This window comes from Bacillus rossius, assembly GCF_032445375.1.
Source record: "Bacillus rossius redtenbacheri isolate Brsri chromosome 4 unlocalized genomic scaffold, Brsri_v3 Brsri_v3_scf4_2, whole genome shotgun sequence".
In the NCBI taxonomy this organism is placed as follows: domain Eukaryota; kingdom Metazoa; phylum Arthropoda; class Insecta; order Phasmatodea; family Bacillidae; genus Bacillus; species Bacillus rossius.
This window is the reverse complement of record NW_026962011.1, coordinates 49,213,169-50,366,322: the sequence shown is the minus strand read 5'-3', so window position 1 is coordinate 50,366,322 and position 1,153,154 is coordinate 49,213,169. Positions and strand designations below refer to the sequence as shown.

Genomic DNA, 1,153,154 nt, shown 5'->3' with positions numbered 1-1,153,154 from the left:
TAACAACGCTTTAATGATTATCTATAATAAATAAGGTTTTTTTAGGAAACTACGTCATTGGGGTGTTTGATTAGGCTCTATACTCATATTTTGAGTAAGGTATCGTATTTAATTTAGGTAAATACATCAAAATCACGACACGCTTCCTAAATTAAAACCTTACTTTCTATTCTTCACTCTAATACTTTTAAAATATTATTTAATCTCTTATTAATTAATAAAACTGGTATTTTTTTTAATTGATCGATTAACGAAAGCAGCTAAATCTAAACCAGCAAACACATTTTAAATTATTATTCTTCACAAATTTTGTGGTTGAACAATAAAATGGGTGAAAATGTCAACTTCCTATGTAGGCCTGTTGACGATGGTATTAGTGTACCGTGTTGTTGAATATGGAGCCCTAAACCGTAGGTTGTACTTGAACTAAGGTGTTTTTTTTTCAATACAAGTAATTTCACTAATGAGTAAATTTAAGAGCATCTACAAAGCATTGAGGTTAGGTTGCGTTTGCAAATTTATGAATAAATTTAAAGTTGATCGTGTGCCTTTCGATCAGCCTCTTGGCGTAAATGGGAAACAAAGGAGGGGGAAGTAAAGAGAATCCCATTTTTATTTATACTGAAATTATTTACAAACAATACCTGGAAGCAAGCATGCAAGTTGTAACTAGGCACGTTAAGATTTTTGTTTGCTTAACAATCGTAAATGTTATTTATAATAAAACGAGTGATAAAGCGGGATAAACTCCCAATTAAGGAGATTTGGAGAAGATAGATTCATAGTGTTATAAACCCTTTCTTCCAAGACTGTTTTAAATGAAATATTCAAAGGTGTTCTCATTGAGCAAAAATATTATTTCGAAATTTTGCATTTAGCATATTTTTCTACCACGATGTGAATTTAAATATGTATCTTTACGAAGTTATACATAGTAGGTATTGTACAAAGTACTATTGTATTAGAGTTTAGAGTCAACTAACAATTTAAATACCTAACTTGTTTCTCAGATTTTGAAAAGCTTGTGTGAAGTTGGACACTCGGTTAAACGAGATAAACCCGCTCTTTGGTGCCAACGTACTTGTGTTGCTAATATAAGACCCTAGTATGATGTTTTCGTTTTTCATCTGAAACCAAGCACTTTGAAACAGCGTGTACAACAATAAACTGTTTTAAGTGCCATAATGAACCCTTTAAAAAAACCTTCAAATTAATTATCAAAATACCAAAGATGTTATGATATATAAAGATACCAAAGATGTTATGATATTTATAACACAGTCCCTTTGCTCATACAACTTGTCATGAAGTTCTTTCTTTTATCTGTCTGGTACGAACCACTTTTAAACGAATGCCAGTGAGCGCAGCATCCGTTATGCGGTTAATGTATCACAACTTTGGTATTGTGCTGAAATATAGTTTAAAGGTACAGCAAACTACACATATTCATACACATACCTCTTTCATTATACTTATTCTTTCCCATTTGATTTTTTTTTTCAAGAAAAAACAAATCTGATACATCCTACCCACAATAATACTGTGAAAGTTAAGTATATTAGTAAAGTATGTTTATTTATTTTTGTTATAAGACTTTCACACATTGGAACTCGATTTAATGTTTTTAGGCGCGTATTTTTTATGCTTAATTTACTCTGAAAAGTTTCGTGAAATGAAAGGAAATAATGGCTTATCTTTTTTAATTATATTATCCGAACAGTTTTGTTAGACTGTCCTAGTCCAATTTTACTGTCATTATTTTCAGCAGCTGCTATTGAAAGTTATTTTAATTTACACTAAAATTTTCCAATTTTGTTAAAAAAATATTTTTATTGATATTTACAAAAAAAAATGTATTGTATCAATTTTAGGCTCTAGATCTCGGGATCTGAGTAGATATGTTCACCCGCAATGCAGCACCGAAACGTAGGTTGCCGAATATATCAGGCGCTGTAGCCCACACATTCTCTAACCTGATCTCATCGGTCCTAAAGCACACGAAATATCAACGTGAAGATGAACGATTTAAGTTTATGTACGTGATAATTCAATGGAAGTGGGCGGCTTAAAACCTTTTTGGTTTTATGCACCGGTCTACATTCAGGAATAGAGGCGGTTGCCATAAATTTATTTATTGTGAGTCGAGGCGTAACCATAATTTCAGAAATCCGTTAAATTTTTTATAAACAATCAAAACTAAACCAAGACTTTAAATTTGTGGACAAATTTTCCCTCATCAACCAAAACATAGTTCCTTATACAAAATTAGACCGGAAATATACTACTGTCAATTGTTTTCAGTTATATATTGAGCAAGGTAGGTAGGTACCATGCAAGAGGTTAAAAAAAATTTAAATTATCATAAACTACCTGACAAGCGGAAAAAAAGTTTATTGGTGTTTTCCTGAACGAATGTGTTAAATTTAAACAAGTTTTCTTGTCATCATATACTTTAATATGTTCTCTTGTTATTTTACTTAGATGTGTTACGGTGGACTGTATATGAAATTTTTCGATTGATTCATATTAAAAGTGTTAAACAAAAAATTATAAGCGAATCTTTAATACTCACCAGTGATATGTCAACATCTAGCCTCGGTAACGAGCGAATTCAGGCGTTATGTTGTTCATGTTGCAAATAACCTCATCCCTTATACTATACTATATATCCATATACTATTATAAATGTTAATGTAAGTTTGTTTATTACGCTTTCACGCGAAAACTACTTAACCGATCATCATGAAACCTTGTACACATTTACTTGGATGTATTAGAAGTAACATAGGATACTTTTCATTGAAAAGATAAAAAAATGTTTTGTCAAAAAATTTCAAAATCTAGCTACTTTAACGCCATCTAGCATTCCAGTTATGAAGTTCCAACCCTGAGTACTGTAATACCATTGCGCTGTATTATCGACGGTCAAAATTCAAATTCAAAATTATTTATTATTGTTACACAGAAATATATTTTATTGATTAATTTCTATTGTAATGATCTCTGAAACTTATTTAATGGCTTCAATGCGAGCGAAGCCGCGGGTAAAAGCTAGTAATACAATAAACGGACACATACATTAACATATAATTCTTTAAAATAATGCCGAGCATGATAAATATACTGATAAATAAAATATTCACTTTTCAAATATCAAAATGTTGCGATGCGAAACACACACAAACTTTCTGCACCCGCAGCTAGAATTCGCTGCCTGGATAGTTCACATTGCTTGCGACCATCACGCGCAGGTATTAGCACGAAACAGAAGGGAATTTTAAACTATTATAAATGGGTCAGATAAAGGCAAAAAAAAATATTGGTTGTCTGTAAAGTCGGTTTACGGACGATAGTTTAACGTGACGTCATAAAAAAACATTGATGGAATGATTGCGTACTTTTATGAATAAAATTGAATCATTTTTATTGAATTATCACTATTTTGTATGGATACAAAGAAGGAGTGAAATTAAATCTACAATTTAATTGATACATTTACTTTTATTTGCACTCATTAATTCAAATATGTTTATTACTTTAACGAAGAGATTATTTTAACTATAACTTTTATACATGTTTGCTATTTAACTTCTTCCAATCTGTGTTATTCTGTTAAGGATAGGACGATGATAGGAAAAGTAGGAAACGAACGGGAGAGTTTCAAGTTTAATGTGCCTCGAAAAAGTCAAATCGATGGTTGTTCCAATCGAGTGGAAGAGAGATAGATGCGGCGCAAGCGTACAATGAGCGTAACGGGACAGCCGGCGTTCATTTATTTATTAGACTTTGTCACGTCAATACAAGGCCCTAGCTTAGGGATGAGTGATGCATTGTGAGTGTACTGTGCTGCCTGTTTGCACGCTGTCTCGTTCCTGAACAGAACGCAATCCTGCAGACAGCTGCGCTACTCCGGTTGCCTACCCACCAGGCGCTCACCCACTCCGTGTCGGTATCGTTGCTGCAGACTTCCTTCTTTACGGACAGAGAGAAGAAAAAAGTGAGCGAATCTTTCAGTACTCGCCAGAGATGTGTAACATCTAACCTCAGCAACGAGTAGATTCATGTGATATCATGTCGCAAATAAACTTATAATACAAAACTCGGACACGAAATGTAACGTAAAATGCTTTAAAATAATGCCGAGCGTTGATAATACGCAGATTGTGTTTTAAACTACATTTCTTGGCGCGCATCACACGTAGTTTCCGCACCCGCCGCTAGAATTCGCTGCCGGAGCAGCTACGTTGAATATCTAATAATTTCATTTGCAGAATAAAAACAATGAAACGTCTCCGATAAAAGCGAAAAAGACTAGAAAAAATACTAAAATCCAGCTTTGGATCTGATTTTCGACTAATCCGACTAAGCCGATCTTGTTAAAAATTCATAAAACTGTTAATACTTCAAAGTTTCTTTTTTGTCCCTATGAAATTTGGTTCGCTCCATCCGTCACAGATGGCAGCACCGTGGTTAAACATTTCCGTTCCATTCACGAAATTACTCATACCAAATTCCGTGCCCCTTGATTTATCAATACGCCACCTCGCTGTCCGATGGCTTCAGCAACATGGTGCTGCTTGCTTAACATTTTACGCTACATTTGGGAACAAATGGCTTGGCTGTCGCGGTCTCGTTTAAGATGATTGGAGAGGTTGCAACGTGAATAATAAAGATAATATAAAAACAATAATAGAATCTAAACCACTTGTCAGTATACGATTAGGTCTTTTTTTTTACCTAGATATTACCATTACGGAGACATGAACGTAGTCAAAACAGCGTATAGTTTAAAAGAAAAGAAATTGCTAACTGTTTTTAATAAAAAAAGAGCTTGGAATCAAAAAATTAACAAATGTGAAAAAATAATTGGTTGTAAGACTATTAAAACAACCTAAAACCTTCATAATAAACTAATCTTGGAACGAAAAGATATATTACAGTTTTAAGCTAATTTTAAAATGTTAAAACATATTACGCAATTGTAAAAAAAATTGCACGCTTGCCCGACTTAAATCCATCGGATTTGTGGAGTAATTTAAAATTGTGACGTACTATAATCCTGTCAGACAACACTATGTCCTACTGATGCCGGTGACAACCGTCATGTTCAGAACCCAATAATGCTTTCCGAGACATTTCCAATCACAGGTTCGCGTCCAAAGTTGCCACTTTGAACAAATAACAGTCTCTGTTAGTGGGAATAAAAATTTGAAGAAGGAATAGCAATTTAAATCTATGTAATTTAACTAATAGGACAAATAATTTTTTTTTAATTGCCCGTTGTCGCTCGCTGAATTACCATTGAATTGGCATACGGAAAACTTTTTTTGTATTTTTACAAAACTTTCCTTTGGAATCCAGTTACAAAGAAATAATTTGTAATACTACCAAGAAATATTTGTAAATTTTGACATCAGAATGTTGTAGTTATTTTTGTAAGTGAAATGTGTATTTTGAAAACAATACAAAATATTTTTTGTCGTGCTTACGAAAATTGGCGCATAATTTTAAATTTCTATGTTTTATACAAGCATATTATTTTTTAAACCGCGGTAAATGTAATCGAATAATTATAAATTGGATTTAATTTTGTTTTATTATGCTTATTATCGTGTGCAGTTAATGCTAGAAACCTATTCTGGGAACAGTTTTCAAATAACTTTTAACTAATGCATGAACTGGAACAAAACAGGTATACATTCCCGGGCAAGAATCCGAACCCAGAAGTAATGTGATTTTTTTTTTTTTTTGCGATATGGGCGTATTTTCTTTGATGTAAATAATTTACAAATATCTGTGATTTTACACGATAATTTCACTTCCAATTACTAAGAAAACTTACAGTGTATGGGGACAGTATACGACGTTCAAATGCTTGGACATTGGACTGTTTGATAGCGTACAGCACGGCCAGCTAAGACAAGTGCCAAGAATGGTCAGGGGAAGCGGGGAAGGAAGGCAGAAGCCTTTTGTTCCATTGTCGTCTCAGGCGGTAGCTGGTTCACACGCCCATAGAACAAGGATGGAGATACAGAAGTGCAGCTCTTACAGTGGAAACTGAAACCCATGTTCTGCGAGTTACGTAATACTATGTTAGGCTGTCCCATTACTACTAGCAAACTATCTCGGGCGGGAGGTCCAGATTCTAAGTATTAACTTGAAAATATAACTTAACTACTTGACGACTAATTGCTTAGCAGAAAACGAAAAAAAAAAAAACTTAATACTGGTTCCTTATAAAAAGCTTTTTCTATATAAAAAAAACGTAGGAGAAGCAGTATTTATGTGTGCCACACCATAAACAATGTGACTACTAAAATAAAGTGAACTATTTTTCACTAGTTTGTTTGCATGATAATAGCTTATATATAGGGGCAGGCGTTTTTCGCGAAAAGATTTTAAGGCTTAATAGACTGCAACAAGGTATACCCGAACCTATGGTTTCTTCCTTGTGATTGGCGGCCGTCTGCGAGGGAAGTCGTTCCCTTATTTGACCAAGCCACTCAGGACGCGTTTACTTCCGCACTGAATTACTGTTATTGGTGTTGTTACAATCGATATGTATCTGGGAGAAACTCACCCAATCACGAAACTCAGACGATGCTACAGTGTTTTAACTTACAGCTAGTCTCGAAATCTTTTCGCGAAATCTGTATGCCCCTATTTATATATTACTTCTCATAACCAAAGTAGCTATGCTAGTAGTATATCTAGCGGGTGTAATCTTAACTACTTCAAAAACTAGGGTCTCAATCTCGGCAATTAGTTTCCCCCACGCACACGCGGCCGCCCCCACCACCTGACTTCGCAGAGGCCCGTGCAAACGGGCCCACGATGTTATCGCGAGGGATGGACGGTGAAGAGGGGGACAGGCTGGGTGGTCCCGCCAATCAACAAAGGGGGAAAGGGGAGTGCTCCTCCCGCTCGTCCCGTCAACCAATCGGCGTGTCTGCCGTTCCTGACGTGCGCGCGGCCCATCAATCTGGTCCCGCGCGGCGGGCACAACACTCGTTTCCCGCGCTGTTATCATATCAACAATGCTATGCAACCAACCCTGCGAGTCTGACAATAAAACCACTATAAATAAATCCTTGCACATAATATCAGTTTGTAACTGATATTTGGACAAATTTTTAAATGTGTTTTTACAGGTTATAAAGATACATTTTCTCAAGATTTCTGATCCTCCCCCCCCCCCGCCTACAGATTTCAACCTTTGAAATAATAAAAAAATAGAGACCGGAAAAATTCACGGATTCCTTTCGAGACAGGCTGGAATCCAAAATAAACTCGTTTAGCTTAATGCTGCGTCAGTGATTGGACCGCAATTTACCTGAATGTCTCTGAGCCAATGGCAAACACTCAACAAAAGTAAGTATCGAATCATAAGAATCGCAGTAAAACAGGTGTCCCGAGTCGGTAGCCAATGACCAGGTGATGGTTGCCCGAGTACATGGAGAATCGTGGAGTCTATCCTAGTGGTCATTGAAACCGCGAATTTTTCCAGTTCCTAATAAAAGAAAATGTATGATCTAGTGGTGACATAGCCCCGGGGGCCCTGATTCCAGACGGGGGCAGGGACCCACACGCTGACGAGGGACCCCCTAGGTGCCGCCGTTCGTCTCGTCGTCTCGGGGCGAGCCTGATGGAGCTCGACGCCCGTGACGGCAGATTTACCGCAACACTCGTGATTAATCACGGATCACAAAGACGTAAGCGCCGGTTAATTAGGTCGCGGCCCGTCGCTCTCTGGTTTATTGCCCCCTTCTCCCGCGGACGGCCCCGGCTTCTCCGACAATTGCAGGGGAGGGGGCAATAGGCGGCGGGATTGATGGCGCTGTCCGCCGTCTGGCGGCGGCGAGGGGAACTAAAGCCAACCTGCCTCTCTCGGACCTCCATATACAGGTTGATCCAAGAAGAGTTACCGCCAATCGCCAAGTCTCATTCATTGCATCCTTTCGGAGCAAAATATGTGCTACACTGTTAAAAAATATTTTTTTTTTCAACTTTAATTTACGAAGAAAGCTGGTTACAACTTATCCAGAAATCTTCGTGTAATTACGGACACTTGAGTCCACTTGCTTACAACATGAATCCAAAAAAGTATATTCTTAGTACCTATATTAGCAAACAATTTAAAAACGTGTTAAAGTCTACAGCAAGAACACTTTTCTTGTGTTTACCTTTGTTTAGAACGAAATATACAACGGGGGAAGTCAAAATACAGCATAGTTTCTTCGTAGATTCAGTCATTTGAAATTTGGAGAACTCTTTGTTGTTTTGAGTTGAATTCTTCGTTGAAAATTTCGTAAATTTATTGTAATTTCTAACAGTGCATGAAATGTAGGCTCTCTTCCAAATTGGCTTATAACGAACGGCTCCGATGAAGGAAGGACATTGTTTACTGAAGGTCTGCTCAAACTCGTAACTACTTGCTTGTATCATGAATGCCGCCGAGTATTACCGCGTTGAGAAACAATGTGGTACATGAGCGTGTGGCCAAGTGTGTGGAAGTGGAAGGAAACATATTTGAACCTCTTTGGGAGACAGTGCAAACTGTAAACAATACGGTATGTTAAGGGTCCCGCCTACCTGGGCACACATACGGTGTGCAGAGCTCCAGGAAAAACAACGCGATTTCAAAACTACTCAAGATATCCGAGTGGGGCCTATTTACGAATAGCATTTAAGAGTTCGCTGAGGGCCGAAAAGTACTTTTAATTTCGGATTAAGTTTTTAAACTGTATTTTTAGAAGCGTTAAAATGCCTCAAACGCGTGTTTTCAGAGTAATTTTTAGGCATAAAACAAGCAGTACAGATTCTTGAAAGCACTTAAGGGGCTTGCATAACACCTTTATCTTCATTTCTCCGCCATATAATATTACGGTCACCGCTCAAATTTCACAGTTATCCTGTGACGACGAGACGAATGTGCGCCAGTTCAGAGACTTGCGCTTAGAGGCTATACCGCGCTGGAAGCACCAGCGAGCGTCGCGCTTATCATCCCGCCTCACTAACACACATACACCCCTGACGAGGCGGGCCCCTTAATGCATCGCTGTATTTATCTCTTTGCATTATAATTGTATTCATTTTTTTTTTAAATGTTTCGAATCACGCTTTGAATATTGGGAGTAGCTATGACACACATTTATGATGTATTTTTCTCAAAATTATGTAAGAGTGGTGGTAACTGCTCATGAATAATCCTGTATAACAATGATAATGGCTTGGGACCTTTTACAGTTTATAAGAATATTTAACGTTTCAGGAACCTGAGTGGCCAGGATTTTTATGTGGTCATGCTCGTGTATCAAGTGGCACGGGTTTGATCTCAACTTCTGGCATGACTTAAAATTATAAACGTGAAGTTTGTACCATAGTGGTTTGGAGCTCTCTGTATATTTAAGAGGTTCCTTGCCTAAAGAATATGCATACGACTGTGGTTTTAAATCTTAACATTGCACCAATAATATCGCAGCATTTGACACGATTGTGCTAGGTCAACTGCACACTGATTCATACTGTCTTTAGAGATGTTTGTGCGGCCAAACTCTTAAATCCAACTTTTAATATAAAATTTACTTCATTATTTGCTAAGATGTTTCTCCACTTTCTTAACCCAAATATTTGAATCCTTATTTATTGTCATCAATCCTAATGCTTCAACAGCATCTAGCACCATTCATTTGAAACTTGTCAATAGTTTTTACAATTTTTCTTGGCTTATCAATTATTCATAACTCAATAAATGCAATAATTTCACAATAGGAAAAAATGAATCTTTAACACTGGGATAGGAGATTTAATTAAATTTGAAAAAGTCTTTGGTTAATGTCTATCACATTTACATTCCCTTAGCCAAGATTTTTTTTTTTACAAAAAGAGATTTACGTTAATACATTATCGTTATATCATACACTTAACTTATTCCATTCATTAAAATTTAATTTATGTTTAGACAGGTGCTGTACTTTGTGATGACCAATGACTTAATTTGGTTTCTTTGACGTGTTATTTTTTTATATGATTTATTGAGTTTCAAAATATATTAAATGTAAATATACATGCCTTTTATATAAAAAAAATATTTTTACCACTTTGTATATTTCATATAAAATATAAAATTCATTTATCATTACAAATATTTTACGTACATACATAAAATATGAATTTTTGTCACCTAATAAAATTATTTTATACAGTTTACAAAAATTTTAATACATACAATAAATACTACTAAGTATTGCAACATTACATTATGCTTTATCTTATCAGAAAACCTTTACTTCAGACTTTGAACTATGTATAATGTTATTCAGTATTTGAAAAGTATGTAACTTTTTTATATTCGTTACATAATATACACACATTTACCAATATCTTAATGTTATCTTAAATAATAGTTATAAATGAAAGGCACAATATTTTCGTTTAAAACATTTCATTTTTCAAGACATTGCATTCTAGACTCTTAAAAGTTAAGTTTTTTGGTTTAGAATTGCTACTTTTTTGTCATAAAATTATTAATACTAACATTGCATAGTAATAAAAATTATTAAATTAGGTTAGTGAAGATACGGCCCACTATGTAATTATATGTTTTTGTTACTATCCTCTATTACCTGAATGATATTAATAAAGATGGTTGGATTTTTCTTTATTTTGGTATGTATTTAAAATTGATATTGAAAAAATAAAAAATGAAACCCTTTTTTTGTTTTCAAAAATGATAACGTAATTCATTCACATATAGATTCCGTAACAATTAAAGCAATACAGACATATGAAATCAGCATGCCTATCTAAGCATGAAGGAATAATGTTTGCACACCATAATATAATTGAATGATTTTTCTACATTATTATTGTTTCTGTATGTATGCAAGTGTGATTGTATTGAGCTACAAGGGTGGATTTAAAGGTGGAGGGGCCAGCACTTTCCCTTAGAGATAGCTAAAATATAATAATAGCTCTTCTCCTTAATTTCAGACAATTGGAATCAGAGGATATATTATATACGCATATATATTACTGAAAATCACCTTGGTTCAATTCAAAATGTGTAAATCACTGGTCATTCCTAACTGGTTATCACCCATTGCTTTTTATCTGTTTTCAGTTAATGAAGAAATCACTTAACAAATTGTAGCTCCCAGTTATGGTATTTATCCAACACCCCTCATTCTTCCTCCTAATTAAATGAGTGCTTAAATCCACCAATGAAAAACTATGATAAAGTATATGTTATTACGAATACATTTATGGGACCCAAATTACAAGTTTGCAAATGAAATTTGTACAATTTATGATTTTATATTGGCAGTTTTTTGTATATCAAACTTATCAATTTTGTAATTAAATTGAAGTAATTTAAAACATAATAAATTGACAAAACTTTCATTGTCAATTGTTTTCACCATTCAATACATTGCTGTTGGAATTTCATGACAAGGCCTTACTACCCCCACTTACCTAATTAAACCTATGGAAACGTTATTTATAATATGTAAAATAACATTTTTCAAAGCCCTTTCCAAACTCTGAATTATCCATATTCCATACAGTATCAAAATAAAAGTGTGGGTTTGTCCTAACATACATTACACACATTTATTAGTTTAAATTTAAAATACTACCATTCTATTAATTATCTATATTGGTAATAAGAATGTTAAAATTAACATTTATAAACAATTTAAAAGTACGGTAGGTAATGATTTGAAAACCTGTTTTTGAACTGTACCTTTAAAAGATTATAATATGTATACATAACTAAAAATAAATATATTTAGAATAACCTATTTTTAACATAAAATCGCAGCTGAATTATTAAATAACACCGACCATAAATTTTAATGATACTAACTTTGCAACAAACTAAACAGATGTAAAATCAATTGAAGTAGTCTGGATACCCAAAAAACTAGTGCAAAGCAAATTAATAGATAACATTTGTTATTATTGTCCATAATTTGAACTTAAAACACTAAGAATGCTTTTCAAAACTGTAACATTTTAAAACAATGTGCCCTATACAACTTGCTTGCTTTTGGAACTTCCAAAATTGTTCATATTCCAAGGCATGTTTTTTGACTGCGACCAGGAATCACGATCATCAAAATGTTGAGTCTGGTATCCAGGGGGGAAAGAAGTTTCCGAACTTCTGGTGTAATCACCTTGGTAGTTGTTTGCCCCATTATAGAAGGAGTAATGCTGTGCATAAATGTTTTCATAGTTGCATGAGTAACAGTCACCTGCAAAAAAAACATAGTTTGGACTTTTAATTAAAAACTTACATAACTTAAATATGAAAATTTAATAAGATAAAGAACATTTATTCAACTTTTAAAAAACCTTACCTTCAGAGCTTCTTAAAACCGGTGATGTAAGAGTGCTGTCATTGTATTTGGGTAACATTGCTGCCTGTAAAATTTCACGCGACCATTAGGTTTTTTAACTTACTATGTGTCACCAATATATTTAATTAATTACTAGCTAATTCCTGGCAGGCGTTGCAATGCCTCAATCAATATATGATTTTTTTGTAATTTGTTTGAAGTACACATAAACCAATCATCTCTCTATCTCTTATCCTCCATATCTCTATATCTCTATCTCTCTCTATATACCTCTCTATATCTATATATATCCCTATCTCTCTCATCCATATACCTATATATGTCGCTATAGCAAAGAAAATATAAAAAAATTATATGTTTTACCTATCTATATTTTACCTGTATTGCTGTGACACTGGTGTATAATAACACGCGCATATTATAATGCAACATTGTGTCAAAAATTACAAAGCAATTGGTGAAGAACTTTCAGAGATTTAAAATTTTGCATGAACGTTTACATATTTATTTTAATAGATTTTCTATTGTCTGGTTAGCCAATTAATTAACTTAAATTTTGTTAAATGCAGAAAACTTTACTAAAACATAAAGTCTGGAGGAGTGTGAGGGGAGTTAATTGCCCTTTACCTCTCCCATTCTGTGGATGTTGGTGCCAAAGTGGTTGAACGGTCTATCATTTATTTAATAAATCTTAAAGCTTAAAAACTCACAGCCACAATTGAAGCAGCCTTTATGGTTTACCAGGAGCGCGTACCCACCCACCCCCTCCATTCGCTGTTTATGTTTAAAACTGTGGAGTGTGGCTGTCATGCAATTTTATGTTTATTGTTCAAGTGCCAAAATATATAAATTTTATATCATGTAATAAACCAGATATGTCTCTCGCATCTGCACAACCTATCGCAAATTTGGTAACGCATTTTCTGTCCATACCTGTACACTTGCTGAACGGTTGAACGTTTTGTCTTGCAGTGACTTTTGAGGTGGTTTAGCCCAAGTGACTTCGATGATGGAACCATCAAGCTGTTTGTCTGTAAGCATTCAAACAAGGTAGTACACTAGTATGTAGGTCATTTAAATAAGCAGCTTACTATTGCATTGTAGAGTGAGTTGTATCTACCATAATTGGCCGCTACTAATGCACTTCTAATGTAGCACAGAAATTAATTTTTTTTTCTCAAAGAGAAACAACTTAAGTAAGTGATACCAAGTATCAAAGTTTAGGCATTGTTCTCATTCACTTTCTATTATTTTGTACAAAATAAATCTAAAATATGCTACACGGAATAAAAATACTTTTATATATATATAAATAAATAAATATATATATATATAATTTTGTTTGTCCCTTATGTGTTCCTAAACCATTCATCCAATTACAATGAAACTTTGCACACTTGACCTTCGAATCACGAGGAAGATTACTGTCTAGGTGAGATAACGTCCAATAAGGTGGCACGCGAGTCGTATCGGATAATTACCAGTAAATATTTTATTACAGATACTCTATTTTAAGGTCTGGATAATCATGGTGGCGCGCATGACCTCTTCACCATACACGGTCTGTAGGCGTTCATGTATGATGGACAACCTAGTTACTCGAATAACCTCGAGCACACCGTTCTGCTGCTACTCTCTCTTCTTTGAGCTCTGTGCATGCGTCATTCCTCCTCTACTTCTGTCATTCAACCAGCAATGGATGTGGATTCTTATGGAAAATGTTTGTTTCACGTAGTGTACCATTTGCTCTTCCAGAAAAAAAATTTATGAAACTTACTTTTGGAACGTCTCTCGCATATGAAATTATAAAATAAAATATTCGAGTAAATTATACACATATAAAGTAGATCTGTGCTATTAACCAATAATTTCAGCAGCAAGAAATTAAGTGACTACAAAAGAAGAATATAATATAAAAAGTTAAAGGATTATATCTACAAAAACGTAAATCTGACAAAAATATTTCGTGCATACAAACACATATATAAGAAAACAATGCCAACAGTTTTTTTAAATAAAATTATTTACTCAAAGATATAAGCATAATTAAAAAATAAAAACAAAGATTTTCGAAAGGACATAAGTACAAAATTCGAAATATCATCAAAAGATACCAAGTGATGCAAAATTACATTTCCATATAGGAAAACATTTTCGCCATTTTTCGTGTAGAACTAATATTTATGAGATATAAGCCTTTTTTTAGTAATTATAATCATAGTTATTTGTAAGGTGCTTAATGATTAAAACAACAAACACTTTAATTTAATGATTAAGGCGTGTTCCACTTACGTAGCTGTATTTCAAATGTTACTCTAATGTTACACTTCCATTTTCTATTTAATAGTGCACGTCCAATATTTGTGGTTCATAAAACGCTTGTCTCCAAGGTCTATGGCGTTACAGAGTCAGTGAGTGATGAACGTAACTATATATAGGCTAATTTATATATAATATATATATATATATATATATATATATATATATAATATATATGAAGTTAATTTTCGAATGGAAAAAAAATTGCTTGTCTGTAAAGTCGGTTTACGGACGATAGTTTAACGTGACAACGTCATAACAAAACATTGATGTAATGATTGCATACTTTATGAATAAAATTGAATCATTTTTATTTTAATAATAAAAGAATAAATACTTGAAATTATACTAGTAATCAAATTTTTAAATTGCAAGAATAATTAACCTTTATTGCCGAAATTGTTGTAATAAGCAATGAAAACCACATTAACTTTTCACTTCACTTTATAAACAGTCGAGTGGAAGAGAGATAGATGCGGCGCAAGCGTACAATGAGCGTAACGGGACACAGCTTAACGGAACAATGTGCGTAACGTGACATTTTTTCGTGCGTGTAGCCGGCGTTCATCGATTTATTAGACGTTGTCACGTCAAAAACAATTGGCATATTCACTCAAATTCATTTTTCAAATACAATTTTTTTTTGTAGCTATAACTACATTAATTTCACGGAGGCAGCTGCTCGAAAGGCTGTTTGCTGTTCAACAGTCAACACTGAGACTACTGTCACGTATTGCGGTACTTACTATTCCAAAACCGAAGAGCTACTTCCGCCGCCTGGCGTGTCGTGAAGTGGACAAACGCAAAATCGTTTATCTTCTTCACTTTGATAATTTCATTGCCTACGACTGACGTCATAGCTTCAAATAGAGTGGTTTCGCTGGTGGAGAGCAGCAGGTTGCGTACGTACAAAATCTTTACCTGAAATAACAGAAAAAAATATGAAGAAATTTATTCCGAGGCGTGTTAATAAAATTGATTTCTTTCGGAAATTATGTATGATGGGATCTCCCACAGAAAGTATGTTTTAGAGAATGAAATGAGATAGTGTAGAAAGTGAATATTTTCACAGATTGTGCACTTCTTGCATTAACCCTTGCATTGACCCAACACTGAGACAATATGTGTAAAAGTGCATTGAAAACATTTTATTTGGTTTGTTGAGTATGACATTTTTTTTCTGCTAGCTTAAAAAGGCACGAGAATTTATTTAACGTTTATTTTTTTTTTGATATTTTTTTTTCATAGCTATTAACTTGTAAACTGCGATAAACGTTTTGAGATTCAAATACACTAATTATAGTTCAACTTAAAATAGTTTGCAAAACAAAACACTAACATTTGTGTATGGTATAGTGCACTAGGTGCACTAGAGTGATTTTGCTTTAATTTGCTGATTAATTTTCTGCTTATAAAACCCTTCCCAAATGTCAACTTAGATTGTACTTTACATTTTATACAAGTTATTAGAAAAATCAAGTGTTTTGAAAGTTAAATCACATCCATCAGGATTGCCAAATAAAATTTCTTACATACAGTAGTAATGAACATGAAATGTAAAATATACGTTATTTAAGCGAAAATATTCTTATTAAAGAGTCTCTCCAGTAAAATATATAGTTTTATGCAATTTGATCTGATGTGTTGTTGGTTGCATGGATCACTTTCAAACTTGCCGGTGTGCCACTCCGCGTCGTTGTGAAATTGTAGTTGTAATTGTAGTTGTAGTTGCAGGTGTATGGGTAAACGCCAAGGAGACAATAAGGACTACATAATTTAAATCCATTTCTTACCCGGGATTCGAACCCAGAGTCCCCGCACCGTATCCCGGTGGGTTTCCGACTAGGCTACGGAGGCCGAATGCTATGAAACCAACTATGAAGTTAGTAAGAGATTATGTATAATACCCTGTGTAATGCTCGTCTTCTTAGGTGTTATAAAACTTGAGATTACTTTTTACCGTGACTATTTTAGTTTACCAAATATATTTAATTTGGCAAACCAAAACATTTGGTATGTACTCTGTTTACCAAAATTGACTATATACATGTTTATGTTGCTACACGTGGTACCGTCATCTTTGTGTAAAATTTTCATTAATCGACTTTCGTTCCATTTTCACGAAATAACTCCTACAAAATGCCGTATACCGAGAGCTAAGATGTTTAAACATCAAAAATTAAGGAAATATTATGGGGGGGGGATTAAAAAAGTAAAACCATTACCATTATTTATTTTTATTGTTTGTTAATAAGCTTCACTATCCACTCAAGAGTTTAAGTAAGTCTTACTAAGCTAAATTATAAAAAAACTTAAAAATATTAAGCGAAGCATAAAAAGTCTAATATGCAACTGCATTGTTTGTTATTCAAAACCTTAAAATGTGCAATCGTTCCCACCAACGAATGGAAATAATTTGAACGCAATCAGCTAATGGTTCTACCACTAAACCTCCCTTCCGCAATAAAAAAAATGAAATTCTGCTTACGCTCCTGACAGTTACGACCATGGAAACGTTTTATATTTATTTATTTTTAATTTGAAATATGAAAAATTCTACATTAAGTGATGGTAGAGGGGCCTGACAGAGAGGTTTGCCCCCGGACCCTCAGTTTCTTTCGACGGCCCTGAGTAAGGGCAAGCAAGGAAGGGGAATGTTATCTTCATGAACCACCTATGAATAGAGACCGGAAAAATTCGCGAATTCATTTCGCGATAGGCTACCTCACTGCTGCCTCTGCTATTGGCTCACAACTCACCTGGATGACTCTGGGCCAATGAGAAACATCCAACCAAAGCTTTATCGAATCACGGGCTGCTACGCTGGGACGTCTCACAAGACAGCAGCCAATGAGTGGGTGGCATTTGACCGAGTGTACGTAGAACTCTGGAGTTCATCCTACAGGTCATTGAACCCGCGAATTTTTCCGGTCCCTACCTACCTTGAATATATATACTGTATAGAAGTCGCGAGTGGATAGGATTTACTCTACGTTTTTCAGAAGCGTATGATGAGCAGCTTGGGAACTTCACCGCTGCAGTGCGCTGCCGTAACGCCCTGTATCGTCTTAGGTTGTTATTTACACGTTAGAGCGCAGCACTGTCGCCCGCTGTCATTCCCCGCACCCCCCCACCTATCATTCACTGCAGCTCAAGGTCGTTCAACGGGAGGGGGAAGGGGTGTTTGAAGAGTTCGACATTTGTCCGCTAGGGACCACCACAAGTCGATGCCCTAGAGATGGTGGCAATTGCGGCGGTGAATTAACCAACTACCTCAAACCGTATTAGAAATTTTAACCTGGGCTGGCGACTTCTATACAGTATATATATTCAAAGCTACCTATGAACACGTCTCGAACGCGGCGATGCGGTCGGGTGCAACCGCGACAGGCCTCACCTCTCTCATGACGTGGTCCGGAACCTCCGGGAGCGGGATGGCCCAGTCCACTATCATCTGCTTGCCCGGCTCCATGCAGATGAGCTTGAGCTTCCTGCGCGCGATCGCCGCGTCGGTGTGGGTCGCGAACTCCAGGAACACGAAGCCCCTGTTCAAGGGCTTCTTCACCACGGACTGGTACACGATCACGTCAACCACCCCTTCCACCTCCCCTCGGAAGAAGTCCGCCAGCTGGGCCTTGGACATCTCCTTGGGCAGGTTGCCCACGTACACGCGGCGGTTGTCGATGGACCTGATGACGCCGATGAACCTGCCCGGCCTCACCTCGTGGTTGTCGAGCAGCGCTATGGCGGCGCGCGCCTCCTCGGGCCGGGAGAACTGGACGAAGCCGAACCCGCGGTTCGACCCGGAGAAGTCCACCATCAGCCGCATCTGGTACACCGTGCCCGCGCGGCTGAACAGCGGGAACAGCTCGTCCTCGAACAAGTACCGCGGCAGCTTGGCCACGAACACCTCGCAGCCCCTCGGGGGGGGACCCGCCGTCCAGGTGCTGGGCGGGCCGAAGATGCGCTGGCCATTCTTCTGCTGGAAGGCGTAGCCCGTCCGCCTCATCAGCTCCAGCAGCGTGCTGCTCGCGTGGCCCTCTGGGGGAACGAGCGCATTCTGTCAAGCACTCATGGATAGAGACCCGGAAAATTTGCGGGTTCAATTCCCTCCAGGATAGACTCCAATATACCCTACACACTCGGGCAAATGCCAACTGTTCGTTGGCTGCTGACTTGTGAGTCGTCTCGACTGGGTGGCCTGTGATTCGACACTTCTATGAGTGAGGGTCTCTAATTGACCCTCAGTCCTCCAAGATTAACAGTGGACCAATGACAGAAGCAGCACTAAGGTATAGTTGTTTGAATTTTGGCATAACACGAAATGAACCCGCGAATTTTCCGGGTCTCTACTCATAGATAGGGGCATGCAAATTTCGCGAAAAGATTCCGAGACCAGCTGAAAGTTTTAAAACACTTGTAGCATCGTCTGTGTTTCTTAATTGCGTAGAGACCTGCAAAAATTCACGGATTCGTTCGGTGATGGGCTAGAATCCCAAAACACATATACCTCTTTAGATGATTTTGCTATTGGCTTACTGTTCATCTGGACGAATCTCAAACCGGTTATAAAACCCTCAACCGAAGAAGGATCGAATCGCAGACAAACCAGCTGAGACGACTTACAAGTCGGCAGGCAATGAACTTGCGTTATTTGCCCGAGTGTACAGGGGTATGTGCAGTCTATCCTGAAGGCCTTCGAAACCGCGAATTTTGCATGTCTATTAATTGGGGGAGTTTCTTACAGGTCAATGTAGATTTTTACAACACCAATCACCGTGAGTCAGTGCGAAAGCAAACAAGTCCTGATTGGCCCGGTCAAATAAGGCATTGACTTGTCTCGCAGACGGCCGCCAATCACAAGGAAGAAACCACTGGTACGGGTATACTTTGTTGCAGTGTAATAGGCGCTCAGATTTATTCGCGAAAAATGCCTGCCCCTACTCATAGACATACTTTCAATAAGACACATGCATTACAATAGTGAAACAAGTGTCTAGCAGACTGTTTAATCTTCGATATCGAGTTTGTTCATTTCTGAAAGCTGATTGGACTTGACGTCACTCCGGCCTGCCGTGACGCTATACGGCCGACTTTAATCTTTTTGGGGCCGTCAGGGCGTGACTGGCCGTTGTTATTTGACGTCACAGATGACGTACGCCAAATTATACATCTACCCACAATAAACTTAAACAGGCACACTGAAAATATATTCTATGAAATACAAACATCTAAATAAACGAAATAGCTTGTAGTTTTAATCCTAGCTCACTCACAAACTTTCATTGGCTGAAAATGTTCTTGTGAACAAAAAAAAACATTTGCTGTCAAGTACATGTTCACTATTTGTTTTTATTGCATTATATTAAACTTGGGTGGAATTACATATTTAAGTAATTTTACTGAAGTGTAAAATGTGCTGCGAATGAAAACGGAATAACAAAAAAATGAGCAAGTATTTAATGAGCACTCAAAAACGTACGTAACCAATATAAAAAATTTTTTTTACAGACTCGTGATATTGAATCATTGAGTTAGGAACTGCCAGGAGACTGCATGCCGTGACCTATTTGAAGTGACTTTTTAACCTCGACATCACCATATTGTTCTGCTCAAAACAAAGCGGAGATGGTGTTTGACCACATCTGATGTTGGTTAGAAAGTATGAACTGGAATATCCGTCGTTAAAAAAAGTCGCTTCAATTAACAAATATTAATTAAAAATTATTTTGGACGTCTAACAATGACAAGGAAAAAAAACTGTTTATATCGTATAGCACGAGATCTTTGCGAACGTTTACATAGTTAATTTTTAGTGTTGTTTTATTGTTTTTACTGTAGGCGATATTTATTTTATTTGCCGAGCGACGAAGCAAATGATATAAATACTACTACCACCCTGCCACCTATACTAGGTCTTGGAACTAGGTCCACCGTCCAAGCACCGGCATCCATTGCAGCACGCAAGTACTTTGGCACCACGTAAAGGTAGCGTCCGCCGGCACCGTGGACCCAGAAGACGCGCGTTTACTGCCTTTAACGGCTGTAAAGACTAGGCTACGTTTCCTTGAACTGAATGTCCGTCGGAAGGGAATGTTCAGGGCAGCTGGGGTACCTGCCGCTGCGTTCGGCCTTCCTGGAACCCGCAAGCCGGAAGTTGCGGAGAGCTGCCGCTCTCACTTCAAACATGGCGCCGACGAGGGTCAAACCGCCAACTTTTGTCAACCTCCGAGGCTTACGCCACCTACTGGGACGGTCATCCTGTTGGTGGCCTTGAGAAGTAATAAAATATTACCTGCCGTCTGACTGTCACTCGCCGGACGTGAAAGTAAAAAAGGTCCATCGGAAATAACAACGCACTGCACGGGGGGGAAAAAAAAACACCTTTGTTGGCGTTAGGTACTACGCATCAGTCTTAACGTATATTCAGCTCCACTGCCATGGTCCAGGCATGTCGCTAATATACAAACAATAAATAAACAGGTATAAACAAAAACATTACACTTCTTTATCTGACAATTTTGTTGTGATGTTGAATATTACAATTTCTGGTGTTTCCCAAAAATGACTAGTGTGGTTGATAAGCTAATTTCACGCGACACCTTGCAGAGACTAAGTTCAAGCCTTTTTAGAAATAATATCCAAGCTAAGTGATCATCTATAGAATTGTCATAATATTAATTTAGAGACGATTTTAAATATTATATTAAGACTAAGCGACGTATTAAGATAATGTTGAGAGTAGTTATCGAAAATAAGGTGAATAGTAACTAAAAAAATTTAGGTTAGCTACATAAATAGTTAGTACGTAAAATATTCGCTAAAATATTTATACTCGGGAAAAAAATATTTTGTTTCCACTTAACGCAATTAATTTTAGTTTTACATCGTGTTTCACAAAACTGCTATACTTAAAAGATTTTTCACCCCAAATTTATATCCATTGTTTAAGTAAGTACGCTGCAGAGTGATCATCATGCTAATTGGCTGATTGAGTAATTTTAAAAATGTTTAGTTTGAGAATTAATATTTTTAAAAAATAATTCAAAAATGTATGCTTATTTGGAAAGGATTACTCGAAAAAAAAAAATAACGAACACAAGGGTATTAATCCAGAGGGGCTGATACGGACGCAGCCCAACTCCGATTTTGAATTCTTCCAATGACGTTATTATAACATTCTCTACATTTTTTTTTGCTTTCAGGCTATTAATAAAATGTAAATTTAACTTGTGTTTGTTTACAAATACTACTCTGATAGACAAGCACTTTCTAAAAGAAAAAAATATCAAATGTGAAGATGACGTATTTCAATGTGCTGATAACGAACCAACAACACTTGCCGCATTGAGGTTTGGAATTGTATCATCTCAAAGACGTGCTCACCGCGTGTTCCGTAACACAATAGTTCTGACAGTCTTATTGTCAGACGAGCTGTTCAGTTTTAAGCCCCTTTTATTGACAGCTGTGGTGGTGTTATTTCCAATGCAGTTATACCAACCACTGCTGCTTCTTAAATTCTGTTGCGCGCCCCCCCCCCCCCCTTCCCTTCATTTAGAGGCAGTGTTCCAGATAAAGGACGTCGATTTTTATCTCGTAAACAAAACATTCAACAGAAAATGTAATGATTTTGCACCGACTTACTTCTCTGCACATGCCCACACCGAACGTCAAGGAGGTTGTAAGCAGTGTGAGACTATGCCAGGGACCTTAGAGGGAGGGATTGGGTTGGTACCCCTGAGCGCGCATTAGGAAACGGTAAACGCTGGGTATCGTAACTACCAACGTTCCAGTTTAACAAACGCGCTCCTCCTCGAATAGCAAGTATAATTTTTTTCTCAATAAAACGCAGCGTTTGAGGAAACACGAACTCGTGGAAAGTGGTTCTAGGGCTACATATCTAGCACGCGCATTTTGTATCAACAGGATGTCTTCAATTATCTGCCTTCAATATAATTTACTCACAAAGTATTTACATCACAGGATCATTGCTTATATTTAACATGAAAAACTAAGGAATTTATGTACTATGTGTAAAATGTTTTAGGTTAGAAAGCTAAAAATGTTCACGGATAGTATCCATATTTAATTTTTGGAAAAAAAAAATGCGCGTTACCAAAAGGTTACTGGAAATTTAAGTTTCGTGCCTTCCAGTTACCATCACGGTTTATTTCGTGACTTTTACGTGACCAGTCCTTATGTTTAGTTAATTTTTAAAACTTTTCGTCACTTTCGTGACCCTTATACACTGTGGACTCAATAGTGTCATCATTAAATTGTATAGGTCTTTAATCTGGCATGTTCGGGACCACGATCATTAAGATTATCTAAAGCCAGTATAGTTTAACGGCAACGCCAAAGAAAACTTTATACGGTTTTAAGTGATATTTAAAACAAGTTGTATAATAAGCTCCTCCATGGCAAGGAATATAACATTAAGAGCTAACTACTAAAATCACACGTTCTTTGAATGGTTCTTGCAATGAGAAATATTGATTTTGGGATTTTTTTTTTCATCTGGACCTACACCATTACTGGTTACACGGGAACAGACCTCAGTTCCCGAAACACCGCAACTGTTCTGTCTTAGGAAGCCTACTACTGTGTTCGTGTGAGATGTCCTTGTATTGTCCAGATTATCTGTGCGGTACCATCGTTAGGTTCGTCGTTATTTGTCTCTATTTACTGCTCTTGTTGCTACTGTCTCGTCGTTGTCAGCCTCTGAGTCGGTCCGTGCTGTCATACTTTTCTGACTTATTCCGTCCACGGAATTTTCTGTTGTGTTAGCATATTGATAATTTTTTTCCCCGTTATTGATGTTTCTTATGACAAACGGTGTATGTAACCAGCAGTGGCGTATGTAAAATAAAACAAACCACAGGCAGCGCAGTGGTGCGAGCTGGAGGTAAAGGGTAAAAAAAATGGCCGTATTCTCCTCCCCCTCACCCAGGGATCGATCAGTGCCGGATTGAATAATGTGCCGACTGTAATATGTACCTACTTGGTCAGCAACGGACGCTTCCAAGTGTTGTGGGTTTGCCGCCCAGAGGATAGACAACTCAAAACACACACATGCAAAGCGGGCTTGCCTATACGGGCGTTAGTTCAGTGCTAGCTTTGCTTTATCAGTTGACCTTCGACGTTAGATCTGGTTGTTTCGAATAGCAGTATAGTTGGAAAAATAACTATGTAGTGGTTGGTGGCAAATAAATTTGTTTCGACCCTTTCAGTTAGTATTGTCCACGGGAAGTAGGCCATTTATATTTTAATGACAAGTGGATTTTATACAAACTTTAAATTTGTGGGTGTACATTCTGGGAAACATAATCTTTTATAACATTTATGGCTATGTCCATTAATGTATTAATATTATTTTATATAATATAATATTTATAAAGTTTTGTTATTGTAATTTTAAATTCTGATTTCTATAATATGAAAAAAGTAGTTTAGTTCAAATAAAAAGTACTACAATTTTACGTTATGAATTAGAAAAATGTAATTGAAATTGTTAAAATACTGTCAAGTTGGAATCTAATTCCTTTTTCTGTGTAAACAAGAATGAAAATTTCGGATTACTCAATTTCCTTTTTTTAGCTGCAAAGGGAGAGTTAAAATAGTTTTTCAATTACTTGTTTGTGTAAAGAGAAATGGATTCACATATAAATTCGTGCAGCATTTTTTTCCTGATAAAAGTCAGGGAAACTGAGATGAGGGGGCTGGTAGACATTTCAGCGTTTAGTTTTCTAGGAGATAATCTTTTAGGCTGGTAAATGGAATATCAGCCATTAATGCAAGAAAGTCAAGTGTATTTGTGCGAAACAAATATGTAAAATGCGAATCCTTCTCGAATTCACATGTATTCACCTGTTTTCAATCTGAGATCCTAGAGAGAAAATTTCTCAAGTGTTAGAAAAACTGCTGGGGCCTCGTGAACTGGCATTCGGAAATATATTTAGTTCGCGAAGCCAGACGCGTCAGCGTTCACCCAAATGACAAAAATACCCATTCTATGACTGAAAAATATGATTCAACAAGACTTTATCATGTGTGATATTATCGACCAAGGTGCTGCAGTGGCAAAACTCTGGAGTCCTGGTCGACCCATTCGTGTTTCGATTTTTCATAGTTTCTTGGCACCACTCCAGGCAAATAAATGCTGGGCTGGTTTATTTCTAAATGCGAAGATCTATTCCTTCCCCAAATGTTCTGATTGGTGAGTTGCATCTCTAATGACCTCGTTGTTGAAGCGACGTGGAAAAAAAGAAGCGTAATCTCATTTTTACTGCAAAATAAAACAGCTATTTCTTGTGAAAAGGTTATCCCGCGACATTGGTACATAGTTTTCGATTTCTTATCAAGAAACCCTTCAAATATTTTACTGCCTCGTGTAATGGCAAGATTTCTTAAGCATTTGATCGTTAGCATTCATAAAACTAGCCTGAGTATAAATCGTCAGGAAAATATCTATATTTCTTAAGATAAATAAACAAAACATTAGTTTCTCTTAAAAACTTTTAAATTTTTCCGGGAAGGGCTTTACAACCCCCCCCCCCCCCCCCAACCTTCATCTTTTCTCTGGGGATCATTCCACAGCCCCAGGCCCTCCAATATGGCCCTTCTCCAAAATACAAGGTCTCAGAGTGTCCCGCGAATTGTACATAGGGCCGGCGCTGACCGACCGAGAGTTTTGACGCCGCATGGAATTGCAGCCGAGCAAAAACTTGTTGTTGATTATTTTGGTCACAGTGAGAGAAAAAAAAAAAAAAGAACTACCACATTCCACCCGTCGGTGTTATGTCACCTCCGTCGCGTCGTCTCCCCGGGTCTTGCCCCCCGCAGTCCGCCCCTCGCCGGCGCTCCCACGGCGCCCTTCCCGCCCTGCGTGTTGCCATGCTGCGAGGGCAGAGCTACCGTGGGACCCTTCAACCCTTCAGTGCTGGCTGGGTCCGCGCCTGTCTGGCGCCGCGACCACAGCAGTCCGGCTGGACATTGCGACCACGGGAAGCCTTCATTTCACAGACGAGAGATCCACGCCCGAAGTTCCCCGATTTTAATGTAGCTATCCGAACCAGATCAACCGTCCATAATGTTTTAATGAATTTACAATGTAGCTAACCTAACCTAATTTACCATTGGTATCCTTTCATCAACACCGCCATATTTATTTACAATTAACAAAAAAAAAAAACAGAAGATGCACGATCGGTGGTTTGGCTCTCTCGTCAGTGAAAAGATGGCTTCCCTTGCGACCACAGCCAGCTCATTTTAAGACGATAAACTCAATAATAAAAATGAAGGCTTATCTAACTGATTAAGGGATTTTTTAAAGTTTATTACACTGTTGCGACTTATGTTTGTGCATGTACTTTTTCCTTTAAATATTAATTGTTGTCTTTTACATTTATAGATTTTTCTTAAACAATGTTATACTTTATCACGTATTTAAATTAAATGCCCTTTTCCAACTTCTAACTTTACAAAAACCCAATGTAATTTTTTCTTAAGCTATATTTATTTTTTAATTGTTACCAATTTTCAAAACGTTTACATTAGTCAAAATACCGCACGTAGATTAGATGCACTCACACACGCTTGCTTTTGTGAGTGCTAAATTTCCTGTTTAATTTAGTGAATGATTGTCAAAAATGTAGAAAACAAAAGGAAAATAAATTAATGAAGAACACTCAACCACACAGAACAAAGATGTTGGGAACGGCATCGACCATGGTCTATCGCTTTGGTGGCAGACTCTTTATGAGGGCCAGATATTAATTTTGAAACTGAACCAAGGGCCAGACACGTATTATTAATATTGCCTTTTTACGCCTTTTTTTAAATTTTTATGTGTTCGATGAACGCCGGCTGCACGCACAAAAAAGGATGACTCATTGTCCCGTTACGCTCATTGTACGCTTGCGCAGCATCTCTCTCTCTCTCTTCCACTCGATTGGAACAACCATCGATTTGACTTTTTCGAGGCACATTAAACTTGAAACACTCCCATTCGTTTCCTACTTTTCCTATCATCGTCCTATCCTTAACTGAATAACACAGATTGGAATAAGTTAAATAGCAAAAATGTATAAAACTTATAGTTAAAATAATCTGTTTGTTAAAGTAATAAACAAATTTGAATTAATGAGTGCAAATAAAAGTAGATTTATCAATTAAATTGTAGATTTCATTTCACTCCTTCTTTGTATCCATACAAAATAGTGATAATTCAATAAAAAATATTTAATTTTATTCATAAAAGTATGCAATCATTTCATCAATGTTTTGTTATGACGTTGTCACGTTAAAACTATCGTACGTAAACCGACTTTACAGACAACCAATTTTTTTTTAATTTTTTTTTTTCCCCGTTAACGCCGATCCATTGCGCTGTGACGTAGTCACCGCCACCGGCTGTAAAGAAGTTTCGCATGAAATAGAGAGCTTTGCCGGGTCTCTGGTCGGCACAGGCCGCCTCGCAACACGAGCGCGGTCCCTCTGCGCCCCCCGCCCGCCCAGGACAGCGAGGACTGCAAGCCAGGGGCGATAAGGGCGTGGCCTACCTCTTATCGGCCGGCAGGCGGTCTCTGTGGCGGCGCTGGCAGGCAGCAGCGCGCAGGGCGGCGGTCAGAGATAAGGGAGGTATGTGCCCGAGGCCTCAAAGGGAGGCGACTGCAAAGCAACTCTCCTCCCACCACCCCCACCCCCTTTATTTTTATACTTTCACCGTCGCGCCGCCTTTTCTCTCACGGTACCTAAGCATCAGGGCTTTAGATAATTTCAAATTACACTGTAAAAAAAAAGTGAGTACTCGCCAGGAATGTGTTAACATCTTATATACCTCGGTATCGAAGAAAATTCACGTGTTCTCGTGTTGCAATTAAAATTCGGAAACGACATTTAACATTAATATATATTAATTTTTAGGGAAAAAAAACTATATAAAATTCCCCCCCCCCTTTTTAAAAACTATCATTGCTTTTAACAAGATGGTACTACTGATTTGTTCAGGGCTCGCCGAACAACAGGAGTACCGAACGTATCGCTGAACCTGTGACATTTCCCCTTCCAACAGGAATTATCAACCCCTGCGTTTTTTTTTGAGGTTATACTTCTTTAGGCTCGTTGAGGGTGAAATTTTAGTAAGCATCAAAAAATGCAATGCAAATAGCGCGCAGTGCGCAACGGAAATTTAACTGGTTGAAAGTCCCAACGTTCTTGCCCGGACATTTATGCTCTTGCGTTGTCCTACATTTGTTAATGCTATTGGTAAACTGTTTACTGGATAACTTTCCAGCAGTATTTAACAGGTTATGGAAGGTCGCATCGTGCATGTATGACGAGAATATATAAACAATATAATCTGAATGACTGTACAGAATTCGATGAAGATGGTTTTGTTGACTATATGTTTTCATTATGGAGATCAGAATGTATGGAAATAGTCATAACAGTGTATAGTTTTGTAAAAAAAAAATCACAAACCGTTTTGTCATGAAATAAGGGCTGAAATCCAAATAAATAATAATTTGGCTGTAAAATAGAAATAGAAACAAAATAAATATTTCAATTTTTTAAAATCTAATTTTAACTTATTCAAACATTCTATCGTAAATGAACACGTAATAAAAAAAATTCCAGCCCATAGCCACTAAACTGCACAATTCCCAAAATATATTACTTAAGCACATAGTCAAATTTCGTAGAGTTGGTAGGTTGGTAAGGAAATTTTTTATGTGTATTTCCAACTGTCTACACTAGAACTGACAATTTGTTCGGTAGTACGTAACGGTCTCATAGTTTTACATAAAATTGTTGTAAATATCAGTCGTTTTGCACAGATCACGTAGGAATTGAAGAAAATGATTGGGAAAAGGGAAGCATGGCAAAGATAGTAGGAAGGAAAAAAAAAAGTTTATGTAATAAACTCACGTGTCTCCCCAGACAACTTCTTTGTCAACCAACCAAAGCCTGTCGCGTTTTTCGTGCTGTCGCGCCGCGACTCAAAACAAATCTGCCGACAGGAAGTGGACATCGTTCTTGACAGAGTTGGGACTTGCGTGCGCCCTTTGCTTCCCAACACCTGCGCGTGGTTCTGGGGGCAGCTGCCGTGGAGCGCTTCTTGCAGTGTTGCCAGACGTACACTCACGTACCCAAACACCATGTCCGTACCAGGTCATACTTGGCACATACTGGGGTGTTTTGCAGGTAAGCTACTAAAGAAAAAATTGGTTGACTGTAAAGTCGGTTTATGGACGATGGTTTAACGTGACGTCATAACAAAACATTGATGAAATGATTGCATACTTTATGAATAAAATTGAATCATTTTTATTTTAATAATAAAAGAATAAATACTTGAAATTATACTAGTAATCAGATTTTTAAAATGCAAGAATAAGTAACCTTTATTGCCGAAATTGTTGTTGTAATAAGCAATGAAAACCACATTAACTTTTCACTTCACTTTATAAACAGTCGAGTGGAAGAGAGATAGATGCGGCGCAAGCGTACAATGGGCGTAACGGGACAGCGTAACGGAACAATGTGCGTGACGGGACAGTGTAACGGAACAATGTGCGTAACGGGACACTGTTTCGTGTGTGCAGCCGGCGTTCATCGATTTATTAGACGTCACTTCAAAATATTAAATAATTGAATGTGTACCCCTACTTGCTCGAGTTACCTGTTCTTAAGTTTTACTAGTGCTGTGTTTTTAATTTTGTACTAGCTGAACCGTGAATATATAGTCAGTCAAAAATACACGATAGACAAGTGTAACGTGAGAAATTTAGTTAACTGAGCAGATTCTAATGTTATGACACTAAGGCGGTACTGTTTTGATTTAATAGCACCGAATTGGCGTTTACCCCGATTGTAGCGCGACGCAAACGAAAAATTTCAAAAAATTTAACATTTTTAAGCTACTTTTGTAGATCTGTTCAAATTAATTTTAAACATTTAATATAATTATAATTGATATGTAGTAACTATATTACCATAGGAATTAATTTCTTTTTCTGAACTTAAACATATACATTTCCTCACTGATTGACCTAATGATTTTTGTCAGGTGTGATATTTGAATTAGTGAAGAGACAATTTTTTTTGTTTTCCTAGTTTTTTTTGTTGTGTATTCACCTAAATGATATCCAAACTGAAAAAAAATATATATATATAGTACCCGAAAGTACTCGTATGTAGAGGCGATTGTGCTCAAATAGTGTGTGCTATGGTTGGCAACGCTGGCTTCTTGACACCGCGCCACGTAGTCTGTAGTCGGCCAGGGTGTCCACAGTTAGTACTTTCCTACTAGATCTAGTACTGTTAGTGGTCCAGTACATTTACGCTCAGATCTAGTACTTTTTTTCTTTAATATAATAATATTACAGTAACTCCAATATGTTTTATTACTAAGCGTAATTATTTTTAAAAACTATGGAATGTATGTGTGTGTGGTTTGATATTTAAGTTAGAGCATTGTAATTTCATTATAACTTCCTAAATTGTTAAAACCGTAACAAATTATAATTCAGTACAGCACACTCCCGATTATCCGCGAAATTAAGTGGCAGGGCCACCGCGGATAGTGAAAATCGCGGATAATCCGCAAAAGAGCCGAAAATGGGAAACAAAAAAGGAAAAATTAATTTCAACTTAAAAATCTAAACATTTATGTACAGTAAAAGTTACAATTAACAGTAAAAAAAATTAAATGATGCTAAAAATGTAATATTTTACTGAATAATTAATATAAAATATATTTCAGTAATGTAAACATAAAAGTGCTCAACAATACGACTAGAAACAAAGTGCGACAGAGACAAAAATAGAAACGCATGCCAGCCTACTGCGTGAGTTCCGAGAAGGCCTGTGGCGTTTTACTGTATACTGCACACAATACACTCGTCAGTAGAGTTCAAATTTGCTCATTTGTAATAAAAATACAGATTTACATATGTTACGAATTTTTTTCGTAGCATGCGCGGATAATAGGGAGTTTACTGTAGCTACTTTTTTTTTTTAATCTAGTACTTTTTTTCTCGCTTAAGTTGGTACGAATTATTTTCTCCTTGTGGACACCATGTCGCCGGCGCGCTCCTTCCCAGACGAGCGTGAGTCACGTATCGCGCTACACGCCGACTCGCTGGTTCTGCTTCTTTCCCCCTTCCTCCTGTCAAACTGCGCAGTTACTAGATGTCCCGATTATGTTACAAAAAAAAGTGAGCGAGTCGTGTCTTAGGGCCGAATTCAGAGAGCTCTTTCGACGGTCATCCACACACCGAAAGGCTTTTCCATTGAAGCTGCTCGGCAGAGACGTTTTTCAGTGGTTGGTTGACTGCTGGATAAGGAGAGCCAACCACTTCTGAAGCTCATTCGAATGCCTGTTCAGTTGAAAAATCGGCGGAGCAGTTGATGGTTTTAATATATAATTCCCACATAAAAACATGTTCATGTATGTTTGTAATTGTTTAAAACATTTTTGTCATATGGCAGATATGTAAAATATGTTTTGGAATTAAATATGCGTTTTCAAAGAAATCGTTTCGCCCGCAAAGTGTGCATCAGACACGTGTTTTGTAGCGATGGCAGAAGATTTGGATGAATTTCCAAATCACATTGACGAGGTTTTTGAATTTTTTGATGATCTTAAAAATGAAAATCCAGTTCCGCGAAGGTATATAAGAAATTTAGCAGACTCGTTTGATTTTTGTCGGGATCAAGAGTTCGAAACACAATTTTTTTTTTCTCTGTAAGAAACTGCATCTGTTTTTTTTGTTTTGTTTTCGATTACGGTTTTGTGCTTTCTCACGAGATCAAAAATAATCGCTTTTCCATCTGGAGAAAACACTATAATTATAGGCAACGTATCCATCTTAAGAAAATTTCTCAACCTCGTGTAGGGTTACCAGACGTCCGGCAAAAGGAGGACATGTCCTCCTTTTTATGTATTTTTTTGCGTCCGGCCGGATTTTCCTTAATGCTCCAAAATTTCCGGCTTTTTTATAAAGTGAGATAATTCCTGCAGTTACACTCTGGGCAAAGCGCGCGCTGTCCGCAGAGTCATCCCACTAGTAAGTAGTTCTATGACAGCTTGACAGGTAGCAGCACATGCAAAAGCACGTGTTTTAATATGCTGTATATGCATAGTTTGTTTGATTCTTTATACTGAAACTGTATTAAATGCCAAAACATTGTAAAATATCGTACTCCATTGTAATTAATTCATGGCTTTTTAAGAAAATATATTGTCCTCATTTTTAGTGAAATGTCCTCCTTTTTTATTATCAGTGTCTGGTAACCCTAACCTCGTGTCCAATCCAAACAAAATATTATTTTCAGCGGGAGAGCAAACAAAAGACAATCGAAAAGAAATAGGGCGCTTTTCCACACACACTCCAAGTACTTGATCTAAGAAAATTTTTGTGCCATGTTGCCAGATCTTCACTGAAAGTGGATGGGAACAAGCTTTCAGCTGGCAGTCATTCGAAAGGCGTTTTTGAAGTATGAGAGGTGGAGAGTCTGCCAGATGAATGAGAGTTGGATGCGCTTTCGAAGGTCAACTCTGAATTCGGGCCTTAAGTGTGGTAACCAAGAGAATTATGCGACAGAAAATTTCAAAAAGCAGATCACATATTTTTAAAAATTAAATATCTAAATGTATACGTAACCAAGAAAAAGAAAGAAAAAAAAGGCGAATAATGTTTCTCACAACAGAGATATCACACCTGAGAAACAGGGTTGACGACATGGTCTCTCTGCATTATAATCCACGATCGGACGCGCAAAAAAAAAAAACTTAAGTGAGAGGATGAGCATTCAGCAAACTTCACAGAATTTAGATGTATATTTGGTTGGTAGGTTTCGACGAAAGACTATATAGCTATCGTTACCTTGGTGCTACTTTTGGGAAATATCCATCTAGTTCGTTTTCTGGTCCCTAAAATCCTAAAACGCTAAACCCCTAAAATCGTTAGCTCAAAAGTGTGTTTGTATGTATATAATATACACATACATATAATATACACATAGGGTAAAGGCGGGTAAGAGTACGTATCGGCTAAGAGTACGAAGTGTCAGTAGTTTTTCAGTAGTTGGCAACAGTGATCGTGAAGAGGCAACAAAAACCATATTATGTATCAGTTGTCTGTCATCTTCAAGCTTGTATACGAGATCTTCGTGTATTTCCTTCAACGTGGCAGGCAAAACTGTGTTTCCTTCATAAATATTATAATTTTCTGACACTATACTATAAGCATCAGCATAAGCTAGCAACATATAATCACTTTTTATGAAAATTATAAGTCCCGGTTTCTTGCACAAATTTCTTCCATACTGATTCATAAAATTTATATACGGAAAATTTAGGCAGAGTTCGTTTATGGGCAAAATCAGACCAAGGTGGAAAAAATAAGGAAGGTTTTTTTGAAGAAAAAATAATAATAATAATGACTATAACTCCCTTAAATTAAAAATATTGTATACTATAATTTCTCCTAAGAGTAGTTGCAACAGTTTTTGTCAAAATTTGTTTTGAAAAAATTAGCAACAGCTCGAGGTGGAAAAAAAAATAGGGGTTGAAGGACCAAAACATTCATAATTCCCTTACTAGACACCGGCTAAAATCCGTTCAGTTATTGAAAGCATATATATAGTTTAAAAAATTATTTTACAAAAATTTTTTTTTATATACAGCCAACCCTTACTGCAAGGGGTGACCAAACTGAAGTCCTTAAATAGACAATATCGAAACCGTTCAAAATGGTTGTAAATCTTCTAAATAATACCAAAATAATGTGTCATTTACTGAATCGATTTGTTAAATGCTTAGCTTATGGGAGTAAGAATTAATGTTATTTTAGTGGGAATTTTCACTACCAGGACAATATAAAGCTCATGATGATCGATACTTGTGAAATATTCTATAACATGTAGGGTGTTTTGTACATACAAAGTTCCAGGATGATCCAGAAGTTTCTAGAATTTTCCAAAAGAAATACGAAATTTTAAATGAGCCTGCGCCTATATTTTTAGTCGAAAGGAATTTATTACATTATTAGCTAAAAATGTACGGCACATTAGCCGCACACCTTGGTTTTCTGTTCCTCGAAGCCACTATAGTCATACTTCTGGATCTTCAATAGATCTTACAGCCACTGGCTAAAAACACCCAACGATATTGGGAGCACTCGCTGGGGACCAATAGCTGGCTTTGCAATCAGTGGTGGACACAGCATCGAGTTTTAGGAAAAGGGGTAGGGGGAAAATTATAAACGAAGGGTTTAGGGTGATATGGAATACCTTCCAGTTAAATAGGGAGTCCGATCGATGTTTTAAAAAGTAACAGCCCCTTGAAAGTTTTCTAACGCATTTCCGTCTTGAAAATTTACTATCAAAACTACAGTTTTTCAGAGTAGTAAATTTCTAGAAATTACATCCTAGTACATAGAAATAACAATAATTAACTCCAAGCAGAATACTTGAAAAAAGTTTATTTCAAACTGTTTGCTAATACAACGCACCCAACATTGTTTTTAAATAACAAATTTAAATTGTATATAAATAATATAATACATAGATTTCGGACATATTCATTAAAATTCTAAGAACATACAACCTCAAAAATTTGTGTTTTATATTTTTAGATTGGATATACTTAATTTATTTCTTTGTTTTTCAGTAATTATTTCAAATGTTAATTTTTTGACCCGGTAAAAAAGATCCCCCAGGAAAAAAAAAGGGATGAATAAACTCCACACAACATTTTGGTGAGGAAATATTTTATTGTTTTTTTTTCCTCCTTGAGATAAACTAATTTAAAAGGGTCTGTTCAGAATAGAAGAGAATTTATTTTATTCTGTACATAAATTGGGCTACTAGACACTAGATTATCAAACGCTACAGGTGGGGGGGGGGGGAGGAAGGGGATGTTGTTGGGAATGAAAACGGGAAAGGAAGGTGGAGAGAAGAACCACCACTGTTCGCTGCCCCATCTTATCTCCACGCAATAACTAAAGTTGCTGAAGGCACTAATCTCCTCAAACGTACCTTAAGGTCCGAGGTCGTATAAGTTAAGATAACGTCACTGCAGCACGTACAGTTTTTGACTTGAAAAAACGATATCGGCAACTTATGTACATGCTTCCGCGTCAAAATAATGCAGATTGTGGAGAAGGAAGAAACATCATATTAATTTGGTACATTACATGATTGAATAACGTGACACAGCCCGTAGGGAGGAGGATCGAATCACTCTCAACGCCGGCGCTTTATAACCCTAGCAGCTGTGACGTGAAATTTTTTGCAATTCAATTGTTGCCCTCTATATCAATATAAGTATTACAATAAAAGAGATAGTTCGTATGTCTGACGTTAACGCAACGCGGGAACGGAAAGGTCTAGAGACGTCACATTTGGTACATATTATATTCTCGAAATGGGTCCGTTTGCACCTCGAAACTATTTTTTTTTAATTTTATTTATTTAATGTTTTAGCTTTTTTTTATCACATTTTGTTCTTCAAAAATCTCTGCTTTGAACATCTACAAATGAAGATATTCGTGTCATTATCCAGATCTTGGTGGCGTGAGAAAATGAAGTCGGTTCAGTATTTCTATCCTGATTCCAGGGGTTTTGGTGAATTTTTTTACCTATTTTTTTTAACACTGTCGCCTTTTTTTTCTATATTAAAGCGCATCAGCAAATCTTACAATCAAAACGTCTAGAAACGTAGAAACAGTAATGATCAAAAAATATTTGGCCTAATAATATATTTCTGAATGAAAAGCTGATATGTCAAACACCGTTGAAGTACATTCGGTTTTATTTAGATAAATCCATTTTTTTTAGTTATTCTTCTTTAGGCGCATTATGTAAAAATGATCAGTGTGGATGTTTAGGATGCGCGCGCACCATGCAACGAATTTTTCACAGGAAGATAGCGGACCCACGTGTGTGAACATAAATATTCACTTTCATAAAAATTAGGGAACATAGCAAACGTATTGGTGTGCCAAATGAAACTTTATGATAGTGAAACTATCCTGGAATATATATGATAAACTAAAATAGTCATAGTAAAGAGTAATTTCAAAATTTAAACACTTTTAAGGATGTACTGTATTTGAATCATTATAATAAGCATTCTCGTTGTAAGCTTCGTAGTGTAGTGTTAATAGTAGCACCTTAGTAAGCTAAAGGACGTAGTTCGAATGTGCCTTGCGGCACATGTTTTTACCCCTTTTTTTTATTACAAATTACTGGATTATACTAATTGTGCTTTAAGCAAAATATGTATATGCAAACATTAACTTTGATTAGCCTACTGTATTGCTATAATATTATTAAATACATAGCTCAGTCCACTAGATTATTTCATATTATATATATATATATATCCTATATTTTTATTTGAAGTAATATTAAATTATTGACGTTTGTTAGGAAATGAATTTCCATGAATTCACATAGCAGGTAATAAAAAATAAAACTTTATAATAGTAAAACTATACTTTAATACTTAATAATTTAATCATCGAACATGTGCGGAAACTTTACAGTATTAACTTTTAATGAATTTTAACAATAAAATTCCTTGTCAAAAATCAGGTCCAAGCCGGGGTTTAATATTTTTTCAAACTTTTTCAGTTTTTTTTAAATTTTATAGTTTAACCTTTCGCTCTGTCCATCGAATGATTCTATAGTCGACATAGCTGCTCCGGTAGCGAATTCTAGCGGCGAATACGGAACTACGCGTGAGTCGCGTTCAGAAATGTAGTCATTAATGTTGAATACTGGTCCATATAATTAAATACCTATATTTAATGTGAATATTAGTTATATAAATTGTGTTTATAAACTTTTAAAAGTGTATTTTCAAGTGTATTATATATAAGTGAGTTCATGTTCCCGTGTGTATAATTTATTTACATTGTAAAGTATTAAATTTAGTAAATAATTATATTAATAAATATGAATATACATTCAGCATATTTATTGACTTTGTTACTAATGAGATTTTATCTCAATTATTTTATCTAATTAAATAATTAATTTTATACACATGTTTATATTAATACTGAATCTGTGTATTTATTTAATATTTGTTACAATAAGTTTCAAAATAGTTCACTGTCTTAAATAAAAAAGAAGTATAACTTTATTCACAGAAAATATACTAAAACACGTTTTCCCTTACTCGCGGATTTAAAAGGACTTAAACGCAAAAATAATATGAATAGGTTTGTCTTAGGATCTAGTGTCGCACTAAGGATTTTATTTTTTACTTCAGCTCTTAAATTGTTCTAATCGGGTACGCTTAAAAGGCCAAAAAAATGGGTAAACAATAAGGACACATTCCTAATGAGAAAATGGTCTCAAGTAGATATAATTAGCATATAAACTAATCACGAAAGCTAAAACCCACTCATTCGCTGATCAATTTCGGTATGTCTAAATACAAAAATATCTTAGTATGAGTATATAGGTGTATAGTAGGTCATAGTGCAGCACTAAGAAAGGATATTTTGGTTATACAAAGCTTATACAAATCTTATACAAAGTATCACTAATTCATGTGAATAACGTGTAAGCTCTGCTTAAAAAATATAGTGTCAGTCAACTGTAAAATTCTTTGCAGATTTTTGTCTCAGTGTTTTTTTTAATTGATTAAAATCATTCACAGGGTATTTCACTTTCATATTCCATTTTTTTCTATAATGCATAGTAAAAACAGAATAACAGAGTTTGTCCATCATGGGTCAGTATGTCGGTCTGTATAATGGACAGTGGGAGTGTGTAATGCCTGTAGACTTACGTAGCGAAGCAAGGTTACGTCAGCTTGCTTATTATATACCGTGAACGTAATTTATTAGAATTTCATTAAGAACATCAACATTCCTTGAGACGAATTAGTATAACAATCTTCCAAATAAAGTTCCAGGTTTTCTTTAATGTTAAAGAGTTAATTTTTTGAATTTATGTTTTTCTATATCAGGTTTGACATTTTTCCGAAATATTAGGGCCCCGAGAAAGTAAATGGCCCAGGGCCCCGCAAAGTGCAGGGTTGCCACTAGCAGCGACCGATAATGAAACATTCACATGGGCTCGAGCGTTTTTTAGAGACTGCCACGACCAGCTTGCTCTCCGGTGATTGTGTCGGTGACATCCTGATCGCTGAAAATGCAGTTGCCACGCTGCCACTGGTGGGCGGGTGAAGCAGGGAGTTGAAGGCTGTGTGTAGGTGTCACGTACTTAACTATGCGTAAACGTTGGAAATCTAAAAGTACACTACATACTGATATTTTATGTGTGTGGCAATATTTTAATATTCAATTATAAAGAAAAATGACTCATAAAAGAAATGATATCGTGGGTTATACGGGAAGCCCTCCCTCACGTGATCCTGGCGCATGGGCCCTGGACCCAGGATCGGATACGGGGACCTCCCCCCCCTTCCCCACCCATATCAATTTTACTGTCACGTGCTACATAATAATTGAATGGTTATTTCTGATCCACACTCATTTCAGAATGTTACTTAACCTGAAAAATACTAGGTATAATTATGGTTACTGTTTTATAAGTCCAAAGTAAGCTTTATTTATAAAATATTCAATATGTTTTTTTTTTCTAGTTTGTAAAAAAATTGTATTAGTTAAACATTTAAAAATAAACAGGACTGGGCCCTGGACCCAGGGGTCCACCCAGCCCCACCCTTGCGGAGGGCCTCGGCCTGGCCATGACCCTGTGCCTTGCGACAACTGAGATTCAGATGTAGTCCCTGGGCTCCCTCAAGTGGGCAGCCTTCTTTTCACAGACGAGAGAGCCAAACGCCCGATCGTGCATCTTCGGGGTTTTTTTTTTTTGTTCATTGTAAAAGGTTAGGTTAGCTACCTACATTATAAATAAGTTAAAACATTGTGGACGGTTGATTTAGTTAGGATAGCTACATTAAAGATACTGTGAAATCATGTAAACGGTTTTCCTAGGCCAGGATAGCTACATATTAAAAAGTTATTTACTAAGCAACCGTAAAATGATTTTACAGTATTTTTAATGTAGCTATACTTTACCTAATATAACCAACCATCCACAATGTTTTAAAGTATTTATAATGTAGCTGACCTATCCTAATCGACCGCAAAATTTAATGCCACACCGGTTTATACAATGAGATAGAACGGAAAAAAAGCGAGCATGAACTTGGGGGTTGTGGCTCTCTCGTCTGTGAAAAGAAGGCATCCCAGATAACTGTGGTCCAGACGTGAACATTGCTGCTGCTGCTCACCTCTGCGCTGCCGGCCGCGCGCCCGGGAGGATGCCGTGTCGTCCGGCGACGAGGCTGACCTGCCGACAGTGGTGACCGCGCGCGCGCCCGTGGGCCGTGTGTGAGGTCAGCGATAACCCACTAGTGTTGAGGGGGGGGGGGTGAGAGCGGGGCTATCGCGCCGCCGAGATGCACCGCCAGCGCTTCGAGGCCCCCGCGTCGCCGGAGCAGGCGCCCACCCGCGCGGGGGAGAAACTCCAATTACCGAGACTGAAGTAGTTACGGGCCCGTCCGCCAGATAGCAGTTTTCATTATATATTGCTGACATAACTACACTAATTTATTAGGAGAAGTAATGTACAAGCTATTATCAGGCAAAACAAACCAGTGAAAATTCACTCGATTTAGGTAGCCACTAATTTTTTTGGTGTGTAATGCAATGAGTTTTTGCACCTACTACTCCTTTATTTATTGCATGACGGTTTATTACAAAACAGCATTAAGTATTTTCGCATCGATTAGTTGTGCGTCGCCAAGTAGATAATTTAATCGAACCAACACTAATAATTCTTGTATGAGAACCTCTACTCCGATTCCCTACTTGCTGGTAGGTGTGGGCCCGCCCAACAGATAGCGACACATGCTTGTTCTGCGGCCACCCGCGCGCGAACTGACGCGTCCCGCATCCGTTCTTTCCTGACATTCCGTGTCCTTGCACATCGCATCGAACCAGTTCATGACAAAACAACATTAAACTGCCTGCGAAATGATTTTCCTACCACAAATTTTCCTTATTTAATGTTTTTTTTTTAATGTCAGCATGCACTGAAAGAATTGTCACGTGATATAAAGATTTATAGTAACCGTCAGTGTGTAGCCTTAGTGTAAAAACACTTTTAATTTTTGGCATAATTCATCAAAACAATTTTTTTTTTACATAATATAAGAACTTGAGTTTTTTTAATTTTGGGGAAAAAAATATTTTTATTGATTTTATTAATGAAATACTAAAAATAGAAAGTTTGAAGATGAATTCTACATACGAACGGTTAATACACAATTGAATACCACATATTTTCATTATTTCAGTACATGCTAGGATTGAACGTAAACATATTACTTTTAAGTAACATTTAACATGTAAGTTTAAGTAAACTTCAAGTTCACAAAAAACTTTAACTAAGCGATTTTTAGTAAAAATAAATAAGTTTTGTAAACAATTAAATATAATTATATTATTAATTCATTTAAATTAAAAATAATGTGCAAAATCACGAAATATTAGAAGCAAAATAACTTAGGTCGGCCTCGGCAGGCGCCATCGCGTGCAGGATCGCAAATTAACGAACAAGCTCGGTACATACGAGACTCGACGGACTCTGTACGGGTTCGAGTGCCGGTCCGACCATCCTGATTCATGTTTCCCCCGTGGCTTAGCGACGTCAGTGCAGGCACGGGGGTGACAGTAGATAGGACGAACTGAATCCTTAAAAATTGGATCATACAATGTTTCACCAACATCGGGAAAAATGGATTACAAGTTTTGATCTCTTTAGTTTATTACATGTCCAGTTGTTATTAATTTGTGTTAATCTAAGTTGCTGTTACAGTACTAGAAATTACTTCTTTTCTAATTATAAATAGTTTCTTGTGATGCCATTTTTGCAATTTTGTTGGGTTCGATTCTCTGTTCTGTGGTCGAGCTTCGAGCTATCATACGGCCATATTTGTATTATCTGGTGGTAATAATGGGATTTGAAAGTAAAAGCGTATATTTTTAAAATGTCACTTAAAACTACGGAGGTTAATGTTTACACAATTATCCAGGGCAGGTTGAGGTTGCTTTCGCCGTTTATATAAACAAAAACACGAGCAAAGTAAAATAAATAGAATTGATGTGCCGTTTTTGCACCAAGCTTGTGAACAAAGATGCCAACTATCACGCGCTAAACCTTCCTCAGGTTGTAATTTGTCTGTAATTTTTTCGTTGTCAAGTTGCAAAGAAATGGTATGATCGCAAGGGTTTTGTTTACAAATTTAAGCGAACGATCATTACTATGGGAGTGGCGCCTCTACTTTTACTTATTCTATGAGTGCAGGCCCATGCTGGGGTCGTTCCTTACAACAGGTCTTCGCCGAGTCCATCAGTGACCCAGACATGCATAGTGTTTCCTACGCTAATGACCTATGACCTAGCAGTCGATTGTCCATCAGTGACCTAGACATGCGTAGTGTTTCCTACGCTAATGACCTCTATAGAGAAACTCGGTTTTGAAAAAAAAAATCCCTTTCGGCACAGCCTACATGCGTAGGTAGATTTCTAAGTAGATACCTATTTTTCTTCTGTAAATATATTTTTGAAACTTCTATTAACTCTTGGGAGCATTTTAAAACTTAAATGTAGCCACATAATAACATCCTACATGTTCACCAATATTCAGAAAAGATCGATTTAACATTTTCTCCTATTTCATGCAGCGAAAATATTTTGACTATTTTTAACTTAATGCATCCAGCATTGAATATCTTAACGAATTTCATATTATGCCTACTAAGGTAGTTCTACAATTATTTTTGACCTCCCAAAAACTATTTTTCATCATTTGCACTAAAACGTGGTCGTATAAAATTCTTTCTTGGACAAAACTTTAAGGTAATATTAAGATGGTTATTAAGATATTCCAACGAATTTTATACAAATTAAGTTTTATTTTTTTTTTATTTTCAACACTTGTTTTTACGGTAATAATTCGTTTCATCAAAAGTTGTTTCAGCCAAAGGTTTTAGATTAAAATAAGATTAACAAATAATTTGAATGGATTTAATAGCGTACCTAGTAATGGATTTATGAATTTTTTTAATTATACCCCTAATTTTTTTCAACCCCTTGCAGCAATTGTTCAAGTAATCACAAATTGTTTCAGACAAAAGTTTTAGATAAAAATTATAAGATTTACAAAATATCGGAACGAATTCAATGTTGTGTCTACGAAGGGAGTTATGATTTTTTTTTTTGTCCTCCAACCCTTTGTAATTCTACCCCTTGCAGTAATGATTGGTCGTATAAACAATTATTTCAGACGAATGTTGTATATAATAATTTAAGATTTTACAATAGGTAACACAGAACGAATTTATAGTGTATATGGTACGGAAATTATGATTTGTTTTATATTCTAACCCTATATTTTTTCAACCTCCGCAACAAATATTCGTCTTATCAAAAAAAATTTCCAGCTCAAGTTTTAGATAAAATTTATAAGATTTAGACAAACAATTTCAACGGATTTAATAGTATACCTCGTAAGGGTGTTATGATTTTTTTTATTCTACCCCTAATTTTTTTAACCCCTTGCAGCAATGGTTCGTCTAATCGAAAATTGTTCCAGACAAAAGTTTTAGGTAAAAATTATAACATTAATACAGAACTCGTACGAATTCAGGTTGTGCCTACGAAGGAAGTTATGATTTTATTTTGTTCTCTAACCCTTGTTTTTACAACCCCTTGCTGTAATGGTTGGTCGTATCAAAAACTTATTCAGACAAAATATTTTGTATTACTCCTACGAGTGATAAATTCTTTAGAACGGATGTGATATTTTCCATATAACTGAAGTTACAGCGATGTTTCTGTGTTTTAAAAAACTTTCTCCAATTATCCCCTTTGGTCGGATATTGCCCATTAACGAACTTGAATGAGATTTTCCACTATGGTTTTTTATGTATCGGTTTGGAAGTGATTATTAAAAAATTGCGGCAGTTATCGTGACCATATAATTTGAGTTGCCGATATTTTTCGGGTCTAGGAACCATGAAACAAAAAACTAAATAAACATTTTCTGAAAGTCGCATCATGGTAACAGCTACCTTAAAAGGCGTGCATACTTATCCACTTGTGTTAACATTAATACTACTTTGGAATGATAAAAAAAATTAACTAAAGCTTATAATTAACGACAATAAACAAAGTTATAAATATCATCGACTCCACGTACGTTCCAACACAATTATCATATATAATAGTTTATTAGTAAACCTGAAGAAAACAAAATTGCAAAAAAACAGTGTTCGCTAATTTCAGCATAAAAAATATAGGTAGGTACTACAAGCTGTAGCTATTAGATCAAAATTTTATATATATATATATATATATACATATATATAAGTACCTGAGTTTTTTTTTTGACGTGACAACACCTAATAAATCGATGAACGTCGGCTGCACTAACGAAAAAGGATTACTCATTGTCCCGTTACGCTGTGTCCCGTTACACTCTCAAGGCACATTAAACTTGAAACACTCCCATGCGTTTCCTACTTTTCCTATCATCGTCCTACCCTTAACAGAATAACACAGATTGGAAGAAGTTAAATTGCAAACATGTATAAATGTTATAGTTAAAATAATCTTTTCTTTAAAGTAATAAACATATTTGAATTAATGAGTGCAAATAAAAGTACATTTATCAATTAAATTGTAGATTTCATTTCACTCCTTCTTTGTATCCATACAAAATAGTGATAATTCAATAAAAATGATTCAATTTTATTCATAAAAGTATGCAATCATTTCATGAATGTTTTGTTATGACGTTGTCACGTTAAACTATCGTCCGTAAACCGACTTTACAGACAAACAATTTTTTTTATTTGGTTTGTTAGATGAATTATTTTGATTCGTTTGAATATAAACCCGAGCAGTGTTGTACATCTTGCGTTTGAACAAAACTGGAAGAAACGCGCATTCGCATTGGACTTAAAGAACCCAGCCTACCCGGACACACACACGGTGCGCAGAGCATCAGAAAAACCACGCGATTAGAAAACTCCTCAAGATTTCCGAGCTGTGTCTGTTTACGAAAAGCATTTAAGAAAAACGCAGAGCGCAGGTCAGTAATACTGCTTCCGTATTTAGTTTTTTAAACTGTAAATTTAGGAGTGTGAAAATGGCTGAAATGCGTTGTTTTTTTCGGAACAATGTTTAGGCATTAAAGTAAAGGTAAAGTAAGGTACTGATTCTTGAAAGTACTCAATACACCTTTATCTTCATTTCTCCGCCATTAAATGTTATGGTGACCACTGTCGTATTTGTTCTATGCACGAAAAGACTGCGCGCCAGTTTAGAGCCTTGCGCTTAGAGACGATATCGTGCAAGAAGTATCAGATAATGTCGCACTTATCATCCCGCCTCACTAACACAAATACACCACTGACTATGTGGACCCCCTTAACCTTGTTTAATTTCCGTTGCATGGTACGCCACAGTTCTTTGGATACCAAAACTAATTTATAGTGCCTATTGAGAAACACAAGCTCATTAATCTCACGACGTAAACGACAGACGTATTCCGCCGCAACTCGGGAAGCAAATGCAGGAGTGGAAACATTAGTACTACAAAAATTTCGCAATAAACGTTTTGAATACAGCGATGGTTAATTATTTCATGACATTTATTATTTTAAGAATTTTACGAGAAATTGTACAAAAGATTGATTTTGGTTAACATTGACAAGTATTATCAGTTTTTGCGGGCAGTAATATTCACTTGGAATGGAAAAACAGTTAGGATAAAAAACAGTCTTGGCCCCTGTATTTTTGAAAACAGTCTTGGCTACGCTATATTCCTAAGGATCTCTGGAGAATCACAGGATAAAGTTGCAGCCAGTACCAAGTAAACAGTAGGGTGGCGAGAACACGATCAGGGATAACTCTCATTGAAAACAGTCTAGGCTAAGCTATTAAAGCACAAAACAAATTAACTTCACAATATTTACATTTAAAGATTTTTACACCAACCCTTAACACAAGTTTCTGGAATAGAAGTACGGTGGCAGCAGAGTTACCGCACAGACGAACGTAAAATATTTAATTAAATGTGAAGTTCTTTAAAATATTTGAATGAGCCTCAACAATATCATTAGAAATAAACCAAGTATCTGAATAAATCCATTATCAGGTGTTTTATTTTTTCTTTAAGAGAAGCGCCCTAATAGTAAACAATTACCATATTATAATTGGAAAAAAATTATACGTAGGGGGTTTAGTATATTTTTGGATGATGATAGTAATTCGTTTATCACGTGACATTGTTTTTGTGCACGAGAGAAAAAAAAATTACGATTAGAATAATAAAAAAGTTAATGTTTTGACATTTTATAACGTACAAATTACCTATGTATGATGGGGTAGAAAAAAATTAAGCGTTTCCTTCGTCGATAATAACAAAAATGTCGAAAAAAGGTTTCGTAGAGGAGTTTATTTTACTTAGCGGAAATTTCTCAATCCACAGCTCAGATGTAGAGACGACTTGTCATACGCGTGCTGAAATTATTTAACGCTTAATATATTTCACCATGCCGTTATTTAGGAATAATTACGTTGATATAAACATAATGATATAAACTCATTAATTTAATAAATACGAAGCAATAAAATTCTTAAAAATATTTAAATGACATATTAATGTAACAATATTCTTAAGATAATTTCTCAACAAGTTAATCTATAAAATTAACTAGCGGTGGAAGGTTAGAAAGCCTTTCATGGCAAGACACATTTCAAAACATAAATTTTATATTTTTCTTAATTCACGATAACGCGTACTTACGCAATGTAGGAGCAGACATCTGCGAAGTAGTGTTTATCTCACTATCTTCACCGGAGTCCGGAACATCCACACTGCCGATAAGACAGGACACCTCGCGCCGTCATCCAGGTCTTCCCCCACCCCTCTCCAGGGCGGGTTGCCTCCAGGTACTCCCAGCCAATCACGAGCAGCTCGGGTGCCTATTGGACCCCTGGAGAACTTTGCGAAAAAAACTCTAGAACCGCAGGCCTTTGTTGCCTGACTGGGTGGGAGGTAGTGGGTAGGGCTACAAAGAAAAATATATGGTGAAAAATGGGTGCGTGTACTTAGGTACGCGCGTGAGAAGTTATACTGCTTTGGCATCATTAAAAATAGTTTTTAGTTGCATGCAATAAATCATGAAATCATTCAACGATAAAAGCTGTTTATTTAATTAAGCGGACGGGTTCACCCCAAAGAGAAAATTGACGCGGCGAGACCTCGTTGACATAGAGAAATGACACACACTCACAATTTATGTGTCTATGAAACATGATTTTTTCTGCAATTTAAATTGTAATATACAAAAAGGGTATTGAAAAATGAAACAAATATGGCGACACTACAAACTGTCAGGATTTTTTTTTTTCTTGCTCTCTACTTAGTTCCTTACAATAGACGTTTAACGCAACCTTGTTGGAAGTCGCATTAGAAGTATAACTTCAAAAAGATAATGGTTTGCGACAAAATTGTATTTGTCTTTCTGCAACTAGTAGCAATAATTCATGTCGAAAACTGCACTCGTTTGGAGGGCTTATGAATCATGAGGCATGAGGATGAGGAGAAAAACTCTACATCAATCTACGTCAACCAATCGAATATAATCATCCACCAATTTCTTTAGCTCCAAGAAAGAGTGGTAATAATAAAAAGATGTATTTAGCAAAACTTACAATTATATTTTGTTTCTTTCTATAAAAAAAACTGCAAGTGTTATTTTACCGGAGGAAAAAAAAAAAGTTACAGGTTTAATTTTCTTAACTTTTTGACTATTTTCGGCAATTTTTTGTTGCTTGGGAGAGGTCAGAATCACATATGTATAACTGTTTGGAAGTTTAAATTTGAGAAAATTTATTTTATATATTAAACTGTAGACTGCGTATTTAATATTATTTGTTTTACTATCGTTTGGTTTGAAGATTATTAGTGTAAAAAATTAACTATTTTACCTACCCAGTTAACCGCCATCCTTAAAAAATCGCCTCTTAAAATTTCAATTGTTTCTTCCGAAGGATGATTCACACTCAATATTTTATCTTAGCTGTTATTGATTTTAAAACTTATTTGCATGCATCAGTTCGACTATTAAGTTAATCAAATACCATAAACATAGAAGTGATAAAATAAAATACACACAATAAAGAACAAGTTGATTTGTTTAGGTTAACGCGTCGTATAAGAGTAAACAAGTGATACATTTTTGAAAGGAGTAAAGTTATTACGTAATTTAATGTATTTTTTCTTCAACAGGTTCATATATTGATTGATATCTTTTTCTTTCGTCTTAATGGTGTAAATCGTACTTTTTTGCATGTGGGTGTTACGACACAATCACTGGCAAGTTTCTTTGTGGAAGGAAATAAATCATATAAAACGCATGGCATATGCAAAGCAGAAACCTTGAAGTAATTTAAGTATATCCAAGTGACTTGGCAAAGCAGCAAGGGGTAACGCTATAGTTGAATTTCCGACCTTCATAAAGCAGTAGAACGTACGCCGGCTTTCGGTGCGAGGGACTCAATGGGTGTGAATTTGAATTTAAAAATTGGTATGGAATGTGTGAACGTTAACGAAACCGGCAAAATTAAAAGTGTCTCAAACAACAAGCGAATTGTGTTCGTTTGTGATGTCAAAATGGCGAACCAAATATTTAAAAAATATATATATATAGGTGGAAAAAAGGTCAGACCACTCACCTATCTGATCGGTTTTGATTACCGGGTGTGATCAACCACGGATTTTATTGCGAGTGGGAAACATGGCGTACGTTGCCGGGGGTTTTTTCTCGTGTTTCCGCTACCCATTCATTCCACTAATGCTCCAATATCATCAATTTTATTTTTGTCCATGATGACCCAGATGTTGACAAATACTACGTTAGGGGTAATAAATGAATAAATAAATAAGTGGTGCTACAACACAAGATCTCAACCAAAAAAAATCTATTTCGGCACAGACTACAGGCGTAGGTAGATTTCGTAGTACCTATTTTTATTCTGGAAATGTATTGGAAACTTGTATAAACTCCTGGAACATTTTAAGAACTTATTGTACATAACAACCTATACCTATATTCGTCAATATTCAAAAAAGATTGATTTAACATTGTCTCATATTCCATGCAGTGAAAATATTTTGAATGTTTTTAACGTATTACATCTAGCATTGAATGTCTTAACGAATTTCATATTATGCCTACTAAAGTAGTTATGCAATTATTTTTGTCATCCAAACACTGTTTTACATACATTGCACTAATACATGGTCTTATAAATTTTTTTTGGACAAAGCTTTAAGGTAATATTCATATGGTTATTAATAAATTCCGACGAATTTGATGTAAGTTAATAAATATATAAACTTCATAAAAGTATGCAATCATTTCATAATTTCTGGAAGAAGTGGCGGTCCTATGCGATATAATGAAGGGATAACAAAAAAAAATATTTAACTCCTGTCCGCACCTGACCTTTGAAGGTTTTATTGTAAAAATGTATTATTTTACTTTTTTTTTTGGTGCTACTGTACTGAGTGAAATTTTTTGAAAATTTAGTGCTCTAGAAAATCAAATGAAACCATAATTTTTAATATAGATTATTTAAGACGTCAATAAGGTTCTATTATTAAAAAAGTGGATTAATTATGCATGTACGCACTTTTGAAGTTACACTTACTTGACGTAATAAAAAACTAGCCTTAATTTTAAATGGAAATAATGATTAGAAATAAAATAATTAAAGGACGAGTAATATTATAAATACGATTGGTGAAGCATAAATTTATTCAAATTACAATTTTTAAATTTTTAATATTAATATAAACAGTTGTATAAAATTAATTAATTTAGTAAAATAATTTAGATAAATTTTAATTAATAATGAAAATCAATATTAACGTTAAGTCTAATTTATTAATTTTATTTACATATTAAACAATAATGTAATAATTTCTATCGAAAATATCACTTATATTTGAAAATATTTATAAACACAATTCCAACACCAATGTTCACAATGACTAAGTGTTTTTAATGATATCGTTACGAGTGGGGGAAAACGGGTTCGTAAGAATAGCCTAATTAATTTTTATACAGTTTTGTTTGTTGCTAATGTCTGTTCACAAATCACTAAGTAGGTATCTGTCCAGTCCGCAGTTCGCACTCCGCACTGGAGCCAGGCTCGACAGTGGTTCGCCCCTCACCTCGCCCCTGTCCACACACACAGTCTCGCGCCACTCAGTCGCACTCGCACGCAGGGGAATCCTTTTCACAGACGAGAGAGCCAAACTCCCGATCGTGCATCTACGGTTTTCTTTTTCATTGTAAATAAATATGGCGGTGTTGATAAAATGATACTAATGGTCAATTAGGTTAGGTTAGCTACATTATAAATAATTTAAAACATTGTGGACGGTTGATTTGGTTAGGATAGCTACATAAAAGATACGGGGGGAAAAGCATGAACTTCGGGGAACTTCGGGTTTTGGCTCTCTCGTCTATGAAAAGAAGGCTTCCCCCTCACGCGGTCCCGTCGCTCAAAAAGGGATCTTTCATCCTCCTCGCACTTCACTCAACTCACTTGTTGGAACTTCAGTGGAGGTCCAGCGTCGCCGCTTTTAGACCCTCGGCAGTCATTCTGGAACCGACTGGAGTGGTTGTGACGTGTCGCGTCATCCCGGGCCGACCCGACGCTCGAAGCATCCAGAATAACAACGCTCATTCACGCCACTCCACACGGAATTCCCAGGCCGCCAGGGGATAGATGATCGCCGAGAAAGGAGTACGCGAGGTCAGCAAAAGGGGAGGGGGGGTTGGCGAGGCAGGGCGATTTCAAAATAAAATTTAGGAATCTGATTCCTCCCCTCCCCCCCATTTCCCACCCTAAACCATTTCAGTCACCACCCTCTCCAAAATTCGAAGCTGGGCCTGCCTTCGTTACAGCACGATTTGTAAGCAGTGTGTCTTAAGTGTTTTTTTTTCCCTTGATGCATTTGCTGAAACGTTAGCTTGGTCGGGAGATGTGCCATGGCCCTAGATACCCTACAGTTTTTCCCCAGTAGTATAAAAAAAATAAAACCACAAACACACACATACAAATTCTTAAAAAATATATTAAAATATTTAGCTAACTTTAACTTATTGAAATAATCTATTCTGCAATTGTAAAAGAAAAACATTGAAATATTATTCAAAATAATAATATTTTTAATAATATATATATGTTTTATATACAAGTTTACAACCAAATTATTTTATTTTTGTCAATTTTTGTTTTCAAAGCCCTGATGTTATAAAAAAGAAAGAACTGTGTGCATTTTTATTTCAACTATACGTTGTACGTATATTTTTTCAAACTCCAATGAATTCTGTCAAGTCATTCTATTGTTTTTATATTTACTTCATTCATGCACGATGACATCTTCCCTATCCTCTTAAACATTACCCGTGACCATGTATGTATATATGCAATCTGCTAGTATCACATATCTTACAAGGTTGCCATTGAATTCTATTAGTACATCTTGTAGTTATTCATTCTTCTAGATTAAACTTAGGTATAAAAAAAAGGTTTTGCAACTCAACAGGCCACCTGTTTCCCGGCGATTTAGGCCCCTCACCTTTTCCCCACGGACACACACACACCCACCACCATACCGCACCACACCATAGGTGTAGCGGCAGTTTTTCAACCTATTCACAAAAAATATTTTTTTAGTTTACATTCCCCAGTATTTAACGGTATGAATTGAAGTGACATAAAATCAGAATTAAACTTTAATGTGAGTTATGCAAGGATGGTGAAAATGTTCTGAGAAACAAATACTATTTCTCCAGTTAAAAAATCCAATTTCTGTCAAACTCTTATTCAGAAGAAAAATATGGTCATAAATTTTCGTTAATAAATGTAAATAATAAAAAAAAAAGTGAGACTTTCGTACTCACCATTGAGAGTAAACATCTAACATTGGTATCGAGCAAACTCGTGTTCTCATGCTGCAAATACACTTATAATAAAAAAATTGCTCACCAAATTTAACGTAGAATTCTTTAAAATAACGTTGTGCTTGATAATATACGAAAAGTATCTATTTTAGGAAAAAAAATGGTAAATATATATAGTAGCAACTATAAAAATATCTATAATTTATTAGCCAGGAAAACTGTGTTGAGATGAACATTCCGTCAAAGATGTTTAACGTTTTGTTGGTTCTCTAAAGCCTTATGAACAAGGTGCTATCTTTCAGGTATTTTCCAAACTAATAGTTGCAGTCCAATAGATCCCAGTTTTCGACTTGATTTTCGAAAAGGAATTTTTATAAAATACTGTGCATCTTGTTCAAATTTACTAAATGGTTAATACAATGAAGTTTCTGCACACGTTAAAAGTTATACATCTATGGCATTACTAAAATATTAACATGAAACATTTTAAAACAATTATCATAACACTAAGTATATCTTTGAGTGTTTATATGTGTATGTGTATGTGTGTGTGTGTGTGTATATATATATATGACTGAAATCAGTCTGTAAATACTTCCTACAAACAAACATTATTGAGTTAATTCAACATTATTATATAACTATATTATGTTATTTTAAAAAGCATAGAAAATTTTTCCCAGTGACAATATTGGACAATATATTCAGGTTAACAAGCATGCACTCTACCAATAAGCTGCAGGAACAATTTGAGTTTAGGAAGGAGAAAATGTTTTATCAATAGTGAAATTACATATTTCTTACGTATTTTAAACCTTAGGATTAGTAGGCTTTTTACTGTGACTATTTTAGTTTACCGAATATATTTCAGGGTAGCTTCACTATCATGAAACTTCATTTGACACACCAATACGTTTGGTATGCACCCTTATTTTTTTACAAAAGTGACTATACACGGATTTGTGTTGCTACACATGGGGTCCGCCATCTTTGTTCCACGTTTCCGTACATCGACTTCCATTCCATTTTTACGAATTTACTCCAACAAAATATTGTGTACCGAGAGTTAAAATGTTTACACATCAAAAATACAATAAATTAGACATTGCAGGAGAAAAAAATAAAATACACAGGTGACCACAAGATACAGTTCGATGCAACAAATTGTAAGACAGCAAGTTTGCATGAACTCACTATGAATAGAATCTGTGGTGTAATTTTGATATTTAATTTGGTCTAGTCCTGTAAACGAATGCATCACTGGGTAAAATAATACACTGCTTCAGTTTAACACATAGTAAAATTTTATTCAAATGTTTTTTTTTCATTATTTACAGTATCAGTAATGTCATAAAGATATATATATATAAGTTCTGGTCATAATAGAAACATCCAGGAAGGAGAATAATAACACATCTATCAACTCACATCAGTCTTCACAGAATTAGGTTTTCACTTTTCAAAGCCCATAAGAATTTTAGACATTCCTAAGATTCAGCAATAATGATGCACATGAACCAAGCGTGACTATAGTAAATTGTGTAACAAAAGCCCTTTAAAATTAATAATTTTGTAGCAGTCAACAACTAAGCAGGTACTTGATTTACAAAGATTTGCATCATGCATGTAAAATTTATATAAAATTCAAGTTGCAAAAATACAAATCTACATGTTTGAACATAATATTAATTTAATTAAAATATAGGTACCCACAAAAAAAATATATATATATATGTTTATTTTATTTTTAGTTTGGTACTTTACATACTTGCAAGATACTTCGAAGGGAAAAAAACTTTAACCTTGTATATTTGTATAGTCTAAGGACCAGTTTTACTGGTGATTATTTGGTTGAAACACAATTATAAATAACATTAAATATTTTTTCTTTAATCCAACAGTTTAGTTGGTTTTAAGTTAACTTATACCTAATAAAGGCATTATTTACATTTCCTTCCTGCCCACAGAGTGGTTTAAAAAAAATTCAATTTTTTTTTTCGTAACAGCCATAAACATAACTTAGAAGAGGAAGGCATGGAGTAATAGAGGCAAACAACACAAATGCAACATAATAAATTTAACATGAACCTCTTCCTCAATTTTCAAAGAAGCTGGGTTTCCACCAGGGACATACACAGGGAGAAGGAAAAGATGGGGATGATATCACCCCCTCCCTAGAAATCCTAAAAAAAAAAGGGGGGGGGGGGGGTTGCGTCTGTAAAATCGGTTTACAGACTATAATGTTACGTGATAACGTCATAAGAAAACATTGATGAAAATTTGCATACTTTTTAATTTTCAAATATTATTTACAGTTTTTGCAAATTTAATTTAAATAATTTGTTTAAATATAATCACGGACAATTAGTTAAAAAGCCCGCCTTAACCTGTTTGATATTATATAAGATTTTCTCGCACGGTTGTTGGCCGGTTCTTGCACGCTCGGCTCAGGCGTGGTGCGTGCAGCCGGCGTTCATCGATTTATAAGACGTTATCACGTCAAAAAAAAATCTATCATTCCCACCAACAAAAGGAAATAATCTGAAAGCAAAGAGAAGGAAAAGTGGTTCTATCCCCCCTCCCCAATGGAATGAAATTCTGCATACGCTCTTGGTTTCCACTGGTATGCAGGTATAGCGAGCTAAGGTTTTGTAGTTGGCTCAACCTCAATATCACGCAAGTTAGGAATTACAGGCTTGGGAAGACCAAGTCACTCATAGCCACAATACCTTTGAATTTAGCATTGAGTATTACAAAAATTCTGAGGTTTTGATCACCGTAACATTCACAGAAATCACAACTGTAACTATACTTTAATGATTTTAAAAGCATAAATGAAAACTGTGCATTTGGTCCTAAAGATGACACACACAAATTTGAAATGTCCCTAATTATGACATTTAAGTTCTGAAAGCTGACAATCTTTAAAAAAAAAAAAAAACATAATTAATATAAATTACTACATACTTATAAAAATTACACCAATAAGACTCATTATCTAACACAAATAAGCTACTTCGTGTGCCAAATTTAGTAAGAAACAAATAATAAAAAATTCAATTAACACTGCACTGTCAGCCATTTTATGGGTCATTCTACAAAAAGTGTGCAATTTGGATTTTGAAATCTCAAAACTTAAAAATATGATTTTTTCATTATTATTTTTACAGTAACAGTGGGACGGTTGGCAATAGCAAATTATTATATATATGTACCCAAATTCATTATATTTTTCCATTCCAGGCAAAGATAGGTGGGTGGTAAAGCATGGGAGCAAAGAAATGAGCTGTTTAGCATCTGCCTTACATATTTTTTTCATACAGCGACCCTATACCGAGGAGAACGATTACTACAAGGTCAAACTGCATGCTTTCACTAAGCACATCTCTCCCACACACACACTTGCACTTATAAACAATTTATTCTCTTTTGGTAATACTCATTCTATCTGAGACGTATGTCACAGTAAACAAAAGTAACAGAAAAATGATTGCTAGTAAAAAAATTGTTCGCCAACTACTTCGTAACCCAGAAAATAAATCTTATTAACAGGTATTTTATTGGATTTTATAATGGTATTTGTTCCATACACACAAATAATGCTGGTACCATTCCTTGTGATGGGTGGAACATCTAAAATACAAATACAAAAGAACAATTTGATTGAAGACATTAGGCCAACCTGACATAAATCATGCTTAACACACCTGATGCCATACATGCTTTGCCCCCGACTGGCTTAAGCATCTGCTTGCTGGAAATGCTAACAAAAAAAAGGTCAATAGAAATCTTCAAACACACATAATGCAGGAGATTCAAAGAGCACTTATATTAACATCTTTAAAAATATCAACTGAATAAATTTGTCAATATGCAACACCAGCTTATCTCTACTTTCAAAATCAATTCACTTTGGTGAGAAAAAGCCAGAACCATACTGGAGTAGACACAATATTGGCAGAATTAAATGTGGAATAACTAAAATAAATGAGGAACTGGTAGGAAAATAATTAATTTTAATTTGGTCTTCCTTACACAGATATAATATTAAACTGCCATTCAAAGTTTTTCCAGCTTTATATTTTCAAATTAAAAAAAAAAGTGTTCCTAAAACATAGCACATTTGGAAGACAAACACTTGTGTACCATACTGAAAATCTAATTTTCGTACTTATTTTTAATTTTCAAAACCCTTCACTAACTCATTCACAATTAAGTACGTATTTAAGCAGAACTTCTATATTATTCAAAGTTTAAAAAAAGATGCTTTTCAAAAAAGCTTTAAGCCAAACTTGGTGATCTCACATCCTTGAGTCTGGCAAGAGCTCTTGCTTTGATAAACAACATAAAATTATTAGAAAAAAGATAATTAAAAACACACATATACATAGTATGCCACAAAGAAGTATACAGAGATGTGCAAAACACACATAAACATATGAAAACTTTCAACAATAATTATATAATTTTCAGTATAAATATGTATAAGAAAAAAAAGTAACAATATTTATTTTACTTAGAAAGAGCTAGCTTAAATTTTGTTTACAGGAAAACAAGTTATGTACAGCCCTTACAAATACTATTAAATGCCAAAATCACTATAATATTCTGAACTCATGTAAAAAAAAACTGTAAATGCAGCTTTAATGTCTTGTATACAATTAATAGTCTATAATAACTTCAATCTAAAATCCATTACACACAAATTTGGTTGAATCCAGGTAGCAGAAGGGCATACGCACATCTCTGGTCTTGATTTATTCTAACTGAGCCATCAGTATGGCCAAAGAGTGTACTATATATACTATATGTACATTATGAAGTATTTCCGATGTAGATACAAACCAAAAATGTTTGAAACTGAACTTATTAACAAATAATAAAAAAAATTTCTACACAATTACATTGAAATCAATATTTAAACACTGACGTTGACTCTAAACCTCAAACAAAAACATCAGCCTTAACAGTGACATGCTTTATGCACTTTCCGGATTCACAATATGGATACAAATAGGCAATATTAAAAAAAAACATAAACTTGTCTAACCGTCAGAGAACAAAAATATACTGTACAGAAATACATACACATATTAATTTACTGCTCAATTTCTACAATTCCTTTACTTTAAAATTGTTTCAGAGACTGCTGCAAGATGATACAGCATATGGCAATGTTTACCATAGTAGGGTTAACAAAAATAGTTTCAAACGATCAGAATAATCACACTAGCTGTACTAGAGACAATATAAGAACTAAACCTGTTTAACTGTGGAACTTTAAACAAAATCTGCAGCATTAAATAAGCAGTCTCCCAAACTTGCCACTACGATAACATAATAACATAAGTTACTCACATACTTGTATATAAAACTACTGGATTTCATGCATCAAATTGTCTAATGCAATTTTTCTACACAAATATAACAAACATTAATTTGATAAGATCACATTACATAAGATCACAACATTTACATTACCCTGCCATTCTCCCAGCAAGTCAATTTTCAGTCAAGGCATGAACCACCTTTGAGAGGCAACATGAGTAATAATGGGAAACAATTACTGCAAAAACGTTGGAAGTATTTAATATTTAACTGAGACATATTTCGCCACAATGACTGCTTAAAGATGCAAAGAAAAAAATAATGATGTGCAAATTTTGCAACTTCCCAACAAGGGTTTGTATTAATATTACAATTTTAAATGTGTAAATGTTCAAGTGTTTAAAATAGCAAGATGTTTTCAATATTATCTCATAATGAAAGTTAAAATTTAACAGTTAAGTTATTTTCACTTTTCCTGTATTCTCTCTCTCCCCCCCCCCCCCCCCCCCCCCCCCATAAATGTACTACGTGTTAAGTGAAACAAATTTTATTTACCACTTTATTAAAAATTTTGACTTTTCACACCGCTTCTACCGGTTTTTTTACACAGCTCTTACCAGGTTTTTTACACCGCTTTCACTAGTTTTTTTGCACCGCTATTGGTAGTTTTTATTTACCATTTTTCAGGGTCCCTACTTATTGGAAAGGTGCATCGCTAAAAAATCAACAAAGATAAAACAGCTTGGGTGTTTACCAGGACCATAAACAAGGGAGAGGAATGTGTGCAGGGGAAGGTGGGGGGAATTCATAGGGTCTATGCACTAGAGACCCTGGTTGTGTTTAGAAAATTTTTTTCTGTAATGCAGGAGTTCACCCTTCTAGTATGATGAAAATTACAGGTTGATTGATAGTAAAATTCTTTGAAAACCTTAGAAGCGATGTGATATGTGCATCATGTTTATAGTTAAGGCCATTAATGTTTATAATCTTTACGTTTTTTATAAATTGTGGGGTTTTAAGAGTTGGGTATTTAAACTATTAAGTGATGGGAAGGAGGCCAATTTAATTATTTCCTCAATGGCCCTGGTGTTCACAATGAAATGATGCCAACTCGCTTGTGCTTCACACCTTGAATGAACGGGTAGTTATTATTTCCCATGGTGTTCTGGTGGACACACACCTTACTAATTATGCTACTCACTTTCATTCAACGGTTGTCACAACTATTCGAAAGATACTATATTTCATCGTTATCTGGACATTTACATTGGACTAATTTTTGTAGTACAGCAAGGATAAAAATAGGGCAGCATGACAGAAGAGTACGCAGACTTTTATTCCACTTAGTATTAGCTTCTGGAAAAAACAAAATACATAGAATACTTGTCACTATTTACATACGAATACGTCCACAAATACCCACAAGAAGTAGAAGTCGCATAAACATAGTACTGTTCCACGGTTACCTCCCCCGCTCTGTCCGGTGACCCGCACCTACAAAGAGCCAGAGGTGCACGGAAAGATTCAAGAGTCAAGTGTCGTGGGAACTGTCAGCTGTCCCACCCAGCTTTACACGGTTACAAAGAGATTACATACATTTTGTTTGTTTTTTTTGGTTACTATGTGATGTATAGTTTCCGGCTTGATCGTTCGTGCTGCGCATCTTTCTCGTCAGGTTACCTCATCATCTCGCGGAACTTCTCCAGCTCCACTATGCTCGTCGAGAGCCTGGAACACCGAGAAGCCAATCAAACTGCAGGGTGGAACTGAAACGTGTGGCAAGGGTCACATCGCAAGACTACCAACAAGTATTACAGCTGAATATGATTACAAAACATCATCGGCAAAGATCCCTGGGAAAGAGGGGCTGGGCTGGCCTGGCCCCAAATATCCTCTTGAAGGAGCTCACTTGAGCCTGCAAAATCGTATCTGTGTAGGTCAAAACTAAGTTTTAATTAAGTTGCATTTAAAATGCTAATTTCAAAATATTAGATGCTAATTTATAAACTAGATGCTAATTTTGAAGGGAAAAAAATAAAACCTAATTTTTACAGCCCCTAGGTATTGCAGATACACATCAATAAATACTTATATAAATGTCTGTATTCATGCAAATACATACTTATCTATAACCATTCTTCAAAAATGCAAAATACACAATTTATATTTATTTTATTTTCATTTATACATACTTCACCCAGAAAGCTGTGTAATGTTAATACATTTCAACACTCACCTTCCAAAAGCATTGAAGAGTGCCACTATTTCACCTCTCTTAAGCTGGAACTTGCTCTTGGAAACATCACTCAGATCATTCCCAAAAGGGTCCATGGAGTCAAACTTGCCCGAAAACAAAATCTTCAGCGCTGTGCCCAAGCCTTGTATCTGTGTGCATCAACCCTTACATGAGCCACTACGTTAGTGATATCATCAGGTTAGCTTGACTCTCGCACAAACACACAAGAAACTTAACTATTAATAAACTAGCTTAGGTTTCAAGGTTGCATCATGATGAAGTAGTAGCGTACTGTTCAGACGTTTCGCTCTTGCATCACGGCAGGCATCTCAACACTGTAGATGCCTGATTAAATCCAGAGTAAAAAAATTAGTACATATACCACTGTGGACTTGACCACAAAAGCCAAGATAGTTCATCATAGAATGGCAGTGAAAACCTGCAATCTACGTTAAAAGGCAGACCTAATAACATTATAAGAAACTAATCAAATATAGGCACAAATCATTTCCATATGGCCCATTCTACAATAACACAGAAAAGGACAGGGATCACATAAATGAATATATAAATCATGAAAAAGAGTATCTATAATGGCACGCGTGCAAACATGAAAGAGTATGGAAAACTAGACATGGCCCATTTCTTTATTTTAGAGTACTTCGTGCAACCAGGCAGTGGTGGTAGCAATTTTTTTCTTACGTTTTAAATACTTTAAAAATTGTTTCAATTACAAGAATATCTGTACACATACAGAGTTCTCATTACATTTAGGTGTGTTTTTATTATACCATAAATAAATCCAGACCGTGTTATGTTTGCAAATCTAAAAAATTTTGCATTCAAATTATGGTTTCGTTACCATGATATACAAGATTTATTTTAAGTTTTAGTAACTATTTTGCCCTTCAAACTTTAAATGACTGCACATTTCGTACTGCATTACTATGTTTGCAAATAACATTTCATTTTTACATATGTAGGTAACTTTGTTATACTAATTGTTTTGGTTACAAAATTTTTAAAACTTTACACTTCCACGTTCCATTTTACGTTCACGCATCGTTGTAAAACGGCCTTAAACAGATCATCCTATATACAAATTAAGTTATCTACCCGTGCTTCAAAGCAAGTCATGGATGTTTTGCAGACAAAAATAAGTAATAAATAATGTTTTTGTACCTCATGAACGAAAATAGATGACCCATTGTATGGAAGGTCTCAATTTCTTACACTTTAGAGTCATTCAGTGTTTGTAAAATGGCAATTTTATTTTAAGTATATAAAATCTAACTAAAATCCACATAAAAATTTCATACGAAGCTATTTTGTCTACCACAAATATTGGTAATATTAAATGCACAATCATTAAATTTTTATTTCAAATTCTTTAAGATTTAAAAATGTAAAAAAAAAAAAAACTCAATTCCAAATAGGATAATTAAAACCACTGTAAATCATAAGAGACAAAAAAATTAACTCAGCTGAGTATAATGAATTGTGAATCCAAGCTGAAACAACACTTTGCTTCACTAGGTTTAAATGCAATTACCTATTTCGTAATTAAAATTTGAATAAATTACAACTTGGACTAAACCAATAATAATAAATAACTTCCACAAAGGTGTATCACCTGCAGCTTTCCCCACAGTTTGCACTTGTCGCAGCCCACACAGTCCATGATGCGCGATATGTTCCGGAAGTGCTGGCGGAACTCTTCCTTCAACTTGCGTGCCTGCTTTCCACCAGAAAACATCGAGCTTTCATTAAAGTGATCAGGAAATGACCTTAAAAGAAAGAAAAAAGAAAAAAAGAAAATTATCACCAAATTAGTTAAAAACCACACTACAAAGAGTCTAGTTTCTGTATTAGTCATTACATGCAAATCATGGGTATGTGTATTAAGATTTTTCAAAGCCACACAATAAATTGAACCAAATGTTGTTGCAGTTGCAGAAGCAAAACCTCAAATGTAAATTGCGGTGATTTTTTAGTATCACAGCAAATATTTCCTGTAGTAAATGGAACAAAATAAAGAAAATAACAACTACTTGTTGTTAGACACCAAATAAAGTTAAATACAGATTTTCCTAAAGAGTTTGTTTTGGATGTACCTACAGTGAAAAATCTTCAAAACAGCATTTTATGTTTAGGCACAACTGTAATACTGCACCAATTGAGTCACTAGAACACAGGTTTTTAGGGTGGATTCCAGCTGTTGACTTAGGATGGCAGGTCGCGTTACTGTGCTGTCAACGTTCTTAGTTCTCTCAATTTTTATAGTTATTTTTAGTTTTCATTCCATTAGTTTCTCCCCTTTATCTAGCCGGTTACATTTCACATTTGGTACTCCTGTTAAAAGTTAAAACATTATTGACGACCGATAATCCAAGAAAATGGCCAATCCAGCATGGCGTTTGTTTGGACTTGTAAATATTGTGTGTAATTTAGTGTATAGTGTTTGGAAACATTTGAATTTTGAACTTCCCGCGCTGCTTGCTAGCAGCGCCAAGTTTTTCAAGTTGGCTGCCTGCCAAGGTGGGTAGCCCTGCAGCTTCCGGCAACGAAGCAACAGTTGTTGTTCAACCATCATGGCGGTAAGTTGTGCTATCGTGCACGCTTGCTGCCAATCGAGTTGTTTGCAAGTCCATCGTCATTAATTGTGTTGTTTTTATCTGGATTTTACAGTCTCGTACGTCTCTAAACAAAACAGCGTTGGTAGCGAAAATGCCGGAACACTGAAAACCTTTCACCGCAGACAGCTTTTTGAATCCCCCGGAAACCAAGTGTTGAAACGCTGCGCACCTGACGACGGAGAGGAAGTTCCTGACTGCGAGCCGCACTTCCTCGTCCTCCGCCTCGTTGCCGGTGAAGTACTCCTCGCGCTCCAGGAAGGGAGATGCCTTGGCCAGGGCCCTCAGCTCCAGCAGGTACAGGAAGTAGAGGTTCCTCAGCCAGGACGGGCCCTCCCCGTCGGTGCGCTCCGGGTCGAACCTGCGGTGGAACTCCTGCAGGTTGGGGCCCCACTTGCCCTCCGGGCTCCCCAGCAGGGAGGTGTTGTCTGCAACACACACACCTACACGTCCCTTGCACTGTCAACACTTCACTGCTCTGCTTTCAGGGCACAATGTCAAGAACTCAACCGACTGTTCCGTAGCTATACTAGGCTGCATGGGCGTAGAACCCGTATTCGAGGTCGAACTGACTACAAATAGTTTATTATTTGTTTTTGTAATCGAAAATTTGAATATTCACGCAGGCCTACTAAATAAATTAATAATAAAAAAATAATAAAAAAAATACCTTACACCATTCTTCACAGAATGTTGTTTCAGGTATGGACTGTACCTAACACTTCGTAATCACTACTACTACTACTACTTATCCCTCTAAAACCAAAGTTATTAAAACTATATAACTGCTTTCAACCCAAAATGTTGTAAAATTAAATTTAGATAAAATATCATAATAGTTTACGAAACTCACCAGACAGAAGATACTTGGAGACAGCATGAATATTAATACTTGAATGAAGACCAGAAATTGTGCGATAGAATACCCTTTTCTCAAGACACATGCCTGTAACCAAAACATACAGAATAAAATATGAGTTGCATAATTTGTGCAATGAAGAAATATAGAAATTTGTTTTAATATAACCTATTGCTTGTAACGAAATGATCAAAATAATCTTTGGTTTGAGCATAGGCTAAGTCAGGCAAACATCAAAAATTAAATATTATTCCAATTCTAAAACAATTTTACACAGTATTAATTAACGTGTTTTCTCGCATAATCTTCGCACATTTTATTCTAAAATCAAGTTTTAAAAGTAGGGGTGTGACGATTATGAGGAAAAAAAAAATTTGTTAAAGTTATTTATGAAAACAAAACCCATTCATGGAAAGTATGTTTATTTAAAAAGTGAAGTTTAAAAGAGCACGCCAAACATTTTAAATTAATAAGTCATGCAACAAAACCCTTTCCTCGACTTTAAATAGAAAAACCAAAACTGTGATTTGAACGCAAGGCACTTGAATCTGTGATGAGAACTAACGCGTAACTATTGTCGTAGTACACACTTGCTACGAAAGAGTACGGGCCATCAAATATAGATAACTCGGCAGTTGACAGAGAGCGCGCATTGCATGCAATCAGCAAGATATAGATATTCGACTACGTGTGTGCGCTCTAGTATACAGGAAGCAACATAACCAAACACGAATTATGCCAACTAGCGCTTTCTACAATATTGTAAATGGTACATCGCTACGACGCAAACGAACAGATAAAGGTAATAACGTTTGAAAACGTCTTTAAAAGAAAATTTACACGTCAAGACAACTTTGTATTTTCGTTAATTAAATAAGTAAGTGGTAATGTCCGAATAAATATTAGAAATTCTAATTTAAAATGCATAGTTTTATACGGAAAAGATACCTACACAAAGCGCTCGGCATCTAATAGCGGGACCGAAATCAACATGCAACGTTTACGCGAGAAGTTTTTTCATCCCAATTTTGACGGCCTAAAATAAATGTGCGACGATTGTGCGATAAAAGAGGGTAGTATGTAAACGTACTGCTAAAAGGAATATGTACATAAGTATAATAGGTATAATAAAATTGATCAACTACAATTAACTTATTATCTTTGAAAGATTTTGTGCAATGGGAGTGCATGACTCGATGTAATCTTTTGGACATACGCCATTGCTTAGCACACGTATGTCTGTAGAAGAAAACTACAAAAAAAAAAACCCACAAATTAAGCAAAATATTGCTGTTGTCAGGATTTAACGCCACACAATACTCCACAACAGGAGTTTTTTTTTCCTTTGTTTGTTGACCACATTCCTGTTGTGGAGTATTGTGTGGCGTTCATATCCTGACAACAGCAATTTTTTTGCTTAATTTGTGTTTTTTGTAGTTTTCTTCTACAGACATGCGTGTGCTAAGCAATGCGACTTGTGGCGCTCACCGCTGAGCTTGGAGGACTGGATGTAGGCCCCGTAGGTGTTCTTGGGCCGGAAGCAGTTCTCCATGTAGATGCTGTGCCAGACGCGGTGGGCGGGCTCGCCGCGGTAGCCCGTGTAGCGCTCCGGGTTGAGGAGCAGGTCCACGTACTCCGCGTCCTCGTGGTCATCCTCGCTGTCGCAGAAGCTGTCCCGGGCGTCGTCGTGCGCCTTCCAGCGCGCAAACTCCCTGTACGCGTCTGCACTGGTCGTGCAAGGGGGAAGAGCTGTCAGCGACGGAGCCCACAAGCCGACGAGGCAAGCATTCACAGAGGTCTTCCTTCCCCCTCCCCACACACAGTTTCCTACACCCACCACAGTAACTGCCAGTTACGAATAAAAAAATGCATACAACATACAATAGGCATCTGTAAATATTTTAATTTTCAAATATCAAAACAAATAGTTTATTATTCGTGATAAGATTAAATTTCGAAAACTAACATTTTGGGAAAAAAAAAAAAAAAAAAACAATGTTCAGTCGTTTACTAACAGGGCAGTGTGAGATCTCGAACATCGGGAAAAATTCCTGGATCACAGAGTTTTTTTCAAGTCGGGTGGGTACAAAATTTTCCACGTGATTTTTTGTAATACTACTAATTTAAGACTACATCTGGCCACGTAAAATTTTGATAAGACTAATACAAAAGCAGGATTTAACACAGTCGTTTGGGACCATTACTAACTCCCATATTATCAGCTACCATAGTGGGGAAGAGAGTTCGTCAGGTCATTAAAAATAGATTAACACTATCTGCACACTGATAAGGGTAAATATGTATCCCTAAAAACCACATGTGACGGCGAAGAGAAAGAAATTTGTATAGGTTTAGAGGAAAACATCTAGCCGCATACTCATAGCAAAGACTCCTAAAGGCTAACAAGCTATGACATTTTTTTCTGGTGGGTAATACAAAGTGGATGACCGGATACCGGCCCAAACTCCTGGCGTAGGGACAGCTCAGGCAATTATCTTGTCTTGTGTGGGGAAAAAATAGTCCACACTAAGAGGGGTGATGGGGGGAAAAGTTTACGTCTTTTACCCAAGCTCACACACACTAGGTGGCAAGGAAATACTTGCCTATAGCTGCCACACAAGTGTGCAGGGAGAGACCTTTCGCCACCAGCCGGCAACATTGTGACTTGCAGAAGAGTCTCCACTCCCCAAAAATGTAGAGCAACTTGTGTTTCTTCACAAAAATTTAAATTAGCTGATATGTATTGATGTGACAGACTTTATTATTTAAATATAAATAATCAAAAAATTGAAAAACCTTTAAATTTTGTAGGCTGAAAAAATATCAACACAGAATATCATAGAAAATGTGTGGAATTTTGTGAAACATTTTTTGCTAATTTTTTATGATTCGGTTATTTAAAAAGTTTTAATTGAACTAAAAAATAAAATTATAGGTCTATATATGATACCTAGTGCATCCTTAGTTTATATTGTGTGTAAACTACCAATTCTGCAGGTTCAGTACTGTAAAATGATTTAGTTTTAAAATTGATAAATCACAAATTTTAGACATATTATGGTACAACAAGCACAAAGTTCAAAATGTTTAATTTTTTTTTTTCATTCGGAATCTTAAGCTTTATTTATAAAACTATAGACAGTATTTTTGTTCCCCGCTAATAAATTTATGAAAACAAGTTTCTGGGTGCCTGCATTGCAATCTGCCACCTTAATATGAGGGAATAACAAAATGTATATGTAAGGAAATTAAATACATATTTCTACCAATAGTAAGAAATCTGAATAAATAAATAAATAAAAAGTCTGAATAGATAAAAGCTGAATTACGGTCTAATTAGATTGTATGTGGTGCAGGGTAGATATTATCAATACTCAGAAGACCACATTTAAATTGGATTGTGCGTGGTTAGAGGATGAAATTATTTACTCAAATGTTGACTTTTAAAAGTTTTAGCCGTGCAGGCACCAACAACAGAACTGCACTGGCATCTACTTATTACAATCAAGTTGCATAAAAGGACTCACAGATTGAAAGAACGGCTATCTTAATTCACACATCACAAGAATACAGCTGAGGGAGGGGGGAGGGAGGGGGGGAGGGGGACAAACAGAAGCTTACCTGATAGTGGTGTTCAGATATCCCAGTTCTCTGCTGAATTCATGCTCGCATGCCACATTCTGCGCTGCCTGCGAATACTGCAACAGAGAGCCAGCCTGTGACGACATTGCCTGAGACCATGTGCACTCTCAAAGATATCAAACTGGAAAATTTGTCAAGACATACTCAGATCTTACAAGAGCATTTAAACAGCTTATGAAAGTTATTGCTTGATACTTAAATGATCATTACATCAAAAAGGTGGTTTGTCTGTAAAGTCGGTGTACGTACGATAATTTTACGTGATAACGTCATAAGAAAACATTGATGAAAAATTGCATACCTACTTTGTAATTTTCAAATATTATTTACAGCTTTTTGCAAATTTAATTTAAATAATTTGTTTAAATATAACCACGAACAATTAGTTAAAAAGCCCGCCTTAACCTGTTTGATATTATAGAAGATTTTCTCGCACGGTGGTTGGCCGGTTCTTGCACGCTCGGCTCAGGCGGAACGTGACAATGAGTCATGCTTTTTCGTGCGTACAGCTGGCATTCATCGATTTATAAGACGTTATCACATATGTATCATCACATCTAATAAATATTTTGAAGAGTTGTAACATGGTTTAACATTTTTTTTGTCTTGGGCCAAAGTTACCCTCAAAGGGCCAATGTTACCCCAACTGACGGTATCTTGTATATACATACAGTTATGCAAAAAAATTTCTGAAGCTCTGATAAATGGTTACAAAACTTCTAAAGCAATATTTACCTTAAAATTCGTACTTTCTTTAATGGTGGCAGCATTCTTCGAAGAGACACCTTTCAGACCAGGCGGGATATCTGCCTGAAGAAAAAGTACAGCAATGTCCACGAGAGCCCAGAAAATGGCATAAATAAAGCATACAGTGGAAACCAAACACTTTTTCTGATATACACTATGGTCTGTCTCACCGAACCCCTTCTTGTTCGAAGCAGCGGTGAAAAACAAATTTAAAGTTTGCTGTAATTTTAAGTTGTTGAAAGTTAATCCATGTGATGATAATGACGAACACTTTTGTGAATTATTACACCCATTATATTAAAATGTGAAAATCTGTTTAAATATTTGTGACCGAACATCAAATAATGCAAGGGAGGCTTCATGTTAAAATTTACAGACATAAACCTTAAATAAAAAGAAATACGAGAAAATTAATAAACAAATAATAAATATGGCATGAGCTTAAAGTAGATCTCATAATATATTTTGAGCATTTGCGTGTATAACATTAATTCATGCAACTGCACTGTAACTTTAAAGTCTACATAAGATTATTTTGTATTGATGTTTTTGTTTATTAATTTACCCAATACACACCAGTTCTAGTTGACAATGTTCGTATCAGCATGATTTAGATTCATTCTTTGAATGGTTCTTGCAACAGGAACATTGATTTAAGATGTTTTTTGGACATACGCCATTTGCTTGTTACAATGAATGCCATAAAAAATCTCAATAATGGGCAAAAAAAGACGAATATGCTAACACGCAGAAAACAAGCCATAATCTACTGATGTAACAAAAAGTTAAAAACATAAACAGCACATAAAATTTCCAGGCCTGAGTTCTAAAAACACAACTGTTGTCATACTGGGTTCATGTGTGCTGTCATCATGGTGTTCAAAGTATCTGTCTTGTCACATAGCTGGGTTCATCTGTGCATCTGTGATGTCACTTGTCACATTATCCACATTATCTGTTCAGTATCATAGTTGAGATTTGTCTGTTTGTTACTTTTGTCCAAGGTCATGTTATGTATTCATTTACTGCTCTTGTTAAAACTGTCTCATTGTGTTGACTCACAGTGTACGTGTGATTTTTTTATTATTATTACTAATTCTTTCCATTGAATTTTCTGTGCTGTCTTAAGTTTTTAACTTTTGACACCTGCTGATTTTGACTTGTTTTCAGTGTGTTTGCATATACATATTTTTTTTTGTCCGTTACTGAGGTTCCTTATGACATACAGTGTAACCAGCAATGGCTCTTGTTAAAAACTATACATATATTAATTCTTGCGTTAGCTAAGTTTTGATGCAGTACACTCAGTAGACACACAACTAGAAAACAAAAGGTGAGAGAGAATTAGCTTTCCTACTCAGCAGAGAATCACTCTAATGCCGTTCAGATACAAAACTTACTTCCAAACAAGGTTCCACATGGCAGTAGCGGATTGCACATCGGCTGTCGTCAGACCAAAAGGGGCATTCATGCTTCAAATTCACCTGAAACAACACAATATTAAATTTTAAAACTCTCTAAAACTTAATAAATAAATGAAGCAATGAATAACAATAAAAAAATAAAAGCAATTTTTTCTATAAAATCAAAATGAAGAAATCAGTTTTACATATTAGAGCATAGCATGATGAAAACAAACACAGCATATCACTAACAAAAAAAAGTTTTTCCTTTTTTAATTTTCAACATTCATTAGTTTAAATTGGACTTTCCAGTGGTCCATGTTAAAAAAAAATCTCATTTTAATGCCTGAAAACAAATTTTATTATCTTCTCAGTACTTGCTGTAATTTTTTTAGGTGGTTGAAAGTTGTGAAATAGGATTAAACTGTTTTTTCAAGGAAAATTAAAAATTTCTCAAACCAGATGAAATATTACATGAATTATTGCATCAGAATGAACAATATCCTTCAAAATTAATATCTGGACCTTTTTTAAATAGGTACCATCTACAGATGATGAAACGAGAATAACAGTTGAGCAACATGAGTTTCCTAATTGAATGTATAGGAAGTGAGATTAATGGTTCATGGTGCTTATAAAAACCAATTACATTATCATTAATTTTAGATGGACCAAACAGAAGGTAGCCAACCTTGCTCAGAGCAATACTTTCTCTAGAGAAAGCCAATTAGGCTACGTGGACTTTCAACCATGCTGTACCGACCCACTTAGCCATAATTCATCCACATTTGTTTATGTTAATGCCAACCTTGTAAAAAAAACTAATCATACCTTGTAGAACCGGAAATAGTTCTTGTTGAGGAGAGACTGTAACCTTGGAAACACCTTCATGTTGTTGAAGTGGTCAACTGTGTCCACACTGCAGCTGCAATCATCTATTCTCCCTTTCAGCTGAAAATGGAATGGAAATAATTTTATTTCAATTATCAATAATGAATTAAATGATCACAGCTTATCAGAAGACAGGTATAGGTTTTCATATCTGAATTTAAATATCTTACAATACCTTACATAAGCTGTTTTTCTCAATAACAGCTTCTTTATAATGCACACACATACAAACATTTATAGATTATAAACTTTCAACCCACTGTAACATCCAAAAATCCTGGTTCAAGGATATTATGGCTAGTAAGCCAATAAAAAAAAAATAAAAAAATCATTCTAATTTAGTTATGAATCTGAGTATCCACTAACAAAAGCACAACACATCAATTATATTGAAGCATTAATTTTTAATTTTCAGCATACTATCTACAAAAAAAGGGGTTTATAAAATCATATTACTGTGATGTCCATCGAAATGAAAACTGATTGCAAAGTTAACCTAGGTGTATAATAATGAAAACACAGGTTAATAAAATAAAATAAAAAGAGCAATTTGTTTATAATTTTAAATTTAAGTAATTTTCATAATTCAAAATTTTTTCAGGGTAGTATTCAACCCTTTACAGTTTCCGAAGCGAAGTCTCGTGGTTAAACGAGGTGTTAACAATAAAATAACCTAAAATAACCCAACACACTTGGAAAAATTGCAATTAGCAAAATTGTGAATTAAAACCTAATTTAATGAATTACAAGAGCTACAAATATTAATATTTATTCAAGTTTTACATAGTGATATCATTACTTATACTTACTTTACAGAAACAATGATCACTCAATTTTGGTTCAGAAGAAAGAAACGAAATAACAGCACAAAATAAAGATAATAATATCCACACGCCACAACTATTATATAAAGTCATAGTAAGAATAAGCCTCATCTTCAAAAAATTATTTACACTTCTGATAAAGGCGAAATAACACAATAACCGCAACTGACACCACACACTTTCTTATAACAAACAGGTCATTTCAGGACGAACTGTGTTGTTGACATCAGCTAGAAACTGTAAAGCGCTTTAAAGGTTAAATAAAAAGTAAAAGTATTAAAAAAGAGATACGTAAGTACTTATGTTCACGTTGGCTGTACATTTTAACATGGGTCCACATCCAGCACGCAAAACTGCGCCGTGCAAAATGTTTTGTTCGTGACTACATAGAAGAGTGGGTCGGGGGCAAAAAAAAATTTATAAAGGAAAACAATGAAGCGAACTTTATATGGTGGGACGCTCGTGCTTACCATTTTAAATTGTGCGCGTGTGCATGCTGGAGTTAGTGTGTACAACACTAAACTGAAGACTTATTTTTAAAACAAATAGTTTAAAATGGTTCATTAATTTCAAAGAAAGTGGAAAGTCAAAAGCACTGCTTATATTGTTATAGTTTATTTATTTAAGAGAAAATGTAAACAAAAAAGTCAATAAAAAAGCGACAATGGGTAACTGGGAGGAAAGGTGATCGAGAAGTACCTGCAAGTACTGTATGAGCAGTCACTGGAGGAGGGACAGCTGCCGAGGCAGTGGAAAGAAGCAGTGGTGGTGCCAATCTATAAAGGGAGTGGGAATAAGGCACACCCGGCAAACTATAGGCCGGTCAGCTTGACGTCGAACGTAGGCAAGGTAATGGAGAGGCTAGTAGTGAGGTACATAGTAGAAAGGGTGGAGGAAAGGGACTGGATGGATGAGAGGCAGCATGGCTTCCGGAGGGGTTGCTCCTGTGAAACACAGATGGCGAGGCTGCTGGAAGACATGGTGGAGGCAGTGGATGAGGGAAAGCAGTTAGACTCTATTTTTATAGACTTTGAGAAAGCGTTTGACAGGGTGCCGCTGCCGTCGTCCGGGGTCTCGGGCTCGAGTCCCGGTGTGGCTCCTAGTGGGAAAAGGCGGTTCTTGATCTGTGTTGTCCGGGTGGGCGCCAGACTAGCTCGTTTCTAGTCGTGAATTTGGGGTCGTGGATGTATGTGCCCCTGCGTGGCCCACTAGGGCCGGCGGCGGTGTTGCGTGAGATGATTTTAAATAAGAGACGTGGAGTTGAGGTGGCGGTGTCGTACCTTTTATTCAGAGGAGCGAGTCGTACACAATACAACACTCTACAGAGGTCCCCGGGGGGTTTTACTTGTTATTCCGTGGCGCCGTATTGTTTGTGTTCCGCGTTACGTGGCCTCGGATGCTGTTATGTCTCAGACGTCTCACTGGGTACGCAGGTAACGTAATTTCGTAACACAAAGGCGGGACACAAAATACACTGAATTAAGGGGGTGCGTACAGGTTACGTGGCACTCGTTACTCGGGTAACGTAAGTTAGCAATACAAAATACGGGATACAAAAATACACTGAATTAAGGGGGTGCGCACAAGTTACGTGGCACTCGTTACTCGGGTAACTTAAGTTAGCAATACAAAACACGGGATACAAAAATACACTGGATTAAGGGGGCGCGCACAAGTTACGTGGCACTCGTTACTCGGGTAACGTAAGTTAGCAGTACAAAATACGGGATACAAAAATACACTGAATTAAGGGGCGGGCGATTGGAGACGGCCAATCCCGTATGCAAATGTCTCGGCGCGGGTGTTGTGCCCACTGTGGTGAAACACGCACCGCAATTAAGTTTGTCCAAGTTCCCTTGCGGGTTTGTGGTCAGCGCCGTGCGCGTGACCTTAAACAAAGTTCTGTACGTTGCGGGAGACGGCCCGTGCCGTATGCTGAAGAGCAGCCCCGCTGACCAAGTGTGGTGCGGGGTGTCCTTAAGTTGATGCGGCCGGATTAGGTCCGGGACCGAAAAAAGGGACCGGGTACTCACGGAGAGGTTAAGTAATAAAAGGGGTTTGGTTAATTAGTGACTATATTTACCGGACGTTACTTTTAATGTAGACAAAGGATGTTGCCTCTCCGTGGGACGTAGGTCCGCCCCGGTCCATGAGCTGCGCTGAACTGCCGAACTGGCATGGCGTCCGAGGGAGGCTCGGCCTCTCTCGCGCCAGGCGTGACCTCATTACGCTAGACTCCAAACGGGTGTGTCTGGAAGAGATTTTATTGTCGCTAAAATCCTCATTTAATGTTTCAGGGGGAATGGGTACGGTTCTTCTCTTGTCTACTCAGGTTTCCGCGGCTTTGTCTTTAATTGCTGTTCGGGTCGCCTGACTCGGGTGGGCCATGGCCAGGGGTGTGTTCCGTTAGCGGGAGCGTATACTGGCGGGTGCAGGTCGGGCTCTGGGGTGGTCGTCGGCCAGACGACGTCACCGCAAAGGAGGGTGATGGAAAAAGTGGAGGGGTTGATAGAGGTCAGGAGGGTGGTAAATTGGACAGGGGACTTCTTGAGGGACAGGATCCAGCGAGTGAGAGTGGGTAATGAATGGTCAGAAGAGGGAAATGTGACGTCAGGGGTACCACAAGGCAGTGTCATGGGACCCCTGCTCTTCCTGATCATGATGAAATATGTAGAGGAGGGGTTGAAGAGTAGGCTGCGGTTTTTTGCGGACGATTGTGTGCTCTATGAAACTGTGGGGGAAGGGGCGCACCTGGCAGAGGACTTGCAGAAACTGGAGTGCTGGTCGAGAGAAAATGAAATGGGTATTAACGTAGGGAAAACAAAGGAGTTGAGGTTCACAAGGAATAGAAGGGTGGAGGGAAAAGTGTACTGCTGGAAGGGACAGGTGATCCAGGAAGCTGAGGAGTATAAATACCTGGGAGTGATCCTGCAGAGCGACTTGGGGTGGGGAAAGCAGGTTAAGAAGGTGGTGAAGAAGGGCAGAATGGGGATAGGGCTGCTTAGCAGGACACTGAAAGGGACAGGTAGGAATGTAAAGGAAAAGGCGTACGCGACATTGGTATGGCCAGTGTTGGAGTATGCCGCGGCGGTGTGAGACCCCTATGTGGAGAAGGAAATTGAGGAGTTGGAGAGGGTGCAGCGCAAGGCAGCGAAATGGGTGACGAATATGTGGAGGAGAAGGGAAGGCGAAGGTAGGATGGGGGAAATGCACAGACCATCGGTGATGATGAAGGAGCTGGGGTGGGACACGCTGCAAGAAAGGAGGAAGGTGGAAAGGCTGGTGAGATTGAATAAGGTAATTTGTGGGAGGGAGGGGGGCTGGGGAAAGCTGGGAGCTAGGTTGAACAGAGAGCTGTATCGAGGAAGGAGGGATCATGAGTGGAAGATTCAGAGGGAATTGAGATGGACAGAGAGAGGAAGACAGGTATTCCCTGTGAGGACAGGGCGAGATTGGAACAAGCTTGAGGGGAGGACACTGATCTGGGAGGAGGGAAGGACTTACGAAGGAGGCTCCAGAGGGGGGAGGAGTGAGGGTTGTTGGGGGTGGGAACTCCTTGCCACCGGGCGGATGCCCAATTGCAGGTGTAAAAATTATTATTATTAAATTAAACACCCATTCTCAAAGTCGTGAAGCTTGGTGCAGGAAACTTTTATGAAGGATTTATTTGTAGTAAACGGTTTGAGGAGCAATTTCTCAGTCCCCAGACGACTAAAAGATTCTCTGTGTATTATTTAATAGTTTTATGGTTGCAAGGTTTTGTTTAATGTCTAAAATATTCTGATAACATGACACTGCGTAGAATACAATGTGGGTGATTGTCGAACAAGAGTCTAGCGGCAGCACCGCTACTTCCTGCAACTGGCTGCAAATGCCGAGCCTTTCCGAAGTTGGCCGATCGGGAGCGCCTACCCCCCTGGATGTTTTTTTTATTTTTACGTGCGCGTTTATTCTCTCCAGTATAAAAAAGCTACACAGACTGTTAAGTGGATGGTTGGTTATATTAAGTAAGTATAGCTACATTAAAAATACTGTAAAATCATTTTATGGTTGCTTAGCAAATAACTTTTTAATATGTAGCTATCCAGCGCTAGGAAACTGTTTACATGATTTCACACTATCTTTAATGTAGCTAACCTAACCTAATTGACCATTAGTTATCAAGTTCTTACCTGAAAATTACAAGTTGCGTAAAATTGCAATGGAATATGGGGCGTCCCAAGAATATTTGTGGAGACAAAGACTTCCTAGATTTTATACGGTATTAAAAATATACAAATCCACGAAGTACGTTTCTTCAATTCGATATTTTCCTCTAAAAACAATTACAAATAAATACTGTTGCTTTTTTTTATGGTCTTTCCTTTGAACAACACCTCCATATTTATTTACAATGAACAAAAAAAAAAAAACCGAAGATGCACGATGGGACGTTTTGCTCTCTCGTCAGTGAAAAGAAGTCTTCCCGTTGCGGGATCGCGCCGCCGGCCCCGGAACGAGCGTGAGCGGTGCAGCATTTGCAGCCATTTGCAGGAAGTAGCGGTGCTGCTGCTAGACTCTTGTATAGTCGATAGTTAATACGCTGAGTCGCACTGGGTACATTCCCACGTCTGGTAGTCGCATAGGGTGCCTTCTCGCATACGGTTGTTTCCAAGGTTGTTGCACTCGCCACTTTGGAATGACAATGGTGCTTACTGGTCTTTGAAAGCAGAAGGAGGTTTGGTGACTGTTATCACTCTATTGGAGTTCATGATTTTGAATATATTAAGCAATATTATTTAATTAAATGTTGAAAACCACCAACTACTATGATGCTCAGCAGTGACAGTGAGCCACCTATTTTGTAGTACCGGGGTGAGTTATTAGAGCGTGTGGCTACTATTTTACTAAAATTGCTGATATAGTTTCTATCACAGTCGTCCATGCTTTTTTATTATTATCTATGATGGATGATTCGTTGTAAATGTTTGTTTAAATTGTTTCGGACGAAAACAGAAAGTAACGTGTAACTTGTCAGGTTGACAGTTTCTCAGGTATTACGGTTTTAATTTGAAATACTTCACATACTAATGACAACAGTTAATTTAGTGAGCCATGTTAATTATGTGATATTTTGTCTGTACAGAAATTTCATTGTAACCGAAAACAGCCATTCTTTGAGACACGAAGTTTCCTATTGTTTAAGATATTTTGCGTCAATTCTCTGTGTCTGCTCTTAACTACTGCAATTTTTATTGCAGTTTCTTTCATAAGAGTAGGTTACCGTATGAATATTTATGTATATATAAAATTACGGTACATTTACACTAAAAAAAATTTTTTTAACTGTTGGAAAGAACACTTGCAATTAGGCTTCTGCCAAGCATAAAGGAGTTGATCTGTTCACTGTACCATTCTCTTAAGTTTTATCCGTAGGTCCTTCGTACCTCTCGCTTCCAATATCTTCCACTCAAGTCCATTCAATTCTCACTCTTGTTTTCACTGGGAATGAGTGCTTCGCTCTTTCTTTGATATGATACATGATTTGTTACTCTCACAATTTATTGTTCACTCAGTGGCAAGACATCCACCCTTTCTTTCACTCTCGCCTCCTTTCCATTTATTTATCTCTTCAGTTCCCTTGTATCTCTCACCGCCAACTTTCCTTCCTCTATCCTAGTCCTCATAAGGAAAGTGTGCCGTCCTCTTTTCGGTAAATATGTAGTTTAGCGGTATTTGCGAAAATAAATGATAAAACTCCGAAAATACTTTTATTATATGCTCTTTCATTTCCTCTTTTCATTAAACCCGGCGGAGATAAGAAATTCCAAATACTTTAGGAGATATCGCCGTTCTTATTTTGCAAGACAAGACCTGTGTTTATCATTCGACAGATGCCATTTTATATTTTGCCGTGTGTCCGTGAATGCCTAATTAATTAAAATGGTCGATTAGGTCAGGTCAGCTGCATTATAAATACTTTCAAACTAAGCGGACATTAAAAATAATGTGAATTAATTTTAATGGTTGTTTAGTTTTAAGGTATTTATAATGTAACTGACTTGACCAAACAAACCGGGACAAAGGATGAACAGTAGGAACTCACGTATTTTTTTTTTTACTTATTACTTGCGCAACAATATCCAAATAACAAATAAAACATTAAAATTTGAAACGTTAAAAATTCACCTAAGTTAGAGGCTGGTACAATTCCTTTGCCATTAGTAGAAAATGATGTAGTTCACCTACATCGCGCAAAAAAAAAATTCATACTCGTAAACAAGAAACAATGCTGAATGCTGCATGAATGCACAGGTATTGTGATGAAAATTAAAAAAATTCGATATCTCCTAAAGTATTTGGAATTTCTTATCTCCGCCAGGTTTAATGAAAAGAGGAAGTTATAGAGCATAGAATAAAAGTATTTATGGAATTTCAAATTTTTTTAACAAATATCATCCAACTATGAAAATTAAAAAAATTTGATATCTCCTAAAGTATTTAGAATTTCTTATCTCCGCCAGGTTTAATGAAAAGAGTAAGTGAAAGAACATATAATAAAAGTATTTTCGGAATTTTAACATTTATTTTAGCAAATACCGCTAAACTACATATTTACCCTCTTTTCTCTCTGGAGCTTCTACCCATGATCTCTGAGCACCCTAATTCCCAGCTGCCCCCAGTCATCTTGTCCCTTTATTACCTTAAATAGCTTGACTAACCTTTCCAAACTTTTCTCCTTGTAATGCTTTCCACCCCAACTCCTTGATCATTTCCGATGGACTATGCATGTCCCCCTCTTGCCCCTCCCTTCTTCACCACATACCCATCACCCATCTCGCTGAACCTTCTACAGCTCTCTTACCTCATTCACTAGATTTGCCTCCACACTCTATATCTTCCACTTATAGTTCCTCTTCCCTCTGTAAACCTATCTTCCAGCTTCTCCCAGCCCCCTTCCCCTTGATAACCTTTAAGATTCTCACCAACTCCTATCTTCTAGCATTTCCCACCCCTACTTGCTGTCATGAATGGTCTGTGTGTCTCCCACCTCCTCCACACAGTTATTTCCTATCTTGCAGCCCTGTGCAGTACCTTCTCCAGCTCTCTTATCTCTGTCAGCAGGTGAGGGTCTTAGATTGCATTAATCATGTAGTATTAATGTCGTTGATCTAACCTAGCCAACGTTTCTTGGAAGTCTTTACGAGCGATGGGGTAGTTGGCGCTATCTCTGGGTGGCGTAGAGAACTACGTGAACGGTATAGACAAGTGGTAGTAGCAGTATACTGGCGTGCTCATCTCCAGAAATGTTTTAAAATGTGGTATGGTTTATTTACCATCGTGCTTCAAAGAGTTAAAGGTCCCACTCATTGTTGTTAGCATCAATATACTTAAGCTAGTGGAAAACCAATACATATGTAATCTTTGTCATTGTTAAAATCATTTTAAAGCAATGTGAACAATTTGTTTTAGTTACTGGGCAGTCATAAATGACAGGACAAGTTGGTGTCAAAATGGCTTTCTCAGAAAGTGTAACCAAAGTATAGGAAGGATTTTGCCATGGTTTTTCTTTAAGCTGCCGCCATTTATACAGTTGTTGGTACAATGGGAACTTAGAATTACATGTGAATGGGACAAATCGTCTGTGTGCTCTCGCCTTGGCCTGGTGGTCTCTGAACCAGACCTATAGGTTCGGTGCATTCACCATAACCTCAGTGGGGCACAGTGGAGGTTGTGAAAACACAACAATCAATAGATGGTTCAGAAAAGTGGAAATCGTTGTGATTAATGCTGCACTCTTTTCAGTAGTCTGTAACTGCATGGTGGGCTGTGGCAGCTAGTGCGAGAGTTTCTCGGAAAAAGTCAGAAGTGATGGACACCCTTCATAGGGATGCCATAGGTTTCCTATGAGACACTGAATAATAATTGTGATGGTTTGTTCACTGGTTCACCAGACTACCTCCAAGGACTTGTAAAAAAACACGAAAAGATATGAACACTTTGCTATTGTTTAAACCTTTTTTCGTTAATTTTATTTGTGTACAATATTATAGCCTATGCTCTGAGTGTATATTGTACATTTTCAACATAAATAAGATACCATATTTTTTAATGTGGTAGGTAATATCTACACTTTATTTCATATATTTTTTTTCCTTTCATCTTATACACTGTAGATATTATTCCTTATTCATTAAAAGTATTATCAATTGACACACATATACATTTGTACTAGGTATTTTGGATTTTGTGGGAAACTTGTGTGCTTGATTCTACATTTTTTTTTGGGAACTGTATTTTTAGTTGCCTACTAACATGTTTTTATAAATTGGTAAGTCTTCCATAGCATTTATAAATGTTGCATCATGACTTAATATACATACTAACATTTCCAAATAGTTTCAATAAGTGGAAACATTCTATTGTTAAGGTTTGTAGCTGCCCCATTTGAGTTAGCGACTCATCTATTTGATCTTTTTGTGTTATATAATTTTTTGTGCGCTATGGTCAATGCTTCATTATTTTAGATTCTATTTATTTATGCATCTTACTATCCACTACTTGATACAGCTGAACTATTAAATATGATCAAGCGTTTGTGTGACTATTATTCGTACAAACGCCATCCATACATGTTCGTAAAGAAGAAAGTGCGTAAATTCTTTGCTAAGAAATGTTATTTTTGTATAGTTTTTTAATGTCTGGTAAACAATATAGGTCATGTAAACTATCTATTTGTTTTACAAAACGTAGTTTTTATCGTAATAAATGGTAAGTCTGCTTATTTAAGGATTTTGTTTTGCTTATTAGTCATATTACAAGGATTCTCCCGATATACAACTGTCCAGATTGCCTTTGGTCCCAGTTAGTCCAGATAAACGAGGTTTAACTGTAGGTACCGCTTGCAAAACATTCGCCAGGGTTTTATTGTGAAAGTTTCATTTTGTGGGCAGGCAGCTGCAGGATGATGCAGCGTCGTGGAGGGAAGCGCATCCGGATGGATGATCCGCCCCCGCCAGAGTACGAGTCTCCCATGACGCCCATGACGCCCATGGACGGCAGCGGGGGCGACCTTCAGGAGCCCTACACCCCTTACACGCCCTACAGCAACCAGCCAGCGACACCGCTCAACTCTGGGTATTGCGATGTCATATTATGTAGAGTCCTGCTGTTCTCAAAATCCCACTAATTCTAAAACCCGGCTAGTCCAACTGATATTATGGTGGTTTTTAAGTTAAATCGTTTTGTACAGACAAATTTTTAACAATATACCAATATACCACAATAGTTCAAAAATCACTGAGGACCTAAATAATGATCTAACTGTTGTCGAAAACCTAAAGAAAATTTTAACCTCGGAAAGATGCCATGTACTGGTTGGGCAAATCATGGAGTGACGTGAAAGAATGTACTCTGCAGAAAAGCTGGGAAAACATCACCCCTAAAAAATGATACCCCTGGGCTAATTGAAAACCAATACTATTTTCGTATATTCGTACCATGTGTGACAGTTTTCTTATCAGAGGTTTCTGCAGTCCACATTAACTCAGTTTAATTGAAACTTTATCGTATTCCTTGGTATTTGGTGTTTGGTAGTTGGGGTGGGGTTAATAATTTTTTTAAGCTCTAAATTTTTTTTTTTAACACTTTTTCATCCATTATCTTACAGCAAAAACGTATAAAAATTTAGTTTTAGCTTTGTGGAGTTCTTGGATTCGCCCATGCATGTCTGGATGGATGTTCGCAGCGAGCAGTACGGAGAGTCTTCGGGAAGCAGCCAGTACCAGTCGGCGGCCCAGATGTACGATCACGCGGGCCAGTTCGAGGTGCAGCAGTCGCTGCCCGTGTACGACCAGAGCGTCCAGTACGAGCAGCCCGCCACGCCCATCGCCGGCCGAACTCGCCTCACCCGAGCCAGGCTCAGAGGTGAGTCCCGCGTCGTCCCGCACTGTAGCCCGACGCTGCGGGTCAACGTCGATTTGAAACAGGTGCTGTTAGTTTTACACAGTTACACAGTTGAATGGTGAAACAGGTACTCAACACCTGCAGCACGGCCTAGGAAGTGTTGATCGTGGAGGGTAGTGGCTTTTCCGTAAAAATAGAGAGATAAGTCCAAAAATGGTATTTCTGATTTCGGTGTTACAACGATTATAATTATTATTTCTTTTCTGATATTTTTCTAGTTTTTAATGTTTTTACCTCTCCATTTTCCTGGATGTCTGGATAGGATGTCCTGTTGGTATATAATTTGACCAAATTATAAAATGAACACATTTTCAAGTGAAGTATAATACTCGCTCCAGGGCCAGGCAAACTGGGCAACCGCCCAGGACCCTGCAAATAAAGGGGCCCGGAGTTGAGCCTTTTATTACATATGCATCTGTAATAATAACATTTATTAAGATAAATTTACAAAACCGTTGCTGAAAATAACTTTCCAGGTTAGCTAAAAAAAAAAAAAGGGGGGGGGGGATGTTTAAGAGTCCATTTTTCTAATTTTCCGGGGGAATGTCTCTGAAACCGCCGTTTCTCTCGGACGGTTCCATACCTCTCAAAAATGGCTCTCTCAAAATACTAGGGCCCCGCAAAGGTTAAATGACTCATTGCCCGGCTAAGTCTAGGCCTTCCACTGAATACCAGAAATTCAGTATAATGAGCGAAAATGTTAAAAATAATATTTTTGACTTTTCCGAACAATATTTACACTAATCCTAATGTATGTGTTTCACAGATAACATTGTTATTTTATAAATACAGCGGTGGTGGAGTGAAACATGACAAGTAAATTGGATATCCTCCCAAAAGATCGTGCCCTATCTGTGCTTAGCAATTCCTTGTTTTGAGCAGTTGAAAACCATCAAGGAGGCATTGGCTTGAATGTCTATTTATGATTATCTCTAACACATGTTTGGGAAAGTTTTGCAAGAAATAGTGATGGGTCAGAATACCAATTTTCTTGATAATTAATGTTGATTTTGATTCATAAAGTATACCTATAAACTACCTCCCGAATCTGAAAAGAAGTTTCAAAACAGTCAGGAATAAAATATATTAGCATAACCATAGAAAATGAATGTTTATCTTTAAATTTAAAAGGTAAAAACATTTTATTTTTGTGAAACAATTGTTCGCGGGTGTGCTAAACAAACAATTCTCAGAGCATTGTGGCTGGTGGCACATAGCTATACATTTATTTTATAGCTTCTGAGAGGACAAATAATGAAGTCGGGTTACAACTACACATGTAATGTATTTAACTTTCCTTAAATATTTTTCTTCGGGACCCTTTTTCCTTGAATATCAAATCTTTGATTACTGAAGTTTTGATGATAGACCATGGTTACTAGTGGAAACCTTACCCGCCTTGTTGGGCCATGGGTGTGACGCAGCGCAAGCTGCGGGGGCCGCCGCTCCGACGAAGCTCAACGTGCCCTCGGTGAGCCTGAACAAGCACCTGATGGGCATCATCGAGGAGCCCAAGAAGACCCGACGGCCCGCTCGCAAGCCCACCTCGGAGGTTCTGTCGGAGGACGAGAACTGCCTGTACGTCATCGTCCGACAGGGGAAGGTCTCCCTGCAGGTGAGCTTGAAGATACTCTCGTCAGAGCCATCATTTTGTATGTCGATTGAACATGCGAAAAATTTCAATAGAGATATGTATGTTTCAATTCATATCTTTCAACTGATGGCGAGATTTTGTGGTTGCATTTCGGACTGGTGGTTCGTGCCCAGTTTCCACCTTAATGAATGGAAGATTGACCACGCAAGTGATTTAGAGCTTGCTACAGCTTTGGTAGTTTGATCATGTTAAGCCTAGCTGTACATAATAGTGAAATTTTTGTGCAACACGTTTTGGTAAAAACAGAAAAAAAAAAATTTTTCCTAGATTTTTTTAATAACGCATTTGTGCGAATAGGTGGGTACCTATTGAAATTATGAATGTTACACATTGTTTTTTTGTTGGGTAGATCTTCAATAATTATGCAGGATTTTGCCATGAGAAACTTTATAAACACCTCGCCACAAAGGCAGCTGAGTCCCAGGAGGCACGATTGAGTCACCGAAAACGCGACTTAGTCTTGTTCAGGAGTGTTAATGAGGCGAGGGTTCCCAGCCAGAGCATGCACAAGGTTTGATAGTCTGTAAATGACTAGTCTAGACAATTTCTAGTGCAATGCCATTTCCCAAAAAACAGACACCACTGAGTCTAGCCTCCTTAAACCCACCTTCGACAGCTGTCCCTATAGTGCCAACTGATTTAAGGGGACAAAAGAGGGTGGGATGCGTCGTAAATAGATTAATGGGACGTATCTGTAAAAGGGTGGTCGAGCAGCAATTTATCTTTCAGGGTAGTGCGCTTGACACGTCCAGAAACAAGCAGTCGAAGGCGGTTAACCCTTTCGAGATAGTGCGTCCGATAACGGGAGAGTTCGAATTGGCGGCAGGCAACCTGAGGTTGCAGGTGTTGGAAGTTCCGCTACGCCCCCTCGGATGGCATACCTATCTGGCCGGTGGGAGGGTAACCGATGTAGGGCGAGAGCAGCGTCTATTGGTGGCACATGTTGAGTGGGTGGTGTAGAGGGGGGGAAGAGGTGCTCCCCTCTCCCCTCGCGCATGAGGCGAGACTCTGCGGTCCTAGGTCAATACAGCAGCACTGAGCTGGGCACTGGTGGTGACATTTCAGCTACACACACCCGGGCACTAATAGAGCTGTGTGGCTCTACAGCAGTGAAGTGGGAGAACACCAGGCTGTGGAACATGGTACTAATTATATTTGTCTTGAGAAACAATTTCAAGGAAATATTTTAAACCAGTTTACATTTAAAATTTTTTTGTAGATTTACTTATAGCAATGTACTTTTTTTTTTTTAAATTTATAATTAAGCAAACAGTGTTCAAAATTTATTATTGAAAAGGTTGGCGTGTCACTTTTCATTCGTTATTCTAAATCTTACCCATTATCTTATTCTCACTACATTAATGCTTCCTCCAACTTTTTTTGGTATTACGACTGCTGTCTTAGTGTTTGTTTGTCCACTGTATATGTTTCTACTGTGCGAGAAAATGTGTTTGCATGGACAGAATAGTTCACACAGAAAAAATATTTATGAAAAAAAAAAAAAAAAATTTTTTGAATAATTTTTTTGTTAGAACACACACAGTATATACAAAAATATTCAATAAACATTACATTTTAATGCTTTCCAGAAATCAAGTTTTGGCATGTAGTTGTAAAAACTTTGCATTTATTTGCGATATCAAAATAAAGACTAAATTAATTCCATGTTAACTACCTAAAACTTGTTTGAATGTAAAGTCAATATAATCAGTGGTTTATAAGTTAAATCGTTTTGTACAGACACAAATTTTTAACAATATACCACAATAGTTCAAAAATCACAGAGGGATGCTTCAGTTTTTTTTACTGCACAATAACCTGTTATTGTTACTACATATTATTTCGACACTTCCTCCGAACAAAAAAAAAAGTACTTTCTGTTCACTTCAACACCAGCTATTCGTTTGCAGGTGATTGTGGACGATTGGATTGAGAGCTACAAAGTGAACAGAGACACAGCCCTCCTGTCGCTGATGCAGTTCTTCATCAACTCTTCTGGGTGCAAGGGCAAGATAACACCAGCCATGCAGTCTTCCATGGAGCATGCTGCAATCATCAGGAAGATGACAGAAGAGTTTGATGAGGTCAGCCGAGAATCAATTTAATGGTGGTGGTGATTCCTCGATAGATTGATTTACAATAAGTTCACATCTGAAATCTCTGCAAACATTAAAAAACAAAATAAACTGGAGTTTTACAAGAAAATTAATGTACATTGAAATGCTTGAAGAAATGCATAATTTTTTTATTTCGTAGATGTTACTAAACTTTGTGGTAAGAAGAAATTAAGAATGTATAAACATTGCGAATGTGTATTGTAAATGTGATCTTCCCCAATGACAAGTGAACATTAACATAATTATAAAAGGACTTTGAAACTGTGATGCATTGCTGTGTTGTCTTATTTATCTGATGTATTATTGTTGGAGATAAGTTTTTACAGTTTTAGTTTTATTCCAATTTTGTTTTTAAAACAGAGGATTTCAGTGTTATTGTTTTTAATTTTATAGAAGCTGGTTTGTAATACTTTACCAAAATAGTATTAAAATTTACATGCTGCAATTCATAATAAAATAATTTGTAGTAAAATGATCTAAAACAGATACATTTATATAAATAAATAAATAAATTAGCAAGTATTTGTAGTTTAGAAGTGACTCAATAAGAGATGCACAATAAAACGAATTAAATATTTTTTTCTGATCTATGCACTTTGGTACAATTTTTTGTACAGAAATAAAGGTAATCTTTGAATTTCAAACATTACAAGATTACTTTTTTATTATTTTAATTAGGATTTGGTTAAATGCTACTTAATTCTATGATATAACTTTCATTTCAGTGCTATGCTGTCATGACATGCTTTTTGTTGTTATTTCGGTTTTATCGCAATTCACCATTTGTCACCTGATTGGCAAATTCTTTAAAATTCAATACACATCTTGGCAAAGGGACTACCTACATATAAAGTAAACTGGTGTTTTTATTCCGATGTCTCTTTTATTGCCTATATTGTATTTGTTAATATTTTAACAGTTTTTTGTTCCTCCTGTAAAATTACGAACTTGTAACATTCGTCCTTTTGCCAATCAGGTGACGATATGATCTGGTCCCTGATTATATTTATTGAATATGAACGTAAGCTTTTTATTTGCTGCTTCGAAATGGTTTAACATTATGCTGTTTTTTTTTTTTTCCCCCAGGAAAGTGGGGAGTACCCACTGATCATGACGGGCCAGACGTGGAAGAAGTTCCGCAACAACTTCTGCGACTTTGTCCAGATCCTGGTGAAGCAGTGCCAGTACTCCATCATCTACGACCAGTACCTCATGGACAACGTCATCTCGCTGCTGACGGGGCTGTCGGACTCCCAGGTTCGGGCGTTCCGACACACGGCCACGCTCGCAGGTGAGACACACACGCACACTGCTTCGCCGGGATCTGGTTCTCGTGCAGTGTTGCTTACATGTTTGTGTAAATTATCCATGGTGAAAGTGATGTGTGGTTTTCTCAATTAAAATACACTCGTAAGACCACTTGGATTAGTTTAAGGAAATAATTGGAGATGGCTGTAGTATATGAGTCATTAAATATTCCAATAAATTCTTTCGACCATTTACAGTCTAATACAACATTTTTTTTTTAACTAAAAAATTAATAATGTAGTGTGCTGTAAAGGCAGTGTGTTTCCTTTCATATTTTATTAAAATAAAATTAATTTTAAGTTGTAAGTCATCTGAAATTGTGGGTGGTGTAACTTTATAATCTAGTGTACAAGGAGGGGTTGCCTCACATTAATGAATTTAAAAGTTTTGTCTATCCCACATTTATATTACACTTAACAAACTTCAGCATCTCTAACTACACGGAGTTGCAATGCAGTACTTATTAAATGATAGTCTGATTTTGGCTCACTGCTCACTACAGACTGATCTTGACTACTGCCTGCATTTGGCATAGGTACCGGTCTAGTTACCCCACAGAACTGTCTCAAGCCATGAACCCAATCACTAACAGTGGGGGAGGGGGGGGGGGGAGGTTTTCAAGGCTTGTCACTTTACAGTGGTTTATAGCTCCCAAAACATACGAGTGTACCATATGTTTATTGGTGTGTGTATGTGTGTGTGCATGACAAGATGTAAGCGTGAGTGTGCTTGGTGTGCATAGCATAATCATGTGCAGTAATAGGAAGTTCAAGTAGGGGTTGGGTATTCTTTACAACTCAAGTCCAGCGAAAGACCTTGTTTGGGACCATGGCCATGCAGTGCGATTTTGTCGGATTTTCGAACGTCGACGTAGTTTTAATAGGAATACTTAATGTGAGTTGTAACCCGCTATAAAACAGGGAACACTAAACTGAAATGAAAAACTGACAGCACAGTATTGCGACCCAACAGCCAAGGTCACAGCTGGAATACACCTGAAAACATCCGAGTGCGAGCAGCTGAATTGGTGCCGGATCACAGAGTGTGCCAAGCCAAGGGCTGGAAAAAAATAGTCAATAAAGTTCAGTTTAAATTAGAAAAATTAAATTAATAAAATTTAGAGAATTATATATATATATATATATATGAATTAATTTGTACAAAATATTATAAGATTCTTAATTTTAAATTTTTATTATTGATTATTTAATATTTGAAAAGAAAATAAATAAATTTAATAAAAAATTCAAAAATTAAAGTTTATTATTTTGTTAATTTTATATTCACTTTTCATTCTTATAAAAATTTTTCTTTAAATTTGTTTATTTATTTTTATAAATATTTATTATTTATTCAATTGAATAATAAATATTAAAAAATTAATATTTTAATTTGATGTTCGATTTAAATTTTAATCACAAATTTTTTATTAAATGTTTTATTCGTCCAAGACTTGCACGCGTTGCGGATGTTCTGCTGCCGCAGCCATGAAGCTGATGACGGCCCTGGTGGACGTGGCCTTGACGGTGTCGGTGAACCTGGACAACACGCAGCGGCAGTACGAGGCGGAGCGGCAGAAGGCCCGGGACAAGCGGGCGGCCGACCGCCTGGAGTCGCTCATGCTCAAGAGGCAGGAGCTGGAGGAGAACATGGACGAGATCAAGAACATGCTCACCTACATGTTCAAGTCCGTGTTCGTGCACAGATACAGGTGAGGTGTCCACTCTTTGTCATCCTTCTCCCTCGTGAGATATCCCATTAACTAAATTGTACCTATTAAAGTTATGGCATTTTTTTTTTTTGTTATAATTGGCAGAATAGTTTAGTTTGCCTACGTGTGGAAAGGCAAACAAATAACTTTATAATTGTATTATTGCGATTTTGTCTCGCACGCACGATTAAATGTATGTTGGTTATTGATAAATCCATTGTAAAAGTAATTTTATCTAGTTGCCTCATTTTTTTATATCGTATTATTTCTATTAAATGTTTAGCAACCTTTTTAGTTGCTACTATCACACATCCTAAACGTCTTGCTTTCTTTTGACTTATTTACCAATCATCGCTGTACAGCCCTTACCTGTCTTCCGTCTTGGAGGGGCTGACCACCAGAGTTTGTACCATTTAGACAAGATTGTGTGGTTTTATTTTCACGCCATTTTTTATTATTGTTAAAACTGGAGACTTTGCATTTAATGGAATGGTTACTGTGACCGGTGTGAATGCCGATTTGTTTGTCTAGGGACACCTTGCCTGAAATTCGTGCCATCTGCATGGCTGAGATCGGTGTTTGGATGAAGAAGTTCCACCAGAACTTTTTAGACGACTCGTACCTTAAGTACATCGGCTGGACCCTGCACGACAAGGTTGGGGAAGTCAGGCTTAAATGCTTGCAGGTGAGTTTACTTCAACACATTAAAAAAAAAAAGTTGGTTTTTAGTCTATTTATGTAGTCTTCTGTTGGTATTTACGCACTTTTTAACAAATTACACTAGACCCCTGATTTTACGAACCCGGATTTAACAAAGGTAGCGATTTTACGAATACATTCTCAGGCCATTGAAACATCAGAAATTAATGTAAACACAGCAGACTTCCAACAATAATCTGGCATGTTTGGGACTTTGCAGGTGTCTAATTACTAAAAATACCAGATTATCGTGTGGTATCTCTCGTGATCGCTGAACGCATTCCGTATTCACTGCTGCAGCCGGAGGTTATTTTTTTTTCTTTGCAATAATAGTATTTAATATTTAATGGTATTTTATTTATTAAGACCTAATACATAATTATACATAATTATACATAAATTATGTACTTGTTAGTTTATTGATTATCTCGTCATGTGGAACACCGCTGTAATTGCGCAGGCCCTGCAGCCATTGTATGCTTCGGAGGAGCTGAAAGGCAAGCTTGAGCTGTTCACCAGCAAGTTCAAGGACAGGATAGTCGCCATGACCTTGGACAAGGAGTACGATGTTGCTGTGCAGGCCGTCAAGTTGGTCATCAGCATCCTCAAGTGAGTGTCGGGCAGCCACTTTGTACTGGTGTGTGATTTTGGGAGTCACAGGAAAGTAGCGTGCCACTACCGCCTGTTTCTGGACTACATGTTGGTGAGTTGGTAGAGAGAGGCTCGAACCAAGCTGATGGAGTAATCAATTATATACACGTAAAGAATTACATGACTTACTGACTGTGGTGAGTATTGTTCTATTGTAGCCCCTGGGCCCACAGATATATAGCACACAGTTTAGTGTTAAGAAAACACAGTATTATAAATATTAATACGTATTGATATTCTATTAGTTATTAACCTCAAATTTAATTATTTTGATTTACTAAATGCTTCAGGAAAATTATTTATTTTTCAAATGCTATATGTTCTGACGTTAAAATATGCTAAAACATTGGACAATTAAATCTTTTCCTAGAAGCCAAGGAGCAGTTGGTGACTGGTTAGGAAAGCATATGATCAACATTAAGGGGCCTGCCTAGTTCAGGTATGCATGTGTGTAAGCGAGGTGGGTTGATGAATGCGACGGTATCGGCTTTAATCGCAGAGCTTCGGAGTGGCGCGCAGTCTTCTTTTTCATAAGGTTTAATGCAAGTTCCCTGAGTGCTTTCAACAATCTGTATGGGATGTTCCAGGCCTTAAAATTATCTGGGAAACATGCATTTTAGCCATTTTCACGACCCTAAAACAACAGTTTAAAATCTAAATATGTATGGAAACAGAACTCCTCATCCGCCGTCAAGCGTATACTAAAATGCTTTTCGTGAATAATAGGCACCACTCTGGTATCTTGAGAAGTATTCAAATCGAATGAGTTTTTTTTTCTGAAGGCTGTGCACACATGCGGGGCGGGGGGGGGGGGGGGGGGGGCCCTCCAAATGGACGGTGAGGGGGACGTGGGTTGGCGCAGGCACCACCGAGACATCCTGCTGGACAAGGACTGCGAGCACGTGTACGAGCTGGTGTACTCGTCGCACCGGGCGGTGGCCCAGGCGGCGGGGGAGTTCCTCAACGAGCGCTTGTTCGTGCCGGACGACGAGGCTGTGGCAGGGGTGCGCACCAAGCGCGGCAAGAAGCGCCTGCCCAGCACCCCGCTCGTGCGCGACCTCGTGCAGTTCTTCATCGAGTCCGAGGTGCGTCGCTCATCACCGACATACGGCAACCTCTCACTGGAGCGTAGCCAGAATTTCTTTTTCGGGGGGGTGTTTACCTACACCCTGCCCCCGTACTATGGAGGAGGGGCCGGGGGGCTCTCCCCCGGAAAAAATTTTGATTTTAATGTGTAAATCGGTGCTATTTAAGCACTTTCGCAATTAAAATATTGGATTTAAATAACATAAATTTGTGTCCCGACTTTAATATTTCGGGGGGTGTTTGGACACCCAAAACATCCCCTTCTCCTGGCTACGCCCCTGCCAGCAGCATCGCTAACTTTGATTTCGTTTCATCGACACCTCACTTCGGCTAATAGTCGCACATTAAATGCAGGCAGGTACTCTGAGACTGTCCGTCATGCGGAAATTATCTTTGAATAGTAGGGTTGCACAGGTAGCATATTTTAATGCCTAATAGAGTCGAGTAGTGCAAAAAACATTTTTTTTAATATTACGAGTCAGGTAGTCATTAAGTTTTTTTTTTTTTTTTTTTTTTTCCCCCCCCAATTTTCCTTTGAAGTTCAACCAATGGGAAATGTTAGTAAACACTATACACAGTATCTCATGATGGTTTTTGAATCACCATCTTAATACTAACTATGTTACAGTATTTAGATTTACAGTAGAAGTTTACAACTGTGTACAAATGTAATTTAGCCATGTGATTTTTTCTTACAAAACATTTTTAAGCAACTATGTAGTACCTATTAATAAAAAGAATTGAAGTAACTCTTTCAAATTATATTATGAAGCACAAGGAAAGTAAAGTATGTTTGTACAGTTCCATTGCAGTTAAAGACTATAATTTAGGATGTTAATGTGGAGCATTAAAAGAAAAACAATTTTTCACACTGACAATATCTTTTTTTTTTTAATAATAATAATATTCAATTTGGTCATGGCCCTATTTACTATATGCCCTGTACAAGGATATTGAGGGTTTATGTACGATAATATCGTGCTGTCCGGGTGGAGAAGGAGCAGTGCCGTAATATTAATTTGCCCAATATAGATAGGGTTATTTAGGATAACAGCGGTGACATCTGTGGTAGCTGCTGTGCTTCTGTAGTAACTATGGTACTTTTACAGTAACTGTAGTTCTTTTATGGTAATTACTGTGTTGGTGCGGTAACTACAGTGCTTCGTCTTGTTTATTCGTCTTTCATGGGTCATTTGTCTCTTCACTTCATGTTCACGTAGCGCCATTATTATTTTCAGCCAGGAGGACTTTAAAATAGACGTTTTATTACTTACGAATATTTCTATTCAATGATGCAAACTATAAATAATAATTATGTGAAAAAGGATATTCAAAGCCTATTAAATAATAAAAAAAAGAAGTTGTTACGGTAGCGAACCAAAAGTTTATTTAAAAGCGGAAGTGTTTGGCAGTGGCGTAGCAAGCGGGTGGCAGGGATGGCCCCTGCCAGGGGCGCCGGATCAGGGGGGGGGGGGCGCCGCCTTCACGGTTTTGTGTTATTGAACCCTCCCCCCCCCCCTTCTCTTTTAATCCAAGAGGGGGCGCTATTTTCAATTCTGGCCAGGGGTGCCACTGGTGTCGGGTGGTGTGTTGCCGCAGTTGCACGAGCACGGGGCCTACCTGGTGGACTCGCTGATCGAGTCGAACGCCATGATGAAGGACTGGGAGTGCATGACGGACCTGCTGCTGGAGGAGCCCGGGCCCGGGGAGGAGGCCCTGGACGACCGGCAGGAGACCAGCCTCATCGAGATCATGGTGTGCTGCATCAAGCAGGCCGCCACGGGGGAGCCGCCCGTCGGCCGGGGCCCCACTCGCAAGGTGGGTCGCAGCGACCGCGGGCATCACGAAACAAATACCCAAATGTGAAATGTTACCCGCTATTGAATAGTGAACTGAGATGAAAACTAACGTTAAACTGTGAATGAAGTAAATGACAATGTCACTTGTGTAGCATTAAACACAATGCAATGAATTAATATTGTAATGAATTAACAAACAATATTTTGCTCTTACCTTTAGAGTATTAGCTTTCTTCTTTGCTTATTTACTTTAGCCCATTTTTTTTAGTTCAGTATTTTATACAGTAGAATCCCGCCGATGCGACCCCCCTCTGAAGCGTCCATTCCGTTTATACGACCGTTTTTTGAGAAACCGTAAAAAATTTGAGCAGAGAAAGTCGAAAATTTGAGTAAAATCGGCTGAAAAACAAGACTGTTACACTTTGTTGGGCGCTGTGTGTTCACATTTATCTTGGCGAGCGCTGTTCTGTAATCAGGCAGGCATACAAAAGACTGCTGAAAATAGATACCACCCCTCTAGACTGTCCACGCTAGCCAATAACCTGCGCGCATCACCTGATAGCATCTGCGCGCGCGTGTATTGCCGTCCCTGTCCCGTGCCGAAGTATTAGGTGCTTCAAGTGTGCGTGAGAGATAATATAAAGAAGGCTGGCGACCAGCAGCATCGTTAGCTAGCGAGAGAGTGACGGTAAATGTCGACCTTCACTACTTCCGCTTGCTGCAGGGCTCGCTCTCTTTTATCTCTGTCTCCCCCTCCCACAAACACACTTGCTGACAGAGCTCGCTCTCTCTTCACTTTCAGTCCCCCCCCCCCCCCCCCCCCCTTTATTTCCCTCTTTCTCTCTCTTACACACACACGCGCTTGCCCTACTTCTCGCATTCCTGCACGTCAGCCGGGCGGACCAATGCGATAAGCGCCGCCAGACCACCCGTTGTCACGGGACGCAACCTTTCAAACGCCACACTAATACAGCCCGCAAGAGACATAATAAACCTTTAATAAAAAGTTATCATTTCAACACTAAAACGTCTGTTTTTTTTATACAAAGATGGCGAAAATGGACACGCTGCACTGTTGAAATTTTTTTTTCTCGGCAACGGGAGCTCCAATATTGCTTTCTAGGGTATCGTTTTTTTCGGGAGACATCGTGCTATTTAAATACTGTAATATGAATTTAAAAAGTTGTCATTTTTACACCATAGACTATTTGTTTATGAAATCTATACGAACAAAGGCGATTTTTTATGTATTTGGGGGGGGGGGGGGGTGTGGAGGGTAAAAATTGGCCCGAATTCTCTATTGCGACCATTCCGTTTATAAGTCCGTTTTTCCGAAAACCGTGAGGGTTCGCATCAGCGGGATTCTACTGTATTATGCAGAAATATCTCTGATGCCCTAATGTTTGGTCAGTGATTATATAATACCATCCCACATGTCAGCAGCAGTTCTGTAGAGAAAAGTCAGAAGCTTTCAATCCTAGTTTTACCTCACTCCTATCAGGATATGCTAATGGTAAGTCACGTGGTTAGCAAATCATTTCAGACATGGATTTAGTTAACAGTTTAGTTAACAGGTTAAATATATATATATTTTTAATACTAGTAAATGTTATGTTTTTGCTTTTTTTAAATCTTATTACGTTATTAGTTCTGTAGTATACATATCCTATATTAATAACATTATTATTTTGTAACTTAGAAATATTGTTAGCACCTGCTTAGGAATGTTATGCCCAAGCCCTGTTATGTAAGCAATGCTGTCCGTAAAATTTTTACCCTATAATTTATTTTTAGGTTGTTAAATCTGGAAATTTAATTAAAACGTTTATTTTAATTTACTCAAATGTATTTAGAAATATATTAGTACTAATATGAATTGAATTACATAGATTAGTGTCTTGATTAAAATGGTTAGTCAGCAAGCACACTTACCTGATTGAAAAACAAATTACTATTTTGATTAACAGACCTTCTTCTGGAAAAAAAAAATGTATTTGATTAATGCGGTTTTGATTAGTGCTGTGTTTTCGTGGGAAGTATCAGGGCGTTACTTCAAGAGGCAGGGGTACTTTGATCCTGGATGTGACTTGTTCCCAGATCCTGTCGGCGAAGGAGGCGAAGCAGGTGCAGGACGACAGGATCCACCTGACGGAGCACTTCATCCACACCCTGCCCCTGCTGCTCGACAAGTACCGCGCCGACCCGGAGAAGTTGGCCAACCTGCTGGCCATCCCGCAGTACTTCGACCTCGACATCTACACGTCTTCCCGGCAGGAGGGGGTGCGTGGCTCAGTCTCGGTCTTTTTGCTCCTCTAGACTCGGCTGCGAATACATTGCTCTGACATTCTTTAAATTTGTCTTTTAAATGTCATTTCCTCTCCATAATTTTGTATTTTAACTGTGATCCCCTCTCCAAACATTCGTTTTCCTAGACTCTCAATCAAAAAGTTTGGGGTCGCATTATATTCTGAGTCGCAGTATCCTCGAGTAAATATAGTACTAAAAAAAAAAAGCAAACATCTTATATAAGAATACGTGATATAGACTTGAGAAAGGCTGCGTAACAAGCCACACTGACTGAAGTATCAGGTACTCACTCATCCACTGTGGCATGATGTGCCGACAAGACAGGGATGGGCAGGGGGGCAGGAGGGGGACGGAGTGGTCGGGATGACTACACTTGGGACACGTCTGTCTTGATCTGGTTCTACCGAATAGACGTCTCTACTAGAGACCGGCATGACTACTGTTGTGAATGATCTGATGCCACTTTTTTTTTTTGTTCAGAATACTTGCATTTTTGTTTTTTTGGTTTGACAAAGCCAGACTCACCTTGAAACATGGTAAACAATCTGTTTAGGTAAATAGGTTAATTTTAATTCAGAACTCTATCAAGGGCCGGAGATTACACCAGGCTGGATCTGGCCCGCAGACGGTTCTTTGCCCATCGCTGTCTTGGACCAAAAGGCTCTTTTCTTTCCTGTTATTTAAAACTTATTACTAAAACATTTCTTTAACATCACTTATTTTCAACAGTTGTGTCTTAAATACAATGTGACTGAGTACTTTAAACAAACATTAATGGTATCAGTGGCGTAGCCAGGATTTGTGTATGGGGGGTGTTAAGAAGCATCCCCACACCTCCCTGTATTAAAGCGGGAGGTCCGGGGGTCCTCTCCCGGGAAAATTTGGATTTTAAGGTGTAAAATAGTGCTATTTTAGCGGTTTTCGGTACTTAAATTTAAATATTGTAATAGTAAAAAATTTATTAATTTTTAATATGAAATTTGTTTGAGTGATGAATAAGAAATTTAATTAAAGATTTGGTGCTAAAAGGGGGGGGGGGGGGGTTGAACCCCTAAGAAAAACCCCTGGCTACGCCCCTGAATGGCATGCATAAATATATATACAATTGTTATAAAAGGAATGAGGTTCAAGTAGAAAAATTTCGGAACGATGTAATTGACAAGGTAGGAGTCTTGGCAGTCGGAAGTGTCTGTCGGCCACGTGGCCTGGATGCTGCGCGAACAGAGACACGGGAATAGTTGTGTGACTGATATTTCCCAGAACCTGGACCAGCTGCTGAAGAAGATCATCTCGATCGTGGAGAACCTGCACGACTCTGACGTGCTGGAGACGTGCTCCAAGACGCTGGAGCTGCTGTGCACGCAGGGCAACGCCATCTTCACGCGCTGCGACGTGGCGCGCAGCACGCTGCTGGACATGGTCGTCAACAAGTACAAGGAGGCCGTGGACGAATGGCGCTCCCTCATCGAAGGCGTGAGTGCACGCGTGTGCTAACGTTCGACCAGTTATGCCTTTGTGCTGCTCCTGCCGTTGGTCCGCTTTTAATCTGGAGGTCCGTGGGCCAATGATAGACCCTCGATAACATAAGTATCGAATCGTAGGCTACTCAGCCGAGACGACTCGCCAGCCGGCAGCCGATGAACAGGTGGCATTCCCCAGAGCAAGCACAGGATCGTGGAGGCTATCGTAGGGGTCATTCAATCCGCGAATTTTTCCGGTCTCTACGCGTGCGGTATGAGTTAAAATATACCTACTAGTGACGGGTCAGATTTTAACTGAACGGTCTCCGGGTAATGGGTAACAAGTCACGTTTTGGTGATTTTTAGTTCATTCCGGCAATAAACTCTTAAAGTATACTTATAATATGTAATGAATTTTTAATCATTGGCAACTATGTTGGTAAATAAAAGAATAAAGCAAGAAAAATTTAAGTTTTTTAAATTCAATTTTTATCTAAGAGTTTTTTTGTTTCTCCTGCAAAAAGTGAATTCTTGACTTGTTACCTTTTACCCGGAGACCGTTCAATTTAATCTAATCCAAATATTGTATTAGATTCAACAAGAGTACCTCCAATCAACATGTTGATTTTGAATTTAGGTCTCAAGGTTCAAACATACATAATAACACAAAAAAAATTAATTATGGCTTTTAAAATTTAACCTCTGAAATCTTTCTTTTACCAATAAAGTTTCATCATAAATATACACATTGTGGGTGATGATTAAGCTTAAGCAACTCCGAAATCTTTGCAAGCTCAGAGAAACTGGTAAAGTAATTTGATTATTTAGTGATTGGGCTTGTATGTTTGATCCACAGGAAGAAACTCCCGATGAAGATGAGACGTTTAATGTGGTGACAAGTCTCAAGAAAGTTTCAATCTTTTCTCAGTGTCATAACCTGGGCCAGTGGAACATCTGGGAATCTCTTTACCGGGACATAGTTGAAGCCAAGGATGGGAGTAAGGTGCTCCCAGAAGAAGTAAGTTTACCAAATATGTAGCATAGTTGTTCCATAACCACATTCTTATCAATGGCAACAATCTGCATACTTCTGTTCCTGTTATTTTTATCTGTGTTTTTGACACATAAAAAAATCTGATATTTGCACAAGCGTAGTAACAAGTCCTAAGGGGTGTTTTATCTTCTTGCTTCAGCTCTTATCCTTCATTACACATTACATAAGGCTTGCTGCCATACTTTCTCATTCTCACATATGGAAGCATGGTGGAAATTGCAGTTAAACTGTGAGTTTTCTCTTTCTCAGGGTACTCACATTTCCCCTACCAATGCATTCTACAATCGTGCTCTCTTTATTTTGTTCTTCATCCATCTCTAATGACCTCGAAAGTAGAAGAAATATTAAACACTAATTCATTAATTTTTACATTCATTAGTTTCAACGTTTCAAGTAGCATTACTGCACTGCCGGCATTTTTGGTTTGCTCAGAGTTTATTGTTTTTATCTGTTTTCGTTTCAGTACAGTTTTACCTGTTTTCTTGCAAGTTACATATCATATTTCATGTTTTCACATTTGATATTCCCGTTAAAACCATATCAACTAACGTTCGATAATCCAGCAAAATCGCTGATCGGCACTGCCGTTGTCCCGAACGTGTGACGACGCGTGCCGGTCGCGAGGGAAGTGTTGCGGTGGGTCGCAGGCGGTGAAGTACTGCATCTCCGCGTGCTTCTTCGGGGTGCTGTGGAGCCTGCACCACCTGGAGGAGGTGGCGGAGGGGGGAGGCAACGCGGCGCCGGACGCTGCCCGGCTCAAGACGCACCTCGGCTCCTTCATGGACACCATGAAGGAGATGCTGCTGATGGGACCCCAGCAGGTCTACAAGGAGGAGGTGGGGGCTGCCGTGCTTCGGGACCGAGACCCAGGAGTGCCGCGGATTCATTTAGTCGCCTGAGAATTGGAGTTTTCTATGTACATTGAAGTCGGAACTGAGATATAAGCATTTGAAAGTTCAAACAACTATGAATATCATGACATAGAACAAGATAATATTGGGCTTAAATTAAGAACAAACATTTTTATGTGCGTAGACGTGTGTGGATATAGTACAAATGAATACTAATATTAATTTTGTGTGCATAGCATAAAAAACCTAAAAAGTGGACACAGAACACTCCAATACTCAGGCGGCGATTTGGCGTCACGCTGAAGTGTTGTGTGCACTCTACTCACACACTTGATTTTCTGTTGGCTGATTTGTTTGTGCGAAACTTTTTTTTAGTGGGTTGAATGTGATTTCGCTACTTTTCCTGATAACTGGTCATTATTGGCTCATGGTTGTAGTGGGGTAGGTCAAAATAACTGTAGTCCAGTTGTGAACCAATTGCGACCAAATGAATCTGCAAAATTACTGGATCTCTTACCATGCATGATTATTTTCCTGTCAGATTGCCACATTCCTACCAGTTACGGCATACTACTGTGGAACTTTACATGTGATCCGTCAAAAATAAAACAGATTATTTTTTGGTGGAAAATACTTAAGCATTTTACTCTTATACTCTGACTGTGATTGAAGGATTTCTGGAAAATAAGAGAAGTTTCATAATATTGTTTAAAAACTTTAAATTAATTTTTTTTCTTTGCTAGTTAATGTTGGCTGAGGGTTATTTTGTTAGTTCTTTGTATCATCATGCATTTAAATTTGAGTTCAATAACTATAATACTATAATTAGTTTTGCACTACCTTTAAATAGGTAACATATATCTTTTAGGGTGCAGTGATAATATGTTAGTGATTTTCACACCATGATGATAGCAGTTAATTTAATTACTAATAGCTTAAATTTGATACAATTTTCTGTTATTTACAATTGTTTTGCGTGTTGCATTTTTTTTTCAGGCATACCTCACAATCTGTGACCTGTTGGTTATGTTTTGTGATCAGCTGGCATCCAATCCTGTCTTAATAGACCTCATCTACATGGCAGACCGTAGCCTACAGATCATGCTGAATGACTTCATTCAGACTTACGTCTTCGTAATGGAGGAAGATGGTAAGAACTGAGAAAGGTGGTGCAACTAGAACGTCGGGCATTCGTCATGATCCGAGTTTATTGAATCATGCCAGGCAAATGCTGGGATGCATTCTAACTTTAGGCCGTGGCCCATTTATTCCCAAATCCTGACTAGTATGGTACAGTAAGTCCTCTATTTACGTCGTACCGATTTACTTCGTTTCGGATTAACGTCGCTAATGTTTGAGTACTCATGTTTCAATTTAAGTTGTCGCTGATTCACAATAACGTCGTTTACAATGACCGTAAATCTTTATTTTAACCAAAACACCGTATATAATTCGTTTATAATTCTTTGTTTCCTTCGGTAATTAATTTATGCTATGTAGCGTAAGCTACACGTTCACCGCCTTATCTTATCATACATCATGAGGGACGCTTCCTGCTCTCCGCTGCTCTCCGCGCGGTGATGCAATACTACCAGCCCGCCCGCTCGGCCACCCACGTATCTCGCACGTAGAAGTGTTATCTACTTCCCGCAACGACACAGCATTTTCTCCTACCCCTTTTCGACCAACTCCTTGGCACTTCAGTAGAGGTGTAAAAGTAACTAAAAAATGTGTACCCGTATGTATTCGTTACTATAACAATTAGTACTCGTTACTTTCGTATCGTTACTCGTTACTTCTGATACCGCATAACATGCTATGTTATGTAACAGCAACGAATCGAGTCGTATTTCGTACGCGTACAGTATGACGTCGCGTAAATAATAATAAATTGAATATAAACAATTAAAAGTATTTGATAATTAACAGCTTTTGTTAACCAAGAAACAATAAAATCTCATTAGAGCAGCTTTATTATAATATCTCTTTTAAGATAAGAACAAAAAACGTGAAAATACGCGATAATAAAAAACAAAAACATACCGTACATATTTATAATTTGTAAAAAATACTTTCTTACGTTGTTTCTGTTCCAATCTCAAACTTTGTCTACACACACAATACATTTAATAAACAGTAAAAAACTTGGACGACGAATTTCCAAATTATACTTTTCTTAATAAACAAACGAATAAGCGCGCGCATGCGTAAAACATACGAAAAATGCGAGTAACGAAATGCATTCGTGTGTAACGTTTCGTTACTCGTTACTAGATGGCGCACCCGTTACTCAGTAACGAATACATACGGTTTGCTACAGCTCTACACTTCAGTCGCTATGATATCATTGAGTTGGCCGGAGTTTTAAACGTGCCGTTGTTAACTTTATCATGATTAAATGCGTTTGTAGTAGGCCTACAGTATCAGCTCACTGCAATTTATGATTTTTTTTCTTCATAAGATGTCTTCCAAACGACTATATATCTGTTTTTATATTTCAATCAATAAAGGTAATAAAGCAGCTGGTTAAATAACCATTCTATAAAGCTGAGAAGTACTAGTTGGACTTGTTTCCCACGCTGTCGGTTGTAATTTGCTGATAAAATTGCCCGTTGTCACGTCTGTATGCCAGCGCTTCCGGCCGACCTTGGGCCGTGGTCGGCCGGTGGCATGAAACATGGCTCATTTTGCGTCGTTTCTTTTTACGTCGCGGTTTTCAGGAACGTAACCCCGACGTAAACTGAGGACTTACTGTATGTGTCTGTCTCAAATGAACTCTTCAATTAATTGAAAACCAAAATAAATAGTTAAATAAATAAATTTGGTAAGAATGATTCCTTGTGACAGTCTTCACTCTCAAGTACATTCAGGTTTGATACATGTGTTTCTTTATGTGACATTTAATTTAAAAGTGGTATCCTGATATTTAATTGTTAAATATGCTTTATTTTGTGATTATTTAAGTGTGTACTTCCCCAGTATGGGAACTGAGCTATCATTATGAAGTACTTACCTAAAAATTTATTTACATCCAGTTGAAGTAATTATTTCATGTGTCTGAAGTTAGTTCAGAGTGTGTTGCCATCAATATCACTATAGAAGGTGCATGGAATTAGTTTGTTGAAAACGGTGCTGCCTTTATGAATAAACATAATTCATAAAAAAAAAAAAAAAAACCTTGAAATCTTCTTATTTAAAAATGAAATTGGCCTACAAATAAAACTATAAAGTCTTGATTCTAACAATGAGAAACAACATGAATATCATTATTTATTATTTATTGGTACATTTTTAAGTATATAATGTACTAATTAACACTGTATAATGGTAATGAATATCCTGGGATCTTGGCTGGAGCAGAAACTGAAATTGAATGCACTATGTTATGTTACACTTTTAATATAATTATAGATAACTTGTTTCCATCACATTAACGTAAGGAGACCAGCACCTGTTGCTCAGAATTAAATGTACAGTGAAATATCATTACAACATACCTGAAAAAACCCACCTTTTTAGTACTTAATAATGAAAGTACTTTACATTGAACTGTTACTAAAATTAAAACATCTTGTTGGGACCTAAAAATGTATACTTTAATTTGAGAAATCCTTTGTATTGGGGTAATACTAATTTATGATGAGGTTTCACTGTATTTAGTTTCAGGGCTATGGGAGCTACATCATCTGTTAAAAATATTTATGTGATTTTACTGTTCGATACTTAAAAGGTAAGAATATGCTAGGAGTTAAGATTTTTTGTAATCCATGTTGAGTAGCTATGGCTTATAGTTGCATACTGACTTGCTTTCACTTTATTGCCTCAAGTTTAGCTTTGGTATACTTGTTTGGTTATTCAGCATAGTAGATATTTAAATATTTAACAATTTTTAGTAAATAAAATAAAATACAGAGCCACTGGTATTTATATAACCAGATACAAATTAAGAGGGAGGAACTGGCTTATTGTGATACATTGCCATGTTGCTTTTAATAATGTATAATATGAATTCAATAATTTTATAAGTGTTTTGTAATACGTTTTGTGTTAATACATGGTTTATGATACGATAGATTAGATGTTGAACATCACTGGCGAGTATTGAAGAGGCTCACTTTTTTTCCGTTTAGTTAACAGACAGTACACTGTTTGTTTCATTGTAGTTTGACATGCACGTACATTTGTCACGCGTGTTGTATGTCTTTGAATGCCAACAGATGGGCAGGATGAACATTCCAAGATCGAGGAACTTCACAAACGGAGGAATTTCCTTGCCTCCTTCTGTAAGCTCATTGTGTACAACATGATCCCTACTAAGGTGGCTGCAGATGTCTTCAAACACTACGTCAAGGTATTACTCAACTGCATACCTTGTTTGGCGTACTCTGTGCACATTCATCAATAGCAGCAAGTTTTTAATTATTTTTTTTTTATTTCAGCAATCTAGAAGCTGAGATACATAAAAATATATTTAATTTTTAAAAGTTGTGTTATTTTCAAATCTTCTGTTACTAATTCAATTTTGCTACTTGAAGCACCTACACAGATTTTGATTGAATAATTCATAAACAAACAGTTACAGGAAGACTCTAGACATGTGCTTTGGGCAGCCATTCTGTTTGATGATTCCAAAAAGTGTAAATGAAAAATAATTTTTTTGTGTCAACACTGAGATTTTTTGTATAACATGTCAAGTCATGAAATTAGCTATAAGGGATTGTTTTTATAATATTTAGAGTTTGCTCATAGAAAGTATAATTTTATCTTTATAACCTGTCCGTTCCTATATCTGGTAAGTAATATGGATGAATTTTAGCTGTGACATACATCCCTGTTCATTTATTCAGAGATGAAAAATAAAAACCGACATGTAGTTTCCCGCATGAGGGTGAGTCTACATGGTGTTGACACTCACAGGAGCCAGCTGCCCTACCAAAGGGACAGACCTGCCATTTGTTCAGCGATATTGGGAGTTAATTGTACATACTTATAGTGTAAAAGTTGTGAGTTGAGAGTTGGTTACGTTTGTGCAGTACTACAACGACTACGGAGACATCATAAAAGCGACGCTGGGGAAGGCCCGTGAGATCAACAAGGTGAACTGCGCACGCACCATGGTGCTCAGTCTGACCATGCTCTTCAAGGACATGCAGAAGGATGGTAACCGCATCAACAGGCAGAGCGAGGACTTTGTGGGGCTCAAGGTATGCTTCGGGAGACTCCGTGCACACTGCGCTTGGTTGGAGATACACTCTATATGCTGCCGGGTCACCCTAGCTTGAGATTCACCTCACTGTTCGGGTTGGATTCCCGATTAAGTAAAAACTCTGGATTTTTTGCAATTGGGAAATGTGGTGCATGTTGCTGCAAGCTGGTGAGTTTTCTCTGGGTACTCCCAGTTTCATCACCCATTCATTCCTTCATTCAATGGACGACTTGAGGTACCCGCCATCTGACGTCACAGTGCCACGTCACACATGAGGAGAGGGCAGGAACTGCGGGAAACAAAGCCGTCGCCTAATGCTGTTTGTATTTGGCCTCAAGGAAGCATCTGATATCTTTCCGTTCAAGCCTTTTAAATAATGGTGCCAATATTGTTTCATCCCTCATTGTAAGAGTTCATGTTTTACGTCTGAAATAGCATTACATAGCTTGAAAAAAATGAACGTTTTAAATGATGAAAAATTGAAGTTAGCAGGGGTGATCGCTCAAGTACAAGTCTTAAGCGCACGTGCGAGTGTGCTCTATACTCTTTGTCGCTGCTGATTACAGAAACTTTATTTGCGGCGTTAAGTTTTTTTAAGAAGAATAGAGTTCCATTAATTTGACATTCACATCACCTAGGAAACTAAAGTTTGTCACTTCTGGCCAGTGTGACATCACATTATTCCTAAAATTACCCAATATAAAAAAGTTCCAAACAGACAGCTTGTAAATTGATAGCTTCTAAAATTATTCTTGTTTGATGTATGTACATTAGAATAAGATTTAGCATGATAAAAGCATTATAACAATTTTGTCTTACTCTATGCATGCCTATAAGTTACTTGGCTTGTGACTTAGACATGTGCCGGAAGGATGATAAAAATTGAAACATTCATTCATTCATTTATGTATGAACCCAGTTGTATTACGTATATTTTTTGTCCCTGTTAAAAGACATGATTTTCTTCCCAGAAATTTGTGCATGGGTTTCATCCAGTTCAATTTTTTTATACAAAGTAACGTCCATTTGTGGAAGGGTTGTTGTTTTTCATGGATGTTGTTAATGACTGTTGCAGGAGCTGGCCAAGAGGTTTGCTCTATCGTTCGGCCTGGACGCCGTGAAGAACCGCGAAGCCATCACCGCGATGCACCGCGAGGGGATCCTGTTTGCGGTGAACCCGGTGGAGAACATCGAGGACCCTACGGGGCCTCCGCCCAACCTGCCGTTCCTCGAGATCCTCACAGAGTTCACCAACAAGCTCCTCAAGCAAGACAAGCGCGTGGTGTACGTTCCTGTTGGGTTGTTCCAGGGCTTTGCATCGCACACGAGCGGTTTTATGGCAGTTAAGACCGGACTTTGGCAAAGAAAAATAGTAAAAATACTGTACATCGTGTTTTATCGCATAATTGTCGCACATTTTATACTAAAATCAAATTTGAAATTAGGGGTGCAATTTTAATGCCAAAAACCTTTTTTTTTGTTAGGTAAAGTTATTCATAAAAACAAAACTTATTCATGGAAAGTATATTTATTTAAAAGTAGAGTATACAAAAGCACACTAAACAATTAAAATTAATAAGTCATGCAACAAAAACATTTTGTTCAACTACGAATAGAAAAACAAAAACTGTGACCTGAATGTAAGCCAGAACTAACGCATAACTATCTTCATAGTACATACATACCACGAAAGAGTGCGGGCTATCAAATGTAGTTAACTCTGCACTGAACCAAGCGAACGCATTGCACGCAATCTGTGAGCTATCAATATCAATATTCGACTATGTGCGCACGCTCTATACGGTAATCGACATAACCAAACATGAATGATGCCAACTAGTGCTGGTGACATTTTTATAACTAGTTCACAGTGGTGAGGATGACAAACAGATAAAGGTTATTCTGTTTGAAAACATCTTCAAAAGAAAGTTTACACATCAGACAACTTTGTATTTCTGTTACTTAAATAAGTAAGCGGTAATATGCAAAAGAATATTAGAGTTCAACTTTAAAATGCATTGTTTTATACGGGAAAACTACCTATACAAAGCCCTCGGAATTGAACAGCGTGACCAAAAACATCATGCAAAGTTTATGGGAGAATTGTTTTTCTCCATATTTTGATGCCCTAAAATAATGGTGGGACGAGTATGTGATAAAACATGATAACCTAGGAAGTTTACTTAAATTGAAATACTAATGACATAATACCTATCTATACACTTAAAAAATATGGTGTACCTGATAAAATGTTTAGAGATAAATGTAGCATTAAGAAATTAACATTAATAAAGTAATGTTGTATTATTGTTTTGTTTAATGTTTATTGTATTTCACGTAACTAAAAGGTTAACGTTAGCTCATTACTAATACCTATTATAGTTAGTTGTATAGCCATATACTATACTGACATGAATGAATACAAATTTAATCGGTACGAATGGAAAGCAGTGGTACAGTGGCACGACACTGGTCTTGTGATCCGGGAACATGAATAAGAATCCCAATCGTTGATCCTGATTATGATGTTTCGTAGGGCTCACTAAATATCTCCAGGCAAATGGGAGAATAGTTCTTTACTTCTTAATGTGGACCACGGCTGATTCCTTTTGTTATATTCCTGGTTTGGTTTTCGTAGCATGGCTTTGTGTGAGCGCTCGGGTTGGTGTGTTGTAGGCTCAGCTTCCTGGACCGCAGGATCACGGCAGGCATGCCGTCCAGTCGCGGAGAGGACTGGCAACCCTTGCTCATGTACCGCAACAGCCTGGTTCACGGGGAGACCGACCAACCACCAGTCACCTCCAAGAGGGCGTATGGTCGCAAGAAGAAGGAAGGTTAGCTATTTTCACGTGTGGGCCTCATTGGTAGGGTAGTAACTAGTAAAGATATCTAGAATTCCTCAAAATTGTCTTTGGAGTGAAAGGTACAGTTTGAATTTTTAAAGTTAACATGTTTAATGTCAGATTTGTTGATTTAAATAAATTAAACAATTAAAGGCTTTTTTAAAATTAAAAATTTACAAAACATTAATTTTTTTTTGGACAGAAAATGTTTTACCTACTACTCACCCATGAATTATTACCAGAAGGTTAGCATTCCTGTATTTAAACTGCAAACTTAGTTATCTTTATTGAAGTTATACTTCTTTAGACGTGTTGAGGAACATCATCAAGCGTGATTAATACTTAAATGTGTGACCACTTGGGAACACATTGTGCGGTAGGCACTGTTTTTGTTATATTAAACGAACATTAAATACAACCAACAATATATAAAAAAAAATTAAATGTTACTGTTTTAGTGGTAAAGGACATGGTTTCTATGTAAATGCAATGTCTCAAAGTTTGGGCAAAGTTGAATGGACCAAATTCTGCTGCTGAGAAAAACTTTTACTTATTTATTTAACAGACTTTTGCATTATAAAAACTATACTTTATGCAAAAATGAATTATTGATATTTATTCAATGAATTGCTATAATAATTTAAATGCACAGTTCAGTTATTGGTTTTGTTATTTCATACTAGGTAAGCATACACCCTTTATATTTTACTTATAATAAAAATCAATTTTGAAACAAGTGAAGTTATAGATTGGGGTGTTTATCTGTTTATATACATGAAGAGTTTCTGTTTGTTTGTTTTTGTACAATTATACAGTTTTATTCAAGCTTTATGAAATTTTGTATACTTGACGTTCAAAATAAAAGAAAAATTTCAGTCTACAACTAATGTTGAAAAAAAGTCACCCATCTTCATTGTTTACATTTCTTAATTAAAAAGTAAATTTTGTTTTCTTAAAAAAAATTTAGCATTTTCACATCTGGGAAACTCAGACAACACGGGGTACTTAAATTATATATGTCTACATAAATAACACTATATAAATTGTTCTGTAAAATATTTTAAAATGACATAAATGTATAATTAAATTTTTATGTGTATTTTAAAATATTTTGGTTAAGGATTTGTAACTATTATTTTAAAATGGTTTAGTGTATAAAATCAAAAAGATGTTCATTTTCTAATGCAAGTGCATAAGTACATGAAAACCTTTTTTGTTCCATAGGGATGGGCTGAATTCAACACCCAACTTTGTTGTTAAAAAGTGTAACTCTTTAAATGTTTATTTAACGGGCTAAGTTTCCTGGATCAGCACACATTGTAATTTTATTCACTCCCTAAAACTACAGACTATATTAGGTAATGGTAGTATGATTTTAGAGTTGCCTGTGTTGAATTTTTTAATGTACATACTACAGTCCCTCTCATATTTTTCTTTGAATCTTTCACCTCAAATATCTTTCAAATAATAAAGATTTGATAGGATTTGAGGATTTGATTGGCCCATCACTAATTTTTTTTTCATAACGTTTGCACGTGCGTGCTGAAAATTAGAAGGCCCAGGGCCAAACAACAGATACAAGAGGTAAATAAACTGTTTTACAAATTTAATTTCAAAGATAGTGCTTGAGTCTAAGCCCTGACCTCATTTACGTGGATATACTGTTTTAGTCACAGGAGGTTTGACTTTATGGGTATTTTTGTAGGCTTGTTTGGTTGTTGTAGCTGTATCAGGTTTATTTTTCCCGTACTGTCTGTTGAACGAGATCGGTTTTTACGAAGCACATGTTGAAATATGACTGCTCTGAATGTTTGCAGCTCTGGAAGGAGATGAACAAGGCGAGGAGGCAGAAGAGGCAACGTCAGACCAGGAGTTTATGCCTGGGTGAGTTTCGACTTGTGACTTTCCGTTAAATGCAACCAGACTACCTCTGGATATTATGATTGGAACATTAATTTAATTCTACTTCCAAACATCTTTCACACTAGAGGAAATACATGTTGTGTTAAGCTGTATGTGTATGACAGTTAATTATGTTTTAATCTTTATCTAGCGATGCATAATGGATTTAACTGGTAAAGTAAACATTTTTTTTAAATAGTTAATACAAAAATTGATTGTTAATTGTATACTTTTATAGAATTCCCCTGTAGAGAGTTGGCACACATGTATTCGTTTGGTGTAGGGTAGTTTGTAGTCTAGTTAAAACTGGTTGTAGTGTATTTAGAAGATTTTATGTTTAAGAACCCTTTACACAATTGCTGTACGTTTCATAAGTCTCAAAGGGGGTGACATCTAATGGCTATGCTGGTCGAAGGAGGGGAATTGAAGGTTGATGTCATTCCCAGCTTAATAGACGTGATATATTCCCATTATGTTATCTTTAAAAGATTTGTGCAATGGGAGTGCATGACTTGATGTAAGTTTTTGGACATACGCCATTGCTAAGAACTTTTTCTGTTTGAAGAAAAACTAATAAATAAAATAAATAAATAAAAATACTCAAAAAAAGACAAAAAACACACAAAATTAAGCAAAGAATTGCTGTTGTCAACAAGGATATGAACACCACAAAATATTCCGAAACAGGAATATGGTCAGCAAACAAACAAAGAAAAACAAAGAAAAATGTACTAAGAGAACGAAAAAATCCCCACAAATGATGACAACACAAAAATATTGAAACCCAAAATAATTCAGCACAACAGTTGAAGCGAGACAAAAAACATGACAAAACGAAAAGACAAACAAATACAATAGTTTTACCTAAACAGAAACAAGCGACGTTTCGGGAACTGCTATCTGCTCCCGTCCTCAGGCAGAGACGCACATGGTACGGAAACACAGGTGCGACTGTCGCACCTGTGTTTCCGTACCATGTGCGTCTCTGCCTGAGGACGGGAGCAGATAGCAGTTCCCGAAACGTCGCTTGTTTCTGTTTAGGTAAAACTATTGTATTTGTTTGTCTTTTCGTTTTGTCATGTTTTTTGTCTCGCTTCAACTGTTGTGCTGAATTATTTTGGGTTTCAATATTTTTGTGTTGTCATCATTTGTGGGGATTTTTTCGTTCTCTTAGTACATTTTTCTTTGTTTTTCTTTGTTTGTTTGCTGACCATATTCCTGTTTCGGAATATTTTGTGGTGTTCATATCCTTGTTGACAACAGCAATTCTTTGCTTAATTTTGTGTGTTTTTTGTCTTTTTTTGAGTATTTTTATTTATTTATTTTATTTATTAGTTTTTCTTCAAACAGAAAAAGTTCTTAGCAATGGCGTATGTCCAAAAACTTACATCAAGTCATATTCCCATTATGTTTCCTGTCTATTTGAGACAACTGTCGGTAGATATTTTACTAAGTTTCAGGTAGAGTGGTGTTTCCATTTTGTACTGACAGAAGCTTCGTAGGTTTATTCTACTCTCATGATTGATTGCTCCTTCCTTGTCACTCATTGTAGTGAGTAGTAGGATTTGTGGTAGCAAAATGTCCTCATCTTTGCAGTTTTAGAGTAGTGCTTGATTATTGATGCATAGCAAAAAGGGCAGTCTTTTTATTGATGTTTTTACGTGTTAATTGGCCAAATAACGTTAGACATTCCCTCTGTAAACACTAGGAGTGGGTCAGTCCCTGCAGCTTACGGAAACAAAAATTTAAGTTAAAAAATTGGCTACAAAAATGTTTTATTGTTAAACCTTCAATAACAAAACCAAAGGCCAAAGGGACTTGCATTTTAACCATGTGCCATAGAGCAGAAGGCTCCTGCTTTTTGTAATAAGTGCAAGGCAAAGGTACTGTTACGGTTCTAATCCAACACATTCGGGACTCGGCCATGCAAAATTAGTGAATTTTGCTTTCAAACATCAGTTCAGTGATAATTGGAATACTAAAGAAAATCGAGATGCAGTAAAGTTATGTTTTAAACCGGTTATAATAGGCTGCTCTATGGAAAGAAAAAAATTACACAAGCGTTACTGTTTGAAAAACTATCAGTTGTCATATTTTAGACAAGGTTAACCAAACAAAATATTATCAAAGCATGTGGCTCCATCGGTGCAGGATTAGGTACAGATTCTGTTGAACCAGAGATTTCCGTATTAATGGATTAGTATCTGTGATTATTTTGCTCCCATAATTTAGTGTTTTTTCTTAGTATTTCAAATAAATTCATAATATAACTATTGTCAATAGTTTGTAAAGGTTTTAATAAATTTAATATGTATTTATTTAATGGTTTTTAGAAACTTTAAGGCCAATTTTTATGTTAACCCTAGCATGAACTAAGAGCATGTAATTCTGTCTCGTATTACGTAATTTTTTGTATATGATTCACAAATCAATAAAAAAAATAGCTTTATTCAATCCTACAAACTTACAAAACTAAATTGTGAAGAAATACAAAAAAAAAAAAAAAAAAAAGGAAGTTACTCTTGGAATTTTGTGGTAGCATGTTTTAATTTTTTATTTGGTTTTCATAAAATTTATTGAAACAAATAGTGCTTTGTGGCTTCCTCTGGATGTGTGAGCTCAAATCAAAACTAAGACTGGTTAGGAACATTGGGATATTTGTTCGGTACTCTTTTTTTTTAAATCTGTAAAACCTGACTTACCTGAATCACTTAATGGTCATGCCTATGACCTTCTTTTTTAATTTTGATGGCTTTTAAATCATGTAACTTGTATGCATATGTGTGTGTAATTTGCTTTAATTTAGTATAAGTGAGTGATGGTAAATTGTGATTAGTATTCACTGACCTCCTGGAGTAGCAGAAATAATTACCTAAATAAAAACCTTGTATTTTAGTTGAGTTCAAGTATTGTAAAACATTTTGCGAGCTGTTAAGAAATAATCACAAGATTAGGGTTATTTAGTTTGAATTCCTCTAAATTATTTAAATTCTATATGCTCGCATAGTATGTGATTTTTTTTCATCATTACATTACATTACATTACATTACATTACATTTCAGTGCAGTTGTGTTTGGATAGTTGTGATAGATGTGGTTGCTGTATTCTTATGTAAACTGCATGTGTGTCTGCCATTGCAGCATGAATGTTGATTCCGGGAGGGGGGAGGGGCTAGGGGTCCTGGCCCCCCTGGAATTAAAAAGCCTCTCACTGAGGAAACTCGTTTGTGCTTACAAAACCCTTACTCTGAAACTGGAATAATAAGCGTAATCTCCTCCCCCCCCCCAGCATCCTAGATATTTTCGCTCCTGCATTGCAGGATGGTCAGTGAATAGCGGCCAGGAATTGTGAAGTGCCAGTGCGTCTCGTGTTGTATCATTGTTTTCGACATTTCTTGTTGCAGCTTATAGAGTCCACACATGCATGCACTGGAGCGTCGTACTGGCTGCTGCTGGGGTGCTTTTATGTAACATGTCGTGTAACGAGTTGGAATTACAAAACGCTAGCATCAGTAGGAGCATACAGTTTGTTGTCTGTGTTTCATATCAGTGTGTAGTGTAAAACTTGTTCGTAGCCTGGACACTCAAAATATTATTGATCATCTTACAGTTGTTCCATGTGTATTACAAATAAATTTTTTTACTATAATTCATCCATTTGATTAGTTAATACCAAAAAATTAATTCTATCACATCAATTTTGGCATTAAGTTTAAAATAAGGTTGTGAAAATACTACTGAAACCTAAATTGTAGGTTGCTGCCCTTTATTTTTTGAGCGTTGTTACTGAACAAATACTTTACTTAGTAAGAGGTTGACTCTCTTTTTTGCTATAAAATAAATGTTTAACGTATGATCATGTGCTGTGAAGTTACATATAATTAAAGAAAATAGCCTCTAAAGTACGTACACATTTTAATTTAAAATTGGTTTTCGTTTAATTTTAATATAAGTTTACAACCATTGTTTCATTATTGTTATGTTAGAATAATTCCTTACTCACACAACACAACTCACCACATTAAAATATATATATATATATATATTTGATATAAAGCTTTGTAATAAGTAACTTATGAACACTTCAATAAACAGAATAGTATTAGTGTAACTGTAGCTGATTTTGGGTCTTAACAGAATTATTATATGATTGACAGTATTTATTCAGTATATCGGCTGCATAATTTGGTTTTACTTTCCAGTAGCTATTATATAATAAAAATGGTTTTAAAATTTAACGTAGTGAGCTTAAAACAAATTATATATGAATTTAATTCAGGATGCAGAAAAGCAAGTGTTGAAAGAATTAAATAACTTAAATTAGGTAGAGTAACTGGTTCTTATTATAAGTGAAAATTCTTAGAAAGTCTACACAGGTTTTTATCCAGGCCTTAGTACAAGGTAATTTCTTCAAGCTACATTTTCATAGCCAGCCTGCATATTTCTCACCTCACTGCGATAAGACTTGCTGGACAAACCTTATGAACAGGTAAGATGGTCTTATGTCAAATATTTGCTGAAAGCAAATGACAGAGTATAGTGTTTCTTAACCTTGTCAACTTTAGCTTTTTTTTTATTTTGCACACTTTTAAATTTTTCCTCTAATTTGATTCTAAATTTTGGAATGATACTTAAAATGTGCTTGATTTTGTAAGTGTTGAGTCATTCTATTTCTTATTTTCACTTGTGTCTTCCTAGTATTCACAGATTTTTCAGTAGAAGTATTTTAAAAGTAGTGTGTAATTTTCAGTGATTGTAGTGTACCTATTGAATTGTATTGGTTTGTGGTACCTACTCTGTTCCCTCCTAAACATGTGGTGCAAAATCTGTCTTCATGGGATATGCAACTAGCCTGAATGTGCACTAGTTTTGTATGATTTTCAACATTTTTTCCATTCATCAGTATGCTTCTTACCCACAGTTTGCAGTGTTGATGTATTGTTTTTTTTTAACTGTGTGTGCAAGCAGAAGTGTAGTGATGTTAGTTGTACTTACACTCTACTCACAGTCTTGCGTGTCAAAATTCATTAAAAATTATAACTCATTTATTAAATTTCCTGGATTCTAGCTTTTCAGTATTCAATTTGTAATATTCATAATTTATTTCCTCGGAAAATTTACTGATTGTATGTGTTTTTAACCATGTAGCAGAATAATGTGAGGGTAGAAATGCATGTGTAGTGCCACGTAGTACACATTATCGTAATTAGTACGTTTAAAAATGTAGAATATTTTCTTCATTTTTGGCATGTCTCTTAATAAACTATATTTACTCCATCATGATGCGTGTTTTTTAGTTACCTAAAATCAATAATATCATGTTAGATTGTATGTTTAAGCAGACTTTAACCTAACCCAACTCAACTCAGCCCAATTGATCTAATCTATTTTTGCAATCTAAAAAACATGATAGCATTTTATTGCAATAAATTATGTTCATTTTGTAACGTATGTTGTTATTGAATATTTACTTAACTAGGGTTTTTTTTTGCCATACAGTAGCTTTTTTTTTTTTTTTTTTTAAAGATTAAATATTTTAATTTTTTTCCTGGTTGCTTGGTATTGAAACAACATCTGTACCAAGAAATACTGCACCAGCCGACATGACAAAAGTATGTCAATTACTTAAATATTCCCCATATTCAGAGGAATACTCAAAAAGAGGTTCATCAGAATCACCATACTTACTGTTGCATACAGTAGTCATGCATAGAACTTCATTTACATTCTCACATTTTCACAGGACATTGTTTGTCTCTGTGTGTGTTCTATAATGCCACTTATTTAAATTGTCAAATGTTATGTATAATGTTTTCCCGTTTGTTTAGGACATCTGCCAAGCGCAAGAGACAAGCTACCAGGAGGGAAAGGTATGATATTGACTAGTATTTGTACTTGTGTTCAAATATGAGTGGAGAATCGTTGCAATACCACACACATGGTAGTCACCTTGCCTTCCTTTCTGGTACTGCATACTGCATACTGCAAATTTTTTTATCTTTCGTGTATATAGGTAGTGCATTGAAGTTTATATATACTGGAAATAAATCGTGTCTATAATAAATTCTACTTAAGTTACTTCAATTTACAAAAAAAAAATGGTGTGTGACTGTGTCATGGACACGGCCGTGTGTTGTACGTGAATACGTGTGCATAACAGGTAATATTTTCTATACAAAATATAAAATACGCTATTTTATGTATGTTTTAATCATGTTTGAACACTAAGAAGTCCTTCTGGTTTCCATGTTTTGTTTATGATGGCAACTATTTCTGTTCGTCGGGTTCAGGAAAGAAATCAAGTAAACAAATAATTACAGTGTTATAACTTTATTAATTATATATCTGTGATACGAAAAGTACGACACACATGGCATACAGGATACATTGAAATTTCTGGTAAACGTTAAATCAATACAGGTATGTATTACCTAAAGTTGTTGGAGAAGTTTCGATATAAGACAAATTGAACTCGCTGAGCATGAAGCCGGGTAATGAGCGGTCTTGTGAGACATTAACATTAAGGCCTCCGGCTATCATAATTGGTGTTGTGAGATCAGGCTCGTAATCTGGTATAATTTTAATAATGTTTATGGAATATTTTAATAGCGATCGTAACATAAAGATTTTAATTTCTGCTAACGCTGTTCCCGAATGGATGTACACACACCCGAGTCTGAATTTGAAGATGCCATTGACCGTTACGTTTACTAGACAGACAACACCAGCCTTTGTGTCTTTCATTTGCAAATTAATTTTCGAACTGTCAATGTTAACTCTGTTACAATCTGTGACGCTATTGATGTTACGATATATGGCGACTCTACTGGCTATGCGACTTGATGATACCGCCGCTGATGATGTAGTTGCAATTTGTCTGCGCTTAGCGGTATTACAATATGATCTCAGATCAAAGCCAGGCACATGCACTGGCATGGAATCTTCCATCCAAGTCTTGCTAATTGCCAAATAATCAGATCGGTTGATGATGGAATCAGTAGAGATGTCTTCTGAGAGTGCGACCAAGCTTAGTGCATTAATGGCGGCAATAAGTATAAGACAGTGCTGGTCAGGAACACTATCACAATCTATGCCTACACAGTCCGGCATCGATATAGAAGCAATTTCATCATCCACTTGCATAATTTCAACCGCCCCAGCTGCAGATGAACTGGCACCGTCGTTGATCTGCTCAGCCGCATTCATTCTTTCACGTTCCCAGCACTGCTTCACTCGGTAATGTGGTGTTTTATTGGTATCATTCGATTGCGTTCGGGGAGCCCTTTCCAACCGTATACGATATTTGGATTTGGCTTTTTTACGCATATAGGCTGACATATATTTTTGATTATATATTTTTTTATTTTAACACCATATATATTCACTAACTATTTTACACTAATGTTTTATATATGCAATCAATATATTTTGACAAGAGCTGACAATTGAAACTTAAATGAACGTCGTATCTTCTCAGAGTCAAAAGTTATACTAAATGGAAATCTAGAAACGTAGCAAAATGACCTCAAAATGACGGCGTTTCCCCCTCCACCGCGTGCGATGCATCCCAGTCCGTACTTAGCGTAAGGAATACTTTGATCTTTTAGCTGTCCTGTGGTGTAATTAAATTTTGAATGGAGATGATAGATATGTAGCTGCAACACCAAACTGTATCCCCAAATTTTATCATTCATTTTTTTTTAATTGCCTCCCACTATGGAAGCAATTTTAAATACGTATTCATGTCAAAAGTATGTAATAATCATATTTTAAAAACCACTTACAGAATGAAAGAAAACACTAAGAAGGACTTTTAAAATTCTAAGCTACGTATCTGGAATTTTTATTTTGTTTTATAAACAAAAACTTAGTATATTTTGCATTGTCCGCTGCTTTTAAGCGAAGATGTGAACTGATGCTCCAGTTGCAAGCGACAAATGTTTCCAGGCTCCCGGTGCGCGTGACGTCTCACCCTCGACTGCTGTTCAGGCCGCCGATAGCCTCCCCTACGTCCTCCAGCCTGTCGTCTGAGGGTTCCATCTCGTCGGTGCCCGCCGGCCAGAACTGATCCCCTCCCGGCTGCGGACAGTGGTATGGGGTCATGTCCTGCTGTTCACAGTGGCATGGTGTAGCTACCCTTTTTTTTGAAAACTTTTCAAGGATCTTGCGCTGTGAAATACAGGAAAGTGTGATATTGGTACATAATTGTAAGTTAATGCAGTCAACTGTTATTCTATTGTGGTTGGCTGAGTGTTCACGATAGCCATTTTCTTCCTTTTTCATTGTCCTATTTGTATTGTGATTATATCTAACAAATAAAAAACTCTTACGTTGATTTTTATCATGTGTTTAAAAAAATTTGTGGCCTATAATTTAAAATTTACACTTTCTAATTTGCTGCCAATTTTGGTGCACATGAAATCAAGTTCAAGTAGTTTTGGTTAGAAATTTGTTTACATTCATTTCAAAATTGCTTAGTCAACAGTTAGCCGAACACAAAAAAATGTTATTAAAATATGTAGAGCAATAGTTGTCAACCAGTCTAAATTCATCTGAGAGTTTGAAGGGGTAAGTGTTTGTTAGTGAGTGAGTCACAGTTTCTGTCCAGGCTTAAGTGTAAAGCATAATTTGGTGGTGCGATGTTTTATGATATCTAAGAGGGTGATTGAACATCAAAACTATTTTGTATTTGGTTTCAAGGATACTCTTTGTTTTGAACACCACAAAACCAACGTTTGGAACAACTACAAGAGAAAAAAAAACTCCTTTCTTTCCATAAGATTGAATTCCACATTACATAATTGTAATAAGTGAATTGTCTATAAGGATCTGATGTTATTTTTTAGTAAAACCCGATAAAATCGCTTGATAAGTCTTTGAGAAACTTACGTCCAGCAGCAAAACCTGTCAAAATTGCAAAACCTTTTAAAAATAGTCAGGATAAATAAGGTTTAACTGTATCATGCTGAAATCAAAGAAGACCGAAGACGTCAAAAACTGCTAAAGAAACATATGGAGATCAGTGGGAATACTTTGAATCCCTGACATTTTTCTCGAATATCTTCAGAGTACAAAAATGGATTGTACGTAAAATGTAGGGTTTCCTGGAAATACTTCTGTTCTACCTGCCAGTGAATTCTAGCACTACTCCAGCCTTAAGTTCTATTCTATGCTGTGTTCAGGGATATCAGTAAACTTCACAATATATATGTTTATATTTACTTTTACGTTTTACCCTAAGACAGATGCTCTTAACTTTATTTTGTATTATTTTATGTTACAGATTTAGTTGAAGCAAAGAAGACATGATGACATGACATCAAGATTCAACAGTTTTTCTTTTTTATAATACGTGTTCGTGTAATGACTGAATTGTGGGGACACATTTCATAATAAGTTCTGTTTTCCTTGAACTATTTAGTATTATATTTTGTATTTGTCCTATATTTTCATGTATTTTACATTTGTTCGTAAATAATCTTTTTCTATGCTTATTGTGGAGTTGAAATGCAGTGGTATTTGTTTCCCAAGTCACATGTATATTCTTTGCTATTCCAAAATACATAGCTGCCTAGTGGCTATTGTACAGGATTAGTTAATTAAATTGCTATTAGTTGGTTGGCGAAATGTTTTGCAAAACTAATGCTATGTTCATATGTACAGTGTTAATTATTTCTTACATTTCATATGAGAGTTACAAATTATCCATAATTAAGATAACTAACTTCTTTAAATTACATGCCTACATGTTAAAGCCAAGTTGAAATTGTTTTTTATTACATTAATTTTCCTTTTCATGCATGCATTTTTTTAAGTGCTGTGAAGGCTTGTTTATAGAGTTATTATATTTATGTATTTCAATATGGATAAAATAAACATATACCTATAATGCAGCATTTATTACTTATTGAATCATTGTTATCATTATTTAAACTGGGATAATTTCACATTTTTTGAATTTATATTTTATGATATGGTGCCATGGCTTTAGCCATTATTTTGTTTTGGAATTTTCTATAGTGCTAGTGCTACTCTCACTGCATACTGTAAAATTCAATGTGTCGCTCATGGGGTTATCAAAGGTGCCAACTAGCAAGATTGAGCAAACTCTGTGTGCTAGGCCATAGGGTGGTCGAGAAACTATTTCCTCAGGGCGTGGCGTCGCCACGTGGCTGATGGGCAGTTGATTAACTCCCGACAGAGGTACACCAGGATGTTTAGAGCCAAAATCCCCCCCACCCCCACCCCCCAGGACACTGTGCTTCTATGGATAACACGGAAATTCTGGCAAGAGTTGGTTTATTGTTTGCATGACCCTTGTACATGCGCTTTCCTATCATGCATGTGTCTGATGATGCGGTAATCTATACCGGGTGGTTGTGTATGTGGGACGATGAGCACTGATTGCACAGTATGTCAACAATAGCACTACAAGACCCTAAAAGTACATAAGCCATGGCTTGCACGAAGGGCAGTGCGTAGAAACGTAACACTACAAATGACATTAATGACTTACTAATCATTACCTGCGCAGTGCAAACATAAACAAAACATAATAATACATAAGCTGTGTGCCTTGCGGAAAACAGTAAACCTATTTAGCAGGCTGCCTTGAGGGCTTAACATAGTAAAAAAAAAGGCCACGTGGGCTGGTTTAAGAGGCACGGGAAGTTCTCGCATGCATTTACATAAAAATAATGTCGCGACTGTGGTAATTTTGATGGTGGAGGTTTTGGCCACAGAGCCTATGTTGAGGTTGATATGCTTACGATAGACCAGTGATTGTTGATGGTCGGTGGTTGAAGGCAGGGCTCCATGGGCATGAGCGCGTCCAGCCCCGTTGATGGCTGAGCGATGACTGCTGCGAGTCCTTAATGGCATTGTGCCGCTAGGTGTTCGTTTTCATGCGATACGTGGGATAGCTGTTCGCCTAGCCAGAGCCTATTCTAATTTATGAAAGATTACTAAATAACTACAGAATATCATCTTGAAATGTAACAGCCTCACTCTTTAGAGAGAGAACAAGTTTGATTGAACTTAACATTTAAAATTTTTTTGAAAATATTATTTTCCCTTTGGTGATGTGTATTTTTTATTAATTTATTTCACTGTAGAACTTAAATATTTCTTTTTGAGGTAAGTATAAAAATATTTCATTAGCTAGATAATCCTTTAGTGTTAGACGGTTTATAAACAATGTAAGAAATAAGATGCTAAATATAGGTTTGTGATAAATATTCTTAATTATGCAGTCAGAGATTGACAGTGGGCAAATAAATGTATAGGTATAGTTTGCTACTTTTAAAAACTTATTCCATAGATTTAACAATTGCCTACAAGGATATAGAGCTTGTACACAAGTTATTACTTAGATAGAATGCAGCTTTAATTAAATTACGTAAATAACTTTTTCATAAATTACATATAGCGCAAAGAAAAACTCTACGTATAAAATGTATGATTAAAGGTAAGTATTCATAATTTTTTGATGAAATGTTGAAAATCGATTTTTCTGAAAAGCATTTTAAGTCCACAGGGTGAATCATTTGTTGACAAAATATCTGTAAAATCAAGGTAATTCATATAAATGTATATTTGGTGTATTTATAGTTTAAATTTCGATAGTTAATTGCGTTAAATTGTAATAATTAAAAAAAAACAGTTGAATTAAAGATGGCGTGTTACCGTTTCTGCGGATTTTATTTTGTCTGATTCGATTGTATTATTTATTTTCAATGTCTTCGAAGTTTGCTTCTTGAGTTTAGTTCTATGACTAAATTGTTGTTTATAAATATTTGATGTATTTAACTGCACGAGCATATAAAAATAAACTTATTGCGCGAGTATACACTTTAAAATGGCTTTGAATTCTGTTTGTATGACATCAGATGTGTATTTAGTTTGCTTACAACATGCTTTATCAACTGAGAAGGAAGAAGTCATGGGACTGCTAATTGGAGAGGTTAACTGTCACAATCATTTTTGATATTAGTATTTGTCAGTAGTATGATTTTGTCAATTTAATTTAATTTTGTAATTTTCTATATTAGCGAGTTTCCACTAACCGAACATAAAAACTTGTTAACTTTTTGACTATTATTTTTAATGTGTCTAACTAGTCATTTTTCAAGCAAATATAAACTTTTTCACATAAAAAAGTCCTGAAATTTCAAAATGATGGCATTTTGGTATCACATTTACCAACAGTACAGAAAATTTTCTTTTTGCATAAGACATGTTGCCACTCAAGAAAAATCAGCTTTAATTTATTGGTATGTTGGGGTTACACCTAGTGGCAAGGAGTTATTGCGAATTTTTTGTGTCCATCTCTTCTACACCAAACCCTCAAGCGTAGTACACTTGTGTGAGTCCTTACCTAAGACAAGTGTTTTTCAATTTTTGTTCCCCTCCTATGGACACACCTCTGAGGTATTCCTCACATCACTTTTTCCCGCCTCTAATTCAGGGGCAGATCCAGGGTCCTGTGTCAACCTCGTATTTTTATTTTCCTAGTTTGTCTTGTTTTCTGTGGAGAATAATGCAAATTAATTGTGAAAAGAACAATTTAATTGTAACTAGCATGTAATTTAAAGTCCTGTTCAATACCTTACAATTTAAATTATGACTTTTCATGACATCCTATTATAAAACTACTTCCAAAGATTTTATTGCCTCTTGCAATTTTAACAGAGTTTGACCGTTAGCATTTTTTAAAATACTGACCCGAGTATAATTTATCAAGAAAGAATATCTAAATTTCTTAAGACAAATTAGCAAAACGATAATCAAAATTTAAGTTCCAGGTTGGCTTAAGAATGTTGTTTCAAGAGTATAATTTTCAAATTTTCTAGGGTGGAGCTCCTGCATGTTCTTTTTTTCTGGGGGCTGTTCCTTTCCCTCGCCACAGTTATACATCCTACTGACACTATCAACATTTAAACCTTTTTCATTAGCTTCCCATGCAGCACAATATCAAAAGCATTTTTAAGTCCAAGGAGCACGCACTCACCTCCTCCTCTCGTAGAAAAACCCTCTCCTGAAGCCATGTTTCCTGTCATCCTTCTCTATGATCTATTGATTTCCCTATCATGACTTATCCCTCACTAGGTGCATGGCTGACTGTTCTGTCTTTTGTTTCAAAAAAAAGGAATACCACTTCCTCTTTTCACTGCTTTGGTAATTTCCTCGTCTCAATTGACTTCATTGTGTTGTGGTTGTGTTATCTTCTTAGTGACAGTAGCTGGTTGCTTCCGTCCAACCTTAACTGACTTACACACCAAGATTTCTTGTAATACAAATTAATTGTATTTAAAATGTGTTTTCTTTAATTGGAATGTAGGACACCTTTGTCTCTTCGGCTGGGACTCGAATATCAGTTAAAAATAAATTAAAAATACATTTTTATGAACTCAGTGTTTTGGCAATTGCCTTGAAATTTAAGAACCGTTAAAAAAAATTGTTTTGTCTTAAAATTAACTACCTTTGATTAATTGATGGCTCAACTATCTTTTTTGTCTTCGGAGTGAACCAAAGGGTACTTGTGGCTGCACTGAAAGGTAAATGGTGCAATGCCAGGGAATAGCTGAATCTATGGTTTATTTATGATCAGGTAGACAACTCTGGCGGCTATAATCATTTGTGCATATTTTAGGTGCACAAAAATTCAAAAAGCCAACACTTTTTACACTCTTCTCAATGGCTGTTCATAGAAAAAAAACTTTTCAGAGGCAGAAAATTATTAATCTTTCATTATGCAAAAGGCTGTACCATTAAAATTTAGCTTCAAGTGAGATATATTGAATAATTTATATTACATTTTACGAATATGAATTTAATAATGTAAACTTTTGAAAATCACTAATAATGCACACTCAAACTTTAATTTGCAATGTAACCTATAAATAGTAAAAATTATCACTTCGAAAAACATTTGGTACGTAGAAGAAATCACAATAATAAAATTTAAATAATGCATGCCTTATTTGTTTTTAGATATATCAATGAAATATTAAATTATTATATATTGTGGCCCTACGAGGCTGTTGTGTAGAAGTGTGTGCTGATGCAGTAATCGGCTTGGTGCTCATTGAGCATCGTGAAAGAAGTGTTTCTTACTCACAGCGGAGTGTAATAGAATTTGTTGACGACACCTGGCTCTCTGACCCCTGTCGTGACGAGAGCGCCGGCCAGCCTGGAACTCAGGGAGTGGACGGGTTCTCACATTGTGGCTTGCAACAGGGGGCCAGGACAACAGCGACCCCTCGAGCTGTTGGCCGCTCGAGACGCCACTTAGTTCGGTCTGTGTCGTTCAGGCACTGGCTGCTAAACGGCGAACCACTCACGAGTCGCTAGCGGCGAAGCGCGGATGAGAGGCAAGCTACGACTGCCTCGCACGGGCGCACGGCGAGCGGGAAGCAGGGGAGGGGGACGCACGAGATGCGTGGGAGACAGTGCGCGGTCCGGGTCAGATTGCACTGTCCATCACACCAGCCGCTGCGCTCGAAGCACCACTCAGGCCAGGGCGACAGCGGGCCCGGGGACCAGGATATACGTGATGGTGATGTTGCAGATCGACTCGAAGAAGACGCTGCACATCTCGGCGGTGGTGGTGCTGCGCCGGTCCGACAAGCGCAAGGACCGCGTGGAGATCTCCCCGGAGCAGCTGTCCAACGCCGCCGTCCACGCTGAGCGGCTCAGCCACGAGCTGAACCAGCCCATGAGGGTGCTGGGCTGGTACCACTCGCACCCCCACATCACCGTCTGCCCGTCCCACATAGGTACCCTGTTCCGTGGTCCGGCGCTGGGGGTCGGTTCATTTCTGAGGGTGTGTGTGCCATTCTAAAACAATGTGTCTGTTCCTTGTGTTCCAGATGTTACGACTCAGGCCATGTACCAGATGATGGACAAATATTTTGTTGGGATAATATTTTCAGTTTTCTCGGAAACAAAAACGACAAAGGTACCTACTTTGGTAATGCTCTTCCGTGATAAGCAGTTTGCCAATGTCTCTGTATGTATAGTAGATTCTGTAGCTAGAAACTGTTTTGATGGTTGTGTGGTGGGTGGATTTTTTTTTTTGTTATCGGTGTTCTTGGTTTGAATGGGCAACTTTGCTGTGTTTTCTCCGTTGAGATGAGGGGAATAACTGTGTAATGGTGTGATGGTGTGTGTGAAAGCCCACCTTCAGAGGTGTTCGTAGAATGGTGGTGGGGGGCGGATACATCCCTCCTGAAATCCCGAACCAAGCGCTCATTCCAACCAACAAATCGAAAGCATTTGAAAGGAAACAGCAGGCAAACTTGTTCTACTCCATTCCCCTCGAAATTAAATTCTGCATATGCTCCTCCCCACATTAACAGGTGGGAAGCTTTTTTTTTTAAATATACTTTTTTTCTCTAATATTATTGCATGTACTGGAAAATTTACTCATAAAATTTGCTGCACTTGATAAATGAGGGGACTACTAAGTTACGGGTTCAACTGTTATCTTGACGGTAGTAGTGTAAGTGGCTGGCTTCCCTAGATGACCTACGCCGTGGCACTTGAGTAGTGAGTAATCATTGTTGTAGAAAACAATAGGCAGTTTGTATTATGCAACTGGGGTTTTGCGCTGCTATTATCAGGGCTCTAGGAATCCCAGGCACCAGGTTTACGTGACACCTAATGTTTCCTTCCTGGCGTGTAGCATTCTCACACACATGGGATATTCAAATTAAAATTAACAAAATATTAATATTTAATACAAAATATTTCTCGTATCCAACATCAAATTCTCTTTCTGATTTCCGAACCTACCTTGATGCTCTTTCTGTAATAAATTGTTATAATGCTAAAATTAAATGTCTATATTTAATTGAAAATACGTGTTTGAGAATACCCCAGTTAAACAATTACAATAAACCTTTTGCACTCTTCATAACAATAATGATCTTGTTTATATATTGATTTCCAATTTTGATAAACTTGATCTTGAATCTTTATATCAGCCATTTGTTTAAGTCAATTGCTATGATATTTCTGTTCATGTCTTTGGATTTTTATTGTATCCATGACTTATACTATCTGATGTTTTAGATGTATTATCTCCCCATTGTATTGTATTGATTGTAGTGTATTTTGTGTTTTGTTTATTTTATGTGTGTTAGAGTTATCTGTAATTGTATTTGTATAGTGCCCTCCACCAAGGTTTAACACACAACACTCATTCGGCGATGGATTTCTGCTGCAGTGTGCCCTTCTACCTGTAAGAAACGGATGACTCCACGCAGCTTGCATTTCGCCGTACAGTTTATCGTTGCAGCCATGTTGACATTCCCATAACCAAGCTTCAACTGAGGTGTGAGTTGGCCGCTCCACATGGTTGGTGGAAGGGGGTAAACACTACGAGACGTGTCGATTCGTGTACGAGCGATTAGGGTATCGATGGAGAAATGAAACTGTAATCACACTGCAGGGCACTGTTAAAACGTGGCTGAATAGGCAGGAGGCATCATTTTATGCAGAGGGTATTGGAAAGCTGGTGCATCGGTACGACAAATGCCTCAATCTGCACGGTGATTATGTGGAAAAATAGAGTAAAGATGTACGTTTCTTTTGACATTAAAATAATTTCCCAATTCATTCCCGTTTTTTTATTACAGCCGATCGGAGGTTGAAAAAAAAATAACCCTCGTACCTACACCATAAGTCAGTCTTCTCCGTTAGAAGAACTACCTATTCGAAGAACTGATTGTTGGCTGTGAAAGAGTGTGAGAGTGTGTGTGTGTGAGAGTGCATGTGTGAGAGTGCATGTGTGAGAGTGTATGTGTGAGTGAGAGTGTGTGTATGTGAGAGTGTGTGTGTGTGAGAGAGTGTGTGAGTGAATGTGTGTGTGTCTTTGTTTATGTTTGTCTGTGTGTGTGTTTTGTGTTGTGCAGTTGTGTTGTGCAGTTGTGTTGTCAGTTGTGTTGTGCAGTTGTGTTGTGTTGTGCAGTAGTGTTGTGTTGTGTTGTGCACAGGAGCAGCAGGTGCAGGTGACGTGCTTCCAGTCGCTGAACAAGAACCCGGACTGTGAGCCCCCGGCCTACGTGCAGGTGGAGGTGCCCCTGCACTTTGTGCCGGCCAGCAGACTGTCCCGGCCCTGCCTCCAGGTCGGCCCGCCACACTACCAACACACACTGCAGACATTCTTCAGGACATGTTCCTTTTTTTTTTTAATACATTACCAACATCTTATGTAATTTTAGAATATTTAAAATATATTAAACTATATAAATTTTTTTTTCACAAAAACAGTTTAAACCAAGATGGCGTCTTTCAACATGTCTCCTTAGAAATACAAATATTTAAAATTATCAGATAATGCTCTTGATTAAAAACAAGAAAAAATTTATCATTCTAAATTTTTTCTGGGAATCATACAATATTTCAGATACAATTTTTAAAAAAATTTTCATTTAATTAACAGTTTTGTTTTAATCTTTGGTTCTCTATGGCATGTGTCTGGCATCAGAGCACACTGAAACAAGGACAGCGTTAATGGCAGCAGCTGTGCACGTGGAAAGTGCGAGAGTAAATGCACACACTGCAATCCAAGGATGGAACAAGCTGTAGTGTCGCCCGTAGCGGGGCCGTCGGAGATGGTAACACGCCGCGACAACCCAGACCAGGGTTATGGGGGAAGTAACGGACAGTCCTCTGCAGTAAGGCACCGTCCCACCAGATTGAACAGGGCTGGATGCGAGCAAATGATCTGCCCGGAGGCTGGTATCCCACTTTAGATAACCGGAGACCAGGTGGGATGTGTCTTCTGCAATTTGCGGCTGTTTTTCGCAATATGGAGGTGAAGTGAATAACCTCGCAGCAATTTCAGAATTCAGAAAAAAAAAAATAGGTCAACTTCTTCCCAACTGTTTTTCTAGCTTTGAAATTCAAAATTTCTTGTTGGTTTCTACTGCAATGGTTGTACTGCAGCTATTCCATCAGGAGCATAAGTCTGCACGTTGCCCATTTTTGCAGCATTGTAATGGCATCGGAATCAAAATTAACAAGACCCGTGTCTTCCACACTAAAGTTGTAGTTGCTTCATCCCGGCTTTGAGTGTTCCCATCCTAGAGAATTAAAGTCCCACTGTGGAACAGTGGTTTCAATGGTTATGAATTGACTCTTTGTGATGCTACAAGCTTTGTATCTGTGTGTGTTAAAAATTATATTTTATGATTATATTTTCAGTCAATGATAGAGCTGCCGGAGATTCTGTTCCAAGAGGAAAAGGACTGCTACGATGCGACCAGGCGGCTGCAGTACCTCAGTGTTGTGGATCAGCTAAACAACGATGCAGGTTGGTGGTGAATGTAGGATTTGCATCAGTGTGAAGTGCTCATTTTATTTAATGTATTATCCATGCAACCATTTTTAAAGTGCAAAAACTTGGCAATCTCAGATATTTTCAAACATTTATTATAATCTCTGCTGTAGTGTTTGTGATAAGTAGTTATGTAGATTGTTTGATATTTGATGGAAACAAATTCCCTTGTTTTGGAGAGAAAAAAATACTCTGAATCGATACGATTGTCTGTATTGTTTTAATCATTGTTGAATATTGGTAAATGCTAGGAAGTAAAATGTTTTACGCATTTGAACAGCTAACACACAACATATACTCTATTACTCATAGATATAGTGAAATTTGGGACACTAACAAATTAATTGTTCGAACCATTATATAGTTAGTGAAGTGTATGAATACTAATTATTATTATGAAAAGTTAATTATAATTTTTTACAAAATATTTATTGGAATATTCTAATTAATAAATTTTGGACTCATTAATTAGGAGCCTAATGGTATCTGAATATGATCAGCTCTTAATATGTGGCTGCATTATTGGCTAGTCATGAATATTTCACCACCAGGACTTTGAGGAGGCCAGGCCCCTTGTAGGTTAGAAATATGTTTATCAAACGCTACCTATTAATTGTGATGTGGTTTTCACAGTTGCTCAATCTTCCTCCTTCATGCTCCTTATAATCATTTATCTGTTGCTCGATCATCAATGTTTCTTTTCCTTGAGTATGGCAAATCTGCTCTTTTCATCCTTGTTGACACAGGTTTGCGTAGTTAGTAATTATTTCTTTCTTTCATTTTATTGATTGTTGAATAGCAAACTAATGATTTCTCGAAACAGCATGTTCACATTTGTAGTGTGTCAGGGAAAGTCTGAGAAGTTTAAACTGGGCAAGAAATTCGCTTTAAAATTAGTTTGTGAAAGAATTTTATTTTTTTCAGATGGTGTTTTTGGTCGTAGTCTTGCACACTATCAAATGGTGTATGCAAGATTGTTTGAAGTAAATAAAGTGAAGAGAGAACTATAGCAGTATGGGGATGGTGGATGCTAGATTTTCTTTACGTATGTAAATTATCTTAAAAGAAATCGACTATGTGAAGCAATGGTCGGGAAATTTGTAATTTTGGTCATGGAAAGTCAGGAAAATGAGTTTTTTAAACTACAGATTTGTGTGTACATGCTGTGGAATGTCGTGGTAACTGGAGTGTGTGCTGGGTGCAGTGTTCACGAAGGCCATGTGCCACATCACGGAGATGCTGACCGCCCCGCTGGTTAAGTCCTTGGAGCAGCGGAGGACTCTCTGCAGGCGCCGGCTCGACGAGCTGCTGCGCGAACGGGAGCAGATCATGACCGAGAAACTGCAGGCGTGAGACCGCACCAGCCAAACCTTTACCATTTTGTTCAACTGCAACGCAACAGAAGAGGCAGGATGTGTTGCTGTGATGGGATTTTCAAATTGTTTTAGATTTTATAATCACAATTTTTTGTTCCTTAAACCAATGATGTTGAAAAAAAAAAAAAAATGAAATGCTACTTGTAACAACCACATTTATGGTAACTTGTACATGTAATGCATCTGGTCTAGTTTTACCAACAGAACGACTAGTTCAAATGAAATGTGTGTTGAGCTACAATTGGCCATTTACCAATTTCACACAGTGTTTTGTTTTTGAGTACATCTTAATTTACAATTATGTAGGGGTTTTTTTTTTCTTCACTGCGATATCCCTTGATCCTAGTTTTATCAATTTTTGTAAATAACGCTGGAAATTCAAGAACAAGGCTATAATAAACATATTTTCTCTTATAATTTTTTTTTTACATGGACAATTTTTCTAAATTAACCTCTCAGTGTTGTTTTCAAGTGCTTGAGAGTTCATGGCAAAAAAAATAAAATAATTTGAGAAAAGTTATGAGCCCTTCCTCTTTCTCAGTACAAATATCTGGGTAGTTGTACTCAATGCATATGTGGAAAAAAAAAAAAAAAATTGCTATCTAATATTTTTAACTCTTACACACACCACCATGCTTTCTGGGCCTTAAATTTAAAAATACATACATAGTTATTTTCACATATGATTTTTTGAATTAAAATAAGCATCTTTTAATTGTTTTAAAATCATAAAAGGACAGATTTTAAATAATTTTTTGTGTGCTTATAGCTCATTTTACTGACTATATTGTACCAGAACTAACTGCAAATAAATATGGTATTATTTAATATGTGGATGTATTCAAAGTAAAGTGATGAACAAACTATCTGGGTACAATCATTAAGCACATCAAAAAAAAAAAAATAATTGTACCCTACTAGTCCATACATTAGTAGTTATGTTTTATTTATATTCTATGCATACAAATAACTGATTAAATACTATATGAAATAACATTCACTGCTTGACGAAAAATGTGTGCTGTTTACAGATAAAACATAATGTTTATGAATATACCACAATGGTATTCCTTTTTATGATACATAATATGTGCAGACATACAAATAAGTTAAAAGCTTGGATAAATTTAAGAACTATATGGGAGTGTGAACAAATAATACAGTAATACATCATTTATCATTTATAATTGTGATAGATTTAGAGCATGAGAGACTATTTACAAAACAAGCTCTTGACTAGAAACCATAGAAAATCAATGTACGTAGTAGGTAAATGCACATAAATGTAGCCATTATGCAAAAAAAAAACTCACACAAAGAAAACATTACTGTAGCAACAACATTTACAAATGTACAAACATACAAACAATGTATACTAGTTTAGTAATTGATACAGAATCTACATATATATATATTTTAAATAGTGCAACATGATTTTTTTTTTATTCTTCACTCCTTTGCTGAAGAGGAAAATATGCATAAAAACTTGGGACAAAGATATTAAATTCACAGAGAAAATGAGAAAACCTCAATAGTTCATATAAAAATGCATTTAAAAAAAATAATACCATCTACATTTTAAGACTACAGATCTAAATGACTTGATTTTGAAAAGTGATATTGGATGAGTTCTCCAATCAGGCAGTATTCAAACAAGTTATTGAAGGTTAGTGGCCATTCGTCTAGTGGAAATGAGACATCGAACTCCCTGCATGTTCAATCACTCCAGCAGCAAGTCCCTACCAACATATGAGGTAGCTGGCTCCTGTACTGTACTGTACTGTACTGTACTGTACTGTACTGTACTGTACACACACAACTGGTGCAATTAGTACTTCCTTCTCCACTCCCCAAACCCTTGGCTGCTTGTACCGACAATGCCAAGCGATTTCGGGATTTAGGTATTTGCGATATGTAAAGTGTGTGTGAATATTGAGAACGTTTTGGCATTATGAAAATTAATACACATTCACCTTTTGAGTAGGAAATAATTTGTTTGTGTTGCTGTGGAGACTGTGTCGAAATGTTGTGATCATTATGTAATGGCAGACAGCTTTTGTGAAAGAACTGAATCTTTTTCTTCAATAAAACCTGCCCAACTAAATTCGTACTTAACATAGAAATTTTAACAAATATATACCACGAATTTTTGACAAACATTTTTAGTATTGAATCAGTAATTTATTTTTAAGGTGTATTTGTGGGAACATTGTAACTTGGGTCATTTTTTAGCCGGCCCGATCTGAGTTGTAATAATTCCATACGTGTTCTTTTAGTTGAAAAGATTATCCCTGTATACGTGTGACAAGAGGGAGAAAAAAAAAAGGTTGGGATTTTGATATTTTCTGCCAGCTATATTTTTCCATTTGGGAGGGCATTTGTTGAAAGAAAGGAAGGAGAGACTGCTCAAGTTGCCGGGAATTTTCAACGGTTTACAAACCTTTACTTTTACACAGGGTGCGGATAGTCTCAATTAATTGGCTTAAAGTGAAATTAGAAAGGCATGTCCATGCTGGTCACCGGCAACATATTACAGCAGTTTACTCTAAGCCTATTGTATTTTCGTTGGGAAAGGTTTCACAATTATGTTTTCCGTGATACCGGGATTATATTTACGGTTGTCCAAGCCTGTTAATTCACTGAGAACTGACACAACACTAATTTTTACCTTCGTAGCAAAAATTTGTTTATCACAGTACATGCAAAAACAAGGTATTTATTAGATGTGGTTTTCTGACATTGTATTACATCACAAAATACGGCGCTGAGGTATGAAGCTCTAGCACAGAACGCCTCAGCATGTTTTATGGTGTTGATTTCCCTCACTTTTAAGTAAATTTTGATATGATCAGAACTAAATTGATTAACCCAAATATCTAACATTGTACATTTCCATACCAAGAACTATTTGGTGTATACCATAATCAAAACTCCTAGCATAAAGTCTTCAGTTCTTTCTTTATAGCAAGCAAATTACCTCTAGATTAGCATAAACAGTCAACATGCGTTGTCGTAACATCTGTTGCCCCTGATATGTTGCCTTGTAAAAGAGAATCTAACTGCAATTCTTTTAACCAATTTAATCCAAAGCTTGTGAAATGTTCAATGAATTCTATATCATCTATATATTATTTTAATTCCTTGTTAAAAAAAAATTTCAAAAGCTGTTATCTCTACATAATTCACCTGTTCATATCTCCTCACAAAAAAAACAAACAACCTTTCTCTCTTCATAAGCACCCAGATCTCTCACGACAGCGGGTCTATATTTTCTCCTGTGCAGCTTCGCACCTGCAAATTATCTTGTCTTCCTTGGGACACCTGCTAAAGGGCATACAAGTGTCATATCTATACTTTCTTCTGTATTGGTAACACAAAGTTACGTCACTAAAAAAAATCTCTCTTCTACCAAAAAATTATTTATAAACCGAAATTACCCGAATCATATCAATAAAAGACTAGAGTGATAATACTAAAATTTAATTCATGAGAATCTTTAAACTGAATACCACAATTTAAGTTTTGGATAAATTTATTTTTGTGTAAGGATGATTAAACACAATAGATTATACAAATGTTTAATGATCTTTATAATTTTTACCCCCAAGTTGATGTCTCAATATCAGTAGTGTTAAAGAGTAGGTCTTAAAATAGTTAATGAATGAATTTTTTTTTTTCAATATTTCGAACAAAGCAATTTTTTTCCTGTAAAAAATTGTGTGCTTGCATTCTCGTTGAGACACCACAATAGACTTATGTAAATACTATCTACTATTTTTAACTCTCTTACACACAGCACCATGCTTTCTGGACCTTAAATTTAAAAATAGTTATGTTCACATATTATTTATTGAATTAAAATAATTTTAAGCACAAGGAATTCTATGAAGATTTTTTATAAAGCAAATTCCTTAATTAAATAAAATATTTGGCTAGTATAACAATAATTTTAATATGTATTATATGATTTCGGATACACATAGAAAACTAATGATAAGCTCTAAAAAACATTCACTAGTATATAAATGCCATTTACTAATAGAGACTTCAGTATGATGATAAATTTAAAGTTAGTACTATAGTTATAAACTAAAGTTTCTGCATGCCAAATCTGGTCTTTCATTACTGCCACTCAAAATTATTCTATATCTAGCATCAAGTTGACTGTAAACTTTATGCCTTATATGTAGGGATGGTGATTTTTCGTTTTCGCGAAATAGATGCGAAAATATGCTAAATTATATTTTTTCCGCTATTAAATGCGAAATCTAGACTATTCCGAGATAAATGCGAAATCAAGGTAAAAAACGTAGATTCGTCTTCACTCTGCACAATTTATTTACTGATTGTATTTTGATTCAGTTCAGTATCAAAAGAATCATTTTATGGCGTATTCAGCACAAGTATCTTAGTTTCACGTCATTCGCAACACTATTGTTCGTAAATATTGAATGAAGAATGGCCATCCGTGCCACGCGATTGTAAACAAAGCAAAGAACAACTAGCTGGAAGAGTGTCCGTCATCTTGCAGAGTACAAGTTTTTGGGCCACCATATTGCGACATCTCTGCTTCACCGCGCTAACAATTGTAAGTCCCATTTTCTGGCTGTGTTTCACGTGAAAGCCGCGTTCTTGTGTAGTCCGTGGAAGGTGGTGTGTTTACAAATACGTGCATACTTGTGAATGTGTTGTATACTGTTATTTCTCGTGGTAAAAATGGGACGAAACGTAATTTCCATTTGCGATCGCCTAAATGAATACAAAAGTGAACAGTTCTATGAAAGTGAAACAAATATTTTAATGTGCAATTTATGTAATCGCCGTCTAGAGTGGAAAAAAAAAGATGTACTTGAAAAGCACATTAAATCTGAGGGACATCAGGCTGCAAAAAAAAAAAAGATTCACCGAGAAATTGGATGAAGAAAAAAGGTCGGTAAAACGGCAAGCAACGGTTTCTGGCATGATCGAAAACTAAAAGAAGGCGAAAATTGAACAAAAACGAAAGAAAAAAAAATTTGAAAAAACGAGTTTCAATAACATTATTTGTGCACTCTACATCAACTATGGCCATGAACACGGCTAAAAAATATTTATTGTAATTTTAAGTATTCAATTTATTGCACTCATAAGTGCTAAAAAGTTGTTTGGAAACCTGCCATGATAGGCTATCTTTGTAGTTGTGCTAGATGTTTATTTCTGTGGTTGTTAATAATTAATATGTGTATTATTTAATGCTTTTTAAAAATATACTTTTCTTCAGTAATGTAAAAAAAAAGAGAATTGGCTAAATCTTTTTTTTAAAAATGCTACAAAATGCTAAATTTCAAATTCAAAATGCTAAATGTTATTATTTTAAATGCTATAAATCACCATCTCTACTTATATGAAATATCTCTGACTCACCAATACCATCAATTTCTTGTACAATGAAAATCAGTCTTGGAACATAAGTTATTTGAAGCTTTGGTGAAATAATAATGAGCTGATATGTGACACATTGAAAAAACGCAACATATAGTTTATAAAACTAGCAAGCACACAGTAGTGAAAATATGTAGACAAATATTCTTCACAAACAATCAAACTAAGTTAAAAAAAAAATTCGGACTTCATACTGATGTGATTAGCAGAGACCTGGAAAAATTTGCGGATTCATCTCACGACATGGCAGAATCCAAACAACTGTACCAATTTTATATTGCTTATCTGATTGGCTCACGGTTAATCTGATGGTCTCGAGCCAATGAAAAAAACGTTCCACCCAAAAAAGTATCGGAATCGAAAGCGTCCCGCAGTTGACAGGTGTCACAGATGTCAGTAGCCAACGAGCAGGTGGAATTTGCCAGAGTGTGTAGGGGATTGTGTAGTCTGTCCCAGAGGTCATCGAAAGCGCAAATTTTTCCCAGTCTCCAGTGATCAGTATGCAATATCACACCAGTATCAGGTAACGCAAACCGACAAGGCGGAAGTAAACCCTTCAGCGAACAATGTTCTTCACAGCAATTAAAACAATCAAACTAAGTTAGAAAAAAAATTCAGACTTGATACTGACGTGATTATAAGCATTACTATACAATAACTAGGGACCGGAAAAATTCGCGGGTGCAATGACCCGCAGGACGAACTGCATAGTTCTACGTATACTCGGTCAAATGCCACCCACTCATTGGTTGCTGTCTTGTGAAGGCGTCCCAACGCAGCAGCCTGTGATTCGATAAAGCCTTAGGTCGGGTGTTTCTCATCGGCCCAGCGTCATCCAGGTGAGTTGTGAGCCAATAGCAGAGGCAGCACCGAGGTATAACTATTCGTATTTTGGCCTATCGCGAAATGAACCCGCGAAATTTTTCCGGTCTCTACCAATAACACACGGACAAGGCGGAAGTAAACCCTCCAGCGAGTGTATCGGGAGGTCGCGGGGCGGTCACACCTCCGCGTTGGAGCCGTCGTAGTCCTGGTAGAGCACGACGTGGTCCCGGGAGTCCCCCGCCGCCCGGGTGCCGTACGTGCGCTGCAGGATCGTCAGGCCCTCGGCGGGGCTCGTCACGCTCAGCACCGGCTCGGGGCGGGCGTGGTGCTCCGGGGACATCTGCATCACGGGGGGCACGAACTGGTGCGCCGGGCTGGAGTCCGCGGACGGCGTCGGCGCCGGGCCGCGCTGCTTCTGGACAGAGACCGCACGTTCGTTCACGTGCACAGACTGGCACGCGGTCACATGTATTACTGTGCTGGTTCGACCTGGAGCATACTGCATACACCTTCCTTCCATACCCACTAACAACAGTGGGTAAACAATTATTTCAACGCTACTAATAATAACATTAACAGGGAATCAATAATATTACATACTATTAACTAGAGACAAGATTTCAGAATTTTATATATATATTGCTCAATTTTGCTTTTAAAACAAGATTTTTGTGTTCTTGGTTTTACTTTTATTAAATGCTGTTTGCTTTGTACAATATCCAATGAACAAAATGTTAAAATGTTTGTTAATACTTTTTTTTTTGACAACAGAATAATGTAATTTGTTAGTGGTATGACACCTACATTTTACATGGAACAAAAAAATTAGGTGGCCAACATTTGTGTGTTTCAAGTTCACGACAAAAACCATAAATTAAAAATTAGAGATAACACCTTTAATTCTAAACTTGATAATTTTTCAGTCAATTCTAGTATCTAGTTAAGCGTGAGTATGTAATTGCAGAAATTTTTAAGATTAATTTAATGTTCCTGGTGTTTATGCGAATTAACGATTAGCATTATATTGAATTTCATGTTATCTTTAAAAGATTTGTGCATTGGGAGTGCATGACTTCATGTAAGTTTTTGGACATACGCCATTGCTAAGAACTTTTTCTGTTGAAGAAAAACTAATAAATAAAATAAATAAATAAAAATACCCAAAAAAGACAAAAAAACACACAAAATTAAGCAAACAATTGCTGTTGTCAACAAGGATATGAACACCACAAAATATTCCGAAACAGGAATATGGTCAACAAACAAAGAAAACAAAGAAAAATGTACTAAGAGAACGAAAAAAAACCACAAATGATGACAACACAAAAATATTGAACCCAAAATAATAATTCAGCACAACAGTTGAAACGAGACAAAAACACAACAAAACGAAAAGACAAACAAATACAATAGTTCCTTCATAAAAAAAAAAAACTTAAAACACCCCCCGAAAAAAATTCCTGGGTGCGCCTCTGCAGGACGCTGCACTGCGGTACAGGCTGGCCAAAGTGCGACGCGCGCACTCACGTACCTGATACGAAATAGGGCTGAACCCTTTGCACCAGTCGAGGAATATCTGCGCCATGAGGAAGCCAACGGTAATGCAGACGCCGACGAGGGAGTAGATGGATATGTCGTTCATGCCTCGCCGCAAGACGGACAGAGCCAGAAAGCTCAGCTGCAGCAGCACGATGGAGAAGATGACGGTGTTGATGGCGGAGGCGTGGGTGCGCGGGTTTATCTTTGACGGCCTGTACGCAAAGTACAGGTTGTATCTGTCCACCAAGTGCTTCATGCACATGTAGAGCAGCCCTGCGCACAGACACATTGCACTTCAGTACTTCATTATAACCTAACACTTATTAACACTGATAAAATCACTATAGCTACTGCTAACAGATCTACATGGGACAACCAAATGTTTCTACATTAACGAAAAACCTCTTAAACCATACTTCACAAAAAAAATTGTAGACTTCAAGAGCAGGCAAATTAATTTTAGCATTGTCCAATGTGCAATGAGTTAAAATGGCAGCGACTGAGAAAAAAAAAAAAATTTCAAAATTTAACGAGCAATTTAAAGAAAATGTTTAAATTGAGGGCAGCTTCAGTTTCACACAACTGTTATACAAATACAAGAAACAAGGCCCATACCAACCTTTCGCAAACAGCAAAAGGATGTTGCAAATTTACTGAAAATTTGATAAACATGAGCTATGTCTTTATTTCAGAGAGAGAGACAGACAGACAGACAGACAGAGAGAGAATGAGACAGACAGAGAATGAGACAGACAGACAGAGACAAACAGAGAGAGAAGGGGGGAAAGGAGTTGAATTACTAACTGATGACCTCTGCAACTCAGTGATCAGGACAATAAGACAAGATCATCGGACCACTTGGGCATCACTGTTATTAACAGACGAGCGAGGCAAAAAATACCAAAAAATCTGCTGATGCTCAGTTAGCGGGCACCCTCCATCTGTGCCGAAAAAAAGGCAGACTTCCTAGCTATCAACTGCCTTAACTATTCAATCTGCCGATTACAGGCACTGCAAAATCTTCTTGGCTCCTGCGTGGAACCCTACATAAATCAGGACCTCCCCACACACAGGTACTGTCTTCCCAGCTATGAATCCTCTAGTATTGATAATATTTCGAAACTTTACTATCCAACCAAGGAAGAACAAGGCTAAGAGGACAGTTCAGTGATAGTACCGCTCCTTGGAGAGTACTGGAAATATACAATAATAATAAAAAAAAGTGTTTTATGCAGATTTATCTCCAAACAAAATACCAGACTCTTAAATAATACTAAACTGATGACAAAACCTCTCAAAGACAATGGTGAAAGAAAAAGGTAGAAATCTGCACTGGGCTCTGACCAAGGCTATTAACAAGGCCGTGAATATGGCATGGCTGCTTATATAACACTAATATAAACATTCAAAATTAAATAGTAAATAACACCCACTTACAATGTTTTATCTATGTTTAACACAGTTACAATTCAGTTAGAAAAAAAAACCTCTGCTATTCTATTCTAGAGATCAAGAGAACACACAAATCTAATAGTTCCTTTACTGAATCAAACACAGGACATACATTAGGTTCCGAAGCACCACCAAGAAACTCACCGAATGGGGTGATAAGTGGACAGGACAGGCTGTAGGTGATGGTCAACGCGAAAATGAGAAGCATCCACGCGTAATGCACACCGAACGGGAACTCGTACAAAATGGCCTTCCTCACGCTTGCCGTTTCCGCTCGCGACCTGGAATCAAAACTCAGCACCGTCACCGAACCCTCCAAGAAGGTGCTACGAAAAAACACAACGGACAGAAATACTAGAATTCACTCGATTTTAAGACACACACCGTTCTTGTTACATTTGTACCTCTGAAAATGAGATGTACCTAACACTCAATGGCGTTTATATTTTTGTAGGATTCACCCTATTCAAAACTGCACCTTTTTTTTTTTGTGACTTAAACTTAAATGCATCTTAAAAAAAATTAAAATATTTTTTTTAGAGATAAAACAGGTTTGCAGAGTGGTAAGTCTTAGAATACAGTAAATACATACACTCTCTCTTGTTTATATTTTATAAGAAATAATATATATGTTTTTATTGCACACAGCAAGCCTAGTTAGCAATAATAGCTTCCACGAGTGTTCACAGCGAAGCAACTGAGCTCCGCAGGCTCACCTGGCCAGCAGCAGGCAGGCTGCGTACATGAAGAGCTCAGGGAAGCGGATGAGCTCCAGGCCGGTCCCGATGAAGCTCGACGTGATCACGTAGTTGACGAAGAAGGCGCCCTTGTCGGGCAGGAACAAGCACTCCCAGCGGTACGTCTCGTTGTGGCTCCTGAACGACCACTTGAGCAGCGCATCTGCACTGAGGGAGGGACAGTGCGGCTGTCACGACCAGGAGCCGGCTACCGGACGGCGACACACACGCGCTCCCAGGGAACAGCAGTACCCAACAAGAAACTACCAACATTAGAAAGTCTAACACTGATATAGTACACTAATGAGACCCCACCTCAATCGACGAACAAAATTTTTTTTTTATTCAAACATATAGTTTGAAAATACAACAGTTTTCCAAAAATGAAAATGAGATTATATACTATCACTTGAATGTGCTGTTTTTCAAAAATTTTTGATTGAAATTGACAAACAAAAATTACATACAGTCAAATTCTCTAATCTACTATTCATTTCAAGGTTACCGGTCAAATTAAACAATGTAAAAGAGTGTAAAAAGAGGTAATGCGTGGTGGCAACCAGTGGCGTAGCCAGGATTTGTGTATGAGGGGTGTTAAGAAGCATGGCTCCCCCGTATTAAAGCGGGTCCTCCCCCGGGAAAATGTGGATTTTAAGGTGTAAAATACAGGAAAGCACCAGTACAACGAACTTCAGTTAAACGAACACTTCACTTAACCGAACTCATTGTTTGGTCCCGCCAAAAACGTATATAATAACCTTGAATTTTATTTCATCTTAACGAATTTTACGACGGTCCGTTTCTTCGTGAAACAAAAATATTCACTTGAACGAACAACCTTGAGGCAAATTATGAAAAAAATTACCATCCAAAAACTTGTTCTTTATTTTTAATTTTCTTATTCAAACGTAACAGCGTGTACGTAAACAAAAACAATAACGGAACTAGTATGTGTGCGCACGTACTATCGAAATTAGTAGATTAATTCTCGTGTTTTGAAATAATATTGGAATGGTATTACGTCCGTTGTACGATACAACTAGTACATATTCTCGGATTTTTCGTTTTTTGGCTACTTACATCACGATAATTTTTGTACGGTACTTTGGCTAACCTGTGTTTTAATTTATTTTTTGAAAGTCATTTTTTTCATCATAGTCCATAGTGTTTTTGTCGTGTCTACAGGCGTGAAATTTTTTACGTTTTTCAATAGTGTTGTGTTCTTCAGTGCCGGTTGTAGAAATGAAGCGTGTGACAGAACAAAAGTGTATATGGGGGAGAAAAAAATAACGCAATTCATCAAAACTTTCGACCTAAGACCTAACTATTCAAAAGAATGACGATGCTTGTCGTCTTCAAATGTTTTGGAACACCGCGCGTTTTGTAATGTATGCACGTGTGACTTTTCGATTGCACACGTTGGAAGGGATGATTGTAGAGGGCACATTGAATTAAAAAAACATGCGGAACATTTTATAGTCATGACGAGCAATAAATCCATATCGCAGTTTTTTCGCTACATCTGAAGAAACGAAAGTAACTAACGCAGAGTAATTGTTTACAAGTTCTGTTGTTTGTTTGTAAGACAGTTCTTATCCAACCAGGATAAAAGAAGCAAATAAAAAGACAATTGTTCAAAATTATAACTTTGCATACTTTGAATTGAAGGTTGAAAATTTCCTGTAAAATTATTGACATTTCTTACATATTCAGATGATTGTATTCTTCAAATCGTTTTTTTTCTTTGATTCATTAATTTTCATTGTATTCATATGCATAGGCCTACATTTTTCATTTTTTTTTTTTTGCATATTATTGTCCTTATTTTATCTTGTGTGTGTCATAATTCCTCAGGAAAAATTTATCGTGCATGATTTACATGTACTTTTTCCATATAATTGTCATTACTGATGGGTGTGATTTGAGGTTGGCAGCTCTGCCTACAATGTGTCTCCGGACCATAGACAAAGCATCAGCAGAGAGTATGTGAACAGGTTCTTCAAGCGGCCATAGACTAATGACTGAGATACTGAACCTTAGTACACTTAAGGTGTTTCATGTGTTTATCGGTATACATATTTATAACAATGCTTATGTTTCAGTATAAAGAACTTCAGTATAACAAACTCAACTATTTTTTGGTCCCTTCATGTTCTTTATAGTGAAGCTTTCCTGTAGTGCTGTTTTAGCAGTTTTCGGTTCTTAAATTTAAATATTGTAATGGTAAACATATTATTAATTTTAATATGAAATTTGTTTGAGTGATGAATAAGAAATTAATTAAAGATTTGGTGCTAAGGGGGGAGGGGGGGGGGGAGTTAGAACCCCTAAAACCCCCCCTGGCTACGCCCCTGGTGGCGACTCTCGGAAGCGCCGGCGGTCCGCGAACCTGGCGAGGCCGAGGGAGGGCAGCACCAGCACCATGAACAGCAAGAGCACCAAGGTCTTCCGCATGATGGACAGGTTCTGGTCGGAGCGGGTCCAGTGCGACAGCCACTGGTCCGAGTACGACACCAGCACGGGCATCAGGGCCGAGACGGTCCACAGCAGCAAGGTGGGCAGGAACTCCGACACCACGGGGCTCTGCGGCAGCCAGGTCGTGACTTTCAACATCCCCCCCCCCCCCTCGATGAGGGAGGGACATGTACATGCACCGAGTTTTATTGCACGACCGCAGCTCATTTTATACAAAAAAACCAGGTTTATGTGAGAAAGGCATTTTTGTCGAGGTAAATTTATTCATAAAGAACAAAATGTAGTCATGGAAAGTACGTTCATCTAAAAAGTAAGAGTATACAAAAGCACGCCAAACAATTTACTTTAAGTCATGTAACAGAAACATTTTTCGATCAACTTTAAAATAGAAAAACTAAAATCCTGACCCAAACCAAACGTAAGTCGTAAATAACGCACGAAAGAAAGCAGGCTATCGAATTAAGTTTACCCGGCACTAGACATGAGCACGCGCCTTGCATGCAATCTGCGAGCTATTAATATCAATATTCGACTAAATGTGCATACTCTATATGGGTATCAATGTAACCAAACATGAATAATGCCAACTAACGCTGGCTACATTTTTGTAAGCAGTAAACGGTACTCAACAACAAAGATGAACAGATAAAAGTTAGGTTTGAAAACATGTTTAAAAGAAAATTTACATATGGAACATCTTTGTATTCCTCTTAATTAAACAAGTAAGCTTTAATATCAAAATTAATAATAGATATCAACTTTAAAATACTTAGTTTTATACGAGAAAATAATTTTATGGGCACCATCTTATATGAAAAAAAATAACTCTTATCTTATTAAGAAAATAGCAGGACAAAACATTTGACCAAATTGGACAGTAAATAATTTTGTGCAGATACATCTTAAACGAGTTTTACTGTAATTGTAATAACTTTATTTCCCCATTATAACTACCAAACTGCCTGATAGCAACTTGAAAACCGATTGCTGTTGCACAGTGCTTTACCCTGTCATGTTTACTTCCTACAAAAAGTACTTGGAATCTACAGCAGGGCAAAAAACATCATGCAAAGTTAATGCGATAAAACATGGTATACTACTAGACCATCTATCATGCATGAAATTTCTTATGTCTATTGTCCTGGTCAACCCAATTACTGACTTATTCAAAAAGTATTATCTTATGTTTCTGAGCGAGCATCACCAACTTGGCAAACTTCAAGTTTGTCTTAACACTTGTCAATAATAACTCTACAAATAACAATGAAGGACATACATAATACAATACATTTACATTATTAGTGAAGTTAAAATAATAAAAGGAAAAACAGTTACATACTAAGAAGCTTACTTAAATACAGTTCCATAATTTAATACCACAATGATTACTTTAAACTAAAAATAATTACAAAATAAACTTTGGAATGTAACAATTTTTTCTTTGGTAAATATAATGTAATGAATTCCCAATAAATAAATTATATATGTGTATTCTAATATAATTAGATACTCATTACAATTTTCTCGAGGCGGTTGCCAACCACGTGCGTGTTGAGGAAGTTGACGACGATGGCAGGCGTGGTCAAGAAGAACAGAAATAGGAACAGGAAGAGGTTCACCATCACAGCCTTGACGTACCAGTACTTGGAGGGCACCGACAGGTTCTCCCTGGACAACCAGCGAACACACGCTGTTGCACACACGCTGTTGTACACACACAACACACATGCAAACAGACGCTCGTGTCAGAATCAGTGATGGGTCGAAAATACATTTCTCTGGATTCAATTCTCAAATGGTACCCTGAATCCCTTCCTAAAATCCGAAGCTAAAATATATTTTACAAACTTTACTAATAGTGTCGGATTCCGGATGAAATTAGCATAGTTTACCTGACTGACGTTAACAAAGAAAATGTGTGGATAAAAAGGGGTTGAAATATGTAAATATGAGCTCATTTAAGCACTAATTTTGGAATACAGCAGTTTAAAATAAAGATTCACGATTTTCATGAAATATATTGCACTAGATTTCACTTATTTTGCATTTCGTGAAAACTTTCTGGATCAATATGGAAAATAATTGCGAATAGGAACCGAAATGAAAGGTTGGCTGGTTAGGTTAAGTTAGGTTAGCTACATAATTAAATAACACTAATTTTATTTTATAATATAAATATTTTAACAAACATTTTAGCTGACTTAACCTACGCAACCTTTCACTTTAATATCATTTGTCTAATTTTCCATAAGCCACTCCACTTCATATTTACTTTAACTCTCCCATGTTGTGAAAAAAATATTTTTGGGGGGAGTCTTATTCTCAGTGTTACTATTCAAATTCAATATTTGTAATTGAGAATAATTTGGTATTCGTATTTGACTAACTAAAATCCTGATAATTGTACATGCCTAGAAAATATGTAATTTTAAGTAAGAAATCATTTAGGTTAAAGCATTTTTGCGATAAGGTTCATGGTATCATCAAAAAAAGGAAACTGCATTGTTGAAGAAAACTTCAAAACTTTATATTTTTTAATATAAAAATTATAATTTATTTTGGATCTCTATAAGGGGCTCCGGATCACAGTGGACTGTAGATCAGTAATTTTTCATATTTAATTTTACTGTATTAATTAACACATATTCTGAAGTCCTGCAAATGATTCTTTTCATTTTTTTGTCCAAATGTTCTCTGCCATTCAAACATTTTGAGAGCACTGTATCTGGTAACAAAAACCAAAAAGCTAATATAGGCTTAGACAACACTGCACAGGTTACATTGTTATTGTAAATGTCTAAATTTTTGTACTTTTCCATCCTTGAATCTTTCCCCTTGAATAGCGTCAATCCCGAACTCCAAATGAACCCCCGTGACGAACAGCTGTTATGAGCTTCGGAACGTGATCACCGCTCACCAGTAAATGTCTTTGGGGGACGGTGCGAAAGAGACGACCCATCTGTGGGGCTGCAGGTTGCTGCTGACGCTGGAGTTGGGGGGGTTGTTGGCGCACTTGAAGGTCGACTGGTGATCGGAGTACACCCTGCGGGCCGCCTCCACCGACGCCAGGGTCACGAACGCAATCCCCAGGGGCTTCTTGAAGGCGTCGAGCCGCCCGGACTCCACCGCGCTGGCCAGCCGAGCCTCCTCTTCCGCATAGTACTCCAGACCATCCACCTGCACAGTTGTGTGGGTTCAGAATACTTGTTACAAGTTACAACTAGCAATATGAAACACTGCTCATGACTAGAGACCCGAGAATTTCGCAGATTCATTTCGTGTTATGCTAAAATTCAAATAATTATACCTTAGTGCTGCTTCTGCCATTGGTCCACTGTTAATCTGGAGGACTGAGGGCCGATTAGAGACCCCTCACTCATAGAAGTGTCGAATCACAGGCCACCCAGTCAAGACGACTCACAAGTCAGCAGCCAACGAACAGTTGGAATTTGCCCGAGTGTGTAGAGGATATTGGAGTCCATCCTGGAGGTCACTGAATCCACGAAATTCACGGTTCTCTACTCATGGACCTTAATTCTCCAACATTTACACTTTTTTTGAAGTAGATTTTTAATTTGAAAAGTAAATAGCGAAAAGAAAATAATTCTATTTAGAAAATAATTCTATCTTGTTAGTGAAAAATATACAATGAAGAAGATTCCATTGGTATTATACAGAAATGTACTTTCAACCACATTATTTTTAATTGAATTAAAATGTATAAAACACTTTGGCCACAAGCTGTAAATTAAAAATTTCAATTCATAAATTAATAGTTAAAATTAATGCATAGTTGTAGCACCTGATAGTGGAAATATCGTAAAAATTTGAGAAATAGTGTGCATTTAATGTTCATTCAATGATATACCTCACTTTCGGTGAGAAAACACAAGGTCGATATTGATGTCAATCAATTATTCTCAACATGATAATACTTTCTCAGTAATATACATTTATGTTATGTTTGCCACTTCACGAAAGTAAAACAAAAGTAATCACTCTCAGGCTTAATTATTAATTATGAATGTACATTTATCCAAGTGCCGTGATTTAACTAGGGAGATGATAGTAAACAGAAACTTGGTAGTCCACTGCAGTAAGGATTTTTAACATAATTTTTTATTATACCTGCCATCTTAATTCACCAAAGTAGAGATAAAAATTATTCTTATGTGTTCATGAGTCAGTTTTCTTCTCAAAATGTTGAATCGTGGGGAAAACTCAAGTAGGCTGAGAGATCCCACATGCCCACTGCAACATCCACCAAGTTCTCCAGTTTGATGATGATGATGGATGATTGATGATGACTGATGATGATTGATGATGGATGATTGAAGATTATGGATGATTGAAGATGATGGATGATTGATGGATGGATTGATTGATGGATGGATTGATTGATGGATGGATTGATGGATTATTGATTGATTATTGATTGATTTATTTGATGATGATGATGATGATAAAAACAGGTTTGACCCCGAAGTGATTCAATCCCAGATAGCCTTGGTGGGAGGCAGTGTGATCTGCCCGACCTCTGAACCACTGTAACACGTCGGGAGTAAAACCCGGACTGCTGTGGTCCGACTATGAACGCAGGTCCCAGGGCAGTGAAGGCCGCACGCACCGCTGGGCAGCCACACAGGTCGCAGCCGCCGCACACGTTGCCACACACGTGGGGACGCACGGTCAGCCTGGTGCCGGTGCGCTTCAGGAAGTTCTCGCAGTACACCTTGGCTTCGTGCATCTGCTCCCTGCAAGCACGCCACCCTCGCAGCTCTAACACAGAGTACGTGTAACTCTGTAACTCAGGACACGTGATAGAAGTGAAACTTATTCGGCAATTAAAACCTCGGCTCGTAAGTGCTCTCTTCATATTTCTTTGGTGTCAGAAATGTTTTCACAAAAACATTGCAATAACATTCAGCCTTGAAATTCTGATTGAAATTTTACTCTCTACATGCCCAAAGAAGTTTCACTTAAAAAAATAACACAATAACCATACTAGGTAAGCATTTCAGTTCAGTAATCATCTCCTCACAATATAATGCCCATAAAAATATTAAATACATATGAACACCAACTCATACTTTTGAACTTTTGAAAGAGTAATAATGGTAAATAATCCAAGACCCATTTCAATAATAATAAAAAAAGGCATAATACGAAAGCATTGTATCCTAAATGGTTCCAACGTTGCACAGTTGGATTTTTACCTCAATGTAACAAGACAAGCACCAAAAAAACTAATATTACCTACTATACGTTTATGGCAACCAGTAAAAAGTGCTTCACAGAAATACTTATCTAAGCATGGAATAAAGATAGGTAACTAGGTAGTAACAATAAATATACTGTAACTCACCTCTTCTTGTCCAAGCGACTAACTCTTGTTATGTCGTAGGCCAGCTGAATGTTCTGAACTTCAATTTCAGGGTATGCATCTCTGAAAACACAAAGATATCACTAATTTCGAACATTTGAAAAATATAAGTAATCCACTACTACTTCAGTCCACATACTATATGGAAGGATGCAAGGACAGTATTTTTTTTTTACTAACACCTTAAAAGCCACAACATTTACTGATACATAAATGTTCAAAGTTTTAAGTATTGATGAAACTGGTAAAAAAAACCATCCCCCCTTCACACACACACACCCACTTACCCCCCCCCCCCACACACAAAACTTAAAGATGCTGTACAAATAAAGTAAAAATGCTAAACCTGGACCTCCCCCGGGAAAATTTATATTTCAAGTTGGAAAATGGTGCTATTAACCAGTTTTATTATCTAAAAATTGATTACACAGCACTTTGTTTGCCCCCGTTTGCCCCCACTTCAGGGTTTCTGAGGGGGGGGGGGGGGGGGCAAAATACCCTTGCGCCCCCCCCCCCCTCCCTGTTTTTGCGCCCCTGCATGTAAGCATGAATATTCTTTTGATTCAAATGTTTACCTTATTTTCTGAATGACTTACTTTTGATAATGTTTTTTTTTCCCCTATGTAATTTGTAAACACTTCAATGACAACACGACAGCGTACCGGAAGTGGCGGCTGATGTCGGAGGTGTCGCAGTGGCGGCGGGGGATGTGGCAGACCATGAGCGTGCGGGAGACCTCCGAGGCCTGCTCCTCCAGCTGCAGCCGGGCGGAGAAGCGGCGCATCACGGCGATGCCCAGCGGCAGGTAGAGGATGGCCAGCGTCACGTGGAGCCACAGCAGGGGCGAGCTGCGACCAACCAGCACTCACTCCCCGCCGTCTCGGCTCTTTCCGATCCCCGCCAACGCTTTCGTAACATATCAATATATTCAGTTTTAGTCCTAGGAGATTGGTTCGAGCATGAATCTAGCGCTGAAGGATCAGGAATAATATATGTGAAAAAAAAAAAAAGATCATTTTACAGGAATATATATATATCATCAAAAATGAAATTTCTGTGTTTTTCTGTTTTTGAACATTTAGTCAAAATTTGTTTCTTAACACTAGGAATTTATTTAGGTCCTAAATTAAATACTCAATAACTTCACAAATATGAATGACTTGGAAAAAATGTTTAAAAAAAACCAATGGATTAATTAAAAAATAAAAAAAAATAAAACAATAAAAATTAAAAAAATTATTAAGGAATCAATCCATTTGTCCATTATTTATAAAAATGTGTTATTTAAACCAGATCATTGGTTCTTATCTTTGCTTCCATACAAAGTTAGAACTGTTCAGGGAAACTGCATCATTTGCAAAATGCTTGGGAGCTAGTTCTAGGTAATTGGTATAACGGTATCAGTCAAGTTCAGTCAAGTCTATGTTCTGTTTAGAATTTTAAAGAGTTATATTCTTAAATTCTTACATTTATAAAAAAAATTAAAAATAGCCCCAAAAAACTTTTTAAATGTAAATAAGCCCAGCCCTATACTATTAACATACATTATAACTTTTCTTTCAACATCTTATACATTAATTATTTATGTTCTTAAAAAAAAATTCTAAATCCAATATTTAAAGAATTTATGCATCACTTTACGTTATCTTATCTTGCACAAACACAAGAATTAAAAAAAAGAAAAAAAAAAAGAGAAGTAACTTTTATACCTATATACATTATGGTATGCACTATCATTAGAGTCCCGGAAATTTCGCGGATTCCTCTGGCCTCAGGATAGAATTCAAAGTTTTAGGTGTGCTCGACCCATGTTTACTTTTCCATTGGTTGATTTCTTAGCGAGAACATTTTTATCCTTGTTATTTGGCACTACCTGATTCGCTTACTTCTCTCCTAGCTGGACATTGTTGGCTCACGGTCGTAGAGGGGCGTGTCCAGATAACTGCGGTCCAATCATGAACACAGTGCGACAGTGTGGAGGTTTGCATTATAGCTAGCGACTAAATGAATCCGCGAAATTTCCGTGGCTCTAACTACGACATTTGTGGTAGTACGTAATATAGAACAACTAGACGGCAACTAGGAACGCAGCTGAACGCAGGGCCTCACTTGGGGTCCAGGTTGCTGAGGGTGGTGTGCCCGAAGGTGGTCTCGTTGCCCTGGAGGAGTCCCTGGAAGTTGACGGGCAGGACGATGCCCACGGACACGACCGTGATGACGCTCATGAGGAACAGGATGTGCCGCTGGAACGACAGGTACTGCACCGCGTCCGGGCCGCACTTGTGGAGGATGTTCTCGTCCCTGCCAACAACGTTAAATAATCCAGAAAAATTCCTAATTCCGCATAACAGTTGTCCAAAACGTGCCGGAATAAATGCCCGTGTAACCAATATGTAACCCGTGCAGCCATACACTACATCCCTAGCTAGCATGTCAAATTCACACACATTTTCTTATTTCAAATACCATAGCAAACATTTGGGTAAATAGTTTACAGTTCAGTTCACAGACCCTGTAATGAAAGAAAGTAGTGTGGTTAAGTAGACGCAAATAAAGATGGTTCTTTTTTTGAATTTTGGGTTTAACAGTACCAGTATTCTTTAAGTGGCACACAATCAGTGGCAGATAAAAAATTTTTTATATTTTGGCAGGGTATTAGAAAAATAAATAAATAAATTTATAGTTTGCGCATTCAAAAAACTTATGTCAACAATCATTCTCAACATGCATCTTCCATCTCCCAGGGATATAACTCCCTCCTTTCCCGTAAAAATTTGGACAGGATAAAAAAAAAATCAGTGTTCAAAGTAACTAAACAGAACACTTTTCTTCATGTAAACGAATGTATTTATTAAACCTGGAAGCAACTTCACTCACCTGAGACTGCATGAGAATAAGGAGCAGAATCCCTTGTCTGTGTGGAGACTGGAGTCGACCGAGGTAATAGAGTCCACTTCCGTCACGGAGTTTGTGTCCTCCATTGCGCCATAAAACAGTTGTGTCCACCTGAAAAACAGCAGCAATGCAAATCTTTCAAACAACTAACTTTCACATAATTTTTTTTGGGCCTCGTAACCATCTGACAGAATAATTATAGTGGGTGCAAAAAAAAATCTAAAATAAGTAAATCACTAAATTTCTGAATAACCTGGCTGTAACTTTTGTTTGATAATGATGCATAGTGGTCAGGTAGGGACAATATCAACAGATGAGTCCCACTCAGTTAAATGGAACCAAGGAGACAAAGAGCAATTGAATTTTTCTTCAAAATTGGTTTCCTTGGGTGTAACCTACACTACTTCAAAAATTCTTGAATAGAAGATCCAACATAATAATTGGATGATTGAAACAAATATCTACAGAAAATACTTAAAAAATAAAATAAATAAAACAAAAAAACAAGACCTAATGGAGGCTGAATCAGGGTGTTTCAATTTTATGTTCTTGGCAAGAAGTTTTGTGTTCTTTAGTTTATAACTATGAGTTTTCTTTAGTTTATAACTGTGAGTTATCTTTAGTTTATAAATTAGACGTTTCTTAAATTTTTTTAGTTAAATGAAGAAAATTAATAACTTACAGCAAAGTTAGAAAAGCACTTTCACAGTCCAACAGAATTCGTTAAAAGGACAACAACCAAACAGTTGGAAATAAAGAGTAGTGTGAAAGAATAGAGACAGCACTACATATTCAAGCTACATAAGCAGTATGCACATACGTACTTTAAACTCACCCTACAGTGATTTCAAAAAATTTTAATAATTTAATTGGGAACCAGATTAAATAATTTTTACACTGCAGAATAATGACTAAAAGTTGTGATTTAGTGATCTCTGAAACATTTTTTTAATGACAGACTGATTGTTTTCACTACTTTAAAGGATCAGCTGTGGGCTCGCTAATTCTTACTAATTGCCTTTCAGAATGCATTACAGTGAGATTACCAACATAAATGTATGTGTTCCACAAATTTGAAACGACCAAAAGTTAATGTGCTCCCTAAGCTGACATAAGACCAGCAGATGAGATTTTAAAATACCAAACTCAGCACTATAGCCGACTGTTTATATGTGATTAATAGAGACCTGCAAAATTCGCGGATTAATTCGGTGATAGGCTAGAATTCCAACACATATACCTTTTAGATAATTTTGCTATTGGCTTACTGTTCATCTTGGCGAATCTCAACCAATTATAAACCCTCAACCAAAGAAGATTTGAATCACAGACAAACCAGCTGAGACGACTTACAATGAACAACAACCAATGAACTTGCGTTATTTGCCCAGTGTACAGGAGAATGTGCAGTCTATCCTGAAGGCCATCGAAACCGCAAATTTTGCAGGTCTTTAATGATTCAGAATGAATTCTTTTCTATTTTTTTTTTTTAAATAGTATACAATAAATAAGCCTGCAAAATACCAAAAAGTTAAATATGTGTTTTAGTGCACTGGTTGGATTTTAAAAAATGAGCAATTTACCACAAAAATAAAACAATTATGGTGTTCCGTGACAACTGGAACGAAAACTTCCAACAAAAATTATTCGATAAAACTGAAGCAGCGCCTAGCACCGACATGTGCTTAGGCGGCCATCTTGAGTAGACTGTCTTTTGTTTTCTTCGGTGTCTGGAGCACAGCTTGCTATGAGTAATTCTTCCGCAACGCAGCACACACAAGCAAGAAAAATAGCCCAAACATACTTAGATATGTCCAAGCTCAAACAACAACAAATGTCAAGATATACACAATATAAAGTTACCGAACATGTGGTCTGCATGATACAAATCGCAATAAAATGGCAAACCACCAATATTTTATATACAAAAAAAATCGTAACTTAACCAGATTAACAGTAGGTAAACAAACAGATTTCAGAATGGAATGCATATATTGTATATTTTCCCACACACACACACACACACACACACACACCAAATTATTACATTCACACAATTTACAACTTTTCAGCAAATGCAACTGCAGTATGTACTTATAAGAAACATACCTCTCCTCATTCTTTTGTACCAGAGCAATCCTCCCATAGTTCCAGGCCTTCTTCCGGAGGATTGCAAACAAAATGATGAGAATCTGAGGAAAAACACATCTTATTACTTACCATAAATAATTTTATGAATACCAATAAACAGCGCTACAACACATAATAGCACGCAATCATGATATGTTCTGGATCAATTTTAATTCAACCAGTAAAAACAGTAATTAAAAAAAGAACTAACACGTATAATCTGTGTATTAGGGCCGGTTATTTTTCATACCACTAAGTATTTTAATTCATGTAAAACTTAACAGTATATCTCTGGAAAAGAAAATGAATACAAAAAGTCCCAAACTAACATTGATATCATACCAGTTGGTAACTTATATGCTTTTCGGAGCCTTGAAGCTGTAAGTGAAAAAATGAATATTTTTAACAGATTGCACATTACATGGTTGAGCTCAGAACAGCTTCAGAAAAGTGAGTCACAAAAATCATTAAGTTACTCTGCATAACTAAATTTTCAATTATGTATTAATAAAAAAATTTGTGTTTGAAACTCTTGTGTCTGGCAAGTTGGAAACAGCACTTGGTTAACATGAACCACGTTCCAGCAGGAATGTATGGATGAATGAATGAATGAATGAATATTATGGCTTATCTCTTTGACAACAAGGTCACTAGAGGGTGATGAGTAGAGACCTGCAAAATTCGCGGTTTCGATGGCCTTCAGGATAGACTGCACATACCCCTGTACACTCGGGCAAATAACGCAAGTTCATTGGCTGCCGACTTGTAAGTCGTCTCAGCTGGTTTGTCTGTGATTCAATCCTTCTTTGGTTGAGGGTTTATAATTATAACTGGTTGAGATTCGTCCAGATGAACAGTAAGCCAATAACAAAATTATCTAAGAGGTATATGTGTTTGAATTCTAGCCAATCACCGAATGAATCCGCGAATTTTGCAGGTCTCTAGTGATGAGATACGACTGAAGCACTGACTGACTCCGAGATAACACTAACTGCGCTGCCCACTTGCGAAGAATCCGGGGATCAACGTCGCCGGGCAAAGAGCCCGAACCACCGAACCACCCCAGTGGGAGCCGAGTCATCTGACCACTGACCACAGTTGGGTGGACACAAAGGGCGCAAGGGAGTCAGTGCGTACCAGCCACCCCAGGAAGTTGACCAGCAAGTTCTCCGGGATTCCCTCGTACACGGATGTGAGGAGTATCTTGTGGGTGGTGTTGCTGAGGTAGTTGCACTGGCCCGTGTCGGCGTCTGTCGCCCCCGCATACAGCTCATCCCCGGGATCCACTAGGGACCACATGCTCCTGCGACGAGCCTTCGGCGGACGCTAGCTGCAAGATGAGACGCACTCCCACACGGTGCTACAGCAATACTCGGGAAGAGGAGATACCAATGAGGTACAAAGTATATGTATAGAACAAGAACTAAAGATATAAAAGAAGCAAGACATAAAATAAAGCGCACACACAAATGAACACTCAAAGTTGGACTCAATATCATCCATCACATGAAGCCCATCAGATGCACCGGAAAATTCCATCCATCCGTCTGTCAAATTATTTCGAAGCTTTAACTTCCAACAAACCGACGGATGAAATACCCTCAAAAATGAAGATACTTATTGCCAGCCACCTTTATTGTCTTATACGGTTTCAAAGTATATTTATTTGCTTAGCTGCTTCCATCAAATGTTATTAACATACTTTTGAACATATTTTTAACAACTGAAATTATTTTAATAAATATCAGAGCGAAAAAAAATTAATTTAATTATTTATTAAGAACTTAACTTTCATGATCGTCAATATAATATCTATTCAAAATAAATTTTCAACCAGTACTTAAGATTTTTGGTCTATCGGCACTATTAAAATGAAAAAGTATTGGACGGACGTGCGGATGATTGACTCGCTCGGCTTAATAATGGACGGATGGTTGACGGACGGACGCGACGGATCATTTAGAGTCCAGCTTTAGGCTTGATAAGGTATTGACGGACGCGTGGAATTTACCGGACAATCCGATTGGTCGCAGGTCACGTGATTGACGGACGGATGATTGAGAGTCCAGCTTTAGTCAAATCAGACGACGTCTAGAAACAAAAAATTTGAACCTAACTAAAAGTACCAAATGAAAGAACGTACGTCTTTAGGGCCTTCTATCTTCCTAGTAGACAGCCCCGTTAAAATTATAACACCAACCAACATACTTATACGAAAAAAAATGTTTCAAACAAGCATGAAATTTACAAATTGAAATTAAAATCGCATAGGTCCATATGGTACACCAACACAAAGTTATAATTTAAATACTTAATAAACTTTTATACGACCCAGAATGAATTTTAATTCAACTCCAGTATTATTTCTCAGCTTTGTAATTAAGTACAAACCTAAATTTTTATCTTATTCACACTTACAAAAACACACAAACACCTCCTTGACAATACACCTCCTTGACAATACACCTCCTTGACACTTTACGGTTTACGACATTCGTTTGCTGCAATAATAAAAAGTTATTGGCCTTTCAAAAATATTCAGAAAGCCATAAACATTTTGACGCCGTCCCCGCTACCTCTGAGTATTTAGACGTGATTTTGTTCAGTTCGTGATCTCAGGGAAGGTTCGGCCTTGTGGCTAGAGGTAGGAGTCAACGCAGTAGGGCCCCCCGAGCTGTTGAGGCCACCCGGGACGCCTGAATAATAACACAAAACTTCTTCAGATAGTTCGTGAATTTAATACAGCACAGCCCAATACATGGTGCTGCCCGTTCTGGCCGTAACGGTTTGCCCGACGCGACTAGTCACACGCGCAGCTCACTTCCTCAGTGGCGGCTCACGATTCTTATGCGCGTGAGGGGCAGACTCGTTTACGTGATGCGAAAGTTACAAAAGACACTCTGACATGGCACACGATATTTTGAAGCACAATACACTACACTAATACCTAGCTCTGGATTAAGTTTGGTGGCGCACTGCCGTACGACGGTGATACATAAGCCCTGACATGACGAATTACACTTAGGCGAACAACTATTCCACTAATACATTACACTTGATAAACTGGGCTAGCAGCACGTAGGCCCGTGTCTCCGGCGACTCTACGTGGTGTCTAGGTGTGTCCCAGGGATTGAATCGTTATTAAGTCTGATAGCACGTGTCGCCTGCTGGCTGCCCCGTGCGGGCCAAAACTAAATAGCCGGTAGGCTAGGTTGGGCGTGAAGCGCCGACGTGAAACCACATAATCTCCCCACAGTACTTACGTATGACGTGGAACACTCATCTTGAGCACTGATTGAATTAAGTTAAGTACCTCATGGTAAATTTAGGCCGACCGCGGAACTGTACAAAAGGTTGAAAAGAAATTACACTATGGAAAACTACATGTCGGTGAATGCAAAGGTTGAAGGTTCCGCGTTGCGCGCAGGCTGCCGGCCTGGTTGAGCTCTCGAAGGACACTAGCGGTGTCGCCGCGCGCGACCCCCCTCCCCCGCCAGCCCTCCCGCGGAAACGTGTGAATTTCGCGGGAAACTGAACCGGCCAGGTTCGGGACAAATCGCACATTGAAACATGATTTTGCAAAGACTTAATTATTAATTAATAAAAAATAATGTTTAATAAAATCCTGTGGAAAAACATAATTATAACAATTTGTTGTAGTGCGGCGGAAGGATATGCCACACCCGGCCGGATCCTTGCGCCGGTGTAGCACTCGTTGTATGGCGTTCGCCTCGTCGCACGAACTGCACTTTGCTGCGCGCACGGGCGCGTTCGGTGCACACGCTTTTGCGAGACGTTGATGAGGCATAGCGGTCTATGCGACAGAGGAGCATTGGCGGTCGGCGTCAATTTTCTATAAAATACATTAAAAATATTCGTAATAAATTATACAGAGCAGCATTTCAAAACTTGAAAATTTCTAATGAGTTTGTTAAAAATAATGTTTTAACAAATCACTTGTAGACACACATACAAATTTTCACAGAGAGCTAAATTTTACTCCCAGTACATAAATAAATGACTTTTTTCAAGATGCAAATTCTCATAACATTATCAATTACATTTAGGTAATTTTAATTAACTTAAATCATAACGTACGTATGTTTGCATTATACAATGACAAAGTAACATGTCTGGTCCCGAGATGTGTATGGGTTCACCCAACAGGTAGCGTCTCATGTCGCGCAAAACATGGTTTCAGTTTATTTTGATGTCGCACTTCTATATATCTCCCTCCTTTTTCTGTTCTATGGATTGAAGCACTATGGCCGCAGCGGCGCGGAAATCAGATGTTTCCAAACATGGAAAAGATCAAGTCCGTCGAAAGCGTGACGATAAAAAACCAGCGGAGAGTTCAAAATATTACGTGATAAGCAGTGAGTCGGTTGCAATAACAGGAGAGAGTATAGGCATATCAGAACTAAATAGTGATGTTACAAAAGCCCTAAGCGAAGATGTTTCTTACAGACTTAGGGAGGTTATTTTTGTAAGTATGATCTCCCACATTGAGGTTTTATTTTACTTGATACCACTTGCCCCATTTAGCTCCTGTACATTACCTTCAAGCCTGCCCTCTCTCACGTACCGAGTGACTCCCTTTTCCCAACCTTTTACCTAATCTGTTCATGTCCAATTCCACAGTAAATCCCTCTTCAGCAATCAGCAGTGTGTAATTTAACTTGCCCTTTTCAACTTATCACATTGAATATAGTGGCAGATCTAGAAGAGGGCCATCCGTACACGATGGAATGTATTTGGTAAAAGTTCCGTATCACGTATCCAAGTTTTATCCCTTGGTACTGATGGCATGATTTTGTATAGATTGATCCTGTTTTACATGATGCTTGCTGTTTGATATTAATAATTTCAAAAGGACAGAAGGCAGGAGAGGTTAGTAAGGATGTACCAAGTGCTGAGCCGGGCGGGAGGGTGGGGAGAGCTGGGGAGACAAGTTGTGGTGGGGAAGCCTAGAAGTAGGAGTGTGAACACCAAGAAGGTATATAAGGAACAAAGAAATATGGAAAGGGGTAAAAAATGCTATGGTTGTAAGAATGATAGGGTATTAGAATGTGTTAGTTGAAGAGAGTGTGTTGTGTAGTAGTGTGGCTCATTTCAGGAGAAGATTGAGAGGGAAGTAGGGGTAAAGCTTGCCACCGTTTTTTTTTTTTAACCAATTTGCAGCAATAACTATAGTAACAAACCCAGGAAATAATAAAAAAATAACTTATGATATAACAACAATTATGATGGTAAGTTTAATTGGATACGTGATACAAAACAATTACTGAGAAAATGGTTGAAAGTTCTCAATTCTAAATGATAAAATGTAATTTTTCAATTTGGGGGTACCTAATTATCTAGGAGAGGGGCGCATACCAAGAATAACCAAATACATTTCTGAATTTACTTTCTGATACATTTTCTAATCATTCTGTAAATGGCATTGTGATATTTCAAGTAGTATACAGGTAATTTAAAGATTCATTAGCAGGTAAGTACATATTTAATGCTACAATTTGGCTTGAATGGTTGGTTAGGTTAGCTGTGTATTTAAAATGCTGCTAAAAAATATGTGAATGGTTAGTTATGTTAGCTACATTAATTACATATAATGTAAACATTATGTATTGAATACTTTTTACTACTGTAACTGACCTAACATGACCATAGACGTAAGGAATTGGGTCTGTAATTTTCCTTTCGAGTGGCAAGCAGGTTCCACTATTGTCTGTAGAAGGGTGGGCTGTACCACTGGTGTTATTGTAATAAGAAAACATATGTGCAGCTCTGTTTGCTGACAATGTTGGCAGAATTGCAACGTCCTGCTGCGACAGTGCAAGAGCAAGAAGCTGACGACGGACGTGGTCGATGCAGTCTTCAACACGTGTGGCGTCCCGCCGGTGTACGGGCACTCCGCGGTCGAGCCCCTGGGTTTCAACAACACCGTCCTGCCGAACCTGCTCGTCCTGGACGACGCTGAGATCGACTTGCCCCTGTTTGCGTCCAGCGTGGAGCAGTACGTCCAACCGCCCGACATTTCCTTACACGGTGAGAGCTTTCATACGTGGCGGCACGGACTTGATTCTGAAATGGAGAGAGGCTTCTGCTATAGTGCATCTCGTATGCATTTAATTGTACATTTACTTTGGTTTTCCAATGCACAATTGCTGCCGTTAATTAACACTTTTGTTGTTTCAGCGTGCTCTGTTGCGAGAGAGTACACCAAAGAGCACAAAAGTTTTAGACACAACTTTGTAATGTAATGACAATTTTTTTTTTAAATGTATCTGAAAATTTTTATTTTGTAAGTAAAATTGGGAATGAGAATTTTGGAAATATATTTTCATGTTGTATTTCATTGAGATTAACGTCTGATAATACAGTAAACTCCCGGTATACCGCGCCCCGATAGATCGCGGAATCGGGTATATCGCGGGTCAAACCATGTCCCCCAATCAGAAATGAATAATAATAATAATAACACAGTAGAACCTCGTTAATTCGTGATGGTCGGGACCGAGATAATCACGGATTACCGAATTTCACGGACTAGCGATTAAAGCCCGGAAGGGCTTGTCAAGCTTCTCAGATACCGGCGTGCAGCTGGGTTAAGGCCAAGGTCATGTGACGTAACATCTCCCGAGGCTTACTGCGCCTTGGCAGCAGATGGATAAAAAATAGTAAACTCTCCATTATTCGTGTTAATTGGGACCCGCCGATGCCCGGCTAATTAAAATCCTGTAAAAAAAAAAGTAATAAACCCGGATAATCCGTTCACTGTAAAGACCGCCTTCGAATTAGTCTCGGCTTAAAAAAATACGGCACTGCCTAGCCATTAGTTCACGGTCATTTACAACAGCCGAAGAGAGAAAGATAAGATCGTGCTGACCTTGCACCCTCCACCCTCCACCCTCCCCCTCGTACAACCGAATGCCAGCCAGACACGTCACTCGCCAGGCGCCTGCCGTGCGTTGGCGGGTGGAAACAAACAAAGGGAGACGGGAAGCAGAAGTCAAGACATCCCCCTCAAGTTTAAAGAGTGACAAATGTGACAGCTGAAAGGGGGACGACACAAAGGGTCGGTACAAACAGCGTTGCAGAGTTTGGCGGCCCATGCGAAGGCTTGCAGTGTTTGCCGGCCGCCGGCCCGCGTGACGTTAATTTTAAGCGCTGACAATTTTTACTTCTCTTTTTTTTTCTGCACTTTTAAATCGTCCCGGATTATCCGATTCCCGAATTAGCGCGTCACGGATTAACGAGTTTCTACTGTAATAATAATGGAATAAATGATTGACAGCCGATTAGGATAATTTTGCGTTGTAACTCACAAACTAAGCATCGGGCAGAAAAAAGCCTAGGCGTAGAAAATGTCCGCAGTGAAATTCTAAACAAGATATCTCCGTACATTATTTCTCTATCTTGTAGTGTTTTCAAATTATGATCCAATCCAGACCAGTGTTATTTTCTGAAACATTAGTTCTTAACATTTTTTTTAACCCACAAATAAATCATCGGACAGGGGACCCGATAAAGCCTACCGTCCAGCGACATTATCCAGCGTGACTCGGCTGGGGATTGATTTTGGATAGGTTTGGTTGACGGCAAGCGCTGGGAGGGGAGAGGCGAGCCGAGAATATGCGACCAAGACACCCGGGTAGATGGGAGGAGTGGAATATAAGCGCCAGTGATGAGAGGGGCGATTAAGCCGAAAGGGGGGAAGTCTGGTGACCTTGAGTAGTTCACTCATGTCCGTCTGCACACTTCTCGTGGTCATGTGTGTTGACAAGCGGAGACATATAAATGTTTTGTTACAACTTGAACCTACAGACGTAATATTATTCGTTGTATTATACACGTTCATCTTTTTACTTTGGTATAATGTTTTAACATTAAATAATAAAGTAAATCAGCTAGCGTAATTTTAATCTTTGCCGAGGAATTCCCAGTGGTCCAATACTTACGTGAACCATACTGTACCACGTTTGCCGTGAGGTAGTACACAAGCCCCGGAAATGTTTACGTGTAGCGGCCTCCCGACCTTTAACCAGAGGCTGGGGAATATAACACTTGCCGATCCGAGCCACATACACTCAGCAACTCGACACAGCGTTTGATGGAATAAGTAAAGACAACGTTTAACAGACTTTTTAATACGGCGCCACTGATTGCGCTAAAATTATTTTGGCGCAATTTTTGTATCCCACATGTGACCATTTATAATTTACTGTAAGCATGGATAACAAAGTTTAACCACTTTACACGATAGACGATTCTTTATTTTATATTGTACGAATGCTAGAATAGTTTTTCACGTATCTGCTGCATACTTCTGCAAAAGACACGCTATTTGTAAGTACGTAAATCTAGAATTTTTATTTTGTCAATCAAACTCGGTACTTTGCGATTCATATTCGGTTTGAAGTATTACTATGGCCTTTCTATTTAGAAGACTTTGACCACAAAATCGTGTGTAACCGCACACACTGCACTTACTTTGTTACGGACACTCAGACGAAGCAGATTCTGTGGCTGACACCACGAGACTGGCAGCAGCTTGTGTGCCGCACGTGTGTATGGCGGCGTGTGGCGCGCTCGTAGGCCGTGCGACAAACTGTGCGCGGCATGCGGAAAAATAAAAAATAAAATTCAACATTTAATAATTATATTTACAATTTATTATTTTTATTTTTTCACCCGCGTTTAGTGAAAACTGCGGATGCAAAGTCCGCACAAAGGCGGGCCGTCTATACTGTGCGTGCTTGCCGACCTATTAGAACACAGGCGGTGTTTTATGCCTTTTGACCTTGGTCACATCGAAACATCGCGGTTATGCAACAACGCGGGTAAAAGTTATGTCCCCCGACAACCGCGTTAAATAGGGAGTGTACTGTATTTAATTTTTATTTCTAAGGAGTTGTGATTGAAAGACACCTGTTTTTTTCAACATTTTTTAAAATTATATTTAATATTACAATTTTTTTGTTTTTTTGAACATAACACATTTTATAGCCTGCTTTGTTCTTAATAGTGACTTGACTGCTACACATAGTATCTCCTGTGAAATGATAATTAGTGTGAAGCATTTTTTTTTTCTCAGAATTACTAAAATATTTTCCAATATTGTCAATAGAAACTAATTTATGGTCTTAGAAAATAGAGATAAAAAAAAATGTTGATATTATCAAAGATAGGTTTACAAAACAAGATTTTTATTCTTAACAAGCTGAGTAGCATAATCCTGGCAAAAGTGGTCACCATTGTTGTATTGCGGGCCCTTACCCTCTCAACATAATAAAACATTGGCATACGTTATTTTATTATGTTTTTTGCTCATTTTCCGGTTTAAATGTAATTAACGGGTGAATATTTTGTTTCAGGAGTAGTTATGTGTTAGCAGTGCGTTTTGCTTTTGTTTCTCATTGGTTCATGTTTTTAAATGTGTGTTAATTTACTTAAACTGTAAATGAAGTGAATGAAGTGCGTGAGTCGTGGAGGCTGCGGGAACTCGCGATGGCTCGCAGGCGAGTGGGTGCACCCGGACAGCGGCGGCTCGGAGGGCCTCGCCGCCAGTCCCCCGGCCGTCAAGAAGGAGGAGCCTGCCGCGGGCGGGGAGAAGGCGGCGAGGAAGGAGGACGCCCCCGCCAGCAGCTCGGAGAAGCCGGCGGCCGGCAGCATGCACGTGCCCTCCTTCCTGGTCACCTACTTCCGGCACTTCGCCAAGGTCATCCTCTCCGAGTCCGACCGGCTGCTGCAGGTGCGTGTGGGTTTCTCTTACCACTCTCCGTCATTCCAGGAGAGGGATGCGTAGATCTATATAATGACAAAGCGCTGCGTGCTGCTAAAGACGCCACTTTTTTTTTGGTTTTGGGCGTTCTAAGGCTTGCTTTCGTTTTTTTCAACAACCCCTTGTGCCTGCATTAAATGTTCAAGGAGTTGCAACAAATCTGACGTGCTATAATTAAACCATGTGTTCGTCTTTACATTCACCCATCCTCATTCGCTATTTGTCAGAAAAGAAAACTGTTAAAATGAAACTGTTGATGTAAAAAAAAATGGCGCTTCATTATTCCATAATACTCATGCTATCATTAAAATAATTATATATGTATTGGTTTCCCCCCCCCCCCCCCCCCATCCCTTCATATAGTGTATATTTCAATGCACAGTGAAAATGCTTTGAATCCAGTATGTAAGGGACCGTGGCGATGATGCAGAATGAGAGATTTTGTCAGATTAGAGAATGTGAATATAGTTTTGACAGGAATGCCAAGTTTTAAAATGTGTGGAAGAGGAAAATGATGGGGTTGAAATACACAAGAAGAAGGCCCAATGAAGGCCAAGGAGAAGGTTGGAATTGCAGATAGTTACAGGTGGTGGAAGCACAAAGAAAGATGGAGGTTTTTTTTACTTTGCTGACCTGAAAACAGTAGAAGATGATATTCATAACTAAGTTTTAAAATGTGAAATGTAACTTGCTAGTAAACGGGAAACATTGTACTGAAACGAAAACTGACTAACAATAAACTCTGAGCGGAAGTAATGCGACCTGGCAACCAAGGTAACGCAAGTAGCTCGACGGGTGCAGGATTACAGAATTGATTGCTGGCCTAAAGATCTTTCACGGTTCTTTTCGTGATTATTTTGAAATGTCTATAATGTGTAAAATATGTAAAACATTACATCAGTACATTTTTTACAGTTATTTTGGCTAATTAACAGTTCACTAAATTAAAGTAAGGTTATTGCTTCAAGGGCCAAGAAACACCACAAAAATGAAAATGGCAAATACAGCATTTACCTCTGTACATATATTACTTACCAAAATTGTTTAAACTAAAATTGGGGGTTGCATTATAACAGCAAATTTGTATCTTGTCATTCGGTACAGCTTCGTTGAAAAACTACACTGTTATGGTAGGGTACCCCTACGTAACGATTTTGCCCCTAAACGGCAGGACATCGGCGAAACGTTCAAGTCAAGAGGGTTGTATAACACTCAGGTATTGAAAACTCCTATAGCTACAAGAGAATGGCTGGTGGCATCTCGTGAAGAGCTGCTACTGGAGAGATAACACTCTTTGCCTGTAAACTGCCAATGTGAACCTGTGTGCAGGTGTGACAGATGAGAGATGCAGAGTGGAGGAGGGGGTTTGTCGCAGGGTTCTTTCTTCTTCTTGTCACTGATGCTGCTGGGGCAGACACCCTCACCCCCTCGTCTCGCACCAGCCCATCGTGTGTCACCGCATTCTTTGCTTTTCAACTACAGCCATAAAACACTATTTTGTTTTCCAACTGCCACTTGGTGTTTCAAAAGATACCACGTAAATCACTCTACTGACGAAAATGTAACCAAGAAGGGTCTAGTAAATAAAAATATGTGTGGAATAAATTCAATAATTTAAATAATATTCAAGTACTATTGAAATATGTGCTTCCTCGGTGAGTCTATGTTCACTAGAATACTTAAATTAACTTTCCTATAAATTTCACATCAGACTAAGCCGCAGTGGAGCGTGGCCGGGTTTAGCTAGTATCTAAAATAAAACAAAATCTGTCAGTACTGTAGATAACGGTTTTTACTCAATGCAGTCACAGTACTTTAATTGACGTGGTTTCTGACAATAAGACATGACATATTATGATCGAAGTCAGCTTTTCAATAATGAAGATAATCGGTGAGGGTACTTGATGCACAACCCTGCTCATTCACTTGGTATCTTAAACAGTCATTAAATGATTTTTACTAGCCATGCCTGTTTCTTATGCACGATCCTAAAGATTACCAGTTTGTTAAATGTGAATAACATGCAATGTTTATACCTAATACAATAAAGTTGCACCCTACTGTCAAATCTAAAAACCTTATATAAATTTTTCTTAGAATTGATTAGATTCGAATAAATGAAAAATGCTATCAAATGTAAGCTGAAAAATGTGCAAAAAGGTATCCTTTAGAATTGAGTAAATTTGGTATTAAACAGGTTAATATTTTTAAGTGGGAACTTGTGAATGTTCTTGTATAAGGAATTTGAAATTACGTACATGATATTTTGTGAATTTCAGTGCAAGTGATGCTGTCACTGCAGGAAATGTCTGTTCAGAATTACATAGCTGGCGTGTGTTTGCAGGTGGTGCTAGAGGACCTGAGGAGAAACGTGAAGCTCGGGTTGGTAGTGCCTTGTTTCCTGAACTTGGTTGCATTCAGCCTGCAGAAACTGCCCCGCGGCACGCCAGTGTGTCTGAGGCTGCTCAGCATCGTCGAAGCCATCACCTGCAACAAGCACATTCAGCCGGAGGGCTCCATTTCCGTGAGTGCTGCCAGCGAAGTTGAAACTACGGCCATTTAGTGTTGTCGTGTGATACGGTGTGTGTTCTAAGTGTGTTTCTTTTTTTGTGCTGACAACTTGAGGTCTTATCATAGACGAGCAAGGACAAGATTGTATGGTGAATGGCGATAAAACCAAAATAACACCGCAAAGCGCGCCAGTATAACTTATAACGCTGAAATGCAAAATAATACACAGTTTTTCACCAAAATGTAACTAAAAACATGAACTCGCCAAAGATTTGTAACATCTTACCTAGGTAACAAGCAAATACCATAATATGTAATATGAAATTCAGATGAGAAATTTAATGCACAATTCTTTAAAATAGTGCCAAGCATAATACTATGTATATGCAAATTGTGTTTTAAACTACATTTGTGGATGCAAACCACACACAGTTTCCACACTCACCGCTACGATTCACTGCCGGAGCAATTACGTTGTCTATTGAGTGATTTATTATCAGACAGAAATGTTAAACCATATAATGAAATGGCTTAGACAAAAGCGAAAATAACTTGAAAAAAATACTAAATCCTGGCTTCGGATGTGGTTTTCGACAAAGGATTTTATTAGACTACTGTTAATCTTGTTAAAATTCATTAAACTGTTAATAATATAAAGTTTATCTTTGTCTTTGTGAATTTTGGTTTGCGTCATCCACCACAGCTGTTTTTTTTTTTTTGCGAATATCTCAAAACGCACCAGGCAATACTCCATTTTGGAGTCAGCATCCCAAAAAACACAAGGAATGATAATAAATCAGACTACTGATTTTTTTTTTTTTTGTTACAGGAGGCCTTCTGGACACTATTTGCCTGGCTTAATAGAGAAATGTGCTCACCTCATAATCTCGTTGAATGTTTGATTTTGCTGTCATTTCCATCACTGTACTTGCTAACCCATTTATTCATTCATTACATAAATTAATTCCTACTACAGACTATTAGTTTACATATCTTTTCAAATTTTTAAACTAATTTTGTGTTGAAACCTTTCTCATTACATATTATAATGTTTCCTTTTTATGACTGGTGTTATAGAGCACAATATAAAATTTAAATTTTGCAAGTTGATAATATATTTGTTTTTTCTTTACTGGATGCAGTTTGTACAATACTGCAGTATAAAAAGAAACATTTGATTTCACGTGATTTTCGGTCCTCTCTTGTGGACATAATTTTGCTGTGCATTGCTGCAAGTGGCATATCTTGCTGCAAGCTACCCTGCGGGTATGTGTCATGTGTCGCAGGTATCCAGACTGATATCCGTGCTTCTGCTGTGTGCTGTCAATGTGCAGTCACAGAATCTGGATGACTTCACCTTCAGGAGGAAAGCAGGTCATATGCTGGCTAAGGTGATGATGATAGCTTCTTTACTTTGATTTAATATTGTTACAACGACCGGAGTGGCGTACTGGCCACGCACTCTCTGGGGGAATCCCTCTACGACCAGGTTATGCCCGTCTCTCCCCCTCTTCCTCTCTCCTAGCGCCTTGCCAAGTAGTCTGGCGCCTTACTGTCTCGCCTGGTGCATTCTGCGTGTCCCGAGAGCACCATCGCGAGAGGTGGCGTAACTAGGACGCTATTGTTTTCACACCGCCGAGAGTTAAGGGGGGGGATTCTGACGGCGCGACACTTCTGAGGGCTGAGACCTTTCCCGGCCAGAATTTCGCAAGTTTATAAGACGCCAACCACCGGCGAGCAAGCGCAAGACTGGTGAGAGCAGTGAAGTGAAAAAGGCCTCGTGTGCGAAGGTTGGTGCATCTGGGACTGTCGTAGCACGAACGAGTGAGCAGTGCGAGGCAGTGTGTTGGGACAGAGGGAGTAGTAAGAGACGAGCGGTAGGGAAAGCCACCGTCTAGCCGAGCTCCAGTGGGGTGAAGTAGTGGACTTATTAATAGTGTAATTTCTTTGTGGACAAAATTAAATTGTTATAACACAATTAATTGTGTAAATATTAGTTAATAAATAAATCTTGTTATTAATTAATTTGGCTATGCTGGCTATCCTTTTGGACCTGTTTTCCCACTCATAACAATATGTTATCCTAATGTAATGCTTTGATAATACATATATGTACATTATTAAAGTTTGCATTTAATTATCATTTATGTATGTCACATTAACATCATAATACTGACTAAATAAATACCTGCTTAACTAATTTACTAAATACCGGTATGTTAAATTTTACATTTTCATGTTTTATTTAGCAACTGAAGTAATTTTTCAGTCTTACAACTGTGATTTGACGACTGGAAAAATGTAGTAGACGAGCCCAGCTTAACAGCAACCAGCTATTTGGAACTGTACAAGTCCAGCGGTGAAGTCACCTGCGTGTTTTCCAACTACATAAAATTATTGCAATATCCGTGATTAAATAATTTTATTTTTAGATGACGGTTCCAGACCTTCTTAAAACGATAGCTCAAATTTCATTAATATCTGAGATCATTGGTGTAGCCAGGATTTGTGTATGAGGGTGTTAAGAAGCATGGACCCCGCTCCCCCCCTCCCCCACCCCTCCTGTTTAAAGCGGGCGGTCCGGGGGTCCTCCCCCGGGAAAATTTGGATTTTAAGGTGTAAAATAGTGCTATTTTAGCAGTTTTCGGTACTTAATTTAAATATTGAAATGGTAAAAATTTTATTAATTTTAATATGAAATTTTTTTGAGAAATTAATTGAAGATTTGGTGCTAAAAGGGGGGGGGGGGGGAGTTTGAACCCCTAATACCCCACTCTGGCTACGCCCCTGTCTCAGATGATAGTTTGAAAAGTACCTACGTTGGTGCCAGAAACTGTCGCTGACTAGAGGAAGACACAGATACAGCAGCGACTTGCCGGTGACAGGTGGTGAGCGCGTGGTGACTTGCCGACGACAGGTGGTGAGCGCGTGGTGACTTGCCGGCGACAGGTGGTGAGCGCGTGGTGACTTGCCGGCGACAGGTGGTGAGCGCGTGGTGACTTGCCGGCGACAGGTGGTGAGCGCGTGGTGACTTGCCGGCGACAGGTGGTGAGCGCGTGGTGACTTGCCGACGACAGGTGGTGAGCGCGTGGTGACTTGCCGGCGACAGGTGGTGAGCGCGTGGTGACTTGCCGGCGACAGGTGGTGATCGCGTGGTGATTTGCCGGCGACAGGTGGTGAGCGCGTGGTGACTTGCCGGCGACAGGTGGTGAGCGCGTGGTGACTTGCCGGCGACAGGTGGTGAGCGCGTGGTGACTTGCCGGCGACAGGTGGTGAGCGCGTGGTGCCGCTCGGAGACCAAGCTGTACCTGGACATCCTCCAGAAGCTCGGCATGGTCCTGACCAGCGGCGGCAGCTCGCTGAGGAGCCACTACGGGGCGCTGGTGACCCTATACGCGCTGGGACCAGACGCCCTGGACCAGTGCTTGTGGCCGCACCTGGGCAAGTACCTGGCCGTCCTGGAGCCCCAGGTGAAGACCGCCACCTGGGAGACCCTGCAGGTGCAGAGGGCCCTCCTGGTGAGTACCTCTCTCGACTACCACCTTTGGCGCTGCAGTCGAAGAGAAATATTTGGAAATTTATGTTTTGTGGGTTTATTGTCTCAAAACCACGGAGAAAAAAAAACTTAATAAGTTGGCAGGTTGGGGTCCTGAAATGTCACAATGTTGTTTGAATATAAATAAAAGTTCTTTGAAATTTATGCTTAATTTTTCTTCACCAAAAATTATAAACACGACCAACAGTATCATTTTTTTTAACTGTTCCAGATGTTAAATAATTTTAACAGTGTGTTGGTTTAAGAGATACTATTTTTTTTTTGTACTCTAAAATGGAGTGCATCATACTGCAGCGGGGGGGGGTTTGAGAATGGTCCCTACCTATCCCTAACTGCAATACAGAGTGTAACAAGAAGAAAAAATAAAGGGTTCTATTACCCTATTTTAAGGCGCAGTAAGGTTTTGAAGTAAATCCAAAGTTACCAAAAATAACATTTTATTATAGACGAAACAGGTATATATATATATAAAAGTACAATTTTAGATAAAGGACATAAATAATAACAATACTGATGATAATAAGCTGCACACACTAGCTCAATATACCAATTGGGCTGTAGTAACAATTCCGTGCATAATAAATTATTCATGAGTCAATTTGGCACATGGCCACAAACATAGAATTCTTTGCATTATACATTTTTGTATATTTGTATATTTCAATCGCCTTAAATCTTTTACTTAAGTGTTTACAATATGATAACGTGGTTTTCGTGATTCATTTCCGAGATTTTCATAGTCCAATAAATTTGCAATCAACTGCATTTACACGTGAAATCTTACTGCTAATAAAGAGGGTATGAGATACAAATAATTTACATAATACGCAGTTTAGATTACGAGCATAACATTCGTATAAAACATAAGATAATAGTCTGCTGAAATACCTAATAGTGCAGAAAAAATCAAATACACACAACTTTATCCAATAGGACGAACGTTACTTGCGCAAGACCTCTGAACTGTATTAAACAGATGGCTATTCATGACTAACATGATATAAGGTACAACGTATTCTTTCAGCTTACGTCAGTATATTCTTATACCTATCGTGATTTTAGGAAATAACGACATAGCCTATATATATATATATATCGATTTCAGAGCAATACAAATTTAAATGGGCCAAACGCCCGTTCTACAACTCTATCATTAAACCTACTACTGACTTGAAATATATCAGACGTCTGCACGGAAGTACGTCGGGCAGTGACGTGAATGAAGCTACAATCATAAGCAAAGAAACACGAACTCTGGCGCACTACAACCGACAAGAGTTTGATGTAAGTAAGCCTTACTGAGCGCGACGCGAGTGCCATAAAAGAGAGAAATTCAAACAACTAGTATTCAAGTTTGCACTAAATAACAACGAAGCGATACGGTAGGTAACCATAACATAACTGAACCTACTACCATCTGACCGCATACGGACATAATAACCTTCCGAAACCTAACGACGGCGAGCGAGACCCTCTCGATATTACCACTAGCATAGATTCACCGTGTTTAAGCCTAACATCGCCTAATGCCCGACGGACTGTCGATCACTCCGAAGAGCAAGCAGACAGTGGCAAAACATGCAAAATCTGGAGTTTATATAGGCCTCTGAAACTACGCCACTAGGCGCGCTAAAATCGCGGCGGGGATGGAGGGAGTAGATGGGAGTGGGGATGGAGGGAGGGAAGGAGACTATAGGGTGGAGGGGGAAAAGGGGAGGAAGACGATGGGAGCGCTACCTATACCGACCGACAGTGTAGCCAACTGCTACAATCCAGAGTATGTATTGTGTTCTCCAGTGCAGAATTGACTCAATTTTAAGATACACCTTTACTGTGAATTTTAAGTTGAATTACTACTTAAACTCATCTACAAAAATTTTTTAAGAGTATTTAAGGCCTTAATGAGTAGTGAGGCTTAGAATTGTTTGAGACTTATGTTTGAGAGAGAGAGAGAGAGAGAGAAAAAAAACACTGTACCTATCATGGCAACAAGAAGAATGAGTTAACACTTATGCTTTAAATACAGATGTCACATTTGCGTGGTTCTGGTCTGATTTTTGGCAAATGGTAAATATTTCATGTTTTTCAGGGCATTGGTGGGTTTGCATAGGGTGCTTTCATTTCTCCCATTTGTTCATTCTGTCAGTGCATTTTTTTTATATGTATAGACTAATGACATAGACAAAAGAAAATTATGCTCAATTCTATGATTTCCTTGGTTGTAAGTACTATTAAGTGTCAGTATTTCTCTTGGATGTGTCCAGGTTCCAGGTGGTAGGAGACGGTGGCGGATCCAGGGGTTCACCTCGGAGGGGGGGGCACTCTAGGATATTTCAGAGTAGCCGGAGAAAAAAATAAATGTCTTAAAAAAATTACTAAATTTGTACAATTTAATCTACTGCTTGCACTACACGTAACACATCCCAACCACCAGATTTTATGATCCTACAAGAGAAATTCGTCAATCATATTAAAAAAATATTTTATTGGTTTCAGAAACAATCAGTTTTGTCGGCAATGTTATTGTAGCAGACGACTGGTTTTTCGGGGGAGGGGGGGGGGCTGAGCACTTGCCCCTGGTGCGGCCGCCCCCCTTGGATCCGCCACTGGCAGGAGATATGATATATTGGCCAAACACATATTTAATGACTCGACGTGGTGTGATGTTCGCAGATGGCGGCCGAGCTGTTCTGCTACCAGGAGTGGCGTCGGCACGGCGGGGCGGGCAGGGGCGCGCTGCACCAGCTGCTGTCCGAGCACTTCGGGGACGTCCTGTGCGTGGCCCAGGCACACGGGCGCCCCCGCAAGGAGTCCGGGGAGAGCCGGGCGCCCGCGACGCCCCCCGCGTCCTCGCTGGCCAAGCAGCCCGCCACCAACGCCTTCGAGCTGGACTACCTGCACTGGACGGCCATCGCGCCCATGCCCAGCGGCCTGGCGGCGCTGCTCCGAGCCGGGGGCCCCTGCGTCACGCCCCGGAGGAGGAGGCCCTCGACGGCCCGGCGCCTGACCGCCGACGCCGCGTTCGACCCCCCGCCCCCGCGGCTGGGGCGAGAGCGCAGGGCCATCGGCTTCTCGTTCGCGGGCTGCGGGCCCGTTCCCCCGCGGGAGCTGAGGAGGAGGGGCCCGGGCCCCTCGCAGGCGCGCTTCGAGCGGCCCAGCGCCTACCACGAGTGCAGCCGCCGCCTGCGCTGCGTGGGCCAGCTGGCGGGCAGGCCGCGAGGCCGCCTGGCCTCGGTGCGCGTGCCTCACATCCTGGACGTCATCTGACTGCTTCACAGCTGCGTCCTTGTGTTCGTTAACTCATCAACTCGGTTTCTCATGGGGGGAAACACAACTCCGATAAAAACTCTTACTGCTTTTCTATGACGTTGAAGACTGTACGTACATTTTCTTTTTTGTTTAATGATTTTCTTATGATTTACAGTGAAACTTTAAGACTATGCTAAACCGTTCATACATATACTTATTATGTGATGAATAAATTTAAAAAAAAATATATACAATAAAAACTTTTAAAAATACATATGTTGTTTTTACAGTGCCATTTTCTTTGCGGAGATATTTGTGTTCATTACATTATCAGCTCGGTTTCTAATGGGAGGAAACTCTTACTGCGAAACAATTACACATTTGCTTTTCTATGACGTTGAAGACTGTACATACATTTTTTTTTTTTTTTTTTTTAATGATATTCTTATGTTTTACAGTGAAACTTTAAAGACTATTAAAGCCATTCATACATATACTTATTATGTAATGAATAAATTTTAAAAAGAAATATAAAAATAAAAACTTTTAAAAAATACTTTTTTGTTGTTACAGTACATACCATTTCATTTGCTGAGACATTTGTTTTCATTAAATTTATATTTATGTAACATAACGATCTGATCTGGTTAGAAACCAAAAATATCCCTACCACTTGCAGTGCACTAGTCTTTCCTGATTACGCAGTTAGAGTGAACTGTATATTTCATTTTGGATTAAGTTATATGTTTTACACAATATATTTAAATTAATTTATCAGTGACGTGTTGATTTTTGATACCTTATCACAAAAAGGGGGGACCCAAAATAACTGGACTGTGAGAATATTTGCCATTTGTAGACGTAGTAGAGAGTTCTCCCACTAGATGGGGTTAGTAGATACTTTCACTAAACAGCTACCCAGACGGCATCAGTTTGTAGGTTAACGTTTGATCATAGTATTGTATTTCTGTTAATGTTCTCGTGTTTCACCAGAGAAGTCGTTATGGCAGATTTAAAAGAATAAAGACTGTGTTTCAAATTTGTTTCCTGCTTGAAAAATTGGCAACGGAAGCTTGCCAATGGCCTCAACAGGCTTTTAAGGAGAATGCTATGAGCCGTACACAAATTTTTGAGTGGTTTGGGTGTTTTTAACATGGTGAGATGAGTGTTGAAGACCATGTTCGTTTTGGGTGCCCTTCAACTCTCAAAATAATGAAAACTTTGAAAAAATCAGCCATAAAAATTGAGGATTGTCGTTTCATGATCGACGAAATTTCAGAAGAGACGGCGACGGGAGTTAGATAGAGCTCGTGCCAGCTGATTTTGAATGAGGATTAGCAAATGAAAGAAATTTTGCCGCTAAATCTGTTCTTTTTTTTTAAACAGAATAAAAAAAATTTGATTGGATTTGAGCTAGGACTTGAAAGAAGAGATTGAAAGTGATTCAAACTTTTTGACCAAAGTCATTACAGGTGATGAAGAGTTGATGTTACGAGTATGACATAGAAACCAAGTAAGCGTTAAGCCATTGGAGGACTCCCATTTCCCCCAGACCGAAAAAAGCAAACAAATGAGGTTGAATATTAAGACGATCGTTGTCTTTTTTGATGTTCGTGGAATTGTGAACCGGGAATTTGTTCCCCCTGGCCAGATTGGTTACTAGCACTTTTATTTAGAAGATTTAAGATGTTTGCGAGATATGCGGGGGAAATGTCCATACCTTTGGCGATCAGGTGACTGGTTACTTCATTACAACGCCCCTGCACACACTGTCGTACGAGTGAACTGCTGTTTTGCCACTCGGATGGTTTGTCGTTCCCCACCCTCTATTCGCCAGACCTAGCTGTTTTTTCCCTGATCCTGAGAACGAAGTGATGTGGAGGTGGTAAATACAGCTTCGCAATGGGCAATGGAGGATATCAAAGTTCCAGAGGTGATTCAAACAGTAGGAAAAAAGACTTGACAAGTGGATCGCATCTAATGGAGAGTAAGTACTATGAATATGACTGAAGGAATTATATAAAATAGGTAATAAATATTTTTTTATGACAAAAATCCATTTTTTTTGGGTCCCATACATAAATACCAAATATGTAGTGCAAAAACAATTTTACTGTGGATGTAATAAATTTGTGACAGTACCTACAATTTGGGTAGCAATGTACTAGAAGCCTTGTATGCCACTGACTTTCAGTGCCTTGGAGTAAATTCCGTCAAGTTTCTCTTGTGCGAGTTGAGTTGCCTTCTTAGTTTAACAGTGTTCCTTCACTTGGTCAGTTTTATTTGTAGTTGTGCTCATGCTTGGATTTTTGACTGCTTCAGGTTTAAGCCTTGCTGGACTTGTGCCCGACCTCTTTTCTATTTACGTAGTTCTCGTCTTGTTAACTCTTCACTGCGGTGACTGCGTTGTCAAGGGGATTGTGGCAGAGTTTAAGTAAGTTGTGATAGTTTTTGGTGTTGATTTGAGATGGGCAGTCAACTATCATCCCTGTACTTTATAGTTTGTTTTCCAAAATTTTGGTTTTGTTCCTAATACCTTCTGTAGCAGTTTTAGGTAGATTTCAAAGAAATACTACCTATAGTAGCAGTTACCACGGTGCGACTTTCGGATAATTTTGACATAATTTTTCCTTTCCTTGTCCATAGACCCTAAAACCATTGTCAATTCAAAAGGCAGAGAGAGACTCACTCACTCTCACACACTCCCTTTTGTGGACCCGATAACTGCCATAAATCACTTCCCAAGATACCTAAAATAAAGTAGCCCAGCGAGAATCTTGGTCGAGTTCTTCAATGGGCAATCTTCGACCAAAGGGTTAGAAATAGGGAAGGTTTTTATGAAAAACAGAAAAATCGCTGTAACTCCCATAGTATGGAGAAAAATAAACATCCGTTTGAACATATTATAACTCATAAGAGTTACACCAAAATCCTTTATCAGAATACATTTTTGATACAACCGAACCATAACTGCAAGGGGTTGAAAAAACGAGGATTAGAGGACAGAAAATCATAACTTCCTTCATAGGCACAACATCGAATTCGTAAAATTTTATATTAATCATATAATTTTTATCTACAAACTTATGTCTGAAACAATTTTTGATTAGATGAACCTTTGCTGCAAGGGGTTGAAAAAATAAGGGGTAAAATTTAAAAAAAAATAATAAACTCCCTTAGTAGGTACACTATCAAATCCACTCAAATTGTTTGTAAATCGTATGTTTTTAAACTAAAACTTTTGTCTGAAACAATTTATAAGACGAACCATTATTTCACAGCTTGAAAAAAATAAAGGGGTCGAATTTGAAAAATGTATAATTTCTCTACCATGTACAATATTAAATATGTTTTGTTTTCTTGTCAAACCTTAAATTATTATTTACACTATTTATTTGAAATAATTTTTTATACAACCAACCAGGATTTCAAGTGGTGCAATAAACAGAGGTTGAATCACAAAAAAAAGAATTAACTTCCTTAGTAGGCACACACTCAAATCCATTTAAGTTGTTTGTTAACCTTATAAATGTTATAAAAACTTTGGTCTAATATAATTTTTGATACAACAAATCATTACTGCAAGGGTTGGAAGACAAAAAAGTTATTACTTTTAAATAGATATACTAACAAATTTTATACATATTTATGTATGTATGTGTGTGTATATATACACACACACAAAAGCTAAAATAAGTTGCAGTATGTAAGTTGTAAGTGGAAAGCACACATTATTGAACTTTATGGCAATTGTGAAATTAAAATTTTCAAAATATTAAGCAACCAGATGTGGAAGGACAAAATCAATGTTACAGCGTTTGTATACCTAGTTTATTACATGTTCAGGAAGGTTTTATGGGAATCTGCACTTTCATTTGCAGGCCTTATTTCACCTGTTGAATATGTTTTGATTTCTTAGTCTGTCAACACTGCGTCACTGAGGGGGGGAGGGGTCAGTAATAATTTTCACCAAATGAAAGAGTAGTAGTTGAATTTTGTAAACATGTCTGCTAGTCGTGTGTTCAGTTCGTTGTCTCTCTGTGGGCTGGGCAGAGATCACAGCACAACATTTCTATCAATTACTACTCATTTGCCATAATTGTTTTTGTAAAAAACTAAACACATTCAAACTAACAGTACACTTACTGACTCAAGTAAGAAACAACTATCAGTTGCCTTTTAGACTGATCGGAATTTCGGAACAAATTGATTGGAAAGCAATCCCGGTCGGTGTGGATACATGCCAAAAGCGGAATGCAGACACAGGTCGAGCCATTCCGATCGAATGCGCTGCCTTCCCTTTGGAAGCATGGATACGTATTAATTGCCAATTTGGTCTGAGCCAAACCGAATAAATATGCATCCTACTTAAAGATGTGCCAAAACCTTAAACTTTGGATAACTTTTAAGTGACTACGTTGGGTAATGACAATGAACAATAATGATTATACTCGTACATGCCTATGTTTGCAATTTGTGTTAAAAATAAATACAGTTGCTGACCAAATCCTCTAGCAACTTCTAGAGATACTACTTTTAACCGCTGCTTTATAAAAGTTAAAAGTACGTATCACAATTCCAGCTTGGAAGAAATCAGACCAAATTTATATACAAAAAGTAAGATTTAATGTCCAGGTTTGGTGCACATGCATAGAGTAACACATCGAGGGACAGTTCAAGCGACGGATTCTTTGGAGGCCATGTGTCGCATGAGGTTGTTAGTCAGCTTCTCGACTTTCTTCAGGTCCTGGAGTATCTCAGTCTTGTACTGCAGGCACTGGAAGACAACCCAGAGCAGAGGATGATTGCCCTGGGAAGAAGCTACTCTAAATAACAGTTGCACTTTGTTGCTATTGATATGAACTACTTAATATAGATTTATATCAAAATTAAATGAACATGCAGGATAATACCAGCACAAATTGGAGCAAAAAAATAATTATCTACAAAACTAAAAAAAAGAAAGTTTTGATAATTCTACCAATATTTTAAGCAAAAAAAAATTGTTTAAAAGTTTTAAATGTAGGCATTTAATTTGATACAATTATAAAGTCATAAGGCATTACTTAAAAGAAAAATTGATAATTTATTTGAATATATATCCAGGTATGGTGACATAACTTTCATTATGTGAATAACAATGAATTCTGACAAATCATTGGTTGGTTAGTTATGACTCCTGCTGCTGCAATTGCAGTTTAAACCCAAGCTCTCGCAGAAATATAAGTTTACGAGATTATAGTCTGTGATATAATGGATCTTGTATAGTGCTTCTGTCCCCTTTCAATCTTATCTTCACTTTTTTTAAAGTTAATTATTAAGGTTACACAAGAAACGTTCAACCAGGAGCCATAAGTGTTCAATAAAATGAATAGCCTATTTGTTTTTAGTAATCGTAAAGAACACTGTAGTATTGAAACACACAGCATTTACATAAAAACTTACAATCACATCATCAGTTAGCTTCAGAGCAAGGCAGCCTTCCTTGTTGACATACTTCATCATGTATCGTACCTGCAATTATGGTGACAAAAAATATTAACCTAACAAGCTTAGTACGTAGTATGAGGCAATCATTAAACACACATATTCATGACTCAAGATGACAATTTCAAAGAGAGGCATTCAAAGGTCTCAGCAACACTATTCACATACACAGGGTTACCACTAATGAAGTAAACATGGAAGTGTCAGGCAATAAGAATACTATCAGGTAAATGTCAGCCAATTTGGGGCAAATAATTAAATGTTAAGAAACTGTGATCCACAAGCTATACCAGGTTTATAAAACACAAAAATAAATTGTAGTTTTTTTTAGGAATGAAAATTTATATTTTTTACCTAGGTAAGTCTTAATTACATCTAGTTAGTCGTGTACCTATGTGCATCTTTAGTTGTTTCAGGTGTTGAACTCTGTGAACTATCATGAAGAGAACTGAAATATTCTTAATCCATTTTCTAAAATAGCATCACTATTCCATTATCTTAACATTGGTTATGGGCCCAGTTATTAATGGATTACTTGAAATGAATTTATTTTGATGTCGTAAGAGGTTGTCTTTTGTGTGCGGACCATGTCACAGTGTGTATACTTCACCTTGCCCCCAAGAGAGCTCATATTGTCTCGGCTGAATCATCATCAAAAAATGAGTGCTTGCAAGTTTGAGATTAGTACCTATGGTGGAAAAATTAGTTGGTAGAGAGAACTTTCCAACATGGAAATTTGCAATGAAGGCATTTTGGTTAACAATAATTTATGGGATGTGATAGAGAGTGCTTTAGAAGATTGAAATTAAATTAAGCCTGAAAAAAAAAGGATATGAAGAATCATTCTCGTATAGTTCTCCTTGTTACTAAAAACAAATTATTTGCACATAGGCTAAATGATACTAAAACTCAAGCAGAATCGTTGAATGCTTTGGAAAATGCTTTCAAAGATTCTTATCTAACCTGGCATGTCAGCTTACTGAGAACTTTAATAACAACGAATTTGGATAAATGCAAGGTTTAAAATGATTATTGTGATATTATCACAACCGCAGTCAAGCTACATGAAATTATATTCAGTGTGAGTAGGGTAGGTACCCTTTTGTGAGATGATTTACCAGACCACTAAAAACCAGTGATCATGGCTCATGAAAATTCTGGGACAACCATTACAGGGGATTCCATTAAAGTTCAGCTTCTGGAAGATGTCATGAGTGACGACTTGAAACAAAATGAGTCTGAAATTTCAGAAGCCACTCAAGTGCTTTTAGTGTAATAAACTTAACCATTTGGCTAAACATTGTTGGCAGAAATCAAACACAAATTCAGAGAAAAGGTCCCAACAAAAAAAAAATTGTCCTGCTACTATCAAAGGAGTGATGAAAAAGGGGATTTTTGGTTGCAAATTTGAGTTCTCAGCTAAACCATAAGAAAGAGACGCAGTTTTGGGATTTTTGTGCATCAGTACATGTAACATCTGATGTCAGCAAGCTCCATTATGTGAAACCTAGTAACATTTCAATTTTAACAGCTTAATGGATCAGACTTAAAACTGCAGACGTCTCTGGCAGTGTGGACCTACCGATTTTTAATGGTGAAAAGACTTTTGAGGTAAAGGTCAAAGAAGTTTTGCATATACGCAGATCGGCAGTCAACTTGTATGTAGGTAAGATAGTCAAACATGGTCAACATGGTCAACATCGACAAGATGGGAGGTCCTATTCATGATGCTAAAACTTCTGGTTATCTGCAACTGCCTATTTAAGAAATATAATTTATTGCATGAATACCTACAAGTGATGCAATGATATTAACCAGAAAACAAAGTTTTGCTGTGGCACCGAAGGCTTAGATATTTAAATAGGAAATGAATGTAGAAACTCTCCAGAAGTTCTGAAGGTCTGGATGATGATATTGTAGATGTAGTTGAAAATCAATGTGAGTTGTGCATTATGGGGTAAGCTGTGTATTATGGGAATGCAATAAGCAGGAGAGAGAAAGGAAAAGACTGCTTGCCACCGGGTAAAAATGCAATTGCGAGTGTAAATCAGTAATTGTTTCACTTAAAAAAATTCTACATTTTAATAAAAATGAAATTTTGCCCTAATCATTCATAACTAATTTGCTAGATCCTAATCACGCAGTTAACCTACACACGTGTTGACAAGAGTGGTTAGATAATTGTCAAATCATACCTTCATTGGATTTCTCAAATACAATTGTTCAGCTGCTTTCTCAAATTCTTCCCATGATTTAATATACGTCATATTTTACAGTAACTTATTCAACAATTTATGAACACAAAACAATCAGAAAATTTTAAACATAGGCTACTTTCCCTTTCACAATCTTCTTAAATATATAATACAAAACAAAGTGGAACTTGGATTGAAAAATGCCATCTTGGTTTCAAGCGTTTGTCGAGCTACTAGTTTCACTCAAAGGAATGAAGGGAATTTTTGAAAAAGAAAGGAAAGAGTTTCAAAAGGTGATACAAGGGAACCAGTTGGTGTCTGGTACATGTAAAGAGCACTGCACGACTCATGGTGGGTCAGAGGTAGAGCACGAGAGGAAAAAGGGCTAAGGTCGTAGGGAAATTCTTTGTGGGAAAAAAACCTGTATTAATTTTAGTTGACATAAGCATACGAGATAGTTCCTGTATTAATATTTCCATTATGAACGATTGAGCGAAACTAAGAACCTGAAAGAAAAAAATTGTTGACCCCTTACCCATTTCTTAAAATACAATTTATCAAAATCTACTATTTAAAAATAAAAAAAAACCAAAAACAATAGAGTTTATGGTGGTCATAACTGAAAACGATACCATTGCATAAACCATAATTTCTAAGATTTTCTGTGTCCCGGTCCCGTGGCCTCCAAGGCCGGGCAAGCCGGGCAATTGCCCTACACCCCGTGCCGAAGTGCCGAACTGTTTTATGTTCATTTTCCTGGTTCATCGTCTGGTTTCCAGTGAAAAATTATGGAAATTAATGGGAAAAGGAACAATTATATTGTAACTAACATGTAATTTTAAGCGCTGGTCAAAAACTTTCGATTTCAAACAGTTTTCATGATTTTGTATTAGAAAAAAAAAATTCAAAATTGTATTGCCTATCGTGTAATGACACTATTTAAACAGAGTTTGATCTTTACCATTTTTTTTTTTCATTTGGCCCGAGTATTATTTATCAGGAAAGAATATTTAAAATTCTTAAGCCAAATTAGCAAAACCATAATATAAATTAAGTACAAGTTAGCTTAAAAATGTTGCGTCAAAGAGTTTAATTTTCAAATTTTCCAAGGTAGAGCTCCCGAACGTCTATTCTCTGGGGGATAATCCATCCGCCTTCCCAGGTCCCAGGTTAGGCCCATCTCCAGAATATTATGGCCCCTCAAAAGAAAATGTTGCCAGGGCCCCGCAAAATCGAGAACCGAACACTGTGTGAAGAACCCTAACATTCATCGAATAATCCAACTTCGTGCATCTTGACTTTTTTTTTTGTTAAAGAAAAGAAAATGGTATGTTAGGTTAGGTCCATTACAGAAATAAAATTCTTCCAATTTTTTTTTTCCACAAATATTTTTTTTCTGTTGGGAAGGGTGAATTTTTTCACGTCTAGATTATCGTAACTAAAATGAAAGTTTGGTTGGGTTGAATCAGCGACGTCTGAAACACTCTAAAATCGTGTAGATACACATATATGGATTCCAGCAGAAATTTTTTTATTCCAAATAGTTATTTTGCACGAGCTAGCGGCAAACTTCGAAATGTTCGGAACTGATCGGATGTCAATTAATCTTATGTGTCCCGTCTTTGAGCATCTATTTTCCAATTAAGGGTACCAGCAAATGTGATTGTGCTTCCATGGTGAAGGGACCGAGAAAAGTTAGGCAGGAGCGGGTTCAGAGGTAGACACAACTGTCCCTCCCTTTTAAGGTTTGGGGACGAGGGTTATTCCCCCCCCCCCCCACCAACAATTTCATTCGTAAATAATGTCATACAGCTGATTTTCGTATTATCATTCATAGATCAATTTAAATTTATCAAATCATTTATATACAAATAAAACATTCCTAAATATATAAATTGTTCTGAAACTCGCATTATATATTTCGCTACGTGATTATTTGTGGAAGCTGAGATAGAGTTTATGCGAATCACTTATTGCCTAGTTTAGATAAATTCCTCAATTTCACGCTTTATAATATGTTTTTGGAATGGTATTCGTGCAAAATAAAGAAAATCATTATAAATCAAACTATAATTCCAGGCATAGTGCTTATTCTACTAAGTGCTTCAACCTAAGAATAAAAATTTTATAATAGGTACCACTTAATCAAAAATAGTGGATGGCACCATCTTCTTGCAATTAACATTAATTAGTAGGTACATTCCAAATTTTAAAATATTTAATGCATTTTTTATAAGTGTGCAGTTATTGGCTTCAAGCAAACCAGTGAAGTTTGTAATCATTGGCAGATTCAGGAGTTGAAAAATATTGGGCCAGAAAAGGGTGGAGGGGGGGGAGCACTATACCCGGCTTCCCTTTCCCTTTTCAAGTGGAGCAATACTCATGTTAGATTTCCTTAGTAAATTATGTTATAATGTTGTCGTGACTAGGGAAGTAAGGGAACAAACAAATTAAATGTCGGAGTGGGCGCCACCACGTGATGTGGGCACGTGGACCCGGCGGAGACTCTCTTCAGGGCGTGACGTGACCCGTGTATGGCTAGGCTTGGTTCCCTTAGAATGCGGTATCGTTACAGTGGGCTCTTATGGCGTCCCACACGCCTCGAGGTTCAGGAGCAGGGACACGTTGTCACTCGACTAAAAATCACACGTTCGACGTACTCCTTTTATTTCAGCAACGTTACAACACGTCTCCAATCGCGCTACACCTACATACACTATGAAACTGTTAATAACGCCAACGGTGGGAGAGAATAAGTTTACAGGCTGACCAGGTCACCTCGTAGCCTGGCCTCGTGAAGTTTGGACGCGGTTCGTGATTAAATGTCCGAATTGAACTTAAATATTTATTAAAACGAGTCGGCCACCTGGAGTAGGCCTCGCAGATACAAAAAAAGGTTTAAGAATGATAAAAAGTGCGGCGGATGTTAAAAGATCAGTTGATTAAGAAAAATGTGAAGTTGCGCGGTGCTCACCAAGCATCCCGGGTGACGAACGGAAGCGACTGAAGAGGCCAGGGCAGCATGGTGGCTGGAAAAGCGCTGTATTTACCGTTAGTCTCTCCTGTTATTTATTAATACATATTTTAACTAAAACAAATACACTAAAAATTCTATAATAAAATTATACCAAGGTTTCGTTAATTATTTAAGCTTAGTATTGATTATTTTAATTATGATTATGGTTCACACTAGTTGCAGGTAGTTCCATTGCCTGCCGTGTGGGGCGCTGCGCCGTCCTTACAACTAGCACATAAAACATAAACACTTAGGGAATATTATTTAAAGAAAAGACAGTTAGGTAAACCTAAAAATTGAATAATAAAATAAAAGGGGGCGTGGCACAGACTTTACTCCCGCCTCTTGTTGGCGCCTCACACGCACACACACTTATGCACACGGGGCGGGAGGTTTGAAATAGAGGGTGGTGGTGGGAGGAGAGGGGGTAGGCAGTGGCGTGAGGCACATCGGGCTTAGGGAGGGCGTAGGCCCGGTCGACGTCAATGTTTTATTAGTTAACTAGTTGGAGCCCCTGGCGTTTCCAGGGCTTTTAATTTTTTTTTTTTTGCATTTTAATATAGTTTATTTATTAATTAATTTCTTTAATTGAATTTAACTTAATTATAATCTTTGGGTTAGTTTATTTTGAATCTCACGTAGACAATAATTTTCCTCTTTTTTTTCCAAGGTCAGTTGTGCACAATTTTACCAAGCTCTAATAAATCAGTAAATTTTCTTCAGATAGGAAACAAGCGTCCTTTTTTTTTGTATTGACAATCCTTTTGTTGCAAAGCCTGAGGGTGCACAATGTTTTCGTTTGTCCTTCTGGAGCGTCCGAAGATGTAAAAGTATTTTTTGCACAATTCCATAAAGAAATATTTAACTTATGCTTCATGGGATTGAAAATAAGGATTAGAGTGGTTTTTGATATCTATCTCATGTTTGTAAGGCCAGTCTGAAAAATTGCCTTAAACTCGGAGTAAAACTGTATATTTGTATTTAAAAAAAGTCCCACAGACACTTTTTTTTTAAAATAGATGGTTTAGTTATGTTTAAGATTCTTCAGTTAATAAATTGTTTCATAAGGACAATATACACACATTGAATAACACTGGTGTAAATGCATACAGGTAATATAAAAATTATACACCCATATTTATACCTTTAGGAAATTTGGTCAATTATTTAAATAAATAGCTGATTTCATCGCTGTTCGTAATAAAATAGCGTATGTCGTTACTACTGAGAACTAATCTTGACGGGGTATGCAAGAAACACTTTATCTGAGATAATTTTTTTTCTTCAAATAATTGCACAAACCATAATTCGCAGGTGTTATTGATTGGGAATGTTGCAATACATGCACACAAGAGACCAAAAACAGATGTAAGCTGTATGCCAATTTGATTTCAAATTGAAAAAACATATCTGAATGGCCGAACACTGCTCGGAAGAAGAGAAACTATATACCACAATATTATGATAATAAGAAGGTTAAATGAATATAACATTTATAAAAAATTTTATTAACTCGCTTTCTTGTGTGTCACTTTGTTTATTCGGTACAAATTTTGCAATCGATTTTAAACTAACTTCTCGATGACCTAGAGACTTGAAACAAAGCTCAGAATTGGATGACAATGCAATATTAACTTGCTTTCTTTTCAGTTTTTTTGTTTGTTGATTACAAATTTGTTTTGTTTTCTTTAGCAAAGTCCCCGGATTGGTGGCGTTAGGCTACAAGCAGAACAGTACAGTGTTGCGGGGTGCATAACGCAGCACTTACAGGTGGTGCCTATATCACCGATACAGGACTAGGAGAAATGTCCGTCACACGGTCATATAGTAATGTCTGGCAACTTCCTATCCTTCTCCTTGGCGAAACCCATCCGCTTAGCAAAGCTCACGTCAACTAGCGAACTAACGGGCTGATGGTAAGTCCATCACGGCTTGTCTCCCTACTGTTATCTATTGCAAGCACCCCTCATTTTTAGTTTTAAACCTTACAAGTACTTTTATAGGTATTTAAAATTCACAACCACAAATTTACATTACAATCTGTATTGGGTTAGAAAAAAAATCAGATAATTAATCTGAACTAATAATTAAACCAAATAACTTGCAAAATTTTGCACACACAAAACTAAAATTCAGGAATTAATAATTAAATAAAAATAATATTAAAAAAACTACGTTTTTAAATGTCCATTTCTCATAGTCCCGTAAATATTTATAACCCCATACAGATTCCTGACCCCAAACAGATTGTCCAAAAAATTTGTGATTGTTGATTTTTAACATCTATTAATATTAACTTGTAAGATTTAAAAAAACGAGGGGCGCATTAATAGTTCACTAACAGTTGTATCGCCCTGCAAATGATATGAACTGTTGTGTGAGTATACCTCATAGTATTATCTATCACATGCGCCCCAAGTTTTTCTTTTAAAACCTTAGAAGTTAATTCATAGGTGTTAAAAACCAACAATCACAAATTATTTAGGACAATCCTTATGTGGTTATAAATCTTTACGGGGCTAGGAGAAATAATTTTTTTACCTTTAAGTCTGTTTTTAAAAGTTTTATAAAAATATTATTTATTTATTATTTCTCTTGTGGTGATTGAAGACACGTGTGCTATGTTCAGCATTCATGTTTTTGTGCATTTAGTTATTAAGTTCAGTTATTAAGTAAAGGGATTCTTCGAAATAATTAAATATCTGTAGGAGTGTACCTTACTTAACAATTAGGGTCCCTTGAATTATAACAGCTCTAGCAATCTTGATGTTCTATGTGTTGCATACCTACCAGGCTTTCTAGTTTCTTCATTCTTAATTTGATAGTTTTTATCGAAAACGGTAGGACTTAGAATAATTAACACAGGCATTTTTTTACTTTAGATTTGATTTGCGTGTTAGTAATACGCCTTTAAAAACCACTTTATTTTTGGCGTCATGAAAATGTTTTGGAAATAAGGTTGTTAGGCCTACCCCAATTATTTAACTGTCATAATTTTACGACAGCGATAAGTTTTATTATGATAGTAATATTTCGTTTTAAATAATTTCTTTGATATTTCAATAAACTCGTTGCACAGGTCCAATTTCAAGGGTGGGGGAAGAACTTTCGATCAGAAATATTTTATTTATAATATGAGTTTTGCATATAATATACAAATCATATTATACAGAAAGTTCGGAAATTTGCGCACATCAAATCTAAACTATGTGTTAAATAAAGCTGGAGATGGTGCAGATACTTGTGTATGTGTGTGTGTGTGTGTGTGTATATATATATATATAGTTTATACAATACTTAAATTAACTTTTAAAGCCACTTAACACTAGAATCACTTAACAGTTGTTTTCTATGATTTATTTGAGTATTAAAAATTTAATATTTTACCCACAGAAAGCTGCATGTAAGATATAAACAGTAAACACATTGGTTTGGTGGATGCTCACAACTGTTATTATTTTTTTTTTTGCGATGACCCACGACCATGTAATCTTGGTAGCTATCTGTTTAACATTGGTGAGGGAAAACCGCCAACGGAGTAATAGCTATAAGTTCTTTTCACACTATGGGAAATTAGCAAAGTTTGAACTCTCACATCTAGTCGTGTTATTCGAACACACGTTTCGACGCCTCTCTGATGTTCCGATCTATGCGCAGTGATCGTCCTCTTGCTTCGAAATCGACCGGGACCACCGGGCGAGAGAACTGTTCTGCTGCCGAAACGACTCTGCGACCACAGCTTCCGGGCTTCCCCTCTCCCCACCCACACACCGATCTAAGCGCGCTATCTGAGAAACGGAGCGCATGCGCGTGCCGACTTAAATACCCAGTCGTCTCCCCCCGCGATAGAACAATCAAGCAAAAAAGTTCAGTGAACGCATTCAGTTTAAACTGCTGGATGCCTTATCGGAGTGGTCTCGCAGGCCGCTGGCGATTCCAGTTACTCTAACAACGGCGATAGGCGGCTTTTTATATCTACGAAGCACAGAAACATACCCTTGTAATTGTTGCAGCAGTTCATATAAACTCCTTGAACTTCCGCAGTGCGGGTCATTCGACCAAGTCTGCCATCACGACACACATCGCAGGCTCATGACATATCCACAGGATGTTGACCCAGGTAAGTAAGTAACTGAAGTAACTTTGCCATTGTAATAGCATTATAGTTTTCGGCCCATTGTAGATTAAATTCTGAGATTTATCTTGGTTATTTAATTATTTATTATTTTATATTATTTATATAATCTTCACCTAGAGATAGTTCCTTATTATTTATTTCCTTGGTTCCAAATTACAACATACTTAATCCAGAAACCTTACGCTTTTTGTACTGAAAACAGAAATAAGAAAAACTTGCATGTATAAATCGGTATTGCATATTTTTAATTTGTAGAAATTCGTTTTTATGGGTAAGTTTTGATTTAATTTATATAATCATATTTCCGGAAACTAATTAAGTACGACGTAAATATTTAGTAGGTAACACTAATAAACATAATAAACCGCACTTTCTTAAATAACCACTTTGCGAGCTTCCGCGTGTAAGTTAAGTTTTAAGAAAAAACGCATACTTCCGAATCCACTATATCTAAGGGTTAGAAATTAAGAATGAACAGCGAGCATATAGAGTTACGATTTTTTTCTTAATTTTAAAATACGCATTTTAAGAGGTTGAAAATTGGGTAAGTTTTATTTCATCACAGAAAATAAATCAGATCTATATTGCAAAAAAAAAAAAAAAAAAAAAAAAAAAAAAAAAAAAAAAATCTGGCTGTAAGAAATTGAGCTTGAATAACTCAAATAATTATTAATACCGCGAATTTGTCATTTTATTTCTTAATTCTACCCCAAACGGGGTGAAACGGGTGTACATTTGTTTTAGTCATTAATCACCTATCCAAGCAAATTAAACTGGAGTTAAGAAACTGATCGAGAATAACGTACATTATTATTATTTTAATAGCATGTTTTTTTTTACCTTTACCATTTATCTATATTCAGCCGCAAAAGGGGTTAAAAGGCGGTAAGTTTAGTTTTATTATAAAAGTCATATCTGTGAACCTAATCAAGCGGTATGTACTTATGTGGTATGATTTATAAACATGCAAAATCTACAAACTCTTTTTAACTTCTTGCTGAATTCTGCTTTGTAAAGGGTGAAGGATTGTAAGTATGATTTTAACATTAAAAATATTATTTCCTGATCAAAACAAAAATAATTTAAGATATTGGCAATGGTTAGTAAGCATACCTTAAACTACCTTCTCTTATTCACCATAGTCCGAAATATCGCTAATTAAGTTAAAACATGGGTTAAATAATTTCTAAAAAATAAAAAATAAAATCATTATGGATACATTAAATCAGTATTGGCAAGATAAATTTTAATTCAATATAAATGTAAGTTATTTAAATTATTTCTGATTTCAAATCTGTCGTAAAAAAATAACCGGATGAGTTTAGTTTTATTTGTATAACTGATATTTCCATAATGAATAAAGCTGTTGTTATGAATTTTCACTAGGCATCTCTATGTGAAAAGAGGAGAGGGGTAAAAATTCTGGATTTTTGTTTAAGTAATACTACGTATAACTACGAATTAACAAATACGTTAGAAAAAAATTGATACCTTTACTCTGTATTTTAAAAAAAGATGGGATTGTCTTAAAAAATATTAAAATAATGTAGGTATCTGTAATAGGGCAAACCTTATTTAATTTTTTTAAGCATAGCTATAACCAAAATAAATGAAAGTGCATAAAATTAATTTAAAAAAAGACACGTATTTTATTTATATTTTTTAATTTGGCTATCTCATGAAATGAAAAAGATATGTGATTTCATCAAGGTCAAATAAATTCTCTAACACACTAAAACAAGAGTTAGAAAATCGGACACTTGATCTATACTAAAATTTAAAGAGTCTTACGCATAACCACTTTATGAACTATCATACTTAAACGGTTGTGTTGTGAATGAAATCTTTTATAAACCTGACAATTTATTGAGCCTATTTCTTTAATAATTTTTTTTTTATTCAATCACATACTTTTATTACAATGGCAAAATATCAGCAATACCTTGAAATTGGCGCGAGCAAAGTCGCAGGTTATTAGCTATTTAGGTTATATACATACTTAAGAAATTAGTGGCAGCTCAACAGTGTTTCAGAATTTTGAAGATATATCAAAGTTTTATGAGCTATTGATATATTTATATAAATTAAAAATTAATTGTTAAAAAACATAAGGTTTTTTTAATGTTTCCAAATTGTTGAATAAAACATATTGACTGTAAAATATAAATAGCAAAACTCTTCACTGTTGCAATGGAAAAGCGCGGTCAAAATCTCAAGAGGTAAGAATTCGCGCGTTCAATCCAGAACCTCCAACATAACACAAATTAATAAACTCCGAGTAGGTAAATAAAATGGTTTGAAGTCTATAATTAAATTCACAGTTCCGTCACCTTAAGATCGCTGTATAACCTTTAGACGTACCACTCTAGCTTTATCTTTTCTTAGTTATGTAATTTGTCTCTAATAAGTTTCCAAAGATTCCCTCGCGAATGTGATTACATGTCCACATGAACACCATGTGCGCGCACAATGAAGTGTATTATGAACATCACCATCTATTGTTTGGGTAAACTTAAATAAGAGGTTCGCTTAAAAAAGATGAGACATTCGGCTGTTTATACTTGTTGGGAAAACGGGGGAGGGGCTGGAGGGCATTTGAGGGTGGAGTGACAGATAAAACCAGCCAACCTTCTGCGATTATAAAACAAGACAAATGTTATAGAATGTAAAAGAAAATCAGCATGTTAGTTCTTAAATAACAAAATTTACAGAATGCAGTCTCCTTGTTTAGTAGATTGTTTTTCCCACTCCAATCAATACAAATTTAAAAAAAAAACATCTAAGGACCATTGTATGATTCTAATTTCAATGAATCTGTTTGATGTGTTGCAGGTGGCTGCCATAGTTATGGTACTGAATTTAACAACGTCTTCAACAATAAGAACTAACACTGTTAATACCGATAATACCAGTTATCATCCCGGATCACACAATTCACACAATTGTTGGCTAAAATGCTTCACTTCTAAAAAATATGACCACAACTTCGGCTATACAAATCGAACTTCCAGACATGGAGGAGAAAGCACTGCCCAAGAAGGTCTGAGCACTGGCTATGGTGGACAAAGTTCTGGCTATGGAGGACAAAGCACTGGACTTGGTAGACAAAGCACTAGCAAGGGTGGTCAGAACACTGATTATGGTGGACAGAATTCTGGCAATGTAGGAATTAGCACAGACAATGGAGGTCAAAGCACTGGCCAAGGAGATAAGAGCACTGGCTATGGAGAATACAAAACTAGCCTTAGAGGACATAGTACTGCCCTTAGAAGAGAAACCACTGGCATAGGAGGCCTAAGCACTGGCTATGGAGGTCATAACTTTGGCCTTAAAGAACAAAGCACAGGTAAAGGAAGCCAGAGCACTGGCTATGGTGTACAGAGTTCTGGCTATGGAGGACACAGCACTTACTTTGGAGGACAAAGCACAGATAAAGGTGGTCAAAGCACAAGCTATGGAGGAAACAATTCTGGTTATGTAAGACACAGCCTTGAAGGACAAAGCAAATGGGAAGGATGCCAGAGTTCTCGCTATGGTGGTCACATCATTGGCCTTGGAGGCCAAGGAGGTCTGAGCGCTATCCGTGGAGGACACACCTTTGGCCTTAGAGGACACAGCTTTGGCCTTGGAAGAAACAGCTTTGGACTTGGAGAACAAAGCAATAGCAAAGGAAGCACTGGCTGTGGAGGACGAAACACTGGCTATGGAGAACAAATCACTGGCCATAGAAGACAAAGTGCTGACAAGGGTGGTCATAACACTGTCTTTGGTGGACAGAGTTCTGGATATGGAGTACACAGCACTGACCTTAGAGCACGAAGTATTGGCAAAGGAATTCGGAGCAGTAATAATGGAGGACACAGCACTGGCAAAGGAGATCAGAGCACTAGCTTCGGAGGACCAGGTACTGATAAAGGAGGTCAGAGAACTGGTAAAAGAGGATACAGCACTGGCAAAGGAGGACATAACACTGGCCTTAGAGGACCAAGCACTGTTAAAGGAGGTCAAAAAACTGGTAATAGAGGATACAGCACTGGCAAAGGAGGTCATAACACTGGCCTTGGAGAACCAAGCACTGTTGAAGGAGGTCAGAGAAATGGTAAAAGAGGATACAGCACTGGCAAAGGAGGACATAACACTGACCTTGGAGGACCAAGCACTGTTAAAGGAGGTCAGAGAAATGGTAATAGAGGATACAGCACTGGCAAAAAAGGTCATAAACCTGGCCTTGGAGGACCAAGCACTGGTAAAGGAGGTCAGAGAACTCGTAATAGAGGACACAGCACTGGCAAAGAAGGTCAGAGTTCTAGCTTCGGAGAACCAAGCACTGTTGAAGGAGGTCAGAGAAATGGTAAAAGAGGATACAGCACTGGCAAAGGAGGACATAACACTGACCTTGGAGGACCAAGCACTGTTAAAGGAGGTCAGAGAAATGGTAATAGAGGATACAGCACTGGCAAAAAAAATCATAACACTGGCCATGGAGGACCAAGTACTGATAATGGAACTCAGATAACTGGTAATAGAGGATACATCACTGGCAAAGAAGGTCAGAGCTCTAGCTTCGGAGGACCAAGTACTGATAATGGAATTCAGATAACTGGTAATAGAGGATACAGCACTGGCAAAGAAGGTCAGAGCACTAGCATCGGAGGACCAAGTACTGATAATGGAATTCAGATAACTGGTAATAGAGGACACACCACTGGCAAAGATGGTCAGAGCACTAGCATCGGAGGACCAAGTACTGATAATGGAATTCAGATAACTGGTAATAGAGGATACAGTTCTGGCAAAGAAGGTCAGAGCTCTAGCATCGGAGCACCAAGTACTGATAATAAAATTCAGATAACTGGTAATAGAGGATACAGCGCTGGCAAAGAAAGTCACAGCACTAGCATCGGAGGACCAAGTACTGATAATGGAACTCAGATAACTGGTAATAGAGGAAACAGCACTGGCAAAGAAAGTCAGAGCACTAGCATCGAAGGAGCAAGTACTGATAATGGAATTCAGATAACTGGTAATAGAGGATACAGCGCTGGCAAAGAAGGTCAGAACACTAGCATCGGAGGACCAAGTACTGATAATGGAATTCAGATAACTGGTAATAGAGGATACATCACTGGCAAAGGAGGTAAGAGCACTAGCATCGGAGCACCAAGTACTGATAATGGAATTCAGATAACTGGTAATAGAGGATACAGCGCTGGCAAAGAAAGTCACAGCACTAGCATCGGAGGACCAAGTACTGATAATGGAACTCAGATAACTGGTAATAGAGGATACAGCACTGGCAAAGAAAGTCAGAGCACTAGCATCGGAGGACCAAGTACTGATAATGGAATTCAGATAACTGGTAATAGAGAATACATCACTGGCAAAGAAGGTCAGAGCACTAGCATCGGAGGACCAAGTACTGATAATGGAATTCAGATAACTGGTAATAGAAGACACACCACTGGCAAAGATGGTCAGAGCACTAGCATCGGAGGAGCAAGTACTGATAATGGAATTCAGATAACTGGTAATAGAGGATACATCACTGGCAAAGAAGGTCAGAGCTCTAGCATCGGAGGACCAAGTACTGATAATGGAATTCAGATAACTGGTAATAGAGGACACACCACTGGCAAAGATGGTCAGAGCACTAGCATCGGAGGAGCAAGTACTGATAATGGAATTCAGATAACTGGTAATAGAGGATACATCACTGGCAAAGGAGGTAAGAGCACTAGCATAGGAGCACCAAGTACTGATAATGGAAATCAGATAACTGGTAATAGAGGATACAGCGCTGGCAAAGAAAGTCACAGCACTAGCATCGGAGGACCAAGTACTGATAATGGAACTCAGATAACTGGTAATAGAGGATACAGCACTGGCAAAGAAAGTCAGAGCACTAGCATCGGAGGACCAAGTACTGATAATGGAATTCAGATAACTGGTAATAGAGGACACACCACTGGCAAAGATGGTCAGAGCACTAGCATCGGAGGAGCAAGTACTGATAATGGAATTCAGATAACTGGTAATAGAGGATACATCACTGGCAAAGAAGGTCAGAGCTCTAACTTCGGAGGAGCAAGTACTGATAATGGAATTCAGATAACTGGTAATAGAGGATACATCACTGGCAAAGAAGGTCAGAGCTCTAGCTTCGGTGGACCAAGCAGTGTTAAAGAAGGTCAGAAAACTGGTAATAGAGGATACAGCACTGGCAAAGAAGGTAAGAGCACTAGCATCGGAGGAGCAAGTACTGATAATGGGATTCAGATAACTGGTAATAGAGGATACAGCGCTGGCAAAGAAGGTCAGAGCACTAGCATCGGAGGACCAAGTACTGATAATGGAATTCAGATAACTGGTAATAGAGAATACATCACTGGCAAAGAAGGTCAGAGCACTAGCATCGGAGAACCAAGTACTGATAATGGATTTCAGATAACTGTTAATAGAGGATATACCACTGACAAAGAAGGTCAGAACACTAGCATCGGAGGACCAAGTACTGATAATGGAATTCAGATAACTGGTAATAGAGGACACACCACTGGCAAAGAAGGTAATAGCACTGGTCTTGGAGGACCAAGCATTGGTAAAGGAGGTCCGAGATCTGGTAATAGAGGAAACAGCACTGGCAAAGAAGATTATAGCACTGGCCTTGGAGTACCAAGCATTGGTAAAGGAAGTCAGACCATTAACTATGGAGATAAGAGTTCTGGACTTCGAGAACACAGATCAGGCTACGAAGGAATTAGCATCAGCAAACAAGCAAATATTTCTCTACATGGTGGTCAAAGCAGTTTTCATGTTGATATTAGTACTGCTCTTGGAAGTATCATTGATAGTCAAGGTGGTCGCAGTTCGGGCCATCATGGAAAAAGCACTAGGCATAGAGGTATCACCACTGACCAAGGAGAAGAAAGTTCGGCTGAAGGAAATATTACCATACCCCATGGAGGTAATAGCACAGGCCATGGAGGTCACAGCAAAGGTTTTGAATATCACAGCATTGGTCAATGTGATAATAGTTCTGTTTATAGAGGTCATAGTTCTAACTATGGAGGACAAATTACTGGTCTTGGAGGTCACGTTTCATCTGAAGGTCACGTTTCTGCTGAAGGAGGTCACAGCTCTAGTCATGGAGGAAATAGCTCCTTCAAAGGAGTTCATAGTTCCTCTAGAGGAGTTCATAGCACTGGCAAGAGAGGTCACAGATCTGGTAATGGTAGTCTCAGTTCAGCTCAAGGTTATCACATCCTTAGGCATAAAGATCATATACACATGCATGGTGGTCATGGAAATTATCGACATGACACTTATGACGATGATGACTGCGACTTTGATGATGATGATGATGATGATGATGAAGATGATGATGATGATGAAGATGATGATGCTGATGATGATGACAGAGATTGATGTTATTACGAAGACGAGGACTAGTGCTTTAATATATCTTCATATATTAAGTATGTGATATTTTATCATTTTTGGAATTTCGGGATCAGAATAGTGGTTTCGCTGATGGAGAGTTTTTGTATGAATTAAAAAAAAAAAGCACACATGTTTGAAAGATGGAGTCTGTGGAATCTGATGCTTGGGTGTTTGTTTGTGCAGTGAGGCACTCCTGTGTGTAAAGCAGCTTGTGATACATATATATGTGTGTGTACATACGTGTCTAACATATGCAAAATACTATTACATGTGGGAAAACCGGTTCGGAAAGGATAGTACAATTAATTAATTACAATTTTATTTGCTACTAATACCGACACTATTAATTTAATCAAAACACTTAAAATGTCTGCCCATAAATAAATCACTCCTTTATTCAGTTCATGGTTCACTCTCCCCAATGGAGCTCGGCTCAACAGTGATTCTCCCTTCTGCTCGTCTCTTACCTCGCATCTATGTCCCAGCACACTGTTCAACATTTCTCACTTGTCTGTGCTGTGACACAGTCCCTGATACACCGCAATCTACACACGAAGCCCATCGATTGGCATCCGCATTCGCTCATCAAGGAGTCACGCACCCTCTTCACTTCATGGCCCAGAAGGGTGGTATAGTCACTTTTATACCCCTCAGCCCCCCTTCTGGAATGATCTGCCCTCCTGTCGTTTCATCAATGTCAATATAGATGCCCGAAGCTCCCAGAACAATGACGTCCTTGTTACACCACTCCACGCGATAGCCTCTGGGAGCCCGCAGAATTCTCAAAAGGCTAAGGCATCGATTATAAAGCATCGAGGAAGGAGGAAGTTATAGGAGTGGATGGGGTAGAGAGGATCCTGCTAATTCCAAAATGAATGTGCCATGTCAATAGGCCCTGACCCAACTGGGGGTCAGGCCACCATACTGCTAGGAGGCCCAGTGGACTGCCTCGTGGCCGTGCCTCGTAAAAAATACTCTTGATAATCAGAATATAGTTCTAACTTGTTGGTAGAATTAGTATTACTACTTTTAGAGATAAACTTATCCTGGAAAAGTTGTTGACATATATGTGAGTCCATTTTCTTGACCAAGCCATGACGATTTTTTGAATCCATGCTGAGAATTGTATGCTAGTTCACTGTGGCTGTAAGCCTATATTATTTTTTTAGATTTTTAGAGTATACTTATTTAATACTATAACAATAAGAATTTTAATGTATTTTTTTTTCATTGTCTGACATGAGCCAACAATAATAAAGAACGATTTGACAACATTATTTAATAAAACAAAAAACAAAAAAAAAACACCACAGATAGTACCAACATAGTGTGAGTTTTATTTGATATATAAATGAACATAATGAGAAAACAATTTTGTTATCTTGATTATCATTTTTCTCTCCGCTCATGCCAGTTAATGGATATTGATGATTTGAATCCATTTAGTAACAAATTATCACCACTGTCGTTGAATTAAGTTTTGAATCTTGCTTACGATTTAAGCTAACAGCAAATTAGGTACTTTAGTTTCATGTAAAAAACTTTTGGAAATGTGTTAGAAATTCAGTTTGCTAAGACATTCTTGCAACAAACTTTATGTGTGTGTGTGTGTATATATATATATATATATATATATATATATATATGTGTGTGTGTGTATATATATATATATATATATATATATACACACACACACATATACATACACACAACATACATACATACATACATACATACATACATACATACATACATACATACATACATACATACATACATACATGATACATATACTGCGAATCAAATTTGTAAATAAAATGTTGACTGTCTATTAATCAACTTGAATGGAGTAATTTAAAAATAGTTTGTTACCTCACAAAATTTTTTTACTTACCTTAAAACTTTCTGCATCAAATTATAATTATTTTAAACAAGTTTTGAATTAAAAATGTAATTGTAGTGGTTCTGACTTTTAGTTTTAAGGGATGCAAGTTCTCATGAATATAACTTATATGTAACATCAGTGCCCTCGGTGTTTTTTTTTTTTATCTTAGAGATCATTTCAGTGCACCACTATTTAATCCGCGAGTGTTTCGTACCGAATGCATGGGTTCGAGATGAAACACCCCCCCCCCCCCCCCGCAAACCAAACACATGGCAGCGGATTTCTCCTTTGTGGATTTCCACATCAAATTCTTTGTATTTTGTGTTATTTATTTTCAGTGTTTTGTAACCGAATTAAACCAATCTTCCCTATTGTAAGAATTGTAGCAAAAAGAAGGACTAAATTACTGTTTAATATATGCTTTATTTTTCATGACTTATACCTTTTGGAATTTGTAGAGTTTAAAGTACGCCATGTTTATGTTATATTATCTGCATACTCTTTGTGTGGGATTTTAATATTTTAAAGGGGAAATAAATGGTCAGGAACTAATGAACTATAACACATCATTCACTCATTGTTATATTTAATGCTATTCAATATGTGATTTTAATACACTTCAAGTACGAATTTAATACATCGTCGCTAGTGTTAAAATAAGAATTATTATAAAATTATGAAATAATCAAAAAATAAAATTTATATGAGCAGGAAGCGAACCCTGACCAGCCGGCTGCTAGGCAAGAGCCTCACCAACTAGGCTAGGCTGGCTCGCCTGGCGCATCGGAAAATGTAGCTACCTGTGTAAAATGTTCGTATAAAACTTTAACTATCATTTTCGCGAAAACTAACGCGCATTGGACAAAACCCTTTTAGCTTAGTATTCTGGGGGCCTCCCTCCACAACATATATAAGACCTATTAAAATCCGTTTGTACCATACTTGGGTTTTAAGTGGTGTCAAATCCTCAGCTAAAGTGACACCCAACTCGAGATTAAAGACATTCATATTAATGTGAGCACAGTAAGACGAGGCTTGTTGCAGTGTATAGTAAACCGTAGAAAGTTAAGAATTGCAAACACCATCCGCACATTAGAAAAACAAAGTCAAGAGGCAAACCCTAGCACAGACTGATTTTTTTTTTTTTTGAAATTCATATTGTCAGATCCATGACTGTAATCTGAAGAAGGGCGAGGCATCTAAGACAAGAGATAATAGAGCACCCTACAAATTTCATTGCTCATGAGCATTGCATAATTCATTAGCAGGCAACCAGGAATATTAAAAGAGTGGGGAGTGGGAGGCGAGTAGGCTGAGAAAAAAGGGGAAAGAAACAATAAATTAGTCTCGTGGCTATATGGATGTCTAGGCATGGCATGTTGTTCGAATGCTTGAAGTGTCTACCTCCTCACCGCCATCTCAACGTCACAGCCCTGACCAGGATTTTGCAGTTCTGTTTTTTAACCATCAAGGAACAAAGTTAAGTCAACTTCTTGCGTCAAACAAATATACAGGTGACCTAATCCTAGTCATAAGTTCTTTGTCACTGTTAAAACTGATGTTTATCTGCATCAATCGACGAAAGTAGAAACAGAAACAGACACAATATGTGCGTACAAAGTGTAGAAAAGTTTTTATGATCTACAAGGTGAACAGATATGAGTTGTGGTGATCTCAATGGGAAGATGTTTTTCCCAGTTCCAAGCAGCTGGATATGAAGGCATGCGCACGATACTAAAAAAAGTTGACATTGTAGCCTCATGTAAGTTATCCTGTTCCTGAAGTTAAATTGTAAATCATAATTTACTTTTGTTGGAAAATGGCTATTATAACCTTAACTGTGATTGAATGAATTAAAAAATATTATAATAAAATTTTTGTTTTCTGAATTCTATGCTTTGCTGTCACATTTCACAGAATTTACTGAGGCTTGAACCTTACAGCAGGTTACTTAATTTTACTTTAATGAGCAGAGATTCGGAGTTTATAAGTGTTTGTGAGGAAAGATGTAGATTAAGTTTGACTAAGTGTACTTATGTGTTCGTTACACCCTAGCTCAGGTTAAAGGGTCAAAAACGGACTAAGAGTGAAGCTGAAGTACGAAGGTTGGCATCAGAGTGGAACTTGAAGTAGGTATGAATGTTTGTGAAGAGGTGCTGCATATAAATGACCAGCGTGGCAGCCAGTTTGAGGCTGGTGAGCAGGGCGACCACCTGCCTAGCTCACACATTCAAAAGTGCTACACAAAAGCCTTAAATACCTAGCTATGAGTAATGCATACAATTATATAAAAGTAAACTGCCAATATTCCTTGAGACTTAATAATAAAGTTATACATAAAATATCTATAACGAATAAATAAAACCACAGGTATAGCACGGATAGTCTCAAGATGCAACGTTGCTATGTGGTCGGCTGGCAGGTGATGTCAGACAGAGGTATCCACTGCTGTTACAGCTACTAGTGGCGCTATGCTAAAGAGCTGTCTGGCTCGTTACAGAATTATAACATTTGTATTCTGGTATGAAAGTTTTTAATGGCTTGTGTCACTCATACATGGTGCTACTGCTACTCTAAAGTCTAGACTTAACATGACTCGTTATACAGAGTCATGTGGTTATGACTACAAATATGTAGTTATACTGTGAGCTAATTACGTCCTTCTGGCATTAGGTAGAACTAGTGGTGAGCAGGAATTGCTGGAATGCTGCATTTGGAACATGCACACAAGTTACACAATTGATACTGCCGTCGCCCGGGTTCTCGTGTTCGAGACTCGGCAGGGTTCCTAGCGGGAAGGTTGTTTTCTTGCAAAGAGACGTGTCTGGGAGGGCGCCAGGCTAACGCGGTGGTTAGCCACGAGGTGGGTCGTGAGGTCCGAAGGCCCCTGCGTGGCCCACTAGGAACGGCGGCGGTGGTCGTGATGGTAGGGGTCCCTAATGCCTGCTGTACCACTGGCCCTACACAGCATAGGATGCTGATCCCTAACTGGATTGGGGAGGTTTGCAAATAACGTACACGGTTTTGAACAATCGTTTACACGTCGCGCACGGAATGTGCAGAGTGGAAATTTAATTACGTAGTAGTTACACTTGCAATTACATTCACACGATTTCCCTACATAAAGTGCACTGTCATTATACACTGGGCGCTCTGACGCGCCATCACTAAAGTTACGTCCTCACGCCAGTCGAGGTTGAGGGAGAGAGTTTGATTGGAGTCGGCCAATCCCGTAATTTGTGAACGGTGACACGCGGGCCCACCTCTGTGTGGACCGCGGCTCACTATTAAAATAAGTAAAGTCTTCGATTAGATGTAGCCAGTGCCTGTGCCCTCGGCAGTTAATTGAAAGTTTGGTATGGCGGGAGTCGGCCCGTGCCGTATGTTGCACTGCCCCATGTAATGCGTTGTGCGGGGCGTGTTATGTTTACGTGGCTGGGATAGGCCCTACACAGGAAAAGGACCGGGCGCACACGGGGAGTAATTAAAAAAGGTTTTGAAGTTTGACTATAGTTACCAGAAGGAAGTTCATTGAAGACAAAGGATGATGTCTCCCCGTGGGACGTGCGTCCGTCCCAGTCCGCGAGTCGCGCTGTACTGGCGTCTGGCCCTGGCGTGAGGGGAGGGGTGAGCATCCCGTCTTGCCAGAGTTTCTAAAGTTCCGTTATTCGTAAAAAATTATATTAATAACAAAATGTAAGTGGCTCTAAATTCACACAATAAAACTTAATAATTAACTCTCTCTCTCTCTCTATATATATATATATATATATATATATATATATATATATATATGTTTTAGAAATGACATGTAACAAGTTTGTAAAAAATAAGTTTGAATTATCAGTCACACTGGAGACTGTTCGTCGCTTGATGACTGCTCCAGTGGCGAATGATAAATGCTAATTTGGGGCGGTTTTAATTAAGGCACATATTACACTATTGAAATCAGGCTGAAGGCCGCAAGGGGAGCACTCACAGCTGTTTTATTAAAAAACTACACGTGAGTGATCCGGGCACTCCTACGTCGCACTTGTGTTGCATGGTGTTGTTAATTTAAAGTGGTGTATTCTTTAAAGTGTATTGAATTTACAGTGTACGTGACTTGGTTTGTCTTGCCGATTAAGTTAAGGGCGTTGATTATACCTATGTTCCGCAGCGCTCGCCTGACTCGGGTGGGCCATGGCTAGGGGCGCGTACCGTTAGTGGGGTCGGATACTGGCGGTTGCAGGTCGGGCTTTAGGGTGGCCTTCGGCCGGACGACATCAATACAACATTCGTAAAACACTACACCTTTAACACCGCATGGTGACCATCCCCCATTGGTTAAACCCGCGTAACAAATACAAATACCCTTAAATGCGTACTAGCATGAATACAAAATAATGACTTAACATGTTGGGATATCAACATAGTCTATTACATGAGGTCTGGGCCGCGACTTATACTCAGACTAAAATCGCAAAAATGATGTAGCAAATTGAAACAATCCTTGCGTGCGCACACATTATTAAGTTGCATGGCTGGTGAGTTCAAGCCAGCTGTGAAGGGCTAGCTGTAGAACCGATGTAAAAGGATTTTGAAAAAGTTATACAATGGATGAAACTTGGTTAGTGCTGAAACAAAGGTTGAAGGGCTCAGCAGTGCGGATGCGACTGGTCCTGACTCGAGATTATGGCAAACTGCCCGAGGCCGCGGCCTCCACGCGCTACCCCGGCTCGCTTCTCGCGAAAATGGTTCGTATGCATAGAAAAACTGCATGCCATGTTTTCAGTCGAGTCGTGCTAATCCAGAAAGTAGTTATATTACAGAATGTGTAATTAATATTCTGTAAACATTGTCTATCATTCCTTAGTTACATAAGTTAAATGAATAAATCTGTGTCGATTACCACTCGGGCGACAATCGACTTGTTTGTGGTGCTCTGCATTGCACTAATAGTGTGTTCTGGTCGCACAGGTTCAGGTGCGATGTCGATGCACCATAGTGGTCTGTGTGGAAGGAAGGAGCGCCAATGGGTGTTGTCAGTTTTCTACATTTATTCATGCAACGTTTAATACACTTATGTTAAACGGTAGCGTTTCACTATGTTTTTTAAATCACACAGTGGTATGGATTGCAATGGGTAGTGTTATTTCGAAATCTACCTAATAATAATATTAATATAAGTGATTAGAATATAATTAATCTAATTTTTTTTTAAAATAATGCTTATCGATGAGCTTCGCTTTCTTAAAAGATTTTGTAATGTGTATAACTAAGACTGCTGCTTTTTCACTTCCAGTAAGGACCTGTTTGCATACTAATTTTTATTTTGTCATATTGTTTTAAATAAATATTTGCATTTAAATATGCACAGATCCTGAACATTTTTGCTGTAGACATTGTCACTGCTACAATCAATAACACACTTACACCCATGCCCTTAAGATACTGCAAATTTGGAAGTAAAATTGGTTCTAAATTGCAGGAGACATAAAACAATGATTAATACTTTTTTGTTCAGTTATTGAATTTTTAAAATAAATCTTAAATATAAGTTGATTCGAGATAAATTAAATTTCTGTCTTAATTTTCTTTAAATCATAAACAATCTCAGTAACACACTCACAAACACACACACACATTCATATAATTCAAAATCTGTAGCAGTGAAAGCACTATCCCTTAGTTTTTTTTATTAAAAATAGTTTTTGTTTGTAGCTTGTTGTTTCTTGACACTAAAATTTCATTTTCAAAATAACGAATAAGTTTTCTGTGAGAGGGGTCCTGGGTTAGAGTCCCGGGTAAGGCATAGGCGTAAAATATTTATTGTATGATAATATTCTTGAGATAAATATGATAATTAAACTTATAAATAAACTTTGATTGTCTGCTAATGTAATGATTGCATTTTTAATAGTTTGTTAAGTGTAAATAAATTGATACCTTCAAGATATTTTACCAATATTTTGGGAAGCTATCCAAAATTTCAAGCAACGTGTATTTAGTTATCTATGGTATTATGGCAACCATTCATTCATAAATGGTAGGAAGTGGTGTTTTATATTTTTGAGGTTTATGTACAATATTTCTCTAGTTTATGTCACAAGCAAAAATTATGTGAACGTTTTATAAAAGCTATTTACTACCCTGTCGATAAGTCTTTGAGTACACACTTTGTAGTTGTTTCGACAGAAGTTGATGACGATTTTTGGGTGATAGTAAATGGTATCTAGTCAAATGTCAAATATTTATGCAGTTTGGGCATCGTGCTTAGATTTATTTGAAAAATTTGTCAGTGCTGTGTCGCGATCGATTGCGTGTAGACGTGACTGTTTTTTACTCGTGTGAAGTGGAACAGTAAACCATTTGTGATGGTCTGGGATACTGGCAGGGTTCTTTCAGCATGTGACCCCAATCTTCTGGGTTGTACATTTAACAAGTTCCTGAAATAGTGTCGTGTGTTCGTCTTACAAGAAAGTGATATCCAGTAATGTTTACGTTTTAATTTTTGTCCATTATAAACGTCGACGAGTTTGTAATGTGTCGTATCTAGAGAGCTGAGCGATCGTCAAATTTGCTGTCACCAAAGGTCTTACAAGGAATCTGCGTTCGGCGCTGTTAAAAATTAACAAGGTTGTTGATCATTATGATTGTCTCATATTTTAATTTCTTCTCCACGGATCTTTCTCGGGATTTGTCCGTAGTGTGACAATAAAATGTCTGGTTCCGAAAACAACCGATACATAGTTCAAGTTTTCGTAGGTGCTTTATCCCAACACTATGAAGCACTTTCAGTGGAAGCCAGCAAGCAGACAACGTCAGAAGAGATTGTCTCCTGTATTGTGGAACGACTGTCTCTGTCTGATGGATCTGGTGGAGGTTATGAGTTGGCTGAAGTCATTGGCGATTCAGTGGGACAAGAATGCAAGGAACGTCGACTCGGATCATCGGAGAGTCCTGTTGCGCTCATGCTGCTGTGGCCCAAAACTCTTCATTCACAACAGGAGTTTTACAGGTAGGCCCATTTTTCCCCCGTTAGTTACCTGAACACTCGGCAGTTGCTTTAGTGCACCTGAGGAATTGTACAGGGAATGGATGCCATATAAGGTCGTGGCACTCTGAAACCAATGGTACGCAGATTTGGTTTATAATTTGACTTAGCTTCTATCACGTGGCTTCAGATCTGTATCAAATTGGGAGAGCAGAAGCTTGCAGAAGGATTGGTTTTCTTTTTTTGCCTGCGGTAAAAGTTCTTTATCACGTATCCAAGTTTATCCCTTGATCCTGTTGACATTAGCCTGGTTACATTGATCCTGTGTATTAATTTAGTATTATGATAGATCCTTATCAAACAAAAACTTGACTATTATAATACAAACAAATTTTGTCAGGTCTTGTGATATTTTTTTCCGTATTAAATTTAACGATCATAATGCATTGTTACATCACAAGTTTTATTATGTCCAGGATCTTTTGACGTACTAAATTAAAACAGCAAGTCTCATGTACCACAGGATCAATGTCATCAGGATAAAGGGATAAGCTTGGATATTCACAGAACCCTCTATTTGCAGTTATGAACCATGTACATAAAACAATCAAATGCCCAACAGATGTATGTGCAGGCACAGTGACAAACAAGAAGTTATCATTTATTAATAAGAAACTATTTTTTTATCATGCTGTTTAATTAAAACACTTGAGTTCAAATGAAAAATAACATAATAAAATATTCTGCAAAAATGTACAGTAATAACCAATAACCACCTATTTACAAAATATATACAATAATGGCCACCTATGATATGGCAGCATAAGAAGTCTCATTGGCAGCACATTAGCAGTTTCGTTATATCATGGGTAACAGAACATATCTGCATATTAGTCATTGTTCCAAGGGCTTTAATGTGACTTTTGCTATCTAAGAATAGTTTAATAGAGTACAAAAAGATGTTCAAGGTAATTGTCTGAAATCATTAATTTAAGAAAATTTTCTGTTTTAGAAATCTTGTAGAGAAGTGGCTGCTGTGAAACAAAGAAAGGATTAACTACGGTCAAACGCTTTTTACTTATTCCGTATCACGTATCCAAGTTCATCCTTTGATTCTAATAGTATTATACTCTATACATTGATCTTGTGGTACATGCAGTTTTTATGTAGTACATGAAAAGATCCTGGACATAGCAAAAACTAAGAAATAACTATGAATTATGATCATAAGTTGAATAAGAAAGAAAAAAATTCCACAAGACCTGACAAATTGGTTTATGATTTTTTAGTTTTTGTTATATCCAGGATCTTTCAAGGTACTAAATTAAAACAGAAAGTATCATGTACCGGTACTACAGGATAAATGTATACAGGATTATGCCATCAGGATCAAGGGATGAACTTAAATATGTCATAGGTACGGAACTTTTACTCCGTCCACATTATTTACACTATTTTAAATTTAGCTAACCAACCCAACAGTTAAAATTGTTTTTTTGCAGGATTTTAGATGTAGATAACCTAACCAACAGTCCAAACTATTTTTTACGGGGATTTAAATGTACCTAACCTAACAAAAAGTTTACGTAGGTACATGATTTTACAATATTCTAGATGGAGCTTGTAACATAGCTGACACCCTTTTCTCTCCTGTTTTAAAATTATGTAACTAAACATTCATATTTTTCTTTACATTTACAACTCTGTTATTGGTATGTTATTGCTGGTAATAGTTTTCTAATTGGTCAAGGTTGAGAACTTATAATCCAAACTTAAATGTTATATTGGTAACTAGTGGCCCGCCCCAGCTTCGCACGGATGCAATTTACTCATGTGGCATCATGTAGATTTAATAAGTAAGGGTAATTGTTCGTATCATGTATCCAAGTTCATCCCTTGATCCTGATGGCATAATCCTGTTTACATTGATCTTGTGGTAAATGATGCTCGCTGCTTTAATTTAGTACGTCAAAAGATATTGGCATGATTACTTTTTTACATCAGGTGATGTACTATTGCAGGTAATATGTTGGGAGCATCTCCATACTGCTAAAATACATCCCTGTCAAGGGTTGATGCTTAGGCTTGGATACACAGTAGGAACTCACATATTTTAAAAATATTTATTTACCTTCCACTGCATCACAAAATTTAATTCCAAAATAAACTCATTCTTTTATATGGAAAATCATAGGATAGGCAATGCAATGGCGACGACCACGTAAATGCACAGGTTTTGTAATGTAAACTATAAACTGTAATTTCTCAGAACCCGGTAGAAGTGTATAAATGCTGCTTTCGGGGTATGTACTGAAAAGCACAATTTTCGGAATTTTATTATTTTATTTATGGAAAAGCTGCAATGTTAGAATATTAAAATTTTTTTGTTGGTTAGGTTAACAGGGGTATGATTGTAACTTTTTGTAGCATGCATTATTTTGGATTTCCCTGCAGTTTTAGTATTTCTGTGTTGTAATCATCCTACAAACTTCTGTTGTATATCTGACATGCTCGGCTAGCGTCAAGGTGAACTTCCATTTGTCTCACGTTTCTTGGAATTGATTTGTTGCGAATTCCAGTCAATAGTCATGTAGTCAAGAAATGTGCGCCATAAAATAAGGTACTTCTATTACCATACAAGATCATGTCTGTTCTGATTGGTTTGTTAGGCCAGGCGACTACCTATCATTTTATGGGAGGTTTTTGCACATTACAACCAGCCTGTCGTTAGATACTGCCCTGACCGGTTGTGTCTTGCGGCGACTCGCAAAATAAGTGAAGTAATTTTCGTGGGGAACGAACTTACAGCTTGCTGGTCTGGGTCAAGCCACAACAAAACCATTTAGATCGTTTTGATTAGAAATTCGTTTGACCGCAATCGTCAGCACACATAACATCTGGTGACTGCGAATCGTTTCGCTCTGGTTTTAAGTGCTATGATATAGCCAGGGACAATTTCAGTTTGTTTATATCTTCAGTATGAAATTGTTCAGGTAGCAAATTCTCACAGGGTGAGTTAAATAAAAGTGTGCATATGTGCTGCTGTTATTTGGATTGTACGAGGGTATTTTGACATGTGTTGGGGCAACAGAAGAATATATTTCACGGGGCATGTACCAAACTATTTTATTTAATTGATAAATAGTCAAAAACCCATAAGATAGAACTAATTCAGAAATTCAGCAAAAGTTTTCATTACCTATTTTCAGTAATTAAATTTGAAAGTATGTTACAAATTGTTATAGATTCAGATGGCCTGACCGTGTCAACCTGGAATGTAAAACACTAACCAAATCTAATACACCATTAAAATGGTAAAGCATCAAGAAACTAGTTCAAATACCTCAATGCAGTTTTGAAGGACTATCAAGGTTGATTAAAGGAACTTAAAAATACCTCGCAAAATATTTTTTTTACAGACCAGTTGCTCTTGTAACTTGTAATTTGATATGGTGGTCGGGTGATAGTCTTTCTGGTGATGAAATCGGTCAGGTGATTAAGTCGGTCGGGTGATAAAGTCCAAAAAAAATTTGCAAAAAAAAATTCTAAAATCACTGTAACAACTTAAGTAGGGACACAGCAATTTTAATTATTAGGAGGCACTGGGTTGAGTGATTAGAACACTCGCCTCCCACCAAAAAGCAATCCAGGTTCGATTTCTGGCGGGATCAAACCCAGATTTTTCGCAAGTGGGAAACGTGGTGGACGTTGCCGTGGCTTGTGGGTTTTCTCTGAATACTCCTGTTCATTCTGTTGCTGCTCCATAACCTCACCTGGCGTTCTTCAGGCTGGCCGCAACGACAGGTCTGTCCCTTGGGTAGGGCAGCCGGCTAGGTACTATATGTGTGTCAGCTCCAGTCCATCCATTTAGACCCTGCCTCAGATGGGAAACTACATGTCAATTTTAAATTTTAATTATTTTAACTTTAATTTTTTTAATTTTGACGTGTAAATATCTTATCTCTCAGTATACAGCATTTGGTGGGAGTAATTTAGTGAAAATGGAACGGAAGTCGATGAATGGAAATGTGACACAAAGATGGCGGACCTACGTGTAGATACTCAAACCCATATATAGTCACTTTTGTAAACATTAGGGTACATACCAATGAAACTGTGTTAGTGAAACTACTCTGGAATATATTTGGTAAACTAAAGTAGTCAAAGTATAGAGTGATCTGATGTAAGAAAATTTTTTATTTTCATTACAATGATTATAATACATATTCTCCTTGCAATATGTAAATGGGCTCGGTAGCATCGCGGTAAAGTGCGCACTTGATAACCTTAAAGAACGTGGTTCAAGTCTCGTCACTGGAATTTTTTTTAAAACTTTTTTAAACAACCTTATATTAATATTATATAATAATCATGTTGAACCAGCTCAAAAAGGTTAAGGTTTGTTTTTAGTAATTATTCACAGATTGATTTCAGTGATTTAAGCAAAAACGAATATATACAAACATATACTTACTGTTATAATATAGGTTTTAAAATGTTTCAGGTTAATATTTAGTAATACCTACCATAGAAGTATAATTTATAACGTGTGTGAAAACTTTTAAATGTATTATCTGTTTAGTGAAGTTTAACAAGATGAACAGTATTTTAATAAAATTGATGAGAACACATGAATTTTCTTGTTACCAAGGTAGAGGTTTACGCATTACTGGCGAATACCAAACGACTCCCTCTAATTTGTTTTGAGGTTTGAAACTTCACTATTTTCTATTGATTTCAAAACCTTTGGCAACTAACAAACACTACAGAATACAGTAGTGATAAAATACACATTGGTGTTAGGTTTTAAATATTTTAACATTGTTTTGATTTTACTCTATTTTAAATGTGGCCATCTCAACATAACAAAACCTTTCATTTTAGATATGATTACCTATACCTACTAGAACCTAACTTTCGCTGGAAAAATTTCCCTTTGAGGAAAAATCATACAAAAACCTTACACCTATTAAGATGGCAAAGTGCAAAAAAAAAATACACAAAACATTTTTTCTGGTAATCACTATGAATATTTACCACTGCTCTTGTTTTCTTTAATGTTTGTCAAAAAAAAGTTTGACACAAAACACTCAGGTGAAATATTTAAGTAATTGTGTTACATTATATAAATTCATCATTCAGAAACAAAAATAAAATTATTTTTAAAAGCTTGACTTACACACGAAAAAGTGGAAAGTTGTTTCCTGCCAGCACGCTCGTGATTTAAGGCAATGGAAATTATTTTTTCATTTGATTTACCTGCAGAGTGGTTGCGTAGACTTTCCTTATTGGACTTATAGCAGCCCTGAGAATCATAGAGCCAAAATGTTACGGTATAAAAGTTTAAATATAAGTTAATAGGTACTTAAGAAAATTTTGCAAAAATTAACAAATAATATAATCAAATTAGTAAATATAGTAGAAATGATTTTTATTGAGGTATCATGTTGCACGAATGTACTTTTTAGTATCATGATTTTGGACATGTGCTTATGGTGTAGTAGAAATGATTTTCATATAAGATATCATGTTGCACGAATGTACTTTTTAGTATCATGATTTTGGACATGTGCTCATGGTGTAGTAGAAATGATTTTCATATAAGATATCATGTTGCAAGAATGTACTTTTTGGAATCATGAACTTGGACATGTGCTCATGGTGTAGTAGAAATTAATTTCATATAAGATATCATGTTGCACGAATGTACTTTTTAGAATCATGAACTTGGACATGTGCTCATGGTGTAGTAGAAATTAATTTCATATAAGATATCATGTTGCACGAATGTACTTTTTAGAATCATGATTTTGGACATGTGCTCATGGTGTAGTAGAAAGGATTTTCATATAAGATATCATGTTGCACGAATGTACTTTGTAGAATCATGATTTTGGACATGTGCTCATGGTGTAGTAGAAAGGATTTTCATATAAGATATCATGTTGCACGAATGTACTTTTTAGAATCATGATTTTGGACATGTGCTCATGGTTTAGTAGAAAGGATTTTCATATAAGATATCATGTTGCAAGAATGTACTTTTTGGAATCATGAACTTGGACATGTACTCATGGTGTAGTAGAAATTAATTTCATATAAGATATCATGTTGCACGAATGTACTTTTTAGAATCATGATTTTGGACATGTGCTCATGGGGGTGTAAATATTATGCTTCACGACCAACAAAACATCGGAAAAATAAAGGTTTTCAGGGACTGTGGCCGGTGAGAGATGCCGGAACGCACTGTGCAGGTTCTACCTGCGGGAGAAGCTGAACGACTGCCTGTGGACGGACAGCTTCACCATGGACCCGCAGCTGATCCGGGACTACTTCTACCGCTTCCTGTACCAGCCCAAGGACCGGGAGTACCCGGATCTCTGCCAGCTGCCGGACCTCAACGAGCACACGCTGCTGGAGAACCTCCGGGCCCGCTTCACCGCGGGACACATCTACACCTACGTGGGCTCCATCCTCATCGCCGTCAACCCCTTCAAGGTGCGGCCGCCGTCTCTCGCTGGTGCAGCTAGTGTGGCACTGCCCCTGAGCTCAAGGCTTTAGGAGTCCGCCCCGCCAGCGCGACGCTCGCTGGTGCAGCTAATGTGGTATTGCCCCTGACGTCAAGGCTTTAGGAGTCCGCCCCGCCAGCGCGACACTCGCTGGTGCAGCTAATGTGGTATTGCCCCTAAGCTCAAGGCTTTAGAATCACGCGCGTTGCTCAATCCAACTAGGGGCGTTAATGGTTATCCTAAAATTTTATGCCATATAATTGGGGATAAAGACGTAATGATTTTACATGTACCAATCTTATCCTCTTAACATTCTCCAAAAAAATTACAGTTTAAAACAAAAAAAAACATAATGGAAAATATAGACATACCATTCTCACCTCGACATTTTCTTAAATGTCAACGCTTGAAAAGGATTACTAGGATATCTCGAGCAGTTTTTGAATTGTGTGGGTTTCTTTTGAAGTTTTTTTGCACGCTAGTTGTGCCCAAGTGGGCACAGCCCTTGGAGGCAAGAGGTTCTCAGTTTTCCTCTAATGTCAGGAATTGTGATGGAATTTTGATATTGCAATCTGTTTACAATGAGTATTAACTAGGAGTGAAGATAAAGTAGTGAGCTTTATTCACAACATTGTAGACAGTGTATTTCTTCCCAGCTAAGAAAAGTATTAATTCTGTAAAACTTTGATTAACTTACACTTATTTAACTGTCAATTTCTTGTTATCCATCATAGTGTAAAAAAAAAAGTATCAACGAACAGACATCCTTGAAATTGCCCAGTATTACTTTTACACCCTTCGATACAGAACATTTCTGTGAAAGCTTGAACCTCGAACACACAGAAGGAAATTACAGATTATTTTAAAGTAACTTTTTATGTATAGTAGAAGTACATATGTATTTGCAGTACCTATACTTAGAATACATTTTTGTACATTACTAGTCTGATTTGTATTGAAGTTTATATTGATTGTTTTGTAAAGTTAAATACAGTGTGTATATATTATTTACTTTAAAAATATTTTATTTTAATTTTCGATCCCAAGCCGACAGAGAAATCACGTTACTGTAGTTATGCATTAATGAAGATTTCTGTCATCCGTTTATTCCTTTATCCATCACAGCCCTGGTCCGGATGGTGAGGGATGATTAAAGTTACTAAAACTTATATAATATGACGTACATTATATATTTATATAATCTTATATATGACACATATTATAAAATGTTATAAAATAAAATGTTTCCCAAGTGTCTACAAAAATATGGATTGCATCATTAGTAATCCTTAAACTGCCTTTTGAAATATTTGCTAGCTATCAAGTTGTTCCTCCTGGGAACGAGGGCGTAGGTGGTTCTGGCAGTGACAGCCTGTGAGCAGGTCCGGTGCGTTGCGGGTGCAGCAGTGTTTGCGTGTGGTCTGCAGTTCCACCCCATCTACAACCCGAAGTACGTGAAGCTGTACCAGAACCGGCGGCTGGGGCCCGAGCTGCCGCCGCACATCTTCGCGGTGGCGGACGCCGCCTACCACTGCATGCTGAAGGGGCGGCGCAACCAGTGCGTGGTGATCAGCGGGGAGAGCGGCAGCGGCAAGACGGAGAGCACCAACTTCCTGCTGCACCACCTCACCGCGCTCTCGCAGAAGGGCAGCCACGGCAGCGGGGTGGAGCAGACCATCCTGAGCGCGGGGCCCGTCCTCGAGGTGAGCGGTGCTGGCGAGGTCGCAAACTTGAACGCCGGCTGCACGCACAATGAATTGTCACGTTCCGCCTGAGCCGAGCGTGCAAGAACCAACGGCCAACCACCGCGCGAGAAAATCTTCTATAATATCAAACAGGTTAAGGCGGGCTTTTTAACAGCAGCCATTTAAAAAAATTTGATATAACGTCATCACGTAAAATTATTGTCCTTAAACCGAGACTTTACGTACAACCCCCCCCCCCCTTTTTTTTTTTAAATGTTTTTAATTTACAACAAACCGATTGCAAATCAGTAAATGATTAGTTTATTCATAAACTCTAAGGGTTTTGCAATAAATGCTCAAATTGTGTGTAAATTCTATTAATACTAGCAATTTTTTCTTTAGCATTTGAAGTTGCAGCTTTGTAATATTTTATTTAGTTGATATAATGTTGGGAAATGAAAGAAAACCATATAAATGTTATTTAGTCTTCTTTCCTTGTAGTATAACTCACGCAGTACGTATCAAATTCACACATATTTCACAAAAATTTCTTTTACTGAATGAGACACTGGGCAGCTAACACACCAGTCACTTTTGTCACGCCATATTGTCTTCTTTGTCTTCACAAAATTCAACAACGTGCAATACGTAATAAAACTTGTGTTTCTCATGTTTAAAAGTAATAATTAAAAGGTTTTTTAAAGTTGAAACTAAATAAAATACTTAATGTCCTAAATATAATTGAAATAAAATAACTTTAAAATTTTAATTTATTTTTACAAGGTTTGATTTAGTTTTGTGCTACTAGATAAACAGACTCATTGCTACCTAGTGTGTCCATCTCTTGATCTCACTCTTATCTGGACATGTAATAAAAAATTCTATAGTTTAGCTGCTCTGGCTGAAGAAGGTGAATTAATTAACTAAATAATACTTTATTTTCCTGTTGCACATTGTGATTCTAAATTGCATGCATGTTTTTAAATGTAAATTTTTGTATTTTGGATGTTTTTTTTATAAATATACATTTCACTAAATTTACATAGCCCAACACTTTGGTGTCTGATGATGTAGTTCCATAGCCATCATCTGGATAGCACTACAATAAAATATTTTACATTACTATACCATAATAATAATAGTTTATACTATTTCTCACACATTTTATTGTATTTAATTTTAATCTTTTATTTTGTACAAATATTTCAAGAATTAATTTTTTCTCTCTTTTTTTCTTTTCTTTTTCTGATATTAGTTCAAATTAAACCTATATTGCTCAGTGTGCAATTATTTCTCTCCCCTTCCCTGTGAAAATTGGGGCATAAGCAATTATGAAATAATGATTCATGATTCATGCTTTATTATCTATGGTTAGTGTTTTAAATGGATTAGCTGTTGACTGATCATGCTAATATTTTAATTATTATTTCTGAGTACACATTTTATTGTATTTTGTTTTTACAGATTATATGAAATTATAAACATGTGAGTTTCTATGATATTGCATGGAATACATGGAGCGTCACATATTTTTTTTCCGACAAATTAGAATTTGCAAATGCCATGAGTAGGATTTATACTGCCTTTGAAATAGATGAGTTTTAATGAATCATTTTCTACTTTATAGGCTTTTGGTAATGCAAAAACAGCACACAACAACAATTCCAGCCGGTTTGGAAAATTCATTCAAGTGAATTACAAGGAAAATGGAATGGTTCATGGGTGAGTACTTAGTTTGTTCGTATGTGCAGTTGTTAATTAAGAGTACTATAATCTTAGTGTAATTTTAGGAGTTTTGTTTAAAATCTGTTATTAATATACTTTCGCTAAATGTATATACATACATAATTTGTATGAGACTAGTGGTTTCTTTGTAGTTTGTATTGCTTAAATGTGTTGAATAATGTGCTTAATTTGTAACCATGTTTATGACATTCTTTATTTTTCTCTCTCTCCTATCCATTATTATTTTATTCATTGTCTCAGTTATTGTTTTATGTTCTGCAGCACATATTTTTGCTGCTTACAGAAATAATGCATATTAAGTAGGCCCTTACATGTTGTAGTTAAGCTATTGTTACTCCTTTGTTCTATATAGTACTATCACAGAAAATATTCCATGTATGTCAAGAAATACTTTCACTCAAACATGTAAGGTAAGTGACATGATTTGCATTAAAGTTTGTTCTGCATTATATGGTTAGGTCATGCCTGCTGATTTCACTGATTTTGTCTGTTTTTATGGATATAAGGCCCACAAATGTATTCCCGATTTTACTAAATTATCACTGATTTTTAGATGGAATTTTTAATTCTTGAGTTAACTGAAGTAGAGGCTCTGATCCGGTTATTTTTCCGGTGTGCCTTTTGCGTTTCAGATGTTTCAGCAGCTCTACTGGCTGACAGTTGCAGCACATTTCTGGTTGATCTTTCAATGTTCGGTTTTTGCGTAGCATTTAAAATATTTTTCAACATTTAATGTTTATTGACAGATGAGACCTCCAAAGATAGTTGGCACAAATATAATTTGTTTATAAACAAAATAATAATGGTTATTCAAATCAATGTCCAGCACTTCAGACGATAATAATATTCCATTTTAAACTCACTCACAAATTACTAATCACAGTCACAATAACTATTTGTTATTGAGGATTAAGGGCAGTAAACATCACAATATACCAATTTTCATAGCGATCAGTTGACCACTTTAGAAGCTGATGCACTGCAGCACCATCTAGTGGTGAGTTACAAAAAAAATGGATAGCATAAAAACCTTCTCCATGAGAAAACACTTTGAAATGCCAACTTTAATGGCGATCGGTCAAATGGTGTCAGAGTTTATGAATGTCATACATACATACATACCAGCATCCTATTTTATAAATAAAAATAAATAATCAGTCATTATGATTTAAAATGATTAATAATACTCAAGTTGACAAATTTTATCAGTGAGATCAACAAAAAAATTTCATACTTAAAATTTTACTCGTTTAAAGAAAATGCATTGCCAGTTATTTTTTTTTCCTTCATTTTAGACCTCTTTTTTTATATGGTTTCATTTATATTCCTCTCTTTTTTTATTTTAGCGAATTTTTTTCGATAAATCATTCTCGGACTGCAATGAATTGTCAAAAAAGAAGGTTTATTGAATGATAAAAGTTGATTTGATAAATATTTGATATTAGTGAATATTGTGATATTCAATCTAAAAATGAAAGTTGTTATTGGAAAGGTAGAATCGGCGGGCAAGAGGCTGATGAGTATTGTGCGTGACTTGTTTCCCAGCGCGGTGGTGCAGAAGTACCTGCTGGAGAAGTCGCGGATATGCTCCCAAGGTCGCAACGAGCGCAACTACCACGTGTTCTACTACCTGCTGGCCGGCGCCTCGGACGCTGAGAAGCTTCTGTTGCACCTGCGCAGCATAGAGGAGTACCATTACCTCAGCAAGGTAGAGCCACTCGACGAAGTGTGACGTCACGTCCACAATCTTGTTTTATTCTGCAGGAGGCCACCGTGTTGTTTCGACTACCAAGAGCACGCCACCATCGTGTTAGTTTAATTTTTACTCACTAAGAGTGCAGCCATAATTTATCATTACTGTGGCACCCACCATCTTGACATTTGGGCACCATCTTGTAATTGTGTAATTACTTAGCTAGAAATTCGGGGAAATAGTTCAAAATTCATCAGAAAATAACTTATTAATATACTGATTTATTCGATCAGTTCCTGTCCTTGGTTCAATCACTGGACGACAAAATTGACAGGTTCGAGAAATAGAACACCACAATTTATTTTAAAAACATAATTATATTACATAATTTCTATTCTACTACAGATACACTTTGACTGGAGACAAAATTTTTATGTTTTTATTTTCAAGCTAGTTTCATTTTTAGATAAGAAGATTTAAATGTTATTTTTTTTTATGAATTGTGTTAATGTATTATGCATAGGGACAAGAGATTATGGTTTTATATTTAGGAGAAATTCATTTTTAAAACAGGAAATTTTGGTTTACTGTTTTTATTTTTATTATATTGTCTTTATTCCTTAAAAAAAAATAATACCAATACTTAGTTCACCGAAAATATTCACATTTTTGATTGACACGTGATGCACCAGTACAGTAAAATCATTTGTAATAAGCATCTCTAGAATAAAACTGCTTGTAAAAATAAAAAATGTATCTGCAAATGGTGTGTTTGAAACATGTGCCATCATTAATGTAAAAACTAATGTTAAGTGAAGCAAAATTTAACATTAAAATATATATATTTGGTTTCCCACACCATTTAGGTCATACATTGTGGTACTAAGTTGATGGTTTCTACTATTTCTCACACATTTTATTGTATTTAATTTTTATCTTTTGTTATTTTGTACAAATATTTCAAGAATTAAATTTTTCTCCCCTTTTCTCTTTTTCTGATAGTAGTTCAAATTAAACCTATTTTGCTCAGTGTGCATTTTTCATTTCTCTCCCCTTCCCTGTGAAAATTGGGGCATAAGCAATTATGAAATATTGATTCATGATTAATCTATGGTTAGTGTTTTAAATGGATTAGCCATTGACCGATCATACTAACATTTTAATTATTATTTCTGAGTACACATTTTATTGTATTTTGTTTTTACAGATTATATGAAATTAAATTAAATTAAATTTTTATGATTTAACTCTTGTGAGTTTCCGGTTGATTTCATGTTTTTAGTTACATTTTGGCGGATGTTCCAACGCCCGTTGTTGATTGAGTGTTTCGGTTGTTGGCAGAGTGGGTGCTACACCCTGGACAACGTGGACGAGAAGTACGAGTTCTCGCGCCTGAAGCAGTCCATGGAGATGGTCGGCTTCAGCACGGAGAAGCAGCGCCGGCTGTTCGCCGTGCTGTCTGCCGTGCTGCTGCTGGGGAACGTGGAGTTCCAGCCGCGCAAGTCGCAGGCGTACCACCACGACGAGGCGGTGGCCGTCCGCAACCCGGACGCCGTGGGGCTCATCTCGCAGCTGCTGCGGGTGAAGCAGGAGACCCTGCTGGCCGCCCTCACCGCCAAGAAGGCCAAGGCCTCGGGCGAGACGCTGGTCATCAACTACCGCCTGCCCGAGGTGCGTGGCCCCCCTTCCCCCCGGCGACTGCCGGCTCGGTGACCCGTCGGTTCTGTTTTCATTCCCGGTTGATGGCCTTTTAGACATTCGAAACTCCCGCCAAGTGCTGTTGGACCTGCGGGATGTAGTTGTAAAACATGGCAGTACGAGACTAGGCGGTAAGCGTGTCTGTGGCCTCATTTTGGGACATAACTCAAGCGTTTCTTCCTTACCTCGTAAGAGAACTTCGTTCGGGCGCAGCTTGCTGTCAAAGTGTCATAAGTTGCAAACGAAACACCGGTTTGTCAGCTCGATTCCGGTTCTTAAAAATCATATCTCTGATCTCAGTTTTATGTTAACCTCCACTCATTTTCCAGTCACACCAAGGATACAGCATTTTATAATAAATTATGTGTTTATTTGTTTAATATGACTATCAGCATCCTGCTGTATCGTAATCCATCAGACAGGTGGTAGATGGTCACATCACTAATTCCAACCCCTGGCACTACTCAAATTTGTGAGCGCTGACTCTGTACCCAAGTGGTTTGGATTCTAGGTTAATATTAGAAGTCATGCCATCTTTAGTGTCTTCAGTCTCTGTGCATATTTGTGCAACATATAACCCTATACCTTAACAGTATGTCTGGCAACTGGGAAAACTGGAAAGAGTCGGGGAATTTGGTGGATAAGAATTGCTGATATTGAAGAGTGTTAGGGAACATCTCGGTCAAAATAACTCTCTAAGTGATAAATGAAGAATGACACTGTTAACTTACTCCAAATTTATTAGTGACAATGACTTATAACTGTGACTGTTTATGGTTATGTAAATAAAAATTTAACTAATGACTATTTGTATTTTGAGAGAATGATCTTGAAATATCAGGGTTGGAAAAAAACCACTTTAAAAAATACTAAACAACCTGGTATTTGTTGTGGTTCAAACCAGTTTTTTTTGTATAACCAACTTTTTTTTATTATGTTAGTTATTTTGGTTTTCAGCATGTTCAAATGAAAGCCATACAACATCCTGCTTTCTGCCACTCATGTTGAACCAGAAAAGTTATAACATCAAATCTGCACATCTGACTGGGACTTAACCACAGATAGGGTATTTCCCCACAGGACCAGTATTCTCCATAGAATGGGTGTTTCCCACAGAATAGGAATTTTTTTAATTATAAATTTATTTATTTCCTCTTTTTTTACTCTCTGTCTACAAGTCACTAATTAATTAAATTTTACAAGAGTATTTAGCTTGATATAATTTACAACTTATTAATATAATTTAAATGATAATACCCTGATTAGTATATAAATTTTTGTTCTAGTAAATCACAAGAAACATTAATGAGGTAACTTTTGTTGCTATTAGAGTGGACTCAGATTTTTCATTAAAAAAATTAGATATTCTATTTAAAAAGATATATTATTTAAAAAAAAAACCTTTTCTTTTTTATGAAAACTATTTGGTTTAAACCATAGTTTAAATCTTGGTCTAAACCATTGTGGTTTTAGCCAACCAACCAACCCTGTGAAATACTAAAAATTTATCTTCTAGCTTTACATGTTGGAGGGTTTCTGTTGTAGAATAAATATATACTGTATGAGCTTGAAAGAAAAAAAATAACAAACCTTAAAGTGTTATGCAATGGAAAACTATCTCAATAATTCTAAGGTATTTGTGTGGGAAAATTTTTTTTAGTGTATATTTTACACAAGTATTTCAAATTAGGTTTTCTTGCACATTATTGGTACAAAACAGTCTCATGTTCCAAGTGTTAACTCTAATTCAATAACAAACTGTATGTACGTATTCTTAAGTGTTTGGATAAACGTTGCAGTTTGGTAAGTACGTTTGTGTTTCCTCGGCAGGCTGTGGCCGCACGTGACGCAATGGCCAAGTGTCTGTATGGGGCTCTGTTCGACTGGATCGTGCTGCAAGTCAACCACGCTCTCTTGTCCAAGAAGGACACCCTCCGTGATCATCAGGGAAACTCCATTGGCGTTCTGGACATCTTTGGTTTTGAAGACTTTGGTCTTTGCAACAGGTAAGGAAGGAGGCCCTGAACATCCCTCAGTTTGGCTCGCAAAACAGATGACGTTGCACGGGATAACTTGGCAGGTTTAAATTAATTTTACAGCTATTTTACTGGGTTCCCGCAGACAGGAAAATACTGGACAGGTAGTTGAAAAGCTGTCGTGAAAACCGGGAGAAAACAGTTTAATTGTCAATATCTTAAGTACAAAACAGTAGCCCGTCAGTAATTTTTCACACTGTACGTGCCATGTCGTAAACAGTTTATTTTAACCATAAATTTATATGCTGTTAGCAATTCATATAAGGTTTTTACTGACATTTATTAAATGTAAGGGATACAAGCAACCAAGTAATAATTTGAAGCTGAATAAAATACATAACAATAGATCTTTAGCCTGATCACGCTTGATAATCCATAATGTATCATTCAGAAGTTTGGTAAAACAAATTTATGCGTTATTTTTCGGAGATTGGCTGTGTTGACTACAGAGTGTTGATGTAAATTAAAGTGACTGTATATTGTGCAGGAAAACATCGAATGGTCAATTTTGCATGTTATGTTTTGTTTGTTGAAATGGGTTTTGATAGTAATTTGTATTGTATATTATATCTCTTAGTTTGCCAAACATGCAGATGAGACAGGGAAAACCCAGGGAAATGAGCTGAAGTAATAAAGTGGGAACCCTGTTTTAGGCCTGGCAGTTAATTTTTTTTTATTGTACGGGAAGTATAAAGATGTGTTTTATCGGTCACGCGATGTTTGCAGAGCTTGCGAAAGTGTTGTGTCGTGTGTAGCTTCGAGCAGTTCTGCATCAACTACGCCAACGAGCACCTGCAGTACTACTTCAACCAGCACGTGTTCAAGTACGAGCAGGAGGAGTACCGCAAGGAGGGCATCCGCTGGACGGACATCGCCTTCATGGACAACACCCAGTGCTTGCAGCTGATCGAGGGCAAGCCCAGCGGCCTGCTGTGCCTGCTGGACGACCAGTGCAAGTGCGTGCGGCGCGTTTCTGCTGACTCGTCAACATCGGGGTTGTTGCAAACAACAGTTCCCCTCTCCCCTCCCCCTCTTTATTTCTTTTCCGAGACAGTGTTGTTTAAAACCTTTGAGGTTTTCCGATTTTTTTTGGGTCCGGTACCGGTTCCTTTAAAAATACCTGACCTGGAACACCCTTTTTCAAATCTTTGGTTTTTGGTCCTGGGTATTTTTTTTGTACGTTTCTGTTACGTTACATATTGATACGTTTTTTCATGCTGAAAAAATATTGGAACACTTAAAACTTAGAACTGTTTAAACTCAAACATTGCCAGGTATACGCTCTTTAAAACGGCTTGCATGTCAGAGGAAGTTTTTTTTTTTGTGTTTTAATATCTCATTGATGTGGTCCCCGGACTTTTGCTATACACTGTCACCAGCAAAGTCAAAATTTGGTTTTTAATTATTACGTTAAGTAGTGATGGGTCGAGACTCGAAAAATCGAGCGAGTCGAGTCGAGCCGGCGAAACTAAACTCGACTCGAAAACCGAGTTGATTAAGATCGTGTCCTCGAGTCTCGTCAAAGTTTAGTTTTTGGCTCGACTATAATGTTGCACAATTTCCAATAGTGAAGGTAGGTACTTATCCGAAACCATGCACTTTAAAATAAAATATAATGTATTATTTAGGCCTACCTAGTGGAAAACCTCTGATCCAACACTGAAAACCTTGAAAACGAAGTCGGAAGATTATTTATTTTTGATCGTGTGTAACCGCAAACAGTGTATCCCATCCTTCAATATGCACTTAATATTTATAACTGCAACAAAATACCTTTATTTAACTATAACGGAATTTAAAAAATGTTCTCTAGATTCAGTCATGAACAAGACCACGTTAATATTTGGGCAGCTTTGGAAGTAAATAATATTTACTACTAAACACTAGATAGCCGCCATTTTAACTCCGGGCCAATGGCCTACGTAAGTCATCATACAGCCAGGGAATGTTGCCACTTTGGCAAATTGATATCAACAATAATTGAAATCTCCAACCAGTTTTCCATGGCCGAACGGAAAATTGAGGCTCCTGAAGTTTATGTTTACACTTGAGTTTGCTTCGCCGGCGTCGTATTAATCATAAACGGTTTAGTATTAGTGGAATAGATATGTTTGTACGGACTGGGACGTCAAAAAGTGACGAATAGAAATCAAAAGCAGAGATTTGGGAATTTTTTGAAAAATTTGATCATCAGACAGCTAAATGCAAGTGCTGCAAAAAATACAAGACTCAGTCATCATCAAATTCACGTCTGATTCGTCACTTGGATGTGCATTTTCACTTAAAGCGTCAGTATGAAGATTAAAAAAAAATACAAAAATCAAAATGTGTAGGGAAACCTTATATAATTCAAAGTTTTCATATTTAATTACATATATTATATTGAGAAATATTTAACTTATATTTATTTCGCTCATCATTCTGCCACTTGAACCTCGCTAAGTTTGACTCATCTCAACAAATTTCCATGAGTTCGGCTCGAGTTCGACTCGAAGACAAATTTCTATGAGTTCGACTCGAGCTCGACTCGAAGATAAATTTCTTTGTTTAACTCGAACTCGACTCGATGCTGAAATAGGGTGACTCGACCCATCACTAACGTTAAGCTTTGCCATCAAATCTACAATTAACATTGTTAGATTTTCACACAGAGTATGCAGGTTTTTTTATCAGACCATCAAATGCAGACTTTTTCGTACTGTTTACTGTTCAAAGCAGTGTTAAAAACTCAAAAATGTACTGTACAGTGTAAATAATTCTTTAAGATAACACTGAAAGTTGCACACCAAAGAATTAGCCAGACCTAAAAATGGAGACATAAAACGTAAGGCAACTTTGAATATCTAAACTGAATTGAATTTGAAATAGTTCTGTAAAAGTTTTATTTCTGTAAGTATGATCGTTTGGTCTTTAATGTGTCATGTGTCAGTAATGAATTTTTTTTTGCAAAGAACTTTATGTGTACAGTATCTGAAGTATTTTTTGTTTGGCTGGGAAAGGGGAGAATTTATGAATACTGGAAATTATAGTAATCTTTAATAATAACACCTGTTTTGCATTCTTTTAGAATAGCAGGCAATTACAGTGTATTTTGTTCTTCCGTTTCAGTTTTCCAGGTGCAACCAATGAGACATTGCTGCAGAAGTTCAATTCTGTCCACAAGGACAACAACTTCTACGAGATCCCACAGCGCAGGGAGGCAGCATTCATAGTCCGGCACTATGCTGGGAAAGTCAAATATCAGGTGTGTGACCGAGAGTTTGTGTGGTAATGCAGAATTCAAATAATTCTGTAGTACGTTGCTTCAGTTTATAATAGTCCTAACCAAGGTCTTTTCCTTGAATGATTGTTTTAGTTGTTGTGTCCAAAAGTGTACTTTGAAATGCATAACTGAAACTTAAACCTTTTTTTACTAATTCTTTTTACAAAGCTGGCAGTCTGAATCATTATCTTCGTATTTAGATTATTTATATTATTTTTAGGTTTTTCTGTACTTATAATGTCATTTTGTGGGTGTCCACAGGTTAATTGTCTGTAATGATTTTGGTTTTACGGCATGTTTACTAGGATTTTCATATCATTAAATAGCGTCCAATATTATAAAGTTATTTCACTGCCTACCTCATTTGTAAAAAAAAAAATTGCTAAGTTTTAAGGTTTGCTGGGTAACCGTAAATAAATACTATTTAGAATTATTTGCAGCTAACCCTTCATTACTACTTTGTCAACTTTATGTTTGTTTACTTAGCATCTTTATTTTTTGGGACATCACATTGGCAGGGGAGGAAAGTGATAAGTACGCGTGTGTTTTTGCGATTAGTTTGGGAATGTTGGATTCGGTTTCGAAACACGTACGTAACTGCAGCTCCCGGCGGGGGTGTTCGATGTTGTGGTTTCTGACGCTCGTCGAGCGAGTGGTTTCCGCACCTGGTCTGCGGTGGCGGCAGTCTGTGAGTCGCGACGTTGTTTCACGCCAGGCGGCGGAGATGCGCGAGAAGAACCTGGACCTCATGAGGCAGGACATAGTGGGCGTGCTGAAGAACAGCAGCATGGCGTTCGTGCGGGAGCTGGTGGGGGCGGACCCGGTGGCCGTGTTCCGCTGGGCCATCGTGCGCGCCTTCTTCCGCGGCTACTTCGCCTTCCACGAGGCCGGCCGCAGGCAGCGCTCCGGCAGAGGTGCGTGCCTTCGCGGGGCACATTGCCGTACTTGGTATCGTTTCGCTCATTTTTTTTTTTTTTGATGTGACAACGTCTAATAAATCGATGAACGCCGGCTGCACGCACGAAAAAGTGTCCCACTACGGATGTCCCACTATGGATGTGTCCTGTTTTCTCATTGTACGCATGCGTGGCATCTCTCTTCCACTTGATTGGAACGACCATCGATTTGACTTTTCAATCATATTTTCGTAGTTTGAATTATTAATATTATGTAATTTAACGATCGTCCACCGATTTTCAGCACAATCGGTACTTTTTTTTTTGTTGCTAATTTCTAACATTAAGAGGCCGCTCCAGTGTTTCAGGGGCACTACGCCAACCCGCGCTAACCTCGTAAGATTCAATGCTATTTTCATTTTGCTTATATTAACTGATATAGATTTCGAAATGATGCTTGCTTGATATGTAAGACAACGATGCTCTTATCAAAGCCCCTTTCTTCAAAAACGTGCAGAAATTATGGTTTTATTCTAATCTTTACTAATAATGCATAAGTGTATTGTCTAGGTTTGAACCATAATTTATGCACGTTTTTGAAGAAAGGGGCTTTGATAAGAGCATCGTTGTCTTACATATCAAGCAAGCATCATTTCGAAATCTATATTAGTTAATTAGTTATAACCAAAATGAAAATAGCATTGAATCTTATGAGGTTAACGCAGGTTGCGTAGTGCCCCTGAAACACTGGAGTGGCCTCTTAATGCTGTTTGAGCTAATTTTCTAAATAAATGATTTTTTTTTTCCAGCAAAATTATGTAGTTTAAAATTTCAAATTTGTAAAATATCCTTCGTAAAATGCCAAGTCCATACAACTGGTCATTTCTGATAACATGAGGATGACAGGAGTGCCACTGCTTTTAAATAAATATTAAAACTTGTATAAACTTAAATACTTGTGTAATAGCAAGATAAAATTTGTGGGGACATTTCAGAGGTGAACACATTACAATTATTGCCTAGTGTAACTAAGCATCTTTACAAAATATTAGAAACTATCTACATAGTAGACTGTTGTACAAATTCTGAAGGTTGCTTACTGATCCAATGTTTTTTGTTCATTCATGTATGATTAATTGTAGGTGGAGTGGCAACTATATTTCATGAAATTTTTTTTTGACTGTTGAGTCATATGTATGCTCTTCAAAGAAATTTTTTTTACAACTACTGCTTCTTTCTAATTAATGAAGCTGGCTTTTCCAGAAAAATATGTGTATACATCTTGCAGATATTGTGTGTGCTTTCCTTCTCTTTGAATGTATTGCATTTGTTATTTTTTTTATTACTACTACGTGTGAGTTTATATAAGCAATTTTTGTTGTGCTTAGAAAACTCAACTTCTACTACCACGGTGAAACCTCACTTTTATGAGTACTGTCAATGACAGAGAAGATATTTTCTTAACCACGAGTACTCATTATATTTGAATATTGAAAAATAATTGAATACTTAAGTCTAAAGTTCCCACACGTTCCAGAAATGTCTCAGTGTCACATCTCATTTAAAAAATTGTGTGTTGTAAAGAAAAAGAATTAGTACCTATTAGTAAAAATATTGTAGCAAATGAAATTATGAACAAAAAAGGTCTCTACTAAATTTTACCTTTAACAGTTTTAAATTCTGTTAATAAGTCTCTACAAGACATGCAGTTGTACTGTACTTTGCATTCTCCCGCTCTGCATTGGAACTGTCACTTAAGCTAGTTTAACTGCTGCTGTTTGATTTCTGAACTTCGGCACCAGATGTGACAGATAGGACTGCTGTAAAACTTTTGGTATGTGGTGGGAGAGAAGAAGAGAAAGAGAATGCGGTGAGTTTTACCTAAGGTCCCTTCCGTTTCCTTCCTCTCTTACCTGTGGCTGCTATCAAAGGTAGCCTCCTCCTCCTCAGTCAAATGCCTGGCCCCCTCCTTTCTGCATTCTTTACTTCCTCCCTTTGTTTTTTATGAAGCGATACCCAATCCATTTCACTGAAAACTCAAAATTAAAAAAAGGGGGGGGGGGGGGTGGTTTGTCTGTAAAGTCGGTTTACTGACTATAATTTTACGTGATAATGTCATAAGAAAACATTGATGAATAATTGCATACTTTTTAATTTTCAAATATTATTTACAGTTTTTGCAAATTTAATTTAAATAAATTGGTTAAATATAATCGCGAACAATTAGTTAAAAAGCCCGCCTTAACCTGTTTGATATTATAGATTTTCTCGCACGGTGGTTGGTCGGTTCTTGCACGCTCGGCTCAGGTGGAACGTGACAATTTTTCGTGCGTGCAGCCGGCGTTCATCAATTTATAAGACGTTATCACATCAAAAAATACTTAATGCTTTTGTGCTGCAGCAGTAAAACTCACTTTTCTTTTATCAACTAAATGCTGCTTATGGTTCCGAAAAGCTCTCACAAATACTTTATAATTTTTTTTATGTTTTGTACAGTCAGACTTATTATGCTTTACGAAACACATACACCTTCAAACATCTCATAACATCCTTACTCGTATTTGTGAGTTTCGTCTGTTTGATGTTAGTGGTACATCGTGACCTCGCTGGAAATCAAACCTGAAAACATTGAATCACTTTATTTAACTTAAGCTTGTAAAGTGTGTAAAAACTAAGATTTAATTTGAAGCCTTAAGAATTGAAAATGGTCTTTAGGATATTAGGAAATAGATAAAAGATTAATAATTAAAAATAAGTTAATTTAATGTGTTTAACTTGTAAGTATAAATAAATGCATATTTGTGATCACTTTATGCATGTTAAATATTTTTATTTCAGATGGATCGAAGCCTGGAATGGCTCAAAATCGGTATCGTAACCACACACCAAATGAAAATATTATCAGGTTAGTATTTAATTTCCTCTCTTGTCACCCAAATTATATGTTGCAGGCATGTTAAGAGAGTTCGTGGTGTGTTCTTGTTTCTCATTGAAGTGAAATTTCAGTGTCAGGATTAGTGCCAATCACCCTAAATAAATCAGCTTAAACCCAGTAGTTCTATATAAAGAGCAATAGAATTAATACTTTGGAATAATTTCATCATACTTCATCATATGTTCATTTTTTTTTTCCATGTTAGTATATACATTTCTAAAAATTTGAATGGGAGTAATTTTTTTTAAAAGGTTTTTATGACATTTACAGTTAATGTGTTGTTAAAATAATGTTTTTTTTTTTTTTTTTTTACATTTTTCGCAGTTTTAAAGATATAGTTCAATTGTTTCTCGATTTTTGACTTTCGTATTAATTTCTTGTTGTTTTCCTGTAGCCATCTTGTGACAGTATCAGCAGTGAACCTTACTATTAACAGAATTGCGTAAGTCATCAACCTAGTCTATTGCGTGAACAAACCATTTAGTAGCATTTAACATTTTATTCACAAAATGTTAATTGCTGATAGCCTTTTTTCACCTTTAATCTTTCTTACTCCCTCAACCATACTTGTGCACACAACAGTTTCATTTAGTTCCTCTTTTCATTTTAACACTTGCATCTATATGTTGGCATGTTAGTGGATATGCAATTTTCAGTTTTTTGGTTTGCGAATGGCATTTTTACACCCTTTGTACTGTTTGTGCTGTGTGTTAATGTTTTTACCTTTATTGCAAATACTTTCGATAGATAAAAAAAAAAGGTATATTGTTTTGTTAAGTTTTCACGCTTGTGAACATGTTTATTCGGGCCTTAGTTTGAGGAATACAATGTGTGCTGAAAGAAGAAATTGGGAAGAGATTTCATATGTTTTCAATTCTGCATGAACTGGTATTTTTCCGTTTACTTTCCTGAAGTTAAATGATTGCAATAATCCATATTCATTAGATTGCTCTGGATTATTTAGTTGCAGTGAGTGATAGATGAGTTTGGGTGTTGCAGTTTGATTTTTGGCTAATTTTTTCTCTCCCAGGTTAGGTCAACCAAACAATTTCTCGAAAGCCATTGGTCTATTTTTTCCAAAACAAATTTGTTAAATTGATATTGCAGTAGTTTTGTCAGAAATTTGTGTTGGAAATGAAGTAAATGATGAAAGACAAATTCAACACCCTGGGCTATTATTTGGTTATTAGCTATTGATAAGTATTGCTTACTGTGAGTGATAATATACATGTGACATTGGCGAACTAATCACACAGCTGTTAGAGAGTCACTTAAGGCTAGTCAACTTGTATTTATATACATGTTTATAGTACGTTGGTGTTGATAGGTTACATATTATCCTAAATTATTTTGCTTCAATAATTTTGTTATTCTGCTCTTGATATTAAGTAAATTCATATTAAGTAGTTAAATGATTATAAATGATTTTATCTATTTAATAATCATTTATTTAATGGTTTTTAGAACACTAAAGGCCATACTATATTTCAGTCCTAGTATGAATTGAGTGCATTAAATTGTGAGATATAAATTTTTGAATTAACCATTTGTCATAAAACTTTTTAATTTCAGGATAGAAATAAAAAAATTGGGTTTCCCAAACGCCTAGAAACTGTATTATGAGTTGTTGCCATGTTATACTACTGCCAAAGTGAAGAGGCCTTTTTTAATTAATAGGTGAGAGACAACTACTCATTGTTATTTTAATGGGTTGGCTTGGTGAAAAGGATGGTCGAATTTTAGTGGAGATGATGATAAAGCTAATAAAATGCAATGAAACAAAAACAAAGGTTTTCAGATTTTTGTGTGGATCAAATTTTTATTGTAAATGACATACAAAAATTTTTAATAGTCAAGCTATGTACAAACAAATTATTCAAAACTGTAGTACAACACACGGTTTAAAGTACACTGTTCATGCTAGGATTGAAATATAAATTTGTTTTAAATGTTCTCCAAACTACTAAATAAAGACATTTTTTTTAAATAATCGATAAAATCATTTACAACTTATCAACTTCAGTGGTGGATTAAATTGAAATCACCAGCAAAACTACAAAAATATAGAAGCCAGCTTAGCAATGGCGTATGTCCAAAAGCTTACATCAAGTCATGCACTCCCATTGCACAAATCTTTCAAAGATAATATAGAAGCCAAACAGTTTAGAAACTCATCACCATAAAGGAAAGCACTTAAAAACTCTTTTCTTCAGTCTTTAAAAACAAGTGAAGACAAGAGTTTTACGTTTTGGGCCTCTTATACATTGAAAGTTTTAATGGGACACCTTTAGGATAGTAATATGCTTGAACAGTCTATGTTTTGCCTGATAAGTGATTGCTCATAAATGATCTCTCCATGACTCATGATCATGATGCATGCTTAAGTTGATGAGAATCTCCACCTCTTGGAATGTCACATGGGTGGAAAACAGACACAACCCTTAATTCTCTGCTTTTGAAAGATGTAGAACTCTATGTGATTTAATTTGAAAGGTTGTTCAGTTATGTGAAAGAAAAAAAACTTTTAACATTTATAAAAACGGATTGAACTCATTGTATATAAAGTTTCAGAAATAATACTTTACATTCAACTAACGATTCTTAAGCTATTTGGCAGATATTTTATGCAGGTTTAATGTAAGATCACATCATTAAGATGTTAATTTACATAAATTTATAAAAAAATTAATTCAATTAAAATCCACAATTGCTGAGGATTTTTTAAGTGCAGATACACCTGAAACATTTCACAATAATCGTAAGTATAAATTAAAATTTATCGAACAATCTGCGGACAGGTTTGCATAATAACTAATGACAATGAGTACTGGAAAGTTAGTAACTGTGCATTGCTTTTGTGTGAATCCAAATATTGTGGTTATTGTAGATATTGTGAGTTTATTTAATTATCTCTGCAGTTTTCAGCTTATTATCAGCTGTTTTGGCATGTTGGAAATAAAAGGGGCCTATAGACTTACTTAGAGCTTGTCGAAGCGCCTGTCTAGCAAAGATGGTGGTAGTTTTGCCATCAGTAGTTAGCAGTTAATTGTGTTTATAGATAGTGTAACTAAATAAATTTAGTCTAGAAATTATTCAGTCACTAACAGTAAGCATAATGTAATACATAAATCAATCAACCGTCATGCTACCAAACGGATAGCATATCAAATATAGTTTGCGGTATAAAATTGTTCTTGGCTAGTGATTTAAATAATAGTGTGCATCATCAGGCTGATTAAAAAATGTAATCTTACATATTTTTATTACTCGTTTGCAGAGTCCAGCTATTTTGTTTTATTAAATTTCTATGTGAGCATTTTTAAAGAGAAATGATTCTGTCAGTTTAATGTGTGCTGTAGGAACAGAAACTAATAGTGTGGTACTATTGTGTTAAGTTACTTTTATCATTGGGAAAGGTTTAAATTAGGGATGGGCCAATTAAATCCTCAAATACCATCAAATCCTTAGTATTTGAAGGATTAAATATTTGAGGAAAAATATTTGAAGGAAAATATTAGAGAAGATTAAGTAAATTAAAAAAAACAACAATGATAACCTCTGAAGTTTACTAGGTCAGTTTTTTTTCCTTCATACCTGTTCTGTTACTATTCCCCAAGGTATTTTACTTTTAACAAGTAATTATATTAATAAAATTACATAATGAAATTACTATAAGTTTTGATTCAGGAAGCTTAATTTGTGAAACATCCATTTAAAGGGTAGAATGTTTAAACATCATAATTAATATTTTTCATTTATTGTACTTTTTTATCTATATATAACCATTGACAGTTAGATTTGGATTCAAGCTGTATATTTGAGGCTGGGATTGGAATTTGACATTCGGATTCGAGAAAATTGGAATTAGATACATCACTCGTTTAGATTTATGTATATGTTACCTAAATTTATCTTGGCCACCACTAACGAAAAAACTAATTAGGTTTCACAAGCAGAATACAAAAAAAATTGTGATAGTCATCACATTTTGTGTTTTTGAGGGTCATAACTTTTCCAAATGCTACTATGTAATAGTGAAAGGTCTTAGATCCGGCTTGTTTGGAATCACAGCCATGCTGTATTTGTATTAGCAATTTTGCTGGATTATTGAACTTCAATATAGTTTTGACAAGAAGACCAAAGAGTAAGATACAGTACAATGGTTTTTAAAACAAGTTGTAATAAGCTGCTCTGTAGAAATAAAAAGTACAGATGAGCCTTACTGCTTAAAAAAAGAGTGTTTCCGAGGAGTCCATGTGTGGCAGAAGTGAAACTTATTGCTTATTATATTATTTGGTATAGTATACATAATTCTCTTTGGCTGAGGTCGCAAGTCAAAAAAAAAAAAAAATGTGCAAGTACGTGAGTGCTGAATTATGCTAATGCGTAAGTATGTGAAAGTGTGCTGCGTCATTTCTACCTCTTTACATCGACTGACTCGGTCACGTTCAGACTTTTTCAGGTGAATTCCGGGTGTTAAGCTTGACAGCCATGTCGCATTATTGCGCTGACAGCATTTTCAGTTCTCTCAGAGTTTTAATTCATCACAAAGAATCTTACTGAATCGTTTAAAATAATTGAATTATAAAATAAATTTAATTCCTACAGATTGTTTCTTTAATGGTTATGTTACATGTATTATGTATTCTGTATTCTGTTTGGAAGCAGATCTGGACAGATGTATTTAACAATTGTTAGTTGCATATCCTCTATGCGTTTGCAGTGTATCCTCACTAAACAGTCCCTTGGGGACACCGCCAAACAGTTCCCAGAAGCAACGAAAGTACGTCGAATGTCGAGGCACGAGTGACAGTAGTGTAAACAGGTCGTCCAACGAAGAGGATACAACGAAGAGCTCCACGGAGCCGAAGTCACGACTGCAGCGCAACGCTCGGCAGGAATTTGTTGTTTTTGACAGCTCCGCAAGGAGAGACTCCTCGAAGAACCAGCCGGGAGCTCTCAAGCGTGTTCTATGTCCGAACGAAGCCAAGGTCATGGAGCGTGCTAACCAGATCGTCATGTACGTAGGGCGTAGGAAAATACTTATATTACGAGTGCACAAGTCTGAGGTTAATTAAAAAAATATATATATATGTATTGCTCTTGTGTTAGTGTAAAAAAGTTACCGAGCGTAAAATAAAATAATGCCAAAACATGGTGTCTTATCAATTTCAGCTCCGTAAAATAGTTAAGTCATGATGGACGTTTATGTTATTTTTATTTTTTACTTTTACCTCCAAACATAATGTAAATTTCAAACATACTTGTAAAATATAAGTGCATAGTGTCCTGCACCAAATTATAAATTGCATTTACTATTAAAAAAAATATATATATGTGTGCAGACTGGTAGATAAACAGATTCTGTAAATCTGATTTGAATATTTTACTGTCAAAATAATGAAACCTAACAAACTCTTGCACTTGTGATTTATGTATTTTGAATCGACAAGTATTTGGGGGTGGTTTGATCTATGCATGTATTGGTGGAAGAAAACTTGAGTGTTAGTGGTATCAAGAAATACTTAACATCTTTAGACTATGTAGAACTGTCATATTCTGAACACTCCTAGTTTTGTTATAATCAGTTTGAAAATGTGTGAAAAAAGTTATCATTAATATTCGTAAGGTTGTATAATGAATTGTGACTTAATTGATGTTAAAAAAATTTTAAGTTATTTATTGGTTATTGAGTGAAACCTTGTTGAGAAAGTTCTGAAGAAAACCAGGGATTTATTATAATATGAGTAAAACCTGCACAACTAGGTTAATCACATTAAAAAATTTAACAGAAAAATGTTGTGAACTAGAATGGTATTGTAGGATTCTACTGAATGCATACCTTATTGTGTTGTGACAACCCGTAGTATAGCATAAAATGATGGTTTTCTAAATTTTTTTTTCATTTTTATATATAGAGATTTACTATCCATAAGCCACTAACTCACAATTAATCATTGTCTCTTGCTGCCCAAGGATTTGGTCCAAGTGTTTGTCTTTCTGCAAGTACCAGCTTGATTGTGTGTGTACAACTGTCCATTTTTCGCTTTAGATTGTACCAGAGGAAGGGGACTAATATCTAAATAAATTTTTTTGTTATTGTGCTCTCTTATTCATAACAATGCAGGATGTCCATTCTTGTATCATGTAGTAATATTAACATCTGTAAAACAGAAAATCACCGCAAAACTGCTACTTAAATTCAGAATATCAAAACAAATGGCCTACACTTGCATTGAGTTTTAGAATCTTTTTTTTTTTGAAGTTATACTTCTTTAGGCGCGTTATGAAAAAATGATGAGAGTGAAATTTTAAGATAAACGCGCATCACTGAAACACAAAATTAACAGGTTGAAGCTGCCCGCTAAACCGCTCATTGTCTCGAAAAAAAGCTACCAACAAAATATAAATAGAACCTCTATTAGTCGCGCATGTTGGCACGCTCGTAGCCTCTGATCACTGTTTTCATATTTATAATATTCATCCACATATTTCTAGTTTCTACATTCACAACACGTGTTTTAGTTTCATACAAGTGCGAATTATATATGTGCTAATAAATTATATTCAGTAGTAATTTAAATTGATATATTTATATTAATATAATTTACTATTCGTAAATATAAGTAAAGAAAATTGTGCTTATATACTTTTTCAAGTGCTCCAATATAATTGAGGTTAACTATCCGTATGTATTATTTATTGATATAAATTAAAATATTATTATTTAATACAATTAATACTAAATATTATTAAATTTTTAATGTTAAATATTTATAATTGGTTATTTAATATTTACATAATAAAGAACTAATTTTAATAAAACATTTAATAAAAAATTTGTGATAAAAAATTAAAATCAAACATCAAATAAAAATATTAATTTTTAATATTTATTATTAAATTTAATAAATAATAAATATTCATAAAAATAAATGAACAAATTCAATGAATACTTTTTGATAAAAATGAAAAGTGAATATTAAATTAAGAAAATAATAAATATTTAAAAAAATGAATTAACTTAAATTAAATTTTTGACTTTATTATTAAATTTATTTATTTCCTTTTAAAATATTAAATAATCAATAATAAATATTTTAAATTAAGAATCTTATAATATTTAGTACAAATTATGTCATATATATTTATTTTTCTCTCAATTTTATTTATTTTATTTTTCAAATTTAAACTGAACTTTATTGACTGTGTTGACTATATTTTTCCAGCCCTTTTAGTATTTTATTGTAATTAATTATTTGCATGCAATAAAATTATTTTTTAATGATGCCAAAGAAGTATAACTTACAACGCATGTACATAAGTACACACACCCATTTTTTTTTTACAATACTTGTAAATAATATTTAAGTAGAATCTCACATAAACATAGTTTTAATAGATACTATTACCGTCATAATTAATGTTCACTAAAGTTTTTTTAATACATGTTTGAATAGGTAGCATTGAAACATGTTTACCGAAAAAATTTTGATTTTTTTTGTTTAGCTTCAAATAATTTACTATAAGAATTTTTGTTTTAATGAATGCTCATTTTCTTTATAAAAAATAATTTGTAATAGTTTGTGGTTCATATTTTTTATTTTATAGTGAAAAGACTTAATATTTAACAACCTATAATTACCCATTTTAAATCTTAAGCTTCACATCCATTCAGTTGTACACAAATAAGATGCCCAAAAATATAAAATTTTATATAATACAACCTCGTACACAAGGCAATTTTGAAAATAAGGCAATCTCAAACATGAGAGGAAAATGAACATAATTTTTATTTTATTTACTATTAAGAACTTATATTTCAGGCATCCTCAAATATAAAATGACCATAAGCATAATACCATCTTGATTATAAAACAACCGTGAACATCAGACAGCCAGGGACATAAAGACATCATAAGCATATATATGCTTAATTATATGACGAGCTTGAATAGCAAGTGACCTTCGAACTTAAAACTATTATATGTATGAAATTATTTTGATTTTAAGACAAACTTGAATATTTGGTGACCTCGAACATGAAACAAGCATGAATATAATACAGTCCTGAGTATAAGACAACTTTGAATGCAGTTCGACCTGCAATGCATGTCGACTTCAAAATATAAAACAACTTCTGATGCATGGAAGACTCGAATGTAGGTCAATCTCTTTTATAGGATAACCTAGACACTAAAACCCTTTAATATATGAAGTGACTTTGATAGTAAGATAAAGATGAAAGGAAAACTTAGCTAAAAGATAACTCTCAGCTCAATATTATGTTTATAGTTGCCTAAGAGATACCAACCTCACATATGAAAAAAAAGTTTGCTTTTTATCAAGTGTTGTGATAATTAATAAATATCTGATGTGCAAAAGTTTTCTCATAAATAACATTGTAATTTACTGTGCAATTTTGAAGAAAAAAATTATTTTGTTCATTTTTTGATTATTGTACCAAGTATTGAATACTCTGTGTCAGTCAAAATACAATGTATAGTTTTTAGATACTTCATAAGAAAAATATTTAGATATGAACCTTATTTTTCTTTACATGAATTTTTCATAAACATTTTCTATAATTTTGTTTCAATTACATTAAAGGACAGCAATATTCACACGACCCTGCAGAAATACCGGTATGTTCTCTTGGTATTTGTCGACTTTACTAGTATAATGTGGCTGTATACGGCACTAGAACTCTTTTAAGAAGTTCCTGCTTGATAACACACATCTTCCTAGTTAATGAGTATACGTAATTGTAATTACTAAATACGCTTGGAATTATCTGAAAAGTGGTTTTTTTTTAAATAGTGTGTATTTGTTTTTTTTTTCTTCTTATTTTTGTATGCAAATTTCTTCCTTCGTTATGTTGTGTCGTACTTGGTTTGGGCTTTGTCTGTGTGGTTCGTGCTCGGTCGAGGAATGCCGCTGGTGTGGTACGTGTTGTTGCATGTGGTGGCTTGGTGGCGGAGTATCGCGGCTTGCGGTGGAGGGGGTGTCTCGTCGGGGGGCGGGGGCCGACTCTCACGGGGACACCCGGCTCGTGTGTTTGCACATGGCAGGAAGAACAAGTCGTTCCGGCCGCGGGAGCGCTCGAAGAAGGGCCTGAAGAACCTGCAGACGGTGAAGACGCTGGCGGGGCGGCACCAGCAGCTGGGCGGCTCAGGGGGGAGCGCCAAGGCCCGCAAGCAGCCGCTCACGGTCACCGCCCAGTTCCAGCAGTCGCTGCAGAGCCTCATGGACACGCTCAACCAGGCCAACCCCTTCTTCATTCGCTGCATCAAGAGCAACAGCAACAAGGTGACCCCGTTGTGTATCTACATCTGCCGATGTTCCCTGTCTTCCGGATTCGAGACGTAACCATCGACGACCGACACTCATAGGCGTGCCTACAGGGGGGGCCAGGTGGGCCATGCCCCCCCCCCCCAATGTAAACACTCAGATCGGCATTTACTCTAATGCATTCGTTAATATTCGTATATTCCTGGCACTGTGACATTCAAACTGTTTTTCAGTGTTGCAGCGTGTCCCTTAAAATGGCCAAGCAAAAAAAAAAATATTAAGAGGTTTGTTAAAGTTCTGTTGTCTGAATTGCTGTGTTTGCATTCACTAAAAAAAAAGTTCATTTCAAGGTAGATCTGGACCAAGCTATTGGAAAATTCGAGAGGGAAAAATGTGTAAGTACCCTTTAAACATTGTCTATGGAAAAAAAAAAAAAAAACATATTTTCAAGATTGTTAAAATTATACGGATATAAATATTTACTAGTAAACATCTCGTGGATACTGCACAAAAATATAAACACGGCAATGAGTGAATGTATTTAGGCTATTTAACATTCTAAATTCAGCTTCTGATTTAAAAATTTAGCAGGGCCCCCCCCTAATGGAAATGTCTGGGCACGCATATGCCGATACTTAATGAACCAGTTCACGTGAAAAAGGAAAGTGTGCGTAGAGTCCTTGTGACAGAAGTGAAACTTCTTGCTGATTAAGTATTGATAGAGATATATTTTTAGTATTTTTTTTTATTGAACAAGAAATAATAATTGAGACTAGTAAGGATACGGGTATGATCTCAAATGAAAAAAAATTGCCATTTTTCCGCATCCTGTACTCTTTCATCGGTTTACTGGCACTTTTTTTGGTACATTCTACTTTTTTTTTATTATTTTTAGGCATGATGTTAAATAATGATCTCCAGCTGAATAAAATTAAAGAACAAAAAAAAAACCACTCTAATTGAACATAAATTACACTAATTAAGTCTTATCTCACAATTCTTTAAGTTCTTTTGACAATTCAAATCATAGCGTTCACATAAGGAAAAATAAATTACACTTATAAAGCTAACTCCTTAGGTCTATACCCTTTTTTTTTATACATTTTAAATCACACTATTCACATAAAAATGACTGATACCTATAAAGTTAATTACAGAAATCAGTAACTATTTTCCACACAAATAAAGAAATTGTAGATACTTTAAATAATTTAAAAAAAAATATGGTAGCGTCAATCGTTAGCCGTTATGAAAACTGATGAGTAGACAAGCACAAGTAGCATCACAAGAATTCTGTAATATTATTGCTGTGTCATTTCTTTCTCGCCCTTTAAATATTCTTGTAAATTACACAGCAGCAGTTTGGGAAAAATATTGTTAATGTGTTAGTGCACTTTTTATTTATAGAGCCAGATTTAGTTTTTAATTGGTTATGATTTATGTGATTCTATGAAAGATCAATATTTTTAATTGAATTCTTTTTTTTGTGCTAGCAGTTTTTACCAATTCATTTAGCATTAACTGAACTCATTTTCTTAATTATATGGTAGTTATTAAAGTATTGGGTCAATTATTAATATGAACAAGTGAATTTTGTCTTTAGAAGTACAAATACCACACACAAGGTGCTTGTTAAAATGTTTTGTCTTCTTGAAAAATGGGTGCTTCACTAAGCAATTTAAAGGTCCTGTTTATCGGAACTGTAGATTTGTTGCTTTGTTGATTTAGATGTAAAAACTTAATGATGTCAAATTACCTGATAAATTAGTTACGTCTCTGTACTCTCTGTTCAGCTGGATACGTAACTTTTTTATTGTTAAGATCTGTCAAGTCTTAACCTACTCAATTTTGCCAACTGTAAAATGATCATGTAGTTCCTTACGATTTATCAAAATTCAGACTTAATATCTGGACTAAATAAAAATGGTTTATAATATGAATGTAAATAATAAAAATAATTCAAGTGCGTTAAAAGAGTTTGTCGTTGTAAATGTGTTCAGCAATTTGTTTTCAGGCAGTAAATAGTGCAATGTACATTTTGTTCAGTTTTCTTGTTTGTAAATTAAATTATGCTTGTTATTTGTATTGTAATATAATATTTTACTTATTTTAAAATACTTTACTGTGCATTATTCAATACTTGCCCTAGGAATACATTTCGATCTTGTAAGGGCTTCATTGAGCAGTTTTGTGTATTCCTTGGCATTGTTCAGATCCCAAACAAGTTTGATGAGGAAACGGTCCAGCGACAACTGCGGTACACTGGCATGTTGGAGACTGTGCGAATCAGGCAGGCTGGTTACAACGTACGACTCACGTATGACGAGTTCATACAGCTGTACCGCATCCTGCTTCCTAGAGGGCTGCTGAGGTTAGCACAGTATACAATGTTAGTGTATCTCAAGTATACTTGCTTACTATCTATCACTAGAGACCTGAAAAAAAAAGTTAATTTTCCTAAATATGGCCTTTTTAATCTCAAAAAATGTTGTTTTTTTTGGCAGGAAATTTTTTATTATTTTTAACTCATATATTGCTTGTCTTCAAGAATTAATGTTTGTTTACATTTTTTGTTAATAAGTAGTTCCAGAAGTATAATATTAACCATTTGCCCCCACCTAAAAAAAAAAAATTAAAAATTTTACAATCTGTTGCAAAATTCAATTGAAAAAAACAAAAATTTTTACACTGAATGTTATAAACTTTTTTTTTACACAATTTCAAATTTTATATTAATTATTTGTGAAAAAGTTATCTGTTATAGTGATTGATTTAAATTCACTTTTCGTGCATCACAGTACCTGAAATGAAATTCATGATTCTTAAAGACTTTTGCATATTTTGGGGAAAGCAGTTAGCAGTGGAGTTAATCACTATACCACTTCCACTTTCATTATGTTATTACATTTGTAGCACAGGATCACGACATAAATAGCATACGTCAGTATAAATCTGCCCTGATTTGAGAAAATATTTTGACGGGCGGATAAAGTCATATTGTAAATCGCTTGACTAGATGAGTGTCGTTGCAAGATGGAGTGACGGATGAGTGGATATCGGATGGAGGGGATAGGCTATTGTAATTCCAGATTTAGGAAAGGTTAAAACTACATTGTATTCAGGAAAATTTTTAGATACTGCATTATTGTATTGGCCTTATTTTTAGCTGCTATTTTTTTCAGGTCTTTATATATCATATATGCATGGGCTTATAGCAGGACACTAAAAATACTGGCTGCTGCTAGATCGCTTTATTGCAACAAAAATTAATCATAGCATTAAAATGGCTTGAGAATATTTTAATCTTCAGTTAATGACTTGCAGTTTGGTATTCACTATCTGACCAGCACCTTTGAAGTTTGGGAATAGAAAGGAACTGTGCCAGATTTTGCGTGGTGTTAAATATAACGGCAGACCACTCTGGGAGAAAATCACATCCATTGTGGGCACACAAGATTGAACCCTCAATCTCACGTGTGTGACCAGTACATGCTTCTGTACACTTTTTACTTAATATTGAAAATTTGGTATGATTTTGCTCTAATATTTTTTGGCTAGTTAAATGTTGTTTTTTATTGGTCAAGAATGTCTCTAGCAGCAGCCTGTTGTGTTAGTGATTTCAGCTAAATGTAGGGTATTGGTTATTGATATGGTATCTGATATTTTTGTGTAATATATGAATTTGTTTTTATGAGCAAATTGGGATATTTTTTGTTTCATGCGAAAAACATTCAGACGTAACTTTCGTGCACCCAAGTAGCTGAAGTTAGCAATCTTTTCCATCTCCAGGTTTAATTATATTTAATTTTGGTAATACCTCTTGGTAATTTTATTGGAATAGACTTATATTAATAAGTAAGCATTGAGCTGGGGATCTTTAAGGTTTCACAATGTTATTAGAAATAAACAGAAACAAGGCGTGATTCCATCTGAATAATAATTACGTCAAATTTATTTAAGGAAAATTTATAACAGATATTAAAGAAATATATTAACATACAATATCAATTACGTACTTAAACAGATCTCAGGTATATCCAGAAAAAAAAAATATATGGGTCGACCTGAAATTCAATTATAAAAAGGTTTCATTAAAAAAAAAACATAAATCAATAAAAAAATACAAATATATTTAAACCATCCCAGTATATATATTCTTAATGTCTAGAAATGATGTTTATCTGATGAACTGCGTCTGACGGCGTAATTGAGGAAAGTTCAGAAAAGTTTAAAACATACAGTAGCACCGGAGGTCGGGGCTGCGTTTCCTGGAGATAAATCGAGATCATGATGCCAGGGCGCCTGTGTGCTGTTGAGGAAGGGTGATGAAAATGCCAATTCGGTGTCCGGCTCTCGGACCCTGTCTGCGAACAGTCCAAATCAAAACTGATCGGAACTTGTACACGGACAGTATAAACTGGGCAGAGAATGCCCGCGAAAGTTAAGGGGAGGTTGGGGAAAGTCACGGATCATAACTCACCAGACAGGGAAGTTGCCTTCTATTTTCCGATGCATCGCCAGCCAGGAACTGGATCCCGCGAATATGCGGCTGGGCGCGGACGTTTTCACCATTTCAAAAAGAAATTAATGAAAGAAAATAACTACTATTCGTTGTACTACGCAGACGGACTAAACTACTTGAAGAAGATTACAGGGATAGCATCCCTTATTTAAGCGACTACATCGTCGGTTGCGCCCGAATGGAAGTCTTGCAGTGTCTCGTCGACTCCCCGATAATCGCAAACGGTCCGTCTGCAGTCGCGACGCGAAGTGTCTCGCGAAGAACCGCGTCTCGTAATTAAAAGTAAAAGTTCAACCAAAAGTGGAGGGGGGGACTGGGACGTCCGGACCGAAAGGTTCCGAAGTTCCCCGAGTGGGCGTCATAAAAAACTCTGACTTCGATGTCTCGAAGTTGGTAGCACTGGCCAACTTTAGCGCTACCTGTTGAGGGGTGTCTGAAATAAAAAAAAATCGACTCGCCCAAGACATCTGCTTAAACCAGGGGTTAATGGCGCAGTCAAGTGCTGCACTCTGGCGGTCAAGATAAGAAGTTACTGTTTCTGCCGCTAGATGTTGTGGGGTGGTCCATCTTTGCACACACATTTTTTATGCAAATTGTCCTTGACGCCGGCCAACGCTTGGCGGGGTTTACGACCGGTCATTGGTCCTGGACTAAATTCTGAGAACCGGAGTAAGCTGGGAGGGGTGGGGGTGCAACGAGGCTGGGAACGAGCATCCTAGTCATGACTTTCGAGGAGTGAACCTAAGACGTATTCGTGACGGTAAAGGCTATGATCAGCTCGTCTCTGAGAAATGGTAACTACTCGTCCAGAGCTGTTGTATGCAGTTTTAGTCATGAAGTGAAGTAACGTTACAGGCCTGGGACGTGCCTGTAAGCGAGGGAAATGTCAAACGGGCTGCCAACAAAGTCTTAGATCTGCAAAAGATCAGATACGTCTCTGGGAAAGGTGCTTCTGTCTACTGGCACAAAGTTTAACTAAGGGGAGTACACTAGCCTAACAAAGTGTAAATCGCCCTTTAGTAACCAGATTATAGAACAAATAAAATTTCCAAAAATAATTTAAAATTATATAAACGATAAAATAAAAACGTGCCGAAATACCAAATTTCCGGCACAGCATAGTGTAATGTTAATTGGGTTATAATGATTGAATAATGCATATTTTATAGAAAGAGGAAGATTTTCGAAGGTCTTGCTTGTTTAATGGTGCATGCGTGTCGGGGGCTCGGGGTCAGCTCGCAGGCGGACGTGCGGGACTTCCTGCTCACCCTGAACCTGAACCGGGACAACTACCAGCTGGGGGCCACCAAGATCTTCCTGCGGGAGTCGGAGAAGGTGAAGCTGGACTACCGCCTGCACCAGCAGATCATGGCGAGCATCGTGACCATCCAGCGCTGGGCTCGCTCGGTCCTCGAGCGTCGCCGGTTCCGGCGCCTGCGGGAGGCTGTGCTCTCCGTCCAGGTTAGCCGGCGCGAGCCTCGTCACCGCCGGCTAGCTCAGTTGGACGTAGCTATGCAGAAAGGAACCAACCCACAATTTGGTTATATTTTATTTGAAAATACATGAATTAAAATAGTACAAGGTTGATCGTACCGTCGTTGCTATTATTATATCAGTATTTATACTGGACCATTAAAATAATACCCACATTATGTTATCAATACGAGAAATACAATTAGACGTAGTTATGCAAAAAGGAACCAACCCACAATTTGGTTATATTTTATTTGAAAATAATTAAAATACTACAATGTTGATCCTACCGTCGTTGCTATTATTATATCAGTATCTATAATAGACCATTAAAATTATACCCACATTATGTTATCAATACGAGAATTACAATTTATAATCAACTTTAAACTTCAAAATGCTCGGAAAAGGTTTCATGTGGGTTGGTTCCTTTTATGCATAACTTTGTCCAATTTAGGTCACGAAGAAAGAAAAAATGTATGCACAATGTCCTTTTCAATTCATGGTAAAATTACACTATATTTCGTACAGCAGAACAAAATGATAATTAACTGTACATTAAAAATAAAACGCCCGAACAACGACTGCCTGGCCCGGTGTTCGATGACTAAATTTTACAGCCTTCCTTCCCTTTGTGCGGGCAGTGTTCTGGGCTCGCTGACGTAATTCTCAGCCAATCACGGCGCATGGCAACAGAAGCTTCCACGAAATGCTCACTTCTGTTCCCACGACACAGCGATTTTTTTCTCTTTCTCACACTCCCGTGACCGTGACTCACACACCTAGCGTGTGAAACAAAGCCTCGGTCGTGGAAATAACAAAGGAGAATCACTTCAGCATGCCTTCCCACACAAAGAAACCAGCAAAAAAAATATATATTACTTAAAAAAAAAAAAAAAAAAAAAAAAATATGAATTTTAAAAATATAAACAATAAACCCAGAGAATTACGTTTACAATAACTTCAAAAGGAAAAAAAAATACATCTAACCTGAAATTTGACAAAAAAATTTATAACAAATTATTATTGCTGGATTGTATGAGGAAGTGCTGCAATCTGGGTTGTTACAACCTAAACTCCGCCGTCCTCGGGTTTTGAAATTTTTTGCCACAGCTGGCAATGCAGCTTTTGTATTGAAATGTTTTTTTTGGCTCAATATGGCACTAAAATTAAATCTGGGCACTTGTTGAAGTTATTGTTCCTGGCCTCTTGTAATAAATAAGACAGTTGTAGTGACCCGTGTGATATAGGTATGTAATCAGTAGGCCCGTGTAAATATCAGTTTTTTATTTTGAAATGAATACCAATACGAATATCAAATTATTCGCGAATGCGAATATCAAATTTGAATAGTAAGAAATGTTCCCCAATAGCTTCTGAAAAGCAGCGTCATGCTGGAGAAATTCCTTCTTGGTTTTACACACGAAAATCATCAACACATTGGCCTAAGTGCATTTCCCAATAATTAGAACAGTTCACTTTCGACTCTTGATGTTAAAATTCTCTTTGCATGATGTTAGTTTTTCAGCTAACAATTGTTTACTAGTTTTTATTCAATAACGATTAATTTTTTTTAACGACTTTTTTACCCCACTCTGCAGTTTATTCCACTGCTCTTAGTAGGTACCCCTTTGAAACTTTTTTATTGATGAAATTGTTAAGATTATTTATCTTTTAATGCTTCAGTGTAGTAGTTTTATTGTTTTGTTTGAAGTACATATATTCAATTGATGTGATTAGCTTTATAATTATTTATTTTATTTATTTATTTGAATTTTGTTACATGCGCACCAACAGTACGGGGACTTTAGTGTGGGCACGACGTATACAAAATATACACAAATACATAAAGAAACAAGAAACAAAGGACAAGACATCCATACAAACAGACAACACAAGGACAAATACAAATATAATACTTAAAATAATAAATAGTACAAAGTAGTAAGGTAGTAAGCAGCAAGACATAAAATTTAATAGAGTACAATAATATAAACGTGAAAGAGAAAAAAATACTAACTATAATTATTATGAGGATATAAATTACATTAAATACTTTAAAACATAGCTCTGTTCACAATTAATTTGACTTGGTGTTGTGTCTATTATAGTTTGGTGAACGAACAGATATCAGTTGATTAAAAATGCGATGTTTATTTATCGAGTGGGATGTTCTGATGGTCATAGAAGCAAGCAATGGAGTATTTGTGTGACGTGCGTGAAGCGGCAGGCAGTGTTGGTGCTGGCTGCCGGCAGGCGTGGTGGCGCAGCGTGGCGGCCCGGAGGCTGGCGACGCAGGCCAGGCTGCGCGAGGCAGCGGCGGTGAGCGTGCAGGCGGCCTGGCGCGGCCACAGGGAGCGGCGCTGGTACTGCGCCCTGACACGGGGCCTGCCCGCCTTCCAGGCCCACGCCCGCGGCTTCCTGGCCCGCCTCGCGTACCGCCAGGCCAGGCTGCGGCACCGGCGGGTGCGTCTGTGCTTGTGTCTGCGTCCGTCCGTGTGGCTGCGTCTGTGTGTGTCCGTGCCTGTGTGTGTCCGTCCGTGTGTCCATCCGTGTGTTCGTCCGTGTGTTTGTGTCCGTCCGTGTACCTATGTGTGTCCGTCCGTGTGTCTGCGTCCGTCCGTGTGGCTGCGTCTGTGTGTGTCCGTGCCTGTGTGTGTCCGTCCGTGTGTGTCCGTCCGTGTGTCCATCCGTGTGTTCGTCCGTGTGTTTGTGTCCGTCCGTGTACCTATGTGTGTCCGTCCGTGTACCTATGTGTGTCCGTCTGTGTGTTCGTCCGTGTGTCTGTTTGTGTCAGTGTCTGTGTGTGTCCGTCCGTGTGCCTGTGTCTGTCCGAGTGTGTCTGTGTGTGTAGTGACTGTGTGTGTTGTGACTGTGTGTCTGTGTGTGTGTCTGTGTGTGTGAGTGAGAGCGTGCTGATTTCTGTTCCCCTGAGAAAGTTGTAGTTCATGTGGTGGATGCCATCTTCCCGTACCTTTTTTTTTTTTTCAGGGCATGTTTAATTTTACGATTATAGTCAACTTTAGTTAGCAGTGTGTGGGATTCTGTGCGCGAAAATGGTTTCTACTCATAGCTGGACAGTAATGAAAGAAATATGATGCGAAAATAATTATCCGCCAGAAAATGGGTCCATCAATTTGTCACATTATACTATCACAGTAATTGTAAATATTGCCTTATTATTTTTTTTAACGTACAGTGAAAGGTCTGTAATCCAGCACTTTCAGGACCATTGCCATGGCAGATTAGCAGTTTTTCCGGATTATCGAAAGTCAATATAGTTTGAACAGGAATACCAAAAAAACTTAAAATATATATTTCAGTGGTATTTAACACTTTGGTTGCTGCCCATTTAAATACTTGTCCTTCACCAATGCTGGCTATTTTAATGTGTTCTCAAGAACAGAAAAGAAATGATATAAGATTAACAATGAAAGAATTACTATCGGTATCTGCTGATATTCCCCATTTTTTGTATTTCCGATATGATTGTTTGCAGTCAATACTTAAAAACTAATACCTATGAAAAAAGTAAAACTTCATCTATTTAGGTGTCACCCATATTTTCAATTTACCTTTTTATAGTTCCGAAGTAATTGTTTACTCCAGTGTCATCTACCAAAAATCCTTAAAGTAAATAATTCTGTCAAGGTGTTGACTTATTATTTTAAAAATATAGAATTTCGGGATACTTGCAGTGTGATTATTCACGAAAAAAATATTGAATCAATTTTGTACAGGTTATCAGATCTTTTAAAGAAATGTATCGTAATTGGATCTCTATCGGTTTTCATCCATATCGCGTATCAGTAGCCTGCACTGCACAAAAAAATGTATTTTAAACAGAAATTTATGCAGAAATGATATTTTTTAAATGTATTTTGGTAATAGAAAAAAGAAAAATTCTCCAGAATACGTGTTTTAGTATTTGTCAATTTCCAGAATAAATAAGGTTCTTTGGAAAATTCCTCCACTCACATCTCTGACTGCTAGTAATGTTTCTTGTAACATTCTCAAGGGTTGTTATGTGTGCACTACGTAAATCGAGATGGTTTTATGCATTGCAGGCCCAACACAACCTTGACTCCCACTCTGGCCAGAGCACAGACGAGGCCTTCTTGTCGAAGGAATCGAGTCAGGAGGAGCTGGATGAAAAGTGTGTGGAAGATCTCAAAGGCCAAGACTCTGAGGGGTAAGCTTCTACCTACAGCTCCCTTAAAGTAATTTAGCGTCGTTTGAGGTTGCAGATATGCATTTGTAAGAAACGTTTGCTCTGCGGGCCAAAGCTCCTGCAAGCTAAGCTCCGTAGTTAGATGGAATCGTGTTGCTTGAAAGGGATGGGGTGTGACAAATTGGAAGCGTAGCCCTATGGACCTAAATAGTACTGACTAAGCAGTGCCCGGTTACATATCAGCTGTTCTAAAAACTTCAGTCGTGGTAATGATGCTGAGGTGTGTTTCTACGCGTCACTCGTTCAGCACCAGCATGGTCAACATTTTTTTAAATGGGTACATCACTCTTAAGGTAAATGGCTGCACCCAAGTAGATTTTTGAACCTCCTTGGCTGCGGCCCACTGATATGTTTTCCCATCTTCCTACTTCCTCTTTTGTCACGCTTACCTCTCACACTCCTCACCCCTGCAATGACAGCTCACAAGATGTTTGGCTCGCACTTTATTTTTACCACAGGAATTCATACACTATTAAAATATACTTTCACATTTTTTTGACGTGATAACGTCTTATAAATCGATGAATGCCGGCTGCACGCACGAAAAAGCATGACTTATTGTCACATTCCGCCTGAGCCGAGCGTGCAAAGAACCGGCCAACCACCGCGCAAAAAATCTTCTATAATATCAAACAGGTTAAGGCGGGTTTTTTTAACTAATTGTTCGTTATTATATTTAAACAAATTACTTAAATTAAATTTGCAAAAACTGTAAATAATTTTTGAAAAATTTAAAAGTATGCAATTTTTCATCAATTTTTTTTATGACGTTATCACGTAAAATTATCATCCGTAAACCGACTTTACAGACAAACCCCCCCTTTTTGAAACTTAATAAGCATACTGCTTAGTATTTGAATCTTTTTGCTCGTAAAGATGAGATGTAATGGCTTGGAACTAGGGCTGCTTCAACTGGGTGTTGTAGGAGCAGTGGTATACAGGAGGACAGTGAAACTGAGCCCGTTGTGAGGCAAGGAACTCAGGTCTCCAGAGCAAGCCAGTTGCCAGCTGTCACTGTGTCCGAACTGAGCCAGTACAGGTGAGACTTGATATCCGTCGGTAAGTGTCGACTGCAAGGTCGTTAGAGATGGACCCATGCAGCAGAAACAGTGAAGGGGAAATAAACTGAGTGTGGCCTAAGTTTAGGAACTGTCACAGCCTTTACCGGGAGTGATTTAGAGGAATTGAGAAGAGAAACCTGAAACCAGGTTGGCTAGGATTTGAATTATTTATTTATTTATTTATTTATTTATTTATTTATTTATTTAAATTTGTTACATGCCCACCGACATTCTGGAGACCTTAGAGGTGGGCACGACAAAAAACAAGTAAAAACAAACACTATCACAATAAATAGAGACAGCACAAGATAACATGACACATTACTTAGCGAAATGTTAATTACATAATTATTAAACCTCAGTGAATACATTTACTATACACAAAATATACAGAAAAATGGATAATACAAAATATAACATGTGACTAGAGGAAAAGTTAAGAGGATAATTTTAAGTTTAGACAATTGATTATTATTGTGATTCCTAATTAATCGGTATAGGTATGATGTCATTAAAGTTATGTAGAGTACAATATGTTTGGTGAATAGAATGTTAATCACTTCACTATCAACGCAGAATATCATACAGCCTTCTTTGAATAACAGATGACCTTAAACATCACATGACATTGAATATTGTACGATTGTTTCTAAATTTCAGTAATCACACCCGTAAATACTTATAGACATATATGTGACTAAACAAGCTTTATTGATTAAAAACATAAATTGTGCATTGATAAATTTACATTCATTCAACTTAAACACGCTTAACAAAAATCTAGAATCACTTTGAGTGACATTGAGTGCATTGAAAGAACCTGCAATTTAATGAAAACTGATAAAATTGTAATTGACCCCTCACTATACAAATTCATGGGTTCTAAGTGAAATTGGTGTACTAGGTTGCACAGCGCTTCGTGTTAATTTTTCAGGGGCCCTATTCTTGACGCTATCGGATTAATTCCAGTAGCGGAACAATACACTACTTTCATTCTGAAGGACAGATAAATGTCTATGCGTGAAACTGCTATAGCGGCTATCGGAATCAACATTGTCTAGTTGACGAAAAGTCTCTATGGAAGTGTGGCAACGTTGCTTTTAGTGTTGATGTCACTGGTAAAAGGCCAATCACAATGAAAATGTGTTAATTTTATCATTATGTTCATCTCTTTTCTCTAGTTGATGGACGTAGAAGTTCTTAATGAATACATAAGTAACAATTAAAAATGAGTTGTCAAGTTTAAAGAAATGGAAAATTCTAATACTTATATGGAAAAAATAAGATGTTTTAGCATGAAAAAATATTATTGTGATTGCAATTGTCAACTTTATTTCTTGTTGGAAAAAGAACTAGAAAATGTTTACAGATTCATGTGTTTTTAATTTTTTTTAGTATTTAAAATATTCTTATTACTTAAAAAGACACCTTTTTTAAGTCTATAGTTTCTGCTTAATTGGCTCCAACTAATATCATATTTTTGTGAATATTTTGAGGTGAAAATAAATTTTATGCAGTGTTTCTTAGTTCAGCAAATTTTTATGAATATTTACATTAAGATTTTTATAACCGCTGCAAGTTATTACAAAATGATAACTTTAATAGACAAATTCGTGACAATTATTTCGGGGAGGAATTTTTTAATTGTTTGTAGTAGGGGCTTTTTGGAAACTTTCTAAGTATTTATCAAAAAAATCTTTCAGCAACATTCTTTTCTTTCATTATTTATGGGATAATACTTGTCTGGGTTTTAATTGGCGTATGGTGTTTTTAAACTATATTTTCTGCATGGTGGGAATGTTGGCTAGGTTTGCAAGATAGGGGAGTGGTGGAAATGATAATCTTTATTTTCACAGTCAGTGTTATTATGTTGTATTAACATGCTTTGCGGTGTTATTTTCGTTTTATCGCTCATCATTAGAGACCGGAAAAATTGCGAATTCATTTCGTGATAGGCTAAAAGCCTAAAACACAAATAGTTATACCTCAGTGCTGCCTCTGCTATTGGCTCACAACTCAACAAGATTACTCTGGGCCAATGAGAAACACCCAACCAAAGCTTTATCGAATCACAGGCTGCTACGTTCGGACGTCTCACAAGACAGCAGCCAATGAGTGGGTGGCATTTGACAGAGTGTACGTAGAACTATGGAGTTCATCCTGCAGGTCATTGAACCCGCAAATTTTTCCGGTCCCTACTCATCATATAATCTGGTCCCTATTAATCACTACTAATCACTCTGGATCAGAGGGCCCGCCGAAGGCAGTGGCAAGTCCAGCCCAGCCCAGCCCAGTTATTTTAAGAATTTTTTTTCCTTTGGGAAGGGGGGGGATTACCCTGATTTTTGCTTTCAAATTATTTCCTTTTATTGTTGGGAATGATAAATTTCTCATGATTTTGGGGTTGTGTGTCGGATGTATCATCCGCAGTGTACGCCTCTAATTTTATGGCTTCTTGGGCAGCTTGGGCCAAATCGAGCAGGGCAGTGTCCCGGGCTTAACGAGTTATCTGCTTGGGTAGGATCTTATTCACTTGGAAGCCTACGAGCGGCTTTGCTGGGTTTTTAAAATTTTTTTTTTGTCATTGGAGTGCCACACAATAGTTTTATAATTTGAACAGTAAATTTTTATATCTGCACGGCCAAGCTTTGATTTGAAGAGTCGATTTTAAACTACAGAAAAAAAAAAAAATTGTACATCAAAGGCCCGCTTACTAGTTTTATTAGTTCTTCATTTGTGCGTAAATCAAAAAGAAAAAGAAAAGCAAAATTTTGTTGTATGTACTAGTGCATAAGGTGTACGTGTGTGATAAACTGATAAGACATTAAATTGTTTGGTTTTGGAGCAGGCCTCCAAGAACGCTAAGCTAAACTAAGCTATTTTATTCATTTTAAGAACTTTTGATTTTTTTTTTGGTTCAATTTTCACTTTAAAGTAAAATCTCTTGTTTGTGCAGTCTTTTGGTATTTTTTTTTGTGTGACAGTAAATAAAAAAAAATTAGTGTTATATCAAGAAATTTTGGGTGTTTTATACTTTTATTTTTTTTCCCCTAGAATATTTTTATCTAACATCTAGTAAAGTATTCAGGTGAGAAAGAAATTTTAACTGGCAATGGTTGAGGGAAAAAGTTATACATTCTCTAATTCTGTCATACACAGGAGGAAAAACTTAAATAATTTTGAAGTTTTATTGAGATACATTTACATTTAACATAAATCAGGTTATGACTAGAAAAATTTAAATTTTAGACTTATTTAACTTTTTTTTTTTTAAATTTAACGTAGTAATTGTGATTTTAACAAACACACATGTTTCAGGGATGTCTGGAAACCCAAAAAAGATGTTGACACAACATCCAGGAGTAAAGCCATTGTTAAGAGGACGAAGGGATCCAAGACTGAAGTTAGTGAAATTTCATCTCAAGAAAAACCAGGTAACTTTTTTTTATATATAATGAAATATTGTTGATTGATATTAAAACTACTCTAGGACACTTAATTTTTTATGGATGCTATAAAATAAGTCTCTGATCCAGAATTTTTTTAAACATAAATTAATTTTAATTTGACCTCGGAAGTTATATATAAAAACTCTGGTTTTTGCCAGAAAATGCAGTTCCAGCTTGTACATTATTTTATTTTTGACCCTTAAGACCTAGGTTTTAATTTTAGGGGTGTTTTCAAATTTGAGATTGGGATTGGAGAATATAGGAATTTGACCCATCACTAGTTTTAGCTTTATAGTATGAAAATTGATACTTTTCTGCAAACAGTAGATCTAATTTGTACTACAATTATTCATGTTTAATTTTGATTATTATAAATGTAAAGATCACCCTGTGATGTAAAGAAATTGGGAAGAAAATTGCGTTAAAAGATCTTGAAAATTCCTGAAATTTGTTATACCTGGTGTTTATAGACACCCTGTTATGTGATAGTGATGTAATCAATTGTCTGCTGGAGATTGTGTCTACATACTTAATTTTAACTAACCAAAACCAACCGGAAATACACTAGTTCTGATTTGTAATAAGCTTCCTCTATTTATGTGGCTGCAAAGGTTTGTGAGTGGGAAATTTCCGTGATATAAAATTTAATGAAAATTTAATGATGTCACGTAAAGAGAGCTCAGTTCTTGAATTCAAGGGTATCCATGTGTTTGTGAAATGTGCATGTCGACCATAAATATTGTTTCTGTATTTGAATGTTTAGCGATGGTTCTTGTCCGATGGCATAACTCACCTGGTTGAGTCTAATATTTTTGACCGTTTCCTCGTAGTTCCGTACCATTTGTCAAGAGATCCAGCCTAAAGGCTTAGTCGTATGGCTGCACCAACAGAAAATCACTTCTTGACATAAATTGAAATTTTAAATTTTTGATAACTTTACAATTGTTATCAAAGAGAACAATGATTTTATTGGTATCATGCTCAGTTCTTTGTACATGTTAGTCATGTTCAAATGACATTAAATTGGTTTGGGGGAGGGGGGGGGGTTAGTTATATACAATTTGGCATGCTAGATTCTTAAATTTCTGTCATTTACCTTTGTTATTAAACTGTTGATCATCATTTTCTTTATTGGGAACTTAATATCTATGTGTAGCATTGGTGGTTTGTATTGGCTTATTGTATAGTGCCATTGAGTTTTTCTGTCTAGAGTAAAAGCCAGTTCCAGAATGTAATGCCAGTGAAGCTGAGTACAATACCAAATTAGTGTATTTCCTGTTGGTTTTGGTTGGTTGAAATTAAGTTGACACAATCTCAGCAGACAATTTATTACATAACTTATACATAACTTATACAGTACTGTTAACAGGGGGTGGCCACTTCTGAATGATTACACAGTAAGTGTTTGAAGCCATTTTTTTCCCCTTCAGCTAATTGTTGTGCCATGTTGGTTAGATAACCAAAACATTGGCCGAAGTGTAGTGTTTGCATTGTGTAAAATTATTACAATACATACTTTTTTTTGTTCTTATGAAAGTAACTGTTATAAACAATGGAGATTTTAATTCACACTTACTAACCATCATTAGACTTTGTCAAGCACCATTTTCGTGTGAAGTTGAAAATTGACTTAGCTACGTCACAGCATGCTGCCTCGTGATAATTCCTAACTTCATAATTAACAAGATTGTTGCTAACTTATTTGCAAAGTTTGGCTTGTTGCCCATGGAGATTTTACATCATAGAGATTAAAACATTTCATGTTTCACTGACAAGTTTTGTGTCTCACAAATGTTAATTTTCATATGGCATAATATAAGATCAGAATTGAACGCAAGTTTGAAGAGCTGAAAGCTGGTAGGCACTCATCTTAAATGACATGTTGTGTGATGTGATAGTCTGTATGCCAGTATACACATCTGATGGTATTTTTGCTGCTGTTGCACTGAGTACAAAATAAGGAAAGGTGAAGGATAAGGAATAGCTATTTTAAGAATGACCTGATATACTTTGATTCAACTGTGTAATTTGCTATCCACTCTTAAACTCCAACAAAGTATTGGTGTTCTGTACTCGTCACAATTTACTGTTTAGCTGTGCTGCAGAATTTAAAAGCAAGGTGGTTTATAAAACTGCTGGTTGACACGTTCCAGGCACTGAGTCTTGCTAACATATTTCTGCTTGGGTGCAGCAGGCAGAACAAAACATCTCTCTCTCCAGCCTTCCTCCCTGTCCGACATGGCTGTCAAGTCCTAGGTTCTTATCAGCGAGTGAGCAGTTTGAAAGCAGTATTTTTTCTTTATAACTTCTCTAAACTTGCAGAATCTCCAAATAATGGTTTTAGATCTCATTTGGATAAGCAGAACAAGTGGCCTCGTCACTTACTTATATTAAGTTGCAATTTTATTTTCCAATTTTCCTTGCTGAAAAGCTCACTTATATCTAATGTGCCATAAACCATGGTATTAATGATATTGTGTTGATATGGAGCAGGTTTTACGACTACCAGATTGGGCTGGAAGGCGAATTCGGGGTAGGGAATTATATTTCCTATCTACAGTGGACTCCCGATTATCCGGATGTGGATTAACTGTGCCATATTATTTCACTTCCAAAACCATAAACACATAAATAATTTTTGATTATTTATTTTTGTGATCAATTGATGTGACAGCATTTTATGGTGTAATTCAAGACGAAAAATGCTCTCAAACATAGTGCACACATAGTTATTAAATGTTAGTGTCCATCTTGAACTTCGAAACTTCTAGAGCAAAATATAGCCACACGTGCTTGTATTCCACGTGACCTGGTAAACCGTGCTCAGGTTGGCACCGGCATAGAGCAGCTGTTCCGTGAACCATGTGAGCGATAACTGGCCGGAGTAGTTTCAAGGCAGCAGTCGCAATGCAGCAGCATTTTTTTGTCGTAATCTTTTGACAGTAATTTCCAATAATAAACACAAATGAGTGGTACTTGACATACAACAAAAATTACAAATTATTGACTAGCTAGATATAAATACATTTTTTTTTGGTGCTATGTACTGCAACTTTTTCTATGAATTTTTCTGTAAAAAAAACATTTTGGTATCAATTACGTGCAACCTTATACAGCATTTTTCTGGCTAACAGAGATACAATTTTTTTTTATGACATTGTTTTAGTTGTGTTTTTCGGTTGTTGGTGGACCCCTTGTCAGTCATTACGCCGGATAATCGGGAGTCTATTTACTTAAATTGGCGCAACTCTCTCACCTAGCTGAAATACAGTGGCCATGTAGCTCAAGCATTACAGGTTTACCAAGAATTTGAAGATAACAGCATCTGACTGTGTCCTTAGGTGCAGGTAAAAAATGGTTATATTTATTATATCTAGTTCGTGACAAGATTTCAGGGTTTCATTTTTAAAATTGGAGATTTTGGTTTTGTTGTTTTTATTTTTATACATTGTCCTTATTTATAAAAAATATTTTTATATTCAACAAATAAAAAAATTAATATTATTCAATACCTATTTTGACAAAAAAAGCCCATTTTGACTTATATATCATGCATTTTTACAATAAAATAATTTTTGATAAACATCTCAAGGACAGAAATACTCGGAAAAATTATAATAAAGTGGCCAATTTTTATGTCTTTATAAAAAGTGCCAACGTCATTACGTAAAACATTTTACTAATCGGAGATGCAAGCTTGAACAAAATATAAATTCATTTCTGCAATTACTTTAGTTCATTTTTTTTGCACAAATTTTCATGCGGAATATGTCACAGTCATTGAATTTACTAAATGTATAATTACATGTTTATGATTTTATACAAGTTTTGTAAAATTGTTAGTTTATTTCATGATTTTAGTTGCATTTCGGTGCTAAATGGTGAATAACTTGCATTTCAGCGTTTATATGGTGTACTGACATGCTTTTCGCTGTTGTTTTGGTTTTATCGCAATTCACTATGTAATCTTGTCTCTAATTATAGTGAAAGATCTTTAATCCATGATTTGGTGGTTTGTCTTACTCTGTAGTCAGGCATTTGGTTGTATACCTTGGTCACTAGGGTAGAATCATTGCACATCCAGCATTTTAGTTCGCTCAGAGTTTTTTTATTACTGATGGTTTTAATGTCATTACAGTGTTTCCTTTATTCTAGCGGCTTATATTTAAAATTTGGTTTTTCCCGTTAAAACTATAACTACATTGGACAGTCTAGCCAGAATCATTAATTTGACATGTCTGTGGTCCCAAACCTTCCCTATTACAGACCTTTCACTGTGTTTGCTCAGTTCGATGCCGTTGTATTTTTGTTTCCGGTGTTCAGTTGCAGATACATATCAGCGGAAAGGTAGTAGCGAGTCCCTTTCGTCTCAGAAGAGCACAGAGTCGCAGAGAGTCAGTGACTTGCCTTCTGGGGGCGCACCTGTTAGAGAGACACTGCATAGGGCTAAGAAGCAAATACAAGCACTTATTGGTCAGTCTCTCACAGCTTGTTTTGTGATCGTTTTCAAAACATTCTTTATTTTTTGCCTTCACTCTTTATGGAAATGGGCTCCTGTTCTTTATTTTGTGATACCTTTATTAATTTATTAATATGTTTTTAGTTATGTAATGCAGCATCAATTGTGTATGTTATCACCTTTATATTAAAAATAATTAATATTGTGAAATCATTCATGTTTAGTTTTATTATTATTATTATTATTATTTATTATTATTAGTATTTTAATACTAACACTTAGTCACATTGCTAAAAATTCATTGATTTAGAATCAAGATAATCATATTTCTTTGTTAAATAAATTACTTATGAATTAACCTGCAAAGTTTCACACAACATAAACATTGTTTCATCTATGGATTAGCTACCTTTTGTTTTGAATTTACAGATAAAAAGATAAAAAACACTAGCCACTAGCCAGTGAACACATTTTCCTCAGATATGTGTGACTTAGATGAACTTAAATAATGTTAAAATTAATTGCTTTACTAAAAAACTGATGGTAATTTCATTTCACCTACATTAGCCGTTGTATGGACCTTTGAGTTAATTGTTTGGATTGTGAAAGTGATAGATAATTTGGATACAGATTTCCAATGAGAAACCAGCTACCATTTCTTAAATTTGAGTTCTTGGTTAAAGAATATTCCATACTTGTCAGTTACTTTGAAAAGGACTCAATATAGAAAAAAAAAATGGTGCTAAATTATGCAGCTTTGATTGTAAAATGTTATCCACATGGCAGTTGTGTGGAACAAGAAAAATGATTTTGTAGTTAGTTACTGGTTACGTGTGCGTCGCTGCCCCTTCCTATTCAGGTGTCGTCACATGCGGGTATGCCTGTTGGTTGCAGGGGTGAGTAAAAAGTCTGACAAGTGGGACAGGACTGATGCGCTCAGCGACAGTGAGGTGAACGACCCCGATGGGGACGGCACTTCGAGGTCGGCACCGCCTTGCGTCCCAGAGACCTCGTTGGTTTGGCAGAGGCAAGCTGACACCCTAAGTCCGAGGGTAGGTATTCACCATTCAGTTAACTCTTCCTACTCTGTTAAATCTTTCTTTAATATATTAGTCTTCTCAAAATTTTTGTGGCCAGATGTAGCAAAAAATTCACATAAATAACCCTAAAACATTACGTAAATCATTTGCAAATTTTGTCCCCGCTTGACGAGAAAATCTTCTGTGATCCTGAAATTTTTCCTGACTTTCGAGATCCCGCACAGCGGTATTTGTAAACAACTGAAAATTTGTTTTTTTCGAAGTGTTAGTATTCAAAATTTAATTGAATATGAATAATAAACTATTTGTTTTGATATTGGAAAATTTGAATTTTCGCACAGGCCTAGTAATCATGCTTGTTATTGATGATTGACGCTATGCTTGTGTGCTGCACCCAGGTTGGGTTCGGTGACTCCATCAGATCAACTGAGCAGTCTCTGAGTCTGGATGCATCTTCTATCACTGCGTCTTTGCCGCTGAGGCGGAAAGTTGCAGTCGCCGAGAAGACGAGGCATCCTTTGAAGAGCAGTGTGAGCCAGGATGAGTCTAGCTCTGATTGGGTCACCGTCCCGGTCAGAACTGCTCGCAGACAGAAGGTACTAGTATGTAATTTTAATGATAAGTCTAGTGGTGTAGTGAGAGTGGTAGCAGAAGGGGGGGGGGGGGGGCCTAAGCCCCTTCTGAATATTTAAAAAAAAATCATCAGACAAACGTTTTGCAATAGAAAAAAAAATTCTTGAGACTTCCTAATTTTATAGAATTTAAAGCAATGCTTTGTTGCTCAGTAGCCTTCTCCCCCACCCATTTTTTGTTTGCTATATTAAGTTTTATTTTTTTTTTGCTGTAATAAGTAATTTTTTTTCCCTGTGTTAAGTTTTTTAAAATTCTATATCTGTGTAAGTAAAGAACTAGGTAGTTCATGTGGGTAGGAAAAAGTTGATTTTTATAATATGTGTTTTAGGAGGTTTTATCGCTGTATGTTGTACTGAGCCACGTGGAACTTGTCGATAAGAGTATCTCTGAGCAGCAGTGTGGGTCGCGGCGTGAACGTGCGCAGGTGTGCCGGAGCGTCGGGGACTCGGAGGCCTCGCCGCTGCCGTCGCTGGCGGACGGTCCGGGCGGCGACGGGGCGACGCTGCTGCTGGGCACGATACGCGAGGGCCCGGTGACCTTGGAGGGCGCGGCGGCGGACGGCCGCCTGGTGTGGGCGACGCGCAAGGGGCCCAGGGCGGGCCCCCTGGACCTGCGGCGACGGAACAGCGACCCCGCCGCCCCCAAGCTGCTGGACCAGTCCCCGGGCGAGAAGGCCGCCGACCTGCACCTGCTCGAGTGGAAGGGCAGCACCATGTTCACCATCGCGGGCCACCGTTTCCGCAAGCTCAACCGCTTCGCCAAGGAGGACCGCTGCTCGTACTGCGACCGGCCCATGGACGCCGTCGTCACCCAGGGCCACAAGTGCTCAGGTCACTTTGTCAACTCCTAACACATTATTATACCGTATTGGTCCGAATATAAGGCGACCATTTTTACATAAACGAGAGATGCAAAAATTGGAAGTCGCCTTATTTTCGCACCCAAGACGTCAGAACCGCAAACATTAGTTCCAAGCTGAAAGCTACAGTAGAAACATTGTTTAACAAAACGTTCACGATTTTTTATATTAACTAAAACTTTGTTACCTCACACGGGGAAAAACGATAAATCCACCAAATATTGCAGTAATTCACAATTGTTTGAAGTTGAAAATTAAAATATTTGTTCTTGAGTAAAAACGTGAATGTTGAAGCATCTCAAAATGGCAACCTTTTATTTCACAATTCATATTTGTACTTTGTGTACAATCGCGTGTTAACATTTACGGTAATTTATCTTCAGATTTGTAACGGAAATATTTGTACTAAAATATCACAGTTATTTTCAGAACGATTGTTTACATTTACAAACATTTAGGATGTAATGTTTGGAAATTCACGGCTGCCAACTGTCTTTCCACAATATTTCTTTGTTGTAAAACGAACATTGCCGAACACGCACGAAGACGCCATATTAACATGAATTTGGTACGTTGCTTCAAAAGCTATTTTAATAATCCACTCTTTATTTATGTAAAAACCTTTCATAATTATAATAGATTATTCTTTCAAATTCACAGAACAGACTCTCTCTGTCAGAGAGTAATATGGACAAATATACGCGGTCACGTAACCGAAGTTATTCATGGCCGTATGCTTCATCATGTCAGCTAGCCACTTAATTTGTTCCGGCAAGATGCATTCTTTGTTTGCTTTTTTTTACGTTAAACACACTACTAAATAGTAATACACCTTGTTCTGTGGTAATACGTAGCTTAAGTCAAACGGAAAGTTAAATGCTGTATTTTAAGAGTGATTAATAGCCATTGTAAAAATTTTAAATTCGTAGATACAGTAAACTGTGAAAAATGAACAATCACACATCGGTGGAACGGCGGTGAACGAGCTCTAGACAAATAAACAGCTCTGAAGATGACAATTATGCAGCTTCATTAGAGTAAACATACGAAAAAATTTCTAGTGTAATATTTAAAAATGTAAATATTTTCTAATTGGTTTCTTTTGACTTTTAGGGTAGGCCATTCAAACTTATTTTAAATAAGTAATGTGATAAATATAAATTAATTGTTATACATAAATGCAAAAACGATTTATCAACACAAAATGTCTAATGAATTTTCACATTAATTTCTACCAAAAATTATTTTTACATTTGTTTGGCCTCCTGAAACTGCAGGTCGCCTTATATTCGGGGTCGCCTTATATTCGGGCCAATACGGTAATTTTTTTTATTGTAACCAAACTTTTTTTTGTGTAGTAATAATAATCTTACACTTTAATTGTAATGTTAATGTATGATTATAATATTAAAATAATTAAAGCGAAATAAAATTTAATTCATAGCCATAAATTAAGATATCTACTAGAATGTATTAACTCACACATTAAAGGTATGTACTCCACGTATCAATGCGATTTAAATAGTCCACTTCAGTGGACGAGTAGACTGAAAGGGTTAATTTACCTGTAGCAGGTATTGAAGTTGGTACAGATGTTTCAACTAGGGCTGTTCAGATAACAGCTCTCGGCGAATACCAAACCGTCGGCACAGGTGTCTGAGGTATCGAAAAAGTATACTCACAACTATGATTTTTTTAAAATTCTTGCAATTATTTTTTATAATATTTTAATAATTTTATCTGTATTGATTTTTGAACAACATTTTTATAGGCAAATCATAGAAATTAACAACTTTGGATCTGTTTAGTTACAAGTACAGAGATTTTTTTGTTTACCTAGTAAATATGTTATGCAGTTGTGATGAACCTTGCTTTAAAATTAGGTTAAAAAAAAAAATTAATTTCTCAAACACATTTATAATTATTATGTTTCAGTTATTTATTCATAAAGTGTGGCTAGAAGTTTTAATTGTATTGGGGTGTCAGAAGTTGATATTGGAAAAGTAGGTATCGGAATAGCCCCAGGTAAACCAACAAAATGTTTACAGAAAAAATTGATGTATGCGCTGTGACCATTATTACTTCAAATGACTATAAGCAAAATCATGTAAAATGTAATACCAGTACTTAAAAAATTTTAGTGGTAATGAAGTCCCAGACCGTGTAATAAAAAATCTTCAATACGTACCCCCAAAACATATCAAAAATAAGTAAAAGTAAGTCTAAACATTATTATTAGTATTTATTAGTGTAACTAGGTCTTCATTGATTAAAAAATAGTAGACTTCATTTCTTTCAAATCAGTATTATGGGTATGTGAAAATTTCCATTTAAATGTATTTTTCGTAAGTCATGAAGATTCCAGCGAAAAGATTACTTACTTAAACATATCTGGCTGAACTGTTACACAAATAAATTCTAATGCATTGTTTTCCTTCTAGTTCTATTTATTTCTTATACATATTTGCAAATTTTTCTCCATTTAATCATTTCTGAAAGTGTCTGTATATTCGGAATGTTTCCTTTCAGACTGCAAGCAGTTGTTTCACACAAAGTGCATCCAGAATGGGGGCGTGAAGGAGATGCCTTGCATCAACCTGGGGCACAAGCCGGGGCGGCGGAAAATGCGCAAGAACTCTCGCACCCAGCAGGACATGGCGAAGCCAGCGGTGACCGGGAAGTTCAGTCTCACCGGCACGTCCGAGTTCACGGACCGCACCGACCAGATCATTTCCGATTCGCTCGAGCTCCAGTTGATGCAGGATTTCATCACGCAGAAGGTGAGGTCAAAGTTTTAGCTTCCTTTTTTAACCTGAGTGAGAGGCTGGCCTCGACATCAGAGAAACCCTCACTTTTGGATCCTCCTCCCCCCCACGCCTCCCAAAAATAAGAAATTTATTTTTCTTCCACATCAGAATCACTTTCGCCAACTCATTTTTATATGTCCGCTCGTTTTTTTGTACATTCTTTGCTACCACACTTTATTCTCACAGAACCTATATTGGCGTGCTGCTTGCTGTACAGGTGTTCATCTGTTTGACATAGTGTAAAACTTTGAAGTCTTGATTACTATCAGAAGAGTTTCTTGTTTTTGGAACCTGAGGTGCAGATGTGCCATGTTTTTTGACACAATCTCAAGCACCAAGTATGTATACAGTTGTAAATTTTACGAAAAACTGAAATGTTAAATTATTCAGTTCACCATGTGTCTACTAATCCTAAGCCTAGTTTAGCATGTAAGTTGGTTCATGTTTAAACTAAATTAGTAATAAATAATAATAAAAATATGAATATTTAATTTTGTTATGGTACCTATAGTCACATTAATATTGCTATGATTCTCTAAAACTGTGGTGTGAGTTTTTCGCCACGTGTCTACTTATATTAAGCCTAGCTTAGCATGCAAGTTGGTTCATGTTATAAATCATTTAGTAATAAATAATAATAATATTAATATTATATAAAAACTTAATTTTGTTATGGTATAGTCACATTAATATTGCTGTGTTTCTGCGGTGCGGCAGATCTACGTTATTGAGAAGGAGGAAGGCGAGGGCCACAAGCCCAGCGAGGTGGACTACATATTCAAGCAGGCGCTGCGCGAGTTCAAGGACAACCTGGTGGCCACCTACAGCATCCTGAGCAAGCAGGGCGCCAGCTTCAACATCAAGTACAAGGACCTCATCGCCAACTTCATTTACGTGAGTTCATGTGGTGCCCACGTTCCTGCAAGTTATGTTCCCATCACTGTTGCTTTTTGCGAGAATTCAGGGTTGACGTCTGCGAAACATTCCAACGTTATACTTAATCAGGTCTTCTATTATACCTATTTGTAGAAGTGTGTAAATTACAGCATAGATAGGTCAAGATTATATGGTCAATTGCAATAAAACCAAAATAACACTTTCAAGCATGTCAGTACAACCATATAACACTGAAATGCAACTACTTAAATGAAATTAATCAGCATTTTTAATCAAAATTTAACTAAAATCACAAAGTAATATTTAGTATATTAAATTCAATGAATACCAAATTTTTAAAGAAATTTATGTACTAAGTAGAATTAAAATATTATTTTAATCTTTTTTATCTTGCAAGTGTTTTTAAGTATTTATTTTTACTTTACAATGCTGGTACACTTTTGAAACAAGTACTTACATATTTATTTTTATTATTCTGACTGCATCGTCTTATCAGTCAATAACACTGTTTTGTTGTAATAAGTATCATAACATATTTATGAGTCATATGTGTTGAAAGATATACTATCTTAATGAATAACGGGATTCATAAAAAATTAAAACGCCGAAATCTGTTGTTTTAAAAACGAAATTGACCTAAAAAATAATATAAAAAAAACATAAAATCTTGTCTCGAAGCATAGATTATATCAACTTAATGCATACTATATTTTCTCTTTTACAAATTCTATTTTGGAAAGAAAGAAAGAAAAAAAAATCTTGATGCACAGATTTTTTTTGCGATAGTGTCACTATAATTAGTATTCTCTTACCTTTTTCTTTCCCACCTTTCTAATTTTCTCTTGCTAACATACATACTGTGGTCTGCAGGCAATGCAAACGGTCTGCACGAGGGAAAAGACGAGGGAGGATTTCCCTGTCACCATGGGCGTCAACGCGTTCCGCGGCTTCATGAACGAGTTCATGACGAGGACGCGCACGGAGGAGAAGGAGAAGATGAGCAAGTCAAAGAGGAAGAAAGAGAAGAAGCGCAAAGCCGAGGAGGCAATCTTGTATGCTGGCCACACGTTTGTGCTGACTATCATCAACATTCCAACTGCCTGTGAGATTTGTACGTCGTTCTTTATGTGGCCCATCGAACGAGGACTTGTTTGCCAAAGTAAGTTTATATTTTTATTCTCCTAACATCAACATTTTGGTTTGTAAAAAAAAAAAAAATTAAATTGTTCTTTTTCTTTTTTACAATCATCCCAAATTTATAAACTTTTACATAATTGAATAAAACTACAAAATAATTAATTTTGAATTAACCTTAAACCGTACAATAGGTCAATCGCTGCTGGCTTCCACATCCTGATGGTGAAGGTACATTCACATCTTCCAGTTCAGCACTCATTTATACATTTTTTGTTTGCAATTCTAATGCAATTGGTGTTTATTTCTTTGTTTCATAATGCAATACCTAATAATAGTTTGTTTGCATGCTTCGTTTATATTGTTGGTCTTTAATGTGTGCAACAGACATAAATTATAACATTCCAACCCAACAAACATTAATACTCCCAGATTAATACATGTTGATGCATACTGTGTCATAAATCATACTTTAAGGCATGCATGTTTTTAGAGTTTTTATATCCTAAGTTGTTGGTAATAACTGAAATAATGAGTTTGTTTAGTTTTTCGCAGGATAAACGCTAAGTTAATATAAAATATCGCGAATTAATAGAAACGCAAAAAAATAACGTAAGCCAAAGATTTCAAATGGCAGTTTGGGTAAGGTTGGGTAAAGAAATCAAAAAATCAGTGAACCACAGAGATCTACTAATTTAAGTTTGAGGCTGAAACAAATTTGGCAATGAACATTTGATTTTTCTAAATTATTAACATGACACTTCAAACCAAACCAAACCAAACCAAACCAAACCCACCTATTCGGTTTGGTTTGTAAATTTCAAACTTCCCACATCACTATGAAAAATATTAATATTTGTAATTGGGTTGTCTTGGGGGAAAATGTAACTGATTACTAACTAGGAAAATAATTTAGAACCATATGACCCAAATTAACATTTATTATGCCTTCAAATACTTTATTATCTTTTACTTGAAAATTTTTGCTGTTTTTAGTTTCACTAAAAGGATTTTCTTGTTTTAACTGAAAATTATGTTGCCTAACACAATCCTAAGCATTAGTAGAGAAACCATTTAACAGAATAATTGTCGTGAATACAGAAACATTACGCAGTGAAAAAATTTGTTAGTAATATTTATGAGAGTTATTTTCATGTTATTACTGGCAATATCTTTTAATAAAAATTAGACACAACAAATTGTTCTTAGGTGTTATAATATTTAAAATTGAGTATAAATTGTTTATAACAGTAAATTTCTTCTTGAAACTGCAAAGAAGAAAATATTAAAAGCTTGTTTGATGCCATTGCTGAATTAGGTATGTTTCTTGTGCCAGGCTTAAGATATATTTTGCAGTGAGTGTTGAATTAAGGCTGTGAGATTGAAACTTTAAAAAAATGTTTGCACTCGGACCTGTTCTGCAGGAGAGTCATGCTACAAGTGTCCTAGCACCCAGGGGCGCAACAACTAAATTTCCAAAGAGGGGGGGGGGGGGGGGCAATATACGTACCTTTTTTTATAAAGAATCATCGATCCCCCCCTATTGAAGCGGGGGGTCCGGGGGTCCTCCCCCCGGGAAAATTTGTATTTCAATGTGGAAAATGGTGCTATTTAAGCAGTTTTATCATCTAAGAATTGATTACACGGCACTTTCTTTGCCCCCGTTTGCCCCCACTTCAAGGTTTCAGAAGGGGGGGGGGGAAATACTCTTGCCCCCCCCCCCCCCCATCCCCCCCCCGGTTGTTGCGCCCCTGCTGGCACCGTTGCTCGCGAGCTGAAAGGGAAGCGTTGTTTGGTGCGCAGATTGCAAGCTGACGTGCCACAAGAAGTGCTACTCCCGGTCGGCGGGCTGCGGCAAGGACGGGGGGCCGAGCGTGGGGAGGCGGGTGTTCGGGGTCCCGCTGCACAAGCTGGCCGTCGGGGACGGCAACGTGCCCGTGGTGGTCCTGCGACTCATCACCACCATCGAGATGCAGGGCCTGTACACCGAGGGGCTGTACAGGAAGTCCGGGGTACGCCGGTTCCCTTCCATCCTTAGTGTTGCCTGGATCCCTTTTCCGAGTTTGTGTCGTTGATTGCCTCTTGGCGCTAGTTGGCGTGAAGGTTTCCCCCTCTCGTGGCCGAAATCCCCACCACCACACACCCCAGAGGCATCCCTCTCCCTCCCCTTCATCGTCTCGCACCCTCTCCCCCTCGGACAAGAGGCCTGCTTTCGAAACTGGAGGAGGCGGGTGGTCGCAGCCTCCGCAAGTTTCGCATAGAGCCCGTACAAGTGTTTCCTGGTCAGATGCCAGTTTTTTTTAGTGATTACGTACATCGCGTTAACATGACGTATAGCTGTTGTTTTACAACGTGTGAAGGAATTTGTGATTATGGGCCTCTGGAAGAAAACACTATGCCAGCGCATAATTTCTAGTGCTGATTACTATTCATTGAATTCTTCCAGGTAAATTGTTGTGAATATCATTCCTTTTTATTATATGTAAAACTGCACTGTGCATTACGAACAGAAGAACTTGGCTTTAAAAGGAAAAGTACAAAAGTTGATGGAGTTGTAGGTTTCAGAGTGTCTTTACATTATTAAATTGTATAACATAGAAACAAACCTACAAACCTCTTTTTTATACTTTTATGTTTTATGACGATGTTTTCTTTGCAATACACAGTGCAATTATTGTTTGAAAGTGATATTGTGGAAAATGACTAAAATTTAACATGTAAAGCTATTTATCTACACATGGCTAGGTCCTTTAAAGCTTTATCTCACAGGCCGAGTTGGTTATTTAGTTTTTATTGTCATTGCTGTTATTTGAGGGCTATTCATGTAAATGTGTTTCAATAGCTCCGTTGCATTTATCGTCTGTTCGTAATTTTTTTTCAACGTATAGGTATTTACAATTTTGTTATTTTTTTATGTACATAAATGTTCACACGGTTGATCCTAACTATGAGCACTTGCATGACATTTTATCGCTGTTAGATAATTTTAGCAAATATCTGTCGAGGAAAATTTGAGATGATGCATAAAAATGCAAGAGAGTTAAAGTAGTAAATTTGCAGGGAAAATCTTCTAATAACAGTGATGACAGGCTGGGTTTGAGGGACGGAGCCTCGAGCCCGGTCTGACGTGTAGCGGCGTGCTCACCGGGGATCGTGTCGCAGGTGAGCTCGAAGGTGAAGGAGCTGAAGGCCCTCATGGAGGAGGGGAGCTCGGAGCGCGTCAACTTCGAGGGCTACCACGTGCACGTGCTGGCGGCCGTGCTGAAGAGCTTCCTGCGCGAGATGCCCGAGCCGCTGCTCACCTTCGACTGCTACGACGACTTCCTGCGGGCGGCCGACCTCACCGACCCCCAGGACCGCGTCTTCACGCTCTTCACCATCCTCAAGAAGCTGCCCAAGCCCAACTTCGACCTCATGGAGAGGCTCATCTTCCACCTGGCCAGGTGAGGGACTTTTTGCTTCTTCCTCCCCGAGTGGGTGCCCATCTGATGTGGTCTGGAGGTGAGGCCGAGCCAGCACACAGTATATACTCTAGCTGTGGAGCAAGGTGGCCTTGTGGTAAGACACTGGGCTTGAATACCAGGTACAGCTATTCCTGAAATTTCTCCAGGATCTTTACAGTAAGTGCCGTAATGGCCAATCCCTCCCTAATATTCCTGATCTGTGTAGTGTTTTGCATTCTCAAATTACCTTGTTGACAAGGTATTAACCCCAAATAAAAAATAAATAAAAACATTTTGCTGGATACCTACGGGGAAAGGTCTGACTACTTGTGGATGCGAAGTTGTTAGAAAAAAATATTGTTCTAATTAATAGTAATAATTGCACTCTTTTATGTTACTTTTTTCTTAAATGTGTAACTCCACATCTTATTTGCTTCGTGGTCAACTGGTCACCTTATATTTTTTCCAGTCTCCCAGTACCTTTTAAAATTATCGTTTTGGATGTTGCTAGTTTGGAAAGAGGGTGGCAGTAAATGGGGGTTGTCTGTGCTCTAAACTTTTCTTTTACGTGGGATTTACATGTTTTTTTTTCCAGCAGAGGAGTGTCCAAAATTTTAAATATGAAGCAGACAATGTGAGAGATTAAGAGCTGCCCCACCATTGTATTCTGAGGCCCTGCCTGAAAACCTTTCTTAGCTGGCAAGGACGCCTTTTACTGATGGAGGGCATTACAAGTAGGTATGTATGCTGATTTGGACGACTTTGCCAGGGTGGCGCTACACGAAGAGGCGAACCGCATGAGTCCGAGTGCGCTGGCGATAGTGTTCGCCCCGTGCATACTGCGCACCAACAAGGTGGTCCCGGCCCAGGACTCGCTGCATGACATCAGCCGGCAGACGCAGTGCATAGAAACCATCATCGTGGAGCAGCTGAAGAAGCTGAGGGCAGCGCTGGCCGACATTGCCACCCTGGACGCGGCGAGGCACACCGCGTCCCACCGGCTGTCTTCCATCAGGAGCTCCAAGGTCAGCTAGCCTCAGCCCTTGCGTGCAGCCTTTGAATATATATACTGTATAGAAGTCGCGAGTGGATAGGATTTACTCTACGTTTTTCAGGAGCGTATGAAGAGCAGCTTGGGAACTCCACCGCTGCAGTGCGCTGCTGTAACGCCCTGTATCGTCTCAGGTTGTTATGTTCACGTTAGAGCGCAGCACTGTCGCCTGCTGTCATTCCCCCCGCACCCCCCCACCCATCATTCACTGCAGCTGAAGGTCGTTCAACGGAAGGGGGAAGGGGTGTTTGAAGAGTTCGACACTTGTCCGCTAGGGACCACCACAAGTCGATGCCCTGGAGATGGTTGCTATTTCGGCGGGGAATTAACCAACTACCTCAAAACCGTATTAGAAATTTTAACCTGGGCTGGCGACTTCTATACAGTATATATATTCAAAGGTATAGCCGAAGCTCTAACGCCCTTCCTGGTTGCGAATGCCGCGTGATCCGCATGGGGGCCCCGGGGCGGCAGGGCCATTAGGCTAAGAGCACTGAGTCAAAAAAAGAAAAGGGGGGGGGGAAACCCCTTGCACGGCATAATCATAATCATGTCTCCATCTACTTGGTGCTACTCTTATGTTTAGGGATCTCATTCTCAGGTTCTCAGCAAATTAACATGCACCGAGAATCGTAAATATCATTCTAATACCACTGGAAAGCTTAACAACTAACACATCTCATTTATAACTTCACATTAAAGCCAATTAAGTCCGACTGTCCACAGTCGAACACGGCCGACTAATCCGAAACGAAGAACTCATCAATTTGGGATTTTCAGTCTCATTATAAGGTTCAGTAGTGCAACATGTGTGTTAATTTATAATATTGATAATTTAAGTATTTTCACAATGGATGTCGATAACCTAGTTAGTTCTGTCCAAGAAAATGTCCCGTTTGTGGGATATGAGGGTCAAGAATTACCACTGTCGGGATGTACAAAGGAAACAGTGGGCAAGAATTGCTAAAGAAATGGGTGCTCAAGGTAAATAAAAATTCTAGCATTACTACAACTTATTATTGGTATCAATACATTAAAACAAACAAAACCTCTTTATATAATTTTTTTAATGATCTAACTAAGAACATTTCAAATTACGAAGCTCTCACAGAGAACCAATGCTACACTGTCTTTTTTTTTTTTTTTTTTTTTAGGGGGGAGGGTGATGCAGTTTCAATTAATGACAGGTTAAAAAAAAATATTTTTCACAACTATTCAATAAGGTTATTGGAAAATACCAGCATAAAGTTTCAACTTTGTGTTCATGTTTACACTTTTTTATTGATTTTATATGTTAAAATATTTATTCGTAAATTTAATAATTAGAAGATAAAAAAATATATATAATTAAATTCACAAAATAGAATAATCAAAAAGTATTTTTAAAATATAAATTTGATAATTCTGTTCACTCAATTGATTTCAGGCATAATGAACAGAAATATCATTTCACTTTTTAATTTTTTTAAGCACTCAAAATTTAAAAATAAATTTTTGCCTAAAGATAAGTCATGGTTGAAACATTTTTCTTGTATTTATCAATAAATAAACTTGTAAATTGATTTTCAAGCAAGCCCATTAAATCCTTCCACATTTAATAAGTAGGTATGAGCTATGTGGGTATACAATTTTAATGTGAATGCACCAAATTTATTAAATTAATATCTTCTTGTGCACAAAAGAACATCTGAATTTTTCTCTGATTAGTTTAGGTATGCTTCATTAACACCCCTGCTTTTGACAAGGGAAGCACATCTGTTTTCCAGTTGATGAGTTTGTTGATCAACAAATGAAGCTAAGAGCTGAGTTGGTGTTATATTATGTTAGAAACAAGAAACATATGCACTTAACAATTTTGTCCACTTCAGTAGGGTGTACCTCAATATTCTTGTACAAATGCCTCCATTTGCTACACATAATACCAATGGCGCATTCTACAACTTGACGAGCTTTTGAAAGTAGCTTATTGAAAATAGCTTCCAACTGTCCAAGTTTAAATACAGGATACATGATACAGTCTTAATAAGTAGGATTTTAGCGGGTACTTTAGAGTACCAGGAGAACTGTTATATCAGTTCCTGGAATAGTGGAGATGTTTCAGCTTCAGGTTTTTTTTTTGAAAGGTTTGAATGTGTGAAAATGCATCCATCACTCTCTTTGCTGAAAGTAACAATATCAATAGCTAAAAACCTTTGATTTGGTCCAGCAACTGCTTAAAAAATGATTTAAAAATACTGTTTGAAGTTCTGAAACATGCTACCAGAATGAAAGGGCTTCTGTATTCACACACTTTTTCCATCTATGCAGCCGACTTAATTTGGAAATTTCCATCTATCCCAAAACTATTCAGCTACAGAAACATCATTATCATCTTGCACATCTCTTATCACAAATTCATTAAAAGTTAAAGGGAGATACTATATTAAGGGATGTCAAACTAGTGTTAAATAATCTTAAATATTTATCTTTGCATTAATTGTATCATCGGTTCTCGATGACAATGTATCTTAATGGACCAATTTTCTCAGAGTGCTTAATTTACTGGATAGTGGGCACAGTATTTGACCTTATTTAACATCAATCTTTGTCATTTATTTCCTTTGTTTTAGAGATTATTTTTAGCACATTCAGATTTCTTTCAGAAAGTTTACAGCAAATTTTTGTGAGAATTCAAATTTGGTCAAAAACAAGGCTTCGTGGTTTAGTCAATTGAAGAGGGTCTATTTGGACCCATTTGATGAATAGACATGGAATCACCCCTCTTTATTAGAATGTAATGTATTTTGGTTGTTACCAGACCAGAAATTGTGTCGAGGTTCACCAAAAACCGAGTACTGAGAACTTGTTTTTAATAATTGGAACGAAACCGAGAACTGAGAAAACGTAGAAGCGACACATAAATAATATCAGTGTATGTCATAGCCTGAATGTATATCAATGCATGCAAACCATTATAAGAACAGATTGGGTAGTGGTAATTTTTGTGATAAATTTTGGTAATATGCAACAGGCACTAAGGGTTGTTGAAAACTATCAAAAATATTTCTCATACGCTGTGACAGTGGACCAACGTACATTCAGTCTTACCTGTTTTTTTTTTTCCAATGCAAATTCAATAGCCACAGTTACTCTCTATCATGTTGGCAACACATTAAGAAACTGGTGCCATTACTTAACGTGGAATTGAAGGTGCTATGTTTAAATGGCCGTACCCAAAAAAAATTTTTTTTTATTAATTTGAGTAAGATTGTGTTTTACTTTTAAGTAACAAATTTTGTGACAAATTTGACAGTTTCATGTTATAAATGGATGTCCCCAAAGTTTTTTTTTAAAAATTAATTGGTGTCAGATTGTGTTTTGATTAACGTATTTATTCATGTGACAAATACGGCAGTTTCATTCGTTCGAATCATTTATACAAGCCACTAGGTCACTATGACCCATCATGGCCCATGGGCCCTGCCGGATTACCCATCGAGTGAAGGGATGTTTAAAAAGCAAATTTCAAGCACGATCGTGGTAATAATACCGCGGACGCAGGTCACGGGACATCTCGGCAGGTGTCCAAGACCGTGGGCAGGGGAGCACACCGCCGACAAACGAAATGATTTTCCACCCAAATGTAATTGAATAAAAATAAAAAAAATAAAGGAAAAAATTACGTGAAACAGCCTAATTGTAACGAAATAAAAAGTATTTCTATTGAGTCGAATTTCAATGATTTGTATGCTTGAATTGTAACGGAATGAGGCAAAGGAATGGACTGAAATATGTGGCAATGCGAAACAAACTGAACGAATGTAAATGCGTGCAGGGGAGTACACCACTTCGCTTGTTTCGCATTGCCACGCCGGCACCATTTACGTTCATTTGGCGGCGGTGTGATGATTTTTCACCCAAATGTAATTGAATGAAAATAAAAAAAAGTGAAGGAAAATATTACGTGAAACAGCGTTAAAAAGAACCTAGTTGTAACGAAATACAAGTATGTATTTCTATTGAATGAATTCTCGGTGTTTGCATGCTTGAGTTGTAACGGAACTAAGCGAAGGAAAGGACCGGGATACGTGGCAATGTGAGCGGTGCCCCGGCGTGTGCAGATATTCAGCCCCGAGGAGCTGCAGCTGGCGGGCGGCCCGGGGGCCGGCGAGCGCGAGGGCAAGCCCTGCGACGCGCTGCTCAACCCGGAGCTGGAGGAGGCGCTGCTCATCGACCACATCGAGGAGATGCAGAAGGAGAAGGACATCCTCACCTCCACGCTGCCCCGCCTCACCAGGGCCACCTCGGACGACGACATGCTGTCCACGGACATGGACGACGGCAGCCTGGACGACGTGGCGGGCCACATCGAGGAGGTGGAGCACGACGGTGAGCCCCTTTGTCCTTCCTCGTCCTTCCTGGTCGACTTCCCTTCTTTGTCCTTCCTGTCGACCTCCCTTCTTTGTCCTTCCTGTCGACCTCCCTTCTTTGTCCTTCCTGGTCGACTTCCCGATCCCTTATAGTTAGTGTTGGGCCGATTCCTAAAATATACCGATTCCGATTCCATTTTCGATTCTTAAATTAAAGGGTTGATTCTTCGAATCCGATTCCGATTCCTTAATTTTTATCTGACAATGTTCAACAGAGTAATATACTAAGAAAAAAAAGGTTGTTTATGATTTTAAAAATGTAATTATGTTGTGTTTCATTTTCTGTGCAGAAATTAACATTATATACAGCTTATATAATGTTAAAAAGTATGTTCATTACCATCAAGTTACGCTACCTTGTATTTCTAGCACAATTTGGCCTTTTAACCTTGCATATAGTTAGACGAAACACGTGTTCAAACACTGCCAATAATCAAAGATGTCTAATGACTTAAATTGTAAATAATGTTATAACTTAACAAACTTTAGATACCTTACATTATCAACTCAATTAATTAATTGTAAAAAAAGAGGGTTTGTACGGTTAGGTTAAGAATTTTATTTTCAAGCACAACTAAATAATGATCCAAATAAAATGTCAATATAACCTCGTTTATACATATTTCAAGGGACCATGGCGAAAAAAAAATAAAAAAGGGAAATGTAAAAATAATACTTTATTATCTCATTATGATGGAAATAAAACAAATATGCACCACACTAAAATAAAATGTCAGAGATGCTTACGTTTTAATATATTATCTAGAACTTAATTATCTCACTTGGTGAAAAGAATAAATCCATCCAGTCTTGCAGTTCCTCACAATCGTAAAGAGAAAATAAATTTTCGGTTCTTGAGTAAGAAAGTTCTGTGCAATTTTTAGCATCTCAAAATTTTCACATTTTATGGTGAGATTTTCTTACACAAAATATTTAAACTCTTCAAATAATCGCGTGTTAACATTTAATTCATTTCAGAAATTTATCGGAAACAATTCTGTTAAACTAACACAACTACTTTCAAAAGATTGTTTATGTTTGCCGTTTGGTAATAAAAATTTACGAACGTTTCCGCAGCAATGTTTGGAAATTCAGACTTGCCAACTGCCTTTCCAAAATATATCTAACGTAAAACGAGCATCGCTTAACACGCACAAGAACGCCGATTTAAAGCAATTTGGTTATGTTGCTTTTAAACTTATTTTAATATGGTTGCAATAATCCACTGTGAATTTGGGTAAAATTTTATTCAAAAATTATTTCATTTTAATTCTTTAAAGTTTAATGTGTAGAGATGTTCACGTTCACGTCACCAAAGATTTTGTTCATGGCCGTATGGTTTACCATGGCAGGTAGCACAAAAAAAAATTAGATTGTTTACAATGGCAAATGTAGCTGCCATGATCAAATAGTTAACGTTTACATTATTTGCCGTTTACATTTACATAATTTTCTTTAAACATTTATGGTTTTGTCTAATTATTTTTGAAGGTTTGCTATTAAATGCAGTGCTGCTGCAACGTAATTTCCTAAAAATGCTTTCGCTTAAAGTGGGAAAGTAGATACTGCATTTGTACAGTAGGGAAAATGGCGGTGCAAGTAAATAAATACGTTAATCACCGTAATTCGTAAATCAGTTCCGTAAAAAAAGATTGTATTATGTAGTTTTAAAAATTATATTTGCATGCATTTTAATATTTTCTTACGTTGCGTAGATTATGTATTTTGCAAACTTAAAAACAATGCAGGAATCGGTCATGGTCGATTCCAAAACCATTGTATTCTGAATCCCACGATTCCAGTGGAATCGGTGGAACCGACCGATTCCGGAATCGGAATCGACCCATCACTACTTATAGTGGTTCCTTTCTGTGCAGGGCCTGGATAGAAACCAAGTGTCCTTGTTATGTAATGTTCAACTTTTCAAACACCACAATTTAAAAAAAAAAAAAAAAAATCTTAAGGATTGTAAACATTACTCTGTGGCAGTAAGTAACTGTAAACGTGATCTGTGCATATCACATTACTTTTAGGTTTTCCCCATGAATTCTTTTAGCAATAAGCTAGTAATTTTAATCCTATCGGAGAAAACCGAAGCATTAAAAGAATCTCAATCTCAACTAGACACCTGCGAGTACTCGAAATTCGAGTTTCGAGTCGAGTTTTTTAGTAATACTCGAACTCGAGCTCGTGGCTTTTCAACAACTCGAAATTCGAGCGAGCTTTTCTTGCACTCTACCTATAGAAAAAAAAACTCTCATTATATCGGAATAAAAGTCTTACAACACTATTATCCTTTACTTTATAATGTAACATGATCGACCGTATACATGAACACATCATTTTTACGTACCCGGGATTTACGAATTTCCGTGATTAATTTTTTTTACTTCTATAATTTTCCGCATAGCATTAATGTATCACTTTCCTGCTTTATGCGGAAGTATTTCCCGCTTTATGCGGAAACATTTCCCGCATTTTACTGTAAAAAGCGTTTAAATTGTCCGGGGTCTCATCATTTACGCCATTAAATGTGTGATATAAAGTCCCGTTTAAAATTTTTATGAAAGTTCCTGCCAGTAATGGCGCACGTAAATATAAATATGAAGAAAAGACAAATGAACAACAACTTACGAAGAAATATGGATGATGTACCATAACTACAGTACAATTCCAATAGTTATCTTAAGATAATTACCATAAAAAGAACTAAAGATTCTTTGTAGATACCATAACTACTGCAGAAGCATGATAGTTACCACATTTGCACTATAGTTGCCGTAATAACCGAGATGTGTATTTACCGTGATGGTAATGTATTTATTTAGGACATATTAAAATTAAAGAACATTATTGAAAAAAAAAGGATGTTAAATCTTGATATGTACGGTTGGCACATGTTGCTAAGAAATAATGTGATCTGAAAGAATGCAGTACTACTACGAAAAGTGAAAAGGGTACTCGTGGATTTTTAGGTTATGGCAGTCTCTCTTTCGTTTTTCAGTAATATCGGCCGAAAATTAACAAGAGTATTGGAAGTTGGCAGAAATGCCGATTCAACTAAATATTGGCAAAATCGGCTTCTTCAGTACAGCTCTACATTTGATGACATGAGTAAACATATTTCAGACTACAGGACATTGAAAAAGACTTTAATTTCCATGTAGATTTATTGTGCGTAAGTTTTTTTTGCAAGTGTAAATTGAATTAAGTAAAATGCTTCTATTTTTAATACTTTAAATTGATTAAACTTAATGACAAGTTACAGATATTTGACACTAATTTTGAGGTTAAACAATTTGGTAAATATGTAGAGTAACGGTATATGCGAAAAAAAATGCTAAAAATCTATGCTCTTTCACTTCCTCTTTTCAAATCAACCGGCGGAGATAAGAAATTCCAAATACTTTAGGAGATATAGAATTTTTTAATTTTGCAATACAACACCTGTACAACCATTAGACCGACGCCATTTTTGTTATTTTGCCGTATGTTCGTGAATGCTTAATAAATAAAATGGTCGATTAGGTCAGGTCAGTTACATTATTAATACTTTCAAACTAAGCGGACATAAAAAATAATGTGAATTAATTTCAATGGTTCTTTAGTTTTAAAGTATTTATAATGTAACTGACCTGACCTAACAAACCCGGACAAATGATGAACATTAACAACTCACGTAAAATATTTTTGTTACTTATTACTTGCGCAACAATATCCAAATAAAAAATAAGACTTTAAAATTAGAAACGTTAAAAACCCACCTAAGTTGGAGGCGGGTACATTTCCTTTGCCATTAGAAGGAAATGATGTAGTCGTTCACCTACGTCGCGATACCTCCGACGGAACATTAATAAATAAATAAATAATCACGTATTGGTTCATTTGAATACTGGCCAATCACGGAACTGTCACGTGACAAAATTGTCCAATAAGAAACATAATAGATACTCGTAAACCAGAAACAATGGTGATCGCCACATGAATACCCAGGTATTGTGATGAAAATTAAAAAATTCGATATTCCTAAAGTATTTGGAATTTCTTATCTCCGCCGGTTGATTTGAAAAGAGGAAGTGAAAGAGCATAGAATAAAAGTATTTTCGGAATTTTAGCATTTTTTTTTCCGCATATACCGCGACTCTACATATTTACCAACAATTTTACTAAAGCATTCCAGCCACACAGGTTGCCAGCGAGAAATGCTTCTCATCTGCTGTAAACACCATCTCCAATCGTAGAGCTAATTTAACTCCTGAACGTGCAGAACAAATTATTTTTCTGCATGATAGATTGAAGAACAGAATTTAATACTCTGTGACAATCTCTCTCAGAATTTTTGTGCCGAAAAGTGGAAATGTTGAAACAATGTGAATGTACTTTTCAAACAACATGATTTTTGGTGCCCAGTTAGTTGAAGCTCAGTAAGGACTCCAGAAAAATTGACAAAGATGAAATTATTCCAAAGATATGTTACATTTACACAAACATATACGTACTTGTAAACTGTGGTTATGTTAGTTGGATGATATCAGTTGCTAATGAACCAATGGAAACAGGTTAGATTCAATGGAAAACATGTTTTTTTTCCTAGCAGTGCAAATTATAAAAGCACTCTGTAAATAGTTACCCAAAATTAATAAGCCCACTTCATTTTAATACTTTATTCAAACATTATACCTACTAAGTTTAAGGTAAAAATAATTTCCCAAAAGTGTAACTGTATCACAAAAGCTCAAGCTTCGAGAACTTTCAAGTAAGCTCGCTCGAGCTTGGCTCAAAGTAAAATTCTTAGGCTTGCAGACCTCTAATGTAGGTCTATCTATTTAGTAGGCTAACAATGATAATGGTTTCTTTTTTTATTTCCATATTTTTCTCAAAAGTTCTCACATTTTATTACTCCATCACAGTAAATTTATGTGCAATAAACTTTAAAAAAAAACTCGAACTCGACTCGATACTCGCGAGTATTTTAGCAAACTCGCTCGAGCTCGACTCGAAGTGAAAATCTTCTGCTCGCAGAAGCCTAATCTCAACCACTCTAGAGTCCTGGGTTTTCACTCCCCCCCTCCCCTCCCCCCCGGTCACCCACTCCTCCTTTCCAACAGCCCTGTCTACATGATCTGAATGGTTGCGAACTCTTGCTGAGGGAGTTGCACATTGTTTGGCAATGGTGCATTAAAAATAAGTATGTTTGATTGCAAATCTGTAGACCCATCTCTTGACTATGCCTAGCTTCCATTCTCACCTGCCAGAGAATACGAGCAGTGTGTAAGGAGGCATTATCTGGAATCAAGAATGGCAAAAAAAAAATGTTAATATTGTGTGGTGATAGGATTATAAATGAGAATAGATTGGATGGATAGGTAGCGTTTGAACATTTTATTGCTGAATATTCAGGAGTGTTGTGACAAAAAAATTTCATCTTTGTAATATGTGCAAGTGGCAATATGTAAATTAATTCAACTCAGACAGTACATGTAGTTCTTGGTAGGTACCTGCAAGTATTCAAATATTTTGTATTTTTAATAGAATAATTTAATACACAATTTAAATTTTAAGGTAAAATAACTTGTTTAATTAATTATTACTGATATACTCCATACTGGTCTAAGAAAGTTAATATTGGTTAGTTGTTACATACGAGAGTTGTCTGAAAAATTTCCGTTGTCAACATGAAGATGGCAGCACTCGTCAACAAAATTTAGGTGGTTAACTTTATGTTAAACAAGGAAAACATTTTTAAGCATAAATGAGAATTCTAACATAATTAAATTAAATATATACTGGATGCTTGCCATTTTGGTAAGAAGATAGGAAAAGTTGTTTTTTAACTTTCTTTTATTTCAGGCTTGTAAGCAGTTTAAAGTAATGGAAGACCTGATTCATTTGCTATATTATTTTCTATGTATATTAATAATCCTGCAACCAAATATTTGGTTTACACTTGTTTTTACCATTTGTTGATGAGAAAAAAAAAATTAGCTTATGAAAATTGATTCTACTGCAATATATTAAATGAAGTAGACTCCAAGACACATGGTAAATCAACCTAATGATTCAAACTAATGCTGCATCATGGGGTATTATTATTATTTTTATTATATAAGTTTAATTCAACTCTTGTTTATTTTGGTGTATGATCCCAGGACAACCTGTGTTTTTGTGAGATGTTTTTAAGAATAAAAAACTCTGCATCTATCCAGGTAAATACAGTATGTTTATTTTTTTTTCGTAGAAAATTAAAATATTTGAATGGGAGGAAACACAATATTTGTATCAGAACCTGATTTAAATGGTTTCATGTTGGTGGCTGTGACCTAGAAGTACATACTTGGCTATTTTCATCAGTGTATAGTATCGGAGCCATCCGGTTCAGAAGGGTTCCATGGTTTGTTAAAAATAGACCAAGTTACTATAATAATGAGAACATTTTAAACTGTAGTTGAACATAGCATAATTGCAAATGCAGAACCTTGTGTTTTTAGTTTTCGGTGATTTTTCAAACTCCAACAGCCAGAAAACAACAAAAAATTTCCTGTATCAGCTGATTGTGATGATAAATTTCTGTTGTGCAACTGTACCAACCAAAGGAAAATAAAAAAAAAATTTCAACCTCGTTATAAGTAGAGACCGGAAAAATTCGTGCTTTCGACGACCTCTAGGATGGACTCCACAATCTCCAACACACTCAGGCAAATGCCACCTGCTCATTGGCTACTGACTCGTGACACGTGTCAACTGGGACGCTTGCGATTCGATACTTTTTTGGTTGAAGGTTTTCCATTGGCTCACAAAATCCTTCAGATGAACTGTGAGCCAATCGCAGAAACAATATAAAGGTACAGTTGCTTGGATTCTAGCATATCGTGGAACGAATACGCGAATTTTTCCAGTCTCTAGTTATATAAGTTATAAGTAGAGACACCTGTATTTCGCGAATACATTTCGGTCAAGGTATGTCACAAAACACTGTAGCTTTTTCTTAGAGTAATGGCGAATCGTGTGCGTGCAGCAGTACGGTATCCACATTCCCATTGGCCCTGTCAAGTGCGGGAAAAAAACCTCTCGCCGACCACAGCCAATAACTACAAGAAAGAAAAACTACGGTTTTGCGATGCACCTAGACACGAAATGTATTCGCGAAATACAGGTGTCCCTAGTTATGTCATCAGTTCGGACGGTGGTGAGACGGTGGTTGGGTGCGAGGTGAGGCCTGTGCGAGCGAGTCTGGCACGTCGCACGTGTGTGTATGCTTTGAATATATATACTGTATAGAAGTCGCGAGTGGATAGGATTTACTCTACGTTTTTCAGAAGTGTATGATGAGCAGCTTGGGAACTTCACCGCTGCAGTGCGCTGCCGTAACGCCCTGTATCGTCTTAGTTGTTATTTACGCGTTAGAGCGCAGCACTGTCGCCCGCTGTCATCCCCGCACCCCCCACCTATCATTCACTGCAGCTGAAGGTCGTTCAACGGGAGGGGGAAGGGGTGTTTGAAGAGTTCGACACTTGTCCGCTAGGGACCACCACAAGTCGAGGCCCTAGAGATGGTGGCGATTGCGGCGGTGAATTAACCAACTACCTCAAAACCGTGTTAGAAATTTTAACCTGGGCTGGCGACGTCATATACTGTATATATATTCAAAGGTGTATGTGCGTGTGTGTGTGCGCAGTGTTGCTGATGCAGCCGGCGCGAAGGCAGCGCTGCCCGGCCCAGCGGTCCGTGGTGTCGCGCTCCATGTCGGGGGGGGAGACCGCCGCCTTGCACCGGGCCAGGGACCTGAAGCGCCAGTCCTCCTCCGACGTGCTGTCCTCGCGCCTGCCCCCCTCCTCCGCCCTCGAGTGCGACACGGACGAGGACCCCATCATGGTCTGACGCGCGGACTAGCGCGCCCGGGTTCCCCGTCTCGTCGTGCTTCCCTTCCCCCCCTTCTTCCCTCTCGGCTCCCACGTCCGAGAGAGCGTCGACCGCCTCGCGTCGGCAGGACGTGCGAAAGTTACCAAACAGCGACGTATGCCAGCTCGTGCAGATGCATTTATTTTTTCTCTTGCTGCCCAGCATTTACACGCTCTTATTTTCTGTTCCCCAAGGGTGACTTCCCGCCGTTTATTTTTTAAACTAGCAGGCTCTTTTACCGGCACGTAGTTACTCTTTCCACGTTTCAGACGGTTGTTCGGGACTTCAAATCGACAAGCGGAATGACCGGCTATTTTTTACGTCCGGACGTAACAAAAGTATTTTTTATACTGTCGTAGGAAGTGATTTCCAGCTGTTGCTGTTATTTTATGGGAATTGCTGTTTCGAAGCTCTTCTTTGTTATGTAATGTAATAAATACGTGTTAGTAAATTCTTGTGTGTGCAAAAGATGACTTTGTGGTTCATGTACACAGATTATTACTTGATTTTGTTGCTCTGTAAATCTTAACTTTAAAACTTACTTTTTCTCCTAAATTATTTGTCAAAATCAAACACTTCACTCTGCAAACTAGTTGAGCATTTAAGTTTGAACATTTAGACAGCTTTGTATATTTTGCAGTGGTAAAACATTTCTGATTTGTTTACGGTGGACTTAACTGTCTACAAATATAAGTTGATTTTTAGTAGAATGGCTCCTGAGTTTGGATGCTTCTCCTTAATGTTTGTAAAACACTGTTGTAAATTGTGACATATGTTGATAATTTGTGCAGTCAAATGGCTGTGCATTCTGCCAATGGAGATTCGGAACATAGTGAACGTTGCACACGAAGGAAATTACGCTTCCGTAGTCAAAACAGTGTTTGTACTTTGTTGTTAAACAGATTGAACAGGGGCACATTCAGTGTTTTAACTTTCCAACTCATGTTGTTAGTATTATTGTGAAGCAGATGTTTAAAAAGTTGTGTATGTATTTTGGAATTTATTAAAAAAATATCTTTTGTAGTTTACCTGATATACGTAAATGATATTTTTGTTCTTTTTTTTTACAATGTAGATGTTGCTCTGTACACAGTGGAAGAGATTGGTTGTGCTTCTGTAATTGTAATTTTGTAATTAGGGTTCTGTACTAACACACATTTTGCATTAATGAAGCAGAATAAATTGCAGTTAACTGTAATGAATTTTCTGCATGCACATTATCTACTTTTATTTGGCTGTATCATGTTATAGTCCAGGAAGTGAAATACTGTGTGTGCGTACTGCAACCTTGCAGTTGTAAATAAAGCTAGTGCACTCTCCGTGGTTAAGAGTACTGTATTCTACAATTGAAGACTTTGCCTTGGCACACGACTGTCACGCTTTTGTTTGCGTGATGATGAAGATAAGACAAGGGGAGTGGAGTCTGGAAAAGCTTTACCAAATAAAGTATGTAGCTTTGAAGACTTTGAATTGTAATTCAGTTGTTACTTAGTTAATGTGTTTTACTATTATTAATACATGTATTAATATTGTATTTCTTTCATTATCTTATTGCAAGTTCGGCAAAAGATTATTCAGATGTTGGTGAACTGATGCGTTATGTATGTTTTGGTGTGTCTGTATACTTGTTGACAGTTTAAGAGAGAGAGAGAGAGAAGTATTGTTTATTCCAGTTTGCATTTATTGTGTTGTGTGGGGGGACACTATACATGTAAACTTTTGTGGTAATAGTCTGATAGACTTTGTATGTTTGACAAAACACACAGGAATATTTTACAGCCATTTGTTGCCTATCTTTTTCAAAAACTATCTTGTATTCAAACGTCTTCATATTATAATATTGAAATGATGTTGAACACAGTTGCTGGAATTGTCTGCTTATTACAATTGTGTTTTTAGTTTTATTATGATGTGATTTAGTTTATTTTTAAATCACTGCAAGAATGCCAGTTTATAATGGTTGTAACCAAATTATTTTTGTATTAAAAAATAATCAGAATTTTTTCCTCATTTGCAGTATACTTAAATATTTCTTGTTTGAAAGTTTTTCCTGTTTAATAAGTTTGTATATAAAATTTTCCACTATATGCAATACATAAAATTAAATTATACATATTTTTTTCCCATTTTAATACAATTTTATAGTTACAAAAAATTTAATAATTTTAATACTATGTATAGAGCTTTATTGTTGTGTAAAGAATTTATATACTTAATTTGGTTTCTGAACGCGACGAAAAATTATGTATTCTATTTTTTGCTACCTACATGTTACAACACTCATTGTGGAGTCATAAATGTGATGATTGACCAAAATTCTGTCTGGTTTTTTCAATCCCAAAATAATTTTTACTGCAGAAGGTCCCATCACCATCAGTTTGTAACAAGTGTTGACAAAAAAAATTATATTAACACAAGAAGCAAATAAAATAAGAGTTCAGTTTCAACTGTCAAAAGTATAACAATATATGTAAAATAATATTAATAACTATTATAGAAATTATTGAATATACATATATAAAACTATAGTAGGCTCCAGTACTTATATTTTGAAACTTTTGACTGTTGTGTTTTTATGATCAGGTTTTGATATTAGTACTTTTAACTCTAGTTATTCACTTGTTTTAGTATTTACGATGACTATGTATATACCTATTTCAGCGGTTAAAAAAAAAAATTACATCAAATTTTGACTAGAATCAAGATACATTAATTTACAATTGCATTTGTTTATTTTGCTTTTAAATTGCAAGTTGCATCTTTTTTAATGTGGTATATGTATGCAGCAATTAAGCGACTATTTTGTGATCATGGTGATAGATCTATTGTGACTGTTGATTTATACATATTTTCAACAACTGTGTTCACGTTTTGTGCACAGCATAACAGGTCCCATGTTGTGTTGTGGGTTGTATTCCATGGTAGTAGACATTTAAGTTTTTTCCCAGATACGGGTACGTAATAAGAAATAAATAGTTATTGTTTATTACATGTATAATATCTCAAATAGTTCGTATTTTAATTGCAGACACAATCTTTTTCACTAGTGTTTCACTTTAGCAGTGAAAGAACTTTGATTATTTGTTTTAGAATTGAATTGAAATCCTGCTGCAGTTGGGCATAAGTCTGTTGGCAAGCAGTTCCTTCCTCTCAGACTGAACTGTATAACATTCCCCGCTGTCATCTTCTCATCCTCTAAACTATTTCAGTCATCGTTCTTACGACCAACATTCTTTTTCAAATACTGGTTTAAGTTCTTGTCAACAATCATGCCTTTGAATGATTTTACGCCACTGTTTGTAGTTGTGTGTTTGAACTGCTGAAAATGGCTAGTTTTCGATTGCTTGCTTGAATTACTTGGATTAAAATGCAGTGTTTTTTTTAAATAACTTTTTAACAATAACATTAGTTCTTCAATTAAATTTGTGATTCTGGGTTGGGGGGGGGGGGGGGGAAGTAATTTCCTGTTTGACGTTTCTGAAAGGATACTTTATAGTTTTATTCAGATAGCCTTTTATTTAAGGTCATTTTATAATCTAGGTAGTCTTATCATCTAGATAATTTTATATTTTTTAGGGCTTACTAAATTATAGGGCATTGAAAATTCAAAGCAGTTCTACTGGGATGTTTTGCTGAAAATTTTTGTAATTGAAATTTGTGGTTTAAATACTTGAAAAAATAAATTTTTTCCATAAAGAAGGATTAAAAAAAATTAATCCCGTGTTCAATAATGTTAGATTACCTAACTAAATTAATTTTTTTTAGGTATTTGAATATACATTAATTCGAAAAAAAAAATTTTTTTCATTGATTTTTATTTAGAAAAATTTTTGTAAATAAATTTTTAATTTTTCAAAGTAATTTCTTCCACCAAATATGCGCTCAACTCTCGCTTGAATAAATTTTAAAGTGAGCTCTGCCTCTCAATGTGAGGAGAGATAGGGGTTGGAAAACCAGACTCAAGTTGGGATGACTACACAGAGTGCAGATATGTAAAAAAATTGAGAAGTGATGGCATGTGTATATCATACTACATATTAGAGTCTGTTTCTCAGGTGACCATGCTTCATGCTCGTGAGCATGGAGAGAAAAAATGCTGTGAGACATCGACAGAAGACAGTCAATGTGCCAGATCATCAAGGGGAAGAGAGGAGGAGTTAATGAACAAAGCAGCACTTTCGAAGGAGAGTGGGTTCGAACCCCACGCAACTGTCACTGTGTCACACATAAGAAATGCGCATGTTCTTCATTGAACACTTCTGCATGCGACTCTCAGGCCGACCGGTCTCTAAGTAAGCATGGCCGACCGGATGTTCTGCCAGCTGCATGTTGCCAACTTGCTAACGTAACACCAGATAGGTGGTGGAATGTGTGTGTTCCAACAGTTCTAAACCACATTGCCTTTTTTTTTGATGTGTAACTTCTCAGCTCTTAGTATGCAAAATTTGGTGTATTTCACGAATGAAACGGAAATGTGTAACAGAAAGTAGGGGTAAGAATTTTTATATTTAATGCATTGTTATAATAAAAGTGCATACATTTTTTATGTAACATCAAACCACAAGTTTTGTATTAAAATATTCCCAGAGACTACACAACTTGTTTATGTCACTCTCTCATGAGTTATAAGAAGATCCAAGATTCTATGGTGTTAAAAATAAAAAGCAAATTTTATCATTTAAGATAGTGGATTTCATCTTTATCATCATTAAAAATAATGAGCACAACATTGATAACTGCTTCTATAATTTGTGTACATTAAACAATACTACTACCTATATTGTTGCGAGTAAGTGAAACAAAAATCTGCAACTATAACATTCATTAATAAAAAAAAATCAACATGCAATGTTGAAAGCTCAAAATCATTATACATGTACATTTTCTTGTGAAGTTTCTCTATAGGTCTTTACCTATGACTGCATGGTATCGGCTATAGGCAGATTTTTATTTACTTTAGTTAAGAAAAAAAACCACAGACAGATATAAAATGTTTTTACTTTGTACATAAAATTTAGTTTAAAAAACCTAAACCAAACGCTATTTTTTAATAGCTATAATGAGGTAATTGAGCTGAATTTCACTGCATTTCAGCCTTATGCAGTGTTATTGACTTCCATATCAGTATTTGGCTGTGATTGACTTCCATTTCAGTGTTGGGTGGTGTATCAACTTTATTTCACTGTTAATTTGGTTTTATCGCTGGTTTCATTTTGGTTGCGAGTTACCTTTCCGCCAGCTGAGGCAGGCCAACTTGGATGGCTTAGGCTGACCGGTGTCTGCTGGGATGTTTCGTTTCCGACGATGCCGAGTGTCTGTGAATCGGTCGCTTCAGAAGCTTCAGTGAGTTCACCACTTTTTGTTTTAAAGTTCCCAGTTTTTAGGCTATTGTCATAATTCCGCAACAAAAGTAGGAATTCGAAGAAATTAAAATTTTCATTCCATTGCAGGCTTCTCCCAAAACATTATCATCATTATGTGGCTGATTGTTATTACAAATGCTGAGTTAGCACGTGTGTGCGTTGCAAATTCATCTACCTCATCACTTTAAAACTAACCTAGTCAAAATATTTTTAATTTTGTGGAACTATGATGAAAATATAAGCACGTACGCAGTATCTAGCCATATGTTAAACATATTCACCAAATGTTCAGTTTCTTAAAAGAAGAGATTAAAAAAATAGTGTCAAACCCACAGAATTTTTTTTTTTTTGAGATGGCAATGACCCTGTACCACTTAACAAGTGATGCCCAACCACAAAAATGGTAGGCTAGTGGAGGATGTAGCATATTGTCTGTGCGATAGACTCATAGGCCATAAAGCATAGACAAGGTGATAATGGTGTTGCCAGGTTATAAAAATGGATTCTTTTGCCAAATTGCTAATCTTAGTGAAAATTGAATATTGCAGGGCACCACGGGGTCCCGCAGAGCCCAATTTGAGAACCACGACACTTAACGTGTTGTTTGCCAACTTGAAGGATTTAATTCAATGAATTTTCTGTGGTAAGTGTGTAGAAAAAATTATTGCAATGCAGCAGGTTATTGGTTTCATCTAAATCTTAAATTTTTTTCCTTGCATTTAAATAACATTGATTTCATGTATCATGAAAGTAATTTATTTTGATGTTGCTAAAATATACTCTTTTGGAATCCTGACAAGATGCTATTACTAAAAAATGTTATTTTATCACTTATAGCAGTTATAGCTAATGAATAGGTATGTGGCTAGTGGTTATACTTGTGTTTGTTATACTTCACCGTGTAAATTATTATTAGATAATGTATTTGTGTCGTCTTGAAATTTTTTTTATCTGCAGAGTTCATTCCATAAATGGCTGATTAAAAATTTTTTTACTGGCCTTTATTATTACTAACAGTTATTTCATTGTGTTATTTTGGTTCCATATATTTTTTCGCACAATACTTTATTGTCCTTGTTAGCTGTAGTTCAGCATGCTTCTCATGGAAGTTTGAAAGCTAGAGGATGTATGTATGCAGTTCTTAGTGTTGTAAACAAGATGGACCAAGAAATGTGTTCTGCACAAAATTGTTTCAATCTATATTTTTGTTTTAGCTGGTGATACCTTCTGTTAATAATGAAGGTTCTTGTGTGCGTTATCTTGGACCAGAATAACCTAACAGTAAAATATGAACGTTATAGTCTTGTGTGATAAAAAAAAACTCCATATTGTAAGATTGTGAAGTGAGTCATGTTTTAAAAATTGGTTTAGAAGGGGGACAATTTTTTATGCGGTGGAAAGTTTTTAACTCTTACAATGGTTGTAATTTTCTGTGTGTTTTGCAACTTGGGTGGATTAGAGTGCAGTATAACCATTAATTATTGCTTTAAAATTTTCTATCTAGTTGACTTTTTATCTAACTGAAGTGATTCAAGAAAGTTTCATCATACTATAAGTTGAGATATTCCTTGCCAGTTTTACATGTTAATTGTTGCTGTAGTTCTAGGTGTTGCATTTAGTTTTTTGTTGAATCAATATTTTCAATGTTGATGTTATACATTTATAGTTCAGTCAAGTTTCTCAAGTAGTAACACCAGAATGCTGAGTTTTGACTTAATTATTATTGCAAAGTGTATAGTATTTGCTACCAGTTAACCACTGAGTTGAAACAGGGACTAGTAATGATCTACTTTAGTTAAAAACCCTACCTTCCCTTCCTTCTCCCCCCCCCTCCCCCTCATCATTCCCCCTCTCCATCCACCTCCCGAAAGAAAAAGTTTCTCTGCATATTACTTTTGGTTTTTAAAGTTTGGCACAAATTTGATTGCACTGACTGAAAATATTCATTCCAGCATAACAACTTACTGTATTTCCTAGAAATCAGACTTTTGCATTGTTTCACAGTTTATCATTGCTGTTCACATTACATGTGCTGGCTGTGTCCATGTTTAGTACAGGCAGGTCTGGCAACGTCCTATCATGTGCCTTGGCGTGTCTCATCCGCTCAGTGAAGCTTGCGGCGGCCTGCGAACTAACAGCGCTAGTAGTTCAGCTCATTATTAACATTGTGTTCAATTGACATTTCTTGTATAATATTATATTTATATAATATAATATAAAAAGAAGGAAGATAATACATGCCATTAATTATAATGAATAAAAATTTAATAAATGTAAACAAAGCTCTGAATATAAATGCTAAAATTAAGAATATTATCCTTTGGCCTTTAGTTTATTATAAAACAAAACAAACTTCTGCTTACTTACATTAAAAAATAATTACTGGATCTCAAAACATTATATTTGAAAGAATTACACTTGCTTGATTAAAATGTATAGCAATGGAATATTTTCTCGATTAAAATATGCACCAGACATTTAAAACATGTTCTAACTTTTAACTGACAGTAACAGAATGTTACAAGTTATTTCTATGCATTGAATCCTTGAGAACTGTAACTAGTGTTTGGAAAAAAAAAACAGTGTTTTAAAAAATATGGCCACCTTTATAGGACACTCCCGTTTAAACCCCATGTGAAGACTGGGCTGAACTACTAGAAGCACAGTTAGTTTACATGTCGCAGCAAGCTTCAGCATATGGAGGGAGAATGAAGGTAAGTTGCCAGACCTGTCTACATGACCGTGGGTTTTTCTGCGTTTCTGTTTCCTTGCTCAAGAGCATACGTTTCTAAAGCAAGTTCAGTGTCTTCATAGTAAGCAAAAGTCATTATTGAACTTCATTGGGTTCAATACTTTTAGCATTACGGTGTTACTACAATAAAACTACATTTTTGCTGTATTTTATATGATGTTTAGTAAAATAGTTGTTTTAGGTGTTATTTAATAGGTGTTTTAAAAAATCAAAGTGTTTGTACCGTAATTCTAAATACTATATATACCAGTGCATAGAGTACAATAGTACTCAAAAATGCTATGTTGTGACAACTTAGACTGTTTATTACATTAACTTGATGTTCTTGTTAAGTCAAAGTCCAGGGTATTACATGAATGAGTGATTGCAAGTTTGTTTGTTTTTTTGAAGACTTGAAGACTTCAGAATATTGATTTGTTGGTACATTCGCATGGGGTCACTTGCAAATGCAGGTGTCACTGGTTTCATTGATTTTTTTTTTTTTTTTAATAAAAAGAAAGTATGTGCCTTTTGTAGAAACACCTATGCTGATATAATGGTAGTAAAGTTACTTCAAACCCTGGTTACTACACAATTATAAATTTAAAATGGATAGTGAAAAAGTAGCATAGTGAGATATTTTGTAAGGGGTATGCTAAGGGAAGGGGGGGGGGGGGGGGGGGGACGACAACTGAATAGGCGGAATATGCCACTAAAAAAATTTTGTGCATTTGTGAAATGTCTTGAAAATTAAATTTAAATATAAAGAAAACATAGAAATTTCTTAAACATGACATAATTAAAAAAAGTAATCGTACTGAAATTATTAGTTCAGAAATTTATAGAATGGGGTATTAATGGAGTGGTGTATTTATGATTTTGAATTATTTTGGTAGCAATGAAATAAGCATGGCTGCCATGTTCACATGTGCATTTTGTATTTTTTTCAATTGAAACTGAACTTACGAATTTAAACACTTATACTTTGTGGCTATGCAGTTTTTAAGTTTTGAAACAAAAAATAAAGCACTTTAACATAGTGTTCTGGTTGTTCTGTATTGGAAAATAGATAGTATGAAACATTCATGGTGAATATTCCCAGGAAAGAAACGACCAAAAAAAAATCAGGGTAGCCAACATTTTCTTTTGAAAAGTACGATTTAAAGGTTGTTAAGTTGTTGATAAATACAGCACAATTCGCTGATTTGCAAAAAAAAAAAAAAATAAGAGCGACTCTATTTTCCTTGCTTCGTGGTTATGCCCAAAGGTGCAGGTCCATAAACAGAAAAATGGAAGTTTGAAGGTTTATTTCATGACCGTGTGTAAAGTAAAAACTTTAAGGTAAAAAAGTATCTTGGATAAGTATCTATGCTCACTATCCATGTTATGTCACACTTATAGAATATATAAATTACAAGACTAGCCAAAAGTATTTTACTGGTACTGTTAATGCTTTTTATGCTAGCAGGTTCAATATGGTAGGTACAGTCTGTAGTGAGCATCGTTATTCATAGGATGATTTTGTGACAGGTTTTAAAAATTACAGTAACATGTAATTTTGTTTTCTACCTATATTTTTCATCTTTGCAGTATTTAGTTACACTGTTTAATGATATTCCTAAATTATTTTAGATCATGATGGAGAAGGTTTTGACAAATAACACCAGGTTTTTTCCCTTATGCTTAATGTCTTAATTGTGTGGTAATTACAGTTAGAATATAATTTTTTTCCTGTGACTTGTATTTCATTAATATGTATGTAGCTGTTGGACAGACGTAGACAGCTTTGAATGACAATTGTAACACACGCTAATTAGCACCATGCATCTCTTTGAAAAGAAGTTAGTTGATCATGTGGATTCATTAGCTATTGAAAGAGGTGTAGCAAAGTAAATGAGACTGTGGTATGGTACCAAATTCATTCACACATAAATAGCTACTATGTCATTCGCTGTATTCTTTGTGTCAGACCTCATTGTGGATGTACCAGCTTGTGTCAAGTTTGTTTTTCTGAGCTTAAGCTTTGTGATTTGTATTTTCTGCATCAACATTAGCTGAGATTGAGATTGTATATTTGGTTCTCAAATTTTTGATGAAAGTATTCGGGAGAAAACGTAATGATGCTTCCATGAATCTGTCTAACAGTCTATTTTCATGCAGTATGTTTTTTGAGATATGTTTGAAACTTTTGACACTTCTTTTTTCCTACTTTTAGAACATGTTACTTTCACGTAGTATTCTTCTTTTTGAAGGATTTAAGCTGTGGTGTTGCTGTACTCAATCTCTCTCTGCCTTCCACGGTGAGTCTAGTATAGTGTTTATATACAAAGTAGTTGAGATGTTTGTGTGTTCTTGATGGCTGGAATTTCCAAGTGATTTTCTAATCTTATCTTCTGTATGTGTTACTTTATGTATTGGATACTGTTCCAAAGATGAAGTTGGGTGAATGCTTCCCTACAAAAATCTTGATTCTTAAATGAAAGGAAATATATTAAATTAATTTTGTATCTATTTGTAATGAACCAATGAATATTATTGTACAGACTTACAACCATATTAATTTAGAACATAATGATGAATAAATAAGTTGAAAGAATTAAAAAAATTGTTATTTTTTTTCTTTTAAATAAGCTGTGTAAGTACACTGACTCAATATTAAAAAATTGTTTGATGCATAAAGTTGTTATGACCGTATAATCACAAACATTTTTTGTCAAAATGTTGGTATACTGTGTGATGAAAGAAAGCTTAACTTCATTTTGTCGTTTATTTAAACAGAACTGCCATTCGTCTTTAATTCCGTTATCTCTCAGGTTATCACTTTTTTTTGACAAAGTAATTCATGGATGAACTCAATCAACTCTTAACTCGGTTATATGTTCTTTGTTTATGTACTTCGTAAGTAAAAAATAGAAAAAAAATATGAGTGAAAAAAGTTATTAAAATTCAAGTTTTAGTATGGCAATATTCGAAAGTGGTATGGAAATTTGAGCCCTGTAAACCATTAAAGTTTTCTTCTAGCTTGCGCTATGCTAATTGAAAATTTTTAAGGAAGCCGGATGCATGAAAAGTCATTGGCCCAGTCGCCATTTCAAGTGTTAGTTCTTAATTTATACTAGGTACGGTACCAATTTCCATCCAGCTGGAATATAAAATGTTACTCCTTTGTAAAATATACAGCAATTTCATATGTAGATATATTAAACTCATATTTAGAGTATGTAAATTTACATTGTAAAGTGGCTGCATGGATATTGGTAGAGCTATTTTGCACTAATCTCACACAGGAGAAAATCTTTGTTCTCTAGTGTAAATTATACTTTTGGCTGCAGGTTGATCACAACAAAATAATGTGAAAAACTCTATACGACCTCTGGTCTGAAGTGCTTCCTCAGGCTGGTATCCATCTTTGAAGTCGGAGCTGAACAAAATATTTATTTTGAATAGTATAGAAAGTATGTATAATATGGAACAGAGCATCTAGATTATGTTTAACTGAATGAAGTTCTACAAACCACCATGAATTTTGCTGCAACCGCAAACATTTGCGGTGGTTTTAGAACATCATGCAATGAAACATACATAATTTGACACTGGAGTGTTCCATCTTAAATACATGGAAGTTATCAACTTATTTTGTCGTGATGAACCTGTCGGTTGAATTCAGACTCATTCTATATTTAATGTTGTTTTTTTTGGTCCTAGTTTTGGGTAGGACCAAGATACAGTTGGAGCCCTTTATTTTAAAAGTACATACATACTGAAACAGGTTGTAGAATTGATAAATAACATGTAATAAAATAATTTATTCAACTCTATGTTTTCTATTTATGTACATGAATAGTTTGAACTCGTACTGTATGAATGAGCAGGGACCGCAAGCAGGGGCGCAACAACTAAATTTCCAAAAGGGGGGGGGGGAATATACCTTTTTTATAAAGAATCATCGATCCCCTCCTATTGAAGCGGGGGGGGGAGGGGGGTTTTACAGGGGGGTCCTCCCCCCGGGAAAATTTGTATTTCAAGGTGGAAAATGGTGCTATTTAAGCAGTTTCATTATCTAAAAAATTGATTACACAGCACTTTCTTTGCCCCTGTTTGCCCCCACTTCAAGGTTTCAGAGGGGGGGGGAAATACCCTTGCCCCCCCCTGCTTACAAGTGATGGAACGTGACGAGGGTGAGCACGACCATGGCCAGCGTGACGGAGAGCCCGACGAAGAAGGCGACGGCGCGGACGGGCTGGCGCGTCACCACAACGGCGTACACGAGCGTGTGCACGATGCGCGCAGCCGCGTACACCCGGAACAGGTTCAGGGCGACCGCCTCGCTGGGGCCCGACAGCACGTAGAGGAACCCCACCGCGAAGAACAGCGGGATGTTCTCCACATCGTTCTGATGGGCCCTGCAAGCGTCGAGCAAGACCTCGCTGTGACGCACACCCCTTCACACCAGTGGCGGATCCAGAGGTTCACCTCGGAGGGGGCACCCTAGGTGTTCACAAAGCTGAATTGAAACTAATAGTTTAGCTGCATGACGCCCAGCAACGCGGAGAAACGGTGTAAGACTGACGAAACTATTTACAGATGGCACTGCTGAACACAATGGCCGCCACAGTGGCGCACACACGATCGATGGCGCCAAATTCAAATATCCAAACCACCACACATTCTAGCACTATGCCCAAACACTAGGATTTCAGAGTAGCCAGAGAAAAAATTGTCTTAAAATTACTAAATCTGTATTTAATCTACTCACACTACACATAACATCCAACCACCACATTTTATGATTCTACAATAAATTCATTAATTATATTAAAATATTTTATTGGTTTCAGAAACAATCATTTTTGTCTGCAATATTAATGCAGCATACAACTGGTTATTCGGGGGGGAGGGGGGGGCACTTGCCCCTGGCGGCTCCCCCCCCCCCTGGATCCGCCACTGCTTCACACCTATCTCAACCATTTTTACGTTCCCCTTAAGATGGGGTCTCAGACACCATGCTCTGTTTTCTAATTGTTTTTCAATTTTTTCATTACTATTGGTTAAGGGCTATTTCTGTAAATTTAATCTTACACCTCTCTGACAATAATTTTCAACAGGTATTTACAAAGTGAGATATAATTACTTCAAAAAAGTCGTGTAAGTGATAACAATTACAAAAACTTCAGCGACTTTCAACACCCATTATGTAACACTTAGTAAATATCTGTTTGAAGTTTTTTTTTTTCACAGAACAACCAATGCAAGAGAGGTATAGCGTTAAATTTACAGAAATAGCCGTAAACTATTAGTAATTACAAGAAAAAATTATCATCATGACATGTGAGGCCTCACTGCTGAGAATGTAAGGATGTGTTCATGCTCGGGATACAACTAGACAAGCTGGAAGAATATTGTCGGCTGGTGAAGGAAAAAAAAAATTGGTGTGGTCTGCTTTTCACAAAAATAAATTATTAAATTATTGTATAGTATATAATTTTGCATGTTTTGCCTTTCAAACATTCTGTGTTGTGTACCTATTGACTAAAACATATCCTTGTAGTAATTCATGTTTACCTTCGAATCCTCTCAATATCCGGATCATCGTATCTCACTTGGCCATCGCCACTGGGAGCAAAGAATGTATCTTCTGGACTGATGAAAATCTGAAATTAAAAGCCATAAATATGGAAAAAAGAAAAAAAAAGATTAATGGCAACCAAAATAAAGAAATTTTAATTACTTTAACATTGAAGATGCTGTAATGGAATCACTGATTGGACCCAACTAGTTAATTTTATTAGCTATACATATTTATTTGTGATGATTCCCAACTGATTCCTTTAATCATTGATTATGTACTTCTTTCTTATTCGCCAGTCTGTACCGGTTAATGAACTGTGTTTTTAGAGAGTAGCATTTCATTGAAAAGAATCAGAGTTTCAGCATTAGCACTTGCAAGCAGTTTTTCAGCTGGGAAGAGTAAGGGCGTGTGTCCACTTTTTATAAATGTTACCGTTTTCGGAAACTTTCTTTGCGATTTAGTTGGCTGTTGCTTGTTTTCATTTAAGAAACGTTTCTTTGGTTTTGCATTTAATAATTTAAATATTGTTTTTGTAAGATATCTACCCTTATGCTTCTCAGCTGCAGTTTGAATTGTTTATGTAGGGTCTAACTGATTAAAGTAGAGATTTAATTACTAGATGTAACATAAAACATATTATTTATACTCAACTGTTCCTTCTAATCTTCTTAAAGATGTGTGTAAATAAAGAATTGGGAGTTGTTTTTTAGTCACAGCAAATATAATATATTTGGGAATAATTTTCTTTTTTATTATAAAAAAATTCTTTTGTTTAACATGTGTCCAAGAATATCAACAAAATTTGATTCCTTTTTATCAGCCATTGCAAAATTAATATTTCTCATTAAAAAATCTAACATGAAATAAATATAAATTTACTGCAGTTGTACAGAGATGGTTATGCAATTTGTGAAAAAATTGTGCACAGTTAAAAATGTTTTAAGCATAAGCATGTTGGCTTTCAAAAATCATACATTGTTATGGATGGTAACTTGGTGTCAGGATTGAAGCTGTTATCACTGATGCTTTGCTGGGCCTTGCGGCTTTCATTCTCTGTGTGTTCTGTGATATCAGTAAGATCAGTAGGCTACTCTGTGAATGTTCATGTACCAAACCGTAAGTTACTAAGTTTGTTAGAAGACTTTATTCACGGAGTAGCAGTTCCGAGTATCCGATAAAAAATTTAAATTAACCGAACGTTTTTACTGTGATAACCTCAGGGCAAGGAAGTGTTCCTCAAACTATTAATCTGTGATGATCTGTAATATCCTGTCAATATTTGATTTCTCCTGAACCAACACGACCCCACACAGTGAAACTTTGTGTTGTGGAGATTACTTTTTTGTGATCATAACAAGTTTTCGCTCACAGTCAAAACATTTAAAGTTTTTATTTAAACTGGTGGGCAGACTTATTGTTGCACATTAGGGCATATATGAAATTTGAAATTTGAGTGGTAACCATGACATTATGCCGATAAACATTATAATGCAAGGCCCTTGGGTGCTTTCTAGAATTCTTACCGGCCGTAAATTACTCTGAAAACACGCGTTTTAGCTCTTTTCTCACTCCTAAAAATACATGTTTAAAAACGAATTACGGAAATAGAACTATCCACCCGTCCTCAAGTGTATTTATAAATGCTCTTCATGAACAGCAGTTTTCAAATAGCGTGGTTTCTTCCAGGGGCGTAGCCAGGGGGGTTGGGGTTATGGGTTCAACCCCCCCCCCCCCCCCAGCACCAAATCTTTAATTAATTTCTTATTCATCACTGAAACAAATTTCATATTAAAATTAATAAAAATTTTACCATTACAATATTTAAATTTAAGAACCGAAAACTGCTAAAATAGCACTATTCTACACCTTAAAATCCTAATTTTGCCCGGGGCTCCCCGCTTTAATACGGGGGGAGGGGGCCCATGCTTCTTAACACCCCCCCATACACAAATCCTGGCTACGCCACTGGTTTCTTCTGAAGATCCGCACACCGCACGTGCGCCCGAGTAGGCGGGGTCTTTAAGAAAACACTGTGGAGTGAAGAAAGGTGTAGTCAGGGTGAGGTCGGGTGAAACACTATAATTCATTGATGGTGAGGGGAGGGGGGTGGTGGTATTTGTGGCCCAAGGGTTTTCCTCTCGGGGTTAACCGACACGAAGTCATTAGTGAGAGGGATTTAATTCCGTGGGGGCGGGCAGGGGGGTGGGTCGATAGCAGGAAATATCCCTCCCCAAAATTCGGCTGAAGAGGTGTATATTTATATTGTAGTTGCACTTCAAATTCTTAATTTTTGTAAACTAAGTTGTCTTGGATAGTTAAAAAAAATTGGTTGTCTGTAAAGTCGGTGTACGGACGATAGTTTAACGTGACAACGTCATAACAAAACATTGATGAAATGATTGCATACTTTTATGAATAAAATTGAATTATCACTATTTTGTATAGATACAAAGAAGGAGTGAAATGAAATCTACAATTTAATTGATAAATTTACTTTTATTTGCACTCATTAATTCAAATATGTTTATAACTTTAACGAAGAGATTATTTTAACTATAACTTTTATACATGTTTGCTACTTAACTTCTTCCAATCTGTGTTATTCTGTTAAGGATAGGACGATGATAGGAAAAGTAGGAAACGAATGGGAGTGTTTCAAGTTTAATCTGCCTCGAAAAAGTCAAATCGATGGTTGTTCCAATCGAGTGGAAGAGAGATAGATGCGGCGCAAGCGTGCAATGAGCGTAACGGGACAATGTGCGTAACGGGACACTATTTCGTGCGTGCAGCCGGCGTTCATCGATTTATTAGACGTCACGTCAAAAAAAAATAGCGCTCTTAAAATTTATTCTCCCACTACGCCCCTGAGCAGAAAGACATGTGAGAATTTCAACAAAATTAAATGATATCTTCTAAATTGTAGAAATTCGTGATAAATGAGCATGTTGTTAATGTACTAAGCATTATTCCTGAACGCGACGGTGTTGCGCGAAGCACTCTTACAGGCAAGCGTTTGCACGGGGAGAGTCGCGAGATACCACGAAGTTTAAGTTGACTTCGCACCTGTAATTAACCTGGAGTGCAGGAAGTATGGTACCCGAGCTTCATTACTTACGCCAGCATAACTCTTAACTGTGGTTCGAAATTAGTCACTTCTAAGCAGATATATTTTTTTTTACGTGACAACGTATAATAAATCGATGAACGCCGGCTGTACGCACGAAAAAGTGTCCCGTTACGCAGTGTCCCGTTACGCGGTGTCCCGTTACGCTCATTGTACGCTTGCGCCGCATCTATCTCTCTTCCTCTCGATTGGAACAACCATCGATTTGACTTTTTCGAGGCACATTAAACTTGAAACACTCCCATTCATTTCCTACTTTTCCTGTCATCGTCCTATCCTTAACAGAATAACACAGATTGGAAGAAGTTAAATAGCAAACATGTATAAAAGTTATAGTTAAAATAATCTCTTCGTTAAAGTAATAAACATATTGAATTAATGAGTGCAATTAAAAGTAAATTTATCAATTAAATTGTAGATTTCATTTACCTACTTCTTAGTATCCATACAAAATAGTGATAATTCAATAAAAAGATTCAATTTTATTCATACATGTATGCAATCATTTAATCAATGTTTTGTTATGACGTCACGTTAAACTATCGTCCGTAAACCGACTTTACAGACAACCATTTTTTTTTAAATCTGTGAAACGGACTTGACTGGTGCAGGATCGCCCATAGGGAGAATATATGACGCAAGTGGCACCATTAAGAAAATTTGAGAGGGGGGGGGGGAGGCATAAAAAAAATTTGGGTTGGAATAAGAAAAATAAACACCAAAGCTTTAAAAAAAATCAGTTGACTTAATTGCCCCTACAATGATTAGTATTTTAATATTGTATGTGCATTAAAACCGATTAAAATAAACAATAATAAAAAAAAATTATGTTACGATTCCTTAGGACCACCTGGTTAGACACTGGCCGCTCAGTTCCCTGCAATCACCGTGTTGAGGCTAGGTTTCACTCGCCACTTTTATTATTCTTTTTTGACGTGATAACTTCTTGTAAATCGATGAACGCCGGCTGCACGCACGAAAAAGCAAGACTCATTGTCATGTTCCGCCTGAGCCGAGCGTGCAAGAACCGGCCAACCAAAGTGCGAGAAAATCTTCCATAATATCAGCCAGGTTAAGGAGGGCTTTTTAACTAATTGTTCGTGATTATATTTAAACAAATTATTTAAATTAATTTGCAAAAAACTGTAAATAATATTTGAAAATTAAAAATCATGCAGTTTTTCATCAATGTTTTCTTATGATGTTATCACGTAAAATTATCGTCCGTAAACCGATTTTACAGACAACCACTTTTTTTTAATTGCTATTTTCAATTGCTATTTCTAAAAATTTAACTCTATGCAGCCCTTGAATTTCTTCCTACAAATATTTTTAACACAGATTCACTCGGTGCCATATCAATGGCGTAAACAGTCGCGCAAGTGGTAATAATTATAAACACTTGCGTTTACACCCATGACAATCCTTGTATACCCTATTTATGTAAAATATTTGCGGCCGAACAACAAATGCAAGGGAGGTATCTAGAAATAGGTAAGAGACTGGAAAAATTCGCGGTTTCAATGACCTCTAGGATAGACTATGTACTAGGACAAATTGCACCTGCTCATTTGGATAACGACTCGTGACACGCGTTACCTGGGCTGCTAGTGATTTGATTCTTCATTTGTTGAAGGTTTTTCACTGGCTTAGAGACCTTCAGGTAAACGGCGGTCCAATCACTCACTCAGAATGAATGTGAACGAGTTTGGAGTCTAGCCAGGGCCGGCACGTCCATATAGGCAACCGCCTAGGGCGCCAAGTAGCTGGGGGCGGCGCAGCACGACACATAACAGCTGATGTAATATGTTTAACGATTATTGAAACTAGATGAAAATGGATTTTTGTAACAGTTTGGAATGTTTATATTGATAAAAGTAATTATTTAAAGTCCACGGTGACCTGTTTATGATTTGTAATAAGTAAAAAAGTAAAAAAAAAAAAAAACACACACATTTGATTGTTGACAAAATCTTAGGCTTACGTGATGTATTTTGAGGCAAAGAAAAACTTTTTTTGGGGTGTCCGATCCGGGGGGGGGGGGGGGCATTAAGGTTTTTCGCCTAGGGCGCCAATTTACCTTGCACCGGCCCTGAGTCTAACCTACCGCGAAATGAATCCGCGAATTTTTTTTCCGGTCTCTTAGAAATAGGTATTTAGAGATATAGCCGTTAAAAAAAATGTTAGCAATGAAAAAAAAAAATTCAAGATGGCGTCTGAAGCCCGCGGCTTTTACCTTCTTCTTGAACCGCTGCCTGACGGTGAGGAAGTACAGGAGGAGCATCTTGAGCGCCAGCACCATGCTCCAGAAGACGAACCCCGAGAAGACGGGGTTGTCGGCGGTCAGGAGCGCCGGCTGCTCGCCCATCGAGGAACAACACTGCGACACTGGCCGAGCCCCGCCTCGCTGTAGCCTGCGCCGTCCTCCGGCCGAGAGAGGTCGGCCGCGAAGCTTCTAGGTCGCCGCCGGCGGCAGCCGGGAAACAGGTTCTTGGGCCTTCGACTTTCACTCGCCGCGCGTGGCTCGCGTGTCACGTGCACGTGTGGTGTATCTAATAGCGGAGTAGCATTGTCATGCGTGGGAAACCGAGATTCGTAAAAAGGAAAGCTCAGTTAATTTAATATTTTAATATATATATTACTAATATTTACCGTATTAAATCATCAATCAATAACTCCTTTGTTGAGTCCACAATTCCCTCCCCCCACTGAAGCTCGGCTCAACAGTGGCTTTCCTTCCGCTCGTCTCCTACCACAACGCCGAACGTACAATAACGCCGAAAACCATAAAGCCGAATGCCAAATTTACTAGAACGCCGACAGCTAGAAAACTGCTGTGTAGGCTACCACAACGACGAATTACCACAACGCCGAAATACATTAACGCCGAAAAATGTCATTGCAGGACGGCCACAAAGGTAAGGTTAGGTAAGGTTAGCACACAAATTCATTCGTTTGTTTTTCATTTTGCTCCTGTGGCCCCCCCCCCCCCACAGCAACATTTTTCGGCGTTACTGTATCTCGGCGTTGTGGTACACAGCAGTTTTCTAGCTGTCGGCGTTGCGGTCAATTTGGCATTCGGCGTTATGGTATTCGGCGTTATTGTACGTTCGGCGTTGAGGTAACGACCCACCTCGCGCCTGTGTCCCGACACACTGTCTCGCACCGCGACACAGTCTCCGATACACCAGTACTCGCACACGAAGCCCGTCGTCTGTCGTCTGGTTATCGCTGGCCCAGTGGCCCACTCGCAGTCTTCTCAAAACTCCATCCCACTGACTCGGAGGCTGGCTTTGCTGTTTTTATACCCTTCGGCCATCTTTCTGGAATGTTCTCGCATCCTTATGTGATGTGTTACGTCATCGGGGTCGACCCGACGCCCGAAGCTCCCAGAACAATGGTTTCCTAGTTATGCCGCTCCGTGTGGCGGCCTCTGGGAGCCCGCTGGACCCTCCAGAGGGCAGATGGATCGAATACAGCGCCGAGGAAGGTGATAGCGGGGGGCAGGAAGGTTAAGAGGCCGGGCCGCGCTAATGAGCAGAGGTATGCGCTGTGTTGATGGTCCGGGAGCCAACGGCCAGCAGGAACCCAGACCACACCGGGGCCTTGCCTCCCAGTGCGCTCGTAACACTGTTCCTTCCGAACGGACAACAATGTGCTGGTGTCTATTTTTTTGTTTGTTTTAATTTTTAAAAATAATCTTAAATATATTAATTAGGGCTATCTCCACATTTGACAAAAAATATTATACATATGGGAAAACGGGTTCGTAAAGGGTAGTCCAGCTAATTGTATGCCGGTTTATTTATTACTAATATTTACACTATAAGCATTTTTCTTATTTGAATAATAAAGGAATTGCTAAACAATTTCTTCCAAATTGATTTTTGCAATTCCGAGTGTAGCCTCTATAGTTATGTTTGAGTACTGTTTATTTAACTTCTTAGTTGGATACTTTATCTTTGATTTTCAAGTTTTGTTTATATCCAATTAAAAGTCTCCTTTGTATTTTCTGATTTTTATATTTGTAAATTTTAATTTAATGACTGAATAATCTCAGTGGAATACTTATTATAGATGACCAGATTTGATTGGGTTATAATTTTGATACTGTGTGAAAGTGAATTTTGATCTGAACTTTGAAGTGAACTTTGAAATGAAATTATTTGTGATTATATGGTAAATTTGTAAGAGTTGTGTTGATTAGCCAGTACACACCAGGAAGAATTTCAAATATCCGAGAGCGTTAGTTTAAAATTTTTAGTCTTGTTTGAACCTCTACGAAGACCAGTCGGGTTTTTACGAATTCCAGATAAAGCAAGCGTTATTTCGAACCAATAGAATTGAGTTCCAATATTAAAGACAATTTTACTTATGAGTACCTAGTTGAAATTAGTAAATTTCACAAGAACAAGTTAAAAATTAATTTAATCGTCAATTGAGCTACGAGTTGTAAGGACGTTACTATCGTCGTACCAAGATATAAGTAGGCTAAGTAATAAGAAGAGGCATAAACTTCAATTTATTCGTAGCGAAAATTGTTTAATGCGAGAACGTTTGGAATTGACTCAAGAAAGGACAAAAAGATGAATACATAAACACAACGAGAACAAGCTGTTATTTATTTATATGTTTTTATTGATTTTTATTTACTTGATTTTTGACTAAATAACTCCCACATACTCGTGAAATAAACAATTGAATTCAAACAAAAAAATATATATATATTCATTATTTTCTTTACATACAAAGCTGAAAACCTAACATATACAACCACCATATAATATTTGATAATATTTGTAACATGAATTCACTGTTCGTTCTAGTTTCTTAGTTCAAATAATTTTGTTGACTTCGAACACTGCTTTAGATATTCCACCTTTGCGTAGTTCTGCAATGGCATTTTCGAACTGACTCAGTGGAAATGTTTTGACTCCAATTCGGTCGAATCTCAAGTATCTGGAATCACAAACAAAAAAAGTTTTTTTTTTTTTTTTTAAGTTTAGGGAGAGAAATATAATTACAGATGATTGTAAGTAACTACATTGCACAAATGATAGACTTTTACCTGTCACCCATTGCTTCTATCAGTCCAATAGCTTTATTGCTGGTATACGGGTTAGTATTCACTGACACGATTTTTATTTCCTTCTTGTAGAGATGGTATGGTGATACACTAAAAAAAAAAAGAACAACTATTTAAATTTGACAAGGAAGACATTATAACTAAGTCAATAACGATGAAGTTCGTTACAATTTATTGGAATGATTATGAAACATCATCCATATCTCAATTACTAATGCATAATTATAAGTTATGTTGAATTTAATAAATCATAAAAATACTTGTTAAAGACCACATCATACTTGGAGATTTTTAATATTGGCTGAAAAAAAAACTAATGTTAAATATGTTCTAATCAGATGTAAGTTTATTTGAGAATAAATAAATTAAGAACATTCAAATAGTAATAATTTTGTGATGTCTTCAAGTTCAGGAAATAACAAAGGAAAAAGTTTACATAGTAACAAATAAACCATAATGTAGTAACATCATCTGCAATGAATTTCTATCGGCATTCCTTAACGACTAACACATTGGCCACAGCAGCTAAGTCTAAAGAAATATTCGATCATTATTCGTAACCCAATAATTTTCTGTGCGCGTATCAGCAGTTTGACACAAAGGACTACAAGAAAATTGTCAGAGTGTAGGTGTGTGGGTGTGTACATACAGGTTGAGTGAGAAATTCTACCTAAGCATTGCATATTATTTTCTTTGCAAATTTCGTCACCAGATATTTGTTAGGTGCTATTTGAAGAAAATAGGACAATAATTATTTTAGTCTTACTACTGTGTGTCATGGTACCACTCCATAAAATTATATTTTGTGTTCTTACAGCTGGGCGATACATACAATTCAATTAAAGCCTATATATCATATTTGAAATATTTTCTCCGTTAAAAAACTTAAGTTAGCAGAAAAATCAACATGGGGGCAGCAGAGCATTTAGCAAGAGTGAGATCCAACACAAAAAATTTACTTTTCAATTTTCAATGGCAGTTCCACTAGATATTTAGAAGTGGATGGGCCAGTAGACCATAGGGTGAGGTTAATCGCCTTTCCAAAATACACTAAGCATTTATCGGTGAAATTTAAAGGGAAATGCAGCTTACAAATATGGCACCTCTCCTACGCGATTGCTTCGTTCCTAAACAAATATAGGAAAAAAAAACTGTACCAGCCAAAAGTTTTGCCGTCTAAGGTCACTTGTTAATCGTTCTTGGGTGTTCGGAACGGCACAGATCATCGTAGCTGACACACTCAGTGGCTAGGATGCACACAGACAAATAGACCAATACTAATCTAAGGGGGAAGTCTTCTTTTCACAGACGAGAGAGCCAAACGTCCGATCGTGAATCTTCGGGTTTATTTTTTTTTCATTGTAACTCATGATAACTAATGGTCAATTAGGTTAGGTTAGCTACATTATAAATACTTTAAAACATTTTGGACGGTTGATTTGGTTAGGATAGCTACATTAAAGATACTGTGAAACCATGTAAACGGTTTCCTAGCCCTGGATAGCTACATATTAAAAGGTATTTGCTAAGAAACCATAAAAATGATTTTACAGTATTTTTAATGTAGCTATACTAACCTAATGTAACCAACCATACACAATGTTATAAAGTATTTATAATGTAGCTAACCTATCCTAATCGACCGCAAAATTTAATGCCACACCGGTTTATACAATGAGATAGAACGAAAAAAAAAAAAAAAGCGAGCATGAACTTCAGGGAACTTCGGGTGTGGCTCTCTCGTCTGTGAAATGAAGGCTTCCCAATCTAAGGTGGCCTCTGAGGTCTCATGTCGTGATACGTGCCCGCAAAACGAAATTTACTCCGCCCAGATGTTTGACACGGCAAATTCCCCATACAATTGTACAGGTTAATAACACACGTTCAGGAACGTCACCAAGATGTTACCAGCTGCGCCGCACCTGATCCTGGCGTCGGGCGGCGCCACGCCGAAGATGCACAGCGTCCCGCCGCAGCTGAGCAGGCTGACGGCCTCCTCTATGGCCGGCGCGTGGCCGCTGCAGTCGATGACGAAGTCCACGCCCCAGCCAGGGTCGCGCCCCTTTTGCCGCAGCTCGCCCGGACTGACGATCTCGTAGCCGGTGTCTGCGCACGAGAGCACACTGGACCACTGTCAGTCCCCAGTCCTGCCCAGCCACTCTGAACTGCGAGCTGAGGCTGATGGCCGTGAGAGCACACTGCACCACTGTCAGTCCCCAGTCCCGCCCGTCCACTCTGCACTGCGAGCTGAGGCTGATGGCCGTGAGAGCACACTGGACCACTGTCAGTCCCCAGTCCTGCCCAGCCACTCTGGACTGCGAGCTGAGGCTGATGGCCGTGAGAGCACACTGGACCACTGTCAGTCGCCAGTCCTGCCCAGCCACTCTGGACTGCGAGCTGAGGCTGATGGCCGTGAGAGCACACTGGACCACTGTCAGTCGCCAGTCCTGCCCAGCCACTCTGGACTGCGAGCTGAGGCTGATGGCCGTGAGAGCACACTGGACCACTGTCAGTCGCCAGTCCTGCCCAGCCACTCTGCACTGCGAGCTGAGGCTGATGGCCGTGAGAGCACACTGGACCACTGTCAGTCCCCAGTCCTGCCCAGCCACTCTGAACTGCGAGCTGAGGCTGATGGCCGTGAGAGCACACTGGACCACTGTCAGTCCCCAGTCCTGCCCGTCCACTCTGCACTGCGAGCTGAGGCTGATGGCCGTGAGAGCACACTGGACCACTGTCAGTCCCCAGTCCTGCCCAGCCACTCTGAACTGCGAGCTGAGGCTGATGGCCGTGAGAGCACACTGGACCACTGTCAGTCCCCAGTCCTGCCCAGCCACTCTGAACTGCGAGCTGAGGCTGATGGCCGTGAGAGCACACTGGACCACTGTCAACCGCCAGTCCTGCCCGTCCACTCTGCACTGCGAGCTGGGGCTGATGGCCGTGAGAGCACACTGGACCACTGTCAGTCCCCAGTCCTGCCCGTCCACTCTGCACTGCGAGCTGGGGCTGATGGCCGTGAGAGCACACTGGACCACTGTCAGTCGCCAGTCCCGCCCAGCCACTCTGCACTGCGAGCTGAGGCTGATGGCCGTGAGAGCACACTGGACCACTGTCAGTCCCCAGTCCTGCCCAGCCACTCTGAACTGCGAGCTGAGGCTGATGGCCGTGAGAGCACACTGGACCACTGTCAGTCGCCAGTCCCGCCCAGCCACTCTGCACTGCGAGCTGAGGCTGATGGCCGTGAGAGCACACTGGACCACTGTCAGTCCCCAGTCCTGCCCAGCCACTCTGGACTGCGAGCTGAGGCTGATGGCCGTGAGAGCACACTGGACCACTGTCAGTCCCCAGTCCTGCCCAGCCACTCTGAACTGCGAGCTGAGGCTGATGGCCGTGAGAGCACACTGGACCACTGTCAGTCGCCAGTCCTGCCCGTCCACTCTGCACTGCGAGCTGGGGCTGATGGCCGTGATAGCACACTGGACCACTGTCAGTCCCCAGTCCTGCCCGTCCACTCTGCACTGCGAGCTGGGGCTGATGGCCGTGAGAGCACACTGGACCACTGTCAGTCCCCAGTCCTGCCCAGCCACTCTGAACTGCGAGCTGAGGCTGATGGCCGTGAGAGCACACTGGACCACTGTCAGTCCCCAGTCCTGCCCGTCCACTCTGGACTGCGAGCTGAGGCTGATGGCCGTGAGAGCACACTGGACCACTGTCAGTCCCCAGTCCTGCCCGTCCACTCTGCACTGCGAGCTGGGGCTGATGGCCGTGAGAGCACACTGGACCACTGTCAGTCGCCAGTCCTGCCCGTCCACTCTGCACTGCGAGCTGGGGCTGATGGCCGTGAGAGCACACTGGACCACTGTCAGTCCCCAGTCCTGCCCGTCCACTCTGCACTGCGAGCTGGGGCTGATGGCCGTGAGAGCACACTGGACCACTGTCAGTCCCCAGTCCTGCCCAGCCACTCTGAACTGCGAGCTGAGGCTGATGGCCGTGAGAGCACACTGGACCACTGTCAGTCCCCAGTCCTGCCCGTCCACTCTGGACTGCGAGCTGAGGCTGATGGCCGTGAGAGCACACTGGACCACTGTCAGTCCCCAGTCCTGCCCGTCCACTCTGCACTGCGAGCTGGGGCTGATGGCCGTGAGAGCACACTGGACCACTGTCAGTCCCCAGTCCTGCCCAGCCACTCTGGACTGCGAGCTGAGGCTGATGGCCGTGAGACCACACTGGACCACTGTCAGTCCCCAGTCCTGCCCAGCCACTCTGGACTGCGAGCTGAGGCTGATGGCCGTGAGAGCACACTGGACCACTGTCAGTCCCCAGTCCTGCCCAGCCACTCTGCACTGCGAGCTGAGGCTGATGGCCGTGAGAGCACACTGGACCACTGTCAGTCCCCAGTCCTGCCCGTCCACTCTGCACTGCGAGCTGAGGCTGATGGCCGTGAGAGCACACTGGACCACTGTCAGTCCCCAGTCCTGCCCAGCCACTCTGAACTGCGAGCTGAGGCTGATGGCCGTGAGAGCACACTGGACCACTGTCAGTCCCCAGTCCTGCCCGTCCACTCTGCACTGCGAGCTGAGGCTGATGGCCGTGAGAGCACACTGGACCACTGTCAGTCCCCAGTCCTGCCCAGCCACTCTGAACTGCGAGCTGAGGCTGATGGCCGTGAGAGCACACTGGACCACTGTCAGTCCCCAGTCCTGCCCGTCCACTCTGCACTGCGAGCTGAGGCTGATGGCCGTGAGAGCACACTGGACCACTGTCAGTCCCCAGTCCTGCCCGTCCACTCTGCACTGCGAGCTGAGGCTGATGGCCGTGAGAGCACACTGAACCACTGTCAGTCCCCAGTCCTGCCCAGCCACTCTGGACTGCGAGCTGAGGCTGATGGCCGTGAGAGCACACTGGACCACTGTCAGTCCCCAGTCCTGCCCGTCCACTCTGCACTGCGAGCTGGGGCTGATGACCGTGAGAGCACACTGGACCACTGTCAGTCCCCAGTCCTGCCCAGCCACTCTGAACTGCGAGCTGAGGCTGATGGCCGTGAGAGCACACTGGACCACTGTCAGTCCCCAGTCCTGCCCAGCCACTCTGGACTGCGAGCTGAGGCTGATGGCCGTGAGAGCACACTGGACCACTGTCAGTCCCCAGTCCTGCCCAGCCACTCTGGACTGCGAGCTGAGGCTGATGGCCGTGAGAGCACACTGGACCACTGTCAGTCCCCAGTCCTGCCCAGCCACTCTGGACTGCGAATTGAGGCTGATGGCCGTGAGAGCACACTGGACCACTGTCAGTCCCCAGTCCCGCCCGTCCACTCTGCACTGCGAGCTGGGGCTGATGGCCGTGAGAGCACACTGGACCACTGTCAGTCCCCAGTCCTGCCCAGCCACTCTGGACTGCGAGCTGAGGCTGATGGCCGTGAGAGCACACTGGACCACTGTCAGTCCCCAGTCCTGCCCAGCCACTCTGGACTGCGAGCTGAGGCTGATGGCCGTGAGAGCACACTGGACCACTGTCAGTCCCCAGTCCCGCCCGTCCACTCTGCACTGCGAGCTGGGGCTGATGGCCGTGAGAGCACACTGGACCACTGTCAGTCGCCAGTCCCGCCCGTCCACTCTGCACTGCGAGCTGAGGCTGATGGCCGTGAGAGCACACTGGACCACTGTCAGTCCCCAGTCCTGCCCAGCCACTCTGGACTGCGAGCTGAGGCTGATGGCCGTGAGAGCACACTGGACCACTGTCAGTCCCCAGTCCTGCCCAGCCACTCTGCACTGGGAGCTGAGGCTGATGGCCGTGAGAGCACACTGGACCACTGTCAGTCCCCAGTCCTGCCCAGCCACTCTGGACTGCGAGCTGAGGCTGATGGCCGTGAGAGCACACTGGACCACTGTCAGTCCCCAGTCCTGCCCAGCCACTCTGCACTGGGAGCTGAGGCTGATGGCCGTGAGAGCAAACTGGACCACTGTCAGTCCCCAGTCCTGCCCAGCCACTCTGGACTGCGAGCTGAGGCTGATGGCCGTGAGAGCACACTGGACCACTGTCAGTCCCCAGTCCTGCCCGTCCACTCTGCACTGCGAGCTGAGGCTGATGGCCGTGAGAGCACACTGGACCACTGTCAGTCCCCAGTCCTGCCCAGCCACTCTGGACTGCGAGCTGAGGCTGATGGCCGTGAGAGCACACTGGACCACTGTCAGTCCCCAGTCCTGCCCGTCCACTCTGCACTGCGAGCTGAGGCTGATGGCCGTGAGAGCACACTGGACCACTGTCAGTCCCCAGTCCTGCCCAGCCACTCTGGACTGCGAGCTGAGGCTGATGGCCGTGAGAGCACACTGGACCACTGTCAGTCCCCAGTCCTGCCCGTCCACTCTGCACTGCGAGCTGAGGCTGATGGCCGTGAGAGCACACTGGACCACTGTCAGTCCCCAGTCCTGCCCGTCCACTCTGCACTGCGAGCTGAGGCTGATGGCCGTGAGAGCACACTGGACCACTGTCAGTCCCCAGTCCTGCCCGTCCACTCTGGACTGCGAGCTGGGGCTGATGGCCGTGAGAGCACACTGGACCACTGTCAGTCCCCAGTCCCGCCCGTCCACTCTGCACTGCGAGCTGGGGCTGATGGCCGTGAGAGCACACTGGACCACTGTCAGTCCCCAGTCCCGCCCGTCCACTCTGCACTGCGAGCTGGGGCTGATGGCCGTGAGAACACACTGGACCACTGTCAGTCCCCAGTCCCGCCCGTCCACTCTGCACTGCGAGCTGGGGCTGATGGCCGTGAGAGCACACTGGACCACTGTCAGTCCCCAGTCCTGCCCGTCCACTCTGGACTGCGAGCTGAGGCTGATGGCCGTGAGAGCACACTGGACCACTGTCAGTCGCCAGTCCTGCCCAGCCACTCTGGACTGCGAGCTGAGGCTGATGGCCGTGAGAGCACACTGGACCACTGTCAGTCCCCAGTCCTGCCCAGCCACTCTGGACTGCGAGCTGAGGCTGATGGCCGTGAGAGCACACTGGACCACTGTCAGTCGCCAGTCCTGCCCGTCCACTCTGCACTGCGAGCTGGGACTGATGGCCGTGAGAGCACACTGGACCACTGTCAGTCGCCAGTCCTGCCCAGCCACTCTGGACTGCGAGCTGAGGCTGATGGCCGTGAGAGCACACTGGACCACTGTCAGTCCCCAGTCCTGCCCGTCCACTCTGGACTGCGAGCTGGGGCTGATGGCCGTGAGAGCACACTGGACCACTGTCAGTCGCCAGTCCTGCCCAGCCACTCTGGACTGCGAGCTGAGGCTGATGGCCGTGAGAGCACACTGGACCACTGTCAGTCCCCAGTCCTGCCCGTCCACTCTGGACTGCGAGCTGGGGCTGATGGCCGTGAGAGCACACTGGACCACTGTCAGTCGCCAGTCCTGCCCAGCCACTCTGGACTGCGAGCTGGGGCTGATGGCCGTGAGAGCACACTGGACCACTGTCAGTCCCCAGTCCTGCCCGTCCACTCTGGACTGCGAGCTGAGGCTGATGGCCGTGAGAGCACACTGGACCACTGTCAGTCCCCAGTCCTGCCCGTCCACTCTGGACTGCGAGCTGGGGCTGATGGCCGTGAGAGCACACTGGACCACTGTCAGTCGCCAGTCCTGCCCAGCCACTCTGGACTGCGAGCTGAGGCTGATGGCCGTGAGAGCACACTGGACCACTGTCAGTCCCCAGTCCTGCCCGTCCACTCTGGACTGCGAGCTGAGGCTGATGGCCGTGAGAGCACACTGGACCACTGTCAGTCGCCAGTCCTGCCCAGCCACTCTGGACTGCGAGCTGAGGCTGATGGCCGTGAGAGCACACTGGACCACTGTCAGTCCCCAGTCCTGCCCAGCCACTCTGGACTGCGAGCTGAGGCTGATGGCCGTGAGAGCACACTGGACCACTGTCAGTCGCCAGTCCTGCCCGTCCACTCTGCACTGCGAGCTGGGGCTGATGGCCGTGAGAGCACACTGGACCACTGTCAGTCGCCAGTCCTGCCCAGCCACTCTGGACTGCGAGCTGAGGCTGATGGCCGTGAGAGCACACTGGACCACTGTCAGTCCCCAGTCCTGCCCGTCCACTCTGGACTGCGAGCTGGGGCTGATGGCCGTGAGAGCACACTGGACCACTGTCAGTCCCCAGTCCTGCCCGTCCACTCTGGACTGCGAGCTGGGGCTGATGGCTGTGAGAGCACACTGGACCACTGTCAGTCGCCAGTCCTGCCCGTCCACTCTGCACTGCGAGCTGGGGCTGATGGCCGTGAGAGCACACTGGACCACTGTCAGTCGCCAGTCCTGCCCAGCCACTCTGGACTGCGAGCTGAGGCTGATGGCCGTGAGAGCACACTGGACCACTGTCAGTCCCCAGTCCTGCCCAGCCACTCTGCACTGCGAGCTGAGGCTGATGGCCGTGAGAGCACACTGGACCACTGTCAGTCCCCAGTCCTGCCCGTCCACTCTGCACTGCGAGCTGGGGCTGATGGCCGTGAGAGCACACTGGACCACTGTCAGTCCCCAGTCCTGCCCAGCCACTCTGGACTGCGAGCTGAGGCTGATGGCCGTGAGAGCACACTGGACCACTGTCAGTCCCCAGTCCTGCCCAGCCACTCTGGACTGCGAGCTGGGGCTGATGGCCGTGAGAGCACACTGGACCACTGTCAGTCCCCAGTCCCGCCCGTCCACTCTGGACTGCGAGCTGAGGCTGATGGCCGTGACAGAGCCCGCAACTTACAACAAGAAAGAAGAACTCCTTTCTTGAAAAAATATAAATAATATAGTGTGTGCACAATAAGAAAGCATGTTTGAATTCAGGAATCCTCTGGAACAGGAGCTCCAGCGATTTTATTCCCTTCCTTAGTTGAATCTCATTTTGTTAAGACATGTTTACAGCTCTTATTCAGACATTCAATTTGCAATATTTTTGAAGCCTTTAAAAGGCCATGATATATCAAAGTGCCAAATAAATTATTAAATATTCATTTGGATAAGAAATGTTGTTTATATAAATGCAGAAAATAAGTACTTATGGCTAATGTTTCTTAATACCATAATAAATGTAAAAACATCATAATTTTAATTATAAAAAATAAATTAAATTAGTGGAAATATAAAGTATTTTGTTGGGTCAAATCTCCATATGGGCTTGAGATGGTTAAATCATTTTTGCATGACAAAGAAGAAAAAATGAAGCTGCACCGTTACGTCGTGTTGTTGATATATTTACTCCCATGTGCAGAAAATTATTATCTATAACCCCTCGTCTCTTCCTCGCTTTCTCGTCACTAGAGAGCATCACATCCCTCTTAGTTAATAATGTTACAACTTGCACACTACAAGTCCATCCGTATATATATTTTAACTCTGTTACTTAGTATCATATGAAAGGAAGGAAAAAAAAAGCCTGAACAAGCAGTTTGTAGATTGTCCTCATTTTCGTCTGTTCAATGACTCCTTCTATTTCGATATGTTTATGTGTTATCATTAGAGTCACGGAATTTTCGCGCATTCATTTAGTCGCAAGCTAGAATGCAAACCTCCACACTGTCGCACTGTGTTCATGATTGGACCGCAGTTATTTGGACACGCCCCTCTACGACCGTGAGCCAACGATGTCCAGCTAGGAGAGAAGTAAGCGAATCAGGTAGTGCCAAATAACAAGAATAAAAATGTTCTCGCTAAGAAATCAACCAATGGGAAAGTAAACATGGGTAGAGCACACCTATAACTTTGAATTCTCTCCTGAGGCCAGAGGAATCCTCGAAATTTCCGGGACTCTAGTTATCATTGATTTAATTCCTTCTGCATAATTGTTTGCACAATTCTTTGTCTTCACAGTCGCATTTTTTTTAAAATGAATGTCATTGCAGCAATAAACTTTGCTTGATTTCTGGGTTTGTGTGAAATTTTTTTTTGACCCCCGTGCTTTTTGCTACGTTCAGAAAAGTATTGAAATTGAGAAGGTTCAGGATCTTCCACCCAATAAACATTTCGATCGTTCCCCGGAACACGCGGCTGATACTCGCCTAGCTTGTGGAGCGCCTTCCTGCGCGCCTCACTCGGCTCGCTGACGATGACCTTCCTGTGTCCCTGGTGGTGCAGCGCGCAGGCCCACAGGTTGCCGATGATGCCCGCCCCCTGGATGAGTATAGCGGACCCCACCGGCATGGGCCCCACCAGGTCCAAGCCATGACACAGGCACGACAGGGGCTCCATCAGGCAAGCTGCGCACATCATTGGAAACTGTATAAGAGGTCAAAAGAAAACACATTGGTGCCATTTTGCAAGCTTGACACGTCAGTTCATTGTTTAAAAATTGTAGTAAATTTGCGGACTTTTCAACGTACAATACCTCAAATAAACAAAGAATATTTTTTAGTACCTGGTTCCAGATAACTATGTTTTCATTTAAATTTCGCTGGATTTCAAGTTTCTGAGATCTTTGTTCCAAATTAGACACGCGGAACAGGCACGTGGAAGACAGAAGAGAGTGTGTGTACTGTGGGTTATCCAGGAAAATTCTTCTGGCATTATGATAAAGCAAAGTAAACTCAGTAGCCATGAATTTACGAATGTATTAGTAAAATTTGCAAAAATCCCTTGATGTTAGCCTGATTGAAAAAAAAATCTAGTTGAAAGCGGTCAACAGTGCATTGACAAGAAAATTACACAGATTTTTACAAACCTTGCACTCAGGAATAAACAACAGTAAAGCCGTTGGAATTAAAGGAGGCTTGAAACTCGACGTCTTGTCAAAATCGTGGTCGCTGGAGTTGAAAACGCTGAAGTTACGACGGTGCGGATGAGTGAGGTGAAAGGGGAACACACCGAGAAGTCCAGGTCGGGAAGTGCAGTGAGCTGACCTGATGCCATCTGACGGGACAAGCCGATGCCAGGCCTCGCACAGGCGACATCCAGTGGGAGGGGACGGAAGTGCTGGAGGGACAACTCCTCGGAGGGGACTCCTCACCTTGCTTCAGCGTGATGATGTCGGGCAGTTTGAGGACCTGTGTCTCAGGAGCCGAGCAGAACTCTGCCCAGCCCCCGTCGCGCCACAGCCCGATGGTGTTGTTGATGCCGCCCGTCTCGCAGAAGTGGTAGTTCCCGTCGTGGCACACCTTGCACTTGTCGCAGCCGCTGCGAAGGAAGACAATCCCCGTGTAATAAAGACCAGAGAAATGCGCAGTTCGGGTTCGCGCCGTGGAAACGTCAGGATGAATTCACAATTTCTACGGGGCATTCAAATTTCGCGAAAAGATTCCGAGACTAGCTGAAAGTTAAAACACTGTAGCATCGTCTGCGTTTCTTAATTGGGTGAGTTTCTTTCAGGTCAATGTAGAATTTTACAACACCAATCACCGTGAGTCAGTGCGGAAGCAAACAAGTCCTGATTGGCCCGGTCAAATAAGGCATTGACTTATCTCGCAGACGGCCGCCAATCACAAGGAAGAAACCATCGTTACGGGTATACTTTGTTGCAGTCTAATAGGCGCTCAGATTTATTCGCGAAAAATGCCTGCCCCTAACAATTTCATATTAATATGCAATTGAACTACCAATATCTTTGATACAATGTTCACGCAGAGTAGTAAAATGGTTACAGAACATATACCTAATTCACAAGTTTATAGCATGATCGCATCGCGAATAATTTTGTAACAATCACGTGCATGCTCCTACACTGGTACAATGACGTCACAGGCAAAACAAAACAAATACTGCGCGACAAACACGTACAGACATGATATCTCCGTTGACGCATTATCAGACTCTTTGTTTAAGGCAATTCAAATCCGACGTATTTGGTCGCACAAGATAGTTCGACCGACTACAACTGTAACACGCGAATATAAGTTTTAACATCAATAATGCACCTCCAGGATATAATACAAAAATGTTTTATACAAAATCATGATGTAATGCAATAATTCGAGCTCTTGTTGACTTTTTGGTCATTGGAGACGACGAGGGTTATGATATGATAAAGGAGCATTGACTGAATGAAGTGGTGGTAAAGGGGAGTACCCCGATGAAATTTCACCGGATCACGGCAAAATCCATCACCTTACCCACTCGAGAAAATTCCGGATGTGACGCAGCCAGAGATCGGACCTGGATCCCTTTGGTTGGAGGCGAGAGCATGACCAGTCGACGGTTCCAAAACCATTGGGTGTTTAATGTAACAATTTTGCTAGCTTCTTGTTAACTCCTTGCATGGCTTGCCGAAATAACCTCACGCATATGCTGAGGTGGACTGAGTCTTTCAATAGACCATGGGCGATTCTTTACCCGACGTCACTGATTTGTTTCGTGTGATCCCGCGCTAAATGACTCTGGTGTTGACGGGACGCAAAGCTCAATTTAAAAAAATCTATCTCTAACCTTGCTTGTCAGAGATATTTATCAGATTTTCTTAGCACGCATCAAACTTTCGTATAAGATATCGATGGATAAGCGCAAAAAAGGTTGTATTTACATTTTGGTTGATTTTGAACTTTCGGAGTTCCTAAATCATCAAAGTCATTTTTTAAGCTTGTGTCCATCCAACTAAACATTAGGTCTGGAAAATTTTAGGTGTTATTTTAGTGTTTTTACTACACGCACTCGTACAAAGGTGTTCATGAATATTCAAGTCAGTATATATCGAAACTATAAAAGTGGACAAAAAATGTTTGTGCACAAAGCCATCGATAGGTACATGGAAACCATAGCCCATGGTGTAACTTTATGCCTAAGTAGTTTGTGTCAGAGGCGTCCCCAGTGTTATCTCCGATTATTCAAAAGTAACGAGTCACGTTTGATACGTACCTGTTTGGATCAATCGAAACCTTGTCGCCGACTTTGATGCTGGTGACATTGCTTCCCACGGCTTGCACCACGCCACTGAACTCATGGCCCAAGGTCACAGGTGCGTTATTCCTGGCCGGGAATGAACCCTGAAACAAACGAAAGTTAGAAGCATCACGTCTATATGCCCACGTCAACACATACGCGTTTCTTTACTATTGAAGTATCGATACACACTATCTTCTCTACCATTGAAGTATCGACATACTTGCTTCTTTACTATTGAAGTATATTGAAGTTTCGACACATAATCGCTTCTTTTTTTTTTGAAGTATCGACTTTATAACTGAAGTATCGACACACACTCGTTTCTTTACTTTGTGTCTTTTGCTAACTGCTTTGTGGTCCATAGGGTATTGTAACTAAACGTTTGTATATAGTATTTTATTGTTACTAATCCTATTTTGCTATTAATTTTATTCACTCAAACTAACTTTATATTAATGAATCTATACCTTCCTGCCTGAAAGCATATTTATTTGTAATTTGAAGAACTATTGCAGTATTTGAAGAAAAGTCATAATTTATCGTTAAATAAAAGCTTTACTTAAATTTAATGGTACAGTGTATACATAACTAACCTATATCTATCGTCTGGTTAATAAGATGAAGCTTGTAGGATTCATATTATCCAAAGTGCTATTTAAAAGGCTGAATATCAGCTGTACGTAACTGTTTCAATTCCTGCATCAAGTATTCATCTTTGGGCTTTGACTTACGGTGCCAATGGCACTATCTAAATCAGTAAATCAGTTGATGTAAATTAAATTCTCATTCCTTCCTTAAAATTTAGAAAATGCGTGTTTGTAAATTGTCACAGTTGATGTTTAAATATTATGTGCAAAATGTTTATGCCAAGCCACACGTAGTCGAGAATTCTATATACAAACAAACCTCAAAGAGCGGGAGGGGGGGGCGAGGGGGGGGGGGGGGAGGAGGATAAATGCTACGCGGTGCCCTTCGGCCACTGCTGTGATGTCACGGACAGTTTCCCCTTCTTATTATCTCCCACCACTCTACGACAGAGAATCCTAACATTCACTGACATTGAGTCACTCAATCTGTGTTCTTACAGGCTATTTATTGCTGTTAACAAATTTTATATATATATATATATATATATATATATATATATATATATATATATATATATTGGAGGGTACGTTTTATCACATCTAGGAGATTTTATATAATAAATAATAGTTTAAAAAACTAAAAAAACACGCTTTATGTAGAAAACCAAACTAAAAAATAGAAAACAAATTTGAATTAAGAATAGTGTAATTTTTTTTATAAATATAAATTAATAATAGCGTAAATAATAAAATAATGTATTTTATTTTAAAAAAAAGCGTGGGGTGCATGGTGTTAATAGTTATAAATATTTAATTGACAGATATGAGTAGAAGTTTTATCATTTCGATAATATCTTAAAAATTATATAAATTGACAAAAATCTTATTTTGCAAATTGATTAATGGAATAATCTTATCAAATTAGTGTATTGTCATCGGTCCTCGATAAATCTACAAAGTTTCAATGAAATCTGGCCGTTTAAAGTGGGTCAAAATCGCACCCAAAGGAGTCGGTTACAAACATGCAAACAAACATACAGGTGAAGCTAATATAAAGCGTGTAAAAATAAAAGTTTTTATATTAGGTTAGCGACTATTAATATATTCTAAAATTGTCAAAATGTATGTATTCTTATAAAATTATTATTTATAAATCCCGACCACGAAGTCGCACCACCGAACGGGATCCTCGGGAGATGGAAACAGTCGGGGCGCGCGACTCTGCCTCAGTGAGCGCTCCGGGAGGGTCGGCCAAGGAGGTCGCACACCGCGTGTGATCTCCTTGGCGAGGCGGACATAAGTCACAAATAAGGGTTTCCCCCCCTTTTCTTTGGTAACCCAGCGCTCTTAGCAATAAGCCCTACCGCCCTGGGGCCCCCACGGGCGTGGATGCGGATACGCCGCATACGCAACCAGGAAGAGCGTTAGAGCTTTTGGCTATGCAAAGGGACTGAGGCTACTCATCTCAGTTTATGCACCACCTCCGGCCCCCTACTCCACTCAGCTCACCAGCAAGTTGGATGCTCCCTTAGCCCTCCGGAGTCATCACTTCTGGCGCCTACTCCAGTCTCCCGATCTCACGCTGGGACTGACCTCGATGACGTGCAGGTCGGTGCCGCAGATGCCCGAGTAGGCCACCTTGACCAGCACGTGGTCGTCGGGCGGCGCTGGCACCGGCAGCTGCTGCAGCTGCAGCTGCGAGCTGCGCGCGTCCCACTGCACCGCCTTCATGCTGCCCGCCATGCCCGCGCCTGGTTCACAACAACACCTTCATGCTGCCTGGTTCACAACAACACCTTCATGCTGCCTGGTTCACAACAACACCTTCATGCTGCCCGGCATGCCCGCGCCTGGTTCACAACAACACCTTCATGCTGCCTGGTTCACAACAACACCTTCATGCTGCCTGGTTCACAACAACACCTTCATGCTGCCTGGTTCACAACAACACCTTCATGTTGCCCGGCATGCCCGCGCCTGGTTCACAACAACACCTTCATGCTGCCTGGTTCACAACAACACCTTCATGCTGCCCTGCATGCCCGCGCCTGGTTCACACGAGCGCGCCGAGGTCACTACACCGCCACACGGCGATGTCCTGGCTAGATTTGACACCGTTGCTGCGTGGAGGGGATTATGATGGCGAGGACACCTTGCAAGGACAGTGTTACCCAAACTTTTTTTTTGTGTGTTTAATTGATATTTGTTTTTTGTATTGACTTTGCCATTTAAGTGACAATCGACATGATGTTAACCGCCTGAAGCAGGCACTGCATGGATGGAACAGGTACAGACCTGTTGTTGCGGCCAGCCTGAGCAATGCGTGAGGTGATAAGAGATGGGGTACGGAGCAGCGTCGGAATGAATTGTTTGGGGAAACAGGAGCACCCTGAGAAAACTCACGAGCCTCGAGTACGTCCACCACTTTCACCACTTGCGAAAATCCGATTTCGACCCCGCCGGGAATCTAAACCCGGTCGACTTGCAATGAGACGAGTGTTGTGACCACTCAGCCACTGCGCATCACGTTGACTTTGTCATTCTTGTGACAAATTTATACTATGCAAATTCACACCCATACCTTAACCGGGACTTTACCAAGAACCGACCACACCGAAAACCAACATGCATCCAACTGCAATACCGAGCTCAACTTGCACGATGATTATTATATCGTAACAGAATCTGTCTGGTTAAGAATAAACGATTTTTACTTGTCACGATGTGCATACGGTATCTGTTTGCGTGTGCAGACAAGAAAGTGTGATAGTTAACTGCTTCAAGCCGAATGTGTGACATCTTATATGACACTAAAGTTTTGGAAAATACAGTTTATCTTTTATGAAAACTTATGAAAATGAAAATATTTTATATTGATTAGGTTTGTTGTTTCAATAAGTTAGGTGATGTGCGGGCACACTACAAACTATATAAGAATAAGCTCGTCTCCTTTGATCGCTAGACAAGTTGAAAACAGTACTTAAATACCGATAAAGGGGTGACTAAAATAGCTATTTATTTATGGAAAATAAAATATTTATTTTTACGTGTTTACATTAATTGCTTTGACATTAATAACTGATTTGATATTTGGTATGTGTATCTACTCTTATTATAAAATTAAATTATAAATTAAATTTGACCTGTTGTCTGAGAATCATTCTAAGCCTATAATATAATGTATTTTATTTCTTCGTGATTTGAAATTTGTAATTATTAAATGTGTTATTGTGCAAAACAAAAATGTGAATGATTGATGGGAAGCTACATGACTTGAAAATCATACTTCATTGATGTTATCATTTTTGCCTGCTTTTTATTAATATGTCAGAAACTAAAAATGTCCTCCGGTTCACAAACAAAGTAATATTAATCACAAATTTTACCCCGGCTTATCTACGGTAATTCGCAGTCCGAAAGTTTAGCAGAAACTAGAATAACAAATAACCACACAAAACATCATTTAAAATTAAATAAACTGTATACTAATAACTAGAGACCCGAAAAATTCGCGGGTTCAATGACCTCCAGGATAGACTCCAATACCCTCTACACACTCGGGCAAATGCCAACTGTTCATTGGCTGCTGACTTGTGAGTCGTCTCGACTGGGTGGCCTGTGATTCGACACTTCTATGAGTGAGGGTCTCTAATTGGCCGCCAGTCCTCCAGATTAACAGTGAACCAATGGCATGAGCAGCACTAGGGTATAATTGTTGGAATTTTAGCATAACACGAAATGAACCCGCGAATTTTCCGGGTCTCTACTAATAACCTTACTAAAACGCAGCTTAAGAGTAATACAGTAATTACATAATTTACTTGTAGAGATAGCTGAACTAGGTATGAAACTTAAGTAATAATTACGAACACAAGCGCAGCGCGCACTTGTGACTCATCAGTAGGGGCAAGGCATTTTTCGCGAATAAATCTGAGCGCCTATTAGACTGCAACAAAGTGTACCCGTACCTGTGGTTTCTTCCTCGTGATTGGCGGCCGTCTGCGAGATAAGTCAATGCCTTATTTGACCGGGCCAATCAGGACTTGTTTGCTTCCGCACTGGCTCACGGTGATTGGTGTTGTGAAAATCTACGTCGACCTGTAAGAAACTCGCCCAATTAAGAAACACAGACGGTGCTGCAGTGTTTTAACTTTCAGCGAGTCTCGGAATTTTTTTCGTGAAATTTGCGTGCCCCTAGCGAACAGCCGTTGCCTGTTCGTACAACCTGGAAGCTGTGCACGTCGAGCTGGATCGCTGCGGCGCAGAAGACTGCCGAGATGCTAGAGACTGCCGAGATGCTGATTGCTAGGAGGAAGCTAGACGACCGCACTCGAAGGTCACCTCTGACGCTAACCACAGCGTCCACTTCTCGCCTAGTCAGCTCGTTTGCCAACTGAACCGGCGGGAGAGCTAACGACCAACGTCAACGTCGGTGTCGACGTCAACAGGCGAGCTGTCGACGCGCAGTTGAGGGGAAATAAGGCCAAACGCAGTAAACAAAGAAGACCACGCACGTTCGTACACATCACCGCCCGGCGGACACGGAGTGAAAACAGCCTGCCACACTCACTCCAATATTCTTGTAGGAAAGAGTGTGGGTGTGTACTGTTGCGCCCATCGGCTCTTCAAGCCCCGCCAGGAATTGCAGCGTGTGCCTTGCGCGGGGTTGAATATCTTGTGGACGAACTGTACACAGCGGAAGGTGACCAGACAAAATTTTGACAAAAATAAATTTTCATTAAAAAAAAAAATTGGTTGTCTGTAAAGTCGGTTTACGGACGATAGTTTAACGTGACAAAGTCATAAAACATCGATGAAACGATTGATCCAGAAGAAAAGGAAATATCATATTCGGCCTGAGACTGAGCCGTAATAGGTTTTTGCAACCAAACCATTTAGGCATTAAAAATATTATATTCTTTGAGGAAGAATTTTATTTTTTATTTTTCTATCTTGCATGATAAAATCTACCTCTGCATACTTTTATGAATAAAATTGAATCATTTTTTTTGAATTATCACTATTTTGTATGGATACAAAGAAGGAGTGAAATGAAATGTGCAATTGAATTAATAAATTTACTCTTATTTGCATTCATTAATTCAAATATATTTATTACTTTTGAAATGTTGCGTGCGCCGTATTTATTTTTACAAGTACAAAAGAAACTTCGCAGCTGCCGGGTTACGAACCTAAACCTTTAGTATAAGAGTTAGGTACGCTAACCACACGCCCACGAGGCCATACTAAAGTAATGTAATTTCAGATGTTATATATATATTTACAAAAATTTTGTTCACGGTAGGGGAATAATATGAACACGATTTTATAACCAATACACATTCCAAATACACCAAACTTATTTATAATGTGCTACAATATTTTTACATGCTTTATATTAGCTTCACCTGTATGTTTGTCTGTCCGTCTGTAACTCTGTCTGTCCGTCTGTAACTCTTTCGACTAAGAGTGAGTGACTCATCACTGTAAAATGTCCCACCCATTTTATTACGTTCGTTAGCCGAGTTCGGTCAGCCTCCGTAGCGCAGTCGACGGCACACCGGGCTACGGTGCGGGGGCTCCGGGTTCGAATCCCGGGTAAGACATGGCTGTAATTTGTATTGTCTTAATAACAACCTTCAACGAACACTACCATTCCTCCATGACTCGGGGTGACTTCCAACTACAACATTAAGGGGGGGAGATTGTTGCACACTGGTGACTGTCCAAACTTGCCAGTGTGCCATCAATCTTAAAAAAAAAAAAAAAAAAAAAAAAAAAAAAAAAAAAAAAAAAGCGGTCTAAGGCGCGCGACTTCTGTGACGTCAGCTTTCGGATTCAGCGATTGTGGGTTCTACTCCCGGCCACGCCGAAAACAAACATGTTTTTTTTTTCCCCGGTAAATTCTAATATTATATCCATACATCTAACTGCAAATGATTCGTAGAGACTTTACCATTTCTTTGTGACGTTGCAACTCCAAACAGTTATCTCAGATGGTAATAGGTAGTGTCGGTAACTCATTTCCTTATGATAATTATACATAAATATAGTTTAAAAAACTAAAAAAACATGCTTTTAAAGAATATCAAACTAAAAAGTTAAAAATAAATATAGTTTAAAAAACTAAAAAACATGCTTTTAAAGAATATCAAACTAAAAAGTTAAAAATAAATATAGTTTAAAAAACTAAAGAAACATGCTTTTAAAGATTATCAAACTAAAAAGTAAAAAATAATTTTAAAATTAAATTTATGAAAATAGTATATAACAATACTAGTATAAATGAGAAAAAAGCATGGGGCGCTTAATATTCAAAAAATATGGCACAAAGCGCCTCAAGCTTTTTTCTCATTTATACTAGTATTGTTATATACTATTTTAATATATTTAATTTTAAAATTATTTTTTACTTTTTAGTTTGATAATCTTTAAAAGCATGTTTCTTTAGTTTTTTAAACTATATTTATTTTTAACTTTTTAGTTTGATATTCTTTAAAAGCATGTTTTTTAGTTTTTTAAACTATATTTATTTAAAACATTGTGCAAAAGATCCCGGGTGTAATTTGAATTATTATGTGTAACTGTAAAACACCATTGTTGGTTTAAAACGTATTTGAATTTTCAACATTACTTTTAAATAACCGTACCGATTGTGCTGAAAATCGGTGGACGATCGTTAAATTACATAATATAAATAATTCAAACGACGAAAATATGATTGAAAAGTCAAATCGATGGTTGTTCCAATCGAGTGGAAGAGAGATGCCACGCATGCGTACAATGAGCAAACAGAACACATCCGTAGTGGGACATCCGTAGTGGGACACTTTTTCGTGCGTGCAGCCGGCGTTCATCGATTTATTAGACGTTGTCACGTCAAAAATCGCATAATTCTGAAATGTGTCAAAATTATTGTAAAGTATTTTCTCTCTGTCAAACAGACTTGAAAATATAAAACTACTTTGTCGAATATGTTGACAGGCATGTTTAAGTAAATCATAAAATGTGCCCTCTTTAATTTTTAATTCTTTTTTAAAGTTAAGCAATAAGCCATTGATTTCATAGATGAAAACTATTAAAAAAGAATATTTTAGTTGTCAAACTCTCAAAATTGTGTATAATTATTGTGTAATGCTGCTTGATGTTAATTTTTAATATTGTCTTTGTGAATTATTTATGAACTTTTACTAACGAATATAATTTATTTCATGTAATCTTCCTGTGTGGTTGGATCTAAGAACTTTAACCCACGTGGAAAATATTTCGAAATTTTTTTTATAGAAATGTAAATGTGTAGCTGCCACTAGTCTTCAGCCTAGTAAAGACTGATACACGCTTATCAGTGTGTTGATTCTGAAGCTAGATTAACATTTCATTCGACATGTTTGTAATATTTAATGTTTCTTTTACATACCCCCATTGCTATTTATACTGTATATCATAAAAAAACCTCAATACCGGACAAAAAAGATGTATTTCCAAACACACAGAAATCAACCCAAAATAAGCTGATGTTAAAGGTTAAAATTACGGATATCACAGGAAATTCAACGGAAGGAATAAATAAAATAACAATGTTACAGCACGCACTGACTCTGGGGCAGACAACGACGAGGCGGTTGCAACAAGAACGTAAATAGAGACAAATAACGACCTTGGACAACAGAACGACATACAGGCATGATGCTAAACAAGATAATGTGAACAACAAACACAATAACAGAGACGTACGGGCGAACCCAGCGATGTGACAAAACAGATATTCTGAACAACACAACGACGCAAGCACAAACGAATAAGCTTCCTAATGCAAAATAGTTGCAACGTTTCTTGAAATGAGATCTGTTCCCATATAAAACATAATAGAATACAAATGAAATGATTTGTACCCAAATGTAATTGAATAAACAAAATGAAGTAAAATTACATGATAAAGCATCAAAAGAACCCTTTTGTAATGAAATAAGAGTATTTTAATTGAATCGAATTTCAATGATTAAATGCTTGAATTTTAACAAAATAAATCAAAGGAAAGAACTGAAATGTGTGGAAATATTACATATTAATGTGAAGTAACCGGAATACTCTGAAACGTTACAAATGGAAATGAAATACATCCACATTTACCGAAATGAATCGGAAACCTCATATAACAAACAACATCATATTCTATATAACATGATCATTTATTAACTGTTTTTTTAATATAAGTCACAGTCTACTGATAGGATATTAGGTTAGACTTAAGCCAATCATGGTTGACCCGAAGCTATATTGTAAAAATAAATAATAGTTTAAAAAACTAAAAAAAAACACGTTTTTATAGAAATCCAACTAAAAAATAGAAAATAAATTTTAATAAATTTGATTTAAAAATAGTGTAAAAATGTATTTTATTTAAAAAAAATACACGTGCACGTTGTCAATAGTTATAATTATTTTATTGACAGATATGAGTAGAAGGATTATCATTTTGATAATATCTTAAAAAGCACCCCACGCTTTTTTTTAAATAAAATACATTTTTTTTATTTTACACTATTTTTAAATTAAATTTATTAAAAATTATTTTCTATTTTTTAGTTGTGTTTTCTATAAAAGCGTGTTTTTTTAGTTTTTTAACTCTTATTTATTTTTTACTTTTTAGTTTTGTTTATTTATAAAAGCGTGTTTTTTAATTTTTTTAAACTGTTATTTGTTCTAATCTACTATTAATCTCGTGATAACTATAAGTAACTGTAATTGTTTTCCAAATTATTGTGTACAGCTGTATTGATAGTCAAATCTCGATTTTAAAAGCCATTCAAAGATTTTAACGTTATCAATATATACAGTGAGACTTAATTGTATAAGATTATTGACGAACAAGTGATATCGACCAGTCTTACACAATGTACGAAATCAATGCTGTGAAGCAGGAAAGGATGGGAGTTACGGATTAATTATTGCGTGAAGCGTTCCACATTTACGTAACATGTATTTTGGGAAGTATAAGGATTGAGAGAGGATGAGGAAAGGACCTTCTCAATGAGAGTGTATAGAATATGTGAGAAAAATTCGGATAGCCCGGACTGGGATTAGAACCCAGAGCCTTCCGATGACATGTCGGCTGCTCTACTATCGGGCGCTCGATGTACGATAAATATGGAACAAAGAGCCCCACGCTTTTTTCACAATTATACTAGTATTTTTCATTCATTACTGTAAATATTTTTCACTTTTTAGTTCCATGTGCTTTAAAAGCGTGTTTATTAGTTTTTTTAAACTATATTTATTTTTCACTTTTTAGCTTGAATAGAAGAATTGGCGAAGTCCCAGACGAATTACAGTTGGATTTACGGCACCAATCCCAAAATATGTTGAAAAGAAAAGAAATATGTTTTTTCAACCGTGGACAGGATTAGAACCCACCATCGGTGAATCCGTGGGTTGACGTCATCGAAGACCCACGCCTTAATCCGCTCGGCCAACAAACCAACTGACGAAGATATATAATAATAATACTAATACCCCGAGTGCTCGGGCTGGAAAGTAGGTAGACGGTACGCATGCGCCGACTGCACGGTTGTATCACTTGCTCTCACACAGAGGCTGGGTGATTATTTAATCCTGTCGATCCTAATCAGGATAATGAGATAAACTTATTAAATTAATGTATTGTCACTGGTCCTCGATAAGTGTACGACGTTTATATTAAATCTGTCCGTTTAAAGTGGGTCAAAATCGAGTGCAAATGTGTCGGTTACAAACATACAAACATACAGGTGAAGCTAATATAAAGCGTGTAATAAATAATCATAACCCACTCTCACTTTTCATTTAATTAAATGTCACAATATTTAGTAGGCTTTGTTTATATCGCGCCAAAGACAAACTGAAAGAAAAGAGTTCGTACATGAGCGAAATGGTTTTCTTTACAATGTGCGAACTCTTTTCTTTCAGTTTGTCTTTGGCGCGTTATAAACAAAGCCTACTAAATATTGTGAAATTATATAAATAATTGACAAAAATATTATTTTGCAAATTGAATAATGGAATAATATTATCAAATTAGTGTATTGTCATCGGTCCTCGATAAATCTACAAAGTTTGAATGAAATCTGGCTGTTTAAAGTGGGTCAAAATCGCACCCAAAGGAGTCGGTTACAAACATACAAACATACAGGTGAAGCTAATATAAAGCGTGTAAAAAACGTTTATATTCATGCACTGTACTTTAAAGCTTACAATGCTAATAGCAAGTAATAATAATAATAATAATAATAATAAATATCACCTTTCTCGTCTCAAATCTGCCTGTAAACAATTCAAGCTCAGATGGCTTCATGAAATCTGTATTTTTAACCATTCTTAACTGGCCCATTTCACAGACTAAGCATCTTGTTTAACGATGTGCCAGGAAATGTCCCAAAAAGTCACTCCGTACTTCTTTATCAAAATCACACTCAGCACTGTTTACCAGGCTCATAAATACGTCATCTAAACTTACATTGGCTAAGCCCAATTTTTACTGTGACTTATCTTACATCACATTTGACGTAACAATAACATGCATAAATCTGTACTTACTTATCTTGATTATTATTTAAAATATATTTAGAACTCGAAAAACATGATTTTTGCATACATTTATAATTAAATATAAAATCGTAAACTGAAATCGACAGTTCAAAAATTGTTTGCAACTATTAAAATAAACTAATGCATATTGTTTGCGGTCAGAGAATAACCTGAATTAAATCTAGAGACATGTAAACAAGTATTTTTTTTCCTCACATCATTTTAAAAATTACATATTTATGTAATATTTTATATTTTTACAAAACCTTATAAAAGTCAGAGAAAAATGACTAAATTAACTGATTTCTCACAAGAAAATTTATTTCAGGAATTATCATTCCAAATTTTCCTTTACAGACTTCAATGTATATGATAAATTAAAAAAAATTTCATTACATTATAAATAGAGACCCTGAAAATTCGCGGGTTCAATGACCTCCAGGATGGACTCCAATATCCTCTACACACTCGGGCAAATGCCAACTGTTCAATGGCTGCTGACTTGTGAGTCGTCTCGACTGGGTGGCCTGTGATTCGACACTTCTATGAGTGAGGGTCTCTAATTGGCCCTCAGTCCTCCAGATTAACAGTGAACCAATGACAGAAGCAGCACTAAGGTATAATTATTGGAATTTTAGCATAACATGTAATGAACTCGCGAATTTTCCGGGTCTCTAATTATAAAGTTGTGTCATCAAGTTTTATGCTCTATGGCATAAATTTGGCAACAGAGTACCCCGAAACAAGGACAGTGCTAATGGCAGAATTTATGCATTAGAAAGAGATAGTAAAAACCCATTCAAATTCACACTGCAAACTAAGATTGAGACAGGCTAAAGCAGCATGATAACGCTATTGTGTTTGTGTTTAACTATTACACTTTTTCAGCCTCACGCAACGCATAAGTGAACCTTTTTGAAAATTATTACAACCGCTCAATGCTTATCCCAAACAGTAGTGCTGGCCGTATAGACGAAGATAGCTCTGTGATGTATGCAGGGCCGGAACTAAGGGGGGGCATGGGGGGCATGTGCCCCGGGCGGCAAATATCAGGGGGCGGCAAAATATGAAAAGTGGTTCACTAAAACAAAATGAAACTAGTCATTAAAAAAAGTTTTGAAAGTGTACATATCGCAACCAATAAGTTAGCCAAGAAATTAAGAAATTCTATTTAACTTGATTATGCATAATTTGTAAATATATTCGTACTTCAAATGCGTTCCTTCACTCTAAGAAACAAGTATTACCATAATTCGTGGTCCGGAGTGAGTAAAACCACTGCGATGAGAGCTGGCATCTCAAGGACCCGTTGCGCTTGTGATCACTTGGCTGAGCAAGATGTAGCCCTTTGTCTGATAAATACCCTCATTTTACCAGCCCCTACACAGGCGCACCTGTGTTTTCGTACCATGTGCGTCTCTGCCTGAGGACGGGAGCAGTTAACAGTTACCGAAACGTCGCTTGTTTCTGTTTTGGAAAAACTATTGTGTTTTTTTTCGTCTTTTCGTTTTGTCGTGTTATTGTCTCGTTTCAACTGTTGTGCTGAATTTTTTTTGGGTTCAATATTTTTGTGTCGTCATCATTTGTGGTTTTTTTTTCGTTCTCTTAGTACATTTTTCTTTGTTTTTCTTTGTTTGTTGACCATATTCCTGTTACGGAATATTTTGTGGTGTTTATATCCTGTTGACAACAGCAATTTTTTGCTTAATTTGTGCTTTTTGTCTTTTGGTATTTTTACTTATTTATTTTAGTTTTTAGTTTTCTTCTACAGAAAAAGTGCTTAGCAATGGCGTATGTCCAAAAAACTTACATCAAGTAATGTTGGAAGTCATGGGCGTAGATCCCAGGGGGCCAGGGGGCCCGGCCCCCCCTGGAATTCATGGGCCCCTCCTTGGGGGGGCCCACTTCGTGATTTTAAAGTTAATGGTGTACACAGCATATATATCAGATTATTATTTACAACGACGACAGACACTTTGACATGCTTTATATTCCTACCTTTGAGTTCCGTAGTTATTTTCCCCTACCCCTTCTGCGAAAGCCATGGTATGGAGTTTTGCAGTGCGAACTTTGAAACACTTAATTCCTAGAAACCGTTCATTCCAAAGGACGAAGCTAGGGTAGGGTTCCGTTAGCATTTCCTCCCCATTGTTACCCACACTACCTTGTCCTCTGAAACGACAGTATTATAGGTTTCAGGTAGTCTGTTTTTAAAGTGGTTTTGCTCTCATGTGCGCCAGTCTTCTGCTTTCTTGGCAAACATCAACATGGATAAGTTCGTGACGCGGAAGAAACGGAAAACAGAATCTGATTTTCACCTGGTAAGCTTGATTGTTTTATAAGTAGTGACTATTAGTTAGGTAATATATTTTATTTAAGTGATTATGTAACGTTATTTTTTCCAGTAAATAACCAACTTAATACTTTAACAGTAATTATAGCAGAATTTAGTTTATTTACGAACTTAAACTTATATACCATTTTCTGGAATTTTTTAGCTCATCTCCATTCTGTAATAAGGCTAGCTGCTCTGTACATTACATGTGAATATACAGGGAAAAATTTTTTTCCTCGTCAATATGGAATTTAAAATCACTCCCCTTTTATTATCAAACGATAATTTTCACAATTCATGGCCGATAATCACTTTATAACATTTGTTATTTTATAACTGCAACACTGCACGAGTAAACAGAAGTAAGAAAGAGAAAGAAGTATTTAAACGTTACACATTCGTATTTAAGTTAATAAGGAAGCAAACGCGCCTCTTTAATACCTAATCAAGTGGCATATTTTAATTAAATAATTCACTGCCAAAATACTGATTATACTAAATATAAGCCGATAAATGTATGTGGTTCAATTAGCTGTAGGATAAATTTCATAGTTCTATCTCCGAGATGTTTCATTTGTGTCATTAAGTTATTTTTTTCTTTTTTACCTGGTTGATGCCTTTACTAAATAAAATAGTTTTTAAGGGTTTTAATATGATTCGATTGTTCATTTGATGTTGATCTGTTTATTAGCTTTGGCGCTTTGGGTATTTAGGGCGCATCAAAAACTGTGAACAAAAAATTTCACGAACAGCATTTGAATCGCAGTAATTATGTGATGTGGCATAAAAAAAAACCCGACACAGTGCGAGTCGAACTCGCGAACGAAGGGTTCCGTACCATTATCTATAAAAACGGCAAAAAAAAAATCATGTCTGTTGTATGGGAGCCCCACTTAAATATTTATTTTATTCTGTTTTAGTATTTCTTGTTATAGCGGCAACAGAAATACATCATTTGTGAAATTTTATTCTTTTTTCACGTTTGTTGTATGGGAGCCCCCCTTAAATATTTGTTTTATTTTGATTTAATCATTTATTTTTAAAGTGAATATATAACTAAATATTCTGTGAATATTTCAAGCGTCTACATGTTGCCGTTTTCAATATCGAGCAAAAACGAACAAAAAAATCACGTTGGTTGTATGGGAGCACCCTTAAATATTTATTTTACTATGCTTTTAGTATTTGTTGTGTCTAACTATCACGGTTCATGAGATACAGCCTGGTGGCAGACGGACAGACAGACGGACGGACAGCGGAGTCTTAGTAATAGGGTCCCTTTTACCCTTTGGGTACGGAAGCCTTAAAATGTAACCCCACTCTTTACATCTCAAACTTCGTCAGATTGAGATGATTTTATAAGATCTGTTACCCTAATATTAAATTTTTACTGATTTTCTTAGCAACTTAATCGGTCTCTACGGTGAAGCTGACATTTTGCTTCAAGATCTGAAATTAGAATAAACAGTTTTGGAAAATGGTAATGTATGGGTGGGGTGTTATCTATTTGCATTATATTCACGTATATTATTTTTATAGATTTTTTCATGGATATTTTATGTATTTAGTTCAGGAAATTATTCAAACATGTTTGAGAGATCACTTCTTATAGTCATTAATTAATAATTACTGAAACATATTTTGCTCCGCTTTATTGTTAATATCACTTACGTAAAAATAAAGTGTATAACATACGAGCTTATCATCTAGAAGACTTGTTTCGGTTGACCTCTAGCGCAAAATTCTTAAACCACAGAATTCACGGGCCCCCCCCCCTGGAAATCCTACAGATTTGCGCCCATGTTGGAAGTCATTGACAAATTAATTATGGAACTGAGTAACAGGTTTAAGGCTTCGGAGAACATTAACAATAAGTTTGGATTTTTAAGTGGTGTTCAAATTCATAAAATGGAAGTAGAAGATTTAAAAGTCAAAGCAGCAGAATTAGGAAACACAGTGCCGATCTTAACAAAGAAGAATTCGTATTTGAAATTGAAAGTTTTAAGCACCATGCATTAACAGTAGACTATGAATTAAAAGATGCTACAGCATCAACAATGTTGAGCCTTATCTACAAAAATAAACTGGAGGAGGCACATCCTAACATTACTACTGATCTGAGAATGTTTCTCATCCATCCAGTTACAATTGCGTCAGGTGAAAGAAGTTTTAGTAAACTTAAACTTATTAAAAGCTATTTGAGAAGCACGATGGGCCAGCAGAGATTAACAAATCTAAGTATTATATCTATTGAACACAAACGAGCTGCTTTGATCAATTTTGATGATATTATTAACACTTTTGCAGCTAATCATGCTCGAAAAATTAAATTTTGAATTGAATTTCTTTGTATGGTTATCAATACAATATTATTCTTAATTCAGAATCACATGTTCCTTATGTAATTTTAGTACTTAATAAACTTATTGGTAAGACATTAATTTTCACTGTTGTGCAAACAATAAATAATAGTTTGATAACAGTCTATTTCATTATAATAAAAAATGTAATTGTATTAGTTTTCCAATTAGTGTACTTGATAAATAAAAGTTCTCAATTATGTATAAGTGAATGGTATCATTTCAACCACCGCTTCTAACGAAAAAGGGTATTTTATAATGTTGGTAAGGAGGGGGCGGCAAATTAAGCTTTGCCCCCCCTAACGAATCTCCTAGTTCCGGCCCTGTGATGAACTACTGAAGCAAGCCTTCGAATCTTAGTTAAATAGGTTGTAATTTTATCAAAAGCCCCAGAGGATACAATTTTCTATCACTTATGCCAGAAGTAATCTCTAACAATTTAATGTGTGATTTCCCATCTTTTTAATTAAATGTGTTTCACAATCAAATGCGCGTTGTGTGTCATTAATAACTCTAAGCTTCGTTGAGTTTTAAAAATGAAGAATGTTTGTACTGTATGTAAATTTGGCTCATGAGATAATTGTTTTGTACTATGAATTGTTATGTAAAGAATCGCCAGTTTCAGAAAGAATAAGCGAAGTACCATAAATGAATAATTGAAGGTTTTCATCACTGAACTGTAGCTAAAACATGGCTTGAAAAATGTATTTTGTGTTTTTACACAAGGGTTTCAATCGTTTCGGGAAATAAATTTTGTAATAACATTTGCCTTTGGCAGTTTTTCTCGAATAGTTGTAACTAAACTTTTTTTTAAATATGAAACACTGCACACACATGATTGATTAATTCAGTATGTCTCTAGCACTGATATAATAGATTTTTTAAAATAAATCTTAATGAATTTGAACATTTAATTCACATTATCCTACAACAGAATCATAAATGCACCGGGAGTTCCGTACACAAAAATGTTTTATCTCTATTGCGCAGTGCTGCAGTGGTCAAGTTTGTTATTGGTCGATATTTAAACCACACGAAGGTCAAATTGAACAAAAAAAATGAAATTCGACATTGAGTTTCCAACCTGGGGCAGGGTCTACAAGGGTGGAATAGGGCTGACACTCACTGGAGCCGGCTGCCCTACCCGAGGGACAAGCCTGTCGTTCCGCCCAGCCTCAAGTATGCATGAGGTGAGATGAGATGGATAGACCTATGGTGCAGTGACGGAATGAACTGGTGGTGAAAACAGGAGTAGCCCGAGGAAACCCACAGGTCACGGCAACGTCCGCCACGTATCCCACTTGGGAAAATTCTGGTTTGACCCCGCCGGGATGAGGTGGCGATGTGAATTTTAAATACACAAAAAAAAAACTAATTTATCTATTATTACCAAGTGATTTCTCGTTTTATTTTCCCCAATAATCTGTCTACATTTTGTAAGTAATGGAATCACGTTATGTTAAGCGAAGGGACGAACCGATCGAGGGATTCTGAAGTATTGTCCACATTTCCATATTTTCACAAACATATATTTTTGTGATCATTTTTCTCCTTTAATAAAATTATATAGGGGTTATTTTTGTAAGAAACACAAGTCATTGGAAATATCTGGAGTTTTTATGATTTTCCTCGTCCAGAAAAGTGTGAATTTCATGTTGTAACTTGAATGCACGCGATAAGACATTTCAACGTGATAGACATTGTGAGTTACAGTTGTAAAGTATGGCTGTTTGTTCAGCTCCCATGCCCATGCATAATTTTTTGAACAGACTGGCTTTCAGCGGCTTAGTTTTTAGGTAGTTTTACTACGTCTATGACACGTTCTAAAATCAAGTTCAATTCAGAGCTCATCGTCTTTGATGCCAGTGCTTCCCTATGGATGGTGTAATGAGTCCACATAGCACGGGGTGCTTTACTACGAATAAGCGCTTGTAATCCTCAATAGTGGCCATACATTGATCGGGTACCATCAGTACTTACGCCGAAACACTTTTCCCAATCAAAATGATTTTCTCTTAAAAACTTGTCAAGAATTTCAGACAAGTCTTGAGCCTTTGTGTGTCAAAAGATACTTTTGCAGAACAAAAGGTATTCAACAATAATATTATCACCCAGAAACCGTAAGTAACAAGTAAGGTGTGCATCTTTATTACTGTCAGTAGCCTCATCGAGTTGCAGACCGAATTCCATACATTCTATTTTCTCAATTAACCGTTGAAATCCTCAGCTATATGATGGATTCTTCGACAAATAGTGTTGTTGGATAAAGGTATCTTTGAAATTAGTTCTCCCGCCGATTTTACTACCATTAATATTAACCATGTTGAGAATAGCCGTACAATAAGCTCTTCTGCAATGGCGAGAGGTCTTTTGCACTTCGCCACCCTGCATAGCACCTTGAAAGATCTTAGCAGTGCGTTGCTTAGTACTGAGGCTTGTTGAGTAATATTATAAATGTGAATGTAAGTTTGTTTGTTACGCTTTCACGCGAAAACTACTTAACCGATCACCATGAAACTTTGTACATATTTTCTTGGAGGTATTAGAAATAACATAGGATACTTTTTATTGAAAAAAAAAAATATTTTTTTCCGAAGGACAAAAAAAAAATAGATAATTTGTATGTATGATAGTCCGACGGCGAGTTTGATTATTTTGAATGAAATTTAACGCCCTCTGGCGTTTTAATAAGTAAATTAAATAATTCGCCAATTTATTAATATAATACCGGCGGTCAATTTACTATTCAATTTTATTTTTCTGTCACCGCCAAGCAATACTTAAACTTTTTTTAATTTTTGAGGTTAGGTGTCTTTTTTCTTCGGCGATTGTTGTTTGGACATTGATGCTGAAGGTTATATTTTACTTTCAAGAGAATTTTGTAATTTAGTGAAAATGATGTGGATCTAATTACTCAAGTTTTCCCGGACTTGCAGCAAAATTTGAATAGTGATCGGTGGTTGTACGCAAGAGCAATATTGGCACCAAAAATTTTATATTGTTAATAAAATCTACGGGGCAGAATATTTTTTTTATTCTACGTTAATACTTTCAACTTTTTTTAAACTGTTAAGATTAAATTTTATTTTGTAATAGTGAAACATATTTCAATAAAGCAGGTTTTAAGTTTTTTTTGAGCTAAATTGGATGTTAGAATTTTTAAATACTAATGATTCCAGCCACGCAATAATAAAAAACAATTCCCATATTATTTTCTTTTCTTTGCAGTGATCTTTGATACTTAAGGACATAACGCGAGCGAAGCCGCGGGTAAAGGCTAGAATGATATATATTTATAAATTTTTATTTGTAAAACTTAAATAATCTTCATTTGCCTAATTTACTTGAACCTTTTAGGTGCATATATCACTATTATTTAATTATTGTAGTAAATTGTAAATTGAATCGTGGAATAACTAATTTAACTACAAATACAAATTTATAATCATTGTTTTTATTATGAAGGAAAATGCATAAAAACACAACCATTATATGTGTTACATGGATTTACAGATGTAGCTTGTTTATAAGTTCACATTGAATTCATGAAATTTTGTTGACTTCAAACATCGCTTTAGCTATTCCACCCTTGCGTAGCTCTGCAATAGCATCTTCGTATTGACTTAGTGGAAATATTTTGACTCCAATTCTGTCGAAACCCAAGTACCTGGAATCACAAACAAAAATTGGTTTCGAGTATTGGTATGCAAAAATTATGACGTATTAATGTGAGTTGGCATATTGTACAGCTATCTGACGTTTACCTGTCACCCATTGCTTCGATTAGTCCAATAGCTTTATTACTTGTATACGGGCTAATATTCACTGAAACAATTTTTATTTCCTTCTTGTAGAGATGGTAGGGGGAAACACTGAAACACACAAAAAATAAAATTCGGTAAGTAAATTACGTACTAACTATGAGGTTGTTATAATATATTGGCCTTAATACGAAAAAAAAAATTAATTGACCCCTGCTAATGTACAATAATAAGCTAAGTTGCACTTGTTTAGCTTAGAATTCATGTAAAACACCAACAAATATTTAAAGATTATTAGGAATAATGTTATCGAATAAGGAAAAAACCAATACTTAATATATAGCGATTAGTTTTTTAAATTGTTTATTAGTAAATTCGGGTATTTATAACTAAGCGGCGTCCCTAGCTCATGAAACAGAGACTCAAAGAAACAGTTTTACATAGCAATACATCAAGCATAATCTACATAGTAATATAATTTTTACATTACATATCGTGTTAGTTGAAACGAAACTACGGCTTTTATTGCAAAGATTATGACTCTAATTCCCAGTGCTAAAAATGAGCGCCTGTTCAAAAACCAATAAAATTAATTTCTACATTTTGAGAGTCGGAAATTACCAATTAAGAAGTGACCGTAGAATTATTAAGATTTGCTGCTTCTTGCATAATATTGAGAACAGAACTGCTGACTTGCTTATTATTGCTCCAACGTTTGCTCCAATTCACATAATCGGAATGAAACCAGTTAAAGTGATGTTCTTTTGGTAAGATGTTAACTAGTGAGATTACTTTCTCTTAGTAACTACTGCTAATTTGTATCACCGTTGGCACAATACTACCAAGAGGAATTCCATGGTACGAAAAAAAATTCCCCATACAGTTGTACAGGTTAGTGACACAGTGACATAGTGTTCAGGGAGGTCACCAAGATGTCATCAGCTGCGGCCCACCTGATCCTGGCGTCGGGCGGCGCCACGCCGAAGATGCACAGCGTCCCGCCGCAGCTGAGCAGGCTGACGGCCTCCTCTATGGCCGGCGCGTGGCCGCTGCAGTCGATGACGAAGTCCACGCCCCAGCCAGGGTCGCGCCCCTTCTGCCCCAGCTCGCCCGGACTGACGATCTCGTAGCCGGTGTCTGCGCACAGAGCACACTGGACCACTGTCAGTCCCCAGTCCTGCCCGTCCACTCTGGACTGCGAGCTGGGGCTGATGGCCGTGAGAGCACACTGGACCACTGTCAGTCCCCAGTCCTGCCCAGCCACTCTGCACTGCGAGCTGAGGCTGATGGCCGTGAGAGCACACTGGACCACTGTCAGTCCCCAGTCCTGCCCAGCCACTCTGCACTGCGAGCTGGGGCTGATGGCCGTGAGACCACACTGGACCACTGTCAGTCCCCAGTCCTGCCCGTCCACTCTGCACTGCGAGCTGGGGCTGATGGCCGTGAGAGCACACTGGACCACTGTCAGTCCCCAGTCCTGCCCAGCCACTCTGCACTGCGAGCTGAGGCTGATGGCCGTGAGAGCACACTGGACCACTGTCAGTCCCCAGTCCTGCCCAGCCACTCTGCACTGCGAGCTGAGGCTGATGGCCGTGAGAGCACACTGAACCACTGTCAGTCCCCAGTCCTGCCCGTCCACTCTGCACTGCGAGCTGAGGCTGATGGCCGTGAGAGCACACTGGACCACTGTCAGTCCCCAGTCCTGCCCGTCCACTCTGCACTGCGAGCTGAGGCTGATGGCCGTGAGAGCACACTGGACCACTGTCAGTCCCCAGTCCTGCCCAGCCACTCTGCACTGCGAGCTGAGGCTGATGGCCGTGAGAGCACACTGGACCACTGTCAGTCCCCAGTCCTGCCCGTCCACTCTGCACTGCGAGCTGAGGCTGATGGCCGTGAGAGCACACTGGACCACTGTCAGTCCCCAGTCCTGCCCAGCCACTCTGCACTGCGAGCTGAGGCTGATGGCCGTGAGAGCACACTGGACCACTGTCAGTCCCCAGTCCTGCCCGTCCACTCTGCACTGCGAGCTGAGGCTGATGGCCGTGAGAGCACACTGGACCACTGTCAGTCCCCAGTCCTGCCCGTCCACTCTGCACTGCGAGCTGAGGCTGATGGCCGTGAGAGCACACTGGACCACTGTCAGTCCCCAGTCCTGCCCAGCCACTCTGCACTGCGAGCTGAGGCTTATGGCCGTGAGAGCACACTGGACCACTGTCAGTCCCCAGTCCTGCCCGTCCACTCTGCACTGCGAGCTGAGGCTGATGGCCGTGAGAGCACACTGGACCACTGTCAGTCCCCAGTCCTGCCCAGCCACTCTGGACTGCGAGCTGGGGCTGATGGCCGTGAGAACACACTGGACCACTGTCAGTCCCCAGTCCTGCCCGTCCACTCTGCACTGCGAGCTGAGGCTGATGGCCGTGAGAGCACACTGGACCACTGTCAGTCCCCAGTCCTGCCCGTCCACTCTGCACTGCGAGCTGAGGCTGATGGCCGTGAGAGCACACTGGACCACTGTCAGTCCCCAGTCCTGCCCGTCCACTCTGCACTGCGAGCTGAGGCTGATGGCCGTGAGAGCACACTGGACCACTGTCAGTCCCCAGTCCTGCCCGTCCACTCTGGACTGCGAGCTGAGGCTGATGGCCGTGAGAGCACACTGGACCACTGTCAGTCCCCAGTCCTGCCCGTCCACTCTGGACTGCGAGCTGGGGCTGATGGCCGTGAGAGCACACTGGACCACTGTCAGTCCCCAGTCCTGCCCAGCCACTCTGCACTGCGAGCTGGGGCTGATGGCCGTGAGAGCACACTGGACCACTGTCAGTCCCCAGTCCTACCCAGCCACTCTGCACTGCGAGCTGAGGCTGATGGCCGTGAGAGCACACTGGACCACTGTCAGTCCCCAGTCCTGCCCGTCCACTCTGCACTGCGAGCTGGGGCTGTTGGCCGTGAGAGCACACTGGACCACTGTCAGTCCCCAGTCCTGCCCGTCCACTCTGCACTGTGAGCTGAGGCTAGTGGCCGTGAGAGCACACTGGAGCACCTGCAGTCCCCAGTCCCGCCCGTCCACTCTGCACTGTGAGCTGAGGCTAGTGGCCGTGAGAGCACACTGGACCACTGTCAGTCCCCAGTCCCGCCCGTCCACTCTGCACTGGGAGCTGAGGCTAGTGGCCGTGAGAGCACACTGGACCACTGTCAGTCCCCAGTCCCGCCCGTCCACTCTGCACTGGGAGCTGGGGCTGATGGCCGTGAGAGCACACTGGACCACTGTCAGTCGCCAGTCCTGCCCGTCCACTCTGCACTGCGAGCTGGGGCTGATGGCCGTGAGAGCACACTGGACCACTGTCAGTCGCCAGTCCTGCCCGTCCACTCTGCACTGCGAGCTGGGGCTGATGGCCGTGAGAGCACACTGGACCAATGTCAGTCCCCAGTCCTGCCCGTCCACTCTGCACTGTGAGCTGAGGCTAGTGGCCGTGAGAGCACACTGGAGCACCTGCAGTCCCCAGTCCCGCCCGTCCACTCTGCACTGGGAGCTGGGGCTGATGGCCGTGAGAGCACACTGGACCACTGTCAGTCGCCAGTCCTGCCCGTCCACTCTGCACTGCGAGCTGGGGCTGATGGCCGTGAGAGCACACTGGACCAATGTCAGTCCCCAGTCCCGCCCGTCCACTCTGCACTGTGAGCTGAGGCTAGTGGCCGTGAGAGCACACTGGAGCACCTGCAGTCCCCAGTCCCGCCCGTCCACTCTGCACTGGGAGCTGGGGCTGATGGCCGTGAGAGCACACTGGACCACTGTCAGTCGCCAGTCCTGCCCGTCCACTCTGCACTGCGAGCTGGGGCTGATGGCCGTGAGAGCACACTGGACCAATGTCAGTCCCCAGTCCTGCCCGTCCACTCTGCACTGTGAGCTGAGGCTAGTGGCCGTGAGAGCACACTGGAGCACCTGCAGTCCCCAGTCCCGCCCGTCCACTCTGCACTGTGAGCTGAGGCTAGTGGCCGTGAGAGCACACTGGACCACTGTCAGTCCCCAGTCCCGCCCGTCCACTCTGCACTGGGAGCTGAGGCTAGTGGCCGTGAGAGCACACTGGACCACTGTCAGTCCCCAGTCCTGCCCGTCCACTCTGCACTGCGAGCTGAGGCTGATGGCCGTGAGAGCACACTGGACCACTGTCAGTCCCCAGTCCTGCCCGTCCACTCTGGACTGCGAGCTGGGGCTGATGGCCGTGAGAGCACACTGGACCACTGTCAGTCCCCAGTCCTGCCCGTCCACTCTGCACTGTGAGCTGAGGCTAGTGGCCGTGAGAGCACACTGGACCACTGTCAGTCCCCAGTCCCGCCCGTCCACTCTGCACTGGGAGCTGAGGCTAGTGGCCGTGAAAGCACACTGGACCACTGTCAGTCCCCAGTCCTGCCCGTCCACTCTGGACTGCGAGCTGAGGCTGATGGCCGTGACAAAGCCCGCAACTTACAAGAAGAAAATGAATGTATTTCTCACACGAATAATGTGTGCAGTTATTTTTGTTATTTATTGTTTGATTTGTTTGAGACATCTAAAAGACGTGCTTCTGAAAATTTTAATCCCTTTATTAATTTTTAAACAATTCATTTATGAAGTTTCATATTTTTTGAATCAGAAAGTTACTAAGCTAAAAAAAATATAAAATCTTATTATTTTACAAATTATTTTTGAGGTTTACAATGGCCTTGACATCTCAAAGTACCGAACCATTTATTTAGGATTCATCTCGATGAAAAATACTGAACAATTGCAGACAGATACATATATGGTTAAGGAAGATTGAGCCCCATCTTGGATTTTCCCATTTTATGCTATAATTTGAATTTTTAACTATTTGTCTCAATTTTGGCATGTTAAGGCATAAACAATATCTACCAGACCTCATATATCTTGTTGTAACCACATATTTGCTAACTGACTCTAGTCTGTAAGCATCGCGAGGAAATAACTTATTATTCAACATGAACGACTACAACTACAATGAGAGCCACAACAGTTCACAAGTGTTGACTTCAACAAGTAGCCAAAACTAAGTTCTATGCCATGTCAAAGCAAAAAAAAATTTGTCAATGGAAGCTTTATTGCAAGCAGTATAAAAATATTTGAAATTGCAAGATTAATGGTTGTAATTAATGTTTTAAAAACAATGAAATCATAATGAGCAAACAATATATTTGTTGAAATATAAATTGAAATAGTTTTTCAAAACTCCATACTAATTTCAGAATATCACATGACGATTGCAGGCCACGAGACATACTGCGAGTGCCAAGAGTCTGCGACGTGGGCTAAGCGAGAAGAAGGGGAGGTGACAGCGACAGTTCATCTCAACTCACTCTTTCCCGGCTTGCACATCTGTGGCTAGCTTCAAGTCCCTCTAATTTAAAATTGCTTCGATGTGCACCCTGCGAGTCCATTGTTAATAATTTGGGTTTTACTCAGTTTAGTGGTGATCATAACTGATTAAAAAGAATAAAAAGAGAATGCTGAAAAAAAAGCAGTTGGTATATTGTTCTCATTATTCATCTGGATTATCACGCATATAGTTTCTGAGTGATCACATTCAATGTATTGTTTCGAAGTATCTTGAATGTCAGCCATAATATTAGCTTGTTTCCTGGATTTTAATGAATTTGTTTGAATGTGTTTTTTTTTTAGGGCTACATGAAAGTACTGACATTAAGTAGGTAGATACATTTTTTACTCAAAAACCTGTTAAGATCTCAAGAACACTTGGCTGATACTCGCCTAGCTTGTGGAGCGCCTTCCTGCGCGCCTCGCTCGGCTCGCTGACGATGACCTTCCTGTGGCCCTGGTGGTGCAGCGCGCAGGCCCACAGGTTGCCGATGATGCCCGCCCCCTGGATGAGTATAGCGGACCCCACCGGCATGGGCCCAATCACGTCCAAGCCGTGACACAGGCACGACAGAGGTTCCATCAGGGATGCTGCGCACATCATTGGAAACTGTATAAGGTCTTATGCCTATCCAAACTGTTAGAGTACAACACACTGATGCTGTTTGGCAAGCATAACACACCAGTACACCGTTATAAATTGCATTAAATTAACAGTATTTTAAAACAAAGAATGCCACTTAATAAAATGGAGGTTCCTTCGCAATTACAGATAACTGGGTCATTACATAAATTAGGCTGTATTTAGACTTCCAAGATCTGTGCTCCGTTTTAAACAAGGGTAAAACGCAGTGGAAGAAAGACGAGTATGTATACAAAATAAGGTTTCTAAGCCTTCAAGATAATATATGCGACCACATGCTCAAAGTAAGTATTGTCAATACCCTTTGAAATTACGAAACTATACACATATATCTGCAAAAGTGCTTGAATGTTTTGTACCAATTGTTCTTTTTTAAATTTAAAGTTAAAATTAAACAGTGCATTGACTAGTATACCTTTCACCATTAAATCTAGATCATTAGTTTAGTGACGATAGAGGGATGAGAGTAAAATAGTGCATTGATAGTTTTGAATGGGTAGGGGAACCAAGATCACTCAGAGATAATTCTCCAGCTGATGATTAAGTCCACAACATGTGAAAAATCAGGTTTTGACCACATTGGGAATCCGAAGCCACGTCGCCTTGGTACCAGGAAAAGACCTGAGCTCTCAATCACCGTGGCCAACAAACTCATTGGGCATCCAGCTGATGGAAAATGCATAGTATGGGGTGATTTAGTTTTAAGCTTGGATAATAAACGGGAAGAAGTGATGAAGTGTTCACCACAACTTCTCGGATGGGCCGCAGCGAGGGGACTCCTCACCTTGCTTCAGCGTGATGGTGTCAGGCAGCTTGAGGACCTGCGACTCAGGAGCCAAGCAGAACTCTGCCCAGCCCCCGTTGCGCCACAGCCCGATGGTGTTGTTGATGCCGCCCGTCTCGCAGAAGTGGTAGTTGCCGTCGTGGCACACCTTGCACTTGTTGCAGCCGCTGCACAGGAAGACAATCCTCGTGTAACAAATAATGCAGTTCCTCGAAAGCAAATATCCGCCTATAATACATAAAAATTAACTAAAAAACCGATTAAATTAATAAATGTCTGAATTAGAGCCGCTGTTGACAAGGGGATCATTAGAGAAAATGAGGGCTGGTGGATGAGAATGAAGCTTTGACGAACCTAATGAATGAGAAAATGGGAGTACCTATAAAAAAAACACTGGTTCATTGAAAAATACGCCATGTTTTCCACTAGCAAAATACCCGTGTTCGTTCCTGGTAGGAAACTTAACCCAGATCGTTTTAGTTGTGGTGATAGACGAGTGCTCTAAACATTCAATCACAATGGCCCCTAAATTTTAAAGAAAATCCAGTAGTACCAAAAAAACCCCAGTCTGTATCCAGATAAACTTAAACAGGAAAGAATGAAATTAAATTTTATTTCATGTAATATCAGTTATGTCATTTATCTTCATCATCTGAAACAGTTTCCCTAGAGAAGGAAAAAAACATAATTTCTTTAATTAGGAGCGTGTTTCAACAGTTTATTAAAGGAAATGAAAATTTCGTGTCCAATCTTAGCATTGGTGGTAGCCGAATAAGAAAGTTAAGATAACCAATACCCACGGGTCGTGAAGAGAATGTATCTGCTGTGACATTATGAGATGATCATGCCGTGACCCCACCAGAGATAGATCCTGGATAACCTTGGTGGTAAGCGAGTGATCTGACAACTCAACCAGCATAGCGTTTGATAATTGACGAAAAAATTCTGCTAGCCTCTTGGTAACAACTTCCAAAGTTTCCCAAAACCACTCTGTGTATACCATGGCCAATCCTTCTTGACATCGCTGATTTGTTTCTTGTGTTTCAGTCTAAAATGACCCTGATATATAAGTATTGGTTGCTAAGCTCAAATAATAAAAATTATATCTACCTTGCTTGACAAATATATTCGTCACATATTCTCAATACATATCAAGCTTCCATATAAAATTTAGCTTTCCTATCAATGGCTTAGAGTAGGAAGGTTGTGCGAGTAAAATTTTGGTTGATTTTAAGTTTTTTTTCTTTTTTAAGAAAACCAATCAATTGTGCTTATTTTATTCGATAAACTTGTGTCAGAGGCTTCCCAAATATTAAATATTTTATCCAAGGCTTCAAAGAGTAACGAGGCAAAGCACACACATACTTGTTTGGATCAACTGCAACCCTGTCACCGACTTTGATGCTGGTGACTTTGCTTCCCACGGCTTGCACCACGCCACTGAACTCATGGCCCAAGGTCACAGGTGCGGTCTTCTTGGCCGGAAAAGAACCCTGAAATAAATGAAGGCAGCTATACTTCTCTTTCAACACACATCTTTTTATTTTTTGCTAATTTACTATTGATCTATTTGCTAACAGCTTTTTGATCCTTAGAACATATATTAGTACAAATTGAAAGGAAAAGTTTGTTCAAATTATTTTAATTGCTATGCAACTCATATTCTGTTAGTTTAATTAATTCAAACTAGATTTCTTCCTCAGTATTATCTATGTTGTCTAGGAGTTGAACATATGTCTTCAGCTGATTTGGGCTTGTTCTCCTTATGTTTATGTGTTCATATTAATTGGCCGTTCTTGAAGATTGTTAATGATAAACTGTGTAAAGCAGCCGTGGCTTATGTCCATAAAATTGCCTAAAATCAGTCTTCCCCATTGCGAAAATCATTCAAAGAACGCATTCTGAAGACTGATCTCATATGAAAAGTTTATATGGTTTATGGGAACAAAGTATTCTTCTTTCAATCATTTTTCTTTTTTCAGTGAACTGTGTAGGATGGATCAGCTCACTGGAGCCAGAAAATGCCTTTACCTATGCAGATGTGGTGCACCCATGGTAGAAGTATAAATTTCTAAGTGTTAGAAGAATTCCCGGTTCATGTTAAAAGATAATAATAAATTACTGAAAACATTGCAGAGAGCTGCAATGGTTTAGACTGGATTGTGATTGGAACCAGGTATGTGTATGTTTTGAAATAACAGTCATAATCATAGTGCTCAAGTGAGTCAGTCATATCTTCGCATTATTGTTGATTATGATTACTCACAGATGGAAGTTCTGCGCCTTTAAAATAAACCTGATACGAACTTGAACTTGACCTTGAATAAGTCCAGTTCCCTGTCCACTGTCATTTGGCATCACAACCAATTGTGTTATGAATAGAGACCCGGAAAATTCGCGGGTTCATTTCGTGTTATGCTAAAATTCAAATAATTATACCTTAGAGCTGCATCTGCCATTGGTTCACTGTTAATCTGGAGGACTGAGGGCCAATTAGAGACCCTCACTCATAGAAGTGTCGAATCACAGGCCACCCAGTCGAGACGACTCATAAGTCAGCAGCCAATGAACAGTTGGAATTTGCCCGAGTGTGTAGAGGATATTGGAGTCTATATTGGAGGTCATTGAACCCGCGAATTTTCCGGTCTCTAATTATGGAGGTCGGCATATAAACTGCATGCTTACTACACATAGAAATCACAATGATGCTTACAGAAACCAACCATTTTTTCTAAAGTCAATTATAGGAGTGTGTATCGACAATACAATGATGCACTTCTTTTTATCAGGTTTCACGATAATGGTGAATAATATAAGTGGCGTCTGCCAACATATATTTATTTATAGGATTTTTAGTAGGGGGAGCAGGATGGTTCTGGATACAATTTTTCCCCCACATTAAAAGGACCCTATCAAGCCACCTCCTCTATTACCTTCTCTACTCTCCCCGGATTTTCCCCTCTAGACAGTCACAATACCTTTCCAGCCCTGTACTCTTGCGTGGAAAGAGGAGAGATATCGCGGGGTAAGGGGGAGGAACTACTTCTGAAAACTCCCCTTACAAGGAGGACGAACATTGGATGGTTAAAATCTGTAACCAGTGTAGGGGGAGGGAATTTCATAAATTGGGTGTAGAGAGGGGAGGGGGAGAGAATATTTCGACTGGAACCTTTTGATGTGGAAGAACATTCTCTACATGGGGAAGGTCGGGATGGGTAAGTGTAAATAACTTGGCTTGACTGGATCCTTTAGGGGTGGAAATAAACTGCATCCAAACTACTCTGATATCCCTAAAATTTTTCTTTGTCATTGTATTATAATGTGATAAAAATACTAAACTGATCATTAGCTCATAGATTTCAATAAAACTGCAGCAAAATACCCTTAACACCTAGTGTCATCACAAATTTATTAATGTAATTAGTGGGTGCCAACAATCATTATTTTGATGAAAAGGAGTGTATATGATTAAAAGTTTGTAATATATAAAGCGCATTTTATTAGGTTTCGAAGTTTAGTTCCATGTAGGTATTTTTTTTTATATTTGCACAAAAATTCTTCTAAAAACTGATTGTCAAGAGAAAAATAGATTTACACAACAATGACCTCAAACTACATAAAAAAAAAATTATTTCCTAAATATTTCTGATGAGTTTCTCAATAAAATTTATATTTTATAAGAAATGTATATGTTTAAAATATTTATATTATATATATATTTATATTACCTACGAAATATTTGGGGTCAGTTCTCCTCGATTTACTAACAATGATAGATGAAATTAACAAATTAAGATCCTTGTTTTGTGTTTCTTACAGGCAACAGTATATATATATATATAGATGGATTTACAAGTCTTTGTATGTCAAAATGTATTTTATTAATTATGTTTGCTGTGAAATCTAAGTAGGAAGAAAAAATATATATATTTATTAATTGAGACGAATAAATGATTTCATTAATGTTATAAAAATCTGAGCTGTAATTAACTTACTAAATACCATAAAAATGGAGTTAAAAATAAAAGGTTAGTTTAAGTAAATGTTACAGAAGTGTTCAAAATTAAAATTTTGAAAGAAATAACGACATATGTAAATGTGTAAATTTTTAATATGTACTATATTTTATTTAGTGCTTTTATAATAATGCGGATTGTATGGACGAAAGGAATCCACGAAAATCTACTTTTAAATAATACATAATAAATAATAAAGGAAAGATGATTAACCACAGAGATTTTTTGAGGTGTAACATCTCAGCACTCGGTATACAGCATTTGGTGGGAGTTATATCGTAAATGGAACGGAAGTCGCATGGGACGGAAATGTAACCACAGTGATGCCATCTGTGAAGAATGGCGTGACCAATGTTTACAAAGCCAAAAGGAAACTTTATAGTATTAACATTTTAATGAATTCTAGCAATATTAGCAGTATTTTAATAAAATCTTGTCAAAATTCATGTTCAAATCCGGGGTTTAGTATTTTTTTTATTAATTTTTTATTTTTACGGAGCATTCCATTATATAGTTTAAAATTTCGGTCTGCAATTGGAATGATTTGATAGTCGATTTTGCTGCTCCGACAACGAATTCTAGCGGGAGGTGCTGAAACTATGGGTGATTTACGTCCTTTGATGTAATTTAAATCAAAATTTGCTGATGTTATCATGCTCGGCATTATTTTAAAGAATTCTACGTTAAACTTATATGTTAAATTTCGTATTATAAGTGTATTTGCAACATGATAACATATTAATTTGCTCATTACCGAGGCTAGATGTTAAATAGCTATCTCTGGCGAGTGCTGAAACACTCGCGCAAATTTTAATTATTCAGCATCCAGCCTTACAAACCCTGTACACGGATTAAATATGATTGTTAGGTCATATGTACCTCACTGTTCTAATCACTAACGTTGAACTACAGTGACTGTAGCTACGAGTGACTTTTGGACAGAGGCTGAGTTCAGGATTTAATTCCAAGCTGATGTGAAGTAGGTACATACCCAAGCATTTCTTACATTTTTGTAAACATTGCAAATGCACCGAGTTAACATTTAAACTGGCCAGACTAATCTCAATATACATGTCAAATTGGCTGTCGACAGATACATTTGCAAACAAGTATTTCAATGTCAAGAACACGAACGTCAATCCATGTTTCTTCTCGTTGGATGAGAACATGGTGAGGATAATTTGGTCACTGACAAACTGATTCCATTTCCTATTCTCCCCCACCACTCCCCGTCAGAGAAACCTCAGATACACCATCATGGAGTCCGACGTCCAAACAATCAGCATTTATGCATGTTCTGCATTTTTTTTTGGTGCTGTAAAATAAAATGTTATAATATAGGTGATAAAAGAATTTTTTAAAGTTTTTCTCAGGAGGGTAAAATTATCACATCCAGGTGATCATAACTTAAATGATATGCTGGCTATGTTAGATCAGGGACAATTAATATATTCTAAAATCGTCCAAACGAATGAATTCTCACAAAATTATAACTATTTTTTTTTAAGTCGCACCACCGAACGGGTTCCTCGGAAGAGGTTGGCAACAGTCGGGGCGCGTGAGCGCGCTCCGGAAGGATCGGCCAAGGAGGTCGCACGCCGCGTGTGATCTCCTTGGCGCCGGCGGACATGTACATTAGGTTCACACCTCAAATTTGCATCAATACTCCCCCAGGCAGGTAATCCCGTTAGGGCATAGTCCTGGTTAGGAGAAAGATGGGTCTTTTACATGCCAGACACTGTTACCAGAGCCTAACATGGGTTTCTTGAAGCGGGAAATAGATTCGCCATTTCCAATCGCGGCATGTTACTGGCGAGCGCAAAGCTAGGTCGAGAGGTTGAGGAGACCCATCCCAACTTCGGCCCCACCGATACACCCCAAGCTCCGCCGTAAACCCCCAGACCTCCAACAGAGCCAGCCCCCTCTGTGGAGTCTAAACAGCACCGTCACGGAACCATACCTCTCACATCCCTGGGACCCCTCGGTCACCCAGTTGCTCGTGATCCATCCGAGGCCTAGCCAACCTCTACTAGCACAGCAGGCTAGTACCCGAGCTTAAGTAGCTCAACACTTCCACTCGTCAACAGGGCGGGGACCCTTCGGTGTGTTCTCCAAGCATAGGAGGACCACTACCACCACGTTACCTACTCCAATCCTGATCCTGAGCAATTAGAGGAAATCTCAGCAGGGAACTATTACAGTAAAGGATCAGTCCCATGGCACCATTCATCTTCAGGTATAGTGCTTTCCCAAGCAGCCTCATAGCGGTAGAGCACCCCCTAATCCGGACTTGGATGTCCTTGGGTACTTCAATATCAGCATATCCCCGCCCGAAGGTTACAGCTTTGCCAGAGCCCGGGTAGGTATGGTAACAACAAACCAAGGATTGCCTTAATTACCATCCCTTAGACTATCCACCGCCCGAAGGTTACAGATTTTCCAGAGCCCGGTTGCCCGGACAGAGAGCGAAACCCCGCCACGCTACCGCCCTTCGCTATTCCATATGCATCCTGGATTCTTCACGTTGAATCCAATGCTTTGAGACACCACCTAGGGTTTGGGGGTCCAAAACCCCCAGTGGACTTTCTGCAGGAGCAAGTCGTAGTCACCTACCCACAGCTTACTAATCCACCAGAATTCCCGTTCCGACACACCGAGGAAGTCTGAGGAGTGGGCACCCCCGGCATTTCCCATATTTGTTTAAACACTGGCGCCACGAGAAGGCTATGGGTTGCCGTAAGCGGGAGAGGCTATATATTAGCATCGCACACCCTTTTTGGATCTTGCTGAGAGCTTTCTCAGATACTAGAGCCGACTACAACTCCGACACTTCATAGGTCCGCTCTTCATCCCACAAGGTTCACGGGAAACCCTGTGGGACGCAAGACCCTTAAGCCAGCGGACAGGCGGACTGACCTCGATGACGTGCAGGTCGGTGCCGCAGATGCCCGAGTAGGCCACCTTCACCAGCACGTGGTCGTCGGGCGGCGCCGGCACCGGCAGCTGCTGCAGCTGCAGCTGCGAGCTGCGCGCGTCCCACTGCACCGCCTTCATGCTGCCCGACATGCCCGCGCCTGCTTCACAACAACACCTTCATGTTGCCTGGTTCACAACAAAACCTTCATGCTGCCTGGTTCACAACACCTTCATGCTGCCCGGCATGCCCGCGCCTGCTTCACAACAACACCTTCATGCTGCCTGGTTCACAACACCTTCATGCTGCCTGGTTCACAACAACACCTTCATGCTGCCTGGTACAAAACAACACCTTCATGCTGCCCGGCATGCCCGCGCCTGGTTCACAACAACACCTTCATGCTGCCTGGTACAAAACAACACCTTCATGCTGCCCGGCATGCCCTCGCCTGGTTCACAACAACACCTTCATGCTGCCTGCTTCACAACAACACCTTCATGCTGCCTGGTTCACAACAACACCTTCATGCTGCCCGGCATGCCCGCGCCTGCTTCACAACAACACCTTCATGCTGCCTGGTTCACAACAACACCTTCATGCTGCCTGGTACAAAACAACACCTTCATGCTGCCCGGCATGCCCGCGCCTGCTTCACAACAACACCTTCATGTTGCCCTGCATGCCCGCGCCTGGTTCACAACAACACCGCCACGCGGCGACGTCCTGTGAAAGCATTTGCCTAGATTTGCCTAGCAAGATTTCAAAAAATTTTTTTTTTTCGTGAACAAAAAAGGAGGGGGGGGGGGGTTAATGTGGATGTGCTAAGGGGTGAAAGAAAAAAATTGGTTGTGGGACTGGTATTTGATCCTGGTTTATTTGGCGAGTTTGCAAGGTTAATTTTTAACCACTTTTTTCTTTTAATGTTTGGCTCGTTGGTGATTTGTGAGACTAACGATAAAACATTTGTGGTGACAAATTTAGATGATACAATGTCTTACGTAGGACACCATAAGTCGGCGAACGTACAACAGAGCTACAGAGATCAACTCGCCAATGATATATATTTCTATCAGTTTGTAGAAAGAAAACAATTTTATAATCGCGATAGATTAAATATTTTTGCATTTGCTAAAGTAAAAGTGTGATAATACGTGCTTTGTATGGAATGTAGGACATAGTATATGACACCACCAGAGTTGTGAACGAAGAGGTTTCACTTAAAAAATTATACATTGGTTTGCACGAAAAAATATTCTTGTAAATGGGGTGATGTGTAGACGCACAGCAAACATTAATGCACGTTTGCGTGTAATTTAATTAGTGATAAAATATCTTCGAACATTACTTACAAATTATACTCCTGCTCATATAAGGTTTAAATAAGTAATTCGCTGTCGAAAGTTTAGCAGAACCTAGAAAAACCAATAACGCCACGATTTTTCAAATGAACTTAAATAAATTTGCGTATACTTATATGTTTACAAAAATTCTGTACATTAAAATAAAAATGATTACCTAATTGACTTGTAGAGATAGCTGAACTAGGAATGAAACTGAAGTGATGATTACGAACACAAGCGCAACGCGCACTTGTGTTGCCTGTCCAGACTTGAGCAGATGAACACGTCCTGGAGATGCCCCGCGCAAGGACGCCACTCCATCTAGCGAGACAGCCTGCAACTACTTACTGCGACCGTCGAGCTGGATCGCTGCGGCGCAGAAGACTGCCGGGATGCTGCTTGCTCGGACGAAGCTGAACGACCTCGGATCCGAAGGTCGCCCGTGACGCTAACGCACAGCGTCCACTTCTCGCCGAGATAGCTTATTGGCCCTTTTAACCGGTGGTGGCGCTAACCGACTCTAACTTAAGCGAGCTGGGGGTCAGGCTAAATGTAGTCAACATAAACTCCGAGTGCAGTAACCCGACAAGTTCGGTACAACAGACGTGCTAGATGAGCGATTTTTCCGGATTATCGAATGTCAATATAATTTTAACGGAATCAACAAAAAAAAATATTATACTAATAATCCATGACAAGTGAACTAAAAATTCGGGAAGTTCAGTTTTGCGACCTGGCAGTCAATCCAAAAAAAAAAAAAAAAAAAAATCTGAATTCGAGCGGTTCTATGGGTGCCGTATTACAGTATCTGCCGAACTTTAGTTGGGGGGGGGGGGGGGACGAAATTAGGTATCACACTTACCTCAGTCCTAGAGCGGGGGGTACGGGGGCTTTCCCCCGGAAAAATTTGGAATTTTAGATGCAAAATTGTGCTATTTAATGAGTTTCCGAACCAAAATATTAAATATACCATTCCAAGAATTTAATGACGTAGTATATATTAAATACTACTCTGACAGTAGATGTAGTACAATTTAAATAAAATACCATCTAGGAATTTGCAATCATTTTACAGTATATTGACAATCATAAATGTGATATTCTAATCAATGTGATCACGAATGCAACGTTTGTAACTACTGGTTGAGAAAAATGCTACTAGGACCAAACATTTATTCTGGGAAAAGGAGGGGGGCGAAATGCTACTCTCGCCCCCCCCCCCCCCCATGCATAACAGCAAGGGGGCGAATCGCCCCTTCTGCCCCTCCTGTTCCGACGTCCCTGTGGGTGTGTACTGTGCGCCCATCGGCTCTTCGGCTCCGCCGGGAATGAAGCGTGAGACTTGCGCGGGGTTGAATATCTTGTGGACGAACAGTACACAGCGAAAGGTGACGGTACTTACAAAATCATGACAAAAATGAACGTTTCACGACCGAACATCGCATAATGCTGAAACCAGTCTTTTCGCATCGGGCCAAATAAAATTTTTTTATTTTAACGGTTCATCAGATCACGCCAACGGAGCAAATGTTTAAGTATATAATGAAAAAAAAAAAAATTCGAGGAGAATAAAAGCTTTTGTGGAAAATTTCGTAGTTCGTGCTGAGTATTTTGCAGGCTACTGATAAACACTCAGATTTAATTTTAGAACATTTTATTTTGCTGAAAGTTTATAAATTGTACTGACCGGAAACTATTAATTGAATTTATTCCTTTTACCACATTCATTTTGTAACTGTTGGTAGGTCTGCAGAGGTCTGGAGTGCTAACTGCAACACGCACGTAGCACCTACATCACAGCTCCACCTTCGAGGTGGACGATGTCGAAAATTTGAACCTATGTCATATTGTGTAGTTGGTATAATAGAAAGTTACTGACAGTACCTGTAAATTATATACGTAGAGGCATGCAAATTTCGCGAAAAGATTCCGAGACTAGCTGAAAGTTAAAGCACTGTAGCATCATCTGTGTTTCTTAATTGGGTGAGTTTCTTTCAGGTCAACGTATGTAGATTTTTACAACACCAATCGCAGTCAGTCAGCGCGGAATCAAACAAGTCCTGATTGGCCCGGTCAAATAAGGCAATGACTTCTCTCGCAGACGGCCGCCAATCACATGGAAGAAACCACTGGTACGGGAATACTTTGTTGCAGTCTAATAGGCGCTCAGATTTATTCGCGAAAAATGCCTGCCCCTATATATACGTAATCATGCAGTGTCACACAGTATGATTCCTTAACAAACATGCATAAACAGATTTTAATAATCATAATTTTAAAAAGTCAAGTGTAAATAAACTCAATTATATAAAATTGAACCCATCTCTTGCTTGGGGGAGGGGAGGGGAGGGGAGTAGAGACCACGTGGGCGAGCCAAGTACTCGCCAGAGATGTGTAACATATAAACTCGGACACGAAATTTAACATAGAATCTTTTTAAAAAATGCAGAGCTTGATAAATATGTACGCAAATTCTGTTTTCAACTACATTTCTGGATGCGAATCACACGTAGTTCCAGCGCCCGCCGCTAGAATTCGCTGCCGGAGCAGCTACTTCAAGTATTGAATAATTTGTTCAGCAGATAGAAATTTTAAACTATGTAATGAAACGGCTCCGATAAAAGCGAAAAAGACTTGAATGATACTAAAACCGCCTTCGGACCTGATACTCGACAAGGAATTTTATTGAAATACCGCCCATCTTTTTAAAATTCACTAAAATGTTAAAAATATAAAGTTTACTTTTGGCTTTGTGGACTTCGGTTCGCGCCATTCGCCACAGATGGCAGCACCGCCTGTTTCACATTTCCGTTAAATGCGATTCCCGTTCCATTCTCGAAATTACTCCCACAAAATGCCGTATGCCGAAAATTTGGACTTACACATATAAATGGCAGCTGAGTAGTTGCCCCTAACCCTCCCATAAAAAATAAAGTGATCTGATGCCCATCTCACAAATGTACAAGCATAATAATACTATTATGTTAAAATATACAGTTACAATTTTTTTTAGAACTGTATTTTGTAAACTTGTAATGACAAATGAATTTTCACACGTTTACAAGTTATTTACTTTTAGGCTGCCTAAAAACTCTGCGTTATTGATAATGGTAGTTAATAAAGTTGTAGCTGACACTTTTTGCCTACTTGTAATTATCTACCTACTTAAAAATAAGTTAGGTTTAAATCACAAGTTTACTAATAATTCTCCTATAAAATTGTTTTATTCTATACCCCCCTTCCCAACTAAACTAAAAAGGAAAAGTACAATTGAATTATAAATAAATTCGTACCGCGATTAAATATTTTTAACTTTTAGCAGTATCTACATTAATTATTTAAGGTTTCTTTTTTACCGAATCTTGTTAGTTACAAGTTTGGTTATATCAACAAGTCTCGTTAATTACACGTGAATCGACTACTACAATCGTCACACACCCGAAAAAAATTATTGGTTAATCACAATTTTAGATGATCTAGGCTATGTGAAATGCTTGTTCGTAACAACTTGTGATTCAGGTATTTTTTTTAACTATTGTTACATGGATCCCTATAATAGATTCCCAGCGGGGTCAAACTCTGATTATTCGCATGGTGAGAAACGAGGCGGATGTTGCCGATGCAGTTCAACGCTGCTACATCGCACCCATTTCGCCCAGTAATTAGTGACGTTAAACTACAATGAATTAAGCAATGCGAGCCCAAGTCTTAGAGCTTTGGGTTATCGCCCAGATAATGAGCAGAGGGATCAGGGAGGGTCATCATTGTTAGATACGACGACTCAGCAGATTACGTATTGTGTAACACACGATATGTTGTTTGTTTACAACACATTGACATTCATATCTTAAGTTCAAGACCATTCCCCCCCCCCCCCAAACATTGTTCAACCAGTTTTATGAATAAATACGAAATTTTAGAAGTGCGTCGCTCTTACGGTAACAGACAGCAAGTGTCGCCATTACACGTAATAAGGGCGTATTTGCAAAATGGAAATGGAGATATTTTGAAACGTTCAATACTCTCTGTATCCTCACCAATCCTTTTACTTACAACCAGTATTACGTTTATTTATTTTTTTTTTTTTTACACACATACACTTCAAACCAAATCCACCTTCTTCGACCCTATCTCACCTGTTTAAAGCAGTTACGTCCTCCAGCACAACTTGAATAAATATTTAAAGCGGGCCACGTGGTTAAGTTCTCCGCCCCTTGTGTGGTTTATCTTTCCCGCCCGTCCAACTCTTTTACCGGACTATCCTCCTGTCGTGTGTTTATCCTGCTTGCTTCCACGCACGAGAGATTGCTATACCGCACCCCGCATGAACAAGCATAGGGTTTCAGCCGGACCCATCTTGGCTAGCACGAGTCCGGAATAAAGACAGGGGTGTTGTTCAGATGGGTCGTTACCACAACGCCGAAATACCATAACGCCGAATGCCAAAATTGACCACAACGCCGACAGCTAGAAAACTGCTGTGTACCACAACGCCGAAATAACAACTGAATGAATTTGTGTGTGTTTCTTAAATGTACCTTAACGCCGAAATACCACAATCAAACCTAACCTTACCTAACCTAACCTAACCTAACCTAACTTAACCTAGCCTATCCTAGCCTAGCCTAACCTAACCTAGTCTAACCTAACCTAGTCTAACCTAACCTAGTCTAACCTAACCTAGTCTAACCTAACCTAGTCTAACCTAACCTAGTCTAACCTAACCTAACCTTTGTGGCAGTCCTGCATTGACATTTTTCGGTGTTAGTGTATTTGTGGTAATTCGGCGTTGTGGTACAAAGGAGTTTTCTAGCTGTCGGCGTTGTGGTCAATTTGGCATTTCGGCGTTGTGGTATTTCGGCGTTGTGGTATTTCGGCGTTGTGGTGCGTCCCCCGAGGCGACAATTGCTGCCGTGTTCGGACAGTCCCCAAGCAAAGCACGCGTTTGCATGCGATGCTTCCAGCATGGTTGTTATCCAGCATGATTATGCCACATGCGTTGGCCTCAAGTACGTTCCAAACCCGGAACCCTTCTACCCATGATTCATTTCAGCATTAAGTTAGCCCGGCGTTTCCCGGGCTGTACAAAGGGGGAAGGGGAATTAAAAAAATGGTATGTAGACAGTAATTTTATTCTAAATTTAATGTCAAGTGTGAAAAATTTCATCAAGAGATGCCAAAATTCTGATTCAAGGGGGTAAAAAAGGGTGATGTGGGGGGAGGGGAGGGAGAGCCAGAGGAAAATACTATACCAAAATCTCATGCATTCAATTAACATTTGGTTAAAAATCAAATATGTTCTTATTTTTAACAAGTATGTGAAATTTCATCGAGAAGGGCAAAAACAATGCTTTATAGGGTAGGAAAGTGAAATGGGGGTGATATTTCGTAATGTCATGTTTTCAATGAACTTATTTTTCTTCAATTGGATGATGATGATTTTCCCTTTTTTTGTACGTGATATGGTAAAAATTTCACAAATGGGGATATATATATATATATAAATTAGAAATGACGGTAGTTTTGGGATCTATTTACAATGAAAGAGAAAACTACGTAAAGATTTTTAAAGTATTTCTTGGAAATCCGTCGAAAAGAAGGTTTTGCGGCCAATTCATCTGAAAAACAGGTATATAATATAAACTACCCTCGACCCTTGCACACTTCTCAATTGATTTATTACATCAATGGCCGGACACATGACACGTGATATGCTTAACGTGTGATACTTCACGGAACATCATTTATTATGTCTCCAAGATAATCTTCTCCTAGACTGAGTGCAACCTTGAGACAAAGTGCCGTCACATCAGTCGCTTTATGATGCAATAAAGTAAATATTGCATCGCTCATTTTGTGCGCAGATGATAAGTGAAAAGGTACCGCAATTGTCTGCTTATATGAATAAAAATGACCGGAATTTTTGCAAAGCGATAAGCTGTCTGCATTTTAGTTATCTCTTCTGAGTTATCTTTCACTAATAAAAAAACGAATATCTTAGATATAAGTTTAAAATGCTTTTAAATATTTCATACCTACATACCTGGGAGATTCGGCTAGTTAAAATTAAATTAAATTTGCAAGTTATTTTTTAAACAAAGTGAAACGAAGTGAAAATATGTGGTATAAACAGACACCAACTCGCTGTCTGACAGATTTTTTTTTCTTTGACAAGAACTCAATTAAGCGAATGAAAATTTATTTTCCATCCTGAGTTCGAATATACTTTCAGATATTTCCCCCCATACAAGGTTTTTTTAGAGGCCGAGTTTTAAAATTTTATAGAATTAATACTTACATGGCACAAAATTATAAACTCATTTGAATTAACCTAATATATATAATAATTTTCGGCCATATTTTTTCCTTTAAGGGTCTCTCCCTTTGGGGTAGGTACAGTAGAAGGCTGGAGCATGTTACAACTCCGTTTGTCTTGGAACTGTTTCCCGTCGCAGAAATACGCTGATGAAATCACCCACCACGTTCGTATTCGTCTATGATAGCCCAAAGATCGTCTGGGAAGCAGGATAGGTTGGCGACCAAGACGTAAAGTTGTAAAGACATTTTGAATCCCATAGCGAGGTATTATTTAAGAACACTCACTAGTGAATGTTGACTTTTTTTCGGTTTTATGTTTTACAAGTAACCCAAAACTTATATTTTCCAATGATATCCAGACTGTTTTCTTTTTTCTCTCGTGGGTTTTTGATGTGCAAACATCTTAGTTCTCGGTTTACAGCATTTGGTAGGAGTAATTTTTTCGTGAATGGATCGGAAGTCGATTGGAACGGAAATGTGTAAACATGGTGCTGCCAACTGTGGGAGTTTCATTAATCTAGAAAATATGGCGGACCCGCGTCATTCGTACGTATTTATTAACTTTCGTGATCATCGGGGGACGTACTGAGCGTGTTGGTGTTAGTAGTATACAGATTTATTTTCTGGCCCAAGCTTCAGAATGGTGGTGCCGTTGCCGGGGTCCACCATCTTGGATTGTGATGTCACGGCAGCCATATTTGACCTTGACCTTCATAATTGGCCAAAAATGACTCAAAATTTGCCAAAATCCGCCAAAAATTCCAATTTTTTTTGGGAAAAATTCGTCATAAGGGACTAAAACGGGAAAATTTCCCTCGAAATAGGCAATTTTTTTAGATTTTTTGGTGGAGTTTTTTTTCTAAAAAAAAACGACATTTTAGCGGATTTTGGCACATTTTGAGCAAGTTTTGGGTCATTTTTGGCCAATTTTGACAAGTTATGCTGACCAACAAGTAGTTGCTACGGGAAGTGAAGCCGGATTTCTTATGTCTCTCTGTCAACATGAGCTAGGATTATCTCGTGACGAGTTGCTCATCTCTGCGAGTCGTAAACAACAAATCCTTGAAACCATAGACTCCCACACGCATTATCTCTCTTTGTTACCAGAAATGATTACCGTGTGGCTCAAGACAGAGCTTGACATCTGGTTTAATGCGATGTATGAACTAACAAATAAATCTCAAAATGATTTAAAAGGTACTTAGACGAACAATTCATCCAAAAAGTGCACTTAAAAACAAGCACGTGTCTGGCGGGATCTAAATCCACTGTCGGCTGCTCAAAGGGCGTCTTAATTTGTGGGAGACATGTGTATCAAGGTACTTTTATGATCTTTCAGGTGCATTTACCAGAAGTTTGTGCGTGCACTGTTAACAAACTATCACCTTAAATTTAAAAAAAATAACACTGATTTGATAATGTTTGGGGAACTTGGTGAATTTACAGACATTTTCGGGAATTTACGGATATCATCATAAATTTACCGATAATCACAAAAACTCACGATAAAAAATTACGGATACTCACAAGAACAATCTGAGTGTACAAACAAAATGTCTCGAATTACCTTAACTATACAACCAAACACCCTTACTCCCAATACGTGCATGCTTTCCTTGATTGCAACAAGCACACAAGTTGGAAGTTGGAGCAAAGCATAGTTTCTGCAAAGATCCAGTCATCTGAAACTACGAAGAACTGTTCTTTGGTTCTCGAGGTGAATTATTCGTTGAAATATTTTTTATTTTAATTTTTTGTTTCTTTAAGCAGAACTAGGTAGAGAATGCCAATTTTTGTAGTACTTATATTATTACGCGTGGGTGAAAAGGTTCGAAATGGATAGACCAATAATTGATTGAATACAGTTTGTTTTATTAACACATATTTACGATTTTTGTTTTATTATAACATTGTCCGTCCACAAATAAATCACACCTTCTTAAGGGGTGCCCCCCATTTCAGGTCAAGATTTTATATTTACAGTAATTACAGATAAACCTTTAGACTTTTTCAATTGTTTAACTTTCACGAAATTAAAGAAATATGTACAGCACATACTTTTTGCATAATTAGCTGTCAAAGATACATTTTTAACGTTTTTGGTTTGTACAAATAAGGAGAATTTAATTTATTACAGAACTGAAACTTTTTATGTTTAACTTAAATGCCATTGGCCACTTCAAGAAATGGTTTGAATTTCTGTAAGAAAATATTAATTAATTTTACCTGGCATTTCAAAATTCTCAAATTTGTTACGATTTTGACAGCCAAGAAACATGAAATGAGCTTTTGTGATAGAAATGCAAACCATATCATGAAGTAGCCAGTGGCATTGCAGTTAATCCTGAAAAGTTTCAGTTCAACAATAAATTAAACTATCCTTATTTGTACAACCCGAAAACGTTTAAAAATGTAACTTTGGCAGCTAATTATGCAAAAAGTATGCGATGTAGATATTTTTTTCATTTCGTGAAAGTTAAACAATTGAAAAAGTCTAAAAGTTGATCAGTGATTAATATAAATATAAGATTATGACCTGAAATGGGAGGCACCCCTTGCCCCCCCCCCCCCCACGGAGCTGGGCGCGACAGTGGCTCCCACTCGTGTCCCTCCCTCACCGCGCCCCTCGGTCTCAACACACTCGCACTAACCACTCATCCGCCGCACACGCAACACCGTCCCGGATGCTCCGACATTCGCCCACGGATCTCGTCGCCAGTCACCCGCTATCACTCAACAAGGGATCACCCGCCCTCCTCGCTTCTCTAATTTTCTTTCCCTAACCTAACTAAAAACTAAGTGTGTTTGGGAGGGTTCCGGGTTAGGGAGGGAGACTAAGTGCGTCTCAGGCCGAAGCCTATACTCTCTAATCATGCAGGGTTTAAGCCATGCAGGAGAGGAAGCATGCATCATGTGCTAGGAGGGGGATTGGCCAGCCATGGCAACGTTTTAGCCATGACTAACACCAGGGGCGTTGCCAGGAGGGGGTTTCAGGGGTTCAACCCCCCCCCCTAGCACCAAATCTTTAATTAATTTCTTATTCATCACTCAAACCAATTTCATATTAAAATTAATAAAAATTTTACCATTACAATATTTAAATTTAAGAACCGAAAACTGCTAAAATAGCACTATTTTACACCTTCAAATCCAAATTTTCCCGGGGGAGGACCCCCCGACCCCCCGCTTTAATATGGGGGGGGGGGGGCATGCTTCTCAACACCCCCCATACACAAATCCTGGATACGCCACTGACTAATACTCATCACTGACTATTCTAGACTAAAAAACTAGATAAGTTGGGCCCAGGTAAAACCTGCATTGACACAGGATCTCTTACGTGCGGGATGCAAAAATTTCATGCATTCTTGACAAGCAGCAGGTTGGTTACAGGGAACAGAAGGATGGTTCCGGAAGAAGAGTTGGACAGAGTATAGAAATAAACTACTAAGCAAAAGGGCGGGAGCTTGGAAATTTGCTGTCCGCTTTGGTTTGGGTGGCGCTGGTTGTTTCGGGGAGGGGGGGGGGGGGTGACATATTTGTCGTTTCCCGCCGGGATGCCAGCCAGCCAGCCTGCTGCCTCGCTAGCCGGCCTCGCCGTTTATATACCTCTCAGCCCTCCACTCTGGAAAGGTCTCGTAGTCCTTGGAGGTGTCGCGTCGACAGAATCTCCCAGCACGGACGGGGCTCTGGAAAAAGTCGTGGCCTCGGTGGTTGGGGGGGGGGGGGGGTTATGGGTGGTGGTGAGGTAACGCGCTAGTCGTACCAGGCGTGTAGCTGTAATGAAGGGATAGGCGCTACTTACATAAACCCCCCCCCCCTTCCCCAATCCCTTTTTTGACGCCCGTGGCTGGCGCGTGGGCTGACTCCTCGTAACAACACTGCAAAAAAAAAAAAAAGTTTAGATTTATACATTCAGTGGTTAGTGTATTTTTAATTGTTTCGATGAGAATTTAAAAACACACACATAATTTGTGTACTGTTACATATTTATTGTGGGAAAGTTACCACCATGTCGAGTAATTTTACACCAAATGTAGATTTACATTTTTTTAAAAAAACTTAATATTGGTGCAAAAATAAACAGGTTACGTGTAAATTAATGATTCTTATGATAGTTTGACACCCAACATGTTGGTTAAAATACACTCAGAAATGAGAAAAAAATACACCTATATCACTGGAGAACAGCTGCCATCTACAATGGTGTAAAATTACACTTATTTACATTTTACTTCGGAGCAAAATTATACTATTTTTACAGTGAATATTCGGTGATAAGCCCACATACGATATTACTTTTTTCTTTATTCCCTATGGAATTGAATTCAACAAAAAAAAAAAAAAAACGCATTGCTATGCCGTATGCGTAGCGTTCGTTTCTTTGTTAAAGTATTAACTTGACAAAAATTAATTTAAAATTATAGAATCACCACACAATTACGACTTAATTCGTTACAATCGCAAAACAGCGATTTAACTGTTGAAAGATTCAAACTATATTAATGAAACTGTGGCACTAAGAAATAATTTTGTTATCTTAACAGCATTATTATTTTTTTTTGTGGCAACATAATTTTACTGTCTCGAGTATTTCACTTCGTGAAGAATAATTTTTTTTATTGATTCTACAAAATATTTTTTAGGGTGTAAAGAATCTGTGTTTTTTATGACCAGGTTATAAATCTGACCCACTTCCCACTATTATATTTTATTAAAAAATCACCGGTTACTTTATCGTATAGGTGTTTGTGTATATATAATAAACTCTATTTATAAATATTTTTCTGTTAAATATATTACCAAACAAAAATTTTATGATTTTTTCGTAACTATTAATTTCATATTAGTTTAGTGTATTATACCAAAAAGAAGTAGCTATAACTTGTAACGCGCGTATGCGCTTTCATATGTACACGCCACGCACAATTTGTTTTAATTAATCATGGTCTACACTTTTTTTTCATAAACACACTGACTATCAAAATTAATTTTTTGATTTTTCATAGGAGATGCTGTACGCTCTTTTATGTGTTAGATTTCATAAGCACGCGGTCGTATGCTCTGAGTTGAGAACAGTGATTTTTTTTTCAATATCCCTCTAATTCGTCAGATATATAAATAAAACTGCTATATCTGATGTAAGTTGGTGTTTGAAGAGCTGCTATATCTGATGTAAGTAGGTGATTGAAGAGAGTCGCGTCGTTTCTAAAGTGCGTGTTAATTTAAGTTTTTTTTGATAACATTGTAAGAGTAGGTAAGATATACGTAATTATTGCCTAAATATATTTTCATGGCGGTAATGTGTTAATAAACTCTTAGGATAAGGTGACTACACAGTTTCGGAAGGTGTTATCAAGCTTTATCTGGCAAACGAAATCTGCTTTACCACCCGCCTGACCTTGGGAATCAACATTCAAATGAACCTGAACGCGTAGAGAGACTCTCACTTGGAATCAGACAGAGAAGGCGCGCCGCCTACTGAACATGTGAGTAGACGAGGCAAAGAATTTTCATATGGTAACAGTAGGTACATACTCATTAAAGTGAAGAGGCACGTCATTCCCAGGAAAATTTTACTTTTGCAGGAGTATTTAAATTTTTTAAAAATATGATTTGAACACAGACACGTATCAAGCATTGCATGAGCTACTTTAATTTACTTTAAGATTTTTCTGGCTTTTTTCTGTAGCCACAGAAGTAAAATTGTAGCAATTAAACCAACGGCGATAGAAAAAACATAGTATTTCTCACTAGCCCCGCACTGATAAGGATTCTGAATTTTTGATGTCAAATGATTGGTTACTCCACGTTAGTCGCCATGTTCTTGCTATTACTGTTATATTTTCGTTTCAAATTTTCTCAACAGATAATAACAAAATACTTTACAATTAACGGTAAAAATTCCCTCAGGGGTTCACAGTTGTAATAATTTGCGTGACCTTTTACAGTTCAAAAATAAAGTTTAATTAATATTTGGCTAGTAAATTTTCAAAACAAAGAGAATTATCCGAATAAAGGTACTGAAAAAATGTATTATGTAATATTTATAACATGATCAATAAATAACAAATTTGGATATAAGGCTCAATCAAAAATTCCCATCCATGGGTGCTAATTAACTTAGAATTCAGTCAAATGGTTGTAACATACTAATAAACAAATGACATGCACTCGGATACAATGCAGAATTAAAAGAAAATTCTCGAAAGCGTGAAAAAAAACCCTGTCATTTTATAGTTAAATTCGACCACTTAACAATTAGCTGGTTTGTTGATGGATTTAGTGAAGCAGCTTTTGATTATTTCTCGCGAAATCCCATATATTCCAATAAATTTAAATTTTTTCACGTTCTGAATGAACAGATTTATAGGGAAACGAAAAAAACGAAAATTATTTTTAAGCCAAAATTAGAAAAAATATTTTGAATGTCAGCGGTTTTAAAAGAAGGGTGAACTAGGAGATAGTTGGAAATGAGTGGCAAATAAAAATTAAAATATGGGTCTGTTAAAAAACCACTTTGTTGTTGTAGGGAAGTGGGTAGAGATAACTGTTGAAGGTGATACGCAGCACCACACGGAATTTACAAACATAGAAACTAAATACATACTTCAAACCGATATATATATTGGTGTACTTTAATGCTCAATAATGCTGGTTTGGAATCTAAATCATAGGAAAAAGAATAAAAGTTACTTTCAAATAATTTATGGTTATCATGGACGGTGTTTAGATTCTAAATGTGTGCAAAATTCTTCGCGCAAGGCACCCACTTTAGTGTAATGAAGAGTATGCATGAAAAAATTACTATATGTTTTATTTTGTGGGTGAAACATATATGCTAAAGAAAATAATTTGAATTTAGGAAAAAAAAAATATTGGTTATGCTAGTATTTTGCCTGAAGGCAAACCAATGTCATTTATTGAATGTTGTCTAGTTTATGAAAACTGCCATGTATATAACCGTGTGGCGATATCACAAAGCACAATGTTTGGATCAAGAATAACAGTGGAAACTGCTGCAGAGAAAACATTGACGGTCACTGATTACTGAGCAGCCGAGATTTTTTTGTACCTACAATACAAAGTTAAACATCTTGTATCTTGATATTTTTGGGTATTTTGTGTAAATGTGCGATGGCTTTGTTCTATGTAACTTTTTTTCTGTTAACTTGACGTGACATAAAAAAATTTGGTCTTTTTCAAGTGGATGAAAACTTTGTTTTCCGGGAAACTTCCAAACAATGTGATAAATAATACGAAAATAATTTATCTTCTCGTCTGTTGGCACTTTACATTGTCATCCTTTTATAATTTTGGCTAAGAAATAATTGTTAATAGTACGAAAAAACAGGTACAAAATGTTTCACTTTATTTTGGTACCATCCTTTTCCTTACATATACGTTAGTGTTTATTACATCATCTAGAAAATGTGTACACATTGTGTACGTTATTCTGCTATTTAATCATCCTGGGTTGACAGTGAACTGTTCAGTTGTTCAAGCGTCAGGACTTCTGACTGGTGTGTTGAGTCCTCCGTTGGATTCCCGTCCGGGGGGTGGGAAGCGTTCCACGCGTGATAAATTGGTCCTTACGGCGTGCATATTCGTACTGCAGACGGTATTTGCACCTGGCAAACCACCGCAGATCCATATCCCAGATCACACGCGGTCGTATTTTCTCGCCGTGACGCCCCAGGATCACCAACCAGCTTTCGGGACGATCGGTTCCCTACCGTCAACAGCGTGGGCCACCGCGGCTAGGAGACCCCGAACCACAGACAAAGTTACACTAGATTCTTTTCTTCAGCGAGGGAAATGACCCCATCATCCAGAGTACCTACACACACGGCGTGCGATATTCAAAAGAAACCACGCCTCCCATCAGGTCCTCGTCTTTAGCCAATAGGTTCTCAAAGACCGCTAATGATTACAGTTACTATTTGACGGATTCAAATGAGGTTTCCAATCTTGAAAGTAAGGGTTAGGTTTCTTAGTGTTCTCCGTAAGGTAAATATTATTCAACGAAAGACAGTCTAAAAAAAGAGGAGTTTAGAAACATTTTGGACGTTGAACCCTCACTATGGGGTTCATCTCTAAACTATATTTTGAGAATCGGAAAATTCATGGATTCTTTTGGTCAACGGTTAGACTGCAAACATGTGGGCATAACGTGGCATTTGTTCCACTACTCGCCTCTATGTCTGTGAGCCAGTTAACTACCGGCTAGCGATATGGAGACCAATTTGCATCGAGCCATTCAAAAGAGATACGTACTAGAATGCAGTCAATAGGTGAGCACGTGAAGTCACAGTACACGGGGGAGCTGAATTGTTGCCCCTTGGAAGGGCAGCCCTTCAGGATTTTTCTGGGAATGGTTTGTTTGTACAGCGACTGGAAGGGGAGCCCATCCAATTTCTGAAAATATGTTTCTTTAAGTGTTTAAATAATCCTGAAAACTTGCTCCTTGGAAGGGCAGCCCATCAGGATTTTTCTGACAGTGGTTAGTTTAGGTTAGGTTAGGTTATGTTAGGTTAGGCTAGGTTAGGTCACTTTACAAACTAACCACTGTCAGAAAAATCCTGAAGGGCTGCCCTTCCAAGGGGCAGCATTTCAGTCGCCCCCAGCACACGAGGTTTGTGCGTCACGCCGCTGTGTGGTCGACAGTCGAAGATGCGAGGCAGGACCATGCTGGCGCTGCAGTTCGACGGGAAGGCGTCGCGCCTGGGGCTGAGGACTCTGTCTGTGCCGGAGCCGCGCGGCCGCGAGGTGCTGGTGAGGGTCGCCTTCTCGGGCGTCTGCGGCACCGACCTGCACGTCCTCAAGGTGGGTCCCCGGCCCGCTACTGCCGCTACTGGCGCTACTGGCGGTCAGCCCCGTCCGCCACTGGGCCACGTTTAACTTCACGGTGCGGCGTGTGTCATACATAGGGACCGGGAAAATTCGCGGGTTCTATGACCTCCAGGATAGATTCCAGTATCCTCTACACGCTCGGGCAAATGCCAACTGTTCATTGGCCGCTGACTTGTGAGTCGTCTCGACTGGGTAACCTATGATTCGACACTTCTATGGGTGAGGGTCTCTAATTGGCCCTCAGTCCTCCAGATTAACAGTGAACCAATGACAGAAGCAGCACTAAGGTATAATTATTTGAATTTTAGCATAACACGAAATGAACCCACGAATTTTACGGGTCTCTAGTAATAGGGACCGGAAAAATTCGCGGGTTCAATGACCTGTAGGATGAACTCCATAGTTATACGTACTCTCGGTCAAATGCCACCCACCCATTGGCTGCTGTCTTGTGAGACGTCCCAGCGTAGCAGCCTGTGATTCGATAAAGCGTTGGTTGGGTGTTTCTCATTGGCCCAGAGTCATCCAGGTGAGTTGTGAGCCAATAGCAGAGGCAGCACTGAGGTATAACTATTTGTATTTCAGCCTATCGCGAAATGAATTCGCGACAGGATAGAGTCAATTTACTTTTGACATTATTTTGCTTCAGTGATTGGGCCACAGTTTATCTGAAGGACTCTGGGCCAATGAAAAATCTTTAACAGAAGAATTAGAGAATCACGATCATTCCAGTCAACAGGTGTTACGAGTCGGTAACCAATCAGCAGATGTAATTTGCACGAGTGCATAGAGGGTCATAGAGTCTATCCTTTAGGGATTTGAAATTGTGAATTTTTCAGGTCTCTTGTAATTATTATATAGTTGTATATGGTTATATTATTATATAGTTAATTAATTAGTAAAATGATAATTGTTAAAAATAGTTTTTTATCTCATAAGAATTCGTTTCTTTTGATTCCGTTTCATGTAATTTTACTACAATTCATTTATTTCATTACATTTGGGTACATTTCAATTCATTTCCATTGTATAAATTCATTTTGTTTGACAAATAAAGTTTCGATTCTTTTCCGTTAATGTGGTTATATTTTATTTCCATTTGGTTCGTTTCAGATTATTTTGCTTGTGATATTAAAATAATTCATAATATAACCATAGTCAAAAGTTTGTAATTTTATATACATTTAAAAGCACTTTTTAAATAATTTTTTGAAACACAAAGGCTAAAGGGATATTTCTATAATTTTAACTCCTTACCTTCCTTGCAAATATACACTTTGTGTAGTATCATTGAGGTAAGGACACTTTCGCATTTAAAATATAAGTAGGGATGCTGAATGGCATAAAGTGACCTAAGACCGCTTGCAATTTAATAACAAATTGCTCGCATATCTATAGCTTTCCCGGGTTTCCAACGCGGAATCTTACATGAGAATGAAAGGCGTCCCCTACAAATCATTAAGGTTTTCATTTGAATTGGTCCGTGGTGGTCGTAAATAATATACTTGTCAAGAAATATATATTACCATAGAGTTTTCTTGGCGTAGTTTAGTTCTTTAATTTGAGTAAACAAGCAGAGGAAAGAATACAGAGCAGCCATGTAATAGTTTTACAAGATAGCATTCCCCAATCTTCGGTATAGATGAAGCAGAATTATCTGTGCACAGAACATACTAAACCATAGTTGATAACAATTTCGTGTGTTTGCAGGTATGGTAAAAACCTCACATCAGACAACCATCCATACATAAACAGTCTTTATTTGTTTCCTAAAAACAGACTTTTTCTTCCATCCTGTGTACCTTCCTTATCATTTTAAGTGGGGAAGCCTTCTTTTCACAGATGAGAGAGCCAAACGTCCGATCGTGCATCTTCGGTTTTTTTTGTTCATTGTAAATAAATATGGCGGTGTTGATAAAAGGAAAAAAAAAACATAAACAAGGCAACAGTATTTATTTGTACGCCACCATATTTTTCGTTTGTCGTGTGTCCGTGAATGATTATTTTGGACAACTCATGATAACTAATGAATGGTCAATTAGGTTAGGTTAGCTACATTATAAATACTTTAAAACATTGTGGACGGTTGCTTTGGTTAGGATAGCTACATTAAAGATACTGTGAAATCATGTAATACGGTTTCCTAGCGCTGGATAGCTACGTATTAAAAAAGTTATTTGCTAAGAAACCAAAAAATGATTTTACAGTATATTTTTAATGCAGTTATACTCACCTAATATAACCAACCATCCACAATGTTATAAAGTATTTATAATGTAGCTAACCTATCCTAATCGACCGCAAAATTTAATGCCACACCGGTTTATACAATGAGATAGAACGGCGTATGACGTATGCGTAAGCTACATCCCAAATAAATACACCTGTTGTGGTACGGGATAAAAAAAAGCGAGCATGAACTTCGGGGGAACCTCGGGCGTGGCTCTCTCGCCTGTGAGATGAAGGCTTCCCTTTCAAGTGGACTGCTCAGTTAGGTGTGAGGGAGGTCGTGCTGAGCTACCCCGCCTGTGCGCCCCGTGTGCAGGGGGAGTTCCCGTGCAGGCAGTCGGGCGCCGTGACCTTGGGCCACGAGTTCAGCGGGGTCGTGCACGCCGTGGGCGCCCAGGTGACCACGGTGCGGGAGGGGGACGAGGTGGCCGTGAACCCCGACAGGTGAGCAGCGGGTCGTCTCCATCAAGTTCTGTCCCTGCCCGAACACGCCCGAATATTCACCTTCGGCCAACCTCGGGTTTATTTATATATGTCTCTGTTTATTTTAATGTAGCTATACCTTTGAATATATATACTGTATAGAAGTCGCCAGCCCAGGTTAACATTTCTAATACGGTTTTGAGGTAGTTGGTTAATTCACCGCCGCAATCGCCACCATCTCTAGGGCATCGACTTGTGGTGGTCCCTAGCGGACAAGTGTCGAACTCTTCAAACACCCCTTCCCCCTCCCGTTGAACGAACTTGAGCTGCAGTGAATGATAGGTGGGGGGTGCGGGGAATGACAGCGGGCGACAGAGCTGCGCTCTAACAGGTAAATAACAACTAAGACGATACAGGGCGTTACGGCAGCGCACTGCAGCGGTGAAGTTCCCAAGCTGCTCATCATACGCTTCTGAAAAACGTAGAGTAAATCCTATCCACTCGCGACTTCTATACAGTATATATATTCAAAGGCTATACTAACCTAACTAACCGTACATAGTGTTTTAATGTAGCTAAACCTAACCGACCACTTTTAATATTTGAATTCGTTTTTCCTGCGCAAAAAATAAAACAAATCCCGAGATTGGCCGAAGGTGAATATTCACGCGTGTTCGCTTCCCGTCGTCTGTGCTCGTCTCCCGACTCCGCGGTGTGCCGGGGGGGGGGGGGGGGAGGAGGCGATGCCCACCCGGGCACACACACACCGCCTGCACAGCTGCACAGGGGAAAAATTGGTTGTCTGTAAAGTCGGTTTACGGACGACCGTTTAACGTGACAACGTCATAACAAAACATTGATGAAATGATTGCATACTTTTATGAATAAAATTAAATCATTTTTATTTTAATAATAAAAGAATAAATACTTGAAATTATACCTGTAATCAGATTTTTAAAATGCAAGAATAATGAACATTTATTGCCGAAATTGTTGTTGTAATAAGCAATCAAAACCACAGATTAAAATTCGTCGAGAATATTTTACTTTTTATGTCTTCCAGTGCTCAAAATGATCTGCAATTGTGGCCCCGGGCACGACATTTTATTTATAATTCATTAATAATAACGCCCCTCGCGATAAACAAAGGAAAATATGTATTAACGAGTGCCTGGTTCCCGCGGCAGCTGATAGATATCGCGATTCGTTCGGTTCGCGTCCGTCACCGTAGATGACAGCACGGTTGGAGAATATTATTATTTCGTTTTTATAATACGATTTTATAACAAATACGTATCCGAAATACACCAAACGTATTTATAATGTGTTACAATATTTTTTAAAACATTGTGCAAATGATCCCGGGTGTAATTTGAATTATTATGTGTAACTGTAAAACACCATTGTTCGTTAAAAACGTATTCGAAAATTCAACATTACTTTTAAATAACCGTACCGATTGTGCTGAAAATTGGTGGACGATAGTTAAATTATATAATATTTATAATTCAAACGACGAAAACGTGATTGAAAAGTCAAATCGACGGTTGTTCCAATCGAGTGGAAGAGAGATACGGCGCATACGTACAATGAGCGTAACGGGACACATCCGTAGTGGGACAATGTGCGTTACGGGACACGTTTTCGTGCGTGCAGCCGGTTTTCATCAATTTATTAGACGTTGTCACGTCAAAAAAATAGATCCTAACGGTTATCGAACCCGAACATTATCAGCCCATGCATTTTACCACTACATCACGCCGCTAACATAAAAATTGAAGAAAAAATATCGTTTAAATTGTGTCTTCGTTTGATTAAAATTTTAACTGACAATTGCAGCAAAGTTACAAGTTATTGCTACGTATTCAGACCCAACAAAGTTTTCAAATAAATAAAAAAAAACCTAATCTTTAACCGATGTTCAGAACAAAACAGTTTTTTTTTAAATGTACCTACTTTTAGACAGAGCTCCCATTTAACACAATGTTAATGAAGGGTTCAACTACTACTAGCGCCGTTAGTTCGCAGGCCTACCGCGAGCTTCACTAAGCCGACGAGACACGCCAAGGCAAAGGATTGGAAGTTGCCATGCCTATCTGCATGACCGTAAGCATGACACAAATAAGCAATTTAATTTTAATACAATTCTTTAGAAACACGCCATTGCAGCTTTGAATTGTTTGTTATGGAAAAAATTTCAAGAAACACTAGACATCACAGGGAACAGATGGATCCGACGATGAAACATAACCGGTATTATGGGCAACACGACAGCGCATACGAACACAATCAAACTTTAAAGCTTTTTTTCCTGGGTTTCTTATTTTGCATTCCTGAATTTTTTCCATGACAAACAGTGCAAAACGGCAATGAAGTAGGCCCAAAGAATTGTACTAAAATCAAATTCCCCATTGCATGAACCATTTAAACAACGTAAGAAATGTAGTTGGCGTCTTCCCAAACCTTTGATGCTTTATTAACATCATATCAAGACAATATTTTATATATTCTCTTATAATTATATTAATTATTGCTTGGCTAATCTTGTTTGTTAACACACTGGTAATAGTTTTAATACACAATGCAAGCACATGTTTTATTGTTCCTACAACTCGCTATCTTAAGCTGCGCATAGCTAGGAGTTTTATTTGTTTGACTTAGCTGTCAGGAATAAAAATTGGTCTAAGAGTGTGTTTTAACATGGTAAACCTCAGCTTAAAAAGTGTTTATAGTGACTTTAATGGGGTGATAAAATAAAAATGTCACAGAGGTTTTTAACGTGAGAGTTTCATAACGTAACTTTTCCATTACAACTGCGTATTTAGCCACAGTGCGCAAATATGAGTTAATCACTGCTTCGTTGACGCTATGCCAATATGTTTTGTTTCCCAGTGGCTGCGATCGATGCTCCTACTGCCGCAGCGGGAAGTACAACTACTGCGATAACGGCGGCTCCAACAACGCCATTGGCCTGTTTAGGCATGGCGGCTGGGCTGAGTACTGTCTGGTCCCTGAACCACAGGTGCATCCGCTCCCTCGTGGCATGTCGCTGGAACAAGGCAAGTGTCACGCGAGCAGGTCGCGTCTCACTTTTAGAATTACTTTTTACAACCGGTACGGCAGATCGAGGCGATGACGTCATCCCAACATAACGAGAACAAGTGTGACGCTCAGAGGGTAACGAACAACGCAGCGATAATTTATGAAGAATATTTTCACCTATAAAATTACTTTTCGAAAACACAAATGGTAGAAGCAGCGTTTGATGGCATGTAGGCCTAATATCACACTTACATTTTTCCGCACTTGCATACTTGCGCACTTTTGTACTTGCGCACTAGAATACTTGGCACGTTCATGTTTGATCACTTGAATACTCGCATACCTGCTCATTCTCATACTTCCGTTCTCTCATACTTGCTCGCTTTTTTATACTCTGGCATGCCTGTACACGCAGCCTGTACATTCACTTGTACAAGTGTCTCAAACATTTGTGTACCCTACATAGTTCCTAGTCCTCTAATTGTAGAGACTGGAAAAATTCGCGCTTTTGATGACCTCTAGGATAGACTACACAATCCCCTACACACTCGGGCAAATTCCACCTGCCCATTGGCTACTGACTCGTGACACCTGTGAACTGGGACGCTTTCGATTCGAGACTTTTTTGGTGGATCGTTTTTCATTGGCTGGAGACCTTCAGATTAACTGTGAGCCAATCAGAGAAGCAATATAAAGGTACTGTTGTTTGGATTCTATCATATTGTGGAATGAATCCGCGAATTTTTCCGGTCTCTATCGATTTGCGAAGTTTCACTTGTAACGCGCGTAGTGGCCATGTGCTCATATTTTTTGTTGTAGTAAGCTTTCAGGCATGACAAATTTGAATGTTGTGCAGAAATTTGTGAAACTCTTTTAATTTTGTGTTAACGACTGTGCTTCATTTTTAGGCGATTAGCGCACCAAACCGAGCTAGCAACGACATACCTAGACATTCATGGCTTGTCTGAGATTAATATTTGGTATCAGTCTTAACTTGAATTTATCGCCCAGAGACTTCGGTAATGGGCAACAAAATTAATTAATTTTATACCTTGATTATTGAAATTCATATTGCTGCACACTCACACAGCGGCCTCCAATGCGCTTGACAGTAGCAACATCCAAATTAGCCAAATGCATTTTCATTTGGACGTCAAAAATTACGTGCTTTCATCCTTATTGAGTGAGTGCACCTTTCTCACATATTCTGAACGTGTAACTTCCATCCACTCTTCTCTTAACCTTTCAGGTTAGTTGAAAACATAAACACGGGAATTGTTAGAATAAAAATTCCTAATAAGCACATCTCATAAAAGCAAAGTTAGCTAGTTATATGTTCAAAATTGGTACATTATAAAAGTGTAACTTATTGAAAGCCATTACTGAAGGTGAAATTTGTGTATATTCTGGATTTCAAAATTTGAATCGCCTGTTAGTGAAATTTTACCAACCCATGCAGAATTTTGATGTACTTTGAAAACCAAGTTAATTCTGTATTTCAGCCGAAAAAAAACAGAGATCTAATATGAAGTAAAAACTACCACAAAGTTTTATAAGTAGTACTGATAAATGATAATATTTAATTATCGTATAACCAGCACAGAAGAAGGATAATTGTCCATTAAAGTAATTTATAATAACCTAATTCTCGTTAAAAAAAATTATCTGAGAGTATTATAAAATTGCAAGAAAACTTTGTTACAAGTGTCGACAATGGATAAATGACACTTTTCATCTGCGTGCAATGTAGGCATCATCGCTGATATGAGCAGAATTTTGCTATAGCAACTGACAGGTCTACGTCGCATTTGAAGATGAATGATATATGCAGAATCTATTCTTCGATAAAGATTGGTAGATCTCTTTGATGAAACTTCTCCATCGGACATGTTTCGGTGACAAATGTGTTTGAAGTCTGTGTGACGTATGTGCGCAGCATCCCTGATGGAGCCTCTGTCGTGCCTGTGTCACGGCTTGGACCTGGTGGGGCCCATGCCGGTGGGGTCCGCTATACTCATCCAGGGGGCGGGCATCATCGGCAACCTGTGGGCCTGCGCGCTGCACCACCAGGGACACAGGAAGGTCATCATCAGCAAGCCGAGCGAGGCGCGCAGGAAGGCGCTCCGCAAGCTAGGCGAGTATCAGCCAAGTGTTCCGGGGAACGATCGACATGTTTATTGGGTGGAAGATCCTGAACCTACTCAATTGCAATACTTTTCTGGACGTAGCAAAAAGCACGGGGGTCAAAAAAAATTTCATACAAACCCAGAAAACAAACAAAGTTTTTTGCTGCAATGACATTCATTTCCAAAAAAATTCGACTATGAAGACAAAGAATTGTGCAAACAACTATGCAGAAGGAATTAAATCAATGATAACACATAAACATATCGAAATAGAAGGAGTGATTGAACAGACGAAAAATGAGGACAATCTATACAAACTGCTTGTTCGGGCTTTTTTTTTTCTTTCATATGATACTAAGTAACAGAGTTAAAAATATATCTACGGATGGACTTGTAGGACGCAAATTGTAACAATATTAACTAAGAGGGATGTTATGATATCCAGTGACGAGAAAGTGAGGAAGAGACGAAGGATTATGGACATCGGAGTAAATATATCAACAACACGACGTCACGGTGCAGCTTCATTTTTTCTTCTTTGTCATGCGAAAATGATTTAACCATCTCAAAGCTCATATGGAGATTTGACCAAATAAAATACTTTATATTTCAAATAATTTAATTTATTTTTTTATAATTAAAATTATGATGTTTTTACATTTATTATGGTATTAAGAAACATTAGCCATATGTACTTCTTTTCTGCAACTATATAAACAAGATTTTTTTATCCAAATGAATATTTAATAATTTATTTAGCACTTTGATACATCATGAACATTTAAAGGCTTCAAAAATATTGCAAATTGAATGTCTGAATTAGAGATGTAAACGTGTCTTAACAAAATGAGATTCAACTAAGGAAAGGGAATAAAATCGCTGGAGCCCCTGTTACAGATGAATCCCGAATTCAAAAATGTTTTATAATTGTGCAAACACTATGTTATTTATATTTTTTCAAGAAAGGCGTTCTTCTTCCTTGTTGTAAGTTGCGAGCTCTGTCACGGCCATCAGCCCCAGCTCGCAGTCCAGAGTGGCTGGGCAGGACTGGGGACTGACAGTGGTCCAGTGTGCTCTCACGGCCATCAGCCTCAGCTCGCAGTGCAGAGTGGCTGGGCAGGACTGGGGACTGACAGTGGTCCAGTGTGCTCTCACGGCCATCAGCCCCAGCTCGCAGTCCAGAGTGGCTGGGCAGGACTGGGGACTGACAGTGGTCCAGTGTGCTCTCACGGCCATCAGCCTCAGCTCGCAGTGCAGAGTGGCTGGGCAGGACTGGGGACTGACAGTGGTCCAGTGTGCTCTCACGGCCATCAGCCCCAGCTCGCAGTGCAGAGTGGCTGGGCAGGACTGGGGACTGACAGTGGTCCAGTGTGCTCTCACGGCCATCAGCCCCAGCTCGCAGTGCAGAGTGGACGGGCAGGACTGGGGACTGACAGTGGTCCAGTGTGCTCTCACGGCCATCAGCCTCAGCTCGCAGTCCAGAGTGGCTGGGCAGGACTGGGGACTGACAGTGGTCCAGTGTGCTCTCACGGCCATCAGCCCCAGCTCGCAGTGCAGAGTGGACGGGCAGGACTGGGGACTGACAGTGGTCCAGTGTGCTCTCACGGCCATCAGCCTCAGCTCGCAGTCCAGAGTGGCTGGGCAGGACTGGGGACTGACAGTGGTCCAGTGTGCTCTCACGGCCATCAGCCCCAGCTCGCAGTGCAGAGTGGACGGGCAGGACTGGGGACTGACAGTGGTCCAGTGTGCTCTCACGGCAATCAGCCCCAGCTCGCAGTGCAGAGTGGCTGGGCAGGACTGGGGACTGACAGTGGTCCAGTGTGCTCTCACGGCCATCAGCCCCAGCTCGCAGTCCAGAGTGGCTGGGCAGGACTGGGGACTGACAGTGGTCCAGTGTGCTCTCACGGCCATCAGCCCCAGCTCGCAGTCCAGAGTGGACGGGCAGGACTGGGGACTGACAGTGGTCCAGTGTGCTCTCACGGCCATCAGCCTCAGCTCGCAGTCCAGAGTGGCTGGGCAGGACTGGGGACTGACAGTGGTCCAGTGTGCTCTCACGGCCATCAGCCCCAGCTCGCAGTGCAGAGTGGACGGGCAGGACTGGGGACTGACAGTGGTCCAGTGTGCTCTCACGGCCATCAGCCCCAGCTCGCAGTGCATAGTGGCTGGGCAGGACTGGGGACTGACAGTGGTCCAGTGTGCTCTCACGGCCATCAGCCTCAGCTCGCAGTCCAGAGTGGCTGGGCAGGACTGGGGACTGACAGTGGTCCAGTGTGCTCTCACGGCCATCAGCCCCAGCTCGCAGTGCAGAGTGGACGGGCAGGACTGGGGACTGACAGTGGTCCAGTGTGCTCTCACGGCCATCAGCCCCAGCTCGCAGTCCAGAGTGGACGGGCAGGACTGGGGACTGACAGTGGTCCAGTGTGCTCTCACGGCCATCAGCCCCAGCTCGCAGTCCAGAGTGGCTGGGCAGGACTGGGGACTGACAGTGGTCCAGTGTGCTCTCACGGCCATCAGCCCCAGCTCGCAGTCCAGAGTGGCTGGGCAGGACTGGGGACTGACAGTGGTCCAGTGTGCTCTCACGGCCATCAGCCTCAGCTCGCAGCGCAAAGTGGACGGGCGGGAGTGGGGACTGACAGTGGTCCAGTGTGCTCTCACGGCCATCAGCCTCAGCTCGCAGTCCAGAGTGGACGGGCAGGACTGGGGACTGACAGTGGTCCAGTGTGCTCTCACGGCCATCTGCCCCAGCTCGCAGTGCAGAGTGGCTGGGCAGGACTGGGGACTGACAGTGGTCCAGTGTGCTCTCACGGCCATCAGCCCCAGCTCGCAGTGCAGAGTGGACGGGCAGGACTGGGGACTGACAGTGGTCCAGTGTGCTCTCACGGCCATCAGCCTCAGCTCGCAGTCCAGAGTGGACGGGCAGGACTGGGGACTGACAGTGGTCCAGTGTGCTCTCACGGCCATCAGCCTCAGCTCGCAGTGCAGAGTGGACGGGCGGGAGTGGGGACTGCCAGTGGTCCAGTGTGCTCTCACGGCCATCTGCCCCAGCTCGCAGTGCAGAGTGGACGGGCGGGACTGGGGACTGACAGTGGTCCAGTGTGCTCTCACGGCCATCTGCCCCAGCTCGCAGTGCAGAGTGGCTGGGCAGGACTGGGGACTGACAGTGGTCCAGTGTGCTCTCACGGCCATCAGCCTCAGCTCGCAGTCCAGAGTGGACGGGCAGGACTGGGGACTGACAGTGGTCCAGTGTGCTCTCACGGCCATCAGCCTCAGCTCGCAGTGCAGAGTGGCTGGGCAGGACTGGGGACTGACAGTGGTCCAGTGTGCTCTCACGGCCATCTGCCCCAGCTCGCAGTGCAGAGTGGCTGGGCAGGACTGGGGACTGACAGTGGTCCAGTGTGCTCTCACGGCCATCAGCCTCAGCTCGCAGTCCAGAGTGGACGGGCAGGACTGGGGACTGACAGTGGTCCAGTGTGCTCTCACGGCCATCAGCCTCAGCTCGCAGTGCAGAGTGGACGGGCGGGAGTGGGGACTGCCAGTGGTCCAGTGTGCTCTCACGGCCATCAGCCTCAGCTCGCAGTCCAGAGTGGCTGGGCAGGACTGGGGACTGACAGTGGTCCAGAGTGGTCTTACGGCCATCAGCCCCAGCTCGCAGTCCAGAGTGGACGGGCAGGACTGGGGACTGACAGTGGTCCAGTGTGCTCTCACGGCCATCAGCCTCAGCTCGCAGTCCAGAGTGGCTGGGCAGGACTGGGGACTGACAGTGGTCCAGTGTGCTCTCACGGCCATCAGCCCCAGCTCGCAGTCCAGAGTGGCTGGGCAGGACTGGGGACTGACAGTGGTCCAGTGTGCTCTCACGGCCATCAGCCTCAGCTCGCAGTCCAGAGTGGCTGGGCAGGACTGGGGACTGACAGTGGTCCAGTGTTCTCTCACGGCCATCAGCCTCAGTTCGCAGTTCAGAGTGGCTGGGCAGGACTGGGGACTGACAGTGGTCCAGTGTGCTCTCGTGCGCAGACACCGGCTGCGAGATCGTCAGTCCGGGCGAGCTGCGGCAGAAGGGGCGCGACCCTGGCTGGGGCGTGGACTTCGTCATCGACTGCAGCGGCCACGCGCCGGCCATAGAGAAGGCCGTCAGCCTGCTCAGCTGCGGCGGGACGCTGTGCATCTTCGGCGTGGCGCCGCCCGACGCCAGGATCAGGTGGGCTGTCTTTCCCGCACCGCGAGTTCACTTGGAGGTGGTTGCATGGCGGTCATTGAAGTTAACAGTCTATGAAACTTTGCCCCTTCCTTTCTTTAAAACGTGTAATTATTATTAGACTTTATAGCACAAGATATAGAATAACGGAATTCATTCTTGATTTGGGGACCATTCTGAGTATTTTGACTTGACATTGTCTAATAAATCGATCAACGCCGGCTGCACGCACGAAAAAGTGTCCCGTAATGCACATTGTCCCGTAACGCTGTACCCCGTTACTCTCATTTTACGCTTGCGCCGCATCTATATCTCTTCCACTCGATTGGAACAACCATTGATTTGACTTTTTTCGAGGCACATTAAACTTGAAACACTCCCATTCGTTTCCTACTTTTCCTATCATCGTCCTATCCTTAACAGAATAACATAGATTGGTAGAAGTTAAATATCAAACATGTATATAGAAGTTATAGTTTTGATTCATAAAAGTATGCAATGTTTTCATCAATGTTTTGTTATGACGTTGTCACGTTAAACTATCGTCCGTAAACCGACTTTACAGACTTTTTTTTTACGAAATTTAAGGAATGATGACTAGTCCTAGTTAGAGCCAGGCGGTTGAGTTTTTGGATGGTCAGTTTTGGGCTTTTCGTTGTTACTGTGTCATCTATCGCTCACCTTCGTGACTACACTTTGGCTACTTACCACTTTATAGCCTATGATCACGAATCTTGAGACAACAATATCACCGCGTTCCACTAGTCCCCCCCAACATTTACCACAATGACTTTGGTATAACTAAGTGGGACTAAGTAGTAGTGCCACGAACACATCGATTTTTTTTAAATTTTTTGTTCCCTCCAGTTGGGTGAGGAGGGGAAAGTTGATTTCTTTGTCTTTGAGAGACGTGAAAAATAAACACAATTTAATGTAGTCGTGAAATCGCTACTCAGTCCCACTTAGTTATTTTACCAATCCATTAATATTTAGGTTTTTGGTTTACCTAGTTTCATCAGGTCCTGTTGGGAAAGGGGGGACAAGTGGCTCAGATATGCTTGAGTTACTCCCGACGCACCCAGTACTAATAAACATACCGCTATCTACTAAACAGGCCATGGCAGTGTCCTTCCCGAATTTCTCCGACTCTCACAGTGCTTGTCCTTCTCTGATGACCGCTTTGTCGTTTGGTGTTTTAATTTTGGTATCTCGTCGAGAGACGGCCAAGTCAGGGAAATTTGGGAAGAAAACTGCCACGAACTTTTGCAATGAGTCATTCAAAGCTTTTGAATGTTGGTGCTTTTGGGAAGCCAGCCAAGACCGAAATCGGGATGGGTGGATCGGGATTCAAACCCTTTTCATTCCGAATGCGAGTGCAACCTTTCAGTGTTTCACCATCTCACTCCCTCCAAATACATGGGAAACTGGGAGTCCTGCGATAAAAGACTCACTCAGTAATGCTCTGCAGCGGACCCAGCTCTGAGTTTTGGGAAGTGTGGGATGACTGGGTTTTTTTCGGTACTGTAGAACAACTACCAGTTAAATGAGGAGTCAGAAATTTTAAAATAAAATAACAGCCAGTTAAAAGGATATCAAAAAAATATTTTTGACATGAAAAATCATCATAACTATGCGGTAGATTATTTTTTGTAATTTATCCAGTTTTCTTTTCATTTTATTTTTAGTTAGGATGGATAAGTGACCATCAAAAACCTTAAAAAGTAAGTGAAAGGTTCAGTTGGGTAATTCAGCGACATTCAAATATTTCAGAATCTAATAATTTAAAAACGTCATTTCGCAGGATAGTAAATTAATAGGTTTAAGAAATTATGTTTCCGGAATTTTTATATATATTTTTTCCCGTAAAAGTTGTGATTTAGGAAATTATCTAGATTAATAACTGGTAATCATTGATCAAACAATTATTTTTATCAATTCACATTATAATTTCACTGTTCGAGAAAAAATATTTCTGTGGTAAATCTCCTGGTTTTACCAGAAGGTTACAGCTAATTACATAATTAAAAAAAGAGAAACAATTACCAGTGATAAAAATCATTTAGCCAACCTTAAAGATTTCCATCTGTACAGGGACATATTTGTGTTAGTGATGGGATATATCTAGTACATTACCTCCTATAAGAGCAATCCTCCGAACTGAGGTGTAACTATGATTCCGAGCGGAGATTCTAACATTTATGACTTATCGATGAATATTAAGGCATAAAGAGAGAGACTGTGATGCTTTCAGAAATAACTGCAGGGGATAAGATATCTCACAAATTTTCTGAAAACTCCCGTTTCGGCTACTTTAATTATTTAAAAATAACAGTTAAAAACCGAAACGTGAAAACAGAAATATATCTCCGCCTCAGAATTTTCTTAGTCTCCCCCCCCCCCCCAATTAAACAGTCATCACTTGGACACCTTGAAAAGTTTTTGACGTGACAACGTCTAATAAATCGATGAACGCCGGCTGCACGCACGAAAAAGAGTCCCGTTACGCACATTGTTCCGTTACGCTGTGTCCCATTACGCTCATTGTTCCGTTACGCTGTGTTCCGTTACTCTGTCGGCGAGTGCAGTAATAATAGGTTATGTTACAATTGACTAAACAATTATGGTGATTCATATAATTGATGACAGATATTTGACTACATTTTATTTATATAAAAACTTGTTCATAACTATATTTAAACTTTATAGCTAAACACCAGTTTTTAAAATTAATTACAAGTAATCTACACGTGAACTGTTTCGTGGACTGTTTATAAAGTGAAGTGAAAAGAAAATGTGGTTTTCATTGCTTATTACAACAACAATTTTGGCAATAAAGGTTAATTATTCTTGCATTTTAAAAATCTGATAACTAGTATAATTTCAAGTATTTATTATTTTATTATTAAAATAAAACTGATTCAATTTTATTCATAAAAGTATGCAATGATTTCATCAATGTTTTGTTATGACTTTGTCACGTTAAACTATCGTCCCTAAACCGACTTTACAGACAACCACTTTTTTTACAGTGTCAGTCCTAATCTGCTGTACAAGAAAGAGATCAGAATTATCGCCGTGAACAACAACCCGTACAGCTCCGAAAAAGCTCTGGGATTGATCGGCGCGATGGGAGAAAGGTAAATGTTTAATGTTTAACATGGAATGTAAATACCGAATGTTAACCAAACAAAAACTTTTTTTTTTAAAATATATTTGTTTTCCAGGTACTTGGATTATGACAAGCTGGGAGTGCACACGTATAAACTTTGCCAATACGCCGCAGCGATTGAAGACCTGCGAAACGGCACGATAACGAAAGCAATGTTTGTGATAGAACAACCAGATCTTATTGAACGCTAACTTTTGTACCCTGCAAACAGTGTGATGTTTTTTCCCTCGACATACAGGAGGATAAACAAAATACGATAGTTTTAATCAGTTAAGTCATTCTTCGTAACAGATCAGTTCAGTACAAACTGATTAACATAGTCTAGTCGCGTTCTGTTGACCAATTTAGGAAACCTTATCTCAATTCTACATGAATTTTCCGGTTTGTCCTTTTGTATCGTGGAAATATTTTCTTTTCCACGGGCTTAATAACTTAGTTGTATACGCTGATCTTGTGAAAATATGGTATCACTAGAAAAAAATATTTTTATAATTTTTTTATGAATCACGTGAAACGGTAACTAAGCATACTTTAGTAGTCACCATCTTAAACGGTAACTAAGCATACTTTAGTAGTCACCATCTTAAACTGCAATTAAAGCAAGAAGTTAAAGTCGTAAGGTGAGCTAACACAATTTTCTTCCTAATCGTATGTTTGTTGAAGTGCAAATTATCTGTCTAAAATTTTAAACACAAGTAAGCTAATTTTCAAGATAATTTTAATCCTCTTATGTTAGTGCAAATTCACTATTGTCAACGATAACCAAATTAAACATGTAATATTGCAGTATAAAAGTATCGATTTTTTTCTCCTGAAACCCTAGTAAAACTGATCGGCATGATAAGTTGTGTTATAATAAACAACTTTTTTTTTGTCGGGAAACCGATTCCGGAGACATCTGTTCCACGAAGCGAAACATCGTAAGTGAACAGTTATTAATGCCTACCAGATAGGCAGCCCGCGTTACGTCCAACACCTGCCTAATGTCTACCTCTCCGATCACCAGACTTAAATGTCATTCATTCAGTGCTCAACCACTCGCGTGGAGAACTTCATCAACTGTGTCTTGAGCGAACGCTAGGAGCCCAACCGGGTTAGGTACTCATTTGGCATTTTCAGGAAGTGTCCAGTCATCGATGTTCCAATGTTTGTAATCTGACTTACTGCCCGTAATTCTAACACTACTGTAAGCTTGAGTGATTGTGTGTTTAATCTAAGAGAAAAACCTTTCAATATTGCAGAGCTTTTGAAACTGTTGGGGCTGCATTTATTTTAGAGGTAAAGCATTAAGCAGCTGTTACCACCATTATGGACTATCAGTGCGTCAGGCGTAAGAGGCTGTTAAATAAAACCTAACATCAAAACGAGGTATTTAGAGGAATACGTTTCCTCTACAGTATTTTCTAATTGGTATAAATAAGTAACACATAAAATAATGTACTTCGCTTGTTCTTTTGTGTGAGTTACGTGTTTATATTGCTGTTAAAGATTTGTAAAGAAATTATTGTATTTATATAATATATTTGTATAAATAAAGAAATTAAAACAAAAAAAAGGGGTGTGTGTACTTATGTACGCGCGTGAGAAGTTATACTTCTTTGGCATCATTAAAAAATAGTTTTTAATTGCATGCAAATAATTAATTACAATAAAATAATAAAAGGGCTGGAAAAATATAGTCAACACAGTCAATAAAGTTCAGTTTAAAATTGAAAAATTAAATAAATAAAATTTAGAGAATAATAAATATATATGACATAATATTTACTAAATATTATAAGATTCTTAATTTTAAATATTTATTATTGATTATTTAATATTTTAAAAGAAAATAAATAAATTTAATAATAAAGTCAAAAATTAAATTTAGGTTTATTTATTTCTTAAATATTTATTATTTTCTTTATTCACTTTTCATTTTTATCAAAAAATTTTCATTAAATTTGTTCATTTATTTTTATAAATATTTATTATTTATTCAATTTAATAATAAATATTAAAAATTAATATTTTAAATGGATGTTCGATTTTAATTTTTTAACACAAATTTTTTATTAAATGTTTTATTAAAATTATTTCATTATTTTGTAAATTTTAAATAACTAATAATAAATATTTAACATTAATAATTTAATAATATTTAGTATTAATTATATTAAATAATAATGTTTTTTAATTTACATCAATAAATAATACATAGGTACTGATAGTTAACCTCAATTATATTGGAGCACTTGAAAAAGTATATAATCACAATTTGTTTTACTAATATGTACGAATAGTAAGTAATATTAATCAAAATATTCAATCTAAATCACTACTGAATATAATTTATTAGCACATATATAATTCGCACTTGTATGAAACTAAAACACGTGTTGTGAATGTAGAAACTAGAAACATGTGGATAAATATTATAAATATGAAAACAGTGATCAGAGGCGACGAGCGTGCCAACATGCACGACTAATAGAGGTTCTATTTCTATTTTGTTGGTAGCTTTTTTTCGAGACTTAATGTGCGGTTTAGCGGGCAGCTTCAACCTGTTTATTTTGTGTTACAGTGATGCGCGGGCATCGTAAAATTTCACTTTCATAATTTTTTCATAACGCCCCCAAAAAAAGTATAACTTCAAAAAAAGTAAAAAAAAAAACCTACCGCCGAGTTTTGAACCACAGTCCTTCAGCATATTGACCGCGCAGTATAATCACTGCTGTGACAGAAGGTTACGAAGAAAATGTCTATTATATTTGATGTAATACCAAAATAATGTTTTTTTTTTAAACCTTGGAATTTACTTTTTACTACACTATTTTAATTTACCAAAATAAATTCCATGGTAATTTCACTATCATAAAGTTTCATTTGACACACCAATAGGCCACGTTTGGTATGTCCCCTAATGTGGGTTTATGTTCATACACGTGGGTCCGCCATCTTCCTGTGAAAATGTCGTCACATGGTGCGCGCGCAGCTTCAACCTGTTAATTTTGTGTTACAGTGATGCGCGCGCATCTTAAAATTTCACTCTCATCATTTTTTCATAACGCGCCTAAAGAAGGATAACTTCAAAAATCAAATGAAAAAATAACTCATTTCACATTTTTTCTTGTTATTCTATGAACGTATATATAAATTATTTTTATGTACAAATTGTATTTATATATTTGTATAAATAAAGGAATGTAAAACAAAAAAATCAAATAAACAAATTACTCGTTTAACATTTTGATTTGTTGTTCTGTGAACGTATCTATATATATTAAATTTTTATATAGTAAAATATTAAGTATCACATTATAATAAACACTGCGTGTGTGTAGGTACTTCCTTAGTATCATTTACGATTATGTTAAATATTTTTACTAAGTCTGGGGCTCAGTATTCATTATTTTTTTTTACTTACTTTTCCCACGCTTGTTAACATCTTTCGTTTTGTACACGGAAAGAATTTAGACGAAATTCACACATTTAAACCAGAAAAAAAAACCTTAAAGTTCATGGTTTCGTGGCCAGTCCAAGCATTACCGGTGGCTTCATACCATATATGGTGTCGGACTCTGGTTGGTCATGATTGAGCGGGCTCACGTAGGAAGCAAATTGCATTCGTTCTTGCCTGAACCACGTCATTCAATTGACAATTAATGAACCGAAAGTCGGACTCGAAGTGGTTCCGTGCCAATTATTGTAACTCAGTTCCTTCTGATTCTTCCCGTGTAAAACAATCTTATGCAAAATCTTGTCATTCCATCATGGTCACTTGAAATAGTACCTTGCCTACAATCCCTACTAATATTATAAATGTGAATGTAAGTTTGTTTGTTACGCTTTCACGCGAAAACTACTTAACCGATCATCATGAAACTTTGTACACATTTTTCTTGGAGGTATTAGAAGTAACATAGGATACTTTTTATTGAAAAAAAATTATTTTTTACGAAAGATAAAAAATGGTTGTCAAAAAATCTCGAAATCTAGCTGCTTTAACGCCATCTAGCATTCCAGTTATGAAGTTCCAACCCTAAGTACTGTAATACCGTTGCACTGTGTTATCGACGGTCAAAATTCAAAATTCAAAATTATTTATTTTTGTTACAGAGATATATATTTTATTGATTCATTTCTATTGTAATGATCTCAGATATGTATTTAATGGCTTCAATGCGAGCGAAGCCGCGGGTAAAAGCTAGTTTCCCATAAAACGCCTTACCGCCATTTGTTTGTCTCCCGCCTCTGAACGAGCACACAAGTACAAGCCATAGAGAAATTTAATAAGTATCTATCTACCTGCGTTAAAACAGGGGGTGAAGCTGTTTTTTTTTACCTGCAGCTAATTGTAGCGCCATATTGGTTAGACGCCAGAAAAACTGGCTGAATTGCAGTGTTTGTATTGTGGAAACAGTTTTAAACGACTTTTTTTTTAAGTGACTGGTTTGTAACGACAAAGATTCTAATACATAATTACTAACCATCATCAGACGCTATCAATGTTTTGGGCGGAACAATATGGCGATGGCGAGTTTGAAAAGCGACTTCAATTACGTCACAGGCTGCCGTCTTCCGAAAATTCCTGAACCCGTTCATTCAAAGTCTTAAGTGCGGTCGAAAAGTAGCAGCATGACTTGCCTTCCGAAACACAGGAGGGACTAACTACTACCAGATGTCGCATTTCAGGTCGCTCAAGTGCATACAGCTGTTGGCAGCGCGGCGATCATGCGCTGATTACTTCTCTCGTTGACTGCGACCTTGAGGATGCACATGGCCGTACACTTAGTGCGACAGCAAGACACTGGACTCGCATCCCGGAGGATCTCTGCCCCAGCAACTGTACCGTCTCTCTGGACCTCGTTGTCGACTAGAAGCATACACTGGAACTTTTTTTTTGTAAAAGTAACAGAAAGTCATGTAAAATTACAGATTCTTGTAAATTTGGACATTAACATGAAACCAACTGTATCACTACAAAATACCTAGTGTTCGCAGTAAAACTGTGTTCTGATTCTTACCCGGGCATTTACGCTTAGTGTCGTCCCAGTGCGCTTGGGGCAAGCCCACCGGGAAAGCCCTACGGCAGCTTCTGGAGAGTGTGGAGGAAGCTGAAGAAATAAGTCCGCCGTCGCCTATAGACATTTCTTTTTATACTTCTTTCCCGAGACCAGCATTCTGACCAAACTCGAGGGCGCAAGCGCAATATTTCTTTTTACGCGGGTTGAGAGTTCTTTTTTTTATTATTATTATTGCGGAGGAGGGGAGGTGGTGGGGAGAAAAACGTTATTTTCCTCTCACCCCTTCAGCGTACTCTTCATCACGGTCGGTTGCGGGGAAAACGAAGGAAAGAAAATACCCGGCTCGCTATTGGCCGACCCGGCCGTTAACGTCACTCGTGGCATCCATGCCCCCCCCTCCCCCCTGGCGGTATTTTACCGACGTTTCGACCCGCGCAGACGATGTAATAACCCTTTCTCTCTCTCCTCCCGCCCTTCTGACTCTCGCTGTCTCTCTTCCCGTCGGCAGCGCCGCCCTTCCAGGAGCCAAGTACGCCCGGCATGGGTGGATGAGGCGGATCCCAAAAGAAGAAAAAAAGAAGCTATATAGCACAGCGTGGCCATTGCTTAGCTCGAGATTCCGAGCGGCTGCAGAGTGAGAACCAAGCTGACTTGCGCCCCTTCCTTCTTAGATTGTCATGTTTGGTCGCATCAGCTCCCGAACAATGTTTCCACAATTCTGTCACATCTTTCATCGCACTCGAGAAAAAGCTGATGGATATTTTTAATATAACTAGCTGATGTACCCAGAGTTGCCCGGGCTAAACACATGGAGCTTTATTGTCTGCGAGTTAAAGCAAACTGGATAGCGCTATATGACAGTGTGTTGGACATAGAGAAATGTCACACAATTACGGTTTGTATGTTTATGATCTATGATTTTTTGTTTACCCATGGCGATCGGTTATTTATTATTTATTATTAATTATAAATTATTAAGACCATTAATCGAAATAAAAACTATCCTATCTCTCAAGTTGGAAAAAATTACACATAAATGCCAATTTTCATCGAAATCGGTTGACTTGGTGAAGAGTTCGCTGGAAACAAACATCAGGACACTGGATTTAGGCCTACATATATTAAGATATATTTCTTTCTAAAATAATTCACGCAAGGGATGATAAAATAGTATCGTGATTTTACCCTAAAGAATCGCAGGTTATAGAATCATAAAATAAAAATTCACAGTGCGCTTCATTGCCAAAGTTAATGCCGGAAAATTTATCGTGTCTGCATATTATTATTCCACATATGTAATTAAAAGCTTCAAAATTCTAATTTAGCATAATTTTTGAAATTTCATAACTAGTAAACTATTAAACCGATTTAAATAGTTAAATTTATAAAACAACAATGGAAATGAATTATAAAATATTGCAACAAATGTTTGTGGACATGAATGTTTTATACGAATTTCGAAATATCCCAAACTTTTAACGGGTACTGTGCATGTGTGAAAACGTTATTGAAATCACAATTTTCCTTCATTAATATAATGTCACTCACAAATTTTATTACGCACGTAATTTTAAGGACAAGGCCATAAACGGAAATTAAATGCAAATCTATTAAACTCATATACGTAATAGTCAAAAATTAAAAGTTTGTCGGAACAATCCTAAGTAAGATTTTCGCACCAAATTCGCAAGTTAAGTGTAAAAGTTAAATTTTGATAGACTGAAAAGAAGCGAAAGTTCTCTGCACTCGATAAGCTAGCGTAGAGAGGTAATGCGCTGGCAAAACGAACACACAATTTCATGTTTGGTGACTGATTACAAACCTCGGCAACAGCGCACTGCTCTCGCTGTTAACAAGAACTGTCCTGAGGTTTTACCACGAGCGTCAACGCAGGTGTGACATTGAGGTTTCTTATGGCATACATTGTAATCAGCGATGGTTAATGTCCTAAAGTATATACAGGATGGCCATGAATATGTGTTACACATTGATAGGGATGGTAGATGTAGATGTGTGGAAAAATTTTTATTAAGAAACCCATGTCCGGAAATGCATCCTTATACCTGAAAGTTGTATTCAAATAATGTGAATATTTGTAAATAAGTAAGCAAATCTCACAAAACTAGTGTCATATAAATTCTTAGTTTTCACAAACTGATCGATTTAAGGTCCGTAGTTACTATCATTACCTGCAATTAAAACGATGTCAGTATAAAAATGTATATTTTAATTTGACATCTCCAACACTATCATATATATAGTACTTAATTTAAGATTTTGAAAACGCCTATTTGCAAACAGTTGTTTGAATAGATTTCCAGTATTAGCTGCGCATAGTAAGCACGGCAAAACAAAAGAAAGCCAAAAGTGATAATTCTGTGGCTTTAAAAACAAATAAATACAATTTTTATGCAATAACTTCATGCTTGTAAGCACACACATATTTTAACTAAACACGCTCTTTTAATATCTAACATTTATTTAAAAATAACTTTACCATCGACAGTGCAAGCTGTTTACAAATTTTTTTACTAGTCTATATTTCTATATAATTATTGTACAGCGGGACTGTAAGGTTGTTTGCAGGAAATCAACAAAATTGCCAGATTAGTTATACAAATTATATTTCACTGTTCTGAAATCACATAATTCATGCTGAACGAACAACATAAGAACACATTAATTTGTTCGATACCGAAGTTAGATGTTACTGCACGAACTGCACGTGTTAAGGACACGCGAAACTACAGTAAACTCGTGGAATAACATCTTGTCAGTGTTAAGAAGACTGCAAGTATCCGCTCTACCACTCTGGTTCTGGGGTAGAGCGCCTGCCTTGTGACTTGTAGGACCCGGGTTCGCGCCCCGGCTCCTCCAAGGCGGATTGCCCAGATAAAATGGCGGCATTTTCTCTGGTAGGAATACAATCCCTTGTAACAAGTCAGGCTACCAAAGAAACGGTGGGTGGAACAGAAAAAAACCTTCCAGGTGGCTTCCAAATGGGGAGCCCGTTTCTTTTCTTGGGCTCCCCATGCGGTGGCCATTCCGGGGGTTTCTCCGGGGGAACGGAGTTTTGCAAAAAAATTTTTTTGTAGTTTTGTAGCGTTTTTGTTTTTAGTTACTGTAGCAATATATTTTCACCATGTTATAGATAAATCTCAAACCAACGCATATTTTTGCTTTTGTACATAAAATATTTGAATTAAATGTGTATAAGTCAGTGAGTGGCTGTATACTTATCGATGTTGTGTGTTTAACCATTTCTCAGTATATATTTACTTGAAGTATTATTGACAGTTAAATTTTAGTCACAAACTATTGTTATGCAGTATTTGAGAAGTTTTTGATGAAAAACATATGTATAGGCACACAAGATTTGATTTTCAAGTTAACAAACGTCTCTAAATTATTACAAAAAACTAATTCAATTAATCAGATTTATCCCATATTAGTGTCCTCTTTTAAGACCTTCGAGTTATATTGGATGCCAAACTTTATTTTCACCATGTAGATAATACTATTAGCAAAACGTGAAGATCTTTAGATCTTATTATATTTATAGCTTTCTCTGCATCAACTAATTTTAATTGGAATAGAATTGAAAGTATTCAACAAAAAAGTTCTTAAATTAGTATTGAAAAATTTCAGACATTTTAATTATTTCCAATATGCTACATTCCTATATAAACTATATGCATTTTCTATTTATTAGACGTTCGATCAGTGATACACTTTTTGACGTGACGTCTAATAAATCGATGAACGCTGGCTGCACGCACGAAAATGTGTCCCACTACGGATGTGTCCTGTTTGCTCATTGTACGCATGCGTGGCATCTCTCTTCCACTCGATTGGAACAACCATCGATTTGACTTTTCAATCATATATTCGTCGTTTGAATTATTAATATTATGTAATTTAACGATCGTCCACCGATTTTCAGCACAATCGGAACGGTTATTTAAAAGTAATGTTGAATGTTCAAATACGTTTTGAAACAACAATGGTGTTTTACAGTTACTCATAATAACACCCGGGATCTTTTGCACAGTGTTTTAAAAAAAATATTTTAACACATTATAAATAAGTTTGGTGTATTTGGGATGCGTATTTGTTATAAAATCGTGTTATAAAAACGAAATAATATTATTCCTTACCGTGAACAAATTTTTTTTATAAATATGTATATAACATCTGAAACTATTCTTTAAGAAAGCAGCACAACACCCGTCTACACTTGTACGAAACATCGGCAAACACAACATCACCAGACCTCACCCTCATAAACTCATCACGGAATGCCACCCTGACTGGGAAGTTTTCAAGAAAAGTAACACCGGTCAAGAAGATCAGTGCAGTGCAACGGACGTCCACCACAGTGCTGGTGCGATGCACTACCAATGAACGCCCCCCATAGCGACATTGCCAGAAATCACGTGTATATATATATATTGAGTTTTTTTGTCTACCTGTATGTTTTTATCTTTTCCTCCCTTTTCTCAAATCTAATTAATGTATACAATGTATATAAGTGAAGTAAAAATGTCATACCCCAAACATAGATCCCCGGGGCTCCAGACAAAACCAAAGGTTTTTAAACTTTTTCCTTTGTATATACCTCTTATATTTTTCTGTTAACCTCTGTAAATTCTGTATATACCAGCAAAGTGTAACTTGTATATAAAAATCATGTACTTTGGACAAAAGAGCACTGTGTGCTGGCGTGTCTTATAAATCATTGTCAAATAACTGTAAAGTGTAAATATGTAGAATAAAAATCTTTTGAATTTGAATTTGAACTTGAACTTCCAATCCAAAGGTTGTCGGTTCGAATCCCGGTAGCTGCGGAGTTTATTTGTACTTGTAAAAATAAATACGGCGCACGCAACATTTCAAAAGTAATAAATATATTTGAATTAATGAATGCAAATAAAAGTAAACTTATTAATTAGATTATACATTTCATTTCACTCCTTTGTATCCATACAAAATAGTGATAATTCAATAAAAATTATTCAATTTTATTCATAAAAGTATGCAGAGGTATTTTTTATCATACAAAAGATAGAAAAATTAAAAAAAATTCTTCCTCAAAGAATATAATATTTTAAATGCCTAAATGGTTTGGTTGCAAAAACCTAAAACCGGCTCAGTCTCAGGCCGAATATGATATTTCCTTTTCTTCTGGATCAATCATTTCATCACTGTTTTGTTATGACGTCACGTTAAACTATCGTCCGTAAACCGATTTTACAGACAACCAATTTTTTTATGTGTAACATCTTAAGTCTCGGTGTAAGGCATTTGGTAGGAGTAATTTTGAGAATGGAACGGAAGTCTCATGGAAAGGAAATGAGTTGCAACCACTGTGCTGCCATCTGTGGCGGAAGGCGGGAACTTAAGTTCACAAAATCAAAGAAAAACTTTGTAGTATTGACGGTTTATTGAATTTTAATCAGATGGACAGTATTTTAATCAAATTCCTTTGTTGAAAAGTAGGTCCAAAGCCGAGGTAAAGTATTTTTATTATATACATTTTAATACAATTTAATACAATTTTTGTTGGTTCAGACATAATGACTCGGTTTGGATTAAGAATTCCAACTTGCAATTACAGAATTAGTGACACTTTCAAAACCATTAGTAACTATTAAATGTGTAAAAATGTATAACTCTTTTTGAATAATCTAGAAACATTCATTAGTAAAAAAACTTAAGCAAAAAGTTGTTTTAAACTTTTGTAATCTACATATTTATTTTGTAAACACCATTTTAGTTTCTGTTTGTGAGAACGAAAGTAACCAATTAGTTAACATGATCTTTATATATCTGTGTGTTGTGTTGTGTTGTTTCGTGTTTTGTCGCAAAGTTATTGATATGTATCTGTGTATGTATTTTTTAATTTTTTTTTGCTATGTCATCATTCGTTTATAGGTGCTGTAAGACACAAAAAACTGAATTTGTCCTTTTTAAGTTATGGCAGTTTTCCATTATATACTTTTCCGTCGCCTCCGTTAAAACAGGAGGAAAGTGTCATAATGAAAAAAAACTACAATTTTTTTTTACAAATCGTCGAATAAGAATACAGTATTGCTCCCTATAACACATTTAGGAAACAATTGTTTCTACTAGTGCTCGATCTATGCGGTGATTTTTAATTGCAAATATGACAGTCAGAAGCGTTATCTGTAGGGTTTAAAGTTAACCTGAGAAACATCTAGAGGGTTCACAGCTCTACCTACCGAGTATTCTATACACTACTTCGAGAGCAATGCTGCTGTACTCATTCCACGGAGTGTAGAAGAAAACACGGCCGGATTCCGTCTCGTTATGGCTGTTTTCCGCCTTTTTCGAAGAGGCCAGGCGGAATACTGTCATTATGGTAGTTTTCCAGTATGGCAGTCTTCCGTCGCCCCCAGCTCGGGAGCATCACGTGGTGGCTTCGCGTCTCCCTCGGCGCCAGTGACGTCACACCGAGGTCCCCGTCGCGTCCATTACCCCTCCCCCCTTCTGCATCTTGCAGCGCCCGTAACAACTGTTTGCTAATTTAACCTGTTAGCGGCGGAGAGGCCTACAGGTGGCGCGCGGCGGTAATCTCAACTAAAAGCCGCGCATTACCGCGTCATGAATAAAAGAAGCAAAGCGCGCGCGCGGCTAAGAGAGGAGGGTTGGACGACGAAGGGGTTGTTGCGCTGCAGGAAGAGGGCGGGGGGGGGGGGGGTTGTCGAGCAGATCTTGGATTGGCCGCAGATGGGCCGCTCGCGGCTGCGGTCCTCGCCCTGAGGTTATATATATATATTCTTTTCCACGGGGTCCGTCTGCGAAACAAGACATCGTCGACGGAGCGTCGCTCGCCCATGCAAGTGGCAACTCGGTGTTTCTGTGCGCACGAGTGATTGAATCAGGGCTTAAAGTGAGGTCACGCACACCCGCGTTGATTTTGTTTTTCATTTTCTCGTCACTTCTGTTAGTTGAGGGCTGTTTTTTTTTTGTTAAGTTTTTCACTATACCTCACTTGCATGTGCCGTCACAGATAAACAGGCAAAACGTGGCAAACTAAGCCAGGGCCTCGTCAAAATACGACTGCGCACATACATGTAATACGCATGGAAAAAACCACATGTTCAATGACATCAAGGATAGACCCCGTATTCTCACGCATACTCGGACAAATGCCACCTGTTAATTGGCTGTTGTCTTGTTAGGCGTCTCAACAGGGTAGTCTGTGATTCGATACTGCTTTGATTACGATATTATATTTATCCCAGAGATCTCAGGTTACACTGTGAGCTAATAGCTGAACCGGCACGAAGATACAATCATTTGAATTTTAGCCTATCGCGAATTAAAACCGCAAATGTTTCCGGTCTCTACGCAAGGTACAACAAAACAAAGTCAAATAGCTGATTATTCGATTATATTTTCCATGGTCAAAAAAAATATTAACTTTGAATGAAGCATCATTTAAAAAAGAAAATCATGCGCCAATTTACGTAAGAAATGCTCAGTATTATTTAGGAAAAACGTATTTCATATGTACAAAAATAACTAAAACCATGCGTCTGACATGACAAAGTATTCTTGTAGTATTACAAACTGTGTCCTTACAAATTATTTCCAAAGGAATCTCCTGTAAAAGTACAGAATATTATTTTCCGTGTAGTGTCCCTTTAGGAGCGCGGCGGACTGTACTTTTGGACCCCCACAGCATCCCGCCATAAAAAATTCACGTCATTTCCACACCCATTCCTCTTCGGCCTCTACACCGACCCCCCCCCCCAACCCAGCACCCCCTCCCACCCCTCTCCGCACAACCCCTTAGCCGTTATTAAAGGACACACGCACACACGCAGTCGTCACTAATAGCAGGCAGTTAATTATTTACCGAGCAGCCATCTAGCGGCGGGGATTTTTTAACTAGCCTCCTCGACTCTCATCACTCACTCCGTATCAAGGGTTGTTTTTACCCCCTGCACCCCTGGCACCGCCCTCCGACATCGCCGGGCCGTGTCGTTACACAGTCCATAAAGGGGCAGCCAGAGAGAGAGGTGTATTTTTTTTTCATCCCCCCCGTCCCACAAAGTTGCGGTCGCGATGTGTAAAATGACCATGAATATTTCAGACGCGCTCTGGCGGCGAGATGTTCGCCCCCCGCCCCCAACCCCCCTGGGACAGCCCTGCATTATGCGCGCCGCGGCCATGATTATAAAGTCATAACTGTAAAAGGAAGGCGGTGTGGGGTGGGCAGCGTGGATTGCCGATATCAGCCCCTTCGCTTTATTGTTACGGGCGGCAAACTGAAAACTGTGTCTGCATGGCAGCCCCGCATTAACTGCTCGGTGAGTCGTCACAGACCTCGCGTGCCGTACAAACATTTCTTCACCCCTCTCACCCCTCCTTAAAGATATATCACGTTGTTGAAAAGATTATATCAACTTTTACAACAACTGAAATTGCGAAGAGGCTGCGCTAGCAATCTTGTTAAGAACCATGTCCCACTGTCAAACTTTCTCTTCCAACACCATCCAAAATGTTGTGTCAAATAAAGTTGGACGGTTAGATACGATGTCACCGGAAAACCATATTTGTTTTGAAAAGTTGGATGATTTGAGTGTCCATCAAATATTTTGCATGTCGAACGGGTTCCGAAATATGTTGGATGCTGGATGCAATCAGCCGATCGAAATCGTGCCTAGTGAAAACGGAAATTGACATCCGCTTCCGTCCCAACGAATCTTTAAAATGGCGTAGAACACATGGACGACCACAGAGGTTATACAAGTGGAACAACTGAAATAATGTGAACTTCGTGTGCGACGTTGTGGAAGCGTTACTGTGTACGGAAGCTGCATTACTCACTGAAATTATTTAAATGAATGAGAAATGTGCAACAACAATGTTTGCTGACAAACAAGCAAAGAGTAACAAATGATTCACGCATCAGCACTTGGGCAGCTATATCAGAAGCACGTTGATATACGCTGGTCGTAACCTCAGGAATCCTTGCAATCCGGTGGCGAACACTCGCCTTGGGCTTCACTCTGTCGTCTGTGAACGGCCGCCGTGATCCTGCCCGGGAAAGCACTATACCTGAAAATGAAGGGTGCCATGGGACTGATCCTTTACTGTGATAGTTCCCTGCTGAGGTTTCCTCTAATGGCTCAGGATCAGGATTGGAGTAGGAAACGTGGTGGTAGTGGTCCTCCTATGCTTGGAGAACACTCCGAGGGGTCCCCGCCTTGTTGACGAGTGGAAGTGTTGAGCTACTAGTCTGCTGAGCTAGTAGAGGTTGGATAGGCCTCAGCTGGATCACGAGTAACTGGGTGACCGAGGGGTCCCAGGGATGTGAGAGGTATGGTTCCGTGTCGTTGCTACTCAGATCCCACAGAGGGGGCTAGCTCTGTAGGAGGTCTGGGGGTTTACGGCGGAGCTGGGGGCGGGTCGGTGGGGCCGAAGTTGGGATGGGTCTCCTCAATCTCTCGACCTAGCCGTGCGCTCTCCAGTAACATGCCGCGATCTATTTCCCGGTTCTAGGAACCCATGTTTGGCACTGGTAACAGTGTCAGGCATGTAAAAGACCCATCTTTCTCCTAACCAGGATAACGCCCCAGCAGGATCATATGCCTGGGGGAGTATTGATGAATTTTATGAGGTGTGAACCTAAGTTACATGTCGTCTGGGAACGAAGACTTTGATGGCATGTTTATACCGCAGCTCGCAAACGGCACTACCGATGATAACGAAACACGTCGCGTGTTGGTTCGCGACCGTCAAACGTGGTACCTACGTATTTCGGTAGCGCGTGACCACCGCGCATCACCGCGAGTGTTTCCAGTTAGTGCGCTGCAGAGAGAAAAAGGTTTGTTTGAATAAAAAAAATATGTTTATATATGGCGAAACAAATATTTACTTGGTGGAACAAAATATTTTGTTAGTTTAACCAAACTAATACAAAAATAATGTGTTACACCGAACCAAATATACATTTGAGTAGTATATGAATGGGGTTCCGAGCGCAGGGTCCAGGGTGAGGTGCGAGGTGCCGAGCCACATCTCTGACGTCACGTCCATCTCTGACGTCACGGCGGCCATCTTGTATGGTTGTGACCTTGACCTTTGGCCTTGACCTTGAATTTGATCCTCAAAATGTGTCAAAATCCGCCAAAATTGGGCAAAATTTGCCCAAAATTCCTCAAAAATCGCCAAAATTTCAATTTCTGTGAAAAAAATTCCGCCAAAAAATCTCAAAAAATTCCACAATTCAAAAATTCCCGTTTTCGAGAGAAAAATTCCCGTTTCGAGGGAAAATTTCCCGTTTTTAGTCCTTAAAAATCCCAGCGGCTAGAAATGTCTATATGTAGGCTTAAGCATCCATGTCTACAGCCTACGATAAGCCTCTGACGTCATCATGGATTATGACGTCACCGTTGCAATTTCCGTTACGGCCGCCATCTTTAACTTTTTTATTTATTATCCGATTTTAATGAAATTTTTTTTTAAATTATAAAAATATTCATTTAATAAAATTTCAATAACATTTTTTTAAAAATCATTCATTAACGACACGGAGCTCGGAGTCCTCGGTTCAAACCCGACGAGTGCAAAAAAAATAAAAATGGCGACCGATCCTTCCCCCCGCGGTGGCTGCAGGCATACTGACTCCCACCACTTTTTTTCAAAGCATATATATCGTCAGGTAGTATGACGTCATGTCCGCCATCTTGTCCTCGTCTGCTGGAAGCCATCATCAGTGTATCGTCGGCGAGAGTGCGCTGACGCCATGTTAGTTTAATTCTTATCCGCTAGAGTGCAGTAATCATTTATTATTGCTGTGACACCCGACATCTTGTCATTTGGCCGCCATCTTGAAAATCCGTAATTATTTAGCTAGAAATTCGGGAAAAATTCCAAAATTCATTAAATAAATTTGTAATCTATATACTGATTGATTAGGTCGACTAAGGTCCTTGGTACGATCTAGGACGATGCAAAAAAAAGGAAATATAACATCAATTTAACATAATAGTAACAGGTTCGAAAATAAAAACACTGCAAGTTCTTTTACAAACATAATATTTATTACATAATTTCTATTTTACTACAGGATCACCTGCGAAGGTTAGCAATCTTACAAACATTTAGGTCCGCATAGGCGTGAAATGACTAATTCTTAGCTCCAATCGGTTTATACAAGACAGAGTCCAGCCAGATCCTTTACAGACATAGTCCTCCTCTTCTTGACAGAGTTTCTGGATACCTTGTTTAACAGTTTGCTTGATATCGTTAGAACTGTAAATTACTGCAGCCGATGTCTTGAATGCACACTTCTTCACTTTGTCATCGAACGGATAAGGCTTTCCATATATACAGTCCAACCACAAGTTATATTTCAAAGGTCCGTTTGTTGCTACGTCATCAGTAAGCTGATTGATTATGTCCTGTCTGATATCATCAAGAAAATTACAAATGTCCTTTGACTCACTTAACGTACTTGGATAATAGTAGTCTTTCAATGTTCCACGAAATGCAGACTGCGCCAAGTAGAAGCCATTATCGTTCACTTGTAATGCTCCGATCACAGTCTTATGTTTATTTTCATGTTCAGATGCCACAGCAATCGGTTGCTGCACATCAGTTTTTTTACTTGTACGCTCACGAGTCACCAATATAAACTCAGGAGTCGTAATTGCTGCAGGTAGTTCAGCAGTAGGCGCACTGACTTCACCTTTACAGTTTATCGAATGTTGGCGCAAATTATCAATTCGAGTAAACCATTTATGACACTCGTCACAGCGAAACTTCATGCGAGAAGGATTCTTCGTACATTTACTCCTCTCATGTCTCCGTACATCATGTGCAAATGCAAACGTCATGTCGCAGTAGCCACAAGGATGCCTAGTTGAAGACAAACCCGAACCAGATGTCGCTGTTACTGCAACTGAATCATTTCCAGGCATACTCTTATGCACATCAATGCATCGTTGTTGTATAGAAACCTTTACTTTCTGCCGCACTGCTGGTCCTTTACATGTCTCCAAGTGATGCTTCAAATTAGCATTTCTTGTAAATTGCTTGCGACACTTAATACAACCAAACATTTTACGATAAGGGTTCTTGGCACATTCTCTCTTCTCGTGTCGACGAGCATTGCTGATGTTTGAGAAAATCTTGTCACAGTAACGACATCGATGTTCGTTAGTTGACGATTCGCCATCCATTGAAGTCTCCATCGAGGGCGAAACAGCGTTCGTCGAGGTTTCCTGTACAGTCAGCACTACCGGCATTAAAGTCTCTTCTGCTGGTGGTATCACATCTGTTGAAATCCCCTCCAATGTTGACGTCATCGTTACCAACGGGATCTGCTCCTTCTCCGTCGTAGCTGTCGATAAGGTTCCCGTAGTCGATGGTACAACCTCCGAGTTCAACGTTAAAGACGGTAAAGATGCCATCGAGTTCGCAAGAACAGGTAATTACGCGATTTATGCACCAGATTAAACAATCTAGGTGATCCTTACACCGCCGTCGTCAGAAACAAACTGAGCGTCCTGCTGTCTAGGACGCGCTTATATACATGCACCGGATGGAATAATACGCTAGTCAAATCAAGAACAATTTATTATAAAACTAGAGTCAAAACAACATTAAAAAAATAGAAGCACCATCAAAAAAAAAAAAGGAAGCACACTTGGAAGCACCGACAACGAAAAGGCAGCACATTTGGAAGCACCGACAACAGGCAGCACCATCATCGAAAAGGCCGCACATTTGTCATTGGCTCCAATATTCATTGGCTCCAATATTCATTGGTTCCATCAGTCTATTGATTCTATCAGTCTAGTGACTCCAACAGTCATTGACACCAACGGCCTTTTTCTTCATCAGCTCCAATGATATTTGGCTAGAATGCTACGAGTCTAAGAGACCATGAGACTACAATTCTACGAGTGTACAAGACTCCTCCAACTACCTTCAAGTGTATAAAGCTCCAAATGCTCCAACAGCTCCAACACGCAATGTACGCGCAATACATGCAATTTACACGCAATAAATGTAATGATTACACAGTACACACACACAGGAAACGGAACGTACACACAGTACACACAGGAAACTGAACGTACACACAGTACACACAGGAAACGGAACGTACACACAGTACACACAGGAAACGGAACGTACACACAGTACACACAGGAAATGGAACGTACACACAGTACACACACAGGGAACGGAACGTACACACAGTACACACAGGAAACGGAACGTACACACAGGGAACGGAACGTACACACAGTACACACAGGAAACGGAACGTACACACAGTACACACAGGAAACGGAACATACACACAGTACACACAGGAAACGGAACGAACACGTAATATTCACGCAATTGACACACAGTACACGCAGAGTACACGCAATTTACGCAAAGTACACCCAATGTACGCAATGTACGCAATATATATGTAATGTACACACAATGACTACGCTTCGTTCGCGCAGGACAAGCATTTAATGAAAACGAAGCACGTTTGGACGGAAATTCTATAAAACGAAAGCTCATTTAACGAAAAGGAGGCGCATTCTCTCGTTCATTCAACTTGGTAGGATACGATCTTCAATGATAAGTTAGGATATAATCTCTCCAACAGTCTATGAATCCAACAGTTTATATTTCCATTAGCCATCGACTCCAACAGTCATTGACTCCAACAGTCATTGGCTCCAACAGTCATTGCCTCCAACAGACATTGTCTCCAACGGCCTTTTGGTTCATCAGCTCCAATGATATTTGGTTAGAATGCTACGACTCTAAGAGACTATGAGACTACAATTCTACGAGTGTACAAGACTCCTCCAACTACCTTCAAGCGTACAAAGCTCCAACTACTTCAGCAGCATTATGTTATAATAGTACAAGGCTACTTGACTACGAAGCTACAAGTCTACATGGCTCCAATTGCGGCATCTGTCTTCGGCTGAATTTTCTCTTTGGCTCCAACTGCTACAGCAGCATTATGTTATAATAGTACAAGGCTACTTGACTACGAAGCTACACATCTACAAGGCTCCAATTATCACATCTGTCTTCGTCAGCATTTTCTCTTTTGCTCCCACTGCTCCAACAGCATTATGTTATATGATTCCATGGATACTTTGTTACATAGCTACAGGTCTACGAGGTTCCAATGCATCATGTTTACGAAGCTTCCAGAACACAGGGTTACGAGACTGCGAGGCTACAGGACTACGAAGCTTCCAGGACACGAGGCTACATGGCTACGAGACTACATGACTCTAACTGATTACAATTACACCACTCAGTGGTGAGAGTTAGGTTATCTCATGCAAAAGTACTTTATGCATGTAGTTCTGCTTTTCAACAACAGATGGCGCCACATGTTGCTTGCAATAAATAATATTTAGTTCTTTTATGCGGGATGCGGGATGCTCACTAACGATCGCAAAAGAAGGATGGCTTCGCTAGACTCCAAGGAAAAGGAAGTTCGTCTTACATGTTGGTGCTCCACAGATGTCTCATGGCGTAATATTAATTTGACTGAGTAATGATATTTGTCAATTCCACCTGATAAAAATATTGCAAGTTTTGATTTAGTAGCAGAAATTATCGAATTAAATGTAACTCCAATTAAAATGACATGTCTCAATAGACAAAAAAAAAATCCATGCAGAGAGTGGTTCCTCAGAATAGTCAGAAACACTTGAAGAAACCACAGGAATGATTGCAAATACACGGGAAAAACCATCAAATTATTGACATTAATAATCAGGAGCACACGGAGAAAACCATCATAATATTGGCAAGAATAATCAGGAGCACACGGAGAAAACCATCATAATATTGACCAGATTGATCAGAAGTACTCGGAGAAAACCACCACATGTTTTCCTTGATATCATAAAATTACAGGAAAAAAATATTTAAAAAAAATAAAAATAAATTAATAAAAAATAAAAAAAATAAAAAAATGCATAAATTTCTGGCTTGTACAAGAACTCTATCTTTGCTCAACAATGATAAGTTTACAAGCTAGCAGAAACTGTTTATGCATTTTTTTATTTTTTTTATTTTTTTATTAATTTATTTTTATTTTTTTTAAATATTTTTTTTCCTGTAATTTTATGATATCAAGGAAAACATGTGGTGGTTTTCTCCGAGTACTTCTGATTAATCTGGTCAATATTATGATGGTTTTCTCCGTGTGCTCCTGATTATTCTTGCCAATATTATGATAGTTTTCTCCGTGTGCTCCTTATTATTAATGTCAATAATTTGATGGTTTTTCCCGTGTATTTGCAATCATTCCTGTGGTTTCTTCAAGTGTTTCTGACTATTCTGAGGAACCACTCTCTGCATGGATTTTTTTTTGTCTATTGAGACATGTCATTTTAATTGGAGTTACATTTAATTCGATAATTTCTGCTACTAAATCAAAACTTGCAATATTTTTATCAGGTGGAATTGACAAATATCATTACTCAGTCAAATTAATATTACGCCATGAGACATCTGTGGAGCACCAACATGTAAGACGAACTTCCTTTTCCTTGGAGTCTAGCGAAGCCATCCTTCTTTTGCGATCGTTAGTGAGCATCCCGCATCCCGCATAAAAGAACTAAATATTATTTACCTGCAAGCAACATGTGGCGCCATCTGTTGTTGAAAAGCAGAACTACATGCATAAAGTACTTTTGCATGAGATAACCTAACTCTCACCACTGAGTGGTGCTATTGTAATCAGTTAGAGTCATGTAGTCTCGTAGCCATGTAGCCTCGTGTCCTGGAAGCTTCGTAGTCCTGTAGCCTCGCAGTCTCGTAACCCTGTGTTCTGGAAGCTTCGTAAACATGATGCATTGGAACCTCGTAGACCTGTAGCTATGTAACAAAGTATCCATGGAATCATATAACATAATGCTGTTGGAGCAGTGGGAGCAAAAGAGAAAATGCTGACGAAGACAGATGTGATAATTGGAGCCTTGTAGATGTGTAGCTTCGTAGTCAAGTAGCCTTGTACTATTATAACATAATGCTGCTGTAGCAGTTGGAGCCAAAGAGAAAATTCAGCCGAAGACAGATGCCGCAATTGGAGCCATGTAGACTTGTAGCTTCGTAGTCAAGTAGCCTTGTACTATTATAACATAATGCTGCTGAAGTAGTTGGAGCTTTGTACGCTTGAAGGTAGTTGGAGGAGTCTTGTACACTCGTAGAATTGTAGTCTCATAGTCTCTTAGAGTCGTAGCATTCTAACCAAATATCATTGGAGCTGATGAACCAAAAGGCCGTTGGAGACAATGTCTGTTGGAGGCAATGACTGTTGGAGCCAATGACTGTTGGAGCCAATGACGGTTGGAGTCGATGGCTAATGGAAATATAAACTGTTGGATTCATAGACTGTTGGAGAGATTATATCCTAACTTATCATTGAAGATCGTATCCTACCAAGTTGAATGAACGAGAGAATGCGCCTCCTTTTCGTTAAATGAGCTTTCGTTTTATAGAATTTCCGTCCAAACGTGCTTCGTTTTCATTAAATGCTTGTCCTGCGCGAACGAAGCGTAGTCATTGTGTGTACATTACATATATATTGCGTACATTGCGTACATTGGGTGTACTTTGCGTAAATTGCGTGTACTCTGCGTGTACTGTGTGTCAATTGCGTGAATATTACGTGTTCGTTCCGTTTCCTGTGTGTACTGTGTGTACGTTCCGTTTCCTGTGTGTACTGTGTGTACGTTCCGTTTCCTGTGTGTACTGTGTGTACGTTCCGTTCCCTGTGTGTACTGTGTGTACGTTCCGTTTCCTGTGTGTACTGTGTGTACGTTCCGTTCCCTGTGTGTGTACTGTGTGTACGTTCCATTTCCTATGTGTACTGTATGTACGTTCCGTTTCCTGTGTGTACTGTGTGTACGTTCCGTTTCCTGTGTGTACTGTGTGTACGTTCAGTTTCCTGTGTGTACTGTGTGTACGTTCCGTTTCCTGTGTGTGTGTACTGTGTAATCATTACATTTATTGCGTGTAAATTGCATGTATTGCGCGTACATTGCGTGTTGGAGCTGTTGGAGCATTTGGAGCTTTATACACTTGAAGGTAGTTGGAGGAGTCTTGTACACTCGTAGAATTGTAGTCTCATGGTCTCTTAGACTCGTAGCATTCTAGCCAAATATCATTGGAGCTGATGAAGAAAAAGGCCGTTGGTGTCAATGACTGTTGGAGTCACTAGACTGATAGAATCAATAGACTGATGGAACCAATGAATATTGGAGCCAATGAATATTGGAGCCAATGACAAATGTGCGGCCTTTTCGATGATGGTGCTGCCTGTTGTCGGTGCTTCCAAATGTGCTGCCTTTTCGTTGTCGGTGCTTCCAAGTGTGCTTCCTTTTTTTTTTGATGGTGCTTCTATTTTTTTAATGTTGTTTTGACTCTAGTTTTATAATAAATTGTTCTTGATTTGACTAGCGTATTATTCCATCCGGTGCATGTATATAAGCGCGTCCTAGACAGCAGGACGCTCAGTTTGTTTCTGACGACGGCGGTGTAAGGATCACCTAGATTGTTTAATCTGGTGCATAAATCGCGTAATTACCTGTTCTTGCGAACTCGATGGCATCTTTACCGTCTTTAACGTTGAACTCGGAGGTTGTACCATCGACTACGGGAACCTTATCGACAGCTACGACGGAGAAGGAGCAGATCCCGTTGGTAACGATGACGTCAACATTGGAGGGGATTTCAACAGATGTGATACCACCAGCAGAAGAGACTTTAATGCCGGTAGTGCTGACTGTACAGGAAACCTCGACGAACGCTGTTTCGCCCTCGATGGAGACTTCAATGGATGGCGAATCGTCAACTAACGAACATCGATGTCGTTACTGTGACAAGATTTTCTCAAACATCAGCAATGCTCGTCGACACGAGAAGAGAGAATGTGCCAAGAACCCTTATCGTAAAATGTTTGGTTGTATTAAGTGTCGCAAGCAATTTACAAGAAATGCTAATTTGAAGCATCACTTGGAGACATGTAAAGGACCAGCAGTGCGGCAGAAAGTAAAGGTTTCTATACAACAACGATGCATTGATGTGCATAAGAGTATGCCTGGAAATGATTCAGTTGCAGTAACAGCGACATCTGGTTCGGGTTTGTCTTCAACTAGGCATCCTTGTGGCTACTGCGACATGACGTTTGCATTTGCACATGATGTACGGAGACATGAGAGGAGTAAATGTACGAAGAATCCTTCTCGCATGAAGTTTCGCTGTGACGAGTGTCATAAATGGTTTACTCGAATTGATAATTTGCGCCAACATTCGATAAACTGTAAAGGTGAAGTCAGTGCGCCTACTGCTGAACTACCTGCAGCAATTACGACTCCTGAGTTTATATTGGTGACTCGTGAGCGTACAAGTAAAAAAACTGATGTGCAGCAACCGATTGCTGTGGCATCTGAACATGAAAATAAACATAAGACTGTGATCGGAGCATTACAAGTGAACGATAATGGCTTCTACTTGGCGCAGTCTGCATTTCGTGGAACATTGAAAGACTACTATTATCCAAGTACGTTAAGTGAGTCAAAGGACATTTGTAATTTTCTTGATGATATCAGACAGGACATAATCAATCAGCTTACTGATGACGTAGCAACAAACGGACCTTTGAAATATAACTTGTGGTTGGACTGTATATATGGAAAGCCTTATCCGTTCGATGACAAAGTGAAGAAGTGTGCATTCAAGACATCGGCTGCAGTAATTTACAGTTCTAACGATATCAAGCAAACTGTTAAACAAGGTATCCAGAAACTCTGTCAAGAAGAGGAGGACTATGTCTGTAAAGGATCTGGCTGGACTCTGTCTTGTATAAACCGATTGGAGCTAAGAATTAGTCATTTCACGCCTATGCGGACCTAAATGTTTGTAAGATTGCTAACCTTCGCAGGTGATCCTGTAGTAAAATAGAAATTATGTAATAAATATTATGTTTGTAAAAGAACTTGCAGTGTTTTTATTTTCGAACCTGTTACTATTATGTTAAATTGATGTTATATTTCCTTTTTTTTTGCATCGTCCTAGATCGTACCAAGGACCTTAGTCGACCTAATCAATCAGTATATAGATTAAAAATTTATTTAATGAATTTTGGAATTTTTCCCGAATTTCTAGCTAAATAATTACGGATTTTCAAGATGGCGGCCAAATGACAAGATGTCGGGTGTCACAGCAATAATAAATGATTACTGCACTCTAGCGGATAAGAATTAAACTAACATGGCGTCAGCGCACTCTCGCCGACGATACACTGATGATGGCTTCCAGCAGACGAGGACAAGATGGCGGACATGACGTCATACAACCTGACGATATATATGCTTTGAAAAAAAGTGGTGGGAGTCAGTATGCCTGCAGCCACCGCGGGGGGAAGGATCGGTCGCCATTTTTATTTTTTTTGCACTCGTCGGGTTTGAACCGAGGACTCCGTGCTCCGTGTCGTTAATGAATGATTTTTAAAAAAAAATTATTGAAATTTTATTAAATGAATATTTTTATAATTTAAAAAAAAAATCATTAAAATCGGATAATAAATAAAAATGTTAAAGATGGCGGCCGTAACGGAAATTGCAACGGTGACGTCATAATCCATGATGACGTCAGAGGCTTATCGTAGGCTGTAGACATGGATGCTTAAGCCTAAATATGGACATTTCTAGCCGCTGGGATTTTTAAGGACTAAAAACGGGAAATTTTCCCTCGAAACGGGAATTTTTCTCTCGAAAACGGGAATTTTTGAATTGTGGAATTTTTTGAGATTTTTTGGCGGAATTTTTTTTCACAGAAATTGAAATTTTGGCGTTTTTTGAGGAATTTTGGGCAAATTTTGCCCAATTTTGGCGGATTTTGACACATTTTGAGGATCAAATTCAAGGTCAAGGTCAAGGTCACAACCATCCAAGATGGCCGCCGTGACGTCAGAGATGGACGTGACGTCAGAGATGTGGCTCGGCACCTCGCACCTCACCCTGGACCCTGCGCTGGGAACCCCATTCATATACTACTCATTTGAGTTGACAAAATCATTTTGTTGGGTTAACAGAATCTTTCCTACTGCAAAATATTTGTTCGCATTAACAAAATATATTTTTTTTCGCCATATATAGGCCTAAACAAATATTTCTCTCAGTGTGGGATGGAAATTTTCCGTGCGAGAGAGAAAAAAAAACCCTGATTGGCCGGGTACCGTGTCGATGATCCGCCAGAGAAGAGTCCGGACTAACAGATCAAACGTGAATATTGAAAACTAACACAATTTTCAAATTATATGTTGAAAATTATAATCAAACACATGCACAACTATATATGTCAGTAGGTTACTTTAAAAAAAAATGGTACTAACTGAAATACGTTCAACTATTTTGTTTCCGACATGGAGACAAAAAATTGTGCTTATCAAATTCGTATATGCCAAAAAAAAATGCCTTGAATAATATGCTCAGCGCCATTTGGTTCCTTACCGATACACAAATCGTTATATTTGCCCTATATAAGATCAGGCGCGGATCCAGTGAGAGGATAAAGGGCGAAAAAAAGAGAGGGGGAATAGGGCCTCCCGAACTTAATTTTTTTATTTTGGAGGTTATTTTTATGTTTACTTAATTCATTAAATTTAGTGACAGACTTTTCTTTCATCGAAAGTTTTATTAAACTATTAACGTTCAGACCACGAATTTGTAACTTATTCAAGGCCTATCTCTGACTTATCTAATTTAATATTTTGCAACTGCATACTTTCTTTGTACGATAACCCTCTACTGAAAGTCTTCCCGGAGACATATAAGAAAACAGTTTTTAAGGAACTGGAATTACAAAAATTTTCAGTAACCCTACACACACACGCGCACACGTATGACTGGGTAACAAATTAGTATACAATAAGTAAAATGATAATTCGTATTTTGTATTCATTCCGGCCAAGTGACATAGATAATGTCTATGGCCATCCCGATGGGAACAAACCAGTGCGCCTTCGCCAGGTAATGCGTTTAGGGACGGAATATTCAAAAAGTGGTGGGTCAAATTCTCACAGCCAAAAATTCCTTCTGAAAAACACCACTCTACCCACAAAAAACGGTTTTTTTTTTTTTTTTTTTTTTAGACAAATTTTCGGGAAACTGAGGCTCGCTATCGGCACGTAGCTGAATAATTAACGGAATATGACATTTTTGCTGTCAGATTTTTGTTAATATTGACTCTTCGTAATGGAATGCTCTGAGAAAAGACGCAGGAATGTCTTTATATAACTTTTTTTTAATTTGGGAGTAATACACAAATGTTTGTGAAATGTGCCCAAAATTAAAACTCACATGAGGCAAATCATAAGAACCGCGATGATTGAATCAAACAGATGTGAAATTCTATGGTATCCCTAATTTTCCAAAGTTAAAACCATTTTATGTTAATACAAATATCATACACCTGATTGTTCAATAAAAGAGAGAAAGAATAGCAATTGTCGTGTTGTTTAATTTTAATTTTCTTTATCAGTAAATAATTTTTTTTTTTAAAAAAGATCATTTAAAAATGGCTTTTTTTTTAAAACAAAGTATAGGATAAAATAAGATTAAACTAAAAATATAAATAAAAAATACGATCTCTTGTGTGTTTGTTTGCAATAAAAGTTCAATACATATTGCCTTAGGCGACACTCATTTCTCCTAAAGCTTTTTTTTTTGTTTCAACAGGGTTCATAAACCATCTCAAACTTAATGCATTAGCTGTCTTATAGAATGAAATATTTTACTTAGTACCCTGCAGTCAGCAGAAGGTTTCTTCCCTGGTTTATCCTCTTCCATCGTTTTATTTTTACGATCCCTCCATTACACTTTCCTCCTTGTGTAACGCTAATGTACCGTAAAATTATAGGAAAGTTTTTCTCTTTTAATTTAATAACGACTGCGGTTATGTATGTGTCTGCAGAACTTAACGACTCGGATGATGAAAGGAGCTAATTTCCTTTACAGAGCTTGATTTTTAAATTTTTAAATACGTCTAGAGCGGAGCGGTCGCCCACCTCCCACAAAGGAAGGGAAAAGACAAAATCTTTATTCCTCATCTCACATTATATAACTCTTCACATCAGCTCATAAAAAAACCGTGAACTTATTTTTAATATGTACAGGCATATGCTTATTAAATACGCATTGCACCCATCGGCTACTGCACAATGGTATTGTTACTGGTTAAAACTTATCGAAATTCATACATTTAAATGTATATGAAATTATCGCATTTAAAACGATCGAAGTCACAACCATACAGGACAGTAAAAAAAAAATCAGCTCTTCCATATGTGTGAGGCTGGCAAAAAGAAGGAACTTATGATTAGTTTATTGTTCAAATTGGGCATTAATTTCAGTAACTGGTACATATTATAACTGGACTTATGTTTGTCTGTCTCAACTAAAGCTTTAAACACATATTCTAATAATTTTACCTAAATGCTTTAGCAAATGTTTTTAATTACAATTTTATGGTTCAATATAAAACGAAGTTCAAGACATAATCTAAAAAAAAAATCATTGATTTTGTACTTAGGCTAGTTTGGCTCAGAGGGTCATATTTGTAATTTATTAGACATAATCCAACAAACAATAAGGTAGATAAATAGTGTAGGCTTGTCATTTAGTGGCTTACCTAGTCGAGCGCAAATACTTCTGCAGAGCTTTTAACAATATGCCTATTTTTCCCCATAATCTTTGTTTTTCCACACAAGAACTACATATTATTAGTATTTAAGTACCATGATAATAGGCTGATTTAGACAAGCTAAAAGCAATAATTTTTCACGTTCTTGATTTTGGGAGGGTAAATATAAAAAAACAGACCTAGCTTAAACTGAGTTTATAATTTTCGTTTTGATGAATAAATGGTTACCGCTTAAAATTCCAAGGGTTCACGTTAACGGAGAGACGTATCTCAGGGAACCGAGTATCTATAATGGCACGTATGCGGGTACGGACCCGTACGGATTAGCTAGGCAATCCCCAGCTATTCCATTTACGTCACTCCGTGCGACCTATAGAAGTTTAGTATTTAGCTGCTTTTACAAGTACAGGAATGTATAGTGTTCTATTATTACTTTGCGGTTCATTTTTTTATTATTAAATATTTAAATCCTGACCGTGTTTTGTTACGGATCTGAAATGTTTACTTAATTTAATTAATTTTTCTTAACTGTGAAATTAATTTTTTTTTTATTTAGTAATGTCTTCGTATCCATCTGACATTCGACAGTTCTAAAACGTAGTACCAGTGGAGAACCATTTCCAAACTATCGATTGCAACAGCATCGCGTGATGTTTGGACAACCACACGAAGTTAAAACACTGGAGACGTGGCAACAGTGGCAGATGGACACTCAGACGACTGGCGGTGGGGGAACCGTCACGTCTGAGACGAGTCGCGCGAGACAGACTGCAACAGCCGGGGGGAAGTGTCGCAGCGTCGCTGTCGCCCTCTTGGGAGGACTATCGACCGTGGTTCTCGCCCTCACTCCCTTCCCGCCCTCACCTCGGCGGAGTTGACAACTTACATAAAGTGACACTTGGCGCGGAAAGTTATTAGTTCCGTCTCCGTCGCTCCCCTCCGGGACCTGGGCACTCCCCCCCCCCCCCCCCTCGGTGCGGGCGCCAAGGTAGAGCCCAGCGGTGGGGCTGATACCCATCCCGAACCTGGATCCCGCTTTCTTTATTCGTTTGTAAGGCACATCTACAGTTACTTAAATACATGAATCCTCGTCTTGAGCTTTTCTTTCACTAAAGGCCTCCCGACACGATCAGACCTAACTGACAGTTCAGACTCATCAGTCGGAACTGCCGTGTGTGTGTGTGTGTGTGTGTAAAGGACAGTGGACCACTCAATCGGAACTGACGGACTGAGTAAAAGATGGCTTCCCCATCAAATCGGACCGCGGGCTCGAGAACCCTGCAATTCGAACTGCCGTGTGTGTGTGTGAACAGCGTCTCGTCAGAGTCCAAAACCGTCATTCATAACCAATGAGTCCATCAGTCCATCAGCTGAGTTTCGCGGCACACAATTTTTTTATACTCTCTGGTTTTTTTTCCGCTAATTTCCCTTCTTTTTTCTAACTATAAGTGAAACTAAAATTGCAATGTATAAAAGTTTCTTCGATATTCTACAATGAAACAATTCATCCAACAGCAACAGTATAATCACAAGACTGTCAGTTCAGACTGTTCGTTTCTAACTGAGCACCTGGACTGATCGTGTGTGCAAAGAGCCTCAATTCAACCCAGACTGTCAGTTCGGGGTGAGCAGTCCGACCTGGGAGTTAGACTGATCATGTGTGTGTGGGGCCGGGGGGGGGGGAGGCCTTTTAAAGTTGTATGAAGCAATAAAAGTTATTTATTTGAGACCGAAATTTGAAAAGTTCGAAGGCTAATGTCTGACACACTTTAACGTCATGTTTTGCAACTGCATCCATTCTTTGTGCGATAGCCTCTCCCGAAAAGTATTCCTGGCAGTGGCGAGCTACAGGGGGCAACAAGTGCTGCGCGACTACAAAACACGTCACACATCTCTTGACCAGCCAGCGTCGAGGAGGTAGACCAGGAAAGAAAAACTGAGGAAAATGGACATTCGTATTATTTAAATATTGCCGTAGCCATTGGCGTAAATCCCGGGGAAGGGAAAAGGCGAGGGGTGGGGGGAGAAGAGTCAAGCATCATCCTCCCCCAACTCTGGAATTTAAAAGACCCTCGCTACAGAAGCTCGCTTGAGCTTGCAAAAATCGTTACAGTGCCACGGAGGAATCCCACAGATTTTCGCCCCTTGACATAGTGACACAACTCAACCTGTACGTTACAACTACTTTCAAACTCATTAATTTATACCATTCTGCCGTTTCACGGTAAGAAAAATAAGTCTACAAATTTGGATAAATAAAATACTTTAATCAAAATTGGGCTCGGAATTCACAATCACCAGTTTCAGGGGAATTGGGGGGGGGGGGGGGGGGAGGAATACTTTTTTCAGCAGTGACGTATCAGGAAAGTACTGAGATGATTAATTAATACCCGTGGCACATTCCTGCCGATCTCAGTGTGTTGTGTTCTTCTTCGTTCGCGCCCGTCTGAGATGACGAGTCGTGGAACTGACTCACATTACGTCACCTGGGACTTCTCGGGGGCCCGTGGTTCGATCACCGATACATACAATCGGACCCCGAGGCCTGATGCCGCTATGACGACAGTGCAGTTAGCGGCACAACCTGCTGTTGTATTGCCCGAATAAGCAACTGGTCTGAGCACTGGCTTCACTTTCAAACGGCCGCGCCGAGGGTTTTTTCATATTTGACCACGGAGACAATGGTTGAAGGCATGGGGGTGGGGCGTTAAGGAGTGAATCTGTGTAATCTTTGCCATGTTAATAACTGAAGGCCAACCCCATTTATCATGCAGATAAAAAAAAATTATTAAAAAATCAATTTTAACGCTAATTGATTGCTGGTGTGTTGTTAACATCTTTGTCTAGCAAACGCTTCAACTTTAGAACAGACATGCACTCCATAGACTAGCACCAGATAACACTGGAGACTAATACCGGATAGTTCCGATATTTCTGTGTGAAAACCTGGCGTTGTTGCCACATCAGCCCGGTAGATGGCAGACGCTATGCGCAGATTGATCAATGTACCTGTTCATTACCTATGGTACCAACATTATGACAACGAAAATAACTTACATTTCTCTTAAGAAAATGTTTTTTTTTTCTGTATACAACCATGCTTAAAATTTATTAAAAAGTAGTTAATCAAGTTTGATACCAGATCATGTAATAAAATTTTTTATATTTTAACAATTTATGAATATAATTGTCAACACATCTCTTGCCGTTAAGTTGATTTTTACACTCTCTCCTGTCTGGGAGAGTTGTTTGGGATTAGTTTCTAGTGTATTTGCTAATACCTCCGTGGTTTATAGGTAGGGGCGTGCAAATTTTGCGAAAAGATTCCGAGACTAGCTGAAAGTTAAAACACTGTAGCATCATCTGTGATTCTTAATTGGGTGAGTTTCTTTCAGGTCAATGTAGAATTTTACAACACCAATCACCGTGAGTCAGTGCGGAAGCAAACAAGTCCTGATTGGCCCGGTCAAATAAGGCCACGACTTCTCTCGCAGACCGCCGCCAATCACAAGGAAGAAACCACTGGTACGTGTATACTTTGTTGCAGTCTAATAGGCGCTCAGATTAATTCGCGTAAAATGCCTGCCCCTATTTATAGGTACCAATGGTTGATGGTTAGGGACACATGTATTTCGCAATTTCATTTCATGTCAAGGTATTTCACAAAACACTGTAGCTTTTTCTAAGAGTCATGACAAATTGTGAGGGTGCAGCAGTACGGTGACCACATTCTCATTGGCCCCGTCAAGAGCGGGACGACACCTCTCACCGACCTCAGCCAATAACCACAGGAGAAAAGCTACAGTATTATGTGAAATACCTTGACATGAAATTTGTTCGCGAAATACAGGTGTCTCTATTGATGTTTTTTTTTTTTTTTTTGGTGTTCCCCTTGCCGTTTCTGCGCATTCTCTCCCGCAGAAAATCACCGCATCGAGCAGGAAGGAAGGGAAGAGGAGGTGGTCCCGACCAGTGGCGTGGGTGCGGGGACAAAGGCCAGAACCAATTACACGCGAGCGACGAGTGTCATGGGAGGGGGGGGGGGGGGTTGACTGGACGAGGCCGGCCAATCATGCGCGAACAGATAGGGGCTGGCGGGAGGACGGGTGCGCAATGCTCGGTGAGGCGAACGCCATTATTTAGGCCCCTGCTGCAGGTGTTGCGAAGCGGACACCCCGCTCGCCTGCCTGTTCTGCCGACGCGACGGTGAGGATATTCCTGCAGGTTCGCCGACACTCTGGGACAATCTTTACCAAAGTTTTAAGAAGGAAAACGAAAGAAATAAGCAACACAAAACAAATGCATTTTTCGAGGTTTTACGCAGGGACGTCGGAACGTTTTCATGAGTTTGGGGGGGGGGGGGGGCGAAAAGATGTATCACACTTACCTCAGTCCTAGAGCGGGGGGTACGGGGGCCTTCCCCCGGAAAAATTTGGAATTTTAGATGCAAAATTGTGCTATTTAATGAGTTTCCGAACCAAAATATTAAATATACCATTCCAAGAATTTGATGACGTAGTATGTATTAAATACTACTCTGACAGTAGATGTAGTACAATTTAAATGAAATACCATCTAGGAATTTGCAATCATTTTACAGTATATTGACAATCATAAATTTGATTTTCTAATCAATGTGATCACCAATGCAACGTTTGTAACTACTGGTTAAGAAAAATGCTACTAGGACTAAACATATATTCTGGGAAAAGGAGGGGGCGAAATGCTACTCTCGCCCCCCCATGCATAACAATACGGAGGCGACTCGCCCCTGCTGCCCCCCCCCCCCCCCCCCCCCCCCCCCGATCCGACGTCCCTGGGTTTTAGTCACTATCACACAAAAAATATGCTACTGTTTTTGTTGGTATGTAAGCTACATTTTAACACGCTTTTATTAGCTTTACTTGTGACTAACTAACGAACTACGTGAACAAATAGATATTATTTATCTGAATCTATGCAAGCGTATGCAAGCCGGTTGATAATACAATATTTTGGTACCATCGAACTAATCTGATGATGAAGCCAGGTGGTGGATAGTGGAACTCTTCGTTGGCTACTAGTAACCCCCACGAATTTGGGCTCTTTCGGTTTGTTTTGACGAGTCCTATACGTTACACTTGGGCACGGGTGTCATACGGATTACACACACTTGCAAATTTTCAACTCGATAAGACATTTAGAAAGAGGCAATAATAGATTTCCAAGATTTTTTTTTTACATTGTTCGTTAGTTGGTTAGATTGTTAGTCAGATGTTTCAGGGCAAATGCGAAACGGAAAAGTAGAGAACAAGTGAGAATCGCTAGGACTGGTCTCCCAAGTACTTAGCAATTTTTTTTTTAGTTTTTCAAACAATGTTATATTTATTAATATTTATATCCTCTAAATATAATAAAATTCAATAAATTCATTTAAAAAAACGGAATTTTTTTTTGGGGGGGGGGGGGAGAGTGGAGTTTGAAAAAAGATTGACAAAAATGTGTATAAACTTAATGACAATTTTTTGTTTTACTTGAAGTAAGTTGTTGTAGTTTCACAAAAAGACATTTGCTGGGTAGTTTTGGTGTCTTACTGAACACATTAATGTTTAACTATAAAAACAAAAATGGAAATATAAGTAAAAATATTAAACGGGCATTTAAGATTAAAAAAAAAAAAATTCAATACAAACATTTTGTTTGAGAACCAACAACTGTTTGTGAACAATAATGATATCTAGTATGTGTAATATTTGTACTAGATAGATATTAATTGCGAGCTATGCAGAAATAAACTGTGATTTCCACAGTTAAAAATTTTTTTCCTAACCTAACTAAAACTAAGTGTATTTTGGAGGGGTCCGGGTTAGGGAGGGACCTAGGTGCGTCTCAGTCCGAAACCTATACGCCTAGTCATGCTGGGATTAGCCATGCAAGGAGAGGGTCGCATGCATTATGTGCTAGGAGGGGATTGGCCAGCCATGGCAGCGATTGGCGCCATGACTAACTCCCCTCACTCTTAAATCTAGACTATAACTAGAGATAGGTTGGGCCCAGGTAAAACCTGCATAGACACAGGGAAAATCCTGGGCACATTCATGCGGGATGCAAATTGGCATGCATTACGTGTAGGAATTTACAGGAGACAGAGGATGGTCTGGATGAAGTGTTGGACAGAGTAGAAAAGAGTCTACCATGCGGGGGTTGGGCACTTGGACTCGTGGTCCGTTTTGCTAATTGTCCAGTACTGGATTTAGAAGAGAGCCGATGAGAGCCGATGAGAACCGAAGAGAGCCGAAGAGAGCCGAAGAGAGCCGAAGAGAGCCGAAGAGAGCCGAAGAGAGCCGAAGAGAGCCGAAGAGAGCCGATGAGAGCCGAAGAGAGCCGAAGAGAGCCGAAGAGAGCCGAAGAGAGCCGATGAGAGCCGATGAGAACCGAAGAGAGCCGAAGAGAGCCGAAGAGAGCCGAAGAGAGCCGAAGAGAGCCGAAGAGAGCCGAAGAGAGCCGAAGAGAGCCGAAGAGAGCCGAAGAGAGCCGAAGAGAGCCGATGAGAGCCGAAGAGAGCCGAAGAGAGCCGAAGAGAGCCGAAGAGAGCCGATGAGAGCCGATGAGAACCGAAGAGAGCCGAAGAGAGCCGAAGAGAGCCGAAGAGAGCCGAAGAGAGCCGAAGAGAGCCGAAGAGAGCCGATGAGAGCCGAAGAGAGCCGAAGAGAGCCGAAGAGAGCCGAAGAGAGCCGAAGAGAGCCGAAGAGAGCCGATGAGAGCCGAAGAGAGCCGAAGAGAGCCGAAGAGAGCCGAAGAGAGCCGATGAGAGCCGAAGAGAGCCGAAGAGAGCCGAAGAGAGCCGAAGAGAGCCGAAGAGAGCCGAAGAGAGCCGATGAGAGCCGAAGAGAGCCGAAGAGAGCCGAAGAGAGCCGAAGAGAGCCGAAGAGAGCCGAAGAGAGCCGAAGAGAGCCGATGAGAGCCGATGAGAACCGAAGAGAGCCGAAGAGAGCCGAAGAGAGCCGAAGAGAGCCGAAGAGAGCCGAAGAGAGCCGAAGAGAGCCGAAGAGAGCCGAAGAGAGCCGAAGAGAGCCGAAGAGAGCCGAAGAGAGCCGAAGAGAGCCGAAGAGAGCCGAAGAGAGCCGAAGAGAGCCGATGAGAGCCGATGAGAACCGAAGAGAGCCGAAGAGAGCCGAAGAGAGCCGAAGAGAGCCGAAGAGAGCCGAAGAGAGCCGAAGAGAGCCGAAGAGAGCCGAAGAGAGCCGAAGAGAGCCGAAGAGAGCCGAAGAGAGCCGATGAGAGCCGAAGAGAGCCGAAGAGAGCCGAAGAGAGCCGAAGAGAGCCGATGAGAGCCGAAGAGAGCCGAAGAGAGCCGAAGAGAGCCGAAGAGAGCCGAAGAGAGCCGAAGAGAGCCGAAGAGAGCCGAAGAGAGCCGAAGAGAGCCGAAGAGAGCCGAAGAGAGCCGAAGAGAGCCGAAGAGAGCCGAAGAGAGCCGATGAGAGCCGATGAGAACCGAAGAGAGCCGAAGAGAGCCGAAGAGAGCCGAAGAGAGCCGAAGAGAGCCGAAGAGAGCCGAAGAGAGCCGAAGAGAGCCGAAGAGAGCCGAAGAGAGCCGAAGAGAGCCGAAGAGAGCCGAAGAGAGCCGAAGAGAGCCGAAGAGAGCCGAAGAGAGCCGAAGAGAGCCGAAGAGAGCCGAAGAGAGCCGATGAGAGCCGATGAGAACCGAAGAGAGCCGAAGAGAGCCGAAGAGAGCCGAAGAGAGCCGAAGAGAGCCGAAGAGAGCCGAAGAGAGCCGAAGAGAGCCGATGAGAGCCGATGAGAACCGAAGAGAGCCGAAGAGAGCCGAAGAGAGCCGAAGAGAGCCGAAGAGAGCCGAAGAGAGCCGAAGAGAGCCGAAGAGAGCCGAAGAGAGCCGAAGAGAGCCGAAGAGAGCCGAAGAGAGCCGAAGAGAGCCGAAGAGAGCCGAAGAGAGCCGAAGAGAGCCGAAGAGAGCCGAAGAGAGCCGAAGAGAGCCGAAGAGAGCCGAAGAGAGCCGAAGAGAGCCGAAGAGAGCCGAAGAGAGCCGATGAGAGCCGATGAGAACCGAAGAGAGCCGAAGAGAGCCGAAGAGAGCCGAAGAGAGCCGAAGAGAGCCGAAGAGAGCCGAAGAGAGCCGAAGAGAGCCGAAGAGAGCCGAAGAGAGCCGAAGAGAGCCGATGAGAGCCGAAGAGAGCCGAAGAGAGCCGAAGAGAGCCGAAGAGAGCCGATGAGAGCCGAAGAGAGCCGAAGAGAGCCGAAGAGAGCCGAAGAGAGCCGAAGAGAGCCGAAGAGAGCCGAAGAGAGCCGAAGAGAGCCGAAGAGAGCCGAAGAGAGCCGAAGAGAGCCGAAGAGAGCCGAAGAGAGCCGAAGAGAGCCGATGAGAGCCGATGAGAACCGAAGAGAGCCGAAGAGAGCCGAAGAGAGCCGAAGAGAGCCGAAGAGAGCCGAAGAGAGCCGAAGAGAGCCGAAGAGAGCCGAAGAGAGCCGAAGAGAGCCGAAGAGAGCCGAAGAGAGCCGAAGAGAGCCGAAGAGAGCCGAAGAGAGCCGAAGAGAGCCGAAGAGAGCCGAAGAGAGCCGAAGAGAGCCGAAGAGAGCCGAAGAGAGCCGAAGAGAGCCGAAGAGAGCCGAAGAGAGCCGAAGAGAGCCGAAGAGAGCCGAAGAGAGCCGAAGAGAGCCGAAGAGAGCCGAAGAGAGCCGAAGAGAGCCGAAGAGAGCCGAAGAGAGCCGAAGAGAGCCGAAGAGAGCCGAAGAGAGCCGAAGAGAGCCGAAGAGAGCCGAAGAGAGCCGAAGAGAGCCGAAGAGAGCCGAAGAGAGCCGAAGAGAGCCGAAGAGAGCCGAAGAGAGCCGAAGAGAGCCGAAGAGAGCCGAAGAGAGCCGAAGAGAGCCGAAGAGAGCCAACTTGGGCTCGCGCGACGCTCGGAACCTCCAGAAAGGATGACGTCAGATTGATCGCAGATCCGTTTCCCGTCACTACGACCCAACTCCTGCCCCCCCCCCCTCCTGGCGATACCGCCGCGGGAAGGAAGAAATTTATTGTTGACGTCCTTCTTTGTGGAGCAGCGGAATAACCAAAAGAAGAAAAAAAAAAGAAAGTTTCCCCTCCCACCTTTTTCCGCTCCATGCGTATCTTTCCTCGCGAAGAAATCAACCCTTCTTTTCTGTTGATTACAGAGGCATCCATTACAGGTCCCGCGCAACCCGTGCGCTCTGCCGGCGAGTAAATAAGCCGAGTATATATATTTTCGCCCTCTCTCGCTCCCGAAGGAAAGTGCTGTTCGGTACAGGAGGGGAGGGGGAGGGGTGATGGAGTAGGCGGATTGCAGGAGGGGGAAGTGGTAGGGCACCATTTCCTTCGCCGGAAATGGGGAACAATATAACAAGAAACATGGCTGGAATGCGGGAGCGCGTAGGGTTTCTGCCTCCTGCCGCCAGGGCGCATTACAGGCGCGGCTGATGTCGCGAAAGGGACATTACTCCTTACTCCGACTTGTTCCCCCTTCCCCCACCCCGCACCCCCCCCCCCCCAAGAGTGAGAAATAACGGAATAAAGGGGATGGGGAAAAGAGGAAGTAAACCCAGATCTGGTGGTTTAAGAGGTATCGGGGTACGTTCCGAAGGAGCAGGTGTGATATCCCGAGCACAAAAGGTAAATGCCAACGAAAGATGCCAACTTGGAATTAACACATATTAGACCACGGCAATTTTTTTTATCGTTTGAATCTCGAAATTCGGCTTCGTTAGGACAAATTATGTTAATGTATTTTTTTTAATGAGATGTCTGAAAATTACACTAACTGGTTACCACCAATTGTTACCCATGTGAAGTCATTGAAGTTTAGTATGGATTCTTGTACGAGTATGATCAAATCCTAAAATAACGTCTTAATGTTTTATAATTTGCTTTATCGTGGGTCAATTTTTAATATTTAAGGATTAGACATTTTTTACGGCATAAAAGTTGTTCAAGGCAATATGGCGTATATAGGTTACTAATTCTTCCTACCTTGGTTTCTTAGAGAAAAAAAAATATTTCTTTCTATTGCACAGATAAAAACATCAGTGATCAGATGTAACAATTTGATCACGTAACACAAAAAAAAAAAATCTTTTCTTATGGAGAGGATACAGGTTGGAAACCAGGTCCAGCCATTGCCTTTTTCGGTTTCCCTGTGGTTTTGCACCCCCTAGTTACCTTGCAAGCCTGATATGTAAACAATTTTCCAATATCTGGTTTCGTTTTGGTCAGATATTTTTGAGGAAAGTGTGTGTCATTAAATGTTTTACTCTGACTATTCGCAATAAATCCAGCTGGTGTAAAACATTTATTGTTTGAGTGGATTATTTTTATAGCGAATTTTCATTTGCTCAGCTCTATAAGGGGCTCGCCCATCAGGGCACACATACATGGTGTAGAGCTTCAGGAAAAAAAGAAAACAAGTTATTTGTAAAAAAAAAAGAACTCTAAATGTCCGAGTGTTTGTAAAAGTCATTTAAGAATAAGTTAAGGACGCATGGGGAATTCAGTTTACATTTTTATTTTATGAAAACTGTATTTTTTAGGAGTGTTTTTAAATTGCTAAAAAAGCGTGTTAATGCGTGGAAGCAATCAACTTTTATCTCCATTTCTCCGCCATGCGATGGGATGGTCACCACTCAGATCTCGCAACTGGCATATGCACGACGAGAATACAGCGCACCAGGAACACCAGCGAGCGTCGCGCTTGTCATCCCACCTCACCGACTATTTTTTTCTATTTTTTTCCTAACCTAAATTAAAACTAAGTGTGTTTGGGAGGGGTCCGGGTTAGGGAGAGACTCTAAGTGCGTCTCAGGCCGAAGCCTATACGCTCTAATCATGCAGGGTTTAAGCCATGCGGGAGAGGAAGCATGCATCATGTGCTAGGAGGGGGATTGGCCAGCCACGGCAGCGATTGGCGCCATGACTAACTCCCCTCACTGACTATCCTAGACTATAAACTAGATAAGTTGGGCCCAGGTGAAACCTGCATAGACACAGGGAAAACCCTTGGTCACTTACATGCGGGATGCAAAATTTCACGCATTATTGACAAGCAGGTTGATTACATGGAAACAGAAGGATGGTTCCGGAAGAAGAGTTGGACAGAGTAGAAAATATCTACTGAGCAAAGGGCGGGCACTTGGACATTTCTGTCCGCATTGGGGGCTTTGGGCATAACTAGGGACACCTGTATTTCGCGAATACATTTCGTTTCAAGGTATTTCACAAAATACTGTAGCTTTTCTCCTGTGGTTATTGGCTGAGGTCGGCGAGAGGTGTCGTCCCGCTCTTGACGGGGCCGATGAGAATGTGGTCACCGTACTGCTGCACCCTCACAATTTGCCATGACTCTTAGAAAAAGCTACAGTGTTTTGTGAAATACCTTGACATGAAATGAAATCGCGAAATACAGGTGTCCCTAGGCATAACTGGTAGCTAGGGGGCGACTATCGTCGTTTCCCGCCGGGCTGTTAGGCAGCCGCCTCGCCGACACATGTGCGCCCACCGGCGCCAGTGTGTGCATGTGTGGGTGTTTCCCCGCTGACGGCGGAACGAGCTGCGTGGCACGTGCTCCGAGGACGAAGAGCCGAGGGGGATCCTGAAGAGGCGAGATGTCAGAGACTGCAGCAGCCCTCACTGGACCATCCGAGCCAGCTCGAGTGGAACATCCTCTCCACTTGTGAGAGCTAGTGCTGCCCCCCCCCCCCCTCATTCCTCCGTCCCCACCAGGACCGGAGTCCTGGCCAGCGTTACGAAGCCATTAGCGGCGCGGTTGTATCACTGTAACGACCCTGGTGGAGTCGCCAGGGTGATAAAGAGAAGGGGGGAACCTCTGTCATGGCCGCGGGGGCAAATTGCCACCTCCTCCCTCCCCCCTCCCCCCCGACAGGCTTATGTCGCACTCGAGCCACACCCCTGTCTTTCTGCTAATGGATCATCTTCAGGCGCGCGCCGCGCGAGGCCGCTATTAGCGAGACAGGGCCGCGACCATCACCATCCCCCCTCCCACTCCCCACACACCCTCCCCGCACTGGCTCACAGACAATTATTGCGAAGACGAAAACCTCGACGGCTCAGTTGGTCAGGTCGGACAGCCTACAATCCACAGGGATGAAAGCCACAACCACACAACCCGAACAGTTTTCCATGTCTACCGACGTAAAAGGCTTACATTGGTTAGGTTAGGTTAGGTTTGGTCAAAGTTATTTAGATTTTACCCGGGAGGGTAGGTCACTTTAGGTTATCGTAACTAAAGTGAAATGCTGGATAGGTTATTTAAAATACTGTATGACAGAAAAATATACAAATCCACGCAATTTGGCGTTTTTTTTTTCCACACTTGCGATCGGTAAACTTCGGAGAACTTCGGAACTGTTCGGGCGTGGCCGTCATCCTTGTGAACTGTAGGCTTCCCGGTAAGGTCACTCGCCTCCGGGTTAGATTATCGGCGAGGTCAAATTCGGCAAATTTTTCTTCTCGCGAGTGATTTAAACGTGGCGGACGCTGCCTTTGTGCGGCTAGGGAGACTCCCGCCTTCGTCCAACAACGCATTGCGCCATTGCTCAGACTCTCTCTTCAACCTTCATCCGCCTCTATTGACCTTACTTTATACTGTTACGAGCGTACTTGGAGGCAACGTCGCGACGTGGATTAACGCCGCTGTTCTGGATGCTTCGGGCGTCGGGTCGGCCCGGAAAGACGCGACACGTCACAACGACTCCAGTACATTACAGAAAGACAGCAATTCGGCATTACGGCGTTGTGGTATTTCGGCGTTGTGGTGCGTCCCCCTCCGGTAACGCACAGTTGGGGTGGAAACGGAAAGTAAACCGAGGGAAAACCCCCACCAAAGGTATCTCCCCCCTCCAGATGGCTCTGAGAAAGGACTCGGCGTTACGCGTCTCGGCCAGCGGGAGTTTTCCCGTCGCCGCAGACTCCCTGGCCCCACGGCGCCGCGATGCCCCGGCGATAAGACGTGTGTTCCCTCGCGCGCTATCGCCGGGGCTGTCAGTCACAGGGCCAGAGCGTTGTTGCCTCCAGCATACTCTCCCCCCCGGGCCGGCGGTGATCGCCTGAAGGTGATAAACACACCCGGCGCGGCCACATCCATCACCGCGCGCCCGTGGCGGTGCATTAGCGCGAGGCACCTGAGTCACCGCTACCCCTCCGCAGTGCAAGCCACGTCCTTCTGGAAACCACTTGCCGAGAACTAGTTCGTAATACTACTAATGTACAGCACATGACTAGGGGCATGCAGATTTCGCGAAAAGATTTGGAGACTAGATGAAAGTTAAAACACTGTTGCATCGTCTGTGTTTTTTGATTGGGCGAGTTTCTTCCGCAGGTACAAATCGATTGCAACAACACCAATCACAGTGATTTAGTGCGGAAGTAAATTCCTCCTGAGTGGCTCGGTAAAATAAGGCAATGACTTCTCTCGCAGACGGCCGCCAATCACAAGGAAGAAACCACGGGTTCAGATATACCTTGTTGCAGTCAAATAAGTGTTCAGACTAAGGTTATTTTTGCATGTATGAAATATTTTTTTTCCCTCCCGACATAGTTTACAGTGTTTCTCAGGAAAATCGGCACATAATCGAATGATCAATTATTGGACTTTATTTCGTTTTGATTATGCTTATCTATGTGCGCAGTCAATACTGGTATGGCTTACAAATTTACTCACATCTGTAATTTTTAGGGACTGGAAAAATTCGCGGTTTCAACGACCACTAGGATAGAATCCACGATTCTCTATGTACTCGGGCAACTATCACCTGGTCATTGGCTACCGACTCGGGACACCTGTTTACTGCGATTATTATGATTCGATACTTGTTTTGTTGAGTGTTTGCCATTGGCTCAGAGTCCTTCAGGTAAATTGCGGTCCAATCACTGACGCAGCATTAAGCTAAACGAGTTTGGATTCCAGCCTGTCTCGAAAGGAATCCGCGAATTTTTCCGGTCTCTAGTAATTTTACACGAATATTTTTGTTTCATTTACAAAAAAAAAATTATTACCGGAAGGGTCCATACAAAATATCAGGCGAGATTGTGCATTAAAAAAAGAAATTTGACTAAAATAGTTTTTATTTTATTTTTTTTTTTTAAGAAAATCGGTCAGATTAAATTTTATATTTGGTAGTTGAAGAAAAAACAGTGTTTCTGCAATGGTCTAAATAAGTTTTTGAATGCTTTGCTTGTACACCAATATTTTTCTTGTGTATTATTTTCCAAAGTAACTGAACTTGATACCTCTAAATTTAAGAAGATAACGACATAAGATCCCATGGATAATTTTTTTAAAGAAATGTTTATTTTTCCTCTATAAATATGTATAATGATTTAAAAAAAATGTTTTCTTAAGAGGAAAGAAAGTTATTTTCATTGCTATAATGTTGGTACCATATACATAATTATATTATTCACACATACCTAGAGACCTGAAAAATTCGCGTGTTCAATTCGTGTTATGCCTAAAATTCAAATAATTATACCTTAGTGCGGCTTCTGCCATTGGTTCACTGTTCATCTGGAGGACTGAGGGCCAATTAGAGACCCTCACTCATGGAAGTGTCGAATCACAGGCCACCCAGTCGAGACGACTCACAAGTCAGCAGCCAATGAACAGTTGGCATTTGCCCGAGTGTGTAGAGGATATTCAAGTATATCTTGAAGTTCATTGAATCCGTGAATTTTTCCGGTCTCTATACATACCATATGGAATCCATCGGACTGACATGACAACAACGCCAATTTATCTCTTAACACAAAATTCTTGGAATGTCCGTATTGGTCTGTAGTGCATGAGGTAATTAAATTAAAATAGCCCCGTTACGATCTATAACCCCATACAAATACTTTACAGATTGTTCTAATAATTGGTAATTTATTTTTAACACTTATGAATTAACTTATATGTAAGATTTCAAAAGGAAAACCTGAGCGCCCCTGCTATGCGGTATCGTCGTCTCAGCGACCCCGATAGGGGGGAGGGGGGTTACTCAGAGGCGCGCGCAGACACCCTGCCCGCGCTCTAATCCACTTGCCCCCGAGAACAGCTAGACACGCAGATTTTTTTTTTCCGCCGCTCGCTTCACCCTGCGGTTTATCGAGTTACGACCCCCTAACCCCCCCTCTTTTTTCTCTCCTAATTCCGGATCTTCCGTTCCGAAACCCGCCGAAAACGATTTGGCTAACGCATTACCGGCATGGGTCTGGGACGCGGTTTGAATCGAGGGGGGAAAGAGAAGGGCGGCAGGGGAAGCGATGATCATGTTGTGACTTTCTGATGACGCCTGCGCTCAGGGATAATTAAATCTGTATTTCAACCCTGCCGTCATCTTATTGTTCTCCCGACCCCTCGCCCGCTCGTCAGACCTTCCCCGCAGGTCGATGAAGCGTGGCGTAGGGGTGGGTAACAATGCAGAGAAAAATATTCAATCCCGAGGAAGAATTATGGTGCCCTCTAGCGGAACCAAGTATCCGTGCTTTTTAAAAATCCTTCTTCGGTGGTGGGGAAAAAAAAAAATAAAACTAGCTCTTCGCCTTGATGACTACGCAAACTTCCCAAAAGCATCCACAAATACTTAAGGCCCTCTCTCACCCGGACACACATACGGTGCGCAGAGCTTCAGGAAAAACAACGCGATTTGAAAACAAGCATTCAAAAGTTCGCTGAGGGCTGTTGAGTAGTTGAAAAAACTATTCCTTCCAACAAATGTTTTGAAGATCCAAGCTCAAATTAGGTTATTCATTTTATTGCCGTGATCATAGTTTAACATGTTAATATAAATCTAATTGTGCTCAATTGTACCAAAAAATATCGCACATGTATCACTTGCAGTACAAACCTGAGATTACCACTTCATTAAGTTCCTATTTCTCAAAATTTATTTTGTCACTGAGACTATATAAAATGGCCAAATCCTAGAAGCTATAAGATTGTTTTCTCTTAAGGAATGTTCTAAACTTCTTAATTTAATTTCAGATGATTCGAAAAACTTTTAAAAGTGGTTTGTGAAGATTGTAACTCTGCAACACGAGGGAATAAATAGCTTAGATTTGCAGCATTCAAACTACTGTAAGACTTTGCCCCGATACATATAAGATTTTGACTATTTATAGTGCCGGGTGTTTGCCGAATGTCGTCTTTTGCACAAGGTCCATCATTGTCCCATCATTTAACAACTGTGAAAGATTAGCTGATTCAAAAAAGAGCACATTTTTTTATATAAGTTAAAACTTTTTAGAATTGTTTTGTGTGGACTGTAGCTCTGCATTGACGTGAAGCATGGACTGTTGGTTTTACAGGAAATGAAACTGAGATTTGGTAACCTAACAGTGACTGAACGACGGAATTTGTCCTTATTTAAGGACATTGTAATTTCACGAAAGATTCCTTTGGAAAATTTTTTGCCAAGAAATAATTGATAAGAAGATACAAGAAAGATACTGAGACAAGAACGATATTGTAACTGTACAACACACAGCTATTGTTATTATGGTATGATTGAAACACGTTTTTCGAGATAATACTGAATAGTAACCTATTTCTTTTTTACGAAAATTAGTGCATAATTTATATTTTGTTTGATGTTTCAAACCAAGCATAATTAAAAATAAACATGGAAAAATAATCGAATATTCAAAAATTTAATATTTAGTTTTGTTTTACCGTGTTTGTTAACATGCGCAGTTAATGCTGTAAACCTATTCAGGGAACGTTTTACAAATACATAATTATAACTATTGGAGGTACTGGAACAACACAAAGAACAAAAGTCTGGGTTTGTAATCCGAGCCCAGTTAATTCTACGAACACTATTTTGTGGTGATACGGGGTTTATTTTTTTTAAATGTAAATGTACAAATGTAAAAATATATAGAGACCGGAAAAATTCGCGGATTCATTTCGCGGTAGGATAAGACTCCAAACTCGTTCACCTTCATTCTGAGTCCCTGATTGGACCACCGTTTACCTGAAGGTCTCTAGGCCAGTGAAAAACCTTCAACAAATGAAGAATAAAATCACAAGCATCCCAGGTAACGCGTGTCACAAGTCATTATCCAATGAGTAGAGACATGCAAAATTCGCGGATTCATTTCGCGATAGGCTAGCATCGAAACAACTATACCTTCGTACCGCTTCTGCGATTGGCCCACATTTTATCCGGGGAACTGTGAGCCAATGGGAAACACTAAACCAAGAAAGTGCCGAATTACGGACAGCCTAGTTGAGACGTCTCACGCGTCAGTAGCCAATGAACAGGTATCATTTCCGCGAGTATTTAAAGGACTGTGGAGTCTATCCTAGAGGTAAATGAATCCGCGAATTTTGCAGGTCTCTACCAATGAGCAGGTGCAATTATTTGTCCTAGTACATAGAGGATCGTGGAGTCTATCCTGGAGGTCATTGAAACCACGAAATTTTTCCAGTCTCTACAATAATATGTATGGAGTTTTAAAGGAATGTTTATGTTCCACTGACCAGGGATAACAGCAGCTCGGAGACGCGCGCCGCGGCGCTCGGCCACGAAGCTGCGACAGGCGCCCTCCGGCTGGGACGCCCCCAGACGCCGTCGACGGGGGAGGCTGCCGAGGTGAGATGCCGGCTGAGATGCCAGGGGGAACCCAGGAAGTTGACAAATGAAAAATATTCTTTTTGACAGGCGCGGGCGGGCAGGGCCAGCAGGAGATGAGAGTGGTGGTGGGGGGAAAAGCGAGGATTGGTGGGTGTGGAAGGGCGTGCAAGGCTGGCACAATGTCAGAAGATCAAACCCCCTACTACCCCCCTCACCCAAATCCAAAGGAAATGAGACGACCTGCTCGCTCTCTGCTGTGTAAACAAAAGGCGCCATATTGGTTACGACCTTTTTTTTTGTGTCATAAAATTATTTTTGTTACAATTGACATCGAAAATTTCACGTTTATTAAGTCAGGGGTCACACATCAAGATGACTTCTAAAAGGCCAAGACATGGTGCCTATTGACAGTATCTTTACAGTTGTATGTGGAACCACTCTCAAATAAACTAAACACCAGTTTCATCACTGGGAAAAACCTTTTGTAGGAGCCAGTCTTTATTAAAATCAGGCATTTCACTATAGTTAAATAATACGCTTAGATATTTTTAAAAATTAAAATACCTTAATAATTTTTGAAACCAATATGACATCTTTCGGTTTAAACACCTACCCCATGAAGGAGTGAGTTTCTTCTGTTGGGAAAGGGAACAGTCGACGCTAACTCCACACCAGGTGCATGAGTTCCCCTTAGGTCGCATCGTCGGTGTCGTGATCTTTGCGAGCGGCGAACTGTCTCTGGGTTGTTCGTGAACGCCTTTGTTCCCCTCTTGCCGCCTCTCCAAGCTGGAAGTAAAAGAAAAATCGCTTTACTTTCGTGGGCGTTGTCTTATTTAATTACATGCTACTAGCTGCGGTACCCGACGTTGCCCGGGCTGGACACAGGGTGATACATTGTCCACGAGTTAAAGCAAAATGTATGTCGCGAAAATATTCTCCGTGTTCAAATATCTACGTATAACAATTTCCATGGAGATCGGTATGGCAGACATAGAGAAATGACACAAGATTGCTGTTTGTATGTCTGTGACCTATGATTTTCTGTTTATCCATGCCGATTGGTTGAACGGTTTAGAAGTTGGTTTGCTGCAGCGCCATCTAGCGGCGATTTACATATAAAAAAAACATGGCTACCATAAAAACTTTCTCCACGAAAAAAAAACATTTCTATGTGTTAACTTTCATGGAGAATGATCAAACGGCGTCGGAGTTTATCAACGTCATACATACCAACATTATATTTTATACACATAGATGCTGTTAAAATTTTTCCCTTAAATTTACGAAGAAAACTGGTTACAAATTATTCAGAGATTTTCATAAATCAATCGTTATCGTCGTAAATATTCTGGTACAAAGTTTACGTACTTTTAATATGGACCCATAAAAATAAAAAATGATATCTAAGAAAACATTCAAAAACTGTTTAAAGATACGCGCGCACTATGCAACGAAATTTTCACAGGATTCTGGACGCACGTGTATGAACATTCACTTTTATAAACATTATGGACATGCCAAACGTATTGGTACGCTAAATGAAAGTTATGTTAATGAAACTACCGTGAAATGTATTTGGTAAACTAAAATAATCACAGTAAAAAGTAATTTACTGGTATTACAACAATTATAATACATATGTCCTTACAATATTCGCTCAGGAATCGTACTGCAATGGTTATAGTGCTCAGTTTATAAACTAAGTGACTTTGGCTCAAAAAACGTCAAATTAAATTTCTTTTACTTTTTTAAATTACAGATAGTTGGATTTTACAAATTAGACTTTAAGCAATTATTTAAATACAATTTATTTGTTTGTCTTATTGCTATAATATTATTAAATATATATCTCTTCCATTGGATTGATTACTTCATAGTAGGTAGGCCTATATAATCTATTATCACTCAAAGTAATATTAAATTAATTACGTTTGGTAGCAAATTAATTTCTATGAATTCGTTTAGAAAATAAAAAGTAACACTTTCTAATACTTACTCAATCATTTTATTTTTAATATTTTATAGTCATCTATCGTGTGCGGAAAAAATAAAGTATTAAAAAATGAATTTCAACATGGTGGGCCGTATTTTAAAAAAATTCCTTGTAAATATTCAGGCCCGAGCCGGGGGTTAGTATTTTATAAAGACTTTTTAGTTATTAAAGGAGACGTTTCATTATATAGTTAAACCTTTCGCTCTGGAAATCGAACGATTCGATAGTCGACTGGCTGTTCCAGTAGCAACTTCTAGCGGCAAGTGCGGAACTACGCCACGTTCAGAAATTTAGTGATTGGTATTGTATACTGGTCCATATAATTAATAACATTTATTTATTTTGAATATTAACGATATAAATTGTATTTATAAACTTTGTGAAGTTATTTTCAAGTGAGATTATATTCCGTAGTTATAATTTACTTGCACTATACATTTTTATATTATTATTTAATATTGAATAAAAATTATAAATTAGAATAAACAATCAACATATATTTTAATTATTAATTAAAATTTAATTCGATTATTTTACTAAATGATATAATTAATTTTATACACATTTAATATTCATATTGAACAGTGAGTATTAATTTAATAAATTTTTGTTAAAAATAAATGTAAAAATAATATTTCAGTGTCTTAAACCAAAGAGAAGTAGGTATATGTAACTTCTAATGCGCGTACATAAGTACACACACCTTTTTTTAAATATAATTTTGAATGAAGTCGAAAATGTAGTTATGATATGTTTCAAAGTTCAAAATACTCAAACTCCAGTGTGGTATGGGAAATACACTTCATGACTGGTAGGCGTCCGGGGGGAACACGAGGGCCTTCCCTCGCCGGACCGACTGTACACAGACACGCTGGCTTCCCGCGCCGGCCCGCTAGTACACCCGGCGGTGTCCACGGTGCCGGCCGCATGAATACCAAAACAACCCCCGACCTCTCCTCCTGAAGCGAAGTGATTAATGATTGTGCGGCCGTGAGGAAAATGGACACACGCGGGAAGCCCGGATCTCCCGGAAAATAAATAATTTGAGTGCGGGATGAAAAGGAGTGGCCTAGGTCAGGGGGGGGGGGGGGGTTCCCGAGGGCTGGTAGGTGGGAGAGAAGATAAAGCGTGGTTTTCTAGATCTCGGCATACTTACATCACCAACAGCAGGGTTCTGAACAGGGGAAAAGAGATTTGCTGCTAAATTTACCGTGTGAACTTAAATTTGACCAGGGATCAAGAAAAGTAGGAGAAAAGAGGGGCCAACATCCCTTGCCCTTTTTTCCATTTTCACCCCCCCCCCTTCCCTCTCCACAGCCACGATTCGCTCACGTGCGCGGATGTAATACTGATTAATTGAACTTCATTCCGCTGTTCCATGCAAACGCTTGGCTCTCGCAAAGTCTTGAAAGAGAAGCTATTTGCTTTCCTGAAATCGCTTCCCCACGGCGCGGCGTTGGTAGCGTCAGTTGCTGCCAACTGTCCCGAGCCAAACGGGTTCTTGTGTTCAGATTGGCAGCCCTGGACAAATGGTTACGTTCGGTCAGCAGCAGATATCTGCAACAGAGGCTGGAGGTAAGCCATCAATACACATCAATGTTTTGTTATAACAACACCATACGGGTAAATTGCATACTCTAAATCAGCACTCTGAAAATATTTTTGGTAAAGTTCCTATACGTGTAATGGAAGTTTTTAACCTAGACCATTGTATGGGGAATCAACCATACAAAAACGATATCTCTCCTATTTTTATTTAGGAATAGTCAAATGCATAGAAAATGTACCATGTTGAACCTTACAATTCTATAGGTTAAAACTTCCATTACATTTGAGGAATATTAGCAAAACCTTCTTACAGTGTTGATGTGTGGGAATTTGCTTATTTGGGGAAAATTTTTTATGACATACAAGATGGACATCCAATTTTTGTAGCGTGGATGGATTAAGTCAATGTGATTCAGCACCCATAAACAGTTTTTTTTTTCAGTGTGCCGAAGACAAATTCCCAGTCAATGTTTTTTTCCGGACATTTTGGATAAAGGTGTCCCTGATAATGAGGAACGTTTACCGAAAAAATGTATATATTTTTTAAACGGAAGGTTTGATACAACACAATTACTGACTTCATATGTTCAACTAACATTTTGCTAAGCTTACAATAATAATTTTTCTCGCAATCTATGCCAGAAGCTAGTTGCAGATGCATTTTTCTTTTTACATTTCTACAACAAATGATCATGTACCGGTAATCATTATCTGACTCTAGAACATAGTGTTCAGTAGAATATTCATCAAAACACCTCAGGCACATGAGAGCAATTCTTCCAATCAGAGGGTCCAGCTGTTGAGGAGGCGTGTCAATCACCGCCCCCCCCCCCCGAGATGATCGAGGGTCCGATTCCCAGCGTGGCGAACGTTTCCGAAATCCACCGGGGTTTTCTCGGGGTACTCCCATTTTACACCCCGGAGAGGGGGGGGGGGAGTTCATTCCGCCAATACTCCACTTTAATCTCATTACTCACAACAATTTTTTCTGTGCTTTTACATCCGCGTGGATGTACAAGATGAGACGTCGTGAGTGGGGCGCTCGATGCTGGAGTGAGCTCCCCACGCCTCACTCTCGTGCAAGCATTTGTGAAGCGACGCTACAGTGCTGCATTCTCCGTCACGCTAGAAACGACCAAAATTCAATTAAAATTCAATATATTAATTTTTAAAGTGTTGAACAGACATTTCCAATAATGCTAGTATAGAAGTATATAAAGGGGTAGTGTATAAAAGTATATAAAGGAGTAGTGTATAAAAGTATATAAATGTAGTATAAATTAGTGTATAAAAGAGGTCTGTACTTTTATACAAGATTCCTGTGGAAACCAGTTGTCAAGAAATAGTTTGTAATACTACGAGAAAGATATTGTAACTTCGTAGAGCACATGTCTATGGTTATTTTTGCATGTATGAAATCCGGTTTTTGGAGTTAATACTAAGTATTTCTTACGAAAATTGGCTTATAATGTAATATTTAAAATTATTTTTCATTCAGGCATAATATGTTTCTTTATTTGCGTTTATTATGCTTATTTCGCGTGCAATTAATACTGGAAAGCCATTCAGGAAACGGTTTACAAATAACTTAAACTTTTGGAGGTATACTGGGACAACAGAAATAATTCGGTCCTAGTATTACTACGAAGACTCTTTTGGAGTGATACAGTTGTTTTCATGTATATGTACAAAATTTATAAATATGCCTATCTGTAATTTTTAGAGACCTGTAAAATTCGCTGATTCATTTCGCGATATAATAGAGTCCAAATACTTTTGACATTATTTTGCTTCAGTGATTGGCTCACAGTTAATCTGAAGGACTCTGGGCCAATGAAAAATCTTTAACAGAAGAATTAGCGAATCACGATCATTCCAGTCAACAGGTGTTACGAGTCGGTAACCAATCAGCGGATGTAATTTGCACGAGTGCATAGAGGATCATGGAGTCAATCCTTTAGGGATTTGAAATCGCGAATTTTTTTCCGGTCTCTAGTAATTTTACATAAATGTTCCTATTCCAATTACAAAAAAAAATATATCCACTGCTCCCTGTTGTCTTCGATGACATCTAAGTCGATGAGACTGAAGGCCGCAAGTCCATCAACTCAGCCGTCCCAATAAGTCATCGGGGGTAGTTCACGTGCGCTCACGGAAGCTTTACAAATAACAGGGGTTGCATGTGCGTGTAACAGCCTGCAAGGGGGATTTCAGTTGTGTTTCCACCAGGTCGAGGCTATAATGACCGCAACGGCAGTTACGTGTGTGTGTGTGTGCGTGTGTGAGAGTCTTTTCTTTCTCCGACACAGCCACTCCAGTTAAACCCCTGGCGGGTGCCCTCGCAGGCCGGACGGCGCAAACGGCCGTTTTGTCACCGACGTCTCCGCGGATCATTAATAACGTCCGTGGAGTTTTGGCGGAGGAGGGAGAAGGTAGGAGGGGAAAGGTGAGTCCAGCGGCCTCCTCTTCGGCGGCGGGAAGAATGGACCACACCACACGTGCCGGCCATACTCGGCGTCCAGGAGTCTTCTCGAACGCCGCCGATCGTGAGAATCGGAATCCCCGGAGAGGAAAAAAAAGAGGACAAATTTGTACGCGGAGTTCGAGACATCGGGAAGGAGTAGGGGTGCGTTAAGGCCCCCCGCCTACCCGGGCACACACCCGGTGTGCAGAGCTTCCCGGAAAACAACGCTATTTCGAAACTACTCAAGATATCCGAGTGGGGTCCGCTTACGAAAAGCATTTAAGAGTTCGCCGAGGGTCGAAAAGTGCTTTTGATTTCACATGAAGTTTTTAAACTTTATCTGTAGAAGAGTTAAAATGGCTAAAACGCATGATTTCAGAGTAATTTTTAGGCATAAAAAAAACCAGTACAGATTCTTGAAATGACTTAAGGGACTTGCATTACACCTTTATCTTAATTTAGCGGCCATATAATGATACGGTCACCGCTCAAATTTCACAGTTATCCTGTGACGACGAGAAGACTGCGCGTCAGTTCAGAGCCTTGCGCTTAGAGGCTATACCGCGCTAGAAATACCAGCGAGCGTCGCGCTTATCATCCCGCCTCACTAACACGCATACACCCCTGACGAGGCGGGCCCCTTAAGGGACCCCACGTCTGTAGTCAGGGGTGTATTGCGTTGGCGAGGCAGGACGATAGTTGCGGTCTTCTCGTCGTACATACATTGGCCAGCCGTGATCGTTGCGGTAACCCTAACGTTATTATGGCGGAGAAATGAAGATAAAAGGTGTTATGCAAGTCCATTGAGTGCTTCAAGAGATAATCTACCAGATGTTTCAACATGCCTGAAAATTATTAAGAAAACGCCCGTTTGAACCATTTCACTCTCCTAAAAATACACTCCGAACACGAAATATTCTTCCACCCCACAGCGAATTCATAAATGTTATTCGTAAACAGACACCACTCGGATATCTTGAGCAGTTCAAATAACGTGTTTTTTTCCCTTAAGTTCTGCACACCGCATGTGTTCCCAGGAAAGAGGCACTTAAGATGAACCACCTGGCCATGCGCACTAGCTCTAAGAACCCGGGGATTCTAAGGGCGACATTGGCTCGCGCATCATACGCCTCTTCGCCTCTAATCTTTAATTCTTTAATCACCGAACTGACTTGAAGTCTACGTTTTCATCCTATTATTTAAAGGTGGAATATGAAGATAAAAGTCTCCGTTCACGTATACTACTTACAATACTAATACTGCGACTAATTTTACAAACGTAGAAAAACTCGTTTTAACCTTTTTTTCGGTGTCCGTGTTAAAAACGAAACAATGAAATGAAACTTCTAGAGACAATTTTAATGACTCATAAATAGAGATCCGAAAAATTCGTGGGTTCATTTCGTGTTATGATAAAATTCAAATAATTATACCTTAGTGCTGCTTCTGTCATTGGTCCACTGTTAATCTGGAGAACTGAGGGCCAATTAGAGACCCTCACTCATAGAAGTGTCGAATCACAGGCCACCCAGTCGAGACGACTCACAAGTCAGCAGCCAATGAACAGTTGGCATTTGCCCGAGTGTGTAGAGAATATTGGAGTCTATCCTGGAGGTCATTGAACCCGCGAATCTTCCGGGTCTCTACTCATAAATTATATTCGTAATTAGAGACGTTTAATAAGTCTTGAACGATTTGTAAATACTGCGCCAATACCAGAAGGTACCAATCTAAATTATTTGCTTCATATATTTCGTGTTTTTGCACATGATTTTAAATAAATTCGTAATATAATCACTATTAACTGTTTAAAACATACTTAATTTAGAAAAAAATGTCCTTATTAATGTTTTTTAAATGAAATTAAAGACATTTCATATGTCAGTCCTAGAATGTACTGAAAGCATTAAATCATGCGGTACACAGTTTTGTATTAACTGTTCGCAAGTAAGTAAACTTCGTCTTCAAACTCTTTATTTATAGTACGTCATACTTAAATCATTAAAAAATTTCTCAAAACTATAAAAACATTTCTTATTTATGGATTTAGAAAAAACCTAATTTTATGCCTACCTGAGGGGGTATGCCAAGCACGACGAAGACGCTTTCGACGCGTCTACGCGTCTGGCAGCAGATGACGTGTGACCTCCACGTCAGCAACCCAATTCCGTGAGGCTACACAAGCAAGTGTTCTATTATTTCATGTCGCAATTATAGGGTGGATTGCATGTAGGCCGCTATCTAACTTGTTTACAGTTTCCGAGATAGAATTTACGTACTGAAAAAAAAAAATGGAAAAACATCGGCTTCGAAATTTTTTTTATAAAAAAAAATATTTTAAACGAAATGAAAAGTTATTACAATCATACATCCATTAAAAGCTATTTACTTTCTTTTCGTTTGAAAACAAGTCCATTAAAAAAGCTTTTTACATGCTTTTCGTGAGAAAACACGTCCATTTAAAGCTACTTGCATGCTTTTCATGAGAAAACAAACCCACGAAAAGCTACTTACGTACGTGCTTTTCGTGAGAAAACACGTCCATTTGAAGCTACTTACATGCTTTTCATGAGAAAACAAACCCATGAAAAGCTACTTACGTACGTGCTTTTCGTGAGAAAACACGACCATTTGAAGCTACTTACATGCTTTTCATGAGAAAACAAACCCATGAAAAGCTACTTACGTACGTGCTTTTCGTGAGAAAACACGTCCATTTGAAGCTACTTACATGCTTTTCAAGAGAAAACAAACCCATGAAAAGCTACTTACGTACGTGCTTTTCGTGAGAAAACACGTCCATTTGAAGCTACTCACACGCTATTGGTGAGCAAACACATCCAATTAAAGTTAAGGAACACACGAGTGATGTTTGCTCGCGTGTTGGTTGCAGCAGCACAGCTCCGGCCAGTCCGGCAAGGTCGTGGGAGGGAGGGAGGGAGGGAGGGAGGGGGAGGCGGTCGCGTGCAGCCGTCGCAGCGGCGCGACTTGCGTCACGAGAGAGAGAGAGAGAGAGGGGGGGGGGGGAGCCCAGCTGACGGCGCGCGCAAGTGGACTCGACGGAGGCAGGAATGCGGCGGCGGCTCGCGGTGTCAGCGCAAGTGGCTGCGGCCTCGCTCGTCAAGTGGGCGGGGCGGGTCACCGGGGCCAATTGGCGCCGAGAATAGACCAGCTGTCACCGACCACTCGGCGGACAGCCCTGTACTGCTTGTGTCCGGAGCACAAATACACACACTTATACATACAGACCGGAAAAAAATTCGCAGATTCTTTCGGCGATATTCTAGAATTCAAATACATATAAATTTTAGATGTTTTGGCTATTGGCTTACTGTTCATCTGGACGAATCTCAACCAGTTATAAACCCTCAACCAAAGAAAGATCGAATCACAGACAAACCAGCTGAGACGACTTACAAGTCGGCAGCCAATGAACCTGCGTTATTTGCCCGAGTGTACAGGGGTATGTGCAGTCTATCCTGAAGGCCATCGAAACCACGAATATTTCTGGTCCCTACGTTATACATTTTCACATTTACACTAAAAAAAAAACTGTATCACAGCAAAAAATCGTGTTCGCAGTAATACTGGGTTCTAATTACAAAAAGTCCTTCGCAAATCCATAATGTTCGCAAGGTTTCACGGCCATTGTTTGAAGTATGTAGCTCGGCTTCTGGGTTGTAGCCGTGTCCTTTGGCGGGATAATTCACCGACGTTTCGGTCGACGTTGCAGTCGCCATCATCAGGGAGCAGTTACCTACAGTTACCTTAGTAGCTAACTGCTCCCTGATGATGGCGACTGCAATGTCGACCGAAACGTCGGTGAATTATCCCGCCAAGAACGCGGCAACAACCCAGAAGCCAAGCTACTTCCTTCGTAAACCGTTCCCCGAATAGCTTTTCAGTATAAACTACGCACATAATAAGCATGATAAACAAAATAAAATCAGAAATTATTGAATGTTTGATTATATTTTCCTTAGTTAAAAAAAACACGTGCTTCCATGAAACATGAAATAAAATAAAAAAAATATGCGCAAATTTTCGTTTGATATGCAAAAATAACCTTGGTCATGTGCTATACAAAGTTACAATACCTTTCTTGTAGTATTACTAGAGACCGGAAAAATTCGCGAATTCATTTCGCGATAGGCTAAAATACAAATCGTTATACCTCAGTGCTGCCTCTGCTATTGGCTTACAACTCACCTGGATGACTCAGGGTCAATGAGAAACACCCAACCAAAGCTTTATCGAATCACAGGCTGCTACGCTGGAACGTCTCACAAAACAGCAGCCAATGAGTGGGTGGCATTTGACCGAGTGCAGGTCATTGAACCCGCGAATTTTTCCGGTCTCTAAATATTACACATTATTTGTTGGCAACTGGTTTCCAAAGGACTACGTAAAGTACAGAAAATTTTGGCTTGATCAGGTGGTCGGGATATTTCGCTGAACTTAAGATACATGCTAGATTCCAATTCTTTTATCTTTTAATGTAAAATGATATGTTCGGGAGTAAAAATAAAAGTAATACGTGTGCATGGTAGTCTGCATGTGGCTTTAATCGTTTATTATCAATATACGCACTATGGCCGCGATTCTCAAACTGCAACGAGTTCTTTAAGCCCGGCTGCTTATTGGCCGAAATCGGCCTTTTGGGTCGCTATGAGGTCGAGCGTTGTCGGTGATTGGTGGTGGGTAGGGGTTGGAAACATTCGCGGGTTCACTGACCTCCAGGACAGACTCCACGATCGTCTGCATACACTGGCAAACGTCGCCTGTTCATTGGCTACTGTGAGGCGTCTCAACTGGGTAGCTCGTGATTCGATACTTCTTTGATCGAGGATCTTTAATTGGCCCAGAGTGGTCCAGATTAACAGTGAACCAACAGCAGACACAGTACAAAAGTATATATATATTTTAATTTAGCAAATTGCTAGGGGCAGGCATTTTTCGCGAATAAAACTGAGCGCCTATTAGACTGCAACAAAGTATACTCGTACCAGTGGTTTATTCCTTGTGATTGGCGGCCGTCTGCGAGATAAGTCAATGCCTTATTTGACCGGGCCAATCAGGACTTGTATGCTTCCGCACTGACTCACGGTGATTGGTGTTGTAAAAATCAACATTGACCTGAAAGAAACTCACCCAATTAAGAAACACGGATGATGCTACAGTGTTTTAACTTTCAGCTAGTCTCGGAATCTTTTCGCGAAATTTGCATGCCCCTACAAATTGCTAAATTAATCAGCGAATTTTTCCGGTCTCTATTGATTCCGATGCAGAACTATGTCACAGCCAAATTTAATTATTATTTTTTGCGTCTCTTCTGTCTAGGGCACGGCAGATATAAAAGCGCAGGGGGCTCTAAGGGCGACACTGGCTCTCGCACCACACGTATCTTCGCCTCTACGCGCTAAGCACGTAACTGGCGTGCAGTCTGTGCGTCAGTGCCACGCTTCTGCGGAAATTAAATAAATTTAAAAAAAAATTAAATTTTAAAACTTAAGATGGACTTTTAAAGATGGAGGCTCCTTCCAAGTCCTCGTACTACTAAAATACTGAGTTTAAGATTTTTATTTATAAAAAAATTCCGTGAAAAAGTTCGCTTTGGAAGAAGACATGATTAAGAAAAAAACAATAAAAGGAAACTTTTGCAGAGAAGTTAAAAAAAAATTTGAATGCTATTTGTAATAAAATTTTTTTTTTTAATATTCAGCCGTTAGTAAATGGAACAACACCTTGAGCTGTTACCAACCACCACTGTAGCCTTGTCTGAACAGGAGAAGGCTGATGGGGAAGGGAGGGGTAATAAGGCAACCGAGACGTCTCAGGTTCGGTTACTGGCGTGAGATAGGAGCGAAGGGGGGGGGGGGAGGGGGACACTAACGAAACCTCTGCCCAGGCCTTAGGTCTGTTTACACTTATTACAGCGCTTTACAAACGATGGCCATAGTTTAAGTCGGCGACACAGCGTCCTAAAGTTAATTTCAACAAAGTCCCTTCATAAGGTAGGTTAAACTAAACGACGTACGATAAAAAAAAAAAAAAAAACTTTACAATAACAAAATTATTTAAACGAAAAATAAAAGTAAAAAAAAGAACCCGATGTACCAAGAAATCATTTTTGTGCTGATTTCTAGTATTCGTAGGAATAAGACGGAGGCCGTCCTTCAGGGTAGAGTCTTTGAAGCTTTTAATCCGGGTTTGCATGGCGGGATAGTGGTTTTCACGTATGGCTTGTTTGAAATGTGACAGTTGTTGAAAATAGTACCGTTGGTACATATATCCCCAGACGTCACTCGGGGTACTCTCGTTTCCCTCGCGTCGCTGCTCCATGACTAGAGACCTGAAAAATTCACGGATTCATTTCGTGATAGGCTAGAATCAAAATACATTTGCCTTTTTACTGCATCAGTGATTAAGCCACAGTTTATCTGGATGACACTCGGCCAATGAAAAACTTTCAACAAAAGAAGTATCGAATCGCGAGCGTCCCAGTTAACATGTGTCGCGAGTCAGTAGCCAATTAGCAAAAGTAATTTTTCCCGCGTGCATAAAAGATCATGGAGTCTATCCTACAGGTCATTGAAATCGCGAATTTTTCCGGTCTCTATCCATGACAAGAGACCGGAAAAATTCGCGTATTCATTTCGCGATAGGCTAAAATACAAATTGTTATACCTCAGTGCTGCCTCTGCCATTGGCTGACAACTCACCTGGATGACTCTGGGCCAGTGAGAAACACTCAACCAAAGCTTTATCGAATCACAGGCTGCTACGTTGGGACGTCTCACAAGACAGCAGCCAATGAGTGGATGACATTTGTCCGAGTGTACGTAGAACTATGGAGTTCATCCTGCAGGTCATTGAACCCGCGAATTTTTCCGGTCTCTATCCATGACACATCTCACCTCGCCTCAGGCATTCCTCAGGCTGGCCGGAACTACAGGTCTGTCCCTCGGGTAGTGTCAGATCCATGCCATTCATGTAGACCCTGCCTCGCGTCGAGCTTCATTTCTTACTCGCAAAACATCACATGACGTTTGTTCACGAACACTGCCAACCACACGTTCACAAACACTGTCGGCAGAAACAACAGTAGACAGGTGGTACTTCTTTTTTTTTTAAGTGTAGAAAATCGATAAACGTTGCACTACGCTGTAATTTTTTTTGTAAATGGAACATAAAATTTGACTAAAATTACAGATATTTGTAAATTTTTCTCATGAAAACAAAATCACTTCAAAAAATTGTGTTCGCAGTAATACTGGGTTCGGATTCTTACTCGAGCATATGTTGCTTTGTGTTGTCCCCAGTACCTGTGCAGTTTAATAAGCATGAAAAATCCAAAATAAGGGCCAATGATTGAACATTCGATTATCTTATCTACGATTTGAAAAAAAAATGTCGTAATAAATATTTGAAACATGTATTTCATGAGTTGGGAAAATAATCATAGCTATGTGTTGTACAAAGTTTCTTTGCTGTATAGTATTATGAATTGGTAGGGGCAGGCATTTTAAGCGAAAAGAATTTGATACCCGTTAGACTGCAACGAGGTATGCCCTCAACAGCGGTTTCTTCCTCGTGATTGGCGACCGTCCGAGAGAAGATCCGTTGCCTAATTTCACCCGAGCCACTCGGGACGCGTCTGCTTACGCACTGAACTGCTGTGATTGGTGTTCTGACAGTAGACACGCAACTGAAAGAAACTCGCCCAATCAATGAAGCACAGACGATACTACATACAGTGCTCTTGAATTTCAAATAGTCTCGAAATCTTTTCGCGAAAAATCCATACCCCATATGAATTGGCTTTTCCGAAGGAATGTTCTTCCGAAAGCGCGGCGACCAGGGAAGTGGAGCGCCCGTCCATGCGCCGGTGTTGCGCGCGGGCACTCGGCGAAGAGCGACGTCGGAGAGTGCTCCTTGGTGGGGGTGGTTGGGGGGGGGGGGCATTGTCGTGGAGCCTGCAATCATGTCATCATGTACTCGCCAACCCAGCTCTTCCCCCCTCCCTCCCGGCGACACGAGACCTCGGGGGGGTGGGGGGGGGGGAAGGTGGCGCTTCTGCCGACGCCCTTCCAGCCACCCTGCCGTCTGCCGCGCGACATCGGCGCGCGAGTCTACCGTCCGCCTGCGTGCGGCCTTGAAACTACTCGTCGCAACTGTCGGCATGGCGAGAACTTGAATCGCTAACAACTACGAGACTCCTGACGCCCAGGGACCAGAAAAATTCTTGAATTCATCTCGCGATGGGCTAAAATACAAATAGTTATATGTACCTCAGTGCTGCCTCTGCTATTGGCTCACAACTCACCTGGATGACTCTGGGCCAGTGAGAAACACCCCAACCATAGCTTTATCTAATCGCATGCTGCTACGTTGTAACGTCTCAAAACAGAGCAGCCTAATGAGTGAGTGACATTTGACCGAGTGTACGTAGAACTATGGAGTTCATCCTACAGGTAATTGAACCCGAGAATTTTTCCGGTCTCTACTAATGCCTAGGGGCAGGCATTTTTCGCGAAAAAATCTGAGCGCCTATCAGACTGCAACAAAGTATACCCGCACCAGCGGTTTCTTCCTTGTGATTGACGGCCGTCTGCGAGATAAGTCATTGCCTTATTTGACCGGGCCAATCAGGACTTGTTTGCTTCCGCACTGACTCATGGTGATTGGTGTTGTAAAAATCTACATTGACCTGAAAGAAGCTCACCCAATTAAGAAACACAGACGATGCTACAGTGTTTTAAGTTTCAGCTAGTCTCGGAATCTTTTCGCGAAATTTGCATGCCCCTACGTGATACATCGCGAAATTTACATTGGCTGAAACTAACAGTAATATTTCAAATGTGAAACGACTTGGCACAGGTCGCCTGCTGTGCACTCGCTCGGGTGTTGTTATTTGAACCCAGCCTCGCGGTCGTGCGATCAACGAGGGGCAGCCTTCTTTTCACAGACGAGAGAGCTAAACTCCCGATCGTGCATCTTCGTTTTTTTTTTGTTCATTGTAAATAAATATGGCGGTGTTGATAAAAGGATACTAATGGTCTAATAGTAGAGACCGGCAAAATTCGCGGGTTCAATGACCTCCAGGATAGACTCCACTATCCTCTACACACTCGGGAAAATGCAAACTGTTCATTGGCTGCTGACTTGTGAGTCGTCTCGACTGGGCAGCCTGTGATTCGACACTTCTATGAGTGAGGGTCTCTAATTGGCCCTCAGTCCTCCAGATTAACATTGGACCAATGACAGAAGCAGCACTAAGGTATAATTATTTTAATTGTAGCATTTTACGAATTGAATCCGCGAATTTTTCAGGTCTCTATCTATTAGGTTAGCTATATTATAAATACTTAAAAACATTGTGGACGGTTGATTTGGTTATGATAGCTACATTAAAGATACGGAAAAAAAAAAGTGAACTTCGGGGAACTTCGGGTTTTGGCTCTCTCGTCTGTGAGAAGAAGGCTGTCTCCGTCCGTCTCCGGGGCGCGATAGCTGGGGGGTCCGACTCGGGGAGACGGCTTCAATTGGCGCGAATTGGCCGTCTCTCTCGGCGCTGGGCGCTAGATGGCAGTGGCGGTCCAATGGGAGGGCCACCACAATCCATCCCTACCCCCTGTTCTACCCACTAATAATTAGGGACTGGAAAAATTCGTGGTTTCAATGACCTCTAGGATAGACTCTACGATCCTCTATGTACTTATGGAAATTACACTTGCTGCTTGGTAGGGACCGGAAAAATTTGCGGATTCATTTCGTGATAGGCTGAAATTCAAACATGTGTACAATTCTGCTGGTTCTGCTATTGGCTCGCAGTTTAACTGGAGCTCTCTGGGCCAATGAGAGTATCGACCAAAGAAGCGTCGAATCACAAGCTACCCAGTGGAGACGCCTCACAATTTAGTAACCAATGAACACGCGTGTTTACTTGAGAAATACAGAGGATAATGGAGGCTATCCTAGAGGTCATTGAATCCGCGAATTTTTCCGGTCCCTACTGATTGGCTGCATACTAATCCGTGACACCTGTCAACTGGAATAATTGTGATTCGTTGGTTTTGTTGTTGAGTATTCTTCATTGGCTTATAGGGTAATTCAGGTAAACTGTGGTCCAATCACTAAAGCAGCATGAAGTTGAACTAGTTTGGATTCTATCCTATCGCGAAATAAATCCGCGAATTTTTCAGAACTCTACTAATAATTTCATCACAACCTAAGAAAAAAACCGCTCCTGACCTTTGAAATAGAAACCAAAAATTTTTGTAAATAAACATATCAATTTTTTTTAAGTAATGCTAATCTGTATGTAATATAAAAATATGTCAGAACATATTTTTATGATTATTTTCTCAGACGTCAGAAATGCGTTAAAATGGTCTGAGATTTACAGTATCACAAAAAAGATACTCCTGTTTTCCATCTGATTCCCCATCCCTATTTTACTCCACATTAATTCGAAGTTGCGTCCGCCAATGTCTAAATACTACTTAAATCCAGATAAGTTTGGTTAAGAAGCTGTTGAAACTGCACATTCTTAGAGAGACCGAAAAAAAATTCCCCGGTTTTATTTCGCGATACACTAGAATCCAAACAAGATAAACTTTCGGCTGCTTTAGTGATTGGGCCACAGTTACTCTGAATGACTCCGATCCAATGGAAAAAAAACCCTCAACGAAAGAAGTATGGAATCACAAGCGTCACAAGTCAGAAGCCGGTGAGCAGGTGTAGTTTACGCGAGTGCGTATAGACTGTAGAGGATAGCGGAGTCCATCCGAGATGCCCGTGAAACGGCGAAATTTTCCCAGTCCCTACCCACTGTGTGATTTAGTTTGGATCAATATTAACAGGTATTTTGATGTGACGTCTAATAAATCGATGAACGCCGGCCGCACGCACGAAAATGGATGACTCATTGTCCTGTTACGCACATTGTCCCGTTACGCTGTGTCCCGTTAAGCTCATTGTACGCTTGCACCGCATCTATCTCTCTTCCACTCGATTGGAACAACCATCGATTTGACTTTTTCGAGGCACATTAAACTTGAAACACTCCCATTCGTTTCCTACTTTTCCTATCATCGTCCTAGCCTTAACAGAATAACACAGATTGTAAGAAGTTAAATATCAAACATGTATAAATAATCTCTTCGTTAAAGTAATAAACATATTTGAATTAATGAGTGCAAATAAAAGTAAATTTATTAATTAGATTGTAGATTTAATTTCACTAGTTCTTTGTATCCATACAAAATAGTGATAATTCAATAAAAATTATTCAATTTTATTAATGAAAGTATGCAATCATTTCATCAATGTTTTGTTATGACGTTTGTCACGTTAAACTATCGTCCGTAAACCGACTTTACAGACAACAATTTTTTTTTTCTTCAAATTAAATTACGATTGATCGGTTGCAGTTTCTCAAAGTCTGGTGTGTAGCTCGGGACAGCTTGAGGCAGGCGTCACCCACCAGGGACCCGGTGGATGGAAGGTGACGTCGACGGTCTTGGAGGGAGCGAGTGTCCCGACGGCCTCGGAGGGACCTCCCGGAGTCTAACAGCGCTGAAGACACGACCAGGATGGCTCCCGTACCACCGCGAGCCGCGGGGACTGTGGCAACGTCAGGGCGGGAGGGGGGCGGGGTGCAGACAAAGTGTGAGCGAAGGGACCAAATTGCGAACAGCGTTTCTTCATTTGCACCAGATTCCCGGGAAGAGAACACGAACAAAAAAAAAAAAAAAGTGCAGGAGTGGTGGGAAAAAAAAAACAACAAGGAAATCTCAACTCCCCAGGCTGTCAATTTGCGATAAGTCGGCCCTGTATATAAAAAAGAAAAAGAAGATGTTTGGTTGAAAGAGAGGATTTTAAGGGGGAGGAAAAAAAATGAACAAAGCAGTGGGAGGCTTTGAGACAGCTTATTCTTCCCATGTTCCTGTGATAGGACAACTGAGAAACCGGGGAGACATGAAACAAAAGATTTTTTTGACCGTTACATACCTTTTATAATGGTTCCGCGCTATGACAATATTCACCGAAATCAGAAAAGGTGCGAATTAATACGAATGAAAATATTGTCAGTTTGATTTAAATCTGATAACGGTTACACGTATTTTCTATCATACTTCGAACACGCAGCATCAGTAAAATATTTCATTTTTACTTCATGAACAGTCAGCAGTCTACACGGTTGTGCAACGCGTTTAACTTATTGTTTCAAAGAATTCTGCTTTCATGTATCCAAGCATCGAGATGTTCAAGTAGTACAATATCGGTGACAAAAATTGCAAACCCTTTCCTTGAACGCCACCTGACTGCTTAGAAAACTTTCAAGCGAAATGTTGGTTTAAGAAGTTTAGGCATTCCGGTTTACAAAAGGGCGAATGCCACTATGGTCCTTGTAAAAAGAGTTCAAAATGTTATGCCTTAGGGAAACTTGAATAAGTGTAACGTTCAAACTATTTTGAAAGATTTTTGCAATGGGAGTGCATGACTTGATGTAAGCTTTTGGACATACGTCATTGCTAAGCTCATGTATGTCTGTAGAAGAAAACTACACAGAAGACAAAAACACAAATTAAGCAAAAAATTGCTGTTGTCAACAGGATATAAACACCACATAATATTCCATAGCAGGAAATAGTAAACAAACAAAGAAAAAACAAAGAAAAATGGACTAACTGAACGAAAAAACTCCCACAAATGATGGCAGCACAAAATATTGAACCCTATAAAATTCAGCACAACAGTTAAAACGAGACAAAAACACGACAAAACGAATGTATTGCTTATCTTGGCAATGGTTTAATTTTTTATTCAAGTTTTTAGTAGTCTATGACACGTCCTGCAGTTTTAAGGCATTTATTTATTCTTGTAGGCTTACTGCGGACGAGATTCTGGACGAGAGTTTTACGGAAATGTCTGACCAAATTGTTGCAGTCAGAATAAATTAATGCCTTAAAGCTGCAGGAGGTGTCATAGATTACTGAAAACATTAACAAATATAGTGTTATAAATATTTCCTTAATTTATAATTACAGTGATATCAATGTAGAAAAACTTCGTAACAGTATGTATGTTCTTACCTGATCAGGTGGTCTTAAACTTTTGATAGGAATATATTTGTTATTTTTTATTTGGACGTAAGTGATAAATAGGCCAAAAAAAATAACTTTCGCGGTTGGCTCATTTCCACCAATTAAGATATATTTTCCTTAAAGTGTTATGCATGTTGTGTAAAATCAATAACTGTGTACATCCATTACAATTAGTTGTAGAATATTATAATAGGTAAAAAAGTTCTGTATTTTCCTTATTTTATTTTCTTATAAAAATTGTAATTAAATAAATAATCCGAATATTTCAACTGTTTTATCACCAAAATATGTACTTGAACTCATAGAAAATATAAAAAAATAAGATGCTAATTTCATAAAAATTATCTGTCCAAAGTCGTATAGTGTGAAAAGGGATGGTGGTCTTAAACTTTTGGTAGAAACTGTATATAAGTAACTTAAACTGAATAAATAACATAATTATAGTTAATAGTTCATAAATGGTTTCAAGACTTAACATGTTTAAGGTTTTGAGATCCTTGAAGACCGAATTCTGTTTCAAACCTATAATGAAATGAAATTTTGAAATTGTGTTGTTATATCTCATATTTGTAGTAAAACTATATAAAAAAATTGTAAATTTTTAAAAATTGGGTTTTTCTAAAATTCTGAAAATCTCAGGTTTATAGTTTTTTTTGGAAAACTAATTTTTTTTATTGTCATACCAAAATATTTCCTAAAAATTAAGAGTTTTAAAATAAAAAAACACACCTGAAAGTTTCATTTAAAACTTTATACCACACGATTACATGCTCTTTGTTCACGCTAGAATTTTAAAAAGAATTGGCTTTTAAGTTTACTATTGTAATTTCACGCATTTATTTGAAAAACGTATAGAATCATGGTCTTAATGAAGGACAGGTAGATATATGACGTGCATGAATCCTACGCGTTTCTTGCCCCATTCGACCTTGGTGCTTCCAGTCCACACGACAAGACGGAGGAGTGCTGGAGAGGGGGTAAGGGATGGAGGGGAGGGAGACAGGTAGAGCTCCCTTCCCTCGGAAGGATCCAAGATGGCCGCCCTTCCCCCGAGGTGGATGGAAGGCTCTTAACCTGCGACCTTGGGAGTCATCTGTTCGGGGAGCGCGGAGACGGCGCTATAAATTACCGCGCAGTTAAGGTGCGCCCGCACGAGAGCTAGTTGCCTGGGAGGGGGGGGGGGTTGAAGCGGACAGACCTTGGTGCGGGATCCAAGTGCACTCTCGCCATTGTTCAATGTTCAACACGGTGCACGCGAACCTTTATTGGTGAACATTACATTTTTTATGAGAAAAAAATTTTGTGCCTATGAGGTTCCACCAAAGAATTCTTGACTTAGTGATAATAATGATAAAAAATAACTAGATGCTATTAATAGGGACCGGAAAAATTCGCGGATTCAATGACCTCTAGGATAGCCTCCATTATCCTCTGCACTTCTCAAGTAAACGCGCGTGTTCATTGGTTACTAAATTGTGAGTCGTCTCCACTGGGTAGCTTGTGGTTCGACGCTTCTATGGTCGATAGTCTCTCATTGGCCCAGAGAGCTCCAGTTAAACCGCGAGCCAATAGCAGAACGAGCAGAATTATTAGAGACCCGGAAATTTTGCGGATTCCTCAGGCCTCAGGATAGAATTCAAAGTTATAGGTGTGCTCGACCCATGTTTACTTTCCCATTTGTTGATTTCTAAGCGAGAACATTTTTATCCTTGTTATTTGGCACTACCTGATTCACTTACTTCTCTCCTAGCTGGGCATGATTGGCTCACGGTCGTAGAGGGGCGTGTCCAAACAACTGCGTGCCAATCATGAACACAGTGCGAGAGTGTGGAGGTTTGCATTCTAGCTTGCGACTAAATGAATACGCGAAATTTACGGGTCTCTAAGAATTATACACATGTTTGAATTTCAGCCTATCACGAAATGAATCCGCGAATTTTTCCGGTCTCTAGCTATTAACTTTAAAACTCTTTATTTGAAACTCGAAATTCGCACAGCAATCGAAATGTTCACTACTTTATATTTATTTAAATAAAAGAAAAGGTAATGTGCTAAATATCTTATATAAGGCTCGTAATTCATTACTTTTAGCGATCAAGTACATGGATTATTCAATTATTGGCGTGCCCGAATTATTTTTCCGCGTGCCACTGGTTCGTGGTCCGTACCCTCGCCAGAGCGACGCCGCAGTTCAGCAGTTCATCAGCTCCTCCTCATCCGGACACTACAAGAAAGGAAAGAATAATAGAAAGGAAGAAGAAATTATCTTTGAAAGATTTGTGCAATGGGAGTGCATGACTTGATGTACGCTTTTGCACATACGCCATTGCTAAGCACATGTATGTCTGTAGAAGAAAACTACAAAAAACACAAATAACAAAACCACAAATTAAAAAAAAAATGCTGTTGTCAAGATATAAACACCACACAATACTCCACAACAGGAATATGTTCAACAAACAAAGAAAAACAAAGAAAAATGGACTAATAGAACGAAAAAAAATCCCCACAAAATAACAGCACAAAAATACCGAACCAATAAAATTCAGCACAACAGTTGAAACGAGACAAAAACACAGCAAAACGAAAAGACGAAACAAACATAATAGTTTAAAAAAACAGAAGAGAACGAAAAAAACCCGTCAAATGATGACAGCACAAAAATATTGAACCCAAAAAAATTCAGCACAACAGTCAAAACGAGACAAAAACACGACAAAACGAAAAGACGAAAAAAAGACAACAGTTTTCTAAAACAGAAACAAGCGAAGTTTCGGGAAGTGCTATCTGCTCCCGTCCTCAGGCAGAGACGCACATGGTACTAAAACACAGGTGCGACAACAGCAATTTTTTTGCTTAATTTGTGTTTTTTGTAGTTTTCTTCTACAGACATACATGTGCTTAGCAATGGCGTATGTCCAAAAGCTTACATCAAGTCAAGGAAGAAGATGGCTGCACGAATTGAAAATTCCGTTGGAAAGATTGCCGTGACATTGCGCAACGTACAACTCGAGTAAAACTAGATTGCAGGCTGTCGTGACTAGAGTCTAAATTTATTTTCATGTTCCATAGACCCCGTGGCCATCGTTTACTCAAAATTGTGTGTGTACGAAAAAAAATTGGTTGTCTGTAAAGTCGGTTTACGGACGATAGTTTAACGTGACAACGTAATAACAAAACATTGATGAAATGATTGCATACTTTTATAACTAAAATTGAATAATTTTTATTGAATTATCACTATTTTGTATGGCTACAAAGAAGGAGTGAAATGAATTCTACAATTTATTGATGAATTTACTTTTATTTGCACTCATTAATACAAATATGTTTATTACTTTAATGAAGAGATTATTTTAACTATAACTTTTATAAATGTTTGCTATTTAACTTGTTCCAATCTGTGTTATTCTGTTAAGGATAGGACGATGATAGGAAAAGTAGGAAACGAATGGGAGTGTTTCAAGTTTAATGTGCCTCGAAACGTCAAATCGATGGTTGTTCCAATCGAGTGGAAGAGAGATAGATGCGGCGCAAGCGTACAATGAGCGTAACGGGACACAGCGTAACGGGACAAGGTGCGTAACGGGACCAGGTGCGTAACGGGACACTTTTTCGTGCGTGCAGCTAGCGTACATCGATTTATTAGACGTTGTCACGTCAAAAAAATTTATAAAAAATTACTGGAAGTCGTACCATGATAACGGCTTCAACAGGTAGTAGTCTTTCGTCGAAAGATACCTTAAAGTTTTGTCGGTACGAATGATTTAACTTAAAAAAGGTATATGCTATCGACTTGTTTCAACTGTAGATTACACATTATTCTTTTTAGTTATTTTTGTTGTATCGCAAACGGTTCTGAAATTATGAAGACATTCATACACCACAATCTAATCGCTCGTAACATAACTTTTATTGCACAGTAAGAAAATTTATCATCAATTTATAAATTGATAAATAAATCCCATGCAAGCATTAAAAAGAAAAAAATATTATATTTGTTAACTTGAAATAATAAATCTCATGCTGTAATTTTAGTCATTGATAATTTTTAAGTTGTGTTTAAAATTAATTGAGTGCTGTCGTCAACTTAAGAGAAAGTAGGCGAATGATAAAGCATACTTAGAATAATTAAGAATTAGTAATTCCACTAAATTGTACGTGTTCTTTGAGTTATATTTTGCTGGTAAACACTATTTGTCATAGAGAAACCTCAAGAACGTACAAAGAGATAAATACACAAACCCGTAGAAAACAAGCAAAAATCATCTGATGGCAAAAAAGTTAAAAGTATGGACAGCACAGAGAAATCCTTGAAAGGAAAAAGTAAAAAACAAATATCACAACACAGACGAAAAAAACAGCTGTATTCGCAGAGACAGTTGTAAGAAGAACGGTAATTACAGAGAAAAAAAAACAACCTTGGACAACGCATGGAGAAACCACCATCCCAACTGTTGTTTATGCTTGCTTCTAAACGTAAAATAAAAACATCTTGAAGTTAAGTATGAATAATAAAGAAACGACCATTGTCCAACTTTTATAAGTTATAACTTAAGGCCCACGTAAACAGCGTCGTGGAAACAGCTATTTATTGATGCATGCAAGAGAGCGACGTGTTTGTGAGGTACAGAGGCAAACATTCCGATTGAACATTTATGCTCCTTACATTGCATGGAAGACCTCCATCAATGACGGTGTTAACTATAAAACGTGAGACCACGTGGTCTTACGCTAGCGACTTTCTCGCGTATAAACCATCATTCTGCAAGTGTGCTTCTGAAACCTTCACAGTGTTATTAACATGAGCAAAACACCCCCCAAAAAATAAAATTTACACACTCATTTAAAACTTAATTGATAATAATGATTAGGGACTGGAAAAATTCGCGGATTCAATGACCTCTAGGATAGCCTCCATTATCCTCTGCACATCCCAAGTAAACACGCGTGTTCATTGGTTCCTAAATTGTGAGGCGTCTCCACTGGGTAGCTTGTGATTCCGACGGCTTCTTTGGTCGATAGTCTCTCATTGGCCCAGAGAGCTCCAGTCAAACTGCGAGCCAAAAGCAGAACCAGCAGAATTATACACATGTTTGAATTTCAGCCTATCACGAAATGAATCCGCGAATTTTTCCGGTCTCTAATAATGATAGTTTATATATATTTCATTTACATCTTTCACTCATATTTTTTTTAGTAATTGTATAAACTTTTTTTGAGGAATCTCAAGTGTGTTAATCGTTTAGGGTGTATTTATATTTAGGACATTATTGTATACGGCAGTTGGTATAAGATTATTCTCATTAGAATGAATCGCTTTCATTGTATCCTACGTTAAATTAAATTTTACCTAATTGTTCCATTAAATTCCATAAAGTTGAATAAAATTTTCAACTAATGTAATTACAAAATATGTAATTTAAAAAAGTTAATGTTGCAAGATGTGCTTGGGAAACATAAAAACTATAATCCTTGCTGTTATTGGATAGTATATATCGGCTCGTAAAGGAGTTCGTATAGTAGTAGCGCGCCCCTCTTAAGATTTTCCTTTCATTTCTACGAATGCAAGGGGAAAATCTGCCTAACAACCCCGAAAACGCCATTAGATGTGTTTTGAATGTGTGTGCAGTGAACGGGGAAAAACTGAGAACGCGAATAGAATTTTTTCCCCCTCCCTCTTGAATGTGACGCTTTCAAAGAGAACAACTCAGGGGAGAGACTTGTTATGAAGAGATAAGATGTATAAGTACGAAATAAAAAAAAAGGAAGGAAAGAACCCCATGTAATATTTCTGATGTGGCGGCAACCGATAATGCATTTCAGAAACAATTTATTTAAAGCTGAAAGTCTTACACGTGTTCAAACAATTTCATATACTCTACGGCTAGATTCACAAAGTTTTCGAAGATTAAAGAGACGCTACAAAGGTGCTTTATTCGTTTGTACGACGTGTTTGGCATTTTAAAAAGTGAAGCACAGACTTAATGCTAAAATGTACTATGTTTTATTTTTACTTTTTAATTTTCGTTCAAGAGATTGGCATTCAACAGTCTTCTCATGGAAAGTGTAAAGAAATGTCCAAGTCAGTGAATTTATTTAATTAGTAATTAAATTTGAGTGATGTTTGTGAATTTATGCATTCCCCGAGTTCGCTGACGATATTATAAACCGGGAGCATAATTGACAAGGAACTCCTGCATGAGTATGACGTCATTAAATACACACTATAACGTACTGAGCGGAGTGAGATAGCGGTTAAACGGTGTACTTGTATTCAAGACCGCCCTGAGTTCGGTTTTCATATGTACCTATATTTTCTTCACAAATCACTATAGGTGGAGGCCGTTTTCTTTCTCAGTATCCCCAATTTATTTTGACGTGACAAAGTCTAATAAATCGATGAACGCCGGCTGCACGCACGATAAATTGTTCCGTTACGCACATTGTCCCGTTACGCGGTGTCCCGTTACGCTCATTGTACGCTTGCGCCGCATCTATCTCTCTTCCACTCGATTGGAACAAACATCGATTTGACTTTTTCGAGGCACATTAAACCTGAAAAACACTCCCATTCGTTTCCTACTTTTCCTATCATCGTCCTATTCTTAACAGAATAACACAGATTGGAAGAAGTTAAATAGCAAACATGTACAAAAGTTATAGTTAAAATAATCTCTTCGTTAAAGTAATAAACATATTTGAATTAATGAGTGCAAATAAAAGTAAATTTATCAATTAAATTGTAGATTTAATTTCACTCCTTCTTTGTATCCATACAAAATAGTGATAATTCAATAAAAATTATTCAATTTTATTCATAAAATTATGCAATCATTTCATCAATGTTTTTTTATGACGTCACGTTAAACTATCGTCCGTAAACCGACTTTACAGACAACCAATTTTCTGTGTATGGCCTCTCTAACCATCTCGTCATTGTTGAGATGAAATTTTTTTTTTTAAAATAAAACATAATTGTATTTCAGTTATTTTTGAGATATATGATCCATATTATAATTACATTACATAACTTATGACCTTATATAAAAAACCAATTCGTTTTGGCAGTACAGTCCGTAATAATTCTTGCATGTGAAATAGTATCTTCTTAAAAAATTTTCAAATGAAGGTTGAAGCTTAAATTTAAAAAAGGGCGAGCTTAAATGATATTTATTTAATTTTATGAAATATTTAATTTCATTAATTGCCTTTTAAGATTTGTTACTGTTTACAAATGGGAAAAACAATGAAACATTTTAAATCCAATACAGCAAACAACTGAAAAAATTACTAGACAGATATTATGATATTATTATTACTTTAATTAAAAATATGGTTAAACTGTATGCAACATCTTTTACCGATTGTACATAACTACCAAATAGCTGTTCCTTCTTATGAACAAAATATTTTGAAAACTTATTCTGATGTAAATTTTATTGCACCTTCATTCAAATGTATCACAATATATTTTACGTTATCAATATGTAAGAAGAAAGATAAATATTATTTAATAGCACTGACATGTATTTTATTAAATATTTATGTTAAAATGGAAAACCGTTTTAGGAAGTAACCATTTTCTATAGTTTACTTTTAAAATTGGCGTCGTTAAAGAATAGTATAAAATTAATTGGAATTACTGCAGTTACCAGTGGCTGTTTGCTACTGATAGTTTCCTACACTGTGAAGTCCTTGGTTTAAGTACTTAACCTTTTTTGTGAACGGCAACAACAACTTATAATAATACTGTTAATAAACACCATAGGTATATGGGCTATGTTAATTCCTTAATGTGTTATCTCTGCTTTGGAGAAGGAAAATTTTCAACATTAACACAATAAATAATTTTAACAGTAAAGTAAAATTATAAAATAACATAATCAGTTAAACGTGTTTGAGATGCGAAGCTGTACTATAGCCAAAATAAATTCGATTTGAATTAAAAATTGTTTGATATAAACTATATACGCAATAAAGAAGGATTACCGTGCAAACTCTACTAATACTATTATGAGGCTTGCTGAATAAAATGTAGGATTGCAGCTAGTTATATTGAATTACACAGAGTTATACTTTAACGTATTACTGTGTTGTGTTAACGGAATGCTTATTTTAATATAATAGTTGATAGTAAAACAAAATTGGCGCCTTTCCGTTCCTAAACGTCCTTCTTAAGTCATTGTTCATAAAGTGTTCACCTTGAAACGAGATAATATAGTTTTATTCGGGTCTCACGCGCCGAAAAAAAATGCTCACGCGAGCTAATGGACTTAGTGATAATTTGCAAACAATGGAAACAAAGAACCCCTCACGTTTTAGGCCAGCATACACAAACACTAAAACAACATACGTGTTGGTGGTACACAAAGAGATATGACTAAGCAGCTAGCATGTAAATATTACCAATTAATTTTTTTTTTTAAATATAATTGATGGACAAATTTTATTTTCGTCTCTCAGAAAAGTTTGCCATCACAATTTAATCTGCAGATATCCATCATGAATACATCCTAAATTTGAAACTGTAGAAATCACTCGACTATTAGAAATTTTGCTGCATTGTAAACCAGTTTGTAGCGATTTTTTTTTATTTCGTATGCACGGTGTTTCAAATCCGTGCAAATAAATATCACCCGGACATTTTTATTTTTCTTCTTCGAGAGTGCTCCTTTTCGATTTTTAGTTCTTTTAATTCACCAGCCTGGTATTTGAGATACGTTAGTGCCCGGTTACTGGGCTTCGCTCGACGGAGTTGACGCTCGCAGAGTGGGCGGGGCTTCCCGCGCAGCGCAGTTGTTTCCGGCCTTGCGACCGTCGCCCTGGCTACACTTGGCCACTGCGCCGAGCGCTAACCAGATTTTCTGCTCTCGCACGCACGAATAATGGGGATCTCGCGCCCGCTCCGGGCTTTTGTCGCGTCAAGCAGCAAGCATCCATCCCCCTTCCCTCCCTCGTCCTACTGCTGCCGTATTGCCGCAGGAGGGACCCCTCCCTCTTCCTTGTAATTCAACCGCCCCCGCCATAAACACGGTCGTTCCACCCCCCCGGCAAACCCACCCTCCTTCTCCAACCCCTCTTGGACCGCAATTCCCCCTCCCTCACTCCCGCGGTAACCCCCTCTTCACTGTGAGCACATTCTTACTGTCTCCGGCCTACCCCGGCGGCCGACCAAATAGGCCGTATTTATCGCCCAGATGGAAAACCCGACAGAGTGAAGGATTCCGGTCCCCCTCGGCAGATTAATTTAGTTTTGCGTCGCCGACCACTGGATTGTGAGTAATCCACGTATTATTTGCACGCATCGATTGTTAAGTAAGCTTATGCCGATATAAAAATGGAACACATAATGTATTTTTATTTAGTAATAACAGAAACAATAAACATTTTCAATCCTTTCTAGTTGCAGCGTATTATTTATTTTTGTATCATAACCAATTAAGAACATGAATAAAATGAATAAAATGGAAGTGTTGGGGTGATATTCCAATTATTATATATATTTCTGATGTGGCAAATTATTTTTGTACACAAAATCTAAGGTAGGTACATTTTTTTTTTATCTGGCTGTAAGAAATAATTTAACTGAAAAACTTTTGATGTAACTGACATGAATTTCAAACAGCTGTTAGTCGTTATTTTGATGGGATATATCAAATGTCCCCACCACATAGCTTTCAATTTCCCCTCAAGCTATTGGAATTTTCGTAACGCTAGAAAATTGTTAAATCCTCAGATAAGAAGTTTCAGTTCAAAAATCACGAGTTCCCAACAAACAAATATTGTTGTGCCAAAGAAAATGGTTTTCATATTATAAGTTTTTCTCCGAATTATTGTGGATTGTGATATTATTCTGTATCGTGTGAATCTTCACGTTTTTGACAGTTCTTTTAAGTAGCAACCAATGGCTTTAAAGTATCTGTCGTTCTGGCAACTTTGTTTCCGTGTTCTGTGATCAACATCGTGAGGTCGTCATTGCTCGCAAACTAGCACCATGTGGTGCTTTGAGAGTGACTCATGCTTAGAGACCGGAAAAAATTCGCGTGCTCAATGAACTTCAGGATGGACTCCAATATCCTCTACACACTCGGGCAAATGCCAACTGTTCATTGGCTGCTGACTTGTGAGTCGTCTCGTATGAGTGGCCTGTGATTCGACACTTCTATGAGTGAGGGCCTCTAATTGGTAGAGACCGGAAAAATTCGCGGATTCATTTCACGACAGCCTGAAATTCAAATAGCTATACCTTAGTGCTGCCTCTGCTATTGGCTCACAGCTCACCTGGATGACTGTGGGTCAGTGAGAAACACTCAAACGTAGCTGTATCGAATCACAGGCCGCTACGTTGGGACACCTTCAGAAGACAGCAGCCAATGAGAGGGTGGCATTTGACAGAGTGTACGTAGAACTATAAAGTTCATCCTAGAGGTAATGGAACCCGCGAATTTTTCCGGTCCCTACTAATTGGCCCTCAGTCCTCCAGATTAACAGGCATAACACGAAATGAACCCACGAATTTTTCAGGTCTCTACGTTCATGCTACACGGCGATGTTCAAGTGACGGTGGAACAGCCAGGGGTTTGTGATGATGGTGGTTGGTGTTGTCCGCCACCAACCAGCACCCGTGGTTTGGTGCGAGGGACCAGGTGCCTCGCTGACCTCTGACCTCTGCCTCTGTCGGACACACGCGCGTCCACCGACACAAGCCCACGACCCCCCTAACCCCCCCTCCCCCCCCTTGTGACTGGGCAACACGCACGTGTGCTATATGTTGTAATCAAAGGGTTATCGCGCCGGAAGAGATTCGACCTGCGGCTTCGTGTCAGAGTCTTCCCCCCCCCCCCCCCCATATTTCAAATGACAGGACGCTATAGTTCGTTACAAATGGGAGATAAAATTAAAATCGTGTTTACTCACGCACGCGCGTTATAAGTTACATTTCTTAACTATTTAGAAATTCATTGTTACAAAAAAATAATTAAATAAATACTCAGTATTCAATATTAATATAAACGCGTGTAGGTATAATATTAATTATTTTATTTAGAAAAATAATACGGATAAACATTAATTAATAAAAAAACAATAAATATACTGAATGTTTATTCTTAATTATTAAATAATAATTCATAATGAAAATAAATTATGCATACAGGAACATATTTTTGTTTTTATTTACAAAAATAAATATTACAATGTAAGTATTTCGTTTTTTGGTGTTAGAGTTCCATCATAGTCTTATAATTAAATCCATTCCTATACACATCACGAAACTGATGTATCCATGTAAAGTAACATGTCGAAAAATATTAAAAAAATATGGGAATTAAGAAGTTTTTCCCGTGTTTAATTTGCGGCAAGACATAGAGTAGCTTTAAATTATATTTAAGGGAGAGTTTTATTCAATGGTTTTCTAGCCTTAGATTTTTTTAATTGCTGGTATATAAAGTTTTTCTTTATTAAAGTAGATATCTCATTTAAAAGATTTAGAAAGAATAATAGAGTCTGTTGGCAGCATTATTTGAGTTGTAGTCATTCCCAATAATTTTTACAGACTAAACGCCTGTGACATTACAGGAGAAACAATTTGTAGCAGTCAGTCATTATTATTTTAAGTATTCCATGCAATTAAATGCTTTAATGAAGCCAAGTGTTGAAATTTTAGTGCTAGAAAAATTGCTATAACCTAAAACATGTTTTAAAAAATGAATTTTTTTATTCGAAAATTTTTACCGTGAAAACTATTTTGGCACATATTCTGCGAAAAGTTAATAAATTATCCGATGATAATATAGTGATAAGTTTAAGAATCCACATGTAAAAAACAGTTTTAACTGCAGTGCATTTTAATGAACAGTTTACCTAATACATACACACTAGGTACATTTCGAGGTATCTCATCTACTTACTTTGTAAATGAATACTTTGAAGACAAACCTGACCACTTACGTCATTTAAAAAAGTACATAACAACAGGAAAACAGATAGTTCGTGAAAATCATGATGGATATGTTCACAATTGGTAATGTTCCACGAAACTTACAATTCTGGTCTCGGCAGAAAGATAAAACACTTAAAACCATTGTGCTGAACTTTGTCTATGGCCAGGAAAGACTTTTGGACTAAATGAAAGCCCATTAGAGGCACAGCTTTTGTTTTTTAAGTCGTTTGGGGAAAACTTTGACACCATTTTTTGACATACATTACATTAGAAAAAAAGTCAGTTAATCATGTGTCTGATATTACTTTTATGAATTATACCTTGTTTTAAAGAAGAGACTTCTTCTGGTATCGTTCCTCAGGTATGCATTTGGTATTACCTAAATTCTGACGACAATCACAGGTAGAATAAAGTACGTGTTCGCCCTTGCAAAACAGAAGTCTGGTTATTTATAGAGACCGGAAAAATTCGCGGGTTCAATGACCTCCAGGATAGACTCCAATATCCTCTACACACTTGGGAAAATGCCAACTGTTAATTGGCTGCTGACTTGTGAGTCGTCTTGACTGGGTGGCCTGTGATTCGACACTTCTATGAGTGAGGGGTCTCTAATTGGCCCTCAGTCCTCCAGATTAACAGTGAACCAATGACAAGCAGCACTAAGGTATAATTATTTGAATTTGAGCACAACACGAAATGAACCCGCGAATTTTTCAGGTCTCTAGTAATTTACAATTTGTGTTCCATTTAACTCGTATTTTCAACTTTGAATTAAAACTGGATGAGTCACGACTGACGGTTGCCATGTTTGTTCGGGACGCACAATCACGCATCGGGACAGTCATAACCGGGTGGTGGTGGTTATTGTTCGATCTGCTCCGCATTTGTCGTGTTCGCGTGTTTCTTTGTTCGGGGGAAGGAGTCGGGACTGCAGCTGTTTCCTGCACGAAAGCAACAACAAAAGCAGTGATCTCTGACCTTGATCCCAAGGTCGCGAACGGACGGGATATGAAACAGGAGGGCGCGGGTGGGAGATGGATGGACACGGGTGGTAGGTTCCTGGTTCCGCAACCCCCCCCCCCCCCCCTGGCTGGTCGCCGCGCGCGGAAGGTGGCACGCGCCATCCTGGTGGTAAAATGAAACCACCCCTTCCACTCAACCCCTAGCGTGATGACTGCGTCATACACGGGCTCCTGCCTGTTCGCCGGAACCCCGCAGGTCTTCCAACTGAGCGTGAATCCGCGCGCGGGCGATCCGGACAACAGGCAGCTGCGGCGAGGTCTCTCCTCGCTGGAACCAGCACCGCGCGACGGACGCGACAGCACGGACGCGACAGCACGGACGCGACGCGACGGACGCGACGCGACGGACGCGACAACACGGACGCGACGCGACGGACGCGACAACACGGACGCGACAGCACGGACGCGACGGACGCGACGCGACGGACGCGACAACACGGACGCGACAGCGACGGACGTGATGCGATGGACGCGACAGCACGGACGTAACAGCGACGGACGTGACAGCGAATAAAACATATATTCCCCCCCCCCCCTCCAAACCGATCACGATGGACACATCTGTGACGTCGGCGCAACAATTTTTTTCGAACGCGACAGACGTTACTTAAAACATCAGCATTTGCTTTATTTGAATGATGGTTTAAATGATGCATTGGTAAAAATAAAAAATTACTGTAATCTTGTGGTAATCCCGTATGGTAAATATTTCAAATACGTTCACGTAAAATTATTACTATTTTATTGTTAAATTTGGATTAAATAATCGTGTTTCTCAAACAAGTCCGTTTAAAAATAAATTGTAAACATTCATGGCTATCCACTGATTCATTGAAATTATAACAGTTTTGTATTTTTATAGTGGAGGATACCGCAAGTTGGCTGAAGAAACGCACTGGTTACACGATCTCTTAATTTGGTAGTTATTTTCCTGAAAAATTAATAAATATATATTTTTTCTAATAAATATTATGTAAATCTTCGGCTGGATAATTTAACAGATGAATAGAATTCTTTATTATTTAAGTAAGGCTTTATATATTGTTGCAACTTATGTACTTGTACTTTTTCTTTAAATATATTTATTTACTTAGGACTACATATATATTTTCTGAAACAATGTTATACTTTTATCTTGTATTTAAATAAATTCATCTCTTTGACTTTCAACTTTATAAAAGTAGTGTAAGAATTTTTAAGTTATTTTTTATTTATTTCTCAATTGTTACAATTTCTTAAATGTTTTTTAGTTAAAACACCGCACGTTGATTAAAGATGCACTCACGTGCAAGTTGTTTTTTTTTTTTTTGTGAGTGATAAATTTCCTCTTTAGTTTCGTGAATTATTGCCAAGGAGGATAATAATTTTGGGCGGGGGAAACATTGTAACCCGCGAAACTTTCGTCCCCCCACAAAAAAAAAAAAAAAAAAAACCACCTCCAGTGTGTATTACTTGTATTATTTGCAAATCTCCAGCCACGACACTCTCGATGTATCGAAACAAGATCACCTCTGTGCATTATCACTGGCGCTCCTGCAGTCAGATACGTGTGAGTTTGTTTGAAACGACAATAACATTGGCGAGTTAGATCGCAAGAAAATTAATAGGTCTATACTATACACGAGTTTTTGACGTAGTCGAATGTGCTGTTTACTGCAAAAAAAAAATGCAAATATCAGTACAATTTTTTTTTTAATATTCAGTCAGTCCTGAATAGTCGAATGATTTTAACAAGACTCAGCGACTAACTACGCCACCTGTGCCACATATATATGTTCAAAACCAGAGTTAATTGACCTCAACTTCACAAACATTCAATGTTGTATGGAATGGCATGGAAAATCAAAATATTTATATATGGGCAGAAACATTCATTTAGAAAAGCACAACCCTGTTTTACTTTTGCAGCAAAATCCTGTCGAATGGACTTTCTATGGCTGGGTTGGAACTAAAATAAGACATTTTTATTGCAACTAACAAAAAAGGAGCAGGATTACAAGAATTTCACTCAAAGTGTAGAAAATACTAGGTACTTGCAATGGCAACCACACCACACGACCAGTTGACAACGGGTTTAAGTAACCGAAGATCTGATGTACCTTTAGGTTACTTGTCTAGTGAACTGTTACTATTTCAGCCATCGACAGAACACCACAGATATAAAGGCCGAAGACATACGTAAGTTGAAACTTATTTAGTTTTCTGTTAAAATCGAGACCAAAAAAAAAAGTTTGTAAACTTATTTGTAATATGCTTTAAATATTCACTCTTGGTTAGTATAGTTTTTATCACACCAAAATAATTGTGAATATTAGCGAATTTTGAAAATCTGCTACAGCAGAAAAGAAACAGTTAATGTTTAGTGCTGTAATAGGAAATTAATGTAAGACACACTTACCGAATCACTTGCATTTACTTGTACCTTGATAAGTTAAATAGCCCCAAGTCCAACTTATATATTCATGCTTATTTAAAAAGTTTATGAATCGGTCTAAATAATACATTTGTAATGATATAAGTCAAATGCAGTGATTAGTTATATTGAAATTCATAATGGACTTAACTCCAGTTTGTCGTCGTTTTAGATATATTTTATTCTCTTATTTCTAGAGACCGGAAAATTTCGCGGATTCATTTCACGACAGCCTAAAATTCACATAGTTATACCTCAGTGCTGCCTCTGCTATTGGCTCACAACTCACCTGGACGACTCTGGGCCAGTGAGAAACACTCAACCGAAGCTGTGTCGAATCACATGCCGCTACATTGGGACACCTTCACAAGACAGCAGCCAATGAGAGGGCGGCATTTGACTGAGTGTACGTAGAACTATAAAGTTCATCCTAGAGGTCATTGAACCCGCGAATTTTTCCTGTCCCTGCTTATTTCCTGTGAGAATGTTGTCCTTCGGAGACAAGGCTTTCTGCGTCATGGCCCGGCAGCGAGCAGGCGCGGCCACGGGTGCCCGGATACGCAAAACGCGCTGTAAAGAACGGCTGGCGGGTCGCTGAACTCTCTTCAGCGCACGCGTATCTCCCGAGTACCTACTTGCGCGCCCAAGCGAGCCGCCGCTCTCCCACGGGTCTGATCGCTGATAACCTCATTAGGAACCCTCCCCCTCAACCCCTCCCTGCCATAAACACTTCCTCGCGAGGTTCCGGCCTGCCTGAGGCGCGAGCCGGCAAACACCGCGCTCCTTATCAACGAGGCTGGATTACTTAATAGAGGCCTAGCGTCGCCAGGGGCGAAGCCCGGAAGCAGCAACCTCTTTCCCGGATAGCTTACCGTTCACACGGATGATTAAAATTTTTTTCTAACCTAACTAAAACTAAGTGTATTTTGGAGGGGTCCGGGTTAGGGAGGGACCTAGGTGCGTCTCAGGCCGAAGCCTATACGCCTAGTCATGCTGGGATTAGCCATGCGGGGAGAGGGTCGCATGCATCATGTGCTAGGAGGGGATTGGCCAGCCATGGAAACGATTGGCGCCATGACTAACTCCCCTCACTCTTAAATCTAGACTATAACTAGAGATAGGGTTGGGCCCAGGTAAAACCTGCATAGACACAGGGAAAACCCTGGGCACATTCATGCGGGATGCAAATTGGCGTGCATTACGTGTAGGAATTTACAAGAGACAGAGGATGGTCTGGCACGGATGAAAGCCACAGCTACAACCCAAACAGTTACGAAGTTTACCGGTCAAATTTATAGGTTATGTTAGCCTCGGTCAGTGTAACAAATAATATTGTTGTTTATTTTTTTTAAATATGGTTTATCATAACTACAATTAAAGTTAGGTTAGGTTAGGTTAGTGTCATTTAATATGCCCCACGACCGTAAATATATATATGTCCTTGCAATATGGTGTTTTTTTTCCTTTCAGGAGCGATCGGAAAACTTCGGAGAACTTCGGAACTTTTCTGGCGAGGCTCTCATAGCTGTGAACTGTGGGATTCTTGATAATCCCGCGACACATGTATAAATTATTAGCTTTCGCACTCAACATCGCAAGGGCGGATAAATATTTCAAAAAGAGCAAGTTTTCTTTTAAGAATCGCTATAAAACTGATACATAAAGTAATGCCACGTAAGAGCGTACTGACCTTAAAATTAAAAATTATTTAACCAGTACTGTGTCGATATGATGGCAAATCTTCTCATAGAATGACAGAGCTAGAATCCAAAAATGTTATAATATATACATACGGATATAAGATATTTAAGATTATGTAAGCTGGCATATTATGAGCGCATGTACACATCACGTGCCGGCGCGTGATAGTATTGTCTATATAAAGTTATTATTTATAACGGTTTAATAAACGTATCTAAGTTAAGAATGCAGTGAATCTGGCCGTTCTTCTCCTGTTTAAGTAAGAAACATTCGTTTATCTCTCGAAACCAAACTTAAAAAACCATAGTCATGGGTCCATATGGAATAATAGGTCCAGTAGTTTTCGAGCTAACGTTTTACAAACACACACTCTTTTATAATATTAGTTTAGATGTTTTTTATGTGTTACAGTTTTAATACAAATTGACGAGTGATTTCTTTTTCGGTTCACGTTTAACATAAGGTGGCCCAATAGGAACATCACTCTTTCGCCTATATTTAACACTTAATACAAAATTATTTTATTTGCAATAGACTCCAAGGAAATACCCTAAAATATTTTTCTACGGCAACATTTTTACTAATAACTTAACAAGTTTAATGTCCATTATAAATATTACTCATCACTTGAATTTAAATTATAGTTTACCGGTGCCGTAAAGATTATATAAAAAACAAAACAAACAAATTGAAACCATTGTTGAAATTAACGAACATACATACCTTGGCAATCAACTAATAAACTAGCAGTCATGAAGCCGTAAGAAAAATAATGAACCAGAAAGAATAGTAAAATCAAACAGAGATCAAAACTATAAAACCATGTCTGATAATCAGCCATAATTTTTTTTTACAATTGCAATTGAAAATGAACAAATGATTTTCACCAATTTTTATTACGGTTATGCAGTTTTGAAACAAAAAAAAAACACTTTAACATATTGCGTTTTGGTTATTCCGTATTGGAAAATTGATAATATGAAACATTTATGGTGAATATCCCCAGCAACGAACGACCAAAATCAAGGTAGCCAACATTTTCTTTCGAAAAGTTATATGATTTTTAAGGTTGCTAGGCTGCCGACAAATGCCGCACAGTTCGTTGATTTAGAAAAGAAGATAAGAGCCTTAATTCTAGCATCGAGCTGCGACTGTTCGTCGTCCCTGCCTATCAAAGATGAGATAAAATTACAGATGGAGGATAAACACAGTTTGTAGGTATCTCTGCTGAAGCCAGGGGACGTAAGGGGGAAGCAGGTCGCCGCCATATTGTGACATGAAGAAAATCATATTTTCTCATAAGTGATGTACCTATGTATGGTGGTGGAAAAGTGCAAGGATATTAAACAAATAAAAACTGTTGACTCGAGAATAAATGACTGTGTACAAGAGTATGTAGTAAACTACATTTCTATATACTATATGAACAAATGGCCGCCATCTTATTACGTGAACAAACTGGCCACAGTGCTCAGAGCTTATGCTCCATCTGTAGGGACCTGCAAAATTCGCGGTTTCGATGGTCTTCAGGATAGACTGCACATACCCCTGTACACTCGGGCAAATAGCGCAAGTTCGTTGGCTGCCGACTTGTAAGTCGTCTCAGCTGGTTTGTCTGTGGTTCGATTCTTCTTTGGTTGAGGGTTTATAACTGGTTGATATTCGTCCAGATGAACAGTAAGCCAATAGCAAAATCATCTAAGAGGTATATGTGTTTGAATTCTAGTCTATCACCGAATGAATCCGCGAATTTTGCATGTCTCTATCCATCTGTAACTTTCTCTGATCTCTGCTGCCTATTGGTTCCGCGAGTGACCCGATCTCGCGCCACGCAGCGGTGAATTGAGACGTCTTCTGACGTCGACCGCGACGCCACACGTGGGCGGAAGCAACTAATAGTCTGGGGCGAAGCCGCGAGGGAAAGCCGTGATTGGCCACGCGCCAGTGACGACACCTGGGCGCGCGCGGGGGAACGGAAGTGGCGGTTTTTGGCGCGCGTCCCTATCGCGGCCTCGCTTCCGGTGGCTGTCCGTCCGGTTCCGCTCCGTCGGGCATCCTGTAGCACCGAGTGCCGCATCACTGTTAAGTAATGGAACAGAAACATTCACGTTAAAATTGCAGGTATTTGTACTGTTATCTCTCCCGTAGCAGCTCGTCAAGAGATGCCAAAGGAGAAATGGGTTTGCTTTACCGGCGAACAAACTTAAACAGTTTGGTGTAATACACTTTTTGACGTGACGACGTCTAATAAATTGATGAACGCCGGCTGCACGCACGAAAAAGTGTCCCATTACGCACATGGTCCCGTTTCGCTGTGTCCCGTTACGCTCATTTTATATTGCTTTTTGCTAACCTGAACCTCCTAGCATTGCTGCAGAGTCCGTGGCGCAAATATATTATTTTTGACTGCATCTTGGTGTTGGGTAAGCCATTTTCCTTCACATCATCCTTGAAACACTTCCATTTGTTTCCTACTTTTCCTATCATCGTCCTATCCTTAACAGAATAACACAGATTGGAAGAAGTTAAATAGCAAACATGTATAAAAGTTATAGTTAAAATAATCTCATCGTTAAAGTAATAAACATATTTGAATTAATGAGTAAATTTATCAATTAAATTGTGGATTTCATTTCACTCCATCTTTGTATCCATAGAAAATAGCGATAATTAAATTTTATTCATAAAAGTATGCAATCATTTCATCAATGTTTTGTTATGACTTTGTCACGTTAAACTATCGTCCGTAAACCGACTTTAGAGACAACCATTTTTTTTTATTAGAACAAGATTTACAGATGACACAAATGCAAACTTGGCACTTTAGGTAGCCGTGAACAGCCGTCTCGAAGTATCGCTTTACAGGATACGGCTTGCAAGATTCTGTAAACAGAAGGAGTGTTTATAAATACTAAACAAACGATAAATACACAAACCCTCTTCCTGATTATATTCTAAAGATTGACCTATCATTAATAAACAGCTCTCCTTACGCAAAACACTCAACATAAACACGCAGTTTAGGTGAAAACAAATGTATCACTGCAATACTGTGTTCGCAGTAATCCTGGGTTCTGATACCTACTCGGGCATTTATGCTATGTGTTCTCCCAGTACCTCCAAAGTTACCTGAAAACCGTTCCCTGAATAGCGTTTCAATATTAACTGTGCACGTTTATAATCATGATAAAAAATAATAAAGTCCAGTAATTGAATGTTATAATAACTTTTCTACGGTTTTAAAAAAATATGCTTGATTGAAACATCAATTTTGTACCTATTTCATATGTGAGAAAAATATCCATAGCAATGTGTTGTACGAAGTTAAAATATCTTTCTTGTGTTGCAAACTAGTTCTCGGCAACTGGTTTACAAAGGAATCTTTTGTAAAAGTACAGAAAAGTTTTTTCTGTGAAGTAGAACCCGAACAACATGGTGACTGACATAATTCTCGTAAACTGAGTCGTGATGAGGTCTGAATTGAACCACCAACGTAAACACAATGCGATATTGATCATGGTTACTGAATACTGTTATTGTAGTCAATTTTGGGTTTCCTGACACTCCTGAAATCCAAATTTTTTTTAAAAAAATAGTGCCCATAGCTGCCCATTAGTAAAGCAAAAAAAAAGGCCATGATTGCAATCCGTCAATTTGGCAGCGAATCATGAAAAATAGTTTCCCGTCTTAGTATCTTATTTCAAATATTATTTTTGAACATTAGAGTAAGATCTGGTGTAAAAGTAATGCTTGTATTTATGATTGACAACTTGACATTTTCACGCGTTAGACGCAATTGTACCAGTCACTAGGCACACATACGTCATTGTGAAATTTTCATCTGGAGGAGTAAAAATTAGTGCATATTTAAACAGGGCTCCCAAATACGATCCAATCACGAATAACCAATAAAAACGTTGTCACTAGAGCCCACCATAAATAAAGTGACGAGTTACGTTGATGACTTAAAAAATGAAATTGTGGACAACCAGTGTGCGTCTTAAAACAGCTTAACTACAGCTAAGACGTACGGCTTGCTTGTGAACATCACTTGGCAGGTTCGATTCCCGGTTACGTATTAAAACTCGCAATTTAAGGAATTCAAGGATTGTCACGCTGCATTCATACCAAGTGAAATCCCCATCGATAATCTGCTCGATGAATGGAATTTGGCGATCTATACCCATTGTGATGCCAAAGTATCAAAACCTTAAATCGATATATGTATATATATATATATATATATATATATATATACACACACATATGAAATGGTAACTGTTAGTATTGGTAGCTTTTGTGCCACCGAAAATACACATTTACCACACCTTCTAATGTTTCCTCGCTTGTGTTCTTGCGTCACGCAACCTCGAGAGAATGGCGTGTCAGTGTTCTTCGCGTGTAGGACACGGCCAGCCAATTAAACAACAAAACGCAGGCGTGAGTGGAACAATAATTACCCGGGGTGGGGGTGGGGGGTGGGATCGAAGAGGGTTTTGTCGAGAGGGGGAAAGGGCGGTGTTTGTTGTTATTGGAGGAGGATGGGGGACATGGTGGAAGGGGAGGGGTGGAGTTGTTTGATGCGGCGCGGGACCGAGAGACTGTCTCCCGGGACAGCAGGGCCAGTCCGCCATCCATCACCGCGCCAGGGGAGCTGGCCTGTCGCAGTCCGTGGAGGAGGGGGGGGGGGGAAGCGCGCCGGATAAGGTGATTGGGTGAGGGGAAAGGGAGGAGGGTTTATGATGGATCGGCGATTAACACCGCTGAGGAACCTCGCCTCATAACTCGACCCCACTCTCTCTATATATATATATCTCTCTCTCTCGTTCGCGCGCGCGCGGGGATCGATTACCGCCGGTCGCACTCGTGTGGCGAGAGATCGAACCGTCACCGTCGGCCGTGGCTCTCTCGATTAACGACGCGGTCGTTCGTCGGCGCTGCCGTGTTAACTCGCTTCCACCTCGCGCCAGCGGCTCGGATCCGCGGACCGTCGCGTCGGCGATTCTTCGCGGGCGGCTTCCCCCCCTCCCCCCCTCCCCCCAAAACGTGACGCATCGCCGCTCATGAATGTCCCGTGAAGATGCCGGTGGGGATGTCCCCATCAGCTCGAACACACGCGACGTTTAACCGGGCGAACTGCTGTTTGTAACAATTCAACAACCCCGCGAGTTACATACGTCTCCAGCGCGGGAACCATTTTCAGCGAGCGACGCTGACGGTAGTGATAACAGCAATTCATCTCGAATCATGCATCGGACGACTTCTTTTCATTTTTGACGTGACAACGTCTAATAAATCGATGACCGTCCGGCTGCACCTACGGAAAAAGTTTCCCGTTACGCACATTGTTCCGTTACGCTGTGAACCCGTTATGCTCATTGTACGCTTGCGCCGCATCTATCTCTATTCCACTCGACTGTTCATAAAGTGAAGTGAAAATTTAATGTGTATTTCTCATTGCTTATCACAACAACAATTTCGGCAATAAAGGTTAATTATTCTTGCGTTTTAAAAATCTGATTACTAGTATGATTTCAAGTATTTATTCTTTTATTATTAAAATAAAAATGATTCAATTTTAATCATAAAGTATGCAATCATTTCATCAATGTTTTGTTATGACGTTGTCACGTTAAACTATCGTCCGTAAACCGACTTTACAGACAACCAATTTTTTAAAATTATGTAACAAACCTCCCAGTTGCTCATTGGAAACTCAAGACATGATAAATATTACATTTTCATTTAAAGAGTCTGAAATCTCTACCTAGCAATGTAATAACGGCGGTTAATAATGTATGCTAATTATTTAGGTTACAACAAAAACGATAATCCTACTTTACTCTAAATTGCACTTAATTAAGTACATTATTATCTACGCATAATAGTTATAGAACCATCGTGTGATGGAAAAATCTAGGTTTACAAGCTAAAATAGGTGGGTTGAATTACAATTCCATGCTACTTGCAACGAGGGGCATCACTGAAAAAAAATTCTGTACTATCACACGAAATCCCTCTGGAAAAAATTTGCCAAGAAATAGTTTGCAACACTACAAGAAAAATACTGTAATTTTGTACAACACATGGCTATGGTTATTTTTGCATATAATAAATATGTTTTTTCAAGAAAATACTGAGGAAATTTTCACGAAAATTGGCTCATTATTTTAAATTTTAATTGATGTTTCATTCATGATTCATTTTTTTTAAACCGTGCAAGAGATAGTCAAATATTAAATAATTGTACATTATTTTATTTTACTTAGCTTATTAATGTGCGCAGCTAATATTGGAAAGCTATTCAGGGAACGGTTTGTTTACAAATAACTTTAACCAATGTAGGTACAAGAAAAAATTTCCAGTATGACTCATGCCCTAGGGACCGCAAAAAATCGCGGGTTCAATGACCTGCAGGATGAACTCCATAGTTCTACGTACACTCGGTCAAATGCCACCCACTCATTGGCTGCTGTCTTGTGAGACGTCCCAAAGTAGCAGCCTGTGATTCGATAAAACTCTGGTCGGGTGTTTCTCATTGGCCCAGAGTCATCCAGGTGAGTAGTGAGCCAATGGCAGAGGCAGCACTGAGGTATAACTATTTGTATTTTAGCCTATCGCGAAATGAATTCTCGAATTTTTCCGGTCCCTACGTCATGCGTACGCCAATGCCTGGAAATAATTGTTCGTCGTTGCTCCTCGAGTGGGCAGGAGCTCGCGGCAATGACACTAGCAGGGCCGCGGGCTCCGGGGGGATATTCCGAGCCGCACACACACGTCATCGCGCGGGGCAATCAGCCCGCCTGGCTCGACGGCGGTGCCCAGCGAACCCCTCCCCCCTCCCCCATGAGTGGTTGGCGCGAGTGGCGCGGCAAATCGAGCGTGAGAGTTCTCTTTGACCGCGTCTCTCCTCGTCACTCCCGCGGGAAACGCCTCATCCAAAATCCCCGCCCCGTCCGCCGAGGATTACGTCCTCCTGCTTCCTGCATGCAATCCCATTAAGGACGTGCAAGGAGTTCGCTTTCTTACGCACAGTACTCGTTCTGTTCTTCTACTCTTGGACGCGAGGAAAGTAAAATTTCAAGGCCGACTTTTGATGAGACATTGTTGTTAAACGTTTCTGACGTGACAAGGACAGAAAATAGGTACTTGGCCAAATAAATATAAAAATAGCACTATGCTATATACGTTGCTGGGCTCGTTTGACAGTCCCTGCATTTCCCGCATAGATAGCGTTACCTGTTATGAATTTCATATTTCGTTCAGAGATTTGGCGTGTTCCAATTGGCAGGATTGTTTTGAAGAAACAGTAACACGGGCAGTTTTTCTTTATGGTGTGAGTATTTCAACAGTGAGAATTATTTATTTAGAAAATTTTCATCTCTCTCTCTCTCTCTCTCTCTCTCTCTCTCTCTCTCGCTGTCTCTCTCTCTCTCTCTGCCAGTTTACCCCTTACGAAATACTTACGAATCGAGGTGTGAATTGTGAAACGAGAGTTTCACTTCTATCATGTGTACTGTATTTAGATGTGCTCGTTTTAATTTTTTTTAACGAGTTTCCTCGGGTCTTCAGTCATCCCTATAAACCACTTAGGTGCGTTTTATTTGCAATTATTCATACTGCTATAGATATTTATATATTTAAATGTTTTCAGTTTTGGTAATCATTTATACACACACACACACACACACACACTATTTTGATGCTACAAACAGCAGTTATTAACACATTGTAGTGGCGAAATATAACGTTGCCGCATTAATTAAAACTTTTGATGAACTTCATTGGGCTGTCCATTTACATGCTTAAACAATTTACACTCAAGCATAATAAATCCTTCTATCAATTATTGGTGTTTAACAGACACATATAATAGTAAAAAATTTAAAAACACTATAAACTGTCAATATATTATATAAAATTTTCTTAAATTTATTGTTAGCTGTTGCTATATTATCTATGGTCCTACATTTAATTTCAAAATTACGTACATTGATTTAACTTGCTGGCACATAACACACATAATTATGTTTAAAAGTTTTTACTGTATGGTCAGCATTGCATTACTTATGATCCCAACCTTGAACGTTTGCCACCTTGAAATATTTTCTTAATAACCACACCACCTTGTTTGGCCAAGTGGTTTGGGGTTACAGCTTAGTCAATTATGAATCGGTTGGAAGTGTTAATGAACATATCATAATAGCCATAAACAATGATTATTAATGATACTTCTTTTTACCATGGTTTAAAATGGAACCCTGGTTAATTATCTGGTGTGAAGTAAGAGAGAAAGTAAAAAGGAGTTCCTACCCCCCCTCCCTCCAAATTGTAATCATCACAGATGAACATTTAAGTACCTAGTCATTTATAAGCAGAAATAGATAACTCTGCAACAGTTTCTTTGCCAATTTTAAAATTACAATTATGTTGTATGGAAATAATTATTTCCATAAATTATTTTCACACAAGTGTTTTTACACGTATCTTTCGTTTAAGACATTGTTCAGACATTTTTAGTCAACAGTTATCAATTTCGAAAAATTAGGCTACTGAAAAAAAAAATGGTCTGAAATATTATGATTTGAATTTGTATTTGACACAATAAATGTCTAATTAAATGCATTTTAATATAAAATAGATACGCTAAACGTGACTACACGAACAAATTACATGTCATTTCAGTAGCTAATAAATAATAAATTGCCCATTTTATTTTGTAACCGTCACTAAAATTTACTGGCAAAGATTTTTCAAGTTTTTAGGTCTCAAAGAACTTTGTAAATGTAACTAAGACAACAGTTTAACTACCACATAAAATAAAGGAATCGTTTTAAAAGCTCTAAGAAATACGCACAACTGAAAATGTAACGCAATACAAATTTATGTAGCCAATACAAGAGGGAAATTGACAGTGGTTCTCTTAGATACTCACTTAGGGTCCATGAGATAAGAGCGTTTGGCTCGCCCTAGCCGCCCCCCCCCCCCCCCCGGCTCGCAAATGCAGTCTGGTGGATATCTCATTTACTCTGCTCTTTTAATATATTTCCTTGCTGTGCCTTGCGTTATTCCACCGTTGTTTCTTCTTCCTTCTTGTCAACGCATACACTATCTAGTTTCTTTCCATCGAGTGAGATGGTTGACTGCGAACTAGAGCAGAGACGACATGCGAGTTCATTTCTTTGCCATTTGGACGAGTCTGAGTTAAAGACTTACTTAGGGATGTATGGTTAACTAAGTAAAAAAAAGGCTGATACTAGTTATGCATCAGTCTTGCTTGCCACGTATACTAACACAAAACGCAAAACTGTGCTTAAAAACAGTTTTGTATCCATTACACCCTGTAAAATATTTTTTGGTGAAATAAAAATTATTTTATAGTGTCCTCGTAGGCACCCCATAAATTCCTTTAAAATAGTTTGTAAACGTTATAAATGTTTTCTAAAACTTTTGTTTGCAACAATTTTTTTTGAGACGAACCATTGCTGCAAGAGGTTAAAAAATTGGGGTTTAAATACAAAATTAGTCATAACTTTCATACCATGTACACTATCGATTCCGTTTTATTTTTCAAATCTTCAAAATACCAAAATTGTTTTTAAACCAATTTCTGTACGACTAACCATTACTGCAAGGAGTGGAAATAACAAGTTTATCTAAAACTTTAGTTTGAAACAATTTTTATGAGACGTCATATTGCTTTAAGGGATTTTAAAAAAATCGGGTTTGAAATAATAAAATAATAACTTCCTTACTACGTACACTATGAAATCCGTTTACACTTAATGTAATCCTAAATACTATCTTAAACCATGGACAAAAATAAATTTTTTACGACCACTTATTTGTTCAAGAGATTAAATATAGTGTTTGAAGTTCAAAAATAAATTTATAAATACTTTAAAAGTCATAGTACGGTATTCATTCTAAATATTTAAACATTCATTGCATTGAAATAAAAAAAATAAAAACATTAAAAATATTTTTGCTGAATGGAATATGATAAAATGTTTAATTGATCATTTGTAAAATAATTATTGGAGAACATACAAGATGTTTTGCACATTAAGTTCTCAGTATATTTATTAGAAGTTTCCAGGATGTTTCTGAAGAAATAGGTACCTTTAAATCTCTCTGCGCCTGTTGACAGTATCGAATTTTTTTTCCATTGTGTGTTTGAATGAATATTAATTCAACTCAAAATAATCTAATGCAAGAATTTATTTTATTTGGGTGTTAAAACATGCGAAATAAAACACTAAGTTTTTTTTAGTACTGTCAAAAATACTTGGCCATGACTTTGACGGTGCGTGAAGCGAGCATTGGGATGATCAAAGATTGACAAAAAAAAATTGGTTGACTGTAAAGTCGGTTTACGGACGATAGTTTAACGTGACAACGTCATAAAAAAACACTGATGAACTGATTGCATACTTTATAAATAAAATTGAATCATTTTAATTTTAATAATAAAAGAATAAATACTTGAAATTATACTAGCAATCAGATTTTTAAAATGCAAGAATAATTAACCTTTATTGCCGAAATTGTTGTTGTAATAAGCAATGAAAACCACATTAACTTTTCACTTCACTTAATAAACAGTCGAGTGGAAGAGAGACAGATGCGGCGCAAGCGTACAATGAGCGTAACGGGACACAGCGTAACGGAACAATGTGCGTAACGGGACACTTTTTCGTGCGTGCAGCCGGCGTTCATCGATTTATTAGACGTTGTCACGTCAAAAAAAAAAATGCATAGCTGATTGGACCTGCACGTGATCCATGATTGTTCGCAGCGAGATGAAGAGTGTGTGGTTGCAGGTTATGTTCGGAGGTGGTTGACATGATGGAGGGTCCAGGCGAGACCGCAGTGTAAGGAGGGGGAGGGGAGAACGAGGGAGCGGTCCCACGGCGCCGAGGGGATTGCACGGTCTAATCTGATCGCAAGATGGCGTTGACGTCTCGCCCCAGCCGTCCCCTCCCCCTCACCGCCAACACACCCCTGGTGCTCGCGACCGCAGATAAAAAACAACCGCCGCCGCCGCCGCCACTCGCGCAATTGAGCGCCCCCGAGGGAGAACGAACCCCCCTCCCCCTTCCATCCGCCCGGCTCCGTCAAACCCGCCTTGTGTTTTAGCTCTCGAGGAAGGGGAGACACCGTGACGTCATCCACCCCCTCCTCCACTCCGCCGACACCAGGGGCAAGCCACGATACACGCACAACTTACAGCTTCATCTTCCCTTTGTTCGCGACACCATTTCGGCCTCGTCGCCTCGTCGCACTAGAAGGAACCCAGGACCGCGGAACAACAAACTGGAAGACACCAGGACCCTGAGAGACCACATTCGAAAACACTGGGGTTCTGGAAAACTAACTAGAAAACTCTGGGACTCTGTGAGACAACACTGGAAAAAAATTAGGACCCTGAAGAATCAAACTGGAAGACCTTAGGAACCTAAAGGTCCACACTGGAAGACACTGGGATCCTAGAAGACGAACTGGAAAACCCTGGGACTCTGGAAGGCCATAATGGAAGAAACAAAGGACTCTGAACCACACTGGAAGACCCAAGGACTCTGAACCACACTGGAAGACACTGGGACTATGGAAGACCCACTTTAAGTCCCTAGGACCCTGGAAGTCCACTCCAGAACACCGCCTTCTCATAAGTGGGTGGCGAACCACTCGGTCGCCGACTCGTTGATAGTCAAATTTCAGTCAATCCAGGATATCGGGATCGAACCCCACGGCCACTAAGGACCATTTATATAATGCATCAGTAGATGCATCTACGCTGTGCTACTGCAGTCTATCGTGCAAAAGACTCTTGCGCTGCTAAGTATACACGCTGCTCCTATAAGGTATGCCACCGCTGCGACTCAAGCGAACAAATTAACTTGAATCGAATTTAAAAAATCAGCTCATGAAAAAAATCGTTAGAACTATGATAAACAGGAATGATATAAGATGACGACGCCATCTAAGAAACAAAAGTTCAAAAATAATGACCGATAAACTGGATTGAAATCCTAAAGTTAATAAGGCATCAACAACGCAGTATCCGTTGCCGGGAGTCAAAGAAAGCGTTAACAAAGCAGTAACCTTTGTCGGGAGACGAGAAAAAGTATCACCAACAATGCGGTGGCCTTTTCCATGGTGATTATCGGGAAAATGTAAACGATTATCGCTAAAAAAATTAAATTAAAAATAACTAAGACTAATTTTGAATAAATCTCTTCAAGGTACAAATAGGTATACCCCCTTCCTCCTCCAACTTCGGATGATACATGTACCAAATTTCACGGTCCTAGGCCTTATCGTTTCCGCTCTACGCTAACTACAGACACAATTTTTTTTCTCTTTTATTAGTAGTATATAAATATCTTCACAGTGTTCATTCCTTAGATATTGGGTGTTTAACATATTAAAAATATATAAAATTATATGTATTATTTTATGCAATATTTTAGTTATAAATATATGAATGGTGATGATGCCAAAGAATAAGCTTACCTCAACGTGATTTTGTCGCAAGGCTTTATAAAAGTTGTTTGAATAATTAAAATTTTGAATGTAAATGGATAATTTGAGAAAGAAAAGTGAGGGGAAATTCCTTTTCGTAATCTAGTCTTTGAATTTAAAACGGTTCGATCTTAATATGGGTCATTGAACCAGCAGCCAGCTTGAAAACACAGCGAATGTGACAGTTATTAAAAACTAATAACTAATATGTGGCCGTATTGTTTAAAACTATCAATCATTCAACACATGTGTTTTGAGCAAGTTGAATAGCATTTGAACTTCATTTCCCTTATCTACATTATAGTTTTTTTATATATTTAAAAAAAATTTCAATCAAAAGATTTCAAAACACCAGCCTTATAATGAATATAAAATTAATTTCTTAAATTATAATAGTTATAATACAAAAAGTCCCAAAGAAACATTTAGGGGTTTAATGTCTGTCACCTCTTCCTGGGTTGTGAATTAGTCATTACTAGTGAACTGAAACTGAACAGCCGTTAGAACACGTGTATATATAATACTTCTCTAGGCTACGTGAATAGATAGCTTTCGTTAAGCTCTTGCAAAAATTTACCCCTGGACGCCGTACTGTTGATAATTTTCAAGAAGAATGAGTCACCTTACTTTTATCTCAGTCTCCAAAGCATCCGGAAAATGGACAATTTCGATCAGATACCAAGGCACGCATTCATCCACACTCACCACCGTAACGTACAAATTTTCTTTTCGAGATAGGCAGTTTGCAGGTTTCAAATTCTAAACGTTTCTCTTTATCAGGAATCAGGAACGCTGTTAGAGATCCCGTTTCCGCCTCCCTTTTGAGCGCTTGTAGATCAACGAGGGGATGTTCCCGTCGAACCACGCAGTTCCCCAGTTCAACACTAGTGTAGCCACTATCGGCGCAAAGGGCGTCGGTAACAAATTGGCATTTAAATTCCCCTCTCTCCCCTTTCTCCCGGGGTCCCTTCACAATCGCCCCCACTTCGAATTTTATCGCCACTTCTCCGCTCTCTAACGACAATCTCCTTAAAAACCGTTCAAAAAACCATGAAAATGCAAATTTCCCTCACGACTTCTTCGCCCCCTCTTTCACGTCTTGCAACAATTTCCCTGCGCCCCCGCACCCGCCTGACACGCCCCCATGTAGCAGCCAAGCCACCCCTCCCCGCCAGGGCGTGCTATTTTTATTTTCAACCCCCCCCCCCCTCAATCCACTGTTAATCTTACTTGGCAGTCCTCAATCCGCTGCCATCTTCACTTTTGATTTCGAATTTGGGGTGAAAAGATGCCCCCCCCCCCCATCTTTGATATTTGTACATTTACTATCATAAATATTAAACCCTTTAATTGTTAAAGTGTATACATATAATATTCATGTAAACTTACATATATTTGTAAATTATTTTACATTTGCGTGAAAAAAAAGCTGTATCACTACGAAATAGTGATTGCAGTAATAACAGGTTGAGATTCTTTGTGTTGTCCTTGTACCTCCAATGTTTAAAGTTATATGTCAACCGTTCCCTGAATAGCTTTCGAGTATTAACTGCGCACATTTATAACCATAACAAAGCAATGTCAAATTATTGGATATTCTATTATCTTTTTATGGTAAAATTTTTTTTTGAATGAAACATACATTAAAATATTAGATCATGCGCCAATTTTCGTAATAAATACTCAGTAACATCTCGAAAAACCTACTTCATGTATGCGAAACAAACCATAGCCACGTCTTGTACAAAGTTACAATATCTTTCTTGAAGTGTTGGAAACTATTTTTTTGGCAACTGGTTCCCAAAAAAAAATCTTTTATAAAAGTACATAAAAATCTTTTTCTGTGTATATAAAAATAGTTTTTGTGACATCCTGGTTGAGTTAAATTTACAATGTGAGCAGACTAAAGAGGTAACTATTATAAACTGCTGAATATGATGTACTAGAAAATACATTTATAAAACTATTCGTATTATACGTGACCCAATTATAAACCTTTAACTTAGAAATCGTCGTTATCTTAGAAGTCATTGTCAGTGTCCAAAATCCTAGAGTAGTTGTTTATTTACTCCACGCGGAAGCTCACGGCGTTAAGAATACTCACTGCGGATAAAGCTTAAAAATCAGTAGTAAAAAACTTTATTACGTTACAAAGAAATTTATTTTTTCAAGCAAGACAACAATTTTGTCAAATAATTAGTTTTTTATTATAATATGTAATGGTGTCCTATTTGTAGAATGTCCGACAGGCAATAAGATTTTAATGTTCTACAACATTAATTCTAGAAGAAGCAAAATTGTAAAAAAAAAATGTTTAATTCTGTCAACATAAGTGAAAACTTAAAACTTTGTTTTTAAATGTGTAATATGACATCATTTCTACGTCAAATGTACGTAAGAAAATAATTTTGGTATTATATCAGTACGATGTCAGCATATAATTTATCCTTACATAATCTTTTAGTCACAACAGATGTCAGTGGTATGTAAAAATTACGTAAAAATTTCCAAGCTTAAAATAGCGAAGTGGATTAGTAACTGTTCAACAAACTCTACATGCTTCGTCTTAAAATGTGATGTTTAGTATTTAGGTACCTGGCTTTGTAGGAAGCGGTCGTAATCGTACCTACCGTGAATGCGAGGCGTATTTGTTTAGCACCCTCGATCACACGTTATAGATTCGAAATATTTTCAATTTCGAAAAAATCTCAATGGAAAGTTCCTGCAAATTTGTTTAAAGTGCTGAGCTTGAGCTTAAAATAGCGAAGTGGATTAGTAACTGTTCAACAAACTCTACATGCTTCGTCTTAAAATGTGATGTTTAGTATTTAGGTACCTGGCTTTGTAGGAAGCGGTCGTAATCGTACCTACCGTGAATGCGAGGCGTATTTGTTTAGCACCCTCGATCACACGTTATAGATTCGAAATATTTTCAATTTCGAAAAAATCTCAATGGAAAGTTCCTGCAAATTTTTTTAAAGTGCTGAGCTTGAGTAGATGGATTTCTGAAGCCAACTAGTTTCAATAACTAAATCCAGCAGATTTAACAAATGTTTTCACTTAGTTTGCAATGGATTTCGCTCCGTGGGTGCGGTGCAGCCCATTGATTTACTAGTCGTTAACTAGTCGCTATCAGAATTTTCAGTAGCAAATTCACCGATTCAGCCTACTGATACTTTTTTTTTATATTTTAGGTGACAGGTGTTAACCCTCTGACTCTACACTGTTAGAGATTACAGTAAAATTATAAAATTTTTAACAAAGTATTCTACTCAAGTCAACGAAAAGTTCATCGTTTTTTTAAATACCTGAATATTCGTAGAAACTGCGCCTTTATTTGGCACCCGAGTTCTATGTTTCATTATAAACAAAAGTAAACACACACGTGGAAAAAAAGTGTGTTCAACCAGGTTTTTTTAATGTTTGGTTAATATATCAATAAAATTATTATTTTTAAAGTTAAAACTTATTTAGTCGCGTTGAGCGATTTTTTGGTAGGGGCAAAACTTATGGGCTCGCGTCACCGACATGCTAGTGACGTGTTGCGCCAGACTGGCGACGCGCAGCGGCCTGTGTACATGTACACGCATATGTACACTAATACATTGTATACACTCGACTGTACCATGCGCGTATTGAACTCTTTTTGAATGGGTAAAATCTTGTGAGTTCGCATCACCGACATGCTGTAATAGCAGTACGTGAAGTTAATTTGACCACGTGAATACATGATATAGGTCTGACATCACTGGTAAGTCATAGCTAGGTAATGCATTTTTACGTAATTTTGACATACCACTGACATCTGTTGTGACAAAAAAAAATGATGTAAGGATAAATGATATCATGCTGACATCGTACTGATATATAATACGAAAATCATTTTCTTACGTACATTTGACGTAGAAATGATGTCATATTACACATTTAAAATCAAAGTTTTAAGTTTTCACTTATGTTGACAGTCCCCATGACTGGCTATTTTTATTTTTATTTTTGTTTCAGGTTCAAAGAAAGTGAACTCAGTGTTTGCAGATTTATGAAGGTCACTGGATAATTTGTTACCAGCGTTATTCGTAAATTGCAAGAGAAAATTCTTAACAGTGTAAGAGCCGAAGGGGTCGAAAGAGAATATTGGAAGGGATGGGTGGGTGGGTGGGTGGATGGGGGAAGAGCGTTGCGAAGAAGTTGTACGCGAGCGCTCTTTAGTCACTTGTCCCCCCGGAACAGGAAACCAGCCTACAAACCCCATCCCCCCCTCATTTCCCCCACAAACTCCCAACACACCCCCCTCCTTTCCCCCACACCGGGCCATGATTTACATGGTAACAGCCTGCAATCTGTCGTGGGTAATGCCTGCCTTCTGCCGGCGCGGCGCTTATCTGGCGCGGCGCCTCTCCTCTCCTTCCTTCCTCGCTTCCTTCCTTCCTCGCTGGCGGCAGTGACGTCAGGCTGCCCCCCCCCCACCGCCATACACCTTGTTCGAGGTCGAACCAGACCCGGAGCACACGCCGAGTCGCGTGTTCCGGCCACAACGTCTCGCAGGTTGCTGTCGGATCAACAGCTTGTGCTCTCGAGGTAGTTCAAGTCTATTAAATTGGAGTGCCGAGCATTGACAGGTTTTTAAATTCATATTACACAATACCAGCAACTAATTATTTTGCTTCAAGAATTTCATTATTGCGATTTCAAATAATTTCAAAGAGTTCATAATGTAACTATAGTTAATTGCAGGGTTAGTAAGTATTTTATTTTTTGTTAAATAAATTTTCTTTAAATGATTTTGAGTACATTAAAAGCCAATTTATATTTCAATCCCGTCGTGAAGTGAGAGCTTGGAAACATTCAGTATACATATTATGAAGTGTGATGAAACTGTTATTTATTGAAGGTATTGAAGGTGATCAATATGGCTAAAAGAATAAGTCGATGTACATATGCTTTAGAAAAATAGTGTGATAGTCTTTAGGTTGACAGTAAATTGTAGGATTTAAAAACATAAATAATTTAAAATATACTTATATTTATTAACACTAAACTGAGCCAATTGCTGTATAACAAAAAAAAAAGATCATCGGAAAAACAAACATGTATTACACTAACTACGTAGAGTTGCCTATACGATGGCACACTACTACAAATGACCACCGAATTGTTAATTTTAAGAGAGAATTCAAAACGAAACAAATGGTAATTTGATAGTATATGTGCTTAAGTATCCTATGGAAAGTTACTTTAACACACTCGATTAGCACAGTCAGCTTTGCAAATGTTCCAGCTCAAGACCACCGAACCTGCTGATTTATGTGTGTAGTTCATCTTATTGTGAAATAAAGAAACGTATTTTAACGTACGTGAATTTACTATTACAATATATTTTGAAGTCTTTTTATAAAATTAGAACTTTTCCAATGATCTGTGTGCGATTTTAGGCCCTTAAAACCTGATGGCGTTGCTGGAATTTTTAGGCGTAGCCCTTGACGGTATATCAAAAAGGGCTTAAACCTGGACGTTGGCAGACAATACCAAAATTTTTAAACACACATATTTTAACGTGTCGGCGAAGTCCGTCTTCATAAACACGTGCGCACATGGACGACACCATTTAGCAGCCATAACGATGCAGTAATTCACTGACTGCAATAAAATCCGAACTTTAGGGTCACAATTCAGCCTCCCCGATGCACGGGAGACAGTTCCGAAGCCGCTGGACCCAACGCTTGCTTTCTTTCGCCTCAGATCCCATCATTACACGGGCCGGACGCCTCAAAGATTCCATTGAAAGTTTGAAACGTCCCGCCGCCGATACAGCGGCCAATCACACGATGCGACCCGGAAAAGCTAGCAACAAAGACGTTAAGGCCTGTATAATAAATATAATAGAAACATATAAAAATTGACATAGTCGAAAACACAAATAAATAAGTAGGCCTATCCAACGTCCTAAAATAGCTGCAAAACCAAGGAATTTCAAAATGTAAACTAAGTCATATACGTCGCTGGAGTGGGTTTCAAAACGTACAGAAACAAAGGTTTCAGTGCTTCTGTTAAGGTGTACAAAGACCTAAATACATGTACCAAGCAAATGTTACCGTTCGTATATATATTTTGTCGTAAAACTCTTGATTCTTAGGAGAGAGTGACATGCAATGTTATTTTAATCATTTCTGTGTACGTGTCAGCAGTGGTAGAATACCGATCTCCTGCTGAGAAGATGTACGTGACCCGCATAGCATTCCTGTGCAGCACGTTGCATCTGCCGCCTAGATATGAAATAAGAATTAACTGTATTGCCAGTTGTGCTTAAAGGGGCCCGCCTACCTGGGCACACATAGTGTGTGCAGAGCTTCAGGAAAAACAACGCGATTTGAAAACTATACCAAGATATCCGATTGGCATCTGTTCTTCTCGGTGAGGTGTTTGAGGTCTGTCGGAGCCACTGCCTGGCGGGTAGCTGCGTGCTGCTGTTCGAGGAAGGTGTTGTAAGTAATGGTGAACTCGTAATTCTTCACCCCGTGTAAAGTCTGTAGGCGTATTTCAAATTGTGTTAGGATGACTTAACTTTTTGGTTCTTTCCAGGAGTGCAGGCAGTTTGGAATCCAGTAATGTTAAATTTATTTCGTTAACTTTAGCCTAAGGATGGGTCGAGGTGTGTGTTAAGATTAAGCATGTTATTTTAAAAATTAATAATCGTGCTAATAATAGAAAAAAATGTTTATTTATTGCACAGAAGTTTTTTTTGTTTATTGTGAACAGAGTAGCTTGACATTATTTACATTATTTATTTATTTATGTGTTGGTCTTAGTTTACCGGAAATAATCCTGAAACGATGTGGGATGAATAATACCATTTTTTTTCAGTTAACACCCTACACCCCCTGTCCTAAGGAGGTTAGACATCCCTGTACCAGCTCTACTGCTGCTGAACACCCCCCCCCCCCAATGTGTTTTTAACTCTTAAGATGTTATTTCATTATTTTTATTTTGAGTGACATTTTGTAGATCTTGACGGAGACCGAGGGCCTCCGCGACAAAAGGTTTAAGAAAAACATTTAAGAATACGCTGAGGACCGAATAGTGGTTCTATTTATGTATCTCATTCTTGAACTGTATTATCAGAATAGCGAAAACGGCTAAAACGCTTGCTTTCAAAATAATTTTTAGTCACGAAATGCCCGATGCAGGTCCTTGAAAGCACTCAAGGAACTCGCATTACACCTTCAGCTTCATTTCTCCGCCATATATTTTCACAGTTGTCTTACGCACGACGTGATGACTGCGCGCCAGTTCAGAGGCGATAGCGCGCTAGAATCACCGGCGAAAACCGCACCTATCATCATCACGTCTCCCTGACACAAGTACACCCCTGACTAGGCGGGCCGCTTAATTCCACTCAGGTGGCCAACACAGCTGCTGATCATGATCATGATCATGATCTGCGTGCACACTCGAGGGCTCTGCCGAAAACACGGTCAGAGTCTCGTTCGTGCAATTTCACCGCAATTAACGAAAACCAAATTTATCAAGCATTTGTAATTACTTCCTTTTTGACGTGGCAACGTCTAATAAATCGATAAACGCCGGCTGCACGCACGAAAAAGTATCCCGTTACTCACATTTTCCAGTTACGCTGTGTCCCGTTAAGCTCATTGTACGCTTGCGCCGCATCTATCTCCCTTCCACTCGATTGGAACAACCATCGATTTGACTTTTTTGAGGCACATTAAACTCGAAACACTTCCATTCGTTTCCTACTTTTCCTATCATCGTCCTATCCTTAACAGAATTACAAAGATTGGAAGAAGTTAAATAGCAAACATGTATAAAAGTTATAGTTAAAATAATCTGTTCGTTAAAGTAATAAACATATTTGAATTAATGAGTGCTATTTTGTATGGATACAAAGAAGGAGTGAAATTATATCTACAATTTAATTGATAAATTTACCTTTATTTGCACTCATTAATTCAAATATGTTTATTACTTTAACGAAGAGATTATTTTAACTATAACTTTCATACATGTTTGCTATTTAACTTCTTCCAATCTGTGTTATTCTGTTAAGGATAGAACGATGATAGGAAAAGTAGGAAACGAATGGGAGTGTTTCAAGTTTAATGTGCCTCGAAAAAGTCACATCGATGGTTGTTCCAATTGAGTGGAAGAGAGATATATGCGGCGCAAGCGTACAATGAGCGTAACGGGACACAGCGTAACGGGACAATGTGCGTAACGGGACACTTTTTCGTGCGTGCGGCCGGCGTTCATCGATTTATGAGACGTTGTCACGTCAAAAAAAAACTTTCTCTTCTTAAATGAGAAATTTCATGTAGGCCATCGATGGGCTTGTTCGCTGAAGCGACGCCTGCTGTATCGAAGGAAACAAACACGCCTGTTCCCGCCCTCCCCTAGCCGCAACCCTCCGAAGCAGTCGCGGTTTGTTTTAAGCACTGTTCCTCGCCCGGTTAATCATCGTTACCCGGCGGAAGTTCCGACACCCGCGCCAACCCTTTGCTCGGCGGCGCAGCTGGGTCCTCAACCCCCCCCTCCAGCCCCTGCGAGAGGGGGGGCAGGGGAGGGTGAAGGGTAGGGGCAGACACCTCCCCCCCACCCTGCTCTTCGCCGTCGGACGCGGGGGAAGGGGGCGGCACTCAAATTAGCCCCCGGCCGGCCTAATTTCAGAGATTGCGACGGCGAGCCGCCGACGCTAGACGAAGAGTGCTTCATTAACGCGAAACACTGAGTGCCCCCTGGAACTAGGTGGGTGGGGGGGATGGAGGGGGTCGTGATCGTGATGCTGTGTGCGTCGTGTGTGCACGGCTTTCCCCGGCAGTCCTCCACCCCCCACCCCCCTCCCCTTCTCCACACAAAACCCCACAAACAACGACATCACGGACCAAAAAAATGATGCACACAGGTTCTTGCAATCCGCACACTGGGCTCACGATCTGATGATCAAACTTTCCAGCATCAACTGCTGTAAACAATGAAACAGCTTTTGTTTTGTTTGCGTTTTGGAATTTCAGCGGACGCGCGCGTTTGTTGTAATTAATTATTAAACATAATATTCTATCGCAGCCCAAATTTTCATGCGCCAGTATAATGATTCACACTGTATTGAAACTCAGACATACAAATTGCATTACGGTTTATTAACCACAACTACGTTAGCCATGAAATATGTTTTGGGTATTTCCATTGGCAATGTCGAAGTAACAGTTTCTTTAGTACGCACCTCAAAAAATCACAGTCAGGTGCGTAAAGTTGTCTTAATGAGATAGACACCAACTCTTTCCGCCTTCAATTAATCTTTGATGTGTTAGAATCTTAGCTCTCGGTATACGGCATTTGGTAGAAGTAATTTCGTGGACGCGACGGAAGTTCGCAAAGCCAAAGGTAAACTTTATAGTATTAACAAGTAGGCCAACATTTTCATGATAAATCTTGTCGAAATTAGGGGTTTGGTATTTTAAAGGTTTATTTGTCTTTATCGGAGCCGTTTCATTATATTATTTAAAATTTCGCTCTTCAAATTGAATGATTCGATAGTCGACGTAGCTTCTACTGCAACGAATTTTAGCGGTGGGTTCGGGAACTACTTAAGATTCACGCCCAGAAATGTACATAGTTGCGTGTATTTATCACCCTCGGCATTATTTTAAATAATTCTACATGTCCGAGTTTCGTATTTTATGTGTATTTGCGACCTGAGAACACGTGATTTGGCTCGTTACCGACGATATATGTTATACATCACTGGCGAGTACTCAAAGACTCGTTCACATATGTTTTGCTTAACTAAATTAATTATTTTATTATTATAAAATTTTACATTGTTAAATAATCATACATAATTTAGTATAATGCCTGAAATTAAAGTTATTGGCTGAACACTTTGCAACAATACTTATAAATAACAGATTGTAATAATATTACCTAATTTCTTTCTACAGAAGTCGAAATATCTGTTAGTGCAAGCCCTGTGCGTTACTAAAGGTCGTGGTTCTGTTGCAATAGCCAATCGAATTAGCGCAGTTCTTCAGCTACTACAAAAAGTTTGAAATAAACATTGAATATGGCTGTTTTTTTCACAATACCTTAGTACCTACATGAAATAAGTAATCATATGATTACTTATTTCACGTACATAATCTGGGTCGTGTGTCCATGTCTCTAATGATACAAATGAAAACGGGCGCGATGCCGTTACGTGCGGTAGAAGCGAATCTTCACATACATCTGTAGGGTACGCAAATATTTGTGACGCATGTAACTACGAAACAAACAATTAAGTACACAATGACGTGCTTAATACACTCTAACATTATTGGAAATGTATATACAAATTTAGTTTTCACAATTTCAGTTGGAATTTCATTGTATATTTACAGAGAAATCTTTCAGTCATTCCCAGCTAAAGGAAAAAAAAATCAGCCTTGTAGCTTCTCTTCACTAACGCTTTCCGAGAGTGAGGAGTGGGGAGCTCAATTTCCCCCTCGCCACCATCGAGCTCCCTTCTCCCGGGCGAGGAACTTTCCGTTCCGCTCTGATGAGTAATCGTCCTACCGGCTGCAAAGAAGTTCCACTCAGAAAAAACACCAACTTCCAGAAGAAGAAAAAAGTTTCGAAAATGTTGTAGCAAGGCTTCGTCTGCCTGCCTGCTTACTCGCATGGCATTGAACCACCTGGTTGGAATGTTCTGGTGTTAGGATCAGGAATCACCTTGGTGAGCGATACACACTGTCTACTAGTTAGGACCACTTCCCCGTTGAACAGCTCCGGTGCTACCCGGGACAGCTAGTAGAGGTTGCATGTAGGTAGAGTTACTTCGGCCATATCACGGGTTCTCTTGGTTGTCTGAGAAGTCCCTGATATGCGACATACTTGGTTAAACGCTGTGTTATATATTAGGGTCATGCAGATTTCGCGAAAAGATTCCGAGACCAGCTAAAAGTCAAAACAATGTAGCATCGTCTGTGTCTCGTGATTGGGTGAGTTTCTTCCAGCCACATGTCTATTGTTACAACACCAATCACAGTGATTCAGTGCGGAAGCAAACGCTTCCTAGTGGCTCGGTCAAAAAAGGCAACGACTTCTCTCGCAGAAGGCCGCCAATCACAAGGAAGAAACCGCTGGTGTGGGTACACCGTTTTGCAGACTAATAGGTGTTCAGATTTATTCGCAAAAAATGCCTGCCCCTAGTAATACTCTCAGGATGGGGTTCCTCACAGGTTAGTCGAATGGTTAAACCCCTCGGATGGTAGTGATTCTGGGATCATGATTAGCCTCAGCCTCACTGTGGCTCCTCCTGAAACAACTCCAAGTTGCGGATGTGATGGCGTGATCATTTTCCTGTGGCTCTTGGTATCTAATGTCGGTGGATTCAGCCCTCACGGGAGTACATGCCGTTAAATCCAGCACGTTAAACTACATATAGAAGCATTCTGCTGATCGACTGTTTGCTAATTTAGAAGGGTCCTGCCAATGATTTGTATGAGTAAGGTTCCTTTATAACTGTAATTTATACGAAAATTTATTGTCACACTTAAATAAGAACTCAAAATTTTACACATATAATTTGAAGTAATGATTTTGCTGAGAAAATAAAATTGAACATTTTATATTAAAATTTTTATTTAATTGTTTTTAATAATTTTTGAAGTTATACGTTTGATGATTTCTTTAAAACAAGTTATAAATACATATATGAATGCTATTAAATAAATAAATTATATGAATGTTATTAACTAAACGAAACGCACGTGTGAATATTGCATGGGAGAGATACATACAGGTGAAAAGTGTGGAAACCGGCATTAAATACAGACTACTTGGAAAAGCAATTCCTTTCGCTTCTGTGCATGGGGCATGTCGGGTTGAAATGGAGAGGAAATACATTATTGCAGCCCAGTAAGGAATACGATATCCTTCCAAAATAATCGCTATGTAACTTTGTGTAATTAACTAGCTTACTGTAATTTTAGCTTTCTGTCTTCGCTTGTTTTCTTTCCCTGAAATGGAGGGGCCTGGACCCCACGGTCCCTCTGCCCCCCCCCCCCCCCCCAACCGACTACGTCCCTGGTCCAGTGTCCTGCGTGTTTCGGAACGTTTTCTCTTGCCCATTTGGTCGTGCAGGAAAGGAAAGGGCAGAGAGTGGTCAGGATCGGGCTGTCGGGTTGAATATGTTCGTAAATAACTAGTCTTATGTTGGTTTATTATTAACATAACCTCACAAGTAAGTATAATTTGTTTAATTAAAAAATATGTTAGTAGTAGTGTGAAGCTCCGTGAACGGCGCAGTTAATTTACATCTACAGCGCGTAAGTAAGGTCGGTGCTGGAAAGTGACAAGTCTACTGCTCCGAGTAGGTGACGTGGGCATGGGAAGATCTGAAAATAAACCAGCCAGAGAGAAAGCAAGTGTGTGCGTTTGTGTATGTTTGCGTGTGTGTTTGTTTGTGCGTGTTTGTGTATATGCGGCGGCAAACTCGCTGCTCGCTGCAATATTGACAGAGACTCACGTGGGAGGAGGGGGGGGGGGGCTAGACTGCTCACGTAACATGGGGGACGCGGTTGAGTGACCGCTGGATCTGTGAGATGGACGGGGACGGAGAGAGAGAGAGAGAGAGAGAAAGATGAAAGTCCAAAGGAAGAAGAACCCACGATACACGGACTGCGATATGGACAAACATTGTCTTGCTGAATGGAAGTCTGCAACATTGTGTCATGGACATCGATTTTTTTTAAAAAGGGGGGTTTGTCTGTAAAGTCGGTTTACAGACGATAATTTGACGTGACAACGTCATAAGAAAACATTGATGAAAATTTGCATACTTTTTAATTTTCAAATATTATTTACAGTTTTTGCATATTCAATTTAAATATTTTAATCACGAACAATTAGATAAAAAGCTCGCCTTAACCTGTTTGATATTATATAAGATTTTCTCGCACGGTGGTTGGCCGGTTCTTGCACGCTCGGCTCATGCGGAACGTGACAATGAGTCGTGCTTTTTCGTGCGTGCAGCCGGCGTTCATCGATTTATAAGACGTTATCACGTCAAAAGCTTATTTCGGTATTTTTTTTTAAATTTAATTATCTCTAAAAGTTTCATCGACAGCGAGGTCACCAGAGACAACAACACACAACTGCCCAGGCGGTAGGAATCGTCCATGGACCACCGTAAGAAACGATCCCAAAAGCTTCCTGGAGTGACTCCGACAACCAGTGAAAAAACCGAAATAATGCTCTGAATCGGCGCACATTCTTCTTGTGGTGCACAGGACAACTGCAAAATGTGAGCGGCAACTGGAGAAATGGAGATAAAGCTGTACTGCAAGGCCCTCGAGTGAATTCGAGTATCTTTTACCAGGCGTATCTTGTCTAAATATTATTCTGTAATCACGCCCCGTTTTCACTCAACTAAAGATACAATTTTTAAAACGAAACACGGAGAACAGAACTACTCAAACGAATTTCTTAAACAAACGCCACTCGGATATCTTGGGAAGTTTTCAAATCGCATGGTTTCTTCTGAAGCTATGCAGACTGTGTGCGGGACCCTTGAAGCACAACTGGCAATACAGTTAATTCTTATGATTAGAAGCATGCAAATTTTGCGAAAAGATTCCGTAACAAGCTGAAAGTTAAAACACTGTAACATCGTCTGTGTTTCTTAATTGGGTGAGTTTCTTTCAGGTCAATGTAGATTTTTACAACACCAATCACCGTGAGTCAGTGCGGAAGCAAACAAGTCCTGATTGGCCCGGTCAAATAAGGCATTGACGTATATTTTGCAGACGGCCACCAATCACAAGGAAGAAACCACTGGTACGGGTATACTTTGTTGCAGTCTAATAGGCGCTCAGATTTTTTCGCGAAAAATGCCTACCCCTACTTATGATTTCATATCTAGGCGGCAGATGCAACGTGCTGCACAGGAATGCTATGCAGGTCACGTACCTCTTCTAGCAGGAGATCTACGGGTATTCTACCACTGCTGACACGTACACAGAAATGATTAAAACAACATTGCATGTCACTCTCCTAAGAATCCAAACATTTATACGACAAAACATATATATATACAAACGGTTACTTCATAATTGTATACTACATGTTTTTAAGCTCTCAATTCATGATAGAATTGAAATATAAATTGGCCTTTGATCTTCTCAAAACCATTAAGAAAACTTACTTAACCAACAAATCCTTATTTAAGCAATTAACTTTAGTTACATTGTGAATTCATTATCATGAAACATGAAGTTTCTAAAATGAAAATAATTTAGTGCTGCTGTTTTAAAATATAAATTTAAATGCTACTTAGATGCTCGTCACTCCAATTTCATGGACTTGAATTTCAACAGAAATGTGAGTAATTAGTTTATTTCACAGAAACCTGTGATACTATGTTACAAGTCTTAACGTGAGGTTTAAATTGTATTTTTTAACCGGTGCGTTATAAAAAGAGGCTCTTTTTTCGTTTCATACGAATAATATTTATAGCTAAGTATATAAATATAAATCATTATTTTTAAAATTTTTCCAAAAAGAATTTATTTCAACATTTTTACACACAATTAGAGATAATGAGACTTAAGTTTGAACATACCGAGGAAGGATTTAGAATTATGTGAAAGTATCTGCTCGTTTTAGTCGGATATTCAAAACTCGTAATTATTATTTGCGGTTTTAATATGATTGACAACTTTACTGGCGTATGTTTCGCAAATAGTAATAGTTACGTCATTCATTTATGTACTGTAGCTGTAGGCTTATTTTGTGGCTGTTTATTAGGTTTAAGACCCTTTTTTATATCTCTTGAGAAGCCATATTTAATTATTTCAGCCACTATATACAAAATAAATGTATTTCATTATAAACCTTTGCATGAAAAATTATTCTTGAAAATTCAAACTAAAAATTCAAAAGTAATTTTTAAAAACAATTTCATTTGTTTTTGTAAAATTACTATGATTGCAAATTTTTTTCGTAACAGGAAAATAAATTGATGAGTATAATTGTTAAAAATTATTAAATATTTTCTGAATTCAAATATTTCTACAAAAAAAGATAATTAATTCCTGGCTAACTAATAAATTCAGTAGATATTTAAGTCATTATTTAAGCCCTTGTAAAAGTAAAAGCATGGTAAATTTATTAGTCCAATATTTTTTTCTTTATTTAATTTGTTGCGATGTATTAATATAATTTTATTAGTGTAATGCAATTCATAGAAAAACATAAAATGTAATTTGAGTTAGCGATTTGTTTGTGCACATACTTGTGAAACATTTATTGAACAAAAAACTTTTGTTTTGCAAAGAAATTGCAGTATTTTAAATTAAACCTACATATAAACATTTTCCTAATCTACGTGTCTTCTTATATATTAAAACTTATTGTGCTAACAATTTGAGAAATAATTATTGAGGAGGACACATTGACAATAATAATTTTAACGTTACTAAGAAACTTTAAGAAATTAAATCCAAAGCGTAAGAGAAACGCATTTTGTAAGTCTTTCCAAGAGTTAAAGATAACCAAGAGATCTAAGGCACCATAACATGTTCACAGTGCAATAAATAAGTATTTTCCGTCTAAGACTGAGTTTATCAAAGTATCACCGGTTGGTATCAAAGTATCATGTGTAGGAATGTTTTTAAAATTAGTAAATATTCAACCTGCACCCCAAAAAACCTCCCGGTAATAAAGCAGAGTCGTTAACATCCATCGAAATACATGGAAATAAAATTTAAGAGGCCACTCCAGTGTTTCAGGGGCACTACGCAACCCGCGTTAACCTTATAAGATTCAACGCTATTTTCATTTTGCTTATAACCAATTAACTAATATAGATTTCGAAATGATGCTTGCTTAATATGTAAGACAACGATGCTCTTATCAAAGCCCCTTTCTTCAAAAACGTGCATAAATTATGGTTCAAACCTAGACAATACACTTATTCATATTAGTGAAGATTAGTATAAAACCATAATTTATGCACGTTTTTGAAGAAAGGGGATTTCATAAGAGCATCGTTGGCTTACACATCAAGCAAGCATCATTTCGAAATCTATATTAGTTAATTAGTTATAAGCAAAATAAAAATAGCATTGAATCTTATGATGTTAACGCGGGTTGCGTAGTGCCCCTGAAACACTGGAGTAGCCTCTTAAGTACTGGGTATGAAAACCATATAATTTTACAGTTCAGTTTGTTTTCATGCGACTTGAAACGTAAAAAAGAACAAAGAACCTATGCTAGCTCTAAGACATTGTGATATTCAAATGATATAAAAATTAAGTTTTCGAAGACAAATGCTACATACAAACATTAAATTTAAAACTGCGGACTTATACAGCACAATTTTGTGCATCAGGTTCATACTAGACTTTTTTACCTGCCTTTAAGTCTATAAAATCCATTAAAAGAAAATTTATAATTAGTAAAAACATTCATAAACATTCCCACATTGTTATTTTAAATCGTGAGCAAAAATATTCATTTCTTAAATGATAATGATTTAGGATACAAACAATTTAAAAGGCTTATCGGTCCCATGATTCTTGGGTTAATATATGTATTTCTCATAGCCTATATTTAGAATTTGTGACGCATTTATTTTTCACCAAATTTTAGCAGCAGATAATTTGGTCCTAAATGTATTTGTAACAAAACTTCACTACATTATTTTTTTTTTCTGTTTTAACTTAGTCGAGAAATTGTGGATGTCATTCACAAACCATGAAACATTACCAGAAGACGTGTAGAGAATCTCGTTACCATAATTATGGCCGTGTATCTATCGCGAAAAAGTTTCAATATCAGCTGTGTTAAATCCTTTGTCCATGTTTCGATGTTGGCTGGGTTTTTTTTCCAGGTGCATGTCTACTGTCAGCGTGCCAATCACAAGCCGTCCAGTGCGGAAGCAAAAGCGTTCTGATTGGCCAAATGGCTTCTCTTGCAGACGGGTCTCTAGCGCGGGTCTGCTTAATGAATAGGGGCATGCAAATTTCGCGAAAAGATTCCGAGACTAGCTGAAAGTTAAAACACTGTAGCATCATCTGTCTTTCTTAATTGGGTGAGTTTCTTTCAGGTCAATGTAGATTTTTACAACACCAATCACCGTGAGTCAGTGTGGAACCAAACAAGTCCTGATTGGCCCGGTCAAATAAGACAATGACTTGTCTCGCAGACGGCCGCCAATCACAAGGAAGAAACCACTGGTACGGGTATACTTTGTTGCAGTCTAATAGGCGCTCAGATGTATTCGCGAAAAATGCCTGCCCCTACGTAATGAAATATCAGATTATTTCGTTGAAATGTCATTATGCTGCTTGATTTATAATACTTTGTTTGTGAAGGAAGTAATCTCCGAAATGACGTAAAAAAAAAATGGACGAGATGGTCGCAGCGCTCCGAGCGAAGGGGTTGCTTGGGCGAGGGTCTGGAAGGGGTGGAGGGGGTAGGAGGGACGACCCGGGCGCCGCGGCGCGGGAAAGAAAGCGTGGGAGGGGTCAGGGGTTAGCGCGGCGGCCAATGGGAGGCGCCGACACGCGCGCAACGCGCCCCGCGCCGCGGCGCCGGCGAATGACCTCTCGACCCCGGCGCCGTCTAGGTGTGAGCCGGTCGCCTGGCGCCCGCCCCTTCACCTCCCCTCCCCTTCGCTTCGTTCTTCCAACTATTCTCACGATGGGGAACGTTGGCAAATGCTATGTTTTTTTTTTACATCTGCTGATTCTGTCCGGTTTTCTACGTGCTTGCACATTCATAACTTTTTTTTCTTCCGTTATTGAGGTTTCTTACGATATACATAGAGACCTGAAAATTTCGCGGGTTCATTTCGTGTTATGCTAAAATTCAAATAATTATACCTTAGTGCTGCTTCTGTCATTGGTCCACTGTTAATCTGGAGGACTGAGGGCCAATTAGAGACCCTCACTCATAGAAGTGTCGAATCACAGACACCCAGTCGAGACGACTTACAAGTCAGCAGCCAATGAACAGTTGGCATTTTCCCGGGTGTGTAGTGGATATTGGAGTCCATCCTGAAGGTCATTGAACCCTCGAATTTTTCCGGTCCCTACGAATAGTATGTGATTGATTATAAAAAAATTTTACTGAAGTATAAAAACAATAATGTTTCAGGTGCATAAAATATATGCAGCTTCGTAGTCTCGTAGTCGCGCAGTCATGTTGCCTCGGACTTGTAGCTTCGTAACCAAGTAGCCATATAGCCATGTAGCCAATGTCGTTGGATCAGTTGAAGACAAAAGACTGTTGGAGCCAAAGTCAGTTGGAGCAGTTGAGGTCTATTGCAGATTGGAGATCGTATCCTACTGATGAAATCGTATCCTACTGAGTTGAATGTTCGTGTAAATGTACGTCCTTTTATTTAAATGTGCATAGAAATACTGTATCCTACTGATGGGGCCGTGTCATTCTGATGAGACGTATCTTACTAAGTTGAATTTTCGTCCAAATGTGAGTCCTTTTCGTTAAAATTGCTTCCATTTTTTTTTACTGTGCTTCCAAATGTGCTTCCGTTTTTTGGCGAATGTGCTTCCAAATGCGCTTCATTTTTGTCGACCATGCTTTTTTTTGACGAATGTATGTCCTTCATGCAGAATGTGTGTCCTGCGGATGTGTTTTTTTGACGAATATGTGTTCAGTGTGTGTTCTTTTTTCCGAATGTGTGTCCAGTGTATGTACTGTATGTTCATTTTGTATTCAGTGTGTGTTCATTTTGTATTCAGTGTGTGTATTGCGCGTATTTTACTTTTCTCAAATGTGCTTTTTATTTAAATGTTTTGATTCGCGTATTAGTGTACATGGTTCTTGTTTGTACTCGGATATTATTCAAGTGGCAGTGAGCATATAAGCGTGGAATAGACGACGCGACTCTCAGTTTGTTACTGGCTACAACGGTGTAAGGATCAACTAGTTTGACTCATCTGTTACATTAGTCACGCAAATAACTATTCTTGTAAACTCGATGGCATCTTTACTATCTTTAACGCCGAACTCGATGGAATTTGTACTTACCATCGCCTACGGGAACCCTAACGGCACCGTCGACGACGACGAAGACCTTAATGGGAGCTGTTAATAGAGCTGTAGCAAACCGTATGTATTCGGTACTGAGTAACGGATGCGCCATCTAGTAACGAGTAACGAAACGTTGCACACGGATGCATTTCGTTACTCGCATTTTTGTATGTTTTACACATGCGCACGCATATTCGATGAATTTACGTTACAAAGAAAAATGTTTGTTTATTAAGTAAAGTATAATTTCGGAATTCGTCGTCCAAATTTTTTACTGTTTATTAAAAGTGTAGACAAAGTTTGAGATTGAAACAGAAACAACGTAAGAAAGTATATTTTTTACAAATGAGAAATATGTATGTTTTTGTTTTTTAGTATTGCGTATTTTCACGTTTTTTTTTGTTCTTATCTTAAAAGAGAAAATATAATAAAGCCGCTCTAATGAGATTTAATTGTTTCTTGGTTAACAAGAACTGTTAATTAACAAATATTGTTAATTGTTTATAATCTATTTATTATTATTATTTACGCGACGTCATACTGTACGCGTACGCAATACGACTCGATTCGTTGCTGCAACATAACATAGCATGTTATGTGGTATCAGAAGTGACGAGTAACTGTAACGATACGATAGTAACGAGTACTAATTGTTATAGTAACGAATACATACGGGTACGCTTTTTTTTCGTTACTTTAACACCTCCAGCTGTAACCATCGACGGCAGAGATCTCGCCAGCGACGACGCAGCTCCCAGTGGAATGTGTGACATCGTCACCAGCAACAATAGAGGGGACTTCAAAAGGCGTGGTACCACACCAGCATAAGAGAGCTTAACGGCTGCAGTGCTGGCTGCAGAGTAAGCCGCGATGAACGACGTTTCGCCCTCGATGGAGACCTTCAATGGCGGGTGATTCGTCAACAACTAGCGAGCATCGATGTCGTTGCAGTGAAAAGATATTCTCGATCAACAGTAGTGCTCGACACCACGAGAAGAAATAAATTGCTAAGAATCTTTCGCTGTATTATAAGTAGAGGCATGCAAATTTCGCGAAACGATTCCGAGACTAGCTGGAAGTTAAAGCACCGTATCATCATATGTGTTTCTTAATTGGGTGAGTTTCTTTCAGGTCAATGTAGATTTTTACAACACCAATCACCGGGAGTCAGTGCGGAAGCAAACAAGTCCTGATTGGCCCGGTCAAATACGGCATTGACTTCTCTGGCAGACGGCCGCCAATCACAAGGAAGAAACCACTGGTACGGGTATATTTTGTTGCAGTCTAATAGGCACTCAGATTTATTCGCGAAAAATGCCTGCCCCTAATTATAAGCATTGTATTGCAAGTTTTCTTAAGTATTCTAAGAATTGAGATTACTCTATACCAGATAAGTATACTCTGTGGTAGTTTCACCATCATGAAGTTTCATTTGGCACAGCAACACGTTTGGCACTGTCCTCTATTGTTAACGAACGTGACTATATTCAGGTTTACGTTTCCACACATAGGTCCGCCATCTTTGTGTCGCATTTCTGTTCCTCGAGTTATTTTTTTTCTGAAAGAAAAAAAATTACCTTTCGTCTCAGACTACTGGCGTATATGACATCCTATAGCCTATGTTTTCCAATATTCCAAAATGATCGATAAACATTTTCTAATATTCCATACCACAAAGTTGTGTCGGATGTTTTTTCTTAACTCAACGCATCTATCACTGAATAGCTTAAAACGAATTTCATATTATACCTTCAAAGGTAGTTGTACATTTTTCGACGTTCAAACAATATTGTTCATGACTTGCAATAATACGTGGTATTACATACTTAATTGGCTGTAGACTAGGGTGACCAAACGTCCCGTAAAAACGGGATTGTCCCGTTTTTTAACGATCGTACATGGGGTCCCGAAAAATTCTCTCGGGACGCCTAAATGTCCCGTATTTACGTTGGGTTGATGATACACTTTTGTCGCACCTCTCCTCGGGACGTCTTCCCCCCTCCTCGACAGTATGTGTTTGCGATCCCTTCCCACAATGGTAATACTGAAAGAATCTTTTCGCTTATGAACATTCAATGGACGGATGAAAGGAACAAGATGGGAGTGGATACCCTTTCTGCAATCTTGCAGGTACTCTACAATTTAAAAATGGACTGTTCTAGTTTTTACAACTTTATTTTGGAAAAGAAAAAAGAGGTTTTAATATTGGCTGGAACAAAAGAAAAATATCCCCATTTGAAATCCTAAAGATTTTTAACATAACTTGACTAACAATTTTAGTTATCTTGTTTAATTATGTTTTGAAGTATTGACATGCTTATATTAAATAAGTATTCACTGCAAAATTGTTGTTTTTATTTATTATACGCCTCACAATTTAAATTAAATTACATATTCATAGGTAAATTGAAAAAGAATTATAGGTCTAAAATTAGCAAAAAAAAAGAGCACGTTTCAATGATTACGTCTCGATGCAGGTCCCTCGGACCCCCCTTTAGCTGGAGGGTATCGCCCCCAAACCCTCCTTGGATGTGTCCCGTTTTATCAAGTTTATGATTTGGTCACCCTACGTTAGACGAAGGTTTAAGATAATGTTAAATTCGTTTAAAATAATGCCTAACAAATTCGATAATAATAAAATTTTATTTTTATATTTCAACCACTTTTTTTAAGGTGATTAAGAATTTTTTTGCAACAAATTATAATTATGGACAGGAAAAATTCGAGGGTTCAATGACCTGCAGGATGAACTCCATAGTTCTACGTACACTCGGTCAAATGTCACCCACTCATTGGCTGCTGTGTTTTGAGACGTCCCAACGTAGCAGCCTGTGATTCGATACAGCTTTGGCCAAGTGTTCCTAATTGGCCCAGAGTCATCCAGGTTATAATTAGAGACCCGAAAAATTCGCGGGTTAATTTCGTGTTATGCTAAAATTCAAATAATTATACCTTAGTGCTGCTTCTGTCATTGGTTCACTGTTAATCTGGAGGACTGAGGGCCAATTAGAGACCCTCACTCATAGAAGTGTCGAATCACAGGCCACCCAGTCGAGGCGACTCACAAGTCAGCAGCCAATGAACAGTTGGCATTTGCCCGAGTGTCTAGAGGACATTGGAGTCTATCCTGGAGGTCATTGAACCCGCGAATTTTCCGGGTCTCTAATTATAATGTCGTGTACCGGGAGCAAAGATGCTTGCGCATCGAAACACCTTCGTTTTGCCTGCACGGCGTGCAGTAGCCCAAACGCTTTTTCCTCTCTACGGGAGTTACCACTCTATGGCTCTCATCTCACGTGTCGCGCCGGCTCCCACGCAGCCTCCTTGCATCCCCGGAGCCACCCCGGAGCCACAGCCGCTCCGGCAGCCCGGAATCAATACCGGATCTCCGGGCCGCTCAGACACGCTTGCGAGCACCTTTCCGAACAACAAACAAAAAATAAAATTAAAAAATTGCTTGTCTGTAAAGTCGGTTCACGGACGATAGTTTAACGTGTCAACGTCATAACAAAACATTGATGAAATGATTGCATACTTTAAGGAATAAAATTGAATAATTTTTTATTTAATTATCACTATTTTGTATGGATTCAAAGAAGGAGTGAAATGAAATCTACTATTTAATTGATAAATTTACTTTTATTTGCACTCTTTAATTCAAATATGTTTATTACTTTAACGAAGAGATTATTTTAACTATAACTTTTATACATGTTTGCTATTTAACTTCTTTCAATATGTGTTATTCTGTTAAGGATAGGACGATGATAGGAAAAGTAGGAAACGAATTGGAGTGTTTCAAGTTTAATGTGCCTCGAAAAAGTCAAATCGATGGTTGTTCCAATCGAGTGGAAGAGAGATAGATTGGGCGCAAGCCTACAATAAGCGTAACGGAACACCGCGTAACGGGACACTTTTTCGTGCGTGCAGTCAGCGTTCATCGATTTATTAGACGTTGTCACGTCAAAATGAAGTTTTTATTCGGTGAAGGCGGACAACAAGTATGAGCTTCACGAAGCTCACCTGCCAGCCAAATTAAGTAATGTGTTGGTTCTGGGTACAATTAAGAATCATAATTAAGAATTTTTCTAAAGTTTTCAATTGTAAACAAGCCTTTACCATCCGAAAGTAAAGCATGTTTCCTCTTTATATGCCTCGGAGACGTAGCTGGTAGGATTTCTCAGTGCCCCATAGATCATAGCTCATAAATGTATAGCAGACCCAGTAAATTAAAAAATTGTATATATATGTCAAAGAATTAATTTACTTGACTGACATGTACGTGACATGTATTAAATTATGCCCGCCTCAATAATATTCTTTGTTATTGAGAAAAATATGATTATGCAATAAGTAAAACTTGAGCCCAATAACGTAACTTTGATTAGCGTCGATAAAATTTCACCGTTCTAAACAAACAAAATTATCTTAATTTGAATTTTATGAAATGTGATCCATCCCGTTTTACCGTTAAAAAATCGAATTTTATTTTGAATAATTTAATTGTAAACGCGATATGGTTTTATAGTTATTTCGTAATGTATTAAAAATATAGGAATCGTAAATGAGAAAAATAGGCCATTAAAACACGCAATATTTTCTTGCGAAAGGTAAACGTTACTAGAAAAATACATCAAATGTGTTTTTACAAATTAATATTAGTTATGTATTTTTTGTTATCAAAGATAATTTATTAAGAGTTAATTTGGAAGGAAAAGTTTCTTGCTAAAAAATATTAGACGTTTTGTATTCCAGTTGTAGAGGATACCAACGCGAAGTTGTTCCTCGAAAAAAGTATTTTTTTTTTTCCCGAAAGGTCTTTCGTGCACAAATGTAGAATAATTCCGTCAGAATCTAAGTTCGAAATGAGTGAAGTCAGAACTCGTACGTAAAAAAAAAAAACTTTGTGGTAAAGGAAACAAAATATTGGTGCAGGATGACGGCGCATCAAAGAGCCTGCATATCTTCCACAGAGTTGCGCGGACTGTCGAAAACTTCAAAGGAACTTCATTACGGGCTCATCCACATGATTAAAACGGGAGACGGTCCGTGAGAGAGTGACCCAAGTCGACTGTTGGCAACAGGAAGCTGCGTGTGGGCAGTCTGAACACCACCCGCACCGTATAAATAAAAATATTGTACTTCGCGAATAAATTATATTAATATCCTTCTTATATAGAGCTAATCGAGAAAATACGTACTCATTAAAAATGCCAATTATTTTTACGGCAAAAATAAAAGATTACTGAGTTTAAGAACTGTTGTAAAACTGTACAACAAATATTTACCGTCAAAATATAATTATAAATTGAAAGTATAAATATTTCTGATGATACTATTCCGGCCGAAGCGTATACGAGCTGCCAGTGAGAACTCGTGCGCTGTGTAGTGGCAAGTGTAAATTTATTTTTAAAACTGAAACATTGATTTTTTAATTATTTTTTTTCATCAGTTAAAGTATATTTTTATTTCTGATATCTATCAAATAAAGTAAATTGTACCATCACTGTTTTTCAAATAACTAATTAAATTCCTGTCACAATTACATAAATACAGAGAGGATTAAAACAAATACTAATACTTATAATGATAACATCGATATTTATATTATTGATAATAATAGTGATAATACTAATAATAATACTAATAATAATAATAATAACAACAAATACTAATAATGCATAATCCCTAGCTACTTGAGCTGAGCCATGTGCAGTTGCGTTGACAGATTAATGAATAATAAGTTCTTGTTTGCCAATTTATAAAAAACATTATGGTTTTTTATGTCGTATGAGGCCAACCATATTGCATTAAATTTGATAAAAGGTGTAATTGTCACACAAAGAAGGAAAGTCTTTAAGGTTGGGTATATAATATTTGAAAACATTTTAACTAGGAGCATACATAAATGCTGCCCATCGAATAGTTAAGAACAGCGTAAAATTTCTTAAATAGTATAGTATACGCTGAAATACAGTTATATTATGTGAAAAAATGTAATAATAATTTGCACACAGCATATTTAAAATATATATATGTAACGTTTTGACTCATGCCATAAACCATTATGCGAGTGATGTGTCTGATAAATTTAATAATAAATGATTTCGTTAATTTGCTTTAAAAAATATTTATTTAATAATTCAAAATATACATACATACTTATATTTTACCGCTAAATAAAATTTTTAAGCAGTGCAGTGTAAAAATGAGAGATTAAGAACTGCTTATATATGTTAATTTTATACATATGTAGAGACTGGAAAAATTCGCGCTTTTGATGACCTCTGGGATAGACTACACAATCCCTTACACACTCGGGCAAATTCCACCTGCTCATTGGCTACTGACTCGTGACACCTGTCAACTGGGACGCTTTCGATTCGATACTTTTTTTGGTGGAACGTTTTTCATTGGCTCGAGACCTTCAGATTAACTGTTAGCCAATCAGAGAAGCAATATAAAGGTACCGTTGTTTGTATTCTATCATATCGTGAAAACTTAAATTGGATTTCGTTAGTTGATCCCACATTCCCATTCGTGGCGCGACTTGAGCGGTTGTTGCGCGGGGTCGCCAGCGCCGTGAAATTGAAATGGCAGACCAGGAGCCGGGTTCTGTGTACCGAGAGCTCTTTATTAATAACCTGAAAGAGCACCGACCAGACGAAGGCAAAAGTGCTTCAAGTGATGCGCCGAGCGTATTGGAGTATTCGTTTCGAATTCGTGTTCCACGCCAGAGCCCGAGGTCGTTGTCAAGGACGGACCACATATGCGGTGAGCGGGGCTTCAGAAATAAAAAAAGAACAACGCGATTTAAAAAAAAAATACTGCTCGAGATGTCCCAGTGATGTCCGTTTACGAATAGCATTTAAGAAAACCCTTAAGGCGTATGGGTAGAGACCTGAAAAATTCACGGGTTTATTTCGTGTTATGCTGAAATTCAAATAATTATCCCTTAGTGCAGCTTCTGCCATTGGTCCACTGTTAATCTGGAGGACTGAGGGTCAATTAGAGACCCTCACTCATAGAACTGTCGAATCACAGGCCACCCAGTCGAGACGACTCACAAGTCAGCAGAACAGTTGGCATTTGCCCGAGTGTGTAGAGGATATTGGAGTCTATCCTGGAGGTCATTGAACCCACGAATTTTTCCGGTCTCTACATATACTGTTACGGTTACCGCTCAAATCCTATAGTTGTCCTGTGCACTGGGAGAAGACTGCGCGCCAGTCCAGAGGAGACACCGCGCTAGATGCACCAGCGAGCGTCGCGCTTATCATCCCGCCTCGCTGACACAGATACGCCCCAGCCTAGACGGGCCACTTGAGTTTCTGACCAGTCGCTCGTTCAGACAATATCGCATCAGGGTGTGCCGCAAACTGCGTACTGCCATCGTAGCAGTCGCGGGCCCGCGCAGAGTTCCAGGCGATCGATTTCCACCCGTTACCTTCATTACTAATGTACGTAGTTTAGGTCGTAGTTGCGGCGAAAAGGCAAGGAGCTCACGATAGGTGTTCATCTATTTCAGTTGAATCTAGCGGAGAAGCACTCGGCGCGCGAACTCGCACTACGATCGTAGCAAACACATTAGGTACTGCATATTTTCGGACGCGGGGAGTAGTTCAATTGGGGGACGCGGCAGTAGGACAAAAGTCGCTATACCGAAAGTCATTTAGCCAAAAGGCACAAGACCGAAAGTCATTTAATCGAAAGGCACAAGACCGAAAGTCATTTAGTCGAACGGCACTAGACCAAAAGTAATTTAGTCGAAAGGCACTAGACCGAAAGTCATTTAGTCGAAAGGCACAATACCGAAAGTCATTTAGTTGAAAGGCACTAGACCGAAAGTCATTTAGCCGAAAGGCACAAGACCGAAAGTCATTTAGTCGAAAGGCACTAGACCAAAAGTCATTTAGTCGAAAGGCACTAGACCGAAAGTCATTTAGTCGAATGGCACTAGACCGAAAGTCATTTAGTCGAACGACACTAGACAGAAAGTCATTTAGTCGAAAGGCACAAGACCGGAAGTGATTTAGTCGAAAGGCACTAGACCAAAAGTCATTTAGTCGAAAGGCACTAGACCGAAAGTCATTTAGTCGAATGGCACTAGACCGAAAGTCATTTAGTCGAAAGGCACAAGACCGAAAGTAATTTAGTCGAGAGGCACTAGACCAAAAGTCATTTAGTCGAAAGCCACAAGACCGAAAGTAATTTAGTCGAAAGGCACTAGACCGAAAGTCATTTAGTCGAAAGGCACTAGACCGAAAGTCATTTAGTCGAAAGGCACTATACCGAAAGTCATTTAGTCGAAAGGCACTAGACCAAAAGTCATTTAGTCGAAAGGCACTAGACCGAAAGTCATTAAGCTGAAAGGCACAAGACCGAAAGTCATTTAGCTGAAAGGCACTAGACCGAACAAACACTAGACCTAAAGTTTTTTTTTTTTTTCCGAAATTTGGGTCAAATGACTTTAGTATTATCTTTGAAATATTTGTGCAATGGGAGTGCAAGACTTGATGTAAGCTTTTGGACATACGCCATTGCTAAGCTTTGCTAAGCTTTGCTTAGCAGTGGCGTATATGTCCAAAAACTTACATCAAGCAAATGACTTTAGGTCTAGTGCCTGCTACCCGGTCAGTGAGAGTGGGTTTGCGTCCAACCGTGCTGCCTGTCCAGCGGCCCAGTTTACCTGTGTCTTTGCATGTATGGGTGGTTATACTGCAAGTAGGCCGTACGCTGTTAGAAAATGCAGTAAATTTACGGACTTTCTGACGAAGAATCGACCTGATATAACAAAAGAGTTCTTGGTACACGAGAATTCGTCCAGCGAGTTGTGAACTATAATCGACTTACCTAACTTTTCTTAATCTTCCTTGCTTATATCATTAAAAATATATTAACAGTTCCCTCTCAAACTCAAAGATATACTCAAAATGTCAATTACAACCCGCTGTTTCTCAGGCAGCTTGAGTTGTTTACAGCATGATTCATGGATAAAGTGAATTTACTATGCTAAATTTCCATACAAATATATCTGGTGACACGTTTTTGAGGGCGAAGGGCAATTCCTGCCCCCATAAACAGATCAAAGCTCTACCTACACTGACAGGCAAATCCTGGGTACAATAAAGAGTTACATAGAAGTGCGCTCGCTTACACGTGCTCTGAAAATACTAAGTAATCACAGTTAAGAAATACGGGCTTTAGAGAGTGGCAGATTGTAACGACGTTTCGCTCTGCACTAAAAAATGCATCATCATGGTTGCCTGCAGGGCGAAACATCGGTACAATCTATGACTTATACGCGGCTCATCTTCGAAAGACAATAGTAGATATTTATTATACAATGGCCGCGAAAGCCTGCAATCTTCATTAGACACAAATAGCTGGAAAGGCCCAGTCGGACGAATATGTTGATGAAAAAAAAAACTGCGATTATAATTATACAAAAATAAAAAGAAAATGTAACAAAAATATAATTGTTAGGTTTTTAGACATTTCAGTACGCATTTCATTTTAGTGCAACATTATAAATAGAAATGTCTTTCGGCACATTACTATTATCGCGGGGGAAATTTACTTCAGATAATATGTCGGGCTACCTTTTAGGCTATATCTGTCACGTGACATACAGTGAAAAAAGAGTATGAGAAAATTACAACTCAATAATGTTTTTTTATTAAATTCGTAAGTGCTGTCATATTCCTTTTTTTTAACAGCATTTATAATAGCGTTTTATTCCCGTACGTAGGCCTAAATACGAGGGTAATTCTAAAAGTAAACAATGTTTGTTTCTGTAGATATTTTTTTACTAAAAATATGTTTATACTTTGGTTTATTGCGTTGCGGCTTTCCAACAAAAACAAAGAGCAAATAGTTGTAATTCATAAATCGATTTTTAATTACTTTCTTCAGTAATGAAATTGAGAATGTGGCGTATGAAAAAGGCTCGACTTCGTTACCAATGAAGGTTATTACAATTTAATGCTATTTATTTATTTACGTGGGTCATTATTTTTTATGTCCTATTATATATGCATTGCATTTTGTATTCCGTAGAAATTTTTTTTATATATACATGTACGTCTGGAAAATATTAATGATTAAACTTTGCCTGGTAAGTTTCTTCATCGTTACTTTCTAAAAGTTCATCTTCTGTTTTGTTTCCAAAGCTTGATTAAAAAAGAACGAAATTACTAATATTATCTCACTTTCGAAATATTTCTTCATTAAAATCCTCAATTTGCGAAAAGAAAAACAAATTCAATAACGCCATTCAAAGGTGTGTGGACAAACACAAACACAAAATTGCCACGAAGAAAAACTACGTAAATAGAATAATAATTCGATTGATAGCTTCACTCACGCATCGCTCTGAATATTTGTCGAATTTGCCGTAACTTTCATTAGGCCCACTATTTCAAATTCAGCAATCAACATGATACATATTGTTGTTATTATTATTTAGTGTTTAAATAAAGGTTAATATAATAACACATCAATATTATTTCAAAATTTCAGGTTTTTAGTTTTTTTAAGTTTTTTCTTCTTATTATTATTATTTCAGGAGGGAAATTTTTTCCGCAATAAACGTACCTATTTTTTTCTACTTTTTCAGAAACATTTCTTTGGAAACTAATTGCCAAAAAATAGTGGTTAATACTACAATATAAATAATACTTTTAAATTGGTACAAAACGTGGCTAGTACCTATATATACAAAACTTTACCTGTTTTTTAAACGCTTTTATTATCTTCATCTGTGTGTATGTGTGAATGGACTATGCAATAAAATCTTTACATTCGATTTTTACCTACTTTTGGAAGTCCGAATGTGTTGAAATTTTGCATACATATGAAGAAACCTTGACAATACAATATTTTGATAACTTAAGACATTAGGGTTAAGGGAGAGTGAGGGAGGAGTCATAGAATAAAAAAAAACACTAATTTCGAGCAATGGGTATTAACCATGCTTTTTTTGTGTATCCGCGAGGTTGGGGCATGGTGAGGAATTTGCCCCGGGGTCGACTGTACCTTCAAGAGGGGAGGGGGTTAAAAACCCCAAATTCCGAAAATTTTAAAAATCAATGTATCTTCGATTTTAAGTGGTTCCGATTCAAGAGGTAGAGTCATGGAGAAAAATGTACCCGGGGTTCGGTATTGGCAATATGGGTACTATATCTGAAATTATCTGGCCACTCTTCCGGCGTAATCTAGTGTTTGATACGGACATTCCGTCAGTCCATGTTGATTTCGGCACAGATGGTGAACATATACGCAATTGAACCATTAGACATTCAGTTTCCAGCGAACTACACCTGTGGTACTGCTGAAAGGCGAATGTTGCCATTCATACTGAGTTGGGCATCTACCGTGCATAAAATGCAAGGCAGTACTGTAGATTATGCAGATGTTTATATGGGATCGTGTCTCTTTGCTGCCCAAAATGCTTATATAGCTCTAAGTCGCGTAAAGTCACTGGATGTTCTCCGAGTAGAAGAACTTGATTGCTCTAAGATAACAAGAAAAGTTCCATGTAATGTTGTCGCATCAGCTGAAAATACTAGACTACGTGAACATTAATGACTAATTTTAAGTTCATTGTAACAAATAAATACTTTTATCACTCTTATTTAGTATTTTTAATTTTTTTAAATTACTCATTCAATATTTTTACTTTATTTTAAGACTAAAAAGAATAAAATTAAATTATCGTATAAAAAAACTAAATACCTCGCTTTTATCATTGAATAAACTAAAGATAAAAAAAATTAATTTTAAGTTTTTTTTGTCAAAACAGAAAAAAAAATGCACCCCAACTCTGTATAACTAAAAGCGTGGGGTTCTCTCTTCTTTCATTTTCGTAATGAATGTATCCTAAAATTAGTAATAGAAAATTTAAGACAAATATATCAAGCAACCCCTGGGGTAGATCCGGGAGGGGGGGGGGGGGGCACGGGGGCCTGGGCCCACTGGAATTAAGAAGTCCCTCACTAACGGAGTCCTGCCTGCACTTGCAAAAGCATGACTGTGAAACTTGTTCGAAGTCAAAACTATGACTTATGGAAAACTTTCAGGATATTTTGAAGTTCTCTTTTTATTGCACGCATGTAGGCCAAAATATTGGCAGTGTACAGCATACGGGCACCGCATACAGATAGTACGTGTCGGTTAACCCCCACGTGCAAAATTCTCGCCCCCCCCCCCCCCCAACTGTAAATTTCCGCGGGTCTCCACTTCCAAATCCTACAGATTTGCGCCCCTGAAGCACCTCATTACTAATTTTACTAAGTTCATTATTGTTATTAAGTTCATACAATCATTTTCGTAATGACTATAACTAGGGATCGGAAAAATTCGCGGGTTCAGTGACCTGCAGGATGAACTCCATAGTTCTACCTACACTCGGTCAAATGTCACCCACTCATTGGCTTCTTTCTTGTGAGACGTCCCAACGTAGCAGCCTGTGATTCGATAAAGCTTTGGACGGGCGTTTCTCATTGGCCCAGAGTCACCCAGGTGAGTTGTGAGACAATAGCAGAGGCAGCACTGAGGTATAACTATGTGTATTTTAGCCTATCGCGAAATAAATTCGCGAATTTTTCCGGTCTCTAACAATAGGTACCCTAGAATTTTCGTACTGACTATATCCTAAAATTATTGATAGAAAATCTATTACAAATGGTATTGTTATTACTGATGGAAAATATAAGACAAAATTATCAAGCTCCCCATGATTTTTTATTTATACAGAGGTGTAGTGCATTATTTGGCTGTTGGACAAAAAAACTTAAAAATTTAATTTAACTTTTTGAAATTTTTAGTTTTTTAAACTATAAGTTTAATTTACTGTAAGTTCTGCATCAATAAATACAAAATTCGTTCAGTACTTGTACAATACAGTATCCGCAATTATGGAGGCTCAAGGGGTAAAACCCCCACCAACCCAGCCTTGGCGAATTCCTTCGCCGTGTCTCTTGCGCCGGTTTTATCCCGCCGGCGCCATAAAGGGTTTGGCGATCCTCGCTTCGCGTATTTCCATAAAACGTTTGATAGCCGCCGCGTCAAAGGACAGCGCAGAGAGAGGACTCTTCCCCCTCCACGCCGTCACAATCCCTCCCTTACCCCGCAGCTCGGGCAGGTAGCGAGGAAGGGATCATGTCGCGAGGCAACAAACACGCACCAAACATGGCGCCCGAAGAGCGGGCGGAAGAGAGACTCGGCTTTTTTTTTTTTAATATGCTGCGATGGGAACGCGCGACGTGTAAAAGAGGCGTAAAAAAAATGGCCGAGGTAAAACGGCTGCAAAACGTTTCACCGCCGCTGAAAACGTTGTCAGCCGTAAAACCCCCCTCTCTCTCTCTCTCTATTTTTTTTTCCCCGGTAAGACCTCTGGAGCAATCCTTGAAGAGCAAAGCGAAGGAAAGGAAGTGGAAATGCGTCCACGATTGAGACGCCTGAAATGGAAGAACAGCCATGCTGTAGGACAGGTTTTTTGTTCTGAAGACAGGCGTAAGCTTGCTTTGAATTTTTTTTTTTTTCATTTTAAAAGCATTTTGTAATTTCGAACACACTTTCATGAAATTTGAAACAGAATTGAAACCTGCTGAATAGAAGATACATTTTTTTTTATGTGTGGTTTTTCTTCAACAAGTTTGGAATAATATTTGTCGCAAGGATCCAAAATGGGTTTTATTTAGTTGTTCAACATCGACACGGGCTTTCAAATATTATTTTGGACATACGCTATTGTAGTTTACACTGACACAAACGCACAGAAAGAAAGCCAAAATCAGTCGACATGAAATTTTAAATGCATAGTAGAGACTGGAAAAATTCGCGCTTTTGATGACCTCTGGGATAGACTACACAATCCCTTACACACTCGGGCAAATTCCACCTGCTCATTGGCTACTGACTCGTGACACCTGTCAACTGGGACGCTTTCGATTCGATACTTTTTTTGGTGGAACGTTTTTCATTGGCTCGAGACCTTCAGATTAACTGTTAGCCAATCAGAGAAGCAATATAAAGGTACCGTTGTTTGGATAAAGGTACCGTTGTTTGGATTCTATCATATCGTGAAATGAATCCGCGAATTTTTCCGGTCTCTATGCATAGAGAGCAAAGGAAAATTCCGTGGAAGGGATTAGTCAGAACAAAATCACAGCACAAACGAACACAGCGGGCTGATGGTGACGAAGCAGTCGCTACAAACAACAGTAAATACAGACCAACAACAACCTTTGACAACACAGCGACCAAACAAAGGAACCGACAATCTGGGCAGCACAAAGACAATACAGAACCTAATCGGAATACAAAACAGCGCCGACACTTCAAAAGTAAGTCGGACATGTCAGTACGGCTTAGAGACAGCACTGAGACTCCGCTCTGCTGTTCGCACATTGTCCCTCGAAAAGGCATGTTCAGTGACTTGGGTCCCTCCCGGTTTACCAACCAAAACACTTTACAAAATCCTAAGCCCCGCCGCCGAAGCCAAAATTTGTATTTATAACTCGGAGTTTTATTATCATATACATATGTATATATATATATATATATATATATATATATATATATATATATGTGTGTGTGTGTGTGTGTGTGTGTGTGTGTTTCATTCATACCCTGATACATAGAGAGCGGAAAAATTCGCGGATTCATTTCGTGTTATGCTAAAATTCAAATAATTATACCTTTGTGCTGCTTCTTCCATTGGTTCACTTTAAATCTGGAGGACTGAGGGCCAATTAGAGACGCTCAACCATGGAAGTATCGAATCACAGGCCACCCAGTCGAGACGACTCACAAATAATCATCCAATGAACAGGTGACATTTGCCTGAATGTACAGAGGATTTTGGAGGCTATCCTAGAGGTCATTGAACCAGCGAATTTTTCCTGTCTCTACTGATACATTAATTTATTAAATCATAATTATTATTTGTATAATATTTTGCTAAATACATTATAATTACATAAAAACACGGAGAACAAGCCATAATCAGTTGATGTCAAAATTGCACATGCCTAGAAAGTAACATATAAATCCTCGGGAGGAATTCAGTCAGAAAAAAAAACGAAACACAATCACAGCGTAGACGAACACAGACGCAAAAAAGAGAAACAGCAAATAAGAAAAAAAATTACAACAACCTTGGAAAACACAGGGACGCACGGACGAACCCAACGATGAAAATGCACAGATAATCTGGACGAAACAACGAACACAGCACAGATGAACAGAGAAGGCTTTCTAACAGAAAAGTCTACGAGATATAATTTCTTCGCCAATGTGAGAATTGTTGGAAAAAAGGAGGAGGGGGTGGGGTTGAATGTCGTACAACTCCCACTGTACCTCGGTGCGTGGTAAGAAAATAGCCGTGCGTAACTCGCGGATACTTGCGATCATGAACTGACGTCACCACTGGCTGTTCCGTTAGTCCATCCCCTTCCAGCTATAGGTCCGGCTCAGCGCGCGGATATGCTTGTCGCGTAAGGGAGAAGGGGGTTGTAAATGCTTCCCCCCTCCGTCCCTCCACAAGAGGCACTTGTTCAAGCTTCGCGTAGCACTTTGTGACGCGCCGTTCCGCAGGAAATTTAACAGGAACACAAAATGCCTGAAAGGAAAGGCGTAGGGGGAGAGTGGGACTAATTCGCCCTCCTCCACCTTGCTACGGTATATTTTTGATAGAGTAAGGGGGTAGATGGGGTGAAGGAGGGGTTAGTCGAAGGAAAAGCAAATCGCACGTTGCTTGATTCCCAGGGAAGCGAACAGGATTGTATTAGGATGAGACCGCCTCATAAACCACGCACGTCTGGATTTAAACCACTCATGTTCACTTATCTATGCGAAATACGCTTAAGAAAATATCTGATTATTTCGTAATGGTCCAGCCGAGTGACAAAAACACATACACACATACACACACATAAGCTAGCTCACACAAAACACACCTACACACGTTTAATTTTAATAGAAGATCAAGAAACACGACTGAGGTGAAATGAACGTGTGTTGTTATGGTTTTAAACAAAATAAAATTAATAACTCTTTTTTTAAAATATGCTATTTAAATTAAAACGTGACCAAGACTTAATTCATACTTTTATTATGTAAACACTTCACAGATTCATTTATAAAAAATGTAATTTGTATTGCATTTTAAAGAAGAAGGTAGACGTGTTTTCCAAAACTTTACTTCGTGTACATATCTACGTATGTGTGCATGTATTGTGTGATTATTTACATGTTTTATATATCGGAGTGTTTAGCTTCGTGTGTGTCCCACAAAAATCAAATTTATAAATAAGTAATTTTCTTGTCCGAATCTAAAGACAGTATACTCTACCGCTCTAAGCCTAAGTATTACCATACGAAAAAGATGTAGCAGTTCTTTGGATTAGCTAGTTTATTTACGTACATGCCTTGGTTACACTAAAAAAACACTTTATCTTCCAAATGGTTTGTTTGATTACTAGCCACTGCGCCCATTGAAAATTGATGAATCTAACAAACATTTTATTTTAACAACACGAAATTTTTATTAAAAATTCAATTAATTTTAATATTGTTAAAATAGAAATTATTTATGATATATAATAAATGTGGCTAATGACAAAAATTTTTTTGGTCAAATAATAATTATATATATATATAGTACGTATGTGATATTAACCAAAAATTTTACCCAATAAATTAAATGACCCCAAAATAAAAAATATAATACAAAAATTCAATAGGGCGTAACTACTGCTCTCGCCATAAAATATATTTCTTTATTTTTTTCTTTTTTAACTGTTGAATACAATATCGAGTCTTTGGTTTATTCTTCCATCCGTTCACCTTAGTTTTAATGATAGTCGATTTTCAAAATTCTATTTAGTTTTCTTTTATTTTTTCGTTCGAGGGGCGGCAGTGGCGCGCCCACTAGGAGGGGCGTGTATAATGAGCAGCGCGAGAGTGCTCTGCCTGTACCTAGACTGCATGAGCTAGTTGTGGATACGGTGACAGATTGATCGGTAGGGCGCTTGTTTCAATCCTCGCTCATCGAAAATGGGGGGGGGGGGGGGGGCGGCCGTGATGTGACCTGAGGGGGGAGGGGATGATACTGTGGTGGTTTTCCGTTACCTTCTCGCGTTACGAAACTGAAGGGACAACACAGGAGGCAGTGCTGGACCAAGGAAGGGAATTATTCAACTAGGGAAAGTATCCACCCAGCCGTAAGCTCTAACCACCGAGGTAGCAGCTTGGATAACCCCTTCCCTCCACATCACAAGGACAGAATACAATTGGTAGAGACATGCAAAATTCGCGGATTCATTTCGCGATAGGCTAGCATCAAAACAACTATACCTTCGTACCGCCTCTGCGATTGGCCCACATTTTATCCGGGGAACTGTGAACCAATGGGAAACACTAAACCAAGAAAGTGCCGAATTATGGACAGCCTAGTTGAGACGTCTCACGCGTCAGTAGCTAATGAACAGGTGTCATTTCCGCGAGTATTTAAAGGACTGTGGAGTCTATCCTAGAGGTCAATGAATCCGCGAATTTTGCAGTTCTCTAACAATTGGACTCGGATGTAGCTGGATAGGTTAAGAAACGGCAGAATACTAGAATAGTTTTATAAACCTCTGGCCACGGGTGCGTTCCGTTGTCTGTCCACGCCGGCACCTGCGAACTAAGCCAGACAGTCTGTCAAACCCCACCTACTCAATTTGACCGCGCTTCGCCGCTTGGAATGCGAAATATGAGCTCGATTTGCGGCTCATTAAAGGAAATTATGGGGCCAACGATATCCTGACGGAGGAAAAGAAATAAGCACGTAAATTCTTGGTCTATAAATGTGGAATCGACTAAAATATTTGAGTTTCAAAAGGTAGAGTCGTCGATTAAATAAATGGATTGTTAGATTTTTGCAGTGGAACATTTTTCCTGACAGTTCCTGGTCGATTTTTAAGTTTACGTATTTGGTAAAATTTTCATAAGTTGGACCCTACCGTTTGCAATAAAATAATAGAATTCGACTGGCAAAATTCTGCTGCAGGGTCATCCCGAAATCATTAGTTGAAAACGTAAATATATATTTATATAACTTATGGTGCCTCTCGCTTGAAGTCGTAGCAAACGTTTTTCATTGTAAATTTTATTGAACGTGTTTGAAACCAAATACTAAGCTTCTTGATAATGTTTACTTATTAAACAAATATTTATAACCACCGTATTACATGTCGCTGTCGTGAAATTATTTCCTTGAAATAACTGGGAGTACCACCATTATTTTCCATACATTTTTCTGATGTGTGGTTACTCCCTATTACTTCAATGAAATTATATTACGACGGGGAAAATTTTCGCGGTGGTTATAGACTTTCTTAAAACAAAATAATTAAACATTATGCAGACGCTATATCATAAATATATATAGGTATATATATATATTTGCAATAAAATAGTGTTTCGGTTTATGTTTCAAACTAGTACGTAAGCTTTGGAACAAACTAAAGTCCGTAAGTCTTACATGTTTTCGACTTTTATTGTCGTGAAAAAAAAAAAAACTTCTCGATTGAATGCTGACTAAACCTGTATTCTGTTCACCAGCCTCTCGCACGGTAATAATTAATTGTTCCGGAAAGTTATTCTGGAAATTCAGCTTGTATTCCAGAGCCAAGAGAAGAATAAGGTTCTGCAGCATTGTCGATGCGCGTGAGTGACGTGAAGCGTGACATTTAAGGGCGATTCAGCGGCGGGTGATGTAGAATTCATGTCGCCAGGAAGATGACATGCCGGACAGAAATGCCACGAACCCTGCCCTATCGCCTGGGGCACGACAGTTGACAGCGGGGATACTGAAATCAATAAGCTGGTCTGTAAAGTCATTACTTATCGAGAAAATATGTTAGAGAGTTTCCAGTTTTTTAAAAATAATTCGGTTGAACTAACAAATAACAAATTTACTTCCCATCATAGATTCAAAATGTGTTTATGTTACAAAGTAACTAGTAAACTTGTAAACAGAAACATATACTTGTTAATTTGTAAACAGAAATATAAATAAATGTGTTTCAAATACTAAAAAAATTTTAATTTAAATTGAACATATAGACATTCTACCATTATCATTCCTAAACGATGCGTATGTGCACAGAATCTTTAAAACTTATGGGTTATGAGCCATTTTTTTTAGTAACGAATGTTTAAAAAAATTATTTTAGTGAAGAAATTTTTTTTTATTGTCCATCCATTTAAGCTTCGCTGGATACTTAAGGTTTCTTTAAGAGAGAGTCAGAATGCACAATACGTATCTCTATTCTAGAGGGAAGTTACATAACATGCAAATTGACATGCGTACAACTTATGACTGAGAATTTGCAAAACATTTAAGCTTCTTAGGAACATCGAGATTAGTTTGGTGGCTAAATCATCACTTCATCAGGTTGATCGTTTGCTGTAACATAAGATGCAAGATCTAATTCACTAACAATAATCTTCTGCAAACTTAACACTTTCTCTATTTAATTAAATATAAAGTTGTGTGGGGGAACTTTTGAAGCTAAGTTTTGTAATAAATAGGCCCCACTTGGAGTGCCAAATAAATATGTGGGGGAACTTTCTAGTAGTTTAGGCCCCACACACACACTAAAACGTTGGGCTGAATAAAACTGTGTAATAAATTAGATTTCTTAAATTGTGTGGCTCTTCACTGGTAATGTTGACATAAGGTAAGTCACAGTTAGGTGTTATTTGATTGATTTGGAACATACATAAATATACACTGGAGTAGGTGGAATTACAAATAACACAACACAACACTTTGAAAGATAAATATAGAATTATTTTATTACCAAAGTAAAACTATTTCAAAATTTCAATCTTATTAATATATTTAATTATTATTCATATCCAAAACAACAACCTAATTTAACGGTGACATCATAGTAATTCAATAAAAGTTCAATTACCAGGAGTTATGTTGCGCACATTTACCTATTTTCAAAAGTCTTAATTCGGGTTCGTTGACACTACACAGTTTTTAATTAATGTTTTTAGGGAACTTAAATCAATTTACCTCGGCTAGTTAGGTTCAGATAGTTCATCGGCAGAGCTCAGAGCCTCTCATCTATAGGACCACTGAGTCTGTTAATTAATGTGTAAATTCGTAAAATTTATGTCCAAGTATTATTTAAATCATCTATAAAGTCAATTTAATTCATGAAATCAATGTTTATAATAAGTTTCGGCGACGATGTGACGTAAAAACGGGAGTTTCGTGATTCGTGCATAAGATTAGGGCACAAAAATCTGGGCACTTTTATTACTCACGTTAATCACTCCTATGATATTTATCTTTTTAGATAAATCCTATTTAAATGTTCTGAACTCCCTAATGGTTCATAATTATCATCCACTATCCGGGATGCCTGATGCTAGATAGCTAATTTTCAGGATTTAAATTCGCCGACGTCACGAAGTTGCCGCTCATTCAGCTGGCCATTGTAGAACTCTCTTTCTTACTAGTTTCCTCAAAATAACCAGTAAGACTCACTTTTAAATGGTGGCCCGTGATTGGCCAAAAGGACCGTTTCAGTTACCTAATTTCTTACCGAAAACGTAAACTCCGAACGCAACAATTGCGCGGATAACAAAATTTCACTTAAAATTCAAATACATAAATATTAAAATTAATAATTTACATAATAAAATTACGGCGTTAATTTTACCGTTTACAGTTTTCAAGTCCATTAGTCCTTAGAGGGGTATCAACAATACCTCGTTCAAATAGTCCGGTAAAAATCCAAAGAATCACTTTTCCATAGACATACATAACCAAATATTGCCGTTTCTGAAAATAAATGATATTATACATAGAGCAAACAAAAATAAAATAAATCGTAAATAATAATAAATAATTAAACTGTCAAAACAAACATGTTGCAGTACAGATTTTGCCGCCCTTGTCAATTACATTGAACAGTGCTCTTTGACCTGTTCAAAACGGTGCAATGTGATTGGCACTTCTCTTTCTCCGTCGCACAATACACAACACTCTTCGTTGCCTAGCAACGCGCGCACCAAACGACAAACAAAAAAAAACAACTTGAGAGAGACTACCTCTCCTCCTCGATTCGTTTTTTACCGTTGCGCGCCTGAAAATCGCGCCTTTTTAAACACTTTTTATCGGGTCGTCGCTGCTAACAGACCTGCGCGAAGAAGTTCACGGATTTTGCAGTGCAAAATCTTCGAAGGCTGGAACTGCTGCTGCTCTCCGACAGCTTCTGCCTTGAGCCGCTCCTGTTGAGAAGGACTCGGGAGGACTTACTTACTGTGAGTATGATTCACTAAAGGGATTCGAAGGGGTGCAATGTACACGTGAGTCAACAATAGGACGTTCTCCAGGTCACGTCACGGCAATGGGTCAACGTCCATCTGCGGTGATGACTGCATCCTTGCTGCGACTCCTCCTTCCTGCAGCGGACAGCGGCGTCGAGACGGCGCCTGTCCTCAAAACGACCAACAAACCTGGCCTGGTTCACCACGCGTCGACGGGGTCTGGCGTGGGGCGATGATGCTGTACCAGACAGCACGGCATCTGGCACTGCAGCTGACGTCATCAACTGCTGATGTGGCGGCGTCCAGCCGCCCTGCCTCACGACTACGCGCGAGACGGCGTCGTGGCGTCTGCGGTGCTGATTGCGTGGGGCGAGGTCACCACTTCCCACAAGGAAGCACTCGTCTATTCCCATCACTGTTAGGTACACAATCGTTGCGAACCGCACTACGTCTAGCTCACTCTGGTGTAACCTTCGCACCTGACTTAAGTATAGGTGTCCGGGTCTTAATCGATACCTTAATCACTATGTGCGTACTTGTACTCTTGCAAATACAAGTGTCTGCAGGCAATACAACTTGTGTACTTGCCGCGGAACACTATGACGTCACCGTTAAAACAAAAATATCTTAAATTAACCTTAAAATTCCTAGCTTAACATATAACATTCTCATTATTAACATCATTGTTAGAAAAAAAAAAATAAATACAATTAATCATTAAATCTCAATTCTTGCATAACAATGCATGGTTATCAATAACCAATAAATTCAATATTATGACTTTGCTTGCTACTAACATATCACATTGTTAGTTCGTACTTGATTAATATGCATTACAGTGCATTTGCCTGTTTGTGTTCTCATTTCATGAGATTTCATACATTTCACAAAACATATCATTATAGCATATCATTATTGAATATTAAACATCACATGTTTTGCTTTTCATAATAACATATTGATAGCTAACATAATTGCTATTCATTACTCAATGTTTGTAACTTACATGTTTATATTTCATTATTAAAAATATTTGCATTTAACTATAGCATATTTAGCTTGCTATTTACATTTGCATTTCATCACACTTGTTAACATTTCATCCAAGAATATATATCAGATCATGTACATACTGACAATTAATAGTTCATTGTTATGTTTGCATAGTACATATTAGCAATTGATCATAAAATATAACATTTATATATAACTATATATATAATAACATTTACATATCATAACATTTACATTTCATTATGTTTACAGGTTGTATAATCAAAATTTCATAGTGTATTTACACATTGTTTCCATTTTCTTCTCCTATACAGAGAAGTCGTTGGTTTACACAATTACCAACTTAGTAACTTTTCAATTTCAGTCTGCTGTGCTCCGATCAACAGCTGTAGAGGCTTTATCTTCCTCTTCTCATCTTTCATTAATGTTGTTTTCATCCCGTAGCGGTCTCGCTGGGTTGAATAATGTTCACATTTCATCTCATCTTGGTTACTATCAGTAACATAAGTCTTGTAATCTACTGAGGCTCCTGGCTTCAGTGTAGCTAAGATTACTTTTACCAATCAGCTGTTTCACAAACATGCTGTATCAGGATAGCTTTCAACACATGGTATCACATGTTCAATATTTTTTTTTATTTCCTTTTAAGAAAATTTTCTTGCTTTTTCAAGTTTATAACTTCTGTTAGGCGAAGTTGATTGTGGACACTTGTTTGCCGGAGTACCTTCGCTTCTCGCGACAAAGGGCTTAGATCCTGAGTTTTTCAGATCCACATCCTCCGCTATTCTTCACATCATTCGAAGAATACTACTCAAGCAACTATGACAGTGCTGCGAGTGAATACTGTTGAAGTGACGTAATTTCCTTGTATAGGGGCTTCTCCCAATAAATCCTTAAAAATCATCGATTTCAAATTTTCGTGTTTTCATTTCATAAAATGTCAATACCTTGACATCCAAAGTTTAATAAACTAAATGTTTCAACTAAATCTGATTGGATTTGTATGCGAAATGAGTGCATACTTTTCTAATCTGCATTCTGGGTAGAATGCAATCCTAAAGATCATTCTTTTCCCTAAATTCATCCCAGAAATGGTAATAAAAAATAGTGAAGTTTTAAAATTTTAGTGAGTTCTCCTATAAATATTAGAAAATTCAGTGATTTTCTATTTTTCATCATCAACATAACGACGCCTATTGGATTACTCAGCATCATCAATAAATCAAGGTAACCTGCATAATATTATTCTGCTCGTAGTTGCAAAGTGTTATGTGCTTTTAGAGATGCTTTGCATGCCAGTGTTTACATATGTCTACACAGCAGGATGGGGTATCATACCACATAGTTACATCGACACTAAATAAGCTTAATTTCTTCTCGTTTGTTAGTACACAGTACATACAGCTTCACATAGGTATAGGCTAGTCTAGCGTTGTAATATATGTCTTAGTGACATTTGAGTTCATACTCATACGAGGAATTGTGCAAGCCAACTGATACATAAATACAATACACATTGTACACTGGTAGCTTCACAGGCTACAATAACATCTGTATGGGTGGCATTTCACTTCACCTCAAATACAGCAATATAGCGGGAATTACACTTCCGCATAACCACAGGGTAAATATCTGCATAGGTGGCATTTCACTTCACCTTTACGCAGAAACAAGCGGGAATTACACCTCCGCTAAACATTACAAATTACAGTGGCTGCACTACGCCTCACATGGCGTACTAGATCACATAATCACAGTGACATACACTTACTCCTCTGTACAGTTCAGATCCTTGGTCTGAAACTTACACTTAGACTGCTCTCAGCTGTTTATGGTACTACACCTTGTACCATCACGAGGCATTCGCAGCTTAGGTCGGTACTGCTTACATAGTAGTAGGGCTCTTGTATTCCCTTAACTGCGTTATATTATAACGGCCTACTGGTCGGCCTGTTGCTGGCTCTGCTAGTGCATAGCAATTCTCTTGTACTATGTCTGTGATGACATAAGGACCTTCAAATAACAAAAACAATTTCTTGGTTACATGTTCCCAGGCCTTGCTTACTGGAGTTGTTTTCTTCAGTACCTGGTCTCCAATTTTAAATTTTGCTAATTTTGATGCTGGTTTCCTCTTGCGTCTGATGTCAGCTTCTGCTGTCAACTTCCTCTTCACTAGAGCTTCTACCTCTTCTCCTGTAGGTAGTTTTTCCTCATCATTAGGGGTGTGTTCACATCGGGATAAATATTTCGGGTTGATCGCCACCGATCTATTCAGGCTCATGGCTTCTCCAGGGGTAACTTCAATAGAACCATGTACTGTATGGTTAATAACGCACTCTACATATGGCAACTTATCTCGCCATGATTGCTGCGAGTTATGGCATAGCGTACGTAAAAGACTCCCTATTGACTTCATGAGTCTCTCCACAGGGTTACTTTGTGGATGTCGTACACTGATAGTTGTAGGTATTGCACCTAATTTCCTGACTCCTGTTTGCCACAAATCACTGGTAAACTGGGTACCTCGGTCTGACAATACCACTTTAGGTAAACCAATTTCTTCAACGAAAGTTTTTAATTTTTGCATAACTGCTTTTGCAGTTGGGTTCACAATTGCATATAATTTTGTGAATTTTGTGAAAACATCTTGCATCACAAAAACATACTTAACACCTCCCTTTGACTGTGGTAGGGGGCCAAATAAATCAACGGATAATAATTCCAATGGTGCTGTTGGAATAATGGGCTGCAATTCTCCATGCAGGTGTTGTCCAGGTGGTTTCACCTTCTGACATAGGTCACAGGCACTTGTGACCTTACTTACGTAGCGTGACATGTTAGGCCAATACACTTGCCTCTTTAATGCTTCAATGAGCTTCTTGCTCCCTACATGTCCCAAGGCTACATGTAGTTCCCAGGTGATTGGTTGCCTCAAATCAGCTGGTATCACTGGTTTCCAGTGATCTTCGAAAATGCCTCTCTTCCTTGACTGGGCAAACAAAACATTTTCTGCTGACAAACAGAAATGTTGGTGAATTTTATTATCAGCTGACTGCTTCTGCAGCTGGTTGATGGTGTTTTTGCAGTACTCATCTGCCTGTTGTTTACATTTTATATCCTTCAGGATATCTCGGAGTTTAGGGTTGGTTTTAAATATTTCTGTGGATACTGGTGCCACTAAAAATTCCTTCTGTCGTTTTGATGTAGATGGTGAACTTTCTTGCAGTTCATGCAGGCGACTTAGGTAATCTGCAGTGGTGTTGGCAGATCCCTTGATATGATGTATATGAATATCATATTCCTGCAGTAGCAAAAACCATCTCGTAAGGCGGCTACCAAATAACTTGCCTGCCTTAAGGCATGTTAACGCCTGGTGATCTGTTAACAATTTCACTGTTTCTCCAAGTAGCAGATCCCTGTACTTCTGGAGTGCCCATATGATGGCCAGAGCCTCTCGCTCTGTAACAGTGTAATTTCTCTCGGCTTGGTTGAGAGTACGACTAGCCATTGCTACAGTCTTTTCAATTCCATTTTCCTCCTGTGCAAGCTTACATCCTAGGGCTGTGTCAGAGGCATCTGTGTATAACAGAAATTCCTTCCCTTGGGTTGGATGGTAGATGACGTGTTCAGTCAGGAACAAGTTTTTCAAGCTGATGAAGGCTTGCTCGTGCTCTTCACTCCACATCCATGCCTGGCCTTTCTTCAATAGGCTGAACAGTGGAACTGCACACTGTGCAACTTGGTTGGAGTATATCCTGTAAAACCCAATTATTCCAAGAAACGCTCTTAGCTGTTTCACGTTCCTCGGTGTAGGAAATTCCTGAATGTTCTGCAGCTTGTCTGGGGCTGTCTTGATGCCTTCAGGTGTGAGGATGTGACCTAGAAAGGGTAATTCCTCTCTGCAGAAAACCGATTTTCTAATTTTCACAGTCATGCCTGCCTCTTGCAGTTTGTGCAATACAGTGGCAACATGCTGCATGTGCTCTTCAAAATTTGATGATGTTATCAATATGTCATCGACATACGCTCTTGCAAATCCCTGACACTCGGGTCCTAAAGTTGCGTCTAGACATCTCGTAAAGTCAGCCACTGCGTTACACAGTCCAAATGGCATAACTGTAAACACATACTGTTGATTCCTGAAGAGAAATGATGTATATTGGCAGGAATTAGGCTCTAATGGTATCTGCCAATAGCCTGACGACAGATCCATGGTTGTGAGATACTTCACACCTTGATACAATCTTAAAATTTCTGCCGTTTGTATAGGACTTTCCCTGTCCTTGACTGTAATTTTGTTGAGCTCCCTAGCATCGAGACACAGTCTTACTGTCCCGTCTCGTTTACTCACACAAACTATGGGGTTAGCATAGGGGCTTGCTTCTCTCCTGATTACATTCCAATCAATCATAAGTTGTAGGTAGGCTGTGGCTTCCTGAACGTACTTCACCGGAATGGGATAGCATTTGCGGTGGTACGGTGCCTCCTCATTTATTTTAATTTTCGCTTGGTAGAATCTGTTTCTGCCTGGCTTGTCAGAAAATACTGACTGAAAATTGGCCAGTACACCAAACAGTTGTTGCAGCTGACTGGGTGATACACTCTTCACCTCCTGTAGTGACTGTCTTATGTCTTCAAGTGATGCCTGAAGTTGCTCACTTGCTTGTGCATTGTATATGTGCCTGTGCATAGGTTCACTGTACAATATTCCCACAAAACTTTCCCTCACATGCCACTTGCCTGTGAGTGTGACTGGAGTTTCACAGTCATTTGAATGAATTTTACATAGTTTAAAATCTATCACTACACCAAATTGTGATAGAAAGTCGGTGCCTATTATTAGCGGTTTTGCTAGGCCTTTCACAACTAGTGCAGTCATGTCTTTCGGTCTGCCTAGGCCGTGTACTGTTATCAGTACCTGTCTGTTTACAATAGGGCTTGCCCTTGATGTCACTCCAATTATCTTGAGTGCTGGTACTGGTATCTTGGGTAGTATGATGCCCTGATGCTCGAGGTAGTTCACCAACTCCTCACTGATACACGTGACTTCAGCGCCACTGTCAATTAATGCATCCACGTTGCATTCTTCAATTTTTAATGTCACATGTGGACAAACTGTACAAACTTGATGAACCCTATTTTCATCATTTTCATTATAGAGAAAGTCCCTTTCACTTTCTCTTAGCATAACAGTGCATATAAATTTATCGTAGCTGATGCAGCTGTAAATTGGAGTTTTGTCGTTATGTACCCCTGAGCCTGAATAGTGGGTTTCTGTTCGGGGCGATCCAACTGAAACCCGTTCTAGTTTAACGTGCCCTGGTTGGCACGTCCACCTGGAACACGTTGTTGTTGTTCTTTGTGGTTCCAATTACTTGGTCCTGCGACGCTGGACACTGCAGCCTTGAACTCGGCTGCTACCGGGTTCACTTCCCCTCTCTGGTAGTATGCAGCTTGATGTCCTGGATGCTGCGCCTGGAATGGTGGTGGAAATGTCGCGTTCTGGTAGCGTTGCTTGTTTCCAGAGAACTGGCTATTATGGGCTTGGCCGCCATGATTCTCTGTCGTCTGGGGGGAATAATGGTGGGGTGGCATTCGGGTTTCTTCGTGCCGGCCCTGGTATCGAGGTTCCTCCGTCTTGCGGTACTTCCTCGCGTACTCTCTCTCGTCTTCAGACGAGGATCTTGGGCGTCGGTCACGGGACTCCCTGGGAGGCCGTACTTCAGGCGAGTAGGAGCGACGGCGGTTGTCGTTGCGGTCGTCCTTCCTCTTGCGCTGGTACATCTCTTCATCACTATGGTAGTTCCTCGCGTTTGACCACCATGTCTTCCTCTTGTTGTAGGGGCCTTTGCGTTGGCTCGCAGCGTAACGGCCATACGAGCTTTGCTCTCTGCCCTTGGGTTGCCACGTCATAGTGTGGACAGCTGCTTGACGGTTGTCCCTTGGCTTGTTGTCCCTGTTTTGCCAGTAATTATTCAGGGGTGGCTGGCGGTTTTGCTGAGGCACCCTCTCGTGGTCCTCCTTAGGTGCTGGCGTCCTGTCCATTTTTTCCAGCTTGTCGTAGTTCAGGAGCCTCTCCCTGAACTCTGTGACGTCTCGGTACGTCAGGCCGGACAACTGCTTTTGGTAGCGCAGCGGCAACTGAGTGAGTATTGCCGCTACGAACTCCTCGTCCGTCATGGGCAAGTCGAGGTATCTAGTTTTTTCAAACATTGTTGAGAGGTGGGCTTCCAGCGTTGTGCCCTTCCTGGGGTCATACCTCTCAGTATGGAGCTGGGCACGCAGATTGCTCTGAATCCGCAGACTCCAATACTGCTGGCGGAACATGGCCTGGAAGTGATTGTAGCTACTGGTGGTTGCACTCAGCATTTCCCACCAGTAGAAAGCCTGCCCTTTCAACGCACTGTTGAGGCACTTTAGTACCTCAGCCTCGCTGAGATTGAACGTGGCCGCATATTCCTCAAAACGTTTCAGGAACCGTATAGGGTTCTCGGTAACCCTTCCTGAAAACGTGGGCATGGCCTCTGCCCAATGCTTGGCCGGGTGGTGGATCAGAGTAGCAGGGTCCATACTCGACGTGTTTACAAACGTCCTGCTACTTGGCCGATGAGTGATGGGTGTGACACGTGACGGTTCCTGGGGCTGGTGCTCAGTGTAGCACTCGGTGCCGCCCTGTCGTTTGCCTGCGGTGGGCAGTGTGGGAACAGTAGGTCCGTGGCACTCACTTGCCTGGGCCTGGCCTACACTACCAGCTGATTCAGCAGTAGGACTTGGTTGAACAGACAGATTTTCAAACCTGTCTCTCAGTGTAGCTGTGGCCACCTCGATGTCACCAAGCCTACTCTCTAGGTGCTGGATGTGCTCGCGCACCTCTTCCCTGGCGTTGGCCTGCCCTCGGTGCTCGTTGGCCATCATGTTCCTTAGGGACGTGACATGGGACTCCAACCCATCTACCCTGCAGTTGTACTGGGAGACCTGTTCGGCTATCTGTTGGATCTCCTCGTGTTGTTGTGCGAGTCTGACCTCGATGCTGTGCTCGAGGTTCCTTATACTGGTGCTGGCCTCATCTAATTTTGCAGTGAGCACAGAGTTGTTCAGCTCCATGGCAGCACTGTTCTGTTCTAGTCCAGCCCTCAACTCAGCTGTGAGATTGGTGTTGTTCTGCTCCAATTTAGAGTCGGTCTGCTTCATCTGAGCGTTTGTCTGCAGCAAGATTTGCATCAGTGCTTCAAGTGTCACTGGCGGTGGAGTAGGAGTACTGTCCTGGGGTGCAGCTGTGTGAATGACAGTGTCACTTAAGTTTTCCTGCTCCATGATTAGGGGAGATGTGGGCCGCCCTAACCTTTCCTCACAGGTGACTACAGGCGAATTCCCTGCAGATGATGAAGGATTCGACTCACTGCTTGAGGTTTGTGCAGTAGCATACTCCTCTCCTACACTTCGTGATCTTTCTCTAAGGAAGTATTTGTTTTGCTCATCTGCCATAGTGGTGTGCAATGAAACAATTGACCAGATAATATTTTACACAAATAGTGCACTTGCACACAGTACTTGGCTGGTACAGAATTTACACAAAAAAAATGTTGAGGTGTCCCTTAACCTCAAAATCGGCCCCACCGTATGGGCTCCAATTTAGTATGTGGGGGAACTTTTGAAGCTAAGTTTTGTAATAAATAGGCCCCACTTGGAGTGCCAAATAAATATGTGGGGGAACTTTCTAGTAGTTTAGGCCCCACACACACACTAAAACGTTGGGCTGAATAAAACTGTGTAATAAATTAGATTTCTTAAATTGTGTGGCTCTTCACTGGTAATGTTGACATAAGGTAAGTCACAGTTAGGTGTTATTTGATTGATTTGGAACATACATAAATATACACTGGAGTAGGTGGAATTACAAATAACACAACACAACACTTTGAAAGATAAATATAGAATTATTTTATTACCAAAGTAAAACTATTTCAAAATTTCAATCTTATTAATATATTTAATTATTATTCATATCCAAAACAACAACCTAATTTAACGGTGACATCATAGTAATTCAATAAAAGTTCAATTACCAGGAGTTATGTTGCGCACATTTACCTATTTTCAAAAGTCTTAATTCGGGTTCGTTGACACTACACAGTTTTTAATTAATGTTTTTAGGGAACTTAAATCAATTTACCTCGGCTAGTTAGGTTCAGATAGTTCATCGGCAGAGCTCAGAGCCTCTCATCTATAGGACCACTGAGTCTGTTAATTAATGTGTAAATTCGTAAAATTTATGTCCAAGTATTATTTAAATCATCTATAAAGTCAATTTAATTCATGAAATCAATGTTTATAATAAGTTTCGGCGACGATGTGACGTAAAAACGGGAGTTTCGTGATTCGTGCATAAGATTAGGGCACAAAAATCTGGGCACTTTTATTACTCACGTTAATCACTCCTATGATATTTATCTTTTTAGATAAATCCTATTTAAATGTTCTGAACTCCCTAATGGTTCATAATTATCATCCACTATCCGGGATGCCTGATGCTAGATAGCTAATTTTCAGGATTTAAATTCGCCGACGTCACGAAGTTGCCGCTCATTCAGCTGGCCATTGTAGAACTCTCTTTCTTACTAGTTTCCTCAAAATAACCAGTAAGACTCACTTTTAAATGGTGGCCCGTGATTGGCCAAAAGGACCGTTTCAGTTACCTAATTTCTTACCGAAAACGTAAACTCCGAACGCAACAATTGCGCGGATAACAAAATTTCACTTAAAATTCAAATACATAAATATTAAAATTAATAATTTACATAATAAAATTACGGCGTTAATTTTACCGTTTACAGTTTTCAAGTCCATTAGTCCTTAGAGGGGTATCAACAATACCTCGTTCAAATAGTCCGGTAAAAATCCAAAGAATCACTTTTCCATAGACATACATAACCAAATATTGCCGTTTCTGAAAATAAATGATATTATACATAGAGCAAACAAAAATAAAATAAATCGTAAATAATAATAAATAATTAAACTGTCAAAACAAACATGTTGCAGTACAGTTGTATCAAATCTTCATTTTTAATTTTATTTGAATTCGTATAATTATTCTTCGCAGCTAAATAATTTGACCATATTTTAATTCAATATTCACCAAAAAACAACAAAAAAATTTTTAGCTGACATTCATGAAATTTTAAAAATATCATATCCTTAAGCAGAAAATTACAATTTCTTTTAAACACTTAATTGTAAATTTTAATGCACCAAAATATCTGTATGTATATTTAGGTGTTATTAAATTTCGTTCCTCGGCTTTGCACTTGCCAATTTCAGAATCGTCTCTACTGATGATGTTGTTACGGTGTTAAAACAATCAATTTTCAAATAGCGTGTTTTTTGACGTGACAACGTCTAATAAATCGATGAACGCCGGCTGCACGCACGAAAAAGTGTCCCGTTACGCATATTGTTCCGTTACGCTGTGTCCCGTTACGCTCATTGTTCCGTTACGCTGTCGGCGAGTGCAGTAATAATAGTTTAAGTTACAAGTGACTACAAAATTATGGTGATTCATATAATGATGATAGATATTTGATTACAGTTTATTTATATGAAAAATTTGAAAAGTTAATGTGGTTTTCATTGCTTATTACAACAACAATTTCGGCAATAAAGGATAATAATTATTCTTGCATTTTAAAAATCTGATTACTAGTATAATTTCAAGTATTTATTCTTTTATTATTAAAATAAAAATGATTCAATTTTATTCATAAAAGTATGCAATCATTTCATCAATGTTTTGTTATGACGTTGTCACGTTAAACTATCGTCCGTAAACCGACTTTACAGACAACCAATTTTTTTTCTGAAGTTATTCACACCACGTGTGTGGTTGTGTGTGTGTGTGTGTGTGTGTGTGTGTGTGTACGAGGACGCGAGAAGCCTTAAAGTCCAAATGTTCAGTCCCGCGACAGGGAAATAATTCTGAGGAAGTGAGTCGTCGGCCCGAAATGCCAAACCAGTAACGGCCCGAAGAGACCTGGAAGCGTGTTAACCCAGCGAGGCGCGGCGGACCCAGGATGAGGACGTCGAATAAAGTCAGGCCTCCTCGGGAGTTAACGCCGCGGCAACGAGGGGCGCCGCCAGCTATATGTCAGTCCAGGCCTGCAGTCAGGTATCAACATTCCGGCGGGGAAAAGTTCAGCGGGCCGGATTTATGGGCGAGTCGCGAGAAGAAAGTCAGCCAATAAAACCGATGAGTTTTTCGGGAGGGGGGGAGTGTGCCCCGGAGTAGAAGTGGTCGCGGGGGTTGGGGGTGGAAGGGCGTCGCAGATTCTACACGCTCCGCTGCGGACTGCAGCAGTCTCCCCTCGTGCCACACGGGCACATGTCCCGCGAGCTCCAAGCCACGTCCCAATGTAGAGATAGATGCCTAGTGTGTAGGGACCTGAAAAATTCGCGGGTTCATTTCGTGTTATGCTAAAATTCAAATAATTATACCTTAGTGCGGCTTCTGCCATTGGTCCACTGTTAATCTGGAGGACTGAGGGCCAATTAGAGACCCTCACTCATAGAAGTGTCGAATCACAGACACTCGGTCGAGACGACTCACAAATCAACAGCCAATGAACAGTTGGCATTTGCCCGAGTGTGTAGAGGATATTGGAGTCTATCCTGGAGGTCATTGAATCCGCGAAATTCACGGGTCTCTACTTATGGGTCGTAGCACGGGGTGTTTCAGGTGGTGACATGCGCACAAGCAACAGAACATATAAGTAGGGACACCTGTATTTCGCGAATACATTTCGTGTCAAGGTATTTCACAAAATACTGTAGCTTTTCTCCTGTGGTTATTGGCTGAGGTCGGTGAGAGGTGTCGTCCCGCTCTTGACGGGGCCAATGAGAATGTGGTCACCGTACTACTGCACCCTCACAATTTGCCATGACTCTTAGAAAAAGCTACAGTGTTTTGTGAAATACCTTGACATGAAATGAAATCGCGAAATACAGGTGTCCCTGCATAAGTAGGGGCATGAATATTTCGTGAAAATATTCCGAGACTAGCTGAATAGTTAAAAACCCTGTAGCATCGTCTGTGTTTCTTAGTTGGGTGAGTTTCTTCCAGGTCAAAGTAGATTTTCACAACACCAATCACATTGAGTCAGTGCGGAAGCAAACAAGTCCTGATTGACACGGTCAAATAATGCATTGACTTCTCTCGCAGACGGCCGCCAAACACAAGGAAGAAACCACTGGCACGGGTTTACTTTGTTGCAGTCTAATAGGCGCTCAGATTTATTCGCGAAAAATGCCTGCCCCTACATATCAGTTTATTGCTAATGAATATGGGCAAGCATTTTCCGCGAAAAAAAACCTGAACCTCTAATTGACTGCAAAAAGGTGTACCCGTGCCAGCGGTTTCTTCCTTGTGATTGGCGGCCGTCTGCGGGAGAAGTAGTTGCCTTATTTGACCGAGCCACTAAGGACGCGTTTGCTTACGCATTGAATTACTGTGATTGGTTATGAAACGATCGACACAAATCAGAAAGAAACTACCAAGTCATTTATTTTAACATTTTAAAATTATTTGTTGATATTAATAATTGGAATAAAATTTTAGCAATAAATATGCATCTGAATGTAAATATTTTTTTTTTCAAACATTGTAATGAAAAAAAAAGCATATATTGAAACTTACGTGGATAAGAAGACGAGAGTGAGAAGTAAACCCATAGGTAGAGACCGGAAAAATTCGCGGGTTCAATGACCTCCAGGATAGACTCCAATATCCTCTACACACTCGGGCAAATGCCAACTGTTCATTGGCTGCTGACTTGTGAGTCGTCTCGACTGGGTGGCCTGTGATTCGACACTTCCATGAGTGAGGGTCTCTAATTGGCCCTCAGTCCTCCAGATTAACAGTGAACCAATGGCAGAAGCAGCACTAAGGTATAATTAATTTAATTTTAGCATAACCCGAAATGAACCCGCGAATTTTTTAGGTCTCTACTCATTATGTTTTGAAACTATTTTTGCTATTATCAATTATGCTTCATGTTTCGAACCAGAAAATTTATTTGGTCTTACTTTTACTAATCATTTAGAGCAACGTGATTTTGAAAATTAAATTGCTAAGCTATAGGTATTGGACCATGCTTGGGCAGATAAGCTCAGAGCTGCCCTATTATCAGTGCTGTACCTCGCTTAACTCCCTCCACGACCCATTTGACATGGCCGCCACCGGAGCGACGGCCCCCGGATGAAGTCGTACCCTCTCCTCAGGGTTAAGAATTGCAGTCATTTGTTAGGCCGCGCATCACGCCTGGTCGGTAATATTACTTAGGCTGACCGATATCGATGGCCGCGCGGGTCAGCTAGCCGCCCCTTCCGTGACCCTGCCGGGGCTTCGAACCCCCCCCCCCCCCCAAACAACCCTCCCGTTTTCCACCCCCGATCCTCGTCAGGAATTTCATTACCGACGGCCTGCGGTAATTTATCGGCTGCCTGGCTGCGCTATCAGTCTGCTGTCCACTCCGCTCTCCGAGCGCCACGGTGCAGTCCTGCCAACTGTGGGTTCGCAGCGGTGCCACCTTCCCCGCACGTTCCTTCCCTTCTCATCCTCTCTCTCTCTCTCTCTCGCGGACTGTCGTGATGAACATGCCTCGCACGTCAGATGCTGTATTAACAACGCGTCATGCCTGAAAAAATAGCGCTGAACGGGTTTACTGCATTTCACGAGAAGTTTTTTTGACGTGACAACGTCTAATAAATCGATGAACGCCGGCTGCACGCACGAAAAAGTGTCCCGTCACGCACATTGTCCCGTTACGTTGTGTACCGTTACGCTCATTGTACGCTTGCGCCGCATCTATCTCTCTTCCACTCGATTGGAACAACCATCGATTTGACTTCTTCGAGGCACATTTAACTTGAAACACTCCCATTCGTTTCCTCCTTTTCCTATAATCGTCCTATCCTTAACAGAATAACACAGATTGGAAGAAGTTAAATAGCAAACATGTATAAAAGTTATAGTTAAAATAATCTCTTCGTTAAAGTAAAAACATATAAAATTAATGAGTGCAAATAAAAGTAAAGTTATGAATTAAATTGTAGAGTTCATTTCACTCCTTCTTTGTATCCATACAAAATAGTGATAATTCAATAAAAATTATTCAATTTTATTCATAAAAGTATGCAATTATTTCATTAATGTTTTGTTATGACGTTGTCACGTTAAACTATCGTCCGTAAACCGACTTTACAGACAACCAATTTTTTTTAAACAGAGCAGTCCGGCAAAAAAATTTTCACTATTAAAAAAAAGTGAAATGAGTCTATGCTCTTATATTATAAAATATCATTGTTCAATTACAGCGAAAATCTTATTTTGAAAAGGACTGTGTAGAATAACAAAGAAATTTTTGCTATAAAGATTACATAACACCGTGGGGTGTATAACACATATCAAAAAATCAGATTATTTTTATTAATACCTGTTCTATTTTCCTCGCAAATATTTTTTAACTTCCCCTCCCCCTTATGTAACGAATTTAAAAAATTCGGCAGTATTTTAATAAAATTCGTCATTCAAAAACAGGGCCAAAGCCGGTAGTTAACATTTTTAAGTATCTTTTTTTGCTTTTGTCGGAGCCGTTTCATTTTATAGTTAAAAATTTCGCTCTGAAAATCGAATGTTTCCATAATCAATGTAGATGCTCCGGCAGCGAATTCTAGCGGTGGATGCGAAAAAAACTATACGTGTAATTCGCGTCCAGAAATATATTTTAAAACACAAATCGCTTACATTTATCACGCTCGGCATTATTTAAAGAATTCTACGTTAAATTTCGTGTCCGAGGTTTTGGAATAAGTATATGTGCAGCATGAGAACACATGAGTTTGGTCGTTACCGATGTTTAGGGGCGGGCATTTTTTGCGAATAAATCTGAGCGCCTATTAGACTGCAACAAAGTATACCCGTACCAGTGGTTTCTTCCTTGTGATTGGCGGCCGTCTGCGAGAGAAGATATTGTCTTATTTGACCGGGCCAATCAGGACTTGTTTGCTTCCGCACTGACTCACGGTGATTGGTGTTGTAAAAATCTGCATTGACCTGAAAGAAATTCACCCAATTAAGAAACACAGATGATGCTACAGTGTTTTAACTTTCAGCTAGTCTCGGAATCTTTTCGCGAAATTTGCATGCCCGTACCGATGTTGGATGTTGCACATCACTGGTGAGTACTGAAAAAACCCATTAATTTATTTCATGATTCAGTTTTGATTTGGATGTCATTCGTGAAATGTTTTTTGACGAAAGAGACCTCGGCGTTGAACTTCGACGTCCCGCGGGCATCAGTTCGGCAAAGTCAAACAAGATGAAGAGCAAAATAACATTTATTTTACCGATCGAACTTAATTACAGATGGTCTCCTTCAGAGAGGAATGAAGGAGAGCGAGAAAACATTTTAAGGTATTTCAGCAAAAAAGAGTTCTTTCGAGTTTTATATTTCAGCGCAAGAGTAAAATTATTTTACATAGTTAATAAAATATTTCTTAAGAATTAAACATTGAATCCACAATAATATTTTAGCTTTTAAATCTTATATATAAAATGAATGTTTGTGTGTTAGGCTTCTATACGTCACGCAACGTTCATCCAATTGAATTGAAACTTTGCATGCTTGACCTTGGAAACACGAGGACGATCACTGCCTAGGTAAGATTTCTAAAAAAATATATAAAACTTTAAGCCCAATTTAATTATTCTTGGTGAAATCTCGCCTTTCCATTGTCGTAGTACAGTCTAACCACGAAAGAATGCGGGCTATTAAATGTAGTTCGCTCGGCGCGAGACAGAACGTTCGAGTTGCATTCAATTGGCGAGCTATCGATATCGATATTGGACTATGCGAGCGCACTCTGTACAGGAATCAACTTAACCAAATATGAATGCGCTGCATATAAAGACTATAAGATTGAAAACGTCTTTAATAGAAACTTGACACATCACCAACTTCATATTTCTGTTAATTAAATAAGTAACCGGTAATATCCAAACAAATAATGGTTTTCAACTTTAAAATACATTGTTTTATACGGGAAAAGAAGTTTATGAGCAATGTCTTAAAATGGAAAAATAAATAAATAAAAATAACGTTTATATTATTATTGACGGGAACGAAACATTTGACCGTATTGGACGGGAAATCGTTGTAATTTTAATTACCGTGCTGTCTAGATGAGATTCTGATGGAAAAAAAAATCCTTAAAGCAAAACTTAAGGTAACGCTCTAGTAGTATCGGATGATTAACATAAATTACTTTAAGCCAGTCCGAATGATAATGGTGGCGTGTGAGTCGAGAGAGATAGAGAGATAAAGGGAGATAGATATTGATAAAGTGAGAGAAAGAAAGAGAGGCAGAGAGTTACGGAGTTAGATAGAGAGGGATAGAGATAGAGAAATACAGAGTGATGGAGATATATAGATATACAGAGAGGTATAAAGATATATAGAGAATGATATATAGATGTATAGATTAAGAGAAGTATAAATATATAAATAGAGGAGGTATAAATATACAGAGATAAAAATAAAGGGTTAGAGATAGGGAGAATTATTCACCTATATATAGGTATAGAGGTAGACAGATGTATATAGTTATACATGAAGATATAGAGATGTAGATATATATGTATATATAGTGAGGTATAGAGATAGGGAGATTGAGAGATATGGAGAGATGAATATAAAGAGTTGCAGAGAGATAAAGAGAGAGATAGAGCATATATGTATAAAGACTACAAAGAGGCCTGAGCTAGTGTGCAGAAACACGGGACATAAGGAACAGTGCGCCGTGCAGTCGGGGCAAGTGCGCGTCGCTCGGGGGGCGAACCGCGGAGTCCGGGTGCCGACACTGGGGCGGGTGCCCGGGGCAGCCCCGAGGTGTGAAGACACGCCCCAAGGTCACAAGGACGAGGCCGCTGTCGAATACCTCCATCACTCACGCGCGCGCTAGGGCGGCTTCACGCTCCGGATTGGCTGGCTGGCAGCCTGGCGGGAAACGACGATAGTCGCCCCCTAACAACCAGTTATGCCCAAAACCCCCAATGCGGACAAAAATGTCCAAGTGCCCGCCCTTGCTTAGTAGATATTTTCTACTCTTCCAACTCTTCTTCCTGAGCCATCCTTCTATTCCCGTAGCCAACCCGCATGTAATTAATGCATGAAATTTTTCATCCCGCATGTCAGTGCCCAGGGTTTTCCCTGTGTCTATGCAGGTTTTACCTGGGCCCAACTTATCTAGTTTTTAACCTAGAATAGTCAGTGAGGGGAGTTAGTCATGGCTAAAACGTTGCCATGGCTGGCCAATCCCCTCCTAGCACATGATGCATGCTTCCTCTCCTGCATGGTTCATAACCTGCATGCTTAGAGCGTATAGGCTTCGGCCTGAGACGCACTTAGAGTCTTCCCTACCCAGACCCCTCTCAAATACACTTAGTTATTAGTTAAGTTAGGAAAAAAAACGTTCCGGGAGTGCCTGTCCCTGGGAAGCTAGCGGTTCGCAAATCCTTCCGCGCACTCGTTTACCTTTTCACACCTTCGGCATTTTCAAGTTATACCTCTTTAGGTGAGTTATGGGAAAAAAACAAACATATGAGAATGAATTTTTATGTTGCACGTGCAACATGCAACAAAAATTGACAGAAAAATAAAAATTATCCATGCGCTATAAAATCATATTCTTTAGTGTTTAATATTGAATACTGTTCCATATAATTAAAACCAATATAATTAGTTGTGAATATTAGTGATACAAATTGTGTTTGTAAACTTTTCAAGTGTATTTTTATAAGTGAGTTTATGTCCCCGTATTTATAATATATTTTAATTTAAAATTATAAATATGTACATCATTATTTAATAAATAATTAAAAATAATAGATAAGAAAAAATATTAAGCATGTTTATTGACTTTCAATATTCATTAAAATTCATCTCGATTATTGATTTTATAATTTACCAAATGTATTTATGTAAATCCAGTTCTTTTATTATTTTATTTATTTTAATTATTTGCATGCAACATTAAAGTTAGCTTTTTTACTACGCCAAGTAAGTTTAACATCCAACTAACCTCTAACGTATATAAGTACGCCCACCCCCTTTTTTAATTTGAAAAAATATATATATATTTGTTCGTAATATCGCGATGTAAAGGTATTGAGTGTAATACCAAAGATACTTAAGCAATTAAAAAACCGAGAAAAAATATTGATTTGATAATCGCACCAAGTATCTTTGTAACGTCTGTCACTATCTAGGCAAGTTGTTTGCAAGCACAGCGAGGGCTCACGAATGGTGACAACCGCGTTGCACAAACATTTAAACGGTTAATTACAAGTAAAGTTAAAAAATAAATAAATAAATAATTAAAATCTCTAAGTTAACATGGATGCAAGCATTCGTGTGTGTACGGAAGGATTTGTGAATCACAGGTTTCTCTCAAGGCCGGCCGCATATTAGGCCGTGGCTGCGTAGTCCAACGTAGTTTTTCCCCCCTGCGCGCAGCCGGAAACTTGAAGTCTTTGAGTTCGCTGGAGGTACAATTGAATCGTTGAGAGTGTTTCGGAAGTTTTATTTCGGAGTGCCCAGTACGGCAGGGGAACACATAGAACATTTGAGGCCACACCAACTCACACACACAAATTTAACATCGCGCAGGTATACACTGAGAGAAAGGTTTGTTTGCCTCAACAAAACATTTGTTTGTATACGGCGAAATAAATATATACTTTGTTAATTCAAACAAATATTTTGTAGTAGGAAACATTCTGTTGACCCAACAAAATGATGTTTTCAAGGTAACAAAATATTTTGTTCAATCAAGCAAATATTTGTTTCGCCATATTTAAACAAAGATTTTGTTTGATTCAAACAAACCTTTTTCTCTGTGTGCTTCGATAAACTTCGGGACTGTTCGGGGAATGGTTGAGGCTCTCGTGTGATGCGAACTGCAGGCCGCCCGGTGATCGCGCCTTAGCGCGGTTCAGGAAAAGGTGCGGGGAGAGTTATTAATGTGGGCCGTGACTTGGATTGATGGTCCATCAGACTGCCTGGGAGAGGAACCGATCGCAGGTGTTGGCCCGGAGCCGGGGCGGGTGAATCTCGGCGACCCTCGTCAGAGACCCGCCTCCCCCCCCTCCCCCCTCCTCCTGCTCATTTCCCGCCGAGGGGCATAGCTCTCGCAGCCGCGGGGCTGTACAATGGCTCTCCCCCACAGTAGCTCGGGACTCCGGCTTTAGGCCCGGTGTGTGAGCACAATACTAGCTGAAGTACCCGCCGTTTCCCGGGCTAAACACCCCATAAATATGAGGAACACCACCACCGAGTTGCAAGTGTGTAGGACATACACGTGAAAAAAGGGAAATTTTAAATTTTAAAGTCCCGTGATCGCACTTTCTCGGTGCATCAAGGCTACGCATCAGCAAAACCGGGAATCCAATCTTCAGCTTCATCTTGTGGTAAGTCAGGTAACCCCTAGGCAAGACGCGAAGGACGCACCAAACGATGGCGAAATTTGAGGCAATGCCATCTGTTGATGTTCTGAACTAAACTGTTGTTAGTGCCTTTTTGTTCGCCAGCCGCCGCGAGCTCCACCAAGTGGACATGTCTCACCAAGGAGAAAGGGCAGCTTTCTTTTCACAGACGTGAGAGCCAAACGCTCGATCGTGCATCTTCGCGTTTTTTTTTTGTTCATTGTAAATAAATATGGTGGTGTTGATAAAAGGATACTAATGGTCAATTAGTAGAGACCTGCAAAATTCGCGGTTTCGATGGCCTTCAGGATAGACTGCACATACCCCTGTACACTTGGGCAAATAACGCAAGTTCATTGGCTGCCGACTTGTAAGTCATCTCAGCTGGTTTGTCTGTTATTCGATCGTTCTTTGGTTGAGGGTTTATAACTGGTTGAGATTCGTCCAGATGAACAGTAAGCCAATAGCAAAATTATCTAAGAGGTTTAGCCTATGTGTTTGAATTCTAGCCTATCACCGAATGAATCCGCGAATTTTGCAGGTCTCTATCAATTAGGTTAGGTTAGCTACATTATAAATTATAAATACTTTAAAACATTGTGGACGGTTGATTTGGTTAGGACAGCTTCATTTAAGATACGGGGGAAAAAAAACTTTAACTTCGGGGAACTTCGGGTTTTGGCTCTCTCGTCTGTGAAAAGAAGGCTGCCCAAGGAGAAAGATAGGAAGTTGCCAAAATTACCGTGGCCCGGAGGAAGAGAAATGACACTCACTCACTGTTTGTATGTCTAATACCTATAATTTTCTGTTATAAAAAAAGACCCATGGCGATTGGTTGAACGGTATAGACGTTGATGCACTACAGCTCCATCTAATGTAGAGTTACAAAAAAATGGTTGTCATAAAAACCTTCTATGTGAAAAACCCTTTGTTGAGCCAACTTTTATGATGATCGGTCAAACGGTGTTGGAGTTCATCAATCACACACACACACACATATATATATATATACATACACACATACATATATATACATACACACACATATATATATACACACCAACACTCATTTTTATACGTAAACATACAAACATTTTTGTATCTTCGAGGGCATTTTCTAAAATTTTAAATGGCTATCTCCGTCGTATTTGTTGCCCCACAGCAAAATATTTTCAACAGTATTTCACTTAGTGTAATATGACGGATGTAATAAAGCGCGCATATTTTTCATAATATTATGATCACTTGTATACCAGGCTATCTTAAAATACCGTCAAATCATCTCATTTTTGTGCATTCTAAACTTTGATCATGTCAAGAATTCGTGAACCCGAGGTCTCTCCACTTGCTGATCGGTGCTAACCAAGTACTGTAGTACCTAATTATATTTTTACACTTTCTATTTATTGACCGAGTAGCAATATGTATTTGCGGATTTTTGTGTCGTGATCCTTGAGAACAGTATGCAGTTCGTTTTCAGCACTAGGAGCATGATTACTACGGCCGAATTTTGAACTGCTATCTCTCATGTTCGGTCAGGACAGTCCGAACTGACAGTTTGTATTTAACTGAGGCCTTCCTCACGCACGATAGGTTTTGTGGTTGCTGTCGCTGTTTGACGTACCATTCCACCGTAGAATACGAAAGAGACTTCGAATGTTTTAAATGTTGTAAAAGTAACCAAAGAGTACAAATAAATATGTCTGCCACGATAACCGGCTGATGGACTATGGACTGGTTGTTTGGACTGACAGTCTGGACTGGTGAGGCGCTGTTGCCACACACGTCAGTTCGGACTGAGTGCTCTCGATCCCACAGTCCGATTTGATGGTAAGCCATCAGTTCGTCAACCCATCAGTTCCAACTGATCAGTCCACCATCCTTGCTCACACACGACAGTTAAGTTCCAACTGATAAGTCTGAACTGACAGTTCTTACTTATCGTGCATATAGCTGGCCCCGCCTACCCGGGCACACACACGGTACGCAGAGCTTCAGGAAAAACAACGTGATTTCAAAACTACTCGAGATATCCGAGTGGGGTCTGCGAGTTCGCCGAGAGCCGAAAAGTACTTTTGATTTCGGATTCAGTTTTTCAACTGTATTTTTTTTTTTGAAGAGTTAAAATGTTTAAAACGCGTGTTTTCAGATTAATTTTTAGACGTGAAACAACCGGTACAGTACAGATTCTTGAAAGCATTCAATGTACTTGCATCACACAGTTATCTTCATTTCTCCTCCATATAATGTTATGGTCACCGCTCAAATTTCACAGTTGTCCTGTGCACGACGAGAAGACTGCGCGCCAGTCCAGAGGCGACACCGCGCTAGAAGCACCAGCGAGCGTCGCGCTTATCATCCCGCCTCACCGACACAGATACACCGCTGACGGGGCGGGCCTCTTAAGCGTGCTGCGTTCCACGGCTGGTTCCATTCTTCAAGCGACCACTCGTGTTGGGTTTTAAGTACGGCGGCCTGTGAAGTCACGAGACGTTCTTAAGCAGAGACCGGAAAAATTCGCGAATTCATTTCGCGATAGGCTAAAATACAAATAGTTATACCTCAGTGCCGCCTCTGATATTGGCTCACAACTCACCTGGATGACTCTGGGCCAATGAGAAACACTCAACCAAAGCTGTATCGAATCACATTGCTGCTACGTCGGGGCACCTTACAAGACAGCTGCCAATGAATGGGTGACATCTGACCGAGTGTACGTATAACTATGGAGTTCATCCTGCAGGTCATTGAACCCGCGAATTTTTCCTGTCCTTATTCTTAAGACGTCCTTCGTGCTGGGGAAGGTGGGGGCACTTGCAGATAGCCGCGCCGAAGTGGTGGCGCGCGAATGCGTGCCTCTGGAAGAGATCTGCAGACGGCGATAGCGTTGCCCGTGTGTTCTGGAAGAGGGGGGTGGACGGGGTGACTTAGTAACGCCCGCCGCTGGCCTGCAGGGCAACTGCAGCCATACATCTCGCCCGCGGGGAGGGGGTAAGGGGCCAGATAACAGGGGTTCAAGTCCAGCGAGAGCACCTTCGCATCTGTAACGAGGGGGAGGGGCCTTCTAGCCGCCGTGAATTTAGAGCGCCTTATCTCCTCGCAGTCGTGTTAATTAACAGCCTCCTACCCACCGTTCCCTCTTACCTATTCCTCCTTCGCCATTCTCCTGCCCGCCTCTCTGTCTGCGGGGTTCGCCACATCCCTGCGTGCGTTAAGCCCGCTCCTTAGATGTTCATCTCACACCTTTACGTGTTCATTTGCACTTAAAGGCTTTCAGATCTCTACAGCAGCAATGTTTTCGCTCACCCTGCCAAAATGTGGTAGTTAACAATCCCTCGTGACCCACAAAATGAACTAAGTTTAAATTCGTCCTAAACCCTCCCCTTACCCTCAAGGGAACACACACAAGGAATAATTTTTTTCTTTCCGATAAGCGTATCTGTCTGCTTGCTTGCAGTGGAATACGGTAATTAAATTAATACCAGAACCACACAACACAATTTTCTCGTAGAGAAAACGTCATTAAATACCTAAATGCACGGCTATGTTTCCGATTGAAACTGCCTCTCGTTGAAATCTTTTTAATACTGTTCATCTAAATACTGAAAAATATACCTTTCAACTAAAGCAATGTTGCAAATTGCCATAAAATAATTGCAAAAAAATTTAACTGGATGCAATAATTATTTTGAAATCTATTGCAGGTATACAGATAAGTGATTCGTCGACTTATTACTAGGGCCATGAAAATTTCGCGAAAAGATCCCGAGAGTAGCTGGAAGTTAAAACACTGTAGCATCGTCTGTGTTTCGTGATTGGGTGAGTTACTTTGAGGTGCATGTCGATTGTTACAACAACCAATCACGGTGAGTCAGTGCGGAAGCAAACTCGTCCTTAGTGGCTCGTGCAAACAAGGCAACGACTTCTCTCGCAGACGGCCGCCAATCACAAGGAAGAAACCGCTGGTGCGCATATACCTTGTTGCAGTCTAGTATGCGTTTAAATTTTTTCGCGAAAATTTCCTGCCCCTATACTTATTAACCATCCAATCTTTTGGAAGGTCGAGATTTTTTATTCTGATAAATTTTAATAATGGGGAGTGGTTTTGATTGTTAGTTATTTCATGAAATGTAAGCTTCGTTGCTTACATGCCCGTTAGTTGTCAATTTTATTAGTCCAACCATGCAAGACCACCTATGGATACTCCATACACTTCTTCACATTACCTACCCGTGGAGTGAAGAAAGACGAAAAAAGAAAAGAAAAATTAGAAGGGGAGGGGCGGATGGGGTTGTGGATGCGTTATTGAAGCTAACCTCCCGCGATGCCGCGGCTCAAGTGCGGGCAATTTGTTTCTTAATCTCCGCGGAGCGGGTTCCTCAATCCTCAAGTCTCCATCACCCCCCCCCCCCCCACACCCGACCACCCCGCACAACCCGGCGCTTGTTAATTTACGAATCTGACACTCGATCCCGCATGACTGATCACCTTGCATTAGACGCAGCCGGAGACCCGGAGCGCGGTCTCTCCTGCAACGGCTCTAACGCCCGAATAAAGCACGTCTATTTCTTCACGATCGCCCACCCGAAAAAAAAGAGCCTTAAAAATATCCCCCACCCTGATCCCACTGAAGTATTGTTACCGGGTGATAGATCAAAGGAAACATTTTGTAACGGCGTTAAAAAAAATAAAAAAATTAAGAAGAGGGTGACCGACAAGGTCGAGTCGTAACTGAAGACAAAGCACTGGCCGTGAAAACAGGACTGGAAAAAGGGTTCGAACGGCGAATTAGAAATCATCTCGAGCGAGAATGATTCGTGTGCCTCCCCGGACTTAAATAACTTCACTGCAGTAATTAGCCGTATCTATCACTGGCGAAGCAGGCTCGTGTTGTTCGACCTTCACAACTCTATAATAGTCTTCGTGCATCCCCTTTTTTTTGTGATCTAAGAAAGATAAAGGTAAGTTGATCTATTAAATATTATAAATTCTAGTTTTCATATGGTATTCTCTCCTTTGTCGAATTGCTTAGTTGTTTTTCTGTCTGAAATATTTTTTTTTGTTCTAGTGTGTAGACTTATGAATAGTGTATTCATCGAATAAAATGGTATTAAAAAATTACGGTGGTTATAAAATTCACCAAAGAGTTATATCTACCATTAATAGGTGGGTATTATTTACAAAACATTAAAGTTTATGTAGTATTACAGTTATTTAATTTTTCCCTGTCCAAATATTATTTTTAATAACATTTATCGATTGTAAATTACTTTATATACATGCTGCTGGCTTGAAACCGCCAAACCATTGAAGTTATACATGGACATTGTGAAACATTTGTTTGGCAAAAACATTTCAGCAAGCAATTCAGTATTTGTTTTTTTCGAAACTACGGGCTTTCAGATTAATGAAAGAAATTCACACTCAACGTACTGGATAGAATAATTCACAGAGGTTAATTAGTCATAAAAGTCGGACAGTTATGATTTATTAACACGTACATCAATTTTCTGTAAATTTACTGTAAGCAATTTTTTTTATTATTTTACTTTCCGATGAAAGCTCAAACAACAAAGTGGAATCACTAACACAAAAACATTCGACATGTACCTGATTATTCACTTCTTACTCTCTTGTTGACGAATATATTGACCTAATTTTAAAATTACTTAAAAATTCACAATGACTCGGAATTATCCAAAGGGATTTGTGATTTACATATACAAATAAAATGCCATTGGTCTTTTAGTCATCAAATTATAATTTTTATCAATTTACAAAAAAATAATTGTTTTTACTACCATCAGAATGTAAGAAATAATACTTACTATAAACTTTTGGTACAAAATAATCATGATGACCTTGGAACCGTTATTGGCATTGCAATCTGAAACTTGTTTGTATGTCATAACATTAAAATAAGCAGTTTTTGATCGAAATCGACTGGAATTTTTTAAAATATAAGTTGTGGTTTTTGATTTCAAATTATTTACAAAGAAAAAATGTTTAATATGTAATGATTAAAAAATTGCAGACACTTCTATATTATTTATTTTTATTGATTCTGCTATCTTATATTAAAGTATATGATTAAATAAATTTTCATTGTGGATAATGTTTACTGGAAGATAAACGCAATTCCACTAGTCTAGAGGTTGTGATACTCATATGCAAGCAGTGGGTTTGTGAAAGTATATAGCAGCAATTGATTCTCAAAATATTAATTACCTGCATGCATATTAGATTATAAGGTATACTTTAAACTAACAGCCTAATTAAATTTTTTTAGTAAAAAAGCATCAAAGTTCCATTTCAGTTCTCGTTTCTTTTATCTTCTTAAAATTGCATGTACCTACACAAAGAAAGAAACATGCTGCGGCTCTCTAAAAAAAATTGGAGAATCTGTTTAATTAATATTTTGGCTCATCTCACACTGAGGGAAAGGTTTGATTGCCTTTACAAAATATTTGTTTGTATATGGCGAAATAAATATATTTTGTTAATTCAAACAAATATTTTGCAGTAGGAAAGGTTCTGTTTACCCAACAAAAAGATTTTGTCAACTCAACTGTATATTTGGTAAGGTGTAACAAATCATTTTTGTTACTTACCAAGTTTGGTTAAACTAACAAAATATTTTGTTCCACCACGTAAATAGGCCTATTTGTTTCGCCATATATAAACAAATATTAGTTTGATCCAAACAAACCTTTATCTCTGTGAACTTGAAAGTCTACCGACCCCTGTTCTAGAGGGTAAAATATAACCAGTCCCATTTTGGCAAATTTTTATTTTATCCTTCCTAAAAAAGAAAATAATCAAATAAAATAACTCGTAAGAATTCTTAACTGTGCGTGTTATTGGACTGTGTCAACGTCAGCATAACACTAATGCCAAGTTTTGAATATTGCATAAAAAAATGTATCAGGTAATTATTCATCCTATAAATAGACAAATATTGAATTGCTACCTTTTACGTGTTCTGTGTTGAAAATTTTTGCTAAGTGCAATCTTGATAGACATGCATTCTGCGCTCTACAGAAAGCGGTTCAAAGAATGCTCAGCCAAAAAAACGTTGCGGAAGTCTTATTGTTAGAGACCGGAAAAATTCGTTTATTCATTTCGCGATAGGCTAAAATACAAATAGTTATACCTCAGCGCTGCCTCTGCTATTGGCTCACAACTCACCTGGATGACTCTGGGCCAATGAGAATCACCCAACCAAAGCTTTATCGAATCACAGGCTGCTACGCTGGGACGTCTCACGAGACAGCAGCCAATGAGTGGGTGGCATTTGACCGAGAGTACGTAGAACTATGGATAGAGACCTGAAAAATTCGCGGGTTCATTTCATGTTATGCTAAAATTCAAATAATTATACCTTAGTGCTGCTTGTGCCATTGGTTCACTGTTAATCTGGAGGACTGAGGGCCAATTAGAGACCCTCACTCATTGAAGTGTCGAATCACAGGCCACCCAGTCGAGGCGACTCACAAGTCAGCAGCCAATGAACAGTTGGCATTTGCCCGAGTGTGTAGAGGATATTGGAGTCTATCCTGAAGTTCATTGAACCCGCAAATTTTTCCGGTCCCTACTTATTGTTATCTGCAGCGGCAGAAACTCATAGTGTGGCGTTCGGGAAATGAGAACTACTCGTGCTACTTTCGAGAGCTGTCAGATTCGTGACACTGACTCCAGCAGATGTCCGGGAAAGAGAGAGAGAGAGTGGGGGTGGGAGGTCGGCCTCCCACAATGCACCGCATATTCCCGCCCGTGATTGAGACAACGCAGCTGTCTCTGCCCGCAATCACGGCGTGGAGACCACTTCCGGGGATTTGAGCGGGGGGGAGGCACTTCCTCCCTGGGGCCCGCGGAACACGGCGGCGTGTTTGGCGGTGGTGTGTGACCGACCCCCGCTGCACCTGCGACCAGCCCCCTGCCCCCTCCCCTCACAGTCCCCCCACTACCGCCAACCTCCACCAATAGCGTGACTCGTGGGCGCGACGTCCGTAGCGCAGTCGGCTACACAGAGGCCTGGTTTTCCCGAGTAGTTTCAGGCCCACCCGCTAGATAGCAGCTCTCATGATACACTGCTGACATAGCTTCATTTATCGACTGATCAAGGAGACAAACCAGTGAAAACTAACTCACTTTATTTTGGTAGCAGCATTTTTTGAGGCGTGGCATACCAGAAATACTGCATCTCCTCATCCGATTTTATTACTGTCTAGTAGAATATTTTCTATTAATATATGACATTCTGTTAGTAATAACGTTCTCTTTAACATCACTGATCAACTTTAGGCCTTTTTCAATTGTTTAACTTTCACGAAATGAAAAAAAATATATACAGCACGCATAGTTTAATTAGCTGCCAAAGTTACCTACATTTTTAACGTTTTCGGGTTGTACAAGTAAGGAGAATTTAATTTATTGCAGAACTGAAACTTTTTAGGTTTAACTTCAATGCCACTGGCTACTTCGTGGTATGGTTTGCATTTCTATCACAAAAACTCGTTTCATGTTTCCTGGCTGTCAAAATCGCAACAAATTTGAGAATTTCGAAATGCTAGGTTAAATTATTTAATATTTTCTGAAAGGAATTGAAACCATTTCTTGAAGTAGTCAGTGACATCGCAGTTAAACCAAAAAAGTTTCAGTTCAGCAATAAATTAAATTCTTCTTTTTTGTACAACCCAAAAAAAAACGTTAAAAATGTAACTTTGGCAGCTAATTATGCAAAAAGTATGCGCTGTATATATAATTCATTTCGTGAAAGTTAAACAATTGAAAAAGTCTACTACTGTAATTACTGTAAATATAAAATCTTGACCTGAAATGGGAGGCACCCCCTTAACTACCGAGACAGAGACATGGTTTTCCGAGTAGTTTCGAGCCCACCCGCTAGATAGCAGCTTTTATGATATACTACTAACATAGCTTAATTTATCGATTGATCAGCTATTATCAAGCAAACAAACCAGTGAAAATTTATTCACTTTATTTTGGTAGCCGCATATTTTTTTAGCGTGGCGTAACAGAAATACTGCATCTCCTCATCCGATTTTATTACTGTCTAGTAGAATATTTTCTATTAATATATGACATTCTGTTAGTAATAACGTTCTCTTTAACATCTTCAGCACGTGTCTCGTTATGTTCTTGGACACTTCGGTGTGGCGACTGTTTCGTCGCGTCTCATAGCGTCCAGTGTGACCGGTCTGGAGACACAGAGATTCCGATGATTCATTAAAGTTTAACTTCGAACTTTTTTTTAAGGCTTTTTCAAATAGGTTGCAGTTTTTTGTGCTACGCCACGTAGTCGTCTTAAGTCAATGCCAGGGGTGGGCAGACTTTCTAGTGAGACGAGTCAAATATCAAGTAAACATTTGATTCTCCAATATTTTCGAGAACCGCCACATATTTTTTCTTCTTCTCTGTATGTCCATGGAATTTTAAGACCATAAAAAAAACGAGATAAAATTTAAAATATTTAATTCACAAATTCAAAAAAAAATAAAAAAAATTAAGGCTACTTAGAAAAAAAACACGTAAAATTAGAATAATTCACAGTAATCATTAGTATATATCTACTGATAAAACAAGAAAACCTAAATTATTTTTCATAAAAATTATTAAATTAAAAAAAAGCAGCTGGGTGGTCGAGCGCTGTGATTGGGCCGTTTGATTTAGTCCGGCATTTTGGTTTTTTGTGCTGACGCAGCGCAGTCAGTTGCGGAGCCGTGAAGTCCTGTGAAGAGAGCCTCATGCGGCTCGCGAACCGCGGGCTGCCAACCCCTGAGCTACACACACCCTAATGACTTAGACCTTAGTTTCGTGGTCGCAGTCAATTAACTCACGAAGCTAATTCAGTCCGCAAGAAAAATTCTGACTTGGGTGTAGAACCCCGAGTGAAAATTTCCAGTGAAGGTCGGACTGGGATCGCAAGGAATAAAAACAGTAGCCATTAAAAAAAAAAAAAATCTTTCAACGGCCGTGCACACTTGATAAACACGCGTTAAAAGTGTTGAAGGAGAAGAAACTGACAAAGAAACATCTGGACTAATAAGAAACAGAGTGTTTTCCACTTGACTGCGCAGGACTTCTGTAGTGTGTGTGTGTGGGGAGGTTTGCAAGATCTGCCACACCCCCTTTCCCGCCCTCTAAATCCAACCCACGCTTCCCCTCTCCTTTAAAATTGGAAACCAAGATTTTCTTCCATCGGGAGCAAAAAAAAAAAATTTTTTTTAACTAGTTAAAAATTCTAATATAAATGTTTCTTTTCTACTTTTACCTTGTCAAATTGTAGTTATTACTGCAGTTCAGATGACTGAAGAAGAAACACATTGAAAATTATTCGTGTAAGATATTTGGTTTCTTATTTTCTTCCTTTAGTTGTTTCCATGTATACCACGACTAAATAAACTACTTGCAGGGCATCTCTTAGTTACTACGCATGATTGCCCCTGTGCACACACACATACATATATATATATATAGCTCACCTTTCTACATAGTGTAATATATGTATAAAAGTATAGTTCATATTGCAATTTAAATATAGCCTTTGAGTTCATGATGGCTATTACGTGTTGTATATTTTTCCAAAAAACATTAATTAAAATAACAATAAATGTAAACATATATTAATAATTTTATGATGATGGTTGGCAACAGTCCAAATACCAATTCGCGGTGATTTTACAAATGTTGTAACTTCTATACACATTTGCTTATATCTTTTGAACATTACATAAACCTATACCTATATAAACCTGGAAATCCATATTTGTTATTTATTTTACGTACTTACATCACCCACATGAGTAGTTATACAACTTTAAAGAAATATTAAAAACAATTTAATTTGGTTCTACTTTATTTGCCAATTTAGCAACCAATTGCACATATTTAATATATTGTCATGGTTGTTACTGATTTTCTTGTAACATTGTTGATAAATATTTGGATATTTTCTAAATATTGTCTCGAATTTCCTGGTGCCACACGAAAGTAGGTTTAGCATTCGATGCGTGTTTTTGAGGTTATGTATCGGTGAGAATTTGAAACGGTGTGCGGCTGGAACGTGTGTAGGTATTTTCTCACGTGAAAGGAAGTGACCTTACGTTTGCCTTTCAAACAGTAATTAATATGTTTATTTTTTTTCTCGGGCGAGTCAGATTCGATCTGGCGTGTCGAGAGGCTGTCGTATGAAGCGGAGGGGCTATTAGTGCGTGCAGGAAGCAGCCGTCATTGGCCGTGACTCCGTTGGGGGGGGGGGGGTGCATGGGGGTGGGGGTAGCACCTGCGTGACACCGCGACCTGTTGCGAAGGGGTGGGATCTGCAAACCACCCCCTCTTCCTTTTTCCAGCACCCCTTCATCAGCGAAGCCCCTACTCCCCTCACACGCACACACACACATGCTCACACATGCTGAGGTTCTCTCCGTGGGAAACGGACACGGTCCGCGGAAACAGCTTCCTTTCCGGGAAGCAAAGCGATGGATGATGATTTTTTTCATTTATTTTTATTTGATTTTCTGCCAACACCAATCGCTAGAGACCAGCAACATTCGCGGATTCATTCGGTGATAGGCTAGAATACAAACACATATACCTCTTAGATGATTTTGCTATTGGCTTACTGTTCATGTGGACGAATCTCAACCAGTTATAAACCCTCAACCAAAGAAGGATCGAATCACAGACAAACCAGCTGAGACGACTTACAAGTCGGCAGCCAATAAACTTGCGTTATTTGCCCAAGTGTACAGGGGTATGTGCAGTCTATCCTGAAGGCCATCGAAACCGCGAATTTTGCAAGTTTTTAATTGGCAGCCACCTAACCTATACTTAGGGGCAGGAAATTTTCGCGAAAAAATTTAAACGCATACTAGACTGCAACAAGGTATATGCGCACCAGCGGTTTCTTCCTTGTGATTGGCGGCCGTCTGCGAGAGAAGTCGTCGCCTTGTTTGCACGAGCCACTAAGGACGAGTTTGCTTCCACACTGAATTAGTGTGATTGGTTGTTGTAACAATCGACATGCACCTCAAAGTAACTCACCCAATCACGAAACACAGACGATGCTACAGTGTTTTAACTTCCAGCTACTTTCGTGATCTTTTCGCGAAATTTTCATGGCCCTACCTATACTACATACCGTACAAAGACAATCACATCAATGAACTTAGTACAAAAATATATTATAAGGCCGATACATGACATGGACACTAAAGTAAATTAACATATGAAACAGAAAATTAGCATCATAATTTTCTGCAGTAAAATTAAGAATTCAAAATTTTAATTTTTTAATTTATGTGTTAACATCTTATCTCGGTAACTCATGTATTCTTATGTCACCGAATTCGCAAATAAACATATAATACAAAAATCTGACCCGACATTAATAGAGGAATTATTTAAAATAATGCCAAGAGTAATGAATAAACTGATAAATAAAACACTCGCTTTTCAAATACCAATAATTCTGGCTGCGAATCACACACATAGTTTCTCCACCCGCTGCTATAATTCGCTGCCTGAAACGTAAAATTTGCTTACCACCATCAAACGCAGACTGCAGTTAGCAGCACGATACAACAGGAAATTTGTAACTATTAGAAACGGCTCCAATAAAACCCCAGGCTTTTCGAGAACTAATTTTATTACAATACTGCCCATTATTTTTAATTCAATAAAGAGTTGATATCATATGTGAAGTTTCCGCATTAGTTAGATGTTTTACTTATGTGGAATTACTAAAATATTAACCTTAAACATTTAAAAACTCATATTAAAACCATTAAGTATAGGGTTGTAATATTTTTTTTGGCTTAAACGACTGAAATCAGTCTGTAAATATTTCCTAAAACAAAAATTTTAACCTTATTTAACTGATTTAAAATTATTATTATATTATTTTACTTTAATGTTCTTAAAAAAGTAAAAATAAATTCCAGTGACGAGATTTCAAACACGCCCTTGAGGATATTAAGCATCTTGGTAATTTAGGATAACTATACATATATTTATATATTATATTCATTATAATGCCAGTTTTCTTAGGTATTTTTAAACTTGTGATTACTATTTAATTTGTATATTTTATTTTACCAAATATATTCCAGCGATTTTTCACTATCAAAACTTTAATTTGGCACAACAATACGTTTGGTATGTTCCCTGATGTTAACGTAAGTGAATATATACGTGTTTATGTTGCCACACGTGGGTCCGCCATATTTGTGACACGTTTCCGTTTGCTGACTTCCGTTCCATTTTCACTAGAAATTACTCCTACCAAACACCGTACACCGAGAGCTAAGATGTTCACACATGGCGTCTGAGACTGACCCTTAAGATATATATATATATATATAAAAAGCAGTGTCCGGTAGGGTTTGAAATGCCATTGTTGTATCTTGTTCATCTGTGCTCTCAAAACGTCAGTCGGCACTTCCATTGATTTGAAAACGTCAGCTCGAGAGGGTTCCCAGGGTCGTTGCCACAACGCCGAACGTACAATAACGCCGAACGTAAGTACAATAACGCCGAATGCCAAATTGACCTCAACGACGACATCTAGAAAACTGCTGTGTACCACAACGCCGAAATACAGTAACGCCGAAAAATGTTGCTGTGGGGAGGGGGAGGTGGCCACAGGAGCAAAATGAAAAACAACTGAATGAATTTCTGTGTGTTTCTTAAATGTATCTTAACGCCGAAATACCACAACCTAACCTAACCTAACCTAACCTTTGTGGCAGTCCTGCAATGACATTTTTCGGCGTTAATGTATTTCGGCGTTGTGGTAATTCGGCGTTGTGGTACACATCAGTTTTCTAGCTGTAGGCGTTGTAGTCAATTTGGCATTCTGCGTTATAGTTTTGGGCGTTATTGTACGTTCGGCGTTGTGGTGCGTCCCCGGGCTCCCACATGAAAAGGATCCTCGCGAGCTGGTATGGCGCCCGACGCTGTCCCACGCCGCCCTCTGCCGCGCGTACCTTGGGTCCGTCCCAATGGGCCGTCATTTATCAGCGCCGACGAGCGTTGTTTGACGGCGGGCTCATCAGGCGGTGACGTCAGGAGCCCGTGTGGTGTAGAGGGGGAAAGGGGGAGGGAATGCAGGGACAATTAGCCCTCAACGTGGCTCTACTCGGTCTCAACCCTTGGACCGCAGGCACGCGTGCTACAGTGGCTCTTCTCACCAATGGCGGCTCCAGGATGACTCTTCGGGAGGGGCTATCGCACAAAGAAAGGTCGTAGTTGCAAAATATGAAAGTGGTTAGATATTGGCCTTGGAATATTATTTACAAATTACAGGTTTCAAATACAGAACCTTAGTAGCTCCATGCAACTTTTGATGAGATAAAAGTTTAACATATGAAATTAAATATTTAAGTAAACATGAATATACACTAATCAATAAAATTGGTCTCGGGAGGGGCTATCGCCCCCACCGCCCCCCTTCTGGAGCCGCGCTTGCTTCTCACTTTGTACACCGGATCAGTTGTTTAAAACAGACACGATGTAAAATGCTGCGTACGAGTTCTCATCTGGTGCATCGGGGAAGTTTACAGAAGACAATTAATTTTTTTTGATGTGTGGCATCTCAGCTTCCGGTATGCGGCATTTACGTGGAGTGATTTCGCGAATGCAACGGTCGCAAAGGAACAGAAATTTGTAACAGACGGTGCAGCTATCTATGGTGGATGGCGCAAACCAAAAAGTTCACAAAGCAAAAAAGGAAACTTTAAAGTAAATTTATTTTTTAAAATGGACTGTATTTTAATGAAATTCCTTGTCGAAAATCAAGTCCAAAGCCGGGGTCTACTTTTTTTTTTCAAATATTTTTTTTCTTTAATCGCATGAATACCCGGGTGAGAATCCGAATCCAGTATCACCGCGAACACAATTTTTGTAGTGATAACGTTGTTTTCGTGTAAAAATCTGTAGTTTTCCGTTTACAAAATTATTTGCAGTGCTTTGGGGGGGAAGGGGTAATTCAATCGTGGTGGGAAATTACTTTGGCTGGATTCAAGACTCTCTGATCGCAGAAGCGAAACAAAGAGAGAGGGTTGGTGGGGGTGAAGGAAAGGGATGATATAGAGGAAACCCCCCGCGGACACATGGGCTACTTGAGACCGTGTTGCGCGCACCAGCAGTCCGGAGGATTAATTAGCCGAGGTTCCCAGTCGCCGCAGATCAATCTCATTAAGGAGAGGTCCGTGGCCGTCTCGGAGACCGCGTGTTCTCACGAGCTCGCCGTGAGCGTCTGCTGAATCTCTCCCCGCAGCCTTCACGAATAAACAACAACAACAATGGTCCACGCCCAATTATATTGGTTTCTCCCCGCGAGGATACGACTTCTGATTTCAAACATTCGTAGAGACTACCGCCTGCGAAAATTTTTAAACCAAACCAGAATTTTTTTTTTTGACGTGACAACGTCTAATAAATCGATGAACGCCGGCTGCACGCACTAAAAAGTGTCCCGTTACGCACATTATTACGTTACGCTGTGTCCCGTTACACATTGTTCCGTTACGCTGTGTCCCGTTACGCTCATTGTACGCTTTCGCCGCATCATCTCTCTTGCACTCGACTGTTATTAAGTGAAGTGAAAAGATAATGCGGTTCTCATTGCTTATTACAACAACAATTACGGCAATAAAGGTTAAATATTCTTGCATTTTAAAAATCTGATTACTAGTATAATTTCAAGTATGTATTCTTTTATTATTAAAATAAAAATGATTCAATTTTATTCATAAAGTATGCAATCATTTCATCAATGTTTGGTAATGACGTTGTCACGTTAAACTATCGTCCGTAAACCGACTTTACAGACAACCAATTTTTTTTGTGTTATTCAAACAATTTAAATTCAGTAGAGTAAAAGTACATGAGCAAGTTTTTGGTTTCCAAAAAGGCAGGCCCAATATAAAAGTTTGGAACAAAAAAATAGTTTCGAATCGATACAATTTACTATGCGATGAAATGATGACACTACCATTAGAGCGAAACACACGCTTTGACACTGGTTCACATTCGCCGACATTTACAGTTTGGGTTTGGCAACGATAAATATTTTTATTTAATTGATGAAAAGATTCTCTTCATTATGCATTTTTTAGATGTACGCTAAGGGTATTTTAATTAAATTATGATAATTAGTTATTTTGATGTAGGTTTACTCACCGTGGCTGTCATTTTTTGAACTAAGATTAACGTAGTATTGAAATATTTAAATGTATTTCTTTAATTCTGAATTCATAAAATCAACAATTTACATATTTAGAGTGTAATCATACATGCAGTAGGGCCTATATTATTTTTAGTTGACATTTTATCTGCAAGTATTATAGATAATGGTAATGAATAAAATCTTAGCATTTATATATGATTTATAATCAACCATACACTCCAATGGTTAATTATGGTTTTGAAATCAAAATAATTATGCAAAATGGTGCATGTCAAAGTTATAACAATATCGTTAAAATAAATATTGACTATACTTTCAAAATCATCTAATGTGACAACAACCATAAAATATTAGCGATGATTTGTTACCATGCAATCACCATAGCAAGTAAAAATCATTATACTACACATGACACGGTAGAAACAATATACTTACCACAACTTTACCTATACACATGAATAGCTACATTCGCATAGTAAATAAACAATGTTACACTAACTACTCCTGATAAGAAACTAATATTTTGCTCATTCACAGTCAAAATATAAGGATTTACGTTGGGTACTATGTTTCAAATAAATCAAAAGTATTCAGATAAATTGTCATCACTTTACAAATAATGTTTTAACTCTCAAATTGTGTTTGCTCGGCTGGATAACGGTAGCAATTAAGAACCCTACACTTAGGACTTGAAGCATTCAGACATATTTTAGTTTACTAACCATTTTTGTAGAAGAAAGGATGTAAAAGGAAGGGTGGGGGGAGTATGTGGTTTGAAATCTATCCTGACTTCGGTTATCCGCGGTTCCTCGAACTCACCCTAGATTGTATGCTGCATTGGTAGAGACCTGAAAAATTCGCGGATTCATTTCGTGATATGCTACAATTCAAATACTCACAAGTCAGCAGCCAATGAACAGGTGGCATTTGCCCGAGTGTGTAGAGTGTAGTGGAGTCTATCCTGGAGGTCATTGAACCCGCAAAATATTCCGGTCTCTATGCATTGGATATCCAATAGCCAACTACATAATAAACGGCTCCGATAAAAGCGAAAACGACCTGAAAAAAATACTAAACCCCGGCTTTGGATCTGATTTTCGACAAGGAATTTTACTAAAACACAGCAAATCTTGTTAACCTCCTCAGTACCAATTTATCAGAAAAATATTTTTGTACTCTGAGAAAATGTACAATATACTGTACATGCTATAATTATTATAATAATAAGAATATTTAAGGTTTCTTTGCTGGAACCTCTTCCAAAATTACTAGTTAGTCATAAAACCACTATCTGACAATTTATTTTTTACAAGTGCTTTCTTGGCATTAAAGCGTACCAGATGTGAATGTACAGTATAGTGTACATTCCCACTGAGGAGGTTAAAATTTACTAAACCGTTAATACTTTAAAGTTTCCGTTTGCCTTTGTGATATTAGGTTCGCGCCATTCGTTACAGATAGCAGCACCGTAATTACACATTTCCGTTCCACGCAACATCCGTTCCGTTCACGAAATTACTCCCACCAAATACCGTATACCGAGAGCTAAGTGACATCCAAACATAGACTCCACAATAATATGCATATTCGGGCGAATGACGCCTTTATATTGGTGCTTATTTGACGCTTCGACTGCGTTGAATTATGATTCGATACTTCTCATTGGGCCAGATATTTATTTAATAACTGTGAGCCAATAGCCGAATCAGCGCTTAGGTTCAAAATTGGAATAGGCCAATCAAAATCTCAAATCCCATCAAATCCTTAATATTCTATTGATTCGATATTCGAGAAAAAATGTTTCGAACAAAACTATTTGAGAGAAAAAAGTAAATCAAAAAAATCCAATACTGATAACATCTGAAGTTTAGTTTACAAGGTCAATTTTTTTTTTCATTCATATCTATCCTGTCACCATTCCCCAAGATATTGTACTTTTAACATGTAATTTTAGAAATAAAATTAAGTACAATGTTTGCTGATTATGGAAACTTAGTTTGTGAAACAACCATTTAAAGGGTAGAATGTTTCAACGCCATTGTTAATTGTTTTTTCATTTATTGTACATTATTTTATTTTAGACCCTTAACATCTATATTCGGATTCGAGGGGTATACTCTGGGAATTGAATTTCTAGGAAATTTGTGGTTTTTACCCATCACTGGTTTTAAAGTGTATGAATTTTAGCGTATCGCTAGAGACCTGAAAAATTCGCGGGTTCATTTCGTGTTATGCTAAAATTCAAATAATTATACCTTAGTGCTGCTTCTGCCATTGGTTCACTGTTAATCTGGAGGACTGAGGGCCAATTAGAGACCCTCACTCATAGAAGTGTCGAATCACAGGCCACCCAGTCGAGACGACTCACAAGTCAGCAGCCAATGTATTGTTGTCATTTGCCCGAGTGTGTAGAGGATATTGGAGTCTATCCTGAAGTTCATTGAACCCGCGAATTTTTCCGGTCTCTACGTATCGCGAATGTTCGCAGTCTTCCAAAAAATGAGAAGAGAACGAAGCGAACGAGCACGCCTGCTGTTCCTTGCGCCCGGCGCGCAGGGCCGGCGCGCCCATGGTGCAATGCGCGCAGTGCTGCGCGGATGACGAGCGCCGGTCGCCGCGTGCGGAAGATAATCAGCAGGCGGTCGCAGGGCGTAACAAGACACGGTCGAAGGGTGCGTCCCATGGGCGCGCGGCGCGCTCCAGTGGGGCCACCGCACAAAACTTTAATTTAAAACTGATGCGCCGGGCGAGGGGGTGAGTAGGGGTGGAGAGGAACTGGTTCGCGAGGGTTGGTCGCACAATGGACCGCAATGGGGCAGGGGTGAGGACGATGGGGTGGGCAAGGGAGGGGGAGAGATCGGCCGAGGATTGAGAAATCAGGCGAACGCGCGCGCACACAAGGCCGGGGCGCATGAAAGGATTATTGGAGGCGGGCGCGCGGAACTGAATCGAAAATGACGTGGAATAGGTTTTTATTTTATTTTTTTTATGTTTACCCGTGCTAGTGAATGCGGGCCGACGAGAAATGTTGTTTCTCCATTACATAAGATGATGGTAACAGAAAAAAAAAAATTGGAGGAATGAAATATAGCCTATACATATTATTTACAGTCAAAACACACTAGGCTATGTGAAAATTCACAAATACATAGCGTAGCTATTTTACAACCGGAATGGTAAACTAATTTTGATATTGGTACTTTCAGTAATGGTAATTAAGAGAAAGAGTGTACATGAAATCGTTTAAGAGGCCCAGCTATAGTGAGGGCTTTGTTTGTGTTACTGCTGGTGCTTGCAGCGCGCAGTCTCCTCGTCGTGCATAGAACAACCATGAAGTTTTAGCAGCAACCGCAATGTTAGATGGCGGAGAAATGAAGATAAAGGTGTAATGCAAGACCTTTGAGTAAGTTTCAAAAAATTTATACTATACTTTTCACATCTAAAAAATTACTCTGAAAACAAGCATTTCAGACATTTTCGCTCTCCTAAAAATACAGTTCAAAAACAAAATACATAAACAATAACTGTTTAACCGCCCTCAGCGTATACATTTAAAAAATGTTTTGTAAACAGACCCCTCTGATATATTGACCATGATTAATTCTGTTGCTCTGTACACATTATATGTGCCCAGGCAGGCGGTGCCTTTAAATATAACGTACTATAATAAGAGACCCGGAAATTTCGTGGATTCATTTAGTCGCAAGCTAGAATGCAAACTTTCACACTCTCGCACTGTGTTCTTGATTGGCCCGCAGTTGTTTGGACACGTCCGTCTACGACCGTGAGCCAATGATGCCCAGCTAGGGGAGAAGTAAGTGAATATGGTAGTGCCAAATAACAAGGATAAAAATGTTCTCGCTAAGAAATCAACCAATGGGAAAGTAAACATGGATCGAGCACACCTATAACTTTGAATTCTATCCTGAGGCCAGAAGAATCCGCGAAATTTCTGGGTCTCTAACTATAATTATAACGTACTAGCAGTATACTATGTTGCATCATTGTTATTATGTCCTGAAAGACACATACGTACATATGTGTGAAGTGGCTTCTTTTTGAATACGGTATGTTGCTGTTAGTTTCAGCGGCAATATTTCATGTCCGTCGTGATTTTACATCCAGCCAAAAATAGGCCTTCTTCTGACATCTGTATCTTCAAGAGAAGCGGGTGTGTGAAACGCAATCAATATATAACCATTGGAACACATGTCAATGAGGACTTCTTTTTTTATGTTGCAGTATATCAACATCCTGCCGTTTTTTTCTACAGGAAGATGGAATCACAATGATCAGTCATCTCCATCCGTCAAAAAGGATGAGCAATTCAGATGGCGTGGAAAATTCCATCCGTCCGTCCGACAAAAGCTTCCCAAGCTTCAAATTTCAACGGACAGACGGATTTAATTATAACCAACAAATTATAACCAAGAAGGTTTTTAAGTTTGTTTATTTATATATTTAGCTGCTTCTATTGCGTGTTTTTAGGTAGATTTAAAATAAATGCTACCTATTGTAGCCGTTACCATAGTGCAACTTCCGGATTTTTTTTAAATATAGTTTTACGTTTCATGATACATAGACCGAAACCGTCGTCAAGTCACATGTATCCCTTCACTGTAACATTTTTTTTTTGCAAATGGAACAGAAATATTCACGTAAAATTACATATATATATATGTACATTTACATGAAGACAACTGTATCATTACAAAATAGTGTTCACAATAATACTGGGTTCGGATTCTTACCCAGGCTGTTATGCTTTGTGTTGTACAAGTACCGGCAATAGTTAAAGTTGTCAGTGACAATTTCTCTATGACATAAAATGCAACAAACAATGGCATATATCCAAAAAAAAATTCAATTTATTATTTATGTTCTTTGGCCTCTGAATTTTATCCTAGCAATCAAATGCTCAGTTAAGCTAGAAATAAGTGCATTTATTCTCTCGTTAATTAATATGTACATACATTTTTTTAACTTGTATAAGTTCCAAGTTACGACTAAGTTTTTTCTGAAACTTATATTACTATCGTTTGTAGCTAGCTGTCAAATTCACATAATAAAAATTTTCGTGACCTCAAGAAATATGATTTTTGGTTGTCATAATTGTAACTTTTCTGCTAAAAAATTCTCTGCTGCTATAGCTGCATCATGGCAAAATTTTGATGTTTTAAAGAGTATTTGAGACCACATTCATCAGATGTTTAAATAGTTCGGACATCATTCGATGTGTGTATGAAATGTAGTCAAGCCGCGGAAGAACCCCTAGGGATAAATGTGTTCAAACGTGGCGTGAAGCCAGAAGGTCTATCGCATTTTCCCTGTCCGTGGATGTCAACAGTTGTGTAGGGCACCCTTGTATGTATATTCCGTATGTATCGCGCGGAGAGACGTGTAAAACGCTTTATCGCTCGCGACGGCGCTTCGTCGGCCGTTTCCCGTCCCACTGCAGGGCGTGTCGCGAGCTCTTGCCAACGACGGGAGGGTTGTCGGGGCTTGTCGAACAGCGGTCCTGCTCCGGCGAGCATCACTCGTCGACCTACAACAACAACAACAACAACAACAACAACAACAGCAACAACAAGAGTCAGGACAAACGAGAGAGAGAGAGAGAGAGAGTTGGTGCGACAGTCAACCCGGCGCTAACCTCCCTCCAGGGCCTTTTATCGACGCGTCGACGCCCGCAAACCTCGAACAAGCGCGAAAAAAAGAAAAAAAAAACCTCGTGAAGTTCCTCCCCTTTTACCCCTTAACGTACCATAGAGCCGCTGGTCGCGGACGGAGCGACTGCTGGCGGCGCTATCGATAATCGAAATCGCGCGCTGCACTCTCGTGCCGCTTCTTCTTCGCGTGGCTTCCCCTCCCCTCCCCCCAAAACACTCCGGAGGGTAACAACCACCCCTCTCGCACGAGCGAGCGCGACATCAAGATATAGTCTCCGGCCGACCGCGGCGCTCCGGTCGTAACATAACTCGGCGACCGAGTTGCGCCCTCCGCAGCCCTTTGGCCGCCACCCTTGCTCTCCCCTACCCCCTCACTCTTTTTATTCTTCTTCTTTTTCAGTTTTAAGGGCGGACATTTGCATGGTCCGTGGAGTTGGTCCCGGCCAGCGGCGTGGAACAGTGGGACAAGAACTAACAAACAGCCCACCGACACACGTCTACATACACACCGAACCAACAGTCAAATAAAATTTAGCATGCCGTAGTTTAAAATTAACACACCATGCTTTTACTATTAAATTTTATTAAATTGAAGGTAAAAGTTTCAAATTTTTCTCACAAATTTTTTTTATTACTTACATTAATAAATTTAAAACGTGTTTTAAAAGGGTTGCATTTACATTTAGCAACATTTTTGCACACTTGAAATTATTTAAATTTGTGGGGGGAAAAAAACGTTTAAAATTTTTTACTACAATTGCCCTACTTTAAAATTTATAATATAGTTTGTAATATAAAAAAAAGAGTATATCAGCGCTATATTTTAAGGAGTATTTCTTGAGGGAATTAATTAGCCCCAGCTTGTATCGCAGATTAATAACTTCATTTTCTGTATCGGGAAATCGCAACAGGGCTTAGCTGTGCGCGCTCATTGAAATAAATTTTCGCAGATTGGTCAGTGTAACTGTTACATCATTTCCACTTTCCCGAGAGAAATAAGAAGTTAACTCCTCTCTTCCTTCCCCAACTAATTACCAAAACAAGGACCTGTTAGAATGTTAACGTGTAGACAACGTTTTTTTTCCTGAACAAAATGCTTTAGAAGACAATGTTCTGTTCCGATTTAGGAAAGTATTACCTAAATTAGGCAATACATGTATCACAGTTACTATGTTTTACTGTACATAATTTGCTTTTGGAGCTTGACTTAACTTAAGCGTAGTCAAAATGAAAAAAATTCTCTTTATCGCACTGAATTAATCATTTATTGAATGTTGACTGAATAAAATTTTCAAATAACTATTACTCATCTGACAATGGGCCCCCTCATGTAACAACACTGCCTTTCGTACATTTAGCCCTAGTACTTACTCCCCCCCCCCCCCCCTAATTTAATACGTTCTGAAAGATGAATTCGTTGGCACTGTCAAACCTGAAGGATTCCTCTTATATGAATATTCCTTTAGCGAGTTTCAGCTTGAGTTTGAAGTGCGCATTTTAAAGTACATTTACTCTCTCTCTTTCTAATGCACGAGTTTTGCTATTAGCGCTGTCTTTGTTTCGGTGTGCACTGTTGCCACAATCACGCCGTAGAGCACAACAGTTTTAGACACACTTTTTAGTGCAATAACTTTTTTTTTTTAATGTTTCCGTACCATTTTAATTTTTAATGAAAAATATAAAATGAGAAGTTCTGAAATAATTTTTATTTTTGTATTCACCAAGAACATAAGCTGATAATATTAAATTGTTTTATTTCTTAGGAGACGTAACATTAGGACGCCAGCTTGGTTTCATCCACGTTGTCGACAAATATTTTGGGTTATTTTAAATTAAAAATTTTGGCTCTGTTTGAGCATAGCACGTAATTTAATCGAATACCATGTTATTTATAGTGACCAACTGCTACAAAAAAAATCCCCTATGAAATAATGATTATTTAGCATTGATTTTTTTCTTTAATAATGACTAAAAATTTATCATACTGTCAATAGACACCATTTCATAATCTTATAAAAATTAACACATGTCAAAATTTAAAAAAGTAATAAAATATACTATAATTAACGTTGGAATACAAAATAACATTTATAATGTTATCAGGCCAGGTAATATTAATCTGGACTGTTTACTAATCTAAATTACAGCAAGAAATTACGGAATACAAGATGGCAAGGAAAGATTTCTTATAAATGAAAAAAAAAACCTAGAATTGTACCTTAAACTGCGAATTCTATACTTTCACTTGCAGGCATTTCATAGTGACATGTGATCTAGAGACCTGCAAAATTCGCGGAGTCATTCGGTGATAGGCTAGAATTCAAACACATATACCTCTTAGATAATTTTGATATTGGCTTACTGTTCATCTGGACGAATCTCAACCAGTTATAAACCCTCAACCAAAGAATGAACGAATCACAGACAAACCAGCTGAGACGACTTACAAGTCGGCAGCCAATGAACTTGCGTTATTTGCCCGAGTGTACAGGGGTATGTGCAGTCTATCCTGAAGGCCATCGAAACCGCGAATTTCGCAAGTCTCTAGCTGATAACGTACCAAACCAGTCATCATTAGAGACTGGAAAAATTCGCACTTTGGATGACCTCCAGGATAGACTCCACCATCCCCTACATACTCGGCCAAATGCCACCTGCTCATTGGCTACTGACTCGTGTCACCTGTCAACTGGGACGCTTGCGATTCGATACTTTTTTGGTTGAAGGTTTTTCATTGGCTCAAAGTCCTTCAGATAAACTGTGAGCCAATCAGAGAAGCAATTTAAAGGTACAGATGTTTGGATTCTATCGTATTGTGAAATGAATCCGCGAATTTTTCCGGTCTCTAGTCATCATACAAAGTGAACTCGGCAGATATTGCAGCTGTTTATTTAGGTCTCTTGCACGGTCAAAAAAGTTGTAGATAAAGCCGTGTCTGATATGTCTCAATAAAGGCCGTCGGAAGCTACAATGTACTGGCGTTGCTCACCCACGGAGGGGTTTCGACCAGTGTGTCTGAATGAATCACGGCTTAAGGTCTGGTGACGTCAGAGGCTGCGAGGGTAATGAGTAGGGACAGGAAAAATTCGCGGATTCAATGACCTACAGGATAGACTCCAAGATCCTCTATGCACTCGGACAAATTACATCTGCTCATTGGCTACTGACTCGTGACAACTATTAACTAGAATACTTTTGATTCGATACTTCTTTCGTTGAGGATTATTCATTGGCTCTGAGTACTTCAGATAACCTGTGGTCCAATCACTGAAGCAGCAAAAAGTTGAATTCTAGCCTATCGTGAAATGAAACCGCGAATTTTTCCCGTCTCTAGTAATGAGTAGAGACCGGAAAAATTCGCGAATTCATTTCGCGATAGGAAAAAATACAAATAGTTATACCTCAGTGCTGACTCTGCTATTGGCTCACAACTCACCTGGATGAATCTGGGCCAATGATAAACACTCAACCAAAGCTGTATAGAATCACAGGCTGCTACGTTGGGACACCTTACAAGACAGCAGTCAATAAATGGGTGACTTTTGACCAAGTGTACTTACAGTATAACTATGGAGTTCATCCTACAAGTCATTGAACACGCGAATTTTTCCGGTCATTAGTAATGAGATGAAAAATAAATTAAGCAGTAGGCCTATCTATACGTGTGTAATAGTCGGTCCGGTGCAAAGGTGCGAGTCCGACATCTTGTATGGTCTCGGCCACCATCTTAGATTGTGACGTCTCAGTCGTCTGAAATCTGTCCACTACCTTCGTGGTTTGCCAAAATCTCCCAAAATTAACTCAACATTCACCAAAATGAACAACAATTTCTTGTTTTAAGAAAAAAATATTAAAAAAAAACCTGAAAATTTTAAATTTAAATTTTCTAAGGGGATAATTCTCGTTTTGAAGGAAATGCTCCTATTTTAATTCCCAACAATTTCCGTGGTATGGTTTTGCTTAAAGTTTGGATTGACCCAAAACTGTTTTTTTCTCATGTTTTAAATGATTTCTGTAACTTATAAATATTTTAATTTTGCTTCTTGCACGATTTATAACTTCATACACATCAGAGAGGAATTCGATCGGTGAACGATACAAATTTATTGCAAAGTTTTCAAATTACTTTCTCTTGAATTTGCTTGGTGTAAATAAACATAACTTCAAACAGTTAAAAGTAAGATATCAAGCTATATTTAAAAATTATCTCTATGTCAGTCATTGATTTATTTTTGATTGCACATTACCTGGAAATATCTTAAATAAAATTTAGCGCATTAACAGATTAAGTCCACTTCCAAGTAAACCATTTAGTCAAAATAAATTGTGAGAGTAATAAAGGTAAATTAAAAAAACATCTTTTTTTTGCGATAATTCGTAATGTTAACAAATAAAAAACAGTTATATTAACCATTTAATTTAACTTAGTGCAACACGTGTTGACTAAACAAAATGAATTCTACATCCATTTATGAGACTTGTCGTTCTTGACGTGCTGTTTAGTCGACAGACGAGAAGATAACGCGGATCGGAAAGTTCTCGAAGGACCGCAGCGACGACCAAAGCCATTCTTCTCGCCGGAGCATCGACGGCCCATACCTACCGCCCGCACCCGCGGAAAGGCGTTCCTTCAAACCCTCTCGTTTTTGATAAATGGCTTCACAAGGGGGCGCCCGGCCACTGTAACTTATATGCCTATCTTTACGCGATATCGTCGAATAAATTTCACATTTTCTCGCAATAACTCGGTCCGGAAGAGGAGGGGGAGAACAGTCCTCCAGAGGAGGGCGAAAGGGCCCGATGTGTAAAAAATACTGCGCCTTGATAGTGCCGTGATAAGGCGGGGCTGAAACTGCCCCCGAGGAAGAAATAAATCTTCCGCGAGTCAAATAATAATAAAAAAAAAAAGGGAGGGAAGATGGGGGGAGGGGGAGTGGGAGGGACGCTTACCGTCGAGGAGAAAGAAAGGAAGGAAAAAAAAAAAGGCTTCCTTGATAAAATTCAGGAGAAGTGTGCAGCTGAGGGGCAGGATATATTGGTCCTGCGGGGGCAGTAAGGATCCTGGCTGGATGCTGGAGACGCAAGGCATCGCCGCTCCCGTCGGGGCTGTAAGGGCGAGTTTCGGGCCCAGCGCCAAGGTACATAGCATCTACCCGGTTCCCAGTCGGATGACGTGTTTAAGAAACCCGTCTAGTCAGGGATGTATGTGTGTTAGTGAGGCGGGATCGCTGGTGCTTCTAGCGCGGTGTCTCCTCTGGACTGGCGCGCGGTCTTCTCGTCGTCCATAGGACAACTGTGAAATTTGATCGGTGACCGTAACATTATATGGCCGAGAAATGAAGTTAAAGGTTTAATGCAACTCCCTTAAGTGCTCTCAAGAATCTGTACCCGTGGTATTATGCCTGAAAAATTCTCTGAAAACACGTCTTTTAGCCATTTTAACTGTTCTAAAAAAAACAGTTTAAATACTTAATCCGAAATCAAAAGTACTTTTCGGCCCTCAGCGAATTCTCAAATGCTTTTCGCAAACAGACCTCACTCGGATATCTTGAGTATTTTTTGAAATCGCGTTTTTTTTTCCTGGAGCTCTGCACACTGTGTGTGTGTGTGTGTGTGTGTGTGTGTGTGTGTGTGTGTGTGTGTGTGTGTACAGATAGGCGAGGCCCTTAACGTGTGTCCTCTATCTTTCTCCCTCCAATCCTCCAAGACACGCCCTCTTGAAATTGGGAACGGATTCAGCTGGACGCCCTGTCGACTTCGGGGTCATTGGACACGACGAAGGTGTGGTGCAGTGGCGGATCCAGAGGTTCACCTCGGAGGGGGCATTCTAGTATTTCAGAATAGCCAGAGAAAAAATGTCTTAAAAATTACTAAATTTGTATTTAAATCTACTCACACTACACATAACATCCAACCACCAGATTTTATGATCCTACAAGATATTCATTGATTATATCAAAATATTTTGTTGGTTTCAGAAACAATCATTTTTGTCGGCAATATTAATGTAGCAGACAACTGGTTTTTCGGGGGGGGGGGGCACTTGCCCCTGGTGGCCCCCCTTGGATCCGCCACTGATGTGGTGAGACGCTGATGGAGTACTGACGGATTTAATGCGGTGTGGAGGAAAAACGGGAGTACCCCGAGAAAACCACGCCGACTCACGGAAACTCTGCGCCGGGAACTGAATCCGGTGACGTTTGTAGGAGGCGAGTGGTCCGACGAGTAAAAAACCACAGTGGCCCCTTTCTCCGATTTGGAATTATAATTTTCTACAAGTAATTTTCTTAAAATACTTCCAATATTGATAAAAATTGATTAAACAGTTAATTCTTTTGAGTTTCCCTGCCCTCCACCCCAGGTGGCAGTGCCGAGGTTACACAGTTGCGTTCTATTCACGAAATCACTCCCATCAAATGCCGTATGCTAAGATGTTTTACATAAAAAAATAAGTCTCAAACCAACTTACAGTTTCTATTACCAAAATTCAGAGGCAACTTAACATTTCAAACAAGCATGATTGCCATTTCGTGGCCTACAGCACCGATGATGGTTTTGGTCGAAGAATTTTTAAAGATGAACAATTTTGGCGGAACAAAAGATGCTACCAAATGTGTCGCGATTCTACTTAGAACGCATGATGCCTGAAATAATTAGCTGCATGAAAAAGAAAGTGAAATTTAGAGACCCAAAATATATTTTAGAAGCACAAAAAAGGCAAGTAAAACCATATTAAAAAAAGGATTAGGTTTTTTGTATAAATAAGTGAGCATTAGGCCCTGCTACCTAAAGTAACTACCAAAAATAAGTTTCAAAATTAAAAAAAATATATATATATATAGGTAACTGCTTTTTAATAAAGTGATGAGACATTTTATAAATAATTAGATCAAATAAATATTTTGTTACAAGTGCTATTTAAATTAACAGTATTTTGGTTTAGTTGTATTATGTACAGAAAGTGTTATCATAAGTGTCAAAACTTTTTATTTATCTTGTATATTCGCTTCCTGTTATAACATGTACGAAATGATTATTACAGGAAATATTTTATTGAGTGTGCAAGTGACTTATTACACTAATTACCATTATTTTATGTTATAATCTGGGTCTGTTTAAGCGCTTAACATTTAGATTTCTTACAAATATGTGCGAAATTCATAAGGCAACTTGACTGTTTGCTTACCAGGATATACAAATAAAGCTGGAAAGTATTCCAAAGTGTTTACATTTTGTAGGGACATACACAGTAAAAACAATTGTTTGTTTAAAAAAAAACGTTTTTGGAATCTAGTTTTTAAAGAAAAATTTGTAATACAAGTTAAACATTTTATATTTAACAACACATTTTTTTAGATATTTAGAATTCGCGATGCAATTCTACAAAAGAAAATGGTATACTAGAGTTTTGTCATTTCCAAAAAAGTAAATCTTATAAAAAAGGTCAAAATAAAAAAATATTAAATATTTGTTATTGTATCTAATGTGTATATTGTCACGTGCACCTAGCCGGTGCCACCGCCATTTCTGTCACGTCTCACTTTCAGAGGGGGGAGAGAATCGTAGCTCTTTACATAGAAACAACTCGCTTGGCATCAACTAGTCTTAACTTCATAAAATACTTTACTGTACCTAGGATCATAGGTTCGTCATCCCGTACAGGATGTCTGGTGAGAGCTGAACTAAGGAGATTTTGCAAAATAACATAATACTTAATTAAAATTATTTTATTCTTAAAGTCAAATACTCAACATCATTTTAAAGAACATTTAAATAGCGGGATTACAATTTAAAACAATAATCTCTTTACTTCCTTAACGATTGAACGACCTTACAAGAGAGAGAATGAGAGAACTTCACTAAACACTTCCCTAGTCCTTCCGAATACCTCAAATCATAATTAATACTTAAAATTAAAACAAAGATAAGTCCATACTCACATTTTCCGAAAAGCCTTTCTTGATCGATTACTTTAAAAAAAATAACGTAGGGGCCTCTCCTGCCCTTGAAATCCCGAACGAACATTACATTTTAAAAACTATGACGCGTGACCCCTGACGAGGGCCATAGCCTCCGCCCGAAAGCTTGACGACTACATTATGACCTAACTTAAATTAAACGACTCGTGGCCTCTGGCGTCGACCATAGCTTCCGCCCGAAAGCTTGAATTCCTACATCACGAACGAACTAACAACTCGTGACCACAGGTGAGACGCATAGCCTCCGCCTGAGTGAGCCTGAATTCCTACATCACGAACGAACTAACAACTCGTGACCACAGGTGAGACGCATAGCCTCCGCCTGAGTGAGCCTGAATTCCTACTCACTTGCGCTTAAATTCGCGCGCCCTGCCGCGCCTACCATAACAAAAGCTCGTTATTGAAGTCAAATTTACTAAACAACTAACTAGAACATCTGGGAAGACTACCCCCCCTCTACCCCAATGTGCAGGCCACACCGCGCGGCTTGTTACGACAGCGCGCCCCAGTAACTGCGGCCCGTGGCTGCGCCAGCGCGCGGCCAAACAAACAAACAAAATTCTGCAAGCCCGCAGCGCGCCGCGCCGGCCCCGTGCCCCAATTACATGGTCACGCCACTTGCGCTGACGAGTGAACAGAGCAGCCAGCCCAGAGTCCCGTCAGTAAAGTCCCTAAATTTGATTTCAACAACCCTGCAAAATTTCAACCCGCGACATAACCCTCCCCTCACAGAGCTCGAGCCCCATCGAGCTACCTCAAAATTACAAATTGTCTTTTTCCATTAAACCATAACTATAAATTCCTCATTTCACAAAAATAATAATTTTCTTAGTTCCTTGCTGTCTGAACATACATCTAGATTCTGCATAAGATTTATTTTAAAACAACAAGTATTCATAAAATTAAATGTAAAACTTTTATCTGGTTTGTTCTCACAGGAACCTTCAGAGGCTCGAGTTCTCAATTCTAAAAAAAATTGTTCTGTTAGTGAAGCTCTCTTTACAAATTAAATTACTGTTCTTAGTTTCTCAGTATTCGTTAAACAATGTGCAAATTCTTGATAATTATTATTTTTTTTTTTTTTTCAGTTTCCGTTTATTACCATACTTCTTTCGTTCTTCAAAAAAAATTAAGTGTCCTTACAGTGTTTCAATTAATTAAACTCTTATCTCGTGAAGGTTGGTGCAACTCCTCGAAGTCAGTGTTGTCGAGAAGAGTAGCTCCCTGGGCTGGCCATCAGCAAACACCACTCAACTCCAACAGCTACTGGACTGGCTTCCAGGGCAGCTCACAACTTCTCCCCACATCTGCTTCGGAGTTGTGCCATCCTCATCACGAACAGATTACAATTCTGAAACATCATCAACAGGCATTACCATCACGCCTGACAAATACAAAACTAACTACTAAACTGCAATCGATGGGCAAGGATGCAAACACACAAAAAAAATAAAATTAATTAATTCAACTGCTAACATAAAGTATCCCACCCTTAGCATAATCTAATCAGGCAAATAATTTGATAGGAAAAACTTAAGGAAGGGAAACATGACCTCAAATGATTTTCCCTAACTCTTGAGTCTTGATCTTCTCTATACAGCAAATAGTCCCCACGAAGTACCTGGGTTGAAGGTCAGTTCACATGACCCACCCATAACCTCTTCTACTCTTCTTTTCTTCTGGGGGCAACCACAATGCCCACCAATCTCTCTCCATGGTGCCGAACCAGCTATCCCATGAGAGTAAACAACGTAGTCAATAGAAGCGCAGAGGGGAAACACCAATCTCTGGCTTGTCGAGTCATAAAACTGCTTTATCTTCTTCTTCTTCTGAGTAAAAATATCTGACTAACCTTGCTTCTATTCTTCCAAACAGTAAAAGTTCATCAGGTATCTTCATGAAAGAAACATTCTAACTAATAATTCTTCATTTTTCTTCTTCTTTATTTCTGTTAGTTGTAATAGAAGGCCATGTTAGGGAGGTTATAGGGAAAAAGAGTGGCCAATTCCCACCCCATCACCCACCTAGATCATGACTAATTAACTTTTAAACTTTCTATTTCAAACAAATAAAAAAAAACATTTTTTTTTTTCAAACTTTTAAACTATAATTACTTTTACTTCATAACCTCAAAAGCTAATCAATAATTCTAAATGAAATTGTGATTTACTGCATTCTTGTTCCATCCGATCTGTTTGTTTATAACCTTTCTTGTAAAGTATAAAATTTTCAAACATTACTAATTCAAAAAAAAATTAAATTCTGGTGTCCTTTGAGTTACAATTAACTTTACTATTTCTTAGCTTGAAATAATTTAAGTTTTCAGAACTATTTCATTGTCTAATTCACAACACTTAAAAATCAACTCAAAACAACAAATCATCAAAATCAATAAGATCATCTGACCTACCTATCAGTACTGTGAACTTGAACTGTTCGTACACATTTATAATAAGCTATTGTATTTAAATTCCAACCTAAATAAGGTTTAAAAAAACTACTAATCCCTCTGTAAATTAAGAAAATTAACTTTAAAAATTAAACTTAAGGTATTAGTTCTTTTTGACAGCTACCACAACTCACTAGTTCCATTACATTACTATAACCTAAAAAGTTCTGTAAATAATGTTTATAACAAAAAAAAACTCCAGTTACTGTCTTCCATAAAAAAAATAAAACTTTACATGACCTTATTAATCTCCACTTGTAAGTCCATGGCTGCCAGCTTTCTCTTCTCTTGAATCTTCAGTCTTGGCTCTTGTTTCAGTGATCTTGTATCTTGTCTCTCGAACTCTTGTCATCTTGTAAACTGGACTGCTGCTCAGCTCATCTTAAGGAATCTGTAACAGTTTCAAAAATACATGTTAATTTAAATTACATAATTCCTGTTCTTTGGTCCTAAAAAAAAATTGTATTATTAGTACACATTACCCTGAAACAACATTATTATTCATTGTTTATTACTTAAAAAAAATGCTTTACCATAAAATCCTTTTTTTGTTCTTTTCATTAGGCCTATTTATTTTCCTTCTTCTTAATTAAATTCTGCTTCAAATGTTAATCCTAACTTAAGACCTACCATCTATTTATTATTCATTACCTACATTATTTATGTTACCCTAAAATTCCCATAAGTTTCTAATACTTCCTATCAAAGACATTCTCTCTAAAAAAAAATTTACTTGTGACTCTTAACTTAACAAACTTAAAAAAAACTTTTACACTAGACTTAACTTATTATTCATTCTTAGTTACTAAATTTCTATTTGTAAACTTTAGTACTTACAAACAAAAACTGCCTATTTCTCTCTACCTCTTAATCTCTTTCAATTATTACAATAATAATGTTACCTTGCATCTTTAAACTTTCTTCTTTTCAATTAAATTAGACATCTCATAACAATAAAAATTCTGCCTATACTCTTCTTATGGGTGTACAAACCAACAACAAAATTTCAAATTCTCAAGTTTCCTTATATTTAAATTATGCAATGCACATAACCTCTGTGGTGCCTGTACCCTTTTAGGCCTACCACCTTCTCCTCTCACAGCATGACAACTCTTATTCCTCGGGGTCTGTATTCACTGTTACAAATCAAATATCTCAAAAAAAATTAAAAACAAATTTATTATTTTAAGAAAACAAAGATTTACATTGAATTTACTATGGAGCCTGGAAATCTTAATGTCTCACAGCAGCTAACATGACTAAATCCCATGGAACCCCAGGTTTACATAACCTGTGCCCAAAAATTTAAGCATACCAGGCTTTCCCTGCACTGGTTTTACAGCATCACACACTATTTAGGGCCCCTGATCTGCCATCAGTCCCAAGGAGCTTTCCCACAACCCCTCTCTACACAAGCGCCTACCGCATTCCTCTCAATTGGCTATCGGTTTTACGGCATTCTTTTGGGATCCGACCATCAAGTTAGGGCTAATCGAACACTAAACCTCCATACTTCCAAACTAATGTAAATCAATTAAATTTTCTCTGTAATTTCTTAAAATCCAAATAAAAATTATTCAAACATGCCCAAGAAACTTTCAAAAAAAAAAATTCATAATCTTATCTTCAAACCCTTAAAATAAAAATAAATAGATTACTCTGTTTTCTCCTTAATAACTGTAAACTGTCAACAAATATCATGTCGTAAATTTTAACTATGCTTACTGACTCTTAATCATAAAATCTCATTTGTCCTAATTAATAAACAACCGATTTCCTTAAAATCTCACTGTATCTCTCACACTCAAACTTCACTGGCTGAATATCTCAATAAATTCAAAAACAATTATCTAAACTCTTAAAGAAACTCCTCCCCAATTATTCAAATTACTTCACCTTATTTTATTTCATTACTTAAAACACCTTACTCAAAAAAAATTAATTAATTATCTAGCTATCTTCCATTATTATTTATTTACCGAACAAAACTTTCTCCTAAATTAATTTAGTAAAATTCAATTTCACATTAGGAAAGTACACTAACTCTCTACAGCAATGTTTCTCATTTCCCTCCTTCCTAACTGAATCCAATCTTACTTAACCTCCATGGAATTTACCTCACAAAATAACCAAAAATTTCACTGTAGTGCCTATCTGCTATAGGCCCACTACACAGGGGGCTCTAACCCCACCAACAAACTTCATTGAAATGGTACCCTATCCCATACAGGATAGCCACTTCGGTACTACCATGGGGAACTCCTGCCCCAAACTACTCACAACTCTCAGGATTCTCCTGACCCTTAATTCCGTAGTCAGCCCATCTCCTATGGTCTGCGCTACAATTCCCTTTCTTCCCAGGGACACAACGCCTCACCTTAGGGTCCCTCGCCCTAATGAAAACATTAATTTTGTCTCTCTGTTCTTTTGGAGTAAATTCCCTCTACACACAAAATCTAGCCTTCCCAGTTTTCTCAATGCTTATCGATTTTATAGTGTACCTCCTTAATAATGTTTACAAATCCCAAAAAAATATTTTTAAAACCGAGGTAGAATTTAACTAACAAAAACATAAACAACTTACAACGAAACACTTCTAGCCTATACATCATACACTTCTTAAATTAAATTACTTACATACTGAAAGTTCCTCTTCTCCTAAAACACACTTAAATTTAAATTTATTTAACCAATAGTCTATTTTCTTATCGTTAAGTTACCGTACAGCTGATCAAAACAAGGTCACGGCCTGTCCACGTCTCCGTATGAGCCCGTGACGTCACCGAATTCCATCAGGTGCGCCAACCCTCGCTTGCGGTTCCTCCGTTCTCCGCTAGGTCTCAGCACCTCCCCGTCACGTGTTCACTCTGCCACGTCCACTGACGTGTCGTTCTGAAACAACTCTCAACATTTTTCTAATTAAAACAAAACATCACTATAAATTCTATAACTCTCTTTTACATAAACTCTCGTTTTCTCTTTAATTCCTTTCTAACGTTTATCCTTTCCTCGACTGATTTAATTCGTACGTCTCGTCTCCTACGCGCACGAAAACAAAACAAACTTCTCTTGAAAATAATTCCTATTTACGACAAAAAACTTTATTTTAAATTATAATTCTCTTAACCTACAATCTTAAAATGAACTTCAATTAAATTAAACCACTTGCATTATCTCTAATAAGCATTTAACTTATAACGTATTCTCCTCACGTAATAATCCCCGATATAAATCTACAATAAATTCAACGACTTAAAACAACTTATCACTATAAACTTTATCCTTACAAGTATCCTCAAATAAACATCTGTTACGTCAAAAAAAAATCTCAAAGACTTCCTCCACTATAGACTAAAATTCCGTAATCCTCTCCTCAAGTAAACTCTTAATAACCTGCTATCAGAAGCTGAAACTAACTTAATAATAAACATAAAAATCTACCTCTCTCTCTCTCCAGAAATAGAACCTACCCGGCGCCTCCACCATTTCTGTCACGTGCACCTAGCCGGTGCCACCGCCATTTCTGTCACGTCTCACTTTCAGAGGGGGGAGAGAATCGTAGCTCTTTACATAGAAACAACTCGCTTGGCATCAACTAGTCTTAACTTCATAAAATACTTTACTGTACCTAGGATCATAGGTTCGTCATCCCGTACAGGATGTCTGGTGAGAGCTGAACTAAGGAGATTTTGCAAAATAACATAATACTTAATTAAAATTATTTTATTCTTAAAGTCAAATACTCAACATCATTTTAAAGAACATTTAAATAGCGGGATTACAATTTAAAACAATAATCTCTTTACTTCCTTAACGATTGAACGACCTTACAAGAGAGAGAATGAGAGAACTTCACTAAACACTTCCCTAGTCCTTCCGAATACCTCAAATCATAATTAATACTTAAAATTAAAACAAAGATAAGTCCATACTCACATTTTCCGAAAAGCCTTTCTTGATCGATTACTTTAAAAAAAATAACGTAGGGGCCTCTCCTGCCCTTGAAATCCCGAACGAACATTACATTTTAAAAACTATGACGCGTGACCCCTGACGAGGGCCATAGCCTCCGCCCGAAAGCTTGACGACTACATTATGACCTAACTTAAATTAAACGACTCGTGGCCTCTGGCGTCGACCATAGCTTCCGCCCGAAAGCTTGAATTCCTACATCACGAACGAACTAACAACTCGTGACCACAGGTGAGACGCATAGCCTCCGCCTGAGTGAGCCTGAATTCCTACATCACGAACGAACTAACAACTCGTGACCACAGGTGAGACGCATAGCCTCCGCCTGAGTGAGCCTGAATTCCTACTCACTTGCGCTTAAATTCGCGCGCCCTGCCGCGCCTACCATAACAAAAGCTCGTTATTGAAGTCAAATTTACTAAACAACTAACTAGAACATCTGGGAAGACTACCCCCCCCTCTACCCCAATGTGCAGGCCACACCGCGCGGCTTGTTACGACAGCGCGCCCCAGTAACTGCGGCCCGTGGCTGCGCCAGCGCGCGGCCAAACAAACAAACAAAATTCTGCAAGCCCGCAGCGCGCCGCGCCGGCCCCGTGCCCCAATTACATGGTCACGCCACTTGCGCTGACGAGTGAACAGAGCAGCCAGCCCAGAGTCCCGTCAGTAAAGTCCCTAAATTTGATTTCAACAACCCTGCAAAATTTCAACCCGCGACAATATACACTGTGTATACATTACTATGTGTTTTTTGTGTTCTTGTAATCTCAAATTCTTGAGCATCCTGTAATATTCAAAAACATAAAATTCCTTATACCTAAGTACTAAAAGGTGTATATTTTACTGTCCGCCATAACCATAATTAAATTTGGAAACATTTAATAATGTCACAAAAATACGTTACACAATTTTAAGGATTGGAGGAAACATGATTTATTTTGTTAAATATTTTTAATTGGCAAATTTTCTTGAATATAATGAATCAAGACACACTGTTAGAAGAAATTTAATGTTTCTCTATCATTCTTTTGTTGAAATCACCGTTGCAGTTAATCAGTTTTCTGCGCCGGCACTAAATATGTAGCATGTGAATGGGCTAAGTTAAAAATTATACCTCTTTCTAATGCATCTCTCTTTCTTGCGGTCAAGCATTCATTATCAAGTTTCTTTTTGAGCTTCTCTATGCACAGCCGTGCAAACATTTTCAGAATAATATATCTTTTCTCAAAAGTATCACATCTAAGGCAGTTTAGATGGCGCACTAACATCGTAAGTATTTTTTTAAATGTCATTATTTTTATATTTGTTCATCTTTGCTGTAACGCAATATTCGGGTGTTATAATTTTATTGCGTAAATTACCTTCAAACCTTTCTCTTCTTCAGGTCCACGATTGAGTTGCCCTGCACAATATTTATTCCATATCTGAACAAGATTTTGTGAAAATTTTCCGCGATTTCACGAGTGAACAGTAATAAAGTATACTTACTTGTTGGACTGGTGAACTCAAAGTAATTCTCATTTGTGCTGAATCTCTCTTTCTGGTGACCATGAATCTTTCCGTTATAATTAGTTATAATTTAGGATTTGGAAATACCTGTATTTTTAGTGTTCATTTTTACAGTGGTGATTTGGTGGCCGACATGTTAAATCGGCTGCCTTGCGCAATGCTGTAACTCAGCTGAAATTCGCAGTGGATTCGTCAATGCGAGGCTAATGAATCCTCGTAAAGTAATTGCTCACGTGTCCTGTTGTCTCTGTCCTCTTCGCTTTGCGGTTTCGGCTGTCCTTCAGTTTCGGGAAAGGCTGCAAGTAGTCCCGTGGTGAAATGTTGTGTTTGGCCAGGGGTGAAGGGAGGAAAGGCATTAGGGACAGTACAGTCGCGCCCAGAAAATTTTGTAGCCGGGCATACACCAGACATGCTGGCAGGTAATATGGCCTGGACTTTTTGATTCCTCTCTTTGACAATCTCGAACTAACGTAATAGAGAAATCGTTAAACTGAAATTTTGTTAGTATTCGAAAAAAAAAATGGAAGAATTTTAAGGGAAAATTGGGCTTTTGAGATTGCACCTTAATTAGTTCTGAAAACATCCTAAATAACGCATTTTTTGTTTGTATGCGCGCATTGCCTGGGAGAAAATGGCATTAAAAATTGGAATCCATGATATTAATTTTTTTTACCCAACCGATGCTCCATGTAGCGTTTGTTCGTTAGTGCCAACATCCGCCTGTCTATAGGTATTGTTATATTTTGGGTTTCACGTCGGCTTCAGATATATGATGGCCGAGAGAGAGGTGGAAAGAGTGATCAGAGTTACGCAGGTGTATTAAATTCTCCCCAATAAGTTATCAGGGCACGTTGTTTCCGATCCTTTTATTTTTTAACTAGGTATATATTTTCCGTTGGAAAAAAAAGGATACCAAACAAAAAAAAATCCTATATAAAATTATCAGTGCGGGAGTGTGTATTCAGCGCTTATAGTTGATAAGCGTGATGCGAGGTGGTGCGATCGAGAGGGGCAAGGGGGGGGGAGGGGGTGTATCCATTGCGACAGATAACAGCGCTGCGAAAGAGGTTCGCCACAAAGCAGTGGAAACACTGGGACGAGTGGAAAGAGCTTTGGTGGATAGGGGGTCGGGGAGGTGGTGAAAAAAAAAGTCCCGCTAAGCCATCAGAATCGTTTTGTTGTCATAAAATACACTCTATTGTGCGTCGGACCAGCTAGCCAGCCGACTCGCAGGGCCGACCGTGGTTGAAGAGGGGCACAAGGGGGGCTGGGGGGTTGGGAATATTGGTTATTTTATCCATTATCAGCAGCAGGACCGCAGAAGTCTATTCCAAATGTCAGCAGTGCTATTCATTTCGAGCCCTCTATCCTTTCCATCCGACCCTCCCCCCTGCTGCAACTCTCTTCCAATACAAAACTCTCCCCGCTTCAACACCCCCCTTGTCCCTTTGCAATCCATTCCGACCCCTACCCCCCCCCCTCCGGTAACACGGGGGACACTACACTTGTGTTGGATGGGTGGGAGGTAGGGGGGAGGAACTAGCTCACGTATGCGCACACAGAATGCGATGCCACCCCCCCCCCCCCGCCCAAAACAACTTTTCACACACCCGCGGCAAATATGATCGTTGTCGATAAGCGGGTTTTGATGACGGCGAAACTAGCGCGCCGGAGGTGAGGCAAGCGGCGGACAGAAATAGAGGGGCGTGGTCGATACCAGCCGCTGCCGCGGTGTCGATACCTCGAACTGTTTGCGCTCCTGGTCGGCGGCCGATTCGAGCGATAATTCCCTACGCCAGGGTTGGGTGATAGGGAGGGTTGGAGGGGGGAAATGGCCTGTCGCTCGCGCGCGCGCGCCATCTGAAACAACATTTTTGTTTTCGCGGGGGAGATACTTTATGGCTTTGTTGTAGCGCGAAAAAAATTTTTTTTTGTGTGGGGCTGAGCCTGTTTGCGTGATGAAGCAGCGGGAAAGTACCAGGGAGGGGGGTGGCTACTGTTTGGGGTTTCGAACGAGTACCAACGGTCGTATTTAGCCGGACCAAAAAGAGAGAGACGTGGGGAATCTAGGGGTGAAAAAGGAAGGGGGGGAGGGGACAGGATTTCGAGAATTAAGCCCTCTGTAATTTCGGTTCACAGGAATGCGCGCTTGTTTGTTTTTATTCGCCGATTGCGTTTTGTTTATTTCACTCGCTCCCCCGCCCCTTCCCCAATCCACCAATCCAACTGATGAATGGCGGTCCATAGCTGACTGACGGGGAAAGGATTTAAGCCCTTATGCGGGATGCGCTGGCCCAGTATCTCCCAGTCAGGCCTGCAATCACGCGGAAGAGCTGAGATCAGCACGCGTTAAGTATCGAGCTGACATGGAAATTAACTGTGCAATAATAACTTATAGTAAGGCACGGGGATAGTTATCCTGCAATCGTGATTTGCACGTAGGTCGTGCTTTCATTCGTGCTGCATGAACATCTGCCACGAAACAGAACAAATAAATAGCAAGGCCGTTATTATTAGTTGGTTTATGAGACCTTATATCGTGTAGTGATCTGCAAACTGTCTCAAATTCATTTGGGTCAATGAATCCAAAAGCAAGGTTAGTTTTTCCGCTCGCCATGGCCCTTTATCACCTTCCGACTTTCTCTTCCAATTTTGGATAGTAATTTTACTAAAATAAATTGGAATGGTAATGACGTCTCAGTAAAGGTAAGTTTTGAATCAACAAATAGTTGATCGTTGACAAAAATAAAATTGCAGAAGCTTCAGAAACAACGTTTGAAAATGGCAAACAGTAAATGCGGGATAAAAATTAGTTATGCAGGTGTGTGTGCTTTGTTCGTTCCGAAGTTGTCTCTTACCGTATTTTGCTGATCATCGGGGATTGCAGGAGATGAAAATTTTTTTCCGGCTCATTAAGTCAGAATTTTCTAAAAAAAATTTTCGGAAATCTGATTTATTCTTTCAAAATTTAAGTGACTAATTTGTGGCCTGGTGCCGGGCCGTCTTGAAAGAAGGAATGAGAATAATAACACAAGAACTTTAACAGAGTATAAACAATTTATGTAATTACTCAACAGTATTTTTTTAAGTTGTAATACATTTTCACTCCTTAAGGGTGACATTGTAGTTTGCAACGAAATGCGTGCGCACCACGCAAAAAAAAAAATTAACAGATGCATGCACGCTTCATTATGTTGTGTCCAAACGCAAAATAAACAAAGAAGCACCTAGTTTATTTTCCAATAGATGAAAAGTAGTTCTTGTTATAAACAAATTGATAAACATACTATCGTATATATTTTAACATGAAACCAATAGCTACAATTAGTAGTTACCAATTTTTTTTCAAATGCTTAAACCAATGAATTTATTTTCTGCAATTTATTTTTCTTCAGTTTTACTAAGAACTTACAAGCCGATGAAAATGTATGATAAAATATATAGTGTAGAATAAATTAACCAATTTGATCTTTCTATGCTTTAGTTTATTTGTCTAACTAAAGGTTGCAGTTATAAATTCACACGTATTGTGCTTCATCTTTTGTTTCGCTAGAAAAGCAAATGGAAATGGAACGCAAAATATTACCATTTTATGTTTTCGTCTTAGGTGATTGAATCTCTATGACAAGGTTAGGATATATAGCAGTTAACATGTAAATAATTTTTTTTCAATATGTTTGTAATAAGTACAAGTTTGAAATTTTAAAGAGGTAAGCATCGTTTTAATTGGGAATTCAAAGATCTTAACTTATATATAGGTTAAATAGATATTAAGTAACCTTATTTTTTTCTAATTTAAGTATATCAAATATAACAATAAATTATATCAATCTTCAAGAAAGTTTGCCTTGGATTAAATACTAACAAGGCGACTAAAAAAAAAGTTTATGTAGGATGGGATTTGAATAAGGATAATTCAAATTCATATCCTCTCACTAAGCCTCTGAGCTAACAATTACTATGAGAAACGTTGAATAATGTTTGATTATTAATGATATAACCCTAGGGTTACGAAAGTATTTTTTTTATTTTTATTTTTTGGGGGGTTTGGGGGTGGGGGTGGGGTAACACTTTTAACGTTCATAAAAGGTATTCCAGGATAGTTTTGCCACCACAGAGATTTATTTGCCGTACCGATACACTTGTTACGTGCTCATGCAGATGCTTACGTAAGCGAATATATAAAACAAATTAATGTCGCCACGCACGGACGGCTATCTGGACGACTTAGGCTCGTGGACGCAAGCGCACCATAGACTTCATTCAGGCGCGCAGATATTTCCATTTCCGTTGCATGCTAACATTTTACTTTACCCTCAACGCGCCTAAATAAGTATAACTGCGATAAAATAAAAAATTGCGGCGCCACCTCAGAAGTTAGAAGTCAAACTTCCATACTTCAATAAATACACTTGAACGCTAAAACAAAATATTCATTCACTTGAAGGATAAATCTATACTAATATTATAAAGCTGAAGAAATTGTTTGTTTGTTTGAACGCGCTAATCTCAGGAACCACCGGTACGATTTGAAAAATTATTTCAGTGTTGGATAATACATTTATCGAGGAAGGATATAGGCTATATTATATTATCAATAACATTAGGGATCCTTAATAAAAGTCAAATTTAGAATCAAATGCGTTGGAGGGGGTTAGATACAACATGCAGTACACGTACGAAGTGTGTGTTGACAATGCCGCAGGCGCTAGAAGATTATTTCCTATTGCCTATTAACATTGTTGCCACGCACTAGATGCCTTATCATTCTTAATTTTCCCATAAAAGTAAAAAACACCCATGTGATATTAACAACGAAGCAATCAGTACCCTCATATAGAATACATTGAGATAGTGTGAGGTATATATGTAGATATAAAGAGATAAATACAGATAGAGAGATACATAGATATATAGGACTATAGATGTAGATAGAGATAAATATATATTTAGAGACATGGATAGATTATTTGTATATGTGTAACTACTTCAAACATATTACAAAACAAAACTGAATGAGGCATTGCAATGCATACCGAGCATTAGCTAGATAATGGAATATTTTCAATATTAGTAATACCTTATTTTTCAGTTTTTTTTCTATATTGCTTTATAGAGTCTAGATTACATACAGACCAGGTAAATAACTATAAACTGGCAGAACAACGTCTGTCGGGATCTGAAAGTGATGTAAATTATTTTGCACACTTGACATTCAAATTAAGAAGACAATTCTAACTACATCTGATCTCTAAACAGTTCCCCTTCACCCTGTGATCAGCCCGGGCAACGCTGGGTACTGCAGCTGGTAATTAATAAAGCACTCAATAATATACGCAACACGCAAAATAAAATTGGTTGTCAAGTTGAATGTGCCTCGAAAAAGTCAAATCGATGGTTGTTCCAATCGAGTGGAAGAGAGATAGATGCGGCGCAAGCGTACAATGAGCGTAACGGGACACAGAGTAACGGGACAAAGTGCGTAACGGGACACTTTTTCTTGCGTGCAGCCGGCGTTCATCGATTTATTAGACGTTGTCACGTCAATAAATCTGTGCAAGTTATGAAAGATTCCCGTCTGCTTAAGGGACCTTAGGCCGTTTCCCTCCTGACCAGGTTCGTCGGGGCCGAAGGAGACGTCCCCAGTCCTTCCACACCTGTGGACACGAAGAGTCGTCCGGACATATGCGGCGCCTTCCTCCTGCTGTTGGCACTCCCGCCGTTAGGCGCCGATCCTTGCTCCGGGAGGCTTTGGCGCAGTTGGAGTGGGGGGTGGAAGCGCGTGCGTGCTCATCCAGTTAACATTCTGAAGAGTGTAATAACAAAATACGATTATCTTCCCGTTACACAGTGGCACGTTTATACAAACCCTCCCAGGGACTGCTAGAACCCCCCCCCCCCCCCTCTGTCCCTCAACCCCTCCGCGGTTCTTTCCCTTCCGCTAAGCTTACACATTGTAGTGCCGACTTTTTATCTGCGTGGGCGGGTGGCGCCCTGAGGGTGGATCCTGAGGGGTAAGGAGGGAGGGGGGGGGGAAACGGGATTAAACTCCCTCCTCTACCCCTCCACCCACCCCGCGCAGCTCTCTATAGGGGCCCATCCTTCAACGGCTCTCCACAACCGCGCACCACGAACCGCGAGAGAGTTTGAGTGGATGGGCTCGCCCGCAGACAGAGAACGACGAATCGGAAAGATTACACCTCCCGTCCCACCGCCTTCCGGCCCCCCCCCCTCCCCCACCCCGCTACTCCCCTCTCCCTCACAGAAAGCCGCGCCACGTAGGAAATACCTCTCTCCCCCCTCAACCCTCCTCTTCCCTGGCAGACGCGCTTGAAAAGCGTTCACATAGGAAATATTTCAATAGGATTTTCGAGTGAATGGGTCTGAATGGTAGCTCTGCGTGGGGCGGAAAGAGAGGCGAGGGACCCGTGGGGGGGAGGAGGGGGGGGGAAGTAGTCACGGTGGGAGGAGGAGAAGGGGAATTGATGCTGCACGCTGTGTGAATCTCTGCCATTACTGTTAACTCTTATACAGAGGCTCGGAGGGAGATGCGGCGGCGGCGGCTCAAGTGGTGGCGGGACGTTCCTGATCGCGTTTAGACTCGCGCAGGCGGATCCAGGAGTCAAACCACCACACCCCCTCCCGCCGGTTCCACCCCCGAACCACTCCTTCTACCGCATCGTCCCGCACGCACTCTCGCCCGCAAACCCTTTGGGGCGAGCCCTGGGCAACAGCGTCACAATCGCCGCTGCCCGGACGAGAAGTGTCGTCATGCCAACACAGGAAAATATATATATATATACTTTTATTTTTTACGGAATATTCCTTTGGAAACCAGTTGCCAAGAAATAGTTTGTAAAACTACAAGAAAGACTTGATGTTAGCTTTTGGACATACGCCATTGCCAAGCACATGTGAGTATGTCTTTTCGTTTTATCGTGTTTTTTTTTGTCTCGGTTCAACTGTTGTGCTGAATTTTTTTTGGGTGCAATATTTTTTGTGCTGTCATCATTTGTGGTTTGTTTTTTTTACGTTCTCTTAGTCCCTTTTTCTTTGTTTTTCTTTGTTTGTTGACCATATTCCTGTTATTGATATAGACCCGGAAAATTCGCGGGTTCATTTCGTGTTATGCTAAAATTAAAATAATTATACCTTAGTGCTGCTTCTGTCATTGGTTCACTGTTAATCTGGAGGACTGAGGGCCAATTAGAGACCCTCACTCATAGAAGTGTCGAATCACAGGCCACCCAGTTGAGACGACTCACAAGTCTGCAGCCAATGAACAGTTGGCATTTTCCCGAGTATGTAGAGGATATTGGAGTCTATCCTGGAGGTCTTTGAACCCGCGAATTTTCCGGGTCTCTAGTTATGGAATATTATGTGGTGTTTATATCCTGTTGACAACAGCAAATTTTTTGCTGAATTTGTGTTTTTGTCTTTTGGGATTTTTGTAGTTTTCTTCTACAGACATACATGTGCTCAGCAAACGGCGTATGTCCAAAAGCTTACATCAAGTCATGCACTCCCATTGCACAAATCTTTCAAAGATAATACTATAAGACAGATATTTTAATTTTTCTACAACACAATATGCATATAATAAATAAGTTTTTTAAGTGATAATATGCACTGATTATTATTTATTACGGAAATTGACGCATAATTCTATATCTTAAAGTATGTTTCATTGAATCATATTTTTTTTTAAAGAAAATCGAATATTCAAACATATGTCTTTATTGTGCTGTATACTGGGAAGATATTCGGGGAACTTTAACTACTGGAAGTACTGGGACAACGCGCTGCATTAATGCCCGGGTAAGAATCCGAACGCAGTATTGCTGCGAACACTGTTTTGTAGTTTCCAATTGTTTTCGTCTAAGGGCAAACGTTGATGTAAAAAAATACCAGTGCAAACGTGTTGAAGGACAAACTTCAGTGAGAAAATAACATTTTTTTTAAGGGCAAATGCCTGTTGAGGAAGTTATGTTTAGAATCAAGATATTTCTGGTTCAGTCGTACAGGCAATAAATACATTTAGGGAAAATGCCATTAGGGCAAGTTTTAAAGCGAAAAAAAACTTATTTTAGGGGAAATGAATTATATAAAAAAATAATTTTAATGCAAACGCTTGTAGAGTCAACGAAGTTGAAGACATTACTTGTAAGGCATAGTCAGTTTAGGGTTAACGTCTTTAGCGCAAACTCTACACTTCCCGAATGAGTTGAAAGCCTGTGACTATGTATTGACTTCTTAAATGTAAATAATTATTATTAATTTTTCTTTGCTTTTCCCCCTTTACACCAAGAGTGCCAGTAGACAACGGCTAACAACCATTATACCTATATATATATATATATATATATATATATGTGTGTGTGTGTGTGTGTGTGTGTGTGTTGGTGGGTTGGGGGGGGGGAGTTCACAAACCTATTAAAACTACATTGTAAATAACGTGTGCTAAGGCTTATAATGTTGAGGCCGGCTGACATAAATTAATAAATCACAATAATCAGTGACTGCACATCTTCAGTTTTTTCTCCCCGACGGCATGCAAATCAATATATATGTAATTGAGTGGAAGGTAGCCAAACTATAAATTGTGCTTGTGCCACAATATTTATCTTTTAATACAACGCATACATTGCATATATTTTGTAACAACATAATCTAAACCACGCGACAGTTAAATTTACAAAGCCGACTCCAGACATTTTGCTTGAAAATGTCTACAAATTATTCTTTTAAACATTCTATGAGCACCCGAACTTTTTCATAATCCCGAAGAGTAAATAAAAATAATGTTGGCATATCGTTCAATTTAACTTGACGTTTAACTTGTAGATCGTGAGTGGAAGTTTTCCTTGCCGAATTTTAATGGGGTTTAGAAACCGAATTTGAATTTTCCCATATTTTTTTTTATAATTTTAATTTTGAGTTCACTATCCCAATTATTGGCATGTCAAGGCAGAAATCATATCTACCAGACCTATTTTTTACCTTGTTGCAACTACATTTTTATTAACATGTTGTAGTCTGTGATTGCCGCAAGGAAATAACTTATATATCACACTGGCGACTACAGTTACTATCATAAACACACCAGTTCACAAGTGTTGGCTTCAACAAGTAGCCAAAGCAAAGTTCTACGCCATGTCAAACCAAAATAATTATCACGGTAGCTTTCTTGTGAACGGTATCAAAATGTTTTAAATTGAAAAAAATTGAGAGGCCTAATCCTTCTTGAATTAAAATTGTTGCAACTGGTACCAGACTTACCCAAAGCTAGACGATAAACTGAAATTCCCGCAGAAGTTTCGAGACTATCATCATCTGGTTTCTGCACCCAATGAAGCCGACACTCCCCATTTACCCCTTCCTCCCCCCTCCCTTGGCAACAACCCTTCCGAGACACTCGAAGAATTAAAACAGACCCTCAAACAAGCAGCCTCTTGTTTCAACCCTTTTTACTGCGCCGCGTTGCAAACGCTGGTAAGGACTGCAAGAGTTCCGGATGGGCTGGAGATAAAAGGGTGTAGGGGTAAAGGGGGTGGCGGGGGGGATAATAAAGAGTTGGCATTCCACGGGGCTAATTAAAGTTTAATAGTTTTCGCCCGCGCGGAGTTTTGTGTTCGCCGAATGGGTTCGCGCGCCGCGTCTGGTGGGTTCTAATTAGGATGCTGTGCGACGGGTTGCGTTCTCCGCGAGAGGCAGGCGGCGCGCACGGTTGGAGCTCTTCAAGCTTTTTTATGGGGCGGGTGGATTCCGGCACCCGAATTATGAGCGAGTGGTCCGCAGGTAGGGTGGATGTATCTTGCCAATCCGGCGGATAAGGCCAGATGACTGAGTTTTAAGATAATAAACATTACACATGACCCCCCCCCTTAACACACATACACACATATATATATACTGCACAAATAATCTTCTAATTATTTTTTGTTCTTAGAACAGTCCCGTTGCACTAATATCATTAAAAAAAAATATTAGTTCTGCAAGTGTAACACGATTTTATACTAAGTAATTTTTTAGACCAGGCATCTCTTAAGTCTCAAATAATAAAATTAAATAATTTCAACTATAAAAAACTGTAAAAAAAATTCTCTTATTCGCTGTACCTAAATCATTCCCGAAATTCAGGTGAAAACACGTTGCATTGGAAACTGTTCAATGTGATGTTAGTTCGATCCTTGGGATGAAAGAGAAATGTAACGTCATAAATGAGTCTTACATAAATTAGTTACGTAAAATAGCAGAGAGCAGCAATGACTTCTAACCTAAACACATCTATTTTTTTTTTTTTGCAATCCATTCATTTCACCAATAGTCGACTATTAACAACAAAGTTAATATGTACGGGGGTAGGTTTTAACACGTAGCTCCGCCATCTTGAAGAATTCTGCTAGTGACTATAGCAGTTTCTGCATGCATGCGTACAGGACTTTCAAACCGTTAAATTTCTGTAGTTTAATGCTCGCATGTGCATTTCTGGTGCACACTAAAATTTTTCGTATATTTACCACGATCGGCATTATTTTAAAGAATTCTGCATTAAATTTCGTGTCCGAGTTTCGTATATTGTAAGTTCATTTGCAACACGAGAAGACATGAATTTGCTCGTTACCGAGGTTAGATGTTACACATCCCTGGCGAGTATTAAAATACTCGCTCTCATTTTTTTTAAATATTGATGAACGTTCCTTTCATCTTATAAGTAGATATTTTACTACTTGAAATAATATCCACACCAAATGCATTAAAATAAAGTAAGGGAATTAAATGTGTTTGAATTTGGTTTATAGCCTCGACTCGGACACATAAATACCGGATGAATAGACCAGCATTCATGCTTTGATCTTTCAGAATGCAAACTTATGGTTTTTGCTGTAGCGTTTTTTTTTTTTTTAAGTCTTTTGACAAACTCTTCTTTTTGTTAGACAGTATCATTCACGTTGGCACGTAAAAATTTCAAACGATTCAAATAACAGACACTCCTATCCGGGAACCCAAACCTGGGACACCCTTGCACCTAAAACCTGCTTGCATCTTGTTGCGCTACGGAGATGGGCAGTGAACCAATAATGTTAAATTATCGTCATGGTGTATGAATTTAATCAAAATGTGTCTATCTCCATTAACCATTTTGACTGTACATGGCTAAGCTGTATCTGTATCACTAATGATAGTGTTACGATTTATGTGGGGAGGAACTACTGGTTCGTAAGGGATAGCCCAACTAAGCTTTATTCCAGTTTTATTAATTATTAATATTTACACTACTAAAAAAATAAATTGTACTTTAAAATGTCCGATCACCAATCACTGGCACTTAAAAATGTTTATTCGCAAGTCACTCAATGTCTGTCAAGTTCCACAGTTCGCACTCCTCGCTGGAGCTAGGCTCGACAGTGGTTCGTCACTTACCAAGCGCCTGTCCACACACACAGTCTCGCGTCACTCAGTCGCACTTTCTCGATTCCATCGGTCCGCGTCGCGCCACTCTCGAGGAGGTCTCTCGTCCTCTTCGCCGATGTCACACTTCCATTCCCTGGCGGAACTCCTCGAACTCTCAGGACTCGCTCGGGATTGCAGCTGAACTCCCCCGCGGAGACTGGCGCCGCTGCTTATATACTTGTGGTAACCTTCTCGAACCGCCGAGAGCAGCCGTGACGAGTCGCGTCATCCCGAGCCGACCCAACATTCGAAACATCAAGAATGGCGACTCTTATTCACGCCACTCCACGCCTCAGTCTCTGTAAGCCCGGAATTCCCATGTCGCTAAAGGTGATAATAGCCCAAGGCAGGACGATGCATGCGGAGCGGAGGGGGTGGGTAGCGAGAACCCTTGTTAATCCGGCCAGGCACGCGTGGCATGTCTTATGTCAATGGACGGCGCGTGACGTCAGTGGCCGTGCGTACCCGCCAGCCCGAACATGATGATCTTGTCTCTCGTTTCGTAACATTTTTTTCCAAGTTTTTCTTACTTTAAATATATTCTATAATCACTAAGCCAAGCAATATTGACAAATAAACTCAATTAAAATAATACAAAATACTATTTCAATGTTTAATTAGTGAAAAAAAAAAATTCTTATAATGTAAAATGTATTCACGTTAAACAAAAAGCATATTGAATGAAATAATTTCCACGTCTATGTACTCGGAAACTAAAGCAGCACACGAGGTTCAGCCAAGTTTGAACGACCAAAGAAAAGGTTTTGAATTTTGTTCAACCGGCAGGTTTATATTTCAGGATGAAATGAGACGAGTACCGCGCGTATGCTCGTCTGAATCCAAAGCACGGACGTTGCGTAAATAATTGCGAAAGTTTGCTGCTTTTCCTCCGCTGCGGTAAATGACAGCCTGAGCCGCACGCAAAGTTGCGCGAGGTGAAAGTTTGTCTGGCGGGAGGCGTGCTGCGCGGGTGGGGGGAGGGGGAGGGGAGTTATGGGAGACTTATGGCAGCGTTAGGACTAGGCGACGGAAAAGAGTGAGGGGTGGAGTTTAGAAAAGGGGTGGATGAAGGGGGGAGGGTGAATGTAGCCAGAAGGGAAGGGTTGTCTCAACTGCAACCCATAACCAACACTCGCGACCACCTAATTAGCCGCAACCACCTCTCACCAAAGGGATGATAGTGCCTTCATTGATAAAAAAAACCACCAACGAAGTCGTAGAGGAGAACTAGGGGTGAACATCCCCGGAACAGAAATTCTACGGCTCTTGTAAACGCACAAACATTTTTGCCTGCTGTTTTTGCTGACGTCGGAACATTTTATTCAAACAATAAAAAATCATGAATAATAAATTTCTTTTTCATTCCTTTAGGCATTCGAACATTTTTACGGGTTATAGTAGCTAATTTGTGTTTTCTAACTCTTCTTGTAGATAGATGTACTGTGTAGTTATAAATAAAAAACTCTAATTATTAATTTGATTGTACTGTAATAATACAAACACAATGAACCCGTTGTTGCCAGATGCACTCGCTGGTTGGTTAATTAATTTGTTTGTCATTGCTTTTAATTAAGGGAAATTCCTGTTGATTTATTCCGATAAATTTTTCGCATTTGTTGGTCTGTCACAAATTTTCGTCCTGGGATACTTACTAAACTTTATTTTCGAGTCATAAAAGGTCTCCTGCGTAACTTTTTACCGCCAAAAGATAATATTTAATAAACATACGTTGAAAAATTTTGAGACGAAACGTAATATTTTAAGAGCGTATCGGGATAAAATTTACAGAGAAGTAAAAAAATCCCTCAAATAAATTTTCTGTAGGCCTACCTCAGAGGTACAATGTCACAAAAACCATACTTTTTCATGAAACATTTTAAAGTATTTTAAACAGGGCCTCACTTAGTTACTCGACTATATTCTACCAAAAATGTGTGAATTTTTGACATATCGTAAATCTTAATGTTGTATGCTAATAGAAAGAACGTCAAATGATGGTCAAATTTATGGTTAAAAGTCCATTTTTCCCAAAAGTTACATAGTGTCTTATGCCTCTCATGTGAAGATTTATCACAAGAAGATGAAAAGACCGTAATGGTGAGAGAGACCAAATTGTAAGCCATTGTTTATTTGTTCTTGAAATGATTCATGCAATGGAGAATTTCGTATTTATTTCAATTTCTTGGACATACGCCATTGAAGTTTTGCACTGTTTGTCATTGGAAACCTACAGTGTTCTTCGCTGTTGTCCATAATAACTGTTTAGCTTCATCGTTGTGTTCGTATATCTGCTGCGTTGTCCAGGTTTTTGTCCGTCTGCATTTGCTGTTATTGTTGAAGCTGCCTCGTCTTTGTTGGCCCACTGTGTTCGTCTGTGTTGTTATTTTGTTTTTCTTGACTAAAATCCTTCCACGGAATTATTGTGCTGTCACATGACAAACAGTGGAAAACTGCAATGGCGCATGTACAAAGAGTTGAATTAAATCAGAGTTTATTCATTCAGTTGTATGTACGTATTTAAAGCAGATGTGAGCTAAATGTTGGGTGTAAGGCATGGCCTCCACATTCGATTACGGACCTTGGACCCAGGATCGGAGACAGCACCCCCCCCCCCCCTCAACAAATTTACAGTCGCGTGCTACATTAGACTTGCATGGTTATATCTTACCTATCACTTTTTTCAGAATGTTATTTAACCTGAAAATACAGGATAAAATTATGGTTGCTATTTTATAAGTCCAAACTAAGCTTTATTTATAAAATTATTTTACTTTGAAATAACCACACACGCGAGTATGCATAAGTAGGGGCAGGCATTTTTCGCGAATAAATCTGAGCGCCTATTAGACTGCAACAAAGTAATACCCGTACCAGCGGTTTCTTCCTTGTGATTGGCGGCCGTCTGCGAGAGAAGTCAATGCCTTATTTGATCGGGGCCAATCAGGACTTGTTTGCTTCCGCACTGACTCACGGTGATTGGTGTGGTAAAAAATCTAAATTAACCTGAGAGAAGCTCACCCAATTAAGAAACACAGACGATGCTACAGTGTTTTAACTTTCAGCTTGGTCGCGGAATCTTTTCGCGAGATTTGCATGCCCCTACGTATAGGGACCGGAAAAATTCGCGGGTTCAATGACCTGTAGGATGAACTCCACAGTTCTACGTACTCTCGGTCAAATGTCACCCACTCATTGGCTGCTGTCTTGTGAGACGTCCCAACGTAGCAGCCTGTGATTCGATAAAGCGTTGGTTCGGTGTTTCTCATTGGCCCAGAGTCACCCAGGTGAGTTGTGAGCCAATAACAGAGGCAGCACTGAGGTATAACTATTTGTATTTTAGCCTATCGCGAAATCAACTCGCGAATTTATCCGGTCTCTACCTATGTGTATGTATTAAACTCGCTGATATAAGAACGAATGGGGCCGGGCCCAGGCCTGGAGGAGTCCCAGGGGTCCACCCGGCCCCACCCTTGTGGAGGCCGTGGTGTAAGGGGCGCGTGAGCCGGGGGCGGAGTCCCGGACCGACGGCTCAACTGGCGCCGCTGTTGCGCGCGGCCGACCCGCTTATCTGCGCGCCGCGGGTCCCGAAGAAGACGTCCTCGCGAGCCCCAAGAAAGCGGATCGGGAGAGCGCTTCCCCCCCCCCCCCCTCCTCCAAGAGACGAAGGAAAAGAAGAAGAGGGATGGGAACGGGGAAGAATAATAAGGTGGTGGGGAATGAGGGAAGAGGGGGGAAGACGCCCGAGGGAGACGAACGAAGGAAGGAAAAGGGTTGTTTGGTTAATAAGGCTCGTGTTTCCCTCGGCAGCAGCCATTTAGAATATTAACAGCGAGGAAATTAATGATTAGCGTCCGTGGAAGGGCGCGCGGGCTCTTCGAGGCGACGAGTCGGCTGGTGATGAGGGGAGGGGGTATACGTCTCTGAGTGCATGAGTCACTCATTCGCCAGTATTTTGTCGCCCTGCGTGATCATTTCGGCAAACCGCGCGAAGCCGTTCCTTCCATCAGCTCCATGCCGGTCAGAAGTCCGAAACATCGGCTCGAGTGTGGTGCTTTCACTGCTAAACAGTCTTAAACGACAGTTTTTTTTTTTGGAAGTGACTGTGTTTAACGGCAAAGAAAAAAATTATAACCATCAACATACGTGGTCAAGCAACATTTTCTCAATGTTTTGGGCGTGACTGTGTGGCGATGACTAGGTAAAAACAAAGTAATTTCAACGTCGTCCCAGTGTGTCGTCTTCTACTGACAGTTCCTAACTCCGTGCATGGACGACTTGTTGTGTACGAGCGTTAAGGGGCCCGCCTCGTCAGGGGTGTATGTGTGTTAGTGAGGCGGGATGATAAGCGCGATGCTCGCTGGTGCTTCCAGCGCGGTATAGCCTCTAAGCGCAAGTCTCTGAACTGGCACGCAGTCTTCTCGTCGTCACAGGATAACTTTGAAATTTGAGCGGTGACCGTAACATTATATTGCGGGTAAATGAAGATAAAGGTGTTATGCGAACCCCTTAAGTGCTCTCAAGAATCTGTACTGATTGTTTTATGCCTAAAAATTACTCTGAAAACACGCGTTTTAGGCATTTTAACGCTTCTAAAAATACAGTTTAAAAACTTAATCCGAAATTAAAAGTACTTTTCGGCCCTCAGTGAACTCTTAAATGCTATTCGTAAATAGGCCCCACTCGGATATCTTGAGTAGTTTTGAAATCGCGTTGTTTTTCCTGAAGCTCTGCACACCGTATGTGTGCCCAGGTAGGCGGGGCCCTTAAGAGGCCACTCCAGTGTTTCAGGGGCACTACGCAACCCGCGTTAACCTCATAAGATTCAATGCTATTTTCATTTTGCTTATAACTAATTAACTAATATAGATTTCGAAATGATGCTTGCTTGATATGTAAGACAACGATGCACTTATCAAAGCCCCTTTCTTCAAAAACGTGCATAAATTATGGTTTTATACTAATCTTTACTAATATGAATAAGTGTATTGTCTAGGTTTGAACCATAATTTATGCACGTTTTTGAAGAAAGGGGCTTTGATAAGAGCATCGTTGTCTTACATATCAAGCAAGCATCATTTCGAAATCTATATTAGTTAATTATTTATAAGCAAAATGAAAATAGCATTGAATCTTATGAGGTTAACGCAGGTTGCGTAGTGCCCCTGAAACACTGGAGTGGCCTCTTAAGTGGTTCACACCTCGCCGTAATCTCAAAATCACCATCTTATGACAAGTACGTATTTCCGTACCTGGGTGTGTTTTCCTGTCCGAGGTGAGAAAGCAAGAGACTGCTAGAGCTATACTCTGGTCGCCTCTAAGCGCGAGGCGCAAAATTTGCACGCTCTTTTCGTCGGTGACTTTGATAAGCGACCCTATATCTCAATGTTTGGTAAAGTGAAGTTATGCTGAGGATTTTTAAGGAACGCTGAACCTTCTGTACAAGATTGGATGCACCTAAAATAGAAATTGCGTTTTTAAAACCCTGGTAGCTCCAAATTTAACATTTTTTTAAAAATTTTTTTGGCCTCTGGCAGAGTTTTAATTATATAACTCAGTCTTCGCTGGTAGTTTTCACCTTGGACGGTATGCTGTAATTTTTGAAAATAAGTTTGTTAGGAAAACAGTTGCCTGTAATTTAACTTACACTCTACAACTTGCGAATAATAATTTCAGCACCCATGTGGTTGATTATTAGTGTCATCGCAACACAAGGAAATAAATAACGTTTTAGTAATTTACAGAATTGAAATTTTTTTTGATGTGACTTAACAGAGAATAAAATAATATATTTAAGTAGCTATCAATACCGGTTATAGCAGATTGTACGCAACACACTGCGACGTGAAGAATCACTATTTCTAGGTGTCTGGGAGTGACTATCCCTGGTAACGCACCGGTGTTGGTAAAATCGACGCACGGAAGGTTATTATGGCAGGGTATAAATTGTTCGTAATAGGAAAAAAAAGTATTCCTCAACCAGACTGAGGACCAAAGCCAGGACCATTGGAACAGTACCTAGTCACTGAAATCCACTCCTAACGGCGGGAAATTGCGACACATCGCTATTTTTCGTCCGTTGTGTTTCACGATGTTTTTCAACGCCTTTGAAAATTTTCACATCAAGTGAAATTTGTTACCTCAATATCGGAGACGTTGTTAAAATAAATTTTATGACGCTTGGCAACATCGAACGGCGGTCTGCAGTGAGAGGAAAAAAGCTCAACCAAAAAGAAAAAAAAAAGAACCCATTCCGCTCACCCTCTGGAAATTCAGCTGTCATTTCGTCTGAAACAAGAAGGTTTTCTTTTTTTTCCATCCTTGTTTCCTATTCATTAAATTCAGAAGTATATTTACTCGTTTTCTGGAGAGTTTTATCTTTAGTTCCTCCCTCCTTCCCCCCCCCCTTTTTTTTGAAAGCTTGCTCCCTCTCTTCTCTTTGCAACCAATAACACCCCCCAAACCACGCCATCCGTCTTGTGTTTATGTCTGCTAGGAAGCGCTTGGAAGCACCCCCGCAGTCACGTGAGCCGAGGAGGCGGAGGGGGTGGGGTGAAACCAGCGGAACAAATGGCGCGGAGCGCGTTCCGTTTCATCGGAAACACATCAGCGGTTCCTCCCGGCATGCTCCGCGCTCGCGGAAGTCGCGGGCAGAATTGGCCAGGTGTCAAACATCTTCTGAATCATCGCCCGAGACTGAATGGTTGCGAACGTTTGTAAGGATAGCCCTTTCCGGGCTGTTAGTGTACGGAAAACATTAAGCTGGGATAATGCGACACGACTAGGGGCATGCATATTTCGCGAAAAAGATTCCGAGACTAGCTGAAAGTTAAAAACACTGTAGCATCGTCTGTGTTTCTTAATTGGGTGATTTCATTTCAGGTCAATGTTTTTACAACACCAATCACCGTGAGTCAGTGCGGAAGCAAACAAGTCCAGATTTGCCCGGTCAAATAAGACAATAACTTCTCTCGCAGACGGCCCGCCAATCACAAGGAAGAAACCACTGGTACGGGATTACTTTGATGCAGTCTAATAGGCGCTCAGATTTATTCGCGAAAAATGCCTGCCCCTAAACACGACCTTTTCCGTACTACAACATACAGGTATCCAGAGGATATGCTTGATAGTTTTTTTTTATTTTTCAGTTATACGTCTTTAGGCGCGTTATGAAATACAGATGAGAGTGAATTTTTATGATGCGCGCGCACCATGCAACAAAATATTCACGTGATGAAAAAAAAGGGCTACATACAAGAAAACCTACATACAAATAATAATCATATATGTGACTTTAAAACTTATACCTTAGTGATGTTGAAAACTGGTCCATATAATTAAAAACATTCATTTATTCAATGACCTGCAGGATAAACTCCATAGTTCTACGTACACTCGGTCAAATGTCACCCTCTCATTGGCTGCTGTCTTGTGAGACGTCCCAAAGTAGCAGCTTGTGATTCGATAAAGCGTTGGTTGAGTGTTTCTCATTGGCCCAGCGTCATCCAGGTGAGTTGTGAGCCAATAGCAGAGGCATCACTGAGGTATAACTATTTGTATTTTAGCCTATCGCGAAATGAATACGCGAATTTTTCCAGTCCCTAGCTATAAGTAGAGACCTGCAAAATTCGCGGTTTTGATGGCCTTCAGGATAGACTGCACATACCCGTGTACACTCTGGAAAATAGCGCAAGTTCATTGGCTGACGACTTGTAAATCGTCTCAGCTGGTTTGTCTGTGATTCGATCCTTCTTTGGTTGAGGGTTTATAAACTGGTTGAGATTCGTCCAGATGAACAGTAAGCCAATAGCAAAATTATCTAAGAGGTATATGTGTTTGAATTCTAGCCTATCACCGAATGAAACCGCGAATTTTGCAGGTCTCTAGCTATAAGTGAATATGAAATAATGACCTGGGAAGGGACGTACCTAATGAACAGTCGTGTCTTGCTTGTTCTGCAGTGTTGCGACGAGGAAGCGCGCTGGGGCCCGACCAGGCAGAGGAGGGCTGGTGTCAGGTCGACGGGGGAGGGTGCGGCGGCTGACAAACCACAGCAGGGGGGTTGTCGAGGAGGGGTGGTGGGTGCCCGCCAGCTCGCCATATGGGACCCTGCCCCGGAGGCCATATATCACGGCGGACCGCGCGGATAAATCATATTAATACCCGCGGTGCCACTCTAATTTCATTAAGGCCCCTACTCGCGCATTGTGCAGCGGCACTCGGCCGGACTACTAGTGACGCGTCTATCGCCGGTCGCCGCGGGCTTCGTTCACGACGACCCCCTTCCCTCGGTCTGGCCGCACCGACTCCCCTCTTCTGTGTCCGAGTTACTGCTCCGTCTGGCATACCCCCCGCTCGGCGACACAGCGGCGATCATACCACGGAGGCGTGTCTGTGCCACAGTTGAAGCCACTCGCGTCTGCGACACGAGCGTAGCTTCCTGCAAGGCCTGAGACCCCGGCCTACCCGGGCACACACATACACGGAGTGTAGAGCTTCAAGCAACAACAAAAAAAAGGGGGGGTTTGTCTGTAAAGTCGGTTTACGGACGATAATTTTTACGTGACGTGGATGTATTATTTTACTAATTGCGTGTCTGATATAATCGCGAATCCACTCTGGTTAGCCAAACTTACTGGGGGGAAAAATCCGTAGCTGTATAAGAGCTAAATCTATAATATTTTTAATGACGTGTAAGGAAGTCATTAGGAATAATCATAAAACAATGTTAACATGAATTGAGTATTGTCATACAAATATGTCAACAACACATCAGCTATAAGATAGTGCTGAACTTAATGATCTACGTCAAAAAAATCATTTTAATAACACGGGAAAGGACAAATGAGGAAGGGGGAACGAAGTTTATGTTCTCATTTTCACTTCAATTTTATTTCCATGGCAACGATTGCGCACAAACTCTTCTTACCCCCTTGATATTTAGAAGCTGTAGGCCCAGTTACGTTTAATAAATCGATGAACGCCGGCTGCACGCACGAAAAAGTGTCCCTCTACGCACATTGTTCCGTTATGCTGTGTCCCGTTACGCTCATTTTTCCGTTACGCTGCGTCCCTTTACGCTCATGGTTCCGTTACGCTGTGTTCTGTTACGCTGTCGGCGAGTGCAGTGGTTATGTTACAATTGACTAAAAAATTATGGTGATTCATATAATTGATAATAGATATTTGATTACAGATTATTTAAATGAAAACTTGTTTATAATTATATTTAAACTTTATAGCTAAACGCCATTTTTTAATTAAAATTAATTACACGTGAACTGTTTCGTCGACTGTTTATAAAGTGAAGTAAAAAGTTAATGTGGTTTTCATTGCTTATTAGAACAACAGTTTCGGCAAAAAAGGTTAATTATTCTTGCATTTTAAAAATCTGATTACTAGTATAATGTCAAGTATTTATTCTTTTATTATTAAGATAAAAATTATTCAATTTTATTCATAAAAGTATGCAATCATTTCATCAATGTTTTGTTATGACGTTGTCACGTTAAACTATCATCCGTAAACCGACTTTACAGACGACCAATTTTTTTTTAGTCTTTGCTCTACCGCTCCACCAAGTGCGGCATGCACCTTTATCTCATTTGTTAGTCGGGCAGATAATAGTGTCGGCGCACCAACAGACAGACGCTGATCAGAGTGATAACCACTAGCGTTGAACCGGCGCGTCTTGTCTCGCTCGGGGGTTGAAAGCTACCACTCTTCCCTTCCAGTCGGCCAGCTGCATCCCGGCTTCAGATAAAAACCACGAGACGCTCCCCCCTTAACGCCAATTATCACTGCAGCCGTCCCAACCCTTCCGAGATAAAGCCCACGCATATCTTTCCTTTCGGTTCCGCACATGACATAATGCCTTTCTTTCATTCATCTTCGTTCTCGACTGTAAAATCTAACAAATATAGATATTTTTAATTATTTCACGATGTTTAAATGTTCTATGCAGCCTCTCTAAATAAAACCAAGCCAATCAGCAGAAGGTCATGAAAATGCCATACGTCAACTATAGGATTATATCTAGAGACCTGAAAAATTCGCGGGTTCATTTCGTGTTATGCTAAAATTCAAATAATTATACCTTAGTGCTGCTTCTGTCATTGGTCCACTGTTAATCTGGAGGACTGAGGGCCAATTAGAGACCCTCACTCATAGAAGTGTCGAATCACAGGCCACCCAGTCGAGACGACTCACAAGTCAGCAGCCAATAACAGTTGGCATTTGCCCGAGTGTGTAGAGGATATTGGAGTCTATCTTGGAGGTCATTGAACCCGCGAATTTTTCCGGTCTCTAATTATAACTGTACTAAATGAGTCTGAGAACGTTGACAAATTTAAACTTTCTTTTTGTCAATGGACCCAACCTGGACAGCCTTAGTGGAAGCCGCCTCCCGACATACAACATACAAAAGGTGTTGACGTGCGTCAGTACCCTTAAGGAATCGCCTAAAAACCACGTCCTTCCCCCCCCCCAAACCCCTCCTCGTGCACGCACACAATCATCCTAACAGTGCGGCCAGGCGGGTAAGTGAATCAACACATTTTATTAGCAATGCTAAGTGGCTTTGCGGGTTCGCTTCCAATACTGCAAAGTGCTTCTTTCGCCGCGCTCTCACCCGGGTGTTTTGTGGGTGTCTTTGTGAGGGGTGGGGAAGGGGGGGGGGACTTGTCGCGCCGCGAGTTTTTTATGTTCCGCCCCTTATCGACACTCTTGGTCCCGGGCAACAGTGAAATATCTACTTCCAGGTCCACAAGGCCTTAAGGTCGATGTGCGTGATTCATTACAACTTGGATTTATGTGTGCACACTCAAAAATTCTCTAACGAAATTTTTTCTTTTATAAAATATTCAAAGAACTTACTCCGATAGATATGATGCAATTTTGTTTATGAGTTTACCGAAATTTAAAAAAAATTCTACTTAATTATGATAAGGGGAGAAAATATTTTTGATATACACAATTTCAGTAAAGATTAAGTTAAAAAAAAATAAAAATTAAGTGACAACTCGTTCTTATCCTGTGTATACTGAAGACAATGGTATATTTTTGATGATTCAGAAAGATACACTGCATAATGGTTTATAATCATCCTGACTGCAACAATTTTGCAGACTAAAGTAAAACAAAAAGCGTTTAATATTTTCTGGGGATTTCCTGGTTTCTTGTGTTTGATAATTGTAATATGTAGGCACTATACTTTATTAAATATTCCATATACTTACATGTACATGTTTCAAGAAATACAGATATTAGTTTTTTTTACATTGAGCAGCACCACCACCTAAGTTCTTTTGTTGAGTTGTTGACAAGAGCGAGGCCTGTTCGGCGCGGCGTGTGAACAAATGCGTGATGGACAAACTTAAGTTGGTGAGTAGCTTGAAGCTAGCACATTCATTCTAAATACGTAATAAAGAAGTATGAAATGTTAACTTATGCTTAATTTAAACGCTGAAAATTGAATGAACCTATATTATTCCTTTTCGCAAGCGGCGGGTAAAGCGATCTACTGCTTCAATAAACACGATTGTTTTATCATCCACACAGCGAGGGACCGTCCACGGCGGGCACTTGGGACCTTGTTGCCCGCAGCTCCTGCGGCCGGGGGGACAGACAGAGAGACCACCGCTGTTGTAAGAATGGCCACTCTGTATGCACTCTCTCCTGCCGGCGGCGGTGCTCAGTTCGGCCACCCTGCCAGCAGCGCACAATGTTCCACCACCGCGCCGACCTGAGCACACTGCTCAGTGACTGGTTCGAAGCCCATTGTCATCCCGCACCTCCCGTCACGCGAGCCCTCTGCGTGTGACAGTGCGACGTACAACCCTATAAAAACTGCTTGGTTTTTCCCATCATTCTCAGAGTTATCTCATTATTAGAGACCAGAAAAATCCGCGGGTTCAATGACCTCCAGGTTAGACTCTACTACACTCTACACACTCGGGAAAATGCCACCTGTTCATTGGCTGCTGACTTGTGAGTCGCCTCGACTGGGTGGCCTGTGATTCGACACTTCTATGAGTGAGGGTCTCTAATTGGCCCTCAGTCCTCCAGATTAACAGTGGACCAATGACAGAAGCAGCACTAAGGTATAATTATTTGAATTTTAGCATATCACGAAATGAACCCGCGAATTTTCCGGGTCTCTAGTCATAACGGTCCGGCAGGATACGTCTACACCACACATTCCTCAACTAAAACCACACAGTTCCACTGGATGTTTCCCGTTTCAGACTTGATCATATATGTCCTCTGATTCAGCTGTTTCTGGAACCAATGGGCGGAGGCCTCTCGTGATTGGCTACCTGAAGAAGTATGTATAGCATATAGTGAGCCCCAACCCCTTCCAATTTTGGGCTGATTCTCTGCTTTGAATAAGAAAACCGAGGAAAACGTCGTCACTTACACCACCACCACAAAAAATCTGGACACATAATTTATGATATAGTACGTTTAGTTTTCTTTAAAATTAAAATTTTATGTGATGTTAATGTAAGTTGAACAGAAAGCATATAATCCGTACGCAAATACTGAAAACGAAGTAGTAATTAGTTTGCGTTTGAAGTGAATGTCTTCCAAAGGTATTCCGGACGAGCTGTAGCGCGAGAGCCGGATGGCCACGCCCACAGGACTGCTCCCACTTCGCGGGTACTGTATACCATCGAGTCTCCGGGCCCCGCCGCGCCTGATTTATGGCAGAAAGATTTTTTTCTTTTTTTTTTTTTCCCCTTTCAGGAAATGAAATGCGAATTTTTCTTCCTGTCGCCCCCGCCGACTGACTGCGCGTGAGAGAGCGAGTGTGTGTGTGGGAGCGTGAGAGAGCGAGTGTGCGTGTGGGAGCGTGAGAGTGAGTAGGAGAGAGGGACGCCAGATTCCGCGGGGAGAGCGATCGACGGCTAAGCCTGACGGATGGCTGACGGCGTTCGCCGCGGAGGAAATAGCCACCTACGAACAACATCCCGTGTCGACGAGTCCGGCATGGGGGGGGGGGGGGGGAACGACAACCAGGAATGCGTCGCGCCCCGTGTCAATATCTGGTGACGGAGAGGACGGGCTTATCTCGCCGGCTTGTATGGAAAAAAACTCCGCCCCCTCGCCGCGTTGGAAGTGAATTCTGTAAACTTTTTCGCGTCTACTGATTTTTTTTTCACCCCCCCTCGAACATTCCCCCATGTTTTGTATCTATTGCACGTTCCCGTGTGAATGTGGTGTTGTATATATGGCTCTCTTTTTATAAGGGTGCGTCGTGGAAATCTTGTGCTGTGTAATTTTTTTCCCAGTAAGAAATCTTGTAAATTAAAGTTATGCATTTTTACTAATTTTTTAATATGGATGATCCATTATCTTTGAAAGATTTGTGCAATGGGAGTGCATGACTTGATGTAAGCTTTTGGACATACGCCATTGCTAAGCACATATATGTCTGTAGAAGAAAACTACAAAAAAAAAAAAACAAATGACAAAAAAAAATTAAGCAAAAAATTGCCGTTGTCAGAATATAAACACCACACAATACTCCACAACAGGAATATGGTCAACGAACAAAGAAAAATGGACTAACAGAACGAAAAAAAAAAACACAAATTATGACAGCACAAAGATACCGAACCCAAAAAAATCAGCACAACAGTTGTAAAGACACAGCAAAACGAAAAGACGAAACAAACATAATAGTTTTCCAGTTTATTACTTTAACTAAGAGAATATTTTAAATGTAACTTTTAAACATGTTTGCTATTTAACTTCTTCCAATCTGTGTTATTCTGTTAAGGATAGGACGATGATAGGAAAAGTAGAAAACGAATGGGAGTGTTTCAAGTTTAATGTGCCTCGAAAAAGTCAAATCGATGGTTGTTCCAATCGAGTGGAAGAGAGAGATAGATGCGGCGCAAGCGTACAATGAGCGTAACGGGATACAGCGTAACGGTACAATGTGCGTAACGGGACACTTTTTCGTGCGTGCAGCCGGCGTTCATCGATTTATTAGACGTTGTCACGTCAAAAATTGCTGTCACAGAAAATACTTAAGAATAAATACACTGGGGGCGTATGAGTTTTTCCGCTAACGTATTTCGTTTCTTAATAATTGTAAAATGCGTGTTTTCAGGCATACAATACCCGGTGCAGTGTCTTCATTGCCCCGCCACGTGTTGTTATGGTGACCGCTCGAATGCCCGACGCGAAGACATGCGCTTGTAGTACATGTTTCGCTAGAAGCACCGGCTTATCACCCACTGGCTCTATAACACAACTAGGCGGGCAGTTCCAAGTAGTTCGGCAGTGAGGAGTTCGGGAAAGCTAAGCCCGGCGAACTATTTCAAAACATCCACGGAACACCCGACTCCCGCTTGTGTGTATCTGCCTTTTCGCCTTCTGTGGCGGAAAAGAGCAGAGAGCGGGCAGCCCCCCGTGAAAGAGGGAGAGAAAAAAATTTTTTTTTCTCTCCGTCTCTCTTTCTCCTCCGTATTCCCGCTGTGGCGTCGGTTTTCGCTCAGGAGACGGAAATGAAGCGAAGCTGGAGCGACGCCTGGTGTTGGTGGGTGTGTAAGGGGGGGGGGGAGGGTGGTAGCCTCACCTGCGACGGGCATAGTCGAGAGAGCCTATATGAGGATGCGAGAGCAAGTGGAGCGTGGAGGGGATATGGAGTCGACCACGCATGGCCGACGAGAGAACGTCAACCACTGTGCTCTTCCCATCAGTCAGAAGTTACCCGGCCAAACACGCGCGGCGCGTAGAGCTTCAGGAGAAAACCACGTGATTTAAAAACTGCTCGACACATCCGAGTGGGGTCTATTTTAAGAAATCCACTTGGATACGCTCGATGGATGAATCGTTCTGTTTTGCGAATGTCGTTTCTGAACCAATTTAGTAGAGTAATTTTACAGATTCTTGAAATCACTAAAAGGTAGAGACCGGAAAAAATTCGCGAATTCATTTCGCGATAGGCTAAAGTACAAATAGTTATACCTCAGTGTTGTCTCTGCTGTTGGTTCACAACTCACCTGGGTGACTCTGGGCCAATGAGGAACGCCCGACCAAAGCTTTATCGAATCACATGCTGCTACGTTGGGACGTCTCACAAGACAGCAGCCGATGCGTGGGTGTTATTTGACCGAGTGTACGTAGAACTATGGAGTTCATCCTGCAGGTCATTGAACCCGCGAATTTTTCCGGTCCCTACTAAAGGGACGTGCATAGCACCTTGATCTTCCTTTCCCCGCCATATAATATACCTATTATGTCACCGCTCAAATCTCACAGTTGTCCTGTGCACGACGAGAAGACTGCGCGCCAGTCCAGAGGCGACACCGCGCTAGAAGCACCAGCGAGCGTCGCGCTGTATCATTAACGCCTCCCACAATTTAAGAGGCCACTCCAGTGTTTCAGGGGCACTACGCAACCCGCGTTAACCTCATAAGATTCAATGCTATTTTCATTTTGCTTATAACTAATTAACTAATATAGATTTCGAAATGATGCTTGCTTGATATGTAAGACAACGATGCACTTATCAAAGCCCCTTTCTTCAAAAACGTGCATAAATTATGGTTTTATACTAATCTTTACTAATATAACTAAGTGTATTGTCTAGGTTTGAACCATAATTTATGCACGTTTTTGAAGAAAGGGGCTTTGATAAGAGCATCGTTGTCTTACATATCAAGCAAGCATCGTTTCGAAATCTTTATTAGTTAATTATTTATAAGCAAAATCAAAATAGCATTGAATCTTATGAGGTTAACGCGGGTTGCGTAGTGCCCCTGAAACACTGGAGTGGCCTCTTAAGGGGGAAAAAATAGTAAAAGACTGTAAACTGTGGTAATCGTGTAACGCATTACTAGATACCTGTAAAATTCGTGGATTCATTTCGCGATAGGATAGAGTCCAAATACTTCTGACATTATTTTGCTTCAGTGATTGGGCCACAGTTTATCTGAAGGACTCTGGGCCAATGAAAAATCTTAACAGAAGAATTATAGAATCACGATCATTCCAGTCAACAGGTGTTACGAGTCGGTAACCAATCAGCAGATTTAATTTGCACGAATGCATAGAGGATCATGTAGTCTATTCTTTAGGGATTTGAAATCGCGAATTTTACAGGTCTCTACGCATTACCTGTAATGTTTCAAATTTATGGTAGCAGCAACATTAGATTTTTAATTTTTTGTCATGCTATCTAGGTAAACTCACGATTCAAAAATTAAATTCTCTAAACCTATTTGGGCCCCTCCCCCTTCTCTTAGCCCATCGCCCTTCAAACATTTACACCAACATATTAAACGTAAACAATATTGGTGGGCGATACCTATAAATAGAAACTGTGATCTGAATGCCTTCAGCTCATTTTTCGTGTAGAGCAACAGCAGTAAATATCAATTTGAATATACTGTGTGGTGAATAGTTATATGGCTGGTTTATCCGCACCTTCCACAATGACATAACCTGGTGTGTGGATAATCATCTACGCTAAACTGGTGTTTTTAGATAGAATTCAAAGACGTTCTACCTATTGTAGCCGTTACCATTGTGTGAATTTCGAAAACATTTTATATAGTTTTTCGTTTCATGGTCCATACACTGAAATAAATTTTTGTATATTTTACAAGGAGAATCCTTGGAAACCCTGCTGCCAAGGATATTTCTTGTACAACTACAAGGCAGAGCTTTGTACCATGTGCGATTTTGCAAGGCTCTGCCTTGTAGTTTTGCAAGAACTATCCTTGGCAACAGGGTTTCTAAGAATTTCCCTTGTAAAAGTACAAATAATTTTTTTAGAGTGTAGACCCCAAAACCATAATCAACTCAAAAGTCTATACATACATCACAATTTTGTGGACACGATAACTGTTGCAATTTTTCATAAATCACTTCCTCACTGATACATAAAATATAATTGTAGAAAATTTCGGTATATTTCGTTAGTGGACCATATCCGACCAAAGGGGTAGAAATGAGGAAGATTTATTGAAAAAATTAAAAACCGCTATGACTCACATAAAATGGAAAATATCATATCCGTTTGAACGTAATATAACTCGTTGGCACAATGCCAAAATCTTTTGTCTGAATAAGTTTTTGATACGACCAACCATAACTGCAAGGGGTTTAAAAATCAAGGTTTGGAGGAAAAAATCATAACTCCCTGCACAGGAATAACATCGAATTCGTGCAAATTTTGTATTAATCTTATAATTTTTATCTAAAACAATTTTTGATTAGAAAAAATATTCCTTCAAGGGGTTGAAAAATAAGGGGTATAATTAAAAAAATCATATCTCCTTTAGTAAGTACCTACACTATCAATTCCGTTCAAAATGTTTGAAAATATTAAATTTTTTATCCAAAACTTTCGCCAAAAGCAATTTTCGATAAGGCAAACCATTTTCCCAGGGGTTTAAAAAAATTAAGGGGTAGAATTTTTAAAAATTCAAAATTTACTTAATGTGTACACTGTTAAATCCGTCCTGTTTTATTGTAAAACCTTAAATTACTATCTACAAATTTCGTCTGAAATAATTTTTTATACGACTAACAATTACTGCGAGTTGTTTGAATCCTATAATTCATCAAAAACTTTGCTGAAAATGTTTTTGATGAAACGAACTATCACCGTAAAAACGTGTTGAAATTTTAAAAAAATCAAAAATTCTTAGTAAAAATTTTGTTTGAATTTATTCTAAACCATCTTCATATTATGTTAAACCTTGGTGCAAAGACAATTTTTATACGATCACGTTATTAGTGCAAGGGACAAAAAAAGTGTTTGAAGGTCAAACAATATTAAATAAACACCCTAGTTGGCATATAATATGAATTTCGTTCTAAGCTATTCAATGCTGCATTGTAAACTATTGGATGATGGATACTTTGAGTTAAAAAAATATATTCATAATATTTATTCGCTTCATGGAATTGGAAAATTTTTAATCGATCATTTTGTAATAGTGGAATGGAAAACATAAATATTTTATGAACATTAGTCTCCCAGATTATGATAAACATGGAATTTCAGTTCATATCTTGCAAGTCTTACAGAAACGTATTAAAAATTACACAGCTTTAAACTTGTAGCATTTGAGGAAACTTTTAAGTTTTGCCTTCATATCGTTTACTGGAAAGCGTCTGGTAACTTATGTCTTATCAACCCCTAACTCATGGACCATTGATAGGGGCAGGCATGTTTCGCGAAAAAAAACCTGAACGTCTACTAGATTGCAACTTCGGTATACCCGCACCAGCGGTTTCTTCCTTGTGATTGGCGGCCGTCTAGCGAGAAAAGTCGTCGCCTTGTTTCACCGAGCCATACTCGGTGTTATATTACGCTAGGTTAGGTTAGGTAAGGTTAGGTTTGGGAACACACACAAATTCATTCAGTTTTTATTTCGGCGTTGTGGTACACAGCAGTTTTCTAGCTGTTGAAAAGAGTCTAGTCTGAACTATATAGTTACGCGTTTGATTCAGCACTGACTTGATGTGATTGGTGTTGTAACAAATCTACATGCACCTGAAAGAAATTCACCGAATCACGGAACACGGACGGCGCTACATTGTTTTGACTTTCAGCTGGTCTCGAAATCTTTTCGCGAAATATGCATGCCCCTAACCATTAATTTGGAAACAGCCTGCAGTACATGGTCCGCCCACATCTTGGCTGCCGCACAAGCGGGCAGGTTCGGTCGCGGACGACGTGGTCGTGCGGGGAGGGGGGAGGGGGACGGGGGCGTGGTCGCGCGGAGAGATATCGGGCGCGATGTGCGGTGTTCGCCCCAAGCGGGAGCCTTTGTCCGGCGCGACGAGGGGTGGCCGTCGTGTCTTCGCGCGATCCAGGTCCGCGGTAACGGTGGGCGGACACCCTCCGCCATTGTGAGTCCGCACCCCGACGATCAATGAGCAGGGCCATGCAGATTTCGCGAAAAAGGATTCCGAGACTAGCTGAAAGTTAAAACACTGTAGCATCGTCTGTGTTTCTTTATTGGGTCAATGTAGATTTTTACAACACCAATCACCGTGAGTCAGTGCGGAAGCAAACAAGTCCTGACTGGCCCGGTCAAATAAGGCATTGACTTATCTCGCAGACGGCCGCCAATCGCAAGGAAGAAGCCACTGGTACGGGTATACTGTGTTGCAGTCTAATAGGCGCTCAGATTTATTCGCGAAAAATGCCTGCCCCTAGTTATAAGTTATTATTAGAGACCGGAAAAATTCGCGGATTGATTTCGTGATAGACTGAAATTCAACCTTGTGTACATTTCTGCTGGTTCTGCTATTGGCTCGCAGTTTAACTGGTGCTCTCTGGGCCAATGAGAGACTATCGACCAAAGAAGCGTCTAATCACAAGCTACCCATTGGAGACGCCTCACAATTTAGTACCCAATTAACACGCGTGTTTACTTGAGAAATGCAGAGGATAATAGAGGCTATCCTAGAGGTAATTGAATCCGCGAATTTTTCCGGTCCCTAGTTATTATTAAGTATCATCTAAGTTATATTGTTTCTTAGTTGTGTGGTTCGGTGTTTTGTGTTTCTAAGTTGCATGTTTCTAAGTTATGATGTCTCTAAGCTACGCGTTTCGGAATGATGTTTTTTCTAAGTCATGGCTGTTCTAAGATATGTGTTTCTAAGTGTTGCAGCCGGCGAGAGCAAAGTGGCGGCGTGTCTCTCTCGGACCTCACCGTGGTCTCTCTCGCAGGATCTCTCTCCCCGCCCGAAGATAATCCGATTAAAACAGAGAAACCTCTCCGCTCGCCCCTCGTAAACCCGCCTCTCAATGGTGGCTGAAGACACCCGGTGGAGGAAGGGAGTGTAGAAAATTTTCCAAAGGATCTCCGGCCCGTGACAATGGCAAGGAGAGGGGAAGATAATAACGAGGGAAACGTCAGAGGAAGTAAAGACAGAGGAATTTTATTCCACCACCGTCGCTATTCATTTTGTTTTTGTTTTACCCCTTCCCTTTTTTTTCTCCATAAAAACTGTATCCGGTCTGGAGTTTCATAGGGAGGAAGCCGTCCAAGAGATAAGCAAGACGTAGTTTTTTTTTGTGTGTGGGTGGTTGGGGGAAGACGGGAGTTTTGAGTTATGGAGTGTAAAGAAAGGGTTGAAGAAACGGTAGGGAAAAGAGGGTGAATTACGGGCCGGAGTGAGTTATTTATCAGGGACGAGCATGCCTATTAGCGCGCTCATTCTCCGGGCTTGTTAAGGAACTGCGCAGACGCCCTTGTTCTCAGGAGGCGTATCAAGTGACCGTGATTAGCTGCTCCGCGTCTTTGAACAGTATATTACTGGCGAGAAGTTGGTTCCCTTTCGCGCGCCACTTCCCACTCCGAACAGTAATTACGACGTGAAAACCCAATACCACCCCGCGCCCGCTCCAAACGCCAGACCGCGGCGTGCGCGCGAATAGCAATGAGGCTCAGTTAGAAAAAGTTCAAGAATGTTCTAGATCGTAGACTCTCGTGACCGGAGTCACCAACTGCCTTTTTGAAAGTGAAACTTCCTTGCATGGCGGTAAGGGGGGGGGGGGAAGCACCTCAACGCCGAAATACCACAACGCCGAAATGCCAAATTGACCACTAGAAAACTGCTGTGTAACACAACGCCGAATTATCACAACGCCAAAATACACTAACGCCAAAATACACTAACTCCAAAATACACTAACGCCGAAAAGTGTCTTTGCAGGACTGCCACAAAGGTTAGGTTAGGTTAGACTAGGTTAGGTTAGACTAGGTTAGGTTAGACTAGGTTAGGTTAGACTAGGTTAGATTAGGTTAGGTTAGGCTAGGTTAGGTTAGGCTAGGCTAGGATAGGCTAGGTTATATTACGCTAGGTTAGGTTAGGTAAGGTTAGGTTTGGAAACACACACAAATTCATTCAGTTTTTATTTCGGCGTTGTGGTACACAGCAGTTTTCTAGCTGTTGAAAAGAGTCTAGTCTGAACTATATAGTTACTCTAAAATACTCTTCTGTACTCTACTGTTGTCAGAAATAATAATATTATATATAAATATTAACAGTAGTTCTCTCTGGATATTAATTACTATGTCTATTAATACACTGTCGAGTATAGACTCTTTGGTTATTTTATATTGGTATCTGGGCGCCACCCTTATGTACAACTTAACTTCTTTACTAGGATAGGACTAGGGTAGTGTGGTACATAAGAGAAAAAGGAAATAATTTCACACTTCAAATCTATAATGGGCATGAGATTGGCAACATGTAATTTAAGGTCATTAAGAAAACAAACATATACACAAAAAATAATAACAGGGTAACATAGGATTAAACAAATACTCTTTAATCAGGAAAATTATAGATAATTATTGGTTGGACCAGTGGTATACTATTATGTTTGCTTAAATAACAGGAGGTATGCTGCACACATGATAAAACACAACAAAAGTTCATAAGTGCAAATTAATTATGTCTGTTGATCTCAATCTAGATTCGAATTTTAGTGTGAAAAAAATAATGTTTATTATCTTCGTAATTCAATTTAATTTAGTGTACCTCGGCTGAATTCAGTGTGTAATTGTGGTAGAGCACCACGAGAGCTCCGTCTCATTTCACCTCTGGGTTAGAACTAATTAAAGTGTAGATCAGAATCGTAATTGGCTTTAACAAATGTTTATCTCAGTAGGGCTTTAATGTGTTCAGCTCAAAACTCAATGTTTATATGTCCGTTGGCAATATTAAAATACGTTAATGCGGAAATACAGTTCATTCAGGATAGCATCATGAGTCAGATTTACTCACGGTAATTCACTCCTAATTACACGTCATATAGGACGTGCACTATTTAAACAACATGTAATTATGTTTCAAACGACGATTGAAAACATCCTAGTAATAGGATGATCTAATTAGCTCGTAGATATTTCAGATTTTTAAGGGGATTGAAACCCAGGCTGTCTAGCCAACGCCGTCGTTATTCCAAGACTTTTTTCTTAATTTCAGTAATGACGCTTATCTTAAGTAACATGGCCTCTCATTGGCCGAGACACAAAGATCGTTGACTTAATTATCACATCGAAACAAAATACAGACACTTAACAATACAACTTAATATGCTAAAATGTCTTAAATTTAGAACTTGATTTTTCAACAATGAAAGTTTTGTTATGCAAATTACGTATAAAAAGTTCAATTTGCCGTTTAAGTCAATTGCTCCCTAGAGGGGTCTTGTTAATAAATTGAGGTTCAAAGTCACTTGGGCTACGCCAAAGAGTATGGTAGTCGTAGATATGTTCAAATACACAACAATAGAGCAAAACATAAAAATTTCAACAAATAATAGGTAATAATAATTTTAAAAAATGTTATTTATAATAAAAACAATACACTTTCTGTGCGTGGGACAGTCATGTAACAGCACACTGTCGGCGTTGTGGTCAATTTTGACATTTGGCGTTATGGTATTTCGGCGTTGTGGTAACGACCCGTAAGGGGGGCGCCTACAATTTTCGAGCGTTACGAAAATTCCGATCGCACGAGGGGTATAGTTAGGTACGTGGCGGGGGAACCGGCGGAGGAGGAGAGTGCGTCAGCGGCGACGCCACTGCAAAGCATGCACTAGCTGTCGAATGGGGAAGACGGAAAAGGAGGGGGGATAGGTACGTAGCGTATCATGCTGTTATGCTTGTTGTAACGGCCGGAGGGGATACGGCAGGGGAGAGATGGAAACGACGCAACAGTGATGCTACGGAATTATCGTAACGCTGCTTGTGTCTGTTTGCTCCTCAGTTTCCGTAACGGCTAACGATTGACACTACCATATTTATTTTGTGTTTTTTAAAGTTTATACAATTTATTTATTCGTGTGGACTTTTGCATTTAACATTATAAGTATTATTAATTTTTATGTTAAAAGTGTGATTGAAAATGTAAAAAAGACGTTTAGAATTGTATATATAAACTTTTTTAAAGTGAATTCATGTGTGCTATTTATGTTCTCATATGTATAACTCATTTGTATACAAATTACAAATTATTACTTTTTTATTTAATAATAAAAATAATAAATTAGACCAAAAAGTAAGCATATTTATTGATTTTAATTTTTAATTAAAAATTTATCTTGATTTTTACTAAGTAATTAATTTTATGCACGTGTTTACATTCACATTGAATACTGAGTAATTATTTATTTTTTAATTTGATTGAATTTTAGGTTTACTAGCCATATTTATTATATCTTCCAGTCGTTTAATTATTTTATTTATATTAATGATTTTAATGCAGAATTAAAGTTATTTTTTTATCCTCCCAAGTCTAATTATAACTTCTAACGCGCGCTTTTAAGTACAGCATTTTTTTTTTTTTTTAGCATTTAAGTTTGAGGATGCGTCCGTAGAAAAAGACGTTTTGGCATGTCTTGTTCAAATTGCTAATCAACAGTGAAGATGCTTGCAGCCAGTCACCAATGCAATTGATTGTTTACAGGGAGTGTAGTATTAAAAAAATTGTATGTGGTATCAACTAAACGCATTCCAAACAATATCAATTACAAGGGACTGCCATCATCAATCTCGTATCCTAAAATAATAAAAGTCCTAAAATAATATTTAGGTACCAACTGCGGACAGCTGACCAGTGGTATATATACCATTGTTCCTGTGCCTAAAGACTAGAGGACCAGTTGGAACCGGAGTAAAAAAGAACACACATGCACTAACACATACATATATTGTCATATTCTCGTCACTGTATCGTATTTCTTCTACTCGACCCTCTACTTAGGTACGAACTTTAACCTGACTCCTCCCTCCCCTCTCACCCAGCCACGAGGCCATCTCCCTAGAGGCCAAAGGAGAGCGCAGTTCAGCCACGCGTTGGCGAGTCAACCTAGGGTAAGGAAATACGCTATCGGGGAACGCATCGTTTAAGTAATATATAGCTACAGTAAATTATTTTTCAACTATAAGTAGGGGCATGCATATTTCGCGAAAAGATTCCGAGGCTAGCTGAAAGTTAAAACACTGTAGCATCGTCTGTGTCTCGTGATTGGGCGAGTTTCTTTCAAGGTCAATATCGATTGTTACAACACCAATCACGGTGAGTCAGTGCGGAAGCAAACACGTCCTGAGTGGCTCGGTCAAATAAGGCAACGACTTCCCTGGCAGACGTCCGCCAATCACGAGGAAGAAACCGCTGGTGTGAGAATAACTTGTTGCAGTATAATAGGCGTTCAGATTTATTCGCGAAAAATGCCTGCCCCTAACTATAAGTCATACACAGAATGATTATTACTGTAATTAAAATTTTCATGATATGAAACTTTGAGGCTGTTAACGTGTTGATTATCTCAAAAAATAAAAAGCATTTATTTACAATTTACAATTCTAGACGGCATTCCTAATGCTATGGAAATAAAGTTATTTTTACGAGGCTACCTGACTGACGCGCAGGCCGGGGCAGATACCCAGGGGACCCTCGCTAGTAAACGACAGTATAGGCATGCATGATACCTACTTATTTGTTGCAAAATTACGTAGGTGGGCTTGGGTTGGATGTTGGACACCAAAGGTTTAATTGGTTTAAGCATGAGGGAGAAACTCTAATTACCGAGACTGAGACTTAGATTCTGAAGATTTTTTTGGGCCCACCCGTTAATTAGTAACATTTAATTATATATTACCAACATACCTACATTGGTTGTGAGAAATAATGCATTAGCTGTTTGTTGTCAGGCAAACTAACCAGTGAAAATTAATTCACTTTATTTTAGTAGACACTTATTTTGTGGTGTGGCACACCAGAAATAGGTACTGCATTATTTATTAAGAACATGACCTTTTATCACAAATTAGTATTAAGTTTTTTTTAACAGTTTAAATCACTTCTACTAAGCAGTTACTAGTCAGGTAATTAAGTTATCTTTATAAAGCTAACACTTTTGATTTGAACTCTATGGACGATTTTTTTTGTTAGTAGTTATGTACCCGTCCAACAGATAGCGTCGCATGTCGCGCAGAACATGGTCTCAGTTTCCACTGTAAGAGTCGCACTTCTAGATATATAGACTATCTATGGGTTCAAGTGCGGAGCGAGATTTCCAACACACGACCTCCACGGTCGCGCAGGTATCTGTGCTATCGATCACGTGAGGAGGGGGGCGGGTTCTCTCCCCCTCCTTCCACCCCCCCACTCAACCAACATCATCGGCGGGGAAACTCCTTGGCCCCGCCCACCGTCTCGCCACGCCCACCGCCTCGACCCGTCAACCTCGCGTCACCTCCTAGTCTTCCCCTTCCCCTCCCCTGCTGTACCGGGAGACAGCACGCAGCATCCACGGAGTACACACACCTTTGAGTCGTCCACGCATGCATCGCTACCTGTGTAGGGGAAGCCTTCATTTCACAGACGAGAGAGCCACACCCGAAGTTCCCCGAAGTTCATGCTCGCTGTTTTTCCCCCGTTCTATCTCATTGTATAAACCGGCGTGGCATTAAATTTTGCAGTCGATTAGGATAGGTTAGGTACGTTATAAATACTTTAAAACATTGTGGATGGTTGGTTATATTAGGTAAGTATAGCTACATTAAAAATACTGTAAAATCATTTTATGGTTGCTTAGCAAATAACTTTTTTTTTAATATGTAGCTATCCAGGGCTAGGAAACCGTTGAAATGATTTCTCAGTATCTTTAATGTAGTTATCCTAACCAAATCAACCGTCCACAATGTTTTAAAGTGGCTATTTATAATGTAGCTAACCTAACCTACAAAAAAAACCGAAGATGCACGATCGGGCGTTTGGCTCTCTCGTCTGTGAAAATAAGGCTTCTCACCTGTGTAGGGGACGTCGGGGTGATGACTCAAAATTGCGAAAATAATAAATAATAAATAACGAAAAGTGCAACGCAGATCAGCGGGGCGCTCTATTGTGGAGAGGAGAAATATATCTTCACTTAGCTGCAGTTTTTTTTTTTTATTATGCTGATGAGATCATTGTGGATTCACGCCGACAAACACTCGCTTTAGTGTTTGCTTTTTTACCGTTCAAGTGATCAATTTAATGTAGGTATAATTTTGTCGATCATTATTCAAGTGCGAAGTTTCCCCTTTTTAGTTAAACTTTGTCGAAAAAAATTAATCTTTCGTAGGCTCGGTGATCCGAAGTGATGCAAAACTTCAATTAATGCCCAGTTGAATTCATTTCCTGAAAATTAACCGTCACCAACTAAAGTTAAGCATCCTCCCAGCCGAAGGGACCGCTCAAATGATTTCGGAAAGTACCCACTCAGGGTGGTTAGTATCGAACCCCCGACCTTCGCCACAGAAACAAGACGTGATTGGTGTTCGAGGCAGCCAGCCTGTTGGGGCACACTGAAACATATGCCCGCACAAGAAAAAAAACATTCAACTTAGCTGAAATTATTTCCAAAATGGTCACAAGCTGACTTTATATACCTACACTCCCCCTTAAGGGGTAGTATCGTAAATTATTATTTTTCATGTAAATACCTAATTGAACAATATTTGGTTGCATAGAATTTAAAAACTGTTTACTCCATGTTTTTTAAAAACTTATATTTCAACGCTAGCATGAACTATGACCATGTAATTGTGTGGTATGCCATTTTGAATTAACAGTTCGTATTCGTATAAAGCTTTGGTCATAAAATTATTTACTTGTAGGATATATTTAACAAACAAATAAAAATGTTGGTTTAACAAAACCATAGGTAACAGAGTTTTCCAAAGTTATGAATTAAATTTGCATGGCCTCTACTCCCACATCCTGACAAAATAAAACTTAGCTACCCATGTAGATTTAATACTAATTTTAACATTTTTTTGTATAGGTACCTTAATATAAAGCTATTATTTGAACTATTTTAATCAATAATATATTTGATTTATTGACTTATTGTTCGTTTATTGGTTTTGTAAAAGCAGGACAAAATCGATTTCGTGTTTATCAAGTTTGTATTCTCGTAGACCGACTACAAAGGAAAAAAAAAGTACGAGAAGATTCAATAGCATTGAGTGTCTATTCTGTTCTAGTACTTTATTTACTCTATGAGTTTAACTTAGAGACAACTCAACTTAATTATAACACCGCACGAGCGTAAATACTGATCGAAACTCAGAATTGTAAATAACCATGTAATATTATTACAAGAAAATTATAATAAAAAATAATGTTAAGGTTTGAACAAATATCTAAGGTAATACTTATGTTTAAAATGAAAATTAAAGTTATAACATATTTAATTACATTAGTACAATAATTAAAATAGGATCAAACAAATAAAGTAATCTTAAAATTTTTGTAATATGATCTTCGAGAAGGAAGCTCTGTTTATTTTGTATTAAAATGCATATAATTATCCCAGAACCAAGAATGTTACATAAACATTTAACTCTTAAATTAACATTGTATATTTTATCTACATACAAACAAATACTCTTATGCCAAATAAAATTTCAGTTTTTCAATATATTAGTCACATACCACGCTTTAATATGCTAGGCAAGAAATTATTCCAACGTAAAATTTATACTAATATATATATTTGACGCCTTTGATCCTTGGGCATGTATGCATTTTCGAATGTTCAAAATGTTTTATTTTCAATCAAGTTCAGGAATGTTTATTAAATTTACATATGACAACACATTAAACTTTCAGGGAAAACGTTTTTAACATCCCGTGCTAGATCAATATCGGCAAAGCATTTGAACTTTAGTTCTCAAGACCTCTGAAAATAGGCTAGTTCCTTGGGAAGTCTTGCTATGTGTTATAACTAGAGACCGGAAAAATTCGCTAATTCATTTCCGATAGGCTAAAATACAAATAGTTAAAGTTCAGTGCTGCCTCTGCTATTGGCTCACAACTGACCTGGATGACTCTGGGCCAATGAGAAACACCCAACCAACGCTTTATCGAATCACAGGCTGCTACGTTGGGGCGTCTCACAATACAGCAGCCAATGGGTGGGTGACATTTGACCGAGAGTACGTATAACTATGGAGTTCATCCTACAGGTCATTGAACCCGCGAATTTTTCCGGTCCCTAGTTATAACATTTAATAGTTCATCTGAAATAAAATTGTATTGCCCTCTGTCGATTATGGTCTTGGCCACAATAATAACACATGAAACAACTAATTCAAACAATTCTCAGAAGTTTCACGTTCGGTAGGGTCAATTACACTGCTGATTTAACTCACCTAATGATGCGCAGGAAAGTGGCTTACCCAAATGATACCAACACATCGGCAAGTAATAGGCTTTACACGTCATTTTAACCAGAATTTTTTTTTGTTGTTGTTGTACAGATAGAAAAGGGTGAGGGGTCGTTATCACATTGACTTCAAGTATTAACGCATGTCTGAGATAGGACACACCAACTCCCTTACTCGTTACCTCCATGGGTAAAAACGTGTAGCTAATGCAATTCCTCTGTACGGGTATCGATAATCGGGACGGAATAAAAATGAATCTGAAAACACGTGTTTTTTTTGACGTGACGTCTAATAAATCGATGAACGCCGGCTGCACGCACGAAAAAGAGTCCCGTAACGCACATGGTCCCACTACGGATGTGTCACGTTACGCACATCGTTCCGTTACGCTGTGTCCCGTTACGCTCATTGTACGCTTGCGCCGCATCTATCTCTCTTCCACTCGACAATTTATAAAGTGAAGTGAAAAGTTAATGTGGTTTTCATTGCTTATTACAACAACAATTTCGGCAATAAAGGTTAATTATTCTTGCATTTTAAAAATCTGATTACTAGTAGCTATAATTTCAAGTGTTTATTATTTTATTATTAAAATAAAAATGATTCAATTTTATTCATTAAAGTATGCAATCATTTCATCAATGTTTTGTTATGACGTTGTCACGTTAAAAAAATCGTCCGAAAACCGACTTTACAGACAACCAATTTTTTTTAGTAATTTTCAGAATTTATAAAAAAAAACAAGGTTGAAAAATTAAGTACGGAATCATCCATCCTCAGAGTGTAGTTTAAATGATTTTCGTAAGTTATTTCGAGAGTTTTTTTTTTCCGAAGCCCAACCCGGTTGGGCGGGGCTGTGGAGTTGATTGTGTTCGTGTCTCCAGCTGCGACCACCCACATGCACGGAGGTACCGCTAACAGGATAAACATGTCGGTCAAGTCGGCGCGGGCGGGCAGTGACGAGGCTTGTTTAAGTTGGTTACAATGCTCGTGCCTTCCTCATCAATTTGCTCTCTTCCTTTCCGCGTCCCGCCAGCCCTGATTGAGCGCAGTTGGCGGGCCTGGTCCCTTGTCGCCGCGCCGCCAGAGACATCTGTGGCCGCGCGGGGGAACTAACTGCCTGCCTGCCTGCGTGGGCGTCGACGGCTCCAGAGTCGCCATTTCCTGCCGCGCGCGGGATGAAGCTGCGTTCAGGATGCGAATGACTAGAGACCTGCAAAATTCGCGAATTCGATGGCCTTCAGTATAGACTGCACATACCCCTGTACACTCGGGCAAATAACGCAAGTTCATTGGCTGCCGACTTGTAAGTCGTCCCAGCTGGTTTGTCTGTGATTCGATCCTTCTTTGGTTGAGGGTTTATAATTGGTTGAGATTCTTACAGATGAACAGTAAGCCAATAGCAAAATCATCTAAAAGATATATGTCTTTAATTCTAGCCTATCACCGAATGAATCCGCGAATTTTGCAGGTATCTACGGGGGGCATGCAAATTTCGCGAAAAGATTCCGAGACTAGCTGAAAGTTAAAACACTGTAGCATCATCTGTGTTATTAATTGGGTGAGTTTCTTTCAGGTGAATGTAGATTTTTTCTACACCAATCACCGTGAGTCAGTGTGGAAGCAAACAAGTCCTGATTGGCCCGGTCAAATAAGGCAATGCCTTCTCTCGCAGACGGCCGCCAATCACAAGGAAGAAACCACTGGTACGGGTATACTTTGTTGCAGTCTAATAGGCGCTCAGATTTATTCGCGAAAAATGACTGCCCCTACGAATGAGCACACAGTTCAATTATAATGCTTTACATTAACCCAATCAACTTTCCTATGAATCCAACAGCTGTTGTTAGTGATAGTTACGCAGTTCTGTAGGTAGTGGCGGATGCAAAGATTTGGTTGGGGGAGGGAAAATTTGAAGACGTGTATTCGAAAAAAACGTACGTTAAAATTGTAACTAACACAATGAAATACGGAAGTAGCCGTAGGCTTCATACACATTTGGAATTGAAGGTGTTTTAAAGTTCACATTGCATCACCCAAATTAGCATACTGTCTTCACTGATATTTAGCACAATTTTTTTTCCCAACTTCGAGTCGGGGGGGGGGGGGACGGAGATATACTCTTATCAATCCATTTGCGTTCGCCATTGTCTACAAGATTTCGAAGGTCGAATGAAGGGAGTAACCGACACAAGTCATATCACAAGGTAGTCTAGGCCTGGCCTATATGCTTGTAATAAGCAAAACGTTTTCCTTAAAACATAGTTCAGCGTTACTATTACGTTTATGAACCCCGTTCCCACAGTAAGATTGCCACCACAATGAGGGCCATTATAACTTCGGTGAAGAGGGGGGAGGGATCTATGCCCATTATTTTAAGTATGAGTCATTAAAGGGTGACCAACAGCTTGTAATTTATATTTTTCATCTCATTAATTATAATGAGTTATGATTCTTTATGCAACATGTTTAGTTGGAACAATATTTAGGGATCCTTAAACCATTTTTATTTCTTTTTATTACATTTATGTAGATTCCCTTGTATAAATAATTAAAATGATATATTTTTAAAGCAGGAATCACCCAAGAAAAGTATTATTTCGATAATTTATTGCCACCATATGTTTGAAATATATGCAGTTCACATCTCATGCCAAAATGCCATGCGTCAATAACTTAAATTATATATACACACATATATATAAATTTTCCTCACATGTGCATGACCTCTTTCCCTCTCTCACGACAGTAGGTAAGTACTATGCGTAGTTGTAAATCAGTAGGTTCGAAATCATGAAGGTCAAATCATGTGCACACGAACACTGATATAACTTACTGTTACTTTTCAATTGTGAATCCACCTTAAGGAGCGTGTACAGGTGGCGGTCGAAATGGGAGGGAGGGGGAAAATATATCCCCCCCCCCCACCCCTTCCTCGATGTTTTGAAGAAACATGTGAGATCTCGGTGAAAGCAGTAGGATATCATTGTGGGCGATGCAGAGTGGGGTGAGCTGTTACAGCACCTGGAATCACAAATCACAAAGGCTGTGATGCATGTTGAGAATGATAATTTAACTTTCCAAATACCTATGTTGTTGATGCAATTTCTTTGAATATAACGTTTTTTTAATATCATTTCCTGAAATTAATTCATGTGTCACCCGCTAATGTTGGATACACGTAGACATGTTCTGTCTTATGCAAACCAGGCTGATTTCGGCTTAAGATTTGTCTACATAACTGTCAGTTACAAATAAAACAAACAATGGTACGTGCTTTTATTTAGAAATGTAACGCCAACAGACACAAATGAAATATTAAGGCCCCGCCTACCCGGTGTGCATAGCTTCATAAGGAACCACACGATTCGAGAACTTCTCAAGACATGCGAGTGGTGTCTGTTTACAAGTAGATCTGTTTCCATATTTAGTTTTCAAACTGTACATTTAGAAGAGTAAAGATTGTTAAAACGCGTGTTTTTAGGCATGAAACGCCCGGTAAAGTATTTGAAAGCAATCAATGGACTTGCATTAAATCTTTACCTGCATTTCTCCGACATCTTATGATATGGGTACCACTGAAATCTCACAGTTTCCCTGTGCACCACGAGAAGGCTGCGCGACAGTTCGGAGCCTTGCGCTTAAAAGCGAAATTGCCCTTAAAACACCAGCGAGTGACGACCTTATCATCCTGCCTCACACCAGGCTGGGCGGACCCCTTAAATGTAAAGTCGTGAGTTCATACAAAACATATTTAAATTCATTAGTTACATAAACACTTAACACGTTGAAAATGTACTTCAGAAAGTTCTATGCGATTTTACGAACTCAGCGGTGTGCTAACTGTTGGAAGAGACCAGACGGAGAACGTGCTAGTCAAATTGTAGCCAAACCATGAAATTGGTTATTTTATAGTGATGGGTCAAAACCAATTTTTTTCGAATGCAAATCTCGAATTCGAAACCCAGAGAGAACATAGAATAGCATATACCCCTTGAATCCGAATCTAGGTGTCAAGGAAAAAATTTAAAAAATGTACTACAAATGAAAAGTATTAACAATGGTGTTGAAATATTCTGCCCATTAAATGGTTGTTTTACAAACTACGTTTCCAAAATCTATACATTTAAGTTATTTCATCAAGTTGAGAGAAAATGTCTACGTTTAAGAAGCTATAATGCACCTACTATTTGTACCACGGAAAAGACGTCTGACGAAAAATTGTAGGAAAAATAATTCTCTTTTAAACGTTATATTTATGACTTGATGTAAGTTTTTGGACATACGCCATTGCTAAGCAATGGCGTATGTCCAAAAACTTACATCAAGTCATGCACTCCCATTGCACAAATCTTTTAAAGATAACGTTATATTTATATAATAGAAAAACCACTATATTGAATGTTTTCTAGAGAAACTTCGAAAAAAAAAAATCATAAAATTTAGTGGTTTTTCGGACGGCAAACATTTTCCCACGTTCGACCATATTGGTTTTTGGGTTTCACATGTTGGCATCAAAACACAGAAATAAGAAAAATAAGTCTTTTACCGTGCCTTTTGCAAGGCAAGCCCCCAATAGTATTTTATAAATACGGTAAGTGATGTGTTTCTGGTGTATTTTTCAATCATGGACGTACCTTGCCGAAGAAACACTGAAAATTAATGTTAACTTTGCAATCTAGACGTTTGCCCCACTTTTACCCTAACTCGTCGAAGTATGAAAATGTGGCACAAATCATCAAAATAGACAATAACTCTTGAGAGGAGTTCTTAATGTACCAGAGAACTGCTACTACTTGAATTTCCATTTACGTATGTTAACTGTCGACTTTCAATTTTAATTTTTTTTTGCCGTGCACTTGCCTCGTAATGGAAATATAAATAAAACATTTTACTGAAACTCAAGTTCCATACCCAACCAAACAATAAATTTACGGTAGTTCTGAAATTTTACTTTTTTTTTTTTAAATTGTGAAGCTGTTAGGGATTTTTCACCAGCAATTTTTTTCCAGTAATTTCACGAGAGAGACCTGTGTTTCCGTACCATGTGCGTCTCTGCCTGAGGACGGGAGCAGATAGCAGTTCCGAAAAGTCGCTTGTTTCTGTTTTGGAAAAACTATTGTGTTTGTTTTGTCTTTTCGTTTTGTCGGGATTTTTTGTCTCGTTTCAACTGTTGTGCTGAATTTTTTTGGGTTCAATATTTTTGTGCTGTCATTTGTGTTTTTTTTTTTTTTCGTTTTCTTCTGTTTTGGAAAACTATTGTGTTTGTTTTGTCTTTTCGTTTTGTCGTGTGTTTGTCTCGTTTCAACTGTTGTGCTGAATTTTTTTGGGTTCAATATTTTTGTGCTCGTCATTTGTGTTTTTTTTTTTTTTTCGTTTTCTTCTGTTTTGGAAAACTATTGTGTTTGTTTTGTCTTTTTGTTTTGTCGTGTTTTTGTCTCGTTTCAACTGTTGTGCTGTATTTTTGTGTTGTCATCATTTGAGGTTTTTTCTTTTCGTTTTCTTAGTCCATTTTTCTTTGTTTTTCTTTGTTTGTTGACCATATTCCTGTTATGGGATATTATGTGGTGTTTATATCCTGTTGACAACAACAATTGTTTGCTTAATTTGTGTTTTTTTGTCTTTTGGGTATTTTTTAGTTTTCTTCTGTGTACAGAAAGAGTGCTTAGCAATGGCATATGTCCAAAAGCTTACATCAAGTCAGAGAAAAAAAATGTTTCTAACAGTGCACACATATTCAACGTTGAGGGCCGATATGAAGGCTAAATGCGCAACACGCATGCGTGATCCACCTCGTGATCGGCCCATGGTCCTCAGAAGCGACCCCGGGGACTACACACACTCGGCCGGAGGTTTCCGCCGAAAAGGGCCTTCCTTCCCCCTGAGTGGTCGCACATGTTCCTGTGACGCGGCGAGGGGAAGGGAAGAGGCGGAGATGAAGACTCGGCAGCTCCTGAGGGATGCCGCAGACGTCTCACCCCCTTGTGGTTCCCACGGCCGCCGCCAGTCGCCGCGGCCAACGCGCATGTGACGGATGCACGTCGCAGCTTGTCCCGCCCAGAGCCCTACAGGGGCCGCAGCACCTGCGACCTTCCTTCTGCCCCGCGGCGCAACAACGACACACGTGGGTCGTCCCGGCATCAGACATGCCCATCACGGGAAGCCTTCACTTCACAGACTAGAGAGCCAAAACCCGAAGTTCCACGAAGTTCATGCTCGCTTTTTTTTTTTTTGACGTGACAACGTCTAATTAATCGATGAACGCCGGCTGCACGCACGAAAAAGTGTCCCGTTGCGCACATTGTTCCGTTACGCTGTGTCCCGTTACGCTCATTGTACGCTTGCGCCGCATCTATCTCTCTTCCACTCGATTGGCCTATGCGTCCGAGGAGAAGAAAGACAGCGGCAGCACACAACTTACATCTACACGTGAACTGTTTCGAGGACTGGTTATAAAGTGAAGTGAAAAGTTAATGTGGATTTCATTTGCTTATTACAACAACAATTTCGGCAATAAAGGTTAATTATTCTTGCATTTTAAATATCTGATTACTAGTATAATTTCCAAGTCTTTATCCTTTATTATTAAAATAAAAATGATACATATTCATAAAAGCATGCAATCATTTCATCAATGTTTTGGTAAGACGTTGTCACGTTAAACTATTGTCCGTAAACAGACTTTACAGACAAACAATATTTTTTCCGTATATTTTTAATGTAGATATCCTAACCAAATCAACCGTCCACAATGTTTTAAAGTATTTATAAATTATCTAACCTAACCTAATTGACCATTTGTATCCTTTTATCAACACATTTACAATTAACCAAAAAAAAATCCGAATATGCACTATTGGGAGTTTGGCTCTCTCGTCTGTGAAAAGATGGCTTCCTGCCTATCACGCCTCACAGCGGCAGTCGCGTGGGACGGAAATGGTGTAAACCACGGTGCTGCCATCTGTGACGGACGGCGCGAATCGAAGGTCACGAAGTTAAACTTATATATATCTTTTTGACGCGACAACATCTAATAAATCGATGAACGCCGGCTGCACGCACGAAAAAGGATGACTCATTGTCCCGTTATGCTCATTGTACGCTTGCGCCGCATCTATCTCTCTTCCACTAGATTGGAACAACCATCGATTTGACTTTTTCGAGGCACATTAAACTTGAAACACTCCCAATCGTTTTCTACTTTTCGTATCATCGTCCTATCCTTAACGGAATAACACAGATTGGAAGAAGTTAAATAGCAAACATGTATAAAAGTTATAGTTAAAATAATCTGTTCGTTAAAGAAATAAACATATTTGAATTAATGAGTGCAAATTAAAGGAAATTTATCACTTAAATTGTTGTAGATTTCATTTCACTCCTTCATTGTATCCATACAAAATAGTGATAATTCAATAAAAATGATTCAATTTTATTCTTAAAAGTATGCAATCATTTCTTCAATGTTTTGTTATGACGTTGTCACGTTAAACTATCGTCCGTAAACCGACTTTACAGAAAACCAATTTTTTTTATTCGGTCTTCGAATCCAATGATACAATACTCGACGTAGCTGCTTTGACAGCGAATTCTAGCGGTGGCTGCAGTAACTACGTGCGATTCGCTTCCAGAAATGTAGTTCAAAAATTAATTGGCGTGTGTGTGTGTATATATATATATCTCGCTTGGCATTATTTTTAAATAATTCTACGTTACGTTTCGTGTTCGAGTTTCGTATTATAAGTGTATTTTCAAAATGAGAACACTTGAATTTGGTGGTTATCGAGGTTATGTGTTATACACCTCAGGCGAGTATTGAAAGACTCACTGACCTTTTTTTTTATATATCTTCTAGTCACCTCTGCATATAGGAAGGAATGAAAATGCATTTCATTGGTTTCGCTGTCTGACCATCTGATTGTCAATAGGCCCAGATAGTTGATTCGTTGTCATTTACAATTTTCTTTTGTAATTGATTTAAGTAAGTACACTTGCACAAAGCACCTCTCTCTCTGTCTCTCTCTCTATCTCTCTCTCTCTATCTCTCTCTCTCTCTTTCTCTCTCTCTCTCTCTCTCTCTATATATATATATATATATATATATATATACCACTATAAATCTCACTATATTTCCAAATATCTAGGGGCATGCAGATTTCGCGAAAAGATTTCGAGACTCGATGAAAGTTAAAACACTGTAGCACCGTCTGCGTTTCGTGATTTGTTAAGTTTCTCCCAGGTACACGTCGATTGTAACAACACCAATCACAGTGATTCAGTGCGGAAGTAAACGAGTCCTGAGTGGCACAGTCAAACAAGGCAACGACTACTCTCACAGACGGCCGCCAATCACAAGTAAGAAACCACAGGTGTGGGTATACCTTGTTGCAGTCTAATAAGTGTTCAGATCTTTTCGCGAAAAGTGCCTGCCCCTACATATATCTCACTGTATTTCCCTCTCTCTACCCCTCTCTAACTCTTTATACCTTTCTCTATATCTCATTTTATTCCTATATATATCTCTATATTTACAAAATAGAGGAAGAACACATAAACATTAATATATATATATATATATATATATATATATATATATTACCTATATATATATATATATTACCTATATATACATATCTTCATTTACGTTTTTACCCGTCACAGGTGTGACATTTGTAGCCTATATAAAAAACACGCGCGCATTCGAATGCAACATTGTGTCATAAATTTCAAATCAATCGGTGAATAACTTTCTGTGATTTATGTTTTATTACAAACATTCACATTTTTTTATTCATACTATGGATTTTATCATCAGTTGTGTTTATGTTATGCTTAGGGACACCTGTATTTCGCGATTTCATTTCATGTCAAAGTATTTCACAAAACACTGTAGCTTTATCTAAGAGTCGTGGCAAATTGAGAGGGTGCAGCAGTACGGTGACCACATTCTCATTGGCCCCGTCAAGAGCGGGACGACACCTCTCACCGACCTCAGCCAATAACCACAGGAGAAAAGCTACAGTATTTTGTGAAATACCTTGACACGAGATGTATTCGCGAAATACTGGTGTTCCTTGTTATGCTGTGAAATTTCAATGTATGATGCAGTAGCAGACAAAAAGGGTGATTAAGCGTTAGGAAACGCCAGCAATGAAGACGATAATAAATGAATGAAGGAGTCCTTTGCCCCGCTCTTGCCCCCTTCTGCCGCCCGCGCAGGAGCAAGATGGACGACCCACACGTGGTGTGTCGCCCCCTTCACCCCTTCACCCCCGGGGGTTGAGACCACGAGGGTGCCCGGGGTTTTCTCACGAGCCTCCAGCCACCCGTCTCGATCCTCCAAGCCGGCAGCTGTCTGCAAGGACCTCGGGTGCCAGTCTCGCCGTCCAAGGTCACCACAGTTTTGCATTTGTAACATAATCACTAGAGACCGGAAAAAATTCGCGTATTCCTTTCGAGACAGGCTGGAATCCAAACTCGTTTTGCTTAATGCTGCGTCAGTGATCGGACCGCAATTTACCTGAAGGACTCTGAGCCAATGGCAAACACTCAACAAAAGAAGTATCGAATCATACGAATCGCAGTTAAACAGGTGTCCCGAGTCGGTAGCCAATGACCAGGTGATAGTTGCCCGAGTACGTAGAGAATCGTGGAGTCTATCCTAGTGGTCATTGAAACCGCGAATTTTCTAATTCCCTAATAATTACCTACGTCTGGGTCAAGATGAATGCTGCTGTCTCCTGATATGGACGGGCATCCCTAAGAAATTTAAAAAAAATGGGGGATTTGTCTGTAAAGTCGGTTTACGGACGATAATTTTACGTGATAACGTCATAAGAGAACATTGATGAAAAATTGCATACTTTTTTTAATTTTCAGATATTATTTACAGTTTTTTTGGAAAATTTAATTTAAATAATTTGTTTAAATTTAATCACGGGGACAATTAGTTAAAAGCCCGCCTTAAAACTGTTTGATATTATAGAAGATTTTCTCGCACGGTGGTTGGCTGGTTCTTGCACGCTCGGCTCAGGCGGAACGTGACAATTTTTTTTTCATTTTCGTACGTGCAGCCGGCTTTCATTGATATATTAGACGTTGTCAAGTCAAAATACGTAAAAATAATAAAAGCAAAGCAAAATAAAATACTTGATATACAAAAAAACTTTAATGTACAAAGATAAACAGAAAACTTATTTGTATTCAACTCGAAATCGGCATACACACGTGATGAAATGTAGTTAAAGGTTGAGAGTCATGAGTGGCCAATGGTGTGGCCGTGTCCCGCTTCAGAAGTCTGAAGGCAGAACACTCTCATTACTTGTGCATGCCCTTGAGGGTATGCAACAGCCGCTTCAGTGAATTTAGAAATAAACTATCCAGAAAATAAAATTATATTTAAGATTAAAATGAACCAAAACCAAAAACGTTATCTTACATTATATTAAAATATTTTTTTTTTAGGTTTTAAGAATATTTAGCTTTCATTATTAAATATTCATAACTTATTAATAATTAACACAAAAATAGCACAGAGGGAGTATTAAAATGCAAACAATTTTATTTTAAACTGGAATCGAAACTGCAATGTTATCGACTTCACGCTACTGCAGTAAAGGGGAAAAAAAATTGAAAGTTGAATATGTTGCAGATTTTAATTTCACGATTGTAACAAACATGGCGACGAAAAACCTGCAAAATGTTCAAATGTCTGACACACTACTTTATCCGTTTAACTGCGTGAAAAGTGAAGGGCGAAAATATCTTAAATAAATTATTAAAAAAACTACATTGCATTTTGAAAATAAAAAAAATTTGCTTCAAAATTGAATAATAATGAGTGTACACAAAAAATAATAAATTTATTACTGTTGACATCGTCAGTTCAAACATACTACCGCACCAACTGTTTGAGTCTCTCTCGTTTAAGTGGTACATCATCTCTAAAGACTTTGTTTGTGAACAGGAACCACGTGTCAGTCCGTTTGAAACTTGACTTAATGGGCGCCCCATTGACTCCACGTATGCCATCGCTGTGTATAGTGACACGTTTACGAGCTACGTAGTGTGGACAGAAGTGCGCGCTAGAAGGACGAGGCATTCAACGAACGCTGTTAAGTGTATCAATTGTGTTGCGACGGTGTTGAAAAATCATGTCAATGCAGTGCTTGACTGTATGCAAATTCCAACATGAAGTCTGAATGACAGTGTCCATGTCAAGAAAACATTTTACATTGAAAAAAAAATTGGTTGTCTGTAAAGACGGTTTACGGACGATAGTTTAACGTGACTACGTCATAACAAAACATTGATGAAATTATTGCATTATTTTATGAATAAAATTGAATCGTTTTTATTGAATTATCACTATTTTGTATGGATACAAAGAAGGAGTGAAATAAAATCTACAATTTAATTGATAAATTTATTTACTTTTATTTGCACTCATTAATTCAAATATGTTTATTACTTTAACGAAGAGATTATTTTAACTATAACTTTTATACATGTTTGCTATTTAACTTCTTCCAATCTGTGTTATTCTGTTAAGGATAGGACGATGATAGGAAAAGTAGGAAACGAATGGGAGTGTTTCAAGTTTAATGTGCCTCGAAAAAGTAAAATCGATGGTTGTTCCAATCGAGTGGAAGAGAGATAGATGCGGCGCAAGCGTACAATGAGCGTAACGGGACACAGTGTAACAGGACACTTTTTCGTGCGTGCAGCCGGCGTTCATCGATTTATTAGACGTTGTCACGTCAGAAAGAAGATCAGTATTTAAAAAAATATAATTTCCGTTTTTAACTATTATGCAGCTCATGAAATTGGGTAATATGTGTCAAATAACAACCACTATAGTACTTTTGCAAAATTCATGAATGCTTCAAATTATGAACTATTTATCAATATGTGAGAAAATCTACTGAATCTTTTCTTTCACTACGCCAAGAGTTCTGGGTTAGAGTCTAGGGTAAAGTATGGGTACAAAACTGTAATTGAAAAAATTGGTCACAAACACGTAACATCAAAAGTAACTGTAAAAAAATCAATTATGTCATAAAAAGGGAAAGGCTGTCTTTTTAGTGATCAAAAAATAACCATTGAAAGAAAATTTTACATAAAATAAAACGGTGAAGGTCGTGGGTTCTAAACTTCACCAATTCGCTCAATATATTGGAGTCGTTTAGGTACTCAATAAAATAACTTTTAACTAAACAGTGTTTTTTAACAGACAGATGTTTCCCAATTTTAGAATATTTTAGGAACAATAAGTTTTTTACTCATTTATAGTTTGTGTAAATTTACTAAACACTGTAGTAGGTTCTAATTAACTGGATCTACTGGCAAGATTTTTTATACATCACACAAGCAAATTTACATAGCTCTGAGAAAAATACAGAAACAAACTAAACACAGTAAAGTAAAACAATTTAGGTAGAATTTTTTCTTAAACAAAGTTAAAAAAAAAATATTCGCTGGTCTAAAAATATATTACGTAGTTGAAAAACTGCTGCCTCATACATACGGTGCTAAATGAGAAAAAAATATATATATTTCAGTGCATGTAATTACAAGAGCTTTAAACAAGTTAAGATTATTGAGATTTGCGTATAGCAGCAACTAATAAGAATGATAAACATTTTAGTGACTTATGCTTAATTTAAACGTTTATACATCATATAATTCATGCTTATTGATAAATAACGCTTTTGGGGTATGCTCTCAAAATAAAAATAATACATATGCAACTTTATCTTGTAAATTTTCAGAAATATTTAGTTGACAGGTATGTCATATATCATATTGAAATAAATAATTAAAAACTAATATTTACAGACCTTTAAACTGCAGATGAAATTATTAACAATGATATCATAATAGACCAAGGAAGTCATAAAAAATAAAAAATAAAATAAAATAAGCGGGTGTAAATATTCAGAAAAAGGTCCTTACCAACCGGTGATTGAAATATTTCCAACGTTTCTAACGCAATGGCCAACGGTTGTAAAAGCATCAATGGCTGTCTCCCAAACTACCGAAGAAACTTCCACAGTTGTGGCTCTTATCAGTTCGTATGTCTGTCTGTCGGAAAACAAATTTTCTCCCCTTCTTTCTTTTTTTTCTCTCTTTCTCTCTCTTTTTCTCTCATTGTCGCCTTCTCCGTTTCGACGTCTCCATTCCTTGACAAACATCAGGCACCGCGAAGTGAAATATTTCCTGTTCCTGCCTTTTCTACCGCTCACCCCCCTCACCACCCCTTTTACTCTCACGAAATGACCCCACTGACCCCTGGCGGGTAAAAAAGGAAGCTCGGCTGCAGCATCTTCGTGTCTGAGATTGGGGCCGACAGCCCTTCGGCGTCCCCCCCCCCCCTCCACAGCCAGACCCTAAAGAGCCCTTCTTCCAACAGACACCCTCTCGTGCAGGCTGGGCTGTTTTCGAACACATCTCAGCACGCCTCGCGTCTGGAGGAAGGAAAAAAAAAAGAAAAAAAAAAACGTGGCACGCTTTCAAGGAAAAAAAAAAAAGAAACTCATGTCTAAATATTTATAAACATTCGTTCCGGAGAGAACAGATCAAAGCACTTTACAAACACCTCTTATGACTGAAATGTAAAACAGTTTTAACAGTAAAATAAATGTGAATTTAATTCCATTTTAAATTTAATTATTGTTTTTTGACTTCAATGTAACATAGGCTACTGTTAAAACTTTACAACCACACAACATTTAGCTAGATTTCAAGAATATATATTGTTCAAAATCTAAAGAGATTATTATTAGCGAAAATCACTAACAGCCGTTCGATCTTGACCTCAAGTGGCAGGGTTTCCATCATAAGGAAAACTGTTTGTTGATTCACATAATTAAAAATACGCTAAAAATATATTCAAGCTTTTTTTTGAAATATAACTACCAAATTGAGTATACATAAGGACTGTAACAGTATTAAAATTATTTAAAGTACGGTATTAAAAATAACAAAAGAAAACACTGAAACCAAAAATCTGATATCGTTATATTTTAGTGGCCAGATCCTGGGATACAATATCGGTATACAGCAAGACACCAAAGGTCAAGATGATGGAAAACAAGTCCAAGACCTACTTTCTTCCAGCACGCACCGATCACTCCGCTCTCCTTTCATACATGCCTCCGTCATGTGAAACATGTGCGTGTATCCACCGCGCATACGTCCATGCTACGTGACGTAAAATAAACTACCTAATAATAAGCCCTGTTTGCTAAAGATTATTTTAGTCCAGAAAAATTCTATATTCATTCCTGAAAAAAACACTTAAGGAAAAAAGAACCACTACAATAATATAGTGAACTGTTTAAAAAAAAAACTCTCAAAATTAACGGGTGCTGGACCTAAAAAAAAAAAAAAATGAAATTCGTGACATCACGCCTATCCATATTGACGTATCCAGGGTGGTGCTGGGGGGAGGGCAGGGCCGGATTTAGGGGAGGGCAACCGGGGCGAAAGCCCAGGGGCCTCCACAAACGGAGGGCCCCCACAAATCCTTTGATATTCTTTTTTCGCTGTTTTACCTTTACCTACAGTATTTTGTACATACATGATTATATTATTGTTAAATATTAACAGAAATATTAATTAACACTAAAATTTAATTTCATATAATTCTTGTCTCCGATTATATTATGTATGTTTTATTTAATACTTAGAGAATCTACTTGATGTCACTATAAATTATTTATTGGAAAACTTGATTGAAAAAAATTATTCATTTTATTGGAAAATAATTTGTGGCCAGGGGGCCTCCGCTCCTCTGTTGCCCCGAGGCCTCCAGACCTGTAAATCCGGCCCTGGGGAGAGGGGAATCTGTCCCCTTCCAAAGTGTAAAAATAAATAAAACAAGGATGAAGTCCCTGTAGTTAAGGAAATTTTTAAATTTATCTTTAAAACGTATCATTCAAAATTTGTTTTTAGTAAATCCAGTTTTTTTTTGTTACTACTACGTGAACCATTCCACCTCTAATACCCGAAAATGTCTTCCCCTTCCTCTGTCACATTCTGTTTTGAGCCCTTGGGCGTATGTACATATTTACTGCGGTTATATTTATGTATATCTTCATTCAGTTATGGAGGTGACAACGAAGGGACGTGAGAAGATTCTTGACAAAACTGATTTCCAAGATTCCACTGCGCAACGGGACACCTTGCATTATCTGTTGAAGATACCGGGACCTCCACGTGTTGTCTGGTTGACGTATTGTTGAGGATCTCGACGTTCGATATTTCTGCAAAAAAAAAAATCACATTGTAATTGCTTTGGGTAAATGTGAACCTTACAAACAATACTTCAATACACACATCCGCGCACCGTACGTGTGCCCTTAAGGCCATTAGGCCCCCGCCTATCCGGACACACACACGGTGCGCAGAGCTTCAAGGTAAAACAACGAGATATGAAAAAAACTCAAGATATCCTAGTGGGGTCTGTTTACGAAAGTCATTTAAGAATTGCTTTGTAGGCCGATAAGTAGTTTCGTTTCCGAATTAAGTTTTTAAACTGTATTTTTAAAAGAGTTAAAATGGCTAAAATACGTGTTTTCAAAGTAATTTTTAAGCATAAAACAACCGATACATTTCTTGAAAGCACTTAAGGGACTTGCATTACACCTTTATCTTCATTTCTCCGCCATATAATGGTACGGTTGTCGCTCGAATATCATATTGTTAGGGGCATGCAAATTTCGCGAAAAGATTCCGAGACTAGCTGAAAGTTAAAACACTGTAGCATCATCTGTGTTTCTTAATTGGGTGAGTTTCTTTCAGGTCAATGTAGATTTTTACAACACCAATCACCGTGAGTCAGTGCGAAAGAAAACAAGTCCTGATTGGCCCGGTCAAATAAGGCAACGACTTATCTCTGCAGACGGCCGCCAATCACGAGGAAGAAACCACTGGTACGGGTATACTTTGTTGCAGTCTAATAGGCGCCCCTACATATTGTCCTGTGCACGACGAGGAGACTGCGCGCCAGTCCAGAGGAGACACCGCGCTAGAAGCACCAGCGAGCGTCGCGCTTATCATCCCGCCTCACCGACACAGACACACGCCTGATGAGGCGGACCGTCGTTTATCGGCACTGAAACCCCGTTTACGTTCGCGCAACAACGACGGCACGTACCACACAGTCGGCGGGAGTCTTGCCCGAGGGATCCAGCCCTTCGACGGAGCTCTGTAGCCCTTGCACCAATTAACGAGGCCAAAGGACCGGCGCTGGAATTAGCCGCGGCGTGCGTCACAGCGGGCAAATAACCCCCCGCGCGACCGTCTCCCCAGAGGTCAGCCGCTATATTTAGACAACGCGCTATCCCCGGCATTAATCAACCCCGCAGGGGGAGGGGGGATGGGGGTTAAGACTTTGAAAAAGGGGGTTCGAGGAGGAGAGCGACATCAGTTGTCTGTGTCTGGGGAGAGGCAAGGACTGCGCTGCAGACACGTGCTGTCTGGAGTGGGGGTAAAAAAAAGGGAAAAGAAAAAAATAGGGTACGGGTGGTACGCCCTCGTTATCTGTCGCAGATGTTCATTTGTTCAAGTACAACGACGCGCTGGGTCCTCATGTGGCGTCAAAGAAACAAAGCGCCTACATGATGGTCCGCTGTATGTCTGCGAGACACAAAAAAAAAAAATCTGTTGAACTTTAGTGTTTGCGTAGTGGAAATAGTTTGTTTATTTATTTATCCACTTATTTTACGTGGCGAAATTAAGGCAGTTAACCACAGATATGTTGACAGTTAAAGTTACAACAAAACAGGCATACCCGACTAGGCTAAACTTAAATAAAAGACAAAGCAAGTCACAAAATACAATAAAAACTAAATAATCAAATCAATTGCTAGCAAGTAATGAAACATGATTCACGCATATTAAGCTATTTGTTACTGGAATTACAATTGAAACCTTTTTAATATTAAATCGTTAAACTTAAGACTAAAAAAATTAATATATAAAAAACAATTAAAAAAAACACACACTCTTGTTCAAACCTTAAAACTATAGGGACCAAATCCATTTATTATTCCACAATGCAATATTTTTATTGTTTGTTGAGATATTTTATAACACACTTCCTGAAAGATGAACGTGACAATTGTTTCCTTATTGGCTCTTCAAGTGCATTGCGCGCACTGCAGCTACAAAAATATTCAGAACATATTCACAGTGATGAATAAGAATTAACATAAACAATTTGATCTTGGAACGAGTACCGATATTGTGACGACGGACACTGTAGTTCGTACTTACTAACCATAATCTGGCGCAATGCACTGGATGTTGCGTTATGGCAATGACGAGGTAGACATGACTTCAACTATGTCACAGCATGCCACATATCTACAACGCCGTGGAAATTGTACTTCACTATGAGGCCTCCACCAGTCTTGCAACTCAATCTCTGGAAGAATTAAATTCATACTGTATTTCAGAACAGTTTGTATTCCTGTTAAGTGTTTGCTTTCAGTAAATTAGGTGTTAAAACATAAAACTTTCAGATCTGATATATTTTTCAGTCCGTACACGTATAATTCAGACTATTATTCGTTAGAATTGGGTGTAGTTTATTCACGGGAATGACTACCAAATGTCGACTCCAATAAAATAAAAAATAAAAAAAAACTGTTTTATAAATTCTCAATCATATCAAAATACTTTGCCAAACGAAAGTAATTTTATTTACACGTGTTAAATAATTTCACCATTAATAAATATGCCGCTGTGCGGCTGACCTCAGTGATCAATAACAGCTCAGCTGCGATCGTCCCCTATATAAATCCTGCGGCAGAACTCCAGGCCTCAATTTTTAAACGTCCTTGATGATGGCTGTAACAAGACACGCCGAAACGTCGCCCACATTATCATTCACAAGGACGTGGCATCAACCCAGAAGCCGAGAAGTAGCTTGTGACTGGGCACGAAAGCCTCTAATATAGAAACAACAATGTTTATATTTAAAAAAAAAAAAATTCTCGAATGTTCTATAATTACGAGATTTTTTCCTTTAACTACTAACCGCAATGTGTTCATGAATACGAAAGATAGATAAATTCCCTAAGACACATATTATCTAAACTACGACAATGACAGATCGTTAAATTTCCGAGTCTCTTGTGCGTGCTTGTGCCTACTGCATAGGCAACCTGAGAACCATGTGTGCAGAGAACGACGTATTGATCTGCATGACGGGCTGACTGCAAGCCAGGGGCAGCACAAACTGTAGATGACTAAGTTTGGAATAAAAATGGCGCGACGGACGCAACAAGAAGTACGCGATGCTGAAGGATAACGTGGTCTACACCCGAAGCGACACAAAAAAAAATGTTTACATATAAAATGTTTCTGGCCATTTCAAATGTACCACACATAACGACAGCCCTCAATGATTAAGGTATTTATTAAATTAACATGTTTGAGAGAAACGTGTTTTATCCAAATGATGTTCATTCGGAAAATAACTTCGCGTAAACTCATTTAAAATATTTTACAAATAAATTAGTTAAACTAAACTTTTAAAACTATACAAATAATAAGAGGGAACCAATGCAACAGTCGGGGAAAAAAAAACCTTTGACAAGCATTTCAGTACCGTCGCGCTCGTTAATTTCGTCGCACTGACGTCACAGATACGTCGAACGTGATTGGCTAGGCAAGATGCGCAGTAAAATAACGTGGATGGCATTAAACCAAGAAGGAAATATATAATCGCTTGAGAAGAGCACAGCGCTTCTGCACTTAGTATAAAGGATTTATTACTAAACGAATGTAATACAAATTAATTTACTTGATGTTTCCTTACAATATCACATTTTCTTTTATTTTATAGTCCATAGAATTCTTGAGGTTAGATGAAAAACAATTAGAAGAAAAGGTTTAAATAAAAAATTTAGATACACTAATGTTGTATGGAACTTACAATGAAACCATAGTATAATAACACCGAAATAAAAACAAATTTTAAAACAACATTTAAATTTGAGACATTTAAAATCCAATAAATATTTTAAACAAAATTTCAAGTTTGTGGACCAGAAAAAAAAGTAAACAAAGTTGAGAGCATATGCCACACAACAACTGTGCAGTGGCACAATTGTTCGGGTCGTGAAATCTCATAGCACTTCGAATATCCGAGTATCAATTTAGTAGGTGTACGGTATTTCAGGTCCTGTGTCAAGTTACCATCATACATTAAATGATTTAGATAAAACAAAATTATAGTAGGAGTACCATTAGTAAACAAACCCACATTACATTGTTTAGATTTTTTTTTTTGTGTTTGACGATCTAGTCAAGGGTGCTTTTGTGTTATTGTTGTGGTATGATAAGTGCGAGGCTCGCTTCTAGTTAGGTATCGCCTCAAAGTGCAAGTGTGTGGACTGGCGCGCTGTCTTTTCGTCGTGCATAGGACAACTATGAGAGACTGAGTGATATCATGTATATGTACCGGATGTTTCATGCTTAAAATTTATTCTGAAAACACGACTTTTAGGAAACAAAAAAAAAATCAGTTTCCAGACGAAAATTTTGAGCAGTTTTTAAATTGTATGATTATTTTGTTTTTCTTAAGCTCTGCACACCGTATGAGTATCCAGTTAGGCGGGATGATAAGCGCGACGCTCGCTGGTGCTTCTAGCGCGGTGTCTCCTCTGGACTGGCGCGTAGTCTTCTCGTCGCCACAGGATAACTGTGACATTTGAGCGGTTACCGTAACATTATATGGAGTAGAAATGAAGATAAAGGTGTAATAAAAGTCCCTTAAGTGCTTTCAAAGAATCTTTACTGGTTGTTTTACGTCTGAAAATTTCCCCCAAAAACACGCCTTTTTAGAAAGTTTCACTCTTCTAAAAACTCTGTTTAAAATCTTAATCCGAAAGCATTTGGCCCTCAGCGAATTCTTTAATGATTTTTGTAGCGAGATCCCACTCGCATTGGCGGATCCAGAGGTTCACCTCGGAGGGGGCACTCTAGGATTTCAGAGTAGCCAGAGAAAAAAATGTCTTAAAATTACTAAATTTATATTTACTTTACTCACACTACACATAACATCCAACCACCAGAGTTTATGATTCTACATGAAATTCATTGATTATATTAAAATATTTTATTGGTTTCAGAAACAATCATTTTTGTCGGCAATATTAATGTAGCAGACAACTGGTTTTTCGGGAGGTGGGGTTGGGGGGCACTTGCCCCTGGTGCCCCCCCCCCCTTGGATCCACCACTGCCCACTCGGATGTCTTGAGTAGTTTTTTTAAGTTGTGTTGTTTTTCACTGAAGCTCTGCACACCGTGTGTGTGTGTGTGTCCGGGCAGACGACTCGCGTGAATGCTGGCCGCTGGCCCGGAGGACGGGAGTTTGTCTGAGCCCACCTCGGACATACGACCGCAGCAGGATTTCGCACGTCGTCGTCGTGCGCGGCGCCGATGGCACACGCAAGGGCTTCGCCGGGCGGCGGGGGGGGGTAGGGGGCAGTTGACCCTTCCCCCTAGAGCCTTAGAGATATAAAATAATGTAGCCAAATGAAAAAAAAAAAAAAATACATACTTTTCCCACAACTCATCCCCCCCCCTAGGCCATCGGCTGGCGACGCCCTTGAGCACACGTGCTTCGTCGGGAATTCCCCCCTCCCCCCTGAGGGGAAGCCGGGGGTTGGAGACGGGGTTACGCCGAGGATAGCAGGCGACAAGCTACCAGGCCCGTCAGACGCGGTTATTTCCCCTGGAGATCCGCGCGGTATGTCGCTCCTTGAAGGGGGGGGGAGGGGGTGGGAGAACAGGAACCCGGAGACAGATCATCGTCGTGGGAACTTCCGGCTGCCCCCACGGGAGCGTCTCCCTTCCCGTCTGGAGGTCGCGGGTTCCAGTCGGTCATCCTCCGGAGGGGGGTGAAAGAAGATAGGGCGCGCGCTTCCGCGGCTACCGACAGCCGGGAGGAAGAAGGCGGAAGGTTATGGTATTTCGGGAAATGTCATAACACTGCCCAAATACTGGTGGGGGGGCGTCGGGGGGGGGGGGAAGGAAGGTAGACGGAAAGACAGGCATTTGTGCGGTGTCTTCCGCAAACTGGAAGGGGCTGGTACATCGCCACAGATGTTCGCGACTGGGAGGGAGGGTTGCAGTAGAAAAAAAAATTGGTACAAAAAATAATATTCCGTTGGGTATCTCTCACACACGTGTGATCTTACAGTCTCTCTTTTTGTTCTTCTTACAAGAAAAAATATAACACAATTATTGTATGCATTTGTGATAATTCTTTATTTTTTATTAATTATGTGTAATTTAAAAGTTTTTTTTTTCCCAAAGAATTTTCTTACATGATATTTGTTTTCTGTTTGACACTGAGCACTCATGCTTTCCAGATATTTTTTGATCTAGAATATACTAAATCATAGCAATAAAAAAATTATTATAATTCGAGGCATACGTATATATTTTTTTTAGATTTGAAATTCACCCATTGTTCGTGGGCCCTGATATTTCGACAAAGAAATTATTGTATTTCAATCAAAACCGTGTCCACATTTTTACAACCAGGAAATAAAGAAATAATGGAATAGCAACAGAATTTTTAAAATAAAGTAAAAAATTAAATAATTCAATAAAATGCAATAGAATAATTGTAAATAATATCAAGAAATCAAATTGTACCTTAATTATAAACTATTTAGCGATAAATTGATATCAGTTACGCTATACGTTAACGTTTAAAATATGTACATAAGTATAATATACGCTCCCCTCATTTTTAACAAAATCATTTAAATATCAAGCATATTTAATTTTATAAATATATTCATAAATAAAAAAATAATGATTAAAAAATCCTATAGAAACATATGTGTTTCAGTTTTTTTTATTGACTTACGACACAGACTACGTACAAACGTTTATTTCATAGTTGTATATCACATAATTTCATGTTCTCGATTCATGCTAAGATTGAAATTCGAATTGATATTTTAGGTATTAAAAATTATTAAATAAAAAATGATTTAATTGATATAAACTCTCACGAACAATTAACTATGTTTATGTAATGAATCTATTTAAAATCATAGGCAAACATGAGAAATTGTAGAAGAAAAAATAATTTAGGTAACTACCTTCCTAAAATGATTTACATTAGCGGATTGCTGAGTAATCTGGATGAGCCTTTTTAAAAAATTAGTTTTTTTTTTCCGGTAAAGGGAAAATCCACGTTGGTGTATGTGCATCGGCCGGTAGCCTGTGTTGACAGAACAGACTGACGGAGTCTGTGTCACGCAACTTTTGAATCAAATCCAACAGTTATCAAAATATGTAGTCACTCGCACGTTCACGAGCAGGTCACGTGGACCAACCTCCGCAAAATCTTTCGAGAACTGTGTGAAATTTTCAGGCAGTTTACGTGGAACGGACTGTACCGACGGCGGCGGAGGGATATGGCGGCCACGCGTGTCGGCGGATGCACACAAATTGCGGTAGGCCAGCCGCGTCGCGCGCGCCGCAGATGTGTGTGTGTGTGTGTGTGTGTGTGTGGGAGAGTTCACGTCTTCCGGGGGACTCGGATTGGTGCAGGAGTAGTGGTAGGGGGAGTAGGGGGGTTGCCTGACCTCGCCTTCTTGCAGTCAGACACGTCGTTGATGTCACAGGGGTTCCTCAGGTCGGAGACGACATCCTTCAAGCACATCTGCCACGAGAGGAAAGGCATAGCTACAAAGTGTTGTGCTAGAAGTTATTCAGTACCCACTAGAACCCACGCTTGCAACTGACCACGTCACAGAAAAAAATTGGTTGTCTTTAAAGTCTGTTTACGGACGATAGTTTAACGTGACAGCGTCATAACAAAACATTGATGAAATGATTGTATACTTTAATGAACAAAATTGAATCATTTTTATTGAATTATCACTATTTTGTATGGATACAAAAAAGGAGTGAAATGAAATCTACGATTTAATTGATAAATTTACTTTTATTTGCACTCATTAAATTCAAATATGTTTATTACTTTAACGAAGGGATTATTTTAACTATAACTTTTATACATGTTTGCTATTTAACTTCTTCCAATCTGTGTTATTCTGTTTAGGATAGGACGATGAAAGGAAAAGTAGGAAATTAATGGGAGTGTTTCAAGTTGAATGTGCCTCAAAAAAGTCAAATAAATCGATGGTTGTTCCAATCGAGTGGAAGAGAGATAGATACGGCGCAAGCGTACAATGAGCTTAACGGGACAAAGTGCGTAACGGGACAATGAGTCATCCTTTTTCGTGCTTGCAGCAGGCGTTCATCCATTTATTAGACGTCACGTTAAAAAAAATGATTTTGTCGTATTTCACTTAATTCGTTAAATTGCTGACCGTTAGCTAATGCCAATCACTGACAATTCAATTCAATAGGTTTTTATTGTGACATTTTGTACACTTTACAGTTTTTGGTATTGCAACAGGGCACTCCAGCACTCAGTGCTCTTTTACCTTATTTAATTTGACATATATTTACTTTTCTGACATGATTATTGTAAAAACATGATTTGTTATCAAAGGAAAATTTAAAAAAAAATCCTTTAGCAATGTCTTTTGAAGCCTCTTTTGGCTCAATGTCTTTGTTTTGAATCCATACCTAAAACACATTTACACTATATATTATTTATACATTCATAGAAACAAATTGTCTTTCACTGTACATAAAATTAAAAACATGGCACTAAAATTTAACATCACTGACGAATACTTATGTTTGACACTTTAGCTGCGGTACATGACTTCTAACAGGTAGATGAAAATTTTTAACACAGCAAGTTTTTTAAATTTAAGAATTGCTTTAAAATATGATGTCTAAATAAATGTCAACTCCGGCTTATTTTTGTATTTTACATTAAAATTCGTTTATATTTTAACCACCGCAGTGTTGATAATATTATTACAGAAATACTGGATTAAGATACTAAAATTATCTTCACTTACGATATATATAAGGTTATATAAAATATCATATTTCAAAAGAACGTGTGTTTTAATTATCTGTAACGGTTTGATCACAGTAAGCCAAGAAAGTAATAAATCCGGTGGTTTTTCTCAGATTTTAGTCACAACTATTGCTATATCTTTCGGATTTTTTTCCTCTTTAAATAAAGTGAAGCTTTGCGTGCATGTGGGAAATAAATAAATGAATATCGAATGTTGTTCTAGTTGGAAATATTTTCCTCATAAAAAAATAGTAGTTTTTTCTTATAAAATACTTTTTAGGCAGGCCCTGATTATTTCGAGGTAAAATTTTAATAATTTTTCAGGCTTCCAAAGTCTATAGCCAAGTGTTCCTCATTTTTTCCCCTTATCGATTAATAACAGCGAGAGTATCTATTTACAAACTTGACTGCGAAATTTAAGAATATGTGGTGAGCGGGAAAATAACTTCGGTATTAATAAACTGAATTCTACCAGCCAGGAATGAAAAAGTGTAATTTTACACTAGTGTTTCTAGAAAAAAATGGCTAGTCTTTGATAAAAAAACATGAAGGTTCATTTTTTATTACAAAAACTAACGTATTAAATTACACATTTGGACGTAACTATATAATATTATCTGGAATTAAATTAATCAGTGCCTGTTTTATTTTGACAGTACATTGTCAAAGTGCAAAATATTTTTTAGAGTGAATTTACGACAGTAAAGGAACTGAAAATTTTTTTTTTGAAATTTATACTGAATAAACCATAGGTATTTAACTAACATAAGGTTACGTAATTCAGAATTCACTAAAGGTAGTGAATTCGTAATCCGTTAATACACTTAGATTGTTAGAAGCGTCTACTTGAAAATTAAAGGTGATAAATTTAAAAATTGCTCAAAAATACTCATGGACCAATAACAGTTATATGGTTAAAAAAAAAATAGAAATCAACATATTCATTGTTAACGTAAATTTACTCAACGATGCAGTAAAATTAACTGACAGTTGAGGTAAATATTCACATGCATGAACTGTAAATTTACATATCACAGAATAAAAATACACCGAAAGCAATGTATTTTTTTTATTACCAAAAATTAGTAATTTTTCATATTTGATAGTCTTTTAATTTGAACGCAATAGTAAAAATACAACACAAGTAGATGTAAAATTACAGTGTCGGTGGAGAACTGATGCCAACATGATCATGGTTCCCGTGTCCCCCTCCCCCTTGCAAAACAGCGACTTGTGAAACGGCGTGGATAAAACGTAACCGTAAAAACTATTTTTTAAAGGGAAACTTTCTGAATATTAAAAAAAAAAGTTCTGCTTATTTTACATATGGGAAGTATACAACAGATTATCACCTTGTCCAGATATGACTTGTATCGGTTAAAAAAACATCTCACTCAGGTCTACCATTCGCTGCGAACAAGTTCCACAAAAATCACAGTCACCATCAACCTGCACTATCCTATAACTTATCCAACTGTTCATTCACCCAATACAAATATAAACCACAGCCAGCTAACAACCTACACACCCGAAATAGAGAGCGCAGGGCGTGCAGCCCGCTGAAACTTTCTCCACTGGGATTCGAACCCACGAACCCAAATCACACTAACACACATTCTTACACCGTGTGCTCCTGAAATCGCCCCTCAGCACAGCACGGGTTCGAGTCCTGACTGCAACCCCGCCAAACAAACCCCAGCTCACAGCACCTCAGGGTCGCCAAACATCCGTTATCTACATTACCGTCGAAACCTAATATATATTTTCACAACCAGAGGTAGTGGGTGGCAATCCGCGGCCTGGAACTCTACCCGGGGGCCTGTGGTTCGATGCCCGGATCTGGCACTCGGACCTCGAGGTCAGCAATGGCTGTGATGACAGTACAGTTGCAGCTCACCCTGCGGCGGTGTTGCCTGATCGAGCGACAAGTCTGAGCCAACCCAAGCGCACAATTCTCGGACCGCGTTGGCCCCCCTGTGAAAATTTCTTCCCCTTCCCCCTTCCCCTGATAAATCCTACAGATTTTTCCTCCCTGGCTGCCACATAAATTTAAGTGTAAAATTACAGTGTTCGCGCCCTTTTCTGGTCTTTTGACTTGCTGGACGGCGCTCACCGCCGCACCGGCCGAAGGCGATACCTCCGGTGTCTTCATCTGGCGGCGGACAGCCGGGAAAATGCGCTCAAAGGGAGATTCGTGTCGGCGGCGGGCTTTCAGCCCAGGGCTACGGCCGCCGGCATTGTCGCAGCAGTTGGCCACGGCCCCTGACGGCAGCTGGCGCCCGGCCTTTGGTCCGGGAAGCTAACACCGAAACAGATGACAACTTCTGAAGAAAAAAAAAAAAGGCCCAATGCTGGAATTTTTGTACAGAGTTAACAGTCAACTATGCTTAGTAACGGGGACGCGCCACAACGCCGAAATACCACAACGCCGAAATGCCAAATTGACCACAACGCCGACAGCTAGAAAACTGCTGTGTACCACAACGCCGAATTACCACAACGCCGAAATACACTAACGCCGAAAAATGTCATTGCAGGACTGCCACAAAGGTTAGGTTAGGTTAGACTAGGTTAGGTTAGGTTAGACTAGGTTAGGTTAGACTAGGTTAGGTTAGACTAGGTTAGGTTAGGCTAGGCTAGGATAAGCTTGGTTAAGTTAGGTTAGGTAAGGTTAGGTTTGATTGTGGTATTGCGGCGTTAAGGTACATTTAAGAAACACACACAAATTATTTTAGTTGTTATTTCGGCGTTGTGGTACACAGCATTTTTCTAGCTGTCGGCGTTGTGGTCATATTTGACATTTGGCGTTATGGTATTTCGGCGTTGTGGTAACATACCGAATAGGTGAGACGACAACCTCTGAAAAAAAAATTCCCAATGCTGTAATTTTTGTACAGCGTTAACAGCCATGTATGCTTAATAACATACCGAAAAGGTTGACCGCCTGACACAGAAAACGTGCCGTAAAGCCCTTTATCACAGCGTTCTTACAACCATCCATGTGTCCCATAAACGCAATTTCTACATTTAACTCTCGATAAAACGTTATTCTAAAATAAACATGTAAAAATATTTCAAGTTGATTACTCAAGATGAAATAAAATTCGTTAAAGTTAATACCGATGATATATTTTTAATCAGTCCTAGAAAGGAAATTTTGATTTAAGTGAAAATGAAGGGCCCAATGAGAAAATCGTCTGCGTAAATATTTTTTTTTCCCTTTCCGTAAGTTTAAAGAATTGGTATGGTTAGCAACAACTCTAGTAAAAATTTTCACCTTAAATTTATGAAGAATGCTGGTAACAAATTATCCAGGGATCTTCATAATTTCGTCATTATCTTCGTAACTTTACGGGATATAAGTACACTTTCTCTAATTTTCTTAGTGTATAAACATTTTATTCAAATAACAGGACAATACTGCTATTAAAACCGACCTATTAATTCTACGCTTGTGTTCATATAGAAAAATAGAACTTTTAATTCGAAATACGGCATAGTTTCTACGAAGATTTAGTTATTTTAAATAAGGAAGTATTCTGCATTTATTTGAGGTAAGTTCTTCATTGAAAGAACCCTAAATTTACTACAATTTCTTAAAGTGAAACATCAATTTGAGATGAGCTCTTGATGAAATACAAGAAAATGTATTTCCAAAATGTTCAAAATTTCAAAATTATCCTTCACAACATACAATGTACCAGAATTAATATAAAAATTTAATTACATTATATAGTTGTATCTAAAACTTTTGTGCTCATTGGCGTGAGTGTGGCAATAGAGCACATAGAAAGATTTTTTTGCATTTTGGTTTTTGGGAGATTTTAGGACAATTTCGTGTCGCATCTACAATTATCTATGTTAAATGGCGCTTTCGTTTGAATGGCTTATGCATAGGGTCATGTATTTTCTTTTTACGAAAAGACTTTCACACCAGCTCTGTGTTTCGTGATTGGCTGGGTTTTATTTCAGGTACATGTCAACTGTCAGTATATACCAATCACAGTCATCACAGTGCGGAAGCAAACTAGTCTTGAAGGGCCAATACTATTCCAGCAGGCTGTTAATATATAAACAAAATTTAATCGGAGTCTTTTCGATTTTTTTTACGTGACAACATCTAATAAATCCATGAATGCTGGCTGCACGCACGAAAAAGTGTCCTGTAACGCACATTGTCCCGTTACGCTGTGTTCCGTTACGCTCATTGTAAGCTTGCGCCGCATCTATCTCTCTTCCACTCGATTGGAACAACAATCGATTTGACTTTTTCGAGGCACTAAACTTGAAACACTCCCATTCGTTTCCTACTTTTCCAATCATCGTCCTATCCTTAACAGAATAACACTGATTGGAAGAAGTTAAATAGCAAACATGTATAAATGTTATAGTTAAAATAACCTCTTCGTTAAAGTAAATAACATATTTGAATTAATGAGTGCAAATAAAAGTAAATTTATCAATTAAATTGTAGATTTAATTTCACTCCTTTTTTGTATCCATACAAAATAGTGATAATTCAATAGAAATGGTTCAATTTTATTCATAAAAGTATGCAATCATTTCATCAATGTTTTGTTATGACGTTGTCACGTTAAACTATCGTCCGTAAACCGACTTTACAGACAACCAATTTTTTATTTTCCTGGCTGAATAGATAAAGTTATCAAGTTCCACGAGAAGCTTGTTGACAAGGGAATTACCGTTCAGCCCTGGAGGACGAGACCGAAGGAGGCGGCCGACAGGTGTGGGTCACCGGTGAAGAGACATTCAAGCCCTTCTCGCCCGCAGGAATAAATGCCTGCAAAAATTTTCCCCCTATGAATATTGATGTCCTGAAAAGTTGGGAGGGGGGAGGGGGGACTGGTCGAAAGGTTGGAAGACGGCAGCCGGCGAGAGCCGCAGATTCGATTACGACGCAGCGGATATTGGGCGAACCGTGCGGCGAGCTCTGTAATTGGTTATTGCCGCCGGGAGAAAGATGTGAATGGGGGAGGGGGGTGAGAGGGCGTGATTGCGACGCCACTGAGTCATCCCTTCACGTATGGCGGTCCATCAATTTTTTTCCCCCCTAACCTAAGTTCAAAACCAAGTGTGATCGGGAGGAGTTCTAGTTAGGGAAGACTCTATATGTGCGTCTCAGGCCGAAGTCTTTACGCTCTAACACATGCAGGGCATTAGTAGAGACTGGAAAAGGTCGCGCTTTTGATGACCTCTAGGACGGACTACGCAATCCCCTACACACTCGGGCAAATTCCACCTGCTCATTGGCTACTGACTCGTGACACCTGTCAACTGCGGGACGCTTTCGATTCGATACTTTTTTTTTGGTGGAACGTTTTTCATCGGCTCGGAGACCTTCAGATTAACTGTGAGCCAATCAGAGAAGAAATATAAAGGAACAGTTGTTTGGATTCTACCATATCGTGAAATGAATCCGCGAATTTTTCCGGTCCCTAGGCATTAGCCATGCAGGGAAGAGTCGCATGCATCATGTGCTAGGAGGAGGATTGGCAAGCCGTGGCTGCGTTTGGTGCCATGACTAACTCCCCTCACTGACTATTCTAGACTAAAAACTAGATAAGTTGGGCCCTGGTAAAACCCTGCATAGACACGGGGGGGGGGGGGGGTAACTCTGGGCACGTGATGCAAAAGTATCATGCATTGAAATCAAGCAGGTTAGTTACAGGAATCAGAAGGATGGTTCCGTAAGAAGAGTTGGGCAGAGTAGAAAGAACTATACTAAGCAAGGGGGCGGTAACTTGGACATTGTTGGTCCGCATTAGTTCGGACGGTGGTGGTTTCGTCGAAGAAGGGGGAAGGGGTGTTGGTGACTTTCGTCATTTCCCCACCGGGCTGCCAGCCAGCCCACCTGAATCACGAAGAGGAAAAGATGAATTCTAACTTGGCTTAACACTACTGTGACGTCGGGCACTGAGCAATGTCAGCCCCAGCATGCCACTCGTCGACAACGGTGTTTATTAGCTCTCAAGGCACTATCTACACTTTATTTCATATTTATTTTTCCTTTCATCTTATGCGCTGTAGATATTATTCCTTATTCATTAAAAGGATCATCAATTGACACACTTACAAGTTTGTACTATTTGGGATTTTGTGGGAAACTCATGTGCTTGATTCTACATATTGTTTTTGGAAATGTATTTTTAGTTGCCTAAAATGTTTTTTTTTTATAAATTGGTAGGTCTTCCGTAGCCTTCATAAATGTTGCATCATGACTTAATATACATACTAACATATCCAAATAGTTTTTAAAAAGTTTCAGTAAGTGGAAACATATTGTAAAGGTTTGTAGCTGCCCTATTTGAGTTAGCGACTCATCTATTTGATCTTTTTGTGTTATATAATTTTTTGTGCTGTATGGTTAGAGACCGGAAAAATTCGCGGGTTCAATGACCTCCAGGTTAGACTCCAATATCCTCTACACACTCGGGCAAATGCCAACTGTTCATTGGCTGCTGACTTGTGAGTCGTCTCGACTGGGTGGCCTGTGATTCGACACTTCAATGAGTGAGGGTCTCTAATTGGCCCTCAGTCCTCCAGATTACAGTGGAACAATGGCAGACGCAGCACTAAGGTATAATTATTTGAATTTTAGCATAACACGAATTGAACCCGCGAATTTTTCATGTCTCTATCTATGGTCAATGCTTCATTATTTTAGATGCTATTTATTTATGCATCTTACTGTCCACTACTTGATACAGCTGAACTGGCTGGACGACGCTACCACCCCGGGCGGTGGATCTGGTGGTCTTCTCCCCGTGTGTCGTCACTTCCCTTCCCCTACCCCCTTCCGGCCGCGCCTTCCCAGCACTCCTGCCGCCGGCGTCGACGGAAACACACGAATCACCGCTCGGGTCTCTCCGGCCCTCGGTGACCACCCCCCACCCCTTCCTATGACGTGAATCCGATTCTGTGGCGGACACAAGCTTTTACCTTTAGGCATGGCAGGTGATATGGAAAAAACCCCGCAGTAAGTGGAACACTGGAATCAGAATTTTAAAAAAGACACTTAAAAGGCTATTTTAACGCACCGCTGCTGATGCATTGAAAAGGAAAGTATGGAAGATTATGGAAACCAAACTGTGGTTTTATCAGATTTTTTAATGTAATAAAGATTTTAAAAAATTGTATGCGTTGATTCCACGAGAGGCTAAAGTGAAACTTCTTGCTTATTAGGTACAGATAGGGATACATTATTAGTACGTATTTTTTAATTGAACAAGAGATAATAATTGGGTATGATATCACATGTAAAATTCTTCTGGTGGCATTCGATAATGCCTTATAACTCGGCCTGTACTCTCGTACCTGTTTACTGACACTTTTTGGCGCGTCTCTTGGTGGTTTATTCCCATGTTGCCTTTGATAGTACCTCTTATCTGCTTCTGCATTTTTAATATTTTTTGACGTGACAACGTCTAATAAATCGATGAACGCCGGCTGCACGCATAAAAAAGTGTCCCGTTACGCTGTGTTCCGTTACGCTCATTGTTCCGTTACGCTGTGTCCCGTTACGCTCAATGTTCCGTTACGCTGTCGGCGAGTGCAGTAATAATAGGTTATGTTACAATTGACTAAAAAATTATTGTGATTCATATAATTGATGATAGATACTTGTTTACAGTTTATTTATATGAAAACTTGTTCATAATTATATTTAAACTTTATAGCTAAACGCCAGTTTTTAAAATTAATTACAAGTCATCTACACGTGAACTGTTTCGTCGACTGGGTAAAAAGTGAAGTGAAAAGTTTATGTGGTTGACGCCTGCCCGCCCTTCCTATATTAAATATCACGTTACTTTACGTGATAATTAAACCCAAAACGAGTTTTAGTAAGTTCAGAATCAATTCAGGGAAAAAACGTTTCGGCAATAGGCCTACTCACGTAATATGCGGCAACGAATCTGTGCAACGTCGTAGGTTATAAACAAAGCGACGAACAATAGAATAATTCATTAAAGCAACCAACTATCTTCGCCCTTTATTTTTCACGTCGCTATAACCACACATATTAATGCACTTCAGAATATAATAGTAAATATGGACGAGTTATGTAAACAATGTATATTTTTCTCTTGCCACAGCTAAACATGTACATTGTGACGCCATCTTGTGACCGGCGATCTACCAACTGTATTTATATTTTATAATAGTATAAATTTAACTAATTAAGTGTGAAAGCAAGTTTAATTACTTTTTAATACATAGGATTGAATATATATGTATTTACATATAATTATTTATGCCCCGTTTATCTTTTATTTTTAATTATTATCTAGTTTATACTTCCACCACCAGGGCAGGGAAATTTCGGCGAGATTCATGCGCGCGCATCTCATCCCTTCCAAAGAAGAGTTAGTTCGCCCCTCCCTTCATTTCTTCGTTCCCGCGCATTTCTCCCTATATAAAGGCGAGGTCATCCACCTGAAGGAGTTGATCGGCCCGACGGCCAGTGAGGCTGGAATCATAGGGGGAGCAGCAGGACTACTGGCTATCCGTTTTCTGCTGCTCGCACCCATCCTTCGCGAGTTAGGCCATCCGAGGACCTATCTCGGCCTAGGGAATTTGTCTCTCTTCCCGCCCCCCCCCCTTTCTTGACGATAGGGTGTACCGTGTATCAATCCAGTGTATGTTGTAAAAACCGACGCAGGCGACAAATTGAACTGTTTGGACAATTCAGGTCAATAAAAGATCCGTGTAAAATACCGACATTTTTCAATGAATAGTTAGGCCCCATCCCTCACCCCACTAGCTATTCGCCTGCAAACCAGCCGAGTGTGAATCCTACCGCAAGACCAGCAGCTTGACCTTCTCCACCCGATACCTGGCTCTCACCCAAGAGGGCTCGGTGCGATAGGAGGTGCACCAACACATCATTTTCTGGCGCCCAGCGTGGGGCCAGACCAGCAGATCGACCTCCTCCACCCCTGCTGGCTCTCTGTCAAGAGGGCTCGGTGCGAGAGAAGAGGAGACGGAACATGGTTTTCATTGCTTATTACAACAACAATTTCGGAAATAAAGGTTAATTATTCTTGCATTTTAAAAATCTGATTACTAGTATCTATAATTTCAAGTATTTATTATTTTATTATTAAAATAAAAATGATTAAATTTTATTCATAAAAGTATGCAATCATTTCATCAATGTTTTTTTACGACGTTGTCACGTTAAACTATCGTCCGTAAACCGACTTTACAGACAACCAATTTTTTACTTGGTGGCTTTTACGCCTTTCTTTGTTCGGCGTGAACCGGCCCCACAAGGGAAGATGTGCTCAGAGACGCAGTCAGAAGAAGTGACACGTGTCCGCGGCCGACTGTAACGAGACCAAACAGCATCCCGCGACATCTGGAGTGGTCTAAGAGGACAGCTCGCGATGATTCAGACAGGTCAAGTAGCGGAGCAATTGTCGTCGGCCAAAACACACGTGCTCGTCCGCCACTCGCGTCAATGGCGGCGGTACAGTCGCGGGTCGGACACTGCGGGAACCCCGGCGACACCCGGCAGGGCACACGCGCTTTGTTCGGGAAAAAATTGGTTGTCTGTAAAGTCGGTTTGCGGACGATAGTTTAACGTGACAACGTCCTAACAAAACATTGATGAAATGATTGCATTCTTTTATGAATAAAATTGAATTATTTTTATTGAATTATCACTATTTTGTATGGATACAAAGAAGGAGTGAAATTAAATCTACAATTTAATAGACGAATTTACTTTTATTTGCACTCATTAATTCAAATATGTTTATTACTTTAACGAAGAGATTATTTTAACTATAACTTTTATACATGTTTGCGATTTAACTTCTTCCAATCTGTGTTATTCTGTTAAGGATAGGACGATGATAGGAAAAGTAGGAAACGAATGGGAGTGTTTCAAGTTTAATGTGCCTTGAAAAAGTATAATCGATGGTTGTTCCAATCGAGTGGAAGAGAGATAGATGCGTCTCAAGCGTACAATGAGCGTAACGGGATACAGCGTAACCGGACTATGTGTGTAACGGGACACTTTTTCGTGCAAGCAGCCGGCGTTCATTGATTCATTAGATATTGTCACGTCAAAAATAAATAAAACGAGTTGAGCAGAAAGTGCAGCTTGTACTTCATTGGAAAAACTACAGGATAAAACGCGCAGGTTCTGTACTCCTTGCAACACATGCAGCCGTCAAAGCAGTTGTGGCGTAGTAAATGCATACGTTTCAGGCGTTTCTTGTCATATAAGTATGTACTGCAGATTGGGTGATAATATGAACCCTCTGTTGTGCTTATTTGATTATAGATATGTTTCAATAGTGAAATATTTTATAAAACTAGAGAATTTAGATCGGTTTTACTGTGTCTGAAGATATTTGAAACTATTCTAAATAAGTGGTTACTTTAAGAAAGCAGAAAATATTTTCTAATAATTCTTCAACAAACAATCAAAATCTAAAAAAAAAAAAAAAAAACCTTTAAAAAAAATAAACAATTTTGTAAATGGTTTTAAAAGTGTGTAAATTTCGTGATTAGCATAAAAAAATATCTACATTTTATTAACTCTAAACTATTTTTAAATTAAAGTTTATAATAATTACTTTTTATTATATATATTCACAGTAAGTGTATCAGTAAGATTTTGTTGTTGGATTTATTTATTTATCTCATTATACTTTCATTGCATGATGTCAAAAAGTAAATATATTATTAATAAAATTATTGGTCTGTAATAAAATAATAATAATCTTAATCCATTTGTTTCCAATAATTCTTTATAACCTTGTGAATGTAACTATTAATCAAAATAATTGCGCACTAATTGTCAGCGGAAATATTAGAAATAGTAGTCTGATAACCCGCCCCTACTCATCCTGCCCTACGCCACTGGGTCCGTGTGTCCGAGGTCAATGTTGGCTGCTGCTGCTTGTCCGTTGTTTCCTCGTAGCTCTGCGGACATCAGACCACTCTCAGGGGCGGGCGCGCTGCCAAGCTAACAAACAAACAAACAAACAAACACGCTGCAGCTTCGTTATGTCCGCCGCTCGCCGCTTGGAGCTACCCCAACAGCATTACTCCAAATATTTGCCCCAGGGAGCGTGGCCCTGAGTCTATAGCTGGGCCCAGCAACTTTTACATACCAAAATGGTTTCTCCGTAATTACAAACTAAATTTCTTTTTTGACTTAACAACGTCTAATGAATCGGTGAACGCCGGCTGCACGCACGAAAAAGGATGACTCGTTGTTTCGTTACGCACATTGTCCCGTTACGCTCATTGTACGCTTGCGCCGCATCTATCTCTCTTCCACTCGATTGGAACAACCGTCGATTTGACTTTTTCGTTACATGTTTTGTGGAAACTCATGCAGCCAGTGTGTCTATAAAATTGTTTTCTTGCTACACGTCATCGAGAGTGGACAACGCCTGAGGCTGCAGTGAAGGAACTGACTGTCACGCCCAGGAAGAGTCCAATAAGAGACGGAAGACGGGTGACGTCATCGCCAGCAGAAAGACCGCAGCGGGCGCCCGAAACACGAGACGATATTAAGGCTGACTCCGACAACAAACTAAACTAAACTAAAAAAAATAAAAGCAGATGATAAATAAGATAGGAATTATTTTCACGTAGTCGAAGATACATAGCTATGCTGCTGTTGTTATGGATAAAGGCTCAGAATAACAATTTTAACATCTTTTTTTTTTTTCATCGCCCTATTATTGATTAAACATGAAATGGCATGTTAATAAGTTACGTAAACTTTTTTTCCCCTTCCTTCTTAAGTCTTAACTTTTTTTAAGGTACACTTCTTTAGGCGCGTAATGGAAAATGATGAGAGTAAATTTTGACGATGTGCGCGCACTATGCAACGATATTTTCACAGGAAGATGGCGGATCCACGAGTATGAACATAAACCCTTATACATATATTCACTTTCATAAAAATTAAGAGACATCAAAACTTATTTGTGTGCAAAATTGAACTTTATTATAGTTATTTCGTAAACTAAAATAGTACCAGTAAAGAGAAATGTCAAAATTTTAAAATACATGAGGTTATGTTCCCGTATTTTTAATTTATTTGCATTATATATTATTACATGATTATGTAATTAATAATTAAAATTAATAAATTATAATAAACATTTAGCAATTTCATTAATTTTTTATTATATAAAATTTATCTCGATTTGTTTACTAAATTAGATTAATTTTATACACATGTTTAAATTAATATTAAATACTGAGAGATATTTTATTAAATTTTGTGGAATAAATTTCAAAATTGTTCAGTGTCTTAAATCAAAAAGAAGTATAACTCCTATCGCACGTACATAAGTTACACACGCCTTATTTATTTTGGAAATATTTTTTATCTGAACAAAACTGATACTTTATTCTATCGACACCAAAGGAAGTTACAATAAAAAAAACTGGGGTGGTAGGTTATGGTGGATACTGTAACACATGCGGTGACACTGCTCGCGACCTGTAGGAGATGGACGGTGTCGGCTTGTGTCACAGTCAATAAATCCAGCCCTCCCGCCCTCATCGCTTCTTTACCCCCCAACCTCCCTCCCTTTCGCTCATTCTCCATCATACGCGAGTGTGTCACGCCGGGTTGCTTAGACAGCCACCCCGCTTCAATATCTCCGGCGCCATCTGCCGGCGCCCTGGTATACATCACACACACATCTCCTCGCAGTGCACTGACGGAATACACAATGCCCTCGTACCCATCGTCGACCCTGGCGAGAGAGAGCCTGATAACTTTATTGGGGCCGGGGGCGTGTTCCTGGGGAGTGCCCGTGTTTCGCGAGCGGTCGCTTCTCGGCCCTCAGCCAGACGAACCTTCTCGAAAACCACGACAACCTTCTATCTTCTCCTCCGCCCCTGCACTGGAATTGCACCAGCTAGCCGAATGATCGGTGTCCTTGCGTCAGTCACATTGTTAGGGGGAGGGGGGGGGGAAATCTGTTACTCAAAAATTTAAAAAAAAATTATGATAATTTTTTTTAGCCTCGCTTAGTTAAAAAGTCACAATTTTGTCATATAAAAGTTACGCCAACAAACTTTAAACACGCGGAGATGATGTCTTAAATGTCAAAGTTAACGTGGAACCTGCCATACATAAAAAAAAAGACTCTAGCGAAGCACGTGCCTACATAAAATGCGTTATTATTATAAGGACCGGAAAAATTCGCGGGTTGAATGACCTGCAGGATGAACTCCATAGTCCTACGTACACTCGGTCAAATGTCACCCACCCATTGGCTGCTGTCTTGTGAGATGTCCCAAACGTAGCAGCCTGTGATTCGATAAAGCTTTGGTTGAGTGTTTCTAATTGGCCCAGAGTCATCCAGGTGAGTTGTGAGCCAATAGCAGAGGCAGCACTGAGGTATAAATATTTGTGTTTTAGCCTATCACGAAATGAATACGCTAATTTTTCCGGTCTCTATATTATTAACGTGCTGAGAGCACGATACGCTAAGACAAGGGTTCGAAGCCCCCCCCCCCCCCCCCCTGAGGCCAGGAAAGAGGCGGCGTTGTTCGTCGCGAGACGACGGTGGCTCGCGCGTTAACTCCCTGCGACGAAGGGTTTCGACACGGCTCGCGCTGCGCCGCAGGAAGAAAAACAAAAAAAAGAGCGTGCCTGAGTGTGGTTAAAAGGGGAAGGGGGATGGGGGGAAGCCTTTGAATGCAAATGAGACGGTCCGTCAGTCACAGCGTGGAGGCCACAGCGTCGACGATCGTGTACCGGGAGATCTTGCGCGTGCGTCCCTATACCTACGGCCGGGACACGAGTTGTGGAGGTCCCTATACCTACGGCCGGGACACGAGTTGTGGAGGTCCCTATACCTACGGCCGGGACACGAGTTGTGGAGGTCCCTATACGTCTGCTCGAGAAGGTTTTTTTTGTTTCCGAACCATCTCGATTAAGAGCGTAAGCGAAAGAGAAAATGTGGCGGCGGGGGATTTCCCTTTTTTTCCTCCTCCCAGAAATCCTAAAGAAAAAAAAAATTTGGTTGTCTGTAAAGTCGGTTTACGGACGATAGTTTAACGTGACGACGTCATAACGAAACATTGATGAAATGATTGCATACTTTTATGAATAAAATTGAATATTTTTTATTGAATTATCACTGTTTTAGTTTATATTTGCTATATATACGGGCAAACATCTACATGTTTGTGATAAATGTATTAAAAAAAAAAACATTTTCATCTCAGACCTGTGTAATATATAACTTGGATATTAGCTACTTTAGATTGTAATAATAATAGTGCAAAAATTACGCCTTACCTTACTGACACCATGAGACAACAAGGACAATTTTTACATCTAGATTTTAAATAAATAAAATATATTAAAGCCTTTTTCATTCCGAATTCTAAAGATAATTGAGATAATTCCCGGAAGTAGTCATTTAAAAAAAAATTATAGTTGTAATCTGCAATATCTTAACGGATAGCATAGTTGATGCAATTTTTTGTTTTTGTGTGACGATTATTTTTGTGTATAGTTTCAAAAGAGAATGTTTTAGAATGGAACAATGGCAATAAAGATTTACAATTTTCCAACGCCATTCAGATAATATTTTTTTTTATGTTACTGCTGTATCATCGAAGAACTACAGAATGGTCATTCGCAATCACACGTCTGTGCATTGTCTCAGAAAGATTAATTACGGTTCAACTATTGCTTCATGGCAGATAACACAATGTAGCTGGATATTACTTTCTCACTGAAATTGCAAGCAATTGTCTGAACTAATCACTCTATGGACCTTGAAATTTTCTTCTTGTTAAATCAATACACGTCTCTTGCACATACAAATTGCATGTGACTGACATAGTATCAATTTATCCTTGATGTTTTAAAGAAGTTAGTCTTACATAATATATTATAGTACAAGCCTCTGTGACGTCACGTTAAGTCGTATTCTCTTGCTCAGTCCTTAGAGAAACTTAGACGTCGAGACGTAGAGAGACTTAGGCGTCGCATTAATGGGGTAACGGTCATTGACCTGTACTTACTCATATTATGAGCCGTGAGTTGGTAATCTTGGAAGATGTGAGTACAAGTTCGTTGTCCATAAGCGTCTGACGTGTGACTGAACGTTCACCATCATCACCTCAAGAATAATTTAGAAAAAATAAATAAAATTTTCTTATGTACAAGGATATGTACAGTGTCAAGCTCAGTAAATACCGCAAAAAATGTTTTTATCGCTGATTTAATTAGCGTTTGGGGTCCTTACCATAATATAATAAGGGATTCTATTAAAAAAATTAAAATTAAAATCAAACTTGTGTAAGAACAAACATGTGCTCGAAAACAGAAAAAAAAAAGGGAAAGCAGAAACAATGTGTATTCAAACATTTTTGTAAAAATAAATTACATCGATTGAAATTCTGAAAAAAAAAGTAATATTCTCCTTCGTTATGGTTTGATATTTGGTTCCTTTGATATATTACAGAATTGGTTTCCGTTTCCAAGCTGGCGCAGTGGTGCAACATTGCACTTGCACTCAGGAGCAGTCGCGTTTGGTTCCTGATTCGTCCATCCCGGTTTCCGAACATGAAATTCGTGTGTTTTCATGTTGCAAATAAACTTACAATACGAAAATTGGACCGTTTAAAGTAAAGTTCTTAAAAATTTATGCACGTAAATTTGTGTTTTCAAACTACATATTTGGAGGCGAATTGAACGTAGTTTCCGCACCCGCTACTAGAATTGGCTGGCGGACCAGTTACGTACACTATCGAATCATTCGACTTGCTGACCAAAAGGTTAAACTATAAAATGAAACTGTTCCTATAAAAGCGAAAAAAAAAAAAAAAAAAAAAAAAAAACTTGAAAAATTAGTTGTTTGTATAGTCGGTTTACGGACGATAGTTTAACGTGACAACGTCATTACAAAACATTGATGAAATGATTGCATACTTTTATGAATTAAATTGAATAATTTTTATTGAAATATCACTATTTTGTATGGATACAAAGAACGAGTGAAATGAAATCTACAATTCAATGGATACATTTACTTTTATTTGCACTCATTAATTCAAATATGTTTATTACTTTAACGAAGAGATTATTTTAACTATAACTTTTATACATGTTTGTTATTTAACTTCTTCCAATCTGTGTTATTCTGTTAAGGATAGGACAATGATAGGAAAAGTAGGAAACGAATGGGAGTGTTTCAAGTTTAATGTGCCTCGAAAAAGTTAAATCGATGTTGTTCCAATCGAGTGGAAGAGAGATAGATATGGCTCAAGCGTACAATGAGCGTAACGGGTAACGAGACACAGCGTAACGGGACAATGTGCGTAACGGGACAATTTTTCGTGCGTGCAGCCGGCGTTCATCGATTTATTAGACGTTGTCACGTCAAACAATTTTTGATAAGTTATTTTATTAAAATACTGTCCATCTTGTTAAAATCCACTTAACAGTTAATGCTGTTAAGTTTCTGTTTGGCTTTGTGAACTTTGGTTCGCGCCAACCTCCGAAAATTTCCGTTCCGTGCAATTTTTTGTTCCATTCACGAAATTGCTCCTGCCGAGTGCCCTACATCGAGAACTGAGATGTAACCCATCAAAAAAATGCCGAGCGTGATAAAGATACGCAAATCGTATTTACTACATTTTTTTTACGCGAATCATTTCTCTAATTCGCTGCCGGTGCAGCTATGTTGACTATAGATTCATTTGATTAACATATCGAAATTTTAATTCATATAATGAAACTGTTCCTATAAAAGTGGGGGAAAAAAACCTTTAAATAATACATAATATTAAATTACTGCACATCTTGTTAAAATTCATAGATCAGTTGATACTGTAAAGTTTCCCTTTTCGATTTGTGAACGTTGGTTAGTTTCATCCACCGAAGATTTCCGTTCCGTGTGACTTCCGTTCCATTCACGAAATCACTCCTGCCAAATGCCGCACACCGATGGCTAATATGTTACATATCTGTCCTGTAACCGGGGGATATCCGCGACTTCAGCCGCGACGCAAGACGGTCAACCGCAGGACAGACATGCCCGAGCCGATCCGGGAGCCCGCTGGCTGTGAAAGCGCCCGCCTGCCTCGTCTCCCGCGCCTATTAACCAGCGCCGGCCCATAAATTAAGCCCGCTGTCTTGGTCGTAAAGCGGTGCTCGGGAAGGGTTTGGTAAAGTGTGCGTGGCTGGGGGGAAGGCGGTGGTGGAGGGAAAGGGTGGCGATAAAGCGGAGGGGCGGTGCCGCTCCTGGGTCGCAGGACATTACCCAGCTTCCTGCTCCTTCCCTCTGCGTCCACGTCCTTCCTACCTCCACCAACCCCCGCTTCCTGGGTCTACGATGTCCTGTGCCAAGTTGGGGATCAGCTTCCACTTCGGGTCGCCACGTCCCGCATCTGGAATCCAACCAAGGCCGTCGATGAGTGATCCTCGAGGTCGGGCAGTGGTCACGTGGCTTCCATAAGCGTCTCTTTACTGCAGATTTTTTTTTTTGGACGTGATAACGTCTTATAAATCGATTAACGCCGGCTACACGCACGAAAAAACATTACTCACGTTCCGCCTGAGCCGAGCGTGCAAGAACCGGCCAACCACCGTGCGAGAAAATATTCTATAATATCAAACAGGTTAAGGCGGGTTTTTTTTTTTAACTAATCGTTCGTGATTATATTTAAACAAATTATTTAAATTCAAATTTGCAATAACTGTAAATAAAATTTGAAAATTAAAAAGTATGCAATTTTTCATCGATGTTTTCTTATGACGTTATAACGTAAAATTATAGTCCGTAAACCGACATTACAGACAACTCCCCTTTTTTTATATGTAACATATTAGCTCTCGGTATGCGGCATTTGGCAGGAGTAATTTCGCCAATGGAACGGAAGTCACACGGAACGGAAATCTTCGGTGGATGAAACTAACCAATGTTCACAAATCGAAAAGGGAAACTTTACAGTATCAACTGATCTATGAATTTTAACAAGATGTGTAGTAATTTAATATTATGTATTATTTTAAGGTTTTTTTCCACTTTGATAGGAACAGTTTCATTATATAAATTAAAATTTCGATATGTTAATCAAATGAATCAATAGTCAACATACCTGCACCGGCAGCGAATTGGCGAAATGATTCGCGTCATAAAATGTAGTAAATACGATTTGCGTATCTTTATCACGCTCGGCATTTTTTTTTAAAGAATCTTACGTTAAATTTCGTGTCTGTGTTTCGCATTATAATTGTATTTGCAACATGAGAATACATGAATTATCTCGTTAACGAGGTTAGATGTTACACGTAGCTATCTGGTGAAAACTGAAAATACACGGACACATATTTTTTTTTTCCCTCGTGACGTTTCGGTAAACATTGCAGTCACCATCATAAGAATTATAGTGGCAGGCCACTTCTGTCTTGAAGACCGCGACATTTTTTTGCCAAACCTCATCGTCGGGTCATGACGTAGCTTCGTTCATGTGTCATTTACAGGACCGGAAAAATTCGCGGGTTCAATGACCTGCAGGATGAACTCCATAGTTCTACGTACACTCGGTCAAATGCCACCCACTCATTGGCTGCTGTCTTGTGAGACGTCCCAACATAGCAGCCTGTGATTCGATACAGCTTTGGTTGGGTGTTTCTCATTGGCCCAGAGTTGTGAGCCAATAGCAGAGGCAGCATTGAGGTATTTGTGTTTTAGCCTATCGCGAAATGAATTCGCGAATTTTTCCGGTCTCTAATCATTTAGCTAACGCGATCAACGGTCGCGAAGCCTAAAAAAGCTCCCCACTTAAAAATACTTCTGTACTTTTGAGTCCAATTTACCATAATCAAGACAGGGGGGCAGACCAGCAGGCTTGTAATGCAGTTTCAAAATGGTTTCCAGAAATGTTATGGTCTATTCTTTCCCCAAATTGCTTGAATTTGTTCGCGTGTGTGTGCATGCGTATTTTAATGACATATGGTAAAAATTGTCTCCAAACAGAATGGTTTACCAACTCGTAAGGATGGAAGTAGTAAAATAAATAAACTTTCAAAGCGCTGCTCCGTCTACTATTAAGATAAGGAAGTACTTACAGTCGGTCATCTTTTAACTGTCAACAAACTGCCTGTTTCAGGAAACTGCCCTTTGCCCCTACAGGCAGAGATAACGATTAAGGAACCAGAGATAAAAATAGCTACTGGTCTTAGTTTCCTTCCGAGGACACAATTTTTTTGGGTTTTATATGTATACGTTATAGTCTGTATTGTTGCATAGGAGAAAATTTGTATTTCTATTCCTACAAATACTTTGCTGAAATGTAGGAGTGGTAAGTACTTCATTTAATGGATATTTTATTTAAATAATCGAAGAAATTGTATGATAACAATTACCGATTTATAATGTTAGTTACTAATCAACAGAACGTCCAGGAAGTTATAATATTGGTCATATAAAATACATTAACTTGATAGCAAATTAATTAATAAATACAATCGTAAAGTAAAAATAATGCGTTACATTATAGGGTTATGCATAGGGCCTTGCATATTTCGCGAAAAGATTCCGAGACTAGCTGAAAGTTAAAACACTGTAGCATCGTCTGTGTTTCGCGATTGGGTGAGTTTCTTTCAGGTACATGACGATTGTTAAAACACCTGTCACAGTAATTCATTGCGGAACCAAATGCGTCCTGAGTGGCTCAGCCAAATAAGGCAACGAATCCTCTCGCAGACGGCCGCCAATCACAAGGAAGAAACCGCTGGTGCACGTATACCTTGTTGCAGTCTAGTAGGTGTTCAGATTTAATCGCGAAAAATACCTGCCCCTAGTTATGCACATTTGCTCATAGCGAATGAAACTTCAAGATTATAGTGCGCTCCGTATTAATTCACCCGAAACGATGCTCATAAGTTTTGAGTAAAGGGTGTTGGGCTCGAGAATAAATAAAATAAAAAAAAAATATTGTAATTGTATCCATCCTAAAAGTATTGCCTGAAATAAAGCATACACTTAAATATCACATTTCCAACAGAATAAAAAATAAGATTAAGTATTATAATGTCCCACATTTAAAACTTTGAAGAGGCGAATTTCACAGGTGTATGAGAGAGATTCAGTATTAGGTAGATTCTGAAAAAAAAAAAAAAAACATATACTATCTATTTTAGACAATTTTTCCCTCTATACAATTAAAAATTGGAAATGATCGTTCGTTCAAAATCTTAAATCTCCGAAAGTTCTTCACCGATTGCATTGAAATTTTTGACGCAACGTTGCATTCGAAGACGCGCGTATTTTTATTTAAGTTATGTCACACATGTGGCAGGTAAAAAGGTAGATAAAAATTTAGATAGTTAAAAAAATAGATTTTTAATTTTTTTTCATTGCTGTAGAGTGACATATAATGATATAGGTTTATAAAGGAGATATATGTAGAGATATAGATATGGAGATAGAAAATTAGAGATAGAGATAGAGAGATGATACTATAGAAAATTAAAAAAATATATTATTGTTTCATTGCAACGAATGGCAGGCATTAGCCAGTATTATATATAAAAATTACCGTGTGAAAATAAAAGCAGGTTGTAGTAATATTTTATTGACATGTCTTGAAAAAGTCCTAAAATTAATTCATATGCCATTTGTAAACACCCGGAGAATTTCGATATATATAAAGGTATTTATTTTTGGTGCAGCCACTACCTTCGGAATATCGACACGCGCAGTCGCGCACAGGCTGTGCCGGCGGCAGGAAGGCTATGGATGACAGCGATTACGTCTGCGCGACGATGCGTCACAGACACTGCAGCTCAGCTCTCCAAGAGCGGTTGCAAAAAAAAAAAAAAAAAAAAAAAAACTCCTTCCGATGGAATGATTTATCGGCCAGACGAGAGTAGACCTCGAGGTCTGCAGACGCGTGCCTTTCTTTGGGATCGATTTGAGGGTGAGTGGAAGAGGGGTAAGAAGGGGGTTAGGAAGCACTATGTACTTGTTTATGTATATCAAAGCTGTGTCGCCTTCAGCAGACCGCTTGGCTGGGTTCTTGTGGGATCCACTGGTTGCTGAACTCGGGATTTACCTATTGGTAGAGACCTGAAAAATTCGCGGGTTCATTTCGTGTTATGCTAAAATTCAAATAATTATACCTTAGTGCGGCTTCTGCCATTGGTTCACTGTTAATCTGGAGGACTGAGGGCCAATTAGAGACCCTCACTCATAGAAGTGTCGAATCACAGGCCACCCAGTCTAGACGACTCACAAGTCAGCAGCCAATGGTTGGCATTTGCCCGAGTGTGTAGAGGATATTGGAGTCTATCCTGGAGGTCATTGAAAACGCGAATTTTTCCGGTCCTTATTTATTAATAATAGAGACCGGAAAAATTCGCGTATTAATTTCGTGACAGGCTGAAATTCAAACATGTGTACAATTCTGCTGGATCTGCTATTGGCTCGCAGTTTAACTGGAGCTCTCTGGACCAATGAGAGACTATCGACCAATGAAGCGTCGAATTACAAGCTACCCAGTGGAGACGCCTCACAATTTAGTACCCAATGAACACGCGTGTTTACTTGAGAAATGCAGAGGATAATGGAGGCTATCCTAGAGGTCATTGAATCCGCGAATTTTTCCGGTCCCTATTTATTAAAGAATAATATAATTAGGCTTAAACAAAATTGTTTTTATTTTTACAGAATTATAGAGTCTTTAAGTAGATAAACGTGTAACAACTTGACAAAAGTCTAGTGACCGAGGTAAGCATGTGCAAGTTCATCATACAAAAACAAAATACAAAATTTCTTAGAATCTCCGGTGCGTCAGTCGAAGTAAACACGTGCTAGATAATACAGAAACAAAACAGCAAACAAAAAACGTACACAGCTGCAGTTCCTATCAACTTCGGCAACTTAGAAAAAAACTGCTTAATGATTTATAATGCCGTATTGTTGTCGTTAAGTAGAGTGAGCGTGACGCTATGTAGAGTGTATTATTGTATAGAAAACAAGGTAAGTCAACCAAAGTCAAGCAATTTCGACGTTTTAAGGAGTTTGTCGTTAAATCGAGTGACGTTATAAAGAGTTTACACTGTATATATATGTATGTATATACACATACTCACTATACATGTATATGCAATGAATAGAAATAATAACTAGAGACCCGCAAATTTCGCGGATTCATTTAGTCGCAAGCTAGAATGCAAACCTCCACACTCTCGCACTGTGTTCATGATTGGACCGCAGTTGTTTGGACACGCCCGTCTACGACCGTGAGCCAACGATGTCCAGCTAGGAGAGAAGTAAGCGAATCAGGTAGTGCCAAATAACAAGGATAAAAATGTTCTCGCTAAGAAATCAACCAATGGGAAAGTAAACATGGGTCGAGCACACCTATAACTTTGAATTCTATCCTGAGGCCAGAAGAATCCGCGAAATTTCCTGGTCTCTAGTAATAACGAATAAACGAAAAAAAAAAAAAAAACATCACGGCGTGTTGAATCCGTGCCTTAAACCCACTCGGAATGAGTTTGTTGTTATGTGCACAAATTGCTTGTACTTAAATAAGTGAGAGGAATATAATTTTGTCATGGCTTAGCCTTACATATACCTATGTATATAAATGAATAGTATGATGTACAGCCTTAAATAAACAATAAAATCGTCTTTATTCTGCCAAAAAAAAATTGAAGACCATGTACCACCACCACCAGGAGCGCATGGGTCACTGGCACAAATCCAGATGCGAACTGACACCAATGCAGACAGCTAGGTCCCTAGCCCCCTACCCTAAACATGGGGGAGGTTGTCGGTGACCCCCCCTCCCTCCCCCTTGCTCCTCTGCCGGCTGGACGCGACGCGACGACGCGGAGAGGTTGAAGCGGGTTGAAGGCAGAGCCGCGCACTACATCACCGGCTAGTCAGCGATCTCGGGCAGCGACGCATTAGGAAATGCTAAACCGCGGGTGCACAGGGATGCCAGAGAGACCCACCCTCACCCTACCACCACCCACCAGGGCGAACAACACACCACACCACCCGCCCCAGGTTTCCCTTCTGGAGGGCGCGCGGAGGGTTATTTATTGCCCGCCAGTATTTAGGGTAGATTTGTCACGGGGAGGAGTGCTGGAGGAGGGGGGGTGGCCGGCCCCCGCGCACCGCCTCGCTACAGACATAACAAACTGCGGGCATAAATCAGCGAAGGCCCGGCCGGGCCCGACGCCACAAAGAGCCGTCCGGGATTACCATCCGAGGGAATGTGCGCGGGTGGAATAATAAAAAAACAATATGTCGCCGCTGGTTCGCACGCTTCAAAGGGGGTTGGGGGTAGATGGTGTTTATGGGAGGTGGTCGTAGGGAAAAGGGGTAGTGGGGTACTACGACCCCCACGCCGTTAACATCACAGGCCGAAGTCACGCGCGGTAAGTACCCCCCAGCGCGGAATGCGTCCTGCGACGCGGGTTCATCTGCCGTCCGTCGAGACTTCAACCGTCCTCGAACACTGGGCGAGAGACCGCGAGATGTATGGAGGTCTGTCCAGCCGCGCGAGAGGCGAGATAAACACGTCCTCACAGGCGCGCGTTCTGTCCGGCGTTAACACACGAGCAGTACTCGCTGGCTCTTCCCTGACTATTTTTTTTTTTTGACGTGACAACGTCTAATAAATCGATGAACGCCTGCTGCACGCACGATAAAGAGTCCCGTTGCTGACATTGTCCCGTTACGCTCATTGTACGCTTGCGCCGCATCTATCTTTCTTCCACTCGATTGGAACGACCATCGATTTGACTTTTTCGAGGCACATTAAACTTGAAACACTCCCATTCGTTTCCTACTTGTCCTATCACCGTCCTATCCTTTACAGAATAACACAGATTGGAAGAAGTTAAATAGCGAACATGTATAAAAGTTATATTTAAAATAATCTCTTCGTTAAATTAATAAACATATTTGAATAATGAGTGCAAATAAAAGTAAATTTATCAATTAAATTGTAGATTTCATTTAACTCCTTTGTGTCCATACAAAATAGTGATAATTCAATAAAAATGAATCAATTTTATTCATAAAAGTATGCAATCATTTCATCAATGTTTTGTTATGACGTTGTCACGTTAAACTATCGTCCGTAAACCAACTTAACAGACAACCATTTTTTCTGAGTAATTTTTAGGCTTGAAACATCCAGTACGGGTCCTTGAAAGCACTTGAGGGACTTGCATTACACCTTTATGTTTATTTCTGCGCCATATAATGTAATGGTTACCACTGGTATACCACAGTTGCCCTGTGCACGACGAGGAGACTGCGTGCCAGTTCAGAGGCGACACCAGCTCACTCACGCCGCCTCACTAGCATAGATACGCTCCTGGCTTGGTGGGCCGCTTAATTGGGTGCCTCTCATTTTAGGTCAAGATTTTATATGTACAGTAATTACAGATCGACTTGTAGACGTTTTATATTGTTTAACTTTCATGAAATGAAATATATATACAGCGCATATTTTTTGCATAATTAGCTGCCAAAGTTACATTTTTAACGTTTTGGGGTTGTACAAATAAAGGGAATTTAATTTGTTGTTGAACTGAAACTTTTTAGGTTTAACTGCAATGCCACTGGCTACTTCAAGAAATGAATTAAATTTTTTTTTCAGAAAATATCAATTAATTTTACCTGGCATTTCAAAATTCTCAAATTTGTTACGATTTTTACAGCCAAGAAACACGAAATGAGTTTTTGTGATAGAAATGCAAACCATATCATGAAGTAGCCAGTGGCATTGCAGTTAAACTTAAAAAGTTTCAGTTCTGCAATAAATTAAATTGGCACGCCTCTCAACTCCGCTTCTAGCATAGCCTGCATGCACATGATTGGGTGAACAATGCCTTCGTATAATACCCATTACGTGGTTTAGATACACTGATTCTTGCTTATAATGCATTGGACTTCGTTCTTCGACTTTATTCTCGTAACTTATTGCGTAAGATCATCATGCCATTTAACCTTTTCAGATAACCCGTAGTACGTCAACAGGCAAAACTGTGGCTATTTTGAAAGATTATTTTATGGTAGCAGTGTGTAGAAATAATGGGTTTATATTTAATATAATATTTTAAAAAAATTGGTTGTCTGTAAAGTCGGTTTACGGACGATAGTTTAACGTGACAACGTCATAACAAAACATTGATGAAATTATTGCATACTTTTATGAATAAAATTGGATCAATTTTATTTTAATAATAAAAGAATAAATACTTGAAATTATATTAGTAATCTTATTATTAAAATGCAAGAATAACTAACCTTTATTGCCGAAATTGTTGTTGTAATAAGCAATGAAAACCACATTAACTTTTCACTTCACTTTATAAACAGTCGACGAAACAGTTCACGTGTAGATGACTTGTAATTAATTTTAAAAACTGGCGTTTAGCTATAAAGTTTAAATATAATTATGAACAAGTTTTCATATAAATAAACTGTAATAAAATATCTATCATCAATTATATGAATCACCATAATTTTTTAGTCAATTGTAACATAACTTATTATTACTGCACTCGCCGACAGCGTAACGGGACACAGCGTAACGGAACAACGAGCGTAACGGGACACGGCGTAACGGGACAATTGGCGTAACGGGACACTGCGTAACGGGACACATTTTCGTGCGTGCAGTCGGCGTTCATCGATTTATTAGACGTTGTCACATCAAAATAATGTATTTATGGGTTAAGTAGCCTATAACAGCTGCACGCCACACTGAGAGAAAGGTTTGTTTGCCTCAACAAAATACGTGTTTGTATGTGGTGAAATAAATATATTTTGTTAATTCAAACAAATATTTTGTAGTAGGAAAAATTCTGTCGACCCAACAAAATGATGTTGTCAACTCCAATGTATATTTGGTTAGGTGTAACAAATAATTTTTATTTCTTACCGAGTTTGGTTAAGCTAAGAACATATTTTGTTCCACTAAGTAAATATTTGTTTCGCCATATATAAAAAAATATTTATTTGATTCAAACAAACCTTTTTCTCAGTGCAATACTCCCGGCCAACGTCCTACTGTACTGAGCTATAAATAAATCTATAAGGAAACTGCAGAGGTAATTTTTTGAACGGAAATCCAAAAACCACTTTATAATCACATTTTGAGAATTTTGGAATATAACGCACAAAATAACGAATGTCGATCAGTATATGTTTCATCTTAGACAAATCTTAATATATATAAATCTCGTGTCACAATGTTTGTCCTCAATGGACTCCTAAACCACTTAACCGATTTCGATGAAAATTGGCATTTATGTGTAATTTTTTCCAACTTAAGAGATAGGATAGTTTTTATTTCGATTAATGGTCTTAATCTGATAATTTTAGAGTTTTCTAATGTGATGTATGTATGAGTTGGCAGAAAATCACCACGGCAACGGCTGTAGCATTGTTGATGCTTCATTCGTCTCCATGGCAACGACTATTTCATTGTTAGTGTAGTCCTCATCACTCATTAAATACAGACCACCAATTTTTAGATATATACAGGTAAATAACTATACACTGGTAGAACAAAGTCGGTCGGGATTTGAAAGTGATATAAATTATTCAAATGAAGAAGACAATTACTAACTACATCTGATTTCTAAAAAGGTCCAGTGAACTCTTTACCAAGTCAACCGATTTCGATGAAAATTGGCATTTATGTGTAATTGTTTCCAACTTGAAAAAAATTGTATTTTAAGGTGTAAATTAGTGCTATTTTAGCAGTTTTCGGTACTTAACTTTAAATATTGTAATGGTAAAAATAAATGTTTGAGTGATAAAGTAAGAAATTTATTAACGATATTTTAATCAATCCAAGTGCCTTGTTTACGTCCACTCAAAATCATAAATCATGCTCGAAGGTCGACAATACAACGGGTCTGTATTTAATGAGTGATGAGGACTACACTAACAATGAAATAGTCGTTGCCATGGAGACGAATGAAGCATCAACAATGCTACAGCCGTTGCCGTGGTGATTTTCTGCCAACTCATACATACATCACATTAGAAAACTCTAAAATTATCAGATTAAGACCATTAATCGAAATAAAAACTATCCTATCTCTCAAGTTGGAAAAAATTACACATAAATGCCAATTTTCATCGAAATCGGTTAAGTGGTTTAGGAGTCCATTGAGGACAAACATTGTGACACGAGATTTATATATATTAAGATAGAACAAAGTCGGTCGGGATTTGAAAGTGATATAAATTATTCAAATTAAGAAGACAATTACTAACTACATCTGATTTCTAAAAAGGTCCAGTGAACTCTTTACCAAGTCAACCGATTTCGATGAAAATTGGCATTTATGTGTAATTGTTTCCAACTTGAGAGATAGGGTAGTTTTTATTTCGATTTATAGTCTTAATAATTTATAATTAATAATAAACTGATTATCAATGTTGATTGGTGTTTAAGCCCGGGAAACCGTGGGTACTTCGTTTCCATGACAACGTTGCGTGCTCGAGAGTCGGGAAACCATCGGTGCTATTCGTTTTTTCTTCGGTACATTACAAAGCATTGTATTAAGTTTTTGTCAAAATTAATTAATTTTCATTTTATTTCATTTATTATAACTGTAAATAGGAGATTTGGTCTCATTTTCCCCCCCATAAATACAACCGTGCGAAGCCGGGTCGGGCTTAATTATAGGTCCATTAAAATGCCTGCGGTGTATGTATTGTTGTGCATGCAAATACATATAATTAGTTTAAATATCACATGTGATTTCTTACTTAGACTAACAGTTTTTGATTTGTATTAACTATTTCAGTGCAAATATAGTGTGACAGTACACCATTACGTTCTTTTTATTTACGTTATCTAACAATATGCGTTCATTAAAACCTGGCCTCAATCATTATTAGGGTATGTGTATTGAAACGTACAAAAAAATTAAGTAAAAAACTGACGAAACGTCTAAAAAAATAAATGTTTAACATTTATTAAACATATTAATAATTAAAGAATACTTAAAGTAGTAACTATTATTAAGAACTATCAGTACTGTACGATATTTGTTTTTATCATTATAACTGTAACGGGGGTTGTTACTGAGCTCAAACATGCAGGAACACCCGTGAAACTATACAGTGTAGGAGAATATCTCGCAATTTTACTGAAAAAAGGTTTTGTGCCCGCCAAGAATTTTTTTTCCTGTAAATTTACCCTGATATACATACAGAATGTATCAAAATTCATATTACAACGCTTGAGGGTAGAAAGCTCTTATTATTTGCAACAATTTTTGCCAGTAAACATGTTGCCGGAAACGCGTAGTTAAGCCCCTGTAGCCCCAGAAATAGTCAGCGTAGGCAACCCGTTGTAGAGATTATTATATTGTGGATGTGCGGGCGTTCGAGTAGAGAAATAACCTTTTTAATCGTGGCACAGATTTTAATTTCACTCTGACATAAATCACAGCTTTGGCTTTGTTTCACAACATTGAAATTGTTGCATACGTTTTAACAACGTGACAGCCTAAAGCAACGGCTCAAAAACACGCCCACCTTGAGCGACACAGAGGTGGCAACGGCGAATCATGTTTTCACGGATACGCTGGAGCATGTGTGGAGTCGACCTTATGATTTCGAACGTTTCAATGATTCGCTGTGTAAGCTCTTCTACCATTTCTACTGGCGTAGCGTAGATAAGCCCTTTTACGTAACCCCACAGAAAGAAATCTAACGGGGTTAGGTCCAGTGACCTTGACGGCCATGCGACAGGGCCCGATCGTCCAATCCATCGGTTTGGAAATGTTTGGTTTAAATACTCTCGCACTTGCAGGGAAAAATGAGGTGGTGCCCCGTCATGTTGGTACCACATCACACGTCGGACACGCAATGTAAACTTTTCAAGAAGACCTGGTAGTTCGTTCTGAAGGAAGTGGAGGTATCCGGTGCCGGTAAGTCGTGGCGGAAGAAAAAAAGGCCCGATGAGTACGCCGTCAACAATACCGGCCCACACATTAACTGAAAAACGTTCCTGGCGAGCTGTAACACACGTTGCATGCGGATTGACATCATTCCAACTCAAAACGGGTTTAAGGAAGGGAGGTAAATTTTTTCGGAACTAAATCACTTTCATAAGAAGGGAAGGAATGGTCATGGTGCCATAAAATAACATCCATGAACAAAATAAAGAAAATAATAATTTATATAAATTATTTTTATTAGAAAATAGATTGTGAAATTTAGTTAGATATTTTCCAGCGACAGCTCCTTCCCCAGTGTATTATTTACATTACAATTTCCACAAGGGGTGAAGGGTGCTTTACAACCCCTTACCACTTTCACCTTTCCCCTTCACACCCCCTGGTCAGCTCGTGTTACAACCACTAGCGTGATTTAATTTAAGTGCATCTATTTGCCTATCCTACTAATTACAATTTTTCTTGTCTTAAACTTTTTTGTGATATGAAACATTATGTTTATATTTTCACATTTTAACAGTGTTAAACCATTTTATTTGTGGCAAAAATATCTAAATAATGATTTTTTTTTTAAGTTAAATCTGACGTTAATCCAACTATATTAATAAGATTATATGATATTTACTGGTAATTTTTTTTATTTTATCTCTCTGGTTTATTAAGATTAGTATTTATTTTAGTTTGCGATATATTAATGTTAATACAAGCTTGCTTGTTTATACTGTATATATAAGTCTGAAACAAAATAAAAAATGGTTTGCAGCAAAATTATTCTTGCGGTGTTTAATATTAAGACATAATATTCTATCTTTGGCAACTAAAGTGGTTATAGGTATAGTGTGGAAAATGTTTTTTCATTCAATTTTCCACTAAATATCAAAGACATATATAATTGTTCATTTTTTTTACTGTATTCGTAGCGGAGAAACTCTCATTGCTTAGAGTGAAACCCAGCTTATGATGCAGGTTTGGGCTCACCCACTGGATACTAATATAGCTAGCTACATTGTGAGAAGTAAAAAATTAGTTCACTTCATTTTAGTAGCCACATATTTTGTGGTGTGGCGTGCTAGAAACATTGCATCTTCTACTCATTTTTATAGAAAATGCCTTTTTTTTTTATTACAAACCAGTAGGTACTAAGAAAATTTCTTCTACTAAGCAATTAGTCGTCAAGTAAGTAGTTAAAACTATGATTATAAAGCTAAAAAATTGGATTTGAATCTCCCGCCAGAGATATTTGCTGGTAGTTATGTGCACACCCGACAGATAGCGTCTCATGTCTCGTAGAAGCACGGTTTTAGTCGAATCAATGATTCAAAATATTGCTTTTTTTTTTTTTAATGAATTTTGGAACTTTTCCCTCGAATTTCTAACTAAATAATTGCAGATTTTCAAGAGGTAGCCAAGATGGCTGACACCGTGACAGCAGGCAGTCTGGTAACTGGCACTCTAAGCAGGTTAGAATTAAACCGAGATGAAAGCAACACACTCTAGAAGACGAGGTGTGTACTACTCAATACAAGTGCTCCTGGTTATCAAGCGCTTGTGCTTCTGTGGAAGTATTCAATATTCGTTCAGCGAGCGCGCGGCCGGGCCTGTCTTGACTGGCGAAGGCTCACCAATTAAAGGCGCACCAAGTGGCGCGGCGCCGGCGACCTCGAAGCATGACGTCCGTCGCGGTCTTGTCTCGAAGGCGACGCGACGCGCGCGCGACGCTCGTGGACCGCCAGGGGGAAGAAAAAACAACCACCACGACTCCATCACGTCACCAGCGGCTGGGTTCAGCGGGGTCACCGCTGCGCTAATAAATATTGAGCGCACAATAATGGTATGCAGATTGAGCAGTCTTTACATGTTGAGATTGATTTGACCCCCCACTCTCCTTTTTTTTCCCCTCTCCCCACCACCACCACCACCACCACCCCCTTTTCCCCCTTCCCCCCTCCCCTCCCGCACGAGCCAACAATGGAGGACCACGCAAGACGTCCCAGGAACAGCTCGGTTGTGACAATAAATCTATTCGGACGCGTCGTGCAAGATCGATGCACCGTCGAACCGTTTGTAAACCAAGAAGCTTGAGAGGAACAAACAGAACTTGATGAACGCATTGTAGTGGCGTAGATGTTTCTTTCTGGTTCGGGATGTGGGGCGCGGAGCGGTTCAATGGCCGCATCCCGGGATCGCCATCTTGGATTCCGTCACCTTTTTTTTCCTTGACGTATGACCACGAACCTCGGACTCCGGACCCAGAAATCTGAATCCTCAGGTGAGACAAGGCTGTTTTCCAAGCGTATAGACCAAAAAATCACCGAATCACGGGAACAATCCGTCAGACAATAGTCTATTATAATTAATTGTTCACTAATTATGGTATCAAATAAACATTATTTACGCTTAATATAGAACTGAGAGACTCTGAACCATATAATCTTCAGTCGAAATTCTTCAGAAAAATGACACACATTTGGACGCACGCATTATTCATCCAGGTTGCACATAAACTCGACAATATTTCTGAACTAAGTCTCCAAATTGTGCTGTGAGCTCGCTAAGGCGTCACTTATTACCCTGAAAAATTTTCAGCGATCGTCGCGATACCCCGGGCTAGCGGATTACCATCATCCTTGTTTTCCCCGCCGCTTAGATTTTCTTCCTACCCTGTGCTCTCTCCGCTCTGTGTGGATTCAGATACTGTGCCGCACATTCACCGGGGGTTCGTGTCCCTCATATCTTTATTTTATCTTTCTTTCATATAGCTTTTAGGCGCTAACTGGTGGACAGGTGGGTTGATATAAGCCACCTACAACCAAGGCCACATGCACCCTTGGTTGCACAAAAACCCAGAGATTTATAGCAAATGTATAATGACGACCACAAAGTCCATTCTCCCAAAGCTCACATGGAAGTCTTTCTGCTCGAAGCATCTCTTCTTCCGGACCATCCTGCTGACATTTACTTAACCTGCTTGCTTGGTGCATGCCATAATTCAACCCACATTACTGCACCCGGGAGTTTGCCCTTTGTCTTTGAAGGTTTCACCTGGGCTCGTGTAGTTTGAAGACTTTCATCAAGACAGGGTAGTTAGTCATGGTGCCAATTGCTGCCATGACTGACCAATCCCAGAAAAAGGTACACAATGCGTACAACCGTTTCCCTATGTGGATAATTCCCAGCATGCCTGACGGCCAGTTTCACCATTCCATTCTTAGATCTGTGATCCAATGATCTTAGCCCAAGAATGATATATGGTTCATTCTTATAAACGTTCGCCAACACATACTGGGACTACAAGATCTTAGCTAGTGTGAACTATAGTTCATACATTTCCAATTTACGACAACAGGTAGCAACAGTGTCGAAGAAATGTTAGGTGCATTTCTATTTTGGTAGGCTGGAAAGACATGAGTCACTACAATCTATTGTGACTCGGAGAAAAATTGGTTGATGCGTTTACCACAAGATAGCAGCACATATGCCTTATGGTGTAACTGGCCATAAGGCGTTTAGGCTTCGGCCTTAGGCGCGCTTAGATCCCTCCAACAAAAGTTTTGATAGTTTTAAATTTAGTCGTTAGGAACTATACCAGAATTGGCCTGTTCTGGTGAAAAGTTACACCGTATCTCTGTGAAGATAACCCAAGAGATATTCGTAGATTTATCGTGTCTCTTCGTAAATCTATGGGTGCTTAGTAACTTATTTTTAACTAAGCTCAGAATAATGGTCTTCACACTAAACTCGTTTCACAGTCACGCTTTTGGAAATGCAGGCAGGCCCCCGTCAGTGAGGAGCTTCTTAATTCCAGGGGGGGGGGGAGACTGCACCCTGAATCTACGCCCATTATTCAGTGTATAGTTTTGTAGTGTATTTAGGATTGTTATTCTTGTCCCTTAAGTTTTGGCATATTGGTGATATTTTGTGGAAAATTCATGTTTGCAAACGAGTTGCAAGACCGTGCCTGTGGTAGTGTGCATTATCCCTGTTTGTGGCGCAATTCTATGTTGTTCGTGACTTTGTCTTTGGTTTCCAAAAGCGCAAAGTTCATCATCGTTTGTTGGATCACGCGGACTAGGAATTTGGGAATGTTTCGCCGCCGACCGAAGATGATTCCATGATTCCAGGGTCGGCCGCTAGATGTCAGGGAGGTGAAGGAACAATGCGGACCCCTTCGTTGAGATTTAAAAAAAAAAAATCATCGCTAGGGGCATCATCGCAGCAAACGTCACCATCGGCACCGATGCCGCGAAACGGCCGGTAAAATGTTTCAATTTTTCCTGGATCCCCCCCTTCCTTTTCCCCCTGACCCACCACCACCCCAAATTCTGCCCCGGTCGCCCTAGCCCAGTAATTACAGTTATTGCCTTGCAAATGGCTATTTTCATTACCCGCCACTCGGGGTTCTGGGTGCCCACGTGAGAGGGGGGGGGGGGCGTAGGGCGCGCAGGGGGGGCAGGGGAAACCGATGTGAGGGCTATCAGTGCGATGAGCTCACCAGATTTATGGACACGGAGCCACACCGCCGCAACAAAGTTTTCATCGGAGCTGGGCGTGAAGGGGGTTGCGAACTATCGCGCCATCTGCCACGCGACTGCTGGGACGTCGAGAGAGCAATAATAATGGCCGAGGGCTCACATAACCTGCTTATCACCAAGACGAACCGGCCTTCGAAGTACCGTGAAAGTTCACATTACCCTTAATGTAGCATGTTATAGGCACTTCTATCCTCAAAAATAAAAAAAAAAATTCTAACATGTATGTATGTCCTGAAAATACGTGTGCAATTTTTTTTGTATATTTAAAACATACAATGTGCATATATATGCGCTGACTCTTAAAAAAATAGAATCAAATGCGTCACAGTGAAAACCAACCAGCAGAAAAAAAAATTTCAAGTGCAGGACAAAATATTGCCTTATTAAGCTTAAAATACACCAAATTTAAACACGTAATGTTACAAAATTAAAGTGAAACAGGTTAACGTAGGAAGAGCAAGCTTTAGAAAGTCGAACGTCGAGGCATGTTTCAACGACTCCTAACGAACGCAGAGACGCGATGACCAAGAATCAAGGAAGTCACATGCCAAACAACTTCACGAACTTGCTCCTTCACTATTGAAACAAGATATAAACAACCGCATAGGGAGAGAGCGGAAAAATTGGCGTATTCATTTCGGGATAGGCTAAAATACAAATAGTTATACCTCAGTGATACCACTGCTATTGGCTCACAACTCACCTGGATGATGCTGGGCCAATGAGAAACACCCAACCAAAACTTTATCGAATCACAGGCTTCTACGTTGGGACGTCTCACAAGACAGCAGCCAATGAGTGGGTGACATTTGACCGAGTGTACGTAGTTCATCCTGCAGGTCATTAAACCCGCGAATTTTTCCGGTCCCTACACATAGGTGAGGTCATGTACACCTCGGACAAGCCAGTCTCATGAAGTGGAGCGAGATGGTGGGCTTGTATGCTGAGCACCTCACCTACAACTCCGTTCCACCTCGTTTTACACCTCCACTGACGAAAGACGCTCCAGGCGAGACGTACGAGCCACACTCACCTGTAAGCCTCGTTCTCATTGGTCGAGAGAAGAGGTCGAGCATGCTGGGTCGAGTACTCGGCCTTTTTCCAAAGTTATAAATAGAGTCCCGGAAATTTCGCGGATTCCTCTGGTCTCAGGATAGAATTCATAGTTATAGGTGTGCTCGACCCATGTTTACTTTCCCATTGGTTGATTTCTTAGCGAGAACATTGTTATCCTTGTTATTTGGCACTACCTGATTCGCTTACTTCTCTCCTAGCTGGAAATCGTTGGCTCACGGTCGTAGAGGGGCGTGTCCAGATAACTGCGGTCCAATCATGAACACAGTGCGACAGTGTGGAGGTTTGCATTCTAGCTTTCGACTAAATGAATGCGCGAAAATTCCGTGGCTCTAGTTATAAACCTACTGAATCTAGTAGGCCCTACTGCTTCAATAAACACCGCAAAGACACTATGGACGGTATTCCAAGAGACAAAAATAAGGGTTAGGGGTTGAATATATATGCTTCACCTGTATACCCTGACCGTATTCCAAGCGCACGACAGGACACAACCAGTCTATTGATTTTTTTTCGGTAAAGGATTTTGATGTTCTATCTGACGACGATCTGTTGCCCAAATTCCGCGCATGCGCAGAGCTCACTTTTTCGTTGATTTCGTCCAGATGACAGACACGCATCTGGTGCCATTAACTCGTATATATTTATTTTTGTGATCATTTGGGGACGTACCAAGCGTGTTGGTGTGTCAAATGAAATTTCATGATAGCGAAATTATTATGGAATACATTTAGAACACTTTAATGGTCATAACAAGAAATAATTTGCAACTCAAAAAATACTTGATAAAATTATAATAACACAATTTAATTCGGGTGACGGTGCTGTTATCTCTAGTATTTTTGACGTAACAGTTGTATCAATGGTTGCGGGACGTCTGATAGAATGCTTTGAAACCAGTTTCTAGCCTCACTCAGGAAACCGTTTATTAAAACGGTTGCCGTTTTTTTTTCTTACTGGGTTTCGGTTTGGACACGTTCTAGAATACGGCCCGCGAGTTAAGTTACAGTTGTATCCCAGCTAGGCAGGGCTTATATACTAATAACCTCTTTTATTAACATGCATTTGTTTTTAAATTCCTATTTATGTGTTTACTAACAGCCAAATTATAAATCAAAGTTAACAATGAATAATTGATGAAGGTTAATGTAGATTGTTCTGATTTATAAACAAGTATTATATGAAAGAAAAAAAAAGACAACGAAATTGTACGTACAACATTTTTCTATTACTTAGCAGACACAAGTAAATCAAAATGTAAGTGGAGGCCGTCATGCGATATAACTTTGCTGATTTTTTTTTTCAAATGTTAGTGTTAGTTAATAGAAAATCGTCATGCTGTGATTTGCAATCGCTAGGTCTGTGAAAACGTGTGACAGTATAGTCTCGCTTGCTTCTGTTTGCTGTCTATACTCGACTGACCATTTCAACAGTATTCTTGCCGCCCCCCACCACATATGAATTAGTTATTAAAATTGGTGTTAACGCAAGTACTGTCGTTGTACATAATAGTGCCTATTCGTTGAAATACTTTTTTTTATGCAATGAACAGACTCAGTGAACAATAGGATCAGATCAGAAATTTTGGAAGACTGCGGACTTAAATAATGGGCTAAATTGTTTCATTTTTTAGACCTGCAAGGATTCACTTAATTCTTTGGTTCAAAAACTTACACACACAAGATAATGTATTTTGTTCCTTTGATGATACATTTTCTCTTTTGTTTTCAGATTGCAAATAGTTAGATGATACTAATTCCATTTTTTTAGAAGTAAAACTACTCATTATCCAATGAAAATGCCATTCAAATCTAAAATGGCATACCCTCTAACTTGTATTTAAATACGACTTAAATCAGGAGAAAATTTCATTTTAAAACGACACCTATCATAATTTTGACGCATTGACGTGGAAAGAAAATATCAACCTTTAAAATTACTGTTTGGGTATTTTTATGTTACAGTAAATAATCAGTTAATATTTTTTTAAAGTATATGTTTTATCTTACACTTGCATTTCACCGAAAACAACATCTTGCGCTGTATTTTTTTTTTACAAAAGTATACCAAAAACTAAATTTCTCTAAATTACCTATGGGGGAAAAATGTGTGGAAAGTTGAATTTTTGTATTTGGCTTCTGTGTGCTAGGAAACACTATCAGGTATATTAAAAGTAAATTAATGCTTTTTTTACACGTTTTTGCTGGAACATAAAAAAATATCTACAATTCAATTAGTTGCGAGATAAAAAAAAATTTGTACTCTGCAATTAGGTTGTACGGTTAGCAATTGTTTTGTGAAACACAGTTTCGTCGCCGCGTTGATACTTGGCTGCGCGTTTAACACCCGTGTTCTGTTATGTCCGGTGTAGATTAATTCCATTACAAGGGGGGAAAAGGGGGTTTGCTAGCGCGGGTGGTCCTAAGAGGGGGTGGATGAGAGAGGGTGAAGGAGGGATGGGGTGCAAACAGACCACACGCGCTCACCCACTCCCCCCAAGTTTGACCATTCCGCACGTAGCGCGCCGGCAAACGAATTGCAGGCAAACCCCGCGAATGAATTTTTGTTCGTGTAATCGCTGGCCCTATCGCCGTCAATGCAGCAAAATGTCCTGTGGCTCAGGTTCACTGATCCAATCTTAACAAAAACGTGCACGAATACACTAGTTGTTTTACCAAAAGGCTTAGCAAAGGAAGTCTACAGGCAAGTACACCGATGGCACTGTCCGTTATAACTGAACTAATTGACACTTAAAAATTTTTACTCTAACCCCCCCCCCCCCCCCCTGGATCGTATGCTGTGTTTTAAAATTAGATTTATTTATTTTATTAAGGGTGTGGCGATGGCACATCCACGAGGAGGGGCAATCTCTGGCTTATTTAATGCCATTTTTTTGACGTGACAACGTCTAATAAATCGATGAACGCCCGCTGCACGCACGAAAAAGTGTCCCGTATCGCACATTGCCCCGTTACGCTGTGTCCCGTTACGCTGATTGTACGCTTGCGCCGCATCTATCTCTCTTCCACTCGATTGGAACAACTATCGATTTGACTTTTTCGAGGCACATTAAACTTGAAACACTCCCATTCGTTTCCTACTTTTCCTATCATCGTCCTATCCTTAACAGAATGACACAGATTGGAAGAAGTTAAATAGCAAACATGTATAAAAGTTATAGTTAAAATAATCTCTTCTTTAAAGTAATAAACATATTTGAATGAATGAGTGCAAATAAAAGTAAATTTATCAATTAAATCGTAGATTTAATTTCACTCCTTCTTTGTATCCATACAAAATAGTGATAATTCAATAAAAATGATTCAATTTAATTCATAAAAGTATGCAATCATTTCATGAATGTTTTGTTATGACGTCACGTTAAACTATCGTCCGTAAACCGACTTTACAGACAACCAATTTTTTTTTTCTTTGCACGATAGCTCCCCCGGGAAAGTCTTCCTGTTGCTGTCCCCGACTGCAGACCTGCAGGTTACTCTGAATCTTGTCTGCGCAGAGTAGACTCGGCGAGGAACCACGCCTGACCCGCATTCCGGAGGAGCCAGGTTCGAATCCTGGCACGAGCATCCTAATCTCTAGAGACCTGAAAAACTCGCGGGTTCATTTCGTGTTATGCTAAAATTCAAATAATTATACCTTAGTGCTGCTTCTGCCATTGGTTCACTGTTAATCTGGAGGACTGAGGGCCAATTAGAGACCCTCACTCATAGAAGTGTCGAATCACAGGCCACCCAGTCGAGACGACTCACAAGTCAGCAGCCAATGAACAGTTGGCATTTGCCCGAGTGTGTAGAGGATATTGGAGTCCATCCTGGAGGTCATTGAACCCGCGAATTTTACCGGTCTCTGCTAATCTCTGCTTCGCCAGTGTTTCCCGAGCCAACTCTTGTGGTAAGTGTAGTCCCAAGGTCGGTATCCCTGATCGGCACGTCGAAATGTGTCACTGCATGCAGCGGCTTTGTCCACGAGGCAGAGAGAGGCCAGACACGATCCTCCAGCGAGACTTCCTAGAATCCAGCGGAAGAAGATCTCCCACGTCGGTGGAAGGATGAGGTGGGTTGAAGGAGGGGGAGGTTGGGGTGTGGACCGCCCCTCGCGAGCAGGCGAACCAGACCGCCAACGTTATCTTCTTAATTACGAGCCGACTTCATTGCCGCCTCTTGTTTGTATTGCATTAGGGAACGGCAGCGAGGCCGGGACTCGTTCAGGGGGCAGAGGGAGGCGGCTGGCAGAAGCTCGAGAAGGACGAGGGTGGCACGGCGCGAGCCGCCATATTTCAACAGGGCGCTCTCCTTATCTGCCTGCAGCCACCCCTTTCCGGCGGGGGTCGCGGCTTCGAGCGTGTCGCCGACTCTTCGCCTTTCAGATGTTTGTGCAGCTGCGCAAACAACGTGGCGTCTGCTCGGCGGTGACGTCTCGGCGAGACTCGGCGTCGACAGCCTAGACGTTGTTACGACCTGTGTGGGGAAGACTGGGTTCGTAAGGGGCTCCGACTTGTCGCTTGATCAGGCAATACCGCCGCAGGTGTAAGCTGCGACTGTACTGTCATCAGAGCCATTGCGGGCCTCGAGGTCCGAGTGCCAGATCCGGGCATCGAACCGCGGGACCGCGTAGACTGTCGCCCAACTACCTCTAGTTGTGAAAATAGATATTAGGTTTCGACGGTGATGTAGATAACGGATGTTTGGTGACCCTGAGGTGTTGTGAGTTGGGGTTTGTTTGGCGGGGTTGCAGTCGGGACTCGAACCCGTGCTGTGCTGAGGGGAGATTTCAGGATAACGGTCGATAGCCCAATTGGGTTTTATTAATTACTTATATTTACATTACAAATTTATAATTTTACTTTAAAATGTTTGATCACCAGTCACTGGCACTTTAAAAAAAAATGTTTACTCGCAAGTCGCTCAATGTCTTTCATGTTCCGCAGTTTGCACTCCCTATACTGGAGCTGGGCTCGACAGTTGTTTCGCCCCTTACCACGCGCCCGTCCACACACACACACACAGTCTCGCGCCACTCAGTCGCACTCTCTCATTCCCGTCACTCTCGAAGGGGTCTCTCACCCTCTTGCCGATCGCACTTTCCTCGCGGAACTCTCCGAACTCACGGAACTGTCGCGGAACTACCGTGGAGTTCGGCGTCGCTGCTTATATACTAGCTGGACGTCTTTCCAGAATGGACAGGAGCGACTGCGACACGTCGCGTCATCCCGGGCCCGACCAGACGCCCGAAAAGTCCAGAATGGCGGTGTTTATTCACGCCGCTCCGCGCGGCGGCCCACGGAATTCACAAGGCCGCTCAGTGGTAGATAACAGCGCCGAGGATGGATGACGCGTGGGTAAGGGGGGTTGGGTGGTGCCAATGCGGGAATGACGTCAGTGACCGTGTGAGATGCGCCGGGGCAGACCACCACTGGAGGGCCCGCTCAGGTACGTGTCACGCATCGGGGCTCTGCTTCCCAGTTCGCAACAATATAAAGGTGATAGACCTTTAGGTACTGTTATAGTCGGCCGAAATTTCTTGTGTGAGGAAACACCGTCAGATTTGAATCGCTAATAACTGCGAGACTAATGCGTGGACAATGGTTGAGCCCAACGGACAGATCATGTCCGTACGTGTTTGTTGCGCAGTATTTGTTTTGTCTGTAACTCCATCGTATCAGTGTAGACGCATGTGTATTTGTTACGATTGATAAAAATAAATTTCATGTTAAGAAGAATTACGTTTTATGATTTCATCACAAAAAATGTGATGAAAAAATATATGGGGGCTCACCTAGTAAGAGGTGTATTTGAAGGCAGGATGATAAGTCAGGCGGTCGCTGGTGATTCTACCACAGTATCCCCTCTAAGCGCAAGGTTCTGAACTGGCTGGCAGTCTTCTTGTCGTGCATAGGATAATAATTATGATATTTGAGCGGTTACCATAACATTACATGGCGGAGAAATGAAGATAAAAGTGTACTGCATGTCCCACGAGTACTTTCAAAAACCTGTACTAAATGTTTCATGCCTAAACATTATTCTGAAAACACGCATTTTAAACATTTTCACTACCTAGTCAAATTTTTTCTCTAATTATAGCTATAGGGAAACGGAACTACTCATCCGACCTCAGAGTATCCTTAAATTATTTTGGCAAACAGATCCCACCCGGATATTTTGAGCAGTTTTCAAATCGAATGTTTTTTGACGTGACAACGTCTAATAAATCGATGAACGCCGGCTGCACGCACGAAAAAGTGTCCTGTTACGCACATTGTTCCGTTACGCTGTGTCCCCTCAACACTCATTGTTCCGTTACGCTGTGTCCCGTTACACTCATTGTTCCGTTACACGGGGTCCCGTTACAATCATTGTTCTGTTACGCTGTGTTCCTTTACGCTGTCGGCGAGTGCAGTAACAATAGGTTATGTTAAAATTGACTAAAAAATTATGGTGATTCATATAATTGATGATAGATATTTTATTACGGTTTATTTACTTATATGAAAACTTGGTCAAATTATATTTAAACTTTATAGCCAAACGCCAGTTTTTAAACTTAATTACAAGTCATCTACACGTGAACTATTTCGTCGACTGTTTATAAAGTGAAGTGAAAAGTTAATGTGGTTTTCATTGCTTATTACAACAACAATTTCGGCAATAAAGGTTAATTATTCTTGAATTTTAAAAATCTGATTACTAGCATAATTTCAAGTATTTATTATTTTATTATTAAAATAAAATTTATTCAATTTTATTCATAAAAGTATGCAATCATTTCATCAATGTTTTGTTTTGACGTTATCACGTTAAACTATCGTCCGTAAACCGACTTTACAGACAACCACTTTTTTATATTGGTTTCACGACCGATTGTGAGGATATTCCTCTACCTCCGTGCAACGAAATCACCTTGCCGTGACTCACCACAGTGTCTTCTTAGGCCATTAAGATTAGCGACGAGCATCAGGACTCGTCGTAACGCAGTGAAACGACGCACAAACCGCCGCAGAACAAAGCGTCGCGCCTGTAAAACGCGATGACGGTATACGTCGCGGGGTCAGGCCGAACCCGAACCGAAGCCACGCAACGGCGGGGCCGGGATATTGCGTCACCCGGGCTCTCGGCGCACGGCGCGTTGTTAAAGCAACATGTGGGTGACGGCCGGGGCTCGACCCTCGATAATTGTCGGCTGCGGCGCCGGCTAGTAAAACATCACAATGGAGAAAGCCTGCCCGCCGCCTGTATCAATTACAGGCCCTTATGGAGAGACGGGAGCTCAGGGCGGCGCGGGGAGGCACAATGGGGCATCATGGAACCATTAGTTCTCTCTCTCTCCTCTCTGCTCGCGCGCGCGGGAGGAAGTGCAAGTCGCGATGACGGGACACTTTCTGCAATCGTCCTCCCCCCCCCCCCCACGTGGGGTCTCCATCGAGGACACGGGCCGGCCCGGGCATAGAGCAGGGAGACAGATGTAGAAGTGTGACTCCTTCAGTTAGAGACCGGAAAAATTCTTGGATTCATTTCGTGATAGGCTGAAATTCAAACATGTGTACAATTCTGCTGGTTCTGCTATTGGCTCGCGGTTTAACTGGAACTCTCTGGGTCAATGAGAGACTATCGACCAAAGAAGCGTCGAATTACAAGCTACCCGCAGTGGGAGACGCCTCACAATTTAGTACCCGATGAACACGCGTGTTTACTTGAGAAATGCAGAGGATAATGGAGGCTATCCTAGAGGTCATTGAATCCGCGAATTTTTCCGGTCCCTACCTACAGTGGAAACTAAAACCACGTTTCCCCCGAAATATGAAACTATCTGTTGGTTGGGTCCATTACTACTAGCAAAAAATATCAGGAAGGAGGTAAAAATCCAAAGTTTTTTTTTTGTGGGGCGCCCGAAACGAGCAGTCCGTGCCAAAGATGTATTTTGCATGGGCCAATATACAGTAAACACACGATAACTAGGGACCGGGAAAATTTGCGGGTTTAATGACCGCTAGGATGAACTACACAGCTCTATGTATACACGGTCAAATGTCACCCACCCATTGGCTGCTGTCGTGTGAGACGTCCCAACGTAGTAGCCTGTGATTCGTTACAGATTTGGTCGAGTGATTCTTATTGGCCCAGAGTGCTGAAGATGAGTTGCGAGCCAATGGCAGAAGCAGCATTGGTGTACAAATGTTTGAATTTTAGCATATCGCGAGATGAATACGCGAATTTTTCCGGTCTCTTAGCAATTGGCTACCAAAGGAATCTTTTGTAAAAGTACAAAAATATTTTTTTTTCTGTGTACACAGGTAAAGAGTGCTATTATTTTTTTATATATTATTATAATAGGGATGGTGACCAGAAGGTAGGTTTCGGGTCGTGCACGACTGTGTTCCGAACGGCGACATACTTCATTGTTGCCCTCAGGAGTGAAGAGACCGCGAGGCTGCAGATCCTTGCGGTCCGCTGGCGGAGAGACGCCGTCGCAGCCTCCGGATAAAAAATAAAATAAAAGCAATAACAGAGTGGAGGTATATAAATAGCGCGCGAGGTGACGTTCCAGGCGAACTAATTACGAGGGAGGATTGTCCCTGGTTGTTATCAGCGGAGCCATCCGTCTTCGACGAGCCGCGCCTACGTACATATATACACACCGAGCAACTTGTAATTAGAAAAATTTCCTCTTAAAAAATTTACCTAAATGGGGAAAAAAAAATTATTCAAGCTAGAAGAGGACGTAAGAAGAAGGAAACAAAAAAAGAACGTCTTGCAGGAGAAAATAAAAAAAAATTGAAAGAAAAGGAATTGTTAAGGAAGAAGATTAATACGGGACCGTAAAAAAAATTTGGTCTCTCCTTGCAAATTTGCTTTTAATACATAAAGTGTGTCGGCGGAGATAAGAAAAGGGATTGTGGGTGGAAAAAGGGTAAGGGGTGGGGGGGGGGGGGGGCGATGAAGGAGGGGGAGAAAGAGCTGTTGAGAAACCTGGTGAGTTGGTAATTAGCGAGTGTCAGGCTGGTTTCCCAACCCTATAATTAAGTAACTAGAGCACAGCGGGAGGGAGGTTGGATCATGCTGGCGGTGGAGGGTTGGAGGGGATGGAGAAACGAGGCAAGATAATTTACATTAGGCCGATAATTTATTAGACTCGCTGATGGGAAAGCCTGCAATGCTTCCGTGAGTTTCCCCGAGGCGTCGTGCGAAATATTCCTCGGAACCTCAACAGCAGGAATGTGAAAACTAAAAGCTCCTGAAATATTACATTTAATTTATTTTAATGTGTTCCATCGATTAAGACATCTGAACGTTGAGTCCAAAGATCATGCGGTTTTTTTTTTATACTCGGTCTGGTTCAGAGACAGTCAAGATATGCATAGGTACAGGGTGATTCAGCGGACAGGTCACGCAATACTTCCACCGGTTCTATACCGGGGCAGTCTAACGCGGATTTTCCGCATTTTGGAAACATAGTGGACGTCGCCGTGGTTCGGTGTCTTTTTTTTCCGTCGTTGTGTCTCCCACGTCCCCTCGTTCGTCGTGGTTTCCGATGGCTCCGACTTCCACGAGACAACGAGCTCAAGTTCAAACATCCATTAAGATAAGAAGAGGTTGCCATGTCGTCCTTTGAGCACGGTTTTTGCGGAAAGCAACAGGAAAAAAAATTACCACATTCCTTATTTGACCTAATTTTCTTGCGATATACAGGCTGAGTCTGAATTCAACCAACATACTGCGGCTACTGGTTAGGGGCACGCATTTTTCGCGAATAAATCTGAGCGCCTATTAGACTGCAACAAAGTATACCCGTACCAGTGGTTTCTTCCTTGTGATTGGCGGCCGTCTGCGAGAGAAGTCATTTGCCTTATTTTGACCGGGCCAATCAGGACTTGTTTGCTTCACACTGACTCACGATGATTAGAGACCCGTGAATTTCGCGGATTCAATGACCTCCAGGATGGACTCCAATATCCTCTACACACTCGGGCAAATGCCAACTGTTCATTGGCTGTGGACTTGTGATTGGAATCGTCTCGACTGGGTGGCCTGTGATTCGACATTTCTATGAGTGAGGGTCTCTAATTGGCCCTCAGTCCTCCAGATTAACAGAGAACCAATGACAAAAGCAGCACTAAGGTTTAATTATTTGAATTTTAGCATAACATGAAATGAATCCGCGAAATTCACGGGTCTCTAACGATGATTGGTGTTGTAGAAATCTGCATTGACCTTAAATAAAATCACCCAATTAATAAACACAGACGATGCTACAGTGTTTTAACTTTCAGCTAGTCTCGGAATCTTTTCGCGTAATATGCATGCCCCTACCAATGACCAAAACATATAAAACATAAAGAAAAATAATTCTGAACGAATAACGTGCGACTCAGAAGAGATAGCATGTAAACTGCGATACCAGCCAGTGGACAAGAGTGGTCGACTTGATTAGGCACACGTTTTTGAAATCTAACGCGGGGTCAGATAGGGAGTTTTGCCAGGTCTAGTCAACAGTGCTTGTAAACAACTCCATATGATTACCAGCACTCGTTATTAGACATCACGTGATGCTTTCGCGCGTGACCTTTGGAAAATGGGTATCACTGGTACTACTTCCGAGAACTGTCAGATGTGAGTCCAGTTGCATGAGACGGACTATAACTATAACAAGCCCTTGAAGAGGCCACGAGTTTAGTCGGTGATTGTATAGGAGAGGGGGGGGGGGGTCGCGGAAGGGGGAGGAGTGCCGTGAGAAAGTTCCCAGAACTACCTGTGCCATACCTCGGTAAACACACGCACGCATGCGCGGGGGAGTTCCGCGTCAAAGAGCTCCAGCGGCGCGGGACCCTGCCGGGATTCTTTTTTCTTCTCTTTCGACGTCTTGTCGACAGCAAGGTCATTAAAGACCTGCATAGAAATAGAAGAGGTGTGTGTTCTTATGTAGTCCTACTTATATATAGGCCTACTTATTTTTGATTTAAGACAATGATCTATTTTGAAATGTATTGTAATAAAAATATATTAAATTAATACTCAGTATTTAATTTCAAACTTAACATGCGTAGAAAATAAATAATTTAGTTAGTATAATAATCGAGATAAATTTTAATCAATAATGAAAATCAATAAATATGCCGAATGTGTATTCTAATTATTTAATTTTATTTATAAATAATAATGTTTTAATTTATAAAATATAAATTAAATAAATCATCCTTACGAAAAAATAACCTCACTTGAAAATGTTTATAAAACAAATTTCTATTACTAATATTCACACTATGTAAATGTTTTAAATGATATAGACCAGTATTCAATATTCCAAAAAGCAGGTTAATAATTTTTATCTGTATTTAGCCTTTTTTTAATATTGTGGATATTTCCTTGCATGGTGCGCATGTATCGTAAAAATTAAATCTCATCAGTTTTCCATAACGTGCCTAAAGAAGTATAACTTAGAAAAAAAGGTTCGTCCGAGGAGGAAACACAGAACACAACTAAACGAACTCGGGGAAGATATTGCCATATAGATAGAGCATCGTCTTAGCATTCAGTTGAAATGATTTCAGAGAAATCACGGAATACTGAGATTCAGAATATACCTACAGACCCAGAATCAAAAACCAGCACCTCCAAAATTGGAGTCTAGTGTCTCACCATTGTACTGCTATAATGCATCCTAACTAATTCTTAACACTTTGTAATCCTGCTTATAATTTTATTTAAATTCATAAATACCTCGAAATATTAAAATAATTTTAATTTTAATGCGGTTTGTCAGGATGTGTGAAGGCAATAAAGAGATTGATTAATTTTTCATTGCCATTATTTTTTACAGAAATTATCATCAGGCGTTGATTTCAAGAATTCGTGTTAACAGGAAATTTCTGGTATCATTTATGTCTTAAGGTAGACTGCTAATACTTGTGGCTCTGCCTTGCTGCGGTTTTTGGATTGTGATTATTTATACACGTCCCTATTTGGTGATAGGCTAAATAAATAACAGCTGTTAGCAGAGCGACGAAATCACGACAACCTACACGAAAGAAGAATATTTATCTCAGTAAGAAACATACAAAATTGTTAGCACAAGTGGAAAGGACTGTGAAATAGACTTGACACCGAACGAATGCCCGGGGCTATATTTCTATTTCTATGTAGAGATCTGCCATAATTCGCATAATTATTTGGCGACAGGTTATATTGCAAATGGTTGTACACTTAAATGGTACTTGTCATTAGATCACCAGAAGCCAGGGAAACAAACATTTAAAAATCATCTCACTGAATCATGTGTGACTCGGAGAGGATATGAAACGTGACAGCATACAATGATATCGTATTTAATGTATGCATACGGGTGTAGTTTCTCCTACGCCACAGTAAAAAAAGGAGTGAAACTTTTTCAGGAACATTATTTATAAGTAGGGACATTTACTTTTCGCAAAAATATTTCCATACCAGCTGTGTGTTGAAACTTTGCAACATTGTCTGTGTTTCGTCGTTGTCTGGGTTTATTTAAGGTGCACCAAGCACAGCCATACGGCGGGTAAGCAAACGCATCCAATAGCTCCTCAAGCAGACGGCCGCCAATTACAAAGAATGAATCGCTATTACGGACATACCTTATTGTTAGGGACTGGAAAAATTCGCGAGTTCAATGACCTTCAGAATAGACTCCACGATCCTCTGCCTACTTGGGCACGGCGCCTGTTCACTGGGTGCTGAATTTTGAGGTGTCTCAAATGGGCAACTTGTGAATGGATACTTCTTTGATTGATGGTCTCTAATTGGCCAAGAGTCCTACATATTAATAGTGAACCAATAGCAGAAGCAGCACAACGGTATAATTATTTGAATTTTAGCATATCACGTAATGAACCCGCGAATTTTTCCGGTCTCTACTTATTGTAGTCAGAATATTTCGCGGAAAATACATGCCCGTGTTTATAAGTATTAGGAACAGGTATAATAAATTTCGCTGTTTCAATGACCTCTTAGGGCGGACTCTACATACGCGGGGTAAATCCACACATGCTCATTGACTAGGATGCTTGTGATCCCATATTTTACTGGGTTGGCTTGTGATCCCATATTTTACTGGGTTGGCTTGTGATCACATATTTTACTGGGTTGGCTTGTGATCACATATTTTACTGGGTTGGCTTGTGATCACATATTTTACTGGGTTGGCTTGTGATCCCATATTTTACTGGGTTGGCTTGTGATCCCATATTTTACTGGGTTGGCTTGTGATCCCATATTTTACTGGGTTGGCTTGTGATCACATATTTTACTGGGTTGGCTTGTGATCACATATTTTACTGGGTTGGCTTGTGATCACATATTTTACTGGGTTGGCTTGTGATCCCATATTTTACTGGGTTGGCTTGTGATCCCATATTTTACTGGGTTGGCTTGTGATCCCATATTTTACTGGGTTGGCTTGTGATCCCATATTTTACTGGGTTGGCTTGTGATCACATATTTTACTGGGTTGGCTTGTGATCACATATTTTACTGGGTTGGCTTGTGATCCCATATTTTACTGGGTTGGCTTGTGATCCCATATTTTACTGGGTTGGCTTGTGATCACAAATTTTACTGGGTTGGCTTGTGATCACATATTTTACTGGGTTGGCTTGTGATCCCATATTTTACTGGGTTGGCTTGTGATCCCATATTTTACTGGGTTGGCTTGTGATCCCATATTTTACTGGGTTGGCTTGTGATCCCATATTTTACTGGGTTGGCTTGTGATCACATATTTTACTGGGTTGGCTTGTGATCACATATTTTACTGGGTTGGCTTGTGATCCCATATTTTACTGGGTTGGCTTGTGATCCCATATTTTACTGGGTTGGCTTGTGATCCCATATTTTACTGGGTTGGCTTGTGATCACATATTTTACTGGGTTGGCTTGTGATCACATATACTTATTTATGTTTGAGAGGTTTCTCCAGTGGCTCAGAGTTAGTGACAGGAAAAATTCGCGGGTTCATTTCGCTATAGGCTAAAATCCAAACTAGTTCAACTTCATGCTGCTTCAGTGATTGGACCACAGTTTACCTGAAAGACCCTAAGCCAATGAAGAATACTCAACAACAACAAAAAAACAACGAATCACAAGCATTCCAGTTGACAGGTGTCACGGATTAGTATGTAGCCAATCAGCAAGTGTAATTTCCATAAGTACATAGAGGATCGTAGAGTCTATCCTAGAGGTCATTGAAACCACGAATTTTCCCAGCCCCTACTCAAGAGTCGATAAGAAAAAAAAAACTTTGGCCCCGTTGTGTTCTAGTCAGTCGCAAAACTGACTCCTGATCGCAGTTCGTGGGTGCTGGATGCGCGTTGTTCACAGAGGCGTGGATCGCAGAGGACTATTTACGAGCGGAGGGAGGCACCGGCCGAAAACGTGGCGGTCATCCAAATCGCCGGCGCTCTCCGGCAGTGCAGTGGGGAGGGGGGGGGGGGGTGTTAGAGGCACCTGGGTGAGGAGGACCCAGGCGGAGGTGTCGGGGCTGCAGGCGAACATCGCCCTGGCGATCGTAAAGCGGCGCGGGCATAAATCCAGGACGAGCGCTAGGCCTCGCAGCTAGGGGGGTCCGGTCCGTCCAAGAAAGACCCTCCTTTCCTCTCCACACCTCTCTTCTCCTCTCTCTTCCCTCCGGACCAGGCGCACGGAAGACGACCTACCTGTTCGTCCGCTGTACTTACGGAAAAAAAGGTTGGTTCCTCTGGAAACCGCAGTTGCCAAGAAAAAATAGTTTGTATTACTACAAGAAAAAAAATATTGTGACTTTGTACAACACACGGCTATGTTTAGTTTTGCAAATATGAAGTACGGTTTTTTCAAGATAATACTTAGATGATTGGACTTTATATATTTTGTTTTATCAGTTTTGCGCAGTTAATACTGGAAAGCTATTCGGGAAACGGTTTGCAAATAACTTCAATTACTTGACACGAAATGTATTATTCGTGAAATACAGGTGACCCTACTTAACAGTCATCTGCGGTTAAACTGTGCTTTAACTCTAGTCTAATACCGAAATTAATACACATAATTTCCGGTTCTCTAATTTTGTAGGGAAAAATTGAGAATTATGATTTCATCGCATGCATCGCAAAAAAAAAAAAAAATCGCTCCGGGAAATGATGGGTGGTTACCTGATGAGGAGGAGGCTGGTTTGGGGGGGGGGGGGGGGGGGCATTGCACTCCAGCTGGGCTGGGAAACTCGACGACGCGTGTATAATATCGCGAAGAGGAGGCGGAAACCAGCTCCACTATCGCGCGGGCTCCTGAATAGGGTTTCTTGTTATTTTAGTAGGAGGACACGTCCAACAGACTACCGTGCTACACTCGAGCCTTGTGCACACTCCCGAGGCCGGTCGCACCCTGTGTGCGCCGCTCAGAGCACCCGCAGGGTCGTGTCACACTGTGATCGACCGGTGATCTCTCTTATACATCAGTAGTTTGCACGTTCGATTTTAACAACTTTACTTATGAATTATTGAGTAGCAGCATCGTGTACTTTGATATAAAGGGGTCAAAAGTACGTTCAGCAAAAAAAACAAAGCAATGTTTGCGTGACAAAATTGACACGTTTTGCTTAGTATAGGCCTATTATCAGGTATAAGAACCTAACTCTTGTTAGATAAGGACACAGACAAAAAAAATGTATTTGCAAGTATGCGAACGCTAAATTATGCTATTGCGCAAGTGTGCAAGTGTGCAGGTATGCGAGTGTGGAAGAATGCAAGTATGGAAGTCTGTGAGTGTGCAAGTATGCCAGTGCGCAAGCTTGCAAGTGTTAGTATGCTGTGTATTTATACCTCTCCCCTTCTCTACCGGTTCCCCCACCACGTACCTAACTATTCCCCCTCACGCGATCGGACGCCAACTCCGACGCATGCGCTAGCGGTCGTAGTTGTAACGGCCAGAAGGGGAGAGATAGAAATGACACAACAGAGATGTTACGGAATTCTCGTAACGCTACGGCTAACGATTTTGCTAACACATGTATTTTATTGACGTGACAACGTCTAATAAATCGATGAACGCCGGCTGCACGCACGAAAAGGTGTCCCGTTGCGCACATTGTTCCGTTACTCTATGTCCCGTTACGCACATTGTTCCGTTACGCTGTGTCCCGTTACGCTCATTGTACGCTTGCGCCGCATATATCTCTCTTCCACTCGACTGTTTATAAAGTGAAGTGAAAAGTTAATGTGGTTTTCATTGCTTATTACAACAACAATTTCGGCAATAAAGGTTAATTATTCTTGAATTTTAAAAATCTGATTACAAGTTCAAGTAGGCTAATTTTTCTTTTATTATTAAAATAAAAATGATTCAATTTTATTCATAAAGTATGCAATCATTTCATTAATGTTTTGTTATGACGTTGTCACGTTAAACTATCGTCCGTAAACCGACTTTACAGACAACCAATTTTTTTTTTTCATTTGATATCATACCCGTATCCTTACTACTCTCGATTATTATTATATCCTGTTAAATAATAATAATTCATGAATTCATCTCTAGACCCAACAAGCAATAAGTTTCACTTCTGTTGCGCGTGCACTCCACTCACAAACCTTTTTTAAATCTAATTGTTATCATTTTCCCGTGACCTCAAGTTCACACTGCGGCATGTGAAACTCGCCACCCACTTGGAGATCTGGTGGGACACCTGATCGTTGGCAGATGGACTTTACGAGCAGCGAGCAGCTTAAAAAAAGCATACTATAAAAAAAAGATTGTTGGTGGCTGTGGCGGCGAAGAGAAATGCCGATCGGTCCGTTTGTTTGTGGAGGGGGGGGGGTGGAGGAGGGTCGGTTGAATGGGTGGGGGAGGGGGTTTGGAAGACAGGGAGAGGAGAAGGCAGGTATGCAAATGACGCCTCGGGGGAACTTGTCCCATTTCCTCAGTGCCAGCTCTTCGCACGTGAGCGTGCGCGCACAAACTACACGTCGACACTAATCTCGACCCACCGGCCGAAAAGAAACACGGACACGTCTTGAATTTTTAATTCGTCTCAATTCCCCCCCTTTTTTTTAACCATGCACTCAATTTCTTTGTCATAGTTCGCGCCTGAGAAAGATCTGCAAAAAACTTAATACTTAAAAGCGAAAAAAAAAAAAAGTAATTTCCTTTGAGTTTCTCATAATATGCCTAGTAAATTGAAGTGGTAATTTACTTGCCAAAATGATTATAAATTTTACTAATAGTTTTGCTTTGAGACTCCAGTATTATAAAAAACGCCATCATATAAGCCTAATTTATAAATGTCCGGTACAAAATGAACTATTACAATTATACATATACGTATAGCTAGGTCTCTTGACGACGAAGCCAACAGATTGCACCGACCTACGGCCTGCATTCTCACGCTCCCTTCCACATGCGCGCCCTATCAATAGGGGCATGCAAATTTCGCGAAAAGATTCCGAGACTAGATGAAATTTAAAACACTGTAGCATCATCTGTGTTTCTTAATAGGGTGAGTTTCTTTCAGGTCAATGTAGATTTTTACAACACCAATCACCGTGAGTCAGTGCGGAAGCAAACAAGTCCTGATTGGCCCGGTCAAATAAGGCATTAAATTATCTCGCAGACGGCTGCCAATCACAATGATGAAACCACTGGTACGGGTATACTTTGTTGCAGTCTAATAGGCGCTCAGAATTATTCGCGAAAAATACCTGCCCCTACCTATCAGGGTAGGGTGGGAAAAATTTCGGTTCATTTTTTACATTCCAGTGCTATATAAATTAAACATAACAGCTAGGGATCACTCCCTGATTTTTTTTTGATCGGGAAGGCATTGGAGCTTCGGCAATGACCGGCGGCTGGGGAACGAAGCCATCAACAGATAGTGGTGATCGCTGATAAGCTCGGTTTTTTCCCACGGACGGCGATGGCGTTTCGGACTCCAGCGGCCGCCAGCACCTGGTCACCTGCCGCAGCGGAAGTACGAAGTGGTCACAGGGGAGACGGAAGTCCTGCCCCCCCCCCCTTCCTCCCACTACCTTCCCACACCCCCTCCAACCCCGGGCGGGCGCAGATTGCCGGTCACGGATTCCAGGTGTCCCGAGATTTTCAGATCCCGCAACCAGCGCGCTAGAGCCGACACGGTTTGTAGTGTCCACGCAGCTGGGAGCCAATGAATCATAGATAGGGACTGGAAAAATTCGCGGTTTCAACGACCACTAGGATAGACTCGACGATTCTCTATGTACTCGGGCAACTATCACCTGGTCATTGGCTACCGACTCGGGACACCTGTTTACTGCGATTCTTATGATTCGATACTTCTTTTGTTGAGTGTTTGCCATTGGCTCAGAGTCCTTCAGGTAAATTGCGGTCCAATCACTGACGCAGCATTAAGCTAAACGAGTTTGGATTCCAGGTTGTCTCGAAAGGAATTCGCGAATTTTTCCGGTCTCTAATCATAGATAGTGTCACGATCATGTCACGTCAGGATATACTCAACAACTGTTCAGTGCTACAAATTCTATCTAGCTATGTCATTAAAACAAAGCAGTTTTTGTAATGTCTGTCTGCTCGTGGTTCACGTAGCGCGAAGACGACGGAAGTGAACGTGTATTTTTTTTTGACGTGATAAAGGCCATATAAATCGAAAAACGCCGACTGCACGCACGTAAAATTGTCACATTCCGCCTGAGCCGAGCGTGCAAGAACCGGCCAACCGCCGTGCGAGAAAATCTTTTCTATAATATCAAACAGGTTAAGGCGGGCTTTTTTTTTAACTAATTGTTCGTGATTACATTTAAACAAAATATTTAAATTAAATTTGTAAAAACTGTAAATAATGTTTGAAGATTAAAAAGTATGCAATTTTTCGTCAGTGTTTTCTTATGACGTTATCACGTAAGGTAAACTGGAAACTATTGGAGTGGAAGCCAAGAGACGAATGCATGGGGCATAGGGCGGAGACTGCGACACAGAGTGCTACCGGGCGGCGTGGACTGGCGAAAACACCAGCGCACAGGGGCACACCTTGTGCCCGGAGGAATCCGCGGCGGCACGGCGCCCTCGTGTTTGTAGGCACGACACTTCCGCTCCCCTTCTGCACACACCACCTTCACAACTCTCCACCCGCGAGGAGTCTGTTTGAGAGCCAAGACCAGTAGCCCGGCGCCGCACAATGGACCCTCACAAGCCTCGCGATAAGTCCTCCGCAGCAGCCAGGCGCCTTCTCTCTCTCTCTCTCTCTCCCTCTCTCCATCTCTCTCTCTCCACGTGTCGTGGATTCGAACCCGGCACCCCCGCAGGATCAGGTCCGAGACCTCGCGACATTCAGCTGCATGCAACAAGGCGTGCAATCAACTACACACACGTGCACACCGCACTACCAACTTTCAAGCGATGTTGAAGTATGTCCTTTTCGTTAAATGCGAGTAATCACCAGAGACCGGAAAAATTCGCGGATTCCTTTCGAGACAGGCTGGAATCCAAACTCGTTTAGCTTAATGCTGCGTCAGTGATTGGACCGCAATTTACCTGAAGGACTCTGAGCCAATGGCAAACACTCAACAAAAGAAGTATCGAATCATAAGAATTGCAGTAAACAGGTGTCCCGAGTCGGTAGCCAATGACCAGGTGATAGTTGCCCGAGTGCGTAGAGAATCGTGGAGTCTATCCTAGTGGTCATTGAAACCGCGAATTTTTCCAGTCCCTAGTAATCACTTCTCCAGTATCGCACCCTACTGACGGAATCGAATCCTACTGAGTTGGATGTTCGTGTAAATGTTCGTTCTTTTCGTTAAACGTGCTTCCTTTTCGAGTGAAAACTTCCTTTCTGAGAGGGTAACAATTTACAAAAAAAAAATTCAGATCGCATGAGGGGAAATAATGTATGTGGTGGGGGAACTGAGAGAGAATGGGAAAATTTAGGTACGTGGTGGTGGGACCGATAGAGAAGACGGGCAGGGAATGGTAGAAACGATGCAGCATACTTGCCCTCTTGTGCTCTCGCGCACTTTCGTGTGCGCGGTTGTTTCTTGGTTGTGGACATCGTGCTATCCCCACTCCGGGGCCGTTGGCGCAGTCGGTGATCGCTGGAGCAGCCTTGAGTGGACTCCACGTGCACCACAGATTATCTTGTAGCTTATAGAAAATATTTATATATTGTAGGTTATATATGTTTACTTAAATACTACTCTGGATATAATCCTTTTTGTGAGGTTTGCAAGAGTAGTATGTTTTATTTATTGCACACAGATTATAATATTAACACACACAATAATATATATTATATAATATAATACTGTTTATATTATATAATAAATCATTTCCTTTTAACTTGCTTATACAATTTTCCGGGGAGTAGCTTTTGTCATCATTTTATTTTTTTTTTCAGAGAGAGATCTGGTGTATATTACATGTTCTCTTTTCCTTAATCAGTTCTTTTCAAATTCAAGTGTTTTATTCAATATCCGACTGTTCGATGACACATACACAAGAAGAACAGCCAAGAAACTTGTGTAGGAAATTCGAAGAGTTATTTTCCGTAATTAATTATTCCGTGTCGGAGAGCATGTCTTCCATCAAAGATTGTTCATGCATCCAGCTGTCAAAGCGTTCTAGTCTCTTGGATACTTCAAAAGTGTAACTACTCCATATTTCATAAGTGCACCACAATAAGCTCAAACCCCGTTGTGTTGCCCTCTGCCCAAATACTCCCTTAAGTCAGGTGGCGTCAGGCGCAGGCGGGTCCCTACCGCCGCGACCCGCCTATCCCTGCAGCGCATCCCGATCACAGTCATCGATAGACGAACACGCCCGAACATGGGAAAATCCCTACGATTAGCGAGCCACTACCAGAAGCTCAAACAAGTCGTTATTCCATAAGAGATACATTGCACCCGTATACCCGTATTCCATCTACTTACGAAGAATTTACGTTTCCTCCTCGAAGAGAATTTTTCTGAAATTCGATTTCAATGTTATATTTTAATTTTTTTTTTTTTACCGATTTTCGACCTACTTTTCTTTATGATCTCCATGGTAATGGCTGGAGCAGTAATTTAACGCTTTCTTCGTCTCATCGCAATGGAAATTTCATTGTTGATAATCTCTTCGTCTACTGCCAACGCAATTTAACCGTGTCAAACGTAAAAATAAAGATATGACCTGGAACGGGTCATTATTTTCGCACTGAAGTTAGAATGAGTCATTCATCTCGCCAGCGCCGACAAATCCTGGGTGCTTGGTGATCCCGTCCGGCTAGAAAATAACATGATGATTTGAAATAAAGTAGCAAATGGCCGGATTTCTAAAACTTACGAGTATGCGCAAATCACAACAGCTTCTTTGGAAGTTTATTTATCACAACTATGAAATAATTATGTTAATAGGGAGGTCAGTGGACCGAAATACGTTATTGCTTCGGAAAGATTTTTTTTATGCCATAAACAATCTGTAGTGTTGAATGTTGAAAATGTCTACCTTTATTTAAAGGTAGAGATCAGACTTTCAAAGACCATGATGTGTGTCTTTCGACAGTATCATTTACAAAAATTAAAATGAATACTTAAGTCAATGATTTCACATGGTAGCAGCCAGTCACTATTTATATATAAGTTACTTTGTGTAGACGAAGCAAAATTTTGGAAATTTTAGTGACAGATGACAGTTATGACTTAACAATCGTTGAAATCAAGATGACCATTTTGGCTTTTCCCCTCTACCACTTAATGTTGTGAATAAATCACAAAGATAGAGGTTTATGAAGAAGCTGCAAATCGTCCATAATCGCCTCGTGCATCAAGAATTCTTTGTCACCGTGCTTCCACCTCTATAAGCCTAGCTCGTGGTCAGAGTAGACAAAATCCGAGTTACGGGCCTCTAGACCCTCGTATGTTTCTAGGTGGTCGTAAAAAAAAAACTACGGATAAAGTTTTCTGTACGCACCGGATAAGGTATCACCTTATGTTCAAGATTAACCGGTAGCTTTTTCGATGGTTTTCCTTATGTGGAGGTGCGTCCAAGACCCGCAACAAGAATACTTAACATTCTGAGAAAAATAAATATTCGATGACTAGGGACCGGAAAAATTTGCGGATTCAATGACCTGCAGAATGAACTCCATAGTTCTTCGTACACTCAGTCAAATGCCACCCACTCACTAGCTGCTGTCTTGTAAGGTGTCCCAGCGTAGCAGCCTGTGATTCGATAAAGCTTTGGTCGGGCGTTTCTCATTGGCCCAGAGTCATCCAGGTGAGTTGTGAGCCAATAGCGGAGGCAGCACTGAGGTATAAATATTTGTATTTTAGCCTATCGAGAAATGAATTCGCGAATTTTTCCGGTCTCTATCGATGACGTTATTAGGTGTTATGGAGAATGTGTGTTCAATTCCCCGCGCAAACGGGAAATTTTCAAAAACAAACTTGGATTGATCAGTCAATAATATCTAGATTTGTTTTTTGTACTTTTGAGGCGTGGGATCGTACGGTCCGTGAATGCATATTTCTCAAATTGTTTCAAAAGATCTTGCTTCCTGGAACTATATAAACCTTTTTTAAGTGTATTTCAATACAGATAAATTTTAAACTTCTGTTGACAACAAGATATTTTTTTTTCTTTTTGTGTGTGTGTGTGTGTTTTGCATGTTTCTGCGTCACACGGTTATCCGCAGGGGCCAAACGTGATAGCACCTTTAAGACTTTAGTTAGAGACATACAAACGTTTGATAATTTTTACTGTGTGATTTGAGTGGTGTGATATTTTTCAGGATATCTTGCAAAGTTCAGTTACGTATTCTGCGACTTTCGGACAAAAAAAAAGGTCTACTATAATTATTTCTATAATTCATTTATTCATCTAATATTTCATAATAACAACATAAACATTACTATGCCAAGTTCACGAAGGGGTTTTGAGCCCACTAAATGTGACAAGCTTCTGTGCGTAGCTGTGCGATATACAGCCTTAACGTGACTCTATTCTCACAAAACTTGCTTATCTTCTAAATTAAGTGAAAATGTAATTTTTTGACGTGACGTCTAATAAATCTATGAACGCCGGCTGCACGCACGAAAAAGTATCCCGTTACGCACAATGTTCCGTTACGCTGTGTCCCGTGACGCTCATTGTTCCGTTACGTTGTGTCCCGTTACGCTCATTGTACGCTTGCGCCGCACCGACAGAAGTGAAAACTTAAAACTTTGATTATAAATGTGTAATATGAAATAATTTCTACGTAAAATGTACGTAAGAAAATGAATATGATTACAAGTATAATTTCAAGTATTTATTCTTTTATTATTAAGATAAAATGATTCAATTTTATTCATAAAAGTATGCAATCATTTCATCAATGTTTTTTTATGACGTTGTCACGTTAAACTATCGCCCGTAAACCAACTTTACAGACAACCAATTTTTTTAAATAAATAATCATACGTGTGCGTTGGAGCCCCGCGCGTTAGAAATGATGCAACAATGCGTCCGATTATGCGAGTGAGCAGGTAGGATGCAAGTGCGCGAATTTGCAATTTTTTTTAATCGAAAAAATGTCAGGCGCGCCACTTATGATTTTTGAACTATTCGTTCCAATCTGAGCGTCACGCTTTTGTTTATCGTGTGATGTGTGATGACGTAATATCCTCGTCTTACCCTGCCGGCCGTAAATAAGGTTCAATTAAATAAAAAAAAAACTGTTCTCGTGAGTCATCCAGGGAAGTTAATTTTCAGTGGACGAATGCTATTCGCTGTCTGGTGCGAACTGGAAACAGTTTCGTGCGTGAGGCACAGTCTATTAACACTTGCAAGGCCATGGTTTCCGTTGACCCAGCGTCGTCTTGGCATGAGTAAGAGTAGCGGCGGAGAAAGAGGAGGAAGAAAGCGGAGGAAATTGCATGTCACTAACTCCGTATAATGCGAGGTCACGAGAATCAATTCTACAGACTTTTTTTTATTTTCCTGTAAATGTACAGTTACTGACAGAGAAAATTTCGTTGGGACACCGTTCACGAAGTGGCGTTGGATTTTCGGACGTCATTTTTTTTCAAAGGATGTTGTGCTAGGATTACGTTCTTGGCATTCATCCCGAGAAAGTGAAGTACTTAAAGGAGAAATATACTAAGTTTGCATTTTCTCTGTCTTTTCAATGCATCATTTCTGCCGTTAGCGCTGACCTTGTGTCGGTGCGCTCTGTTGCCAGATCTAGGTCATAGAGCATAGAAGTTTCAGACACAACTTTAAGATGAAATTTAATTTTTTTTGTAAATGTATCTGACACATTGTATTTTGTAAAGTAAAATTTGGAATGATAATTTTGGAAACGGATTTTCTTCTTGTGTTTTACTAAAAACATATTATAATAGTCTCTTGAATTTTTTACTTCTAAGGAGACGTACCTGAAAGGCGCCATTAGTTTCAAAAGTGGTTTTGTTTCTAATAACATCTTTTTATATAATTTTTTAGTAAACATTTTGGCTCTATTTAGGCATATCTCATAATTTAATGCCATGTCTTGGCTTTAACAGTGACTGATTTCTACACATAGATTCGTCTGTGAAATAATCATTTGTGTTTAGTAGTTTTTTTCTTTCAGTTTGACTTCAACTGCAATGAACTGTCCATTAACAATGTTTTATGGTCCTATAAAATTAAAAAAATAGTAAAATTTAAAAAAAATGGAAATTATCTCAGATACTTGGTTTGTCCTGGCTGTAATTTACCAAATTTTTCGTCCGGTCTTATCTTACCGACTCCAATGTTGGCTAAGTGTTTATAGCTTCTTGTCTCGCGAGCGGAAAGTCTTGAAGTCGATTCCCAGCTGAGCCGCGGATATTTCGTTTTGGGACATTTTGGTAACCAGGTTCCAGTTCTGAGTTCTGTGACGTCCCTTTGCCTCCATTTTGCGAAACTCAATGGAAAAACCGTCGCAGTGTCTTTTTACCACAACCACTACAGCCTCCAGGCTGATTAAAACAGCATCATCATTATCATTTAGAGGTACGTAAATTTCACGCAATCATTTGGTCGCAAGTTGCAAACCTTTATGCTCTCGCACCACGTTTTTCCTTTGTTTTCTCTGTTTCTTGGCAACTGGTTTCCAAAGGAATCTTTAGTAAAAGTACATAAAATTATTTTCTGTGTAGCAGAAAATATGTCTTCCACTGAAGCGACGTGGTTTGAGTCCAGGTCGAGGTAATCATGTGGTACGTTTGGCCTGTGTAGGTGTTTCCAACTCTGCTCTGTATAAAGGCCTTCGGATTCTACCTCGAAAACCTCTACTCTTCGTTGAAAGCTACCCCCCTTCGGTTAAGTTCCCGCAAATTTATATTAAAAATATTTACCACATCTTGCAGTACAGATTTATTTCTTGTTACCGCTAGATAAAGCATCGTCCCTGTAATTCAGAGTCTGGTTCAAGCCAAAATTTTTGGTCTAGTGTTAACTGTACGCCATCTGAACAATATTAAAACTTAAAACAAAACGCTTTTCTTGTTTATAATGCAAATTATTTAAACGAATCGGTACGCGGGCTTGCTGGGTTCAAATCGAAAGAAAGGCATAAACGTATATGGCTTAATTAGTTGTAAACCATCTAATATAAAACTATAAAATAATATAATTGACTTAAAAGACTATTTAAGGGAGTGGCTAAGAGTTGACACACCTAATAAAATATAATTAGTGTAAACTAACGAATAGAATAAAACTAGTAGCTATGTATATGGTGGAGCAAAGTGAATTAGACTAGCATTACAAAGAATATCGGTTTGAATGCTGGTCCTGTCATCCAGATGTCGGCTTCGCAAGGTTTTTATCCAAATCTCGCCGTGGAAATTCTGGTATGGGTTCTCGCAACAGGCCATGGCCTTTTACGTACTCTCATGTCATCGAGTCTCGGGCTGACTTTCATAGTCGTGTCTTTAGGAAAACGAAAGTCATTCTCCAAATCGATTAAACTTCAATTGTTTTTTTTTATTTTTGACGTGACAACGTCTAATAAATCGTTGAACGCAGCTGCACGCACGAAAAAAAGTTCCGTAACGCACATTGCCCCGTTACGCTGTGTCCCGTTACGCTCATTGAACGCTTGCGCCACATCCATCTTCCAATCGATTGGAACAACCATCGATTTGACTTTTTCGAGGCACATTAAACTTAAAACACTCCCATTCGTTTCCTACTTTTCCTATCATCGTCCTATCCTTAACAGAATAACACAGATTGGAAGAAGTTAAATAGCAAACATGTATAAAAGTTATAGTTAAAATAATCTCTTCGTTAAAGTAATAAACATATTTGAATTAAAGAGTGCAAATAAAAGTAAATTTATCAATTAAATTGTATATTTCATTTCACTCCTTCTTTGTATCCATACAAAATAGTGATAATTCAAATAAAATGATTCAATTTTATTCATAAAAGTATGCAATCATTTCATCAATGTTTTGTTATGACGTTGTCACGTTAAACTATCGTCCGTAAACCGACTTTACAGACAACCAATTTTTTTATTTAGATTTTACCTACCCGACTCTGCTAGCTGCTCTCAACGAGACGTTAAACTCGGATGAAGAAAATAGCGTCCAACAATATTGATGAATCCGCTATGGTGGCTGTGTATTTCTCTTGAAGGGGAAAAAAATGTTTTTCTTCTGTATATTTACCTGTTCTGCGGCGGCCCCTGCGAGACAGAGGACTGTCCGCAGGGCAAAAACCGATCAACCACCGCGAGTCCGTCCTGTTGAACTATAGCGTGAATACGGAGCACCCTAGTGGACACCCAGTGCTATTGAATCTTCTCCCCAGGTATGAACTCCGTGGGAAGCAATAAGATCCACGCCAGTCCATTCCGAGGCCCGAACAGTTCCGAAGGGATCGTTACCACAACGCCGAAACACCACAACGCCGAACGTACAATAACGCCGAATACCATAACGCCAAATGCCAAATTGACCGCAACGCCGACAGCTAGAAAACTGCTGTGTACCACAACGCCGAAATGCAGTAACGTCGAAAAATGTTGCTGCGGGGAAGGAGGGGGGGGGGGGGGGCACAGGAGCAAAATGAAAAACAACTGAATGAATTTGTGTGCTAACCTTACCTAACCTAACCTTTGTGGCAGTCCTGCAAGGACGTTTATCGGGGTTAATGTATTTCGGCTTTGTGGGAAATCGGCGTTGTAGTACACAGCAGTTTTCTAGCTTTCGGCGTTGTGTGCAATTTGGCATTTCGGCGTTATGGTTTTCGGCGTTATTGTAAGTTCCGCGTTGTGGTATTTCGGCGTTGTGTTGCGTCCCCATTCCGAAGTTTTACGAGATGAAAACGCGTGGGAAAGAGGTCGGGATACCTTTCATTAACTTAAGTGACAGAGAAATAATTGGAGAATCGTCAAGCTTCGTTAAAAATACTTTAAAATAGTGTGGACGGTTGATTAGGTTAGGTTGGCTACAGTAAGAAGAAATACTGTGGAATCGTAGGTTATGTTAGCGACATCTTAAATTGGTAATACCTAACCATCCATTAAAATTATGTTACAGTAGCTTACATGTAGCTAACCTAACCTATCACAACATTAAAAGTAGGTACTTTTAATATAGCTAACCTATCAGACCATTCTCACGATATCGCAAATTTGTAATATTTACACGAATACTTAAAATGGTAAACTACTAACATTTTGGAATTTCATATTAAATTTTCAGAAATTTATTTTATCAGAATTTCCAAAGTTTAATCTAATCAAAATAAAAAGTTCTATACCAATACCTCTTTAATGTAATTTATAATTAAAATCCTTGACGTGAGGATTTTAGCAAATACTATATAACTCTAGTTATGTAGTATTTTTAGGTAAACAGAGAGAGAAAAAATTAAAGGAAAACACTAGGGATGGGCCAATCAAATTTTTGAATCCTCAAATGTCATATCAAAAATCCTTCGTATTCGAAGGATTCGATATTCGAGGGAAAAGATTCAAAGAATAATATTAGGGAAAATAAAATAAATTAATAATTCCAATACTGATAAACCCTGAAGTTTAGAGTACTAGGTAAAATTTATCCTTTATACCTATCCTATTACAATTACCCAATATATTGTTCATTTAGGGTGTAATTAAATAAATAAAATGACAATATATATTGATTCGGGAAACTTTGTTTGTTAAACAACCGTCTAAAGCGTAGAATGTTTCAATACCATAGTTAGTATTTTTTATTTGTTGTACATTATTTTATTTTTGACCCTTGACACCTAGATCAGGATTCGGGGGGTATATTCGAAGTACTATCTGGGATTCGAATTTGGGACTCAGATTCGAGAAGTTTGGTATCCAACCCATCACTAGAAAAAAAACCAAGGATGATAAAACCTACCATGCAAGAACATGGTCTCTAAATGAACTGGTGTACATTTTAGGTTTTCTTTAACTTCGTGGTCACTCTGCAACATCGTAAACATTTACATAAATGAAAGCAATTTTGTCACGCATTTAGAACACAATAAACGTATCATAAGGAAATAAATGATGCAAGTGAATAAATACTATGACTAAATGATAGACTTAAAAGTATATATGTATTATACAGTCAAAATATGTATTATATCTTTAGGCAAAGTGGAAAAATTAGGGAAATTTTTTCGTTAGCATGTAGGGTAGCAGCTCTGATGCAATTTATTTCCAGGGCTCTGTAACGTTTTATTTACTTTACTGATATAACGACAGGAGCTCAAAGAAGACCATATCAATGGCTTTTTATCTTGCATCCTTGTAGTATCACACGTATATTCCAACCACCGAATGAGATTCCTTGAAGCAAGCACACTGACCATTGCCATCACTCCACGTTGTCTTCTTCGTTTTTTGCCGAGAGTCACCAAGTGCTACACGTGATTTTAAAAAAAATTATAAAAACGATTTAAATCCTATTTAAATAATTTTATATATTTATAAAATAAATATAATAAATTAGACGAATGTCTGAACTAAAATTGAAATACAGTGGCTTGTAAAGTTTTATTTAATTTTTCATTTGTTGGATTCAAGGACGTACGGAAAGGAAGTGGAATGGGATATGGGAATATATCCCCATCCTTCAAATTCTTAATAAAATTCTCCCATTCCCACAACAAAAGGGCAATAAATTGAAAGCGAACAGCGGGCAAATTGGTTATAGCCCCCATTTGTCCCGAAATGAAATTCTGCGTACGCTCCTGGTTATATTTAGCGTATCGAACCTGGAAATAAAACTGGCTCAGTACACTGTGCTTTTTTCTGTAAATGTAAAAGAACTATTCATGCAAAAATTACAGGTATTTGTAGATTTGACTTGATGTAAGCTTCTGGACATTTGGACATTGCTTAGCAATGGTGTATGTCCAAAAGCTTACATCAAGTCATGCACACCCATTGCACAAATCTTTCAAAGATAATATTTGTAGATTTGTACGTTTACACGAAAACAACGGTATCACTACAAAATAGTGATCGCAGTAATACTGGGCTCGGATTATTTGTGTAGTCCCTGTCCCTCTAATAGTTACGGAGGGATTAGGCCTCTCCATTTTGCAATTTCAAACATTTTCATACCGCTTGCATTAAAGCTTCCGTGCTAAATGTTTTGGTTTGACATGGCATAGGTAGGGACTGGAAAAATTCGCGGTTTCAATGACCACTAGGACAGACTCCACGATTCTCTATGTACTCGGGCAACTATCACCTGGTCATTGGCTACCGACTCGGGACACCTGTTTACTGCGATTCTTATGATTTGTTACTTCTTCTGTTGAGTGTTTGCCATTGACTCAGAGTCCTTCAGGTAAATTGCGGTCCAATCACTGACGCAGCATTAAGCTAAACGAGTTTGGATTCCAGCCTGTCTCGAAAGGGATCCGCGAATTTTTCCGGTCTCTAGGCATAGGACTTAGCTTTGGCTGCTTGTTGAAGTGAACACTCGTGAACTGGTGTGATCATGACAGCTGTAGTCGCCCGCTTCAAATATTACAGTTATTTCCTCACGGAGTTTACAGACTACATAGAGCCTGTTAGTTAAATATATGGTTGCATCAATATGTAGAAGGTCATGGAGACATGGTTTATGCTTCGGAATGCAAAATATTAGACTAAGTAGTTTGAAATTGTAATTACGGCAAAAAGATGGGAAAATCCAAGATGACCGGGCCTAATGACTCTTAAAGTTATTTGTAAATCGTTTTTTTTCTGAACAGCTTTCCAGTATTAACTCAAGCATAGAAAAACGAAATAAAGCACAATTACTGAATATTCGATTATAATTTCCATGGTTTGAAAAAAAGTTATGCTTCAATGAAATATCAATTAGGATAATAAAATTATGCGCCAATTTTTGTAAGAAATATTTGTTTATATCTTGAATAAATAATAGTTCAAAAAAACTAAAAAAACACGCTTTTATAGAAAATCCAACTAAAAAATAGAAAATAAATTTTAATAAATTTGAATTAAAAATAGTGTAAAATAAAAAAATAAATATGTTATTTAAAAAAATCGTAGGGTGCATGGTGTCAATAGTTATAATTATTTTATTGACAGATATGAGTAGAAGGATTATAATTTTGATAATATCTTAAAAAGCACCCCACGCTTTTTTTAAATAACATAATTTTTTATTATACACTATTTTTAATTCAAATTTTTTCAAATTTATTTTCTATTTTTTAGTTGGATTTTATATAAAAGCGTGTCTTTTAGTTTTTTTAAACTATTAATTACTTTCTACTTTTTAGTTTGGTTTATTTATAAAAGCGTGTTTTTTTAATTTTTTAAACTGTTATTTGTTCTAATCTTCTATTAATTCCGTGATAACTATAAGTAACTGTGATTATTTTCCAAATTATTAATGTGTACAGCTGTATTGATAGTCAGTGAAGCGTTCCACAATTACGTAACAGGAATTTTGGGAAGGATAAGGATTGAGAAAGGATGAGGAAATGACCTTCTCAATGAGAGTGTATAGAATATTTGAGAAAAATTCGGATAGCCCGGACTGGGATTAGAACCCAGAGCCTTCCAATGACATGTCGGCTGCTCTACCATCGGGCGATCGATGTACGATAAATATGGAAAAAAACGCCTCACGCTTTTTTTTACAATAATACTAGTATTTTTCATTCATTATTGTTTTAAGCTTATTTTAAAAAAATATTTTTCCCTTTTTAGTTCGATGTGCTTTAAAAGCGTGTTTATTAGTTTTTTTAACTATATTTATTTTTCACTTTTTAGTTTGAATATAAGGATTGGTGAAGTCCCAGACGAATTACAGTTGGATTTACGGCACCAATCCCAAAATTTGTTGAAAAGAAAACATATATTGTTATCAGCCGTGGACAGGATTAGAACCCACGACCGGTGAATCCGTGGGTTGACGTCAACGAAGACCCGCGCCTTAATCCGCTTATTATTATTTTTTTTTAAAGATGGTTGGCACACCGGCAAGTTTGACAGTCGCCAATGTGCCACGATCATCTGCCTCCCCTTAATGTTTTATTCTGTAACCCGGCGTCGTTGTGAAATTGTAGTTGTAGTTGTTGGTGTATGGGTAAGCGCCTATAGGAGACGTACGGAGGCCGACTATCCGCTCGGCCAACAAACCAACTGACGAAGATATATAATAATAATACTAATACCCCGAGTGCTCGAGCTGGAAAGTAGGTAGACGGTACGCATGCGCCGACTGCACGGTTGTATCACTTGCTCTCACACAGAGGCTGGGTGAGGAACTTATTTAATCCTGTCGATCCTAATCAGGGTAATGAGATAAACTTATTAAATTAATGTATTGTCACCGGTCCTCGATAAGTGTACGGAGTTTAGATTAAATCTGTTCGTTTAAAGTGGGTCAATTTCGAGTGCAAAGGAGTCGGTTACAAACATACAAACAAACATACAGGTGAAGTTAATATAAAGCGTGTAAGTATTTCTTGGTTACAATTCCGAAGGGAATCTTTTGAAGAAGTACGTAAAATCCCCTTACGGGGAGGCGAGGAAGCGCGCAGGTGGCAGAGTGAAGAGGTGGCCCGCAGTTAGGCCCTTGTTGCCCGCGCTGGCCGCGGCCCCTCCGTGTGTCCAGACCGCACCCCGTGGACCTACAGGCTGCGGCCACGCGCGGCGGGCCGTGACAAGCTCTTATTAGGGATAACTAGCGAGAGACCTCGGCCAGTTCCGCTCAGCTTCCCCCTCTCCTCGGGCTGTTCCCACATTCCCACACACACACACATTCACACACACACGCTCGCGTGTATTCGCACTCGGACACCCGCCGAGATTCTCTTTTTTTCTTTTTTCGACCACGTCGTTTCGTCGGCGCAAAAAAAAATTGGTTGTCTGTAAAGTCGGTTTACGGAAGATAGTTTAACGTGACCACGTCATAACAAAACATTGATGAAATGATTGCATACTTTTATGAATGAAATTGAATCATTTTTATTTTAATAATAAAAGAATAAATACCTACTTGAAACTATACAGGTGATCAGATTTTTAAAATGCAAGAATAATTAACTTTTATTACCGAAATTGTTGTTGTAATAAGCAATGAAAACCACATTAACTTTTCACTTCACTTTATAAACAGTCGACGAAACAGTTCACGTGTAGATGACTTGTAATTAATTTTAAAAACTGGTGTTTAGCTATAAAGTTTAAATATAATTATGAACAAGTTTTCATATAAATAAACTGTAATCAAATATATATCATCAATTATATGAATCAGCATAATTTTTTAGTCAATTGTAACATAACCTATCATTACTGCACTCGCCGACAGCGTAACGGAACACAGCGTAACGGAACAATGAGCGTAACGGGACTCAGCGTAACTGAACAATGAGCGTAACGGGACACAGCGTAACGGAACAATGTGCGTAACGGGACACATTTTCGTGCGTGCAGCCGGCGTTCATCGATTTATTAGACGTTTTCACGTCAAAAAATATAATAATCTACCTTTGATTTCCCCCAAGACTGTCACTGGAAATATTACTAGAGTCGTGTAAACTTTAAAATGAAAAGTCCCTGTGATAAAACACTGCATCGTTGTCTGTGTTTCCGTGTGGTCGGCTGGGCTCAGACTTGTTGCCCGATCACGTAATACCTGCGCAGGTGTAAGCTGCAACTGTAGGCTACTGTTATCACAGCCATTGCAGGCCTCGAGGTCCGAGTGCAAGATCCGGGCATCGAACCACAGGCCCCCGGGTGGAGTTCCAGGCCGCGGATTGCCGCCCAACTACCTCTATCTGTGGAAATAGATATTAGGTTTCAACGGTGATGTGAATAACTAGGGGCAGGCATGTTTCGCGAAAAAAAACCTGAACGTCTACTAGACTGCAACTAGGTATACCCGCACCAGCGGTTTCTTCCTTGTGATTGGCGGCCGTCTGCGAGAGAAGTCGTCGCCTTGTTTTCCCGAGCCACTCAGGACGCGTTTGATTCCACACTGACTTTATGTGATTGGTGTTGTAACAATCGACATGTACCTGAAAGAAATTCACCGAATCACGGAACACAGACGGTGCTACATTTTTTTTTTTTTTGACTTTCAGCTGGTCTCGAAATCTTTTCGCGAAATATGCATGCCCCTATGAATAACGAATGTTTGGTGGCCCTGAGGTGTTGTGAGTTGAGATTTGTTTGGCGGGGGTGCAGTCGGGACTCTAACTCGTGCTGTGCTGAGGGCGATTTTTCATGAGCACGCTGTAAAAATACGCGTAAGTGTGGTTCGGCTGGGTTTCTTTTCCAGGTGATATGTCTGCTGTCGGCGCACCAATCACAGCCATCCAGCGCGGAAGCCGGCGCGTCTAATGGGCGTTCAGATGCCTTCCCCCTACCGATAAAGCTAGTTATTTATAACCCCCCTGACGACTTTCAGGGGAAGCCATCTTTTCACAGACGAGATAGCCAAACGCCCGATCGTGCATCTTCGGTTTTTTATTGTTCATTGTTAAAGGTTAGGTCAGCTACATTATAAATACTTTAAAACATTGTGGACGGTTTATATGGTTAGGATAGCTACATTAAAGATGCTGTGAAATCATGGAAACGGTTTTCTAGCCCTGGATAGCTACATATTAAAAAGTTATTTGCTAAGCAACCATAAAATAATTTTACAGTATTTTTAAATTAGCTATACTTACCTAACATAACCAACCATCCGCAATGTTTTAAAGTATTTATAGAGACCTGAAAAATTCGCGGGTTCATTTCGTGATAGGCTAGAATCCAAATACATTTGCCTTCCTTGCTGCTTCAATGATTGGGCCACAGTTTATCTGAAGGACTCTGGACCAATGGAAAACGTTCGACAAAAGAAGTATCGAATCACAAGCTTCCCAGTTAACAGGTGTCACGAGTTAGTAGCCAATCAGCAGGTGTAATCTGCACAAGTACATAGAGGGTCATGGAGCCTATCCTAGAGGTCATTGAAAACGCGAATTTTTCCGGTCCCTAAGTATTTATAATGTAGCTAACCTATCCTAATCGACCGCAAAATTTAATGCCACGCCTGTTTATACAATGACAAAGAGATAGAACGGAGAAGAAAAAAAAAGCTAGCATGAACTTCGGGGAACTTCGGGTGTGGCTCTCTCGTCTGTGAAAAGAATAAAGCTTCCCGACTTTCAGTGACCCCCAGGCTGGGGTTACCAGACACTGATAACAAAAAAGGAGGACATTCACTTCGCAAAAGGAGGACATTTCTCTAAAAAGGAGGACAATATATTTTTTAAAAAAGCCATGAATTAATTGCAATGGAGTACGATATTTTACAATGTTTTGGCATTTAATACAGTTTCAGTATAAAGAATCAAACAAACTATGCATATACAGCATATTAAAAACACGTGCTTCTGCATGTGCTGCTACCTGTCAAGCTGTCATATAACTACTTACTAGTGGGGTGACTCTGCGGACAGCGCATTAGCGCGCACCGCGCGCTTTACTCAGTGTAACTGCAAGAATTATCTCACTTTATAAAAAAAGCCGGACTTTTGGAGCATTAAGGAAAATCCGGCCGGACGCAAAAAAATACATAAAAAGGAGGACATGTCCTCCTTTTGCCGGACGTCTGGTAACCCTACCCCCAGCACTATCTTCGCGTAGGGCGGACGATTTCCTGCGACGCTTGTGGCATGTCTGCGCGCTGCGGCCGGGACTGGGTGGCACACCTGCGCGCGACCTCTGTCCCGTCGACTTCCGCCCCCTCGCTGCGATGACGGCTGCTCCCAGAGGTCGGCGGAGGTGCGAGCTAATGAGGCCAGCCCGCCCGCCGATGAGGCGACAAGGTGCTTTATTGAGGAAGCGAACCCGCCCGGACACTTCCTCCGCCGCGCCGTGGGAAAACGCGCCGGCCTCGCCGCACTTTCGTTTGTTCCTTTTGTTGTATTAGCTTCGCGTCGGGTCTTTACCACAACGCCGAAATACCACAACGCCGAATACCATAACGCCGAATGCCAAATTGACCGCAACGCCAACAGCTAGAAAACTGCTCTGTGCCACGAGGCCGAAATACAGTAACGCCGAAAAAATATTGCTGCGGGGGGGGGGGGGGGCACAGAAGCAAAATGAAAAACAACTGAATGAATTTGTGTGCTAACCCAACCTAAACTAACCTTTGTGGCAGTCCTGCAATTACATTTTTCGGGGTTAATGTATTTCGGCGTTGTGGTACACAGCAGTTTTCTAGCTGTCGGCGTTGTGGTCAATTTGGCTTTTCGGAGTTGTGGTGAGTCCCCCCTTCGTGTCTATAGTCGACAAGCGCAGCCGGTGACGTCACACGCTACGCAGGGACTGGGGAAAAAAAAATTCGCTGTTTCAATTACTCCACGATCGTCTTAATACTCGGGTATATGCTCGTTGGCTACTAACTCGTGACACCTGTTAACTGGAATGCTTGAGATTCGATAACTTCTTTTGTTGAGGGTTTCTTCGATGTACCAGGGTCCTTCAGAAAAACTGTGGCTCTATCACTGAAGCAGCAAAAGAGTAGTGTAAGCGTATTTGGATTCTAATCCATTGCGAACGAATCCGCGAATTGTTCTGGTCTCCTATACAATTTGCTACAATCAGACTGGTGATCGAAGAATTGTTTTTTTTTTTTTTTTTTACTTTGTGTACCACAAATATTGTTGAATACACGTTATGGTACGCCAGTGTACTTCTTGATTTAAATGAATTTTTTTGTGGCTTAATCAAAAATTAAGGGTGTGTCCGGGTTAGGGAGGGACCTAGGTGCGTCTCAGGCCAGAGCCTAAGTGCTGTGATTAGCCATGCAGGGAGATGGTCGAATGCATCGTGTGCCACGGCAGCAGTTGATGCCATGACTAACTCCCCGATCTTAGATACAGACTGAAACTAGTTAAGTTTCGTCGACTGTTTATAAAGTGAAGTGAAAATTAATGTGGTTTTTATTGCTTCTTACAACAACAATTTCGGCAATAAAGGTTAATTATTCTTGCATTTCAAAAATATGATTACTTGTATAATTTCAAGTATTTATTCTTTTATTATTAAAATAAAAAAATGATTCAATTTTATTCATAAAGAATGCAATCATTTCATCAATGTTTTGTTATGACGATGTCACGTTAAACTATCGTCCGTAAACCGACTTTACAGACAACCCATTTTTTTTTTTCTGTATAGATACCCCAACCATCTCACCCAAACGAAGTCTTGTAAAAAACAACAGAGTTTTGCCCAATATGTTATGTTCCGAGGGAAGCCTTGCCTCCCCTCGTTTGTCCCGTCAACCGGACGTGCTCTCTAGTTAATAGCTTGTTTGAGAACCTGCGCTCGCCTGGCATATCAAGTTCCACCAGTGAACCGGTCCGGTTTCGACCGGAACAGGTTGCGGTAATTCAACTCAACAAGCGGACAATTCCGCTGCGTTCAAAACCTGAGTTATCAGAGGTCAGGTGTGAGATACTTGAGTTGCGACCGGTTTCATTTGTTGTAAAGTTCCGTGAAACAGTGTTCAACGTTCGCCGAGAGAGAGAGAGAGAGAGAGAGAGAGAGAGAGAGAGAGAGAGATAGAGAGAGAGAGAGAGATATTTTTTGATCATGTTCGCACATTAATTTTGTCCCCAATGGAAAGACTTAGTTCGTCAAATTCTGAGGTATAATTTTCTTTTTTATAATCGATGAGCTAGGGCTTATGCTCACAGAAATATATTTTCTGTACTTTAGCAAAAGATTTCTTTGGAAACCAGTATGCCAAGAAATAGTTTAAAATGCTATAAGAAACATACTCTTACTTTATACAACATATTAGGCTATGGTTATTTTTGCATATATGAAATACTTTTTTTTAATATAATACTGTGATATTCTTATGATAATTGGCGCATAATTTTATATTTTAATTTATGTTTCATTTAGGCATTTTTTTAAACCATAGAGAAGATAATCGAATATTCAATAATTGGACACTATTTTGTTTCATTATGCTCATTAAATGTGCAAAGCTAATACTGGAAATGTATTCAGCGAACGTTTTACAAATATCTTAAACTGTTGGAGGTACTGGGATAACACGATGCATAAATTCTTGGGTAAGAATCTGAATCCAGTATTACTGCGAATTAATTTTTTGTAGTGATAGGTACATATGTTTTTATGTAAATGTACAAATGTGCAACTATATGCAGTTTTACAAGAATATTTCTGTTTCGTTAGAAAAAAAATATTGTGCTTAAATGCAAATGGCAATTGATCGAGATTATTTGGTACTTAAAATGTAATAAAATCTTTTTAAGCCAGTTAACTATTAAGGCTTGGTATTTAACAGTAAAAATTAGTCCTATTCTCTAAATATGACTCTTAGAAATGACATTAAATGACCGGAGCTTTCAGTGAAGAAAACATCTCTAATAAACATATGGTTTCTCGTTGTCCCAGATTATGACATTTTCGTAGAAACTATAGCGTATTCCAGCTGACGAGTACTGGGTTACTTTTTAAACAAGGTAAGCAGTCACGTTGAAGGAAGAAGTGTATTTTGGCTGTAGATTAAAATGCTTTTGAAGGTTACTTACATTCACACTACACGATGAATCTTGAGAGTTTATGTACAAATAAAGATTTTCTTTGTCTAAAAATTACAAATATTATCGTAAATTATGAATATTCCTTGATAATTTTTAACCTCTGTTCATTGTATGTAAAATCAAAGTGAATTATTTAACAGTGAATACACATAACAATTTGTTTTAAGGACAGGACTAATCCTTATGTTAATTCTTAAGAACTCGATCGCAAACTAGTCTGGCCTTTGAGCTTTAGTTTAACTGGACTACATAGTTAACAGACTACTCGTCTGTGAATACACTCCTTGTGACCAAACTCTTAGCCCTCCACTCGCTGTAGCAAAGCGAGTGAAGCCACTCGTTTGCCATAGAGTCGTTTGTTTCAATAGATGTTACGAGACTCCACAAAACAGCCAAAGTACAAAGTTCTTTTAATAAAATAGTAATAATAATAAATATCTGTATTGCTTTTTTTTTACATTTAAAGCGGAATTATAAGAACTTGCAAACACGACTAGGTAGTGAGCCAAATAATAAAAATACTTCTTGAGAGCTGGTGCTTCTATTTCACTCGCACACGAGTGAGCGACACGTCAAACTCGTCCGATGTGAAAGGACGCTAATATCTTTGAAAGATTTGTGCAATGGGGGTGCATGACTTGATGTAAGCTTTTGGACATACGCCATTGCTAAGCACATGTATGTCTGTAGAAGAAAACTACAAAAAAAAAAAACACAAAAACAAAAACACAAATTAAGCAAAAAAATTGCTGTTGTCAACATGATATAATCACCACACAATATTCCATATTCCATATTTGTTTTTTCTTTGTTTGTTGACGATATTCCTGTTATGGAATATTATGTGGTGTTTATATCATGTTGACAACAGCAATTTTTTTGCTTAATTTGTGTTTTTTGTCTTTTGTGTTTTTTTGTAGTTTTCTTCTACAGACATACATGTGCTTAACAATGGCGTATGTCCAAAAGCTTACATCAAGTAAAAGGACGCCTTAATTTTTGTGAAGTGGTAATTTTTTTTTTAAGCCGCGCCATGTGTCCTTCTTGCCCGGAGGGCCACTTGACGAAGCCCGGGCGACCACTGTATAGAGGTAGAGCTCGGAGCTCTGTGTATGCTGATTCCTTTTCATGTCGAACATTATGCAAACCCCCTCCTGCTCCCACCATCGAGCCACATTCCCCTGTCCCCCCTCCCCTTACAGGACCCCCCCCCCCCCCACCAGCGCGGAAATTCCGCGCGCGGAACGGAACAGCGGGACGCAGCGGAAGAAAGATTTTCTTTTTTTTTTTCTCTTTCTTTTCGAGCGGAGAATTTTACGACTGAAATCCATAAAAGTCAATATGCATGAATAGTCGGGGATCTCCTCCGAACAGAAAGCCGCTATGTGCCTTACTTTAAGGGGTAGTAGGTATTCCAAAACAATTATGTTTCTATAATTTGTGTTTTTTTATTATGATTTTAATTAAACTCGTAACGAAATATGGGTTATTGCTTATAACTGATTGTTTATTAATTTATTAAATGTTTATTTAATTTTTTTTCCTGAAATTTAAACCAAATTGTATTTCAATCTTAGCATGACATAGGCTACAGTTATATACCTACAGTTTTGCGTAAAACGTTCGTATGTGGCCTTGGTGGAAAAACTATTTACTTTTAAGGAAAATGAAAAGTAAATGGATTGAATATTGAGCTTTCATTAAGTCACAGAGCCTAATTCTATCAAAATGTGGGAAAACAAATTTTTTTTATTATCTATTAATTATGTCTTTAAAATGAATGTTAACGACGAAGACTAAATAAAATGAATAATTTAAGTAGTACTACACACGATTTAATTTTCTCAATTGATAGTAGGACTAAAATATAAACTAGGCTTTAAGGTTCTAAAAACCATAAAATAACACTTAGTAAATTGATAAAAACAATTATAAAAATATAAATAGAATTTTAATTCTCGATTAAGTTTATAGGTATCAATTGCAAAATTGTAATATAATAATTACATAAATAATTTTGGAAACTACACCCTTAGAACGTTAATATATGTAATATAACTTTACAAGTGTAATATAATGTAATATATGTGTAAAATATGTGTAATACAGCTTTAACTTACGAGCAGCGATTGGGAAATTAATCTGAGATAGTGAGCATCTCTAACTACGGCGTGCAGAGTTTCAGGAAAAACAACGCGATTTTAAAACTACTCAAAATATCCGAGTGAGGTGTACTTACAGAAAGCATTTAAGAGTTCGCTGAGGGCCGAAAAGTACTTTTGATTTCGGATTAATTTTTTTAACTGAATTTTTAGAAGAGTTAAAATGGCTAAAAAGCGTGTGTTTTCAGAGTAAATTTCAGGCATAATACCACCGGTACAGATTCTTGAAAGCACTTAAAGGACTTGCATTAAACCTTTACATTCATTCCTATGCCATTTAATGTTACGGTCACAGCTCAAATTTCCCAGCTGTCCTGTGACGACGAGAAGTCTGCGCGCCAGTCCAGAGACTTGCGCTTAGAGGCTATACCGCGCTGGAAGCACCAGCGAGCGTCGCGCTTATCATCCCGCCTCACTAACACACATACACCCCTGACGAGGCGGGCCCCTTTAAAGTTACTGTTGTTCTTTTTTAGTCTCCCGGAAAATAAGCCGGTGCGTGACCTATAATCTGACATAACTTGTTATTCGTCTTACAATAACCGTAAGCTTACACAATAAGACTACACAGTACATCCTGTAGTTCGAAAAATATACATACTTGTAATTTCACTATAAGTAGAGAACGGAAAAATTCGCGGATTCCTTTCGAGACAGGCTGGAATCCAAACTCGTTTAGCTTAATGCTGCGTCAGTGATTGGACCGCAATTTACCTTAAGGACTCTGAGTCAATGGCAAACACTCAACAAAAGAAGTATCGAATCATAATAATCGCAGTAAACAGGTGTCCCGAGTCGGTAGCCAATGACCAGGTGATAGTTGCCCTAGTACATAGAGAATCGTCGAGTCTATCCTAGTGGTCGTTGAAAACGCAAATTTTTCCGGTCTCTAACTATAAGGGACCTAAAGGGCAACCAGCATGGGTCTTTAGTTATGGGCACGCCCAGCGATTTTTAAATTAGATACGTGACTTATTGCGTGAAGAGTAAAGAGTAGGACTAACGGCTAGTAAGTGCTGGCACAGTTATAAGATACTCAATCGATATTTTTATCATTAGTGCAGTGATAAATGGAATAAGTCTTGATCAAACATAGCCTAAGCAGTATTTAATGGTGTGATGTTGTAAATGGGCAGTCTAATGGATCAAGCAATAAAAAAATTTAAATTGATCTTTTATGAACTCTGTTATTTTATATATAATTCACTTCTCTGTATTTTTGTAGCAATATTTTATCGCTAGATTTTTGCAGGGTTTGTACAATGGTATTCTGTTTACCGCTAAAAAAAAAAATGTAAGTCTTAAAAAAAGGCTATTTTTTTTGTAAACGCAGAGACTCAAAATCAAAAGACGACTTGAATTAATCATTCTATGATTAAAAATTTAAACCGTGCCAAGAAAATGAGGGGGGGGGGGTGTAAATTAAATTATAATATAAACGTATAAAACATTATGAAAATTTGAAACGGCTTAAGAAAAAAAACTTCAGACTTATTCCCTTTCTGTAGGGACCAATCCAAACAATAATTAGAATGATACATATATATTCCCACGACAGTCAAATTCCCACCCCAAGCGAGCTGCAGTAATCGGGGGAAAGGCAAGTTTCTCAGGCGTTCGCGGTAAGCCGCTGACGGACTGACGTCGCCTCAGTGTGTCCGTGATTCCGGACGTCCGTTCCCCGGGAGTCCGTGAGGAGAGGATAAGGTATCGCGGCCACGCAGATGTTTACCCGATGCCTCTCCCGATCGCCCGCCCCAATAACAAAGAAGACGACCGCTTCGCTTTTTTTTCTCTCTCTCTCTCCCCCCTCTGCTCCCCGGAATATTGGAAACTCTGTATAATCCGGGGTTTTTGTGGTAGGGGAGGGCGGGGTGCGGGACGTATAGGTATAGTTCCTCCCCCCCCCCCCATCCCGAAGGGCCGAGAGCCGATAGGGAATACTTTGACCCGTGTGAACCACGGGGCGATGCATCATATACCCCCGTCCCTCTCTTCCCCGCAAACCTCTCTCTCTCTCTCTCTCTCTCTACCCGCCGTGACCGCCGGACGCGCAGTATGCATAATGCCTGTTATGGCGGAAATTTTTCCCTCCGCGCCGACGGTGACGGGAGGCTATTGTCGCCCCTCGGGCGGAGGTAAGGTCCTCGGCTGACCCCGGGGGAAGGGCTGACCCCGGACCGACGCCGGACACTTGAGGGGGGGGGGGGGGCTTCCAACCGTCGCCAGAAACGCCTCCGGACATGCGGCCCCGGCGTAGCGCCAGGCGACAACGCGTCGACGGCTGATGGCCAGGGGCGCGCATATTTCGCGGAAAAGATTCCGAGACCAGCTGAAAGTTAAAACACTGTAGCATCGTCTGCGTTTCTTAGTTGGGCGAGTTTCTTCCAGGTCAACGTAGATCTTCACAACACCCCAATCACTAGAGACAGGAAAAAAAAAAATGCGGGTTCATTTCGCGATAGGCTGGAATCCAAGTGCGTGTAACTTATTGCCGCTTCAGTGATCGGAGCGCAGTTTGCCAGGAGGACTGTGAGCCAATGAATGACCCTCAACGTAAGAAGTATCGAATCATAAGCATCCCAGTTAGCAGGTGTCACGAGTCAGTAGCCGCAATGAACTGGTGTAATATTCCCCGAGTACATAGAGGATCGTGGAGTCCATCTTAGAGGACATTCAAACCGCGAATTTTTCCAGTCCCTACCAATCACAGTGAGTCAGTGTGGAAGCAAACAAGTCCTGATTGGCCCGGTCAAATAAGACAATGACTTCTCTCGCAGACGGCCGCCAATCACAAGGAAGAGACCACTGGTACGGGTATACTTTTTTTGCGGTCTAATAGGCGCTCAGATTTATTCACGAGAAATGCCTGCCCCTACACATGGGCCATGCCAGATGTACTCCCCGCAGTGAAGGTACTCCGTGCTCGTAATCGCTGACGCGTCACGCATACATGGCGAACGTCATACACTGCAAAAAAAATACACACACAAAGGTTAGTAATTGTTAACGACCGGAAAAATTCGTGGGTTCAATGACCTGTAGCATGAACTCCATAGTTATACGTACACTTGGTCAAATTTCACCCATTCATTGGCTGCTGTCTTGTTAGGTGTCCCAACGTAGCAGCCTGTGATTCGATGCAGTTTTGTTTGGGTGTTTTTCATTGGCCCAGAGTCATCTAGGTGAGTTGTGAGCCAATAACAGAGGCTGAATTAAGGTATAACTATATTTGTATTTTAGCTTATCGCGAAATGAATTCGCGTATGTTTCCGGTCTCTAGTAATTGTACTTTTTTTAAAACTATTTTAGTTGGTGTAATTTTACACTAATTATACTATTAAAATCAAATCGTGCTCAGGCTTCAGTTAAAATACACGAATGTTTATCTTTTGTTTCAAAGATTTAACGTGTTGAATTACACATTTTAAAGTATAGATGAAACTTCACATACTTAATTGTTGAATTAATCAGTGCCGCTGTTATATTTTTGTCAGTACGCGGTACATGTAGGTACAAACATGTGTGGTTATAAAAATGCAAAAAAAATTTCTCAGATTAATTTTACTACTGCCGAGAACCTGCAAAAATGTAATGCATTTTGCAGTTTTTGAAGTTCCGAAGTTTACCGAAGCAAAAGGTTAGGTGAGGTTTGGTAAGCGTAATAAAAATTATATTTGGGGGGGGGGGGGGGGGAAGGTGTAGTTTAGGTTAGGTTATCGTAAATATAATGAAATTTTGGCAAGTTTAGGTAAATGTTATTTTTAATAATCTAAGAGACTAAAGTATATAAATCTGGATCGCTGTCCACTTAGAAACACATAACTTACAAACTAACAGATATGCCTGCTCTATGTTGTGTGGTTTTTAAGTTATGATTTTCTAAGTTATGAAGTTTCTAAGTTCGAGTTTCTGCGTTATGCGTGTTTATAAGTTATGATCGTTTTTAACTTACGATAATTTTTAAGTTACGGGTAATTTTTAAGTAATTCCAAAATTTATGACTGTTCTAAGTTGTGTGTTTCTAAGTTATGTGTAGATCGCTAAGATAAGGTGTTTTTCCCCGAGCTGTCGGCAAACTTCGGATAGCTCCGGAGCTGCTCGGACGTGGCTCTGGTCCCTGAAGCGCGCGGAGGTAGCGGAGCAGAGCCGCTGGCCTGGGCTGCCCTAGAAGACACTCCTCGAGGAAGGGACCCCCGGACATGTGGCCCGCGCAGTTGCCTCGGCAGTGGTGACCCCTGCGGCACACGGGGCGGCATTAATATTCAGAACAGAGCCCTCCCCGCTTTGTGTCGTCGGGGCCCGCCTGTCCCCGGGGGAAGGGGCATTGTGCGGTGTCGTGTGGGTTACTTACCTCCTCAAGTGCCCCGGGGGAACCTCCCCCCACGATACACACACCTTCCGCCGTTCTCAGACCATCCACTGCCTTCTCCCGGGGAAATTTGCAACGATTCTCTAGACGAGGGATTCCACTTCATTCCATCTCGCCCGTAACGTGAACTCTACACCGTTCTCGCGTTTAACGTTTTTTTCATTACTTATTTTGCATTCTTGAAAAAAAATATTTTTTTTTTTTCCATGGCAGACAGTTGCAAAACTGCAGTGCCGCACGGCCAAAGAATTGTTTCAAATGGAAAGTTAAGTATGTTATTTATAGATCTCCCCGGCTGTTGCATCGCTATATCCGAGTTGTTCGCGACGAGATGAGGGTCCCTGGATGCTGTGCCCGCGCGGGGAAGGGGGGGGGGGAGGAGGATTCCGGTCCATCAACCCCTCTCTCGTCTTCCTTCCCGACTGCACCGCTGCCCTGATTCACTGTCCCCTTCGCGCGCGCTGCAAGGGCGCTTCTGCGATTGGCCCACTGGGAAACCCCAAACCAAGAAAGTGCCGTATCACGGACAACCTAGTTGAGACGTCTCACGAGTCAGCAACAAATGAACAGGTGTCATTTCCCCCCGAGTATGTAAATGACTTAGGAGTCCATCCTAGAGAGGTCAATGAACCCGCAAATTTTTCGTGTCCCTACTCATGTGTATATTTTTCTTTCCGCTTATCAACTTAATACAGTATGTTTTAGATATCTCTGTATTGTAAATAAATTATTAGTACTTGCGACTCAGCGCAGCTACTTTATTTACCCATGTTGTCTAATAGATCTGTTTGGACAATATAAACTTTGGCCTCTACAAATGATAGTCTACTAGCAACCTAAAGCAAGAGTTTGTCAACATTTTTTTTCGATTAATAAATTTAATTCTTAAGATCAAAATTATTAGAAAATAGTACAATATACACTCAAATACAAACACAATAATTCCTGGCAACATGCTTGTGTTTGTTCTAGACTCAGGCCAATTAAATCCTAAAATCCTCAAAGCCCATCCAAATCTTAGCTTTAGAAGGGATTTGAAATTCAGTGTAAAAGTTTCGAAAAAAAAATATCAGAGGAAATAAAGTACATTAAAAAAAATTAAACACTGACAACATTTGAAGTTTACTAGGTAAATTTTGTTCATACCTATCCTATTAGCATTCTCCTAGATATTGTACTTTTTGCATGTAGTTATAAGAATAATAATATTGCAATATGTTTTAATTCTGGAAACATAGTTTGTAAAATAACCATTAAAACAGTACCTATAATGTTTCAATACCTACCATACTTAATATTTAATACTTTACACCTGGCACCTACATTCGTATTAGAGGAGTATTTTCAAGTACTCTCAGGGATTTTAACTCGAGTTAGGATTCGAATAAATTGGGATTCGACCCATCAGTAGTTTGTACCATTTTTTTCGTAAGTTACGACCGGAATATATGCGCACATTTGATTAAACATCGTTATTAAACCTGTAAATAAATATATATATTTTTTAATTTACCACTAACAATTATTCAAACGACAGTTTATATCATAAAGCTGGAGTCACGATGCCACCACGGACCCGACACGCTCAATAGCCAATGAAATACCTCGGTCGCCGTGACGTCACCCATACAACATACGCACCCCTACGGCCCACAAGAAATAGATTCTATTTCTAATTCCTCCGTGTCGGTCTGCCCGACAAAACGACAAAAGACGAAATGGAAGCGGAAAGAAAACACTACGGAACTAAAACTTAAAAAAAAAATACTCATCTACATACTTGGTAAATATTTATGCTGAAAAATGAAATTTCGTTTTTTTTTTTTTTAAATATTTATAGCCTGCCTTCATATGTTCGTGCACTTGACCGAAAGGCACTACATCAAAAGTAATTTAGCCAAAAGCCACTAGACCGAAAGTCACTAGACCGAAAGTCACTAGACCGAAAGGCACTAGACCGAAAGTCACTGGACAGGAAATTTGATAATGTTTCTTGCTAGGAATATGTCTTAACTCTGGTAACATGCATTTGACGAAATGGCACTATACATAAAGGCACTAGACCTAAAGTAATTTAGCCGAAACACCTGTCAAAATGACTTTCTGTCTAGCGACTGCTACTCGCAGGAAGTGGTTAGGTCTTTGGAGAGGCAGGTGCTGTCTCGATCGTGTCGAGTTCACCAGCTCTTGTTGGAGGGGGGCAGTGAGTGTGGAGGGTTCATCTTTCTGTAGCTGACCACCGTGTGATGCAGTCGGGGCGGTGTGCCACTGTTGCCCGCGCCCCCAAACACTCTCTCTCTCTCTCTCTCTCTCTCTCTCTCTCTCGCGCGGCGGCCGCAGGAGACCGGCCAAAAGATCTCTTCAGGAGCGGTCAGCCCCGCAGAGCCCTTCAATCCCCGCGCCCCGCGCTCGCCCATTCAGCGAGGCCAAGGAGGGTGCTGGGTGCCCCTAAGCCCGCCGCATAACTTATCTGTCGGACGGCGGTCGCGCATGGGGTGGATTTCGCGATCGCGGGGTTCGGTTCTTGGAGAAGGGGGGGAGGGGGAAGGTGAGGGATAAGAAATGCTAAAGGGATGGTGGGTTTTTCTGGTAAAAGGGGGGGGGGAAGTTTCAGCTTTTCCCCCTGCTTCTTGGGAATATTCAGTTAGGGAAAGTTTGCGAACCGCTCGATTTCGTCATGGGAATGAAAACCATCCCCGCATACCCTGGGAAGGGAACGTAAATATATGCGATGCACACCCAGGTTTTTCCTTGGGGACGTGGAACTTGTCAGAATGGCACGTTTGAACCTGAACAGTTTCAGTGAAAACGAATGATTAGTATAAGGGCATGCAGATTTCGCGAAAAGAAAATCGAGACTCGATGAAAGTTGAAACACTGTGGCACCGTCTGTGTTTCGTGGTTGGTTAAGTTTCTCCCAGGCACACGTCGATTGTAACAACACCAATCACAATGATTCAGTGCGGAAGCAAACGTGTCCTGAGTGGCTTGGTCAAACAAGGCAACAACTTCTCTCGCAGACGGCCGCCAATCACAAGTAAGAAACCACAGGTGTGGGTATACCTTGTTGCAGTCTAATGAGTGTTCAGATATTTTCGCGAAAAGTGCCTGCCCCTAATGATTAGTCGCATGTTTGTTAAAATAGAAACCAAGATGAGCACCAGTCATATTGGTTCTGCTTTTGTATCCCGGGTAACGGGTTGATAACTAACTATTTCCAAAAAAAAAAAACTATTTCTTCCAAACACCTATTATTTCACTGGGTGATATATTTTTAGCAGTCAGTTACTATCAATTTCAGGCATTCAACTGAAGTGTAGGTACTCGTATGCTACTTATACATTGCCAGGCGTAGGAACTAGTAAGGACAATAAATTTTCTGTGGTTATTTTACTATTTTTTGACGTGATAACGTCTTATAAATCGATGAACGCCGGCTGCAAGCACGAAAAATTGTCACGTTCCGCCTGAGCCGAGCGTGCAACAACCGGCAAACTACCGTGCGAGAAAATCTTCTATAAAATCAAAAAGGTTAAGGTGGGCTTTTTAACTAATAGTTCGTGATTATATTTAAACAAATTATTTAAATTTAATTTTCAAAAACTGTAGATAATATTTGAAAATTAAAAAGTATGGAAATTTTCATCAATGTTCCTTATGACGTTATCGCGTAAAATTATCGTCCGTAAACCGACTTTACAGACAACCCCCTTTTTTTCTTATCTTTATAACATATTTTTTATTGAAATGGATTCAAATGATACAACCATAAGTTACACTTTTAAAAATAGTAACAAAAATATATAACAGTGCTGTAAAAGGTTTATGATTTACCAAACTTCACTATCAGCTTTATAATTATTTGTAGGCGTAACATTCTAACACTACAAATATATCTACCAACAAATATAACAGGGACAGTTTCATAGAATACCAATCACTCATAAGTTACTGTCCTTACATATATTAACAGTTTGAATGGGTGGTATGTACCAAAACTTGGTTCTTACTATCAATTACGTTTCCCAAAAACTGTAGATGTTATATCCATTTATTTAAATAGTATATGAGATTGGCATTTATCTCTTTTATTTTTTGAAAGATTTGCATGACTAAAGTATGGTTCCATTTATGACTCGGACATCTCAAACACTGAGAATAAAAAATAAAATAGGAAGTCTTGGTATACAAAAATAGATTTACATTACATGTACGCTCTGATAAGAACCAAAATTTACTACACATCTATACTTTAAAAAACAATATAAATCATCAAAGGGTTTTTTTAAAAAAAAATAGTAGGTACACAAACGTATCAGTGGCTACAAAAGGCTAAGGTTCAGACAATTTATATGTTGAAAGTGATTATAGAGTATAAGTACGTAGATGCCTAATTTTAAAGCAACAATTCCAAGTGTCATATAGTGTAGTAGATTGTCTTAAAGTATTGAACTTCCAAAATTCTTCATGAACTTTGATTCCCAAAAAGGAATAAACAGCCTTATGTTCAATATTACATCACCTGTTCACTATTGATTCTTTTATTCAAGAGTACCTGATAGAATCATATTTTCCCTCGTTTTTAATATGGAATTTCTTGTGGTAGCTAAGTAGAAGTGTAAGGAAGTGCGAGTCGTCCAGTGCTCGCCAGAAATGTGTAACATCTGAACTCTGTAACAAGCAAACTAATGTGTTCTCATGTTGCAAATAAACTTAATATTCGAAACTCGGACACGAAATTTAACGTAGAAATATTAAAAATAATGCCGAGCGTGACAAGATAATTTTGCAAATCGTGTTTTCAACTACATTTCTTGACGGGAATCAAACGTAGTTTCCGCAGCCGCCGCTGGCATTCGTTGCCGGAGCATCTACGTCGGCTATTAAATCAATTGATTAACAGACGGAAAATTTCAAATTAAACTGCTCCGATAAAAGCGAAAAGGCTTGGGAAAAAAATTACCGCCGGCTTTGGACATGATATTGAACAAGGGATTTTATTAAAAATACTGCCTATATCTTGTTAAAATTTATTAGACAGTTCATTTTATAAAGTTTCCCTTTGGCTTTGTGAACTTTGGTTGTCGCCATCCGCCACAGATGGCAGCACATACTTCCGTTCCATTCGCGAAATCTCTCCTACCAAAAGCCGTTCACCGAGAGCTGAGATGTTGCTCATCAAAAAAAAAAAATTCGTATTCTTCTTTCTTTTATTTTATTCGTACCGGAGCACATTTGTAGATCTCGGAAGAGTTTGGCCAGGAAGTGACCGCGCTAAGTCCCGTTGCTCGGTCTACGCCCGGCCGCAAAGAGCGGTCGTTAGAGTAGACACGCATGGGCATACCTACTCGGGCCACGACCGTCCTGTTTGCTATGCCCCTCGTGTGCATGCCTCCCGCGCCGGCAGATAAAGAACCACTTACCAGCGTGTCTCGGCGGTGGCGTGGCAAGGGGGGGGGGGGGAGGAATATATATATATGCGTTTAGCCTACATATATAGGTATATATAAAGTGCTATTTCCACAAATGCGACACTTTCTATCCATTTCCAGCACCTTCGTCACCAGGGGGTCGGCGGGGGAAAAAAAATGTCACCGCGGTGAAAAAGAAACGTAACTATCTCCCACCCCCTGCAAGCCACCTTACTCCACCCCTGTACTCCACCCCTCGCCGAAGGTACATATATATAGACATATAGATATATGTAACAGCCGGGGGGGGGGGGATGTTCGCCACTGTTCGACAATTCAATTGCGGGCCATGCGCGGACTCCAAGCATAGGGACGTTTTATTATTCAGCTCTCGAACTTAGCATATTTCTTTCTTTTTTTCGTCCCCTCCCCCCCCCCCTCCCTCACCCATATTTCCGAATTCGCCGCCGTCACGGGTAAAACGACCCAAGTAACATTTTTTTTGTGGGTTTGGGGGCGGGAATAGTTGGGTTTCGAGAAGTAGACCTGGTCTCAGTTTCCACCTCATAAGATGTATTCTTTAAAATTATTTTTGCCAATAATTGCAGAACAGAGGATTTTTATTCGTGTCGAACGCAAAAAATTTTGGCCTATTTTCTTTCACAAAATACAATTTCACAAATTTGCGCCACTTGGACGCTAGAAAAAATATCAAATTTATGTATACAAAAAACACCCTCCTCGGAGTCCTTGGGAGAGAAACATGCTTATCTCGTCTCTCCCAAACTTTCGAATAAAAACTTGATTAGATTGTTATATCAAAATAACTCATGAAATAAATGTCGATTGTTATTTCACACTGTCTTTTGGCAACATCACAACGTAAAATTATAGTACACTTGGGACCATTAGGATGCCAAATCAGTGTACAAAAATATGTCATTAAACGTTCTAAAAATAATTCATGCAACGGGAAATTTTGATTTAATACAATTTTTTGGCTTATTATTATATATTTTAATTTTTGTTTTATTCATGCATGGAAAAGTGAACAAATATTCAAAAATTGGACTTAAGTTTTATTATACTTATTAATGTGCGCATTTAATACTGAAAACTATTCAGGGAACGTTTTACAAATAGTTTTAACTATTGGAGGTAGGTAGTGATACAGTTGTGTTCGTGTAAATATACAAAATTAAAAATATCTGTAATATTACATAAATATTTCTGCTCCATTTTCTAAAACAAAATTACAGTTTAAGTAAGGACTTGTTTAGCAAAAAAAAATACTTTTATACATAATTAAATGTGGGTTTGTTATAATGTAAAATTTATAATCGTGTGCAATAAACATGAAAAATTAGAAGCAAAATATTTGATTACACCGGCCCCTAAAGAGGCCCACCTCGTCAGGGGCATATCTTTGTTAGTGAGGCGGGATGATAAGCTCGATGCTCGCTGGTATTGCTAGCGCGGTATCGCCTCTAAGCGCAAGGCTACGAACTGGCGCGCAGTCTTGCGAGCCGTGACCGTAACGTTACATGGTGGATAAATTAAGATAAAGGTATAACGCAAGTCCCTTAAGTGTTTTCAAGAATCTTTACCGTTTGTTCTATGCCCAAAAATTACTCTGAAAACACAACGTTTTAGCCATTTGTAACTCTTCTAAAAATGCAGTTTGAAAACTTAATTCGAAAAACCAAAACTATACTTATCGGCCCTCGGAGAATTCATAAGTGATTTTCGTGAACAGACCCCGGCTCGGATACCTTGAGTAGTTTTCAAATCGCGTTGTCTTTCCCGTACGCGCGATTAAGGGCTCCGCCTACCCGGGCACACACACGGTGTGCAGAGCTCCAGGAAAAACCACGCGATTTCAAAACTACTCAAAGATATCCGAGTGGGGTCTGCGTACGAAAAACATTCAAGAGTTCGCTGAGGGCCGAAAAGTACTTTTTATTTCGGATTAAGTTTTTAAACTGTAGTTTTTGAAGAGTTAAAATGACTAAAAAGCATGTTTTCAGAGTAATTTTTTTGACGTAAAACAACCGGTACAGATTCTTGAAAGCACTTAAGGGACTTTCATTACACCTTTATCTTCATTTCCGCGCAATATAATGTTTCGGTCACCGCTCAGATTTCACAGTTGTCCTGTGACGACGAGAAGACTGCGCGCCAGTCCAGAGGAGACACCGCGCTAGAAGCACCAGCGAGCGTCGCGCTTATAATCCCGCCTCACTGACACACATACACCCCTGACGAGGCGGGGCCCTTAAGTTGGAACCTGACGTGGCTTATCTTCAGCTCCTGTTTCTCCCCATCCAGCATGGGCTCGCCACTTGTGTCGTTGATGGTCTGCGAGTCGCTTGCGGGAGGAGGGTTGGAGGAGGGTGAAGGTGGGGCAGGAGACTCTCCTTGTCTCTATTTTTATCGAGTGTCGGGGAGTGATGACGTCTGTAGGGCCATGCATCAACTGCAGGAGGTGCGCGGACGTGTGGGTGTGGGATCGAATTTGTGTGTTCCCACCCAGTCGTCGGTCTGGCGGCGCGCGACGCCGACGAACGCCGATGCATCAGTGTCTCTGCGACGTGCCGCGTGGAGGCGCCCAAGTCGCGTCCTGAAATTTTAAGCAGCTTCTCTCTCTCTCTCCTCCTCGCCTCTCCCCCTACCCCCCCTCCAGGAACTATTTTTTTTTTACTCTCCTCCGCTCTTTGTTGGACGGAGCGAGGTGCTGCTGGCACATTTGCGAATTTTCGGGGAATGGAGACACTCTCGATCCCAACGCCGTGATCCCGAATTATGTTCTCCTTGATCCCCGCCGATATCGCGCGGGAACAGCGCGCTCCGAGAATATTTTCTGTTGACGATGACACTTGTAGCCAAATTTGTTAATGTAAGAAAAAAACAACTGAGGAATGTTTTCTCTACATTTTATAACTTCTTTCCGATATCATTTACCTTTTCTTTTATCAAAAACCTTAAAATTTTCTTGACTGGTCGTCGAGAAGTAGGTAAGCTACTAAATACTTTAAATACAATGCATTCTTATTATTGGGTCGTTTGTTCATACGCCCATGCCAGGCGTCTAAAACAACCCTAGAGTATTGACAAAAAAAATGTTAAAGACTATGCCTACAACAGCTGACCAAGTAATTATTGATAAATATGTTTTTAATAATTTGCAAAAAAAAATTATGTCTTGATTTTTCCAAACATTTTCAACAAAAAAAAATAGATTTTAAAATATGTTGACATAGGAATAGCATAACCGTTTTGGAACATCCTACACCAATGCTGTGGCATTTCTGTTCAAGAAATGTTCCCCGGTGATGCCCTGGTAAAATTTCTCGGTCACTCAAAAAATTCTTCGTTAATCCGTACCCATCCGATCTGGCTACTCGCTAAAACGTGAGCCATAAATAAAAAAATTAAGTTAGCTTTCCATTGTTACATTTTCAAGCACCAACGCGAATTGGATCGTCCATGCCGTACCACGCGAAATCACGCACACGACGAAATAATTTGATCTGGCAGAGTTTTTAACCTTTCAGTCCATTGTTACACTTAAGTGCACTATTTAGGTATATCCCACTGGCAATATATTTGCGTAGGTCGCTTGCGATCAAGGTTTATTCTTTTCATAGAATTGTTTTGCTCATTGGTAAATTTTTATCACCAACGAGCAAGAAATTTAACCATCGTTTATTTTATCTGGCACGATAAAAATTTTAAAATGTCAGGGATAAAGAAGGATTATTCGAATTTTAGCTCGCACTAATTTTCTCTCAATGAATTGCGAAAAAGTATTACTTACTCTTTTGAAACCCAATATCTTAGAAACAACTTTTAATGCTGGCTTACACTACTAAGACCACTCTGGGGTTTTTCCTTTTAGCAGACATGTCGGCCAATGCGTGGCAAACATTCCAACTCTTTTTTCACCTAGAAGCCTTACCCGAGACTTGAACCAAGGAAACCTCACACAGATATCTTTAGAATTTTTTTTCCTTCCAAAAATTGTTGTTATTCTTCTTGAAAAATAAAAAAACAAACATATCAATTTTTGGCTGGATAATTTTACTGATGAATAGATTTCTTTTAAATTTAAGTGTGAGAATTACATTATCTTGTAGCTTCTGCAAGTGTATATTTTTCTTTAAATCTTAATTTTTGATTTATTAATATATTATTTTTATGAAACGTAATACTTTATCTTATATTCAAATTTATTGAATTAAAATAACTAATATAAATTTAACTAATGTAAATTCAATTTTTTTTACATTTTAAATTTTTTTTATTAGTCAAAATACTGAACGTAGATTTAAGTGACTAGATATCTTTTACACACAAGCTTGATTTTGTGAGAGCTGAATTCCTTTTTAATTTCGTGAGTTACTATCAAAGTTGTAAAAAAATTAAGTTGTCTGTAAAGTCGGTTTTCGGACGATAGTTTAACGTGACAACGTCATAATAAAACATTGATGAAATGATTGCATACTTTTATGAAAAAATTGGTTCATATTTATTTAATTATCACTATTTTGTATGGATACAAAGAAGGAGTGAAATGAAATGTACCATTTAATTGATAAATTTACTTTTATTTGCACTCATTAATTCAAATATGTTTACTACTTTAACGAAGAGACTATTTTAACTATAACTTTTATACATGTTTGCTATTTAACTTCTTCCGATCTGTGTTATTCTGTTAAGGATGGGACGATGATAGGAAAAGTAGGAAAACGAATGGGAGTGTTTCAAGTTTAATGTGCCTCGAAAAAGTCAAATCGACGGTTGTTCCAATCGAGTGGAAGAGAGATACATGCGGCGCAAGCGTACAATGAGCGTAACGGGACACAACGTAACGGGACACTTTTTCGTGCGTGCAGCCGGCGTTCATCGATTTATTAGACGTCACGTCAAAAAAAATCCTGTGTGCCGCACACTGCGCTGCGAAGGTCATCGTCTTGAAGCACCCTGAGCGCGAAAAGAAAGGTTTGCTCGGTTGTCCCGGCCTGCCACGGCGATATCCCGCAGACACAAAGAGCGCTCCTGGCGGGTCGACGACAGCCGGTGCTGACGAGGCCCGTCTTATTAGTGCGCGCGGCGCGGGTTTGCCAAGAGTAATGAACGACGCCTCTCCTGGGCATCGGAGACGAGCGAGGTCTGTTGACACTGGGGGGTAGAGCAGCCCCCCCCCCCTACTCCCTGAGGGGGGAGCACGGACGGCGAGACGTCTTCTTGGGTCGCCGACGAGCGCCTGTGTTTGCCCTCCGCGGCAGCTCTCCTCGGCGTGGTCCAAGACAGGCATGATCTCCTCCAAGATCACTCCGTGCAGATGCTGCGTGAGTTCCTTCCCCACTTCCCCCTCCCGTTACCAACCCCAACCCACCACACCTCCTAATGCAGTGTCCTCGTACACCGCTGTTAGTTCATCCGTATATAATTTATAGGGGCAGGCATTTTTCGCGAAAAAAAATCTGAGCGCCTATTAGACTGCAACAAAGTATACCCGCACCAGTGGTTTCTTCCTTGTGATTGGCGGGCCGTCTGCGAGATAAGTCAATGCCTTATTTGACCGGGCCAATCAGGACTTGTTTGCTTCCGCACTGACTCACGGTGATTGGTGTTGTAAAAATCTACATTTACCTGAAAGAAACTCACCTAATTAAGAAACACAAATTATGACTACAGAGTTTTAACTTTCAGCTAGTCTCGGAATCTTTTTCGCGAAATTTGCATGCCCCTACTAATTAATGACCTCACCTCGAAGACATGTTAAAACAAAATAAAATAAAAAGTTGTGTGCTTGGAAATCGAAAAACCCTACCAAAATATATGTACTCAAGACTATATATATATATATATATATATATATATATATGTGTGTGTGTGTGTCTGTGTGTGTGTTTGTGTGTGTGTACAAATCCCAGTTTGTATTATTAAAATTTTTATTTCAAAAACACACAAACTAAGTTTTACAGTTCAATGTCAATCTAACATTACAATCCTATAGGCAAACCATGTTTATAATATCATATTTACTATTTGTAATTTCCTTACTTCGCCATTTTCTTTTAGCATTTTTGGTAATGTCTGTATATTTTTAACTCTCAACTCAGAACATTAATATTGACGTGCACTTGTTTAGACTGACAGTAATATTAGAGAAAGAATATTTTTATGTAATTTTTTTTATTGACTTAACGGGTAACACTAGGCGAGGTGCTTATTTAAGCTTCAGTTCACTGAAAACATGTTGGTAATTTTTCAACTGTTTACACAAATTATTAACTATTTCAAACTCCTTAAAAAAAAGCTTCTTGGAAATGGAGGTGAAACGGGTTGCTTTATTTGCTAACTGCTGACCTAATAATAGTTCAGGAGCACAGTATGAGGTTGAAACTGGTGATGGTTTGACATTGTTTACTGTGTGAGATGGAGATTTATTACCAGGCTGGGGTCACTATGCCACGGTGGACACGACATGACAGACCCGACACGCTCAGTAGCCAATGAAGTGCAGGGTCGCAGTGGTGCCAACACTAACAAATACGTGCCCCAATGACCCGAAAGAAGTAGATTCTTTTTTTTTTTTAATTTTGCGTCGTACCGCATGACGGAAAACAATGTGGAAACCTTACAAAACTAAACTTAAAAAAGAATTTCCTTTTTTAAGTTTGGCTACATTTTCACATTTGTAGTGTGATTTAACTGTTTATTACTTTTATCTTTAATTCTTCACTTAGCTAACTGCGGAATTATTTTTTTGTCCTTACTGGCATATATCACTTCATTGTATCTGAAATAATCTCACTTAGTCCCCAGATACGACTAAATGTTAAATTCGTTATGCACTTCAACTATCAACAGGAAATAGACGAATTCTATAGGGCCTACTCAGGTTTTAGCGCATTCTACACTGCATATTACGGACGAATTTTGGATGGGAAGATTTTCCTACGGCTATCGAAAATCGTCGTGTTAATCTTGTCGAGATATTGTGACCCTGCGCAGTTAACTCTGTCGTGCTGGACCGGACCACCGTTCACTGGGTGTTCTGAGAGGTCCCGGCGTGATGTAGGCGCCAGCAGTGCTGATAGTCTCAGGGCTCAGGACACAGCCAACTGTCTGGTCAGCTGAGCGCGGTAGAGGGGCTGAGGCGGCGACCGTGCTGGGTTGGTGGCCCCAGCCGCTGGTCTAATACCCTCCCGATCAAACAACAGGGAGCGATCCCTAACAGTTCTGTCTTAGTAAAACCTCTGGAATGTTTATGAAGAGAACTGGAAGCTACTCCCACCCTACCCTATTAGTAGAGACCTGCAAAATTCGTGGATTCATTTCGTTACATGCTACAATTCAAATAATATTATACCTTAGCGCTGTTTCTACCACTGGTTCACTGTTAATCTGGATTAATGAGGGCCAATTGGTGACCCTCACTCATAGAAGTGTCGAATCACAGACACTCGGTCGAGACGACTCACAAGTCAGCAGCCATAAAGAACAGTTGGCATTTGCCCGAGTGTGTAGAGTGTAGTAGAGTATCTCTTGGAGGTCATTGAACCCGCGAATTTTTCCGGGTCTCTAGCTATTAGGGCGCACGTGTGGGAGGGGAACGTGAGAACGCCGGCCGTTAAGGCCGGGACAATCTGGAGATCGCGGTCACGACAGAACCAACAAGGCGCGTGTGCGCCGACGCATGTTGCGAGCGCCGTCTTCGCCGCCGGGTTTGTTTGCTGCTGCCGAGCGCGGGTTCCCTCCGCTGTTTGCCCACGCAGTGTTGACGCGTCTCCGCGCTACGCAGCCGTAAACCAGCCACGGCGCGGCGCACACAGGGCGACGTCGCGAAGACGTGCGCCAACAGATAAGCCCCCCCCCCCCCCTTGCCCTGCTCCCCGGAGCACAACCCGATCTCTCGCACGGCCCGATATTTTAAAAATCTGTAACATCTTCAACTGAGGATTTGAAAGCGGCTGACTTCCTTCAATTGCTTGGTAAAACTCTACCAATGACTAGAGACCGGAAAAAATTCGCGGGTTCAATGACCTCCAGGATAGACTCCACTATCCTCTACACACTCGGGCAAATGCCAACTGTTCATTGGCTGCTGACTTGTGAGTCGTCTCGACTGGGTAACCTGTGATTCGACACTTCAATGAGTGAGGGTCTCTAATTGGCCCTCAGTCCTCCAGATTAACAGTGAACCAATGGCAGAAGCCGCACTAAGGTGTAATTATTTGAATTTTACCATAACACTAAATGAACCCGCGAATTTTTCAGGTCTCTACCAATAACTGACACATATTAAACCGGTGTGTCTAGAATCACGAAATTTTGCATAGGAGTTCCTTATATAACGCAGATGAGCAATACGAAAGAATTCTTTTGAAAATTCATCCTTTATGGAGGAGGCGGTGTAATAAGGGAATAAAAATAGGTATGGGAGTATTGTCTTTTTTTTGAAGTTAGGAATACGTAAATCTGTTTATATAAAAGTCATTGTATCAGCGTTTTTGGTAATTCATCAAAAATGAGGATCAAATACTTTCCCATGAGGCACACGGCTAGTTTTTTTATTAAATTTGTAACATAACTAACGTTAATTGTTAAGAAACATAAACATAAACAAACATTTTTATTTTAAACCTACCATTAACTAAGAGCATTATATCACGTGGAAGGATATAGTTGTGTAGTCTCTGCTGCATACCTCTTTATTTTGTAATGACGCCCTTAAAACAAAACAGTTTAAAAACGTAGTACGTGCATGTATATATGTGTAAGTTAATTTTAAACAGTAAACCATATGATTAACAGTTGATTCCTTAATAATCTATCCTTAATATTACAAAACTGTATCTTGTTTGTTTGTATGGTCGAGGTTGACGCAAAAACTACTGAACCTATTTTGAACAAAAGTGCAAGAGAGCTTTTCATGTAATCAAAGTCTTTACACCTTCCATGGAATGCTGAATTCACCAGGTAGAATACATTTTCATTAGTAGGTTTGAGCGCACCTTGAGCAGTCGTAGGTTGTGTTGCATTTTGGGTTGGTATCGAAGCTTCTTGCTGCGGATCGGTTTTACTGTTAGAGGCATTGCGCGTACAAGACTCAACCTTAGTTTGTAGAAGTTGTAGAAACTACGGCGTGTTTCGACTTCCAAGTTGTCTGTTTCATTCTAAACACGTGGACAATAGAAGAGTGTTTTTGCTGTAGACTTGACCAATTTTTTTTTTAAGTGGAATGTTTTGTAAGTACCTACACCAAGAATGGGATTTTCGGATTCATTCTCAAAGTTAAAGAGTTCAGTGAATACGTTACTTTACGAAGATCCCTGAATAATTTGTAACCAGCGTCGTTCGCAAAATTGAAGTTGAAAATTGTACTACTTTTGAGAACCGTCAAGTTCGAGGAAAAAATTCCATTACACACGCGGGGCGACTGAAATGCTGCCCCTTGGAAGGACAGCCCTTCAGGATTTTTCTGACAGTGGTTAGTTTGTAAAGTGACCTAACCTAACCTAAAGTAACCACTGTCAGAAGAATCCTGAAGGGCTGCCCATCCAAGGGGCAACAATTCAGACAAACTTTCAAAAACACTACTGTCAGAAAAATCCTGAAGGGCTGCCCTTCCAAGGGGCAACAATTCAGACAACCTTTTAAAAACACCACTGTTAGAAAAATCCTGAAGGGTTGCCCTTCCAAGGGGCAAAAATTCAGACAACCGTTCAAAAACACCACTGTTAAAGATATCCTGATGGGCTGCCCTTCCAAGGGGCAACAATTCAGTTCCCCCACACATGCTTCAACAACCCATCCATGCGTTTATTGGGTTTCTTTATAGCGGCTCTCCACGTACGAGAATAACCAGCCAACTGAACTATAGCACGCTCGCAGGCTCGTTTAAGCTCATCGTCACGACTCGCACCTCATACTCAATGTAAATAATTGGCTTGGATAGCCTAAATTATTTTTAATACTGCGCTGTAAAGCAGTTGACTAAAATAAAATTTAAAAAAAAAAAAAAACAACTTCACGGTCCACCGAGACGTAAGCAGACGCCTGATTGCCGGCGCTCTTTATCAAATCCTTAACGGGTCATTATCCGACGCTGGCGTCGTTGTTTGTGTTATTGTAATGGGCGCTCGCAGACAATGGGGGGGTTGCCACGGCCATGTAAATAACCAGCGCTGCTCGATGGCTGTGATCCATGCCCGCGCATGCGTAATGCCGACTTCATTACGGGGCCACCCGAGTCGACTAGAGACACGTGACTTGTGCTAGCGAGTTCCGTGGCTTTGGTCGGGATTCGGGTAGATGTTTTCTTAAGAGGCCACTCCAGTGTTTCAGGGGCACTGAACAACCCGCATTAAATTCATAAGATTCAATGCTATTTTCATTTTGCTTATAACTTATTAACTAATATAGATTTCGAAATGATGCTTGCTTGATATGTAAGACAACGATGCTCTTATCAAAGCCCCTTTCTTCAAAAACGTGCATAAATTATGGTTCAAACCTAGACAATACACTTATACATACTAGTAAAGATTAGTATAAAACCATAATTTACGCACGTTTTTGAAGAAAGGGGCTTTGATAAGAGCATCGTTGTCTTACATATCAAGCAAGCATCATTTCAAAATCTATATTAGTTAATTAGTTATAAGCAAAATGAAAATAACATTGAATCTTATGAGGTTAACGCGGGTTGCGTAGTGCCCCTGAAACACTGGAGTGGCCTCTTAAGTGACAAATACAGGCCAAGCGCGGCTCCAGAAAGGGGGCGGTGGGGGGCGATAGCCCCTCCCGAGACCAATCTTATTGATTAGTGTATATTTATGTTTACTTAAATATTTAATTTCATATGTTAAACTTTTATCTCGTCAAAAGTTGCATGGAGCTACTAAGGTTCTGTATTTGAAACCTGTAATTCGTAAATAATATTCCAAGGCCAATATCTGACCACTTTCATTTTTTTTTTGCAACTACGACCTTTCTTTGTGCGATAGCCCCTCCCGAAAAGTCATCCTATAAGCGCCATTGATACAGGCTGTCCCGTAACTCAGCGTAAAGCCGAGGACTGTTGGAAAATTACGGTTTCTGAATTTTAAAATATGTATCGAAGAGTGTCGTAGTTTTTCGACCTATATAGGCGTTATTTCAAAAGTTTAAAAACCATACCTTACACCAATTTGTTATGCTGTGACTAAAACTAAAATCACACGTGCAAAGTTTTTGAGGAAAATAATTATTTGGGAAAAACTTATAAGGCAAAGCATTTTTAATCAAGTAAACTTTACTACTCATTCTGTAGAAAAAAAATTGCTAAATTAACCATTTATTTGCTTTACGTAACTACCCTTATTTTCCATTTTTTTTACAGTGTGAGTATTCAAATAATCTAAAAATTGTTGCCGCATTATAATTCCCCCCCTTCCCAAGTATTATTTTGAATTGTTATAAATAGAATATGTGATTGTGGTCACAGCATCTTGTAATCTGATGCAAAGTGGCGACTAAAAAAAAAAAAAAAAAAAAAAAAAAAAAAAAAAAAAAAAAAAACCTGTAACTCGAAAACTACGACAACTATTTTTAGTTCTGAAACGTGATTAATTGGTCTAAAAACAGTTCTCGGTTTTACATGGAGTTATGGAATGTAGGTCTACAGATTTTCAACCAAGAACGTAACTCAAAAAAAGAAATTCCTCATAATTCCGGAACACCGGGGCTATCGTTGAAAATTGGAAGTTCTGCACAGTTAAAATTTTTCACCTTCAATTTGCGGAGAACGCAGGTTACAAATTAAGCAGTGAACGTAAAATTACGGACAATAAGTTCACTTTCTTTAAACATGAATCCAAAGAATATTCTTGGCATATATTAACAAATCTTTCGAAAACTGGCAAAGTCTGCGGTAAGATCGTTCTTCTTTTGTCCACGTGTGTGTTTTACGTACATGGAAACTCGGGAGTCGAAAAATCGACTTAGTTTCTACGAAGATTCAGTTATTTGAAATTAAGTGTTTGGTTTATTTGAGTGAAATTCTTTGATAAAAATTGGTTGTCTGTAAAGTCGGTTTACGGACGATAGTTTAACGTGACAACGTCATAACAAAACATTGATGAAATGATTACATACTTTTATAAATAAAATTGAATCATTTTTATTGAATTATCACTATTTTGTATGGATACAAAGAAGGAGTGAAATGAAATCTACAATTTAATTGATAAATTTACTTTTATTTGCACTCATGAATTCAAATATGTTTATTACTTTAACGAAGAGATTATTTTAACTATAACGTTTATACATGTTTGCTATTTAACTTCTTCCAATATGTGTTATTCTGTAAAGGATAGGACGATGATAGGAAAATTAGGAAACGAATGGGAGTGTTTCAAGTTTAATGTGCCTCGAAAAAGTAAAATCGATGGTTGTTCCAATCGAGTGGGAGAGAGATAGATGCGGCGCAAGCGTACAATGAGCGTAACGGGACAATGTGCGTAACATGACATGGCGTAACGGGAAAATGTGCGTAACGGGACACATTTCTTGTGCGTGCAGCCGACCTTCATCGATTTATTAGACGTTGTCACGTCAAAAAGTCAATAAGTTTACTGTAATTTCCAACAGCGTAGCCGGACAGCCTCGGAGGATTCTCGGCCGGAGATACCCACCCTCGGCCATTCAACTCCTTCTTCCCCTGCGCCATTAAGGGTGTGTGAGGGTGTGTAAGGGTGGGGGCAGCACCCGGAGGGGTTGATTACACGGGGTCTCGGCCAGTGGTCAGGGAGGTTGCGCTGCTTCCTGACCGCTCCTCGTCTAATTAGAGGACCGGCCACTGTCACCCGGTAATTAATTCCACCCCCCCCCCCCACACACAGGGGGTTGGCGTGGGGGATACAGTTTACATTGATGGTCGGCCAGGAATCGCATCCGACCGCCGGCCCCCTCCGCCCCAAACAAAACCACATTTCAACGGCCAAGTTTTCGCATTAAGTCCGGAGCCGTCCGGTGGGGAGAATGGCGGTTAAAGTCGGCGGAACTACCGCCGTTAAGGGTGTGTGGTTTAGTGGAGAGGAGGGGTGACCAGACCACGCCATCTTGCCGCAGATTGCATTGCGATTTCCGTATTGCAGTTTTTTTTTTAGCTCGACGGGCGATCTCCAGCTACCGAAGATACTTCTCTAAAGGGTTTTCCACTGTATAATCAGTTAAAACATAGAAATATAGTTATGAATACACGCCAGTCGTATGTAAGTAAAAAAAAAATTACACCAGAATGTGTAAAATTATATTAACATCAACGTAGGTTATTTTATTATATTTTTTGTGTAAAATAAATAAACAAATTTTCTCTTACAGGTTTGGTTTATTTCAGGCTCATGTATTTATGTCAACGCACCAGATGCCATCCAGTGCGGAAGCAAACACGTCCTGAATGGCCCAGCCAAATAAGGCAATGGCTACTCTTGCAGGGGAACAATCTCTAGCAGACTAGTGAGCGCAAAGATTTTTTTTCGTGAGAAAATAAATTCCCCTATTTATCAGATACCGTTTATGACACACATGGTATAAAAAAAGGGTCAAATATATAAAGTGATTTTTAATGGTTATACAGTGGAAAATCCGTGAAGATGGCGGTGAAAACAAAACCATAATGACTTGGATGATGCCCTAACATGGAGGGTGAAGACAAGCGAGAGGTGTTTTCTGGACCCTTTGCGAACTGTAACGAGATTGTTCCGTGTGCTGCAGACGTACTGTGATGCTTCGCCTGCCCTCCGACCTGCGAACAAGCCTGTTACGAGTTCCAATTACCCCCCCCCCCTTTTTTTTCAAGGCCTTTTACACTACCCGGAAGACTACCATAATGTTAGTATTCCGTCTGGCCTCTTCGAAAAAGGCGGAAAAGTACCATAACGGAAAATTGCCATAATGTAAAAGGACGAGACGGAATTTTGCCATACTTTTTTTATACACTCCATGGAAAGAGTACAGCGGCATTTGCTCTCGAAGTAGTGTATAGAATACTCGGTAGATAGCGCTGTCAACCCTCTAGCTGTTTCTCAGGTTAAATTTAAAGCTTGCAGATAGCGCTTCAAACGATGATAGTTGCAACAACAAATCATTACTATATCACGGACGAGAAGAAAGAAATGTTTCTAATAATGTATTATAGGGAGCATCACTATATTCTTACTAAGGCGATTAAAAAAAAACACATGGTAGTTTTCCTGTTTTGACGAAGGTGACGGAAAAGTACCATAATGGAAGACTGCCATAACAAAAATGGACGAAGGGGAATTCTGCCAAAATTTCTTATACATTCCACGGAATGAGGAAAACATCCTTACTCATAAAATCATAATGTAACTGGCTTCATAGAATTGACATTTCTGCACACTGGAATATTTGAAGTAATTGTAGATCATTAATTAATGAGGGCAAATCCAATTTAATATTTTCATTTTTAGGGTGACAAAACACAAAAAAACTCAGATATTAAGATTTTTAACGTCCATGTTAAATTATTTAAAGTCTACAAAATGTGTTTTTAAGATGCTGAAATGCGAGGGAAATATTTTTGTGTAGTGTAGTTTGTTGGCACAGGGCAAGCAGCACAGGCGCTCTAGGGGAAACATAGGCTCGTACATGGAATCTGGTGGGCTTTACACAGGCTTGCAGTCTTTCAAAAATAAACTCTGCTGAAATTTAAGTATTTTTTCTATTAATAAATAAAAAATGTTACTGTGCTTCTTTAACAGATCAAATTTAATTCCAGTTTTTCGTGCCGTACAACACTTATAAACGAATTATGACACATACATAAAAAAAATAGGTATCATATAAGCACATAGAATAACATCCAAAACACATGACTTGCACTGATACATATACCTAAATAACTTTACGACAAAACAAGAAACAATACAATACACAGATAAATAAAGATTGATAAAGTTCAAATTAACTGATTATAAGTGGTTACTTTGGTTTTCACAAAAATCTTAAACAGAAACTAAAATGGTGTATACAAAATAAATATTTAGATTATAAAAGTTTTAAATATGTTTTTGCATAAGTTTACCAATGAAAATTTCTAGATTATTCAAAAAGTTATAATTTTTTACAATTTCTGTGGATACTAAAGGTTTTAATAATGTCACTAATTCTATTTTGAAATTCTTATTCCAAACCGAGATATTATGTCTGAAGCATCAAAAATGGCAATAAAACGTATATAATAAAATTTGTATCATTGATTGAATGTATAGTAAATATAACATGCAAATTAAATTTATATAGGGATGTAGCATATTTAAAAGGAATTTAAAAGCCCGAAATTTAAAAAATATTAATTTAAGAACTACTTTCAATTCTATTACATAGTTTTGAATTCTAAATTACGAAACAATATTCTCCTTCATAGCTAATCAATTTGAAGAACAAATGCCAAAAAAGTTATAAATTTAATAAAACCTAAGATCTTCAAGTGCAACTAATAGTATTATCTACATGTTGGTGAAAAATAAAAACTTGGCACCCAATATAACTCGAAGGTATTAAAAGTGGACACTACATTTAATGCCATTTCTTACTATGTGATAATTCTAATTAATTTAATTTTTTTTTCTACTAAATGTTATACAATAAATGCTATCGTAATTCAGAGACGTTTGTTAACTTGAAAACCAGATTTCGACAGTTTCACGAACACATTTCCTTTTTTTCCATCAGCATTTTTCTAAATCAATTCTGATTACAGTTGTAATATAATTTATTAACTATTAAAGAGTAGTTGAGATAAACTACTACTTTGCGGAACACCTAATACCACGAAATTACATTTACAAATTTGACTGTAAACCGTCTATTTGTAAGATAATTAAAACAAATATATACCACGCATTGCTTGACGAGGCCTAAAATTGATAATTTTTTAATTATAAGATTGGATTGGAAAGTCTTAAAGGCTTTGCTCATGTTGAAATAAATAGAATATTTTATTTATATCTGGATGTTATACTGGCACGCACCCACACATACTGATTGAAAACTACGTGGGTTTTCAGAAATAATATTTTTAGGAATAAAATTAATGTGCCTATAAATATTTTTTTCGTCAAAAACGTCTAAAATACTACACAACAGAGGTATTGGTCAATATTTTGTGAATAAAATCTAACTGTTAATAATACTTCAAGAAAATATAATTATACCGATAAATGGTTGAACACTTAACATCGGTATAGAACCACTCACTGACTGATACACATTTAATTAAAATATTTTTGTACAAAAGCAAATTTTTTTAATGTCGTAAATGTTTTTTGAGCTTTATTTATAACATTTTGGAATGATAATGCTACAGTTACTAACAACTAAAACGCTACAAAACTACAAAAAATATTTTTGCAAAACTCCGTTCCCCCGGAGAAACCCCCGGAATGGCCACCGCATGGGGAGCCCAAGAAAAGAAACGGGCTCCCCATTTGGAAGCCACCTGGTAGGTTTTTTTCTATTACACCCACCGTTTCTTTGGTAGCCTGACTTGTTACAAGGGATTGTATTCCTACCAGAGAAAATGCCACCATTTTATCTGGGCAATCCGCCTTGGAGGAGCCGGGGCGCGAACCCGGGTCCTACAAGTCACAAGGCAGGCGCTCTCTACCCCAGAACCAGAGTGGTAGAGCGGATACTTGCAGTCTTCTTAACACTGACATGATGTTATTCCACGAGTTTACTGTAGTTTCGTGTGTCATCAACACGTGCAGTAACATCTAACCTCGGTAACGAAACAAATTTATGTCTTCTAATGTTGTTCGTTGAGCATGAATTGTGTAATTCATAACGGTGAAATATAATTTGTATAACTAGTCTGGCAATTTTTTAGTTGATTTTCTGCAAACAACCTTACAGTACCATTGTACAATAAATATATCGAAATATAGACTAGTAAAAAAATATGTAAATAGCTTGCACTGTCAATAGTAAAGTTATTTTGAAAAAAAAAACAGTGAGATATTAAAAGATATTAAAAGAGTGTGTTTATTTAAAATATGTGTGTGCTTACAAGCATGAATTTATTGAATAACATTTTATTTATTTGGTTTTAAAGCTACAGAAAAGTTAACCTTGTCATATCACTTTTGGCTTTTTTTACACGCTTTATATTAGCTTCACCTGTATGTTTGTATGTTTGTTTGTTTGTATGTTTGTAACCGACTCCTTTGGGTGCGATTTTGACCCACTTTAAACGGCCAGATTTCATTCAAACTTTGTAGATTTATCGAGGACCGATGACAATACACTAATTTGATAAGATTATTCCATTATTCAATTTGCAAAATAATATTTCTTTCAATTTATATAATTTCGCAATATTTAGTAGGCTTTGTTTAATTCGCGCCAAAGACAAACTGAAAGAAAAGAGTTCGCACATTGTAAAGAAAACCATTTATATTCAAAGTAAAAAGTGAAAAATAAATATAGTTTAAAAAAAATAATGAACACGCTTTTAAAGCACATCGAACTAAAAAGTGAAAAATAATTTTTATTATAAGCTTAAAACAATAATGAATGAAAAATACTAGTATTATTGTGAAAAAAGCGTGGGGCTCTTTGTTCCATATTTATCGTACATCGAGCGCCCGACGGTAGAGCAGCCGACATGTCATTGGAAGGCTCTGGGTTCTAATCCCAGTCCGGGCTATCCGAATTTTTCTCACATATTCTATATACTCTCATTGAGAAGGTCCTTTCCTCATTCTTTCTCAATCCTTATCCGTCCCAAAATTCGTGTTACGTAAATGTGGAACGCTTCACGTAATAATTAATCCGTAACTCCCATCCTTTCCTGCTTCACAGCATTGATTTCGTACATTGTGTAAGACTGGTCGATATCACTTGTTCGTCAATAATCTTATACAATTAAGTCTCACTGAATATATTGATAACGTTAAAATCTTTGAATGGCTTCTAAAATCGAGATTTGACTATCAATGCAGCTGTACACATTAATAATTTGGAAAATAATTACTTATAGTTATCACGGAATTAATAGTAGATTAGAACAAAGAACAGTTTAAAAAAATTAAAAAAACACGCGTTTATAAATAAACCAAACTAAAAAGTAGAAAAGAAATAATAGTTTAAAAAAAACACGTTTTTATAGAAATCCAACTAAAAAATAGAAAATAAATTTTAATAAATTTGAATTAAAAATAGCGTTAAATAAAAAAAAGTATGTTATTTAAAAAAGCGTGGGGTGCTTTTTAAGATATTATCAAAATGATAATCCTTCTTCTATTCATATCTGTCAATAAAATAATTATAACTATTGACACCATGCACCCCAAGATTTTTTTTAAATAACATACATTTTTGACGTGACAACGTCTAATAAATCGAAAAATTGTCCCACTACGGATGTCCCACTACGGATGTGTCCTGTTTGCTCATTGTACGCATGCGTGGCATCTCTCTTCCACTCGATTGGAACAACCATCGATTTGACTTTTCAATCATATTTTCGTCGTTTGAATTATTAATATTATGTAATTTAACGATCGTCCACCGATTTTCAGCACAATCGGTACGGTTATTTAAAAGTAATGTTGAATATTCAAATACGTTTTTAACGAACAATGGTGTTTTACAGTTACACATAATAATTCAAATTACACCCGGGATCTTTTGCACAAAGTTTTAAAAATATTGTAACACATTATAAATAAGTTTGGTGTATTTGGGATGCGTATTTGTTATAAAATCGTGTTAAAAAAACCAAATAATATTATTCCCCTACCGTGAACAAAATTTTTATAAATATGTATATAACATCTGACACTATTACTTACCAAGTATGGCCTCGTGGCCGTGCGGTCAAGACCACTGACTTCCAATTTAACAAATGTCAGTTCGAATCCCGGCAAATGTGAATTTTTTTTTGTACTTGTAAAAATAAATACGGCGCACGCAACATTTCAAAAGTAATAAATATATTTGAATTAATAAATGCACATAAAAGTAAATTTATTAATTAAATTGTACATTTCATTTCACTCCTTTGTATCCATACAAAATAGTGATAATTCAATAAAAAATGATTCAATTTTATTCATAAAAGTATGCAGAGGTAGATTTTATCATACAAAAGATAGAAAAATTTAAAAAAAAATTTTTCCTCAAAGAATATAATATTTTTAATGCCTAAATGGTTTGGTTGCAAAAACCTATTACGGCTCAGTCTCAGGCCGAATATGATATTTCCTTTTCTTCTGGATCAATCACTTCATCAATGTTTTGTTATGACTAGAGACCCGGAAAATTCGCGGCTTCAACGACCTCCAGGATAGACTCCAATATCCTCTACACGCTCGGGCAAATGCCAACTGTTCATTGGCTGCTGACTTGTGAGTCGTCTAGACTGGGTGGCCTGTGATTCGACACTTCTATGTTGTGTTGAGCTAAAGAATGCAAAAACCCATTAAGCTACTGTTAGGTAAAGCCTTAGTGGGCTATGCGGCGCGTGAAAATGCCTGAACTGTGGCTGAACAGAGACGAGTAGGTACATTGTGTTGAGCTAAAGAATGCAAAAACCCATTAAGCTACTGTTAGGTAAAGCCTTAGTGGGCTATGCGGCGCGTGAAAATGCCTGAACTGTGGCTGAACAAAGACGAGTACATTGTGTTGAGCTGGATTTTTATCGCACACCCCACAACCCAGCCCCCCCCCCCCCCACCCGAAAACCCTCCAAAACATAAACCTACCACGACCATTAACGTTCGTTACCGAAATTATCTGCGTCGCGGCGCGAACAATCAGCGACAAATGACGCGGAAAATTAAATTGTGTGCAAACTGCACCCGTATACACTCAACAAAACCATTTATTCCTCTTCATTACGAAACACCAACCACTACAGTAACATACATACAGGCATTATTTATTTTGTTATATAACAATAAAACAAATATTTTACACAAATATAATTTAGTTTATAGATATATTTATTTTTAACGATGGACATCCACCATCACTTTAATTAACTTTTTGACGTGACAACGTCTAATAAATCGATGAACGCCGGCTGCACGCACGAAAAAGTGCCCCGTAACGTACATTGTCCCGTTACTCTGTGTCCCGTTACGCTCATTGTACGCTTGCGCCGCATCTATCTCTCTTCCACTCGATTGGAATAACCATAGATTTGACTTTTTCGAGGCACATTAAACTTGAAACACCCCCATTCGTTTCCAACTTTTCCTAACATCGTCCTATCCTTAACAGAATAACACAGATTGGAAGAAGTTAAATAGCAAACATGTATAAAAGTTATAGTTAAAATAATCTCTTCGTTAAAGTAATAAACATATTTGAATTAATGAGTGCAAATAAAAGTAAATTCATCAATTAAATTGTAGATTTCATTTGACTCGTTCTTTGTATCCATAAAAATTAGTGATAATTCAATAAAAATGATTCAATTTTATTCATAAAAGAATGCAATAATTTCATCAATGTTTTGTTATGACGTTGTCACGTTAAACTATCGTCCGTAAACCAACTTTACAGACAACCAATTTTTTTTTTTTCGATGACCTCTAGAATTGACTCCACAATCGCCTGCTACCTACTTGAGCGAATGTCACTGCCTGTTCACACCAAAAAAAAAAAAAAAAAAAAGTCTGTTCTGCGGTGATCCCGAAAAAAACATGCAATGTTCATCGGGATCGTTTTAACCCAAAAATATAGTACGTGTTCGTAATTCATTACTTAAATGCAGGCCGGTGTTTGATCGTCTCCGCAGACCTCGTATGTAGTCGACGAGACTGTTAACCCGTGTCTGGTCGGTAAACCTGTGTCTTTGCACCGTTGGGGGGGGGGGGGGGAGGGTCTCTCTCTGGCCAATGAGCAGCTTTCGGAGATTCTATTTCGATCTCGCGAACCTTGGCGGGGGCAGGTTTTATACCTCGTCTCTCCTGCGGACCGGCGCACGAGGTCGTATTTACAGGCGCGCCAACTCCTCCCGCCTCGCTTTCCCTGTCCGCGACGTGTGTGTGCGTGTGCGTGCGTGCGGGGCTTTGAATATATATATATATATACTGTATGGAAGTCGCGAGTGGATAGGATTTACTCTACGTTTTTCAGGAGCGTATGATGAGCAGCTTGGGAACTTCACCGCTGCAGTGCGCTGCCGTAACGCCCTGTATCGTCTTAGTTGTTATTTACACGTTAGAGCGCAGCGCTGTCGCCCGCTGTCATTCCCCGCACCCCCCACCTATCATTCACTGCAGCTCAAGGTCGTTCAACGGGAGGGGGAAGGGGTGTTTGAAGAGTTCGACACTTGTCCGCTAGGGACCACCACAAGTCGAGGCCCTAGAGATGGTGGCGATTGCGGCGGTGAATTAACCAACTACCTCAAAACTGTATTAGAAATTTTAACCTGGGCTGGCGACTTCTATACAGTATATATATTCAAAGGTGCGGGGTCTACGCCTGGGGTCAGGACCCACCGGCCGCACACAGAACAAGGAGGGAAATAAACAAGTGCGACTCTTACAGTGGAAACTGAAAGGGAAGTCTACGATGTACATTCTGTATTGCACAGACCCGAACAAGCCCGAATATATATCGACCTTCGGCCAACATCGGGATGATTTTTTTTTTCTGTAGACTCAAAATATTAACACAAGGAGGATTCAAGGTTGAAGGCATTGTTTGAATTTATGGATACGTAAACGAACTGATTATTGATGTTGAAAGGGTAATTATCTCGACTAGTCCCTCTTCCTTAAAAAAACAAATGAAAAGAAATCGGCAATAATTTTATTTCGTGCTACAAAATTTCCTCTAACTAACACATTTTGTAGAGCTAAGAGTTTTTTTAGGTTAGTATAGCAACATTAAAAAAAATTTGGGAGATTGTGTGAATGGTTTGTTAGGTCACGATAGCTACATATTAAATTATAAATTCCTAAACAGACAACCAATATTTTTTTATTCACGTTCAAAATACGTGAACTAAGTTTACGTAAATTTACGAAGATCCTTGGATAATTTGTAACCGGCGTTCTCCGTAAATTGAAGATCAAAATTTTTTTTAAACTGTGTAGGCTGCGCGTGTGCACAGCTTCAGAAGATCCCGCTATGTTTGAATACGGCTGAAGACGTTTGAGCAGATGAAACGCGCTGCGGGCAGATGGACTCCGCGTCCGTCTCCCCTCGTCAAAGAGATGGACATCATTCCTCCGGAGATGACGGAGCGGATCTCTCCGGAGCTCGGCGCCGCCGTCTTTTAGCGGCGACATAAACAAGACTGGCCAGCGGGGAGGAATGGTTCAGCACCCACCTTCCCCACTCTTCCCCCACCACTTCCCCCCTCCCCCCAGCGACAGGGTTAGTTCCGTAATGCCCATAAAACCGGCGTTAATAGTCCCGAGTACCCTCTGGACAGGGAACAAGGTGGGAAGAGAGTTTTAAGGCTGTTCGCCGGTCCTCCAGCTGAGAAGCCACGTTTGCTCCGGAACAAAAAAAAATTGGTTGTCTGTAAAGTCGGTTTACGGACGATAGTTTAACGTGACAACGTCATAACAAAACATTGATGAAATGATTAAATACTTTTATGAATTAAATTGAATCATTTTTATTGAATTATCACTATTTTGTATGGATACAAAGAAGGAGTGAAATTAAATCTACAATTTAATTGATAAATTTACTTTTATTAGCACTCATTAATTCAAATATGTTTATTACTTTAACGAACAGATTATTTTAACTATAACTTTTATACATGTTTGATATTTAACTTCTTCCAATCTGTGTTATTCTGTTAAGGATAGGACGATGATAGGAAAAGTAGGAAACGAATGGGAGTGTTTCAAGTTTAATGTGCCTCGAAAAAGTCAAATCGATGGTTGTTCCAATCGAGTGGAAGCGAGATAAATGCGGCGCAAGCGTACAATGAGCGTAACGGGCGTACGCGCAGCCAGCGTTCAAAAAATTATATATGCCCGTAAAAGAATATGCCAGTTGTACAATTTAATGGTATCAACTGTAAAGCTTTGTATGGTGTTTGTTCAAGGTCGCAATTAAAGAGTAACTCAAATAGTTTTTAGATAAGCGCATGTGCGAATACTGCTTTGTTGATTTTTTTTTCTCGGTTGCAGCGCGAAAAAATGGCTCTTTCCTCAATTAGTAGAGAGTGAGACGGTAAATTTTATTCGGCAACAGGATGGAGACCCTCCCCATTGCGATCTCGTTGTACGACAGTGGTTGAACGTACAAGTCCCTGACCGATGGATTGAACTTAATGGTCGAGACGACAGAGCTCTATTTCGTTGGCCTCCACGTTCACTTGACATAAGGCCATGCTATATATATTTTTTTCCTTTGGGGCTTTTTATGAAAGATCGTGTCTACCTTCTGCCGCTACCTAATGTTTTGCCAGAGTTGAGAAACAGAATTAAATAGGTTATATCTTCAATTACTTCGGACGTGTTAACCAAAGTGTGGGAAGAATTGTACTTTAGGCTGGATGTGTGCCGTATAGCTAAATACGCACGTATTGGACGTTTGTGGAAAAAAAAAAAAAACTAGGTTAGTTTACCTTCAATTTGATGTATGAAATGTTGTAGATAGTATAATTTAAACTGTTATAATATACCATTGAAACTGGGATATTATTTTGTAGGCCTCCTGTATTTTGTTACGAGGACTGTAGCGACAATGCTGGCCGGCCGGCGAGCACGCGTGCTGCTAGCGGGTGGGACGTGATGCAGGTAGCGGCAAATCCCTCTATTACCGCTACACGCCTAATCCGATTAAGCCCCGGCGCCTTCCTTCCCCTTTCCCAGCGCTTTCCCGTTGAGACCGGAGAATTCTCTGTGGCTCTCGAGGGTTCGGCATGTTTCCAGAGCACACCGGGTCTAGGGTCGGTATTCAGGGATTCGAGGCGGCCACTTTGGATTACGTCATTTCCTGCGGCCATCTTGGATTACGTCACTTCCGGCGGCCATCTTGGATTTTACCTTGACCTTTGACCCCCGGCAGCCATTTTGTTTTCTAGAACATTACGCCATTTTGTTTTTCTAGAACATTCTGCCATTTTGATTTCTAGAAAATTCCACCATTTTGAGTTTCGTCCGCCATCTTGAAAATCTTTATTTATTATCCGATTTTAGTGAAAAAAATATTAAAATTTATAAAAAATGAATAATCAAAATTTTAAAATAAAATTAAAAAAATATATTATTTAATAAAATTTTAATTAAAAACCTGCGCATCGAACACCCCACTCCTCTACATTACGAATACACCATCTAGCACCCCACTTATCCCTGGTACACTTATTTGAGTGGCTCGACTATGACAGCCATTGTTCTCGGAGCTCGGGTGTTGTGATGACGCGACACTTCGGACGGGTATATCCGTGCGAGGACAGTGAAGTGAAGAAGGTGAGTGACCGGCAGCGGACGACGAGAGACGGGCTTCGTGTGCGAAGATTGGTGCGCGCACCATTCAACGAAATTTTCACAATATATGTACAAATAAAAATTATATATGTGCTTTTAAATCTTATACTTTAGCGATTTATATTGAAATACTGGTTCATATCATTAAAAAAAAATTGGTTGTCTGTAAAGTCGGTTAACGGACGATAGTTTAACGTGGCAACGTCATAACAAAACATTGATGAAATTATTATATACTTTTATGAATAAAATTAAATCATTTTTATTGAATTATCACTCTTTTGTATGGATACAAAGAAGGAGTGAAATTAAATCTACAATTTAATTGATAAATTTACTTTTATTTGCACTCATTAATTCAAATATGTTTATTACTTTAACGAAGAGATTATTTTAACTATAAATTTTATACATGTTTGGTATTATTTAACTTCTTCCAATCTGTGTTATTCTGTTAAGGATGAGACGATGATAGGAAAAGTAGGAAACGAATGGGAGTGTTTCAATTTTCATGTGCCTCGAAAAAGTCAAATCGATGGTTGTTTCAATCGAGTGGAAGAGAGATAGATGCGGCGCAAGCTTACAATGAGCGCAACGGGACACCGCGCAACGGGACAATGTGTGTTACGGGACAATTTTTCGTGCGTGCAGCCGGCGTTCATCGATTTATTAGACGTTGTCACGTCAAAAAAAAAAACATTTATTCAAATGTATTTATGTAAGTGAGGTTAGGTAATACTTCTTTGCGCGCGATATGACAGGATGATGAGAATGAAATTTTTAAGATGTGCGCGCATCATGCATCAAAAATTGACAGGATGAAAAAGGCCACATAGAAATAAAAATGATATATGTGCTTTAAAAACATATATTTCAGTGATTGATATTTAATATGCTCCATATCAATAAAAAAACATTTATTTATTGCGAATATTAGTGATAGAAATTGTGTTTATAAACTTTTTCATGTGTATTTTTAAGTTTTTTTATATAAGTGAGGTTATATTTACGTATATATAATTGATTTAAGTTATAAATCATAAATAATTTTATATTAATTTAATAAAAGTAGAAAATTAATAAATTACAGCAAACACTCAGCATATTTTTTCTTTATTAATTATAATTATCTTGATTACATTACTAAATTTAATATTAAGTTTATATTAATATTTATAATGAGTTTTTATTTAAAATTTTCAATTTGATTGGTTATTTGCTGTACTAACCATACATAATTATAAACAATCCACTTTTATTATTTTATTTATAATTATTATTTGCATACAATCTAAAGTTTGTTTTTTATTACTTCAAGTTTAACTGCTAACGGGCGTACATAAGTACACGCACCCATTTTATTCCTCGTCGTTGATGTTATTACATCACTTTAATAAGATATTTCCCTTGCATTTGCTGTTCTGTCACAAATATTTTCAATAGATATTATCGAAGTGCGATATAATGGGTCTAAGAGACCTCGAAGGTGTTCGTAATTATTATTATCATTTCCGTGACTTTTTATGCCCATCATATAAACTACAATTAGTGGATATCTGTTGAAACTTATTTTGTGACAGAAAAACAAATTTGGTAAAAATTTTAGGTATATTTCTTTACATGAAAGTGACGACGAGAAAAAGACAATACAGTGAACCCGGGAAAAACGTCAGGCATCTATTTGAGCTGTATGTGTAAGTATGGTGTAAATACATTATTGTGAGTAATGTCGAGGTTGGGGGTCAAATCATGATGGACAGTCGCTCGCTTCGACGCACGAAGAGTAGGCCTTAATGACGCCTTAGTCGAGACGGCCGTGAAAAGTCCTAAACGGGCCTTTTGAGGTTCGGGAGTTGCCTGAAAAAAAAAACATAAATACATAGGGCGTATCTTTATGCATGAACCAATTTAAAAACTGGAGCCACACTGACCAGCTGCAAGCAGTAGCGAATTTCCTGGACTCTGCATCCCTTCCCTTACCATCTACGCCGTTTACGCTTTCTCTCTCTCTCTCTCTCTCTCTCTCTCTCTCTCTCTCTCTCTTCCGACGTGCATTAATGGCTCCAGGAATAAAACAAGGCCTGTATTTATTTTTTTTTTTCGTTTCCAGCGGCCATCATGTCTATTTCCAGCCGTCGGTCTCTTAATGACTCGCACAAGACGAATTCCATTCCATTCCATTCCATTCCGACGCCGCCACTGCGAATATAGCCCGGGCAGCGAGAAGGGAGAAGTCCATTTTAGATTATTTCCACTCGCGGCCAAACGAAAATAGCTCGCCAAGAAACAAACATAAAACTCCGGGTGGAACAGCGGGTAAGAAGGGGAGGGGGTGGGGTTGTTCGCCGTTTAATTACTCCACGGCGGGGTTCATTATACCTGGGAAACACACATGGCGAGACGCGAAGCCATTGGCGATTTGTGCTCTGATGTAAAAGTGGGTTGGGGGGGGGGGGTGGAAGAGACCTAAAGCCATTTTGAGAACTGACCGCTGGAACTTGTAATTTATAGAATACGGCTGCGGCTTGATGGGAAATTATTAATTTTTTTTACCGTCGTAAACGCACGGATGTCATTTTAATTTGACCCTTTCCTCCTCCCCCCCCCTTTTTTTTTAACCATCTCTTCACCGAACGCTAACTTATTTGTAGGGGTTTGATTGTTTTCACTTCGACCTCTAATCAGTCGGATAGTCGCGTTTAACCTTGCCCTTTGAGGTTTCTGCAGAAACAAAAAAAAAAGCTATTTAAGCGTCTAGTTTCTAAAATTAAAAATACTTACACTTAACAGGGTTCGGTCTGAATTGACAAGCGCTAATAGCGTAGTAAAGGTAGGAGTTAAATTTAAAATCTGACTTCGTTTTAAGATAGTGTTAACCGTGCTATTTTTAGACAGGTAGATTTATTTTCATTTTATTTTGCAAGACTTTTCGTCTTGATTATTTCAACTGGTTTCATAGTTGCAGCATTACACCGAGAAAAATCTTTGTTTGTCTTATATATATATGTGTGTGTTTATTTGTATTTAGCAAAATAAATATAAATGTTTAAATTAATAAATATTTTTTAATTTAAAAACATATTTCGTTTGCTTAACAGATAATTTTCCCCAGGCCCATTTTTTTATGTCAGTAGTACAAATTTTATTTTGTTAAGCATGAAAATTGGTTGAACAAAGTAAATATTGGTTTGTAACAACACGTGGGACGCTGAATTATTAATTTACGGTTATGGCATCGATATAATTAATTACGCAAGCGACTCTTATTTCTAAGGCCATGTGCAAATTTTTTATATAAATAAAGTCTATTCCAGCGAAAACTTAAAAGATAAAAATATTAAGCTTTACTCTCGGTTACAAACACATAGATTTGTTTAATTTCTTACAAATATGTTTAAATATTTTTTTTTCATTATATTTGTTAAAACCGGTCAAATATGACGTAAAGCTTTTTTAGTACTATTTTTTTTATTTCCATGCGTTCATTAGAATATAAACTTCAAATTTTCTTTATTGTTTTTCAAAATGGTGACGTTCTTGTAATTTCAAGCGCAATGGAAGTACGCAGATTATAATTTTTTTTTTACTCGCATACCTGCATATTTCACTTCCAGCTCGGATAGACAGCGTGATGTCACTTCCCGGGGTCACGTACGTGTGTACAAGTATCCACTGCATGCGAGAGCAATGCAAGAGAAATTTCCTCTGTTACTAGAGAAAATTTCGACGAGAAAGAGATAAGAATCATTCTTTTTTTTTAAAAAAAAATGTGGGGGTTGTCTGTAAAGTCGGTTTACTGACGACAATTTTACGTGATAACGTCATAAGAAAACACTGATGAAAAATTTCATAATTTTTAATTTTCAAATATTATTTACAGTTTTTGCAAATTTAATTTAAATAATTTGTTTAAAAATAATCACGAACAATTAGTGAAAAAAGCCCGCCTTAACCTGTTTGATATTAAAGAAGATTTTCTCGCACGGTGGTTGGCCGGTTCTTGCACGCTCGGATCAGGCGGAACGTGACAATTTATTCGTGCGTGCAGCCGGTTGTTCATCGATTTGTAAGACTTTATCAGGTCAAAAAAATTGTTTGCGTATCCGTGATAGTTGCTTGCATATCTACGCGGGGACAGGTTCCTAATTTGAAATGAACCTGTCAGGCCCCAAACCCCCGCCGACGCGATTTCCCTGTTAACGCAGATGGGTAACTAAATGATAACTGTTACTTGTGAGGCAGTGCGAGGTAACGTGTTTTAAATACTGCGTTGGACGCATACTTTCTTGATGATGAGGGAAGGGGAGTGGTGGACCTGTTGCTGTTGTACATTCCCAGAAATAGTTCGCCCAGTGACTGCGAGCGGTACGTTCCGAAGAAGGTGCTTCGGTACGGGTCGTTACCACAACGCCGAAATACCATAACGCCGAATGTCAAAATTGACCACAACGCCGACAGCTAGAAAACTGCTGTGTACCACAACGCCGAAAAAACAACTAAATGAATTTGTGTGTGTTTTTTAAATGTACCTTAACGCCGAAATACCACAATCAAACCTAACCTTACCGAACCTAATCTAACCTAGCGTAATATAACCTAACCTAACTTAACCTAGCCTAGCCTAGCATAGCCTAACCTAAGCTATCCTAACCTAACCTAGTCTAACCTAACCTAGTCCAACCTAACCTAAGCTATCCTAACCTAACCTAGTCTAACCTAACCTAGTCTAACCTAACCTATTCTAACCTAACCTAGTCTAACCTAACCTAACCTAACCTTTGTGGCAGTCCTGCAATGACATTTTTCGGCGTTAGCGTATTTCGGCATTGTGGTAATTAGGCGTTGTGGTACACAGCAGTTATCTAGCTGTCGGCGTTGTGGTCATTTGGCATTTCGGCGTTGTGGTGCGTCCCCCTTCGCGAGTACCTGAATAATGTTGAAGTCCACGCGCGCGTAGGGACAGGAGAAGCAGGTATTTATTGCAGCCTCCCACCCCCCTCCTTCGCCTCCTCCATAAGTCCGTCTCTCTTCGGGATAAACAACGCCGCGAAGAGAGTGCGCCGCGGTCGTCGTTGTACGAGGGAGTTCCCCCCACTCCACCACTCCACCCACTCCACGGCGACGCAACAACGGCCTCCTCTGTGCGCGAGCGGCGATTGCGAGGCGCACAATAGCATCTCCCGCCGGGCTCGTCATTGCAAGCCGAGCGCTGTTAAACTTGTTCGCGCTAGTGTAGCGTAAAGGTGTCACGGAGTTATTTTACTTTTATGCGCCAACCCACTACCTACTCTATGCATTCACGCGTGGGTTTTTTTTTTTGACGTGACAACGTCTAATAAATAGATGAACGCCGGCTGCACGCACGAAAAAAAGTGTCCCGTTACGCACATTATCCCGTTACGCTGTGTCCCGTTGCGCTCATTGTACGCTTGCGCCGCATCTATCTCTCTTCCACTCGATTGGAACAACCATCGATTTGATTTTATCGAGGCACATTAAAATTAAAACATTCCCATTGGTTTCCTACTTTTCCTATCATCGTCCTATCCTTAACAGAATAACATAGATTGGAAGAAGTTAAATAGCAAGCATGTATAAAAGTTATAGTCAAAATAATCTCTTCGTCAAAGTAATAAACATATTTGAATTAATGAGTGCAAATAAAAGTAAATTTATCAATTAAATTTTAGATTTAATTTCACTCCTTCTTTGTATCCATACAAAATAGTGATCATTCAATAAATATTATTCAAGTTTTTTCATAAAAGAATGCAATCATTTCATCAATGTTTTGTTATGACGTTGTCACGTTAAACTATCGTCCGTAAACCGACTTTACAGACAACCAATTTTTTTTTATTTTTTTTTTTTTTTTTTTTTTTATAGTCGTTTCATTAGGAAGGAAATATCCTTAAAAAACAGAAATTGTATACTAAGTCACCTGCCAAACCTCTGAATATATCTTTGCGATGCAATTTTTTTGCCACCGTTTTATAGTGAATGAAGTACTTAAAACGTAACCATTAGATGCTATGTAGGTACTTGAAGGAACAGAACCTACAAGTTTTATGCAGTTTTGTTGGTTAGTTTTTTTTTCAAAACGTGTAAATGTAACAGAAATATTCATCAAAAATTACATACATTTGTACGTTTCTACATATACACTAAAAACAAGTTTATCACTACAAAATAGTGTTCCCAGTAATACTGGGTTCCGATTTTTACCCGGAATTTATACTTCGTGTTGTACCAGTACCTCCAATAGTTAAAGTTATTTCTAAACCATTCCCTGAATAGTTTTCCAGTATTAACTGAGCACATTAATGAGCACAATAAAACAAAATAAAGTCTAATTGTTTAATATTCAATTATGATTTACATGGTTTGAAAATGTTATGCTTGTATAAAACACGAACCAAAATTTACTATTATGCGCCAATTTTCGTAAGCGCGACAAGAAATATTTATTATTGTTTCCAAAAAGGTTTTTTTATAATGCAAAATTAAACTTTAATAATATATTGTAAACTTTACACTATTTTTTGTTTTAGTGGTTACTACAAACTATATCTTGGCAACTGGTTTCCAAATGACTATTTTGTGTAAAAGTACAATTTTTGTTTTCTGTGTATCTGAATTTGCATTAGTAATTGCCATTCTTCGTTTTTACCTTGGGTTCAGAATCACCCTGCAATGTTAATGACTTTAAAGCCACAAGAGATCATGAGGGTTAAAGAAATGAGAATGGAGCGTGGCGGAATGAATAGTTGAGAGAAACGGGTACACCCTCTTTTTCACGGCAATGTCCGTTACGTTTCTCCTGAAAAAAAAAAAAATTCTTCCCACCGGGAATCAAATCGGAATCTCTGGTAGGAAGCCAGTGGTTTGCCCAATCAACCATCCCGTGCCCTGCCCTGACAGCTAAGCCTGTTTACACTGCAGGTGCCTATCGCTTTCTGCGTCATTCACGCTCGACGAACGCCAGATTCGTGTTCATTGAGTCTTTAAAAAATCATTTTAAATATATTCAATTTCATTAAATTACTAGCGTCACTTCTACGATGCATAGTTCAAAAAACATTCAGTTTTGACTAGCATGAGCAAATCAATACATCAAATCCTCAAATACTATCAAATACTTGGCATACGAAGGATTACAGATTCAAGGGGGAAAAATCGAAATAATGTTAGAGGAAATAAATTTAAAATATTCAATACTAATAACCTCCCTCATTATATTTTACTTTAACATTTAATTTTATAAATTAAATTACTATATGCATTGAATTAGGAATTTGTGTTCATTAATTAAACATTTGAAGGGTTAAGTGTTTCAACACCATAGAATATATTTTTAATATAGGTATAACACATTATTTTATTTCGGACCATCGAGACCTAGATTCGGAATCGAGGGGTATAGTCGAAGTACTCTTCGGGATTCTGATTCGATATTAGGATTCGATAAAATTGGGATATGACCCATCACTAGGTTTTACATAAAATATCAATACTGTATGTAGTAACGGGCCATATATGAGTGCAGTTTTGTTTCTTTCACACTTTTACTATGCTTTATTTTTAACTTGAAAAGAATTTGTTTGCGACTAGTCTTGTTATTAATGGTTCCCTTTATTGGACGTCTAGTAGAACGTAGCATTATTTTTAAAAGCCATAATTTAACTCTCTTAGCAACCCTAACAGCATTTTATTTATCTTTTTAATATTTTGTAATTTTATCGTTTCAACGACAGCATCCAAATGTGAGCTTGAACCCAAGTTTTCGCAGCTGCAAGCATTGCTGATCGCTAGGAGTGTGTTTTCAAGTAAATTCAAAATCATGGCCAAAAAAAATAATTTTGTGAAGATGTTTCATTTAAAATATAGATCCTTAAAGTAACCATGACGTTATATCTAATATATAAAATTCTCGTGTCACAGTTTTCGTTGCCATACTCCTCCGAAACGGCTTGACCGATTTTGATGAAATTTTTTGTGCTTATCCGGTATCTATGAGAATCGGCCAACATCTATTTTTCATACCCCTAAGTGATAAGGGTTGTCCACCCCAAACATTTTTTTTTTAATTTTTGGACAAAATTTTTTATTTTATTTTTTTTATAATGTGGCATTAAAAAATACATACAGCCCTAAATTTTCACCCTTCTATCACCAACCCCTAATTTTTTAATAAAATTTTATATTTTTCAACCCCGGTCGATAGCTGATCAATTAACACTTGATCAACCTTCCCCGCCTACAGCGAGCTCATTACCTGGATTAACACATAGAACACATATTAATATGAAATTCCACCCCTAAGGGAGTGAAAAAGTGATAATTTCATTTTATAACAGAAAAAATTATACGTCATAGACATACAAATAGTGCGTGAGTGTCATTTCTTTATGTCTGCCACACGATCATACACATAGAAAGGTCTGGAAAATTCATATTTTTCTCCTTGGTGAGACCAGCCCGCTTAGTGGAGCTAGCAGCGGCTAGCAAAATAAAGGCGCTCATAACAGTTTTGTTCTTAACTTCGTCAATAAATAGAGTTAGTTGCCTTGAATTTTAAACGCACCATCGTTTGATGCGTTTGTCATGTCTTTAATTTTCGTTTGTTTGTGCCGTATGTGTTCATATACCATTCATCCAATTGCGATGAAATTTTGGTGAGTTATTACGCGCATGCCCGTGAAGGTTTCTGAGACGGTATAACTATTTTGCAATAGTTGGAGCACAAATCGTTTCAAAAAATGTGTTTTTTTTTTTCATATTATTAGCGGCACTTCGTCTGTTTTTGTTGTATAAGTGCGCACGCATGACACAATTTATTTAAATATAAAAGAGAGACAGAGATAGAGTGATATGTATAGAGTGAGATAGAGACGGAGAGATAAGTTGAGATAGAGCGAGGTAAAGAGAATGAAATTGGTTAGATAAAGAGATATATAGATGAGCTATATAGAGTTTTATATATAGAAGAGATAGTAGGAGGTATATATGTATATATGTAGATATAAAGAGATAAATAGAGATAGAGAGATACATTGATATATATAGATGTAGATAGAGATAAATATATATTTATAGAGATGGATAGATGATTTGTATATGTGTAACTACTTCAAACATATTACATAGCAAAACTGAATGAGGCATTGCAATGCATGCCGAGCATTAGCTAGATAATGGAATCTTTTCAATATTAGTAATCTCTTATTTTCAAGCTTTTTTTCTATAGTGCTTTATAGAGTCTAGACTACATACAGACTACCAATTTTTAGATATATATACAGGTAAATAACTATACACTGGCAGAACGTCTGTCGGGATCTAAAAGTGATATAAATTATTTTGCACAGTTGACATTCAAATTAAGAAGACAATTACTACATCTGATTTCGAAAAAGGTACCCTTCACCCTGTGTTCAGCCCGGGCAACGCCGGGTACAGCAGCTATAAATTCCCTAGAAATAATTTATATGGCAAAACAACGTTTGCCGGGTCAGCTAGTCTTATATATAAAATTCTCGTGTCACAGTTTTCGTTGCCATACTCCTCCGAAACGGCTTGACCGATTTTGATGAAATTTTTTGTGCTTATCCGGTATCTATGAGAATCGGCCAACATCTATTTTTCATACCCCTAAGTGATAAGGGTTGTCCACCCCTAAATTTATTTTTTTTAATTTTTGAACAAAATTTTTTATTTTATTTTTTTTATAATGTGGCATTAAAAAATACATACAACCCTAAATTTTCACCCTTCTATCACCAACCCCTAATTTTTTAATAAAATTTTATATTTTTCAACCCCGGTCGATAGCTGATCAATTAACACTTGATCAACCTTCCCCGCCTACAGCGAGCTCATTACCTGGATTAACACATAGAACACATATTAATATGAAATTCCACCCCTAAGGGAGTGAAAAAGTGATAATTTCATTTTATAACAGAAAAAATTATACGTCATAGACATACAAATAGTGAGTGAGTGTCATTTCTTTATGTCTGCCACACGATCATACACATAGAAAGGTCTGGAAAATTCATATTTTTCTCCTTGGTGAGACCAGCCCGCTTAGTGGAGCTAGCAGCGGCTAGCAAAATAAAGGCGCTCATAACAGTTTTGTTCTTAACTTCGTCAATAAATAGAGTTAGTTGCCTTGAATTTTAAACGCACCATCGTTTGATGCGTTTGTCATGTCTTTAATTTTCGTTTGTTTGTGCCGTATGCGTTCCTATACCATTCATCCAATTACGATGAAATTTTGGTGAATTGTTATGAGCATGCCCGTGAAGGTTTCTGAGACGGTATAACTATTTTGCAATAGTTGGAGCACAAATCGTTTCAAAAAATGTGTTTATTTAATATTATATAGCGGAACTTCGTCTGTTTTTGTTGTATAAGTGCGCACGCATGACACAATTTATTTAAATATAAAAGAGAGTCAGAGATAGAGTGATATATATAGATAGAGAGTGAGATAGAGAGAGACAGAGAGATAAGTTGAGATAGAGCGAGGTATAGAGAATGAAATGGGTTAGATAAAGAGATATATAGATGTATAGAGCTATATAGAGATTTATATATAGAAGAAATAGAGATAGTGTGATGTATATATGTAAATATGTAGATATAAAGAGATAAATAGCGATAGAGAGATACATATATATATAAAGATGTAGATAGAGATAAATATATGTTTAGAGAGATGGATAGATGATTTGTATATGTGTAACTACTTCAAACATATTACAAAACAAAACTGAATGAGGCATTGCAATGCATGCCGAGCATTAGCTAGATAATATAATATTTTCAATATTAGTAATGTCTTATTTTTAAGCTTTTTTCTATACTGCTTTATAGAGTCTAGACTACATACAGACCACCAATTTTTAGATGTATACAGGTAAATAACTATACACTGGCAGAACGTCTGTCGGGATCTGAAAGTGATATAAATTATTTTGCACACGACATTCAAATTAAGAAGACAATTACTAACTACATCTGATTTCGAAAAAGGTACCCTTCATCCTGTGTTCAGCCCGGGCAACGCCGGGTACTGCAGCTAGAAATTATATATATATATATATATATATATATATATATATATATATACTAGCTGACCCGGCAAACGTTGTTTTGCCATATAAATTATTTCATGGGAATTTCTAGCTGCTGTACCCGGCGTATATATATATATATATATATATATATATATATATATATATATATATATATATATATATATATATATACACTAGCTGACCCGGCAAACGTTGTTTTGCCATATAAATTATTTCTAGGGAATTTCTAGCTGCTGTACCCGGCGTTGCCCGGGCTGAACACAGGGTGAAGGGTACCGTTTTCGAAATCAGATATAGTAATTGTCTTCTTAATTTGAATGTCAACTGTGCAAAATAATTTATATCACTTTTAGATCCCGACAGACGTTCTGCCAGTGTATAGTTATTTACCTGTATATATATCTAAAAATTGGTAGTCTGTATGTAGTCTAGACTCTATAAAGCACTATAGAAAAAAAGCTTGAAAATAAGAGATTACTAATATTGAAAAGATTCCATTATCTAGCTAATGCTCGGCATGCATTGCAATGCCTCATTCAGTTTTGCTTTGTAATATGTTTGAAGTAGTTACACATATACAAATCATCTATCCATCTCTATAAATATATATTTATCTCTATCTACATCTATATATATCAATGTATCTCTCTATCTCTATTTATCTCTTTATATCTACATATATACATATATACCTCCTACTATCTCTTCTATATATAAAACTCTATATAGCTCATCTATATATCTCTTTATCTAACCAATTTCATTCTCTTTACCTCGCTCTATCTCAACTTATCTCTCCGTCTCTATCTCACTCTATACATATCACTCTATCTCTGTCTCTCTTTTATATTTAAATAAATTGTGTCATGCGTGCGCACTTATACAACAAAAACAGACGAAGTGCCGCTAATAATATGAAAAAAAAAAACAACACATTTTTTGAAACGATTTGTGCTCCAACTATTGCAAAATAGTTATACCGTCTCAGAAACCTTCACGGGCATGCGCGTAATAACTCACCAAAATTTCATCGCAATTGGATGAATGGTATATGAACACATACGGCACAAACAAACGAAAATTAAAGACATGACAAACGCATCAAACGATGGTGCGTTTAAAATTCAAGGTAACTAACTCTATTTATTGACGAAGTTAAGAACAAAACTGTTATGAGCGCCTTTATTTTGCTAGCCGCTGCTAGCTCCACTAAGCGGACTGGTCTCACCAAGGAGAAAAATATGAATTTTCCAGACCTTTCTATGTGTATGATCGTGTGGCAGACATAAAGAAATGACACTCACTCACTATTTGTATGTCTATGACGTATAATTTTTTCTGTTATAAAATGAAATTATCACTTTTTCACTCCCTTAGGGGTGGAATTTCATATTAATATGTGTTCTATGTGTTAATCCAGGTAATGAGCTCGCTGTAGGCGGGGAAGGTTGATCAAGTGTTAATTGATCAGCTATCGACCGGGGTTGAAAAATATAAAATTTTATTAAAAAATTAGGGGTTGGTGATAGAAGGGTGAAAATTTAGGGCTGTACCTATTTTTTAATGCCACATTATAAAAAATAAAATAAAAAATTTTGTCCAAAAATAAAAAAAAAAATGTTTGGGGTGGACAACCCTTATCACTTAGGGGTATGAAAAATAGATGTTGGCCGATTCTCATAGATACCGGATAAGCACAAAAAATTTCATCAAAATCGGTCAAGCCGTTTCGGAGGAGTATGGCAACGAAAACTGTGACACGAGAATTTTATATATAAGATATATATATATATATATATATATATATATATATATATATATATATATATTACAGATTACTCGTATTATAGCCATGCCACAGGAAATTAGAAATAGAGCACTTAAGATGTATTTTGACAGCGTTTTAAAACCTAAGTTTTGGAAAAGCAATTAGCTGGACCCACGATAGTTTTCGCAGATTCGATTCTGTTTCATTTCAAAAATGATATATATTCCACACACGGGAACGGGCTCGGCGGTATCATCCAGGACTCCAGACCCCCGAGAGATCTATGGAGCGGGTTTATCCGTGGCTGCCCGACGCTTGCGAGCAGGCGGAGGGGACGCACCACAACGCCGAATTACCACAACGCCGACAGCTAGAAAACTGCTGTGTACGACAACGCCGAATTACCACTAAGCCGAAATACACTAACGCCGAAAAATGTCATTGCAGGACTGCCACAAAGGTTAGGTTAGGCTAGGCTAGGATAGACTAGGTTAAGTTAGGTTAGGTTATTTTACGCTAGGTTAGGTTAGGTTAGGTAAGGTTAGGTTTGATGGTGGTATTTCGGCGTTAAGGTACAGTTAAGAAACACACACAAATTCATTCAGTTGTTATTTCGGCGTTGTGGTACACAGCAGTTTTCTAGCTGTCGGCGTTGTGGTAATTCGACGTAGTGGTAATTCGGCGTTGTGGTCAATTTTGACATTCGGCGTTATGGTATTTCGGCGTTGTGGTAACGACCCGCAGACGGATACTCGCGGGTTCGCGGCGCGCGGCTGGGATTGGCCTGCGTGATCTTCGCGAGCGGCGATAAGACCAGGATCTATCTCGGCGGACTGGTGGAGGGGGTAGGGAATGGGGAGGGAAGGGAGGGAGGGCCATGCTCGTAATTAGCGCCCGCGCGGAGGGAGGTGGAAAATCCCCGGGTAATCGGCCCGTGTCGGTCGCCCCCGGTATCAGGGATCCGCGAGCTAAATCTGGAGGAATTAAATATCGGCGGGAGCGGGAGGGTCCCGGCTTAAGACCACGGGGAACTAAACTCCCCCCTCTCCCTCTCGTGACCCCCACCACACCTCCTCCCCCACGGGGCAACATCCGTGAGGTTCCCGTTGGTGTAAGCCCAACCCCCAATAAACCTGGGCGGGCGCTCGATCCCGGCATTGTGGCACGGAACACACACACGAGTTCCGAAGAGAACACTCCCGGGATTATCGCCAACTCCTGCCCTACATATAAGGAGGCCCATGTAATTTTCGCGAGAAAAAAAAATCTGAGCGTTCATTAGACTTGCAATTAGGTCAAGGGCAGGGGCGCTACAACCAAGGGGGGGGGGTATTTTGCCCCTCCCCCCTTTTCTGAAACCTTGAATTGGGGGCAAACGGGGGCAAAGAAAGTGCTGTGTAATCAATTTTTAGATAATAAAACAGCTTAAATAGCACCATTTTCCACCTTGAAATACAAATTTTCCCGAGGGAGGACCCCCCGGACCCCCCGCTTCAATAGGGGGGATCGATGATTCATTATAAATAGATATATTGCCCCCCCTTTGGAAATTTAGCTGTTGCACCCCTGGTAAAGGGCGTACATGTTTCGCGAAAAGATTCCCGAGACTAGATGAAATTTAAAACACTGTAGCATCGTATTGTGTTTTGTGATCGGGTGAATCTCTCTCAGGTAGCCTACGTGTATATTGTCACAACACAAATCACAGTTAATTCAGTGACAAAGCAAGAGCGTCAGGAGTGGCTCGGTCAAATAGGGCAACGTCTTATCTCGCAAATCACAAAGGAAAATAGCCGCTGATAGCGACCCTGTTCCAGTGTTAACAGGCGTTCACTTTTTTTTTCCCGCGAAAAATGTCCGTCCCTAGCAATAAGCGAGTCCCGCGCGGGGGGGGGGGGGGTAGGAAGGAGGAGAAGCCTTCATTTCACAAGCGAGAGAGCCACCCCCCAAGTTCCCCGAAGTTCATGCTCGCTTTAACCCCCCCCCCCCCCCCCCGGTTCTATCTCATTGTATAAACCGGTGTGGCATTAAATATTGCGGTCGATTAGGATAGGTTAGCCACATTATAACTACTTTAAAACATTGTGGATGGTTCGTTACATTAGGTAAGTATAGCTACATTAAAAATACTTTTATATCATTTTATGGTTGCTTAGCAAATAACTTATTAATATGTAGCTATCCAGGGCTGGGAAACCGTTTACATGATTTCACAGTATCTTTAATGTAGCTGTCCTGACCAAATCAACCGTCCACAATGTTTTAAAGTATTTATAATGTAGTTAACCTAACCTTTTGCAATGAACCAAAAAAAAATATATCCCGAAGATGCACGATCGGGCGTTAGGCTCTCTCGTCTGTGAAAATAAGGCTTCCCCAGGAAGGAGCGCGCCGAGTGGTTGGTTGGTCAGGCAGGCCTCGGGACGAGGCGGTGACCTTGAACCCCGGGCGCGAGAGTGCGCTCACCTGGTGGCTCGGCGGGGGGGTGGGGGGGGGGGGCGTGACCCCGCGGGGTCAGGGGCCGTGCGAGCGGCAGGGGGTCGCGAGGTGCGCGCAGGCCTGCGGGCGAGGCGTCCGTCGTCGTCCGGCCCCTTGTCACCCCCTGTCACCCCCTGTCACCCCCCTGTCACCCCCCTGTCACCCCCTGTCACCCCCTGTCACGTCCGACTGGTCGTTCCGGGAACGGTATCCCTGAGTCCGCGCGCAACGAGTCCCCGGACGTGGCTGAAGGGAACCACACATCACTTAGAAACACACAACTTAGAACGGTCATAACTTAGAAACCTCGAAAAAAAATCCACGTATCATAGAACTGTCATAATTTAGAACGATCATAATTTAGAAGCACATTACTTAGAAACACGCAACGCAGAACCACACAACTTAGAACGTCATAACTTAGAACCATCACAAATTAGAAACGCACATCTTAGAACTGTCATAGCTTAGAAACACGTAACTTAGAAACACGCAACGCAGAACCACACAACTTAGAAACGTCATTACTTAGAACTATCACAACTTAGAAACACACGACTTAGAACAGGCATAACTTAGAAGATTCTATCTTGTGTGTTTCTAAGTTGTGTGTTTCTAAGTTGTGACAGCACCTCGTGGCTGAAGAGTGACCCAGGTCCGGTCGGTGATCCAGGCAGACCTTGTGGGTCGCCAGTCACACCCACATTTCAACCACTCGCCCCGACGCGACGTAACGAGCGAAATAAAGCTACACTTCTCTCTGTAAATGGAACAAAAAAAATTTAATATAAAATAACAGACGTTAGTAAAAGTCTACAGTAGCATGAAAACAACTGCATCACTATAAGGGCATTTAATTCTTTGTGCTGTCCCAGTGCCACCAACAGTTAAAATTTATTTGTAAACAGTTCCCTGAATATCTTTCCAGTATTAACAGCGCGCTTTAATAAGCATAACAAAACAAAATAAAGTTCCATTATTGATTATGCGTTTATCAAATACCAAAGTTTAAATAAAATTAATCTCGATTGAAACATCAAATACAAGATTAAATTATGCGCCAATTTCGTAAGATGTACTTAGTATTATCTTGAAATACGTATTTCACATATCCAAAAAATAACCATAGCATGCGTTGTACAAAGTAAAATATCTTTCTTGTTAGATTAAAAAACCCTTCAAATTTCCTAACCATTCATCTGTGAAATCTGTAAATTGCGCAACCGTCAGCTAGGCGTAAATTTTATTTGAGCATTTTGCTTGAATATTTGTAAATAGTAAATTAGTATGTGTGGTGTCAATAATCACCACAAAATACAAACTATTATGCCCGCGTGGCTACACATCCGCAGGAATCATCATCGATAAAAAGTGATTGCATAAAGACAATTACACAACAAGTGAGGAGACGGAATCACTCACCATGCTTGTTATTTAATTTACCTTTCATTAATATTATAGCGAGTGCTCTTCCTGTCAATTCATCATGATAGTTATCTTACATAATATGTTTCGTCTCAATTTTTTCTTAATACATAGTCACTATGTATTAAACAGTATCGGTAAGAAATCCCGGAAGTGTTGATTACTATAATCACTTGCGTGAATTTTTAAATATAGAAAATAACTTTTTGTAAATATAAGGCGAATAAATACGCAATAAAATACTATAATTCATATAACTACCAAAAAAAATGGTTGTCTGTAAAGTCGTTTTACGGACGATAGTTTAACGTGACGTCATAACAAAACATTGATGAAATGATTTCATACTTTTATGAATAAAAGTGAACCATTTTTATTGAATTATCACTATTTTGTATGGATACAAAGAAGGAGTTAAATGAAATCTACAATTTAATTGATAAATCTTCTTTTATTTGCACTCATTAATTCAAATATTTTTATTACTTTAACGAAGAGATAATTTTAACTATAAATTTTATACATGTTTGGTATTATTTAACTTCTTCCAATCTGTGTTATTCTGTTAAGGATAGGACGATGATAGGAAAAGTAGGAAACGAATGGAAGTGTTTCAAGTTTAATGTGCCTCGAAAAAGTCAAATCGATGGTTGTTCCAATCGAGTGGAAGAGAGATAGATGCGGCGCAAGCGTACAATGAGCGTAACGGGATACAGCGTAACGGGACACTTTTTCGTGCGTGCAGCCGGCGTTCATCGATTTATTAGACGTTGTCACGTCAAAAAATTAAATAATAAACTCGACGTGTGAGACCGACCTTTAAGCGAACTTACTTCGTGAGTGCCAAGACCACCGGATATCAGCGCCGTGGAGAAAGAGGGGGCCTTTGACCGCCACTCACTGCGGGGTAAAATGAAAGTAAAATTTTGTTTTCGGTGGCACACTGCTGTCCACGAGTTTATACACGTATCAAGGACTAAGAGGTTGTAGGACTTCTAGAACAGTAAAGAGACACTGCACTGGATGACGGATGACTTTATGCCTTCATACATTTTCCCTTAGTATAAATTTTATGCTTCGACCTACTACAAAGACACGTCGCAAAGTAATGGTGTATGCATTCGACCAAAATACAGCCCAGTGTTTTTTTTTTTTTTTTTTTTTTACAAAACTTACGTCGTTGAGTTTGTACTACTTGCTTTGAAAATAACGAATGGATGTCCAAGACCAAAAATTATAGATTTAGGAAAGCACTGGTTCGCCGAAGCATTCGGACTACTGCAGTGAGCTTTGTTGCGGAAAATAATACAGTTCCCCCCCCCCCCCCGTCAAATTTTCATTCAAACGAAGCAGTTGTTTGATCCTGACAACCCAGCGGACTGAGATTTATGACCGCCGAATCCCTTAAGCCTCTGTGCATAACTGTTTCGGCGTAACACCCTGTCAAATCAAGTCCAATACGGGATTTGGCCAAATCACCTCTCGCTTCGGTAAAATGCTATATAGCCTACCAGGAAAAAAAATGTGTGTGTACTTAGGTACACACGTTAGAAATTATTTTTCTATGGCATTGCTAACATATTAGCCTGAAACATTTTAAAACACATATTATAACACTAAGTATATATATTCTTGTTTTTGCTTAAACGACAGAAATCTGTTTGTAAATACTTGCCAAAAACAGACCTTAACCTCATTAAGCTGATTAAACATTTAAAATTTAACAGTAGGATATTTATCATGAAGTTCTTTTATTCAACGTGGCGTCGAATATATGTAGGCTAAAACATTTTGATGTAATAACGTCTTATAAATCGATCAAAGCCGTCTGCACGCACGAAAAAGCATGACTCATTGTCACGTTCCGCCTGAGCCTAGCGTGCAAGAACCGGCCAACCACCTTGCGAGAAAATCTACTATAATATCAAACAGGTTAAGGCGGGCTTTTTAAAAGCAGCAATTTAAAAAAAAATTATTTATTTGTCCAATTTCGTCATTTAAAATTAACATTTTATTGACATTTATTTGATTTCTATAACTAATTCTTCGTGAATATATTTAAACAAATTATTAAAATTAAATTTGCAAAAACTGTAAATAATATTTTTTAATTAATAAGTATGCAACTTTTCATCAATGTTTTCTTATGACGTTATCACGTAAAATTATCGTCCGTAAACCGACTTTACAGACCACCCCCCCCCCCCCCTTTTTTTTGTGTGTCTACAGTAGGACGATTGCTGCACTATCTCTGCAATTCAAGTTAACTAAGGATTATCATAATTGTAATGCGTATTTTTTAAGTTGTCACCAATTGAACTTTGTTCCATTGACGTAATTAAAATTACCAGAGCTAAGATGTTAAAACATCAAAACCCATGTATTATTCTAAACGGTAATCTCTCTTCCTCTCCCTCACTCGACTCTTGATCTCTCTTTCAGAAGCTTACATTACGCACGCAAAAAAAAACATAAAGGCAAAAACTATCATTGGTCGCATAGTTAGTGCCACTAAAAACATCATAATTTAACAAGGTGGCAATTAAATACAACTACAGTAGAATCTCGATTAACCGAGTTTCCGTATTATACGAGCCGACCTGAATCGCCATTACAGGCTAAGACTATTAAAATATATTTTTGAGGACCTAGAAAGTTGTCGAAAGCCTAAAGAATATCATGAAGTGACATATAAAAAAAAATCTAAACTGAAGAGAACCTGGAAAAACATCATCCTGAAAAATTATACCTCTGGGCCAACTGAAAACCATGACGATTTTCTCATAATATCCGTGTTATCCGAGATTTTGCTAATCCAAGGTTTGCCGCGGTCCACATTAACTTAGGTAGGCTTTTGGACATACGCCATTGCTAAGCACATGTATGTCTGTAGAAGAAAACTACCAAAACCCCCAAAAAGACAAAAACACAAATTAAGCAAAAAATTGCTGTTGTCAACAGGATATAAACACCATGTAATATTCCATAAAAGGAATATGGTCAAAAAACAAACAAAAACAAAGAATAATGGACTAACAGAACAAAAAAAAACACAAAAATATTGAACCTAAAAAAAATTCAGCACAACAGTTGAAACGAGACAAAAACACGACAAAATGAAAAGACGAAACAAACACAATAGTTTTCTAAAACAGAAACAAGCGACGTTTCAGGAACTGCTATCTGCTCCCGTCCTCAGGCAGAGACGCACATGGTACGAAAACACGGGTGTTTTCTTGTAGTTTTCTTCTACAGACATACATGTGCTTAGCAAAGGCGTATGTCCAAAAGCTTACATCAAGTCATGCACTCCCATTGCACAAATATTTCAAAGATGACACATTAACTCTACTGTTGCAACGCGTGCAAACTAAATGGATATCTTCTCAGCCAGAGACTTTACGGCAAAAGCGCCCACGTCTACGTAGCTGGGGAACAACTGAGATGGCAACACTGCCTGGAGGCAGGCAGACAGCACTTCAAGGACGAGCCGTCACATCTCGACGCGAGCATACCGATTTACGATCGCGCTCAGGAATGCGCCGCACTCCCCAACCGCTTCACCACCCCCCCCCCCCCTCTTCCACCCCCGCCTTTTTTTTTTCACCTTCTCTACAACTCAACCCGCAATCCTTATGCCAAAATACAAAAAAAAAAAAAAAAAAGTGAAATCTCTCCCCAGGCACTCACGTGCCGGCAGAGAAGACGCGTCACGGGTTGTAAAATCTGGAACATATCTTCGAGGCAATTCGTAAGAGAGGGGGAGGGGGTTTTGGGGGGGGGGATTTGGGAAGCAGTGCTCGTTGAGTCGTGGGAGTTCGTGGGAGCCTTAAAAGAGAAGAGGGGGGGGGGGAGTTTTGTTTCCCCCGAGACTTGCATTCCTCCGGTTCCGGGGCGGAAAAGGGCGCCCGTGGAAATGTTGAGAATCATGCAGAGGGTGGCTTACCAGAGCTCGGAGAGTTGGCCGCTCGGACAAGTGGTCACTCGGACAAGTGGTCCTTCGAACAAAAGGAGCTCGGACAAGTGGTCATTCGGAGAAGTGGACACTCGGACAAATGGTAGGCCCCCTGGCTAACTTAAAAAAAGAAACTTAAAACTAATCTCACAATTATTGTAAACGTCACGCCTGACTCGGAGCTCAAATAATCCGGAATCCCTTGCACCGCACTTCGGTACTAACACAAAACTATAACCTGCAACTTGAGTTTTAATAACTTCGTTCGGTTTATTCCTAGCTTATGGAAGTTTTTAACTCATTGGTAATTTTTTTTGTAAACGCTTAGTTTTTTGTATGAGAATCTTTTTTTTGTTGAAATCCTTATTTTATATTTAATAAATTCAGTTACTGTAGATTTCATTTTAAGTTACATGTCCAAGCTAGGGAATAAAAAAATTCATATGCCTTAGTATATTGGTTGTGTCTTAATCAGATAAGACTAGGCAAAAAGTGGTATCTAACTACCGAAAGTACCACTTTGTACTTGCGACCAAATAACCTTATAATACTGCATAAAATCGCAAAAACTAACGTTATTCAGAAGGTTTTTTTTTATTTATATATTTCCCATACGACCATTAAACGCAGCGCAGTTGGTGCTTCAAACAAACGCTTCATAAAACTACGATATTTAGGTCGGTGGGCGGGTTTGGGCCTAAACCGACGGCATAAGCCTCGCTTACAAAGAACCTATTCTAATTGTCAATAAAATTATCGTCTGGTGAATATGGGCAAAAAGTTGACAAACTATCTCTCTAATAACCAAACTACTTTTTTTTTTTTAAGTGACACAATGTGACTTCTGCACAATAATTTACCCAATGAGTGGTTTCAAAAGATAATATAAAAATTTTAATCAATTACATTTAAAACAGATCATGATTCATATTTTAATTGCATTTATAGAATAAGTGCAACAAAAATTAAGTTCTCAATTTAAAATGAAATATAAAAAAAGTACAAGAACTAACTGCCAATTCTCCGATTCGACATTCACGTTCACTGAATTTTCCACGAGTCTATTTTATTTACGTAAATCACTGATAATCTATGCTAATAAATTAAAGCTGAAGAGTTTTTGTTTGAACCCTCTAATCTTTGTAACTACCATTCGGATTTGAAAAATTCTTTCGGCATTTAATATAGGTCAATATGTTATATTGCCTTCATTGCATTCTTTACAGGACATCCACGATATACGCATGAAAAGAGCCAAGATAGCATGAATTATGTTAGAAACTTTGAGAGACCAGATATTTTTCTCACCTTCACCTGTAGACCTAATCCATAATGGCCAGTTATTTCCATTTCAAAAAAACGTAATATAGACATGACTTGATTTCAAGAGTTTTCCATTTACAATTAAAAAAAAAAAAACCTCTTAACAAAAAAAATTTTTTTGCACCAACTAAGGCATTTGTTTATAGCGTTTAGTGGCAGAAAAGAGTTTTACCGCAAGCTCACAATTTGCTATGGCTTACAAACAAAATTGCAAACAGATTCCATAGATGACATAATATGGGCTGAAATACCCGATAAACAACCAGATCCTTAACTTTCCAACATTGTAATGAAACACATGATCCGTGGCCCTTGTGGACCAACTATTCTAACATCACCGTGTATGAAAGAAAACATGTGTTCCGAAAAATACCCAAGGAGATTTATATCTGAGACACAAACTTGTGTTGAAGGTAACCCAACCTTTGGACGTAGAGCCCTAGAAAGCGGGGGAAATATAGGTGTATTTCATGTGAGGGAAACTGAAATGAATGTCGACAATAGGTGGATTGTCCCTTATAATACAGTTTTAATACGAATTTTCAACGAACGCAGTAACGTGGAATTTTGCCAGTCAGTCAAATCTATCAAATATATTTGCAAATACATTCATAAAGGTTCTGATCAAGCCACATTCACTTTGCACGGTAGTAACGATGAGGTAGAAAAATATCTTAATGGTCGCTATATTAGCGCTTCTGGAGCTATTTGTAGAATTTTTCAGTTTCCCGTTTTTTAACACTTCCCAGCAGTCGTTCATTTAGCGGTCACTATAAATAAAGCGCAGGGACAAACTTTTAAGTATTTCAAAATAGATGTGAGAGAATTCTGTTTTTCCCACGGACAATTATATGTTGCCTCATTTAGATCCTGCTGAGGAAGAAACCAGTATATACTAATACGAACATATGAATAAACACGAAAATGTGACTACAAATGTTGTGTATGCCGAAGTACTCTAAATAAATTATAAATAATCCAATTTATTTTGAATAAATTAGTATGTGTAATATACTTGTGTTTAATTAGTATATAAATTTTATTATGTAAAAATTAAAATAATTAAAAAGGATTTATGAAAGAAATGTTTTATACACGTGTCATTTAAACAAAAAAAAATATGTATATCAATAAATGAATAACGACAAAAAAAACAGCGATGCGGGTACTAGCAGTCTTATGTTTCATAAACAACTCTTTTGTAATAAATTGCGAAGGTACCGCTAATGGCGTCTTTGACCCCTTTCACGCTCCAGTGCAAACGTAGCGGCAGTCTTAATGCCTCATGGCTGCTTTCACACATTCATTGACTCCTGAAATGTTCACAATTTAAATATTTCACAGTATTTAGCACTGAGAATAATTCTCACGCATCACGCGTAATTATTACCATGTACCACCTGAGAGAGTTACTTTTGTTCGTAGTTGGAAGATTACTCTTCAAATTACAAAGAACGCGTGTGTTTTCTCCCCTCGGGGCAAGATAATTAAGTAAAAAAAAGTAAATTAGCCAAGGAATAAAACGGCTTCTTTAGCTTTGCAGTTGGCGTGCCCATGGCCAATTATCGCACTGGGGAGTGGTTAATATGGCGGTGATGACGTGTGAACGAACATAATTAGTTCCCACGCAGTTAGAAGATTCCAGAGTCGACTGTATGGATAGCGGTTTACTAAGAAAACGGGAAATGTTTCTTCAGCGCTGAAAATAAACTTGCACTTTATGTTACAGTATTTATAATAATGTAATTTTAATAACAATGAAAAGTATATAGCAAAATTCTCAAAACGTCAAGCCTAGATCAGTTCAAAGGCCAATTAATTACGGTTCTGAATAAAAAAAAATAATAATTTTCATAATTTTTGAACTCTATGCATTATTTTCAAAAGTTCTAAAATCCCTCTTTGCTACAAATAAATATATACTGTAACTACAATTATTGTTTCGAAATAACGAATACCACAACTACTTATAACAATTATAAATGTAATCCAAAATGTTATATTTACTTTTGAGATGAAAATTCCTTCCATGGTTGCTGCAAACATTTTTAATCGGATAAATTTTACTATTCATATTGTAAAAAATTATATATATTGCTTATTTATCAAGTTATTTGCTAACACAAGCAAACTTTTCAAATAACTTTCTAATTAGCAGAGTAATTTTTTTTTACAGTAGGAATAGCCAACGCTACGAGATGACATTTATTTTGCAGCATAAGTCATTTGAGAGTTTATTTTTCTAAAGTATGGCATGTTTTAAATTAGTTTTAATTGTTATGAATAGTTGGGTTATTACTGTCTACGTAGCAAAAAATTGTAGTTAGAGAGTCTGATAATTTTATGCAGCATGGGGATTTCAAAACTTTTGAAAAAAAAAACAAAGCTTATTAAACTCAAAAACTACTACAAGTATTTTATTTTTTATTCAGAACTGCAAATTAATCTCGGCTTGATGCTGAGTTCGGGTACATTCTGCATATCATTTGTATCCGGTGATAAAAGCATTTAATGCACTGACCTCAAAACATTCTTCTTGAAGTTGAGTGAAGCCATTTCTCATGCACTTCCATATATTACTATCTTCCTGACAAGTACAAACTTCCCTTCAGGTATTAACACCAGGAATACCAACATTCTAAGATGTTCAGTCCATCGTACTGCAATTTTCTGTCCACCGAAATGTCTTCACTTTCATTTTCGAAGAAAACATAAATAAATTATAACGTTAACAATTATTCCTGCGTATCCTGACATTATCTTTCCATGCGTACCGAGAAACTATCTCCGGAGAACACTTTCGTCGGAAACCATTACAGAGGCGCTTCGTCGTGATTATTATCGACGTCGTGCAACTGTCCCCGCGTGTCCGGGAGATGGGCAACTCGCAAAGCGCGGGACAGCCGCCAACTGCCTACCTCCCAGGCATACCGTCTTAAGCGCCTCGCCTACATGGACAATAACACACAGTGTGCAGAATTTCAGAAGAAAAAAAAAACAATGCAATTTGAAAACTGCTCAAGATAATTATCCAAGAGTGGTATGTTTATGAGAAGCATTTAACAGTAATCTGAGGGTGGTTTCCATTTTGACGTGACAACGTCTAATAAATCGATGAACGCCGGCTGCACGCACGAAAAAGTGTCCCGTTTCGCACATTGTTCCGTTACGCTGTCGGAGAGTGCAGTAATAATAGGTTATGGTACAATTGACTAAAAAATTATGGTGATTCATATAATTGATGATATATATTTGATTACAGTTATTTATATGAAAACTTGTTCATTATTATATTTAAACTTTATAGCTAAACGCCAGTTTTTTTTAAATTAATTACAAGTCATCTACACGTGAACTGTTTCGTCGACTGTTTATAAAGTGAAGTGAAAAGTTAATGTGGTTTTCATTGCTTATTACAACAACAATAATTTCGGCAATAAAGGTTAACTATTCTTGCATTTTAAAAATCTGATTACTAGTATAATTTTAAGTATTTATTCTTTTTTATTAAAATAAAAATGATTCAATTTTATTCATAAAAGTATGCAATCATTTCATCAATCTTTTGTTATGACCTTGTCACATTAAACTATCGTCCGTAAACCGACTTTACGGACAAATAATTTTTTTTTAGTTTTAAACTGTAATTTTTAAGAAGAGTAAAAAATGCTCGGGATAATTTTTAGACTTGAAAATCCTGTACAGATGGTCGAAAGCGCTCAAGGTACTCTTTACTCCTTTGCCGTTTCGTGTTGAGGACACCGCTTACATCTCTCAGTTGCCCCGTGCACCGCGCGCCTGACCTCGCCTTAACACTGCCTCGCCGACACAGACACAACCCTGACCAGGCGGCCTCGAGAGGGCTCAGTGCGCACGTGTTCCTGAAGGCGCGCGGGGTGATAAGGGCGACGCTGCCGAGCGCATCACGCGCCTTTTAGCCCCTACGCGCTGGTCTCCCAGCCGGCGTGCTGTCTTCAGGTGGTTAACTCGCCTCTGTGGCGCGACTTTAAACTTGACCATAACATTTAAAAGTTTAATATTTAAAATGCAAGCTTTCTGCACGTAACTATTCCACTTACATTACTACGTTCCAAATTTTTCATGATTAAAAATATCGTTGAAAACACCCATTCAAGCCTTTTTTTTAATCCAAAAATTATATTTCTAAAACAAAGTCACAAAACTAAACGCGAACAGGTGATTGTAATGCTTCCTACGTTCTGTTCGCTATTAGGCACCGTTAAGAAATATTGCGCAGTTTTTTTTTAATGGCGTTCTTAACGAGAAACTGAAAAAAATAAAAATAATGCCATCTAGGATTCCACAATTATACTAGGCCATAAAAATTTTGTTACAGTTTGGTATTGAAATATCACTGATATATTTACAGTTGTATAAATTATTTAAAAATTAAACTCAATGCTGTACACCAAAAAAATTCACAATATTGTGAGGCCAATCACTGTCCAATTCAGCCGCTCTTTTTAATCACGCAACATGCTACTTATATAAAATGAAAATTTTAATACATAATTAACATTTAAAAGAATTCTCAGTTCTTAAGCAATGAAGAATCAAATATCGGTTCATTTTCCCGCTATAGAATTTGTCATAAACTTGTCAAAAATTTGATGTGTACGAATAGTTTACGTATTCATCCGCAACTTCTGCACTGTCAAGAGTTTCTGTGAACAATTTCATGTGGTTATCAGTGTTCGCAAAAAAAAAAAAAACACCACGTCATGTTTCCAAAATGACAGATGGGACATCTCTACTGCAAATACTCAATTTGAAGAACTTTCGCATTTCAGTCAATTGCATGTAGATTCGTAACGAGGCGTGTTATGAAATATTTTTTTTTTACTTTTTTTTTTTAATTCGTAGCATGCCCGGGAGGTCTGTATGTATGTTTGTCGCAGTGGTCCAGAACAAATTTGGTTTTATGTCCTGGTCGCTCCTGTGACAGCTCTACGCCAAAAAGCAGGCAGTGATTTTTAATTTTAATATATTTTTTAAATAGCAAATAAATGTCTGTCTTCTTAAAGTCACATGTATATAGCAGTGCGAATGGAATTTCGACTTCCTTAGATACGAACTCGGGGGGGGGGGGGGGGGGGGTTCGTTGCACAAGGTAGTCATCTGCGTTTTATGGTACCAACGTGTTCGGAATTCCATCACGCCTGTGGATGTCGCTGTCTTGGGCGGACGTTAGAGTGTCGTAACGTGTAGCTCTTAACACCCCAGCAGCACTACGTCTCTCTCTCTCTCTCTCTCTCTCTCTCTCTCTCTCGCCGACGTCACGGGAGCTAACTTGCGTCACGCGAATCAACGGAGACACGTGCCGGCCTAACCGAGGAGTTGTGTTGAATAGAAACGCACAAGAGCTGCCTTGAGACATCTTCCCGGATTTATTGACGCGACAACGTCTAATAAATCGATGAACGCCGGCTGCACGCACGAAAAATTGTCCCGTTGCGCATATTGTTCCGTTACGCTGTGTCCCGTTACGCTCATTGTTCCGTTACGCTGTGCTCCGTTACGCTGTCGGCGAGTGCAGTAATAATAGGTTATGTTACAATTGACTAAAAAAATTATGGCCATTCATATAATTGATGATATATATTTGATTACAGTTTATTTATATGAAAACTTGTTCATAATTATATTTAAACTTTAAAGTTAAACGCCCGTTTTTAAAATTAATTACAAGTCATCTACACGTGAACTGTTTCGTCGACTGTTCATAAAGTGAAGTGAAAAGTTAATGTGGTTTTCATTGCTTATCACAACAACAATTTCGACAATAAAGGTTTATTATTCTTGCATTTTAAAAATCTGATTACTAGTTTAATTTCAAGTTTTTATTCTTTTATTATTAAAGTAAAAATGATTCAATTGTATTCATAAACGTATGGAATCATTTCATCAATGTTTTGTTATGACGTTGTCACGTTAAACTATCGTTTGTAAACCGACTTTACAGACAACCAATTTTTTCCAAAGTTTGGCTTTACCAAGACAAAATACTGTACACCGCATTTTATATACATGGCCAGGTGCGCAATCCGGTGCACAGAAAACAGTTTATCGTAATTTTACAATAGATTCCTTTGGAAACCAATGTGCAAGAAATAGTTTGTAATAATACAATAAGGATATTGTAAATTTTTTTGCAACACAGGGCTATTTTTTTTTGCATATACTAATTGGCGCATAATTTTATATTTTAATAGGTGTTTCATTCAAACATATATTTTTTAACCACGGGGAGCAAACCTTATTTTATTTATTAAATTAATGATATTAAAAAAATGAATCGTTTTAGACGAAGGCTATATACACAGTTTACCACATTAATTTTTTTTCTGTATGTACTAAGACTGACTTAAAAATTTGCCTTGAAGGTTATAAAAACCATTAATCAAATTATGACCTTTATTGTATAAAATACCTATTATAAACAATTAGTGATCTGCCCCGGCTTTCACATCAGATCCAAGATGGCGGACATATTCTTAAAACTCAATATGGTGACCGTAACGAAAATTGCTACATTCAGGGATTGGAGCATTCGATGGCAAGACGGCGGAATCCGAGATGGTGACTTAGGTCAAATGTAAATGTCAATGTTAATGGTAAAGGTAAACTTTGAAGTTCAAAGATTATAGGTCAAGGTCATCCGAGATGGCTTCCGTGGTGTCAGGGCGGTCTGTCGCTGACCCCATCCTCAATCCTCCGCTTGGAACCTGTAGCAAGACCGCCATTCCTATTCTACTATGGATGTGATCTACTAATGTGGCATAATTTAGATAAAAATATTATTGTGGGTTATCCTTAGAAGATAGACATATACTATTTCGGGATTTTCTTTAGGCTTTTTTAAGACCTACAATGCTGTTGTCCATAAATAATCGTACGGGCATATCATACGAGTTACCTTCAAACTATAATATATATTTTATTGCTTGAACTCAAGCCTATCAGTAAAATACAAAATGCATTGCTTTTGATGGTTTTCCTCCTTAGGTTAATAACTTTCATTACACACATATTTTGGAACAAAGTCAAAGATTTCTAACAGTGTAGTAGTGAATGCAGTTTGTTTGTTTTTTTTACCTAATTGACTTTCATCCTTGAGGATCTACTTTCCAATAAGAAGAAAAATGGAAGACCTATATGCACTGCATTAATACATAACTTAAATGTTCTGAAAGAGCAGTTGGTGCGGGAAAATGTGACGATTTGTAAGTGCGGGGGAAAAAAAATAAATGATCTTCTTCCACAATGAACGCCAGGTTTAGAGCCTATACGAGCGGAAATCCAGGAGCAACAAAACGAGGGCGGAGCAGTGGCAGTTGTTCTGAAATTGTAAAGCGGCTGTACGTTTCCCGAGCTAAACAATGAACTCTTGCCTCCGTCCCGGCGCGATAGCGAACTTCAGTACGACCTCGACAGCTCGTTTTGGAAAACCGTCGCGCGCCGCGCAATCTTGGGACTCCATCTGTGCCGAGTGCCGAGTAGCTCTTCTATCAGTCAGCCAGCCACCTTCCACCCCCCCCCCCCCCCGTGTTTGCGACTCCCGCCGGGGCTGTAAGCCCTTTCGGTAATCGGGGACATCAGCGACAGTTCAAAAAGGGGCCTGCACCCCTTCCCTCCCTTGGCTCAGCGGCGTCTACCAACCCTCTCTCTCTCTCTCCCCTATCACTCGACCAACCAGGGTCTGATAGCATCAGACGAGAAGAGCCCTGGTCGGATGGTTCAGTTCCAGCTTTGGGATACCGCTTCGTTGCAACCCTACCCTTAGCGGGTAATCAGAGATCGCTATCTCTTGCAATTCCAACTATATAATGATACCGCTTGCAATAAAGCTTCCGTGCTAATTTTTTATTATCATTATTATTTGACATGACACAGGCATTGAAGTCAACACTTGTGAACAAGATGGTAGAAGTCACCTGCGCGTGACGTAGTGCGCTGTTTCCCCGCGGCGCTTAAAGAATAGAGCCTGTTGGTAAATGTGTGGTCGCAAAGGTCTAGGAGCTACGATTTACGTCTCGACATGCCAAAATATGGGATAAATATTTCAAAATTAGAACTATAGTTGAAAATAAGAGACGCACAATTACGGGAATATTTCATACACCTTAGAAATGAGGGATTTAAAAACAATGATACACGTTTACCTGAGCACATTACAATATGGTGTAAAATTCTGTGTAAACAAACAGTTTTGAAAACTTTTTTTAACTTCATTTCTAGTCAGCAAATAAAATGAAAATTTTTCAAATGCGAATTAACTCTTTGTTATTTAAAAAGCCAGTTAAAATATATAAACACAACAGAATGAATTCATGATATCGTGTAAGCATTTAATCTTGCTATCCTACAATTAATTTAATACCCTAAAACCAAATAGAATGTAATGATTTCAAATCATGAAAATTAAAAAAAGACCTTTGGTGGATCGACGCATGTGGAAAGTGTCGATAAAAAATTCACTGAGTCCAATTTAATTCCCCTAAGTGAAAAGTAGTTGAGTTATTCAAACCCTATATTTTATCTGGTAAATTCAGATGTTAACTTTTTAAGTACAAGAACAAAATCTGAAGAAAAAAACACAGAGATGTTCAGCATTAGAAGGACGTTCAGACATAAAATAAAAATATAGATAGTTTATGAATTTTCACATAAAAAATATCCACGAACAAGAATAAATTATGCTGGTAAAGCTATTAAAGAAAATATATATATATAATTTCGCGATGAGTTAATGATACTACGACTAAGAAAATCTTTAAAATATTAAAATTTGTTAGCTACGAATGCGACACGATGGTTTCAGTGATATTCAGAGAAGGGCGAAAGGACGAAGGGGATGTAATGCAGAAGAGGGTTAACAAATACGAGAGCTGGGAGTGTTTGCGGGCAAGAAGTCTATCTCTGCTCCCAAACCTTGCCTCCCCAAGGGACAGGTAACGGGGGGGGGGGGGGGGGACTAATGCACGCTAATTCGTATCGGATAACCAGCAGCTCCCTCCCTCCCTCCACCTTCCCCCCACCCTCCAGCACTCGCCGGGCAGAGTACACCTAGTTCTAATCAACCAGCTTTCGACCACCCCTCCCCTGCTTCGCATTCACCGCGATTGAATTTTGAGGTTTTTGTGGGCCGCCAGTTTTGTTTACTCGGGTTACGGTCGGTGGTTGGGGAGGGGAACTCGGCGAGGGGGAGAGGGTTGGTTTCCAACCCCCCCTTCACCATATTTTTTTCCCCCTTCTTTTGTCCGCGCGGGTCCCCCTTTTGACCGCAGCCCGAACAATGGGGCAGGTCCCGGGATTACGCGGGGGCCGGCAGCCGCCCTAATGAAACCGATGACGATCGAGGACTACGGAAGAAAAGAACGAAGCAGTGACGAGAGTTGCTAGGAAGGGAGGGGGACGGGGGTGGCTGATGACGTCGCTCGTGCAAAAGAGATTCGTGGTGGGTTGATAGAGGAGAGAGAAAAAAAAAGTATGAAATAGAAAGCGCGTGCGGGGAAAGGGGGCGTGGTATAGAGATCCCTACCGCGTCTTATTAGCGCAGCAAATACCGCGCAGGCGAGGCACTCCGCATGCATTTCTCCCTTTCCTCTTTGGCGAGGAGCGGTTATTTTCTCTTTGGCATCGCGGACACAAAGCTTCCACCCTCTTGCGGAACCGTGGTCGGTTTCCGAGATTTCTGGCGGGTACTGTTCTTTAATGCCTGCCGAGTACGATTTCCCGGATTACACTCGGGGAACAGGCCGTTACTACTAAACCGCTCGGATACACAGAGAGAGGATTTCTGGGCTAATTTCCAGTGTCGGCTTGCACTGAGAAAAAAATAATAGGTTTGTCTGCGCCACCGAAGTGTTTATTCGTAAACAACAAAGCAATATTGATAGATACACCTAGTAATTTTTTGTTACATCCAAAAAATTTATTTAAATGTTTAGTCATTATTATTAGTGAAGGAACACAAGCGTTACTCTATGTTTGGTTTTTTGTGACAATAACTAGAGATTTTGAAATTCCGGCAGAGGATAAAGAATATAAATGATGACATTTATTCACGGTGGTCCTATCTATTACATTTTCTGTTGCCGAAGTATGCGTTATTGTTTAAACTTATGTATATAGTTTTATTTTTTTTTTGGGGGGGGGGGGTTGAAGGGGTAAGATGTGAATGGTCATTAATTGTTTTTACTAATAATGTGAACTTAAAATCCTGAATTAAAATTGTAAGCTTTAAAGACGAATACACAATACAAAAAATTATCAAATTTTGGTCGAGGTATAGGTCTTTTCCGATTGAAAATAGCTATCCTAGAGTGACTTGGGGGATTCAGGGAAAATAAGGCAAAACAAAATCGCAAACAGGTAAACCGGAAATCAAAACCATGTCGTCCCGAATGCTAGACTAATGCTTTGCAATCTAGCCCCTTCGCTCAGTAAAAAATGATTGATGATTTACAAATGTTCTCATTTTTATTCAACACAAAAATGTTGATGCTGTTAACAATATTTTATGAACTACTTGTGAATTAAAACTCTTTGTATCGTACTTAGGCTTTATATATAAAGCTATAAATAAGTCTTGTTTGAAAGCCTATATAAAATACGCCATATTTAAACAATCAACGAAATTATTGATATGTATTGTGTAAAATAATTTACAAGCTAAGAGCAAACTTTTCCAAAAGGTATGGGAACCAGGTTACGTGGGTCTGATATTTTCTTGACAAATAAGCCACATATTTAATTTAAGTCTAATATTTTATTTCGTAGACTATAAATTAAATAATAATTAATACGTGTCTTGAGGAATCTACGATATGTCAGGGTGATTTTTTTTAATTTTATTATTTTTGTGTCTTTTTTGTTATTGTTCGCTGTTTTCGTTTTGAACCAGATTAGTTTTTAGGTTTTAGCAGCATCAAAATAAAGAACATAATCTCCGACGGTTCGGGACGATCCTGCAGTCCCTATATTATGATTTGTTGGTTGCTTTCAAAGTAATGAGCCATTTAAAATTAACAGATATTAAAACACGGACATGCTTCAAAATATTTTAAACAGTCAGAAAGCTTGGCTACTTGTGTGTGTATATATAATGTGTCATGTAACTTGTCTCAAATTTTTCAGTATTCTATAAACAATTTTTGTGAACAACGTCGTGTGGTAGTCAACGAACGTAAACAAACATCATGTGCAATTGAACTGTTGGAGAATAATGGGTAATACTTGTACTAATTTTGAAGACTGTCATATTCGAGACCAGTTATACATTATACCTATAGATTAAAGGTGTTTAATATTTTTAAATAAATAATCAATTTATATTTACTCATAAGAATGTATGCAATTAAGTTGGTGCTTTGAGTCAGAGATGGTCAACTTAACTATTTTCGAGAGCCATATAACTTATCATTTTAGAATCTAATACGTGAACCAGGCAAGTATTAATTAACATGGTATTTTACAACATAACTTTGTCCTAAATTGTTATGTGCAATAACTAAAAAATAAATTGGTGGAATATGATAAAGTAACGAAAAGTCTTCGAAAAACAGTATTTACATATCCTAATAAATATAAAAAGATAATTATTATATAACAGTATATAAATAACGTGAATAAATATTATATTATTAATTATATCTATAAAAATACTTTGGCTTCTAAACACTGCCAGTGTGTTATTATTGTCTATTTTGGCAAATTTAGTCTACAAATATATTAGTTCACAGTGTATAGAGACATGGTTTCAATACTAGGCTATCGGACCTCTAATTTAGGCTGCATCAAAAAACAAAATATATTTATGTGCTACTCAAGCAACATGAAGGAATCACTATTTCTCAAAATTTAGGTTCTGGTCTCGTATTTCTGTTATATTTCAAAAAGCTTTGCCAATTTCTGTCTTTTAAGGTAGACGTAAAAAAGTTTGGAGGCAAGGTTTTTTATTTACTTCAAAGTTTGTTAGTGTCCATGCAAATAAACAGACAAAATGCCAGGACTTGTATCGTTGGAAGATTGTCTCAGTGGCGCTGATTTAGTCCGCGGGCCGCTAGCTGGTGACCGCTGTCTGAAGGTGTTAAGGCCCCCGCCTACCCGGGCACACACACGGTGCTCAGAGCTTCAGGAAAAACAACACGATTTCAAAACTACTCAAGATATCCGAGTGTGGTCTGCTTACGAAAAGCATTTAAGAGTTCGCTGAGGGCCGAAAAGTAATTTAGATTTCTGATTATTTTTTTAAACTGTATTTTTAGAAGAGTAATAATGGCCGAAACGCGTGTTTTCAGAGTAATTTTCAGTCTTAAAACAACCAGTCAGATTCTTGAAAGCACTTAAGAGACTTGTATTACACCTTTATCTTCATTTCTTGGCCATATAATGTCACGGTCACCGCTCAAACTTCACAGATATCCTGTGACGACGAGAAGACTGCGCGCCAGTCCAGAGGAGACACCGCGCTAGAAGCACCAGCGAGCGTCGCGCTTATCATCCCGACTCACTAACACACACACACCCCTGACGAGGCGGGCCCAGGCCGGTCCACACGCAACGTTTTCAGCAACGATTTACTTGCACCGGCCGCATCGTTGCATACAAGACGTAGCGTGTGTGTGGACGGGAAAACTGCGCAGTTTTGTGAACTGCGCGGAGACGGAACACGGAGAAGGTAAACTGCGGTCAAGAGCATTTACGTATGTCCGCGCAGTTTAGTCGACCTGCACAGACTTGTCGTAGCGTGTGGACACTTCTTCTTCCGTCTTCTCCGTGCACGGGGCTCAGTTCTCCCTCGGTATTTGTGCCCGGAACGGCGTAATCTGTTCAACGATGACCGATTTGTAGAGACCTGCAAAATTCGCGGTTTCGATGGCCTCCAGGATAGACTGCACATACCCCTGTACACTCGGGCAAATAACGCAAGTTCATTGGCTGCCGACTTGTAAGTCGTCTCAGCTGGTTTGTCTGTGATTCGATCCTTCTTTGGTTGAGGGTTTATAACTGGTTGAGATTCGTCCAGATGAACAGTAAGCCAGTAAAAAAATTATCTAAGAGGTATATGTGTTTGAATTCTGGCCTATCCCCGAATGAATCCGCGAATTTTGCAGGTCTCTGCCGATTTGCGACAGTGTTCACGTGAATTTCTAATAGAGTTCATTGGTCTGTATAAATCCTTTCCGTGTTGGTGGCGGTTCAAATCAAAAGAATATAGCGATAGGGACAAAAAAAAGTCAAGCTTATGAAGCACTTGTGCAAAAATACAAAGATGTTTACATCGCGGCTAACAAAGATAAAAAAAAAACATTAATTCGTTGAGGTCGGTGTACCGAAAGTAATTGGCAAAAGTAAGGAATTCTCGCAACTGATTGGATAAAACTTGGCTGCAAACTGTGTTGTGTGGATACGGCTAAACTGCAACCTTTTGTTTGCACAGTTTTGCCTGCGCAGTCAGAACTGTGTACAAAACATTGCGTGTGGACCGGCCTTAAGGGGCCCGCCTTGTCAGTGGTGTATGTGTGTTAGTGAGTCGGGATGATAAGCGCGACGCTCGCTGGTGCTTCTAGCGCGGTGTCTCCTCTGAACTGGCGCGCAGTCTTCTCGTCGTCACAGGACAACTGTGAAATTTGAGCGGTGACCGTAACATTATATGGCGGAGAAATGAAGATAAAGGTGTTATGCAAGCCCCTTAAGTGCTTTCAAGAATCTGTACTGATTGTTTTATTCCTAAAAATTACTCTGAAAACACGCATTTTAGGCATTTTAACGCTTCTAAAAATACAGTTTAAAAACTTAATCCGAAATTAAAAGTACTTTTCGGCCCTCAGCGAACTCTTAAATGCTATTCGTAAATAGGCCTCACTTGGATATCTCGAGTGGTATTCAAATCGCGTTGTTTTTTCTGAAGCTCTGCACACCGGGTGTGTGCCCAGGTAGGCGGGGCCCTTAAGGAGCCGGCTGAGAGCCGCCGCACGCCCACGCAATGCCTGCTGGGATGCCGACGGGGCGCGAGCCAAGAGCGCCTGTACCGCCCGGTGCAGCGCCCATTTAACACCGCAAACATTTTCTCGGCCCGCTTCTACCCTCCAGTCGCCGGCGCGCCAGTCTCTCGGCGACACAAAGACCTCCCCGGAATACTTGTTTGCGATGTTCCGGCAATTTGGGAAGCCCGGACCCGGGGGGGATCCGGGCACAATGGGCCTCTCGCTCCGGGAGGAGGAAACACAAGAGGCGTCGCATGCCAGATGCCCCCTGCCGCCTCCCCGCGTCAGAGCCCCTCTCCGGAGGGAAATGAGATCGAGAACGGTCTCCGCGGAAGGGTTGGAACCACCAGGGAGAGGGAAATTCTTGCCTCCGTTAATTATATTCAGTTCGGTCGCTTGGGTAATCCCTGTTAAACAGAGCTTGCCGCTCCATTCCCTGAGAGAGTGCTCGATCCGTATAGGATCATGCTTGCCGAGATACCTAGGAGCCATAGCTCCACGACAACCCCTCCAGGATCAACGGGCATTAGCGGTCTTGGCCTTGCCTGGAGGGAAGAAAAAAAATCCACCCTTAAGCCGAGACATACAGAGATGTTTTCTTTCGTTTTCCAAAGGGGATAAGTCGTTTGGTGAGATTTAACGGGCACACGCTATACTTTCTGCATACAGCCTATAGAAATGGTGCACTTCAAGAATTTATCGCCAAATGAGATAAATGCTAAGTGTTTTTTTTTTTTACGCCTGGTTTAGTTCACGGTTTTTACGATATAGCTTTCGAACGAAGACCATTTAGTGAATTGCAAATAGTTGCACATTTGCAGCGCAAGGCTTAAAACTTGCGAAGAAGATATTTTAAGTAGTGCTTTTTCGTGTTTTTATTTCCTTCCGTGTTTATCATTAAAAAAATTGGTTGTCTGTAAAGTCGGTTTACGGACGATAGTTTAACGTGACAACGTCATAACAAAACATTGATGAAATGATTGATCCAGAAGAAAAAAATTTATTCGGCCTGAGACTGAGCCGTAATACTTAGGTTTTTGCAACCAAAACAATTAGGCATTAAAAATATTATATTCTTTGAGGAAGATTTTTTTTTTAATTTTTCAATATTTTGCATGATAAAATCTACCTCTGCATACTTTTATGAATTAAATTGAATTTTTTTTTGAATTATCATTTTTTTGTATGGATACAAAGAAGTGAAATGAAATGTGCAATTGAATTAATAAATTTACTTTTATTTGCATTCATTAATTCAAATATATGTATTACTTTTGAAATGTTGCGTGCGCCATATTTATTTTTACAAGTACGTAAAGAAACTTCGCAGCTGCCGGGATTCGAAACGGCAACCTTAACTTAAGAGTTAGGTACGCTAACTACACGCCCACGAGGCCATACTAAGGTAATGAAGTTTCAAATGTTATATATATAAAATTATAAAAACTTTGTTCACGGTAGGGGTATAATATTAACACGATTTTATAACAAATACGCATCCCAAATACACCAAACTTATTTATAATGTGTTACAATATTTTTTAAAACATTGTGCAAAAGATACCGGGTGTAATTTGAATTATTATGTGTACTGTAAAACACCATTGTTGGTTCAAAACGTATTTAAATTTTCAACATTACTTTTAAATAACCGAACCGATTGTGCTGAAAATCGGTGGACGATCGTTAAATTGCATACTATTAATAATTCAAACGACGAAAATATGATTGAAAAGTCAAATCGATGGTTGTTCCAATCGAGTGGAAGAGAGATGCCACGCATGCGTACAATGAGCATGAAGAGAGATGCCACGCATGCGTACAATGAGCAAACAGAACACATCCGTAGTGGGACATCCGTAGTGGGACACTTTTTCGTGCGTGCAGCCGGCGTTCATCGATTTATTAGACGTCACGTCAAAAATAATCGGCACTAAGCTAAACAGTACTTTTTTTGCATGACCAGCTGTTCCAGGTTTACATAATTTAGTACTATTAATGAAACGGCTTCCTCTTAATTAATGAAATGGACGCTATTTTTTGAAAATTGTGAAGTTTCCATGTGTTTGGAAATAAGCTGTTCGCGAAAACGATTTTTCAGACACATGTACTTCCTATCGTGTTCACGCCAGGCCAATCGCCCTTTTACGTATTTCTGCCACAATACGCGTGAGCCATCTTAAACCTATGTTACTATCACAGACCAATAATGGATGTATTGTAGACCGATTTTTGTCCTATGCACTCGAGACCAACATTGATTTTAGATTGGCCAACAGAACAGTCGTACATATTCAGCTGACCTAAACAAACATGAGTTTATTTATAGAAATACTAGTTTAATACCATTTTCTGGTCATACGCCATTGCATTTTTGCACTGATTGTGATGGGGAAAATTCATAAAAGCAAAAATAAAAATGATTACGTAAACTCACAGGAAAAAGAGCCTAAATCAGGTGCTGTCAAAAACGAAGAACCTAAACAGGTATATTATTATGAGACGAAGACAGTGGGCTACCAACGAAGAAACAGTTTCGACAGTAACAGTAAATGCAGACAAACAACAAAACCTGGACAACGCAGCAAATACACGAACACAACAATGAAGAACAGTGCAAAACTGTAATTGCCTACGCCCAAGAAACATTATAAAATCAAAATTTCCCATAGAATGAATAATTTAAAGACGTATGGAAATAGTAGGTCTCCCAACAAACACCATTTTTGCTATTAAAAAAAAAACCTAAGCAAGTGACATGGCTCAGAACATATTTAAGTTCACTTGTAACAAAATGTCACAAGCTATACTGAAATTCGGAAATAAGAAGGGTAACAGTCAGTGTCGGTGTAACGGGCCTCGAATTTGACAGTTCTAAAATTAAAAAAAATAGCACCAGAGGTATTCATTTATCCACTGTCACTCGGCAAACGATCCATGATTTGGGTTTTTTTTGACGTACACTGACAACAAAATTGGGTTTGTTTGTAAACAAACACTTTTGACGGGACGTCAGAAGGATGCGTAGACCTTTGGCAAAACGTGTGAGAACTGTCAAATATGAGACAGCTTACATGACACAGACCTTGTCAGATAATGTAACCTACGCAATGCAACTAGCTATGTTCACCACGACACATATGTAGTTATACTGGCAAATGGTCGGTCAAATGTAGAAATCGCCAAATTTTTTTACTGCGTAATTTGGCGCGTGATCCACCCTATCAACTCGGGGATTAGCGTTGCCTTGCATAACCGCAAGATAAACGTATGTCTATACCTGTCTCTTTTGACGTGACAACGTCTAATAATCAATGAACGCCGACTGCACACACGAAAAAGTGTCCCGTAACGCACTTTCCTGTTACGCTGTGTCCCGTTACGCTCATTGTACGCTTGCGCCGCATCTATCTCTCGTCCACTCGAATGGAACAACCATCGATTTGACTTTTTCGAGGCACATTAAACTTGAAACACTCCCATTCGTTTCCTACTTTTCCTATCATCGTCCTATCTTTAACAGAATAACATAGAGTGGAAGAAGTTAAATAGCAAACATGTATAAAAGTTATAGTTAAAATAATCTCTTCGTTAAAGTAATAAATATATTTGAATTAATAAGTGGAAATAAAAGTAAATTTATCAATTAAATTGTAGATTTCATTTCACTCCTTCTTTGTATCCATACAAAATAGTGGTAATTCAATAAAAATGATTCAATTTTATTCATAAAATTATGAAATCATTTCATCAATGTTTTGTTATGACGTTGTCACGTTAAACTATCGTCCGTAAACCGAATTTACAGACAAACAATTTTTTTTTTTTAATTTTCGAAATGGGAACACAAGTGATTACACATAAGTCTCCCGAAGGGGGGATAGTAGTATGCTGTTGACGATTCGCAACCTAGATATTTTCACGAATTAGTTCGAACGCTGAAGACTGGATTCACCGTTCAACAGCCGTTAACATCCGTTCACCAGCCGATCAGGACCGAACTCGAATCCGCCTTTTAACCATTTTAACAGGGGGGGGGGGGGGATAAAAAGTATCTGCCTTTTCATCATATTTAAACAGAAAATAGTTAACTTCATGCTAGAATCTCCATTTCGGGAAATTTTAACAAGAAAAAAAAGTTAACTGTCCTGCAAACGGCCTTTCAAACCTACCGGAACAACAGTCTCGTTCTCTGAACTTTGTACAACTAATAGCTATGGTTATTTTTGCATATTCGAAATACGTTTTTCGATATAATACTGGGTGTTTATTACAAACATTTCTGGTTTAATTAATGTTTCATTCAATCATTTTTTTAGCCATGGAAAAAATAGTCGAATATTAAATAATCGGACTTAAGTTTATTTTTCTATGCTTACTAATGTGCGCAGTTAATACTGGAAAACTATTCAGGTAACGGTTTACAAATAACTTTAACTATTGGAGGTAATGGTAAAACACAAAGCTGAAATATATAAAATTTGTGCAAATTTAAAAATTCACAAATAGTTGTGATTTTACATGAATGTTTCTCCTCCATTTACACAAAAAAAATCATTGTATCTATGGAATGTAGTAGTACACAAGGCTGTATGACAGTACTAGTACCATAATAATGTTTCATCTGCTGCAATAATGGCGTGCGTACCATAATAATGGCACACGTACCATAATAATGGCGCACGTACCATAATAATGGCGTGAGTACCGTGATAATGGTACATACATGTAACAACCCTGCTGGAACCTCCCGCGTGGAATCGTACCGCCGCGCTGGCCGGAGACCTTATCAGCGGGGCACGGCCCTGACTCCTGTTATCTCTTCAGACCTTCGAGGGATCAAAGAGGTCGGGCGGCTGTCTGCCTCGCCGCAAAGAAGGGAAGGGGGGACGGAGAGAGAGAGCATTTATTTGCCGCCTCCTAGCGCGGCGATAAACACTTTAGTTGGGGGAGATCCCGTCCATCTTGGATCCGTAAATTACTCCGCTGATAACGTATCAAAAATCATTCGTTACGGCACACAATTTTTTTTTGTCTCCTGGCAATGAGCGATGCCCATTGTTTCTCGTGTGAAATAAAACAAAACAAAAATCTGAAAATCTTTAATTACTTCTGGCTATGGTTAATAGATGTGACAAAATTAACTGCGGCTAAATATTTTTGAACTTAAAAATTAACAATCGTGATGGTGACCGGTTCAATGTTTCCATCCTGATGGTGACAGCTTTTAAGAATAAAATATAAAATTTATTTCAAAGGAATTATAAAAAAAACGTGGAACCAAGGAGGAAATATATAAACGTATTCACTGTTAGACATTACAGTTAATTTACGGAATTTTCAAAGAATAATTTAACTAAAAAAAATTAATAAAATTTTTGTAATTTAAAAGTACTGGATCTTCGTAAAAAATACACCGTATTTTGACTTCTTAGTTGTATGCTTCGTTCTAAAGAGAGACTAACACACGCGTCAACAAAACGAGTGTGTTCTCACTGTAGACTTAACCAGTTGTCAAATGTTTTGTTAACATACAAAGAATATTCTTTTGAATTCATTTTCAAAGTAAATTAACTCAAGTGTCCGTAAATATACGAAGATTAAGGTAAATTTACGAAGATAAGGGTACATTTTCGAAGATAAGGGTAAATTTTCGAAGATATGGTAAATGTACGAAGATAAGGGTAAATTTACGAAGATAAGGGTACATTTTCGAAGATAAGGGTAAATATACGAAGATAAAAGTAAATTGAAGAAGAATAAGGTGAATTTACGAAGATAAAGGTAAATTTACGAAGATAAAAGTAAATGTACGAAGATCCCTGGATAATTTGTAACAAGCGTTCTTCGTAAATAGAAGATGAAAATTGTTAACAACGTAGACGCCATTCTGATTTTAATAACTATTTTTGGTAAAACAAAAAAAAACCAGCTGCATCGTATATTTTTTTATAAATTTTACTTTGTTTGGAGAAGTGCCGAAAGTCACTGTGATTGACTTTGATCTAAATTACCAACTCTGGAATCATTGCAGTTCTAAGGGGCATTTATTAAAAAAAAAAGCAAGTACAGTTCTAATGATATTATCAGCGATCACTTCCTAACAGTTTCATAGATTCATATTTGGTATATTTATTATTGTTATTATTATTCCTAAAATACTTACTTGAGCGACTTTCTCTCTATACATATTTGCTTCTTTTATTCTGAGTTCGGGGTCACGTCTATGAAGATATCGATTAGCTCAACTGTCACGGGCGCGTATCAATGCGCGTACCAACTGCTGAAGACCAGGCGGGCTACCTCGGGTGTCCTGAAACACATGCATTCATGGCTAGCTATGATTGGTCCATATGGGGATTCTCAAAGCCCGTATCACGTGGTTTTAGGAACAAAATAAATTGTTATGACCGGAACAATGTGGATTCAGACCAAGCATTAGTTCGACAGACGCTATTAGCAAACTTTATTCACATATAGGCCTACAAGAGGCTTTCTAAAACATACTCTTGCTCCCACTGCCATTCCCTTGCCCAATCTCACTCTCACTCCCACTCTCATTACCACTCTCACTCTCACTTGCACTATCACTCTCATTTCTACTCTCACTCCCACTATCATTCACACCCAATATCACTCACTCTCACTCACTCACACTATCACTCACTCTCACTCACTCCCACTTTCACTCACTCTCACTCACTCCCACTCTCACTCCCACTCTCACTCCCACTCTCACTCACTCCCACTCTCACTCACTCTCACTCTCACTCAATCTCACTCTCACTCACTCTCACTCTCACTCACTCCTACTCTCACCCACTCCCACTCTCATTCACACCCACTCTCACTCACTCCAACTCTCACTCTCTCCAACTCTCACTCTCTCCAACTCTCACTCACTCCTACGCTCACTCACTCCTACTCTCATTCACACCCACTCTCACTCACTCACACTCTGACTCACTCTCACTCACTCCCACTATCACTCACTCCTACTCTCACTCACTCCTACTCTCACTCACTCCTACTCTCACTCACTCCTACTCTCATTCATACCCACTCTCACTCACTCTCACTCACTCCCACTATCACTCACTCCCACTCTCACTCACTCCTACTCTCATTCACGCCTACTCTCATTCAAACCCACTCTCACTCACTCCTACTCTCACTCACTCTCACTCATTCCCACTCTCACTCACTCCCACTATCACTAATTCCCACTGTCACTTACTCCCACTCTCATTCCCACTCTCACTCCTACTCTCACTTTAACTCACTCCCACTGGCTAATAAGGATAATTCTGCTTAGTTTTGTGCATCTTCAATGATTGAGGCTAAATCATGAATGGTGACTTTCGTGGTTATGGTTGGACAAAGAGTTCTATTATTCTATTAATCTTTAACCATCCATTATTTTCTATGACTTCAATGATAATATTCTGCGAGTGTAGTCGGAAATATCTACTGTGTATTGGAGTAGCCGAAATGGAAAACATTTTATTTCCATTGTTTTGCTTTTGCTATCGTTGAGGGGTTTGTGTTGTGATTGTGTTGTAATGTCTACTATGTTCTTTATAACATATTGATATCCTTCTGCCAGTCAAACTGAAATAGACCCATCCCTAAGGCCGGAACATGTACATTATCTTCTATTCAAACTACATTAAGAAACACATTGTCACACTTGGCTACTTGCGGTGTTTCTGCCCTTAGTTCGCAGAATTTTTATTTGTAGTGAAGTTACTTTGTCATCAGCAAAAGAGTCTGTAAAATCAACCATTTATCATCGGAGCTTCAATTCAAAGTTAAGTGACGACATTAAAACGTGGTGCTATGGTAAGGGACTGGAAAAATTCGTGGTTGCGATGACCCTCAGGATCGGCTACAAAGTAATGTGCATAATCGGGCAAATAACGCCAGTTCATTCATTGGCTGCTCAACTGTACAAGTCCTCTCAGCTTGTTTGCCTGTGATTCAATACTTCTTTGGTTAAGGGTCTCTCATTGGCCCAGAGTCGTCCAGACGAACAGTGAGCCAATAGCAAGAGCAGCTCGAAAGTTTATGTATTTGATAATCAGGTTATCGCGAAATGAATCCGCGAATTTTTCCGGTCTCTGGCTATGATGGTTCTACGCTGAAAGCTGATCAAATCTAAGCCGGAAAAGCATGAACTATAAATAAAATTTAAAAAAAAAAACTCTTCAAGCGTATGTTAAGGGCTGACGCGCTACTTATCCTTATCAAGCAACGTTAGGAATGTCACTGGCTTTCCAATTAATTGTCTTGTTTACTGGGTCGTCTGCTTATAAATAACACGCGCCGGTGATAGCAGCTTACTGCGAGCATGTCAGTGGCCAATCACCGCCAGTTCCATCAGTCACGTTAAAACGCACTTTTTTTTTTTAAGAAAATTATACTTGTCTGCCATCAAGTAGACTGCGGAGACGAATATGGTTGAAATTCAAGTCTTGTTTGTAAGTCCTCTCCTGTAAATGAATTATCTTTAGTAAGAATATGTTGAAGGTTAATTTGCGCGGTGCGAACATTCACCTAGATGATTATAACTCAAAAATTAAGGAACGAAAGTTTTTTTTTAAATTCAGTTTTGAGAATATTGCAGAATTTTCGGTAATGGGATAGGTACAGCGTGACTGTGCTTAATTACATCTTGAACTTTGCCTCCAGTGATCTTGAATTTTCAACTCGATATCTTTACTTAATATGGAAATTTGATCTTGGTCATTGAGTAAATTACGTAATCTAGATAAAGTTTGTTTTAAAAAAATAATTGGTTGTCTGTAAAGTCGGTTTACGGACGATAGTTTAACGTGACTACGTCATAACAAAACATTGATGAAATGATTGCATACTTTTATGAATAAAATTGAATAATTTTTATTGAATTATCACTATTTTGTGTGGATACAAAGAAGGAGTGAAATGAAATCTACAATTTAATTAATAAATTTACTTTTATTTACACTCATTAATTCAAATATGTTTATTACTTTAACGAAGAGATTATTTTAACTATAACTTTTATACATGTTTGCTATTTAACTTCTTCCAATCTGTGTTATTCTGTTAAGGATAGGACGATGATAGGAAAAGTAGGAAACGAATGGGAGTGTTTCAAGTTTAATGTGTCTCGAGAAAGTCAATTCGATGGTTGTTCCACTCGAGTGGAAGAGAGATAGATGCGGTGCAAGCGTACAATGAGCGTAACGGGACACAGCGTAACGGGACAATGTGCGTAACGGGACACTTTTTCGTGCGTGCAGCCGGCGTTCATCGATTTATTAGACGTTGTCACGTCAAAAATGTTTTGAATTAAATAACTTGTTTGTGTTGATGCTCATCTGGTAACAGTCCATACGTCTTCGGCGTCTTCCCTCGTGTTACCTGGCCACCCCTGGCGCCGGGAGCGGGAGGCTGGATGAGGAGTGGAGGGAGGGAAGGCTGTAAGGGGGCGGTGTGAGGAGGAGGGGAGCGAGTGTGTGTAATAAGGAAGAGCCGGGGCCTTAACTCGATGAGCTCTCGGAAACTGATTTCCGCCGCCTTAATCCACTTACGTCTTCATTACCTCGCGGGTGCCGTATACGCGCGCGGAGGCATCTCTCGTGGACGTCAGACGCACCGGTGACGTCTTACCCCTACCCCCTGCCACCTACCCCCTACCACACCCCTTTCCAAACACGTGTTCGCGAGCTGTGACGTGGTTAAGCTTCCCTCGCTCGCAAACATCGTCAGGAGGTTCGTTCCCAGGATGCTTTGCGTGCCGAACAGACGAGACGACTCTGAGCCGGGGGGAAAAAAAAAACTCCCTACTATGGGATAACAAGAATAATTTAGTATCCAAAAAATAAACAGGTTAAAGTTTTCTTTATGTCAACAGTATTGAAAGAAAATTGAATTAAGAAATTAATTCGTGAAAAGATTCCATACCAGCTGTGTGCTAGAACTCTGTAGCACGTTGCGTGTGTGTGTATCGTGGTTGGCTGAGTTTATTCAGGCTCATGTCTAGTCACGTTCATTCAGTGCGCAAGCAAACGCGTCATGAATGAAATTAGGCAATATAAATTCACACCCATGCATTTCCTGTTGACGGGAACATCCCGGTTCCCGGAACGTCGCAATTTTTTTTTTTTTTTTGTGTTAGGAAGCCGAATGTGTTCCTCAGTGCCGTCGTCCATTCGTGTCGCCGGAATATCGTTTTGATTTCATTGCTGTCCAAATTATACGTCTGGTATCATAGTTTGGTTCGTCCCGTTTGCCGCGGTGTGTCCACGGTTGTTGTTTTTTTCCCTGTAAAAACAGATCTTGTCGCAACTGGCTCGTCGTACTCCGCCCACTATGTTCACGTGTAAGTGATATCGCTCCGACTTTTCAATCATGTTTACGTCGTTTGAATTATTAATATTATATAATTTAACGATCGTCCACCGATTTTCAGCACAATAGGTATGGTTATTTAAATGTAATGTTGAATTTTCAAATACGTTTTTAACGAACAATGGTGTTTTACAGTTACACACAATAATTCAGTTTACACCCGGGATCTTTTGCACAATGTTTTAAAAAATATTGTAACACATTTTAAATAAGTTTGGTGTATTTGGGATGCGTGTTTGTTATAAAATCTTATTATAAAAACGAAATAATATTATTCCCCTACTGTGCTGCTGTCTACGGTGACGGACGCGAACCGAACGAATCGTGCTCTTTATTGCTCTCCCTTGCGCAGAATTCTCTGATCTGTCTGTACATTTAACATTTTGACTGATTGCTGCTTGTTTTCTGTATGTTTGTTTTATACGTGTTTTTTTTTTCCTTCCATTCATTGGGTTTTCTTTACTATCTTCCCAGTTGCAAGAAACATCCAAAGACTGTCCTGCGGGGGTCGGCTCCACCGGGAGAACAACTCGGACTCGGCAGCTGAGGGGAGTACAAGTATACCTAAACTTCTGCCGGTCGCGTGTGTCACTGTGCCGTTCATTTCGAAGGGGGGTGGTTTTCCCTTGGTTGCGGTGAGGAGGGTGGACAGGTGGGGTGGGGGTGAGGTAGCGAAGGGTGCGGGTCGCGCCCTCGCAAAATCTCTCCCCCCTCTCCCCAAACCACCACTTTCCACCTCGACAGAGGACACACGGGCCGCGGATGATGTTTAACACCGCAGCGGTCTCCCTCCCCCGACCAACCACACACACACACACCATCCCCCCTTCGAGTAGTCGAGTTTTAATATCTGGCCCGAGGGGGGCCGCGCGGCTCCAAGAGACCAGTGGTTGGGGGGGGTGGGGGTGGGGGGTAGAGACCTCCTGGCGGGGGCGACAATAGCCCAATCAAGGCGGCGGAGCAGCAGGCCTGGCGCGCAGTGCAGAGAGCCCCGCACATCTGGGAATATGAATAATCCGAGAATTACTTATTCCGGCTATGCTTCTGCCCTCGGGCGACCACCAATACCGGTTATTACCGCCACCACCCGGGGCAGTCCGCGCGCAAGAGTGGCCTACCGCGCTACCACGCCGGGCGCACCGCTTCACATAACCTCCAGGGGCGCACGACGACTTATTTATATAGAGACCGGAAAAATTCGCGAATGCATTTCGCGATAGGTTAAAATACAAATAGTTTTACCTCAGTGCTGCCTCTGCTATTGGCTCACAACTCACCTGGATGATTCTGGGCCAATGAGTAGAGACCTGTAAAATTCGCGGTTTCGATGGCATTCAGGATAGACTGCACATACACCTGTACCTACACTCGGGAAAATAACGCAAGTTCATTGGCTGCCGACTTGTAAGTCGTCTCAGCTGGTTTGTCTGTGATTCGATCCTTCTTTGGTTGAGGATTTATAACTGGTTGAGATTCGTCCAGATGAACAGTAAGCCAATAGCAAAAGTATCTAAGAGGTATATGTGTTTGAATTCTAGCCTATCACCGAATGAATCCGCGAATTTTGCAGGTCTCTAGCAATGAGAAACACCCGACCAAAGCTTTATCGAATCACAGGCTACTACGTTGGGACGCCTCACAAGACAGCAGCCAATGAGAGGGTGGCATTTGACCGAGTGTACGTAGAACTATGGAGTTCATCCTACAAGTCATTGAACCCGTGAAATTATCCGGTCCCTACTTATTTATCTTTTTTTTTTAATGTATAAAATCTTAACTCTCGGCGTTCGGCATTTGATAGGAGAAATTCCGTGAATGGAACGGAAATATTGAATCAAGGATGCTACCATCATGTGGCGTACGGCACGAATCGAAGTTTACAAAGCCAAAGGAAAACTTTATAGTATTAACTGTTTTGTTAATTTTAACAAGATGGCCAGTATTTCAATTAAAAATGTTCTTTTAGAAAATCAAGATCAAAGCCGGAGTTTGGTAATTTTTTTTCAAGTCTTTTTTGCTTTTATCGAAATTGTTTTATAATATAGTTTTGAATTTTTGGACTGCGAATCAAATTGTTCAATAATCGACGAGTTCTAGCGGTGGGTTCGGAATATAGTGTGATTCGCGTCAAGATAAGGAGTTGAAAATACAATTTTCGTATATTCATAAGGCACGGCATTATTTTAAAGAATTCTGCGTTACATTTCGTGTCCGAGTTTCGTACTATCAGTGGATTTGCAACATGAGAACACATGAATTTGTTCGTTACCGAGGTTAAACGTTCACACATCTCTGGGTTTTTTTTATTAGCCGTTTTTAGGCGCAGTTAGGGTGTGTACGTTTTCTCTTTCACTAATACATCCTACATAAAAAAACACATTAAAAAAGTGCGTGTACTTATGTTAAATATTTCTATTTGTTTTAATGTTCTATTTGACTGAAACCTTTAGTTTGAATAATACGAGCTCGTAATGTTTTAGAGAACCAACCAAGTGTTAAAATACCTTTGACACCATATTGGTCCCAACAAAATTTTCTTGGTATTTTTAAAGCTGCCGTTATATTTTGCTATGATTATTCAAGTTTACAAAGTATATTCCAGGATAGTTTCGCTCTCAGTATATTTCATTTGGCACAACAATACGCTGGGTACGTCACCCGATGTTCACGAATGAGATATATACGGGTGTATGTTGCCAAACGCTAGTCCGCCATATTAACATTATCAGCTCGCAGCTGCAGCAAAAGCGCGCATGGGCGTTGTGTGATGCGCGTGCATTTCAATGCTTTTCAGTTGCATACTAAAATTTCACCCTCAACGCACCTAACGAAGTTTTACTTCAAGAATATATATCTGACAATCAAACATGAAATTACCTAGTAACAAATTAAAAACAAATCACTGAATAATCGTCTACCAAATAACAACCAAGTTTAGTATTTATATAAAGTATTGTTTTAAAATATTGTTTTAAAAAAATTAAAATATATTTGAATTGAAATTAAAAATCTTACTATTATACTTGCGCTTACTCATTCACACATTGTGTAATTTTACATGGCTGTTGGTGGCAGCATGAATCTCACCGACCAACATGCTTTTATGTGTGTTTTATCGCACAAAGTCTGTGTAATACAGTAGCCGCAGGATATCTAGAAGCTTGGTACACGTCACAGATTTACAGTAGTGGGGGTGCGACAAAGGAGGGAGGGAACAAGGTGGGGAGGCAACCATCGAGTCTATATTGTAACTAAAAACATTGACTTCTCACCTGACTTATTCACTGCTCGCTGGCAATGGGGCGATGCCTTCCATTTCGTCACTTGAATAACCCGTATTACAGTCGTCATCACTACTATCACTGTCACTGGCCACACCTCCTAGGTTAATAATAATGGGATCAATTTCTATGTCGAAATGTGCATTCCGGTCGTAGTACTCGTTTTCAAGTTTTTTCACGTGCTCGCAGTATGGTCTCCAGTCGTCTGCCCCCACGCTATTAAATGTTTCTTCGCAGAGCTGTTCTACGTCTCGTAAATTACAGGTTACATTGTGTGATGCCACTTTGCCTTTCACTTTTGCCCATATATTTTCGATGGGATTTAAGTCAGGGTGATATGGTGGCAAACGCAGTGTTGTATGCCCGTAACATTTTAAAATTTCATCTACTGAATAAAGGGTTTGCTTCGGCTTATGCTGCTTAATAATTGCATAAAGTGTTGGCTTGAGCATGTCATCTGCAAAATGAATACCATGCTCTCGCAACCACTGTTGCATGTCGTGTTTAGTCGAGTTAGATGTTGGCGACTTATTTATTTTGACGTTGTGATACGGTGCATTGTCTAGAACAACAACAGTATTAGCAGGAATATTGGGTATAAGTTTTTCTTTTACCCACTTTTCGTAGTTTTGTTGATTCATGTTGTGATGGTAGTCTCCTGTAGCCTGTTGAGATTTCCACATCACTAAGGCATTAGGGACAAAACCATTTTCACCGCCAGCATTGTCCTTTAGAAACAGGTGTCAACAGGCCGTGGGTCGAGTCATCACTCCAGGATTTCTGTTGCACATTGGACGACAAAACATAAGACTCGTCCATGTACACAATATTACGATTTTCGTTTCTGAAACGTCGTATATTTCTCAAATACTCGATTCTCTTCTGTCGTATATCAGACTTTTCAATCAAAATGAGACGTTGCGACTTAGTTTTTCGCCACCGAAAACCAAACTTTTTTAAAATTTTCCGTAAAGTTGCATTACAACCTTGGAAATTAATGTCCTGTTGCAGTTTTATTCGTATTTTTTCCACTGTGGGGACACATTTTTCAGTTACATAAAAATTATATACAGTTCTGCGAAGTACTGCTTGGTCAAAATTATCTAGGTCATATTTACATGTCTTCTGTCTCTTCTTATCAGGTGTAACGAAAGAACATCCTTCTCCGATGCTCAACGTTTTTGCTTCTACTTTAATTCTCTGCACTGCGCTACGAGACACGCCAGTAGCTGCAGCTGTCCTCAACTGTGCCTTTTCTTTTGGAATAGATGGTTCCATAGTTTTAGCTTCATTCTCCATGAATGACAATACATTATAAATTATTTCACGGGCTTGCGAATGCAGTTTCTTCCCCTTCACCGTCGATAATATCGGTGGCATCGTGATAACAAAACACACAACAAATTAATTTATTTAGCCACGCACTCTAAAGTGTTTCATAACACACGTATTCACAAGACGAAATTAACACTAGTAACAATAAGACAAAGTGTATTCAAGTCCGGACCGATTACAGTAAAACCATGTTTAATATAAATTAATCACAACACCAAAAGCACATAATGTAGCGAATTCAGATGACTAAGCGCAAACAAAATAGGACAGTCCAATCTGGCTGAATCCTGCACAGAAACTACAGAAAAAGGTTTATATTTTCTGGTCCGATAGTATGAGCCTAACCCAAGCGCTCTGCGCATGCGCAGTCACAAGGTTAACCCCCTCCAAGCGTCTGCTTGCCCTGGCCGTAACGGCCACTCAGGCTTCTAGATATGATCCGCCTACTGTACCACATAGTTTTTTTTTTCAATTTCAAAACAAGCCTATTGCAGTTTGCTGGTTTGTACTTTATGTTTACTTGAAGCTTGAATATCATTCGTTTGAAATTTATAATTTAAAAAAAAATTCTCTGTTCTAGTTGCTTGTGTTCTTGCGTCAATTACATGAAAATGAGATAAAGGGATGAAACGTATATACCAATATTACGTCGATTCCAATTATTTCAATGGCCACAAGTAACTACATTGTTGACTAAGTCTTCTGAATATATACGCGATCACTTTGCCTACCAAACCTTGCAACTGAGTTTTTAAATCGCGTTCTATGTCTTGCTGCCAACTTTTTAAAAAAATGTATACGTTAATTTAGCCACAGCAGCGCGAGTTGATATGTATATATATATATATATATATATATATATATTTTTTTTTCTCATTAGTTTGTGTTCTAAAGTGCTGAAACTAGCGCGATGCAGCGTATCACTGAGAGAAAGGTTTGTTTGCCTCAACAAAAATATTTGTTTATATATGGCGAAATAAATATATTTTTGTTAATTCAAACAAAATATTTTGTAGAAGGAAAGATTCTGTTGACCCAACAAAATGATTTTGTCAACTAAAATGTATAGGTACATATTTGGTTAGGTGTAACAAATTATTTTTGTTACTTACAGAGTTTGGTTGAACTAACAAAATGTTTTGTTCCACCAAGTAAATATTTGTTCCTCCATTTATAAACAAATATTTGTTTGATTCAAACAAACCTTTTTCTATGTGTAATATGTAGAGACCGGAAAAATTCGCGGGTTAAAGGACCTTCAGGATCGACTCCAATATCCTCTACACACTCGGGCAAATGCCAACTGTTCATTGGCTGCTGACTTGTGAGTCGTCTCGACTGGTTGGCCTGTGATTCGACACTTCTGTGAGTGAGGGTCTCTTAATTGACCCTCAGTCCTCCAGATTAACAGTGGACCCAATGGCAGAAGCAGCACTAAGGTGTAATTAATTGAATTTTAGCATAACACGAAATGAACTCGCGAATTTTTCAGGTCTCTAGTGATGTGCGCTACACATCGGTGCGAGCGAATGACGTACATCTGCGGTGTTCGGCCAGGGGAAGTGGTGGGGGGGGGGGGGAGGGGGGTGTCGGATGGCCCCGAAGCAATCCGTGGCGACTCGCGACCACCCAGCCACCCACGAAGAGAGCAGACAATAGGACCTGGTGGGTGAGACGGGGTGGCCAGAGCGCGGGAGGGGGTGGGAGACAAATGAGCTGTGGGCCTCTCGGGGGTAGCTCCACCCCTCCCCTCTGCTACTCCATCCCCTAGGTTAATCTCGCCCGCGGACAAATTGAATCGGAGACCTCCGAGTCGGCGGGGGTCGGAGGTCAACGCCCTGGGGTAACGAGATGTGAACCTCGGACGCTGTGATTGGACCGCCGTTCGCGTCCGCAGAACAGCGCAGGGTACAGAAGCTCACCCATGTGTCTTCGTCCGGAGACCCAGCTGTAGCTACCAGCCTGCGAAGGTGGCAATAGAGCGACAGACAGTATCGGATGGCCTTTATATAGAGATCGGAAAAATTCGCGAATTCATTTCGCGACAGGCTAAAATACAAATAGTTATACCTCAGTGCTGCCTCTGCTATTGGCTCGCAACTCACCTGGATGACTCTGGGCCAATGAGGAATATCCAACCAAAGCTTTATCGAATAACAGGCTGCTACACTGGGACGTCTCAAAGACAGCAGCCAATGAGTGGGTGACATTTGAACGAGTGTACGTAGAACTATGGAGTTCATCCTGGAGGTCATTGAACCCGCGAATTTTTCCGGTCCCTACTTTTATATAATTGGATCCAAGCAACGTTTTTCATTACCTTGTGAAAACAGGTCTTTAGATTACGGTTGTTGTATGAAACTAGCTATATGGTGGCTGGTTCAGTGCCCTGCAAATGGCAGCACAGGGTACAAGGAGCTTGTTTCTAGATATATAAAAAAATTTATAGGATTCCTAAGCGAAAAAAAAATTGTCTCTTAGTTCCTTTTTGAAAAAAAAAAAAAAAAAGAGGAAGTTCGGCCGACAGAAAATGTGTGTCGTAAAGAGAACAGTTTCGTTGTTTTTTTGGTAATGTCAACAGTACCATTCAGTCTTCTCGATCTAAACAAGAAATCTGTATTTCAGAAGCCCAAATATATGCGAGAAGTAGGTACTTCGTGTAGACAAATTCGTGTCTAAGTAATACTGCCAAAAGAATAACGGCTGTTTGGAAATTTTAAAGACGTCTTTACAACGGTATAATGGCTTTAGGATTGCATGATTTTTTAAAAAATAATAAATATGGATGTTGGCAAAGAATTGTATGTTTATGAAGACTGATGGCCTATTGAATTACTAAATCTGTATATAGTACATATAAAGGTTGGTGTCTATGATCACTATAGCGCGTGTGGAGGGTTCGATAACAAAACATACGGACACACAGGAAAAAAAATGTTCTGTACTTTTACAAAAGATTCCTTTGGAAATTAGTTGCCAAGATATACATAGTAAAAATACAAGAGAAAACATTGTAACTTTATAGAACATATAGGTACTTTTTCCATATACGGAATATTTTATTATTTGATTGATGTCACAGTTTATACTAAAAAATAATAATTCAGGGAACGGTTTTCAAATAAATTTAACTGTTGAAGGTAGACCTACTGCGACAACATGAAGCCCGGGTAAGAATCCGGCATCAGTAGGTATTATTGTGAACACTGTTTTTGTAGTGAAAAGAGTTGTTTTCATGTAAATGTTCGAATGTACAAAATATATGTAATTTTACATGAATATTTATTTACCATTTGAAAAAAAAATTTGGTTGTCTGTAAAGTCGGTATACGGACGATAGTTTAACGTGACAACGTCATAACAAAACATTGATGAAATGATTGCATACTTTATGAATAAAATTGAATCATTTTTATTTTAATAATAAAATAATAAATACTTGAAATTATGCTAGTAATCAGATTTTTAAAATGCAAGAATAATTAACCTTCATTGCCGGAATTGTTGTTATAATAAGCAATGAAAACCACATTAACTTTTCACTTCACTTTATAAACAGTCGACGGAACAGTTCACGTGTAGATGACTTGTAATTAATTTTAAAAAATGGCGTTTAGCTATAAGGTTTAAATATAATTATGAACAAGTTTTCTTATAAATAAAGTGTAATCAAATATCTATCATTAATTATATGAATCACCATAATTTTTTAGTCAATTGTAACATAACCTATTATTACTGCACTCACCGACAGCGTAACGGAACACAGCGTAACGGAACAATGAGCGTAACGGGACACAGCGTAACGGAACAATGAGCGTAACGGGACACAGAGTAACGGAAAAATGTGCGTAACGTACACTTTTTCATGCGTGCAGCCCGCGTTCATCGATATATTAGACGTTGTCACGTCAAACGTGTACCGAGTCGCTGTTGTTCGTAGCCGGCCCGACAGCTATCGATACGACCTCGGACCCGCAAACTGCCTCCCAGTGGCGGATCCAGAGGTTCACCTCGGAGGGGGGCACTCTAGGATTTCAGAGTAGCCAGAGAAAAAATGTCTTAAAAATTACTACATTTAAATTTAATCTACATACTCACGCTACACGTAACATCCAACCACCAGATTTTATGATTCTATACAAGAAATTCACTAATTGTATTAAAAATATTTTATTGGTTTCAGAAACAATTATTTTTTGTCGGCAATGTTAATGGTAGCAGACAACTGGTTTTTCGGGGGGGGGGGGGCACTTGCCCCTGGTGGCCCCCCCTTGGATCCGCCACTGCAGTGCCTCTGTCTCGTAACCGTTACTTCCGGGGGGTGGGGTGGGGGGGGGGGGGAGCGCGATAAATCCCCGCGCGAGGAGGACACGCGGGTTGGCGCCACAAAGAGACGGCGCGTGTCGCAACACGCCGGCGGCCCACAAGAAGGTCCTAATGACCCAGGGTCTTCGAGCGGACAACGGGCGCGCGCCGCGCTCTCTGCTGTACACGGCGCGGCATCGGGGCGGAACAACCCACACAAATCACCACTCTTAACACCCACCCCCATCCACCCCTCCTCTTCCCGCCAACACGCAGGTCATCCCAGACCCTCTTCCGTCGCCAAGTTCCAGTGACACGGCTCCGAGTCGCTCCCTTCCTCCCCCCCCCCCCCACCGTACGAGTTCTCCTTCCCCGCTCCCCACCACACTCCCCCTGCAACAAGACCACCGGTCATCCTCCCCACCCACCACTGAAAAACCGCAAAGACCTAAAAGACACCTGGAGGTTCGGGCGGCGACCTATGAGATCTCCTGGCCCGATGCCGTCACGAAGCATTTGGCTCCAGTTCGCGGCGCGCGCGTCGCATAGACTGTGTCTGTCTTCAAATCCTGATCTGGGCCGCCGTCCCCGGAGGCTGTGGAAGCGGTCCAGCAGGCGACAGACGGTCTCGCCAGGCGTGAACGCGCGCACGAACACCGATGCGGAACCGCACAAGGTCCAAGCTCCCGACCTGCCAACTCTTCTTCCGGACCATCTTACCTGCCCTGCGCCGAGCCTGCCTGCTCAGTGCTTGCACTGTTTAACCCCGCATGAATGGGCCAAGGGTTTTACCCCGTGTCCGCGCAGGTTTCACCTTGGGCCCTCAACTTAACTAATTAATAGTCTAGAAACTAAGATATGGGGAGTTAGTCATGGCATCAATTGTTTCCATGGCTGGCCCAAATTCCCGAGCAAAGCACACGATGCATGCAACCCTTTCTAGATGGCTGCAGCCCAGCGTCATTATACTTACAGACTTCGGCCTGAGACGCACCTAGAGTCTTCCCTAACCAAGACCCCTCCCAAACAAACAGTTTTAGTTGGATTTGGAAAAAGAAAAAATTGCCAAGTGTAGGTCATCATCCGACAAGTTTCACATTTTTGGCTTGCCGTGCTCATTTCAGATTCGGCCGAAGAAACTTTTTATTTTATTTTAGAAATATGCGAATGTTTGCGTGCAACGCATACCTGTTTGTGTGGCCACTATGTCAATAAAAAATGGAAATTTAACTTTCAATAATTCACTTTAACGATAAAACCAAACCACATAGTAGGTTTCATAATGGAGAATCACTATTGTAACGAATGTGGTCTTTCAGTTAAAAACATTTCATGTACTTTTACAAAAGATGTATCTGTAAATTTGATATTGTATTTAATATATTGTATTCAAGCCATGGAACAGATAATTTTTTATTAAATAATAATATTTTATTTTAATTAATTATTCTTATTAATGTGCAAAGTTTATATTGGAAAGCTTCTCATAGAAAGGGTTACAAATAACTTTAACTAGTGGAGGTACTGGGACAACACAAAGCATAAATGCCCGGGTAAGAATCCGAACTCAGAATAACTGCGAACACTGTGTTGTAGTTGATACAGTTGTTTTCATGTAAATGTACAAATCTACAAATATCTTTAATTTTATAAATATTTATATTCCATTAACAAAAAAAAAATTACAGTGCAGGTTTTTTTTCTATACGCTCTAATGTGATTTTTATTATACTTGTCCCTCCGGCTGAAAATAATTTTCAATTAAAAAACAAAAATATTCCAGTAAGTGACCAAGATGTGTTATGCACAAAAATAATTTATAATGTGTAATGTTTGTCTAGCGACAAAATCTGCAAAAGAAAATGAAATGCGAAGCTTTTTTTATATAAAAACACCCATTGGAACTTTTTTAAAACAAAAACCATAAATAAAAATGAACACCGGAGAAAAAAAGACGGCTGTTGGTTTACGAATGGTTAGAATAAACAGACATCACAGGCGTATTAGATCCATAATCATCAATGCATTTACGTCTTCTTGGAACTGTTTTGTTCCGAAATAGTTTAGTAGAAACTATAAAAGTGAACTTTCTGCCGCTGGACTGAGAACTTGCAAAATTGTTAAAGCCTAAACAATGTTCCTCATTTATTTCTAATTTTTTTTTCGATTTAGAGCCCTTGCAAGGCACAAAGAAAGAACTCAACACGAATTAAAAATTAACATATTTACGTCACTGGTCATGTTTGCGCAGTTAATTTATTGAATAATTTAAATATTAGACATTTATTGCAGGCTTAGCATTTAATCAAGCAGAATCTTACTGACCGAGATTTGTTTGCGTAATAATTTCGCAAATCAAATTTAGTAGGTATAATAAATTCATAAAATATTCCCTTTTCATTAGACAACACTTTCTCGTTGCCTATGTATTTACAAAAAATTTACGAAAATCGTTAATAATTGTATGTATAATATGGTTGAAATCTAAAGTAAACCCGTTAAATTTAAATATGTTTTATTACCATGGCACAGAATATTTATAAACTCTGCGTGTTTACCTGGAAAAGAATTAATGCTTGTTTCTAAACGTTTAGCGCTATCGAATTCTTTGGGCAATGGCCTCATATGCTTCTACAAGTTGAAGGACAAACTTCACGGTAAAGGCAACAGCCTCGTAATGTCCGAAGTAACGGTCAGTAATTTACTGGCGCCATGATTTTTTGAAGATGTTCCCGTATTTTATTGCCGACGCTGTCGGGAGGCGAAATAAAAACCCCTTCAATTTCCCTCTCGTACCGAAATGACCTCGGCGCGGACGCTAGGAGTTTAGAGTGAATGCTACAAGCAACCAGTCCCAGGTGGCTGGTGTTAAATTGGAATAACTGGATTTTACAGTCACTTACTCCGCGATTTCAAGGAGGACAATTTATTATATACTGAATGTATTTGGCACTTTCCTGCCAAATAGCCGAATTTTGAGAACATTCAGAGGATATTTTTATATTGCAAAACGAACATACTACCGTCTCACCCATTAAACAGTCTAATTTGTAAACCCTATTTACATCTAACAAGGCGAAGATTTTTGTAAATGGTGTACGTAAAATTTTAGTTTCAGTATGCTTATTATCTAATGAAACCCAAAATATTAACAAAATCTTGAATTTTTTCGGACATGTGACTATTTGAATAAAACGTACCATTTGTATTCCCTTATCAATATAATTTCAAAATTTAAAAAAAATTCAATTACACTGTTTATTCTTTATGTGTGATATTCTTATTCGGTTTCTCGCTTTCAAATAGATTTGCGTTGGAGATGGGATTTTTTTTTTATAAAATCAACTTACCCCATGATGGATCAGGATAATTAATGTAAAAAATTTACAGATATTTGTAAATTTGTACATTTCCATGAAAACAACTGTAACACTACACAATAGTAGGTTTGGATTCGTCCGTTTATGCTTTGTGTGGTCCCAGTGCCTCCGATAGCTAAAGTTATTTGTAAACATTTCCCTGAATAGCTTTCTAGTGTTAAGTGTGACATCAATTAAATTATGAAATTATGTGCTAATTTTCCGTAAGAAATACTCAGTAGTATATCGAAACACATATGTCAGGTGTGCAAAAATAACCATAGCCATGTGTTGTACAAAGTTATAACATAGTTGTAGTATCGCAAACTATTTCTTGGCAACCGGTTTCCAAAGGAATGTGTTGTAAAAGTACATTAAAAAATTGTTTTTCTGTGCAGGTGGTTCTGGAGTTGCCTTTAATGAATTTCTTTCAGAAAATATTAATTTATTTTACCTGGCATTTCAAAATTCTCAAATTTGTTACGATTTTGACAGCCAAAAAACATGAAATGAGTTTTTGTGATAGAAATGCAAACCATATCATGAAGTAGCCAGTTACATTGCAGTTAAACATAAAAAGTTTCAGTTCTGCAATAAATTAAATTCTCCTTATTTGTACCTACAACCCAAAAACGTTAAAAATTTAACTTTGGCAGCTAGGTATGTAATCATGCAAAAAGGAAGCGCTGTATATATTTTTCATTTCGTGAAAGTCAACAAACAATTGAAAACGTTTACAAGTTGATCAGTGGTTAATATAAATATAAAATCATGACCTGAAATGGGAAAGGGAAGCCTAAGATGCACATAAAGTTCTGCCATTCCCGATTACACCCGAATAATTCACCTTCGGCCAACCTCGGGTTTATTTATATTTATTTATATTTCTCTGTTTATTTTAATGTAGCTATACTAACCTAACTATCCGTCCATAGTGTTTTAAAGTGATTTATTGTAGCTAACCTAACCGACCAATTTTAATATTTGAATTCATTTTTCCTGCGCGATTGATTTTTTTTCCTAAACTAACTAAAACTAAGTGTATTTTGGAGGGGTCCGGGTTAGGGAGGGACCTAGGTGCGTCCCAGGCCGAAGCCTATACGATACGCCTAGTCATGCTGGGATTAGCCATGCAGGGAGAGGGTCGCATGCATCATGTGCTAGGAGGGGATTGGCCAGCCATGGCAACGATAAAATAAAACAAATCCCGAAGTTGGCCGAAGGTGAATTGTTCGGTTGTAATCGGGAATGGCAGAACTTTAGGTATGTGCATCTTAGGTCTCCCGAAATGGGAGGTAACCCCTTAATACTCTTTCCCTCATGACGTGTCTAGCGGTGTTTACTGAGTCTGTGCCCTCCGCGAAGACAAGACTCAGGGCGGGCAGATGTGGACCAGTAGCTGGGAGAAGAGTGTCGGAATTAGCGGTCGTTAGTCCGGCAATCAGGAGGAGGGGACCTCCCCCCTCTCTCCCCCCTCCATTACCCCACCATTCTCCCTTCCTCGCTTGGCTGGACGCTCGAGCTCCAACAACTCCCAAACAACTACGGCCAACTCAAACACCACGCAGAAAAGAAAATTCTATACTTTTACCAGTTGCCTTGAAATTGTTTCTTATAGATACTGTTCTCACGTCCTAATACTATTCTAAATACGTTTTAATACTGAGTATTCCTCACGAAAATTGGTGTATAATTTTATATTTTATTTGTTATTTCAATAAAGCATATTATATTTAAACCACATAAAAGATAATTTTATATTCAACAATTCGACTTTATTTTGTAGTAGGCCTATCATGTTTATTATGTGCGCAGTTGATACTGCGACCCCAGTATTGATGTGAACACTATTTTGTAGTGCTACAGTGGTTTTCATTTAAAAGTAAAATTTAACGAATATCTGTAATTCTACATGAAAAGTTCTGTTTCATTCACAAAAAAAATACAGTTTAGGCCTATATACCGATCTGATTAACAGTTTTAAATTTTGCGTAGGTTTTTGAATTGAACCCGTAACCCTCTACGTGACGTCACTACGCTTAGTTTGAAATTTTGTAACTAAATTGTTGTTTTGCTATGATTATCTCACGCGCATGCACTACAAATAGCCCATTAGTCAACTCTCAAGTCAGAAACTATGATTTATTTGTGTAGTTATGTAAGTGCTGATGCATATGTAATTAATATAATATTTTTTTTGTATCCATAGTTATTTTATATAGAAAAAACTTGTGAAGTAGCTGTTTCCACTTCAGTAAAAAATTCCAATTTTATAATAAATTCTTAAACAAATATTAATATTAAGCAAATACCCTGGCTTCAATTAAAAAATTGGTTGTCTGTAAAGTCGGTTTACGGACGAGATTTTAAAGTGACAACGTCATAACAAAACACTGATGAAATGATTACATACTTTTATGAATAAAATTGAATAATTTTTATTGAATTATCACTATTTCGAATGGATACAAAGGAGTGAAATGAAATCTACAATTTAATTGATAAATTTTCTTTTATTTTCACTCATTAATTCAAATATGTTTATTACTTTAACGAACAGATTATTTTAAATATAAATTTTATACATGTTTGGTATTATTTAACTTCTTCCAATCTGTGTTATTCTGTTAAGAATGAGACGATGATAGGAAAAGTAGGAAACGAATGGGAGTGTTTCAAGTTTAATGTGCCTCGAAAAAGTCAAATCGATGGTTGTTCCAATCGAGTGGAAGATAGATAGATGCGGCGCAAGCGTAAAATGAGCGTAACGGGACAAATCGTAACGGGACAATGTGCGTAACGTGACACTTTCTCGTGCGTGCAGCCGGCGTTCATCGATTGATTAGACGTCGTTACGTCAAAAATAAATTTGATCCACTATCACTAAATGCAAGAATAATGAAAAATGCAAGCAAGCCATGCGCCCTACTGTGTACACGACCTACGCGAAGTCGGTTCACAGTTGAAAACTTACTGTTAATTTCAGCCAATGAAATATCGCGATGTACCTATCTGTCACCTGTTGGCAGTGTCAGTTAATAACTATATTAACTACCAAATGATTATCTCGTGAAATCTTACCGGGAGCACAGTTTTTCAACATATAAATAAATAAGGGTTGTATAAGTTTTTTTTTAGCTAACCTTGAAAACATTTTTATTTACAATTTTTGCTAGTGATTCATAAGCAACAGCGTTACTTTAATTTTAAAGCAGGAATTACACCTGAGCATTGTGTCATCTCGACATTTTCTTATCACAGTATCTATGGTTGATAAATATAAGCAGTTCTCTAGTCCCGCAAAAATGGCTTTCTACTCTACTCTCATTGGCTGTTACGCCATGCGTCCGTAAGAGAAATACAATATCTGTGCTTGTTGAGTAATTGGGGGTTAAGTCAAAAATGGTTAAAAATGAGTTATTATCACAGGAAAGTTTGCGAAATTGATAAGGGAGATTAGAGACATTATTTTAAAACAATTAATGAGTTCTACAGCAGTTAATAAAGCTAAAGAAAAACTGACTTCAATAAACCTGATAATTTTAAATCGCGATTTTCTCAAAACTATGATTTTGGACTTAACCCCTTTTAGGCAACAAGCACAGATAGATATATTCATTTACCGTCTATGCGGTACGACCTTCTCCCATGCACACGACCGTCATATGCCCTATTTTGGATCAGTAGGTTCGAAAACATGGCGGTGAAATCTTGTGCGCCCAGCTTTAGAGTCGCACTTCTACATCTCCCTCCTTGTTCTATGGCCGTACGAGACCGCCACAGCCGACCTTGAGACGTCCATCAGCCAGCATTCAGCTGACTAGGCGGTACAGTCCCAGCACAGGAAACCTGAGACTCACACCAGTCCATTTCGTAGCCGCATTCGTGCATGTTCGGTATTTCTTTTTTTTATCTTTGGTTTTTTTTTCTCTCACTTTGTTTATCTGACCTCAAGACGTCGAGGATTTGAATTTTAAATTTCAATATATAAGACTTGGGTTAGAAGTTTTATGGTAATTGTTAAAAAAATATATCTACTTGTTCTGAAGGAAAGCCTGTATTCTGGTAACAATTGACTGCCGTGGTTAAAAAAACTTAGATACAATCCGTCCGTTCGTCAAAAGCTAGAGCTTGCCAGGCTTTTTACGGACTGGCGGATGGAATTTTTCGGGTCATCGGATTGGCCGCAGTCAACGTGACCGAGTGACGGATGACGGATGGACGGAGGCGAAGGGCTATTGTAATCCCGCCTTATTTGTAACCATCCCTTCACGTGATTCCACAGTATTTTTTATCTCAGCTAACCTAGCGTAATCAATCGTCCCCACTATTTTAATTTTTGACGTGACAACGTCTAATAAATAGATGAACGCCGGCTGCACGCACGAAAAAGTGTCCCACTACGGATGTCCCACTACTGATGTATCCTGTTTGCTCATTGTACGCATGCGTGGCATCTCTCTTCCACTCGATTGGAACCAACATCGATTTTACTTTTCAATCATATTTTCGTCGTTTGAATTATTAATATTATGTAATTTAACGATCGTCCACCGTTTTTCAGCACAATCGGTACGGTTATTTAAAAGTAATGTTGAAAATTCAAATACGTTTTGAACCAACAATGGTGTTTTACAGTTACACATAATAATTCAAATTACACCCGGGATCTTCTGCACAATGTTTTAAAAAATATTGTAACACATTATAAATAAGTTTGGTGTATTTGGGATGCGTATTTGTTATAAAATAGTGTTAATATTATTCCCTTACCGTGAACAAAATTTTTATAAACATATATATAACATCTGAAACTATAATATTTTAATATGGCCTCGTGGGCGTGTGGTTAGCATACCTAACTCTTGAACTAAAGATTGACCGTTCGAAACATTTCAAAAGTAATAAATATATTTGAATTATTGAATGCAAATAAATGTAAATTTATTAATTCAATTTCACATTTCATTTCACTCCTTTGTATCCATAAAAATAGTGATAATTCAATAAAAATGATTCAATTTTATTCATAAAAGAATGCAGAGGTAGATTTTATCATGCAAAAGATAGAAAAATTTTAAAAAAATTCTTCCTCAAAGAATATAATATTTTTAATGCCTAAATGGTTTGGTTGCAAAAACCTATTACGGCTCAGTCTCAGGCCGAATATGATATTTCCTTTTCTTTTGGATCAATCATTTCATCAATGTTTTGTTATGACGTTGTCAAGTTAAACTATCGTCCGTAAACCGACTTTACAGACAACCAATTTTTTTTAATGTAGCTTGACAAGTATCTCATTTATCCGTTACTAAAGTCTATGAAAGACTTTCTTTCGACATCCTTACCACGCATTTTTATCCAATAATATGGGCTACACAATTTCACGAGCGAGCGGCGAACTTCAGTAAGTTTCGGAACTGTTCGGGCCTCGGAATGGACTTGTGTGAATAAATGCCTAATTTGTAAGTCATTTATCTTTTTTCTGCCTTAGTTTCTTAGTTTTTAGGTGCTGACTGGCGCCGGAGCGAGTGTTCAGTGTAACCACTCACCACCAGGGGCGCTTGCGTCCTAGTCAAATATTCCAGATACAAATAAAATTCAAAGCGGATCACGAGTCCAAGTGCCCAACCCCCGCTTGGTGGACTCTTTTCTACTCTGTCCAACACTTCATCCAGACCATCCTCTGTCTCCTGTCAATTCCTACACGTAATGCATGCCAATTTGCATCCCGCATGAATGTGCCCAGGGTTTTTTTCCCTGCGTCTATGCAGGTTTTACCTGGTCCCAGCCTATCTCTAGTTATAGTCTAGGACAGTCAGTGAGAGGAGTTAGTCATGGCGCCAATCGCTGCCATGGCTGGCCAATCCCCTCCTAGCACATGATGCATGCGACCCTCTCCCTGCATGGCTAATCCCAGCATGACTAGGCGTATAGGCTTCGGCCTGAGACGCACCTAGGTCCCTCCCTAACCCGGACCCCTCCAAAATACACATAGTTTTAGTTAGGTTAGAAGAAAAAAATCTTAGACTCCCCGTCCACGCGTTAGAGACCCTATTGTTCGCGAGTACGCGAGTTCGCGTTTCCTCGAACGCCGCGTTTTCAAAACTACATCGGAACAAACGAGAACATTCATTCACGGTGTAGCGTATATTTGCAAATTCTGCGTGTTGTAAACCGGAACGCTAGTAGTTGCAATACCACGGTCACACAGATAGATCTGGCCACTTCCTATACTTTGCTTTGGCGTGTCTCGTCGGCTTAGTGAACCTCGTGGTAGGCCTGCGAACTAACGGCGCTAGTAGTAGTTGAACCCATCATTAATAATTGCTTCGAATGGAAGTTTCGTAAAACATATTATATTATTCATAATTCCTAGTTCTGTTTCAATTATTAAAATGTTAACCAGTTGAACCCATCATTAACATTGTGTTAAATGGAAACTTCGTAAAACATATAATAATATTCATAATTCCTAATTCAGTCTCAATTTTTGAAATATTAACCGTTTTTTTTTTCCAGTTCAAAGACTTTCGCGTATCTTTTGAGTAACGCATGGCAGAAATAAAAGGACAGCAAAGGTCATGCGCGAGTGACCGAAAAAAATATTTTGATTACGGAACAAAACAAAACTATCGTCTTGTAACAAAAAAATAATTCGTTGTCTGTAAAGTCGGTTTACGGACGATAGTTTAACGTGACAACGTCATAACAAAACATCGAAGAAATGACTGAATACGTTTATGATTAAAATTGAAACATTTTTAAAGAATTATCACTATTTTGTATGGATACAAAGAAGGAGTGAAATTAAATATACAATTTAATTGATTTAATTTACTTTTATTTGCACTCATTAATTCAAATACGTTTATTACTTTAACGAAGAGATTATTTTGACTATAACTTTTATACGTGTGAGCTATTTAAATTCTTCCAATCTGTGTTATTCTGTTAAGGATAGGACGATGATAGGAAAAGTAGGGAACGAATGGGAGTGTTTGAAGTGTAATGTGCCTCGATAAAGTAAAATCGATGGTGGTTCCAATCGAGTGGAAGAGAGATAGATGCGGCGCAAGCGTAAATGAGCGCAACGGGACAATGTGCGTTACGGGACACTTTTTCGTGCGTGCAGCCGGCGTTCTCGATTTATTAGACGTTGTCGCGTCAAAAAAGATTTGTCCAGCGGCGGTCCTGGTTGCCCGCATCAGCTCCGGGTGGTTCACGCTCGGCGTGCGGTATCTGCATGTCCGAGCATACAGAAGTGCATACATGGAGGAGGCATAAGCAAGGGCGTAGTCAGGAACTCCCTTAAAATAACGAACATATGGCTCGATGATGTATGGTGAGGGGCATGCATATTTCGCGAAAAGATTTCGAGACTAGCTGAAAGTCAAAACAATGTAGCACCGTCTGTGTTCCGTGATTGGGTGAGTTTCTTTCAGGTACATGTAGATTTGTTACAACACCAATCACATGGAGTCAGTGCGAAATAAAACGCGTCCTGAGTGGCTCGGATAAAACAAGGCGACGACTTCTCTCACAGACGGCCGCCAATCACAAGGAAGAAACCGCTGGCGCGGGTATACCTTTTGTTGCAGTCTAGTAGTGGTTCAGGTTTTTTCGCGAAAAATGTCTGCCCCTATGTATGGTCAATGAATATGAAAAAATTAGGTGTATAGTAAATAGCCTTCTCTTTAAACACGTATTAGAACACAATCATAATCAGTAGTAATAGTGTAAGGATCTACCGTTTACAAGTGTCACGCTTATTTTAAAAATGTCATGTTTTGAAAAAGCAAAAAAAGCACTTGAAGGTTATAAGATACAAAAAAAACATTAAATCATCATTTTTTTTTTAAATTTTCTGGGGGAGGAATACCGAAACACCCTTTTTTCTGTGAACCTCGGAAAAGGAATGGGGGCGGGAGTTTGTGACATGCAATACCATCCCAAAAATAGGCATATCAAAAATATATTCTTGTTATAGTTTCATAGGTCCCCCTCCCCCTTTTTTTAAATTTACCACATATCCTGACTATACCCATAGGCAGAATCATATATGAAAATAATAGGCACGCGAATGCTTCTGTTCATCGCTAGAGCCACCCTCGTTTTCATCAAGTCATACCGGAGCTATGTCACGATACGGGGTGGGTGTGAGCGGTCTTTTTGCTGCTAACAACTGAAAGCAAATTGATGACGACCAACCCTCTTGGCTGTGATAAAGTGCAACGCTAATTCATTGCACGATGTATACCTTTAAAGCAACCGACATTTCATTCTGTCCATTACTTTACTTTCGTGTGTTTGAAATCCAGTGTATTAACTGCCTCTGTTTCTAATTTTACTAAAATCCATTTATTATTTGAAGCGTGATTAAGTAGCAAGCATCCAAACTTTGAAATTTATAAACCTACTAGTAAATATTATGGATATAATAATGTAAGTATAAAATAAAATCCGTTTTTTTAAATTTCAATATTTGTGTCGCCAACAAACGAAATTCTGCAACGCAACGGCTTATTAGCTGATAATGAAAATAAGTTTGTTTTTTTCAGCTTAAAATTTATTTTTCTTGCGTATCCCATTAAAGGTCTTGTGAAAGGGGAATGGTTATGACTAGGGACTTCAAAAATTCGCGGTTTCAACGACCACTAGGATAGACTCCACGATTCTCTATGTACTCGGGCAACTATCACCTGGTCATTGGCTACCGACTCGGGACACCTGTTTACTGCGATTCTTATGATTCGATACCTACTTCTTTTGTTGAGTGTTTGCCATTGGCTCAGAGTCCTTCAGGTAAATTGCGGTCCAATTACTGACGAAGCATTAAGCTAAACGAGTTTAGATTCCAGCCTGTCTCGAAAGGAATCCGCGAATTTTTCCGGTCTCTAGTTATGACACTTTTAAATTGTCGTCACCTGAGATTGCAAAAGCGTTGTTCGTGTTCCTTTGGAGATAAAACGTGGCCAAGCCAGAGATTTTTTTTTAACGTCAGCTTTCATCAGCTGCCCGACAAGACTTTGAGACCTAAGGTAAAGTGACCTAGCGTGCATCGTTTCCCCCACGCACGCGTAAACTGTAGTTTTTACATAAGTACTGCACGAATTCAGTGCCGCGTGACTCCGAGGAACAAAGGTAGAAGGGGGGAGGGGGTAGTGAACTTCCGTTCAGGAAATGGTATGCAAAGATGGCAGAAACGTAACTCGATTTCCATATTAGTGACTGTCACGAAACTGCAGCTATTTTAAAGCATGTCTGGCTAGAAACTGGCCTTTCACTTATACGTACATCAACGCAGTCAGAATAATTAACAAGTCTTTGTGAACTTAATGCTTCTGGCTTATTATGCACGCTTTAATATGCATTATTTGCGCAAATCGAATTGGTAATCCCATGTGTAACTGGTGGGAATTCTTTCAAAAAGGTTATTCTACTGTAAGACACAAGGGTTGGTGGTTGTGCTCTTTTATTGTATGTACTGTAAATTAGATTTTATGGTATTAATTTTGTACTCTTAGATCGATAAACACACGTTGTTCTGTCTGCAAATATAGGTTTTAAATTAAAATAATGATAAGCATTTTTTTATGTTAGTTTGCTGTAGGATAAAACTATTCCGTTTCTATTTTGGCTCAAAACTATCGCGTTAGTTCATTCGTCGCTTCTCTTACAAAAAAAATTTAATTTTTACTAGGTTTTAGAAAAATTTGTTCTCTAATGCTTCTCGAGTTCCATGCCGTTGCCAAATCAACTGGAGAAAATTAAGGTTTCGATGTAGGCTAACACTATTACTAGGGACCGGAAAAATTCGCGGATTATAGGCTATGAACTCCAGGATGAACTGCATAGTTCTACTTACACTCGGTCAAATGTCACCCACTCATTGGCTGCTGTCTTGTGAGACGTCCCACCGTAGCAGCCTGTGATTCGATACAGCTTTGGTTGAGTGTTTCTCATTGGCCCAGAGTCATCCAGGTGAGTTGTGAGCCAATAGCAGAGGCAGCGCTGAGGTATAACTATTTGTATTTTAGCCTATCGCGAAATGAATACGCAAAATTTTCCGGTCTCTAACGATTACTCACCAAACCTTAAGCCAACGGGCCTTTCAAGTATACAGTGGGCTCCTAACTACGTCTTCGGGGGCTCATAAATCGAAGTCGCGCTGGGCTGCTGGGAACGAATCCACGACCCTCCCCGCATGAGAGTGTCACGAGTGCTACGATTAAAGACTCTCGAGTTAATTTGTAAACATTTGATAAACACAAAGAACAAACGTACGCGTGGCCGTCACGCGTGTTAAACGCGAAATCACACAGGAAGAGTTTAAAAAAAATTGGTTGTCTGTAAAGTCGGTTTACGGACAATAGTTTAACGTGACAACGTCATAACAAAACATTGAAGAAATGATTGCATACTTTTTATGAATAAAATTGAATCATTTTTATTGAATTATTGCTATTTTGTAGCTTATGGATACAAAGAAGGAGTGAAATGAAATCTACAATTTAATTGATAATTTTACTTTTATTTGCACTCATTAATTCAAATATGTTTATTACTTTAACGAAGAGATTATTTTAACTATAACATTTATACATGTTTGCTATTTAACTTCTTCCAATCTGTGTTATTCTGTTAAGGATAGGACGATGATAGGAAACTTAGGAAACGAATGGGAGTGTTTCAAGTTTAATGTGCCTCGAAAGAGTCAAATCGATGGTTGTTCCAATCGAGTGGAAGAGAGACAGATGCGGCGCAAGCGTACAATGAGCGTAACGGGACACAGCGTAACGGGACAAGGTGCGTAACGGGACACTTTTTTTCGTGCGTGTAGCCGGCGTTCATCGATTTATTAGATGTTGTCACGTCAAAATGTGTGCGAATATACGAGTGAGCAAGTATGCGAGTGTGCGAACGTGCCATCGAATGCCCCGCTCCCGAGCCCCCTCCCTTTTCTCCGCCTTCGAGTGGCCCCACACCTGTTGCGTTCTGATGATGTGATCGCAAAGAAGTTCCTTGCCATCTTCCCCTCCCGGCGTAGTCCCGCGTCTGGCGAGCTGCCCCACTCGACGCCGAGTGGAGCACCGCTATCTGCCCTCTCTCCCGGCCGGCCGAGTGGGGGGGCCTAAGTGGCGCTAAGTGCCGGCGCTAAGTGGCGGCACGCGGCAGCGCGCGCACGTGCTAATCACACAGATTGCTGGAGCGGCCGTGAGTGGCTGCGGCGGCGCGTGGGTAGCCAGAGGTGTTTGTGCGCTGCTGCGGGGAGGGGGGAGTAGATGGGTCGAGGCACATCTCTTTGGCGGGGCACAACCACTTGCCCCTTCGCTTCTCTATGCCCCGGGTGACACGGCACGCGAGAATCTGCAGCTCGGAGATAGTCGTGTCGGCCCTTTTTTTATTCTTTCGCCCTTAACGAAAGAAGCCCCCATCGATAATGTAGTTTCACCGGGGCTGCCTAGAATCCCTTCCAGATGTTTAACCTGGTTCCCCTAACACACACAAAAAAAAAAAAGAACTCTCTTGTAAGTTAAACGTGTGTCCCCGTGTGCTGTCCTTCCGAAACTGTGCTCTCGCATAGCCTAGGTATTTTTTTTTTCAAAATCATAAACCAAATTTTTTTTAAATTGTGCTAACATTGCAGTTTAACACCATCGATGTTGCACTCCAGATGATGCGAAGGCGGCTGACGTATTAGATCATTCTGAAAAGAAAAAAAAGAATTTCATTCCCTAGAACTTGTTCCAAACATAAAGTAATTTTTGTTTTCTACGTCCACGGAAACGGAATTTTTTTCACATTGTAGAGTTCGTCCAGCTTATCTATTTATCTATGTAATTTGAATGTTTTCATTGCATGTCAGTCGCACTATTGTTTATTTTGTAACATTTGTGCTTTGTGTACATTAAGTGAAATACAGGGAATTTATGGGAAGCCTACGATGTACATTCTATATTGCACAGACCCGAATACTCACGTTGGCAAGCCTTCTTTTCACAGACGACAGAGCCAAACCCGAAGTTCCCCGAAGTTCATACTAGCTTTTTTGTCTACATGATTTCACATAATCTTTAATGTAGCTATCCTAACCAAATCAACCGTCCACAATGTTTTAAAGTATTTATAATGTACCTAACCTAACATAATTGACCATTAGTTATCATGAATTGTATATTTATTCATTTACAATGACCAAAAAAAAAAGCCCCGAAGATGCACGATCAGGCGTTTGGCTTTCTCGTCTGTTGAAAGAAGGCTTGCCAACGTGAGTATTCGGGTCAGTGCAATACAGAATGTACATCGTAGGCTTCTCGGAATTTATTTCAGGTACCTACACGCCTAGTGTCAGCACACCAATCATAGATATCTAGTGCGGAAGCAAACGTGTCCTGTTTGGCCCGACCATATAGGTAGAGACCCGAAAAATTCGCGGGTTCATTTCGTGTTATGCTAAAATTCAAATAATTATACCTATGTTTTGCTTCTGTCATTGGTTCACTGTTAATCTGGAGGACTGAGGGCCAATTAGAGACCCTCACTCATTGAAGTGTCGAATCACAGGCCACCCAGTCGAGACGACTCACAAGTCAGCAGCCAATGAACAGTTGGCATTTGCCCGAGTGTGTAGAGAATATTGGAGTCTATCCTGGTGGTCATTGAACTGGCGAATTTTACGGGTCTCTACATATAGGGCAATGGCTATTCTTAAAGACAACCCCAATTACAAAGAAACAATCGCTAGTGCAGATATACTATATTTTTCAGTATAATGCGACAAGATTCTTTTTTTTCGTAAAAAAAATACTTGCACCTTAATTAATTATAGATTTAACTTCACTATTTTATTATGTGTAAAAATTTTAGCTCTCGGTATAATGCATTTGGTGGCAACAATTTAGTGAATGCGACGGAAGTCAAGAAACGGAAATGTGTAACAACCACGGCGCGGCCAATTGTGGCGGATGCTGCGAACCAAAGTTCACATAGCCAAATAGAAACTTTATAGTATTACTTAACTGTTTGATGAATGTTATCAAGATGGGCAGTATTTTAATATAATTTTGTGTTGAAAATCAGGTCCAAAGTCGGGATGTAGTATTTTTTTCAAGTGTTCTTTCGCTTATATCTGAGTCGTTTCGTTATACAGATTAACCTTTCGCTCTGCAAATAGAATGATTCTATAGTCGACGTAGCTGCTCCGGCAGCGAATTCTAGCGGCAAGTGTGGAAACTGCGTGTGATTCGCGTCCATGAATGTAGTTGACAACACAATTAGCGTAAATTTATTCTACGTTGAATTTGTGCCCAAGTTTCGTATTATAAGTGTATTTGCAACACGTGAACACTTAAATTTGCTCGTTACCGAGGTAGATGTTACGCGAAGCAACCACAACAGAAATATCGCTCTTTTTTTTTTACTGTAGCTATCGTATGAACCATGAAGATTTTTCCGTGTGCGAAATAATTTTCCTGTGAGATGTGATCTGTTAGCTGAATGTGAGACAATGTTGGGAATATAAAAGTTGTGGTTTGGTACATGTAAATATTTTGGATCATCATTTTTGTAACTAACAATTTGGAATTTGTGGATGATATAGTTTTTTTTAAAGTTAAAAACCCATAATTTGGTAGGTATGGAATTTATATTCGGCCCTTATTTTTCCACAACCAAGATATAACCAGAGACCGGAAAAATTCGCGGTTTCATTTCACGATATGATAGAATCCAAACAACTGTACCTTTAAATTGCTTCTCTGATTGGCTCAAGTTTATCTGAAGGACTTCGAGCCAATGAAAAACCTTCAACCAAAAAAGTATCGAATCGCAAGCGTCCCAGTTGACAGGCGACACAAGTCAGTAGCCAATGAGCAGGTGGAATTTGCCCGAGTATGTAGGGGATGGTGGAGTCTATCCTGGAGGTCATCCAAAGTGCGAATTTTTCCAGTCTCTAGATCTAACATTATTAGAGACCCGTGAATTTCGCGGATTCAATGACCTCCAGGATAGACTCCAATATCTTCTACACACTCGAGAAAATGCCAACTGTTCATTGGCTGTTGACTTGTGAGTCGTCTCGACTAGGTGGCCTGTGATTCGACATTTCAATGAGTGAGGGCTCTAATTGGCCCTCAGTCCTCCAGATTAACAGAGAACCAATGACAGAAGCAGCACTAAGGTATAATTATTTGAATTTTAGCATAACATGAAATGAATCCGCGAAATTCACGGGTCTCTAAACATTATTTATTATCTATTTGACGACGCCATCTTCATAGGCCCGTTTTCCACGGAGTCGCCTCGGGCTGGAGAGGGCCGGTGATTGGAGCACCTTGCTCGCGGCCACAGGTGATCGATATCAAAGCTCTCCCGACGGCCTACGTGTTGTAGGAGGGAGGGGGGTGTTGGTGGCCAGCGAAGGAGGGAGGGGGGTGTTGGTGGCCAGCGAAGGAGGGAGGGGGTAACGTAAGTCGCTCTCTTCGTAATTAGCGGAGCGGGTGATTACCACAGCTGCTAATGGGCAACCTGATCCTCAACCACCACCCCCACCCCTTTTTCCTGCACCATCCCTCCACCAGAGACCATTCTTCATTGCACCCCCATCAAGAACCACCCTCCCTTGGCCCTCAGATGACTGTGGGACCGCAACTTCTCGCCTCGGCATGAAACAACACACACACACACACACACCTCTATTTGTAATCAACTGTTTGTGTTTCGATCACTTAAAACACTTAAAGCGGGTAGGCTACTCCTCTATATTCATCCCGTAGATTCACGTCTTTAAGCTCGCGTCACAATCTTGGTAACCGTTCAACGATCAAATCGTGAACTTTCAAAGCCTGTGCACAATATCAAAACAACTATTATCGAAATCCTTCACCGTTACTGCATCTCGCCTAAGATGCTGGACACCAGCGGTCAGCCAAGATATTTAAATAAAATAATCTTATTTTAAAAAGTTTGCTCTCTAATTTCACATGCACGAAACCAAGGGAATAATACTTAATGAATGAGTGTGTGTATGTGTGTGAGAATTTCACCATAATAATAGTTTTAAATATAATTTAATGTTTACTTAAGTATTTAAAACCACATTAAAAAAATTTTGTTTGTGTTTATCTATGTTTATATATTTTATTTAAAACAATATTTAATATGTTTTAGTATTATATTTGATTATATTTTAATTTTTTATATGTAATACAGTAATTGCTGCTATTTGTAATTTTATGTTTTATTCCTAGATACATATAACATAGTACCTATACATTGTTTATGCCTCATGGTTCAGTTTAAAAGAATGCATACACGCCTTAACTGTGTAAAACTAAAGTCGAAAATAAAAGAATGATAAATAAGGTAACGATTATGGAGACACCATGAATGGTGTACAAATTACGAATAACGCTGGTTACACATTATCCAGGTATCTTCATAAATTTACGGTCGTCTTCTTAAATTTATGGGTACTGATTTCACCTACTTTAACGTAAACACTCAAGAAAAATATTGGTGTATCAACAAAACACTCGAAAACAGTTTACGGTTACAGCAAAAATGTTCCTCTCTCTTCGCCGTGTGTGTTTACCTTGTTTACAAATAAACACAAAACTCGGAATTCGGAAACTGTCCGTAATTTCTACGAAAATTCATTGAACTGTAATTACGAAGAACTCTTCCTTTTTTTTTTTTTTGAGGCGCATTGAAAGGTCCGTAAATTGACTGCAATTTATAACAGTGTAGCGCTGGCTTAAGTCGCATAAGAATTCACAATTTATGGTTGTAGAATCTGCAAAATTAGAACGCAAGATTTCGGACGCTTCCTAGCAGCTCCTCTGATGAAATGAATTGATAAATCGTTCTGTAAAACTGGTGTTTAAAAATAAGACGTTTTCTACAGCACGACCAGAGACCATCAAAATTCATTATATAATTTGAAGAACGTCTAAAAGGGAATACAATTGTACATTTGAATCACATTTTCATTGGGGCATGGATCTTGGCCGTGTCCTGAAATACGGGAATCTAATAAGAAAATCCGTATGACTCATTGTAAATGTGGCGGCAGATAAGCAGCGAAACTACTTGTATGTATTGGATTGCTTATTTATTATGTACAAGTGTGTGAAGTCTAGTCTAGTACAACAAAATAACACGAATTTTGTAAGACACTAAGTAAGTTGATGCTAGGAAACCTGATAAAATATTACAAAAAAAAATTAATAAAAATACATTTTTTTTCGGTTTGACGCTACCAGTTGCAGGAAAATGACATGCAAACACTAATTTGTAATCATTTGATATAGTTTCACGTCATTCCACCTACAGATATATACTCCAAGACAAGATACAACTCCAGAGTGTCACTTTTTTTTAGGAACAAATTGGAGATGTACAAGAGCGCTCTAATGATGTGGAAGTAAGAGCGGTTCTTGTATACTTTTCTTTTTTGCCGCGGTTACCTCGTCTCATAATACTGCTAATGAGAACTGAGAGGTCAAATGCAAAGAGGATGCTTCTCACGCATCGATCCTACACGTCTACGTCAGTCACTTAAATTAATGGACACTAAGTCAGGCCAAGTTGCCACTATCATGTTATAGCTCCGCTCGTCATCTTAAAAAAAATTAATGTAGATTTTAAAGACAAACTTTAATTCTTCCTTTGTTTTGCTCTTAGAGATAAATAACTGAATAAACATTAAATTAGTAATTTTCCATTTAGGAACCTAAATACCAATTAAGGACAAATTTTCATCGGGGAGAGATATCCAGTCGTCTTCATTACATAGCTTCTCATTAAATCTCAGTCGTGGTTTAGTGTGTGATGAGGTATTCCTTTTCTTGTGCATATGGTTGTACCTAATCAAACACACTTCATTATAAACCATAAGTGTAAGTACTTTTTTATCTTTAGTTTTGCACTCTATTTAAAATAATTCCTCATTTCAATCGCTTAGTATAATTAACAAAAAAAAAATTACAGTATATATACGAAACACATTTGTATACGCAATTTAAGGAAAACTGGAATTCATATGAGATCAAAGTGTAAAATATGCTGCTCATCTTCACGGAACATTCTAGCTACACAGGAAAATGTGTATGTTATGTTATGTGATCACTAAGAAGCATAAGGTATGTCACGAGTTTACCAGGCAAAAAAAAATATTTGAGAATATTCCCCATTTAAAAAAAAAAACTTTTTTTAAATAGCATATCAACGATCGACTGATAAATTAAAGTTTATTACAAGCAGGGAGGAATTCTTTGCCAACATTATTTTTAATCAAATAATAACTTAGTAGTTGTGTGTAAAAGCTGGCCCAGTGGCAATGCATTTCTTATATGGACCTTCAGTTCGAGGGTCGTTCAGTTGAGACTTGTCTGTCGGGAGGTTTCGGGCATATTTGCCAATGACTTAAGCACTGCACGTCCATCCCTGAGTTGGGTGTTTGCATATTTCGTAACGAAATGCCTAGTTTGTAAGTCATTTATCTGTTTTCTGTCTTAGTTTCTTAGTTTTTTAGGTGCTGACTGGTGGCGGAGTGAGTGGTCAGTGCAACCACTCACCACCAGGGGCGCTTGCATCCCTGGTCACTAAAACCAGTACTGGACAATTAGCAAAGCGGACCACGAGTCCAAGTGCCCAACCCTCGCATGGTAGACTCTTTTCTACTCTGTCCAACACTTCATCCAGACCATCCTCTGTCTCCTGTCAATTCCTACACGTAATGCATGCCAATTTGCATCCCGAATGGATGTGCCCAGGGTTTTCCCTGTGTCTATGCAGGTTTTACCTGGGCCCAACCCTATCTCTAGTTATAGTCTAGATTTAAGAGTGAGGGGAGTTAGTCATGGCGCCAATCGCTGCCATGGCTGGACAATCCCCTCCTAGCACACGATGCATGCGACCCTCTCCCTGCATGGCTAATCCCAGCATGACTAGGCGTATAGGCTTCGGCCTGAGACGCACCTAGGTCCCTCACTAACCCAGACCCCTCCAAAATACACTTAGTTTTAGTTAGGGTAGAAAAAAAATAGGTAAGCTGCAACCACAGTTATCTCCTGATAGTTCACTTGGCGTGTACTATAGTATGCTAGTGTCGCCTGCCAGGCGCAATATCATCGCCTCCAGACATTGATTTTTTTTTACCTTATCGGTGTTTGCTATCACTGTCACTAAAATTATAAATTGTTTGCAGCTAGTTAAATAATTTAACTTTTTTTTAGTTAAGCAGATTTGAACCCACGACCATTCGTCTTACGTGCGAGTACACATTTAAATAAATTACGACATTTCCGAGGCGTTTATACAGTGCATCCTGAAGGTTTATACCTGTAAATTATGTTTTGTAAATGGAACAGAAATATTCAAGTAAAATTACAGATGTTTGTTATGGTTTTCACAATTACATGAAAACAACTATATCACTAAAAATTAGTGTTCGCAGTAATTGTGAGTCTGGATTATTACCCAGTTTTTTATGCTTTGTGTTATCCCAATAGCTCCAATAGTATTTAAGTTATTTGTAAAACGTTCCCTGAATTTCTTTCCAGTATTAACTGCGTGCATTAATAAACTTAATAAAACCAAAAAAAGTCCAACGAAATATCAATTTAAATATAAAATTAAGCGTCAATTTTTGTAAGTGATGCTCAGTATTATCTCGAAAATCGTATTTCATATATGCACAAAAAAAAAACCAAAGCCATGTGCTGTACAAATTTACAATTCTAGTATAATTACAAGCTATTTCTTGGGAACTGGTTTCCAAAAGTTTTTGTAAACATCACATAATATATTTTTTTCTGTGCACGATCCGAAGAAACGAATGATGTGAAAACGGAGAAGTTAAAGGTGGGGACCAGAAGAAAGAAGCGGTTAGGGAAGGGTTTGTGGTAGGAAGAAGTGGTGGAGGAGGTAAGTAGTAGAAAAGTTTCGGCAGGTTTCGTTGTGCCGGCAAAGTGAAAGATTAGTTTTAAGTTGGCAGCGCGGGCAGGCTTCAATCTCGCGGCATTAAGTCGCTGAAGGGGGGAAAGGGGGGGGGGACAATGACAGGAGCTGGGGATTTGCAGGGGAATGGGTTGGGGAGGGGGGAAGTTCCGCTAATAGGACCAGTTTCGAGCAAGTTTCCTCTTCCGCGGCGCTACCGCGGTTTGATGAGCATCCCCTCCCCTCCTCCCAGGTCTCACCAACCCCCCACCCCTCCCCCACCTACCAACCCGTTTATAAGCTTTAAAAATTCTCCGGCGACGTCAGCCCGCACAGCGCCTCGCATCGATCTCCCCACTCTCTTCTCGGCGGGCCGAAAGTTTCCGAAGACTGTCCCGAGAAAGCATTATCGTAAGGAATCGTTACTTTTCCGCGCGCGATGCCTTCCCTCCCTGTCGCCAACAACTACTGACTTTTAATCTGATTACAACTGTCGGGCAAAGTTTGCCGGGACTGTTCGCGTTACTAAACTGCCGCGAGATTTTGCGTTATGTGGTTCAGCTCTGTCTCACTCGCCACGTTTGCTTTGTTCTTTTGTTTTTTTTTACGTGACAACGTCTAATAAATCGATGAACGCCGGCTGCACGCACGAAGAAGTGTCCCGTTAGGCACATTGTTCCGTTACGCTGTGTCCCGTTACGCTCATTGTACGCTTGCGCCGCATCTATCTCTCTTCCACTCGGCTGTATATAAAGTGAGGTGAAAAGTTAATGTGGTTTTCATTGCTTATTACAACAAGAATTTCGGCAATAAAGGTTAATTATTCTTGCATTTTAAAAATATTATTACTAATAGGCATAATTACAAGTATTTATTCTTTTATTATTAAAATAAAAATGATTCAATTTTATTCATAAAGTATGCAATCATTTCATCAATGTTTTGTTATGACGTCACGTTAAACTATCGTCCGTAAACCAACTTTACAGACAGCCAAATTTTTTTTTTTATGATGTTGAGCATCTTAGCTCTCGGTATACGGCATTTGGTAAGAGTAATTTCGAACATGTAACGGACTGGTTAATGAATTTTTTTGACAGTACGAGCAGTATTTTAATAAAATGTCTCGTCGGAAATCACGTCCAAAGCCGGGCTTTAGTATACTTATATATTTTTTTCAAATTCTACATTGATTATATCGGACCCTTTTTATCACACATTATAACCAATCGCTCTGCAAATGGAATGAGTCGATAGTCGACGAAGCTGCTCCGTCAGCGAATTCTGGCGGCCGGTGCGGAAACTACGTCAAGTATGTGGTTGGAAACAAAAATGTTCGTATATTTATCACGCTCGGGCTCTATTTTAAATAATTCTACGTTGAATTTAGAGTCCAAGTCTCGTATTATAAGTTTGTTTCCAACATGAGAACACATTAATTTGGTCGTTACCGAGGTGAGATGTTCACACATCATCACTGGCGAGAACTGAAACACTCACTCACAATTTTTTATCTTCTCATTGTTAGGTCATACGGGATCTTGACAATTATTCCAATGGCTCTCTTGCATTTTATGTTTCATCTCAAATTTTCTCGAAAGATAATATTTTGTGAATGTGTAGCGTCGTAATTCGCTACTAATCAGTAGAACCCGTGAATTTCGCGGATTCATTTCGTGTTATGCTAAAATTCAAATAATTATACCTTAGTGCTGCTTGTGCCATTGGTTCACTGTTAATCTGGAGGACTGAGGGCCAATTAGAGACCCTCACTCATAGAAGTGTCGAATCACAGACACTCGGTCGAGACGACTCACAAGTCAACAGCCAATGAACAGTTGGCATTTGCCCGAGTGTGTAGAGGATATTGGAGTCTATCCTGGAGGTCATTGAATCCGCGAAATTCACGGGTCTCTACTAATCAGTTATTGGTAGAGACCGGAAAAATTCGCGGGTTCAATGAACTTAAGGATCGACTCCAATATCCTCTACACACTCAGGCAAATGTCAACTACCTATACATAGAGACTGGAAAAATTCGCACTTTGGATGACCTCCAGGATAGACTCCACCATCCCCTACATGCTCGGGCAAATGCCACCTGCTCATTGGCTACTGACTCGTGTCACCTGTCAACTGGGACGCTTGCGATTCGATATTTTTTTGGTTGAAGGTTTTTCATTGGCTTAAAGTCCTTCAGATTAACTGTGAGCCAATCAGAGAAGCAATTTAAAGTTACAGTTGTTTGGATTCTATCATATCGTGAAATGAATCCGCGACTTTTTCCGGTCTCTACCTATACATTGACTGCTGACTTGTGAGTCATCTTGATTGCATGTGATTCGACACTTCTATGAGTGAGGGTCTCTAATTGACCCTCAGTCCTCCAGATTAACAGTGAACCAATGGCAAAAGCCGCACTAAGGTATAATTATTTGAATTGTAGCATAACACGAAATGAACCCACGAATTTTTCAGGTCTCTAGTTATTGGAAAAGAGCCGTCAAAATAAATTGACGATAAAAATCTCTTAATTAATACCAACGCGAAGAAAATGAAATAACCAACTCGGCATCATACTAATCTTTAGCACACAGTATTTACTACTACTTGTAGTACTTAACTTAAATATAACTTATTTTTGAAATTTTATGCTATGCTTTAATGGCCGGTATGATGTAAAAAAATAAGTCGTTAGACTACTTATAACGAAGGACCGGAAAAAATTCGCTTTTTCAATGACCCCTACGATAGACTTCACAGACATTTGTAGACTCTGGTTAATGTCATTTGTTCATTGGTTGCCGACTGATAAGACATCTCAAGTTGGTAGCCTGTGATTCGTTAATTCTTTAGTTCGGGGTTTTTCATTGACGAAGAGTAGGTATTCCCTACGTGCTACTTTAAGCTATGTTCAAATAACGAAATCAGCTTCGAGGTAAACATATTGGGATTTTATCCTATCGCGGAATGAATCAGCGAATTATTCCAGTCTAATTATATTGTACACGCAATATGAGTATTATATATATTTTATATATATATATATATATATATATATATATATATATATATATATATATATAGACCGTGGAAAAAAAATCTAGACTCCACAATCCTCTACGTACCCTTGAAAAGGTCACCAGCTCATTGGCTACTGACTTCTGAGGCATGTCAACTGGAATGCCTGTGATTCGATACTTCGTTAGTTGAGTGTTCTTGAGTGTTAGTTGAGTGTTGAATCCTCCGGATAAACTGTGGGCCTATAGCAAAAGCAACACGAAAATATGAGTGTTTGGATTTAAGTATGTCTCATAAAGAATTCACAAATATTTAAAGTAGTTGTAGTTTTGGTGATAAAACCGAGCTAAGTTTTGGTTAATTGTAGCTCTTTTTTAATAATTTGAGATTGGTAGGCTTTAACCAATTTTTAACAGGAATTATTAATTTTGAGGCAAAAAACAAATTTTTCAATATCACAGCAAACGCAAAGAACTAATTTCGCAAATATGAATATACTTTTTGTATGTGTATAACAAACAGTACCTATAATTTTCTAACTTTGCAAATCCATCGCTTTCCACAAAGGGGTCTGATCAGGAAGACAATTTAAGACTACTTTCAATTACTGCCATGTCAGAAAATATTTTAAGTGAACTACTTACAGACCAGAAAATGTAGAGCAAAAAATTTAGCAAACATACATGGATCACTGGAAAATCATTTGTGTGAATAGTAGGTTATACAGGAGGTATTATAGATTAACAAAACACCAAATTAATTCGCGAAATTTGTGGGTCTGTTCTTTAAACGAATTAAAGAAAATATCTTAATATTTTATATAAAAACTACACAAAATCAACTTTAAATAAAAAATAATCTAAAATAAATGTATTGTTAATGTTAATGACAATTTCGTATAGGCAGCCCAATGTAGTATTAAGTGAACCACGAATGGCATTTGAGATTAAGATATTTTTATATAAAACATAAGATTTAATTTGTAGCAATAGTATCTCTTAAACCTAAGAAAGATGTATCGTACTATTGTAACATGTGTACCTGCGTACACTTGCAAAGTATTGTACCCCTGACTTTTCACGGCATACCACCTGCAACACAGTGAGCTGGGCAGGCTTCCCCCGAATAGACGAGACTATTCTTCTTCCAGCTGGTCAGGGAAGCCTGCGAGTATAAAAGGGCATGCGCCCAGACCATCGATAAGCAGAACAACTGGGACATCCAGCCAGGAGGCTGCCTCGCTGCTCCGACACCGCTCGCCGGCCTACACCGTCAATCGCCGCGGAGTTGCTGCCGCCCGAGGACCGACAAGACATCGACTGGGTGAGACCTCTCCGAGTTGTAACCCAGGATATGGACAGTTCTTGTGGAATCGTCGCTGGATTAGGCATAAAATCTTTCAGTAAGAACATTAAATAAAAACGAAGGTCCGGCCACAAGGCCAAGAGGGCGTGGATTAGCTAACTTCAGTGAGGGCCGAGCGAGCGGAAGTATTGACACAATCACGACACTATCAGGACACTATCGCGACCAGATCGCTACACAGTTTGGACTCTAACTCTACCGCCGGTAACGAAGAATCGTAGCCACAAGAGACAGTGAACAAGATAACGAACTTACGCGTTACTACGGGAATGCGGAGAGAACCTCACATGGTACCGGGGGAAGAGTAACGAAAACCTACCTATAAACATTGACAGCGTTACACGACTAGTTGCGTGTATATAATTGTAACCTCTAGTATTAACTATCTGTATTTACGTTACGTGTAACATTGAGTAGTATTAAGATTAGGTATGGTCCTTGTAACTTTGTACATAAATGGTATAGCCTTGGTAGTTGAAATTGACGGCGTTTTGATTGTTAGCTGTGACGAGCGCACGGCTCGCCAAAATTAAGAGTATTGTTTTGTTTTAATTGTTCAGGAATCGAGCACGTAGCGTTAATTCGTGGGTTTTGTGTTCTAGTGGGAACTTACCAAAGCAGTTCGTCTCCACGAGAACCCGACTTGTTTAAGTTTTATGTCAGTTTGAGAATCAATGCAATTCCTTTTGGTGTTAAGTTTGTCAATAAATTGTTATTGGATCGAATTTAACTTAGCAACTAATTTCATAACCACCCGCAAACGTCCCTTTTTCCTCCTTGTTAGGGTTTTCCTATGCCCTTAGTAAAACCCGCGTCACTATCATTTGAATGACAAAGCCGGAATTTTCAACTGCTAATATACTTTTTTCTTAAATGTATTTGTAGCACTTAATCTTGCAGGGGTTCCTGTTTAGTCGAATATTTTATCTGTTGTAACAACCCATTCGTAAAGACCAGCTGAATTCGAGGTTGTTTCTTTTAAACTAGAATGAACCACACACACGCTTTTACACAAACAATTCTGTGTCTACAGTTCACTGGTGGCTGCCGCATTGTACATTCCGGCTTGATTGTAGTCTCATGTGATTGGCTCACTGGAGTATTTTAATGTTGCCATTCCGGGCTTGTCAAAAACTGCATATGATCCAATGAGAACGCAGTCTAGGTAAATTTTGTTTTGTAAAATGAATAGAAACATTCGCGTAAAATTACAAGTAGCCTATTTGTAAATTTGTACATTTACATGAAAACAACTGCATCATTACAATAATAGTATTCGTAGTAATACTGAATTTTTATTCCAACCCGGGCAATTATGCTCTGTGCTGTCCCACCAATAGTTATAGTTGTTTGTAAACCGTTCCCTGAATAGCTTTCCAGTATTAACTGCGCAAAATAAAGTAATCAGCCTATACAATATTCGTTTTTGAAAAATTATGGGTGAATGAAACATAAATTGATGAGACAATTTTCGTTATAAATACTCAGTATTATCTCGAACAAAGTATTTCATATATGAAAAAAAATAATAACCATGGCCATGTGGTGTACAAAAATAAAAAAAAACATTTTGGAAATATTTTTTCCAAAATATCTTTTGTAAAAGTACAGAAAATAATTTTTTTCTGTGTAATCATGCAAATCTCTATAATAATAATAATAATACGAATTTTGCATGTCTATAACTTTTTGGCCAAAAAAAGAAAAGGAAGGTAAAAGAATTTTGATGCCAACAGTGCGGCTACATCAAGCCGCACAGAGGACTTGGCCGACGGCAGAGAGAAGAAGAGCCATGACTGCGTCTCGCGGAGGCTGTTGTTTATCTCGTCCCGCCTTATCGCGGCGTGACGTCACGAACCCGCGTTCCCCGGCCGCGGAGACTGAGGCGGGCTGTGTGTCTGGGCGTGACGTCATCAGGGGGGGGGGATGTATCTTCAACAACATGGCGGCCGGCTCGGACCGCGGACTAACTGCGGGTGCAGACCGGTTCCTGTCCTCGACGCACTGCCAAAAACCCAGATCTTTCAAATTAAGCTCTTATGTAGGCCTTAGACGTCCCATCCATCTACACTCCCGCGTCATCATTTCAAGACAATTGGTTAAAGCCTACCAATCTCGAATTATTAAAAAAAAAATAACTACAATAAATCGATACTTAGCTCGGTTTTATTAACAAAAATACAACTGTCTCTAGAAATGCATACCTACATTTTCTACTGTAAATATTTGTGGATTCTTTATGAGACATACTTAAATCCAAAAATACAATTGAATAACTTTTTCGTTGGGTCATGGCTAGAGACAAAGGAAAATTTTCGCGGATTCAACTGGCCTCAGAATAGAATTCGAAGTCATGCGTGTCCTGAGCCCATGTTTGCTTTCCCATTTGGTTGATTTTTTTAGCGAGGGCATTTGTTTTTATCCTAGCTGGGCATCTTTGGTCGTAGAGGGGCGAGTCCAAATAAACGTGGTCCAATCATGAACACAGTGCGAGAGTGTGAAGGTTTGCATTCTAATAAATGTCGTAATACGACAATGTGGGAAACTCGGGCCAATTGCATCTACTGATAAACTGCAAAATTAAAATTATTATTATTACTTATTTGGTGACAGTCTATATTGTAAATTATTGTTCACGGAATGACCCACAGCATTGTAGCACAGGATATTTGACCTGCCTTAAAGTGTTATAATTAGAGACCCGGAAAATTCGTGGGTTAATTTCGTGTTATGCTCAAATTCAAATAATTATACCTTAGTGCTGCTTCTTGTCATTGGTTCACTGTTAATCTGGAGGACTGAGGGCCAATTAGAGACCCTCACTCATAGAAGTGTCGAATCACAGGTTACCCAGTCGAGACGACTCACAAGTCAGCAGCCAATGAACAGTTGGCATTTGCCCGAGTGTGTAGAGGATATTGGAGTCTATCCTGGAGGTCATTGAACCCGCGAATTTTCCGGGTCTCTAGTTATAATACAAAAACAAACAGCTAAAAATATATACATTACCAAATAATTTGCCACCGAGAAAGAAAGTGAAATTTGGCACTAGCCAATGAACACCTAAGACCGACTTGATTTTGTACACTACCTACCTGTCACCAGAAAAAACCTAATTATGCATGTCTTTAACATTTAGTATTTTTTTATTTCACAATAAAGTTTTATATAATTTTCACAGTTGTATTTGTAAACATAGAAGAAATTGGTTTGGCAACTATTTTCTAAATAAGACTTTTTAAAACTTCAAAAGATCAGTTGCCGTGTGAGATTGAATGCGTGCCTCCTAAGGTTTAATGCCTACCTGGGCAGACATAAAGGTGTGCAGAACTTCGGGGAAAAAAAAAAACACTCGATTTTAAAACTGTTCAGGTATACGGGAAAAAAATAATTAATAATACGCTAAGGGATTTTAAACTGTATTTTTAGAAGATTGAAGTTGAAAAACAAAAAATGGCATGTTTCCGGAATACATTTTTAGGCATGAAACATCCGGGACAGATTCTTAAAAGCACACAAGGGGCTTGCATGATCTACATCCACATCTCCATTTATTCGCTTGGAAATGTAATAGTGGTTCCATGCGCGGCAGATCAGAGCGTCAACAACACAGCCACTCCGCTCACCAGGCAGCAGTCTCCGTGGCGGACCAGGGCTCCGAACCACAAGGCGCCGGGCGTCCACGAGGCCTATACGTAGAGACTGGAAAAATTCGCGCTTTCGATGACCTCCAGGATAGGCTCCACAACACCCTACATACTCGGGCAAATGCCACCTGCTCATTGGCTACTGACTCGTGAGACCTGTCAACTGGGACGCTTGCGTTTCGTTACTTTTTTGGTTGAAGGTTTTCCATTGGCTCAAAGTACTTCAGATAAACTGTAAGCCAATCACAGAAGCAATATAAAGATACAGTTGTTTGGATTCTAGCGTATCCTGAAATGAATCCGCGAATTTTTCCGGTCTCTATCTATACGCATAAAAAAAAACACTTTCATTGTCTTGTACAAGCCACATAAGTAGATAGGTACCTGCAAAATTCGCGGATTCATTCGGTGATAGGCTAGAATTCAAACACATTAACCTCTTAGATAATTTTGCTATTGGCTTACTGTTCATCTAGACGAATCTCAACCAGTTATAAATCCTCAACCAAAGAAGGATCGAATCACAGACAAACCAGCTGAGACGACTCACAAGTCGGCAGCCAATGAACTTGCGTTATTTGCCCGAGTGTACAGGGGTATGTGCAGTCTATCCTGAAGGCCATCGAAACCGCGAATTTTGCATGTCTCTACACATAAGTTAATCCACGGCGTCACAGAGATGTTAGTCCCACTAACCAGCTAGAAGTTATATTAACTACTAGCTGCAGTACCCGGCTTTGCCCGGGCTGAACACCGGGTGATCTATTGTCCGCGAGTTACAGCAAAATGGATAGCGATATGTCCAGTGTGTTGGACATTAAGAAATGACACATTATTACTGTTTGTGTATCTGTGACCTATGATTTTCTGTTTATCCATGGCGATCGGTAGAAAGGTTTAGATGTTGATGCGCTACAGCGCCATCTAGTGGCGAGTTACAAAAAAAAATGGATAGCATAAAAACCTTCTTCATGATAAAAACACTTCGATGTGCCAACTTTCATGGCGATCGGTCAAACGGTGTAAGAGTTTATCGACGTTATACATACCAAAATCCAATTATAGGCCTATAGCCTATATTCTTATATTTCGAAATTTTGGGGCTTTCACTTTTGCGGAAAGTGGATGTTCAGGACCTCGAATGGTTTGGAACACTCCATCTCGAAAGAAATTATATTTGAAAATCCTGAAATTGTCGAAATTTTGGGGCTTTGTCCCCAGAGGGGGAGGGGTGGTTTTGAGGACCCTGAATGGCTGGGAAACAATAAAAATCGAAATAATGATATTTGAAATTTTTTAAATTTTGGGGTTTTGACCCCTGAGGGGAGGGGGTGATGTTGAGGACCCCGAATGACTAGTAGACACTCCAAATCGAAAAAGAATAGGTTTTTGGAAATTTTGGGAAATTTTTTAATTATTGGGTCTTTGACTCCTTGTGGGGGGAGGGTAGTTTGAGGACCCCGAATGGCTCGGAAACACTCCAAATAGTAAAAAAGTATTCTTAAATTTAAGAAATTTTTCGAAATTTTGGGATTTTGCATTCCCCCAATCCCCTTACCACAAATTTGTTGGAGAACACGTCTTTGGGTAAACGTTCCGCCATCCCCCGGACACTTTAGTTAGTAATGACTTAATTTTAATACAATTTCCTCCAATTTTTCGAAATTTTGTGGCTTTCACTTTTGGGAAAAGGGAGGGGGGGGGGGTGGAGGTTCAGAACCTTCAATGGTTCGGAACACTCCATCTCTAAAGAAATGATATCTGAAAATCCTGAAATTTTCGAGATTTTGGGGCTTTGTCCCCGCGAGGGGGAGGGGTTATTTTGAGGACCCTGAATGGCAGGGAAAAACTAAAAATCGAAAGAGAATGATTTTTGAAATTTTATAAATTTTGGGGCTTTGACCCCTGAGAAAAGGGGGAGGGGGGTGATGTTGAAGACCCCGAATGGCTCGTAAACACTCCAAACCGAAAGAGAATAGGTTTTCGAAAGTTTGGGAATTTTTTTTATTATTTATTCTTTGACTCCTTGTGGGGGGAGGCTAGTTTGAGGACCCCGAATGGCTCGGAAACACTCCAAATAGTAAAAAAGTATACTTAAATTTAAGAAATTTTTGAAATTTTTCGTAATCTTGGGGTTTTGCACTCTCCCCCCCCCCCCTCCCCAAAAAAAATTGGGTGCGAAGTCGACTTTGGGTAAAAGTTCCACCATGCCCCGGACACTTTAGATCGTAATGAATTAATTTTAATACAATTTTCTCCAATTTTTCGAAATTTTGTGGCTTTCACTTTTGAGAAGGTGGAGGTTCAGGACCTCGAATGTTTCGGAACACTCCATCTCAAAAGAATAGATATTTGAAATTCCTAAAATTATCGAAATTTTGGAGCTGTTTCCCAGAGGGTGGCGGGGGGTTCTAGGACCCTGAATGGCTCGAAAACGCTTAAAATCGAAAGAGAAAGATTTTTAAAAAATTTTAACTTTCGAAATTTTGGGGCTTTAACCACATTTGGGGGGGGGGGGGTGGAGGGAGGGGGGGATGTTGAGGACCCCGAATGGCTCGGAAACACTTCAAATCGAAAGAGATATAAAGGAAAACTTATTACCTACCTATGAATAATTTTCTAAATAAATTAATAAATAACTCTATGTTTAAGAATTTACGTACATACATAATATTAAACTTCAAACTATACACACCAAAAAAAAACTAAGGATGTTTGTGAAACTATTTTTTATTTGTCATAGTGTTTAAAACATTTGTAGGATTTGTTGATATGTAAAACTGTGGTGGCCATATTCCGCTTATCCAAAGGAGTATAGAAATTAATAGAGATATCACTCCCTGTACACACCACAAATCTTTGAATTAAGTAAAAAAAAAAAACATAGTCCAAAATGAAACAAAAAGTATAAATAACAACTAATTTGTCAAAAAAAATTATTCAACTGGAATGACAATGTTAACATCCACCTAAAATTTAATAGAAGTAGGTATGTAAGAATATATATATATATATATATATATATATATAAGAAAATAAATGAAATTAAAACATACATAAATAAAATTATCTCACCCTCAACCAAACATAATGTTTAATATGAAATAAAGGAAGATGGCAATTGCACGTAACTATTCTAATTAATAAAAAAAATCAACCTACCTGAAATAGTAAAATTCAAATTTTTCAACAATATATTACATAATTGATAAATATTTCTGGTCTTCGGTCTCAGTAGCCCTAAGACTCTTGACGCTCAGCAGATAAATTATAAACACTAACCCAAACTCCTTGCAAATAAGTTATAAGAAGGTAGGCCTACTGTAAAAAAAATAATTTAAATTGTAATATACAAAAACGGTATTGAAAATTGAAACAAATATGGCGACACTACAAACTGTCAAGATCTTTATTTTTTTTCTTACTCTCTACTTAGTTCCTTACAATAGAAAAAACGTAACGTAATGGCTTGAAAGCTATTGCACGGCAGGCATAGAGGAATGACACTAACAGTTTGTATATCTATGACACACATTACATAAAATTAAGATATATTTTTTTAACCCGTTTAAAGATTATTATTTTAGACAAAAGATAGCCTATGTCCATCCCCAGGATATAATCTATCTACTTGCCAAATTTCAATACGATCCGTTCAGCCGTTCAGCCGGGAAAAGGTAACAAACAAACAGACAGACAGACAGACAGAGTTACTTTCGCATTTTTAATATTAGTATTGATACCTATATACCTACTTCGACTTTGAAAGTAAAAATCAGTCTTGTTATAAAGTATTGTTTTAATTGCTCCTTCCCCTCCCTTTAGGTTAACTGCTTTTTAGATGAATGTCTAGGCTCTTAAGGCTCTTTATAACACGCCTAGTTATTCGTTTCAATTTTATCTCATTCCTGTTATTTGAATGCTTTCCCTGTAGGTAAATTTCTTCATTTATCTCCCATTTATTGTAGGATCACCAATTTCCTGACCAGATAATTACTAAAAGTTATTTTCGAGCTCTGAATGTTTACACAAGTGTTCATTGGTCTGAGCACTTATGTAACCTTTTGCCGTTATCTGATAGTAAAAATAATTTCAGCCGATCAATGCAAGGGAAATGTAGGAACAAATACCTATACCTACACGATAAGCCCTGAATTATTAGTAATGAGAAAAATAAAATGAAAACTTGACGTGAGAGACTGAGCCGGTATACCTCTTAATAGTGCACCTAATTTTCGAGGTAGTACTTTTTGAATCTTGCGGGGGCTAGTGTTTCTTGATTTGAAACAGCGAAACTTAGTGTGAAACGAAAAGAATTTTAGTAGGCAGGCTGCAATAATTTTTGGAACATTTAATAGTAACGTTCACTTCCCCCCCCCCCCCCAAAAAAAAAAAAAACACTCCACACCAATTCACAATTTTTACCTTCACCGTGTACACAATACTGCAATACGATTTTAAAAAAATTCTCCCCCGCCCCCTTTATTATTACTTCTCAGTGATTCGCTTTTAATATGCCTTCATAACTCGTGCGCCAGTTTTATATGTTCAGTTGGCCTTGTATTGGGCCGGCATACGTAAGCAACCTTTCATTTGGCGTTGTAGGTATTTGACTAGCAGGCAGGACATGTGTGTGATTGGCCCGTTGATAATTTAACACATCCCATGTTACGTCGATCTAAGGGAAAAAATTTAGTTACTTTAATGCCCAGTCCCACTAAAGAGACTTGAACAGCGAAGCATCTACCGTCGAAACAAAAGAATTCCAATGGACCGATGAACAGTTATGAAAAAATACAATGCTGTGGAAGCTAGTGTGGTGTCAGTTAAATAGGCCTATAGCTAGCTATCTACTGCGAAAGGGTAAGCATAAGTTGCATTACTCCCCTTAAAAAAAAAGTTCAGACCCATTATTGGCTGACCAATTCCCCAAGCTATAAATTGACTAATGTTAGACAAAAATACTGGCGAACTAATGTAACTATTCTCAGTCCACACCAAAATAATTTTTCATAACATTTTATTTTTGAATTATTTTTCCCCTTCGGATTATAATCGGACATGCACAGGCCTGGCTACGGCTACAACTAGCACTAATTTGTCTGATAAGAGAAATAGAGAAGTGAGAAGGAAGACAGGTGGCAAAATGATGTGACACCGAGAAGATAATTTTTCTTTATTTTTAAAGAAAGCTTTATTAACTTATTACTAAACTAGCCCGTGGCCGGACAGGCATCCCAGGCACTCGGGAAGTTATGTTGTGGCCCGTCGCTTTCGTCGGTCTGTCGTCGGGTGATATATGGTGGAGGCGCCGGGTTTGGAAGTTTGTTGGGAGGAGGGGTGGTTTTGGAGGGTGGTCGGGGTGGAAGAGGTTTGGTCGACAAGCCTCGGCTGTTGCCAGCACCTCTCGGCGGGACCGCGCGCCGCGACGTAATGAAATGTGCTGATCCTCTTCCCCCCCGCCCCCCGTGCGGGTGAAGGGTGCAGTGCAGGTGTCACTCACCCTTGGCCCCGCCCTCGCCCACCTCGCGATTGGCCCCGCGAGGCCACGCCTACCGCTCCGGCTGGGAGGGGTCAGCGTGACCTTTAGCCATGCGCCCACCGCTTTCGGAGGAGTGAGGCCGCAACCTCGTCGGCTCCCCTTCTCCCCTCCCGTCCTGGACCGAGGCTGACACGGCGCGAAGCTGCGGCGCCCGCTTTTAGCGGGAACTAAAGTTCGCGACGCGGGTGACAGGTTCGTGCGGGGAGGTGTGGGGCCCGGGAAGTTAGCGATACTTCTCGCCGTGTCTTGCGCCCGATAGGCCACGGTGATACCTAATTCGTTAATAAGACCTCATTAGCCAATAAAGTGTAGTCGTAGGCTGCGTGCTAGAACGGGTTAAGTTACACTTTCGGGCTGAAGATCACAAACTCAACGGGAGCGGCTCCAAGATCAGGTTAGCACATTAAACTTGTAACAAACCAAACATCTTATGTATTGCTTTTTGCAAATTAAAATTCTAATGACATAAGTTAATATTTAAGTAAGTTAAGTAAAACCTATGATACTATTCTCTGATTTATTTTGAATATAACTTACGTTTTAAACAATTTTTATACATGAAAATTTTTGATAGCTAAAGGGTAGTCTGTTAAAACATACCTGTGTGTTTAAAATTATCGGGCATCATTACAAAATGCATATGAACATTTTGCCTATAACACGATTAAATTTTATTTAAAATCACAACCAATTCTTGCCTGATTCTGTTCAAGAATGGCAGATGACATCACTATAACGTCATAACCGCAACGATATTAATGTTTTTTTTTTTTTTTTTTTTTTTTTTCAGGAATTAGATTCTCCGAATCCTTCAGAAATTGTTGTTTTGAAAATGTTTTTGGATAGGATATTCGGTTATAATTCATATGTTAATTGCTTGTACTTTTGCGGTGTATGTGACCCGAAAACAATTGAAATAATTTTCTGAATAGTTTTAACACATTTTATCTGTAAAAAAGGAAGTTACAGACCTAAATACTAATATTATTATAAAAACAATAATTTCATTTTAATGGTTAAAAGTATTTTTAAAGTATTTTTCACATCGAATTTATAAATGAAACAATAAGAAGTAAATTTCTCAATGAAAATAAATATTATTTTTTAAATAAATTGTTCAAGTTAAATTTAAGTAAGTGAAGTTATGTCAAATGTCTGGTATCATAAATACAGTTGCAATATTCATAGAATCCAATCTTTTAACTGAATTAAAATGGATCCTCGAAACCAATAGAATTTTGTAACCAATTGGATCGGTTTCAATCAATATTTGAGTTTGTGGAGAGATAATTTACTATACTAAATTGTACTATTTGCAGTTATAAAGCCTATGACGACAGTTGAATTTATTCTTGAACAAGAAAAACATTTAGCTGCCACTATGTAGTTTAGGTAAGCCATTTATACATAACAGTTATGAAACTTCGAGCATTTTAAAAATAAATATATGTAAATTAAAAACTAACACTTTGTGTGGTTTCGTATTTCGCCAAGTTTTCAGGTATTCTACACACGACAGTATTAAGGCCTAGATTATTTATTTACTTAGTCCAGATGGAAATGTAATTGCACTTGTGAAAATACAAACACAAACAATATTAATAGTTCTACTCTCAATTAGGTATATTAGATACCAGGTTATTGGCATATTTACAAATTTAAACAAAACCTTTTTTCCGTGCTTTAGGCTTATAGTCGAATTTATATAAATCCCAACACTTGCCGTCAATTGAAAACTAATTTTAATTTGTTTTTTATATACCTAGTCTTTATTATCTCTTTGGTGGACAATACATTTTCATTCGAGATGTGTCTTTGTATGGGCTCGTAGGTACCTATATGACAGACACTTCCAGCATTAAAATTTCATTAGGTTCGAAAATTACCTAAAAAATTACCCTAAAATATTGCCAGTTGAAATAAAAAGCATGTTTTATTTGTATAAGGTATTTATATGCCACTAAATAAGCAATATTGACTCAGAATTTATTTTAAATTTGGATTTATAAACAACTTGGACCCTAATTAAGCTTAACAATTAAGTTTATTAATTTCTGATTTATTGCATGTATTACAAAAAAAAATCAGGTTTATATATATAAAGCTCTAAATCCCAGGAAATATTTTGAATAACACATTGTAGTTAGATAGGACATTATTTGTACTTACATCTTTCGTAAGTATTTTAACAATTTTTAATAATGAAATTTCTTATAGTTACTTAGGTTTAGGATACCATTGGGAAGAAATGCTTTATTGATTTCTTTTCATTCATATAGGCTAATATTATAATTAAAAATTTTATTCAAGACTGTAACAAGGCTTCCACAATAATACATTTTTTGGTCATTTTGGAATAAATTTGTCAAAATAATTTTTGTAACACTTTGTTGTCTTATATGAAACAAATTACAAGGGAATGCTTTCAAAGTAAAAAAAATTGTATACTTTACAAGTTATGCTTTCTACCTACCCGATTAAAAACCAATATGAACACAAAAGCCATGGCCTGTACACCACTGCTAAATAATTATTATTCTTTTACATTAAAAAAAGTCTAAGATTTTATAAATATCGAATTTGAATATTGCGAGTTTTAAAAGTTTTTTTAATGGCAACAAAAATTAATTTTTTTTATATACTTTCCTGGTTGGTGGGTACTTATTCCTCTCGAAATACATTTTTATCGTCTTCGTTGAAAGTGGCAATTAGGAAGCCTCCAACACGAGCCCTAATGTTAGTTTGTTTACTCGACCCAATCACTAAAAAACTTTTTTTGTACTTTTATAAAGAAAAACCTTGTAAACTCAGTTGCCAACGATATCACTTGTAGAACAACAAGGCAGAGTTTTGAAACAAATTGAATGGTACAAAGCTTTGCTTTGTAGTTTTACAAGTGAGTTTCCAAGAATATTCCTTGCAGCGGTGTTTCTTTGTTTCACTGTGTAAGCACTGGGCATGCTTACAATGTGTTATTTATTTCTGTATTGAGAAATTATATCTTTAACTTTAAATCATGTAAAAATGTGAACTTATTTTTCAAGGGTGTTAAAGAGAGAATGAGCAACCCGCATCAATAACATAATTTCATAATGGTTAGAGACCTGCAAAATTCGCAGATTCATTCGGTGATAGGCTAGAATTCAAACACATTTACCTCTTAGATAATTTTGCTATTGGCTTACTGTTAATCTGGACGAATCTCAACCAGTTATAAACCCTCAAACAAAGAAGGATCAAATCACAGACAAACCAGCTGAGACGACTTACAAGTCAACAGCCAATGAACTTGCGTTATTTGCCCGAGTGTACAGGGGTATGTGCAGTCTATCCTGAAGGCCATCGAAACCACGAATTTTTCAGGTCTCTAATAATGGTTTTTAATTTTATGTAATATGGATTGTCTTCACGTCCATACTTGTTTGATAAATTTCTGCATTAAAAACACATTCATCGTTAAACTGCACCTTTACAAAGCTTTCCAGGTAGCAATACTTAGTGTCGTTACGTCCTTCTCTTAGCACCGTTACTCCTTGTTTGACTAGACAAATCAAAATATAATTTTACGGTAAAATTAAAGTGGGGCTGAGTCGAATCAGGCATCGAGCAAGACGTGTCTCGTGCGTGTGTTGGTCCCAATTCCCTACGAGACTCTTGATGCACGGGATGTTTGAAGTTTCCGCGGAAGCCACATTATCTTAGCTGAACTACATAGTAGAGACCGGAAAAATTCGCGAATTCATTTCGCGATAGGCTAAAATACAAATAGTTATACCTCAGCGCTGCCTCTGCTATTGGCTCACAACTCACCTCGATGACTCTGGGCCAATGAGAAACATCCAACCAAAGCTGTATCGAATCACAGGCTGCTACGTTGGGACACCTTACAAGACAGCAGCCAATGAATGGGTGACATTTGACCAAGTGTACATTAACTATGGAGTTCATCCTACAGGTCATTGAACCCGCGAATTTTTCCTGTCCTTATGAACTGGCTACAGAGCGTTCTGGTCAGGACATCTGTAGTACGTTATCACAGACGCAGGCGTGTAAGCCTGACAGATGTTTCCTCCACGTGTTAAGCATAAACGTGTTTGTGTTGCCGGAGAATTCGGCGAAGACGCCGTGTCAAGGGCACCCTTTCCTCGCTGTTCCTGTCTGCTCTACCTGGTGAGCTCTATCCTTACCTCGAGCTCATGGTTCCCGATCGCCGTCTGTAGTCGTACTCCCCCCTCCCCCCTATTTTAACCCTCTTTACATATCCTCGCTTTCCTGAACGCTGCCGAAACGATCCAGAGGTTTGCAGGTGGCCATCGTTAAGGGAAATGCATTTTTTTCGCAGAAAGATTTCTAGACCAACTAACAGTTAAAAACACTGTAGCATCGTTTGTGTTTCGTGATTGGGTGAGTTTCTTTCAGGTGCACGTCTAATGTCAGCACACCAATCACAATAATCCAGTGGAGAGAGAAAAAAACACGTCATGAGTGGCTCGGCCCAAAAAAAATCCAATGGCTTCTCTTGCAGACGGCCGCCAATTACAAGGAAGAAACTGCTGGTGCGGGAATACCTTATTCGTAGAGACCGGAAAAATTCGCGGGTTCAATGACCTCCAGGATAGACTCTCCTCTACACAATCGGGCAAATGCCAACTGTTCATTGACTGCTGTCTTGTGAGTCGTCTCGACTGGGTGGCCTGTGATTCGACACATCTATGAGTGAGATCTCTAATTGGCCCTCATTCCTCCAGATTTAACAGTGGACCAATGGCAAAAGCAGCACTAATGTATAATTATTTGAATTTTAGCATAACACGAAATGAACCCGCGAATTTTTCAGGTCTCTAATAATAGCCTCTCTCTCCGAACCTCGGTTGCTACGCTCAGATGTATTCGTAAGTCAATAGTATTTTCAGATATTCTCCACACTACAGTATTGAGGAATAGATTATTTACTTACTTAATCCGGATGGCAGTGTAATTGAACTTGTGAAAATACAAACACAGTCTTCATAGTCCTACTCTCAATTATATAAGATAACTAGTTATTAGCATATTTACAAATTTAACCTAAACCTGTTTGTTTTTTTCCCGTACTTCACGCTTAGGGCTATAGTCATATAGATTTTAATCCCAAAACTGACCGTCAATCGAAAACTAATTTCAATTTTGTTTCTTAAATTTTCATTACTGCTAGATATTCCTACAAGGGTTAGGTTCTGTAAGCAATGAGTTCACTCAGCATAGGCTACATATAGTCTTCATTAGCTCTTTGGCGGACAATATATTTTAATTCGAGGCGTGGCTTTGTATGGACTCGTAGGTAAATGACAGACATTTCTTGCAATAAAATTTCATTGGGTTTGAAAATATCTTGAAAAATAAACCTGAAATATAGCCAGTTGAAATAAAAAGCATAGTTTCATGCCTAAAATGTGTTTAAACATGTCACTAATTGAAGCAATATTGACTCAGAATTCATTTTAAATTTGGCTTTATAGGCCAATTGTACCCAAATTAAACTTAACAATTAAGTTTATTAGTTTCTTATTTATTGGCAAGTAAGTTTATTACAAAAAAAATCAAATTTTCATGTAAGGAGGTATTGGTTTATACCTATATATAAAGTTCTAAATCCCAGGAAATATTTTGAATAACACTTTGTAATTATATAAGACAAGATTTGTACTTATAGCTCCCGTAATTGTTTTAACAATTTTTAATGAGGAGCATTTGCTATTTGGTTTCATATGGTTAAGATACTCCTGGGACGAAATGCTTCATTGATTTTTTTTATCATTCATATAGGCAATCTATGGCAAGGCCTTTATGAACATGTTAAATGGAAAGCTCCATGATGTAGGCCTACACCACTGTCCATCTAACGTTTAGATAACTCTCCTCTATGTAAAAAAAAATTGTGCTTACTCTATTTTTTGTTCTGATCATCTCAGAAAGCATGAAAAAATATGTGAAGGTTTAAAATGAAAAGTGATTGACTCCACAACGTCACGTGGCTTTTGGGCGTGGGTATGAGTATAAATCACTTGTTTTTTTAGTGTGATTCTCACTTTGACTCTGTGGAAAAGCACGGATAGACTCTCATGGTGGTACTTCTACATAGTTATTCCACTATCAGTCCTCACAGTTGCATTCGCGTCAACGACGAAGAACTCGCTGGCATCCGTGCCATCGGTAGTTGCCACTTCTTGGGTTTAGTCTAACCTAGCTGCAGCAACGTCAACGGCATTGATGTCGACGACCTCGGAGATCTCGATGGCAGCGATGTCGAGAAACCTCGGAGGTCTCGATGGCAGCGCTGTCGACTACGCGGAGATGTCGATGGCATAATGATGTCGACAACCTCGGAGATCTCGATGGTAGTGATGTCGACGACTGCGGAGATCTCGATGGTAGTGATCTCGACGACCGCGGAGATCTCGATGGCAGCGCTGTCGACGACTGCGGAGATCTCGATGGTAGTGATCTCGACGACCGCGGAGATCTCGATGGCAGTGATGTCCACGTCCGCGGAGATCTCGATGGCAGCGCTGTCGACGACTGCGGAGATCTCGATGGTAGTGATCTCGACGACCGCGGAGATCTCGATGGCAGTGATGTCCACGTCCGCGGAGATCTCGATGGCCGCGCTGTCGACGACTGCGGAGATCTCGATGGTAGTGATCTCGACGACCGCGGAGATCTCGATGGCAGCGCTGTCGACTACGCGGAGATGTCGATGGCATAGTGATGTCGACGACCGCGGAGATCTCGATGGCAGTGAAGTCGACGACCGCGGAGATCTCGATGGCAGCGCTGTCGACTACGCGGAGATGTCGATGGCATAATGATGTCGACAACCTCGGAGATCTCGATGGCAGTGAAGTCGACGACCGCGGAGATCTCGATGGCAGCGCTGTCGACTACGCGGAGATGTCGATGGCATAGTGATGTCGACGACCGCGGAGATCTCGATGGCAGTGAAGTCGACGACCGCGGAGATCTCGATGGCAGCGCTGTCGACTACGCGGAGATGTCGATGGCATAATGATGTCGACAACCTCGGAGATCTCGATGGCAGTGAAGTCGACGACCGCGGAGCTCTCGATGGCAGCGCTGTCGACGACTGCGGAGAGGTCGATGGCATAGTGATGTCGACGACCCCGGAGATGTCGATGGCATAGTGATGTCGACAACCTCGGAGATCTCGATGGCAGTGATGTCAACGACTGCGGAGATCTCGATGGCAGTGATGTCGACGACCGCGGAGATCTCGATGGCAGTGAAGTCGACGACCGCGGAGATCTCGATGGCAGCGCTGTCGACTACGCGGAGATGTCGATGGCATAATGATGTCGACAACCTCGGAGATCTCGATGGCAGTGAAGTCGACGACCGCGGAGATCTCGATGGCAGCGCTGTCGACTACGCGGAGATGTCGATGGCATAGTGATGTCGACGACCGCGGAGATCTCGATGGCAGTGAAGTCGACGACCGCGGAGATCTCGATGGCAGCGCTGTCGACTACGCGGAGATGTCAATGGCATAATGATGTCGACAACCTCGGAGATCTCGATGGCAGTGAAGTCGACGACCGCGGAGATCTCGATGGCAGCGCTGTCGACTACGCGGAGATGTCGATGGCATAATGATGTCGACAACCTCGGAGATCTCGATGGCAGTGAAGTCGACGACCGCGGAGATCTCGATGGCAGCGCTGTCGACTACGCGGAGATGTCGATGGCATAGTGATGTCGACGACCGCGGAGATCTCGATGGCAGTGAAGTCGACGACCGCGGAGATCTCGATGGCAGCGCTGTCGACTACGCGGAGATGTCGATGGCATAGTGATGTCGACGACCTCGGAGATCTCGATGGCAGTGAAGTCGACGACCGCGGAGATCTCGATGGCAGCGCTGTCGACGACTGCGGAGATCTCGATGGCAGTGATGTCGACGACCGCGGAGATCTCGATGGCAGTGAAGTCGACGACCGCGGAGATCTCGATGGCAGCGCTGTCGACTACGCGGAGATGTCGATGGCATAGTGATGTCGACAACCTCGGAGATCTCGATGGCAGTGATGTCTACGACCGCGGGGATCTCGATGACAATGATGACGACCGCGGTGATCTCGATGGTAGTTATGTCGACGACCGCGGAGATTTGTGTGGAAGGTGTATCAAAGCCACCGACAACGCTATAGGATACTTTAAAGACTGCAGTTACGCCAGCCGAGAAGACCTTTATGTCTATAGTCAATGGTACCGACTTCATCATCCATCAATACTGTTGTGCTATCATTATTTACGCTTGGGCACTATTGCATCTACCACCATAATACTTTTGTAAATTGAGGCAATAACAGGCGCCATGAACCGTATAGCTCGAAAAATCCTGCTCTAGTGCGGTACAACTGTGACAGATTTGGTAATAAAGTGTCACGAAAATATGCCCTGAAAATTCATGCCAAGACATGCAAAGACTGTTCCATAACGTGGGGAATTGAATGAATTACGTTGATGATGTGTATGCTTTGTAGTACTTGTAGTAGAGTAGAATTTACGTAATAAATCTAATTTGTTAAAATGTGTTCTTTTATTCCTTGAACCTTTACCCTTATGTTAAAATGTTAAATTAAATTTCTATTTAATAAAATTAATTGGGCCTTAATTAACTACTGGTTTTTCTTTGATCAAACATCGAACAAAGCACGCAAATCAATCGAATTAATCAAGATATTAATAGTTAATTTTTTAATGATTTTATGGATTTTTTGTGAAATTTTTGGTTGATAAAATAGTGTCAATACTGCCGCCAAAATGGCTGACAAGATGGCAGACGCTAGGATAGTTAACTGTCTTGCGATTGACGTTAGTTTGCTCTAGCGGGTAAAAAAATAATCCAGGATGGCAGGTGCACACTCTAGCAGAAGAAAACAAATAAGCTGATCCAATATGGCCGCCATGGCGATATAAGGGCGGGAATAATATGTTCATTGGTCGAAGCGGTGGAGGTCAGTTGTCTGGTAAATAATGTGAAGGAATGATTTAAAAATATATATATACCTCTATTAAATTTCTTTTGGCAGGATCGAACCCAGGTCTCCAAAGAATATGGTGTACAATATACATTTTTTTTAAATTCATTAAGTATAATTTTAAGAATTTTTTAATAAAATATTTATTTTTTAGGTTTTATGGATGAAAATGGAATCGAGATTTTGAATTAGACTCTAGAAACAATATTTGATTGACATTTAAAGGTCACCGTCATCCAAGATGGCCACCGTGACGTCATAATCATAGATGGCGGTCAGTAAGTAGCCCCATCCATACCCTACAGCCTGAAGCCTGTTCCAGACTCGGCTATTACACACTACTAATGTGCGCATTTAATACTGGACAGCTATTCAGGGTACGGTTTACAAATAAATTTAACTAATGTAGGTACCTGGACAACACAAAGCATACCTAAATGTCTTAGCAAGAATCCGAACAGAGTATTACCTACTGCAAAATATTTTTGTAGCTATATATTTGCTTTCATATAAATTTACCTACAAAAATGTACACATATACCTAATTAATTTTAAATGATTATTTCAGTTTTATTTTAAAAAAATGACACCGTCTGAACGGCCCGTTTATAATTTTGGACCCAAAGTGGCCTCTAGCGTTTCAATGGTACAGTTCGAAGCATGCATTGTATGGTGACTTGGACCTGTATAATATCGTTCTGTCATCTCTTGACGTTTGTAAAATTAATTTTTAAACATTCTGTATGAACTCTAACTTAACCTTCAAAAGTATTTCGAGTGAGTTAAGAACAACTTGCATGTGTGAATAGAGCTATACAGCACAGGCACTTACCAGATTCTCTGACTTAAAATTTAAAAATCTTTGCAATTTCTCTTGTTCTGTACGTTTTTCCCCGAAAATCCTATAAGGCATTAAACTATCCATAAACATAAGTTTCATACTTTTAATATGTTTATTTTGTTGTTGAAATGCCCCTTTAAGGTTATGTTAGACAACAGATTACTAAGTTGCGAGTTGCATACCTACATATATCCCACAAATCCCTTTTTCACTCTAAGCCAACAATCGTAAATTTGCACAAAAACATTCTATGAAAATATTTTTACAAGTTTTGAAACTCTTCGAAGTGTCTAAACGGGAAATAGAAAAATAACACGCCGATATTTTGTATAAACTTAAATAATTTTGTGTCGTACTGACAGCTACACTCCATCTAATAACACAATTTAATTTTTTTTATTTTTTACGAAAAAATCGATGTAAATAATACACTTAATTGCTATGTAACACAAAGTAATACATTAATTAAATAACATGAAACTGGTAGTTACAACTAAAAAATAAATAAATCCACGTAAGTTATTACAGAAAACAATCCCTTACTTAATTATTAAAGAAATTTCGTCATCAAATAAATTATAAAGATATAGAAATATATTTATTAATTTTTAAATAATGTATATATTTTTTAGGGAAGAAAGGCTACAAATATTGGAAGCGAAAATTTTAAAGACCTGGGTGAAATTATTTTCTGAAGTAGTGTAATTTTTATTTTTTTATTTTATTATCTGCTTATGTTTAGTAGGATGATTATGAGCTCTAAATAATTTAACTGAATATCATTTATTCACATAGGCTTACATGTTATTGCTGTAACAAGCATTTCAAGAAAGCTACTTTATCAAGTAGGTACTACTGGCATTCTAGTGTTCAGCACAGTGGTATTATTACATTAAGGAAATAAATTTCCTGCAAAATATCTATGCCTAACCATAGTAAAGAACTAAAATTATTACCTAAAAAAATAACAACTTCACTGGTAATGCAAATATATAAAAAATCGCAGATAGGTCAACATTAGAATGGTTTTCTTCGTGAATAGTTACCACAGAGAGCCTATATTTGACGGTAGGTAATTAGCGTTACGAATAAGAACAAAAGTTCTACCAGGGAATTAGTAATTTATGTAGCTACTTGCCTGGCCAAATTCACATAATTAATTTGAGATAGGCCTAATTTTTAGGACAACCAAAACCGTGAAAAATGTACCTAAACTATCAATAACATACACTTACTGCAAATATTTTTTTTAGTGAAAGTTCTTTGGGCGCATGAGAGTAAAATTTCAAAACTGAATTTTATTTAATGCAACGTTTCCGTAAAAAAAAAAATTGTTGTAAAAGATTTCTTACGCTAAAAGGCGGACGGTGCAGAGAACTTGTCAGGTGATGTTCCCTTAAGCGGGCTCCACGTGGCGGTTTGTGGCTCAGGTTGAACCCCGCCATGCTGCAGGGATAGGCGGGTCGCGGCGGTAGGGAGCCGCCTGCTCCTGACGCCACCTGACTTGCTGGCATCTAGTAAGGGAGTCTTGTCGCAGAGGTTAACACAGCGTGATTTGAGCTTATTATTGTGCATCGCGACACGGGCCATATTCGCAATAAAATTGTGTCCTTTCAAGCAGGCTACGTATTATTTTAATTCTTGTGTAAATCAGCATTGTTAAACAGTATTATATGAGTATATTGTTTTAGTTGTGTAACTAAATATTTATTTTTCATGTATAAAGCTTTCCACACTTTAGTTTTACAGGTTAACTATTTGTAGAGACCGGAAAAATTTGCGAAATCATTTCGCAATAGGCTAAAATACAAATAGTTATACCTCAGTTCTGCCTCTGCTATTGGCTCACAACTCACCTGGATGACTCTGGGCCAATTAGAAACACCCGGCCTAAGCTGTATCGAATCACAGGCTGCTACGTTGGGACGTCTCAAAACACAGCAGCTAATGAGTGGGTGACATTTGACCGAGTGTACGTAGAACTATGGAGTTCATCCTGCAGGTCACTGAACCCGCGAATTTTTCCGGTCCCTAACTATTTGTCACGAATTATTATTCGATTAACTAAAAATCACACACGTATTATGATTATGAGCCCACGAGGGTGTAAATGTATTAAGACCAACTAAGAATATGCTAGTTTTGAAAAAAAGTTTAAACAAATCTCGTGCGTGGAATATTAATTGTTTTTTTTTCTTTGTGGCAATATGGTCAAGTATAATGTAAAGAATTACCGTGGGTAGGTCCGTGACGTTTAGTTTTCGCGTCGCGGAGCGGCGGACATGTTGTTCATTGTTCATTCATTCGACAACAGAACCTTATCAATGCCTATGAATGCATTGCAGTGTATCGATGTAGCCTATTCACAGAATCAGGCATTATACTCAGTGATAAGGTGATATTTTCAGAACTACAAAATCAGTCTAAAAAAATGCTCGATAACATCTAACTTGTACATAAAATTAACTTAAAAACTAATTAATTATAATCAATCGTAGGTATGATATTTAGTAAAAAAAATCCTTATATGGTGTACTACTATGTATTCAAGAGTGTTAATTAATCATTATTGATTGATAAATAATTATTGCTATCCTGAGCATTTATTTTTAACTGAGAAATAATATTGATAAAACCTTTTTATTTAGAAAATTGTCTTATTTTTCTCGTTTTAACCCTTACGATATAAGTATACCTACTTACAGTCGAGGTTTGAATCGCCAAATAATTTTAACTTCTTTCGTGTGAACTGAAATACATGAGCTCCATTTTTTTTTTACCCGGCTTTTATTAGTCCTGTATATATGAATGAATGAAGGGGTAATGTAATAAAATCTTTCCATTCAATTTCTACCCACTTTTCAACGTCCGAATATGGTGAAATTATGCATATCTACATATAAAGAATCTCTGACAATACGGTATTTTGATAACTTAAGACTTAATTAAACGTTAAGAAGGGGTAGGGGGTGAGAGGGTAAAAAAACACTAATTTCGATCTATGGGTAATAACCAAGCTCTTTGTGTATCCATGAGGTAGGGGCGTGGTGAGAATTCGTCCCAGGGTCAACCTTTGGTGGTTGGAGTGGGGGAGGGGGGGGGGGGTGTGTTGGGGGTGTGGGGTGGTGGTGGAGTTAAAAACCCAAAATTTCGAATATTTTAAAACTCAATGCTTTTTTCGTTTTAGAGTGTTTCCAATCCAAAGGGTCGAGTTGATTAGGAAAATGTGCCCCGGTAAGGAGGGGGGAGGGGTGGGGGGCGAGCGTAATGCTCCTAAATTTGGAAAATTTTGAAAGGATATTCTTTTCGATTTAGAATTTTTACGAGGTCGTGTTATGATGGGAAATGTGCCTGGACTTCGTCTTTCTTCCCCTCGGAAAAGGTTTGGGGGGAGGGGGAGGGTCGTAATGCTCCTTAATTAAAAAAATATAGGCTATATATCTTTTTATTTAGAGTGTTTCCGAGGTCGGGTTATAGTGGAAAATGTACCCGGGGTTCGGTAATGGCAATATGGGTACTATATATGAAATTATCTGGCCACTCTTTCGGCGTGACCGAGTGAATGATACGGACATTCCATCAGTCCGTGTTGATTTCAGCACAGATGGTGAACATATGTATAATTAAACCAATGGTCATCAATTACCTAGCGAAATACAGCTGAAAGGCGAATGTTGCAATACATACTGAGTTGGGCATCTACCGTGCATAAAATGCAAGGGCTGCACTGTAGATTATGCAGTCGTTTATATGGGATCGTGTCTCTTTGCTGCCCAGCATGCTTATGTAGCTCTTAGTCGCGTAAAGTCACTGGATGGTCTCCCAAGTAGAAGAACTTGATTGCTCTAAGATAAATATAAGTTCCATGTAATGTTGACACATTCGCTGAAATGACTAGATTAAGTGAACATTAATGACTAATTTTAAGTTCATTGTAACAATTAAATACTTTGATAATTAATATTTAGCATTTTTAATTTGTTTCAATTACTCATATTCAATGTTTTTATTTTTAAACTAAAAATAATAATTTAAACTTATAGTTCAAAAAATCACTATTAACGTTGACTAAAATAAAAATAAAAATTTTAAATTTAAATGTAAGGTTTTTGTCTAACAGTCAAATAATGCACCACAACTCTGTATAACTAATAGCGTGGGGTTCTCTCTTCTGTCAGTTTCGCATTGACTATATCCTAAAATAAGTGATAGAAAATCTATTACACATCATATTGTTATTGCTCATAGAAAATTCAGACATGATATCTAGCACACCACGTTTTTAGTTACACAGAGTTGTGGTGCATTTTTTGGTTGATGGAAAAAAATTTACTTTTTTGTTTTTAGTTCATTCAACGATAAAAGCAGGGATATTTAGTTTTTTTTTAAATTATAAGTTTATTTACTTTTTAGGGTAATAAATTTATGTAGGACAGATAAGATTGGCCGAAACTTATGCCGTTCGTTTCACGGTTGTGGCTTCGCATTTTTTTTATCATTCACGTAAGTTACTTATACACCTTTTTGATTGTCTTAGGTAGGCTATCTATTTTTATCATTCACGTAAGTTACTATCTAATACACATTTTTGATTGTCTTCGGTATCTATGCTCTGTTCATAAAGCACATATTTTTTAAACACAATTACCCCGATAGTGTCGCAGAACGGATGTTTCACCATATAAACACATGTACATAGTGAGATTTAAATTCTGATGATCCTATGAATCGATTACAACTTGATGGGACATTTGCTGTTGCTTGTTTGCAGATTTCATTACACTGTGGTATACCTAGAGGAAATAAATGAGTCACAGCTCACCTGTTTGATAACTGAGACTCGAGCTGCGCGTGAGAATAGGCGTCGCCGGAAGAGGAACAGAGGTTACCGTGACACCCCGCAGAGGTGGCGCACTTGCCGGCGCCGGAGGCCGCGAACTTAAAGGCCGGGTGAAAAACACGGAGCGGCGCGGCGCGGCGGGGCGGCGGGTCGCCCGGGCCAATCACAGCCGTGGCCTCTGGGGGGGAAGGGGCTCAGGAGGGCAGCGTTGCCATGGCGACGTGGTGCCTTGTGGGAGGGGGTAGGGGGTCGGCGCGAAGAGAGGGGAGGTCAAGAGTTCAGAGTCAAAGAGACGGTTCGCGCGGCAGTGCAGGTCTGGCGGCTCGGCGGCGAGGGTCACGACCGGGGCGAACCGTTCTTATCTGTCCGTGTGCGTGCGTGCGTGAAGGAGTAGTAGTAGGAGGAGGAGGAGGAGGAAGGAGGGAAGGTCGTGGTAGCGCCGGCTAGGACGCCCTCACCCCTCGCCACATGCGGCCGCGGAGGTGATGCGAGGCGGCGCCCCCTGAAGACCCTCCCAGGATTCTGCCCCACGGCCCAGCGCTGGCCTCGTGCCCCGGCCCAGCGCTCTGCCCGCCCCCGGGCGCCTTGGAGCTGGGGTTCTCGCGGGCGCACATGGCCCTCCCGGGGCCGCACCCGGGGGGCCACCACTGGCGCGACGGGCCGCTGGGGCCGGTGCCGCTGGGGCACGGCCCGCCCCCGCCGCCGCCGCCGGGGGCCGACGACTCGGCGTGCGGCGGCGGCTCCAACACGCCCGGCAGCCAGGGCGGGCTGTCGCAGTCGGGCGACGTCAAGAACGGCCAGAACATCGAGTGCGTGGTGTGCGGCGACAAGAGCTCGGGCAAGCACTACGGCCAGTTCACGTGCGAGGGTGAGTACCCCCTCCTCTCATCGCCCCCCGACAGAGAGGTCGCCACCTCGACGAGATAACCTCCGGTCCACGCCCTCTGGACCCGGCGCGCCGGGGAAAACAAACTGGGAGGATGATCCGGACGGCACCCCCCCCCCCTCCCCGCTCCGCGACGCCGCCGAAATGCGCGGGGTCTCCCCCTCCCCGCGCGGGACCCGCGGGGGTCGCGGTCGACAGTGGAGCCAGGCACGCGGCGCCGGGACACGACGAGGTGTCACCACTGACACTCCTCTTCCTTCACAACACACTCATTCCTTCGAGAACCATCTGCCGGGATATCAGTTGGCAAAATGTAACTCTGTGCAACACACGGCTAAGCTTATTTTTTGCATACGAGTCTTATATGAAATACTTACTTGTTTCGAGATAATACAGAGTATTTCTTACGAAAATTGGCTATGAATGATGTTTAATTCTAGCATTGATAGAATATTAAATAATTTTGACTTTACTAAATTTTCTTATGTATATATTAACGTGCGCAGTTAATTTCTGTAAAGCTATCCAGTGAACGGTTTACAAATGACTGTAACTTTTAAAGATACTGGGAGAACACAAAAACGTTAATTCCCGGGTAATTTTGCAGCGATACAGTTGTTCAAATGTAAGTGTACAAATTAAAAAAATAATATTTGTAAGTGTACATGAATATTTATGTTCAATTAAAAAAAAAAAGTACGGAGCCGGAGACCCATTAGATTGAGTCGGTTTATGGTCTTCAAATATGTTTGGTTTCCCGTTTGCCGTAGGTTGGTTTCCTTGAGTGGGAATTCTTCCCACTCGTGGGTAGATTGTATCTACTACGTGATTCCGTCGCTCTGGTCGTGTCGAAATATCTGTGGCCGAATTGTAAAATCAATGCAAAGTATCCGTATGTGTATTTTTTACAGCAACCAAAATTCTTCTTGAACGTATGACAGTTTTATAGTTAAATTTTTATCTGTACCTATTCGCACGTTTCGTTAGAATTCCATGTAAAGTCGACGAGTAAAGTCATTTTGTAAACCTGCAAAAAATGTTTCTTGGTTTTGAAAAAGACTGGTAGAAAGCTAAGTGCAAATATTGTGATAGTAGGTACTCGTGATCAGGTTTATTTGAAAAAAAAAACTTAAATCGCGAGTTATAATGTAAATCATGCGCCTCGTTGATAGCCCATATTTTTGGGTCTACATTTTGGCACTTTTTTTTGCTTCCGTGTGGGATTAAGTTTATGTTTTATTTGTAATTTCTATCTTGTAAGAGCTAAATTAAAACTCGAGCAATATAAATTATGTTCTTTGCATGTTGTTTATATACTTATACCTAAACATTAAGATTCCCACACAAACCTAAGATATCAATATAATTTACGTTATTGTCACAATTACCAGCAGACACATACTAGATGGAAATAAAATTAGATACCGACAATAAAAAGGAACGACATATTATTTCTTTGCCTTTATTGGCTGTTGCTGTTCTCCCTCACGTTAGAAATACCATACCTACCCACATATTACGATACATATAGCTTTACGTCACAAATGTTAGCGTGATATCACTGTTGTGCGATCTATAAGTAGTTTAACATAGTGAGTTCCGCGTTTACCCCATTGTGAATCAGGCTTAAGTCTGAGTTTATAAAAAACTAAGGGACGCAAAAACTTACCTAACATGTGACCAACTCAAAGACACCGTGGTAATTTATAAAAAGCACGAAATTCGCAAGTTGTAACAACCTTTAAACTTTAAATTGCAACAAAATTAAAAAAAAAATTTCCAATGGCTTCTTTTTATATAAATAATGTTTATCGTGAAAACATAAAAAAAGTCAATCAATTGGTTTATTAGTATTATTTTATTTCACTGTGTAAAAATTTAATAATTATTTAGGGTATGTAATAAAAAAAACCATCGTGGTATTATATGCAAATGACGTAAGTTTTCAGAAAGCTTCACATCCAGTTACGGAAAGCGGAAACGCAAGGCGAGGCGTAATAAGTAGAAATATGACTGAAGCTCTGCGTTTTTTTTTGCGTCTTGTGTAGTTTTTTTTTTATTATGATACTTATATGAGAGCGTCGTCATTGGACTCCTTGCGTTCATGGGTTTCTTGCGTGTTTTATAAACCCGGCCTAAGGGTGAAAGTGGTGTGCATTTTCGCACTTGACGCGCAGGGAATCGAACTGGCCGGCAGCCTAATCTTCGGACGAAAAAAGCCTCTGTGAGACTAAGTGAAGTTTCTCTGCATGCCACTGTGGAGCGCCTTGGGTTTCTCCATGTGACGAAATGAATCAATGATCTTTTTTTCTTACAATACGTCATTCAAAATGTTAAGAAAGTTCAAAATAATATCAAATTTGCATAAGCACTGTACACCATTTGACAGCCGTCCAAAACTCAGGCCTCCTAACGGGCCTTTAATTTTTTATTAGCAGGATCATGGACGGTATATATATATATTTTTTTTGCAGTTTTTCGAACAACTGATACTTATGTGTAAAATGCATTTTAAACAATTATTTTATTTTTATTTTTGTGTGTTAACGACCGTGGCGTTGTTAATTACCCTTACCTACTTAAGTGTCATGCACGGCAATAGGCACTCTTACGTGGTGGGATGATAAATATGGGAGTTAAAACACACAGAAACTGCTCAGTGGTATACATAGTCCGTCTAAAGATGATGTATAAAACGGAACACTGCATTCCAAAACGCTTGGTTGACTCTCCTGCACCCCTCTTATTTTCAATACGCTGCGCAGTTTTCGAACGTCTGTCATTTATTTATTTATTTTTTTTTACCAACGCGTGACACCTTATTTGGTGCACGGATAAAAAGGTTGGTTTGAATCAAACAAATACTTGTTTATATATGGCGAAACAAATGTTTACTTCCTGTAACAAAATATTTTGTTGGCCAAACCAAATTGTGTGAGTAACAAAATTGATTCATTACACCTAACAAAATATACCTACAGTTAAACTGACCAAACCATTTTTCTGGATCAACAAAATCTTTCCAACAACAAAATATTTGTTTGAATCAACAAAATAAATGTATTACCTCATATATAAACAATTATTTTGCTGTGGCAAACAAACGTTTCTCTCGGTGTGGCTCTGTTCTCGTCCAATGTGATCTGAGCTTCGGAGTTGTGTCGACAATACGCACCGGCGACGAACAGGCGCTGTTCACAGCGTGTGTGTGACGTCGAGTATTTGGGAGGTTTCGAACTCGCGCTCCGTCGATACGCGCCGGCCGCACGCATCGACGAGACGACGTAACGACGGGTTCGCAGATGTAACTACCCCGTTCCAGGGTCATTACGTTTAACGTGGTTGCACTTGTAGACTTCATTAGTAGGGACTGGAAAAATTCGCGGTTTCAATGACCACTAGGATAGACTCCACGATTCTCTATGTACTCGGGCAACTATCACCTGGTCATTGGCTACCGACTCGGGACACCTGCTTACTGCGATTCTTATGATTCGATACTTCTTTTGTTGAGTGTTTGCCATTGGCTCAGAGTCCTTCAGGTAAATTGCGGTCCAATCACTGACGCAGCATTAAGCTAAACGAGTTTGGATTCCAGCCTGTCTCGGAAGGAATCCGCGAATTTTTCCGGTCTCTATTCATTAGTGGCCGATCTTCAACAGTATAGAAAAAAAATGTAGTGCATTATTTTTTTTTGCATAATTACCTAGCTAGCAAGGTTGAATTTTTAACATTTTTGTGCAGTTTGGATAAGGAGAATCAAATGGAATAAAAAAAAGAAAATTTTTTGGGTTTAAAGGCGTAGCAAATTTACTTCATAAAAGTTTATTTAATACCAAATACTTTCTTAGAATTTTAAACACTAACTAAAATTAAATATAATTTTTTAAGTGAATAAAACCACATTACATAGTAGCCAGTAAAATTGACTTTAAACCTAAAAAGTTTCAGTTTCATATATCATTTCATTATCCTCATCTCTTATCAATAGTGCACAAAAATGTAATAAATGCAAATTTTGAAGCTTATAATGGTATAAAGTATAAGATATAATTGTTTTTTTTTTTTATTTTGTAAAAGTTCAGGCACTCAGGAAGTAGGTAGTCTGCAAGTTAAATCGTGTGAAACGTAAACATAAAATGATGACTTGTAATGGGTTTACAACACCCTTAAGCATGCGGGATTGTGCTGTGATCACGTTTACCACGAACTGTCTCGCGCATGCATGTCGAGTGTCGACGAGGGTCGCAAGCAAGCTTGACCTCCCGTCCTCTGATAGGCTATCACCGATCGATAAGTTAAGTTGCGGCTTTCGCGTTTAATAGTCGTACTGCGAATGTCCCGAGGCTTAAGTTACTTTATTACCTCGTTCGTGTTTATCCAAAAAAAAAGGCTTAACGTCACTTCCGAAATTGGACTGAACTGTAAATCAGCTGACAATTTTTTTTATTCCTACGTGTATCGTGCTAGGTTCATAACTAGGGACCGGGAAAATTCGCGGATTCAATGACCTCTAGGATAGCCTCCGTTATCCTCTGCATTTCTCAAGTAAACACGCGTGTTCATTGGGTACTAAATTGTGAGGCGTCTCCACTGGGTAGCTTGTGATTCGACGCTTCTTTGGTTGATAGTCTCTCATTGGCCCAGAGAGCTCCAGTTAAACTGCGAGCCAATAGCAGAACCAGCATAATTGTACACATGTTTTAATTTCAGCCTATCACGAAATGAATCCGCGAATTTTTCCGGTCTCTATTCATAACATACGGGCACGATGTATAGGCTAACTTGTAAATCCAAGATTTTCATTAATGAATATGAAAAGTAATTAAAAAGTATATATTCTGCTCTAAGAAACGTAGAACTGAAACATTTAACACGTAGGCCGTATACCTACTGTTTTTTTAATGGAACTGAAATAATCATGTAAAATTTCAGATACCTAGTTGTTAAATTGTACATTTACATAAAAGCAACTATTTCGCTACAAAAAAAATGTTCGCAGCAATACCGGGTTTGGATTCTCTGGACATTTATGATTTGTGTATTTACATTACCTACATTAGTTAAAGTTATGTGTAAACCGTTTCCTGAATAGCTTTCCATTATTAACTGCACAAATTAATAAGAAAATTAAAATAAAGTCCAATATTTTTTTTAATATTTGATTACCTTTTCATTGGTTGAAATATAAGGCTTGTATAAAACATCAGTTAAAATATAAAATTATGAGCTAATTTTCTAAAGCGTGAAAATAAATATTCAATTATGTTTCCAAAAACGTATTTCATGCATTAGAAAATAATTATAGCAATGTGTTGTACAATATTACAATATTTTTCTTAACGTATTACAAACTATTTCTTGGCAACTGTTTTCCAAAGGAATCTTCTGCAAGATGCGTTGCCATGCGTTCGTTGCTCCAAAAATTTGTATTTCTTATTAGGAATAAACCTAGCGACATTTAAGGTGTTAGCGCTAGTATGTTATCTATTCACTGGATATAAATCATCTGGGAATTCGAATAACTAATTTTGGTGTTTAAATATCGTGCTAGTTTAATTATTTCTAATGTTTCTCCTCTTTTCATTCTCTTCGTTATATCATAGATGTCGTTTTTAGGTAGAATTCTAATAAATAATCGGTCTGCCTATTGCAGTCGTTAACATGAGAATAACGGTAAATTTTATCCTGATATATATTTTTAGTCGTTTTGTCAGTATAAATAATTTTTATTCTTAATTATATATTTTTACAATATTTCAAGTAAATAGTGTAATAAGGAAAGAAAACTGTGCTCTTGTTTTCTTGCATAATATGTTAGTGTTGAGTAAAGAACAATTCACTAAAAAACACATATAGGTATTTTACAACCCTTCTATTAATTAAGAAAAACTTTCTGTTTATAAATGTGTTAATTTACTGTATTAGAAGTTTCTGCCCGTGTCAATTGGTTCTCTAGATGCTTATTAAGCCGCATGGACTTACAATATTATGTAGGATTGTTTCTCAACATGGCAAAGAAGGTTTCCAAAAACTGGTTCCTTCATTTGTTTGCAAATAGTGCGTAAGAATTGTGAACAACTTAACTAGGTGTATCCCATCAGGCCATCAGGTGTTGTTTGATTCCTTCAGTTATGACAACGCACAGACAAAGTACGTTTACTTACTTTGTCGAAAAATTACGAGACAAAATTTTTTTTCCACTAAAATAAATATTCTGATTCAGTGATTTCTTTCAGAATGAGAATCCTGACCATTTGGAAGGACTAAGGTATCTTTCTAAATTTTCAAACTGAAGATTCCACCTTGAAAATCATTAAATACATTTTTAAATACCATTCCGTAGTCAAATACTCATCACGATAATGAGCAAACGTTCCGAGCCTTTGGAAACAACCGTTGGAAAAAAAAGGTGCCACGTTCTGCAACAATACAGGAAAATTTAATTTTTGTGGAATGTGTACCCTGAAACTAAAGCTTCGATTAAAAAAATAAAACCAGTACTGTGGTCACTCAGTTAATGACTATGATAAAAAAAATACTCATTTTTGTAGTATACTCAGAAATAGTTTCTTATTTATACTTAAAATGCAGTAGCCTATATGATTTTGTGAGAAATACGAGATTTACTGTTTACAGAATTAAAAATGAAATGATGTGGGCTATCTATGTAATTAAAGGCGTACGTTTTGTCAGGAAACTTAAAATTCAGTTGGTCCTACATCTAACTAAGGAAGCACTTTTGGATTTCTGGGGAAGTTCCGTTTTGGTTGCTAAAGCGACAATGAGCATAAACTACATCCGGTCTTACACAGCCAATGATAGGGCGTCATTTACCGGGACCTCAAAGGCAGGGGTAAAAAGTTCAAGTACCTACACGTAGATGTATAAGTCTCGATAAGAATTTTTAAAAAAAAGATAGAACTGCTGCCTACGCAAGTCCGATGAGTTGTTAATTATTAGTCTCGAGTGGATACTTTGATGATCTTGCAAGTCTGGCATTGGCTCAATCACAATGCTTAACTGTCATTTATTTTTCAAGGAGCTGCCGATCATTCGATGGGCTAATGTCTGTGATTTATGTGCCGTGCACTGACGCTTTAACAGGAGGATTAATGACTTGTGATTGCTTCATGGGATGTAAGGGGGAGGGGACCAACTATTATGGTTCCCGCAGTGACGCGTCCAAGCACCATAATCATTGCGCTGAGAATGAGTAGAGGATTCGTTATTAGAAGCGCATGTGGCGAGGGAACCAACCGGCGGTTCGCGTCAAGTACGTCCATCCTCCGACTTGACGATTTCAGCAGCCATTTGGTAATGGGTAGAGACTGGAAAAATTCGCACTTTGGATGACCGCCAGGATAGACTCCACCATCCCCTACATACTCGGGCAAATGCCACCTGCTCATTGGCTACTGACTCGTGCCACCTGTCAACTGGGACGCTTGCGATTCGATACTTTTTTGGTTGAAGGTTTTTCACGGGCTCAAAGTCCTTCAGATAAACTGTGAGCCAATCAGAGAAGCAATTTAAAGTTACATTTGTTTGGATTCTATCATATCGTGAAATGAATCCACGAATTCCGCTCTCTAGTAATGGGAACCACATTGACTTTGAATGTCCCACGGGCTTTAAGACGGTTTTCATATATTTCTTGCTAGTTACAGGTTTTTTTATAAAGACATAGGTAGAATGTTTAGAAATTGTGATAATATAAGCACTTTTGTAGGTATCTCACACGCGTAAACTAAATTTAAATTAAATTAACATCTATTAAGTGAATACAACTTAATTATTCAGGCAAAAATTTATAATTTAGATTTTTGCCTGACTAATATTCGTTTTCGCTAATTATAAATTTATCTTAATCATAAGCCATTGCTGGAATGGCGTATTTCCAATAATGTTTTAAATTTAAATCTTTCCTATTGCAACAATTATTCAAAGAACAATCCAAATTGGATAAGAAAAAACTTACATCAAAATATTGGCCTGACGTTTTGCAAGTTGCATGTATATTTTAGCATGTATAGACCTACCTATACGATGACAAAAGGTTTCACAGAGAGAAGTGGAAATTCCGCAAAAAATTTCCTGAATACTAAAAAATGGCAAGGAAATTGAACAATCCTTCAGGAAGTAGGGTGGGTGGAGGGAGGGAGACGAATAATAAAGGTTTACGTAAATTTTACGTCTCTGTAAAATATAAAAAAAATGCCTTATTATTCTACATCGGTGTTTCCGTACTTAAGATGAAAATACATATTATAGCAACTACCAGCCTGAAAAAAAACACGTTAGTTTGTACTTTTTTTTGTACCTTTACAAGGATAGTCTGTGGAAACTCGATTTCCCACGATATCACTTGTAAAATTGCAAGGCAAAATTTATTTTATCATTTGCAATTTCACAAAGCTCTGGCTTGCAGTTTGCAATTGAGTTTCCGAGGATTTTCCTTGTAAAAAGTACAAATATGTTTTACAGTGTACGATAGAGTGTGTTAGTTGCGCAGACTTAGAAAGTTTCTTCAATTACCTATAGGCCAAAGAGACGATTTTAGTAAACATTTTCTGCTGAATCCTTGCACTCCGCTTGACAGACAAATACACTTAAAATGCGCATACGTGAGAGTAGGTTAGTAGCAATATTTTCTTCAGAGGTTTAATCTCCAAAACGCACTGAATTTATCGATGTCGGCGATAATGTAAAGTGAGGCGCTGCTATACGGCGCACCCACTCTAAGACTGGTCTCACAAGTGTTGTTGCATTTCGAAACGCCACGTGTCTCAGTTTTTTTTTTTCCTTGAGTGCGTATAGTCCACTCTCCCGACCCCGGAAGCGGCATCATTTCGAGTGCGCCTGAATGGTCTCATTATTTAATTAAGGAAGTTCCTCGCCGTGTCGTTGTACACACCAGCCTCTGTCCCCGCAGTTACCATGTTAACTCATTCCATCGTCCGTCTTAAATAGTTTTCAACCGGGGAAAACTCATAAATTAAAATAGTTCATCCGGGCGAGGTGGAAGAGATAGTTGGTAGTTAGGTAGTTATGACTCCTCTGTTACCAAAATAAAGCACGCATTTTTTTTTGCCGTCAAACAACACAATAGTTAATTCTATCGTCGGTCTAATTAGCAAGACTCGTAACTCCATGAATGCAAATTTTACAGGAGAGAGAGAAAGAACTGAAACTTCACACTCTATCCTAATTATGAATTGTATCATATTGCTACCTCTTAGCTACCTACTTTTCATTTCAATTAAAATATTAATAATACGAAGTAAAGAAGACACACATTTATGACACTTACATGAACCGTTTACATTTGTAAATGGGAATTGTGTTTCATAGATAAATTTCTCGGTTATAACACTCGAAGAGGACACGCAGTAAATAACTGCGAGGAACTTTATGCAAAATTGTATAAAAATTTATAATATTGGAGTTACGATATTTGTTAATGAAGTCAACGTTATAACGATTGATCCTCGTGACGCATGATTTGAGCTGGAAACCTTTATATGGATCAGAACTGTTTGTCAGAATACTTTGTGGGGAGGGGGAATATCCCAGCCTCAACCTTCACACGCTATTTCTTATTTTAAAGTTATGCCAACTAGCATCTTCCTCGGATCGAGAGACTAACTTTTTGGCTCCTGTTATTTAACAGAAAATAACCCTAATCACAAAAATTCTCATAGGGCTACTAAAGACTGCATAGTAAAATGCAGTCACGCTTACGAAAATTCCAAGACGGATAAGTAGCGAGTTATAGAATTATTATTTAACATGTAATCCTTTCTTAAATTTTAATTAAAAATATTTTAATTACTCTAACGATAATGAAATTTGATTGCAAGTTTAATCTTGAAAGTGCTCTTTTTGAATCAGAATTGAACCATTTAATTTCATAGACTGAATTTCCCTGACTTCCTCTGATTTCGCATCAGTGAACGCAGAATACCAGTAAATTTGCTAATTTACCCCTCAGCGACAGCCATTGTTGACAGGTGGTTTTCAGTTTCTATCATTCCGCTGATTTAAAACTCTGATTAGATTCACAGTGTTCGTTGCTGAGTATGGATTACACGAAAATCGTATGTCTAATGCTCTACTCGCGCTGATGTTTGTAAGATTTAATAGGCTAAATACATTCCATTGATTATTCCTGTGAATAAGTATACACAAGAAAAAAAAATTGTTTTTAACATTTCAAGATTATCTATCTTGTGACTCTGCACGGTGAACGTGTCTTGGGAATCATCAGCGCAGGCCTCCCATGAACTTCTGCGATTGCGTCATTCGAACAGGTTTGAGGAATTATTTGCAGCATATTATGTGACATTTGTTGCGTTACAAGTAAACTAAAAAATTGGTTGTCTGTAAAGTCGGTTTACGAACGATAGTTTAACGTTACAACGTCATAACAAAACATTGATGAAATGATTGCATACTTTTATGAATAAAATTGAATCATTTTTATTTTAGTAAAAAAAAGAATAAATACTTGAAATTATACTAGTAATCAGATTTTTAAAATGCAAGAATAATTAACCTTTATTGCCGAAATTGTTGTTGTAATAAGCAATGTAAACCAAATTAACTTTTCACTTCACTTTATAAACAGTCAACGAAACAGTTCACGTGTAGATGACTTGTAATTAATTTTAATTAAAAACTGGCGTTTAGCTATAAAGTTTAAATATAATTATGAAAAAGTTTTCATATAGATAAACTGTAATCAAATATCTATCATCAATTATATGAGTCACCATAATTTTTTAGTCATTTGTAACATAACCTATTATTAGAGTCCGGAAAAATTCGCGTATTCATTTTGCGATAAGCTAAAATACAAATAGTTATACCTCAGCGCTGCCTCAGCTATTGGCTCACAACTCACCTGGATGACTCTGGGCCAATTAGAAACACTCAACCAAAGCTGTATCGAATCACAGGCCGCTACATTGGGACACATTCACAAGACAGCAGCCAATGAGAGGGTGACATTTGACCGAGTGTACGTAGAACTATAAAGTTCATCCTAGAGGTCATTGAACCCGCGAATTTTTCCGGTCCCTACCTATTATTACTGCACTCACCGACAGATGCTACTTTTTTTAATAATAAAAGAAAAAAATTATATTGACTATTTTTCAATGGCTATCTTTGTAAAGTTAACACGATAGTTCTCTTTCATGATCCATCACATTTTTTTCAACATACATTTACTAAAAGTTATTTTTGTTCTCTAAAAATGTCTAGTAAGTGATCGTAACAATTAACACTTTTTTCGACATTCGATAACACCCAGTAAAACCTGGTGACAAAACTTGAGATTAAATCTTAAATGCAGTCCTATAGCTATCGTGACGTATTTTCAGGAACAGACCTTATCAATTATAGAAACGACAATAAATAAAACAACTAGCATGTCGTCTAGGCAAAAGCCTTAAGTTTCACACATGACCTGTATTTGAAAAATTATGTCTATACAAATCATAATTTTACTAAAAAAAAATCACGCTTTACCTATGTTTACAAAAAAAAACTGTAAATTCCTTTTTGAACCCTGTTCTCTTTGAGTTGAAGCTCGCTCCAGTTCACATAGTAGCTGATATGGATTTATATCTAATTTTGTGATGATTTGATGTAATAAGAATTTCCCTATAGGTGCGTCCTGCACTGATTGAAAAAAGAATGGGGTAAGTTTGTACAATAGGTATTGCTTGACTTGGCACATTTCTGTGCAAAGCTTAGCACGCGATGGATTATAGCTCAACATGGCTCGATTATCAGGGATCTCAGTCGACGACAAACATGCTTCTTTATAAAAATTAATCCATTTTGGCACAGCCTACAGGAGTAGGTATACCTATTTCTTCTGGAAATATTTTGGAAACTTCTTTATAATTCTGGAAAATTTTAAGAACTTCATGACCAAAACATATTTATGTTCTCCAATATTACAAAATGATCGATTAAACATTTTCTCATTTTCCATGCAGCGAAAATATTATGAGTGTTTTTAGCTCAATGCATCCAGCATTGATTAGCTTAGAACGAATTAAATACTATGCCAACTAAGCGGGGTTTTTAGAGCTCGAAGGAGCTTCACGCAAGCCTTTCTGTAGGTGTGTCTGTGTGTGTCTGTGTGTGTGTGTGTGTGTGTGATCCAGGCGCGCGCGCGTCTTCCGACGGCTCGGCGCGTGGCGCTATTGTGGCGCGCCACAAAAGACGACGGAGAGCTGGGTCGACCCCCGTCCACACGCGCACTGGGCGCATTGTGGCGGCGTCTGTCGCGCGACAGTCGACCTTACGTCCCCCTCCCTTCAATCCCCCAATCACCCCAGAGACGCCAGAGACCGGTCTCGGCGTGGCTCTGCTGCACAGGGCTTGCCTACACAGGGAAAAAAAAATTCTCTACTTTTACAAAAGATCCCTTTGGAAACCAATTTCCAAGAAATACTACAAGAAAGTATTGCTGAAGACAATTATAGATGGACTTTAAAATGTAAGAAGACCGCAATTGCTCTACATCAAATAATAAATGAGCTAGGGGCAGGCATTTTACGCGAATAAATCTGAGCGCCTATTAGACTGCAACAAAGTATACCCGTACCAGTGGTTTCTTCCTTGTGATTGGCGGCCGTCTGCGAGATAAGACAATGCCTTATTTGTCCGGGCCAATCAGGAATTGTTTGCTTCCGCACTGACTCACGGTGATTGGTGTTGTAAAAATCTACATTGACCTGAAAGAAACTCACCCAATTAAGAAACACAGATGATGCTACAGTGTTTTAACTTTCAGCTAGCCTCGGAATCATTTCGCGAAATTTGCATGCCCCTAATGATGTGGAAGAAGATCTATAAAATTTTGTGTTCACTAACGAAGTGTATTTATGTAACTGCTGTGGCGCAGCTTTATTAAAGTTTTCGATGTAGGAAGTAGATACTGCGACGGCCCCCCGCACCCTTATCAGTGTGGCGAGATGTTCTAAATGCTGCATCAACAGAACCGGCACAGATAAGGACTCCACGCGCATGCGCCGTGTCGTGTGGTTCTTGTTGCTAGACTCCGCAAGCTACGCTTCTCTCCGAACAGCCATTTTGACGTGAAAACGTCTAATAAATCGATGAACACCGGCTGCACGCACGAAAAAGTTTCCCGTTACGCACATTGTCCCGTTACGCTGTGTCCCGTTATGCTCATTGTACGCTTGCGCCGCATCTATCTCTCTTCCACTCGATTGGAACAACCATCGATTTGACTTTTTCAAGGCACATTAAACTTGAAACACTCCCATTCGTTTCCAACTGTTCCTATCATCGTCCTATCCATAACAGAATAACACAGATTGGAAGAAGTTAAATAGCAAACATGTATATAAGTTATAGTTAAAATAATCTCTTCGTTAAAGTAATAAACATATTTGAATTAATGAGTGCAAATAAAAGTAAATTTATCAGTTAAATTGTAGGTTTTAATTTACTCCTTCTTTGTATCCATACAAAATAGTGATAATTCAAAAAAATGATTCAATTTTATTCATAAAAGTATGAAATAATTTCATCAATGTTTTGTTATGACGTTGTCACAAACTATCGTCCGTAAATCGACTTTACAGACAACCACTCTTTTGATGATGAACATCTTCGCTCTCGGTACACGGCATTCGGTTGGATGCATGGAACAAACACGCGTACCTAGGTGCTGACATCTGTGGCGGACGGCCGGAACCAAAGTTCAAAAATCAAAAGATAATCTTTATATGATAAACGTTTAGTGAATTTCAACAAGTGATAACTACTTATTTAACGAAATTCATTGTCGTGAATCAGGTCTAAACCCAGGGCTTGGCATTTTTTTTTCCCCTTCAAGTCTTTTCCGCTTTTATCGTAGCCGTTTCATTACGTGTAGTTTAAAATTTCGGTTTGCTGATGAAATGATTCAATATTCGACGCAGTTGCTCCGGGAGCGAATTATGGCGGTGGGTGCAACTAATTAAGTGAGATCCGCGTCAAGAAATGTAGTTAAAAACACACACACACATTTTGTGTGTAGGTATTTATCACGGGCGGCATTATCTTAAGAATCCTAAGTTAAATTTTGTATCCAAGTTTCGTATTTTTAAAGTGTATTTGTAAACACGAGAACACGTGAATTCGCTCGTTACCGATGCTAGATGTTATGCATTCCTGGTGGGAACTGAAAGAGACGCCCACATTTATTTTAATATTTTTGGTAGATCTTCTCCGTATATGTACTTCCACTTGGATGTGTTGAAAGCTAATGTCTCACGCCTTTTATTATAAATAACTTCCAATTGCCGATCGTGTTCTATTTTCTTTGTACAGACATTTTTAAGGCTCGGTCTCAAACGCCGTGTTATGAATTTCTCATTTTCATCTCATTACTATTATTTAAGGATTAACACTGAAATTTCAACACTCGGAACTAAAATTATCGCAAATAATGATAATTAAAAATGAAATTACGCCAATTATATTACGATACATTTGAAGAAAATTTTTTAAAGTAACTAATTGCGAGACAACAAATTCAAGGGAGGTCTCTTGATGGAGCCCTTAAATAATAGTAGTGACGATAAAATGAGAAAGTGAGCCCAAGGCTTGGGTGTTTTTCCGTGAAGATCTAAGAAACACACATACAAATCTCTCCAAGACTTTCTAATAAATAAAAATCAGAGGGCGCACTCACGTTTATAAAAAGTGGCTGTGGGGGTTGGGGGAAATAGTATCCATTGGATCCATAACCTCCCCTAACAAACATGACATAAATAACAAACAGTCTCACATGTAATTGTGGTAATATTCATTATGCATGCAATTTACTGATATTGATATTTATTATTAATATGCAATATTAGTAGAGACAGGAAAAATTCGCGGGTTCAATTACTTCTAGGATGAACTCCATAGTTCTACGTACACTCGGTCAAATGTCACCCACTCATTGGCTGCTGTCTTGTGAGCCCAACGTAGCATGCTGTGATTCGATACAGCTTTGGTAGGGTGTTTCTCATTGGCCCAGATTCATCTAGGTGAGTTGTGAGCCAATAAAAGAGGCTGCATTAAGGTATAACTATTTGTAATGTAGCCTATCGTGAAATGAACGAATTTTTCCGGTCTCTAAATATTAGCATTCTTAAATTTGTACTGTTACTCAACAGTGACAGTTTACGTTTGCTCAAGTGGAATAATTTTCATCGTGTTTTCTACAGACAATTCCTCGGAAGAATTTATAGGTTCGTGTCTGTTAAAAATATTCTGACAACTTTATCGCTATAATCAATAGGAAAAAACAAGACAGCATGGATAAACATATGTTTTAATGAACCACCCAAAGGAAACCCGGGTCATATAAAAGAAAACGTGTTCCACATCATGTTTTGAGATTCTTTATGAAGATTGTTTTACAGGCGCACTCTAAGGACATTTGTTATTCGCGCACCAAGGCTGCGAGAGGTGCTGCTGACCTTAATCGCCTTAATGGAAGCCCGACCCTTTCCATGCGATCACAAGGTTATGCGTGTGCTAAGAAGAGGCGTGGTGTATCCTTGGGAAGTCTTGCGCGGCTTCAATCATGCAAGGAGGGGGGGGGGGGGTGTCGCGCAACGGGGCGCGCGTGGAAATTCAGGGTCCTCCCTGATTGGGCCTTGACTCCCGAGCCCACCGACGCGCAGGTCTAGGGGCGTGCATATTTCGCGAAAAGATTCCAAAACTAGCTGAAAGTTAAAAACACTGTAGCATCGTCTGTGTTTCTTAGTTGGGTGAGTTCCTTTCAGGTCAATCTAGATTTATACAACACCAATCACCGTGAGTCAGTGCGGAAGCAAACAAGTCCTCATTGGCCGGGTCAAATAAGGCATTGACTTCTCTCGCAGACGGCCGCCAATCACAAGGAAGAAACCACTGGTACGGGCATACTTTGTTGCGGTCTAATACGCGCTCAGATTTATTCGCGAAAAATGCCTGCCCCTACGCAGGACTTGCGGAACTTGAATGTCTGCAGGAAAACCCACGGTTAAGGAAGGGGTGTATCTGTGTTAGTGAGGCGGGATGATAAGCGCGACGCTCGCTGGTGCTTCTAGCGCGGTGTCTCCTCTGGACTGGCGCGCAGTCTTCTCGTCGTCACAGGATAACTGTGAAATTTAAGCGTTGACCATATGACCGAGAAATTAAGATAAAGGTGTGATGCAACTCCCTTAAGGTCTCTCAAGAATCCGTATCGGTAGGGGCAGGCATTTTTCGCGAATAAATCTGAGCGCCTATCAGACTGCAACAAAGTATGCCCGTACCAGTGGTTTCTTCCTTGTGATTGGCGGCCGTCTGCGAGAAAAGTCAATACCTTATTTGACCCGGCCAATCAGGACTTGTTTGCTTCCGCACTGACTCACGGTGATTGGTGTTGTAAAAAAATCTACATTGACCTGAAAGAAACTCGCCCAATTAAGAAACACGGATGATGCTACAGCGTTTTTAACTCTCAGCTAGTTGAGGTATCTTTTCGCGATATCTGCCAGTCCCTACCCATAAGTATGCTGTAATTTCTGACAGTGTGCGGACAACAGGCGGGGCGCGGGCCGGGAGACGCGGCGGCGCAGGCCGCTGTTATTTATTGCAAGCGTTGAGGTCACGGTTCCTCTCGCTCGCGAACCTAACAAGCCCGTTGACGTCCCGTGGTGGAGGGGGGATGGGGGAGGGGAGTAACACGAGACCCTCCCTCCTCAGAGCTGCTCGGAGCGGAAAGTTTCGTCTGATGTCGTCCTTGGCGCAATGGGCATTTTTTCTCGTGCTCTTGTTTTGCCGCCGGCTCCCGTAAACATCCATATTTTTCCGCTCTTATCTGCAGACACTTCGCATCTCCATGCCTGCGTGAGGTCTGGAAGCGAGCTTTTGTTTTTATATGTTTTTATTTCTGGTGGCCGTCGGTTGACGTCGTATCAGCTGTGACCGGTTTTTTTTATTAAATGTTTCCGTCAATTTAACATAATTTCTTGAACATGTGCACTGTTAAAAATTTTTCACCCTTAATTTGACGAAGAACTCTAGTTTAAAAATATCCAGTGATCTTCTTTAAATTACATATTTATTCGTAAATTGACTAGTAGTGATTTCACTTGCTTTGAGCAACAGGAGAATAATATTGGAATACCACAAAAACAATCAAAACATTTGCTAAGTCTACAGCATTACCATCCCTCTTCCTTACGCTAACTGCTTGCTTTGTTTCAATGGAGCATGGAACTAGGAAGTGGCAAATCATCGTAGTTTTTTTATGAAAATTCAGTTATCTGAAATTACGAACAACTCTTCATTTATTTCAAGTAATTTCTTCGTTAAAAAGCCAGTACATTTACTTATTTTTCTAATAGTGCACTTGGTTCACGCTGATTGTCTAGAAAATAAAACCCTCAGGAGTGGACAACGAAAGACGGACAAAGGCGTACGTATGGCTGAGGGGGAGTAGGTATATGGGGAGGATATATTCCCCTCCCCCAACTGAAATCCTAAAATAATATATCATTACCACCAACAAATGAAAAAAAAAAATTAAAAACAAACAGTGTAGTTCTATTACCTCATCCTACCTCCCAATCCAAAACGAAATTCTGCGTGCGCTCCTGAAGAGGAATTTACATGAACACGCGTAGGTATATAAAGCCAATATCGTTTGATGTTATGATATCAAATATTGCATTTTATTGTAGTTTTATATTTGGTCAAAACATTTGTAGGCCTACAAAATATTATCTAAGAGCAGTAAAAATTCATGAAGATTTTGCGGCTCGAAAATAACGCTAAGTTAATATCTGGTGAAATAATTTGTAACCCATTTATACGGGCAGGCATGTTTCACGAAAAAACCTGAACGTCTACTAGATTGCAAATAGGTATACCCGCACCAGCGGTTTCTTCCTTGTGATTGGCGGCCGTCTGCGAGAGAAGTTGTCGCCTTGTTTTACCGAGCCACTCAGGACGCGTTTGATTCAGCACTGACTTAATGTGATTGGTGTTGTAACAATCGACATGTACCTGAAAGAAATTCACCGAATCACGGAACACAGACGATGCTACATTGTTTTGACTTTCAGCTGGTCTCGAAATATTTTCGCGAAATATGCATGCCCCTACCCATTTATAAATGCAAGAGAGCTGTTGTGTTAAATTTACAGGATAATCCCTTAAATAGTTTTAATGGCAGTAGAATTAAATAACTACGAGACTACCTCAAGGAAACGACCTTAAAAGCAGCATTGAGATAATTCAATTCCCTTTCTCGAAGCCCCTCTTCACTGTGGAATCAGGCACACCGCATCGTTCACTCAGGGAAACTTCTGTGGTTCGCAAACGTGTGTATCGTTGGTACTAATGATCGTCGTAGCAAGCACGTTTCCTCGTTCAGCGCTGAAAGAACACAAACCTCAAAACCATTTTGAGCATGCTCGTTTTTGCTGGAAGGTTACTTCTTGTCAGGTATAACCAAGTGTTTTTTTCTGGTAATTGCTTAAGTCGGTTAGCTGCTAGTCCTGTCCAAAGCCGCGTTCATTCCATCACAGACAGTTCATTAGCTCCCAACAAGTTTTTTTTTTACCAAGCCCACAACGCAACATGTAAATAACTCTTTTTTATAAAATGCTTCAATAAATTCGTATGTAGCTAAGCATTTAGTACTTAGTTCATTGTATTTTTATTCTTACCATCCGCATTGAATAATTTTTTTTTTCGAATGGTGAGCTGTATAATTATATCTTTTCACCCTGAATATGAAACTGTTGAAACAACAGAACTGTTTTAACATCCGAAAAAGTTTTCACAGATTTTTCATTCAAAGTTTAACTGATACGCAGCAGTTTTAATTTTTTTGTAGAGTGCACGTTTAACAACTGCAGCTACTATATCCGAGGATCGAACCCTAACGTCCAAATCATACGACTAACAATTAGTTATTTAGGTACTTTATGGAAAATAGGTCCAAACGACAGTTGTATTACCATAAAAGATTTAATATATTAATATTTTACTCTACAGTTTTAGTATAAATTGCTGATTAACCTTACTAAATCTTTTTAAAAACTACTTTTAAACCTGAATGCTTTGACGCCTGACTGAGAGATTTTATTAAATTAAAATAAAAGCAATAGTATTTTTTTCCCCTTTAATGATATTCGTTTACGTAAAAATATTTATAAAACAATTTTATTTTTAATTTTTTCTCCTTTTTCTGGGAAGATATATTTTATTTACTAGAAACAGATTTGTCCATTTATAGAAAAAAAAATGTATAAAAACACAGTTATTTCAAAAAACTAAAAAAAAAACATTTCAAATATTCTAGAACCCTACATTTTCCTTTTGCTAAAAAAATAGTTAGTGTAAATAGGAAATAAAAATAAATAAAATATTTTTTTAATTTAATAATTAAGAACTACAAGAGGTACTTACAAGTGATTTCTACCAGGACTTTCCAGTAGACATGTCATCAAGTCCATGACTAGGGACCGGAAAAATTCTCAGGTTAAATGACCTGCAGGATGAACTCCATAGTTCTACGTACACACGGTCAAATGTCACCCACTCATTGGCTGCTGTGTTTTGAGACGTCCCAACGTAGCAGCCTGTGATTCGATAAAGCTTTGGTTGGATGTTTCTCATTGGCCCAGAGTCATCCAGGTGAGTTGTGAGCCAATAGCAGAGGCAGCACTGAGGTATAACTATTTGTATTTTAGCCTATCGCGAAATGAATTCGCGAATTTTTCTGGTCTCTATCAATGACGCTCTCGGCAGCACCCGCAGAGCAGCCGGGTTGCATCGTGGGTCGAACCCGGGTCACGACCCAGTGCCCGCCCCACCGGCCTCGGAGGGGCTTAGTGCCCGGGTCAGTCAGCGGCTCAGCTCGTTGCAAGACCGGGCGGGATCAAGAGGGCGTGGCTTGCGTTTAGTTACCAGCAGGGCCGTTCCAGCAAGGAAGGGTGTAGGGGTAAAGTGGCATTCATTGTACGTATCTCCCCCCCCCCCTCCCCCCCCCCCCGAAATCTTCCTTTATTCCTCACATTTATATCTTTACTGAAATAATACAAAATAAAAAAAAACATAAAAAATCAAACCACTCTTTCCATTTAAAAAAAACACGAAAGGTTTTTTTTTATTTAAAAAATTCCGATCAAGATTGTTTGGTGATTTTCACATCATTATTGCAAATTATTTCTGTAGAAATGTCCATAATATATATTTCAAAAATATCACCCCGCTAAAAAATAACATTCTAAGATTTCAAAAATTTATTTTCGGATACCCTCCTCCTTTCCACCACACACAACTCTGAGAGTAGTTGGGTACGTCTCTGACCAGTAAGGGCGCTCTGGAGATGTGCGGGAGAAATTCTCGGTGCACGCATGGAAGGAAAGTCATTGGTAGAGTCCGGAAAATTTCGCGTATTCATTTTGCGATAAGCTAAAATACAAATAGTTATACCTCAGCGCTGCCTCAGCTATTGGCTCACAACTCACCTGGATGACTCTGGGCCAATTAGAAACACTCAACCAAAGCTGTATCGAATCACAGGCCGCTACATTGGGACACATTCACAAGACAGCAGCCAATGAGAGGGTGACATTTGACCGAGTGTACGTAGAACTATAAAGTTCATCCTAGAGGTCATTGAACCCGCGAATTTTTCCGGTCCCTACTTATGATGTAAGAAAAATAAAGTTACCGAAAAATATCAAATCTTCGACAAATCCCCCGGGCTGAAAGTCCCAAACCCAACTCGATACGGCGTGTCAACGAAATTACGGAACAGTCGTTTCCTTCATTCCGCCGGGAGGTGGCGCGGCATAATCCAAGCAAACACTTACGACGGTTACTTAATTACCGATACGCCGTGGCCGGTTCATTAATTCAAGGTTCGTCGTGTTTGTCGAGCTCCAACACCGCCGCGCGCTGCCTAGTTTTTTTTTTTTTTTGTTTTTTTTTTTTGCGTCAACAGGACGAACTTCGGTCGCCAGCTCAAAAATCACGCGCCTCCGCGCGGAACAATGGAGGCAATATATTTTCCCACTGGCTGGCGAGCAGAGACCCTTGGCTTGAAGCGTGCACACCACGCGAGAGAAGGATGGGAGGAAGGGAAAGGAGGGGGGGGGGGTGCCGAAAAAAAAAATGTATTTCGTCGTCGGTGTCAACACCGCGGTGTCAGGTAGACGCATGCCCGAAACGCCACGTAGACGCCGCGCCGTTGAAGACGAGCAAACAGCGGAGTTCGTAGCGAAATATCACGCAGTCATCACTTATAATTTGCGCACATTTTATATTCAAACGAGCTTCCGCTCACAACTATTCTTATGTTAAATGAGTGATGGATGAACGCTCCCGCTGTTGGTAAGCGGGATTTAATAATCGTTTGCTCGTGCAACACGAACGCACTTCCCACTTTCAAGTGTGGTTCAAGCTTGCCATTGCAAACAATCAAGCTAAAAGCAAGCTTGTAACGGCAAACTTTCTATGGCAAGTATGTTAGCTGGCAGCAAATTTGTCATGGCAAGCAAGCTTGTTATGGCAAGAACCTTAGCTTACAGCAGTTTTGTTATGACAAGCAAGCTTTTTAATGGTAATTTGTCAGCTTTCAGCAAGATTGTTGAGGCAAGAATTTTAACAGGAAAAATTGTTATGGTGCATCCAGTGGTACAATTTAATGTATATGTAATTAGAAGAAAAAAACTTTTGTCATGAATTTATTAGGTTTTCACTTGTGTGATAAAATGTTCTTAGACATCTTACCAGGAGCTTTATTTCTCGGTGATTTATAGTACGTAGATTCGTCTATTATTGAGAGTTGTAAATGTTATTAGTAGAGACCTGTAAAATTCGCAATTTCAATTCCCTAAAGGATAGACTCAATGATCCTCTATGCACTCGTGCAAATTACATCTGCTGATTGGTTACCGACTCGTAACACCTGTTGACTGGAATGATCGTGATTCGCTAATTCTTCTGTTAAAGATTTTTTATTGCCCCAGAGTCCTTCAGATAAACTGTGGCCCAATCACTGAAGCATAATAATGTCAAAAGTATTTGGACTCTATCCTATCGTGAAATGAATCCGCGAATTTTACAGGTCTCTAGTTATTACTTGTTATTACCTATTTACGAACTTATTGAGGCTAAGTTTGGTACGCACGTTGGTGCCGCGTGTGAATCGTACGTGACATTATTTTCTTTAGGGTCTATCAGTGCAGCTTCCGGTTTACGCATTTTCAAATTTTGATGTTCTACAGAAACTCCCCCCCCCCCCCCACATCCCAAAAAACAATTCCTCTTCAAAACGCAGCAAGTCTTCCCCTTTCCCCGCCCTCATACTTGCTCTGGTTTTTTTTTCCCCTGAAGAACCTCCGGGAATGATCCGGTCCTCCCCTGCAGATAAATCTCTGCGCGCGCCCCCAACCTGGATGGGGGGGTTTACTATCAATAATGGAGAGCGCAGGCGGTAAAGCAGATTTATCGCGTGTCACATCCCTTCACTCGCGCCTCGCAAAGGTAGGCCTACGCGACGTCTTCCTGCGGGAGAAACGCCGGCTACGCCCTTCGGCACTTGGGCCGCCGGCTCTGACTTCAGCGGTGATTCCAGACACAACACCAGGTCTAGACTTCTTTAGGCGCGTAATGAAGCAAAAAATGATGAGAGAGTATTTTTAAGATGCGCGCGCAGCGACAAACAAAATTTTTAGGATGAAAAATGCTACATACAAATAAAAACCAATTCTTTAAAACCTGCAAAATTCGTGGTTACAATGGCCTTCAGGATAGACTGCACATACCCCTGTACACTCGGGCAAATAACGCAAGTTCATTGGCTGCCGATTTGTATGTCGTCTCAGCTGTTTTGTCTATGATTCGATCCTTCTTTGGTTGAGGGTTTATAACTGGTTGAGATTCGTCCAGATGAACAGTAAGCCAATAGGAAAAGTATCTAAGAGGTATATATGTGTTTTAATTCTAGCCTATCACCGAATGAATCCGCGAATTTTGCAGGTCTCTGCCAATTCTATATGTGATGGATACGGAATACTGTCCATATAATCCATAACATTTATATATTGTGAATGTTAGTGATAGTAACTGGTGTTTATAAACCTTTTTCAAGTGTATTTATGTTCCCGTATGTAAGCCTATAATTATTTACATTTAAAATATAATTTATTACATTATTATTTAATAAATAGTTTAAAAAAAACCTATTATAATAAACAATCAGCATATTTATTGATTTTCATTACTAATAACATTTATCGCTACTATTTTACTAAATTAGATGATTAGTTTTATACACAGGTGATTGCATTTATAATTTACCAACCGTATTTATAATATTACTCCAATCCTTTTATTATTTCATTTCTTTTAATCGTTTGCATGCATAATTAATCTTATTTTTTTATTACGCCAAGTAAGTGTAGCTTCTAACGCGCGTACATAAGTACACGCACCCATTTTAAAAATCGTTTGATCATTATTAACGCTTCTGCCGTAAGTCTCGATGTCACACGCTGTTTGGGTTGTTTCATTTTCTTGTCACTAAGGTATTCTCGCGTGAATTTCTTCCTATAGCTCCTTTGGATTTGTTATTGGTTGAAAAATATTATTTCACCAGATACCACTAAACGTTATATATCCGAGCTGTATAACAGTATAACTAATACATAGACCTATTCCTTGGCATTAGTTGTGGGGGGTCAGTCTGCCGTAGCCATCATGGGAAATTACCCCTTTTTTTATGGAATGACCTCAACGAAAATACCACTGACTCAAAGTGAGTTTTTTTTATTAAAATGTAATTAAATAACTATTTTATCAAATAAAAATATTTTCCCTTTTCTGGGATGGTAATAACTAGGGACCGGAAAAATTCGCGGGTTCAATGACCTGCAGGATATAATCCAAAATGGCGGAGAGTTCTAAAAAATTAAATTGCAAAATCAAAGATGGCGGCCTGGTTTAAAGTCAGTGTCGAAGGTCAAGTTGAAGGTCATGGGCCTTAGAGACTTCAATTTAATTTTTTAAGGAAACTTTAGCTAATTTTACGTCTTTAGTTTTTTTAACGGTAAAATACTTTGAGAAATTTAATATTACTAATCTTTAAATATTTTAATGAAAAAATGTTCTTTAAAAATGGAAATTTTAGAAGTTACAGGTTTTTTGAGATTGTTTTGGTGAACATTTTTTCTTAAACACAGGAAATTTTGAGTAAATTTGGAAGAATTTTGGCTCATTTTAAGACCAATATCAAGGTCAAAGGACATGGTCAAGGTTATTTAAGATGGATGTCAAGATGTCACAATCCAAGATGGCGACCGACAACTAACTTCTCAATCCACACTAATGATATTGGATGCCTTATTATACACTACTTGCATGCCTGATTATTTTTAACCTTCTAACTCACAATAATTATTTAGGTTAACATGTTACCGATCGAAAATCTACCACGAAGACCACATTTTAGAGATATTTTGCGAGTTGCAGAAAAATCCAGATGCGAAATATAAATCAGTTTTTTTTTTAATTTATGTTATAAAAGAGCAGGAACTATTTAATTTTTGGTTTTAAATTATTTTAGTAAATTCAATATCTAGGTTTGTGAGATCAAAGATGCCATAATTTTGTAAATTTTAGTTTTCATGGTAACCAAAATTAACCAAATAAAAAACATTTTCTTATAAATTATTATTCTGTAAAATAAAAGTAAAAAAATACTTAGTTTTAATTATGTTATTTTGGTTTAGACACGCCAACGTCTAAACAGTAAGAACATTTTTATATTTTAAAAATTTTTTTGGGATGTAGTCCTGGAAAATTGAGTAATACTGCGGGTTAAATTTTGGCATAACTGCTAGCTATTATTTATAGCTTTGGAATCTGTTTTGCTGTCTAGCTTGCAGGTGCGACAGTTTTACGCAAATTAATATTGCATACAAAAATAGATGACAAAATTATTACGAAACATTCGCCAGCCTAATGAAAAAAACAATTTTTTTTCTCGCAAATATTTTCGTTCTCTTACAAGACATGTGCTCGGATTCGTATCGTGTTGAGTTCGTCGGTTTTTCCCTCAGAGCGAGGCTGCTACCGCGCCTAACCTTAGACGTGCGGTTCACAATGAACCTCCACAACAGTAGCTTCTCACCTCGCCTCCTTCATTTACATGTGCTGAATATTTATTTTTGTTTTCCTTTTTTTATACCCTCCCCCCCCCCTTTCCAACAACTATCTTTGAGGTTTTTGTCTTTTTAACCGGCTTTGTGCTGGCCTCGCGCGTGCTACAACGGTACAAAGTCGTTGCCACTCATTTTCTTTATCAGTTCTTTTTATTTTCGAGAAGATTCTAAAATCAACACCCTCTCTTCGTAGTCCGGCGACAAAAGTCCACGAAATTTTCGACGATTCTGGTGATTCTCGACGGTTTCTCATTTAGAATGAATGCTATCCCCTTGCGGTGTAGCCTACAGGATGTACAGCAAAACCCACAAACATTATTCCCCGTCATTTCCCTGCCTGTTATTTTGTAATAATTTACTGATCAAAGCATGTAATATTTGTCATGTAAAAGAAGTATAAATTTTTTTTTGCGCTACTTCCCATGAAATCTTCAAGGTCGTGACGAATTCGTTTACACACAAACAAAATATCTTGGAACCCATGCACAAATTGATTCAGCTACAGTTTCCAAAAAAAAAAAAAAAATGTAATTCTGCTCAAAAATACTTGACACACCAGCATTGGAACAAAGAATGAGCCCAAAATATAATATGTACGACACAGTTAATAGTTTTGCTGTAAACGATCATTAGGTGCAGCCATTTTTTTTGCAAAAAAAATTCTGTAAGACCTATTAGACTGCAACAAGTTATATACGCACCAGCGGTTTCTTCCTTGTGATTGGCGGTCGTCTGCGAGAGAAGTCGAGGACGCGTTTGCTTCCGCGCTGAATTAGCTACTGTGATTGGTGTTGTAACACTCGACTCGTATCTGAAAGAAACTCGCTCAATCTCGAAACACAGACGATGCTACATTGTTTTAAATTTCGGCTGTTCTCAGAATCTTTTCGCGAAATATGCATGCCCCTACGGACTAGCATTTGTACAAAAAACATCTAGTTTGAATTTCATGAATATACCCTGATTTATTGCAAGCAATTCAAATACTCCTGACAATTATGTATAGGTTTTCATTTTGTTTCTCCTTGAAGTGGAACATCCTGGCTAAATCATAAGTAGGGACCCGAAAATTTTGTGGATTCGTTTAGTACCAGGCTAAAATTCACATTCCTACATATACTCTACACGCATATGTATGCTTTCCTTTTGGCTGATTTATTTATTTGGAGTGGGTCGAAGTAATTCGGTCTCTCTGCTCATGGCTGGTAGTTAGTTGATTGGCCCACATTCGTAGAGGGTAGTGGCGAGAATATTGTGATTCAAATCCACAAATAAATGGGTAGGCACGCATGTTTGCAGTCTAGCTTGCGACCGTGCATCTAATCATGAGAAGAGACCGGAAATATTCCCGAATTCATTTCGCGATAGGCTAAAATACAAATAGTTATACCTCAGTGCTGCCTCTGCTATTGGCTCGCAACTCACCTGGATGACTCTGGGCCAATGAGAAACGCCCGACCAAAGCTGTATCGAATCACAGGCTGCTACGTTGGGACGTCTCACAAGACAGCAGCAAATGAGTGGGTGACATTTGACCGAGTGTACGTAGAACTGTGGAGTTCATCCTGCAGGTCATTGAACCCGCGAATTTTTCCGGTCCCTAATTATAAATTACTGAAATTTTGTCGTGGACTCAGAATTCCAAAGGAGTACGTATGTTCCCCTGAACTTCTTCGTGACGTATGCCGGAGATCTGGCAACAGCGCGCGCCGTAAAGCCGTGCACTGCAATGCAAGCAATGCATGCTTCAAGGTCTCGTCGCCTCGAAGACCCCGAAGAAGACGTGAAAACCGCAAAGCTTTTCCCCTGTGTTTCTGCGTGGAGTTGGCCAAAGGCGAGTTCGGTCGGGGCTTGTCGCTTGCGCCGCTTTCGCACGCGGACCCCTGCCCCCGGCTGGCCAACACCCAGGCGCCGTATGGAAATGAGTTGATGAGCTCAACTTGGAAACTTTTTGCCCTTCCACCTCCCCTCCCCCCTCAATTCACCCCCCCCTTTTTTTTTAGGCAGGGAACGCTCATCCCTCGTCGACCTGTAACACGCTCGCGCCGCCCTGAAAGAACCAGATGTCACACGGCGCGCGCGGCCTTTCGGATGAAGACCAAAGGGGTTGAGGGGAGAGTAACCTTTTTTTTATTCTTCAACCCGTGTCACCCCCCCCCCCCCCCAAAAAAAAGCGTGGTTTTTACGCCGTATCGCGAGGTGGAAAGTTGAGGGCTTGTAACATCCGACCCCCACACGCACGCACGTATACCTACATGGTGGGTCCTTGATAAGGGTGGGTGGGGGAAGAACGAGTGAAGAGCGAGGAGAGGCTATAAGGGCCATCTTCACGTTTGTTCCAAGTGCGCTCTCGCTCTTAAGGTAACCACCACGAGCGGTGACCATTGAACTGTCCATTGGAAAGAAAATTGTGGCCGTCAAAAAATTAATTTACTCAATACTAAAATTTTTTGCGGCAACAAATATATTATTATTTAGTGGTTATGAAACGGCTAAGTAATGATTTGAATTTAAACTGAGAAAAAAAACTTTTTATGTAAGCGTCTAACATAGAACTTAGTTTTGTCACATGAGTCGTTTCTAGAAATGCAATTTTATTTTAAAATTTGCAAAATTACAGTAAATGTGTAAGCATGATTATAATAGTTTTGTCAACATTAGCACATACCTACATTATATAGGCCTACCGGACAGATGGTAGTTTTTGTAAAACACGAACAACCTATTATGATTATTACTTATTATTAGGTATTTTTAGTCTACTTATTTTTTCGTTTAGAAATTGTTGAGAGTTATTAATGACTTTCGGTTTTTTTTCTTAAAGCGAGGAAGGTATTAAATATTTTGATACGGCATTATTCAAGCCAATATGATACAACGGGCAAAGACGGCTCGTCTCAATTTTAAAATTTAAACTTTTTCTGCACTGAAATTTTTATTGCAGTACATTATTTCTCTAGTAAGGGTATTTAATGTATGAAGAATTACTATACACTTATTTCTGAAGCAGCAGAATTTGAAATGTTTATCTGAATGAAGAAAACGATCCAGAAGTGGCGTCGTAAAGACGCGTGTTACAAGGATTAGAAAAATTCGCCTGCTCCACTACCTAAAAGATGGACTCCACATTCCACTGCGCACTCAAGCGAACATAAACTGCTCATTGGCCCTGTGATTAAATACTTCGTTGATTGATGTTATCTCATTGGCTCAGAGTGCTCTGGATAAAATGAGGACCAATCGCAGAAGTGGCACGTGAGTATGGGTGTTTCAACTTCGGTCCATCCCAAAATTAGTACACGAAATTTTAATGGTCTCTACAAATAGTAAAACCTCGTTCATCCGGCCTCGTTTATCAGGATCTCCGGATAGTGCTGATCAGATTTGTAGACATTTTAGTTTAATGGTCACATTTTTTAGTTAACGATAGCAAGAACGTAACTGTAAGTACGGCAAATTGATAGAAACTGGAAAAATTCGCACTTTGGATGACCTCCAGGATAGACTCCACCATCCCCTACATACTCGGGCAAATGCCACCTGCTCATTGGCTACTGACTCGTGTCGCCTGTCAACTGGGACGCTTGCGATTCGATACTTTTTTGGTTGAAGGTTTTTCATTGGCTCAAAGTCCTTCAGATAAACTGTGAGCCAATCATAGAAGCAATTTAAAGGTACAGTTGTTTGGATTCTATCATATTGTGAAATGAATCCGCGAATTTTTCCGGTCTCTAAAAATTGATATGGGATGACGTCGGCGAGTGGCTGAAAGAAAACGATGATGGCGGCTACGACACTATGCCAGAAGAAGAAGTTGTCGCGGCATGCGCATCTACCGCAGATGACGAGGGAGGAGGAGGGGTTGACCTCGCCGCTACAGCTGACGTCACATGAAGACGCTACGCGCCAGCTGACAAACGTCATGGCGTCAGACTGACACCGCTCCAGCTGAACTATCAACGATAAAGTGCTTGCGTCACCGTGCTTCGTTCAAACGCCATACATTTTTAAAACAGAAGAAATTTGACGGATTATTTGTTGATAAATGATGTGAAAAGTTATTTTCATAATTTTTAAGCTCTTGTCCTAAACAATAAAGGACATGATTTTTTTTTACTACAGAACATAGTTTTTTTCATCTTAATAAACGGAAAGTATGCTTATTTAAGGATTGTGTTTTGCTTATAACTAGAGACCTGAAAAATTCGCGGATTCATTTCGTGTTATGCTAAAATTCAAATAATTATATCTTAGAGCTGCTACTACCATTGGTTTACTGTTAATCTGGAGGACTGAGGGCCAATTAGAGACCCTCACTCATAGACGTGTTTAATCACAGGCCACCCAGTCGAGACGACTTACAAGTCAGCAGCCAATAAACAGTTGGCATTCGCCCAAATGTGTAGATGATATTGGAGTTTATCCTGGAGGACATTGAACCCGCCAATTTTTCCGGTCTCTACTAATAACTTAACCTTCTTGGAAACTACGCCGTATTTTGAATTCCCAGTTGCCAGTTGCATGTTTTGTTCTAAACAAATGTGGACACTCACGTGGACAAAAGAAGAGCGTTCTTTTTGTAGACTTAACCAGTTTTTGAATGCTCTTTTGGATTCACGACCAAAGTAAGTTAACTCAGGTACGCAAATTTACGAGTATCCCTGGATAATTTGTGACCGGTGTTCTTCGTAAACTGAAGGTGAAACTTGTTGGCGCTGCAGTTAGTCCGGATGAACGAGGTTCAGCTATTCCCCTCGTTCCAAGTGAGTCCACGACAAACACTGCAGGAACGCAGCTGTGAGAGCGCCCGAGCGAGCCATTCCTCCGGGTCTGCTCACGTTGATTAAATCTGCCACTTGACTTCCAAGCAGTCTGCTCGCACGTCCGTGACGCAGCTGGCAGAGCATGAAGGCCAGTCCGGGACGACATGTCAAGATGGTGTCGTGCTTGTTACTCCGCAGCAGCAGACAGTAAACTACACTGTTAAAAATGTTCTCATTCAATTCACAAGAATCCCGGTTACAAGTCATCCATAGGTAGGGACAGGAAAAATTCGCGAGTTCAATGACCTCCAGGATGAACTCCATAGTTCTACGTACACTCGGTCAAATGTCACCCACTCATTGGCTGCTGTCTTGTGAGACGTCCCAACGTAGCAGCCTGTGACTCGATAAAGCTTTGGTTGGGTGTTTCTCATTGGCCCAGCGTCATCCAGGTGAGTTGTGAGCCAATAGCAGAGGCAGCACTGAGGTATAACTATTTGTATTTTAGCCTATCGCGAAATGAATTCGCGAATTTTTCCTGTCTCTATCCATAGGTAGGGACCAGAAAAATTCTCGGGTTCAATGACCTGCAGGATGAACTCCATAGTTCTACGTAAACTAGGTCAAAAGATGCCCTATCATTGGCTGCTGTGTTTTGAGACATCCCAACGTAGCAGCCTGTGATTCGATACAGCTTCGGCCGGGTGTTTCTAATTGGGCCAGCGTCATCCAGGTGAGTTGTGAGCCAATAACAGAGGCAGCACTAAGGTATAACTATTTGTTTTTTTAGCCTATCGCGAAATGAACTCGTGAATTTTTCCGGTCTCTATCCATAGTGGCAGGCACTTTTCGCGAAATGATCTGAACACTTATTAGACTGCAACAAGGTATACCCACACCTGTATATTCTTACTTGCGATTGGCGGCCGTCTGTGAGAGAAGTCGTTCCCTTGTTTGACCGAGCCACTCAGGACGCGTTTACTTCCGCACTGAATCACTGTTATTGGTGTTGTTACAATCGACGTGTACCTGGGAGAAACTTACCCAATCACCAGAGACGTGCAAAATACGCGGATTCATTCGGTGATAGGCTAGAATTCAAACACATATACCTCTTAGATTATTTTGCTATTGGCTTACTATTCATCTGGACGAATCTCAACCAGTTATAAACCCTCAACCAAAGAAGAATCGAATCACAAACAAACCAGCTAAGACGACTTACAAGTCGGCAGCCAATGAACTTGCGTTATTTGCCCGAGTGTACAGGGGTATGTGCAGTCTATCCTGAAGGCCATAAAAACCGCGAATTTTGCAGGTCTAAGTATTACAAATTATTTCTTGGCAACAGGTTTTCAAATTAATATTTTGTAAAAGTACAGAATTAAATTTTTTTTCCTGTTCAAAGTACTGGAAGTTCTTGCAACGGCTGGCGTGTAAGGATGGCGTAGAAAGAGGAGGGGGGGGGGTGTCACTTCCAGACGGTGGTTAAGGTGTGCTGCGAGCGTCTGGCTGAAATAATCGTCGGACGAGCTACCAACGACCCCGGAGCGACAGTCAGCTGCTAACGAGGCTTGGGGGAGCTCGGCTGGAGTCTTCGCCTTAAGACCCCTGCTTACCCGGGCATACACGCGGTGCGCAGAGCCTCGGGAAAAACAACGCCATTTGAAAACTGCTCAAGATATCCGCGTGGGGTCTGTTTGCGAAAAGCAATTAAGAGTTCGCTGAGGGCTGATAAGTAGTTTCGTTTCCAGATTAAGTTATTAAAGCTGTATTTTTAGAATAGTTAAAATGGCTAAAACGGCGTGTTTTCAGATACGTTTTAGGCATACTGTAAAACCATCGGTACAGATTCTTGAAAGTACTCAAGAGCCTTGCATTAAACCTTTATCTCCAATTCCCAGCCACATAATGTTTTGGTCGACGCTCGAATTTCATGGTTCAAAGCCTTGCACTCGGAGGCGATACCGCCCCTTAAGGTCCCGTCTGGTCTAGGTGTACGTGTGTTAGTGAGGCGGGATGATGAGCGCGACGCTTGCTGGTATTTCTAGAGCGGTATAGATTTTTAATCATTAGAGACCGGAAAAATTCGCGGATTCCTTTCGAGGCAGGCTGGAATCCAAACTCGTTTAGCTTAATGCTGCGTTAGTGATTGGACCGCAATTTACCTGAAGGACTCTGAGCCAATGGCAAACACTCAACAAAATAAGTATCGAATCATAATAATCGCAGTAAACAGGTGTCCCGAGTCGGTAGCCAATGACCAGGTGATAGTTGCCCGAGTACATAGAGAATCGTGGAGTCTATCCTAGTGGTCATAGAAACCGCGAATTTTTCCAGTCCCTATTAATCATACATCCCCTCCCGAGAACAAAAAATCCCTGTGGTGAGGAGTGATTTCGGAATGAGGATGTCCGGGCAATCCTGGCCGTCGAAGAGTTCCCCCCACCACCGACAGGGCAGGAGTCGGTGCATGGAGACGACGGTCGCAGGTGCACTGCGGCCGGATAGGTCGCGCGAGAGAGCGGTTGTCGTTGGTATCGGGTGTCGGTGTAATGGCGCCGAGGGTGTCGTGTCGCGGGTATGCTAATGGGCCGGAGGATCGCTCCCCCCCCTTACCACCCCATGCCACTAGACACCTGGGAACCGCGGCCGCACCTGCGCGGGGTCGGTGTAGGGTTGCCGGCGCCGAGGAAGACGCAGTTCCGGCCGACGACGGACGTCGCGCAGGACGGAAGAAAACTGCATTAGTTTCAGTCCCACCCGCTAGATAGTGGCTTTCATAATATATAACTAGGGGCAGGCATTTTTCGCGAATAAATCTGAGCACCTATTAGACTGCAACAAAGTATACCCGTACCAGTGGTTTCTTCCTTGTGATTGGCGGCCGTCTGCGAGAGAAGTTATTGTCTTATTTGACCGGGCCAATCAGGACTTGTTTGCTTCCGCACTGACTCACGGTGATTGGTGTTGTAAAAATCTACATTTACCTGAAATAAACTCACCCAATTAATAAACACAGACGATGCTACAATGTTTTAACTTTCAGCTAGTCTCGGAATCTTTTCTCGAAATTTGCATGCCCCTAGTAGGGACTATTCGCGGGTTCAGTGACCTTCAGGATGAACTATAAAAAGTCCTCTGCACCTAGTCCGGCAAATGGCACATGTTCATTGGCTGATGACTTGTGAGACGTCTTCATTGGTTAGTCTCTGATTGGACATTTCTCTGGTAGAGTGTTTCTCATTGGCCCACAGTAAATACTCCGCATAAACTGTGAGCTAATAGCAGACCCAGCTCAATGGTAAAAGTATTTCAAATGTAGCTATCGCGTAATAAATCCACGAATTTTTTCGGTCTCTAAACGTGGCGTTTTTTTACGAACACCGACAATAACGTGAAGTTGTTTGCAAAAACTGTTGGCGGAAAAACGATGGCAGTATGATACGCAGACCATTGGTATTACTTTTAAAAAACTGATAAATGAATACTTTTGTAATATTTAAAAAAAGCATTTTCACTTACTTATACTAAAGTTATTTTAGTATCTTTAGCCTCTATGTAAGTTTTAACATGAAGAATTCGTCAGGTAAAATCATAATTTTTTTTTTTTCATACGAAGAATGAACAAACGAATGTATGAATTAATTAAGGCTTAACTTCTTGTTGATATCGTGCGACATTGAAGACTATGCGGGGGGATGAGATGAAAATGGTTCACTGACGAATTGAAAGGAATCTAGTATTTAACATGAAATTCCAAATAGCATTTAACATGAAATTCCAAATAGCATCTAACATGAATTTACAACCATTTTCCTTCAAGGTAAAATAAAATCCTGAATATGATCCCGTTTAAGAAACTCCCATTTGTCAACCGATTGTCTTCTATTTGTGCATTGAGCTCTCTCTACTGGACACACAAAATAAACAAGGAATTCTTTTAATGCGTGATGAAATTAACTGTTTATGAAAGCGCTTCTAAAGCTTAGATAGTATCTTTGTGTTTGACAGACTGAGAAATTATACGGCTGGGCATAATATTAACAAGCGTATATTATATTTTTATAATTATACCTTGGAAATAATAGCATTGAGCATTATTCATTCTTCTCTCTTTTTTTTGTAGCCTAATCTATTTGTCCAAACAAAGACTTTACAATAAGTAAAAAAAAGTTTTTTTGTAAGATGTGAGTCTAAATCATATCCAAAACTAAAGGTTGTGAAGGAGGGCTAAAGGTTGTGAGGGAGGGCTAAAGGTTGTGAGGGAGGGCTAAAGGTTGTGAGGGAGGGCTAAAGATTGTGAGGGAGGGCTAAAGGTTGTGAGGGAGGGCTAAAGGTTGTGAAGGAGGGCTAAAGGTTGTGAGGGAGGGCGAAAGGTTGGGAAGGAGGGCTAAAGGTTGTGAGGGAGGGCTAAAGGTTGTGAGGGTGGACTTAAGGTTGTGAGGGAGGGCTAAAGGTTGTGAGGGAGGGCTAAAGGTTGTGAGGGAGGGCTAAAGGTTGGGAAGGAGGGCTAAAGGTTGTGAGGGAGGGCTAAAGGTTGGGAAGGAGGGCTAAAGGTTGTGAAAGAGGGCTAAAGGTTGGGAAGGAGGGCTAAAGGTTGTGAGGGAGGGCTAAAGGTTGTGAGGGAGGGCTAAAGGTTGTGAGGGAGGGCTAAAGGTTGGGAAGGAGGGCTAAAGGTTGTGAAAGAGGGCTAAAGGTTGTGAAGGAGGGCTAAAGGTTGTGAGGGATGGCTAAAGGTTGTGAGGGAGGGCTAAAGGTTGTGAAGGAGGGCTAAAGGTTGTGAGGGAGGGCTAAAGGTAGTGAGGGAGGGCTGAAGGTTGTGAGGGAGGGCTAAAGGTTGTGAGGGAGGGCTGAAGGTTGTGAGGGAGGGCTGAAGGTTGTGAAGGAGGGCTAAAGGTTGTGAGGGAGGGCTAAAGGTTGTGAGGGAGGGCTAAAGGTTGTGAGGGAGGGCTGAAAGTTGTGAGGGAGGGCTAAAGGTTGTGAGGGAGGGCTGAAGGTTGTGAAGGAGGGCTAAAGGTTGTGAGGGAGGGCTAAAGGTTGTGAGGGTGGACTAAAGGTTGTGAGGGTGGACTAAAGGTTGTGAGGTATGGCTATAGGTTGTTGGTTGTGGAAAGGGGGGATCACTACGACAAGACCGCGCGGAACTCGAAGGATTCGCCGTGTCACGAAAGGCGGTCGGCGGTGGAGCCCCGGCCTGTCATCAAGCAGCTCGCACCGAGTCGCGCGCCCAAGGCCGGCGGTAATGGCGGCGACGCGTGTAATGATCGCCTAGCGCCGGGGGAAGAATGGCTTCATGGTCGAGTCGGCCTAACGCGATGTCGCGGTGGTGCTACAGCTCACAGTTTAGGAAATACGAAGTTACCCCCGTCTCTAAAAGAAAAAAACCATGTGAGCGCGTCTTCTCGCCAGAGATGGCGGAACATCTTACCTCGGTTACGAGCAAATTCGTGTGTTTTCGTGTGTTGCGAATATACTTATACTAAACTCGGATATGAAATTTAACGTAGAAATCCTTAACATGATACTAAACGCCATAAACATACGTAAATTGCGTTTTCGATTACATTTATTGACGCGATTCATACGTAGTTTCCGCAACCGCCTATGTATAGTAAGGAACCAGCCCAAAAATGTTTTCTGTGAGTGATATCTGGGGAATCCTTGGGGAATTAAAATAAGAATAACCGAGTAACTACTCAAAGTAAAAAACAAGTAGGGACCGGAAAAATACGCGGGTCCAGTGACCTCCAGGATAGACTCCAATATCCTCTACACACTCGGGCAAATGCCGACTGTTCATTGGCTGTTGACTTGTGAGTGGTCTCGACTGGGTGGCCTGTGATTCGACACTTCAATGAGTGAGGGTCTCTAATTGGCCCTCAGTCCTCCAGATTAACAGTGAACCAATGAGAGAAGCAGCACTAAGGTATAATTATTTGAATTTTAGCATCACACGAAATGAACCCGCGAATTTTTCAGGTCTCTAGAAATAAGTATTCAAATCCCGGGTGCTCTGAAACTCTAAGTTTAGTGTGTTACCACTACGCCACTTCGCTCAGCACGTCCGGTGTCGAGTGTCTTCTGCACGTTTATGTGGTGGCGCGTTTAATCGACCCCACGACTACTAGGATATAATAATCATCTAAGTATCCAGGTTAAACAAGAATACCTTTATAGTAACATGTCCTCTAAACAGCATAAAATAAAGTCGCTATCCGTGTCTGTCTGTTAGCTTACTTCTTCTAAACTACACTATGGTCTTCACCACCATTTCGAGACTTTCTTCCGAAAGGTTTATGTGTATAAGACATTCATATTAAATTTAAAGATAATAGATAAATCTCGATATTTTGTAATCAAGTCGTAAATTGAAGCTTTATAAGGCTCTTACATGGCTTACGCTGACTTAGCCTATATCTAAATGGCTGATAAGTCAAATTAATGTAATAAAGAATTGTTGTTCTTAAAAAGACCTACAGAAAAATTCCGCGATATCATAATGTCTATCTTCTAAGGATGACCCACGTGTTTATCTTTTAAAATTGGGTCAAAAATAATGTGCAATTAGCGAAGTTATTTCGACCGACATAGTATTAATCCTAATCCAATTAAATTAGATACGGGCAATACGTTTTACACTTACGAGAACTTGATATCTACTTATGAGTACTTATATATTAAATCTAAATGAACCGTATTAGCATATCGTCTCCGTGCGAAGTCGGTGCAAGTTACTATTATTAATATAAGTATGTACAATAGATCACATAACTAAAACCCTTTAATGATAAGCTTATTCTCCGTCAGAAAAGATTACATATCTGTTGAATATTTTTTTCCCCGCAAAATGATAAGGAAACTGAAATTTCTAAACTGTTGACAATTTATAATGTTATTTCATACGAATTCGCTCGATCTCAAATGATAATTTTTTTCTTTCTAAGAAAGCTGATTTAATATCTGGATGACCAAAATTTTCCTCGATAGTATTAACTAACAGTGTGCATATTAATTATTAATTTTTAAATTTAAAATTTAAGATGTTTGTTACAAATTTGACTAAAAAAATTAGAAGTTAAGACTAAAGTAAATCAATTATGTATATATATATTAAAATATATTATTTTGAACGTTATAGTTAAATGTGTGTTCCACATTTGTAGCTGTATTTAATTTGTTCTCTATTTTTTAGATGACACAAACACCTGATACCCATATCTAATTTTTTTTCCTTCCATGGTATAAGTACATTTCTCCAATATATAAATAAAAAAAATTTATTGTTGTGTTAGTGTATTTAAATATTAAAATACTACTTTGAAACAAATTTTCTTACAGTTGGATTATAGGTGGATCGATCCCCCCCCCCCCCAAAAAAAACAGCTATTCTGTAAATATAAACAAAAAAATTGGTTGTCTGTAAAGTCGGTTTACGGGCGATAGTTTAACGTGTCAACGTCATAACAAAACATTGATGAAATGATTGCATACTTTTAAGAATAAAATTGAATCATTTTTATTGAATTATCACTATTTTGTATGGATACAAAGAAGGAGTGAAATGAAATCTACCATTTAATTGATAAATTTAATTTTATTTGCACACATTAATTCAAATATGTTTATTACTTTTAAGAAGAGATTATTTTAACTATAACTTTTATACATGTTTGCTATTTAACTACTTCCAATCTGTTATTTTGTTAAGGATAGGACGATGATAGGAAAAGTAGGAAACGAATGGGAGTGTTTCAAGTTTAATGTGCCTCGAAAAAGTCAAATCTATGGTTGTTCCAATCGAGTGGAAGAGAGATAGATGCGGCGCAAGCGTAGAATCAGCGTAACGGCTCACAGCGTAACGGGACAATGTGCGTAACGGGATACTTTTTCGTGCGTGCAGCCGGTGTTCATCGATATTAGACGTTGTCACGTCAATAATTATAGCCATTTTGCAACGAAGACAGTAAGTATAAAAATAGACGGTTCGTTAGTATTTTTTTCATGAAACGTTTGTCTTGATGTTTCCCTTTTTTTATCCCTGCGGCGCTGCGGCGGCTGGACGATGGCGGAGGGGACGAGGGGGTGTCGGCATGGGCTCCGCGGAGGTTAGTTTATCGGCGGGTCCCTCGCCCTTAGTTAAGTGCGGCTCGTGTATCTGTCGCGCGAGATCCTCCCCTCCCTCCCGCCACGCAGATAACCCGCTCCCAGACGGGCCACAAATCCTGGGCCACACACGCTCTGCGTCCAGCCGATCCGCCGGCGGCGTCCGTTCATTGACCCACAGTCAGGAGCCCGAATATACCTACCTCGCGGGAAGCCTGCTTTTCACAGACGAGAGAGCCAAAACCCCAAGTTCCCCGAAGTTCATGCTCGCTTTTCTTTTTCCGTATCTTTAATGTAGCTATCCTAACCAAATCAACCGTCCACAATGTTTTAAAGTATTTAAAATGTAGCTAACCTAACCTAATTGACCATTACTAGAGACCGGAAAAATTCGCGAATTCATTTCGTGATAGGCTAAAATACAAATATTTATACCTCAGTGCTGCCTCTGCTATTGGTTCACAACTCACCTGGGTGACTCTGGGCCAATTGGAAACACCCGGCCAAAGCTCTATCGAATCACAGGCTGCTACGTTGGGACGTCTCACAAGACAGCAACCAATGAGTGGGTGACTTTTGACCGAGTGTACGTAGAACTATGTAGTTCATCCCGCAGGTCATTGAAACCGCGAATTTTTCCGGTCCCTAACCATAACTACTTCAAAAAACTAGGTCTCTGTCTCGGTAATCAGAGTTTCTCCCCCGCGGCTGCGCCTCTGTGGCGTGCGCTTGTCTGCGTCCCAGCGGCGCGTCGGGTAAGGGAGAGGGGGGTAAAGAGCGCGCGCACCCTCGACCCCGCAGGACCGACCACCGTGACCAATTAGCGCAGACACCCCGCAATCCCTCCTCCCCGGCCGTCGAACCTGCGTGACGTCACACGCGGCGAGTTCCTTCTCGCGTCCTACTGCACGGTCAAGGGCCGCGACTGCCCGACAGGGTCCTGAGGCCATCTGCAGACCGCTCAAGACATCCGAGCACTGTCCGCTGTCCGAAGGCATTTGAGGTCGCGCTGTTGTCGGACGTACGTGTTAGTTTTTGACGTGACAACGTCTAATAAATCGACGAACAACCGGCTGCACATACGAAAAAGTGTCCCGTCACGCACTTTGTCCGGTTACGCTGTGTGCCGTTACGCTCATTGTACGCTTGCGTCGCATCTATCCCTCTTGCACTCGATTGGAACAACCGTCGATTTGACTTTTCCGAGGCGCATTAAACTTGAAACACTCCCGTTCGTTTCCTACTTTTCCTATCATCGTCCTAAAGACTTGAATCTCGGCAGGGATGTTAAAATTTTATCGCAGAGCCATCAACTGAGAAAGTAAATTAAAATTTCGATATTTTTTAACAAATAACTTTTACAATATTTTACGGGGGCGTTGTAGATAAAAAATCCCCCCCCCCCTTATTTTTCTCTAATGTATGTCCCACAGTCTTGAATCTCGGCGGTGAAGTTCCTTGTATTACACAGCCAGCTCCCAAGGGTGGTTTACCCCGGGTACTTGAGGTAGTTATCGATTGTAGACGATGCAACAACTGTACCTTTAAATTGCTCCTCTGATTGGCTCACAGTTTATCTGAAGGACTTTGAGCCAATGAAAAACCTTCAACCAAAAAAGTATCGAATGGCAAGCGTCCCAGTTGACAGGTGACACGAGTCAGTAGCCAATGAGCAGGTGGCATTTGCCCGAGTGTGTAGGGGATGGTGGAGTCTAAGCCTGGAGGTCATCCAAAGTGCGAATTTTTCCAGTCTCTAACTATCACGTCTCAAGGCTGTGTGCTGCAACCTTATAGTGTGAGAAACGCTGCAGAAGACGTTAAAGGCATTAACCCGGACGGGCAGGCGGGCAACTAAGCATCGCGTGATCGCGTTAGGGCGGGGCCTAGAGGCCGCCGAAGCCAGCGAGGAAGCCCCTTCGATGACGACGACGAAGACATGCATGGCGGCCCTCCCCGACTTTCCTCGCCATTCTGGAGGGTCTTGCGGTGCCGGGGGGGGGAGGGGGGGAATCACGTGGCAAGAAACCGATGGTAGCTCCGCGTCTCCCCTTAAAAATTTCTAAATAGTAGCGAGTACGCATCCAGCTCTGAACAGAAATTACGCGGGTTAGTGGAGGGGAGAGGATTTTTTTTCTTTCTTTCGGAATTCAAAGTTTTTCATTTGGGGTGAGGGTTCTTGTTGCCATACATACAATAGTAAACAATAACGAAACGAAGAACATCGTGTATTAAAAAAAAAGTTTTTGAGGATTAGTTCCAAATTTTCTCTAATTACCTATGTACCTACGGCTGCTTACTTTTAGTCTTATTATTATCATTTTAAATGTGAGGGTAGTTGTATCCTCCTGGCCTCCTCTAATACCCTTGTACGTCATCAGACATAATATTGTTTGTAACAGTTTTTAGGCTGTAATAATTTTCTGCCGTTTGATTCTTAAACTTTATTTTCGTAAAAGCTACAAATAGTTATTCCTGTGACTCCACTGACGTAGGCCTGTAATAGGTATATTTAATTAATTTTCAGATGACTACAACTATAATAATTCAATGTAAACTATTTAGATGAGTTTATAAACCTCTCAAATCACAAATTGCTATAATGGGGGAAAAAACAAACAAAATATTTATGAAATAATAAATGGCTAAACCCAATATGGCGTTATTCGGTCCCTAACTCTCCCCATTAAGTCCAGGAATCAAACACATTTATCTGAGTGTTCTATCACTGGGCTATCGATGCACATGTTATAAAAATTCCTTTAATGTTACAATATATAAAGTCTAAATCTTTAAAAATGTCTGACTTGTAGGTTGCGCCCGGCTTAAGGTGCGGGGATTCTGGGTTCGAGTCCGGGGTAAGTACGGGTGTGGATTGGTTAATGTTTTAATAACTCGCAATACCTGTCACCTCCAATTAAAATGACAAAATAGAATTTAACAATGTCAAATGTTCCAAATATTCGGTATATTCACACTGGAAGTTCACAATTTCAACATTCGTGGCGGGTAGAAATATGTACAAAGAGTCTTGCTTATAGTTGTCCCAATTTCTCTTTATTTTTTTGACGTGACAACGTCTAATATATCGATGAACGCTGGCTGCACGCACGAAAAAGTGTCCCGTTACGCACATTTTCCCGTTACTCTGTGTCCCATTACGCTCATTGTACGCTTGCGCCGTATCTATCTCTCTTCCACTCGATTGGAACAACCATCGATTTGACTTTTTCGAGGCACATTAAACTTGAAACACTCCCATTCGTTTCCTACTTTTCCTATCATCGTCCTATCCTTAAGAGAATAACACAGATTGGAAGATGTTAAATAGCAAACATGTATAAAAGTTATAGTTAAAATAATCTCTTCGTTAAAGTAATAAACATATTGGTATTAATGAGTGCATATAAAAGTAAATTTATCAATTAAATTGTAGATTTCATTTCACTACTTCTTCGTACCCATACAAAATAATGATAATTCTTTAAAAAAAATTATTCAAATTTATTTATAAATGTATCCAATCATTTCATCAATGTTTTGTTATGACGTTGTCACGTTAAACTATCGTCCGTAAACCGACTTTACACACAACAACATTTTTTTTCGTTATCCTCCCACCCCCTCCTTTGTTTCGAAGAACAATAGTGGAGTGGGCCTGTGCCATAAGCTAACGCCGTTCCTAATCTCGCTGAACAGAAACCGCGCACTCATCGACCGCCTTGAAGAAGTCGTCAACTAGGTCTCCAGGTGACGTGGGCCTACACGACGCAATGCCTCCTCCCTAGAGACCTGAAAAATTCGCGGGTTCAACATCGTGTTATGCTAAAATTCAAATAATTATACCTTAGTGCTGCTTCTGCCATTGGTCCACTGTTAATCTGGAGGACTGAGGGCCAATTAGAGACCCTCACTCATTGAAGTGTTGAATCACAGGCCACCCAGTCGAGACGACTCACAAGTCAGCAGCCAATGACCAGTTGGCATTTTCCCGAGTGTGTAGAGGATATTGGAGTCTATCCTGGAGGTAATTGAACCCGCGATTTTTCCCAGTTTCTACTCCACCCTTATCATCACATCATTGAAAAAATGTTCCCACTTTTTACGTCACATCCCTGAAGTAAGTACAGGTTGCGTTTCTCGCAAAGACGTCCAAGTCGTTCAACCGCCCATCAGGGACCTGCAACTTTTTTTAGTTCACCAAATATATTCCAGGGTAGTTTCGCTAACATAAAGTTGTATTCTGCACACCATAACTTTTGGCATGTCCCTTAATGACTTGATGTAAGCTTTTGGACATACGCCATTGCTAAGCACATGCATGTCTGTAGAAGAAAACTAAAAAATATCCAAAAGACAAAAACACAAATTAAGCAAACAATTGCTGTTGTCAACAGGATATGAACACCACATAATATTCCATAACAGAAATATGGTCAACAAACAAAGAAAAACAAAAAAAATGGACTAAGAGAACGAAAAAAAAAATACCACAAATGATGACAGCACAAAAACATTGAACCCAAAAAAATTCAGCACAATGGTTGAAACGAGGCAAAAAACACGACAAAACGAAAAGACGAAACAAACACAATAGTTTTCCAAAACCGACATACATGTGCTTAGAAATGGCGTATGTCCAAAAGCTTAGGCCTACATCAAGTCATACACTCCCATTGCACAAATCTTTCAAAGATAGTATGAAAGTGACTAGAAACGTGTTTAATTTTCAGCACGTGGGTTGGTCATCTTGACGAATTCGGTACCGTGTTTTTACATTTCCGTTCCACGCTGCTTCCGTTCCAGCCACGAAATGCCGCCACGGGTTGCTCGTGTCTTCAGGCGAGGCGATCCCACGATGGTTTGCAACTGCCTACCGCGGTGAACGGCGTTTGAATTCAAAACACAACAGCAGTTAGTCCTTTATCCCCGGAAGAATGTTTTTTTTTTCCTTTCAAAAATCGCGACTCGAACGCTATGTCCTTACAATAATTGCCTGTTAATTGGTCACCAGGTTTCGGGTCTGAAAAAAAAAACTTACATAATTTATTTACGGGAAACGAACACTCCCCATTCGTTTCATAGCTCTTATTTATATATTAAACATTTTTGTTTAGAACAGTTAGCATGCCAGTTTTCTTATTACAGCTTGATGTTGCCTAAGAGACATCCGCCAACCGGGTTATAATAACTGTATAGCCTATTATTTTTCACTTGGATGGCCAAAATAGTCAGAGAACTCCTACTTGAACACGTAGGCTACCCATAGCTTTGTCATATGACCTGTAGAGAGAGCCATCAATAATGTAAGTGACGTTATACTTTTAATAATTAATGGTGCCCAGAAAAAAAATTATTAAAGTACGCCGGGAATTCTTACTCCAAGACGACGGGAATTGTTGGACGGGAATTGTTGGATGGGAATTGCCGAATGCCCCTGACGTAGTGCGGCACTTTGTCCTACCTGATGCCTTTAAATGTGGCGGAAGTTGTTTAACGCAAGGTCGCGGCGTTCATGCCCCCGCGGTTCAGTAGTTCATCATTCCTCGACCTCGCGGCAGCGAAAACTTGTCCCGCGGCGAGAGCTTGTTGAACGGGAAGGTAAGGTCGTCTCTGCGACTAGCCAAGGCGTCGTTCAGACCGTTCAGACCGTCTGAACCTCGTCGCCTGTAAAGGAGAAAGGGTCGAGCCCGCGTCTCAATTCAGCTGTATGAATATTCATACTCTATAACTTGCGCTATAGTCCATTTTGACGTGACAACGTCTAATAAATCTATGAACACCGGCTGCACGCACGAAAAAGTGTCACGTTACGCACATTGTCCCGTTACGCTGTGTCCCGTTACGCTCATTCTACGCTTGCGCCGCATCTATCTCTCTTCCACTCGATTGGAACAACCATCGATTTGACTTTTTCGAGGCACATTAAACTTGAAACACTCCCATTCGTTTCCTACTTTTCCTATCATCGTCCTATCCTTAACAGAATAACACAGATTGAAAGAAGTTAAATAGCAAACACGTATAAAAGTTATAGTTAAAATAATCTCTTCGTTAAAGTAATAAACATATTTGAATTAATGAGTGCAAATAAAAGTAAATTTATCAAGTAAATTGTAGATTTAATTTCACTCCTTCTTTGTATCCATACAAAATAGTGATAATTCAATAAAATTGATTCTATTTTATTCATAAAAGTATGCAAACATTTCATCAGTGTTTTGTTATGACGTTGTCACGTTAAATTATCGTCCGTAAACCGACTTTACAGACAACCAATTTTTTTTAAAATTGAAGCTTGTCTTCGACTGCTGGAGGACAAAAATAAAACTGCTTGATACGCCAGAAAACGGGAGGCCAAGTGCATCATTGCCAATTCTTAGTCGATGATTCCCGTTAAGGACCTCGATGGCTTGAGTTTATTTACACAGCTGGTATCATCGGCCATCGCTGTGCTTTCTTTCCCTCCGTTCGTACAATCTGTCGCTGCTCGGATGCCCATAGGATCATAAGCCCGCCATTCATTGGATGATTACTTGCGCTCAGGTTAGGATGGCTTCCCCCCCCCCCCTAGGTATGTATGCATTTTGAGTTTATCAGGTCTGCAGATTGTTTCACCATAATGTTTTATTCTGCTGATGGTCAGTTGCACCATAATAGTTCAAAAGTGATCTCGAGTATAAGTTAGTTTGATCATCGTTCGATCACATTGTTCTGTTGCGCCATAGAGTTGTGAGCGCTGATCCAAATATTTTGTTGGTTCATGGGAATGATCTCGGATTGACACTGCGCCAGCAGATATGGCCAGCATTTTCATGGACTTACTGCAGTTTGATTTAATCAGACGTAGATATTAGAGTGTTTTTTTTTAAATTAAATATTGTAAATAATAAACGTATTGAAATTTTTACTTAGTCTATTGTTACAACCTCTTCTCAAGCAAATGACCCATATTTGAAATATTTGAAATATTTGAAAAGTTCGTTAATTTAGTTTAATATAGCAATATTTTATTTCGTCATGGTTACTTTACATATTAAATATAAGAGTATTTTTTTTAGTCAAAACCTATTCACATTTACGACTGGTTAGTTTTACATTAATTCTTTTTATACCGGTATGTGATTTCAGTCTTTATTAAGATTCAAAAGATGAGGCAGCGACTATAATGTGGCAGTCGCCATCAACCATTTGCTAGCCAAGTCACAGTCGATTGCAGTGACTTCATAACTTTCCAGCCCGCCAATAGAAATGCACGTTAAAATTACTTCGACACTGCTGCTGTCTGTCGTCGCAGACTGGAAATGCACAGAACTATTGTTTCTCGCTGACGAAGATCATGTAGTTCCAGATTGTGTTAGAGCAACTTTTTTACAGGGATGATCCTTAGGTCATTCTTGGGCTGAGCTCCCCATCGCGGATCAAAGAGCAGACTGGTGCAACCAACAACCAGAGTTTTATAGATGGCGATACATTTCATTACGCTCACAAGAAAAAATTACTGTGACTACAAGGGACCATTTAACCTGGCAAGTTTACTGCCTTTTGCAGCTTTGATCGTGTGTGCGAGGCAGTATGTTTATATATGTATGCATGTATGTATATAATTATATATTTAGTGATACCGGATGCGTTTCGCTTTTTGCCTACACATATGTGGCCGCACTCGTCTAGCAAACCACTTAAATAAATAAAAAAATATATCTGCCTGCCACTAGCCATTAGCTTCCCGATCCAGCTAATGGACGGCGTAAAAAAGTTGTAATTATCTCCGTGTATAAATTAACACAAGGTCGCCGCCAGTTCACAAGTCACGCCGCCGTGAGAAGAGTTTTCGTGTGGCCTTGGCGGTCAGCACTGTTACTTATGAGTAGGGACACCTGTATTTCGCGATTTCATTTAATTTCAAGGTATTTCACGTAACACTGTAGCTTTTTCTAAGAGTCATGGCCAATTGTGAGGGTGCAGCAGTACGGTGACCACATTCTCATTGGCCCCGTCAAGAGCGGGACGACACCTCTCACCGACCTCAGCCAATAACCACAGGAGAAAAGCTGCAGTATTTCGTGGAAAACCTTGACACGAAATGTATTCGCGAAATACAGGTGTCCCTACTTATGAGATGTGAGCCACTACAAAAATTCGTCTGGGGGGGGGGGGGGAGTTTTGGCGATGAGGGGGGGAGAACAAAGAATATATATGTATGTATTCCCAGAGTAGACTGATATGAGAGATTGAAGTGGCTCAGTGTGCGGATCCCGGTACAGAATTCATTCCCGATATGTCCTGTGCTCTCCCGCAATAGCTTCACGCCAAATGCTTGGACACTTCTTTGCCAAATACGAGACGCAGAAACAGTAAATACGTAGGTATTTGATAAGTCAGGACCAAACGTGAAATGACCAAGTCGTCAGGGGTGTGGATCTCGGGAAAGGAAGGGGTGGGGAGAACCCTCTGAAATTTGGACATAAAAAAAATATCTTACTTTAGTGGCCAGCGAATTCGTAACTGTGGAACATAAATTATAAAGATAATTACGCGGACCTCTTTCCCTCCCTATTAACCTTTCATAATCCTACAGATGTTGATAAACATAAACTTAACTAGTCTACATATAACTACACAATGTCCAACAAAATGGGCATATGCATGTAGTGCTAAAAAAAAAAGGTGAAATAAGAATCCAAAATCAGTTCCTGTTCAGATCTCTTACAGCCATTCTTGTCATAAAATTAATATATTTTTTAATTTCTTTATAGTTCGGACTAAACGTATAGGTGACAGCAATGACATTTGGCGTATACACGACGGATAAACCCAACAAAACGTTTAAAGATAACTGGAGGAGTCTGCCATGGGCTATGATGAAGAAACATCGCAGCGCATTTTCCTGGAGCGAGTTCCGGGAAGTCTTGGGGATACGAAAACGAGATGGCCGGACCCGAGGTTCGAACCCGGGTTGTCTGAAGGGCGAGTCCAGTGCCTCACGACTGCGCGACCTCTCCCCGTACTATTCGCTCTGGAAGGCAGGACCCGTGTTGGAGCCATTGTTCGGAACGGCCGTCGGAGCTCGTGCGCTCGCTTGCGCGAGGGGCATGTGTCGTTTTGCCTAAAGGCGATTTGCCTAATTTTAGGCAAAACGCCGTTAGGCAATTCGCCTATAGGCAATTCGGCGTTAGGCAAAACACCGTTAGGCAAAACGAGGTTTTGTCATCATAGTAACATTTTAGGCAAAATGCCGTTTGGCAAATCGGAGTTAGGCGAAACGCCGTTAGGCAAATCGCCGTCAGGCAGAACTCCGTTAAGGAAAACGCCGTTAGGCAAATCGCCTTTAAGCAAATCGCCTTTAGGCAAATAGCCGTTAGGCAATTCGACGTTGGGCAAAACGCCTTTAGGCGAAATGACTTTAGGCAAATCGCCGTAACGAATTCATTTTTAGGTCGAACCGCCTTCAGGCAGATCGCCAGTCAACTCCGCGCGAGGGATACGGAACGCAGGTCCGTGTCTTTGTCGGCGTCCCGTTCGCGAGTCCCCCAAGGCCGCCCGGTGTCCGCTGCCCTGAGGCGCCGCGGCGCAGGTCGGCGCGGTTATGTCATCCTCCTCTCCTTCTCTCTCTCTTCCTTCTCTCTTCCTTCTCCCTCTCTCTCCCTCCTTCTCCCTCCCTCTCTCTTCCTTCTCCCGGTCTTCAAGACTCTGGGGGGCGACCGCCGACGTCCGCTGGAGCGTCATCCAGCGAGCATTGTGACGTCGTCAGGGGAGTTCCCAAGAATCTTGCCCTAGCCTCACGCGCGATGCAGGTGACTTTCCGGGCACACACACGCAATGTGCAGAGCCCCAGGGGGGGGGGGGAACAACGCGATTTGAAAACTGTCAAAAAACATATCCGAGCGAAGCCTGCTTACGAAACGCACTTGAGAATATCGCCGAGGGAGTATTTAAATTGTATTTTTATTACAGCGAAAATGTCTAAACCACGTTGTTTTCAAAATAAATATTTTTAGGCATGGAACAACCGGTACAGATTTTTGAACGTACTCAAGGGGACTTCCGCTACACCTTTTGTCTACATTCCTCCGCCACATAATGTTGTGGTTAACTCTCAAATTGTCCTGTGCACGACGGACGAGAAGACTGCGCGCGAATCCAGAGGCGATACCGCGCTAGAAGCACCAGCTAGCGTCGCTAACACAAATATACCTCTGACTGGCCGGGTACTGGTCGTAACACACCTACTCCATCTCAAATGAGTAAAAAAATAGTTACCATTTAATAAGCGTCATCTAATAGCGGCGAACATGGCACATTACATTTCGCACTTGAACGTACGAAGTTATTTGCGCAGCCTATCCGTTTACTCGCTTGAATACCTTTAAAAATTTTCGTAATTGAAACTAGATTTTTTTTTTGGGATCCAAGCATTCCTTATTTATTTTAAGTACCAAAGGAACGCTTTGGCAATATTATTATATACTATTTTTAATCGATTTTTAAAATAAAATTAAACAAGGATTGGATCATCAGAACGTTTTGTTTTGATATTTTAAAAGCATTTTGTATACGTAGTAAATGTGTTTGCAACGTTGAGAACATGTGAATTCCCTCGTTGCCGAGGTTAGGTGTTACACATCACCGGAGACTCGCTCACGCGGTGCGCTTTCATTCCCAGCCACCCGGTCGCCTCGCTGAGTATAGCCATTGAATATATATAATGTATAGAAGTCGCGAGCCCAGGTTAAATTTTCTGTCCGGTTTCTTAGAAGAATTGTTGTAGTTCCAAGCTCCGCCGCTGCGATCGCTTTCATCGCTGGGTATCGGCTGTATACGCCCCTGGCGGTATTTGGCAGAACTAGGTTAACCAGCCCAGTCGTGACATCATCCTTCACCCCCCCCCCCCCGAAAATCCCAGACCAACGATTCAAATTACCCGGCAGGTCTTATCAACATCGTTAGGCGACCTTGAAGAGGAGCTTCCCTTACCGTCGTTTGAGAATGATGAAATCCCAAAAGAAGCTAGCCACGGAAATCACTGAATGATGGGATTCTGTACCCGAGTGAAGTGAAAATTAGCTATTAAAACTTTGTATTGGGCCAATAGTCAGTGTTACGTTCAAAATATGGTTTTATTTTAAAAGTAAAATACTTATTTAAACTATATTTCGCGTTTGTGCAAATTTACTTTTAGATATTGGCAAGGAAAATCAACATACCTTAAACAACCTTCTCTTATTCAACCTTATCTATTAAGTAGTAAAAGGAGTAGATATTATTTTTAAAAATAAAAAAAAAAAATTATATAACTTACTAAATCAGTATTGGCAAGATATATATAAATTCAATATTAAAATACGCACATTAAAAATTTTTGTCATTAACTTTTTTCTGTAATAAAAATTCAGGATGATTTTGGTTTAATTGGTTTACGTATATTGCTATATTTTCTAAATCACATAGAAAAGGGAAAACAGTGCATCAGTGAAAATTCAAAAATTTAGTTTAAGTAATACTAGCCATACCAAAAGATCAATATGCGAGATAAGAAATTTGGTAACTGCTCTACATTTCAAATAAAAATGCACTGGTTTCATGAATACTGAAATGTATGCGTAATAAGGCATATTATGTTATTATACTAACCATGACTATAACTAAAAAAATTACAGTAATTTAAAACGATGGCATTCTTAACATACAATAAGTGCGCGAGTCTTAGTTTATTTTTTAATTGGCTTCTTCGTCAGATGGAAAAGAGTTAAGATTTCATCAAGGAAAAATATATTCTCAAAGTCACTAAACCGGGAGATAGAAAATAAGGTAGGTACTTAATTTTAAATAAAAGTTAAAATATACTTACGCTAAACCAATTAAAAATAAGTCGTAAAAATATTTTTATTTATTAAATATGTTCTATACTTGAGAGTTCTTTGTGTATAATTCTTCAAAAATATTTGAAATTTAATACATATTTTCTTAAAATGGTAGAATATCAGCAATACCCGGAAATTACGTGAGCAAAGCCACGGGTTATTAGATACACTTTTATTATAAAATAAAAACAATTATGCATTTGTAGTTCACGAATGTGATATTTTGTTTATTGCTTCACAACATTCATTTGCCAGTCTCAAATTTCATTGTACCACTTGTCAGAAATGTCACCAAAAATGAGAGATAGTTTTTTTTGACGAATTTCAATTACGAGGAAACCTTTCGCAAGACTTTTTTCTTCGCAGTAGTCACTGGGACACCATTAATTTAAATCCACTAAGATAATAAAATTGTATGTATAATGATTTGTTTTTGTATATTTATATAACTTCCCAACCAATTTTTAATGATTTTCATGTGAATAAAAACTTGTAAAGCAATTTAATTAACTGTGTCATAATACTTCTGATTAGATGGAAATACAAACTTTTCATCAGTAATATACGATGATAAAAATATTTATTATTGTAAAATAATATTCACTGTTCAAATGCAAATTTAAATAGATTATTCATACATGTTTCCTGCTAATTAATGGTTTAAAATAATAATTTTTTAATATAAAATCATTTTTCTCTTGTGTTAAAATGGGTTGCTAAAATGAGGAATTATAAATATGTCACTTACTAAGTCCGTGCACAGATTTACACAAAACAGCAATGTAAATAATCTTTTTTGGTAGTTTCTAATTTTGTGCCCTGGATAACATGAATTTGGTTTAATTCATACCAAAGTGAATTTTTTGAACAACTTAAATTGATGTCATAAACAAATATTTATTTTATATTAAAAATCCACAAACAGTTTTTAAAATATAATATTTATCACGCCAGATGGAATAATAAACAAAAAATAGCTCTTATATGTTGTCTGTGTTTAAAGAATTGTATTATATTTCATGGAAATAATATTTACCTTTCGGTTATTAAAAGAAAATATATTTGTATTCAAAATACTTGCGCATCGTTTTTACGAGCATAAAGGCCGGGATACATTCGCAATAGCACGCAAACAGCACACAGATAGCACACACGCACAGAGATAGCACAGAGCTTGATGCTACATTCACGCACAACACAACACAAAATAATACCGGAAGCATTCAAAAAAGTTTTTTAAATGTAAAACTCCCGTTCACAATTTTGGTCACTGAAGTTGGCATACGTGACGTTTGTTTAGATTCGTGTGTTGTTATTGTGGTACGGTTTTCGTTAAACCCAGAAATATTTTAAATATTTCAAAGTTTACGTACAAAACACAATGAGCATTCAAAAATATATATCACTGTTTATTTCAAATCCGGCTTCTTTAACACATTCAGACACAGACTTCCAAGCATTTAATTTAGCTTCTTCATTTTTGTATCCTGCGGATCCCCTGTCATACAAAATATTTTTACTTTCTATTACAGCTATCAAAAAGCTATCAAATGTGCCTTCCATTTTTATGTTATCGCGTGTTTGAAAACAATAACAAACTACTCAAGTCAAGAGCACCAATACTTTCGTGACAATTGTTCTTTTATAAGCCCACTCGAGTAGTACTTAAACTGTTTGCTGATTGGCTACCACCATGGTCGCGCACAGAAAATAACCTAAAAGTTAAAAGTTAATGAACTTTCTGTGCGCCGATCCTGTGCTATTTTTCTGTGCGCGTGCTATTTGCCAATGTGGCAGCTCATATCTAATAGTGTATGTTGAACTTCTGTGCGTCTGTGCTGTTTGCTTGTTATTGCGAATGTAGCCCGGGCTTAACTTGTGTATCTAACCTCAAAGCAAGGAATATAAAGAGTGGGAACTCAATGCTATAACAAACACTCTTATTTTCTTTGGAGATCCGGGAAATGTGCTTTATTTATAAGCTACTTAACATAGTAAATCGTTAACTTTTCAGATCTATGTTGGCAAAATTGATTTTTTTTGTGGTCATTCGCTACTGGGAATATTCACCATATAACGTTTAAGATTATTTATTTTGAATAACGAAACAACCAAAACATTATGTAAAAATGCTTCATCTTATGTTAAAAAAATTATAAACTGCATAGCCACAAAGTATGACATCATACCATTAGTTTCTGTTACTAATAACAACACGTGCACGCGTTTGAACAGTCATCGCAGCCATAGTTGTTTCATAGCTACCAAAATCATTCAACGTTGTCAAGAATTATTCCAAATTATGTTTTGCCATTTTACTCAATGCGCCACTCCGTTAACACAACATTTTATAAATTCTGAACTACGAATGTCAGTGGGAATGTACACTATACTGTACATTCCAATCTGATACGCTTTAAGAAATTTCTGTAGTTTTCTTATTATTAAAACTTAATTTTTGATGTTGGCATCTTTTAACCGCACATTTTTTTTTTTTTTTTTTTTTTTTTTCGGTGGCCGTACTCCTCCAATTCAGTTGCGCCCGCCGATATCTAAGCGCTCGGATTTCAACAAAAGGCACCGCCTCTCGATAGAGTGAAACCATTGAATATATATAATGTATAGAAGTCGCGAGCCCAGGTTAAATTTTCTGTCCGGTTTCTTAGAAGAATTGTTGTAGTTCCAAGCTCCGCCGCTGCGATCGCTTTCATCGCAGGGTATCGGCTGTATACGCCCCTGGCGGTATTTGGCAGAACTAGGTTAACCAGCCCAGTCGTGACATCATCCTTCACCCCCCCCCCCCCCTCGAAAATCCCAGACCAACGATTCAAATTACCCGGCAGGTCTTATCAACATCGTTAGGCGACCTTGAAGAGGAGCTTCCCTTACCGTCGTTTGAGAATGATGAAATCCCAAAAGAAGCTAGCCACGGAAATCACTGAATGATGGTATTCTGTACCCGAGTGAAGTGAAAATTAGCTATTAAAACTTTGTATTGGGCCAATAGTCAGTGTTACGTTCAAAATATGGTTTTATTTTAAAAGTAAAATACTTATTTAAACTATATTTCGCGTTTGTACAAATTTACTTTTAGATATTGGCAAGGAAAATCAACATACCTTAAACAACCTTCTCTTATTCAACGTTATCTATTAAGTAGTAAAAGGGGTAGATATTATTTTTAAAAATAAAAAAATGTAACCCACTAAATCAGTATTGGCAAGATATATATAAATTCAATATTAAAATACGCACATTAAAATTTTTTGTAATTAACTTTTTTCGGTAATAAAAATTCAGGATGATTTTGGTTTAATTGGTTTACGTATATTGCTATATTTTCTAAATCGCATAGAAAAGGGAAAACAGTGCATCAGTGAAAATTCAAAAATTTAGTTTAAGTAATACTAGCCATACCAAAAGATCAATATGCGAGATAAGAAATTTGGTAACTGCTCTACATTTCAAATAAAAATGCACTGGTTTCATGAATACTGAAATGTATGCGTAATAAGGCATATTATGTTATTATACTAAACATGACTATAACTAAAAAAATTACAGTAATTTAAAACGATGGCAGTCTTAACATACAATAAGTGCGCGAGTCTTAGTTTATTTTTTAATTGGCTTCTTCGTCAGATGGAAAAGAGTTAAGATTTCATCAAGGAAAAATATATTCTCAAAGTCACTAAACCGGGAGATAGAAAATAAGGTAGGTACTTAATTTTAAATAAAAGTTAAAATAGACTTACGCTAAACCAATTAAAAATAAGTCATAAAAATATTTTTATTTATTAAATATGTTCTATACTTGACAGTTCTTTATGTATAATTCTTCAAAAATCTTTGAAATGTAATACATATTTTCTTAAAATGGTAGAATATCAGCAATACCCGGAAATTACGTGAGCAAAGCCACGGGTAATTAGATACACTTTTATTATAAAATAAAAACAATTATGCATTTGTAGTTCACGAATGTGATATTTTGTTTATTGCTTCACAACATTCATTTGCCAGTCTCAAATTTCATTGTACCACTTGTCAGAAATGTCACCAAAAATGAGAGATAGATTTTTTTGAGGAATTTCAATTACGAGGAAACCTTTCGCAAGACTTTTTTCTTCGCAGTAGTCACTGGGACACCATTAATTTAAATCCACTAAGATAATAAAATTGTATGTATAATGATTTGTTTTTGTATATTTATATAACTTTCCAACCAATTTTTAATGATTTTCATGTGAATAAAAACTTGTAAAGCAATTTAATTAACTGTGTCATAATACTTCTGATTAGATGGAAATACAAACTTTTCATCAGTAATATACGATGATAAAAATATTTATTATTGCAAAATAATATTCACTGTTCAAATGCAAATTTAAATAGATTATTCATACATGTTTCCTGCTAATTAATGGTTTAAAATAATAATTTTTTAATATAAAATCATTTTTCTCTTGTGTTAAAATGGGTTGCTAAAATGAGGAATTATAAATATGTCACTTACTAAGTCCGTGCACAGATTTACACAAAACAGCAATGTAAATAATCTTTTTTGGTAGTTTCTAATTTTGTGCCCTGGATAACATGAATTTGGTTTAATTCATACCAAAGTGAATTTTTTGAACAACTTAAATTGATGTCATAAATAAATATTTATTTTATATTAAAAATCCACAAACAGTTTTTAAAATATAATATTTATCACGCCAGATGGAATAATAAACAAAACAAAAAATAGCTCTTGTATGTTGTCTGTTTAAAGAATTGTATTATATTTCATGGAAATAATATTTACCTTTCGGTTATTAAAAGAAAATATATTTGTATTCAAAATACTTGCGCATCGTTTTTACGAGCATAAAGGCCGGGATACATTCGCAATAGCACGCAAACAGCACACAGATAGCACACACGCACAGAGATAGCACAGAGCTTGATGCTACATTCACGCACAACACAACACAAAATAATACCGGAAGCATTCAAAAAAGTTTTTTAAATGTAAAACTCCCGTTCACAATTTTGGTCACTGAAGTTGGCATACGTGACGTTTGTTTAGATTCGTGTGTTGTTATTGTGGTACGGTTTTCGTTAAACCCAGAAATATTTTAAATATTTCAAAGTTTACGTACAAAACACAATGAGCATTCAAAATTATATATATCACTGTTTATTTCAAATCCGGCTTCTTTAACACATTCAGACACAGACTTCCAAGCATTTAATTTAGCTTCTTCATTTTTGTATCCTGCGGATCCCCTGTCATACAAAATATTTTTACTTTCTATTACAGCTATCAAAAAGCTATCAAATGTGCCTTCCATTTTTATGTTATCGCGTGTTTGAAAACAATAACAAACTACTCAAGTCAAGAGCACCAATACTTTCGTGACAATTGTTCTTTTATAAGCCCACTCGAGTAGTACTTAAACTGTTTGCTGATTGGCTACCACCATGGTCGCGCACAGAAAATAACCTAAAAGTTAAAAGTTGATGAACTTTCTGTGCGCCGATCCTGTGCTATTTTTCTGTGCGCGTGCTATTTGCCAATGTGGCAGCTCATATCTAATAGTGTATGTTGAACTTCTGTGCGTCTGTGCTGTTTGCTTGCTATTGCGAATGTAGCCCGGGCTTAACTTGTGTATCTAACCTCAAAGCAAGGAATATAAAGAGTGGGAACTCAATGCTATAACAAACACTCTTATTTTCTTTGGAGATCCGGGAAATGTGCGTTATTTATAAGCAAACTTAACATAGTAAATCGTTAACTTTTCAGATCTATGTTGGCAAAATTGATTTTTTTTGTGGTCATTCGCTAATGGGAATATTAACCATATAACGTTTAAGATTATTTATTTTGAATAACGAAACAACCAAAACATTATGTAAAAATGCTTCATCTTATGTTAAAAAAATTATAAACTGCATAGCCACAAAGTATGACATCATACCATTAGTTTCTGTTACTAATAACAACACGTGCACGCGTTTGAACAGTCATCGCAGCCATAGTTGTTTCATAGCTACCAAAATCATTCAACGTTGTCAAGAATTATTCCAAATTATGTTTTGCCATTTTACTCAATGCGCCACTCCGTTAACACAACATTTTATAAATTCTGAACTACGAATGTCAGTGGGAATGTACACTATACTGTACATTCCAATCTGATACGCTTTAAGAAATTTCTGTAGTTTTCTTATTATTAAAACTTAATTTTTGATGTTGGCATCTTTTAACCGCACTTTTTTTTTTTTTTTTTTTCGGTGGCCGTACTCCTCCAATTCAGTTGCGCCCGCCGGTATCTAAGCGCTCGGATTTCAACAAAAGGCACCGCCTCTCGATAGAGTGAAACAGAGAATTACGCGCACGACCTTGAAAAAAGCGACGCTACAGCGCTCTGGCGTGGAAGCTGGTAACTACGAGTACCCTCTTGTGGAAAGAAGAGCTGTCTAGCGGCGGAGCTAACAACTACCTCAGTTTTGGATCCGAAAATTGGAATAATAAATCCTATCCCCTCGCGACTTCTATAAGTTATATATATTCAATGGTATAGCCTACTTCCGGCGCGGGGCTCGCTTCAAGGTCACCGTGTCCGCCACGGGCGTCCCGGCCGGGAAGCCTTCTTGTCACAGACGAGAGAGCCAAACTCCCGTTCGTGCACCTTCGGTTTCTTTTTTTGTTCATTGTAACTCATGATAACTTAGTATGGTTAGGGACTGGAAAAATTCGTGGTTTCAACGACCACTAGGATAGACTCCACGATTCTCCATGCACTCGGGCAACTATCACCTGGTCATTGGCTACCGACTCGGGACACCTGTTTACTGCGATTCTTATGATTCGATACCTACTTCTTTTGTTGAGTGTTTGCCATTGGCTCAGAGTCCTTCAGGTAAATTGCGGTCCAATCACTGACGCAGCATTAAGCTAAACGAGTTTAGATTCCAGCCTGTCTCGAAAGGAATCCGGGAAATTTTCCGGTCTCTACTTATGGTCAATCAGGTTAGGTAAGCTACATTATAAATACTTTAAAACATTGTGGACGGTTGATTTGGTCAGGATAGCTACATTAAAGATACTGTGAAATCATGTGAACGGTTTCCTAGCCCTGGATAGATACATATTAAGAAGTTATTTGCTAAGCAACCATAAAATGATTTTACAGTATTTTTAATGTAGCTATACTTAACTAATATAACCAACCATCCACAATGCTTTAAAGTATTTATAATGTAGCTAACCTATCCTAATCGACCTGCAAAATTGAATGCCACACCGGTTTATACAATGAGATAGAACGGGGAAAAAAAAGCTAGCATGAACTTGGGGGAACTTCGGGTGTGGCTCTCTCGTCTGTGAAATGAACGCTTCCCGTCCCAGTTTCGGGTGGAAAAATTCGCGACACGATGAGATCATCGGGGGAAAAGTATTAATCCCCCCTCTCCCAACCGCGGGGTTTGACCAATGCGGGCGCCGATCGGTGGTCGTGTCGTAATAGCTGTCTCGCACCCGTGCGAACAAGCCAGTTATCGGTGTCAGCCAGGCGTTTAGCTCTGAAACTTGAAGATTCATGCTCGCTCGGCTCAGATTTGCATCTGAAAACTATTAACAAAGTTACCACTGTTTTTTTCTTCTTTTCAGACCGTGTTTTAAATTAGCACGTTGTAGTTTGTGTGTTCAACGGTTATTGCGGGCACGCAGCCCGTTAATCATGTATTATTTTCCCTAGTGAATCTAAGAAAATATTTTTATCCGTTCGTGTGACGGGCTTTTCAATTAATCGGCGGAGAAATTTCTTGCCCTGATCAAATACAAGTCACTTACCTCAAGTATTTTACGACGCACAGTGATATCTAAATTAATAATTGACAACATAGCCGCTGATCCCTATTGGATATGAGTAGAGACCTGAAAAATTCGCGGGTTCATTTCGAGTTATGCTACAATTCAAATAATCATACCTTAGTGCTGCTTCTGCCATTGGTCCACTGTTAATCTGGAGGACTGAGGGCCAATTAGAGACCCTCACTCATAGAAGTGTCGAATCACAGGCCACCCAGGCGAGACGACTCACAAGTCAGCAGCCAATGAACAGTTGGCATTTGCCCGAGAGTGTAGAGGATATTGGAGTCTATCCTGAAGGTCATTGAACCCGCGAATTTTTCCGGTCTCTAGATATGAGACCTCTGTCAAGGTTCCAGCAAGTCGCGTGGGTCACGCCAACTTCACGAAACCACCACCATCTGATTATAATCGTTCAGAGGGGTACTTCACGAGGCAGGAGCCACTTCTCCTCCTAAATACAAAGAAAAAAATTTGTTTGTCTGTAAAGTCGGTTTACGGACGATAGTTTAACGTGAAAACGTCATAACAAAAAATTGATGAAATGATTGCATACTTTTATGAATAAACTTGAATCATTTTTATTTTACTAATAAAAGAATAAATACTTGAAATTATACCAGTAATCAGGTTTTTAAAATGCAAGAATAATTAACCTTTATTGCAGAAATCGTTGTTGTAATAAGCAATGAAAACCACATTAACTTTTCACTTCACTTTATAAACAGTCGACGAAACAGTTCACGTGTAGATGACTTGTAATTAATTTTAAAAACTGGCGTTTAGCTATAAAGTTTAAATATAATTATGAACAAGTTTTCATATAAATAAACTGCAATCAAATATCTATCATAAATTATATGAATCCCCATAATTTTTTTGTCAATTGTAACATAACCTATTATTGCTGCACTCGCCGACAGTGTAACGGAACACAGCGTAACGGTACAATGAGCGTAACGGGACACAGCGTAACGGGAAATGTGCATAACGGGACACTTTTTCGTGCGTGCAGCCGGCGTTCATCGATTTATTAGACGTTGTCACGTCAAAAAAAGACTGCTTTGGCTGTACACGCCAAAGACAGTGCTCATCTGTTAAACTCAAACAGATTGATGTTCATAAAGATTATATTCAGAGTGTTTTACGTTGCATCCCTTGTTGTTATGTGTCCGGGTTATATATTAGTCAAGTGTTGCATTTGCCTATACTTTGTTTGATGTTCTGTGTATGTGTACTTGAATAACCTAGTTGACATATTTTCCAGAGTAAAACTTTTAATATAATGGATATTTCCTTTTATTTCAATTCCATGATAAACTCTCATCGTCTTTGTCTTTGTAATATACGTATACCATAAAGCATGGCTTAGATAGAATATTACAAACCATGTAAAAATATGTGCCAATAGTTCGCTGGTTTGTTACTTGGGTCCGGAAAAAATACGCGCATTCATTTCGCGATAGGATGAAATTAAAATATGTGAACTCTAAGCTACTTCCACTATTGGCACACAGTTTACAGGGCATACTATTGGCCAATAATAAATCCCCAACTAAAGTATGATCGAAGTACAGGCCACCCAGTTGAGATGTCTCGCCAGTTGGCAGCAGATGAACAGGTTTGAAAACGCATATTTTCCCTTCCCATTTATTGCACTATGTTGACAGACAACATAGCTGTTTCGGGTGCAAAGTGTTTGAGTGAGTCCAGGCAAAAACTGAATAATAAGAAAGTAAACTATATGGAACACATCAAAAAGTCTAATTTCTAAAAATATGATGATGAATTGTGTTACCCACTACTGGGTTCCGTGAGCACAGGCAAAAACCTCAGTGATGACGCCGAGAGGTCCCTAAGCTTGCCTAGGCAGGATGATTCTGCGATGGTTCACCATTGCCTTCCGCGGAACGAAGGCGAGAAGGGGCATCACAAACACCCAGTCCTGAAGTTAGCTTGGCTTCTGGGTTGTAGCCGTGTCCTTGGCGAATAATTCACCGACGTTTTTCGGTCTGTGTTGCAGTCGCCATCATCAGGGAGCAGTTACCTACAGTTACCTCAGTAGCTAACTGCTCCCTGATGATGGTGACTGCAACGTCGACCGAAAAAACGTCGGTGAATTATTCGCCAAGGACGCGGCTACAACCCAGAAGCCAAGCTACTTCGGACAATGGCCGTGAAAGCCTGCGAACATTACCCAGTCCTGAAGCCTGAGAGGGAATCAAATCTGGGCCCTTTGGTTCCCCGCCAGTAATTTTTTTAAATATGAAAAAGGGGGGGGGGGGGAGGCACGGTGATCACAAGCATGTCAGATGTGCCCGAGAACGCCACTGTCTTCGCTGCGGGAACGCTGACAGCTGACAGCTGCCGGAGGGGAGACCAAAAATGCACATGAAGTTCTGCCATTCCCGATTACACCCGAACAATATTCACCTCCGGCCAACTTCAGGGATTTTTTTTATTTTTTGCGCAGGAAAAATGAATTCAAATATTAAAAGTGGTCCGGTTAGGTTAGCTACATTGAAACGCTTTAAAACACTATGGACGGTTAGTTGGGTTAGTATAGCTACATTAAAATAAACAGAGAAATATAAATATATATAAACCCGAGGCTGGCCGAAGGTGAGTATTCGGGCGTGTTCGGGCAGGGACTGAGCTTGATGCACATGTTAGTCTTCCCGCAAGCACAAGGGGTCGCGCCGAGAAGGAAGCGACAGGCCAGCGCCAGTTGCCGCGGGCAGCCGCCATCTTGACGACGCCTGCCGTCCCGTGGCGAAACGCGCATGCTCGTCCCGACTCCTGGGGGAGGGGTGGGGGGTGGGGGGAAACTACAACAGGGCGGGGGAGGGAGGGCAGGTTCGGTCACGACTGGACGCTAAACACTTCCGTAAAAGGCAGTTTGGGTGTAGGAGTCGTGACGTGCAGAAGAGAAGCAGGAGAGGGTCGGCCAGGGGGAGTAGGAGGGAGGGGGGGGAGATGTAGCGACCGCAGCGCCGTGGGTGGGGCCCGAAGGCAACTACCTCAACTGCGGCACGCGGGTAATGATCGCACGACCGCGAATTAAGGCCGGACGCCGGGAGATGCGCGTGTGCTGCGGATTCCAGCTCCAGGGGAGTGGGGAGAGAGAGAGAGAGAGAGAGAGAGAGAGAGAGAGAAGGCAGTCCTCGAGTTCCTACTCTCTCGGGCTCTAAATAACGGAAATTCGACCTGCAAAACCGGTGAAGAACTGTTATTCAGATGTAGAGACCTGCGGGTTTTGTGCTTATGCTTAGGAGACCGGAAAAATTAGCGATTTCAATGACCTGTAGGATGTACTCCATGATCCTCTACGCACGCGGGAAAATTACATCTGCTCATTGGCTACTGACTCGTGTCGCCTGCTAACTGGGACGCTAGTGATTCGATACGTCTTTTGTTAAAGGTTTTTTTCATTGGCCGAGTATCATTCAGATAAACTGTGGCCCAATCACTGATGCAGGAAAAAGGCGAACGTTTTTGGATTCTAGACTATCGCGAAATGAATACGCGAATTTTTCAGGTCTCTGCGTTATGCTGGTGAAAATCTAGATTGTGTTTGTCAACGGAGTGTCGCGTGTCATTGGAGCACAGGTTATTTGACAAGCCTCGTATGACTAGCAGCGAAAACTCATATTAGTGAATCATGTTGCGACCAGGACATAAAGTAAAATGTGACATCATGGCAGTGCCGTCGAGAGGATGCGTAAAGGGAATAGGAATGATCACTGTAATTATTTTGTTTGTTAATGGGACAGAAATATTCACGCAAAATTACAGATATTTGTATGAAAACAACAGTATTACTACAAAATAGTGTTCGCAGTAAATCTGGGTTCGGATTCTTATTTGTAAAACGTTCACTCAACAGCTATTCAGTATTAACAACGCACATAAATAAGCTCAATAAAATAAAATAAAAACCAATTATAGTTTAAAAAAACTATGCTCGAATGAAAAATATATTTAAAATTAAAATTAAGCGCCAATTTTCGTAAGAGAGACTCAGTATTATCTCAAAATACGTATCTCATAGGTATATAGAAAAATAACCATAGCTAAGTGTTGTACAAAGTTACGATATCTTGCTTGTGGAATTACAAACTATTTCTTAGTTTCCAGAGGAATCTTTTGTAAAAGAACAGAAAAAAAAATGTTTCTCTGTAGGACGATTATTACAAGTCTATTCATAAAAGAATTCATTCGTATCCTTGCAGTTATGTGATACACACAGATAACATTTTCAGTTACGTCCATGGTAACACTTACAATCTTTAAATTTTTATATATGTGGTGATTGAGAAGTTGCATAATTTGGTAAAGGGGAGGAAGTCAAACAAAATCATTTACCACTGGGCCCTGGGTTTACCTCGATGGTCCTGGACACCAAGCATTAAACACCTGGGATTGTCTCGACACCGGAAAATTTACGCGAATTTTGTTGGCTTCTGTGCCGAGGTCGGTGCAAGCGTTTCTTTTATTACAACAGCTTCAGTTGAAGTTAATCGGTTAAATGCTCAGTTCCACCCCGAGAAAATCAAAGGGGAAAAAATAATTTGCATAACTTGTTGATGAATGATTATAAAAAATTATGTAACTTGTATTTTAATCGCTCGTTTTCGGAATAATTACTCATATTTTTTGAATTAGTGGAGAAACATTTGTATACATGTATATATGTATACACGTTTATAGTTTACTAGGACAAACAATAGGATTGTCTTCATACTTATATAATAGAATTTAATTTTTACTATTCATTGAAGCGCCGTAATTTTTGTAGTGTTAAACAAGGTTTTTTTTTGTGAACCCCTGTGTCAGCAAACGTATTTATTTCCCTGGGGTTCAGGCTACCATCTGTACACAAACTACACAACTGCGAACCGGCAAATCCTGTATCGTAAATAAGTCTCACTGTTATGGCCATTCACGAGTTTTACTGTAGCCTTCAGTAGCCGAGGCTACTCGCGGGTAGGTTCAGGATTAATAAAAAGGAAAAACTACTTAATGATACAAGTACAGGTGAAGAGAAAGGTGCCCGCGGACATGCAATATGGCGTAACATACGTGGAAGTGTGCGTTTAGTGTCGAGATTATGCCACCTATCATCGTGCTTACGTTATAAAAATATATTGTTTTATACGTATTATACCTAAGTAATGAATCTGCACTAGACCTAAAAATTTTATATATAATACGTATACACACTGTAATTTGTTTTGTAAATTGGACAGAAATATACATGTAAAGCTACATATATGTGTAAATGTGTTCATTTACATGAAAACAACTGTATCGCTACAAAATAAAGTTCGCAGTAATACTGGGTTCAGATTATTTGCTGGGCATTTAGGCTTTGTGTTAACCCAGTAGGCCTATTTCAAATAGTTATAAAGTTACTTGTAAAAAGTTCCCTAAATAGCTTCCCAGCATTAACTGGTCACATTAATAAACATAATAAAATAAAATCAAGTCCAATGATTAAATATTCGATTATCTTTCCCGTGGTTAAAAAAATTATGCGCGAATGAAATGTAAATTAAAATATTACATAAATCACTAAGTTTTATAATAAATATCAGTATTATGTCTAAAAACGTATTTCTTACCTATGTGCAAAACTAATCATAGCCAAGTGTATAATAGTGTTACAATATATTTCTTGTAGTACTATAAACTATTTCTTGGCAAACTGTTTTCAAACGAATCGCTTGTAAAAGAACAGAATGGTTTTTTTTTGTGTGCAAATAATAAATCTTAACAGTATCACGCTTACGGGTATCCAATCCTGAATCCAAGGACAACGTATTTAGGTCAACCGATTGCCGTAATTCATATTCGAGATGTGCTTGAACAAAAAAAGACACGATTATTGTGAAACGGAGTAAGTATTATCTGTGGAGCTATGTACCATTATTTCGTTAATTTACTGGGTAGCAAATTAGAATTAAAGAATATTTACGTCTGATTCTCGTTGATGATACTGGTCCAGCTATAAACAAGGAGAGTGCGTGGTTGCCTAATTACGCCTGACCCCGCTAAAGAATGTGACCTCGTTTTCGACCAGTGAACACTCAAAATATGCTTGACTACACATAAGAAAGTTGAGTCTAGCCTGAAGAGGAATGAATCCATGAAATAATCGTGGCTCTATGAATTTTTTTTTTGTAAATGGAACAGAAATATTCACGTAAAATTACAGATATTTGCAAATGTGTACATTTGCGTGAAAAAAAATGTATCACTACAAAATAGTGTTCGCAGCATCTACAAATTCGTTTGTTTTTTTCTTTTCCAATACAGTTATACCAACTAATGCTGCTTTTTAAACCCGTGTTTTTATAGTCTCCAGCGGCGGTATTCCAAATACACGGCAGCAATTTCATCTCGTAAACAAAACACCTAAAATCATATTTACTGATTTCGCACCGACTTCTCTACACAAGTACACACCAGACGGTCAAGCGGAATTAAAACTTGCGACAGTGACCTTTGGAGCGAGTGACAGGTTTTAACAATTCTGCGAACGAAAGTCACCGTACAACGCAACGGTGTTTAGGAAAAACGTTCGAAAGCTGCGAAACGCAACTGCCAGCGTTCCGTGCGGTTTTGCAACACGCATAGCGTTTGCAAGTACGTAGGTACGCTAACCCGGGAATAAACATTCTCGTTTGACCCGATGTGTTTTGAGAACGAGAAGCCTAAGATGTACATCAAGTTCTGTCCTTGCCCGAACACGCCCGAATATTCACCTTCGGCCAACCTCGGGATTAGTTTTATTTTTGCGCAGGAAAAATGAATTCAAATATTAAAAGTGGTCGGTTAGGTTAGCTACATCAAAACACTTTAAAACACTATGGACGGTTAGTTAGGTTAGTATAGCTACATTAAAATATACAGAGAAATATAAATATAAATATAAATAAATCCGAGGTTGGCCGAAGGTGAATATTCGGGCGTGTTCGGGCTGGGACAGAACTTGATGTACATCTTAGGCTTCCCTTTAAAAACGTTGGAGAAACAGCGAACGCGCGACTGCCGAAGGTGCGCAAGGCGGTCGCCAGGTCGCAGTGACGTCACGGCTAATATCCCCTCCCCTCGCGGGCGATAGAAGCGACTGGCCAGACCAGGTCCGCGTGGCGTCTCCGGGAACTAACCGTTCACTGACCCCCGAGTCGGACGCCCGAGTGATCCTCGTTCACGCATCCTCTTTCTTTTTGACGTGACGACGTCTGATAAATCGATGAACGCCGGCTGCACGCACGAAAAAGTGTCCCGTAAAGCACATTGTCCCGTTACGCTCATTGTACGCTTGCGCCGCATGTATCTCTCTTCCACTCGATTGGAACAACCATCGAGGCACATTAAACTTGAAACACTCCCATTCGTTTCCTACTTTTCCTATCATCGTCCTATCCTTAACAGAATAACACAGATTGGAAGAAGTTAAATAGCAAACAAGTATTTAAGTTATAGTAAAAATAATCTCTTCGTTAAAGTAATAAACATATTTGAATAAATGAGTGCAAATAAAAGTAAATTTATCAATTAAATTGTGGATTTCATTTCACTCCTTCTTTGTATTCATACAAAATAGTGATAATTCAATAAAAATGATTCAATTTTATTCAAAGAAGTATGCATCATTTCATCAATGTTTTGTTATGACGTTGTCACGTTAAACTATCGTCCGTAAACCGACTTTACAGACGACCAATTGTTTTTATAAGTAGTTATACTTCTCGAGGCGCGTTATGAAAAAATTGACGAGAGTGAAAATTCTTATGATGAGCGCGCACCATGCAACGAAATATTCACAGGATGGAAAAAGGCTACAACTCAAATAAAAATCCTGCATGTGTTTTTTGTAACGTTTACTTTACCGATTGATATTGAATACTGGTATATTTCTTTAAATAACCATTTATTCATTGTGATTATTAGTGATAGAAATTGTGTTCCCGTATGTATAGTTTATCTGCATTATTTCATTTATAATTAATAAATAATATAATAAATAAAAATTAGAAAAACATTGTTTTTGACTGACTTTGAATATTAATGTAAATAAATTATATGATATATATTATTCATATGTTTATATGAATATTAAATATTAAGTATTAATTTAATTTATTTTCAATTCGATTCAATATATACTTTACCACCCGTATTTATATCACCCCAGTATTTTTTATTATTTTATTGCTATTAATTATTGGCTTGCAAAATTAAAGTTAGTTTTTTTTACTACGCAAAGTACGTAAGTACAACTTCTAAGGCACATACATAAGTACACGCACCCGTTTTTTTTTTCAATTGAAATTTCATGCACGAAGTTTTTCTTCTTAAGTGCGTGGTGACCACACACTTCTTTTTTTTTACATAAATAGTATTCTTGCATATTTTTTCCCACTCATTTTGGTAGGGTAGGTTTTCGGTAAATTTGGTGATGTCAGTTTCGTGCTAGATAAGTAACAAAGGCAACACATAAATTCGTTGTTAAAGTAAATTTGAGACAAGTCACGTGGCACAGACTGTAGCATAGCTTAAGCACAGCAATAAATTGGAGTTTAAGTGCGCGAATGATCACCAAGCGAAGGCCCAATATCGTTCCTGAGGGTTGTGCCACTCTTGCGCGCGCGTGCGAGTAGCTCCGGGTTGCCTAATCCGCGGGGGGCGGGGGGATAATAAAAACGGGTCCAAGCCGCCAGGAATGATAAAAGGGCCGGGGGGGGGGGGGGAGAGAGTGTTAAAGAAAACACGCCGATGCAGCACCGACGGGCACGAAGGGCGGCGAAGCAAAGTGTCCGTCGCAGTATAAATTATGTCATTATGCAGAGCGGAGGGACCTATTTATCCCATTACTCCGCGCGGGAAAACAAACACCGCGTTGTCGGTCCCGTCCGCGCGAAGAAACACGGTCGAGATGAAGTAAGTCCCTCTTCCTGGCAGTTCTCGACCAGAGAGATGCTAGCCGGGGAGCAGATTCATGGGAACATAAGTTAAACACGTTACTATAATTATTTTTTAAAAAAAACTAGTGGGTACTTATTGTTAGAGACCTGAAAAAATCGCGGGTTCATTTCGTGTTATGCTAAAATTCAAATAATTATATCTTAGTGCTGCTTCTGCCATTAGTTCACTGTTAACCTGGAGGACTGAGGGCCAATTAGAGACCCTCACTCGTTGAAGTGTCGAATCACAGACACTCTGTCGAGACGACTCACAAGTCAGCAGCCAATGAACAGTTGGCATTTGCCCGAGTGTGTAGAGGATATTGGAGTCCAACCTGAAGGTCATTGAACCCGCGAATTTTTCCGGTCTCTACTTATTGTTTATAATCGCGTCGTTCAAGGGCCCCGCCTACCCGGGCACACACACGATGCGCAGAGCTTCAGGAAAAAACAACTCGATTGCCAAACTACTCAAGATATCCGAGTGGGGGTCTGATTACGAAAAGCATTTAAGAGTTCGCCGAGGGCCTGAAAAGTACTTTTGATTTCGGATTAAGTTTTTAAGCTGTATTTTTAGAAGAGATAAAAATGGCTAAAACGCATGTTTTCAGAGTCATTTTTAGGCGTAAAACAACCGGTACATATTCTTGAAAGCAGTTAAGGGACTTTGGAAGAGCCTGGAATCAAGCGGTTATATATGTAGTCTGCAAACAAGGCCCTCATGCAGCATTGCGTAAATGCCCACTTTGACCATGCTGAAGGACTTTTGAATAAATGCCTAAAAAAACTCGCTAAGATGATTTTGATATTAGGCATCTCGCGTATAGTCTAAGATAAGAACCGGATTGCGACTACGTGCAGTATTTCGAACATTCTGCGTCATCATTTTTTGGCCGGCCCTTGTAAGTGACCATCGAGTTAATATTCACGAACTGTGGCAAGAGTGTGGAAAAGCAGAAGGCAGATTGTTGTAACTATTACAACGCCCTACTTCTGACACGCTTACAGCTCCTGCAAGCGAGCAGAGACATCTATCGGGCTGTTGTCAGCAGAGTCGCCAGTTGATCGGCTGACCTCCACTATCTCGACAACTCAGCAAGCTGTATTTTTTTCTTTTGCCAGATGCCCGATATAGTTCTGCTGTCGCAACTTCGGCAAGGATTGAGATACAGATATCGCTACGGACGTCAGTTTGTCGGGGCTAATAGGCTCAGTAGCTTAGGACTATTAATAAAATAAACCGTTTTTTGAAGTTTTTTTGCAGTCATTTACTGCAAATTAAAAAAAAAATTTTGGCTACTCACTGACCACCACTTATCTTACTTAACAGTCTCCTCCTCACTAGAACACCTATTGGTAGAGACCTGAAAAATTCGCGGGTTCATTTCGTGTTAGGCTAAAATTCAAATAATTATACCTTAGTGCTGCTTCTGCAATTGGTCCACTGTTAATCTGGAGAACTGAGGGCCAATTAGAGACCCTCACTCATTGAAGTGTCGAATCACAGGCCACCCAGTCGAGACGACTCACAAGTCAGCAGCCAATGAACAGTTGGCATTTGCCCGAGTGTGTAGAGGATATTGGAATCTATCCTGAAGGTCATTGAACCCGCGAATTTTTCCGGTCTCTACCTATTGGTAAAAAGCAATAGGCATAGTTATTAATCATTGCTGGTCTGATACTCTGGTGGTTGTGACCGGAGGGTGTTTGAATATCTGCAGTGTCCTTGCCTGGTTTTCCCACGTCACAATAAGACAAAGCCTATGTTGCCGGTTTGTTTTTCCGGGCACAGTAAATTTCTCTTGACAGGGAGTCTTCACTCACCTTTCGACTGCCGCCGTGAACGCAAATTCGTGGTGTCGAATACTGAGACAAAATAATTCCATACAAGTGCTGATGAAATAAAAAAAAACCTTTGCCATCAAGTATTAAAGTAGAAACCGCAGTATCCATTATTCAAGGATATGTATTTGCTGTTTTAAGTACACTATATGCAAGAGAATCAAACCAATGTCAATTAAACAAAACCACCCTTACCATTTAGTATAAATAAGACCTTGACCACTAGTAGGAGCAATTTCAACAATAACAATATTAATAGGAACAGTTAGATTTTTTCAACAAATAACAAAATCAATTATAATATTAGGAGTATTAAAGATAAAAGATATTTCAAAAAAATTAGCAATTGCCCCCACAGTCCCATATCCTCTAAAGCCACGCTTGAACATGTTGCTCAACATGCGCGCAACCTTCGTAAGCGACGCTGTCGGTCCATGCATGATCAGTAGAGACCGGAAAAATTCGCGGGTTCAATGACCTTCAGGATAGACTCCAATATCCTCTACACACTCGGGCAAATGCCACCTGTACATTGGCTGCTGACTTGTGAGTCATCTCGACTGGGTGGCCTGTGATTCGACACTTCTATGAGTGAGGGTCTCTAATTATTGGCCCCCAGTCCTCCTGATTAACAGTGAACCAATGGCAGAAGCAGCACTAAGGTATAATTATTTGAATTTTAGCATAACACGAAATGAATCCGCGAATTTTTCAGGTCTCTAATGATCAGTCGTTGACAACGTGTCGCAAACGTGACACGACAACACGATCGTCAGACCACAGACACACACACACGACTGGCATTGTCGCGCCAACATCTGCACACGACAGCATTTGACGGGGCAACTACACAGCTGAAAGGAGACACACACTCCACCGTCTAAAACACGCCCTTTCCACGACGTTACTCCCGTAAAAATATTTTCATGGCTCTCTTTGTACTTACTTAATTATTTGTTTCGAATTTTGGTATCTGTATGTCTATCAAGTAGTACTATCTAAAAGCTGTAAAAAAATGCGTGCAAGTGTTCATATTATTAATTACTTAAGTCACTTTTCAAAAAAGCAATCTATGAACTGAAACAAATCCAGATTGGCAGAAAGGACAAAAAAAATTAAGTTTTTATTCTAAAGCTTCGATAAATAAAAAAAGGGGTTGAGGTTATCTGTAAAGTCGGTTTACGGATGATAATTATACGCGATAACGTCATAAGAGAACTTTGATGAAAATTTTCTTATTTTTTAATTTTCAAATATTATTTACAGTTTTTGCAAATTTAATTGAAATAAATAGTTTAAACATAATCACTAACAATTAGTTAAAAAGCCCGCCTTAACCTGTTTGATATTATAGAAGATTTTCTCGCACGGTGGTTGGCCGGTTCTTGCACGCTTGGCTCAGGCGGAACGTGACAATTTTTTCGTGCGTGCAGCCGGCGTTAATCGATTCATAAGACGTTATAACGTCAAAAACAAATGAGCGGGGCGTGTGTGACCTCGGGGCCGGCGCAGAGGTTCCGTGAGCTGCCGCCGCGTGGCGCCCGAAGCGCGCGGTGACGTCACGTGGGCGGTATTCCCCCGGGCAACTGGTTCCCCTTGTTAGCGCGCCTGGGCGCTTCGGGCTGCGCAGCATCGCAGCATCGCAGCCCGCTCGTCGCTGCAAGACACCTGAGCACCGTGTTCAGCATGGGGGGAGTGACATAGCCAGCGTCATAGATAGAGACCGGGAAAAATTCGCGGTTTTCGATGGCCTTCAGGACATACTGCACATTCCCCTGTACGCTTCGGCAAATAACGCAAGTTCATTGGCTGCCGACTTGTGAGTCGTCTCGGCTGGTTCGTCTGTGATTCGATCCTTCTTTGGTTGAGAGGGTTTATAATTGGTTGAGATTCGTCCAGATGAACAGTAAGCCAGTAGCAAAATCATTATAAAGGTATATGTACTTATTTGAATTCTAGCCTATCGACGAATGAATCTGCGAATTTTTCCGGTCTTTAGTCATAGCTAGAGACAGGAAAAGTTCGCGAATTCATTTCGCGACAGGCTAAAATACAAATGGTTATACCTCAGTGCTGCCTCTGCTACTGGTTCACAACTCACCTGGATGACTCTGGGCCAATGAGAAACACCCAACCGACGCTTTATCGAATCACAGGCCGCTACGCTGGAACGTCTCACAAGACAGCATCCAATGAGTGGGCGGCATTTTACCGAGTGTACGTAGGACTATGGAGTTCATCCTACAGGTCTTTGAACTCGCGAATTTTTTCCGGTCCCTAGTCATAGCTGAAACCCTATTCCCTTACTCATGTATTTTTGTTTCTGTGGATCCTGCCTGCGAATCAAAACTCCGGAACGAAGAACAAGTCATACGATGTGAAATATAGGCACGTGAATAGCTATTCACATAAAATAAAAATATAAACATGTCTACCTCCTTAAAACAAAAAAAAATTGTCCATAAAAATATAGCCCAGTTGTAAATTTTAACATTATCAACTGTAAGCGTTGTAGAGTGTTGGTTCAAGGTCATAATAAAAGAGTAACACAAAACAGTTTCAGATAAGCACATGCGCGAGTGCTGATTTGTTGTTTTCTCGCTGGCAGCGCCACCTATGCAAAATGGCGACTCCTTAGCGTGAAGCGTTTTGTGTATTTTTGCAATTTGCTAAGAGAAAATCTGTAATTTCAGTTCAACATGCGTTTAGTTTAAACTTTAATTGTGATTCCCCCATGTGGCAAAAAAAAAAAATCCGCCGATGGTATAGGCAATTTGAGACGATACAGCTCTTTTTTAACTGGCATCCACGTTCAACTTACATAAAGCCATGCGATTTTTTCCCCCCTTTGGAGCTTCATAAAAGATCGTATCTACGTTCTGCCGCTACCTCATGATTTGTCGGAGTTCAGACACAGACTTGTTAACCAAAGTGTGGGAATAATTTGACTTTAGGTTGGATGCATGCCGTAAAACTAAAGTTGCAGATATTGAACATTTGTAAGAAAAACTAGGTCCTTTTTCCTTCAATTTGATTTATTATTTACTGTAAATAGTCTAAATTAAACTGCTATAATCTACCATTGTAACTGAGACATTCTTTTATGGACATCCTGTACATAGTACATTTTTTGAAAAAAATACTGTAGAATGTATAGATAAAAATGGTAAAATTCACCTAATTTTAAAGCACGTTATACAATGCATATTATAAAATAAAATATCAGGTAAATTAAAAGACAATATTCTTTTTCTCAATTTTTTTTATTATTTAAAAAATACTTTAAGTATTCAGTTACAATTTTTTTTTCATTACTATGAACACTTCAAGCCTTTCCTATTTCCGAATATTAATGCAATAAGTGATTGGTTAACTGTGAACCGTTAGTAAAATTGGATAATGTGCAAAGATAATGAACATGTTAACCCATTTTAATGAGAAAAATAAAACATTTAACATGTGTGTTCCTGAGCAATTAACTGACAGTCCTAAATTAAATGCATTCCTTTAACACGTCTCGCTAATCAACAGTTTATAAATAATTATGAAACATTGGTTTTAATGGGTTGCCTATGTTTACAACAAAATTAAAACCATAGCATTTTGTATTGTGTTTTCTTGCTTCTGATTATTTTTATAATTTGATTTCGTAGCTTAAACATATTTTATTTATTAAATAAAATTTAGTAGAACACTAACATACCCGTCTCATGCTGAAAGTGTTAATGGGAGAGGGATTTCTTATTAACTTAATCTAAATATACCCATACCCTAGATGAGACCTGAATTCTTGACGTAAGATCTATAAATTACTAAGGCCCATAACAAATACAATGTTTTACTCTTATTGTGACATATCCAGAATGTATTGACAGATGTGTGTATTGTTTTCGAGGTTCCGACAGAGACGTCATAATTTAAAAAAATATACCTATATCCTAATAATGTTATGGCTTACTTAGTTCAGTAATTTTAAAAATAATTTTACTTTTAATATGATTTAAACATTAGCAGTTCCTCATTTTTATTTTTTTTAAATTCCTCCTTTGTATATTTATTTATGTACTCTTCACTAAAAACTTCAGTTATGTTTTAAATTAATTTGTCGTTAAGGATCACACTACTGGTGAAACCTAACCATACTTTACGGAATCGAAATAAATCAGAATCCGTTTTGTAGTTGGAAGATGTGAAATTTAATAAATTTTCATTGACTTTTGCAGTCAGTGTTTTTTTTTTGTGTGTTTACATAGTTTTAGGGATTTTTTTCTAAAATGAAAAAAAAATCGAATGGCACAAGTAGCCTAATTATTAATTTTTAATAGGTTGGTTAAATGAACCCATTTCACTGATTGTGATAGTGCTAGGGATTCTGCAAACAGTTGGTTTTTTTTTGTGTATTTTTTTCCAGCGGCGCGGGAAACAGTTCTAGGATCAGCCGATGGTGTTCTGTTAGGGGTGTCGGTGGCACTTAGCGCGGGTTATCACGTCTTTAGGGGGTGCTTGGACGTCGTTGTTCTCGACGCGACGGGAGTGGTCACGTGACGGGGTGGTCGAGTCATCTGTGGTTCCTCGTCTCTGGTTGCGTGCGCGGCGTCCTCCGGGTTTTCGTGGCTTCTTCTTCTGGCGGGATCTCAACTCACCAGGGATGATCCTTGGTGAAGGAACCAAAACCGTCTGCGAGAGGTCGTGACGGGGGCTCGACAATGGTCTTAGGCGATGAGGGAGCAAATGCTTCTAGCTTTGTTTGGCTGTGCTCGCCATTGGTTCCCTTCTCTGTAGTTGAGAACTCGCAGATTTCCCGTGGGCGGAAAGTGTGCTGGCCCGAAGTGGACCCTGTGTCTTCCCGCTGCAGGTCACTGCGAAGTGCGCAAAGAGGCGGGCGCTAGGTGGGTCGGCGGTCTGTTGATCAGTGTGTGCCCGTGTTGTGTTGCAGGTTGTAAGAGCTTCTTCAAGCGCAGCGTGAGGCGCAACCTGACCTACTCGTGCCGCGGCAACAGAAACTGCCCCATCGACCAACACCACAGGAACCAGTGCCAGTATTGCCGCCTCAAGAAGTGCCTCAAGATGGGCATGCGGAGAGAGGGTGAGAGACACAAAGTCACTTCTTCACTGGCCCGGGGTTAGTTGTAGGTGTGTACATTCCACCTCGGGGCATGCTCTTCGGCTGGCTATCGTCGTATGGTCATCTGGTTCTTCAACTAAATACTCTTCTTCGGCTCCTGTCTTGTAGTTGATGATGTTGTAGTTCATACAGTTACGTTCCTTGAAATTCACCACTATCTTTCCCGTGGGATGTCACCCTACATCGTAAGTAATTTTAGGACACTCTCTCCTTCTTCTCGTTTTCATCGCTAGGCATAGGTGAATTCCGCCTGTTGTCCGGGAGTTATTGCCATCTTCCATCTTCTCGAGACTTTTTATTCGCAACTACAATGAGTAATGGGTGATGATACAGAAATTTTCGAGCCTAGCTGTCCAGTTTTTTTTTTTTTTTTTTTTTTTTTTTTTTTTTTTTTTTTTAGCACGGCTGTAACTTACGTCGGTTTCGGCAAGCTGACTAAATTGCAATGTATTTAACTATAACCATACCGACGAAGTTCTGGTCTTAGGACAACTTTTTTTTTTGCGCTAGAAACGGTGCATCACAAGTTACTCAAAATTACTTTAATGTATTCTAGATACTTAAGATAATATTATTATTTAGCAATTAGGTTAGCTTTAATGTAAGTATTAAAAAATATTTTTTTGATTATTAATGGAATTTAGGCGTGCTACTCAAATCCTACTGTCCTACAATTTGAAAAATAAATAAATTGTGAAACTAAAAATTTTTCTGAAATTTTTCTGAAACGTGTAACTAGGACAACCTTTATAGGTAATGTAGAGTCCAACACATAAGTCCGCGGCTAAAGCCCATTGTTTTGTGGTGTTGGGAATAAGTGTGATGGCTTTCGCGTTTGCTGTTATACGAAAAAGGTTATAGTTTACCATTTTTTCATGCATTATGGCTGTAATATTACCCAATGGAACAGAAAATTCTGATTTTTATTGTTGTATAAATTACCTATATTATAAGGTTTTTAACACACTATTTTTAGTGATGATATCATGTTATCATCAGTATAGGTTTGAAGTTAAAGAACCTTCGTAATGTTATTACATTTTTATAAACCTAACTTTATATACTTCAATTCCGATAACTTAAATATTTTTTACCTAATCAACTTTTGCTGCCTTATCAGATACTCCTGGATTTTGTATCTACTTCATTTGACAGAATTCTAAAGAAAATTAAAAGAGACATTCGTCAGCATTGCGTGATGTTTCAATACTTTAAGCATCCACGGATTTTTTATATATATTTTATATATTTTTATATATTTTTACTTTATGTTTTCCTTTAACCTTTTTAGCCTTTTGTCAAGAAATCTTTCAAACTTGATCGGCATGTATTTAATATCTGTTGAACACTCTGCAGAACGCCTCGTCAATTAGACTGTAAAAAACTTCAGTAAAATTTCCCAGTATCGAAATCATATTGTTTATTATGTAATTGGGGTATTCTTATACATTTTTCAACCCGCTGAAGAAAATGTCTACTGCCCGCGTGTATGTGATGATTGATTTTGACCATGGGTACTGGAGAGTAATTATGTACTTAGTAATCATAAGACATTATGTCGTGAAAGCAGTTTAAATAATTCTAAATTCTGCGTCGCTTATGTACTGAACCATTTTTAACCAAAAATATCTCCATTTTTGTATTCCTCTATAAAGAACATCGAACGGCGGGCAAGTTTATAGTTAAAAGTACCTACATTTCCCCCAAGAGTGGACATAGTGTCTTAGTGTCTTATGCCTCCGAGGTACCGAAAAAGTTTTTTTTTTTTTTAAGAGAGAGTGAGAGAAATATTTACGTGTACTTTGGTCGCGGCAGAGCGTGGTTTAAAATTCTTCACTCCATAAGACTGCTTGAAAGGCTTCAACATAAATGTGTTCACATTTGAAAACGTTTTTTTTTTCTGAACTGGCTAGGAAACTCTCTTCTTCTGTCGTGGCCAATGAAAATGAGTTTGCTTTACTGTTCAATGCCCACGATTCACTTAGAAACAACTTAGTAATAATTAACTACAGTGTTTTAACATATGTCTTGAGCCTGGACATTTTCTGCGAAATACAACTGTGTTCATACATATTTTAATATTAAAGAAAGGATTAACTAGCTAACAAGTGGGTCAAAAATAGGTTTTAAAATTCATGCCACGTGTAGATCACTCTGGTGTCCAATTTAGGGCATATTTGGAGCAATTACTAAAATCATGGGATGAAGCTGAATCTGTGCAGTAACAAATTTACGTGCCCAAAATATAACAAACTTTTTTTTCCGTGAGAACACTCAGAAATATATGCTATGGCGTATGAAGTTGGTGGGTTGAGTTACGAAATCGTTCAGCGCTTTGCATGGACGAATATAAAAAAAAGTTAAGGTTTTGATATTTTGTGACAAGTACATTATTAAAACACGTACTGTGCCTAATTAAAACTTTATGCAGGATAACTTTAACGGTAGCGTGGGTCATATGAACATTTACATGAACAAACGCATGAATCGTTGTTCATATCGGCTTATTTCGACAGTTCGTTCGGCAAATCGTATCCTAGTTATGTCCCCGTGCGGAGATGAGAATCTGCTTGTATACGTCAGTGGCTGCCGTTCCCGGCTTCGGTTTTCAACAGAGCAAGTTTTCTTTTAAGAATCTCTGGCGAGTACTGAAAGAATGACTCGCTCACAATTTTTTTTTTTTTTTTTTTGTGATTCATTGTTAAAAATTCGATCTTGGTTAAGGCAGAAAAAAGGTGCTCATTAAAAGGTTTATCTAAGAAATAAAAGCGTATATATTGAAAAAAAATATTTTTGTTTACAGTTGTAGGATATAAGTTGAGGAATGGTTTCTAAACTAATCGGGGAAAAGAATTTCAAACTCCATTTTGTTAGTATGACATTATTTCTTATAAGACTATTACATTCAGTTTTACTACTGTGTGATTCCTATCTGATTTCGCAAACAAATAGCGAACTAAGCCCAACAAATTCTCTTTTCCTCTTGCCACTTAAAATTATTGATATCTTTTTCATGAAATTGATTTGAAATTCTTAGACTGATTTTGCATGTTGAAACGATAAATCACGGGGATCAGCTTCAGTTTATGTTGCGTGTTCGCACTGACAGAGTTTAAGCACTCGACATTACTTATCTACTGTCATACACAGACAAAATTATTTCGCAAAGATTGCTTTTGGCACATCCGTTATTAATAGAGGCATGCATATTTCGCGAAAAGATTCCGAGATCAGCTGAAATTCAAAACACTGTAGCATCGCCTGTGTTACGTGATTGGGTGAGTTTCTTTAATGTGCATGTCAATTGTCACAACACCAATCACAGTCATTCGGTGCGGTATCAAACGCGTCCTGAGTGGCTCGGTAAAACAAGGCGACGACTTCTCTCGCAGACGGCCGCCAAACACAAGGGGGAAACCGTTGGTACGGGTATACCTTGTTGAAGTCTAGTAGACGTTCAGAATTTTTCGCGAAAAATGCCTGGCCCTAGTTATTAATTGTCATTTCTATCTTAGCACAACTTTTTTTTAATCATTTAAGAGAAAAAGATTCCTTTCGATGCAAGAAGCTAAATTGAATTCGTTAACACTTAAGAAAACAGCAGTCATTCTGAGTCTTTAGCTCTTGTAATGTTTAATTTATCACTCAACAAGCTACAGACTTTTAAAATGGCCCAAAAAAAATCGTTAACATTTGCCGTGTTTTTTTTTTTTACAATTGTAACGGAAAATTTTTGGAGATCCCCCACCCCCCTGGGAAGATCGTAGAAGACTCGTTTCTCGCGACGCGCGCTCCCAACGGATATTCTCCACTCGCGAGTTGTTACGGGCGTCTGCCCGCCAGTACCACATGAATCGAAGAGCCGGAATCGGAGGACAGGACAGGGTCAGCCTCTAACGCGACGCGAACGCCGCCGTCGTGGAACACGCGCGAAACGGTCGGACCGCGGAGGAGAGTCCGGTTCTCGGATGCGGGTCAGAGGTCGACGACGGGTCGTCTCTTCTGCACACCCCGCGGGGCGGCGCGAAACCGCCCGAGCTTCCAACGGTCCGCCGAGATTCTCTTTCTCCCGACGCTGAATATTTCAAAAATTTCACGTCACAGAAGCTTGAAGAATATAAGCATGGGCCGTTCCTGTAGGTACGTCGTTGAAGGTCACGCAAGGGAGGGGGGGGGGTTCTCGTAACGGTTTTATCGAACTTAAACGGGCGGGGGTCCCAATGTATCTCGGGAGAGGTCGGACAAGGGTCTCCGAGGACCCGTCCGGGCTAGGAGGAGTCGTCGGCGGGTCGCGCGGAGAGGAAACAGGCTCGCCGTCAGACGGACCCGTCGGCGAAAAGGGGTTCCTCCCCGCGGAGTTGACCCCTGTCCGGTCGGACTGGACGCGGCGGCGACGACGACGACGCTACAAGATCGCGCCTTCAGTGGGCCCGTCCCGTTGGGCGGAAAGAGAAGGGGTCAGCAACGTCCGGACGACCGGACGACGCCCTTAACACGTCGTGGGAGAGTGCGGCCGGGCCCCGTTCGGCCAGGGACGACGGAGCACTGGTACCGTCCCACGCCCGGGGCTGCGTGATTTTCGACCGTCCGGTCGCCGGGTCGAAATACCGGACGCACGAGAAGGTCCCGCGGTAAGCGGCCTGACCGAGGTCCAGTTCCCCCCCCCCCCCTCCCAATCACCGGTCGAAAAGCGGTGCACTGAGAGAAAGGTTTGATCGCCTCAACAAAATATTAGTTTATATATGGCGAAATAAATATAATTTGTTCATTCAAACAAATATTTTGCAGCAGGAAAGATAATGTTGACCCAACATAATGATAATCTCAAACTCAAATGTAGGTATATTTGGTTAGGTGTAACAAATCAATTTTGTTACTTTCCAAGTTTGGTTAAGCTAACAAAATATTTTGTTACTACAGCAAGTAAATATTTGTTTCGCCACATATGAACAAATATCTGTTTGATTCAAACAAACCTTTTTCTCTGTGTGGGTGGTGTCGTGATTCAATTAATTTTCCAGGCCGGGAAAAACGTGTTGAGGGACCCGCCCTATTCAGATAGTGAGGCGGGATGATGAGTGCTACACACCGGTGCAGTGGCGTATCCAGGGGGGGGGGGACCACCAGGGTCACCGAAAAACCAGTTGTCTGCTACATTAATATTGCCGACAAAACATGATTGTTTCTGAAACCAATAAAAATACTTTAATATAAATAATGAATTTCTTGTATGTAGAATCATAAAATCTGGTGGTTGGATGTTATGTGCAGTGTGAGTAGATTAAATACAAATTTAATAATTTTTTTAAGAGACTTTTTTTTCTCTGGCTTCTCTGAAATCATAGAGTGCCCCCTCCGAGGTGAACCTCTGGATGCTCCACTGCACCGGTGCTTCTAGCGCGATGTGGCCTCTGAACTGGCGCGCAGTCTTCTAGTCGATGCACAGGGTTAGATACGAGATTTGAGCGGAGACGGTAACATTATGTGACGGAGAAATGCAAGGCCCTTCGGTGCTTCCAAGATTCTGTACCGGACATTTCACGTCGAAAAATTTACCCTGCAAACAAGTTTTCAAACGGTTGCCCCTCGTGAAAGGGACTGGTGTTCATTTTTTTTTTTGTTACGTGAATCCCAATATGCCTCACCCCCTTCCATCTTCTTCTTACAAAATAATTTATCATGTCAGCAGTATTTCTAGTTTTTTTTTTTTAACTGACTCCCCTAATGGAACACTATCTCGCCGGGAAATGGGGTACCGGGTGGGCTTAATTTGGTTTAAGCTACAGCACACTGGATGACTTCGAGGTTTGTAGTTCTGTCGAATAGTGAACTGCGAATGCTGCATCAAATTCCGTTCAGTAAAAGTTTCTTTTTTTTTTTTAATATTCATTAAACAATATGCTTATTAGACCGTGTCAAATAAAATTATTTACCACAACCCAGTTTGCAAAAGAAAATGCCTTTGTAAACGCACGGATACATCGGCCACGCACGTGAAGAGTGGCTCGGATGTCGCTGGCCACCACGGTCGCAGTACCACTCACTGTTCTCACGTCACCGGGTACCTGGTGGGCGGACAGTGATGACCCCTCGCGCGTCAAGACAACAGTGCCGTGTTGTGTCGGCGCGCGGAGGAGGGCTCGGGCCGCGAGTATTCCCCGCTCGCACGCCGCTGTCGGGCCCAAGGTTATCAACAATCACCACACACACACTCTCTCTATCTCTCTCTCTCTCTCTCTCGCCGAGTTGCCCTTCTCCGACCGCTGTGATCCTTCCTCCAGCTGTCCGCTCTGCCTGGAGGGACCACGGTCAGTCTCACGCGTCCAGCGGTTGTTCCGTTTTCCTCGCCCATTACCTCGTTCACCGGAGGAACTCCCTCGCAAACCTATCACCAGGGGCATGCAAATTTCGCGAATAAATCTGAGTGCCTATTAGACTGCAACAAAGTTATACCCTTACCAGTGGTTTCTTCCTTGTGTTTGGCGGCCGTCTGCGAGATAAGTCAATGCCTCATTTGACCGGGCCAATCAGGACTTGTTTGCTTCCGCACTGACTCACGGTGATTGGTGTTGTAAAAATCTACATTGACCTGAAAGAAACTCGCCCAATTAAGAAACACAGACGATGCTACAGTGTTTTAACTTTCAGCTAGTCTCGGAATCTTTTCGCGAAATTTGCATGCCCCTAACTATACTTATATTATCGTTATTACTTCGCCAAATGGCTGATTAAAAATTGTTTTGTATGCGCGTCGATCACAAAAATTAATTGATAATTTTTCACCAACATTATCATGTTACTTTTACACCAAATCTTACCATAAAGTTAAATAAGACGCCATGTCGTGGAAACTAATTTTCTTTATATGTTGCCACCTTGATAGGGCGTACCTATACCTGGTTGTTTGAAGCTTAGGAACGGGGATTTTTTTTCCCCCATTTAAAAGTTGATCTCATAAAATGTTCCCTAAAAAGTTAGAATCGTGTTGGATCAGCCTCTCCACGGGCTGAAGTCTTCACAGATAAATTCAGTAACGGCGCATGTAGTCCACGAAGCAGAGACAGTGGATAGCGATAGTTGCCACTCATGGTTGTAGTTTTCCGAGAAGCAACTATTATAGCCAGTGATGTAACGCCTTGCACCCACAACTCGCTTCGTCTCGGAAGAGCCGGAAACCGGTTCGCCGAACGTTTACGGCCATCGTCGTCTCAGATCAGAGGTCCCGGGTTCGAAATCTGATCGGAATTTTTTTTAACTTCAATTTCATACTACACTCAATTATATAATTAAAAGAGTCCCAAGAGGTAAAATGCTTACTGAATTTTACTAACGGAAGACTTGATATCGTTGCCAATTACTTTTAAAAAATCTATATTTGTTGGCATAACCATGCATTATTGTTCAAAATTATGTCGATAGCTGCAGTCACAATGCCACGACGAACACTGCTCGAAAAACCCGCCAAGCCGTAGATACTTCAGTGTTCCAGCTCGACATACTTGGTAGCGTAGGGTCTCAAAACCACGAAAACATTAACACGACAAACTATTTCGGCTGTCGGCAAAACTTTCCAAGCCAAATGCGTTTATAAAATGCAGTAGGCTATAGAATGCGCTGAAAAACAGCGCAGAAGACAAAACGAGCATGAATTTTTCCAACCTAGTGTCTGCAAAATGCCATTAGCCTGGACTTTATTAATTAAAAGTTCTTCAATGAAGTCGTCCATTCGTAAATTAAATATTGATCAATGCACAAAAATAACATTGAACATAAACACAATAACATCCGTTTGTATAAACAAACGAAGGCACGTTAAAAATGTGTAAGTGTAACCACACTTAAAACGAATTTTTCTTTTCGTCATAAAGATTTACCAAGCAGGTAATATTTTTGAAGTTTAGTTTTGTAAGTTTTTCAGTTTGGCTTTCCATCGTACTGCACGACACGACAAAATTAGAAATTGAATCTATTTCTTTCGGGCCGTCACGACGGCATTGTATTTCATTGGCTACTGAGCTTGTCGGGCCTGTCGTGGCATTATGATTCCAAATTCCAAATTCAAACCTGGCAATTTAAAAAAAAAAACAAATACCCATTCATTACGTTCGAGCTCGCCGTTGTAAGTGTAACGAAAACCTCCTTTTTTTTTCCCCTTCACGCCAGTTATTAGTGAACGTTTATCATGGCGAGGTGCGCAGCAACTTAAAATTACGACTGAGATATTTCCATCTCTAAAAAAGGGGGGAGGGGGTTTTCTGTAAAGTCGGTTTACAGACAATTAATTTTACGTGATAACGTCATAAGTAGAGACCTGTAAAATTCGCGGATTCATTTCGTCCAAATACTTTTGACATTATTTTGCGTCAGTGATTGGGCCACAGTTTATCTGAAGGACTCTGGCCCAATGAAAAATATTTAACAGAAGAATTAGCGAATCACGATCATTCCAGTCAACAGGTGTTACGAGTCGGTAACCAATCAGCAGATGTAATTTGCACGAGTGCATAGAGGATCATGGAGTCTATCCTTTAGGAATTTGAAATCGCGAATTTTATAGGTCTCTAGTCATAAGAAAACATTGATGAAAAATTGCATACTTCTTAATTTTCAAATATTATTTACAGTTTTTGCAAATTTAATTTAAATAATTTGTTTAAATATAATCACGAACAATTAGTTTAAAATGCCCGCCTTAACCTGTTTGATATTACAGAAGATTTTTCTCGCACGGTGGTTGGCCGGTTGTTGCACGCTCGGCTCAGGCGTAACGTGACAATTTTTCCTGCGTGCAGCCTGCGTTCATCGATTTATAAGATATCACTGTAAAAAACTGGATTTTTTTTCTGAGGGAACTTAGTAATTCGTATTTCACGGCGTGTCATTTTACCGATGCGCTCCCTGATTCGCTGATGTCTGGAGCGCCAGCCAGGGGCGACTGAATTGTTGCCCCTTGGAAGGGCAGCCCATCAGGATTTTTCTGACTGTAGTGTTATTAAAAGGTTGTCTGAATTGTTGCCCCTTGGATGGGCAGCCCTTCAGGATTTTTCTGACAGTGGTTAGTTTGTAAATTGACCTAACCTAACCTAACCTAACCTAACCTAACCTAACCTAACCTAAACTCACCTAACCTAACCTAACTTAATCTAAAATAACAACTTTCAGAAAAATCTTGAAGGGCTGCCCATTCAAGGGGCCACAATTCAGACAACCTTTAAAAAACACTACTATCAGAAAAATCGTGAAGGGCTGCCCTTCCAAGGGGCAACAATTCAGACAACCTTTCAAAAACACAACTGTCAGAAAAATGCTGATGGGCTGCCCTTCCAAGGGGCAAGTTTTCATGATTATTTGAACACTTAAAGAAACAAGTTTTCAGAAATTGGATGGGCTGCCGTTCCAGTCGCTGTACAAACAAACCAGAAAAATGCTGAAGGGCTGCCCTTCCAAGGGGCAACAATTCAGCTCCCCCGCCGGCCAAAACAGCGGGCTGTGCGGTGGTGGAGGGGCTAAGAGGGGGGGGGCACCTGCCCGTGACGTGGGACGTCGTCTCCGGCCGGGGACTCGAACCCGCGGCCCGCCGGAGACCGGAAGTGGGCGGGAGACGGTTCGCACGGCCGCCGGTCCGCTTGGGAGCGCCTCGGCCGCGGGAACAATGCGCCCGCGCGCACTGCTGCCAACAGTCGGAGCAATATTTACACGGCCGGTAACGTCTGGACAAAAACAACCGTGAACTTGCAGTTTCCCGAATTAAAAACAACAAAAAAAAAAGACAGAGGTTTGTGTAATTTAAATGCACGCGCGTTAGAAGTTAGCTTTCTTTTTTTTTAAATTTAAGACACTGAACTATAAACATGTGTATAAAATGAATTATTTAATCTAGTAAAATAATTGAGAAGAAATTTTAGTTAACATCGAAAATCAACATATACGCTGAATATTTATAATAATTATTTAATAAATAATAATGTAATAAATTATTATTTTATACACATGTTTCGATTAAATATTAAATTCTGCGTGTTTATTTTAATTTAATTTTTTTTTAAATTGTAGGAATAATAATTGAATTAAGTTTTGGTTCTCGAACCACGTTCTTTTGTCTTATTAACCACGTACTAGAAAAACTGCGGTACGAAGCCTGACAGACGATTGTAAGGAGAATACTTATTTATTATAATTCTTGTAACGCCCGTATCCTTAGGTTTTTTTAAACTTGAAATTACTCTTTACTGTGACTATTTTACTTTATAAAATTATATTCCAAGGTGGTTTCAACGTCGTAAAGTTTTATTTGGCATACCCATGCTTCTGTTGTGTCCCCTGATTTTTATGAAAGTAACTGTAGATTGGTTTATGTTCATACACGTGAGTCCACCATCTTCCTGTGAAAATTTCGTTTAATGGTGTGCGTGCATCGTGCAAATTCACTCTCATAATTTTTCAATAAGACGCCTAAAGAAGTAGGTACAACGCCAAAAAAAAATATCAAAACTATAATTCCTGCCAAAAAAACAAAAACAGCGAGCAAAGTGGTTCTATCCCCCACGACCCGATTACCATCTTTCAGTTTTCCATTTTAAAGATTACTAATTCACAAAAGCAAAAAAAAAAAAAACACGATTCTTCAACAGAGCCGCCATTATTACGCGTATTCGTTGGATAGCGAAGTAGACTTGACACGCCCTTGACGACTACGAGCCAATAACAAACAAGCATAAGCTGTTACCCAATCACGTGCAACAATTCACAAGATCTGAAAAATGAGCATGAAAAAAAAAGGATTGAGAAATGAATCCACAAAATAATCGTGGCTCTAGTTGTATATCTAATAGCATAAAAAAAAATATATTCCAGTTATAGAAAACTGATGTTTATTCTCACACTAAAAAAAATTGGTTGTCTGTAAAGTCGGTTTACGGACGATAGTTTAACGTGACAACGTCATAACAAAACACTGATGAAATGATTGCATACTTTTATGAATAAAATGGAATCATTTTTATTTTAATAATAAAAAATTAATTCTTGGAATTATAACAGTAATCAGATTTTTAAAATGCAAGAACAATTAACCTTTATTGCCGAAATTGTTGTTGTAATAAGTAGGGACTGGAAAAATTCGCGGTTTCTATGACCACTATGATAAACTCCACGATTCTCTTTGTACTCGGGCAACTATCACCTGGTCATTGGCTACCGACTCGGGACACCTGTTTACTGCGATTCTTATGATTCGATACTTATTTTGTTGAGTGTTTGCCATTGGCTCAGAGTCCTTCAGGTAAATTGCGGTCCAATCACTGACGCAGCATTAAGCTAAACGAGTTTGGATTCCAGCCTGTCTCGAAAGGAATCCGCGAATTTTTCCTGTCGCTAGTAATAAGCAATGAAAACCACATTAACTTTTCGTTTAAATATAATTCTGTACAAGTTTTCATATAAATAAACTGTAATCAAATATCTAACATGACCTGTTATTACTGCACTCGCCGACAGATGCTACTTTTCAAATAATAAAATAATAAATACAGCGTAACGGGACAATGTGCGTAACGGGACAATGTGCGTAACGGGACAATGTGCGTAACGGGACACAGCGTAACAGCGTGCAGCCAGTGTTCATCAATTTATTAGACGTTGTCACGTCAAAAAATGATCGAAACAAAGCAGATTTAGTTGGAAGACAAGTAAGTTGGTACCACTGGCTCCCCGTAGCCGGTGCCTTGTACGTACAGAAGCGACACACGACGATGACACACGAGGGAGTAAACTGCGCTCGAGAACGACGCAGTAAAATTTTTGTGGCCCCTGGAATTTAACTGCTTACTGGCGTACATAGCGGTCAATAAGGTCATTGGTGTTTAGGACTGAATTTATTAATTTCTTTAAATGTCTACAGCTGTAATAAAACTGCACATTGTCACTATGGTATGGCATTTATAAACATGATCTCAGCCTTAAGGATGTTTGTCACGTTCCAAGTTATTATTTTATTTTTACGTTTAACACGGTTAAACTTGTAGTATTTTTGAGCGGCCGTTTTTCAACAAAATGAAAAATATACTACGTGCACACTTTTTGCATAATCAAGTGGCACAGTTGAATTTATAACATTTTTGTGCAATATGGATAAGGAGAACCAAATGGAATAAATAACGGAAAACAATTTTGAGTTTTTTTTAAGCAATACTGGTGGCTAATGCGTGGTCTGGTTTAAAATTTATTCAGAAAAAAAAAAACATTTAATTTTATTTAGCCTTTCAAATAACCACTTAACATTTTATAATTTAACAACAACAAAAAAAAAGTGTTTCTGTTGTAAAACCATTCGTAAATAACCGCACACATCTTTGTGCAGCAAGTTACTTACGTTGGAGTCTCACAGGACATGATTTTTATTTTTCATTTTCTCGTCACTACTTCTGGTGTAATGGGTGTAAATAGGCGCGCTAGTGACAGCAATTACGAACTCTTGCGGCGCATTTTTACACCCATTATGTAACACTCGGGAAATATCTGTAGGTAATATTATCGACAAAACAACAAATGCAAACTAAGTGCGGTGTTGATTTACAGATATAGCCCTTAATTATTAGTAATGACGAGAAAATTATATAAAAAATTGGTTGTCTGTAAAGTTGGATTACGGGCGATAGTTAAACGTGTTAACATCATAACAAAACATTGATGAAATGATTGCATACTTTTATCAATAAAATTGAATCATTTTTATTGAATTATCAATATTTTGTATGGATACAAAGAAGGAGAGAAATAAAATCTACAATTTAATTGATAAATTTACTTTTATTTGCATTCATAATTCAAATATGTTTATTACTTTAACGAAGAAATTATTTTAACTATAACTTTTATACATGTTTGCTATTTAACTTCTTCCAATCTGTGTTATTCTGTTAAGGATAGGACGATGATAGGAAAAGTAGGAAACGAATGGGAGTGTTTCAAGTTTAATGTGCCTCGAAAAAGTCAAATCGATTGTTTTTCCAATCGAGTGGAAGAGAGATAGATGCGGCGCAAGCGTACAATGAGCGTAACGGGACACAGCGTAACGGGACAATGTGCGTAACGGGACACTTTCTCTTGCGTGCAGCCGGCGTTCATCGATTTATTTGACGTTGTCACGTCAAAAAATCCACATGGTATGTGAGACTCTATCTTGAGGTTGACAGATCTGCTGTTGTGAGCCAGTCTGTACAGATGTTAGCTCTATGGCGAGCTTCGTTCGTAGACGTGTCCTGCCCCAACACTTGTCAGAGGCGATGCGCTGGCTATTCCTAATGAACGGTTAGCGGTCCTCGACTACCTGGATGCCCAGCCGTAGTCGAGGTGGGGATTCAGGGGTCGGATACCTATTAAATAATTTCAGCCACCTTTCGGCCAACCTATATAACGATATAGCTTTCAAACAAAAACTTCGTCGTGCAATGTAAAGACTAAGAAAAGATAACGTATTAACATGTTATTGTAATTTTAATGCACCTGAGCGTCCCCTCTTTTTGACGTGACAACGTCTAATAAATCGATGAACGCCGGCTGCACGCACGAAAAAGTGTCCCGTTACGCTCATTGTTCCGTTACGCTGTCGGCGAGTGCAGCAATAAAAGGTTATGTTACAATTGACTAAAAATTTATGGTGATTCATATAATTGATGATAGCTATTTGATTACAGTTTATTTATATGAAAACATGTTCATAATTATATTTAAACTTTATAGCTAAACGCTAGTTTTTAAAATTAATTACAGGTCATCTACACGTGAACTGTTTCGTCGACAGTTTATCAAATGAAGTGAAAAGTTAATGTGGTTTTCATTGCTTATTACAACAACAATTTCGGCAATAAATGTTCATTATTCTTGCTTTTTAAAAATCTGATTACTAGTATAATTTTAAGTATTCTTTTATTATTACAATAAAAATGATTCAATTTTATTCACAAAAGTATGCAATCATTTAATCAATGTTTTGTTATGACGTCACGTTAAACTATCGTCCGTAAACCGACTTTACAGACAACCAGGTTTTATTTTACATCTAGCGTGGAATTTTTTTTTTCAGTGTTTAAGTGTTTGTAAGCTAGAAACATTAAATATAAAATAACGTGACAGTGTCGAGAATCAGGCTCACGTAGTAACTTTCTCCTCTGAGTCATGCCATAAAGTACTTAACATGTAGGACTTTAACTCGGCGCAAAGCTGATTCTCCAGTTAGTAAAGGTCATGGAAAGCTTTCTTAATTCTTTTAGCACTGCAAATATTCTATCAATCATTAACACTAGAACGAATGGGCATCTTTTGATTAAGTTTAATGTATAACAGCTAATCAAGATATATTTTTCATATTAAAAATAATATATTCTACCTAAAAAAATACTTTGATAATTTAAAGGGGTCACGTCAAATACAAACCTTTTAATAATTTGACTATAAATACTGGCACGCAAAAAAAAATTAAATTAAAACAAATGGTTCTATTTGTTTTTTTAAGCTTTTTACATGTCTTTTGTTCGCAACCAAGTCTTATTTTTATCCATTCCACGGAAATAATTTAAACCAAAAGATCTTATAGGTGTTTTACTAATCTGTAATCTAATTTACTTTATCGGAAATTAAAATTCGCAAGTAACTGGAAGCTAAAGAAAATAAAAGTTCAATAATATGATTGCATCTAAAATAAACATTGCATCGTTTAATATGAATCTTCTCTACCACTGTGCCTGCGTTTCAGTGAGAGATCTCAGATATGTATCCATTACGTCCTAAGGATGGATAAACATGACATCGATGCCAACTTTTTAATAAAAAACATAAATTTTTTGGTTAAGATTCTCCGAGGCAAAATCTTTAATGAAAAAAAGTAGATGCAATACGAGAGAAAACACGAAATGTAAATTGCTTCAAACCTCCAGAAAAGTATTACGTAACTATGAGATGGTGTACTGTGTAGAAATTACAATTATAATTTTTATTTTAACTTTGCCGAATTTCAAACAGTTCTATTACACCCAATCAAGTACCCAAACGAATAAGATGGGAATAATGTTCACGGGAAGTTTTTATTTTCATTTTTCGTGAGCTACTATAGCAGCTCGCTCTCGTGACAAGGCCCGTTTTACGGTGGCACAGAGACGGAGACGTTTAACGTAAACGGAGTGTCTACAATGGCAGGCATGCGTACACGCACCCTTACGGATCATCTCGATAATGCTCAGTTCTTCCGTTTTACGTTGCTCCGTGTGGCCATGGGGGCGATTGAAATGCTGCCCCTTGGAAGTGCAGCCCTTTAGGATTTTTCTGCCAGTGGTTAGTTTGTAAAGTAACCTAACCTAACCTAACCTAACCTAACCTAACCTAACCTAACCTAAACCAACCACTGTCAGAAAAATCCTGATGGGCTGCCCTTCCAAGGGGCAACAATTCAGACAACCTTTCAAAAACAGCACTGTTAAAGATATCCTGATGGGTTGGCCTTCCAAGGGGCAAGTTTTCAGGATTATTTAAACACTTAAAGAAACATGTTTTCAGAAATTGGATGGGCTGCCCTTCCAGTCACTGTACAAACTGACCACTGTCAGAAAAATCCTGAAGGGCTGCCCTTCCAATGGGCAACAATTCAGCTCCCCCCGGCCATGTTTGATAACGCTGTAAATACGTTTTAAAAATTGTTTCAAATACAATCATATGTAGCTTTTCATTATTAGTACGGTGGTAATTTTTTTTATTAAATACGCAAATCCTGATCGTTCTATGTTTTTTTCGGAGAACATAAGTATTTTTAGTAGCCGTGAAGCTCAAAACTCATTTGTTTTGTCAATTTTTTGCGGGTTCGGAGCATCGTGCAGGCGGCAGACGGGTAGTGAAAAGGCATCAGGACCTACCCCGAGCCGCACTGCCTTTTCTGTTGGGGCGCGCGACCATGTTTACCCTCACTTCGGTAGCTGTGGGCGTGGGAAGCCGAGGACTACCCCTCCCACTACCCCGGGGGTAAGGCGATACCGCCGTGGACTGCAGGGGTGTCCCTCCGCTCCCCCCTTCATCCTCATCGTACAATCTGCGTGTGGCCACTTCCTTCTTAACGGAGGGTCTCTTCCTATTTCTCTTTTAGAGACTGGTCATTGTGCCCCTTCTTTCTCACAGCTGGTCGGAGGTCGTCCGGTGGTTCTTTTTTTTTTCGCACACGCAGAAGACAAAAAAAGAAAAAAAAATACAAAGACGTTACGCCAGGAAGAACGGAACACCTACCTTTTAAGGGGGGGGGGGGAGATAGGTACCTGAAATGCGTCATTTTTATTTCAACAAGCTTTTGACAATAACAATTTTCTATCGTTCGATATTAAAAATTTAACTTCGTTAAAACATAGTTTATAATTTAGGAATGACTGCTAAAGCGATTCCCACTGTAAGGTCGTTGGTGTTTAGTACTAAATTAATTATTATTTTTAAAATGACTGCAACTGTAATAAAACTGCCCATTGTCCCTATGGTATGACATTTATAAACATGATCTCAGCCTTAAGGATGTTTGTCACGTTCCAAGTTAATATTTTATTTTTACGTTTAACACGGTTAAACTTGTAGTCTTTTTGAGTGGCCATTTTTCAACAAAATGAAATATATACATAGTGCATACTTTTTGCATAATCAAGTGGCACAGTTGAATTTTTAACATTTTTGTGCAGTATGGATAAGGAGAACCAAATGGAATAAATAACGGAAAACAATTTTGTGTTTAAAAGCAACTCTGGTGGATACTGCGAGGTACGGTTTAAAAATCCTTCAGAAAATTTTAATTAATTTTATTTAGCCTTTCAAAACAATAAAAAATACGATTTTTAAAAGAGAACGTAAATTTTTTTTTATGAAAGAAGTTAAACCATATCGCATAGCAATCAGTAAAATTGACTTTAAACTGAAAAGTTCCAGTTTTATATTCCATTTCAGTCTCCTCATCAATACTGCACAAAAACGTTGGAAAGCTTATTTGCCAGCTAATTTTACAAAATGTATGCGAGATATATATTTATATGTATATGTATTAAGTTATTTATTTATTTTGTGAAAGTTCAGCCACTCAAAAATTCGGCACGTTCAACCGTGTGGAACGTAAATGCAAAATAATGATCTGGATCGGGACATATGCCCTTAAGGAAGGTAAGTGTTCACTAAGAATTGATAAAAAAAATTGGTAATGGCATACAATTTTTGAAACCATCATGGAGTCTTTCGGTTCCTATTTTTCCTCCTTAAGCTTATCAACTGTACAAAATCAGATCGAAGGATGAATCAACCACTGGTATAGGCAATTTAAATTTATTTAAATATCGAACTATATTTTTAAGTCAAACATTATTTTAAAGACTCTAGCAGAATCATACACAGGACAGTTTCGTTAAAGATGTTGATGAATGAGAAAATATTTTTTGCAATCAATTAAAAGTTGCATGTTTTATTGGACATTTCTTTATTTTCAGGAACAAGTTCATGGTTTTATTAAAAGCTATAGAAGTTAAGTAGTTAACTAATTTTGTTTCTTAGCAAAAACCACTAAGCCTAAAAAATTAATTTCTATTGTTTGCTTTTTATAAACTTAATGCTGGTTTGGACTTCAAAGTTCTGATATTTTAATCATTATAATTAAGATTTTCTTTTTTATTTACTAAGAAAACCTTCTAGTAATATCATGTTGTGTATTTGTTAGCATACGACAAGGAAAAAGTCTTCGAATTGCAAGGAACTAATTTCTAAAAGTGTGACAGTTGAATGCCTACGAGTGCCTGTCGCCCAACGTATACTCAAAACGCTCCCGGTGAAAGGACAAACAATGAGGTATTAGTCATTGGAGTGGTGTCTGACCCCAAAGGTGAAGGCCTTTTGGTTAGCAGAACATACGGTAGCTGTGTAAAGGCTAATGCTAGGTGTGTGTTTAAAAGCTCGAAAGGAACTCTTTGGGAAGAATCAGAAGGTAGCCACGCCCGCATGTTCACATTGCAACCAGGTGAATTTTCTTTTTTCTTTACAGCTCATGGCCTGCGCCATGTTGGTTAGAGCCTGAAACATTTATATCGAGGAAACCGTTTCTATGGAAGTGACCGTTTTTAACGATGGAGATTCTAATTCGTACTTACTAACCGAACCGCGTGCTCAAGTACAATTTACGCAATGTTTTGGGAGGGAACAATGAGAGGCGATGGCGTAGTATAACAGTGACCTCTTGGCTATTCATAACTCCATGGGGATAATTGTAAAACTGTAATCATAAAATAATTATTCTGAATAAAATATAAAAAAAATATTGTTTAACTTCCGTGTAGCCAAAAAAAGATTTGTTTTAATCCAATTGGACATCTTTGAAGCTCAATCATTAACATGGCAAAATAAACTACACTTAACCCACTCCCCAACTTGTTATCTCCACGGGAACAGGCTCCGTTCCTACATTTCCTTCTCTGGCTGTATCAGTTTCTTTCCGCTAGAGCGAGCGCAGTGAAAGTGGGTAATGGGCAGGTATGCCGATGGGTAACGGAGACTCGGAAGCAACTTGGCAAAGACAGCTGAGCTGCCTTTCTCGCGCCGCTCCACCAAGGACATCCCAGTCGGTGGATCTGGATGCTGCGCGGCAAGGTTCGGGCCCAACACTGCGTGTCCGGCTGCACGCGGAACGAACCCGTGTTTTTTTTTTTGTTTTTTTTGACGTGACAACGTCTAATAAATCGATGAACGCCGGCTGCACAGACGAAATAGTGTCCCGTAACGCACATTGTCCCGTTACGCTGTGTCCCGTTTCGCTCATTGTACGCTCGCGCCGCATCTATCTCTCTTCCACTCGATTGGAGCAACCATCGATTTGACTTTTTCGAGGCACATTAAACTTGAAACACTCCCATTCGCTTCCTACTTTTCCTATCATCGTCCTATCCTTAACAGAATAACTCAGATTGGAAGAAGTTAAATAGCAAACATGTATAAAAGTTACAGTTAAAATAATCTCTTCGTTAAAAGTAATAAACATATTTGAATTAATGAGTGCAAATAAAAGTAAATTCATCAATTAAATTGTGGATTTCATTTCACTCCTTCTTTGTATCCATACAAAATAGTGATATTTCAATAAAAATTATTCAATTTTATTGATAAAAGTATACAATCATTTAATCAATGATTTGTTATAACGTTATCACGTTAAATTATCGTCCGTAAACCGACTTTACAGACAACCAATTTTTTATTATAATTTTATACACCTTCCACTTGAAATATAGAATAACTAACAACCAATTGATAGCTATCACAACAATAATTTATGTAATATTAGTCTCTTGGGTCCCCACTTTTCTCTACATAACTTCTTTTTTCTCTCTGTGATGCGTATCCCTAAACAAACGCTTACGACGGGAGTCATTATACGGGCAGCATCGTGTCCTTAGTCATACGACCACAGTTCCATAATCGCTAGGGACCGGAAAAATTCGCGGGTTCAGTGACCTGTAGGATGAACTCCATAGTTCTACGTACACTCGGTCAAATGTCACCCACTCTTTGGCTGCTGTCTTGTGAGACGTCCCAACGTAGCAGCCTGTGATTCGATACAGCTTTGGTTGAGTGTTTCTCATTGGCCCAGAGTCATCCAGGTGAGTTGTGAGCCAATAGCAGAGGCAGCACTGAGGTATAACTATTTGTATTTTAGCCTATCGCGAAATGATTTCGCTAATTTTTCCTGTCTGTAATGATCGGACACCCCAGCCAGCCATCACATCAAGCGAACGACACCCGGGTGCAAATTGTCTCAAATAATAACTAGAGACCTGAAAAATTCGCGGTTTCGATGGCCTTCAGGATAGACTGCACATACCCCTGTACACTCGGGAAAATAACGCAAGTTCATTGGCTGCCGACTTGTAAGTCGTCTCAGCTTGTTTGTCTGTGATTCGATCCTTCTTTGGTTGAGGGTTTATAACTGGTTGAGATTCGTCCAGATAAACAGTAAGCCAATAGCAAAATTATCTAAGAGGTATATGTGTTAGAATTCTAGCCTATCACCGAATGAATCCGCGAATTTTGCAGGTCTCTAGTAATAACTTCTCACACACATGAGATTTCTGAAAAGTGGTATGCATCAGCGGTGTCCATTTCTCAACTGTCACTTGCAAAGCAACACGCGATGTTTGTCCAGGAAAACGCGAATTGGCGGAAGGATACGCAGAAGGATCACCCGCGCTGCTTCTGAGACACGTCGGGATCCGAGACAGGTTTGGACAGGTTTCGCGCGGCACAGACTGTATCTCGCCCGTGCTCCATCGCGGTGTCACTCGCACTGCCTTCCTCTCTCCGTCTCCGTCGCCGTGTTTACCCGCTTTGTCCTGCCCATTCTTCGGTGATAAATCCGACAAAATATTTGACACTGAATGGCCTGTGTTTTCCGACCCCGGCGACGAGGTAAAAGGGCCTGCGCCGGAGACCGTTCTTTTTTTTTTCTCTTCTTTTTTTTGTCGCCCCCCCCCCCCCCCCTTCGTCCTAGGTACACAAACCCGTTCGCCTAAATTCTTCCCCTACGGGACATCCGCGTGAAAAGGATAGATCCTCTCGCGTCCGGCTTTGCTGGCCATTTAAACATCTACACCACGAGGCCCTTAGAGAGGTGAATACTTTTTTTTTTGCGCTACCTGTGATTAATTTATATTAGTTTTGGTTTGACGTTTGTTCGGGCATTGTGCTTGCGATGACCATGCCTCTTTCCTCGCCATTCAAACTACCCCTCTTCAGCTCCTTCCCTTCGGCAACCCTTCCTCCCAGACCATCCCCGGGTTGCGAATCCGACGCCAGGTTGTGTTCCCAGACCGGACTACCAACGGCTCGTCGCTTGTGTGTGTGTAAAAAAAAATATGTCGACAAAGGAGTTTTAATCTCTTCCGTAACCCACCGGACCTACGTAATGATCACTGGTTCCGTGGCCCTTCAGGGCCGAACGAGTCCTAAAGGGCCGTCGTAAGAAGGAGGGGGGCGCATGGTTTTCGATTCCCTGTCATCTAGAGAAACTATCAGCTCTTTTTTTTTTCTTCCTTCAAACTTTTATGCTTTGTTCGCGGGCCGTATTCGATCACTCTGCTAGCGTCTCGTGTTTTTACTTATGGTTAGGGGCATGCATATTTCGCGAAAAGATTTCGAGACCAGCTGAAAGACAAAACGAATGTAGCAGCGTCTGTGTTCCGCGATTCGGTGAATTTATTTCAGGTAAATGTCCTTTGTTACAACACCAATCACATTGCTGAATCAAACGCACAGTGCTGAATCAGACGCGTCCTGGAGTGGCTCGGTAAAACAAGACGACGACTTCTCTCGCAGACGGCCGCCAATCACAAGGAAGAAACCGCTGGTGCGGGTGTACCTAGTTTGCAGTCTAGTAGACGTTCAGGTTTTTCCGCGAAACATGCCTGCCCCTACTTGTGGTCAGTTGCACCTCTCTGCTCTTCGATCACCTATCCAATGATCTTAGCTCAATAATGATCTGTGGATCGTTCCTCTGAACGTTGTGCTAAGCACATACCGGCACTGCACACGAACTCCGTTCGCGTATACAAACTTTTATGCATTTCCAATCTGCGACAGCAGGCAGCAGCAGCAGCGTCGAAGAAATATTAAGGTGCATTTCTATTGGCGGGCTGGAACGATTAGAGTCACTACTAAAATTGATTGTGACACGGTAAGCAAGTGGTTGATGCGATTGCCACAAGATAGCAGCACTTATAGTTGCTGGCACATCTTTTGAATTGTAATAAGGACAAAAAAACTGTAATTTATAAGTTAATACTAGAGACCTGCAAAATTCGCGTATTGATTCGGTGATAGGCTAGAATTCAAACACATATACCTCTTAGATAATTTTGCTATTGGCTTACTGTTCATCTGGAAGAATCTCAACCAGTTATAAACCCTCAACCAAAGAAGGATCGAATCACAGACAAACAAGCTGAGACGACTTACAAGTCGGCAGCCAATGGACTTGCGTTATTTGCCCGAGTGTACAGGGGTATGTGCAGTCTATCCTGAAGGCCATCGTAACCACGAATTTTGCAGGTCTCTAGTTAATACAAAATGAAGCAGTCGGACACATAAATAGGTTTTATCTAAAAAAAAAAAATCCTATATTTAGTATGGAAAGTTTTCATGACAAAATAAATTATTAGCACATTAAACTTAATTAACAAGCATTTAGAACATCTAAAATATGGGTATTTCGCGTGAAGAGAGGTTGTAACACTAGAATAAGTAAAAAATGTTGATACGTGTATCATTTTCATTTGTGATCTGAATTTTTGTAATAAATTCTCTAATATTTACTTCTGATTATATTAACCTACATAAAGTTCGTGAAAATGCCGGCCAAGTCTGCTTGCGCTGTGTCGATCCGGGATCATTAATATGAGCCGACCCCTGATAAGGTTCACGTCTAACTTGCTATGATCTTCGCTCAGCGCCTACAACACGGTGGTGCGACAGAAAATGTGGTCGAACGATGATCAAACCAGCTAAAGACTTGGGATCTCGCTTGAACTCTTGTGGTGCAACTGGCCATTAGAGAACCAGCACATTAGAGAACTTCAGCTATTTCGGTGTTTAAATATGAATTATGATGACCACGATTATTTTGGTCATCTAATCTATGATACAAATAAAAATATACAAGAATTATGTTAATGTAAACATTTTCCTGGCTCATTGAAGTAGCATCAACACGACGGAAAGAAACCGCACCTCCGAAAAGTTTTTTTTTTAAGTCAAAGTTACTGAAAAAAAAATTACATTTTAACGATTTAAATAAATTTAATGTAAACCTACATACAACTTTTTTTCCAATTTTTTTTGCCGAAACCGTATACATTTGTTTGACTACATACAATATTTTTTTTAAAGGCAAATAAATATTTTTCTTAGTGTAACTAAAGAAGTATTCGAGTCATGAAAACCACTAAATTAATTATATTTAGTAGAGATTTAATTATAAATATTTAGATATTTGACTGCGTGTTTGTAACTAAAACAGGAGCTACAACGTTCTGCATCATATTGATTGTTATTTTTTTCGGATTCAGCAATGTGAACTAGGTTTTATGTGCCAAGTAAAGAGTTATTTAACTTTAGACGCTTTGTTTTAATTTATCCCTTTAAAATTTACTTTAAAGGGTTCATAATAAAATTAATTATTTTAGTGTCTTTATTCTCTTTCAGAATAATTGTGATTGAAACTGATAGCTGTAAGTCTAACAAACATTTATAATTAAAACTCTACTAAATATTTTTAAATTTAGTGGTTTTCATGACTCGAATACTTTTTTAGTTACACTAGGAAAAATACTTATTTGCCTAAAAAAAAATACTGTACGTATGTAGTCAAACAAATGTGTACGGTTTCGGCCAAAAAAAAGTGAAAAAAAAAGTTTTATGTACATTAAATTTATTTAAACCGACAAACTGTAACTTTGACTTTAAAAAAAAAACTTTTCGGACTAGCGGTTTCTTTCCGCCGTGTTTGAAGCTAGTTCAGTACGTATGCAAGTGGTCTTTTAAAAATCTTTTCGAGGCTAAATATTAGCCTGTAAATTAAGGTAAGGGGTGATGGGCCACTAAATACATATTCATGGACAAAAATTAGTGGGCGTTGTGACCGCCGCGGGTTGCGATACCTTCGCCACGGTAAGCGAGAGCCCCGGTAAATATACCCGCGTCCCTTCATTCGCCGCGAGAGGCCGAGGTTATACACGGGACCCCTGAATCGCCGCGCAGGGCTGTCCACGACCCATGGGTTATGGGTTAGGGATGGGGGGGGGGGCTCTTATAAAAATGTGGCCCCACTCGAAACAAAGGGCGTATCCCCCCTCTCCTGCTCGGCTGACCGGCCGGCCGGCAGCCCAGTGGCCGGTGACCTTATGTTTGACCTGCGGACGTCCAAGGGACCTGGAGGGCCGGCCTTTCCCACGGCCGGCGCGGGCCCTGCGAGAGCCCTAGGGGGGGGGGGCAGGGGGGGAGGTGGACTCCCCGCCTACAGCGCCCAGTCGCCGAGAAGGGCCGGGATGATGACGGACCCCCCCCCCCCCCAACACCACACCTTCGCCCGCCGCGGTTGTCTGGAGGATGCGAGCGCACCTGGTTGGCCAGGGGGGTCGTTACCACAACGCCGTGATATACCATAACGCCGAATGTCAAAAATTGACCACAAACGCCGACAACTAGAAAACTGCTGTGTGCCTAAATAACAACTGAATGAATTTGTGTGTGTGTTTCTTAAATGTACTTTAACGCCGAAATACCACAATCAAACCTAACCTTACCTAACCTAACCTAACATAACCTAGTATAACCTAACCTAGTCTAACCTAACCTAGTCTAACCTAACCTAACCTTTGTGGCAGCCCTGCAATGACATTTTTCGGCGTTAGTTTATTTCGGCGTTGTGGTGCGTCCCCGTGGCCAGGCCACTCGCCTTGCGTCGACGAGGTCCGGGTTCGATTCCCTTGCTTAATGAAGTCATTGCTGATTGGCTGACAGGGATCTCATCATCGCCATGTCAGCCCCTGGGGGCAGAGTATCTGAACTTGACATCGAATCCCGAAAGGCCCGCAAGGAGTACCAGGCTCATAACCTCCTGTGGTGATCCCATAAAAAAATTAAGGTGTGACGGGGAGTAATTAAAAAAATTATCGGTTTTTAAGCTGCGAAGCTTTGGTGACATAACCAGGTGGCCTGGTGTTAATTTAAATTTTAATTTGGAAGGGGAATTTTCGTGACTCTAATTTCGTGCGTTGAAGGCGAAGCCCTAGAGCTCAGACAGTACCTGCTGACGTTCCGTCGTTTATGCCCGCGGTGCTGCCCGACCCGTGATCTATTTTTTTTCCTAGCCTAAATTATTCTAAGTGTGTAAGGGGAGGGTCCAGGTTAGGGGAGGACCTAAGTGTGTCTCAGGCCGAAGCCTATACACTCTACCATGCGGAGATTTTAACCATGCAGGAGGGGTAGCATGCATCGTGTGCTAGGAGGGGGGATGGGCCAGCCATGGCAGCGATTGGCGCCATGACTAACTCCCCTCACTGACTATACTAGACTAAAAAACTAGATAAGTTGAGCCCAGGTAAAACCTGCATAGACACAGGGAAAACCCTGGGCTCTAAACAGAAGGATGGATCTGAAAGAAGAGTTGGACAGAGTAGAAAAGAGTCTACCATGCGGGGGGGGGGGGGGGAGGGGGGTTGTGGGCTTGGACCCGTGATCTCGTTCCGGAGAAATGGGTCAGTGTGAAAAGATAAAAAAAGGGCAATTAGTTTGCTGGGCGGGAGGAAAGGGGGGAGGAGGAGGGTGTCGTGGCGGAACGCTCCGTGTCGCGGGAGATTCGGAACTTTTCACCGAAGCTTCTGCCGGCTCTCCGCGTCTGTTCTACTTTCACGTCCGATCCCAAAACTACTCCCTGCTGCGAGCGTGGCCCGTCCAGGGCATTGCCTGCATTATTTCAACCACGGGGAGTTTTTGACGTGACAACGTCTAATAAATCGATGAACGCCGGCTGCACGAACGAAAAAGTGTCCCGTTACGCACATTGTCCCGTTACGATGTGTCCCGTTACGCTCATTGTACGCTTGCGCCGCATCTATCTCCCTTCCACTCGATTGGAACAACCATCGATTTGACTTTTTCGAAGCACATTAAACTTGAAACACTCCCATTCGTTTCCTACTTTTCCTATCATCGTCCTATCCTTAACGGAATAACACAGATTGGATGACGTTAAATAGCAATAATGTATAAAAGTTATAGTTAAAATAATCTCTTCGTTAATGTAATAAACATATTTGAATTTAATGAGTGCAAATAAAAGTAAATTTATCAATTAAATTGTAGATTTCATTTCACTCCTTCTTTGTATCCATACAAAGAAGTGATAGTTCAATAAAAATGATATAATTTTATTCATAAAAGAATGCAATCATTTCATAAATGTTTTGTTATGACGTCACGTTAAACTATCGTCCGTAAACCGACTTTACAGACAACCAATTTTTTTCAGTGTGTGGAGTTGGCTCTCTATTTTTGCGTTGAAGTCACCCCGGCAAAACAAGCCGTAACTGTAAAAAAAAAAAGAGACAAATCGTACCAGCATGTTAAATAGCTTGAAAGAATGTTATGATGTAATGAAGATTTTAACATCAGCAAGTAGTTAGCGTGAAACTTCATTATAATATGGTATCTAGTGCTATAGGTATATACCTAAAGGAGAAATAAAAGGGGGATTCTCATTTTGACTTCGATTATTAACATGGTAAAGATCACACGCCTCCTCTATCAAACTGCTAACCCCAATATATTTAACGACATGTTTGAATATTTTCATGACATTGAAGCAAAAAAATCTAATTTTTATATTAACAATTTTACTGGCCCTAACTTAACAAAGGCTGATTCCAGGGAGGAACAGCTAACACCGACTAAAACCGAATATTAATGTTGTACACTGGAAAAGAGCAGTAATTTATATCCATCCCCCCCCCTTCTCTTTTACTTTAACGAAATACAATTCCTATTCCGCTATTGTACTTTAATATTGGTTTATATCATATATAATTTAATAAATATTCGTTAAAAACATTACGATGCAAGTTTTTTTTTGTCAAATGAGCAACAAAATGAATTCACTTAGATGTAATTATTTCAGGAGGCGATACAATCAAGAATTCAGTAGTAAATGCCGTACGTTCAGACACTCGTGTGGTTAATTAGTTGCCTGGTTAACAGTAGTCCACAGATCTGTGGTTAACTGCCCCGTGTGATTCTTTATTACACCAGCAAGACTTGGCGTGAATGCGTGTAACTAAACAGGTGTTACGCTTCCAAGGACGCCAAGAAAAAAAAAATCTTGGATAAGTGGTTATGTATTTTCACAAACAACGCTGTATTTCCGATGATTATATGAAGAAAAAAGCAACAAACCTTTTTAAAAATAAAAAAATCATAATGACTTCACAATAAGCAGAATGTTAAGTATGCATTGCCTCAGATTTAATTGTCGTGAAGGAGAGACAAGTAAGGAGAGATAAGTACATTAATAACAAGCACCAGTGTTTGCAAACATTCTGTGGAATGTATAAATTAGGATGGAATTACTATTTATGCTTGTTTGCTTGCTTGATATCTGGCACAGAGATGTCGTTTCAGACTAATTACTAAAAAAAATGTCGTTTGACCTAAATCACTAAAATGTATCTTGTGTGGGTAAGATCACTTTAAGCTACAGGCTGTTTATCTACTTACAATAGACCTGACGTCATTTTGCCTAAATTGCTGTCTAACCGGAAGCCGCTGCATTGCTAATAGATTCAAAGGGTTTCCAATCACGCGAAACCTTTAATTCGTTATGAATATAATGTTTTAGAACCTGCCCTTTATTTAAATTACAAATTCACTTAAAGTAAGCATTAATATATTATGCAACTGTATTATAACGGCCAACAATATGGAAATATTACGTATAAATAGAAAAAAAAATGTAGTTAATTCGGTATTACACGTCCATTACGTACCAACAATGACTTAATCGATGCATGACTGAATTTTATTTGAACTAACAAAACCATGAAATATCAGGAAATTGTTTTCTAAACAAAATATAAAAAAGTGCATGTTTCCAGCACTGAATTAATTTTTTTCAGTTTACAGAAAACTAATTATACGTTCGCGTGATACTCTACCCAGCCAAGGCGTTACATATTTTGTAGTACATTTTGCGCTCAGACTATACCTACCTAGATCTTGAAACCTATAGAACACTCGTTACATAAGGCCAGACTCGCTCGCCGAGTGTGATGAAAGGGAATTTCCAGTAAAAAAAAAAAAAAAAAAAAAAAAAAATCCAATAGTTTTATTGAATTTTATGTTGGGTCACAAATTTTCTCAAGATATATTTACTGGACGTTATTTTAAAGTTGAAAAATGTTATTTAATTTATAGGCTACCTAATATTTATGAATATTTTATTGACGTTTTACTGCTATTAGATGACCCACAGTGCAATATCTTTTGATGAAATTCGAGACGAAACGTGAAATTCAAGAAGGTATCGTGATGAATTTACAGTAGGTAAAAGAAGTAAATATATACATTTATTATTATTGATTTGCGCGCTTGTCTGGTATGTGTTGTATGTATACCGGGAGATTCCTAATACAATGGGCCTAATGCCGAAACCGTGGTGAGGCCTCGTGTGTGCCAACGCCAACACTCCTGGGCCCGATGTGTAGCTCAGCCCTGGGTGTAGCGATATGCTCGATGCTTGATGTTGCAACGACCACACATCTGAAAGACTGGAAACTGAACGTTGTCATTTTGTACCCGCATACATTCGCCGACTAGTTAGAATAGCAACAGTAAGAAAGCTGAAAGGATATTTTTTTTATCGTCATAACAACAATCTGCACATTTCATTTTCTTCAGTTATTATAGAACCAACTTTTAACAAACCAACACTGTCAAATAATAATTTAATGTAGCCGTGTCCTTGGCGAATAGTTCTTCGGTCGACGTTGCAGTCGCCATCATCAGGGAACAGTTACCTACTGCAACACGACTACGACTGCATTGTCGACCGAAACGTAGGTGAAGAATTATTCGCCAAGGACACGGCTACAACCCAGAAGCCAAGCTGCTTCAGACAACGGCCGTGAAAAAGCCTGGGCACATTAATAATTAATGTATTTACTACTAATTATTTTTTTTAATTCATTGATTTAAGTCTGTCATAAACTTTTTAATAAATATTTAATTACTGTAGGTACCGGAAAAATTTACGGTTTCAATGACCTGCAGGATGAACTCCATAGTTCTACGTACACTCGGTCAAATGCCACCCACTCATTGGCTGCTGTCTTGTGAGACGTCCCAACGTAGCAGCCTGAATTTCGATACAGCTTTGGCCGGGTGTTTCTAATTGGCCCAGAGTCATCCAGGTGAGTAGTGAGCCAATAGCAGAGGCAGTACTGAGGTATAACTATTTGTATTTTAGCCTATATCGAATTGATTTCGCGAATTTTTCCGGTCTCTATATAATTAGTAGAGACCTGTAAAATTCGCGGATTCATTTCACGAAAGGATAGAGTCCAAAATCTTTTGACATTATTTTGCTTCAGTGATTGGGCCACAGTTTATCTGAACTACTCTGGGCCAATTAAAAATCTTTAACAGAAGAATTAGCGATCATTCCAGTCAACAGGTGTTACGAGTCGGTAACCAATCAGCAGATGTAATTTGCACGAGTGCGTAGAGGATCAAGGAATCTGTACTTTAGGGATTTGAAATCGCGAATATTACAAGTCTCTAATAATTAGTCCTTTTGAAAAATTCATATAGAGCTGTCTATGTGTTTTCGTGAGGACTAGCTAGCTGTAGTAGCGCTGTCTGTGGTGTGTGGATTCGGAACACTACTCGGGTGCTGCCTCGCCGAGTGGCCGTGCGCGTGCCTAGGCCCTGCGGGTTGTAGCCGGCGGTAAAGGTCGCGGCCCCCCCTCCCCACACTACAGTTGCCCGCCGCGGGCAGCATCAACCCGCGCCGACAGGGCCCATCTCTAGAGGGAGCTGCGGGCCGCGTGCCCAGCGGCGCGCGTCTGACCTGCCTGCCGCCGCCACGCTCTCGCGCGTGTGTGGAAGGCCTCGTCCCGCCCGACGCAGTCCAGGCTGAAGTAATGCTGGGAATCGAGCCAAAGCTACGCCAAAAAAAAAATTGGTTGTCTGTAAAGTCGGTTTACGGACGATAGCTTAACGTGACAACGTCATAACAAAACATTGATGAAATGATTGCATACTTTTATGAATAAAATTGAATCATTTTTATTTTAAATATAAAAGAATAAATACTTGAAATTATACTAGTAATCAGATTTTTAAAATGCAAGAATAATGAACCTTTATTGCCGAAATTGTTGTAATAAGCAAGGAAAACCAAATAAACTTTTCACTTCACTTTATAAACAGTCGAGTGGAAGACAGATAGATGGGGCGCAAGCGTACAATGAGCGTAACGAGACACAGCGTAACGGGAAAATGTGCGTAACGAGACACTTTTTCGTGCGTGCAGCCGGCGTTCATCGATTTATTAGACGTTGTCAGGTCAAAAAATATTTAAGTTGTATACGTGAGTGAGTCTTGCAGCACTCGTCAGAGATACGTAACATCTAACCTCGAATGCAAAATAAACTTATAACACGAAACTCGGACACGAAGAAGTCTTTCAAATAATTCCGAGCGTGATAAATATACACGCAAGTTGTGTTCTCGACTACATTTCTCGACGTTAATCACCCGCAGCTAGAATTCTTTGCCGGAGCAGCTAGGTCGAATATTGATAAGCAGAACAGAATTTTTAGACTATATAATGAAACGGCTCCTACAAAACCGGGAAAAGACTTTAAACAATACTAAATCCCTTTGGCTTTGGACCGTAATTTTGACAAGGAATTTTATTAAAACACTTCCCATCTTGTATCTTTTAGTTGAAAAGTTAATTCTTTAAAGTTTCCATTTGGTTTACTTTGGTTCACACCATCCGCCGCAGATAGCAGCACCGTGGTTTCACAATTTCTTCCATGCACTTTACATTATATTCACGAAATCACTCCACAAAAGGCTGAAAAGTTAATTGCTCTTTAGGGAAATGTATTCTCTTAAAAAAAACTTAAAATTGCTAAACAAAATTTTAAAATTAAGTGGTGCCTACCTATTTTATTTTTTTTTTCATTAAAGAGATTTTATAAAGGCTTGATAACTTGAACAGTGATAAATATGTCAAAGATTCTTATACTTTATAGCAACTTATTAACAAACGTTAACTAGGTAAAATATTTAAATATTTTATAACTGTTTAATATTAAATGGATAATATTACATATGTACGTGGGTTCTACTGTGCAAAATTAATTTTTTTGATAACGGTTCATAATCTGCTAATTTTAAGATTTGTGCGCTGAATATAATTAATATATTGTGGGATTATTACATTATTGCGATGCTTCAGAATGATATGCAAAATGCGGTGTATTATTTTCATTATTTTTAACGCAAAGTTTGGTTCTGTCGTGCTCGTAAAAATGAAATATATTTAAATAATCAGATCTTACCTCTTTCTAACAACGGTTTGGTAAGAGTTCCGAACTGAGGTAGTATTTTCGCAACTTAGTTCTGGTGCTCGTAGGAGCAGAGTACCCCCCAAACAGCCCGTGACCTTACCGCCTTGGCCGCCGTTTCGCACGCGACCCCTGTGTGCGCGCTAGCTCGCGTGGACTTGAACTCACGAGAAAGACAGGAAACTCGGGCGGCTGTTCGGCCGTTTCGCACGCGGCCCCTGTGTGCGCGCTAGCTCGCGTGGACTTGAACGCACGAGAAAGATAGGAAACTCGGGCGGCTGTTCGGCCGTTTCGCACGCGGCCCCTGTGTGCGCGCTAGCTCGCGTGGACTTGAACGGACGCGAAAGACAGGAAACTCGGGCGGTTGTTCGGCCGTTTCGCACGCGGCCCCTGTGTGCGCGCTAGCTCGCGTGGACTTGAACGCACGAGAAAGATAGGAAACTCGGGCGGCTGTTCGGCCGTTTCGCACGCGGCCCCTGTGTGCGCGCTAGCTCGCGTGGACTTGAACGCACGAGAAAGACAGGAAACTCGGGCGGCTGTTCGGCCGTTTCGCACGCGGCCGCGCGGGTAACCCACCTGTTCAAGAGGTCGTGACTGCCACAGTCGGTGTTCCCCTGGAGAGGTTGGGGGCGGGAGGGGAGGGTGCGAGGAGTGGGAGTAGCGGAGGGGAGGAGATGATGGCAGAGGGAGGCTGCATGATGCTGCAACTCTACACAACTACACTCTGCGCTGGTATGCAGGGGTGGACAGCGCGCGGCCAAAGGTCGCGCTGACCGCGGAAAAGCCGCGCTGCTTTGGAGGGTTGGCCAATCCCCGGATCCCCGTGCGACGCTGAGCTCTGATAGGTGCCTTCGTCGGCACGTGTGTCCTGATGTCACGGGTCCTCTGCTATCCCGCGCTAAACTCCTGCTCGTGCACGATCTACTTTACTTACACTATCAAAATTGATACTCCTCACGTTAATTATATAAATAATTAAAATTACTGCCCGATAATTGACATTAAACTATTTTTGTTACAAATCGCTTAATGATGACCTTTTCGCAAACGTTAATGTCTTACCGAGAATTCTAACCCATTAAGTACCTCATGTTTCCAAAGTTTTCAACTTTGCGGCCGATCACTTAAAGTGCCGATAACATTTTCAGTTACGGAATTAATTTACGAATACTAAAATACGTATCAATTCTGTTTAAACTTTACTTTATTATTATTATTATTTTGGACGTACGCCATTGAGTTTCAAAACAATCTTCCCCATTGCAAGATATATTCAAGTAACGATATCTAACTGCGTGTTATTCATACGAAATGAAGCAGTTTACATTCGTCAACTGCCAATTTTTGACATATACTTACATTATTCCATGTGTTTACATCAACATTACTTTATCAGTTTGTATGTATAATATTCCCTTCCTTTCAAACTTTTTTTTTGTCTTAAAACACAACCAATCTCGAATTGCTATTGATAAACTGATGCGCACTAAAAAAAATTCTGTTCATGTCGTTGAATATTAATTTAATGGAATTTATAGAAGCCGATAGATTATATGCAAAATATTTCATATAACTATGGTAAAAATCCAACACATTTTACTTTTTTCCTAAACGAATATACGACAGGAGAGATACCTTCATTCATGGGAAATATCTTTACCAATTTATAGGTAAATAACTCCCATTAAGTGAACAATTTAGCTACCATAAATATTTTAATCACACTATAATACCGAATTGCTCTAACAATTCGGCCCTGTCTGCTATTACTGAATTTACTATGCAGACAGAGCATCAATCTTCAAGTAGCCATTGTCAAGTAGGTGTAGTCTGAGTCATGTAATTTTTTTTTCAAGTGTGACACTTCTCAAAATGGTACCTACCAATGGTTAGGGACATGTATTTTTCGCGAAACAATCTGATCGCTCGTTAGACTGCAAGGTGGTATGCCCGCGCTAGCGATTGTTCCCTTGTAATTGGTCGCCGCCTGCAAGAGAAGCCATTACCCCGTTTGGCCAGGCCATTCAGGACGCATTTTCTGGCTACGGTTGGTGTGCTGACAAGTACATGCACCTGAAATAAACCCAGCCAACTACGAAATACAGACAATGATACAGGATCTTAACACAAAGCTGGTCTCCATATCTTTTCGCGAAAAATGCGTGGTCCCGATGGTCTAAGTATTTTTTCTACCACTGCTGTTGTGTCAACAGTGGTTTTTTTTTTTTTTTTTTTACATCTTAAAGTAGTTTCAGTGTTCGCACACTGTTAGAAAATTCAGTTATTTAATGATTTTTACACGAAAAATGAACCTGAAATAAACAAAGAGTTATTTGCACTTAGCTCTACAAAATCCAAATTGCTTAATCCAAGTAAGTTTTTTTTTTTTTACTTCTCCAAAACAATCCCGTAAAATTAGTTTCATATTCAAATAAACTTAGTAATATAATATTTACGAAAATATACGTAATTTATTTTAAGAATCCTGAAACTTAGTAAATTTAAAGGAACTTTTTTTTTTTTTTTAGTCTATGCAAGCATTACGTGTCGCTTCGCAGGTATCTGTTGTGAAGTTGGTACCGCTGATATATGTACTGCTTCTGACTGTACGAGGCCCCCAAGGTCGTGGGCGGGGCTGGCGTCGCGAGACCCCCGGGCAAACACAGACGGCGCGTGGGCGCGACATCTGCACAGCCGCGCAAACACCGGGGGCCTCGAGGCGAGCTCGGACGGACGGTTGCCGCGAGGCGCATGCGAACAGCCGAGTTCCTTCCTGCCCTTCGACCTTTTTTTTTTTTCCAAGCGAAACTTCCATCCAGTTATCGAGGTTGGTGACTCATCAGCAGGGGCAGGCATGTTTCGCGAATAAATCTGAACGCCTACTAGACTGCAACAAAGTATCCCCATACCAGTGGTTTCTTCCTTGTGATTGGCGGGCCGTCTGCGAGAGAAGTCATTGCCTTATTTGACCGGGCCAATAAGGACTTGTTTGCTTCCGCACTGACTCACTGTGATTGGTGTTGTGAAAAACTGCATTGACCTGGAAGAAACTCACCCACGTAAGAAACACAGACGATGCTACAGTGTTTTAACTTTCAGCTAGTCTCGGAAACTTTTCGCGAAATATGCATGCGATGCCCCTACTCATGGCAAATTGTGAGGGTGCAGCAGTACGGTGACAACATTCTCATTGGCCCCGTCAAGAGCGGGACGACACCTCTCACCGACCTCAGCCAATAACCACAGGAGAAAAGCAACAGTACTTTGTGAAATACCTTGACACGAAATGTATTCGCCAAATACAGGTGTCCCTACTTATGAGATCTCCAAACAAAATGACCAACTGGGAAACAAATATTGTGGTAAAAATATTTTGCAATAAGGGACGTATATTTAGAAATAATATATTTCCTGCACTCATGTTTCCAATAATCAAATGTCCATACAGCCCATTATTTTAACTTTGGTATTATTCGTCATTCGTGTTTGGATATAACCGAAAACTTTTTCCTATGGGTAGAGACAGGAAAAATTCGCGGGTTCAATGACCTCCAGGATGGACTCCAATATCCTTTAAACACTCGGGCAAATGCCAACTGTTCATTGGCTGCTGACTTGTTAGTCGTCTCGACTGGGTGGCCTGTGATTCGACACTTCAATGAGTGAGGGTCTCTAATTGGCCCTCAGTCCTCCAGATTAATAGTGGACCAATGGACCAAAGCAGCACTAAGGTATAATTATTTGAATTTTAGCATGACACGAAATGAACCCGCGAATTTTTCAGGTCTCTACCTATGGGGATCAAAGAATTTTCACCCAGGAAGTTGAGAACCAGTTAGTTGCACGTGCTAATGTACATCGGAGTTATTTACCATCGCACATTTCTCTCGTCAGGAGCAATTTACGAAATATCCTTAATAACAGCTTTGCTAGCTGCCATTGGAAGGTCGAAGCTTCTTTAAGAGCACCCTAAACACCAATTGAAGGAATTAAAAAAAAAACTGGCTTGCGTCGTGGTAATTAAACGCGACCAGTTTCACGAGTAGCTCGTTACGACGGCGCGTCGCTCCCTCGCCGTTAACGTCTCAAGCACCTTGATTGGCCCAGATGACCGAGAGCTGCCAAGACTCTTTACGTTGAGGCGTTCCGTCGGCGCGCGCCCCCTGGGCTTCCAGTCGCCGAACCAGGCGTAGCGAGATTTCACTGCAAACTCGTCTCCACTCGGATCTGCTGCTAACTCGTCTCCCGGCTCAAGAGTTCTAGAGGAAAACAACGACATAACGGTTTCTTAGAGCTCATGAAATTATACATATATATACGCGATGAAACCAGAAAGCCAGCTCTCGGTTAAAAATAATTATTCACTTTATTGCCCTATATATAAGAAACAAATGCAAATTAAATTAGCTTAAAATTTTTTTTGGTGTTATGCAAAATTACAACTCTTCTTCATGAACCGTCATCTGTTTCCTGTCCTGTAACCAACCTGGTAGCTTAATGTATGACTAGAGACCAACAAAATTCGTGGATTAATTCGGTGATAGGCTAGAATTCAAACAGATATACCTCTTAGATAATTGTGCTATTGGCTTACTGTTCATCTGACGAATCTCAACCAGTTATAAATAGAGACCTGAAAAATTCGCGGGTTCATTTCGTGTTATGCTAAAAATTTAAATAATTATACCTTAGTGCTGCTTCTGCCATTGGTCCACTGTTAATCTGGAGGACTGAGGGCCAATTAGAGACTTTCACTCATTGAAGTGTCGAATCACAGGCCCCAGTCGAGACGACTCACAAGTCAGCAGCCAATGAACACTTGGCATTTGCCCGAGTGTGTAGAGGATATTGGAGTATATCCTGGAGGTCATTGAACCCGCGAATTTCACGGGTCTCTACCTATACCCCTTCCCAAACACACTTAGTTTTGAATTCCGGTTTGTGGGGGGGGGGGGGGGGATAAAACAAGTGCCTTCCGGCGCCTCGCACGAGACCTCTGGCGGTCGCGGTGAGGACATGGAGGTCGCACGACCTCGAGTTCCCAGAACAGGAGAGCCACTTCCCCCCTCCTCATCACGCTCCTCGAGCTTCTGGGTCCTGGCTCGATAATTGCCATCATTAGCAAACCGGGCTGCGCATGCGTGCGAAGCGGCCATGGTTCGCGGGTGCAGGGGGTAGGAAGAACCAGGAAGGGTGGTGGTGGGGGCCGAACAAACGGACCCGCTCGTTTTCAGGTGGTTTCGCAGTTGCATATGCATGACCCCTTCCCCCCCCCCCCCTTCACACCCTTTCCCAATCACCGTCGAAGGCGTCAAAACAATGCCCGCGTTCGGCGGGCACGACGACCCGCAGAAGCTGAGAAGATTATTTATTCCCGTCTCCATTTTTAATAATTAATGCTTCTTTTAAATTTCAATAACATTTTAATCTTAGTCATGGATCTGAGAGCTTCTCTTGTAGAAATTTTTTCGACCGCAATTCCCTGTCGCATGCTTCATTGAAATAAGTAATGGTTAGGGCCATGCGTATTTCGCAGAAAGATTTCAAGACTAGCTGATGGTGGTTAAAACACTGTAGCATCGCCTGTGACTCGTGATTGGGTGTGTGTACATGTCGGTTGTTACAGCACCAATCACGGTAATTCAGTGCGGAAGCAAACGCGTCTTGAGTGGCCCGGTCAAACGAGGCAACGACTACTGTGCTGATGGCCGCCAATCACAAGGAAGAAACCGAGGGTTAGGGTATACCTTTCTTTGCAGTCTAATAAGCGTTTAAATTTAGGCGTTCCCCTAGTAATGGTCTCAAATTAAATTAAATCAATCCCTCGTAAATGTGTAGTCTGTATGTATCTCTAAGAAATTCATTGACAATGAAAAGGGACCGTAAATAATCGCAGATTCCATTTCGCGAGAGGATGAAATTCAAATGCATGTACTCTAAAGCTGCCTCCGCTATTTGATACACAGTTTAAATTGGCCTGTTATAAACCCTCAACTAAAGAATGACCGAAGTACAGGATACAAAGTTGAGATGTCCAACAGCCAATGACATTCACTCGACTGTGTGGTGATAGCTGCGGATTCTGTCCTCCAGGTCATTGAAAACGCTATTTTTTTCTCGGTTCCTATCGGAGACGTATAAATTAGAGACCTGCAAAATTCGCGGTTTCAATGGCCTTCAGGATAGACTGCACATTCCCCTGTACACTCGGGCAAATAACACAAGTTCATTGGCTGCCGACTTGTAAGTCGTCTCAGCTGGTTTGTCTGTGATTCGATCCTTCTTTGGTTGAGGGTTTATAACTGGTTGAGATTCGTCCAGATGAACAGTAAGCCAATAGAAAAATTATCTAAGAGGTATATGTGTTTGAATTCTAGCCTATCACCGAATGAATCCGCGAATTTTGCAGGTCTCTTAGTATAAATGAAATGTGTCGGACTAGATTAAAAATCTTTTGGGAGTTCACGCCACTGGATATGTTATCACGGCCCAGAAGGAACCACGAGCCAGCAATTTGCCTCGCGACTTTGAGAAGCACCGAACCTTGTAAAAACCGGCCGAAGGAAGGAAAGAAAGTTATAACTGGCCTGCTAACAAGCAAGGGTCGACGAACAGATGCGACAGGATGACTTCAGGAGCGCCAGAGACGGTCGTTGAACTCCCGCGAGTTGTTGCTTATCTCTCATCGCAAGCCGCCCTCCCGTCGTTCTGCAGTCGTCACACGACCTGCCCGCGAATGCGCTATGGCTCATGAAACCTACAGATTATAAAAGATCGCCAGCTGCCACACAGCAGCCTCTACACCACACTGCAAATTCTTTTCCCCTTCTTAAACGGAACAGAAATTTCACCTAAGATGACTAGGGACCGGAAAAATTCGCGCGTTCAATGACCTGTAGGATGAACTCCATAGTTATACGTACTCTCGGTCAAATGTCAACCACCCATTGGCTGCTGTCTTGTGAGACGTCCCAACGTAGCAGCCTGTGATTCGATAAAGCATTGGTCGGGTGTTTCTCATTGGCCAAGAGTCATCCAGGTGAGTTGTGAGCCAATAGCAGAGGCAGCACTGAGGTATAACTATTTGTATTTTAGCCTATCGCGAAATGAATTCGCTAATTTTTCCGGTCTCTACAGATTTATTTGTAAATCTGTACGTTTTCATAAAAACAACTTAATCGCTACAAAATACTGTCCGCAGGGACACTGTATCCGGATTCTTACCCTGGCTTGGTGTTGTCTCAGTTCTTACAATATTTAAAGTTATTTGTAAATCGTTCCCTGGCTGGCTTTACAGTATTATCTGCGCACTTTAATAAGCGTAATAAATAGAGACCGGAAAAATTCGCGAAATCATTTCGCGATAGGCTAAAATACAAATAGTTCTACCTCAGTGCTGCCTCTGCTATTGGCTCACAGCTCTCCTGGATGACTCTGGGCCAATTAGAAACACCCGACCAAAGCTTTATCGAATCACAGGCTGCTACGTTGGGACGTCTCAAAACACAGCAGCCAATGAGTGACATTTGACCGAGTGTACGTAGAACTATGGAGTTCATCCTGCAGGTCATTGAAAACGCGAATTTTTCCGGTCCCTAGTAATAAAACAAAATGAAGTCACGATATTATTCGAGACCGGAAAAAAAAAATTGCGGACTCATTTTTTGATAACACTAGAACTACCATACGTGTTGTACCTTTGCTCTGATTTTTATTTATTGGCTCACAGTTTGACTGGACGACTATGGAATAAAGTAGTTGGAAATAGGGGGTTCAAGCACAGGCGGAGGAGCCAGGAGCCCGCCATCTTGGATGACGTCATCGGCGGCCATCTTGGATGACGTCATCGGCGGCCATCTTGGATGACGTCATCGGCGGCCATCTTGGATGACGTCATCATGACCTTTGACCTTGACCTTTGACCTTGCTAATCTATGCTAATCTATGCCAATCTATGCCAATCTACGCTAATCTATGCCAATCTATGCTAATCTATGCCAATCTATGCTAATCCGTATGCTAATCTATGCTAATCTGTATGCTAATCCATGCTAATCTGTATGCCAATCCATGCTAATCCATCCGCCATTTTGTATTTCTAGAAATTTCCACCAACTTCGAATCGTGACGTCACCGTTGCACTTTGTGTCACGGACGCCATCTTGGATTCGAATTTTTTTTTCGAACTTTTGAAATTCGATGTAAACATCAACCACCATCTTGTTTCGTCTGCTGGTGGCCGCCATCTTGTTTTCGTCTGCTGGTGGCCGCCATCTTGTTTCGTCTGCTGCAGGCCGCCATCTTGTTTCCGTCTGCTGGAGGCAGCCATCTTGCGACGTCATATAGTTCTGTTGGTCGCCACCAGATAGCAGCAGGGATTATTTTATTTTTTTTCTTTAACTAAAATAATTTCAGTGCCGAGGCTGGGATTCGATCCATAGGACGTGAAAACGTCCAGGATGTCGTGGTTACGAGGCGGATACCTTGACCACTAGACCACGAGACCAATTGGGATATGGTGGAATAAATAATCTATATATGCCACGTACTGACGTCAAGTTTTATGATAAAAGGGGGGAGGGTGTCTTTGCCTTCCCAAATGCATGAAATTCAAATTATTATTATACCATCGCCATCTTTAATTCCAACACAGACTACCAGATGGCGCCAAATTCAAAATATTAGTTAGGGAGTCGGCAGGCAGGTGTCGCATGCCGCCATCTTGGTTCTCAAGTTGGCTGGTAGATGTCGCTAGTATCGCGCGCCAAATTCAAAAATTAGTTGCCAGAGGCGCCGCCATCTTGGTTCTCAAGTTGGCTGGTAGATGGCGCCACCGTCACCATATTTTAGTTCATACAATCGATACCAGATGACGCCACCATCGCCATCTTTAGTTCCTAGTGTTGCTACCAGAGTGTGCCACCGTCGCCATCTTTAATTCTTAAAGTTACCGCCAGAGCGCGCCACCATCGCCATCTTTAATTCCTAAAGTCGCTACCGGATGGCACCACTGTCGGCCATCTTTAATTCAAGGTATTGTCGCCGGATGGTGCCAAGTTTGAATTTAAAAACCTACAAGTGTTATGCAATGTGTAACCAGTCGAGATAAGTTTGGAACCTGTAGCCATATTATTATTATTATTTATTAATGTATGTTTATTAAATATGATAGAGTATTTATAAAATATTGGTGTTGTGTAGAGTCTCTCTGTCTTCTTCTCGTAGTGGCAGACAGTTGTAGCAATTGTAGTCAGTTTGGAACCACTATACTATATCTCGACACTACTTAGAAATTATGCCTCCACTATTTTACCCGGACTTGGCACCGGGCAAGCATGGAACCAGAGGAGTAATGCAAGGGAATGGCTTTTCATTTGTTTGTAACAAACAAACCATCCATCCGATTACATTATCCCAAGTGCCATGCCTGGCTGTGTTACCCCCCCCCCCCCCCACGAAGCTGAAAAATGAAAACAATTCCCATAAGAACACAAGGGGAGGGTAAATATGTGCAAACATTGAGGGAAAAATAACCATCGCTGAAACATACTTCCCAGCATTAATTACAACAAAAGATGACATCAAAGAGGACGGGGAAGAGAAGGCCTAAATAAAAAATGTATAAATACATGTGATAAGCCTCCATTACCCAACGTAGCCATGGGGTAGCGTATGTATACCATCATCCTGGATAACTCTTTTGTTATCTGTCCAAGTAAGTGCTAGTTTGTTGGTGCACTCGGAATAGATATCATGGTGGTAGGAGCGTATAGATCGCACTTTTACACGCAATGTAGACTCCTGGTGTAGTGTACGTAGGTAGTCCTCAAAAGTGATTCGGTTTTTAATCACAGACCTTTGCACACCTTTGGCCTTCTTGGTTACAATGTCACTGCACTTTAGGGCGTACAGCTTAGCCCTCAAGCCGATAAATTCTGTCATGGGTCGGCCACAGCACTCATCTTTGAATTTCCCGATTACTTTTGAATTGGTCGCAGAGTGCAGGACATGGTTGGTAGGGTAACCACTCATGTCAAAGTGGTCTAACAGTGCATGGTCAGACTGCAAATCAGAGTAGAAATCATGAGTATCAATCTGATAAATAAAGCTGTCTGTATCCATGTAGGCTAGCTCAAGCCTATCATTATACCTGGGTTTCATCACATCATAATGGAAGTGGTACATCAAAGTCTTGGAGAGGTCAAGAACGGCAAATCCAACATATATTGGCTTGTCGAACATTATTTTCTCGTGCTGAAGGTGCACCAGTGCCAGACTCTGATCATAGACTGTGTAGTCCTTGAAGGTGGGGCGAGCCACAAGCTTGCGGAGGCGCTCTTCACAGCACACCAGCTCCATTACTTGCCTCTTACGTTTCGCCTCCATCAATTTCCCAAAAGTAGCATTATTAGCTAGTTTGAAAAAGTCTTTCTCAAAGTCGTTCTGTGCGGCTTGTCGTTTTCCAGTGTTCAATGCTATGTATGGCTGCAACCATGCTGACTGACGAAAATGTAGGACTCTATGGATATGAGTTAGGCGGAGACCGTGGGAAATTGCTTGTTTGAGGTTAATGTAATGGATAACGTAGTGGGATTTGTTGGAGAGAGTGGTGAGAAGTTTAGATTGGGTAGAATTGGGAGGACACTCATTCCTAGGAAGGAAGGGTAGATCCCGGTGGGACGGATGTAATTCTACTGGATACTCGACGTCACACTCCACAATGTAGCCAATATCACTATCATCAGGTATGCTGGTAAAATCAATGTTCGTATCATTGCTCCACTGAAAGTCACTGTGTGGTAGAGGGCAAGACATGGCCCAACCGTACAAATTGTTGGCATCTAGGTATGCAAGAGACGATGAAGGTTTGGTGGGGTTGTGTGTCTCAGGTGCATAGGCATTGTTTGCCACGCAGTGCCTTTTCATGCACTGTGCCACCCCACCTCGGATGCCTGACTCAACAAATAAATGCATGTCATAATCTGTGAGCAGGTCCAACCGAACTTGGGTAGTCTTGAGCATGGCATCAAAAGTAAATCCTGGTGCACTGACGTAATGCGCACAATCTAGACCATACGTGTCAAGACAAAGGCTGCGGAAGCTCTCGAAAACATCACATAAGATCAAAACATCTGACTTTAGGTATACATCGCTATACTCCCCCAATGTCGAGCAATGAAAGGCATCCCAGACGGTGTGTGCATGAACATAATCCTCATCGCTAATGGTAGAGTCGGTGAGAATGTTAAAGAAAGCCTCCTTGGGCGGTAGCTGTTGTTCGTCCAGACGTTCCCAGGAATCAATGTGATCATATGGGAATACTCCCTTCCGCATGACGAGCGACACACAGGTGGGATCGAAAAACTTCATGGTGGTGACAAACTGTGCTGGTGGTAGGTTATGTGCTAGTGTAGACAGGGAGCATGTCATGAATCTAAGTGTGTCAATGAACTGGACTGAGAACCTATCACCAAGCTTCTTCGAGAATGTTATCATTTTCTCTTCACTGTGTGGTATGATGAAGATCTCCTTAGTGTCATACCCAAGCTGCTTGACAATAAAGTGCTGGTCGTAGCCGAGATTATGGAAGAAGACTACTAGCTTCTTTGGTCTACGACGCAACATGTTACAGCCATTACAGGAAGGTCCAATGTAATTTCCTGTAAAATGATCATGATCCTTCACCCTATAGTTTGATGCAGTGAAGGGTTTGTGGCAGTAGCAGCATTGTGCTGCATGGTTGAAGGTAATGTACTGGGTCCGTGTCAGAGGTGTCATTGGGATGGAGGTAGCATATATATCCTTCACTTTGTTCCCAATTTCAACTATATCCTCCATGAACCTACTCGCAGCATCCACACCTCGGTATATAATCGGTTCCTGTGGCAGGTTTGCTGTAAGGTGTGTGGGTATACGAGCATTGTCCACCTTGATGTATATACCATAGCTATATGGCTCATGCTTCTGGTACTTCTCTGTGTATGCTATATTGGGGTCATGCTGACATGAGTCCACCTTGGTTAACATGGCCTCGAAGTCTGCATACACAACTATAGGCAGTTTACCCATGTGGTGGAAGTTGGTGAATTCCAGCCTGGGTGGGTTTCCATCCTTGTCTGGAAGCGGCATTTCAACACGCACAGGTGCATGAGGAACACAGTACCTCCTATGTTGTTCCAGGCACTGTTGTCCCGTCATTCCAGTCACTCGGAGTTGATCATCAAATGATTTGAAGCATCTCTTACATATATATATTCTTTCATTGTGATTGGTTACCTGAGACCGTATCAGCCGTGAAAAGTCCGTTATGAGGCAGTAGTGCTTGTGATCGACATCGGATATTAGCAGAAGATCGAAATGCTGCTGCTTCTCTTCATCAACAACCCGAATTGGGACCACCTTATTCTCTTCACCGAGAGTATAGACATTAACTGACACGGTTGGGTTGTGTCGCTCAAAGACATTAATCTGTTTGACTGGTGTAGGGAAATCAAGTCCGTCAAAGTTAAATTGTGTCTCCAGGTTCAGGTATCGTTGGTCAACTCGACACACATTAAATCCCCCAACAAACTTGGAGATAATGGCCCACTTGAAACATTCTTGATCTTCGTTCTGGGGATTAAGTACAGCATGTTTGATAGCAATCGATGGTGGCAGAGGCAGATAGGAAGATGCACGCAGTGGGTCGAGCTTGCTGACACGAAGTTGTATGCACTTCACTGACGTCAGCGACCAGCCAGAACCTTTGCTCATGTACTCGTCCTCCTCCTTACAGATGTTCAAAATACTATTTCGAACAGCTATAGCAACATCATCTACATTGTATAGAGGGATGTTGGGGGTCTTGAAGGCACGCAGGTCTGCACTGTCGTCGAATGGTGCTGGTTTTGCATAATTGCACTCGAGCCACATATTAAATTTTACGGCCCCAGTTGCCTCTACAATCTCAGTTAGCTGCGCAACTATTCTATCCTCCATCGTCTCAAGATATGTACAGATATCCAATGAACGGTCGAAATTGTTCCCGGGTACGAAGGTGCGCAAACTACCACTGAATGCACGAGCCACTTCAACGAAATCATTATTATTAATAATATCTTCTGGCTCAATGGTTGATGTGGCCTGGGATGTTGAGGTATTAGGCAACACCATGGGTTGAACTGCTCTAGAAGTAGAGGCTTGCTGCTCATCACTCACAAGCATTGTGCACCGAGTCGGGAGAGCTGGAGTCGTCGCCGCAGACCCACGACATACCAAGCGGTGTGCTGCTAAATTGTCGCGCCGGGCAAAAACATTTCCGCACTTATCACAAAGAGCATTAACTGCTCGAGCCTGGTTTCCAGTACAGGAATCCTCATGCCTACGAGCATCGAAGGTCCTCGTAAACTGCCTGTAGCAGTACCGACAATGCTTGCTGCGAGATGTATGTGTGCCGGTACAGATCTTCAAATGGCGCTGTAGGTTACCCCAACGAGCAAATGTAGTGCCGCATTTCTCGCAGAGGTGCATTTCTAGGTTAGGTGCGTCTGCACACTGTCGTTCATGACGTAAGGCATTTTTCCAGGCCGTAAATAACTTCTTGCAAAAGCGACAACTAGGACCCATCGCGCCTACCCCTGAACTAACTGAAATATCAGCAGACGTGGATGATGATGATGATGATGATGCTATATCTCTTGCTATCAGCTCCGGATCCTGCAGAGAAGCCTCGATGCGGTTCGACGGAGAAGTAGATACCTACCAACGAAATACTAGTTAAAATACTATTTCGAAGAATAACCAGCAGTCACTTGCATAAAAACAGATGAAAGTGTATAAGCAGGACCACCAACTTGTTAAAAAAAAATTTATGTATTACTGAGAACTTGACAAAAAAAAATGTGTCAACAGTTTGAAGCTGTAATATTTCCTGTGTAAACATAAGCAGGTCACACTAGCTTTATAATAATTAATTGTACTGGTAGGAAATGTGTGTACTAGCCGACGAGACTCTAACAGACCGTCTACCGCTACGTGATACAGTGCTAGGTATCGTGCGTGAAAAAACTTTATTCATTAAGAATATATTTGTAATGAAATACGCAGCAAATGTAAATAACGAGTTAACAAAAATATAAATAATATTTATGATTTAATAAGGTATGGGACTCAGTAATATCGTGCGCGATGTAAGGAAATGGACTCGCAGTGCATATATAATTTCACGTAGCTCTGCGCTGGGTCAGAGCACTAATGGAAACCTTTCAGAAGGTATGTTGAAGATCCCCCCCTCCCCCCACCACCACCTCTCTTACACCACTCTCTTCAGACAGGCGGCGCGCGCTTCATGACAGTCTGAGTCGTGTCCCGACATGTCTCGAGCACCCTATGCTGTCAGGGGAGCATTTACGTATAATGAAAGGAAGTAGCTCTGCTGTTTTATTGCTGGAATACTAGACATACTTACACTGATATTTAAAATAAAAACATAATCTATATAAATTAATGTATCGCTGCTCATAGCATAGTGTGCTGCCAACTATGCGTCCTTTTCCTGTATGTGGCCAGACACTTTAGGATATATGATTTCAGCATAAGTACAACAAGAAAAATATTACTACCTAATGTGGTCCCTACATTGTTCCCAGGGTATCGTAAATGGTTTCATGGCTACAACTGCATGTGACACTACATAAAATAACAATCACAAGTGTAATACTTTTTACAAGTATGTGTAGGCTTCTGACTGTGGCGGACTGAAGGCTCGTGCCTGCAGTAGGACGTTAACACAGACTACGTATGCATCAGTTGAGACGTGATAAAATTACAGGTTACATCAGCTGAGGCGAGGTCAAAGACTTGTCCGTACCCTATAGCATAGGACCGATGCCTGAGAGCAGCGGTATATATGTAAGCCGCTAGGATATTACAGTACATTATGTAGACGTCAACTACCACTCAAGTCAAAAATGTGTTTAATAAATACGAAAATAACTATTCTATGGTCAAAAATGTGTTTAATAAATACGAAAATAACTATTCTATGTGAAAATACACTAGTATGAAAATCCATATTACTCATGCTAGAGAATAAAACTGTGTAAGGACATGCACAATAAATTATAAAAACTAATAATGAGCCTACTAGTGTTACATTGGAAATAATTATTTAAAATAAATACATCTTAATTTGTGGCTTGTCAGAATAAATAAAGTCATCGGTCCCCCCGAGCATGTCTGGCATTTGGTTCAGTCAGGGAAAGAGGACTGAGCATGGTTGCTTACGAGATTATGGCTCGCAGACAATAATGCATGCGATACTAGAATTGCACTTGGACGTAACGTATACAGTAAATGTGACTATGAAAGATTTCAATATATAGACATAGTGAACAACTTTTTTTTTGTAATAACATAAAACTGGACGAGATGGGTATCGAACCGCGCACTCCAGACTACGGAGCGCCATGTCTACCAGATAGGAGCACAACACTGTAGCTACGAGTTGCAGAGGGGATCAATGTAAACAGTTTACAACTAACCTACAGACGTGTTAGGAATAAAGCATAAGCGTGCACGATTTGTGTTGGATTTCACCAGTGTGCTTCTACTTATTCTTGAGACGGTAATTCTCCGTAAAGTTTTTTTAGATATTAGCCACCACGACACTCGTGATTTGATGTGTGTTGGTATATATCGTAACAAAACTAGTAGATACATGGTTTTTGCAAAAAGAGGAAATTAACTCTCGCTAATGAATTATTTTTAGGAAATATGTTTCAATTTTAAAATATCTGAATGCACCTGAATATATAAGCTAATATAGAATGCAGATCGATGCCTATAGTGTTATCGAAAGGTTGTAGATTTTTAGAGCCGAATAATCTGACTCATCGTAATGATTGCTAGACATTCAAAATGTTTTTAATTTTGAGTTAAATTTAAAATCTAGATGCTTGTTGACGCCACAGTACAGACGTTAACAATATAGATTATTTTTAACTACTGCTTTTGCTTCTTGTAAAATAAATAAGTAGTTGCAAACGAATTTAGTTATTACTATAAGCCGTTAATCTTCAGCCGCGAATAGTGTTACTTCACAACTAATGAAATGCACGAATGACAATACTTTAATATTAATGTGACATGGATCTGAACAATGCACTGTTATACTAATATTTCTTTTATAAACGGGGAGCGGGCATCTTACCTCAGCGGTGAACTGAAGACGTGGACTAGTGGACTGGTAGAACTCGATCATGAAGGCACGATACAAATGGTTGGAGTTGCGCTCGCTCGAGTATATAAAGGATTTCTGTTTTTGACGTCAGTGAGGTCATGGACGAGTCACTAGGGTGGGTTCACACCTGAACGTTCATTTGATGTGTTAGCTTTTAAAAAAAATCGAGTAAATTTATACTGGTTTCCAACACAGGTTCTAAAGATGATGACTGTTTATAAATATATATGTTTAAAACCATTAATTTTTTTTTATATGTTTAGTGGTTTAATTTTTATTATTAATGCATACCAGTAGTTTCATACATTATAAACTAATGGTATGCATTATTGAACTTCCTTTAGACATGCGTATTACAAAATTAATTTCGGATTTGTTGGGTCTGTTCATTACGAAGGACCTCGCATGAAACCACCTTAAGACTGACCCGTCTCCCACAGGCAGTCAACAAAATTCCTTACCCCGGAAATACTTTTTCCGTCCGGTCGCTGGCCTGGCATGCTGCTCCGAACCGTTGACCTCAACCTGCGTTTCAAAGCATGCACTATTTGCTTTAGGGATTTTTACACGAATAAATATTAATTTGAAGTTATACACTTTGGGGGTTTACTTAAATTAAAGTCGAGAAATACATTCATTATTTTTATTACAAGAAAGTCGACATATACTCGTGCAACCACAGATTGCAAATAATAATAATATATTTTTAAAAACAAGCCATTTATAAAACTTTTAAAATTAAATTTCTCGAGTTACAAACATTGTAATTTTAAAACAAAAAATATTCCACTTCATAAGTAAACTGCGTATGGCTCAGAGCATACTGGTGGTACGTGGTTCATTGTATACAGTTGGCGCATGAGTCTTATTTAATATTATAATAATTAGTTTCACGATTATGACGGAAACAATGTCATACAGTTGTACCAACTTTATTGTTGTGCAACACTTTCGTTTTTTTTTTCAAAAATGTTTCTCTTGCATGTATTTCATAGATGTCACGTGGTACTAACTACCGGGTTCGTACAGAGGCTTAAAACTATGTAGGTTACATTGCAGGTAGTTGCATGAAGCCCACCATACTTGATTACTTTCTTCCTCAATGGTGTGGTGAATAAGCCCGTCACACTGTTCCGTCCAACTGATAACCGCGCCGGTGCTACGCCGCAACTCACACTTCATTGACGCTTGTCCTGGACGCACACGTAACGTTTCGGTTGCTGATGCAGCCTTAAGTATGTCTAAGCTTGTGGGAAATTTACTGTCAGGTCGTATATGATATATAACACAGTTGACCTTACTACATGCTTGATTGCGTACATCTAGGTTGTCCTCGTCACAGTTCGACACCCAGTGATGACCAAAGTTGCAGACCTCCAGCTGGAACTGACCATCAGCTGTCACGAAGAACACACGACGGAATCCAGACGTTACCTCTGCATACTCAGCAGACGGATCAAAAGACATTTTGACCACAGTACACGGGTACTGGATGAGATCTATGATTCAACTAGCTTCTTCAGGATCGTTGTCCTCAAATTTATATCACAGTACAAAATTTCAATATGGCCGCTGGACATGTTATTAATTTGTCAACATTTAATTTTCAAAATATTATTTAACTGTAAAAATTAAATGCAATCATTAAATTAAAGATTTGTCTGTTATCAAAGAAACATGTACAGTATACTTAATGCTCTAAGATGTAGATGTTATATAGAATAAAATAATGTTTAGTTGGATGAAGAATATTTATAAATTGTATTTTATGATTTAATAAAATTTAAACAGTTGATATTAAGAGGTGTATCTTAATTTTTGTAACTTAGTTCTGTATCGGGTGCAGATGGAGAATGAGTGTTTAATTGAGTGTTGATTTTGAATATGAATGTCGAATTAAGTGTCGATTTTTGAAAAATGAGTGGAGAGTATTTATTTCCATACATTACAACATTTAAAGTATGATTATCGCACAGGAATTGTCTCATGTCATTTATGAAGTTGGGTAGTCTAAATATATTTGGTTATTCAATTGTTCTAGCTCCTGTAGCATACGCCTGTTTTGTCTGCTGCGGGAGTGACGTCTGTGCTTGGGAAGAGGCTTTCACAGCAGCGCGTGTTCGGGCAGGAGGAAACACGCAGAGCCACTCAGGGTGTTTGTGCCGTCAACCATAGGCTGCGCCGGGTTTTTGGAATGTGTTGTGCAGGATATTTCGAGCGAGTTCTGGGGCCTCACAGCATCGCTCCACTAACGTGGTAGTCTGCTTCTAACCACGCTCTCATCATCATGGCTTCATCCAGCGACAGCGAAATGGATGATAGTAGGGAGCGATCCCGCAGCCCTCTGCATACTTGGGATAATGTAATCGGATGGATGGTTTGTTTGTTACAAACAAATGAAAAGCCATTCCCTTGCATTACTCCTCTGGTTCCATGCTTGCCCGGTGCCAAGTCCGGGTAAAATAGTGGAGGCATAATTTCTAAGTAGTGTCGAGATGTAGTATAGTGGTTCCAAACTGACTACAATTGCTACAACTGTCTGCCACTACGAGAAGAAGAGAGAGAGACTCTACACAACACCAATATTTTATAAATACTCTATCATATTTAATAAACATACATTAATAAATAATAATAATAATATGGCTACAGGTTCCAAACTTATCTCGACTGGTTACACATTGCATAACACTTGTAGGTTTTTAAATTCAAACTTGGCACCATCCGGCGACAATACCTTGAATTAAAGATGGCCGACAGTGGTGCCATCCGGTAGCGACTTTAGGAATTAAAGATGGCGATGGTGGCGCGCTCCGGCGGTAACTTTAAGAATTAAAGATGGCGACGGTGGCACACTCTGGTAGCAACACTAGGAACTAAAGATGGCGATGGTGGCGTCATCTGGTATCGATTGTATGAACTAAAATATGGTGACGGTGGCGCCATCTACCAGCCAACTTGAGAACCAAGATGGCGGCGCCTCTGGCAACTAATTTTTGAATTTGGCGCGCGATACTAGCGACATCTACCAGCCAACTTGAGAACCAAGATGGCGGCGCCTCTGGCAACTAATTTTTGAATTTGGCGCGCGATACTAGCGGCATCTACCAGCCAACTTGAGAACCAAGATGGCGGCATGCGACACCTGCCTGCCGACTCCCTAACTAATATTTGAATTTGGCGCGCGATACTAGCGACATCTACCAGCCAACTTGAGGACCAAGATGGCGGCGCCTCTGGCAACTAATTTTTGAATTTGGCGCGCGATACTAGCGACATCTACCAGCCAACTTGAGAACCAAGATGGCGGCATGCGACACCTGCCTGCCGACTCCCTAACTAATATTTTGAATTTGGCGCCATCTGGTAGTCTGTGCTGGAATTAAAGATGGCGATGGTATAATAATAATTTGAATTTCATGCATTTGGGAAGGCAAAGACACCCTCCCCCCTTTTATCATAAAACTTGACGTCAGTACGTGGCATATATAGATTATTTATTCCACCATATCCCAATTGGTCTCGTGGTCTAGTGGTCAAGGTGTCCGCCTCGTAACCACGACATCCTGGACGTTTTCACGTCCCATGGATCGAATCCCTGCTGCTATCTGGTGGCGACCAACAGAACTATATGACGTCACAAGATGGCTGCCTCCAGCAGACGAAAACAAGATGGCAGCCACCAGCAGACGAAAACAAGATGGCGGCCACCAGCAGACGAAACAAGATGGCGGCTGATGATTACATCGAATTTCAAAAGTTCGAAAAAAAAAATTCTAATCCAAGATGGCGGCCGTGACGAAAAGTGCAACGGTGACGTCACGATTCGAAGTTGGTGGAAATTTCTAGAAATATAAAATGGCGGATGGATTAGCATGGATTAGCATATGGATTAGCATGGATTAACATATGGATTAGCATAGATTGGCATACGAATTGGCATAGATTGGCATACGAATTGGCATAGATTGGCATACGAATTGGCATAGATTGGCATACTGATTGGCATAGATTGGCATGGATTAGCATAGATTGGCATGGATTAGCATAGATTGGCATGGATTAGCGTAGATTAGCATAGATTAGCATACGGATTAGCATGGATTATTGGCATAGATTGGCATGGATTAGCGTAGATTGGCATAGATTAGCATAGATTAGCAAGGTCAAAGGTCAAGGTCAAAGGTCATGATGACGTCATCCAAGATGGCCGCCGATGACGTCATCCAAGATGGCCACCGATGACGTCATCCAAGATGGCGGGCTCCTGGCTCCTCCGCCTGTGCTTGAACCCCCTATTTCCAACTACTGAATAAGAAACCATCAACCAAAGAAAAATCGAACCACAGGCCCATCCATTGGAGTCGTCTCGCAAGTCAGCAGTCACTGAGAAGGTGGCATTATACCTAGTTAGCATAGGATCGTGGAAGCTTGCCTAGAGGTCACTGAACTTGCAACATTTTCCAGTTTCTGCCAATTCCTAATCAGAGTAACTTCAAAATTATTGACTAATACCTCCATGGTGTTGATAACAAAAGATTATCTCTATCGAGATAGAATTGAAATAAGTGTGAATTTCTAATCTGTGTAGTATACATCTAAAGATTTTCGCTGTATACAGTTTTCAATGCAATTCTATTTTCATTTTATTAAATTTTTACAATGTATTATACTTTGGGCACTTTTATAAACTCTTTATCTCCTTTATTAACATATGAAAAAATAATCCACATTCAATAACGTTCATGTGATATCCCGACTCCTAAAAAAAAAAAAATCTCCCTACAGTTTACAAGCATGTGATGAGACTCTTCAGACGCCTGCAAAAATCAGGTTCACAATTTTTTTTTCTAATCCGAGGTCTGTATGCTAATTCCGTTTAAGACTTACTCTAGATTCACTTTAATGGCCTTCCGCACACTTATCTTAACAGTTTTATTATTGATGACATGCGAAAGCGACATCAAAAACGGAGTTCATTTTTTTCAGACCAATTTTCCTTCATAAATATTCATGTTTAAAAAATTCGTCAGCAATCCGGAATGACTACTCCCGCGGCCACTGGTCAGTGAAATTAAGTGAAGAGTCGCCTACGTCAAATTCTCCATCAAGAAGCGGTTGACCAGACTTGAACAGCGCGCTTTCATTACACGAAAATTGCGCAATCGCCACACGTTTGAAATCAGAACACATCGCCATTCATTACATGACAACAAATTACAATACATTACAATAAAAACAAAACATTTTTAGCTCCAAATTCAAAGACGTATACCAAGCCTCGCGAAGAACCTGAGACAAGTCGTGTTGAAAGATTTCAACTTGGTTTGTCGTGATGAACCCGCAGAAGAAGTTTGTCGGTCGATTTCTGACTTACTCTGTACAATCGCGATAACCTTTCTTTACTCGCAGCAACGCGTCCCACGAGAAATCGTCTGCTTCTTTCTATCCAACTGTCCCCAGTTTGGCGCGTGCCGTCAGCTAGTTCCTCCACTTCTCGAATTCTCCTTCGCCCAAGATGGAGGCCGTCGGCATCTTGCTAACCAATACACTCTTTACAAACCTGTTTCACGATACCTTATACGGCTTAATGACGATACGCAGCACAAACATGCGTGGATTTTAATCTTGTAAACACTTCCAATGACCAGAGATGTCAAACCGACGAGATAGATTTATATTTTTCGGATGCCTCAAAAGAATTTTAATTGCTCAATTCTCTGAAGTAAATTTTAAATTATCAGCTATTTTATTTCTATTTTTATGTGTGTTTTTAAAATTAAAATGAATATAATATGTATAAATTGTTTTATAAGTATTCACCAGAAAATAGGCTATATTTAATACATTTATATACTAAATTAACTTTACTCTCTTCTCAAAATCCAAACTTTATTAATTTTGTGGTTTTTTAATACATTAAATTTTTATTAGAAAACGGTATTGTTTAAAAATAATAAATGTAAAATTGTCTTAAAAAGTGAAAAATTCTACGAAAACTTTTAATGTGTTTTTTGGTCAGTAAGCAAACACGGTAATTAATTTAATGGATACCCGTACCAGTGGTTTCTTCCTCGTGATTGGCTGCCGTCTGCGAGATAAGTCAATGCCTTATTTGACCGGGCCAACCAGGACTTGTTTGCTTCCGCACTGACTCACTGGTGATTGGTGTTGTACAAATCTACATTGACCTGAAAGGAACTCGCCCAACTAAGAAACACAGATGATGCTACAGTGTTTTAACTTTCAGCTAGTCTCGGAATCTTTTCGCGAAATTTTCATGCCCCTAATCATGAATCTATCTTCTTGCGGTGGTGTATGACTGAAGGTGGAGGAGGTTGGGAGGGAGGTGGGAAGGAAAAGGAGGGGTCAGTGGGACAGCGACCTAGAAGACGCGGGCAGTAACCCCGCCGGCTCGGAAATTAAAATTATCTGACCGTGAAGGAGGCACGCGAGGTTCCCACCAGGGAGGTCACGCACCGAGACGTCAGCGGGGAAGAAACGGAACACTGTCTCGCTGTTCGCCAATCAAATGTCACAATTTTTGGGCGAAATTTTTTTCAACCCTGGTAAAAAAGTTTTTTTTTTTGTTAACATATTAGTAGGGACCGGAAAAATTCGCACTTTTTTTTTTTTTTTTTTTTTTTTTAAGACAACAGCCCCTCTACGCTGAAGTCAGTCTCGCACAACCGAAGTGATTGCGAGCCCTCCTGACAAAATGGGAGTGATTTTACGGGAGGTTCCTAATACGTTCCAGGCCGGAACCTATACGCGTCTCGTAGAATAGTAAACAATGGCCTGAGCCCTGCCTCACTCTCGTGGGCGAAGACTCAGTGGCCCGCGTGCGTCTGGCGCTAGAATAAGGCTGCAGGGGCGCAGCAATTAGCGTATTCAATGACCTCTAGGATAGCCTCCATTATCCTCTGCATTTCTCAAGTAAGCACGCGTGTTCATTGGTTAATAAATTGTGAGGCGTCTCCACTGGGTAGCTTGTGATTCGACGCTTCTTTGGTCGATAGTCTCACATCGGCCCAGATAGCTCCAGTTAAACTGCGAGACAATAGCAGAACCAGTAGAAATGTACACAAGTTTGAATTTCAGCCTATCACGAATTGAATCCGCGAATTTTTCCGGTGTCTACATATTAGTAGGGCCAGGAAATTTTCGCGAATAAAACTGAGCGCCTATTAGACTGCAACAAGGTATACCCGCACCAGTGGTTTCTTCCTTGTGATTGGCGGCCGTCTGCCAGATAAGTCAATGCCTTATTTGACCGGGCCAATCAGTACTTGTTTGCTTCCGCACTGACTCACGGTGTTTAGGTGTTGTAAAAATATACATTGACCTGAAAGGAACTCACCCAATTGAGAGTACACAGTTGATGCTACAGTGTTTTATCTTTCAGCTAGTCTCGGATTTTTTTCGCGAAATTTGCGTGCCCCTAGTGATTGCCCTCCTGAGGGATTCCCCTTTTTCCCGACGTGGGATGTGCGTTTATGGCCGTGTGCGCAGGCTCCTCAGCCACAAGCTAGTCGCGGCTCGCGTGTCTCGTTAGGCGATGGGAGGAGGCAGAAGGGGGAAAGAGATGAAGTGGGGGGGGGGGGGGGTATGGTTCGGTGACCTCCACGGGTCGACCCGCGAGAAAGCCGCGAACCTCTGCCGAAAAGAAGCCCCATCGCCGGGCAAGGACGAGGAGAGACCCGAGGCAGCGTGTACGTACACGTGGTGTGGTGTCGCAGGAGGGAAGAGCGGTCAGGCGCGAGCAGCGACGCTGTAATTAATATATGCGCGCGCCCGAGGCCGCTTGATTGGTGTGGGGGGAGGGGGGGTGTGTAATTAAGCAACCGGTTGTACGCGCCGCGCGGTGTGGCCGGCCAATTAACCAGCGGCCTCTCTTCCCCCCCCCCCCCGACACCACTCTTCCTCCATTACCCACTTGCGGTGTCCCTACGACACGGTTCGGGTCACACCTAATTATTATTACCCCGCGGAAAAATGCGTGTCGCACTGCTGGCAGAACTACGCAGTTGTGTTGTCCAGGAGACCGGATTGTGCGTGCTCAAAGGTAGGGAGCGGAAAAATTCGCGTTTTGAATGACCTCTAGGATAGACTCCGTGATACTCTATGTACTTGTGCAGATTACACCTACTGATTGGCTACTAACTCGTGACACGTGTTAACTGGGAAGCTTGTGATTCGATACTTCTTCTGTCGAACGTTTTTCATTGGTCCAGAATCCTTCAGATAAACTGTGGCCCAATCACTGAAGCGGCAAGAAAGGCAAATGTATTTGGATTCTATCCTATCGCGAAATGAACCCGCGAATTTTTCAGGTCTCTACTTAGGGGATTAGGCCCCGCCGTCTTGGATTAATACATTATTTTGACGTGAATACGTCTTTAATATTGCTTCCGTAGTGGGAGGCAATTAAAAAAAAAACGAATGATAACAAAAATCGGGGGATACAGTTTGGCGTTGCAGCTACATATCTATCACCACCATCCTAAAATTTAATTACACCGCTGGATAGCTAAAGGATCAAAGAATTCGTTACGCTAATGTGAGGACTGTGACGCATCGCGCGCGGTGGAGGGGGGAAGCGCCGCCTTTTTGAGGTCATTTTGCTGCGTTAGTATAACTTTTGACTCGGAGAAGCTACGACGTTCGTTTCAGTTTCAATCGTCAGCTCTCTTCAAAAACTATCGATTGTATGTATATAAAACATTAGTGTAAAATAATATATAAAACATTAGTAAATATATATGGTGTTAAAATAAAAAAAATACCTCTTTATCAAAAATTTATAATGTCGGCCTATACGCGACTTCTTATTGTTCAAACATGATTATAACATACATAAAATAGCGTTTTTTATATTTTGTATAGAAAATATTAGTACCTCTTATGTACATGTATTCGCATACAACACACGGCCGTGTCCATGACACAGCCACGCCCCATTTTTTGTTATGTCTAATTTTAATCCATTTATCCCTATTTATTTATTTTATTTTATTGACATATGTTTGCTTCCCCCCATTCCCACCCCCTGAGATAAACAACAAGGGATTTAAACCAAACGAACACAAAAACTGAGCTGATTGAGTCACAATCATTAAAAATTTTAATTAAAAAAAACACAACATTTACAAAAGGTGTTTAAAACAACACATGTTCTTTTGTTCTTATATACAGTTTTCCTGTTATGATCAGGACTCAGTCTCGAATAAATCCTGTCGACAAGCAGAAAATAAAACATTAACAATAAGCACAACAAAAGAAAAATATTTTATATAAATATGAACGCTTGCTTCAAAAATATCTGGTAAATATTTGGCTTGTGATTGTTTGATTGTTTGTGATTGGACCGCAGTTGTTTGGACACGCCCCTCCAGGACCGCCAGCAAACGATGCTCAGCTAGGAGAGAAGCAAGCGAATAGGTTAGTGCTGCTTAACAAGAGCAAATAGGTTCCCAGGTTCCCACTAAGAAATCATCGAATGGAAAAGCGAAAATGAAAATAGAACACCTACCTTTGAATTCTACCCTGATGCCAAACGAATACGTTAAATCTCCAGGCCTCTAACATTTGTTAGCTGAGTTTTCATTCAGGATTTCCTCTCACCTTCGCTCTTTCCGCCATCTAGAGCCCCACTCCTGAGCTTTCTTGACCCGCTGTAAATATGTTTAACTTAAAGAATGAATTTAAATTTTTTTTAGGAACACATCTTACGCCGCAAGTTCCAGTGAATTAAAAACTAAATTATTCTATACGCACTAGTAATGGGTTAGTAAAATCCTCTTATCCTCAAATACTGCCAGAAAGATTTGACATTCGAGGAAAATTATACTAATAACAACATTTGAAGAAGGGAAATTTAGAAATTTTAACACTAACACCTGCGTAGTTGACAATTACTTCCTAGACACAACTTCAATTTTTTTATTGTTTCCTTTATAACGATTGATACGTCAGTGATTTTTCATTTCCAATGTACCGACAATTTATTAAATTGTTGTCTGACTGACAGTCTCTTTTGAAATCTTCATAGACTCCCACAATATTTTTGTCACGAGTTTACGTGATGCAAAGGTACACATGTTGGCTCAATTGTACTCTATTTTTTACGATTCATTCTAGCGAGTTCCTTTCAAGCTAGATATTAAACAAACATCCAGCATCAGCCTTTATACGGTTACGGTTTGTTTTGCTACACCAATCGCTAACCAGAATGACTTAAAAATGAGCACAGACTCACGATGATTTAAATTTTATTTGTCACCAGTATAGCAAAAAAAAAGTATTTGATTAAAAAGGCAGGTGGAATGTGTTCAAAATTCATGAGCTTACGTTCGGGAATTTCTACGTTCTGAATGGCCACCCGGTGAGTTCGGGCGTGGCCGTAAAACACTGGCAGTTCTGAAGGCATTCGCCATCAGCACTTCTTTCGCCATCTTCCCGAACAGGAAGAACAGGAGCTAAGTGTCTCCGTCCACAAATCTCCCGCCACACTCGCAGGTTCGCGGGTGGAGTCTGGGTGAGGGGGAGGGGGGGGGGAGTGGAGGGTCGTGAAGATGAAGGGGAGGGAGGGGCGAGGTGCGAGGAATAACAAGAGCAGTTGGAACTGACGTGGACTTATTGGCCATCAGGGAACCTCGTCTAGGGGGCTCGCTCGCAGGAGGGGGGTGGAGGAGGAACTACTTTGCACTACTTTGCGGAGAATGTCTTCCGCGGCGGACCTCAGGTCGCGCAACCCTCGCGGGGACTATCCGACTGGTTGACTCACAGATCAGCCGCGCCGATTTCAGCTCCTGGGATAAAAACTCTTTGGGAGGTGTTCCAAGACGTTCGGGTAAGATAGCGAATCAGCACTGCCTCTCGCGGGCCATATTCCAAAACGTATCTAAACCGACTGTTCCAGTAATGGAGTAAAACGGCAACCGTTTTAATAAACGGTGCCCTGCGCGAGGCTAGAAACTGGTTTAAACACATTCTAGTGGACGTTTCGCAACCATGATACAATTCAAAAGTCAAAAATACTGGAGATAGCAGCACACACAGAATAACTATGGACGGCCCAGCGAAACCAACAGCGCTGGCCAACATTGTCGGCTTTGAAGTTTATTTTTCAGTGGGTTTTTAACCGCGTCAATAAGCGAAGACATCACCAACGTTTCGGTCGACATTGCAGTCACCATCATCAGGACGAAAAAACTCCCGATGATGATGGCGACTGAAAAAATATCAACCGAAACGTTGGTGAACTCTTCACTTTGTGACGTGGCTTAAAAAGCCACAAGCGGTTAGCCTGCGATCCTTGCTGTGGACTTGGTATTTCATTGGTGGGTCGGAGGTTAGGTTAATTTCGTGTGTTTTTTGCGAGTTTATATTCCGAATTTTTGTTTGACCGCCTAACCTGAAAAATCAAGAATAGTAACGGAGCAAGTTCACGATGTTGTTCACTCCATTATAGGTTTTTTTTTTCCCTCCAGTCATTTTGGGAGGGGATATTTAATTATTCCAACTTTTAACTTCTCTGCTATCCACGGGGGCTTTTGACAGGGGGGGGGGGGAGTTGTTTGGCTCACCTGGACTCCCCACGAATTAGGGAAGGAACTACGTTAGTGAAGGAGGAGGGGGGGTAGCTACGAGGGGCGTGTTGTCGGGGAAGGAGGGGGGGGGGGGTATCTCGGCAGACGCGCCCCCTAGTTGGCGCGCATTTAAATGCATGGCCACGGCCCGTTCGCGAGGGCTAATGTCCCACCGCAAGACAGGAGCAGTTGGACCGGGGAGGATGGGGGGGGGAGGGGTCGTCTAGCCTCCAGGAGCGAGGAGCCGCCGTGACGTCATCTCGCGGTTCCAACCCCGCCTTCAGCCTTCACGTCCTTGCCCAACTGAAACCTTCACGCCATCTCCGCGGAAGGCGGTAGTCCTGCCCGTCTTTCAGATCTGGTAAATTTTCCCCAATTTTGTTCCATCTCACATTAATTTATGTGCGTCACTCGACTTACACAACAATATTTTTTTTTACAGGAAAACCATGTGTTTAAGTTTAAAAAAAAACTTGATTCTCTTACTAAAACTACGATTTTTTTACCGCAACATAGTACGGACTTTCAAAAAAAAATTCGAAATCCTAACTAAAGAGAAATTACTTATTTGGCCACCATAAAACTGTTGCATTGATACTTACACCGTCTCCCGTTTTGTGCAGTATCGAACTCGTCGGAACAAAAAATTTACCACAGTAAATTGTTTTCTGACTAATTATCTCAAATTTTATAATTCGTAAAAGTTCTCGGCAATTTAGGAAATCTAAACTGGTACCAAGGAAGCGTACAGTGCACGATAGTTGACATCAATTAAGTGCCGAGAGCTTTATCCTATTTGCCTCTTTCAAGCCTTAAAATATAATCCGATAGCATGCTGTGACTTTATATATTTTAAGAACCAAGATAAAAAATTGATTTTTAAAAATCGAAGATGTAGGAGATCTTCAATACCTAAAGCCATGATGAACACGCGGATTTATTCAAATCCACACTAGACGTAACTCGCCTTAACAGAATCAAACATTTTTAAAAATGTTCATTGGTAGGTAAAAAAGGTACACATCCTGTGGCGGGATACACGTGAATCAGATGTACACGTGGTTCAAGTCTACTTTTGCTGCCCAGTGAATCCGCTGTAAAGAAACCCGTCTAGGTATCCAGGCGCGCTGGTCAAAACTTGTTGCGGCGAGCGTCCGGCGGCGGCGCTCCGGTGAAATCTTGCTGCCGCGAGTGTGCCCGCGAAAGAGCTAACGCCTGGCGCGGCACATTGTGGGCAAGAAAGGGAGGGTGCGTGGGCGTGTTTAGGGAGGAAGGAGGGGGAGGAGAGAGGGGATCATCTGCTGGAGATTCCGGGGAAATGATAATGGCGGCCGGTGCTACGGCAGGGGCGAATGAAACCGGCGGGGGAAAATCTCGAAAAATTGTTTCGTAGGTAACACGATACTTTTGGTTCCGACCGTTTGGGCCTGCGGTTCTGAAAAATGATTGACAGATGACTTGGAAAGAGCTTTTGGATAAATTCTCTGCCAACACGAATGTTTTTTTTTTCTAGTTATTTGTACGTCCGACGCAGGGTACAGCAGTACGAGCAGACGTTACTCTGAAAATTTTGTTGCCGTGGGTGTAAGTAACTCTGTGACACCTGATTTGAAATGGCGTAGCCCATGGATGTAGAACCAGTGTAATTTGTGTGGGGGGGGGGGGGGGCAGGGCTCTCGCTTGCATAATCGTGACTGTGAAGCGGGGTTGATAAGAGTTAACGTCAATACTATGTTTTATGGAAAAAATCTTCTGTATATTTTAAAGTTTTCTGCTTATTGCACGCACATAGACCAAAATATGAGCAGTAAACAACATACGTTCACCGTATCGAGAGATGACTTGCATCAGTTAAAACCTACGCCCAAAACTCTACGTTAACCCCCCCCCCCCCTCCGCTAATCCTACAGATTTTCACCCCAAGCCATCTATTTTGTCGGAATTTAGTTGGAAATTGTTCCTCTACGCTGTCATCGTTCTGTTATACATTATACTGTTTATAGTTTCATCGTTGGGTCCATCTGTTTGAAATCAGCTGATTTAAGCTTCTTCTCTGTGGGTTTAAGTTTTCATTTTCATTTTCAATTCCTGTTTTGTATTCTTGAATTTTTTTTATATGAAAAACAGTGCAAAACTGCAATTGCGTATGTCCAAAACATTGTATTAAGTGATTCCGTCTCTGCTGCAATTTAAACTCAACCCGAACCTCACGCGTTCTCCAGGCTGGTCTCTGGCAGGACAGCCGTTTTCCCTTGTTATTAAAATTCAAAATATGAGACCGCGATTATATTTGCTGCTCTCTTGTGGCAATCGCCCCAGCCGTTTGTTCTCTGACTCACAATCGATTGTAGCGACTTCATATCGTTCCAGTCCACTAATATAAATGCACCCAACATTCTTTCGACACTGTTGCTATCTGTTGTCGCAGATTGGATATGTACGCGAACAAAGGTTGTGTAGTCCTAATATGTGTTTTGTTACAACGTTTAGAGGAATGATCCTGATATAGAGCTTGGGATAAGATCATCGTATCGCGGGTCGAAGAGCAAAATGGGGGAACTGGCCATACGAGAGTCAGCCCTGTCTACTCCGCGTAGCCGCTGCTCTCGCCTGTGAAAGTTAAACGGAATTTGTGTTCTTTTACAGTGCTTTTCGCTGCCCTGAGGCAGTCACGGGGCACATATCTGAAGCTAAAGTTTCTCGTCCATACTACATAAAATGTTTGAAAGTGCAGTTCTATCTGACTGTTGTCCACACGAGGCATAGTAAACACAGTTCGTACACAGAAAAAAAATTCTGTACTTTCACAAAAGATTCCTTTGGAAACTAGTTGTCATGAAGCAGTTTTTAATAATACAAGAAAGATATTGTAACTTTGTACAAGTGAGTGCGGTTATTTTGGCACATATGAAATACGTTTTTCGAGAAATACTCAGTATTTCTTACGAAAGTTGGCGCATAATGTATAGTTATATTTGAATTTATGTTTCATACAGGCAAAAAAAATTTTAATCCCTGGAAAAGATCATCTTTAAACAAATTGACTTTTTTCTATTGTATCATGCTTATTAATGAGCGCAGTTATTACTGGAAAGCTATTCAGGGAACACTTTACAAAAAAAATAATTAATGTAGGTACCGGGCTAACACAAAGCCTTAATGCCCGGGTAAAATTCCTAACTCATTATTACTGCTAACATTTATTTATGGTGATATAGTTTCATTCATGTAAATTTTATAAATTTAAAAATATCTATAATGGTACGTGCTTGTATCAGTTCGATTTACAAAATAATTTTACAGTGTAGGACTAGGCGGCACGTGATTCGTTCACCCTATTTTCCCAGTTTTTTTTTTACAGAATGTTTTAAGAGAGGAGTGAGGACCAATCACTAGAAACCTGGCGAATTCACGTTGTTTCTTGCAGAGATGATAAATGCACATTATTAATGGGGATTAAACCCCGCCATCTTGGTGTTTGCAATTTTATATAATTCTATTTTGAACTATTTATCCTATTTTTAGGCATATCATGGTACAAATTAAATCTCCTAGACATTCTATACCTTGATGCAACCACACAGTTACTAAAAGGCTCTAATCTGTAAGCGCCGCGAGAAAGTAATTTATTATTTCAAGCGCGTGACTACAGCTGCCATGATAATCACACCAGTTCACAAGCGTTGACTTCAACAAGAAGCCAAAGGAAAGTTCTTTGCCCTGTCGATCCAAACCATTTATCATAGATAGAGACCTGCAAAATTCGTGGTTTCGATGGCCTTCAGGATAGACTGCACATACCCCTGTACACTCGGGAAAATAACGCAAGTTCATTTGCTGCCGACTTGTAAGTGGTCTCAACTGGTTTGTCTGTGATTCTATCCTTCTTTGGTTGAGGGTTTATAACTGGTTGAGATTCGTCTATATGAACAGTAAGCCAATAGCAAAATTATCTAAGAGGTAAATGTGTTTGAATTCTAGCCTATCACCGAATGAATCCACGAATTTTGCAGGTCTCTAATCATGGAAGCTTTATTGCAAGCGGTATTAACATATTTTAAATTGCAAGATGGCGTGGTCTAATCCCCCTTAAAAACTTGAACTGCTTTCTCATCGGACTGTAGGTGGTTCTGTCGATCCCCGAAGTAAGAATACCAATAACAACATTCCGATGTTTAAATGTTACAATCACATGATATTCAGCCCCAGAATTTAAACGGTGGCAATGGATAACGACTTGTTTTAGTACATACAAGAGTGTGTGTGTGTAGTTCATCTTGGTACCGGGAAACAATTCAAGTATCTGTCGGTCCATCATCAACGAAGAGACGCTACACGCGGGTTGAACGCGTGCTTCGCCGCCGAATGAATCCGGGTAACAATCGTCGCTAAAGTCACCGGCGGGACAGAGCGGGTTGTTACCACAACGCCGAAATACCACAAAGCCGAACGTACAATAACGCTGAATACCATAACGCCGAATGTCAAAATTGACAACGCCGACAGCTAGAAAACTGCTGTGTACCACAACGCCGAAATAACAACTGAATTAATTTGTGTGTGTTTCTTAAATATACCTTAACGCCGAAATACCACAATCAAACCTAACCTTACCTAACCTAACCTAACCTAGCGTAATATAACCTAACCTAACTTAACCTAGCCTATCCTAGCCTAGTCTAACCTAACCTAGTATAACCTAACCTAACCTTTGTGGCAGTCCTGCAATGACATTATTCGGCGTTAGTGTATTTCGGCGTTGTGGTACACAGCAGTTTTATAGCGTGTCGGCGTTGTGGTCAATTTGGCATTCGGCGTTATGGTATTCGGCGATATTGTACGTTCGGCGTTGTGGTGCGTCCCCGGACAGAGCAACGAGGGAAGGCGTCGTCAGAGGGAGGAGACGGGAGCAGCCGGAGAACACCCCGACGGGAACGTCCACAGAGCCTCTCCTCCTCTCTCGCGGGTTGTCGGAAAGCGCCCCAGGACCTCGCCGCGGCTATTCTGGTCCGGCGCGGGGTCGCCGAAGTGACCTCGAGGTGTGCTGGTCTCTCCCAAGTAGGCCGGCGTCGGCCGGAGCGCACTCCGCCTGCCTCGCGGGCAGGTTGCGAGGCTGCGTCCCTACCTTCCCCCCTCCCCCTTCCGTGAGACCATTCTCCTCCTACTCCTCTCCCCCCTCCGCGATCACCAGTCGGGCGCAGAACAGCACCGGCGCGCAGAAGCGCAACACCGCTGGCGCTGCAGTCGGTGTCACTCTTCACCCACACGCGTTGTTGTCGTTGTTGTTGTTGTCGTTTTGACACGCCCCAAGGACCAAAAGCCAATGAGTAGAGACCTGCAAAATTCGCGAGTTCATTTCGCGATAGGCTAAAATACAAATAGTTTTACCTGCCTCTGCTATTAGCTCACAACTAGAGACCTGAAAAATTCGTGGGCTCATTTCGTGTTATGCTAAAATTCAAATGATTATACCTTAGTGCTGCTTCTGCCATTGTTCCACTGTAATCTGGAGGACTGAGGGCCAATTAGAGACCCTCACTCATTGAAGTGTCGAATCACAGGCCACCCAGTCGAGACGACTCGCAAGTCAGCAGCCAATGAACAGTTGGCATTTGCCCGAGTGAGTAGAGGAAATTGGAGTCTATCCTGGAGGTCATTGAACCCGCGAATTTTTACAGTCTATACTCTGGACCAAAGAGAAACACCCAACCAAAGCTTTATCGAATGACAGGCTAACTTCGCTGGAACGTCTCACAAGACAGCAGCCAATGAGTGGGTGGCATTTGACCGAGTGTACGTAGAACTATGGAGTTCTTCCTACAGGTCATTGAACCCGCGAAAATTTTCTGGTCCCTGCCAGTGAGGAACACCTGGGGTCATCCTGACTGAATTCCCGCGCAAGACGACAGGGCCGCGATTGGCTCAGAGACGAACTCCCTGAGGCAGTCGGACTGGCCAGGGTTTCCACAGATCGTACTTTCGTACTAGATCTAGTACTTTTATAAGTTTTTTAGTGGTCTAGCACATTTACGCTCAGATCTAGTACTTTTTTCTCAATATAATAATATTACAGTAACTCTAATATGTTTTATTATAAAGTGTAATTATTTTTAAAAACTATGGAATGTATGTATGTGTGTGGTGTGATATTTAAGTTAAAGCATTGCAATGTCATAAAAACTTTCTTAATTGTTTACAACCATAACAAATAATTATAATTTAGTACTCTTTCTTTTTTAAATTCTAGTGTTTTTTTCTCGCCTAAGTTGGTACGAAATATTTTTTTTTTTACTTGTGGACACCCTGGGACTGGCGCCTCCTCCTGGGACTCCCGCCAGCAGGCCCGTCGTCCAGGGCACCCGCCCCCTCTGGGGTAACGGCCCCCCCCACACACACACACTCACACGAGGTGTTCACGCCTCGACCCCTTCGCCCTCATTTTTATATACATGTAACATGTGTGACATAGGCATATAAAAACACGCACGTTTTCGTATGCAACGTTGTATCAAAATTTCAAAGCAATCGGCGAAGAACATTTCATAAAAAAAAATAATAATCCCGTGCCGCGGTGACTGCTAGCGCAGGCTCCTGGAGGAACCTGGCGCCGGGTATTGGCTCAGACTTGTCGCTAAACCAGGCAACACCGCCGCAGGGTGAGCTGAAACTGTGCCGTCGTCACAGCCACTTGCTGACCTCGAGGTCCGAGTGCAAAATCCGGACATCGAACCACAGGCCCCCTGGGTGGAGTTCCAGGCCGCGGATTGCCACCCGCAGCCTTTTGTTGTGAAAATAGATATTAGGTTTTGACGGTGATGTAGATGACGGATGTTTGGTTGTGAGTTGGGTGCGCGGGGACATGGATATTGTTTATTCTCGGCCGCGAAAGCAGGTCGCCGCGGCACAGCGGCGGTCAGCGGGGTCGGTCATGCGCGGCTGACCGCCGCGGCTGTAATCACGGGCCTCGTGGACGGAGAGTGATGAGGGGGGGGGGGGGACCTCCGCCGCAACAGGGTTCTGACCTCTCGCGACCGCCGCGCCGTTATCCCTCCCCCCCCTCCCTTCCTCCCTTCTCTCTCGAGACACGTCCAGCTAGGCCCCAGCCTCCGCAGATCATCCAGCACGCACACTGCAGGAAGAATACCTTCGCCGGTGCGGACCTCGCGAAATAATGTCTCCGCGACGGTTTTAAAATAACTATAAAAAATATTTAATAATCATTTTATTTTTGACGTGACGTCTAATAAATCGATGAACGCCGGCTGCACGCACGAAAAACTGTCCTGTTACGCACATTGTACGCTTGCGCCGCATCTATCTCTCTTCCACTCGATTGGAACAACCATCGATTTGACTTTTTCGAGGCACATTAAACTTGAAACACTCCCATTCGTTTCCTACTTTTCCTATCATCGTCCTATCCTTAACAAAATAACACAGATTGGAAGAAGTTAAATAGCAAACATGTATAAAAGTTATAGTTAAAATAATTTCTTCGTTAAAGTAATAAACATATTTGAATTATTGAGTGCAAATAAAAGTAAATTTATCAATTAAATGGTAGATTCCATTTCACTCCTTCTTTGTATCCATACAAAATAGTGATAATTCAATAAAAATGATTCAATTTTATTCATAAAAGTATGCAATCATTCATCAATGTTTTGTTATGACGTTGTCACGTTAAACTATCGTCCGTAAACCGACTTTACAGACAACCAATTTTTTTTTACACTTGTTAACAATATTCACTTAATTAACCAGGGATATTTAGAACTCACGAAAGCAAGCTTGTATGTGAGTATTTACTATTGACTGCAAAAAAAAATCTTGTCACGTTGTTAAAACCACAATTATTCCGCCGAGTCATTAAACTCCAAACTAGACTCAACCTGCCTAAATTTCTGATTGAAACTTACTTTTTTTTTAGCACACTGTGAACGGTATTTGGTGGGAGTGATTTCGTGAATGGGACGGGAATGTGTATCAACCACGGTTCTGCACACAGAGAAAAAGATTTGTTTGAATCAAACAAATATTTGTTTATATATGGCGAAACAAATATTTACTCGGTGGAACAAAATATTTCGTTATCTTAACCAAACTCGGATAAGTAACAAAAATTAATTTTTACTCCTAACCAAATATACATTTGAGTTGACAAAATCATCTTGTTGGGTCAACAGAAACTTTCCCACTACAAAATATTTGTTTGAATTAATAAAATATATTTATTTCGCCATATACAAACAAATATTTTGTAGAGGTAAACAAACCTATCTCTCAGTGGCCATCTGGAGCGGATGGCGCCGACCAAAGTTCGTAAATACGAAGTGAAACATTACAGAATTAACTGTTAAGCGCATGTCAACAACATGGGCAGTATTTCAATAAAATTCCTTGTCGGAAATCAGGTCCAAACCCAGGGTTTGGTTTTTTTTTTCAGGTCTTTTGTTTCTTCTTTTTCTTTTATGGGGGCCGTTTCATTATATAGTTTAAAATTTCGGTCTGCAAATCAAATGAATCGATAGTTGATATAGCTGCTCCGGCAACGAATTCTAGCGGCGGGTGCGGAAATTACGTGTGATTTTCATCAAGAAATGTAGTTGAAAAAATAATTTTCGTACATATTTATTACTCTCGGCATTATTTTAAAGAATTCTACGTTGAATTTCGTATCCGAGTTTGGTATTATAAGTGTATTTGCAACATGAGAACACTTGAATTTGCTCGTTACCGAGGAAAGGTGTTACAAATCTCTGGCGAGCACTAAAAGACTCGCTCAAGTGTTTTTTTTTTTTTTTATTTTTTTTTTTGGTCGAAAACTAGGTCATATCCTTTGAAGGTTCCTTGTTATAGCCACTTCTCCGTGTTTATAACTGGCCCAGGGTTGTCCACAGGCGTGTTAAGTCATATCATCGTGAAGCAGATTTATAAGTGTTTCAAGTACCTACACTTTGATACATGACGAATCCACGAAAAAGCTAGTAAATTATAAATATGAAAACATAATATTAGGTTTATAACGACAAAATTAAACGTGTTTATTAAATAAGAAGCATGGCGTAGCAGAAATTCTAAATAATGTGTTTTTTTATCTACTGGAATTTATACTTGCCAGAAATACGGACCATTTTCTTCCCGTAGCTCTTGGCCACCCAGGGTTTAATTAATAGCTCACTCACACACACCGCAATAATTAAGCTCGTGACCTGACTGGCGGACAATTAATTTGGTTGATTTTTTTTTCAGTTTCTGCTGCTGTTTTAGTTTCCCGTTCTGGTAGATTGTGTTTAATTTAGTAGAGTATTACCGCTACAGCGGTGAGTCTTTTTTATAAGTGCAATAACTCTAGGGGTTTTAGTTTTGCCCAGTTCATTGCATACGAAGCTTACAAGATTGTCTGACTTTTGAATATGGCATTATCTTAGGCCAGTGTTTATTCCTACTTCTGGTTACAAGATGATTCTGATTTTTTTAGTATGCGATAGTTTATGACTATTTTTACTGGCTTATTTGGTGCATGTTATTTTTTAAATTAAATCAGGAAAATTTCGCGGAGTCATTTGAGACTAAGTTCAAACGCTACTGTTATTGGCCCACGGATTATATCAAGAGAACTCTGGACATATGAGGGACCTTCAACCACTGAAGTATCCTATCGCAGGCTTCACCGTTGAAAAGCCTCACAAGTCACTAGCCAATTATCAGGTGTCTATCCCTGTCATCTCAACTTTGGTCAACAGAGCTAGAGCCATCTGCGAAGATGGTAATGTTGAGGAAGAAATCAAACATATAACAAATCATCTTCAAGCAAATGGTTATTCAAAACCAGAAATTATGAAAGCCATGAAGCCACATCAACAGAAAAGAAAGAATATCTTCCTAAAAAAAAAGCTTTCATTCCTTACGTCAAAGGAATTTCAGACCAAGTGGCAACAATTCGTAGGAAGCATGAAATTCATACAATTCTCAAACCTATAAACATGATTGAGGGGTCTCTGACATCTGTAAAAGACAAAACCCCAGCCGAAACCTAGCTGGTGTGTACAAGATTCCATGTTCTTGTGGCAAGGTGTATATAAGACAAACTGGCAGACGAATAATCACAAGGATTAAAGAACATGTCAGTGACTATAAACATGAAAACCATGATCAGATATATAACATTCCTTGAAAACCAGAAACAGCATTGATTTCGACCAATTCCACACCATTGCCAACATTCGACAATAGAAGAAAAAATACTTTTTAGAATCAGTAGAAATATTATAACACCCAGCAAAGATATATAGAGAAGATGGCCACAGATTAAGCAGAATATGGAATCCACTTTTCAGAAAAACTCAAAATCTAGCTCTGCATCTAACAAAAGACAGGTCGCCTCTGGTTGGCCAAACATCTCAGGCAATCAGAAGTGAAGAGGCTACTGATTGGCCAGCATCCCCAGCCAATCACAAAAGCCCATCTCCGTATGACATAACCGAAAGGCCATCTAGACGAAAGGAAGGCTGTGATTGGCCCACTGCTGCAGCCAATCGGGAAAAAAATCCTCTCAGGCGAGAGTATTAAAGAACTTGTGATAACCTCAGGAGGCAAGTCTACACTGATGATGGTGAATGCACCGTCGACCGAAACGTTGGTGATATATTCGCCTTGGACGTGGCTACAACCCAGAAGTCAAGCAACTTTATATTAAAAAAAATTTGAGAAAAAATTAAATGTAAAAAGTTTTTAAGACAATTATGTTAAATTAAACCCTAGAATCACTACTTTGTATAAAATTTAAACGATAAAATTATTGGTATGATATAAACTTAAAACGGTATTTGGTGATTTTACAGTTGAATGTAGTAAGAAATATAATCTTCATGTAAAATATTTATTTGTGTTTTAAAACCTTGTTTTAGGTTGGTGAAGTTAACCTGTTTGAAAATAATTTGTCGTTCACGTAGTCCCCGTCTAGTGAATAAAACTGTCATATTTTCAGGAAATAAAATTTTCAATTTGTTTCAACTTTATTTTTAGGTTTAGACTCTGGTGAGAGGAATTAATTTCTGAAACTTGAAATCATAATGAGCGGTATTCTTTATTACCTGAAAAACACTATTTTCAAAATTTCAGTTTGATATATCATATTGTGCCAGCTCTATTTCATGTAAAAATGGCCATAGAGTCTTTACCAGCGCGGTACAGAGTTGTGAAGCACAATTTACACAAAAATTATTTTTAAATCTTTACTTGAACATTCTTATACAGTTTCTTTCCATTTTTTTAACGGGGAGAAAAATATTAGCCTACATAAATTGTTCATTCTTTTAATTTATACGTACTTTAAACGTATTCCAAAACCATTTTTGACATAGTCTTTTGTGCTGTTGTAATGAAGTAGTCCCCCTATCGCGGCCTCAAGCAGAACATTTGTGTAATGCAGGTTGCGGGACAGTTAACAAACAGGGGACGTCAGTGCTAGTAAGCTTCCAGCAGACATGCTTCCCAAAATGCAGTTACACCTACCTGCTTATTTCACTGATGCTGCATTCTCAGATACATTTTTATTAACTGACACGTGACTACATCCTAAAATAAAACCGGTATTCCAAGACACACAAAAAAAAGGGGGTTCAGGTGTTGAATATGCTACATCTTTACCCTAACCATATTCCCAGTGCACGATAGGACACGGCCAGTCCCTTGTTTTTAGGGAACGGATTCCGGTGTCCTGTCCGTGACCTATCTGTTGCCCAAATTCCGCGCATGCGCAGAGCTCAAATTTTCGTTGATTTCGTCCATATGGCGTACCCGCATCTGGTGCCATTAACTCGTACCTGTATATTCAATTTCTTGGATATCAAGGGACGTAACAAACCTGTGCCAATGAAACTTTATGGTAGAAAAACTATCCTGGAATACATTTTGTATTTTTTTTATTTCCAATAACAAGAAATAATTGCAACTTAAAATGTACTTGAGAAAATTAGACTAACAATATTTAATTCGTGGGACGGTGCTGCTATCTCTAGTACTTTTGCCATCCGCCAGAATGCGTTGAAACCAGTTTCTAGCCTCGCGCAGGGCACAGTTTATTAAAACGTCTGCCGATTAAGCTAGGGTTCGTTCTTGTAAATTGAAATCATTTGGTAAATTTGAGTTGATATATACCACAATGTTTTACATTTCAAAACCACTTCCATGCCCATTGTTATTTTTTGCAGAGTTCAAACGAAAGCTGTTTGCCTAAAACAATTCACAAGTGTTCTGAAGCTATAAAATTATTTAAATCACAGTTAATTGTCAGTGTGTTAGTTTAGTTTTGTATTTACGTACGAGGTCATCATATATTGTGTGTAAGGATTATTCAGTGCAGAAGTTGACTACAGTTTTTGTTGGCCTGGCTGCTGTAGGCTTTCTGTGGCTTTTGATTTCAGTTTTAAAGTTGTTTCATGTGTTTATTAGTTGATTTTTTTTAGCTGGGAAATTGTTTCGGCTTACGTATTTTATATAGCAAGTGTGCTGGGCTGCTCATTGTGTCATTTTACTGAGTATTGCGTAAGAGGCCGGTAGTGTCACTCAAATATGGCTTTTGTGCAAGTTGTGTTGGCAGTGGCTTGTTTGTGACTATTGAGTTAAGTATTTTGAATTTTGTGCTTTGGTGTTAACCAATTTCAGCATGTTATTCTGATATTTTTAAGGTTAGGTGTAGTAGAATGGTTCGTGTTGATAAATAGCTCATTTGTTTGTGATTGAGAGAGTGCCGGGTGATTGTAACTTGTGATTTAGCTGTGTAATTATTTCAGTACACTTTGGGAAGTAGATATGTCAGTGACTGTGTGTCAGGAGACTGTGGTGTTGGGAATGTAAATGTGCTGGCGTGACGTAAATTTTTCAGATAAGGTCACACATACATGATTTTAAAGTCCGATTTGTTTATAGTTTAGTCTTTTCTTCTGAATATCTGTGTCAGTTATCTGTAGCGCGCGTTGTTTATTAAGGGCATGCCAGAACCTTATGTCATAAAACTACAAGTCAACAAGCTACGTGTTACTAGTTACAAGTGAAAGTTTTAAAATCATAAAACTGAACTGTTTCGCAAAAAAAATATTGTTTGACTTGTAAAAGTTGACACACTATTAAAAATGAATCGCAAGTCAGTTGGAGTTGTTTATGTCAGAGGGAACTTCGTAATATGACTGTATATTTTATGTGAAATTTGAAAAAATGAGCTTAGAGAATCCAAAAATGCATACCAATCTGTAAGCGCTTCTGAAAAATATAGAGCGTGACAAAAGACAAAATGAATACATAAAGAGAAATTCATAATTTTGCGTTGTTCTAATGACTTGTTTCCAGAGAAAAAAAAATCTAGATTTATATAAAAAATGTTTCCGGCGCAAAACCGGACAAAAATACTCTATAAGCCACATTACCTTTTCTTGATTATGTATATTTAGATTTCATGAAGCACATAACTTTTTCTACTTCTTGATATATATATATATATATATATACATATATGTGTTTAATGAAATGTTATAAACATAATAGCTAATACATTAGTAATAGTATCAAATATTAACTACCACAAATAGTTGCATCAATTATTTTTAAAACTAGTAGAGTTTAAAATAAGTGATTAAATAAAAAATTACTATTTACATATTAAAAAATTGTCACAAAACCCATATTAATCCTGGGTCTGAAATTGCGGCGTGCCCAAACCTCAATAACATCGATATAACCTTCCACAGATTCCACTTTATTACCGTATGAAGCATACCAATTGTAAAATGTTTCACTCGTTAAAGCTAGTAAAAATTGTTTAAACATATTACAAGCCCATGCAGGTTACAAGAAATACGAGTGTGGAATTATACTTGTGAAAACAATTTGTACTTGTAAATCAGCATTTGTAATTTAAGAGTCCACTTGCAGTTTTGTAAAACACTTCCGTGATTTTTTTTTCCCATTAGCTACAAGTGAATTTACTTGTGACTTGTAGACTTGCATGAAATAGGGCCCAGACTCAATGTTTCGCTCGGTGACTGCGTGACTGTGTCAAGTGACTGCTGTGTGTGAGTAGTCTGTGGCTTATCTGTGACTGTATACTAGTGTGACATTTGACTGTTGCTGGTTTTTGGCCACGTAAAGTTGTGCTTGTGTACCTGTGAGGATGTGTCAGTTGCGTATTTGTGCAATCGTGTCGGTCAATAATTGAGTTGAGTTTGTTGCTCTGCCGTACGACTGAATATAGGTTTTTTTTTCACCCCTCACTGACTGTGACTCGTTCAGCACCAGTGGTGCAAGTTGACTGTTGCTGGTGATTTCTGCACATCTTGGTGTGGGTGATAAGTTTTTTTTTTTTTTGGCAGCGCGGAAGTTCTTGCAGACCGCGTCTTGCGTGCTAGCGATCAGGCGACGATAATCGGTGTTCCCGCACTAGCTCTTTCGGCCGCCATGTTCTGTTTTGTCGAGTTCGCGTTCAGCTGACTCGAGGTTCATGCTTACTGGTGATTCAGTGGTGCAGGAGGGTTCTGGGGCCCTGACAAGAGCTGACGCGGTGAGCTGCTAACCTGGAAAGCTAGGAGACAGCTGGATAGGCCCCCCACTGGACCACGGGTTCCCGGGGTGACTGAGGGGTCACAGAATAATGAGGTAGTACTGATGAGGTCTCAGGGCTGATGGCACAGTCCACTGTCTGGTTGGCTGAGCGAGCTAGGAGGCTCCTGGTGGTGACGATGCTGGTATGGGTGGCCTCAGCCTCTCGTCGTAGCTGGGGGTCTCACGGCTTCCCCGTGCGGGAGAGCGGGAAGAGCTCTAGCTGTCAGTTCATATTTTATAGTTTATTAATAATTAGTGAGTATTGCTAGTATGTGAGCTGTGCGTGGTGGGTGAGGGTGAGAGAGCGAGTGCGTGTGTGTGTGCCAGGCCTCCGCCCGACCGAGGCGTGTGTTGCAGCCGTCCAGCGAGGCCGGGTGCCGCCCTCCCAGCCGCCGGGACTGCCCGGCCAGTTCGCGCTCACCAACGGCGACGCCGCGTCCACGATGGCGGCCGCCGTGGGGCTGAACGGCCACTCGTACCTCGGCAGCTACATCTCGCTGCTGCTGCGCGCCGAGCCCTACCCCACGTCGCGCTACGGCCAGTGCATGCAGCCCAACAACATCATGGGCATCGACAACATCTGCGAGCTGGCCGCGCGCCTGCTCTTCTCGGCCGTCGAGTGGGCGCGCAACATCCCCTTCTTCCCCGACCTGCAGGTCACCGACCAGGTGCGTGCTGCTGCTGCTGCTCCTCATCCTCATCATCATCCTCCAACTCCTCATCATCCTCTAACTCCTCATCATCTGTCTTCACCCCCTCATCATTCTCCATTATATTCTCCTCCTCCTCAGTCTCCTCCACATCATCATCATCCTCATCCTCCTCCAACTCCTCATCATCATCATCCTCATCATCGTCTTCCTCCTCATCATCCTCATCATCCTCCAACTCCTCATCATCCTCCAACTCCTCATCATCGTCTTCCTCACCATCCTCCAACTCCTCATCATCGTCTTCCTCATCATCATCCTCATCCTCATCATCCTCCAACTCCTCATCATCCTCTTCCTCCTCCAACTCCTCCTCATCGTCTTTCTCATCATCCTCCTCATCATCCTACAACTCATCATCATCCTCCAACTCCTCATCATCGTCTTCCTCATCATCATCCTCATCCTCATCATCCTCCAACTCCTCATCATCGTCTTCCTCATCATCATCCTCATAATCCTCCAACTCCTCATCATCGTCTTCCTCATCATCATCCTCATCATTCTCCAACTCATCATCATCCTCCAACTCCTCATCATCGTCTTCCTCATCATTATCCTCATCATCCTCCACCTCCTCATCATCCTCCACCTCCTCCTCCTCCACATAAAAATAATAAGAACATGCTGTGCTGGGCAGATGAGACCATCTGTTTCCGTATTTCGTTTTCAGAACAATTTTTAGGCATGAAACACCCGATAGAGATTCTTGAAAGCACTCAAGGTCCTTGCTTCACACGTTTACCTTCAGTTCTCCGCCATATGGTGTTATGGTTACCGCTCATATCGCACATTTTCCCTACGCACGAGGGGAAGTCTGCGCGCCAGTCCAGAGGCAACACCGCGCTAGAAGCACCAGCGAGATTCACACTTATCATCCCGCCCCGCTAACACAAACACACCCAATACCAGGCGGGCCCCTAAAGGCTTGAGATAGAATGATTTTGCTCCCCGACACTGTCTGTTCTTGACGAGGCCAGGGCAGAGCTCAGGACACTCGCCTGCAAGCGGGAAAGCTACTTGTTCCACTTGGGGGATGGCACAATATTTTCATGTATCGATGTATTTTAAAGATATCGATATCGATAGAATATCGTTTTATTTATTTTTTCGTAATACCGAAACTTTTACGCCTGTTGTACGAACATTTATAATATTATTATTCATTCACATGTAGTATCGAGTTTTTTATACGTCTAAGGTTTTAATAAATTGGCTCTTAGAAGCAAAAAATTCAACGTATTAATTTTCCAGAAACAATTTTTTTTTTTCAAATTTTTATTTAACTTTATTTTCTACTATCTAGCGACAAAAAATCGACATTAGAAAATATAGGATTTTAAATACTGATATATTGATACCCAAATAATTATAATTTTAGATGTTGAATCCTTAGTTCCAGTTCTTGAGTGATAAAAGTCGTTGAAACAATACAAACACCTTTGTAGAAATGCAGAATTTTCTTTGTGTTCTCCCCATAAACATATTAAAGGGATGCACGGCGCTGCAGTGTCATGGAAGTGTCGTGTATGTGTCGTGTAAACACATTGCAGGGATGCACGGCGCTGCAGTGTACGAGGTGCAATGTTGAGTGTCGTGTAGACATATTGCAGTGATGCACGGCGCTAGTGTCAATGTAAGTGTTGTGTGAACATATTGGAGGGATGCACGGCGCTGCAGTGTCAATGTAAGTGTCGTGTGAACATATTGGAGGTATGCACCGCACTGCAGTGTACGAGGTGCCACGTGGAGTGTCGTGTAAACACATTTCAGGGATGCACGGCGCTGCAGTGTCAATGTAAGTGTCGTGTGAACACATTGAAGGGATGTACGGCGCTGCAGTGTCGTGTAAGTGTCGTGTGAACATGTTGGAGGGATGCAGGCCACTGCAGTGTCGTGGAAGTGTCGTGGAAGTGTGGTGTGAACATGTTGGAGGGATGCAGGCCACTGCAGTGTCGTGGAAGTGTCGTGTAAGTGTGGTGTGAACATGTTGGAGGGATGCAGGCCACTGCAGTGTCGTGGAAGTGTCGTGTAAGTGTGGTGTGAACATGTTGGAGGGATGCAGGCCACTGCAGTGTCGTGGAAGTGTCGTGTAAGTGTGGTGTGAACATGTTGGAGGGATGCAGGCCACTGCAGTGTCGTGGAAGTGTCGTGGAAGTGTGGTGTGAACATGTTGGAGGGATGCAGGCCACTGAAGTGTCGTGGAAGTGTCGTGTAAGTGTGGTGTGAACATGTTGGAGGGATGCAGGCCACTGCAGTGTCGTGGAAGTGTCGTGTAAGTGTGGTGTGAACATGTTGGAGGGATGCAGGCCACTGCAGTGTCGTGGAAGTGTCGTGTAAGTGTGGTGTGAACATGTTGGAGGAATGCAGGCCACTGCAGTGTCGTGGAAGTGTCGTGTAAGTGTGGTGTGAACATGTTGGAGGAATGCAGGCCACTGCAGTGTCGTGGAAGTGTCGTGGAAGTGTGGTGTGAACATGTTGGAGGGATGCAGGCCACTGAAGTGTCGTGGAAGTGTCGTGTAAGTGTGGTGTGAACATGTTGGAGGAATGCAGGCCACTGCAGTGTCGTGGAAGTGTCGTGTAAGTGTGGTGTGAACATGTTGGAGGAATGCAGGCCACTGCAGTGTCGTGGAAGTGTCGTGGAAGTGTGGTGTGAACATGTCGGAGGAATGCACGGCAGGTGGCGCTGCTGCGGCTCGTGTGGAGCGAGCTGTTCGTGCTGAACGCGTCGCAGTGCTCGATGCCGCTGCACGTGGCGCCCCTGCTGGCGGCGGCGGGACTCCACGCCTCGCCCATGGCGGCGGACCGCGTCGTCGCCTTCATGGACCACATCCGCATCTTCCAGGAGCAGGTGGAGAAGCTGAAGGCGCTGCACGTGGACAGCGCCGAGTACAGCTGCCTCAAGGCCATCGTGCTCTTCACCACCGGTGAGTCGCCCCCGCCCCGCCGGCCCCGCGTCTGGCACCAACCCCCGCGGAGGACAAGTCCAAACCTGCTGGAGTCAAACAGATGAACCACGGACGACACGACAATGACGGCACAGACGGACGCATGCAAACTTAAAATATCAGACAGCACAATAACTGATAACGCTAATCCCACGATTAACACTCCTGTCGAGACACCAACCCCCGCAGAGAACAAGTCCAAACCTGCTGGTGTCAAACAGATGAACCACGGACGACGCAACAATGACGGCACAGGCTAACGCATCCAAACTTAAAATATCAGACAGCATAATAATCCCCCGCCCAGGTGGATAGCGCTAATTCCACAAATAACACTCCTGCCGAGACACCAACTCCCGCGGAGAACAAGTTCCAAACCTGCTGGGGTCAAACAGATGAATAGGGGCAGGCATTTTTCGCGAATAAATCTGAGCCCCTATTAGACTGCAACAAAGTACACCCGTACCAGTGGTTTCTTCCTTGTGATTGGGCGGCCGTCTGCGAGATAAGCCAAATGCCTTATTTGACCGGGCCAATCATGACTTGTTTGCTTTCCGCACTGACACACGGTGATTGGTGTTGTAAAAATCTGCATTGACCTGAAAGAAACTCGCCCAATTAAGAAACACAGACGATGCTACAGTGTTTTAACTTTCAGCTAGTCTCGGAATCTTTTCGCGAAATTTGCATGCCCCTACAGATGAACCACGGACGACACAACAATGATGGCACAGACTAACGCATCCAAACTTAAAATATCAGGCATACAAACAATACAGTTTCAGCACTACCAGTAAACGAAGGCCGACAAACAAAATACCTGGACAACTCAACGTTTGAAAAACTACCCATTATTCAATACCTATACATTATATTTATTATTTTAAATACATAAGACAGACATGTGCAAAATACAGCAATCTTTTGACAGGCCTTATTTGAAAACAAAAAGAAAACTCCAACCTGACGTCGTAACCTTTGTTTATTTGCGATATTTATTTAAAGAAAAAATAATTGTAAAATGGTTTCCTTTACACTAAAATGTTTTATGAGTAAAAATAATTTTATTAAGAAGATTAAATTTCAGTTTTTTTTTCACAAATCACACCATTAAAACATATTTACGATTTAGCTCTGAATATGAATGACATTCTGATGTTTGGTAGACACAGATGAATCGTTAGTGTGCAACCAGCGCATCGTAGGTCTATCTAGTGACAGCCTCCCTGGCTCCGAGGACGTTACAACTGTCGAGTGAACGCAATTCGTACCCCCTCCCCCTCTCCCCCTCCCCAATACTCTTCTAGCTGAGGTCAAGCGCCTTGCGGTACCGTCGTCCCGGGAACTAGCGCTCTAGCGAGTCCGCGGCGTTTTGCTCGCTCGCGTGCCGTACGTCTGGTGGCTGTACCGTGATTGTCGTACGCAAAACCATGCTTTTCGTATCATATCTAGAGACCGGAAAAATTCTCCGGTTCAATGACCTCCAGGATAGACTCCAATATCCTCTAACACTCGGGCAAATGCCAACTGTTCATTGGCTGCTGACTTGTGAGTCGTCTCGACTGGGTGGCCTGTGATTCGACACTTCTATGAGTGAGGGTCTCTAATTGGCCCTCAGTCCTCCAGATTAACAGTGGACCAATGGCAGAAGAAGCAATAAGGTATAATTATTTGAATTTTAGCATAACACGAAATGAACCCGCGAATTTTTCAGGTCTCCAATCATATCATTTAAAAATTATCCAATTTTCTTGATTTACATTTTCTATGATTTTTTTTAAAATATTCAGAAACATTTTTCTCGTATCCTTTTTTTTAAATTTGGAATATTTTATTCCTTGAGCTAAACGGCTTGTATGTAAGATCCAAATAAACTCAACAATTTTTCCAATGGGGTCTGCTCTACTCATGCGTTCGCTATTTCTACAGAACCTTCTTCTGGACATTTTAAGACACAATTTATATAAGTACACAAAGGCACACTCAGTTAGATCGAACGCTCGCTAGCACCGGTGCAGGAATAAGATTAGATAGCCAATGATTCGGAACGCGCGCACCGTTTACCGTTCGAGTGCCACGCCTCATATCTCAAAAAACTTGGATGGAACGTACGTTTTTCGTGATCCCGATGTTTCAAGCCGACACAGGACAAGGAAAATCGAGAGGGAGCTGGTCTTTACACTCAGGACTGATGACATTCCCCACATTTCCATTTTACGAAGAACTGTGGTTACAAATTAATCATTCCCGGATTTACGGCATTAGTTTACTCATGTTCAACATTTAATCTTCAAATACTTCAAGGAGTGTTCAAATATTTTTTTTTTTAAGTCCATGGCAAATTCATCTTCTTCTGTTAATCCTGAATTTACAAGAAATTCTAAATCCTGCCATATTTCCCAAGAAAACTTCAGTTGTACGTGTATTTCGGGAGTAATGTTGGTTGGAAAGTCCGTGAATTTACAGTGATTTCTAATACTGCGGAGATGAAGTGGTACTGGGAACGCAGCAGCAGAACGCAATCATAAAGAAGGAAGTGTGGAGGGGATTGGAGGAGGAGAAGGGGGAAGGGAACAGTCACGTCACCTTTGACCTTTTCTACCGATGCGTATCCCCGTTGCGACTCGAATAACTCCCCTCCCCCCCCCCTACCACTCCTCTCCACTCCATCCCACCGCGAGAGCAGATCGTACCAGCGGAGAATTGCGAGCTAATTCACGGACGGCGAGAGAGGCACTTTCTAAAAAGTTAAATAAAAACATGGTCTGACACGATTTGGATTGGGCGGGAGGGAGGGGTGGGAGAGAGAGAGAGAGAAGTGGGGGAGGGAGGGCGTATCGGCGAAGCGAGCGGGACCAGTTGTGTGAGAAAGTGATAAGGAAGAGATCGCGCGTCGTGTGCGGGGGAACTCGTCGGTTCGCTCGCGGTCACGTGCTTCTCTTAAGAGTTGCGCGCACGCCTCACCTTCGGACTCGCAGCGGCCTTATTACACCTTCCTCCTCCCCCCCCCCTTTCTTCTCCCTCCTCCTTCCCCCCCTCCTCCTCCTCCGGGGGCAGACCCTGTGGTTAGCTCGCCGTCGGCAGCGTGTGCTGTACCGGGCTCTGCGGGTACCTGCCCGCGCCGTGGTCCATACCCTGTGTGCGCTCTCTCTCTGTCTCTCTCTCTCTCAGGCCGTCCGGATACGTCCAGATACCACTACAACCACCCTTCCCTCCCTCGCCCAACGGGAGACCTAAGATGCACATAAAGTTCTGCCATTCCCGATTACACCCCGAACAATTCACCTTCGGCCAACTTCGGGATTTGTTTCATTTGAGCGCAGAAAAAAATGAATTCAAATATTAAAAGTGGTCGGTTAGGTTAGCTACATTAAAACACTATGGACGGTTAGTTAGGTTAGTATAGCTACATTAAAATAAACAGAGAAATATAAATATGTATAAATAAACCAGTGGTTGGCCGAAGGCGAATTGTTCGGGTGTAATCGGGAATGGCAGAACTTTTTGTGCATCTTAGGCTTCCCTCGCCCGACAGATTCAGCTAAAGCCCTAGCGATAGTTCAGCCCTTTCACGCACGTAAAAAAAAAAAATCTTTTATGTTCTGCACATAGCTGGTAACCCGCGGCTTCGATCGCCCAAAGTTCAGGGTGTTGCTGACATCTTACCACTTAAAAGAAAACTGTATGATTGGTTCCAAACATTTTTTACTTAAAGAAATAGACACATTAATTTTTCAGATGCATGAAAAAAAATTCAATTATAACTTAATCGTTTAATAATGATGAAATCACACTTTCATGAAGTGGACAATTTTAAAAAAAAATTTCAACACTCACCTATTTCATTTTAATTAAGGTTATTTCATAGTGTACGCTTAATATTCTTGCATTTGTTATGGTTAAAGCTATGCTTAGAATAATTGAATAATTTCACTTTATTACTAAGGAACATTCTGGCCAGACTCGGACAGTCCCAGCTGCTACGCCGACTTCCCATGACAAGTCCGCTGGCGCGATGCACTCTTTCGACACCCGTATCTTCGAACCCAGCCCATGCAGGGTTCCAAACCGGAACCTTCTTCGTGTGTGGGGGATGCAGGGCTACCATACCATACACCCCTCGTGGAGCTGCGGGGGTGGGTGGCGGAGTTACAGCGGCACGCAAGGACAAACCACGCTTACATTTTTTGTATACAATTTTTGGATTAAACTATTTGATGAAAAATTTTCATAGAATAATAATGATTGTTACAGTAACATTATACATAACAGCCACATTATAATAGAGAATTAAAAAAAAATACAGAACGATGTCAAGTATAATGTGCACACGTGGAAGGAATAAGACAGAGTGTGTGTGGGTGTGTGAATTTTTATATTTGCTACCAGCGCGCTCGCATTCCTCTTTGTTCAACCAGCAGCGTAGAGAGCGCTGTCGAGACAGTCCCTGCATTTCACGTACAGATAGCTCTAGCTGTTATGAGTTCCATGTTTCTTCCAGAGATTTGGCGTGTTCCAAATGGCAGAATTGTCTGAAGAAACACGCACAGTTTTTTTTTTCCGTTGTGGAGTGAGTATTTCAAGAGTAAGTAATATTTATTTAGGAAATTTTCTTCTTTCTCTCCCTCTCTCTATCTCTCTCTCTCTCTCTCTCTCTCTCTCTCTCTCTCTGCCTTTTAGGCCTTTACGATATACTTACGAGAGTCGAGGTTGGAATAGGCAAAGAAGTTTCACTTCTCTCAAGTGTACCGAGTGGGAAGCACTTATAACTAGAGCCACGGAAATTTCGCGGATTAATTTAGTCGCAAGCTAGAATGCAAACCTCCACACTGTCGCACTGTGTTCATGATTGGACCGCAGTTGTTTGGACACGCCCCTCTACGACCGTGAGCCAACGATGTCCAGCTAGGAGAGAAGTAAGCGAATCAGGTAGTGCCAAATAACGAGGATAAAAATGTTCTCGCTAAGAAATCAACCAATGGGAAAGTAAACATGGGTCGAGCACACCTATAACTTTGAATTCTATCCTGAGGCCAGATGAATCCGCTAAATTTCCGGGACTCTACTTATAACTTAGAAACACACAAATTAGAACAGTCATAACTTAGAAATCTTGAAAAAAAAATCCACGTAACTTAGAACTGTCATAAGTTAGAACGATTATAACTTAGAAACACGTAACTTAGAAACACACAACGCAGAACCACACAACTTAGAAACGTTGTTACTTAGAAAATCATAACTTAGAACTATCACAACTTAGAACTGTCTTATACTTAGAAACACGATACTTAGAAACACGCAACGCAGAACCACACTACTTAGAAACGGCGTAACTTAGAAAATCATAATTTAGAACTATCACAACTTAGAAACACGCAACTTAGAACTGTCATAACTTATAATATTCCGTCTTGTGTGTCTCCGAGTTGTGACGGCACCCCGCGCCGAGCCACGCTCGAGCGGGCCGCCAGGTTGCGCGCGACCCGGGTGTGCACGGACGAGCCGGGGTCGTGACTCGCGCCGGCCTCGCAGTCACGAACCGGACCGGCTCCCAGCCGCGCGCTGGGTGCGCGGTGACCCACACGCGCATGCGCACAGCACACACACAGCGGGACTGCGGAACCTCCCGGCGCTGAGAACACAACACCTGAGCCCCGGTGCCTGCAGCCAGCAGCTTCCTGGCGGGGGCTGTTGAGGCAGTTGAGACACACCACGTCACACTTGCACGTTCGAGAAAAATCAATAGAAACTATACCTAATAGATGTATATATATTTAGAAAATGAGTATTTTTTAACGTTATCTACCTAATAGTATTTTTTATTAGATACAAATTTATTACAGTGTCAGATTTAAAGTTAAATCAAATACCTATTTCCATATTTTATTTTTTAAAAAAAAGTTTATTTTTCCTGAATAAATAATTTCGATGAAAATGACCGCTTTTTATTATGATGATGTTTTTTTTTGTTTTTTTTATAAGTAATTTTTTTTTAAGTTTTGTTAAAGTTCGAATAAATGACGTTCACGCGGTATAGCGAACAGGGGTTACGATTTATTGACTGGTTCGTCAGTAATAACAGAGATGGCGCTTGACCGGGCCTGTAGATGCTCCTATGCGTGAGCGAGGGTTTTACATATGTGGCCGTGTACGTCGCGTGAAATAAAGTAACATCCACACATAACTACGAAAAACATAAACTTATAGGGCCTAATAGTCAAATCTTAGAAATTATCCAAATAACGTAGAATTGACATAAGTCAGAACGATCGTAACATAAACACACTACTGTACGTAGAAGCGTCGTAACTTATAAAAACATAACTTTTAACCATCATAACTTAGGAACACACAACTTATTACTGCCATAGATTAGAATTTAGAAAGACACAACTTCAAACCGCATAACCCACATAACTTAGAAACACACAACTTATAACACACGTCTTACAACTATCCGCATAACTTAAAAATTTCTTAAGTTAGAACGATTGTACCTTAGAAACACACAACGCCAACTTAGAAATTCATAACTTATAATCACAAAAAACTGAGAGCTGCCATAGGTTAGAAACACGTTATCTAAAGAAACACACAACGCCAAACCACATAACGCTATTCACATATAACAGAAAGAAATATAAAACAATTCTCCTCATGGTGCCTAACATAGAACTTTCATAAGTTAAGAACGATTGTAACTTAGAAACACACAACGCCAAAACACACAACGTAGAAGCGTCGCAACTTATAAAAAATCTTGCATAACTTATAACCATCAAAACTTTAGAAACAACACAACTTAGAACTGCCATAGTTTAGAAACCACCAAAACTTGGAAACACACATCTCTAAACTACCTAACTTAGAAACACATATCGCCAAACTACCTGACTTAGAAACACACATCTCCAAACTACCTAACTTAGAAACACACATCGCCAAAATACCTAACTTAGAAACACATATCGCCAAACTACCTAACTTAGAAACACATATCGTCAAACTACCTAACTTAGAAACACATATCGTCAAACTACTTAACTTAGAAACAATATCGCCAAACTATCTGACTTAGAAACACACATCTCCAAACTACCTAACTTAGAAACACATATCGCCAAAATACCAGACTTAGAACACACATCTCCAAACTACCTAACTTAGAAACACATATCGCCAAAATACCAGACTTAGAACACACGTCTCCAAACTACCTAACTTAGAAACACACATCGCCAAAATACCTAACTTAGAAACACATATCGTCAAACTACCTGACTTAGAAACACACATCTCCAAACTACCTAACTTAGAAACTCACATCGCCAAACTACCTAACTTAGAAACACGCAATTTAGAACGTACGTGACTTTAAAAAAAAAATCCCATCTTGCGTGTTCCTAAGTGATGTCAGCACCGCACTTGGCAGCTCGTGATGGACGCAACGAAAGGCGCTGCGTGCGCGAGGAATGCCGGGAGAACTGCGTGTCTTCCCGCGGGAACTGCAGCGAGATCCGGCCTGCGATTGCTTGGGCTGACGAGCATAGCTCAGCTCCGGCTCCAGCGGCCCTCGTGGGAACCTCCCCCCCCCCCCCCTCGCGAGAACAACGACGAGCCGCGCGAAACTGCGTCGAGAAGCCTGAGATGTCCATCAAGTTCTGTGTCTGCCAGAACACGCCCTGAATATTCACCTTCTGGCCAACCTCGGGTTTATTTACATATACCTATTTATATTTCTCTGTTTATTTTAATGTAGCTATACTAACCTAACTAACCGTCCACATTGTTTTTAAAGTGTTTTAATGTAGCTAACCTAACCGACCCTCTTTTAATATTTGAATTCATTTTTCCTGCGCAAAAAATAAAACAAATCCCGAGGTTGGCCAGAAGGTGAATATTCGGGCGTGTTCGGGCAGGGACAGAACTTGATGGACGTCTTAGGCTTCCCAAATGCGTCACTCTCCTGCCCGGCGGGGAACGTGATGTTCACTTACCCCGAGTCCGACGCCAAAATAATCCGCGTTCGTGCATCTTCGTCTTTGTTTTTTTTTTTATTATTCTGTTGTAGAAGCAAGAGAAGGTTAGGTTACGTCTTTTACACAGATATGAATCTCGTAAAAAAATTATCTCTTTTTTTTCGTGACATTCACTACACTGTTTGAAATTACAGTAAATGTACGGAGGAGGTAGCTGCCCCCAATATTTCCAAAGTAGAAAAAAAAATTAAAACACGGAGAAAGGAAATTTAACTATAGATCAAATTGGCAGCTAATCTTTACAAGCAAATTTTTTTAGTTAATTATGTTTTTTTATCATTACGTATTATTGTATAGAATTCAAAAAAAATATTATTGATAAAATAAAAAATAAAAATTAAAAACTGGTCGAGTCTACAGTACGCGCGCGTGCGTGTGTGTTTCTGTTTACCTGTGTTTGGAACAAAACATATAACTCGGAGGTCGAAACACGGCGCATTTTCCACGAAGATTCAAGTTATTTTAAATTACGAAGGACGCTTCGTTTATTTGAGTTAGATTTTTCTTGGTGGAAAAGTCCATAAATTGAATGTAATTTCTAACAGCGAGCGCGTAGGATTGTAGTGTGAAATTATAAGTCATTTAACACGAGGCCGCGATTTCAGGTTCTGGGCGGATAATCTTCAGCCCGCCCCCCTTTAATTTCCACCCCACCCCCCAAATATATCTTAAAATTTTACAAATTCCAACTTATTCAAGCCTACGTATTATCGGTTCAAAGACAGCACATTATGCAACTGAGTACCAAGGTTTTTCAAGTCACATAATCTGTTTGACATTTTTTTTCTTTATTTAAATTCAATTAATGTATTTTTTGGCAGTTTTATACGGCTAAAACATTAAAGTGTGGGATTTAATTTAAAAAGAAAAAATTGGTTGTCTGTAAAGTCGGTTTACGGACGATAGTTTAACGTGACAACGTCATAACAAAACAATGATGAAATGATAGATGCGGCGCAAGCGACCAATGAATGTAACGGGACACAGCGTAACGGGACATATCGTAACGGGACAAGGTGCGTAACAGGACACTTTTTCGTGCGTGCAGCCGGCTTTCGTAGATTTATTAGACGTCACGTCATAAAAAATGAAGTTATTACAGTACGTTAAAAACAATTTCCCATTCCTCAATGTTGTCCGCACCTGGAGAACTGGCGCCGCGGGCAGATGCGCAGCTCGTGGCTGAGCGCCGGTAGAGGAAGCCTGTGAACCCGGACCCGACTGCAGAGGAGCGTCACGACGACGCGACGGTAACGAGGAAGAGCTGTCACTCGGGGCCGCAGGCAGGCGCCTGTGTTAACAACGACGCGGCCGATGGCTATCGGCGCAGAGTTACGCCCGCGGGTTGCGAGTTACGGGGGCCTCGGTGGTCGCCCTTATCTCGGCGCGGGCAGGAATGCCTGCACGAGGCACCGCGCAGTAAATCTGCCCGCGCGGCCGCAGATGAGGCGAGATGATAGCAGGTGCCCACCTGCTGCGCGCGTACCTCGCCTTACTTGGCGCGCGCTCCGCCAGGGGCGCTGCCGTCCGCCGAAGTCGAAGTCACTCGGGAAGCCTCCTGCCCGATCACACCCGAACAATCCACCTTCGGCCAACTTCGGGATTTGTTTTATTTTTGCCTGTCTGGCGGCGGAGTGAGTGGTCAGTGCAACCACTCACCACCAGTAGCGCTTGCGTCCCTGGTCACTAAATCCAGTACTGGACAATTAGCAAAGCGGACCACGAGTCCAAGTGCCCAACCCTCGCATGGTAGACTCTTTTCTACTCTGTCCAACACTTCATCCAGACCATCCTCTGTCTCCTGTAAATTCCTACACGTAATGCATGCCAATTTGCATCCCGCATGAATGTGCCCAGGGTTTTCCCTGTGTCTATGCAGGTTTTACCTGGGCCCAACCCTATCTCTAGTTATAGTCTAGATTTAAGATTGAGGGGAGTTAGTCATGGCGCCAATCGCTGCCATGGCTGGCCAATCCCCCTCCTAGCACATGATGCATGCGACCCTCTCCCTGCATGGCTAATCCCAGCATGACTAGGCGTATAGGCTTCGGCCTGAGACGCACCTAGGTCCCTCCCTAACCCGGACCCCTCCAAAATACACTTAGTTTTAGTTAGGTTAGGAAAAAAAATCGCAGGAAAAATTAATTCAAATATTAAAAGTGGTCGGTTATGTTAGCTACATTAAAACACTTTAAGACACTATGGACGGTTAGTTAGGTTAGTATAGCTACATTAAAATAATCAGATATATATATATATATAAACCCGAGGTTGGCCGAAGGTGAATATTCGGGCGTGTTCGGGCAGGGACAGAATTTGATGGACATCTTAGGCTTCCCAAGTCGCTCTGGCCGGTAATTGGGTAGCGAACCAAACTGTTCCTGCACAAAGCCTGAAGATAGATATTTGTTTAAGAGGGTGCCTCCCATTTCCGGTCATGATTTTATACTCATATTAATCACTGATCAACTATTAGACCATTTCAATTGTTTAACTTTCACGAAATGAAAAATATATTCAGCGCATACTTTTTGCATAATTAGCTGCCATAGTTGCATTTTTAACGTTTTTGTGTTGTACGAATAAGGATAAATTAATTTACTGCAGAACTGAAACTTTTTAGGTTTAACTGAAATGCCACTACTGGCTACTTCATGACATGGTTTGCATTCCTATCACAAAAACTCATTTCTTGTTTCTTGGCTGTCAAATCGTAACAAATTTGATAAATTAGAAATGCCAGGTAAAATTAATTAATATTTTCTGAAAGAAATTCAAACCATTTCTTGAAGTAGGTAGTGGCATTGCAATTAAACCTAAAAAGTTTCACACCACAGGTGCGGGTATACCTTGCTGCAGTCTAATAAGTGTTCAGATCTTTTCGCGAAAAGTGCCTGCCCCTAATCACGACTAGAGACCTGCAAATTTCGCGGGTTCAATGACCTCCAGGATAGACTCTACTACACTCTACACACTCGGGCAAATGCCAACTGTTCATAGGCTGCTGACTTGTGAGTCGTCTCGACTGGGTGGCCTGTGATTCGACACGTCTAGAGTGATGGGTCCCTAATAGGCCCTCAGTCCTCCAGATTAACAGTGGACCAATGGTAGAAGCAGCACTAAGGTATAATTATTTGAATTTTAGCATAACACGAAATGGACCCGCGAATTTTTCAGGTCTCTATTCCCTGGCATTGTCGGTGTTGCGGTACAGTGACAAGGTCGCGGCAAGAAGGTGGGATGTCAAGTCGCGACTCACGGCCGGACGAGGGCCGATGTGGTCGCTGCAGGCGAGCGACTTGGGAGCGCTAGGCGGCGACGGCGACCACTCGGAGGGGGCGAAGTCTGGTCGAGATAACGTCGCCCGTGGGCACCTATGCTCGCGGCGCTGCTTCAGCCGGAAGCAGTGGGGGGGTTGAAGCCCCCTTATGCAGGCGGAGTGACGGCCATTGTTGGGCGCGCGCGTCGGATTAGACTACCGCCTTCCCCCCTCTCTCTTACACTCTCTCTCTCTCGTGCGCGCGTCTCCGCAGATAACGAGCCCTCGCCTTGGATACGTCCAGCCCTTCCGACCAGCCGGCGACGAGGGACGTCGCAAGTTCCCCGGGAGTTACCCCCCCCCCCCCCTCCCCAGCAGACCTGCTGTACGTCTTGGAGGGCTTCCTAGGCGCTTGTTTACTCTCCCAAGGGTTTTTTTTTTGATGCGACAACGTCTAATAAATCGATGAACGCCGTCTGCACGCACTAAAAAGTGTCCCGTAACGCAAATTGTCCCGTTACGCTCATTGTACGCTTGCGCCGCATCTATCTCTCTTCCACTCGATTGTAACAACCATCGATTTGACTTTTTCGAGGCACATTAAACTTGAAACACTCCCGTTCGTTTCCTACTTTTCCTATCATCGTCCTATCCTTAACAGAATAACACAGATTGGAAGAAGTTAAATAGCAAACATTAATGAAAGTTATAGTTAAAATAATCTCTTCGTTAAAGTAAAAAACATATTTGAATTAATGAGTGCAAATAAAAGTAAATTTATCAATTAAATTGTAGATTTTATTTCACTTCTTCTTTGTTTCCATACAAAATAGTGATAATTCAATAAAAATGAATCAATTTTATTCTTAAAAGTATGCAATCATATCATCAATGTTTTATTATGACCACGTCACTTTAAACTATCGTCGGTAAACCGACTTTACAGACAACCACTTTTTTACATTTCTCGCCGGCATCGCTCAACACTTGCCTTCACGCGCATTGTTTTTGAAGTTATACTTCTTTTAGGCTCGTTATGAACAAGAAATGGTGAGAAATAATTTTTACGATGCGCACGCGCACCATGCAACGAATTTTTAATACGATGATAAAAAAAGGCTGCATACAAATTTAAAAAAAAAAGTTGTTTTGTCTGTAAAGTCGGTTTATGGACGATAATTTTACGTGATAACATCATAATAAAACATTGATGAAAAAATTGCTTACATTTAATTATGATATAGTATTTACAGTTTTTTGCAAATTTAATTTAATTTATTTGTTTGAATATAATCACGAACAATTAGTTAAAAAGCCCGCATTAACATGTTTGATATTATAGAAGATTTTCTCGCACGGTGGTTGGCCGGATCTTGCACGCTCGGCTCAGGCGGAACGTGAAAAATGTTTCGTGCGTGCAGCCGGCGTTCATAGATTTATAAGACGTTATCACATAAAAAAATTCCTTTCGGCGCAGCCTACAGTTGTAGGTAAATTTCGAAATACCTTTTTCTTCTGGAAATGTTTTTCAAACTTCTATAAACTCTTGGAACATTTTAAGAACTTAATGTACAAAAAATCCTCTATATTCACGAAAAACATATTACATGCAGGCTCTGTGCAAAAATAACGATAACCATGTGTCGAATTATCTTTCTTGTGGTATGTATTACATACTATTTCTTTGGCAACTGGGTTCACCAAAAGGAATTATCTGCAAATAATCGGAGAGTATCCTTCCGCCATGGCTGTTCCCGTCGCCGGTGGCTGCAATGCAACTTCACGCGACCGCCAGCGCTGGTGTCATCGTTCGAGTAGCGGGGGTAGCTCCGGTGCCACTTTCTGAGAAACCGCGCCAGAACTCACGAGACGGGAAGCCCAAGATGTACATCAAGCTCTGTCCCTGCCCGAACACTCCCGAATATTCACCTTCGGCCAACCTCGGGTTTATTTATATATATTTATATTCTCTGTTTATGTTAATGTAGTTATACTAACCTAACTAACCCTCTATAGTGTTTTAAAGTGTTTTAATGTAGCTAACCTAACCGACCACTTTTAATATTTGAATTCATTTTTCCTGCGCAAAAACAAAACAAATCCCCGAGGTTGGCCGAAGGTGAAATGTTCGGGTGTAATCGGGAATGGCAGAACTTCATGTGCATCTTAGGCTTCTCGCTCGAGACGAGCTCCCGCTGGCGAAGTTCGGCCAAAGAGATGTCTTCTCGGAGACACACACACACACACGGGTGTCTTTGTGCCGAGTCGTCGCCGCGGACAACAGGACAGACTGGACGTCATGTATCTCCGCCTCTACGGCCACAATGGGGCGGTCACCGCGCGTCCAAGAAGATGGGAGGGTGGGGGAAGGGATAACTTGACCACCGGCCCAGGCGGCCGGAACCACCCCTTCCAGGAGACACGCCTCTTGGCCGGTTATCTGCAGGACCCGCGTCAAGGGGTGGCATGCCGTGCTATGTGGTCCGGAGTCACTTCCCGCCTCGCCATCGCCACACGTCGTCACACCGTCAAGTCATTTTCTCACCTTCAAGTTTACGCAGAACGCCGCCTGGTTAGAAATCAGCTAGCGGCAGGCATTTTTCCGCGAATAAATCTGAGCGCTATTAGACCGCAACAAAGTATTGTACCCGTACCAGTGGTTTCTTCCTCGTGATTGGCGGCCGTCTGCGAGAGAAGTGAATGCCTTATTTGACCGGGCCAATCAGGACTTGTTTGCTTCCGCACTGACTCACGGTGATTGGTGTTGTAAAAATCTACATCGACCTGAAAGAAACTCACCCAATTAAGAAACACATGTGTATGATGCTACAGTGCTTTAACTTTCAGCTAGTCTCGGAATCTTTTCGCGAAATTTGCATGCCCCTATTAATTAATAACGGCCGCGCGGCCGTGCCACGAGCCACCATTTCCCCTCCCCCACATCCTACCCCTCACCATATCTCCGACCAATCAGAGACGTACCTTCGTGTGGTCTTCCCCTCGCGGGGTCCGGCGGTGAAAGTGACCGTCGCTAGTTCCTCCCCCCCCCCACCCCCGGTGGCGCAAGTGCCCCGGTCGCCACGCACTCCGAATCTACGAAACCGTGAAAGTTGCCTCCCGATCAACGAACGACATTTTACTGCGCACCACCAAAAAAACTGGTCAATTATCTACAATCGCCTCTCTGTCAGTAAACAGTAAATATTACCGATTTAGTAGCTGATTCTAAATGTTTACCTGTGTTCTGTTCTCCCCCGTGCATCCACTTTCAAAAAAGCAACTTCCGAAAGAAAGAAATAAAATCCGCAGCTATCCTTGCAAATAATAAAATTATTTGGATATTTTAATATACTACTTCTTTTAACACGGACTAAAAAAAATAAAATTATTTTTCTTAGCCCCATTTAGATTTAAACCCCATTCAGATTGTCCCGCAAATTTTTGATTGTGAATTTATTAATACCTATGAAAATACTTGTAAGATTAAAAAAAAAACACGGGGTGCAAGCAATAGCTAACCTTAGACTCTAACAATTTTATTGCACTGCAAATGATATGAAATTTTGTGTGACTTTTCTCAACGACAGCTTTTTCCTGCACTCCTTACTATTATCTATCACATGCGACCCGAGTTTTTCTTTTTGAATCTTACAAGTATTTTATTATATATTAAATTTCACCATTACAAATTTTCAGCACAATCTGGAATCTGAGTGGGGTTCTAAATCTGTATGGGGCTGGGAGAAAGTATTTTATACTTCTTGTCCTTTTTAAAAACATAGCATACAAAAAAAATTGAACTAGTCTTTCCGTACTTGCAAGTGATTTGTAAACATATAACTAGGGGCATGCAAATTTTGCGAAAAGATTCCCAGACTAGCTGAAAGTTAAAACACTGTAGCATCATCTGTGTTTCTTAATTGGGTGAGTTTCTTTCAGGTCAATGTAGATTTTTACAACACCAATCACCGTGAGTCAGTGCGGAAGTAAACAAGTCCTGATTGGCCCGGTCAAATAAGACCTTGACTTATCCCGCAGACGGCCGCCAATCACTGGTACGGGTATACTTTGTTGCAGTCTAATAGGCGCTCAGATTTATTCGCGAAAAATGCTTACCCCAACATATAACCTCTGTAGCGAGAAAATTCATGTGTTCTCATGTTGTTCATGATCATGATGCAAATAAACCTATAATACGAAACTCAGACAGGAAAATAAACATAATGCCGAGCGAGATGAATAAACTGATAAATAAAATATTTGCTTTTAAAATATCTAAAATTTCTGGGTGAAAATCACACAAACACTTTTTGCACCCACCGGTAGAAATTTGCGGCCTGATTCGCAAAAGTTGATTGCCACCATCACCCGCAGATGGCAGCGCGAAACAACAGTGAACTTTTAACAACTAGAAACGGCTCCGATAAAACCCTGGTTTTGGACCTTATTTTCATCAAGGAATTTTATTTAAAATACTGCCCATGTGTTTAAATTCACCTAACAGTTAATACTGTAAAGTTTCAACACACGTTAGAAGTATTAATTCTACGGCATTACTAACAAATTAAACAATCATTTTAAAACACATATTTTAACTCTTAAGTACTATGTGTTTTACTTAAACGACTGAAATCAGACTGTAAATAAATGGGAGTGATTTCTTGAATAAAACGGAATTCAAGGAACGGAAATGTATAACAACGACGGTGCTGTAACCTGTGGTGGATTGTGCGAACTAAACTTTACAAAACCCAAAGGCAATCTTCATAGTATCACTGTTTAATGAGTTTTAACATGAATACTTGTCAAAAATCAGGTCCAAATACGGGGATTGAAAATTTTCAAGTCGTTTTCGCTTTTATCAGAGCCGTTTCGTGGCATGCATAGATAGTTTATAATTCCGGTGGGCCAGTCAAACGATTCGATAGTCGACGTAGCTGCTCCGGCAGCTAGTTTTAGCGGCGGGTGCGGATACTACGTGTGGTTCGCGTCAAGAAATGTAGTTGAAAACACAATTTACTTACATTTATCACGTTCGGCATTATTTTCAATAATTAAGCGTTAAATTCCGTGTTCGAATTTCTTATTATACAACACGAGAACAGACGAATTTTCTCGTTACTGAGGTTGGATGTTGCATATCACTGAAACACTCGCTCACTATATAACATTTAACTTGAGTTATTTAAAAATTTTCTTGCAGATATAAGAGTATTCATACTTTACCACCACTAAATAAATAAATGTACATGTAAATAAATATTTTATCAAGAACCGAGACTTTACTGAAAGATCTCAACTCCCAAAACTAATAATTATGCCAATCAAACATTTTGTTCAGAACCACACTTACAAAGAAACACTTTAACATTATAATTATTTTTTTACGTCAGTTACTTAAATAAAAGGAAAATAAAAAAAAATCTTGTAACGTTCTGCTAATGCACTCGTTTTCGTGGGATAGACGTTTTTTTCGGAGGTCGGTCTCTGCCTAGGGCCGATGAAGACAGATATATTCCGACCTTGCGGCCGGCAATTCTGAACGTTCCCCTCCCAATATGCGCCCTTGAAGGGCAGTGTGGGAGTATCTTCCAGTTATTTTTTAAAACATTCCAGAGCTTTTGACGTGACAACATCTAATAAATCGATGAACGCCGGCTGCACACACGAAAAAGGATGACTCATAGTCCCGTTACACACATTGTCCCGTTACGCGCATTGTCCCGTTACGTGCATTGTCCCGTTGCGCTTTGTCCCGTTGCGCTTTGTCCCGTTACACTCATTGTACGCTTGCGCCGAATCTATCTCTCTTCCACTCGACTGGAACAACCATCGATTTGACTTTTTCGAGGCACATTAAACTTGAAACACTCCCATTCGTTTCATACTTTTCCTATCGTCGTCCTATCCTTAACAGAATAACACAGATTGGAAGAAGTTAAATAGCAAACATGTATAAAAGTTATAGTTAAAATAATCTGTTCGTTAAAGTAATACACATATTTGAATTAATGAGTGCAAATAAAAGTAAATTTATCAATTAAATTGTAGATTTCAATTCACAACTTCTTTGTATCCATACGAAATAGTGATAATTCAATAAAAATGATTCAATTTCATTCATAAAAGTATGCAATCATTTCATCAATGTTTTGTCATGACGCTGTCACGTTAAACTATCGTCCGTAAACCGACTTTACAGACAACCAATTTTTTTTTTTCCGCCCCCCTAAGTGTTGGCGTTTGACCGTGATCGTAGGAGCGGTCTGTGGTTCTCCGCGGCGAGTCATGGTCTCGCTGATGCAGCCAATAAAGCGAAGGGCGAAGGGATGATGGAAGGAGTGTGGAGAGAGGGGAGAGAAAATGCCGCCCGCATCATCTCTCGGTCGACAGAGATTGCGGGTCGGCAGCCTGCAGTCCGCCGATGCAACGACACCCCCCTCAGTCATATAGTTTTTTTTTCTCTCTCCCTTCGGACCCCTCCCTCCTCGTCCCGGCAGCTGCCATAAAACGGTCCATAACTCAGGCTGGGGTGCTCGTCGCGTGAGTCACCGCTGCATATTAATCCGCGGTCTGACTCCCGCGTGCCGGGGGGGTTGTCGAGGCAAGGGTCGACCCCGGCGCGCAGGCACGACATGTGTCCGCGTCTCTGGAGCTCTTCGCGGTGTCTCCGTCGGCCAGGACACAGCCGACTGTCTGGTCAGCTGAGGCGGCGGCTATGCCGGGTTGGTGGCCCCAGCCGCTGGTCTTATACCCTCCCGATCAAACAACAGGGAGTGATCCCTAACAGTTCTGTAGGTATATTCAAAACATTGGGTGTCTGTAAAGTCGGTTTACGGACGATAGTTTAACGTGACAACGTCATAACGAAACATTAATGAAATTATTGCATACTTTTATGAATAAAATTGAATCATTTTTATTGAATTATCACTATTTTGTATGGATACAAAGAAGTTGTGAAATGAAACCTACAATTTAATTGATAAATTTATTTTTATTTGAAATCATTAATTCAAATATGTTTATCACTTTAACGAAGAGATTATATTAACTATATAACTTTTATACATGTTTGCTATTTAACTTCTTCCAATCTGTGTTATTCTGTTAAGGATAGGACGACGATAGGAAAAGTAGGAAACGAATGGGAGTGTTTCAAGTTTAATGTGCCTCGAAAAAGTCAAATCGATGGTTGTTCCAATCGAGTGGAAGAGAGATAGATGCGGCGCAACTGTACAATGAGCGTAAAGGGACAATGTTCGTAACGGGACAATGAGTCATCCTTTTTCGTGCGTGCAGCCGGCGTTCATCGATTTATTAGACGTTGTCACGTCAAAAACTAAATGTTGAAACAGGACTACTTATCCGGCCTCAGTGTATTCTTGAAAGCTTTTCGTAGGGTGTGTTGAGCAGTTTTCAAAGCGCGGGGGTTTCTTCTGGAGCTCTGGACCCGGTGCGTGTTACCAGAGAGGCAAGCTCGGCCGACGCGACTGAGGGCTCTTGCCCCAGCTGCGGCGCGGGCCAGAGGAGTGGGCGGGAGGCGCTGGAGGGGCCAGGGGGGGAGGGGACGCTCCCGCTCGCCGTCGTGGCATTTGGGATCGAGGTCGACTGGCCGGCGGCGTCGGGAGGGCGTCGTCGTAGTCGTCGGCGAGATGGCTGGTGCCGGCGGGGGCCTCGTGGAGGCGCCCCAGTTCCCCGCCGCCGCCTCGGCCGCTCACGAGGCCCCCAGGGGGTCAAACACCCCCTTCCCCCCCCCCCCCATCTACACCTTCCACGGGGTCACGCGCGCGAAAAACAACACCGGCGTCTCGTTCGGGTTGCCACATCCCCGCAACCCCCGGGGCGTACAGGCGTACAGTCTCCCAATCACGTAACCTGTCTTAAATCTGACAGATCTCTGTAGTAGTACCTACCAATGGCAACGATATATCAAAACAGAAGGAGATACGTAAGAACTCATCGGTAGAGACCTGCGAAATTCGCGGATTCATTCGGCGATAGGCTAGAAATTCAAACACGCATACCTCTTAGATAATTTTGCTATCGGCTTAGGTACTGTTCATCTGGACGAATCTCAAACCAATTATAAACCCTCAAAACCAAAGAAGGATCGAATCACGGACAAACCAGCTGAGACGACTCACAAGTCGGCAGCCGATGAACTTGCGTTATTTGCCCGAGTGTACAGGGGTATGTGCAGTCCATCCCGAAGGCCATCGAAAAAGAGAATTTCGCAGGTCTCTACTTATTGGTATTTTACATCTTCTATGGTGCCATACAATAATAAACAATAACAAAAGAAAGAACATAGATAATAAAAAAAATACATAAATATTTTTGTGAGGATTATTTAACTACAGCTCCTTGCTATTTGTTTTAATTTTTTCCCCACTTAAGAAGGGGGTAGCTGCCCCCACACCCGCCCTTTTCACCATGGATACGCTCTTGAGTCTACCACTGCAGTTACGTCAACAGTGTTTCTAAACAACTCCACGTGGTTGTCAGCGTTCGGGAACAAATATCATGTGATGATCTGCAATTCGCGGCTGGGAAAATGGGCACCGGCTGTACTTTTTTTTTTGATAACTGTCAAATATGAGACATGTTACATAAAAAATACATTAAAAACTCTGTTACACATTCCAAACAAGTTGGTCAAATAAATTTAAGCTGCCATTTATTTGATGCATTTGGTGATGATTATCTTTTCCGAGAACGGTGACCTCGTGGTAACGCCGCAGTGCTTCTGTTTTGTTTTTTCATGGCAGAGTGATTCTGCGGAGGTTTGTTATTACCTTCCGTGGAATGGAGGTGAAGGGACTACGCAAAACCCAGTACTGGACCCGGAGAGATGATTTTCAACACGTGTTGTGTCCTTGCGTTTTTTGCGTACCTTACGCAGTTTACGGACCCCCGCTCAAAGTACAAGGAATTCGTGAGATGAAGTCGTAAGGTTTGGCGAGCTAATGAATAGTCAAATGTAGACATATTTATAGGGAACGGAAAAATTCGCGGGTTCAATGACCTGCAGGATGAACTTCATTGTTCTATGTACACTCGGTCAAATGTCACCCACTCATTGGCTGCTGTATTGTGAGACGTCCCAACGTAGCAGCCTGTGATTGGCCCAGAGTCAACCAGGTGAGTTGTGAGCCAATAGCAGAGGCATCACTGAGGTATAACTATTTGTATATTAGCCTATCGCGAAATGAATTCGCGAAATTTTCCGGACTCTAGTTATTTGGCACCAAGCGCGGACGAGGCAAGCACACGTGCAGTTGACTTCGCAGAGCGAATATTGTAGTTACGACAAGAAAGTACGGCAGCCACTCCGCTGCTATTTCGAGAGAGAAAAAATATCAGTCGCGTGTAGTGAACGATTCCCGCTGCGAGTGCCTTCGTTCCATCGTGCAAGTGACGGAACACAGTGGTGTGGGTTCCAGCAAACTGAGCTAATGATGGTATCAAAGAGGACGAGTTATTTTGATTCCAGCCGTGGTCTTGAACAAAGTTAAGAACTGGAAGAGTCCAGATGAAGCTCGTGAAGAGTCCAGATGAAGCTCGTGAAGAGTCCCGATGAAGCTCGTGAAGAGTCCAGATGAAGTTCGTGAAGAGTCCCGATGAAGCTCGTGAAGAGTCCAGATGAAGCTCGTGAAGAGTCCCAATGAAGCTCGTGAAGAGTCCAGATGAAACTCGTGAAGAGTCCCGATGAAGCTCGTGAAGAGTCCAGATGAAGCTCGTGAAGAGTCCCGATGAAGCTCGTGAAGAGTCCAGATGAAGCTCGTGAAGAGTCCCGATGAAGCTCGTGAAGAGTCCAGATGAAGCTCGTGAAGAGTCCAGATGAAGCTCGTGAAGAGTCCAGATGAAGCTCGTGAAGAGTCCCAATGAAGCTCGTGAAGAGTCCAGATGAAACTCGTGAAGAGTCCCGATGAAGCTCGTGAAGAGTCCAGATGAAGCTCGTGAAGAGTCCCGATGAAGCTCGTGAAGAGTCCCAATGAAGCTCGTGAAGAGTCCAGATGAAACTCGTGAAGAGTCCAGATGAAGCTCGTGAAGAGTCCAGATGAAGCTCGTGAAGAGTCCCGATGAAGCTCGTGAAGAGTCCAGATGAAGCTCGTGAAGAGTCCCAATGAAGCTCGTGAAGAGTCCAGATGAAACTCGTGAAGAGTCCAGATGAAACTCGTGAAGAGTCCCGATGAAGCTCGTGAAGAGTCCAGATGAAGCTCGTGAAGAGTCCCGATGAAGCTCGTGAAGAGTCCCGATGAAGCTCGTGAAGAGTCCAGATGAAGCTCGTGAAGAGTCCAGATGAAGCTCGTGAGGAGTCCAGATGAAGCTAGTAGTGAGAGTGAAGCTAGAACAAGCAGGACAGTTTCCAGGCAACGATAAGACAACTTATCTTGCCGATATGTTGGTTACAATGTCCACTCGGTGCTTTTTTTTTGTGGACACAAACAAAACAACGTGTGTTTTCAAAATGGCGCATCCGACTGCTGCCCCTCCCCACGTGACATCATGACATCACCCGTCTGGCCCTAAATCCGGGTTTGTATTCCTCTGTACCCGCGTGATCCTACGCTACTTCGATGCTTGAGGGGAATACATAGTAACCTAAATATGCTATTTTTTATTTTAACTCTTATTTAGGCCATAACTGTTTTCTGTCGTTTATTTTTTTTAATTGGCTTCGTTAGAGCATTGTGAATGATTTAATTAAATAACGGAAGTTAATAGAGACTGGCTGCTAAAAATAGTTTATCCTGCCAACATCATTTGCGTTTAGTATTGAATTAATTTTTTTGGAAATGACTACGACTGTAGTGTTACAGTCACACTCTGACACAATTTTATGGTCTTTTAAAACTCATCAATGTGAGATCTCTGCATTACGAAAACTTATTTTAAATATTAACCTATATAAATTTATTATGGCATAAAATAAATGTCGATGTAAATGTATGTGACATCCGGTGGCGGCAGCCGTTCGCATCGTGACGAAGTCGCGCGACTGTACCAGCAGGAGCCGGCCGTGTTCATGCCGATGGCGCAATTGCCGGCCACTAAAAGGCATCGCGATTAATTGCGGCGACGGGAGCGATGGCAGTGACGAAAGCGTGCGGCCCGGGGGCAGACAGTGTTCGTGGTGACCTTGCGCACCGGGGAGCACCAGCGCTTTGCGGCCAGGTGACGAACTACATATCGCGCGGCGACTTAGCTTCCAGCAACCCTGCAGTGGCGCAGACGTGGTGCGCTCAGAATGGCTGTGGGCAACACACAACACCTCAGGGTCACCATACATCCGTTAGATACATCACCGTTAAAACCTCATATCTATTTTCACAACTAGAGGTAGTGTGCGGCAATACGTGGCCCGTGGTTCGATGCCCGGATCTGGCACTCGGACCTCGAGGTCAGCAATGGCTGTGATGACAGTACAGTCGCAGCTTACCCTGCGGTGGAATTGTCTGATTAAGCAACAAGTCTGTGGCGCTCAGAACACAGCAATCATCAATCAATCTACAAAACAAACCAAATCCAAGTTATGTCTGTGATATTTTAACTATTTACAAATTAAAAATATTTTCCTGTTAGCAAATCAGATACCTAACCAAATTGAACTATAAGAATTTTATGTCTGTCGGTCTGCTCTACGAAATGATCTAACTCAAAAACTACTTATGCTACAGACTTAAAACTCACGCAGGGTTTAGAAAGTAACCCCAGGATTAATTTAGTTTTCATTTTATTCTGATATCTCAAACTGATATAATGATATCTATGTATCGAAATCTAAAAACAAAGTATCACTATAAGTATCTATTTTAATTGTAAAGTTAGAAAAGAAAACTTATATTGTTACACTGAAAAAAAAAATGCCAATGCAATAACACAAAAAAATGATTGCAAGTTTGATCAATAAATCCAATGAAATAACTTTAGTCATTGTAGAATGTAGTTTTTTAAGTATAATTTCATTTTTTTAATTAACTTAAAGTAAACATATCTTCGAACCGTACTTGTAAAACATCTTTTCTAAGGGTGATCCTAAAATGATCTGATGTACCAAATTTCAGTTCTCGAGGCCTTTTGAATCTGGAAATTACCGGAGGTAGGTAAGGGAGAAAGCGTTGTTTTAGCCTAAGGCCAGTTTTAGACTAATCAGAGTATGAAAATGCTTTTTAAATCATTTGTTAGTAAGTATATAAGATGAACCTAAGTACTAAATTTCAGTTCCAGGTTACTTTTTTGACCAGGAGATTTTGTGATCAGTCAGTAAGTGGTATTGGGCTTTTTATGCATACGGATTTAGTTTCATAAAGCCAAAAACTCCGTGCATGCTAGCGCTGATCCCGCTGACATTGAGCTGTCCGTTTTCGCGGTGACTGACGTCACGACCCGCCCTCACAAAGGACAGTTTCCCCTCCCTCCCCCACCCTCACTCCAGCCGCACATTCGCCCCTCATCTTATTATGATCGCGTCGAGCCGGTGCGGTCGATATTTCACCCGCCGCGCGGCTCGCTGTATCGATACATCGAATCCGCTGCGCGCACGGCCAGATCGATGTTAGGAGCCGCGTAGCGCGATTCCACTGATGCGAGCAACTTCGGAGCTCCATTGTTGTGCTTCGCGTGCGTGCACGTAATTATTTTTGTATCGGGCATGACCTGGTGTACACTTGGCCAACTTAACAACAGCCAGTTAGGTGGCAAGTACTTCCATATTTTGTACGTTTTTATGTTATATGTAAACAGCTTTGCCAATACCCGAAGAAGAAAAAAAAAAGCATTTAAAGATGAGAATCGTAAACGTGTGTTGATAATTTATGTTCTTTCCGGCTCTCAATGACAGTTCATAGCGTTCTTTGTTGTGAAGAGCTGACAGATTTGACAGTAAGTCAAATTAAATCTGTATATATAAAAATGAATTGCCGCATGTATGAAAGATCATCACCTGAGAACTGCTCGATCGATATGATTTTTTTTTTTTTTTTTGTAATTGTCAAGTCAAGGTTTTTATGAAAGAAAATTTTTGGAAAATCCACAGGAAAATTCTAAAAAAAAACGTTCTGTTTGAATGTTGTGCTGTAACAGGTTTTTATAACAACAAATTCCGCATAATATATTTAAGTGTTTTATCAGTGGTTATCATATCTTTGTTGCATTAAAAACCATATAATGTTTTCATAGTATAAAAGCGTTGTCGCTGCCAGGGAGTGTCTGTGGAAGGTTTAGTAGACTTCGTGAAGTTATGTTCAAGTATGAATAATTTATTTACATTATAAATTATAAATACTTACATTATTTTTTAATAAATATTAAATTTCATAAATTAAAAACAAATATTCTGCATATTTATTAATTATCATTATTAACTGAATTTTATCTCAATTATTTTACTAAATATAGAAATTAATTTTATATACAGGTTTACAATAGTATTGAGTACTGAGTACTCATTGAAATTTTTTTTAAATTTAATTCAAATGGTTCTTTACAACCGTATTTATAATATCATTCAAGTGCTTTCATTTGGATTATATTAATTATTTGCATGCAAAATTAAAGTTATTATTTTTATTTCGCCAAGTAAGTATAACTTCTAACGGGCGTACGTAAGTACAAGTAATTTTTTGACATGACAACGTCTAATAAATCGATGAACGCCGGTTGCACGCACGAAAAAATGTCCCATTATGCACATTGTTCCGTTACGCTGTGTCCCGTTACGCAAATTGTTCCGTTACGCTGTCGGCGAGTGCAGTAATAAAAGGTTATGTTACAATCGACTAAAAAATTATGGTGATTCATATAATTGGTGATAGATATTTGATTACACTTTATTTATATGAAAACTTGTTCATAATTATATTTCAACTTTATAGCTATACGTCAGTTTTTAAAATTAATTACAAGTCATCTTCACGTGAACTGTTTCGTCGACTGTTTATAAAGTGAAGTGAAAAGTTAATGTGGATTTCATTGCTTATTACAACAATTTCGGCAATAAAAGTTAATTATTCTTGCATTTTAGAAATCTGATTACTAGTATCATTTCAAGTATTTGTTATTTTATTATTAAAATGAAAATTATTCAATTTTATTCTTAAAAGTATGCAATCATTTCATCAATGTTTTGTTATGACGTTGTCACGATAAACTATCGTCCGTAAACCGACTTTACAGACAACCAATTTTTTTTTTTTTTTTTTTTTTTTTTTGAAAATGACACCCAGATGTCAAAGTGCGACAGTTGAAACAGTAACACGTGACCTTGACCACGGTGTAGCTTGACCACGGTGTAACCGCGAGAATGCGGTGTACTGGCCTCATCTGCAGGAGTCGCCATGGAGCGGCCGGGCGTCTGTGCTTTTGTACTTCATTTAGATGCGCGCGCAGCGATAAGATGCTGGGGCGACCATTCCCACCTCAGGGGGTTAATCTCCGCCGCCCGAAACATCCCAGAGTTCCCCGCCCCGTTGAAACAGCCGAGAGAGGTCGCGCTTTTTAGCGGACAAATCCTCCGGCGCCAACACGCGCCGATAAGGGCGCAGCCACTTCCTGCCCCCCCCCCCCCCCCCGACCAAGCAAATGCATCGCTCTACCCCTAGGGATTAACAACTGTGGCGGCACAGAGCAGCAGTTACTTGAAGCTCCCTTGCCCAGCTTGTAGCCGTGAGGCGCCAACACTGTCCTGACACAACTGTGGCGGCACAGCGCAGCAGACACCGCGTTCTTGTTATTCCGGGAGCTGCGAATTGGGACAGTGGCGGCACAGCGCGACAAATAACGCTTTCTTTAACAATCTTGCAGACAAAATGGGCTAATACCGTACAGGATTCTCCGTTGCACAACTGTGGTGGCACAGTGCGACAGACGTTGCGTCCGTTAAGAATCTGGTGGGCAAAATGAGTTAACACTCTATGCTTCATGGCACAACTGTGGTGGCACAGAGCAGCAGACACCGCGTTTTTGTTAATCTATGAGCCGTTAAGTGCTGACTCTGTTCTGAAACAACTTTGGCAGGAAATCGAGGCAGATACATACAGCGTCCTTACCTAGCTGTGAGGAGTGACTCGCTAAAATAGGCCTACTGTTCCAGCTAAATTTGTTTTGTTATTTTGAATCAGCATTGCTTGTTTGAATAATGATTCCTGCTATAATTTAGTCAATTAGATGTCTCCGAATTCATGAAATTTATTTCCACTTTTATGAAGATACTGTAAGATTTTCTTACAAAAAAGTTAAATACTTGGGTACTTCAAAATGTATTTTCCTTTTGTACTTATTAATTATTAAACGTTCCTTGTTAAGAAGAGTAAACATAAAACGGTCTACACACTACATTCTGACCTAGGAGATCCTAAAATAAAACCCACGCCATAGCAGGTATTTGAACCAATAGCAAGCAGAAGTTGCTATTAAATTTCTTTTATTTATTTTTTGTCTGGATAGTGCTACTTTCTTTAACCTCCTAAGTAGTACATAACGTGAAGTTTTACTAATACAACATTACTTCCAAACTCTGACACATCTTAAATATAGCTGGACTCCACCCACGGGGTTACTTACAATTCACTTAGAAAACTTGCCATCAGGTTATTGTCGAGATACTTTCTTACTTTCATTCTGAAAAAAAGGTTACCTCATTTCTCTACTTCACAAAAACCCTGAGGCCATTTACTGCAGTCTCGCGAGAATATACATTAACTTACATTATGCATGGTAGACGTTTTCAGCTCAGATAATAGGACATTTTAGTTCACCGTGCCGTGTAGTTGAGTCAATTTTTTTGTTTAAATTTAGATTCGCTTTCAAATTCTTTCATTTGCGTTCACCCCTCCCAGACTCAGCAAGATGTAACAGCCCCATGGCGGAAATATGGTCCACATTGTTTCCTGTGTCGCGTGTTTTGCAGATTTGTATATTTAAATATTTTGCGCCGGTTATTTTTCCCCACCGCAGCTGAAGGTGTATGTAAATGAAGTTTTGTATTCAATTTAATTATTTCCGAGCCATAGTTACCAATCTGACTTATTAAACGTGTCCCTATTAACACAAACGCATGGCTGCAATTTTTACAGTTCATTATCATAACTGTCCCACCCTTCTGATGTTAAAATGGAAATATAATCATCGGGGCGGAGCTTCAACTATGTATACCGTAAATGTCTACAGTGAAATTTATGATAGTATAAATATGTTTTACTCATTTAGTTTTTTTTTTTTTTTTTAATCTTTTACCGTCCTGTACACGCCCGACTATAAATGACCCGAATAACTAAGCAGAAATAATTTTCAGTGGTAACTTTGAATAATTCAGCACTGACTGTGTAGAGTTGAACAAAACGGCATTCAAATTATCTAGTTTAACTTCCGTTAGGGTATTAGCATATAAATACTTTGATATATCGTTTTATAATAATTTTTTGATATTCGTGACTTTAAATTTTAACTTTACATACTGGAAGTTCATGTATATGTGAACTATTTAATATAAATTTAATAATTTATTATATTTTAAAAAATTAAATGACTACTAAAGGAATCAGTGGTGAATACAGGAATTAATTTTGGCAGTGGATATAAAAAATAATAATAATAATAAAGGATTTTTGTATTTAAAAAGAAAAATTTATTATATCAACAAGGTGTTTGGGTGTTACATTTTTCTGAACATCCATCACTGCCTCTGTCATCTGTGATTCCAGGTGTTTTAACAGCCCACCTTGCATCACCCAGAATAACATATAACCTTCGCCGAGATCTCGCTTAACTTTTCACGACTACAGGAGGAAAGGAATTATTTCCCGCCGCGCTGCGCCGTTGGACCACGGAGTGGTCAGCAAGGTGCGCATGTCGGGAGGCGGTGTTGAAGGGGTAGGTGGAGGTCGGACACTGGAATAAGGTGAAGGGAGAGGGGGGAGGGAGTCGGAAGGGCAAAGGGGGTGGCGAGCGGGAAGGTTATAGTTTAAATTGAAACCTTATCTGAGTTACCCTCTGACTGTTTCTGGCGACAAAAGCTCATCCCGGGGTCGCGGTGTGCCCAACACCCTTTCCCACCCTCCCTCGAACTCACCACCCCTAACCACCCCCATTCACCCCTTAGGCACCCTCGGCGGCGCGGCGGTACAGATTGTATTATAGAATTAGTTGGGTCCTGCTCAGTTTTATCTCGCACCTCGTCTTCACGCCGGCGACCCTTGATTCCACAACCAGCTATGTCACCCCGGCCCTTGCAATTGTGCGTCTCGGTGGGAGCGGCTCACCGCAGTTCACACGGCTCAAACGCCAGTGAACGTGCGGTGAACGGGGTTCTATCTTCAAATCGCCGGTTTCATTTATTTATTTATTTATTTTGACGTGAAAAAAATCTAATAAATCGATGAACGCCGGCTGCACGCACGAAAGTGTCCCGTTACGAACATTGTCCCGTTACGCGGTGTCCCGTTACGCTCATTGTACGCTTGCGCCGCATCTTTCTCTCTTCCACTCGATTGGAACAACCATAGCTTTTGACTTTTTCGAGGCACGTTGAACTTGAAACACTCCCGTTCGTTTCCTACTTTTCCTATCATAGTCCTATCCTTAACAGAATAACAAAGATTGGAAGGAGTTAAATAGCAAACATTTATAAAAGTTATAGCTAAAATAATCTCTTCGTTAAAGTAAAAACATATTTGAATTAATGTGTACAAACAAAAGTAAATTTATCAATTAAATTGTAGATTACATTTCACTCCGTCTTTGTATCCACACAAAATAGTGATAATTAAATAAAAATAATTCAATTTTATTCATAAAAGTATGCAATCATTTCTTCAATGTTTGTTATGACGTTGTCACGTTAAACTATCGTCCATAAACCGACTTTACAAACTTTTTTTTTTTAGTTTCTTAGATCTTAGCTCTCGGTATACGGCATTTTATCTTTGAAAGATTTGTGCAATGGGAGTGCGTGACTTGATGTAATCTTTTGGACATACGCCATTGCTAAGCACATGTATGTCTGTAGAAGAAAACTACAAATACCCAAAAAGACAATAAAAACACAAATTAACACCTGTGTTTTCGTACCATGTGCGTCTCTGCCCGTGTTTATATTCTGTTAATTTGTGTTTTTATGTCTTTTGGGTTTTTGTAGTTTTCTTCTACAGACATACGTGTGCTTAGAAATGGCGTATGTCCAAAAGCTTACATCAAGTCATACGGCATTTTGTAGGAGTAATTTCGTGAATGGTACGGAAGTCGCATGGAACGTATGTGAGGAACAACGGTTCTGCCATCTGTGGCGGATAGCGAACCAAAGTTCACAAAGTCAAAGGTAAACGTTACCAAGACGAGTGTTTTAATAAATTGTCTTGTTGAAAATCAGGTCCAAACCGGGTTATAGTATTTTCTTAATTTTTTTTCATTACGTGGTTTAAATCTTTCATAACGCGCATAAAGAAGTGCAACTTTAAAAAATAGGGGGAAATAAGGGAAGCCTTCATTTCACAGACGAGAGCCACACCCGAAGTTCCCCGAAGTTCATGCTTGTTTTTTTTTTCGTTCTATCTCATTGTAGGCCTATAAACCGGCGTGGCATTAAATTTTGCGGTCGATTAGGATAGGTTAGCTACATTATAAATACTTTAAAACATTGGGGATGGTTGTTTATATTAGGTAAGTATAGCTACATTAAAAATACTGTAAAATTATTTTATGTTTGCTTAGCAATTAACTTTTTTATATGTAGCTATCCAGGGCTAGGAAACCGTTTACATGATTTCACAGTATCTTTAATGTAGCTATCCTAACCAAATCAACCGTCCACAATGTTTTAAAGTATTTATAATGTAGCTAAACTAAACTACAAAAAAAAAACCGAAGACGATCGGGCGTTTGGCTCTCTCGTCTGTGAAAAGAAGGCTTCCCGGGAAATAAAATCTGTGAAGGCGTAGGGTGAACAGGTGGTCGGACTGGGCAGGATGTTTGACCGGAGGAATGCGGGGAACGTGCAAAGGTCACGCACGTGATGTGGTGTCACGCACGTGTTTAAAAAAAAAAGGTGCGGTGGTTGACGTGACAGACGCCGTGTGCGTGACGCGTGTCTTCGCGTGACGGCGAGGTGACGAGGTGACGAGGTGGCGACAGGCGCGATTGACGGCTCGAGTTTGCCGTGTTCGGTGGGAAGGTCCGAGGTGTCAACTCCCGAGGCCGGAGTCACACGATGCGCTTCTGCCGCCGCGGCTGAAACCCGGTGTCACACGATGCGTTTCTGCCGCCGCGTCTGAAACTTCCGACAGTAGGCATGCACCTGAAAACAAGGGAAGCCTAAGATGTACATCAAGCTCTGTCCCTGCCCGAACACACCCGAATATTCACCTTCGGCCAACCTCGGGTTCATTTATATTTCTCTGTTTATTTTAATGTAGCTAAACTAACCTAACTAACCGTCAATAGTGTTTTAAAGTGTTTTAATGTAGCTAACCTAACCGACAACTTTTAATATTTGAATTTTATTTATTTTCTGCGCAAAAGTAAAACAAATCCCGAGGTTGGCCGAAGGTGAATATTCGGGCGTGTTCGGGCAGGGACAGAACTTGATTGACATCTTAGGCTTCACTGAAAACAAACCCAGCCCAACCACGAAACACAGACGATGCTTACAGCCTGAAAAGCTTTTCCGCGGGAAATACCTACACGGAGCGAATTTTTTGACGTGATAACGTCTTATAAATCGATGAACGCCGGCTGCACGCACGAAAAATTTTCACGTTCCGCCTGAGCCGAGCGTGACAAGAACCGGCCAACCACCGTGCGAGAAAATCTTCTATAATATCAACCAGGTTAAGGGCGGGCTTTTTAAACTAATTGTTCGTGATTATATTTAAACAAATTATTTGAATTAAATTTTGCAAAAGCTGTAAAATATATATTTGAAAATTAAAAAGTATGCAATTCTTCATCAATGTTTTCTTATGACGTTATCACGTAAAAATTATCGTCCGTAAACCGACTTTACAGACAGCCCCATTTTTTATTCTTTTTTTGGGGGGAAATTTTTATTTTTTATAATAATAATAAACGATAAGATTAATTTTTTAATTGGTAAGTGTTGTTGAAGGGTGGGTGTTATGGAGGGTAAATGATCATCGCCGGGTGGAAGGCTCGTTTTAATCCGCGCGACCTGCGTCTGCAGCGGCGGCGAAGGTTAGTGTTTTGTTCCCCGCCCGCCTTATCGGGCCATTGTTTCACCCTCGTGCGCGCCAGGGTCGCCAACACTCGGTCGTAAAACAACCTCCAGAAGGGCTCGCCCCCCGAGCGCAGAGCCGGGCGTCTGCTCTGAATGTCGGCCAGCTCGTGAACATTACGACGAGTCTTTCGCGGACCCCGCGCGCTCCTTCGCGTCCTTTGCTGACGGCGAGATTCGACCAGTTCATCGACACGATTTTTTTATTTTCCTGTCCTATACCGGCATTCTGTTTTTCGGCAACATAAAGCGATCGGGAAGCCTTATTTTCACAGACGAGAGAGCCAAAACCCGAAGTTCATGTTTTTTTCCGTATCTTTAATGTAGCTATCCTAACCAAATCAACCGTCCACAATGTTTTAAAGTATTTATAATGTAGCTTACCTAACATAATTGACCATTAGTCCTTTTATCAACACCGCTATATTTATTCACAATGAACAAAAAAAAAAAGAAGATGCACGATCGGTGGTTTGGCTCTCTCGTCTGTGAAAAGTAGGCTTCCCAAGGTGATCTGGCACCAAATCGAGCAGATCGCGTTCAGATTTTTATTTGTGTGTGTGCGGTTGATGGGGGGTTTGGGAAGGGGGGAGGGGGGGTGGCGGGAGGAGGATTTCTGTTGGTGACCTTTCGCCTTGTAAGTTTATCATTTAGGTATAGTGTTTGCTCGTGTTTTTTCTAGTCGGTTACGGTTTCACTTTTGCACAACAAACACGTGTGCTCCGAAATGTTTTCCCAGCCCATTAGGAGTTCTTCTTAAACAGCAACGCTGTTATGGAATATTATGTGGTGTTTATATCCTGTTGAAACAGCAATTTTTTGCATAATTTGTGTTTCTGTCTTTTGGTTTTTTTTTTTTTTGTAGTTTTCTTCTACAGACAAACATGTGCTTAGCAATGGCGTATGTCCAAAAGCTTACATAAAGTAACGCTTTTCTCTTTTTTTTTCCTTCCAATAAATCAGGTTATTACAACTTGTTTTGAATACCACTGCACTGTATATTATTTTATTATTTTGTATTCCCGTTAACTTCACATAGAATAAAAAAATACTTGTCGTGATTTTATCCCCGAAGTTTTCCCGAAAAATCTACGGCGCGGACGCGAACTGCACCTTTCTTGATATTTTATTTTATTTATTTTTTAACCATTTTGTAAATTAACGTTAAGGAAAAAAGGGGAGGGGCAAATAATTATCCCTCGGTTAAATAGCTCTCTAACGAAGGACGAGGGTCATTCGCCTGTACAAGAAGTTGCGATCTAGACTGTTGCGAAGGCCGGTTGTTGGAGGGAAGCCTTCATTTCACAGACGAGAGAGCCACACCCGAAGTTCCCCGAAGTTCATGCTCGCTTTTTTTTTCCCCCGTACCACAACAGGTGTATTTATTTGGGGGAAAACCGTTTACATGATTTCACAGTATCTTAAACGTAGCTATCCTGACCAAAATCAAACCTCCACAATGTTTTAAAGTATTTATAATGTAGCTAACCTAACCCAATTGACCATTAGTTATCATGAGTAGAGTCCCGGAAATTTCACGGATTCCTCTGGCCTCAGGATAGAATTCAAAGTTATAGGTGTGCTCGACCCATGTTTACTTTTCCATTGGTTGATTTCTTAGCGAGAACATTTTTATCCTTGTTATTTGGCACTACCTGATTCTCTTTGCTATTTGGGCATCGTTGGCTCACGGTCGTAGAGGGGCGTGTCCAGATAACTGCGGTCCAATCATGAACACAGTGCGACAGTGTGGAGGTTTGCATTCTAGCTTGCGACTAAATGAATGCGCGAAAATTCCGTGGCTCTAATCATGAGTTGTATATTTATTTACAATGAACAAAAAAAACCGAAGATGCACGATCGGGCGTTTGGCTCTCTCGTCTGTGGAAAGAAGGCTTCCCGGTAGTTTAAGGAACCACGAGGTTATCGGGTCGGCATTGACCCCCACGGTCGTCGCGAGGCACTCGTGGTCAGCCATCAGCTGCCCGTATTCGCGACTGGCCCGGACAGGGGTGGGTGGGGTGAGCGCCCTTGGGGAGGGGAGAGGAAGGGTGGAACGCATGCAAGGTTAATGTGTGGGGCGGGGACGGCTCGCGGCGTCGCCATGGCGACCTGCCCGACAACAAAAACATGGCAGCGGCGGTCGCGAGACGCGATGCCCCCCCCCCCCCCCCTTAACAACACCCCCACGTGTATGGCGCCTTGGCAGGTCTTCCGCCTCACGCTGGTTTTCACTTGGAAAACTTCCGGCACGCGACCAAAATCTTCGACTTGTTGGCGAATTTTCCTATTTATTTTTTTCAACTGTAAAGCTTACAAACTATAAATCACTGAGTTATAAACATTTAAATATTGCTTAAAATCTGAGATTGTGCCTAACACAAATTCAAAATATATTAATAAAATATTTTCGGTCTGATAACGTTATAGAACAACCCCAATTTTTTTTCCACAACATATAGTAGGTATTTAATTGAATTATGGTTTATTGAGATTATCACATCTAACAATATGAATGTTACGATGATCTTTGTTGAATATACTTTGAAAAGTTTCTGAAATAGTTTTCAGTGAATTATTTTACAAAAAAGGGCATTTTTTTAATTTGTAAACGCTGTTCCATGCATACACGTGATAATCGAAATGCAAGAATCTAAAAGTGCTAATTTACACGCGCGAAAACCGAGATTAGTATTTTCGTTTACCGTCTACGGAAGTTTTATTTATTTATTTATTTTAAATTGTATGTATGTCTTGATCAAGGCTTTTAGTAACACACTAAATATCAGATCGTGGCAACATCTAAACATGACACGTCTTTGTTTACCGAGCAACGTAACTCAACATTGTCATCTGAAGGCACCTTAGTCACCTTTGCTACGTCCTACAACTTAAGTTAGTGAGGATTTTAGCTGAAAGTGCGTACTTACGTTGATCATCCTGAAAAAAAAATTACTTCATTAACTTAACATTAATCCACACTTTTTTTTCTCTCTTTAGTTTGAAACGCGAAACGTAGGTAACTCTTCGCAAACACTACCATTGTAAACAAAAAATTTCGAAAGCTTTGTAAGGTGACGGAGAATGATTTTTTTTTTTAATTGACTATGTGACAAATTTGGACTTGACTATGTTGTATACAGTTGCCCACACAGAACTTTCGCATTAAAAATGCTAGGTTGAAGGTATTTTATTGCCTAGTTGACAATAGTTGGTAGTTATAGGTACTATGTATGTTTAAACATATACATATATGTATTTTCCTGTGAAATACAGAACCACACGCAGTTCGACTGCTAGAGGTTTTCATTTTTCCCCTAACTTTTCGCAAATATATATTGACAACTTCCTACATGAACATCGATTGGATTGTCACCTAATTCAAACATATACGTGTTTATATTCATAGTGATAAGACTTCGTGCGTGATTGTGGCTATACGGCTATGATTGACGAGAAGTCACAAGAAATTTTGTTAAAGAAATCAGATGATTAATGTTAACAAATTTTTGTGTTTATAGCCCAAGCTATGCGATGTTAACTTGAAGCAAAATTTTTCGCATGAAATGCTCCAAAATTTTCGCGCACCTCTCTGAAACTGGTCTTCTAACGTACTCACAAAAGGAAATGGACACGTATCTGTGACCTCGAATACAGCGCCACTCCTACCCACTACCCCTAACCCCAACCCCAAACCCCCCACACTAGAGTCACCCACCCTGCAACCCTGCAAATCCTGCGTGGGTCACCCTCTGCTGCAACAATGGAAGGACGTCAGAAAAAGCTCCCCTTTTTGTGCAATTGACTTTTCGGTCTTCTTTCGCGCGGGACAGATGTATATTTTCATTTCCCCCCCCCCTACTTTCCCCCAACCCCTTGGTCCTTGCGCACATACCCGTTTTCTCTCCTTTCATGCTAGTTTTGAATTATTTTCAAGAGGTGGACATGGTAACCGCCTATCGTTCACCATTGAAATCCATTCAGTCGTTCGCGGGGAACTGGGTATTCGAGGGGAACGCGATAAAAGACGGAAGGGGAAGAGAAGAGTCAGAAGGGAGCGAAAACTTCTGGCGTGAAAAATATTTTATATCCATTAGCAGGACAGAGAGCTGAAACTCGTCCGGCCAGGTCAGGGGAAAGCGGACCTTAAGAGCCGGGGCGAGGCCGCCGCTGAAAGTCCTCGTTCATATTGTGTGCCCGGTGTGGAGGGTGGAAGGTTTTTTTTTTGGGTGGGAGGTCGGGGGGGGGGAGGGAGGTTCCGGGTATCGTGAAAGATGACGTGCAAGATATTTCACAGCTGTCCGGAGGCGTTTCTGGGATACCCACTGCCCCCGGGGTTGCGAAGGACGGTGGGTTTTGAGCGAGGTGGGCGACTTCGGACAAAAACCTATTGATCTTCGAGCGAGCGGTCCGTTTTGCGCCCGCGTTTAACACACGCCGCTGGACCTACGAGCCCCCAGGAGGAGGGTGGAAGTGGGGGGGGGGGGGGGAGGTGGAGACGGTAAAATTTGTTGTGTTTTGGTCGCGCGCGTGCTCGACGAAGTGCGAGGAAGTTTGGCAAACACGGCCCAATCGGCCGTGAGGGAGTGATCGGCTCCGTCGAAGAGGACCAGGGGAGCCGTCTGCTGAGTCCAGAGCGCAGAAGTGAGGACATGAATCACTTGTTAGTCCTCCTGGACGACTCTGCATGCATGCAACCACTGGGAAATATCGTGCTCTGTTAAAAGTTTACCAAAAACACTGGTTAAAAATTATCCAGGGATTATCGTAAATTTAAGGGTACAATTTTCACTTATTTTGCTCATAAATCCACAAGGATAATTTTGTTACATAGCAAAAAAAAATATTAAATACCCAATAATTTATTCTGTATGTGCGTTTACCCTTTTTTTTTTTTACCGAAAACAAAAATATATTTTGGAAGTTGATGTACTGGTTAATTTCTACGAAGAGACAGATATCTGATTTTATGAAGAACACTTCGTTTATTTGAAGATAATTCTTCTTTAATTATTATTTAATTCTTCTTCACAGTTTTTCAATGTCATTGTCTGAAGTAGCTCGGCTCGTGGTTTCAGTAGCTAACTGCTATCCGGAAGATGATGACTGCAATTTAAACCGAAATGTCTGACGAGGTCTTTGACCTCCCCAGGTCTAGAACTTCATAAGTGATTTGAGTTACAAGCTGATGCATTCCATCTTAACCTACACATTTTTTTTTTGTAAATGGAACAAATATATACATAAAATCACAGATATTTGTAAATTTGAGCATTTTTGATTTAAAAAAACTGTATCACTACAAAATAGTGTTCGCAAAAATACTGGGTTCGGATTCTTACCCGGACATTTATGCTTTGTGTCGTCACAGTACCGCCAATAGTCAAGTTACGTGTAAATGTTTCCTTGGATAGCTTTCCAGTATTTATTGCACGCATTAGTAAGCGTAACAATGCAAAATAAAGTCCAATTATTGAATATTTGATTATATTTTCCGTAGTTTGAAATAATTATACTTGAATGGAACCAGTCAAAATATAAAATTACGTGCCAATTGTAATAAATACCAAGTATTATCTCGTAATTTATCATTTCATATATGCAAATAAAACCACAGCCGTGTGTGGTTCAAAGTTACATTATATTTCTTTTGGTATAACAAACTAGTTCTAGGCAACTGGTTTCCAAAAGAAATACTTTTTAAAAGTACAGACATATTTGTTCCTGTGTAATCCCTTTGTTTGTGACTAATTTGTTGTGTTTGCTGTGTTGTATTTAGGGGCAGGCATTTTTCGCGAATAAATCCGAGCGCCTATTAGACTGCAACAATGTATGCCTGTACCAGTGGTTTCTTCCTTGTGATTGGCGGCCGTCTGCGAGAGAAGTCATTGCCTTATTTGACCGGGCCGATCAGGACTTGTTTGCTTCCGCACTGACTCACGGTGACTGGTGTTGTACAAATCTACATTGACCTGAAAGAAACTCACCTAATTAAGAAACACAGATGATGCCACAGTGTTTTAACTTTCAGCTAGTCTCGGAATCTTTTCGCGAAATTTGCATGCCCCTAGTTGTATTCAATGACCGGATGAAGCACGGGGAATGCCGTGGACTGTATGCACGGCGATGGTGTCAGCTCAGCGCCTCTGGGCCATGGAGACGCGGGAATAAGACACGGGTCCCCATTGTACAGAGTGCTTGTTTGGTTGGCTATACAGAATGCGCGCGGAGCAGGGACCCCCGCGGCAGCAGCTATGATGAGGGGTCCGCGGTTAAGGGAAGGAGGGGGAAGGGAGTCGGTAATGAGGGGCCGAGGTGACGCCACTGTCGCCTTCCCGCAATCAGCCGGCAACCCGCACAACACGCCACCACCCGCTGCCCCTGGAGTGCCAGCCACCCGCGCGCCAGACATTAATCACGAGCTGCTCTGTCTCTCTCTGGTTTGCCCCTGCGGTGGTAGGCAAGCCCGGGCCACGGCGCGCGCGGGCGCCTGACAAATGAAACTTTTATTCGAGCGCCAACAAACCTAGCCCCTCGAGCAGTCAATACGCGCTGCTAATGTGTGTGTGTGTGTGTGCTTGTCGACCAACCACAACAGTGGATAAACAACATGCGCCCTTGTGGTTACCTCCGCAATAACCCCTCCCCCCCCCTCCCACACACACACTCATTGACGCCCGTATACGTGCATTCCCGTGTTTACGTGTTACGTCGTAATTGTTCGCGACGAGGCCGTTGGCACGCCTCATTACGTGTTTTATTATATATATATATATATATATATATATATATATATATATATATATATATATTCACTTTAACGTCTACTAGTTTTGGCAAATTGTATTTTTTTTTATTAAGTTACTTTCTTTACCTGTAATTATAAGACTGTGCTAATTTGCTTCTCAAATATATTGCCATTTTTAACGGAATTTTTTTAACGTTTTGGACTTCAGTTAACGTTTCTTGGGTTGTACCCCCTGAAGGAAATCAAGGGGAAGGGGATTACACCATCATGCCTATTTAAAGTAAAAAAATAAAATTTCTCGTGAAAATATTTATAACCAATTAAACAGTGTCCCGCTACGCACATTGTCCCGCTACCATGTGTCCCGTTACGCTCATTGTACGCTTGCGCCGCAATAGATGGCAGCACTAGTTCAAAAACCCAGCATAGCTTCCTGGCCGTAGCACGGGAGCGACCGAGGCGTATATTTTTTTCACCAGATTAACAAATTGTTCTCCGAGTTTGGAGCTCGCACCGCCATATCTGCAGAGGTATCGCGCCATTAAAACCTACATAGCTGAGTACCGCCCCACAAAGCACTCGTCTACACTCAGCCTCCAGCAGTATCGTAATGCTGAACACGAGCACAACACGCATCTCGGGTTACGGCAAGCACGCGCGCGCGCGAGAAACAGTCGGCGGTGCGGGAAACACTCGAGGCAACTAATTTCATATGATTACGCGATGGCGAATAATGGTCGCCGCGAGGACTGAAGGTCACAAAGCGTGTTCACAAAGCAACACGTGTATGGCACATGTCTTTTTCAGCAGGATAAGGAAAATTAAAAAAAAAATAATAATAAAGGAACGGGTGATTGAGTTTATCGTTGCTCAAACTGATCAAACTGTGACTAGTCTCGTGAGGGTCGTTACCACAACGCTGAAATACCACAACGCCGAATGTCAAAATTGACCACAACGCCGACAGCTAGAAAACTGCTGTGTACCACAACGCCGAAATAACAACTGAATGAATTTGTGTGTGTTTCTTAAAAGTACCTTAACGCCGATATTGTAACCACAATCAAACCTAACCTTACCTAACCAAACCTAACCTAGCGTAATATAACCTAACCTAACTTAACCTAGTCTAACCTAACCTAACCTTTGTGGCAGTCCTGCGATGACATTTTTCGGCGTTGTGGTGCGTCCCCTTCTCCGGGTGAGATTGCCGTCGGTTGACGTCGTGAGAATTTTACCTCTCCAGTGATAAAAGGTCTCTTAATATCATTAAATCTATTGACCTGTTTGCAAACTACCACCAAGGGACTGGTTTTTTTTTCACGATACCGAGATTTTCTGAGTATGCGTTAGGACGTTTTATTTTCCAACTCCTTCCTGTCCCTTCGCCCAGCCTTGGTCGCTGCCAGCCGATCGCCTCTTGGTCGAGTCGACGCCAAGAGCCACCCCTGACCATCTTGTTATTAAAATCCCTCCTCCCCCAATCCACCCCCTGGTTCGCAACCCTCGGGGAAGCCGTCGCTGCGGAAGTGATCGATGCCACCCCGCCCTCCCTTGACATTTACTGACATTTTGTCCGCCCCCTCCCCCCGGAAACACCGCCGACAACCCCCCCTCCCCGGCGGAGGATAGTCACAATGGCCGGCGTGCCACGCATTCAGCCAGACCCGCGCGGCCTCACGGCGGAGCAACAACGACCCACCGCTCGCCGAGCAAAGGTCGTGCCGGGTCTTCGATTGTTTGTTATCACAGTTCCCCCCCCCTTCCCCCATCTTCCTCCTCCTTCGGCGACACCCGGGTGCCCCCCCCCTCTCTCTCTCTCTCTCTCTCTCTCTCTCTCTCGCGAGAATCGATCATCGGCCGTGACGGCGGTCTTCTTGTTCTTCCTTCGACTCCAGCCCTCCCCTCACGCTCATACACCCGGCAAGAACTCTTGGAGCGTCGTCGGCTACACCGGACAAGTTCACTCACTGAGTTCTCGTCGGCGAGAAGAAATTGCCCTGGATCGAGATCGCGTTAACTCGTCGCTCGCTTTGGTCCAGCAAGTCACCTCGCTACTCACTTGCCATATTTGTTTTTGACGTGACAACGTCTAACAAATCGATGAATGCCGGCTGCACGCACGAAAAAGGATGACTCATTATCCCGCTACGCGCATTGTCCCGTTACGCTGTGTCCCGTTACGCTCATTGTACGCTTGCGCCGCATCTATCTCTCTTCCACTCGATGGAACAACCATCGATTTGACTTTTTCGAGGCACATTAAACTTGAAACACTCCCATTCGTTTCCTACTTTTCCTATCATCGTCCTATCCTTAACATAATAACACAGATTGGAAGAAGTTAAATAGCAAACATGTATAAAAGTTACCTATAGTTAAAATAATTTCTTCGTTAAAGTAATAAACATATTTGAATTAATGAGTTTAAATAAAAGTAAATTTATCAATTAAATTGTATACTTCATTTCACTCCTTCTTTGAATCCATACAAAATAGTGATAATTCAATAAAAATGATTCAATTTTATTCATAAAACTATGCAATCATTTCATCAATGTTTTGTTATGACATTGTCACGTTAAACTATCGTCCGTAAACCGACTTTACAGACAACCAATTTTTTTTATTGGTAGTAGTAGTCTCGGTAAATCGTTGAGACAGGATCATAAGCCAAAAAAAAACTAACATAAGTACTACACAAAAAAAAAAATACCCATTATATTTTGTAAGATGATCTCAAGATAGCGCTATTACTTGGGCTGGATGAACGAATTGGGACTTAAAACCTGTTGAAATCAGGGCCATTAGAAACAGTACTATATGGATTACAGTGAAAATTATTTAATCCGGAATTCTATGCTTCGGCACATTCGGTAATCCAGCACTAATCGATCCGCTGGCGTTCTGATTCCGGCTGTTTAGTTGGATCTACAGGTCGTATTACTGCACTGCCAGCGTTTGTATAGTTCGCTCAGAGTTTATCGTTACAGTCGGGTTCCATTTCAGTACAGTGCTACCGGTTCTCTCGTCGAAACTAAACTAACTTTCGATAATCCGGAAAAAAATCGCTTTCCGGCATGGTCGTGGTCCCAAAACGTAGCGAATGAAATACTGTTACGATAAAGGCCGCGACGCGCGCCAGGTACCTACCAATCACAGCGCGTGTGTCTCAGTCGGCGGGATTCTCAGTCGGCGGAGGCATTTCAAATGCCCACAAACAAACTTAAAAACGGCCGAAAGTTTCCGTTAATGGCGTCCGTGGCTTTCCGACAGATGTAAGTGCATATGTCGACCGCAGACGCTGCAGCGGCAGAATTTCCAAAGGTAATTACTTAAAAAAAAAAAATTGGTTGTCTGTAAAGTCGGTTTAAGGACGATAGTTTAACGTGACAACGTCATAACAAACATTGATGAAATGATTGCATACTTTTATGAATAGAATTGAATCATTTTTATTTTAATAATAAAAGAATAAATACTTGAAATTATACTAGTAATCAGATTTTTGAAATGCAAGAATAATTAACCTTTACTGCCGAAATTGTTGTTGTAATAAGCTACGAAAACCACATTAACTTTTCACTTCACTTTATAAACAGTCGACGAAATAGTTCACGTGTAGATGACTTGTAATTAATTTTAAAAACTGGCGTTTAGCTATAAAGTTTAAATATAATTATGAACAAGTTTACATATAAATAAACTGTAATCAAATATCTATCATCAGTTATATGAATCACCATAATTTTTTAGTCAATTGTAACATAACCTATTATTACTGCACTCGCCGACAGGGTAACGGAACACAGCGCAACGGAACAACGTGGGTAACGGGAGACTTTTTCGTGCGTGCAGCTGACGTTCATAGATTTATTAGACGTTGTCACGTCAAAAAAAAAACACCCTTCTTATTTCAAATTATGACTTTTCCTACTTCTTTTGGTTCGGAGTGAAAGAAACGACCGGGCAGATGATTCACGTGAAGACCATAATGTAAAAAAAAAAAAAAGAAATGACGGCTCGCATCGGGGTCTCCGGCCGCGTTAAGTTGAGAATTATGTACCGCGTCTCCTTGGAAGAGAAGCGGTCTCGCAGTGTGGTTTGTGAACTTCTCCAGACCGCAGATTGGCTCGTCACGGCGTCCTTCTCAGTAATCTCCTCCTGCTGTCTCGTGGCCATGCTCACAGCTTCGCCATTTTTACCACAAACGAGAGAGAGAGAGAGATAGAGAGAGAGAGAGAGAGAGAGAGAGAGAAAAAAAAAATTGGAAAATAAATTCTATTAGCTGTTGTGGAATTATGTACGCAATCATCAGCACATTTGCATAAACCACTCAATCTTGAATGTAACTCCTGTTTGCCTACCCTCCTGCAGATTTTGATGAAAAAATACCCAAGGCTAGGTACTTGTGAACAACAACCGCATTCTCCCGAGGAAAAATATAGCAAGGGTTGAAAGGATTTTTTTTTTTTGGAATAAACTCATTACACCAAAATTGTAATCAGGATTATAAATACATTTTTTTTAATAAAAAAATATTTTGAAGCTTCTAGACATAGCTCAGTCTTAAAACATGCGAACTGAAATTAGTTGGGATAAATGATATGTATTTTACTGTAAAATTTACATAAAAATAATATATTATCAACTCCTGAGGTCCTGCTGTTTCACAGAGCATAACGTAGCTAAAGAATACCTGCATGCGTTTCCATTCCATTCTTATAAAATGTACTAAAGGGAGGTTTACTAAAGCCCTAACTGACTTCTGCATTCCTTTACTTGGTAGGACAATAAGCAGATACTCCACCAATGTGAATGTAAAATTTACTTGAACCCTCAATGATGGTTTATTTTTTTGTATTATGCTCTTATAAAATTAAAAAAAAAAACTTTGTCGCTTTGTCCTTCATTCTTACTGCGGGAAACGGCCGTAGTAAACAAAAGAATACGAAAATACACGAAACTCATTTTTTGCGTATAATATGCGCGCTTAGAATGGTTACATGCATGATAAACAGTGATTTACGATTTTGGATCGGTAGGGGAAGTTCGGTATTGTGTGGTCTGAGAGTATTCAAGTTGAACTTCATAAACAAAACAAAAAATCTGTACTTTTGGAAAAGATTCCTTTTGAAACTAGTTTCCAAGAAATAGTTTGTAGTACTACAAGAAACTCTGTACAACACATGTAAAGGTACGGTTACTTTTGTATACCTACCTATATAAAATACGTTTTTGAGATAATATTGAGTAATTGTTACGAAAATTTGCACAAATGTTATATTTTAATTTATGTTTCATTCAAGTATATATATATTTTAAAATATGGAAAAGATAATCGAAAATTTAATAATCTGTATTTATTTTTTTATTATTTTATGTTTATTAATTTGCGCAGTTGATACTGGAAGGCAATTCAGGGAACGGTTTACAATAACTTCAATTATTGGAGGTACTGGGACAGCACGAAGCACGAATGTCCGGGTAAGGATACGAAACCAGTATTTCTTCGAACACTGTTTTGCAGTGATACAATTGTTTTCATGTAACTATTCAAATTTACAAATACATGTAATCATGCATTAATATTTCGGTTACATTTACAAAAAAATAGTACGGTGTAGCTGAGCTTCACGTGCTGCTGGGTAGAATTTAAAAAAATGGCGGCGACCTGTGGTACCAAATATTACCAGCTCGGCCAGGTCTGGTTACACATCGACTGTCCTAAAAAATTAAATCACCGTGACGATGATTTTGCCTACATCTGCATGGTCAACGTATATTTTGAACGGGTATATAACTCAAACAAAGGGAGAGAGAGAGAGAGAGAGTATAAGAGAAAATAATTGTGAGAGCCAGGGGGTGAGACAGATAATAAGAGAGAATAATAGCGATAGCAAGGGAAGGGATAGATAATAAGAGAGAATAATAGTTATAGCAAGGGGGTGAGAGAGATAATAAGAGAGAATAATAGCTATAGCAAGGGGGTGAGGGAGATAATAAGAGAGAATAATAGCGATAGCAAGGGGGTGAGGGAGATAATAAGAGAGAATAATAGCGATAGCAAGGGAAGGTAGAGATAATAAGAGAGAATAATAGTGATAGCAAGGGAGAGAGAATAAGAGAGAAATATAGCGATATCAAGGGAAGGAGAGATAATAAGAGATATTAATAGTTATAGCAAGGAAGAGAGAGATAATAAGAGAGAATTATAGTGTTAGCAAGGGAGGGAGAGATAATAACAGAGATTAATAGCGATGGAAAAGGGAGACAGAGAGAATAAGAGAGATTAATAGTGATAGAAAAGGGAGAGATAATAAGAGAGAATAATAGTGATAGAAAAGGGAGACAGAGAGAACAAGAGAATAGTAGTGGAAGCAAGGGAGAGATATAATAAATGAATAATACTGATATCAAGGGGAGAGAGAGAGGGAATAAGAGAGACAGCAAGATGGTAGAGAGAGAGAGAGGTGTGATGGACGGACAGTCCAGTGACGAGCTGGCCGCGAGGCGGGACGGAGCGGCGGCAGGTGTCGGAGCGGTCAGGCGGGTCAGCGGGGTCACTGACCCCGGCCAGCCGGCCAGCGGCGCCGGGGTCACACCGGCCGCTCATTCAGACGAGCGCCGCAGCGGGGCGCCCACCGCCACCACAGCCACGTGGTCGGTGTCAACCCTTTACCCCTGTTCATGGTGTAGGTGAAGGACACCTCGACACAAAACAACAACAACAAAATATGTTTTCCAGACGAATAAAGTTTTTTAATTTGTTTCAACATTATTTCCAGGTTATTTCACTATTAATACGAACTTCTTTATTAAACTTCATCATTTATTATTCTTGATAAATATTTTTAGATGATAATACTATTTTTAAGACAGTAGTTTGATGTTTTAACTGTGATAACTAGAGACCGGAAAAATTCGCGGGTTCAATGAACTTCAGTATGGACTCTAATATCCTCTACACACTCGGGCAAATGCCAACTGTTCATTGGCTGCTGACTTATGAGTCGTCTCGACTGGGTGGCCTGTGATTCGACACTTCTATGAGTGAGGGTATCTAATTGGCCCTCAGTCCTCCAGATTAACAGTGAACCAATGACAGAAGCCGCACTAAGGTATAATTATTTGCATTTTAGCATAACACGAAATGAACCCGCGAATTTTTCAGGTCTCTAGTCATAACTCTAGTTACGGTAAAAAAAAGAGGGGTTTATGAAATGTAATTATTGATTTCACTTATATTTTTTTCTGGGTAGCAGCTGGGGCTCAAACCCGTAGTATGCCCGTAGAAAATATTTTACTGTGAGTTGTAGGAAGCTGGGTGGAAATCAAATGAATGAGTTTCTGGAGTGTGGATTCGAATCCTATGTGACAGCAGTTTCAACTGTGCTGACTGTCTGTCAAGGATGTTTTCAGTGTTCGTCATTTCATAAGGCCACTCGTTGGTGGATAAAGTTGTACCGCATTATTGTGTGTATTTGGTAGTGTGAGCTTATGGTAATTACGAAAAAAAAAATCTTTACTTTTACAAAAGATTACTTGGGAAACCATTTGCCAAGAAATAGTTTGTAATAATACAATAAATATTTTGTAGCTTTGTACAACCCATGGCTAGGGTTAGTTTTCCATACATGAAATACATTGTTCAAAGTGATATTGAGTATTTATTACGAAAATCAACGCATAATGTTATATTTTAATTTATGTTTTATTTAAGGCAATTTTTTTTAAACCACGGAAATGATAATCAACTATCATATAATTTGACTTGGTTTTATTATACTAGTTCATGTGCGCAGTTAATACTGGGAAGCTATTTAGGGAACTGTTTACAAATAACTTTATTACTGCGAACGCTATTTTATAATGATACAGTTGTTTTCATGTAAATGTACAAATTTACAAATATCTGTAATTTTACGTGAATATTTCTGTTCCATTCACAAAAAATTACAATCTACACAGAGGCGCACTGTCGTTCCCCAGAGAGCGCTTTGCCATCGGAGCGCAGCCCCTACTCCAGCTGACCTGACACCACAGCTCTGGGCTCGAATTCGGAAGGACCCTGCTTTGAGTTTCAATCCGGCCATCTTGAATCCGTCCTTCCGTGGTTCTCCTCAAATTGCTCCAGGCACATAGCACTGGGACGGTTCCTTCGTCCACTCCCCCAGGTTGAGTTGGGTCGTCCATGAGACTTTTATCCCGTACGAAAAATCGGTCGACGCCTGGTCGTGAAGTGTTTTCTGTCCTGCTGCCGAGGGAGAACTTTTTTTTTAACCTGCCTCGTTCGATTCCCAGGTACAACATGAACGATGTATTGGTTCAACTCCGTTTCACCCACCTCAAAAATGAACTATGTATGTTAACTAGGAAAACAAAAAATTCTCATAACTAGAGACCGCAAAAATTTGCGAATTAATTTTGGGATAGCTATACCAAATTTCAAATACTCTTACTTTCATGCCACTTCCGCTATTCGCCTGCAGTTTATTCAGAGGAATATGGGCCCGTGAGGAAACCTCACCCCATAAAGTATCGAACCACACGCATTCCAGTTATGGGGCCTCAGTACGCTGAGGATTGTGAGACTATCATAGAGGTCGTTGAAACCGCGACTTTTCCAGTGCCTAATCATCGCTTACAATAAATAATAATGGTTGATTATTTTGTCATACATTTATAGACAACCCCTCGTGAGTATTTCTTTTCATCACTTTTTTTTATTCGAAAAGTAGTTCATAATTAAGTTGCATACGAGAATGTTTACAATGATTCAAATAGCTGAATTTAATTTCGTATTGTGCACAATTATTACACTGGGAATCATGAAGCCTTGCACGCTAAAAGAAACTTCGCAGCATGCACTAGCAGCTGGTAACGAGTCGAGAAGTATAAGCGTCGGGACAGACCCCAAGTTGATTCCGGCAGCAGGGAAAAGGTAATCCCTGAGTGGAGAAGGGGAGTGAGAAAGGTGGTCGGGTTGCATGGAGCAGGAATTACTAGGCGAGCATCGTTGAGGGTTTTCCCGCCACACATTCCCTTCGAATTTACATTCGAAATCACGACCACGTCTTTCCCCTCCGCACTGTGTCTCTCTGTGTCTCCCTGTGTCTCCCTGTGTCTCCCTGTCTCCCTGTCTCCCCCAGGCAGCGCAGTGTCTCGCTCCAGGGGATAAATATTTCTGCTCGCAAGACAGAACTTCGACCTTCATTTAAGAAGAAATAGTCCCAGCGAATATTCATGCTGTTGAACATCCAATTGGGCTGTTTTGCTATCAGTAGGACAGAAAATATTAACGCGATTAACATCTCTGCGACAATTTCTCAGCGCATAGTGTATCGCAGTTTAAAATTCTATGCTATGGGGAGTGTTTTAAAATCTTCGCGTCTCGTACCTATTTGAAAGTCGATTTAAGGTTTTGTAAGACACAAGACGATGATTCAAGAATTGAGGGAATTTTCCGGGAGCTGTTTTTTGTCACCGACGTTAGCCCCCCAACTAGTCAGCCCTCATCGTCTGCACTGTTCCCGAAGACGACGAGGCGTTAAGCCCTAGTTCAAGCTTCCAGTGCTTACCGCTCGTTGGTCGGGGATCCACACATAACTCATTAGGTCACAAATTAAGGAAATCATAACGAAAATCAGGACCACGAAAACTTCGAAAATCAGGACCACGAAAACTTCGAAAATCAGGACCATGAAAACTTTGAAAATCACGACTTATAACTATCAAAACTTAGCAATAACAACAACATATAACTTTAATTAGCTAGAAACACGCGACTAACCATGTAGTGTGTCTTATAAACTATACAAACTAGAAAAATATGTAACTAATTTAACCTATAAACACACAAGTTAAAACTATCGTAAGCTGAAAGCACGTAACTTAGAAGCACACAGTCTACTTTGGAAACATGGTGACTTGGAGATGATCCCGTGTCGTGGGTAAGTGGAGTGACGCAGTGAGTAAGTAGAGTGACGCAGTGAGTAAGTGTAGTGACGCAGTGAGTAAGTTGAGTGACGCAGTGAGTAAGTTGTGTGACGCAGTGAGTAAGCGGAGTGACGCAGTGAGTAAGTGGAGTGACGCAGTGAGTAAGTGGAGTGACGCAGTGAGTAGGTGGAGTGACGCAGTGAGCAAGTGGAGTGACGCGGTGAGTAAGTGGAGTGACGCAGTGAGTAAGTGGAGTGACGCGGTAAGTGGAGTGACGCAGTGAGTAAGCGGAGTGACGCAGTGAGTAAGTGGAGTGACGCAGTGAGTAAGTGGAGTGACGCAGTGAGTAGGTGGAGTGACGCAGTGAGCAAGTGGAGTGACGCGGTGAGTAAGTGGAGTGACGCAGTGAGTAAGTGGAGTGACGCGGTAAGTGGAGTGACGCAGTGAGTAAGCGGAGTGACGCAGCGAGTAAGTGGAGTGACGCAGTGAGTAAGCTGAGTGACGCAGTGAGTAAGCGGAGTGACGCAGTGAGTAAGTGGAGTGACGCAGTGAGTAAGTGGAGTGACGCAGTGAGTAGGTGGAGTGACGCAGTGAGCAAGTGGAGTGACGCGGTGAGTAAGTGGAGTGACGCAGTGAGTAAGTGGAGTGACGCGGTAAGTGGAGTGACGCAGTGAGTAAGCGGAGTGACGCAGCGAGTAAGTGGAGTGACGCAGTGAGTAAGCTGAGTGACGCAGTGAGTAAGTGGAGTGACGCAGCGAGTAAGTGGAGTGACGCAGTGAGTAAGCGGAGTGACGCAGTGAGTAAGCGGAGTGACGCAGTGAGTAAGCGGAGTGACGCAGTGAGTAAGTGGAGTGACGCGGTAAGTGGAGTGACGCAGTGAGTAAGCGGAGTGACGCAGCGAGTAAGTGGAGTGACGCAGTGAGTAAGCTGAGTGACGCAGCGAGTAAGTGGAGTGACACAGTGAGTAAGCTGAGTGACGCAGTAAGTGGAGTGACGCAGCGAGTAAGTGGAGTGACGCAGTGAGTAAGCGGAGTGACGCAGTGAGTAAGCGGAGTGACGCAGTGAGTAAGTGGAGTGACGCAGTGAGTAAGAGTAGTTGGCCGCGGTGCAGTCAGGAGCGGGTAGCGGCGCCCGCCACACGAGGAGCGCCTCTGCTGTAGAAACACGAGCGGTGCTAATTGGCGCTGAGGACGACCGGGGCAAGGGGGGGGAGTGTTCGCCTCACTGCACCTCGCCCGACGGCGAGCACTGACCCCCGGTGACCTCCTGGGGCCTCCCGTGTCAGTCGCGGGGCTCAGGGATCGCCGCACCACGTATGTCCACGCGTCACTGTACACACACACACATACATACATAATGACTAGAGACCGGAAAAATTCGCGAATTAATTTTGCGATAGGCTAAAATACAAATAGTTACACCTCAGTGCTGCCTCTGCTATTGGCTCACAACACAACCTGGATGACTCTGGGCCAATGAGAAACACTCAACCAAAGCTTTGTCGAATCACAGGCTGCTACGTTGGGACACCTTACAAGACAGCAGCCAATGAATGGGTGACATTTGACCGAGTGTACGTATAACTATGGAGTTCATCCTACAGGTCATTGAACCACATGAATTTTTCCAGTCAATAATGACAAACCTCGCTGTTGACCCGGAACTGCTTACAGAACTATTTTATTTCAGAAATTTAAGTTGTTTTTGACGTGATAACGTCTTATAAATCGATTAACGCCGGCTGCACGCACGAAAAAGCATGACTCATTGTCACGTTCCGCCTGAGCCGAGCTTGAAAGAACCGGCCAACCACCGTGCGAGAAATTATTTCCATAATATCGAAAAGGTTAAGGCGGGCTTTTTAACTAATTGTTCGTGATTATATTTAAACAAATTATTTAAATTAAATTTGCAAAAAACTGTAAATAATATTTGAAAATTAAAAAGTATGCAATTTTTCATCAATGTTTTCTTATGACATTATCACGCAAAATTATCGTCCGTAAACCTACTTTACAGACAACCTCCTTTTTTATTTAATATTAAAAGATCAAAATAAATGTGTAAATACACATAGTTCAGCATTGCTGAATAAAACAGCGCCAGACAAAGGTAACATCACGTAAATAACCCCTTGAAAACTACAGATCTTAATATAGAGGAAGGTACTTAGTTAATATAAGAAGGAATCAAGTGAGGAATTTGTGAAAAATTCCTATCACGCCCGCACAGAATTGAGATATAATAATTATAGCATTGGCAATTAGTTGGAATCGTCTGAGTCAGCACCTGAGTTAATTAATTGTATAGTCGCCTCCAACCTGTAAGACAAATCATAAGTGACGTCCGCCACGTTTTTCCTATTTCGGAAGATCAGGATTTGATCCAGTACAGCAGACCGAATGTGTGGGAGGTCCATGTTCTCATCCTTATATGAATGACGTCACATTTTCGCACCGAAAACTGCCCTGTCTATGATTGTGAGTTCTGAAACTACTAATCTCTAAAGTAGTCACCAGAGCACAGTGAATATAAAGCGCCAATCAGGACTTGTTTGATTCCGCACTGACTCGCCGTGATTGGTGTTTTAAAAATCTGCATTGACCTTAAATAAAATCACCCAATTAAGAAACACAGACGATGCTACATTTTGTTTTAACTTTCAGCTAGTCTCGGAATCTTTTCGCGAAATATGCATGCCCCTACCTGTACATTATAAAATTATTTGAAATAATGAGAGAGAAAAGGATATGATGCGAGCATAATAAATGAGGATGCACCCCCTTAAGGGGTCCGCCTCGTCAGGGGTGTATGTGTGTTAGTGAGGCGGGATTATAAGCGCTACACTCGCTGGTGCTTCTAGCGCGGTGTCTCCTCTGGACTGGCGCGCAGTCTCCTCGTCATCACAGGATAACTGTGAAATTTGAGCTGTGACCGTAACATTATACGGCCGATAAATGAAGATAAAGGCGTAATGCAAGTCCGTTAAGTGCTTTCAAGAATCTGTACTGGTTTTTTTACGCCTAAAGGTTACTCTGAAAACATGCGTTTTAGCCATTTTTAACTCTTATAAAAATACAGTTTAAAATCTTAATCCTAAATCGGAAGTACTTTTCGGCCCTCAGCGAACTCTTAGACGCTTTTCGTAAGCAGACCCCACTCGGATATATTGAGTAGTTTTGAAATCGCGTTGTTTTTCCTGAAGCTCTGCGCACCGTGTGTGTGCCCGGGTAGGCGGGACCCTTAGCAGGCACATGCTCCGCTCTTGCGTCGTCGGCGGAGGAAGGGTTGGAGCGCCACGAACAAGGGTTGCGGGCAGCGAGACCACCGAGGGCGGAATAGAAATATTTTAATCCCCCCGGCGACTGCGACGCGCCGCAACCCCTCCGTGTTCCACCCCTCCAGTCGCCCGGAGCGATGCGGCCGAACCCTACTGGGGTTAGAGGGTGGTTTATTCCATTTGGCGGCATGCAAAAATTGACCGTAATGAAATGTACATGCGGAATTGCGCGGGCGAGATTCCATTGATTGCGAGCCGGGGGTTGGGTAAAGGGCTCGCATCAAGGGGTTGCGGCGATACGAGAGAGAGAGAGAGAGAGAGAGAGAGAGAGAGAGAGAGAGACCGTGCGCATGCGCATTGGGGGGTCGCTAGCTCCTGACACGAGCACTCGTCAAACTCTCCCAAAGAAGTTGGTAAAAAATAATAATGAGAGAGTCGCTCAGTACTCGCTAGTGATATGTGTGATGGCCCGAAAGAAACCTAGTATCCACTAACATGGAGACAGATTCCCGAGAAATTCGCAAGTCTTCTTATATATTTTTTTTACGCTGTTGTTAAAAATAAAACTTAGGGAATGTTGGATCCAATATATATATGAATAAAATGCTCGTCAAAATTCGTTCTATATTTTTTCCCCCTGGAGTTGGGGTTCTCTCACGTACAGGTGATCGAAACTAAAATGAAATGTTTGTTTAGGTTAGGTCAGCCACGTTAAAAAAAAAAAAAAAAATCTAAAATCGTGAAAATGTACGAGCAAGAGGCGAACTTTATATAACCTATGTTAAGGGACTAATCTGGTGTCAATGAATCTTAAAGCTCTCCGAGGGCAACATAGATCAGCTAGCAACATAAATTTACTATTTTTTTTTAATTTTAATGGCAGCTCAAACCCACGGGATCAAAGCTTTGTAAACTCCTTCGGGTTAAGTATCTGTGGCCCAGGTGAGGGTATTACGTCATATTTATAAATGTTTCAAGTCGGATACTTTGGAAATGAAAATAATTTTTAATGTTTGTATTTTACCGCTTCAGTAAAATAGATAAATAATTCTGAATAAGAATTATAGCGGAACAAGTTGGCAGGGATTAAACCTCATTACACCGGACCTTGAACACGTTGACTTCCCCTTCCTTCGCCCCTACCCCCCCTCTCAAACCCACCACCGCTCACATGGGTCGGTTTCCAAAGCGTCGATGTGAACGCACAGCGCGGCGGTTTTTAGCGCGCCGAAGGGGCGATAAATAACGACGCGCGGGAGAAAACACATACACACACGCGCGCGCGCCTGCAACACGGAACAGGTTTCTTCTTATTCGGTCGACCACTTGGCGCATGGGAAACTGTTCTCGGCGGGCGCCCACGCCAGCTGGCCAGGAGATTGTACCAGCGCGCCTGTGTGTGTGTGTGATTATGTGAGAGGGGGGAGGGCGGGCAAGGAAAACACACTGCTCACTGACCCCGAGTCCGAAACCGCCGGGATAATCCACAATCCCCTGCGACTGATCAAGAGTTCTGACCGCCCTAGGCCCGCCAGGTGTGTGTGTGTGTTACGGTCGGCCTAAAAAGTAATATGTATATTAGTTTTGACTTTGTTTACTAGTGTGAAAATTATAACATGGTTCACACTACCTATAAAAGTTTTCAGATCGATCTGCAAGCGAAACTAACGTTGTCCTTTAATCTGCACGACATTCAACCTTAGGGTGGCAAACCATTTTTTTTTTTTTTTTTTTAGCTGACCGTACATAAAGGAAAAGCACCTCACGCATTATACGACTAAAATCATGGCAAGTGACTGCAGGCTACCAAGTAGAAAACCAAATCCATGTCGTGTTTGGCCGCATGACTTGTATTGGCTGCAATGATGCTAGATTAATAGTTCGTGCGAAGACACGATTACAGGCCCCCCCCCCCCCCACACACACACACCCGATCCACGCACCACATGCTGCAGCCTAATTAGTAGAGACCTCCAAAATTTTCGGTTTCGATGGCCTTCAAGATAGACTGCACATACCCCTGTACACTCGGGCAAATAACGCAAGTTCATTGGCTGCCGACTTGTATGTCGTCTCAGCTGGTTTGTCTGTGATTCGATCCTTCTTTGGTTGAGGGTTTATAACTGGTTGAGATTCGTCCAGATGAATTGTACGCCAATAGCGAAAGTATCTAAGAGGTATATGTGTTTGAATTCTAGCTTATCACCGAATGAATCCGCGAATTTTACAGGTCTCTACTAATTAGTAGGGGCAGGCATTTTACGCGAATAAATCTGAGCGCCTATTAGACTGCAACAAAGTATACCCGTACCAGTGGTTTCTTCCTTGTGATTGGCGGCCGTCTGCGAGATAAGTCAATGCCTTTTTTGGCCGAACCACTCAGGACGCGTTTGCTTCCGCACTGAATCACTGCGATTGGTGTTGTTACAATCGATATGTACCTGGGAGAAACTCACCGAATCACGGAACACAGACGATGCTACAGTGTTTTAACTTTCAGGTGGTCTCGGAATCTTTTCGCGAAATTTGCATGCCCCTAGTTATAAGTTTATTTGCAAATTGTTGAGTGCATGAATGTGCTCGTGGACGAGGTTGGGTGTTACGTCACTGGCCACTACTGAAAGCCTCGCTCGCCGACCGTGAAGTTGCGCGAGCGAGCGGCGGCGTGTGTTGCACTGATCGGGGGCCCGGCAGGTGAGGCGGGGAGGTACGTGATCGCGATGGTCGCGACTTTCACCCGGACCACTCACTGCCTCGTGGAGGGGGGTCGCGCCGGGGGTCGTGAGAACGCGGGCGGTGGTCGCTCGGACTGCACTCCGCGCATGCGCCCCGAGGCTATCTCATTCTGCTTCCAAGCCCCTCCCACCTCCCCCCCCCCCCGACTCCCATTCCTCCTCGGGGCAGACACGCGGAGCAGCTACTTCCTGGTGGAGCCGTACATTTCCGCGGGGAAAAAACAACTCATCATTAGGGGCATGCTGATTTCGCGAAAAGATTCCCAGACTAGATGAAAGTCAAAAACACTGTAGCATCGTCCGTGTTTCTTAATTTGGTGAGTCAATGTAGATTTTTACAACACCAATCACCGCGAGTCAGTGCGGAAGCAAACGCGTCCTGAGTGTCTCGGTCAAATAAGGCATCGACTTCTCTCACAGACGGCCACCAATCACAAGGAATAAACTGTTGGTACGGGTATATCATTTTGGAGTCTAGCGGGCGTTCAGGCCTACCCCTAGCTATATTGTTAAGAGACAGTCTAAACCGCAAATGTCTGTGCACTTGAATAACCCTTGTCTTTGGATAAATAGTGGGTTTGCTAAGACACGTCTTGAAAGACTAGAAGCCAATGACAAAATGACTGACATCAATAAGTAGGAACCGGTAAAAATCGTGTAGAATACAGGTACCTTTGCATAGAGACCGGAAAAATTCGCGGATTCAATGACCTCCAGGATAGACTCCAATATGCTCTAACACTCGGGCAAATGCCAACTGTTCATTGGCTGCTGACTTGTGAGTCGTCTCGACTGGGTGGCCTTGTGATTCGACACTTCAATGAGTGAGGGTCTCTAATTGGCCCTGAGTCCTCCAGATTAACAGTGGACCAAATGGCAGAAGCTGCGCTAAGGTATACTAATTAATTGAAATGTAGCATACCACGAAATGAATCCGCTAATTTTGCAGGTTTCTAGAAATGCAGTTTCACCATTCTCTCCCTGATTGTTATTTTCTTTTTAGTAACGCTCTGAGCATATGTGTGTGTGTAAACAGTATGTTTATGAATTGTTGGGAATGACTATAATTAGAGACCTGAAAAATTTGCGAAATCATTTCGCGATAGGCTAAAAATACAACTCACCTGGATGACTCTAAGCCAATGAAAAACACCTAACCAACGCTTTATCGAATCACAGGCTGCTACGTTGGGACGTCTTACAAGACAGCAGCCAATGAGTGGGTGACGTCTGACCAAGTGAACGTATAACTATGGAGTTCATCCTGGAGGTCATTGAACCCGCGAATTTTTCCTGTCCCTAACTATAATGAACGGTTGGTAAGTGTGCCGAAACCAGCAGTTCACGTAAAGGAACATCCGTCGGGAGACGAAACCCTGCAAAGTTACAGGCACGAACTGTAGCGCGCAAGTTTTGAAATATCGCGCGCGTGACGCGTCACTCCATTGGCTGAGTAGACGCGCGATCGCAGCGCTGTGACGTTTGACGCTTCCGCCGGGCACGGACTAATGCGTTTCTGTCGCTGCGCTTAGAAATCCAGCAGCATTTTTTATTGCTAGATATTCTTTCTTTAATGAAATACTTTCATCATAGTACAAATCGCAGGTCTCTCGAGAATTAAACCGAGAACTAATTATCAAAATCGAACGTTTAAACAACTGAATTAGTTAAAATCGCCGAGTAGAAACTGGTAATCGCTAGAGACCTGAAAAATTCGCGGGTTCAGTTCGTGTTTTGCTAAAATTCAAATAATTTTACCTTAGTGCTGCTTCTGCAATTGGTTCACTGTTAATCTGGAGTAATGAGGGCCAATTAGAGACCCTCACTCATAGAAGTGTCGAATCACAGGCCACCCAGTCGAGACGACTCACAAGTCAGCAGCCAATGAACAGTTGGCATTTGCCCGAGTGTGTAGAGGATATTGGAGTCTATCCTGGATGTCATTGAACCCGCGAATTTTTCCGGTCTCTAGTAATCGCTCTGGTTCAACCACATATTGTGACATCGGCCTAAAGATTAGCCTATAAGTAGGGGCAGGAATTTTTCGCGAATAAATCTGAGCGCCTATTAGACCGCAACAAAGTATACCCGTACCAGTGGTTTCTTCCTTGTGATTGACGGCCGTCTGCGAGAGAAGTCATTGCCTTATTTGACCGGGCCAATCAGGACTTGTTTGCTTCAGCACTGACTCACTGTGATTGGTGTTGTAAAAATCTACTAATCTATTAAGAAACAGAGATAAATCTACAGTGTTTTAACTTTCAGCTAGACTTGGAATCTTTTCGTGAAATATGCATGCTCCTACCAATCGCACGAGCGGCGAGGACTGAAAAGTTGCTGGGTTACTTGCGCGCCGCGATGAAAACTTGTCGGCGGCGGTGTGCGGGCCACGAGGTGAGGTCGGGCCGCCGAGGGCACGAGGCTTGCCCCCTCTCCTCCAGCCTCCTCCAGCCTCCTCCAGCCTCCTCCAGGACCGGTTCCCTGCCCCCCTCCCCTGCCGCACCTCCTCGCTGGATCTCCTCCCCCGCGCGCCGCTGCCAATCCGCGGCATTCCAGCGACCCGCCGGGCTGGAACAACTGGTCATCTCGACGACATAGTTCACAGACCTCCGCGCGCCCCAAGGTCGGCGCCCTCGTCCGGGCTGCCCGCGTAGCTCACCAAGTCAACACTCAGAACATTCGTATTTAGAAGTCTTCAACAAACCCACTTAACTTATAACTAGAGACCTGAAAAATTCGCGGGTTCAGCTCGTGTTATGCTAAAATTCAAATAATTATACCTCAATGCTGATTCTACAATTGGTTCACTGTTAATCTGGAGGACAGTGGGCCAATTAGAGACCCTCACTCGTAGAAGTGTCGAATCACAGGCTGCCCAGTCGAGACGACTCACAAAGTCAGCAGCTAATGAACAGTTGGCATTCGCCGGAGTGTGTAGAGGATATTGGAGTCTATCCTGGAGGTAATTGATCACGCGAATTTTTCCAGTCTCTACTTATAAATAGGGGCATGCAAATTTCGCGAAAAGATTCCGAGACTAGCTGAAAGTTAAAACAATGTAGCCTCATCCTTGTTTCTTTCAGGTCAATGCAGATTTTTACAACACCGATCACCGTGAGTCAGTGCGGAAGCAAACAAGTCCTGATTGGCCCGGTCAAATAAGGCATTGACTTATCTCGCAGACGGCCGCCAATCACAAGGAAGAAACCACTGGTACGGGTACACTGTGTTGCAGTCTAATAGGCACTCAGATTTATTCTCGAAAAATGCCTGTCCTTACTTATAACTGTCGTAACGTATCTTAGAAACATACAAATCCGAAATACATAACTTGGGAACTTGATAACTTAGAATGTTATTACTTAGAACTGTTATATCAGTCCGAACTATATATATATATGTGTATATATATATATATATATATATATATATATATGTGTGTGTGTGCGTGTGTGTGTAAAATAGTATGTTGCATATGTATGATATTGATAAACTCAGACACTGTTTGACCGATCGCCTTGAAAGTTGGCACATCGAAGTGTTTTTTTTTTCATGGAGAAGATTTTATGCTACCTATTTTTTTGTACCTCTCCGCTAGATGGCGCTGCAGCGCGTCAACTTTTCTACGCTGTTCAACCGATCTCCATGGGTGAACAGTAAAAAAAAAAATCGTAGGTCATATACATGCAAACAGCAACAAAGTATGCGCAGTTTCTCTATGTCCACCACACCGGCGTGTAGCGCTATCTTGCTTAAACTCGCGGACGATATAGGTACCAAGCCTGCGCTCAGCCTGGGCTACGCCGGGCGCTGCAGCTAGTCTTTCGTAAAAGTACAGAAATTGTTCTGAGCGTGGGGTAGGGGCAAGCTACGCCCTGCGCTCCGGTTGGTGGGCGGGGGAAAGGGGGAGTGTCCATCGCTGAACCTCGCCGCGGCGCGAACAGAGAGGGTGAGAGCGTAAAAGGTCAAGCGAAGCCTGCGATCTGATTAGAAGAATATAAAACGAAAGGAAAAAGAGAAGAAATCAAAACCGGGCCGGTCTCGACACGCGAAGCACCTACTCCAGATCCTGTTGCGACTCTCTTTTCCGTGAGACGCCTCCCTCCCCCTCCCCCTTTCCCACCAAAGGGTGGCGCGAGTCACGGGTCTAGACCGCGGATCAAAGATGGACGTTTGTCGCGGGCAGTTTCTTGTACCCTGCGCGAGACTTCTATTTGTTAAAGTTTTATTAAATTATTATAAATAAATTTTTAACGTCTTGATCGTAAGGCTTTGTGGCCATGGTTTACGTAAACGATAAAATTTTATGTTGTAATTTTTTTTTAACTTTGTTTGTGGTGATGTCATACAGTCTTGATATTTAACAGTGGTGTTCCTTATATTATTACTAGAGATCAGCAAAATTCGCGGATTCATTCGGTGATAGGCTAGAACTCAAACACATATACCTCTTAGATAATTTTGCTATTGGCTTACTATTCATCTGGAAGAATCTCAACCAGTTATAAACCCTCAACCAAAGAAGGATCGAATCACAGACAAACCAGCTGAGGCGACTTACAAGTCGGCAGCCAATGAACTTTCGTTATTTTCCCGAGTGTTCAGGTGTATGTGCAGTCTATCCTGAAGGCCATCGAAACCGCTAATTTTGCAGGTCTCTAATTATTATATAGCCATCAACTGAGGTCTAGGTTTTCTGGAAATCAGCTTCCAAGTGTGGTTTAGCCCGGGCTATGCCGGGTGCCAGCTAGTAATTTGTAAATGGAACATAATTTATGAGTCTGCCTCCTCGAACTCCGCACCTAGGAGGCTAACCAGCAGAGATCCTGCAGACGAAGCTCCCGTGATGGCGGGCAGAGGGGAGGGGGGTTGCAGTCTCGGGCCACTCCGTCATGCTGACGGGCGACGGGGGGTTGCGAACTGCGAAGGGGAGGCGCCCTCGAGTTGTAAGTCACCAGCAAGGGGGTGGTGCGGGGGTCCTCCGAAGCAGGAGGGACAACACCCAGTGGAGACCCTGGGGGGAGAAGCAAGGGCGGGTCAAAGCGGGAACAAGCTCCTGGCACGGGTTCACCGGTTCAAGGCCCCGATCTGCCCGTTTTACCCTTGTTCACGGGCGTATATACGCGCGAGGGAGCACCTCCGCGGTGAACCGCCTTGGGAGATCTTTCTCCTCGCGGTGTTGCCAGACGTACGTCGGTACCCGGTGCCACGCTCTTATTCTTAGGGACGGGAAAAATTCGCGTGTTCAATGACCTCCAGGATAGACTCCAATATCCTCTACACACTCGGGCAAATGCCAAACTGTTCATTGGCTGCCGACTTGTGAGTCGTCTCGACTGGGTGGGCCTGTGATTCGACACTTCAATGAGTGAGGGTCTCTAATTGGCCCTCATTACTCCAGATTAACAGTAGACCAACGGCAGAAGCAGCACTAAGGTATAATTATTTGAATTTTAGCATAACACGAAATGAACCCGCGAACTTTTCAGGTCCCTACTTATTCTGAAACTTTTGTTGTTGATTCAGCGAACCAGTGGTCATTGATACTTCCGCGAAAGATTGGTTGTTAAATACCTCAGGTTTTCATTACCATCGTCTGAGGTTGATTGGCTCGTGGGTTCCACCTGCGCTGAAGGCGAAAGTTTCACAAGGTCGTTTCGGTTGACATTTCCAATGCCATCCTCGAGGTGTCAGTCTCCTACTAACTACTACCCTGAAGTTGGCGTCATAACGTCAGTGAACGTTGCTATAACCCATGAGACGAGCAACCCAATGTTGTTATTGACTGTTAAAACGTGAATTTGTTTTTTACTTGTGGAATTCACTGACAAATCAATAAAATCGCTTTTAAACCAACAAACGTTTCCCAAAATCGATGTCGACGATAGTTTGTACATAGTCATAATTAATTAAATTAACACCGTAATAAAACTTAGGTCCACATAGTAACTGCAACCTTGGAAGTGAGTGTATCGCTCTTGCCGCGTGAAGTAGTTCGGGTCATCTCCGCGGTCGTCGCCTTTGCGCGAGGAGAAACCCCGCGTATGGTGTCGGTCGCCCCTCCCACTTCGTGTTCCGGTGTTCTGCTCCGCCACCTATACTAGGGTCTCGCCCGGGCCAGACACCCTTCTCCCTAGCCCCTGAACTCCCCCTCTCCCGCGGTTCCTTCCCCTTTCGCCCGCTGGGACAGCCGCGGACAAGGACTCACTACGACCTTTGAATATATATACTGTATAGAAGTCGCGAGTGGATAGGATTTACTCTACGTTTTTCAGAAGCGTATGATGAGCAGCTTGGGAACTTCACCGCTGCAGTGCGCTGCCGTAACGCCCTGTATCGTCTTAGTTGTTATTTACACGTTAGAGCGTAGCACTGTCACCCGCTGTCCTTCCCCGCACCCCCCATCTATCATTCACTGCAGCTCAAGGTTGTTCTGCGGGAGGGGGAAGGGGTGTTTGAAGAGTTCGACACTTGTCCGCTAGGGACCACCACAAGTCGATGCCCAAGAGATGGTGGCGATTGTGGCGGTGAATTAACCAACTACCTCAAAACCGTATTAGAAATTTTAACCTGGGCTGGCGACTTCTATACAGTATATATATTCAAAGGCTACGACGCTGAGGCATCCGCGACCATGGCCACTCCTGCGGAGAAACCTCCGCGCCACGAACCGCACAGCAGATGTCTGTATCGTAGGCTGACGAGGCCTCACTATTTTTTTTTTTTTTGTTATATTAAGATATCTCCTTGGCGGTGCAAAACTAATTTAATCGATGCGAAAATACTTAATGCTGTTTTGTAATAAATCGTCGTGTAATAAATAAAGGTGTAGGAGGAGCAAAAACTCATTGTATTACACACCACAAAATTAGTGGCTACCTTATTAGAGTGATTTTTTCACTGGTTTGTTTGCCTGATAATAGCTTCTACATTACTTCTCCTAATAAATGAATGTAGTTATGTCAGCAATCTTAATATATATAAATCTCGTGTCACAATGTTTGTCCTCAATGGACTCCTAAACCACTTAACCGATTTCGATGAAAATTGGCATTTAGGTGTAATATTTTCCAACTTGAGAGATAGGATAGTTTTTATTTCGATTAATGGTCTTAATCTTATAATTTTAGAGTTTTCTAATGTGATGTATGTATGAGTTGGCAGAAAATCACCACGGCAACGGCTGTAGCATTGTTGATGCTTCATTCGCCTCCATGGCAACGACTATTTCATTGTTAGTGTAGTCCTCATCACCGTTGAAATTTTGCGGGTACTTTAAATATAAAAAATTGCCCTTTTTTCAAGTATATATATTTTACAGACTTGAAACTTCACAGTAATGTTCCTTATGTTACGCACGATGACATTTTCCGAAAATTGGATCCCATGGGTGGTTAAAACCAGTCAACAGTGGGTACTTTGTCTGTATGAGAACAGGATTTTGCATTTTTCATGCCTTCTGCGTCTACATGGAAACGGGCATCGCGCGGCAGTGGCGTACCCACAAGGAGGGGCATGTATAATGAGCGGCGCAAGAGTGATCTGCCTGTAGACTGCCGTAGCGAAGTACGGGTACATCAGTTGTACGTTACGTGCACGAGTCGGGAAACCATCGGTGCTATTAATTTTCTCTTCCGGTACATTATACAGCATTGTAATAAATTTTCACTGAATTTTTTTTATTTACCATTACTGTAAATGGGAGATGTGGCTTAATTTTTTTCCATTAGTATAGCCGTGCGAAGCCGGGTCGGGTAGCTAGTATATTATGAAAACTACTATCTGGTGGACGGGCCCTCAACTACTTCAAAAAACTAGGTCTCAGTCTCGGTAATCAGAGTTTCTGCGCCGTCGTCGGCGGCGTCGTGGCTGGACTCCTGGTCCGCGGGCGCGTCATGTCCGCCGCGGGCGCAGGTGTGGCTTCACCCTTCTGATTGGCCGCCCCGCGGCGGCGCGCAGGCCTGCAATTCCTCCGCAGCAAGATGAGGGAGGGTGAAGCACGAAGCTCTATCCCTCCCCCAACCACCCTCCAGGATACACTATCAACGACCCTCCCTAATCATTTTCCAGACACCTCATCTCGCTCATAGGTAGGGGCATGCAGATTTCGCGAAAAGATTTCGAGACTAGCTGAAAGATAAAACACTGTATTATCGTCTGTGTTTCGTGATTGGGTGAGTTTCCCCCAGTTACATATCGATTGTAACAACACCAATCACAGTGATTCAGTGCGGAAGCAAACGCGTCCAGAGTGGCTCGGTCAAATAAGGCAACGACTTCTCTCTGCAGACGGCCGCCAATCACGAGGAAGAAACCACAGGTGCGGGTATACATTGTTGCAGTCTAATAGGCGTTCAGATCTTTTCGCGAAAAATGCCTGCCACTACTCATAGGTCTAGCACCCCTTAAAGTCCCCGCCATGCGGTGCCCGTCTTCATAAGAAACTACGTGATTTTAAAACTGCTCAAGACATTCGAGCTGTGTCTGTCTACGCTACGTCTCAATACGCTTAAGGCAGATGTGTAGGTTCTGTTCCCTGTATTCATTTTTTTTTATTAACTGTGCTTTTGGAAGAGTGAAAATGGCCAAAACGCGTATAATTTGATGGTCACAACTCAGATGTCATAGTTAGAGAGCGGAAAAATTCGCGGATTCCTTTCGAGACAGGATGGAATCCAAACTCGTTTAGCTTAATGCTGCGTCAGTTGATTGGACCGCAATTTACCTGAAGGACTCTGAGCCAATGGCAAACACTCAACGGAAGAAGTATCGAATCATAAGAATCGCAGTAAACAGGTGTCCCGAGTCGGTAGCCAATGACCAGGTGATAGTTGCCCGAGTACAAAGATAATCGTGGAGTCTATTCTAGTGGTCATTGAAACCGCGAATTTTTTCCAGTCCCTATACATAGGTATAGCACCCCTTAAAGTCCCCGCAATGCGGTGCCCACAGCTTCAGAAGAAATCACGCGATTTTAAAACTGCTCAAGACATCCGAGCGGTGTCTGTCTACGAAAAGCACTTAAGAATACGCTGAAGGCAGATGTGTAGGTTCTGTTCCCAGATTTCGTTTTTTTTTTTTTAACTGTACTTTTGGAACAGTGAAAAGGGCCAAAACGCGTATAATTTTATGGTCACAACTCAGATGTCACAGTTATCCTGTGACGACGAGAAGACTGCGCGCCAGTCCAGAGGAGACACCGCGCTAGAAGCACCAGCGAGCGTCGCGCTTATCATCCCGCCTCTTTGAAACAAACAAACCTGTAACTGGGTGGGTCCCGTAAGGTTCTCAAAACCAATTAAATAACACCTATTGTGACTGTATCCATTTATAAACTATCAATATAAAAATATATTTTTTTATTCATTTTAAATCATCCGAAAATATTTTACAAGTAGTTTAACAGAGAGAATTTAATACTCTGGAAAAGTAAATTGCATGACTAACTTTTCCGAGCGGTGAAGCTCGGACACACTCGGAAGTGCTCGTAAGGGGGTTGGGGAGGGTATGTTGTTGAATCGTGGGCTTCCCCGCTGGCAAGGGGGAGGGGGAACCCGGAAGGAAGCCACAGCGCTCAGAGAGGAAGGTCGCACCCACCCGTGGAGACAAGAGAAGTGACGATACCTGCAGAGCAGAAGCAGCGAACAACCGGCTTGTAGAAGGCGGAGGGTCGGAACAGACAAAGGGAAACACAAAAAAAAAAAAGTTCCAGTACTCGCCAGCGATGTGAAAACATCTAACCTGAGGTAACGAACGAACGAATCCGTGAGTTTTCATGTTGCGAATACGCTAATAATATACTAAACTCGGACACGAAATTCAACGTACAACTGTCTATAAAATAACGCCGATTGTGATAAATACCCGCAATTATTGTGTCTTCAACTACTTACATTTCTGGACGCGAATCACGCGTACTTTCCGCACGCGCCACTGGAATTCGCTGCTGGAGAAGCTACGTCGACTATCTAAGCATTCGATTTGCAGATGAATAAAGACCGGAAAAATTCTCTCTTTGGATGACCTCTAGGATAGACTCCACAATCCCCTACACACTCAGGCAAATGTCACCTGCTCATTGGCTACTGTCTCGTGACACCTGTCAACTGGGACGCTTGCGATTCGATAATTTTCTGGTTGAAGGTTTTTCATTGGCTCAAAGTCCTTCAGATAAACTGTGAGCCAATCAGAGAAGCAATATAAATGTACAGTTGTTTGGATTATATCATATCGTGAAATGAATCCGCGAATTTTTCCGGTCTCTACAGATGAAACGTTAAATTACATAATGTAACACATTCTATACAAGCGAAAATTAATTTTAAAAAAAAACTTAACCCCGGCTTTGGGACTGATTTTCGACAAGGAATTACGGCTGCCAACTTGAAAATCCCTATTTTTTTATACTAGATAATCGGGAAAAATTTTAAAAATCATTTAAAACATTTAATTCAAAAAATATCACGCCATCTTCAGTTCGAACCCGGCGAGGGCGATCAATTAAAAATGACGATGAATCCTTTCTCCAAAAGCCACCGGCAGACTGGCCTCCCACCACTAATGTCAAGGCAGATATTATATCAGTCGGTATGACGTCATGACAGCCATCTTGTTTTCCCCTTATGGAGACTGTCATATTGGATCCGACATATTGTTTTCGTCTGCTAGAGTGCGTTGCTGCCACATATATTTAATTTTTACCTGCTAGAGTGCAGTAGTATTTATCACCGTGGCGTCCGCCATCGTGTCATTTGGACACCATCTTGAAATTCTCTAAATATTAAGCTATAAATTCACGTAAAAAACATAATTCATCAAAAAATCACTTGTTAAAATATTTTTTTTTATTCGATCGGCTCAGTTCGATCCTTGATTGATGCAATAACAGATAATTTAATTAAATTACCAAAAAAATACAAGGTTCGAGAAAAAAAACAACAAAATGTGCAAATAAAACATTTATTACAGAAATCTAAAAATACAAAAAAAAAAGTACTAACGTTTTTTTCGATGTCTACAGTCTTCTTAGAAGGTGAAGCGAATCCGTTGTATGCCTTTGATATACGTTTTTCAGCGTATTTCCACGTGTAAGTTGATTAACCAGCTACGTCCAGTCGATGACCATGCAGTCGGTTGGACAAAAACACACACGATCAGTCGGTTGGTCAGGCTAACACATGTCGGTGGCAAGGAACACCAAGTCGATGGCTAGGCACATATTATAGAGATCGGAAAAATTCGCGGGTTCATTTCGTGATAGGCTGAAATTCAAACATGTGTACAATTCTGCTTGTTCTGCTATTGGCTCGCGGTTTAACTGGAGCTCTCTGGGTCAATGAGAGACTATCGACCAAAGAAGCGTCGAAATCACAAGCTACCCAGTGGAGACGACTCACAATTTAGTAACCAATGAACACGCGTGTTTACTTGAGAAGTGCAGAGGATAATGGAGGCTATCCTAGAGGTCATTGAATCCGCGAATTGTTCCGGTCCCTACGACATATATTCAGTGGCCAGGCACATACGTCCATTCGGTTGGTCAGGCTAACACCTCAAGTCGATGGCAAGGAACGCCCAAGTCGGTGGCTAGGCACATATTCAGTGGCCAGGAACGCATGTCCAGTAGGTCGTCAAACACATCCCGTCAGTAGCCACCAGGGGCGCATGGGTCACTGGCACCATTGAAGACAGCTAGTTCCCTATCCCCCTACCTAAGGATGGTGGAAATATTTCCTGCCCCTTACCAACTCTTCTTGCCCTGTACTGGACCTGTCTGCTTTTAATGCTTGCAATAATTTAACCCCCGCATGAATGGGCCCTGTGTCGATGCAGGTTTTACCTGGGCCCAACCTAACTAGTTATAGCCTAGATCTAAGATAGGAGAGTTAGTCATGGCATCAATAGCTAGAGACCGGAAAAAATCGCGGATTCATTTCACGACAGCCTAAAATTCATATAGTTATAACTCAGTGCTGCCTCTGCTATTGGCTCACAACTCACCTGGGTGACTCTGGGTCAGTGAGAAACATTCAACCGAAGCTGTGTCGAATCACAGGCCGCTACGTTTGGGACACCTCCACAAGACAGCAGCCAATGAGAGGTTGAAATTCGACCAAGTGTACGTAGAACTATAAAGTTCAACCCTAGAGGTTATTGAACCCGCGAATTTTTTTACGGTCCCTATCAATTTCGGCCGTGGCTGGCCCAATCCCCGGTAAAAGCGCACGATGCATGCTCCCCTTTCTGCGTGGCTTAAATCCAGAATGAGTAGGGGTAAAGGCTCCGGCCCGAGTCTTCACTAACACAGATCCTTCTTAAACAAATACGACTAGTTTTAGTTAGGTCAGGAGGGGGAGGGGGTACGGAACCACGGACGAGCAGTTGGAACAAGGTCGGGTATCGGGTCCCCTGACCCCTGGGCGCTCTGCAACCCGGCGAGCAACTGCCAGGAGGCCCCGGGCAGGAAGACAATGCGCCGCTGTCCTCCCAAGACAATCGCCGAGAGGGTCGCGGCCGGGTTTTTATGCGCCTCCTTCACGCCTCCCTCCCCCCGCCAACCCCACACAGTCAGCCTCACCCACACAGTATTTTTACAAATCTGCCACCCCCTCCACCCCCCCCCCCACGGGGGTGCCACCGCAAGCTGACGCGATGTGCAAATAATGATTATAAATGTCGACTTCCTCTCCCCCCCTGGTTCCCCTTGGCCTCGCCAGATTTCTTCTCTTCCCCACCCACACCTTCCCCCATTCCCGTCGTCGTTTTTGGTTTCGGTCGTGGGGTCGGCGACTTCCTGACCCCCCCCCCCAGAGACTTATGTCGGCCACGCGCGGGCCACAACGGCACATCTGTTGGGACTCGCCAACATCCGCGGATCCAAAGGCACGGCGCGTCTTCTTTCAAGTGGACGTAACAGATCACTAGTTTCCTGGGGAATTTAAATATATATATGTAATGTGTAAACTTCCAACCTCGGTATCGAGGTGTTCTCATGGGGACATAATTTGTTTGGTTTGAAGTCATTTGACCTAAAATTATTTTGCCTAAAGTCGTTTGGCATAAAGGTATTTGACCTAAAGTCATTTGACCAAATATTGTTTGGCATAAAGTCACATGGCCTAAAATAATTTAGCCTAATTTTAGGCCAAATTATTTTAGGCCAAATTATTTTAGGCCAAATTATTTTAGGCCTGCTGGCGGGTACCATTCTCATGTTGCAAACACATTTATAATAAAAAAACTCTGACACGAAACATACCGTATAATTATTTATAAGTCGAGCTTGATAAATATAAATAAATATACGCGAATCACACCTAGTTTCTGCATCCGCCGCTAGGGCTCACTGCCGGAGCTGCTACGTGAACTATTGAATCAATTTTTTTTAGCATACGGAGATTTTAAACTATATATTGAAACGACTCCGATAGAAGCGAAATTGGTTTTAAAACATAACTAAAACCCGGCTCTGGACCCCGATTTTCAACAGGAAATTTTTTAATAAAATTCTGCCCATCTTTTTCAGATTCGTCAAACCCTTAGAACTATAAAGTTTTCCTTTGTATTTGTGAGCATTGATTCGCGCCACCAGCCACAGATGGCAGCACCGCAGTTGTTACACATTTCCGTTCCTTGACTTCCGCCGCATTCACGAAATTATTCCCACCAAATGCATTATACCGGGAGCTAAGGTGTTACACATAAAATAATTCAAACAAACATTATTGATGGTTAGAGACCTGTAAAATTCGCGGATTCATTTCGCGATAGGATAGAGTCCAAATACTTTTGACATTATTTTGCTTCAGTGATTGGGCCACAGTTTATCTGAAGGACTCTGGGCCAATGAAAAATCTTTTACAGAAAAATTAGCGAATCACGATCATTCCAGTCAACAGGTGTTACGAGTCGGTAACCAATCAGCAGATGTAATTTGCACGAGTGCGTAGAGGATCATGGAGTCTATCCTTTAGGGATTTGAAATCGCGAATTTTACAGGTCTCTATTGATGGTAGACTATACATCCCCAATTTCATTAGTGTACATGTGCCGCAATACTCACACCTCTTGTAATCTTTATCTTCATACACGAGCGGATATGTTGCGTTCGCTTTGTATCAACCATGGGCGTACCGGGAATTAAATATCCCCTTACTGCGGAGGCAATTGTAACTGTGAAACAATAATGTCAAACGTGATGACAGTTTCAAGGAAAACTTTCCAAATATTATTAAGTTTTCCAGTTACAGCATGCTAATAAGTTTGGACCGCCAAATGATATGGCTTGCGTCGGTTGCCATCACACGCAAAACCCTTGAGAATCCTATAGTTTTTCTCCTTTGGTATTAACTCTTTTGGGGGGAAAAAATTCCCCATTGCCTATTTATGCAAACCAAGTTGACGTTCCTCCGAAATTATTTAATTTAATTTATATTCATCCTTTACTTTTTTTTTTTAGACTTTGACTCTAGTTCACAAAATTAAACAGGAAAATTTAGCACTCACAAATGCTTTAATCTACGTGCAGTATTTTACTAACGTTTACATTTTAAAAATTTGTAACAACTAATTGGTAAATTAATCTTACATTAATTTTTATAAAGTTAAAATTTTAAAAAAAATTTTAATACAAGATAAAATATATCATTGTTTCAGAATAAATCTCTATGTAAAAAAAATAATATTTAAAGAAAATGTTACATTGTTTTATACATTTTTCCAAGAAACTTGCTACTTTTTGCTAATACATTTGTCTGAACAAACAGCTAGCACATTCGATACGTGTGGTGTTTGCTTGACAGCTTGACGGTTCTAATCTCTGCAAGTCTGCAGGTTATAAAACTATCAGCTTCGTCCCTCGGCACAAGGGGTTGCACACCCCTCCTCCCCCCCCCCCTCCTAGTGATTAAAATGGGCCACGATTGGTTTTGGAGCACACTACGGTCGTTGAACCTCCCCTGAGCCGAAATCAGGAAGTCTGGAACCGCGATTCGAACCTTGGCTCTCCGAAACGCGATGTGGGTGCGTTACCAACTGCGCCAACCTCACTCCGCGGTGATAGCTAATCGTGACGAAATCTCATGCGAGTGGTGACGATCGCTAGGCGAGGCACACGGGCTCCAACCCAAAAATGTCCGAAGCCCGCCGCAACGGAATTCTTCCAAACCCCCCTCCCCCACGGCCATGCTCGGTGAGACCTCAGTTGACCCGTCGACGACCTGGGATAGCGCGACACACCCGACTTGCGCCCTTCTCGCCCGCGGGCGGCGCCTCCCGCCCTGATAAATCACAATGAAGACGCCGCCGCAGCAGAATGCCTGAGCGAGACCTCCGCCGGTCTGATCGCGTCAACAGCGCGGCCCGCCCCCCGAAACAATGGTGGTCGCCGCGCCGGAACCGCGGTACTTGTGCTGCAACTTCGGCACGAGCACCGTGTCCACCGTACTACGGTACTGGCAACGTAACTACGGTACCGGCACAGTAACTACGGTACTGGCACCGTAACTACGGTACCGGCACAGTAACTACGGTACTGGCACCGTAACTACGGTACTGGCACCGTAACTACGGTATTGGCACCGTAACTACGGTACGGACGCCAAAATTATGGCACGGGCACCGAAACTAAACTACGACAAGGGAAATGTGAAAGTTTTTGTGATTTAACGTCGTCGCACAGGGTCTTAAAGTGACTTGGCGCCAGGATGCCACCTCGTTATTTGCTAACCTGTTGCTGACCAAAGTGGCATACATACTTTCGAACACACACCCGCCCCCTACATGGTTCAGCCAGCCAGCGAAGGAACGCCGTGTTGAACTGTTAGTTTTGCGGGAGGAGGGAAGGGGTTTTGGATGGGGGGAGAGGACAAGTCGTGACCTGCCTGACCCCAGAACACGCTCCGTCAGCCGGAAGGGGAGGGGGGGAGACGTGTACAGATCCGCTCGTAACACGGTCGTGTCCCGTCGATTGAAGGGGTTGGTTGATCGGGGGAACGGCAGCGCGACATGACCTCACCCCCCCCCCCTCCTTCTCTCCATCGACGGATCCTCGCCGGTTTTCCGACAAGCGTTATCGATGGAAGCTACAGCGTCGAGCTGGTAGTTCGTGTGCAATCAACAAGCGCAACTAAGAATTGGGGTCGGTTTGTTGATTGTTGGAGAGGGGGGGGGGAGAGGAAACCCTGGTTTTTGGCACGCACTAACGCCAGGGGCCGAAGGCCAAAACATCACGCCAACGATTCCCCCCCCCCCCCCAACCACCCTCGGGCCCGCAACAACACTGCTTTCGAAGGGTGGTTTCCAAAACGTGCCGTTTGGCAGCTCTCGCTCCTGTGTGTGTGTGTGTGTGTGTGTGTGTGTGTGTGTCCGGGCCGGATAGCCGCCGCTGATTTACGGATGCTTGACGACGTGACGGAAGCAAACAAGTGACGTCCGCGCTAGGACCACAGAACAAGGAGGGAAATAAAGAAGTGCAACTCTTACACTGGAAACTGAAACCATGTTCCACGCGACATGTGTCGCTATATGTTGGGCAGGCCCATAACTACTAGGAGGAAGGGAAAAAAAACACCTGGGCTAGAGATTTAAATTTAAATTTTTAGGTTTATAGTGTTAATTTAATTACTTGACGACTAATTGCTTCGTAAAGAGAGATTCAAACTGTGCGAAAAATACTTAATTCTGTATTGTAATAAAAACTATTTCTGGTGTGACACAACACATATTTGGCTACCAAAATAAAGTGAATTAATTTTTAACTGGTCTGTTTGCTTGATAATACAATTAATGTAGCTATGTTAGTAATTAACCATGAAAGCGTGTTTCCTGCATATTTACCATGATTCTCACCATGATATTTCGTCATAAACTTGTCACTAGATATGTGGTATTTCATAGTGGTAGAAGGGCGTGCAAGTGATTATTTCAATGATTACTTGCGTGACATTTTACAGTTCGCAAAAAAACGCTTCGTAAATATGTGGTGACAAAGTTTGGTAAGAATACCAAATGCAAAAAGCGTTACCTAGATAATATTTTAGGAATATCCCTTTTAATATTATTTATTGGAAACAAAATACACTAACCACAATGGCGTGTGAGACTGATACTTAAGTTAAATACATTTGTAAGCAAGCCTTCGTGTAATGCCCTAAGACTCTACCGAGCCCCTTTAAAATATTTGGTTTTGCCCGCATTGTTAGTTATTTGTAGGGGCAGTCATTTTTCGCGAATAAATCGGAGCGCCTATTAGACCGCAACAAAGTATACCCGTACCAGTGGTTTCTTCCTTGTGATTGGCAGCCGTCTGCGAGATTAGTCAATGCCTTATTTGACCGGGCCAATCAGGACTTGTTTGCTTCTACACTGACTCACGGTGATTGGTGTTGTAAAAATCTACATTGACCTGAAATAAACTCACCCAATTAAGAAACACAGATAGATGATGCTACAGTGTTTTAACTTTCAGCTTTTTTTTTTTTTTTTTTTTTTTTTTGTAAATTCGCTTGAGCTTGGAGCTCAGTCACGATACACGCCGATATTGATTTTGCTTCAACCCTGTATGAATGTAATGGCGCGAGGTCCGTGCTACGGGGTTTGGCCCCTAGCACCGAGGACACTGGAAGGGGTTGGGGGTGGGTGTGGGGGGTGTAGGGGAAGGACGGTAAAGGGTAGAGGTGACGGTATTTATAAAGCAGCAAAGGGCAAGCTGCGATATGGTAATATGTCCCCGGCCACTAATTAAACAGGGTTGAGTCAGGGAAAGGGGGATTCGTGGGGGGAGGGGTTTGGGTCGGAGGGTATGGGCGCTCTGACAGAATTATAAAGTGGGGGACCGCCCCCCCCCCCTCTCTCTCTCTCTCTCTCTCTCGAGCCCCCCTCCCCCTCACCCCCAACCAGGGCTGTTCGCAGATTCACAATAACCGCAAACTCTCGCCGCAGCCCACAATACAGTCCGGAGATAAAGAAGTGCGTGACTTGGGTCCCGGTGAAACCAACACGGGAGGTGTACCTCGTAAACATTGTCGGTTGGTTCTCGTTTCAATTAAAAGTTAAAAAAATAAAATACAACGCTCTGCTTGAAACCTGATTTCAGCTCTTCGTGTAGCCCTTTCCCTGAATTTTAATTTTCCGCAGGCGTACCCACCGATATATATTACAGAAATATGAAATTGTCACACCTAATTAAAAAAATGTTTTTTTTTAATCAGGCTTTCATTTTAAAAATTTGTGTTAAATTGTGTTATCTATTGGCCAGTCGTACCGGGAACCAGCCAATTTTTTTTTTAAAGCGGACTGCGTATGATTCCGGTTAAGTATTTCCTTAAACATCGGTTCTGTACCGTCGTTACGAACTGGTATGTGAAAAATTGTTTTCCATGCAAAACCCACACACCACACGCAATTATCGACCATACGAGAGTTCCCCCATATGCAGTGCGCTCTTAAGTTGTGACCCCTTCAGTTCCAATTAGATGTGACATGTGAAGTGCTAGTGTTTTTTTTTTTTTTTTTGACGTGACAACATCTAATAAATCGATGATCGCCGGCTGCACGCACGAAAAAGTGTCCCGTTACGCACATTGTCCCGTTACGATGTGTTCCGTTACGCTCCTTGTTCCGTTACGCTGTGTCTCGTTACGCTCATTGTTCCGTTAGGCTGTGTCCCGTTACGCCCATTGTTCCTTTACGCTGTTTCCATTACGCTGTCGGCGAGTGCAGTAATAAAAGGTTATGTTACAACTGACTAAAGAATTATGGTGATTCATATAATTGATGATAGATATTTGATTACAGTGTATTTATATGAAAACTCGTTCATAATAATATTTAAACTTTATAGCTAAACGCCAGTTTTTAAAAATAATTACAAGTCATCTACACGTGAACTGTTTCGTCGACTGTTTGTAAAGTGAAGTGAAAAGTTAATGTGGTTTTCATTGCTTATTACAACAATTTCGCCAATAAAGGTTAATTATTCTTTCATTTTAAAAATATGATTAATAGTATAATTTCAAGTATTTATTCTTTTATTATTAAAATAAAATATATTCAATTTTATTCATAAAAGTATGCAATCATTTCATCAATGTTTTGTTATGACGTTGTCACGTTAAACTATCGTCCGTAAACCGACTTTACAGACAATTTTTTTTATGAAGGCCCTTGCCTACCCGGGCACACATACAGGGTGTACAGAGCTTCAGAAGAAACCACGCGATTTGAAAACTGCTGAAGGTATCAAAGTGGGGTCTGTTTACGAAAATCATTTGAGAATTCGCTGAAGGTGGATTTTTGTTTTCGTATTTCGTTTTCAAACTGTGTTTTTAGGAGAGCGAAAAGATCTAGAACGCGTGTTTTCAGAATATTTTTTAGATATGAAACTCCCGGTAAAGATTCTTGAAAGCGCGTCAAGGGCCTTGCCTTACAACTTTATCTTCATTTACCCGTCATATAATGTTATGGTAACCTCTCAAATCTCACAGTTATCCTGTGACGACGAGAAGACAGCGCGCCAGTCCAGAGGCGACACCGCGTATGAAGCACCAGCGAGCGTCGCACTTATAACTCCTTCTCACCAACACAGATACACCTCCAACTAGACAAGCCCCTTAAGTAGACAATCTTGAAATAAACCTTTGGAAATCAATCCTACTGGATCGCGCAAATTATTTAACGTCTACAGTGACAGTTGTCAGGAAATAGGTGATGTAATTTAAATGTATGGTAAGCACTTAAAATAATTTAGTTTGTACTGATAGTGGTTTAACTAGAGTGCTAGTTTTAGTATTAAAATCGATACCTACTTCGTTTAAAAAATATTACTTAAACCCACTATGGTGTCCTAAAAAATATATATATAAGTATATATAACACTAACCAGACCGCTTTTGACATCAGCGATCTCTAAAATGTCCCATGATATTAATAGACGTAATTTTACTATTTACTACGTTACTATCATGCATACGATTCTATTAGTTTATCGCTTAAGATTTTGGAACTATATCTTAATATTCCACTCAACACAGAATACGTGTGATAAGAGAATATGAAAACGAATATGTAGGAAGTTTAAACTATTTATATCGATTGATGTTTTAGGGATAAAAAATGCGTGAGCGAAAAATTAAAATTATAAGTGAGCTTACTAATCTAATTATAAGTGAGCTTACTAAACAAACAAACTGAATATTTTTTTCACATGTCTTTTTACCGTCTATACTGAAATAGTTTCTTTGTTGATCATAAGCATGATATAAAACCATATTTTTAACCAAATAAAACCACATTATGCGTACCTAATTGCTATGACGATGGACATGCAGAGATGGTGCTGGGTTTGAAACCGCGAAGACTCGATTTCGATTCCCAATTCTTCCAGCCTGACAGCAGTATGGTTCCATGGTTTCCCCCAAAATAGCTCCATGCAAACGCTGGAACGTTTTCCTTACAATAAATAGGCCGTCTCTAATGACCTCGTAGTCAATCAGACGTTAGGGCCAAGTACACTGTAATTTGTTTTGTAGATGGAACATAACTGTTCATGTATAATATTACAGATATTGGTAAATTTTTACAATTACATGAAAACAACTATATCACTACAAGATATTGTTCGCAGTAAGACTGGGTTCGAAATTCTTACCTGGGCTTTTATACTTTGTGTTGTCCCAGTACCTCCAATAGTTAAATTATTTGTAAACCGGTCTCTGAATAGCTTTCCAGTATTGACTGCGCACATTTATTAGCATAATAAAACTAAATAGAGTCAAAATATGAATATTCGATTATCTCTTCCGTGGTTTAAAAAAAAATTATGCTCGAATGAAACATCGATTAAAATATAAAAATAGGCGCTAATTTTCGTAAGAAATACTCAGTATTGTCTCGCAAACGTATTTCATGAATGCAATAATAACCATGTTTTTTACAAGGTTACAATACTGTAATTATTGTAGTATTACAAACTATTTCCTAGCAAACTGGTTTCCAAAGGAGTCTTTAGTAGAAGTACAAAAAAAATGTATGTGGGCGTGACTGCTTTTCTGCGGCTGGATCATTGACGTCATATCAGTGACGCCAACAGTGACATTTGCTGTTCACGTGTTGCAGACGTGACATATTCTCCACGCATGCCAGTTGGATGTGCTACGTTTGTATGTTTGTTCCGGCGGCACTCAATATATACAGACCGGATTTCGAAGGACAAAAAATTAAAAAAAAAAAAAAAACCTTTGTTGCTAGTAAGGTTTTTCGCTTACTTAAATACTAGGTTGTATACAGTGGCGTACTCAGGGGGGAGAATGGGAGATACATCCCACCTCCCTAAATTCTTAAAATAAAATAAAAATCTATTATTCTCGCCAACAAAAGAAAAGAATTTGACATCAAAGAGCGGGAAAAGTTGTTCTATACCCCCTCCTATCCTACGAAATTAAATTCCGCTCCTGAAGGGGGGTCAAAAATGGTTAATATAGGTATATAGTTTTACGGGAAAAAAATCCGCATTAAATCAAGTTGAAGTTAAGATATTAAGTAGGAACAGTAAAGTAACAAAATATACCACCTTTTTGTTTTTAATTATGAACCAAAATTTTCACCCCAAAGTGTAAATAAAAGGGATGAGTATTGTTTCATGAATAAAAAAATCATATCTTCTAATCTAGTAGAGCTTGAGGTACGTAATTCAGCACAAATACTATAGCTGCATTGTTTATTTTATTTACGAAATTAGTCTGATAAGGAAATGAAAAGGGGGTTCAGTTTGGTTTTATAATAAAAATATAATATCTCTGAGAAGCAAATAAAACGCTAGGTTAGAAAAGTGGAGCCCTGTTGGAGCTCATCCGTTGATTGACAAGTAAATATGTGTGTATATAAGTAGTTAGGAATAGGGGCTCCGGGGATAGGGGATCGGGGATCGGGGATTAAGATTAGAATGCGTGACCTTTGACCTCGAACGTCATGGTTTTGACCTTTGACCCCTGGCGTCACTTCCGGCCGCCATCTTGGATCACATCATTTGCGGCCACCATCTTGGATTACGTTATTTCTGGTCGCCATATTTGATTACGTCATTTCCAAGAATTTCCGCCATCTTGGATTACATTATTTTACGACCATCATTTTGTCTAGAATGTTCGACGCCAGGGGTCAAAGGTCAAAACCATGACGTCAAATGTCAAAACCATGACGTCAAAGGTCAAAACCATGACGTCATAGGTCAAAGGTCACGCATCCTAATCCCCGATCCCCTGTCCCTGGAGCCTCTATTCCTAACTACTTAGCCTATATGCATACACCTTTTCATCACGTTGCTCGGAGTTTCCTTAAAACAGATGATGTTCGGGTGATCGGAGCGGAGGGCTGGTTCGAATCCCCACCAAATCGCCACGGTGGTTCTGCAGTGTCCTGCCGCGTGATTCGTCAGCCTCTGCCGAGGCGGGCACCTCGAGGGTTCTGATTGGCCCTGAAGCCTACGGCACGGTCGCGGTGGACGCGATGTCGTCTCGTCGACATCCAGGTCATTTCACACGACGACACGAATCGAGGATATCGGGAAAAAAATTATTACTATAGACCTGAAAAATTCGCGGGTTAATTTCATGTTATGCTAAAATTCAAATAATTATACCTTAGTGCTGCTTCTGTCATTGGTTCACTGTTAATCTGGATGACTGAGGGCCAATTAGAGACCCTCACTCGTAGAAGTGTCGAATCACAGGCCACCCAGTCGATACGACTCACAAGTCAGCAGCCAATGAAGAGTTGGCATTTTCCCGAGTGTGTAGAGGATATTGGAGTCTATCCTGGAGGTCATTGAACCCGCGAATTTTTCCGGTCTCTATTGATTACACCTTGGCCATCAACTGTTTAAGAACCACAACAACGACAAAAAAAACGGACATTTTACCCGTTATCCAATGACAAATTGCACTGAAATCGTCATTCCAGCTTGTCATCAAACGGTAACCAGAATTTCTAAACAAGACATCAATGGCCTCTAAGAGAGAGCTTTAGGCTTTTGAAAAGTTAATATTTGTTTAGTTTTTAAAGTTTGCTGGATTATGCATTTTCAAGTCAGTAAATGGTTTAACCAAGTACAACAGACACACGTGAAATATAATTGTATTTCACATGTACCTATAAAGGCTACACATAGGTAAATATTCGCCGTTTCCCTGACCTCTAGGTTATACTCCACGATCCTCTACGTATTAGGGTAAACTACACCTGCTCACTTGATACTAACTCGTGACACCTGTTAACTAGGATGCTTGAGATTCAAGACTTCTTTCGTCAAGGGTTTTTTCATTTGCTCAAGTCCTTCAGGGAAACTGTGGCCCAATAACTGAAACAGCTAAAAGGTGAACGTATTTGGATTCTAGTTTATCGCGAAATGAATCCGCCAATTTTTCCAGCCCTCCCTCCTACCTTTTCACTCCCTAGTGAGTGCTCAGAGATGATTCGTGTTAGTTAACCCCACGAGCAAAACCCCTGGGTCGCAGATTCCAAAGGCTTTTCCTGCAACTCACACAGATATTTTCCCCTGCCTACATGCAGCAAAATTACCTCTCATTTAAAAAAAAAAAAAAAAAAAAGGCTCGATACACCATTGGTAACTAGCAACTCTAGTAAACATACAGCAGACACAAAAATGGCGAATTACAGCAGGAAAAAAAGATGGCGGCTGTGACCACATAATTCAAAATGGCGGAATCCAAAATGGTGGAAAGTTATATAAAACAAAATGGCGGAATACCAAGCTGACAATAATTGGGGTCAAGGTCATCCAATGTGGGCATCGGGACATCCAAAATGGCGGTCGGGCCTGAACAGCCTGAAGCCTGTTCCCGGAGCCCCCTTTTTAAACTACTTACTATGATGAACTGCTATTCACCTAGTGTGACACCGGGAGACAACTGAGAACCGGGAGTCTAGTGTCCCGTGTCTAGTATCTGGTGTCTTGACCGCGTGGCGGTCACTTGCCGGCTTGCAGCGCGTGTACCTTCGTGCCCAATTGAATATGCATGACCCCGTGGAGGGGGGGAGGATGCTGCAAGGAGCAGGGAGGGGTGGAGGGTCGCGCCGGCCTCGGAGGGCAAACAAGGATGACCGCAAGGCTCAGGCCGCAGCCTCTAAACTGGCGGCCAGATAAGGCCCGTAGGGTGTTGAAGGGGGGTGGTGGGGGGAGAGGTTACCACGCGCCGACACTTTGTCAGGGGCTGGTGCCCACCTAGGCGATGTGCAAGCGTCGAGGCGCCCTCCCCCCCCCCCCTCCTTTTCACCTGCCTTTACCCCTCCTTTCCCCACCCGAGTGCGTTCCACCTACCAAACCTCAACATTTCGTAATCGACTTCTGGACGTTCATTACCGTCAACACCTCACAACAAACACACGCGTATCAAACTTTTAAGGGGCAGTATACTATAATTACCTTTCTTCTAACTTTTTCGTGCTATCACTCGTGATTTTTAGATAAATTCGTAATATAATGTTATTCAATTGTTTATAAAATGTTTTCTCTACCAAAAAAAAGTTATTATTTTATGTTTTATGTTGTTCTTAGCAAATACCGAAAGCATTAAATCAGTTGGTATACGGTTTCTGATTAACTTTTTGTATGTAGCCTTCGTCTTAAAACTATTTTTGGTATAAAAAAGTTTTTCTCCAAACCCTGAAAAAATCAATCTCCAATATTTATTTTATTAATTAATTTAAAATAATAATTGAAGCAAAATAATTTAGGACACTATCCAATTGAAGCTCCGTCTCACAAGTTGTTTTCATTATTTCATTTTCTCGTCATTTTTATTATTTGATGGCATCTCCTGTCAATTAATCAAGATTGCGCTCTTGCATATTTCTTCACAAATTTTATTAACAGGTATTTACGTTAGTAATTTTTTTTTACAATAGCGCAAGTGTTCATAATTACTATCACTTGCGTGACCTTCAACTTATCGAAAATGACGTTTAGTGAATGACTGGGGAGAAAATGTGTGACCCCAAATAAAATGAAAAAGGAGCTATTTGAAAAAATACAGCCTACTTGAAAATTTCCTCAGTCAATATTAAATACAAACAAACGAAATAACCATCTGGTCGTCCACGTTGGGGTTTCGCATTTTCAGGAGATTTTTTCTCTCTCTTTTTTTAGGGCGATTCATTTAAAATAATTCACAATAAAGCATTACAATTTTTTTTACAAATAGAATAATAATATTAATTTATTTTCCCTTTTTTAAACTTTGTTAACGATATTCACTTAATTAACCAGGAAATTTAGCACTCACGAAAGCAAGCTTGTATGTGAGTGCATCTAGTCATTTCAACACTAACATATACTGCAAATTAACCGCTATTTGTAAAATGCTAAACATCTTTTCTCGATTTATTTCGTCGTGGTATCTCATTGCAAGTCAATTTTATGTGTTTCCGCAGCTTCTATCGTATAATTAAAAAAAAATGTTCCTCAAAAAACAAAAAAAAAAGGGGGGGAAATATCTCATCTCACGTGGTAGGTGAATCCTAGCATTAACAGCTGTTTCTACTGGCTGAGGCAAAGTTTTCCCCCGTTATTTTACCACTGTTATCACAGTAGGAAAACACCTACAAGAGTATTTAAGTGTTCAAAATTTTCATAAGTTCATGATTCAGTATTATGTAAAAACAACGTAAACCTTTTTTTAAGTGATGTAATTTTCACAAAAAAATTAAAATAAATATTGTGTCATAGTTTGGCAAAACTGGTAGTAAGCATTGGCGGCTCTTGTATCTTGTCAATAGGGGTTCGTACTTATAAAAGAATAGTAAATTTAATGTTATAAGTAGAGACCTGCAAAATTCGCGGATTCATTCGGTGATAGGCTACAATTCAAACACATATACCTCTTAGATAATTTTGCTATTGGCTTACTGTTCATCTGGACGAATCTCAACCAGTTAACCCTCAAGCAAAGAAGGATCGAATCACAGACAAACCAGCTGAGACGACTTACAAGTCGGCAGCCAATGAACTTGCGTTATTTGCCCGAGTGTACAGGGGTATGTGCAGTCTATCCTGAAGGCCATCGAAACTGCGAATTTTGCAGGTCTCTAGTTATAAGTAGAGTCCCGCAAATTTCGCGGATTCCTCTGCCCTCAGGATAGAATTCAAAGTTATAGGTGTGCTCGACCCATGTTTACTTTCCCATTGGTTGATTTCTTAGCGAGAACATTTTTATCCTTGTTATTTGGCACTACCTGATTCGCTTACTTCTCTCCTAGCTGGACATCGTTGGCTAACGGTCGTAGAGGGACGTATCCAGATAACTGCGGTCCAATCCAGGGGCGCAACAACTAAATTTCCAAAGGGGGGGGGGGGCAATATACCTATTTATAAAGAATCATTGATCCCCCCCTATTGTAGCGGGGAGTCCGGGGTCCCCCCCCCCCCGGGAAAATTTGTATTTCAAGGTGGAAAATGGTGCTATTTAGGCAGTTTTATCATCTAAAAATTGAATACACAGCACTTTCTTTGCACCCGTTTGCCCCCACTTCAAGGTTTCAGAGGGGGGGCAAAATACCCTTCCCCCCCCCCTGTTGTTGCGCCCCTGGTCCAATCATGAACACAGTGCGACAGTGTGGAGGTTTGCATTCTAGCTTGTGACTAAATAAATGCGCGAAAATTCCGTGGCTCTAGTTATAAGTAATTTTAGGATAATTCCTACATTGATAAAACGCTATTTGCTTATGGTTCCGTCGATAGCTTTATAAATAGAGACCTGAAAAATTCGCGGATTCATTTCGTGACATGCTACAATTCAAATAATTATACCTTAATGCTGCTTCTGCCATTGGTTCACTGTTAATCTGGAGTAATGAGGGCCAATTAGAGACCCTCACTCATATAAGTGTCAAATCACAGGCCGCCCAGTCGAGACGACTCACAAGTCAACAGCCAATGAACAGTTGGCATTTGCCAGAGTGAGTATAGGATATTGGAGTTTATCCTGGAGGTCATTGAATCCGCGAATTTTTCCGGTCTCTATTTATAAAACATTACGAAATAATGAGCTTCGCCATGTATGTTTTTTTTATGACTGCAGATGTAAAAATGTTGTTCAGTAGCTATCTTCTTTTTAGCTGTATACCCTACTTTTATTCACATTTTAAAAATGCATAATTTAAAGTCTAATATTAAAATACCAAAAAAAAAATACATTCACAATAGACTTACGGTTCTAATAAACTAGATATATTAATGCCACATGGGAAATTAAACTTTAAATCTAAAAAAATTAGTTACTTTGCAATAAAATACAAATACTAACGATTGCTATACATTTATTTTAAATTGTTAGGGGAAACAAATTTCGTTCTTTCGTTTGCATCCATAAGTCCACGAGTTATTTTTAACAATAATATATCGCTAAAACACTTTTCTGGTGAATTCCATATTTCTTCTGCACTGGGATCACTGTCTGCTTTATAAATACTTGCATTTCAAAGAAAAGCCAGAAAATACAAATATTTTATTTCGGAAAATGTTAAAAAAATTCATAATAAAAAAACATCCGTAGCAGAGTTGCGAATAACCAGCACAAAAAAAAAGTTTTAGTTTTAAGTTTTCTTCCCCAGGCCACTATATTCTGTCGCTAAAATACCAAATATTTCAGGCTCCAGTTCCGATTTTAGTCCCTAAACTCAGCTTTAGTAAGGAAGCCGAGAGAGACGTTGAAGCAAGACCACGAACTAAAACCAAATTATAATCGGACATTATTTTTAGAGAACTCTGCAGGCTGAGATTCTGACACGGCAGAAGGGAAGGGAGTGAATGCCACCCCCCCCCCCCCCAACACCACTTTTTTTTTTTTACTTTTTTTTTTGCGTAAGCCAAGCACGGTAAGACGTATCGATTGCCACGCACGCGTCGCAGGAGAGGCGGGGTCACCGACGATGGCTGATGATTACGGAAAGCCGCTTACGCCCGCGGCGGAGGTAACGCGGGCAGCACACACGCGCACACAAGCACGTGCCGAAGAGGAAGCCAGAACCTCCCCTCCGACCTTCATTGTCGGCGCGCCCTCTTCAGGGATGAACTGACCGGGGAGGGGAGGAGGAAAAAAAAATAACCATCGCACCACCCCCCCCCCTACCCCCTCTGTTCCCCGCAGCCTCCTGCAGCCACCATTGTCCGAATTTCTGATGAGTAACAAAGTGGATCCTGTTTCAGGGCGGCGGCACAAAGGCAGGAAAATGGGCAGCGTTAGCTGGATCGGCATTGTGGTTTTCGCCCCCGTCGAAAAGGGGCTGGTTCACGGGACCGCAGCTTCTGAAGGGGGGGGGGGAAGGGGGGTTGAGAGAGGCCCTTCTTTTTCAAGCCGAGCCTCATCGTATCGGCTTCATCTGCAGAGAGATGCTTATCTACACACTGCTCCCCCTTCCTCCTTCCTTTTTACCAGCTCGCTCTCTCGTGTGACGGGTTTGAACTCTGACCTGCGAGCGAAACCCCTCTCCGCGTCGACACAAATAACGCGCCTAACGTCCTTCGCTGCGGTCTCGGGGAACTCCTACACTGCGTGGATGCACCGCCACCTCACGACGACCACGTGTAAGCGGGCCTCTGGATGTTAAGCTTCATTCAACTACGAAGGACGTTCAATGGTCATAAAAAAAACTATGACATTTTTTTTTTTTTTCACAGTTTGAAATATCGCAAGTTGTTTTCATCTAGATTACTAAGTACATCTAAAGTTATTTTTGATGTGTGACATCTAGCTCACAGTACACGGAATTTGGTGGGAGAAGTTTCGTGAATGCAACGGAAAATTTAGCAGGATGTTTCTGTCGACGGTGTTGCTATCTATGGCGGATGTCGTGAACCATAGTTCACAATTACAAAGGGAAGTGTTATCGTATTATTTGTTTAATAAATTGCAACACTGTGGGCAGTATTTTAATAAAATTTACTGTCGAAAATCAGGCTCAAATCTAGGTTTTAGTACTTTTTTTTAGTCTTGATTCGCTTCTATTTGAGCCGTTTCATAATGAGAAGCCTAAGATGTACATCAAGTTCTGTCCCTTCCCGATTACAACCGAACAATTCACTTTCGGCCAACTTCGGGATTTGTTTTATTTTTGCGCAGAAAAAATGAATTCAAATATTAAAAGTGGTCGGTTAGGTTAGCTACATTAAAACACTTTAAAGCACTATGGGCGGTTAGTTAGGTTAGTATAGCTACATTAAAATAAACAGAAATATACATATAAAAATAAACCCGAGGTTGGCCGAAAGTGAATTGTTCGGGTGTAATCGGGCAGGGACAGAACTTGATGTACATCTTAGGCTTCCCTTTCATAATAGTGTTAAGAACGCAGTCAGGACCGCGATGCGCGCCAGGTTCGGAGCTGGCTGGCAACCCCGCACGGCCACTGACGTCATGTGCCGTCCCTTTAAGTAAGGCATGCCACGCGTGCCTGGCCGGATTACAAGGGACATCGCTTCCCACCTGCCTCCACTCCCCGCGCACCGTCACGCCTCGGACTATCGTCACCTTTAGCGACCTGGGGGTTCCAGGCCTACAGAGGCCGCCGCGAGGAGTGGCGTGAACAAGCGTCGCTGTTCTGGGTGTTTCGGGTGACGCGACACGTCACAGCCGCTCTCGTACCTTCCAGAAGGACGGCCCACGGGTATATAAGCGACGGCGCCGGCCTTCGCGGGAGTTCCGAGCGAGTTCCGCCAGTGAATGGAAGTGCGACATCGGCGAAGAGGGTGAGAGAACCCGCGAGAGTGATGCGACGGGATCGAGAGAGTGCGATTGAGTGGCGCGAGGCCGTGTGTGTGAGGACTGGCGCGTGGTGAGGGTCGAATCACTGTCGAGCCTATCTCGGGCGAGGAGTGCGAAATGTGGGACTTGACATACATTAAAGTGACTTTACGATTGAACAATTTTAAGTGCGAGTGATCGGTGATGAGATTTTTTATATGAACAATTATTTATTAGTAATGTAAATGTTAGTAATTAATAAAACTTAATTGGGTTATTCCTTGCGAACCCAGTTCCCCCATATTATACTCATAACAATATTTAAAAAGATATTTTTGCTAATCGGATGATTCGATATTCGACGTAGCTAACGTGCTGCTCTCTGCGCGCGAGGGTGACAAGCCCCGTTTAACGACTCTGACTGCGAATTCTACCGGCGGATGCAAAAATTACATGTAATTTGCGTCCAGAAATGTACTTGGAAACACTTTTTGCGTGTATTTATCTCGCTCGGCATTATTTTTAAAGAATTATAGTGTAAATTTTGTCTCCGAGGCCCGAGTTTCGCATTATAAGTGTATTTGCAACATGAGAACACTTGAATTTGCTCGTTACCGAGGTTACATGTTACACATCTCTGGCGAGTACTGGAAGACTAGCACACTTCTTTTTTACCTTATTTTATTGTTAACTCCTTAAAAATATCTAATACTTTATTGGTGAGTAAATTTTGGTAATAACACACATAGCACACTGAAAACTCAAGGAAATTATTATTGATTTTCTTAAGATTAATTACTTTTTAGGTAGAGCACTTATAAATAGTTTATTTTGCTCTTGCTAATTCATAACCTAAAGAAACTTTACATACTTGAAAACATACATATTTAATAAGCTTGAACTACTGCATTTGCAGCCACTCAAAATGTTATAAAGCAGAAAACGTGTTGTTTATTTTTCACGCCGTCTTTCCCCAAAGAACTGATTTTCTAATCGCGAGCGTAAAGTGGCAGAGATACTTTATATGTTTTTTTTTTTTTGTAAAATTACGTTAACTCTTTTTGAATGAATACAGAAAGGTTTTTTGGCGTGGAACCGTTCATAACGAAAGCGGTCGGTGTGTCTTTGAGGCATAGAGTAATGATATGTTAAGGAGCTACTGTTATCTTAGAGCACCAGACCATCGACGACTTACGGTCCACCAAACAGAATCGTCAAATATCAGATGGTATAAAGTATAAACATTTAAACATGCATTTGTTTCCAAACGATCCTCGCTTTGGTTGAAAAGTAAAATTAAAACTACGCAAGAACGTAAGAACACAAGAATCGCAAGATGCAAAAAGTTATATTACGACGTTTTCAAATTCACTTTCACGGCCATTGTCTGAAGTAGCTGGCTTCTGGGTTGTAGGCAAATAATTCACCAACGTTTCGGTCGACATTGCAGTCGCCATCATCAAGAGGGCAGTTACCTACCGAGGATCTGCTGAGGACTGCTTGCTCCCTGATGATGGTGACTGTAATTTTCGACCGAAACGTTTGGTGAATTATTCGCCGAGGAGGCGGCTGCAACCCAGAAGCCGAGCTAATCCGTTGGGAAGTCGTGCGCGCGAGTTCAACAGCCGCACTTACCAGCTCCCGGCGAGGTCATCTGACACTGGGGCTCTCCCAGCTAGAGGTGAATCACTGGGGAGGGAGGTCGCCGTCAAAAGGGGTGCGGCGGCGGCGGCGGGTGAATATTAAAACAAGGCGAGGGAAGGCAGCGTGAAGATAACCCTGCCTGGTGCTGCGCGAACCCTCTACCCCCCTCCTCCCCTACCCGGGCTCGGTGGTCGAGCAGTACACTGGCAGGGGCGGGCAGGGGAGAATACAATAACACCCCTAACCTACCCTCCACCGCAATCTTCGCACCGCAAACCGCATTAAGGGGGGGGGGGGGGCATGGGGAAGGCATGTAACACAATTTGCGTTCGGCGCGACCATGGGGTGGCAACATCTCGCCCCAGATACAAAACTCGGGGTATGGAAAAAAAAAAGAGAAAGGGGGGAAAAGAATAAAAATCAATGAAGGGATGATGGGTTGGTTGCGGGGGTGGGTGCGGGGGTTATCAGCGCGAAGTGTGGCGGCGCGGTGACAGTTGCGCCCCCGCGGGCGGAAGTGTATGCGTGCGAAAGGGGGGGGGGAAGAAGTGGAGGGGCGTATTTCATAAACCCGGGGGCCTCAGACAATGGCGACTCTCAGTGAGCGAACGAGAGAGGGCCGTCCGCGGTCGCGGCTGTAATGAGAGTGTGTCCCTTCTCTTCTCACTCTCACACTCTCGCCGCGGTCAATACACAAAGGAGCAGGGTTGTGGTTGTGAGGATAGGGTGACAAGGGGGGCGAAGGGGTATAGACACCCTTTTTTCCGCGCGACGCCGCGACAAATGTTTCGATAACTAATCACCGACGACGACCGCCCGTGTGAATTACTGCGTCTCGCGGGAAGGAAGGGCCCCTGGGGCCCGCCGCCTTCATGAAACATGTCCGCGCGCTGCGCCTCGCTGCAGGGGGAGGGGTGTGGCGGGGCGAGGGGCAGGCGCGTCACCTGTAGTTCCACCGTTCGCGCAGACCACGAGGACCGCCGAGCTCGACATACATCGTCTCAAACTAAACAAATATTAAAAAAAATCGGTCGTCTGTAAAGTCGGTTTACGGACGATAGTTTAACGTGACCACGTCATGACAAAACATTGATGAAATGATTGCATACTTTTATATGAATAAAATTGAATCATTTTTTATTGAATTATCACTATTTTGTATGGATACAAAGAAGGAGTGAAATGAAATCTACAATTTAGTTGATAAATTTTACTTTTATTTGCACTCATTAATTCAAATGTGTTTATTACTTTAACGAAGAGATTATTTTAACTATAACGTTTATACATGTTTGCTATTTAACTTCTTCCAATCTGTGTTATTCTGTTAAGGATAGGACGATGTTAGGAAAAGTAGGAAACGAATGGGAGTGTTTCAAGTTTAATGTGCCTGGAAAAAGTCAAATCGATGGTTGTTCCAATCGAGTGGAAGAGAGATATATGCGGCGGAAGCGTACAATGAGCGTAACGGGACACAGCGTAACGGGAAAATGTGCGTAACGGGACACTTTTTCGTGCGTGCAGCCGGCGTTCATCGAATTATAAGACGTTTTCACGTCAAAAAAAACCGTGAATCTGTGTTTGTGTACGCTTTTTGCAATTATTCTTTTGTAATCTACTCTCTAAATATTAGTAATAAAATAAATGTGAAATTATGAATGTCGGCATTTTTTTTATACTCAATCACTACTTCACTGGAACAGAAGTTACCACACACTGAGCATTAATCATATCCACAAAGGTTTTCGTAAAGTCTTTTGCATTTTTTTTTTTTAATTAGACAGCTAAGGGAATGAAAAAAGGAGAAATTTTGGTCTTCAGTTTCTTTATTGTATACACAGAACATTGTTATGACTTGTATATGTGTATTTTTTTTTACTCAATTACGTCTTTAATAGTAAACAGATTTTGGGGGAAATTTGCAATAGAGTTAGCTCGTGTATTGCCTTACGTCATAATGCACTTTTCTTCCATTTAAATGCGCACAGTTTTTTTAAAAACTAGCCACTGGAATCCATTTACTTAAATAAAACTCGTTGACATGAGAAGCAATATATAGCATGTGGGGAACGTGTGTCTGTGTACTTATGTCTTTGTTTAAAGATTTTGTAAACATTTTACATCATAATTTAGTTCAAACGTTATGATTAACGATACAAACCTGTACTATTTTATCTTCCTACCGCTGTATTGCGAAGATACTGAGGAAATAAGATATTTTCTCAGCGATATAGATACATGAGTTGATTTCATCAGAACACTTTGCGAAGAAGCGGAAATATATAATCAAAACCCGGCATGACGGGTATCGCGCCTACGATGCAATATTTTAGACCGCTTGAAATCAATTTGATTTCAAACCTATTAAAGCTGCCTGAAATGTGTCTATGTATTCCTACATTTTAATTCAATGACAAATATTTACTTTCTAATCAGTGAATTTTCACTGATTTTGCGGTAAAAAGCATTACTTAAAGCACGCATTCCTAGTGAGGTTTATTGATTTACAAGTCGGCAACAATTAGTTAGTAAAAGATAAGCTCAAAAATTTAACTGATTTATAATTTAATTGATGTTGCCTTAAACATTTCTGTAACATCGCATCATCTCAAATATGATAGTTTAGATAACGTATTAGTTTTTTATATTTCTTAGAGCAGAGCGTTGGGGTTACAAAAATGTTTTTATCCCATCTAATGCCATGTTTGAACTACATTTATTTTTAATTTAACATTCCTTGACTACAAACACAAATATGTTCGTTCATTGGCCCCGCATTGATTTCTGCTTACGTAGTAACGGCTACTGCATATATTTTCCTTCCATAAATGTAGTCGCCTCTTGGTATGCAACTTGCTGCACATCCACGTACTTGCAGCTGCGTAGTCAAAACGTGTGCAAGTGTCGAAAGAATACACAGTCGCGCATGTCAACAAATATGATTAGGGATAAGAGCATTTCGTGTGACACCTAGTGACTTTATTGTAACCAGCTACTGATACGTGCGTGATTATCATTTTTACTGCAAATAAAATAGGTTATACGTATTTTAAAAAAATGGGTGCGTGTACTTAGGTACGCGCATGAGAAGTTACTATACTTCTTTGGCATCATTAAAAAATAGTTTTTAATTGCATGCAAAAATAGTGCGTGGAGTCCCTCCGTGCGGAAGAAGTGAAACTTCGCAATGTGGAAATGAAAATAGGAAGGGGTAGAAATTGATTTTTAGTGAAATCATATTGTATCAAATCAAACTAAAAAAAATAAAGGAAATAAATTTGTAACGATTCATAGATTGATTTTCAGAGAGAGAGAGAGAGAAAAAAAAACACTTATTGAATGTCTATAAAACTAACTTTTTTATGAGAGCAGATTTTCATGAAATAAATCATGAAATCATTCAACGATAAAAGTTGTTTATTTAACGAAGCGGACGGGTTCGCCCCAAGGAAAAAATTGACGCGGCGAGACCTCGTAGACATAGAGAAATGACACACACTCACTATTTATGTCTCTATGAAACATGATTTTTTTCTGTAATTTTAATTGTAATATACAAAAAGGGTATTGAAAATTGAAACAAATATGGCGACACTACAAACTGTCAGGATCTTTATTTTTTCTTACCCTCTACTTAGTTCCTTACAATAGCGCGTTCGAGTGCCACGCATTCACTCTCGCTCTGTCTCTTTCTATTCCCCCTCCCCAGGAGCGTTAAAGGTTTCCCGCAACCTTGTTGGAAGGCGCATTAGAAGTATAACTTCAATAAACATATGTATACTTTACATGCAAGTTTACACAACAAACATTTCATTTTTGAAGTTATAAAAGTATGCAATCATTTCATCAATGTTTTGTTATGACGTTGTCACGTTAAACTATCGTCCGTAAACCGACTTTACAGACAACCAATTTTTTTTTATTTCTGTGTGCCTCGAACCCGTTCGTCGCATCAAAGCATCACATCGCCGCATGGCTCGTCGAGGGGTATCATGTGCTCCCCCTGTTTTTACCGGCTGCAATCTGTCAGGGGTAATAGTCTAGGGGATCCAGGCTTGGTGCTAACACTCTGGCCGGTTTTTCCCGCAGATAAGTCCGGGCGAAACGCCACGCCGTCATCACGACAACCTGACGGAGAAGGAGATAGAGTGTCGGCCATCCACTAACAACGGAGGCACGCGCCATCATTAGGGACCGAAAAAATTGGCGTTTTCAATGACCTCTAGGATAGACTCCATGATCCTCTATGTACTTGTGCAGATTACACCTGCTGATTGGCTACTAACTCATGACACGTGTTAACTGGGAAGCTTGTGATTCGATACTTCTTTTGTCGAACGTTTTCCATTGGTCCAGAGTCCTTCAGATAAACTGTGGCCCAATCACTGAAGCAGCAAGGAAGGCAAATGTATTTGGATTCTAGCCTATCGCGAAATGAACACGCGAATTTTTCAGGTCTCTAGCTATCATCATAGTCGACGCGACCCTTAACTGCGGAAAGTGGACGATCGGACGAGATCTGCGTGATGTCGAGGAAGCACTAAAATATAATTTGCTGCATTTTTTATTGGAAGAAGGCAAACGTGAGGGACGCTTAAGACTGCGAGGAACAGAGAAGCGATAAGATGTACAAACCAGACTGTGGTTGAAGATAGTTGGTAACGGCGTGATAGAGGGGCGATGCTTTGAAATCAAACAAATAATCGAGAAGAGATTTTAGTCAACTTAAGTCATTCCGTCGAGTGCGTGTACTCGGAACGAATTCATCTGCGTTTAAATAAAAGTTTCTTCAGTTTTCTTAAAATATGTTGCAGGTTTTTTTTTCTTTTCTCGTTACATTCCCAACAGGACACACTCTTCTCCGATCACAAAATCAGTATTAACATAAAGTTATACCTCAAATTTTCACACTGATATCAATGGAATGGACTATAAAATTTTATTTAATGTAAAACGTATTTGTTGCACCTATTTTCAGCTCGACTTGCAAATGACGCAAAGAATAACGTTACTAAAAATTAATATATATATATATATATATATATATATATATATATATATATATATATATATATTCCACTGCACTCATAGTCTGCTCATGTATCTTACTCAAATTTTACAGTTCTTAAAATGGTTGGAATACCCTTTGTTCCACCGATGTTCAGTTAACAGCATTTATAAACATCTGCCACTATTATTCTGTCAACTGTCTTTTCAAAGAACTTCAAGCAGGTGGTCAGCAATAGTAAACAATCATCATGTTTAGCTTTGTAAGTGACATTGGTACTACTTGTGAGAAATGTCAAATTAGAGACACTTTTAATGAAAAAGAGTTTAAACACATTTTTGTTACCTGGGATTCAAACCCAGAGCCCCTCTCGCGCTGAATTATGGCTGGCACCTCGACCAGTTTCAAAAACTGCACTCTTGTCAGTAGAACAAACATTATTGTATTGAATAAAACCTTGTTTTCAAAAAAGTGTTTACGCTGCAGGAGGGAAGCACTGCACAGAAATATTTTTTTTTCTGTACTTTTACAAATCATTCTTTTGGAAACCAGTTGCCAAGAAATAGTTTGTAATACTACAAGAACTATATTGTAACTTTTTACAACACATGTCAAACGTGAAATACGTTTCCGGATGTTACTGAGCATTTCTTACGAAAATTGGCCCATAGATTTACCATTTCATTCGATGTTTCATTCAAACACGATTATTTTTATGACTACGAAAAATATAATCGAATATTCAATAATTTGACTTTATTTTGTTAATAATGTGCGCAGTTAATACTGGAAAGCCATTCAGGTAACGGCTTACAAATAACTGAAACTATTGGAGGTACTGTGACGATACAAAGCATAAATGCTCGGATAAGAATATGAACCCAGAATTACTGAGAGCACAATTTTGCAGTGGTACAGTTGTTTTAATGTAGATGTACGTGTAATTTAACGTGAATATTTCTGTTCCGTTTACAAATATATATATATATATATATATATATATTACAGCGCGTGAAGCTCTGCCGCTACAGTCGAGTCGCAGACAAGGGGTCTTCGTGCCTCGCGAGGCGCCGAGTGCTTTGTGCCTCACGAGGCACAGAGTGGCGAGGAGGCCACTCGGGTCGGATCAGGGCACGACGGGGCCTTACGTCACACCCTGTGTCCCCCTCCCCCCTCGACACTGTACCCTCTACGCCGCTTGACACTAAGCAGTTGTTCACACAGCGGGTCACCGGCTCTTCCGGGCATCCACACCTAGAACACAGGCGCCCCAGGGATTCCTCTTTCTCTCTCTCTCTCTCTCTCTCTCTATCTCTCTCTAATTACCACGAACCTCCTTTTCCGGATGGTTTCTTCATCCGCCTTCTGTCTGAACACGTGCTAAAAAATTTTAGGACCGTGTGTGAGCTTGTTTGTTTGCAAGAAGTAAACTGGAAACCTACTAGATCTATTTTTTTAAAAAAAATCCACTGTTACAAAGCTACTTTATTCCTGTAGACCTGCAAAATTCGCGGATTCATTAGGTGATAGGCTAGAATTCAAACACATATACCTCTTAGATAATTTTGTTATTGGCTTACTGTTCATCTGGGCGAATCTCAACCAGTTATAAACCCTCAACCAAAGAAGGATCGAATCACAGACAAACCAGCTGAGACGACTTACAAGTCGGCAGCCAATGAACTTGCGTTATTTTCCCCGAGTGTACAGGGGTATGTGCAGTCTATCCTGAAGGCCATCGAAACCGCGAATTTTGCAGGTCTCTTCTAATGGTAGAATACACTACCTTTTAGAGTCACTAGATCCTGTTAGTATTATTAATTAAGGCTTAAGGACATTCGCCTTTCTTAAAAAGCTCTATCGTAGATGTAGAAATTTACACACTGTAACGTCAGCTTTCTTAAGTATTTTAAGACTTGTAATTATTTTTTTTCTATAACTATTTTAGTATTTTAGTCCATCAACTGTGTTTGGTGTGTCCCCTAATGTTCAAGAAAATGACTATATACGGGATGTGGATCACATTTACGTTTGTCGACGTCCGCTCTGTTTTCCGCGAGACGCCGCACACCGAGTGGTAAGATGCCCGCCAGAGTGCAGTCTAGCGGCAGAGGCGGTGACGCACCACAACGCCGAAATACATTAACGCCGAAAAATGTCATTGCAGGACTGCCACCAAGGTTAGGTTAGGTTAGGTTAGGTTAGGCTAGGTTAGGCTAGCCTAGGTTAGGTTGTGGTACATTTTTTCGGCGATACTGTTTTTCGGCGATTGTGGTACACAGCAGTTTACTAGCTCTCGGCGTTGCGGTCAATTTGGCATTCGGCGTTATGGTATTTGGCGTTATTGCACGTTCGGCGTTGTGGTGACGACCCGGCAGTGGCTGACCCCGTGCAGGTACGTCCATGCAGACAGCAGCGACGTCTGGTCTGAGTCCCGGCGTCACGGCCCCTCCAGTTTAAAACAATCCACCGATGTATTTACTGTCAACTGTCCTAACAAGCCGTGGCGCCCGTCTGCCCGGCGCTCCTCTCATCTCCATATTGCCCGTAATGAGAAATAAAACAAGGGACAGGGGAGGAGGGTGTGGAGGCCCTGGTGTGGGGCCGCGCGCAAGAGCGACACAAGTGTCGGCGCCTCTTCCAGGCTGTGGCCGCCGTCACACAGAAGCTGCGCGTCGTCAGGATGGGCGGGATTGTATGGCGGAGAAACCAAGTTAAAGGTTGTGATGCTAGTCTCTCGAGCGTTACCAAGACTCTCTACCAGGAGTTTCATATCTAAATGCTAAGAGACCGGAAAAATTCGCGAATTCATTTCGCGATAGGCTAAAATACAAATAGTCATACCACAGTGCTGCCTCTGCTATTGGCTCACAACTCACCTGGATGACTCTGGGCCAGTGAGAAACTCCCGACCAAAGCTTTATCGAATCACAGGCTGCTACGTTGGGACGTCTCACAACACAGCAGCCAATGAGTGGGTGACATTTGACCGAGTGTATACGTAGAACTATGGAGTTCATCCTACAGGTCATTGAACCCGCGAATTTTTCCGGTCCCTACTAAATACTATTCTTAAAACCACGCGCTTTAGCCATCTTCTTTCTTCAAAAAAATACTGCTTAAAAACGAAATACGGAAACAGAACTATTTTTTCCTTTTCGTAAACTGACACCTTTCTTGTATTTTGAGTAGTTTTCAAATCCCGTGTTTTTTTTTTTTTTTTTTTTTTTTAATCTGAAGCTCCGCGCACCGTATGTGTGCCTGGGTATATGCGCGTCTCACACGGCAAGTTGGTTGTATTATTTATAAGTAAGGAATTTTCCTTGTAAATTTATTTTATAGCTCACCGGCATTGCTTATACTTTCGTGGTACTTCTTTTAGTGGCCCACAGTTTTTTTTCCAGAGGACTCTGGACCAATGAGTAGAGACCTGCAAAATTCGCGGGTTCATTACGTGTAGTGCTAAAATTCAAATAATTATACCTTAGAGCTGCTTCTGCCATTGGTTTACTGTTAATCTGGAGGACTGAGGGCCAATTAGAGACCCTCACTCATTGAAGTGTCGAATCACATGCCACCCAGTCGTGACGAATCACAAGTCAGCAGCCAATGAACAGTTGTCATTTGCCCGAGTGTGTTAGAGGATATTGGAGTCTATCCTGGAGGTCATTGAACCCGCGAATTTTTCCGATCTCTATCAATGAGGAACCTTCAACCAATGAAGTGTCCAATAAGCACTGGGTCCAGGGCTACTGACGCCACTCCGACTGGCTGGCATCTAGTAAGGGACTATTTGGGCAGAAAGAAACACAACGGGTTTTGAGCATATTTTTGAATTGAGTTCCTAATAATTTTGTTAATTCGCATTTATTTATAAAATTGTCCAATTGCTCTCTCTCTCACTCTACCGTGTTACCGCTTACGATGTACTTAATCACATGAGGTTTTTCTTAAGCTCTGCACACCCATGTAGCAGAACCCTTAAAAACCTTTCGCCAAAAATCCATTTCCGTGCTATTGTCAATTTTAGAGACCTGAAAAATTCGCGGATTCATTCGGTGATAGGCTAGAATTCAAAGACATATACCTCTTAGATAATTTTGCTATTGGCTTACTGTTCATCTGGACGAATCTCAACCAGTTATAAACCCTCAACCAAAGAAGGATCGAATCACAGACAAACCAGCTGAGACGACTTACATGTCGGCAGCAAATGAACTTGCGTAATTTTCCCGAGTGTACAGGGGTATGTGCGGTCTATCCTGAAGGCCATCGAAACCGCGAATTTTGCAGGTCTCTATCAATTATACTTCCTTGGCGCCGCGTCGCCGAATCAGCAACTAGAAGTACCGTCGTGACGGGAAGACATTCTTGAGGGGGTCTTTGGGGCGCGCGCTCGGTGGTTGCAGTATTCGGCAGCTTGTGGTATTGCGCTGTGGGGAGGGGGGTGTGAGGGGAAGAGCAAGTCTCTCCGTCTCTGTCCCTCTCGCCCGCAGCCCGGCGCGCCGGCTAATGCTGCGAGATGCCGTCTGTTATTAGTCCATTTAACACCGCCTGCTTGCGGCGGGCGGGCGTCACGTCGACACGAGTTTCAGTTCCACGGGTGTGGTGGGGAGAGGAGGGGGGAGACAGTGAGGGGGGAGGATGAGAAATTAAAAATAGGCCACCCAGCTGCCGACGAGTCTCGTAAATCGGCCCGGCTGCGAGAGGATGCGAGGGGAGGCGGGGAAATTCTTACTTCTCCCCTTCCTTTACACTTCTTTCACTCACCCCTACCACTTCTCTCTCTCTCTCTCTCTCTAGCGTGGAGTTTTATTGGGACAAGTGATACTCAGCAGTCAAGTAACTTAATGGATAGCTCGCTGCCGCCACCGGGTAGTCGCGACTACCCTGTCGTTCTTTTTTATCCCCTTCCCCTTCCTCCTGTTCACTCCTTCAGAGGGTCTTCTAGTGTTGTTCGAGTCGCCTCGCGCACAAGGTGCGATCGCCCGAACTCGCACCTTGTGCGACAACCTCCGTTAATTGTTATCTCCTCCGTTTCTCAAGCCGACTCTTTCCCCTTCTTTGTCCCACTTTCAACTCTTCTTTTTTTCTTTTCTTTTTTTCATCTGACGCGTGTCTCTGTTAGCGTTTGTCGAATATCTGGTGGCATTGCGGAGTGAAATGTCCCCCCTTCCTCCTCCACCAAACCGGGCGTAAAAACGAAATATTTTATTTCGTGGCAACGCGTGAAGATCGGTGTGCTTAAGGACTGCATTTTACACGAGTTAACGAGATTATAATCGAAAAGTCTTTTGAGTCAGCTTTATCGCCTGTCTCGGCCTCGTATACAAGAGGGAAAAAAACCTTCACACACACACACACACCACACTGCTAATTGAGACCAGATTTCGAAATTTCAGTCTTACGGTTCGTGCTTACATTTTAAAAATTGCTCCAAAACTTAAAAAGAAAAGATAAAACTGCCAGTCAGTTGGAGTTATTAAGTAATCGAATAATCAAGACAAAATTTTTATTATTATGAGTAGAGACCTGTAAAATTCGCGGATTCATTTCGCGATACGATAGAGTCCAAATACTTTTGACATTATTTTGCTTCAGTGATTGGGCCACAGTTTATCTGAAGGACTCTGGGCCAATGAAAAATCTTTAACAGAAGAATTAGCGAATCACGGTCATTCCAGTCAACAGGTGTTACGAGTCGGTAACCAAACAGCAGATGTGATTTGCACGAGTGCATAGAGGATCATGGAGTCTATTCTTTAGGGATTTGAATTCGCGAATTTTACATGTCTCTACTTATGAGGCGAGAAAGTCTGCTAGAATGCGAACGCTAGTAAAATTTTAAATAACATTAAAACAAAATCCCGAGAGTAAACATCGAAGGGCGCGATTTTTCATTTTATCATATGGAAAAAAAAAGCGAGGCTACAAAAAATATATTTTTTTTTACAAATGAACGATTACGAGAAGGGAAAAAAAAGTTTAATGGATAGATTTGCAAGCGTAGCCCGAATGAAATCGATGTAATTTATCTGCGGGATTTTCATTTGCCAAATGACGTGGCAATGCTCGCCGATGTTCTCACCTGTGACTCGCTATCGATGTTCCCACGCCTCGCTGGGTCCCGACTGGACCAGTTGGGGGGGGGGGGAATGGAAGATTTCCTCTCACCTCTCATGTCCCTTGGGTGTCTCCATCAACCACCTGCCTCCATTTCCAGCCCTAAGAGTTACAGACATTCGGGCTCCAAGAGCCGCTACGGTCCCAGCTCATGCATGACCTTATATTTGCCTTAAACAATTGTTAATGAGAAGACTTTTGAGTCACTTAACTTTTGAAAAATGAAAATACTACACATATCATTTCAAGTGGTGGAAACAGTTCCGGAAGAATAGCCCAACTAATTAGTAGAGACCGGAAAAATTCGCGTATTCATTTCGCAATAGGCTAAAATACAAATAGTTATACCTCAGTGCTGCCTCTGCTATTGGCTCATAACTCACCTGGATGACGCTGGGCCAATGAGAAACACCCGACCAAAGCTGTATCGAATCACAGGCTGCTACGTTGGGACGTCTCACAAGACAGCAGCCGATGAATGGGTGACATTGGACCGAGTGTACGTAGAACTAGGGAGTTCATCCTGCAGGTCATTGAACCCGCGAATTTTTCCGGTCCCTAATTATTAGATACAACTTTTTTAATTTTTTAACTGATATTTTAACCACTATTCCTTAAGTTACAAACAGTCTGAATTTCCGGTCTCGCAAATAATTCACTTTCTCATCAACTCCACGATTCACTCTCCCCGCCGGAGATCGGCTCTGTTGTCCGTCTCTCAACCACGCATGCCCGTGCCAACTCACTGCTACGTAGTGCTCACTCTTCCCGCCGCGCCGCGACACCGTCGCTCCTATCTCTCGTCGCCCGCTATCACTCGCCAAACAAGTCACTCAACCCTCTCAGCTTCACTACACAGCTCGCATACCCGTCAGACACCACCATGGGACCTCCGAAGTGCAGCGTCATCGAAGACAAAGCTGCGAGAACAACGGCTTTTCGGAACCTCCCGAAACTTCCAGAAAGACAGAGAGGTTTCCGGACTCCGTCGTAAGGCGTTGGGATTGGGAGAGAGGAGGGGGGGGTGGTTGTCAGACAGCGGCCGCTAATGGGAGGTCCTTGTAGTTGTAAGGGGAGGGACGGGTGTCTCCAGCAGCAGCCTCGATAATAACACAACACGTAATGTCAAAATGTTGAGTAACCTGGAGTGGATTGTAAAGTTTCGGTGTTTTGATTTAACGTGTGGTGACCGTAGAACTGGCCGGATCCCGACGGACGCGGGAAGCGGGGGTGTGCCGGCCGGGGTTGAGGTGTTTCGCCGGCGGCGTCCAATCAGGCTCGAACAAGCCTCCGCGCGCGCGGGATCTGGCTTTCGGGCGACGAGTAGCGCGGTCGTCTCGTCGGCTACAAGACGCGCCATTAGCGGCGCGTCGTAATCCCCCGTGTCCCCCGTGAGTGGACCACGCGACACGTGCGGACAGCGAGGGAGCAGTTGTGCCAACCTTGGTCAGTGGCGTAGCAAGCGGGTGGCAAGGATGGCCCCCGCCAGGGGCGCCGGAGCATGGGGGGGGGGGGGGTCGCCGCCACGACAGTTTCGCGGTTACTGAACCCTCACCCCCCCCCCCTCTTTGTTAATCCAAGAGGGGGCGCCATTTTCAATTCCGGCCAGGGGCGCCAGTCGCCTTAGCTACGCCACTGACCTTGGTGGCCAATCTCCTACTGCACATACGTACAGCCTTCGCGTGCGGCTTGCTTCACTCGCTGACCCTCTTCCACATCAGCTAGAAACTTCACACATTTTGACCAGCATTTAACTCTCTGCCTGTGACAGAAGAAATTTTTTTTTCATGAATAAAAATTGCAAAATTTTAGTTTTATTCCTCTGAAAGAAAAATATTAAAAATTACTAATGCACCTTCAGAGTCTGTGCAGACCGTTGTGGTGGAGAAGTATGACGGTAGTATCGTCGTCTGTTTGATAGTACATAGAAATAACTAGCTACATTTTTATATCTAGCAGAAATTTGTGTATCTTCACGGATGTTTTTATTTAAAAGACAAACAACTGCAGTCTTCAAACTTGCGAGGCCTAACCACGTTGAAAAGTTTTACAAATTGTTGTTCTATGACTTTTTGTTTTGTCGTATCTCCATCGTTTATATCTTAGAAAGCATTAGAATTTTATATTTAGTGTCATTTTTCATTTTTATGTATTGTCCTGCAGCTGACTGGATGACTGGATGTAGTGGGCACAGACAACGTCTAGGTGATGGCAGCCGCGCCTCACTTCAGCTTCTGCAGCTTCTTGTGACACTGCTTTGACTACAGTCACTGCACCAGAAGCTGCGGTGACTGTAGTCGGTGCAGTGACGGACTCGTTTGTCAGATGTTTCCCGTTTCAAAAACTGGCGTCCAAGTACTTTTAGCAATCATCGGTTGGCTGCTCCACAAAAATAACAACTCATTCAACTGCAACTTTTCTTTAAAAACTGCAGGAAATAATACAAATGTAAATGAAAATTATTCAGTAAACAACAAACTTGTCAGAAAATAATGCCTCACTTTCAAAATCATCTTTGTAAGAACATTAGTTTTTATGTTTGTTCTTATAAATTGCTAATATCTGTTTGAAAGCACTGCGCATTAAAGACAACTCTTTGATGTTAATGTTTTATTTAACATATATGCAAGTCTCTTAACAGATCAAACAGCATTACTTAAGTAGTTTTAAGATAAAGTAGGAATTTTTAAAACTGAACGCACTTCTTTGTGACACGGTTTTGGGTCTCTTCATTCTCTCTTTGCCAGCTCACTCTGTTTTTTAGCTCAATTATTGACAAAGAGTATAGGATGCAAACGACAAGACAGAAACTTGCTACACTTTGTCTTCAGGCTAGGATAAGTATCTGTGTGTGGTTTTAACGTAGATATTTCATTTTTCTGAATGGAAAACATCGTCTTGTATTTGGAGATACACGAAACAATGACAGACACCCGTTTCTTAACGTTGCTAAGGACTTCTCACTGTTAGCAGTAACCATGCGTGCTTTTTCCTTCACCCCCGTGACTCAACTGAAGTAAACCGTAAGGTCAGGTATTCGGGGAATGTATACTATATTATGCGTGAAGTAAAGATTTAGTCTGTTTCGTCAGCCGAATCCTGTAACAGTTCTGAAAATAAAAACCCTTTTCCATACGTATTGGTTTGCAAGGATCATAAAATTTGGCACGCTTATAGCAGTTGGATGTGTCAATGTCCTTGACAAACTTATATAGGCCTATAATTTAAAAAAAATAGTTAATGTGAATACTTTAAAGTATGTTTCAGTGAGAAGGAATATAATTAATGAATGGAACTTTAATTGGTAGAATCATATACTTTTTTTAAAAAATAAATGGATGTAAACCCTCTGTTGTATTTAGCATATTATTTAGAAAACATTGTGTGGTCAAACCTTAGGAATTATTAATCTGTATGTGATAATTAATAAAATATATTATTATGGAACTCCGTCGACAGTAACCTCGCAGATAAATAATATCCTACACTGAAAGAAATGTTTGTATATTTTACAAGGAAAATCCTTGGAAACCCTGTTGCCAAGGATATTACTTGTAAAACTACAAGGCAGAACTTTGTACTATGTGCGATTTTGCAAGGCTCTGCCTTGTAGTTTTGCAAGAAATATCCTTGGCAACAGGGTTTCCAAGAATTTCTCTTGTAAAAGTACAAAAATTTTTTTAGAGTGTATAGTAGCACTCCCTGCACACAAGCTTTGCTTTTATGTTCTATGTTACATTTCCGCTGTGTAAAGTGTAATAGCTTATAATGGCGTGAATCAAATTAAAATAATTTAATTCTATTAACACGAACATCATAAGTAAAGTTTCATCGCAGAGAGTCAAGCATTCCTCTTGCTGGGGTTTTGCTGGCTTTACATAAAAATAAAGAACATGTCGTAGTTAAAGTTTTATATATATAAGTATGTATTGTTACGATTTATAATGTGGGGAGAACTGGGTTTTAATAAAAATTCCTTGTCGAAAATCATGTCCAAATTCGGAGTTTGGTATTTATTCAATTCATTTTCGCTTTTATCGGAGCCGTTTCGTTTAAAGTTTCGGTCTGCTAATCTTAATGATTAAATAGTCCGGCAACGAATTCTAGCGGTGAGTTCGGAATACTACGTGTGATTCGCGTCGTTAAAAGTAGTTCATAACACAATTTGCGTGTGAATTTATCACGCTCAGCATTATTTTAAAATAATTCAACGTTAAATATCGTGTATTTGCGACGTGAGAACACATGGTTGGTTCGTTACCGAGGTTAAGGTGTAACACATCACTGGCGAGTACTGAGGACCAGCTCACGTTTCAGCCCCCTTTTTTTACTCTTTTTTGTGACGTGATAACGTCTTATAAATCGATGAACGCACGGTTGAACGCACGAAAAATTGTCACGTTCCGCCTGAGCCAAGCGTGCAAGAACCGGCCAACCACCGTGCGAGAAAATCTTCGATAATATCAAACAGGTTAAGGCGGGCTTTTTAATTAATTGTTTATGATTATATTTAAACAAATTATTTAAATTAAATTTTGCAAAAACTGTAAATAATATTTGAAAATTAAAAAGTATGCAATTTTTCATCAATATTTTCTTATGACGTTATCACGTAAAATTATCGTCCGTAAACCTACTTTACAGATAACCCCCCTTTTTTTCTATTTTGGGAAGCACGCTTATTCTAAGAGGGTTTAATTCATTTGACCAGCAAGTAGATGGAGCCGGCGCGGAACCTAGCCGACTTCAAAACAACGGCCTGCTTCGACGCCACTTGCCGTACCACAAGGGGGGGGGGGTCGAAACTTGCTCTCATTAACAATTAAAAGAGGCCCCCACGCCACGAAACAAGGCCGGGACCGGGCAAGTTAGGGCTTCCTTCCATCGAAGGGGGAGGGGGGTTGGAGAGAATGGTTTAGTGGAAAGAAATAATTATAATAATATCCTTGCGCTTCCTCCCCCTTTCCCGTTTTAATTAGCTGTAGGCGAAAATTAGCGCCGAAGAAAATGGGCAAGTTTGTTTCTTCTTCGCAAATAAAGTTCGGTTGTCGCCGGCTGAGATTGTTCGCCCTTTTTGAAAGGCGCTCGACACTTCCCTTGGAATATTTCTGCCCGCCGCAAACAATCATCCCAATTATGCCTCTCGGTCGAGGAGACCACTTGGGGAGGTTTCGGTAAATGGAGGAAACCCGAGAAATAACTAACACCCAAGATCGACGCCCATTAACGTGGAGAATATAGAGCATATCTTTGCAAGAAAGTCTGTCTAAGCGTCGTTTACCCACGTCACTTTCCCTAAGAGAATATTACTCTTCGTCTAAAGCTCCCACGATTAGAATCCATCAGGAATTAAAGATAATTAACGAAACAAAACACCGTTCTCTATATCTACTATAAGCATACATTTTATTTATTTCAATTCCTATAGCTAGAGACCGGAAAAATTCGCGGGTTCAATTACCTCCAGGATAGGCTCCAATATCCTCTACACACTCGGGCAAATGCCAACTCTTCATTGGCTGCTGACTTGTGAGTCGTCTCGACTGGGTGGCCTGTGATTCGACACTTCTATGAGTGAGGGTCTCTAATTGGCCCTCAGTCCTCCAGATTAACAGTGGACCAATGACAGAAGCAGCACTAAGGTATATTTATTTGAATTTTAGCATGACACGAATTGGACCCGCGAATTTTTCAGGTCTCTACCTATACCAAATGGTAAATCACTGACTGTTTTGACTGTTATATATAAATCACGTGTTTCTCGCCAACAGCATTTCGCCCTCCTATAACGGTTGGGGCGAAATGAAAATAATGAAAATCACGTGTGGCCAATCCTAGAGTTGGGAAGTATCAGCAATATCAGAGGAACAATGCTTGAATGATTTTTGCTGTTACCCCGTGAGGCAATGATGGATCATCGACTGAGTGGATAACAACTTCTCAGCGTCATGTGGCGTAATTGTAATAGCCAAACACGGACTTAACTCATTAAGACTGGCCTATTAATGCTTTTTTCAATTTTCAGTTACAGTTACACGAGAATTAAGTTTGCTGCAACATTTCGCAACAAGTGTTGGTCATTGCTGATCTCCTGTCGTAGATGTTGCGAGTAAATGGTTTACGTCCACGATTGTTTGGGGATAGCTACTCGCAGGATGTTTACAAGTTGCAGTTCTTATGGAATGGAGTAGCTTGCACAAGCCGTATTCTCAGTTCATCGGGAAAAGTTCACCCCGCTTTCGAGAAAGAGGCCCTAGCTTGAAAAACTCTTGGAAAATTCACTGACTACTTATAAACCGCTGAGTTCTAGTTATGTACTGACAACTAAACATTTGAATAGCTGTGCGGTTTGAAGGAGCAGTTAGCACAGTTCTAGTTCTTTGGGTGGGACGTTTGAGCTGGGAAAAAGAAAATCCCACCTGGTAACGGCAACGTCCGCCGCATTTTCCACATGCGAAAAATTCCGGGTGCGATCCGCGACCGGAAACGAACATCCGGATCGCCACGGTGAAATGCGAGAGATCTGACCACTCAGCCACCAAGGTCCCTAATTATTTGGGCGGTCTGTACAAATGTACTGATTTCCTCCTCACGCTCTACATATAAAACGCGCCATTTGGAATATTTTTATTTTATTTTAATGATATTAGTTTTCACAGTGTTCCAAAAATTATACAAAAATTTCATTTTGGTTATGTGCTGAATTTTATTGCTGCCTAATATAAGTTACATGCTATCTGACATTTTTGTTAAAATCTCAGCCAAAATTTCTAAATGAAAAATTGTTGCCTGGAATTGTGTCGTCCGTCACTATGGCCTGTCTCATCCTTAAAATTGCAGTGTGCATTTGAATGGACATTTTCTTTCTCTTTCCAATGGACGATACATGCCGTTTGTGCTGTCCTTGTTTTTTTCCATGTGCTCTGTTGCTAAATATACACCATAGATCACAATAGTTTTAGACGCAACTTTATAATGTGTAATGAAATTATTTTTAAATATACCTGAAAATTAACTTTGTAATCAAAAATTATGAATGAATGAGTAATTTGGAAATGCACTTTCTTGTATTTCACCGGGAACATCATGTGTTAATATTCAATTACCTCTAATCGAAATGTATCTGAAAGTCGCCATCTTCGTTTCAATCTTTTATCAACATTTTTTATGTCATTTAATATTAAAACTTTGAGCTCTGTTTGAGCATAACATATAATTAGGGACCTGAAAAATTCGCGGTTTCAATGACCTTCAGGATAGTCTACACAGTCCTATGTAAACTCGGGCAAATAACGCCAGTTCGTTGGCTGCTGACTTGTGAGTCGTCTCAACTGGTTGGTCCGTGATTCGTTACTTCTTTGGTTGAGGGTTTCTCATTGGCCATGAGTCGCCCAGACGAACAGTGAGCCAATAGCAAAAGCAGATTAAAGGTATAGGTATATGAATTTCAGACTATCGCGAAATGAATCTGCGAATTTTTCCGGTCTCTACATATAATGGAATGGAATGTCTTGTTATTTAAAGTGGTGTACTGCTACAAATAGTCTCTCCTGCGAAATAAAAATTGTTTATTAGCATTTATTTATTTATTTAGAAGAATGCAACTATAATAATACCGGTAATTGACACTATTTTATGATACTAAAAAAATAAGCAAATTAGTAAAATCAAAAAATACATATAAAATATTATAGTAATCAACGATGATATTCAAAATAATATTTTTGTAATGCTAACAAGCCGTTTAGTTTGAATGTGGCAACATTTATTCTTTACTGCAAACTAAGAGTGGGAAACACCATAGAAGTTCAGTGTTTCTGTGTTCCCAAAGCTGGGTAAAGCACACGGTCTCGCTTCTAAAACAACACAGAAAAAAAAAATACTCTGTACTTTTACAAAAGATTCCTTTGGAAACCATTTGCCTAGAAATAGTTTGTAATACTACAACAAAGATATTGTAGTTTTGTACAACACATAGTTACGGTAATTTTTTTCACTTATGAAATACGTTCCTCGAGATAATGAGTTTTTCTTACGAAAATTGGTGTTTTGAACGATGGAAATTATAGTCTTATATTAAACAATTGGACTTTATTTTATTTTATTGCGCTTATTAATGTGCGCAGTTAATACTGGAACTGTTTACAAATAACTTTAACTATTGGAGGTACTGGGATGACACAAAGAGCAAATGCCCGGGTAATAATTCGAACCCAATATTACTGCGGACACTATTTTGTAGTGATACAGTTTTTAGTATTATAAATGAACAAATGCAAAAAAAAACTGTCATTATACATTAATAGGGGCATGCATATTTTGCGAAAAGATTCCGAGACTAGCTGAAAGTTAAAACACTGTAGCATTATCTGTGTTTCTTAATTGGGTGAGTTTCTTTCAGGTCAATGTAGATTGTTACAACACCAATCACCGTGAGTCAGTGCGGAAGCAAACAAGTCCTGATTGGCCCGGTCAAATAAGACATTGACTTATCTCGCAGGGATTTTTCGCGAAAAAAAAAATGAATACCTATTAAACTGCAACAATGTATGTCCACATCAGGTGTTTCTTCCTTGTGATTGGCGGTCGTCTGCGAGAGAAGTCGTTGCCTTATTTGACCGAGCCACTCAGGACGCGTTTACTTCCGAACTGAATTACTGTGATTGGTGTTCTAACAGCAGACATGCACCTGAAAGAAACTCACCCAATCACTAAACACAGACAATGCTACAGTTTTTTAACTTTCAGTTAGTCTCGGAATCTTTTCTCGAAATAATGCATGCCCCTAGCATTGACTTCTCTCGCAGACGGCCGCCAATCACAAGGAAGGAACCACTGCAGTCTAATAGGCGCTCAGACTTATCCGCGAGAATGCCTGCCCCTACTGATACATCTGTGAAGGAGGCTGTAGCGGAGAGGTGGGCGGCTGTTGCAGACGCGTGCGGGCTGTCGGACGTGGCGCACATCGAGAACCTGCAGGAGAAGTCGCAGTGCGCGCTCGAAGAGTACTGCAGGACGCAGTACCCCAACCAGCCCACGCGCTTCGGCAAGCTGCTGCTGCGGCTGCCCTCGCTGCGCACCGTCAGCTCGCAGGTCGGTGCCGACTAGTATCGACTAGTATCATTGTATCTCTTTTTTTTCGAGATGAGGAATTAATTATTGTATCTCTTTGTTTCGAAGTAATGTATTATTGTATCTCTTTGCTTCGAGATAATGAATTATTGTATCTCTTTGTTTAGAAATAATTAATTAATGTATATCTCTTGGCTTCGAGGTAATGAATATTTGTATCTATTTGCTTCGAGATAATGAATTATTATTGTATCTCTTTTGCCTCGAGATGATGTGTGTTTGTATCTCTTTGCTGCGATAGAATGTACGTTTGTTGCACGTTGTGGCAAGAATATTGATATTTGCTGTTCGTTGCTCCGAGAGAATGTATGTTAGTTTATCTTGTTGCGAGAGAATGGAGTTTTGATAATGAATGTTGGTTCCTCGTTCATTTTTTTTATACTCGTTTATGCGGTAGAATTAATTTTTGTATCGCTTTGTTGCGAGATAATGAATGTTTGATCCTCGTTGTGGCAAGAATATTAGCATTTGTTAACCGTTGTTGAGAGGGGATGAATCTTTATATCTCTTTGTTGTGAGAAAATGAATGGTTTTTTCCCCTCGTTGTTGTGAGAGAATTAATATTTGTTGCTCGTTGTTCCGAGAGAATGTTAGTTTGTTACTCGTTCCGAAAAAAAAATGAAGTTTCGTATCTGTTTGTAGCGAAAGAATAAATGTTTGCTCCTCGTTGTGGCAAGAATAACAATATTTGTGGCCTTTGTTCCGAGAGAATAAATGTTTGTTTCTAATTGTAGCAAGAATGTCAATATATTAGAGACCTGCAAAATTCGCGGATTCATTTCGTGATATGCTACAATTCAAATAATTATACCTTAGCGCTGATTCTGAAATTGGTTCACTGTTAATCTGGAGGACTGAGGGCCAATTAGAGACCCTCACTCAAACAAGTGTCGAATCACAGACACTCGGTCGAGACGACTCACAAGTCAGCAGCCAATGAACAGTTGGCTTTTGCCCGAGTGTGTAGAGGATATTGGAGTCTATCCTGGAGGTCATTGAACCCGCGAATTTTTCCGGTCTCTAAATATTAATATTGGTTGCTAGTTGCTAGTTGAGAGGGTTGTTTGTGACGGGGGTGGTGTGTCGCAGGTGATCGAGCAGCTGTTCTTCGTGCGGCTGGTCGGCAAGACGCCCATCGAGACGCTGATCCGCGACATGCTTCTGAGCGGGAGCAGTTTCAGCTGGCCCTACATGTCCTCCATGTGACACAGCGTGTGGAGGCAGCTCGCTTCCGCCTGAACAGCCGTCGTCGTCGTCGTGTGAGCAGGACGGACACGGAGCCCGCGGAGATCCGCGCGCGCGGTCGACCTCACCAAAAGCTCCCTGGTGCTCCCCGGGTGTCGAGGTAGTGCCACGTACCCGCGACGGGAGTTGACTTCGTTCGGTACCTGATCGGCATTCCTTCCGTCGGAACGCCCTGCGCTCCAACCGCGGTTACAAACTATCATTTTTTTTTTTCTCTCTCTCTCTCTCTTAAATTACGTACTTACGATAGGTAGAGACCCGGAAATAATTCGCGGGTTCATTTCGCGATAGGCTGAAATTCTGCTGGTTCTGCTATTTGGCTCGCGGTTTAACTGGAGCTCTCTGGGCCAGTGAGAGACTATCGACCAATGAAGCGTCGAATCACAAGCTACCCAGTGGAGACGACTCACAATTTAGTACCCAATGAACACGCGTGTTTACTTGAGAAGTGCAGAGGAGGCTACCCTAGAGGTCATTGAATCCGCGAATTTTTCCGGTCCCTAACGATAGGGTATTATTTAGGACGCATGGCGAGCGGGCCCATGTCAGTTTGAGCCACGACGAAGAAATGTAGCAAGTTAGTGTTGGACGTCAGCGATAACACCTGCATAACTTGTTCAGTTCGTAGTCAGGGAAAAAACGTTTATTAGCCAAAAAATTTTCTTTGGAAACAAAAAAAAAAGTGTGTAAGCACGGTGCCCCTATAGATCTCTTGAATAACAAAAATATAATGTTATCCTTCTAGGAACTTAATTATTTATCTGTGAAGGGCACAAGTAATGATTTGGAGTGAATCCCTCATATTATTGTTACTGTTGTGCACAACGTGAGCTACTCATCGGCAATACTATGTTTGTTTGTGCAGACAGCCATCGCAAATAACTATTTTTATATGAATTAATTCCTGATGAGTGTTGATGCGGATACAGACAGAATCGCTAACGGTGAGCCTGTTTCTTAGCTGATAGAAATCAAGACCCAAAATAAAGATTTTTAACGTGCCGAAGATTTTTTTTCCTCTCTTTCCTGCAAATTTTCTATCGAGAACTGCAATTTTTTTTTTCATCATTAAGTGCACACGCCATGGCCAGAAATTTTGGTGAGGTCGAAGTGCTAGCATCTCTTATCGGCGTCAAACACTTCCAAATTAAAGGAAAGGTACTCTACAGACGTGTGGCGATACTGTGAAACTTTATATCTTCGATAATCCCGTCGTCCGCTGGATTACTGCAAAGCAAAATTTGAACGAACTTGATCGACAGACAAGAACCTTAAACAGTGCCATTATCATTAAAGGGTAAGCCGCATAACTGGATGTAGTGAATCATGAACAATTTATATGTTAAAGGTCTGTTTGCGCAACATGGCTTGTTCACATGCATATGTCAGATCCAAATAATATATATAATTTTTTTGCAAAAAAGATTGAAATGTGATATATCCCGGTAAACGGTGACTATACTTAATAATCCACTTAGTTTTAATATGTAAACAAAACAACACTTTTGTAAAGTTTATGAAGCGTGTACATAGTGTTTGTAATATTATCAACAGAGTAAATAAAAGCGGTTTGTTCTTAAAAACGAAAATTGTAAAAAAATACAAAAAACAGGTAAGTGTTGATCTATTGTGAAAGTGGTACTTATCATACAAGTGAAATAACGGTTAGTTACTTTGGGAGACCTTGTCCTCTCTTCAAGAAACTATCAGGCGAAACACACACAAGTTTATCTATTGTAGAAGTTATCCATGTTCATTTATTATTTTACTGTCATTCAGTGTGACTGTCATTTCAGTAAAACATACATACAGGGAAGAAAATTTACGATAGTTAATATTATTTTATCTGGTTTTTATCTATGATATATGTATATTGGCAAACGTCAAAACCTGTGACTCCCTCGCTGTGTTGTGGGTTTTTGTTAGTTGTGTTTGATATTAATTTCGGTTATATTGGGATGAGACAGTTTCATTTTTTTTTTTTTAATTTTTGTACAATTAAATCCTGGTGGTAAAACTATAGCACAAATTTAAAACAAATTTAATAAACTGTAATAAAGTGCTTGTTAAATTCTTAAAAGAAATAGATTGTGAATTTTTTGTGTTCAAATGCAACGAAAAAAATTTATTAACTGATGACGGTAACCCAATTTCACTTCGGCATCACCGTTGATGAGGCACACAAAATGAAGCTAATGCACTTACCTCGATGCTAATTAAAAAAGTGAATAGATACAACTTAATACATACAGTGCAGTCCAGGTAATCTTGACACTTTAATATTCTTTCTAAATGTATTTCAGTCAAGGATGCATTAAAACCTGAAACTTGTTGTCCTATTGTGTTGAATTCTGTGCAGTTTATTTTTTTTTTGTGTGGGAACGGCTGCAGTAGCGGATTAAAAAAAAACTCAGATGAGCTGGAATGCACTATGTATAGAAAATAATATTGTTGTTTTGCAAAATTCATTAAGTGGTACGCTCTGAAGCAGACTTAGGCTGGCTGGCACAGTCGTGACTTAGGGGAAGTAAGCATTTCTTAATTTGATTAACCTGCAAAGTTTTTGCTTGGATATAATTTACTTGAATTTGAAAGCTGTTATTAGTGACTTGGATCAGATAAATACACACAAATGCACGTTTAGGTAAGACGGTAAAAGAGCTTATCGGTGTTATTCATCAAATAATTGGGATGCCCTTTCAAAAAATGGTTTTAAAGTAACTTTTACACCCAGCACATTCATAAAAACACAGTTGCTTTGTAGCTATTAGCCTATGCATGTTTCGGTTGAAAGAGGGCAAAATAAAGCGAGCGGGAAAACTTGAAGAACTTACGGCTCCACAGAAATGTAAATCTTCGTGGGATTTTTTTTTTTAAATCTTAGAAACATACAAATTACAAAACAGTGATCTTCTACAGACAAGCTAAAGAATGTAACTATCGAATATTGAATGAGGTAACAGAAAGTAAAATTTTCTCTCAGAAATAATGAACTGCCAGATATTGTGTTTTATTTATGATAAAAAAAAGAACAAAACATTTTTTTCTTCAATCACGAGAAGTTTATTGCACGTAAATTAGGAAAACTGACATAAGCCTTGAAAATAAATTTAAAATAAATTCAATCATGCCAAAACTTGCTTGTAAAATATTTTGAAACAGCATTCGTAGAAGTTTATTTTTTATTAAATAATATAACAAGTTTTTCGTTCTAAAGAATTTTTTTTTATGAGAAAATGTAAGCTTACAGAACTTGAAGCCTGTGTAAACCCGAGTATTTTCCTATAAAATGGATCTTATGTATAGAACTTTTGCCCACAGTAAAAAAACTTAAAGTAGCTTATCTATAGAACGTGTGTCCACAGTAATACTACGTTTACAAAAATAATTTTTGGAAAGTATTTTTTTAAAAAGTTACCTTACTAATGTTTTTTGTAGTTGAAAAAACAAGTTTTCAACGACAGGCAAGTTTCACACTGGCATAGGCTTCAAACTTACAAATTGGCTTATTATTAAAATTCTAAAATTTTTGGCATGTGTAATAACAAAAAGTGAGCCATTGTTTGAATATTTTAAGTAAATGTTTTACGCCACGTCTTGATGGACTTTTTATAGTGTTACAGTTAATAATAAAATACCCTCCAGATTTATACAAAAAAACACGAAACACGTCTGCAAACTTATTTGCGACTTGTAAATTATTTGTTTTGTTGCAGTAAAATTCAAGTTTATGTTTGGAAAAAATATATATATTATAGGGGTGTAGGCTATGAAAGACAAGGCCGAATGCACTGCACAAGTATATTTAAATCTGAATTAACAAATTTGCAATTTAATCGGTAGTGTTGTCAAGATGAAGAGATTTGAAGAAGTTACATCGAAAAAGAGCTACCTTCTTTCACACTTATATTCAGAAACACACAAAAAATAAAATACAGGTTTAGTTTGGTTTGGAAAATATTATTTTAGTTCATAACAATGTTTAAATTGTTAACTACGTTTAAATTGTTGTAAACATTTAGATGATTTTTGTTTTCGACTGAAACGTCATAAATGAAAATACTACTGACCTAAATTAGTGATTCTGGCAAATAATACCGTAACTTGCAGGTAGTCTACCAGTGATATTTCAATAGTTTGTTTCTAAAACACGATAAAAAAAAAAGCAACCCATTAACTTTAATTTTATACAGTCCGAATGTAAGAGCTTTGTGAAGTAAACAAACTTAAGTCTGATGTGTGCAAGTCTAGTTGTTTTGCCTTGCACGGGTGCTAGTATATGTGGGCTTTATTCATATATCGTTTCCCTGGCAATATCTGGCATGGTTTGACTTTAGCAATGCGACCGTGACAGGACAAAACAACGCCCATAACCAGCAACCGGAAGAAAAAAAAATGGTTTGGCGATACCGTAGCTTTCATAATCACCCCGACTGTGCCAGAAGTCATGACAGAATGCGTACTATCACGAGTAACTTCTTCCAAACAACGATGTCGTTCTGTTTATTTTTACAAATGTTTCAGTTAAGTTTTCTTTGTGATATTCTCCTTTACGACCAAGTTTAATCTTTTCCTTCTTCCATCCATTTTGATAAAAAAAAATTCACGTAAATATGTATCTATACATAACTTTCTTGCAAAAATAATGACATAATATTTCTTAACTCCGTCGCAATGAAAATGTAATCAATATTTTTTTTTTAGTAAAACAGTCGGTGACATTTAATAAGCAGGTTCCTGTCACTGTTCACACAGAGTCTATAAATGCTGCTACAGAGTGTACCACGATATGTGTAACTTATCAGCAGTGCCAACTAAACTGGTTTCTAAAACACGCTGTGATGGCTCGTCATTTGTCTTTGACACAACAGTGAAACCGACAAGGAAACTTAAGTTGCCATAGTTTTAAAACACCCGTTGAAAGAGAGTATGGTGTGGAATGAAAGTTTTTTTTTGTTGTTTTGTACTACTCATGAACGAAGTATAAAAGACATTGCTAGGTGATACTCAGATGATACCTGTAGATACTTTTAGATCGAAAAAAAAGAGAACAATAAATGTTACTGTCAGTGTTTTCTTAAACTGTCTTTTATTTCATGAAGTCCAGATATCCTTAATCGTTACTAGTTACAGACATGGTTTTAATTTTTGAAGTAAACCTATGATAAATTACATGGTATATCCTTCCCTGACATTACATTAGGTAATTAACAAACATTTTCAATCAGTTAATTTTGAGTGTCATACTATAGTTTGTTACGTGTTTTTTTATTTTGCAGTGAGTCCAAACCAACGAAAACTTAGCTGAGAATTATTAAAAATGACTTGCAGTCATCCATATGGTAATACTGCATAGAATAGTAAAATATAAATGTTTTTCCTCTTTTATCGAATAGCAAAAATCGTTTGTAGGATGGAGTTGCCACCTATTTGATTTATGCCCAGAAATTTCAGAACATCCTAAGTAGGTGTCAAACTTCTTAAGTACCTATATTTGTTATGTAACTAATGTTTTGTATGTTTTTGTTGAAATTTTCTAATAAAACCTGTTAAAATATTAATTTGCTCATTTAATATTTTAAAATAAAAATATAAAATTTAAAAATATTTTACGAGTCTTTAAATCATCAACGTTTTCAATCAAACATAGCATTCAAAAACATTTACGTAATGGTGAGATTTCTTCATCTGGAAGTGCGAGAAAGGTACGTTGCACAGATTCGTTTACTTGCATACTTCACTTGCATTTCACTGGAAGTGATGTTACTTCAGGGTCACGTACTGCGTGTACATACAAGTTTAGTAGAGGCACGGCTGTATGGCGGGTACATTTCACTCCAAGACACAACTTGCCTATATGTATATAAAAAAAATTGGTTGTCTGTAAAGTCGGTTTACGGACGATAGTTTAACGTGACAACGTCATAATAAAACATTGATGAAATGATTGCATTATTTTATGAATAAAATTGAATCTTTTTTATTGAATTATCACTATTTTGTACGGATACAAAGAAGGAGTGAAATGAAATCTACAATTTAATTGATAAATTTCCTATCATCGTCCTATCCTTAACAGAATAACACTGATTGGAAGAAGTTAAATAGCAAACATGTATAAAAGTTATGGTTAAAATAATCTCTTCGTGTAAGTAATAAACATATTTGAATTAATGAGTGCAAATAAAAGTAAATTTATCAATTAAATTGTAGATTTCATTTCACTCCTTTGTATCAATACAAAATAGTGATAATTCGATAAAAATGATTCAATTTTATTCATAAAAGTTTGCAATCATTTCATCAATGTTTTTTATGACGTTGTCACGTTAAACTATTGTCCGTAAACCGACTTTACAGACAACCAATTTTTTTTTACTTGGAAAAGGGAAAGGGCAGCTGCCCCCCCCCCCCCCCCGGATACGCCCTTGCTGCCCAAACAGCCGGCCTCGCGTCGCCTCGCGTCGTTTTCGCGGCGGGTCAGACAGAACAGTTAAAAGGACACTCGTCGCCGCGGCGCGATAAATCGCAGCGGTCGTTAAGCCCGTCTCGGCGGGCGCGCGGGCACAAAGTCGGCGCTCCGCGATCAAAAATAAATGTAAAGTCGAGGGAGATAATGGGGGGGTTTGGGAATGGTAAGAGGAGGAGGGGGTGGCGAGGGGACCGCATTCTTTGGCGGCGCAGTGGGCCAATAGGGATGCCGGCCGCGACTGCGACATACCGCCGTCGCGTCGCCTGTTCCAACTTGTCCGCCACTGCCGCTGCGAACATCGTCGAGGTAAATGCTCCTAAGGGCGTGCCTCCCATTTCAGGTCATGATTTGATATTTATATTATTCACTGATCAACTTTTACACTTTTCCAATTGTTTAACTTTCACGAAACGAAAATTTTATACAGCGCATACTTTCTGCATAATTAGCTGCCAAAGTTACATTTTTAACGTTTTTGGATTGTACAAGTAGGTACATGAGGAGAATTTAAGTTATTGCAGAACTGAAACTTTTTAGGTTCAACTGCAATGCCACTGGCTACTTCATGATATGGTTTGCATTTGTATCACAAAAACTCATTTCATGTTTCTTGGCTGTCAAAATCGTAACCAATTTGAGAAATTAAAACCATTTCTTGAAGTAGCCAATGACATTGCAGTTAAATCTAAAAAGTTACATTTTTTTCAATAAATTAAATTCTCCTTATTTGTACAACCCAAAAACGTTACAAATGTAAATTTGGCAGCTAATTATGCAAAAAGTAGGCGCTGTATATATTTTTCATTTCGTGAAAGTTAAACAATTGAAAAAGTCTACAAGTTTATCTGTAACAACTGTAAATATAAAATCTGGACCTGAAATGGGAGGCACCCCCTTAAGTAGCACTATCACGAACAGAATGTTAAGGAGGTAGTCACTTAAAAATTATGGTATGTAGTTTATAAAAAAAAACTTTTTTTTTGAGTGACCTCTTTCGCAAAACTCTTTAACAATGTAATTCACCAGGCGCTAGCATATAAAAGACAGAGACGAACACAGAACCTAAAAAAAAGAAATAGTAGGATGCACAGTAAATATAGATTAAAGCAGTAAAGCATTGATTTAAAACATTATTTTGAACACATTCCATTGCGATGACGTATGTCCAAAATAATTTATTAACACAGTACATATTCCCCTTTGCAAGAAGCATTCAAATAACAGTAAATCCTTGTCAAATAAATTTTAAACGGAGGAAGACAAAGACAAGTAGCAACCCAAAAAAGAAAAATGGTGATCATGGTAGGACAAACACAGAAGGAAAAAAAGGTTTTTGAACACAGAGGACACGGTGAAATAAAGAACGAGGTAGGACACGAGTGTCTGGCGCTCTTCAGGCGAGGCACCGGCTCGCCCTGACTCGCCCCTGGAGGCGCTCCGATGGCGCCGCGGGTGTCGACGGCCTGTTGTGACAGGCGCCGCCTAACGAAGACGCCTCCGTCGGCCCCATGCGTCTTGTTGCGTCGACGCACCGGCCGATGCGTCACCCCCGCCAGAGTCACGTCCTCTCTCTCTCTCTCTCTCTCTCTCTCTCTCTCTCTCTCTCTCTCCCCCCCCCCCCAAGGATACAGGCACGGCCGTGTCTCATTGGTTGGTAGCTCCACACCTTCCAACTTGCCGTCTTTCTAATGCATCAGCTAGGGGCATGCATAGAGACCGGAAAAATTCGCGGATTCATTTCACGATATGATAGAATCCAAACAACTGTACCTTTAAATTGCTTCTCTGATTGGCTCAGAGTTTATCTGAAGGACTTTAGGTCCAATGAAAAACCTTCAACCAAAAAATTATCAAATCGCAAGCGTCCCAGGTGACACGAGTCAGTAGCCAATGAGCAGGTTGCATTTGCCCGAGTATGTAGGGGATGGTGGAGCCTATCCTGGAGGTCATCCAAAGTGCGAATTTTCCCAATCTCTAGGCATGCATATTTCGCGAAAAGATTTCGAGACCAGCTGAAAGTCAAAACAATGTAGCACCGTCTGGGTTCCGCGATTCGGTGAATTTCTTTCAGGTACATGTCGATTGTTACAACACCAATAACATTAAGTCAGTACTGAATCAAACGCGTCCTGAGTGGCTCGGTAAAACAAGGCGACGACTTCTCTCGCAGACGGCCACCAATCACAAGGAAGAAACCGCTGGTGCGGGTATACCTAGTTGCAATCTAGTAGACTTTCAGGTTTTTTCGCGAAACATGCCTGCCCCTAAGCACCACCAACGACACAAAACGATCAAAATAAAGTGACAGGAGCTAGTTGTTGAATCCTCGAGAGTACATATGCAGAATTTTCATCCAGACGTAACAAGAGTCACTCACTGCCTGTCGGACGTAAAATTAACCGCATGCTGACTCAAACTTTTATTTCCTTAGAGTAGCCATGTTGGCGTACATGGTAAGTGCGAGAAGAAATGTTTAGTCCCGGTAATCTACTGCTGTGCACGTTAATTGATAAAAAAAAATGTGAGAAATTTAACAACATATCCACATTCTTTAAACGTTTTGCTTCAAAATAATGTACACCATTTCTATTTACTTGAAATATTTTAGACACCTAGTCCTAGTGTAAAAAATTAATGAATTCTGACACTTTGGGGCTACTTGGTAAGAAAAGCTAGGGGTTAAATGTTACTGTCCAACTTACACCATGTAGCAGCTTACAAAAGGTTTTTTTTTAGTAAAAATGTTTTTGTATTGTTGTAAGATTGTACATTTATTAGTTACATTAAACTGTCTAATAAAGTGGCTATTGGCAATGAAACATTGTAAGATCTTACATCAGGGATTTTTTTTAATTATAGTAGGCTATATCTATCAATTATACTATTTAATAATAAAATAACAGTTATTTCATGCTGTAAATATGAGATACCATTGATAAGTATTAGAAAATAAATAATTAAAGTTTTGGTTACTACAAAACTTTCTTTATTCCTTCAGTTTTTCTTATAAATGATGCCGACATACAAGCAGAAGGTTGACAGACTACCCCTCCGCCTGGCTTATTACTGAGAGCTGTTAAAGACAAACATAATCTGATTTCCATCAGGAATGCTGCTAAGTTTTTTGGCACACATTACAAGACTCTAAGCTCAATACTGTCCGAAAGTTAATGTTGAAATGCTATCGGAACATCATCAGATTTAACTATTTTTTTTATTATAAGAGGCAACGTCCTCTAGTGATGAAAATAAAGTTATATTAATTTTGGACTCTCGCCTAAGGAAGCCATATAGCTAGCGTATAGTTATAGCAAGGCACTAATTACTAACCATAAAGAAAAGTCTCATACGTGGTGCGAAAAGGAAATGGCAGGGACGGACTGGTTCACAGCATTTTCAACACGACACAAAAACCTATCCGTTCTAAGTCCACAAGCCCCCCATTATTTCTAGGGCAACGAATTTCAACACACGCAAAACTTCGATACGTGTTTCAGCTACCTTTCATCATTGTTGAGCCGGTCTAACTTTCATCCCCGAGACATTTACAATAAGGACGAGAATGGCATAGCAACTGTCCGGCGCCCTGATCGCAGTGTTGAAAGGAAGGGTTTACAACAAATAGGATCTCTCACATCAACAAAAAGAGCCTGGCAACCATGGGCGTCGCAACCGAGGGGGACAAGGGGAACCCGCCCCCCCACCCCCCAATAATAAAAGTCTTCAATTTCGTCCACTCCAATAATATATTTAGTTTCGTAGTTCCGTAGTTTCTCCTGTTGTTTAAATTAATGATTTTGTGTGGATATAGCACCAGCAGATATGTTAACTGTGTTTTCACAAATTTGTTCTCTGAAAATATTTTTTATTAAAAAATAAATTATATATTGCAACCAACTTTAATTAGAATATTTAGGAAAGAAAAATGCCTAAAAACCATCTTTTTTCACCTTCAAACCCCAAATTTTCCCGGGGGAGGACCCCCGAACCCCCCGATTTTTTTTCCAGGGGATGGATATTCTTCAACAACTAAATCAATTGAAGTCCCCCCCCCCTCCCCCCAAAAAATATATCCTTGCGACGCCCATGCTGGCAACAGCAGTGTCAGCTACCAGAAATAGCTTTGTTTTACCAAGAGTTAATTTTATACGGCATTTCATAAGGGATGGATCACCATGATGTCAGGGAACAGCAATGCCATCAGGTTGGTCGAAAGAAGAAAATTTCCTGGATTTCATTTTTCATTTCGTTGCACAATACAAAATCCCATTCTCATCCTTACCGATAATCATGGCTCTCATGTTTATGTCACGGCTATAGATTGCAAATTTAAAAAAATGGCGTGCTAATGCTATATTTTTCGCCCTATTATTCTCGCAACTCACAAATTCCAGCCATAGATTGAAGTGTGTTCGGACCAGAGATTAGGGAAGCATACAGATGGAGCATAATGTCCGATTCTGGACGAGGGGGTGAAGCCAAAAAGGGAGGGGGTTTCAGTGTTTTACACTTACCAAGATGGCGGCCGTTTTTTTACCAATATATCAGCTGTATCTTTATCGGAGGTTAACTTGGAGAAAAATGTCGACTCATATCATTCATTTGTATTATGAAGATTCGTTTTTGACTTTTAATATATATAAACATATAATATTTTGATCTAATTTTCTTCCAAACAGCTTATCTACAGTCGTTAATAAAAGCAGGCTATAAAACCTGATACAAATATTAAACAAACATTCGCCGTATTGGTATGTGAAAATCAGAAGTAAAAAATGGGGGGAAAAAAACTGCTTCACGTCTGACGGCTAATGCTCCATCTGTATCCTTTCCTGATCTCTGGTTCAGACCTCTGAAAAAAGTAGTGGATTCTGCTTATAAATCATGCTTAAAAAACACCTTGGGTCAACTGTAACTCTGCTCTGGCGGCGAATGTGGTAACTAACTGCACGGCCGCAGAAACAGAAACACTGCAAGTCGCCAGCCTTCAAGGGTAATGGTTAAAACGACTAGCAGTCTGGATGATTATGAAAAGCGGAAAGGTAGGTAACGCAAACTGCTGTGTGGTTGGGAGCTATAATGCTTAAAGTTACAAAAATACGTCATCATATATTGTGTTGTTTTCATTCCCAAAATGGAAAACTAAAAGGAAAGACGAAATGTGCTGACATAGGTACGCAAACAAAAGTAAGCAGGCCTACATTGCTTATACAGTTTTGATATTCCAAATTTAAAAAAAAAAAAAAAAAAGTATGTACACTATCAGTCCTTAAAACTTACGCCCATACTATGTGGTGATTATGTTACTGTAACGGAATTCACATAATTTACTTAAATTCATGCATAGTTCCTGTATCTGAGAAAGTAAAGGGAAGACATGTGAATACAAACTGTAAATATTCTGAATATTTCGTAAGAGAAGTCAAAAATTTACGTGCTGTGACAATCATAACTCAGGGGTGCCCACAAGTGGGGGGGGGGGGGTAACGACGCAGACTGCGTCATTAAAATTTAAGGGGGGGGGGTGGTTAAAAGACGAGAAAAATGTATATATTATTTACATAATTATAGCTTCTAATGTGAAAATACGTTTATGGTGCTTTGATAATTGAAAGGGATCTTGTAAATCAAATTGGCAACCCCGCACTTTCCTCAACAAAAGCAGTTTGGCATCTGTCGGTTCAGGATGGAAATATTACCTGATATGACCAAAATTATTATTAGAAAATCAGTTTTAATTAATGCAAAATGTGATAAAATATAATACTAAAAAAGTATAATATTATAAAATAATTGAGTAAATCATTGAGAAAATGGCATAAAAAATTTCGGTAGGGGGGGCGCATCATTAGGTTAGGGGGGGGGGGGGTGAGTCATAGTGTTTGGGGCGGGGGGTACCTCTGCATAACTGTTTAAGAAAATAAACAAGATGTGTAAAACAATACAACAATTACTTACTTTTACGGATGTCAAATCCCATTCATTATACATTTAAAGTATATTCCGAAGAAATACTTTCTATTGTAGCAGTTACCATGGTGCGACTTTCGGAAAATTTTTATATTTTTTCGTTTCATGGTCCATAGACACCCAAACCATCGTTAATTTAATTGTGTGTATATATAATTTTTAGGCACACGATAGCTGGTCGAGTTCGTTATGGGCAATATCCGACCAAAGGGGTAGAAATGGGGGAGGTTTTTTGAAAACCAGAAAAATCGCTATAACTCCCATGATATGATGGATATCCGTTTGAACATATTATAACTCGTGGGAGTAATACCAAAAACTTTTGTCTAAATACATTTTTTTACGACCAACCATAACTGCAAGGGATGGAAAAAAACAAGGTTGGAGTTAAAAAAAAATTCCTAACTACCTTAGTAGCACACTATCGAAACCGTTCAAATTAGTTGTAAACGATGTATTTTTTATCTAAATAATTTGTCTAAAACCATTTTTGACAGAATGAACCATTGCAGGAAGGGAATCAAAAAACAGGGGTAGAATTAAAAAAAAAAAACATAAATTACACATCACGTACACTATTAAATCTATTATAATTTATTGTAAAATCAAAAATTATTATCTTCAAATTTTGTCTCAAATAATTTTTATACGACCAACTATTACTGCAGGGGGTGGAAAAATAGCAGGGGTTGAAGGACAAAAAAATTAATAACTACCTTAGTAATTACAATATCAAATACGTTTGAATAGTTTGTAAACTAATAAATATTATTAAAACTTTTGTCTGGACAATGTTTTGATAAATATAACCATTGCTGCAAAGGTTGGATAAAGAGGGGTTCAAATACGAAAATCAATTCATAACTTCCTTAGTAAGCACACAAACTGATTGTGAATTTCATAATTTTTATCTAAAACTTCTGTATGAAACATTTTTTGATAATATAAACAGTTATTGCTAGAGATTAAAAATTTCTAAGGTTGGAATAAAAAATAAACCAAACTTAAATTCCATGTACGGTATCGAATCCATTCTTATTTTTGTTTAACTTTGTAAATAACTTTTGTTTAAATAAATTTTTATCCAATCAACCATTACTGCAAGGGGTGGAAAAAACAAGGTTTGAATGTATACTATCAAATCCGTTGTAATTTATTGTATAAATCCTAAACTTTATCTAAAACTTTGGCTAAAACAATTTTTGAAGAAACGAATTATTACCATAATAAAAGGGGTTGAAATTAAAAAAAAAATTGAAAACACGTTATTAGTGCAAGGGACTACCTTTTTAAGGTAAAAAAATTTGAATAATTACCTTAGTTGGAATAATATGTAATTCGTTATGTGCTATTCAATGCTGGATGCATTGAGTTAAAAACATTCATTATATTTTCGCTGCATGGAAAATGAGAAAAAATGTTTAATCGATCATTTTGTAATGTTGACGAACTTAAATATGTTATGTACATTAAGGTCTTAATATGTTCTAAAATTTTATGGAACAGCCACCTAATGTTGATCAAAAAGTGTTTCTTTACTCTTATTACAAGGGTACTTACGCAATAAAATTCCCGATATGCATTTCACCAAGTGAAATGCTAACATTAAAATCTAAATGCTATGGTAGCAGATAAAGTGACACTACTAACCTGGCTGATCTCCGCCACAACATGCCCAGTGACTACGCCACTCTCATAAACAGTGCATTGGAATGAAAGCCCCAGGTTTTCGCAGCCACAGACAGACTGCGCCGCACCACAATCACGGAACATTACATCCCACTGGTACCCCACCAACCCCCGTTCGAGAAGGTGTTCGGGGCGTGTCCCCGAGAACAGGAGGTCATCCGGTAGCAGATAGGCAGGCACCATGCATGCGGAAGCAGCTCCAAAAACTCATGAGGGTACTTAATTGGCTCAGATCTTTCATCACTCAGTTCACGATTATCACCACTCCAATGACTGACCTCTTGTCACCAAAAAACCAAGTTCAAATGTACAGCCGCTGTGGACGAGGCCCTTCGCCTGATCAAGCGTGATGAGGGGCATAAGCTGGTAGGGGAATCAGTGCAAAGTTCGGCCTGACTGAAAGGCGGTACCACATGAACAAGCAGGAGTGCCTCGCGGTGGTGGGTGTGGGTGCTCAAGCGGTACCGGCACCACCTCATCGGCCGGCCGTTGTGCACGGACCGCCAGTGCTTGTGCTGACTGTACTCTGCTCAGGGGTGTAAATCGAAATTCTCTCATTGGGCCCTGATGATTCAGAGTATTTCCTTCACCATCGAACACGTTCCAGGAAAGGAAAATCAGCTAGCAAACGATATGTCTCGCCAACCAGACTCAGTCAACTTGCTCCACGATAACCAGGTGTGGGAGGACATACTTCCCCGACATCTCAGCACACCGGCCATGATCCAGAGACACTGCCAGTCACGTTGTACGCATTGCACTGCCCTCCCAAACCCGAATCCCCGGCTAGACCCGACACCCTGGCCGACCTGATCGTGTACGTGCGCGAGGAGCAGCACCACGATCTCAGTACATGAGCCCGCCTGGACGACAGTGGCACAAGAATGGTCCCAAACCAACACTGATGCGAGGGGCTACTCCAAACCAAGGGCCTTAGCGTGAATTGTAGGTGGCATGCTTATGCACCCCCCGGCCGCAAGGCTGGCCATTTTCCGGGTTCTCCATGACCACATGCTGGCCAGTCATCCTTATGCAGAGCAAATACTCAGGGAGATTCGGCGGACTTTTAATTGGCTAGACATGGTCTCAGATGTTCGGTGGTATTTCCGAGCATGCCAACATTGCCAACAGCACAAAGTGTGCCCAGATAGGGTGTTAACAGTAAGTTCCCCGATTACCTGACATTCATTTTCACACAGTTGCCATGGATATACTGGGGACATACCCACGCAGATCCTGCGGGAGGCACATTATCGTAGTGGCCACAGATGTATTCACCCAGTGGGCGGAGGCGTTCGCTGTGGCCAGCGTGAAGACTGGCACAGTGGTGACCCTCCTGGAGCAGGAGCTATGGGTAGCCCAGAGTGTTGCTCACCATTAATGTGACGTCGTCCAGCCGACGACCACCCCAGAGCCCGACCTGCACCCGCCAGTATACGCTCCCGCTAACGGAACACACCCCTGGCCATGGCCCACCCGAGTCAGGCGAGCCGAACAGCGATTAAAGGCAAACCCGCGAAAACCTGAGTAGACAAGAGAAGAACCGTACCCATTCCTCCTGGAACATTAAATTAGGATTTTAGCGACAATAAAGTCTCTTCCAGACACACCCATTTAGAGTCTAGCGTAATGAGGTCAAACCTGGCGCAAGAGAGACCGAGCCTCCCTCGGACGCCATGCCAGTTCGGCAGTTCAGCACAGCTCACGGACCGGGGCAGACCTACGTCCCACGGAGGGGCAACAACCTTTGTCTTCATCGAAAGTAACGTCCGGTAAATATAGTCACTAATTAACAGAACCCCTTTTTTTACTTAACCTCTCCGTGAGTACGCGGTCCCCCTTTTCGGTCCAGGACCTAATCCGACCGCATCAGTTTAAAGACACCCCGCACCACACTTGGCCAGCGGGGTTGATCTTCAGTATACGGCACGGGCCGCCTCCCGCAACTCACAGAACTTTACTTAAGGTCACGCACACGGCGCTGACCACAAACCCGCAAGGGAGCTTGGACAAACTTAATTGTGGTGCGTGTTTCACCACAGTGGACACAACACCCGCGCAGAGACATTCGTATACGGGATTGGCCGTCTCCAACCGCCCACCCCTTAACAGTGTATTTTTGTGTCCCGTATTTTGTATTACTAACTTACGTTACCCGAGTAACGAGTGCCACGTAACTTGTGCGCGCCCCCTTAATTCAGTGTAATTTTGTGTCCCGTATTTTGTATTACTAACTTACGTTACCCGAGTAACGAGTGCCACGTAACTTGTGCGCACCCCCTTAATTCAGTGTACTTTTGTGTCCCGCCTTTGTGTTACGAAATTACGTTACCCGCGTAACCAGTGAGACGTATGAGACGTAACAGCGTCCGAGGCCCACGTAACGCGGAACACAAACAATACGGCGCCACGGAATAACGAGTAAACCCCCCCCCCCCGGGGACCTCTGTAGAGTGTTGTATTGTGTACGACTCGCTCCTATGAATAAAAGGTACGACACCACCACCTCAACTCCACGTCTCTTATTTAAACATCATCTCACGCAACACCGCCGCCGGCCCTAGTGGGCCACGCAGGGGCACATACATCCACGACCCCAAACTCACGACTAGAGCCGAGCTAGTCTGGCGCCCACCCGGACAATACGTATCAAGAACCGCCTTTTCCCACTAGGAGCCACACCGGGACTCGAGCCCGAGACCCCGGACGACGGCAAATGGGTTACAGTTCATGGGATGGAAATGAAAAGCTTCCTGTCAAAGGTAGGGGGTAGAACACCACTCCACTCCGACCTACCACCCCCGTGCTAACCCTACCAAGTGCCATAACCAAGATTTAAAACTAAATTATGCCTCAAGATGGATGAAGATCATATTAAGTGCTCTCCTCTTTTGGCTCCAGCATCAGACCAATGTGGTCATCGGACACACCCCCGCAGAACCGTTGCAGTGTCTTAACCTCACGCTGCCCAGGGAAGTTCAGGCGGGGAGGGCCATAAATCAGGCCCCGATGGAGGAGATGCAGGAGGATACGCGACGGCATCAAGCTCATTTTCACGCCCATCGGATCCCCAATCAACCCAACCTCCATTCAATTGGTTCCGGGAAAGACAGTGTATGTTGAGTGCCACCACCTGTCAGCAGGAGGCGCAAGTTTTATGTGTACTTTGTGCCAAAATGGTCCACTCCGCGGAAGCTAGTGGCCTGGCCAAGTTTTCACCACATACTTAGTCTAGCTACCCAATGGGCGACATACAGCTGGCTTACTCACCTGAAATATTAAAATACCTTAATGAAAGTAATAGCCCTGATTTTAATGCTTATTGAAAAAATCATCGTTTCAAAATGTGGTGATTCTGAGGCTTTATACAAAAACCATTTCACAAATAAGGTAAATTAACTAGCTCTGTTCATACAAACATATCCAAATAAAATTTATTTTATATTATAGCTACTTAAGATTCTTGTCTGCAGTAAATTTATATAAAACAAAAATACTGTGCCAACTATCTTCTTTTTTATTATTTACTGCTTTATATGAACTATCGTAATGTTATTATTTTAAAGAGGTTTTCTTGTAAACAACAAATGAACATGGCTTCCATTTATATTACATCACGGTATCTGAAACTGTTTCTCTACACAAGTTTTTCTGAAACCTAACACTACAGATGTTACTTTTGTCCTATGCTAACGTGTTTAACGTCAATTTCATAACTCTACATACCTCACCTGTGTTTAATATTACAATTGCAATAAATTTTCTTTTGAAATAATAATAAACCATTATATAATGTTGAAAAATATTCAAATTATAGTATCCTTAAATCATTTCTGCCAGTGATGGAAATATTTTAATATAAACATTTATATATACGTAAATTTATCTCTTAATAGTTGCCCAGCTGAACTTCGGTGGTCCGGAGTGCAGGCTTCAAACCTGTAGCTGACTTGCGTCAGAGTGGTTCGATTCCACCTGTTGGGCGATTAGTTATTATAAAGTATACATGCATTAGAAATGTGTATCTCATATATTTGCGCTCATTTCTCCTTTAATTGTAGTCATGAAGGAAGATAATATGATTTTATAAGTGTATTATACTTAATGAATGAGATATCTAGGTATGTTTTATAGTACCCATTAATTGAATAATAAATATACTTTTAAAATAAATTGTACATAGCTACATAAACATTACCTATTGTTTTGGCTGAAAATAAATTTCTTGAAAATTAGGTAGTAACCCAGATATGGAACCTCTATTGTTGCAAGGTGGAAAAAATTGTTTCAAAACTAATTTACAAAATATTTAGAAAACATAAATCATGTCTTGAAAATAATAAAAATATTTCACATACAGACAAGGGGATAGATAGGTATGCTAGAAGGGTGGAAATGTGGAGATATATCTTCCCTCCCTTTGAAATAATAAAAAAATATATAATTCCCACCAACAAATGGAAAGAATTTTTAAGCAAACAAGTGGGTTAAGTGGTTCCCTTCCCCCCCCCCCCCCTCCTTTTTCCATAACAATTAAATTATGTGATTTTTATGTTTTTTTGTAATTAAATGAGCCAATTCTGTGAAATTTTTGCATTAGTGTTACAAACGTCATAGTAAAGCTATTTTGGATATATCTGGATCTTTGTATCATACGTAAGGTTAAATAGTAATGTTATGAGATTATTTTTGAAAAGCTAGACTTTGTAATAAACATCTGGTCGCTGAGCATTTTGTGATAAGAACAGCCATCTAATGGCTACTTACAACTCATCATTAATATTGTTTTTTTCTTTCTTTTTTTTTAATAACCTGCATTAATTTATGTCAGCTATATAAACAAATGGCCCCAGCCTGATTCAAACCTTACATCAACAATAGATTGAGCAAAATACATTTCCAAAAATGCTAGGAATGTTCCTAACCTTGTAGTAGACATTTTTAATTATATTGATAATGAATTTTAGATTTTTCAAAACATGTTGCGTAATACAAGGGCGCATCCAGCTGAAAACATGAAAGAGGGCATTTTCCATAAATCAACCCTTTTCATGGTGGAGGAATGTCCATGGAGCCATCCAACAATAACAGGAAGACATTATTTATTTGAAAAATTTGTATGGATTAGTTAAAAAGTTTTCTCTTAACTACAAGGCCTTGCTTCTTGTTTAATTAATTTTTTTGGAATTTTTTGTTAATGGGAGATTTTTCCAAATCTTATATCTGAAGTGCTGACAAAGGGAAGGGCTGGTCACTTTCAGTCTCTCGTAACTATTCTTTGCTCAAGTCACATTCAAGGTGGCCACCTCCTGTAAGTGGGACGCATGTTGTCTTACAAGTTTCTATGTAAATATTCTGTAAATAATGACTAAGATATTTAGTTGTTTAATTTTTAGGTTGTTAAAAAAATTATTTTGAGTTAAATCATTATGTAGGCATCAAAAAGTATTAGTTCTTTCACATGAAACACAAATTATTTTTTTCCCCCCCTTATGTATCTATTTTAAGTCAACTGGTTGGCAATTGACTTTAATCCTTACCAGCTGTATTTGCTTCCTCTGTAACAAGTAATGCACATTCTTTTCCCTGCAGACACGTAGAATTTTTACTATCTTCTATTAGTTAGTTCCACTTAGTATGAATCAATTCTAAACTTTTGCTGGCATAGAAGTTGCTGTCAACAAAATCTACCTAAATAAATGTAACTTTGCATCAAACATTTTAAATACAAATGTAGTCATAAAATTTATTTCAACTAATAAGTAGAGACGAAATTCTATGTCTTTATTTTCAGGATAATTTAATTAAAAAAAAAAAATAAAAAATCAGTGTTATTGGTTTTTTTTATGAAGTAGGTTTACTAAAAATGATAGCATATTACTGAACAAATATGACAACAGTGTCATTTTAGCCGATACATAATTCTCTTTTACAGTATTATGTTGCAATATTAAAGTGTAACTATTCAAAACAAATAAAATAAATCTGTTGATTATTTTTGCTTAAGAAACGTACTCATGTTGTAATGTAAAAATGAGCCACTAATACATAACAGTTGTAAGATTAAAAATAAATAAACTTTTACCAATAATAATAATAATAATAATAATAATAATAATAATAATAATAATAATAATAATAATAAATATGGCACAAAAATCATGCTAAATATTTTCAAATAATTTAATAATTAAAAGATTACGTATTTGTCGTTATAGTTAAATTTTGATTGAAAATACCAATAAGTTTCATAATTTTTTTTGTTACATTTCGGGATAGTGTATTAACCTGATTTTCAGTGGTATTCGGTGCACTTACATATTACCTACATGTTATTTTAGTTTTATGGCAATTCACCATATAATCTTGTCCCTATAATAAGACTCAAAATCAATCAAATTAATCCTATGAAAGATTTTTAATCAACGATCAAAATAATGTCAGTATTTTTAAGTTTATTCAGTCTATGTGTATTAAAAGTTATTTCTAAATTTTTTTATAAGGTCTAAACAAGACAATTATACTGTATAAAATTTTCAGTATTAAATAGTATTTGTATAAATAAAAAAACTCTCATTATTCAGATTTGTTTTAGTTTATATGGATGCATATAATGGCGTTGCTGGAATCTTTAACATTGCCATTGGTAATGCAACAAAATGTTATTTTGCCTTTCAATACATACTTACAGTGGGTTGAATTCATAACACTCGCAGAAACAAAACAAATTTCACTAAACAGTATTTTTTTAAACAAATAAACTTTATTCTTTAAAAAAATGATTTCACTGTACAACTCAAGACAAAAATAAAAGCAAAATACATTCCACTAAAAGCTATTAGCCCATGTATTTATTTATTTCAAACTTGGAACAATTTACCTCTGGAAACATACAAATACATATCTGTCCAAATTCACTAATTACATATGTAGTGGTGTGTGCCCACATTGCACCAAATTCAGTCCAATTGCTAGATTTCAACGTCTGTGCTACAACTGTGCAGTTAAAATTCACCTGCTGGTGATGCAGACATTAAAATTTTGCACATGTGAATTGGAAAAAAAAAAAAAAAAAAACCCCTACGTTTAGAATTTTTTATTTTAAACCTAAAAATTGATTAAAACAGTGTCTGGGTCAGGCCAGAAAAAATACATCAGAAAATAATTGCTCAATCTCATTACATACTTTGAAACATCTATTCTTTGATGTCAAAATATATTTATAAACAGTCAAAAGTTTAACAAAATAAAACTACTTTAGCAAATGGCAAAAAATTTTTTAGAAAATTATACTAAAATTTAAAATAAATCATTTCTTGTTTTAAAAAATTACAGGGTTTACTATAGTAAATGTACTAAAATTATGATTAGGTTTGCACTTAAGATTTAAACACAACACCCACTACTCTTCTTGATTTAAAACTAACTTTTAAAGAAAAAAAACAAACCCTCAATAGGCGTATATTATTTTAATTACTATAGCACTCACAAGAAGAACTCAATAGATCTTGACAGAACAATTTGTAGATAAAATGTGAAAATGTTTAAACTAAATATAATTTATGTATATTTTCAGGCTGGATAACTGAATTCAATTTGTACACTTAACTGATATCTTTAAGTGCATGTACCTTATACCCTAACATAACAAGCACCTAATATAAAAAGATCTATATCTTGTACCACAAATATGTATTACACACAGTACGTGTACTTACAATAGTTTGACCACTTGGCTGTGGATAGGCTCTTGTGGCATAAAAACAATTACCATGCAATAACAATACAAAATCCACTCCACACAATGAAAATCTTGGTTTAGACATGCTACCATAGCGAGATGCAAAAATATGGCTGAATGACTAAAGGTAGTCTTCCATATTCTACATTTCTCTTAATGAATTACATGTTTTAAACTTAGGTATCATTTCAGTAGTTAGGTTTATTTTTAGGATGCAATACAACCTTTTACAAAATTTTAACTTCAAAATTTTGTCTAACCAGGTTTCTTCATGATTTATTGCTGTGTGCGTGCGTGTACTAGTAACACATATTTTATTCAGTACAAAAAAATTTTCTTTTAAAAATGCAATAGGAAATAGATCCTAACAAACTTCTATCACCACAAAACAAAAGGAGTGATTCATATTTGTACTCAACACAAATTATATGTACATGAAACATTCACTTTGGCGTGTTTTAGCCACAACAGTTCCAAATGTTATTTTGTTCAGTCTTTACTTCTAAGCCTGTAACTCCGGATGATAACTCATTACAAAAATAACTTTATCAAAATTACATTATTGCAATTCTCAACTCCTAACATAATTCTTTTTGCTGTGTTTTGTTATTGCTTTGCAACATAAACTACATTAAAATTTCTACATTATAAAAAACAACACACGCAATAAAAAGTGCCTACAACCACTAAATATCCATATTATCACAACTATTATCACACTAATTAATTTTAATGGCTTGTGTATGTACTACATTATGAATAAACACCTTTTAAAATTTACTTGACAAATTTTAAGATATGTAAACATTAGTTCCTCAAAAACTGTATGCATTCAATGAATAACAATATTCTTGCTCATTAGACATTAATAAATGGAATGCCACTTTAAATATCCAAACTAACGAAAATAAAAATTGCTACATATTCATATTAGTTACACTAATTTTTTACATACTTCACAAAACAGATTACTTTGAATATGGCCCAGAATAAATGCAAGTGAACATTAAAGAATAGCATACTAGCACTTCAAAAACTTAAATCCTATACACAACACAATAGCTTTGAACTAAGTACAAAACAGTACGTACATTATAGTCATTGTACACAATCATTAAATAATGATAGTATAAAGTTATATCAACAACATACCTACATTTCTCCAGAACTTCTCTTTCCAAACTAGAAGATCATTTTTAATTATGACTTCTGCCACTTCTTTTACAAAGTAATTTTTTATGTGTATACATATGTATATATTATTTATACATTTATACATCACATCACTAAAGTGATCAGTCATAAAAAAAATATTAACTATAAAAATCAACCAACAACTAAATGTATATTTTGTAAAGATATGAGCTACAGGCACTATAGCATCCCAGTTTTGCAATGTAATTACCTAGATGCTTGCACAAAGATCATGATTACAGGCTAAAACTATGTGAGTCTGGACTGCCATAAGTTTAATTTTTGCTTGGGTTGAAATAATATCAACCATGGGCAAAATTAGACACATGCAAAAATTAGACAGATCAATAAGCAGCCATTTAGAAAACAAATTATCATTTAGGGCTTGAATTTCGACAAAACTGAACACACACAACTGTGGAGCAAGACAGGCACTTAGATTACACCTAATAATATTTCTGCTGATGAGGAATATAGGATAAAAATAGTAAGTTAAGTACAGTATGTCAGGTAAATCCATCAAATACTGTATGTACATAGCACTGCCCACTAAAAAGTATGCTTTGGTCATTACAAAATATCTTGATATGTATGTACTTGCTGATAATGAAAAGTAATTAATGGTATGTTTGTACTGAACTTATTTCAAATGTAAAGCATCTAGTAGGGATTAAAAATGTATACATAACTAAGAGCAAGAATTACTTTAAAGTGAATTACATACTTCGTAACAAGATTCCATTGTAAACTTTGTAAACAACATCAAGGTATGGATAAAATTGTTTAAAATGTGATAGAAGCTAAACTTTGTCAGAGCTGAAAGTGCAATGGATACCAAACTAGCAGCCTGAGAATGAACACCGCAACAATTTTGTACGAAGTTAATAACTACAAAGTCGATTTGGACACCAATACATAGTCAAAATATTTCAAGAACTCATTGGTTAGCAAAATAGACTTGAAGTACATGTACAATGGACTACAGTTTCGTGACACACTCATGATGAATATGAACCAGTTATAAACAAGAAGTGGTTACCCAATTATATGAAACTTGCCAAAGCATGTGACCTTGTTACCAACCAATGAGCACTATAAAAAGGCTTGATTCGGTATTGACTGTTGAGACCAGTTTGGAGTGAAATAATATAATTGTGGCTCTACCAATCCACTACATAAGATTTCACCATTCTTCACATTCAACTACGTAAAAACAAACCAAATCCTTTCAAACTAATTGCAATAATATACATGTTTTTTTTCTTTCATACTAGGATTGCCTCGGCTTTGCTTGCCTGTGGCTACACGATATGTTAAAACTTTTATGATCAGTTCTAATGCTGTCACTCCACTGAATATCAAACCTGCTCATCAAAAACAATTTATTACAATTTTGAAAATATCTTGTTCAAGTACTTTGTTACAACAATCAGACAAAGTAAGTACCAGTTAATTAATTTTTTCATTAACTGAAACATATATAATAACCACTGAGTCAATAGTTTCACTTAAATATACAATTATTCAATGGAAAAAAAAAAAATGGAAAAATGATGAGAAGTAACACGTACCAAACTTAATATAGGTCAAAAATAATATTTAAAAAATCCACAATAAAAATATCACAGTCTCTGAAATGTGTACACATTTTCCATTCAAATTCATGGTACATACAGTTCAGTAGCTTTGGCTATCCAATAAAAATTGACTACGTCTATAATACTTCTATTTCTGTAGAACAAGGCAACAAAATATTCTTGTACATCATTCTGTTCCAGCAAACTTGTGATTATAAAAAAAAAATAATTTGGTATGGCAATATGAAAAGAGCTATATTTAAGAATCAAAATGCAAAGCAAAAGAGAAAGTTGAAAGTGTGCGTGATGTTTCACAGCTCTTGCTTCTCTCTGCTGTGTTGGTACCTGTCCTCAAAGAATCTGAAGAGAGAATGGAAGCTGGACCAAGTAGTCATTTCATGTTTCTCGTGGCCTGCAAGGAAAACCACACCACCACACACACACATTAGGATTCCAGTAGCATTGAGTAAACACATTTTTACTACATCAGATACCTACAAATGTAAAAATCAATATGAAATTAAAAAAAGTCTACATGAGCTTCAAAATATTTCATGCTAATTGTTGCGATCCTTAACGAAAACCTGTACAACCCATGTCCATACATTGTGTGGATGATTTTGCCTTGGACTATTTGATGAACAGAATACAATATGTAATGATATTTCAGAATTTGACACAGTACATCCATACCTGAAAATTTAAAATCATGACACTTAATAAAAACTTATTTACTAATGTCATGAAGTAATCACCTGGAAAGTATTAATTCTGTACCTACTCAATGTAACAAGACACAATCATGCCCGGCTTAGATGATGATTGTTCCTTGCACAAACAAAAATGCTTTAAAAATTAAAAATATCACGATTCACGATAACTGTTGCAAGTAGTGGGATGCTAAGTTCTCCCGATGCTTATTATTATTCGGAAGATAATTATTCATCAACATAAAATAAAGAGTTTAAAATACAATTTTGCAATTTATTCACACCGAGGCAATACAACCAATGAGCCGCCGAAACCTCTGGCCCAGGCCTCATACAACTGATGAAACTCAGCACATTACCAAGCTTACAGAAAAAAATTCACTTATATTTATTCTTTTAACAAATATTCATAAAATCTGGGTAGGGCAGGGCCCTACAATGTTACAATGTAGTTTTTGATTTGCGTGCAGCAACCAAATTGCTATATACATAAAAGAAAGTTAGCTCACCATGCAAACTGACAGATATAAATTTAAATGTCACGAAAAATTATATCACTTACAAAATCAAGTTGAATAAAACACCAAGTAAAAACATAGTATTAAATAATTAGCTGATAGGTTGAAAGGAGGCTTATACATAGTATTACAGTGCGGTGTCAGTAATTCTGTGTAAACAGTAAATGCTTAAAGCCCAACTTAATAGCTGCTAAACCTCAATCTCAGGTGTGTTGTAGAAAGAGCACTCACAGATGAGTAGTACTACTTGAGCACACTGCTTGACTAAAGATTAACTAAGCAATGAGGGAGGAAAATGCAGGTACGGAACTAAGGAAAAATGAAAGATGAATTTTTTTTTGATAGGTTATGAGTCGTACCTGCAGACAGCCGTGTTATTTCATTGTGAGGAGTTTTCACAGCCGTGTCCAACGGCAAGTCACTAGCGACCCAGTTAATGGACACCTGAAATAAACGAAACATTTCCATTAAATCAATTTTTTTTTTCCAAGAAAGTTTTCTACACATGCTGTGGCTGTGTATTCTTTTATGCCCTATGTAATTTCCTCTTCCACCCATTCCCACATGGCTGTGGGATTACAATATGTTTACAGTATGTTTATTTCCTGTCCCAATGTACAGGTAAACCTAATCACCTCATGCACAAAATAGCACAGTATTTTTTTAAAAATATGTTGAGAATACATTCTAGAAAATTTATAAAAATTTCAAGTTAATGTCCCACACAGCTGAACATATCTGAAAATATAAAGCACACTCAGTTTTAAAATAAACCAACTAGAAATTTACAGTTAATTTACTTATTATTTATTGCTACCACTCCAAAAACAATCTCATACGTTATTATTAAAAAAAAAATACAATTTGCATTGAAATTAATGGATATACATACAGTAGTTCAGTAATATTCAGTATTGATTCATAGTTTCAATTATTCATTGAACTATAAAAAATAAAGACAGAAAGATTTAAAAAAAAAAATAGTTTTGGTCTATGTATCACTTTTTAACACCAAAAATACAAATATAATTTTTTTATATATAGTATGTTGAATGTGCGGACACGACCCCACGCCAGAACGGAGACACTCGAGAGAGAGAGAGAGAGAGAGAGAGAGCAGGTGCGACGGTGCTCGAGACGAGCCAATCAACACCGGAGGAGTGACCACACGCTGGGCCGCAGCTGCCACACTCGAACTGGAGAGGGCTGGCCGCACAATGCTCCCCTTCCCCCCCACCCCCCCCCCCCTTCCACCCGGGGATCACTCGCTGTACCACCTCCTTCAGATCACCACAAGCCACCACCTGCAGCTCTCAACGCAAGTGAACGAAAAATAGACAACTGCACCGAATGAGCTGCTCGCATTCATACTTTCTCGGATGGATTCAAAGCGTTTGTCAACCTTGGACCCAATGTCGCGCTAATGCACTGCCTTGTTTTTTAGTTTGCTCAGCGTTTATTTTACAATTTTTCTTTGAAGAAGAGATCTGAATCACGGATGCAAGGTTATGTGCAACAGACTTTTTTTCAAACAGTAACCTTCGTGTGCATTTTTTTTCCACAAAGCAACTTATTGCAACTTGCAGTGTATTCGTTAACTTTTACTTTGGTATTTCCGTAAAATCTGTATCAGTGGTATGCAATCTGGCCAAATCACCAGTTCGGCAGGGCTGAGGTATTTAAGGTGCCAGTACTGTGTCTTGTGACAGTGTGCACTTGTTAGAAAATTCCCGGTTATGACACATTTTCCTGCTTGCGAGAGACTTGGCATTTTGTCCAGTGCAACTTCTCCTTCAGTTGTTCCCTGAAGGCAAACAGGGAGAGAGCTCACTTCACGAAGCCGGGTGCACGACAGAGGCACCCCCCCCCCTCCCGTGCAGAACAGCTGGGAGCGGCGAGGGTGAGAATGAAAGCACGGCACTTGTTGACAGCAGGAGGCGGCCGAGAGCGGAGGGCGAGCTGGCTAATAAACGCTGCCGCCCACTGAGACACTAAGAGCTTATCAAATGCCCAGCACAGTGGATAAAGGGCTTAACTCTTCACGTTAAAAATTATAATAAATAAAGTGATTACGTACGACCTTATAGCGCCAATAAAAAATTATTATTCTTTTTTTTTGAGCCACAGCAAGTTATATAGTTTCTGACATATTCACCTTTTCTTTCATTCAAGGTGTAATTGTTTCCTCAACTTGCTAGTTCTGACATCTTCACCATTTATTTTATTCAAGGTCTAATCGTTTCCTCAACTTAAGTGTTGCAGATTGCAATGTATTATAAACCTTACTTTAATTTCAATAAAATTGGTTTGTCATTATTTCGCAAAGCTACAAAAGTACTATAATTCAAATTACCGACATTTAAGGAAACATATTTTTACAATATTGGATAAAGCTACATGAGTAAAATTTTGGAAGCAATCTACCTTAACTCCTAACGATAGGCTATGAACATGACACATTTTCAAATTAGGTGACAATATTTACTGGTAACTACACAGTACGTGAATGAAATAGGTAAAAGCATATTTTAGCAACATTAATATAGCTTTTTTTTTAAAGACACCAGTGACTACATAATTGTGTATATCTAAGCTTACGCGACAATAAAATAGTAAGTAATTAATCAAGAAATTATCTTTCCTTATACAGTACTTCAATGCACAGCAACAGTGTGTTTCTTTTTCTTGACTAAAATTTTAAGGCAGTGAATGAATGAAGAAGAAGAAATAATCACAGTAAAAAAAGAACAAGTTACTTTCTCATTGTGCCACACCACCCAAGTCTGGTCTTGGTAATCATATAAAGAGGACTGGATTTTTTTTAAATAACTTTCTTAGTTAAAGTTCTTTGCTTGCTATTCTCATTCCGCCATTTTTCCCAGTCATGCAGGCCCCATTTACTACAATGGAAAATAGTACTATGAAATAAAATCATGATTATTATGAAGTATTCAACAAAAGCTTGATTTACATTTAATTTCTTATTACCAAGTAGCAAAGCTACAATTACAATATTGCTAACAATGACAATAATGTTACTCATGTTTGTACAATAGACTAGTATATCAAATAACCATAAACAATAAATTAAATTTGGTTTTCCAACATAAAGATTGTCAAATACATGTTTGAATGTCACAACCTGCCTCTTTTTTTTTCTCTTTTAATATTTTCTGATTGGTTGCACAAAAACTTTCTTTTAACAGTTGTTTTTAGTTACTAGTTGTTATTTTCCCGGGAATGCTACGTAATGTGATTACAGCACAGCTTATTTAATGCACTCAGAACATTATGAATTTAAGATGCAACAAATTGTTTTTCATGTCAAGCAAAAACATCCAAGATCCACAATCAAAAAGCAGTTATGGTATTTTAGAAGGCCCAGTGATCTTGTACTAATTATAGGCACAGACAGTAAAATACAAACATTAAATTCCTTACCTTCTGTAAAAAGTCTGATACCTTCTTACTGACTTTTTGACCTGTAATGCTATGTACAGAATCAGTAAAAGCTATTGCAAAGACCCTTTCTTTGAACTCTGAAAAATACTTTTCCACCTGCAAAAAAATAAAATCATGTAAAAATGTAAAATTAAATTATTGTATATAACCAAAAAAAAAAAATACACACATTACCATTCATGAAACTATTCAACCCTAAAAAATGTGGGATATATATAATGTAATTCATATTTAAATATAATTTCAAAAAAACACAATTGACCAAAAAAAATACTGAGCGGAAATCGGTCATCCAGGTTTTATATATATATATATATATATATATATATATATATATATATATATATATATATATATATATATATATCGCAAACGGCTCGAACGATTTCCATGAAATTTAGTATGCAGGGGGTTTCGGGGGTGATAAATCGATCTAGCTAGGATTCATTTTCAGAAAATGTAGTTTTATCCATGTTTTCAATAATAATCTTTATCGATAATCAACTCTATATATATATATACATATATATACATATATACATATACATATATACATATATATATATACATACATACATACATATATATATATACATACATACATATACATATATATATATATATATATATATATATATATATATATAGATACACAGAGCATCTGTAAAATAGTATGTGAGTTTCCTTATGTTAAATAAAAAAATTTGCCACCGTAGGCCGAGATTTAACTGATTTAACTGCAAGTACAACTGTAAATGAATAATTCTACTAACTCACCATCTCAACGATGAGCAGTCCACCATAGCTGTGTGCCAGGATCGCTACGTGCTTACACTTGCAATCTCTCACGTAGTTCTTCCACACAAAATCAAAATGCTCTTTGGGAGAACTGCTTCCCTACATGACAGACATACAACAAATTCAATACAAAATAATAAAAATAAACACACTATAAAGTGCATAAATAAAAATTAATTGTTAAAATTTTATACACGACAGACACAGATAGGAATGGGCCAACCAAATCCTCAAATACCAACAAATCTTCAGTATTCAAAATATGTATTTGATATTTAAGGAAAAAAATTTGAAGAAAATCTTTTGAGGAAGGTAAATTCAGAAAACAATTATGTACACACGCGCACCTGTGCAGCTGACAAGGACTACATTATTTCTCACTCCAGACTAGGGTGTATACAAGGCGGTCAGGGGAGATGGGGGTATAATCCTCCCCCCCCCCTTAAAAATACTACCAAAATAAAAAAACGGAAAGAATTTGAAAGAAACAGCGAGAAAAGTGGTTATATTTTCCCCGCCCCCAGAATGAAATTCTGCACAAGCTCCTGTCTCCAGAAGCTATCAAAGAAATGGTTGCATCTTATACAAGCTACGATGGTCTTGGAATGTTTGTTTTTCACTTCAGGGAACATTTTTTAACACAGAAAGAATATATAAATAATGTAAATACATAAATTTATATTTTAAAGAATAAAAATTTTATGCATTGAATATCTCTTCAAAACTTAATTTTTCTATGTTTTTGATCATACATTACCTATTTTATTCCTGACTCATGAGATATGGATTTGGATTCAATTTACTATTTAAGAAAAACTAATTCAAGATCAATTTTGAAAAAAAAAAAAAAAGTGGTTTTGACCCACTACCAATCGCCAAGATTAAAAAACTTCAAAACTCTGAATAGAAATAACACAATTTCTACTGGATTACTTTAATATGAATTACAGCAATAGAAACCATTGAATAAACTTTTGCATATTTCCAAATATACATACATATTTCGTTTATGTTATTACAAATTATGTAATACAAACTTTCAAATCATTCTACATTTGCCAGTCCTTCTGCAGGAAAATGTACGTATGTGTATTATTAGAGCAAAAACACCAAAAGTAAACTATAAAGTTAAAATATAGACACCACACATTTTTTTTTGGAAAGTCCTCCAATGAGAAACAAGTGATTATTCCATGCAAGCATCTGAAAATGTGGTAACACTCGTAATGGCACAAACACGCGCAGGAGACCCACATGTATCCTAGGATCAGTGGCAAGGCGTGAGGTTTACATGAGGGGAAGCAACAACTCCGTTCACCCCAAAACATGGGGAGGGGAGGGGGGGGGGGGTCCGGGGGCCCTCCTCCGGGAAAATATGGATTTCAAGGTACAATTGGGTGCTATTTAAGTAGTTTTCTTAACTGAACATTGACTATTCCACAGATAGAAAAATTGACTTTTTTTTTAAATTATAAATTATTTTTGAAAAATAATGTTTGACTTACATTATTCTGATAATAAAATACCTACTCTACATTATTTATATACTAAGTGGGAGTGTAGTATCATCGATAACTGGTACAAAATTTATAAACAGACAACACATGGCAAAGTAAGTAGGTACTTAAAATAAAAAGAAGAACCTCATAAAAATTTAAGTACTAGAATAGTAAAAATTATATCTTGGTATTTTTCGTACCAACACAAAATAAATTATCTTCATACGTGATCAGAAACTCTGTTGACTGGTACGTGTACCAAGAAACTGGCACGTCAATCATTCCATTCCTGAAACGCCACCTCGCCACCTGCTGTGCCGAACTGTAGCGGACATAACCGAATCAGTCGGCGGAAGAATTCCACCGTCTGCTTCGGCCATGTTCGCTTCAGTTCGGCAAGAAAGCGTTACCTTCGTAGCTTCTACCACATATTTTTATAGCCAATCCCCTCCTCGAACCTTTGTACCATGCCACCCCCCTTCCGAAAGGAAACTACTGCGGCAGCCTTTCTGCTGAAAGCGGTCCTACCAGCGCTTCTAAACCTAGCAACGCTTCTAAAACAGCATGTTTTGTGTGTCATCGAGTTCTTTTCTCATAGCGCACAGCGCACAGTATTGGGTCCCAAGAAGATAGTGTAAAAAATACATACACCTAACTGCACGAGCCAAAGTAAAATACAATTCTGAATAAAATATTTATTTAAAAAATACGTCTGGAAACTGCCTGGGCAAGCACTGCTTGCCTTGCTTGCCCTGACGAGACGCAACTGCCTAGGATGATTGTAAATCAAAGCACCCCACCCAGGTGAGAGGCAAACAAACGAACGCACTGATCAGTGACGACTCCCAAACATGGATTGTGTTGACTGATTGAACCAATTAGGGAACAAGGACTCAACGTGGACATTGAGGTCATTAGAGAAGGCGAGGGGTGATGAGCTAAAGGAGCAACGACAGAATGGATGTGCGTAGAAACAGGAGTACCTCGAGAAGACCCCCCCCCCCCTACCAGCTCATGGCAACATCTGCCACGTTTCCCACTTGCCAAAATTCCAGGTTTGCCCCACTGGAAAATGGAACGCGAATGGATTTCCCCAGCAGGAGGCAAGTTATCCGCCTCCTCACCCACCGTAGCACCTTGGGCTGCAGGAGTCAGATACCCGGAATCTTAGCTAAAGGAGGCTGCTTGACTCGACACACGAGCTCTAAAAGCTAGGCACAGAACTGATGTGCAGTCTTTCCGTTGGTAAATCGCCTATATGGGACTTGGGCGGTGACCCTATAATTCTATGCTGGAATATTTAAGATTAAGGCTCTCAGCAGCTCTCTATACCACCTACACTACTGTGTTTACAATTTTTCATACCAAAAAAGCCTGTGAAAACACCCCTTTTAGCCTTTACACTGTCCAAAAAAAATACATGTTTAAGACGGTACTAAGAAACGAAATTTGTATAGGCAAGTGAAATTGTTATTAAATGCTATTCATACTCAAGACACCTTCAATAAATCTTGAACATTCTGTAAATGGTGCGTTAACACCTGGAGATCTACACGCAGTTTGACCACCTGGTCAGGTGGCCACATTAAGACGCCCGGCAATTTGGCAACCAAAATACCACTTTTTAATAATGCCGTCCATACCAGAAACTATGCCTGCCTCATGTTTCTGGACTAGTGAACGGGAGGAGCCACAAGTGACCAAAACCAGCCAATAAAACCTCTTGTGGGAGGTTACCAGACTCATCACTCACCTTGATGACGATTCGCTTGCCATTCAGGAACCTGTCATTGTCATTGGTGTTTGTGACGAGAACAGCGTAGCCCAGCTCCTGTGCTTTCTTTATGAAAGGCACCATGCTACCCGCTTGCAGACTGTCATTTATTATAATACTGAGGGGGAGGGAAAGGAAGAAAATTCATTAGTCCCTCATACAAACTAAAGAAAATCTACAAACCAACACATTAACTACCCACACACAGCACATTTTTTTCTTACTTTTCACCTTTTAATAAAAAGGATTATCTGTTCCTGAATACAGGACTTGTCACATATTGTAAATACATAATTATTAACTGTACAGAAATCTTGACTCACTACAATAAGTTAGCAGCAGTAAATAACATTTTCAAATAAAAAACTTGATTGTAGGTCTTACTCTCATTCCCTTAACATATTCCAATTAAATAAAATTGTATCTATGCAACTGAAAATTACTGTAAACTTAACTGCAAAGTCTTTCATATAGGTGTTTTAATCAATTTATGTTTTCCAATTGATAAAAGCTGCCTAAATCTGAGTGTGTGTTTTTCACAGAATGTGTGTAAAAACTGAGCTAGGGTTTCCTACATACATTTATAATTTTCAAAAGTTTATATATTTACTGTTTGATTAAGGGGAAAAGATAGGAACTAAAGGAGCCATATTGGTTTCAAAATATTTTTTCCCATAGCAATTTTTTAACATTTAATTTCAAAAATATTTGCATTCAATTTGACACAGCAGTCACACATTAATAGATTTTTAGACACCACCACAAAAATTCTTTTGACAGTATTATTACACTTATCGTCATCCCCAAAAATGAATTCAATACAAAAAAAAACACCAATGACTTCACAGCAAAAACTATTAGTAGCAGCCAGTCTATAATAACTTCAGGAATCCCAGTAAATTATTCACCATGCTTTAACGAAGCCACATTTAGAAAACTAAACAACAGAAAATTGTTATGGTTGAAACCAAGACAGCTACTCTACATACACCTCTTATGCTGAAAATATTATTATTATTTAAACAACATGCTTGCAAGATAATTTCTCAATTTTCATGCAAAACAAAGATTTAGTATAAGAAGCGAACTAGAATTACAGATGTGAAGTATTTTCAATTTTCGAATGTATTGATTATTGGTAGGGGCAAGATAATGTGGTGAGTTGTGATAAAACCGAAATAACATCAAAAAACATGTCAAAAAACTGCATAACACTGAAATTCAAGTTAATACACCATATTCCATACAGCACCAAAATGCAATTTATATCATGGAATTAAAAAGCATTTTACTGAAGGAAAAAAAAAAAACATAATTCAAATCACAAACAAAACAATTTTCTTTTACTGTTGAAATTTGAGGTTAGTTATTTCCAGAGAAAAAATTGTACCAAAGTGAATGGATCAGAAAAAAAAAAACAATTTAATTATTTTATTGTGCAACTCTTATTTCACTTTTAAACCACAAATGCTAATTTATTTTTATTTTTCTGAATGCATCTATTTTAGACCAATTTATTACAAATTATTTTATTGTGAAAAATGCAGAATATAAAATGTTACCGCTTTTTTTTTTTGGCATAGTTGAGTATCACAAGAGTTTATATTGCTTTTATAAAAAATAAAAGCAATAACACAGAAATATTCTTTTTTAAAAATACAATTACACAATAGTAATCTGCACTTGAATGGACCGTTTGTTGGGAGGGGGGAATCCTTAAATTTAAATAGTTAGTCCTTAAACAGAATGATGGACATATTTTATCATCAAGACGACCTGCCACATCTAAATTCTTGTGTTACATTTTATACTCATATTCATTAAATAAGTGTGAGCTATATCATCTCCAAAAAATTATTATTTCAACAATGACTGAAGAACCCTCTGAACTCAACTGAATATAAAAACCTATCGCACATATATCCTCCCCATCGAGAATTCCTAGTGTAGGTAACCTTAAAACTTATAGACGTATTATAAAAGTAAAGAGTTCAGTTCTCTTTTAGGTCTGGATCAATTGTCAACCTGATGGCAAAAAAAAAAAAAAAGTGGTTGTCTGTAAAGTCGGTTTACGGACGATAATATTACGTGATAATGCCATAAGAAAAAACGTTGACGGAAAATTGCATACTTTTTAACGGTGGTTGGCCGGTTCATGCACGGTCGGCTAGGCGGAACGTGACGACGAGTCACGCCTTTTTGTGCGTGCAGCCGGCGTTCGTCGATTTATTAAGGCGTTATGACGTCAAAAAAAAATACGCCATCGCCGCGATATTCGCAACTGAAATACAGGACTGTCCCGGTAAGAATGGTTCGATTGAAAGCTGCGCGACGCACCGCGCCGGGGAAACGGGGGAGCGCCTACCTCCTGGCCCACTGCCCCGCACGGACCACGCCGCTGCCGTGCACCAAGACAAGCAGCTTCTCCGTGTTGACGAACACGTCCTTGGTCACGAACACGAAGGAGCGGTGCTCGAACCTGTAGTCGGAGGGGACCGGCAGCTTGTGCATGTGTAACTGCTCCTCCAGCAGCTGGTACACGTGGTCCGTGATGGCCTGCAAGCCCACACACAACAACACAACCCCGTGCGGGATGAATCACTCAGAACCTCCACAAAGCCCGGTCAACACCCAGTACCTCACCTCAGCTAGAATAGTTAAATGTAATCGAGACAATTGAGAATAAAGAGAAGCAGTTTATTTGTTAAGATTACAAAAATTAAGCACAAAAAAAACTTAAGAAAGAAGAACGTTTGAAGAGAAAATGTTAGGTTGTAAAGTACTTCACAATCAAACATTATATATATAAAGTTAGAACTAACTAATAACATTCAAAACAATACAAAAAAAAAAAAGAATTGTGAAAGTTATTTCACAAAACAGTACAGACAGACGTATTTAGTTTTATTTTAGTTCATTGCATCCAGTCTTACAAATCATCATGCACAAACAACAAAGTTATTTCAAATATTCTGATGAGATAGTACATAATTTAATTTTGAACCCCTGTACCGTGGTGCTTCCGTGGGTTTACAGCCAGATTTCAGTACAAAAACAAAATTTTATAAAAAAAAAACTAGTTCAATTCAAAAATCAAAACAAGTAAAAAAAAAATTCATTCATTGTCATTATAAAGTTCTAAAAATTAAAAAAAAATTTCAAGAAAAAAAATAAAACTTATGTGTAAACCACTGGGGTAAAAATATATTTAGTGTGCAGCCAATTCCAGCAACTTATGGTTTAGGATGTTCGTGATCCCACAAAAGGTCGGGAAACAATACCATCAACATTGGGGCATTCCTCTTTTTTTGGGCTTAACGACTCGACGACAGAAAGGTCATGAGAGACGGATACACTTAAGGGGTCTGCGTGGCGAGGCGTGTTATTTATTTATGTTGGCGGCAGTGTTCGCTGTTGCTTCTAGCACGTTATCGCTTCAAAGCGCAAGACTCATCGTGCACACGGCAAATCCGGGGTTTTGAGAGGTAAAAATCGTATTATATACCTCAGTATTCTTTACATAGGTAATGCTTTTCACAAACTGACACCACTCGGATATCTTGATCAGTTTTCAAATTGTGTGGTTTCTTCTGACGCTCAGCACACCACACACCACAGTTCGAGGAAACTGGGGAAGGAATCGACCACGGCACAACATAAGAAACCATCCCAACGTCGCCTGGAATGGTTTTGGGGAAACCGTGAAAACCAGGATTCGACCTCAGGCCCTCCGTACAGCGAATCCATTGTTTTGCCACTGCAGCGCCTCGCTCCATGCTGGGGTCATTAGAGACAGAGAGGGGTGATAAGACGAGAATTGAGCACTGATGTAATGGATGGGCTGGAGGAACCCCAGAAAGTAGTCATCATCATCATCATCAACTGCTTTCACCCTTCATTCCACCTCCTTCACTCTGCTCCATTTGACATTGGTTGACTTTGGCTTGCTTTCTGTTTTTTTGTGTATTCATCTGTTTTCCGTTCTTGAGGTTTGTCTATAAAATATAGTGTACACAAGCAATGGTGTACTTACAAAAAAAATTTATACCTACATTGACCATGTTTTCTCACTGAAAAAAAAAAAAAACAGGTTGGATCACGCCGAGATATAACTTGGATAGCCTTAGTAGTGAGTGTTCCCACATACTATACCACCGTGACTCTTAATTGAGTTGAGAGGTCTACACTGTCACAGTTTTGAACAAACCTACGAGGTTGCAGTGGACTAACTTAACCTACGGGTTACGTGGATGAGAAAGGAACTGAAATATGCCATATTGGTTTCGACACTTTTTTATGCCATAACAATTTTTTTCTTCATTTAAGGCAGAGACTACGTACTAAGAGATTTTGAAAAACCATACTGTAGTGTCTATTGACAGCAATAATACAGTTGTAGTCATTTCCAGAAATGAATTAAATGCTAAAAATTCCCCTGTATTCACAGGGGAAACTATTATTTGTTACTATTAACTATCAGAAAACTGCAATTGCCTAAAACCAGTTGAAACCAAGATGGCATTTTTCAGTTTCTATCTCTTCCCTTCAAATTTACACTGATGTTCAACATGTACTGTGCTTTTATTTGAAAACCAAATGTACATTTATAAAGTTACTTATTTATATAAAACAATAATTAAAATAAAAAACCCTTGCTGAAACTTATGCCCATCAAAGCCACGTTAACGTTATTCATACAATTTTTTTTAAACTCATTTTTAAGCACAGCCATGTTAACTTTTTTTTTGACATAACAGATGACAAGCTAAAATACTTATATATTTTCTTAAATACTTCACTCTGTTCTAAAAAATTCCCATATTCAGCAATTCATCCACCCTTTCTCAACAGCTTTTAACATAGTCAATATATATGCACTATAACATAGATAACCAATAATTTTCTCCAATAATGTAGTGCATGTTAAATTTTCCCATTCCTAGGAACTTTGCTTTCAGATGACCCACCAACTTCAGACACCTAAAATTTTCCATCCCTTTAACAAGAAGCACTATAATGTCTCACCTCCCCCACCATCTCGTAGTGTTCTTGGTTGTAGTTTTCATCTTCGCTGATCATAAAGTTAAATGGCTCAGTCCCTGCTTTTTTAGTTTCCGGGTCCAACTTCATCAACTTGCCTTCTGCAATAAACAAAGGATACACATAATAATTGTGTGCCGATTTTATAAGTTTTCATCAGGATTTTTTTCACTTGGCAAACATATTGCACTTTGACTTTGCAGCTGTCCGAAAACAGCTAAGCTACAATTTCTATGATTACATTCAAGGTCATCGAACACATTAGCAAGTTTATCAGTATGTGTCTACAGCTTCTCAATCTTTTACTGGGCATCAAAGACTTGTTCTATCTGATACAGTAAGCATAAGACCCCTTTCCCATCCATTAAACATAATTTTCTTGATGAAATTTTGCACACTTTACATTCAAAACAAGGAAAAAAAATCCTTAAATGAAGACTATTCACTCTCCATAAAGCCCGGTCAACATCCAGTAACTCACCTCAGCTAGAATAAAAAAAGTTAAATGTTATTGAGACAATTGAGAATAATGAGAAGCAGTTTATTTGTTAAGATTACAAGAAAAGCACAAAAAATTTAAGAAAGAAGAATGTTTGAAGAGAAAATGTTAGGTAGTAAAGTACTTCACAATCAAACATTATAATATAAAGTTAGAACTAACTAATATCATTCAAAACAAAAAAAAAGATGGTGGAAGTTATTTCACAAAACAGTACAGACAGACATATTCAGTTTTATTTTAGTTCATTGCATCCAGTCTTACAAACCATTATACACAAATAACAAAAGTTATTTCAAATATTCTGATGAGATAGTAATTGAATTCCAGTTGAGCATGCTTTACTTCCACCAAAATCCTTGCCTTTTGAAACCCAATGAAAAACACATACTGGCCTTGACACAGAGTTGCAACACAGACCACCCAAGTCAGACTCTCAAATCTCCTACATGTGAAGTACTTATGTAGTACTACACATCTACACAACTTGTGTAGTACTACACAAGCCCTATAGATCTATGTACCAAGTTATTAGGAACAGACTGGAATACGAAAAGAGTGGACAGAGCAATTAATGTCCCAGTTACACAACACATCAACTGTTATAAAAATGAAATACTTTTACCATTGTAATGATGCTGCTACATGTGCAATGCATTCGGCTTTTGCAAAACCTTTTCTTTGTTTTTTTATGCCACTAAAAAGACTTCCATACACATAAAATTATGTTATTTTGATTTTTGGCAGCATCATACATGAAAAAATAAACTAAAATATGATAAACCATTTCATAAATGTAAGGTTTTATTTAGAAATTAATTACTTAAAATCTTTATTAGTGGAAAATTAAGGTGAAATAATTGTGAATGTTTTATCAAAATCCACAAACTTAGATCAATACTCTTTAGATATACATAAGTACACTATTTTAAAAAAAAAATTTAAATTTTTTAACTCACATAGTGTTATTATATACATACTTACCATAACAAATATTGAATCTTTTTTAAAAGGCAATAAAATTTTATGAATTGTTTTTAAACTTTAACCAAAAAAACATTTCTGTGCTATTATTGAAAATTAAAAAAAAAAAAAAATTAGCTGTTCTTTGAGAATGTCATCAATCCCTTTCTTGAAACACTCATTAGTTACAAAATATTTTAAAGCATAAGCCTACCTAGTAAAGTAGTACTACAAATGCAGCCTCATAAAATGCTAATGTTAGGTAATACACATTTGGGAATCATAATTCCTTTTATCTGTGTTCTGTTAAGTGGAATGGTATGTGAATGGGCCTTGATGAAAGAATAAAACAAACAAAAATTAGATTATTAAAAAAATAATCATTTAACAAAAACTTCCAGTCAATCTGACAAATTTTCAATTTTTGCTAAGTGTCTGAAATTTGATTGTGATGCACTATAACTAAGATTGGTCTACATTAATTGTTCAAAATAACTGGAATTACATAAAATTGTGGTGTTGTGATTTCTAATAATCATGTAACACATGACCAACATTTCAGAACTTATTTTTAAGTGTATAACAAATACTTGAGCCAAGTGACAAAAGCAAAAACAGGAAATATTCAAGCTGCAGCAAAGTCAGATAGAACAAAATACAATCGCTACCACAGTTTCGTTATCTCTTCCTGTTTGAAACAAGGTTTTTACCCACCGGTTCAGCCTTTTTTAACTTGCTGATACACAGTGCCATAGTCTGTTTTAAGCTGTAACTAGAAATATGAATGGTAATAATTTACTAGCCAGGATAACCAATAAATGATTCTATGTATCTATAACATGATTTTTTAATTAATTATGACACTGCATATTTTTTACATTTAATCACATATATCGGCACCACCTTTCTTAAGATTTCTATTTGGCAGCTAAGCAAAGATACCGTAAGTTTGACTAAAGCTAATAAAAAATATTTAAAAAACCAAAATTGACAAAATGTTACTATGCCTATACAAGTCAGTTTTTGTGTGTATGTCAGTTTATATTTATATTTATTCATAATTAATAAATTTGTAAATTATGTTACATGTACCTCAATGATCATATAACATGTTTTAAATAAATTCTGGCAGACACAGCCAACAAAATATGTAAGTCCAACATATGAAAAGTATTGCATCAGGTGATAAGTTATCGCTGATTGTATGTTATATTGTACCCAAAATATAAAATGAAAACTGTAATATTTTGGAAAAATTAAACAAGTTATGGTTTTATTTTCGCTTTAAAGCTAGCATACATTTTTCTTTGTGAGTTACATTACCACCTGAAAAATGGTAATAATTAGGCTAGAACAAAAGTATGCAAGTACATTGTAAATATGTAAAATATCTATTACTCAGTCTGGAATATATTGAGATGTTTGAGTCTACAGATCTGTAAGAAACATCACCACACACAATCACTACAGAACAAATGCACAACCATAGACTATTAACTAATATCTGGTGATGGGTCGAACCCATTTTTCTCAAATACAAATCCAGAATTAGATTCTTACATACAAAAGTATATATACATGTATAGAATGCAAAAAATTTGTATTGTGTTAAAAATGGTCCCTGAAATGCTAAAAAAACATTTCCAAAGAACTGTAGCTGATACCAGAAACAAACATTTCTTTGATAGCTTATGTAAGGATAAATAATGTAGTTCTTGTCATCTACAACAGCTGCTAGTGTGTGAATTTATGAATTTACCTTCTTCAAATATTTTTTTTCTTCAATTTTTTTTCCCTCAAATAGGTTATTAAAAAATAATGTATCTGGCACTTGGGGATTTGAGGATTTGATTGGTCCATTCATACTAATATTTATTTTTTTATTTTTGTTCTGTGGATCCCACATGTGGAGTCAAGCACCGGGATATAGAATATGTCAAGTTGTACACTGTCAAATATACCTATATATGTCAAATATACATGCACATGCATTGCTATTAACATAAATTTAAAAAATATATATACAAACATGTTAATTTCTTTAAAATACAGAACATGTTCACAAAAAATTCACTGTACAGTAGATACATGATTATGGTATAGTTAATTTTTGGTAACTATTTTTTATAAAGAAAAAATTATCACTTTATACAATAAATGTAGCAGTTACTAAAATGTCAGATCAACAAAACAAAGGTTCTATTTTCTATCAAATTAAATAATTCCTTCGGATAATAGGAAGGTTGTTCTATAAAAATTTCTTTTGCTGTTTTTTAGGTAGATATCAAAGAAATACTAGGTACCTATTGTAGCCGTTACCATTGTGCGACTTTAGGAAAATTTTTATATACTTTGTAGTTTCATGATCCGTAGACCCCAACAATTAGTTACACAAATAAAAGTTGAATAAAAAGTAAAAAAGTATGGTCCAGTGGTGGGTTATGAAAATATAGCTTTGTAATTTTATCAGCGAGCTTAAGAAAAGCGTTAAAAAATTGTAGAGAATATTAGGTTATCAATGTTGCAACCCCAGGATTAAAATGTATTTTTAAAGTTACAATTATTCCTTTTTCTGACCAGGCTATTAAAGTTCATAAAATGAATTCCAGGATAGTTTTGATATCATGAAGATTTATTTGCCACACTTAGACGCTTAGTACGTCCTAACGTTCACGAAAGCGACTATATTCAGGTTAGTGCTGCCACACACCGTCTAGACGACTTCGGCTCGTGGGTAAAGCAGAAACACACACGTGTGTTAGAAGGTGCATGCACACTTAATTGCATTTCCATTGCTTAGTGAAATTTCACCTTCAATGCACCTAAAGTTTAATTTCAAATAAACCTCCCTACTCGATGCATCAATAAACAAAGAAAGCAAACAAACAACGGGTCGTCAGCATACTGTAGCGAAGCCTTTAACACCATCTTTTCTGCTCCTCTTTGTTACATGTATGATTCAGACTGCTTCTCTGAAGTTTTCAACGTATTGAATGAGATATGGATAAAATAAACTGCATCAGTGACTCACCATCATTAAATGCGTAACCCAAGTCTTCAAGAGTTTTGGAAGGATCGTGCTTGGTATTTCTTATCATTGTGGCAAAAAGACTGAAACAGATTCCAGAAATTATAAAAAAAAATTATAAACATTATTATTAGGCCTGTGCAAAGCTTCGACTAAGTGAATCAATTGAAGCTCTTTATAATATCTGATTCGACTTCGCCAGGAAATTTGCTATTCGTTTGATCTGAAGCTTTGGTTGTTATGCAAAGCTTTGCATCTGATGTGAATCTTTGTGTTTGTTGCAAAGCTTTTATAACATTGGAAGTCAATAACATTCACTTATGAAATTAATTAGTTTTTTTTTTGTTGCATACATTTAGCATTAATTAATTTTGCTCAATTTTAAGATTACGCCATGCTATTTCATAAATTTTTAATAAATAATGTTATACTTTTGGCCCAATTGGTGAGTTACTTAATCAGTTCAAACATTGCAAACATTAAACCATAATATCTTTACTTCAATCCTACATTTAATAACAAAAAATGTAATGAAGCAATTTGATTTGACTTCGGAGATGTTTCAAACATTGATTTGATGCTTCGTATCAAAACACCAGTATTCGCACAAGCCTAAGTATGATAGTAGCAAATAAAAGTTAACCCGGCCAATGCCAGATAATGGAGTGGCAATACGGGGTCCATATTCTAGGCGAGCAGTAAATAAGGGAAGGTGCGACAGAGGACAGCAAGAAGGGCATATGTGGAGACAGAAGTGGTGCACCTGTAAGACAGGGTGTAGGATGGCTGGTGAGGCTCATCACGAGTGTAAGGGATGAAGAATGGAGAAAGCTGGGAAAATGGCTGTAGGTAAACAACCTTTCCAAAAAAAAAAATAAAAAAAAATTGGTTGTCTGTAAAGTCGGTGTACGGACGATAGTTTAACATGACGTCATAACAAGACATTGATGAAATGATTGCATACTTTATGAATAAAATTTAATCATTTTTATTTTAATAATAAAAGAATAAATACTTGAAATTATACTAGTGATCAGATTTTTAAAATGCAAGAATAATTAACCTTTATTGCCGAAATTGTTGTTGTAATAAGCAATGAAAACCACATTAACTTTTCACATCACTTTATAAACAGTTGAGTGGAAGAGAGATAGATGCGGCGCAAGCGTACAATGAGCATAACGGGACACAGCATAACGGAACAATGTGTGTAACGGGACACTTTTTCGTGCGTGCAGCCTGCATTCATTGATTTATTAGACACTGTCACGTCAAAAGAAAAAACTAAACATACTTCCAAAAACTTTTTCCCCCTTCAATTTCTGACATGTTTTAAAATCATTCTCTAAGAAGGCATTGTGATACTATAACAAGTTTACCAGTACTTTACTACTTTAATTAGTGCTAAGTTCGGATCATTAAAATACCATACCATCATGAGAATGGTTGGTTTACGATAGCTAAATTTTAATATACTTTAAGGGGCTATGTATACCGTGTGCAGCGCTTCAGAAAAAAAAACCACACAATCTAAAAAATGCTCAAGATATCCGAGTGGTGTCTGTTCACAAAAAGCAATTTAGAATGCGGTGAGGGCGGATGGGTGGTCCTGTTTCCATATTTCCTTTTTAAACTGTACTTTTAGGAAAGTGAAAAGGGCTAAGATGCATGGTTATGAAATTATTTTTACATATGAAACAACACATAAAGAATCTTGAAAGCACCCCTGAGGGTAAATATTTAGTTCGGCAATATTTGTTAAAAAAAATTTTTAAATTCCTAAAATACTTTTATTTTCTGCTTTTTAACTTCCTCTTTTCATAAAACCCGGCGGAGATAAGAAATTATAAATACTTTATGAGATATCGCCGTTCTTATTTCGCAATACAAGACCTGTGCAATCATTTGACTGCCGCCATTTTTTATTTTGCTGTGTGGTCGTGAATGCCTAATTAATTAAAATGGTCGATTAGGTCAGGTCAGCTACATTATAAATAATTTCAAACTAAGCGGACATTAAAAATAATATGAATTAATTTTAATGGTTGTTTATTTTTAAAGTATTTATAATGTAACTGACCTGACCAAACAAACCGGGATAAAGGATGAACAGTACGAACTCACGTAATTTTTTTTTAGTTAATACTTGCGCAACAATATCCTAATAACAAATAAAACATTAAAAATTTAAAAGAAAAAAAATTCATACTCCTAAACAAGAAACAATGGTAATCGCCGCATGAATGCACAGGTATTGTGATGAAAATTAAAAAATTTGATATATCCTAAAGTGTTTGGAATTACTTATCTCCGCCAGGTTTAATGAAAATAGGAAGTTAGAGCATAGAATAAAAGTATTTTCGAATTAAAAATTTTTTTTAACACATATCGCCCAACTACATATATACCCCACTGGGCCATGCATTACACCTTATCCTAATTTTTCAGCCATCTAATGTTATGACTACCACTCAAATATCATATCTGCCCTGTGCACAACGATGAGACTGCATGCCAGTTCAGAGCCTTGTGCTTAGACAAAATACCATGCTAGAAACACCAGAGTGTGTCGCACTTAACCTGCCTAACTAACACAGATACACCCCTGACTAACCAGGCCCCTTAAAATAGTGTTGGCGGTTAGTTGGGTTAGGTTAGCAAAACTAAAAATAGTATAAATAGTAAGAATAGTATATTATGTTAATTAGTTACATTTTAAATATACAATTCAAATGATTTTCCAGTATTATTAATGTAACTAACCTATAATAACCCATCATTCATACTATTATAAAGCATTTTTAATGTAGCTAACCTGAACCAGCCCAATGTTCACATTATTTTTAAGTATTATAAATATAAAAACCTAACCCAAGCAACTGTTCTCAAGATATCACCATTCACACATTTTACAGTATGTTATATGTAGTTAACCTTACATAAATGAATAGTATAATGTTTTCACCGTATTTTTAATACAACTAACGTAACCTAACCAAACTTTTACACAATATAATGCTATTTTTTTTATGTACCTAACGTAACCTTACCGCTAGTTTAAATGGTTAACTACTGCTAAACAACTTGCAGAATCACAATAGCCTATTAGTGAACGACTCGAAAATGTCAGGATGAGGAACATTTCCTTCAGAATTTAAATTTTGTTTTGTTTGCAAAAACCTCACTCTTCTGTTAGAGCTTTCTTTTTCCAGTAACATATTATTTCTTCAGAATTACTATCGATTAAATGGAATCAACAGTAAATAAGACATTTAGGGTTGACAATTCAGAGTTGTTGAGAAAATAATCGACCATGACCTATGGCAAATAACCATACAAAGATTTACAAAAATTATTTCTTTAAACCATAGAAAACTGAAATCAGGATGGCCAGATTGGGATTCGAACCTGGAGCATCTGAAATGCAAGTACAGTGGTAATACTTCAGATGTTTTGTTGAAAGTTTTTAATCTAGTAGACTATTTATAGGTTATGGTACACAAAATGTACTAAGAACACCCCGCTAAGCAAACAATACAAATTAAGCGTAATGAACATACGAGCCAACAATAATAATACAATACAATCAAATTTATTACACAATTAATATCCAATTATGAAACTTCTCAACAAACTTCCTTATTACACAACACACCATGAATGGTAAACCGTGGTCAATAAATAGGATTTGGACAGCAACAGCAACACCAACAGCTACACAAAAACTTGGTAGCCATGATACTTTCAACTTTACAAAAACATTAACTAAACATAAAAAGGAAAAGAAAATTCGTATTTACAATTCTTTTAAAACTAGTTACATAGGTAAAATAAGACAGAATTTTTTTTATTTAAAATTATATAAATGTAATGAAAATATAGAAAAACAATTGTTTGTCTGTAAAGTCGGTTTACGGGCGATAGTTTTAACGTGCCAACGTCATAACAAAACATTGATGAAATGATTCATCCAGAAGAAAAAGAAATATCATATTCGGCCTAAAATTAAAAAAATTAAGCGAGTGCATAGCAAGCCATGCACACGACCTGTGCACACGACCTGTGCGAACTGCGAAATCGGTTCACAATTGAATTCTTACTGTTAATTTCAGCCAATGAAATTTCGTGAACTATGTGACATCTGTTAGCAGTGTTAGTAAATAAACATATTAACTTTCAAAATAACGATAAAACTATTATTATCTCGACATTTTCTTACCACAATCTGGTTAATAAATATAAACATAATTCTAGTCCCGCCAAAAAACACCCTGCTCTTCTTTCATTGGCTGTTGTGCCATGCGTACGCGACCGAAATAAAATATATTCATTTCACTCCTATGCGCACGACCTCGCTCCCATGCACACGACCAACTTTCTGCTATTGTGAATCGTTAGGTTAGGAAACATGGCGTTCATATCCTATGCACACGACCTACTGTTACTGTTACTGTTATTTTTTCAATTGTGAACCCAGCCTAAGACTGAGCCGTAATAGGTTTTTGCAACCAAACCATTTAGGCATTAAAAAATTTATATTCTTTGAGGAAGATTTTGTTTTTAATTATTGTATCTTTAGCATGATAAAATTTACCTCTGCATACTTTTATGAATAAAATTGAATCATTTTTATTGAATTATCACTATTTTGTATGGATACAAAAAAGGAGTGAAATGAAATCTACAGTTCAATTAATGAATTTACTTTTATTTGCATACATTAATTCAAATATATTTTTTTACTTTTGAAGTGTCGCGCGCGTCGTATTTATTTTTACAGGTACAAAAAAAAATTGTAGCGACCGAGATTCGAGATTCGATCCATCAACCTTTGGATTGATAGTCAGCGATGCTAACCGCCCGGCTATGAGGCCATATTGAAATTAATTGTTTCAGATGATATATATATATTGACGTCCCTCGGCTTTAGGTCCCTGATTCCCCGTTTACGTGATTGTCCTGTTAAGCCCATACTGCTCTCGTCGGTGAGGTGTGGGTCCAGGCCAACGTGGCCGGGACCGGGAAATGCGGGACCTGGAGGGAGAGTTAGGTGAGGAGGGATAGTGGTAGGCTGTTCCAAAGGATAACTCGGCGTTGACGATTTCACGAGCCTCTTTTATTGTCGTTTTAGAGCCTGCCGCAGCCTGGCGGAACCGTCGCGGAACAAGCGCCCTTCCCGCGGCGACCCGGACTCCCGTAAGACCGTACTGTCCGTTAACACGTCCCGACATGGATTGGGAATTTTCCCACGTAATATTGACCCCGATTAAGGTTACTCCGCGAAGAAGCGCAACACGTGCGCGGCCCGTTACGTAAGGTCTCGTAAAGACGGCGAAGGTTCAGTGACCCGTAATTGCGCGTCCGCGTTCTGAAACTCTCGACTGGTAACGTAACTCGAAAGACTCGTAAACTCAGTTAGATGAACGACTCGTGGAGGCAGCTCGGCTGCCGCGACAATCCGTGAACTTAAACGTACGACTGGCCACGAGCTCAGGGTACGCTACTCGCGAGCAGCGCGGAGCGGCGTGCACGTCTGTCTCTGCTCGAGCCCTGAACACGACTGCCCTTCCCCGCCCGCCAGCGGGCCGGAGCCCTCGGGCTGCGGGGGAGGGGAGGAGAAATCGGCCGGCGTGGAAGAGGTCCCGCCCCGCGGCACGCCAGGCTGCTATTACATACTAGCACGGCGAAACACTTGAGAAAATCACAGAATATTTACACAACTAAACAAGACATTAATCAAAAGCAAATTTACAGAATTAATAAATTACGATTACATTATTTACACATTTGTTAAGGCCTGTGACCATTTGGGAAAAATATATATACACAGAATTATCTATTATGCAAAAAAGGCTCACTGGCACGCTAGGGCGCACGCGGGTGCGTCCCTGGCCGTCGCACTACACCAATGGTGCACTCGGGAAACAAGGGAGGACGTTGACGAGGCATAACGGCCTGAAGGAGCCGAGGAGACACTTGAGTCGACGTCAATATATTAATAATTCAAACGACGAAAATATGATTGAAAAGTCAATTCAATTGTTGTTCCAATCGAGTGGAAGAGAGATGCCATGCATGCGTACAATGAGCATAACAGGACACATCCGTAGTGGGACATACGTAGTGGGACAATGTGTGTTACGGGACACTTTTTCGTGCGGGCAGCCAGCGTTTATCGATTTATTAGATGTTGTCATGTCAAAAAAATTCCAAACTCTTATAGGGGTTTCGTACCCTGAAGTTTATATGAGTCTAGTGGTGCCACGCATGAGGCACTCGCCTGACTCATTCCCGCTGGGCTAGGGGTGAGCTCCGAAAACAGGATCTGGTACTAGCGGTGCGGAGCACGGGCTTAGAGGCCATGGTCGGGATGATGTTAAATCTCCCCCCCACCCCCAGCAGAAGCCTGTCTCCATTGTGTGTTCCCGATCCCGCGGCTCGATGACCCCCTAGCACAGCCGGCACCCTTTGTGGCACAATCCCATGGTTCGCGGCATCTTGACGCGGGTGGATGCTGCCTCGGCCAAGCTGGGTGAGCTCCGCCCCTGGGTGGTGTCTAGGACGAACCCCTGCAACCTCGCTGATCTGCACCGCGTCCATCGCGGACGTCCAGTCCTTTCCTCGCACTGTTACGTGACAGTGATGGGTAAAGTGGCATCGGCAAGGGAGGCTGCACTTCCCCAAATGCCCCACGTCGTGCTCGGGGGCGATTCTGCCTCGGCCTCATCCGGGTCAGAGATAATGCGCTCGGGACTAGGGGGCACTCCGGCAGGGTCCTCGGAGTCTTCCTCGGCGACCTCCATTACCCGGCACCGGGCATGGCGGGGCCGGCCCCTTCTCCGTCGGCACGGCATGGTGTATGTCCTCGTGGGCTCCTATTGCCTCGGGGGGGGGGGGGGGGCCTTGCTCTCGGGGGCCTCCCCTCGTGTCAGGGTTGCTGCGGGACAGGGTGCCTCGCTGGGGTCATGTAGGGGGTCTGCTTCCAGTCCTCCATCGGCGAGGGGTTCTTGCCCTTCCAGAGTAGCGTCCTCGGCTGTCTCTGGGTCGCTTGAGTCCTCCGGGAGGGCATGCGTCGGGAGGAGTGTCTGATCCATCGGCCGGGTCCCCTTGGTCGGGTTCGGTCGGGAGTG

At 39.4% G+C, this 1,153,154-nt stretch overlaps 15 protein-coding genes, 3 long non-coding RNA genes and 1 other non-coding gene across 50 annotated transcripts; 8 read left to right on the top strand and 11 right to left on the bottom strand.

Moving 5' to 3' along the window:
* Positions 1-12,370: 12,370 nt before the first annotated feature.
* LOC134541966 (uncharacterized) lies at positions 12,371-15,561 on the bottom strand. The gene is made up of 3 exons (XR_010076708.1): positions 15,428-15,561; positions 13,296-13,393; positions 12,371-12,426 (listed from the first exon to the last, which is right to left on the bottom strand). It is a non-coding gene; the product is annotated as an uncharacterized LOC134541966 (long non-coding RNA).
* Positions 15,562-18,021: 2,460 nt separating this feature from the next.
* Positions 18,022-20,636, bottom strand: LOC134541858 (probable RNA-binding protein 46). Its single transcript, XM_063385557.1, has 2 exons — positions 20,627-20,636; positions 18,022-18,722 (listed from the first exon to the last, which is right to left on the bottom strand). Exons 1-2 carry the CDS (start codon positions 20,634-20,636, stop codon positions 18,022-18,024), a joined length of 711 nt encoding a protein of 236 aa, XP_063241627.1.
* A 37,022-nt stretch (positions 20,637-57,658) lies between these two features.
* Positions 57,659-69,555, bottom strand: LOC134541798 (ero1-like protein). The gene is made up of 11 exons (XM_063385481.1): positions 69,282-69,555; positions 68,413-68,532; positions 67,579-67,662; positions 66,167-66,241; positions 65,411-65,487; positions 63,278-63,516; positions 61,784-61,876; positions 61,103-61,358; positions 59,931-60,084; positions 58,298-58,446; positions 57,659-57,789 (listed from the first exon to the last, which is right to left on the bottom strand). Exons 1-11 carry the CDS (start codon positions 69,405-69,407, stop codon positions 57,738-57,740), a joined length of 1,425 nt encoding a protein of 474 aa, XP_063241551.1. The 5' UTR covers positions 69,408-69,555; the 3' UTR covers positions 57,659-57,737.
* Positions 69,556-73,987: 4,432 nt separating this feature from the next.
* On the top strand, positions 73,988-115,782 carry LOC134542398 (cohesin subunit SA-1). Of its 5 annotated transcripts, none has more exons than XM_063386599.1 (24): positions 73,995-74,150; positions 78,230-78,413; positions 79,024-79,202; positions 80,666-80,856; positions 82,806-82,979; positions 84,099-84,303; positions 85,806-86,031; positions 86,563-86,716; positions 87,191-87,339; positions 88,244-88,466; positions 90,067-90,285; positions 92,364-92,546; positions 93,834-94,046; positions 94,890-95,051; positions 95,735-95,923; positions 96,935-97,088; positions 100,156-100,289; positions 100,972-101,142; positions 102,220-102,428; positions 103,821-103,978; positions 105,805-105,871; positions 111,718-111,759; positions 113,837-113,980; positions 115,173-115,648. In XM_063386599.1, exons 2-23 carry the CDS (start codon positions 78,241-78,243, stop codon positions 113,955-113,957), a joined length of 3,696 nt encoding a protein of 1,231 aa, XP_063242669.1. In that variant the 5' UTR covers positions 73,995-74,150; positions 78,230-78,240; the 3' UTR covers positions 113,958-113,980; positions 115,173-115,648. The 5 variants fall into 5 exon arrangements, with proteins under 5 accessions (XP_063242671.1, XP_063242669.1, XP_063242672.1 ...); XM_063386598.1 differs by lacking the exon at positions 73,995-74,150 and adding an exon at positions 74,222-74,329 and having other exon boundaries at positions 115,173-115,782; XM_063386600.1 differs by lacking the exon at positions 73,995-74,150 and adding an exon at positions 74,362-74,383.
* Positions 115,783-117,550: 1,768 nt separating this feature from the next.
* On the top strand, positions 117,551-125,909 carry LOC134542445 (lys-63-specific deubiquitinase BRCC36-like). The gene is made up of 6 exons (XM_063386707.1): positions 117,551-117,851; positions 120,459-120,666; positions 120,760-120,848; positions 122,887-123,018; positions 124,100-124,208; positions 125,437-125,909. Exons 1-6 carry the CDS (start codon positions 117,747-117,749, stop codon positions 125,583-125,585), a joined length of 792 nt encoding a protein of 263 aa, XP_063242777.1. The 5' UTR covers positions 117,551-117,746; the 3' UTR covers positions 125,586-125,909.
* A 624-nt stretch (positions 125,910-126,533) lies between these two features.
* LOC134542444 (calcium permeable stress-gated cation channel 1) lies at positions 126,534-151,832 on the bottom strand. 14 transcript variants are annotated; one of them, XM_063386696.1, is made up of 16 exons: positions 151,729-151,832; positions 149,603-149,795; positions 148,445-148,527; positions 146,318-146,446; positions 145,550-145,741; positions 144,103-144,288; positions 143,423-143,503; positions 142,685-142,811; positions 140,975-141,234; positions 139,575-139,725; positions 137,972-138,165; positions 135,562-135,750; positions 134,990-135,126; positions 133,386-133,666; positions 132,036-132,269; positions 126,534-128,932 (listed from the first exon to the last, which is right to left on the bottom strand). In XM_063386696.1, exons 2-16 carry the CDS (start codon positions 149,762-149,764, stop codon positions 128,858-128,860), a joined length of 2,481 nt encoding a protein of 826 aa, XP_063242766.1. In that variant the 5' UTR covers positions 149,765-149,795; positions 151,729-151,832; the 3' UTR covers positions 126,534-128,857. The 14 variants fall into 14 exon arrangements, with proteins under 14 accessions (XP_063242766.1, XP_063242762.1, XP_063242767.1 ...); XM_063386692.1 differs by lacking the exon at positions 151,729-151,832 and adding an exon at positions 150,884-150,964; XM_063386697.1 differs by lacking the exon at positions 151,729-151,832 and adding an exon at positions 150,884-150,964 and having other exon boundaries at positions 126,534-128,929.
* Positions 151,833-152,727: 895 nt separating this feature from the next.
* On the top strand, positions 152,728-168,041 carry LOC134541982 (TAF6-like RNA polymerase II p300/CBP-associated factor-associated factor 65 kDa subunit 6L). Its single transcript, XM_063385754.1, has 7 exons — positions 152,728-152,951; positions 154,276-154,513; positions 157,987-158,219; positions 160,594-160,773; positions 162,047-162,151; positions 164,030-164,278; positions 166,990-168,041. Exons 1-7 carry the CDS (start codon positions 152,730-152,732, stop codon positions 167,581-167,583), a joined length of 1,821 nt encoding a protein of 606 aa, XP_063241824.1. The 5' UTR covers positions 152,728-152,729; the 3' UTR covers positions 167,584-168,041.
* A 4,127-nt stretch (positions 168,042-172,168) lies between these two features.
* LOC134542168 (signal recognition particle 9 kDa protein) lies at positions 172,169-175,472 on the bottom strand. Of its 2 annotated transcripts, none has more exons than XM_063386192.1 (3): positions 175,248-175,472; positions 173,011-173,079; positions 172,169-172,342 (listed from the first exon to the last, which is right to left on the bottom strand). In XM_063386192.1, the coding sequence occupies exons 1-3, from the start codon at positions 175,317-175,319 to the stop codon at positions 172,241-172,243; spliced, it is 243 nt and encodes an 80-aa protein (XP_063242262.1). In that variant the 5' UTR covers positions 175,320-175,472; the 3' UTR covers positions 172,169-172,240. The 2 variants fall into 2 exon arrangements, with proteins under 2 accessions (XP_063242262.1, XP_063242261.1); XM_063386191.1 differs by having other exon boundaries at positions 172,169-172,375; positions 175,248-175,409.
* A 6,806-nt stretch (positions 175,473-182,278) lies between these two features.
* Positions 182,279-193,840, top strand: LOC134542003 (filaggrin-2-like). Its single transcript, XM_063385791.1, has 2 exons — positions 182,279-182,383; positions 185,234-193,840. The coding sequence occupies exons 1-2, from the start codon at positions 182,372-182,374 to the stop codon at positions 189,824-189,826; spliced, it is 4,605 nt and encodes a 1,534-aa protein (XP_063241861.1). The 5' UTR covers positions 182,279-182,371; the 3' UTR covers positions 189,827-193,840.
* A 3,876-nt stretch (positions 193,841-197,716) lies between these two features.
* On the top strand, positions 197,717-277,275 carry LOC134542227 (unconventional myosin-IXAa-like). Of its 4 annotated transcripts, none has more exons than XM_063386315.1 (31): positions 197,717-198,726; positions 204,960-205,203; positions 206,642-206,917; positions 208,527-208,621; positions 210,191-210,353; positions 211,680-212,009; positions 213,867-214,042; positions 214,828-215,028; positions 217,181-217,316; positions 218,050-218,248; positions 221,069-221,135; positions 226,084-226,185; positions 230,237-230,474; positions 232,670-232,845; positions 236,214-236,439; positions 238,708-238,917; positions 240,519-240,643; positions 241,608-241,721; positions 245,062-245,177; positions 249,516-249,665; positions 250,546-250,703; positions 251,090-251,287; positions 251,749-252,154; positions 254,713-254,963; positions 255,708-255,884; positions 256,758-257,046; positions 258,825-259,033; positions 260,184-260,464; positions 261,234-261,489; positions 265,616-265,883; positions 273,600-277,275. In XM_063386315.1, the coding sequence occupies exons 1-31, from the start codon at positions 198,428-198,430 to the stop codon at positions 273,800-273,802; spliced, it is 6,339 nt and encodes a 2,112-aa protein (XP_063242385.1). In that variant the 5' UTR covers positions 197,717-198,427; the 3' UTR covers positions 273,803-277,275. The 4 variants fall into 4 exon arrangements, with proteins under 4 accessions (XP_063242385.1, XP_063242382.1, XP_063242383.1 ...); XM_063386312.1 differs by having other exon boundaries at positions 225,889-226,185; XM_063386313.1 differs by having other exon boundaries at positions 197,731-198,726; positions 225,889-226,185; positions 232,670-232,827.
* An 8,433-nt stretch (positions 277,276-285,708) lies between these two features.
* Positions 285,709-293,057, bottom strand: LOC134542229 (microsomal glutathione S-transferase 1-like). Its single transcript, XM_063386316.1, has 3 exons — positions 292,847-293,057; positions 287,480-287,568; positions 285,709-286,320 (listed from the first exon to the last, which is right to left on the bottom strand). Exons 1-3 carry the CDS (start codon positions 292,976-292,978, stop codon positions 286,071-286,073), a joined length of 471 nt encoding a protein of 156 aa, XP_063242386.1. The 5' UTR covers positions 292,979-293,057; the 3' UTR covers positions 285,709-286,070.
* A 2,173-nt stretch (positions 293,058-295,230) lies between these two features.
* Positions 295,231-313,538, bottom strand: LOC134542380 (D-altritol 5-dehydrogenase-like). 3 transcript variants are annotated; one of them, XM_063386567.1, is made up of 9 exons: positions 313,342-313,538; positions 313,085-313,214; positions 310,710-310,867; positions 308,503-308,630; positions 306,665-306,831; positions 305,721-305,918; positions 297,619-297,802; positions 295,679-295,786; positions 295,231-295,569 (listed from the first exon to the last, which is right to left on the bottom strand). In XM_063386567.1, the coding sequence occupies exons 3-9, from the start codon at positions 310,857-310,859 to the stop codon at positions 295,446-295,448; spliced, it is 1,059 nt and encodes a 352-aa protein (XP_063242637.1). In that variant the 5' UTR covers positions 310,860-310,867; positions 313,085-313,214; positions 313,342-313,538; the 3' UTR covers positions 295,231-295,445. The 3 variants fall into 3 exon arrangements, with proteins under 3 accessions (XP_063242637.1, XP_063242636.1, XP_063242638.1); XM_063386566.1 differs by having other exon boundaries at positions 313,085-313,538; XM_063386568.1 differs by lacking the exon at positions 313,085-313,214 and having other exon boundaries at positions 313,342-313,509.
* Positions 313,539-327,812: 14,274 nt separating this feature from the next.
* On the bottom strand, positions 327,813-343,725 carry LOC134542378 (D-altritol 5-dehydrogenase-like). 4 transcript variants are annotated; one of them, XM_063386563.1, is made up of 8 exons: positions 343,552-343,725; positions 341,863-342,020; positions 336,296-336,423; positions 334,931-335,097; positions 333,897-334,094; positions 329,089-329,272; positions 328,139-328,246; positions 327,813-328,041 (listed from the first exon to the last, which is right to left on the bottom strand). In XM_063386563.1, exons 2-8 carry the CDS (start codon positions 342,010-342,012, stop codon positions 327,918-327,920), a joined length of 1,059 nt encoding a protein of 352 aa, XP_063242633.1. In that variant the 5' UTR covers positions 342,013-342,020; positions 343,552-343,725; the 3' UTR covers positions 327,813-327,917. The 4 variants fall into 4 exon arrangements, with proteins under 4 accessions (XP_063242633.1, XP_063242635.1, XP_063242634.1 ...); XM_063386565.1 differs by having other exon boundaries at positions 341,863-342,023; positions 343,552-343,718; XM_063386564.1 differs by having other exon boundaries at positions 341,863-342,023; positions 343,379-343,592.
* An 11,258-nt stretch (positions 343,726-354,983) lies between these two features.
* Positions 354,984-375,057, top strand: LOC134542217 (D-altritol 5-dehydrogenase-like). Its single transcript, XM_063386296.1, has 8 exons — positions 354,984-355,010; positions 358,189-358,347; positions 360,920-361,047; positions 363,919-364,085; positions 366,005-366,202; positions 370,206-370,389; positions 373,416-373,523; positions 373,611-375,057. Exons 2-8 carry the CDS (start codon positions 358,195-358,197, stop codon positions 373,744-373,746), a joined length of 1,074 nt encoding a protein of 357 aa, XP_063242366.1. The 5' UTR covers positions 354,984-355,010; positions 358,189-358,194; the 3' UTR covers positions 373,747-375,057.
* A 183,409-nt stretch (positions 375,058-558,466) lies between these two features.
* LOC134542088 (uncharacterized) lies at positions 558,467-564,517 on the bottom strand. The gene is made up of 2 exons (XR_010076732.1): positions 562,483-564,517; positions 558,467-560,236 (listed from the first exon to the last, which is right to left on the bottom strand). It is a non-coding gene; the product is annotated as an uncharacterized LOC134542088 (long non-coding RNA).
* A 54,470-nt stretch (positions 564,518-618,987) lies between these two features.
* LOC134541802 (uncharacterized) lies at positions 618,988-844,195 on the bottom strand. Of its 2 annotated transcripts, none has more exons than XR_010076691.1 (4): positions 844,043-844,195; positions 780,310-780,456; positions 639,840-639,963; positions 618,988-620,251 (listed from the first exon to the last, which is right to left on the bottom strand). It is a non-coding gene; the product is annotated as an uncharacterized LOC134541802 (long non-coding RNA). The 2 variants fall into 2 exon arrangements; XR_010076690.1 differs by lacking the exon at positions 618,988-620,251 and adding an exon at positions 631,083-631,263.
* Positions 844,196-844,273: 78 nt separating this feature from the next.
* On the top strand, positions 844,274-1,108,249 carry LOC134541857 (nuclear receptor subfamily 2 group F member 1-A). The gene is made up of 7 exons (XM_063385556.1): positions 844,274-844,284; positions 844,579-844,928; positions 918,523-918,672; positions 992,622-992,962; positions 995,685-995,931; positions 1,101,649-1,101,806; positions 1,102,935-1,108,249. Exons 1-7 carry the CDS (start codon positions 844,274-844,276, stop codon positions 1,103,049-1,103,051), a joined length of 1,374 nt encoding a protein of 457 aa, XP_063241626.1. The 3' UTR covers positions 1,103,052-1,108,249.
* A 12,870-nt stretch (positions 1,108,250-1,121,119) lies between these two features.
* Positions 1,121,120-1,121,206, top strand: Trnastop-uca (transfer RNA opal suppressor (anticodon UCA)). Its single transcript has one exon. It is a non-coding gene; the product is annotated as a tRNA-Sec (tRNA).
* Positions 1,121,207-1,123,964: 2,758 nt separating this feature from the next.
* Positions 1,123,965-1,149,778, bottom strand: LOC134541887 (FAM172 family protein homolog CG10038). 5 transcript variants are annotated; one of them, XM_063385610.1, is made up of 9 exons: positions 1,149,680-1,149,778; positions 1,146,028-1,146,107; positions 1,141,520-1,141,635; positions 1,138,860-1,139,050; positions 1,136,474-1,136,612; positions 1,133,201-1,133,320; positions 1,132,403-1,132,519; positions 1,129,321-1,129,405; positions 1,123,965-1,128,145 (listed from the first exon to the last, which is right to left on the bottom strand). In XM_063385610.1, exons 2-9 carry the CDS (start codon positions 1,146,092-1,146,094, stop codon positions 1,128,045-1,128,047), a joined length of 936 nt encoding a protein of 311 aa, XP_063241680.1. In that variant the 5' UTR covers positions 1,146,095-1,146,107; positions 1,149,680-1,149,778; the 3' UTR covers positions 1,123,965-1,128,044. The 5 variants fall into 5 exon arrangements, with proteins under 5 accessions (XP_063241680.1, XP_063241679.1, XP_063241681.1 ...); XM_063385609.1 differs by having other exon boundaries at positions 1,149,626-1,149,718; XM_063385611.1 differs by lacking the exon at positions 1,149,680-1,149,778 and adding an exon at positions 1,149,433-1,149,576.
* Positions 1,149,779-1,153,154: the final 3,376 nt, after the last annotated feature.

Coding starts and splice junctions, on each gene's coding strand:
- LOC134541798 (XM_063385481.1), bottom strand. CDS start 69,407: ATGAGGCTTATTCTTACTATGACTTTATATAATAGTTGTGGCGTGTGG. Junction 61,877..63,277: donor CCAGTCCTCCAAGCTCAGCG/GTGAGCGCCACA, acceptor TTTTGGTTACAG/GCATGTGTCTTGAGAAAAGG. Junction 60,085..61,102: donor AACTTCCTCTCCGTCGTCAG/GTGCGCAGCGTT, acceptor CTTTCTTTTAAG/GTCATTTCCTGATCACTTTA.
- LOC134541982 (XM_063385754.1), top strand. CDS start 152,730: ATGGCCGCAGCGGCGCGGAAATCAGATGTTTCCAAACATGGAAAAGAT. Junction 160,774..162,046: donor AGCCGGAGGGCTCCATTTCC/GTGAGTGCTGCC, acceptor CATGTGTCGCAG/GTATCCAGACTGATATCCGT. Junction 164,279..166,989: donor AGGTGCAGAGGGCCCTCCTG/GTGAGTACCTCT, acceptor TGATGTTCGCAG/ATGGCGGCCGAGCTGTTCTG.
- LOC134542398 (XM_063386598.1), top strand. CDS start 78,241: ATGATGCAGCGTCGTGGAGGGAAGCGCATCCGGATGGATGATCCGCCC. Junction 78,414..79,023: donor GCGACACCGCTCAACTCTGG/GTATTGCGATGT, acceptor GGATGTTCGCAG/CGAGCAGTACGGAGAGTCTT. Junction 94,047..94,889: donor GGCGCTCCCTCATCGAAGGC/GTGAGTGCACGC, acceptor TTTGATCCACAG/GAAGAAACTCCCGATGAAGA.
- LOC134542229 (XM_063386316.1), bottom strand. CDS start 292,978: ATGGGCGAGCAGCCGGCGCTCCTGACCGCCGACAACCCCGTCTTCTCG. Junction 287,569..292,846: donor GGCAGCGGTTCAAGAAGAAG/GTAAAAGCCGCG, acceptor TTTTAATTTCAG/ATTTTCATCAGTCCAGAAGA. Junction 286,321..287,479: donor GATATTGAGAGGATTCGAAG/GTAAACATGAAT, acceptor CGACGCTTGCAG/GGCCCATCAGAACGATGTGG.
- LOC134541887 (XM_063385610.1), bottom strand. CDS start 1,146,094: ATGATAAGAAATACCAAGCACGATCCTTCCAAAACTCTTGAAGACTTG. Junction 1,141,636..1,146,027: donor GGGTTACGCATTTAATGATG/GTGAGTCACTGA, acceptor TGTTTATTGCAG/AAGGCAAGTTGATGAAGTTG. Junction 1,132,520..1,133,200: donor GACTGCTCATCGTTGAGATG/GTGAGTTAGTAG, acceptor ATTTTTTTGCAG/GTGGAAAAGTATTTTTCAGA.
- LOC134542444 (XM_063386696.1), bottom strand. CDS start 149,764: ATGTGGTCCCTAGTGGATCCCGGGGATGAGCTGTATGCGGGGGCGACA. Junction 142,812..143,422: donor AGTCGCTTGGACAAGAAGAG/GTGAGTTACAGT, acceptor GCGTGCTTGCAG/GGAGCAGATGCACGAAGCCA. Junction 139,726..140,974: donor TCCCCCAAAGACATTTACTG/GTGAGCGGTGAT, acceptor CTGGTTGTCCAG/GGAGAACCTGTCGGTGCCCT.
- LOC134542445 (XM_063386707.1), top strand. CDS start 117,747: ATGGCTTTGAATTCTGTTTGTATGACATCAGATGTGTATTTAGTTTGC. Junction 120,667..120,759: donor CGTCTGCCCGTCCCACATAG/GTACCCTGTTCC, acceptor CTTGTGTTCCAG/ATGTTACGACTCAGGCCATG. Junction 123,019..124,099: donor TGTCCCGGCCCTGCCTCCAG/GTCGGCCCGCCA, acceptor TTATATTTTCAG/TCAATGATAGAGCTGCCGGA.
- LOC134541857 (XM_063385556.1), top strand. Junction 995,932..1,101,648: donor CATCGTGCTCTTCACCACCG/GTGAGTCGCCCC, acceptor CGGCTGTTGCAG/ACGCGTGCGGGCTGTCGGAC. Junction 1,101,807..1,102,934: donor TGCGCACCGTCAGCTCGCAG/GTCGGTGCCGAC, acceptor GGTGTGTCGCAG/GTGATCGAGCAGCTGTTCTT.
- LOC134542380 (XM_063386566.1), bottom strand. CDS start 310,859: ATGGCGGGCAGCATGAAGGCGGTGCAGTGGGACGCGCGCAGCTCGCAG. Junction 306,832..308,502: donor GTTTCGATTGATCCAAACAG/GTACGTATCAAA, acceptor CTTCCTTCGCAG/CGGCTGCGACAAGTGCAAGG. Junction 295,570..295,678: donor ATAGAAGCAATGGGTGACAG/GTAAAAGTCTAT, acceptor TTGTGATTCCAG/ATACTTGAGATTCGACCGAA.
- LOC134542227 (XM_063386312.1), top strand. CDS start 198,428: ATGTCTGGTTCCGAAAACAACCGATACATAGTTCAAGTTTTCGTAGGT. Junction 240,644..241,607: donor AAAGGCCAAGACTCTGAGGG/GTAAGCTTCTAC, acceptor TGGGTGTTGTAG/GAGCAGTGGTATACAGGAGG. Junction 241,722..245,061: donor TCCGAACTGAGCCAGTACAG/GTGAGACTTGAT, acceptor CACATGTTTCAG/GGATGTCTGGAAACCCAAAA.
- LOC134542168 (XM_063386191.1), bottom strand. CDS start 175,319: ATGACGTATATTAAATCATGGGAAGAATTTGAGAAAGCAGCTGAACAA. Junction 173,080..175,247: donor ATTTGAGAAATCCAATGAAG/GTATGATTTGAC, acceptor CCATAATTGCAG/GTACGATACATGATGAAGTA. Junction 172,376..173,010: donor AGCTAACTGATGATGTGATT/GTAAGTTTTTAT, acceptor GCTTCTTCCCAG/GGCAATCATCCTCTGCTCTG.
- LOC134542378 (XM_063386563.1), bottom strand. CDS start 342,012: ATGTCGGGCAGCATGAAGGCGGTGCAGTGGGACGCGCGCAGCTCGCAG. Junction 335,098..336,295: donor GTTGCAGTTGATCCAAACAA/GTATGTGTGTGC, acceptor CTTCCTGTGCAG/CGGCTGCAACAAGTGCAAGG. Junction 328,247..329,088: donor CCGCCCGACGCCAGGATCAG/GTGGGCCGCAGC, acceptor TGTGTGTTTCAG/TGTTTCCCCCTACCATCTCT.
- LOC134542217 (XM_063386296.1), top strand. CDS start 358,195: ATGCGAGGCAGGACCATGCTGGCGCTGCAGTTCGACGGGAAGGCGTCG. Junction 358,348..360,919: donor CCGACCTGCACGTCCTCAAG/GTGGGTCCCCGG, acceptor CCCCGTGTGCAG/GGGGAGTTCCCGTGCAGGCA. Junction 364,086..366,004: donor TGGCATGTCGCTGGAACAAG/GCAAGTGTCACG, acceptor GTATGTGCGCAG/CATCCCTGATGGAGCCTCTG.